General features: G+C 38.8%; 5 protein-coding genes, 7 long non-coding RNA genes and 1 pseudogene across 22 annotated transcripts in view; 6 read left to right on the top strand and 7 right to left on the bottom strand.

The window, feature by feature from the left end:
- The first annotated feature begins 99,831 nt into the window (after window positions 1-99,831).
- On the top strand, window positions 99,832-110,374 carry LOC117084793. Its single transcript, XR_004437668.1, has 3 exons — window positions 99,832-99,901; window positions 107,561-107,734; window positions 110,278-110,374. It is a non-coding gene; the product is annotated as an uncharacterized LOC117084793 (long non-coding RNA).
- A 133,095-nt stretch (window positions 110,375-243,469) lies between these two features.
- SPRY1 (sprouty RTK signaling antagonist 1) lies at window positions 243,470-250,915 on the bottom strand. 2 transcript variants are annotated; one of them, XM_033215196.1, is made up of 3 exons: window positions 250,326-250,915; window positions 248,732-249,642; window positions 243,470-245,686 (listed from the first exon to the last, which is right to left on the bottom strand). In XM_033215196.1, exon 3 carries the CDS (start codon window positions 245,629-245,631, stop codon window positions 244,672-244,674), a length of 960 nt encoding a protein of 319 aa, XP_033071087.1. In that variant the 5' UTR covers window positions 245,632-245,686; window positions 248,732-249,642; window positions 250,326-250,915; the 3' UTR covers window positions 243,470-244,671. The 2 variants fall into 2 exon arrangements, with proteins under 2 accessions (XP_033071087.1, XP_033071088.1); XM_033215197.1 differs by lacking the exons at window positions 248,732-249,642; window positions 250,326-250,915 and adding an exon at window positions 247,454-248,364.
- Window positions 250,916-338,812: 87,897 nt separating this feature from the next.
- SPATA5 (spermatogenesis associated 5) lies at window positions 338,813-713,363 on the bottom strand. Of its 5 annotated transcripts, none has more exons than XM_033215186.1 (16): window positions 713,100-713,363; window positions 708,618-708,739; window positions 707,184-707,341; window positions 702,907-702,965; window positions 701,665-702,306; window positions 700,275-700,404; window positions 699,974-700,030; window positions 697,701-697,824; window positions 694,976-695,231; window positions 661,600-661,754; window positions 618,222-618,431; window positions 600,954-601,007; window positions 600,077-600,156; window positions 567,188-567,314; window positions 400,525-400,689; window positions 338,813-339,769 (listed from the first exon to the last, which is right to left on the bottom strand). In XM_033215186.1, exons 1-16 carry the CDS (start codon window positions 713,260-713,262, stop codon window positions 339,593-339,595), a joined length of 2,679 nt encoding a protein of 892 aa, XP_033071077.1. In that variant the 5' UTR covers window positions 713,263-713,363; the 3' UTR covers window positions 338,813-339,592. The 5 variants fall into 5 exon arrangements, with proteins under 5 accessions (XP_033071077.1, XP_033071076.1, XP_033071079.1 ...); XM_033215185.1 differs by having other exon boundaries at window positions 708,618-708,742; window positions 713,100-713,361; XM_033215188.1 differs by lacking the exons at window positions 338,813-339,769; window positions 400,525-400,689 and adding an exon at window positions 548,276-551,093 and having other exon boundaries at window positions 708,618-708,742; window positions 713,100-713,360.
- LOC117085879 lies at window positions 353,643-378,141 on the top strand. Its single transcript, XR_004438115.1, has 3 exons — window positions 353,643-353,653; window positions 370,665-370,674; window positions 377,636-378,141. It is a non-coding gene; the product is annotated as an uncharacterized LOC117085879 (long non-coding RNA).
- Window positions 389,558-400,160, top strand: LOC117085880. Its single transcript, XR_004438116.1, has 3 exons — window positions 389,558-389,689; window positions 398,198-398,280; window positions 399,939-400,160. It is a non-coding gene; the product is annotated as an uncharacterized LOC117085880 (long non-coding RNA).
- On the top strand, window positions 549,313-589,947 carry LOC117085878. Its single transcript, XR_004438114.1, has 4 exons — window positions 549,313-549,400; window positions 563,528-563,643; window positions 589,469-589,542; window positions 589,860-589,947. It is a non-coding gene; the product is annotated as an uncharacterized LOC117085878 (long non-coding RNA).
- LOC117085875 lies at window positions 621,418-623,290 on the bottom strand (annotated as a pseudogene).
- Window positions 713,361-745,665, top strand: NUDT6 (nudix hydrolase 6). Of its 3 annotated transcripts, none has more exons than XM_033215193.1 (5): window positions 713,361-713,509; window positions 718,773-718,976; window positions 724,768-724,823; window positions 740,653-740,707; window positions 745,084-745,665. In XM_033215193.1, exons 4-5 carry the CDS (start codon window positions 740,662-740,664, stop codon window positions 745,479-745,481), a joined length of 444 nt encoding a protein of 147 aa, XP_033071084.1. In that variant the 5' UTR covers window positions 713,361-713,509; window positions 718,773-718,976; window positions 724,768-724,823; window positions 740,653-740,661; the 3' UTR covers window positions 745,482-745,665. The 3 variants fall into 3 exon arrangements, with proteins under 3 accessions (XP_033071084.1, XP_033071082.1, XP_033071083.1); XM_033215191.1 differs by lacking the exon at window positions 713,361-713,509 and adding an exon at window positions 713,550-714,068; XM_033215192.1 differs by lacking the exon at window positions 713,361-713,509 and adding an exon at window positions 714,075-714,642.
- Window positions 740,098-813,617, bottom strand: FGF2 (fibroblast growth factor 2). The gene is made up of 3 exons (XM_033215194.1): window positions 812,925-813,617; window positions 761,847-761,950; window positions 740,098-746,104 (listed from the first exon to the last, which is right to left on the bottom strand). The coding sequence occupies exons 1-3, from the start codon at window positions 813,100-813,102 to the stop codon at window positions 745,919-745,921; spliced, it is 468 nt and encodes a 155-aa protein (XP_033071085.1). The 5' UTR covers window positions 813,103-813,617; the 3' UTR covers window positions 740,098-745,918.
- An 86,337-nt stretch (window positions 813,618-899,954) lies between these two features.
- LOC117085873 lies at window positions 899,955-903,741 on the bottom strand. The gene is made up of 2 exons (XR_004438112.1): window positions 903,353-903,741; window positions 899,955-902,514 (listed from the first exon to the last, which is right to left on the bottom strand). It is a non-coding gene; the product is annotated as an uncharacterized LOC117085873 (long non-coding RNA).
- An 896-nt stretch (window positions 903,742-904,637) lies between these two features.
- On the bottom strand, window positions 904,638-919,287 carry BBS12 (Bardet-Biedl syndrome 12). Of its 3 annotated transcripts, none has more exons than XM_033215183.1 (2): window positions 918,946-919,287; window positions 904,638-907,707 (listed from the first exon to the last, which is right to left on the bottom strand). In XM_033215183.1, the coding sequence occupies exon 2, from the start codon at window positions 907,695-907,697 to the stop codon at window positions 905,565-905,567; it is 2,133 nt and encodes a 710-aa protein (XP_033071074.1). In that variant the 5' UTR covers window positions 907,698-907,707; window positions 918,946-919,287; the 3' UTR covers window positions 904,638-905,564. The 3 variants fall into 3 exon arrangements, with proteins under 3 accessions (XP_033071074.1, XP_033071073.1, XP_033071075.1); XM_033215182.1 differs by having other exon boundaries at window positions 905,488-907,842; XM_033215184.1 differs by lacking the exon at window positions 918,946-919,287 and adding an exon at window positions 917,684-918,889 and having other exon boundaries at window positions 905,488-907,842.
- A 6-nt stretch (window positions 919,288-919,293) lies between these two features.
- Window positions 919,294-921,606, top strand: LOC117085872. The gene is made up of 3 exons (XR_004438111.1): window positions 919,294-919,405; window positions 920,141-920,254; window positions 921,186-921,606. It is a non-coding gene; the product is annotated as an uncharacterized LOC117085872 (long non-coding RNA).
- A 25,710-nt stretch (window positions 921,607-947,316) lies between these two features.
- The window catches only part of LOC117085870, a 13,441-nt gene continuing 12,080 nt past the window's right edge, over window positions 947,317-948,677 (bottom strand). Inside the window, exon 3 of one of the 2 annotated variants that reach the window (XR_004438108.1) lies at window positions 947,317-948,554. This is a non-coding gene — a long non-coding RNA (uncharacterized LOC117085870). The remainder of the gene's footprint in view (window positions 948,555-948,677) is intronic. The other variant, XR_004438109.1, reaches the window with a different exon arrangement.

The raw sequence follows: 948,677 nt of genomic DNA, 5'->3' as shown, positions 1-948,677 counted from the left end.
TGAAATTCTTGGGAACAACTGGATTCCAATTGTTACATGGTACTAGGGGCAGTCTATTAAAAACTACAGATCCTTATGAACACAACCTGACATGATGCTGGCAGAGCTCTCAAAAATAACGAACTCATAGTTTTCTTTAGTTTTAGCTTCTATATGAGAAAAAGTGTATTTTTATAGTGTATTTGAACAAACAGAAATGACCTATGTTTTAAAATATATAAAGCTGACTGTATGTCTAACTGTGTGTCCAAACTTCTGACATGTTAGACTATCTTCATTGTTTTCCACTTGGACTCAAGGATGTTAAGTTTCAGCAGATGGCTGTCAAGGAATGAAGTACCATATAGAGTGGGGGCATAAGGCCTGGCCTGACAATCTTCTGTAGGAATCTATGTTCCCACCTAGATTGAGTGCCTAAGCACCAAGTAACAGTGAAGCAATAAAATCACTTCTTTTTTGTTTTGTTTTGTTTTTAGATGGAATATAGGATTTTGTTTTATTTTTATAATTTCAACTTTTATTTTAGATTCAGGGCATACATGTGTAGATTCATTACATGGGTATACTGCATGATGCTGAGATTTAGGGTACACTTGATTGTGAGCATAGAACCCAACAGTTAGTTCTTTAAACTTTGCCCTCCTCCCCCTCATCTAGTGGCCTCAGTGTCTAAAATCACTTCTGAGAGAAAAAGAAAGCATGTACCAGAAGAAGGTTAAAAGTAAAAATATATATAAGACATAGAAGGGTAAGAGGAATAGAGGAAATTATGAGAAAGGGTAAAAAATTAATGAAAAATAATTATTGGCAAAGTAGTTAATATAAGAGACATACAGTTCTAGCTAACTATTTGTAATTTCTAAACTCAAAATAAATCTGTCCAGATGGATGGATGAGTGGATGAATGGTGGGTGATGGATGGATAGCCACAGATATTCAAGATGTTATCATAGATTGATAGCTGTTGAAATGAATTGAATAAGGAAGAGCACATTCCAAATTTCTGAATAGTCATGCACTACAATTCCCAGATGAAGGCTTTCTTTTTCCATGTGTCTTTGTCATTTTCCTTTTATGTATTACCACCTGGCGCCCTTTTGTTCCCCAGCCCAGCCCCATAAGAATGCAAGTTGCTTGGCAACTGATCCATTCACTCAAGTGTCTCAAGGAAATAACCCTAGTTCCTAGGATAGTGCATGATCCAAGTTATTATAGTAAGTTCTAGTGTTTATACCTAAGTCTGAAGAGATAATCTCCGTTCACAGTATTTCCATTGCAGTCTATGAAAATCCATGTACAAGCCAAAAAATGTAAATAAGAGCAATATGACCTGTTCTTTCTTTCAAGAACTATTAATTTGAAAATATATGAACAGATACTGGTGCAAGTTAGTCTGATGCTGAAATATTCTTTGGTCAAATAAAATCAAGAAAATGTGTGAATGCTTATAGGCAAAAAAGAAGATATTTAATAGATATTTCCAGTATTTTAAGTAATAGAGGTCATACAAGCCATGCATTGTGATTAAAATGCTGTATTTTTTTAATCTGAAACTTCAGCCTTTCCAAACTAAAGCTTAGAAACATACAAATATGTATACACATACCCTTCTAGCTAGTTTTCACTTTTTAGAGAAAGCAGTAAAACACAAAGAGGAAAGTAATATATTACTGTTTGCTTCAAAGGTTTTAGGGCTCCTAGAACTAAAGACAGGGATCATCTCTTCAGAGCTACAAGGCATAGAGAATGGAAAGAGTCCATTGGTTTATACGGACACACTTATTAGCCAAGAGTACATAAATCTGCTAAGCAAGAGACACAGAAGGGTGGCTTGGAATGTTTCTATTCCATTACAAAACACATTGTCTTTCAGTATGCTAGAAGGAAAGCTACTACACCTAGCATAAGGCCAGGTTCACCTCCTTATATTCATTACAGCTAAACAAAAAAAAATTGTAACCTTATTTTTTTCCCTCAAGAGGCATGTTACTATGTGCAGGAATTCTTTATAAAATAATTATTTCCTTTCCCCCAGATTGAACCATTAGACTCTCATATTTAGAGTATCTTATAGAAAAATACATATATCTTTATTATTTATTGATATGAAACATAAGCATGAAGGATTGAGTGAGTAAAGTTCAGACACCTCTACAAAAACTTCTGCAAAACTAATGAAATCGATACACAGAAGTATGGGATCATTATGGGGGCAGTTTCCAGGTCTAAAGCGATGAAGTTTTAGTTTGAAAGGCATAACTTTTATTATTTTATTTTGTAATTTAAGTAGTATGTAATAATGAAGTCTTCTGCTATTCTGTACTAAGTGGTATTATCCCAATCCACCCAGAATCTGGCAACAGAATCAGAACATTTTACTCTGAGTTAAGAATACCGAAAATATGTATACCTAAATTAAGGCAATCAGATTATGTGTTTCTTTCAACTAACAAATTGGTACAGATTTTGAAGGATCATGCCCAGTACTGCTCAGGAGTCAGAAAGATCAGCATTTCCACATACTATTAGTAGAAGTGTAATTTGATGTAAATTTTTGGGAGGAAATTTGTCAATATACATCAATATTTTTTATGTGCATATTATTTAATCTAGAAATTTAATTGCTAGGAATTAACTCTTAGCAAATTTGGATACTGAGGGATAATTCAAAAGATGTTCACAAAAGGTAGTTTATAATGGCCAGGCGCAGTGGCTCACGCCCACAATCCCAGCATTCTGAGAGGCCAAGGCAGGTGGATTGCTTGAATCCAGGAGTTCAAGATCAGCCTGAGCAACATAGCAAAACCCTGTCTCTACTGAAAATACAAAAATTAGCCAAGTGTGGCGGCACATACCAGTAGTCCCAGTTACTCAGAAAGCTGAAGTGGGAGAATCACTTGAACCTGGGAGGCAGAGGTTGCAGTGAGCAGAGCTCATGCCACTGCACTCCAGCCTGGGCAATAAAGAGAGACTCCGTCTCAAAAAAAAAAGTAGTTTATAAAAATAATTCTAAAAGAAAACAACTTATATTAATATTTTTAACAACAGGAAATTTGTTCAGGCATTCATTAAACAAATTTTTTGCACATATACCACATCACAGTCTTCTGATAATACAGTAGTAAATTTTAAAAGTTCTTTACTTTTAAAAGAGTAAAAGTAAGGAAAACTCAAGTGAGGAAAACAGACAGAATTTAAAATATGTAATTTATAAACAGAACAGGAGCAGTTGATTCTACTGATACAGGATATAAGAGAGGATTCAAGTGTGAATGTGAAGCTTTTGGCCTAAGCAACTGAGTGAACAGCACTGGTGAATCTCTAAGAAAAAAAATTAATCACTTTATGTGACCCTGTGCTGTACCCCTGGGAAAAGGAAGGTAATGAAAAGCCCAGAGACGTTTAAGGAACACTAAAGAAAGAGGAAATGTGTGCCTAACTCCCCAAGGAAGCTGGAGGAAACACTAAGGAATCCAGCACACAGAAAACAATAACCACAGAGCTGGGCGGCTGGCCTAGTCTAGGCCCATCTGGAAGCGGGCATCAGAGGTAGCCTTTGGGCCGCCAGAGATGAGTTTCTGAGAAAACGTAGGGAGGCCCAACGGAGTCTTGTGATCCAGAAAAGGGGGCTACAGAGTAACTTAAGAAGGCCTCATGGTGGGTGTCACAGCAGAAGGACTGTGAACAAATCAAAAGGAACCTGTTAGAGGTCTGAGAACAGAGTGGGCTGGAAGTCTGTTGCTCACTAGTGTCATGGCACAGCTTCCAGTGTTCAACACAAGAACAAAAGATAGGGAGGTGGGGAGCCTCAACTATGCTTACTCCCTGAAATGCTTGGATGTTACGGAATTGACGGTGTACCAGAAAAAGATTAAATCTACCATTCAAAATAAAGGCCCAGATAAGTCCAGGTTGAGTTATAGAAAAATTAATATTATTCCCCTTCCTTCCTTCCTTCCTTCCTTCCTTCCTTCCTTCCTCCCTCCCTCCTTCCTTCCTCCCTCTCTCCCTTCCTCCCTGCCTCCCTTTCTTCCCTCCTTCCCTCCCTCCTTCCTTCCTTCTTCCCTCCCTCCCTCCCTCTTTCTTTCCTTTCTTCCTTCTTTTCTTCCTTCCCCTTTTCATTCTTTTTTACTTTTTGCATACTGGAGTTTGAGACTAATAAATCCATACCCAAGATATGAAACCCAAATATCATCTAGGTGCTGTAGCTTGTGGGCCCTGGGAAAGTCCTGCTTGATAATTGCCCCCTAACACTTCTGGATTAATTGCTGTACTTTCAAGTGACAAAATTTGAGCCCACCTCTATCTGAGACTTGGGGACTTCCCAAGGAGGTGGACATGGGTGGCACTGCAACAAGGTGCCTTCACCACACCTACCCCACTGACCTGTCTAATCTACTTTCAGTGGGCCAGTATATGTGCTCATTTGTACATGTGCTACTGATGAGGCAATGTTTTAATAGAAGGAAATTTTCATGACTCAATATTTGAAAAAAATAGACTGATTCATAGGAAGAAAGTGTCAACATCCTTACCACTAACTAAAAGGTACTTCTGCACCTACAGGATTTTTCCTACCTCTGTACAGGGAATGTCCATGGTGAGAAGGATAATCATGAGACTAGTATGGGTTAACAGAAATTCCCCCTGAAAAACACCCAAATGCTTTGGTTCTAGCTCAGTCCTAACCTTGTCAGAGGCAAGTTGTGTCCCAGGGTCAGATGTGTCTTCACTTATATATTAAAAAATGAGATTTTGATTTTTCACTAAATCCCTAGTAAAGTCAGTGACTATAAACAAATCCCCCAGAGTGAGAAACATCTGTGAAAATGAATACCAAAATGACCCACATCTGTCTCAGCAGTCAGGCTTACTGGTACTTCACAACAGATCCTTTTTCCTAAGATGTTTTTGGAAAGGAAAGGTAAGTGGAGCCTGCTGGAACACCACCTTGAAAATGGCCTCATCACAATAAAAGCCCTGGAAGTTATACCAATAACAGACTTAAACACTAAACACAGTTATAAATTCTAAAGTCACTCACACCAATTCCCTCACCCATTGATCAAAGACCTGGCTCTCATTAACTTCTAAAAGAAAACATGAAAAGTTCTCAGAATATTAGTTTCATTTCTGAGTTGATTACTCTAAGATCTCATCATCGGCAGTTCTCCCAGGCAAGATGGCCAAATAGGAACAGCTCCAGTCGGCAGCTGCCAGCGAGACCAACACAGAAGGTGGGTGATTTCTGCATTTTCAGCTAAGGTACCCGGTTCATCTCATTGGGACTGGTTAGACAATGGGTGCAGCCCACGGAGGCTGAGCTGAAGCAGGGTGGGGTGTCGCCTCACCCAGGAAGCACAAGAGGTCAGGGAACTCCCTCCCCTCACCAGGGGAAGCTCTGAGGGACTGTGCCATGAGGGACGGTGCTATCTGACCCAGATACAACACTTTTCCCACAGTCATTGCAACCCACAGACCAGGAGATGCCCTCAGGTGCCTACACCACAAGGGCCCTGGGTTTCAAGCACAAAACTGGGCGGCTGTTTGGGCAGACATCGACCCAGCTGCAGGAGTTTATTTTCTTACCCCAGTGGCACCTGGAACCCCAACGAGACAGAAGTTTTCACTTCCCTGGAAAGGGGGCTGAAGCCAGGGAGCCAAGTGGTCTGGCTCGGCAGATCCCACCCCAATGGAGCCCAGCAAGCTAAGACCCACTGGCTTGAAATTCTCACTGCCAGCACAACAGTCTGAAATCGACCTGGGATGCTCCAGCTTGGTGAGGGGAGGGGCATCCACCATTACTGAGGCTTCAGTAGGTGGTTTTCCCCTCACACTGTAAACAAAGCCCCCCAAGAAGTTCAGACTGAGCAGAGCCAACTAGAGCACTACAAAGCCGCTGTAGCCACACTGCCTCTCTAGATTCCTCCTCTCTGGGCAGGACATCTCTGAAACAAAGGCAGCAGCCCCAATCAGCAGCTTATAGATAAAACTCCCATCTCCCTGAGACAGGGCACCTGGGGGTGCAGCTTCAGCAGACTTAAATGTTCCTGCCTGCTGTCTCTGAAGAGAGCAGTGGATCCCCCAGCACAGTGCTCAAACTCTGCTAAGGGACAGACTGCCTCCTTAAGTGGGTTCCTGACCCAAATGACTCCTGATGGGAGACACCTCCCAGCAGGGGTCAACAGACACCTCATACAATAGAGTTCTGGCTGGCATCTGGCAGGTGCCCCTCTGGGATGAAGCTTCCAGAGGAAGGAACAGGCAGCAATCTTTGTTGTTCTGCAGTGTCCGATGGTGATAACAGGCAATCAGGGTCTGGAGTAAACCTCCAGCAAACTCCAAAAGACCTGCAGAACAGAGGCCTGTTAGAAAGAAAACTAACAAAAAGAAAGCAATAGTATCAACATTAACAAAGAGGACGACCACGCAAAAACTCCATGAGAAGGTCACCAATAGCAAAGACCAAATGTAGATAACTCCACTGAGATGAGGAAAAACCAACGCAAAAAAGCTGAAAATTCAAAAAAACAGAAAGTCTCTTCTCCTCCAAAAGATCACAACTCCTCACCAGCAAGGAAACAAAAATGGACGGAGAATGAGTTTCACGAATTGACAGAGGTAGGCTTCAGAAGGTGGGTAATAACAAACTCCTCCAAGCTAAAGGAACATGTTCTAACCCAATGCAAGGAAGCTAAGAACCTTGATAAAAGGTTAGAGGAATTGATAACTAGAATAACCAGTTTAGAGAAGAACATAAATGACCTGATGGAGGTGAAAAATATAGCACAAGAACTTCATGAAGCATACACAAGTTTCAAAAGCCAAATCAATCACGTGAAAGAAAGGATATCAGTGATTGAAGATCAACTTAACGAAATAAAGTGTGAAACAAGATTAGAGAAAAAAGAATGAAAAGGAATGAATAAAGCCTCCAAAAAAGACAAGACTATTTCAAAAGACCAAATCCACATTTGATTAGTGTACCTGAAAGTGATAGGGAGAATGGAACCAAGTTGGAAAACGCACTTCAGGATATTATCCAGGAAAACTTCCCCAACCAAGCAAGACAGGCCAACATTCAAATTCAGGAAATACAGAGAAGACCACAAAGATACTCCTTGAGAAGACCAACCCCAAGACACATAAATGTCAGATTCACCAAGGTTGAAATGAATGAAAAAAACGTTATGGGCAGCCAGAGAGAAAGGTTGGGTTACCCACAAATGGAAGGCCATCAGGCAACCAGGGGGATCTCTCTGCAAAAACCCTACAAGGCAGAAGAAAGTGGGGGCCAATATTCAACATTCTTAAAGAAAAGAATTTTCAATCCAGAATGTCATATCTAGCCTAACTAAGCTTCATAAGTGAAGAAGAAATAAAATCCTTTACAGATAAACAAATGCTGAGAGATTTTGTCACCACCAAGCCTGCCTTATAAGAGCTCCTGAAGGAAGCACTAAATCTGGAAAGGAAAACCGGTACCAGCCACTACAAAAACAAACCAAAATGTAAAGACCATCAATACTATGAAGAAACTACATCAACTAATGGGCAAGATAAACAGCCAGCATCATAATGACAGGATCAGATTCACACATAACAATATTAACCTTAAATGTAAAGGAGCTAAATGCCCCAATTAAAAAGCACAGACGAGCAAATTGGATAAAGAGTCAAGACCCATAGGTGCTGTATTCAGGAGACCCATCTCATGTGCAAAGACACACATAAGCACAAAATAAAGAGATGAAGATTTACCAAGCAAATGGAAAGCAAAAAAAAGCAGGGGTTGCAATCCTAGACTCTGATAAAACAAACTTTAAACCAACAAAGATCAAAAAAACAAAGAAGGGCATTACATAATGGTAAAGGGATCAATGCAACAAGAAGAACTATCCTAAATATACATGCACCGAATACAGGAGCACCTAGATTCATAAAGCAAGTTCTTAGAGATGTACAAAGAGACTTAGACTCCCACACAATAATAGTGGGAGACTTTCACACCCCACTGTCAATATTGGACAGATCAACAAGACAGAAAATTAACAAGGACATTCAAGACTTGAACTTAGCTGTGGACCAGCGGACCTAATAGACATCCACAGAACTCTCCGCCCCAAATCAACAGAATATACATTCTTCTTAGCACCACATAGCACTTGTTCTAAAATCAGCTACATAATTGGAACTAAAACACTCCTCAGCAAATGCAAAAGAATGGAAATCATAACAGTCAGTGCAATCAAATTAGAACTCAGGATTAAGAAACTCACTCAAAACCACACAACTACATGGAAACTGAACAATCCACTCCTGAATGACTACTGAGTAAATAACGAAATTAAGGCAGAAATAAATAAGTTATCTGAAACCAATGAGAACAAGGACACAAAGTACCAGAACCTCTGGGACACAGCTAAAGCAGTGTTTAGAGGGAAATTTATAGTACTAAAATGCCCAAATGAGAAAGCAAGAAACATCTGAAATTGATACCCTAACATCACAAATAAAAGATCTAGAGAAGCAAGAGCAAACAAATTCAAAAGCTAGCAGAAGACAAGAAATAACTAAGATCAGAGCAGAACTGAAGGAGATAGAGACACGAAAAAACCCTTCAAAAACATCAATTAATCCAAGAGTTGGTTTTTTGTAAAGATTTAAAAACAGACCACTAGCCAGACTAATAAAGAAGAGAAGAGAGAAGAATCAAATAGACACAACAAAAAATGATAAAGGGGATATCACCATCGATCCTACAGAAATACAAACTACCATCAGAGAATACAATAAACATCTCCACACAAATACACTACAAAATCTTGGAGAAATGCATAAATTCCTAGACACATACACCCTCCCAAGACTAAACCAGGAAGAAGTTAAATCCCTGAATAGACTAATAACAAGTTCTGAAATTGAAGTAGTAATGAATAGCCTACCAACCAAAAAAAGCCCAGGACCAGACGGATTCACAGCCAAATTCTACCAGAGGTACAAACAGGGGCTGGTACCCTTCTTTCTGAAACTATTCCAAACAATAGAAAAAGAGGGATTCATCCCTAACTCATTTTATGAGGCCAGCAGCATCCTGATACCAAATCTTTGCTGGCAGAGATACAACAAAACAAGAAAATTTCAGACCAATATCTCTGATGAACATCGATGCAAAAATCCTCAACAAAATACTGGCAAACCAAATCCAGCAGCACATCAGAAAGCTTATCCACCATGATAAAGTTGGCTTCATCCCTGGGATGCAAGGCTGGTTCAACATACACAAATCAATAAACATAATCCATCACATAAACAGAACCAATGACAAAAACCACATGATTATCCCAATAGATGCAGAAAAGGCCTTGGATAAAATTCAACACCCCTTCATGCTAAAAACACTCAAGAAACTAGGTACTGATGGAACATATCTCAAAATAATAGAGCTATTTATGAAAAACCCACAGCCAATATCATACTGAATGGGCAAAATCTGGAAGCATTCCATCTGAAAACAGGTAGAAGAAAAGGATGCCCTCTCTCACCACTCCTATTCAACATACTATTGGAAGTTCTGGCCAGGGCAATCAGGCAAGAGAAACAAATAAAGGTATTCAAATAGGAACAGAGGAAATCAAATTGTCTCGGTTTGCAGATGACATGATTGTATATTTAGAAAACCCCATCATCTCAGCCTAAAAACTCCTTAATCTGATAAGCAATTTCAGCAAAGTCTCAGAATACAAAATCAATGTGCAAAAATCACAAGCATTCCTATACACCAGTAATAGACAGAGAGCCAAATCATGAGTGAACTCCCATTCATAATTGCTACAAAGAAAATAAAATACCTAGGAATCCAACTTACAAGGAACATGAAGGACCTCTTCAAGGAGAACTACAAACCACTCCTCAAGGAAAAAAGAGGGGACACAAACAAACGTAAAAACATTCCATGCTCATGGATAGGAAGAATCAATATCGTGAAAATGACCACACTGCCCAAAGTAATTTATAGAGTCAACACTATTGCTACCACTGACTTTCTTCACAGAATTAGAAAAAACTACTTTAAATTTCATATGGAACCAAAAAAGACCCCAAATAGCCAAGACAATCCTAATGAAAAAGAACAAAGTTGGAGGCATCATACTACCTGACTTCAAACTATACTACAAGGCTACAGTACCCAAAACAGTATGGTCCTGGTACCAAAACAGATATATACACCAATGGAACAGAACAGAGGCCTCAGAAATAACACCACACATCTACAACCATCTGATCTTTGAAAAATCTGCGCGGTGGCTCAAGCCTGTAATCCCAGCACTTTGGGAGGCCGAGACGGGTGGATCACGAGGTCAGGAGATCGAGACCATCCTGGCTAACACTGTGAAACCCCGTCTCTACTAAAAAATACAAAAAACTAGCCGGGCGAGGTGGCGGGCGCCTGTAGTCCCAGCTACTCGGGAGGCTGAGGCAGGAGAATGGTGTGAACCCGGGAGGCGGAGCTTGCAGTGAGCTGAGATCCGGCCACTGCACTCCAGCCTGGGTGACAGAGTGAGACTCCGTCTCAAAAAAAAAAAGAAAAATCTGACAAAAACAATCAATGGGGAAATGATTCCCCATTTAATAAATGGTGTTGGGAAAACTGGTTAGCCATATGCAGAAATCTGAAACTGGACCCCTTTCTTACACCTTATACAAAAATTAACTCAAGATGGATGAAAAACTTAAGTGTAAAACCTAAAACCATAAAAACCCTAGAAGAAAACCTAGGCAATACCATTCAGGACATAGGCATGGGCAAAGACTTCATGACTAAAAAACCAAAAACAATGACAACAAAACACAAAATTGACAAATGGTGTCTAATCAAACTAAAGAGCTCTGCACAGCAAAAGACATTATCATCAGAGTGAACAGGCAAACTACAGAATAGGAGAAAATTTTTACAATCCATCCATCTGACAAAGGTCTAATATCCAGAATCTACAAGGAACTCAAACAAATTTACAAGAAAAAAACAAATAACCCCACCCAAAAGTGGGCGAAGGATATGAACAGACACTTCTCAAAGGAAGACATTTATGCAGCCAACAAACATATGAAAAAAAGCTCATCATCACTGGTCATTAGAGAAATGTAAATCAAAACCAAAATGAGATACCATCTCACGCCAGTTAGAACGGTGATCATTAAAATGTCAGGAAACAACAGATGATGGCAAGGCTGTGAAGAAATAGGAACACTTTTACACTGTTGGTGGAAGTATAAATTAGTTCAACCATTGTGGAAGACTGTATGGCGATTCCTCAAAGATCCAGAACCAGAAATACCATTTGACCCAGCAATCCCATTACTGAGTATATACCCAAAGGATCATAGATCATTTTACTGTAAAGATACATGCACACATGTTTATTGCAGCACTATTTACAATAGCAAAGACTTGGAACTAACCCAAATGCCCATCAATGATACACTGGATAAAGAAAATGTGGCACATATACACCATAGAATACCATGCAGCCATAATTAAGAATGAGCTCATGTCCTTTGCAGGGACATAGATGAAGCTGGAAACCATCATTCTCAGCAAACTAACACAGGAACAGAAAACCAAACACCACATGTTCTCACTCATAAGTGGGAGTCGAACAGTGAGAACATATGGGCACAGGGAGGGGAACATCACACACTGGGGCCTGTCGAGGGGTGGGGTGCAAGGGGAGGGATACCATTGGGAGAAATATCTAACGTAGATTATGGGTTGATAGGTGCAGCAAACCACCATGGCACATGTATACCTATGTAACAAACCTGCACATTCTGCACATGTGTCCCAGAACTTAAAGTATAATTTTAAAAAATCATGATATAGAAAAGAATGAATGCTAGAATAGTATAGATAAGATGCCCATCTTCCAGTAATCCTCATTACATTCTCACTAATTACATACTTACAATTAATACCTTTGTGCCAGATGATGCCTTTAGAAGGAAATAGTTCATTCTAAAATCGCTAAACTCTTTTTCCAAGCCAATATGAGATGTTCAACCACTTTAAGTTTATTTGGAGTGTGGTAGGGATATTTTCTTGGATTGAAAATTGAGTTAACATACTTCCTTGTATAGAGTATCAATTCAGCTGAACTTTTTTTTTAAGTAGACCTTTCCACATGCCTGTTTTTGAGCTCCTGAAAAAATGGAAAATAAGAGTTGAAGCTATGATACAACTATCAGGAATTCAAAAATCACTTTGTAAATCACTAAGGATTTGCAGTGCAATCCTTGTAAGTATTCAGTCAGATAGTCTGGTCGAGGTTATAAGATTCTACAAACACTCAGCACAACCATTTGAGAGTTATGTGCTGTTGTGTGGTCTTAACTACATCACAACCATAATAAGTTGTATGTAGGTCTTTTGTGTTTGTTTGTTTGTTTATTTGTTCTTTTCTACCTCTGCTCTAACTTTTCATTTAAAGCCAAATAAGAACATCAAATTAAAACATTAACTCAAGAGACAGAGCAGCAGGAAATTCTGAGGTTAGGTTTCTCATTGCAATTTTAACTTTCCCATGATAGACATTTTCTGTGCTCATTAGTATCTTACATGTGTAGCTTTGTATAAAGAGTCAGATTCTAACTTCAGTTACACCCATTTTATTTTTACTGAAAATGTAAGGGGGAGTTAATGAAGAATTAAAGTAGTGCCAGAGGTGAGCAGGCTGGAAAGCAAATGCTGAGGGAGACGGTTATGGGAGGCACACAAACAGGGGAGCCCGGAAAAGGAAATACGAGGCACAGATGGAATTGTGTTAGTGAATGTGCAATTGCATTTCAAGATTTTTCATATGCATGTTTTCATGTACTTCTTTTCAAATAACTGTTAAACAACAATTTGAACCACATTAATTGTATTTATTTTTTATTTATATAGAACTTGAGCATTTGGTTCACTATGATTTCACCTCTTGCTTATAAATCTTCTGACCAGTCATTAACTGCTTATAAAGTCCTGGCACCTCATATACTGTCACTTAATTGTGTTATGCTACAGTGGGCTTCCTAGGAGGCAAAAATTCTACACAAAAACACTTATAAAGAAAGCCAGGGCAGACAGCCTGACTAAGCCAGTAAGAATAAAAATTGTTGCTGACAAGGGAATAGAATTGACAACTAAAGCTTTCTCAACCAAAGGGGAAAATGAATAGCCAAGACATTTGAATTGTTGAAGGAAAGGATGTTTCAGATCTAGGCGAGGGGGAGGAACAGAGCATAAAACTGGAAATAGAAGATTAACCACTAAGCCTTCTCAGAATGAATCATAAAGAGAGAAAAAGGATTATTAGCCCAAAGGATCTAGGCAGGAAGGGCTCAGGGCAAAGCTTCCTGGTGCATCCTGTCTTCAGGTCTAAGATGTTGGAAACTGTTCCTTGCTGGAAGAAGCACCTCATTGGTATAGCCTGCCCAAGACATTAGGGAATAAAAAAGAACTGTTGAAAAACTCATTTGAATTTCAGGACACTATTAAGTTTTTTAAAACTGTTATTTCCATGATAATATGTGATGCTACTGAAGATGTGGTAAAACTGGCACCCACATATTACTGGGAGCAGCATCAATTGGTACAATCCTTTTGAAAAATAATTAAACAATACAATACAAATCCAAAACCATAAAACTGTTAATAGCTTTAATGTAGAATTTTCTTTTCTGGTCATCTATCCTATAGAAATACTCTAAATATTAAAAAAAAAATCTCTATTCACAGAAATACTCGTGACAACACTTGATACGAAGTGAAAAAACAGTAACAAGCTAAATATCCAATAATAAAATAAAACTTTAGTAAAATATTCTTGTACATTCACTCAATGAAATAAAAATCTATCACAAAAATCCTGATTATTGAAATACACAGCACCACCTATGAAGTATTCCTGCCTCCCCACAACTCCCACAAAACAGTAAAACTTGAATCAAGCTTTTCAATGACACTTCTAATTTATAGGAAAAACCAGATTGAAAGGAACAAGACAAACTGTCCATAAGTAAGCAACTCAAGAGCTATGGACAATTGATTTAGCTTCTTTAATAATCTGGTGATCCAGGGGAAGGGAAGGAGGAGTTCATCTCTCGAAGAGTTCCTTGTTTCATTGAACGTTTGGTGATGATGGAAATGTTCCGCATCTGTGCTGTTCAATATGGCGGTCTTGAAATGTAGCTGAGCCCTTGAAATGTAGCTAGTGTGACTTATGGTCTGACTTTCTTAATCTCATTTCATTTTAATAATTTAAATTTAAAAATCCACTTTTGGCCAGTGGCTACCATATTGGATGACACAGTTCTAGATTTAAAAGATTTAAAGAGACACGCAACTATATGCAATGTGTAGATTTTGTTGGATTCCAAAGCAAACAGACTTGGAAAGACCTGTCTGAGTCTTTCAGGGAAATTGAATATAGCCTGAGTTAGATGTTAATTCTGTTTAGTGTAATAAAGGTATTGTGGTGGTTATGCCATAAACTTAACTGATTTTTTAGAGACTCATGCTGAAATGTTTAGAGATAAAATGTCAAAATGTCACAATGCCTGGGATTTGCTTTAAAATGCTTCTACCCCAGGCACCGTAGCTCACGCCTGTAATCCCAGCACTTTGGGAGGCTGAGGCAGGTGGATCACTTGAGGTCAGGAGTTCAAGACCAGCCTGACCAACATTGTGAAACCCCATGTTTACTAAAAATATCAAAATTAGCTGGGTGTGGTGGCAGGCACCTGTAATCCCAACTACTTGGGAGGCTGAGGAGAGAGGATCGCTTGAACTAGGAAGCAGAGGTTGCCGTGAGCCGAGATCACACCACTGCATTCCAGCCTAGGCGACAGAGGAACACTCTGTCTCAAAAAAAAAAAAAAAAATGCTTCTACCAAAGAGAGAGAAAAGAGAGGGATGAAGTAAATGTTGTAAAATGTGGATAATTGTTTAATCTGGGTGAGGTGTATGTAGGGTCATTATAGTTTCCCTTTTTGTGTGTATATTTGAAAGATTTTTATAATAATAATTTCTGAAATTCATAATTACATAAAAAATGCTTATGAATAATATTAATTGAAAAGGCAGAATATAAGCTTGTCCATTCAACATTACTATGACCATTAACTAGTAATGCATTAAAGTGTTGATGCTGAGTTGCAAGTCATCTGTTAAGATGTTCAAATTTGCAATGATTTTAGTGAAGAGCTAAAATATAGTTTCATGCCAGAAAATGTTTATGGGAATATTTTAAGCATGTTCAAGTGTGGCAGGAAAAAGAACGTGTGAGAATCACTGTAACAAATACATACACCTATCCATACACACCCATATGCCATTAAAAAAAAAAAAACCTACCTACAAACACATAATATCATTTATTCCATAATGGTGGTTTGGTTTTGCTCATCGAATTGAACTAGATAAAGAACAGACAAATTTTTGTAATGTGATTAGGTTACTTTTATAATAAGATTAAAACCACATTTAAATTAAATTTAACTTTTTAAAAAGTGAGATCTGTGGTTTGATATATGGAATTATTCTTAATAGACCCCCAAACTTTTATTGCCAAGACACAAATCTATTTCACCAGAACCCTCCCCCTTTTTCAGAGGCATATGAATAGAATAGGATAAGGATATTCACATATTTGCAAATTTAACATCATATAAAGAGAAATATGATGCAATGTGAAAAGAAAGGGGATGTTTATATTACCTTAGAACTCAAAACAAATTTTTGCATCTTCTGACCTTAGTGGTAATATTTAATGATAAAAATAACATCATTTAAATAATGTTTAATATAGCCAGGCATTGTTTTAAGCACTTTATTTATGGTAACTCATTTAACTCTCACAACTCTTTGTGCTATGAAATATTGCTATCTCAATTTTAAAGCTGGCAAAACTAAGACACAGAGAAATTAAGTAACTTGTCTAAGATCACACAGCCAGCAAGTAGTGAAGCCAAGATTTAAACCTAGTATTTCTGTTCTAGAGTCCATGCTTTTAGGCACTATGCCACACTGGCTCAAGTAATCGTTCTATTGACTTCATTCACTCACAAGTTGAGAATCAAATATCTGTTTCTCGCTGCCACGTGCACCCCTCCTCATGCAGGCCAGGGAGCCATGGACTTTCTACCACCTTATTAAAACAAAAGTAGCTGGGCGCAGTGTTTAATATCTGTAATCCTAGCACACTGGGAGGCTGAGGCAGGAGAATAGCTTGAGCCCAGGAGTTTAAGACCAGCCTGGGCAACATGGTGAAACTCTGTCTTTAAAAAAAAAAAAAAAAATTAGCTGGGCATGGTGGTATGTGCCTGTAGTTCCAGCTACTCAAGAGGCTGAGGCGGGAGGATCGCTTGAGCCCAGGGGGTCAAGACTGCAGTGAGCTGAGATTATGCCACTGCACTCCAGCCCACGCAACAGAATGAGACCAAAAAAAGTAGTTGAGCCAAAGAGAGGCACGTTAGCTGCCATTATTGCTATTGCTATTACTATTATATTATATTATATTATATTATATTATCACTTACATTTGAGCCAAATTCCCACTCAGTCCTTGGTAACTAAATCTCCCCTCCATGAATAATGAATCATCCTCATAGTCTTACCCTCAATGGGCTTCAGTTAACTTTGAAAACAGATCAGTTCAGGTGATGCAATATTGGTTTGTAGGGAAGCAAAGTAATGATTTCTAACCAGGTCATGCAACAGATGTTTTATATGTGGTGCTTTTAAAAGAACAAGTAAGGGTTTTCTTTCTGCTAAGTTAGTTTTTTGAATATCTGAAGTTCAGTCTTTTAAAGAGAACCATTTTTGGGGTAGGGTAGCGGACATATTTCTAACTGATAATAAATAGAACATTGTCCTGTTAGAGTATGTGGAGTATAGTATTATTTTACTGTTGAGGTCATTTTAAGACAGCAATCATAGCACCTTGCTACTTCTTGGATCAGAGAGACATGCAGAGTTTTTTTGGCCCTGTATACATGATCTTAGGTAGCTGTGCTTTTTGAGTTCCCACACTTGTCTTTTTAATGATAGTCTTCTGGTGTCCTCAGTAGAGTTTATCAGTTGTCACATCCGTTGATGTTCTTAGTGCCCTTTCTCTAGCAATCATCCCTCTCCTAATTTGTGGCTTCTAATTTGCTATAGTTTGGGAAACCACTCATGCCATAAGTATGAATCTATAAATGTACTTATGCATAAATTTACAAAGGTGTATACACTTATCCCTTTCCACAAAGGATGTATGGTGGCTTTTTAAAATTATGCAATTACAAAAAGAATAATTTTTGAAGGAATTTAAACAAAAGGAAAATAAGAATAGATAAATAATAACGCCAATGTAGGTAACACACGCAGACTGCATGCTCTGTAGCTCTCTGTAATTGCTACTGCTAGGTAGCAAATAGAGCTCTGGATTTCCTGGAAGCCAAAGCAAACATAAAAAGGCATTCCATTAGTTACAGGTTCACAATGCTCAGAAAATAAAAACACACCGGCTATTCAGAAAAAGTACTACCACTCTTAATATTAAGACCTAAGAGAATTTTTTCATTGTATTCATAAAGAAGGGTAATATAGGATAGAATAATGTCTTCAATGGCATTCTGACAATAGCTAATGTAATACATTCCAAATAGTGCTTGTTATGAAATCACTTAATATAAGCCAAAAGCAAAAACCCAAGCAAATAACATCTTAAAAAAGCAAGCATAGTAAGGAACTAAGAGACTTTTAGTAAGTAACGTGCACGAACTTCACTATATGGGCTGTGTAGTCACTATTTTCCTTGATGGAAGGCTGTTGGCATATACTTCTTAATTGATGGTCATATTCCAGATATGTAGGTTTATAAACATGTATACATATTTTATGGATAAGTCTATTTCTTTTAGTTACTATACAATTAGAAAACATTAAATACTCCTAGCCACTAGATTTAGTTAGTCCTCAATTCCAGCCTCGTTGCTATCTTCATTTTATGAGAAGAGACAAAGAAGTTATCATTTGAACTCTTGTTATAATCGTCAGATTCCAAATCTTCAATAAAAAGATGACTGCCAGTTTTTAAAGAGAATTTCTAAATTTGTAAATTAGCGAAGTGAATTGAAGAGAAGACATACTCTCATTCACACGGTAACTAGGAGATATTCTTTCATTGTGAGCCCTTCTCTGAAGTGAATTTAATCAAAGTTTATTCAGTGAATTTCAAAGCAAATCCACCAGCCCACTTTACCTTCCATTTAGGTCCCTAACAACAGGATTTGAGGACTGCTCTTTACTTTAATTCTTTACTTGTGCGGTACCTACTGTATGTAGAGAATGTTTGCATGTTTGGATTCTCTGAACAACACAATGAATTCCCTACACGATACCGCAACACAATTTCTCAGCTATCAAGTAAAGCTTTTTTATCCTGCTGAGTTCAAAGTTCAAAATTTATTTCTTAGCTTAATGCAATGCTAGTGCAAGTGTGTTTAATATATTCATTCTAAATGCCATCAGAGGACGGTGGTGTCAACATTTTGGCTTTGTTTGGACAGCTTTTGTGCAAGTGCAAACACAGAGTGTATGAAATCTAATGAGATTAGGCGCTTACTGCAAAATTAAAGGCAGGCGACTAGACTTCAAAGACATTACCGCACTGCAAATCCCTGACAATATTTCTTGGGCCACTTCAGCAAACTAAAGTTTGAGAATCACCTTTACCAAAAGATTTTCTTCATAGCAACCCTTTATTAGAATACTTAATATTCAACACCTTCTAAAAAAATACATGTTTTCTTATCTTTCTTTTTTTAAATCATCATTCAGGAACACTACAATTAAGGAGGATGAAATTAAATCAAGACGAGTGAGATTTAACCAAAAGTTTTTCACAGACCCAGAATTAAACATAAATCTTTTAAAAGCTGTGGGTTTTGAGATGTTTTTATTGTTTGGCAAAAATACAGAAAACAATAAAAGAAATCTGACCTCATCACAAGATGATAATGAATCTTCTAATTTTTTTCAAAATAATTAACATTTAATAAGGGCTCACTATGTCCCAGACACTATTCTAAGTGATTTGTAGGTATTAAATTAATCCTAACCACAATCTTATAAGATTGTTAATATTATTAGTACCAATTTACAGATTTAAAAAACAGAGCTTACCAAAATTAAACTGTGGTTTATTGAACTAGAATAATAAACTGAGGGTACAATAGGAGATATAAGCTGAAAAAATCAAGTAAGAAAATAATCTAATCACAAGCATTTTAACTTCAAACAAGAGATGACAAAAGACTCTTCAAGGAAAGGACAATGAACAAACCAGTACTACCTAAGAATCGCTGCTTCAGAGCATACATCAGAATATAAAAACGGGCATGCAAGCTTCATTATGGCAATCCAGGGATAGCACGGTGAGGAAGAAGAAAAAAAAATCAGAGATCAGTTAACAGCCTTCTCACTTACAGGAGAAATGGAGGTATGAACAAAGGAGGAAGATGTTACAGATGACTCCAGTATCATAAGCCTGGTAAACAAGTGTCCAGAGTTGTCAATGATAATAATAGGCTAGTTGGGGAAAATGCAGGTTTGGAGAAAAACAACTAACTTCAGTTTGGGAACATAAATATTAGGTTGCATCATGTACAATTGCCATTTAACCATTTTTACCTATTAAATTAATAATTTCATATGACACAACCTAAGGTTTTGGGATATTCAAGTGGAGAGACTTCTGATGAGTGTTATGTCAGACATGTGTCGGTTACACTAAAAGCTGTATAAATGGATTTAAGAGTCATCTAGACAGGGCTGATAACATGGAACCATGTCAGAGGTTACATTTCCAAGGGTAGCAAAGAGAACTGTCATGGATACTCACTGCTGGAAAACAGAAAGAAGCCAGTGACATGAGGATAAACAAAAAGCTCTGCCATCACTGACACTGAAGCCATAAATGACTAATGTTTCGGAGGGCAAAATCAGAAGCAAAAACATTGGGTACAGACCATGGTATAAGTAGTTACTGTCAAATGGCAATTGTAAGGCTGAGGCTGGTAGGGCTTGGGGGAGCAGGGGTAAGGAAATATGGGTATAAAGATGTATATACATGTTCCATGAGTTTATCCTTGAAAAGAAGATAAAGATGCTTCTTTTTCTTTCTTAATGAGATGACATTATAAATAAATCGGAGTGGAGACCACTTGGTACTTTCTTAAAGAAAGAAAGAGACCCAGGTATTTTTAACAGCAAGAAAAAAAATTCAGTAATACATCAGCAAATAGTACTAAAGAGAAAAGGTTAAGAACATAATATCTGTTTACAGGAGACGGGATAACCCCCACCTAACGAGAACTCACAGCCCTAGAATGAGTGGAGATACTGCTGGATGACTGAAGATTTCCCAGGAGTGGGGGTATTTCTGCTCTGTGACTTCATGGTGCAGAAACTTTAAGAAAAATGTTTGATAGAAACTGCCAGTGAAAATAATCTGCCCTTTTCCTTGGGTACTTACATTCTCAGAAATTATAATTGATAACGTCCACTAGGTAGTCTTGCTCCTACGTGCAGGTAGAAAGCAGAAGACAGTTCAGATGGGGGAAGGAGGAGTAATTGATGGTCTTAACAGGCTCCCCAAAATAGGTGGTGGATGAACCTCTGTTAGAGGATGACCAAGAGTTCTAAGAGGGCATTGGAAATTTTCAAAATTCAGTGAAGTTGCTGGGAGAGAAACTCTCAAAGGACAAATAGTAAATTACATGCCACTAGCAGGGAGTGTAGAGACAGAGCAAGATAATAATCACTAGTAAAAATCATCAAACCCTACTTCTACCACTTCCTTTATCCCCATCACATGTTACTTACATACACACACGCACACACACACACACACACACACACACCACAGTCTGAGGGCCAGTATTACTTCTCATTCATATTTCTATTTTGCCAAGGACTCAGCACAGTGTCTCACACATAGTAGATGTTTAATAAAAATATTGGATGAATGGGGCGAACTCCTAAGAGGTTACTAGGTTGATAATTAGAATTTATAACATAATGACTTTCAAACAGATTAAATGATTAATGAAATTAAGCCCAATAATAACGAACATTTTGAGAGCACTTACTATGGGCTAAATTTTTACATCAATTGCCTGATCTAATTTCCACAATGATCCTAAGAGGTAGAGATTATTACTATCATACTTTTACAACTGAGAAAAAAATGAGGCTTAAAGAGGTTCAATATACTCGCAAAGTCACACTGCTATTAAGAGGCAGCACAAGGATTCAAGCTGGGAGTCTGCCAACGTCATCTTGTCTATAAAACATCTGGCCAAGTATCAGGCTTCTGTGAGGTGGAAGCTTCTTTACATACACGCTGTCACATAGTACAATGCAGGTCCCAATACGACAGCAAGCCTGCAACCTGGCATTCGCACTGACTATGTGGCTTTATCTGAGACGCTTCACCTTTCTCTTTTCTTATTTGCTTAATAAGAAATTTGACAAGATCTTTAAAGTATCTTTCAGTTCTGAACTTCTGAGACTTTAGATTTATTCCTAATAATGGAATTAAAAATGGTTAAAATTCTTGCCCCACCTTGGTTGACTGACACCCAAAAGCACTGATAATCATATTCCACAAAACAGAGAGGTCTGAAAAAGCGTGAGCCTTAGGAAATTTAGTTGCTGCTCTTAGAAATTTTTGTCAATCTCAGACAACTATTAATGTCACCAGTGGACAGTAAAGCAAAGATTCTATAAAATTGTATGGTTTTCATTTGTCCAAACAAACAGACTACAAAAAAGTAGCCACAGAGAAAGTATATGTCACTCTCACCATATCCTCTGGAGGGAGAGAATCACACATGAATTAAAACTGGGGGGTCTAGGCCAGACGCGGCAGCTCACACCTGTAACCCCGGCACTTTGGGAGTCCAAGGCAGGTGGATCACTTGAGGTCAGGAGTTCGAGACCAGCCTGGCCAACATGGTGAAATCCTGTTTCTACCAAAAATATAAAAAATTAGCCAGGCGTGGTCATGCGTGCCTGCAATCCCAGCTACTCAGGAGGCTGAGGCAGGACAATCACTTGAATCCAGGAGTTGGGGGTTGCAGTGAGCCAAAATCATGCCACTGCACTCCAGCCTGGGTGACAGAGTGAGACTCTGTCTCAAAACCAAAAAACAAAACAAACAAACAAAAAACCTCAGGGGTCTAATATGAATGAGCACCTGTCCCCAAACAGTCATGAATTCAGTGATGTAACTTAGACAGTTTATCTTATGAGAAGGCATACATTTTTAAAACCAAGGGACTCATAGACAACAGTATTTTAAAACATAATACCAGACACCTATTAAACTACATCCTTCCAGCCACTAGGAGGTAGAGGCACAATATCCTGTCACCTAAATACAAAATGATCATGTTTATACTTGGACAGAAAAACACTTTCTTCACCCTTGGGCTAGTCAGAACATCACTTATTTAATTTTTCACAGCTCTCTACCACAGTCTTTCGAATGATGTTCAAATACTTCACAAGACTGGAACAATAGCTAGGAGACATAACTCTTTAGAGGAAGCAATGCACCTCCAGCCAAGAAAGTGGGAAAATCAAGCTCAAGTATCCAGGACCTGTAGGTGCACACTTAGTTACAGAATCCATAGTCATTGAAAAGGGGTCATTGCACTTTAATACAAAATAAAATGGGTGAGTGGATTCTGTTTAGTTTGCCCTGAGGAAACTGGTCCCTCCCAAAAAAGAGTGTCCCCCAAAGATAAAGTTACTTCATATTTTGTTTTTGTTTTGTTTTGTTTTGGTTTGGTTTGGTTTTTTTTTGAGACAGACTCTCTCCCTGTCACCCAGGCTGGAGTGCAGTGGTGTGATCTTGGGCTGACTGAGGCCTCTACCTCCTGCACTCAAGCAATCCGCCCATCTCAGCCTCCCAAGTAGCTGCGACAACCAACACGCACCACCACACCCGGCTAATTTTTGCATTTTTTGTAGAGACAGGGCTTTGCCATGGTAGCCAGGCTGCTCTTGAATTCTTGAGCTCAGGTGATCTACTGCCTTGGCCTCCCAAAGTGCTGGGATTATAGATGTGAGCCACCGCACCCAGCCAGGGAGGGGAGATGGTTGCAAGAGTTCTTATAGCAACTCGTTATATATAGATTGCATTTAATATGTATAGAAGTAGATGGTCATCAACTAGAAAACTATTATTATCCTTGTTGTTTCTCTCTCTTTTAGCCTCTCCAAATAAATTCAGTCTGACCCAAACCTATAAGGTGCAACAAATTTCTTTTTCAGGAATTCCAAAGCCTTTTAAAATGATAGATTACTTCTTCTGTTCATTAGTAGAAGGGGGAAAATCCTGCTCTTAGCTGAAGCCAACAAAAAGTATTTGGCGAATCACTATGAAACACCAGAGAAAATGTAATGACCTCTCGTCTTCAGAAATTACTTAGCACTTCGCTTTGCAGTTAAACCATAGGGCATTATTTGCAGAAGGGAATAAGGACGAATAGTCTATTTTCTCATTAACTGATAGAGGGAGAAATGTAACAGCGCCCGTGACCATGTGAGTGTTAATTGAAAGGAAGTCTCACTTTCACAGGAAAACCGCCCTCCGTAATAAAGACGATGACTCTGACCCACTAGGTTGGCAGCTGCGTCCGGATTCTTGGGAAACCAACCCCTGTGGTTCACCTCACTCCCTGATAATGACAGGCCCTTGCTTTCCCCACAAGCCTGAAAAAGAAATAAAGGAAAAAAAAGAGAACACTCTAAAAATAAGAAGAAAGAAAAGGAGAGTAGTGTCCTTGCCAACGCTAGTAACCAAGAGGCCTAGAAAGAGATCACTGGATACCCTGCCATTTATTGCCCATTTCCAACCATAGGAAGCTAGGAGGAGATCTTGCCAAAGGGAAAAAAAAAGAAAGAAAGAAAAAATTTTCTGCATCCTTCCTGTTGACAGGAATAGAACAGAGTCACGTAACTCATTCTAGCTCCATTATTTTTCCCCTGCTGCGTAGAGTAGCTTTTTTAGGTCAAAGTTTTTAAGAAAAAGAATTTTAATTGTATCTTCAAGTTTTAAACTCCCACCTTTTATATATCTTCTACTTTCTTCCATTACCTCAAATGAATTTATAGAAATAAAAGACTGTTTTAATCACCTAATCTAAGAAGTTACGTTGTCTTCTTTAAATGGATCAAAGTTAAATAATTCGAAGTTCCCTTTGTCCAGTATTCCAGGGATTTCTGGAATCCAGCTATTTCTTGAGATTGAGTTTGCACTTAAAAAAACTAAAACACACACAAAAGAACCCACTTCTTCCCATAGGGAAAATAAGGTCAAATTCCTAGAATAAGAAACCACAATAAATTTAATTTTACTTAAAAAGTCAGTGGTTTGAGGAATGCTCAAACTCAATCCACAATCCACTAATTCATTACATATCTAAAACAAAGAAAGTAAACACTGTTATTAATACACAATTATTTGTATATCGTTCTCTAAGTAAAAATTTTACAAAATAGAAGGGTTTCCCTAAAAACAAAAGCTTTGACTTACGATAGACTGGAAATTCTGCACAGATGAGGTGCTGTCAGAGTGTACTTTCTCAAAGCTTTTTATGTACAATATTCTATAATTTCCCCCAACGTCTCCTGGCTCAGCATTTCACCCTCTTCTCAGTCGCTGCAAAACTTCTAGATCCTTTCTTCCTTTCACCACACTAATCCCTCTGCCTGGATCAACTCTTCTTCTTCCCTCATTCACTCTCTTTGCTTCTCCAACTTGATCTCATTCTTCATGTTTCGGTGGAAATGGAAATTCTTGCTTGAGAAATTCTTCCCTGAATTCCCAGTCTATATTAAAGCCCACTCTTACCCTACTCCTCATCATTATTTGCTCTCATGCACTCTAACTTGTGTTTCAGAGCCCTTAAAACTCTCATTTTGTGGTAAATTCATTCTTTGTATAATCATATATTTAATGGCTATGTAATTTTTATGTAATGCCTCCTTCTGTGTTTATACATTCAAGATAGTAGGAGCCATATCCTCCTTGGTCACCACTTGAGCATAATGTAAATACTCAATGAAATGTTTTGAATGAGAGACTAAAGATTTGTCGAAAGGTTACCTATTGGGTACAATGTTCACTATTCGGGTGATGGGTACACTAAAAGCCCAGACTTCACCACTACACAATATACCCACGTACCAAAACTGCACTGGTACTGCCAAAATCTGTAAAAACGAAAATAAAAATTTTAAAAAATTTAAAGATGTGCACCAAATGTTCATTACCATGCTATCAACTCCATATTATTTTTTATTTTCTGGAAGCCCTACAGAATGAAGACTGAAAATATTTCATCAGAAATCATACTGTCTGAAGCAATAGAATTAAAAAAGAAAAGCAGTCAATAAATCTCTGACCTGTAAAAAGGGAACAGTAAATAAACTTTACCAAATAAAGAGCCACTGATTTTGTTGGACACTAAATCTAGAAAGGCAAGTTGAAAGGGTGAGAGGGAATCAGATTATGGAGAGTTAAATTTGGACTTTAATACAGTATAAACAATCAAAAGTATCTGCATAATAAAGTGACATGATAAAGCTGGAGATTATTCTAGAAGTAAAATTCAGTGCTGATTCAAGGGGTAGAGCAACTGCTTTGGAAACTAAATAGTCTAGGCTTGATGTAAGTAAGGCTCAGTTACTGAGATAGGAGTGGAAATGGGAAAGACAGACTCGATAATGAGAGATCATGAAAGAAGGATTGATAAGACCAGGTGCAGGAGAAGTGCTCACAATTCCTAGGGATATCAAGACCAGGTGAAATGGGCAGAGAAGAATGGAGAGGAGTCCACCATAAAGCGGGGTCCTTCAGCTCCCAACTCTTTGAGGGACCTTCAATAAATCCCTTAACCTCTTTAGCCTCACTTTCTTCATCTATAAAATGAAAAAGGTAGACCAGATGATCACCAAAATTGAGCATTCTCTGAATATGGGTATTCATGGAAATGAGGGAGTCAGCAAGAGCCTTTGATTGGGGGGGAAAAATGTGTTTTGTGCTGGATATTGTGAAATTGTGACATAATAAGAAATAGAGAGAGAGAGAGAGAGAGAGAGAGAGAGGTCTTGTTTCTGGCTCCTGAAACAGCTCCGGAGCTCATTAAGGTGAAAGTAGCATCTTTTGTTTTTCAAAACAGGCCCCTTTTAATCACACCTAAGTTTATGTTAATAAAGTAACTTTTGGGAAGTCCATAAAGAGCGTGGGGGAAGCTGTTTGCCAGAAGAACTAACCAAGTGGTTAGAGAGTTGCAACTTTCAGGTCTACTGCCTGACCTCTGGGAACCTTAAGGTTGTGCTGATCACCAACGGACAATGATTTCATCAGTCATGCTTATGTAATGAAGGCGCCATAAAACCCCTAACTGAAGGGATTCAGATACTTTCCAGGTTGGTCAATAAGAACAAATGCATTTGTTGAGAGGTGCATCATGAGGATAGAAGCTCCTGTGCTTGGGACCCTGGCAAACCTCACCTTACATATCTCTTCATTTCACTATTCATTTGTATCCTTTAAAATATTCATTGTAATAAATCTGTAAGCATAAGTAAACTTGTACCTGGGATCTGTGAGCTGTTATAGTAAATTATTAAACCTAAGGAGAGGATTATAGGAACCTCTGATTTGTTGCCAAGTCAGACAGAAGTCGTGGGTGACCTGGGGACCCACCACTTGTGATTGGTGTCTGAAGTGGGAGACAGTTTTGTGGGACTGAGCTCTTCATCTGTGGCTTCCGTGCTAACTTGGGGCAATTAGGATCAGAGTCAAGTTAAATTTTAGGATACCTAGTTGGTGTCCACTGATAACTGGAGAACTGGTTAGTGTGGGGGGGAAAACCCCACACATTTGGTGTCGGAAGTGTTGAAAGAGTATAAAAGCAGAAACAGGAGTTTTTCATTTGAATCTGTTGAGTTTGAAGCAAAATGAGATATCCAGAAAGAGCTCTCCAGCAGGCAGTTGGAAATACAGGACAGTTGTGCCTAGAAGAAAAGCAGACTAGAGACACAGATTTGAGAATCAGAGGCCTCAGGGTTTAGCCGAGGTGATGGGAGTGCATAGGTTGGCAGGGTGAAAATGTGAAGACAGAAACACATGTGGTCAGCTCACACTCCTCTAGTCCAGGAAACTCTTGTGGCCTTATGTCTCCCTGGGGATACAGGGGTTCATTTATGGTCCAGGGCAAGGCTTCTGATCCAACTGCACACTTGTACCTTCCTTATTTCAGACTGGTGGCAAACTGTAACTAGTAAGGTGGAAATAAAAGGAGTTAAGAGCTTTTATTCCCTATTGGTTCCTGTGGCAAGTGGAAAATCCCTGAAGTTGTATTACAGAGGTCTTAGGTCTCCACTTAAAAGCCATTTACCTATTACACCCCCGTTTCCCAATGCCTCCCTCCCCTGGACCACTTGAGAGTTACCCAGAAGCAAAACTGACCACAACATTCATGCAATGCTGCAGTGGCAGACTTGGGAGAGACCCTGGCCCTCTGTCTTTCAATCCAATTCTCTTTGCCAGTAATCACCCCACCTATTAAAAGCATATGTGCTACACCTTTAAAATTCTCTTTGCCCTTAACTGTGAATAGTGTTTCATTGTCTGCTGCCATCCTACCAGAGAGGGAGTATTGTGTAGTTGGACAAAACTTACACCCATGAGCAGCTGAGAGCTCAGTTTCCTCTAATGATCCCCAGGCAGGCGAACATTGCCAAGGGCATGATTGTATATGGGTTCTTCTGGAATTGCATATGGGAATATTGTTGCTATGTGGCCTGAGCCAAACAATCCTAGAGTCACCTGACATCCTCCATCCAACATTTAGGAGTCATCAAACTTAATTTCCCCTTTGTGCAATAAAACACCAAGAGGAAGCTTTAATAGATTGTATTATGTAACGGTTCTATAAAAATAGCAGGCCAGCGCCGGAGCACTTCCTTCCTGGGGCCCAGTAACCTATGCTGAAAGGATACACACTGGTTGCCCAGGCAACCATGAGAGATGACACTAGGGAGAAAAAACAGCAACAAAAGGACTATTTTTTGGCTCAGTCAAATGAGGTCTGGTTTCAAGCTTGTGATACAGTGAATACAGACGGCCTAGCACAGAGCAAGGGAACCAGTTAGTGATTCTACTCAGGCACCAGTAGCCTTGCAAAGCTCCCCCTGCTTTCATGGTTTTTTTTTTTTCCTCTCTCTTCTTAAAGAGAGGGGAAAAAAGCTTTCCTCTCGTAATTTCATGTTTTATTTAAGCAAGCAAAATCTTTCAGTGAATTTGAACTGTAGCAGTCAGGAAACAATGTTTATTCTAGTCTTTCTTTCTCTTCCCAGGAGTTTGAAAAATAATTTCAGTTACTTGCAATTGTCTTTTATTTTCTCCTAGTTTGTTTGGGGTTTGGTTATGCAAGAAGCGACTGGTTTAAAGGCAATAACCTTTATAAACAACAAAAATTAAAAAGTAAATCACAGATGCTCAAGCAATAATGCATTTTAAAAGTAAATAATAACCATCTATGAGATGCCTCTTCCCAGCAGACATCAAAGAACTTTGTTTTAATAGATCGAAATCTCCTCTCTCCTGCTGTACTGAATTAGAACCCCTAAGTTTTATTATCAACATCATCATCATTATTATTGCCTTGCAAAATGGACTGCCATTTTAATTTCAGAAAATTGGTTTTCCCAATATACTGAGAATAGTGGCAGAAGGTTCTTAAATTTCTGACATGTGCCTAAACATTTTTCCTCTCACAGGGAGGAAAAAGACCCTCAGAGATTTACAAACATGATTTGGAACCTCAGAAAAAAAATCAAGGATGAATCAAATGAGATTAAGTTCAGATCTCTAATATAAAGCAAGATCAATAGTTCTTTCAAAGCGATTCTTGAAATCAGTGCTCATAAATATGTAATGCACTTTTTTCTAAAAGAGCTGTTTAAATCTTCATATAGTAAATTATTTATTTCAAGATTAGGTACTCAGCACAATGCAGACACCCTCTGATCAAGTGGGAATAAAATCTGTGAAAGCAAATGGTAAGGCATCATGCAAATGTAAACTGCTGGGATTATGATTATCCTGTGAATGGGTAGGTTTGAAGGAAGAAAGCCAAAAAAAATGAATCAATTATGTATACTTCAGAAAAAAAAAAATCTATCCTGTCACTTCAGGCCCTGAGACTGCCTCTTGTGCCTCTCACAAGTGAATTTAAACCCTCACAGCATCTTTTAATCATTTGCTTGCTGGCAATTAACTAATATTAAGACATAGACCAAAGGGAAATGGAAATTTAGAAATTATTCATTTATTTTTATCAATGTATGTTGCCAAATTGGAGGTTCTGGTCTATGGAAGATCCCATTTAAGGCAAAACTCCAGTCCTTCCCCATAAAATTGGTTTAATCATCTATTTACCAAATCTGGATTCTCCTCAAGGTAGATTTAGAGATAAATTAATCCATAAATATCAGATGCTGTGTGAAACACCAAACACCCTTTATTATCAAAGTTGCAAACGCAGACTTGGGACCCTGTGTCTTTGGAGAGAATATATGGAGAACGTATGTGTCCTAAAGTTACCCGGCCTTATTTTCATTTTGTGCAAAACATTTTGAAATCAACAGGACTAAGGTACAGATAGTTGGGTTTTACCCAGATCTTTATTTTGACTCTAAAAAAAGGACTGAAGAAGTCTTTGATAAAACCAATTAGAGTTAGCATCAAATAGTAGCTCAACTCCAAGGGAGAAGCCTGACTTCGAGGAAATAGAATGTTATCTTGCGTGGTCGGCAATGTATCTTTCTCATTTGTGATTTTAACTTACTGATGCTTAAGTACATGGCACAAAATAAAGTATACGAGAGTTACAAAGCGTATGTGCCATTTAATTGAAAAAATACTATATAAAATTAAGCCTGGGTAAATATTTCCCAGGCTGAAAGTTCTGAATTAGCTTCCTGCACAAACTGTGTCAATATGAACAATGAGATTAATAATGTGGTCATTTCTTTTCGAGGTTGAAGAGTATACCGTACTTTTTATATATTTATATATGAGGAAAGGTACATAATGAAGTATAAGTACCAGTGTTCCTTAAAGCTTGCTATACGGAAGGCTGTTCTGCCTTGTAGGAACTAACTCTAGATTGGGTTTTAACACACAAACTTTTACAAAAATTATTACCACTTCTAAGCACTGGGTAAGCACCACAGCTAACAAATGCAAGAAGAGATACTCCGGTGACAGAGATCTCTGTGAGCTAGACAAACCAGGAAAGGCTCCACAGAGGAGTGGGAACTGAGGTCCTCCTGAGAAAACAAGTAGGATTTAAGCATACAGAAAAGAGTAAAACAGAAGGGCGAAGGTATAGCCAAAGAGGCCCAGATAATAACATCCATGGCATGTTTAGAGGATCATGAGGAGATAGAGGGATTGGAGATGAAAATAGGGTCTGAAGGAGAGAAATGGTGGACGGCAAGGCAAGAAATACCATTATTTGGATATATAGGAAAGAAAATATAGATCGCTAAACATGTAATGTTGAGCTACAAGAAAATTTAAACACATTTTCATGTGATTTGGGGCAAGACACTTCTTGCCTCAATTTCCTTGTAAAATGGAGATAATAATAGTAATAATGATACTAATGTGTGATGCTTTACACAAATTATTAGTTGTCATCTTGCTCAGCTCCCTCGGTTTACATTTTAATTTCATTTCATATACCATTTCTATGTTGATTTATTTGGTCTCAAGTTGTGATGTCTATTCGGGGAGATTAGATACCGCCAATCCAGGCCACAGCCATGTCTTTTTTTAAAGATCAACAGAGGAGTTGAGGATGTAAATTCTCTCCCACTGCCCCGTGGCAGGAGAGATGCCCTGAGTCATAAGCAGGGTTATCTCCAGATTGAATCAGTCCCCAGAAAAGATCCCATCATTTACCCCTTGACATTCTCATCCATGGGTGGCCAAGAGGAGGATAGCGTCGTGGAGTCAGATCAAAGGGAATGCCCACTGGTGCCATCTCCCCATGGCTGCCAGCTCTCCAACCTACTGCTTGAGAAGTCTGATTAAATGCATGAAAGGCAAAGAGTACCTGGTACCAGACACCAGTTTCTCAGGCTCCTGGAATGGCTCTTACAGCAACAAAAATGACTCTTTTTCCAAACTTGATACTCTGTCTACCTCCTAAACAATCGGAAAGATTCTCCCCCTTTGCCTATTTCTTTCAAAGTATCTTGATTTTCTGTAACACCTCTCTCATCCTTGTTGCACATCAAACCATAAACTCATGGAACCGCTTACTTGTGGCCACTTCATTTTGTTTACTTAAAGATTGTTTTCGTGACTTTTAAAAAGCCATGCCTGCATCTGGAATTTGTAATTCTAAGTCAGAGAAAGACAGTTGTTATGTATTGTTTAAAATTTGTTTAATAAAAAGGAATTTCTTTGAAAACATCAGGCCAAGCTTATGATGTAAATTTACTGCCTGTAAATTTACAATGTAGTGACAGAAACTATAACACAGTATGTTAATTGATCAGTGCTGTAAGAAACATTCACTACAACAGTGAAAGAATAGATGATATTTCGTTTAAAATACATTAACCCAAGACAGGAATTAAGATGTTTTTCTTATAGGTAATTTATCCTTTTATGGTGCTTTTTTTTTTTAATTTTCGTTCATCTGTATTTGCTGACTTTTCTACAAAAACAATATAAATGTCTTACATAATTAGAAAAGAAAAAGCAAGTAAGATGTTGATATATGACTTCAGACTATTCAGTAGGTGATTTTCCACTGGAAATCATTTAACACCAAAAACTTTATTTTTTTTCCAGCCCTTCCTGCAGATCCAGTTAAGTTGATTTCAAGCATATTTCTGAGGCTGATCAAGCCCAAGTTCTGATACAATGTGCTCACCTCTTCCTGAACCATATTGTTGCTTAAAACAAATCAGAAATCGATCCTGGCCTTTGACTACGGTTCTTTAGAAGAGGAAAAAATGAAGCATTTAAAGAGTAGCCTCTCTTAATGCCTCCAAGTTCACACTTGACATTTCCATATGGGCTCAAGCAAAAAGACAGCAGGAGATGGTAAGATCCTTTGCAAGACCTCACCTTGATTTTGAGTTACATTATATATATTCTACTAAAGACTTTCCTGGATACAAAAAATATATATATCCTGGGACTAGAAACCTGAGTTCCTCTCCAACACTGGGGGAAAAGCCACTTGGGGTAGTATTCTGCTCACCTTATGTAGCAAAACACTTACTGAGGACTTGTCCTGATCACTGCGTGGCAGACAAGGTAGTGAATACAACTCTCACTCTGACTCCAAGGAGGCTATGCTGTAGAAAGACAGATAAAACTGGAAATACACCATAAGAAAGTTGCCAAAGAACACAAGTTGTGATATGGTCACCATTAGCACCATTCCCTGATGTTTCTGGGCCTTGTTCTTCGGAGTATGTGGTAGGATTGTTCTTCCCTGCCCCTTCGAAGTTAGCTGTAGCCATGTGATTTGCCTGGCTAATGAAATGTGAGAAGTGATGTGCATCACTTTTAAGCAGAAGCTTTAAGAACCAACATGATTCACTACAACCCCTTTCTCCTGCCACAGTGACCTGCATTATTCCAGACAGTGAAAGCTCTGGCAGACAAGGACCCTGAATATGGACAATATGGAGCAGAGTTCCTGCCAGTCTGAGATGGACATGCAAGAAATAAAGTTTTGCAGTTTTAAGGTACTAAGATTTGGGGTTAATTTTTACTGGATCATAACCCAACCTATCTTGATTAATATACAGTTAATTCTCACACCAATTCTATATTAGTTACTTTTATTATCTCCATTTTACAACTTAAGAAATTGAGCCATAAAGAAGAAAAGAAGCTTGTCTGTGGTAAGTCAAAGGGGATAATTATATATCTTACCCATTTTCTACTTCAGGAAACTGAGTCTTACATGTAAAGTGATCTGCTTAAAGTCACATAGATCACAGATAAGGAGATCAGACCTGTTTTCTTTTCATGATTCTTTGGAGTAAATGGTTATGCCAAGCAGCTGGGTTAGACAATAAGAAGTGGCCTAAATGGGAGAGATCTCTTCACCTCAGTGCTAATAGGGGTGGCTTTCAGAGAAGAGCTGACATCAGCATTGAGCTATGATGTTCAGGTTTGTTAAGTTCCAAATAGGCAGAAGAAATAGCATCATGCACAGGTAGAGATAGGGAACACTGGACCCAGGGTCAGATAGGGGAGTAGTGGCCAGTGATTCTAAAAAAGTAGGTTGGGTACAGATTGTCTACATTCTTGAGTGCCATCCTTAGACATTTTGACTTCTCAGTAGGCAACTGAAAGACTGGATGACAATGAAAATGGTGATTAGATATATTCATTTAGCCACATCTCTCAACACGGTCCAGAGTCGACAAGGACCAGTTAATAGTTCAAGTGATACTTTTTTTTTTTTTTTTTTTTGAGACAGAGTCTCAAAACAACAGAGTGCGGTGGCACAATCTCAGCTCACCGCAACCTCCAACTCCCTGGTTCAAGAAATTCTCCTACCTCAGCCTCCCGAGTATCTCGGATTACAGGCACATGCCACCACGCCCAGCTAATTTTTGTATTTTTAGTAGAGATGGGGTTTCACCATGTTTGCCAGGATGGTCTCGATCTCCTGACCTTGTGATTCACCTGCCTTAGCCTCCCAAAGTGCTGGGATTACAGGCGTGAGCCACCGCACCCAGCCTCAAGTGAAAAATTTTAAGGGCATGAATTGCAATTTAGCCCATACAGTAGATAGGAAAAGATGAATCTACCATATCTCATAAAGGAAGAATTCCAGGACCAGGTTAGCCAATTGATAGGGTGTCCCATTGATAGGCCAATGGTGATGAACATGTAAATATCTACGTTAAGAATAATAGAATGCTGCTTTACAACTGTGTGTGAGGAGTTTGCTTAAATATCGGATACTATAAATTTGGCAAATATCATACATTTCACTATCAGCAAAGACCTAGGGATGCTAGAAAAAATAGACCTTAGTGGTGTGATCAGAAGAGCATGGACTTTCAAATAAGATTGGCTTACCACTTACTACCTGTGTGACCTTGGGAAAGTTGGTTAAGTCTTTCAAAATCTCAGTTCCTTCATCTTTAAAATAGACCTAGTAATACCACCCCAGAGGATTAAATGCTCCAGTGTATATTAAGAAACTTGCAAAGTGCCTAGTTCATAGTGGGCACCCAAGAAACATCAGTTTCTTTCCATTAGCATTCCAAACTAGATGGAGATACATATTATACAATGTTCTTTAATAATCCCTGAGAAAACCCAGTGTGCATTTATAAATCCTAAATTAGCTAAAATAACTTTGCAAATACCTTTTCTTATTTTTCTCAACATATCTTTTCCAAAATAACTTACCATTAAATTATGTTACTATCTGTACTTAAAAAATTGTTTAAACCTGCTCCCTGGGTGACATTGAAAGAGCTGAATTAAGAACCATAAAGTGACTTTAAGCCTTTCCCCCAGTTTAGCGGACACTCCATACCGAACAAATATTAACCATCAAGAGCAGAATGAAGATTTTGGAGAAGATGATGGAATTTCCATAGCTTCCTTCAGCTACTCATTCAAGACTAACAGCATTCATTTGTCAAAGATAACTATCTCTCTTATATTTATGATAATCTCTGTTACTGTTTGCTCCTTCCCCAACCCTGACAAACATAAAGTTGGGCAGAGAAACATTTAAAAGAATGGTGGCTACAGCATATCAATCCTGGCTCACCCTCTAATCCAACAGCAATATGATCACAAATAAAGCCTCTTTCCAAGGAAATGGCACCTGGGGAAGATAGTCTTTCAACAGTAGAAATATACCTATCCAGAAAGACACTAAAGTTCATTTACTAAAGACAGAATCCAAGTTTATATGTACTAAGTACTAAGTAAGTATACATTATATTTTGTGTTCCTGTGCATTTTGTATTACACATAATAACATCAATAAACAGTTGTCATACATGTTTTAGAAACTACTTCTAGGCCAGCATGGTGGCTCACACCTGTAATCCCAACACTTTGGGAGGCCGAGGCAGGCAGATCATATGAGGTCAGGAGTTCTAGACCAGCCTGGCTAACATGGTGAAACCCCATTTCCACCAAAAATAGAAAAAAAAATTAGCGGGGTGTGGTGGCGCATACCTGTAGTCCCAGCTACTCGAGAGGTTGAGGCAGGAGAATCACTTGAACCCAGGAGGCAGAGGTTGCAGTGACCTGAGATCGTGCCATTGCACTCCAGCTTGGGCAACAAGAGCAAAACTCCATCTCAAAAAAAAAAAAAAAAAGAAACTACTTTCAGTTCTTACAAAATAGATGTATTTTAAAATTCTTTGGCAATGTAGGAGGGAATTCTAGAAATTATGCTGAAGCCAGCAGTGTATGTTGCTTTGTTGTATCAAGTATAACTTTCTTAAAGCCATGAGAAGTTCTCAGCTTTTAGTTTAGGGCTATAGCATAAAATAGCTCCCAAGAAATATTACAAGCTTAATTCATATTTGAGCCATTAATTGGCATCAAGAGGTAAATAATTTGGTAAATACGTATTTTATCTACACAATTGTTTTTCCTCCAAATAATTCTCATGCCAGAAGTGAAAATGGTCAATGAACAGTTATGGTACATGCATTCAGAAATGCAGCATGTGCACCTTACATGTTAGAACTGACCTGCAATCTGATCTTTCCTAAACATAACAACCTTTGCTTCACTAGACCTTGACATGCTCAAGAATAAGAATCAGAATACGAATTCAAGTATCTTTTGAATATGAAAACTTCACAGCTTAATCACTCTTGTTCACTGTGGTCCAAAGCATAGTTAGAAACATAGTAAATTCTATCAGTGTGGCCGCGAATGGTGGCTCATGCCTGTAATCCCAACACTTTGGGAGGCCGAGGTAGGTGGATCACTTGAGGTCAGGAGTTCGAGACCAGCCAGGCCAACATAGTGAAACCCCATCTCTACTAAAAATACAAAAAAACAGCCAGGCACAGTGCCAGGTGCCTGTAGTCTCAGCTACTTGGGAGGCTGAGGCAGGAGAACTGCTTGAACCCAGGAGGTGGAAGTTGCAGTGAGTTGAGATCATGGCACTGTAGTCCAGCCTGGGCGACAGTGAGACTCTGTCTCAAAAAAAAAATCTATCAATGTTTCTCTCAGACATTAGTCTCTTTCATGACAGGAAAAACAATATAGTTCTGAATAGCCAAGCAAGTTATTCAATATCCTTATTTAAAGAAAAAAAATAGAGAATCTAGTTAACTGGGGAAAGAGTGTGTTTTTTAAAAAGTAAGATTCGTTTGAATAAACCAATTGTAATTTAATGAGGTTTCCTTGTAATTCACTTTCACTGAGTTTATTATAAAAGAATACCTGGCTGGGCACGGTGGCTCACCCCTGTAATCCCAGCATTTTGGGAGGCCAAGGCAGGCAGATCACTTAAGGTCAGGAGTTTGAGACCAGCCTGGCCAACATGGTGAAACCCCATTTCGACTAAAATACAAAAATTAGCCAGGTGTCGGGGCGCATGCTTGTAGTCCCAGCTACTTCAGGAAGTTGAGGTGGGAGAATCACTTGAACCCAGGAAGCAGAGGTTGTAGTAAGCTGAGATCACACCACGGCGCTCCAGTCTGGGCAACAGAGTGAGAGTCTGTCTCAAAAAATAAAATAAAATAAAAAAACATCTGCAAAATTCTGACTTTTAAGAGTTTGACTATTCTTACCACTATCATGTTGGTTGATTGTTATCACAAGTTTGCCACATTTTTTATGAAAAATAACCACAATAGAGTTGGTTACTAGGAAAGGGAATGGGGAAAAAGTCAACCATAGGACTAAAGATTTCTAGCTAACTAACAGCATTATTATTAATAAAGCATACAAGAAGGAAACCAGAAAATATCTTGTTAATTAGTTCCAAAGGATATCATAGGCCTCAGTCATGACTGGTTCTTAAATTATATATGTTTATACGCACTGTGGTATTTCTTAAAGTTTACCAATAAACCAAAAATCTCTGGGCACATATATAGAAAAATAAAATAACCACAATTAAATTAGATTTCACGGTAAAAAGAACATCTAAACCTTAAAACACCTCATAAAAGAAGAGGAAGAAAACAAACTCAGCTGGATAGTCACAGAATGCCAAACCAAAACCATATACTTTTGTCTCATGCCCTGAATGTCAAAGAACTTGAGATAAAAACAACCATAACTGAACATCACACCTCCTTCCACCTTACAGAGCCACATGATTGGCATACACACCTTCCACATGGTGTTGCAGAAATAATCTCATGTATAAGCCTGGCCAATCATTTTTTCAAACATAGGAATGATCTTTACATTTTATCCCATTTTCTCTCATGAGAGAGACAAGCCCCGGATCTGAAACCACACTCTGGCCACTTCCTATCTTCAAACACCCTGGCCAGTAAAACCTCTGGGAAATGAGCCAAATGGCTATGAAAAACCTGCAACTTCAATTTCCTTCTGTGGTGCAGTCATTTACCAGAACCAAGTAGCAAAATCGCTAAAACTCAAACTGGTTTGAGTTGCAGCGTTTTTTGATTTCCCTCTTGCACCATCTGGTAGAAATGATATTGAACAGTCAGATATCCAAGAGGCAGCCATGTTGATCTCCCTTAGATCCTGAAGAGATAACTGGGGCTCCTGGAGGAAGCAGAGAACATGAGACACACAGGTTCCCACAAGAAGAGCTAAGCTACAGCTATAGCAGGACTCGAAACACTTTGTGGAAATCATTATGTTGTAGTACTGAATATCTAAAGACAATAAAATATATGCATTCTAAATGTCTACAGTTCTTTTCAATATAAGATCATAAAGCAGCCATGGCAGGACACATTTCATCGAAGTACCCTGGAGCAGTGAACATGGAAACATGGAAAGCTGGAGAAACAGAGTGAAAAAATCTGATAACGAATAGACTTTTTACATCTATTTTTCATTTTTTTCTTTTTTTCAACTTTTAAGTTCAGGGGCACATGTGCAGAACGTGCAGGTTTACACAGGTAAATGTGCGCCATGGTGGTTTGCTGCACAGATCATCCCATCACCCAGGTATTAAGCCCAGCATCCATTAGCCATTCTTCCTGAGGCTCTCCCTCCTCCTACTCCCCACGCTCCAACAGGCCTCAGTGTGTGTTGTTTCTCCCAATGTGTCCATGTGATCTCATCATTTGGTTCCCACTTATAAGTGAAAACATGGGGTATTTGATTTTCTGTTCCTGTGTTAGTTTGCTGAGGATAATGGCTCTCAGCTTCATCCATGTCCCTACAAAGGACATAATCTCATCCCTTTTTATAGCTGCCTAGTATTCCATTGTATATGTACCATATTTTCTTTATCAAGTCTATCATTGATGGGCATTTAGTTTGGTTCCATGAATAGTGTGGCAATGAACATACACATGCATGTGTCTTTATAATAGAATCGTTTATATTCCTTTGGGTATATATCCAGTAATGTGATTGTTGGGTCAAAGGCTATTTCTACCTCTAAGTCTTTAAGGAATTGCCACACTGTCTTCCACAATTGTTGAACTAATTCACACTCCCACCAACAGTGTAAAAGCATTTCTTTTTCTCCACAACCTTGCCAGCATCTGTTGTTTTATGACGTTTTAATAATAGCCATTCTGACTGGTATGAGATGACATTTCACTGTGGTTTTGATTTGAATTTCTCTAATGATCAGTGACGCTGAGCTTTTTTTCATGTTTTTTGGCCACCTGTATGTCTCCTTTTGAGAAGTGTCTGTTCATGTCCTTTGCCCACTTTTTAATGGGGTTTATTGTTTTTTCTTATAAATTCAAGTTCTTTGTAGATGCTGAATGTCAGACCTCTGTCAGATGGATGAATTGCAAAAATTTTCTCCCTCTCTGTAGGTTGTCTGTTCACTCAGATGAGTTTCTTTGCTGTACAGAAGCTCTTTGATTTAATTAGATCTCACTTGTCAATTTTTGCTTTTGTTGCAATTCCTTTCATACATCTATTTTTCTAAAGCATATGAAGAAAATGTTTACTTGATGTATATCATAATAAATAAAATAATGTAAACATGAGTATACCTAAGAAATAGTGCGGGTTTAGTTTCAGACCACTACAATACAGTAAATATTGCAATAAAGTGAGTAACATGAATTTTCCCAGTGAATATAAAAGTTACATTTACACTACACTATAGTCTACTAAGTGTAAAATTGCATTATATCTAAAAATTGTACATATCTGAATTTTAAAAATACTTTATTGCTAAAAAATTCTAGCAATCCTCTGAGCCTTCAGTGAGTCATGATCTTTTTGCTGGTAGAAGGTCTTGCCTTGATACTGATGGCTATTCATTATATAGGCTTGTGACTACTGAAAGTTGGGGTGGTTTTCGCAATTTCCTTTTTTTATTATTATTATTTTTTTGAGACAGAGTCTTGCTCTGTCGCCCAGGCTGGAATGCCGTGGCACTATCTCCGCTCACTGCAAGCTCCACCTCCTGGGTTCACACCAGTCTCCTGCCTCAGCCTCCTGTGTAGCTGGGACTACAGGCACCCACCACCACACCCAGCTAATCTTTTTGTATTTTTAGTAGAGATGGGGTTTCACCGTGTTAACCAGGCTGGTCTCAATCTCCTGACCCCATGATCCGCCCGCTTCAGCCTCCCAAAGTGCTGGGATAACAGGCGTGAGCCACCACACCCGGCCAGTTTTGACAATTTCTTCAGGACAATAATAAAGGTTGCCAAATCAACTGACTCATCCTTTCATGAAAGATTCCTCATAACATAAAATGCTGTTTGACAGCATTTTACAGCAGCAGAACTTCTTTAAAAATTGGAGTCACTCTTCTCAAACCCTGCTACTGCTTTATCAACTAAGTTTATATAATATTCTAAATCTTTTGTTGTTATTTCAACAATGTTCACAGGTTTTTCACTAGGAGTAGATTTCACCTCAAGAAACCACTTTCTTTGCTCATCCATCCACAAGAAGCAACTCCTCATCCATTAAAGTTTAATATGAGGTTGCAGCAATTCAATCATACAATCAGGCTCCATGTCTAATTCTAGTGCTCTTGCTATTTTCATCACACCTATAGTTACTTGCTCCACCCAAGCCTTTAACCCCTCAAAGTCATCCATGATGTTGGAATCAACTGCTTCCCAATTCCTGTTAACGATATTTTGACGTCCTCCCTGAATCACGAGTGCTTTAAATGGCATCTAAAGTCACGAATTATTCCCAGAAGGTTTTCAACTGACTTTTCCCAGATCCATCCAGATTCCATCAGAGCAATCACTGTCTATGGCAACTATTGCCTTACAAAATGTTTTTTTTTCTTTTTTTTTTTTGAGATGGAGTCTCGCTCTGTTGCCCAGGCTGCAGTGCAATGGCGCCATCTCGGCTCACTGCAAGCTCTGCCTCCCGGGTTCACGCCATTCTCCTGCCTGAGCCTCCTGAGTAGCTGGGACTACAGGCGCCTACCACCGTGCCTGCTAATTTTTTGTATTTTTAGTAGAGACGGGGTTTCACCGTGTTAGCCAGGATGGTCTCAATCTCCTGACCTCGTGATCCGCCCGCCTCAGCCTCCCAAAGTGCTGGGATTACAGGCGTGAGCCACCGCGCCCGTCCACAAAATGTATTTCTTAAATCATGAAACATTAAAGTCTAAATTACTTCTTGATACCTGGGCTGCAGAATGGGTGTTCCATCAGCAGACATAAAAACAATATTAATGTTCTTGTACATCTTTATAAGTGCTTTTGGGTGATCAGGTCCATTGTTAATGAATAGTAATATTTCGAAAGGAATCTTTTTTTTCTGAGCAATAAATCATCAATATACATAAAATATTTAGTAAACCATGCTGTAAATAGATGTGCTGTCATCCAGGCTTTGTTGCCCCACTTATAGAGCACAGGCAGAGTAGATTTAACATAATTCTTAGGGGCCCTAGGATTTTCAGATGGTAAATGAACATTGGCTTCAACTTAAAGTCACAAGCTGCATTAGCCCCTAACAAGAGAGTCAGCCTGTCCTTTGCAGCCTTGAAGCCAGACATTAACTTTTCCCCTGTAGCTGTGTTGGCAGCTGCAAATCCATTTGGGTCTGCAGCAAACTGAATTCTCACATCCTCAGAAGAAATAATTCTACCAAGAGTCATAAGGCAGAGTGAGAGACTAAGTCGAGTTTTACAGTACGAGTGAAAGTTTATTTAAAAGTTTTAGGAACTAGGCGCGGTGGCTCACGTCTGTAATCCCAGCACTTTGGGAGGCCAAGGCAGGCGGATCACTTGAGCTCAGAAGTTCGAGACCAGCACGGCCAACATGGCGAAACCCTGTCTCTAAGAAAAATACAAAAATTAGCTGGACATGTGGTGCATGCTTGTAATCCCAGCACATGTCAGGAGACTGAGGGAGGAGAATCGCTTGAACCCAGGAGCCGGAGGTGGCAGTGAGCCAAGATTGTCCCACTGCACTCCAGCTTGGGTGACAGACTGCGACTCCATCTCAAAAAAGAAAAAAAAAAAAAATGAAATAAAAATGGAAGTTTTAGGGCAGGAACGAAAGGAAGTACGCTTGGAAGAGGACCAAGTGGGCAACTTAAGAAAATCAAGTTCGTGGTTTGACCTTTGATTTGGGGGGGGGTCTCATATGTTGGCATGCTTCCAAGGTTGCATTACATCTCCCGTTTCTTCCCTTGGGCGGGCTATCCGTATGCACAGTGGCTGCCAGCGCTTGTGAGGGACTGCATGCACAGTGTGCTTACTGGAGTTGCATGTATGCATGCTCACTTGAGGTGTTCTTCCCTTACCAGTCGAATGTTCCTAGAAGGTCAAATACCAGTTAAACTCCAATATTTTGCCTCTTAGTGCACATGCTTGAGCCCACTCACCCAGCTCCTAGATTTTATCAGTAAGCTGCTGATCACCACTTTCAGATATTTCTATCTATTGGGAGACTGCCTTTCTCTGGCGCTGGCTGCAATGAATTATTATTTTAGAGAGACTGTTAACAACCACCTGACCATCACCTGATGGTAGCCTGACATTCTCGTTGGGAAGGGGGCCCTCTCCTGCCCTGCTCATGTCTGCCTGACTCCCTACTGTAACACTGTGAAAGTCCTAGGTGGCATTTTCTTCCAGTTGAAGGCTGTTTTGTCTACAGTAAAAGCCCATTGTTTAGTGTGGTCGCTTTTATCAATTAGCTAGTCACATTCTGGATGACTTCTACATCAGCACTTACTGTTTCACTTTGCACTTTTATGTTAGGGAGAGGGCTTCTTTCCTTAAACCTCAGGAACCAACCTCTGCTAGCTTCCAATTTTTCTTCTATAGCTTCCTCACCTCTCTCAGACCTTCATAAAATCGAAGAGAGTTAGAGTCTTGCTCTGGGGCTTTGGCTTACGGGAATGCTGTGGCTGGCTTGATCTTTTATCCAGACCACTTAAACTTTCTCCATATCAGCATAAGACTGGTGCACTTTCTTTTCTTTTTAAATAGAGACAGGGTCTCACTATGCTGCCCAGGCTGGTCTCAAACTCTTGGGCTCAAGTGATCCTCCTGCCTTGGCCTCCCAAAGTGCTGGGACTAGAAGAGTGAGCTACCATGCCAGGCCTCTGTTGCGCTTTCTTATCATTCACGTGTTCATTGGAATAGTACTTTTAATTTCTTCAAGAACTTTTCTTTTGCACTCACAACTTGGCTGTTTGGCACAAGAGGCCTAGCTTTTGGCCTGTCTTGACTTTCAACATGCCTTCCTCACTTATTCATTTCTAAATTTGATTTAAAGTGAGAGACTTGCAACTCTTCCTTTCACTTGAACACTTAGAAGCCATTATAGGGTTATTCATTGGCCCCATTTTAATATCATGTGTCTGAAGGAATAGGGAGGCCCAAGAGAGACCAGAAAACCATTGGTATGTGGAGCAGTCAGAACACACCATCTTATACGGGAGCGGTTCACGGTGCCCCCACCAAAATTACAATAGGGACATCAAAGATCATGATCAGAGATCACCATAACAGATATAATAATCAATGCAGCAAACCACCAGGGCACATGTATACCTATGTAACAGATCTGCACGTTCAGCACATGTATCTCAGAACTTAAAGTAAAATTTAAAATATAAATATAATAATAATGAAAAAGTTTGAAATATTGTGAAAATTACCAAAATGTGACACAGAGACACTAAGTGGGCACATGCTATTGGGAAGAATGGGGTGATAGACTTGCTCAATGCAAGGTTGCCACAAACCCTCAATTTGCAGAAAATACAGTGCCTGTGAAGCACAACACAACAAGGTGTGCCTCTAAAGCTCTAACACAGACCCTGGCTTAGGTAGATGGTTAGTAAATTATATCAGCTTGATTCGTTCATTCTACAATTCTGACAGAGTACTTACTGTCTACCAGTCAGTATCAGCTTTTCTGAAAGATTAGGAAAAGACCATTAACCTTTCGTGTGTGTTTTTTTTCTTTTTTTACATCATAATGATCCTCAAGATTCAGAATCAGCCGCAGTTGAAATTTAACAAGGACAGTGAACCGACTTCTGCTCCAAAGAGGCAGTTGTATAAAGGGCGGCGTTGATAAAAGACCTGACCGTCTCATTCTCCACAAGGATTTCTACATAGGTTTAATTTTCATTTTCACAATAAGCCTCAGTATTCACCACATGCAAGTATTTAACTTCGAAACCTCAAAATAATCAATCTCTATCATATTATTGTTCTTAAGCAGCCAGAAATCTCTTCAGAGACTTTATTAGAAAGGTTGGTAATCCTTCAAAATGCCAATTGGCGTCTTTTTCAAACTGTTCTGTAACATCATCTCTATCATCATCCTCCACAGATACCTCCAGAAGGATTCTAGTCAATACTTTCCTGAAAGTATTCACCACACATGTGGGATTAGATACAGATGAGTGGTTGTAATATATATCAGAGGTCACTGGAAATGCAGAAAGGAAATAGCTGCATATTCTATTTCCTCAAGACGAAATTTGTTTATAGGAATTATTGATTAAAAACATTAAAACAATTTCTATGTTCACAGAGTACCTTCTTTTCAGTGATTGCAGTCACCAGTAAAATTTGTGGTTCAAATATGTCTTAAAATATGTACCACATTTAGATTTGAAAATAAGCAGAGAAGGAACTGGTGAATTGTTTTGCGAGGAGGAAAAAAAAAAAAAAAAAAAAAACAGTAAAAGGGAAACATGGATGGATTTCTTACCTTAACTGCCAAAAATGAGACTGAGTCTCAAAATCTTTTTCTTTCTATAATTTACCAAAGTGAAGGGAGTCAGAGAAATTAGGACTCCATTATCCAGATTCCTAAACAATGAGTCCTGCAGTCACCACTTAATTGTTTAAGCCTCCACTTCCTTTTGTCTGTGTATGCTGGGATGGGAGGGAGGAAAAGAGAAAGGGAACACATAGAAAACAGATGTGGAAAGAAATATTTATCAACAAAAAGTCTTGGCAAACCATGATCTTTGTATCACCCTTGCACTATATTTTCCAAGTTTCCTAGTTTTCTCGGACCCCAAAGAATTTGTAGCTAGAGAGGAAAACCAAAGCTTTTTATATGTTTTCCACAGGATTAGGAAGGCATCTTTGGAGAATTCTGATTCTTTTCCCTTAACCTAATATTAATACATGTTCTTGACTCAAGGAATTTCTGTCAGAGAATGGGAGAAATAAAAGGTTCATTTAGCTGGTTTGTTCTGTCCTTGGATTTCCAGGCAGAATAAACAGCACCTTGTGACAAAGGAGGGCCACATGCTGGCTGAGCTCCAGGCAGACACTGGGGGATGCAGTCTGTTTATCAGACAGCACATTGTCTTAACCAGGATGTGGTTGGCCTTTGTAACAAGAAGTATGCAAATAAGTTTCCCAGAGACCCAACACCCTGTTCCCCCCTACACTTGTTCCTTCAGTAGACACATGCTAATGGTGGCTGCCCTGAGAACAGAAGAGAGAGCCACAGAAAGAGGAGAGGAAGAGGAAGTGTCCTGAATTAGGCAGATTAGCCCAACGGATCTTTTCAAGAAATACACCACAAAGAATACAACTCCAAACCACCCTGATTCCCAAAAGAAAAGCATTCTAAAATAATATTACATATTTTTTAATGCTCAAAAATGTTAAAACTTCTGAATCTGGGTTCATTTATTCTCAGTACAGAGGAAGGCAATGAGGCTTTGAAATGCTGCACTTTCTCTCCAGAAAAATTGCATCACCAGACTCTTCATCAAACCTCTGCCAAGAACATCTTTCTCAACTTCAGTTGCCTCATATATAAAAAGGTGCTAATAATAGTACCTATGATGTATGGTTGCTGGAAGGATTAAATGAGGTAATTAATGGAAAACAATTTAGCACAATGCCCAGCACACAATGCGGGCTCTGAAAATGCTAGCAGGTTGCATATTAGGCTTTATTGAGCTGTGTATCATAAAAGCACAAAGAATGAAAGAAAAGTATCAGAGGAAAGGAACTTGAGGTGGTAAAGGTAATTACGGAGAAGGAAGAACAGTATCGCACTTGCTACTAAAAAGAGTTTAATGAATTACTAGTTTCTATAGACTTTGGGGTCAGACAGACCTGGTTTTATATAACCTTGGGAAAATTTCCTAATCCTATCTGCATCTAGGTTTATCTATCTGTAACATGAGTTTAACACCCACCAAGCAGGGTTTTAGGAATAAATGAGACAATACATGAAAAGGTTCGCCTTCTTTCAGTCTCCTCACATCACCTTTACGTGAAAGTGACTAACGCAGCACCAGGCAAACATAGCCACTGAATAGTGGTTATTATTTGCTTGCTTTATTTACACAATCCTATGACTGGGTTTAAATTCCAGCTCTGCCACTTTATTGCTGTGCAATTTTAGGCAAGTTGCTTAAGCTTTCTGGGCCTCAATTTCCTCCACAGTGACAAAGGAGGGCCACATGCTGGCTGAGCTCCAGGCAGACACTGGGGGATGCAGTCTGTTTATCAGACAGCACATTGTCTTAACCAGGATGTGGTTGGCCTTTGTAACAAGGGGCTCCATAATAAGACCTATCTCAACAGGTTTGCTGTGAGAATCAAGTGAGCTAATTCCTACAAGGCCCTCAGAACTAGCTCATGGCACTAAATAAAGACTGGCTACTATTGGTTGTAATCATAGTCATATTACTTGATGCCAACAGTTAATTTCATTTTACTGCTACATTCTGTAAGGCATGGAATGGCTATTTGGCATAACTGTAATCATACTGCCATTTCTGGCCATTAGAATTGCACTGGATATCTTTGCAAATGTTCATATAGTCCAAAGCACTGACATTAATTATGTCTCACTATTTCAAAATGATTTATTCAAAGTAAGCAAAGAATGGTTTTCTCCTGATGGTGGGGTTCACCTTCTTTCATTCTCCTCACATCACTTTTCATTCATGAAATAATCTCTCTCTTTGCCAGGGCAAATGAATAGGAAATCAATATCAAAATCTTTTCAGAAAAAGAATTTAGTCTTACAGACTTCAGTTACTCAAAATACTTTAAACTGGAAAATGTTTCATTTGCTACCTCCACATTTTACAATTTCTACTCCTATATAAGCAAATGCAGATGACCCAACAGTGACCCTCCTCTGATGCCTGTAATATGTAACTCAGGTTTTGTTGTGATTTTCCTTTCACTTGCCTATCTTCCCAACTGTTAAGTATTCGAAAGGAGTATTACTCCTCTTTTTCAGATCTGTAATTTCTGTAACTAACACATAGCACTGTGGTGTCCCAAGCCACTTTGCCTGTGTTCAAATCCCAACTTTACCATTTAATTGCTTTGTAACTATGACTAAGTCACTGAAATTGTCTCTGCCTCAGTTCTTTCATCTATAAAAATAAGGATAATAACAATCTCATGAGATTTCAGTGAAGATTAGAGAGCCTAATACATGGAAAGGGCTTACAACAGAGTCAGACTGAGAAATCACAGTTTATACTGTATTATTTTGCTATTATTATTATTGGTGATAACTGGCTGGCAATGTTCCTACTCTCATGCAGCTTATGTATCACTGCTTGAGGCAGATTAATAAATATATCAATAAAATTAATCGGGTAATAATATGTGCTGTGATTAATATAGGAAAGGGTACTGTGATAAAGTGTGACTGAAAGACTACTTTAGATTGGATGGTCAGAGAAGGCCTCTCAAAGGATGTGACGATTGAAGGTAAAACCAGGAAAAGCCAGCCTTAAGAAGTCATGGAGAAAGAGCATTCCATAGACAGAGAAAACTACCCAAAAGCCTTAAGGCAGGAAGGAGCTTGTCTTGTTCCACAGCAGAAGGAATGTCAGTGTGGTTTGGCTGGAGTGTAGTCAGTAAGGAAGAGAGGGATAGGAAATGATGCCAGAGAGGTAGGCATTGGCTAGAAAATACAGACACCTAGAACCTGAGAGAGAATTTAAATGTATTTCAAGTATAAGGAGTTACCTTTGTTGGGTCTTCAAATTTACATGATCTCATTTATATTTTTAAATAATCACTCTGGCTGCTGTGTAGATTGGAATCAAGGAGATAAACTTGGAGGCTCTTAGTAATCCAACCAAAACAAAACAAACAAAAAGAGGAGGTAGCTTATATTAGGACGGGAGTGGTTGAGACAAAAGTAGATGGAGTTGGGATAGGTTTTGAAGATAAAACAACAGGATGTGCTGATGGAGCAACAATATAGGTAACTGAGGTAAATATGCTTTCTAAAGGAAAAAGATGTTCAGACGATGCTGCACCTTTTTAATGCAGTCATGCATCACCTAATGACAAGGATGCATTCTGAGAAATGCAGTGTTGGGCAGTTTTGTTGTTGTATAAACATTATGAAGTGTGCTTACCCAAACCTCGATGGTATAACATACTACACACCTAAGCTGGTATAGCTTGTGAGTCCTGGGCTGCAAATCGGTACAGAATGTCACTGTTCTGAAGACAGCAGGCAATTGTAACACAAAATGATTATATGTATACCCCAACATATCCAAACATAGAAAAAATATAGTCAAAATATGGTATTATAATCCTATAGGACCACAGTCACATATGCAGTTCAATGTTGACTCATACATCATTATGTGGCAAATGACTGTACTGTGCTTTAGATTTAGCTCTAATTTAAGGCATAAAATGACTTATAAAAGTTAAAAGTTCTAAAACGGACATAAAAAGGGATAAGGCTATAAAAACTTTCCAATAAGTATGGAGGAAACCTGAAAACATCAGGGCTAGTAGCCCTCTTCCTCCACATAGTCTGCAGAAGGCTGCAGGCCACTAGGGAAAATCCTTCTCACTGCTTAGTGCCATATCAGTATGATATGAAAAAAAAAAAAAAAATAGGCAATATGAACTGACAGAGGGGAGGAGCTGGGCTCACAAACATGGGCTAGTAAGTGGTTCCCCATAGCCCATGTGCAGTTTGCAAGGGACCCAGAAGGTCATATGTGCCGTAGCAGTGAACCTCAATGAGCAAGACAACCTGGTGGAACAACACAGACCTGACATCAGAAAAAATAATGACCACAGAATATGAATATTTCTCAACCCCATACCAGAACACCTGAAAGCCCAGATAGGATCTGTTCTACCTCAACAGACACGGTACAACAGAGACCAATAAGGAACAGGAGAATGGTGTCAGATCCTGCCATGTGACTTTAACCAACCTCATACACTACAATGTCATCTTGAGGAGATGCAGGGAGAGGAGAAGGAATTCAAAAAACCTCTCTCTAAAAGAGAGTAAGTAATCCAAAGGATATGGATACCATTACTTGGCAAGCTTCAGTTTTTCTTTCTGTCTTTCTTTCGTTCTTTCTCTCTCTCTCTTTTGTCTTGCTCTGTCGCCCATGCTGGAGTGCAGTGGTGCGTTCTCAGCTCATTGCAACCTCTGCCTCCTGATTCAAGCGATTCTTCTGCCTCAGCCTCCTGAGTAACTGGGACTACAGGTACGCACCGCCACACCCAGCTAATTTTTGTATTTTTAGTAGAGACGGGGTTTCACCATGTTGGCCAGGATGGTCTCGATCTTTTGACCTCATGATCTGCCTGCCTCAGCCTCCCAAAGTGCTAGGATTACAGGCATGAGCCACCGCGCCCTGCCGTTTTCTTTCTTTCTAACAAGGTAAAGGTTTAGGAAGAAAATTAGCTCCAATGTAAAAAATATAGTAGCTACATTTTCTTTACTCATCTAATTTATAATTATTACATTTGTAATACTATCATAAATTCTGGTCACAGTATTAATATTGGACAAGTCTAAATTCAAGCAAAAGTGTTAAACAAAACAAATACTAAACTTGATGATATAGAATATAACCCACAACGAGATTATAACTTTCTTGGTGCACAAAAGTTATATTAATATCATAATGCTTAGACTATATGGAATGCAAGGGAAAATAGACTACAACATAAGATTAGGAGACTCTAACTCATAATTTTAGCCCATGGAAAAATCAATTAAAGAAAAAAGAATTAAGAATGTTTGGTATCAATTCTATAATTGATTAATATTAACATAATAAATCTGTAGAAATTGCTGTCCTAATAAAAATAATTCACCTACTTTACAAGAATTCATGGTACCTTTATAAAATTTTGACTATAAATCAAACCGAAACAAAGCAACAATTAGAAATGCATAGAACACTTTATTGACTGTAACCTCACTGATAAACTATAGATGAAGAAGAGGAGGAGAAGAAAGAGGAGTCAAGAAGGAAGAAAAGGTCATGAAGAAGAAAATCAACCACATAAATATTAAGAAACTTGCTTTTAATCTATACTTTGATCAAAGAAAATATCAAAATGAAAGTTTCAAAATATCTATAAAATAATAATGAAATGCATTACATATTTTAAAATATGGGCCAGGCTGAAACACTACTTTGAATTAAACCCATAATCATAAACACATTATTAAGATAAGAAAGAAAAAAATAAATTAACATTCAAGTCAATACATCAAAAAAAACAAAATAAAATTAGAGAAAGTGAAAGGAAGGAAAAGGAAGAACAAATACTATGAATTAGAAAAATAAAATCAGTTAATTATACCAAAGTACAAAAAGTATTAGTGATTAATACAAAAACTGATTTATTGAAATAATTAATGAAATAAACCAGTAGCAGGCTTAGTCTAGACAAAAAAGAACATTAACACAATTATAAAAAAGAAATAGCCACAAATATGGAGGAATTTAAAACAATCATTAGAGACACTCAGATAAATATGTTTTTATCCATAATTTTTGGAATTGGTCTAAAATACTCCATTTCTTTTTGCTGTTCATAATATCAATGTCAAAAAAATGTTATAGCAAAGCAAGTGAATTTTAACGTTGTTAAATCATGAAACTCTTCAAGACTGTTTAACTAAAATATCTATAGATTTTGGGTTTCCATTGTTGTCGGTGGTAATTTTTTTTTTCTCAGAGCATCTCTCAGTGACTGGGCTCATTATTTCATGGCCAAAACAGTCACTGGGGCTTCATTTCTTAAGTGATTTTATTCTGAATATAAAACCTTCCAATAGGGGCTAAATCTTAGCATCAGCAGGAAATTATAATGTTAAGTATACTCTCATGCCTCCAACCATCCCCAAAACCACCAGTCAAGTAAATTCCACCAATTTACTCTAATTAAATCTAAAAAGTGTCATGTGTGCTTTAAATGTCAGTCAATTTTGAGGTAATTATACCTGAAGGCAGGAATCCATCAGGGTCTCTTTTTTAATAATAAATCTCAAATGGGAAGTGAGAAAGTCAAGGAATATTTGCAGATAATTAGTTCCATTCCTATCTTTCTTGGCTGACAGTGAAAGAATAGGTGCATTTTGGGAAGGATACATAAGGATGTTTTTGTTTCTGTCATCTCCATTGCATTTTTTTCAATGAGGTCAATTTCATCGTGAATTTATAAGAAACTGAGATTTTAATTTGAGGAAAGAATATGCAACCTACAATACAAGAATAAACCTCCACATGTGTAGAATAATGCTTTTGAAGGGGATCAGGATATGCCATCCCAAAATATGTCACATTAGCATAAGAATTATTTTTATCTGAAGGCAATTGGGAATCAATAGACATAAGAAGAGTTCTCTGCTCTCCTCTTAAATGCCTAAAATCAGGGCCAAGAGTTCCCTTTTTGAGGGTGCACCATTATCACCACCACCACCACCCTTACCAGGAAAGGAAACACAGCTCTTATCATTGAGATGGAGAGTCAACATCAAAATGAGTCTGCATAAACAGATCTTGCTAAAATATCCCTTATCTTCCATTCATTCTCCCATCTATTTCCTAGTCACTTCCCACAATTTATCACCCCTTGAATCTCAAATGCTCTTTCCTTTGTTAAAAGGGTATATAAACCCGTAAGTCTAACTACTTATTTGAGTTTCACTTCTTTTTTATGAATTCCCAGGCATGTAAATATTAATAAAAATTGTGTGTCTTTCCTGTTAATCTGTCTTTTGTTAGTTTAATTCACAGGTCCCCATGTCTTGAACCTAAGATGACAGGGGGAAAGTTTTTTTTTTTTTTTCTCCCCAACACTTTATAGTTCTCAAAATGCTTTCACAGTTACTCTCTCATTCCATTCTCGCAACAGGTCTCCAGGTAAGTAGACCAGGTAAAATTGTCTTCATTACAGAAAAAGAAATTAAGGATTAGATATCAAAAAAATTGCTATAAGATTGTACCTCAACCAGAACTAAGCAAATTTACTGGGCATGCACAATTACTTCCCCCTCGCACACCTATAGCAGACATCACTAATTCATCAAAGTAGTCTTTTCCCTGAGGACAAACATCTCCAGAATCCTTCCCAACACAGTTTCCAGGAAACCGCTTTGATATCCCTGAACTGTGACTTCGCAGTGATATCCAAGAATATTGGTAGTTTTCCTTTTTTTTTTGAGACGGAGTCGCCACCTCGCCCAGCTAGTTTTTTGTATTTTTTAGTAGACACGGGGTTTCACCATGTTAGCCAGGATGGTCTCGATCTCCTGACCTCGTGATCTGCCCGTCTCGGCCTCCCAAAGTGCTGGGATTACAGGCTTGAGCCACCGCGCCCGGCCGAATATTGGTAGTTTTCTACCTTTGCTCCATGGACAGTCTTCTCTGGCAATAGAGTATCTCTGAATCCCTTTCTTTGAGAATCTTTACCCATATTACCTTTTTCTAAATAATTTTCTAAAATTAAAAACAAAATGTTCCATACATATAAACTTGGTGATACTTCATAGTCTTCTCTCTCAGAGGCTGCAACGGACCCTTTTCTCAGGATCAGCATGAGACACATTCACGGACTTTGTCTCTTTGAATCACCCTATTGCCTGGCTGACCATTCTTAGTATTAGCCAGAGTACACTCTTAACTTCTGGCGAAAGCTAAAGTGGTCTGGAAAACTCTCTTTGCAGTGGGAATTCTCCCTTAAGGACATGTCAATTTACACATGTCCCAGGGTTTGCCAGCAAAAGTCTTAATATCTACATCTCAGTTGCCACAGCAATTTCCTCAATACAGGGAAGCTTAGGGAATAAGAAGAGAAAAAAAAAAAATTAGACCTGAGAACTACTGACATGGTTTCTTACTGCAAAACTGTTTTATCTTTAAATACACTACATAAAAAGGTCAAATAAAGTTCATGTAACCTTTCAAATCATTCCTATTTTCTTGGTACGTTTTGATTGGCCATCAGAAAAGAACTTTTCTCCAGTAAGTGTAAAGTCTGCCATTCACATTGCTGAAGTTTCTCTGCATCAAGATTACACATGCTAAACACAAAATTTGATAAAATAAGGCAATTGATCATTTTTAACTTAATATTTTTTATTTGAGCATCATGTTCCAGAGAACACACACTGAGTTTGCTGCAGAAGGTTTGTATACTTGGTGTTATTGACATAGAATGAGAAAATGAGATCATAAGAGGGAAAACAAACCGCCCCTTTTCCCTTCTCTTTAAAAGTATCTTTCTGGGGCCTCATTTCCTTAGCACCCTATCTCTACTAGCCATGATAGCAACAAATTTGTGATGAGAAGTTAATGGCCGATAATACCCCTCTATCATATAAAATACATGTATTTTAATAGGCCCAAAGGCAAAGAAGCAGGTTTTCCAAACACTAAAGAAAAAGGATAATATTGCACAATAGATGCTTTTAGCACCCCTAGATACCTGCCTATGTGTGGGTCTATCTCTCACTCCTAAAATTAAAGCCTCACTAGAAGCTAAAATGTCAAATAATCAAATTCATGAACCATACTTTTACTTAGCTTTCTACTACGAAGGACAATTGAGAAGTCAAAAACAAAGCTAAAAATGAGCAGTTATAGTAAGACAAGACCACCCATCTTCTAAATTTTCTAAAACAAATGTGAGTTGGATTTTGTCAGTGATTACCAGGAAAAACTAGATGTTAGTCTTGAAAGTGGAAATAGGACAAATGGATCTGATAAAATTAGTCTTAACTCATCTTAGGTGGGGTCAATCCTATGCTGCTACAGAAATAAGTTATCTCTATACCCTCATTTTCACCAACATTTGCTTATTCAAACACACATAAATCATAAGAAAGAGCCATGACTTAGCTTAGAATGTCACTTAGAATGTTGATGTCACTCAACATCTTGGGATTTCTAAAGCATTCTATAGGACCAACAAGATATTCCCAAAAGAGAGTTTAAATAGAGGAGTTTGATTTTAATTTCAGAAACTTGTTTGTCCTAGAGTGGTACAATCAGAAAAGGCATGCGATAATTAAAAAGAAACATACCTGTGAACACTTAAAAATTTGGGTTACAACTGAAGAGTACACCTGTAGAATAAAAAGAGAATCTGTCTTGAACGTCATACTATAAGGTACCGGTTTTCTCTTTTAAAAACTGCTCTTTATTTGATAGGTAAAGTTGACGCTGATTTGTGGCCCATGGGTACTCAAGTTCACATCCTTCTCTTCTTAACATTAACACTGATCCCAGCTCCACCAAAAATCACAGGGGTCCAATAAATGTTTCTTATTGATGTTAATAATGATGTGGATGGGCTGGGTGCAGTGGCTCACGCCTGTAATCCCAACACTTTGGGAGGCCGAGGCAGGCAAATCACAAGGTCAGGAGTTCGAGACCAGCCTGGCCAATATGGTAAAACCCTGTCTCCACTAAAAATACAGAACTTAGCTGGGCATGGTAACATGAACCTGCAGTCGTGGCTACTTGGGAGGCTGAGGCAAAAGAATCACTTAAACCTGGGAGGCAGAGGTTGTAACTAGCTGAGATCACACCACTGCACTCCAGCCTGGGTGACAGAGCAAGACTCCGTTTCAAAAAAATAAATTAGTTAATAATAATAATAATGATGTGGATGATCAAAATAGACCAGGGTTCAATAAACTAAGGCCCAACAGGCCAAATCTCACCCACTGCCTGTTCTGGTAAATAAAGTTTCATTGAACACAGCATATCCATTCATTTGCATGTCGCTTATGACTGCTTTCATGCTATAAAAGCAGAGTTGAGGCCGGGCACGGTGGCTCACACCTGTAATCCCGACACTTTGGGAGGCTGAGGTGGGCAGATCACGAAGTCAGGAGTTTGAGACCAACATAGTGAAACTTCATCTCTACTAAAAATACTAAAAATTAGCTGGGCATGGTGGTGGGCACCTATAATTCCAGCTACTTGGGAGGTTAAGGCAGGAGAATCGCTTGAACCCAGGAGGCAGAGGCTGCAGTGAGCCAAGATCACGCCACTACACTTCAGCCTGGATGACAGTGTGAGACTCCATCTCAAAAAAGAAAAAAAGAAAAAAAAAAGCAGAGTTGGGTTGTTAGGATAAAACCACATGACTCACAAAACATAATATATTTACTATCTGTTCCATTACAGGAAAAGTTTGACAACTCCTCATCTAGCAGATCCCTTAGGAGTCATTAAGTAAATGGTAATTGTCACAAAGTTTTCATGTGTAACAAATATTCTTCAGAATTTGCTGTCTTCTTATAAATCTGATCATCAACCCTCCCCTGTGACTGAGGCCCTGATTTCTTTCTTATTTGCCATGTCTCCATATCTGCAATTATTCACAAGATAACTGGGGCATCTACTACTTTTGATTCTTCTTCTTTAGTAAACACAATAAAATGAATAATCAGAGAAACATGCAGTAAAGACTCTAACAATGCATTCAGAAGTCAACAGCAGGGATTGTAAGCAATCTCTCTTTGTCATTTTAGTTGGAGTATTTGACATAACCCATAAAGCATCCCTCAATGACATATCTGAAAGCTGTTACTTGGAAAGTGGAGCTAGTAAACTCAAAGAAGAAATATGATATATAGCACAGCTTATTATCAAAAAGGTTTGCACCTCTGCCTTAACTCACATATTCCAGTCAAATGAATGACAGTGAAATAACATGAAACAGCCAAAAATATATTGCTTATCATTTCAAAGAAAAATGCTAGACAAGGTCAAGGATAATGTATATTACCTCACAATAAATATCCCTAAAGCATGAAGATTTTCCACATGATATTCTGGAATTTAAAAAAAAAATTAAAGTAATGATTATATAGGTCTTTCCTCTGTTGTTGTTTAATTTGACATATGATTAAAATGATGCAATTTATCTTTCTTCCTTCCGAGGAGTTGAGAAATATAAGAATTTTGAACTTGAAGGATCTTAGTTCAACCCTTTGAATTTCATTGGATGAAATTGAGGCCCAAACCACACGCCTAACTGGAAGCAAAAACTGAACTAAAACTAAGATCTTCTGACTCTTAGTCAAAAATTCTTTTCTCCACCATGATGAGTCCATTTATCAACAGATATCCAACATATCTGTTGGATATGTCAGTAGATAAATTACTTGGTGAAGAAATACTAAGAGGAAGCTTTATTATATATACTTCCTTCGTGGTGATGTAAGTTAAATTCTGAGCACCCAAGCAAAACTTTTAGAAAAGGTCTCATCACTCTTGATTAACTGCAGAAGAACTGAAGAGTAAACAGCTGTTCAATGAAAAGTCCTCATCTTAGTGAGATCAGTCCCACGCGGGCTGACCTCACTAAGATGCAGGCACTGCTCTGCTCAGGCAGTAGTTACGACCATCTGCCTTTGGAAAAACTTGTAGTTCTTTTTTTGGTTACTCCCACTGCCCCTCCTGTTCCCTGGAGTGCACAGTAAAGACTAGATGCCTTCCGTATAATGACTGTGGTCAGCTATAAATACAAGGAAAATGAACATGCAACGTCTCGATGTCAAGCTAATTTTAGCTTAACAGTTTCATTTTAACTATGCCCAACCAAGACTGGACACACCATGGTTCAGTCTGAGAAGTTTTAAAAATGGAAATTACAAAACCACAGCATGGAACCCAAATTGTTCAGATTGTAGTAACAGTGATTGAAATGCTCTTGGTTGATGTTGCCAAGAGGAGGCCCTTCAATGCACAGTGGTGAGCTCCCAAACCACATGGATAAATAGATTCGGTCACTGCTATGAGGTGAACAATAGACCCTATGTTGTGGCTTCGGCTCTGTTGTCATGAATGTAAATAGTTTCTCATCATTCATATGTGGACAATGCTCTGTGTGTTACAGAACACATTCTGTGGGCAGGTGTGGAAAAGGTTTCTTACCAAGTTTTATATACTGCCATCTCAATCTTTTACCTTAGCTTTTGGAGTCAGCAGAGTGTCTGACTACTGTTTCAATCCACAGAACAGCTACAGAATATGTCTGAAGATTCCAGCCTGTTATTTTTCTTCAAATCTGGGTTTCAATCTTGGTTAATGTTTGCCCAGAAATATGTAATTGCGGACTTCCTCCTCATAAACCCTTCTAGAGTGTAGGCTGCCAGTCTAGCATGCTATTATCTCTTTGCCTCAGGGTTAACGCAGGGTGTGCCCTCGTAGTCACAGGATAGATAACCTGCTCCCTGCCAGGAAGCCAGGATGGTTAGAAGTTGCCGCTAAGAAAAAACACATCTTGCATGTGTCCAGTATTGTTTGTGTTTCTCCTTTGGATAAACACATTTTAAATGGTTTATTAAAAACTCACAGGCCGGGCACGGTGACTCACACCTGTAATCCTAGCACTTTGAGAGGCCCAGGCGGGTGGATTGCCTGAGTTCAGGAGTTTGAGACCGGCCTGAGCAACATGGTGAAACCCTCATCTATAGTAAAATACAAAAAAATTAGCTGGACGTGGCAGCATGTATCTGTAATCCCAGTTATTCGGGAGGCTGAGGCAAGAGAATTGCTTGAACCCCAGAGATAGAGGTTGCAGTGAGCTGAGATCACACCATTGCACTCCAGCCTGGGTGACAGAGTGAGACTCGGTCTCAAAAAATAAATAAATAAATAAATAAATAAAAATAAAAACTCGTGCTCGCCTTTTTCTTTCTTTCTTTCTTTGAGAACTTTTCATTTACTCTATTCACATTAGTCACTGTGATTTGGATGTGCCTGCTCCCTGTTCCTCACTCAACCTAACTTACAAAGGAATTGTTTTCCATTCACTGAATGTCACTTCCTTGTGAGGCTCTGTTACACACCTGCCCCCCACCCACTCACCCCCAGAACATGAGCACACACATACAGACAATATTAGAGTTTACTGCAATCTTTTTTGTTTTTGAGACAGGCTCTTGCTTTGTCACCCAGGCTGGAATGCAGTGGCACAATCATAGCTCACTCAGCCTTGACCTCCTGGGCTCAAGTGATCCTTCTGCCTTGGCCTCCTGGGTAGCTGGGATTACAGGTGTGTCCCACCATACCCAGCTAAATTTTGTAGTTTTAGTAAAGACGGAGTTTCACCATGTTATCCTGGCTGGTCTTGAACTCCTGGGCTCAAGCAATCCGCCTGCCTTGGCCTCCCAAAATGCTGGGATTACAGGTGCAAGCCACTGTGCTCCGCTTATTGCAACCTTCTTTAGGCTACCCTAGTAGTGTATTGCATCTCTATTATAAAATACCATGGACTGATTTGTATTATATTTACTTATGTCCCTTCACATTTACTTCTTCAGCTAGATTGACCTTCTTATTGATCTCTGTATTCTCAGGGCTTACCAGTTAATTCAGTCCTCAAATAAACTTAATTAGTAATGTTTTTTGTGTTAAAGTATAATTTACATATGTCAAATTCTCCCTTTTTCATGTACAGTTCTGTGAAATTTGATAACTGCATACAGTCATGTAACCACCACCACCACAATCAAGATATAGACCAGTTCCATTGCCCCAAAACATACCCCATCCTATTGTAGCTAACCCCTTCCCTTCAGCCCCAATCCTTAGCATCCCTGTTTTCTGTTCCTATGGTCCTGCATGTTATATATATATGAAAGCATTCGTCTGCAGTCTTTGGAGTATGGCTCCTGTCACTTAACATAATGCATTTGAGGTCCATCTATGTTATTACTGTAGCAGTAGTTCATTCCTTTTCATTGCTAAGAAGTATTCCATTTATAAATCTGCCACAGTAATTATACCCATTCCCAGCTGAGAGACATTTGAGTTGTTTCCAATTTGAGGAGACGGTGAATAAAGCAGCTATAAATAATCACATTCAGCTTTTTATGTGAATACACAGTTTTACTTCATTTAGATAACTAACTAGGAATAGGATTATTGGGTCATGGTAAGTGCAAGTTTAACTTCATAAGAACCTGCTTAACTGTTTGCCAGAGGCTATATTTCCTTTCACATTCCCAGCAGCTGTCTATGAATTCTAGTTTCTCTACATCCTCACCAACACAAGACATAATCAGTTTCTTTGTATATTAGCCATTCTAATAGATGTAATTTGAATTTGCATCTATCTAGAAACTAATGATGTTGAGCCCATTTTAGTGTGTCTATTTGCCATCCATACATCTTTAGCAAAGTGTCTACTCAAATATTTTATTCATTTTGGGGGAGTTGTTTGTTTTCTTGGAGTTTTAGAAGTTTTTTGTATAGTCTGGACATGCATCCTCCACCAGATATGTGAATTGCAAATATTTCTCCCAATCTGCTTAATAAATATTTTTAAATAAAAAAGTAGAAAAAAATAGTTCTTTTGAAAAGGGTTTATGAGATTTAAATGTACAAATGATGCAGAGTTATACCTTCACATCTTCAAATGAGTATGCAAGATGCTTAGAATAAGGTAATAAAAAAATGGTAACAGCAAATCTAAACCTACTACCTGGAAATTATTTAAGTGTAGCACATAGGGAGATTTGTTTTAGAGGGTATGCACATTTCTCAGATTGCTTTAAAAAATCATCATTCAAAAACTTTTTTTAAAAGAAAATCATAATAGAAAACACGTGTTGCATGCATTTTAATGGGAAAATCAGATATTAGTCTTTCGAATCATTCTTTTTTCTTTTTTTTTTTTTTTTTTTTTTTGAGATGGAGTTTTGCTCGTTTCCCAAGCTAGAGTGCAATGGCATGATCTCAGCTCACTGCAACCTCTGCCTCCCAGGTTCAAGCGATTCTCCTGCCTCAGTCTCCCAAGTAGCTGGGATTACAGGATGGGACTACAGGTGTGCGCCACCACACCTGGCTAATTTTTTGTATTTTTAGTAGAAACGGGATTGTACCATGTTAGCCAGGCTGGTCTCGAACTCCTGACCTCAGGTGATCTGCCTGTCTCAGCCTCCCAAAGTACTGGGATTACAGGCGTGAGCCACCGCACCTGGCCCAAATCATTCTTATGATAGATAGCAGTTATTAGAATAGGTATGTATCTTTACCAAGACAAATTTGACAGGTAAACTGTTCAGTACTGAAAGCCTGCTCCTGACTCCCATTGAATTCAATCTGTGAAAAGCATATTAAAGGATTATGCAGTCAGTCTTTGTGTGCGGACATTCGAAGATGGTTCTTTACTATGTGGACTGTGAACCTAACATTTCTAAGCTGCAGTTCCATTATCAATCCTATTGAAAGCAAGATTTTACAGGAAGGAAGAAAGTTTTGTTACTGTTTCTATAAATAAGGTATTCTGACTTCAAGTGAACACCTACTTGGATCACAGGACCCAAACATACCAAACGTTGCATTTTTTAGGCACATTTATTCTCAACCAATCAATGAGTATGTACTGTTTGCACCATTTTATGGACATCACAAAAGAAGGACTAGATATGGTTGCTATCTTCTTCAGGAATTCCTTCTGTTAAAGAGACAAGAAAATACAAAATAATAGCAATAACACAGTATTGACTATTACACAAAAACCAAAGACATAACAAGAAGGGGGCCGGGCGCGGTGGCTCAAGCCTGTAATCCCAGCACTTTCGGAGGCCGAGACGGGCGGATCACGAGGTCAGGAGATCGAGACCATCCTGGCTAACCCGGTGAAACCCCGTCTCTACTAAAAAAAAATACAAAAAACTAGCCGGGCGAGGTGGCAGGCGCCTGTAGTCCCAGCTACTCGGGAGGCTGAGGCAGGAGAATGGCGTGAACCTGGGAGGCGGAGCTTGCAGTGAGCCGAGATCCGGCCACTGCACTCCAGCCTGGGCGACAGAGCGAGACTCCGTCTCAAAAAAAAAAAAAAAAAAACAAGAAGGATAGGTTGGATGGAAAAAGAGGAAGCTATAAATACTCACTGATTTCTGTCTTGTAGGCTATTTCTCTATCAACTATTCAAAAATGCCACCAAATATAATGTTAGCTACAATACTTTATTGGCACAATAAGGGTCAGGGCTAATGATATGAAGTCAACTTCTGAATATTATGTTTTCACAACTCATTCTGGCTGTAAGTAATGCTCAGAGGAGGGATAAAATGAAAGACTAGCAAAGTCAGAGAAAATTTCACAGATGAAATGGGATATAAACTGAACCTTAAAGGGTGGGTAGATTTTGCCTAATAGAAGAGAGTGAGAAGGAAAATATGAAAGAACCAAGAGAACAGTTGTGGAATTTGTCACTCTTTGGTCTCATGGGTAATCTAATGCCCTTGTCCATTATGGGAACTAAGAGTACCAGATATGTGCATTCCAAGTCTCCTTGACAATTAGTCTAACACATGATCTAGGTTCTGCCAATTGGAATCACCCCAATATCCAGTGCCATGTCAGGAAGAAGCAAGGAGCATGCAGTATGCATGTGAACCATGGATAGCTGGATCTTCATCCCAGAGGCAGCCAAGGCAGGGGTTCAAGAAGCAGGACCCATGTCATAGGGGCCCGTGGTGTAGTCAACAGCACAGAAATATCTTCACTGGGTCTGTTTTGCCATGTAATATGGGGCATTATTCCTGGATACATGACCTCCAAGCCCCAAATCTTTCTGGAAATTCTATGAGCCATCTAGCATATTTTTAATGTTTCTTTTCTGCTTAAATCAGCTAAAATTCATTTTAGACTAGTAATGGGTATTGCTGTTTATAGTAAGAACCTCTTTATCAAGCCTCATATCCCTGTATAATACATCAATTAGCATCCTATCCTCAGTTTTCTTAGCAGGTAATGTAGCATAGGAGTCAGGGCATGGCTCTGGAGTCTGATGACTCTGGACTCAAACCCCAGCTCCACATGAAAGCAAATCCTCAGAGAAATCTGGGGCCCTCAGCCAACTATATGATCACACCATATGCTTCCATACCTTCCTCACCCATTGCCAATAAATATGTGCTTGATGAATGTGCATTCAACGGTCCAAGGTCCTTTCCTTTCATAAGTTTCATTAGAATCGATACAGAAGCACTTTGAGAGGCTAAGGTGTGCAGATAGCTGGAGCCCAGGAGTTCAAGACCAGCCTAAGCAACATGACCAAACTCCATCTCTAAAAAAAATACAAAAGTTAGCTGGATGTCGCTCACCTGTAGTCCCAGCTACCTAAAAGGCTGAGGTGGGAGGATCGCTGGAGCCCAGGAGGATGAGGGTATAGCAAGCTGTGATCGCACCACTGCTCTCCAGCCTGGGCAACAGAATTACACCCTATCATTAAAGAAAAAAAAATCAATATGGATTTTCTGCCTCTGAGTTACAGAATTATAAGATAACAAGGTAAAAGTCCGTGACCTTTCATATAACCCACATTTCTAAGCTCATAAAAATACAGCCCAGGTTTAGCACCCATTAGCACATCACATTTCTTCTAATGGTATTTAATGTTTTGTTTGCTATTTAACTTTTCACCAATTGCCTCACAACAAACTTGTCTCCTGGAGGACAAAGACTGTCTTTATCTGTATCTTACCACTATACCCAACACAGAGCTGGGCATGTAGCAGCTCCTCAACACATATTTCTTGAATGAAACAAAGCCTGTGGAAGTGCCTCACTCACTGTGAAATAAACTAAATTGCACTCACATGCTGAAAAAAGTATCTATTCCTATATTTGTGCCACTTATATTTCTCAGCCTAAATATGCAGCAATAAAGGACTTGTTCAATGCATTGTGACAGCCACATAATGGGATGTTTCTCAGCCATGCAAAATTACCTGCTTAGGTAGCCACATAGAAAGTGGCAATGATACATTAAGTTTAAACAATAGAATATAATAACATGTGTACATAGATGAGCACTGTTAGAGAACACAGTGAAATGAAAGCTTCTTATTTGTTAAGGTAAAATGATTTGATATGATCTTTTTCATTATTCAAATTTTCTTTTAATGTCTAAAAAAAATGCCAGTATCCCTAAGAAGAAGAAGAAGTAACAATATTGATCCAATAAATAAAAATAAAGAGAAAAATGTCCTTCTAAATAATATTTCTATAAGGTAATGCAAGCATAGTACAGTAGACACTGTTGATGTCCGGTCATATTCTCTCACCCTAATCCTGGCCAGACTTCTAATGGCCAGCACCTGCATTTCTTTGCCTACAGTCTCTGACTGCCTGAGCCCACTTTTTTCACATGTGCAGCTGCCCAGAAATGCCAGGAAATTAGTACCCCCAGAAGCAGCCCTTTACCTATGACAGTATAGATACCCAAGTTCCCTCATTGCTTAGGGGAATAACCCTGAAATGAATTTTAAATCATGTCCCAGAGACTACTGGGATTAGGCTGCAGATGCCCAGAATGGAAACTGGCTCAACAATGTACTCGTTATTGCTCCCGTTCTTCTCTATTTCATATCTGCACTCTCCTACTGGTATCTTCTGATGTCACCCTCAAATCAACTATATTTGAATCCTTGAGGTTGATTGTGTACAGGCCTTGGAAACAGACAGGCTTAGGTTCTACTCCTACCATTGCTGCTTACTAGCTGTGCAGCCTTGGATACATTTCTTAAAGTCTAAGCCTCAGTTCCCTCATGTATATAATGGGGATGATATTATCTATATTGCAATGTTATCAAGAAAATGGAGTTATATGTGTCAATGTATTTAAGTCGCTAGCACATGGTGCAACAAGTGGGAGCTCTCCTCTGGTTTTGAGTGGTAGTGACAGTAATAGAAGCAATAATAATAGCGATCAGCAACGCTGAGATCAGCGTTCCTCCAATATTAATGTTAACTGGTATCTCTTGGGATTTTGCTAAAATGCAGGTTCTAATTCAACATCTGGGGTGGGACCTAAGATATTATTTTGCTAACAAACTCCCAAGTAATATCAATGCTGCTGGTACTCAGACCACACATACTCTGAATAGCAGGGATTTAGAGTATTATCTTCTGGAGAGGAAGAAGTAAAGAAGACAAATCATCTGTATAATAATTCACTCTAGAGCTCGTCTTTAAGAACTATATAACTACTACTACTACTACTACACACACACACACATACATGCACTTCTTCAAGTATTTTCAGATCAGTGGAGACATTTCTCTGTGCATCTAGACATCCCTTGGGTACTACTTAACCATTAATACATAAAGACTTCTGGCAGGGAGGCACGGCTGAGAGGGCAGCCAGGCCTCCCGTGGGGATGAGCCGGACCCCAAGTGGACGCTTCTCGATCAGGCCTCCAGGGTGGACCAGCTGCCATTCGTGAGCTCCGGACTTAGCTGGTGGCTCACCATGTCCCAGATCAACCCAGCAGGTAGCCAGTGGCAGTCCCACTTTAGGGTGCAGCACAGGGATGCAAGGGTAGTTGTCCCTGATGGTCTCACGCAGGTGGCCTTCCCCCACCTCAGCCTTCGGTGTGAAATTTTTTCTACTTCTAGTACCAAATTCTGTTCAACTTATCCATTTCTAGTTTGTATAACAAACTACCTCCAAACTTTGTGCCATTTTATTATCTCACAATTTTGTGGATCTATAATTTGGGCAGGGCTCAGCTGGGTGATTCTTCTGTTTCATGTGACATCAAGGCAGGTTATTTATTGATATTCAACTAGTGACTGGACATGTCTGAAGAGTCCACAATAGCTTCACTTCTATGTCTTGCATCTCGGTAGGGATGGCTGGAAAACTAAACTCAGTAGGAACTATTGACCAGAACACTTACTGGAGGCCTCTCCAGGATGATGGCCTCATGGCGCTCACCTCTTCTATGACAGTACAAGGTTCTAGAGAAAGTATTGCAATGAACAAAGCACAAAACAGTCTCCAATGACCTTATCTTGGAAGTCACACAGCATCATTTCTGTCATACTCTACTTTTTAAAGTAGTCATAAGCCTTCCCAGATTCAAGGACAGAGGACAAGACCCACCCACCTCTTAATGAATCTGTAGCCATGTTTTAAAATTGTCACAGTCCTCCCTCTGGCCACAGATTATTAACATTCCTCCCACATGAAACGTAGACTCACTCTCTCCCAAGACCGGCCATTATGGCACCCAGCTCTGACTTAGGTTCTGGATAGAAGTCTGGGATCTCATCATCCAATTAGATCCTTATCAGATGTTTCCTACAAGCAACTGACTGACAAACCTTAAATCCTGTTTCTGTGAGTTCAGTTGAAAGTCAGGAATTAAGCTGTAAGTTAAACTGGGAACTATATATTGAGAAAAAAAGATGGGAGACACTAGAAAGAAGCAATTCTTTCTAAAGAAGGAATGCTTTCAATTTACTTCAAAAAACATATCAAATATTACAAACGATAAAACTCAAGGAGCTAAGATCTCCCCCAGGCTTTGCCATAAACGAGGCACTTAGAAAAGCACAGTGATTCTCAAGCCACTAGGGGATCATTTAATGTTCCATTTTAGGCACATTCCTAAGCATCTTTCTTATTCCCAGGAACACTGTTCAACTAACATTTATTCAGCATTTAAAGGTTCTGACCTGTCATTGGAAATGCTACAGGGGTTCATTCAAATATGTTTAATCTAAACATGCCTACATTCTCTTCTTAACTCAATGCCAATAACAATGAGCAAGTAATTTATGATGCAATTCTCATACTGTCATCAGAAGAAATAGAAAACAAAAATGTTTGGTGGATGATTAACATAGCCTTGATGAAAATGGTGAACAGGCCACATTAGTAAACAAATTCATTTTGTTGCTAATTAATGGGTCATCAAGTACAGCTGAGGAAGCAGGCGGTGGACAGGGCCCCTGTAAGCAGAAATTCAGGGTCTGGTTTCTGTCACCAGTATGCTCCAGGAAAATTACTTAACCTCTTTTTGCCTCAGTTTCTATAAAATGAGGATTCCAGGAGCTATCTTATGGAACTACTGTAAAGATGAAATTCCATTTTTAAAAATTGGGGGATAAATGTTAAAAACTGTGATGTGCTGAATACAGATAGAGTGTTATTAGGCTTTGTTGGCTTCAATAATCATCTTTCAATTAAATCTCTAACCCAGATCTGTGAATCTGTGGTAGCAACTTCTCCTCACACCCACCTAACAAACACGAATATTTCTTGCACACATTTCTCTCTTAACCTTGGACTTAATGTAAGGCCTCTGTTATTTCTATTAATAGGTTTATTTATTAATAGGATCTTTCAGTGACATATGTCACCTTGTATCAAAAGTGTATAAAGTATAATGTGGCAAAATTAAGATATTCTGTCATTGTATGCTTCCTATTGTCACTGCTACCCTATTCCAACCTTACCACCTCTCCTCTAGGTCACTCCAGGGGCCTCCTTAGGAATTTCTTGAACACGTGTTTTATCAGATGAAAATGGATCCACATTGCCTAAAAATTAAAAACCAGGAACTCAGAGCCTTCCAAATAGGTCCCCAAAACACCTTTCCAATATTATTTCTCAGAGAACCCCTAGATATAACCTAAACTCCAACTAAACTCATCATCTTGCTTTTCCTAGGACACACTTAGCCTCATTTTCTCTTTGCCTGAGCTGTCTGCTCCACTTGAAAACCTCTGCACCTATCTCCATTAAAATATGACCAATACTTTAAAGCAAATTTCAAACAATTTTTGCAAGTAAAAATGAAGTCACATCAGGAACAATAATGCATTACACAGAAAGTCACAGGAACTAATTTGGTGTGCCAGGAAAGACCACAACTTACAGATGTCTATAAAGTAGGAAGAGAATGTCAGTGTCTGTTACAGCAAAAGTTTGTGTCGTTCTCGGCATAAGAATTTTGGAAAATCTTCTGATCCCTGGGACTTGAATATACTGAGCAACTAGACAGTACTCAAAAATCTGTCAACTATGACAATAACTGGCTGTCTTTTTAGTTCTCATCACATAAGCTCAACCTAAATGGTGCCAAAACAATCCATCATTTTGTTTTATTTGGTATTTTAATGCAAAACAGGTCTCCTGAAAAATCTATCCAAAAGTCGTATTTTCCAGACCTTTGACAGAGACTTCTTAATTGTTTTGTTTTGTTTTTATTTCTTTTGAAACCTTAGGAAAACAATTGCAAGCACATATTATCTTGTATCTTTTATCTTCATAAAGGCTTTAAAAAAATTAAAATTTCTTGGCTTTATAAAGTGTGGCAAAGAATCCATAAGGAAGAAAAAGTAAAGTTAGATTTTAAACCCTCTATTACTCAAAGAGAAGTTGCCACATATTGCCCAAGACAGATTTATTTTCAAAAGCTTTCATTGGTTCCAACCATTTAAAAGTATGCTAGCACTGAGTGGTTAATTCAATACATGAAGAACTACAAGTTCATAAAAGAAACCCTCAAACAGAGGCTACATGCAAAGAGCCATCCTCTGAGGTTAACTAACCAAAATCCACAGAAGATGGTTAGAATTAGCCATCAACTGCTGAGCCACTCAACTGCTGAGGAGGCAAAGGGAGTCCCAGCAAGAACTATTGTAATTTTTATGTCCATAAAATTTCCCAATAGTGAAAATATAACAACCACTGCCCTCCTCAGAAAAACAAATGAGGTTTTCTTTTTCTGTCTCTGTCTCTCTCTCTCACTCTCATTGTAGCAGCACAAATTTAAAGGTGCTAGTTTACAAGACAATTTTCCAATAGCAATCCGTTCTGCAACGTGATTTGGAAATAATTTGCCACCAACATGAAGAGTTTTGTCTACATCATCAAGAAAAAGGCCACCTAAAACGAGACAATCTACCCAGTGCTTACTGTGTATAGTGCCTTACAAAGAAGATCAGACAAGACAAGGCAAATAAGTCAACCTGTGTTGAGCACCTGATACCAGGTATTCAGCCAAAAATGCTTTCACTTCTACCTTACTCAATCCCCAGGAAACCTTGAGTTAGTTATTAATTTGTTTGCAGATTAAGAAACTGAGGGTCAGAATAATTAAGCAATTCTCCCAGATTACACACACACACACACACACCACACACACACACACACACAGAGAGATTATGGTCAAATTAAGCCACAATTTGATCCCAGGACTCTCTACCCCAAAGCCCATACCTCTTCCAGTACACCCTGACTGCCTGAGACATCGCTCTTGCTTTCAGGGAATTTACTGCTTGCTACATCTGCATTTTTAGAGAAGCATAACATTTACAGTGTGCTGAAATGAAATTGTTTGGTGCTATAATGATGTAAGCAGATGAACCTTAAGTATAAAAGAGAGAGGATGAACCTTAAATATAAGAGAGAGAAAAATAGAAGAGAAAGAAATGTAGTCGTGTTTTGCTGACACTGTCAATGAAAGGAACCCTCTTAAACCTCCCTCGGGGCTAATTAAAGCAGTTGCCTGTTTGGAAAGTATTTCTTTTTAGTGGAGAAAAAATGATTCCAGGGAATAGCACAAATAAAAGAAAATATATTTTTAAGACCATCTAATGAAACTTACTCAAATCATATTTACTACAGTTCTATTCTGTCAATTCCTCAAATAGAAATGCCCCAGCCAGCTAACCCAAACATTTGATTCGTAAAGAGGTAGATTTTGCGCAGTAAATTCATACATTGGCTTTTTAAAAAGTAACATCTAGTCTCTTAAAAATGATTTAAGATTCATATGCCCCTGTCCCATTATCTCTGGAGGAAATAATAAAACCAAATATCCGTATCTGTTCAGTAGTGACCTTCACCAAAGCACAGCATAAACTCAAAACTGCAGCTTTGTTGCTGCAAAGCACAGAACTCTAAGCACCACCACCAGACAGAGGACCAGCCTCAACTTCCTTGCTTCCCTTGGCATTGTCAAGGTACCCTGTGGAATCTACTGCTCTTTCTTTTTGCAGGGCCACAGTCATGCACAAAGGTACAAAAATCATCTTCTAACAAACATCCTAAGAAACTTGAGGAGTGGATATGACTTAAAACACTCTCAGTGAAGAAGTAAATGCTAGGCGACTTTGGATCGTGATCTAAATCAGGATACTCTAATTTTCTTCTCTCATAGAGTACATTTTCTCATCCTCTTATAACAATTTGACTTAACTGTATTCACTCTTAATTTCACACTCAAGGGAGCTTGGATCCATTAATGACAAGGACAGTTGCTAAATGTATTTTAAATTGTAACATATCTTCAAATGGTTACTATTGGCTATTTCATATGATTCAACCTCCAAATTTCATATGACTAACTAATAACCAATAGTTAATTATTTTTTTACATAAGAAAATAGGAATTTCATATACATCAAGCTAGTAAACAAACAATCCCAACTCTTTCTCTCTTTGGGGATTTCGATGTTTTCCGGAAAGACATCTACAGGTTCCTTCCCAACCCTATGGCTATACATCCCATGTCAATCCTGTAACTGCCTTGGGAAGTTTTGTGTCAGAGAAACTATAAAGCAGAAAAATCCAGCCTTCTTTCAGTGGATAATTCCAAATCCGTAGCAAACAAAGATGGGGGGGAAACAGGACCTTTTAACTTGTGAAGGCAATAAAAATGTGTTCCAAGTATAAACAATTTAAGACAGTATAATACCCGACTCTTCTACCTCAGCAAAGGAGTCACTTCCATCTCTGCTGAAGAAAATCTCCATCAAGACATTACAGGTGATTTAGCTTCCAAACTAGTTTGGTCCTGTATGATCTCCACCAAATTGTATTTATGGACTTCCATAAAGTGAAAGCATCAAAGACGCTTCACCTAGGTCCCCAGGCTGGGCTGGCACGGGGGCCAATGAAAGCAAATGCCTGATCCCTTAATTCACAGGGCCTCGCTGTTCTCCAATCGGTGCATCCCCACCTAGCTGGGAAGTGTAAATGGAGGGATTTGGTTTTATCCCCGAGGAGGCACAGTACAAAGACACAGTATAAAAATAAAGTATACAGGATAATATGCTTATTCTTGGGCATAAAAATGTTTACAATACACTGCTCACAGCAGGCCCTGCTCTTCCTCTTACCTGGTCTCTCTGAGCTGGCATCTAATGGTGCTGATTAAGAAGGTAACTCAGGCTGTCTCTTGCAATAGGACAAAAATAAAGCGCATCTTCACAAGAACATGTAGTGGGAATGCACATACGTGGATACATACATGCTCATAAGAACATGTGTACACAAGCCTTTCTCTCTAGGCGATGCCCATTCTGGCCAGCATTATGAAGTTTTACTTACTCTTCAAAGAAAAGAGAATGGCAAAGAGGGTAGGAGATCTGGCTTTCCCCATATGAAGAAATGAGCATTAAGTAACCATTAACATCACAAACAGAAAGACCACAGACACTAAGCACCACTTCTGGATTCTTCTTGCTAAAATAAATAATCTATCCTGAAGGAGATCAAGTCTCTAAACCTAACTACCAGTTCACAGAAAATAGAGGGGGACAGAGAAACAGAAAGTTGAGTGCACAGCTACGGATGTAGGTAAATGGGTACATTTGATGGTAGCAGCATGTAGAAGTTCTTTTTTAACTTTAGGCAAAGTAAATTCCCAGCGCTTGAGTCCATCTACACCTGCCCTGCCACACTTGGACAGATTCAAAACCATCTTTTTCTTTATCTTTCATTGTGTAAAAGTCCCCCTCTGTTTTGTGCTGTGTATGCTGTAGTCAAGTTGGTTAGTCTGGCAAGGACATCTCATAATTCCTTTCCCTCTAGGATTGTGTCAAGAGTAGCCAGGCCAGGCACAGCAGCTCATGCCTGTAATCCTGGCAATTTAGGAGACCAGGGTGGGAGGATCTCTGAAGTACAGAAGTTCAAAACCATCCTGGACAACATAGTGAAACCTCATCTCTATAAAAAATGTTTTAAATTAGTCAGGCATGGCGTTATTTGCCTGTAGTCCCGAGCTACTTGGGAGGCTGAGGTGGGGAAATTGCTTGAGGCCAGCAGCTTGACGCTGCAGTGAGCCATGTTTGCACCATTGTACTCCAGCCTGGGTGACAGAGCATGACTCTGTCTCAAAAAACAAGAGTTACAAAAAAGGAACTCAGGCAAGATTTGACACAGAAGTGAAGGCTTCATTCTCAGACATTGAAAGAGATCAAATGAAGAGACTAAGAGGCAGAAATGAAGTCCACAGGCAAACAGCCCGGGCGGCGCCCTGAGCCTAGTTAAAGATCGACCCCGGACCTAACCGATTAAGGTTATCTATAGACTCCAGACATTGTAAGGACAAACGTTGTGAAAGTCTCTGTCCTGCTCTAATTACCAGTGTCTGCCACATATCTTAGTCCTGGCCCAGTACACACAATCCTCTATTTTGTCCCAACGTCCTGAGCCCCATATGCCTGCCCGACACAAACACATTAAGAAAAACAACACCTGGGGAAGCTCCAATAAGGTTACAACCGTTTGTAAAAGCGCAGGAACCGATAAGAAGGCTGCTAAAAGCATAACTTCACATTAACATGTAAACCAATTGTAATGCTGTAGCCTAGAGAAATGCCTTGTTCCTCTGTAACCTGACAAGTCCTGTTTACCTCGAGCTATAAAAAGCAAGCGCACGCATTGTTCCAGGCCCTCTTGTATGTTGTGGAACGGAGGGACCAAGTTCGAACTTGCATTAAAGATCCTTGCCGGTTGGCTTTGACTCTGGACTCTGGTGGTCTTCTTCGGGGAACAAACGGTCTGGGCATAACAACATAATGATAGAAAGATGGAGAGGAGTGTGGCAGGATCCCCGTGGTCCTCTCTCTCCTCAGACCCATATTTAGTGTTTTCCAATTATTAGCCCTGCTGACTAGCAGCTGTCCACTACCAGTCACTTGGGCACAGATTCTCAGTAGCTCCCCTGAGGCAACAGCTTCCCAAAGACACTGAGCCGATTCCCTCTTCACAGTCCCACGTCGGCAGCTGGATGGGTTCATCTTCTCAGATTTTCCTGCAAGCTCCAGCTTGCCCACCAGGCCAATGCTTCAGTCATGTCTGTAACGAATGACTCCCACTCTGATCCTCCAACTCCCCTTTCTGGGCCTTCCTTTGCCCTGATCCTCCCACAATTGAGTAAGGTTTAATTCCTATAATAAATATGTCAGCCCACACTCAGAGTGGCACTGCTTCCCCACAGAACCTGGATGACACATCTCTGTCACTTACTAGTGCTGATTCTGCTTCCTACAGCCTCCCAAGATTGACGGTTCTAGTCCTTCTAATGACAGCCTTTTGAGGACTGGAGGTTGATTTCTCATAGTAGAACTCATTTGTGCTGGCTCTCACACCTAGCCCTTCAGTGTTTCTGCTGGGTGTGGCTTCAAGCCCTCTCACATCTGGGCACTCTCTCTCATAAGAGCACATGGGATATTTAATCAGTTTCGTTTGTTTAAATGGACCTCATTTACACCAGCTTTTGAAATCATTTTTCTTAGTCCTTTATTCCACATATTCAGTATTTCTTCCAAATAGCCACATTTGACCCTATGCCTTTAATATCTTCATCTAACACACTGATCCATGGGAAAAGGGCAAAGACAAATTACCACTATTACATATTTTTTTCCAGAAGGTCTCTTTGGGGTATGATTGTCATGACCAAGTTTTCATGTGGCCCAGGTAAATCAATATCTAACCTAAGAGACTTGGTCAAATTAGATAGTACAAAGGCTAAATAAATAAATAAGGATATATCACTAGTGGCTTTAAACCTGGGAGAATGGTTCCATTACTGAAAATAGGAATAGACAATAGGGCAGATATTTTCACATTGTGTGCAAAATATACAAGATGATGCATTTAATTTGAGATGCCTTGGGCTAGAGGTGCCTGGAGATATCCCTGAACTGAAGATGATTATTTTGAAGTCATTTGCATATAAGTGCTATTTGAATGCACAAAGGTAGATTCATTCTTTAAAAGATAATAAAAAGATAAAGACATTTTATTAAAAAGATAAACATTTAAATAGATAAATATTTAACAGATAACAGATAAATACACAGAGGAGCCAAGAATAGGAAAGTCCTCCCTACGTAGCTGTGGAGAGTTGGTTCCAGGACCTCCACAGATACCAAAATCTGCCCAAATCCCTTATATAAAATGATGCAGTATTTGCACATTACCTATGCACATCCTTCCATGTACTTTTTTTTATAATTGCAACTTTTATTTTAGATTCAGGGGGTACCTGTGCAGGTTTGTTACATGGGTATATTGGTGATGTTTGGGGTACAAATTATCCCAAATGGTAATGCTGAGGTTTGGGGTACAAATGATGCCATCACCAGAGTAGTGAATATAATAGTCAATGGTTTTTCAACACTTGCCCCTCCCCCTGCCTCCTCCCTCTAGTAGTCCCCAATATATATTATTGCCATCTTTATGTTCATGTTTACTCAATGTTTAGCCTTCTACTTATAAATAAGAAAATGTGGTATTTGGTTTTCTCTTCCTGCATTCAATTGCTTAGGGTAATGGGCTCCAGCTGCATGTTGCTGCAAAGGACATGATTTTGTTCTTTTTTAGGTTTGCATAGTATTCCATAGTGTATATATGTACTGTATTTTCTTTATCCAGTCCACTACTGGTGAGCACCTAGGTTGATTCCATGTTTTTGCTATTGTGAATAATCCTGCAATGAACATATGAATGCATGTGTCTTTTTGGTAAAATAATTTTTTAAATATATATACCCAGTAATGGGATTGCTGGGTCAAATGGTAGTTCTATTTTAAGTTCTCTGAGAAATCTCCACACTTCTTTTCACAGTGGCCGAACCAATTTACATTCCCACCCAAGAGGGTATAAATGTTCCCTTTTCTCCACAGCCTCGCCAGCATCTGTTATTTTTCGACTTTTTAATAATTACTCTTCTGACATATGAGATGGTATCTCATTGTGGTTTTGATTTTCATTTCTCTGATAATCTATGATGTGGAAGATTTTCTCATGTTTGTTGGCCATTTGTGTGTCCTCTGTTCTTGTCTTTTGCATACTTTTTCATGGGATTCTTTGGTTTTTGCTTGTCCCATTATTTAAGTTCCTTACAGATTCTGGATAGCGGACTTTTGTCAGATGCATAGTTTGCAAATATTTCTCCCATTCTATAGGTTGTCTATTTATTCTACTGATAGTTTGTTTTGCTGTGCAGAAGCTCTTCAGTTTAGTTAGGTCCCACTTGTCAGTTTTTGGTTTTGTTGCTATTGCGTTTGAGGACTTAGTAAAAAACTTTTTCCCAAGGCCAGTGTCCAGAATGGTGTTTCCTAGGTTTTCTTCTAGGATTCTTATAGTTTGAGGCCTTACATTTAAATATCTAATCCATCTTGAGCTAACTTTTGTATATGGTGAAAAGTAATGGTCCAGTTTCATTCTTCTGCATATGGTTAGCCAGTTATCCCAGCACCATTTATTGAACAGGGAGCCCTTTCCCCATTGCTTATATTTGTCAACTTTGTCGAAGAACAGATGGCTGTGGGGGTATGACTTTACTCCTGGGTTCTGTTCTGTTCCATTGTTCTGTATGACTTAAATCATCTCTAGATTACTTATAATACCTAATACAATGTAAATCCTATGTAAATTGTTGTTAAGCATATTTTTTAAAATTTATATTATGTTTTGTATTTTTAGTGGGTCTTTTTTTTTGGAAATATTTTTGATCTGCAGTTGGTTGAATTTGTGGATGCAGAACCAGAAGATATGAAAGGCCAGCTGTCCACTGGTAATATTTGTGTCATTTAAGCATATGAGCTTTTGAAAATTTTGCTACTCCTAGCACATTACCATCTACATATGAAAAGTTGGGGTCAGGGAAACACACTAATCTGAGTATTCAGGACTAAGAACCTGCTGGATAGTTTAGAAAACCACATAGCCTTGATTCTCCTACTATTGTTTCCCTAAGCCTGGTATTATTGAACAAAGAAGATTCTGTTATTTTATACATGCTACGAAGAATAAGAGAATACAACCCAAATTGTAGAAGTCATTTTATCTAATGTTGCCCCTTTGCTGGAATTGGACTTTTATCCCATATAAATGTCTTTAGGCTTTGATCAGTATATATAGAAATCTTTAAGTGAGACTTGAAACAGCTCAAATGTCCATCACTTGGAGACTGGTTGAATAAACTATGCAACTTAAAAGGGATGAGAGACGGCTGCACATGCTGCTAAGCAGTGAATGCTGAGATAAACTGTATAGTTAAAAAAAAAAATAAGGTGGAGGAAAATGTGTATAGTAAACTAACATTTATCTCAGAAAGCAGATGTGAATGAGATGCAAGTTATCTATACATATTTGCTTCTGTAAAATAAAATTGAAAGATAAACCATGAAGTTTTTAAAAATTACCTATGGGAGAAAAGAGACAGAGATTGGAGGCCAACTTCTCTGAATATACTTTGCTGCATATAACTTTAAAACAAAAGTAAGGCTATTATCAAAATGATGAAAGATTAAGTGTTGGTGAGGATGTGGAGAAAAGGGAACCATTTTGTACTGTTGTTGGGAATGTAAATAAATATAGCCATTAGACACAAACAGTATGGAGGTCCCTCAAAAAATTAAAAATAGAATTACCATATGATCCAACAAGCCAATACTGGGGTATATATCTAAACAACATAAAATCAGTATATCGAAGAGATGTCCTCATCCCCTGTTCATTACAGTATTATTCACAATAGCCAAGACATAGAATCATCCTAAGTGTCCATCAATGAGTGAATGACTAAAGAAAATATGGTATGTGTACACAATGGAATACTATTCAGACCTATAAAAAAAGAAAATTTTCTCATTTGCAACAACATAGATGAACTTGGAGGACATTATGATAAATGAAATAAACCAGGCACAGAAAGACAAATACCACATGACCTCACTTACATGTAGAGTGTAAAAAATCAGTCATATAAACAGGAGTGAGGCCGAGGGGTGGAGAAATTGGGGAGTGCTGGTCAAAGAAAACAAAATTTCATTTAGACAGAAGGAATAAGTTCAAGAGATCTATTGAATGTCATGGTGACTACAGCTAATAACAATATATTGTATATTTGAAAATGACAGTAAGTAGATTTTAAGTGTTCTCACCACAAAAAAATAAGTATGTGAAGTAATGCTTAATTAAAATAGCTTAGTCATTCCACAATGTATATACATATAGCATGTTGTATACCATAAATATACACAATTTTTACTTGTCAATTCTAAAAAATAACTGTTTTTAAAAACAAAATTAAATAAATCTAAAATAACTATACTACAACTCTAAAGCAAAATGGAGCAAATAAATTCAACTATCTATTTTTTTAAGTGACTTTAAAAGACAATGATTTCTACATCCATATTAGTATATACTCTAAAGATGAAAATAATGCAAAATAAATTCAAACTGTTGTTTTACAATTGTATTTTAATAATATTTTGTATTATTCTAAAACTATTATTATTTAGACATAAATTTATACAGAAAGATAAACAAGGAAGTAATTCTCAGTAAGAACTCATCATTTATTTTCTCTTTAAAATGAAAGAAAAAGACGGCCAGGCGCAGTGGCTTACGCCTATAATTCCAGCACTTTAGGAGGCTGAGGCGGGCAGATCATGAGGTCAGGAGGAGACCATCCTGGCTAACACAGTGAAACCCCGTCTCTACTAAAAATACAAAAAAAATTAGCCGGATGTGGTGGCGGGCGCCTGTAGTCCCAGCTACTCTGGAGGCTGAGGCAGGAGAATAGCGTGAACCCGGGAGGCAGAGCTTGCAGTGAGCCGAGATCGCACCACTGCACTCCAGCCTGGGCAACACAGTGAGACACTGTCTCAAAAAATAAATGAAAGAAAAAGAAGGAAGAGAGGAAGGAATGGAGGAAGTGAGAAAAGAATGGAGGCAGGCTCAAACATAAACCAATTCAGTATCAATGAGTGGTCATCATATCTAGGTTGTGGTTTCTGAAAAATACCATTTCCAATAAGGAAACTCAAGCTCCTTGGAAAAATAGCTAATTTCTGTTTTAGGACCAGAAATGTACAAGATGAGCCTAGAACATCCTGTCATACCAGAAAATTAGAGAGCTATTGAAGATGACTGAAAGATTTATAAGCCTAACTTGAAGAGGCTCCCACTGGCTTCTTGGAGACAATTTGAGCATGGATTTTTTAAAAGGCGCATCAAATAAATTCAAATAGGTTTAAACATTCATAACTTCATTATGACATTTAAAAACTAAGTGATTGACTTGGCCAGTGTTAAGAAACCAACTCACCGAAACTAGTTTTAAAAAGGGGAGTTGGGGGTCAATATAGATCTAGCATCCATCTGGCCTTCTCTATGCAAACTGTCCTTCAAGATAATCAAACAGCTAATATAATAGAAAGTATTCCAGGAAATAAATGAAGAAGAAATGATAAAATGGAATAACACTAATCTAGATAATAATCATCAAAGCTACTAGTGCCACAAAATGGAGAACAACAGATATTATGTGCATTCTATGAAAAAGAGTGTGACTCTTTTTAAGTCTTTTTAGCAATATTTACAGAAATATTTATGAATAATATGACAGAATATCTGTGTTGTCAGGGAACAACATAACAAAAAAGAAAACTACAGACTACTATCCCTGATGAACATAAATATAAAAATCCTCAACAAAATATCTGCTAACTGAATCCAACAGCATATCAAAAAGATAATACACCATGATCAAGTGGGTTTCATACCAGAAATGCAGGGATGGTTTAACACATGCAAGTCAATAAATGTGATACATCACATAAACAGAATTTAAAACAAAAATAATATGATCATGTCAATAGATGCAGAAAAAGCATTTGACAAAATCGAGCACCCCTTTATGATTAAAACCCTCAGCAAAACTGACGTAGAAGGGAGACACCTCAAGGAAATAAAAGTCATCTATGACAAACCCACAGCCAACATTATACTAAATGGGGAAAAGTTGAAAGCATGCCCCGAGAACTGGAACAAGACAACAATTCTCACTTTTACCACTTCTATTCAACATAGTACTGGAAGTCCCACCCAGATCAATCAGACAAGAGAAAGAAATAAAAGGCACCCAAACCAGTAAAGAGGAAGTCAAACTGTCACTGTTTGCCAATGATATGATTACATACCTAGAATACCCTAAAGACTCATCCAAAAAGCTCTTAAATCTGATAAATGAATTTAGTAAAGTTTCAGGATACAAAATCAATCTACACAAATAAGTAGCACTACTATACACCAACAATGAGCAAGCTGAGAAACAAATCAAGAACTCAATTCCCTTTACAACAGCTGCAAAATAAAATAAAATATGTAGGAATATACCTAACCAAGGAGGTAAAAGATCTCTACAAGGAAGTCTTCAAAACACTGGTGAAAGAAATTATCAACAACACAAACAAATGGAAACACATCCCATGCTCATGGATGGGTAGAATCAATATTGTGAAAATGACCATACTGACAAAAGCAATCTACAGATTCAATGCAGTTCCCATGAAAATACCATCATTATTCACAGAATTAGAAAAAACAATCCTAAAATTCATATGGAACAACAACAACAAAAAAAAAAGCCCACACAAAGCAATGCTAAGCAAAAAGACTAAATCTGGAGGCATCACTTTACCCAACTTCAAACTATACTACAAGGCTATAGTTACCAAAACAGCGTGGTACTGGTATAAAAATAGGCACATAGCCCAATGGAACAGAACAGAGAACCCAGAAAAAAAGTCAAATACTTACAGTCAACTGATCTTTAACAAAGCAAACAAAAACATAAAGTGGGGAAAGGACACCCTATTGAACAAATGGTGCTGACATAATTGGCAAGTGAAATGCAGAAGAAAGAAACTGAATCCTCGCCTCTTGCCTTATACAAAAATCAACACAAGATGGACCAGAGACTTGAATCTAAGACTTGAAACTGTAAAAATTCTAGAAGACAACATTGGAAAAACTATTCTACACACTAGCTTAGGCAAAGAGTTCATGAACCAGAACCCAAAAGCCAAATGCAACAAAAACAAAAATAAATAATTGGGACCTAATTAAACTGAAAAGCTTCTGCACAGGAAAATAATTAATGAGCAGAGTAAACACACAACCCACAGAATGGGAGAAAATACTTGTAAACTATGAATCTGACAAAGGACTAATATCCAGAATCTGCAGCAAGAAAAAAAAAAAAAAAACACAAATAATCCCATCAAAAAGTGGGCAAAGGATAAGAGTAGACAATTCTCAAAAGAAGATATGCAAATGGCCAACAAACATATGAAAAAATGTTTAACATCAGTAATTATCAGGGGAATCCAAATTAAAACCACAATGAGATACCACCCTACTCCTGCAAGAATGGCCATAATTTAAAAATCAAAAAATAATAAATGTTAGTGTGAATATGATGAAATGGGAACACTTTTATACTGCTGGTGGGAATGTAAACTAGTATAACCACTATGGAAAGCAGTACAGAGATTCCATAAAGACCTAAAAGTAGAACTACCATTTGATCCCTCAATCCCACTACTGGGTATCTGCCCAGAGGAAAAGAAGTCATTATATGAAAAAGACACTCGCACACTCATGTTTATACAGCACAATTTGCAATTGCAAAAATATGGAACTAGCCTAAATGCCCATCAACCAACCAGTGGATAAACAATGTAAGAGAGAGAGAGAGAGAGAGAGAGAGAGAGAATACTGCTCAGCCAATAAAAAAAAAAAAAAAAAAAAAAAGGATAAAATAATGGCATTCACAGCAACCTGGATGGAGTTGGAAACCATTATTCTAAGTGAAGTAACTCAGGAATGGAAAACCAAATAGTATATTCTCACTTATAAATGGGAGCTAAGCTATGAGGATGCAAAGGCATAAGAATGATATAATGGATTCTGGAGACTTGAGGGTAAGAGTGGGACAGGGGTGAGGGATAAAAGACTACAAATTGGGCACAGTGTTTACAGCCCGGGTGATGGGTGCACCAAAATCTCAGAAATTACCACTAAAGAACTTGCTCATATAACCAAAAACTACCTGTAGCCCCAAAACTATTGAAATAACAACCAAAAAAGGAGTGTGTGTGTGTGTGTGTGTGTGTGTGTGTGTGTGTGTGTTTAATAATTCAGGAAAGGGGCTGGGCAACCAGGAAAGTAGGTAGAAATATAGATAAAATAAGACTGGCCATGAGTTAATGATTGCTGTCAGTGTGGGAGATGGGTAAATGGGGGGTCCATTGCACTATTCTTCTACCTTTATGTATGTTTGAAATTTTTATGACTAATAATAAATTTTTAATTGATTAGGCTTTGAAGTCAAACTGCCTGGGTTTGAATCCCAATTCAACCATTTAATAGCCATATAACCTTGAGCAAATTAAAGCAAGTTGTGTAACCTCTCTGTAACTCAGCTTCCCTATCTGTAAAACAGGAATGATACAAAGTCATTACTTCAATGGGTTGTTATGAAGATTAAACGAGGTAATATATGTAAGGTACTTAAAACAATTCCTGACATATAGTAGGCACTTAAATGCTAGCTATTATAGTGTTTAGGGTCCACAAAATTGATTGAAACCCTGACTTAGAATTTCTGGGCATTCAAACCCATAAGCTGGCTCATGAGAAATCATTATTACTTCTCAATTAGGAGCACAATATAAATCCAACAACTTCCTTCTCTCACACACAACAGCTAAAAAATACTACAAAGATTGGTCAATCGTTCAATGCTCAACATTTTGACACTCTCTGCTGCTCCCAGTAGAGGCTTCAGGTCAATGTCACATTCTTATCTGCACTACCCATGTGACAGCTGCGTTTCTTCTCTTACCACCACCTTTAGGGGGCAGCCCATAAGTATTTCGCTGAGACCTCTAGTGGTTGTGTAGGTTAGCAGAAAACACAGTGAACAGGAGTCAAAAGCCCTAGCTAGATTCTTATACTTTGTTCCTGAATCGCTGTATGACCTTGAAGAATCGCTTGGTCTTCCCAGAATTTAGATAACATAATGTTGACAACATTTTTGGAACTCTTGTCTTAAAAATCTCTTTAGAGACTATTAGAAAATTATTTGGAGTACCTTTTGCCAATAGGTAAGTCTTCAGCCTTCGAGGGTAAAATCATATTCAGAGAAAAGATCATTTGAATGAAATGCACCATAAAGCTCTCTCTGGTTTAAAACCAGATGTAACTATTAATAAGGGAGACTGAATTTGTTTTAAGAAGCATAGATTGACTTTTTAAAACATTCTAAAAGAAAGGCAGTAACAGAATTCTCAGACCAAATGTAAATAGCTTCTTTAGAAGATGTCTGCAGAAAACTTTTTGGGGGTGATGTTTATTAAATTTTTCTTTAAACCAAGTTCGTTAGTTTTAAATCTCACCTTGAGCAGAATCATAGTCTTTCATTTACAAAACACTTGGCTGTATGGGTTTTGTCCTTTGTGTAGATGTAGTTACATAGGTTAAATTACAAATCAAAAATCATCAAATGATTGGTATTTCAATTAAACAGTTTAAAGAAACACATAGGTACAAGTAGGAGTTAGGTCAGTTGTGTTTCACCCTCTGTGAAATGGAACTAATAATAGTGTCTCTATGGCCAGGCACAGGGGCTCACACCTGTAATCCCTATGCTTTGGGAGGCTGAGGTGGGAGGATAAGTTGAGCTCAGGATTTGGAGACCAGCCTGGGCAACATAGGGAAACCAAGTCTCTATGAAAATGTAATAAGCCAGGCACGGTGGCATACACCTGTGCTGCCAGCTACTTGGGAAGCTGAGGTAGGAAGGTTGGTTGGGTCCAGGAGGTCAAGGTTGCAGTGAGTAATGATTGTGCCACTGCACACCAACCTGGGTGACAGAGTGAGACCCTATCTCAAAAACATTTTAAAAATGGATAGGCCATTGAATGTAGGCTAATTTTTTTAATTTTTTAAAAATTAAAGGTTTTTTAAGGATTAAATGAGTTTATATATATAAAGTATTTAGATAAATTAGCTTATAATAAAAGTCATGTAAGTGTTAACTGTGAACCTTATTAATATTTCACTGTTTCCAATTCTCAAAAATTTAAATATCTCATTTAGTTTCATTTTTCATTCATCCTGCTTATGGCAAATGTGGATTCGTATCACTGAGTGCACACACATTTTTGAGGATTCGAAATGCTCTCGAAGTTTTTTCCACATTTAGGCACAGCATTCTTATCTAGACAGATAAGCTTGTATGCAAATAAGATAGTTTCTACTAAAGGGCTCCAACCCATCCATTAATCATGGGATAACTATATACTTACAGCTTTCAAGAAAACAGCTATAAATATCTATCCATCAACAAATATTCACTGCATGCCAGCTATATCCAAGCAACATGTTGGGAGCTGAGGAAATACAAGGAAGGAAAAGTCATGAGGCTCATCCTCAAGAAGTCTGCCAGTTGAAGAAAGGAGGAAAATTTGCATATGAAGATGAATGGCTGTTTAAGAGAGCACATGGTAAGTGCTAAGTGACCAGGCACAGCGTCCATCCATAATGATATATTTAGTAGAACACAAGCACATAGGTGAAGAAACCCCTGAGGACTAGGGTGATTCAAACATCCTTTCAGAGGAGATGGACTTAAGCCAAGGATTAAGGGATGAGTAAGATTCCAAAAAAGGAGGGAGAAAGGCACGAACAAAGGTGAAGATAGATTTTTAGCTGACAATGGGAGGTCTACACTGCCAAAGCAGAGCTAGTTTGAAGAAATTGTGGGAGAGTTAGCACAGGTATTGAGACTCTTGAAGACCAACCTAAAGAATTTCAACTTTATAAGTGATATGGAATAGGGGTTTTTGAACAATGCTTTGACATGAGTAAAGTGGTATTTTATTTTTTATTTTTTTATTGTTTTTGAGATGGAGTTTCACTCTTGTTGCCCAGGCGGGAGTCCAATGGCACAATCTCGGCTCACTGCAACCTCTGCCTCCCAGGTTCAAGTAATTCTCCTGCCTCAGCCTCCTGAGTAGCTGGGATTACAGGTGGCTGCTATCACCCCCAGCAAGTTTTTTTGTATTTTTAGTAGAGATGGGGTTTCACTATGTTGGCCAGGCTGGCCTCGAACTCGTGAACTCAGGTGATCCACTGGCCTCGGCCTGCCAAAGTGCTGGAATTAGTGGTGTGAGCCACCTCTCCCAGCCGTAAAGTGATATTTTTAAAGTTTTTCTAGATTTGGGGTCCATACCATCTCCTATGGCTGAATCATCTGTGGATATAGGTATTTATGATTCCCTTCTCTCCAATTTTCAAGAATTTTGTGGTCCATTTTCCTATGTTTACAGCACCTTTGGTCCATATAATCCCTCAGATTTGAGTTCATCTTTCCAAAACAGGAGAAGTTTGAGGTAACAGACATGAGATTTGCTGCAAACTCTCTTCCCACACCCAAATTGATATACCTAATATATATCTTCCATAATTTTATGCTCTTATAAACACAGTAATCACATATATATGAAATTATTTTATTATCATTGTCATATTTACAAAAGCAACATGCATTACATGTGCTTTGCATTGTGTGTTGGCCAGTAAGTTATGCACCACGAAAATGCCTCCAAGTGATATTTAAGTCATTCCCTGTACTATTTCGTGAAGTAAGAAAAACTATTATTTATTGAGTTACAATGTGCCAGGCACTGTTCCCACATATGTTACCTATATCATTTCATTTGATTCTCACAAAACCTTATGAGATTGGTGTCATTTTGTCCTCGTTTTATAGATGAGAAAACTAAGACACAGGGGCTAAACACTTTTCCCAGGATCATTCACTGTATGTTTAAGATTAACACTGAAATGGATTAAAGCCCAGGCATCTGACGCTAAAGCCATACCATTAACCATTGTGCCACACTGCTTAGCCCAGTAGTGGTGGTGCTCCCAATCCACCCCTCACTAATGGGCATTATCTTTGATTCTGGATTTTTGCCACCATAATACTGTTGCAATAAATATCCTTAGTCATACATCCTGATCTATGGGTGTTTTTCTTTCTTTCATTCAACAAATATTTACTGAATGCCTCATCAGTGCCAGGGACTATTCTGGATGCTGGAGTTCCAGTGGTGAAGGAAACCGATGAGGTCCTTGTTTTCATAGAGCTCACATTCTGGTGGGAAGACAATAAATGAATGAATCAATCAACAAATGAGGGAATAAATGAAGAATATGAAAAATAGGAGATAAGAGTAAGTCATATACAGAGTTAAAATAGGGTAATGCAATATAGGCAACCACTTGGTAATAACTATAGATATTTTTAATATGATACAGACTTCCAAGTATGACATTGCTAGGTTGAAAGGATATATGTATTTTTAGTTTTTAATAATTATTATTACTTTGCTCCACAAAACCCTTAATAATTCTCATTTCTACCAACAGTAAAAATACAGATTTTATTTTTATTTATTTTTCTTTTTGGACACAGAGTCTTGTTCTGTTGCCCAGGCTGGAATGCAGTGGCACGATCTCAGCTCACTGCAACCTCCACTTCTTAGGGTCAAGTGATTCTCTTGCCTCAGCCTCCCAAGTAGCTGGGACTACAGGCGCATGCCACCACCCTCTATTAATTTTTTGTGTTTTAGAAGAGACGGGGATTCACCATGTTCGCCAGGCTGGTCTCAAACTCCTGCGCTCAGGTAATCTGCCTGCCTCAGCCTCCCAAAGTGCTAGGATTGCAAGTATGAGCCACGGTGCCTGGCCAGAGATACACATTTTTTTAAATAAACTTTTTTTGTCTTCCTTCTATGACACTAAGAGAACTTGAAAAGATTCTTCCTTCTCAATAACTATACTGACCTATTTCAAATTCAATATAAATGTATACCAGGTACAAGGTAAATCTCATTTTCTGTGCATAAATATATATATATATATATATATATATGCGTCTGAAATCAAGAATGTGCATCTCACTGAATACTCTCAAAGAAATGTATGTGCTTGCTGCTTGTTGATAAGTTGGGGGGGTAGAGAATGGTCTTGTCTCATGTTCTTAGTACAGACAGTGGATGAGTTAACATTTCTTAAAGATAGTTGATCACATTTAATTTTTAGAAAACAGCAAGGAAGCAAGTCTAATAAATTGAAAGGGACTCCTATAAAGAAAAATCTTGATAAACATTAAAAACAACCCTTGAGGGGCTTAAGTGTTTTCAGGAGTAGCAATCAAAAGAATACCACAGAATCTATCATCCATAGCCTATGGAATTAGACTTTCCCATCACATCCCCTTTCCTTGTTTATAGACCTGTCTGGTTATCACCAGTTCCAGGGGACTGTCATTATTTCAAGGACTCATAAATATGCAACAGGTATTTCATGGGAGAAAATGCAACTGAATAACTTCTAACCACCCTAAGAAAGAGATAGGAGAAACGTCTGTCTGGCTCTCCCCAGTCTCCCGACCCCTCCACCCATTCTAAGGAAAAGCAAGGAGGCAGCACTCAGACCTGGCTTCTCTGCAGAATACCCTGCCAATCCAGAGAGAGGGGATGACAGCATCCATATCGAAATCTAACCTCTCACTTTAAAGGTCTGTATGCTTTTTGGGTGCAGGAAGGAAGGCAGGGTTTTATTTTAACTATGTTTCACAAGCAAAAGCAATGGAAAGAATTCCACGCCTAATCTTTGTTTTTCCTCCCTTGAAATTTGATCATATTCCTAACTTTAGTCATACTGCCTGGTTTCCTTTCCTTAATGGAGTGAAATTTATGTCTGTGATTAGAGAATTGGCTTGGGAAAACCATTTGCGTTTTAAAAGTTATATGTTTTAAGAATAATAGATATGGAAATCCTGGAAGAAACCCAGTGTGTTTTGGATGTTAATATAGACATCATAATGACTTGTTACTTCTATTCCCAGTTAGTAAGTAATGGGCATTTTAAATTTATCGAGGATAGGGAGGAGGATGAAACTTTGAATTGAAAATTTTCACAAAGAGCGTAGTGATAAATTTAGTTATAGCCCAGATGTATAGCTTTTCGACTAACATATGAGAGGATTGTTTTGAAAATAAAGAATAAGGTGACAGTCATTAAAAAGTAGCTTTGCTGGAAGTGCATTTACTGCATGTGTGATCCTTGAACTCTAGCATTCATAGTCACAGGGGAAAAAGTAATCAGATGTTCCTTGCTTTATGACATAGATATATTCCTTTCAAATATATTTTTCAATGTATTAGGGAAAGTCACTAAAAATGAAGCAATGTGGTCAGCCCTTAAGGCGACAAGGGACAAGGCAACAAAATGACCTTCACCAAATCACAAACAGGATAAATTCCCCCTGGTTGGAGGCTGCAGGGAAGGAGCAAGAGCTCCGTCCTCATAGCTGCACAAACCTGGGTATAAATCCCTCTACATTCTTGCTATGTGGCTTACAGTACCTAATATTCCTGAGCTTCACCTGCAAAATAGGGTGTTATCAGTACCTCACTGCAGAGGGGTTTATGAAGGTGAAATGAGGTCATGTATGTAAAACAGGGAAGGCATTTATTTCATTTTGGTTCCCTCCTTCTTCCCACCCCATTGTTAGCCTGGCTTTGAGATCACTGAATTGGAAGAAAGGAGCCCAACAGAAAAAGAAGAGTTGGATATGGGGTAAAAATGAAGGGCTGCTTGGGAGTGGTCAGTACTGATTTGGCACAACAAAGAACCAAACAAATGCCACCAATACCTGAAACATAACCTGCAGCCAGCCCTCTGCTACAGAGAAAAAATGCTTTAGTAATATGAATAATTGCCTCCTAATGCTTTTCATTTCTGAGTTTTTCTAATCAAGACATACCCATTCATTTATGTACCTGCTGCTACTGCAGGTACGTAGCTTTGCGCTACTGTAAATATATTGTTTATGTCACTCGCTTCAATAGTGTTCATTTAAATGTTAAAGGTCTGTGATAGTCCTTATCCAGAAAAAAAGTCAAAACATTTATTAATTTTTTTACAACAAGATAGTTTCAAAAATACAGTCCATGATATCCTAAGCATAACAAAAAAGAAAAACTGAATGTATGACCCCAAGCAGTTCATGTAACATAAAAATTTTCAGATTCTCAAATATCACTATCACATAACATCCTCTTCCTTGTAGGAAAGTATATTTGAAAAGTATAGGTGTAGGTGACCCTGTAGGCTTTTTTATATATTATTTCTTTAGAGACAGTCTCAGTCTGTCACCCAGGCTAGAGTACAGCAGCCGCACAATCATAGCTCACTGCAACCTTGAACTCTAGGCTCAAGCAATCCTCCTACCTCAGCCTCCCAAGTAGCTGAAACTATAGGCACTCGCCACCATGCCTGACTACATCTTATTTTTTGCAGAGATGGGGTCTCACTATGTTGCCCAAGCTGGTCTCAACCTCCTGGGCTCAAGCTATCCTCCTGCTTTGGCCTCCCAAAGCACTGGGATTATAGGTGTGAGCCACTGTGCCCAGCCTTAGGCCTATTTTAATGAAATTTAAAACACAGAATTTAAAAGTGTATAAAAATATTTTCTCACTAAGAACTTTCATATCTTAGGCCTTCATTTGTCATTTCCATCAAAGAAAGTCTCAAGTGACTTTGTTTAGAGGTCACTTGTCACAAAGGAACCAACTGTTGATCACTCCACCAGAGTTACTGGCTGCATCTACCAGGATGTGTGAAGAACAACAGTCATGCTGAGGTGTGACCACTAAGGTGGCTGGGTAGTTTATTCACTGCACAAGGGCTTGCTCCCACACACAAGATGAAATTTCAGTTTTGGGCACCATGGATATTGCAAATTATAATATCATGGATCTTTAGGATGCCTTATGAACAGATGAAACTGCCAATGTTATCTCCACAAATGTCAAAGGCCTAATATTATAGATATAGGAGGCAGGATGCAGTTAATCTTGTCCCCCAATCACGAGCACGTACAGGAACTGGCAGGAAGTAATACATGCTTTAAACCAATTTTAAGGCCATGATCTTTTGCAGATGGATGTCTGTATTCTTTTGAACAGAGATGTGTAGTGGTCAGATATGTCTTGGGAAATCCATGTCCTTCCTCAAGAGACCTGTCGGATGATGAGAAAATTGTCTTTACTCAAGTATCTAAATTACCCAATTTCATTACACCATGGTGTGGATCATCACAGCCAAGGAAAATTTTTAAATTCATCTTTCTTTGCTCTCCTTTTCCCTGAAATCTGCCTACAGAGTCAGCTAGGTGCTTGGTTTTATAGACAATTTACTGAAATATTTGAGCCTTTTTTTAGACACGGTCTCGCTATGTTGCCCAAGCTGGCATGCAGTAGCTATTCCTAGGAACGATCATAGCTGCCTCAAACTCCTAGCCTCCAGTAATCCTCCTGTCTCAGCCTCCCAAATAGCTGGGACTACAGGCTTACTCTGCACCTAGCTGAGACTCGTTTTTTAACTTCACATTGTAAAAAGCAAAGAGTCAATTCATTCATGTAAGTTTTTTAAAAGCCAATTAAGTACATAAACCATTATTGTGTAATACAAGTTCATATAACAAAAAATTCTCCTTTTTTAAAACCTTTAGTTCTTTTGGCATCACATAGATACATACATAGATGGTTTCAAATGGTACCAATCTTCAAATAAAAATATTTAAATAAGATTTCATACTAACATGGCTTTATCCTAGCATTCCTTAAACAGATGCAGAAAAATTCCATTCTAATGAATTATCTGCTCCCACTGCTGCCAACATCCACTCCATCACTCCACCAGCCCCAAATTGCTTTATTGCAGTAGAATTATTTTATAATGTTAAATTGCTATAATTCGGTTTCCAGGCTAGAGGAAAAGCAGCACATATAGTCAGTCTTTCAGAGGCACATTAGCAAATGAAAAGTATATTGTAGGAGAACTAAGGAAGTAGGGCAAGGAACTTTGTGGGGGAAGAAGGAAGTAACTCCTACAGGCTATTTACCCCTTTTACCCCACCCTCTTTGTGTATTCCTGGGGTTTGCTTTGGTTTGGGTAGAGGGATGTTTGAGGTAGTGAGTGATCATAATAGAAGGTGATTGCACCTTGATGACAGGGCTAAAGAATCTTAGAGAGTTCAGCTGTGGCTCCACTACCTCTCTGTTCTCTCCCCAGTTCCTAATGTCTTTCATGCCCATCTGAATCCTTTCCGTGTAAAGAGTGACTGATATGGGGACCACAGCAAACATTTTTGCAACACAATTTCTTGCTGTAGAAAATGAGTTGTAATCAAAATCATTAAAGCACCATTCCTGTGAGCCTCTACCAGACACGGAAATGATATCATTCTACCCAACACTTCTTTGAAGTGAGATTCCACCACTACCTACTCCTTCATTTAATAAACATTCATTTTGAATTATTATGCATCGAGTCCTCTGATAGACACGGGGCAAGGAGAAGGGGAGAGACAAAGAGGAAATGACAAGAATATGGGCCTTGCCATCAGTTTTCTGGGAAGGGGGTGGTTGAGGGAATGAGGCATTGTAAGAGAGGAATGTAAAAATCTAACTTCTTGTAGTTCTTTTTCCCCTTTAATCAAGCCCACATGTTTAACACCAGGAACTAAATGTGGTGAGGAGGGAAGGATTATAAAAATGTTCACTTTCATCCTACAGATATGAGAAAACAAGAACATACTGCCATTACTCGACAACTTTATAGCTCCAAATAATGCTAGCATGCAGTAAATCAATGCAGGCTTTCGCTGGCTCACGGAATGCATACCTCACGTTTGCTCTGAGAGGGAGCCCGTGTGATTCTATCTAGTGCCAGGCTGCCAATGCCCCTGGATGGGATTGAGGAGAAAGGGCTGGGGTCGACAGAGGGAGGTGGGGATCCAATCTGCACTCAGAGCCAACAAAAGTCTCCAACCCCTAGTCCCTCAACAACCTTCCTTCTCTTCTTAAGGAATGACAGAAATCAGGAAATATTACTTCGGCTTGCAGGCTTCTGTCCTGGCCTATCAAACCCACAGAGAAGTCTCAGCAAATTACTGGAAACTGCACTTTGAACTTAGTCCCTGGCAAGGAGCCCAGTCAAACAGAAATGTAAAAGTTCCTTTCCTCCGCGGGGCCCCTGCACCAGGGTGTCCCTATAGACACTCTAGAGCTGATTGCAACAGGTTGGAATGAGGCCCCGCGCCAGGAAAACAAGCCCTGACCAGTATGATTTCCTACTGCCTGTGTTGTTTCTTAAAAAGGTTTTTTTTGGCTTGTTCTCCCTCGTTTTGTTGGACTAGGTTACAGGCTCAGGTCCCATCGAGGAAAAGACTGGCACCATTTTCACAAAATGCTTAATCCTTGTTTAGTTCGAAAACTGCTCCATCAGCCCCACCAGTAAGTGTAGTCATGTCGGGGGGCAGCTAGGGGGAGGGACTGGTCAGGCCAGTTGCTAAGCAAATTCTTAGAACTCCCAGGGAATCGAGAAGTAATTAGCTTGTAAACCCTGCAGATATTTCTACCTCCGACAAGGGAGACAATATTTCTCTGCCCACCAGGCTTCACTACGTGGTACTAAAATAAACCAACAACAGGGACTGTCACGAAATGAACAGCCCCAGCCGTGCCCGGTCCCATAGCTACTTCTCCTTCATAAGCAGAAACAAAACATTGGCCTCTTTCTAACTCTGTTATATTTCTCTCTAAGAAAACTCATTTGTACAAGCAAATAAACTGACTCATTATAAAACTAAGAGGTCAACAAGAGGCAGATAAAACTAAAGTTAGACAGCTGGAGAAACAAGCCTCTCTTCCAGCTGCAATGGGAGCTCCTTTGGAGGAAGCAACAAGTGCCCCGGGGGATCCATCGTCAACCTGGGAAGAGGAGGGGGCAGGAGGAGAAAGAGGCGCTCCAGCACACTCAAAGCCCATTTCTGCTGGATCAAACATTCCTTTAAAACGAAAACTGATGCAAATCACAGCCAGATCTGGCCAGCAGTGACCTAACTCTCTTAATGTGCAATTATTTTCACTGCTTTCTCATAATGGGTTATTTTTCTACATTTGTATTGTTGCATACACAAAGTGTAAACACGGCAGCGATCTACTCTTCTGATAATTTTATAAAGAAAATTTCCCAAATGTGTTTTTTAAAGCCCTACATTCTCCCTAAAGGTTTCACATGGATTGGTAGAACTGCTTGTTCCATCTCTTAGCCCACAGCTTCCCCCTTCCCTGCCTCCCTGACCTCCAACTGACCCAGTTCTGTAATAATCAACAGTCAATGAACACCACACAATTCAAAAAAAAAAAGCTATTGGGTAAAGTCGCAGTTAGGGCACTCCTGGTTAGCCCTGTCATTTTTGAGGGAGGTTCCCACAGGTTTTCTATTCTGATTGTTAAGGCAAAACTCCTGCCTGGTATTTATCATCTGTTTCCCCCTCTCCCAGCTCCCAGTGGTTCTCGTAGAAGTAATGTAAGAAAGAACAACAAACCCAGGTTTCATATCAAGTCTACAAAGATAGTACATTCAAGGTGAATCATTCTCTCATCCAAGTATTCGATGTACATTCATTATTATTCCCTCAAACAAAGCAAGTATTACCATACATAGATCCCTCTTAGTCTCTATGTCCTCATTTACAAAATAACCTGGTAGAAAAATACCTATCTCCTGGGGATGTTGTTCCAAGAGATGACCAGTGTGGGTGGTCACACCCAGCACACAGGAGATTCCCTGGGAAAAACTGCAAATAGAAGGCTGGATGCTAGATAAGAGGTGGGAACTGGAGTGGGGCCTCTGGGTAGCAGAAGAACAAAGTCTGCTGGAGAGTATGAACTCCCTAAGAGAAAGGGCAAATGGTGTAAAGCAAAGTCAGGAACTTAACTGGGTGGGTATCAGGAATTAGAGCAGTGTGAGCCAGGCACAGTGGCTCTACCTGTAATCGCAACCACTCAGAGACTGAGGCGGGACAATTGCTTGAGGCCAGGAGTTCAAGACCAGCCTAAGCAACATAGTGAGACCCAGCCTATAAAAGAAAAAATAATAATAATAAGAGCAGTGCCTCTTGAACTCTGGTGAGTGAGAGAACCCCAGGAGGGCTTGAACAACAAGAAGACCTCTCTGCGGCCCCCACCCCTTCCCCGGAGGTTCAGATCCAGTTGGTCTGGTCAGACCCCAAGTGGTTCTGATGTGGGACATCCACAAACCCCACTGAGAAACACCAAATGAGAGAGTGTGAGGAAGAGAAAGAGGGTTAGGGTGAAGTGGAGGGGGATGGAAGGCAGCAAGAGACACCCTAGGAAATGGGCGAACCTGGTATGTAGTAGCAGCACAGGCTCAAAGGAGGAGAGCGCTTGCTAAGGGGCTGGAGTTGGGTTAGAACCAGCAGCCACAGGGAGGGCAAGAACACAGGATTCAGACAAGTCCTTGACTCTCTATGGGTTCAGAGGAGAGGTGGAAGGAGAAGATTATTTTGGTTTATGTTGTTAAATGCTAAAATTCTATTTAAAAAATACAATACCCAAGCAATCATTTTGAAATTTGAATTATGCTGACAGGATGTTCAAGTGAAAGTACTCTGAAATTCAGATGAATCCAAGCTCCTTTCAGGAAAGAAGCTTCATTCAAGTAATATAGGTGGTTGGCTGCCAAAGCCACACAACCAAATCATCATGATCTACATAGATCTAAAACCACCCTATGTGCACTACTAACAACAGGTTATTCATTTGTAATCATCTGCTTCTTCAATGTCTTACTTACATTACTGACCCAAAACATGAACTTCTATTCTAAAACACAGAGACACAGAAAGCTAGAAGAGCTCAGGTTGCAAAGAAGGCCTCCATTTCATTTCAGCAATCCAAGGAGCCATGAACTTCAGTTGTGTCAAATCACATGGAAAACTAGAACCATGTGGGTGATGACTAGCTACAAGTGAGGGGAAAATTCAGAAAGCTTCCAAATCAAATGTTCCAATTCCCATCTCCACTCATGGGGGACCACAGCCACCCTTCTGATAACAACAGGGGGAAAAATTGCATTTATAAGGCAACTTAAAAAAAAGTAATCGCCTTATAGAGAAGGCAATAATAAGATCCTCAGAATCAAAGGAAAAGGGATGAAATTTTGGAGGAAAAAAAATGTCTAGGAGATGCAGCATGTGACTAACAGATTTCCAGAAAGAGAGAAAAGACTATATATCATGGAATAAATTATCAAAGAAATAATGTGAGAAAATTCCCCATCAGGCTGGGCACAGTGGCTCATGCCTGTAATCCCAGCACTTTGGGAGGCCAAGGCAGGCAGATCACCTGAGGTCAGGAGTTCGAGACCAGCCTGGCCAACATGGTGGAACCCTGTCTCTACAAAAAATACAAAAATGCTGGATGTGGTGGTACACACCTATAATCCCAGCTACTTGGGAGGTTGAGGCAGAAGAATTGCTTGAACCCAGGAGACAGAGGTTGCAATGAGCCAAGATCATACCATTGCACTCCAACCTGGGCAACAGAGCAAGACTCTGTCTCAAAAAAAAAAAAAAAAAAAAAACACACACACACACAAAGAAAATTCCACATACATAAGAGATATGAGTGAGGGTCTATTAGGTGGAAAGTATACTGAATAATAAAAGATTTACAGCAAAGCACTTCCATGTCAAATTAAGATGGTCCTGAAGCTTCTGCAAGAGAAAAAAGGCCACAAATAAAGGACAAGTAGTCAAATTGCTATCCCACCCCTCAGCTGCAATACCTGGAGCCATCAGGCAAGTGAACAACATCAGGAAAGCAAAATTTGAATGCCTTCAGAAATCTGAAGGAAAAAGCTATCCAACCTATATTGGATCTATAATGTTAGGATTTAGGATTTATAGTGTTATTATCTAGGCATACTACTAACACTATACTTTACACACAGACTGGGTGGAGACGACTCTCTCTTCTCTTGCTGAGCATGTCTTTTTTGAGGCCTTTCCTTGGGATTATCTGACCCAGATTGCCTCACTTAAGGAGCTGCTTTTACCTAGGCAAGATACATTAGAAGCTTTCTCCATAATGCCCCATGTTCATGGACTTAAAGTCTGCTGCCTGAGCTCAAGAGCCCTTGCCTTAATTCTTAGTCTCTTGACCACCATTACTATTAACCTTGCTACATGTCCCCAAGCCCCATCCAATTTGGCCCTCACTTCCACATTTCCATTATAAGCTTTTCTCCTGAACCCAGGGATGCTGAATATGACTCTCTACTTACATCCCTCTTTAAAACATGGGGCAGCCCTCACTTTGTTGCACTCAAACAATGGGTCTGACACAGGAAAGATCACATGGAGCCAGGTTGAGGCTCAGAGCAAAAAGTACAGAAGGGAATCTGCTACTAATAAATGCCTCTGGACTACAATTGAGGAGCTTTCTGCTTTGTTCACATTTGAGCTCACTGAGGTGGAAAAACACATAGGTATTCTGGGCAGAAGTCCTTTTAAGAAATAGGCATTTTCCTGGAACATCATCTTTGTCGTGATTCTCAGGATCCTTAAGCCCAATGGTGGGAAAGAATTTCTGTGGAGTTTGGGTCCAGCAGAGAAGAGAAAAGGTAAACCTATTGCCTTACTCCATTATGATTAACAGAGTCCCCTAAGGAACAACTTACGAAGCCCAAGAAAGCATCTGAGACATTAAGATAAAAAAAAAAATAGGTCAACTTAATATTTACTTAGAAATGTACAATACAAACTTCCCCAAGCTCCAGTCCTGGTGCAAATAAACTGCAGTTTGTTGGACAAACTCAACATGTCCAAAACCTAATTCATTACCTTCTTTCCTTACTTTAGTCAGTGGCATTACCAGCATCCCCTTCACATGGTTCCCAGGCTAGGTGTGATTTTTGTATCCTCCCACTCCCTCACGCCAGCTGACAAAACCCCATCACACCTGGAGAATCCTGTCGGCCCTCCTCTGCATTGGCTCTCCCTTCTGTAACCTACCCACATTCCCATGGTCACTCCAGTTCAGGCCCTCATTCCCTCCAGGTAGACCACAGTTTCCCATCTACTGCCACTGAATAAATGATTCTAGTGCTGAGTTCCAATCACTTCACACCTGTATGGGAGACCCCAGAACAGAACTCCTACTTTCAACTGAGTCACATTGCTGCTCATAATAAAATCTATACTGGCTGGGCGCGGTGGCTTATGTCTGTAATCCCGGCGCTTTGGAAGGCCGAGGCGGGTGGATCACCTGAGGTCAGGAGTTCTAGACCAGCCAGGCCAACATGGTGAAACCCTGTCTCTACTAAAAATACAAAAATTAACTGGGCATGGTGGCACGTGACTGTAATCCCAGCTGCTCGGGAGGCTGAGGCAGGAGAATCACTTGAACCCGGGAGGCGGAGGTTGCAGTGAGCCAAGATTTTGCCATTGCACTCCAGCCTGGGCGACAGAGCGAGACTCTGTCCCAAAAACTAACACTAAATAAATAAAATAATAACGTCTATATTGTAACTCACGTTCTGGCCAGTGAAATGTAAAAATACTAATAATGATAACTTTTTCATTTTGAGACAAAGTTTCACTCTTGTTGCCCAGGCTGGAGTACAATGGTGCAATCTCAGCTCACTGCAACCTCCGCCTTCCAGGTTCAAGTGATTCTCCTGCCTCAGCCTCCCAAGTAGCTGGGACTACAGGCATGCGTCACCACGCCCGGTCTTCTTCTGTCTTCTTCTATCCTGCAATGCAAGCGAGGTGGGTTGGTCCAGCAGTCATTTCAGACCATGAGGTAACTGAAGATGAAAGCCTGTTCCACTAGAACAGAAAAGCAGAAAAATAGGAGAAGCCTAGATCCCTGCACGATTGCATGGAGCTGACACACCTGCTCTGAACTGCCCAACTCCAGAGTCTTTTTACATGAGAAAGAACTCATCTGTACTTCGGTCACTATTTCTAAGGTCCCTGTACTCACAGCTGCATGTAAAACATAACTGACAAAATTTTGCTCTCAAAATCATTGGTAGCTCCCAAATTCCAATGAAACAATGCCCAGATTCCTGGTCTCAGCACCATAGCAATCCCAAATCTGGACTTAAAATTCATTTCCAATCTTGTCTTCCACTCCTTTTCCTCCTGCAATTAATAACCTAGCCAAATGAAACAACTGTGATTCCCAAGGCACATGGCTATCACCAACTGTGTTAATAGAATTGCAGATCTTTCGAGCTGAAGAGGAACAGGACCTCGGCAAGTCTCAAGAGCAGGGGCTTTATGACAGTTTTTATCAGTGAACTGTAAACTAAAACCTTACACAAAACTCCAGATGTAAAATATTTTTAAACAGCAGGCTGTTCTGATTTTAAAACCATGGGTCTGGTCCAAATCTTATTTTTTATTTCCTTATAGGTGAGGAAACTGAGGCTCACATAGGTGGAAGTGTGTATAATTGGTCAGAGGCTGGTTAGTAGCAGGCCTAGAACTAGAAAACAGGCTTCCCAGTACCTACTCTGTCTTTTCCATTATTTTTAGTAATAAGTGATGCCAAGAGAGGTGCTCAAAGTAAAACTAAGTAGCAAGTCTTCCAATGCCCATCTTTCCAGTTAAGAGAAGAGGGACTTACAGTAAACAGGGATTTCCAGGCTGTTTGGATGAACGGAGGCAAGATGGTGCACTTCCGGGTTCTTCATCCCCCCCCACCCCAACCCTTCCCGCGCGCGGGAAAATGCAGCCGGCGAACCGGGAAGGTGCAGACCAACTAGGCATGCGCCAGGTGATGTCAATTCGAAGAGACCAAGATTTACCTGGTCGCACCTGTGGAACGCCCCCGACACGCCCGTGCCCCGCCTATTGCCCTCCCACTCCTAGAAAAGCCGCTCCGGAGGGACGCCACGCGCGGCCTTCTCACAGCCCCACTCCTGTTGGGATGTCGGGACTGTGGGAACTCCGTCGGAGAGCCCCACCGGGGGACTGTCGGTCTTCTTTGCCGGAGGCCGACAGACCTCTTCCCCACACCTTAGGTGACCAAAATAAACTTGCAGTTTTGCTCCTACACTTGCCTAGTCGCTGGTTCTTTTGTGCCCGCTCTGGTGGTCTTAGAAAAACAAATCACAGGCCTTTTCAATTTCTGCCAACTAGGGTAACTAGGGATACAACATAAAGCATCCTGGGGTTAAGTCCTATCAATCTGGAATTTTCCAAACACCAGAACATTTCCAATTTAGACCCATGCCCGGCGGAGCTGATGTAATTATAATTAGCCCGGCATCCAGAGAAGTGAGATTATATGCCAGGTCAGAGGATGTGTCTCCCCATGATACTCATAAAATCCTATTGGCAAGTGTTCACACTATTAAAAAATATCAAAATGCTGGCTTGCCTGGAAAAACCAGGCAAGTTTGGTTCTTTAGTCATCATGAGTGAGTTCAACAACCACATGTGGCAAGGTGAACTGAAGACGCCTGTGCCTTCAGACCTGCCAAAGCGTACTGGGAAAACCTTGATTCTACCTGACTGCATATAAGGAAGGTCACTACTCTATGTAAATCAGAGGATGAATGTATCGTTGAAGACACATTCTTCAGTGAATCATTAATGAAAGGATTTCAGAGAAGATCAAGACCCACTTCAAAAGGTGAAGTTCTCCTTTGATATTTATCTGTTTCAAATTAGGTCTCTTCTCTCCACTTGGATTATAAAACCACAAAGGAGAGGACAAAGTATATGCCACAAGATAAATATTGTCTAAGGAGAAATTAAATGGGACACATTGTTGAAGACAGAACAGAGGAAGGGGAAAAAAACAGAACTTCTGTAGGGTCCTTGGGGGCAATGGTGGCTGATGAAAGTTCTCACATGTGACTCTCGGTAGCGTCCCTGCTCCTCAGAGAGAGGGCAAGGAGAACAGAGGCGGCATGCAGCGGGCCGCCCACCTTCACTCAGTGGTACCCGATTGGGGCATGCACAGGGAGCTAGCTCCTCTGGAGTCTGACGGATCTGCATCACAGCCTGACTGCTGCACACTGTGTGACCTGGGGAGAGTGACCTCTCTAAAACGTCTGTGAAATGGAGATGATAAGATAGTACCTACCTGATGGAGGTGTTAGGAGGAATAGCGCCTGGCACACGGGAAGAACTCAATACATCCCCAATACATGCTAACTACTGTCATGATTTACACTCATATATCCATCTCCCCAGATAACCCATAAATACCTTAAAAGCAGACACCATGCCCTTCCTTCCCCACAGTTCACAGAATCCATACTAGAGGCTTTAAAAGTGTTGGTTGATTGATTAATGGGCACTGGAAGGGGAGACTGAGCTCCTTAGATTACATGTGACAGCCTGTTCCAGTTCTCAAAGAAACTCCCTACAAGCCCTTTATTTGGGCAGAAAGCAGCAAATTCTTGCACCCTTAAAGTATATCAAAGTGTCCCTTACTTTCCCCATTTCATAGATCAAAGAAGAAATCTGTCAGGAACAAACGAGGGACCGCGAGAGCCAGAGAAATGGACAGAGGGACAGGATTCCCAGCCGAGGCCTGCAGCTCGGGCTCCTGCCAGGGCGGCTTTGCCCTCCCCGTGTGCAGCCTCCGCGTTCAGACTTGTGCGGCAGCTCCCATAAAACCCGCTCCGCCTTTTCCTTCTGGAGATCGTCCTGCCTTTCTCTTGCTGTTCAGTTCACGCCATAAAACCCCATGGCCAATCGTGACTTTTCATTTGGAATGATCAAAGTGGTAGCTGTCTGATGCAGAAGCAAGCACCTTTTAAATAAATACATGTTTTTAATTCGGATTCAAAACACTACCTTGGGCTCACCTGTCCCCTAGTTTTCTGAACAAGGTATGCATTTCCCCGGTGCAGGCAGGAAAGGTCACGTGGTCGCGCCTTCGCAGCAGCAGGCCGCCGCCTATCCCGTCTGGGGAATCAGGTTACCTGGAATGTCGGGCCACTTCTCAGAGTCTGGGTAGAGGCCGGAAGGACTCTGGGTGCGGGCAGTGAAGGACTGTGGGGAGACTAGGTGGAGAAACCAGAAACCTGGGAGGAGGAAAACAGGTTTCCCTTTCTAGGGCGCCCGTGCTGCAGGCACATGTAGTTGGGGGCTGGAGAGGGGAGGGCGGGGTGAAATGCCAGTTACTTTTGTTTGTCTTGAAACAAAGAGAGAAGAGGAGGGAGTGCATTTTTTGCCTACAAATATATGTGAAATGCATACCTAAAGTTGTACTGGGTGAGGACCTAAGTCGTTGGCACCCACACCGTAGTGGGACAAATCAGAAGGGTCATTGTATAAGCAATGGCTACGGAGAATGGCTGTATAATAGGCGTATTATAAAATGCACACCTGGCTCCTGCAACGCTAGGGAGTGCAAAACTACTTTCAGAGAGCCATCGAGTGAGCAATAGGATGAAGGTCTTCCGTTGTGTCAGAACAAGGTTGTGCACAATATACAATTCCAGTCATTGTGCAAGTTCTTCACAGAGGCCCACGTATGCACAAGTGCGCCTGCCAACCATTTACCAACCACTGAGTCTTCTCAGTATCCCCACGATTTTTCCTAAGACAAAGGGGGAACAGTTTGCACTCTGCCCTACAGAATTTGTGAAAAATCATACGCTAACAGGCAAGTTCCTCCATGGTTTGCTTCTGAGTTTACTGTGGGCAGTCTGGACTAAGGCAAGGGAAGAGTTTACCCTTTTGGGAAGGCAGAACTCTGCAGGGGAAATAGGAGAACTTCAAGATTAATCCTTAACTGGAAATGGAAGAAAAATCAGATAATATCCTTTCTGCCGTCCCCTAATACCTTCAGGAGTTCAAACGTTTTCCAAGCCCGCGGCACTTGGCAATTCTAATTACACAGTAAAATACCTAAGGTTAATGAATAACCTCTAAAGGAAGTTACTTCACATAATGACAGCAATTTCTCTGAACTAAATGTTAATAATAAGGCCTGTAATACTATGAGAAGGAAATGGTGGCAATTGGCAAATGGAACTCTGTTGCTTGGTAACAAAACCTGAGGTATGGACATTTTCTTTACCTGACGGGAAAGGGGTGGGTGGAAAGATTACAGTTCCAGCCTGAACAGTTTGAAATGCAGGCAGCTTTATGAAGCCCATGGCTGTCCTGCAGCACATAAAGTGGAAGCATATGTGGTAGATCATTTTGTTAGCAGAGAGAAGTTGGAGGGGGAATAATTCCCTAAGAATTACTTAGCAGCACAGTAAAGGAAATGGGGTGTAATCTGTAAAGAGACTGAGGGCAACTTAGTTCACATTACCTGGTACAAATCACCGCTCAACAAATAGAACATTTCAGCAAAATCCACCTAACAGCTAAATCTTCTCCCCTGCCTCTCTGCTTCTGTTTGTTCCAACAGAGACAGACACACTTTGATCCTCCTGTTTGTTTTTTTCTGTTTTGGAGCAACTGTGGCATTTGAGAGATGAATTAGAAAAGGAATGCAATTAAGACAACCTAACAGTGCAGTGTTCCTTGCAGAGGAAAACTTTACGCATTTGAACTGCAGGCGCATATTTAGTTGAGTAATTATTGGCAGGCTGAATTGAAAGAGCCTAGAGACAACTTCTTCCAGCTGGTCATTAATCAACAGGAAATAGCCTACAACAAGGTCATTATTACCTTAAACCATTACAAGAGCATATTCAGTGAGAGGCTAAGATAAAATTGAGGGCTTTAAATCCCTGTTTGTTTTATGGCAGTGGTTTTCAAATCTGCCAGCATATCTACATCACCTCAACAGCTCTTTTTAAAATGCAGATTCTGGGGCCCCACTCCTGGAAATTGACACAGTAGATCCAGGATAGGTGCCTGGGAATGTGTACTTTAAATTATCCATGGTGTTCTCATCACCAGCCAGGTGTGGGAACTGTTGCTCTAAATTATATTAGCAGTAGAGTTTTTTGGTTTGACCAAAGATAGAAAGTGAGAGTAATTTTTTTGCACGTGAAATTTAATATATTTTCATTTCTGCTCTGAAACAAGTTTATACAGTTAGGAAAGATAAATATTCTAAGTGCATTATTTTTTATGTTTCATGTTTTAATATTTAAAAAGTGTTAAAACTGAATATTATACCAAAAACAACTGACTTTCTGACTATACCATCATTTCATTAAAAGCTATTTTCTGTAACTTGAGCATCTTCCTAAGTAGCCGAATAAAATCATCTGCCATAGGAGCCTTAAAAGGCCCACAAAATGGGCCAAGTTTGTCCCCTTATCTTGGTTATTTTTTCATGGTGCTCCTTATGAAGCGTTGGCCAGTGCTTTTAAAAGCCCTTGGTAGACTTCTTTCTTTCAGTTTTCCCTTCACCACATGCTCCCTCTGAGTTCTCTCTCCAATTCTTTGATTTCTTTAAAAATAATAATCTGCTATTATTTAGCTGTGGGTGTGAATAGATTAGTATTATTTTGGCCAAATAACACAAGTAATAGACAAATAACTAGGTGGATGGGCGACTTGATTCAAAGGAATGACTCTTGAATAGCAAGAAGATGTTTGGGACAGATTAAAATTCTGGTCCCGAAAATAATATCTTACAGACGGCATTCTGAATCTTTAGGATCTCTGCATTCACTATGCACAATGCAGGGACTTACCTATTAATAAGACTTTCTAACTATATTCAAAGAAATTAAAAGCCATCATCATGAGGTCAAGAGATTGAGACCATCCTGGTCAATATGGTAAAACCCTGTCTCTACTAAAAAACTACAAAAATTAACTGGGAGTGGTGGCACGCACCTGTAGTCCCAGCTACTTGGGAGGCTGAGGCAGGAGACTTGCTTGAACCCGGTAGGTGAAGTTGGCAGTGAGCTGAGATTGCGCCACTGTACTCCAGCCTGGCAACAGAGTGAGATTCCATTTGGAAAAAAAAAAAAGGAAAGGAAATCAAAAGCCATTGACTAAATAAACAAGAGAAACACCATCAAAATAATTAAAATATTAAAAATAAACACTACCAGAATGTGTAGATTACCTGAGCCACAAGAAATGGGTGCCTCACAAAGGGTAGAACTGATGACAAAAGCTATTCCCATTTTCCCCAAATCCCATACAAGTCCTTAACACGGCCATTTAGAAACCAGAATTAGGTTCACCTTAACCCCAAATCCTAATTTATGAGAAAGTTCTTGGAAAGAGATCAAGTCTCTACCCTTACCGCCATATTCTGGGACTAGTAGGAACTTCTAAGTACCTCCACTATGGTACTGATAATTCTCTGGACATTTAGAAGAACTCTCCTTATCCCCAGTCCTGCCCTGAAAGACATACAACACCTTAAAGATTACTTAGAAATTCTGATTCACCAACCTGCTTGAACTGAGGCGGCCCAACATAGTTGAAAGCTGGGAGAGCTGTTTACCCTCACATCTTGCAGTTCGAATGTGAGTCTTACAGAATGTGATTGGCCGGGCAGAGAAAAGCTACTCTTCTCTGAACACTCCTAGCCACTCCCAACAGCCTCCCTTCGCTCTCACAAGACTTTTGTGGGAGCACAGTGACACCCTTCTTGAGGCATTGTGATAGTGTTGACTTATCTGTCTCCTGCATTGGAGTATAAACTCTCTGAGGGCAGAAAGTGGATTTTATTCAACCACTTTCCAGGGTTGAGTTCAATACCAAGTATATTAAAGGGTTAGATACTGATGACTAATAAATGCATAAAGATTGCCAGAGAAAACCACAGCTAGAAAATAAAATGGTAAAAAGAGATTTTATTCAGGACTATTGCAATCAGGAAAAAGTACAGAACTCAGTATAGAACGATGCTCAGTTCTTAATACAGCATGAGGAAGTGGGAATTTATAGCCAAGAAGACTGGAGGTTGGAGGATAAAAAAATTACTAAGAGGAATATCAGGGCTAAGAGGAGATTCTGACCAAACTAACCTAACAGGATTTTGCTGAAGACAGGCCGGGGTGATCAGACATCACCTGAAAGATGGTGGAGGATGAAGAACCCATCTAGGCATGGAAGGTGGTCAGACATGGAGGATGGGAGATTCATGCTAAAGTTAGCTGACTTCGTGCTAAAACTGGATTTTATAAGGAAGTACACAGATGGACCTAGGAGAAGTTTCAGGAGCCTGACTAAAATTTGATCAAGCAAAGAATCTTTATCAAGATCTATGCTGCTAAGGATTGCTTTCTCTGTGTTAACCATTATCTTATCATTTCTCTCTCTTTTTTTTTTTTTTTTGAGTGACAGGCTAGAGTACAGTGACATGTAATCATGTCACTGCAGCCTCAACATCTAAGGTTCAAAAGATCCTCCCACCTCAGCCTCCCAAGTAGCTGGGACTACAGGTGCACACCACCATATCCAGCTAATTTTTTCATTTTTGGTAGAGCTGAGGTTACTCAGTATGCTGCTCAGGGTGGTCTTGAACTCCTTAATTCAAGTGATCCTCCCACCTTGGCCTCCCAAAGTGATAAGATTACAGGCATGAACCACCGTGCCCGCCATCATTTTTTTCTTTTGAAAAGAAGACAAAACACTAGTGATGCACTTAGTCACTGATACATTAATAAGAGTTGTTATAGTTCGTGATTCTTTTGCAGATTAAAAACTCTGGTGGACTTGAGACTATAATCAGAAAGGGACACAAAAGTCAGAGTAAATAATAATGGGAAGAGACCTTTTTGCCAATATTTCACCCTGTCTGCAGGTTGATCCCAAACGATTCCAGTTTTTCCCACCCCAGGGGACAGGCGACTGTATAATGCTTGGTGATTTGGTTGATATGGGTTTGTCCCATAATCCACCACTAGGATACTGAAGATATAATATGCACCCTACTTGAGGCCTAAAATGGATAGTGATAATTTCTTGGTAAATTACTTACCTGGTACAAAAATGCACTACTCAAAATAAACTTAGGACAATTCTGACACTAACCTATAATAGATCCGCAAGGAACATAAGATAGGCATGAGAAGCTCTGGAGGTTTAATCATGGAATCTGGAGTCAGAGAGACTTTTGTTAAATTTCTGGTTCAGTCATTTTACAACTTGGATGACCCTGAGCTGATAACCTAACCATCAGATTTCTCATGTGTAAAATAGTAATAGTAACACCCCTACTTTCTCGCAGGATTGTTTTGGATCAGCAATTACATACATAAAACAACTGGCCACTGGCATATAACAACAGTAGGTATGATGCTTTTACCACGTGCTTAATAAATGTTCATGAAATGGAATGGTATGGAATGTACCAAGACAGCATAGCCCATCAGCATAGCCCATGGTTTTTCCTCCTAGGATACACAGCCTACTTTAGACTCTTCATTATTATTATTATTTTATTTTATTTTATTTTACTTTTTTTTTTTGAGACAGGGTCTCACTCTCTCACTCTGTCGCCCAGACTGCAGTGCAGTGGTGCGATCGCTGCTCACTGCAAGCTCCGCCTCCCGGGTTCACGCCACTCTCCTGCCTCAGCCTCCTGAGTAGCTGGGACTACAGGCACCCGCCACCATGCCCGGCTAATTTTTTGTGTTTTTAATAGAGACAGGGTTTCAACGTGTCAGTCTGGATGGTAGACTCTTAATTCTTTCTTTCTTTCTTTCTTTTTTTTTGAGACGGAGTCTTGCTCTGTCGCCCAGGCTGGAGTGCAGTGGCTTGATCTCGGCTCACTGCAAACTCCACCTTCCAGGTTTAAGTCATTCTCCCATCTCAGCCTCCTGAGTAGCTGGGATTACAAGCACGCACCACCACGCCCGGCTAATTTTTGTATTTTTAGTAAAAAAACGGGTTTTCACCATGTTGGTCAGGCTCGTCTCAAACTCCTGACCTCATGATCCGCCCACCTTGGCCTCCCAAAGTGCTGGGATTACAGGCCTGAGCCACCATGCCCAGCCGACAATCTTCATTCTTTTTTTTTTTTTTTTTTTTTTTTTTTTTTTTTTTTTGAGACAGAGTCTCGCTCTGTCGCTGGGGCTGGAGTGCAGTGGCCGGATCTCAGCTCACTGCAAGCTCCGCCTCCCGGGTTTACGCCATTCTCCTGCCTCAGCCTCCAGAGTAGCTGGGACTACAGGCGCCCGCCACCTCGTCCGGCTAGTTTTTTTGTATTTTTTAGTAGAGACGGGGTTTCACCGTGTTAGCCAGGATGGTCTCGATCTCCTGACCTCGTGATCCGCCCGTCTCGGCCTCCCAAAGTGCTGGGATTACAGGCTTAGAGCCACCGCGCCCGGCCGACAATCTTCATTCTTAATGCGCAAGAGAGTATTAGGATTTGCTAAAAGTTGAGTCCCCATAACACAAAATGAATGAGAGATTAAATTGTTTTCCAGTTAATTTGATCACTAAACATGGTTAAACCCCATAATTTAAATTATTATACTTCTTGGGTTGACTAAATGTATATGCTCAAAACTGTAAAATTGCTTCTACTGATGAGCATCAAGGACATAGCATTAAGAAACTTTATTCTTTAAAATCATGGACCTTGAGAAACCTGCCCGTTTTAAATCTTATCAGGGATTACAAGTCAAAATGAAACAACTTTAAGCTGAGTAGGTTAAAGCAACGTACCTTTGGTCCAAGAGCCAATCAACATATTCCCTACTTCTGTTAAGAGATAATAAAAAGTTTTCTCTTTTCTGTTAGAACTAATCAAAACCCTCTGCACTCACTCATAAACGTATGTAAGTCCTGTTCAAGTAATCTTAAAAGAGACTGTGTTCCCATATTCAATCTGCCTTGCTCAACGAGGTAAATTTAGCTTTTTTCCCCTAGAATTGACAGTCCGTTCATCTGAACAACAAAACCCATAGTATGTGTAGTCCTTAAAGCTTCTATGAGGAAGAAGCCCTGATCTGAATGTCCCTTTTTAGGTAACTTTATGCCATTACCATTGGAGAATTGAGGCTTCTCTCTCTTTTTTTTTTTTTTTTTTTTTAAGGCAGAGTCTTGCTCTGTCTCCCAGGCTGGAGTGCAGTGGTACGATCTCGGTTCACTGCAAGCTCCGCCTGCCGGGTTCACGCCATTCTCCTACCTCAGCCTCTCGAGTAGCTGGCACTACAGGTGCCCGCCACCACGCCCGGCTAATTTTTTTGTATTTTTAGTAGAGACCGGGTTTCACCGTGTTAGTCAGAATGGTCTGAATCTCCTGAACTCGTGATCCGCCCGCCTCAGCCTCCCAAAGTGCTGGGATTACAGGCGTGAGCCACCGCGCCCAGCCAAGGCTTCTCTTTTAAACCATGCTCCTTAAACATTTCTACTACTGTAGGGTATTTACCCCTGTCTTGTGTCCTCTAAAACGTAGCATATGTGGTTTCTGCTTAGAGTAACTCTGAACACTGGTGATATCAGAGGATACAAATTGAGTAATCTCCAGGTGCCTGGGCTTTTTGAGCTTGACCTAGGTGGACACCGATCGGAATGTTAATGATCTGTCCAATTCCTATTTCTGGTTCACCTTCAAATTGACTTCCCAAGGACTAATAGTTCTCTTACTTCTCATGGCCCCAAAGGGTGAGGGTAGGGGAGACAGGGAAGGAAAACTCTTTGTACCTGAATTCCAGGCCTACCCCTTGATTCTGAGTAAAACCAAATGCTTTCCAGCCACCCAAATCCAAACTCTGGGGCTTTCTGGATTCCACTCCCTTTTTCATCTTCCTGGGCACAGAGCCCCAGGTCTGCCACCATGAGCCGCCCCTGCTCCATAGCTTCCTTGTGCAATCTCCGAACCCACCATGGTCTGTTAAGCTTCAAGTCCCCTACCAGCTCTGCTCCCCATACAACTTCCTACTGTAACCTACTCTAAAACCTTATCTAAAGTTTTAGTCTTACTTTTTTTCTGACTTTTGGCTATCACCTCTTGTAAACCCAACGTCTCTCCCAAGTACCATTCTTAGCATACATTTCCAAAACCAATCACATTTATTACTCGCTGAGGATGGGGTAACGCTCTATCTCCTCATGATTTTGAAACAAAGCCAATATCCTGCCTTATCAAATTATCAATGGGATTTTCACTTCTTTTCCTGGAGCCCCCCACTTATCAACCCCGTGCATATGTGAAATAAACTATCCCTCCTGTTAACCTGTCCTTTGTAAGTATAATTCACAAGCTCCAATCACTGAACCTAAGAAGGTAGAGGAAAAGTTTTTTCCTTCCTCTATGCATAGCTTACAGTGTGCTGCATACAGTACATGCTAAATAATTTTTGAGGAGGTAAAATTATTTCATTTAGTCAATCTTGATCTCAGTTATGTCCAGACTATTCTCATTTACTTAATTTTAGCAAGTGAATGGTCAAATGAGATAATACAGACACTGCAGATGAATTGAGTTTTGGTATTTTGCTGCTATATCTGGGATATTACCTGAAACTACCAACCCCAAAGAAGTGGTTAGATGCAGGAGCTTATGTATTATCTTAACAAAGAGTGATGAAATGTAGAGAAGAGACTAGACAAATGGATGGGGTTGGGCCTCTGAGGTGGGAATAAGTTGGGGGAAGGTAATTATAAAATATATAGTAAATAAGGTTTGTTTAGTAAGGTTTATTTTGCAGGCTGAAGTCCTCTTAGGTAATAAAAGTCATCTCCAGATGAGGAGAGATTTACAAATTGTCTATATAAATAGAAATTTCATTTACAAATGTAAATTTCTTTACAAGAGGAAAATTTCTGACCTGATTTTAGGCAGAAAGAGGGGTAAGCAGAGACAAGTATTTTTGAATGGCTACTGCTTAAAGAGTTGCCTACATTAGGTTTGGTGGCAAGAAGCCGAAGTCAGAGCCTGTGGTTCCTGTTGCTCTTCCGAGGTGTGAAAGAGTGAAGAAGGTGTGCTTCATTACATGAAGCTTTGCTCCTAAGGTACAACTCTTTTAGACCTCTCGGACTCACCCAATTTCCTCATAGGCTTTTGCACTATCTTAAAAGATGTTTCCCTTAGTAATATGGAGGAGACAAAATCAATAATGTGCAATACGAAATCAACACAAAAATCCAATTCTGTCAGAACAGATTAAAGGAGTCTTGCTTAGACTCCAGGATAATTTACAGTTTTTCTGGCTTGAATGTGGAATGATTATAACAAGTTGTAATTCAGATAATGAATTTCTTAATGCAGGAATTTCTTTGTTCAGGAAATAGAAGTTGGTGAAATTGAAACAAATGTATTAAGTAAATAAAGGGAAAAGCGCAAAGTACTTAGTGGCTAGAGTATTATCAATTTTAAAGAAGATTTGGAATAGAATAGTTAGGGAGCTATAATTTTTCAGTTTTTATACTGTTCTACCACTCTAATATGTTGCTATAATTCTCTGAATTATTTTTTTCAAAAATACAACAGCTATCTAGAGAAACCAATTTTATCTCATTTTTTATTTTTTAAATGCATTTGATTACGTATATCTGAGGTTTACAATATAATGTTATGGAATATATATAGTAGTAAAATGGTTACTATAATGAAGCAGACTAACATATCTTTCATCTCACATAGTTACTTTTTTGTGACAGGAACAGCTAAAACCTACTTATTTAACAAAAATCTCCAATATAGTATAATTTTACTAAGTTTATTCCTCATGTTGTACATTGGCTCTCTAAACTGCTATATGCTGCTATTTTGATCGTTTGACCTACATCGCCCCCATTTCCTTTCCCTCCCACCCTGCCCCACATCCCTACCCCCATCCCACCCATGGTAACCACTGTTTTGTTCTCTGTATCTATGTATTTGAGCTCTTTTTAAATATATATATTCCACATAAAGGTGAGATTATACAATATTTGTCTTTCTGTGTCTGGTTTCTTTCACTTAGCATGATGTCCTCCAGGTCTATTCATATTGTGGTTAATGATAGAATCTCCTTTTCTTTAAGGTTGAATAATATTCATATATATATATATATATACACACACACACACGCACACACACACACACACCATGTTTTCATTATCCATTTATCCACTGATGAACATTTAGGTTGTTTCCATATCTTAGCTATTGTGAATAGTGCTGCAATGAATATGGGAGAGCAGATGTCTTTACAAGGTAGTGACTTCATCTTCTTTGGGTATATACCCAGAAGAGGGATTGCTGAGCCATATAATAATTCTATTTTTAATATCTTTAGGAACTTCCACACTGTTTTGCATAAGGGCTGTACCAGTCTACATTCCCATCAATAGTATACTAGGGTTCCCATTTCTCTACCTCCTTGCCAACATTTGTTATGTCTTGTCTTTTTTATAATAACCATCCTTACAGGTGTGAGGTTGATGTCGCATAGCAGTTTTAATTTGCATTTCCCTGATGATTAGTAATGTTGAACATCTTTTCATATTCCTCTTGGCCATTTTTATGTCTTCTTTAGAGAAATGTCTGTTCAGGTCCTTTGCTTATTTTTTAATTGGGTTGTTTTTCTGCTATTGAGTTATAGGAGTGCTTTACAAATTTCTGATATTAACACCTTATCAGATATGTGGTTTGCAATATTTTTCCTACTTCATAGATTGCCTTTTCATTTTATTGATTGTTTCCTTTGCTATGCAAAAGATTTTTGGTTTGATGTAGTACCATTTATTATTTTTGTTATTGTTGCCTGAGCTTTTGGTGTGATATCCAAAAAATCATTGCCAATACCAATGTTCAGGAGTTTTTCCCCTATGTTTTCTTTCAGGAGTTTAATGGTTTCAGGTCTTACATTTAGATCTTTTATTCAGTTTGAATTTATTTTCGTGTATGGTGTCAGATAAGGGTCCAATTTCATACTTTGATGTAAAAAATCTAGTTTTACCAGCACTGTTAATTGAATAAATTACTCTTTCTCCATTACGTCCTTTCCGTGCTCTTGTCAAAAGTCATTTGACCACATGTGCTTGGGTTTATTTCTGTGCTCTCTATTCTGTTCCATTGGTCTATGTTTCTGTTTTTATGCCAGTACCACACTGTTTTGATTACTATAGCTTTCTAATATAATTTTGGTTCAGAAACTGTGATGCCTTCAACTTTATTTTTCTTTCTCAGCATTTCTTTGACTATTCAGAGTTGTGATTCCATGTGAATTTTAGTATAATTTTTTTCTATTTCTGTGAAAAATGACATTAGACTCTTGATAAGGATTGTGTTAAATCTGTATATTGCTATAGGTAATAAGGACATTTTAATAAATTAATTTTTCCCACTCATGAACACAGGATAATTTTCCATTTATTTGTGTCTTCTTCCATTTCTTTTATCATTGTTTTATAGTTTTCAGTATGCAAGTCTTTCACTCCCTTGGTTAAACATATTCTTAGATATTTAATTTTTTGCTGCTATTATAAATATGATTGTTTTGTTAATTACTTTTTCAGTTAGGTCATTATTTGTATATAAAAATGCGGCTGATTTTTTTATTTTTTTTCAGGTGGAGTCTCACTGCATCACCAAGGCTACGGTGCACTGGTGCAATCTTGGCTCACTGCAATCTCCCCATCCCAGGTTAGAGCAATTCTCCTGTCTGAGCCTCCCAAGTAGCTGGGACTACAGGTGCCTACCACCATGCCTGGCTAATTTTTGTATTTTTAGTAGAGACAAGGTTTCACCTTGTTGGTCAGGCTGGTCTCGAACTCCTGACCTCAAGTGATCCACCCGTCTTGGCCTCCCAAAGTGCTGAGATTACAGGTGTGAGCCACCGTGCCCCACCAATGCTACTGATTTTTGTATCCTACAACCTTACCAAATTCATTGTTTTGGTTCTAAATGTTTTTTGTGGATCTTTGAGGCCTTCTACTTATAGGATAATATCATCTGCAAATAGGGATAGATATAATGTTAGTCTATTTGGTATCTTTCTTCTTTTTAATTTTTAATTAATTTAGGATTTTATAAAGACAGTGTCTCACGTGTAATCCACATCAGTGATGACCATGAGTGCCTCAGAGTCCTAGGCTGCAGGAGTTTGTGGCAGCAGTGATGGCAAGGTAGATTTTGTGAATTCCTGGTGGTAAGGGCTTTAGGGATCCTCCCATTCTTATTTTCCCCAATAGTGGAGAGACTTGACTGCCCTCAGTCAAGTCTTGGCCTTGGGTCTGACATGAGCCACAGGCAGCCACAGCAGTGCTATGTTCCAGGGCACAAGTGCTCAGAGTGGCTATGGAGCTGGAGTCCTGAGCTGATCCCAACCAGGGAGATGGTGTGGCAGAGGCAAAGTGTTCTGCTCCCTTCTCGATGCGGCCATTTTGAGTTTCTGCCCTCAGCAGGGTTTCTGCCACACCCTTGCTGTGCTCCAGCATTCTCTTTTAGTCATTCTGGTTGAAATGTAGTGGTTTGTCCATTGTTTTAATCCATCTTTTGAAGGAGAGTGATAGTTGACCATCTTGCTGACATCAATTTGACTTCTGTTTTTAAACTTTTCTCCAAGATTTAGCTACAAGCTAAATTTAATTGCATAAAATGGACACAGCCTACATAATGGACAAGGCTTATATTTACCTCTGCAGCACCGTATTTTCCAGTCTTCTGCGATTGGCCTCCCTCACTTCCTATAAGGAAAAATAAAACTGGCTTCCCTGCATTTGGATGGGTCTATATCTACCCCTTTGTCTCTCCCCTTGACCACAGGGAGGTCCGTAACCAAGGCCCAGGTAATTGGAGTAACTCCCAAAGTCTCTATCAATTGGTCCCGGAGTGAGTACCTGCCTAAAGGCAAGCCTTTCTGAGCCTTTCTTTTCTGGAGATTTCCCAAATGAAGCTGGAAAAAGGAGCTTTGTTTCCTTTGGCATTGCTAAGCCTTCCCCCAGGAATTGCCCTGTAACTTTGGAGGTGCCTGTGGTCATCTCCATTCACAAAGTCATATGAAGTGATGGAGAATGAGTGATGATAACAACAGAAGAAAGATTTAAGGCAGAGAAATGGAAAGACAGTCTTGATACTTCCAGCTCTGCATCCAAATGACTCAGAGGCCCGCCCTTCTCTTCCTCTATTATAACAGCCACCCAATTCACCTTTGAGGGTAAACTTATTTGAGATCAGAATGCATTCCGACCGATTCACCTATATATCCAACAGGATTGGTAAGCAAGCTATGGTACAGTCATAGGGTCAAAATTGTATGGCCATTAAAATGATCTCACCAAAGTATAGCTTTCAATAAAAGTTACATGAACAGATAGTATGCAAAGATGATCTGATATATTAAGTGAGAAAAGCTAATTACAAAACAATATTCATTGTATTATCTAATTTTGTTAAAAATAGTTTAATAACTAGAGACAATAAAATTTTAGTGGCTTTTTTCTGGATGTTGGAATTACACATAATTTTTTATATTTTATAATTTTTACTTTTATGATAAGAAAAACAATACTAAAAACCAAACCTTTGTCCTAATCTTTTTATAGGCCTATGTACAAATTAAAACTTAATTGTCCACTCATTCATTTGAATTTTACCATGCCCCTTTCTTTCTAAATAAGTTTCCTTTAACATGGTGACACATCATCCCTTTCCTTTTTCAGGCATCATCACTTTAAAAGATGACATTTATAAGGTTAGTAAATTATCAACACCTTCCGTCAGCAGAGTTTATGGCTTTTTAGCTAGTGTAGGAGTTCACAAAAGAAACATTTTCATCTAAATGAAGTCACTCATTTAGAAGTAACTTTCTAATTATTTTCTCCATGGTAACACATATAACACATATAAAATATGAAAAAATATGTTTATTCAAGTTTTTTTCTCTTTCATAACTATTTCAAAAAGCCTTAAGTGTGTTTTATACCTCCTTAAAAATGTCAGCCTGTAGATGGGGTTCATTTTAACACTAAAGTCTGGGGCTTTGCACCAATAATCTGACTCTATTACTGCATTGCATTCCTGATGAAACGCACTAATAGTTTAAAGTTTCTTTATTAAACTTTTTTCTCATGAAAATGACTCTGAGCTTTGGAAAGCACTTCTAAAATAATGTCATATGAAAAGTGAGCCTTTTATTAGACCTCAGACCACAGAAGAATCCCATGGAATTTTTTCTAATATAATTAACCCCTTCATTTGAGAACTTAAGAGCTGGAGTATGGTTTAATAGGTAGATTTAGAGGCTTCTGTGCCTCCAGTAATCCTCCTTTCATCAAAACAATGGCTATAATTAATATTTATGATTTTGCCTTTCTCCTCAAAGGACTTTACAAATTGTTACCACAGGACTCATGACACTTACTAATGAAGTACTTACTACTCAGTCCAGAAGAGAAATTTACAGTCTTCTCAAGTTTATTCCACAATGATGTGGCTACGAAGGAGGATTGGTGGTGACTTGATGGATTCAACTCCCCATTACCAAAAGAATGAGTCAGGAATGGGAAACCAATCACTCAGTTCCAAACTGATTCCCCAAAGTTTGTGTAGCAGGATCACTGTTTTGGTTTGTATTGTTTTTTCAGGATCTCCCACTATGATGCCCTATAAGGGTAGGTAAATTACAGCTGAGGGCCTCTGGCCTCAACCTAATTTTATAGCTACCCTTCTCCCTCCACCTCTCCTATCCCACCCACAGTGAATTACTGTTACATTTTCAAATGATTGTTTAGAGAACGGAAGAAGAATATGTGACAGAGACTATATGTGACCTGCAAAGCCCAACGTATTCATTATCTGGTTCTTCAGCAAATAAGTTTACTCCTCCCTGAAAATCTAAGGCACAATAAGAAAAGTCCAACTGTAAAGCTGTTGCAATTCCAGCTATAAACATTGTCTAACATTCATGAAACTGTCATTTAGAAACTTGGACTTAGTGTACAGAGATAAATATACTTTGTGGAAGCACATTTCAGGTGTCAGCTTTTTTTGGAGTCAGCACATTGCTCTGGACTGACAGGATATAGACCTAAAAAGACCGAGTTCATGTACCAACATGCATATAGGAAACACTATACACACACAGGATATTCATCTACAACTTGGAGCTAACATCAAATAGTCTTGTTGGACGTTAGCACCACTCAGCAATAGTACTGAAAGAAAAGAAACGCAGCTCTTGGTGCACAACAATTTGGGAAGACCTACAGGCAAAACTGAGCCCATGCAGGCCAAACAGAGTCAGCAGTATAGCAGCATGACTGTCCCACTGTATACCATTTGTGTAGACTTCTAGCTAGTTTTAGTTTTATCAGCGATTTGTCTGATAGTTATTTATAAGCCATACCTCTTCTTAGCAACAACATAAAAAAAGATAACATTATTAGGTTCCCAATATATTAGCAACAAAAGCTGCTTTTTGTGTGAGACACTGTCCTAAACCTGCTACATATATCATGCCCTTTGAGGCTCCAGTAAGACAGACATTGCTCTTCTCATTTTACAAGGACTCATAGTGGCACACCCCACATAATGGAAGCCATCTGAAGTAGGGTTAGTGAGGCTCATGGGAACAGCCTGTGGTTCATGTCAGTCTTTCTGCTAAGTTCATTACTGGACGTAGATCCCATGTGACAGACTTTTCCATCAAAAATCCAGAATCCTATTGGAAAATGAATCAGATACAATTCAAACATTGGTCTTTGTTGTCCCTGTCTTTAGAAGGGGTAGTTAAAAACTGCTTAACCACAAAAATGTACCCCATGTGGTGACGATACTATTTACAATATGATGCAAAAGGCTACCTCCTCTAACCCCACAGTGGGTACCTTAGCAGATGGCTAATGATGAGTGGAAGCCAGAACAAACCAAATTAAACACAGGGGTCAGACTTACAGAATTCCAGAACCAAACGATTGGAGCTGCTCACATGCCTTGAAAAGGGACCTGACACCATGAGATTGTGGGTCTGAATGAATGCCACTGGCCCTCCCAGTTGCTGTTGTTTCTTCTACACAGAGACACAACATTCACATACATGTTTGCCACTCATCTGGCTAGTGCTTAGCATTTTGAAAGTGTGATCCATTTCTTTTTTTTTTCTTTTTTTGAGACGGAGTCTTGCTCCGTCACCCAGGCTGGAGTGCGGTGGCATTGATCTTGACTCACTGTAACCTCTGCCTCCCGGGTTCAAGCCATTCTCCTGTCTCAGCCTCCCAAGTAGCTGGGACTACAGGGGTGTGCCACCACACCCGACTAATTTTTTGTATTTTTAGTAGACAAGGGGTTTCACCATGTTAGCCACGTCAGCCTCGATCTCTTGACCTCGTGATCCACCCGCTCAGTCTCCCAAAGTGCTGGGATTACAGACGTGAGCCACCGTGCCCAGACAGTGTGATCCATTTCTTACTTTGGCATTCTAAGCCAGTCTCTGTGCTTTCCCGTGTGTGTGTTTACTACCCAAACGTGACATCTAATATGGTGTTTGACCCGTTTTCAGCACCTACTGAGTAGTTTTTCAGTTTTATGAGGAATTCATGCAGAGATAACAGCCCCTTCAGTAGCATTTTGATTTTGGGGTTAGCACCCAAATTCCTATTTAATCCACAGTTTAGCTGTCCAAGGAAACTATGACTAGAAGCATGAATTTTTTTATTCTTAGAATTAAAACTCCATGGCTCAGAAAAGAACAAATTTGAAAAGGGGAAAGATTTTCCCCACTCTTCTGGACATCAAGGAAAATTCTAAAATGGGTGGAGTTTACTTTAACAGCCACACAGCATCCTTTCTACAACGCTGTTCCAATTTCTGAACACAGACTGAGCCTCCTCAGCCCACTGCCTCTCTAAGGCTGCCATGCTCTTCAGGTGTTCCCTTGTCCTTCCCACTCACCAGAGCTCCTCAGGAACAGACAGGAAGTTTCACCCACGCTTGTATCCCTGAGACCCACCACACCCACTGGCACGCCATAAAATGTATTTCTGTGTCTACGCTGTCCTTCAGTGCTGGAAATGTCATTCACCTAGATGGAAGGGAAGGTGAGCAGATAACGCTTATTAAGTCCATTTGTACTAGAAATGGGGTTAACATTTTAGATTTACTATCTTAGTTAACCCCCTTTTTACTTCTTATTGTGGAAATTTTTAAACATACACAAAACTAAAGATAATGACGTAATGTACCTGCCCTACCCAGTACCCAACCTCTCACAAACCATCAACCCATGTCCAATATTGTTTTGTCTGTACCCTGTCCTCTCCCACCTCCCTTCACAGTGCTTATAATCTCAATCCATCTCTAATTTGGTTAGAGATGATATTTTAAAACATGATATTTCTTATTTTCCTTCCCAGGCCAAGTCCTTTAACCTCACGTCCATCCCATTTCTGAACCCACACATTTTTCCAGGAACTCTCAGTTTTTCACTGAGAACAGCAAGTGTGGCAAAAATAAAGAGCACGACAGTTGCCACGGGGGCCATCCCCACCACGTGGGTGTTTCCTGAGTGAGATGACTTGCACACGCAGTGCCAGGTAGGGGGAAAGAAAAAACCCTCATTAAACAGCTATCACTGACAAGGATTCAAGATAATAGGATTCTCACAATGAAACTACCATTCAGTCATCAAAGCTGAAAGCACTGGAGGGGAAATATCTGTCACAAAGGAACTAATATCTTTAAAAGATTAGATTTATTTATGCATCTAATTTGAAGTTTATTACCTCAAAGCATCTGCTCCATGGTTACTTCATGAATCCTAGACTGGCTCAAAGGCCAAAAGTTGGTAATAACCCAAATCCATCAACAATAGAAGGATTAAAATTTGTGGCACATTTATATTGTGAAATGTTATACAGCTACCTGCAACCAAATGGATGAATCTTACATAACACTGAGCAAAAACAGCAAATCAGAAGAATAATTCATTGTGATTTCATTGATATAAAATTTAAAAGCAGGCAAAACTAAACAATGGTAGAAGAAGAGGGAAAAGGAAGGAAATGATCATCCTAGAGTTATAATGATGGTTACCATTATGTGGGAGGAACAAGATTGCAATTCCATAAGGATAGGTAGGAAAGGGTGGGGATTTTCAAATGTTGGCAATGTTCTATTTCTTGAGTTGGATGGTGGTCCCACAAAAGTCCAATTTTTTTTTTCAGACTTTTTTTTTTTTTTTTGAGATGGTGTCTCACTCTGTCACCCAGGGTGGAGCGCAATGGCGCAATCTTAGCTCACTGCAACCTCTGCATCCTGGGTTCAAGCAATTATTCTCCCTCAGCCTCCTGAGTGGCAGGAATTACAGGCACCCACCACCATGCCCAGCTAATTTTTGTATTTTTAGTAGAGATAGGGTTTCACCATGTTGGCCAAGCCGGTCTCAAACTCCTGACCCTAAATGATCCACCCGCCTCAGCTTCCCAAAGTGCTAGTATTATAGGTGTGAGCCACCAAACCTGACCATTAATGTTTTCTTCTTTAATGTAAATATATACATATTATGTTCTTTTATGGAATATTTTATATTTCACAATGTAAAATGTTTAATTTTTAAAACTGCATGATAATTTTCCCATAATTTGGTTTTATAAAGCTCTAGAGAGAAAAGGAAAAGAAGCAACTTACTAAAAATATTCCCAAGGCAAAGACAAGGAACAGTGCCTCCACTCCTTCCTTTAGCTTCTAAGTTGCTTTGGGGCCCTGGGTTGCGATTCTTAACCCACAGTGGATGTTAAATAAATATTTGATGGTGTTGAGGGTTTAAGTAATGGTTTATATAAACATCAAGAGCTGCTGCTCAGAGCATATTCTCATGGCACAATAGTAAATTGACCAGAGAGATTTTACTGTGGTGTGCCTCAGACTGTAGAATATAAGGAAGTCTCATTAACTTGTCAAGTTGACAGAGTTTGGGGATTTGTTTTGTTGTTGCAAACCCAGTGTTTGCAAAATGAGTATTCTCATATATGGTCAGTAGATCTGTAAAATAGCACATGTAAGAAGGGCAATTTGGCAATACTCATTAAAAGCCTTCAAAATAATAGTTTTTGACTCAGCAATTTCACTTCTAAGAATTAATCATAAAGAAGCCATCATGGAGTTTGTATGTAAAGATTTAGCTATAAGGACACTGTTTGTAAGAGTAAAAAATGGGAAGCAACATAGTTATCCGACAACATGGGACTTGTTAAACAGATTGTGGTACACTCCAATAGAATTCCAGGCTGGGCGCAGTGGCTCACGCCTGTAATCCCAGCACTTTGGGAGGCCTAGGCGGGTGGATCACCTGAGGTCCGAAGTTCGAGAACAGCCTGGCCAATATGGCAAAACTGTGTCTCTGCTGAAAATACACAGACAAGAAAAATTAGCCAGGTGTAGTGGTACGTGCCTGTAGTCCCAGCTACTCAGGAGGCTGAGACCTGCGAATGGCTTGAACCAGGGAGGCGGAGGTTGCAATGAGCAAACATCACACCACTGAACTCCAGTCTGGGCAACAGAACAAGACTCTGTCTCAGAAAAAAAAAAAAAAAGGGAATTCCATGTAACCATTAAAATTGATGTTGTAGAGAAATATTTTAAAACATACAAACATTTTATAGTATAGTTATTTTTTAGATCAGTTTACAAAGCTATGTGTGTAATTTAATAGTGAGAGAGGAAGGAAGGGAGGGAGGAAGGGAGGAAAGGAAGAAAGAGGAAGGGCGAAAGGGAGGCAGGGAGGGAACCAAACCACCCCAAAACTTAGTAGCTGAAAACAACCATTTTATCACTCATGTTTCTGTGAGTTGCCTGGAGTTACTGGGTTCAGATAAGCAGTTCTCGTGTTAGTCTTCTTCTGAAGATTAGCATAGGATGATCAACTCTTCCCACTTTTCTGAGAACTTCCCTGGTTTTAGCACCGAAAGTTCCATGTCCAGGAAACCCCACTCTGTCCAGGGCAAATGGGACCATTAGTCTCAGATTAGCCACCACCTATGTATACCCAAAATGACACTGACAATAAGTCGTGGGATTATGGATAAAATATATTTTCTTTTACTTCATTCACCTGCATTATATCTATGTATGCTTCTGAAACAAAATAAAATTTTTAACTAAAACCTCATTACTTTCCTGTAATCTCAGCACTTTGGGAAGCTGAGGCGGGTGGATCACCTGAGGTCAGGAGTTCCAGACCAGCCTGGCCAACATGGTGAAACCCCATCTCTACTAAAATTAGAAAAAGTAGCTGGGCATGGTGGTGTACACTTGTAATCCCAGCTACTTGGGAGACTGAGGCAGGAGAATCACTTCAATCTGGGAGACAGAGGTTGCAGAGAGCCAAGATGGTATGACTGCATTCCAGCCTGGGTGATAGAGTGAGACTCCATCTCAAATAAATAAATAAATAAATAAACCCTCATTACTTTTTTTTTTTTTTTTTTTTTTTTTGAGCTGGAGTCTCGCTCTGTCGCCCGGGCTGGATTGCAGTGGCCTGATCTCAGCTCACTGCAAGCTCCGCCTCCCGGGTTTACGCCATTCTCCTGCCTCAGCCTCCCGAGTAGCTGGGACTACAGGCGCCCGCCACCTCGCCCGGCTAGTTTTTTGTATTTTTTTAGTAGAGACGGGGTTTCACCATGTTAGCCAGGATGGTCTCGATCTCCTGACCTCGTGATCCGCCCGTCTCGGCCTCCCAAAGTGCTGGGATTACAGGCTTGAGCCACCGCGCCCGGCCAACCCTCATTACTTTTAAATTCAATTATGTATAACCATTTTAGTTCAGCAGCTGACTGAAGCTTACTTTTATACTACATATAAGTAGTTGAATGATAAAAATAAAATTATCTGGAAGATGTTTTAAAATCTCACAGTTTAGGCCAGTAGTTTCCAATCTTGTTTCCTGCCCCACCCTAAAGCAGATTTGACACGCTCCATCACAAGCAGCTCATCTGGCAGTGATTTTAAACCAGGTGTGGAGGGTGGAGGACGGTAGACTCAAAAAAGACCCCAAAGTCAGTCTGATGTGTTCCCTCTCATGTCTGGTTAAGAATAATTAAAACTTTTTTTTTTTTACAGTCAGCTTTAAAAAAACAAAAAAAAGTTAGGTTTTACTATTCCATGCCAAAGTTGTTCTTTCTTAATTTAAATCTATGAAATTTTGCTTGGTTTAACATGCTCACACATTCATTTCAAACCTTCATGTCCTACAATTCAGGTCCATTAAAGAATAGTGTAATGCTTCAGTCACATGGGGTAACTGTGGTAGGGGCTTTGAATCTTTTCTATAGTCTAGCATACTTGTTACATACATTCTTCTTTCACCAGTTTGAAATTATCCTGTTTTCACTATTCATTAGTTGAGCAGCCACAGGCTAGACTTATTTCCTTTCCATAATGAATGTTCTTATAACTTTAATCAGTCCAAGTTGTTGATTACATAGTCAGCTGCAGTAATTAAGATGATAAACTTAGCTAGTATAATCCTCTTTTAGCAAACTTCAGTGGTGTTTTTCTCCCTTTCAGAATTGCATGTACTCAAGTATATACACACAGGATTTTGTTTTCTGGGAACTTGCCTTTCTGCATAAAATGTTTCTGCCATAAAAGATTCCCTAATGCCTTAAGAGAAATGCAATAAGAGGTGAACGATAAACTGTGATGGAGATGGGGAAAAACGCAGGCATAATATTCTGGTTCTACTAGTGAAATAATTGTTTTACAGTATGTGAGCAATTTGATGCTAAAGCCATAGCCTGTTCAGAATCAACTGTTTCTCTTCCTGTGCCAGCAAGTTCTCATAAGTTACTGTAGGCCAATAATTAAAAAACTAGCAACAGAACTCTTCCTCACTAATGAGGCTGTGTAATTCTTATTCGTGTGGCAAAGACACAAGTCTTTACGTTCAACGTTATAAAATAGAATATTCTCTTCTTCAAGGTTCACGAAAGAAATGTCATTCCAGAGGCATTATTAGCTTCATTGGGGTTATATTCTTATTGCCGGGGCAGTAAAAGGTTAAATTAGAAAAAAAAAAAAGTATTTTCTTAAGTAGCATTTAACCCTCCCTTCTTCAGTTTTATTTTACATTGCCATGTCTTATGGATTTAATTTCCACTAATACAGAAAAGAGGTCCTAGCCTTCTGGGAAGGAGCAAATAGAGGAACTATATCTCTTTCCACATGGGCTTTGGCAGAACAGTCTGGAATTGCTCAGGCTTAGCCCCGCAGCCTCCTAGGGTCTCCAAATCAAATCCTCTGCCATTGCTATTGGGTGTAACTAGAACTAAGCAAGAGAAAACCAATACTTTCTAAAGCAAGGAGCACTTTCTCTTTGCTTCACAAAAACCTTCTGATTAGTTGTCAGTGGATCTGCCTCATCCCTTTTCAGGTGGTGAGTTGACACAATGGAAAGGAGGTACGTTTAGCCCTAACACACTGAGCTGTTTTATAAAGCTTACCTCATATGCCTTTAGACTCTGTAGAACATGTGGGAATCACATGTAAGGGGGAGAAATATAGACTGTGAAGAGTGATACAAACTCACTGGAGGGACAACTAGGAACAAAGAAGAATGGCTAAAACATTGGTTTCCTTTATAAGAGACTTTCAAAAGAAGTTTTCTTTTAATTGATTAAGCTTTGATATCATGAGGTCTTTCAAGACACATATATACCTGTTTTGTAGGCTCATATAATCTTAGAGTTTAAGAAGATTTTATAGGTCACCAAACTCAATATTTTACAAATATTGGTACACATCAGCCACCTAGGTGAGCTTGGTCAAAATACAGATACTCTTGAGCCAAGATATCTGTATTTTTAACAAGCTCCCCAGGTGATTCTGTGATATCCTAACATTTGAGACTCACTCATCTAGTCTAAGTTTCTATCTTACATAGGCACCTCATACAGTTACTGATACACCATTCTCCATTGGCTCAGGCAGACAGCTTCAAATGTGAAATAATACTGGGCTGCTGGTAAATAATAGTCACAAAGTAATTTGCACAGTATGCCTTTCCTGCTATGTATGTATATGCCTAATGGCTGTATATGCCTTTTTCCTATGACTAAACAAATAGAAAAGTATTAAATAAGTAGGAAATAAATAAGTTCCTTTCAGTTTTATCTTGATTTTCTTTTTTTTTTTTTTTTTTTTGAGTCAGAGTCTTGCTCTGTCACCCAGGCTGGAGTACAATGGCACAATCTTCAGCTCACTGCCACCCCCACCTCCCGAGTTCAAGCAATTCTCCTGCCTCAGCCTCCCAAGTAGCTGGGATTACAGGTGACAACACCATACCTGGCAAATTTTTGTATTTTTAGTAGAGACGGGGGTTTCACCATATTGACTAGGCTGGTCTCGAACTCCTGACCTCAGGTGATCCACCCGCCTCAGCCTCCCAAAGTGCTGGGATTATATGTGTGAGCTACCGTGCCTGGCCTTTATCTTGATTTTCAAAGCAAATCTGTTATTAGGGTTTGCTAAGCATGCCATACTTGGATAAACAGCAAGATCCATGAAAATCATCCAAGCTTTCATTTACCACACACTTCTAATCAATTTAGATATTCTGACTTATGTAAATTAGGCTAATAGAAATCTAAAAAATTGGGAACTTTTTCAGTTATTCATCTCACCGGTGAATAACCGTTAGTATTTGGTCTTTAATTCTAACACAGATTTACATTAAGTAACTGAATATAGTTCTTGACCATGTTAAACCTTGTATGAATTCTGAAAACTATTTTTACAATTACATTTTTGTTACACAAATGAACTATTGTTTATTTTAATAATTTTTTTTTTTTGAGGAAGGTCTCACTTTGTCACCTAGGCTGGAGTGCAGTGGCACAATCTCGGCTCACCGCATCCTCGACCTCCTTGGCTCAAGTGATCCTCCCACCTCAGCCCCTCAAGTAGCTGGGACTATAGGCAGGCACCTCTGCACCCAGCCCATTTTAATAAATGTGAATTTAAACACATGAAACGAAAGCAGGTGTTTTGTGGTCACTACTTGCAGATCTGACAATAGTTGTTAATCATTTCAGCAGAAAGCCCATCTGTGAATCTACAAGCTGAAACTTTTCCTTGCTCTTTATGCTGTCTGGCTGCTATTCACTTGTTCCAAAACACCAGCAAACTCCTTAATGGCAATGCTGCTTTGCAGATGTTCAGAGGCTACATGTATACGTTGGGAAGAACGTGCTTATACAAGGCTGACACTTTGACTTTTTTTTGATGATGCACAAAAGATTCTTATGAATTTTTCTTGCTTTGACATAGAAGAAATACAGTAAAAATTCATGAGTCCCACACCTGGCTTTCTCATGGATTCAGTTATGTTGCAAATCAAATCATATCCCCAAGTACATGGTGGTGTAAAGTGAGCCTCTCATTGTGACACAGGAAGCCAATAATGTGGGTGTTTTCTCATCTCTGGACAATGGGTTACAATGGGATTCCACTATCTCAGCACTAGTTGTTTTACAACAGAAGTTCTGGTTAAGCACAGGCTTAGAGCTGGGCCTGATTTTCCTGACCACTAGCTCTTTAGGTTCGCCTTCATAGCTATAGACTAGAAGACTTTATATGCCCTCAAAAGAGCAATGTATTTTTCTATAATATTCAAATAGGACACAACATCTGTTAGCAGTACCTTCGATTCTGTCACCACCAGCTCTTGCCTCTGCCAACCCATCTCCTATCCTCCAGTATAACCTACTTCATGATAGCCAAGTAAAGTCAACTAGGCTTTACTAAAAGCCACAGAAGAGCCTGAACAGAACGTGCTTTCCCAGAGTGGGTGGTGTGGCTTGGCTTTCCAAATGTGACCTTCTAGAATGGTGTCCAGCTTCTGGAGTAAAATGTGGAATACTGACACTAAGCGTGTGCTTAGGGGCTATAGAGTGGGAGAAGGAAGCACTGTGACAAATCATTAAATGAATGTGAGAGGTGTCGGTTAAGCAGAGGTTTGTACCATCCCCCAGATCATAATCCCAATCCTGGTGTTATACTTCATATTACACTGGTGAAAGATAGCTAACTTTGAGAGGAAATGTTAGCACTAAGTAATGAGCGTCTTGTCCTTTGGAACCACCTTCAGAGTTTGCCTTTGGTCTGAAATGGTAATACGCACCACCATTCATTGTAGTATTTTCCTCATTCACCTAAGACTCTTGGTTGCTTTAAAAAACAGAACCTACTGCCATAGTATAGAAATGTATTCTTATTTAGGGCATTCATTTATTTGTTCATTTATACATTTCTTCATTCACCTAATCAGCAATTATTTACTGAATACTTACCAGTTGCCACACATTGTACCTGGCACACATTCACGAGTAAGTCCTTCCAAAAGGAACATGCAGTGCAGTAGAAGAGATAGAAGTGCACACAGCTAATTAGAGTACAAGAAGACACATGCCATAATCAAGATATAAAATAAATACTATTTATGGGAACACAAAGGAGGGAGCAAAAATTTAGCTTGGGTGGTTAGAGAAGTTTTATTGAGATGATAAATCTAAAAATAACCTTGATATAGTCAGATGAAGGTTATACTTAAATGTCAATAGGAAGAGAAGAATGATAGAAAAGAAAATAATTCTAAGTCAAAGTAATAACATAAATAAGGACATTAAACTATAAAAATACATAGGGATAGAGGGACAAGACAATTTAATGGGGGAAGGATAGTCTTTTCAACAAATGGTGCTAAGACAACTGGAAATCCACATGACAAATGTGAATTTGGACCCCTAACTTCACACCACACACAACATTAACTCCAAGTGGATCAGAGACCTAAATAAAAAATCTAAAACTATAAAACTCTTAGAAGAAAATTTAGGATTAAATCCTTATGACCTTGAGTTAGGCAATGATTTTTTATATATGACACCAAAAGTACAAGCTACCAAGAGATTGGTAAGTCAGGCTAAATCAAAATTAAAAATACTTGTGCTTCAAATCACACTATTGAGAAAATGAAAAGAACCCACAGAGTGTGATCAAACGTTTGCAAATCATATATCCAATAAGGATTTTTACTCACAATACGTAAAGACGTTTTAAAACTCAATAATGAAAGGACAAATGGCCTAATTTAAAAATAGGCAAATGATTGAAATAAACGTCTCTCTTTAAAAATATGTAAATGGCTAATGAACATATGAAAAGATGCTCAACATCACTGGTTATTAGGAAAATGCAAATCAAAACCACAGTGAGATACTACTTCACACACTGAGATGGCTATAATCAAAAAGACCAACAATAACAAGTGTTAATAAGGATGTGGAGAAATTGGAACCCGCATGCATTACTGGTGGGAATGTAAAATGAGGCAGCTGCACTGGAAAACAGCTTGGCAGTTCCTCAAAATGTTATACACAGTTACCACATATGACCAAGCAATTCCACTCCTAGGTATATACCCAAGAGAAACAAAAACATACAGCCCCACGAAGACTTGCACACTAATGTTCATAGCAGCATTATTCATATGGAGGGGATAGGGAGAAGAAAAGCCTGGAAAATAGAATAAAACCAGATGGTAGAAAGTGCTGACCGTCACATTAAGGGATATGGTCACAGGAAAAAGATCCCTCTAGCAATAACGAGAAAAATTAACTGAAGGGGTGTAGACTGGGCATAAAACCAGTGAGAAGGCCAGACACGCCTGTAATCCCAGCACCGTGGGAGGCCGAGGCAGGCGGATCACAAGGTCAAGGGATTGAGACCATCCTGACCAACATGGCGAAACCCCGTCTCTACTAAAAATACAAAAATTAGCTGGGTGTGGTGACACGTGCCTGTAATCCCAGCTACTCTGGAGGCTGAGCCAGGAGAATCACTTGAACGCAGGAGGCGGAGGTTGCAGTGAGCCAAGATTGCGCCACTGCACTCCAGCCTGGTGAGAGAGCGAGACTCCCTCTCAAAAAAAAAAAAAAAGTGAGAAAATGTTTCCATATTCAGGGTTAAGAGACGTTAAGTATCTGAATTAGGGCATTGGCCATAGGGATGACAAAAAAAAAGAACTGATAGACTTAGGAAATATTTTGGGATAGAAAGTCTGAAGGTGTTTCTTAAAGAGGAGGTCCAAAAAGAATCTTCAGTACTGGCAGCATCACTGAAATAAGTATAGAGCTTCCCAGAGTCACTCCTGTGGAAGAACACATTCCATTCCCTTATGTCTTCTACAAACTCTGCACCACATGTGTTGGGCTGAACCTCTGCAGCCCAGAGACGTACTCCCTGACTGTGCTCACTTCTCACGAAGTTGTTTGTTTTTAAAGGCTGACCTGTATTGTTCATGTTTTTGCAATAGGCTCTTGTCAAAGAAATGGAGGAAAAGCAGGTAAACAGTGGCCCAAGTGGATAAGTTTGTTAGTGTTGTTTTGTTTTGTTTGATTGACAATGTGGCCTAAAACTCAGCTGTCTCAAGTAGTTTACAAAAATCTTTCCTACAAGTATGAGTGGGAGTGAACTTCCATTGCTATGGTTCTAGGCAATTTTAAAAAAAAATTGTTTTAACTATCTATTTGTGTAAAATTAATCAGATTTTTAAATTTCATAATAATGTAAACCAAGTTGTATCATCCTTATATACTACCAATAACTTTACCTAAAATAAATTGTAACTATGAGCTCATGTAAGTGGCTTGTACAAACTGAAGACATACCTTAAATCAGATCACCTAAGCACTTATTGAGAGCCAGGGGATATGAGAAAAATGATTAACTACTCCCCTGGCAGATAGGGATCAGGGGCTAGAACTGGAAATAAATGGAGTCAGAAGAGAAATCAATGAACCAAATCATCTCCCTCCTTCCAACCGCTGGGCTATGGAATGAAATCTTTGCCCCAGTGGCTCATAAACTCCTTTGCTTAAATTAGAAAGTTTAGACTCTATTCCCAGGCAAAAAACACCAGGGGTTTAAAATAAACAAGGTAAACAACAAAATAACTGTGTTTTTGATCCCATAATACAAACAAAGGATAGGAAAGGCTGATAATGCAGTGAACACGATGCAGAGGCCCCCAAGTTTACAGCCCTCTCTTCACAATCTGAGCTTCAGGCAGTGTGCAGCATCTTGTATTAGATAATCATAGGGGATTAATCAAGTAAAATGCTTGAAAGGTTTGTGCAAAACTTAGGATGTTTAGAAGGCCCCCAAAATACTTTTTTTTTTTTTGAGGTAGAGTCTTGTTCTGTCGCCCAGGCTGGAGTGCAGTGGCGCAGTCTCGGCTCACTGCAAGCTCCGCCTCCCGGGTTCCCGCCATTCTCCTGCCTCAGCCTCCCGAGTAGCTGGGACTACAGGCGCCTGCCACCTCGCTCGGCTAATTTTTTGTATTTTTAGTAGAGATGGGGTTTCATCGTGTTAGCCAGGATGGTCTCGATCTCCTGACCTCGTGATCCGCCCACCTCGGCCTGCCAAAGATCTGGGATTACAGGCTTGAGCCACCGCGCCCGGCACAAAATACTAGTCAAACTGAGCTGAAGATGTATTTCACTATTACCACTTGAAAGTATAAGAAAAACTTGTGGGAAAGGGATGGTGGCCAGCTGCTTTTCTTCTCCACCAAGAGAATAGGTTGAATTTGTGTTTAAATACTAGGGTTGGACAAAAGAAAGAACTTTCCACCCATAATATTCCATCTACTGCTAAAATGGCACATGAATGAAAGATGTTGTCTATCTCCATGAGAGAGTTTTAAAAGACAAATATGTTGACTTGCTAGATGGATTATCTATGCATAGGAAGGGAAGAACTTATCAGGTGTGAGAAACATGAGTCTGTGAATTCTGTCCTGAGAAACTAGAGTGATTTCAAACTGTCACTTGTAAAACCGTGACTGTCACTTGACATCAGCTTTTGATGTGGTTTCTCCATTATCTGGTTTCTCTTAAACTAGCAACTAACCAACTTCAAGATGTGAACATTATAATTTAAAAAGTTCTGCTTTTTCGAAGATAATGTTCAGTACTGCATAATTACTCCAATTAAAACTTTTAAAGGGATTTTTCTATTAATATTAAAAATCAACATAACATTCAATACCAAAATGTATTTAAGAAAATAATCATGGACAAAGTTCAGAGAACATTCTGGGAGGGGGTGGGCGGGCGGGAGGTGAGGGGGAATGTAACTGAGGGAATTACTGGTGCAGGAATGGATATGTAAATCAAGAGAACAAAATAAAAAACAGGAACTATATCCAAATATTTGTTAAAATTTACTATATGATAAAGTAAACCTTTCACATAAGGGTGTAGAAAGGACTTCTTTCTTTCTTTCTTTCTTTCTTTCTTTCTTTTTGAGAGATATAGTCTCACTCTGTCACCCAGGCTGGAGTGCAGTGGCCCACAGTCACAGCTCACTGCAGCTCAACCTCCTGGGTTCAAGCAATCCTCCCACCTCAGCCTCCCAAAGTGCTGGGATTACAGATATGAACCACCTTGCCCAGTTAGAAGGATTTTTTTTTTTTAATGATATTGGAATAAATAGTTGGCAAGTAAAGAGAAAGTCATTTAAGATCTATATCCTATATAACAAAAGAATCTTTAGATGAGTTTATACACTCATTCAACAAACAACATGGAGCACCAACTCTATACTGGGTATGCAAAATGAAAGACTCAGTTTTTGTCCTCAGAGGTGCTCACAGTAGCATGGGGGAGAAAGGGAAACAGAAAATTACAAAAGAGCTTGATAGGCAAGGAAGTTCAAATTGCTCCTTCCACTGAGGTTGAACAGATAAGGAGAATTTGGCAGGCAATGGTAAGGTACAGCTGCATTTAACAAGACAGATGTTTCTAGCACTTCCAAGTATTCTATAAGAGAGCACAAAGACTGTGTGTTGGGTAGGGAGGCAGGGTAGGACACAGGGGCAGAAAAAGAGAGGAAGTAGACACAGGAGACTCAGCAGCAAATCACAAGGGCTTTCTCATCTACAAAATTTGCATTGGATCTTCAAACCTATGGGGCTATGTGGAAGGAGAATAAGGTAAAGAAGTAGCATTATCAGATGTGTGGTTTAGAGAGCTCCCTTCACAGCAATGTGGTGGAGGTTTCCAACAGAAAAAAGCAAAGTATTTGCAAGATCAGTTGGAAGGTAAAGGCAGTTTTCCCTGGAGGCAGGGAGGAGGGCCTGAATGAGAGGGCAGGGCCCTAGGGATGGAGATGACCAGGCCAGGAGTTATTTCCGGAGCAAACTTGACAAGCCTGAGTTACCACATCTGTACCATTTTGATCTGAGCTGCATGTAGGTGCTATTCATCTGAAAAGAGAATTCAAATGGGAGGTAGGTTTGGCAGCAGAAGGTATTAAATGCAATTTTGGATATGCTGAGTTTTAAAAAGCTTGTGGGGCATCAAGGGGAGAGTTCCATTTACAAACCTTGTTTTTGCAAATTTGAGAGCCATCAATAATATGAATGGTAGCCATTTATACATTATATTTAATTAAATATAAACATATACTGAATACTGACTATGTCCTGAGCTGTTCTAGGCTCCAGGGATACAGCAAAAACTAAAACAGACAAGGGCCTGCTCCCACAGGGCTCACACTGTCATAGCATGGGTGGGGCAAGGGTGGGGAAACAGACAGTAATCAATTATGTACATATGTTAGTGGATGATAACATCTGTGAAGAAAAATAAGGAGACTAGAGAGTGACTGGGTACAGGGCCAGATGGCTTAGGCAAGTGAGGTGCTCAGGACACTAAATGTAAAGAGGCACTCATTCTCAGGTGCTCACCCTGCCATTGCATGAGAGTGGGTGCCTCCTTAAATTCTGCACCCTGGGGATCTTGCTTGCATCCTCCTAGTCCCAGCCCTGACTAGATACCTGCTGTTTTCTATGGATAACTACGAAAGCCTTCATCTAAAGGTGACACTGGCGAACTAAACAACGAAGCAAGCCACATATCCCCATATGTGAGGAAAGAACATTCAAAGCAGACAAACTCATATGTGCAAAGGCCCTGAGGCAGGAGAGTAGACAGTGTGTTCAAGAATTATTTCCCAGAAAGCTCCCCAAGGGAGAATGCAGGAAAGAGTTCTCTCCCAGTGAGAGAACTTCTCAGAGAGCACAAGTAAGGGATGGGCAAAGGGGAAAAGCCAAAACAGAACACTAAGAAGGACAGGCCATGGAGGTAGAGGAAAAAGAGGAGTGTGTCCTGCCACCACAGACAAGGGAGTAGCTTTCCAAAGAGGGCGCAGTCGATACTGGCAACTACCACAGATAGCAGATAAGATGCGACAGAAATCTTTCAGAGGCGGCAACTGGGGCTCTGTGCTGACTTTGGGGAAACAGATTCTGACTTGGAGAGCTTTCCTAAACTAATTTCACACCTGAATGCAAATTTCGGTGTGCACTTGTAAGTAATCTTCTTTCTGGTATGGAGGATCACCATAATTATTTCCATTTCAAACCCAAGCAAGCAATGCAGAAACTAAAATTTACAGTTCAATTTGAACACCTTCACCCCGGACATAATAGTCTTATAGGAACTGATTCATAACTAAAGCCTTTGAATTCATGTCCCAGCTGGCCGAACCCTCTCTCATAAGTAGGGTCAGTTGCTAATATAGTCTCATTCTCTGATCTTTAATCGAGGTCCCACATAACACACTGGTTTTAGGCACTCTAGGAATTCTTCACCCAATAGAATGTGAGCATCCCCAATCTCATGCCCTTGGGCTAGATGAATGAGCATCATTTATTAACTAGGAACGAATGTGAAGCTCCGGGTTCAACTAAAACCAAAACTCTTTGCTGGATGGAGGAGTTTCCTTTTAACTGAATTCCAGTGCTTTAGGGAATTTGTGGCTTCATAGTCTCATCACCAAAACTTGCTTACTAACCAAAACAAAGTTAAAAATATCAGTGAGTGTGTGAGGTTTCATGGTTTAATCAGAAACAGAGGGGGAGGCCATCACTGTAATGAAGTCCAACAAAAGACATATTATATAAAATCAAAAGAAAGTCAAGGAACATAATATGCTCAAGCTCACACCTGTCCATGGAATAATAATATTGTATTCCATTTTTCACTATTCAGAAGGAAAAATCTGTAACATTTTAAAACTGCAAGCAAAGCTGTCTCAGTTTAACATTTGGATTTCTAAGCAAATTGTTCACCGAGCAATGCTTAAACACGTATTATAAGAAAAAACACTAAGGCCGGGCGCGGTGGCTCAAGCCTGTAATCCCAGCACTTTGGGAGGCCGAGACGGGTGGATCACGAGGTCAGGAGATCGAGACCATCCTGGCTAACACGGTGAAACCCCGTCTCTACTAAAAATACAAAAAACTAGCCGGGCGAGGTGGCAGGCACCTGTAGTCCCAGCTACTCGGGAGGCTGAGGCAGGAGAATGGCTGGAACCCGGGAGGCGGAGCTTGCAGTGAGCTGAGATCCGGCCACTGCACCCCAGCCTGGGCGACAGAGCGAGACTCTGTCTCAAAAAAAAAAAAAAATTTATACTAATAAGTTAACTTTGAAACCAGCTTAAACAGATTTTTTCCCCTCTAAATGATGCTTCTGTGAAAAATATGAGTTATGAGCCACACCTGCTGGCTGACACCTGCTTCTGGCTTTTTCCTGCTCTAAAATGGCTGACTGAAATGGAAATGAAGCAGGAATTCATAGTTAAGGGTCAATTCTTGGACCAAGGCTGTGATGAAAGAATGTACTTGGATAAGAAACAGAAGGTCCTTGCACTTGGCCACTTAGAAAGCTTCTTGTTGGTAGCCTAGGCAGTAATTAATTCACAGATCCAGGTGTTGTATGTATGTTGTGTGTGCTCTCAGAGCATGTCAGGACAACTTGAGAGCAAGAAGTCTGCAGCCAAGTCGCTGGGAAGAGAAAGTGCCTTTTAAGAAAAATTAAAAAATGGATGTGAACATTTCACATAGTCAAGTGTTTGCATTAGAGACCAAACAGACATCTACCTCTTTATAGAAATGTATTCACAGCCCGAGACTGAAACACCTAGATTAAAATACTTCAACAATCTATTTTATAATGTGTCCTCTTTATTTTACCTTCAAAACCACAAGACAATTATCTGCTTCCTGTTTAATATGTACTGAAAATGGAAATGAATTTGATTTTTACCTGACAGCTGTCCATTCAGGTTTTTCCTTTAATTGATTTGTATTACTATGGCTAGAACAGCCCAGCAGGACCATGACTGTATGTTTTTCTATTGTTTTTTTTGAGACAGCTCACCCTGTCGCCCAAGCCAGAGTGCAGTGGCACGATCTGGGCTCACTGCAACCTCCGCCTCCGGGTTCAAACGATTCTCCCACCTCAGCCTCCTGAGTAGCTGGGATCCAAGCCCAGCTAATTTTTGTATTTTTAGTAGAGACAGTGTTTCACCGTGTTAGTCAAGTTGGTCTCGAACTACTGACCTCAAGTGATCCGCCTGGTTGGGCCTCCCAAAGTGCTGGGATTACAGGCGTAAGCCACCGCGCCTCGCCTGACTGCATGTTTTAAACAAAAACTGAGACTTATATGTGTGGACGGTTGGTTGAATTCATTTCAGACTGACTGGGGGTGGGATCTGATGGTCCTAGTGTATCCCCAGCCCTGCTGAAAATGGAGTACTCCCATGTTGTCAAGAAGATCAGAATACCTATCTTGTGAAATGTCTCCATGCTCGAGGGCTCTATCGGCAGAATCTTCCACTTTTCTACAATACCCCAAACCTATGTGTACCTTTCCCCAGCCTGATGCTGAACACACCCTAAATTACAGCTGTGGAGGCAGAAACACAGGTGAGGCCCAGCTGCAGCGGCCATCCTGCCCATCAACCTTTCTGCTTCGGAGCCCAAGAGGTCACTGCCAAGCAGCAGGCCCCCTGAAGACAAGATGTCTCCCTTTTCTCGTGGTTGCACGGAAAGCATCCCGAGACCTCTGAACTTGATGATTAATGTGAAAAAAAGAAAGACAGGGAGCCTATGAAAAACAATCTTGCAAAAATTCTGAACACACTTCTTTCCACTACTCTCTGCCTAAGTGCAAAGGGCACCAAAAGGGTACGTGAATCTCCCCTGTACTCATGGCTCACCGAAAGAGGCGGACTCCCTTCCAGCAATTACTTTTTCTTAATGCAGAGGCGCTTTGGCCGGGCTGACCAGACCCATGAGTCTCTCATGCCCTCTCCTTGACAATTCAGCAAGGGGGAATAGCAACAGTTAAAATAGTGGACCACCTTAAGTAAAGGAAAAAGCGCATTTCCATCTTCTTAAACAAAAGGGTTCTGCACCATCTGTCCCTGTCTGGGTGCCTCCGCTCCACACTGAGAGGATTTGCGAGGGATTCAAGTGCACCTTATAGATTAAATAGTCACTCGGCTGCTTAAGCCCGGTTGCCCAGACAATGGCCGCGCAGAGCGCCCCTTCCTCCTTCCTTCCTGTCGAGCGTTCTGCCTGACTACACAAACTCAATGCGCGCTGCTCCCCCGATGCAAGAAGTGGACTTGACCGGAGCTAAAACCAACAAAGGCGGATTCTGGTGGGAGCTGCGGAAGCGCTGGGCACTGAGTCAACAAGCGGGTCGCATTGAAATGCAAATGGCGCGGCCGCGGCCCTGGCGCGCCACCTCCCGCTCCTTAACTTCTCAACCCCCGCGCCTCGTCCGGCCCTGAATGGCTCCTTTGACGCGCGGTGGCCGGCTCGGGTCGTGGTCGCGGCCTCGGCGGCGGCGGCGGCGGCGGCGTTCGGTCCCTGCGAGCCTTTTTTTTTTTTTTTTTTTGCTGTAGTTCTAATTGCCCTAACTCATCATCGCATTATCATCATCACCCTTCCAGACCTGGGAATGTACACAGCCTGAAGCGCAGAGTTCCCTGATCAGTGGCCGAGGAACTGAAAATTTCAGCCCGCTGCTAAGGAGGGAAAAATGTTCCAAAGTCCAATTGTGGCGGTTAGGTTTGGTTTTGTTGTTTTGTTTTGTTTTGTTTTCCTAAGAATTTACTCACTTAACCTTAAGTATTTACTCACTTAAATCCTGTGCTCTTTCTTTTATCCAGAAAGAACCAGACTTAAATTTTTTCAGGTGCTAGATGACATATTTAGCTTAGAAGGAAGTTCTCGCTGATGCTCTGTAAACGTTTAAGTAAAAACAAATCCCATTTGGCATTTGGTTACTGCCCGCCCTCTCTCCCCACGCCTCCATCCCTTGTTTTACTTTGGCGAGATAATATTATCAGCTTGCTGTTTATTTTGTGCTTTCCCTAAGTTCTAAAGTTAATGCATGTCCTGTTAAAATTCCTACAGTACTTTAAAGGGAGAGTAAAGGTGAGTTTTCTTTACAGAAATAAAAGGCTAATTCAATTTTTTTAAACGATGAGTTACTAGTAGTAGTTTAAAACTAAAGCTAAGTGGTAGTAAAAAGTCACCTGAAAACCTAAAATGACTTTCTACAGGAACTATATTTGGCTGCTATTTCAGACTGTTAGGAAATAGGGACAGATATAACTATAACAAATAAATAATTTTTCAACTCCTAATTCTATAAGTTTACCAGAATATAATCATATTTGAACATCTAATAGTTGTGTAATTCACTTACACATATTATTTTGCTAAAAAGCAACTAAAGAAACATGCTACCTTCTTTAATTTTGCATAATTTTTAGTTTATTTGGTATAACAGTCGAATTTAAGAAGAACTTTCATAGTTGGCATGGCTTAAAGTCAGAATACTTTATGCTTTTTGAAGGTAGATCTGTCTTTTCTTTTTTTTTTTTTGGTAGCACCTCCCTACCCAGCACACAGGTGTGTGTACACACACACACACACATACACACACATTTTGGCCTAGAAAACATAATTGTTGGATTGGGTTGAGCTGAGTTGAGTAGACTTAAACAGTTGAATTGCTCTACAAGGCAAGATTCAGAATTACAGTAATGGTATTTACTTTCTGTCATGTATATCCAACAGTTCTGCTTGTGCATCCATTCTCTCTTATAGAACGTGAACCTAATTTTCATTCAGAGGACTATCCCTCTCCCACTCACAGTCTCAGTGATTCAGTGGGGCCGACCCCATCCACATACATGGCTCCAGGGCCACAGCTAGTTCACAGAATGTCTTCGCACAAATTAGAAAAATGCACCCCTTCCTTCAGGCAAATGAAGCCCAGCACCAGAGCACCAGGCTTGCCCAGAAAATAGCCAGGGTTGCACTGCCTTGTCAGCTGGGGCTTTGTATACTTCACATCATACGAAGTCCTTCCTATTTCCAACAGTAAACGTGTGACTGCCATCAGCCTATTCAGTCTATAGTGGTAAGTTTCAGGAACAGGCATATGAACCAAGTTAGCCAGGGAACTTTTACTGAAATTATTAGAATAAAGGCATTCTTCCTTGTAGTGGAACTGAATAACTCAGGGGTTCCCAACCCCCAGGCCACATACTGGTACTGGTCCAAGGCCTGCTAGGAACTGGGCTGCACAGTGGGACACCGTTCCCCATTGCTCACATTACCACCTGAGTTCCGCCTCCTGTCAGATCAGCTGTGGCATTAGATTCTCATAGGAGAATGAACTCTATTGTGAACTGCATATACATCTAGGCTGCCAGCTCCTTCTGAGAATCTAAAGCCTGATGATCTGTCACTGTCTCCCATCACTCCCAGATGGTACCATCTGGTTGCAGGAAAACAAGCTCAGGGCTCCCACTGATGCTACATTATGGTGAATCGTATTAGTATTTCATTATATATTATAATGCAATAATAGAAATAAAGTCCACAATAAATATAATGCACTTGAATTATCCAGAAACCATCCCCAACTCCCAGGTCCATGGAAAAATTGTCTTCCACAAAACCAGTCACTGGTGCCAAAAAGATTAGGGACTGCTGGAATAAGTGGTAGCATACAGACTTGGGGCTGCACTCCACCATCCTGTCATCAATGAGGAACAGTCATCCATAGGAAAGAAAGAAGGAGAGTGAGAGATTATTAACCACATCATATGAGCATCCAGATACAGCCATATCTAAATCAATCACCTTTTCAGTGATGTAAGCCAATAAATTCCTTCTTTTAAATAAGCCAGTTTAATGATTTTTCTGTCATTTGCAGTCCAAAAGAGTTTTGACCAATATAATTGCCACAGTAGGAAAAGGTAAATCTCACAGTAAATGATAAGCATGTAACCGAATTAATGTTGGGGTTTGATATCAGTGCACTTCATAATTATTTCAGTAATGGGTAAATCAGTGTAAGTCAACTTTTATAAACAACCATTCTATTTCCCCTGCCTTTTGTTCTTCAATATATATTAAATTAAAATATATAAATGAATTTTATTTTCTTGGGTGGTTTGAAAGGTTTTCTTTTGGCAGTGCCCATTGTTGAAAACAGTTTGAGTACTGAATGGGATGTTTAGACAGAAAGGTTAGAAGCTACCCAAGGCACTAATTGCCTTGATATGTTTAATTCTGATTATAAGTGGTAATTTTGAAAAAAATCTTTTCACATCTATTAAGCTGTCTAATAAATCTGAAATTATATTAGTAAATACAAGAACAAATCGCATAGGTTATAAGAACTTAAAAACAAAAAACAGTAATCATGGATATCAGCAAAATTTTACTAAGGGAGAGTTATACCAAACTACATTTATTTATCATTTGATGACCAAGATGGCAGCTTGTTCTTTGTTCCCAGAAATAGTCAAGTGGAAGATAGAAGATGAACCGTTTGTCAGGAATACAGAAGACATTCTGCCTTGCAGGGAGAAGTTCAACTGGTTTCTAGGTTTCTTTTAATTTTCACATCTTGAGTTTATAATTCTAACATTTTGTACATTGCAGATATGAACTTCCCCCAAATTAATTACTATCTTCTCATCTCTTTACGATGTTTTCCTCCCCCTTACTTATCATTCATGGTTATCATTTCATTACTTTAAATTGCGTTTATTTGAACCTGAAAAAATTAAATTTTGTTTTCAAAAAAGTATAACAATGTGAATTGTTTCCAGTTTTAGCCCAAAGCTAAGTTCCTGTTGCTGTTTTTATTTTAAAATATAAGAACAGAGGATTTAAATATGAATGAAAATTAAGAGAGACTGCAATTCATTTTGTCTAGTTCCTGTTCTTTGTTATTCTTGGCTGCACCATTGTCATACCTTAGGAGACTGAAAAGAAATGCCATTAGTTCTTTGTTTTGTAAATACAGACTTCTTTTCCTTTTTTCTATAACATCTGACACATCTGCTTTCTATTTTTATATAATAATTACTAGTACCTCTTCCCTAGCTCTACTCTTCCTTTGAAATTCCTCATCTTTAAGAAGAAATCACCCACAGCTAAAACGGACTCTCTGACTCCCACCTGTGACCTGCCTATACTATCTGCTAAGTTTCATTAAATGGAGAATAGGGCCAGAGGTTTAACAGCTCCTATAAAAGTGTGAACAATGAGTTGAGTTCCTCAGCATTTCTTTTTTTTTTTGAGACGCAGTCTCACTCTGTTACCCAGGCGGGAGTGCAACCTCCGCTTCCCGGTTCAAGCAATTCTCCTGCCTCAGTCTCCCAAGTAGCTGGGACTACAGGTGCATGCCACCATGCCCAACTAATTTTTGTATTTTTAGTAGAGATGGGGTTTTACCATGTTGGCCAGGCTGGTCTCGAATGCCTGACCTCAGGTGATCCACTCACCTCAGCCTCCTAAACTGCTTGGGATTACAGGCGTGAGCCACCATGCAAGTTCCTCAGCATTTCCATACTCTCTTGTAGCTTGACTTCCTGTGCTTCACAGGCCAAAAATGAACTCCACACTTTCCAGACTCTTACAGCGAAGGTCCGTATGAAATCTAGCTTCTGCAAAGCCACATGACCACACAAAACTCGAAGGTAGAAGTGAACAAGGTGAGGAGATCAAGTCTCCCAGAAAGCAGAAACCTCCAATTCTTTTTGGGCAACTGTGGCAGAGTTTCTGAGGCTCAGTTCCTAGAGTTGTAGGTTCCAAGTGACGAGGAGGCAATGCCAGGAGTGTTTTGCTCAAAATAGTCCTTTGTTGGATTTAGCAAATTTCTCAGGGCTGCTCCATTCCTAGCTGTTGTAGCAACCACTTGGGCATAGTTCTCTGGTCTCCTTTAACTACAAGTATCTGGTATCTGCTTGAACCAATTAGAGTGAATTCTGCTGCTTAAAGTAATTGGTAACAGAAGTACTTCAGGTGAGGGAAATAGAAATCTGAGATTGGTTGTCTGACTTGGTTGGATTTGAAAGCACTGAGGATCTGGTTACTACTGGGAGGGGGCACAGTGATGGAGGTTGCCTAAACCTTTCCTGGCAGTCACCAGAATACAGTCACTGGGACCACCAGGATGCTTAGTAAAGACATGGTTTTACAGACCAAGCAGCCACCATTATAGAACGGAATGGAGGGACATAAGCCAGACTACTTCTATTGTACTGGAGCACTTAAATAAAGAAAAGGATAACATCAAGGTTCTAAGTTTTTGTTTAAGACCTGATCAGAGACCAAGGAATTACTATAACTACCCTAAAGACATTTTATCTTTTGTCAGCCACATTTTTTGTCTGACATAGCCAAAACTGAGATACAGAATCTGATCCCATGAGTCCCTGAATTATGACATAGATGAATTTACATTCATATTAGGTCTCTTATGTGAAACTTTGGATTGCTTGGTACACTGCCAACCCCACCCTTAACTGGAATGGAGATATCTGGGAGGATTTAGTTGCAATGAATATCTAAACTGCCAAGCTCTAATGCACTACTTCAGCTTAATCGGCCGCTCCTCTTCTATATGTTGAAGTTGTAACTGTCTTTCTTTAAGAGTCTATAACAATCTCACTTCACATAAATAACTTGAAATGAGTACCAATTCTCCTTATCTTTCTCTCCTACCACCATTCATTGCCTCAAGACTTATAACTACGGTCATATTCCAGCATTCACTAGATTATAAAATTAAACCAAAGAGAGAACGACTCAAACACAGTTGTGTCATTTTTCTAATTTAGAACATCAAGAACATAGATCATATGTGTTGGAAGAGACTCCAGAGTTTCTAAACAAAAGAGAGGGTAAATAATTTTAGATCAGGTTAAATCAACATGGCTGCAGCTATCAGTGATTTCATCTTAAACAGTTGGTGCTGGTTCCATTTGTTCACTGGCTTTTCTGAAACCTAGACTCAGAGGTGGTTCAGATGCCAGAAATTTATTGATACCACATATAGGAAAGAACCTAAAGACTTAAAGAAATAGCTAGGTTGAGACGTATTTTCATGTGTAGCCTGCTTACCCAGTTCCTAACTACATGTACCAAGAGGTCCTAGAGGACACTCATTGAACCTTGACATTACATAATACATTGGTAAGGGATAAGTACCAACATTTTTTTAATGGAGTGGTGGCTCTCCTTTGTAGGTCAGTAATGAAAGGTCAGTAGTGAAGATTCCTCTGCAAAGGAAGCTTTAAATAATCAGGTTGCTAAGATTGCCTGTTTTCTAGATATTGGTTTATTATCTTTACTTAGCTATGTTTAGTTGGCTTATGAAATAAGAGACTGTAGGTATGGGTTTATACATGGGCTCAACATGGATTTTTCTCCACCACAGCTAAACTATCTTCTGCAGTTTCTAATCTGCAAGCAGCAGAAAATCAATGCTGAGCCTTTAACAGAGCATAACTGACCATGAAGGAACTAGGCAGTCATTGGGTAAGGTAACTTCATCCTTTCCATAGAGGGAATAGTTATTGTCCTCACAGATGTTTGCTTTGGATATGGATTTGACCACCCTACTGCAATTGCTTCTTTCTGCAGTAATTTACATGTGCCAAATGAATGCCTTATTCAACAACATGGTCCACTACATACATCATTACTTGTAATCAAGAGGATAAATGTACTGAAAAATAAGCGTAAGGCAATGGTCACATGCCCATAGACTTCACTGGTTTCATTATCTACTCCACCCCTAAATAGTTGACCTGACAAAAATAGTTGGCCTGACAAAAATAATTGTGGAATGGCTTATTAAAGACTTCATTACAGTCTGGCTGAAAGATACTTTGGATATAGATATATGTATATCCAAAAGATATATATATTATATCTAAAAGATATATCCTATATATATACACAAAAGATATATCCTATATCTATTCAAAATATATTTCCTATATATATATATATATATATATATATATCCAAAGGTGTGTGTGTATATATCCAAAAGGTGTATATATATCCAAAAGGGGTGTGTGTGTGTGTGTGTATCCAAAAGACTTGAAAGTAAGAAGTCAGAGGTCAAAGAGATACTTGTATGTCAGTGTTCATAGCAGCATTCACAATAACCCAAAAATGGAAACAGCTTAAGCATCCATCAACAGATGAATGGATAAACAAAATGTAATATATGCCTGGCATGGAATATTATTCAGTTTTAAAAAGGAATGAAATTCTGATATATGCTACAACATAAATGAACCTTGAAAACCTTATGCTAAGTAAAATAAACCAGACACAAAAGGGCAAATATTGTACAATTTCACTTATATAAATAATCCAAAATATGCAAATTCATAGAGACAGAAAGTAGAATAGAGGTTACCAGGGACTAGGGTGGGGAGAGGTGGAATGGGGGAGATACTGCTTAATAAGTATAGGATTTCTGTTTGACGTGATCAAAAAGTTCTGGAAATAGATAATGGTAATGGTTACACAACATTGTGAATATGCTTAAAGTTACTGAATCATACACTTACAAATGGCAAATATGGTATATTTTATGTTGTGTATGTTTTACCACAGTTAAAAAATAAATAAATCCCCCCCCACACTGCCCCGCAGAAACCACAGAAGCCTCGTACAAGTAGGGTCGCCAAGAGTTCAGACCTCTCAGGCACAAAAATGATGATTGTTTCACCAGGAAAAGAACTCAGGCCAGCTGAGATGCTGAATGGAGGCATAGTAAACATTGAATGAGTAGTAGAGGAAACTATAAATGTCCATGATAAATTTGTGATCTGTTCAAAAAGAAGAGGATGGTTGGTTACAGCTGCTCATCATTTCCTTCCTCATTTTTAAAATCCATTTTCATTATCTTAAATAGGGTGAATTGCTGGTGTTACTTTGATCATTTAATCCCTAGGTTACAAGATAAGAAGATGGGATTGTGACTAAATTGGAGTAGAAATGAACATCATTCAGAGATAAATTCAGTGACTGACTTTTTTACTCCCTTTTTAGGAAGAGGGTGAGAATGTATTTGTGGGAGGAATCGTTGCATTATGTTTGTCAGGCGCATGTTGCTCTTTCTGTTATTATTTGTATGGAAAGAATAAATGAATGTTGAATGATACAGGGTTCGACTGTGGTAGATATTGTAAGTTGTCTTACTCAATTTGCACCCATCCAAACCCTCCTCTAGCACAACATCCTCTATTATCATGGTTGGAAAACTAAAAGCTAAATTTTGAAGACTCGCTTTACCTACAGTTCTTCCAAACAGGCACACCTACCTGAGGTTTAGATGTAGAAGTGAGCAGTGTTAGGTGGTGGCCATATATGGGAGATCAGATCTTCTGGCAAGGACAGTGGCCAATCTGGTTCTTCTGGGCAGCTGCTAGCATCGAGTCCTGTTTCAGGTTTCCCCAGGAAGCGGACTCTAAAACGGAGGTCAGCCCGGAGAATGTTTTTTGACAAAGCACTCTCAGGATCAACACCTGTGGAGGAAGGGAAGGCAGTAAGATTGTGCAGGGGGCAAAGCAGGACTGCAGCTTAGTCTCATCGAAGGCCTCAGCTGACCCCATGGGAAGCTATGAAACTGGAGAATTGGAGCTATGGCCCTGGAGAATTGTCCTGAGTAGAATCAAGAGGGCTGGGTACCTTCAGTTGGAGCAAAGGTAATTTCCAGACAGAGCTGACAGTTGAGCAACACACCCGGCAGCACTTCCAGCAGATGGTGGAATAAGTCCTTCCGTACTGACCGGGAGATCTGGGTGGCATATCACAACATCCACTAGAGTATACCCTTTGCATTGCTTGGATCCACAGCCTTCACATACCTTCTGGAAGTAACTCCTCCAGGACTGTGGTGGCCTCTTTTCCTGGGACAAAATCGTAAGAGGGTTAACAGTGCAAGCTAAAGGCCCCACCACCACAGTTGATCACATCATATCTCTCCTCTACTTCATATTCTAGATCTCTTTAACCTTTAGGTAGCTCTTCTGGTTTGAGTAAAGTGTCTGGTTGGATGGGGCTGCCATCAGTGGATTGCTGAAAAATATTCCACAACCAATTCTCCAGGGGAAGAAAGAGTCCTGATTTACAACATTTGCTGCTTTCTGTAGTGACAACACTTCTACCGTGGCCATTACAAGCTCCTAGTAGGATATCTGTGTTGCAGGCTTGAGTTCTGTCCTTCCTCAGCTGGCCATATAGATCCCCAATACAGCGATAGGTTCACAGTTGTGAGCCAAGAGAAGGACACAAGTGTAACGTGGTAGATGCCCTGGGGTTCTATATTAGCTGCTCATGCAGCTGCCTTGGGCTAATCAGCCCTCATGTGCCTGATCCTGAATGTACCACTTCTGTCTTAAATGCATTGCTTGTCTTGCCTGACTCATAACTCTTGAAGAACTCAGTGGATGACGCAGTTGAAGCCAGGCAATTCTGGCTTCATGGTCACTTGATGACCCATGGTCAGGTGTTCTATTCTACCAGGACTTAGTTGCCACTCAGCAGCTGATTTTCTAATGCTATAAAATCCTTGCTTCAGAATCCTAGAGGTTTATATTGTGATTCCCCTATTGGGACTTACTATCATCTCCTCACAACATATTTTCCCTCCACAGATTCCTCCAGTATTATAGGCTCTGCTGGGCTATATTACCCAGATGAGAAGGGCACTTGCTCTGCAGCCTGGACACACTGCAAAGCCCTTTTCTGCTCTAGATTCCACTTATAGCTGGAAGCATTTGGAATCACCCCAAATAGGAACAATATTGCCAGATGTGGAATATGATGCTTCCAAATCCAATTAGTTCTACCTAGTTTTGTGCTTCCTTCTTTGTGACAGGAGGTGTGAGGTGCAGTCATTTGTCCTTTGCTTTGTAGTTGGTACAACCGAAAGTTGTTTCAGCATGTCCCAGACCACTGGATTCCTAAAAGTGTTACTGATAAGGCCAACCCCTGAATTATCGGAGTGTTTATCTTCTACCTCCTGGAGGAAATTTTTCTTATCAAGGTTTCCAACATACTTGCCACTTATTGACCAGCAAGCCCAATTAGCTGATATCCCCCATAGAGTCTTCACGTGCCTCCAGTCTCACAGGGAAGCCATAATGACTCTTCAAATTTCTGAGTATCAATGTCAACTTGAAACAGCTCTTGAAAGGTTGGGTGTTCCCCTTTCCTCAGTGTATGTTCTTCCAAGTAAGTAACTACAGACCCTTGGATAATAACTGGGTGGGAATCATTATCATGTATGTTTACTACCTTGTGGCAAGTTCATTCTTCCTTAGGATCTGTTCCCTCTCTCCTAAGACTCCCCCACACCTGGTGTAGTAGCTACTACTCATCTCTGAAGACTTCACTTGGGCATCATTTCTTCTTAGAAACCTTTATTGAAAGATCACACAGAATTTCCTCTATCTCAATGCCAATGAGTCCAAATAAGGTACTCCCTAGCTCCCAGTCTATTTATGTCTGAAATATATCACTTATCAAAAGAACTTGCTGGTGAGAATCAAATTATCACCTTCCAGAAAATAGTGTACTGCTATATATTATGAGCAGTGGATCATTTCCTATAGCTTTTTGACCAAACAATTCTCTCTCTGTAATCCTATCTCAGGGAAAGAGTCAGAAACGTGGGCAAAGATTTTGTACAACAGTGTTTAGTTAGGCTCTGTTTTATATTGATGGGCTAGAACTACAACGAATCCCTAGAAAACATATAAAATGTATTTTAACCTAAACATGCAAAGCCAAGAGACAAAACATAAAGAGGAACTCAGTGAATCAGAAACTGAAGGCCACAAAATTGAATAGAAGAAGGAAGACACAGGTCAGAATGTGGTCATGAAGCTACTACTTTGGAATGAAACAGCAGTCTCCTGTTTGGAGGTATAGGAAGAAGGGTCAGCCTGCACAGTGATGGGCAAATTGGGGCAATGCAGTGGGCCATCCAGACAACATAGACAAGGATGGGCGGGCAACAGAGACAAGGATTTCTGTCTCCAAGTAGAAGCAGTGAGTGTGGGGTTTGTGTTTTAGGATGAAAAAAAAAAAAAAGATAGTAAAAGTAGCTAAAAAACTCTGGGCGGGTTGGGCCAGGCGCAGTGACTCATGCCTGGATTCCTAGCACTTTCGGAGGCTGAGGCAGGTGGATCACTTGAGGTCAGGAGTTCAAGACCAGCCTGGCCAATATGGCGAAACCTCATCTCTACTGAAAATACAAAAATTAGCTGGGTGTGGTGGTGCGTGTTTGTAATCCCAGCTACTCAGGAGGCTGAGGCAGGAGAATCTCTTGAACCCAGGAGGTGGAGGTTGCAGTGAGCCAAGATCGTGCTATTGCACTCCAGCCTGGGCAATAGAGCAAGAATCTGTCTCAAAAAAAAAAAAAAAAAAATTTGGGTGGACTGGGTAGACTGCCAACTGGCAGATACTTGTCTAGTTAAGCCTGGGATCAAGGTCTATTCTACATATTAATACCATCAAGGTCTATTCTACATATTAATACCATTGGTGTACACCACACATACCCAGAAATTGGGATTTATATGCTACTGACATAGTCTTAGTACTCAAACCATGAAATTAACATACAAATTGGACCCCGACTTTAAATCCCTTGAACTTCTGGCAGGATAAATATAAAATCTATGGAGTAATATACCTTCAACTCAAGATGCACAAACTTCACATAGATACAGTCCTTCTGAAAATGGTCTCACACAATTCACAATTATATAAGGAATCTACCGTATTTAAGAGTTAGCAAACACAACAAACAACAGAATTAAGCAGAAAATTAAAACAATTATAAACTCTAAGATAATATCAAATAAGTATATTTAAATTGATTAAATACATTTAAAAGCACCTTATGGAAGACTACTCAGAATTCAACAAAGAGAGAAAGATTTTTAAAAAATCAAACAGCGTCTAAGAGACATAGAATGTGGAATGAGAAAGCCCATCATAAGAATTCCAGAAATAAAGAGAATGTAAGAGCAGTAACATTTGATGATCTAGCGGCTCAGGCTTTTCCAGAATGAATGAATGACATGAATTCTCAGATTCAGGAATGTGGTGTCCTGAACAGTGAAATAAGTATAAATTAACATCTAGATGAAGTGGATCTCATAAAAGCAAGTAAAGATAAAAGCCAGTTACCTAAGAACAACGATAAACAGACTTATCTCAGCCTTATTGATGAAATGACTTGACAATTTAATATAATTTCAATACACTGACAGAAAAATACCAGATAACTCAGAATTCTATTCCCAAATACATTTTTATTTGACAGTAAAGATAAGACATTTTCAGACACACAGAAAATCAGAGCCTTAATATTAACACACTCTCAATGGAAAACTTCTAAAATATGTATTTCGGAAAGAAGATATTTAACCCAGAAGGAAGAAATAAGATGCAAGAGATAATTTTATGCCAAGAAATGATAAGTATGTGTGTAAATCTTAAAAACATTTGGCAGTATAAGAGTAAAACTTACAGAACTAAAATGCTAATGTAAATGTAATACATGTATGTGTGTGTGTGTGAATGTAGAAGGCAAAAGGCATTATTTCTAAACCAGAAGTGGTGGAGAATTAGGGGGGAAATTCAATCAAGTACAAATGCAGGAAACGTGATGGGAGAAGGAAAGGAAAAGAAAGAAAAAAAAGTATAGTAAATTAATAACACCAAATAATAGGTAGAAATAAAGGCAAATATGTGAACAATCATATTGAATATAAGTAGATTAAATTCATCTATTAAAAGACAGAGATTTTCAGATTAAACAAAAGACTAAATCCAATTATACACTGATTTCAACAGAAATACATATAATTTAAAGACATGGAAACTTAAAGTAATGTGATAGAAAAAAATATATCAAATATTAACCTAAAGGGGGCTACTGTAACTAGATTAATGCCAAATGAAATAAAGTAATTAATGAAATTAATACCAAATGAAATAAAGACCAAAGGCATTTTTAGATATAAAGATAGATATCACATATTGAGAAAAATAAGTTTTAGCCTTCTCATTTTAATTAGGCAATGAACAATTTGCCTCTAAAATATAATAATTTCAAACTTGTATGTACTTCATAAAATAGCCACAAAATATGTAAAGCAAAAAAAAAAAAAAAATACAGTATTACAAAGAGAAATCAACAAAACCACAGTCATAGTGAGTACATATTTATATTTATGTCTCTCTGAAACTGGTGAGTCAAGCATACAAAAATCAATTGAAAAGATGGAAACAAGGATTACTGTAAACAGAAAGGTTTCCTTTCCTTCTCCCATAACTTTTCCTGCCTTTTGTACTTGCCTTTTTGAGGCAAAATATTCTAAAGCTGTACTGTGGTGATGATTGCACAACTTTGTAAATTTACTAAAAACCTTAAATTGTACAATTTAAAATGGATGAGTTGTATAATATATAAATTATACTTCAGTAAAAGTGTTAAAAGAATATAGAAAACCTTGTGAGCCTATATAGTATCCTGAATCCACTAATTAGGAAAAATAAATTAAACTCAAGCACAAATGAAATGTTTAGAAAATTTGACTTCACATGAAATGACAAAGTATATCTCAACTAATAAGAAAGAATTACCCTGGGCAATATGGTGAAACTCCATTTCTACAAAAAATTCAAAAATCAGCCAGGCATGATGGTGCATGCCTGTAGTCCCAGCTACTTAGGAGGCTGAGGTGAGAGGATCAATTGAGCCCAGGAGATCATGGCTGCAGTGAGCCTAGATCATGCCACAAGAAAGAATTGATATCTGGTAGACCATATTTCCTGAACATAATTTAATTAAAAGGAGGTTAAAAAATGATTTTAAAAACGCATGTCTGAAAATGTTAAAATGTTTCTAAATCATGGGTTTAAGAAGAAATAATAGCGTAAATTTGGAAATACTTAGAAGTGACAGAAAAATTAGTGTTGTCATTTATATCAAAATACATGGGATAAGCTGAGGTAGGTACTTAAAAGGACAAATTAGTTTTAAATGTTAATATTAGGAATACATGAAAAGGGTCATAACTACAGATACAATGGGAATTTTTTAATCCTAAGAAAAAAATGTGGATAACTCAATTCGAAAACTTAGGCAAAATAGATAATTACCATAACAGACCCCACAAGAAAGAGAAAATCTTACAAGACCTATGAAAGAAACTGAATCAAGTTAAGTATCCATACACAAAATGAATACCACCAGATTCAGATGTATTTATAGGGCAATTTTACCAAATGAATAAAAAAAACATTATTCAAAAATTATACCAGCTTTTCCAACTTTGACCCACTTTATACCAATTTTGACAGAAGGAAGAAAAAGAAGAATCACTTACTATGATATTTGATGAAGGTAATATAACCCCAATACAAAAATCAGACAAAGACAATACAAGAAAAGAAAATTATAGGCCAGTCTCACTTGTGAACTTAGATTCCAAAATCCTGAATAAAATACTAGTCTACTGAATTTAGCAGGAAATAAAAAAGAAATGCTAAGAAGTACAGTTTACCTAATCATTGCAAGACTGGTTTAACATTTAAAAACTCCTGACCACATACCAGATTAAAAAAGAAAAATCAACTGGGTGCAATGGCTCACGCCTGTAATCGCAGCACTTTTGGAGGCCAAGGCAGGCGGATCTCGAGGTCAGGAGATCAAGACCATCCTGGCTAACACAGTGAAACCCTGTCTGTACTAAAACACAAAAATATTAGCCAGGCGTGGCGGTGGGCACCTGTGGTCCCAGGTACTCGAGAGGCTGAGTCAGAAGAACTGTGTGAACCCAGGAGGTGGAGCTTGCAGTGAGCTGAGATCGCGCCACTGCACTCCAGCCTGGGCGACACAGCGAGACTCCCTCTCAAAAAAAAAAGAAGAAGAAAAATCATCACCTCAATAGATTCAGGAAAAACGTTTGGTAAAATTCAACACTTGCCAGGCACAGTGGCTCATGATTGTAATCCCAACACTTTGGGAGGCTGAGGAAGGAGGATCACTTGAACCCAGAAGTTCAAGACCAGCCTAAACAACATAGGGAGACCATGTCTCTACAAACAAACAAACAAAACATTAGCCAGGAATGGTAACACACACCTGTGGTTCCAGCTATTCAGGAGTCTGAGGTTGGGGACTCACTTAAGCCTGGGAGGTCAAGGCTGCAGTGAGCCATAAAGAAGCCACTGTACTCCAGCCTGAGTGACAGAGTAAGATCCTATCTCAAAAAAAAAAAAAAAAAAAAAAATTCAATCCTCATTCATGACAGAAGCTCACACAAACCTAGGAGGACAAGGAAATATCCTCACCTACTGATGGCTATCTAACAAAACCCAACAGCAAACATGGTTCTTAATGCCAAAGCAGTTGAAGCAGTCCCTTTAAAGTTAAGAACAAGATAAAAACTAATTCTCCCTGTCACCATTTTTACTCAGAATTCTGAAGGATTTTCTAGATTGTGCATAAGGCATGAAAAATTGATTGTAGCAGTCAGGCTAAGTAGTGGTAACATACAAACCCCAAAATCTCAGTGGCTTAAGACATAAGTTTGCTTTTGCTCAAAGTTCATTGTAGATCTTGCTGGTGATGACTCAGTTCTAAGAAGTGTCCTTTGTGGCTGTGCTTCTCAAAAGGGGAACTCCTGGTTACTGTACAGAGGCAAGGGAGAATTGGAGGATGACACATCAGCTCTTTATTCCTTCAGTCTCACAGTGACATACTTCTCTTCCACTTCCACTCTCTTGGCTCAAACAAGTCACATGGCTTTAACTGCAAAGGGACTGGAAATGTGGGGGAGCACAGGAATATTCAGGGTGCTGTGAATGTTCCTGCCACAACTGGAAAGGAAAAAAAATAGTCATGGCTTGTAAACAGTATGACTACATAAAAAATTTAGGAGAATTATACTCTATTAAACGGATACAGAATGTACCCTTAGAATATGCTAGCAAAGTTACTTGTAACTGTTTGGACAAACGGAGGCAAGATGGTGCACTTCCGGGTTCTTCATCACCAACTTTTCCTGCATGCGCGAAAATGCAGCCGGTGCCTGGGAAGGTGCAGACCAACCAGGCATGCGCCAGGTGAGGTCAATCTGAAGAGACCAAGATTTACCTGGTCGCACCTGCGGAACGCTCCCCCCACACACACGCCCGAGCCCCGCCTATTGCCCTCCCACTCCTAGAAAAGCCGCTCCCGGCAGACACCCGCCGGGACTTCCCAGCCCCCCACTCTTGTCTGGACTGCAGGAACTCCGTCCAAGAGCTCACTGGGCGACTCTCTTGGCCTCCTTTGCCGGAGGCCGACAGAAGTCTCCCTACCCACCTCCTTCTCTGAAGCTAGGTGACCAAAAATAAATTTGCAGTTTTGCTCCTACCCTTGCCTACTCGCTGGTTCTTTTGTGCCCGCTCTGGTGGTCTTAGAAAAACAAATCAGGCCGGGCGCGGTGGCTCAAGCCTGTAATCCCAGCACTTTGGGAGGCCGAGACGGGCGGATCACGAGGTCAGGAGATCGAGACCATCCTGGCTAACACGGTGAAACCCCGTCTCTACTAAAAATACAAAAACTAGCCGGGCGAGGTGGCGGGCGCCTGTAGTCCCAGCTACTCCGGAGGCTGAGGCAGGAGAATGGCGTAAACCCAGGAGGCGGAGCTTGCAGTGAGCTGAGATCCGGCCACTGCACTCCAGTCCGGGGGACAGAGCGAGACTCCGCCTCAAAAAAAAAAAAAAAAAAAAATCAGTAACAATATTCCAGAATCAATTTCACTCCTATTCACCAGCAATAACTAGTAAAAAAATGTAATTTCTTGAAACACAATTTAAGAGACTTTGGAATAAACGTCATAAACGATGAGTAAGACCTTTGTGAGAAAATTTTAAAACTTCATTAAAAGGCATAAACTAGGGGCCGGGTGCGGTGGCTCATGCCTGTAATCCCAGCACTTTGGGAGGCCGAGGGGGGCGGATCACGAGGTCAGGAGATCGAGACCATCCTGGCTAACACAGTGAAACCCCGTCTCTACTAAAAATACAAAAAATTAGCTGGGCGTGGTGGCGGGTGCCTGTAGTCCCAGCTACTCGTGAGACTGAGGCAGGAGAATGGTGTGAACCAGGGAGGCGGAGCTTGCAGTGAGCTGAGATTGCGACACTGCACTCCAGCCTGGGCCACAGAGTGAGACTCTGTCTCAAAAAAAAAAAAAAAGGCATAAACTAAGACTCTAATTGTGTGTGTGTGTCTAGTATAGACAGAACTATCCAACATCAGAAAAATATTAACTTTTCCCAGAATAATCTGTAAATTTCATGCAATTAAAAAATAAATTTTTGGGCCAGGCACGGTGACTCATGCCTGTATTCTCAGCACTTTGAGAGGCCGGGGCGGATGGATCACAAGGTCAGGAGATCCAGATCATCCTGGCCAACATGGTGAAACCCCGACTTTACTAAAAATACAAAAATTAGCTGGGCATGGTGGCACGCGCCTGTAGTCCCAACAACTCAGGAGGCTGAGGCAGGGGAATCATTTAAACCCAGAAGCCAGAGGTTGCAGTGAGCTGAGATCGTGCCACTGCACTGCAGCCTGGCGACAGAGTGAGACTCCATTTAAAAAAAAATTTTTTATTTATTTATTTCTTTTTTTTCCTTAACGTACATGTGTATAACTTCTTAAGCTGTTACTAAAATTCATATGGAAGAACAAAGATCCAAGAAAAAAGTTTTAAGTCAAAAGACAACATGAGAAATATCAGGATTATCTTCAGCTACAGAGTAAGAAAGAAAAGAAATCATCTACAATGGCTGAAACAATAGGGTACTGTTTGCATCACATAACAAAAGAACATTCACCTATAATAAGAAAAGATTTTAAAAAATGCTACTTGGGCCGGGCTCGGTGGCTCACGCCTGTAATCCCAGCACTTTGGGAGGCCGAGGCGGGCAGATCACGAGGTCAGGAGATCGAGACCGTCCTGGCTAACACGGTGAAACCCCGTCTCTACTAAAAATACAAAAAATTAGCCGGGCGTTGTTCCAGGCGTATGTAGTCCCAGGTACTCGGGAGGCTGAGGCAGGAGAATGGCCTGAACTCGGGAGGTGGAGCTTGCAGCGAGCCGAGATCGTGCCACTGCACTCCAGCCTGGGCGACAGAGTGAGACTCCATCGCAAAAAAAAAAAAAAAAAAAAGAAAATATGCTACTTGGATATTTCCAGGTAGCATTTCTTGTTCCACCTGCCTTCTGAATTTGTTCTACCTGCCACTTATTGGATTTGTTCTACCTGCCTATTATTTCTTTTATTTTTATTGAATTTTATTTTTTAGAGACAGGGTCTCATTCTGTCACCCATGCTGGAGCACAATGGTGTGATCACAGATCACTGCAGCCTCAAATTACTGGGCCCAAGCAATCCTCCTGCCTCAGCCTCCTGAGTAGCTAGGACTACAGGCACACGCCACCATGCCCAGCTAATTGTTTCTTTTTTTTCTTACTTTTTCTTTTTTTCTTCTTTAGAAACAGGATCTCGGCCAGGCGCAGTGGCTCACACCTGTAATCCCAGCACTTTGAGAGGCCGAGGCAGGCAGATCACGAGGTCAGGAGATTGAGACCATCCTGGCTAACATGGTGAAACCCCATCTCTACTAAAAATACAAAAAAATTAGCCGAGCGTGGGGGCAGCACCTGTAGTTCTAGCTATTCGGGAGACTGAGGCAGGAGAATGGCGTGAACTCCAGAGGCAGAGCTTGCAGTGAGCCGAGATCGCGCCACTGCACTCCAGCCTGGGTGACAGAGTGAGACTTCGTCTCAAAAAAAAAAAAAAAAAAAAGAAAAGAAAAGAAACACGGTCTCACTCTGTTACCCAGGCTGGAGTACAGTGGTACAATCATGGCTCACTGCAGCCTCAACCTCCCAGCTCAAGTGATCCTCCTGCCTCAGCCTCCCAAGTAACTGGAACTACAGGTATGTACCACCATGTCCAGCTAATTTTTTTAAAAAATTTTTGTAGAGATGGGGTTTTGCCACGTTGCCCAGTCTGGTCTCCAACTCCTGGGTTCAAGTGATTCTCCCACCTCAAGCCTTCCAAAGTGCTGGGATTACAGGCATGAGCCACTGTGCCCAGCAGCAATTATTTCTTAATGTTAATAGGCTGATATTGTGGTTATACATCAATCTGTATGATCTTGGCTAATGAGTCAACTCCTATAGAAGGAACCATTTTACCCAGTGATAAATTTAAGTTTCTGATCCTGCAAGATCAAATCATTATGAATTCATGAAAGTAAAGAACATCCTGTGAGGCCACTTGATAGACAACCATTTGATCTTCTTCAGGAAGCTTCTCTTCTACTTTGCCACATTTGAGCCCTTCCATTTTAAAACTAACTCCCCTTGTACCAATTTCATGCTTATTCACTGTCCTTTTGATTTGCAACTCAGTTTCCCATATTAATCTACATAAAGGAAGATTATTTCTTCATCTTGTATAGTACTTTCCAATCAAAATTGCTAACTATGTGCTAGACATTGTTCCAAAGTTGGGAGGCCAGGGAGTGTGAGTTTTTACATGTCATAAGAAAAAAGAAAGAATCTACTAGGTAACTAAATGATCACTGCCATTCCAGGGTTCTGGGGGATGGTGCTGTTTTCACAATAGCATGTGGCAGTGTGCTTTTCCTAGAGTAGATGCCTGACAAATATTTTGATTAATTGGTTATCACAGCAAACAATAAAACCAGTACTCCATAATTTTTTGATATTAAAATTCCCCAGAATGTATCCTTACCATATCACCCCCATCATATGCCTGGTAGAGACAAATTAAGTCAAGCCAAATGAATAGGTTAAATAGTTCAGCATGGCTTAATGAGACGCAGCACAGGGATGCAAGGGCTTACTCAAGTGACATGCTGCTTTTGTGTCTAAGCTGATCTTTTTCAGCATAATTATCAGCACATCTTAACATGACACTGAGAGGTAATTAAATGCACTTTGGACTGAAGTAGGGAGAAAGATGTGGGAGAGAGAATAAGCTTTCTTTCTTTCACAGTCAAAAAATCAAAGAAAACCATGGTTTAATGCTCCAAGACCCTCTCCTGGTGGCATGGAGGGAGCTCTTGTGGCTCTCCCAGACTGTCTCTTCAGTCTGAGACAGATTTTTCTTCTTTAAAGACACTACATAAATCACTGAAGGGAAAATAATTTACAGCCATAGTGGAAGAAAGGAGCAAAAAACCAAGAACATGTCTTCTAGATTACAACGAGAAGATCTAAATTTTCAGCAGGCTTTATAAAGATGGAATCAGGAGCTGGGGAAGAACCTCAGCCCTATTGTACCCAAACAGATTTCCCATCTTCAGGCTGCCGCTGGGATCCATCTGTTCAACATTGACTGCAACACAGGCTGGGGCAAAATGTGCCATTAACAGCTTTGGAGAGGTGGGAAGTAGGAAGGGGAAATGGTGAGCCACAGAAAGGTCCCTTAGAATTAGCTGGCTTCTAACTACTGACATTTAACTATATGCTGACAGGCAGCAGTAAATTTGCTACCTAGTCTCCCCTGTCAATCTGGGGACCAGGACTGTTTCTTAACCAAGACTGTTCCTTACCAAAGGGACTCAAACACAGGGAGAAGACATAATTTGGGATAGGTTTCTTGTTTTGTTTTGTTTTTTGAGATGGAGTCTCACTCTGCTGCCCAGGCTGGAGGGCAGCAGCACGATCTCAGCTCACTGTAACCTCTGCCCCCTGGGTTCAAGCGATTCTCTTGCCTCAGCCTCCCAAGTGGCTGGGACTACAGGCATGCGCCGCCATGCCTGGCTAACTTTTGTACTTTTTAGTAGAGATGGCGTTTCACCGTGTTGGCCAGGCTGGTCTCTAACACCTGACCTCAAGTGATTGGCCTCCTTCGGTCTTCCAAAGTGCTGGGATTACAGCCGTGAGCCACTGCACCTGGCCAATTTGGGATAGGTTTCTAAGGAGAGATACTCAACAAGTCTAGAAACTTAACACTTGGCATAGTTTCCCTTCCGATTGTTTCAATTTTGATACAATACAAAAGAAGAGTAAGAAACTGTAAATCTCATTTACATCTGTACAGATTCTTAAGCCAGTAAGAGGACATGATTGGGATGATTCATTACATGATCTGCTTTTTGGGAAGATATGGACTTTCAATGCCATCCCCAAAAGGTAACCTTGAACAAACCTGTATTTGTGCTATTCATCACTTTTGCCCTATGGGTCATTTTCTGAAAGTTAAACAATTACTCCACTAATAGATTAATTACTGCAGTCAGTGTAGACCTTTAATTTGAATAACTCAAAAACTAAAATATTTATCTCTGGAATTTGTGATGAGTTTTAATTTTCTGCATGTATCTTTTTTGAGGAGCATGCTGCTCAGGGAAAACCTCTCTGAGAAGATAACTTTTCTGTGGAGATTGGAAGGATGCCAAGTGTAATGTAATCCTAGTTGCATATATTAATTGACATGTTTTCCCTTCTAATAGTCCTGTTACCCCTGACCCTGCCCTCTTCAGGCAGTTAAACTGGAGAAATCCATCCCCTCAAAGGAGGTCAGCTGGATCAGAACTCTTAGAACCAGAGTGTCAAGGCCTAGATCCCAGCTATCAGACAAAACAATCAGAGGAATCTGTGCCCAGTCCCTACAATGTAGCCTTGTCTACATGACCAGTGAATCACATGCAAAACTAAAACAGTCTGCCATCAGACTCGTATGAAACCACCTGCCTCTGTTTGGAATTCTGAACCATGGGCCACATCTGTACAACTGGTGCCTACTGTCCTACTCTGTACAAGACTTATAAACAATATAGTTATAAGTGATCTATCTTTCCTGTTCTCCAAGAGCTTAAAACCTCACAGAGGAGATAAGAAATATATCCAGATGGGGCCGGGCGCGGCGGCTCACGCCTGTAATCCCAGCACTTTGGGAGGCCAAGGCAGGCGGATCACAAGTTCAGGAGATTGAGACCATCCTGGCTAACACCGTGAAACCCATCTCTACTAAAAATACAAAAAAAAACTAGCCAGGTGTGGTGGCGGGCACCTGTAGTCCCAGCTACTCGGGAGGCTGAGGCAGGAGAATGGTGTGGACCCGGGAGGCGGAGCTTGCAGTGAGCCGAGATCGCACCACTGCACTCCAGCCTGGGTGACAGAGTGAGACTCTGTCTCAAAAAAAAAAAAAAGAAAAAGAAAGAAAGAAATATATCCAGATGGCTGGGCACAGCAGCTCATACCTGTAGTCCCAGCACTTTGGGAGGCTTAGGCAGTCGGGCCACGAGGTCAGGAGTTCGAGACCAGCCTGACCAACACGGTGAAATGCCGTCTGTACTAAAAATACAAAAATTAGCCAGGCGTGGTGGTGGGCACCTGTAATCCCAGCTACTCAGGAGGCTGAGGCAGGAGAACTGCGTGAATCCAGGAGGCAGAGGTTGCAATGAGCTGAGATCACACCATTGCACTCCAGCCTGGGTGACACAGCGAGACTCTGTCTCAAAAAAAAAAAAAAAAAAAGGAATATATCCAGATAAGTTTACTACAAGGCACTATGAGAAATAGTTACCAGAGAGCTGCCACTCTATCCAAAATGCCCCGCATAGCCCCTGTGTCCTTCATATCATCAAAAGCTATAATTATTTTTGTGGGTGTTACTTGTGCATTCACTATCTCCCCAGGTAAAATAAGCAGGGATGAGTCTATCTCTACACAATAGTTCTCCCAGTACCTACCACACAGCCCAGCTATTCAAAGGATACTTAGTTAAATGAATGAATGAGTGAAGGAATGAAGTCATGTTGGGGTCAATTTTTGTTTGGTGATTATATCACATTTCATTTTTCTGTGAGAGTTTAGAGAAGCAGGCCTTGTTGCTGGATTGTCTGCTGCTAACTCGGCACCACCACCACCCCCTCCTAAGTGTGGAAACTTCCACACTGTCGTCTTGCAGAGTCACTTCACGGGAGAGGACTTGGGGTAGATGTGGAGTGTGAAACCTATTCTCTGGAGGCATTTGTACACAAATGCGCAGGCAAGTTTGCGCAGCAGACTGAGACAGCGAGAACTTCTCAGAGGTTCTCAAGAGGTACAGCAACTTGCAGACAAGCTTTTGAAAATTACTCCAAGTGTTTGGAGCTGTAGGCTTCAGTGTCAACCACTCTGACCTTTGGGGCTGTTCCCCTGACCTTCAGGGACAGCTTTATGACCTGTGCACCAGTGCAGCCCTCCCTCCCAGCAATTCAAAGGTTGCATAAATTCCTAATCCTGAATTAAACTCTTTATATATGGAATACATAGAGTGGCTTCTGTATTCCTGAGCAAGCCCTGATTTGTCCACTCGTTTAGGGAGTGTGAGTTTACCCTGTCCCTACATCTGACCACACTCACCTGAATAGTCTCTATCTCTGGGACAATTCATTTGAGAGATTTCAGATTACCTTTCCTTTTGTACAAAAAAGAAACCAGTGGACATAGAGAAATACTTTTTGGTTTTTTTTTAAATGGAGTCTCTCTCTGTCGTCCAGGCTGAAGTGCAGTGGCTTAATCTTGGCTCACTGCAACCTCCACCTTCTGAGTTCAAGCAATTCTCCTGCCTCAGCCTCCCAAGTAGTTGAGACTACAGGCCACCACACCTGGCTAATATCTGTATTTTTAGTAGAGAGAGGGTTTCATCATGTTGGTCAGGCTGATCTCGAACTCCTGACCTCAAGTGATTCACCTGCCTTGGCCTCCCACAGTAGCTGGGATTACTGGTATGAGCCACCGCACCTGGCCGTGACTTTTTATTTTGACATAAGCCAAGTGATTTTCAGTCAATTATTCTTCAAGATATAAGTTTGTAAACATTCTATACTTCTGAAAGTCATGCATTTTAATTTTAAGATGATAGTTTTTTGGAGCTTTTCCAATAACTTAAAATGATACCTCTTAGGCAGGTATGTTTTTACTCCCATTTATAGGTGGAAAAGCTTAGACATGTAAGAGCCAGTAGTAGCTCTGTCTGATATATCACATTCCTTACTTTGGAATAACATTTAAAAACCAACATCATTTGAAATAGAAAGTTTCAAAAATAATGGCAATTTTTTATAGCCAGTCTCATAATGTTACAAGAGGCCACACCTTGAAACTTAACTTTAAACTTAAAAATATAAGCCATACATATTCAAGTGATTAATTTTAACTTTCAGGAACATTTTATTGTATTTTCCTGAAGATTTTTACTCAAATTTTCCACTTCTGGTTTTTCCCAATGCGCACTGGTCCTAATCTCTGCCAAGTTCACTAAGATTGCTCCCAGATAATGGCAAAGGTGCAGCAGTAGCAACAATTTTTTTTTTTAAAGACAGAGTCTCGCTCCGTTGCCCAGGCTGGAGTGCAGTGGCATGATCTCGGCTCACTACAACTTCCATCTCCCAAGTTCAAGCAATTCTCCTGCCTCAGTCTCCCGAGTAGCTGGGACTACAGGCATGCACCACCACGCCCGGCTAATTTTTGTATTTTTAGTAGAGGCGGGGTTTCACCATGTTGGCCAGGCTGGTCTTGAACTCCTGACCCCAGGTGATCTGCCTGCCTTGGCCTCCCAAAGTGCTGGGATTACAGGCGTGAGCCACCGTGCCCGGCCACAACACTTTTTTAAAAAGAAAGATTATCCCAAGTTAAGAGCTGAGTGGCCTTTGCTTCATGGATATCAGAAGTAGGCTTCTCCAGGCAGCATGTCAAGAACATCAGGGCGTTATAAACACACAACAGTGCAGCGATGAGAACCTGGCTTTTCTGGAGTCCACACTGCCCTATTCTCGGAGGGAGCTGCTGTATGACAACAGATGGCTGCTGTGTTCCTCACCTTCTTGTCGTAGGCTCTGCTGTGGTTTCTTCCCCATGTATATGATTCAGAGCTCCTTACCAAGCACCTCTGTGACAGCCAAGATTCCACCACTGATGAGTTATGCCCATGTTACTCACTTTCTTCCATCTCCATTATGTGCAAGCAGAGCCCGTTCCAGCCCCAACAGGCAACAGGCAATATGAGAACAAGGAAAGGAATCTAACATTTAGTGAGAGATGTAGGTTGGTGTTCCTAAACGTGGTATAGTATATGGAGCATCAGAGTTACATTAAATGACCCAATTCCAAATGAGAAGACTCTGTCTGGGTGACATAAGTCTCAGTTTCCTCTTCTGTTGTAATTAATGCCAACTCTTGCAGTAGTGGTGGATATTAATTGAAATAATGTACATAAAGCACCAAGCACAGTGTCTGGCACATGGGGATAACAACCATAATAGCTGGGTGCAGTGGCTCACGCCTGTAATCCCAGTACTTTGGGAGGCCAAGGTGTGAGGATCACTTGAGTCCAGGTGTTCAAGACCAGCCTGGGCAACAAAGTGAGACGCTGTCTCCATAAAAAATAAAAAATGGGCCGGGCACAGAGGCTCAGGCCTGTAATCCCAGCACTTTGGGAGACTGAGGCGGGTGGATCACCTGAGGTCAGGAGTTTGAGACCAGCCTGGCCAACATGGCAAAACCCCGTCTCTACTAAAAATACAAAAAATTAGCCAGGCGTGGTGGTGGGCGCCTATAATCCCAGCTACGTGGAAGGCTGAGGCAGAAGAATTGCTTAAACCTGGGAGGCAGAGGTTGCAGTGAGCAGAGATTGTGCCATTGTACTCCAGCCTGGGCAACACGAGCAAGATACTATCTCAAAAATAAATAAATAAATAAATAATAAAATAATTTAAAAATAAAAATAAAATTAGCTGGGCATGGTGGCACACGCCTTTAGTCCCAGCTACTTGGGAGGCTGAGGCAGGCAGATTGCTTAAGCTGCGGAGATCAAGGCTGCAATGAGCCATATTTGTACCACTGCATTCCAGCCTAGGCAACAGAGCAAGACCCTGTCTCCGAAAGCAAAGCAAACACAAAAACCAACCACAATAATAGACACTAGCATGATTAAGCAATAAACGCTTTTTGCAGGAAAGTAGACGTGCTATGCCACTTACTAGCTGTGACTTAGGCCAAAGCCCTTCACCTCTCTGAGCCCTTGTGGTGGCTTCATCTGTCAGCTGAATCTAGTAACACTTGTGCAGTTTACTCATGGGCTATTGTGCAAGTCAAAGGAGAAGACCTATGGGAAGGTGCACTGTAAGCTGCAAACCCCTGAATGAAAAAGATCCTGTGTAAGTCACTCCCTTACCAACCAAGCTTGCTTTGGTGAATTGGAAATTTTACAGGGCCACAGGATTAAAAGTATTAGGAAGAACTGGTGTAGAATAGTGATTATCAATTAACTTGTATTCAATCAGAATGCCTTAAACCAACTCATTTTCAAAACCTCTAAATACAAATAAATCAAGGCAAAACCAATCAGCATTTTTGTCAAAAAAAAAAAAAGAAGATTGACAAGGAGAAAAAAAAGGCTATACCAAATATAAGAAGTTGCACATGCCTTCTTAATCTCCTACTGGGAGCAGGAAGTGAGTGAATGAAGGTTCATACTCTGGAGCACCCAGTTTCCCCAGCTATATGCACATCATGATATCGCTCAAAACTCCATTAGCTACTACTCTTCTGTCACAATTTCAGAATCACACAGCAGTTGCTATGCTCCTATATAGTAATTCAAAAATACATACCTTTGGTCACTTCTCAGCCTTTTGGCTAAGATCAAGTGCAAAAACATATACATTTTACACACACACACACACACAATGTAAGAACACATTGTAGAAATCGATCACAGCTATTACTCCTTTTTTTTTTTTTTTTTTAACAATTCAATAGAATTCCAAGAGGAAGAAGGAATGTCATTATGAACCTGGGTGTCTGCGAGGGCCGGAGAAGGACTGAGGGCAAACAGAAAGCTATGCTATCAGGAGGAATTTACACAGGTAGTCAGGTTTCTGAGTATGCAGAGGAAAGAAGTTTCAGTTGGACCACATTCAACAGGACATGAGCCCGGAAAGACTGTTTTAGTCTTATGATGTAAAAATAAGTTATATAAGTTGAACAAATGCTCCTCTCTTTCAGGAATGTCTTACACAAGTTGCACAAACTGTCAGAAGCCTCAGGGAAATAGCCAGTGGTAAAAATGTTTGTCCAGCGCTCAGCTGACAGGCATGCATTGCAAAACTGTCCCTGGTATTTATTACCCTTGCCCTGCCCCCAACATATGCACACCACAGTGCAGCAACAGGGCTGCCAGCGAACCACATCAAAGTGGAGACTCCCTCCCCTTTTGCCCTTCTGAGTTCCAGCCAGCTGATCAGGTCCGCTGTGCGGAGGTGTGCCTTTCAGAGGTCTTCCTCGTTCCTCCCTGGGCCAGACCTGTTCTAAACACAGAGGCCTCCATCTCCACCACGGTTCATCTGATAAAAGTCACATTGTTCAAAGCCACACTCAGAAAAGCATTATAAACTGTACTCCAGGAATATCTCATGAGCAGAAAGATAGCTTAGATAACCTAATAATCTTATCTCTAATGCTATGATTCTTTAGAACTGTTCAAGGGAAGAAATTCCTGTTGGGCTGAAAAGATGGAGGGCATGGAGAAAAAAATAATAAAACATCTTTTCAAATCATTGGACCTTTTATATTTACCCCGACCCTAAAAATTGGATCTTCGTTTACAGAAAATTACTATGGAGCATGCCACGAGTGAAATCCAAATTACCCTTTCCAGCTTCCGTTGGCGTGATAAAATACATTCTAATTTTTTGTGTTACAAAAGTTCAGAAAGAATACCACATTTTCCTCACAAGTGTCATCCAGGATATATCTGCACAAGTGTTATTTAAAGGTTGAGTTGATTGGATTAATGGAGCAGGCACCTCCACCATAAATGGAGGGTTTGTTAATCTAATCCTTACCTCTTCCTTCAAAAAGGCTACTGTTTCTGTCTTATGTGTCAGGGAGAAATAGTCCACATGAAGAGAATACCAACAGTAATAACAACCTGTACCGAGCGCTCCCTACGTGCCAGGCGCCACTTTATGCACCCTGCATTGATCAAATCCTTTACTCCTCACAGCAGCCTCAGAGGCTGGGCTGTTGTTGGCCTCTTGCTTCCTTCCTGTGCACGTCCCACAGCTGGTGACACACTGTTCTTCCCTCATGCAGTGTTCTTTCTGTGGCCTGGCATATGTGGCCATTGTTCACAGGGACGTCAGCCACCACTTCTTCACGTCACAGGATGTCATGTCTCTGCTTCTAAACCACAAGGTTTCCCCACTTTTCTATTTTTATAAGTCAACACAGATGCTGCCTTTCTGGGAGTTGTTTTTCTGGGAATGTGGACCTTCTTTTTTCCTAGGCTGTTCTCACATACTGTTGTCATTCATCTTCCTGCCACATCTAGTATCTAGTGCAGCTGGATGAATGAGTTTTCAAACTAGTGGCTAATTGTGCCCTAGGGCAGCACTTTATAAAAATAGGGAGTGTGTGTGTGTGTGTGCGTGCAAACGCATGCATGCATTCTCCAAATAAAGCTACTATAGAAGCTGCTGTAGTGTATAAAAACATGAGCTTTGGAATCCAACAGTTCTAGGCTATAATCTCAGCTTCATCACTGGTTTCTCGGGGCCCTGGGAAAGATGACTTCACTTCCTCAAGCCTCAGTTTTCTTATCGGTAAAATGGGAATAATGGCAACACCTACCTCAAAAAAAGTTATAGACTTTAAATATAATTTTATATAATATACAGTTATTGTATTAGGCCTTCTTGTATTGCTATAAAGAAATACCTGAGACAGGGTAATATATAAGAAAACAGGTTTAATTGACTCATGGTTCTACAGGCTGTACAGGAAGTAGAGTGGCATGTTTCTTTGAGGGGCCTCAGGAAGCTGAGGCAGAAGGCGAAGGGGCAGGAGGCGAAAAGGGAGCAGGCACATCACGTGGTGAAAGCAGGAGCAAGAGAGAGTGGGAGTGGGTGCAACATACTTGTAAATGACCAACTCTGAGAGCAAGAGTTCACTTATCACCAAGGAAGTGTCCCAGACCATTCATGAGGGATCTGCTCCCATGATCCAAACGCCTCCCACCAGGCCCCACCTTCGACACTGAGGATTACATCTCAACATGAGATTTGGAGGAGATATCCAAACTCTATCAGTTATCATCACTTTAAAAGTGCTAGCTACTACTATTGCTGTTTCTTCAAACTTTCACTGTGTGAGTATCAACATCATCATTCACTTAACAGCATTTTGTTATATGAACTGACAATTCCATACTTAGCTGGATTCTCCAGGGAACTTGCCCTTATTTGCACAAGGAGACTTTTACAGGAATGTCATTGAAGCATTGTCCATAATAGTTGTGTGCTGAAATGGGTCCCCAAAAATGTGTATGTTGAAGTCCCGGCTCCCAGTACATCAGAATGTGACTGTACTGGGAGACAGGGCCTTTGAAAGGTAATTAAGTTAAAATGAGGTGATTGGGGTGGGCCCTAATCCAATATCAGTGGTGTCCTTATAAGAACAGGAGATTAGGACACAGACGTAGAGGAAAGACCATGGGAAGACGCATGGAAGAGACATAGCCATCTACAAGCCAACGAGAGGTCTCAGAAGAAACCAACCCTACTAATATCTTGATCTCAGACATCTAGCCTCTAGAATCATAAGAAAATAAATTTCTGTTGTTTAAGCCACCTACTCTGTGGTACTTTGTTACAGCAGTCCTAGCAAACTAATACAATTGCCATTTTTAGTATCAATCTGTTGTGCATTAATTCGGTTAATGATGATCATTGGTTTATGCACATATTATCATTGGGTTGTGAATGTTCAACTTATATTTAATTGTTAATGTACTTTTAAAAATGTAATAAGTATCTGTGTACCTCTCTCCCAAAGCAAAAACAGGACCTGAAAATAACTCACATCTAATCACGCATTCCTCCACCAGCCTCACCCATCTCCTAAGTGCACATCAGTTTGAAAGTAGGTAAATAAATTACAGTATATTCATATAGTGGAATGCTACACAGGAGTGAAAGTAAATGAATCGAAGCCATGATTGTTAACATGCATAAACCTCAAATACATATCACCGCTGGGGAAGAGGGAAGATGAGAATAGGATTGGGGTGGATATAGAAAGAGTTACCATTGTATTTCTAATGCTTTATTTCTTAAGCAAAATTCTGGAATGCCGATATTTATTGCTAGTTTGTCTAACCCATGGCCCGTGGATCTCATGCAGCCCAGGATGGCTTTGAATGCAGCCAAACACAAATTCATAAACTTTCTTAAAACATTTATTAGATTTTTTGTGAAGTTTTGATTTTTAGCTCATAAGCTATTGATAGTGTTAGTGTATTTTATGTGAGGCCCAGCACAATTCTTCCAATGTGCCCCAGGGGAGTCAAAAGACTGGACACCCCTGATTTATTATATTATGTATGCTTTTCTGTATGCCTAATGATTTCACAATAAGTTTTAAAACATAATTTTTAAGGTACTTTTTCTGCAGCTTTAGTGTCAGCCTCAATTATTAAAAAGATAAAAGTAACAGGTGTTGTGGCCTAGGAGGGACCAGACTCTTCACTGCTATCCCACCACCATGACTCCCTTCTGAAAAATTAGGGTGATTTATAGCTTTGGTATCTGTGACACCCTACCTTGAAATCGGTCACGCCTTTCCTGGTAGATCAACAATCAGGCTGTTTAGAAGTCATATTTCAGATCCTACTGGTTGATCAGTATTTTTCCACTTGCCATGAAAGGTGACCATACGTAGGTTACTCTATGTTAACCAAAGAATTCTATGTAACCACCATGACATACAAACAGAAAACTGTCATTGCTCTGAGAGTTAATGAAAAGTAAATGCTGCTGAAGTGAAAGCATTAATGACATACTAAGAATTCTGATTTTAATATGCCTGATCAAGCTAAGAAAGAATCAATTGAGCTTTTATTCTTTTATTTTATTTTATTTTATTTTATTTTATTTTTTGAGACGGAGTCTCGCTCTGTCGCCCAGGCTGGAGTGCTGTGGCCGGATCTCAGCTCACTGCAAGCTCCGCCTCCTGGGTTCACGCCATTCTCCTGCCTCAGCCTCCCGAGTAGCTGGGACTACAGGCGCCCGCCACCTCGCCCGGCTAATTTTTTATATTTTTTAGAAGAGACGGGGTTTCACCGTGTTAGCCAGGATGGTCTCGATCTCCTGACCTCGTGATCCGCCCGTCTCGGCCTCCCAAAGTGCTGGGATTACAGGCTTGAGCCACCGCGCCCGGCCTGAGCTTTTATTCTTTTAAAAGAGTAACACAAAACTACATTGTGTAGCAGAAAGAGCTCAGGGAGATCTGGAGTTGAATCCAGCTAATGTATACACACTATTTGACTTCGGCAAATTCTTTAACTTGTGTAAGTCTCAATGTCCTTTTCTTAATATGGGAACAATGATCACCGCTTGGCAGGATTTTTGTAGAATTCTATAAAGTAATACCCGTCAAGCACCTTGGACAGTGCTACCACATGGCATGCTCCTGGCATGTATAAATATGTCCCATCTCTCTCTGACAGTTAAATCATCCAAGATAAACAAAAAAACTGCAGCTATTACAGAGATCCCCTTAGAGTCTTCAATACTGCACCAAAGGTGAGAAATAAATGTGACGGAATAAGAAGGGAAAGGGGTCCATGAAAAACAGAGGAAATTTTTTCTGCTGCCGGTTCCTCCTGATACTTCTTAAGGTACAGTTACCAGTACAGTTTCAAGGGAGAAAATGACTTTTAAAAATTGGTAAAATGTTAAATCATAAGAGCAAAATAAAGTTATTAATCTTATAAAAGAGATAGCTAATGTGGTTTTAATAGTTTCTCCATATTTTTATCTAAGGAAAAGAGTATTGAAAAATATTCTTATTCATAACTTTAAAGACTGGACAAGAAGGGATGATTTTAAATTAGGAAGATTTCAACTAAACTTAAGAAAAAAAAATATTCTTAGCCACCAGAGTGATAAAACACTGTTCTTACATGTGTTTTATAAATAATGGATAATTATTTGTCCTATGTATTTTGGAGTATTTCTTGCTAAACAAACAAATACTTTCAAAATTCTAAGACTGAAAAAAATACGTATCTACAAATCTACTTTTACATATTTATGCATATCTATATATGACATAATAGTCTAAAATGTTACTTTGAATTTTTATTAAAATTCTAATTCTAAATATACAGTTTTGGGTTTTTACCAGTATTTTATCAAAATCATTGTCCCATGTTATTTAAAATTCTCTGAAAATACAATGTTCCCACATTATTTGCTTGTTTCCGATTTTTCTTTACTATAAATAACTGTGTGGTGAACATCCTGAGACAAAAACACTTTTGAAACTCTGTCTATTGCTTGCCAGAAAATGTATATCAAGTTGTACTCCAACCAGAGCTACCCAATTCACTTTACCCTTAGCTGGTTTGAGTATTAGCATTTAAAAGCTTTTTGCCCTTGTGTTTTACAGGGAAATGGCATTCCATTGTTGTTTTAATGTCCATATCTTTGGCTACTAGTGAAGCTAAACATCTTTTCAATAGGTTCATCTCCCACACCTGGTTTGCCCTGGAAAAGCTAATGGAAGAGCCTGCCTTTCCCTAGAGTCCTCTACTTCATCTGTCTCTGAAGAGACTCTTGGGCAATAGTCCTAATTCAAACCTAACTGTTACAAATCGAGGTTAGGCCATACTTTACTAAGATTGAAAAGCTCCTGATACTAGGTCCACAACACAAGATTTTTCAGTTCTTTTTAGAAAAATAAAAAGGCTCCCCCTCCTCTGGGGAAAGTTGAGGGGCAGGGGAAAAAAAATGGCTTACTAATGAGATCCATTTTTACAGTGAAGCTGTAAATTTTCCCAGAAACAAAAGAAAAATAATTTGATGAGAAGTTCTTAGGATACTTTAGCATCAGAAATCCTGTGTCTTACCCAACTGCAAACATTATGCAATATATATGTATTCAACTGTAGCCCTTCTTTATTCATAAAAGAATGAGTTGTAACATAGTCCTTAGATTTCACAGAGCCATTGATAGCATCCCAAAGAAATACAAATGCAAATTGCAAGCATTCTTTTTATCCTCTAACATTATTCTATGACAATTCATTAAAATGTGGTATTTTTCTTTGGTATCAATAAATGAAAACAAATATTGTTTAAGTAAAAACATTTAACTAATTTTTCTTAGAAAATAATATTTCTAAGGCAATTAATGAGGACAACAGCAAAAATAACCTAGATAGAACATTATTTATATTACAACAACATGCTAATAAAATAATTATTTTGAGGTCGGGCGTGGTGGCTTACACCTGTAATCCCAACACTTTGGGAGACCGAGGAGGGTGGATCACGAGGTCAGGAGCTGGAAACCAGCCTGACTAACATAGTGAAACCCTGTCTCTACTAAAAATGCAAAAACTAACCAGTCATGGCGGTGAGCACCTGTAATCCCAGCTACTCGGGAGGCTAAGGCAGGAGAATCACTTGAACCTGGGAGGCAGAGGTTGCAGTGAGCCAAGACCATGCCACTGCACACCAAACTGGGAGACAGAGCGAGACTTCATCTCAAAAAAAATAAAAATAAAAATTATTTTGAAAAGTTCATATCCTAAGTGGAGTACAAATATGTAATAATAGAAAATTATTAATATTAAACTCTAGACATCAAACAAGAGTTTTAATGAACAAACTTCTTCAGCCAATTTTTGGTCACTCATCCTTAAATAAGCATAAAAATAGGAGTATCTCTTTCGTTCTACTCCTCAATATAAAATCTACAGGACCTTTCAGCCATGATGGAGTAACTAGAACCAAAGTAGCCTTCCCTCCTATCAACAGGATTTGAAAATTAAACAAAATTTGTTTTCAGGAAACGGTCATCAAGCGGTCCAAGACAGTGATCTCTGAGGGGACTTATGGCATGACCACTATGATCACCCAACTCTCTGCTTGGGGAAAATTTCCTGATGTAGGTGAAGAGAAAGGGAGTCCAAGCAAACCTTGGTATTTTGGCTAACCAAATAGAAGTAGGAAAAGACGAACAGAAGAACAATGAAGGGACAAATTGAAAGATGATAGACTTAACCCTAATCATGTCGATAATCATATTACATGTAAATGGATTGGGCACCTCCATTTAAAAGCAGATGCCAAACCAAATAAAAATGCAAGATCCAACAATATGCTATCTACAAAAGACACATTAAATATAAAGAAACAGATGACTTAGAAGCAACAGGAGGTAAAAACATACCATGCAAAAGTGAGTGTAAAACAGCCAGAGTGGCTATGTTAATTTCAGACCAAGTAGATTTCTACTAAAAGAGTATTATAAGAAACAAAGACATTATATGTAATAATAAAAGAAGGAATCTGCCAGAAAGACAACAATCCTAAATATGTTTGTACCTAATAACAGAACATCAAAATTCATGAAGCAAAGACTCAAAGGGGGACAAATTCATACTCCTCTCTCAGCGTACTTATAGAACAAGTATAAAAAATCATGATAGGTAAAAACGATCTAAATATACAACTGATCAAATTAACTTAATTGACGTCTACTAAACATCACACCCAACAACTGTTAAACACATTTGTTTTCCAGTGCACATAGAATGGTCACCCAGATAGGCCATATGCTGAGCCATAAATATGACTCAGTAAATTTCAAAGGATTTAAATCTTAAAGCACATGTTCCGTGACTACAATGGGGAAAAAATTGGGTAATTATGTGGGCAGATAATGAGAAAATTCAAGACAATTGTTTCTAGGAAAAACACAACACCAAGATTAGGATAAACAATAAAAACAATCAATGAAAGCGGGAAAAAAAAAAAGAACTAAAAAGACTGAGGAGTCTTCAAATGGAAAAAAATTGTAGCAAATAATCAGAAAGTAAGGTATTACAAGGCACAACAGCCATTATTTTTATTTTTCTCAAAGTTGATCCCAGTAGTGAGACAGCTGATGGCAATTTAGGTCACCGGATCCTCTAGATTCCTCAGGAACACCTGTTTTAGAGTATCTTTGAAGTTTAATCCGTGTTCCTCAACTTTTATGTGCATAAAGAAGACATGGGGCTCTTGTTAAACTGTGGCCTACTATTCACTACATCTGGGTTGTGACCTAAGATTCTGCACTTCAAAAAGTTCCCAGATGATGCTGACACTGCTAGTCTATAGATCATATTTTGTGTAGCAAGTTTTAGAAGAGACCATGTCATCATGATCTGCCCATCCAGTCAAGAAAAATAAAATAAAATTGCATGATCAAGACCAACAACTTTTTCCCATTCACTCATTTTAAGCTGATTTTATAAAAAGCATAAAATATTGTTTAATGCACTTGAATCTTTATAAGCAATTTTATCACAAATAACAAAAAAACAAGAAAGAAATGGGGAGGAGATAGCTGAGCATAAAGCAATTGGTAAAACAAAGATAAAGAAGGAAGCTAGGTGAAGAGCTTCACTTCTTGCATCTTGTAATAGGAACAACACTGTCTGTATATTTTTTAGGGGGAGAGAGAGTAAAGTAAAAGACTTTGGGTTCCTCAGTGGGCAATTCCAAAGTAATTTAAAATACTTAAAATGTGCTCTCGTGAAATACATTATAGGTGAAAATTTTAATAAAATTGTTAAGAAGATGTGACCATAAGAAAAAAATTCTCTATTTCCCCTGGAGAGAAATTTGTGAGCTCCTAGGCTTTTTCAAGACTGATGACCAACTGAGTGAGCCTACAAAAGAAAAATACAGCTGGGTGCAGTGGCTAATGCCTATAATCCCAGCACTTTGGAAGGTCAGGATGGGAGGATCACGTGAGGTCAGGAGTTCAAGACCAGCCTGGCCAACATGGTGAACCCTGTCTCTACTAAAAGTACAAAAATTAGCTGGGTGAGGTGGTCGGCGTCTGTAATCCCAGCTGCTCGGGAGGCTGAGGCAGGAGAATCACTTGAACCCAGGAGGCAGAGGTTGCAGTGAGCTGAGATCTGCACCACTGCACTCCAGCCTGGACAACAAGAGCAAATCACCATCTCAAAAAAACAAACAACAACAACAACAAAATCACACAAAAGAAATCCTTCGAAACTTATAGCACAACAAAATGAGATGTACAGTACAATAAACTTGGTCACTAAAAGACTTAGTCAATGACCCTGCTTATTTTTTCATATTCATTACCATGGAATTCAAAACCAAAATCTAAAGCAATTCAACACACCAGTTGTATTCTTTCATTCAGTCAGAGATCATTCAACCAATATTTAATAACACCCGGTGGTTTTAGCATATTTTTTCTATAACAGCATTTATCTAAGAAAAGTTTATGGTCCCCAGAAATCAATCTTTCTCAAGTAAGCTAATTTTTATATTTGGAAATAAATTCAGACTTAATGGAAAATAAATTCAGACTTATTTATTATTGTTTGGAAATAAGTTCAGACTTACAGAAAAGTTGCAATAGTACAAAGAACACCCATATGCCTTTTACCCACATTATCTTGTTAACATTTTGCCTCATTTTCTTTATTATTCTGTAAGATTTGAGACTAAGTTTCATTGATCATGGCCCTTTACCCCAGCTTCGGTGCATATTTCCTAAGAATAAGGATATTCTCTTACATAACCACAGTGCAGTTGCCAACTTCAGTAAATTTAACATTGATGCAATACTTCTATCTAATTTATCATGTGTATTCCGGATTTGTCTCTTTACACCAATAGTATCGTTTATAATATTTTTTACTTTAGAATTAAATCTAGCCTAAGATCAGGTCTTGCATTTTGTTGTCATGTCTCTTTAATGTCCTTTGATTTTGAAAATTCCCTTAGCTTTTCTTTGTCTTTTATGACATTAACTTATTTTTTTTTCTTTTTAAAATAGAGTCTCACTCTGTTGCACAGGCTGGAGTACAGTGATGCAATCACAGTTCACCGAAGTTCAAACTCCTGGGCTCAAGCAATCCTCCTGCCTCAGCCTCCTGACTAGTTGGAACTACATATGTGCACCACCACACCTGGCTAATTTTTTGTATTTTTTATAGAAATGAGGTCTCCCTATGTTACTCAGGCTCATCTCAAACTCCTGAGTTCAAGCAATCCTCCGACCTTAGCCTCTCAAAGCTCTGGGATTATAGATGTGAGCCATCACGCCCTGACCAACATTAACATTTTTGAAGAATCCATTCTCTCTCCCTTTCTTTTTTAAGTGGACTGATCCTCATTTAGAGTTGTCTGATATTTTCTTATGATTAAACTCAGATTATGCATTTCTGGCAAGAATTCTACAGAAGTGACGTTACATCCTTCTTTAGGTATCACATTTAAAAATAACGATTTTATTTTAGGTTAGAAAAAGTTCATAGTGTCTTCACAGACTAAATGTTCAATTTTAAAATAAGTTCTTGTTAATTTAATATACTTTTACTAAATTAAGAGAAATGTTTTTGTTAAATAAAATAAATGTTTGTTTATGACAGATAGATAAGCCATGCAACATTTTATGCATATATTTTCTGAGCTTTTCTGCTCATTGCCTTTTCTTTTCTTTTTTTTTTTTTTTTTTTTTGAGACGGAGTCTGGCTCTGTCGCCCGGGCTGGAGTGCAGTGGCCGGATCTCAGCTCACTGCAAGCTCCGCCTCCCGGGTTTACGCCATTCTCCTGCCTCCGCCTCCCAAGTAGCTGGGACTACAGGCGCCCGCCTCGTCGCCCGGCTAGTTTTTTGTATTCTTTAGTAGAGACGGGGTTTCACCGTGTTAGCCAGGATGGTCTCGATCTCCTGACCTTGTGATCCGCCCGTCTCGGCCTCCCAAAGTGCTGGGATTACAGGCTTGAGCCACCGCGCCCGGCCCATTGCCTTTTCTATGATCTTGTATAGTGGTCGGGCATTCACTCCAGGCTTCACTAGCTGTGGAGAGAAATGTCCAGAATCATCTCTATAATATTCATGAAAACAGTTCAAATGAATTTTCAAAAAGTCTCTCCTTTGTAAAGCATATTTGCAACTAAGACACTCCAAAATGAAATATTTGCATTTGGCCCCATGTCACTTCCTTTAATCATAATCTGCACTGAGTTAAATGAGCCATTTAGGTCTTGTCGCAGCAAGCATCAATACTTATATCTCTGAATTAATGCTAAAACAACCATTAAATAAGGCATGGTTTCAGGAGACTTAAGTGCTGGTTTACTACACTTCTGTATTACAGATGAATTCTAGAGAAAAAGTACATCCTGACAGCTGTTTTCAGTTCATTGTATTTTTTTGAAAAAAAAACATTTGTTTTCAATTTGTCTATAAATAATGGAAGAAAACATAGCTGAGGGGCCCAGTATGATTTTTATAGAAGGTTCATTTTTGGAAATCTGATAAGCTTATAACCACATATGTTTAAAATAATTCTAGTATAAAATTCAGAAACCTGAGGTGGGGAATTCCTACTTGTCAGGGAACTCAGTGTTTAGCTTATCCATCTATTACCTAGCTCCATTTGGTGAAACATTTTGTGTTTTTAGAAATTTTAAAGCAAAAATTTTAAATACATGTTAAACTTCACAATGTTCATTACAAAACTTTAGCATGTAGATGTAGTATATTGATTCTACTTTGAGATTGTAAGTACATGGGCAAATAAAAATGATAAATATATGCATTAACGATGTAGAATGAGAGAATTATGCATGTGGACATCTACCTACTGGAAGTATAGCAACATATGCGCACATGTGGGCTTATTGACTGGTATGTTTGTATCATTAAAAGGATCTGTCTTATACTATTCCTCTAGAAGGGTACAAACTTAGCAATACAAAACAAGAGATGTTAAAAGGTCTTTAAAAGATACTTTTTGTTGGGCAACGATCTGGCCAACAGGGTTTAACTGTATGAATATTATAAATTCTCTCTTTTTTTTTTGAGACAGAGTCTTACTGTCACCCAGACTGGAGAGCAGTGGCATAATCATAGCTCACTGCAACCTTGACCTCCCAGGCTCAAGCTATCCTCCCACCTCAGCCTCCTAAGTATCTGGGACTGCAGGTGCACTCACACACTATGCCCAACAATTATTTTAAAATTTTTTTGTAGAGATAGGGTCTTGCCATGTTGGCCAGACTGGCCTAGAACTCCTGGCCTCAAGTGATCTGCCTGCCTTGGCCTCCTAAAGTGCTGGAATTATAGGCATGAGCCACCAGGCCCAGCCTAAATTCTTAACTAGATAACAGCTGACCAAATCCTTATATATGCCAGACATAATGCTCTGGTTTGGAAACTCAACAAGCAACTTCCAATTGAAATAAGTTTTTATATGTATCAGTCATTCTGTAAGGTAGTGTGAGCAATTAAAATCAGTGTCCTTAAATGAGAATGAACTGAATTGTGAACACTGGCTTAGGTATTTAAGAACATTTGATAAAATTTAAACTATAGCTTTTAAAAGTCTTAGAGAATTTGGCCGAGTGCAGTGGCTCAAGCCTGTAATCCCAGCACTTTGGGAGGCCAAGACGGGCGGATCACGAGGTCAGGAGATCGAGACCATCCTGGCTGACACGGTGAAACCCCATCTCTACTAAAAATACAAAAACTAGCCGGGCGAGGTGGCGGGCGCCTGTAGTCCCAGCTACTCAGGAGGCTGAGGCAGGAGAATGGCGTAAACCCAGGAGGCGGAGCTTGCAGTGAGCTGAGATCTGGCCACTGCACTCCAGTCCAGGCGACAGAGCGAGACTCCGCCTCAAAAAAAAAAAAAAAAAAAGTCTTAGAGAATTATTCTTTAACAAAAAATTTCATTAATATTATGCCTCCTACTGTCCAGCCTATAAAGGCAAACGTTCATGGATTATCATGACAAAATACAAACTTTCCATGAATGTTCCATAATGAATCTAAGTCTCTCTTAGTCATCTCTGAATAATACACTTAAGAAAGGAAGAAGCCAGCAAGAGTTGTTTCTTAGTCTCTACTTATTGATGTGAGAAACTAAACATGAGACAGTATCGCTCCTTCAGAACTACTCCAGCGTGTCCTCTGTCCTTTGAGTATACAAATGTGAAGATAATCCAACTGTAATATCTCTTCCAATTTAAGTCCTAGGTAAACATGACGTGCTTCATTATTCTTTTGATAAGGAATTATTTTACAATGGTCAGTAGATTAAATTCCTTTTTAAAAGATTTCACCAATGCCATTTCTAAAGCCAAATGAGGGGAAACTGGTCAAAGCTGCAAGAGGGAAAATCTGACAATGCGCAGACTTAGCCTCGCTGTTGTTTATGGAAAGACATATGAAGGCAGCCTTTGTCATTGCAGTTTTCTTTAGGTTTTGAACATTTTTGCCAAAGAATCACTGAGGTACAAATGTCACACAAGTGAGTAAGAAAGAGGATTTCCTTCTGAACACAATTGACAGGACAGGTGTTGAATAAAAGGAAGTTTATCTGACCACCTTCAGATTTGTTAAGGGTTACTCATATTTCTCATCAAACACTAAGAAGCTTCCTATACCATAACATCAAAAATGTCAGAATTTGGAGAATGGCAAAGTGGTTAGGAATGTGGACTTACGAGCTGACCATCAAGTGTAAATTCTAAATTTGCCACTAATTTGCTGTTGCTCTTGGGCATGCTACAGTACTTCTTTTGTCCTCAGTTCCTTATCTGTACAATGGGAATCAGGATAATACAGCACTTACCTCTAGGGTCCTTATGAGGATTAAATGAACTACAGCATGTGAAGTACTTAGAACACTGCCTGGCACAAAGAAGTACTGTTCTCCCAAATACTCATAATTATTATCTTCCTTCCTAGAGCAACACAATATAAGGGAGCAAATTAGCCAAAAGTCTTGTTTCACCAAAGACTGGCTATTTGATTTCCTGCAGCTGGTTGGATCCAAGCATGTCTATTAAGCCAGATTTTCCTTCACGAAAAGCTTTGCCATTATTATTATTATTGTTGTTATTATTATTAATTAAATCTTCCTTTGGCTTAATAGCATCTTAATAGGTAAAGTGCATCAACACCAAAACAATGTTGGATTTAGTTAGCACAAATCTCCATTTTAATATCAGTTCCCACATTGTTCTGTGTTGACCATTTCACAAGCAGTCATTAAGTGTTGAATCAGTCCTTAACACTTTGTCAGACACAAGGAGAGGCTTCCAATCTGTTAAAGAGACTAAATGTAGAAACCTGAAATAATGAATATCCCTATCAATGCAACTGTCCTTGGTTATACCCTCCTCACTTAATCTTCCTCTATCATATCAGGCACAAAGCCTGGATTTCCACTGTTTTTGCTTGCTCTATTCCTCTCAGAGTCGTAGAACTTACTACCTCCGGTTTAAGCAAGATGAAGCTCACTCACCGTCACTTTACCCTTGCTGCTGCCAAATATTTGTCTTCATCTCTCAAATCCTCTACACACTTCCTACAACTACTCCAATAATGGGGCATACGGGAAAAAAGTAGGTTTTGTAGTCAAGAGACTTGAATTTTAACATGGGCTTATAAATAAGTGTATAGCTATTTCAGCCTCAGTTTTCTTATCAGCAAAATGGGAATAATCATAACAACTTCATAGTGCTTCATTGCGTGTTTCAAGGAAGTGTATGCAAAGTGCCTATTGAGTATCCTGCTCATAGAAGACATTCAACAGCTTTCTTCAGGCTATACTATCTCTCCTACTCAGAAAATCTGCTTGGATACTACTTTATCAAAGAAAAAGAAATCATCTTGCCTGAATAACTTCTTCCTTTGATTCGGTTTTTAAAATTATATCTCTACATCCCTCTCTTCTCCTGCCTTGCAAGAAGGCGGGGCTCTCCTCCTCTCCAGAGCTAACCATCCCCCAGAGATAAGTCCCTCCCTAATTTATTTAGCAGGCAATATTGATTGCTTATTATGTGCCAGGAACATATAAGGTATTCTGATTCAGAGATGAGTAACTTGGGTTTTGAGGAGCTCACAGTTATTTGGGGGAGATCAGATTGGCAAGGAAATGGACCATCACCACACAGTGAGGTATGCATAAGAAAGTATGGGAGCATAAGAGAACCAAAAAAGCAAACTGAGATTCAATATGATGTTCTGTCCTTCCATCTTATCACACCCAAAAGACAAAATCATTTACAAATGAAATTTTTGCCTTTGAGGGTCCTCCACTCATTCAGATTCTATTTGCAGCCTAAGGACATATCAGACTTGCCATTGTCACAATGCACTAAGAACTGGCATCTGCAGGCACAAATGATATCTTAACTCTCTTCAAAGCTCAGGAAACCTGCTCCACCTATCACTAAACATTCCACAGTGATTTATTCAGAAGAGCTACCATCTCAGTTGAATTATAAAATAAGCTCCTGGGCTGGACCTGGTGGCTCATGCCTATAATCCCAGCACTTTGGGAGGCTGAGGCAGGAGGATCACTTGAGGCCAGGAGTTTGAGACCAGCCCTGGCAACATAGGGAGAACTCTGTCTCTACAAAAAAAAAGAAGAAGAAGAAATTTAAATTAGCTGGGCATGGTGGCACATGCCTGTAGTCCCAGCTACTTGGGGGACTGAGGTGGGAGGATCATTTGAGTCTGGAAGGTCAACGCTGTAGTAAAGACGTGGTCACGCCACTGTACTGCAGCCTGGGCAACAGAGGGAGACCCTGTCTCAAAAAACAAGCAAATAAAATAATTTGCTTGAATTTAATATGAATTTAATATGCTTTTACTAAAATATACACACATACACCCCTGCAAGGACATGTCCTGCCAAATTTCAATAGTCACCTCAAACATCACATTCATTCAGTTACTCACATGCAGGAAATAGTCATTTATTCATTCCTGCTTTCTCAACTCGTGCCTCTTTGTCTAACACTTTCAGCCCTTCACTTCTCCTGGCTTTCAATTCTCTGCCTTTTAACAGTAATATGCCTGCCACATCTGATGTCCTTCACACAAGCTGGGTGTCCTGCCCACCCCCATGTTTCTCCATCTATTTAGCACAAAAATTCACAACTTTTTACTATATGCCCCTCTGCTTTCACATGACACATTCTCTCCTCAACAACTTGTAATGTGGCATCAGGCCCCAGGCTTTCAAAAGCCAACTATGGTCTTGCCGTTTACAAACCCAGCAGGCTATTCTCAGACTTCATTTGCTTTACTGTGAACTTTTCTGTAAATGTGTGTTCTTTGCTGGTATCATCCTCCTTTCTGCTACTGTCTCCCACTTTGCTTTTATAAAACAATCCTCTCCTGAGTTGTACCTTACTCATCTTTCCTTGCTTTCTCCTTTTTCTCCTTCATCTCGTAAATAAGAGTACTGGCCAAACTCTAGTCATTGTTGAGTAATTTTATTCATTTCCAAGACTTCAACTAGCACTCAATTAATATGGCTCTCAAATGTACATTTCTAGCCAGAACTGTCTCTGGAACTCCAATCCTGCATCCCAAACTACATACGTGACATTTTCAAGGAAATGAACTGCAGCTATTTCAAACACCATATGTAAAAACCCATCACATACACACAAAACCCCAGATTCTTCTCCTGGCTGCTCTTTTTCTCCTAGTCTTCCAATTTGAAATTCTAGAGTAAGCTTTTAATGCTTCCCTCATACCTCTTTAATTTCCTAATTCTCTACACACTTTCTTACTGGTATCTCCAGTTTTCTCGTTGCCTTCACCCTAATCAGGACCTTAATACACACACCTAGATTACAGCAACTGTCTTCTAACCAGTTTCTCTGCCTTGGGCATTCTATCCCCAGCCAGTCTGTCCTGTACATTTCCAGTGAGTGAGTCTTTCTAGATGATAATATCACTACCCTGCCCAAACATCTTTCATGGCTTCCCAAAATCCAGCGGAGAAAGATGTGTAAACTAATAATCACTGCTAGCCACAAGCAAAACCTAACCTACTTTTTAGATTCATCTCATATGACATGCCAAGCTAGCCAAACTGCTGTATTAGCCATGCTCGAAAATGCTTTTATGACTTTGGTCACTGTTCCCTAAAATAGGACACATGCTCCCTTGTCACTTCTCGCGAAATACTCCCATTTCTTCAAGGCTTGTTTCAAGCTCCACCTCATCCCAATTCTAGGTCATTCCCAGTTCCATTGCTTTCTGAAGCTTTCTGGGTCATGGCACTCCCTACCTCTACGTACTTTCCTTCAGACTAGTTTGATTACGCCTTGCGAAATCAATTACACTTTTATATTTAACTTTCGGGTTTGGAGGTATTTGAAGAAGAGTATCATATGATCCCTTAGGATGGTTCCTGTTGTGGTGACACACAGGAAACTATTGCAGGGTCAGAATATAAGCTGATGAGGGAAAAGCAGAGATACGCATATTGAAGCACTGTGTACCAAACCAGATTTTGGAGCATGATACAAAGTAAAAGAGAAAATACACTGGGATTTCAATCTGAGAAAACATCACTAAGGCTTTATTTCATATGAAAAAGTGGGAATTAGCATGATTTCAGGAAAAACAGGGAGAACATTAATGCGGCCAGAAAAGATTGTTCCCTTAGGAATTGCGTGGTGAGATGTTGTCAGATAAAACTGTTGATAATGAACTTTAGTGAGAAATTACACATTTAAATATGGCTATGTTCCAATACAGAATTCTTTAATTCCCTAATAATTTCTGTGATGGGAAATTATAATTCAACTGAAGCACTGGCAAACAGTTGATTTTTATAGAATATTATCTTCAAATGATAATAAGCATGAACATACAATCCCTTTGCTACTCAAATTGTCGACATTCACTTACTGCTTAATTCAGCTCTGCTAAGCATCATTATTCAAAATTCTACTTTAGGAAATGGAGAAAACAAACCCAGTTACTATAATAATCTGAATTTCCTCCATTATATTCCCTACAACTTTTTTATGTTAATAATTTTTTCCAAAGGTGAAATGTCGATGACACTGATTTTAGCACCCTGTATTTGCTAGAGCGGGTCTTTTTTCAGAGCCTCTATCTCATCAGTTTAAAAGTTCAAGGGGGTGTTAGCCTTGATATTTGCAGCAACCAAATGCCATGCTTTTGCATGTTTTTTCTTTTCCTCTTTTCAGGTTTGCTTATTTTTGTGTTTATTTTCTCATGGTTTCAAAACTTACTCTACCAAATTCCCAAGTCTGGAATTATTTTCTATCACTGCAGTCATTGAAGCATAGTATTGTTTTGTTTGCCATCCGGAACATCCTCCAGTTCTACTCAGAGGGGAAGAAGAGGAGAAGAAAGGGGTAGCAGGTGCTGAAGTTCTATTCACAAGGGCATTGACCCTTGGCAGGGGCGTGACAGGGTTTTAAAATAGGATTAGACACCCAAACAAGAAAAAGGTCACACTTGACATTTCCACTGGAAATACCAATGCAAATAGAGCTGATCCTAGGGACATTTTTCACACACACACACACACACACACACACACACGAAATTTTGAATTGGTTTAAGACAAAAATGATAAATTTCAATGAATTGTTTTCTTAAAAGCTTAAACAAGCAACTATAGGAAATAGAGCACAATAACAGCAACAAATATGAGTCAAAAATTCACAAGAAATGTCTTCTGTTGTTTGTTATTTTTAAGGATTCATTCTTTATTTTGTCATAAGAAGAAAACCAAGGATGGAGTTGATGGGGGACATGACATAAAGATCTGAACATGTTGATTTTGATACATATATAGAGTCTCATTATTTTAAAAAACGTAGTCCCTAATCATTGTCATTCCCATTTCTACTTGCAAAGCATCCCATCTGTCTCCTGAATAATAATAGAATAATGATAACATTTTATCTCCCAACTTTTCATTTCATATTAAAGTAGCTGGCCAGGTGCAGTGGCTCACACTTGTAATCCTGAAATTTTGGGAGGCCAAGGCTGGAGAATTTCTTGAACCCAGGAGTTCAAGACCAACCTAGCCAAAGAAGTGAGACCCTGTCTCTACAAAAAAATTAAAAATTAGCCAGGCATTGTGGTGTACACCTGTGGTCCCAGTTACTCAGGAGGCTGAGGAGGGAGGATCGCTTGATCTTGGCAGGTCAAGGCTGCAGCGAGCCATGATTGTGCCACTGAACTCCAGCCTGGGCAACAGACCAAAACTCTGTCTCGAAAAAATAAAAATTAAAAATTAAAGGAGCTGACCAAATTATCTGATACCAAAGTAAAATTTGGAGCCACCTGGAAGAGGAAATCTGTCACAAGCTGCTTCAATATCCACAATACCTCTTGAAGATTTCCACATCATTCACCAAAAAGGAGACTGTCCATGAACACACTGCATAATTCTGAAAATTCACGAGCCTTCCAGCTCCAAAATTTTGCACCTTCATTCGTACAACTGAGACATGTATGCCCATTAACAACACTCCCAAAGTAAGCCAGACCAATACAGGTTTATTCCCAAAAAGAATTATTAGAGGAGTAAGTAAATTCTAGAGGCCTGAGTGTATACAGTTATTCAAAGAAGTCCAAGAAAAACATATCTGCTGTGTAGATTCCAATTTTAATATATTAGACATATATAAAGGGAAGTTCATCTATACACAAATTGTTAAGATTTTTGAAAGTTTGACTATGGAAAAAATAAAAATCAAATCTACCCTAGAGAAGCTAAAACTCTTTAAGTGACGAACTGTCCTGAAATGGTATGGTGGGACATGAGGTTTGAGGTAGGGGCAGTAGATTCTACTTCACTCTCGTGCAATGACTACAGGTTTTAAAACTGCCTACTATATTGAAATGATGTAATTTACAGTATTTTATTAATCACAGTCAACCAAGTTGTCAGAGTGTCTAGTATAAGATTACCTTGAGTTTTAACCAAAAACAAAAGCAGAGAAATATTTAAAAAAAGCAACACTTCCCTGGGGAAATGCATGACTCCATTAAGTTATTTGAAATTATTGTAACCAATTCAAAGACCCTCATAAATACCTAGGTAAGCACCTAGGGACCCCATATCTCAAACTGATAGAGTTTCTATAAATGGAAGCAACATCCATAAAGTTTGACTGCACTGAGCCTAGAACATGCTTCACCACATTCCATTCTCACAAATTAAGTGTAATATAGTCATGCATTGCCTTGTAACGGGGTTATGTCCGGAAAGACGTGAGTTTTTTTGCTGTTGCATAATCATCAAAGTGCCCTTACGCAAACCTAGAGGGCGTACACCCTACTACACACCTAGGCTACTGCTCCTAGGCTACACACCCGTTCAGCATGTTACTACTGTACTGAAGACTGTAGGCAACTGTAACACAATGGTAATTGTATGTGTATCTAAATATAACTAAATATAGAAAAAGTACAGTAAAAATAAGTATAAAAGTATAAAGTGTTTTAAAAAAAAAGAAAAAAAACAGGTCGGGCACAGTGGCTCACACCTGTAATCCCAGCATTTTGGGGGCTGAGGCAGGCAGATCACGAGGTCAGGAGATCGAGACCACCCTGGCTAACATGGTGAAACCCGGTCTCTACCAAAAATACAAAAAAATTAGCTGGGTGTGGTGGCCTGGGCCTGTAGTCCCAGCTACTCGGGAGGCTGAGGCAGGAGAATTGCTTGAACTGCGAGGCAGAGGTTGCAGTGAGCCAAGATCCCACCACTGAACTCCAGCCTGGCGACAGAGCGAGACTCCGTCTCGGAAAAAAAAAAAAAAAAACCAAAAAAGTATATAAAATGACACACTTGGCAAGGTGGCTCATGCTTATAATCCCAGAACTTTGGGAGGCCAAGGCAGGTGGATCTCTTGAGCCCAGGAGTTCCAGTCCAGCCTGGGCAACATGGTGAAACTCCACCTCTACAAAAAATACAAACATTAGCTAGCCATGGTGGCGCCTATAATCCCAGCTACCCAGAGGCTGAGGTGGGAAGGCTTGAGCCTGAGAGGCAGAGGTTGTAGTGAGCTGAGCTCATGTCATTGCACTCCAGTCTGCCTCAAAAAAAAAAAAAAAAAAAAAGGTACACTCGTATAGGGCAGTTACCATGAATGGAACCTGCAGCACTGGAAGTTGCTGTGAGTGAATCAGTGAGTGGTGAGTGAATGGGAAGGCCTAGGACATTACTGTACACTACTGTAGACTTTATAAACACTGTACACTTAGGCCACAGTAAATTTAAAAATTCTTTTTCTTTAATAATAAATTAACCTTAGCTTACTACAACTTTTTTACTTTATAAACTTTTTAACTTATTAAAATTTCTGACTTTTTTGTAATGACTTAGCTTAAAACACAAACATATTGTACTGTTGCATAAAATATTTTGTTCTTTCTATCCTTATTCTGTAATATTTTTTCTATTAAGATTGTTTTCTGTTTTAAACTTTTTTGTTAAAAATGAAGACACAAACATACACATTAGCCTAGGCCTACACAGGAACAAGGTCATCAATATCACTATTTTCCACCTCCACCTGCTGTTCCACTGGAAGATCTTCAGGGGCAATAATGCTCATGGAGCTGTCATCTCTATGATAACAATGCCTTCTTCTAGAATACCTCCTGAAAGACCTGCCTGAGGCTCTGCTTGAGGAGGTGTCACTCTTTTCAGAAATACATCCATGGGGTTTGCTTGGTTTGTTTCTTTTTTCATGATAGATTTGCTTGTAAACAGATAATGATGCACCATGAACACTCTTCTCTATGAATGAAAACCTTCCAGCATTGGGGGTCTATGCTTTCAAATGCTTTAAGGAGTTTGTTGAAGTCTGCAAAAGCTTCTGCTAAAGCCTTCACTGTGAATTTTTATGTGAGTTCTTCTTTTTCTCTTCCTGAAGTTTTCTTTTCTCTTGCCTCTTCTTCAGCTATCGGTTCCTGTTCCATCACAATCTTATGTATGGGACCACCATCATATATGTCATCCCACAACGAAGTGTCATTATGCAGCATGTGGCTGATATCTAAATTGTCCCTTTATCCTTAATGAAATCCAAGAACTTGTTGTAGAGGAAAATATGTTTCATTAAAGATAAATTTTAAGGTCATAGTTGCTATCTTTTTAACTACATGATATTCAGATCCTATGGATATTAACTGTAGTGGACACCATGAAAAAAGTGAGAAATTGACTTTAGATTAAACTGAACTTTGGTAAGTTTCATCTTTGCTGCAGTTATGGAGATTTACCAGTCTGGAAAAAGAATTTGTGTAAATTACCTTTAAAAATATTCTAATAGCATATTTAATTTTGGATATTTGCCAAAATAATCTCACCTAAGTATTTATGTGACTCTTATCTCTGGGATCAGTTAAGTGTTTAGCTGAAGACACAATATTTAACTGAAATGTGAGTCGAGAACTCTTGATAATCATATTATATAATGCAGTTAAAGCAAAAATTCATAATTATATGAATATCATTTCTTTTTCTTAACTGAAGTGCTATAGGACTTTATGAGAAAATGTAAAACATGTATTGGGAGATAAGGTGAAAAAAACAGAGAAAGAGAGATCATATAACTTACTCACAGCCCTTAAATTACAAGGAAAGGGAAGGGAATATTCCTTTCACTTTTTTTTAAGACCGAGTTTCGCTCTGTCGCACAGGCTGGAGTGCAGTGGCGTGATCTCGGCTCACTGCAACCTCTGGTTCCTGGGTTGAAGCGATTCTCCTGCCTCAATATTCCGAGTAGCTGGGATTACAGGCATGTGCCACCACACCCAGCTAATTTTGGCATTTTCAGTAGAGACAGAGTTTTACCACGTTGGCCAGGCTGGTCTCAAACTCCCGACCTCATGTGATCTGTCCACCTCAGCTTCCCAAAGCGCTGGGATTACAGGCATGAGCCACCACGCCCAGCCATATTTTTAACTTTTAAATATAATGTTCAATTGTTTTTCCAATTATAAAAGCAATACATGCTGAATATGTAAAATTTGAAAAATACAAAACTTAAAATCTCAATTATCTATATAATAACCACTTTTTCAGTGCATATGTGCACATATATAAATAAATAAATATACTCCTTTTTAAAGGGGGTTATACTGCTTCTGTAATTGTGCATCCTACTTGCTTCCCAGACACTTTCCAGTCCATCTCTCATCATTCCCTTGGGAAGAAAAATCACTGAATTAAAGTACATAAACATTTTTAGTGTTTTGCAACCAAAAGCGCAATTGCTTTCCAAAAGTATTATCTATGTATATTGCCTCATTTCTTACTAACAATGCATATTAGATATTTTATTATATTTACATATAATGTATAGCTATCATATATCTATGTATTTTTAAAGGCATAGTTTTTGCTTTAATCTGAATCTGTTTCATTACTATTGAGATTGAAATATTGTGTTGGTTTCAAAGTTATGGTTTTCTTATTGATTTATAATGTCCCTTTATATTCTTTTTATAACTAACATTGTGACAGTATGTTTTTTGCAAATATTTTTCCTATTTTATCATTTTACTTATGCTTTTTAACCAAAATTTCCATTATAATTTATTCCATTGCATTTACTACATTGCTTTTGTGCTTAAAAAGTTCATCCTTTGCTGGGTAAGGTGGCTCATGTTTCTAATTCCAAGGCTTTGGGAAACCACAGCTGGAAGATGGTTTGAGCCCAGAAGTTCAAGATAGCCTGGGCAACATAGGGAGACCCTAGCTCTTCGAATAATTTTTTTAAAATTAGGTGGATATGGTGGTGCGCACCTGTGGTCCCAGCTACTCAGAAGGCTGAGACAAGAGGATTGCCTGAGCCTGGGAGATCGAGGCTGCAGGGAGTCATGATTGCTCCACTGCACTTTGACCTGGGCAACAGAGCAAGACAAGACCCAGTCTCAAAAAAGGAAAAGAAAAGAAAGTTCATCCTCACCTCAAAATTAAACACATATTTTTTTCTCTAGAATTTTTATCGTTTTAATCTAATATTTATTACACTGTATAGTAAAAGACTGAAACTATTTTTTTCTCCAATCACTTGCTCAGGTCTCTCAACCAACTTGTCCTGTAGCCAAGGCTTTTTCATTTTTATTTTTTATTTTTTTCTGAGATGGAGTTTCGCTCTTGTCACCCAGGCTGGAGAGTAACGGCGTGATCCTGGCTCACTGCAACCTCCGCCTCCTGGGTTGAAGCGATTCTCCTGCCTCAGTATCCCGAGTTGCTGAGATTACAGGTGCCCACCACCGTGCCTGGCTAATTTTTGTATTTTTAGTAGAGACAGAGTTTCACCATCTTGGTCAGGCTGGTCTCGAACTCCTGACCCTCAGGTGATCCACCCGCCTTGGCCTCCCAAAGTGCTGGAATTACAGCTGTGAGCCACCACGCCTAGACTCCAAGCCTTTTTTTTTCTTTTTTTTTTTAATTATGAACTATCATTATAAATATGAAGAACTTTTTCAGAGCTCTCTACTTTACTATTGGCTTGTTTATTCTTATTTCAGTACCAAACAGTTTAATTTTTGTTTCTTCTCTTTGGAGAATTACAAAGTCATTAGTCACTCTTTAAAAAAAAAAAAATAAGTCATGACATTTTCACATGTTTAGTCTTCTAGACAAACTTTGGAATAATTTGGTCAAGTTCCTGAAGGAAACTATGTTGGTATTGTGATCAGGAATGCATTAGATCTATAAGCTAACTTGGAAATGACTGTCAACTTCATCATATTCAGTCTTTCCATCCAGAAGCAAAGTACATCTTTATGTTTCTCTAACATTCTAGAAAATATTTATTATTATTATTACTGATTAAATCTTATCTCCTTAGTGGTTATTGCTACAAAATAGAATGTCTATTGATTTTGGATTGATTCATTACTTGGCCACTTTATGAAATTTTCCTATATTAAATATTTCTAAGTTGATTCTCTGTATTTTTCTAGGTATAAGAAACTAGTATTATTCTTTTTTGAGACAGTCTCGCCCTGTTGCCCAGGCTGGAGTGCAGTGGCACTATCTCGACTCACAGCAACCTCCATCTCCCAGGTTCAAGCAATTCTCATGCCTCAGCCTTCCAAGTAGCTGGGATTACAGGCACGCACCACCACGCCTGGCTAATTTTTTGTATTTTTAGTAGAGACAAGGTTTCGCCATGTTGGCCAGGCTGGTCTCAAGCTCCTGAGCTCAGGCAATCTGCCCACATCAGCTTCCCAAAGTGCTGAGATCACAGGCATGAGCCACTGTGCCCGGCCAGAAATTCTTATTATTTCTTATAATAATAACTAATATAATTATTATAAGAATTATTAACATAAATAATAATTTGCCCTCTTCCTTTTCTATATACTTCCCACTTCTACTTCAGACAAAATAATGTTAAATAGTGAGTTATAGATGCAACCCTTATCTTATTCCTGATTTTCTTCCCAGTGGTTTATTGTTAAACTCAATCTTGATTTTAAATTAGGATGGATTTTTTTCATCCTTTAGGGTTTCTGACAGATTCAGGACCAAAACTCAGAAAAGTCATCAAGTGGTGTTAAACAATATTCATTCTATGATGGTATCCAACCTCACTGTCTGATTTATATCAGGCCTAGAAATCTCATTTTAAAAACTAAATCTTTTATATAATTGAGGCTAACCGTATACAAATATGCTTGAAGGACTGGATTGGGAGGAGGAAAAGTTAAACAATAGAAACTCAATTTCAGGGAGAGACAGTAGGAACCCTGAGATTAAAGAAACTGAATCAGGCGTGGTGACTCACGTCTGTAATCCCTGCTCTTTGGGAGGCTGAGGCGGGCAGATCGCCTGAAGTCAGGAGATTGAGACCAGCCTAACCAGCATGGTGAAACCTCATCTGTACTAAAAATACAACAATTAGCCAGGCGTGGTGGCATGTGCCTGTAACCCCAGCTACTTGGGAGGCTAAGGCAGGAGAATCACTTGAACCCAGGAGGCAGAGGTTGCAGTGAGCAGAGATGGTGCCACTGTACTCTGGCCCGGACGACAGACTGAGACTCTGTCTGAAAAAAAAAAAAAAGAGAAACTCACAAAGAGGAAGACTGGGGGCCGAATTTAATCACAGTCTCTGAGGAAAAGGAATCGTGGTTCCACCACAAAATAAAACTATTTTTGAATAAAGTATTTATTATAGTTCATTTATTTTCTTTCTTGTTTATAACAAAAGCAATTTAAGATTATGAATATGCCTCATTATATAGCTTTGTTCATATACCATCATCCTGATAGCAGTTTTGTTTTTTTTCTAATAATTCGTAAATTTTTCATTTTCATTTTACCCAGAAGTTAAAGCATTTCATGAATTGTCAAACACACTTTTTTGCACATTTTACAACTCTGAAGTTGAGATGTATCTGAAAATCAAAGGTGTATCCATTTCACAAATAACTGTTGTTTATTGCCATTACAATTAATCCTTTTCTCTCTCTCTCTTTTTTTGAGGCAGGGTCTCACTCTGTTGCCCAGACTGGAGTGCAGTGATGCAATCTCGGCTCCTCCTGGGCTCAAACAATCCTTCCACTTCAGCCTTCCCCATAGCCGGAACTACAGGCACACACCACCACATCCAGCTAATTTTTTGCATTTATTGTAGAGACAGTGTTTCACCATGTTGCCCAGGCTGCTCTCAGAACTGCTAGGCTCAAGCAATCCACCTACCTTGGCCTCCCAAAGTGCTGGAATTACAGGTGTGAGGCACCACACCCAGACAATCATTTGTTCCAGGTTTTGTATTTCATTTTTATTTTATGGCATTGAGGTTAGACAATCTGGTCTATTCAGCTTCTACTTCGGAAGAACTTAATGAGATTTTCTTTTCTTAATGTAATCAATTTTTGAAAATATTTCATAAGCATATACAAAATGTGTTCTCTGGATTATACAAAGTTCAACAATTAACTGTAAACTCAACAGTTAATTACATGCAAAATTTCCATGTCTATATATTACCTACTTGATTTGTCAAAAGCTCAAAAAAGGTGTATTATATTCCACAATAATTTATTTGTGTCCACTGCTCTATGCATTTTCAGTATTTTTTACTTATATTGAGTTTGACTCCAATTATTATAATACTTATATGATTCAATTTATGCAGATTTATAGATTCTTTTTCCATAGCATAAGCAGTGCTTTTTATCAATGTAAAATGACCCCAAACACCAATTTGATTCCTCATTTTGCCTATAAGTTTGTGGTGTTCGTAAATTCCTCTGGGATGGTGGCAATAGGATGGCTATTAGTCTTATTTTTCAGTATTGCTAAAGAGGTTTCCTTTTATTTTGGGCCTCTGGGTCCATGTTTTTCATGGAAATTTAGAAGAGGCTAAGTCAAATTTAATTTGAAACAGAAGCCATCCTAGAACAAAAACATGCAGAATGCCTACAATCTACCAATCTCTGTGCTGAGTACTTTACAAACATTAGCTTATTTAAACATCTCAATAACTTCATTAGATGGACAGGTGTGCATCTAACATCTGCAAGCGGGAGGCACTGCACAAATGGAGGGCCCATTCCCACACCTGGCTCTGTCCAGTGCCACAGGCATCTCCCACACAGGAGTGAACACTGCAGCGCAGCTCTGCTCCATCTAATTTCCATCCTCCTTTGCTGACCCCTTCTCTCAAGCGGCACCATTATGGTACCATGGTCCACCCTGTGAAGACAAACCTGAGAAACAGTTCTATACTGGCCCTGAAAGCAGGCCCTGCTGTTTGGGTCCGAAATTCTGGGTTCCAGAATCCCCAGAACATGGGGAGGCACAGACTTTGGGAGGATGGGCCGTGTCTCCTTGGACTTGCAGACTCCCAGCCCCACAGGAAAGATGAAGTCAGAGAAGGTGAGGTGCAGGGTCCTCTAAAGCAGGGAGGGGCAGTGCACCACGATAAGGCCTGGTTGCCTAGGTCTCAGGGCGATACTGGAAGTAGATTGTGTCCCCTGCCAGTGTTAGAGACAGGCCTCATTGAACCTGTATTTGTCCAATCTTAAGCCCATTCTTTCTAACTTTAGTACTTTAATTTATGTGGATTATAGAGGTACAATGGTTTCAAACAATGGGCTATAGTATTCTGAAAAGGACTTTGAGATTTTGGAGTTAAAAAAAGAAGATAAAGAAAGCAGTTCTCCTCCTCATACTGGTTGCCTTATTTTGCTGAGGAAGGAAACTGAGCTACCAAATCTACTGTTACTAAATTTACACTTATTTACCTTCATTCAGATGTTCTCCTATGAACTTAGATTTCAGGTGGACTCAGAGAAGTGTCCCGATTGCCTTCTGTGTCAGAAAGCAACACTGGAAGTAAGTACACAAGGTGCTGCCCTGCCAGGCAATGCCTTCTTGTCCATCTCCACTGTGCCTAGGAGGAACTGGGATTCCTTGTCCCAAGGGCCAATTTCTCAAACCAAAAAAAAAAAAAAAATTCTAAATAGGTTTGCCTCCTGCCTCCCACAAGGGAGCCTGGCACACAGCTAATGGGCTCCAGCAGGACCCTCAGAGCCTGAAAGATGTGCCATAATTTCCCTTTTGTGACTAACAGCAGTTCCCTGGTGCGTCACACAGCATTTTACATGTAGCGATGAATGGTTCATTAGCTCATTCCTCATCCTCTAAGCTGTGTGTAAGCTGGATTCTTTCTTCAGTGTGTTCATTTAACTTTTCCTGTTTTTTCCTCAATAAGTTTTTCTTTTCTTTCAGTTTCATTTGGATGCCTTTAAAAAAAAAAAAAAAAGTCATTCTGTACTTTTGCCATTCTAAAGTCCCCACAATCTCTCCATTCTCATTGTTTAATAGGCCATTTTCCTTCTGGTGGGTCTCTCCCCTTCAATTATTCACAAGTCTCTCCTCTAGGATGATGTTTGTCACTATCAGCTGACCTGACCTTCTCACTGTGTGGCCATCTTTTCCACTCCATCTGCCTTGTGACTGAAAAACACTGTTAACACCTAAATTACATTATAAATTCTAGGTGGAGACAACTGAAGATTGTGATATAGGCTAGAAGTAAGCTTTTGTTTGTTTTAGCTTGGATGGTCATGGAGGGGTGGATGGGCTTATGGTGTGTAGCTAAATCAAACATCCAAAAATGCATGATAACAACTGCAAAGACTGAAATAGAAGCTCCAACAGACCAGCCCACCTCTGAGGAGAGCCAGAGAAATGAAGGGATCAGAGAGAATGGAGGAGGATGAAAATACCAGTGAAAGAGTTGCTTCTGTTTATGTCTACTCACCGGATATACAAATTACTAATGATGCGCAACACTACAAGCAAATCTTTTAATCATGCCTTTTTCTAGCTACCAGTGATGACAGCAGCATTGGCAGCTCTCCCAGAATGGCACATGTGTGAGTTCCTCTATCTGATAGTGAGTAGTGTGGATATCAAGTACTATCTGATGTAGCAAAACTTCTTTTAATTTAGGAAATTATCATTTAATCAGACACAGTTTGTTCCCTTCTGAATGGTTTTATTTTGTTCTTGGTTGAGTTCACGGATTAGAATAACCCAGGACACCAAAACCTAACCCATGATAAGATTTAGAATTGCTTTTACTCTTAAGGATCTTCAAAAAAGTTTCACCTACTTTGAATGTACCTACTTTGAAAATTTAAAACAAAGGACAATTAAAATTCAGTATACAGAGTAAATACATATAAAAATTCTTTCCTGCAGTTACTTTCATCTGAGATTCTTCCCACTGAACTATACATGGATTCTTTAATTTTTTTAAATTTAGGAGAATTTAGCAATTATGAACTATGAATTTTTTCTTCCTTTTTAAAAAAAGTAATTATAATTCAAAAGAATCAGGAAAAAAAATCCACCAGAAAACAGAACTGAAATATGTGCTAAAAGATCAATGTTACTTCTCCAACATGTTTATTAATGTGATATACAGTTTGAATTAATTTATTTTCTCCTCCAAACTTTGAATATTTTAAAATTATTGTTTGTTCACTATAACTAATAGTAGCTGCTGGCATTTCCTTCTCCAAACATCACTAGACTTTAAAGTTCTACTGATTCAGATAAGGCTTTTTTCTCTATTTGAAAATACCAAAACTATTTGCTCCCTGAGAGACGGGATATTGTCTCACTCATTATCTGTCTCCAGTACCACCTAATTCGAAGTGATGGTCAATAAATATTTTTAAAAATCAAATGAAAATTTTTTTAAAGACAAAGTCTTGCTCTGTCACCCAGGCTGGAGTGCAGTGGTGTGATCACGACTCACTACAGTCTCAATCTCCTGGGCTCAAATGATCCTCCCACCTCAGCCCCACCAGTAGCTGGGACCACAGATGTGCACCACCATGCCCAGCTAATTTAAAAACTTTTTTATATTTTTATTTCACTGTATTGCCCTGGCTGGTCTCGAATTCCTGAGCTCAAGCCATCCCCTCGCTTTGGCTTCCCAAAGTATTGGGATTACAGGAGTGAGCAATGACCAGCCCAAATGAAATTTAAAATCAACTTTAAGCTCTCAAAATTTGCCACTTGTGAATAGCAGACTAAAAAAACAAAAATAAAACCTCATTCTCCCTATGACAATGGAAACCCAAGTACCTAGCATCACCAAAGTATATTAACATCTGAAATACCTAATTTATTATTTAAGGCATAACTCAGATACCCAGGGAATATAGTGTTGTGGTAAAAATAAAATCTTATTAATTTAGGCCAATAAAGGAGCCTACCAACTTGACTAAGTACAATGGCCCATTATTTTACTATAGTACTATTGTTCTAATTTATTCACCATCTACATATACAGACCTTAAAGGTGTTTTAATATATAGCAAGTGTAACTTCCTAACTTTCAGAGTTTGGTTGATTTAGATGTATCTTTAAAGGTCATTGCTTTAGTGAATAAAGTAGTATCTCATTTATCTAGTAGTATCAGAAATAAGATATTTCAATTTTACATATTTTGAGAGAATTCTTTCTAAATCTAAAGTGACCTACATACTTCCCTACCTTCTTAAGGAAAGTGAACATAATTTAATTTTCCTGATGACTCAGAGATTTCCTCATGAGCCTCCATCCCTACACAATTTCACTTCAATGATTCCAGGACCCAGAGCAGGTAGGCTGCTTTTCCCTTACATAACACCATGTATGTATGTGATATTACACAGTTCACAGAATTGTTATGAACACATCAGTGCATTTAATTTATATTAAGTGGTTCCAGACTGCCATACTTTTTAGTTTCTTCAGCAGTTTTTCTACATTCTAATTCCCTTTCAGGTTGTTTGGCTGTCACTGCTTCCAGCTAACAGTGCCTCCTTTGGGTTCCTCCCTATAGACTTCTGATTCTCAGTCACCAGTTGTATATAACTTGAAATAGGAGATATCCAGATTTGTTAAAACTGTCTCTAAAATCGGCTGGGCATAGTGGCCCATGCCTATAATCCCAGAACTTTGGGATGATAAGGAAGGAGGATCACTTGAGGCCAAGAACTTGAGAACAGACTGGGCAACCCAGCAAGACCACGTCTCTATAAAACAATAAAATTACCCAGGTGTGGTGGCATGCACTTGTAGACCCAGCTACTCAAAGGCTGAGGCAGGAGAATTCCTTGAGCCCAGGAATTTGAGGCTGCAGTGAGCTATGGTCTCATCACTGCACTCCAGCCTGGACCACAGAGTAAGACCCTGCCTCTAAAACAAACAAAGAAACAAAACTATCTCTAAGTGAACTTAGAGTTGAAGTGAAGCTTTGGGAAATTCTATAAATATTAATGTTCATAAGCCATGGCACATGGATTTTCTAATAGCCATTTAGTCTTCACAAAGCCAGTGTTCTTAAAGCTATTAATCATATTCCATCTATCTATTCAAATAATATTACATACAGAGTGCCTCCCAGAGTCAGAAACTAATATATCACAGGATTACAATGATTAATAAAACAAATATGGTCATTACCCTAATGGAATGTACAATTTAGGAGACAGAAAGGAAATAAACAAGTGAACAAGCAAATAAACACTTTACTGCAACTGTGGTATGTATGTTCTCATTGTGATTATAGCAACCACAAATCCCCAACATGATCATTGTAGTATAATTACCTTCTATTTATACTGCTTGGTACTTCGTGGCATTTTCATGTTAACCACAAAAGTTAGGAAGTAAAAGCCTTGACAAACAGGAAACTAAGATACAGAGAACTTTACAAGGTCAGTGGTCCAACCAGAGCTAGAACAAAGTAAATCTGATTCCCCCAACCCCCATCTTGTGTTCTTTCCATTCAATGAGAGGACGTAGCTTGGAACAAGCTCCATAAAGGAGCTATCTTTCCTTCACTATCCCTAGGTTTATCACCGACAAAGCCCACTGCAATCTTTTGAGGCTGGTTCATTAACAATTTGACAAGTTTGTGTTGATTCTTTAAAAATTCTGCCTCTACCTAGCAAGTTACTGAATACCCTTAGCAAAGTCACTCAATAAGCAATGATAGTGGTAAGAATAGGTTCTCATGGGAGATAAGGCTTCATTTCAGGGATGTTTTATTTCGGTCACCAGTAAAATATCTGAGCAGCACCATCCTGTACAGCAAGATATAAGGCACTCAGAGGGGCAAGGCAGTGAAGACATTTTATGATTTTAATTAAGAGGTAGTGAACTTTAGTCGTGAACACCACAAAGGAGGGGTAGCAGAGGAAAAAGACAAAAGACAAGGACCAGGACTCGGAAGTCATCAGCATTAATAGGTTACAGAAAGTACAGTGCTCATGGGCCGGGCACGGTGGCTCAAGCCTGTAATCCCAGCACTTTGGGAGGCCGAGATGGGCGAATCACAAGGTCAGGAGATCGAGACCATCCTGGCTAACACGGTGAAACCCCGTCTCTACTAAAGAATACAAAAAACTAGCCGGGCGAGGTGGCGGGTGCCTGTAGTCCCAGCTACTCGGGAGGCTGAGGCAGGAGAATGGCGTGAACCCGGGAGGCGGAGCTTGCAGTGAGCTGAGATCCGGCCATTGCACTCCAGCCCGGGCGACAGAGCGAGACTCCGTCTCAAAAAAAAAAAAAAAAAAAAAAAAAAAGAAAGTACAGTGCTCAAGAAAGACCCCTGTGAATGTGAGCTGAGTTATATAAAGAGGCAAAGACCCTGGTGCTCGTAAACCAGCGTCACATGTCTGAAGACCAAGAGATCTGAGATTGTGTCAGCAAAAGAATTTCAAGAACTACAGAGAGCCCCATTTCAGTCAAGGGAATTAAACTCAAATTTAGGAAATTAAATATTAGGAAATATTGGCAAATATAATAATTCAACAAATTCATTGTTTAATGACAAAACAAATATCCAGTTAACTGACTGAAGACAGCCATGCCATATGAGAGTTTATCATGGCTTTATTTTTTATTTATTTATTATTTTGAGACGGAATTTTGCTCCTCCACCTATTGGATTCAAGCGATTCTCCTACCTCAGCCTCCCAAGCAGCTGGCATTACAGGCAAGCACCACCACGCCCAGCTAATTTTGTCGTTTTAGTAGAGACGGAGTTTTGCCATGTTGGGCAGGCTGGTCTCGAACTCCTGACCTCAGGTGATCCACCCGTCTCAGCCTCCTAAAGCACTGGGATTACAGTTGTGAGCCACCACACCCAACCAACTTTCTTTTTTTTTTTTTTTTTGAGGCGGAGTCTCGCTCTGTTGCCCGGACTGGAGTGCAGTGGCCGGATCTCAGCTCACTGCAAGCTCCGCCTCCCGGGTTTACGCCATTCTCCTGCCTCAGCCTCCCGAGTAGCTGGGACTACAGGCGCCCGCCATCTCGCCCGGCTAGTTTTTTTGTATTTTTAGTAGAGACGGGGTTTCACCGTGTTAGCCAGGATGGTCTCGATCTCCTGACCTCGTGATCCGCCCGTCTCGGCCTCCCAAAGTGCTGGGATTACAGGCTTGAGCCACCGCGCCCGGCCCCAACTTTCAATAAATTTTTTTTTTTTTTTTTTTTGAGACGGAGTCTTGCTCTGTCGCCCCGGCTGGAGTGCAGTGGCCGGATCTCAGCTCACTGCAAGCTCCGCCTCCCGGGTTCCCGCCATTCTCCTGCCTCAGCCTCCCGAGTAGCTGGGACTATAGGCGCCCGCCACCTCGCCCGGCTAGTTTTTTGTATTTTTTAGTAGAGACGGGGTTTCACCGTGTTAGCCAGGATGGTCTCGATCTCCTGACCTCGTGATTCGCCCGTCTCGGCCTTCAATAAATTTTTAAGAAAATATTTTAACGTTCTTCCTAATTAAAAGAATCTGACCAGGCGCTGTGGCTCACACCTGCAATCCCAACTCTTTGGCATGTCGAGGCGAGCGGATCACTTGAGGCCAGGAGTTCAAGACCAGCCTGGCCAACACAGTGAAACTTCTTCTCTACCCAAAATACAAAAATCAGCCAGACATGGGGGCACGTGCCTGTAATCCCAGCTACTCCAGAGGTTGAGGCAGGAGAATTTCTTGAACCCGGGAGGCAGGGGCAACGGTGAGCTGAGATCACACAACTGCACTCCAGCCTGGGACTCTATCTCCAAAAGAAAAAAAAAATCTACTTTGGCTTACTCTAATTACTTTTGGGGATTATATACATAATAATCATCAAATTGATTTTGTGGCCTTTTATTACCATGCCTCTGTGCTCTCTTTAAGATTAACCTCATCAGTAATTTACTATTATGTTTTTCAGTGAAAGAATAATTTTATGTTTTGCATTTACATATCATTCCCTATAAAAGTGAAAAGCAGACATTGCTATCTTAAGTATGCAAAAAATTAGCTACCTAGGCATGACAAGAAAAGAATATATTTTCATCTTTAGCATATATTTAAACTTTATATAGCATTGCTATACTACTAGGCTAATAATAAGCTAATAAATGTTTGTTGACAAGCATCACAACTACATAGTTTTTTTATTTGCATGTTTGTTGTCTTTTTTGTTGTTGTTCGTGGTGGTTGCCAGAAACATGACATAATATATCCAACTAACTGCTTTAATAACCAAGTAAATTAGGGGAAGGTTTTTAGCCCCTTTTGGAAATGATCAACAGAAGAATCTTGGTCTCTAGAGTCCTATCTCTACTCTTTTTTAGTCCACATATAAGCTATTCTATATTCCCATGAAATAAAAAGAGAAGCATTTTCAGAAAGGAGGAGTCTAAGGAAAATAAAGTTGGGCTCAGTAGTTCCCTGCCCTTTGGGAGGCCAAGGTGGGAGGATTGCTTGAGCTCAGAAGTTCAAGACCAAGACTGGGCAACATAGTGAGAACTCATCTCTACAAAAATAAAATTCTCTACAAAAAATAAAACTCATCTCTACAGAAAATAAAATTAGTCAGTCATGGTGGTGTACGCCTATAGTCCTAGCTACTTGGGAGGCTGATGCAGGAGGATCACTTGAGCTGGGGAGACTGAGGCTGTAGTGGGCTGAAATCAGACCACTGCACCACTCCAGCCTGGGTGACAGGGCAAGACTCTGTCTCAAAAAAAAAAAAAAAAAAAAAAAGAAGACGAAGGGAAAGGAAGGAGGGAAGGGAGGGGAGAGGAGAGGAGGGGAAGAGAGAGGGGAGGATCACTGCTATGACCCGGTCTCCTATTATCTGTAAGTCACAAAGATAAACAGATTCAGTATTTTCATTGCTACCCACCCAAAAGCCCCAAAGGAGATTTCCAGTGTTCTCCCTCATCACCTATGCAGCCTGGCCGATTCTCAAAATAGTCCCAAAGCTAAGGGACTCCCTTTTTTGAGGGGGAAAAAAAAAAAGTGGAAGAACTCCAAGCCATTTTGGCCCTTTTCCAAAACTCAATTGCTACCACTCAAACTAACACCACCCCTGCAGAGACAAAAAGAAGTACGCCCCTGCTAAGAGGAAGATGAATTGAAACCAAATGAAATCTACCAACACTTGAATGGCATGTTTTCATTTCACTCAGTGATCTCTCAATATTGATCTTCCCTTAATCATTTCCCAATTTCCTAGGCTCAACCAGGGAAACCCACTAAATAGCAAGTTATCTGGCAAATTCTTTACCTTCTCTGTAAGTATAATTGCTCTTTTAAAACACGTGGATGTAGATGTATATATACACACATATATGTGTCACTGTATTCTTTTTTTTTTTTTTCTCTTGTCACCCGGACTGGAGTGCAATGGCTCACTGCAAACTCCACCTCCCAGGTTCAAGTGATTCTCCTGCCTCAGCCTCCCAAGTAGCTGGGATTACAGGTGCCCACCACCACACCTGGCTAATTTTTGTATTTTTAGTAGAGACAGGGTTTCACCATGTTGCTTGGCCAGGTTGGTCTCGAACTCCCAACCTCAGGTAATCCACTTCCTTTGGCCTCCCAAAGTGCTGGGATTACAGGCATGAGCCACTGTGCCTGGCCTATCACTGCATTCTCAAAATTATTTTTGGAAACTTTGGCATGTTTCATGTCGATTTTTTGAGAGAAATATAGTTAAAGCACAAATTAAAAATTGAAAAGGTAGAGCACACCAGTTTTTCTTTGTTATATACACACACGCATAATATTTATGAAAACAACCATTCTTAAGCATTGAAACAAGGCCATTGGGAACCTTGGAGTTGGTCTGGGTACTTCTAGAACATTTACATAATGGTGAGTTCCTACTGCTTCATCTATAAAATGGAGCTGATAATACTTACTCACTCTGCACTTTATATCTTTAAATTCCTTTGTGTAAAGGCTAATGTACATATTTTCCACATTGTGTAGCAAATATAGCCCCCCTGTGTGACACTGGAAAACAGTTGTGATAAACTCTCTGTTATGTCTCAACACTACAAACCTATGAAACAAAACACGCACCAGAACTTCTGACATAAAGCAGAAAGGTAGAATACATTTTAAGCCACCACAACTGGAAGGCTAAGAGTTAAGAAACAGTGTGAACATCAGCATTAAATATTACCTACAACAAAAATTTAGGGTTGCATGGTCTGTAGGCATTTTTCCCCTCACATGGAGAACTAAGAAACTTCACATTTTTATTTTTATTTATTTTTTTTTTGAGATGGATTCTCACTCTGTCGCCCAGGCTGGAGGGCAGTGGCACGATCTCGGCTCACTGTAACTTCTGCCTCCTGGATTCAAGTGATTCTCCTGCCTCAGCAAATGTTTATTTTATTTTGAGACTGGGTCTCACTTTGTTGCCTAGGCTGGAGTGCAGTGGCGCAAACACTGCTCACCGCAGCCTCAACCTCCCAGGCTCAAGCAATCCTCCTGCCTCAGCCTGGGACTACAGGCATGTGCCACCACGCCTAGCTAATTTTTTGTTGTTGTTGTTGAGACAGGGTTACCCAGGCTGGTCTCAAACTCCTGGGCTCAAGCCATCCTCCCACCTTGGCCTCCCAGAGTGTTGAAATGACAGGTGTGAGCCATCGCACCTGACCAAAATTTTAGATGTTAATATTAGTAAACTTTTAAGAGAATCCCAAAATGCTGCTATGCCAGTATAGCAGAATATTGATCTCCTGAGTGAAACTGAAGGTGTTAAAACAAAAATTTAAAACTCACCCACTCTACTAGTTCTGGCAGCTATTCCTGAGAATTTTAAATCAAAAGCATTTAAGGACTATTATGAAAGATACAAAGTCACAAATACCATTTTACCTAGGAAGCATGATGTAAAGTCATGAATACTTTTCCCTAATTTCCCTAATTTTTAAAATAAAAAATGAGTGAGCTTTCAATAATTAAACTCATTCTTTGTTATATGTTTTATTACACTTGTTACTTAAAATAACTGAGACCTTCTGGGAAATTGCTGTGAGAAACTCAATAGTCCATTTGGCTAATATTATAATGTAAGGCTATATTCAAGTCAGTTTAATAGTAATAATATTTGTATGCTTAAATAACAGATACTGAAACCCTGGAGTAATCTTCTATTCCTCTGAAATACATGGTTATTAAGGAATGAGTTAAATATGTACAACTGAATTTTAAAATATGCCATTTATTTTTCAGTTTACTAAAGAAAATGTATTTTGCAACCAGGATCCACTGGGCTGCTTTATTCAACTCCACGTCTCCCCGCCCCCACCTATTCCACATGAAGCCTGAGCTATACTAAAATTTTGCAAAGCCTTGCATTGTTCTCCCTGACACCGGATCAGCCCACACAAAAAAGCAACTGCCCGCTCAAAAGCAATCCGGTGATGGAGCCTGGTGCTATCTAATCAAGGGCAAAAGGTCACTTCCGAACAACTGGGCAATAAAAGATTATTTCTAGCGACAAAACAGGGAGGCCCAGTGGTGGGGGGTAGAATGTGGGGAGGGGCTGGGGAGGAAGGAGGGCAAAAGGGCTCCAGTCTGTGGGAGGAAGTGCATTGACTCAAGGCAGCAGACGGGAACCATCTGGCTCCTTCTGAGGTCTGTTTTTTAAGACAAGAGAGAAAGCCCCCTTTAAAGGGGACAGTGACTCTGGGCTGTGCAATTCACACTTTTGCATAATATAAAACCAGCTTTCCCAGGCCTAGAAAACCCAGGGAGACAGGGAAGGAGGAGAGAAATCTTTTCCCAAATAGAAGGACTTGTCTTAGCAAATGTTAACCAGAGGACGCACTGCTTTTGGTCTAAGCACATCAGTAAATAAACTATCTTGATAAGCACTAAGTAGACGATCCAGCAACTGGTGTTTAATTATTATTTGAAGTTAACCTTAAAACACATGCACACAGTTTTTAAAGAATATAAAATTCCATTTTGGTGATACTGCTATGCTAATGTCTTCCGTCCTCCCAGGAGCTACTTCTGCTCCACCACTCCCTTCCCCCATCACCAGTCTTCTGGCTTCCAGAGTCTTTTCACTTGTTCTTATTGAAGCACCTTTGAATGGGTGCAAGGAAATTAAAGGGCCTATTGTATTCAGCCTACTTGCTTTGGTCTGGGGAAAGCTAGAATTACAGATAGTGTACTCTATTTTACCCACCCTCCCCACCCACAAAAGAGTCAGTACCAAGTAGACTATGTCCTCAATTCTCCTATCTGTGATTTTTATTTTTATTTTTTTTTTACTACTGAGTAATTACCAACTGAAATAGAAAGTGCCCAGGCTGAGAGATCACCGCTGGCTGTGTGGCTGCAGACATGAGATCCTAATTACAGTGATTCAAAATCCACAGAACGGGAAGCCCGATCATCTTCAGACTTGTTTCTCTTTTTGAGGGGGCAGGGGGAGAGAAGTGTAGCATGGCTAACAGACCAGCAGATCTAGGACTGTTCAGGGTGGGCCACCGTGTGATATTCATGTTTCTAAATATAAGTATCTTTTTTTTTTTTTTTTTATACTTTAAGTTCTAGGGTACATGTGCATAACGTTTATATCATGTATAACTCCCAATGCAATCCCTCCCTCCTCCCCCCTCCCCGATAGGCCCCAGTGTGTGATGTTCCCCTTCCCGAGTCCAAGTGATCTCATTGTTCAGTCCCACCTATGAGTGAGAACATGCGGTGTTTGGTTTTCTCTTCTTGTGATAGTTGCTAAGAATGATGGTTTCCAGCTGCAGCCATGTCCCTACAAAGGACGCAAACTCATCCTTTTTTATGGCTGCATAGTATTCCATGGTGTATATGTGCCACATTTTCTTAATCCAGTCTGTCACTGATGGACATTTGGGTTGATTCCAAGTCTTTGCTATTGTGAATAGTGCCGCAATAAACATACGTGTGCATGTGTCTTTGTAGTAGAGTAATTTATAATCCTTTGGGTATATACCCAGTAGTGGGATGGCTGGGTCATATGGTACATCTAGTTCTAGATCCTTGAGGAATTGCCATACTGTTTTCCATAATGGTTGAACTAGTTTACAATCCCACCAACAGTGTAAAAGTGTTCCTATTTCTCCACATCCTCTCCAACATCTATTGTTTCCTGACTTCTTAATGATTGCCATCTAACTGGTGTGAGATGGTATCTCATTGTGGTTTTGATTTGCATTTCTCTGATGGCGAGTGATGACGAGCATTTTTTCATGTGTCTGTTGGCTGTATGGATGTCTTCTTTTGAGAAATGTCTGTTCATATCCTTTCCCCACTTTTTGATGGGGTTGTTGTTTTTTTTCTTGTATATTTCTTTGAGTTCTTTGTAGATTCTGGATATTAGCCCTTTGTCAGATGAGTAGGTTGCAAAAATTTTCTCCCATTCTGTGGGTTGCCTGTTCACTCTGATGGTAGTTTCTTTTGCTGTGCAAAAGCTCTTAGTTTAATTAGATCCCATTTGTCAATTTTGGCTTTTGCTGCCGTTGCTTTTGGTGTTTTAGACATGAAGTCCTTGCCCATGCCTATGTCCTGAATGGTACTACCTAGATTTTCTTCTAGGGTTTTTATGGTATTAGGTCTAACATTTAAGTCTCTAATCCATCTTGAATTAATTTTCGTATAAGGGGTAAGGAAAGGATCCAGTTTCAGCTTTCTACTTGTGGCTAGCCAATTTCCCAGCACCATTTATTAAATAGGGAATCCTTTCCCCATTTCTTGTTTTGTCAGGTTTGTCAAAGATCAGATGGCTGTAGATGTGTGGTATTATTTCTGAAGACTCTGTTCTGTTCCATTGGTCTATTTCTCTGTTGTGGTACCAGTACCATGCTGTTTTGGTTACTGTAGCCTTGTAGTATAGTTTGAAGTCAGGTAGCATGACGCCTCCAGCTTTGTCCTTTTGACCTAGGATTGTCTTGGCAATGCGGGCTCTTTTTGGTTCCATATGAACTTTAAAGCCGTTTTTTCCAATTCTGTGAAGAAAGTCATTGGTAGCTTGATGGGGATGGCATTGAATCTATAAATAACCTTGGGCAGTATGGCCATTTTCACGATATTGATTCTTCCTATCCATGAGCATGGTATGTTCTTCGTTGTTTGTGTCCTCTTTGATTTCACTGAGCAGTGGTTTGTAGTTCTCCTTGAAGAGGTCCTTTACATCCCTTGTAAGCTGGATTCCTAGGTATTTTATGCTCTTTGAAGCAATTGTGAATGGAAGTTGATTCCTGATTGGCTCTCTGCTTGTCTGTTACTGGTGTATAAGAATGCTTGTGATTTTTGCACATTAATTTTGTATCCTGAGACTTTGCTGAAGTTGCTTATCAGCTTAAGGAGATTTTGGGCTGAGACCATGGGGTTTTCTAAATATACAATCATGTCATCTGCAAACAGGGACAATTTGACTTCTTCTTTTCCTAACTGGATACCCTTGATTTCTTTCTCTTGCCTGATTGTCCTAGCCAGAACTTCCAACACTATGTTGAATAGGAGTGGTGAGAGAGGGCATCCTGTCTTGTGCCAGTTTTCAAAGGGAATTTTTCCAGTTTTTGCCCATTCAGTATGATATTAGCTGTGGGTTTGTCATAAATAGCTCTTATTATTTTGAGGTACGTTCCATCAATACCGAATTTATTGAGCGTTTTTAGCATAAAGGGCTGTTGAATTTTGTCAAAAGCCTTTTCTGCATCTATTGAGATAATCATGTGGTTCTTGTCTTTGGTTCTGTTTATATGCTGGATTACGTTTATTGATTTGCGAATGTTGAACCAGCCTTGCATCCCAGGGATGAAGCCCACTTGATCATGGTGGATAAGCTTTTTGATGTGCTGCTGAATCCGGTTTGCCAGTATTTTATTGAGAATTTTTGCATCGATGTTCATCAGGGATATTGGTCTAAAATTCTCTTTTTTTGTTGTGTCTCTGCCAGGCTTTGGTATCAGGATGATGTTGGCCTCATAAAATGAGTTAGGGAGGATTCCCTCTTTTTCTATTGATTGGAATAGTTTCAGAAGGAATGGTACCAGCTCCTCCTTGTACCTCTGGTAGAATTCAGCTGTGAATCCATCTGGTCCTGGACTTTTTTTCGTGGGTAGGCTATTAATTGTTGCCTCAATTACAGAGCCTGCTATTGGTCTATTCAGGGATTCAACTTCTTCGTGGTTCAGTCTTGGGAGAGTGTAAGTGTCCAGGAAATTATCCATTTCTTCTAGATTTTCTAGTTGATTTGCGTAGAGGCATTTATAGTATTCTCTGATGGTTGTTTGTATTTCTGTGGGGTCGGTGGTGATCCCCTTTATCATTTTTTATTGCATCTATTTGATTCCTCTCCCTTTCTTCTTTATTAGTCTTGCTAGCGGTCTGTCAATTTTGTTGATTTTTTCAAAAACCAACTCCTGGATTCATTGATTTTTGGAGGGTTTTTTGTGACTCTATCTCCTTCAGTTCTGCTCTGATCTTAGTTATTTCTTGCCTTCTGCTAGCTTTTGAATGTGTTTGCTCTTGCCTCTCTAGTTCTTTTAATTGTGATGTTAAAGTGTCAATTTTAGATCTTTCCTGCTTTCTCTTGTGGGCATTTAGTGCTATAAATTTCCCTCTACACACTGCTTTAAATGTGTCCCAGAGATTCTGGTATGTTGTATCTTTGTTCTCATTGGTTTCAAAGAACATCTTTATTTCTGCTTTCATTTCGTTATGTACCCAGTAGTCATTCAGGAGCAGGTTGTTCAGTTTCCATGTAGTTGAGTGGTTTTGATTGAGTTTCTTAGTCCTGAGTTCTAGTTTGATTGCACTGTGGTCTGAGAGACAGTTTGTTATAATTTCTGTTCTTGTACATTTGCTGAGGAGTGCTTTACTTCCAATTATGTGGTCAATTTTGGAATAAGTGCGAAGCGATGTGGTGCTGAGAAGAATGTATATTCTGTTGATTTGGGGTAGAGAGTTCTATAGATGTCTATTAGGTCTCCTTGGTGCAGAGATGAGTTCAATTCCTGGATATCCTTGTTAACTTTCTGTCTCGTTGATCTGTCTAATGTTGACAGTGGAGTGTTGAAATCTCCCATTATTATTGTATGGGAGTCTAAGTCTCTTTGTAGGTCTCTAAGGACTTGCTTTATGAATCTGGGTGCTCCTGTATTGGTGCATATATATTTAGGAGAGTTAGCTCTTCCTGTTGAATTGATCCCTTTACCATTATGTAATGGCCTTCTTTGTCTCTTTTGATCTTTGATGGTTTAAAGTCTGTTTTATCAGAGACTAGGATTGCAACCCCTGCTTTTTTTTGTTCTCCATTTGCTTGATAGATCTTCCTCCATCCCTTTATTTTGAGCCTATGTATGTCTCTGCATGTGAGATGGGTCTCCTGAATACAGCAGACTGATGGGTCTTGACTCTTTATCCAGTTTGCCAGTCTGTGTCTTTAATTGGAGCATTTAGTCCATTGACATTAAGGTTAATATTGTTATGTGTGAACTTGATCCTGTCACTATGATATTAACTGGTTATTTTGCTCATTAGTTGATGCAGTTTCTTCCTAGCCTCGATGGTCTTTACATTTTGGCATGTTTTTGCAATGGCTGGTACCGGTGTTCCTTTCCATGTTTAGGGCTTCCTTCAGGGTCTCTTGTAAGGCAGGCCTGGTGGTGACAAAATCTCTAAGCATTTGCTTATCTGTAAAGGATTTTATTTCTCCTTCACTTATGAAACTTAGTTTGGCTGGATATGAAATTCTGGGTTGAAAATTCTTTTCTTAAGAACGTTGAATATTGGCCCCCACTCTCTTCTGGCTTGTAGAGTTTCTGCCGAGAGATCTGCTGTTAGTCTGATGGGCTTCCCTTTGTGGGTAACCCGACCTTTCTCTCTGGCTGCCCTTAAGATTTTTTCCTTCATTTCAACTTTGGTGAATCTGGCAATTATGTGTCTTGGAGTTGCTCTTCTGGAGGAGTATCTTTATGGCGTTCTCTGTATTTCCTGAATTTGAATGTTGGCCTGCCCTACTAGGTTGGGGAAGTTCTCCTGGATGATATCCTGAAGAGTGTTTTCCAACTTGGTTCCATTTTCCCCCTCACTTTCAGGCACCCCAATCAGACGTAGATTTGGTCTTTTTACATAATCCCATACTTCTTGCAGGCTTTGTTCATTTCTTTTTCTTCTTTTTTCTTTTGGTTTCTCTTCTCACTTCATTTCATTCATTTGATCCTCAATCGCTGATACTCTTTCTTCCAGTTGATCGAGTCGGTTACTGAAGCTTGTGCATTTGTCACGTATTTCTCGTGTCATGGTTTCATCTCTGTCATTTCGTTATCATCTTCTCTGCATTAATTAGTCTAGCTGTCAATTCTTCCACTCTTTTTTCAAGATTTTTAGTTTCTTTGCGCTGGGTACGTAATCCTCCTTTAGCTCTGAGAAGTTTGATGGGCTGAAGCCTTCTTCTCTCATCTCGTCAAAGTCATTCTCTGACCAGCTTTGATCCGTTGCTGGCGATGGGCTGCGCTCCTTTGCAGGGGGAGATGCGCTCTTATTTTTTGAATTTCCAGCTTTTCTGCCCTGCTTCTTCCCCATCTTTGTGGTTTTATCTGTCTCTGGTCTTTGATGACGGTGACGTACTGATGGGGTTTTGGTATAGGTGTCCTTCCTGTTTGATAGTTTTCCGTCTGACAGTCAGAAGGACTGTCTGTTGGTCTGTTGGAGATTGCTTGAGGTCCACTCCAGACCGTTTGCCTGGGTATCAGCAGCAGAGGTTGCCGAAGATAGACTATTGCTGAACAGCGAGTGTACCTGTCTGATTCTTCCTTTGGAAGTTTCCTCTCAGGGATGACTCCCCTGTGAGGTGTGGGGTGTCAGACTGCCCTAGTGGGGGATGTCTCCCAGCTAGGCTACTCAGGGGTCAGGGACCCACCTGAGCAGGCAGTCTGTCCGTTCTCGGATCTCAACCTCCGCGTTGGGAGATCCACGGCTCTCCCCAAAGCTGTCAGACAGAGTCGTTCGCGTCTGCACCGCCCCCGCTGCTTCCCCTATTGGACCTCAGCTGTGGGCTGTCCCCAGAGGTGGAGTCTACAGAGACAGGCAGGTTTCCTTGAGCTGCTGTGAGCTCCACCCAGTTCGAGCTTCCCAGCGGCTTTGTTTACCTACTTAAGCCTCAGCAATGGCGGGCGCCCCTCCCCAGCCTCGCTGCTGCCTTGCGGATAGATCGCCGCAGACTGCTGTGTTAGCAGTGAGGGAGGCTCCGTGGGCATGGGACCCTCCCGGCCAGGTGTGGGATATATTCTCCTGGTGTGCCTGTTTCCTTAAAGCGCAGTATTGGGGTGGGAGTTACCCGATTTTCCAGGTGTTGTGTGTCTCAGTTTTCCTGGCTAGGAAAACGGATTTCCTTCCCCCTTGCGCTTCCAGGTGAGGCGATGCCTCGCCCTGCTTTAGCTCACGCTGGTCAGGCTGCAGCAGCTGACCAGCACCAATTGTCTGGCACTCCCTAGAGAGATGACCCCAGTACCATTGAAAATGCAGAAATCACCGGTCTTCTGTGTCACTCGGGCTGGGAGTTGGAGACTGGAGCTGTTCCTATTCGGCCATCTTGCTCCGCCCCCAAGTATCTTTTTTTTAAATGGCTGTGTCTGACAATTGGAATTTGGAATATCTGCTGACCAATCCAGCAGCACTGCTAGGAAGGAAATAGAGCATTTCAATGGCTATTTCTCTGAGGACAACCAAACCTTTGTCCCAATAGAACACAGTCAGAAAGTGTTCTATAAAGGAAATTTCATGTAAGTAGGAAGCAGAAATGGAGATAAGGAAACTAGAACTTGCTTTTTGACATCCACATAAGCATGAGAAAATATTATGAGAGAAAAATAATAAAATGACATTATAAATGTCAATAATTTTTATTATTGTCTACTACATATTGATCAATGGACATTAGGTATAATGGGACTGCCACAGAAACGTACCTAAGATCCATTTCCTCAAGGTGTTTATTATCTAAAAGTGGGTAGGATAAACCCACTTGGAAAACATGCAAAAGAATATATACATCAGTCCAATACTAATTGTTCCTTCATGCTTAAGGGATACTGGAATAAAATGTTCTCTAGATTAGGCTAGGTTACTCTGAGAAGACTTTAATGGAGAGATGAATTTCAAACAGAATTTAAGAGAAAGGAAGCCAAGCGTAGTGGCTCACACCTGTAATCCCAGCACTTTGGGAGGCCAAGGCAGGCGGATCGCAAGATCAGGAGTTCAAGACTGGCCTGGCCAATATGGTGAAACCCCATCTCTACTAAAAATACAAAAAATTAGCCAGGCGTGGTGGCACGTCCTGTAGTCTCAGCTACTCGGGAGGCTGAGGCAGGAGAATGGCATGAACCCAGGAGGCGGAGCTTGCAGTGAGCCAAGATCACACCACTGTACTCCAGCCTGGGCGACAGAGCGAGACTCCATATCAAAAAGAATAATTAATTAATTAATTAATTAATTAAAAAATAAAAGACGGGTAGACACATGCTTTGGGAGAGTGAAAAGAACATATCAGCCTCTTCCAGTCAAGCAAGTTTAAAGGTGGAATGACAAATTCCGAGTCTGCTCAATCATATTTGATGCTCTGAACTGAAGAGATTAACAGACGAGGGCATTTCAGGCAGCAAGGAACTGCCACACAAAAAGGTTATGAGCTTCAAATGCAAATAAAAACCACAAAGAGACACCACTTTACACCCATCAGGATGGCTATTACCAAAAAAAAATCACTGAAAACAAAAAACCTGAGAAAATAACAAGTGTTTGTGAGGATGTAGAGAAATGGAACCCTTGCACTGTTGGTAGGAATGTAAAATGGTACAACCACTACAGAAAACCGTATAGAGATCCCTCAAAAAAACTAAACACAGATTTACCATATGATCCAACAATTTCACACAAAAGAATTGATGACAGGGAACTTGAAAAGAGTGTTCATTCAACGATGTTCACATCAGCATTATTTACAATAGCCAAAAGGTGGAAACAACACAAATGTCTATCAATGAATGAATGCATAAACAAAATGTAATAGATACATACAATGGAATATTATTCAGCCTTAAAAAGGAAGAAAATCCTCATACATGGCGTGATATGGATGCAGTTTGAAAACATTATGCTAAATGAAATAAGCCAGACACTAAAGTACAAATATTATATGTTTCTACTTATATAAGATACCTAGAGTAATCAAATTGTTAGAGACAGAAAGTAGGATCCTGGTTACTAGGGTCTGGGAAGGAAAGGAATGCGAGTTATTGTTTAATGGGTACAGAGTTTTCATTTCAGATGATGAAAAAGTTCTGGAAATCAATAGTTGCACAACACTGTGAATGTATTTAATGCCAGTGGACCACACTAAAAAATTGTTTACATGGTAAGTTTTATGTTATGTATATTTTAACACACACAAGAAAACACTAAGATTTTGTTAAAAAAGAAGATGAGGAAAAAAAAGAGGATAAGCTTAAAGTCAGTGAGGTTTGCTGTAACTACCATTTCTGCCACTTAACAGCCATGTGACGTTAGTCAAGGTACTTACTCCTTAAGGCTAAATTCTTCAACTATAGAATAAGGATAATGACATTCACAATCCAGCCTATAAATACAAGAAATAATGTAAAATGCCCGACAGTTAGGAAATGGATTAACTAGGAATCTTGAATGCAACAAACGGAACCACAAACTGAAATAGGTCACAGAATTTTTTTGCTTATTAAAGCAAACCAAGGACTTCCATTTCTTTCAATCTAGCTTATCAATTCTGCATTGTAGTTTCTGTGACTGCTAGAGGTATAACCAATGGGATTCCAGGCACACATCCTTACATTTTCACAGCTAAACAAGGAAAAGCTCTTCCTTTGATCATGTTTGAAAAAAATTCTAGGGAAAGACTCTGATTAGACTATCCTTGGTCACATGCCCTCTCCCTTGGACCAATCACTGTGGCTAGGCTAGGAAAGTGAGAACACCCCTCATAAAAAAAGCATATGTTAAAGAGAGAGGAAAGTAATACAGCCACTGGGAGAATAGATGTGAACCAAGTAGACATCTTATTGGGTGACTATTACAGCAAACTCAGGAAATGGCAAGCTAGATTTTTATGCACAAGATTAACAGAAGCCATGTTAGATAGTTGAGCAGAGAAATGATCATTTACCTAAGAAACATACATTTTATATTATTTAGAACTAATTGGTTAATTCAGTAGTTCATTTATTAATAATGTCATAAGTTTCTACACGTAGTACAATTTTCCAAATAATTGGAATGTACTCTCCCAAGTAGTAAACTTTTTATTCTTAAAATTTTATCTAAAATATATTGTATTCTGCTTATGATAAAACACAAAGACAAGTATTTTTTGTAAATTCAAGATCATTATTATTAAAATCAAATATCATACTATGTCATAGTACACCAGTAATTAAAACTGGTGTTTAAAACTGCTCAAATCCTTTACTCCAAGGCCCAGAGTGTCTGCTTCCAAAAAATCCTCTTTTTTCTATCATTCTTCATCCTGCTTCTAGTTGCTGAGTAACAGACATCTAGATAATTAATTACTCTAAGTAAAATAAGACTATCATGGTGTATTTTATAGGAAAAAAGTGGATTGACTCCTGTCCAAATAATGGTTAGTATAGATGTTCAAGGATTTGTTCTCTTTTGGGTTCACAACAGTGTTTAGTAAAGTTGCAAGTCAATCTCTGCCTGAAACCCAGATGCTTCAGAACACTAAGTCAAGAAATGTTCAACTTTGTGGTAGAATCAAAGATGGCTAAGGCAGTAAAAGTTTTTAATATGGTTACTGAAACATATTTTATGAAAATGAACTATATGGAGATTATCACCAGGTTTTTGTTGTTGTTTTGTTGTTGTTGTTGTTTGTTTTGAGACAGAGTGTTGCGCTATCACCCAGGCTGGAGTGCCGTGGCACAGTCTTGGCTCACTGCAACCTCTGCCTCCCAAGTTCAAGCAATTCTCCTGCCTCAACCTCCCAACAAGCTGGGACAACAGGCACAGGCCACCATGCCTGGCTAATTTTTGTATTTTTAGTAGAGATGGGGTTTCACCATGTTGGCCAGGCTGGTCTTGAACTCCTGACCTCAAGTGATCCACCCTCCCCGGCCTCCCAAAGTGCTGGTATTACAGGCGTGAGCCACTGTGCCTGGCCATCACCAGGTTTTAAACTGTGAGTTTTGGATTATAGATATAACAGGAAATCAGAAGAAATTTGTTTGAATATTGAGAAAGTAAATTTATTTGGTTTAGGGTTTATTGGCTATTGAATTTCTCAACTGTATATTCTGAAGAAGTATCAGTCAGATTAAGAATTTCTTGACTCTAAAAGAGGTCACGAATTGGCTTACAAAGTAGCTACTAAAACAAAGAAATCTGTCATAGTCAGTGCAGTAATACTTATTAATACTTAATGATTTCCTCAATTTCTCCACAAGATGACTCTAATTCTGCTACTGACCAAAGTACTGATGGTACAATAGCAATGTGCCCAAAAGAAAACGACCCAGAAGAAGCCTGGAGAACTTGCATGCTTTCTTTACTTGTTTTGCAGTCGTCAGGAAGATGTGTGACATTATCACCCCTCACCTACTATTTTCAGTAGCAAATGCCCAAATACTTAAAAATGTAATCAAATCAGTGATTGCACATTCTCGACAGGAGAACAGTGTGTTAAAGGGAAGATCAACAAGGGAAGGAGAAACCCAGGGGAGTTTTTTTGGTTGTTTCTCTTTCAGAAAGGCCAATAGTCATCTAAATTATTATTTTCTCATGTCATTAAAAGAAACAAGTAATAAAATGGAGTAACCACAGGCAAAAAGAACACAGTTGATACATACAGTAACTACCTGCCACTCTAAGAGGGCAAACCCACAGATAAAACCTGGTGCTGCTGCCAAGGAATTGAGTCTCTCCAGCTATGTAAACTGTAAAGAGTTTGCAAAGGAACAAATCCAGGACGTAACCCCCTTGAGAACAACAAAAGGGATACTTGTCCGGACATTCACATTGCATCATGCCACTTCACAACTTATAATGAGTCTAGAGAAAGAAGCATGATTTTGGCATGGCTCAGTCCTGTTGTTCTCATTCCGTAAGACAAGGCAAGCATATCGTTATTTTCTGGTTTATATTTTATCTGTTTGAATCCACCTAGTGAGGCAATGACAAACCTGTTAAATCAAACTAAGCCAAGTCAATGCAGTGCAGTCAAATAGCTTATAAATTTTTTTTAAAAACAAACCACATTTTGCTATAAACTGAAAAGCATATTAGCAATCAACCAAGGCCTGATACTTTAGAGGTTTATCTAAGCATCTTTTCCTTTCCTTCTCCCATCCATCTCACTGATAAGTGTCTTCTAGTATAAAGAGCCTAAAGGCTTTTATGTTTTCTATGTATTCGGTTGACACTGCCCTAGTAAAGTATTTTACTACTTCACAAACACTGAAACCCAAACCTATCGTGGTGAAAACAAAAATTTTTCAAATAAAAATTTTGATTAGATAATCAACGTGCCTTTGGCTACCATGAGATATAGGGCATAATCTTCTACTTTTAAGTCTTCCATTTTTTAGCTATCAGACCAAATATTTATAACCTGCACATTTAAAATAGCTACTGTATAAAAAGGGCCATACCTAACACTCACAAAGTTAATAATGCAGTATCTGAAGTGTCAAAACACACCATTACATGAATTTCTCCCCCTGAATTCTTGAGTTTGTCTAAAAACATTGCCAGATTTAACACAATTTTAGTTCCAAGTCTGTACATATTTTGATTGAAATTTTTTCGTTTTTTTTTTTTTTTTTTTGAGACAGCGTCTCACTCTGTCGCCCAGGCTGGAGTACAGTGGCACAATCTCAGTTCACTGCAGCCTCAACCTCCCAACTCAAGCAATCCTCCTGCCTCAGCCTTCTGAGTAGCTGGAAACACAGGCACGTGCCACCACACTCAGCTAATTTTTTTATTTTTTATCAATAATGTAAGATAAGGGTCTCACTTTGTTGCCGAGGCTGGTCTCAAACTCCTGGGTTCAAGCCAAATTGTTCTATTTGAGGTACATTTGGGGAAATTTTCCCCAATATCAATATTTGTAATATAAAATAGTAAAGACAACAAATTATAAGATTTTTAAAAAACATAGTATAAAGGGGCCGGGTGCAGTGGTTCACACCTGTAATCCCAGCACTTTGGTGTGTCCGGAATTAGTAGGCTCTTGGTCTTGCTGACTTCAAGAAGGAAGCCGCGGACCCTCGCAGTGAGTGTCACAGTTCTTAAAGATGGTAGTTCGGAGTTTGTTCCTTCAGATGTTCAGATGTGTCTGCAGTTTCTTCCTTCTGGTGGGTTCCTGGTCTCGTTGACTCTAGGAGTTAAGTTGCAGACCTCCCCAGTGAGTGTTATAGCTCTTAAAGGCAGCACATCTGGAGTTGTTCGTTCTTCCCGATGGGTTCGTGGTCTCGCTGGCTTCAGCAGTGAAGCTTCAGACCCTCGCAGTGAGTGTTACAGCTAATAAAGGCGGCGTAGACCCAAAGAGTGAGCAGCAGCAAGGTTTATTGTAAAGAGCAAAAGAGAAAAGTTTCCACAGTGTGGAAGGGGACCCCAGCGGTTTGCTGCTGGCTGCCTGGAGCAGCCTGCTTGTATTCCCTTATCTGGCCCCACCCACATCCTGCTGACTGGTCCATTTTACAGAGAGCTGATTGGTCCATTTTACAGAGCACTGACTGGTCCGTTTTGACAGAGTGCTGATTGGTGCATTTACAATCCTTGAGCTAGACAGAGTGCTAGACAGAAAAGTTCTCCAAGTTCCCACTAGGTTAGCCAGATACAGAGTACCAATTGGTGTATTTACAAACCTTGAGCTAGACACAGAGTACTGAGTGGTGTATTTACAAACCCTGAGCTAGACACAGAGTGCTAGAGAGAAAAGTTCTCCAAGTCCCCACTAGGTTAGCTAGACACAGAATACCGATTGTTGTATTCACAAACCCTGAGCTAGACACAGAGTGCTGATTGGTGCCTTTACAATCCTTGAGCTAGACACAGAGTGTGAGACGGAAAAGTTCTCCAAGTCACCACTAGGTTAGCTAGATATAGATTACCAATTGGTATTTACAAACCCTGAGCTAGACGCAGAGTGCTGATTGGTGTATTTACAAACCCTGAGTTAGACACAGTGCTGATTGGTGTATTTACAACCCCTTAGCTAGACATAAAGGTTCTCCAAGTGCCCACTAGACTCAGGAGCCCAGCTGGCTTCACCTAGTGGATCCTGCACGGGGGGCTGCAGGTGGAGCTGCCCGCCAGTCTCCGGCGGCACCTGCACTTCTCAGCCCTTGGGTGGTCGATGGGACTAGGTGTCACAGAGCAGGGGGCAGTGCCTGTCCAGGAGACTCCAGCTGCACGGGAGCCCACCGTGGAGTGGGAGCTCAGACATGGCAGGCTGCAGGTCCCAAGCCCTGCCCCACGGGGAGGCAGCTGAGACCCGGGGAGAATTCGAGCACCGTGCGTGTGGACAGGCAGTGCTGGGGAACCCAGAGCAACCTCCGCAGCTGCTGACCCTCACTGGCGTGGGCCGGCACAACCAGCCAGCCTCTAAGAGTGTGGGCCCACTGAGTCCGAGCCCACGCCCATGCCAGCCTGAACTCATGCTGGCCTGTGAGCGCTGCATGCAGTCCATGTTCCCTCCGGCGCCTATCCCTTCACACCTCCCTGCAAGCAGAGGCAGCTGGCTCAGGCCTGAGCTAGCCCAGAGAGGGGCTCCCACAGTGCTATAGTGGGCTGAAGCACTCCTCAAGCACCACCAAAAGTGGACGCCGAGGCGAGAAGGCGCTGAGAGGGCTGCTAGCGCATCGTCACCTCTCACTGGGAGGTCGAGGTGGGCAGATCACGAGGTCAGGAGATCAAGACCATCCTGGCTAACAGGGTGAAACCCCATCTCTACTAAAAATACAAAAAAACAAGTTAGCCGGACGTGGTGGCAGGAGCCTGTAGTTCCAGCTACTGGGGAGGCTGAGGCAGGAGAATGGCGTGGACCTGGCAGGCGGAGCTTGCAGTGAGCCGAGATCATGCCATTGCACTCCAGCCTGGGTGCCATCTCAAAAAACAAAAACAAAACAAAACAAAAAAAAAGTATAAAGAATCTCTTGTACATTGTTTATTCTTATTTCCTTTAACTTATTAGTTAAAAGATGAGAGAAGAATTAAGAAGACCAAAAGAAGCCTAAAGTCATAACCTCTTGACTATGAGCTTTTTTTTTTTTTTTTTTTTTTTTTTTTTTTACCTGTCTTCATCTCTTTGGTCTAACTACTCACATTGATAAAACTATGAGAGGAAAAATAAATTATTCACAATCTTAGTACTTGAGCAATACGGAAGACATGCAGTTCAATAATCTGATGGCTTTATCTCCTGCTAAATAGTGAAATGTGATATTTAGCAAGGTGAAGGGTAGTTATGTATGGCCCAGAGCCACTGATAGGAAGGCATTTATAAGCTAGTTGGAGAGCTGACTAACCTACAGCACACATTACAATGCTGACTGAAGGCATCGCCATTTGCTTTGGAAGTCAGGAGTGTTGGGAGGGCTGGCAAGCTCTTAGTGACAGAGGCAGGAGACAGACAGATTCCTAGGCAGACAGGGACAGGACCCTGGTAAACCTGACTTTCACGCCCAAGACAGCCCAAAGCCTGAAAACTGAGCTGCCAGTTCCAGGTGGAGTCCACAACCATGTGAGAACTTCCTCCATGCCTTTTAGCCAACTGAATGGTGCCTCTACCAGGTCTGCCCATGGACCAGTCAGCACACACTCCCCTATTCTGAGCCCATAGAAACCCTGGACTTGGCCTCACAGACCTGCTTTCGGGCCCTGTTCACACAGAAGGCTACCCACTTCCAGTTCCCGCTGGTTGTTCAGAGCTTTTCTATCGCCAATAAAATTCTTCTCTGCCTTGCTCGCTCACTCTCCAGTGTTCATGTACTTCATTCCCCTTGGTCTCAGGACAAGAAGCTAGAACCTGCTGAACAGCGGGTGTGAAAAGAGCTGTAATACACGTTCCTTCTCGCCAAGCTACGGGAGTGAAAAACACTGCTGGGCACCACACTCCCCTTTGCGGAGCAAAAACATTGCTTTGCGGAGCAGGCAGTGGGACCAAATGAATGTGACACTTCCTGGGGGCTCAGATCTTCAGACTGGACTCCCTGAGCCAGACTCCCTGAGCAAAAACTGTAACACCCCTTGTGGCTCCATTGCTGGCATCTCTGAGTTTTCGGGCAAGGCCACATCCCCCTCATCCAGACACCAGTGCCCAGTGTGGAAGCCGGTTGTGCCATACCTGGACCCGCTGTGTGCCCAGCACACAGCCATGGCAGGCAGGGGCTCTGGGCTGGTAGCACAGGCCGAGCTCAGCCTGCTAGGCTGTGGGTGGTGCCAGCCCAGCGAGCTGAAGTGAAGCCTGGGCAGAGGCACTGCTGGCCATGAGATTTCCAGCTGGCAAAGCAGCACCAAAAGAATCCTGTGTCATTAGGAAAGCAGAGGAGCTGCCAGATGGATATATGATGTGAAGCCACGTTTGCATGCAGTTAAGTCACAGAAGTACTTACAGACCAAGAAATCCTTATGATAAAGCTTGAAGGATTATCATTTATCTAGCTAATTCTAAAGACCATATTGTACTACTCTGCTAGAATTGTCATAACAAAACACGTCAAACTAGGAGGTTTAAACAACAGAAATTGATTTTCTCACAGTTCTGGAGGCTAAACATTCAAGATCAAGATGCCATCAGGGTTGGGTTCTGGTGAGGCCTCTCTTCTTGGCTTGTAAATGGCCACCTTGTCACTGTGTTACTGTGTCCTCACATGGCCTTTCCTCTGTGATTGTGCTGAGTATGTGCGTGTGTGTGTGCATGTGTGTGTGTGTGTGCATGTGTGCGTGTGTGTGTGAAAGAAAGAAAGAAAGAGTTCTTGTGTTTTTTCCTCTTCTTATGAGGACACCAGTCCTATCAGATTATAGCCCTACTGTTATAACTTCATTTAACATTGATTACCTCCTTATAAATCCCAATTTCCAAGTACAGTCACATTGAGATTAGGACCTCAACAAATGAACATCGAAGTGACACAATTCAGTCTGTAACACATACCATAAGTTGAGTTATAGAAGACTAAGACTATGAGAAGACAATTATACTTGGGCCACTAAGTTTAAGGCCTTGTAAATTCCCTTGAAAAAAAAAACAGTCCTTTTTACAAAAATATGCTTTGGTTTTATAACTTTGGCTTTTTATTGGTTTACTACAAAGACATAACCATATGAATTATCTATCTTTTTTGAGGACACTGTCCATCCCCAATATTCAGTATCCTTTACATAAGCTCTGAGTGAGAATCATCTCTAAGATTTTAGTGCTGGAGCAAAAATTATCTTCCAGGAGAGCATCCCATGATTTCTAAAAATGCTAAGAACCTCATCCTACAATATTTTCACTTTTTCTTCTAGTATAGTGAAAATTTTGGATCATATTGGAAGCTCAAGCACAACAAATTTATTAATTTTAGAGATATTTACAACCATACTATTACATTTTTTGCTTTTCATCCTGATCCCTATTTATGTTTTAGTAGTAATTCTCCCGTTGTTTTTTACCTATGCAAAAACACTTTTTTATAAAAGAGATGTGTTTAAATAAAGTAAATCCCTGGCACAAGTTCTTCATAAGACTAAAGCAAATATTTAAAAATCAAATAGCAGCTATTGATTTCTGTGAAAAAATACCTAGATAACAAAAGAGAGTCATCACCAAAAAAGAGAATCCTAAATGCCCCTTACATTTTCATTCGCCATACCCAGGAGAAGGAACACATGGCGATGAATATTAAAATAAAACTTTAAAAGTTTTATTATGCTTTAAAATAAAAGTAGTAAAGTCCATTTAAAGGTAGAAGACAAAATTTTCCAGCATGGTAAATGGATAATTTTGAGCTATTACATGCAAATTAACTTTCAGACTGGCTGGTAGATTTTAAAGTGAAACTGCATTTTAGCTAGCAACAATTGCTAGGGAATAGATAAGCTTTACCTCGCTGTTGGTGAGATCCAGCTATTTTCTGCACGGGCTCTCTTAAGAGATGGGGTGCTACTGGACAGTGCAGTTTGAAGATGAAATGAAAGAAGCAGCAGTAGCAGGGCATTTTGTAGGAAGAGGACAGAAGGCCCTTCTGATTCTGCACATTTGCTAGGATGTGACTTCAAGACCTCTCACTGAGAAGGTTAATGCCTAGGGAAAGGAAAGGTCAAAGAAATCAGGAACGAAAATACTTATTTTATTATGGCACAAAAATAGTGCACTGAAATAACATGTTGCATGAGGTAAAAGCCCAGAGGATACATGTACAAAATATCAGCAACAAGTGTTAGGATAATATTTAAAATCCATCAATCATGTATGAATGTCGGAAAAAAATATGGTATTAGATTTGCTAACTCAAAAAACTGAGTAAGGTCTTCCTGAAGTCTTCACAAATATAACAGACCTCCATAAAAACTCAATCTTGTGTTGTAGTCTCAATTAACTGGGGGGAAATAAGTAAAGCAACTTACATTCTGATAGGGGAGTGATAAGAGGTCTCTGGAGAAAGAACTTTGCACCGAATAGGTGGAGCAGGACTAGGCTAAACCTTATATGAAAGGTGAGATCAAGATGGGAATTGAGCACAGGTATCTACCTTCCCTCCTACCTAAAACCTTTTGAAAGAATAGAAAAGATAGTATGAGGAAGGATAGCTCCTGAAGCATATTAGAATACAAGAAAGGATAAAACTGACAGAATTGTAAGTAATTTCTTTTTTTTTTTTAAGACGGAGTCTCGCTCTGTCACCCAAGCTGGAGTGCACTGGCCAGATCTCAGCTCACTGCAAGCTCCGCCTCCCGGGTTCACGCCATTCTCCTGCCTCAGCCTCCCTAGTAGCTGGGACTACAGGCGCCCGCCACCTCGCCCGGCTAGTTGTTTGTATTTTTTAGTAGAGACGGGGTTTCACCGTGTTAGCCAGGATGGTCTCGATCTCCTGACCTTGTGATCCGCCCGCCTCGGCCTCCCAAAGTGCTGGGATTACAGGCTTGAGCCACCGCGCCCGGCCTGTAAGTAATTTTTTTTTTTTTTTTTTTTTGAGGCGGAGTCTCGCTCTGTCGCCCAGGCTGGAGTGCAATGGCCGGATCTCAGCTCACTGCAAGCTCCGCCTCCCGGGTTTACGCCATTCTCCTGCCTCAGCCTCCCGAGTAGCTGGGACTACAGGCGCCCGCCATCTCGCCCGGCTAATTTTTTATATTTTTTTAGTAGAGACGGGGTTTCACTGTATTAGCCAGGAGGGTCTCGATCTCCTGACCTCGTGATCCGCCCGTCTCGGCCTCCCAAAGTGCTGGGATTACAGGCTTGAGCCACCGCGCCCGGCCAGTAATTTCTTAAAGAAAAATCAAGAGGGTTTGGATGGACAGAGAAGGCACAGCTTAAATTCTGTAGGCCCAGATGCAAAACTAGTAAAGACTATGATCCCCTGGACTTCCCCTCCCTGGAAGAGACCTAGACATATGCCTTACAGGGTTTGAATGCTTGTCTCCTCCAAATCTCAGGTTGAAATGTGACTTCCAGTGTTGGAGGTGGGGCCTTGTGGGAGGTGATTGAGTCATGAGGCGGAACTCTTCTGTATGGCTTAGCACTGTCCCTTTGGTGATGAGTGAGTTCTCAGTTCATGCTGAGTTCTGGCTGTTTAAGAGCTCTAGGACCTCCCCTTTCTTACTCTTGCTCTTGCTCTAATCATGTGACACACTGGCTCCCTTCACCTTCCACCATGAGTGTAAGCTTTCTGAGGCCCTCACCAGAAACAGATGCTGGCATCACACTCCCTGTACAGCCTGCAGAACTATGAGTCAAAATGAATCTTTTTCTTTATAAATTGCCCAGCCTCTGGTATTTCTTTATAGCAACACAATAATAGACTTACATAATGCCCTATGGAAAAGGAAGGGTAGGGACTTCCCAAATAGCTTCCACACAGAATATATATATAATTATTGATATGGTTTGGCTGTGTCCCCATCCAAATTGAAGTGTAGCCCCACAATTCCCACGTGTTGTAGGAGGGACCTGGTGGGAGGTCACTGAATCTTGGGGGCAGATTTTTTCCATGTTATTGTCATGATAGTGAATAAGTCTCATGAGATCTGATGGTTTTATAAAAGGGAATTTCCTTATACAAGTTCTCTTCTCGTGTGCCACCATGTGAGACATGCTTTTCACCTTCCACCATGATTGTGAGGCCTCCCCAGCCATGTGGAACTGTGAATCCATTAAACCTCTTTCTTTTGTAAATTGCCCAGTCTCAGGTATGTCTTTATTAACAGCGTGAAAACGGACTAATGCAATTATTTTTCCATATATCACGATAGGAAAGACAAGCATCCCAGAAAAAAAACTGTTATTCATCTGTTTTAGCATGTTCATATAACACATTACTTCAACAGCACCATGGCACTAACTATAGTATATTACCATTGCTTGTTTATAATTGTCTGTGTCTCTACTTAGCGCATCAGCTCTGTGAGGGAGAGGACTGTAGCTACCTGTTCACTGTTGTATCACCAGAACTCTAGCAGAAATTTTATAAATGTGTTGAACTAAATGATCAAATCCAACTGAAGTGAGGAGAAAGTGCCATATCTGAAAGAGTGGTGAATAATATCCTGTAGCTGTCTTGCCTCCACTTACCCTAGTAACCCAAGTCAATTTTTTTTTTTTTTTTTTGAGACGGAGTTTCACTCTTGTTGCCCAGGCGGGAGTGCAAAGGTGTGATCTCGGCTCACGGCAACTTCTGCCTCCCAGGTTCAAGCGATTCTCCTGCTTCAACCTCCCGAGTAGCTGGGATTACAGGCATGTGCCACCACGCCCAGCTAAGTTTGTATTTTTAGTAGAGACAGGGTTTCTCCATGTTGGCCAGGCTGGTCTCAAACTCCTGACCTCAGGTGATCCATCCGCCTCGGCCTCCTAAAGTGCTGGGATTACAGGCGTGAGCCACCGCGCCTGACCCCAAGTCAATATTTTATAAGTGAGTTTACTGCTTACTACCCTTCAAGGAACAACAGTGATCCCTATTTAATATGGGACAATTTGGTACTAGGAGTAATAAGCATGCTAAATTAATCTACATATGTATATTAATTTTGCAATAGCTTTCGAAGAAGAAACAGAACACCAGAAATAAAGAACCAAAGTGTATATACTCTGTATTTTCCCAATATTCCTTTACCTGGCAGTACAGAAAGTCCAGGCATCAGTTAAGCAATGTTTGAGCATCATTCTATATGAAGCTTTAAAAAATATCTATTTTGGTTAGAATGTTTTTTTAAAAAAAACTATTGGTAAAGTAAACTTCTGGAAAAAGCACACATGTATGTGTATGAAAGGCTGTCTTGCACTTGTTATTAAAAAGTCTTGAGATTGTGTTTCTTTTCCTGTAATAGAGGATTCTTTGGAAACTGAAGACTCAGTAGATCAAGAACAAAAAAATCTGGGCCAAATTCAACCAGAGAAAAGATGGTGAAGTAAGTACCATCTGACTGCTATGTGACAGTAATCCGGTGAAATGGTTTAATGGTTCCAGTCTAGTTTCCAGCTGATAAGGAGCAGCATCTAAAAATCATGCTTGTGATTTTTTTTTTACAAAGTATCCAACCTTCAGTAATTGCCCACCAAAAAAAAAAAAAAGGTTATGCATAGAAAGAAAGTGCCTTTCCTGTATGGGGGAGGGGTGGGTCTTACCCTTTTTTAGGTCAAAGATTCTTTGATAGTGTGAATTGTCCTCAGGAAAGAAGCACACACACACTTTTTTGCATATCGTTCAAAGGTTTGTAGGTCCCCTGCAAGCGCTCCATGAATGACTGCACATTTGGTAATTAGATCTGTGGTTTTACCACTACTCCAAGGGGTTGTGGGGAAGGAAGAAAGGAAAGGCTGAAAAGGTCAGGGAAAAAGAAAGGCTCCCCAGAACCTTCTTTACTTCATGTCGTTTGACTACACATTAATCTCTTTCATATACTGACTTTCAGGTAATATTTGGTCATAAATTATTCTATTAGAAAATAGGTTTGAGAATCTCTGAACTGGGCCAAGGGACATTAACCTGGTTGATCATGGGAATTATCTGGGGAGCTTTGTTTTAAAATGCATACTTCCCTAGAACTGAAAGATCTCTACAATGAAAACTAGAAAACATTGATGCCAGCTGTGTGTGGTGGTTCAGGCCTGTAATCCCAACACTTTGGGAGGCCAAGGTGGGTGGATCACGAGGTCAGGAGATCAAGACCATCCTGGTTAACACAGTGAAACCCTGTCTCTACTAAAAATACAAAAAATTAGCCATGCGTGGTGGTGGGTGCCTGTAGTCCCAGCTACTCAGGAGGCTGAGGCAGGAGAATGGCATGAATCCGGGAAGTGGAGCTTTCAGTGAGCTGAGATTGTGCCACTGCACTCCAGTCAGGGCGACAGAATGAGGCTCCATCAAAAAAAAAAAAAAAAGAAAAAGAAAAAAAAAATTGATGCTGGAAATGGAAAAGATACTCCATGTTCATGGATTGGAAGAATCAACATTGTTAAAATGTCCATGCTACCCAGAGCAATCTACAGATTCTATGCAATCCCTATCATAATACCAGCGACATTCTTCACAAAAATAGAAAAAATAATCCTAAAATTTATATAGAACCACCAGAGAACCAGAACAGCCAAAGCCATCTTGAGCAAAAAGAACAAAACTGGAGGAATCATATTTTAATCATAATTTACCCTACTTCAAATTTCCTACAGAACTGTAGTAACCAAAACAGCATGGTATTACCACGCAAACAGGCAACAGACCAGTGGAACAGAATAGAGAACCCGGAAACAAACATATCTATGGTGAACTCATTTTTGACAAAGATCCCAAGAACATATACTAAAGACACACTCTTCAATAAATGGTGCTAGGAAAACTGAATATCCATATGCAGAAGAATGAAACCAGACTCCTGTTTCCCACTATATACAAAAATCAAATCAAGTTCATTGAATATTTAAATCTAAGACCTGAAAATATGAAATTACTAAAAGAAAACATCAGGGAAACTCTCTAGCACCTTGGTCTAGGCAAAGATTTCTTGAGTAATATCCCCAACGCACAGGGAACCAAAGCAAAAATGAACAAATGGAATCACATCAAGTTAAAAAGCTTCTGCACAGCAAAGGATACAATCAACAAAGTGGAGGGACAGCACACAGATTGAGAGAAAATATTTGCAAACTATTCATCTCACAAGAGATTAATAACCAGAATACATAAGAAGCTCAAATAACTCTATAGGAAAAGATCTAATAATCCTATTTAAAAATGGGCAAAATTTCTAAATAGACATTTCTCAAAAGAAGACATACAAATGGCAACAGATATATGAAAAAGTGCTTAACATATTAATCATCAGAGAAATGCAAATCAACACTACAATGAAATATCATTTCACCCCAGTTAAAATGGCTTATATCCAGAAGACAGGAAACAACAAATGCTGGTGAGGATGTGGAGAAAAAGGAGCTCTCATACACTGTTGGTGGGAATATAAATTAGTACACCTACTATGGAGACCAGTATGGAGGTGTCTAAAAAAACTAAAAGTAGAAATATCATATGATCCAACAATCCCACTGCTAGGTATATACTCAAAAGAAAGGAAGTCAGTGTATTGAAGAGATAGCTGCACTCCTATGTTTACTGCAGTACTATTCATGATAGCCAAGATTTAGAATCAACCTAAGTGTCCATCAACAGATGAATGGATAAAGACAATGTGATACATACATGCAATGGAGTACTCTTTAGCCATAAAAAAGAATGAGACCTTGTCATTTGCAGCAACATGGATGGAAGTGGAGGACATTATGCTACGTAACATACACCAGGCACAAAAAGACAAACTTCACATGTTCTCACCCATTTGTAGGAGTACAAATTAAAACAGTTGAACTCATGAAGATAGAGAGTAGAATGCGGTTACCAGAGGCTGGGAAGGGTACTAGGGAGGGGGTGAAAAAGTGGGGAAGGTTAATGAGTACAAAAGTATAGCTAGAGTGAATAAGATCTAGTATTTGATAGCACAACAGCATGACTACAGTCACCAATAATTTACTGTACATTTAAAAATAACTAAAAGTATAATTGGAATATTTATAACACAAAGAAATGATAAATGCTTGAGGTAGTGGATAATTCATTTACCTGATGTGATTATTATGCATTGTACACCTGTTTCAAAATATCTCATGTACACCATCAATACATAGACCTACTATGTACCCATAAAAATTAAAAATTAAAAGATCAAAAGACATACTTCACTAGAGGTCATACTATAGCATTTATTGGTTGTTGTCTGAATATTGGTCTCATCTCACTCAATTAGACTGAAGACTCCTTTAGAGCAGTGTCTACTTATTCAGCTAATACTTTGAGTGCCAGCAATGCCAAGCACAGTTTTAGGTGTTGGAGTTTCAAAAGTTAATGAAGAAAATCCCTACTCTCACAAGGCTTACTATCTAATTGTTGATTCTTCATGGTTCCTTATATAGTTTTCAGGAAATGAATTTCAGTGTTATTTACTGACTAGCCAACTATTTGCATGATCTTAGATACTTCCCTAGAGTTGGGGTTAGCCGTTAGTAAAAGTAAAGGCGGCTATATGCAGTGGTTCACGCCTGTAATCCTAGCACTTTGGGAAGCTGAAGCAAGAGGATCACATGAGACGAGAGGTTTAAGACCAGCCTGGAAAATAAAAGCAAGACCTTGTCTCTACAAAAAATAACAAATTAGCCAGGTGTGGTGGCACACACCCATAGACCCAGCTACTTGGGATGCTGAGGCAGGAGGATCCCCTGAGCCTAGTAGTTCAAAATTGCAGTGAGGTATGGTTGATGATTGCAGTATTGTACTCCAGCCTGGGCAACAGAGTGAGACCCTGTCTCAAAAAAAAAAAAAAAAAAAAAGGCCGGGCGCGGTGGCTCAAGTCTGTAATCCCAGCACTTTGGGAGGCCGAGACGGGCGGATCACGAGGTCAGGAGATCGAGACCATCCTGGCTAACACGGTGAAACCCCGTCTCTACTAAAAACTACAAAAAACTAGCCGGGCGAGGTGGCGGCGCCTGTAGTCCCAGCTACTCAGGAGGCTGAGGCAGGAGAATGGTGTGAACCCGGGAGGCGGAGCTTGCAGTGAGCTGAGATCTGGCCACAGCACTCCAGCCTGGGTGACAGAGCGAGACTCCGTCTCAAAAAAAAAAAAAAAAAAAAAAGAAAAGAAAACAAAGCAAAGAAAAAAGAAAAGAGAAGGCAAGTGATCTATATAAAGCTCATATAATATAGCATGGTACAAATTTAAATCATGAATCAAAATAAGTCCTTTCATGGTCATTGCTAGGCTGGAAAGATCAGCCATTGACCTATATATTCCCCCATCTCCCATCAGGTTTGGATGGCTCAACTCAATTTTAGAATCTTATTAAACATGGTATCATTCTACATCAATAAAGTTAAGACATTATCCATTTGTATTAATAAAAGAGACTTTAAAATTTACCCCTTTCCACCCACCTATCATCTCCATCCCCAACCCAAGGAAGTACAGGCCAAAGTACAAAAACACATTTGCATTATTTTAAGGCTGGGAAAAAGGAAAAATATTAAGTCCTTTTAAAATAAAAGATACAATCATTCTCGTTTTCATTCAGAGTTGGTCTTTGTTTCTTGATTTCTATTTTCGTAGAAAAGTAGCAATGGCCACTCTCCTAGAAATTTGTGGCTGCAGCAATCGGAGGTAGTGTGTAAGCTCCAATTATGCACAGGCTTTGCAGTCAATTAACCACAGTTAACATCCTGGTTTCCTGCAGTTTTGGCTGTGGGAAACTGAGCTAGTTATTTCACTTCACAGTGCCTGGGTTTCCTCATCTGGAAAAGAGAATAAAAATGCTAGCGACCTCATAGGATTTTTGAGAAGATCAAATAAAATAATTCTTGTAAAGTTCTTAGAATGGTGTGCAGCTATTCCTGGGTATAATAAGCTCGGTGTATAGTGAGCTATAATTTTGGTGAAAGGATAGAAAAAAGAGACCTCAAGCCTTTGGGGGAACTTATAATACAGTGAGAAAAACAAACCATAAGTAAAGTAAGTTATCTGGGACTGAGTATTAAGTTCAGGGACTGGAGATTATAGAAACAATCCTAGCAGCCTTTGGTTGAAGAGGACTCAATCACAAAATAAGCAGAGCTCAAATCCTACGTTTTGGCACTAAGAACTGACATGACAGGGACCCCAGCTGATGGCTGCACTACTTGGTGATCTGGGCTTCTATATGGAAAATGGGAAATGACCAGACTTTTTGAGTTTCATAGAATAAACAAATCTCCCAAGAGAAAAATCTCTTTCCTCTCTTAAGGGAGCAATATCTGGAATACAGAGCTAGGAAGGTACTAGTACGGAAAATACGAACATTTCAAAAAGGGTTTTCTGCCTATGTAATTAGGAGAAAAGAGGAGAAAGGACTGTAAACTCCATGTCTGTCTTGTTCACTACCATACACCGGGAACCTGGCCCATAGTCTCTACCCACCCTCCCCTCTCCACCCTCCATCCTGCCCCCAACCACTTTTGCTCCCTCCCCTCACCTCAGGAAATGATCATGTGTTCCTCCAAAGGCTCAGGTATTTTAGATTGTTTCTCTGAGAGAATTTAGTGCATCCTAATTCCTCATTATGGGTATATATAGATTGGGTTTACAAAACATTTATGTTAAATTGCTCATTTAAAATTCTTATTTTCCATCTTTAAAAATTATTGTAATGTATCATTACAATTTAATAGTCATATATTTATCACTTCCTCTCTAGGAACTGAGTGTAACTCTTAAGAAACCAGTGGTTTCCATGGGTCTCAGAAGTATCTTCTTTTCTGTACAGCAGTTTGTGGTTGACTTTTAAAAAAGTAATTAAATAATATGTACGCATACACAAGAGTTATATGTAGTGTCAAATATCTTTTTTAAAATTCCCTAATAATTGAAAAAAAAGCTTCAGTATTTTTTCTTTATTTATCACATTATTAAACATCCCAGTCCTACCTCCTCTATCACCACTAAGTTCTAACTGCAAGTAATTTATTGAGCCTTAAAATTTAACTGTACCTTAAATTTCCCTTTTTCAATTGAGAACATGAAACACAATTTTGCCAAGACACAAACTGCTACATTGGTTGTGATTAGGGAGGAAAATTTTGTTTAAATGCTGAGAGCCCTTATGATTGAATGACAGGCTTAATTAATGATTTCCATCATTCAATTTCTCCCATTTTCACTTTTCTCTTTCTTTTAGCAGGTAGGTGGGAGGGAGAGCGTGTTTGTTGGCTCATCAGTACTGCGGCTTTAATTCCCTTATATAGTTTTAAAAAGCCACTATGCTTCTGAGACTTCTTTTCAGGGGCTTTTTGTCCCTAGAGTTTCAAAACTTACGGCAAATAGTTTTCTCCAACCCTGCTTAATTCAAATATGAAACAGGAAACTGTGATGTCGTGTCTAGTAAACCATCAAAAGCACTCTGTTTAAAATAGAGAAATTAAGTGAGCTCATTGCTGCTTTAAAATACCTTAATTTTTGGCAGAACACCTACCTATCTAGGAGTAAAAGGTTAATTAAATAAAAAGGTCGTCACTTCTTCCTAAGTACATCAGTTGTTTTAGCAAATGAGTTCTTTCATCGGAAAAGATGAAAGATGTCATCGTTCTAGTATGAGAACGATGTGCACTGAAGACACTACTTACAACTAAAAAGTTCCTTTAATCCATGGAACAAGAGAATAATAGAACTTGAGCATTCTACAGTATCATTTTCATATTTTTTAATATCAATAACTATGTGGATGTACACATAGCCAATCACAACTGTATGTAACTGAGCAGCCATTTACAGCACGTAAGGAGAACAGAATACTTCTCTGAGGCTTTGACATGATAAACATACAAGTTCACTGTCTAAACATTAAGTCATATTTTAAATGGATACTTTAAGCAATTGCTTCCTGTACAACCGGAATGAAATATATGCTGACTTTAATGACAGTGATAATAAAGTTGGTTACATAATTCTAACCCAGTCACCCTGGGTAAAATGATAAGCGTTAGTCTTCAGAGGCAAAGTTTCTTAAGGGAAATTATTAGCATGATTAACGTGGTTAACATAAAAAAGTGGTAGAGCAGTGGGGCGCTGGGAGGGATGGAACAGCTGCTTGGCTTTCACAGCAAAATCAGGTTCACATTTTTTTGAAGTTTTTCTTTACAAGATTATTTTGTCGTAATTGTTGGCAATATTAGATAGTCACAGTTTCTTTTAAATAAAAAACATAATGGCTGGGCGCGGTGGCTCACGCGGGTAATCCCAGCACTTTGGGAGGCCGAGGTGGGCGGATCACGAGGTCAGGAGATCGAGACCATCCTGGCTAACACAGGGAAACTCCGTCTCCACTAAAAATACAAAAATACAAAAAAATTAGCCGGGCGTGGTGGCAGGAGCCTGTAGTCCCAGCTACTCGGGAGGCTGAGGCAGGAGAATGGCATGAACCCAGGAGGCAGAGGTTTCAGTGAGCCGCGATCGTGCCACTGCACTCCAGCCTCAGCAACAGAGCACGACTCCGTCTCAAAAATAAATAAAAAGAAAAAAAAAATACAAACATATATTCTTGCCACTGAATTTGTACATTTTCACTGGCAATCCAAACTTCCTTAGTGCTCTTTTGCTTATCATCAGTGTTAGTTTTCCTGCAATCAATGTGCTTAGCTGGATAAATACTAGAAAGCTTAAATGGACGAGTTGAGTTTTTCTTTTTCAACTCTCTGAAAAGAATTTCACTTTATTAAGAAGGTAGAAAGGAGGAAAGTTAATGAAACAAAACACAAATTTTGGTTTTCAGAGTGGCTGTTTTCTGAAAGATCACTAAAATCCTCAATTCTAAAAGGTTCAATGAGTTTTAGAAGATCATGAAAAATAAAAGCAGAGGAGTGTTCCCCTAAATTTTTATTTTAGAAAGTACAAGACATGACTGGGCGCGGTGGCTCATGCCTGTAATCCCAGTACTTTGGGAGGCCAAGGCAGGAGGATCACGAGGTCAGGAGTTTGAGACCAGCCTGGCCAACATGGTGAAACCCGTCTCTACCAAAAATACAAAAATTAGCCAGGCGTGGTGGTGCACGCCTGTAATTCTAGCTACTCAGTAAGCTGAGGCAGGAGAATTGCTTGAACCCGGGAGGCAGAGGCTACAGTGAGCTGAGATTGCGCCACTGCAGTCCAGCCTGGGCGACAGAGTGAGGCTCCATCTCAGACAAAAAAGAAAAAAAAGAAAAAAAAAGGAAAAGAAAGTTCAAGACACTAGGAGACAGGTAAAGAATGTATCCAAATGATTGTTAAATCCCCTTTGTAACTAAGAAATGGGTAGCAGGATTATGTGTCATTTTTCGTTCTTCATTATACTCTTCTGCATTTTCAAAAACAATGTTACAATAAACACATTACTTTTATCAGCAGAAAAGAGGATTTAAATGCTTTCCCATTTCCGGTTGCCAGGTCAGCCGCCTGATCCAGCTCTTAGTGGAGATTAAGAGCTTACACTTTTTTCCTAAATCTACACCACTGGCACAGCACTGAACGCGTCCCAGGCGCTCAGCAAGTCTGGACTGACTAATTAATTGATGTAGGGCTCCTTCACCTTTGTACACCTCTGTACTTAAAACACTGTTCTCGAGGGTGTCTAAACAAACTTAGAAAAAGCTGCTCTGGTTTTAAACGACATATAAATTCCCTACTAAAGCAACTTCTCTATGTTCATCATTACTCAAGGGCAGATGAGTAAGGTGACATTTCATGTTGCTAGTTAGAAGTGGCTTGGAACAAAAAGCCACTAACTTCTGGTTTAGACTTTGTTCACTCTAAAAATAAGTTACTGGGGTATCAGATATGACCTAGTCTTTTTGTTTGTTTGTCTTTTTACGGAGTCTGGCTCTGTAGCCAGGCTGGAGTGCAGTGGCACCATCTCAGTTCACTGCAACCTCCACCTCCAGGGTTCAAGCGATTCTCCTGCCTCAGCCTCCCGAGTAGCTGGGACTACAGGCGCGCCACCACACCCATCTTTAGTAGAGATGGGGTTTCACCATGTTGGCCAGGATGGTCTTAATCTCTTGACCTCGTGATCTGCCCGCCTCAGCCTCCCAAAATGCAGTGGCGTGAGCACTGCGCCTGGCCTAGTCTTTACGTTTTTTTGTTTGTTTGTTTGTTGTTGTTGTTGTTTGATACTGAGTCTCGCCACTCTGTCGCCCAGGCTGGAGTGCAGTGGCGCGATCCCGGCTCACTGCAAGCTCCGCCTCCCGGGTTCACGCCATTCTCCTGCTTCAGCCTCCCAAGTAGCTGGGACTACAGGTGCCCGCCACCATGCCCGGCTAATTTTTTATATTTTTAGTAGAGATGGAGTTTCACCGTGTTAGCCAGGATGGTCTCGATCTCCTGACCTCGTGATCCGCCCTCCTCGGCCTCCCAAAGTGCTGGTACAGGCGTGAGCCGAGAGTGCTGCCTACACTTTTAAATTGTAGATGTATTAAAATTGAGATTACTCATTTTTTTCCAAAGAATGTGGGAAAATGATTACCATAATCTCCTTAAGGATAAAGTCTCCATCATCCATCCACCTCTAGTGCCCAGCCAGGCTGTCGGATAGAGTAGGTGCTTGGTAATTGTTGAGGACTGAATGAATCAATCACTATTCCTATACACCTACCTTGTCACAAGTGGACACAATATGTTTCAGGGAGAAGAGTAGTCTAAAAATATTTATTCCAAGTATTAAGGTAAATACCCTACTACTACCCAAGACACAATAAAAGGGCAATAAAACATTGTTTTCTACATGTTAGGCACCTAAAACCATTTCTTTTCTTTTCTTTTCTTTTCTTTTTTTTTGAGATGGAGTTTTGCTCTTGTTGCCCAGGCTGCAGTGCAATGGCACAATCTCGGCTCACTGCAACCTCTGCCCCACCGGTTCAAGAGATTCTCCTGCCTCAGCCTACCAAGTAGCTGGGATTACAGGCACCCGGCACCACGCCCGGCTAATTTTTTGTATTTTTAGTAGAGATGGGGTTTCACCATGCTGGCCAGGCTGGTCTCGAACTCCAGACCTCAGGTGACCCACCTGCCTTGGCCTCCCAAAGGGCTGGGATTACAGGCATGAGCCACCGTGCCCAGCCCTTAAAACCATTTCATAAGAATATTTGTGGCTAATGATTAAATGTGATGGGAAATAAAGCCTTTTTAAGTTGAAGTTATTTTAACAGACAGGATAATTCTAGAGTTGAATTACGTATAAAACACAAAAAGACCCTGAATAAATGTCAACAAGTTATGAAAATTGTTCATATCATAAAACACATAGATTTGCAGCCTGAGTCAAAATGCATGGCTTAAAATGACACTGTTTCTCTAGCATCTCCAGGGAGTGCTTTCTTGGTTACTCTTCAGTGTTTTAATAATACTCTTTTTTCTTCTACTGTTTTAAAAGTTTTGTGCCATCAGATATATATGATACTCCATGCCACCTTGCTGATGCTAAGACAGCTATTGTATCCATAAAACCACTGCACAGTGTCTAAATCAGGAGCTGAATATGTTCTTCTACCTTTTATCGGCTCTAAAAAATGCAGAGCAAACATTATCTATTGTTAATTACCTGTAAAGTAGGGCTTTAGCCACTTCCCCTGTTTCTAAGAGCCCTGAAGTGAAACCTAAAAGAAGTCACCCATTGTTTTCAATTGTGCAAGGGCCAGGAGCAAACAGGGCTCAAATTGCAGCTCTGAAAGGCCACAGGAAATTGGCATACCACTAATCTGCACTCAACTATTCAAAGAAACAAAGCCTGCATTCCTGCTGAAAAACTCACCAGCAGAAACCCAAGGCAGATCTGTTCAGTAAGGACCACAGAATAAATCTGCAGAAATAAAAGTTTTTAATTAGAGTGCCATGAGACCTGGCTCTAGTTTCGTAGCTCTGAGAGTAACACACATCATTTAGATTTCTACGTAGACCTCCCAATTTTCCCCAAAATGAGACTACATGATTAGAATCCTTCCTGTTTAATAATGTCAGCAGGGATGGGGTTGGAGGAGATAATTTAATAAGAGGTTAGCTGTTCAGTATAGATAGCTAGCTGAGTTATAATAGAGTACTGAAATAAAAATGTAAGGGAATTTTGTGTATTTGGGCTTTAAACATTCCCTGTAAACACAACAACATTGTTTCTAAAGCATAGAAGTTGAATACAGTTAAGAAATTGGCCAGATTATCTTCCATGTGAAACAGAACAATTTAAAATGAGCTTCCTATAAAATTCAAGTATGAAAATAAGGATTTTTTTTCAACTGGATATTCCATCACAGCAAAAGTCATGAGCCAAACCGTGATGCCTCAGCTGTTGTGGCCCATCTACTTGATCTTAGATAGTGAGAGCAGAATAAACAGAATCAGGGAGGTTAGGTTCTAGTCCTAACTTTATCAATAAATGTGAAAATCATAATCCTCCCTGTGTTAGATTTTCTTATCTGCAAAACTAGGCTAACAACTTGGCCCCTCTTTAACTCATAAGTATGTCAAAAGCCCAATATGTTATAACCTAGATACTTATAGAAAATGTCATGTGCAATATAAAATCTGAGATATTACTGTATTTAATAATAGTGCTTTGAGTGATAGATTCCATAGTATTATAGATCTATCCCCAAGACCATTCAAAAGTATTTACAGCCATAGTACATTTGAAAAAAAAAAAAATATTTTGAGGGGTTTCATGCCTAGGCCAAGTTCAGCAAGAAGAGTAAACAATAATTTAGTATCCAGGAGAAAGAGCATTAGCATCTAAGAAGCTGGGAAGGGCCCTGGCATTTTCCAAGCTCCAAGTCAACTTGATTTAATTACTTTTAAGGATACTTTGGACGCTTAACAGAGAAGACCAAGTGGTTTGCATTATGAATAACTAAAAATAGATTAGTAAAATGAAGGAGGAGTTGATTCAGGCATTTCCATGTCAGGCCTATTTGGGATGTTATAGAAAGGATGCATTATTATATCCTGTGAGAGGTGAGCCGATTCCACAGCCTTGAACATCTGTCTCCTCTAGTGCCAGAGGTTTTACTGCCACAATTCTTAAAATTACTCTCCCCTGGAAACCTTAACATGATCAATGATACTACTAAAATTCTCTGCAGCAGATAATTACATATCTTTTTTAGAACTCTATTTACTAGTATTTGCTAGACAAAAGTGACTTTAGGCAGGATACACATCATGTCAGAATATATATTTTATTAATGCAGTAAATGGCCCTCTGGCCAGAAAAACAAAAGCCAAATATGGGTTTTTATGACTCGATTGTAAAATGCAGGGAAATATATCAATCAATATTTATTGAGTGCCTACTATAGGCAAAGCACCTTAGGAGTACAGGTAAATCTACAACATAAACCCAGTCTGAAAGAACTATAATATGGAAGGGAGACAAGACATAAACACTAAAAACACAACATTAAAAGTAATGATCAGTTTATAGAATGTTGTTACTAAAGAATTTCTGGGAGAGATTATTTTGCCATGATCCAGTCAGAAAAGTAGGATTTAAACCTTGTTGCAAAGAATAGGATTGAAAAGGCAAAGGCAGCATCTCAGGTCTGGAGTTGAAGGGTATGTTGCAGGGACAGAGAGCAAACCAATTCCACTGGATAGAAGATTTATGTTTCAGAAAAGTAGGAAAGAAGGGTGAAAGGGCAGGGTAGGAGTCTGAAAGCGCAGCCACAAATGCACAGTTGTGTGAGTTTTAACTTAATCCTAGAATTAATGTAAAGAGTGACTGCAGGAAAAGACGGCAGGGCAAGAGGCAAAGAGAAGACTTGGGGTGTCAAAAAGACATACGGTCTGATGAACTGGAAAAGATTAATTTTTAATATGGTTATTTGTTATGCAGTCATGCTGTAGACCAGTAACATCATATGATAAATGACACAAATGTTTCCAAGTGTAAATCATCATATTCCAAGTAGGCAGCCACCAGTAGACACACATTTTCCACTGGGTCAAAAGGACCCAAAATTTTATTTGCACACAAAAATATAGTTGTGTGTTTTTTCCTCTTGAGAACCAATCCCATAGGTAACATCTGAACAGCCCCCATCATGAAATCGCCACTCTATGCTCCCTGCTGCCTGCGGTTGACTTAGTCATTTGTTGTGCCATAGGAAGGAGGTGACAGTTACTGCTTGGATACGTTTGTAGGGCATAACCTCAAAGGAACTTCCTCACACTCTATAGTAGAAAGAAATAAATGTTTGTTTTGAAAGATAAGCATGGGTAAGTAAAAAAAAATGCTCAAGGGCAAATACTTTTAAAAACATGCTTTATGAAAGAATGTTGTTTTTTTTTTTTTTTTCAAAAAAGGCAAGTTCAAGCAGACTATTTTTTTCCAAGAGTAATGCCTGCTTTTCTTCTTTCCAAAATTTGCCAGATTTTACAATCCACACAAAGCATATTTTCCCTAAGGATTAAGAGATCCTTCCTCCCTCATTAAAATTTTTATTTAAGAAATTAAGGGACCACAGGGTACCATATCCCATTATTTACATAGAGTGTGAAGCAATTTTGTACTCTCACACTTGACTTTTTTTACCAAACTTTAGAAATCAAGCAATGCCAGCATCTTCAAATTCGGGTTTTACTATTTTATAAACATCACCTTAAAAAAACAATTTCCAAGTCTCTACATGTGCCTCATATATACCACCTATAAAATAGAGAAAAAATTTAAACTCCAATACTATTATTTACAAGTATTTCAAATTAAAAGAAACACAATGACCAATTCCAAACCCAAAACTATTTTGTCCTTCCTTTGTGTTGCTTCTGTAAGAATTCAGGTTTTATTGGATCAGCCTATCTTTATGCTATATTGTCTTCAGGAATTATAAATTAAACTCCCAAACTTCAAGTATAAACAAGGTCCACATAATGAAAATAATACAGGCCTTTAAAGTATTGTTAATGTGTTTCTCATTCAGTTGGTTCTATTTCCTACCAGCTGCTTATCCTTGAGCATGTCATTTCACCTTTCTGGGGTTCAATTTGCTTTACTTTTATTATTATTATTATTATTACTATTTTGAGAAGGAATTTCGTTCTTGCTGCCCAAGCTGGAGTGCAATGGCGTGATCTTGGCTCACTCTGCCTCACAGGTTCAAGTGATTCTCCTGTCTCAGCCTCCCAAGTACCTGGGATTACAGGCGTGAGCCACCACGCCTGGCTAATTTTTTTTTTTTTTTGAGACGGAGTCTCGCTCTGTCGCCCAGACTGGAGTGCAGTGGCGCGATCTAGGCTCACTCTAAGCTCCACCTCCCGGGTTTAAGCCATTCTCCTGCCTCAGCCTCCCGAGTAGCTGGGACTACAGGCGCTCGCCACCACGCCCGGCTAATTTTTTGTATTTTGTTTAGTAGAGACAGGGTTTCACCGTGTTAGCCAGGGTGGTCTCGATTTCCTGACCTCGTGATCCTCCCGCCTCGGCCTCCCAAAGTGCCGAGATTACAGACAGGCGTGAGTCACCGCGCCCGGCCTATTTTATTTTTTTGAGACAGAGTAAGACTGTCTCCCAGACTGGAGTGCAGTGGTGTGATCTCAGCTCACTGCAACCTCCACCTCCTGGGTTCAAGCGATCTTCCCATCTCAACCTCCTGAGTAGCTGGGATCCATACCCAGCTAATTTTTGTATTTTTGGTAGAGGCAGGGTTTCACCATGTTGGCCAGGCTGGTCTTGAACTCCTGAGCTCAAATGATCTGCCCATCTCGGCCTCCCAAAGTGCTGGGATTACAGGTGTGAGCCACTGTGCCCCACCAAGCTTGGTGAATTTTAAAGTTCTGGAACTTGGTGTTTCTGACAACAAAGTTCAGATACATAATTCACTGAAAAGTGTATACAGTGAAGCTGTATACAGTGAACTCTGGGAGGCTGAGTTGAAAGAATTAAAAATTTAGTTTCTGTTTGATTTGCAAAGCCTTTGCTTCTTTCCTGTCTTCTTGCTTCCTGCCTTCTGTCCACTTCATTACTCATTAACCATTCCAGGAGAGGTGGGGGGTAGGGGAGGCAGAGATTCTCAAATCTACACAATTAGTAGAATGTTCCGTGGGGAAAATTTTTATCTCCTTCTTGTTTCATTTACACAAATGTCTCTGCCTTCCATTACCAGAGATGAGCTAACCCGGTGCCAAATGGCCAAGACTCCTCCTCCCCCACCTTCTACAACCAATCAGATCAAGCTCACAACCTCCCTTCAGTCTCCACTGTCCCTGTCACATTAATCACCTGGGCTCCTATATTATTTATCCAGCTGGTCTCCCTCTTGCCCTCCAGTCCATCAGCACCATGCAGTGCTGTCTAAGTATCTTTCTGAAACTCTAATCCAATCATGCCATTCTCCTGATTATCATCTGTCAGTGACTATCACCCACAGGATAGAGCCTAAACTTTTTAACATGACATTTCCACTTTCCATGACTGGCTCCTCTTTTTTCCACAGGCATCTTACACTCCAAACATACTAAATTACTTGCAATGTTCTCATCATGCCACGATCATTCCCACTTAACATGCCTTTGGACTTTTCCAAAATGCTTTTCTCTCCCTTGTCTACCTGACTCATTACTACTCATCTTTCAAGTCTTTTCTATGAAGCTTCTCTGATTTGCAAAGACAGATTTGGCTGCCTCCTCCCAGAGTGTTTCCATGGCCCCATTTAACACCAGTAATAGCATCATTCATGTTGCTAAAAATTATGAATTGCTTATTCAAAGATAGGGTTGTTAAATTGATGAATGTATGGTTGACAAAGCCAAACTCTTACTCTCTCTCAAAAATTGCCAATATTGTGGACATTAGAAACGGTATCAAAAGACCCTGCAAACATTAATCTCAGCAGTTTTCCTTATTCTAAAGCTTTTAAGAATAAATCTAGGAAGTTGATCAACAACAAATATTTACTGAGCTCTTACTCTATTGTGTAATCACTATTCCAGGTACTAGATAGCAAAATGTTACAACCGATAAATGTTGGTTTCATCCTTTTTTTATCTTCCCTAATTGAATTGCTTCTGGTACTAAAGGGTAAAACCTAAAAAGACAGACACAAACGGGAAATTATAGGCAATTCCAAGAACAGGTTTACAAACCACAAAGTGACAAGTTAAAATTTCACATGCTCTGTAAATAACTCTGACACCAACAGTTTTCTTTATAAAGATAGGCCTCTCTACATTTAAAATAATAGATTCTGGGTGGCCCAGAAGAATAAAATGTGCTTCTGTTAGGGAATCAAATTTACTCACAGCTTCCACTGCAAATCTACAACATGCAAACTCTGTGAAGTAGGCAAGACTAAGATCTTGGACTGAATCTCTTTGCTTCCTCAAGTGCCTCTGAAATGCACAAAAGTTGAAAGAAGGGAATGTGGAAAGCAGAAGGTCTTTTGGCTGTGTGTATTATTTTGACTGAATTGACAGGTCAATCTATTTTCATGAAGATATTTTCTTTATTCAATAACAGATTTTGTTAACAGATCGTTTGTGCTATAAATGGAGCATATCCCAGTTACAATAAATTCTACTCCACTAGTTCATTTCTTATTCAAATTATTCCTTATTAAGAAATCCTACATTTTTATCAGCTCTTGTAATCCATTAGTTTAGAAATAAGTTAGAGCACCTAAAAATATTCCTCCCAAACATAAACAGCTTCTAGATATTTTTTTTCTCCACCTATCATTCTAGCATTTTTTTTTTTCTTTCTTTTTGAGACAGGGTCTTGCTCTGTCACTTGGGCTGGAGTGCAGTTGTGTGAACATGGCTCACCAGAGCCTCAACCTCCTGGGCTCAAAGGGAGCCTCCCACCTCAGCCTCCTGAGTAGCAGGGACTACAGGCACATGCCCTCAGGCCTGGCTAATTTTTTGTAGATGTTTTAGTCAATGAACGTTTTGAGACAGAGTCTCACTCTGTCGCCCACCGTGGAGTGCAGTGGCATGATCTCGGCTCACTGCAACCTCTGCCTCCCGGGTTCAAGCAATTCTCTGCCTCAGTCTCCCAAGTAGCTGGGATTACAGGCACCCACCATTACACCCAGTTAATTTTTGTATTTTCAGTACAGAGTTTCACTATCTTGACCAGGCTGGTCTTGAACTCCTGACCTCGTGATCCACCCGCTGTAATTCCAGCACTTTGGGAGGCTGAGGCAGGTGGATTACCTGAGGTCAGGAGTTCGAGACCAGCCTAGCCAACATGGTGAAACCGTGTCTCTACCAAAAATACAAAATTACCTGGGCACAGTGGTGGGCGCCTGTAATCCCAGCTACTCAGGAGGTTGAGGCAGGAGAATCTCTTGAACCCTGAAGGTTGCAGTGGGCTGAGATCGCGCCACTGCACTCCAGCATGGGCAACGGAGCAAGGCTCCATCTCAAAAAAAAAAAAAAAAGAAATAAATGAATTTCTTTTGAGGGTCTTCCAATTTGCCCAGGCTGGTCTCAAACTCCTAAGCTCAAGTACAAAGTGCTGGAATTACAGACCACCGTCCAGCCAACTTCTAGTATTTTAATACCTAAATTAACAACTCTTCTGACACATTGGCCTCCATTTTCTCCATATTTTCATCCTTAGCTCCATATATCTCTAACTCTCATCACCTAAGCTGCCTTTCAGCACAGAGAAACTCCAGGTTTCCTCAGCATTTAAAAATGGCCCACCTGGCCAGGTGCAGCCTGTAATCCCAGCACACTGGGAAGCTGAGGCAGGAGGATTGGAACTAGCCTGAGCAACATCGTGAGGCCCTGTCTCTACAAAAAAATTAGCTGGGTGCAGTGCTACATGCCTGTAGTCCCAGATGCTCAGGAGGTTGAGGTGAGAGGGTCATTTTAGCCCAGGAGTTTGAGGTTGCAGTGAGCTATGTATGACTGCACCACTGCACTCCAGCCCTGGCAACAGAGCAAGACCCTGTTCCAAAACAAAAAGGCCCACCTTCTAGGATCTTGACTTGGAACTGCTCCTATGTCCTCAGCTGTCCTCACTTTTCCTATTGCCTTACTCTCAGTAAACCTGTATCTCACCCTCATTGGAACCTTCATCCAGTTTTTCTGGCCATTTTCAGCAAACACTCAGGCTACTGCCCTAAAATCCCTGAGCTCTGTGAAATTCACCATTTCTTATTGCCCCAGGTAATACTTATTCTATGCCTTAATTGTTCCTCACAACCAGCTGCAGGGAATGTCTAGATACAATCTGAAAATTGGTTCCTAAAACATTCCCTGTCTCATATGAGCTTGCGCTCTCACCACTCTTCACTTCACCTGCTTTGGTCTGTTGACACAGCCATGAGCATTCACCATCTCTAGCCATTCCAGACCTCTGCTCTCAAGAACCAATTTGGGTCTGTTATGTACCTTAACTATCAATACAAGACCATCCTTCTATTTACAAAAACAGGGTGTGTTTTGACAATTTCCTCCTCTCTCTCTTAAAATTCCATTACATCTGTTTCTTCCCTCTCTTATTTTTTCCTTTACTCTGAGAGAAGAACTGTCTTGCCAAGGTTAAAGCTCCTCTTTGTGTTTTCGCTTCCATCTCCTCCCCGCTCCTCCAGGATTGTGCTCCTGGAGCTCTTCCCTCTTCTCCCTCTCAACTGCCCATGCTGTCTTTCTGCAAAAAGGCTCAAGTTTCTGTTATTCTATAAACAGTCTCAGCTGTTTACCTGCCTCTAGTTACTTTCCTATCATCTCAGATGTCTACAGTGAACAGCCTGAAACTGTTACCCTGCATATCCTTACTTCCCACTCATTTCTTAATCCCATGCAATCTGGTTTTCATTACAATTTCACCTAAATACCACTCACTAAATTTAGTTGGGAGTCTCTGCAACTTTTCACATTTGATTATTAATTTCCACCTTACAAGTCTTCTGCTTTAGATTCTAAAACATACCAATCTCTTGGTGCCTATGCTTCTTCGACCATCTCTCTCTTACTGATTTGCTCTATATCCTCTCTCTGCTCCCTAAATGTAGGTATGTTCCTCAAGGTTTGTCCCTAGTCTGCTTTTAATTCCATTGTTTTCCTTTGGGATCTACACTGTGGACCTCCTATCACTTGTATGTGGATGACGGGCTGTCACCTCTCTTAAACGCTAGACTTTTATTATTCATAATTATCTGTGTTTATCCCAGTAGAACTCATAACATTTCCTAACCCACATAACCCAAACAAATCCCACTCGTTTCTTTTAACAGAACTGTTATTTTCCCATTTGCCTAAATCCAAAAGCTCAGTATCAATTCTTTTCTCCAACTCAAACCCACATACAAATAACCGCAAATTCCTATAGATTCCCCAGGGACAGTACTTCTCTCATTCACACCCCACCCCTTTCCCTTCCTACTAACCTACAAGCTGCATCAGGACCATAATACCTATGGCTTTCTTTTTCTAAATTGGCCTTCCTATCTTAATCTCTGCTACTTTAATCTCCCGCATTTCCCCTATACATACCTATGATCTAACTCAGAGGCTTTCGACTAGCTGTAGAATCATCTGGGGTGCTTTTAAAACAAAAGAAAGCCAAGGCCCACTCTCAGAGATTCTGATTTAACTAGCTTAAGGCGGGGTCTAGGCACAGGCTTTTGTTCATTGCTGAGGGTGGTGTCTTTTGCTCTCAGCTGCTTTTAATGTGCAGAACCACTGCTAGCCAAACTGGAACTGAGTTTTCTCAAACTTGCATCTTGTTTGCTTAGCTAGCTTTGTCTGGCTCCCTCCTCATGGCACTTATTTCTCCGCCATGGACTATCATTAATCCATTGTGCTTTAACAAATGTGTTCAATTTTCTAGCACAAATAATCCAAAATTTTGTTCAATCTCCACTCCCCTTAATCAACCTCTCTTTCCTTCCTTCCAGCCATTTACCACATGTACAAATGTAGGAAGTAGTTTTTATTTTTATTTTACTTTATTATTTTTTGAGATGGAATCTCGCTCTGTTGCCCCGGCTGGAGTGCAGTGGCGTGATCTTGGCTCACTGCAACCTCTGCCTCCCGGCTTCAAGAGATTCTCCTTCCTCAGCCTCTTGAATAGCTGGGATTACAGGCGCACGGCACCGTGCCAGGCTATTTTTGTATTTTTAGTAGAGACGGGGTTTCACCATGTTGGTCAGACTGGTCTCGAACCCCTGACCTCCTGATCCACCCACCTCGGACTCCCAAAGTGCTGGGATTACAGGCGTGAGCCACCAGGCCCAGCCCAGCAAGTAGTTAATACAATGTTACTTCATTTTCACAAATAGATCATGACTTTAGGCAAGTAACCTCTCTGAACCTGGACTTCTCATCTCTAAAATAAAAAGACTGGATTAGATGACCTTCAAATTTCCTTCTACTAGGAAGGAAATAATGATTCTATGATTATTTTATCATAAAAATTACTATTTTGATTTTATCAAATTATAATTTTGATTATTATTGTATATAGACTAAGTAGATTCTTGGACTAAAGATTCTTGGGACTAAATAAAGCATCATTGGTGAATGATGCTTCTAGTATACTGCACCTAAATATCCAGTTCGAAACAGTTCTAGGTTCTCTGATAGTTTCTGCAATAGAATTATTGCTGTATCTACTGTGATTCTATCTGCAAGATGACATCCATCTCTGTAAATAATGCAAAATATAAAATGTAAAGCAGCTTCTAATCACTGTAATCTTACTGCAGCCAGAAAAATAAGAAGTACCATCACACAGGTTCTTAAATCTAGATGCCAAGTTACTGTTCCTTTCAGAAACTGATTAATTTGTTCTATTACCATATAAACCCAGCCAGAGGAAATACAAGTTCCACTTTCAAACTGTTAATTTTAATATTAACATATGAAAAATAATCATGGCAATGAAGTCATTTACTACTTATTCCTGATAGCTAAGCATGAATAATATATGCAGAAAAACATTTCCTAAATGATGGTCAAATACATTAATTATGAAGGAAAAATTTTCTGGTAAAGAGGATGGAATAGTAAGGGTTAATTGCAGCAGAAAGACACTAAGTTGGTTGCTGAGCAATGAAGAGGACAGGTGCAATGGCTTGTGCCTGTAATCCCAGCATTTGGGAGGCTGAAGCAGGACAGCTTAATCCCAGCCTGGGCAACATAGGGAGACACCTGTCTCTACTAAAAAAAAAAAAAAAAAAAAAAAAAAAAAATAGCTGGCCATGGTGGCATTTGCTTGTGGTCCCCGCTACTTCACAGGCTGAGGCAGGGGAGGATTGCTTGAGCCTAGGAGGTGGAGGCTGCAGTGAATGGTGATCATGCCGCTGCTGTACTCCAACCTGGGTGACAGATTGAGACCTCATCCCAAAAATCAAACAAACGAACAAGAAATGAAGAAAATCCTGTGTCAGATGAAAGAGTTCAGGCTCTACCCTAGCTAAACATGAACAGTTTATCTTCTCAAGCCATGCCTTTGTTTGTACATCCTCAAAGTGAAGACAGTGAGCTACATAAATCAGTTCCAAAGTTGCCTGAAACAATCACCCAAAAAACTTTGTGAAAATAACGAATACAAGGCCCCACCCCCAAAGATTATTCTAATACAGGTCTGAGGTATGACACACACTTCTTAATATTTAAACTAGGTATCTATTTCTTTTCATACATGATTGAGAAACATTAAGATAAACTCTGAGATATATTTCTAGTTCTAGAATTCTACTGTATACAATGCTCCTAGGAGGTGTTCAATAATGGCACAATGGCTTGGTAATAATCTGAGAGACTATTATAAGAATCAATAGCTGTCAGGTTAAGTATATACATGGCTATTTTGATTATAGCTAATCAGTGAAGTAATGGAAAAAACAACCATCCAACCATTAGTTGGTCAAAAGGACTTAAAAGTTTTGTTTTCAACATATTTAAAAACACCAATGCTCTTGCAATTAAAAATAAAATGTATAGTGGGAGTTTAGGATAAGAACTGCTTTTAGACACTTTTCCAGTTTGTTTCAGTATTTCAATATATTTCAAAAGGGATTTTTTATATGAGCTATCTCTCTATAGATAGATAGATAGATAGATAGATAGACAAACAGACACATAAATAGCTACAAAATACACCACTCCATTAAAAAACAGAAAAGATTTAGGAAAAATGGATAATTTCAAAAATTAAATCCTCTGGAAATTAATCACCTGAGTCTGGTTCCATTATCAATTTTAAGATAAAAACATAGTTTTTAACTTATTTCTTTTCACTTTAAAGACCTCTGTTTTTAAAGCTTTTTTATTTTTTGGTAATAATGGAAATATTTTGTGGTTTCAATTTTGGAAACCATGTAATTATAATCCTATATTTGCAGATTCACTTTAGGCCTTCACACACAAAAAAGTCTACTTTTCCACATTCCATTTTTTCTGCTAGGTTACATTTTATAAACTCTGTAAACAGGAAACTACTCAATTACAAAAGTCCTATGTTGGTTTATTCACTATTAAACTATCTAAATAAGGCTTGTTTGAAATGAAAAAATTGGCAGTCAGAAAATATACTGGAAAGGAACCAGGTAACAAAAACATCCATTCTGTCAAGCTGTACTTGCTGGGGAAGAGGGACAAATGTGTGGAATAAAAAGGTTAGCCCATCTATTTGGCATGTTGTTTTTCATTCAACAGTATTTAATAAGTGGCAGCGGCATTGTAAGAAATTTCAGCTGATGCTTTAAAGCCTTAGCACTTTAAAATGATGATCAGCATTAGGTTCAAGAGCCTAGGGCCCATAAGCTCTTATGAGGACACACTCTTATATTTCTTCTTCCTATGTTTAAACCATCACAAAGGAGGAAGTTTCGAATCAGTGTTTATGCTTTGCCACCTGACAAGCCTCTTGTAGAAATCTGAACCTCTAACCGATTGCTCCTTCCAAGTACAGACTTGCCATTATGCCAGAGTTCACATACAGTCCTTGAAGCAGCAGACCACCAACTTAATATTTTTCATGTATTCTGCATATATAGAGCCAGAAGTTAAAACTCCACAGCATACTTCATTCTCATAAAAGTTATAAATTTCTTTCAGTAAAAACTACTGCTTCTTAGTCTGGTTATTACAGCTAAAGACAGCTCTTACTCCAACTAATTATACTAAGGGTCTAAATAATACCGGAAAAAAAACCCACACAGTATTTTGAAGAAGTCTGTGTTTATACACTTCATTAAGAAGCCACATCTCAATGAAAATACTCCATAAATATGAAAGGACCAGTGATAACATTACATAACTTGAGTATCAGAGGAGAACACTCAAGTTCACATTTTAAAATGCTACAGATTGTGAAGTAGCCTCCAAAACACAACTATTCACTTTTAAAAATCCTCCTGATTTCAAAGCATAAAGGAGATATTTGATGGATTAAATATCACATTGCCAACTAATAGGTTTAGCAGCTTGATGGAAAAGCACTAAAACAAGTTTCTACCAATTATACCTTGTCTATATAAAACAAAGTCAAAGTCTATTTACAAAGAACAAATACGTACTCTTAAACTAACAGCCAAACCATCCATGAATAATGACCAAAAAAAAGCTGGGTAAGAGCTTTGATAACCTGGGTTCAAATTATGTCAATATCTTATTCTCAAATGCAAAGAATTATTTTCAAATGCAGATAATGACTGACATATCACTTAGTCATAGGGAGTTAGTGAGACTGAGGACTCACATGAATAAAATTTTATCAAACTTAAAACGGTGTATTCTGAGTACTCAAATGACCAAATATTTTATCAGACCCAAAGATTCCAGCTATGTAGTAGTTTCACCAGACTAAAAAATAAGATTTAAAATATTTACTTTTTCTCCATAAAATTTTAGGCCCTCAGGTTTCTTATTGCACAGGACTTGATGAGGTGTAATTTGGTCAGGCCACATTAGACTTATGAAACAAGTGAAAAGGCAGGGACAGGCATGTTTTTGAAATCTCTCTGATGTTGTGAATTATTCCCTTGGTAACTTCTAGAATGCTTTATTAAAGTGACAGTACCAGAGACTTCTAGCATACCTACAGAACTAAGTTCATTAAGTCTAGCTGACAAACTAACTTTTTATTAACTTACGAGAGTTAAGATAAACATTTTAAAAAGTTTCTACTGTAGATATGCCCCATTTCAAGAAATTATAATATATACAAAACCTCATGCTTACAAAATAGTCAAAGTAGGGAGAGACTTAATATTACAAAGAATTTTTACTGTATAAAATAACTCACTTGAGCATTTGTTAAAAGAGAATTTGGATTACAAAATTTTGATTAATGTACTTTCCAGGAAATACCAGGTTGGTGCAAAATAACTGTTTTTGCCATTAAAAATGGCTCAAAACTGCAATTACTTTTGCACCAACCTAATTATCTGCTTCGTAATTTGGGCTTACCTATGTCTAGATTCAGCATCTATAGGGAAAGAAGTAAAATGAGTGTGTAAGAAGAAAACGTCAAAGCAAATAAGCAAAAATCATCATAATAGTACAGGCTAATAAATGAAGAAATCAAGAGACAGTTTCATTAATTAATATATTTTCTGCATTATAGTTAACATGTGTACTTTCTTCGTGTCACCTTATTTTCCGTTAAGTATTGATATTTTGTTATATTCAGACATGAGTACATTTCAACAGTCTTTTGCAATAAATACCATAAAATAATAGAGATTCGCATAATAAATATTCTTTACAATAAAAAAGTTTAACAGACTTTTGTCTTAAAAATAGTCAGAATTCAACTTTGTGATTTATACATAAAATATACAAAAAGCACCACAATTGGTGGTTAAGGCAATGAAAATACAGAAGAGATGAGAATTACTCAGCTGTTAACTATCCAAGGGGCGAAAAGGACCATTAAGGAGCCAAGATCACTTTAGGCAGCATAGTTCTGTGACACCTATAGATTGATCAGCTATAAATATCAACTTGAGTTATCCAAGTGCCCTCAATGACAACAAAAATTTGGTGAGAAGCATGGGGCGAAGAAGGAAGGTGGTTGAGTCCTTCACAAATACGAAGGCTAGAGTGAAGATGGGCAAGGTCCAACCAATATATCTCCAATGTGAAGATTTACATTGTAAAGCGAATCTAAAATTACATAGAAAGAAAAAATACACTTGGCATCTCCAGAGTAAGACAACACCAAAACTGAGGGGAAAGAACTTGGAAGGACAAGAAGCAGAGGGCAGTGGTTAAAGGAAAATTTTTACGTTATAGCAAACAATACATCCCCCATGCTACTTAAGGGGCCAATGCTAGGAAGATAGCCCTAACTGGAGACAGATTGAATACATAGCTTATTTAAGCAATTAAACGGTTGCTTTTTTAAAAACCAATTTCCCTGCTCCCACAGTACCCAGTCAAAACAACTCTAAATCACTGTAGTCTGGGTGTGGGTGTATGTTCATGTATACAACTCTAGAAAGTTGCTTGCAGAACAAAAAGGCTACACAAAGCCCACTGGCTCTCAATACCCTCTCAAGTGGATGGCAGAGGCTCTTGTCGTAAGTGGGAGCCAGGTGCAGTTTCCCAGTCCACTCTTACTGAAGATCATCCATGAAGGAAGAGAAAAATCCATGAGTCAGACCTTGGGAACAGGGGAAGAGAAGGTGGGAAATGGGGAAAAATTCTAAAGAAAAGAAGAAGAAGAAAAAAAAAATAGCCACAGCTTGAAAGCTGGAAGCTCAGGAGGTACAACCCACCTCCAAAAATCATGATGGTTTATCCTGACCCCGGGAGGGGCAGCTCTCCAGCTTACAATAGACAGTGTTGGAGTTCTTACATCTGCACCCTGGGCGATGGATCCAGTCATAACACCCCCTGCACAGCTTCAGGCATCCTTTAGCAGGAGGATAACAGAGTAAGCAAGGTAAAAATAAAGACATGGCTCCCATACACAGGTATCTAGAGCAGCAGTGTGACTGTGAACAGGAGCAAGGATTATCTGAGTAGGAATCCCCTTCGTCGTCATTGGAGCAGTGGTAGAAGATGCCCTTGACTAAGCACATGCAGGTTCCATATTCCACCATGCTCTCAGCAGAGCAAAGGCACTGCCGGTTACAGGCCAAACAGGATGGCAGGGTCCTGGGAGCCGTGCATTCTCCACACTTGCACTTCCCACACTGTTCACAAATGAACTTGTGCTGTGTCAGGTCCTCTTTCAAGGAACCCTTCAAGTCATCCACAATCAGCGGCTTGGGCTGGGTCCGGATTGCCCTCTCAGACCTATGACCAGGGACTGGTCTGGTTGGTGGTGACCTTCCTAACAGTCCCTGTTCAGAAGAGGCACTGCTGTTGCTCCCAGAGCTGGCTGCACTGCCAGTGCTGGTTGATCTGCTCAAAATGGGGCCCCTGGCATTATTGGGGAGTACTGCATGTCCCAGGTGGCTTGTGTGTCTGTGCTCGTAGTTATTATTCACATTAATTGGTATGATTTCATGAGTCCTCTCATGCTTTTCTTGTCTTGGTGCTGTCCGAGGAGCAGGTCTTTTCACCACTGAAGGCCCTTCTGTGTATTCATTGCTGCCTCTTATGGCCTTGATCTGGTCTAACGACAAAATAGCAGCAGGCTGAATCTCTCTCTCATAGTCTAATCTCTGACGGCTATCCAAAGAAGGTTGCTGGATCACAACTAACGAACTGCCACTGCCATGTTGATTTTGGGGATCCATGTGTAGTGATCTCGAGTTCTGGCAATCAGTGGAAACCTGGCATGCATCTGAAATCCTAAAAGGAAATCAAAGATGAAAAAAACAGAGAAAATAAATGACAGGAAGCATTTTTTGTGGGGGTGGGGGGAGGGAAATCCTGTCAAGTCACAAATTGACTAAACCACCTAATAATGATCTCCTTCATCAGTGGATTACAATGATGCTGGGGTCCTGGCCAGTGTCCAATTCCAGGAGAGGCTGGGGACCACATCATAGAGGACAATTGTAAACAAGAGACCCCATGCCATAAACATTACAAGTTTTTCCAACTTTTAAGAAGCAGAATCAAGAGGAAGTAATGCCTTCCTGTTTGTGAATCTAACAATTAAAATGGAGCATGCCTTCGCAGGGAATATTGAGTATAAGCAGGAGAATAACTCTCATCTAAAGAAAGCTCAGTTATCAGTTCATAGGTGGTTTCCATAAAGGAAAATGTCTACCTTTTAAGAAATTGAGAATGGCTTTGGTGCTACAGCCTTTTTGTTGTGTGCTGTTATAAGCATTAGATTAATGATGAAAAAAATTAAGGCATTAAAAAATTAAGACTCTAAAATGAAATCGCAAAATAAAAGGTAATTTTCTGTATAAATCAGAATTTTAAAACTACCTTATTATTCATCTATGAGATGCAAAAATAAATGCATCAGGTACACAACGGTTCTTGGTGTTTTGTAGCTACAAACACACACACACAAGACTCAATGTATAGTCCAGTGAATGATGTAACAGTACTCACATTTGAAATCCTGAGAGGATTTTTTTTTAAGCTGAAGGGCTCACTCACAAAACAAGTTTTATGCACAAATAAATGTAGTGTAGGTACATACGCAGTGTATTTAAATCCTGGCCGTTTTAATTATCTGTATTTCCTCTAATTTAAAAATCTGTATTTACGTGACAGACCTTGATTTTCAAAAGGACTGCCAACTGATTCAATGTGCTTCTTGTAACAAAATCAGCACACTGATATCCAGATAAAAATAAGCAGTTGTATTTCCATACTAATAGTAAATTTCTAATTTATAATGTGTTCTTCACAAACTACCAAAGATAAAAGTTTCTGCTTTCAATGGTGAACTAGAGCATTTTTCACACAAATTGCTTCTAAAGTCTATAGAGTCGACCCAATTCAAGAATGAAAAGAAAAAGAAATGTCCATTCTCCACTACCAACCTGAGGCAAAAAACATGGTTTAAGGAATAAACCATGCAGAAAGCAGAAAGAAGTCCATTTCCTATATTTCCTAAACTAATGTCTCTAAACTATGCCTTCTATGTTAACTTCTTGGAGCTCCCCCTCGTTTTCACAACTCAGCTCTCTCAAGTTTCTACTTTATTCTACCTTCTTTGCGCAGGAGGAGTAACACATTCATAACCTACGGGGATTTAGTCTTGGGGTCCTCAACATCTAATCCTGACTCCTGCACAATTATTCCTCTTCTTCAAGAATTTCTTAACTCAGTGCTTTGAAAGCAAAAGGTAGCTAAAAGTACTAAGCCAGATTCCACACGAAACGCAAAACCGTAGAGGATTTGAATAATGTAACTCAAAACAAACACCAGGCACAACTTTAATTTGCATTTCCAATGACAGTTGTAACAAACTTCATACTAGTTGGGAAATGAAGTTATCAGACAAAAAATTAAAAGCAAAGAAAATTCGCCACCTCTGATCCGAAGAAAAGCCCATTTTCAAGCAGTGACAGTCTTGGACAAGCCCCAAACACGCTCACACGCGCTCGGCACACTGCCTTCCCCAAGAAAACGCGAATGGAAGTAGAATACCTTTTCGGACAATCCCATCACCATACCAAGGATCACCGTGGATTTCCAACACATTTTTTGCGTGGCCCACCAAGGTTTCTGACAAATCATGAAGAGCCTTCAGCGTCCACGCGGGCGCCCAAAGCAAGCCCACGGTCTGACTGACCCTAAGCAAGGATTTGTCTATACTTTAAAGGAAAAGCTGGGTTCACCGAGGGCTAGGGAGAAAGAAGCCAGCGCAAGAGCGGCCACATTGCGTTACCACGGTGGAGCTGCGCCCTCTGCAATCTGTACTGAATAAATAGTTGACGGAGGAAGGAAAAGGAAAAAGTTATGAATGAAAACAAGTACTCTCTCCCTCTCTCTCCGGCAGGAGGAGGGGAGGAGGCTGAGGTTACCATGAGCTCAGGAGGGCGGACTTCCCCACTTTTTTTGTTATTGTTGTTTTGAGACGGAGTCTCACTTTGTCTCCCAGGCTGGAGTGCAGTGGTGGCAGTATCTTGGCTCACTGCAACCTCCGCCTGCCGGGTTCAAGCGATTCTCCTGCCTCAGTCTCTCGAGTAGCTGCGACTACAGTGGCGCGCCACCACGGTAGCCTAATTTTTGTATTTGCAATAAATACAGGGTTTCGTCATGTTGGCCAGGCTGGTCTCGAACTCCTGACCTCAGGTGATCAACACGCCTCGGCCTCCCCAAGTGCTGGGATTACAGGTGTGAGCCACCGCGCCCGGCCGACTTCCCCACTTTTAAAGTGGCAGTGCCCTCTCCCCTTCCTTGTCTTTGCACTGAGCTCCAAATAAGAAGAAAATTGCGGCTGGCTTTGGGGCTGGCTAATTCTATCGAGGAGCTGACGGGCGAATTCCGAGCATTTGCCTACACACACACACACACACACACACAGCCTTTGCCGGTCCCCGGCCAGAGGCACACTCCTCCACAGAGGGCCCCCAGGGACATCCCCAGAGCCGCCAGGAATCCCTCTTGGGCGTGAAGGGCTCTCCGAGAGGACAACCTGGGCCATCGCGCCGCCGCTCCGAGTAATCAGGGATGGGGGAGACCCTGTCTTGTTTCGTTCCGCAGCCGCGGACCGTCGCCCACCCCGCCACCCAACCTTGAGCGCCCCCGGGGGAGCAAGGAGCGGCGGGAGGGGCCGCGCCGCGCGGGGTCGTCCCTCTCCCCTCCCCTCCCGGAGCCTGGCCCGGGCAGCAGCGCCGCCGAGTCCGCACCTGCCGCGCCAAGCAAGCCCCGCCCGCGCGCCTACCACCCCGCGGGCCCAGGGCGGCCGCCGCACACACTCACCTAGGCCGAAGCGCGGGCCGGGGGCCAAGCCGTGCGACCCGGCCCAGGTCCTGGTGCGGGCGGTGGCGTGCACGCGCCGCATCAACCGCTGCGGGGAGGGCGAGGCGGCATCGCCTGAGCTGCGGCGCCTCGGCCCGCGGCCTCCCCCGCCCCCGCCGCCACCGGTCAGGAGCGCTCCCCGCAGCCCCCTTCCGGCTGCGGAGGGCAGTTCTCCCGCGGCTCCGCGCGGCCGGGCCCGGACCTCTCACGGCTGGCACTCCCCGGGCGGCTCAGTAACATCCACCTCGGGAGGTCTTCTCCTGCAGCCCCCTTCCAAGAACCAGTTTTTACAAATCCTTTCAGGAAGGCTCCCCAAGTCTCAGAAAAACAAGTAGGGGAGTGGCGGGGAGTGGAGTGCGTGACTGGCCAGCTGACCGCACGGTATGCTCAGAGAACTTCTCGGGTTCTGGTCGCTCCTTGCAGGGAACGAAGGAAAGGATGGCGGCCTCCTGACGAGTGAAAAATCCACGTCACGGGGGTTCGAGACTACGCGGCGCCCAGGTCGGGGCCCGAACCGGCGTTGGCGGGCGGATCACGGAGCCGCGCAGGCCCCCGGCAAGACCCCGGAACACGCGCCTGCCAGGCAGAGGCCGCCGCGGCCGGGAGCGGGGAGGGGATTTTTTTTTACCCCCCCCCCCTTTTTTTTTTTTAGCGGGGAGGGGTGAAGAGAGCGAGGTTTGGGGATCCTTGTCGGAGAAAGAGAGGCGGGCGTCGTTCCTTGTCCCCCGCGCAGGCCGAGGCGCTTTGCCGATCCCGCACGTTGGGCAAGTAGGGGCACAACGGCCCTGGGCACTCCGGTCCCGGCAGGTCAGCCTCTCCTGGGCAGCGCTCACACCCAGTCCTCCGAGCCTGCGGTTCCACGGCCGAAATGCCTGCGACAGAGGATTAGAGATAGAAGCTCGTGAATGTCCCTTTCTTCGAAGGGCTGGGACCCGGGGCGGGCTGCTGGCCAGCTCGCCCGCAGCCCGTTGCCATGTGCTCCCTGTTGCTACTCCCGGTGATTGACAGGCCGGCGCACAGTCGGCTTGTCAGCCGCGAACCAAAGTAACATGCAGTCCTGCACGTTTTTGCCGAGGTGCTTTTGCCCCGTGGAATGCCTAGGAGTTCAAACAACGTTCAAGCAACGCCTCTGCGCGTTAGAAATCAATACACAGAGACGGGAAATTCAGGTTTTAAACCAATGCTTCGCTCGGGATTCGGTCGCCAACAATGCCTAAACAAACACGCATTTGGTGCACACACCGAGTGCCAGCCCCTCTTCGCATAAAGGCATTAACGGCCCTCTGTTTCACATATTCGATCGTTTCAGACTTTAAACTTGCTACTGTTCGGTTAAGGAAAGAAAGGTGAAAGGGACCCTGCTTTTTCTTTTAGCGGTAGCATCTACTTTAAGAGCATTAGTTTTAGCAGTGGGAATGCTACCGGTGTTTTGAATGGCAACAAGTAATCTTGGCTCGAAAGCAAGTTCAAAGAAATAAATGTTAAGTTCCTTGCAAAAGTCAACATTTCTCACCTTAGCTTTCCTAAAATGTCTACGGAAGGAAACAGTACTTACCTAATGCAAAGATTGCAAATTGCTTTTCAGGCACATTTAACAGCGACTGTAGCTGTTCCTTATCCAGGGCAGGGAACTCTGCTGATATCACGCTGCAAACCACTGCGTGCTTTACAGAGCGATCTCACTCGGGCTCCGCAGAATTTCAGCTCCTAGCCTCCACCTCCACCTCCACTCCAGGACACGCCTCCGGTGATATCATGTGTCAATCACTCGGGCTGCCCGAAAACCTGGAACAGGATTTCCTTAACTATCGTTTCCTTTTTCGTTTCTGTGTACCAACTTGGAAATGTTGCCCTACAGACTTGTGTAATAAACATCCTCTTAAAACTTCGGGAGTGCCTCTAAAAATTCTGCAAATGCAGTTTGTCATAGAGGAATACATTCGGATTTAGTTAGCAATCTTTAGTTGTCGATCTCAGTTAAAAGGATCGGTGGACTCTAAAGCTGAATTAGAAAAGAATTGTGAAGAATAAAAGAAAATGAAAAAAGTTGTATGCCAAGTCATCACTTCTGATCAACTAGAGGGAAAATGTATCTTGACACAAAAAGATGATTACATAACATTACAGTTCCTATTTACAACAAAGTTCAGAATATGTGAAACCTAAAGTTCAAAAGGTGGCACTCCTTATTGCAAATGTAATATAAGGATATGTAATAAAGGGGAAATTTTCTGCTGTGGGTTTTTTAAATAATTGCTTTACCTTGGCTTATTATATGATTTCCCAAAAATCAAGCACATGGAGAAAAAACCAAATTATTTCAATTTTGTAATATAGTTGTATATTTTTGCAAAAAAATATCAACCCGTATATTTAGTCAATTAATTAGAATAGAAAAAATTTATCAAGAAGTTTTATAATTCTTAGTAATAGCTGATGTGACTGGGAAAAAAACACTTTAAGTAGGAAACTTGCTTTCTGCTTTCTTACAAACTACAGGATTTTAGACATTTATTATCAAAATTGTGCCTTTTCATGCTGCAGTGAGGATAACTTTATGTGGAATTGAAGGTTCCGTAGAAACTTTTAAAAGCCACCTAAAAACCAAAAACTTAGTGGAAAGGAAATATTTTTCTAGGTACTATATATCAGGAGTAGCTTAAAGTCTGGCAAAAACAAAGTAAACAAAAACAAAACTAGAATCTAAACCATATATAAATATAAGTATGGAAATTTTTAGTTCAAAGAACATTGTTTAGTCTCCTTATTTACAATAGCAAGTGGTCCTGTTGAAACTTTATAAATATATACATACATAATACACACACACACACACACACACACACACTGGACTTTCAAATGTCTGAGCACTTTCAAAAATTAAAGTTGTGTTTGGAATTGCTTCTAAAGAACACAGAGCATTATTAAGAACATCAATAACAATAAAAAAGCATCACTAGAAAATAGTGTAGAATAAGAATCAAGCCAAAAAGCTACATATTCACTCTCAATATTATGAATTGTATTAAAATAGGCTATTTAAAAGAATAAAATTGATTAAATTGTATTTTTTTCATAGATCACATTAGATTTTGGGATGTAATGAAATTTTACTAGTGATGGATAGGTTTCTTGTGAATGCGTTTGGAATAGACAAATCAAAAATAGAATATCATATCAGAGTATCTTATTTGGTTCTTCAGTTACCACAATTGTGAGCTGAGAGGTCAGTTCACCAATATGATAAAACCAGGAGAGGGAGCACTGAACATTCTACCTTCATAAATCCTACAAAATATATTTGAAAGATTTCTATTGCAAATACACTGTATTTCAACCAGAAATGTATTAAAATAATTTTCACGAGATCAAGCATTTTTAAATTACAATAATAAATAAAATCCATGAGATTTTTATCTAAAACACCATCACCATAGGCCATGTTGTATTAAGAAATCAAATCTGCTGTACAGAGTTGATCAATAACCCTCCACGTCATTTAGCGCTAAAATGCATTAATATGTTTTTCTCTAAATATTACATTACAAATAAATGTAAGTATAGCCCTGTCACCTTGGATCTAAAAGACATTGAATGAAACCTGCCTCTCCTTCTGATTCCCTACAACTGTAAGACTTTGTAGCAATTCTAAATTTTTAGCTTAAAGTATACATTTTTACTTAGTAAGTTTAATTACATTGTAACGACTAAAAATGAATAACTGGAGTATGAAATTTTTCCAAAAATGAAAAACAATGCAAATATCAATGGGAAAAATCTTATAATAATTTTTAGTTTATTAAGATACGTCTAAATAAAGTAGAATGGAAAGTGAGCCCTGACTTGTCCTTAATTTTCATGTGAAAACAAGATTAGTCATCTCTTGAGTTAATTTGAGTTTTGAAAAAGAATAAAGTGAAATGAAAAAAATTCAGTAACTCCTCACAACTTCTAGTGATTAAAAAAAAAAAAAAAAAAAATTGGCCAGGCATGGTGGCTCACGCCTGTAATCCCAACACTCTGAGAGGGTGAGGCGGGCGGATCTCCAGAGGTCGGGAGACCAGCCTGGCCAACATGGCGAAACCTGGTCTCTACTAAAAATACAAAAAATTAGCTGGGCATGGTGGTGTGTGCCTGTAATCCCAGCTACTCAGAAGGCTAAGGCAGGAGAATCGCTTGAACCCTGGAGGCAGAGGTTACGGTGAGCCGAGATTGCGCCACTGCACTCCAGCCTGGGTGACATAGCTGGACTTCGCCTCAAAAAGAAAAAAAAATTTAATACAGTTATAGGAAGCTTAACTTATTCATGTATCTACTTTGTTTGCCAAAATAAAAATAACAATCATGTGTTCCAAGCTTTTGAAAAATAATACGTTATTAATTCTCCTAATGTTTCTGTGAAGTCATGATAAATAAATGTATTACAGTCTTTTATCTTGTTGAGAAACAAACACACAAACTAAATAATCAAAGACATTGATGAGTTAGCCTATAAGCATCTAATAAATCAATGAAGACCAGTAATGGAAACTAAGTTCTCTTTACTTTCCTTTTAGGGCAATAGTCACTATATTACTATACTTCCCAAGAAAAGCTGGCAAGGATAGGCCATTTTATTTTCAGTTTCCTTTTGTAAACAATCTTTGTAGTTGACAGAAATAGACCAACCTATTCTGTAAATTTTCCATAAACATTCTCTTCATTTTCATAAGCGTAATTCTCATCCTTCTGCCTTATTTGAAATACGAATGTTCCGTATTGGTTTCAAATTCTGGAAGTGGGCAAATCAAGCAATACATTGAGTAAATTACACTGAATGATTTGAGTTTGTGTCAGCTCTATAATTCAACTAATCATTTGTGTACTTTGTCACAGGTGATTCTATTTTTCTGCAAGTTGTCAGAAAACAAAGAAATGTACCTGGAAGTGTTCTAAATTTGTGCACTTTATTTCTTAAGTGCCATATTCCTTTGGAGAGAATGAAAGTGACAAGAGTTCAGACAAACTGCATCCCTACTATATATGAAAGATTTTACTAATTAAATCCACATGGTAAGATTGTATAAGGAAACATCTTTGCCATAGTACAAAACAGTCCTCATTCTTATCTAGCTAATGGCAAAATAAATCCTGTCTTCTTTCCTTTTCCAGTGATGTCAGATGTTCCCCTCTAAGCCTTGACTTGTTCTTTATTTTCATGAGAAAACAAGATTAGCCATCTCTTCCGCTGATTTGTATTTTGAAACAAGAAGTGGAATGGCCCTTATAATGATCAGCTGGTATCATCTTTGATTCTGGTCAACAAAAGTTGTCAATCTCTCATTCCCACAACTACCTACTGCTATCTTAATATTCAGAGACAAGCACGTAAGAAGCTATGTTAATTTAAACTTGTAACTGTCCCCCAAAGATAGGACAGTAAGAAAATAAAAGTGTGTTCTCATTAAAACAAAAACAAAAAAAAGCATCTCTTAGGGCTTGCTCACTCTAATCTTTATTTCATTTTGAAATAACCTATGTTAAAGGCTACAGTTTATCCTTTATTTGAAGGGGAAAAATGTAGAATATTTATTTGATAAAACAACTATAGCCATACCTTTTAAGAATAGAGAATGACTAATATTGAAAAAAGAAGGCCTGACATGGTGACTCATGCCTGTAATCCCAGCAGTTTGGGAGGCCGAGGCAGGCAGATCACCTGAGGTCAGGAGCTCAAGACCAGCCTGGCCAATGTGGCAAAACCCTGTCTCTACTAAAAATACAAAAATGAGCCGGGCGTGGTGGTGGGTGCCTGTAATCCCAGCTACTCGGGAGGCTGAGGCAGGAGAATTGTTTGAACCCATGAGGCAGAGGTTGCAGTGAGCAGAGATCGCACCACTGCACTCCAGCCTAGGCAACACAGCAAGACTCCATCTCGGAAAAAAAAAAAAAGAAAACATACAAAATTTCCCAAAAGAGATTTTTAAAAAATATGTTTATACTTAGAGTTTCCCTCGATTTGTAATTTTCTTGGCACATTTCAAATAACTCCATTTATATAAACATTACAAGTGGTCTATAATAATTGATAGGATACATGTATTGAAGACCTGAGTTCTGACAATATTATCCATGTATATCATGGTCTATAACTTTAGCTTATGTGTCATATTTAATCATAATGCCCCTATATCCAGTATTATAACTAGGAAAAAAGCATGCTATTGTGAAAAGGGTACCAGATATAGGATCAGATGATGTGAAGTCCCAACTTGGCCACTTTCTAGCTAGGTAACCTTCACTTAATTTCTCTGAACCTGCTTTCTCATCAATAACCTGAAGTTAATAAAAATACTTGGTCTTCCCAAATCCTAGTGCTACTGAATGATTCATTATATATGCAAGGGCTTTGTAAGCTTTAAAGTTCTGTACAAATTATTAATTATCATTGTCTCATTCACACTGTATGATGAGGAAATGTTTAAGGCCCCCTTTTTCTAGGTCCTTCACCCCAAATAATGATTTTATTTGCCTTATAACTGTTTTGAGGCAATTCCATTTTACTTTTGTTTTCCTGAGCCTGAGAACTCTGATTTTAATAAAGTATTGCTGTATGTGTGCATGTGTGTGCATGATGGGGAGGGATTTTGGAGCAGCTATCTGCTAATAATTTCAGATTACAACACCTGCTGAGCCCTGCTCACCATATCATTTATCCAGAATTTTCAATCATTAATATTGTACTTCTAGTTAAGATAAAGATCATTGTAACTATTAAAAATCCAGTCTATAAAATCTGTAAACTCTTTGTGATCATTGAGTGAAAAAAGGAAACGCATATTTTAAAAAGTGATTGAATAACATTTATAAAAGTTGAAAATAAATAGAAAAGTAAAAAACAGATAATCCTTCTACATATTTTCAAAAGGTATATTTATTTACTGCTGCCTCTTTTTTATAATCTTTTAGAATGTTAGTTTTGATGTTCCATAAATACAAGTTTAATAGCAATACAGTTTCCATCAATTACCAATGTATTCTATGAATCAATGTTCTTGTATTAACTTAAAATATTGATAGCACAGATACATTTCATACAGCCAGTGCATTTAACCTAACAACAAAAAAACCTGTGAAGCGCCACCTATTGTTGAAAATAAGTCATTTCAAATTTCAATCAAAACAAAAAATGTGCTTGAGTCTAGGTACTGGGTATTCACAGTGATCACCACTTTACATTATTTTCTTTTTCTTTTGCAATACTGCCATATGGTTTAGAATGTTAGCTTTTAATAAAACTGCAAAAAAATCATTATATAGGCTACTTTTTGAGGAATCAAGAGACATGAAAAGGCTATATCTGTCTATAGGAAGTTACAAGATTGATGGAGAAGATAAAGTAGTGGGGACATTAAGTTTTAGCTAATATATAAGAATTAATATATAAAGGTGTTTGCCCATTTGAAATAGTTACTTAGAAAAGGTACTTATTCCAATAATGCTACGATTGTACAAATCTTTATATTCACATTGTATAATTGTATGTATATTGTATAATTGTAAATATGTATTTACAATATGAGTCCTTATAAATATTCCTTGTATTGTTAATATCATCTGGGCTTACATCACATTCTCTTGAAATATCTCAATATTGTATATGGGATATTGTATATATGGTAAATAATCTCAATATTGGAAAATGTCTCCCTTTTCAAGATGGATTTGGATTTTTCTAACACATAAATCAATAGAAGCCATGTGTATGGAGTAAGATGAGTGCTCAGGCTGAGTTGAAGTCTGGAAAGAAAAACAAAGTGTCAATTTACATTTTTACATCTATTAAGTAAGACAACCAGCCTCCTAGAGGAAGACACAAAAGAAAGAGGACAATGAGTAACAGGGGAAGTTTTAAGCAGCTGAGAGTAGCAGGAATGCCTTCTACTTTGGCTTGTTTCCTTCACTGGCCATGTTACTTTCACAAATCTCTTTCCCTCCTGAATCCCAAATGGGCACCTGTGAAGTGGATACACTTCAAACTCAAACCTAATTCAGTTTTTTTATTCATACTCTCAATAATTTATCCATTTGCTTAATACATATTTACTAAGCACCTACATCATGCCAAGGAGGATGAACACACTATGAACAAGACAGGCAAAGTCCCTGTCCGCATTCCTTACGAGAGTTCACATGTAGGAGGAAGAGACAGGCAATAAACAAATTAATATTTTGTGACAGTGATGGTAAGTACTGCCATGAGAAAATGAAACTTGGCTGGAGTGATAGGGGTTGAGAGGCGATGACTGCTTTAGCAAGGGTGGCCAAAAAGGGTCTCTCTGAGGAAGTGAGATTTGGGCAGAGCCATGATGCGGTGAGGGAGTGAGCCACTACTGGAGAAGCAGAAATCCAGCAGAAGAAATGGCTAGTGCAAAGGCCCTAGGAAATATCACATGGAACTAGGGAGAGGAAACGTGGTAAAGAGGAGGTCAGAAAGGAAGACTACAACTATATCATTTAGAGCCTTGTAGCCCATAATAAAGACTCCGGGTTTTTTTCTAAAGTCATAAGAGGATTTGCAGCTGATGGTTATCTGTTCAAAATGTTTAAAGACCTGCTATGGGCCAGGCACGGTGGCTCACGTCTGTAATCCCAGCACTTTGGGAGGCTGAGGTGGATGAATCACCTGAGGTCAGGAGTTCAAGATCAGCCTGACCAACATGGCAAAAGGGGTTTTCATCTCTACTAAATACAAAATTAGCCTGGCATGGTGGTGGGCGCCTGTAATCCCAACTACTCAGGTACTCAGGAGGCTGAGGAAGGAGAATCACTTGAACCTGGGAGGTGGACATTGCAGTGAGCCGAGATCACGCCACTGCACTCCAGCCTGGGCGACAGAGTGAGATTCCACCTCAAAAAAAAAAAAAAAAAAAATCTGCTATGAAAGATCTGCTATGTTAAATGTTAAAAGGGTGCTGTAGGGAGAATTAAGAGCAAAGAGAAATATTTATGTTAACACATAGCATAAATTATATATTGCTATAAAATATAAAGTATTAATCATTATAGGAAGAAGAAATTGAACCTTATCATAAAATAAATAGGATTCATAGAAGAGGGAAAAAAAAAGCTTACCTTTAGTGCATGGAAAGAAATACTGGAAAGTGCAAATAGGTGACAGGCACATTGTGATTGTGGTCAACTTACAAGACTGGCATGAGTGGAAGGGAAGATTTCTTGTCAAAATTGGATAAGTAAGCTAAGGACAAATTACAGAGGGACCTTAATGTCAATATGAAGATCTGGGCTTGATCCCAAGGACGATAAACTTTTTTTTTTTTTTGAGACGGAGTCTCGCTCTGTCACCCAGGCTGGAGTGCAGTGGCTGGATCTCAGCTCACTGCAAGCTCCGCCTGCCGGGTTCACGCCATTCTCCTGCCTCAGCCTCCCGGGACTACAGGCACCGCCACCTCGCCCAGCTAGTTTTTTGTAGTTTTTAGTAGAGACGGGGTTTCACCCTGTTAGCCAGGATGGTCTCGATCTCCTGACCTCGTGATCCGGCCGTCTCGGCCTCCCAAAGTGCTGGGATTACAGGCTTGAGCCACCGCGCCCGGCCTGACGATAAAATTTTAGAGCAATGGGTTACCTTATAAAAAGGTTTCTTCTCAGAAGATCCATCTGACCATGCAGATTGCAGCACGAAGAGGCTGGTGTAAGGGAGCTGACTTCGAGATGAGGATAGTAATCCCAGTGGGCGTCAGGAACAACTTGGAGCAGGGTGATATTGGCAGTGGAAAAGGAGGGAAAGGGCCAGATCTAAGGTAGCGCGGAATGTTCACTGCATGCCTCTTCATTAAATGATATAATGACAATAGATTGAAGTCTTGCCTAAAGCTTTTAACAGATCCTTAAAACATGGTAAAATATACCTAATTTGGCCAGTCATACTAAAGAGGCTTACTTTGGGAAGAAACCAGTCACATAGGAAGTTAAACATATAAAGCAGGGGTCCCCAACCCCTCGGCCACTGACCTGTATTGGTGGAACTGGTCTGCATAGCAGGAGGTGAGCGATGAGCGAGCATGAAGCATCATCTGTATTTACAGCCACTCCCCATCACTCACATTACTGCCTGAGTTCCACCTCCTGTCAGATCAGCTGTGGCATTATTTTCTCATAGGAGTGCAAACCCTATTGTGAGCTGTGCATGCGAGGGATCAAGGTTGCTGACTCCTTATGAGAATCTAATGCCTGATGATCTATAGCTGTCTCCCATCACCCCCAGATGGAACCATCTAGTTGCAGCAAAACAAGCTCAAGATGCCCACTGATTTTACATTATGGTGAATTGTGTCATTATTTCTTTATATAGTACAATATAATAATAGTAGCAATATAGTGCACAATAAATGTAATGCACTTGAATGATCCAGAAACCATCCTTACACCCCCAGTCTGTGGAAAAATTGTCTTCCACGAAATCAGTCCCTGATGCCAAAAGGGTTGAGAATCAGAATTTTCTCAATGATATGAATCTTTAGAGTAAAAGAAGGAATCTATATTCATCAGAAAAGTTAGAGGCATTGCTAGTCTCTTCCATTCACTTCTGTTCAATTTTGAAAGAAGAGGAGAAAAAAAAAGCATTTTCAGGGAGAAAAGTGTTCATAAGAGATCACTAATATTTTATAGCTATGTCTGGCCAACTCAAGGAATGGAATGTTGATTATATTTTGTACTGTAGCCAGAGATATCAAGCAGTATTTATGCTCCATTAAAGAGTTAATCAATTAGACCATCAAAATGATTGCTGAAGGCCAGGCGCAATGGCTCATGCCTGTAATCCCAGCACTTTGGGAGGCCGAGGTGGGCGGATCACAAGGTCAGGAGTTTGAGACTAGCCTGGCCAATATGGTGAAACGCCATCTCTACTAAAAATACAAAAATTAGCCGGGAGTGGTGGAGGACGCCTGTAGTCCCAGCTACTCAGGAGGCTGAGGCAGGAGAATCGCTTGAACCCAGGAGGCAGGGTTGCAGTGAGCCGAGATTGGGCCACTACACTCCAGCCTGGGAGACAGAGCGAGTCTCTGTCTCATAAAAAAAAAAAAAAAAAAACAAGATTGCTGAAAAATCCCCAAGTGAAGAGAATGTATAGATATAGATATAGAAAACCTTAATCCATGAAAAAATCTCAAATACTACACTTAGAGAAAATTGAGGTCAAATATTTGTAATAGCAAGTAAGGTAGGGATGCTATGCTATTGTGATTTGAAAAAAAAATTAAAACTTTTCAATTCTTTGTCCAACTCTATGTGGTAAGTAAGTCATGGACTTTACTTGCTTCCAAGATCATTTTGGTTCATACACCCATCAATCTAACAACTATGTATTGGTACTAGGTGTGGTACTGTGCTAAGTATTAGGGATACAAAGATGAAAACAAATTCATGGGCAAGCTCTAGGTAGTACCTCCACAGGTGATGGGAATAGGGATGGGCTCAGGCTCAAGATCCAAAGACCGCCAATCCATAGCCTAGGCCGTAGCCTAAAGATATTTTGGTTTCTCTCTCTGTCTCTCTCTCTCTCTCTTTTTTTTTTTTAATTAAAAAAAAAAAAGACTCATTAGAAAAAAAGAATGAGCTGGTCCAGTCTGGAAATTATGGAGAGAATAAGGCAGTTATTTTATGAAATAGAATCTTCAAAGTCAGGAAGAGAAGGGCAATGCAGGACCATGAGTTAGTAAAAGTGATGACTAAACAAAAATCCATAGGTAATAATAACCAAAATATCACATTTCTTTCTTGTTTTTGTTTTAGATGGAGTCTCGCTCTGTCACCCAAGCTGGAGTGTGGTGGTGCGATCTTGGCTCACTGCAACCTCTGCCTCCCAAGTTCAAGCAATTCTCCTGCCTCAGCCTCCTGAGTAGCTGGGATTACAGGTGTGTGCCACCACTCCCGGCTAATTTTTGTATTTTTAGTAGAGACGGGGTTTCACCATGTTGGTCAGACTGCTCTTGAACTCCTGACCTCATGATCCACCTGCCTTGGCCTCCCAAAGTGCTGGGGTTACAGGCAGAAGCCACTGTGCCTGGCCAAATATCACATTTCGTCAAATCTAAGGTGTCAATTGTATGATGCATTTTTATTTTATGGACTATTACGAAATTTTTTAAAATGCTGCTAATTCACTCATGACACAATGCTTCCTTATCACTTATGGTTTTATATTAAATACTTATTAAAATGGCTTTTTAATGCTGATTTATGCACAGATGTTGTCACATATCATTCTTGTGCACACCTGAAAAGAAAAATGTAAACAAAATAAGTTTATTAGGGTCCCTAAAACTACTTCACATTCAGAGTCTGATTCTTCTGAATTACTTTTGACTCAGTCATTAATGCTTATGTTTTTCTTTTTCTTTTTTTTTTCCTTTTTGAGACGGAGTCCCGTTCTGTCGCCGGGGCTGAAGGACTGTGGCACAATCTCAGCTCACTGCAGCCTCCATTTTCTGAGTTCAAGCAATTGTCCTACCTCAGCCTCCTGAGTAGCTGGGATTATAGGTGCCCGCCACAACGCCCAGATACTTTTTGTATTTTTTAGTGGAGATGGGGTTTCACCATGTTGGCCAGGCTGATCTCAAATTCCTGACCTCAGGTGATCCACCTGCCTTGGCCTCCCAAAGTGCTGGGATTATAGGCATGAGCCACTGCGCCCGGCAGTGCTTGTGTTTTTCTATAGAGGATAATCTTATGGCCATCAAGAGCATTGGGCAGCGTTTCTTAAAAGATGTAGCAGTTCTTAAAAGAGTGCTGCATCATTGTTCTCTTGTTTTTCTCCAAAACCTATTCTGTGTTTTGATACTGGAATGTTCCTGATCTTATCAAAAAGTGTCAATAAAAAGTTTTCAGACAGCAGCCAGGACTCACAGTCCTGCCTCAAATGGTCCTTAAATAGTTTCCTGAGTCAAACATGGAGAGGCTGCAGTTGTTCGGTCATGCAGCCAGGAATAACAAGCACGTTTGCACATGGGCAGGCAATAACAACTACCTCACAACTTGACTCCTGTCTGCCAGACAGCAATTGTAAAATCCAACTCGACTTCAGAGGTATTAAAATGTGGATGAAAATGTGCGTTTGGGAATTGATGGAATACAATAGTTAATATATTCTCCTTCAATAATCTTATGCTTTTCTTATCTCACCTTTGTACAGATGACACACAAAGTAATTTAGTAGTTTGCACAAGATTATATAGCTGGTATGTGGGAGAACAAGGATTTGAAATCAGGTATACAGGGTAGACGGTGAGGAAGTTATTTGGTAGAAAGAAGAGAAGTAGACAGAAAAGGAGAGCTGAACTGCTCTGACAATAACAGGACATTCCGTTGAAGATCCACACCCAGCCTATTGCTTGAGGTCTTTAAAGTTCTTTGACAATTTAGATGGCACAGTCATATGATGGTTTATTTTTGTCGATTCTCATGAAATTCCTGTCTCTCTTTTATCTTCTTTGATGGCTTGACTCAGTTTCTGCTCTTAATAAGCAATAAGCCTGATAAATATAAATGTCAAAGTCTATCTGGGAGAATTGGGAATACTGCACAGAGAAGGGCACACTGAGCTTAGGTTTGGTGGATGGCAGACAATGTTGGTGGTGGGTGGAGGTAGAGGGAGGACATTCTAAAAGCTAATTGAGTGTGCAAAGGTATAGAGGGCAGAATGGTCATGGCACATGATACGGTTTGGCTGTGTCTTCACCCAAATCTCATCTTGAATTGTAGTTCCCATAATCCCCACGTGCTGTGGGAGTGACCTGGTGGGAGGTAATTGAATCATGGGAGCAATTATCCCCATGCTGTTCTCATGATAGTCAGTGACTTCTCATGAGATCTGATTTTCTTTTCTTGTCTTGTCTTTTGTTTTTTTGCTTGTTTGTTTGTTTTTTGAGATGGAGTCTTAATCTGTAGCCCAGACTGGAGCACAGCGGTGCAACCTCAGCTCACTGCAACCTCTGCCTCCCGGGTTCAAGCAGTTCTCCTGCCTCAGCCTCCTGAGTAGCTGGGATTACAGGCGCCCGCCATCATGACTGGTTAATTTCTGTACTGTTAGTAGAGATGGGGTTTCACCATGTTGGCCAGGCTGGTCTTGAACTCCTGACCTTGTGATTTGCTCACCTAGTCCTCCCAAAGTGCTGGGATTACAGGCGTGAGCCTCCGCGCGAGGCCGGATCTGATGGTTTTTCCCCCTTTGCTCGGCACTTCTCCTTCCAGCCACCATGTGAAGAAAGACATGTTTGCTTCCCCTTCCGCCATGATTTTAAGTTTTCTGAGGCCTTCTCCCTAGCCGCACTGAACTGTGAGTCAATTAAACCTCTTTCCTGTATAAATTACCCAGTCTTGGGTATGTCTTTATTAGTAGCATGAGAATGGACTAATACAGCATATATGGAATTTAGAGAGTACGAAGGTAGAAGTGAAAAAGGGAAGGCTAGATAGGAAAGCAGAGATCAGATCACATGCCATGTAAAGAAGTTGTACGGTATTCTGTAGAAGAGTGGTTTTCAAGCTTGTTTAGCAGTGACCTATTTCCTCCTGCCCTCAAAAAGTACTATTTGAAAACCTAGACTACAAAAGAGATAAGATGCAACTGCACTGAAGGAAGCAAGGATGGGTCAGCGGGGCAACTGCACACAACACAACTTTAAATCCATTTCTAGAGCTAAAATGCACGGCCGGCTGGGCCCAGTGGCTCAGGCCACCAGCACTTTGGGAGGCCGAGGTGGGTGGATCACTTAAGGTCAGGAGTTTGAGACCAGCCTGGCCAACCTGGTGAAACCCCGTCTCTCCTAACAATACAAAAATTAGCCAGGCATGGTGGCGCATGCCTGTAATCCCAGCTGCTCAGGAGGCTGAGGCAGGAGAATTGCTTGAATCCAGGAGGCAGAGGTTGCAGTGAGCTGAGATCGCACCATTGCACTCCAGACTGGGAGACAAGAGCGAGACTCCATCTCAAAATACATAGGTAAATAAAAGTAAAAATAAAAAATGCCTGCCCTGAGAGTAATAGGAGAAAGATCTCCTTGGCAGTAGGAAAGAGGATGAAGGGGTAGAAGTGGTCATTTCTCTTAGCTGCTAGGAAGCCACTGCAGTCATCTGGGCAAGAAAACTGAGAAATAAGAAATGCCATGTGTTAGTCATGGTTAGATTGCTAGGTAAGTTTAGGTGAAGAGGGATTCTTTTTTTTTTTTTTTTTGGAGACAGAGTCTCACTCTATTCCCCAGGCTGGAGTACAATGGTGCGATCATGGCTCACTGCAACTTCCACCTTCCGGGTCCAAGCTATTCTGCTGCCTCTGCCTCCCAAGTAGCTGGGGCTACAGACATGTGCCACCATGCCCAACTAATTTTTGAATTTTTAGTAGAGATGGAGTTTCGCCATGTTGGCCAGGCTGGTCTCAAACTCCTGGCCTCAAGTGATGCACCCACCTCAGCCTCCCAAAGTGCTGGGATTACAGGCATGAGTCATGGTGCTCCTCCTGGGACTCTTATAAATATACAGTAGACAACCACACAAATATCTAAGGCTAGAAAACAAAGTACAACTAGTTATACACAAAGTGGAACAAGTTGGGGTCTGGTGGGAGGTGTTTGCGTCATGGGAGCAGACCCCTCATGCATGCTTGGTGATAAGTTAGCTCTTGCTCTGAGTTCACATGAGATCTGGTTAAGTGTGTGGCACTTGTACTTCCCTCTTTCCACTGTCTCTCTCGCTCCTGCTTTTGCCATATGATGTGCCTGCTCTCCCTTCACCTTCTGTCATGACTATAAGCTTCCTGAGGCCTCCCTAGAAGCTGAACAGATGCCAGCACCTTGCGCTGTCTTTTTTTGTGTGCGTGCTGTCTGATGTGTTTATATAATGAGATAACAATGGATATTTAAAACATTATTGAAATAAATGCTCAGTATTCCACTGTAAGAACATATCACATTTACTTAAATATTCTAGTCCCAAATTTTAAGAAGAAAAGGCACAAATTCCTATAGTACTGGGTCTCACCTCTGATATCAAGCTTCCATGGGACTGATTTTCACTGTCTTGCCGCAGCCCTCCCCATGTCCTGCTTGCTAAGCCACATGTAGTGGAAACAATAATGTCTTTGGGAATGGCAAATCTCTCACATCAAAGACCACGCACCTGGGGCTTTGGTTCTTCTGATTCTTTGTGTACACCTGCTTCTTCTGCCTTGTGCATCACAGGGGATCTTCAGAGAATTTCACATGCAATCTTCTTGTGAGGCAGATCCCAAGTTCAACTAACGTTTCTGAAGATATCGTATTCCTATTCAGGGCTCATAACACACGTGTGTGTTAGTGGTTGAAATATTGTACTTAAGGCCCCAAATTTATCTTTGAATTGGACACTATTTTTGTGGGACCTAACACAGAAAACAATCAGAAAGTTTCAACCAGGACACATGAAGGTAAAAATAAAGGAGTTATTCCCCTTATTAATTAAATCTCTCCACCAGGCTGGGCGCTGTGGCTCACACCTGTAATCCCAGCACTTTGGGAGGCCGATGCACACGGTTCACTTGAGCCCAAGAATTCGAGACCAGCCTGGACAGCACAGCAAGACCCTGTCTCTGCAAAAATTAGCTAAAGATGTGTGCCTATAGTCTGAGCTACTCAGGAGACTGAGGTGGGAGGATCGCCTGAGCCTGGGAAGGTCAAGGCTGCAGTGATCTGTGATTACACCACTGCACTCTAGCCTGGGCAACGGAGTGAGACCCTGTCTCCCATTCCATACACATGAAGCTCGAGTGTAAATATAGGTCAGTGTTGATAATCAGATGCAGAAAATTATGAGCCGCCTTAAAGCTTTTTTCTGCATAGCAATAAAATGCATAAGAAACCTGTTTTTTTCCTGACTAAAAAGTAAACTGTAAAAAGCTCCTTTTCTTGTGCCATACTACTTACTAGTGGTGTCTTTATGAAGCTGTGACCAAAGAAATGAAATATTCAGCATCCCCTGTAATATAGAACCTTCCTCCCCCATCTTCAATTTCCCATATTGTCACCAGGAGCAAAATCTTTAAGCACTTAGAGTCATTGCATTGGCCTTAAAATATCTTATATCATATAATTTGTCAAGCAAGAAACATTTTCAGCCTCTAAGGGATTTACATGATTAATATAATTTTTCAAAGTAAAATGTTTATTAAAAATGAAGAAAAAGCAAATGTCAGGGAATATTTGTAAATGGACATGTGGCTTTACTTTTTAACATGCATTTGTACCTTATTCAAGCTTTAGCTCTAATTTTATACAGAAAACCTCATTAATACAGTGTAGATTTGCCTCCTTGCTACCTTAATTTTCTTTGCCTGTGGATATAGGTAAGTGTGTGTCTGTGCCTGTGTGCACTTGGGGATTTGAGGTTTGTGGGTGAAGGCATTTTGGTCACAATCACTTAACCAGTCTCTAAGAGATTCCAAATGTTCCCTCAGCTTCCTGCCTTCTTCTGAGCCCACTAACCTCTCCCTGTTACCCAGTTCCAAAGCTGCTTCCACAGTTTCAAGTATCTTTATAGCAATGGCCCACTTCTTGGTACCAACATCTCGGTACCAATGTTAGGCCATTCTTGCATTGCTATAAAGATATACCTGAAACTGGGTAATTTATGAATATAAAGAAAATAAATTCAATTGGCTTATAGGTCTGCAGGCTTTATAGGCAGCAAGGTGCTGGCATCTGTTCAGCTTCTAGGGAGGCCTCAGGAAGCTTATAGTCATGACAGAAGGTGAAGGGAGAGCAGGCACATCATATGGCAAAAGCAGGAGCGAGAGAGACAGTGGAAAGAGGGAAGTACAAGTGCCACACACTTAACCAGATCTCATGTGAACTCAGAGCAAGAGCTAACTTATCACCAAGCATGCATGAGGGGTCTGCTCCCATGACGCAAACACCTCCCACCAGACCCCAACTCCAGCACTAGGGATTATATTTCAACATGAGATTTGGGTGGGGACACATATCCAAACTCTATCAAAGGGCATGATAAATGATTGTGCTGGGGCAATGGGTGTTGACTAGGACTATCCCAGGCACACTGGGAATCTATGGTCATACTGTTCTGTCATCGTCTGTCACACCACACTGTCTTTCTAAGTGATCTCAGCACTCCCATGGCTTCTTTATCATCTTTATCATAATCATGACCAAATACCTCCAGCCTGGATTTCACTTTTCAGCATCAGACCCTTATAAATAAGTGCTTATTCTGTTTAGATGTTTTATAGTCACCTGTAACTTAGCAACTCCAAAAGAGAACACATGATATCCTCTCTTCACATACACACTAAAATCTCCTCTTCTAGTATTTCCTGTCTCTGTATAAGACACTACTGTCTACCCACTTGCTCAAATCAAAAACCTTCTCCTTACTCCTCATACCCCATCAGTTACCAAGATGACAGTTCTACTTTCTGTATCTCTCACAAGCTCTCCAGTAACACCATTGCCACAAGTCATATCAATGCTTACCGAACTAGTTTATATGCTGTCGTTAGTGTGATATTTCTGAAACACAAATCTGATCACTTTTTTTGTTTGTTTGTTTCTATTTCTTTTTTTTTTATTATTATACTTTAAGTTCTAGGGTACATGTGCATAATGTGCAGGTTTGTTACATATGTATACTTGTGTCATGTTGGTGGGCTGCACCCATCAACTCGTCAGCACCCATCAACTCGTCATTTACATCAGGTATAACTCCCAATGCAATCCCTCCCCGCTTCCCCCTCCCCATAATAAGCCCCAGTGTGTGATGTTCCCCTTCCCGAGTCCATGTGATCTCATTGTTCAGTTCCCACCTATCAGTGAGAACATGCAGTGTTTGGTTTTCTGTTCTTGAGATAGTTTGCTGAGAATGATGGTTTCCAGCTGCATCCATGTCCCTACAAAGGACACAAACTCACCCTTTTTTATGGCTGCATAGTATTCCATGGTGTATATGTGCCACATTTTCTTAATCCAGTCTGTCACTGATGGACATTTGGGTTGATTCCAAGTCTTTGCTATTGTGAATAGTGCCTCAATGAACATACGTGTGCATGTGTCTTTATAGCAGCATGATTTATAATCCTTTGGGTATATACCCAGTAATGGGATGGCTGGGTCATATGGTACTTCTAGTTCTAGATCCTTGAGGAACCGCCATACTTTTTTCCATAATGGTTGAACTAGTTTACAATCCCACCAACAGTGTAAAAGTGTTCCTATTTCTCCACATCTTCTCCAGCACCTGTTGTTTCCTGACTTTTTAATGATTGCCATTCTAACTGGTGTGAGATGGTATCTCATTGTGGTTTTGATTTGCATTTCTCTGATGGCCAGTGATGACGAGCATTTTTTCATGTGTCTGTTGGCTGTATGCATGTCTTCTTTTGAGAAATGTCTGTTCGTATCCCTTGCCCACTTTTTGATGGGGTTGTTTGTTTTTTTCTTGTAAATTTGTTTGAGTTCCTTGTAGGTTCTGGATATCAGCCCTTTGTCAGATGAGAAGATTGCAAAAATTTTCTCCCATTCTGTAGGTTGCCTATTCACTCGATGAATAGTTTCTTTTGCTGTGCAGAAGCTCTTTAGTCACTTTTTTTTTTTTTTTAACATAACAACTCTTAAGTTGCTTCCCATTGTCTGCAGGATCCCAATCCCAACTTGGTAACATGGCCTCAGCTCACTGTGATCTGGCCCCTGCCTCTCTCTCCAGCCACACCTGTTCTTTATGCTGCAGCTGCATTGGAGCTTTTTCAGTCCCTGGAGTGTGCCAAGGTTTTTCTAACCTCAGAAGCTTTGCATGATATGTCTCCCTCAGTGATATGATTCTCAGATACTTTGTACTTCTTCGTAAAATTTCGCACAGTTGCAATTAATTATTTATTTAGAATAATTTGTTTAAAATCTGTCTTTCCTTCTAGACTGTGAGGCTCCAGAATGCATCTGTTGTGTTCACCATTATACCCTAGTCCCCAGCATAGTGCCTGAGGCTCAATCCATGCATGTTGTGTAATTAAACAAAGGATCTCTCTAATTCCTGGACTGAGTGGGGAAATTCAAATTACTTCTGTTTTCTATAATGATCAAGTCAACAAACCAGTAACAAGAATTGTTAGTATATTTCTCTATTAAAATACATTTTTATGTTTCTTTTGGATGGGCTCATTGTCCCATCAGCAAAATAAGGAGAAGAATATTTAATACTTTCCCAGTATACATTATTTCCTATTATTTCCTCATTTGAATAAAGTTAAAAACATAAAGGTAGAAAGTGAGACAAATCACAATTTAATTTCCAGATACTGAATTTTCACAAGCTGGAAGAATAAGATGTAACATGGTGATTTAGTAAGTCAGCTGTTTCCTTCCAGATTAGAGACAAATCACAAGAGTAAATGCTTAAGAAAATTTTCCAGTCAAACATTGCTAATCCTGTTGATTTCTAACATTCAAGAAACCCAGAAAAAAAATCTAACATTGGAGTTCTTTGTGTTTCTTCTTTAATGAGTATTTGGCAAAAAACAATGAGGTTGGGGAAAACATTTTTGAAGGCACAGAATTCAGTGTCCCTTGCTTACAAAGCAACCATTGGGACCTGAAATGATTGAGCATCTGTTTTCAATCTTGGGTCAAAATTTCTTTTAATCCAGGATGTAATTAAATCTCTAGTATGTACAGAGATATCTATTTCACATATATAATTCTGTAGATGTTTAATTATAAAGTAGTTGCAATCATTTGCACAAATCAATTCGTATTATGTTATTTTGACATCAGTTTACATGTTTGGGAAGGAGATAGATGTATGGGGCTCTGAGGTGATGCTGGGCTGGGGGAGGACTTGTCTAATACCTAGGAGTTTGTCCCATTTCCTTCTTTTTCATCTCCCAACAAGTCTAGCTCTCTATCTTGCTTTTTCTTCTGGTACTAAGACAGGAAGTGGTAATTTTGTCAAATGTATGCATACTGTATTTGTAGTCACCCTAGCTAGATCTGAGTTATAAGGGAATTTCTTAAATTCTTTGTTAAAGTATGAGAATTATTTTCCTCAAGCTATTAGTTATGCAGAAACAAACATTTACTTTAAAAATGAAAAATTTCTTAACCCTGAGTAAGACAGGAGGAAACAGTAGATTATATTCTCCATGTTACAACATCTATTTCATGTAATTTCCTCCTGTGAACTCTTGTCAAGTATCTTGGGTTATTTTCAGAAGAAGAAAAATCTGAGACTATTCTTCCTGATTTCATTGTCTCTAAACCCAAAGTGACATAAAGATATATATCCTCTATTACCACCCACATATTCCATAGTTCATTATATCTTGGTATTCTACATTGTGGAGGCTATGGCCCTTGGCCCCCTAACAGTTCACTAAAAATCACTGCCATGAGTTAGGTTGACTAAAAAGAGAAAAGGTGTACAAATTTATTTAACATGCAGGAGAGCCTTCAGAATGAAGACCAAACTCCTCAGTGAAGCACACAAGCTTACATACCCTTCTGAGGTTACAAAAAGAATGCTGGCTCAGATCCTGGCCAAAAACAGGTGTTAGTGGTAAGACAAGTTACGGGAGGAAGAAGGGAAGAGGCTTGGTAAGCAAAGATGGCCTTGTTGTGTAGATGAAGCCTCATAGGTAGCAGCCTTCAGAGAGTGTAGATGGTGAATGTTTCTTTTCAGACCTTTAAAGGTGTCAGACTCTTAGTTAATCTCTCCTACATCCAGGAAAGGCCTAGAAAGGGAAAGTCTGGATGCATTAATGGAGATTCTCTACTGATGCAAATTTCCCCCACAAAAGATAGCTTTGCAGGCCTCTTCAGTCTGCTGGCCATGTGACAGCCATTTCAAAAGATGTCAAAGAAATGTATTTTAGGATAAAATATTTTGATTTCACTCAACACAAAGGTATAGAATCAAACAATATAACTGTGATTATAGTAAAACTAACAAATAATAAAACTAAGAACCAGATATATTTCTGCTTGTGTTTGAAGTAGTAGCAAGAAAAAATGGAAATAGCAGCAAAAAATTCTTTTGCAAAGACAGTATCATCTGAAAGTCTCATTATACATTCTGTACACAATTCTTTTATCTTGGTAAGGGATCTAAAATATCAAATGAGCAGAGTTTTTATGAATACACATTTCTAATTCCTGGTGAATCCCTAAAGCTCTGGAAGAAATAAAAAAGAATAAAACAAACAAACAAAAATGTATGAGAGGGTAATTCATGAGCCTTGGCAACAGATTGGACATGTGATTCGAAAAAGAGAGGCAACATGAAAGTTTTGAGCTAATAGAAGGTAGAGACAGTGTTAACCTGAATTTTAAACAGGGCTTATTTGGCAGGAAAATTTTAAAAATTATATTTTGCACACAGTGAGTCTGAAATTATATGGCGAATCCCATGAGAATGAAGGTCTCTCCAGCAGACACCAAAAATTTGGGATAGTGGTAACACATGATATTTGAGTCCTATGCACAGAGCAGATAGTTGGATAAATTAGCAGAATCTCTGAAGCAGGAAACAAAAGAACAGGAGAAGTTGAATGCAAATCTTTAGGATTAAGGAGCTGTTCATATATTCAGGAAAATATTGAGTGCCAAGTTTGCTCCAGAAATTGTGCTAGGCACTGAGGATATAAAGTAAATAAAAACTCAATCCCGACTTTCATGTACCTTACTGGTCTAATGGAGATGTTGTACAATAATGCAGAGATTATAGTACAGTGTGGAAACACTGTTAGCAGTGTGCAAAGGGTCCTAACGGAGACACCAGCATCTGCAATAAGAATCACAGGGCTAGGGATTTGGAGGGAGGAAAAGGAGAGGGAGGGGGCAGGCTTTCCTGATTAAGCAGATAGGGCCAGAAAGTGACAATCTAGGAAAAACAAACATGTTCCAAGTCATGCAAATTTGAAAAACCTTGGTGGATTTCAAGAACTCTAAGTAGCCCAGTACTGCTTGTGAAAGGAAGTGTGTGAGATTTACTGCCAAGAATTAAAACATTCTTGAAGTGAAGACAAGTGCTTATTTGCAGCAGAGAAACCTCAGCTGAGGTTAGCATCTTGCACAGTGCCTGGCACATTGTTAATGCTCAATAAATATTAAAAGAGTGCATTAAAATTTGCAAAACACTTTTGCATACATCATGTGTATACAGAATAATGCTCCATCCCCAAAGAGGTCCACGTCCTAATCCCCAGAACCTGTGAATATATTATGCTATATGGCAAGGGAGAATCAGAGTTGCAGATGGAATTAATGTTGCTAATCAGTTGACCATAAAATAGGGAGATTATCCTAGGTTTTGTAGTTGGGAGGGAGGGTGCAGTGTATTCAGAAACATCCTGGCTGGGCACAGTGGCTCATGCCTGTAATCCCAGCACTTTGGGAGGCCGAGGCAGGCGGATCATGAGGTCAGGAGTTCGAGACCAGCCTGACCAACACGGTAAAACCCTGTCTCTACTAAAAATACAAAAGTTAGCCAGGCGTGGTGGTGCATGCCTGTAATCCCAGCTACTCAGGAGGCTGAGGCAGGAGAATCACTTGAACCTGGGAGGCGGAGGTTGCAGTGAGTTGAGATCACACCACTGCACTCCAGCCTGGGTGACAGAGCGAGACTCTGTCTAAAAAAAAAAAAAAGAAACATCCTTAAAAATGGAATGGGGCACAGCAGAAGAGGTCAGGGTGATGTAATGTAAGAAAGATTCAACCAGCCTTTGCTGGCTTTGAAGGTAGAAGTGGCCATGAGTCAAGGAATGAGGGAAGCCTCTGGAAGCTAGAGAAAGCAAGAAAACTACTTCCCCTCTAGAACTCTCAGGAAGGAATGCAGGACCCTGATACCTTGATTTAAGCCCAGTAAGGTCCATTTTGGACTTCTAACCTCCATAAGTGTAAAATATTAAAAGTATTAAGCCACTAAATTTGTGTTAATTTGTTACAGCAGCAATTGGAAAGTAATACAATCATCTTGTTCCATAGATAAGAAAATTAACATGAAAAGAAATGTCTAAATATGAAGATCAGAAGAAAACACACAAATCATCAATATTGTGAATAAAACAAGAGATAAGTGGGATTTATTCCAGGTTTGCAAGGCTGATTTAACACAGAAAAATCTATCAATATAATCTAGGCTAAAGAAGAAAAATCACATGATCTATCAATCGATGTAGGAAAAGCATTTGACAAAATCCAATAATCATTTATGATAAAAAGAAAAACAAAAACAAAAGACAAAAACACTCTCAGCAAGTTAGGGATGAGAAAATTGGTAAAGAGCATCTATAACAAACCTACAGTTTACATTATAATTAATGGTGAAAACTGAATGCTTTCTCTCTGAGATTGGAAACAAAGCAAGAATGTCCACTCTCACTACTTTTGTTCAACATAGTTCTGAAAGTTCTAACCACTACAATAAGGTAAGAAAACATAAATGAAAGGCATGTAGATTAGAAAGGAAGAACTAAACCTGTCCTTATTTAGGTGACATGATTCCCATCTGTGATTTTTATGGGATCTACAAATAAACTCCTAGAACTAATAAGTTAATCAGAGTTGCAGGATAGGACACAAGATTAACATCCAAAAATCAATTGCATTGATATATACTAACAGTAATGTGCAAAGCAACATTTAAAACACAATACCACTTAAGATTACTCCAAAGAAAATTAAAGGCTTGGGTATAAAGTTAACAAATCATGTATAGGATCTGTATGTTGCAAATTACGAAATGCTGATGAAAGACGTCGCATAATACCTAAGTAATGGAGAGACATGCCACGTTTTTGGACTTAAAGACACGACATAGTAAAGATGAAAATTCTCCCCAAATTGACCTATGGGTTTAATGTTATTCCCATCAAATTTCCAACAAGGTGTTTTGTAGATATAAGCAAACTTATTACAAAATATATGTGAAAAGGTACAGGTCCTAGAATAGATTAAATCTTTAAAAAGAATTATAAACTAGGAAGAATCTCTCTAGTTGATAAAAACATCTACTATATAACAATTATAATCAAGACAGTAAGGCATTGGGAGAGGGGTAGACACATAGACCAATGGGAAAGAATAGAGATCCCAGAAATAAACCCACATAAATATACCCAACTTGATAAAGGTGCAAAAGCAATTCAGTGGAGGAAAAGTAACCTTTTAAACAAATGATGCTGAAATGATTGGACATTCATAGGCAAAAAATTAAAAGTGAAAAACAAAAAACCTAAACTTCACACCTTATCCAAAAATTAGCTGACCATGGGTCACGGACTTAAATGTAAAACATAAGACTTTTAGAAAAAAAAAAAAAAATAGGAGAAAATCTTTAGGATCTACAGCTAGGTAAAGAGTTTTTAGACTTAACACCAAAAGTATGTTTCAAAAGAGGATTTATTGACAAATCGGACCTTATCAAAATTAAAAACTTGTACTTTGTAAAAGTCCATGATAAGAGCATAAAGAAACAAATTATAGGAGAAAGTATTTGCAAACCACATATCTGATCAAAAAACCCCCTAGTATCTAGAATATATAAAGAACTCTCAAATCTCAACAGTAAAACACCAAACAATCCAATTAGAAAGTGGACAAAAGACATGAACAGATTTCACTAAAGAAAGGAACACAGATGGCAAATTAGCACATGAGAAAATGTTCAGTATCGTTAGCCACTAGAGAAAGGCAAATTAAAACCACAATGAGATCACTACTATGCACTTGAAGGAATGGCTCAAGTGAAAAATAGTGACAACACTAAATGCCAGCAAAGATTCAAAGAAACTGGATTATTCATATATTGCTGGTGAGAATGTCAAGTAGTACAGCCACTGGAAAACGATTCAGCAGTTTTTCATAAAACCATGCAACTACTACATGACCCAACAATTATATTCTTGATCATCTATCCCAGAGAAATAAAGACTTATGTTCACACGGAAATCTGTACAAGAGTGTTCAGGGAATCTTTATTTATGATAATCCAAAGCTGGAAACAATATAGGGGTCCTTCAACAGGCAAATGATTAAACAAACTGTGGCACATACTTAGCATGGAATACTACATGGCGATGAAAAGGAATGAACTATTGATAACACAACTACTTCAGAAAGAAATTACGCCAAGAGAATAAAGGAGGGTCTTTATCAGGGTAAAGAGATGTTATAGTTCATCAGTCTCATGATTTTTACAGATAAGAACACATAATCCCTGAAAATCTACATGAGACAGCTTTAGGGGCATACAGACTAGAGCCAGATTTGAAATACAGTTCTGGCATCCACTACCTGAGTGACCTTGGCAAGTGACTCATCTCTCTGAGTCTTTGTTTATAAAATGAAAAGATTATGCCATTCTTTTCTTCTCAGATTTAAATTAGGTATATGTGTAAATTGCCTGAAATACATATTATAAGTGTTCAATAAATTCTTGTTTCCCTCCTCAGCAAAAGTAAAACTTTCTTAAAGTAACTCAACTAATAAGTACCAAAACTGGGATGAGACCCAGTTTCTGAATCTCAGTACAGTGGTCTTTCTGTCTTTTAAACCAGAATTTCTAAATTTTAGGTATGAAAACAAAAAGTTACAACAGAAATTATAATACATAGAAAATGTTCAAGTGTACTGCCTTGCTGATCCATGAGAGACAATCACATAGTAACTATTCCATATTCACTAACTATGTTTATAATTTTAGGCATTATTTATCAAAATTAGAAAACTAAATTATTGACATATATATTAGTGTATTCTCACACTGCTATAAATACATATCTGACACTGGGTAATGTATAAAGACAAGATGTTTTATTGGCTCATGGTTCTGCAGGCTGTACGACTTCTGCTTCTGGGCAGGCCTCAGGAAACTTACACTCATGGCGGAAGGTGAAGGGAAAGTAGGCACAGCTTCACGTTGCTGGCAGGAGAGAGTGAGCAAAGGGGAAAGTGCTACACACTTTTAAACAATCATATCTCCTAAGAACTCACTCACTATCACAAGAATATCAAGGGGAAGTCTGCTCCCATGATCCAGTCACCTCCCACCAGGCCCCTCCTCCACCATTGAGAATTACAATTCAACATGAGATTTAGGTGGTGACACAGACCCAAAATATATCAACATACATGCTTCTTCTCTTCTCTCCTCTCCTCTCCTCTCCTCTCTTTTCTTTTCTTTCATCTCACTGTGTCACCCAGGCTGGAGTACAGTGGTGCAATCTCTGCTCACTGCAACCTCCGCCTCCTGGGTTCAAGCGATTCTCCTGCCTCAGCCTCCCAAGTAACTGGGACTACAGGCATGTGCCACTGTGCCTGGCTCATTTTTTGTATTTTTAGTAGAGACGGGGTTTCACCATGTTGGCCAGGATGGTCTTGATCTCCTGACGTCGTGATCCACCCGCCTCGGCCTCCCAAAGTGCTGGGATTACAGGCATGAGCCACCACGCCTGGCCTTTTTCTTTAAACTTAAACAGAAAGCCTGCCTGCCTGCCTGCCTGCCTGCCTGCCTGCCTGCCTTCCTTCCTTCCTTCCTTCCTTCCTTCCTTCCTTCCCTCCCTTCTTTCTTTCTCTCTCCCCTTCCCCTTCCCTTTCCCCCTCCCCTCCCCTCTCCTCTCTTTTCCTTTCCTAAGACAGGGTCTCACCGTTGCCCAGGCTGGAGGGCAGTGGCGTGAACATGGCTCACTGCAGCCTTGACCTCCTGGGCTCAAGCAGTCCTCCTGCCTTAGCTTCCTGAATAGCTGGGATTACAGGCATGAGCCACTACGCCTGGTCTTTCAACTTCTTAAATGTAGAGTGAGAGTCTTGTGTGACCAATAAAGTGACAGATGAAATAACACTTTGCCCGCTGAAATGAAATAGTGTATTCCATCCATGGGTAGCAAAAAGGAGATTTGTTAATAGTTTCTAATTCATTTTGCTCATTTGATTAAAAACCAATGGGAGATTTCATAGTCTCATTTCCTAACCTTGATAAACTATCTTTCACAGATCTTAATTTTGCAGACATTTTAATACATTATTTAGTAATGTAACATTTACAAACACCTGTTATTCCCTTTTGCCAGAAGTTAAACTTTCATTTCACTTTTGCCAAAATTTAGAACAATTAAAATATACACTTAACTAAACTTAAATTACCTAAGGCTTCATGCAGTTTTGTTTACATTGCTCAATAATGTGAAAGCACCTAAATTTGCTTGGCAATTACTTCCTTTTATTTTTTTATTTTTTTATTTTTATTTTTTTCCAGGTCATCTTATATCTTTATTCTCTATACTCTTAATATTGTTTGAACCAATGAGTGCTCAATTAAATCTCTAATTTTTTATATATATATATATTTTTTTTATTATACTTTAAGTTCTAGGGTACATGTGCATAACGTTTATATCATGTATAACTCCCCAGTGCAATCCCTCCCTCCTCCCCCCTCCCCCTGATAGGCCCCAGTGTGTGATGTTCCCCTTCCCAAGTCCAAGTGATCTCATTGTTCAGTTCCCACCTATGAGTGAGAACATGCGGTGTTTGGTTTTCTCTTCTTGTGATAGTTTGCTAAGAATGATGGTTTCCAGCTGCATCCATGTCCCTACAAAGGACGCAAACTCATCCTTTTTTATGGCTGCATAGTATTCCATGGTGTATATGTGCCACATTCTCTTAATCCAGTCTGTCACAGATGGACATTTGGGTTGATTCCAAGTCTTTGCTATTGTGAATAGTGCCGCAATAAACATACGTGTGCATGTGTCTTTGTAGTAGAGTAATTTATAATCCTTTGGGTATATACCCAGTAGTGGGATGGCTGGGTCATATGGTACATCTAGTTCTAGATCCTTGAGGAATTGCCATACTGTTTTCCATAATGGTTGAACTAGTTTACAATCCCACCAACAGTGTAAAAGTGTTCCTATTTCTCCACATCCTCTCCAACATCTATTGTTTCCTGACTTCTTAATGATTGCCATTCTAACTGGTGTGAGATGGTATCTCATTGTGGTTTTGATTTGCATTTCTCTGATGGCCAGTGATGACGAGCATTTTTTCATGTGTCTGTTGGCTGTATGGATGTCTTCTTTTGAGAAATGTCTGTTCATATCCTTTCCCCACTTTTTGATGGGGTTGTTTGTTTTTTCTTGTATATTTGTTTGAGTTCTTTGTAGATTCTGGATATTAGCCCTTTGTCAGATGAGTAGGTTGCAAAAATTTTCTCCCATTCTGTAGGTTGCCTGTTCACTCTGATGGTAGTTTCTTTTGCTGTGCAAAAGCTCTTTAGTTTAATTAGATCCCATTTGTCAATTTTGGCTTTTGCTGCCGTTGCTTTTGGTGTTTTAGACATGAAGTCCTTGCCCATGCCTATGTCCTGAATGGTACTACCTAGATTTTCTTCTAGGGTTTTTATGGTATTAGGTCTAACATTTAAGTCTCTAATCCATCTTGAATTAATTTTCGTATAAGGGGTAAGGAAAGGATCCAGTTTCAGCTTTCTACTTATGGCTAGCCAATATTCCCAGCACCATTTATTAAATAGGGAATCCTTTCCCCATTTCTTGTTTCTCTCAGGTTTGTCAAAGATCAGATGGCTGTAGATGTGTGGTATTATTTCTGAGGACTCTGTTCTGTTTCATTGGTCTACATCTGTGTCTTGGTACCAGTACCATGCTATTTTGGTTACTGTAGCCTTGTAGTATAGTTTGAAGTCAGGTAGCGTGACGCCTCCAGCTTTGTCCTTTTGACCTAGGATTGTCTTGGCAATGTGGGCTCTTTTTTGGTTCCATATGAACTTTAAAGCCGTTTTTTCCAATTCTGTGAAGAAAGTCATTGGTAGCTTGATGGGGATGGCATTGAATCTATAAATAACCTTGGGCAGTATGGCCATTTTCACGATATTGATTCTTCCTATCCATGAGCATGGTATGTTCTTCCATTTGTTTGTGTCCTCTTTGATTTCACTGAGCAGTGGTTTGTAGTTCTCCTGGAAGAGGTCCTTTACATCCCTTGTAAGCTGGATTCCTAGGTATTTTATGCTCTTTGAAGCAATTGTGAATGGAAGTTGATTCCTGATTTGGCTCTCTGCTTGTCTGTTACTGGTGTATAAGAATGCTTGGAGGCCGGGCGCGGTGGCTCAAGCCTGTAATCCCAGCACTTTGGGAGGCCGAGACGGGCGGATCACGAGGTCAGGAGATCGAGACCATCCTGGCTAACACTGTGAAACCCTGTCTCTACTAAAAAATACAAAAAACTAGCCGGGCGACGTGGCGGGCGCCTATAGTCCCAGCTACTCGGGAGGCTGAGGCAGGAGAATGGCGTGAACCCGGAAGGCGGAGCCTGCAGTGAGCTGAGATCCGGCCACTGCACTCCAGCCCGGGCGACAGAGCGAGACTCCGTCTCAAAAAAAAGAAAAAAAAAAAAAAAAAAAAAGAATGCTTGGGATTTTTGCACATTAATTTTGTATCCTGGGACTTTGCTGAAGTTGCTTATCAGCTTAAGGAGATTTTGGGCTGAGACCATGGGGTTTTCTAAATATACAATCATGTCATCTGCAAACAGGGACAATTTGACTTCTTCTTTTCCTAACTGGATAGCCTTGATTTCTTTCTCTTGCCTGATTGCCCTAGCCAGAACTTCCAACACTATGTTGAATAGGAGTGGTGAGAGAGGGCATCCCTGTCTTGTGCCAGTTTTCAAAGGGATTTTTCCAGTTTTTGCCCATTCAGTATGATATTAGCTGTGGGTTTGTCGTAAATAGCTCTTATTATTTTGAGGTACGTTCCATCAATACCGAATTTATTGAGCGTTTTTAGCATAAAGGGCTGTTGAATTTTGTCAAAAGCCTTTTCTGCATCTATTGAGATAATCATGTGGTTCTTGTCTTTGGTTCTGTTTATATGCTGGATTACGTTTATTGATTTGCAAATGTTGAACCAGCCTTGCATCCCAGGGATGAAGCCCACTTGATCATGGTGGATAAGCTTTTGATGTGCTGCTGAATCCGGTTTGCCAGTATTTTATTGAGAATTTTTGCATCGATGTTCATCAGGGATATTGGTCTAAAATTCTCTTTTTTTGTTGTGTCTCTGCCAGGCTTTGGTATCAGGATGATGTTGGCCTCATAAAATGAGTTAGGGAGGATTCCCTCTTTTTCTATTGATTGGAATAGTTTCAGCAGGAATGGTACCAGCTCCTCCTTGTACCTCTGGTAGAATTCAGCTGTGAATCCATCTGGTCCTGGACTTTTTTTCGTGGGTAGGCTATTAATTGTTGCCTCAATTTCAGAGCCTGCTATTGGTCTATTCAGGGATTCAACTTCTTCCTGGTTCAGCCTTGGGAGAGTGTAAGTGTCCAGGAAATTATCCATTTCTTCTAGATTTTCTAGTTGATTTGCGTAGAGGCATTTATAGTATTCTCTGATGGTTGTTTGTATTTCTGTGGGGTCGGTGGTGATATCCCCTTTATCATTTTTTATTGCGTCTATTTGATTCCTCTCTCTTTTCTTCTTTATTAGTTTAGCTAGCGGTCTGTCAATTTTGTTGATCTTTTCAAAAAACCAACTCCTGGATTCATTGATTTTTTGGAGGGTTTTTTGTGACTCTATCTCCTTCAGTTCTGCTCTGATTTTAGTTATTTCTTGCCTTCTGATAGCTTTTGAATGTGTTTGCTCTTGCCTCTCTAGTTCTTTTAATTGTGATGTTAAAGTGTCAATTTTAGATCTTTCCTGCTTTCTCTTGTGGGCATTTAGTGCTATAAATTTCCGTCTACACACTGCTTTAAATGTGTCCCACAGATTCTGGTATGTTGTATCCTTGTTCTCATTGGTTTCAAAGAACATCTTTATTTCTGCTTTCATTTCGTTATGTACCCAGTAGTCATTCAGGAGCAGGTTGTTCAGTTTCCATGTAGTTGAGCGGTTTTGATTGAGTTTCTTAGTCCTGAGTTCTAGTTGATTGCACTGTGGTCTGAGAGACAGTTTGTTATAATTTCTGTTCTTGTACATTTGCTGAGGAGTGCTTTACTTCCATTATGTGGTCATTTTGGAATAAGTGCGATGTGGTGCTGAGAAGAATGTATATTCTGTTGATTTGGGGTGGAGAGTTCTATAGATGTCTATTAGGTCTGCTTGGTGCAGAGATGAGTTCAATTTCTGGATATCCTTGTTAACTTTCTGTCTCGTTGATCTGTCTAATGTTGACAGTGGAGTGTTGAAGTCTCCCATTATTATTGTATGGGAGTCTAAGTCTCTTTGTAGGTCTCTAAGGACTTGCTTTATGAATCTGGGTGCTCCTGTATTGGGTGCATATATATTTAGGAGAGTTAGCTCTTCCTGTTGAATTGATCCCTTTACCATTATGTAATGGCCTTCTTTGTCTCTTTTGATCTTTGATGGTTTAAAGTCTGTTTTATCAGAGACTAGGATTGCAACCCCTGCTTTTTTTTGTTCTCCATTTGCTTGGTAGATCTTCCTCCATCCCTTTATTTTGAGCCTATGTATGTCTCTGCATGTGAGATGGGTCTCCTGAATACAGCAGACTGATGGGTCTTGACTCTTGATCCAGTTTGCCAGTCTGTGTCTTTTAATTGGAGCATTTAGTCCATTGACATTTAAGGTTAATATTGTTATGTGTGAACTTGATCCTGTCATTATGATATTAACTGGTTATTTTGCTCATTAGTTGATGCAGTTTCTTCCTAGCCTCGATGGTCTTTACATTTTGGCATGTTTTTGCAATGGCTGGTACCGGTTGTTCCTTTCCATGTTTAGGGCTTCCTTCAGGGTCTCTTGTAAGGCAGGCCTGGTGGTGACAAAATCTCTAAGCATTTGCTTATCTGTAAAGGATTTTATTTCTCCTTCACTGATGAAGCTTAGTTTGGCTGGATATGAAATTCTGGGTTGAAAATTCTTTTCTTTAAGAACGTTGAATATTGGCCCCCACTCTCTTCTGGCTTGTAGAGTTTCTGCCGAGAGATCTGCTGTTAGTCTGATGGGCTTCCCTTTGTGGGTAACCCGACCTTTGTCTCTGGCTGCCCTTAAGATTTTTTCCTTCATTTCAACTTTGGTGAATCTGGCAATTATGTGTCTTGGAGTTGCTCTTCTCGAGGAGTATCTTTGTGGCGTTCTCTGTATTTCCTGAATTTGAATGTTGGCCTGCCCTACTAGGTTGGGGAAGTTCTCCTGGATGATATCCTGAAGAGTGTTTTCCAACTTGGTTCCATTTTCCCCCTCACTTTCAGGCACCCCAATCAGACGTAGATTTGGTCTTTTTACATAATCCCATACTTCTTGCAGGCTTTGTTCATTTCTTTTTCTTCTTTTTTCTTTTGGTTTCTCTTCTCGCTTCATTTCATTCATTTGATCCTCAATCGCTGATACTCTTTCTTCCAGTTGATCGAGTCAGTTACTGAAGCTTGTGCATTTGTCACGTATTTCTCGTGTCATGGTTTTCATCTCTGTCATTTCATTTATCATCTTCTCTGCATTAATTAGTCTAGCTGTCAATTCTTCCACTCTTTTTTCGAGATTTTTAGTTTCTTTGCGCTGGGTACGTAATTCCTCCTTTAGCTCTGAGAAGTTTGATGGGCTGAAGCCTTCTTCTCTCATCTCGTCAAAGTCATTCTCTGACCAGCTTTGATCCGTTGCTGGCGATGGGCTGCGCTCTTTTGCAGGGGGAGATGCGCTCTTATTTTTTGAATTTCCAGCTTTTCTGCCCTGCTTCTTCCCCATCTTTGTGGTTTTATCTGTCTCTGGTCTTTGATGACGGTGATGTACTGATGGGTTTTTGGTATAGGTGTCCTTCCTGTTTGATAGTTTTCCGTCTGACAGTCAGAAGGACTGTCTGTTGGTCTGTTGGAGATTGCTTGAGGTCCACTCCAGACCCTGTTTGCCTGGGTATCAGCAGCAGAGGTTGCCGAAGATAGAATATTGCTGAACAGCGAGTGTACCTGTCTGATTCTTCCTTTGGAAGTTTCCTCTCAGGGATGACTCCACCCTGTGAGGTGTGGGGTGTCAGACTGCCCCTAGTGGGGGATGTCTCCCAGCTAGGCTACTCAGGGGTCAGGGACCCACCTGAGCAGGCAGTCTGTCCGTTCTCGGATCTCAACCTCCGCGTTGGGAGATCCACGGCTCTCCCCAAAGCTGTCTGCACCGCCCCCGCTGCTTCCCCTATTGGACCTCAGCTGTGGGCTGTCCCCAGAGGTGGAGTCTACAGAGACAGGCAGGCTTCCTTGAGCTGCTGTGAGCTCCACCCAGTTCGAGCTTCCCAGCGGCCTTGTTTACCTACTTAAGCCTCAGCAATGGCGGGCGCCCCTCCCCCAGCCTCGCTGCTGCCTTGCGGATAGATCGCCGCAGACTGCTGTGTTAGCAGTGAGGGAGGCTCGGTGGGCGTGGGACCCTCCCGGCCAGGTGTGGGATATATTCTCCTGGTGTGCCTGTTTCCTTAAAGCGCAGTATTGGGGTGGGAGTTACCCGATTATCCAGGTGTTGTGTGTCTCAGTTCCCCTGGCTAGGAAAACGGATTTCCTTCCCCCTTGCGCTTCCAGGTGAGGCGATGCCTCGCCCTGCTTCAGCTCACGCTGGTCAGGCTGCAGCAGCTGACCCGCACCAATTGTCCGGCACTCCCTAGAGAGATGACCCCAGTACCTCAGTTGAAAATGCAGAAATCACCGGTCTTCTGTGTCACTCGTGCTGGGAGTTGGAGACTGGAGGTGTTCCTATTCGGCCATCTTGCTCCGCCCCCTATTTTTTATTAAATTTAATTAATTAATTAATTAATTTACTTTGAGATGGAGTCTTGCTCTGTCATCCAGGCTGGAGTGCAGTGGCATGATCTTGGCTCACTGCAACTTCCGCCTCCCAGGTTCAACCAATTCTCCTGCCTCAGCCTCCCGAGTAGCTGGGACTACAGGCGCACACCACCATGCCTGGCTATTTTTTTTTTTTTTTGTATTTTTAGTGGAGACACGGTTTCACCATGTTGGCCAGTCTGGTCTCAAACTCCTGAACTCAGGTGATCCACCCGCCTTGGCCTCCCAAATTGCTAGGATTACAGGCATAGGCCACCGTGCCAACCTATTACCTCCTTTTAAATGTAGGTTTTAGTACTAGAGAAATGTGCTCATTTCTTTAAATCTCCTCTAGGAAAATTACATGAGATCCATGCTTATGAAAATACACAGCATAAACTGAGTTCTCGGCAAATTTTAGCTGAGAGTCACTATTATTCCTAAGAAGGTTTGTTACTATTAAATTCATTTTCTCCAACATCCATATGGCAGAGATAAGAATGTTTAAGATTCACAGACCCCCCCCCCCAGAGATTATGATGATGGTGGAGGCACAAGAATCTGCATTTCTATAAGCACGTCCAGAATTTGGGTGCAGGTAGTGCACGGTCAACTTCCTGAGACAGAGCAGCAACCCTCTTCCAGAGTTGGCCTCCACCTTCCTATGCTGTGGGGCCTGGTATGCTCAGCTGGGCATTGTCCAAATCTATTTGTGTTGCTATAAAGAAATACCTAAGACTGGGTAATTTATAAAGACAAGAAATTTGGCTCACAGTTCTATAGGCTGTACAGGAAGAACGGTGCCAGCATCTGCTTCTGGTAAGGCCTCAGGAAGCTTACGATCATGGTGGAAGGCAAAAGTGGAAGTTGGTGCATCACATGTCAAGAGAGAGTGAGAGAAGAGGAGGAGGTACCAAGCTCTAAAAACAACTAGCTCTTGTGTGAACTAATAGAGTGAGAATTCACCCATCACCAAAGTGAATTTTTTATGTGAACAAATTGTTCAGCTATCAATTTGTCTATTTTATTCCATTTATCAAAAACTCATTTTGAACATATTTGTATTTGCTGTTGTTTTCTGTTTTCCAATTTATTATTTTCTACTTTTATTTTTATATCCCTTCCTTTTGCATTTCTCAGTATATCTTGTTCTTAAGACAATTTATATTCACTGTTTTTTTGCTTGATGATATAAGCATTTAAGGAGAGGATGTTTCACTCTAAACATTGTTTTAGCAATTTGCTAAAATTGTTGCAAGCTCCACCTCCTGGGTTCATGCCATTCTCCTGCCTCAGCCTCCCGAGTAGCAGGGACTACAGGCGCCTGCCACCACGCCACGCCACCACTTTCATTTGTAAGTTTAGCCTATTTTTGTTTGGGCATTGTTCTGAAATATTACTTTGTGTTTTTTTGTTTTCATTGTGTTTTTAGCTCTGTATGTGTCTGTGTGTGTGTGTGTGTGTGTGTAGATTTTTTTTTTTTTTTGAGACAGAGTCTCACTCTGTTGCCCAGGCTGGAATGCGGTGGTGCAATCTTGGCTCACTGCTAGCTCGGCCTCCCAGGTTCACACCATTCTCCTGCCTCAGCCTCCCGAGTAGCTGGGACTACATGTGCCTGCCACCACGCCTGGCTAATTTTTTTGTATTTTTAGTAGAGACGGGGTTTCACTGTGTTAGCCAGGATGGTCTCCATCTCCTTACCTCGTGATCCACCCTCCTTGGCCTCCCAAAGTGTTGGGATTACAGGTGTGAACCACCGCGCCTATCATTTGTGGCTTTTTTTTTTTAGAGATGGGGTCTCGCTATGTTGCCCAGGCTGGCCTTGAAACCTGGCTCAAGTGATCCTGCCAACTCAATTTATAGTGTTGTTGGAAGTCTTCCATTATGTGAATTCTTTTTTTTTTTTTTTTTTTGCATATTGTTCTTCTAGTATTTAGAAAGGTTCTTAGTTTTGTTCCACGTCTTTTGATTTTTGTAATTATTACCTCATTTACTAACCTTAGTCTTTTATTCTTTAGACAACATCTACTAGTGCCCTATTATAAGCAATGATGAAACGAGTATATTTCCCCTTAGTTTTCCAGGCTAGTTGCTGCCTCTCTGCTGCTGCTACTCTAGAGATAGATAGACTTCTTCCTGCACATGTGGCTTTTTGCCTGTAACTATCTCTTCTGCTCTTCTGAACCAACCCAGATTCAAGGAGTCTCCTGCTACAAACCCAGCTCATCATAATCACTGTACCTCCTATTGAAAACATTTGTATCAGTTTGCATAGGCTAGATTATGTTGTGCTAACACAAGTCCCCCAATCTTAATGACTTATAAAAAGGTTTATTCCTCACTCATTTCACTGCCATTGAAGGTGACCTGAGGGTTGACTGTGCGATACAATGCAGCATCTTTATTCAGATACCCCTCTCTGGGATACTGCTGGTCTTTGGTAGAGAAGAAAGCAGGGGTAGAATCGTATGCTGGCTCTTTAAAGCTTCTACTCAAAAGTAGTACCTGTCACTTCACTCACATTTCATTAGACAAGGCACGTTTCATGGTCATGCCTGAGGCGATTGGGGTGGGAAAGATCAACCTTTAGCCAGGATATTCCTCTCCATGGAGGGGCAGAAAGGCCAGGATGACTGGAAAGAGACTAGTGGGGTGGATCGGTCAATATGTTGAACAAATAATACAATCTGTTACACAGAGGGAAAGTTTTCACCCCTCAGGATGTGCCTCTCACCTTCAGTAAGTGTATTTTTGCTGGCACTAACTTAGATCTTCCACCCTGGGCCCTCTTACCCAATAAAGTTTCTCTCTACATTTTCCCTTCTTCCTCCTACTAACAGCTGCATTTGGTGGCCTTTTACATATTTTAGAGTCTGGAGAATATACCTGTCTCCTAGTTTCATAAAAAATGGAGCATGCTTTCTTTTTTTCTTTCTTTCTTTCTTTCTTTTTTCATTCTCCTTGTTGCCTTTGGATGATTTCCAGGAGGCAAAGGGGGAATGCTGTGAGTGCAGCTACGTTCATACAGAAATCTCCATCCCTTCTTGAGCTGCATTTCTTTGGCATGGCAGGCTATAGTGGAATATGAAAGCCCACAAACTGTAACTTGACCAGTGGATTAAATACATGAAAAAAATTTAAAAATAACTAATAAGTACTGGTCTTAATACCTGGGTGATGAAATAATCTGAACAACAAACTCCCATGACACAAGTTTACCTACATAACAAACCTGCACATGTACCCCTGAACTTAAATTTTTAAAAAAAGAAAGAAAAAAAAGAAAATTGTGTAGTTTTATATTTGTTGAATAAGGTCAGGCCTTTCTTTTTAGGTGAATAGGAACTGGTAACTTCGCTCTCTTACATTTTCTTGTTTGTACAGTTGGGATATTTGCGATAGATCAATACCAATATTGTTCTGTGATTATAGCAAGACTACAAAATATCCTACCAGCATAAAGTCAATTACTTGTCCCTCTTTTTTCCATTTTTTGTCTGTCCTCCTAGTCCTCCCCTCCAGTTTTGGTGAGTAACTGATGCCACTGGGTTTGCATAGTTCACCTGGGCCATCCTAACACCTGTGTGCCTTTCATAACACCATCATCTCCACTCAGCCTTGACTGCCAGTCGCTCTGGGCTATGAGCCAATCAATTTTCTGGATGTTACCTCTCATGTTCACTCTTTCATTCAATTAACAAATATTTACCCTATGCCTAATTTCTCCAGCAACTACCTTTCTCCCTCTACAACCACATATAGACAGGCATTCAAATAAAAAAATTGTAATGTTGGATGGAAAGAGAAATGGCATATTTTTATCTTCAGCTCATTCTCAAATGAAAACTTTGGAGCCTGGTATAGCCACAGATGGATTCAGATTTCTTTCTCGGTTGCAATCACTTTGCAACTATAAACTCAAGCAACGAAAACAATCCTTAGGACATGAAAACACCCAATATTGTAACGAGTAAATAGTAAATGTGAATTTTGTGCCATAGATCATGGCAAACAAGATGATTCTGTGCATCTGTCCTTCTTCCTGCTGCCACACCCCACCCTGAGGATGCCTTACTTTTGCCAAATCACTTCTCACTGAGTGAAGCTGCAGGTGCCAGACTTTTTAACATATTTCAAATATCCATCCTACCTTAAAATCTCAAATTTACTAATTTGAAAAAATAATCTGTCTCACTTAGACAGGATTTTTGTTATGTAGGGACTGCAGAATGAATTGGTTGGTAAGCAAAATACTTTTCATAATAATTAGGCAAATCTTCTGGGGTGGAGGAGGCAGGTATGATGAACAATAAACTAGAGATATCTGGTACTAATAATAAAACAACGTGTTGCGGCCGGTTACGGTGGCTCACGCCTGAATCCCAGCACTTTGGGAGGCCGAGGTAGGTGGATCACCTGAGGTCAGCAGTTCAAGAAAAGCCTGACCAACATGGAGAAGCCCCATCTCTACTAAAAATACAAAATTAGCTGGGCATAGTGGTGTATGCCTGTAATCATACTGAGGGAGGCTGAGGCAGGAGAATCGCTTGAACCTGGGAGGCGGAGGTTGTGGTAAGCCGAAATTATACCATTGCACTCCAGCCTGGGCAACAAGAGCAAAACTCTGTCTCAAAACAACAACAAACAAACAAAAACAAAGTGTTGCATGGGGAAAATGTCATGAGGACATCTTAGGCTGTAGGGACCAGGTAGGCAGGTGGCGAACACAGGTGAAGGTCCCCAGGTATAAGAAATACACAACCCTCTCAGTCTACTTTCACTTCTCTTTTTTCAGAGATATGAGTACTTAGATGGTTTTCTATTCTAACAAAAACAACATGAGCATTCTGATAAGTGACAGTTCTGCAGCCTCAAGGTAAGTTACCTAATTTGGAGTGATGGGGCCTATGGTGAATTTGAATATGCCTTAGTCTGCCCTTTAAAGGAGGCAGCTGCTACCAGCTCCTGCTGAACACCATCATGTGGGAATATGGGCCCAGAGTGGGCAGGAAAAAATGTAAATTAAGGTTACTACTAAGAATATTGCACAAAAAAGCTTCTGTGGGCCCATGCCCCTTTACAACGATGGGGCAATTTACTGGCTCTGAGCCTTGGTGAGCAACCTGTGAAATTATCTTCCTGAAGATCACAGTTAAGTACCTGGCTCTAATTCCCTACTTGCAAGCATAATGTTTACAATGGGGCAAAGGGTGGTTTTATTTGAAAGAAGAAAACTCGCCATCTCGGATTTTTGGGTATCAGACAATAGCAGTCAAAAGTTGCTCTGTGCTCCAAGTGCCCCTCGTGGGCCAGGGGAGACTCTGTTTAAACAGGAGCTTCCCTGAACTTTCAGTCCTGGGCTGGAGGAACTGCTCCATCAAAGTGGATTGGGTGGTCTCCCAGGGACGAGGGGTGTCCATCGTGTTCTGCCCCAGTCTCCTGCCAGCTTTCTCTGCAGCCTCCAGGTTTACTTACTTCTTAGCACCTTTTGCTCCATTCTCTCTGCTTTCAGATGTCTTTCTTGGTTTTGGCATTTTACAGGAAGTCTTGGGAGCTTGTCCTGAACAATGCCAATGGGGGAATTATATGCAAAGGTTGATCCTATTTCTTTCCCTGAGGTTTACCAATGACTGTTTTCTTTACATGATGCTGATAAAATAGGCCATCCTTTTGAATCTATCCTCTCTGCTATTTGCAACCCTCTCCTTTCATGTCTTCTGGTTTCCACCAGCCTGGGGAATTACATTCTTTAGCATTTCCAAGCAAAAAAAAAAACAAAAAAAAACTGTTCTTTTGATAGATTCTGCCTGTCACTAACCCCATACTCAGAATGCATACAAATCCACCCCAGTCCTGCTGTCCTTCTACTATGGCCTTCAATGGCCTATATGCAAGGCACGCCCTTTATTTTTCCAGAAACTGTCAGAGTACCCTAGTTTTCCTCCAAGTTAATTTTGCGTTGTGTTACAAAGTGGTAATGCTAAGTTATCAGAGACGTTGTGACCCACAGCCCTACGGAAGCTGTACCTTATATAAAGGAATTACCTGCCTGTTCCAAACTAGCTATCTACAGCTTCAGGAAACATGGAATTTACATGTTATATTCATCAGAGATCTCCAGAGAAACAGAACCATAGGATACTTATGTATTTATTTATTATGAGAGATTGGCTCCCATGATCATGGAGGCTAAGAAGTCTCGTGATCTGCCGTCTGTCTGCAAGATGGAGGCCCAGAAAAGCCAGTGATGTAGTTCCAGTTCAAGGGCAGAAGAAGACGGATGTACCAGCTCAGAGAGAGTGAATTTGCTCTTCTGCAACCCTTTTGTTCTATTCAGGGCTTCTTTTCTAAGTCTACTGATTCAAATGCTAATGTCTTCCAGAAATACCTTTCCAACATACCCAGAAGAAATGTTTTAGCAGCTATCTGGACATCCCTTAGTCCAATCAAGTTAACACATAAAATTGACCACTACGTGCATAATATCCATTTATTTAACTAGATCAAAAACTCCACTGAGGAAAGAATGATAACATACACAGATTTTTTTATACTAGATCATTTAGCAGACTGCGTGCATGATTCATAGCACTCAGTAGATTTGAGTTATACTGCTTATTATAAAAGCAAGGATTATGATTCAGTCATTCAAAACAGGATATGGCTGCAAAACGTTAATGGAGTCTTTCCTAAATTGACACTTTGATTAACTAAAACCTAACAGAGTGAAACTGATACAGATTGCAAGATACCTACATGTTCTTATTTCTATGACTGATTCTGATTGTGGCTGTTTGGAGCTATACAAATTAATAACTTGTAAAAAACAAAACCTTCAAATTTGTCTTCTGGATATCCTTCATTTGTCCTTTCTGGATAATTCTCTTTTGGATTCATACAATTTCCTTATTTTGTACGGGATGATTAAGATAACATGTGTTTGGCATTTGTTTACCATGAGTCATGTACCATGATCTTCCTGTCCAATTCAGTTTATTTTTTTTAAGTAGAAAATGTTCAGACAGCTGGAACTTTTAAGTTTTATTTTTTTCTTTCAGTCCAAGGAAACTCACACATTGAGGTAGTTTTTTAAAGCTTCTACAAATGATTCCACAGTAAGGAAAAAGCTGATAACTCATGCTACTTGGCCAGTGGCCAGATTTGGGCAATCTTTGTGGAATTGCTCTGGGAAATTAAATATCTACATGAAGAATCGTCAGCTTCATGGCGAAGATGTCTTGTGGGGTCACCTTGTTGTAAGAACTATTGCTACCATGTCCCTTTATCAAGCCCAGGAGATAGTGTGTGAACTCTAGATGTCTTAATAGTCAAACTAGCAGCCTACTCCACACGCTCCTGGAGGCTATTCTTTTTTTTTTTTTTTTTTTTCCTGAGACAGAGTTTCACTTTTGTTGCCCAGGCTAGAGTGCAGTGGCATAATCTTGGCTCACTGCAACCTCCACCTCCTGGGTTCAAGTGATTCTACTGCTTCAGCCTCCCAAGTAGCTGGGACTATAGGCATGTGCCACCACGCCTGGCTAATTTGTTGTATTTTTAGTAGAGACGGGGTTTCTCCATGTTGGTCAGGCTGGTCTCGAACTCCTGACCTCAGGTGATCCACCCACCTCGGCCTCCCAAAGTGCTAGGATTACAGGTGTGAGCCACTGCGCCCAGTCTCTGGAGGCTATTCTTAAAGAGTGGCCAACCCTGACAGAGGTGGGTAAGGAAGTAGCTCTAAAGTTTCAATAGAAAAATAAGAATTCAAGAAGACCCAAACCATTATAGAAATTCAAAAGGCATTGATGCATTAGTGACTCACCCCCAGAAGCCAAGTGTCTGAGAAACAGCATAGACACAGACAGGTATAAATCATGGGTCCATTTGGTGTTTAGAAAGGGGAAATGCTGGCAAGTGTGTGGTCAACAATATTACCCAAATGGATGGCTCACCTGCCACTGACTAGAGAAAACAAGGACAGTCATAACACTCATGTTTAGCCAGGCGCAGTGGCTCTTGCCCATATTCCTAGCTACTCGAGCGGATGAGGGGAAAGGACTGCTTGAGCCCAGGAGTTCAAGTCCAGCCTGGGCAACATAGTGAGACTCCATTTCTTAAAAAAATTAGTAAAGTAAAACAGTCATATTTATATATTGAGGTTTCTTTTATCCTGTGAATTCAAGTATTCACTAATATGGTTTCGGTCACCTTCACAATATTAAAGCTAACATCCCCTTTAGTCAACTTAAGCCATCTCTCATTGCTTGTTCTTAATAGAATTTCATTTTCATTATGTCAGAGCTGAAGGCCTTCCATGTTTCAGCCTCCTAAGAGAGGAAGGAAACTGACACTATGGGAGCATCTTCCAATTCAGGCCCCCATAATAGGCACAGTTACTGTTCTGGCAGCTTAGGGGGCCCCCTAGATTTGTGCAACCGTGGTTTTCTGCTCATGACCAAGAGGGCCCAGCAGCAGCTGCATTCTTGGAGATTGCAGATGAAACATTTTGTAAGGGGCCGGGAGCGGTGGCTCAAGCCTGTAATCCCAGCACTTTGGGAGGCCGAGATGGGTGGATCACGAGGTCAGGAGTTCGAGACCATCCTGGCTAACACAATGAAGCCCCATCTCTACTGAAACATTTTGTTTGTGGTAGGAAGGAGGCTTGTTACTGCCGTCTGGCAGGATCATGCTGTTGCAGTGTTCCACCTGCTTAGCAGGCTGGTCCAGTTGCAGCAGCTATTTGCAATTCCTCATGTCACTCATGATCTGCCACTACCTCAATTCACACTGCATGGACCTCCCCTTTCCTGCTCTAGGACTTCTGGTTGCCACTGAGCTGTGAGATTCTGTGATATCTCTTGGTGCCCATGCTCTTGCAAGAGTTCATCTGGCCAGCCCATCATGCTGCAGACTACAGAGAGGCAGACAGGGAATGCTGATGACTTTTTGTGGCTCACATTGTGGAGCCTCCTGGGTCAGCTTCTAGAAAGATTAGGTCATGCACCCTGAAGTGCAGAGAGGTAGGCTTTGTTGTACCTGGAAGAGAGCTGTTGCTCTCCTGATGATGCACTCTGGCATGTCTGTCCCCTTCCTTCCCGACCTCTCTGCCCTTTAACCCCCACACATGATTTCCTGGATTGCACTCCCCCATAAAAATGTGAGTACACAAGCCTTTGCCTTAAGCTCTATCTCCAGTTATATACATTATCTCAAAAAAATCCTCAAACAGTTCTAGGAAATAAGTGGTTATTATCTTCACTTATGTGGAATGATAAAAATGGAAATACGGTGGTAGATAACTTGGCCAAGCTATTAAAAAGCTGAATCAGAATTCACCCAGATCTGACATGACTACAGAGCTTATAAAGCTGCAACAAGCCCCTACTAAACCCAGAACTGATGCTTGCTTTCTTTGAGTCTAAATTCTTCCACCTGGAAAATGGAACCATAAGAAGTACACTCTGTACTCTACTTAAAAGTAGACTTTTGCATCTATTTTTTCCCTCCATCACTACTGACATTGCTATTATCTTATGTTGCTCATATAGATTATGCTGGGCCACATAATCAAGTATTAGATGCACTGTTTCATGCAATTATTATGTGCATAGTGGGGGAAAATATACTGTATTGAATTACCTACAGCTTAGAATATGAAGTAAGTCTATATTCAATCAAATGCATGTAATGGCCTGAAAATTAAAAATATGAAGTACCAGACAAAGACTTTCTATGTTACATGTGACAGAAACCTAACTCAAACCAACTTATGCAAAAAGGAGAACTTTTTGGAAGGGTGGCTTGTGAAATGAAAGGACAAGCTAGAGGAACCTGAAAGGTTAAGTCTTGGGAAAGGCCTCGAACTTTCCTTGGATGGGTCAAATACTCATTCTTGGCCATTCCCTGTGGCCAGGGTATTGGGGTTCTGTCATTGACCCAACCTGGACCTTGTGTTCACCTCTGTGGTCTGGGGGAAATGTTAGGTGGGATGAGGTGACAGGTATATTTATTTCTAGAACAAGTGGGGAAGGAAGTTTGTTGGACATCCACACACAAACACAACAATCCTACAACACAGAAACAAAATAAAACACATGAAACAATTAAGGCCTGATTAAGCACTAAACAGACGAAAATGTATAGGTATTTGAGGGCAAAAAAAAAGCAGTGTAAGGGAGAACTTTATAGACCAAATGAAATTTCACTTATTGATTCAAATATTTATTGAATGTTGTTCAATATCAAATATGTTAAATATTGAATATTGTTCAATAATATTTATTGAATATTATTCTAGGCCCTGAAACTATAGCAGTGAACAAAATAGTAAAAAACAAACAAACAAACAAACACACACCAAAAAAAAGTCCCTGCTATTGTGGAGCTTCCATTCTATGGGGAGAGACAGACAATAAACAGGATGAATAAATGAAGTACAGCACGGGGTGCAGTGGCTCATGCCTGTAATCACTATGCTTTTGGGGCCAAGGAGGATTTCTTGAGGCCAGGAGTACAAGACAAGCCTGGGCAGCAAAGCAAGATCCCGTTTCTACAAAAAAATTTTAAAAAGTAGCCAAGCATGGTGGTGAACACCTGTAGTCCCAGCTACTTGGGAGGCTGAGGTAGGAGGATTGCTTGAGCCCAGGATTTTGAGGCTGCAGTGAGCTACGATTGCATCACTGCACTCCTGCCTGGGTGACAGAGTGAGAACTCGTCTCTTAAAAAAATAAATAAATGGCTGGGTGCGGTGTTTCACGCCTGTAATCCCAGCACTTTGGGAGGCTGAGGTGGGTGGATCACCTGAGGTCAGGAGTTCCAAACCAGCCTGACCAACACGGAGAAACCCTGTCTCTACTAAAAATACAAAAATTAGCCGGGCATGGTGGCGCATGCCTGTAGTCCCAGCTACTCGGGAGCTTGAGGCAGGAGAATCGCTTGAACCTGGGAGTGGAGGTTGCGGTGAGCTGAGATCGCACCACTGCACTCCAGCCTGGGCAACAAGAGCAAAACTCCGTCTCAAAAAAAATAAATAAATAAAAACAAATAATTGAATAAGTGAAGTAAAGTATATCATATTAGATAATGAGAAGTGATGAGAAGAAGAAAATAAAATTTAAGACAGTCTTTGAAGTTCTTTTTTAAGTAATCAGAAAGGAAGAAGGAAAAGCAGGAGGGGAGAGGAGAGCCTAACCTAATGTTTTAAAAAAAGCAAGGACCAGCGAGAAGTATATCATAATAGGGAACAGGACAGATGCAGGCCTCGGCACTGGGAGGAGTGGGGAATAGGCTGGGGCTGGGTTTCAGGAGGATTTGAAAAGTAGACAGAGGAGTTTGGATTTGATTTGGAAAGGAACACGTAAGCTTTAGAGACGCCCAAACAAGGGAGGGGCCAGATGAAAGTGAAGTTGTAGGACGATCATCCTGACAGCGGCAGGCAGAATGGTTTGGAGGGGATGCCAAGGGCCACAAAGAGGCGGGAGGTGGGGGAGCCGGCTGGGACGAGGGCGGTGGGACTAGAGAAAGCGGGACTGAACCTGACCACAGAAGGACTGGCAACGTTTGGTGGTTATGAGAGATAAAGGAGGGACATGTCAGAAAGAGCTGGAACCAGACACAGTGTGCTGCCTCTAACCCTAATAAGCTTTGTGTCAAGCAACCTCTTGAGAACTCTAGTGCATTTCAACTGTAAAATAAACAGATGCATAGTTTCTAAGATACATTTAAAAATAATAATTTATCTGACAGAGGCCAGTGTGGTGGCCCAGCCCTGTAATCCAACATTTTGGGAGGCTGAGGCAGGTAGATTCGTTAAGGTCAGGAGTTCGAGACCAGTCTGGCTAATGTGGTAAAACCTGTCTCTACTAAAAATACAAAAATTAGCTGGGTGTGGTGGCAGGCACCTATAATCCCAGCTACTCGGGAGGTTGAGGCAGGAGAATCGCTTGAACCTGGGAGGCGGAGGTTACAGTGAGCCGAGATCACACCTCTGGACCCCAGCCTGGGAGACAGAGTGAGACCCTGTCTCAAAATAATAATAATATATTATTATATATATATATATATATTATAATATATATATAATATATATTATATATTAATATATATTATATAATATATTATATTATACATTTATTTATTTTAATATATTGTATATTATACATTAATATATTATTATAATATATTATATATATACATTTATATATTAATATATTATATATGATATATTATACATTAATGTATATTATAATATATTATATAATATTATACATTTATATATTATTATAATATATTATATATTATACATTATTTATTATAATATATTATATATTATACATTAATATATATTATTATAATATATTACATATTATACATTAATATATATTATTATAATATATAATATATTATATTATACATTTATATATTATCTATTATCATTTATATATTATTATAATATATTATATATTATACATTAATGTATATTATAATATATATATATGATATATTATACATTATATATTATTATAATATATCATGTATATTATATATTATACATTTATATATTATAATATATCATATATAATATATTATACATTTATATATTATTATAATATATTATACATTTATATATTAATATATATATATAACATATTAATATAATATAATGTATTAATATATTATATAATATAATATATAATATTCTAATAATATATAATATATATTATATAATATATTATATATAATATATTATGTATATGATATCATTATTATTTTATTATATATAATAAATTTATTATATTAACATTATTATTAAGATACATAATATTATATTATAATACTATAATATAATTATACATTATATACATAATATAACTATATTAACATTATTATACATAATATACAGAATATATTATATTATAATTATACATTATTATACATATTACATATAATAGTAATAAATATATGTAATGTATGTAAATAAATTATATGTAATAAATAATATATTATTATATGTAATATATTATATATAATATTATGTATAATATGTATTATTATTATTATCTGGCAGGAATAGGAGAGTTGAGCAAGGTAACCCGTTTAGAAGGTAGACAAAGAGTTCAAAAAATCATTATTCCTGAACCTTATTTTTTAAATGAGTTTATAATTTTGTAAGTGTATTTGTCACAGTATCCACTGGAATAGAATTAGCCTACACTTTTAAAGATATTGAGGACATACTCTTCTTGAGTAGGGGATTGTATTCAAAGTTCACATTTGTTAATTTTTAGAATTTTTTCCGTCTTTATTATCTGTTGCTGCATAACATATTACCACAAAATTAGCAACTTGAAACCACAGTTTCTCACAGGCTCACATAGCTGGGCCAGTCAGTCACCAGGACTGGGGGCTCATCAGAAGATGAGGGAACCAGGGAAGGATCCACTTTCAGGATCATGTGATTGTTGATAAGGCTCAGTTTCTTTCGAGCTCTTGGCTGCCCTCAATTACTTGCCATGTGGTCCCCCCCAACATGGCTACTTGCTTCATCAAAGCCAAAAAGACAGTCTACTGGGAAGGCAATAGTCATAGCCTTACATGGTCTAATTACAGAAGCGATATCCAAGTTCCTTTTCTGTATTCTATTCACAGAAGCAAGCCAGTAGGGCAGCCCACCTTCAAGGGAAGGGGACTAGATGAAGGTGTGAACACTGCAGGTGGGGATGGTTGGGGGCCATATCAGGGGTTGCCTGGCAAGCCTTACTTGGAAACTGTCCCACTGTGCTCCTTGTTCTCACCTATCTGCCACAGGCTCATCTTGGGGCTTGTTATGGCTATGCCAAGGGTGCCCTCAGTCTTGATAAACCTCTTTAGTTACCCAGGTTATGTAGGTAAGTGTGTCTTATCAAAAGTGATGGATTACCCTGGGACAGTGGCTCACACCTGTTATTCTAGCACTTTGGGAGGCTAAGGGGGGAGGATCACTTGAGCCCAGGAGGTCGAGGCTGCAGTGAGCTATAATGGCATCACTGCATTCCAGCCTGGGTGACAGCAGAGTGAGACCCTGTCTCAAAAGGCAAAAAGAAACAACAACAACAACAACAAAAACCTCATAGGTTTGAGATTATGTTATTGAAGGTGAGTATAATGCATAGGTTAGTGCTTGGGGCAGGCCAGCATCAGGGACTCAAAGTCAAGCATCTGTCCAAGAAGAATAAAAGGGAATAATAGAAGGGGCCATGGAACCTTTTGCTGGACGCAGGGCATCGATTTCAAATCATATATCAGTGTAAATTCTAAATTATGACTCAAAAAAAAAAAGGACGAGTTGAGTTGAAAGAACTCAGCTGGACAGTTAGTACACACAAATATTTTTAAAATACAGATCTTTGTTTAAGAAAAAAAACAAGCATATCTGGATAGTCCTTACAAGTTTAAAAAATATTTTTACATATATCATCTCATATTAATTCTGACAACATCTTGCGAGTTTTATTGAGTATTATTTCTATGCCCATTTCATAGATAAAGAAACTGAGTAACGTGGTGGCTAATAGCATGCCCAAAGACATGTAAGTAGCAAATAGCTGAGACTGACCTGAAGACATAGATGAGTTCTACAACATCATACTTCTTTACTAATAAGACCCCACAAACATACCTTTCTTTTTTTTCTTGGGGTCATAGCAGATCATTTAGGAAATAAGGAGTGCAAGGGAAGACCCCGGGTGCAAGAAGGGCTGATGCACGAAGCCCTATCTTGGTAATCTTAGTAACATCAATACCTCCCTTCCACCCCAGAGAGCCAGGCCCCACGCCACAGGCAGTCCTGCACTTTGGAGTGGCTTCCTGGAAAATTTCTGTCTCCTCGTGGTTCCTAAGACCTGCCAGAGTCTGCAGAGCCATTCAGAGAGGGAGACCCAAACTCGGATCAGGAGGCATATGTGCCCCTTTCTTCCCTTTGGGCATTCTCTGATCATCTACTTTGCTCTTGAGGTGGGCCAGATGGCATGAGGAGTTTGGGGACTCACACGTATCGAACTGGAGCCCTGTTGCAGGCAGGGTATTTTATTATGAAATCATCCCTGACTGATCAAGCAGAATGGTACTAACACACTGATTTCGAGTGACTCTCACTCATGTCAGACACAGGAAGAGTTCAGGACTCTGAGCTACTGAGGGTCCTTGGACTTCGGCCATATGTGTGGACCTGAGCATTGGTTCTTGCTCATCCATATTTCCACTGTGGAACTGCCTTTGATCCTAAAGGCAATGGGGATGGCAGCAGGCACCCTTAACTCTATGCATTGCTGGTACCTAGGGCAATCCCCACACCCTCCCACATGTTGGGCACTCCTCCAGGGGTGACAGCACTTATCTCATCCAAGAGCTTTCATTGCCCTTGCAAAGTAAAGCCAACAGGTCTTGCTGATAGATGTTTTCTTTTGCCTCCAATTGATGTGGTAACATGCGCTTCCAGGTTGGTATTAAGCTGTGCCAGAGGAAGGACAGACATTACCTTGAGAATGGAACCCTTGTCTCTGCTCATGGCACTTCACTATCCTCCCTGCTGATGGGCATGGGTAGAAGGCAGGGGTGTAGTCAGCACTGAAGGAGATCTCATTTTATAAATGCAGTGATTATGGTCTTAGAGTTCAAGAAAATCAGGGTTGAAAGATGCATCGTTTTATGTGACTGCTGTGAAATTTCTAATGGTAAATGTAACATGACCAGAAAACAAGTCATCATTCACAACTTCCCACATTTGCGAATACCATCAACAAGGCACAGTAGCTTGGAGGGTGTCATTGTAAGCTGGTATGCACAGATGTCACTGTGGATGATGCAGCATCACAAGTAATAACCTCACTGGAATTAAATAAATGACATTGGAAACAAGCAAGAAGAGTTCTATTGTTTCGTGATTCAGTCTGGCAGAGTCCTGGCATATTGTGGAAAATAGCAGCATACTACCTTTTCTTGTGGGGGAAATGCGAAATTAGCCAGAAATGGGACTCTCGACCATAAAGAACAGGAAGAGATATTTCCTTGACCCGAAGAGGAAGAGACAGTGCCCGGACACTAGTAAGAACTGCCAGGTGTACTGGCTAGGAAACAAACCAGCCCTTCAGTACTTTTCTAACCATTCTTATAAATCTTTATGATTAATCACCCATCTCGTATAGCACCATGAATTTTGCAGTACATTTTTAAAAGTCAAAGTATTTATATAGACAGGGACCTGGCAAAAAACGTATGCCCAACTCCTGCATGTCCTAGGGGTAGCCCTGACCCCCACCCAGATTTCAGCATCTGACTCAGTAATGTGACCAACACATGCTCCTCAACTTCCCGATCTCTGTTTTAAAAACATGGTTAAAGTAGGGCCCTTCTAGATCACTATGGAAAAACAATCAGAACTTCGGTTTAGAATCAGAAAAATCAATGAAACCTCTTCCATAGAGGTGTTAGTGGTCACCTTTGGGGAAGAGGGGCAGTTGTAGTACCTGGCAAGGCGGTGAGAGTTTCCAGTCATGTTCACTTCCTGACCTGGAAGTGGTTACGTGGGTATATTCTCTTTGTGGTAACTTTTCCAGTTGTATACTTAATGATCTGTGCACTTCTCTAAGTGCATGTTAGACTTCAATAAAAAGTTTACTACATAAAAATTGAAAAAAATGGCCATCGACATAATTAGATTCCGGAGCAAAGTTATTTACCAATACAGAGTCCAGTGGTCTGGAGGACCTGGGCTTGCCTACGGACTAATGTGGTGGATTTCAGGATAAGATAAGCTCTTCCCTTTAGCTCCCCCATAACAAGTCACCTTGCAATTGGACTCAGCTCTGTCTCTGGGCATTTCCCCACCCTGCTTTATAAAATAGAAATTCTTGTAGAGGTTGTGTCCAGACAAGTACAATGGAGACTGACACACAGGGCTTGGAGAACTTCCCAGAGGTGGTTTAAGAGTGATTATATAACATGTTAAGTCCGTGTTCCTTTTTGAGGCATAACTGAACCTTTGCCAAAATAACTAATTGCCAGCCCTTTCCCACTGACCCAAATAAAAACATGGTAAATAAATTACAGTTTTGAAGCATACTCTAAAAAACAAACAAACAAACAAAAAACTCCCACAAACCTGATACTCAGAGGACATCCCAGCTTTCTGTGTGGCACGCCACACGCTCACCGAAGGGCATGATACTAAATTATGTCTTTTTAAGTCATACCACCTGTTGCGGGAGCTGCAGGAAGAAAAGAAATGAATGTAGTGAAATAAAAGAAACCAAAACAGCAACAAAAGAACGACTTCCTTTTTGCACACTGATTTTGGCCAGAGGAAGAAAAACAAGTAATTGTAATAAGCTGACGTGTTTCGGGGAAGCCATGAAAGTAGGCACCTGTCCATATGCCCAAAGGCCTAATGAGAAGTAGGCAGTAGACCTACAAGAAATTTAGTACCTTCCTTCCTTTCCTTCCCTTCCCACTCTGCTTATTTCTGTTTTTGTTTTGTTTTGTTTTGTTTTCATAAAACTCTGGATTTATAGGGAAGCTCAGGGTGGGCATGGGGCGGACGCATGGGTTCTGCCAGGTGCTGTTTCTCAGGGAACACGGGAGGCTGTTGGCTGTGGGGACTGGCGGGGCTGGAGCAGGCTCTGTGACAGTCAGAGGCTCTCCCCAACCCCAGCCAGTGACCTCCCTTGGGTACCTTGAAATCAGCCACGGCGGGAGTATTTACGCCGCGGAGATGGCAGCATGACACAGCCCCGCTTTGCGGGTGGGAGTGAAGAGAGCCACTCACTAAACATTAACTAGCACCCCACGGAGCAGGAGTCCAGGCAAAATCCGAAGCGACTAGAAGGGCAGATTGTTAACTCATTCAGCCGTCTCCTCGCCCCACAGCTAACAAATTCTTGGGCGCCAGTCTGGACGGAAAAGGGAGGAGACAATCCTGCTGTGATGATACTTTAAGGATGATACAGGAAAATGACAGAATAGGCACCATGTCATAGGAAGAATACTTGGAAGACCTGGGCTCATTTTATTGAGGCATCCATGCACAAATGCCTATGGAGCATTCAGGCTTTCCAGAAATATTCTTGGAATACTTTCTGTGTGTAAAGTGGGCATTTGATGGTGAGTAAGGTGGCACAGGGTTTACTTTCCTGAGTTTACATTCAGAGGAGGAGAATGGTAAAAACAATAACCAGATATATACTTTTTTGTGTTTTTAAAAATTAATTAATTAATTTTATTATTATTATTATTATTATTTGAGATGGAGTTTAGCTCTTGTCACCAGGCTGGAGTGCAGTGGCACAATCTCAGTTCCCTGCAGCCTCCACCTCCCAGGCTCAAGCGATTGTCCTGCCTCAGCCTCCCGAATAGCTGAGATTACAGGCATGTACCACCACACCCAGCTAATTTTTTGTATTTTTAGTAGAGAGGGGTTTTGCCATGTTGGGCAGGCTGGTCTCGAACTCCTGACCTCAGGTGACCTGCCCACCTCGGCCTCCCAAAGTGCTGGGATTACAGGCGTGAGCCACTGCGCCTGGTCAGCATATATACTTTTAAAACAAAAGCTTAAAAATTTGGGGATGGAAATAAACAAGAGAATGACATAGAAAAAGCCGCAAGAGATAGGAAATGCTGTAGGAACACTTAAGAATTGTGGCCTAAAAGACTGTGATATGAACTGAGGCCAAAGCGTCAGTTCACTTGAGGGAGGAACTTTTTGTGTGTAACTCCCAGCCCTGCTACTTGCTGCCATGTGCCTACCATGATGGGTTGTGTGGATGAACTTAGGAAGTACATGGCATTGGAGACACCCAGCCACACAGATCTAGGAGCTGCCATTCATGTTACCATCACTGCAAATGCAGTGTGCACCCTGCGCAGGACACCTTGAGGCCCAGGACGACACAAAGCGGATGCTAGATAAACATTAGCTGCAATCAGTGACACTGTGTATGAAACTCCCCATCGTGGTGGGAACTTGTACTGAAAAAAGATGGCCACTTCTCAGGGTCATTGTAGCAGACAGCAAAGGTAGAGGCTTGAACGTGGTGTCCTTGAAGTGTCCATCCAGGATAATTTATAATTCTTTTATTTTATCACTGTTATTACCCATTCTACCATCTTCCCTATTTCTAACTGGTTCTCCCTGCTTTCTTTCCTGTTAAAACCTTTTTGCCCTCGAGCAAAGCAAAGGCAAATTCTCACTTGTCTTCCCACTTAGTTCTATGTCAGTCAAGACCTGTTTGTTTCTGCCAGTAAGTTACTTCCTAGGGCCTGTGAGATAACGTGGACTTTGAGTGTGGCTCCTTTGATAGAGCAATAGCACCACCTACTAGAAATGTCGTCTTGTGGAACAAAGAAATATACACACCCCGCTCTTCTGTAATCAGGCTCTGACAGAAGCTTTCAGGTGTGGTGCTTACAAGGTCAGACTCACTCATTCACTTCTCCCTGCTCAGTCACTACACTCCCAGTGAGTATTTCTTGAGCTCCCACTAGGTCCCTAAGTACTAGGGACACAGTAGCACCATCATGACCAAGACAGACAAGGTCTTTACCTTCATGGAGCTTAAATTTTCTAGATGGAGAAGAAAGAGACTAAACAATAAAAAGGCAAAATGATTTCAGATAAGGACCAATGTTTCAACAAACAAAATAAGATGAACAGTTATGGGTCACTGCTTTAGATAGGGTGGGTATAGAAGTTCAAGTTTGAAGAAGCAGCTAGGTCTAGTGCTAGGAGAGAAACAGAATAAGACTGTGATAGTAAAGGTACCAGAGAAATGGGATGAAGCAGATGGGGGAAACAGTTTCAATTCCATGGTGCAAATAAAATGGGTGCACACTCAGAGACGTTTTGAGAACTATTTGGTAAGCTCAGTAAATGGGCATGGTATAGAGCATCCTTGACATAAGTAACTCCATCTTAGAAAAAAAACTTTATCTTGTACTTCATATGGCACTTTTTGCCAACAGGGACAAGATATTTTGCTTAACAAATAATGACTACATCCAACCAGATAAGGACACAAACAAGCACATTCTTCCACTATCAGTCCTCACCAGAGGACTCTGTGGCCATAAAAAGAGTAAGGCTTCAGCAGCTCAACACAACTGATGCAGTCCTGCTATCAGTTGTGATAAGCACCTGGCATCTGCCTACAAAGGCTCTGCCCACATCAAAGACTCTTCCTTGCAAGACTGAGGGACTGCCCAGGCCAAACCAGGAGATTCTTTTTGTCTTCGTTGTTCTCCCTGGACTGGTTCATTAATTCTTTTTTCTCTCCCTTTTCTCTTGATATTAAATGTTATTTTGTGAGCTGTGGAATGTTTAGCATGTATATATTGACTATATTGACCATGTATACTATTATGTATGGTTTGCAGTATTGACTGACTTCTGGAGTGGCTTGAGCCTGTGTGCCTGCTATTCTGACTACTGAGTGAATGGGAAGTTCTGAGGAGAACTGCTTCCTTGCGAACTCCATGTAGCTCCTGGTTTTTGTGACTGAAACAGCATCAGTAAAAGTCTGACCTTGTGGCAAGATACAAATGTATGTAGACCTTGCACAGCTCAGGAGAGGCATAACTCTGAAACGTGGGTCAGAATTCCTGTCTTTCTGTTTCAAACTGCTCAACGGTGCTAAGCATATTGTTTTAGACATAATAGGAGCTTAGCAAATGAGTATTTGTGTATTTGCTGGCTTCAGTTGCCTTAAATTAACCCAAGAAGCAGAACAGACTGGGGGAAGCAAGTTATTTGTATAGAGAAGTTCATGACTGGCAAATCTGTAAGGGGCATTATGCTTACATTCCCCATCTCTCTGCATGCCTCTAACCAAAGACAGACCAGTCCAGACAGCCAAACTGGGCCATAGAGTAGCCAGGACACACGGAGTGAAATAAGGTAGCCCAAATGTATGGGCATACTCTGAGAGAAACAGGGTATTTGTGATCAGCCATCTGCAGAAAGCGCCCAGTTGGAGACTGGAAGCATCAAGTCTAGATGATCCAGATAATAACCAAGTGTAACCCTGACAAGTAGAGTGTGAAATCAGGCCTGGAACCTGGTCTGGAACCCTTCTGCCTTCCTTCCCATTAGGAGTAGTCTTCAAAATGCAGTGAAAGTGGGTCTCACTCAGGAAGACTATACAGTGCATCTTCAGGAGACAAGTATGTGTGGACCTGCCAGGGTAGTTATTATTCTATTTGGCAAGTGTATGGCTCTAGTGAACACCACCATCCAATGAAATTCCCTTGCTCAGATTTCTTGCTCATAAAACAATCTTATGATGATAATTTCTAGCTTCCTATGCAGCTTTCCATGAAGAGAGTGTACTGATTAGCCACTATGACCGTATGGCTGCCCATGACATGCCTATTCTTACTAGAGAACAATCGTCACTTTCTAGTTTATACATCAACCTTGTGTGATGTTTCTTAATGGAAATCAGTTGTTTTGAATCTGATCACCTCTGAAGGCACTAATCAAATCAAGTTTTTTTTCCTATCTTTTTTACTTTTATTTTTTCGAGATGAGGTTTCACTCTGTCACCCAGACAGGAATGCAGTGGCGTGATCATTGCTCACTGCAGCCTCGAACTCCTGAGTTCAAGTTGATCCTCTCACCGTAGCTTCCTGAGTAGCTGGGACTACAGGCACACACTACCACGGCGAGATACATTTTTATTTCATTTTTGTAGAGACGAAGTCTCACTATGCTGCCCAGGCTGGTCTCAAACTCCTGGACTCAAGTGACCTGCTCCCAAAGTGCTGGGATGAGTGCAATCGAGGACCATATCTCAGTATTGTTTCTTTAGAAGACCATTCTGGGGTCAGCTGGCCTTATTCTACAACATTTTCAGTTTGGCTGTTTCTAATTTCACCACCTAGATTTGTTTCATTGTAGTAACTGTCTTTTCTCAAGTACATTCTCAAGTACAACAGCCAGATGGTCTCTGCATAATGGGGCTTGAGGATAACAATCCAACCTGAGTTCTAGGTATCATCTACTTCAGAATGACAGTGTAAAAGTTTAAACATAAGAGAGATTACTTCCATCTCCAAGAAACCTGATTAAACAGTTCTGTTAAATTACTATGACTTCCTTGAGCCTTGAAGGTAGCTAGGATACTTTAGGACAGCAATTCCCGAAGCCTCTTCCAGGGACTACCAGTGTTATGCAACAAATGAACACAAATTATCTGGAAGTTCTTAGTGAGATGAAGTTAAACCTAGTTTAGTATTTGCTGTTGTTGTGGTTGGTTGGTTGGTTATTTTTTAAGCACAGGGCTCCTCCCAGGCTTATTTTAACCTTGGTTACTGAGATCAGTTGACTATCCAAAAGTGAGATGTGTTATGAAGCTTATCTTAGTCTGTGTGTGTGGCTACAAAGGAATACCTGAGGCTGGGTAATTATAATGATAAGGAAAAGAGGTTTCTTTGGTTCTCGGTTCTGCAGACTGTACGAGAAGCAGGATGCCACCATCTGCGTCTGCGGAGGGGCCCAGGAAGTCTCCACTCATGGCAGAAGGGAAAGGGGAGCCCATGTATGCAAAGACCACATGGTGAGACAGCAGAAGCAAGAGAGACCTGGGGGAGGTGTCAGGCTCTTGTGGGAACTAATGAAGCAAGAACCCACTCATTACCAGAAGAGGCCAAGCCATTCATGAGGGATCTGCCCCCATGACCCAAACGCCTCTCATTAGACCCCATCTCCAAACTGGGGATCAAATTTCAACATAAGCTTCAGAGTGACAAATATCCAAACCATAGCAAAGCTTCTTCCCTAAATAATTTGACCAGAAATCCTTTTCATTGAGAAGCATTTCTCAGAACTTAGTTCCCAAGGTAGACTCTTTGTCAAACATGACTCTTTCATACTTTTCTGGAGTCTCATGACATTCGAGTCTCATCTAAGGAGAGATGCGGTCCAGCTGGGGTTCAGTGAAGAACGCCAGTCTATCATGAAAGGGGAGACTTCACACGAGGGAAGGAAAGAAGAGTTATGTGGGGCTTCGTAAGTCATAAGGGAGTAGGATCAGAAATAAATCTCAGGGTAGGGAGATAAAGGCAATTGCCCTTGTTCACCATTAGGCTCCTTGCAGAGCTGTACAGCACAGAGACACCACGCATATGGAACCCACTGGGAACTGTGCCCTGGAGCCGTGCAGCACAGTCACCCTGCAGAATGGGCAAGAAGAGATCTGAGAGAAACATTTGAGAAGAAACGTTAATTTAAATTTCTAGCAAAAAACACATAAAAGACCTCTTTATCTTTTATTAATTACCAAATCAAATAATCCCTAACAGAGAGAGGGGGGTACCCCCACAACCCCCAACCCCGCTCCACCCCCCCAGGAGTCACTCCCATTGTGCGATCTGTCTGAGCTGCTTCTGTGCCTAACATGAGCTGAATGAAATAAAAAGCAGAACATTCTGTTTAAAAAGTTATTGTCTAAAATGTCATATCTCCCTTTTATTAGGAGAGTAGATCTCATCGTGAAGTGTGTTTCAATTTCTATAAATACACAAAGAAAAGCAGGACACATTTCCCACAATAAGCAACTCCAGCATTTGGCCACATCAATCAAAAGAGCAACTAAAGAGGAAAATGTAAAGAAAAACAAAGAAAACCCCTGTAACCCCAAAAGGAAGTTTCCATGTGTACAATATAAGCTGAACAACTTTTGACCTTTTTTGAAATCCGATTAGTGAAACTTTGTAGAATATTTAAAAGCCAGCCTATATGCCCCCCTAAGTCTGTCCCACGCAAATGTTTTTGTCACTTTTTTAATACAAAAAGATAATCCGGGAGGAAAGTGCTGCTCAGCAATCTGCTCCTCCTAATTTTGAAACCATTAAAGCACACGCCAAGCTGTTCCCAGAGCCCGGACACCCCTTCGCTTGTTTATAGATCAATAATTTAGAAACTTTCTCAGTTTCAGAGAAAAAGAATGATCTCAAGCTGAAGTTCTGCAGACCAACTTTCAGTCTAGTTAATTTTTATTTATTTGTTTGCTTGCTAGCTAGAGAGTCATAAAAGTCTTGAAAAGGCTCGGCATGAAAACTGATGCAGCCAAAGGACACCAGCTCTGAGCTCTTGTTTCAAGCAATTCCTACCTAGAATAGGCCTGTACCTGGTCCAGACAGCTGTACTCCCTTCGCCAGGCTGAATCCTGAAAGCATGAACTGTCTTATAAAGTCCCAGTGGACATTTGCATCAGGGTGTCCTAATCACTAGCAGGGTGTGAAAATGTCACACATGCTCACTCACTCCAAAACCAAGGAGAAAAAATCCTACAAGAATAAAACTTAGGAGAACATAATCCAGTTCTGTCCTTCTCCTCTTAGAGGGAAATCCTCAGAGCCAGAGGTCAGTACAGTTGCCCAGACAAATAAATTTTCCCTTTACCTCTGGCTACACCAATCTTGGCTGCTTTTAATGTCATGCATGTCCTGGTACAGCCAGGACAGGGAAAGCTCCGCGGAGACAGGTGCAGTTTCTGGTCACTCTTGCTCTAGGAAGTGCTCAGCCCATCATGCAGGGAGACGCAAAGACCCTCTAGGAAAATACACTCGGCCCTGCCCCATCCCGGCCCCATATTGCACTAGGAGGGAAAAAGCATATTTTACCCAGCACAACAGAGGACAGCTGAATTTGCTTATGACAAACACATATGTGCTACACAGCTATTCATTGAGTACTTGGAGTGTTGAGTACTAAGTGTTGAGAGAACTCAGGAAAATTCAAACTATGGCTCTTGTCCTAATAAATGAGCTAGACAAATAAAACAAATACATGTAGAAATACTATATTTCCTTGATTCAGAGATGGCATTTATAGAAAGACATATTATCAAGTAATAACTGTTTGGGAAAAGCTAACCCTCATCAAGTGTATGCATTGATTATGAGATGGAACCTCAGCAATTATGAGATAAAAAGTGATTTCTGAGATACTGGCATGTGAAGAGCAGGTGCAGCCGGGGAGTGGGGCCATGTGGCGATGGTGGTGATGCTCTTCCGGCAGTTGCCTGGTGCCCCTGCTCTTCACTAGGAATGGTGCTACCTGCTTCCTAAACGCGAAGGCATTTCACTTGCATAACAACCCTGGTGGTGTTGGTACTGTGATTCTCATTTTTACAAATGAGGAAACTGAGAGACAGGGAGCAACTTTCCCAAGGTCAGAAAGCCCCTAAGTTAGGGAGCTGGCATAAAAGCTCATGTGTGAGAAGCAAGAGCAGACGGTAGGTTGAAGTCAGGCTCTGGGGTCACAACCCTGGCCTTCCGACCTGCAAGCCTTGTGGTTTTAGACAAAGTCCATGATCTCTTTGTGCTTCAATTTTTATATCTGTAAAATGAGAACTAAGAATAGCACCCACTTAGTAGGGCTGTTTTAAAGTTTAAACATGACAATGTCCTCCAAAAGCTTAACTGGGTACCCTGTACATTGAAAATGCACAGTAAATATAAGCTAGTGCTGTTTTTCTATTCTGATGCAGGAAAATGCTTAATCAATTTTAAATACTTAATAGGCCACGTAGGTGGTAACGGTGATCAGGTTCAGAGGTTCAGATTTTACTAGGAGTCTTGTTCCCCTAAAAGTAAACCATGTTTACATACATTCTTGCCTGTCTTCGTGATGCTCTCGTCACCCAGAAGGCAGAGGAAACAACAAGGGAACTTCTATTCTTGACTTCATTCTGATGAAAAAGAACCTGATGGCTATTGTGTAGCTTCCAGGAACCTAGAGAAAAACATGACTGTGTCGTTCTTCATTAAATTGAGGAAAGGAACCACTAGGCTGAGGTGACCTGAACCTGGACTTTGGAAAATAGATTTCAGCAAGTTCAGAAATACGATACATGTGGCCCCCTCGGCCAAGGATATGAGTCACACGAAAGGGAAATTCTGAAAGAACAAGGGAACAAAACAAAATAATGTTAGATTGTATACTTAGAAATAATTCCTGTGAAAAAGAACAGCTGACGGTTGCCGAATAAAAACCTCTCAAGTTGTTTAGATTTCAACAGGACACGTGGAAAAGGCAGAGGATGTGTGCTCAGGGAGGTCGTGCCCTGTGCTTGGAAGGAGGCAGGAAGGGTAGGCCAATGAGCCCTCGTTAAAGACAAGCCCTGTGTCACACTTTATAGACGTCATTTCATTTTATCCTTTACAGCCTGAAAAGGTAGATGTTATGAGCTTTGTGTTTCAGAGTAAGAAATTTTTACTGAGAGGCCAGGTGATTTGCTGGGAATCACACAAATCGTTGATGGTAGAGCTGGGATTGGAATCCAGAACAGTGTGGATTTGAAGTCCACGCTCTTCTCCCTGGCTCTGTCGTCTTCCTCCTCAGCAGAATGACCTTCATCCTAAATGTCTGGAGTAGGGGGCCAGGAGTGCTTTGGTGCCACACAGAGATTTCGATTCCTCTTACTTGGGTAGGTGTCCTCTTCACAGCCTATCAACTAGCTAGGATGGGTTAGGCAGACCGGGAAGGCCAAAAGGCAAGGTCTCTATGCCTGGGGATAGAGGGCACCCCTGTCCCAGTGCTGCAGGCTCAAAGCCGGGGCCAGGCCTTGGCTCCTTCTTGGTGTGCTTGTTCTTACCACCATGGTCCCTGCCTTGACTCTAGATATCTTCACCCAATGATTTCAGGCTATCCTGTGTCCTTTCATTAAGAAAATGTCCTATCTAATCCTGAGCCTATACTCAGTGGCATTTTGAAGATTGTCATGGAATGACTGTATGTGACACCGAGTAAACAAGTCAATGTATCCATCTTGATCAACGTCAGCGGACAGTTTCACATTCTAACTCTGGGAGTGACTACTCATCTTTGTGTGAGGACCAAGACTACTTCATACAGCAAAATCAATTCTACTTTACCAAGCCTTGCCCATCTGATAACTGTCTCTGTATTTACTTATTTATTTTTAGAGACAGGGTTTCACTCTGTCGCTGAGGCTGGAGTGCAGTGGTGCAATCATAGCTCACTGCAGACTTGAACTTCTGGGCTCAAACAATCCTTGTGCCTCAACCTCTTGAGTATCTAGGACTATAGACACATGCCACCATGCTGGGCATATTTTTAAACATTTTTTTTTAGAGATGAGGTCTCACTATGTTGTTCAGGCTGGTCTCCAACTCTTGGCTTCAAGCGATCCTCTCACCTTGCCTCCCAAAGTGCTAGGATTATAGGCGTGAGCCCCCATGCCTGGCCCGTCTCATCCTTTATTGAGAAGATATCTGTTATCTGTCTTCCTTCAAGCCTCCCTAGCAATATCTTTTGTAATCTTTGAAAACTTCTGGTTGTTCTATTTCCTCCAGTCTAATTAAAGCAATGGTCTGGTTTCTGGCTACGATTGCTCAGAGAGGATCAGTAGTTTCAAAGGCCAAACTATGTACTGTTGGGATGGTTTTCTGGGCATACTCACAGAGAAAGGCAAGGTTCAAACGCTGGGCATGTGAGTAAAGACAGAAATATGTTACCTGAGATTTCATAATTCTCTTCCGTGAATCTCAAATTAGGTATGAAACCAGGAGATAAATCAGTATAAGGAAGGGATAGATGGAGAATAATACCATTAACTCAGGTTTAAACTTAGTCCCTTGGGAGGCCAAGGCAGGCGGATCACGAGGTGAGGAGTTCGAGACCAACCTGACCAACATGGTGAAACCCCATTTCTACTAAAAATACAAAAATTAGCTGGGTGTGGTGGCAGGCGCCTGTAGTCCCAACTATTTGGGAGGTTGAGGCAGAAGAATAGCTTGAACCCGGGAGGCAGAGGTTGTGGTAAGCTGAGATCATGCCACTGCACTCCAGCCTAGGCGACAGAGTAAGACTATCTCAAAAAAAAAAAAAAAAAAAAAATAAACTTGGTCCAAAAATTCAGAAGTGAACCTCTAAAAAGAAGTCAAGGGGGCCAGACGCGGTGGCTCATGCCTGTAATCTCAGCACTTTTGGAGGCCGAGGCGGGTGGATCACGAGGTCAGGAGATTAAGACCAGCCTGGCTAACACAGTGAAACCCCATCTCTACTAAAAATACAAAAAAAAACTTAGCTTGGCGTGGTGGTGGGCGCCTGTAGTCCCAGCTACTCTGGAGGCTGAGGCAGGAGAATGGCATGAACCCGGGAGGTGGAGTTTGCAGTGAGCTGAGATTGCGCCACTGCACTCCAACCTGGGTGACAGAGGGAGACTCCGTCTCAAAAAAAAAAAAAAAAAAAAGTCAAGGGTAGCTGCTGTAGAAGTCCAGCCAAGCAGACGGTGGCACAAGGAATCTGGAGCAGCTGGCATGGGGCCTCAGCCATGGAGAGAGTTCAGTTCAAGGATGGGAAAGCCCATTGTTGGGGAACTGGGGAAGAAGCAGGAATGAACGTCCCTTGGAAAAGAGGAAGAGACTCGGTTGTAGAAGAGAGCTAGGATACCAAGGTTGACGTGATGAAACTGATTTTAGCCACTAACCCATGTCCCGTCTGTTCCTTCTACTCAAACACTGAGGCATGACTGAACTTAGAGGTGAGAGCGTCAGTCAGATGAGCCATAAAGCTTCATCAGAGCATCACAGGTCATTACATCACAAACCTACCCCAGGTCAGGCCAACATTTACTATATATCATGCACTGGGGGCAATGTTTGTGCTTTGTATTTTACCTTCATGTAAGCTATCTATTATTTTGTTTATGGTCAGTTTGTATTTTAAACATATCAGCCTGGTTGATGGTACTCTGTCACAGCAGCCCTAGTAAACTAATACAATCGTCAGTTTTGTTTTTAATTTGGTGTGTGTTAACTGGCTTAATTATGATCCTTAAATTGTCATCATTGGGTTGTGGATGTCCAGCTTATATTCAGTTATTTATTTATTTTTAGTAATATAATAAACATCTATGAGCCCATCTCCTAAACAAAAGTCGGTCTGGAAAATAAGTCAGAGCTAATGACATGTTCCCCCAGCAACCTCACCCCAGCCTCCCCAGCACCATCCTGGTTTTCCTCGCTTTTCTGTTGATGCAGATTACTGTAGTCCTAAACTACATGTATTTTAAAACATTTTAGCTACTTTAAACTATATATAAGGTATCATGTGGTGTATGTTTTGCAACTTTCATTTCTATCACATTGCAAAGATTCACCCATCTGCATGTAGCTGTAGTTCATTCGCTATGCTACTTTGCTGTTTCGAAATAAAATTGTCATGACTGCTTTTTAGAAATATACTCACATTCTCGTTCTTATCCCATTGTTTCTACTATTTTAGTATAAAGACCTGGCGAAGACCCTGTTTTGGGAAGGAGGAGTCTCTCTGGCCCATGTGCCGTAGGGACATTTGGGGCTCACAGCTGCAGGGGTGTTCCGGCCTCATTGTGACTCTCAGAGCTTTACCCACAACAGCTACGAGGACTTACTTCTTAAAATGAAGCATTTCCCTTTGGTCACCAACCAAGAGGATAGAACAGTAAGGTGACTCATGTTGCTCTGATTTCAAAGGGTGAGTAAAGGGAAATGTTAATATGAGTCAGAATTTACCCAATGGTTTTGAGTAAATAACCCCGAAATAGTCTTTTTCTCCTGGGGTTGCTGAAGGAGAGCAGTGTGGCCATACTTTCCTAAAGGAAGCAGTGTGGCTTGGGAGGTGCAGGACAGCCCTGGCGGGCTGACAACCTGGTAGATGCAAGCCACCCACCTCCTACTTTGTGACCTTGGGCCAGTCACTGAATGCAATGGCGCAGAGAGATACCCCAGTTCTAATTCTAGGGTCAGAGACTACACTGCCTGCCTTCTGTGTTCACATAGAGCCATTTCTAGCTGTTAAAATGTCAAAACTGGGACTCTGTTTTTCCTCATTACAGTAAACATTTTTTGAAACAGGTATTGGTGGCTGTATAGTACCCGTGTTTGGCCATGATGTTGGATTCTCAAACCCAGCGCTGTGTGGCCAGCCCCAGGCCAAAGCTCCCTCCACAGTCACCTCGCAGGCTCTGGAGAGGGACCTGCTGGGGCCAGTGGAAGGCAGCTTGGGCTCCACATCCCCTCTGTCTTCTGGCTTCTCTGTGAAGCACAGGTTATTGTTTGCACCCTTTGATGCTTTTCTAAAGGCTATGTAAGGAGCATTTTCAAAGGTAGAAAATGGAGAGAGCTGGAGATGCTGTGGGAGGGAAGATTGGAGAAAGAAAGTCTAACCAGTGCAAACATTAAAATCAGATGACCCTTGTGCCATAAATTAGGGGGTTGGGGAAATGGCTTATTATGCAGCTGAGGTGTTTGAAATGTAGAGTTTGCTGGTTGGCAGATTAATCCCATTTATGCTGCGGAAAGTATTCCATGACATTAAAGGATTTATCTATTTGCTAATCCGCTTCAGACTCCAGAGACCTTGTTATAAAATAAGGGGGTTGGGGAGAGGAAAGGGCTAGAAAGAAAGGGGTTAGGAAAAGGAAGACAGGGATTTCACTCCCATTTCTGCTATAAGTTTTGTTAACTAAATGCCTAACAGGGACTTCAAAAACACGGTAGAATGCACTCCTTAAATGCAACGTACATTACTTATAATATGGACAAAGTAGAGTTTTTTATTTGTTTTGTTTTTAACAATGTTAATGTGATCATTCTCTGTAAATGCATAAGCAAAAATACATTTTTTCTGCTACTTTAAACCTAGGATGTAAAGTACTTTTTAGAGAGAAAAGCAAATGAAAAATGTGTGTGGGATTCTAACAAACTTTAATCTTCATTACCAGATTTATTGGGAGCAACCATCAACAATTATTTTAATTTGGAACAGTTCCCTTTTTTCCCCATTTTTAAAACCCCTTCCCCCAAAATGCAAACAAACATTCGCCTTTACTGTTGCCTTTACTGTTGCCTGTGTAGTCCTGGATGGACTACACAGTGCAATAGCCAAACATCCTCTTAATCTCTTTTTCAAAGACTCTAACCTTCTTTTGCGTAAAGCAGTCATTTTGTTTTGTTCCACAGCACCTTGACAATGCCGAGAAAACATAATCCTTTACTTACAATAGAATCTCAGATTTGCTGTTCCATTACCGTGTAGCTTAAGCATTTGTATTAAAAGACAGTTCAGCTTTTTTTTTCAAGGAGGCATTTCCTTCCTTACCTTCCTCACAGAAAGTTCTGCTTTATTTTTAGTAATATCCTGGCTTCTGGTATTGTATTTGTGCACATAATCCTTTCACAATAATGCTTAGCACTCTGGTGGCACCTTCCCTCCATGGAACTCAAAGGCCTTTACAAACATTAATTAATTCTCACAGCACCCCCACAAGATGAGTGAGTATTCCCTTCCAATTGGTATATTATTATCCCCATTTTGTGATTTTGCCAAAATTCCTTTGCCTTCTTCCCCAGTGTGCTTTTTAATAGAATTCATCTTTAGTCCACAGGGGCTGGCCAGTTAAGACCATGGTAAAGAAACAAACTAGCAATAAAAAGGAAATGAAAAAGAAGAATGTGAACTGTGATATAGGCAACCTCGGAGATATTGTGGGTTTAGTTCTGGATCAGAGCAATAAAGCAGGCATCGTGATAGAGTCACATGAATGTTTTTGGTTTGCCAGTGCACATATAAGCTACGTTTATGTTATACTGTAGTCTATTAAGTGTATAGCATATGCCTAAAAAAGTATGTCTTTTTTTTTTTTTTTTTTTTTTGAGACACAGTCTTGCTCTGTTGATCAGGCTGGAGTGCAATGGTGCCGTCTCGGCTCACTGCAACCTCTGCCTCCCAGGTTCAATTCTCCCGCTTCAGCCTCCCGAGTAGCTGGGATTACAGGCATGTGGCACCATGTGCAGCTAATTTTTGTATTTTCAGTAGAGACGGGGTTTTGCCATGTTGGCCAGGTTGGTCTTGAACTTCTGACCTCAGGTGATCTGCCCGCCTCGGCCTCCCAAAGTTCTGGGATTACACTTGTGAGCCACCAATGCTAGCCAAAAAGTACATGTCTTAATTTAAAAATATTTTATTGCTAAAAAATGCTAATGACTATCTGAGCCTTCAGCAAGATGTGATCTTTTTGCTGGTGGAGGGTCTTGCATCCATGTTGATGAGGGCTGACTGATCAAAATAGTGGTTGCTGAAGGTTGGGGTGGCTGTGGCTATTTCTTAAAATAAGACAAAAATGATGTTTGCCACATAGATTGACTCTTCCTTTTGCTAAAGATTTCTCTGTAGGATGAGATACTATTGGATAATATTTTACCCACAGTAGAACTTCTTTCAGAATTGGAGACAATCCTCTCAAAACCTGCTCCTGCTTTATTAACTAAGTTTAAGGAATATTCTAAATCTTCTGTTGTCATTTCAACAATGTTCACAGCATCTCCACCAGGAGTAGCTTCCATCTCAAGGAACTGCTTTCTTTGCTCATCCATAAGAAACAACTCCTAATCTGTTAGAGTTTTATCCTGAGATTGCAGCAATTCAGTTCCATCTTCAGGCTCCACTTCTTATTCTAGTTGTCTCCTATTTCCACCTCATTTGCCGTTACTTCTTCCATTGAAGCCCTGAACTCCTCAAAGTCATCTAGGAGGGCTCAAATTACTTCTCCCAAACTCCTGTTAATGTTGCTATTTTGATCTTCTCCCCTGAATCAGGAATGTTCTTAGTGGCATCAAAAATTACGAATCTTTTCTAGAAGGTGTTTTCAATTTACTTTGCTTAGATCCATCAGGGGAATCACTGTCTGTGGCAGTGATATTTACAAAATACATTTTATAAATCATAAAACTTGAAAGTCTAAATTACTCTTTGATCCATGGGCTGCAGAGTGGGTGTTCTGTTAGCAGGCATAAAAACATTAGGGGATCTGGCAAGATGGCTGAATAGGAACAGCTCCAGTCGGCAGGTCCCAGTGAGACCAATGGAGAAGGTGGGTGATTTCTGCATTTCCAACTGAGGTACCCGGTTCATTTGGGACTAGTTAGACAGTGGGTGCAGCCCACAGAGGGCGAGCAGAAGCAGGGTGGGGTGTCGCCTCATCCAGGAAGTGCAAGGGGTCAAGGGAAGCCGTGAGGGACTGTGCTGTGAGGGACATTGCTATCTGGCCCAGATACTACGTTTTTCCTATGGTTTTTGCAACCCTCAGACCAGGAGATTCCCTCGGGTGCCTACACCACCAGGGCTCTGGGTTTCAAGCACAAAACTGGGTGGCTGTTTGAGCAGACACTGAGCTAGCTGCAGGAGTTTTTCTTTTGTATCCCAGTGGCATCTGGAACCCCAGTGAGACAGAACCTTTCACTGCCCTGTAAAGGGGGCTGAAGCCAGGGAGCCAAGCAGTCTTGCTCAGTGGGTCCCACTCCCACGGAGCCCAGCAAGCTAAAATCCACTGGCTTGAAATTCTCACTGCCAGCACAGCAGTCTGAAGTCAACCTGGGATGCTCGAGCTTGGTGGAGGGAGGGGCTTCCATCATTACTGAGGTTTGAGTAGGCGGTTTTCCCCTCACAGTGTAAACAAAGCTGCTAGGAAGTTTGGACTGGGCAGAACCCACTGCAGCTTGGCAAAGCTGCTGTAGCCAGACTGCCTCTCTAGATTCCTCCTCTCTGCGCAGGGCCTCTCTGAAATAAAGGCAGCAGCCCCAGTCAGGGGCTTATAGATAAAACTCCCATGTCCCTGAGACAGAGCACCTGGGGGAAGGGGTGGCTGTGGGTGCAGCATCAGCAGACTTAAACATTCCTGCCTGCCGGCTCTGCAGAGAGCAGTGGATCTCCCAGCACAGCACTTGAGCTCTGCTAAGGGACAGATTGCCTCCTCAAGTGGGTCACTGACCCCTGTGCCTCCTGACTGGGAGACACCTCCCAGCAGGGGTCGACAGACACATCATAGAAGAGAGCTCTGGCTGGTATCTAGTGGGTGTCCCTCTGGGACAAATCTTCCAGAGGAAGGAACAGGGAGCAATCTTTGCTGTTCTGCAGCATCTGCTGGTGATACCCAGGCAAACAGTCAGGAGTGGACCTCCAGCAAATTCCAGCAGACCTGCAGAAGAGTTAGAAGATCAGCAGCAGACTGTTAGAAGAAAAACTAACAAACAGAAAGCAATAACATCAAAATTAACAAAAAGGACGCCCATGCAAAAACCCCATTGAAAAGTCATCAGCATCAAAGATCAAAGGTAGATAAATCCACAAAGATGAGGAAAAACCAGCATAAAAATTCTGAAAATTCCAAAATGCTTCTTCTCTTTCAAAGGATCACAACTCTTCACCAGCAAGGGAACAAACTGGAAGAAGAATGAGTTTGACAAATTCACAGAAGGAGGCTTCAGAAAGTGGGTAATAACAAACTCCTCTGAGCTAAAGGATCATGTTCTAACCTAATGCAAGGAAACTAAGAACCTTGATGAAAGGTTAAAGGAATTTCTAATTAGCATAACCAGTTTAGAGAAGAACATAAATGATCTGACGGAGCTGGAAAACACAGCACAAGAACTTCATGAAGCATACACAAGTACAATAGCTGAATCAATGAAGCAAAAGAAAGGATATCAGAGATAGAAGATAAACTTAATGAAATACAGTGAGAAGACAAGATTAGAGAAAAAAGAATGAAAGGGAATGAACAAAGCCTCCAAGACATATGGGACTATGTGAAAAGACCAAACCTATGATTGGTTGTTGTACCTGAAAGTGATGGTGAGAATGGAACCAAGTTGGAAAACACTTCAGGATATTATCCAGGAGAACTTCCCCACCCTAGCAAGACAGGCCAACATTCAAATTCAGGAAATACAGAGAACACCACAAAGATGCTCCCCGAGAAGAACAACCCCAAGTCACATAATTGTCAGATTCACTAAGGTTGAAACAAAGGAAAAATGTTAAGGGCAGCCAGAGAGAAAGGCCAGGTTACCCACAAAAGGAAGCCCATCAGACTAACAGCAAATCTCTTTGCAGAAATCTTACAAGCCAGAAGAGAGTGAGGGCCCATATTCAACATTTTTAAAGAAAATAATTTTCAACTCAGAATTTCATATCCAGCCAAACTAAGCTTCATAGGTGAAGGAGAAATAAAATCTTTTACGGACAAGCAAATGCTGAGGGATTTTGTCACCATCAGGCCTGCCTTACAAGAGTTCCTGAAGGAAGCACTAAATATGGAAAGGAAAAACCAGTGCCAGCCACTGCAAAAACATACCAAAATATACAGACTAAGGACACTATAAAGAAAATGCATCAACTAATGTGCAAAATAACTAGCTAGCATCATGATGACAGGATCAAATTTAAACATAACAATACTAACCTTAAATGTAAATGGGCTAAATGACCCAGTTAAAGTAACAGACTGGCAAACTGGATAAAGAATCAAGACCCATCGGTGTGTTGTATTCAGGAGACTCATCTCCTGTGCAAAGACACACATAGGCTCAAAATAAAGGGATGGAGGAATATTACCAAGCAAATGGAAAAAAAAAAAAAAAAAAAAAGCAGGGGTTGCAATCCTAGTCTCTAGTAAAACAGACTTTAAATCAACAAAGATCAAAAAAGACAAGGGCATTACATAATAGTAAAGGGATCAATGCAACAAGAAGACCTAACTGTCCTAAATATACATGCACCCAACACAGAAGCACCCAGATTCATAAAGCAAGTTCTTAGAGACCTACAAAGAGACTTAGACTCCCACACAATAATAGTGGGAGACTTTAACACCCCGCTATCAATATTAGATCAACAAGACAGAAAATTAACAATGATATTCAGGACTTGAACTCAGCTCTGGACCAAGTGGACCTAATAGACATCTACAGAACTCTCCACCCCAAATCAACAGAATATGCATTCTTCTCAGCACCACATCGCACTTACTGTAAAATTGAACACATAATTGGAAGTAAAACACTCCTCAGCAAATGCAAAAGAATGGAAATCATGACAAACAGTCTCTCAGACCACAGTGCAATCAAATTAGAACTCAGGATTAAGAAACTCACTCAAAACCGCACAACTACATGGAAACTGAACAACCTGCTCCTGAATGACTACTGGGTAAATAACGAAATTAAGGCAGAAATAAATAAGTTCTTTGAAACCTATAAGAACAAAGACACAGTGTACCAGAATCTCTGGGGCACAGCTAAAGCACTGTTTAGAGGGAAATTTATAGCACTAAATGCCCACATGAGAAAGCAGGAAGCATCTAAAATTGACACCCTAACACCACAATTAAAAGAACTAGAGAAACAAGAGCAAACAAATCCAAAAGCTAGCAGAAGACAAGAAATAATTAAGATTGGTGCAGAAATGAACAAGATAGAGACACAAAAAACCCTTCAAAAAATCAATAAATCCAGGAGTTGATGTTTTGAAAAGATTAACAAAATAGATAGACTGCTAGCCAGACTAATAAAGAAGGGAAAAGAGAAGAATCAAATGGACACAATAAAAAATGATAAAGGAGATATCACCACTGATCCCACAGAAATACAAACTACCATCAGAGAATACTATAAACATCTCTACACTAATAAACTAGAAAATTTAGAACAAATGGATAAATTCCTGGACATATACACCCTCCAAAGACTAAACCAGGAAGAGGTTGAATCCCTGAATAGACCAATAACAAGTTCTGAAATTGAGGCAGTAATTAGTAGCCTACCAACCAAAAAAAGCCCAGGACCAGATGGATTCACAGCTGAATTATACTAGAGGTACAAAGAAGAGCTGCTACCATTCCTTCTGAAACTATTCCAAACAATAGAAAAAGAGGGACTCCACCCTAACTCATTTTATGTGGCCAGCATTATCCTGATACTAAAACCGGGCAGAGACACAACAACAACAACAAAATTCAGGCCAATATTCCTGATGAACATCGATGCAAAAATCCTCAATAAAATACTGGCAAATCAAATCCAGCAGCACAGCAAAAAGCTTATTCACCACCATCAAGTCCGCTTCATCCCTGGGATGCAAGGCTGGTTCAACATATGCAAATCAATAAGTGTAATTTATCACATAAACAGAACCGAAGACAAAAACCACATGATTATCTCAATCGATACAGAAAAGGCCCTCAATAAAACTCAACACCTCTTTATGCTAAAAACTCTCAATAAACTAGGTATTGATGAAATATATCTCAAAACAATAAGAGCTATTTATGACAAACCCACAGCCAATATCATACTGAATGGGCAAAAGCCGGAAGCATTCCCTTTGAAAACTGGCACAAGACAAGGATGCCCTCTCTCACAACTCCTATTCAACATAGTATTAGAAGTTCTGGACAGGACAGTCAGGCAACAGAAAGAAATAAAGTGTATTCAAATAGGAAGAGAGGAAGTTAAAGTGTCTGTTTGCAGATGACATGATTGTATATTTAGACAACTCCATCATCTCAGCCCCAAAACTCTTTAAGCTGATAAGCAACTTCAGCAAAGTCTCAGGATACAAAATCAATGTACAAAAATCACAAGCATTACTATACATCACTAATAGCAAAGAGCCAAATCATGAGTGAACTCACATTCACAATTGCTATAAAGATAATAAAATACCTAGGAATCCAACTTACAAGGGATGTGAAGGACCTCTTCAAGGACAACTACAGACCACTGCTCAAGGAAAAGAGAGGACACAAACAAATGGAAAAACATTCCATGCTCATGGATAGGAAGAATCAATATCGTGAAATTGGTCATACTGCTCAAAATAATTTACAGGTTCAAAACTATTACCATCAAGCTACCATTGACTTTCTTCACAGAATTAGAAGAAACTACTTCAAATTTCACATGGAGCCAAAAAAGAGCCCATATAGCCACGGCAATCCTAAGCAAAAAGAACAAAGCTAGAAGCATCACGCTACCTGACTTCACACTATACTACAACATTATAGTAATCAAAAAAGCATGGTAATGGTAGCAAAATATAAACCAATGGAACAGAACATAGGCCTCAGAAATAACATCACACAAGTACAACCATCTGATCTTTAACAAAACCTGACAAAAACAAGCAATGGTCAAAGGATTCACTATTTAATAAGTGGTGTTGGGAAAACTGGTTAGCCATATACAGAAAACTGAAACTGGACCCCTTTCTTACACCTTATACAAAAATTAACTCAAGATGGATTAAAGACTTAAACATAAGACCTAAAACCATAAAAACCCTAGAAGAAAACCTAGGCAATACCATTCAGGACATAGGCATGGGTGAAGACTTCATGACTAAAACACCAAAAGCAATTGCAACAAAAGCCAAAATTGACAAATGGGATCTAATTAAATTAAAGAGCTTCTGCACAGCAAAAGAAACCATCATCAGAATGAACAGGCAGCCTACAGATTGGGAGAACATTTTTGCAATCTATCCGTCTGACAAAGGGCTGATATCTAAATCTACAAATAACTTAAACAAATTTACAAGAAAAAAACAAACAACCCCATCAAAAAGTGGGCAAAAGATATGAACAGACACTTCTCAAAAGAAGACATTTATGCAGCCAACAAACATGAAAAAAAGCTCATCATCACTGGTCATTAGAGAAATGCAAATTGAAACCACCATCTCATGCCATCTCATGCCAGTTAGAATGGTGATTGTTAAAAACTGAGGAAACAACAGATTGCTGGAGAGCATGTGGAGAAACAGGAATGCTTTTACACTGTTGGTGGGAGTGTAAATTAGTTCAACCATTGTGGAAGACAGTGTGGCGATTCCTCAAGGATCTAGAACTGGAAATACCATTTGACCTAGCAATCCCATTACTGGGTATATACCCAAAGGATTATAAATCATTCTACTATAAAAACACATGCACATGATGTTTATTGCAGCACTATTCACAATAGCAAAGACTTGGAACCAGCCCAAATGCCCATCAATAATAGACTGGATAAAGAAAATGTAGCACATATACACCATGGAATATTATGCAGCCATAAAAAAGGAACAGAAAACCAAACACTGCCTGTTCTCACTCATAAGTGGGAGTTGAACAGTGAGAACACATGGACACAGGGAGGGGAACATCACATACCAGGCCCTACTGGGGGATAGGGGTAAGGAGAGGGATAACATTAGGAGAAATACCTAACGTAGATGGTGGGTTAGTGGGTACAGCAAACCACCATGGCACATGTATACCTATGTAACAAACCTGCACGTTCTGCACATGTATCCCAGAACTTAAAGTATAATAATAAGGCCGGGCAGGGTGGCTCACACCTGTAATCCCAGCACTTTGAGAGACCAAGGTGGGCAGATCACGAGGTCAGGAGATGGAGACCATCCTGGCCAACATGGTGAAACCCCATCTCTACTAAAAATACAAAAAGTGGTGGGGTGTGGTTGTGGGTGCCTGTAATCCCAGCTACTCCCGAGGCTGAGGCAAGAGAATCACTCGTATCCAGGAGGCGGAGGTTGCAGTGAGCCGAGATTGCACCACTGCACTCCAGCCTGGGCAACAGAGTGAGACTCTATCTCAAAAAAAAAAAAGAAAAAAGAAAAAAGAAAAAAGAAAAGAAAAAAAAAGAAAATAAAGTATAATAATAATAATAATAAAACAACAACAACATTAATGCCCTTGTACATCTCCATCAGTGCTCTTGGGTGATCAGGTGCATTGTTAATGAACAGTAATATTTTAAAAGGAATCTATTTTGCTGAGCAGTAGATCTCAACAGTATACCTGAAATATTCAATAAACCATGCTGTAAATAGATGGGCTGTCATCGAGGCTTTGCTGTCCATTTTTAGAGCACTGGCAGGATAGATTTAGCAAAAATCTTAAGAGCCTTAGAAGTTCTGGAATGGTAAATGAGCATTGGCTTCAACCTAAAGTAACCAGCTGCCTTAGCCCTTAACAAGAGAGTCAGCCTGTTCTTTGAAGCTTTGAAGCCAGGAATTGACCTCTCCTTTCTGGCTGTGTAGTTTTAGTTAGATCTTCTGGATAACTTGCTGCAGCTTTGACCTCACCACTTGCTGCTTCACCTTACACTTTTATGTTATGGAGATGGCTTCTTTTCCTAAACCTTATGAACCAAGCTCTGCTAGTTTCCAACTTTTCTTCTGCAGCTTCCTTATATCGCTCCACCTTAAGAGAATTGAAGAGAGTTAGGGCCTTGCTCTGGATTAGGCTTTGGCTTAAGGGAATGTTGTGGCTGGTTTGATCTTCTATCCTGACTACTCAACTTTCTCCAAATCAGCAATACGGCTGTTTCGCTTTCTTAGCATTCATGTGTTCACCGGAGTAGCACTTTTAATTTTCTTCAAGAACATTTCCTTTGCATTCACAATTTGGTTAATTGTTTGGTGCCAGAGATATGAGGTATAACTTTTGGCCTGTGTTGGCTTTCAACGTGCCTTCCTCATGAAGCTTAATCATTTCTAATTTTTTATTTAAAGTGAAAGATGTATGACTCTTTCACTTGAACACTTGAACATTGTAGGGTTATTCATTGGCCTACTTTCAATGTTGTCGTATATTAGGGAACAGGCAAGCCCAGTTAGAGGGAAAGAGGAGCTGGTTGGTGGAGCAGTTAGAGCATACACATTTACTGATTAAGTTCCCTGTATCTTACAGATGTGGTTCATGGGACCCCAATAAAATTACGATAATAACATCAAACAGCACTGATCACAGAACAACATAACAGGTATAATAAAAATTAAAGAGTTTGGAATATTACTAGAATAACCAAAATATAATACAGACACAAAGTGAGCAGATGCTATTGAAAAACAATGCCAATAGACTTGTTCAATGCAGGGTTGCCATAACCTTCAATTTGTAAAAATTTAGTGTCTATGAAGCACAGTAAAGCTAAGTGCAATAAAACGAGATGTGCGTGTATACAGAAAGCTTGACAGCTAAACTGGTGGTGGAGATGGGAAAGGCTGTCGTTCTCCACCTCCAGTAAATCACCAGTGAAGGGGAGAAAAGAATAGGGGCATGTAGACCTTCCCATTCACTAAAACCAGAGGAGAAGCTGACACAGGCAGACAATGATGGATAACTTCTGCCCAGAGAATTGGACAAATGTCCTTGATCCTACTGGACTGTTTCCAGGGCTAGTGGGCTCTGCAATGATGAACTCGCACCCACCCCAAGAGGGTGAAAAGTACAAAGTACACCCAAAGCCACTGGAAAAATCCTTACAATTCTTTGGGTTAGTATAGCCCAACTCTGTGCTATAACATCACTGTAATATATTTTTAGGTACTTCAACTTTTTGTGAGAAAAACCTACCCAAATCTCAAAATTTTACAGAAGTTGGGACCCTGTGATTTAAGAAATGTTTAAAAATGTGTGGTAACGTTTTAATATGTTTGAATGATTCCTCCAACTCCTAGCTTTTACTTAATATTTTATTGCTAAAATGAGAGCGATGTGGAGGGATAACTTGGTGACTTGTTCGAGGTGAATCTGGGAGCCACAGGACTTGATTTCTCTCTAGACTGAACCTCAGAAGTCTTAGTTGGAGCAGCTGGAATGGCAACATCCTTCTTTGACTCTCAGCCAGTGGGTTCTTTTCCATTTGCTCCATCAGTCTCATCATCTTTTCTGAAGAACTCCTACTAAGAAGTTAAATGGAGGAGGTGAAGCAGAGAAGGCCACAGAAATATTTTTCTGGAAATATGCAAAGAAAAAAGAATGTCATGTTTTAAGATTTGGCATAGAGGCCAAATAACTTTCCTTCACTTATAATGGAAATTGGGGATGAAATTGGGGACTGGTTTCAGGAAAACTAAAAAAAGAAGACACAAATTTGAGATGAAATGTAAGAATTTGATCAATGACAGGAAATTCTTTGTGCCCTAATTTCCTGACCACTGACCTCAGCAGGCCCTTAGTGCCACCTGGCCGTCTTCCTACACATTTATGGGCCATTCACTCTCTCTTCTCAAACCTCCAAAGTCTCCTCTTTCATCCCTATACTCAGCTGAGAGCTCTGCTTCCTATTTCATTGAGAAAAACAGTCCTATGTTTCTGCCAAATCCTCTCCATCTGCCCCATTATCCTCTACCCTGCCTTCCCCACTGTAACCACAGGAAATTTCTTTGTGCTCTTATCCAGGGTCAAGCCCACCTGAGGCCCTGAACCCTGTAATCTTTCCTGTCTCTGCCACTTACTAGGTCTGGATCTAGGGCTAGCGTCCTTTGTCTTCATTATGCCAGGAAAGCTCTGGGGTCTCAGTCTTATTAAACATAGGCCATTGTTGAGCCCAAGCTTCAGACAACCAACCAAGTGAACTCATGGTCTTTCATGCGAATACCAAACTGAAAACTGGCATCCTGGGGAGAGGAAAGACATGCTTTCAGCTAAAAGAATGCCATGAGATTAGAAATGGGAGAAGCGCCATAGATGGTAGATGGTAGAACTCAGTACCTTACTTAGAACTCAGTACCTTACACTGACTTTCTACTGGAAACTGGATAAAGTCTAAAGGTTCAACGTGTTTGGCAATGTAGGAGACACTGTTTGAGGCTGGTGGGAAATAAAGATGTATCCTTATGGTGGAATCAGCTTATATAACTTACTTCCAAGTCTGAATATTGTGGAGTATATTTTTGTTTGTTTTTAAGTTGTTTATGTCATGAGAGCCTTCAGAAAAGCTTTTGACCGTGTGCTTTTTAAAGGCAATATTTGAACAACTGATGAATGCAGGAAACAAATTACTTTCTTTTTTTTTCTGTTTACAGTTCTGGCATACATGTGCAGAGGTTTGTTACATAGGTATACATGTGCCATGGTGGTTTGCTGCATCCATTAACCCGTCATCTAGGTTTTAAGCCCAGCATGCATCAAAATACTTCCTAAAATACAAGGCACATATATATTAAGATCATCACGAGCAATAATTATTACAGCCAAATAGTTAATGTGGCATGAAATTATTTGGCAAGCCTTTTCAGAAGACTAGAAAAGACCAAGTGAATATTTCCCCTAATTTTACTTTCAGCATAGTGTTCATTTATTTATTCCTTTAACAATATTTATTATGTACTGTATATCAGGTGTGATTCCGATGCCGAAATATAGCAGCAAATAAAACAGATAAAAATCCCTGGCCACATGGAGCAGTGAGGCAAAATAAGCAACAGACAAACAAGTAAATAAGTAAATTAAAAAGTAACCTAATAGAGCCACTTGCAGCTATCCAAACTAAAACATTTAATCCAGAATCTCTGATGAATGCACCTATATCAATAAATTCAGCTGATTCCAGTGTTGCGTTAAATCCACCTTGGTCTAATACCTTTAGAATCCACATCCACAAACATTCTGTCTCCCAGTGTTGGGATGTGTGGGGGAAGGGAAAGCACAGTAAGGCTGGATTTGCAAAAGTTGGATTCAGTCATTGCTGTGGGAGGGGACTGCTACTGTCAGGTTAAAAAGGGGAAAAAAATACTATGGTCAGGGGATGCTTAGGAAACAATCAGTAAAGACCTGTGGGGTCTGCAGGAAACAAAGAGAAACAAATTCCTCCTTCCTACTCCATCCTTGAATTCTGCCTCTCCTGTTGGCACGGCCTGTTAAGGCATCATCCAGCAATGCAGAAATAGCTTGTCAAGTGTCCGCCTTAGCACCCCAAAGCAAAGTTTAGAAGCTTGGGTTTGGGGATAGGAGAAGAGAACTTAATAACTGACACATTTGCTATATTAACAATTTTTGAAAAAACAAATTATGTAACTCATAGTGTGACCCCTATTTACCCTTTATTCATTATCCCATTGATATTGCTTCCTTAAAGGTCACTAATGAACCACTAGGAACTACATTCAAGGGTCTTTACTGGATTGGTTCATCCTCATGATCCTCCGTTACTGCTTCTTGAACAGGCCTTCTTTCTCAACTGATGAGGCGTCCTTTTGATGTGTCTACATTCTCTTCCTTTTCGTATCCACTTTGTGGAGACACTAGCCAAGAATCCAGTTTACTGAACTCCAGGGCTTACAAAGGGAACATACTCCTTTAAGACTGAAATACAAAATACAACATTTCTGGAACCGTGATAATCTAAAAGCAGTTTTAAAACTTCCTGATGTTGTTTACTGTTGTTCTCAAGATAGAGAAAAAATTTATCTTGGAGGCAAAGATTCTTGGTTAAAAAAGTCAACGTAAATTTTAGTTATTAAAAAATAAAAACAAAGATCTCTTTCTACAATGAAAATGCTTGAGACAATTGAATGAAACGACTCTGCACCATAACATTATGATGTTCATGGTGGGCAGACCTGGAGGAGCTTGTTAGCAGGCAGCATCAGGGGCCTGGGGATGCGGAGTGGCTTATCAGGTTGGGGAAGAATGTGGAATGGGGGTGAAGTTGGCAGTGGAGAGCAGGTGTTAAGCTCCTGCCAACATATACTTAACAAACTTAAAGTACTAATCAGGGAGTGAGTCCCAGAAAGTATTTGAGGAAGTGAAATTGGTAGAAGGGGCTTGTGGTGATTGGTGGGAGAAAGACTCAAAGACATAAATTGAATATGAAAGGAAATGTGACCTCATTTTGTTACAACAGTTAGGTATGGGGACATATTTACATAATCCTTCAGTTAATTATTTTGGGGTTCTGACTCTATTCCCTGGTTGGACTGCATTGACTTGTGCTCAAAGAATAATGAACAAAAGTGATGATAATGGACCTTTGTTCTAGCTTCTGATATTTATGTTATTAGCTATTGGTTTAAGAGTATTATTTTTAACATGTTAATGTTATCCTTACTTTTTTTTTAAAATGAGAAATGATGTTAAATTCCAAGACCGACTTATTGTTTTCTACTTTGATTTATTCATATGTTAAATGATTATTTGATTTGAGTAATAATTTTTTAGGTCCTTCTTTTAGAGACTTTGATACATAGTTACTGAAAGGGGGCTTAGCACCATTTTAGTCATAACAAGAACTAGATAAACTGCTTTTTTCTTTATGCCATCAACAGTTAAAATAGCATAACAATGACTGGGTTGAAAATCTGAATAAATTTTTGCATATAAAGTCATCTGTGCTGAAGGATGTTTTGAGAAGTAGCTGTATAAAAATCAATTTCAGGCCGAGCGTGGTGGCTCAAGCTTGTAATCTCAGCACTCTGGGAGGCCGAGGCAGGTGGATCACCTGAGGTCAGGAATTTCAGAGCAGCCTGGCCAACATGGAGAAATCCCATCTCTACTAAAAATACAAAAAATAGCCGGGCGTGGTGGTAGGCCCCTGTAGTCCCAGCTACTCAAGAGGCTGAGACAGGAGAATCACTTGAACTTGGGAGGTAGAGGTTGCAGTGAGCTGAGATCGTGCCACTGCACTCCAGCCTGGGTGACAGAGCGAGACTCTGTCTCAAAAACAAAAAAAAAAAACAAAAAAAAAATCACCAGTGTTTTTATTAGCATAGGTAACCAAACTTTTTATTTCCTTCATAATTGTGGTTCCTTCTTAATAATTTTATTTGTGGTTTTATTGTCCTTATTTTTATATAAATTTAGGGACTGTAAGTGCAGTTTTGTTACAGGGATTTGCCGCATAGTGTTGAAGTCTGGGCTTTTAGTATAAACATCACCCGACTACTGTACATTGTACCAATTATGTAATTTCCCATCCCTCACCCCCTCCCACCCTCCTACACTTCCAAGTCTCCAATGTGTGTGCTTTATTTAGCTTTCACTTAGAAGTGAGAACATGCAGTATTTGACTTTCTGAATTTTCACTTAAGATAACAGCTTCCGGTTCCATCCATGTTGCTGCAAAAGATATTTCAATGTTTTTTATAGCTGAATAGTATACCATGGTAAAATATATGCCACAATTTATTTATCCACTCATCTGCTGATGGGCACTTAGGTTGATTCCATACCTTTGCTATTGTGAATAGTCCTGTTATGAACATAATGAGTGCAGGTATCTTTTTGACATAACGATTTCTTTTCTTTTGGGTATATCCCCAGTAGGGGGACTGCAGGATTGAATGGTAGTTCTTTCAGTTCTTTCAGAAATCTCCATACTGTTTTCCACAGACATACTAATTTATATTCCCAGCAACAGTGTATAAGCACTCCCTTTTCTCTGCAGCCTCACCAATGTCTTTTTTTTTTTTTTTGTCTTTTTAATAACAGCCATTCTGACTGGGGTAAGATGATATCTCATTGTGGTTTTAATTTGGAGTTCTCTGATGATTAGTGGTGTTGAGCATTTTTTCATATGGTTGTTGATCATTTCTTTTTTTTTTTTTGAAAAATGTCTATTCATGTTCTTTGCTCACTTTTTATTTATTTTTAAATTTTTTTATTCCCATAGGTTTTTGGGGAATAGGTAGTATTTGGTTTCACAAGTTCTTCAGTGATTTGTGGGATTTTGGTGCACCCATTTCCCAAGCAGTATACACTGAACCCAATTTGTAGTCTTTTATTGCTCACCCCCTTCCCATCCTTTCCTCCTGAGTCCCCAAAGTCCATTGTGTGATTCTTATGCTTTTTCATCCTCATAGCTTAGCTCCCACTTATAAGTGAGAACATACGATGTTTGGTTTTCCATTCCTGAGTTACTTCACCTAGAATAACAGTCTGCAATCCCATCCAGGTTGCTTTGAATGCCATTAATTCAATCCTTTTTATGGCTGAGCAGTATTTCATGGTATACACACACACAACCAGTTTCTTTATCCACTCGTTGATTGATGGGCATTTTGGTTGGTTCCACATTTTTGCAATTGTGAATTATGCTGCTATAAACATGCATGAGCAAGTATCTTTTTCGTATAATGATTTATTTTCCTCTGGGTAGATATCCACTAGTGAGATTGCTGGATCAAATGGTAGTTCTACCTTTAGTTCCTCAAGGAATCTCCACCCTGTTTTCCATAGTGGTTGTACTAGTTTATATTCCCACCAGTTTGCCCACTTTTAAATGGGGTTATTTTGTTGCTGTTGTTATTTGAGTTCCTTGTAAATTCTGAGTATCAGTTCTCTGTTGGATACGTAGTTTGCAAATATTTTCTCCCATTCTTCAGAATGTTTCTTCACTCTTTCCTTTTGTTCTGCAGAAGCCTTTTAGTTTACTTAAGTCCCATATGTCTATTTTTGTTTTTGTTGCTTGTGCTTTTGAGGTCTTAGTCATGAATTCTTTGCCTAGACCAATGTCCAGCAAATTTCCCTAGGTGTTCTTCTGGTATTTTTACAGTATCAGGTCTTACATTTAAGTTTGTGACCCATCTTGACTTGGTTTTTGTATATGGTGAGAGGTAGGGGTCCAATTTCATTCTTTCACATATGGCAATCCAATTTTCCCAGCACCATTTATTGAAAAGGGTGTCCTTTCTCCAGTGTATGTTTTTGTCAGCTTTGTCAAAGATTGTTGGCTTTATCAAAGATATGTGGCTTTATTTCTGAGTTCTCTATTCTGTTCCATTGATCTGTTTTTATACCAATACTATGCTGTTTTGGTTACTATATCCTTGTAGTATAGTTTGAGGTCAGATAATGTGATGCCAGCAGCTTTGTTCTTTTCGCTTAAGATTGCTTTGGCTATTTGGGCTCCTTTTTGGTTACATATGAATTTTAAGATTGTTCTAATTATGTGAAAAATGATGTTGGCATTTTGATAGGGATTGCACTGTGTCTGTAGATTGCTTTGGGCAGTATGGTCATTTTCACAATATTAATTCTTCCAATCTATGAATATGGCATTTTCCCCATCTGTTTGTATCATCTATGATTTCTTTCATCAGTGTTTTGTAGTTTTTTCTTGTGGAGATTTTTCACCTTCTTGGTTAAGTATCTTCCTAGATAATTTTACTTTTTCTTTGTAGCTATTGTGAATGGGATTGTGTTCTCGATTTGATTCTCAGCTTGATTGTCATTGGTATATCAAAATGCTACAGATGTTTTTGTTATCTTTTAAAAAGCAATCGAGGCCGGGCGTGGTGGCTCAAGCCTGTAGTCCCAGCACTTTGGGAGGCCGAGACGGGTGGATCACGAGGTCAGGAGATCAAGACCATCCTGGCTAACATGGTGAAACCCCGTCTCTACTAAAAAATACAACATCTAGCCATGCGAGGTGGTGGGAGCCTGTAGTTCCAGCTACTCGGGAGGCTGAGGCAGAAGAATGGCATAAACCTGGGAGGCAGAGCTTGCAGTGAGCTGAGATCTGGCCACTGCACTCCAGCCTGGGTGACAGAGCCAGACTCCGTCTCAAAGACAAAAAAAAAAAAAAAAAAGCAATCTAGAAAGTGTAATAATTTTCAATTTCTGCTGTAACATATCACAAATTAGTGGATTAAAACACAAATGTATTATCTCACAGTTGTGGAGGTCAGAAGTCTGAAATGAGTCTATAAAATGGCGCTGAAATCAAGATGTTGGTAGAGCTGTATTTTAGAAGCATTAGGGAAGAATCCCTTTCCTAGACTTCTCCAGCTTCCAGAGGCCACCTGCTTTCTTTGGCTTGTGGGCACTTTCTCCATCCTCAAATCCAGCTGTGGAGCATCTTCAAATCTCTCTCTCTGACCTTTGCTTCATTGACTGATTCTCTTGCCTCCATCTTTCCCTCATAAGGATCCTTGTGACTACACTGGGTCTACTAGAAAAATTAAGGCGAATCTCCTATCAAGATCCTTAATGTAATCACATCTGCAAAGTTCCTTTTGCCATCTGAAGGCTACATAACAAACACATGCATAGGTTCTGAGGATTAGGACATGGACATACTTGGAGGATCATCCTGTCGAACATGAAAAATAATGATTTGTTTTGTTTCAGAGTTTGTTTTTCAAAGAATGAGCTGTTGGACTGACCACTTCTACTGTTTTTTAATTTATTGATTTTAGCTTTTACATTTTTTTGAGGTTAATTGTGTAGTTTTTTAAAAAATGTAAGTTTTTAGTAGAATGCTTAATTCAGTTAATCTTATTCTATTAAGGAAAGCGTTCAGGTGTACAAATTATCCTGTGTAGAATGTTAATTGTGGCCCGTAGATTTTAACATACAGTACTTTCATTATTATTTTCTAGATATTCTCCAATTTTGATTTCGATTTCTTCTTTAAGGAATCACTTAAAAATTAATTTTGAGCTTTTAATTGGTTGATTTTTGTTGTAATTGTTGTTTCTACATTACTTTAGTTTTATGTCATGGTAGTTATAAAGTACATTCTGCACCATATCTACTTTAGCAAATACATTGTTATATATGTGTGTGCATGTACCCTATAATTATATGTATCATGAGTATAAAATGATGTGCATTCTCTATTTGCAGAGTTTAAACATATTTGTTATTAGTATTCAGATCCACTGTATCTTGGAGATAATGTCTATACTAGGTCATAACTTTTTCTTTTTTATAGCAGCATAATGTTCCATTATATGGATGTACCATACTTTATTTACATAGCCCTTATGGATAATTGAATTGTGTCGAATATTTTAACAAAGCTGTAATGAAAAATTTTTATACATACCATTTTGTAACTGTGGAAGTATATCTGAATGATAAATGGTTTGATGTGGAACTTCTGAATCAAAGGCTACATTAGAGTATTATTTTTCTTCTTAATCCTTTTCCTTTGCTGTTAATTCTCTTTAAATCGGACTCAATTATTTTATCTTCTGAATCACATCATCCATGTTTTCTTAACTTTTTTTGAGACTTCAAAGCCATTGTATTCTAAACTTTTTTCCTCTTTCCTCAGAAAATGTTCCTTCTTCCAAATGTACCCCAGCTTTCTTTTGATGTTCTGTTTCTCTCCTCCTCCCAACCTTCCCCCTCACCCCACATTTTTGGCATAGTTCCCCTCCTATTTTCATTTGGGATATTTCACTTTGTGATTATCCATTGCCCCAAAATAATCTGCATTTAGTATCTTTAATTCTCCTATTTGCTTGTTGCAATTTTCATTATTGCCTATAATTATGTTGGGTGCAAGTAATATTTAAATGGCTGTGGGTGTATGATAAAATATTTGAATGTATTATTACATGCCAATTTCCTTTGCATTTAACTGTATTTCATCGATTTTTATTATACATATTGTTCACATTTTAATGTTTCTGGAATCAGGATGTAATACTACTAACATGCAAATCAATATTATAGTACTTTATCTTTTTTCTAGAAGAAGTTTTTAAATAGTGAGGCTTACAATTGATGGTGTATTGAAACCAAGTAAACAAGGTATTTCCTATCACATTGAATGTGTTGTCAAGCATAGTACATGTAAAACTTCCTAGATCCTTTTTAAGTTGGTCCAAAATTGAAATCTGTAATATGTGTTATATTTGTTCCCTATTTTAGGCATAGATGAATTCTGTTTCTATTTTTGTTTTTAATTTTCATATCCTTGGGTTTTGCTGTGTGTGGGTGTGACACTTAACTATCTTTCCAGAAATGTTTATCACTAAATCCTGAAAAAGGAACCATCCTTCCAGAAATGTTTATCACTAAATCCTGAAAGAGGAGTCTAAAAATTTCCATATGATTTTGTAGGACTCTCAAAACCCTGTAACATTTCTTTCTGCTAAAATTTGTTGGAGTAAGGGGTATATTTGATAAAGATATTGGTAAAAGTTCTATGTATGCACACAACTGTTACAATGAAAATCCAAGGAAGAAAGGCAATTTTGTAACATTAGAATTTCTATGTGGACCACATTTGGAAACCAGTGTTAATTTAATCCATATATAATATCAAAGGATGCTTTGGTGTGTGCTCATCATCAAAGGAAGCATTCAGGAAAACATGACACAATAAGCCAAGACTCTAATAACCTCACATTCTGGAACTTCAGTAAAAACAGACCAGTACAACACTTTTATTCTATCTTTACAGCAACTTTTTCTGTAACCTTCTGATTAGGCTAAATTAAACATATGTTCAAGTTTGGTTCTATAAATTAAATCATTTTTTAATAAATGCAAAATCTGTATATTATTTTTAAAACCTGTTTTACACATTAGAAATAAGACAGAACTAAATATTTATCAAGCTAAGTTAGTTTCTTGGCCATGAAGAAATAAGTTAGAAGCCGCTCTAAGTTTTGTTGGAAGAAGAAAAAATTGTACTATTCAAACTAAAATCTCCTGAAACACTGAAAAGACATGTCAATGTGAATATCCCTGACATCCGAAAGAATCTGGATCAAAGGCAAACTTTCGACCAAACAGATGCCAAAAAGTAAATTGTCTTCCTAAGACAGGAAGCTGGCCATTTTCTTTCCTTGCTGAACTTAAATTTTCTGTGAACTACATACCATGTATTCTATCATACACAAACCTAAATCATAGGATCATATACTGTTTTACTTTTTTTTTTTTTCAAGAGATAGGATCTTGCTACATTGATCAGGCTGGATTCAAACTCCTGAGCTCAAGTGATCCTCTCACCTCAACCCCCTGAGTAGCTGGGACTACTGGTGTGTGCCACCATGCCCAGCTTTCATACACTCTTGTAAATACATAAACATGAGACTCTGGGATTAGAAGTAAAACCTTCATAGAGATGAAGCTGAGGTAAACTGTTATTAGTGACACCTGACCTGCTCTTTTGTGTGACTCAGATTTTTACCAGTTCTTTTGTAAAAAGGGAACAAGCTTCAAATAGAAGAACTGCATGCCTTTTCAATGGTAATAATGGGCTATGTGGAGATATAAATAACTGGCTTATGAGAGACTAAAGATATAATATTCTAAAATCTTTAAAAATTCGTAACTTCCAATTCCTTTGCAGGGCTACAGTGCTATGGAAATAGATGTCTTACTTCCAGATATAATGTCTCCCATCCTGTCAGGTAATGAGAGTGTCATCTAGACATTACTTTCAGCAACAAATTTCTCTCAATTTGTTTCCTAGGTCCTAAAAGCCTGATCTCTTATTTGCCTTCTTGCATTTTATTCCATTGTACCCAGTACTCCTGATTTTCCAGAAACATGGGGTTGTGGGCACTGTGGATTGCATTGTAAATTCATGGAACTGAGTTAAATGATATGATTGTATTGGTTTAAGGCCCATCTTTAAAAAATTATCAGGAAATATTTAGGTACACAAAAAGTACAGACTATATTAAATCAGCACCTATATTCCTATCGTCCACCTTAAGAATATGAAACATTACTGACACAATTGAAGCAGCTTGACTTTTCTCCCCTGAGGAAATTCTTTGCCAGTATTTGGTGCTTTTCTTTTCATTTATTCTTCCACTATATATGCCCCCATAAACATATATTTTTTCATGCTTCAAATTTTAAATATCATATTCTTCTAAAACATTATTCTTTGTTCATCTGTTTCATCCCTATTTCATATGTAGCTCCAAATATTTTTTATTGCCACAGTATTCCATTGTATGACTATCAAATGAATCTATTATTGATGGATATTTAGATTGTTTCCAGGTTCTTACTACTTAAAAGTAATGGTGCTATGAACTTTCCTGTTCGCTATCTCACTGCACCAATGTGAGACTTGCTCTGGGATATGCACCTAGGAGAACTGTTAGATTGTAGGGTCTTCAACATTGCTAGATAGCTAGTTGCCTTCCAAAGTGGTTGTACCAATCTATGTTCCCATCAGCAGATCTGAGGCCCCACTGCTTCACATCCTGTGAGATTACAAGCCCTTGGTAAGCCGGGCATTAGCTTTTGGAATCCTGTGAGATGAGAATACATTCCTCTAACTAGTGCAAGTGCTAGTTACCTCCAGGGCATTTGTAGGTTGGCTCCACGTTTTTAATTTGTAGGTTTTGAGGTTTCATGAATTTAAGGCAGTGTGAATTCAAATCCTGAAGCCATGGACAGGTAAGCTCATAGTCAGAATTCTCAGAGAGGCCTCTTTTTTTTTCTTTTTGAGATAGAGTCTCCTTCTGTCGCCTAGGCTGGAGTGCAGTGGCGAGATCTCAGCTCACTGCAAGCTCCGCCTCCCGGGTTCACGCCATTCTCCTGCCTCAGCCTCCGGGGTAGCTGGGACTACAGGCGCCTGCCACCATGCCCGGTTAATTTTTTGAATTTTTAGTAGAGACGGGGTTTCACCGTGTTAGCCAGGATGGTCTTGATCTCCTGACCTCGTGATCCGCCCGCCTTGGCCTCCCAAAGTGCTGGGAGTACAGGCGTGAGCCACCACGCCCGGCCTCGAGAGGCCTCTTTTTAAAAATGTTTTAAAAATCAAAAGCACAGGCCAAGTCAGAAAGGCTCCTTGTGGTCTTCCTGGCCAGCAGGAGATTTTTCTTTTCTTGTCTACCCTTGTGCTGAGAGTGTTGGTTATTAAAGAGCTTCAGCATTATGTGCAGAGCTCAGTTGTAACTTCATGTTATATGGGCTGAGGGCTTTGAGTGGCCATTAATATCTAAACTTGTTGATTGAGACTGCTACCCTCCTCCCCACCACCCAGCCTTCTGCCCCAGGGTCATTTCAAGCTTCTGGTTTTTATTTTATTGGGAATGAGATTTCTTTCATTTTCTTGTTTAGGCCCTGAGGGATAAGTTTTCCTCTTATTTTCTTATGCCCTTAGCCATATATTTAATAGGGAAGAAGGTAAGGTCCTCTCTCTTTTCATGATTTTCTATGTAAATAACAACTAAAGGGAACACAGAGCATAAAAGTTTTGAGGTTGTATTTATTTCGATATGGAAGTCTTATTTTCCAGATCTGCAGCGTCCAAGAGAACCTTCTGAATGATGGGAATGTTTTCTACTCTGTCCAGTGAGTTGCCATATGTGGCTACTAAGCATTTGAAATGTGGCTGATATGTCTGATAAACTAGTTCATAAATATTATTTAATTATAATTTATTTAATTAAAATGGTCAGATATAATTAATGGTTATTGTATTTGACAACACAGTTTTAAATGGTAATATTCTTTGACCCCTGGGTGGGTTTACGTACTGGTAAACCAGTGTTGTCTTGAAAATCTGGTATTTTTGAGGATGTACATATATTTGAGGATGAAATATTTGAGATGTTTCAAATTGGTGACTTCAGAATATATGTCACCACAGGCTAGGCAGGGTGGCTTACACCTGTAATCTCAGCACTTTGGGAAGCTGAGGCAGGAGGGTCACCCGCGGCCAGCAGTTGGAGACCAGCCTGGGCAACACCGCAAGACTCTCTCTCTGTTTTTTTAAAAAAAAAATTAGCCAGACATGGCGGTGTGCACCTGTTTCCCTAGCTATTCAGGAGGCTGAGTCAGGAGGATCACTTGAGCTCCAGGAGTTTGAAGCTGTAGTGAGCTATGACCGTGCCACTGCATTCCAGCCTGGGTGACAGAACAAGACCCTGTCTCTAAACAAACAAACAAACAAACAACAAGGAACATATGCCACTACAAAACTGTATAGCCCATTATTTTGATAATCAGGTATTTCTTGTCTGATTTGTCTTTCTGGGAATTTTCAAAGATCTACAGTGATCAAGTTTAAGTGCACATTCTTCCCATTGCCAGTTTCTGATCTGAAGTCAGAGAATCACTTTCTGAAAGCTTTTTCAAAAGTATTTATGAAGTAATAAAGTGTGAAGAAATCCTGAAGATAAACAATAAGAAGCATAAATATACATGTTTAGAATGCAACTTAATATGCTTAAGAGTACAATTTGGCAGCTGGGTGCATTGGCTCATGTCTGTAATCCCAGCACTTTGGGAGGCTGAGGTGGGCGGATCACGAGGTCAGGAGATCGAGATCATCCTGGTTAACATGGTGAAACCCCTTCTCTACTAAAAATACAAAATAAAAATAAAAATAAAAATTAGCCAGGCATGGTGGCGGGCACCTGTAGTCCCAGCTACTCAGGAGGCTGAGGCAGGAGAATGGCGTAAGTAAACCCAGGAGACAGAGCTTGCAGTGAGCCTAGATCGCCTAGATCGCGTCACTGCACTCCAGCACGGGCAACAGGGCAGCGAGACTCCCGTATCAAAAAAAAAAAAAAAAAAAAAAAAGTACAATTTGGTCTATCTTTGAACTAAAAAGTTTACTGGTACTCTGAAAATATGTATAAGTAAAAACATGAGTGTTTCATATGATTTATTAATAGCATTTTATTAAAAAGAAAAATAACCTGACCAGGTGCGGTGGCTCACGCCTATAATCCCAGTACTTTGGGAGGCTGAGGTGGGTGGATCACCTGAGGCCAGCAGTTCGAGACCAGCCTGGTGAACATGGTGAAACGCTGTCTCTACTAAAAATACAAAAATTAGCTGCGTGTGGTGGTGCACGCCTGTAATCCCAGCTACTCAGGAGGTTGAGGCAGGAGAATTGCTTGAACTCAGGAGGTGGAGGTTGCAGTGAGCTGAGATCATGCCACTGCACTCCAGCTTAGGTGACAGAGTGAGACTCTGTCTCAAAAACAAACAAACAAAAAACAAGACAAAACAACAACAAAAAAGCCCCAAGCCTACTGCTCTAGGCTTAGAGTGGGCTTACACTTACATTTTGTTTTCTAACTTTCAAAGGGCATTATATTATACAAAATATCTCTCAAAAAATTTTTTTGGCCATGGGTAGAGATTAAGAAGGCTAAAGCAAAAATGCGTCTATGAATTTTAATAACACATATACGCATATTTGAAAACAAGGCCATATAAGCCTGGCTGGCACATTAGGCCAAATTACTGACTGGCCTTCAAAAATAAAGATTAAGAAAAATTTATCCGCATACTTTTTTTATATCCCTGTATAAAATTGATGCCAACACGTTTGGCATTTTAGAAAGACACTCAAAAACAGATTTTTAGAAAGACACTCAAACAGATTCTGGAAAAAGAAATCGCTTCATGGGATGAACAGACTAGGTCACAAATGAAAACGCTAAACATTTGATTTTTAAACCGCACCACAAATTTCCAGATAAAACTGATTGAAACTTATGCTCAGAGATATTGTCACTGTACTTACATGAGTTGAAAATCTGTAAGAACCAAAGCCCCTAAATTCTACTGAATATACTTCAAACATTTTGCCTAGTAAAAAAAAATTTTAACACTCTCAAAAAATTTTAAAAATAAACAAATTTTCTCTGGAAAGGATTTTCATCATTTTGAATATATATATTTTCTCAGAGTGTATGCAGCCCACTCTTCTCTTGATAATCTTCATAAAAACGTCTCAATGACTCAGGAATTCTAGGTGTCACAGTGCTCAAGGCCTGAGTGAAATGTCTTTTCATGATGAGATTGGCTTGAATGTCTTCTTCCAGAGCCAGAAGAGCTGCCTCTCTGCAGACGGCTACAATCTGAATTTTTAAAAAATAAGTAAATAAAATGAGGTAGAAAACAATCAATACTCTTTTAGAAACATAATATTCCAAATATTCATCTGCGTTAATGCCTACAACTAAATGCTCATTGCTAAAATTTATCTGCAAGAATTAGTCCACTCAAGTTTTCAAAAAGATAAAAGGTAATCATATACAGAGCATTCTGTTCTTTCCTTCATCCCAAAGCAATGTATTAAGTACTCAGAACCAGGAGTGCCAAAAGATATCTAAGAAGTGGCATTTGCTTTTAAGGGCATTTGCTCTTAACTGTAAGGGTAGGTAGCTGTGCACGCACATACTTTTAACACGGGATAGCAAAGGATGCCTGTGTCTATGTGGTGGGGGGAGGCAGGAGCCAACGGTCAAGGGAGGGCAGAGCGGGGAGATATTCTGATACAGAGTGAGGCCCTGCTCATCAACACACCGTGTCATAGCAGTTTCCACATTCCTTTCAACCTTTGATGTATTACCCACATGTAAAAGCATTTCTTTATGTGTATCTCTTTAATGAGTTCTTAAATCTCAGGAATATCAGATAGGGTTGTCAACATTTACTTTGGAGAGCTGCATTAGAATAGAGAAGTGAATGCTGTTTACTCAGCCAGGAAAGCTGGAAGAATTGAAAAGAATCTGGGGAGGGGGCGGAATGGATGCAGAGGGAGGAGGGAGAAGGCAGTAGGAAAACGGAAGGGGAGGAAGGTTCAAGAATCCTGAAATGTGTTTTTAAGCTTTCTGGACTTCAGACAGCGGAAGCAGGCTGATGCCAGTGTCATTCTAAAGACACATTATGGTAGTGAAAAGAGCTTGGGGGATGAAAAGAGATATTGTGATTTTCAGGGCAACAGGGAAAACAGTGATTGATATTGACTGCGCCCTTATATCGGTAAATGAAAGGGCCAGCTGAAACACATTTGTCCAGCCATTCAGCATATTTTCTCTGTTTGTTCACTCACTGAAAAGAGTTCCTCTGCTTATGCTAGGCTAATGGCTGCCAAAGCAGTTTAGTAGCTTTTTAGGGGATTTAGCAGCATGTTTAGGGAGCTTTCAAAAACATGCATAGATTTAGATGGCTTTGTCAAATTACCACAATGTAACTATTAGTTCTGGGCTTCATTAATGAGCACTGAAGTTAACTATAGTGGTTATGCATGTTAATGTTTTTCTGAAAAAAGAGAGTGGCTATCATCTTGTTGAAGGAAAAAACAAAACTTTTAGGGATTAGTAAAACCACTTTATCACATGTTCTGGTGCAAAAAGAGCTCTTTTGAAAACAAGAATGTGATAATTAATAAGCACAGTAAAAGCCTGTGAAATGCCCAGCATGGTAAACTGGCTATTCGATGGTTCCACTGTGTTCTAAGGGGATCTCTACAAAGGGAGGTGAAGGGACCAAGTGGGAAGAGTCCCCTCCCACACCCCTCTGAGCAGCACTTCTTTCATCTGGACAAGAATTTGAAGCAATGGTTGCAAGACTAAAAAGTCTGAAGAATCACTGGAAGAGGCAAAGAGCACTACATTTCCTGCCAGGTGGCAGAGCTCTCTTTCTCTCTCCTGCATACCTCCCACAACCTCATAGCTGAGACTCCCTCAGAGAATACAGAGCCTGGCACATAATGGTTGGAAACATTTATTGAGCACCTACTATGTGAGTGCACAAATACTAATTATTGTACTAATTCATTTGCTATATGACTGATGTCTCGTTTTTGCACAGCAGTGGTCTTGCGAATAGGAGTATGTGCAAAGTCTGATAGAAACACATCCAATAGAGTGGTCAGATGAGCATGTGTACCATGGTGGCTGGGGTGGGGCGTGGAAAAAGAAGGGGGTTGAGAAAAAGAGAGGTAACCAAAAGACGCCTGGAACTTCTCAAAGTTTCTGGGTTTTGGTTCACATGGCCAGATGGGTGGTTTGCCCCGCTGGCATATCCGAGGAAGGGAACCAATTGTCAGATAGGCTTCCACTCTCAACCCAAAGTAATCACACCAGCAGAAGAAATGATTATACTCCTGTAATCCCGGAACCTCAGGAAGCCTAACACAGCATGGTAAATAAATGTAGGTAGTGGGAAGTGTTATATCATTAGGGCCTAGAAGGCTGTCCTTAGGGTCAGTTCCCCTGGGCAATTCCTCTTAGAAGATCCACTTTCTTTCCTTCACATTTGCTTCTATAGATTTTTCTCTTTTTTGAGACAGAGTCTCATTCTGTCACCAGGCTGGAGTGCAGTGGTGCAATCTCGGCTCGCTGCAACCTCCACCTCCTGGGTTCAAGCGATTCTTCTGCCTCAGCCTCCTGAGTAGCTGGGACTACAGGTGCCCGCCACCACGACCGGGTAATTTTTGGTATTTTTAGTAGAGACAGGGTTACATCATATTAGCCAGGATGGTCTCGATCTCCTGACCTCGTGATCCGCCCGCCTCAGCCTCCCAAAGTGCTGGGATTACAGGTGTGAGCCACCACGCCCGGCCTGCTTCTATAGATTTTTCTATGAGCTATAAATTGTTGTTTTGTGGTAGCTTACACGGTAGTGACAAAGCAGGTATTAGTGATCAGTTATGGTTAGAGAAGTAGTGAGCATTTGAAGTGTGGATGTTTGTAACTTGGGGCCTCTAGTATACGTCAACATTTGAGAAAAATTCCCCTACTATATTTAGTACTCCCCTGACTCTTAATAAACAATTCCATCTAGCTTGGAGAACTATGGAACTGTGAGATATAGAAAACTTGGACAGAGTTTTGACCAGATCACTCATGTTTGGATTAGATAGGGATGACCCAGAGAACTTTCGAGAGTTAATGAAAAGAGAAACATGGGTACTCAAGGACCACATATGAACGTGTCTTCTTCTGTGTAGAGGAAGGAGTGCAGCTGTCTGTATGTCCTAGGATGGGAGAAACACTGCCTGAATTCAACACTTGCTTCAATAGACATTACTCTGTTTATTTTTATTTATAAAGGATGCTCTGAAGAACTAGTCAATAAGGTCATCTTCTTCTGCCATTCTTACTTTCCTATCACATTTACTTAGCAATATACAGCCAGTAACTGAGGGAAATGTAAACAGGACACTACAAATAATTAGCCAGTCATTCTTTCATCAATCAACATCCAGTGAATAGCTACTCTGTGCGATAACTATATGAAGCCAGGTGGAAGATCCAGGCATGTCTAAGACTTAGCACCTGTCTTCCCATGCTCACAAACCAGTAGTGGATGCACATAAGTTAAATGCCGTGTGTGCCATGGTATTAGAAGTACTGTCAGGGAGGCAAATGGAAAGGGCTTTAGTGTGGAGAGAAGGAATAAACTACAGCTTTGGAAACCAAAGTGTGAAGAACAGAACTGAGACATGCATACAGGTAAGGAAAAGGACTAGCGGGAATAAAATGAGCAGAAAAATAGCAAACTGGGGAGACAGAAAACATGGATTACATTGAACTAGCCTCAGTAGACAGGAGAAATTTTTTTTTAAATAATAATTCTACCATCAAATATAACTAAAATTAACAATGACAGTGTTTTCAAAGTCATGTGGGCCACAATGACAGTGAAAGCTAGTCAATGCCAGTCCTCTCTAAAGCTCTGAACCAAATCCACAAGCAGCTGATGCACAAGCAGCTGACAGAGCGCAACTCCTAAAAGTTCCTTTTGTTCTTATTTTTTCCTCATGAAAAGGCTTCTTAGTAGAAATTCCAAAAGCAAAAGCATTGGCTGGATTATTGGTTCTTTTCTCCTACCCCAGATAAAATGGTAGATCTGGAAACAGATCAATTCTTAGGATGTCCATGATGGCTGGTTTCTATTTGCTCTGGGAGCCACTTACTGTGGCCTGAGTTCCAAGATACGACATAACACCTCCCAAGAAAAGTGCAGCTCTCCTGCTCTTCTCATGGCCCATGCCAGCATTTCCCTTAAGAAATCAGTGTCTGTTCAGGAGAAGTATTCCATGGTCAAATAAGTTTTGGGCAACAATATACAGGTTGAGTATTCCTTATCTGAAATGCCTGGGACCAGACATGTTACATATTTTGGAATATCTGCATTTTACCTATTGGTTGAACATTTGTAATCTGAAAATTTGAAATCCAAAATGCTCCAATGAGCATTTCTTTTGTGTGTTATGTTGGTACTTAAAAGTTGTGAATTTTGGAGCATTGTGGATTTCAGATTAGTGATACTTAACCTGTATATATTCTGTTCCCCATGGTGCCCAATAGAATTTTAAAGGTTTTACAAAGGCTAGTAATGATGATCAGTTTGATTTTCTTTAAGCCAATGGAATGGTCTGAATGTTTTTCTCCAAAATTTATATGTTGAAACTTAATCTCCAATGCTACTAGTATTAAGAAGTGAGGTCTTTGGGAGGTGATTAGGTTGTGAGGGTTCTGTGCTCACTGACAGAATTAGTACCCTTACAAAAGAAGCCTGATGGAGCTGGTTGGCTCCTTCCACCATGTGAGGACACAGCTAGAAGGTATGTCTATGAGGAATAGGCCCTCACCAGACACCTAATCTGCTGGCACCTTGATCTTGGACTTCCCAGTTTTCAGAAGTGTGAGCAATAAATTTGTATTATTTATAAATTGCCCATTCTAAGTTATTTTGTTATAGCAGCCAGAATGGATGATGACACTCATTGTTTCCCATAGAACTCTTCCCCTCCTATTTCTGGCAGAATATCTGTAAATGGTTTACTGGTGATCTTTGGCACACACTTTGGGAGATACCAAACAACTCACTCAGGGCACATTATGGCTCTTGCTTATTAGCATAGCTTTTTACTTTTGCTCTCCCCTATTCCAAAATAGGAAAAGGAAGGGGGTGGAGGACAGAAACACAAGGAATAAACATATTCTTTGTGTTTCTGAGAAGATGGGGAGAGGCCCGGGAGACAGAAGGAAGGCCAGTGTGTTGAATGGAGTCAAAGGGCAGCAACAGTGGCAGCAGCCAAGGCACTTGTGCTCTGGATATGTAAATAGTCAAGGTATGTTTGCTGAACTGAATAGTTACTTAACTACAAGTACATTTTCAAAAAGATGTGTGCTATGTGCATCTTTCCCAGATTTGGCCAATCTACAGTATTTTTATTACTTATGTTTCATACAATCTAGATAAGCAGTCCCCAACCTTTTTAGCACCAGGGACTGGTTTCGTGGAAGACAGTTTTTCCATGGACAGGGGGTGGGGGAGTGGGGGTGGTTTCAGAATGAATTTGTTCCACCTCAGATCATCAGGCATTAGATTCTCATAAGGAGTGCACAACCTAGGTCCCTCGCATGCACAGTTCACAATAGGGTTCCCACGCCTATGAGGATCTAATGCCGCCACTGATCTGACAGGAGGTGGAGTTCAGATGATAATGCTCGCTTGCCCACTGCTCACCTCCTGCTGTGTAGCCTGGTTCCTAACATGCCATGGACCTGGTTCCTAACATGCCGGTGCATGGCCTGGAGGTGGAAACCCCTGATCTAGATGTTGTCAGGTCTTCTTAAGTTCTTGGAATGAAGAGAAAGTAAATAACTAAAATTGTTTAATACTGTGATATATGTTCATCTCAAGCTATGTTTTCAGTTTGGAGCACTACCCTGCATTTAGTTCTTTCTGTAGAACTAATTTCTAACATTAATTAGAAATTCTAGCAATACAACTATGCTTTTGTTATATTTGAGAGATGCTTTCTTAGGTATCAAAATATATCCCACAGGAACAGGAGCTTCTTTGCTGTACTGTCATAGAAAATAAAACTGCATTGGAATTGAGCATGACTTTAGAAAATTTACAAACAGTGCAGTAACATATAGTCATGTGTTGCTCAACAACAGGGATATGTTCTGAGAAGTGCATTGTTAGGTGCTTTCATTGTTGTGTAGATAGTGTCCTTACACAAATCTAGATGGTAATAGCCCATTCCACACTAGGCTATAGGGTCTATCCTATTGCTCCTACACTACACACCTGTACAGCATGTTACTGAATACTGCAGGCGGGCAACTGTAACACAATGGTAAGTATTTGTGTATCTAAACATAGAAAAGGTACAGCAAAAATATAATATTGTAATCTTATGGGACCACCATCATGTGTTTGGTCCATTGTTGACTGAAATGTCATTATGTGGCGCATGACTGTAGATTGCTTTGGGGGATTAGAATGGAATCTTTGCTAAAATAAAATTATGCAAATGGTGATTTATTGTCTCACTTGATGAAACTAGCCTAAGATTATGGGATTTTCCTTTCTGTGTTAAGCTTTGGAAAAGTGAGGTCTTTTCAGATAAATTTGCCAACATCTCTCTCTCTATTTGGGAATGAATACTACAGAAACTGAGGGGAAAAAACTCTTCAATTTAAACTAGGACCTTTCTTATTACTACCTATAAAGTTTATAGGAAAACCTAATGAGATAAGTGTGTGCGTGTGTGTGCGTGTGTGCGCGTGCGTGTGTGTATCTCCACTGAACCCAGGGACCACCACAAGCTCATCACTCTGCTGACATCACATTCAAAATGCAGATGGAGCTGGGTGTAGTGGTGTGGGCCTGTAGTCATGCTACTTAGGAGGCTAAGATGGGAGGATCATCTGAACCCGGGAGTTCAAGGCCACACTGGGCAACACTGCAAGACTCTGTCTCTAAAGAACAAAAAGCAAAAGTAGATAAAGTCTGGAACAGTTTCAGTGATGGGGGAATTCAGCTGAATTTTTCCCATGAGGCCATAAAGAACTCTGCTGAGAAGATGTATAAGTGAATAGAGGAGTTTGAATCACAGACTGTCTGGAATGTTAAACTGACCCGTTTAGAGAGAAAACCTCGGTCACTCAAGCTCTTTAACTTCTTTGGCAAAAAGGATTTTGGAAGCTTTCCCTTAATCCCTTCACCATCTTGTCCTCTTCCCCCATAGGCTGCAGACTAGATCACAGAAATGAATTATTAGCCACTACCAGCAAGATTGCTTTTGCTATTAGGCTGTAAAAACAGAAACGTTTTGGTCAGCTCTATAAATCTGAGTATTTCATCTTATTCAATTTTGACTAAAAAATTGATACCCGACCAGCCTGGCCAATATGGTGAAACCCCATTTCTACTAAAAATACAAAAAAATTAGCCAGGCGTGGTGGTGCATGCCTGTAATTCCAGCTACTTGGGAGGCTGAGGCAGGAGAATTGCTTGAACCTGGGAGGCAGAGGTTGCAGTGAGCCGAGATGGCACCATTGCACTCTGGCTTGGGCAACAAGAGTGAAGCCCCATCTCAGAAAAAGAAAGAAAGAAAAAAAAATTGATACTCTAGCTTTAGAATATATATGCACCTTTTTGCAAAGGTAAAAACACGACCTGCTTGTGGAAATGAGAAAATGAGACAAAAAACTAGCAGAGTGGGCCCAAGATCTCACTGTCAGGGCTGGACGAAGACATGCCTTTGTTTCAGTGGCGATGACACTAATTTATTTGGTGCCAACACGTCACAAATTTTCTTTCCATTTGTTCAACAGTAATAATAGATCTGACGATCGAGTATCTGACAAAAACATAAAACAACAAAGGCGGGAGCTCACAATATGAAGGATTTAGACATATTTGAAATGAATTCCTAAGATGTAGGAAAGGAAGAGATTTTTAACAAAAATGTTTAGAAATCCTCATAGACACTGAATAAAATAGTAATTAGTTTCAAATGTGGGAAAAAAAGTTAGTTAGCAATGAAAGCAAAGGGACATATAAGTATAAAGTTTCATGCTATGCTAGCTCTCTGAAAAAGCAGTCCCTTTAAAATAACAATATAGCAATAACTGGATTACGCGAGACAGCTCCACTTGTGAGCAGTGTGGGGAAGCAACTCCGCGGGATGAGAAGGCTCTTGACCATTGAACCTTGGGAAATCTAATTACCTCACTTTTATATGCAAAAGGGCAAAAGAGGCAATTGTGCAGAATTCTGAATGCCATGAAGAATAAGAACAATGTCTTACTTCACTGTGGAAAAAAATGAAACCTCTTATACATTGCCTACGGTTCTTTCCCCCAATTCATGAGACAAGAAGAGTTTAAACAGGTGGCTCAGCTTAGCAAAACAGAAACAGGCGTATTGTGAAAATTAAAACCAACATGGTTTCTAAGCAAGCAGTAATAATTTTTAAAAATGACGTGATAAAGAGTAACAGTCAAGGCAAAGACTGTTTACCAAAAACTAATCAACAGGAAGGAAAAGCTGAAAAACGTTGGGCCCTGTTCTGGGTATTCACTCCCGCTGTGCTTTAACTCTTCCCGTGTTCTTTTCAGTTTCACAGTAGTACTAGGGGCTTTTCTGGTGCATTGAAGATTAGAAACCCAATTGTAAATTTAAGCAGTTGCTTCTATTTCCAGATAAGACCTGGGTAGTGTCAGCATGTCCTTGCTATTGGCTGTAAACAGTTTACAATAATGCCAACAGGCAAACATACCTATGAGAGTGGCACGCTAGCGTGGGAAGAAGGGATGCCGCTCTGAGTGCGCCTGTAGAGTAGGGGAACTAAGAACCACTCCCTTCCCATATGGATGACGAAATTCTAACTTGACCTTCCCCACTACATTCCTAACTGCCTCTCAGAGAAACCGATATCCTCAAAGACAGGTGGAAGGGTAACAAAGGTCCTAAGGTGACTTAAACAACTACCTAAATTCTGCTTGGATTCTGTCATCCCCTCCCCACACTTCGGGCAGGCACAGGGAGCACTTGGATCTGTGGAGAAAATGAAGCCAGCACTTTAAAATGTGTCAGAAGATGAAAAGTAGTTCCTGATAGCTGAATTCATACACCTAGTTTAACCAGCCTGTGGCAGGGCTGTTTAAAAGTTCATAGGAAAACTACAAGTGCATCCTAGAGATTGTAATTTAAGAGTACACACAAGGTCATGGCCATGCAGCAATTTCTTGCGTGACTGAGTGAACTGCACAGTTCAGGCTACAGTATCAGAAGGGACCAAGCTGGAGGACGGAGACATCCTCACGTCCTTATTCTGCAGCTGTACACTGATTCCACGCATTGGCAGAGATGCTGTCTCTGGGCTCGGCCACGGCAGCCTGGCTGCTGTCCCCGCTGTTTTGCATGAAGCAAGCACGCCTTCCACTGAGGCTGAAATGTATTTCTCAGCTTCTTTGTATTTCAAGGGTACTAAATAGCTTTAAAGAATCTACCAAAAGAAATGGGCTGCAGTGCTTTAAAAAGTCTTAGGTATTTTCAAGAAAGTGGTTTTGTTAAAAGCATCTTCTGTCTGGAACACCTGTGACCTGTTGAGCTTAATTGGGTTGCAGCTGGCGATGATTGTGGAGCAGCCGCTGGAGGGCCCAGGGGCTGACATTGTGTTCCCTCTGCTCACCCGCCCCCTCGCTTTTCTTTTCACTTTCACGGCCTTGCGACCTCCTTCCTCTGTGTGTCTGAGGGATTAGGAACCCAGTAGAGAGTGGTGTCCTGCTGTTTGCGAACACATGCGCTGGAGGTGCTTCAAGGAGGAGGCTACCTGGGAGATTATGTGCTCATGTGGATGCAGCGGGGAGGGCCCTTTACCCAGGCCCATTGAGACCTGATGAAAGGTGCTTGAATGGCCAGGCATGAAAGATGTGACTGAAGGGAGCACAGCAGGCTCCTGGCTGCGGAGCGGCAGATGGAAGTCAGACTATCACAGGCACAAACAGCAAGGGGTGCCCCAAACTGCCAAGAAAGCAGCTCAGGGAGTAAAATGGCTGCTTTTGGAGAAGAGAATTCAGAGGTAAAGCATGCAGCGCTTATTTTTAAAGTGCCACTTCACTGAAAACCATTTAAGCGGTGAGTAGAGAAGTATTTCGGAGGACAGATTTCAGATTTAAGGAATTACCTAACTTTTGCTCTTGGGCTAAATTCTCTTGAATCGTCTGCAAAATAGGCTTCATGATAATAAATCCATCTGGAATTATGTTAAAGTCATACAATCTAGGATGCCAAAGAAAATAAAAATTACTGTAAAAACACACTCAAAGCTTAATGACATTAGAGAAGGGAAACACACTTGGTTGCTTAATTTTGCTGATTCAAAGCTGGTTTTGTTTGTTTGTTTTTGTTAAAGACAGGGTCCCTCTCTGTCACCTAGGCTGGAATGCAGTAGTTTGAACATGGGTCACTGCAGTCTCGACCTCCTGGGCTCAAGTGATCCTCCAGCCTTAGCCTTCCAAGTAGCTAAGACTACAGGTGTGCACCACCACGCCTGGCTTTTTTATGTTTTATAGAGATGAAGTCTTACCATGTTGTCCAGGCTGGTCTCTAACTCCTGGCCTCAAGTGGTCCTCTCCAGCTGGCCTGCCAAGTGTTGTGACTATAGGCATGAACCACCATGCCTAGTCTTAACGTTATCTTGAGGTCTTTGAAATATATAGCTAAAGTATATATTCAGTGCATAACCTTTTATTACAAACTTGCATGGCGAAGCCTAGTTTTTGCTTTTGAAAATTTTATTTACTTATTTGTTTTAGGAGACTGGGTCTTGCAATGTTGCCCAGGCTGGCCTTGAACTCCTGGGCTCGAGCAGCCTTCCAAATAGTTTTTGTTTTTTAAAAACTTATAAAATTGATTATTCCACAGAGCTTTGGGGCAGAAAAGATCTTGAACTTTTATTTCATTGTTCTAGCATTCACATCTGTGGGGATTTTAAATGTTTCTAACTTTAATTGAATAATAATAAGATAAAAAGGAGTATTTTTAGTTTTAAAAATAACATACCAATTGGTATGGGAATGGAGAGAACAGGAACCATTGTGGTAGGAAAGGAGAGGGATAACAGAGCAAACAGATGTTGGGAGCCCCTTATTCTTTCATTTATTCAAGAAAGCTTTATTGATCACCTACAAGGAAGCAAGCAATGGGTAATACAACAGTAAAAAAACAGTCTTGCTTTCATGGAACAAGGTGTGCAAAAGCACTGGCTCATCTACCTAATCTTCAGGGTTCAGTGCAAATGTTTCCACTGGGGAGGCATTTCTAGAGGTGACCTCACTACCTCCCCATGCCTGATTGTTTTAGGATCGGTTTTGTAGTCCCATAGGTGCCTGTACTTTCTTACCGTATCGCAATTGTCAAGATATACAGATATTTGTGTCAAATATCTGTCTCCCTTCCTAGCACAGAAATTCCATCAAGGCCCTGCAGCCTTGGTCCTGCTCTGCTTCCCAGACATACCAGGTTAGCACATGGCTTGACCTACCAATCAAGTCCAAAAAAAAGGTCTCCTGCTAAGGTCATCTTTGAACAAAGATATAAACTAGTTTTTGCCTTAGAAAAAAAATACACACACATATACACATATACACAGAGGCAGCTCCTGCTGGCACAACTATAGTCAAGGTAATTGTCTACTATGGACTAAAAAGGCAAAAAAGTATGAGGCACAATAAGTCACCCTATGTTGAGGTTTGCATTTGTGGGCCCTTGTGGGGCTGATGACCAAGCTATAGCCAGAAAGCTGACAGCTCTGGAAGAGGAACCACACTTTGGGTAAAAGCACTCATGTAATGGGAGAGCTTGAGGTTGGCCCTGGGCAAAGAGGAGAGGAGGACAAGGGATGTCCTTGGGGGAAGAAAGCAAGCAAAGTTCCTGAAAATCTTCAGGACTCCTCCCCAAGTCTAGAGTGTCTCAACCTCCCTGCCAGTGCTCTGGGAGCTTGGGAGGAAGCGGCTCGGGGGAAGGTGTGGGCAAATGTGTTAAACTGGTTTTACTATTCCCCATGTTTCCTCATCTGTCAGACTTCTTTACTGTCAGCCCTCACATCTTGCCCTACTGACACACACATAAAGCTGCCTCCTGTGAAACTCTGTAGTTTCACCTGGGTAGTCTAGTTTGGAACTCTAGTCTCTCTGAGCATTTGTATGGCATATTTGGTGGGGGTGGGTTGTTAGAGTCTTGTCTTTATACCCAGTCTTAATCTGTAATGTGTGTTTTTCACTACTTTCCCATTCTCCAATCTGGTGTAGGCTGGCCTGAGATAATCAGCAGATTTGCTTGGCATCTCTAAATGATTTTGCATTTAAAGAAGATGGCATGGTGTTAATGGCTATCTGTGTTATATAGGAGGGAAAAAATGACTTGACAGTCTATAGCTAGGTAAGGGGCAGGTGAAGATAGGTCCTCGTAAATAACCAATAAGTATACCATTAACACATCTCAGAGAGTGAGAAGAAAATATGATTATTTATATTACACTTATTTTATGCATGTCATACTCATTGACAGTGGTATTTTTTTTCTGGAAGAAAGCTCTTTTTTCCCCATCCAGCATATAAACAAATATGGATGTAAATTAGGTGAAATCACATCATCCCCATTACATAAGATATTCTGAAAATATCCAGTATATACTCACGTATCTTCTTTATATTTTTAAGGTGGTCTCTGCTTCCTCTGACTTGTAATACTTATGTTATTTATAAGTCATTTATTTAGAAACTCACATTATATTATTTTATTTTAATTTCAAATAATAAAGCAATCTTGTCTTTGTTACATGAACTAGATACTATTTCAATTGGTATTTCACTAATTTTGTATGTTTGTTGGCCATATAGTAAAGATTCTTAACTGAGAGTCTATGGATATCTAGATGGGTCTAAGAATACATTGAAACTTATGAAAACATATACCCATGTATACATATTATATATTTTTCTATAGAGAGAAAGTTCAAAACTTTCATTATAGTCTAAAAAGGATCCAAAACCAAAAAGGGGTTAGGAACCACTGCTCTATAGTAACTATATTTCAAATCTTCTTAAATCCTCTGAATGCTTCATAATAATACCTGCTTTCCCCTTTCCAGATCAATAAGGTCAGCATACAGTTTGGTTGGAATTATCATAGTTGGGGAGTACAGAAAATACAAAATGGAGCTGATCATGCTAGAGGTGAGTGGGTTTTATTTTCTTAGATCCTCTCTTGTACCCTAGAACATTTCAACAGCTGCCCCTAAGTATAACTAAATGCTTGTTTAGATCTTTATCGACATGAAGAGAAACCTAAAGATAGGATAATACAACTGCAAATTTAAGCGCACTAGTTAAGGAATGCAAAATCCAAGTTCCCAAGATAAGATTAGACTTTACAAGTGGCAGGTATTAACTACGTGTAATTTCATTTAACGTGTGAGTGAATTTAAATGCATACAGGTTTTCATGTTTGATAATAACACTATATACTGGATATTTAGAAACTGAAGGAGTTGTTTCCTTATCTGCAAAATTATATAGGCTGTTGTCTTATAAGAAGTGAGGTACACATGCTCTGAACTCTACTTCCTGTAGGTCCACTAAAAAGGAAACAGAAAGGGCAATCTCTGATTTTACTGATCTGAAAGCCAATAGTGAGATCCAGCTATTACATTTTAACAACAACAAAAAATTATATATATGATGTAACTGAAAGAAATAACACATATGTGTGAAAGCCACATAGGCCAAATTTTTATTATAGTCATTCTTTGTTCAGGCCAAGGTGGAGAATAAAGATGATTCAGGTTTTGAAAACCTTAACCAAAATACCCACACATTTTTTTTCCTCTTCTGATCATTGTCTATTATTTAAAGTACTATCAAACTTAAACATTCTTTCTTCACTATTATTACTTAAACTCTTTTGCAAGAATGCTAATAAGAGAATAAGGTTTGTGTTGAGTTCAGCAATGAGAAAAGCCAGAAAGTCTCCTAAGGAAAGATTTAAAATGGTATGCTTGTTAAGCCTACACTAAAAATTATGAGAAAGGCTGTAATAAATAGCAGGCCTACAGATATGCAAATAGTTGTAGAAAAAGAAGGGTGGATGAAACGTGTTGATCATGAATAAATTGTGTTTTAAAATTTCATTTAAAAGCTGTAAATTGTCACTTGATAAGGTTGTTTTGGTATTGGAAATGCAGCAGTTGGTATTCTTGAAGAACTAATGGTGAATTCTTAAAGGATAGATTATTAATCTAGTTTTTAAAATCTGTTGACCTAAAGTTGAGTAAATTTGAGTATGTACATTTAGCAAATTTTAGGATTGTACTCATATACTTTACATCACCATTTTAACTAAGTGAACTTTCTTCAGATTTCCAACCATCAAACAAACAAACAAACAAACGAAAAAAGTATTGTTGGAAAGAGACCAGAAGACATTTGTAACTGAGCAGAAATTTTTCGGAGATGTGAGTCAACTGGACACAAGGGGATTATGATACAATGGAAACGACTTTGCAACCTTAGTCAATGTACTCTCTATTATGAATGATAATACATACACATAAAAGCACCCTATAATGTTCTAAAGAGGCGATAATTGAAACAAGTGCCAAGAATTTCCTCTTTAGGCTGTACTTTTTCATTTGGAGATCTAATTAATAAGCTTTAGACAAGCTACACCTTGGTAACAAGCATCTCCATTTTAGCATGCTGGTATCTAACTGGAAATAAAACTAGACCAGCTTTGACACAGTGTATTCAAGATATCTTTTGTACACATTTTAAGTTACACTGAAGAATGTGAGAGCCAGTAGAAATTCTTAATTACTTTACGAGTCTGTCCTACTTCCCACCAACTCTATTCTCTTTGAAATAAATATATGTGTATCTATATGCATGCGTGCACATGGACACAGACGCACACACACATATTTGCAGATGCATATAAATTCATAAGATGTGGTATAAGTTTAAGCATTATACTGAAATGTGATGTACATGTTGCCATCAGTAGTTCCAAGGCCTAGCACTTGTGAATCTTTCAAAATTAACTGGGCTGTTATGATCCTATCACGCTGGCAGCAACCCGGCATAGCTGTGCCTTTAACAAAAGAATTCTGTAATAAAACGAGATTTGACATGCTGAAACGAAATATTTTAAAACATCTTTCTTCCGATTGCTCATTTTAATAATATTCGTGGAATTAAACCCCCCCCCCCCACATCAACAAATGTTCTCATGGAAGATTACATTAAGTTTCGGGTTAACTTCAGAATTATTGATATTTTTATACCAATCTTTTAACACTCTTGATTTGTTTTCTTTAAGAAAAATCCCAAGTCTTGAAAAGACTTTAAGGCTATGTACCTTTACGTGCTGAAATAAAGATGACCGGGGTAACTTTAAGCAAAGAGGACTCATGAGTAGCTTCATACTGTATCTGTGAATGTCTCCGAGCAAGGTAGACTAAATTCTGCCTCAGCTACTCCTATTTCTCCGAATATGTGCAATCAGTTGTGACATCTGTTGTATTTTAGGGCTGAACTGCTAGGGATGGAAAGCCAATTTGAATCCAAAAGGAGGAATTTATTGTAATGATATTAATAAGTCGAACTGAACTTCAAGAAAGCAGTGTGGCTGGGCCTCAGCGTACCAGCTGGAAGCAGGGCCTGGGATGCCATCGGGATTTCGTCTCCATAGTTTTTGTCTCTGCTTCTCTCTGTACTTTGGCTTCACATGACCAGGCACAGTAGCTGTGTTTTACATCTCACAGCTTCACCCACCAGAAAGCCCTTATTTTCTCAATTCCAGTAATCAAAACCCTATAGAAAGTCTCTGATTGGCTCAGTCTAGTTGTCACACTATGACGAGGACAAATTGAATTAGGTCACTTCCTATGCACCAAATCAAGTGTGTGTGTATGTGTATGTGTGCGCACACATGTGTGTGTGTGTGTTTTCACACTGACAACACAGCAACTCTAGTTTTTTAGGGGGAGGAAGTGAAGATCTTTAGGAGGGCTGGATAGGTAATCTGAGTCAGGTCTATTGTTGGTTGGTGGAGGAAATGAGAGAGAGGATGTAAAAACTGCCCTCTATCATTTTCTATGTATATGTAAATCTGTGATGCTTATACACTGCTTCTTCTCTTTCTGTCTTGGCAACACAATGCCTCAAAACGTACCATTGCAAAGGTGCCATTTTGGAATTCCTGCTCACTGGTGCATGCTTCTAAAAAATGGTGTTCAGCGTGCTGCAATGGGGCGATTTGTTTCTAGCTGCCATTTTCTTTCTTTTTCTTTTTTTTGTTGAGATGGAGTCTCACTCTTTCCCCCAGGCTGGAGTGCAGTGGCACAATCTCGGCTCACTGCAAGCTCCGCTTCCGGGGTTCAGGCCATTCTCCTGCCTCAGCCTCCCGAGTAGCTGGGACTACAGGCGCCCGCCACCACGCCCGGCTACTTTTTTGTATTTTTAGTAGAGACGGGGTTTCACCATGTTAGCCAGGATGGTCTCAATCTCCTGACCTTGTGATCTACCCGCCTTGGCCTCCCAAAGCGCTGGGATTACAGGCGTGAGCCACCGTGCCCCGCCTCTAGTTGTCATTTTCTTAGACCATGCTGTTCATTAGTAGTCTCGGTAACATTTTGGGCTATATGACTGATTTCCAGGCCACAGATATCATCCAAAATAGGATAAAGTTGAAAAGCCTCAAGGGCCACCAATCAACTTCTTTGAAAATGATTATGAAATTTGTAGGAACAATTAAAGTATTATTTTTGAATGATGATTCCAGTATGGATTATGGTCAAAGTTAGAAAATGCTATATTTGTGTTAAATCTATTCACTTCCGTGGCAAAGAAAGAAGTCTAAATGAAAATCAGAAGAAAAAGCAAACAAAAACAACTTTTTTGTGGGTGGAGGAGGGGTCATGAATGGCTAGGAGTTTACAAAACTCCAATCTGGAGCTGTTCAGTATGGAAATGTTATTTGAAAATAATTCTCTACAATCAATTAAAATTGTGCATATAACTCGAAATGTGTGTTGACAGGGCTTAAGGAGGGGAGGAATGAGGTATACAGCATTCAAGCCTAGAGAACTTTGACTTCATGCTACAATTCTGAGTAGCTAAAAAAGGATTTGAAGTATCTTTCACAACAGCTCCACCCCACTTTGTAAACTTGCCCAATTCTTTCTCCTTAGAAAATAGGAGAAAGGGGTGACAGAGGAGATTGTGAACATTTAGGGAAAAGATAATGCTATTTGTTTTCTTCTTGCTTAATATTTTTTAACGATAGAAAATTCAAACACATACAACAGTGCAGAGAACAGTATACAGTGAAATCACTAGCCTGCTACCCAGCTTTAACAATGACCAACTCATGGCCAATTGTGTTTCATCTACAGTGTAATCCTATCTCCCACACTGCACTGATTTTTTTGAAGCAAACCTCAGAATCACAATATTTAACCCATAAATATTTCAGTGCATATCTCTCTAAAGATATAGTGTAACTATTTTATGCCACATTAAAATTAGCAACGTTTCCTTAATATTATCAATATTTAGTTCGTGTTAAAATTTACCAGTCAGTATATTTCACAGATGGTTGGTTTCAATTGGGATCAAAATAGGTGTGATACATTACATTTAGTTACTATATCTCATATCTAAGGGATTTCTCTTTCTCCTTTCCCTTAAAATTTATGTTGAAGAAACAGAATTATATATCCTATCCAGTCTCCCATATTCCTTATTTTGCTTCCTGCATCCCTCTGGTGTTATTTAACATCTCCTACCTCCTGTATTTCTTATTAACTTGTAATACGATCCAGAGGCTTGAGGAGTTTCAGGTTTGATTTTTTTTTTTTGAACAAATACTTCATAGGTATTGCTGAGATGCACATAATGTATGCTACACTTCTTTTCATGTGTTAGTAGACACTTATGATTGTCTAGGTCTCTTCATTCATGAAGGGCTGCAAAATGATGCTATCCTATTTCTGTTATTCCTTCTTCATTTATTAGCTGGGATATATTGATAAAGGGACGCTTTCCCACCTCTCCTGCCATCTTCCCAAAAAATGTTAGCATAGTGTTTACACTTTTCTCTGCTTTACCTTTTTTTGTTTTGTTTTGCTTTTGAGATAAGATTGTGCTCAGCTGGTGAGATGGTGTGATCCTGGCTCACTGAAGCCTTGACTTCCTGGGCTCAAGCCATCCTCCCACTTCAGCCTCCAGAATAGCTGGGATTACAGGCACGCATCACCATGCCTGGCTAATTTTGTATTTTTGGTAGAGACAGGGTTTCGCCATGCTGGCAGGTTTTCACCATGTTTGGTAGAGTGCAGAAGGCCTTGAGTCCTAGAACTTTCTGCTTCTCAACTTTCTCAGACTCCTGGGTTCAAATGATCTGCCCACCTTGGCCTCCCAAAGAGTTGGGATTACAGGCATGAGCCACGGCGTCTGGTTCTGCTTTGTCTTTTTCACTTAACAATTTATCCTAGAAACAACTTCATAGCTATATAGAGAGCTACTTCTCATTCCTTTTACAGGAGCATAGTTTATTTAACCCATAGTTTATTTGAGCTGTTTTCAGTCTTTTGTTCCCTTTTCGTTTTAAGATTTATTTATGTCAGTCAAAGTCTCACAACAGGCAAGTAGGACAAAATTCAAATTCCAGTAAAGAGGAAAGAACCTGGTAAAATCTTGCCTTTTCTGACTTCTTTACCTGCTTCTGTTCTTCCCATTTTTCACCTTGCCCCAACCAGCCTTCCAAGGCTTATGCCTCTGCCAGCTCTAGTCACAGCTCTACCTTTCCACATTTCCAAGTGGCTTCATGCTATCGAAATGACCTGCCTTTTCTCCTAAGCTTGGCTACTGGAGCTGACTCACAGTCTTCTGGTTGTCACCATTGCTGCTAATGCTCTGTTGTAATGGTAAAGGCGGTAGTAGTGCTAATGGGGCTGGTCATGGGACTAAGATCAGCTCAGATACAGCTTCTAAACTGTGAGAAGCAGCAATCACGGGCTTGAGGAAGTGAGATAATAGGAAAATTAGGATGATATATTTATACAGGTGCTGCAAACCAGTATGGTTCTCTTCTATCAACTTTTCATGTACATGATAATGTGCTAGGACTAGCTTCTAATTCTCCTAAGATCATATACTTATATGCCATAGACATATGATGTATTATCCTTGGCCCCTCGTTTTTAGTCTTTACCTATAATCTCTCAAAGAATGAATTTACTCTCATGTCTTTTAAGTATCACTCCTATGCAAATAACTGTGAAATATTCATCTTTAGCTCAGGTATCTTTCTGGGTACTTATAACCCACAGTGTTCAACATTAGATGTGTCATCTTGAATTGAAAACTGCCTGCCCTACTAACTCAATTTCAGTGATACACTATATTCCCAGGCATGGTGGCTTCAACACACTGGTAATATGCCCCTTTTTCTTTGCTTCATACCATTTAATCTGACCAAGTCTCCTGGATTTGATGGGGATTTACCTGGGATCATGTGAATACTTAGAAATTATAATCCTGTCTAGATGGGGTTAGCTAATGGATAAATATAGGTTTGGAAGGGATTCTTTGATGGTTGTACTTTGTCCTTGGACTCATCCTAAGGATAAACACATTAGATAAAAACTTAATGGTGAGCCTGTTCATGTGCCCAGCACGTTACTTCTATAGCTGGCATCTGAAAACTATATTCAGTGAGTTCTCACTCACTGAGCCACACTAGGGCTATTTATAACCAAATAAATCTTACAGAGTCTATGTCGCTCCCCTGCCACCCTCATCAGAGCTGGTGCTTGCACTTGCTTTCGGGAGACCAGAGGACAGGTCAGTTCAGTTCAGCTCCATGCAACATCACTCCCCTCTGAAGCTAAGAGCAGAGCCCAAGCCAGTGCACATCCTGCAGACTTGTCCACAACGTGTGGCATCAGAGAACTTCTCCAGCTGGCTGATAAGAGACATGGGTGACGATTCTCCTCAGAAGGAAGAACCAAAGTTATAGGTGAATAATCATAGCCCAAATGGAGTGATAAGGGGAGAGTGCTAGAGCCTATCACAGAGTTCACTGGAAGAACCTATGATACACACACAAAATTAAGTGCACTTTATTTTATAAGAAGCTGGCAGAGGTCAAACCCCGAGAAGCTTAGTAATCTTTGGAAAGGGTAGATGGGAGTACTCTTAGCATCTCTAGGTCTTGTGGCAGACTGCTGGCATCTAAGCTCAGGCAGAGTGTCTCTGCCCTTATGAGCACAAGTACAGCAGTGGATTGTGATCTGGGGACTTCTTGAGGGCACTGCCTTGTTTGCACAGTGTCCATTCCCTCTTGCCCTAGGCCTGAGCTGTAGTAGCGGCTGCCATATTCGTGCACATAGGTTGTGGGACTTTGTTCTGTTCAGGATCCTTTAACCCTTGTATCTTCACATCACTGAATCCCTTGCAGACATTCCCCAGCACCAGCCTGGATTGTGGCAGCCCCCACAGGGTGGCTATACCTAGAGAAGCAGCAGTATTTACAGTAGTCTGGCCCTAAGGGACTGCCACTCCTAGGGGAAGGGAAAGGGTACCATATCAAGGGAGCACCCTGTGGAACAAAATAAATTAAGAGTGCAGCCTTTGAGTCCTAGAACTTTCTGCTTGTGGGAAGTTTCTTTCAGCAGAGGCACAGATGCAGTGCTGGGCTAAGTGGGGGAAAAACTGTCATTCTACCCCAGCAGCTGGGCAGCCCCAGTGCTCGTGAAGGGACCTGGAGAAGGGGACTTCTTCTACCCTTTGCCTATCACTGCAGATGTGGCTGGGACTCCTCCATGGGAGTTTGGCTTGGGTGCACCTATGGATGGCCTTTCTGAAGCACTTTGGGGTAGGGTCACAATCCCTCTCTAAATGAATGTCAGCATTTCTGCAGGTCCACAGAAGTGCCTTGTCTGATCTGAATATCCAGAATATTGGGACAGGAGTGTGACAGGGAGGTAGACTGCTTTTGTGCTGCTCTGGAAGAGGAGCTGAGGTGGCTCCCTCCCTTTCTCCTGCAAAGACCTCAGTGCCTTTCAAGGAGAGCTCCTTGCATTGCTTCTGTCAAGGCTGGGACTTCTGTCCACCACTGGGGTATTGCATATATCCATCTGCTTAAGCTGCAGCTGGTTTTTACCTGTGGTACCTCCTACTGGCCCGAAAGCTGAATTGTTCAACTCAGTGAAAAATATTATGGGAAAAAAATTGAAAAGTACATACCACTGGAGAATGAGGTAAGCTTCATGGGACCTCTGCCATTCCAGCCCCACAAGACAGTGAACCTGTTCATACACCTAGCAACCTAGCACACTGCTACTACAACCAGCATATGAGAAACCCACTGCACAAAGATGTTTTATAACCAAGGAACCTGTAAAGTCTTTGCCACTGAAAGCACTCAGAGCTAAGCTAGGTAACTATACTACACACATTAAAGTCACATCCTCAAGGGGAATTTTTTTAACCCAGTAGAATAAAAAAAAAATTCAAAAATAGTAAGAAAAAGTAGTCTACCCAAATGATAAAGAACTAGAAAAATAATTATGCAATATAAAAAGCACAGTTCTACAACACCCTCCAAAGATCTCACTAACCTCCCAGCAATGGATCCAAACCAAAACAAAATCTTTGAAATGCCAGATTAAAAAAATCAAAATGCTGACTATTAAGTTGCTCAATGAGATCCAGGAGAAAGCTGAAAACCAACATAAAGAAATCACAATAACAACTTAGAATGTGAATGGAAAGTTTTCTAAAGAGACATATTTTGAAGAAAAACCATAACTTCCAAAAATGAAAGACATATTTTGGGAATTACAAAATGCAATGCAAAGTTTTGAAAATAGACTAGACCAAGGAGAAGAAAGAATGTCAGAGCTTGAAGACAACACTTTTGAAGTAACTAAATCAGAAAAAAATAATGAAACAAGAGTTAAAAGAAATGAACAAAGTCTCCAAGAAATATGAGATTATATACAACATTCAAACCTAAGAATCATAAGTGTTCCTGAGAGAGAAGAAAAAGCAAATCATTCAGAAAATCTATCTGAGGGAATAACTGAGGGAGGCTTCCCTGGTCTTGCTAGAGACTTAGACATCCAAATACCAGATGCTCAAAGAATTCCTAGGAGCTTCACTGCAAAAAGGACATCAGCAAGGCATATATTCATCAGGCTATCTAATGTCAATGTGAATGAAGTAATTCTAAGAGCAGTGAGATAAAAGCATCAGATAACTTGAAAGATAAAGGAAAACCTATCAGACTAACAGGAGATTTCTCAGCAGAAACCTTATAAGCCAGAAAGGATTGGTGTCCTATCTTTAATCTCCTCAAAAACAGAATAACTGTCAGCCCATCACTGCAGACACAGCTGGGGCTTCTCCCATGGGGAGCCAAGAATTTTGTACCCTGCAAAACTAATTTTCATAAATGAGAGAGAAACTTTCCCAGACAAGAAAATGCTGAGGGAATCTGTCACTACTTGACCAGCCCTACAAAAGATGCTAAAAAGAGTTCTAAATTTCAAAATGAAAGGTCAATATGCACCAGTATAAAAACATTTGAAAGCATAAAACTCAGAGCTAATAAAACAGTAACATAATGAAGAAAACAAAACAACTAGGTAACAATCAAAATGATCACTAGAACTGTACCTCACATATCAATATTAATGTTGAATATGAGTCTAAATGCCCCACTTAAAAGATACTGACTGGCAGAATGGATAAAGAAACACAAGCCAAATATCTCCTGTCTTCAAGGGACCCACTGAAGTCGTAAAGATTCTTATAGACTCAAGGTAAGGGGATGAAAAAAATATTCCATGCAAATGAAACCAAAAGCAAGCAGTAATAGCCATTCTTATATCAGATAAAACAGTTTAAATCAATAATAGTAAAAACAAAACAAAAACAAAAAACCCCAAAGAGGGTTATTATATAATGATAAAGGGATCAATTCCACAAGAAGATATAACAATCCTAAATAAATATGCACCTAACTCCAGGGCTCCCAGATTCATAAAACAAATGCTCCCAGACCTAAGAAAAGACAGAGAGCAATACAATAATAGTGGGGGACTTCAACACTCCACCGACAGGAAGTCCACAAAAAAAAAACACACGACTTAAAACTGGACTCTAAAACAAATGGATCTAATAGATATTTACAGAATATGCTACCCAAAAACTGAAGAATGTACATTCTTCTCATCAGTATGTGGAACATTTTCCAAACAGACCATATAATAGGCCACAGATAAGTCTCAATAAATTTTAAAAAATTGAAATCATATCAAGTATCTTCTCAGACCACAGAGGAATAAAACTAGAAACCTAGTCTAAGAGGAACTGTCAAAATGTATAGACGTAGACATGGGAATTAAACAATCTGCTCCCGAATTATCTTTGGGTTGACAATGAAGTCAAGATACAAATTTTTAAAAACGTTGAAATGAATGCAATAGTGATACGTTATCAAAATCTCTGGGATACAGCAAAAGCAATGCTAAGAGGAATTAAATGACTACATTAAAAAGACAGGAAGATCACAAATTGACAAGCTAACATCACACCTCAAGGAATTAGAGAAACAAGAACAAACCAAACTCAAACCTAGCAGAAGAAAAGAAACAGCAAAGATGAGAGTAGAACTAAATAAAATTGATAGAAATAAATAGAAAAAACAATACACGGAATCAATGAAATGAAACATTGTTTCTTTGAAAATATAAACAACATTGATAGATCACTAGCTAGATGAACCAAGAAGAAGGGAGATGCAAATAAGCTCAGTCAGAAATAAAAATGGAATCATTACAACTGATACTACAGAAATACAAAAGATCACTCGAGACTACTATGAACTCCCCTGTACATACAAACAAGAAAACTCAGAGGAAATGGATAAATTCCTGGAAACATACAATCTGCCAAGCTTGAATCAAGAAGAAATAGAAATCTTAAACAGACCAGTAACAAGAAGTGAGACTGAATAAGTAATTTAAAAGTCTCCCAACAACAACAAAAAAGCCCAGGACCAATTCATGCCTGATAGCCAAATTCTGTCAGACTTTCAAAGGATAACTGGCACCAATTCTAGTAAAGCTATTCTATAAGATTGAGAAAGAGAGAATCCTCCCTAACTCATTCTATAATACAAAGCTAGTATTGCTTTGATACCACAGCCAGGAAAGGAAACAACAACAACAAACCAATATTCCTGATAAACATAGATGCAAAAATCCTCAATAAAATACTAGCAAAGGAAATCCAACAGCACATCAAAAGATAATTCACCATAATCAATTGCGTTTCATCTCAGGGATGCAAGAATGGTTCAATACAGGCAAGTCAATGAATGTGATTCACCACATAAACAATTAAAAACAAAAACCATATCATCTCAATAGACACAGAAAACCCATTCAATAAAACCCAGCATCCTTTTTGATAAAAACCCTCAACAAACTAAGCATAGAAGGAACATACCTGAAAATAATAAATGTCATACATGGCAAACCTACAGTCAACATCACACTGAAAGGATTTACTAAATGTACTGAAAGCATTCCCCCTAAGAACTGGAACAAGATAAGGATACTCACTTCCACCATTTTTATTTAACACAGTGCTGGAAGTCCTAGTAAGAGCAATCAGTTAAAAGAAGGAAATAAAGGACATCCAAATTGGAAAAGAGGAAGTCAAACGATCTCTGTTTGCCAATGATATGATATGATACCTAGAAAATCCTAAAGACTCCTCCAGAAGACTCCTGTATTTGATAAATAAATTCAGTAAAGTGTCAGGTTACAGAATCAATGTACACAAATTAGTAACACTCCTATACACCAATAATTGCCAAGCTGAGAATTAAATCAAGGATATAATCCCATTTACAATAGCTGCAACCCCTGCCACACACACAACACCTAGTAATATACTTAACCAAAGAGGTGAAATATCTCTACAAGGAGAACTACAAGACATTGATGAAAGAAATCATAATGACACAAAGACACAAACAAATGGAAAAACAATCACATACTCATGGATTAGAAAAATCATTATTGTGAAAATGATCATACTTCCCAAGCAATCTACATAGTCAGTGCAATCCCTGTCAAAATACCACCATCATTTTTCACAGAATGAGAAAGAACAATCCTAAAATTCTGATGGAACCAAAAAGGAGCGCAAATAGTCAAAGCAATCCTAAGCAAGAAGAACAAACCTGGAGGCATCACATTATCTGATCTCAAACTATACCATAAGGATATATTAACCAAAACAGCATGGTATTAGTATAAAAACAGACAGATCAATGAAACAGAATAGAGAGCTCAAAAATAAAGCCATAAATCTTGATCTAGTTTGGCTGTGTCCCCATCCAAATCCCATCTTGATTTTTAACTCCCACAGTTCCCATGTGTTGTGGGAGGAACCTAGTGGGAGGTGATTGAATTATGGGGGTGTGTCTTTCCTGCACTGTTCTTGTGACAGTGAATGAGTCCCGTGAAATGTGATGGTTTTAAAAACAGGAGTTTCCCTGCACAAGCCCTCTTTTTGCCTGCTGCAATCCATTTAAGATGTGACTTGTTCCTCCTTGCCTTCCACCGTGATTGTGAGGCCTCCCTAGCCACGTGGAACTGTGAGTCCAATTAAACCTCTTTCTTTTGTAAATTGCCCAGTGGTGGGTATGTCTTTATCAGCAGTGTGAAAATGGACTAATACATATCTATAGCCAACAATCTTTTACGACAAAAACATACACTGGAGAAAGGACACCTTTTTTAATAAATGTGCTGGGAAAATTAGATTGCCATACACAAGAGAATGAAATTCGACCCTTATCTCTCACTGTATATACAAAAAAGAACTCAAGATGGATCAAATACTTAAATGTAAGAACTGAAACTGTAAAAAGACTAAAGAAAACCTAAGGAAGATTGCTGGACATTGGTCTAGGCAAAGAATTCATGACTAAGACCTCAAAAGTACAAGCAACAAAAGCAAAAACAGACAAATGGAACTTAATTGAACTAAAACGCTTCTGCACCGCAAAGGAAATTATCAAGAGAGTGAACAGACATCCTGAAGAATGAGAGAAAATATTGTCAAACTATGCCTCTGATAGGGGACTGATATCCAGAATTTACAAAGAATTCAAACAACAGCACCCCATTAACAAGTAGGCCTGTTGGGGGGCAGGGAGAGAGAGCATCAGGATAAATAGTGAATGCATACTGGGCTTAATACTTAGGTGATGTGTTGATAGGTGCAGCAAACCACCATGGCACATGTTTACCTATGTAACCTGTAAAACATGTACATGTACCCTGGAACTTAAAAAAAAAGTGGGCAAAGGACACAGACAGATATTTTTCACAGACATACATACAAATGGCCAACAACCATATAAAAAAATATGCTCAGCAGCACTATTCATCAGAGAACTCCAAATTAAAACCACAATGAGATATCATCTTACCCCAGTCAGAATAGCTGTTACTAAAAAGACAAAAAACAAAAACAGAAAAACAACAGATGTTGATGAGGATGCAGAGAAAAGGGAATGCTTATACACTAGTGGTGAGAAGGTAAATTAGTACAACCTTTATGGAAAACATTATGGAGATATCTCAAAGAACTAAAGGTAGAATTACCATTTGATCCTTCAATCCCACTACTGGGTATCTACCTAAAGGAAAAGAAATCATTATATAAAAGAGACATCTGCATGTATATGTTCACCATCACAAGGTTATGGAATCAACCTAAGTACCCATCAACAAATAAGTGAATGAAGAAAATGTGGTATATATATGCCATGGAATACTACCCAGCCAGAAAAAATAACAAAGTAATGTCTTTGACAGCAACTTGGATGGAAGTGGAGGTCATTCCCCTAAGCAACATAACTCAAGAATGGAAAACCAAATACTGCATTTCTCAGATGCAGTATTTGGTTCTCATATGCAGTATTAAGTGGGAGCTAAGCTATGGGTACAAAAAGGTATATGGAGTGGTATAATGGACACTGGAGACTCAGAAGTGGGTAGGGTAGGAGTGGGGGTAAGAAATGAAAAATTACCTGTTGGGTACAATGTACACTATTTTGGGAGATGGGTATACTAAAAGGCCAGACTTCACCACTATACAATTTATCCATGTAACCAAAAACCACTTGTACCCCTAAAGCTACTGAAATAAATAAATAAATCTTAATGGCATGCTGGTTCAATGTTAGTATTTGTGAGAAACACTAAATACGTAGAAAAAAGCCTGGGAGAAAAACAGATACCAAAGGCCACGACCAATGAGGCCTGATTAGCAAAGGAAACTGATTAAATACCCTGGGCCCTGTTAGATGAGATGTCTGAATGTGAGAGGGGTTAAAACCACACATGCCAGCAGAAACACCGAAGGGCTAGGTGTGAGAACCAGCAGGAATGAGGTCAGCCTTGAGAAACCACATCAGCCCTCCAGTCCTTGAAAGGCTCTTCTATAGAAAAATTAAAACTGTCCATCTTGGGAGGCTATGGGAAGCAGAACTAGGATCAATGCTCTAGAAGAAAGGTTTTTGCTCAGTAAGAGGAAGAAACATATTAACAATTTATAAGCTGGCCAAATATGAGATAGCTGTTGAGATAATGTGTAAATGACCATATGAGAAGGATACTGCAGATGTTGTTTAAGCACTGGAAAGAAAGTTTGTTTATGTGGCATAAAATAACTTTCAACATGCTACCACCATTGAGTCTACGCTTTCCCTCTACTTGTATGTACATACTCAACTTTCCTTCCTGTTTCAATAGATGAAGTATCTGTGCTGCCAAGATCAATCTTTCTATTAATGCATGGGGTTCCATTTCCTTTTACCTGAGTCAAGCTTTACCACCACCATAAAAACACGCTGTAATTTCTCACCTTATAGATGTAATCTAGTCCCTTCCTTGTCTCCATATCTGCTTTCATTCCAATTAGCAACACTCCTTGGAAGAGCCGTCTTTATTTTCCGTTTTCCATTTCCTCTCTTCCCATTCTCATTTAAACCCATTCAAATGAGACTTCTGAACACTCCCCCACTGAATTGCTCTGTCAAGGTTACTAATCCAACAGTCAATCCTCAGTTCTCAATCTATTTAATCTATTAGCATGTGACACCAATCACTCCCACATTTTTCAACTGGGCTCTAGAACCCCCTCACACTTTCTTCACTCCAGTGACCCTGGCTTCCTGGCCCTTCCTTTCTTCCTTCCTTCCCTCCCTCCCTCCCTCCCTCCCTCCCTCCCTTCCTTCCTTCCTTCCTTCCCTCCCTCCCTCCCTTCCTTCCTTCCCTTTCTTTCTTTATTATACTTTAAGTTCTAGGGTACATGTGCATAACGTGCAGGTTTGTTACATATGTATACTTGTGCCATGTTGGTGTGCTGCATCCATCAACTCATCAGCACCCATCAATTCGTCATTTATATCAGGTATAACTCCCAATGCAATCCCTCCCCCCTCCCCCCTCCCCATGATAGGCCCTGATGTGTGATGGTCCCCTTCCTGAGTCCAAGTGATGTCATTGTTCAGTTCCCACCTATGAGTGAGAACATGCAGTGTTTGGTTTTCTGTTCTTGTGATAGTTTGCTAAGAATGATGGTTTCCAGCTGCATCCATGTCCCTACAAAGGACGCAAACTCATCCTTTTTTATGGCTGCATAATATTCCATGGTGTATATGTGCCACATTTTCTTAATCCAGTCTGTCACAGATGGACACCCTATTAAAACCTGCAGACCTCCCTATAATCCCATTCTCCTTCCCTGCTTTATTTTGCCTCTTCTCTCTTATTGCCATATACTGTATTTTATTTTGTTGATGGTCTGTTGCCTCTCACAAAATAGACTTCCTTATTTTCTTTGCTAATATTATGCTAGTGCCTAGAACCTTATATGGCATATAGTACATGGTCAACAAATATATGAAGGAATGAAAAAGAACAATGGAGGAAAGAAGGAAAATATATGAAGAGCATAAAATAAGATATTTGACTTCATGTTAACTAATTTAGGACTTTAGTCTGAACAAGTTGGTTTTTGACCAAATGTGGAGTTTATATGCTTTATAGCAGGTATCATATTTAATTTTACATTGTATATACTGCTTAGGCAGATGAAGATTTATCAAAAACTAAAAAATACCCCCACAAACTTCAGAACCACACAATTTGTGTGCTCATGTGTTCATGTAGGTTGAGTAGAGCTGGTTTTTACTACTATTGAGTTGACATGTGCTCTTGGCCAGCCTTCCACAAAAATGGGGCTACACTAAATAGCTAGTAGCCAAATAAAAACAGTAGAGATTAAGCAGAGATTACAACTAAGTGGAATGTTAAATAAAGCTCTCAGCTGTGATACTAGTTTATATTCCTGAGTGTGGACTCAATCTGCTCTTTGGCCATACTCTCCCTTTTCTGACCCCATCAGTACCCTGAGCCACTGTCTAGGGGCCTGCCAGTAGAGGTGTCCTTAACTCAGGAGAAGCATGTCTGGTTCAAAGCTGTGAGGACACCACCAAATATCGAGCCCTGCAAAACTGGTGATCCATAAAGGCTTTCTGATTGATAACTGCCTGATTTGGGGAGTAATTTTAGTGACTTTGGGGTGCTGGTACTTATTCAGAAGGACTCCATGTGAATGTATACTTTTTTTTTTTTTTAAGGCCTTTCAACTCCTCACTGCTTTGCTACTCTCCTGTTAACAGAAGTTCAGATCACAATAGCACAACCACTCCTTCCCTACTTTAGCCTTCAGAAATCCATAGCAGAACCTAATCTACAACTCTGGCCCTCAGAGCAACAAGCAAAGCAGTTATAGGTTTTTATAACAAAGTCGATGTGTGATTTGTGAAAAAGTGATGTTTCCCAGAAGCAGAAAATTTTTCCAGAAGTATATTGAGAGACAGAAGTTAAAGGTTTTATAAGTAAAAACATGTAAAAAGAAAAACTGCTGGTTATTTAAGCTAAAAAATTTTGCAGTTAGCGTTGATTTTACAAAATCAAAAATAAGATGGACACAAAATCAAATGTATAAAATCAAAAGCAATTTAATATTTGAATATATATTATCTTCTCTAAATATTTTACTACTGATATAATTTATGCATCAAATACAAAAGTAGTTCTTTTAAAAATAATTACTTCAGACCACCCATATCTAAATATATAAGTCATTAACTCTTGGAGAGATTAAAATTTAAAATTTAAAGGCTACTTAGTTTCAAGTTTTAGTGTGACAAAATGTAACAACGATTTTTTTTTTAGTGTGATAATGTTTGATTAAAATATGAAGAGACAGCTACAAACTTACCAGCTCTCACTTTTAAGAATACTGTGGAGTCAGTATTTTCCTTTAGGGGAGAAGGGCTATTCTGTGCAACTCAACTCACTTAGGAAAACCTATGCTTAAGTCCTTGTTCTATGCTCTTGAGGAACAGAGGAATATAAATGAAACCTCAAGGAGTCTGAAATTCTGAAATGAGAACAAGACAATAAGTACAGTGATGTAACTGACATATGAGAAACAAAATGCTGGTGTGGAAATAATTATATTGACGATGGTGATAATAGCACTATTAGCACTACCACCTCCACCACCGAGTTCCAAGTGTTCTTTGCCTTCACATAAGTTACCGAATCTATCCAACAATCTAATGTGGTAGGTAAAATTCTTCCCCTACCCCCAATTTATAAATGAAGAAATTTATAAATTTCTGATTTTAAAGCCTTTAGGTAAATTTGTTCAACATCACACACAGGTAAGTGGTGGATCCATATTTAAATCCATATCTGTCTGATTCTAGTACCTTTTCTCTACCCACCATAGCTCAGATGAGGGAGGGAAAGCATCTACTGGGAGCCTGGTAACATCAAAGACTAGATGCTTTAGGAATAAGCTTTACAAGAATGTGAAGAGATGTAGCTGGTGGTGTTGGTGGCAAGTGCACGCTCCCACACTAAGGTACACACTCATGTGAAGGCACAGAGGTGGCATAGGGTGGACTGTATCAAGGACTCAAAAGTAGTCTGACAGGACCGGGGTGGTTTTCAAACTCTGCTCTTTGCAGCCCTCTGAGTTCTCCTGAAGTGTCACAGGTAATGAGAAAAAATGAGAAGGGAAAAAGCCTAAGAATGTAGAGAGAAAAATGGTTCAAGAAACAGAAACTGGGGGACACTTAAGCCCAGCTCCATACTAGGGAGATGGGTCTATAAAAGCGAGGTAGAAGTAGAGGAAATTAGGACAGTCCCACATAAAAACTGAAAGAGGGCTTTAGGAAGACAGTATGAATTCTGACAGATGGAGCAAAAAGGTCAGGAAAGCTGAGGACTTAGAGCTGGTCATTAAATTGGAGAGAAGGAGATCGTGAGGTCAGTTTAGCAGTGTGCAGAGGGAGGGAGAGCCCAGACTGCCAGGGTTTGAGAAGCAAATTAGGAGTGAGGAAGTAGAGGCAGTAGGTGTGCCAGACTTTTAAGAACGTTGGTGGTAAAAAGGAGACAGGTTGTAACCTAAGAGTAACGATGATCTAAGGAAGGTTAAAAAGGAACACACTATCCAAAAATGGTTGTAAAACATGAAATAGTATTTCCAGAGTTAATTTTTAATTTCCTGAGTTCACTGCTGTTAAAATCCAAACTATTTTGGCATTCACATCCTGGCATTCGTAGGAACTTAACTGTGAAGACAAATGCAGTAGCAGCTCACAGAGAATCCAAAAATCCTCTGTAAAATTACTGGAAGGGTTACACTACATTTTCCTCAAACTTCTAATCCCCCAACAATTGCAACTATAACATAATAGAGGTCTTTCCTTCAATGGATAAAGTGAAGACAGGTGCCCCAAAATGTAGTACCCCCAAAACCTAATAACACATACAATAATGATTATTCAAAAACTTCAGAACTTCTCCATTGTCAAATAATTTTCCTTTGTATTCACATTTTATTTGCTTTACCTTAAGTCACCCCCTAATCATGCCGACATCTACCACTGATGATTATATTAGACCTAGAAGTATTCTAAAACAAATGAAAAATACTGACTTCCATTCCTGAAAGTCCTGCTTCCAATTTTCAGGAGGAAATTAAATAATGTATAAATCAAATACTGGGCCTAAGCCCAGACAGCTGAACATCGTTTTGTCCTTTCAAGGCAAAGAGGAAGTGTCTGCTGTGGCAGGGACATGCCAAAAGAAATAAAGCTTAACCTCAGCCCCATGTGAAAGTGATTTTAGATAATCGGGGGTGTCTGCAAATAGGTTAAAAATGGGACCACATACTAACACAGAACTTTCCATGGAAGTAAAAAAATGTACCAAGATCTAACCCCCACCTTAAAAACAAAATATTTTGGGAAAAGGGCACAGCCCTCAGACATTCTATATAAAGGCAGTAGAGGAAAGAGAAAGCAGACAGGAAGGAGAGAGATGACAAATGAAAATTAAAATGTATTTCCACTTACCCTTTACTGTAGGTAATCATAATTGCCAAATTCAAAGTGAGGTATGTGTGTGTGAAGAGGAAGAGAAGAAGGGAAGGAAGGAGAGAGAGATGATAGGAAGAACATGTGCGTCGGTGGAGAGGTGGGAAGATGGTGAAACAATTATTTACGTTAGGGTGCGCAAACTTACGCTGTAAAGGGCCAGACAGCAAGTGTTTTGGTCTTGTGCAGAATAGTTCCTTCTGGAACTATTCAAATCTGCCCTTGTAGTGTGGAAGCAGCCATGGGCAATATGTAAATGAATGTGTGTGGTTGTGTTCCAATACAACTTTATGGACATTGGAATTAGAATTTCATACATTTTTTCATGTGTCATGAGATATTATTCTTCTTTTGATTTTTCTTCAATCCCTTAAAAAGGTAAAACAGGCCGGGCGCGGTGGCTCAAGCCTGTAATCCCAGCACTTTGGGAGGCCGAGACGGGCGGATCACAAGGTCAGGAGATCGAGACCATCCTGGCTAACACGGTGAAACCCCGTCTCTACTAAAAGATACAAAAAACTAGCCGGGCGAAGTGGCAGGCGCCTGTAGTCCCAGCTACTCCGGAGGCTGAGGCAGGAGAATGGTGTAAACCCGGGAGGCAGAGCTTGCAGTGAGCTGAGATCCGGCCACTGCACTCCAGCCTGGGAGACAGAGCCAGACTCCGTCTCAAAAAAAAAAAAGGTAAAACATTCGTAGCTTGTGGGCTTTACAAAAACAGTTTGTGGGCCATATTTGATCCTCAAACTATAGTTTAATGATCCCTGATTTAGACAGTTAACTCCCCTCATAGTAGGACATCTGGGATTCTGGGTAAGAAAAACTGCTGTTCTTCTTTGCATTAGCTTAACAAGATGGTAATGGTAGAAAACATTTATTTGGAACATACAGCAGATTCTCCCTAGCCCTATCAGAACGACAAACATCTCTCTCTCTCTCTCTCTCTCTCTCTCTCTTTTTTTTTTTTCCCTACCAGGACACTTATACTAGTATGAAATCAAAGTTTATGTTGTGAAAGACTTTGAAGTCAAATGTTATCTAACCATGAACATGCAGCATTATTCAGGAATTAAGAATGACTTAAAATATTATTCCCTTTATCAGAATTTAATATTTGATAAACATAATTTGCAGCACAATGCTAGTGTGAAATTATACATAAGTTCCATCATCACCTCCATGGAAACCAGAGAGATGGTGAATATACAAAGACTTTGCGGTGGAACATATGCTTTAGAGATCACATCCAAAACCTTTATGACCTAGACTTCCAGGGACAAAATATAAAAGTGCAAGGCATTTATGTTCATAGTTTTTGTGAAGCAAAATCATTTTCATACATGAAGTGTTCTGATACAGAAGAAACACTGACTTTCCCCTTCTGTTTCAAAGAAAATCTTGTAAAACATCCTGGTAGGTGTCTTGATGGGCTCGATACAACCTTGATACAGGAAACATGGTATTCCCTCGTCTTTCCTTTCTTTTCCCTTCCTTACCTTCTTTTCTTCCCCCCCTCCTTTCTTTCCGTTGTACTTTTTTTTTTTTTTAACTTTTAAATAACGACTTCTTAGTTCTTTGAACAAGTGAACTACTTCTTTGGGGAACTGCCCCTCAGCTATGCCAACTCTTTGATAAGCCAGTCATAGAACCCAGTCTCTCTGGGCACAGGGGTGGCTGTATGATCTTGCTGATCCAGACACAGTGTATTCTTAAGGGTAACAATGAACTAATGAAGGTTTAAAAAGAAATACACTCTCCAAAAATAGTTGTAAAACATGAATTGATACTTCCAGAGTTGGATTTTTGTGGACCCATCACTCATGTTATACTGGATCCTAGTTAATGTGTTGAGTATATTATTTGGATCATACAGCAGATTCTCCCTAACCCAATAAGAAAGACAAACATGCTTGTTTTAGATAACTTAGAGCATACTTTATCCACTAGAGTGAAAAAGCTGTCTTAACTATCCACGTGAAAGTGACTAAGGTTGGAGGAGAGGAAAAACTAGAGTGAAAAAGCCAAGTGTGTGAAACAGGCAGTGGAGATGAGGAAAGGCTCAGTGAGTAGCCTTTTTATTTTCTCCCCTTCCATTTCTTCCAACCCTGTTTAATTTTTTAAATAGACTTAATTTTTAGGGCAGTTTGAGGTTAACAGTAAAACTGGGCATAAAGTACAGAGTTCTCAGATACTCTTTGCCCTCGCATACACACAGCCTGCCCACTATACTCAAAAACTCACATCAGAGTGGTACATTTGTTATAAGTGATGAACCTACATTGTTACACTGTCATGTGTATAGTGAAATGTATCCACCACTGTAGTGAATACAGTAGTTGCACTGCCCTAAAAATCCTGTGTGCTCTGCCTATTCATCCCTCCCTTCCCCTAATCCCTGACAACTGCTGATCTTTTTCACTGTCTCCATAGTTTTGTTTTTTCCAGAATATCATATATTTGGAATCACAGAGCATGTAGCCTTTTTGGACTGGCTACTTCCATTTAGTCATATACATTTAAGGTTCTTCCATGCATTGTCATGGCCTTATTGCTCATTTTCTCTTTAGCACTGAATAATATTCCATTGTCTGGATTTTTATTCATCCATTCACCTGTTGAAGGACATCTTGGTGGTTTCTGTTCTGTTTTTAGTGTCGTTCATTTGTTTAAATTTCTTTCTTCTACTTTAAAGAGCATCAAAGGTAGATGGGGGTCTTAATTAGCAACCCACATAATCCACAAAATAGGTATGAGAAAAACTGAGGCCCAGAATTGAAGTGATGGGCCAATGGCACTCTTCTCTTCCCAGTGCATTTGTCTATGCCTAAACTCCAACATCTGACAACACCTCACTGGCAGCCTGTAGGTCTAAAGATCACCTACTCTCTGGATTAGGATGTTTAGCTCAGGTTTAATACCCCAAATGTCACTCCCCCCCCCCCTTTATCCAGTGTTATAAAAGAACATGATTCACATTATCTTTGAGAATTTTTGCGAGCCATTTGCTTTCTAATATTAGAGACAAATATTCGGCACCTTTTATCTTAGAAGGGAGACATATTTTCCTGTGAACTTTGTAATGACTCCTAAAAACTGATGAAAAACATCCTGTCCCTACCCTTTTTCCCTTTATCCACAAAACAGTTCAAAAATTTGCCCACATATATTCATGCAGTTGTATCTTTAGAGCTTCAAATATAGCAATTTAAATAAAAAACGCAATACAGCTATAGTAGCCAAAAATGTGAATTTCCAAAATGATACTACTTTTAACCAAGATACTAAAATAACATTTAAAAAAAGAACAAAATGAAAACAAAAAAATGCTAATATGTGAAAATTTATGGTACCGGTTGATCTGTAACTGCAAATTTCTCATGATTATTAAGGCAAATACAATACTATGCAACAAATGCTTTTTCTGATTATTGTGGTAGACAGAATAATGCCCCACCCCCAAGATGTCCACCTTCTAATCCCTGGAACTGTGAATATGTTATGTTACATGTCAAGGGGGAATTAGGGTTACACATGGAATTAAGATTGCTAATCACCTGACCCTAAAATAGGGAGATTATCCTGGATTATCTGGATAGGTCAGATGTAATCAGAAGCATCCTTTAAATGTGGAACAGGGAGACATAGGTCAGAAACAGAAGGATACTTGAAGATGTTAGGCTGCTAGCTTTAAAGACGGAGGAAAAGGCCATGAACCAAGGAATGCAGGGGGCCTCAGAAAGCTGAAAAAGGCGAAGAGATGGATTATTCCCAAGAGGCTCCATAAAGGAGTACAGCCCTGCTGACATCTTAATCTTAGTTCAATAAGACCTTTGTCAGATTTCTGGCTTCCAGAACTGTAAGATAATAAATTTGTGTTATTTTAAGTTACTAGGTGTATGGCAATTTGTTACAGCAGGGATAGAAAACTAATGTTTATTTATAAAGGAACCTAATTTTATTAATAAAAATGGTGGTAGTACACAGGCTATTAATTAAAAAAAGTAGTGGTAGAATAACAACAATAGCTATTATTTACTAAGTACCCTATATATTATTTCCAATCTTCATAATGCCTATGAAAGTTAAGTATTACTATTGCCATTTTACAGAGTCTCAGACAGGTTCACTAAATTACTCAATGTAATACAGCTGATAAATGGCAGAGCTAGGATTGGAACCCAGGTCTACTAAATGCCACTGCCTGTACTTCTTCTACCTGAAGAACCTGCACACTAAATCTCATAAGAAAATATCACTTAGCATTGCACATAGTAGTGTCCTCTGCAATATGTATGGCTCTATCATAAATTCGAACTAACCTAATTAAAAGAAATTGGAGTTAAACACTTGTTCTTATGTAAATGTATACACATTTATTCCCAATCCCTGAGTTGTATTTTATATCATAATAGATCTTTAAAAAAATATTGCTTTCTAGTAACTCATGTATTGATTGCTCAATTTGAGCTAACTGATCAGTTAACTTCTACTTATTGATGATCTATTTACTGATAATAGCAGTGACAATTACAACTCTTATTTCTTGAACCCTTCAGTATGTGCTGACATCTACATTGGACAATCACTTCCATTTTTCTTCAGTGAACTGAAAAACTGGATTTGTTATAATCTTTGGTGCATGATATGTAAATGCAAAGTTTCTATGGGTGATATAATTTAATCTTCACAATGACCCTAGGAAGAAAGTACTATTATTATAACTATGATACCTATTAGAAAACTTTCCAGAGTCATAGAGTTAGTAAATGGCAGAGATGGGATTCAAATTTTGCTTTTCCTAATTTCAGAAACTGAGTTATTTATCTCTTTGCTATACTTCCAACTTGTATGTATATTTATATACATTAGTTCTTTTTTTTTTTTTTTGAGATGGACTCTTGCTCTGTCATCCAGGCTGGAGTGCAACGGCGTGATCCCGGCTCACTGCAACCTCTGCCTCCCAAGTTCAAGTGATTTTCTTGCCCCAGCCTCAGCTGGGATTACAGGTGCTTGCCACCACATCCGGCTCATTTTTGTATTTTTAGTAGAGATGGGGTTTCACCATGTTGGCTAGGCTGGTCTCAAACTCCTGACCTAAGGTGATCCACCCGCCTTGGCCTCCCAAAGTGCTGGCATTACAGGCGTGAGCCACTGCGTCCGGCCGAAAAGAAACTTCATTTTTCAAGCAGAGATAAAGCAAACTCACAGTAGGAGAAAAATTAAAACATTTCAGATTTCTTTGACATGGTCTTAAATTCTGGGGTCTATTACTGTGTCCCAGAGATATATGGTGCCATTTACATTAGAAATATACAGATTAAGGCTTAAAATTTCTCCTAAAGGCTCAGCACATGACTCACCCTAATGTGTAAACATAACTAATTTCTGGAATGTACATATCAAAGAAAAAGCATCAGTATTGTACTTCCTGCATTTATCACATGTTATATTTATATTTTTTATATTTTCATAAATGAAAATTAAGGCAAAAGACAAAAAATTGGAAATCAATGTTATGAAAATTGCTCAAACCATACAATTAGATGGATATTAAACAGCCTGCTCCCAAGTGACTTTTGGGTAAATGATGAAATTAGGGCAGAAATCAAGAAATTCTTTGAAACTAATGAGAACAAAGATACAACATACTTGAATCTCTGGGACACAGCTAAGGCAGTGTTGAGAGGAAAGTTTATAGCATTAAAAGCTCACATCAAAAAGTTAGCAAGATCTCAAATTAACAACATCCTATCACAACTAGAAGAACTACAGTATCAAAAACAAATAAATCCCAAGTTTCTTGCAAAAGACAAGAAATCACCAAAATCAGAGCTAAACTGAAGGAAACTGAGATATGAAAAACCATACAGAAGGTCAATGAATCCAGGCATAGCTTCTTTGAAAAAATTAGTAAGACAGAACACTAGACTAATAAAAAGAAAGAAGATCCAAATAAACACAATTAGAAATGACAAAGGGGATGTTACCACTGACCCCACAGAAATACAAAAAACCCTCAGAGAGTACTATGAAGACCTCTATGCATACTAACTAGAAGATCTGGAATAGACTGATAAATTCCTGGAAACATACAACCTCCCAAGACTGAACCTGAGAAACTGAATCCCTAAACAGACCAATAACAAGTTCCAAAACTGAAGCAGTAATAAAAAAGTCTACCAACAAAGAAAAGTCCAGGACCAGACAGATTTCTACCAGATGTACAAAGAAGAGCTGGTACCATTCCTACTGAAACAATTCCAAAAAATTAGGGAGGAGGGATCCCTCCCCAACTCATTCTATGAGGCCAGCATCATTGTGATACCCAAATCTGGCAGAAACACAACAAAAAAAACCAAAACTTAAGGCCAATATACTTGATGGACATTGATACAAAAATCCTCAACAAAATACTAGCAAACCAAATCCAGTAGCACATGAAAAAGCAAATCCACCATGATCAAGTAGGCTTTATCCCTGGGATGCAAGTTTGGTTCAGCATATACAAATCAATAAATGTGATTAATTCCATAAACAGAGCTAAAAACAAAAACATGACTATGTCAATAGATTCAGAAAAAGCTTTTGATACAATTCAACAATGCTTCATTTAGAAAACCCTCAATAAACCAGGCATAGAAGGAACAAACTTCAAAATAATAAGAGCCATCTATGACAAACCCACAACCAACATCAATGAATGGGCAAAAGATGGAAGCATTCTCCTCGAAAAACAGCACAAGACCAGAATGCCCTCTCTCACTACTCCCACTCTGCATAGTACTGGAAGTCCTGACCAGAGAAATCAAGCAGGAGGAAGAAATAAGATATCCAAATAGGAAGAGAAAAAGTCAAACTATCCCTGCTTGCAGACAATATGACTCTATATCTAGAAAACCCCATAGCCTCAGCCCAAAAGCTCCTGGATCTGATAACTTCAGTAAAAGTTTCAGGATACAAAGTCAAGGTACAAAAATCAGTAGCATTCGTGTACACCAAAAACATCTAAGCCGAGAGCCAAATCAGGAATGCAATCCCACTCACAATTGCCACAAAAATAATAAACTATACCTAAGAATACGGCTAACCAAGGGGGTGAAAGATGTCTACAAGGAGAATTATGACACTGCTGAAAGAAATCACAGATGACACAAAAATAGAAAAACATTCCATGCTCACAGATAGGAAGAAATCAATACTGTTAAAATGGCCACAATGTACAAAGCAATTTACAGATTCAGTGCTATTCCTATCAAATTACCAATGACATTCTTCACAGAATTAGAAAAAACGATTTTAAAATTCATACAAAACCAAAAAGCCTGAATAGCCAACATAATCCTAAGCAAAATGAACAAAGTTGGGGGCATCTTGTTACTCAACTTCAAACTATACTACAAGGCTACAGTAACCAAAACAACATGGTACTGGTACAAAACTAGAAACACAGACCAATAAACAGAATAGAGAACCCAGAAATAAGACCATATGCCTACAACTATCTGAGTTTTGACAAAGTCAACAAAAACAAGCAATAGAGCAAGGACTCCCTATTCAGTAAGTGGTGCTAGGGGAATTGGCTAGTCATGTACAGAAGATTGAAACTAGACCCCTATTCGTTAGATCATATACAAAAATCAACTCAAGATGGATTAAAGATGTAAATGTAAAACCTAAACCTATAAAATCCCTGGAAGATAACGTAGGAGATACCATTCTGGACATGAGGCCTGACAAAAATCTCATGATGAGATGCCAAAGGCAATTGCAATGAAAACAAAAATAGACAAATGGGACTTGATTAAACTAAAGAGCTTTTGTATATCAAAAGAAACTACTGACAGAGTAAACAGATAATCTACAGAATGGGAGAAAATATTTGCAGCTATGCATCCCACAAAGATAAAATATCCAGAATCTATAAGGAACTTAACATTTACAAGCAAAAAAACCTCAACACCATTAAAAAGTGGGCAAAGAATATGAACAGACACTTTCAAAAGAAGACATACATGTGGCCAACAAGCATATGGAAAAATGCTCAACATCACTAATCATTAGCGAAATGCAAGTCAAAACCACAACGAGATACCATTTGACACCAGTCAGAGTGGCTATTAGAAAGTAAAAAAAAAAAAAAAACAAAAAAACAGACTCTGGTGAGGTGTCAGGGAAAAGGGAATGATTATACCCTACTGGTGGAAGTTTAAATGAGCTTAGCCATTGTGGAAAGCAGTATGGCAATTCCTCAAATAATTCAAAACAGAATTATCATTTAAGCCAGCAGTCCCATTACGGGGTAGATACTCAAAGGAATAGAAATCATTCTATGATAAAGACACATGCATATGTATGTTCACTGTAGCACTATTCATAATAGCAAAGATATGGAGTCAACCTAGATGCTTATTAATAGTAGACTGGGTAAAGAAAATATGGTACATATATATCACAGAATACTATGCAGCCATAAAAAACAAGATCATGTCTTTTGCAGCAGCATAGATGAAGCTGGAGGCCATTATCCTAAGCAAACTGACGCAGCAGCAGAAAACCAAATACCACATGTTCTCACTTATAAGAAGGTAAACCACAAGAACACATGGACACAAAGAGGGGAATAATAGACACTAAGGCCTACTTGAGGTTGGGGGGTTGGAGAAAGGAGAGGATCAGAAAAAATACCTATCAGATACTGTGCTTATTACCTGGGCGATGAAATGATCTGTACATGAAACCCCCATGACATGCAGTTTACCTATGTAACAAACCTGCACATGTACCACTTGAACCTAAAATAAAAGTTTTATATATATATACAAAAAGGAAAACTAAGGCATATATCAGTTAAGTCAATTACATAAGAATATAAGCTGGACTGCCATAGAACTGTCCCTCCAGGTCATTTTCCTTGCTCCAAAGAGACCAAAGTCTTAAAAAAAAATTTTGTAGTTAAGACAGTGTTTAAAAGAACAAACCAAACAAGAGCAGAAGAGGCCAGGAGAACTTTATGCAAACATTGCTTGCAAACTCCTCTTCACCACCTACAGGGGTCTCGTCATTTGGTTTCTGCAGGCCCCCAAAATCATTTACCAGAAAAGTGAATGCATTGATTCAAGGAAAGAAATGGTATGTTTTACAGAGTAGTTGTTTGCACTGTTCACATTTAACCTGAACACATAAAATGAGAGTGGTGTAAATGGAGGAGGTAAAAAAGACAATCACTCAAAGGTCTGCCTGAGGGAAAAGTATTGCAGAGGAAATTAAGGTGAACATAATTCAATCAGAACACAAACTATTTCCAGCACACTTGGATGTGAAGGTGAATATATGGGTACAACTCAAAAAACAACACCAAAGTAGCTGAATCATGTAGTGTATAAGTTATATTTTTATTCCAACCATCAAATAACTTCCTCTGGGATTCTTTTTACTGAAAATTATGACCCTCAATAAATCTGACTTTGGCCAAAACATTTTCAGATCACAGTGTTGTTAGAACTCTGGTAAGACAGACTAATGGTTCTTCATTCTGGATTCTTGCCTCATGTTCCTTCATATAGGAATGACATCCTCTCATTACCAGACAGCCTCTCAAAACATATGGGCTAATCTAGTGGGAAGTCCAATTATCATTTCAAGATTAAATCAGTGCCTAAAGCTCTTGTACCAGAGAATTGGGTAACAGGATATGATAGGTTTTTTTTTTTTTAATTATGTACTCTTTTATATAATTAATCTGAACCTTGCCCAAACCAGCAACGATCCAAATTTGTTATCATCAAATATCAAAACTCATACCCAAGGTAAAAGGAAGTAACTAGGTCTCTTTATCTCTAGCTTGGGACTCATAAAAGTTATTTGTTATTATGGTTAAGAATCAATAGTTTCAGACAGTCCAAAAAGAACATGTACTATTTATTAAAAAAAAAAATCAGAGAGTTTTTAGTATGGTAAACTTTCACAAAAATGAAATTGCATGTATTCAGTCTTTCATTCATCAAACATTTATTAACTGCAAACTGGGGGCCAGGCACTATTAGTTTTCTTTTATTAATTCACTCTGAAGATTCCAAAGCTTTAACATTGAATTACAGAGCCATTATGTATGGAAAATGAAAATGGTTCTCAGATTATTGCAGGTCAAATAAAAAATAATTGAGGAAACTCTTTAAGAATACACTGTTATAACTAATGCACTCTATAGACTAATTTGCTGTGAGAATGAATATAAGAATAGATTATCAAGCAGGTCAGAAAATAAGAAAAAGCTACAGTAGAAGTTTAACTTCGGAAAAAATGTGGCATGGACAAGACTTCTAACATAGACAAGTCCTGAGCTAACTAGTAATTACATAAAGCCAGAAGACTAAGAAATTACCTGTCACCTCAGTACAGGTTAAGTAACCCTATTCTAAAATGCTTGAAACCAGAAGTATTTAAATTTTGGATTCTGGAATATTTGCATATATATACTAATTTATCTTGGGGATGGGATCCAAGTCTAAACATGAACTTCATTTGTGTTTCATCTACATCTTATACAGATAGCCTGAAAGAAATTTTATACAATAAATAATCGTGTGCATGAAACAATGTTTTACTGCAGCCCATCACATGAAGTCAGGTGTGGAATTTTCCACTTGGGGCATCATGCCAGTGCTCAAAAAGTTTTGGATTTTGGAGCATTTTGGATTTTGGATTTTCAGGTTTAGGGATGTTCAACTTGTATACTCAATCCTATTGCCTTGTCTAGGAAACATTATTAGTTTACAGTTTAACAAATCTTCCATTAGTATGTGATCATCCATACATATAGAGCTTCTCCTTTGTCTTTATGTAATATATCTGTATTAGAATTTTATATAGTGAATTATATTTTCAATGAAATAGGGAGAAATTTAAAAATGAAAGCTAATCTGTATGACATCTCCATTAAGATGATCCATAGACACCTCAAACTCAATATGTTTACATTGATAAAGTTTGGATTTCTATATATTATTTAAAAAGAGGGATCAGACTTTCTATGTATTATACTATGCATAATGTACAGTAAAACCCAATGTTAACATAGCTCATTATATATGGATCCAGTAATATAAAATAAAAGATTAGTGGAAAAGGCTTTTAGGTTGAGGCTCAGCAATGACTGAGTCCAACCACCCTTTTCACCTTTCTAGCCCTCTACCTAAGAAATTGTCTATATTCACAATCATTCTTACTTCTTTCTGAATAAGAGAATAAAGTCTCCTATCCTTCAGCTGAAGGCAAAACCTTTCTTTGTGTCCATGACTGCAGTCCTCTGTGATCTTCCTTCATTAGTTATCCCCTTTCTCATTTTTCTCTTGGATATTTTCACACTCTTCTCTCTGACTCTTCCACTTCAACCTATAAATATGTTCAAGTCTCTTCCATTCTATGACTGTACCTTGCCCCCACCAGTATCTCTCTAGTTACCAATCTAATCTCTTGCCTCTCTTTTTCATTCAAAATTCTTGAAAGGAGATATCCAGAATAAATTTCAACTACTATTTTGACTTTAGTTCTCTATAATCTAGTTTTTGCCCTTACTGATCCTCCAATGAAACTGCCCTCAGTGCTCAGTGAAGTCACTAATGACCAGCATCTGCAAGTAGATGTCAATATGAGTAGTCCATGATGCTTGTATCTCATGTGTTTTTATAAGCTTCTGCAGGTAGATATGTCCCCCCTTTGGTTGTAACTTGTGTCTAATTCCTAAAGATCTACTTCTGCTGGAGCATTTTCCCTGAGAATCACAGAAACTGGTAAGTGGGGTTCTGAGGTGAGACGACTGTAATCCCAAACCAATTTGTACAGCCATATAGCATCTAATGCTGGAGTCTCAAGGGTAATGATATTGGTAAACAGCAAATAAGCATGAAGGGGGAAGTTTATATGTTCGTGTTATTGTACATAACCAAGTTTTGCAAATAACAAAAACATAAAAATGGACTTTTGTGTATATTTACTAAGGAGGGGTTTATGAGCTCACGGTGGCTATTTTCATTACATACATACACAAAGAGAATGGATTATCTGTCAACAACTATCTTTGAAAAATGGAAAGCAAAACATTTTCTAGCAGTCAGAAAGAAGCTCAACAGTGTCACCCTGACTACTCTGGTGTTATCTGAGTATCAGGACTGAGTGATGAAATCTTGCACTACCTTTGCTGATCAGTGGAAGCATTTATAAGTTGATAGGAAAGATCATTGGTGTCAATGCCTCAAATAATTTCACTATGTATTACAGTGTATTATTGTTAATGTTTCAATTTTTAGCAAGTGAAATACTGATTATTCTAAACCTTTCAAAACCAGCATAAGTAAATCTTACTAATGTGCCAGTGAGAAAATGAGAATTATAAACATCATTTTGGGGAATGAAAAAAAAAAACATATTAGGAATAATACTCAGGGAAAAATTTTAACTGTAGGACCAGGATGGCTTTCCAGTATAAGTTACAAATGGCAAATAAAAAAACTTAAATGTATTCAAATGTATGTGCATCACAGTTCCATCACATGAACAATGGGTCTCAAGCACCCACGTAATTTTCTGCTCTCACAACTAAGTCAGCTAGACAACACAGGAGAATAAGAAGAAAACTTAATCCAGAGGAATAAACATCCTACAAGCCAAGAACCACACATGATAAGCTATTTAAAATGGGGCTGGTAGGCAGAATCACCAAACAAGCCTCAGCAATGGGGCTTTCCCTTAGTCTAGGGACAGTATCCACATGGAACCCCTATTACCTCACACCAAAGCTGTGCACTGCTGGCAGCTATGACCCTGCTGGCAGAAATTCACAGAAACCTTCAATTCTTGATAATAACATGATCCTTATTTAATTAAAACAAAACAAAACAAAACAAAAAACCAAAACAACGACTGACACTGTTTTCACAAGTGAAAAAAGCCAGAAGATGGCAAAAAAGCATAGAAGAACATTCTCAAGCCATTACAACTATTATTTTCTTACAAAGTTGGGAAGACACAATTTATCTTTAAAGGTATATCTAAGTAATTCTTTGGCCTTGAACTTGGCACCTAAGTGAGAGGCTTTTCTGGAGTGCTATATTCACTCTCCAGCATTGTTCTGCAGTTGTCTACAACGGCATCATCAGTAGTGCAAATTTGGGTATAACTGATATACCTTCATGGCTTTGCTTCTTCACAGGTGTCACAAAAAAATACCCTTAGAGAATGACTGAGGGATAAAAATGATGGATTGTTGTTGATTTCTAAATGTAGTTGGCCTTTCATCGTCTTTAAGATGAAAACAAATCCTTTGAGTTTGAAATGCTAACCGGTATGTACACTGGCTTTTTAGGTTGAACCTAAGAAGATAATAACATTTCCAGCTATGATTCTGAGTTTTCTTCTAATTGTACTTTGATCAAACTTTATGTCAAATAATTTGCCTGCCAAGATAGGCACTTGTTCAAGGTTTTAATTCTTAAAATTATAAGTAAGGATATAAAAGGTGAGGTTTTTAAGATGTTATATTCCTCTTTCTTTTTAAAATCTTTTTTATTTTTCTGCTTAAGTATTCCTCTTTAATTTCATGAGCTATGTTTTTTGCATTATTTTGCTGAAGAACCTAAAAGGAATAAGTAAATGAGAAAGCAATATGTACCTAAATTCTTTGATGCATAAAGCACACAAGTTTTATAGCTATTTCTTCTTTACATTTCTAAGCCTTGCAAATCAATATTAATTAAACATTAACCAATTCACAAAATGTTTGGTTAGGGAGTACCCTTCCCCTCAGAGGGTATACATGCAGTAAAGGCAATAGAGTTGGCATTTTTAAAATATCCACCAATGATAAATCATTTCTCAGACTAAATAGTTATTGTCATGCTCTACTGTTTTATCTTTTACATTTTCTTTTTTTTTTTTTTTTTTTTTTTTGAGGCGGAGTCTCGCTCTGTCGCCCGGACTGGAGTGCAGTGGCCAGATCTCAGCTCACTGCAAGCTCCGCCTCCCGGGTTTCCGCCATTCTCCTGCCTCAGCCTCCCGAGTAGCTGGGACTACAGGCGCCCGCCACCTCGCCCGGCTAGTTTTTGTATTTTTAGTAGAGACGGGGTTTCACCGTATTAGCCAGGATGGTCTCGATCTCCTGACCTCGTGATCCGCCCGTCTCGGCCTCCCAAAGTGCTGGGATTACAGGCTTGAGCCACCGCGCCCGGCCTTCTTTTACATTTTCATGGTGCACAGGAAGATTCAATTCTGATACGACAGACATTCCATAATGACCACACTAGATAAAAACTAAAATTCCCGTAGAATTAAGTTAGTCTGTTTTTATCATTTAGCCCTATCTCTTAGTTTTATTTACCAGAAAAGATTACATCTGCAAAGTTATTTGAAACTATAAATCTGGCCGGGTGTGGTGGCTCATGCCTGTAATCCTAGCACTTTGGGAAGCCGAGGCGGACGGATCATGAGGTCAGCAAATCGAGACCATCCTGGCCAACATGGTGAAACCCCGTCTCTACTAAAATACAAATAATTAGCCGGGCGTGGTGGCGGGCATCTGTAGTCCCAGCTACTCAGGAGGCTGAGGCAGGAGAGTCGCTTGAACCTGGGAGGTGGAGGTTGCAGTGAGCCGAGATCGTGCCACTGCACTCCAGCCTGGCAACAGGGCCAGACTCCATCTCAACAAAGCAAAACAAAACAAAACAAAAAAAACAAACAATGAATCTTTGAACAGCTTCTTTTACAAAGGTGACATCAGAAAAAGAAAAGACTGCATTAAGGGGGACGAAGGATGTATTACAAGGAGCGGTTGAAATGCAGGTTCGCCACCCATAGTACAGTGCTATTTTGGTGCTTCATATTTGTCTCAGCTCATACTTACAAGGGAAAAGAAACATAAGTTACTAATTTCAAACTTTAAAATGTCAGGAATGTAAAAACTAGAGGTCCCAATTTTTACTTGAAACCAAGGCAAAGACATTTCATTTAAAAGGAATATATTCAGATAGGTGCAAACTTGTCAAGATGGACTTTCAGTGTTCATTTCACAGATACAGAGGCATACAACCCACTATGCAAGCCATGTCACAAGAATGTTTTGTTTCTGTGAGTTCATGAAACTAATGGGTACTCATGTTTCTGAGAAATAAGAATGAAGCCAAGTGTTCAGCAGTGTTTTTGCTACAGTAACAGTTTTTAAACTGCTCTGCGGAATCTCCAAGGTGCCTCAGAGGAGGCAGCATGCCCAGGGAGCAGGAAGAGGCATGCAGGTGGGACAGGGACCTGGCCAAAGTAGATCCAATATAATGGGCTTCCCACATACGGTTTATTTGATGGAGGGAAAAGATTCTGCTATTAAAATCTTTCAGAAACTACACATTTGAAGTTTTAAAAATTACAGAAAACAGTAACACTGAATTCTAAAATAAAGCTTTCATGGAGAAACATAGTTCTGGATTGGAATAAAGAGGTGAAAAGAATATATGATGGTTTCTTCAGGCAATACTTTGCTTTTATAATTCCCAGTGTAGCTGATGTAACTTTCACCTACTAGTCTTTCTTATTATTTATTCTCAATTGGAAAGTAGAGTCAAATAGTGACAACTTGATGAGAATGAATTTCCTTGACAGATTTATAGAAAAGCTTAAAAATGTCTTTTCCAGGATTTCTTTATTGCTCTGAGAATTCTCTTCACTGTTCTCATGTGCTGAATGACCTGTTTCCTGGATCCCATGTTTTTTCCTTGTTTTTGGTGGAATGCATTTACTAGTAACTTCCTAAAAAGACATGCATGAAGATAAACATATTTTAGGTCTTGCATGTCTAAAATGAATTTATTCCATCTTCACATATGATTTCATTGTTTGGCTAGATATAGAACTCTAGGTTGGAAATAATTTCCCCTCAGAAATTTCAAGATAGCTCTCCTGTCTTATAGCTTCTGCTGTTGATAAATTTGTGGCAATCCAAATTTTTAGTCCTCTGAATGTGATGGTTTGAGGCCAGACACTTGGTAAAGGCTTTCCATCCAGAAGTTTAATGTTCAATTCTTGGAAAGAAGTTTTGATAGTTTTCTCTCTTCTGATTTCATTGTTCCTTCTGAGACCTCTATTAGTCAGATGTTACCATGTCTACAGTTCTCATCTCTTTGTCTTTTTGTTTGACTTTCTGGGAGACTTTTTCAACTTGATCATCCAATTCTTCTGTTTGTTTTTTATTTCTAAATGAATGTTTTACATTTTCAATTAAAGAACAACTGAGCCTTCTGTTTTAGAGCTTCTGGTGCTTGTTTTGTGGTCGTATTATTCTTGTCTCTTTTTTTTTCGTCTGCTCCCTAATCATCTCTCTTCTCCCTGTGCTTGTTTTAGACTGTCTTTTATATTTTTAGCTTTCTTCAAATATTAGTGGTCCTTAGTTTTCAACTCATATTTAGGAAAGAGGCATTGAAATACCAATTGGAAACTGTGTGTGTCTATGAATATAAATATAAATTATATATTGATTGTCTAACATACTGGCTATTAAAAAGAAAACATACACTTTTCATGGGTGATTAGCTTATAAGCCATGATTAGTTTCAATATAGGGATATATTTAAACATAGCTTTACAGACATATTCAGTTCAGACAGTGAGTCAACTGATTCTTCAAATACCTGCGTAACCTTATGTTTAGGCCCCTTGGAGTTCCTCAAGATGTATCACTACTGTAGTAGCAGAAATACAAGTTCAAAATAATACAGAACTTAGTTATATACTATTTTATGTCATAAAATATAGAAAAGTTATTGTAATGAAATCTTTTGATACTAATTTGTTCTTATCTAAGAGTGTTTGACTTACTTTTTTTACATATTCAGGCAATAAATTTACCTTAGGCAAAGTAAATACAATTCTTGCTTTCAAACATAAAACCACTCCTTAAGGATTCTTTCAAAGTGAATAAAAATATGCCAAAAGGCTAATTTTGCTGTCACTGAAAGATTGTCCTGTCCAAGTGCCAAAAGTAGTGTGACTTATTTTTAATTTTGAAGGAAAAGGAAAATATCTAATTTATGATGTGGAACTTCCACAATGGTAAAGTAGCATGTTTACTATACTGAAAGTTCTTTTACTCCTAAACAGGGAAACTTTGCTACAAATATAAAAGCAAAACCCATTTTCCAGAATTTAATAGTAAATAGGGAGTGAGCTACTAATAAAGAACATCAGAAATAATCTTTGGAAATTGGAAACACAAACAAAATAAAAAGAGAAAACCCTATGAATCTAAATTCTTTCTACTTTTCTTTCTAGTCAGTCTAAGGCATGGTTCAATTCTGTTTTTCAGTTTCCAAAACCTAGTGGAGGGTTTCTTTAAGAACAATGTAACCACTGCACTACAGCTCTGAACAACCATTTTATAAAGTTTAATAACATTCTAATAGAATGACTTCTTTCAGAACTCAGAATTATGGTCCTTTGGGGATGAAGAATGAGAACATGTCAACTGTGTCTTTCATACACTGAATAACAGATATGTGGTGCTACTATCCTCAGCATTAGACTTCTCAGCCTTATTACCTAAACACTGGGGTCTGATCCTAACTTCAATAAAAGAGCAAAATAATGAGGTATGCTTATTTCCTAAACAATTATTCTAGTGGAAACAGAAACTCTCAACTTTCTAAAGTTGGTTTACTGTTTTTTTTTTCTTTTTACTTAACAAGACATGTAAAAAAAGGAAGAAGCTATAGGCGAGAAACTAGCAATTAGCTAAAGAATATGCCGAAATAGGGACATTATGCAGGCAGTTTATAAAAAAACATTAGCTTTACACATTTGAAAGTGTAAAACATTAGCTTTACACATTTGAAAAGTAAAAAATAGTATACATCTTTAACAAGGAAAAAAATAAAAATAGGATTACAGATGTTTATAAATGTAAATCAGGTGAAATAAATGCTGCATGTAAACTATTAAATATAGTTTAAAGAACACACCATTAAAACTGAAAACAAGACATATACATGAAACATTTATTATGAGTAGTCATAAAATCTATGGCAACATAATGTGAAAAAATTAGGCAAATTGTAGATTTTTAAATACTAGATATCAAATTTGCTGATTATAACAAAATTGATTTACTGAGCACTTGCTATGTGCTTACTAGGATAAGCACCTTATATAAATTATGTCATCTAATCTGGACAACTATGAAGTTAAGGACCTCTCTTATCCTTATTTACATATGAATAAAAAGGTCACATAGCTAGGAAATGGAAGACTTGGCATTTGGATTCACAGCTTTCTCATTCCATAACCCAGGGTATTTAACCATAATTCAATTTCATATAGTTAAAAAAAATTCTTAAAAAAAGAAACAGTTTTTACAAGTGTATCTTTTCATATATAGATCAATTAGGTTATTATTAGAAATCAGCTATCACTTCAAATAACCAAACAAAAATAACTGTCACTACCAGAATCTATGCTACAGAGTTAATAGCATGCTTTGCACATCTCTTTTTTAAAATCATAAACTCCTCTCAGGTTAACAGAACCTTCCCCCCGTCTCCATTTTATCACTCTTCTGAAGATCAAATGGTTTATATACAATTTTGGAGAAACAGAATGAGGAAATAAGACTGAGAATTTGGAAGAGGATAAATAAGGTGGAATATTAAAATGCCCAAATCGGCATTATCATTGGCTTGAGTAATTCTCCATAGATACAGATCTACTCTGGATATCAGCCTTGGGGACTAGATTATCTGGTAGGTCCTGACTAACTTGTTCACTGGATATACTTCTTCCCTATAAAAAGAATTCCATGTTTGGGTGTAAAATGTTATATTAAGTTTGTTGCTAACCAGCCTCTCATTTAATATCCATTTCCTTTCTGACTAATACTTCTTGTAAACTCACAGCAGTTTTAAATACCTGGCATAGAGTCAGCAATACAGGTATGGCAGCACAAGGTGTTCTGGAGTAGGACTAGCTTTGGTGTAAACATCCTATCTAAAATAGCCTTCAGGTAAGCTGAATGTACTTTTGTTGCCAATTTAAGCAGAAGGTGAAATTTGGAAATACAGAGAATCTCCATACACTCTAAGTACATTGTATCTCCATACATTGAAGTTTTAAAAATTGTAAGTTAAAATGAACAACACTGTAATTTTCTAACCTTCACTTACGTTCCCAACAAACAGTTTAAGGAAAAAGTTGACTGCTGCATATTTCCATTCTATAACCCTTTTTATCCAAGTATCTCCAAAATCATAGATAGTGAACTCTGACTAGCTGTTCTTAAGGAAGTTGAAAAGCAGAACAACCAAAGATGTCAGGGTAAAAAAATCACTAGGCCTTCAACTCTCTGAGCATGTAAAATTTTCATTTCTACTCAGTGGAAAACTGTTAAAGTTTGCTAAGGAGAATTTTATTAAAATCCAAGTTCTATGTACTGTCAGAGTCACTTAAGGTCCCCATTCTTCTGGTGCCATAATTAATATCTTTTGGCCACAGAAGAAAATATTTAGAGGCATTGACTAAGATCCCAAGAGCCCAGCTTTCTGGACGGACTGTAAGAGAAGCATAACCATACTACATATCTCTGGAGGTCCAATCCCTAAGGGATTCCTTATATAACTAATTTAATTTATGACAGGTATATAACCACACAGATTTTTAACACTTGAAAGGATTATAAAAAGACCATTTTCCTATCCTCTTATTAAAAGACAAAAGTGCATTCTAGACATGATAAATGATTTGGCTAAACTTACGTTGTTCTAGGTTGCCATGATGGGTCTTGGCTTTTACTGAATTTCTTCATTTAGCATGTAGATCATAAAATGCTGAGGAAGGGAAAAGGGGAGTGGTGCGGGACTAGCTGAAAAGTTATAATCCTAAATATCCACTTTTAGCATATGCTGATTTTTGCTCTGAAGGATCTTTTCATAATTCATTTACAGCAGAGAAGCCATATTTTAGCCACTAAACAGGTACAGAGATTATGCCTTTGTCCTTACAGTTTATATTCAAAGTTATATAATATGGCTCAGAGGATATAATCCACCTTAATCTTAATATTCTAGCAATTTATACCAAGTGCTGTACCTCATGGCAGGTTTAAGTTTGCACAAAAGACCTTTTATTAAATTTATTATCATTTTTTATTTCAATAGGTTTTTGGGGAACACATGGTATTTGGTTACACGGATAAGTTCTTTAGTGGTGATTTCTGAGATTTTGGTGCACCCATCACCCAAGCAGTGTACACTGTACCTAGTGTGTAGTCTTTTATCCCTCACTCCCCTCACACCCTTTCCCCTGAGTCACCAAAGTCCATTGTATCACTCTTATGCCTTTGCATCCTCATAGCTTTGCTCCCACTTATGAGAACATAAGATGTTTGGGTTTCCATTTCTGAGTTACTTCACTTAGAATAATGGTTGCCAATTCCATCCAGATTGCTGCAAACGCTATTATTTCGTTCCTTTTTATGGCTGAGTAGTATTCCATGGTGTATATATATGCCACAATTTCTTTATCCATTGGGCTGGTTCCATATTTTTGCAATTGCGAATTATGCTGCTATAAACATGCATGTGTAAGTATCTTTGTCATATAATGACTTACTTCCTCTGGGTAGATACCAGTAGTGGGATTGCCGGATCAAATGGTAGTTCTACTTTTAGTTCTTTAAGGAATCTCCACACTGTTCTCCATAGTGGTTGTACTAGTTTACATTCCCACCAGCAGTGTAATGATATTTCCTTTTTACGACATCCACATCCTCATCTATTATTTTTTGATATTGCATTGTGGTTTTGATTTTCATTTTCCTGATCATTAGTGATGATGATTATTTTTTCGTATGTTTGTTAGCCATTTGTGTATCTCCTACAAAAGACATCTTTATCAGCCCAATTTATTTTTATCCAAGTGCTCATGAGGTAAATCTTAAAGTTACAGAAAGTAGTTTATATATTTGAGATGTAAAATCTCCATTTGTTTATTAAACAAAAATAACTACATAAGGTGCTATGCTGGGCATTGTGAGGGAGATAAAGGTGGATCAGAGAAAAATAAGACACCTTGTACAGATGTAAAGCTTGTATCTACAAAAGGGTGCCCAGCCAAGGGGGGCAAATAGGGCTGAAATGTTGCTCATGCTCTGACAAGCTTTTTGCCCTAACAGAAAGTTGTCACCAAGTGGGGTGAAGGAGCACCTTTTTCTAATCCATGTAATGGTGCTTGGTAGGCTAGCTAGTGGTGGCTTTGGACACAAATGCCACAAATCTTTCAATAACACAAATCTGACCACAACGGTCATCACATTTTTCAATGGTTCTCCATTGCTGAAAGGAGAACAGCAAGTTCAGATGATATTCAAGTTCCTTCACATTTAAATCTCACCTACTTTTTCTGCTTCATCCCCTACTACTTCCACATGAAGACTCTTTCTGCCAATCATATTCAACCTTTAACTGATTTTAGACCATATCATGTTCTTTCATTCATCTCTGCCTTTCCATCTGCCCATCAAAACTCAGAAAAAAAATTATTCTGGGTATCATCTATCTCATTTAATCCCAGGTAGTGTGAGTTACTTCTCCTCCTTTCTCCTACAGCATTCTGCACATCACTAGATCATGCCACATAAATACATTATATAGAACTTTGTTATTTATACCTTTCATTCTAAACTGCAAACATTATTCACAATACCTAGGAAATAAAAGAAATTAATTGATAAAAACAAGGTTCCTAATTTTAGGTAGCTTATACTTTTTTGGAGAAGATGAAAACAAGGTAGGTAAAGACAATTACTATAAGAGAAAAATGTATAAAAATGGTACAGATATTTCATATCTGCTGTTTAGTTTGCTAAGTCATTATTCACAGGAGTTGACAAACTTTTATCAAATATTCAGAGATGTCAAAGGGAACTATGAAAGTTTCCAAGAATGTTGTGTTGACTCAGAGGCATTAGGAGATCGTGAAGAGTCTTTCAAGTGGAATTGAGAGACCTGGTTTCTGGTCCCAGGTTTGTCACTTATTTGCTGTGGGATCTCAGACAAGCCAATTGCTTTTGCTTGACTTTAGTTCTTTGGCTATAGCACTGCTCTCACAGAGTTAGGGTACTGAAATAGATAATGTATATGAAAATATGATTAAAACTAGAAAGTGCCACTTCAGCAAATGTTAAAACTGACATTTTTGGTTGGTAAAATGACTTAGAATCAACACATAAATCTACCACCCACCTAATATTAATGCCCACCAAGTGTGTGTGAGACAACTGCTTTGCCGGACTTTAAGAAGTGCAAGAACTGATCTCTGCCCTAGAGAATCTGTGTTTGGGGAGATGAGGCAGCTGCTCATGTTAAAATAACTACAGAGGCCAGGCACAGTGGCTCAGGCCTGTAATCCCAACAGTTTAGGAGGCTGAGGTAGGAGGACTGCTTAGAACAGACATGGTGAGACCCCCCCAGTGTCTACAAAATTTTTTCAAAAAATTAGCTGGGCACAGTGGCATGCACCTCTATTCTGAGCTACTCAGGAGGCTCGGGCAGGAGGACCACGTGAGCCCAGGAGTTCAAGGTTGCAGTAAGGTATGATCATAACATTGCACTCCAGCCTAGGCATTAGAATGAGACCCCATCTCATGCAATGACTCTGATATTTTAGTTTGGGGAATACTATCACAAGAGACTTCACGTAGGAAGAGTACAGACATTTTAAGTGGCTATAATTGCTCCTTCTGTTTTCACTGTGTGGGAGAAAAAGAAGATGTCAGAAGAAATCTGTCTCTAAAAAAATAAAACAACTACAGGAAAAAATATAGTAGCAGCTAAACAAGTGAAACAAAAATAAGTGTAAAAGAGTACAAAAGAATAGGCTATTTCTTGGTGGGGTGGTCATTATGGTTTAATGACAAAGTAGTTATTTCAGTAGGTCGTGTAAGGAAAGAATACAGCTGGCCCTTGGTATCCAAGGGCAACTGGTTCCAGGAGCCCCTTAGATACCAAAATCCAAGGATGCTGAAGTCCCTTATATAAAATGGCATAGTATTTGCATATAACCTGTGCACATCCTCTTGTATAAGTCATCTCTAGATTACTTATGACACCTGATATAATGTAAATGCTATATAGTTGTTATGCTATATTTTCAAATTTGTACTTTTTGTTGTTGTATTGTTATTTTTTATTGTTTCTTTTTTCTGAATATTTTCTACTCCCAGTTGGTTGAATTTGCAGATGGAACCTGCAGATACAGGGCACTGAGTATTTTGAAATTCTGGGGCATAGATACAGAATTTTAGTGTAAAGACACAAGAAAGAATACAGAGATAGCAAAGAAGATCTCAAGTAAAAATAGTAGACCACTTGGTGATAGCAGCATGTTTTCATAGGGCAGTTTCTGATTAGGCAGGAAAAATAGGTTGCAGACAGTCCCCAACCCTTTTGGCACCAGGGACTGGTTTTGTGGAAGACAATTTTTCCACAAATGGGGTGGGGTATGGTTTCGGAATGAAACTGTTCTCAGGCATTAGATTCTCATAGGGAGCACACAACCTAGATCGCTCACATGCATAGTTCACAATAGGGTTCGTGCTCCTATGAGAGTCTAATGCCACTGTTGATCTAACAGGAGGCAGAGCTCAGGCTGTAATGCTCACTTGCCTGCCACTCACTCATGCTGTGCAGTAGTAGTACTGGTCTGCGGCCAGGAGGTTGAGGACCCCTGGTCTATAGGAGGGTGCTAAGTACTGTGGTGCTCTGCTTCACTTTGGAGACAAGTACACTGCTGCTAGCTGCTTTCTAAAAATAATAAGTAGAGAGCTTAAGACTAGGTCAAATGGTCCTTCCTTAGAATCCTTATTCCTATCTCAGATGTGTTGTTTGACTGGTCAGATGAACAATCTATGTCAGATTCTAATGCAATGACTCTGATATTTTAGTTTGGGGAATACTATCACAAGAGACTTCACGTAGGAAGAGTACAGACATTTTAAGTGGCTATAATTGCTCCCGCTGTTTTCACTGTGTGGGAGAAAAAGAGAAGATGTCAGAAGAAACGTTAATCAGTGAGATAGAAAAGTAATTTAAGGCTCTCCTTTTATTAGCTATAATAGCTCAAGCATAGTGAATAGGACCCTTCTTGAATTAATGAGGCAAACTAGAAGGTGATTTTTTTTAATGTCAAGCTGGCATGAAGATCTTGTGCTATTATTAGACCCAGGAAGGCATAGACTACACAACGGAATTCAGGGCCTGACAGATCATTAAAAAATAAAATAAATAGACTAAGTTTACATGAAGTTAAAGCTTTTTGAAAACTCAGTGTGAAATGTATTTAACTCCAATGAATTGCTTTAAAAAGATTTTCTAGAGCTAGATTCATAAGATTATAATAAAAAAAGACTATAGTAAGCACATTTTACGTTTTAAAGAAAAGGAGGTGTTTTTTTTGCTCCTGACTGCCACATCATGAGTTGCATGCCTGTTCCCAGGAAGGGCCTGTCCCAATCAGCTGTTCCCTGTTACCGCAGTGTCCCCACTTGGCTGAAGCTGGCCTCTGAAGATGGAAGGGAGGAGATTTACAAACTGGCCAAGAAGGGCCTGACTCCCTCACAAATCGGCAATCCCAGGGGATTCACTGAAAGGAGGCTAATAGCCAAATGCAAATAAAAATTCAACCCCACTTTTACAGATATCCGTCTTTGGCCTATGTCAGCAAATTCCGATACACAGAATAAATTATGCATCTTACTCATCACCTGTGTTCCCAAGCATAGGGCACACGGGGTAATGAGCCCAGTTACTGCTTTTTTTGTAAACATATTTGTGACAGTTGATTTCCTGTTAGAGATAAAACTCTTCCAAAAGTAACTGGGATAATTTGATAAAAGACACATGAATAAATGAAGTGAAATTGCTACAAATAACTTAAAAAACAAAAATCAAAGCAAAAGAAAACAATAGTGATAACCAAAAAGACTGACTTTCTCCTGAGAGAGACTCCAGCTGCTTTTAAATGGCACATGTTTTTTCATGAACTGAGAGCTACAGCCAAGAAGCCAGGACAATGAGGGCCACAGCCACAGGGACAATGAGTGGCAGGTGGCAGAGATGGCTGAAAGATGCAACCTGCTTCAGTCTCCCCTCAGAGGCTGCTCCCTAACGGCTGTATTCCCCTTCCAGCTGGTGACAGACTTCCTCTTGAGAGTCTCCTGAGGCTTACAAAAGTGCTTCAATTCTCTGTATAGCCTCTCCACAGAGGAAAAATGGAGTAACTTTGAGCAGAAGGAGCTAGTTCAAACACTGAGCTCGTCTAAGCTTTTATGGAACAATGTTGATTGGGCAAAATAAATAACCAAGTGAAAAGAAAATAATTTTTTAAAGTAACCTCTCCTCATCCCTGTCATTAAAAGTACCAGTAGTGGGCACGGAGGCTCATGCCTGTAATCTCAGCACTTTGGGAGGCCGAGGAGGGCAGATCACCTGAGATCAGGAGTTCAAGACCAGCCTGGCCAATGTGGTGAAACTCCGTCTCTACTAAAAATACAAAAATTAGCTGGGCGTGGTGGCAGGTGCCTGTAATCCCAGCCACTTGGGAGGCTGAGGCAGGAGAATTGCTTGAACCCAGGAGGCGGAGGCTGCAGTGAGCCAAGATCGTGTCACTGCATTCTTGCCTGGGAGACAAGGGCGAAACTCTGTCTCAAAAAAAAGTACCAGTATCATCTCCATCTTAATCATCCTCTACAACTTTTTCACTAAAAATAAAAAATGCTCACTACACTTCAACATTTTGTTTCTCAAAAACAACTAGAGTGCCAGGAATTTCCTCGTCTCTGGCTTTCCTGCCCAAATTCTTGTTCGTATACCTAATAGTATACAGTTAAATAAAATTAATTTTATATAATCTTGAATATAATATACTATTCTCCTGTGAGGACAATTAATTGATAGTAGTTTCATTTTTATACCCAAAGTGTTCAAAGAGACACTCCAACTCTGAGAAAATGGCTGTGTCTACAGCAGGGAATTAGAGGGCTCCTCTTGTAACAAATGAGAACTGAAATCTATTTTTCGTAAATCTAATTTAAAAATCTTTTTCCCCCACAGTTTACCAAGTGCTTGTTAAACACGCACCATGTAGAAGGTTCTGTATGAAGACAGAGAAACAGAGAGAGATGAAACCTTTTATCGTAAGCATTATTTAACCTGTCCTAAATCTCCTGTTTATTAACTTTAAGACTTTTAAAGAAATAATAATAATTTTCCTAAAACAACTGTGTGAACTGCCTAACTATTCAGATCAAACCAAACCAAACCAAAGCAAACCAAAGCAAACCAAACCAAACCAAACAAAACCAAACAAAACCAAAACCCTCAACAGGGAACAAACCTGCCTCATCTAAATTAGAAACCACAGAACTACTAAGACGTAGCTGTTAGCAAAATTTCTGAGTTGTAATATACTAATTATAAATAGGACCACAATGGGATCCCCTCCCCAACCCAAGCATTATGGAACACAAAAATATAATTTGAGGAAACAGAATTTTCTGCTACTTTTCCTGTGACGATTTTCAGAAGATCTCATATAAAAATTAATCATAAATGTGCTTACATGTTAGATCAAATAAGAAGTGTACTATATAAGAATTAGCAAGTCAGTACAATAATTGCTGGCATCAAATAAGGATTTTTTTCCTTTTAGCCAGACAGAATCTCACTGGGTTTTACTTTTGTTTTGCACTTCAATGTTACTACCATGAATTACTTAAAAGTGAGAAAGGCACATTTATATCTTGCTAACTGCTCTTCCAGTTCACTCAAGTGAGAAATTTATGGTTTCTTCATCTTCCTCTTGCTGTTTCCTACAAACTGCCATATCCTCATACATGATGCCAGCCCTTGTCTCAAATCAAAAACTGAATTCTAGAAATGTTGGAGCAGTCAGTTAACCATAACTCTACATTCATTTTAACTTTATGGATGGTCATAAAGATCATTGTTTCAGAGGAGTTAAAGGTGAGAGCACTTCAACTGCTTCTCAAGCTACTTTCCACATGGCTTTTTATTCCAGTGGACTTGAAAAATATAAAGGAGGAAAATCAAATACAAATGCTCCTCAACTTATGACGGGGCTATGTCCTGGTAAAGCCATCATTAGTGGAACATGTCTAAGTCGAAAATGCATATATGTGTTTTTCTGACTTACGATATTTTTGACTTGTTATTTTCAACTTAAGATGAATTTATCCAGATATAGCTGTATTGTAAGTTGAGGAGTGTACTGAGTGTGTACCACTTTTGCACCATTGTAAAGCGCCAAAATTTTAAGTCAAACTGTCGTAAGTTGGGGACTGTCTATATCTGTATGTATCTATGGTTCTTGGGGCGAAACAATGAATAGATCTGGGATTTATTTTGGCTGTTGTTATTAGCTATGACTGCATGATACACTAAGTCCAGTTCCAAATAGACTCTCCGAGTACCACTAATGATCTGTCATATGGTAATCTCTTCGGTGTTTACATAAGACGAATGAAAACAATAGCAAGCAAAATAGAATGTGGAGTCCTAGCCTATTGAGTAATTCAGAATAAAAATAATCTGTAACCTTGTACTTAAAAAAATATTAGTTTCCCATTACAAGTCCACATCACTGGTGTGACAGATGCTATTTCTGTGTCGAGGTACATAGTTGGTCCTTTCCTTAAGAAATGCAGGTAGAAAAGTTGCACAATTACTTCATGGAATTTTATTTGGTAAATAAAAATAGCTTAAGTAAAGAGTTGGCAAGGAGAGAAAAAATGTTTATCTGTCATACATAAAAGTCATTTTTATATTTTCACAGAGGTCTTCCTGTTCTTGTCAAGAGTTTATCTTCAGAGGTAAGGGCAGAGGGTCCCTTCTACTGTGAGACAATCTTTAATACAAAATTAGACTGAGATAACTTGCCAAAATGATAAAAAGATGATAATGATACAATCTCTTTGCTTTGCCCTTTATATTCACGATATCCTAATTTCATTTCTATGCTCTCCACGAGGAAACAGCAGGGAAAGTAGTAGTATCATTTCCATTTGATGGGTAAAGAAAGCAAAGTTAGAGAAGTGTGTGATTGGTTAGAAACTGCTGTATTAAGAAACCCAGTGGAAGAATCTACTTCTAGTCTAGTGTTCTTCTCACTATATTATGCGATTCCTCTGAAGACTACATTTTGAGAAATAATATGAGCAAGTAAAAAACAATTGTGATATAATAGAAGCCACGCAAAGTGCAATTTAACTTAGTGACTATGTCATGTAATGCACTTCCTGTTTCAAGATTTCTTAGTATATGGTCATTTAAAACACCTCACGGCAAGCAATTTATTTTGCTTCACGACCTCAAGCCACTGCTTTCCTCCCACCAATGTATTTTGAAAGGAACTATCTTACCTCTGCTCCTGAGTATGCATCAGTTTGAAGGATGAGTTCATCCAGGTCAACTTCATTACTGACAGGCATGGAGTGAAACTGCAGCTTAAATATTTCCCTTCTTGTTGCTGCATCCGGTAAAGGCACATAGATGATTCTATCAATTCTTCCAGGTCGCATCAAAGCCTATAAAGAAAATGAGGCTACATGAATTAACCGGGCTCAGAACTGACATTCTATCTCAAAGATACCTAGGGAAAGATGTCCGGAATTTCACGAACAATTCACTATTATCCATAATTGGTGAATAAAACAAGTACCAGAGATTCCATAATCTATGTCACAGATACAAACAATGTCAAGAGTACTTTTGAAAATAGGAGGATAGGCGCGGTGGCTCACGCCTGTAATCCCAGCACTTTGGGAGGCTGAGGTGAGTGGATCAGGAGGTCAGGAGTTCAAGACCAGCTTGGCCAACATGATGAAACCCTGTCTCTACTAAAAATACAAAAAAAAAAAAAAAAAAATAGCCAGGCGTGGTGATGGGCACCTGTAATCCCAGCTAGTCGGGAGGCTAAGGCAGAGAACTACTTGAACCCAGGAGGTAGAGATTGCAGTGAACCAAGACTGCCCCACTGCACTCCAGCCTTGGTGACAAAGCAAGACTCTGTGTCAAAAAAAAAAAAAAAAAAAAAAAGAGAAGCAATATTTATGGGAGGGTTTCCATTCTCAGCAATTATCAGGTGAATAAAAGATGACTATTTGCTTTTCAAAAATGTGCAAATAATTTGCACTCATTATATCAAAAGGAATTTTTTTTTGTAACTTCCTTAAATAACTATTAAAATATGGTTTAAGGACAGGCACGATAGCTCATTCCTGTAATCCCAGCACTTTGTGTTTTGTTTTTTTTTTTCTTTTTGAGACAGAATCTCATCTGCCATCCGGGCTGGAGTGCAGTCTCGGCTCACTGCAAGATTCTCCTGCCTCAGCCTCCCTAGAAGCTGGGACTACAGGCACATGCCACCACACCTGGATAATTTTTATATTTTTAGTAGAGATGGGGTTTCACCATGATGACCAGGCACGTCTAGAACTCCTGACCCTCAGGAGTTCGATCCGCCTGCCTCAGCCTCCTAGAGTGCTGGGATTACAGGTGTGAGCCACCATGCCCAGCCAATCCCAGCACTTTGGAAGGGCAAGGAGGGAGGATTGCTTGAGTCCAGGAGTTCGAGACCAGCCTGGGCAACATGACAGAACACCATCTCTACAAAAGAATACAAAAATTAGCTGGGCATGGTGGTGCATGCCTGTAGTCCCAGCCACTCAGGAGGCTAAGGTGAGAGGATCACTGGAGCCCAGGAGGCGGAGGTTGCAGTGAGCTGAGCTAGCACTACTGCATTCCAGTCTGGGTGACAGAGTGAGATTCCATTAAAAAAAAAAAAAAAATCTGTATCTATATCTATATCTCTGTATCTATAGCTAGGCTAAGCTGTTAGTTGTTTCAGAGATACCTCAAAACAGCACAGTTCTAATAAAATAATACTTCTAGAGCTGAATGCAGTCAAATGAGCCTTCCTGATATTTTACTAGAGGCTAATGCCTACATTATTTTACAACTAGTTAATTCACTTATTCAGAAAAATTTGGTGAGCTTGTATTACATACCAGACATTGCTCTTGGTAATAGCAGAAAGCACGAATAAGATATGTACAATTGACTATTGCAATGGTTATACATATCTGTGAATATACTAAAAATCAATGAATTAAATATTTCAAATAGTGAATTTTACGATACGTGAATTATCCTCAAAGTGGTTGAAAAGAGGTATGTGTTTAAAATCTCTCTCTCTGTGTATCTACAGAGGGAATGTGGCAAGTTTTAGCAACTTTTAAAAAGAACAAAGTGGAAAAACTTACACTACTTGACTTCAAAATTTATAATGCTAAAGAAACAAGATAGCATGAGAGTATCTAGAGGATAAAGATACAGAGAAATAAAATAGAAAAAGGAAGTCCATATTGATTTTAAGGCACTCAACAAGGAAATTATCTTAGGAAATGGTACTGTGAATACTAGAAGTCCATATGAAAAAAATGAACACTGACCCTTACCTCACAGCATACTGAAAAATAAACTTGAAATATATGAGTTGAAACTATAAAACTTCTAGAAGTATAAAAGAAAAAAATGGATAAACTGGTCTTTACAAAAATCAAAACAAAATTTCTCTTCAAAAGGTACCTTTAGAAAATGAAAAGACAAGTCACAGACTGGGATAAAATATTCACAATATGCATATTTGACAAAGGGCTTGTATCCAAACTATATAAAGAATCCTCACAATTCAATAATAGGAAAATAAACAACCCAAAGTAACTGAACTAAAAATCTGAACATACTTGCTAACCATACAGCTCCCTTTGTGAGGTAAGTATGTGAAAAGATACTTAACATCATTAGTTATCAGATCAGTGCAAATTTAAACCACAGTGAGATACCATTACATTATCATAAGAATGATGAAAATTAAAGACACTAACAATACCAAAGACCGATCAAGGACATGGAGCAGCTAGAACTTACATACACTGTTAATGGGAATATAAAATAGTACAACCACTTTGGAAAGCTATTTGTCAGCTTCTTAAGAAGTTACTCCTAACAACCTAATTATTTCACTCCTAGGTAGTTACCTAAGAAGAAAACCCATATCTACACAAAGACTTATATATGGAAGTTCACAGATTTTCCTCTACCTCCTGCGCTCAAGTGATCCTCTCTTCTCAGCCTCCCAGGTAGCTGGAATCACAGGTGTGCAGCACCATGCCCAGATTTTTTTTTTGAGGTGGCATTTCACTCTTGTTGCTCAGGCTGTAGTGCAATGGTGCAATCTCTGCTCACTGCAACCTCCGCCTCCTGGGTTCAAGCGATTCTCCCACCTCAGCCTCCCAAGTAGCTGGGATTATAGGTGCCCACCACCATGCCTAGCTAATTTTTTGTATTTTTATTAGAGATGGGGTTTTGCCATATTGGCCAGGCTGGTCTCGAACTCTTGACCTCAGGTGATCTGCCTGCCACGGCCTCCCAAAGTGCTGGGATTACAGGCTTGAGCCACTGCACCTGGCCCCAGCTATTTCTTTTGTATTTTCAGTAAAGATGGGGTCTTGTCATGTTGCTCAGGTTGGTCTCAAATGAATGTGTCCAAGTGATCCACCCACCTTGGCCTCCTAAAGTGCTGAGATTACAGGTGTGAGCCACTGTGCCTGGCCCACAGTAGCTTTATTCACAATAGCTAAAATTGTAAACAACCCAAATGAGTGATTAGTCAAAACATATAATGGAATACTACTCAACAATAGAAAGGAAATAATGAACACTCAACAATGTGCATGAGTCTCATCATGCTGAGTCAAATATAACAGACATAAAAGAGTACATACTGCATTTATATAAAATATTTACAAAGTCTAATCTAATCTATAGTAGCAAAAAGCAACTAGTGGTTGACTGCAACCTGAGGAAGAGGGAAAGACGGACTGCAAAGGGACAAAAGCAATCTTTTGAAGGTGATGGGGATGTTCTGCACCTTAATTGCAGACGTGGTTTCACAGGTTTACACATGTCTAAATTAATTGACTTGTACATATTAGTTGACACAATTATTGTATGTAAGCTGAAACTAAATAAAAAGGATTAATAAAGAGTAGTAACTTGCATTTGTTAGACTCCCAGTATTTATAAATCAGTAAATTTAAAGGGGAATAAAGATATTTTCAAATTTCTCAGTCTGGAAAGATTATCTTCTTTGACTAAGGAGTTTGGAAAAAATCACGTAAGAAGTCATGTAAGAGAAAGACTACTTATTTAACGAGCTGTGACAGATCAATTTCTACGATTTAGCCACCAATTTGGTGACATGTATTACAACCATTTCACAATCTCATAGTTAATTTGTTTTGTTTTTGTTTGTTTGTTTTGTTTTAATATACTTCACCATGTTCATACTTAGAGTTCCAAATAGACTGTTAAAATCCATGGGGTCGATACCATCATATCTCATATCAGTGCTTTATAAAATACTTGAGTGAATGTTAACAAATGTAGGGTTTTCTTGTTAAATAAATTCGGAGAACACTGTGTAGAAACAAAATAAAAAGTTTGTATAGGTTTCTATATGAAGGAATTTTTGTAACTTACATTAGTGGGTAATAAAAATATCCAGGAGAAACCTATGGTAGTATGTAAAAATTCTATTTTAAATTCCCAAACTCTAATCATGGAACATCTCAAAAACTAATATTCCTCTTCCACCTTGGAAAATGCTGTTGTATACTTTTTATATATGTTATGATACCTAGAAGAGGGTGATTGTCTACCAAATATCTATCAATCAATTCTTAAACACAAATTAGCTGGCAAAAATTCAATTAGGAAAAATCATAAAATAAATATATCTCCCTTGCTTAAAAATGAGTGTTTTAATTTTTTGCAGACAATTCTACACACCTAACATTAATTCATTAAATAGAAATGATGCATGATTAGCTTTCTTAAAATGTATTTTATCAAAGAATTCAAAACTCTATTTCAATCATGGAAATCACTTCTTTCTATCTAAAACAAATACAGTACTCAGGAAATAAAGATGATTTCAGTAAATACATATTTACAAAATTAAAAATGTTATCTAAGACAAATAACATTAATATTTATATAGTGCTTAAGCATCTATGAAGCATCTTCCACATACTGTAGCTCATTTAATATTCCCCCAAATTTTGGGAATTAGATATTATTATATCCTTATTAAGACAAAGAAAATGAGGCTCAAGGTCATATAACTTACAGAAACTGGGCTGAAATCTGGGGTTTCTAAATGTTGAATCAGTCCTTTTTAATTTTACTATTTTGACACTACAGGATACTCATTATTGATGAATAAACAAAATTCTCTTTCTGAAATATAACTAACAAAGTTAAACAATTCTCTTATCAAAAAAATTATTAAGCATCTACTATGTGCCAGACTGATTTACTTGCTTGGGATAAAGCCGTGGAGAGCTTGGTTCATTTTTTAAAGTTGAAGTTGTCCTTTTCACCCTACTGGAGTAACAATTCTAGGCTATTTTAAAATTTCCTTTCTAATAGTTGAAGGAACACAGCAAAGGATATAGAGCATACATGTCAGCTAAGTCACTGGAACACTCAGCATATATCTGTGTGTGCTTATTTATTTATTTTTTTTAGCTGTAGCTATCCTCAGGCAGTGCAGGTTGAGTATACTTCAATGATCATAACATTGTCTGGGCCAACAGCCAGCTAGGCTTTTTCTGGCCTGATCTTGTCAGTGAAAGTTATGCTTAAAAAATAGTAGGAAAGAGCCTTCCTTCCTGTAGAACTCTGAATGAGTTAACACCCTTCCTAGAATTTCTTTAAAAATACTGTTTTGGGATATTAGGGTGGAAGACTGCATTCTGAATGACAGCATGTTCTATTATTATTAAAATCACCATATGACAATTCAATGAAGAAACAAGTCAAGGCTTTCTAATACTCTGAACCCTTCTGGCTCCAAGGCCATGTTGGATATTGTGGTCTCTCCATTAAAACTTTATTAAAAAAACAAATCATAGAACAAACTTCCTTTCTGAGAACTTATTCAAGACCTTGGGCAAGTCTCTACATCTGTAACAGCCTCAGTTTCGTCATGTGTGAAAATGAAGGCGGCTCTTTAATTACAGGTGCCTATGTGCATTTGACAAAAATTCCCCTCAAACTATACATAGGCAAAAATACCCCAATTTTGCAAATAATTCCAGAGAGTTCACCTGAAATCTGCTTGTGTGCTCCAGACTAAAAATTATCATATTGGATGACCTTTTAAATGGGCCTTCCAACCCCCAGTTCTAGGATCCCCTGCCATTCTCATACAACAAAATATCCACAGCTTACACTGCATAGTCATTACTGTAAACATGTTAGTTTATTATGAAACCAATATCCTTCTTTTCTTCTGACCTTTATATCAAGGACTCAAAACATCTGGTATTTCACATGAAGGAGTCTTAACTATCAAACCTTACACCGCAATTATAAGGCTGCCTTTTCTTTTTTATAAATTCTGATATTCAACACTTATAGTTGTTTCATGTTCTATCAAATGCTCAAATCTAATTTCATTACATAGACATACTTGTTCAGACAAAAGTATTAAAACAGACACCTTGAAAAATCAGGTCCCATTGGCTCCCATTCATTTAAAATAATCAACAAGGGTGTGTATGTGTATATAGGGAGTGCCTTCCTCTAGGAAAGGAAAGCAGCATTGAGCCTTTATACTTTAATAAAAACATATCAATGAATCATGATTCATGGAGAGAATAGTTCCAGAAACCAGAGAGAGAGGTGGATCTTTGGTAACAGCTCTGAATTATCTCAAAGAAACCTTGGATTTATTCTAGGTATCTCTTTCTTCCTTTAAATCCGACTAATGCATAGACCTGGCGAACACTACTTAAATCTCTCTTAAAACTGTCACTTCTACTCATTTTTCTTTATTGTGTATTTGTGTGTTTGTTTACTGTCTGTCTTTCCCAACAGACTGTAGACTGTATGTAATGGCAGGAATCATTCATTTTATTAAACACTGTAAGCTCAGCTATGGCACATATAAGGGACCCACTAAATGTTTACTCAATGAAATCAAGCCAACATAATCATTTGTCTAGAATATCGTAACTGCTGTGCTAGTTGTTTTTCTGCCAGCAGTCTTATTCTTTCCCTCTTTTTCCTTGCTTTATCTACATCATGGCTAACGTGATCATTCTAACTGCAAATACCTTAACTTCCTATTTTCTAATCATTTAATTGTACATCAAAGAAAAAAGTCCAAGTTCAAGTACAGCATTTCTCACCCTGTGAGAAAAAAAAAGGAGCTGTAGATAAGATAGGAGTTACACTAAAATTATAGAAACTTGAAATGCTATATTTGAACTTGGACTTGCTCAGGAGCACCTAAACACCCAGTCAGTAAAACTCGCCATGCTGCTTTCTGCCTCCCTATTTTCATATATACTTCTCCCTCTGCTCAGAATGACATTTTATCTTCTTGTCTATCAGGGAAGCTCCACTTCTTGTTCAAGTCTCAGCTTAAAAGTCTTCTCTTTTATTGAAACTTCTATGACTCTTCCAAGTACATAAATGAATTTTAAACTTGTAATTTGGCATACAAGGTTAAAAGTGAGGGCAAAAGCATCAGCTTAACTGGAGGAAAATTCTAGCTCAATCACTTATTAGCTGTGTGTTTGGACAAATCAGCAGGTGTTTTTATATCTGTATTGATATAATGTGCTTAGCTCAGTGTTTGGCATATGGCATGTATGCTTCAGTAAGTATTAAATGCTATTATAGTGATTACTGTTCTTATATAATTATCTTCAGTACTTGATTATGAGATCCTTGCATACAGGCAATGTTAGTAATCTCTGAATTCTTAATACATGGCAGATGTTAATGTTCTTTGAATAAATGGAACAATGAGCTAGGAGGTTAGAATAATAGATTGAAAAGTCAAGTCAAAATACAGATTCTTGATTTTCATTTCTAAATCTCAATATTTAAAAAGAATTGGTATTTAGCAATTCTCTACTTGCCCCCTTCTCTCCCTGTTTCTTATCATAGCCTCTGAAATGCTCAATTCATAACCCTTTCCTAATAGATAGAAGAAACATGCTTGCTGTCTGCAATAGAAACCTGATAGAGGGATCAGCTCTTACAAAGGCCCAGAACATTCCTGTATCTGTTAAATCTTTCCATGTGTGGGTTCACATTACTTTGCCTAGAGATATACAAAGCTAACTTTTGAAAATATTACTGTATCTTTGACTTTAGCTGCTGTCTTTTAAAGCTTGAAATTCTCAATGTTCCAGGAACACAATTTCATAATAACTCTTATGCAATTTAGTAATTTTTAAAAGTGTAATTACACTGGGAGAAGAATGACTTTAGAGACTAATAAAATAAGCAGTAGTATGTAAAATCCATGACAGCCTATGCAAGGAGCACTCTGCATTATATTATTTGGCAATTAAGCTTTTGGGACATTGAAAAATAATGTAAATTACTTCAGTCTGGGTATCTGCTGAACAGGCATCAGAAAACAAAAACAGATTTTATATCAAATTTGAATTAAAAAGTCTTAACTACCCACAAGATATTTTAAAAGTAACTAAAAAGACACCTACTAGACAATTTTGTGTGTGTGTGTGAAGCACTGTGAGGAAAACACAGAAGCATATGACTTGGTCCTTACCTTAAAGAACTTTAAAAAGTATAGAAAGATCAACACGCAAACAACTAACTGCAGCAAGCTTTGATCAACAGGCTAAGACACTAGTAGAAAATGATAAAATACATAATAATTACCAAATTAAGAATTTAAGGATGAGGTGAGTCAAATTATACTTGATTCATGCTGATACTAAGAGCCAATCATTTAATGAGATAAAACCAGAAACATTTACATAACCCATACATAAAACTTTTTTGGAAAAGCAGAAATAGTTATGAGAGGAATGTGTTAGAGATCAAAATCGATCAGGCTAGGCACAGTGGCACACACACAACTGTAATCCCACACTTCGGGTGGCCAAGGTGGGCAGATTGCTTGAGCTCAGGCATTTGAGACTAGCCTAGGTAACATGGCGAAACCCCATCACTACAAAAAAAAAAAAAAACCCACAAAAATCAGCCGGGTGTGGTAGTACACACCTGTAATCCCAGCTGAGGTGGGAGGATCACTTGAGCCCAGGAGGTTGAGGCCCAGGGAGCCATCCACCACTGCACTACAGCCTGAGTGACAGGGTAAGACCCTGTCTCAAAAGAAACAAAAGATCAATTACACTTAAAATAAGCAATAGGCTCTGTTAAACAAAGGAACCAATTTTCATAATTTTTCTCTTAGAACTTTTAGCTTAGTAAACCTTTTCACAAGAAATATTTTGAGATCTTTCAACTTTAGAGTATAGCTAAGTGGATGGTAATGATATATATATTTATATTAGTAATAGTGTACACACACATGCATACAAGTAAGCACACACACCCTTTACATAAGTAACCCATTTGAGACGTGTATTTATGAAATCATGGGCAATATAATTTATGGGGGAAAGAAACTGTTTCCAAAAAGCCAAGGAAGGGAGATTTTTATTTGTATTTTTAAAAACAAAATCATTATTGGTGTAGTAGGTGTAACCTTAAAATTAAGCTTTTACAAATGGGTCAGAAAATGGAAAGAGAATTTCTAAGGGTCAAAATTAATTGATTTAAGACTTTAATTGGAAACAAAGAGCTTCACATATCCTTAAAAAAATCCCAGAAACATTTCCCCAATCCAAATGAGCCTGGCTTTAAATGACAAGGAGGGGAAATTTACCAGATTGACAATTCGAGAAAAGACAGAATGAATATTATAAGCAAAGAAGAAAAGCAATGCACAAACCATTCCTAGGAGGGGGAAAAGGTTTACTGTGGTCACATGTAGGGCAGACTTTCCCAGCGGTTACACTGGGAATGGATTAAAGGATATGCTTAAGATATTGTTTCCTTCAGATCTCAGAAGGGCCAGAAAGCTCAGAGAAGCCAGAGACTTCAGGCAGTCAGACAGTGGTATCATCTAGTTATTATTCCATATGTGACATGTCATGAAAAATTTGGGAAGCACTGGTGGAGGATGCTTAGAAACATGGGGACGTGAAGGTAGATTAAGAAAAAAAATCCACAGGTAGAATTACATTACATATGGTATGTAATGCCAAGGAGTTTGGTCCTCATCTTATAGTCCATAGCAAATTGCAGAAGGTTTTTAATGAGGAGAGAGACAGGCTTGATTTTCTGTTTAAGAAAGTAAACGATTCTGGCAGCAGTGTGGAGGAAGCACAGGAATGAAGTGCAACTTCCAGTTAGGAAACTAACACAATTTTGAGGCCCTAAATTAGAACATGAATAACAGCAGAGGCAGTGAACCTGAAGAGGACAATTTTAGAGATGTCTTTGAAGTATAACTGCCCAATGTTTTCAACTTATTATTAGACACTTGCCCCTTCTGACAATGCCACTCCATTGTGCAAAGGGAGATAAAGATAAAAAAGAATTTATTTTAAATAGATTTGTAATTATTCTGCAAAGAGAACAATATCTGCTAAATTAAAACCTGGATTTTAACAATGTTCCACGACTTGACTTTTCAACTGCTGGAGATGCTTTTTAAAAATACTTCAATTTGTATTATAACTTTAAATTATATTCAATACAAGTTTAAAGTTGATTTAATATAATCACTTCCCCATAAAGCTGAAAAAGTTGTGGGAGTCTTTAGTGCTTAGTCTGAGGCTTCACAGAGCAGTTCAATCCCACAGACATTTGCTGAGTATCTACTATGTGTCAGGCATAGGATTAGGTACTAGGGTTATAATGTTCTTTGTTCTTTATAAAATAATTCATTTGAAACAGATTTCTGTATGTCAACATGTGAGCATATGTTTGTATTAAAACAAATAAATCAATCAGTCTGTAGGCTCTCTGTCTAATGTTGGGCTTGCTCAGTTCTGTAAAAACCTGCAGCACTGTGCAAGAAAAGACTTGATGCATTTGACAGCAGGTGTTTAGGAAAAATGCACCACAGTAAGTAGCAGCAATTGACAATGAGCACAAAATGAAGAGAACAGAAGAAAAAAAATTAGCATGCACACACATACACATACTTAAGTTATTTTATTAGCATATTTTCTTTGTCCATTTCTATTAAAGAGTCATTTTACAAAGTCAAAACAGTATGTATCCAGCACTAAGCCATATTCTTTCTCTTGTAAAAAGTGAATCTGCTTTTTGAAAAACTATAGGGCCAAGTGAAAACAATGCAAGCTAACCTTTCCTATGTCTCTATAGAATTCACTCTTTAAAAAGGGTCTCCATAAAGTAGAAGAGGAGTGAAGAACTTACTTAAATATTTACATATTTTATGATATTTAAAAATATATAAATCCATGGGTTCTTAATGGGGGTAAGGGGGTAGTGGCAGTGGGGAGAAATGACCTGTCCTCTGCTTCTTTTCCCAGCATCATCTCCTGTTATTTGACCCCTCCAGGCCCTTTACTTTCTACTAATACCGAACTCCTTGTACTTCCCCTAAAATTGCTATAAGCATATTCTTCACCCCTCTCTAATTTATAAGTAGTGATCTCTATCTGAACAGTCCTGCCTACCCCCAGGCCACGTACTCCAGGAAAATCCTAGTTATGCTTTCAAATTATTTCTATACAAACAAAGAAACTGTCATTTTCTTCTCTATATTACTCCTAAATATTGTTCGCATTTCTTTTGCACATATCACACAACAGTTGTTTATATTTTCTAATGCCCCCACTGAACTATAAGATATTCAAAGAACATATATTTTTTCCCAGTTTAAAAAGAAATTACAATGTCAGGTGATCTGCCTACAGACACCTACTAGGTATACAGAAGCATGCAGACAAGAAATATATAAGATAGCAGGTGGTACCAAAAACATGTTGCTCAGAATATGTGTTTCTGGATAACTAAGGGTTTTAACTCATTACATATAAATGATTTTTAAAAACCTAAAATGAAAGTCTTCTGATATATACTACAAAGAATGGATGATACAGTAAATGTAAACAAAGGTTTTCTTGTTGACTCAAAGTCTTCTTTTCCCTCTCCATCATTCTTAAACAATGTTCTGTGCTGAAGTTATTAGATGTTGAGGATACAGATGCAGTAGGACAGATTTATACAATGTGACTTGAACAGGCACCAAAGGACTGATGGGTTGCACAGTGGTGACTCTGAGCGGTGATGCAGAGCTGTGGATACCGCCTGCCTGCACTTGAAGAGTTCATCAATGTTTACACGTCCTCTGAGAAGAACAGGGTGTTTCTGTCTCTCACCCCAAAGAGACATTGTCTGTGTTTTCTATTCCTGCCACCCCTCATTTTTTTTAAAGGTACAAAATATCAAGATACAGAAGCTATTTCTTATCAGTCCCACCAGAGTGCAGCAGGGCTGTTTTATCCTTTTCTTTGCCTTTCGTTTTCTTTCTCTCAGGCTGGTCCCAGCCCATGTCTGAGTTCCATCAGTCCTGCTTTGGGTGTTCAGTGCACCTTCCTTTTTCCTTGTCTCTGATGCCTTGTCTGATAATACATATTATGAGGTTTGTCTTTTGTTTTTTTCATTTTAAATCTTACGTATTTCACAGTTCAAAATTCTGGCTCTATTACTTACTGAGTTTTATTTATTTATTTGAGACAGGGTGTTGCTCTGTTGCCCAGGCTGGACTGCAGTAGCGTGATCATGGCTCACTACAGCCTTGACCTACCGGGCCCAAGTGATCCTTGCACCTCAGCCTCCCGAATAGGTGGGACCACAGGTGTGCGCTACCACATCTGGCTAATATTTTAATTATTATTATTTTTTTTGACAGACGGGTCTCCCTACATTGCCCAGGCTGGTCTAGAACTCCAGGACTCAAGTGATCCTCCTGCTCAGATTATAGGTGTGAACCACCACACCCGGCTGTAACTGAATTTTTAAAATTATACTTCTAGGGTTCTAGGGTACATGTGCACAACATGCAGGTTTATTACATAGGTATACATGTGCCATGTTGGTTTGCTGCCCCCATCAACTCATCATTTACATTAGGTATTTCTCTTCCCCCCAGCCCCCCACTGCTATTGTGAACAGTGCCACAGTAAACATACATGTGCATGTGTCTTTATAGTAGCATGATTTATAATCCTTTGGGTAATTACCCAGTAATGGGATCACTGGGTCAAATGGTATTTCTAGCTCTAGATCCTTGAGGAATCACCACACTGTCTTCCACAATGGTTGAACTAATTTACACTCTCACCAACAGTGTAAAAGCATTCCTACTTCTCCACATCTTCTCCAGTATCTGTTGTTTCCTGACTTTTTAATGATCACCATTCTAACTGGCGTGACATGGTATCTCATTGTGGTTTTGATTTGCATTTCTCTGATGGCCAGTGATGCTGAGCATTTTTTCATGTGTCTGTTGGCTGCATAAATGTCTTCTTTTGAGAAGTGTCTGTTCATATCTGTCGCCCACTTTTTGATGGGGTTGATTTTTTCTTGTAAATTTAAGTTCTTTGTAGACTGGATATTAGCCCTTTGTCAGATGGGTAGATTGCAAAAATTTCCTCCCATTCTGTAGGTTGCCTGTTCACTCTGATGGTAGTTTCTTTTGCTGTGCAGAAGCTCTTTAGTTTAATTAGATCCCATTTGTCAATTTTGGCTTTTGTTACCATTGCTTTTGGTGTTTCAGTCATGAAGTCCTTGCCCATGCCTATGTCCTGAATGGTACTGCCTAGGTTTTCTTCTAGGGTTTTTACGATTTTAGGTCTTGCATTTAAGTCTTTAATATATCTTGAATTAATTTTTGTATAAGGTGTAAGGAAGGGATCCAGTTTCAGCTTTCTGCATATGGCTAGCCACTTTTCCCAGCACCATTTATTAAATAGGGAATCCTTTCCCCATTTCTTCTTTTTTTTTCAGGTTTGTCAAAGATCAGATGGTTGTAGATGTGTGGTGTTATTTCTCAGGCCTCTGTTATCTACATATCTGTTTTGCTACCAGTACCATACTGTTTTGGTTACTGTAGCCTTGTAGTATACTTTGAAGTCAGTTAGTGTGATGCCTCCAGCTTTGTTCTTTTTGCTTAGGATTGTCTTGGCTATGCGGGCTCCTTTTCGGTTCCATATGAACTTTAAAGTAGTTTTTTCAAATTCTGTGAAGAAAGTCATTGGTAGCTTGATGGGGATAGCATTGAATCTATACATTACCTTGGGCAGTATGGGTATTTTCACGATATTGATTCTTCCCATCTTCCAGTTGTTTGTGTCCTTTTATTTCGTTGAGTAGTGGTTTGTAGTTCTCCTTGAAGAGGTCCTTCACATCCCTTGTAAGTTGGATTCCTAGGTATTTTATTATCTTTGTAGCAATTGTGAATGGGAGTTAACTTACGATTTGGTTGTCTGTCTGTTGTTGGTGTATAGGAATGCTTGGGATTTTTGCACATTGATTTTATATCCTGAGACATTGCTGAAGTTGCTTATCAGCTTAAGAAGATTTGGGCTCAGACGATGGGGTTTTCTAAATATACAATCATGTCATTTGCAAACAGGGACAATTTGACTTTCTCTTTTCTTAACTGAATAACCTTTGTTTCTTTCTCTTGCCTGATTGCCCTGGCTAGAACTTTCAACATTATGTTGAGTAGGAGTGGTGAGAGAGGGCATCCTTGTCTTGTGCCAGTTTTCAAAGGGAATCTTCCAGTTTTTGCCCATTCAGTATGATATTGGCTGTGGGTCTGTCATACGTAGCTCTTATTATTTTGAGGTATGTTCCATCAATACCTAGTTTATTGAGAGTTTTTAGCATGAAGGGCTGCTGAATTTTGTCGAAGGCCTTTTCTGCATCTATTGAGATAATCATGTGGTTTTTGTCTTTGGTTCTGTTTATATGATGGATTATGTTTATTGATTTGCATATGTTGAACCAGCCTTGTATCCCGGGGATGAAGCTGACTTGATTATTGTGGATAAGCTTTTGGATGTGCTGCTGGATTCGGTTTGCCAGTATTTTATTGAGGATTTTTGTGTCAATGTTCATCAGGGATATTGGTCTAAAATTCTCGTGTGTGTGTGTGTGTCTCTGCCAGGCTTTGGTATCAGGATGATGCTGGCCTCATAAAATGAGTTAGGGAGGATTGCCTCTTTTTCTATTGTTTGGAATAGCTTCAGAAGGAATGGTACCAGCTCCTCTTTGTACCTCTGGTAGAATCTGTCTGTGAATCAGTCTGGTCCTGGACTTTCTTTGGTTGGTAGGCTATTAATTATTGCCTCAATTTCAAAGTCTGTTATTGATCTATTCAGAGATTCAACTTCTTCCTGGTTTAGTCTTGGGAGGGTGTATATGTCCAGGAATTTATCCATTTCTTCTACATTGTCTAGTTTATTTGCATAGAGGTGTTTATAGTATTCTCTGATGGGAGTTTGTATTTCTGTGGGATCGGTGGTGATATCCCCTTTATCATTTTTTATTGCGTCTATTTGATTCTTCCCCATTTTCTTCTTTATTAGTCTTGCTAATGGTCTATCAATTTTGTTGATCTTTTCAAAAAACCAGCTCCTGGATTCATTGAGTTTTTGAAGGTTTTTTTTGTGTCTCTATCTCCTTCAGTTATGTTCTGATCTTAGTTATTTCTTGCCTTCTGCTAGCTTTTGAATGTGTTTGCTCTTGCTTCTCTAGTTCTTTTAATTGTGATGTTAGGGTGTCAATTTTAGATCTTTCCTGCTTTCTCTTGTGGGCATTTCGTGCTATAAATTTTCCTCTACACACTGCTTTAAATGTGTCCCAGAGATTCCGGTACGTTGTGTCTTTGTTCTCATCTCAGAAATAAAGAACATCTTTATTTCTGCGTTATTTTGTTATTTACTCAGTAGTCATTCAGGGTCAGGCTGTTTAGTTTCCATGTAGTTGTGCAGTTTTGAGTGAGTTTCTTAATCCTGAGTTCTAATTTGATTGCACTGTGGTTAGAAAGAGACAGTTTATTGTGATTTCTGTTTTTACATTTGCTGAAGAGTGCTTTACTTCCAATTATGTGGTCAATTTTAGAATAAGTGCAATGTGGTGCTGAGAAGAATTTATATTCTGCTGATTTGGGGTGGAGAGTTCTATACATATCTGTTAGGTCTGCTTGGTGCAGAGCTGTGTTCAAGTCCTGGATATCCTTGTTAACCTTCTGTCTCATTGATCTAATATTGACAGTGGTGTGTTAAAGTCTCCCATTATTATTGTGTGGGAGTCTAAGTCTCTCTGTAGGTCTCTAAGGACTTGCTTTATGAATCTGTGTGCTCCTGTATTGGATGCATATATATTTAGGATAGTCAGCTCTTCTTGTTGAATTGATTCCTTTACCATTATGTAATGGCCTTCTTTGTCTCTTTTGATCTTTGCTAGTTTAAAGTCTGCTTTATCAGAGACTAGGATTGCAACCTATGATTTTTGTTGCTTTCCATTTGCTTGGGAGATCTTCTTCTATTCCTTTATTTTGGGCCTATGTGTGTCTCTGCACTTGAGATGGCGCTCTTGAATACAGCACACTGATGGGTCTTGACTCCTTACCCAATTTGCCAGTCTGTGGCTTTTAGTTGGGGCATTTAGCCCATTTACATTTAAGGTTAGTATTGTTATGTGTGAATTTAATCCTGTCATTATGATGTTACCTGGTTATTTTGCTTGTTAATTGATGCAGTTTCTTCATAGCATCAATGGTCTTTACAATTTGGTATGTTTTTGCAGTGGCTGGTACCGGTTGTTCCTTTCCATGTTTAGTGCTTCCTCAGGAGCTCTTGTAAGGCAGGCCTGGTGGTGACAAAATCTCTCAGCATTTGCTTGTCTGTAAAGGATTTTATTTCTCCTTCACTTATGAAGCTTAGTTTGGCTGGATATAAAATTCTGGGTTGAAAATTCTTTTAAGAATTTGAATCTTGGCCCCCACTCTCTGCTGGCTTGTATGGTTTCTGTCAAGAGATCACTGCTAGTCTGATGGGCTTCCCTTTGTGGGTAACCTGACCTTTCTCTCAGGCTGCCCTTAACATTTTTTCCTTCACTTCAACCTTGGTGAATCTGAGAATTATGTGTCTTGGGGATGCTCTTCTTAAGGAGTATCTTTGTGGTGTTTTCTGTATTTCCTGAATTTGAATGTTGGCCTGCCTTGCTAAGTTGGGGAAGTTTTCCTGGATAACATCCTGAAGAGTGTTTTCCAACTTGGTTCCATTCTCCCTGTGACTTTCAGGTATACCAATCAAATGTAGATTTGGTCTATTCACGTAGTCCCATATTTATTGGAGGCTTTGTTCATTTCTTTTTACTCTTTTTTCTCTAAACTTCTCTTCTAACTTCATTTCATTCATTTGATCTTCAATCGCTGATATCCTTTCTTCCACCTGATTGAATTGGCTACTGAAACTTGTGCATGTGTCACAAAGTTCTCGTACCATGGTTTTCAGCTCCATCAGAACATTTAAGGTCTTCTCTACACTGTTTATTCTAGTTAACCATTTGTCTCACCTTTTTTCAAGGTTTTTAGTTTCCTTGCGATGGGTTAGAACATGCTCCTTTAGCTTGGAGAAGTTTGTTATTACCGACCTTCTGAATCCTACTTCTGTCAACTCGTTAAAGTCATTCTCCGTCCAGCTTTGTTCTGCTGCTGGCGAGGAGCTGCGATCCTTTGCAGGAGAAGAGGCACTCTGGGTTTTAGAATTTTCAGCTTTTCTGTTCTGGTTTCTCCCCATCTTTGTGGTTTAATCTACCTTTAGTCTTTGATGTTGGTGATCTATAGATGAGGTTTTGGTGTGGATGTCCTTTTTGTTGATGTTGATGCTATTCCTTTCTGTTTGTTAGTTTTTCTTCTAACAGGTCCCTCAGCTGCAGGTCTGTTGGAGTTTGCTGAAGGTCCATTCCAGACCCTGCTTGCCTGGGTATCACAAGTGGAGGCTGCAGAACAGCAAATATTGCTGCCTGATCCTTCCTCTGGAAGCTTCGTCATAGAGGGAAACCCACCTGTATGAGGTATCTGTCAGTCCCTACTGGGAGGTGTCTCCCAGTTAGGCTACATGGGGGTCAGCGACCTACTTGAGGAGGCAGTCTGTCCATTCTCAGAGCTCAAATGCTGTGCTGGGAGAACCACTGCTGTGTTCAGTGCTGTCAGACAGGGACATTTAAGTCTGCAGAAGTTACTGCTGCCTTTTGTTCAGCTATGTCCTGCCCACAGAGGTAGAGTCCATGGAGGCAGAAGGCCTTGCTGAGCTGCGGTGGGCTCCACCCAGTTGGAGCTTCCTGGCCACTTTGTTTACCTGCTCAAGCTTCAGCAATGGCAGATGCCCCTCCCCCTGCCAGGCTGCAGCCTTGCAGGTTGATCTCAGACTGCTATGCTAGCAGCAAGGCTCCATGGGTGTGGGAACTGCCGAGCCAGGCACGGGAGAGAATCTTCTTGTCTGCCAGTTGCTAAGATTGTGGGAAAAGCACAGTATTTGGGCAGGAGTGTACCGATATTTCAGGTACAGTCTGTCATGGCTTCCCTTGGCTAGGAGAGGAAAATCCCCCAACCCCTTCCACTTCCTGGGTGAGGCAATGGCCCACCCTACTTCAGTTCACTCTCCATGGGCTGCACCCACTGTCCAACCAGTCCCATTGAGATGAACTAGGTACCTCAGTTGGAAATGCAGAAATCACCTGTCTTCTGCGTTGATTATGCTGGGAGCTGCAGACCAGAGCTGTTCCTATTTGGCCATCTTGTGACAGAACTCCTTTTTTTTTTTTTTTTGAGCCAGGGTTTCCCTCTGTCACCCAGGCTGGAGTGCAGTGGCATGATGTCAGCTCACTGCAACCTCCACCTCCTAGGTTCAAGCGATTCTCATGCCTCAACCTCCCAAGTAGTTGTGATTACAGGCGTGCACCACCACACCTGGCTAATTTTTATACTTTTAGTAGAGACATGGTTTCACCATGTTGGCTAGGCTAGTCTTGAGCTCCTGGCCTCAGGTGGCCTCACTTTGATCTCCTCCTAAAGTGCTGGGATTACAGCCATTATGCCTGGCCCATAATTGAATTTTAATGTGATAATTTTCCACCTTCACTTCAAACAACTGGAAACATCTCAGGTTTAGAACACAGTCTAACAGCACGTTTAAGGCACATGGAAGGGACTGTACCCCTCCTCTGTAGGGTTTGGCAAACTACAGTCTGTCCCACCACCCGTTTTTGTAAATGAAGTGTTAGAACACGGCCATGTTCAGCCATTTGCATATTATCTATGGCTATTTCCATTCTAAGTCAGCAAAGTTGAGTAGCTACAAGGAATAACAGATGTGGCCTATAAAGTCTAAAATATTTACCATCTGGCCTTTTACAGAAAAACTTTCTAAATACTTCAGAATAGTGGTTTTTAACCTTCATTGTGCATCACAATCACTTGGTGAACTCTAAGAACCTAGGTTACCTCCAGCTCCTTGCTCCAGTGACAATCAATCAGTCTAGGTCCAGGCAAATTATTTTCTTTGATTCTAATGTGCAGTTAAAGTTAAAACACTTCTTAGGGTTTCTCAAACCTCAATGTGCACAGGAATCATCTGGCTTATCTGCTCGTCTAGGAGAGTCTTGTTCCCCATTTACATCACAGCTGGGCTCACGAGGTCTGGAGGGAGAAGTCAGACCCTGTATGTTTAATAAGCTTGCCAGCTGACTCTGACAGGGAAAGTTCCTAGACTACACTTTGAGAGATATGGCTTGTAGAAGATAGTTTTAAAAAGCCTCATAGGTGAACTTGAACAGTCCCTTACCCCAGAAATGAATCAAATCACTCTAAGTGCTCTTAAGCTTTAGCTTTCTGATCTGTAAAGTGGAACTCCAAGTCTTTGCTATGAGATGCACTGCTTTTGTCATTTTAATTCTGCGGCAGAATGTAAGACAATATATCTTTGGGGAGATTCAGATTATAACTTACATGGTGGCCTCATAAAAAATTTAAATAATTAAAACATAATAAGCAAATATCACATAGCAAAGAGATAATGCAGATGCCATCATTTTAACACTATTTCAAGTGTTAAAAAACAAGACATAACTATGTAATTAAGAATTGCATCAATGACTTTTGAAGTTAAACCTAGAAAATGAAGGGTTTACAGAAAGCTTATCATAAACTGCAGTGATAACATCATGGGTTGGAATGTATATGTAGCTACATCCCTTCACATCCAGAAGATCTCAGTTACCTAAAGGTTCTTGAATGGGTTTAGGGAAAACAGTATCTATGAAGCCTTGAAACTGTAGGCAAAAATTTTATGTGCAAAAATTTTGTATTTGTATTTTCAGGAGGATGTATCTATCAGATTCCCCCCAAAAATACATTACCCAAAGGAGGTGGGGGCATTTACTCCTAGGTATCTATGTACTAACACATGGGTCGCATCAACCCATTATGAGAACTTCTTAGAGAGAAAGAAGCTCATGTTATTTTCAAATACTGGTAACTCTGCTTTAAAATGTATCCACTTAAGAAATAAATGTATTGATTTTTCTTTATTGTGGTATTTTCTAAGCAGAATAGTTAAAAAATAAAATTTCCTCACTTCTGTGGTGGTAACAATATTTATAACAAAAAGTTTAAAATCTATTAGAAAAGCCCAGTTGCACTGCTGTTAAACATACACAGAAAAGGAATTTGGTTATCCTGTGGGAATGTGGTTTTGTAGTCCCTGGGCACTGAGAACAGTAGTATTTTCTTCCATGCTGAAGTCCAAATATGAATACTGAAAAGGACTGATTTGACATCTCTCAGACATTTGATTATTCAGTCACACCAAGTAGTTGACATAGTCAGAATAACTTGGATTCCATACTACACTTATTCTATCTTTAGCAAAGGATTACTCGTTGTGGTCTTTCCAAACTCTCTGGAGTCATGAAAGTTTGACTTGCTTCTTCAATATATGTTCATCTCCATCTAGTACAGGACAGACAACTGAGACTGACGGCAAGGTCAAGTTAACACCACCTTTGGAAGACACTGTCTCCTAAGACAGCTGTCTCCAAAGTTTTTGATCATTCATTCGTATTAGTAAAAACTATGTGAGCACTTTCCCCCCATTTTTTAATGTTTATTCAGGAAGCATACACATGCCTTCTTGTATTTATATATTATATACAACACAAAAGTGTACATTAAAAATGAATGCTACATAAAATAGTCAGTTTCTAATATTTTCTTCCCTCACTCTATTGGTATGTGCATCCATCTTTAGGGATCTCAGTCATTAGTAAGATACTTATCAAAGCCTATGGTGGTAGAACTGCATTTCAGGTAGTCAAACTCTTATTCATCTATTATAGTATTCCCATGCTATGATTAAGAGGCAATTGATGTTACTCTAGACAATGACAATGATAACAAGAATAATGTGTGCATGTGAAATGTACAATATGCTTGATATTGTTCAAACTCTTTTACATAAAATTCATGAATGAGTTTACAAAAAACTCCTTTAATCTGCACAACAGCCCTGTAAGTGAAGTACTATTATTAGTCTCACTTTATAGATAATAAAACTGAGTTAGAGAGAGGTTAAGTAATTTGTCTAAAGTTACATAGCTGGTAAGTGGTGGGGAGCCAGAATTGAAACATTGGCAGTCTTGCTCTAGAGACCATAATCAACACCAAAAGAAGTCTTAATGAATACTCAGTCAAAAGTAAAGCAAAAATTACATTGTAGACAAGGGACAAGTTCCTTGCTTTGTCAGTTATGGGGATAAGAATAATTTGTATCTAAAATGAAAATACTTTTTCTTCATTTGACATGAAGATAATTAGAGAATCACAGGACATTAGTCTCACAAAAAATTCTTCCATTTCTAAACTCCTGTATTTACTGAGAAGACTGAGGCCCACGGAGGTAATATTGATATTGAGTCATACATGATTAAGTGGCAGAGCTTAGAATGAGCAAACTCATAATGTTTAAAATGGTAATGTTATTGAGTTTCTACTATATTTTCAGAACTGTAATAAGTGCTTTCCTATGGTAATTAGTGCAATCCTCACAGTAACACTCCGAAGGAGATATGTATTCTTATATTCAATTTACGAAAAGAGAAATATAAGCTGGAAAAGGTCAGGGGGTAGTAAGCATTAAGGATGGAATGTGAACTAAGGTTTAATTCCATACCGTCAGATGGTATAACCAAAGTATATTCCATTATTCCAGACTGCTATCCCAAGACTAATTTCTAAGCAAGTTAAAATATTATTAAAGTTTTGTAAAAATGGGGAGAAAACTGTCTGAAGCCAAGACAGATATGCCTTTGTCAGTGCATTGTGTTAAAGTTTTCCTCTTTTTTTTGTAAGAAGTGCTAAGCATCAGGAATGTAAGAAGTGTGCTTACTTTCCCCTCTTTTATGGTGGGAGCTTAATAAAAGAACACCTTTAGAAAAGATAACGATTACATGTAACAAAACATAGAACCAGATTCTCCTGGCAATCAATCACCTAATGCAGACCTACAAGCTATTTCTGAGAGATCCAAAGGTTTTGCTTGAATTGTTGAATAAGATGTGCCTGGGCTGGCTTATGAGAAGGGATTCTATGTTTAAAGCCTTGGAAAGTATTTTAAAATATATTTACATATACTGAGGTATGTATGTATATAAACACTGCAAATGGATTTCTGCATTATACACACACACACACACACACACACACACACACACACACCCATGTATGAAAATGCAGAACTTATTATTGCTCAAAAATGTAGAAAGAAATAAAAGAGGCCTTCCTTTCCAGCAACAGGGAGCTATCTATCACTTAGCAGAGATACTTCCTGTTTTTAAGCAGTTGGAAAGGCATGATTTCCAACCTAAATACTTAACTTGGCAAGTCAGTGCTATGATGATAGATGCTTTTAGAACCACTTTTCTTCCACCTTAAATTTCAATATAAAAAGAGGAGATTTGTTTTTCTCTCAACTTTTTTTCTTTTAAAGGCTGGGTAGAATGGGAGAAAAAGAGAGGAAAGGGAAGGAAAATATAACCAGAACAGATGGATGACATAGGTTAGCACAGCTCTGACAGCCGTGGCTGTATAATCTCAAACTTCCTCTGAGGGTGGGGGACAGGAGTGACTTTGTATGTGTATGTGTGTGTGTGTATGTAGTATGTATATAATCTTTTTAAAGAAAAAAATGGAACTCTAGCCAAATATTACAAATCTTTAAGAAAGAGTTTGAAAACTTTAATGACAAGTCTATTACATTTTCTAACAAAGCAATTTTTAAAATCTTTTCATGTGGGTCACGTGATTAACACTACTTCAGGCATTAAAATTAATAGGACTGTGCAAATAAAAGTTCTTAAATAGGCAGTTCTACTTTAATGATTTGAAGTCAAGGAATGGATTTTATTTTTGAACATTCAATATTGCTCCTTGCTGTCAGTCAGTTTGGTGTCTTCTTTTGCCTTGTTGTTGTTGTAACAAGGAAGATTCCCTGTAGCAACTGTGAAGTACCTGTAGGGTTTTCATGATTTCATTGTGATGCTAAGAATTGACATTTAGCTTTAATAGTACGTTTTAAAATATTTTGCCTAACTTTACATCAGATCAGCAATTCTTCTTATCTAAGAGCATTCTCTCCCAATCCCACCTCATTCTGTCCTGACATAACATTGCACTGCAATCATCCCCCAATGTAGTATCTTCAAGTTCTCTATTTGCTCTTTTCCATCAGATATCTCCTGCCTACTAAAAACCCTTGTTCAACACATCATCCTGTCTTAGCTATTGCCCAATCTCCTTCCACACTCATGGCTAAAGAATTGTTTAAGCTCTGTCTTTGGTTCCTCATTTGTCACACTTTTCTCAGTTGACTCAAATCTGTCCCTCTCACTCCAACAAAATGATTCTTGTTAAAATCACAAATGAATTCCAGCATGTTAAATTTTTAAGAAATACTTTTTCCGTCTGTATCTTGCCCAAAATTTCAGCAGGATTGGGAAAATGAACTACACCTTTGTTCTTAATGAACTTCAATTTTGGCTTCTGACACTCCATATTATACCTCCTATTTCTCTCGATATTCCTATTCAAGCATTGTTACTTGCTGGCTCCTCTCCCTCTGGCTAAATTTAAAGGTTGAAGTGCCGCAGAGCTTATACTTAACCTTCTTTTTCTTCGTCTTCACTATTCCACCCATTCTTTGACTTTAGATATCATCTATAAATACAAGCACACCTCATTTTATTGCACTATGGTTTATTGGGCTCTGCACATATTGTATTTTTTATAATATAATGTATTATATTGTAAATTGTGGCAACCCTGCATTGAGCAAGTCTACTGCAGTCATTTTTCCAAGAGCATGTGCTCACTTCTTATCTTTGTGCCACATTTTGGTAATTTTGCAACATTTCAAACTTTTCATTATTACAGTATCTCTTATGGCGACCTGTGATCACTGATCTTTACTTTGGATTAGGCTTTGGCTTCGGTGAACTTAACTGATAAATGTTGTATGTATTCTGATTGTTCCACCAACTGGTTGTTTCCTGCTTTTCTCCCTCTCCTGGGGCCTTCCTATGCCCTGAGACACAACAATAATGAAATTAGGCCAATGAATAACCCTACAATGGCCTTTAAGTATTTAAGTGAAAGGAAGAGTCCCACATCTCTCACTTTACATAAAAAGCTAGAAGTGATGAAGCTTTGTGAGGCAGGTGCATTGAAAACTGAGACAGGCCAAAAGCTAGGCCTCCTGTGCCAATCAGTAAGTAAATTGTGAGTGCTAAGGAAAAGCTCTTGAAGGAAATTGTGCTACTCTAGTGAACACATGAATACTAAGGGAGTAAAACAGTCTTACTGTGATATGGAGAAGGTTCGAGTGATCTGGATAAAAGATCAAATCAACGACAACATTCCCCGAAGCCAAAGCCTAATCCAAAGCAAGGCCTTAACCCTCTTCAATTCTGTAAAGGCTGAGAGAGGTGAAGAAGCTGCAGAAGAAAGTTTGAAGCTAGCAGAGGTTGGTTGATGAAGTTTAAGAAAAGAAGCAGTCTTTATAACATAAAAGTGCATGGTCAGGCAGCAAGTGCTGATACAGAAATTGCAGCAAGTTATTTAAAACATGTTGCTAAGGTAATTGAGGAAGGTGGCCACACTAAACAACAGATATTCAATGTAGATGAAACAACCTTATATTGGAAGGAGATGTCATCTAGGACTTTCATAGCTAGAGAAAAATCAATGCCTGGCTTCAAAACTTCAAAGAATAGGCTGACTCTTGTTGGGGGCTAATGCAGTTGGTAAATATAAGTTGAAGCCAGTGCTCACTTACCCTTCTGAAAATCCTAGGGCCTTTAAGAATCATGCTAAGTTTACTCTGCTTGTCTCTATAAATGGAACAACCAAGCCTGCAAGACAACACATTTGTTTATAGTATGATTACTGAATATTTTAAGCCCGCTGTTGAAACTTACTACTCAGATAAAATGATTCCTTTCAAAATATTACTGATCATTTTCAGTGTACCTAGTCAGCCAACAACTCTGATGGAGATTTAGAAGGAGATTAGTGTTGTTTTCAAGCCTTGTTAACACAACATCCATTCTGCAGCCCATGAATTAAAGAATAATTTAGACTTCTAAGTCTTATTAAGACATACATCTTGTAGGGCTATAGCAGTCATAAATAGTGATTCCTCTAATGAATATGGGCAAAGTAAATGGAAAACTTTCTGGAAAGGATTCACTATTCTAGATGCCATTAAGAACATTCATGATTCAGGGGAGAAGGTCAAAATTTCAACATTAACAGGGGTGTGGAAGAAGTTGACTCCAACTCTCACGAATAACTCTGAGGGGTTTAAGACTTCAGTGGAGGGAAGTGACTGCAAATGGGGTGCAAATAGGAAAAGAACTAGAATTAGAAGTGGAGCCTGAAATTATGACTGAATTGCAGCAATCTCATGAAAAAGCTTGAATGAAGAGTTGTTTCTTATGGATGAGCCAAGAAAGTGGTTTCTTGTGATGAAATCTACTCCTGGTGAAGACGCTGTGAACCTTACTGAAATGTCAACAAATAATTCAGAATATTACGTAAACTTAGTTGATAAAGCAGTGGCAGAGAGAACTGACTTCAGTTTTAAAAGTTATATTGTGGGTAAAATGTTACCAAGCAGCATCACATGCTATCGAGAAATCTTTCCTGAAAGCAAGTCAATCCATGTGGCAAACTTCATTGTTATCTTATTTTAAGAAACTGCCATATCCACTTCAGCCTTCAGCAACCACCACCCTGATCAGTCAGCAGTCATCTTTATGGAGGCAGGACCCACCAGCAAAGACTATGATTTGTTGAAGGCTCAGATGATTGCTAGCATTTTTTTTAGCAATAAAGTATTTTGAAATTAAGGTGCACATATTTTTTTTTAGACATAATTCTTTTGCACACTTAATAGATTCAAATATTCACTTTATTGTGCTGATCTGGAACCGAACCTATGTTATCTCTGAAGTATGATAAAAATGATTCCCAAAATCTAGATGTCAGGTCCAAATTTCTCCTTAGATCACCCATGTGTCAAACTGCCTACTTGATATCTCTCTGACACAGCATACAGGTATATCCAAAGAAACATACCCAGTAATTTTCTCTCAAAACCTGTGATATTTCCATTATCCCAGAAACCTAAGAATTGTGCATCTTCTTTCTCATTTCCTGCATCCAAAATTGCCAGATTTTGTATATTCCATGTAAGTAGCTTTGTCCACTTTGTTCTATTCTCACTGTTTGAACCACTTCCTCATATTTACCCCGTGTCCACTCTTGCCACATTCCTCAAAGACTGTTCATAGAGGTCGCTGGAATGATGAAATGATTTTCTAATGCAAACATGATTATTGCCAGCAACCCTCCACCCACATCCTTAAAACCTTCATTTGTTTCCCATTGTCTTTACAATAAGGACATACTATGCTCTCTTCAACCTCTGCAATGTCTTATCAAATGTGCAGCCTTTTGAATATAATGATCTTCTGTGTCCAGTCTCTTTGCTCTGGCTAACAGATTATTCACTCGTCAGATTCTGCTTAAACATCAATAACTCAGGGAAGCCTTTCCTAATCTCCCAGACTATGTTAGCTTTTTCCCTCCAATGTCCTTCCATAGCACTTGGTACTTATTCAGAATGCTTTTACTACTTATAACTATGTTTTTTAATAATTAAAATTATTTAACATAAATGTTATATGCCAGAAATTGTGCTGGTTCTTTTAATATATCATTTAATCCTTAGAACCACCCTGAGAAGTACCTAGAATTACCACATTTCTTTTCCTTAGACTATAAATAAGCTCCATAAGGATAAAGAACCATACTTGTATTGTTCATGATTCCATTCCAGTTCCAGCCTGGAATATCTAATGTGCTTGATAAATACTTGCTGACTGACAGCAATTTTCAAACATTTATACCCCAACAAACAGCCTCCAATCAGCTTACCTATCAAATTTAAGTTATGTATATGTTCTCCCAGTTATGGTTTAAAGTAAGAGGAGACATGGCTTATGTCAATCATATCTGGTTTCAAATCCTGAATTTTCCATTTGCTAAGTGTATAACATTTATTAGCCTAGTCCCTTGGCTTCTCTGAGCCTCATTTTCTTCACCTCTAAAATGTGTTAATTTTAGCTGCCTCTCTGGGTTGCTGTAAGGATTAAATGAGATAATGCATATTAAAATAATCAGCATAATTTCTGGTTTACAGTATGTACTAAATGAAAGCTATTATTATTCAGAATAATCTGACTGTGATTCATCCTCTTAGCACTTCAAATATGTCATTTCCTTGTGTTCTGGTTTGCATGGTTTCTATAGGGAATAAGAATTATTACCTTATTAATGTGTATCTTATCTTTTTTTCCTCCAGCTATTTTTAAGATTTTCCTCTTTAATAAATGGCACTGGGAAAACTGGATATCCACAAACAAAACAATGAAATTGGACCTTTATCTTACATTAAATACAAAAATCAACTCAAAAAGGATTAAAGATTTAAACATATGACTTAAAGCTGTAAAACTCCTACAGAAAACATAAGGGGAAAAGCTTAGTGACATTGGTCCTGGTGATAATTTCATGAATATGACACTAAAAGCACAGAATGCAAAAACAGAAATAAACTCGTGGGGCTACATCAAACTAAAAAGCTTCTGCAAGGCAAAGGAAACAATCAACAGAGTGAAAAGGCAACCTACTGAATTGGAGAAAATATTTGCAAACCATGTATCTAATATTAGGGGTTAGTCTCCAAAATATATAAGGAACCCTTACAACTCAATTAAAAAAAATCCTAATAACCCATGATATGGTTTGGGTCCCCACCCAAATCTCATGTTAAATCATAATCCCCAGTGTTCGAGGTGGTGCCTGGTGGGAGGTGATTGGACCATGGGGGAGAATGTTCCCTTTGGTGCTGCTCTTGTGATAGCTGTGAGATTTGGTTGCTCAAAAGTATGTGGCACCTTGTGCCTCACTCTTCCTCTTGCTCTGGCCATATGAAGATGTGCCTGCTTCCCCTTTGCCTTCTGCCATGATTGAAAGTTTCCTGAGGCCTCCCTAGCCATGCTTCCTGTATAGCTTGTGGAACCATTAACGAATTAAACCTCTTTTCTTTATAAATTACCCCATCTCAGGTATTTTTTTATAGCAGTGTGAGAGTAGATTAATACAACCCAAATTAAAAACAGGCTAAGGAGTTGAACAGACATTTTTCCAAAGAAAATATACAAATGGGCAACAGGTATATGAAAAATTACTCAATGTTAGTACTCACTGAGGGAATGTAAATCAAACTTACAATGAGCCTTCACCTCAGACCTGTCAGCATGGCTATAATCAAAGAAATAAAAGGCAATAAAAGTTGGTGAGGATGTGGAAAAACTGGAATCCTTGCACATTGTTGATGAGACTGCAAAATGATGCAGCTGCTATGGAAAAGAGTAAGGACGTTCTTCAAAAAATTAAAAATAGAATTACCATATAATCCGGCAATCCCACTTCCGGGTATTTGTCAAGAAGAATTAAAACCAGGATCTCAAAGAGATATTACCACTCCCATGTTCATGCAGCACTATTCACAAGAGCCAAGATGTGGAAACAACTTAAATGTCCATCTACAGATGAATGGATTAAAGAAAATGTGGTATATACATATGATGGTATATTATTCAGTCCTTAAAAAGAAGGAAATTCTGCCATATGTGATAACATGGATTAACCTTGAAGGCATTATGCTAAATGAAATAAACCAGTCACACAAAGACAAATACTGCATGATTCTACGTACCTGAGGTATCTAAAAGAGATAAATTCATAGAATCAAAGAGTAGAAAGATGTTTACAAGGGCTGGGGAGAGGGGGGAAATGAGGAGTTACTAATCAATAGGCATAATGCTTCAGGGAAGCAATGCTTCAGTTAAGTTCTAGAGATCTACCGTATGACATTACACCTACAGTCGGTAATACTGTATTGTATACTGAAAAAAATTTTTTAAAGGTAGACCTCATGTTAAATGTTCTTACCATAATACAACTAAGAAGATTTTCCTCTCTATTATTGGCATTATACAATTTTATCATGCTATGCCTTGTCTGATTTTATGTGTATCCAACTTAGGATTTGTTGGGAAGTACATTTTTCATCAGCAGCTACATACCAGAATATTAGTGTTTAAGAACTTTTTGTGCCTGAAAATGACACCTTTTAGGTCAAGAAGAAACATGTGATACATCTATCCCAGAGTTTTAAAGGAGAATTTTGATACTTAAAATAACAGACACACAAGAAAGTGTTATGAGAAAGAATCATTCTTGACATAGTGTTCTAAATTATTTTACTAGCTCTCCAGAATTGAAGATAAATCATGTTCCTCTATTAGCTCAGGACAAATTGTATTTCCAACAAAAATTTATTTTTGGGTATAACTGAGGCCAGAAATACAAATAAGTAAAAGCCAGAGGCCACATCTGACCCCAGAACCTTTTAGTTCTAAAACCCATGAGATCTCAAGTCTAATTACATCATAATCCATTTAAACGGACAATGAAAAACGTAGCACTTTAGATCAGTGCTGTTCACAAGAAATATAGTGTGAGCTACAAATAAAATTTTACTTTGTTTTGTTTGTTTGTTTCGATCTTTTTGAGATGGAGATTTTGTTCTTGTTGCCCAGGCTGGAATGCAGTGGCACAATTTTGGCTCACTGCAACCTCTGCCTCCTGGGTTCAAGCGATTCTCCTACCTCAGCCTCCTGAGTAGCTGGGATTACAAGCATGTGCCACTATGCCCGTCTAATTTTTTTGTATTTTTAGTAGAGATGGGGTTTCACCATGTTGGCCAGGCTGGTCTTGAACTCCTGACTTTAGGTGATCCGCCCACCCAGTCTCCCAAAGTGCTAGGATTACAAGTGTGAGTCACTGTGCCTTGCCATTTTTACATTTTTAAAGAAACTATATTTTAAAGGTTTTTTAAAAAAGTAAAACAAATATAATCGATTCAATCCAATATTCCAGAGTATCATCGTTTAAAAATCAATGTTAACAATTGTTTAAAAATATTTTACTTTATTTTTTAGTAGTCTTCAAAATCTGGTGTATAAAATCTGGTGTATCTCAGACCAGGTGCAGTGGCTCACGCCTGTGGTTCTAGCACTTTGGGAGGCTGAGGCAGGAAGGCTGTTTGAGCCTACGAGTTTGAGACCAGTTTGGGCAACACAATGAGACCAAGTCTCTAAAAATAAATAAAAATTTAAAAAGTCTCCCGAGTGTGGTGACACATGCCTGTAGTTCCAGCTACTTAAGAGGCTGAGGTGGGAGGACTGCTTGAGCCCAGAAGGTCTAGGCTGCAGTGAGCCATGATTGTGCCACCGCACCCCAGCCTGGGTGACAGAGTGAGATCCTGTCTCAAAATAGACAAAACAACAACAAAAAAAACCCGCATCTCAATTTGGAAAAGCCCCACCTCTGGTGCTGGAAAAGTCACATTTCAGGTGCTCAATAGCCACATGTGGCCAGTGGCTACCAACTGGACAGGCAGCAACAGTGCCACGGAGACATTCACTAAAGAAACTTCCCAGAGATACACACACTACATAGGATACTATATAGTTGATGTAAAACACTATGTAGGTTTTTTTTTAAATGTCCTATGTAGTTCATATATCAAGTTTATGAAGTTAGGACACTACATAAATTAACCTCATAAAAACATGTACCAGTCTTACACAATATTATGACTACCCGAGCCTCCAAAATGATTGATTTTGTTCAATTACAAAAGTAGTAAATTCATTTAAAAACTGAATAACCATTATAAGCTGAAGAAGTTTTTAGCTCATTAATAACACAAGAATCACTGCCAAAAATCACTAGTAACTAGAATATGTGACAACATAGGTATACTACAAGCAAAATTTTAAGTTATTGTTAAGTTATATGCTAAATTTAATTTTAACTCCAGTTTTTTTTTTTTTTGAGTTGGAATCTCGCTCTGTTGCCCAAGTTGGAGTGCAGTGGTGCTATCTCAGCTCACTGCAACCTCCGCCTCCTGGGTTCTAGCAATTCCTTTGTCTCAGCCTCCCAAGCAGCTGGGATTATAGGCGTGCGCCACCAAGCCCAGTTAATTTTTTTTTGTATTTTTAGTAGAGACAGGGTTTCACCATATTGGCCAGGCTGGTCTGGAACTCCTGACCTTGTGATCCGCCCACCTCAGTCTCCCACAGTGCTGGGATAATAGGCATGAGCCACCCTGCCAGGCCCAGATTTTTATTAGAAGCATTACTTGTTAGAGAAAGCAAAGAAATCTATAAATTACATAGACTTTTAAAATGTTACTTGTTAAGATAAATGTGTAATAGAATTATATTGCTTTTGGGTCCCAAATTCTTGTCAGACTCTATAGTATAGATTTAAGATTTTCTGCCGGGCACGGTGGCTCACGCCTGTAATCCCAGCACTTTGGGAGGCCGAGGCGGGTGGATCACGAGGTCAAGAGATCAAGACCATCCTGGCCAACATGGTGAAACCCCATCTCTACTAAAAATACAAAAAATTAGCTGGGCATGGTGGCACGTGCCTGTAGTGTCAACTACTCGGGAGGCTGAGGAGAATCGCTTGAAACAGGAAGGCGGAGGTTGCGGTGAGCCGAGATCGCACCACTGCACTCCAGCCTGGGCAACAAGAGCAAAACTCTTGTCTCAAACAAAACAAAACAAAACAAAACAAACAGGATTTTCAACTCATTAAATAGTTCAGAGATTGAACAAATGTCTATTTATTACAGCATATATTCATTTGAGGAAACAGGGCCAAGGTTCTCTTTTTACAAAGGTACTACTTTGAGAAATATTTTATACACACAAACAAGTAAAATATTTTAACTGTCTGAAATAGATTAAATATATTTCCTTAAACTCGAGAATATAAAAATCACAAGTGTTTGTTCTTCTATGTTTATGTTTATAAATACCTAAGAGCACACATATTATTCACAGGAATTAAAACAGAAAAAGAAATTGTGTAAATTAATTGTATCACATTTTGTACTGACTTAGTACACTAAGTACCACCAATATGGGGAATGGTGGTTGGGATGGTTAGTTAGTATTAGGTGTGACTGAACTGAGGGATGCCTAGATGGCTGGTAAAGAATTGTTACTGGGTGCATCTGTGACGGTATTGTCAGAGGAGATTGACATTTGAGTTGGTGGACTGAGAGGAATACCCTTCAATGCAGGTACCATCCAATGGCCGCCAGCAGCTACAATAAAACAGGCAGGACAAGGGGGATAAGCAGTTTGCTGAGTCTTCTGGCTTTCTCTTTCTACCTGTGTCAGATGCTTGCTTCCTCTCCTACTACTCCTGAACATCATTCTCCAGGTTCTCCAGCCTTTGGACTGTAGGAATTGCACCAGCGGTCTCCTGGAGGCTCTCAGGCTTTCAGCCACAGACTGACAGCTACACTGTCGGATTCCCTGGTTTTAAGGCTTTATGACTTGGACTGGACCCCCTATCAGCTTCTCTCTTCCCCCAGCTTGCAGACAGCCTATCATGGGATTTCACAGTGTTATTACGTGAGCCAGTGCTCCCTAATAAACTCATATATAGATCTAGATAATAAATAGCTCCTATTGGATCTGTCTCTCTGGAGAACCTTAATACAGTGATTAATTCACTTTTGCAACAGATTTAGATATGCTGGGGTATAGGCCTGGCCATAGTTAATGATTTCCTATTCTCCAGCATACAGACATTAAAATACAAAAATAGCCCCAATATTATTGTGCCTTCCAATTCCCACTCAACTTAGAGTGATTTAATCCTTTAATGCAAAAACTTTGTAAATAGCTGTAGCAAAAATATTCCCAAGCTTAAGTTGAGAGCAGCAGAAAATAGAAAGTAGGCCCACTGTATGCATGTATGTATATGTGTTTATGTAAAATTATTTTTAAGCGAAATTATCTGCATTAAAAGGCAAAATTAATTAATTTGTTAATTAACCAATCAAATAAACATTTATGAGTCTGGGACTGGACTTATCAAAGATAGGCAACACCATCTCTACCATGAAGGAGTTTATAGTCAACAGAGAAGACAGACAAGTAAACAAAATAATTGCCATTCAATATGAAACCTCTTAGAGAGATTTAAAATTTTGTTCTTAAAGGCAAAATCTATATAACTTTTCCAAACAAAACAGTCATAACAAAAACCTCTCAATACTTCAAATGATAAAAGGAGGTGAAACTCACTTCACCTTAGTAAAGCAAAAGTCTCTATTTTCTTCCATCCATTGCCTACTTTTATTTCGCCTGTACACAAGCCAGTACAAATAGCAAATAATTTCTTCATTTCTCCAGTTGCATAATTTTTGTTAGATTCACTAGTGTACTTAACAACTACATTGTTAAAGAGAGCTAAAATTTCTTAGGAGAACAAATTGTAAAGGAATCTTAAGCTAAAATTCCTAATACACCATCCTGCTCCATTCCTGCTTCTCTAAGTCCGGCTTTTTGGAAAGGAAATACTTTGAAAAACTTTCTCAAGTACTTACACTGCAGGTCTCTGACACACAGACTTCAAATTTTACTATCCTGGGAAGAGGCAGTCTGATATCAGCTCAGATGTAATCCTGAACCCCAGGGAATTGAGGACCTATGCAGCCACAGCAGTGAATATTATGTCATTTCCTTCTCAGTGAATAAATTAAAATGGGTTTATGGAGTAGAGTTTACTAAATGGAAAAGTAAAGACAGGGAAAAAAAAAAAAAACCTGTAAACGCTGAGCAGTCATATGCTGCACTCCATGATACCATGTCTCACTCATTTTTAAACCCCTCAGAGTTCATTATATAAAAATGTGATTGCTTCTAAGAGTAGCCAGGGAAAAGCACCCGTGTCTCAAGGGAAGGGATCTGGTATGGGTGGAAGGGGTATGACACAAGTCACTAACTACAGTCTCCACACAGATACTTCAGAGTACCATTCACTTCAGCCGTGTAAGTTTTCCTTTTTTATTTTTAACCAAGAGAATTCTCCTCTGTATATACCTAAAAATAAAACTGTTGAATCAAAATGAATCAAAAGAGACGTTCCCTCTTTCCTGAAACTAATTGTTAATGACAATAAAACTAAAGACAGTATTAAAATAGCCACATAATTCTGGACTTTGCAAATACTCCTTTAGATCATCATGCTAACTTCTCTTCTAGGCTCTGTCAACATCTTGGCTTCCCTCTACCTTTTCTATTTAACAACACTGCTTTTGTTAAGGAAGTTGCTGATGAGAAATCTGACCCTCACACCTGTGAAAAGGCATTTACTCCAGCTGTTAATGGAGCCAACAGGGGCTCAGGACTCATAAATGGGGAGGAAGATGGGATGGGAATATGACTGACATTTACACCCTTTTACAAATGAGGAAGTGTGTAACAAGTTAAAAGTCATACTGCTAGTAAATACCAAGGCTACCTATGTACATTTGGTTTGTTTTTAAAATAAAAATAATTTCATTGCTTTCTCTAACTATAAAAGTGATTCATATTTATTATATACAGTATTGCTATGTTGATTAACATTAATTAAAAAGTAAAACTTGTCTGGACATGGTGGCTCATACCTGTATCCCAGCATTTTGGGAGGCCAAGGTGGAAGGATCACTTGAAGCCAGGAGACATGAGACCAGTCTGGGCAACAAAGTGAGCCCCTCCACTTCCCCACCTCTACAAAAAAAGTTCGAAAAAATTGGCAAGGCAAAGTGGTGTGCGCCTGCAGTCCCAGCTACTCAGCAGGTTGAGGTAAAAGCCTAGGAGTTTGAAGCTACATTGAACTATGTCTGCATCACTGTGCTCTGGCCTGGGTGACCAAGTGAGGCTTTGTTTCTTAAAAAAAAAAAAAGTAAAAATAATAAATGTGATGGCTTTGTTAGCATTTTGGGGAACAATTTTCCAAACTATTGTAACATACATAGTTTTACATAAATGTTGTGTTATTTATGACTGTTTTGTAATCTACTTTTATTTCCCAGTTAAAAATGCATGAACTTCTTTTAATGTTAACACACACAGATATCTGTATCACCATTTTAATAGTTTCTCATCCTGTTATGTAGATATAGCATATATGTAACAATCCTTAAAGTAACTCTCTAAGGTAGATTCAATCTTAGATTATTTGTCTTATTATCTAGAACAAAGTTTTAAAAATAGAATTAGTAGGACAAAAGGTGAGTGCTTGAGGCTTTTGTATTATATGTTAACCACCTTCCAGAAAGACTGTGCAATTTATGTTCCACATTCACTTTTATGTATATATGTTTAAAAAAGTTAATATGGTGATGCTTGACATTGAAAAAAAGCCAGTGGAATGCCTCCTAGAAATATTCAAGAAAAACCTGCCATAGGTCAAATCTCATGACATTGTACTGCCTGTATTCTTTTTTGTCTTGAGATGTAAAATTCTGGACATAAATGTCTATAATACTTAATTACCAACTTTAGATTCAGGAGGTAAGGCAGGCATAAAAGGACAAGACTTTAAACATATGTATACCTTGTCCTTTTATACTTGTCCTACTAGGAGATCATATAGTTAAAACCAAGAATCACCTAGAGTTCTTAGAGAATCCATGTAGTTCAAGAGTGAAGTAAAAAACAAGAGAGAAGAAGAAAGACTGTAACTAGGGCCGATTCATAGACAGAATAGCTTTCCTAGTAGTAAAGCCCTAAAGAGTTCCTCTGACATCAGAATGTCCTTTTCATCTTGTTACACTTTCGAAATTGCTACTGAAGAGATTCATTCAGGCAATAAATATCCCTAGAGGCTGAGAGGAAATAGGCACTAGGAACTTTTCTTTAGCTGGTGTGGAGGGAAGGTAGGAAAAATAGTAATTAACAGAAGGAGCACTTTGGGAAGAAGAGTGAACTGGTAGGAAATTAAAAGTTAAGAGACATTATGGTATAAGGGGGAAAAAAGGATGGGCTATTGAAATAAATGAGTTCACTTTCACAGGTCTGTTCTCATCCACTGATGATAATGGCAAAGATATTAAGTTCTGGAGCTTCAGTTTTCTTATCTGCAAAAGGAGAGGGACTGGACCATGACATCTAGGATCTCCTTTAGCACAAACATTCTGATTAAACTTTATTCTACAAATGAAGTCTAGAAATAATTAAAATTTCCACAATTTATCCAGTAATTTCTAGCCTTTAAAAAATACAATTATTTCCATATTACCCCACATCATAAAATTAGTATCAGCAGGTAACTTGAGGGCCTGATTAGGAATAAAGATATTTAATGGAAAAGTGGGCAAATCTATTATGTCATTTTTGTCTTAATTGGTTCAGCTCTAGATTGGATTTAATGCATAAAATCATTACATGTATTTGTGATAGTCAAAGTAAATGGAAGAATTAAAATTTTTTCAATTTTAATTACAAATGGAAATGGAATGTTTCTATATCAACATGATACTATTTTGAGTCCTCAAAATATATCTTAAAAAATAAGCAGTTATCATGTAGGCAAAATGAATTACAGTTGACGCACCAAAAACACGGGGGCTAGGGGTGCCACATCCTACACTGTCAAAAATTCTCCTTTAACTTGAGACGCTCCAAAAAACTTAACTACTAATAGCCTATTGACTGGAAGCCTTACCAAGAACATAAACAGCTGCCTGACACATATTTTGTATGTTATGTTATGTTATATTATATTATATATATTATTATATTGTAAGCTAGAGAAAAAAGGTTAATAAAATCATAAAGAAGACAAAACATTATTTACTATTCATTAAGTGGAAGCAGAGCATAAAGGTCTTCATGTCTTCATCCTTATCGTCTTCAGGCTGAGTAGTGTTTGTGTGTGTAGGTTTTGATAACTTCAACTTTTTATAATAGATTTGTGTATATTTCATGTTAGTAAATGATAAAATAGACTAGTGTATACATATCTTATACATTCATGACATTTCTTTTTCTTAATTATTTTGATATTTCTAGGTCACATGGTTTTTCCTCATTGTCAAAAATCTCCAAAATTTTTCCAATATATTTATTGAAAAAAATCCACATATAAGTGAACCTGTGCAACTCAAACCTGTGGTGTTCAAAGGGTCAACTGCATTTTAATAAGATCAATGTTAATGCCCTATTACTAAGTTTACTCTGATATAATTATGAGATCTGTCATCTGTTTTATTTACTAAACTTTCTATTAAGAGTAAAGCAACTGAGGACATTAAAATGAGTATTTGTGTTACTGTTGTCCCACATGTTTCCTTGACTGCTTAATGTACTTCTTTGAACCCCAGTTACCCCAGTTACTACCTGTTGGTAGTAAAAAGAAATATATTTGATATTATAAATCATTGGTCTAGCATCAAAATACCCAAGAATACTTATATCTATGTAATCTAAGACAAGAGTCAGCCCAGTGGAATTACTCATAATTTCAACTATAGAATTTATTACATGTAAGCTATTTTATGTTAATTACCAAATTACATAAAATCTAAATAGATACAGCTTATTCCACATAGCTTCTATAAATAATCTGCCAAAATAACTGATATATTACTTTCTTATCTCAAACTAAATAGGGCTAAACTGAGTTAGACTGGGATACTAAAGATTTCTATTTGTTATTAAGATTATTTTTAAGAGAAAGAGATAGACTTACTTAAGTTTAATGTTAATTAAGCAGTATGTACTTCTGCAGAGATAGTCTAGTCATAAAAATTGTAGTAGTATTATATGGACTTGCTGGCAAGGAAGCCTCATTTCCTACCTGGAAGGTTGGCTGTCAAGTGTTCCATGCTAGGCATCACTGAAATTGTTTAATTTTAGACAGTACCAACCCTCAACAATGGAGCAAAGGCCTCCACAAGAGAAAGCCACCGCTGCTACAGCTGTCTCCTAAACAGTTCTTTTTAAAATTGGAGTACAAAATGTTTTTTTTCCATTATTTGTCATTCCTACCCTTGTAAGTTCCATGTTTAATATTCACTGACTTCACCAATGGTTCATTTTTAGTAGCAGCTAATTGTATCCACCTGAACTCAGAAAGGATGTGTGCTATGCTCAGAGGTACAGTGAATATTAGTTTTGTTGGAGTGTCCTCTTTTACTTAAATTAAAAATATATTTGTAGATTTGGGACTAACCATATGATTTTAATCAAAAGAAGTCTACACTTCTAAGATTTTTGTTGTTCTTAGGACACAGAGAGGTGTGCTTGTGTGTGTTTGCATGAGCATGTATGTATAAAATTCTAGAAAAGGAAAATGAAATTCAGGAAAGATTTTATTCTATACAGGATATATACCCATTAAATATTGTTATTACAGTTTAGCTTTAGCTTCTATACCAGGATCAGTCTGCATATAAGAAATGGTAACAAAACTTCAAATACTGGTAACGTATTTGACAAATACCACTACTATAGCATTCAGTTTTTTGAAAATAAAGCTACTTATTTGGAAGGTATCTGAAGTCAAAAAGACTGACGCTGGTGACACAGCTTCAAATCCTGGAAGGTCCAAGTAAAAACTCTTTTGAGGATGTAAGAAAATAATCTCTTGCAACTTTATAATGTGATATTTTATGATTATGCTGTTAATGGCTAAAAGTAACCATATAACAGGCTCTGTGTTATTTTATATGCATTGTTTCATTTAATCATTTGGCAAACTAGTGAGGTATTTTAAATATCCTGATTTTTATGCAAGATAATATTAAAGCTAAAAGAGGCAAGGAACTTCACAGGTTAAACAGTGAAAGTGGAGTATTATTTGAAGCAAGCAGTCAGATCTAGAGGGCTACCTCTAACCATGCTGTGTTTCCATGCAAATGGCTCTCCAGGTGAAAGTAATTTTGCCTGCTTCCTGTAATGCAGGTGATCTCTTGGAAATATCCATCTATCTATACCTACTTTAGTTTGGGACTAAAACTGCAAGCTGTGGCTCTTCTTTTTTTAACAATTCATATTTAAAAAAAAATCAACCAGTATCACATTTTGATCATTTTCTAGCTAAGATTGGAAGCCAACATTCCCTAGTTGGCTTTCAGTGGAATTTTGGTATGTTCTTATGGTGTTTCTTTTGCCTATTATTATCTTTTGAGGGTAGCTTAATCCATCCCTTGGTCTGGATTTTCCTTTCCTTTCCAGAGTCCTTTCTAGTCCCTCTCCAGGCCATCTGCCTCTTCCACATGGCCTTGGTCACCTGCTCTATACGAATCCGTTCCGACTTTCTGTATGTGCACGACCTCATCCCAGACCTCATCCAGCTGGACAGCTCCACCTAGACGTCCCACAGGTATCTCAAAGTCACTGTATGCACAGTGGCACTCCATCCCCCTTCTACCTTCTTCTCCCTGATGTTTCCTACTTCAGGAGATGGTGCCACCCAGTTGCCTAGGCCAGAAACAGCATCATGCTTAATACCTTCTTTCCTTCACTCTAAACCCAACTAAACACCAAACATGAAAGAATTGACAGGCCAGGTGCAGTGGATCACACCTGTAATCCCAGCACTTTGGGAGGCTGAGGTGGGTGGATCACCAGAGGTCAGGAGTTTGAGACCAGCCTGACCAACATGGTGAAACCCCATCTCAAATACAAAAAATTAGCTGGGCATGGTGGTGTGTGCCTGTAATCCCAGCTACTTGCGAGGCTGAGGCAGGAGAATCACTTGAACCTGGGAGGCAGAGGTTTCAGTGAGCCGAGATTGTGCCACTGCACTCCAGCCTGGGCAACAAGAGCAAAACTCTTTTGCTCAAAAAAAAAAAAAAAAAAAACAACAATAATCCCTTCATATATCAAATATCCAGTGTTCTACTTTCGGAGCTTTAGTTCTTTGTATACAATAAATCCTCAAAGGCATAGAACAAAAATCACAGAACAACTGAAACAGTTAAGACAAGAAAATGATGCGTGATGTGTGTAGAGGGGTGAACGGGTAGAAGGTTTCACGTGCGATGGGAGGGTCTGGGTTGTAAGTAGGTGATGAGAAAATAAATTGGGAGGCTATTAATCAGGACAAGAAAAAGGAAAAACTATGGACAGACTCCACAGATGGTTAAAAACAAGTAACTGGAAAATACAGTTAAGGAAATGGAAACTAAGGAACCAAGGATGAGGCAAAAATAATCTATATAGCAAGAAAAGGTGTCCTTCCCGACCTCACCTATTTTTCTTATTTTATTGAGTAACACAAACTCATGGTAAAACAATAGCAACAACAAATAGTACAGAAATGTGTATGTAAAAACCAAAATCTTGTTCCCACCTTCAATCCATTAATTTCCCTCTGTAGAAACCATTTTCTTCCAGACATTTTCTATGATTAGAAAGATATATCCAATCCTGTCCATTAAAAATGTAGCAGAATGGGATTATACTTTCTTGTTTGTTTGTAATCTGCTGGTCACAAATATATGTCTTCGCCTGCAGTATCTTAAAGCTACCAGCTAGAACTGGACAACCACAGGTTTACTCTGCTAAGTCCAGGGAGCAGGTGGACAAACTGCTTCTAGTGATGTAAGGTAATGGAATTTTCAAGATCAATCTCCATTCCACTACTCATTAGGACTCTAGAAGCAAAATTATGAGTACAGGTGAAAAAATTTAAATGACTAAAGATATCTAGACATTTACCCCAAACGGTAAACAATATAACTAAAAGTTTTAAAAGATTTCAATCGTTTACTCTTAGCTGTGGCCAATTCACATGTAATGAGGTGCTTTCCAGCTTGTGTGTTGTGACGGCACTATAGAATATAGGCCTTTCTGATCTACTTCACTGGGTGGTATATATCCAAGGATTGAGGATCTCTATGCTCTCTGACACTGATTTCTTCCTACATGTTCTTTTTCTGTCTTACCAGCACTTTCTAAGGCCTTTTCTACCTCACCGATAAAACTGGCACTTGTCACCGAACATTCTTCTCCCCTGACCAAACATGTCATGGAAATTTTTAAAAATAATTAACACAGGTATTCTCACCCTACGTTTCTGGATGAGTATCAAGGGATTGGTGAACAGGATGAAAATGCAAACAAACTTTTATATATATAAGCACTTTTATGAAAAGATAGTCTTGGAAGACTAGGAAATGAAGATAATAATAAACTATAAAAATTAAGCTCAGTTTTTGGTAAAATACATTATCTTCTGAGTACAATTCTAAATAATGTATACTACATTTCAAACTTTTTGGAGACACTTTGAGAAAAAATGCAGTAACACTAATGTGAAAGGTCCTCTTAATCCACCTCTATTAATCTGACTTCCCAGATTTAATTTCTATTCTACATTTCCTCTATAAAACATTCTGGCTTCTACTACAGTGATATTATTCACAGAATGTCTACCATGATTTGACAGGCCAAAGTTGTATTAACCAATAGGAAAAAAAAATTAAGCTGGAAGATCAAAAAATTAGGGTTGGCAAGGATGTAGAAAACCCTTATACACTGCTGATGGGAATGTCAACTAGTCAACTTCTATAAGCAATTATAGAAAACAGCACAGAAGGTCCTCAAAAAATAAAAAAAAAAAAATAACTATTACATAATCTAGCAAACCCACTGCTGGGTATATATCTAAAAGAAAAGAAATCAGTATATCAAAGAGATATCTGTACTCCCATGTTTATTGCAGCACTATTCACAATAGCCAAGATATGAAATCATCCTAAGTGTCCATCAACAAATGAATGGATAAAGAAAATGTGCAATAAAGTGGAATACTATTCGGCCTAAAAAAAAAGAAGGAAAGTCTGTTATGTTTTGACAACATGGATGACTCTGGAGGACATCACATAAAGTGAAATAAACCAGGCATAGAAATACAAATATCCTATGATCTCACTTATATGTGGAGTGTAAAAAAGTTGAACTCAGAGACAGTAAATGGTGGTTAGCAGAGGGATGAGGTAGTGTTGGTCAAAGGGCACAAAATTTCAGTTAGACAGGAGCAATAAGCTCAAGAAACCTATTGTATACCATGATGACTATAGTTAACAATATATCATGTATTTGAAAATTGCTGAGAGTAGATTTTAAATGTTCTCATCTTCCAAAATAAGTATGTGAGGTAATACATATATTAAGTAGCTTGATTTAGCCATTCTAAATGCGTATATATATATATAACATTTAGCCATTCTAAATGTGTATATATATCAAAACATCATATACACCATAAATATATACAATTTTTACTTGTAAAAATAAAACAGAAAATTAGTCAGGGTCCTGTTAGAGACTTTGAAGACAAATCAATGTAGGGAATATTTCCTGAAGTGCTGAAAAGTTTAAGGAATGCTGACGGAACCAAAGTCTAGGGACTGCAGGAAGCTATTACTGCTTAGGACCCAGAAGGAGTAAGCGGGAGGAGACAGTATTATCAAAACCCAAAGCTGAAGCTGTTGAAGAAGTGGGGTGGAGGCTCAAAGGACAAGAGATAACAGTTATAAAGGGATACAGCCAGTACTAGAATTGAGGTTCTAGGGCAGGGAAAGAGTGGGAATACATATCCTGACCTCTTTCTTCTTCCACCTTCTAAGTTCCTGTTGACAGCCAGGTGCAGGGGCACATGCTGGTAGTCCCAGCTACGCAGGAAGCTGAGCTGGGAAGATCGTTTAAGCCCAGGAAGTTAAGGCTGCAGTGAGCTATGATTGCACCACTGCACTCCAGCCTGGGTGACAGTGAAACCTGTCTCAAAAAAATAAATAAATACATTCTTGATGCATCCCATTGGCTGAACTCAATGGAATGGAATCCAGGGCTACACAGTTCATAGGGTCACCTCAATCTCCTTTTCTATCCTTATACAGACATTCACACACAACACTGATAAAGGCAAGAGCAGCTATGGGGAGTAGGAATAATCCTAAACTATATGGGGGATTTCTCCCTACTACCAAGTAATCATTCATTTCTGCAGCATACACCTGATAGGTGTCCTCCAATTCAGTTCTGAAACTGTCTACCTAGAGACAGAGTCAGGACCCACAGGTTGAGAGCTCAGCCCCAGGAGACTGACACCCAACAGCAACAACCACAAGCCCCAGGTTGTTTTACCTATGTTTCTGATTGATGAGCTATAAATCAGGGTTCCCATGACCTCTGCTTGGGTTCAATTAATTTGCTAGAATGGCTCACATAACTCAGCAAAAACACTTACTTAATTTACCAGGTTATTATTGAAGATATTACAAAGGATACAGATGACTAAATCATTGGTCATCAGTGATCAGTTCAATCTTTAGCCCCTCTCCTGTCCCTGGAGTTTGTGGGATGGACTAAAAGTCCCAATCCTGTAATCATGCCTTGTTCTCTCCTGTGACCCCATCCTGAAGCCACTAGTCAACTCATTAGCATAGAAAAAGATACTACTTTGGAAATTCTAAGGATTTTAGGAGTTGCATGCCAGGAAAACAGAGGTGGAAGACAAAATATATATTTTACAATATTATAGAGCAGAAAACATGCATAATAAAGTACAGAAGAATGTCTATTTCTTAATGTTGTTGGATAAGAATCAAGTTAGTATCCATCTGCAGACTATTCCTAACACCCTCTATTGTCTAAATATGTTATACTAAAGACTTTGGTACCTTCTATCCATAACAGCATTGATTGTTAGCTTTGGAAAGTTTGACAAAACTTCTTAGATGCAGACTCTAGAGGTTAGTTACTGTATATAGGTTAATTGCCAACAAATAAAAATTTGGTCTCGTATTACTATCCAAATCAGTGGCTATATAGTCTGCTTACATGGGTCTAATTTGATTTTTATAATAGTTTTGACATAGTGGTCTGGGTTTATGGTTTATAAGCCAAGAGGTTCCATTAAATGTGTTCCTTCCTTGTGCTTTTGGTGTCATATCTAAGAACCCATGGCCAAATCCAAAGTCTTTAAGATCTACCCCATGATTTCCTCTAAGAATTTTATGGTAACTGTTATATTTAGGCCACTGATGCATTTGGAGTTAACTTTTATATATGGTATAAGGTAGGCGTCCAAATTCATTTTTTGTATTTGAAAATCGAGTTGTCCCAGCAGCATTAATTGAAGAATCTATTATTTCCCCAATGAATGGTCTTAGTATCCTTGTGGATATTCAATTAATTCATAAATCCATGTATTCATGGATTTAGTTCCAGACTCTTAATTCTAATTCCATTGGTCTACATATAGTTTATCCTTAAGTCAGTATCACACTATTTTGAATATGGTAACTTTGTAGTAAGTTTTGAAATTGCAAAGTGAAAGTCCTTCAGCTTTGTTCTTTTTCAACACTGTTTTGGCTATTTGGGGCCCCTTGTATTCTGAATGGGTTTGAGAATTGGCCTTCTCATTTCTGCAAAATATGTCACTGAAATTTGGATAGGAACAGCACTGAACCCAAAGATCACTTTGGTTAGTGCCTACATCTTAACAATATTAAGTCTTTCAATCCATGAACACAGGATGTCTTTCCATTTATTTAGGTTTTCTTAATTTCTTTCTGGAATGTTTTGTAGTTTTCAGTATACAAGTATCTTACCTTGGGTAAATTTACTGGTATGTATTTTATTCTTCTGGATGATACTGTAAATGCAACTGTTTTCTTAAGTTCATTTTCAGATTGTTCACTTCTGGTGTACAGAAACACAACTGGGCTAGGCGTGGTGGCTCACGCCTGTAATTTCAGCACTTTGGGAGGCCAAGATCACTTGAGTCCAGGAGTTCGAGACCAGCCTGGGCAACATGGCGAAACCCATTTCTACCAAAACAAAACAAAACAAAAATTAGCTGGGTGTGGTGGCGTGTGCCTGTAGTCCTAGCTACCCAGGAGACTGAAGTGGGAGGATGGCTTCCATCCAGGTGGTAGAGGTGGCAATGAGCCGTGTGATTGCGCCACTACATTCCAGCCCAGATGACAGAGCCAGACCCTGTCTCACAAATAAAAAAAAAGGATGCACAACTAATCTGAAAGTAATTCGAGTGCAACCTATGAAAAAGGATGGCCAGAATGTGACTTAACATTTGAGGGGATACCCTATCTCTTTTATCTAGAACAACTGATGCAAAAGTGACCTAGTAGATAATTTTAAATATAATTCCCTAGAATGCCTAACCCTTTACTTATGATTTTCTTCCTCATTAATTCATTTTCCTCTCTAACATAAATTAAAAGATTCATTGCTTCCATGGGGCTGTGAGGATATGCTTGGTTCAGTGAATGGAACATAATAAGAAAGCCCAGTTTTCCACTTGATTCCACGTGAGAAGCAAGAGCAGAAAGCTCTAGCAAACTTTTTGATACTTTTTATTAATTCTTTTGCAGCAAATCTGCAAATATTTCTGACATCAGAAATATTTTTTAAACGATGGGTGAAAAACACAGTGAAAGGTAACTGATTGTATAGAAAAAAGCTACTGTCAGATGAGAAAAAAAGAGTTTGTAAATTGTATCTCATATAATAGCATCTGGAGAAAGGGATGAAAATTTCCTATAGGGGAAGAGGAGACAGGACATTTACTAGAAAACAAGACACTGGATTGGAAGGAAAACACACTTCATTAGGCTTTCCTTGATGCTTTTCCAGTTTTCTAATAGCTGTTCCTGGACAGCTATTAGCTACTGTAGTAGATTTGAATTCCAAATCAGAAATGAAGGAGTTGTACAGCTTTGCAAAATTAATTTAAGGTCTTTTAACTTCCAAAGTTGTATGAGAATTAAATAAGAACATAGAATCTGCAGCACTAATCAGATATTTTCTTGTTAGTTATATCCACTTCATTCAGTAAATAAACCAGGACATAAAAATCAGTCCCACTTATAGTCTCCATGGTTAACATTCTCTGATGGAATTTCTCTTGGTTTTTACACCCATAACTCAGGAAATATATGTCTCTAAATTCAACATTTTCCTGCTGATGTTTATATGGGAAAAATTTATACTTACATTCCTCAAGTTTAACATAACATTTTAAACTAAAGACTGTATGGGGGGAAAGTCTCATGTTACATTCCAAATACAACTCATAGAAAGGTCTGATCATGTGTAGACAATTCGAAAGTCCTCTGAGTGTATCAACCTAGCAACGGTTCCTTAACAGCTAGATTTGTTAGGTCATCAGGAAACCACTGTTTAAGCATTTTACATCCCAAAATTATAATTTGTTACTTTAAAGATATTTCACTGCATTTAGTTAGCTTTTAGGAAATTGGTTGGGGATTTTGGGGAATGGGTTCCTGTTTAGCATTTTCAAGTAGGACATCTGATTTTCTAGGATATTAAGTGTTAAGCAGGAGATGCCTGAATACTAAAAAGGTATTTTAATCAGCTGTGACTATGAAAGGCTTGCCCTGTTGAGATTATAATGGTGATAGTTGTAATGATATAACAGTTAACGCTTATTGAGACATTATCTGTTAAATGCTTTATGAGTATCATCTTATACAAGCTTTACAAAGTAATTACAGTGTCTTGGTATCTGCAGAGGATTGGTTCCAGCCCCCTCCCCAATGCCCACCAGGATACCAAAATCCACAGATGCTCAAGTCCTTTTTATATAAAATGGTGTAGTATTTGCATACAACCTCTGCATATCCTCCCTATACTTAAAATCATCTCTAAATTGCTTATAATAGCTAACACAATGTAAATGCCATGTAAACAGTTACTATACTGTATTTTGAACATTTGGGTTAACATTTAAATTTTTGATTGTTGCACTATTTTTTACTGTTTTTTTTTTCTTACCCTTGATTGGTTGAATCCACAGATTTGAAACCTGTAAATATGGGGGGCTGACTGTATTATGTATAATAACTGTCATAATTTTACATATAAGACAATATTGCCAGGTTCATACAGCTACTAAATTGAGGTGGGATGTAAGCTAAGTCTATCTGATTCTGAAATGTATGGTATAATCTACACCGTTAGACTATACTACCTATATACCACTGTACTCTCTGACATTCTGAAAAGTTATAATTAGAACAGGACAAAATTGATGAAACACAAATAAAAATGGCAAAAAAATACAAAAAAAATATTATATGCTGGTGAAGAGAATGCCCTGACATATTTATTTATGATATATCTCAATGGGCACTGACTTAAAGGAAAAAAAAAAATCTCAGTTTCTTGACGAATTCTTTGCCTGTCTCACTGGTAGAGCATTGATAAATATTTAACTACCCACTCTCCAGTGAGGAGGGGAGCACTGATTTATAGTGATTGTCAGTTTCCACTGTATACATACTCCCAACATGGCTACTGACTGTTTAAAAACTGACTTGCAACATTCTTGGACTTCAAAAAGTGCTTCTTGCAAACTGGGAAGAGCCAGTTCAAGCACATCACTGGGTCCAACTCTAACTACATCCAAATCAGCACAACGTCTTACTTCAAACACAGCTTTAAGTAATGATTACTGTCTCACATGAATGTTTTCTTTAAAACCCCATGAGATATTCACGACTGTAGCATGTGGCATTACTCATGTAAAGCAAGAACTGAAATTTTATAAGGTTTCCCATAAGCAAAAGTCCCTGTTAAGAGAATTAAAAACAAGCTACAGAATGAGAGAGAGTATTTGCAAACCACATATCCAGAGGACTTGTATAAACCACATATCCAAAGGAAAATGGGCAAAAGTCATGAGCGGATATTTCACCAAAGAAGAAATATATATGGCAAAGAAACACATAAAAAAAGTTCAACATCATCAACCATTAGAGAAATGCAAGTTAAAATCACAACGAAGTATCACTACACACCTACTAGAATACCAAATGCTGGCAGGGATGTAGAGAAACTGGATTTCTCATACATTACTGGGGGGAATATAAACTCATATGCCACTCTGGAAGATAGTTTGGTAGTTTCTAAAATAGAACTAAACATGAATTTATCATACGCAGTAGGCAGAACAACATTACCAACCCCCAGATGTTCATATTCTAACCCTTGGAACCTGAAAATATGTTACTTTACATAGCAAAGAGAAATTAAGGTTGTAGATGAAGTTCAGGTTGTTGATCAGTTGACCTTAAAACAGAATTACATTATGTAACATTACACAAGAATTAAAAGTGGAAGAGGGAGGCAGAAGAAAGTTAGAGGAAGATGTGACTATGAAGGAAAGGCACAGAGAGATGCAACACTGCTCCTTTGAAGATGAAGGAAAAGACCACGAGCCAAGAATAACAGGAGAAACTAGAAAAGGAAAGGAACAGATTATTCTCTAAAGCCTCCAGAAAGGAATGCAACCTTGCCAACACTTTGATTTTAGCCCGATGAGACAAATGCTGGATTGTTAAGCTATACAACTATAATACATTTGTGTTGTTTAAGCTTCCAGCCTGTGGTAATTTGTTATAGCAGCAATAGGAAACTAATATATCATGTGATTCAACAATTGTACTCTTTATTCTAAAGAAATGAAAACTTAATGTCCACATAACATAATCATTACACATAACGTACAATCTATTGTACATGGATGGTCACAGCAGCTTTATTCATAATAGCCCCAAACTGGAAACAACTTAAATGTCCTTAGACAGGAAAATGGTTAAACTCTGGTACATCCATAAAGCAGTGTAACTACTCAGGAATAAAAAAGGTACAACTGGCTGGGCACGGTGGCTCATGCCTGTAATCTCAGCACTTTGGGAGGCCAACACAGGCACATCACCTGAGGTCAGGAGTTCGAGACCAGCCTAGCCAACATGGTTGCGGGTGCCTGCAATCCCAGCTACTCAGGAGGCTGAGGCAGGAGAATCACTTGAACCCGGGAGGCGGAGGTTGCACTGAGCTGAGACTGTGCCATTGCATTCTAGCCTGGTTAACAGAGTGAGACTCCATCTCAAATAAACAAATACATACAAAAATAAATTTAAAAAATACAAAAATTAGCTGGGCATGGTGGAGGGCGTCTGTAATCCCAGCTACTTGGGAGGCTGGGGCAGGAGAATCACTTGAACCTTGGAGGCAGAGGTTGCAGTGAGCTGAGATCATGCCACTGCACTCCAGCCTGGGCGACAAGAGCAAGATTCCTTCTAAAAAAAAAAAAAAAGTACAACTGTTGATATATTCAGCTTGGCTAGATCTAAAGAACATCATGCTTAATGATAAAAGCCAATCTTGGAAGGTTAATACTTATTGCATGATTGTATTTATGTGACATTTTGATTTATGTATTTACTTAGAGATAGTGTCTCACTTTGTCATTCAGGTTGAAGAATAGCAGCACGATCACAGCTCACTGCAGCCTTGAACTCCTAGGCTCAAGGGATTCTCCCACCTCAGCCTCCTGTGTAGCTAGGACTACAGATGCAAGCCATTGTGCCCAGCTGTGACACTTTTAGAAAGACAAAACTGTGGAGGTGGACACAGACTAGTGGTTGCCAGAGGACAGAAAAAAGAAGATGGGAGTATCCACTTATAAAGGAGTACACAAGAGAGTTTCTTTGTGGTGATCAAAGATACAATGCTTTACCTTGATTGTAGTAGTGATTATATGAATCTGTAATAGGGGTCACATTGCACTGCACACACAGAAAAACATGAGAGTGCAGGTAAAAACTGATAAGAACTGAATAAGCTATGTAGTCTAATTAATAATATTGTACTAGTGGCAATATCCTGGTTTTGATATTGTTCTACAGATATAAGATATCACCATTGGGGGAACTGGGCTATGGCTTATGGGGTTCTATGCACTATTTTTTTCAACTTTATGTGTGTGTATCATATGTCAAAATAAAAAGTTACAAAATAAGAGGAAAGAAAAAAGTAATCTGCTGGCCATAAAATTATTAGAATAGATATTGAACACATAAAATCACATCTTTTTAAATTCGTTTTATATATTTACATATGTTGCATAAAACCTGCATACAATAAAATAAATAAATATGCACATATTGGTAGTATATGCTAAAAAGTACTCTTAGGTATATGCAATCAAAAAGTTCAGAGATCACTATTCTTAAGTATTATTTACTTATCTGTCTTAAACAGTGAAAAACAAAATGTGTGATATAGAATTCTGACGTAATATTATCTCCAGAATATTAACCCCAGCATAAACCACTAAGACAAGATATACTAAAAATAAATTTTAAAAGATGCTATGTAGAAATGGAGTAAAGCATTAAATTACTAGTTTATATTGCTTCTTTCCATAGAAGGCATTAGCAGTCCTATTACATTTTTCAATCAGCCACAAAAGACTTTGAACTTTCATCTAATGTACTGTTTTTGTTATTATTATTGTTTTGTATATTCTTATTCACTTTTTTTTGAGACAGGGTCTCACTCTGCTTGCCCAGGCTGGATTGTAGTGGCATCATCTCGGCCCACTGCAGCCTCGACCTCATCAGCTCTGGTGGTTCTCCCATCTCAATCTCTCGAGTAGCTGGGATTACAGGCATACGCCACCATGCCTAGCTAATTTTTTTTTTATTTTTAGTAGAGACAGAGTTTCCCTATGTTGCCCAGGCTGGTACTGAACTCCTGGATTCAAACAATCTGCCTGCCTTAGCCTCCCAGAGTGCTGGGATTATAGGCGTGAACCACCACGTCTGGCCTCTTCTTCATTTTTTTTTTTTTTTTTTTGAGACGGAGTCTCGCTCTGTCGCCCAGGCTAGAGCGCAGTGGCCGTATCTCAGGCTCACTGCAAGCTCCGCCTCCCGGGTTTACGCCATTCTCCTGCCTCAGCCTCCCGAGGAGCTGGGACTACAGGCGCCCGCCACCTCGCCCGGCTAGTTTTTTGTATTTTTTAGTAGAGACGGGGTTTCACTGTGTTAGCCAGGATGGTCTCGATCTCCTGACCTCGTGATCCACCCGTCTCGACCTCCCAAAGTGCTGGGATTACAGGCTTGAGCCACCGCGCCCAGCCTCTTCATTTTTTAAGATAACTTGTTACCCAAGATTAACTCTGCCACTCATTTTGAAGGTTAAAACAACACTTGAAACTAAAACTCAAACACCCAATTTCTGCTCAGCAAAGTATGTCACTCTACAAAACACACTTGAGCACTGAGAATTACTTGATAAAGATTAGCAAATTCAAGCTTCATATATTTGTAGAACACTTTGTTTTCAATCAAATATCTCTTTATTCATCTAGTGACTGGTATTTTTATTGATTTTCTGAAACAGTACAACTTACGGGTTTGGAGTGAAACTTGGGAAACATAGATTGTTGTTAAATATTAGCCAGTTAACACAGTTAAGCCATAAAGACTCTTATGTCCATATTTTCCAATTTGTGAGGTAGGGTTCTATAGAATGAATTTAGAATAATTCACAGAAATTTGTAAGTCTAAGGTGAACTTATACATAGCAAGTGTTTAATTGTCTTACAAAGTATTTGAAACATTTAAATTCACTCTCCTAAATACAAGGATGTTCACACTACAGCTACACTAGTAGTTCCTGATTTGGTAAAGAACGTAGGCAAGGAAGGTTAAATTTCAAATATACCTTTAATGTTTTCATTTTTTAGCTTATTTTATTCAAGGTAATTCATTGCTCTTTCCTTGTGAGTTAATAATCCTCCTCTCAGGGAACCTGGCTCTCTAAACTGTGTTTTTAAAATGCTTTACTTTGAAGATAGAGCATTTGCCACAAAAAAATATGATTCAAAATTGTGGAATGAGAAACTCATGTGAGGACATTGGATCTTTATTATTATGCTGAAACTCAAAGCCTGTGATTTATTTACTTTTTGATGGTAACTGACACCTTGTCACAGCTACGTTGCCTTGGAGAGGTTAAAAAGTTGTCCACGTTCCAGCCAGCAAGAGCAGCCTCTCAACTGCCAACATGCAACAAGCTTGGACAAGCACTCTATTTTTTACAGTAAAGTAACAAGCTTGCCTTCTCAGTGCAACCAAACTCAAACAATGAAAAGAGCTATTCCAAACCGAAGGCCACGCTTGTGGTATGCATAGGAGCACACCCCACTGAGCAACCATGGTCAAGCACAAGCTTTCTCTTCAAAGGAAGATTGCGTATGCACCAGTCCCTCAGCTACTGTCAGTTATGTCAACTTATCTCTAAAGATTGTTAAAGAAAAGTATTAATAAGTAGCATAAATTGCTCTTTTGAACATGAAATTCACTTGGGCTCCCAAGATAACGTACAGGAAAAGTAGAGAAAATAAATGCAACTTCCCTCATGATTCTGAGTGCCATATGAAATCATCGCAGTAGAAAATGTATTAACATAGAAAATGTGGACTTGCCTTTTGGAACACAGTAATCAGTGCTAGTGTTTTACATATTCAGTTTATTCAGGGCTGATGTTTATTAAAGCCCTGTGAATTTAAGTTCATCTCTAAAACAATCATAATATGTGAATTGCCATACCTCTTACCTCAAAATTTGGAACAGAGGAAAAAAGAAGGCCTTGTTCCTCATTATTAAGAAAAACAAAAAATATGTAAGGGCACAGAATTAAACAAAAGTAGTTCTATGTTCTGCAAATGCATCCAAAGATATCTTTTACTTCCTTAGAACGTGTTTTATAATTAAGTAAATACATATATGCATATGTATATTTGAAAAATTTAGTAAAGATGAAAACTAAATCCTGGTTTAGGTAAATATTCCACATAAAATAAAAACTACATGAAAGTAGATATTTTTATATATTCTGCCATGGGATTAACTAATCTGTATATAGCTCTGGATTTATATGAAAAGGTAACAGATAAAACATTAGAACCCTGAATCTATCAGCCCTGAGTGGTGGCTCATGCCTGTAATCCCAGCACTTTGGGAGGCTGAGATGGGCAGACCACGAGGTCAGGAGTTGGAAATCAGCCTGGCCAACATGGTGAAACGCTGTCTCTACTAAAAATACAAGACTTAGCCAGGTGTGGTGGCATGTGCCTGTAGTCCCAGCTACTCAGGAGGCTGAGGTGGGAGAATCGCTTGAACACGGGAGACAGAGGTTGCAGTTACCTGAGACTGCACCATTACACTCCAACCTGGGTAAAAGAGCAAGTCTCCATTTCAAAAAAAAAAAAAAAAACTCTGAGTATATCATTGAAAAGATTCCATAATTTAGTTTCTTTCATTACTGCTATATTCCTTTCATAAATCCAAAACAATGATGTTATCATTGATTCTGAAAATCAGTTTCGGTGGGTCATTAAATTTTCCAAATTTATACTGTATAAAAGTCATTTTGCATAATGTAATTAACATTATTTTATATTTAAAAATCAGGATTTGGATCTATTTCATACTCCTAACCAGGCTCTATGTCTATGCCTATGACTATGTCTATATCTGTATCTATATCACCTATTTACCGACCTAGAATATCAGGAACTCACAGAGGTCAAGGAGTAGCTCTGATGTGGAGGAGTCTGCCCTTTTCCAAAGAGGTTAAATATGAACTTTGTACACTTGGACTTAGATCCACTTCCCCAGACCACCAGGCTTCATTAATGGGCTCAAGAGACCACTCCTTCTCTACCACTCACTCACAGCATCACCAGTACTACTGTGCCTCAAGTCTGCTAGTATTAATTTTATGTTGCCCTTTAACTATGTTAAATCAGGCTACCACAAGAAGCTCCAGAATTCAAGCTCATGCCTCATCTAGATTCTAAACCCTGCAAATGTCAACACATTCCCGAGTCTGTTTCTTCCCACCACACTCTTAGTCCATTATATAACAAGTAACAGAAAATATATTTAAAAATACATAAAAAATACTTTGCAGGTCAATTTTGGCAAAGGTAATTTCAGGTCAGGGAAAGGACCCAATCCTACGGCAGAAAGATATTTTGGATTTTAATGGTCCTAATCATTGGGAATTTTTAGGGTTAAGTCCTAGCTTCAATTAAAGGACCCAATCCGAAAGCAGGAAGATGTTTTGGCTTTTAGTGGTCCTAATTAATCGTGATTTTTAGGACTGTGTTAAGTCCTAGCTTCAATTAAGAATGCCTATCTGAGAAGAAAAAGAATCAGAGATGCAATTCTAGGAAGAGGCTGGCAAGATCCCTTCAAACAGAGTAGTGGTCTCAGCAGGGTTCAACCAGGCAGTTAAAGACCCTAGGGGAGACAAAAACACTTTAGTAAGACAAATACATATGAATTTGTGTGCCAGTGTGTGCACATACACATATACACACCCCTCACAATATGGAACAAGCTACACACATGATGTAGGGAGGAGACTATGGGCAGCTGCATGCTGGATGCCTCCAGATGCTTTCTCTTATGCTTTTAATGCACCATTATGTTACAGGCCTCAAAATCTGTTTCTATTAACATTATTTAAATAGAATGTGTTGTTCAGCATTCAAAAACTCTCACTTTCTAAAGTTAACACTTTGTATTTTCTATAAGTTCTTAACACTTGCCTTCCCCTTAAAACATCCATGAAGGTAAAATATGTATGCTCATTTATTTATTTTTTTTGAGACAGAGTGTCACTCTGTCACCCAGGCTGCAGTGCAATGGCGCGATCTTGGCTCACTGCAACCTTTGCCTCCCGGTTTCAATTCATTCTCCTGCCTTAGCCTCCCAAGTAGATGGGATTACAGACGCCGCCACTATGCCCGGCTAATTTTTTGTATTTTTAGTAGAGATGGGGTTTCACTACGTTGGCCAGGCTGATCTCGAACTCCTGACCTCATGATCTGCCCGCCTCGGCCTCCCAAAGTGCTGGGATTACAGGTGTGAGCCACTGCACCCGACCTAAGCATGTATGCTTATAAAGAGGAACTAGAGTGACACTAGAGAGCATGGTTAGTGAGCCTAACAGGACATTTGATGTTTCTCTTTTTGCAAAAAATCTTACTTGTTTTTGTAATTTTTGTTAAGTTTTGCTACTTACAAATGCCTATGTTCTCTTAATCTGTGGATGACTTAAGAAGTAATGGAAATTGTTATTAGAGATGAATAAGGAAAAAATATAAAATTATAATAAACATTGGTAGTTATTCACATTATTTCAAACGTTTTCTATAAGAAGAAGACTAATGTCCCCCATAAATTGTTGTATGCCTGGATTCATGGGTTGTAATATTTACATTAAATGAATTTGGCTCCTTACCGTAAACTTAGGTAGGGCAAATGTAAAGTTATGTAAATCCAATGGTTTTACAAAACCCTTTCAAAAAGATTTATTATTGCAATGAAAACTTTGTAGTCTTGCTTAGAGTTCTAATGAAAAACAGGAGTAAGATATTTATTCTTTTAAAGCAAGTGCCACTGTTAATACTGGTGACAACTTCTTTGAAGTAAAGGACATCATTCTGTATAAGATTATTAATAATCTTTCAACTCATTTTATACAGTGTTTTAAGTTTAATAGAGAGCTTTGGATTGCCATAAAAATGGCTCCTACTCATCTATAAATAGTAAAGAAACTCATGGCAAGAATCTTACTAACACTATACATAGGCCTGAAAATGGAAATTACAGTGACATTGTTTCTAATACTATCAAACGGTAACAACCTGGGAAGCCATAAAAGTGTTTCTGTAATTTTACTTTACTCTTCCCTCATCCAATCTCTATACCTAGTTGTACCTGATCAACAAATGCAAATAAGCCAAGATCTTATTACAGCAGGCACCATATGAAATTCCTCAAACATGCACCATATGAAATTCCTTAAAATTCAGAAGTAATGGTCTTAATGTGGAAAAAAAATATGTTTTGGGTGTGAAATGCTCAGAAAAACGATGTTAAATCATTTAGTATTTAAATAATCCAATGAGTTTAACATGTGAAAGAAGCACTCTGAATTTAGTTTTGTTTTTTGAGTAACTGGCATGATGTCTTAGTGTTGAGAGAAATATGTCAAGTATTAATGCTTTTGTTTTATTAACTTGTTTAACTTCTCAAGTCACCATTTGATGTTTAAGAAACAAGGATGGGGCAAGGCGCAGTGGTTCATGCCTGTAATCCCAGCACTTTGGGAGGCTGAGGCGGGCGGATCATGAGGTCAGGAGATCAAGACCATCCTGGCTAACATGGTGAAACCCCATCTCTACTAAAAAAAAATACAAAAAGTTAGCTGGGCGTGGTGGCAGGTGACTATAGTCCCAGCTACTCGGGAGGCTGAGGCAGGAGAATGGCGTGAACCAGGAGAATGCAATGAGCAGAGATTGTGCCACTGCACTCCAGCCTGGGTGACAGAGCGAGACTCTGTCTCCAAAAAAAAGAAAAGAAAGAAAGAAAGAAAAAGAAACAAGGATGGTGGCCGGGCGCGGTGGCTCAAGCCTGTAATCCCAGCACTTTGGGAGACCGAGGCGGGCGGATCACAAGGTCAGGAGATCGAGACCATCCTGGCTAACACGGTGAAACCCCGTCTCTACTAAAAAATACAAAAAACTAGCCGGGCGAGGTGGCGGGCACCTGTAGTCCCAGCTACTCGGGAGGCTGAGGCAGGAGAATGGCGTGAACCCGGGAGGCGGAGCTTGCAGTGAGCTGAGATCTGGCCAGTGCACTCCAGCTTGGGTGACAGAGCGAGACTCCATCTCAAGAAAAAAAAAAAAAAAAAAAAAAAAAGAAACAAGGACGGTAATGAATGAAAGAATGAGGAAATGAATGGAAGGATGAGGAAGACTTGACTTGTATTTGGCTTAATTGTATTTGGCTGCATTTTAGATAAACAAAGTTTGCTGGTAGGATGGGGAAAAACATAGAGGAGTTGGGGCTGGTAAAATAAATTACCAGCATTTCCAGGTTGGGAAGGGGTATTGGTTTCTTCTCAGGTCAGACTGACTGTCACCACCAATACTGACTGGAAGAATTATTGAAGTGACATTCTACTTGTAATGACTGAGGGACAGAGAGACAGCAGAACAAGAGGAAAATCATATCCCTAATACCTTGTAGATCACTACCAAAAGAAACCTGTTATCTGGGCTTTGTTTTGTTTCCCTTTTCATAGTGGATTAAGATTCTTATCTTAATAAGATATGTTGTTAAACTCGAATTTTATATCCGTTTTATAATCTAGATTTTAAAAACATAACTGTATATCTGCACATAAACTCATAATCCCTTTTTCTACAACCATTGTATTCTGAAATATCTACTGCTGAAATTTTTCCATCTAAGACATACTACCTTTTACCTGAATGTGGCATTTTTAAATAAAAGTTTTAGATAATTTAATGTTAGAAAAAAACCCAAAATTTGAAATTAATAATACTGACCTCATGAAGTTTTATGTTTGTAATACATTTTGGTATATATTTTATCAATAAATTAGGTTCAACATAATTCTGACTGCATTCTCTTTATCCAGGTAAACTTGGATAGTGTGGATAGTATGGACAACAGCAAATAACTTCAAGAAAAGGGAACATTTGGGATCAAGTCTTCTCCACATAATACAAAGTGGTTTGATACCTTTATTTTTGTTTTTTACTTGACTAACTCGCATGTTGTCTTAGTGATGAGAGAAATATGTCAAGTATTCATGCTTTTGTTTTATTTTATCAACTTGTTTAATGCCTCAAGTCACCATTTGATGTTTAAGAAACAAGGAGGGTAATGAATGAACGAATGAGGAAATGAATGGAAGGATGAGGAAGATATAAAGTGGCTTGACTTGTATTTGGCTTATTTTCTTTATTTGCTATTTAGGAATAATAATATTATGGGGATATCCTAAAAGAAAATTGGTGAATAGGTGTAAGAAGTGTTGTTCTAATAATAAATCATTATTTTTATTACTACTTCTACACCTGCTAGTATGTATCTCACCCAAGTACCTAGAAACTGTTTTTGCCATTGCCATGAAACTAGGAAATTTTATTAAGGTCATGCGCAGATCATCAATTCTAAATTAATTATTCAAAAACACTTCATTCAAAAATCTAAATAAATAAACCTGTTAACTAAAATGCAACCAAAATTCTGATGTATTTCCTTTAAATCTTTTTGAAATTTTCAAACCCCTTAGATTTCATATAACTTCATATAATTTCATGTAACTCATTAAGACAGATTTGCTTTTCCTTACAGAGAAAATACGTTTTTTAAAAATGGCTCAACCTTAATTTAATAAGCATCCCACAGAAAAGATACTATAAAAAATACGGAGGCTTCAGTGAGTTTTTTCTCTAGTCCCAGGTTATCCAGCATGTGGCTCAGTATGGCTTTCAATTGGGCCCAATATGGCTTTGAACCTGGGCCCAACACAAATTAGCAAGCTTTCTTAAAACATTGAGATTTTTGCAATTTTTTTAAAGCTCATCAGCTATTGTCTGTTAGAGTATTTTATGTTTTTTATGTGTGGCCCAAGACCATTCTTCTTCTTCCAGTGTGGCCCAGGGAAACCAAAAGATTGGACAGCCCTGAAGTCTAGTCCTTATGTCCAAACTTGCTTTCTCCCTGCCAATACTTCTGCTTCCTATGGCAGGTAAGCAGGGATTGAAGGCATTTCAAGTTGTTGCATCATAAACACTTGTAATTCAATAAGTACAGATAATTAATTATTTTCTCACCTTAAGAAGCAGTGGAAAGTAAACTGAGACTGATGAAAGAATAGGAAGAACACGTTTCTAATTACACGATACCTTTCCTTTCAATCAATACTCAGGGGATGTTAGTCCTAATATATCATTAAGTCTCATTTTCTCCCCTTTCACATTTTAAAGCCCTCTTGTCTTAAAAATGTAAGGTTGTGTGTGGTCTGTTTTCAAGAATGATTTAAATGGGCTATACATGTGTTATTTTTATCTTATATAAGTGATGACATTCTTAAACTTCTAATTTTTGAGGCACATTTTATAGATGTTAAACTCTGGTTTAAGTTGTAATGAAAATAAAATTCTGTATTTTATGTTCTTTTTCACATTTTGATTAAGAAACAAAAAGCAAATTGCATATTAGATGTTAAAATACATCTTCTTTGCTTTTACTCTGACTTACTGAACTTCTCCAGTAATTGTACACCAGGGAACAGCTTTGCTGTTGGTTTCAGTCTTATTAAATACTTTAAAATGTTAAATCATTTATTTATTGGTGCTAAATAAAAATTATACTTTTGTCTCTAATGCTTTAAAAGTAAAGCTTGTTATGGTTAACATTCAGCAACGAAAAGTTTATTAGGAAGAACCTGTAATAACAGTTTATCTGCAATGTTATATTCTGTGTATTACATTGTGGGTCACCATTTCATTTGGATAAATATATAAAATCTTGTACACTAGGGAAAGTTTAAAAAACACAGGAACTTTAAGAATACTGTTTTCAATATCCTAGAAACTTTTTGAGTGTACTGAAATCTGGAACATTTTTAAAAGTCGGTAGCACTGTGGATGCTAATGTGTACGTGCATAAACAACAGCCTTACTGAAATCACTATCAGGCAATTTAGCTTTAATTCTTAAAGTTGGGTTGTTCTCACTGGGTTAATGTGCAATGTTTATAATTCTTCTGACAAATCATGTTTCAGCAAAGTTGTACTAAAAGCTTCAGGTTTCTAAGAACTCTCAAATACACATGGAGTTTACTAATATTCTCAGAAGAATTAAAGCTACTTGATGATTGAGCAAGCAAAACATATAAAAATAAATAAACAAGAGATAATGAGTTAATGTCTAGACTTATTTCTCATTTATTCACATGAGTACCTTAGATACATACAACAAACTTTCTTTTATAATTTGTTTACAGTTAATGCTGAATATGACATATTTTTAAACACGCCAGTTTATTTACTTGAGAGACCAAATCAAAGGTAGAATCAAAAGTTAGATTTGGATATGGGAAGAAACATATACTGCTTTAAAAATAAAATGCATTCAATTCAGATAGAATGAGATTAAAATTAAGGATTAAAAAGTTGAATTTTTATATAAGTAAGTAATATTTTAAAGAAAGCAAGGTTGAATACTGGGTAGTTACATTTCTGATAATGAGGGTTTAGATAAATTGAACAAATATTCCTGTCCAGAATAACTAGAAAAATTGGAGAAAAAAATTCTAATGGAAGAAATCAAAGAACTAACATATAATAATGGGGGCAGGATCTGGCAGAAGAAAGAGGAAGATAGAGCTGAATCCTGTATTTAGGGCACCTTTTTGCCTGTGGGCAAAAATTCCTTGAAGAAGCTATTGAGAAATAGGAAGGCAGCTGACCTTTCAATACACTTGTGGGTCACAGGGAGAGAGAAGCTAGACTCAAAGCCCACTAAGAGGAGAGACTTGGTCAAGACCCTAGGGGACCACAAAAGACTGCTTACTTCAGTGAAGGAGATGTTCTTTATCTGCATTATTCAATAGTCATTCACTACAGTGGCCATGGAGCACTTAAAGCATGGCTAGTATGAAACTGAGGAACTGAATTTTAAATTTTATTTAATTTTAATCAGTTTAAAATTAAACAGTTAAATGTAGCTAGTAGCCTCCATCCTTAGACAGTGCATATCTGCATGAGGAGATGTATGAGTGTGTTCACTGTACACTGAATGTCAGGTTGAAAACTCCAGATAAGGACCTAAATATAAAAGGTAAGACTTCACAGTACTTAAAAGAAAATATGATTTTGGCAGCGTGCAGTGGCTCACACCTGTAATCCCAGCACTTTGGGAGGCTGAGGTGGGTAGATAGCTTAAGCTCAGGAGTTAGTCACCAGCCTGGCCAACATGGTGAAACCCGCTCTCTAATAAAAATACAAAAATTAGCTGGGTGTGGTAGCAGGTACCTGTAGTCCCAGCTACTCAGGAAGCTGAGGCACGAGAATCGCTTGAGTCCAGGAGGCGGAGGTTGCAGTGAGCTAAGATCACGCCACTGCACTCCAGTGTGGGCAACAGAGCGAGACTCTGACTCAAGAAAGAAAGAAAAAAAAAAAAAAAAAAAGAAAAGAACATATGATTTTGTGTGTACTGAAGGATTTCTGTAGGAAGACATAAAACCCATAAATCATAAGGAAACAGACTGGTAAATCCGATGATACTAAACACTCCTACAATAAAAGGCCACATGGAACATAAACAAAGTATAAAGATAAGAAATAGGACTGGGAGAGGATATTTGTGAACATATAACTGATAAAGCATTGTAGTCAGATTATATAAAGAACTACAAATTAGTAGGAAAATGACACCCACTCATGGAAAACAAAAAATGGAAAAGGGTATTGCTAAAGTTTTAGGGAGGCCACAAAATAACCCTATTTTCCTTATCTAAATATAATAGGTGATGGGTAGGATAGAAGACAGAGAGAAAGATGATGACAGGGAGAGAGAATATGGATAGACAAGACGATGAGAATACAGAACAGAAAGAAACGCGAAGATAAAAATATCAAAATACAAATTTTATTACTGGAGAATGTAGCGTGTATGTATAGTCACAAGTTTCCTAATATTTAACTTTTTATTAGATGTGGCTATCTACTCACTCATAGGAGCTAATTACAGGTTCCTTTTCTGGAGCAAAGCCCTCCCTAAGCTTATGGCTTGGTAGAGTAGGCACTATGGAACCTCTGTGAGTCTAGGCAGTCGCAAAAAAAAAAAAAAAAAAGTCCAGAGTGGGTTTAGTTGCATATACTCAATTTCTTTACCTAAACCAGTTATGACATTCCTTCTCATAGGAATATGAGAAGGAATAGGAATATCCTTATATTTCAGAATTGGTAATATTTGACAGTAATATCTAAACACAGGTTTATATTTCTTCTACATGGTATCATTTATATGAATCAAAGTATAATTTCACTTTCTAATTATCCAAATGAATTTGAACGATGTTCCTCCCCAGCTTTACATATCAGAATTACCCTGCCAAGCTGCTTGTAATTGATACAGCTTTAACAGAAGTTAGCAATCCATGAAAAGTGCTTCCTAGACAGCAAGATGAGGGCACTTCTTAGAGCAATGGGTAATGAGTGACATCACTGCAAGTTTTGCTTGGAAGTCGTTATAAAATCTCTGCACTGTTTCAGGCAATTTTCAGGTAACAAATAGATGGAGCCCCTCTGTAATACTGCAGTGAAAAGAGTTGAATCCTAACTGCAAGCACCAATTTTGATGAAATTTGAGGCAGTGTTTACCTACAAATTGGCTTATTAACATTCTTCACGATACTCTCACAAAACCAAATAGAGTGTTTTGTAAAAAATATGAATAATGAAATGCCTCAATATACAGTACACTATGGAAGTCATAATTCTGATAAACCTATCCCATAGTAGCACCCGATTTCCTTCTGTCTTAGTCAATTCTTCTTTCATTCCTGTGAATACCTTTATTATTAACCTCCGTCCATTAATCTATTAGAGGAAGTCCTTTCATTGGAGTAGGAAGAGAAGAAGATAGAGGTACACTCGGGCCTTTCTCATTCTTCTGGCTCTATTAAATATGCACAGGAAAGATGAAAATCTAATTAGAAAAGGGATACTTCAAAGTCCTCTATTCATCTCTGTGCAATCTGGCCAGGACCATGAAATCAGATGAGGTTAGATACAAAAAGCACAATGCTTTATTTTTTGCCTTGATCATTAATGCTGAGATGGAAAGCTGATGAAACAAAATGTGACACATATGTTTCCGGAATTAATTCAAACACTGGTATGAGGCCAAAAGTGTCATTACCTAACCAGAGATATAGTCACCACATCAACTGCTACCTTGGTGCATACAATGTCATCAGGAACTTCTCTTTCTCATCTCTTAAATATTAAAGCCAACGTACATTTTTGAAAAGAGAATAGTCACAGACAGTATTGTTGTAATGTTCCTAGGACTATTACTTAGGAACAGTGTATTTCCAATATTCCAATGAAGCTGGGCGTGGTATCTCACATCTGTAATCCCAGCACTTTGGGAGGCTGCAGTGGGAGAATCAATTGATTCCAGAAGTTTGAGACCAGCCTGGGTAACACAGGGAGACCCCGTCTCGTAAAAAAAATAAATCAGCCAGCTGTGGTGCATGCCTGTGGTTCTAGCTACTTGGGAAGCTGAGGTGGGAGGATCACCTGAACCCAGGCTGCAGTGAGCCATGATCTTGCCACTGCACTCCAATCTGGGTGACAGAGCAAGACCCTGCCTCAAAAAAAAAAAAAAAAAAAAAAACACGCAAATGACCTTAGCAAATGGATTAAATTAAAATTAAGTCAGACTAAACTAGTATAAGTAATCTATGCAAAAGTAGGTGTAGGCAAATTGAAGGCATCTTCTCAGAGATTAGAAATGAAGGCTGAGGCAATAGTCAAAGAGAGCAGTCAAAGTCAGGGCATTGGAGTGAAACAAACAGCAGTAAACCTGTTGAGGGTACAGCCACCCTGGAAGGACCATTCTTAAGATTCATGTGCAAAGTGAAATATTTTACCTTGTGGTTAAAAACCTGATCTGATTAAGACCAGTGTACATTGGGGGTTAAAGGAGATTTCTGTGTTTAAACTAAGTTGGAAAAGTCAAAAAAAAAAAAAAAAAAAAGGCATCCAAAGGGCGCTAGCTGAAAAAGGAGGTTTCTCTAGGAAACAATTTATGAGAAAATGAGTCACGGAGTGACTCTGGTCCCTGGGTGTACATCCCAAGTCTCCACTTGTGGTAAACTTACAACTCTGAGCAGATGATAAAGAATGAACAAACATAAACAGAAAATCATAGGTGAAAAAGAGTTCCTATAAAAGGCAGGGAAATATCGAAGAGAGAATTCCACAGAGCAGGGTTTCTTAATCCCAGCAACACTAACACTTTGGGCCAGTTCTTTACTGTTTCACATATATTACCTCATATACTTAAGACAAACCTGAGAGATAGATAGATAGCACTGGCACTAAGAAATTAAGGCTTTTAGGATACCAGTTTTAGATAAGAGTCAGTTAAGTAGTAGCATCAAATGTCAAGCCCAGATCCTCTAATGTCCAAATACCATATTCTTGTCCCAACACCCAGTTGCTTTTCAATTGTGAAACATTTGGGTACTAAGAAGAAAATGCATTTAGAAATAATCAAAAGAAATTCACTTGATAAAGTTGTAAGTTTAATGACTTTGACAACTGCCTCAACATTACCCAACAATGACTAGCATATTTATAGAATTCTCGGGCCCAATAAACCAAAGCTATTAAGACATCTACAAAATGATGCCTTCATGATTCTTTCCTTTTATGATTAATCCTATTTATAATAGATAAACCATTAAAACAATAATCATTTTTTATGATCAGCATTTTAAAACATTTTTGATGTCAATCAAGACTTTTGGAAAAGATCAGTACATTTCAAGGAAAGAAAAAGGCTATGGGGGAAATATTGCTAACTTGGAAATAAATGTGAAGCAATAATGTAGTTCCACACTAGCAAAAAACAAGTGTAGTCTAATCACTAAGCTTACGTGATTGCTCCATGATCAACGAACAGTTTGTGAAGAAAAATGAGAATGAGCCTCCTTCTAGTCAAAGATTCTGGTTGTTCTTTTGGGTATACTGCAGAAATGTTGTTAATATTTCAAGTTACTGTTAATATTTTATAGAAGATATATTGCTTTTAGGAATATAGACATTTACAAGCAAATAAGGTTTTATGACATTTAGATGTCAAAAGTAGAAAAATGGTTTATAGTTTTAATATTATAATGAAAATCACTGGGAAAAAATCACTACAATAGGAAGTTCTTGTAGAACAAACTTTGTAGGAATGCATCTATTAAGGAAGCAACACTAAAATATATACATCTTTAACAAAATATAGAATTATAAAAATATACGTGGACTACCTAAGATTGTGTTCCATATGTTTAATAAGAATAAAAGCAAAAGATTAAGAATAAAAGAGTGCACTTCATTCTCTTTCTTCTGTTTTTACTTAAATCCAGAAATATAACATTTAAAGACTAAAGTTCAGTCTTTTTTTTTTTTTTTTTTTTTGTGACAGGGTCTCACTCTGTTATCCAAGCTGAAGTACAGTGGTGCGATCATGGCTCACTGCAGCCTCAACCTCCCCAGTGCTCAAGTGATCCTCCTGCCTCAGCCTGCAGAGTAGCTGGCACTACAAGTATGTGCCACTATACCTAGCTAATTTTTGTATTTTTTGGACAGATGGGGTTTTGCCATGTTGCACAGGCTGGTCTCAAACGCCTTGGTTCAAGAGATCTTCCCACCTCAGCCTCTCAAAGTGCAGGGATTACAGGTGTGAGCCACAGTGCCTCACCTTTTTTTTTGGGAAAACACACACACACACACACACACACAAAACCCAAAAAACCAGAGTATAAAAAACAGAGTATAAAGGGTTAGAGAGGATCACTTTAGCTTAGATATAAAAATAACCAAATGATACAATTATAATTTCTAATCAGTAATAAATATAATTTTGATGTCAGAATTTCCAAGTTTCAAACAGAATACCAGTATCCTTAATAACCAAGTTAAAGACTATATTGTCTCCATATATAGTTTAATTACAAAAAAAATGATGTGCTTTTGAACAAAAACCAAAGTATAGTCCTGGTTAAAAGTAGAATTCAGCAATAACAAGTAACACTTTGGGTAACTCAATGCCCTTAATACTTTCTTCTTTATAGTGGTTGCAGCCATTCCAGAATGAACTTAGGGAACAACTACAGATTCAAGTTGATGGAAACAACTTCAAAAAAGTTCCATTAGATGTGACAAAGAACTTATAGATAAAGCAGCTGTGAAGAGCTGTTTCAGAGAGTACTGTAAACACAAATGCACACCATAAAGAACAACAGTAGAAACCAAGCTAAAGTGAGCATTGAACTTCTCCCTTTAGTGGTTATTTATAATTTTGAATGACTGGATTTGCTACCTATTTTATTTACAAAACAATAGTAACAAAAGAGGCACTACGAAAATCACGGATGTAGTTTCTTTTTCCCAAGCCTTTCCCTTTGTATCTAGGTTCATCCTCTTTCCTCTTTTCTTTCCTCATAAAGCAGTGTCTAGGAGCCACTGCAATGACAAACTAGTCTTTTGGGTAACTCAGTGTGTTCTCAAGCTCCACCATGTAGTGGCATTCATTAGAGCTTTGCAGGTACAAAGCTGTCCCCCTCTCCACCCCACATATCTATATTCCCACTTGAATGGCCAATGAATAGGGTATTCTCTTTTTAATTAAGGTAACTTCTTAGAAACAATTCTCCCCACCCCCCAGCTTTACACTGCAACCATCAACCTCATATATGTTCAATTCTTTTATCACAAAACTGTATATAAAAAGTTTTTATTTTTTCCTTTTATGATCCTAAAAGTCAATATTTTTCAAAAATGAAACATTAGAAAACCAGAAGTCATCGCTGAAGACATTCAATAAGACATTCCAATTACATTTCAAATTTAAAATGATGTACCTTTCATAAGATTATTAGACTGTAGAAAACTAAAACTAACACATGAGAAGAGCATTTCCTGCCTTTTAAGAAAAGAAGGCATTCAGCTTCAACATGTACCAACTTCTATTTGAACAACTTCTATACTAAACTCTAAAAGCTGTCTTAAGCAAAAAACAATGATATCAAATTGCCTCATTCTGAAAAGGCACTATCTTAAGAAGTAAAACTTGTACACTCAATAATTTTTATTTGAACTTTCCATTGCCGGTGTTAATATCATCCTTTATTCTAATTATTCTGTAGTCATAATATTCATATTAGATGAATCAATATTCCTACGCTATTTTCAGTTGGAAATGAAAACAAACACATAAATGATCTATTTCCAAAATAATTCTTACACCAGAATTCCTAGACTAAGATATTATTATTAAAACCTATAGAATTTTTGGCATTATATCCTTATCATGAATGTGTGACTAAGCTGTTTAATCAGATTAACTACTTATGATCCAAAGCTTAGCACTTTGAATGATATACTGTTGTAATTTTGTTTAGCTTCAAAGAAAAACAAATAATTACCTATGTGACACCATGATATAGTCCATAAATATTTATGTCCGACTTGACATAACAAAAGTCCCCTTGAAACGTAGTGGGAGATTTCTAATAAATAGAAATACCAATACAATGCATATTTTCTAAGTAACTTTTTAAAGCCTCCATATATTGTGGTACTTAACTGATTTTCTACATTTTGATAACAATGGAACAGGAACATATTTTTAGTTTAGCAAATTAGAGCATGAAAATCATAAGAACTCCTTCAGGTATAAGAAAAAAAGATATCTATCATGTGTACCCCATTTCCTAGGTAACACTAGTCTTATTTTGGTAAGAGGTAAAATTATAAATGTGAAGTAAGATAAAGTAGCAGGAAAGAAATGAAATTTGAAATCAGACCTGAGTTAAAACTTCACTTATTTCAGCTATTAGCTGTGTGAGTTTCAGCAAAATTACTTCAACCTATTTAGTGTAAGATGGTACAAATTGAAAATGTATATATTAATACTCAGACTCTCAGAGTTGCATGACTATTAAATAAAATGATATGTAAAACAGAGTAAAGTGCAGTGTCAAAAATAAGGATGGACAGTAGCTATTGTAATAGTTATTATGACTTTTTTGATGTTATGAACTTTTAAATACTAGATAGATAATAAAAACACTAAAATGGGCATAACAACATCTACCTCATATGAGATAGAATAAAAATTAAATGAGATAAACAGGTGCAGCACCAACTCAGTGACTAAATAAAGGTTAACTATTATTAATATTCCTCCAATTTTTCAGATACCTGAACTTAACACTTTCAAAAGAGCCATCAACCAACTTCATTTCTGGGAAGGGGTGAGCGAGTACCAAATTGGCTTTGCCTAGGTTTCAACTACAAAATAAAGGGATAGCCTTGGCTGGCTGTTAAGAGACCTGAGTTTTAAGACTGACTCTGCTACAAACTAAAGCTATAATTTGGCCAAATTCATCTTATCAACATAATGCTATAATTTATGTGACTACCCCTAGGAAATTTGATTTATCACGCTAACCAAAGAATCAATATTATTGGCTGCTTACTAATGGCTTTTCACTGTTTATTTTCACTTTAGAAATGATCATGCTGGTCCTTACTAAAAGGAATACACTTTGTATATACAACTTTGGCAGAAATATCATAGAACCCTTCCAAAACATTGGGCGAAAGATTTTTCTTCTTAAGTCAGGCAGGACTTTAGAAAAGTATGAGGAGTGGAACATGAACCACAGACTTATTTTCTCAAAATATGTACAAACATAAAAGTCTAAAAAATATTTTTAAAAGATCTCAGAATATTTAGAATGCCAAAATCATAGTAGTCTGTATAGATACTTATTTTAACATAAAACAGACCAACATCATTTGTTTCAGGTAGAGTTATTTGATATCAGATTTTCAGAGAAACCTAAATGTTCGCTGAAATCAACATGTGTATCTCATATTTTTACATATACCAGCTTCCCTTTACTTAGTTGTGGCTTTAGTTTAAAAAAAAAAAATCAGGTTGGGGACAGGTATGGTGGCTCACACCTATAATCCCTACACTTTGGGAGGCCAAGTTGGGAGGATCACTTGAGCCCAGGAATTCAAGATCAGTCTGGGCAACATGGCAAGACCCCATCTCTACCATAAAATTAATGAATGAATAAGCAAGCCCGGCATGGTGGTGCAAGTCTGTAGTCCCAGCTGTTTAGGAGGCTGGGTTGGGAGGATGGCTTGAGCCTGGGAGGTGGAGGCTGCAGTGAGCTGAGATCATGCCGCCACATCCCAGCCTGTGTGACAGAGCCAGACCCTATCTCAAACAAAACAAAACAAAACCAAAAAACAAACAAACAAACAAAAAAACAAAACCAGGTTGGGCCTAATGTAAATCAAGAAGCCAACACAAAATAATTTTATACTCTTTCTTTTCCATTTTTCTTTTACTGTGTTAGATTAGAAATCTAAATAATTCTTTCCAAATGAATGTAATTGTCATCTTAGTCTATGTGCAACATGTACATACTACTCTAAAAAGTGTCAAGTCTTGTAAGAAAACTACAGAGTGAATACTCTATACCTGCATATTTCTATTAATAAAATGCTAATAATGGATAAGTAGCATAACTAATTTGAGACTGTCATGAAATAAACTTTTATTCACATACTATCTTAAAGAATTCTATTTAAAATTTAAATTTAGTCTAACTTTTTTCCTAATACCATCTGTCAGAAAATAATAATATAATCATGTACAACAATAAACAATGACTTACTGAGTGACTGTTATGTACCAAGTATTTACATGTTATATTATTTCATTTAATCTCAAAATACCTCAATGAAATGAAGCTTTACTACCTGTATCATCTTTGCTTTTTTGAAAGGTGTACCGGTAGTAAGTAACAGAACCAGATTTCAAACTCACATCTGTCTTGCTCTAAAAACCATGGTATTGACTGGTTCTCAAACCTGGCTGAGTCTTCTGAAATTACAGATTGATAGTTCTGACCCCCTCCAAGATTCTGATTTAATAAGTCTGGTTCAAGGCCAGGAAATCCTTGGTTTTTCAAAGCTTATCTGGTGATTCTGATGTACAGCTAGACTTGGAAAGTACTGTACTAAGTTATTTCTGTTTTCTTCCTCCCTTAAACTGTGTATAACGCAAAACCAAATAAAACTGAAAAATCCATCTTAGATTTCTAAGGAGCTTCCTTCTTTGTTTCCTTCTCCCCAACAGATGAGCTACCACTAGCCAAGCCATAGCTTTTATTAAAAGAAATTTGGTTTCAAGTGGCTTTTGTTGGAAATAACTAATTGAGGGAAGAAGGGTCAAGAAAAAAGTAAACTGGGAAATAACTATCTTTCAATTGGACAGAACCTATCCAGTCCCCAGGGAATATTTTTCTTTTTATTCTTCTGTCACTGACAAAGGAAATAAAGAGAACTACTGAGGGAATGGAGCAAATGCAAACCAAGAAAGAAGGAAAGACAACAGTTTTATACTTTAAGTACAAAAAATGTAGTATTTACAGCTGAGAGGTAAATGGGAACATCTAATGCCTAGGCAGATGGAAGTCCTAGAATTAGTCAGCAAATTTCTGAGTGCCTACCATGTGGGAAGCACTATGTTAAGAGCTTCATCATCTATATTCCAGAGAGTATTTGATACCATTGGGTTAGTTAGAAAGGAACAATATAATTAAAACCTAGGTGTAAGTTCTAGTTGGAAAAGCTACTGACTTACCTTAGATAACTAGCCACTGAGTGTCTATTTGCCAGATGCTATACTATGAAGAATTATTGGCTTTACTGGTTAGTGGTTTTTAAATTAAAATTCTTTTTCCTATAACATTTATAAAGGGAAATTCAGTTATAAAAACATGTAGTTTAAAAGAATGACTCCTAAGATGATTTTATGTTTTGTGCTTTATAATGGTATTTTAGTTTCTACATTTCAATTAAAAAATAATTAAATAATTTTAAGAAGTAGGCAGAGTTAGTGTCATTTCATTAGTTTGACAAACAGGAAGTAGAAACTCAGAGTTTCAGAGCTTACCTGCGACCCAAGAGTCTAGTAAGTAGCAAATCACGGACCCAAATTCAGACTTTCTGACATTGAATTCACATGCCATATAGCTTGACCTCAGGTGATACTAATCTTAGCATTAATCAAATTTAATATGACCAAATTATTTTCTGTAAAGTGTGTATCTAAAATAAGAAAACAAAAGCAAATATATAGGTATTTCATAAATTATTCACATAAGAAGTGACTATTAGGTTATCTTCATGAAACAACTAGAGAAGATAAAGCCAATTATACAAACTACCCCAAAGCACACCATTACTTTGGGGCAGAACTTGGCCTAGAACTAGGCCCCAAAACAGCCAGTGGGCCAAACCTTTTTTCATAGAGCACCTGAGCTTGGAATCATTTCTACATTTTTATTAATTTATTATTATTTATTATTATTATTTTCTTTGAGACAGGGTCTGACTCTCTGCCACCCAGGATGGAGTGCAGTGGCACAATCTCAGCTCAATGTAGCCTTGATCCCATGGGCTCAAGCAATCCACCCACCTCAGCCTCCTGAGTAGCTGGGACTACAGGTGCATGTGACCATGTCCAATTAATTTTTGTATTTTTTTGTAGAAACAGGGTTTTGCCATGTTGCCCAGACTGGTCTCGAGATCCTGGAATCAAGCAATCCGCCCACCTTGCTTCCCAAAGTGCTGGGACTACAGGTGTGAATCACTGTGCTTGGCCAGTTTCTACATTTTTAAAGGGCTGCAAAAAAAAAATAGAGGAGGAGGAGGAAGAAGAGAGTGTAGAAGGTGGTGAAACAGGAGATTCTACAGAGATCATATGTGGCCTGCATAGCCTAAAATATTTACTACCCGGCCCTTTACAGAGAAAGTTTGCTGACCCTTGTTTTATTAAAAAAAACAGAGATACTGAGTGAGACCTAAAAACAAAAAGAATATTACCTGCACAATCCTGGTACACCAGATAATAAAAAATAATTTTAAAGTTTAGTTAAAACTTCTTTATAAAAGGAGGAATTAAATACAATATCCTTTTCTCTTTCAAAATACTGAAATGTTTTAAGGTAGCTTAAGTTCAGCTTTTAAACATCTGTATTCTCAGGAATTTCTGATTGGAGAATCATGTCAAGTGGAATTTTTAATATTTGTCTACCATGTGCAAAAACACAAGAATCAGGGTAGAGAATTATAGTATGAATGCCAAAAATAAGAATTTAGCTTACCTATGAGATATATAATTCCCTCCTCACAAAAACAAATCACACTCTGGTTTATACCTACTAGAAACATTGGGAATTTAGATATCAGTAGTGACCCTACTGATACTTCCTACTACAGTGTCAACCACAAGTTTTAAGCAACATATGTACCACATATGGACCTCTATGAATATGAAATCTGTCTCCTACCACCACAGAGGGTAAAGAAGTTTGAAAAAAAATCACTTTTGTTCCAAAATGTATCTGAAAAATAGCTAAATAAATGGTTATATACTAAGTTTTTGTTGTTGTTGTTGTTTTTTCTGAGACAGAGTCTCACTCTGTCGCCCAGGCTGGAGTGCAGTGGCATGATCGTGGCTTACTGTGACCTCCACCTCCTGGGTTTGAGTGATTCTCATGCCTCACCCTGCCGAGTAGCTGGGATTACAGGCACTTGCCACCATGCCTGGCTACTTTTTGTATTTTTAGTAAAGATGAGGTTTCACCATGCTGGCCAGGCTGGTCTCAAACGCCTGAACCTCAAGTGATCTTCCCACCTCAGCCTCCTAAAGTGCTGGGATTACAGCCGTGAGTCACTGTGCCTGGCCATGGTTCTACTACGAAGTTCTTTATTAGCTTTCCCTTTCCTTTGTAATCACATGTTCAAACACTGTATACATTTTTTGATAAAATTTCTCTAGAAAGAACACATTTTCTGTTAATGATTTTAACAGAATATCCAATGATAAAGGCACTAATTCTTATAGTAGTTGTAAAAGGATGATATTTATTATGTGTGTGTACATGTATGGAAAACCACATCAAGTTCTATTCCTGATATTAAGATATTAACTAAAGCCCCACTTAAAGTGTGTGTGAGTTGGTTGGGGGCAGTGGCTCACGCCTGTAATCCCAGCACTTTGGGAGGCCAAGGTGGGCGGATTGCCTGAACCCGAGAGTTCCAGACCAGCCTGGGCAACATGGTGAAACTCTATCTCTACGAAAATACAAATAAAATAAAATGAAATAAATTAGCCAGGTGTGATTGCACATGCCTGTATTGCCAGCTACCTGGGAAGCTGAGGCATGAGAATCAAGAATCACTTGGATCCAGAAGGCAGAGGCTGCAGTGAGCGAGATCATGATACCGCACTCCAGCCTGGGTGCCACAGTAAGACTCTGTCACATACATACAGACATATGTAAATAAAAAAATAAATAAATAGTGTGTGTGAGCTGACAATTTTAAGAACTGCTGAAAACCACATTCAGTTATCCAGGTGGGAAGGCAACCTCTCTGCTCCCATCCTACTCCTCCTTCTAGATTGCTGGCATCTGAAGGAAAAACTGCCTATGGTCCTCATCCAATTAGGTACACTAGCTTGAAAATAGTTCTTCGGCCGGGCGCGGTGGCTCAAGCCTGTAATCCCAGCACTTTGGGAGGCCGAGACGGGCGGATCACGAGGTCAGGAGATCGAGACCATCCTGGCTAACATGGTGAAACCCCGACTCTACTAAAAAAATACAAAAAACTAGCCGGGCAAGGTGGCGGGCGCCTGTAGTCCCAGCTACTCGGGAGGCTGAGGCAGGAGAATGGCGTAAACCCGGGAGGCGGAGCTTGCAGTGAGCTGAGATCCCGCCACTGCACTCCAGCCTGGGCGACAGAGCGAGACTCCGTCTCAAAAAAAAAAAAAAAAATAGTTCTTCAAAAGATATTCATTCTTTTTGGCTTCTTACTATGCTCTATCACCCTGGACCCAAGAGTGTAGGTGATGTAGAAAACATAAATGATCTATCTAGGAATGGAAAATGGGCTGCATGTGCTTGTAAAATCGTGACACTGTCCATTAGCTCTATTTCTTAAGCTCAAAAACAGATCAAGTACCTTTCAATAATCTTTTTAGTGTAAATGAGCTTTAGAATCAGGAGTGGAGAAGCCTATGTGCAGGGACTGATGGAAGCACAGGAGCACGTGGAATTAAATACCATTTGTACACTTTAAGCAGTATTGTTTTTTCAATATTCTTTATTGCAAAGATTTAATATGTCAGCATATTATGGACTTAAAAGAGGTTGCCAGCTAACATTCTTAATATATTTTTTAGGAAAATGTAAATTTGGACAATTTATAAAAAACAACCCAATTTTTAGAACACAGTTCCATCTTAATCCTATCTACATAAAACAAACATGGAATTTCTACATACAATCAGAGAGAAAACACATAGAAAATTTCAAGAGTTCAAACGCACAAGTCTGAAAGAATAAGTTCTAGAAGAAACAATGTGAGTGATTTCTCTCAGGGAAGCAATGGTCTTATACAATATACAGATTTCATAACTTATGTTTTCATCAGCAAAATTTCTGAGTAATTCATCAATTAGAGGTGTTGTTCAAGAATATGAATGGAGATACGTTTGTTTCTTAAACCATTTTTTTTTTTTTTTGAGACAGAGTCTCGCTCTGTCGCCCAGGCTGGAGTGCGGTGGCCGGATCTCAGCTCACCGCAAGCTCCGCCTTCCGGGTTCCCGCTATTCTCCTGCCTCAGCCTCCCGAGTAGCTGGGACTACAGGCGCCTGTCACCACGCCCGGCTAGTTTGTTTGTTTTTTTTTTAGTAGAGTCGGGGTTTCACCATGTTAGCCAGGATGGTCTCGATCTCCTGACCTCAGGTAATCCACCTGCCTTGGCCTCCCAAAGTGCTGGGATTACAGGCTTGAGCCACCGCGCCCGGCCTAAACCATTTTTAAAAAATAGTTTCTAATAGACAAGGAAAACCTGGGGATCTGTTATGGATTTACAGAAGTAGTATATAAAGAGTAATTGTCCTTAAAAATTAATGTCAGCTACAGACTGGAATAACAGACATGAGAGACTTGGAAAGATGGGAGGGAAGGAGACGGGTAAGGGATGAGAAATTACCTAACGGGTTTAAGCTTAGAGTGTCTCTAAGAAATGAGCTGTCTAGCAGAAAGTTCTGTTCCTTGTCTCTAGGAAAAATGATCTGTTCCTATATAGTAGCCCCAGTACTGTGAACCAACAAAGCAACATCTTAATGGGAAAATCTTTAAAGCATTTACACTTCAAAAATAGGAAGCAGTGGACTTCTGAAATAACAGACTTAAGTAACAGTGAACTAAATGAAAGAAAATTTCCTGAAGGCCCCATAAAGTGGGTGAGAAATGTTTTGCCTCTGAACCTAGTTCCTGAATCTATTTCATTTTGATGGTCTAAGCTAATGCTCTTTTTTGCCTATAGATTATAGGAAGATAGTGAAATTGGTTTAGGTACAGATTAAAGAGGCAACATTTCACTAAAGATGTAAAAAGTTATTAGGGATACACTTTGATGGCTAAGTTTATGCTTTCTGGATAATTAAGACTAATGAAGCCTTCAAAGCTAGGAAGCTAATTTATCAGGCAAAGACTGTTAAATAGACAGACGAAACTCCTTCTCATGGTCTCAACTACTACATTATTTAACTTATCTTGTGTATGCTGCCCCATAGGGCTATAACAATTTTTATAAAGTGTTAGGATGAATGCTGACACACATCTTACTTTGTTTATCATTGAAGCCAGGCCAAAAGGCACTAATTAGGGTAGTTCTGCTACATAATGTTTATGTACTAATTACCCCACTTCCTAAACCAAATATTCCAAGAAGTACTAAGAATGCATGGCAAAAAGTCACTGGTTGCAGCATTAAGTATGCTGCTTTACAAACAAAAAGAACAATACACTCTGCAAGGAAGAAAATAATAGAAAAGTTCACACATGATATATAAAGTATGGTGAACAACTATGTTTTCCTAAAGGCGTAACAAGCATTATTATATTCAATAGCATAAGTACTTAATTTTAATAAGAATGGAGACTTCCAAATTAAAAAGAAAATAAAAATTTTAGAAAAAAGAAAATTCTAAACCACATCACACACAGTCAAGGAATTATATATAGATATATCAAGACATATTTGTGGGAAATTTATGGAAAAATTAGAAAAACATTTATGGAAAAATACAAGTTAGTATTGCAAAACCTTATTTTTAAATTCAGTTTAAATACTGAGAGCTTTCTACATGCTAGACAGTAGGGTTCCAAAGATGAACAAGACATACATGTTTCTTACCCTCAAGAGCTTGCAGGGGAAGATGGACAATTAACTGAGCAAACAAAATACAATGTAAAAATGCTATGATGTAGGAAATAGCTCACAGATCACTTACTGTAGTCTAGAATTTCATTTCATATATGTGTGTATCAACAAATTTTAGAAATAGGAAGAACTTTCTGGAACTTTCTAATCTGTCCTCTCTCCCTGGATGTGTATGTATGTTTTGTAGTACTTATCCTTCTGCCTATTCCTGTTTGCCTTCTTTCTGTTTTTTCATTTCTTGTGCTTTTTACCTTATCTGCTTTTGTTTCCATACTTGGCCATTATATAGAACAAATGTATATTTATAGTACTTTTATGCATTGCTTTTAAAAAACTCATCCTGACAAAAACAGTGATAATGCTGGAAATAATTATAACGACAGACTTACTACGTGCCAGAGTGTTCTGAGACCTTTTATAAGCATTAACTACTGCTTTAATTGTTACAAAACTCTACAAGGTAGGCATCAGTATTACTTCCGTGTTCCAGACATGGAAACTGAAATACAAAGAAGCTAAGTAACATTCTTAGGGTCACACAGCTAGCAAAGGGCAGAGCTGGACACACCTGCCAGTGTGGTTGAAATCCTACTGATTTTATTTAAAACAATAGCTAACACTCACTGAGTTAACTATGAGGTACTACTGTTCTAACCATTTGAATCGTTCCACAGATATGATCTCGTTTAATCCTAACAACCACCCTGTTAAATAGGTGGATTAATAACCCCATTTTAGGGATAAGAAAATTGAGGCCGAGTAGGTTGCCCAAGTCACAAAACTAAAGGTTTTTTTTAAAAAGTGAGAAAAAATTCCAACAAAAAGTTAAGAAACTGAATTTTGAAAGAAGAAGAAAAACCATAAACGAAATTATCTTTATTTCTATATAAGTCCACATTCTCTAAGTCAACACTTTGGGGAAAAAAGATGTTTGCCTCACACTAATAAATCAGACTAAATATTAATACAATGTCATCAATCAAAAAAGAATTTCCTGGTTCTTTAATGAAAAACGAACAAATAGCCTCTGCCTTGTCATTTTTCAGATGTGCTCAGTAATTCAGTGAATCATTTTCCTTTCATGTAACATAAACGCAAAGTTAACTTTTTTTTCTTTCTACCTTTAGTATTACCACAAGAAACTCAGGCAACAGCACATTTAAAAGACATAGGATCATATTATCAGTTATAGACAGAACCTGACAACCAGGAGACAAAACGAATGCTTTTCATAGTCTCCATGTTTTCTATCAAAAAGTACACATATCCCCTGAGTAAACTGTTAACACTTATCTCCTTCTTATATTCAGGCAATGACGATTGGGGCATATAAAAATAAAGACACTAATAATTTATTTGTGCTACTGCATAAAAAACTCCTCTAAAAAAACTTTAATTCAAAAATCTAGTGTTCTGAATGCTGAAGTAAACGTCTCCCCAGTGATGGGGTAAGTCTTCTTAGAATGCCAGAAGACTTACTAGTTCAAAAGCACATCAAAATTCAGATTAGGAAAAGGAGGTAATTAGCGCCTCCAGCTTTGTTTAGGGTTATTAGTGCCAAGAACTGTAGTCAAAGAGTACATGCAATCAGTCTTTGCACATTATAATTAGATGATGGGAACGACAGAGCTCTTACATTGTAACTACTAAAAATATTACAATTGTCAGAACCTCTAAAACGAACCCTATCAAGTTTTTTTCCAACTCTGATACTAGAGCTATGTGACCTAATGCTTTTCTAAACATTCTTTAAGAGAAACTGTTTAAGGTGAATATTTTTAATTTCCATATACTGTTGTAACCCAAAGGCCTAGGCACACATAGGCAACCAGGTGTATTGACTTGAAAAAGGTATGAAATCTGATATGATTGACAAGTTAGATTTGGAATGGTGAACACGAAGGCTTAATTATTTCCTTGCACTGCACCTCAGATTTCTGAGAAGAAAATAGGAAAACCTTGTATATAAACATAATCCAAACTTAGTTCTCAAATTTCACCTTGCTCCTTACTACTTGCTATTTGGCTATTTCCTTTTGAATCTGTTTTCCCTGGCCTCAGTGGCTAATCGAATCTTTCCTACTCCCCTCACAGCATCAATGAAGTCTCAGGTGTTAATTCTTTCATTGATTTTGCTCACGACCTCAAAATTCCCCGTTTTAGGCCCATTATTTTAAATCAGATGAAAAGCTGACTTGTGCTGTCTTCTTCCTCACCATTCCCATTCATCCATAACCCTTACCAGGTTAGCCATTTGTGGAAAGGCACCTTAACTCTGTTACCTCCAACAGGACAAGATTGTGCACTCTCAGTTATTTCCCTCATCTCCCAGAATGTTTTCAATTCAACAAACATTTATTAAGCACCTACACAGATGTTAGGTACAGTGCTAAACACCGAAACACCAATAACCCAAATGTTACCCTTAAACAATCCTCTTCCTTTATGTCTTCAAACCCATACTAACAAGTATCTTCCAAAAATCTCTTAGTCTTCATTCCTTCTGTGGCCAGTGTTTCTACCCAGTTCACAGTCCACCTCAAGTTATATCCTTATATAGCTTTTCTTGATCATTCCAATCCAGAGTAATCTCTCCTTTCTTTGTTCCAATCATTTAGCACTAACCAGAAACTATACCAACCATACAGTCTGTTACCTTTATCTATTTTACAATTAGGCTTCATATATTACAGATGTCTGCTTGTTTAAGAGGAAAGGGTTTAGGTTTTAAAATCATTTAGAACAGGCTCGGCACAGTGGCTCATACCTGTAATCCCAGCACTTTGGGAGGCAGAGGCGGGTGAATCATTTGAGGTCAGCAATTCAAGACCAGTCTGGCGGAGCAAGATGGCCGAATAGGAACAGCTCCAGTCTCCAACTCCCAGCACGAGCGACACAGAAGACCGGTGATTTCTGCATTTTCAACTGAGGTACTGGGGTCATCTCACTAGGGAGTGCCGGACAATCGGTGCTGGTCAGCTGCTGCAGCCCGACCAGTGAGAGCTGAAGCAGGGCAAGGCATCGCCTCACCTGGGAAGCGCAAGGGGGAAGGGAATCCCTTTTCCTAGCCAGGGGAACTGAGACACACAACACCTGGAAAATCGGGTAATTCCCACCCCAATATTGCGCTTTAAGCAAACGGGCACAACAGGAGAATATATCCCACACCTGGCCGGGAGGGTCCCACGCCCACGGAGCCTCCCACGCCCACGGAGCCTCCCTCATTGCTAACACAGCAGTCTGCGGCAATCTAACCGCAAGGCAGCAGCGAGGCTGGGGGAGGGGCGCCCGCCATTGCTGAGGCTTAAGTAGGTAAACAAAGCTGCTGAGAAGCTCAAACTGGGTGGAGCTCACAGCAGCTCAAGGAAACCTGCCTGTCTCTGTAGACTCCACCCCTGGGGACAGGGCACAGCTAAAAAAAAAACAACAACAAAAAGGCAGCAGAACCTCTGCAGACGCAAACATCTCTGTCTGACAGCTTTGAAGAGAGCAGTGGATTTCCCAACACGGAGGTTGAGATCTGAGAACGGACAGACTGCCTGCTCAAGTGGGTCCCTGACCCCTGAGTAGCCTAACTGGGAGACATCCCCCACTAGGGGCAGTCTGACACACCACACCTCACAGGGTGGAGTACACCCCTGAGAGGAAGCTTCCAAAGTAAGAATCAGACAGGTACACTCGCTGTTCAGCAATATTCTATCTTCTGCAACCTCTGCTGCTGATACCCAGGCAAACAGGGTCTGGAGTGGACCTCAAGCAATCTCCAACAGACCTAGAGCTGAGGGTCCTGACTGTAGAAGGAAAACTATCAAACAGGAAGGACACCTATACCAAAACCCCATCAGTACGTCACCATCATCAAAGACCAGAGACAGATAAAACCACAAAGATGGGGAAAAAGCAGGGCAGAAAAGCTGGAAATTCAAAAATAAGAGCGCATCTCCCCCTGCAAAGGAGCGCAGCCCATCGTCAGCAAGGATCAAAGCTGGTCAGAGAATGACTTTGACGAGATGAGAGAAGAAGGCTTCAGTCCATCAAACTTCTCAGAGCTAAAGGAGGAATTACGTACCCAGCGCAAAGAAACTAAAAATCTTGAAAAAAGAGTGGAAGAATTGACAGCGAGACTAATTAATGCAGAGAAGGTCATAAACGAAATGACAGAGATGAAAACCATGACACGAGAAATACGTGACAAATGCACAAGCTTCAGTAACCGACTCGATCAACTGGAAGAAAGAGTATCAGCGATTGAGGATCAAATGAATGAAATGAAGTGAGAAGAGAAACCAAAAGAAAAAAGAAGAAAAAGAAATGAACAAAGCCTGCAAGAAGTATGGGATTATGTAAAAAGACCAAATCTACGTCTGATTGGGGTGCCTGAAAGTGAGGGGGAAAATGGAACCAAGTTGGAAAACACTCTCAGGATATCATCCAGGAGGAGAACTTCCCCAACCTAGTAGGGCAGGCCAACATTCAAATTCAGGAAATACAGAGAACGCCACAAAGATACTCCTCCAGAAGAGCAACTCCAAGACACACAATTGCCAGATTCACCAAAGTTGAAATGAAGGAAAAAATCTTAAGGGCAGCCAGAGAGAAAGGTCGGGTTACCCACAAAGGGAAGCCCATCAGACTAACAGCAGATCTCTCGGCAGAAACTCTACAAGCCAGAAGAGAGTGGAGGCCAATATTCAAATTCTTAAAGAAAAGAATTTTAAACCCAGAATTTCATATCCAGCCAAACGAAGTTTCATCAGTGAAGGAGAAATAAAATCCTTTACAGATAAGCAAATGCTTAGAGATTTTGTCACCACCAGGCCTGCCTTACAAGAGACCCTGAAGGAAGCCCTAAACATGGAAAGGAACAACCGGTACCAGCTATTGCAAAAACATGCCAAAATGTAAAGACCATCGAGGCTAGGAAGAAACTGCATCAACTAACGAGCAAAATAACCAGTTAATATCATAATGGCAGGATCAAGTTCACACATAACAATATTAACCTTAAATGTAAATGGACTAAATGCTAAAATTAAAAGACACAGACTGGCAAACTGGATAAAGAGTCAAGACCCATCAGTCTGCTGTATTCAGGAGACCCATCTCACATGCAGAGACATACATAGGCTCAAAATAAAGGGATGGAGGAAGATCTACCAAGCAAATGGAGAACAAAGAAAAGCAGGGGTTGCAATCCTAGTCTCTGATAAAACAGACTTTAAACCATCAAAGATCAAAAGAGACAAAGAAGGCCATTACATAATGGTAAAGGGATCAATTCAACAGGAAGAGCTAACTATCCTAAATATATATGCACCCAATACAGGAGCAGGAGCACCCAGATTCATAAAGCAAGTCCTTAGAGACTTACAAAGAGACTTAGACTCCCATACAATAATAGTGGGAGACTTCAACACTCCACTGTCAACATTAGATAGATCAACGAGACAGAAAGTTAACAAGGATATCCAGGAATTGAACTCCTCTCTGCACCAAGCGGACCTAATAGACATCTATAGAACTCTCCACCCCAAATCAACAGAATATACATTCTTCTCAGCACCACATCACACTTATTCCAAAATTGACCACATAATTGGAAGTAAAGCACTCCTCAGCAAATGTAAAAGAACAGAAATTATAACAAACTGTCTCTCAGATCACAGTGCAATCAAACTAGAACTCAGGACTAAGAAACTCAATCAAAACCGCTCAACTACATGGAAACTGAATAACCTGCTCCTGAATGACTACTGGGTACATAACGAAATGAAGGCAGAAATAAAGATGTTCTTTGAAACCAGTGAGAACAAAGATATAACATACCAGAATCTCTGGGACACATTTAAAGCAGTATGTAGAGGGAAATTTATAGCACTAAATGCCCACAAGAGAAAGCAGGAAAGATCCAAAATTGACACCCTAACATCACAATTAAAAGAACTAGAGAGGCAAGAGCAAACACATTCAAAAGCTAGCAGAAGGCAAGAAATAACTAAGATCAGAGCAGAACTGAAGGAGATAGAGACACAAAAAACCCTCCAAAAAATCAATGAATCCAGGAGTTGGTTTTTTGAAAAGATCAACAAAATTGACAGACTGCTAGCAAGACTAATAAAGAAGAAAAGAGAGAGGAATCAAATGACGCAATAAAAAATGATAAAGGGGATATCACCACCGACCCCACAGAAATACAAACTACCATCAGAGAATACTATAAACACCTCTACGCAAATCAACTAGAAAATCTAGAAGAAATGGATAATTCCTGGACACTTACACTCTCCAAGACTCACCAGGAAGAAGTTGAATCCCTGAATAGACCAATAGTAGGCTCTGAAATTGAGGCAATAATTAATAGCCTACCCACCAAAAAAAGTCCAGGACCAGATGGATTCACAGCTGAATTCTACCAGAGGTACAAGGAGGAGCTGGTACCATTCCTTCTGAAACTATTCCAATCAATAGAAAAAGAGGGAATCCTCCCTAACTCATTTTATGAGGCCAACATCATCCTGATACCAAAGCCTGGCAGAGACACAACAAAAAAGAGAATTTTAGACCAATATCCCTGATGAACATCGATGCAAAAATCCTCAATAAAATACTGGCAAACCGGATTCAGCAGCACATCAAAAAGCTTATCCACCATGATCAAGTGGGCTTCATCCCTGGGATGCAAGGCTGGTTCAACATTCGCAAATCAATAAACGTAATCCAGCATATAAACAGAACCAAAGACAAGAACCACATGATTATCTCAATAGATGCAGAAAAGGCTTTGGACAAAATTCAACAGCCCTTCATGCTAAAAACGCTCAATAAATTCGGTATTGATGGAACGTACCTCAAAATAATAAGAGCTATTTATGACAAACCCACAGCTAATATCATACTGAATGGGCAAAAACTGGAAAAATTCCCTTTGAAAACTGGCACAAGACAGGGATGCCCTCTCTCACCACTCCTATTCAACATAGTGTTGGAAGTTCTGGCTAGGGCAATCAGGCAAGAGAAAGAAATCAAGGGTATTCAGTTACGAAAAGAAGAAGTCAAATTGTCCCTGTTTGCAGATGACATGATTGTATATTTAGAAAACCCCATTGTCTCAGCCCAAAATCTCCTTAAGCTGATAAGGAACTTCAGCAAAGTCTCAGGATACAAAATTAATGTGCAAAAATCACAAGCATTCTTATACACCAGTAAGAGACAAACAGAGAGCCAAATCATGAATGAACTTCCATTCACAATTGCTTCAAAGAGAATAAAATACCTAGGAATCCAACTTACAAGGGATGTAAAGGACCTCTTCAAGGAGAACTACAAACCACTGCTCAGTGAAATCAAAGAGGACACAAACAAATGGAAGAACATACCATGCTCATGGATAGGAAAAATCAATATCGTGAAAATGGCCATACTGCCCAAGGTTATTTATAAATTCAATGCCATCCCCATCAAGCTACCAATGAGTTTCTTCACAGAATTGGAAAAAACTGCTTTAAAGTTCATATGGAACCAAAAAAGAGCCTCATTGCCAAGACAATCCTAAGTCAAAAGGACAAAGCTGGAGGCGTCACGCTACCTGACTTCAAACTATACTACAAGGCTACAGTAACCAAAACAGCATGGTACTGGTACCACAACAGAGAAATAGACCAATGGAACAGAACAGAGTCCTCAGAAATAATACCACACATCTACAGCCATCTGATCTTTGACAAACCTGAGAGAAACAAGAAATGGGGAAAGGATTCCCTATTTAATAAATGGTGCTGGGAAATTTGACTAGCCATAAGTAGAAAGCTGAAACTGCCTTACTCCTTATACGAAGGACTCCTTATACGAAGATTAATTCAAGGTGGATTAGAGACTTAAATGTTAGACCTAATACCATAAAAACCCTAGAAGAAAATCTAGGTAGTACCATTCAGAACATAGGCATGGGCAAGGACTTCATGTCTAAAACACTAAAAAGCAACGGCAGCAAAAGCAAAAATTGACAAATGGGATCTAATTAAACTAAAGAGCTTTTGCACAGCAAAAAGAAACTACCATCAGAGTGAACAGGCAACCTACAGAATGGGAGAAAATTTTTGCAACCTACTCATCTGACAAAGGGCTAATATCCAGAATCTACAAAGAACTCAAACAAATTTACAAGAAAAAAACAAACATCCCCATCAAAAAGTGGGCAAGGGATATGAACAGACATTTCTCAAAAGAAGACATTCATACAGCCAACAGACACATGAAAAAATGCTCATCATCACTGGCCATCAGAGAAATGCAAATCAAAACCACAATGAGATACCCTCTCACACCAGTTAGAATGGCAATCATTAAAAAGTCAGGAAACAACAGGTGTTCGAGAGGATGTGGAGAAATAGGAACACTTTTACACTGTTGGTGGGATTGTAAACTAGTTCAACCATTATGGAAAACAGTATGGCAATTCCTCAAGGATCTAGAGCTAGATGTACCATATGACCCAGCCATCCCACTACTGGGTATATACCCAAAGGATTATAAATTATTCTACTATAAAGACACATGCACACGTATGTTTATTGCGGCACTATTCACAATAGCAAAGACTTGGAATCAACCCAAATGTCCATCTGTGATACACTGGATTAAGAAAATGTGGCACATATACACCACGGAATATTATGCAGCCATAAAAAAGGATGAGTTTGTGTCCTTTGTAGGGACATGGATGCAGCTGGAAACCATCATTCTCAGCAAACTATCACAAGAACAGAAAACCAAACACCGCTTGTTCTCACTCATAGGTGGGAACTGAACAATGAGATCACTTGGACTCGGGAAGGGGAACATCACACACTGGGGCCTATCATGGGGAGGGGGGAGGGGGGAGGGAGTGCATTGGGAGTTATACATGATATAAATGATGAATTGATGGGTGCTGACAAGTTGATGGGTGCAGCACACCAACATGGCACAAGTATACATATGTAACAAACCTGCACGTTATGCACATGTACCCTAGAACTTAAAGTATAAAAAAAAAAAAAAAAAGAAATGAAAATATCAAAAAAAAAAAAAAGACCAGCCTGACCAATATGGTGAAACCCCATCTCTATTAAAAATACAAAAAAATTAGCTGGACGTGGTGGCACATTCCTGTAATCCCAGCTACTCAGGAGGCTGAGGCAAGAGAATCCCTTGAACCTGGAAAGCAGAGGTTGCAGTGAGCTGAGATCACGCCACTGCACTCTAGCCTGGGCGACAAAATGAAACTATGTCTCAAAAAAAAAAAAGAAAACGAAAACAAATGAGATAGAACAAGTCATAGCCAGGCTCTATCTTTCCTAGGCTATGGATTACTGGATGATTAACAGTTTAAAATATAGGTATGTTGTAGGTTGGTATTAAATATAAATTGCCTTCCCCGTTAGATACTCATTGATTAAAATCTTATAGCATGTGAATGTAATTTACTAAGCTCATACTTCTAAGTTCACTTTATTTTCATTACATATGCAAGAATAGAAAGCAAAAAATGGAAAACTATTACCTTTTAAAGGATCATTCAAGGAACTAAGAGATCTTCACTTGAGCCCTCACTTACTGTAATCCCAACAAGAAGCTATTACTTTGTCCTTCCCCCCATCTGCATTGAAAGTGCAACCCTCTGGGAATGTTATAAAGCTGACACGACAGTTTCTATTGCATCACTGGCATCTAAGTAGATGTTTACCAACTGAGGACAGACACTGTTTAACCAGGCTGACACCTAAGGAATGTACTTAACTGCAAGTAGATTATTTCTCTAAAACAAATCACGTCGTAAGATTCTAAACATGATAACCAGAGACTAAATTAAATCTCAAAAACCTACAATTAGCTTCTAACTACTCACATAAAGAACAGATCCTGTTTATGGTAATACTGAGTTTCCCTTTTCCATAGGGAGCTATAGGACATAAATTAATAATATTTACATCTTTTAGTATATAATAAAAGAATATTTGGCTTTCCTCTTAACAAACTTTAGACAAAAGAACTTACAAAAGGATAAAATGCTTGTATCTTAAATGAATTCTATACTAATATATATGAAATATTCTATGTGTAACTAATTCCCATTTGAAGTGGTATCCAATTAATAACTTTTTATCATCATTTCCTTTTTATAAAGAAAAAAGGGGGAAATGAGGACTACTCTGTTCAGGAGAAAAGGCAAAGTGGTCCTCACTTGCCCCATTTTTACTGGGAGAAATGGCATGTTTCTTGGTTTGCAAACATAAAAAATTTATAAAAATATATGTACTTTCATTTCTTCTTATTGAACTCAGAGTGTTGGAAATTTTAAGAGATTCTAACAAGTCTTGAGGTATTTCAGGGACTTAGATTTGCTTTATTAAAACATAAATAGGCTGGGAAAACTAACATGTCAAGCATCTCAGTGAGGAGCTTTTCCGGTTAGGGGTAAGGGCACTGACAAAGGGCACAGACAGGAGGAAGGATGAGAGAATGTAGTAGGGTAACAGAAGGAAGACAGAAGCCTCAAAAACTTTTATCATTCTACCTGGAGCTGGCCCCAAACTGGCATTGTCCTGGCTCACTTTTGATCTGATAAAAATCAGCTTCAGTTGCTACCAACACTGGCAGCAGGCCTGGTATTACTCTTAAGTAATTTCAACTGATTAAAACAAATACCGATACTGGAGTTTTGAATATAAAACAATCTGTTTGGTGTGTATAGGTGTATTATTTTTACCTTTGAAGCAACTGTTCTCAACTCGGGTCTGCTGCAATAGTCTCAAGATATTTCATATGCTTAAAATGTGTGTTTTTGTTTTGATGATGACCTAAAAAAATTAAAATGCTCAATCAGCTGAAGATCTTACAATAAAGTACTGGTTACCTGATTTCAGCATCAAAAATTGCATTTGAGTTTCTCATTGTGTTGGAACCAAGCTACCATGGAAGGTGGCAGCATTTAATTAATGTAGTTCTTCAACTGGAATTTGTAAGTATATTCATAGAAGTCTGAGGTATTTTCTTTACAATATATTTACGCATTACTTAAGTTTAAGAAACACAGCTGTGGCTGGGCACAGTGGCTCACGCCTGTAATCCCAGCACTTTGGGAGGCCAAGGCGGGCGGATCACGAGGTCAGGAGATCGAGACCATCCTGGCTAACATGGTGAAACCCCGTCTCTACTAAAAATACAAAAAATTAGCTGGGCATGGTGGCGGGTGCCCATAATCCCAGGTACTCGAGAGGCTGAGGCAGGAGAATGATGTGAACCCGGGAGGCGGAGGTTGCAGTGAGCCGAAATCACGCCACTGCACTCCAGCCTGGGTGACAGAGCAATAGTCCGTCTCAAAAAAAAAAAAAAAAAAAAAAGAAAAGAAAAGAAACACAGCTCTACAGTTAAACCTATGGAGAAAGAAAGGCTAGGCTAAGTAGGACCCCAAAAAGCTATATATACACAGACATCTACATATATAAGTATATAAAGAGGCAGATACATATATATACTTACATATATCTATAAAATATATAACTATATATTAGTATATACAGATATCTATATATATTAGATTGCTATATATAACATACATATATACATATATAGATACACATTTATATATAGACAGCTATATATCTCTCTATAAATATATGTATTATATATAGATATCTAATATATGCTATCTATATATACATATATGTATATATGCATATTATATATAGCTATCTAATATATAACTATCTCTATAAGTATATTTCTATATATGTATATTTTTATATATTTTATATATTTCATATATATTATCTCTGTATATATAGCATATATCTATATATGTATATATTTATATAAAATATATAAATGTTATATATACTTATATATACCATGAGGCACTGAAATACTATATATGTTTATATATACTATATATCTCTCTATATACTTATATATAGATATGTATAGACATTATAGATTTCTATATATACAGATATATACTTATATATCTATATATAAGTATATATACATATATACAGATATATAAGGATATATATAAAAAATATATCTCTTTACTCATCTCAACCAATTGATTTGAGTTACATTAATTATTCATCTTATGAGTTTCTATTATATTCAGTGGACTATTTCAAGCATGTATTAATTCATCTAATCCTCACGAGTTTATGAAGCATTTTATTCTCCCCATATTGAGAGGATAATAACCTGTCCAAGGACACAGTCTAAATGAGTGGCAGAACCAATACCCAAACCCAGGGAGTTTAAATCCAGAGTGTGTGCTTTTACTAATATAGTATATAGTATATACTCCTTTCTATAAAAAGTTCAGGGAGCCAGGCGGATAGGATCTACACATTATAATCCAAGATTAATGATAGGTGGACTATGAGAAAGTGGAGCTAGACATAGTTAATTAAGAAAAGTAACATCCATAGCATTATATTGGACATAGTTACAGTTGATAGATTTATAGAATTCTAGAGTTCAAGGAACCAAAAATTAATCTAATTCTTTTCTCCCCAACCAGGTGAGGAAAGTCTGCTGGTTCATCATGACTATTCCTTGGCAATTAAGAGCTGAGTATATAACCAACTAATTCCCTAGATCCAAACAAGTTCCCTAACCATTTAGCATCTCCTATCAAAAGTATAATTTAATAAGTTGCACTGGATGATGTCTAAATTCTCTTGTAGCTTCAAATTTTGATTGGTACTAGAGGAGCAAAACTAATAGGATATATATATATATATATAGGAATTTATTAAGTAATATTAACTCACATGATCTGAGGAGCAAAAGGAATCCATTTCAAGTTCCAAAGCTGAAGAACTTGGAGTCTGGTGTTCAAGGGCAGGAAGCATCCAGCATGGGAGAAAGATGTAGGCTGAGAGGCTAAGCCAGTCAAACCTTTTCATGTTTTTCTGCCTGCTTTATATCCTGGCTGCATCTGAAGCTGATTAGATTGTGCCCACCCAGATTAAGGGTGGGTCTGCCTTTTCCAGCCCGCTGACTCAAATGTTAATCTCTTTTGTCAGCACCTTAACAGACACTTGCAGGGTCAATACTTTGCATCATTCAGTCCCATCAAGTTGACATTCAGTATTAACCATCATAGATACTATGTATTTATGAAGTAAAAAAAAATCAGCATGAATGCTTAATTGGACATAAGAATACAAATCCAGAAATGGAAATTAAAAATATGAAGCCAAAAATATCAGGCATAGGGGAAATTCTTATGCTATGTGAATGGAATAGTGAGCAGATATTAACAAATATTTAAGCCAGTAGTTCAATCTTTCTTTTTTTTTTTTTTTTTTTTTTTTTGAGACGGAGTCTCGCTCTGTCACCCGGACTGGAGTGCAGTGGCCGGATCTCAGCTCACTGCAAGCTCCGCCTCCCCGGTTCCCGCCATTCTCCTGCCTCAGCCTCCCGAGTAGCTGGGACTACAGGCGCCGCCACCTCGCCCGGCTAGTTTTTTGTATTTTTATTTTTTAGTAGAGACGGGGTTTCACAGTGTTAGCCAGGATGGTCTCGATCTCCTGACCTCGTGATCCGCCCGTCTCGGCCTCCCAAAGTGCTGGGATTACAGGCTTGAGCCACCGCGCCCGGCCGCCAGTAGTTCAATCTTTCATTGCCAAAGTTCACAGCTTACTAAATTTGATTTTCCCCCCAATGTGAACATCTCTCAAACTTAATCTCAGAAATACATGAAAAATGAAGACTTCCTTTGAAAAAAATCACTTTATAGTCAACTAGGGTAGAATACTTGACTTAAAAAGGCAAGTAATTGATTATATTATTTTCAGAGCAGAATATCATAAATATTAATGAGAAATCATCTGAATTTATATGGAAATAAAAAGGTCAGAAAAATAAGAAGACCAGTCCAGTAACTTTTACATATGAGTAGCCATATTTTTAAAAATTCTACTGAGTAGTTCAATATAAATTAATAAAAATCATACAAGACCTACATATAGCCATACAACTAAAGAGTAACAATAGTTTTTCTAATGAAATAATTTCAATCAACATATTTACTTTCATAAATGGATACTAAGGACAATTTACATTTATTATGAAATAAAATTTAACCCTGTACTTTCATAAATTATTTTAATAACTTTATTAAGAAATAATTTACATACCACAAAATTCATGAATTATTTAAGCATACAATTCAATAATTTTCAGGAAATTTACAAAATTGTGCAACCTCCACCATAATGTAGTATTAGAACATTCTCACTGCCCCAAAAGTTGCCTCACGTCCATTTATACTTAATCCCCAAGGCAACTCCTAAGTCTAGCCCAAGGCAACTACTGGTCTACTTTTTTTCTCTATAATTTTCCTTAGCTGGACATTTCATATAAAGGGAATAATAATATTTTCAGTCATTTTTACACTAAAAAGAATTTTCGTAAAGCCAAAGTTTTTCTTTCTTTCTTTTTTTTTACAGGACACTCCAAATAAAATTAACCTTACAGTGAAAATGAAAGTCTCAGCTGTCTGTTAGAGATTATAACCATCTATAACTTGAATGAAAACAATAATTTTAAGTCTTTTCAGAGACTGTAAAAAGGCCTTCAAACTTCAACAAATTCTTATTGCCATGAAATATATATTCAGAATAGTGGAATCACTAAATAAGCAGAAGTGTCATTTGTTGTTTGTTTTAGTACCATCATATCTAAATGGAAGAAAACAGGCTAGGAACCAGAATATTTGGTCTGTTTTTTACATGAAATGATTTCCTGTCATAATCACTCAATTATTAAGTTAAATTAAAAATGCTAAGAAAATTCTCAAAGGCAAAGGAACCAAAAAAAGTAATAAAGTATTGGCATAGAAACTTAAACTAGAATCTAAAAACTTAAAAGCATTTCAATAAATCTTAATTAGATAATTATACAATTATATTTTTTTGCTAGGTGTAGTGCGGGATATAAAAGCCTGTCCAACATGGTGAAACCCCATCTCTACTAAAAATATAAAAATAAAAAATTAGCCAGGCGTGGTGGCAGGTGCCTGTAAGCCCAGCTACTCAGGAGGCTGAGGCAGGAGAATCACTTGAACCCAAGAGGCGGAGGTTGCAGTGAGCTGAGATCGTGTCACTGCACTCCAGCCTGGGCGACAGGGCGAGACTCTGTCTCAAAAACAAAAAATAAAATAAAATATATCCAATAATACAGTTTCCTCTCTTCAAAGACTTAAATTTCTATTGGGAAAGTAAATTACACACATGAAATAATTAGAAAATAACTCAAAATACAAAGCAAGTGACAAAATATGGAAGAACTGGGGCTGTGAAAGATCAAGGTAGGGAAAAATCACTGTTAGAAGGATCACTAGCTGTCACAAAGAAGGCAGATCTTGGGGTGACTTGAAGTATAGCTCACAATTTATGTAACAGCCCAAAAGGGGTGGTTTTCTCAATAAAAAGAACACCATGGGTAAATGTGCAGAGAAAGAGCAAAGTAGATTACTTCAATAATAAAGAAACAAGCCTGATCAGAACACTCGATACAGACTGCGGTATTTTGATGAGAAGTTAAAAACCAGGTCTAAGTGGTAGACTTTAAACCTTACCTCTGATCACTACACCCTCTTGAAAGATGTAGGGCTTCAGAAGTATTAGATAAGGTTTAGAGAGGAGTAATTACAATAAGTGTGCCTGGACATTAGTCACTTAAACTCTTTACTTCTGCATAAAACAAGAGACGAGTCTCTGTCCTCTCTTCATTTATTAAAACTCAGAAGTTTCCTTTCAAGGGTTGCCTAATAGAGAGCAGTTAGGTGAATCAGTCCCCGGGGTTTGGATGTTCAAAAAAGGGAAGCTCTCCTTTCCCTCAGGGACTGTGGAGCCCAGCCAGGACTTCCAGTCCACCTAAGTCTGTAAAATACATGTTAAGAGGTCATAAGTGGGGTATAGCCTGTTCATATATTTGAGGAAATTAAATGAAATTTAACACTGAGGTTTTACTACATACCAGACTATGCTAAAAACAAAAATAATAAACATGACCTAATTTAATACTCTGAACCAGTGGAGTAGACAGACAGTGTTGGGTTTTTTTTGTTTGTTTGTTTGAGATGGAGTCTCGCTCTGTAGCCCAGGCTGGAATGCAGCCATGCAATCTTAGCTCACTGCAACCTCTGCCTCCTGGGTCCCGGTTCAAGCAATTCTCCTGCCTCGGCCTCCTGAGTAGTTGGGATTACAGGCATGTGCCACCATGCCCAGCTAATATTTTTGTATTTTTAGTAGAGACAGGGTTTCACCATGTTGGCCAGGCTGGTCTTGAACTCCTGACCTTGTGATCCACCCGCCTCAGCCTCCCAAAGTGCTGGGATGAAAGGTGTGAGCCACCGTGCCTGGCCCAGGCAGTGTTTTTATTTTACAGATAATCTGAGTTCAGCTTGGTTAATCAGGTTGCTATGGATGTACAGCTAGTGAGTGACAATGCTAGGCTTCAAAGCTAGGTCAGTCTGACTCCAAAGTCCACATTCTTTCCACTTTACCATTTGCAACTATGTAACATGCTTGTTAAAACCTTTTCTGATAATAACATTAATAATTGCCATTTTAAATATCAAATATGTATGAGGTTCTTTTTATATATGACATAAACATTATTACTAATCTTATAATAACCCTGGAGAGAGGAATTATATCCTTGTTTTATAGATGATTAAACCATGACCCAGAGGGGCCAAATAACATGCTAAAGTTAAAATAGATAGTAAGTAGCAGAGCTGGCTTCAAATTTAGGTATGCCTGATGTCAACCTACAGCTCTTCATACTGTGCCATCATGACTCCTTATAAAATAAAATTTGGTATTGGTATTCATTTTAAGAAAGAGATTTAATTATTTATACATAGGTAATCTAAACTTCCTGATATGCCTCTCTATATTTTGTATTTATCTGAGACTATGAATTCTGAAATATTAATGCAATAATATGAGTAAATTTTATAGACATAAGCTCTAAGCCATTAGTGGCCCATTGATTCTCCTTTCTTTTCCATCTAATATTCGAGATACTAATAAAATAAATGTAGTGGACACTATTAATTTTCCCTTTTAAAAATATTTGTCACTGTCAACATTTCCTTCCAACATACTCATGTACTCTATAATATTTGACAGATGGCCCACTATAATTGGTAAAGAGAAAAGTTGTTTATCTATAAATTAGATGGTTCTGTTACATGGAGTTAACTGAATGTTTAAAAGTCCCATTTTTCCTTGCATGTATTTGAAGATGGTATTCAAGTTCCTCAAAATTCTCCTTTATCATAAAAAATACTTCTATTCTTCTTGTGTGACACAGTTTCCAAATCATTCCATGTTTTGGACACACTTTTCTGGACACAGTCCACTTTTATGGTGTCTCTTCTTGCCTCTCTGAAGAAACAGAATAAGGATGTTGTCTCTTCTAGAGGACAGTTCTTCAAATAACTGAAGCTGCCTATCACATTCCTCCTTCCTGGTCTTTTTTCCCCTGCTGATTAATCAGGAACTCACCACTTACAGACCCTCATCCCTCCCTCCCCCTCAAATCCTGATTATTCTCCTTTGGACTTGCCTTGGTTTCTTCATGTTTCTCTTAAAATACGAACAAATGTAAATGGACCAGCTTGCAAGTCTAATGAGACACTTTTCTTTATACATTACAATATCACTATATACATCCTCATCTTGTTTTTATCTAGTTTAACTTCTTGTCTTATATTTCTTTCCTAAAGAACCCTGCACCCCTGGCCTATAGTTTCTGCTTCTTCTAATCCAGTCAGAGCAGGGATTAATCTCCATAAAATCTCATGACAGTATTTTTTTCTATGCAGAAATTACGTCTCTCCACTGCTTACTAAATTCTAAACTTTTCCATAATGTGATTTCAACTTCCTTGCCTAGCTCTATCAGCCACTGACCTCTTATTTAGAATTTTGAGCTATGCAATTAGAAGATACCATCCTTCAAATACATTCCTTACTTTCATGTCTGTGTCCCTTGCCTAGAGTATTATTTCCAAATGGAATAACTACATATTCCTCTCCTCGACCTCCTGAAATAGCATTCTTTCTTCTCCAAGACTTAGCATAATTATTATCACTTAGTCACCCCTGCTGGATGCAGTATATCCATCCTAAATGTTCTTGCATTTCTTTTTGGAACACTTATTTCATGCTTCCTTGTCTTCAAATTAGTTTTATGTCTTAAGCTTCCTATTAGGTTCTAATTTTGAGGCCAAAGAATATCTTATTAAGCCAATATTGTATATGATAAACAAACTGTATAGCTAGACATGCATAAATCTCCATCATCTAATCAATCAAAAAACATTCAGTGACCACTGATTATGTACCAGGCACTCTGCTAAGTTTTTGGGATAATATTCCAAAGAAACATGGCTTTTACCCTTAAGGAATGTACAACACAATGCAAGAATTGATAGAAAGTCCTCCTAGCCTCAATTTCTCTTTCCACAGTTTCAGTTGCCCAAGGTCAATCTCAGTCTGAAAATCGGTGAGTACAGTACAGTAAGACATTTTGAGAGAGACAGAGACCACATTTACATTACTTTTATTACAGCATATTGTTATAATTGTTCTACTGTATTATTAATTATTGCTGTTAATCTCTAACTGTGCCTAATTTATAAATTAAATGTCATCATAGGTATGTATGTATAAGAAAAAAACATATATAGCAGTTAGTACAACCCATGGTTTCAGACATCCACTGGGGGTCTTGCGATGTATCCTCTGGAGATAAGGGAGTACTACTTGTATTTAAAAAAACAAAAGAAAAAGAAAGAGGTAACTGCTCAATGCGTAGAAGCCCAAACTCTTGCTGGAGGTCGTTGGAAGATCTGATTCTTACAAGATGAGTAGAAATTTAGCAAGGGACAAATAGGAAGGCATTTTCTTGTTCACAGTGATAGGACAGAGGTGATAAAACACAGTCAGAGATGAGAGAATCTTGTTAAGAAGGAGACATGTCAAGGATACTACAGAATGACAGTTATCACAGAATACCACCAAAGAAGCCTGGTCTTTGGAAAAGGCAGTGTTTACATTGTAGTATTAGGTGTAGTATTACGTGATTAGCAGTTGGGGTGAGCTGATGTAAAAATTATAATGCAAGAAGCTGGCCACAGTAATTTGTGTTGTCTGTGTTTTCAGGAAGAGGTGTGTCTTTATTTTGCCTGCAGTAAAACTGATGGCTATGGGCAGGTCTGTACTCCACCCAGAGTGAATCATTTTTTTTTTTTTTTTTTAAGGATGTAACCTAATTTAGCATGCTGTGTTGTGGCATTGAGTCTAAGGTTAGGGTGGGTAAAAATCTCATATAAATAACCACTGGCTTCTTTACTATTAAGCGTAAAACTTGGATTTTTCTCAGAGAAGTAGCACAACTTGGTAAAATAGAAAAAAGGCTAGTCATCACACCAATACTGTTACTCTAGAAGGTGTCCTCTGAACAACAACAATGACAAAAAAAAGACAAGATTTTTGGCAGACCATAATTACTCACACCCATGTTAGATTCATATTCTAAAAACTTGTTTATTTCATTGCTTTTCAGAGGCCCACTGTTGCCTAAAAAATAAAAAGAAAGCTGGTATTTAATCACTTTATTTCTCTTCTAAATTCTAGGAGAGTCTCAAGATTTTGAATGTTGCTCTCCCATTTAAATTGTTAAGATTGATTCTGATACATTATCCTGTTCCCTAATTAAATAGAACCAGGAGGCTCAGGACAACTGGCTTAGGTCTGGGCACTGTCCTCACTTCCTACAGCTCCCAGTCCTAGGTCCTGCAGCCTTCCAGTTAATCTCTCACTGCTTCCCAAAGGAGCCTGTAACCCAGGTTCTACATGCTATGCACTCTCACCTCTACTCTGCTTCTTCCCCTTTAGAAAGGTCCTTACCTTTCCTAACCAACTACTTACTGTATTTCAATGACTATAGGAAACATATTTCTTCATTTTTTAACTGCAGAAATCAGTGTCAATGCATATCATAGTTTAATTGGCTGCATTTTCTTTTTTAGTAATCTACAAAGTAAAGATGCACCTTATAATCAAAGGCCTCTTGACTGCAACACTTCTGTGACTTCTATCTGACTTGGCTCCTATGTGTCCTAAATACTCCCCCAGCTAACATTACCCAGGCTGCTTTATCAAAACTGTAATTAAGTGAGAAATATGACTTTAGGAGCAACATCTGTCAGCTTCCAAAAGCATCATAATATCAGATTAAAAACTTGTCAAAACTTTTACAAAAGAAAACTAAATAATACATTATCTATAAATCCTTCAGAATTAGTTCTTCAGAACCACTTAACAGCTATAATCAAATAACAAAGACAGACTTTTAATCGGGCCTGACTTACCTGGCATTTGGAAGTAATTTGTTAGAATTATAGTTCTTCATAACAAAATGTAATGGACAGAACACTGGACTAGGAGTCAAATAAACACTCTCTAATCCATGTTAACCTCACCTGAAAATAAGAAGGTTAGACATAATTTCTGCAGTCTCTTTTAGCACGTATCCTCTGTGGTTTTCACTATTAATATTTTAGATTAAGATCACCTTTACTCATGGAAAAATTGATTCTAAAATCTAAGAGACCATTGTAATTTTAGCAGCTGAATTTGAACTTTGAGTTTTAGGAATCTGCTCTTTCTCTCGAATTGCAAATGATGGGACCGTTTGGCATTTGCAACCTGGCATTCTTTCCCTTTCTTGCTGACTTCCTTCCTCTGACTGCTGCAGACAGGTTGCAGCAAGTAATACTTTTAGGGGAGATTTATTATGCTCAAATGTTCTTTCTGTATTTTTTTTCCATGGACAAGATGCAACAGTAAGTACGTTTATATACTGCCTATGTTCTGCATTTCTTGACCCGAAGTTCTTTGGGGAGCCCCTACATAATAGATATTACCACACCTGAACTTCACTTGTCAAGATGAAGAGAGATGAAATACTGAAGTGATGTTGTATTCATCTCTACTATTTTTATACCTACATAAATTAATATATACCTTAGTAAACTTAGACTTTCTAATGAGAGTTTATATCAAATTGCATTGATACTAAAACTGTAAGTATGCTTTCCCCCATATATACGAACACAACCTTTGCTCTGAAATTCCTGAGATTGACCTTTCAATGCAAATAGATTTCACAGGCTAATTCCAAGAGGATCCCCACACTTTTAAATGTACAAAAGAAATAGAGAACAATTTGATCTGAGATTCAGGTTATTTTCTCTGGCAAAAGTAATTTGGAACAAGTCATTTTATCTTCTCAAAGCTGTAGTGGCCATATGTGTAAAATGAGGATTGGTATTGTCAGTGATTTCCATCTATTTTTTGGCTCAATACACCAAAGACACTACTCAGTTTCATCATTCACAGAGGCTCACTACCCTATTAATGCCACAGTGAGAGGTTGGGGTGTAAAGGTGTTTGTGTGTGTGTGTGTGTGTCTGTGTGTGTGTGTATTTTAAAAAGCTTCCTGGTGTATCTGGGAAAATAGAGTGGTATATGTGCGAATGGGGAGCAAGAAAGATGTCATTCCTAGTCACTCTTTACACCCACTCCCAATGCTATCGACTTGGTTCAAAGTTCCTTTTCAGTATCCAGTTTCTGTGACTCTAGGAATGAAAAGGATTCTTTTAACAATAACGTATTTCATTATTTAAGTTGAACAGGTTTTGCTCTTTTATAGAGGGGGCAAGTATTTACTTTCACTTGATGATGACATAGAAAGCTATGTTTTTAGGAAATACCACATATTTTGTGATGTTGAAAGTTGGAGTGAATGTGGCTAGAGATTTGTTTTACGTGAACTAATTAAGATGCTATTACTTGTCTACTGACATACCACCCCGAACACGCTCAATCTCGTCTGATCTTGGAAGATGCTATTAATTAATACTTTGCTATGTAAATCAAGAGTTAGAATCTTTTTTTGAGGCTACTTATTTTGAAAGGGATCTTTTATATAAAACAATAACCTCATCCTAAGGGAGCTAGCAGTATTTGGGAGATAAAACATGAATGCAATAATCAACTGATTCACACAGAAACCAATGTAAACCACACAAAGTGGGAGGTAGAGGTGGCCTAGTCTAGAAAAGGCTTTTAAAGCTTTATGCTTTTTATGATACACAACAATAAATGTGTATGGTTATGATGAATAAAAGCTTGTAGAGGCTGGGTGCGGTGGCTCACACCTGTAATCCCAGCACTTTGGGAGGTTGAGGCAGGTGGATCACTTGAGGTTGGGAGTTCAAGACCAGTTTGGCCAACATGGTGAAACCCCGTCTCTACTTAAAAAGAATACAAAAATTAGCTGGGCCTGGTATCAGGCACCTGTAATCCCAGCTGCTCAGGAGGCTGAGACAGGAGAATTGCTTGAACCTGGGAAGTGGAGGTTGCAGTGAGCCAAGATTGCATCACTGTACTCCAGCCTGGGCAACAGAGCAAGACTCTGTCTCAAAAAAAAAAAAAAAAAAAAGCATGTAGAGAGATCATTCAGCGTTGTTGCCAAATTTGGGTCTCATCCCATGGGTTAATTTTTATTTTGAGGAAGAAAGCAACTCTACCTGCAGGTTAGGACTTCTGGTAATAATTTCACTTTCCATATGAGTCCCTCCTTTCATATGCACTTGGCATCTCTATGAATAGCAGCCTACACTTTATCCAAAAAAAAAAAAAAATCTATTAGCAAGGGATCATTAAGAATAGTTTTTGTTTTGTTTTGTTTTGTTTTTTTATCTTCTTAACTATCTTAGAGAACATAAAGCCTTTGGAGGGCAGAAGTTTTACAAAGAGGTTGGTTTGTGTCCTTTTAAAAACTGGAGATATTGGCAATTAGAAACTTAAAAATAATACTCAGATATATGTTGTAAACAACACCAGCTGTCTTGGTGATAAAAAAACATGACCAAGTTGAGGGTTTCCAATTTGAGTAGGTACTGAGGCAGTTCCCAACTGTTAAAGGGATTATTTTCTAAGTTTTTATTTATAATTTCAAGTTTTGGAATTTTTTGGCACATTTTCCCAACAAGCTAATGTTTAAAAATGGTGACTAGGTATCTAGGAATTTGGTACTAAGAATGCTATTATTGACATTAATTGAAAAGCTACAGCATAGAGAATAGGCCCTTGAAAGGTTATGTACGTAATGTGAAGCCTAGACCCCATCTTTTAATGTGGTTGTTTCAGTATTCTACCCCTGGTTCAAACTTTTATGTTACAACTTCAAGATTTTGCTCCATTTCTTTTTTTTTTTTCTGTTCAAACAGAAATGACAAGCATACTTGAAGGAACTATGATGAAGAGATAAACTTGCAAACTAAACACAGCCATGTAGCTGAGAGTCCTAACTTAAGGTCTAGCCATATCCTGAGTGTTAGTAGTCCCTTTAAATTACATATATGAGTTTAACATTTATAGTATCTGTTCCCACTCTGCCTTCTACTATAAGTAAAGGCTCCCTGAGGCCTCCTCAGAAGTAGAAGCTGCCATGTTTCCTGTACAGCCTACAGAACCATGAGCCAATTCAATCTCTTTTCTTATAAACTACCCAATTTTAGGCATTTCTTTAGAGCAGTGCAAGAACGGACTAATACAGGTACCAAGATGAACTTTCGTTGAAAACAAAATCAAACTATGCTTTAAAACTAACAGAAAAACATTTTAGTTGCTCAAAAAATAAAATACAATTGTCTGCTATTCATGAGGGATTGGTTCCAGGACCTCCTGCAGACATCAAAATCTGAGGATGTTCAAGTCTCTTATATAAAACAGTACCTACTTGATTATGACCTATGCACATCTTCTTGTACACTTTAAATCATTTCTAGATTACTTATGATACCTAATACAATGTAAATGCTACATAGTTATACTGTATTTTTTTTAACAATTTAAATTTTTGAAACTGCTGTATTAATTTTTGTTCCCCCGACCCCAAATTTTTTCAATCCATAGTTGGCTGAAACTGTAGACGCAAAAGCAAAAGATACACATGGCCAATTGCATGTAATGTAACTCTGTTCACTATTTTGAATAGCAAAAAGGAATGGAGAAGAAAAGAAGATAGGGAAAAAAAGACATTGAGAAGAAAGGAGGAAAAAAATTACATAATAGGGATAAAACTGGGTGCAGTGGCGCCACTGTGCTCCAGCCTGGGCGAGAGTAAGACTCTGTCTAAATAAATAAACAAACAAATAAACAGAAATAGGGATAGATACTCAACAGGAAAGAAACATGTATTCATAGATCAAGAGAACAATGAGGAGGGGGTGAGAGGGAGGGAAGAAAAGAGGGAAAGAGGGAAGCAGGCAGGAGCAGAAGTGGACAGAAAAAATGTTGGCAAGAGATTCAGATTTTCTAATGTTTGTCAAACTTATCTGTTGTATTGTTTCCTTACCTTTACTAAGGTCTATGAAGTAACTAGCTTTGATCTTTTAAACTTTTTTAACAATACGTGTTACATTTGCACCATAGTGCACCAGGCACTATGCTTTTCTCTTAACATATTTTTTTCTCTAATCCATCTCATAACCTTCCTTACAGAGTTGATATTAATGATCTCCTTTTGGAAATTAAGGTCCAAAGAAATTTAAGTGCTGTGGTTACACAGCCAGTAACTGACAAAGCTAGGATTGGCGGAATATTCACTGCTTCAAAAATTTAACTGTTTTTATTTTTTTAGTTTTTAATTCTTAAATTCAGAGGGTTTTTACTTTTAAAATCTCACTATGGACACTTATTATACACTTTTGGTAGCCTGTATAGGGCAGTATCACCTTAGATGTGAAGTCAATTGTCTTGGGAGCTAGATGCTGTACTCCACTATTTTAAACTGTTGACCTGTCTACAAATATTATTTTATCACTTTAAGAGCTTATAAGGATATGTTTCCATTTTCCTTTCTCTTGTCATTTGTGGCAATATTGTCATGTATATATTTTGATGAATATTATAGAACTCTATAATATCGGTTTTAACATTAAACAGTAAAGTATCTTTAAAAAAACTGGAAAATGAGAAAAAAAACTCCTTTATTTTTATTCAGATCTTCACATTGTCTAATCCTCTCCTCCATTCCTTTCAAACTTCCAGCTAGTGAATGGATTCAGGTTCCCATCTGCTTCATTTTCCTCCAGCCTCAAGAACTTGGTATCATTTCTCGTGGTGTTGATCAAGTTTGCTAACAAGAAATTCTCACAAGTTTAATTTGTCTGAGAATTTTGTCTTTCAAAAGTGTTTGAAAGACAAATGTCTTTACTATAGTTTCATATGTTAAGGATATTTTTGCCCAAAAGGGAATTCTATATTAAGTTTTTTCTTTCAGAACTTTAAAGACAGCATTCCACTGCCTCCTGGTTTGCACTGTTTCTGCCAAGAAGTTAATGACAATGATTACTTTTGTTCCTTTGTATTTAATGTGTGGGTTTGTTTTCTCTTTTTCCATTTGACTGCTTTTAAAGTTTTATTTTTATTTTATTTATTTATTTATTTATTTTGAGACGGAGTCTCGCTCTGTCCCCCTGGCTGGAGTGCAGTGGCGCGATCTTGGCTCACCGCAAGCTCTGCCTCCCGGGTTCACGCCATTCTCCTGCCTCAGCCTCCTGAGTAGCTGGGACTACAGGCGCCCGCCACTGCGCCCGGCTAGTTTTTTGTATTTTTAGGAGACGGGATTTCACCGTGGTCTCGATCTCCTGACCTTGTGATCCACCGGCCTCGGCCTCCCAAAGTGCTGGGATTACAGGCTAAAGTTTTATTTTTATCATTGGTTTTCAACAGTTTCATTAGGATATGCCCTACTATGGTTTTATTGTGCTTATTTTGCTTGATTTTCTTTGCGCTTACTTATTTTTGGAGCTACCTTTACATTGGTATTTTTATGTTTACCTTCGCATTGGTATTTTTTATGTTCATTTTATTACAAGTAAAAAAGGCAGTTAACCCGTATAAATATAATTTTACAGTAATAATAACACGGGAAACTATCATATCTGTATGATATAACCACTAATATCTATAGTAGGATAAAGATGGGTGCAAACACGTTTACCTATGTAACAAATCTGCACATCCTGCACATGTACCCTGGAACTTTATGTTGAAGAAAAAAAAATGAGTACAAAAATTTTTCTTCTCCCTCCATCAAGAGGTTGAATCTACACTAAATGTGGGCTAGCCCTGTGAGATGCTCTATCAAAACACAGGAGAAGAGAATTGGCAAAGTGACATAGCATAAATTCAGAGTGGAGCCTTCAGAGATCTGCAGCTTTTCCTTTCCAGGGCTTGAAATGTTCTGTCTTGGAACTTGGCTGCCATGCTGTGAGAAGCCCGTGCTGTAGAAAGGCCATGTGGAAGAGTTCAAAGGTGCTACAGGAGAAAGTCCCGGATAAGCCAGACATATAGCTGAGCCACTGTGGACACTCTAGGCGTGTCAAGTTTCCACCTAAAAGAGGAAGCTAGGACATGACTCAATTGCCCACTGAGATAATGAGAGAATTAATAAATATCTGAATGACAAAAGTAATCAAGAGGAAAATTCTTTGATAATCTGATACATGTGGTTGTTATTGGGAAGACATATAATTTAACGTAAGCATTCAAGACACTGCATGACACTTAAGTATTCAACAAATGTTAGCTATTATAACTGCTGTTAAAGAAATCTCAGTCTCCCAAGTTTCTCTTCTATTTATTATTTTATCCATCAGATGTCAGCTATCCCTTACTTCCAAGTTTTGGTAATTATGAATAAAGCTCCTATAAACATTGTATGCAGGTTTTTGTGTGGACATGTTTTCAACTCCTTTGGGTAAACAGCAAGGAGCACAACTGTTGGATCATGTGGTAAGAGTGTTTAGATTTTTAAACTATCCAACTGTCTTCCAAAGTGGCTGTACCATTGTATAGTCCGATCAGCAGTGAATGAAAGTTCTTGATGCTCCACATCCTTGCCAGAATTTGGTGTTGTCGGTATTCTGGAATTTGACCATTCTAACAAGTGCGTAGTGATGTCTCATTTTAATTTGCATTTCTCTTATGATGTATAAGGTAGATTATCTTTTCATATGCTTATTTGATATGTGGATATCTTCTTTGGTGAGGTATCTATTAAGTTCTTTCACCCATTTTTAAATCCAGTTCTTAGATTTCTTATTGTTGAATTTCAAAAGTTCCTTCTTTGTGTATTTTGGATAACAGAGCTTTATCAGATGTGTCTTTTGCAAATATTCTCCCCCAGCCTGTAGCTTGTCTTCTAATTATCTTTTCTTATTATTATACTTTAAGTTCTGGGATACATGTGCAGAATGTGCAGGTTGGTTACATAGGTATACATGTGCCATGGTGGTTTGCTGCACACATCAGCCCATCATTTACATTAGGTATTTCTCCTAATGTTATCCTTCCCCTTTCTCCCCCACCCCCTGACAGACCCCAGTGTGTGATGTTCTCCTCCCTGTGTCCATGTGTTTTCATTGTTCAACTCCCACTTATGAGTGAGAACATGAGGTGTCTGGTTTTCTGTTCCTGTGTTAGTTTGCTGGGAATGATGGTTTCCAGCTTCATCCATGTCCCTGCAAAGGACATGAGTGAGCTCATTCATTTTTATAGCTACATAGTATTTCATGGTGTACATGTGCCACATTTTCTTTATCCAGTCTATCATTGATGGGCATATGGGTTGGTTCCAAGTTTTTGCTATTGTGAATAGTGCTGCAATAAACATACGTGTGCATGTGTCTTTATAGTAGAATGATTCATAATCATTTGGGTATATACCCAGTAATGGGATGGCTGGGTTGAATGGTATTTCTAGTTCTAGATCCTTGAGGAATCGCCACACTGTCTTCCACAATGGTTGAACTAATTTACACTCCCACCAACAGTGTAAAAGCGTTCCTATTTCTCCACATCCTCTCCAGCATCTGTTGTTTCTGGACTTTTTAATGATCACCATTCTAACTGGCAAGAGATGGCATCTCATTGTGGTTTTGATTTGTATTTCTCTAATGACCAGTGATGATGAGCTTTTTTTCTTATGTTTGTTGGTTGCATAAACGTCTTCCTTTGAGAAGTGTCTGCTGATATCCTTTGCCCACTTTTTGATGGGAATTTTTTTTTTTCTTGTAAATTTGTTTAAGTTCTTTGTAGATTCTGGATATTAGACCTTTGTCAGATGGATAGACTGCAAAAATTTTCTCCCATTCTGTAAGTTGCCTGTTCACTCTGATGATAGTTTCTTTTGCTGTGCAGAAGCTCTTTAGTTTAATTAGGTCCCATTTGTCAATTTTGGCTTTTGGTGCCATTGCTTTTGGTGTTTTAGTCATGAAGACTTTGCCCATGCCTATGTCCTGAATGGTAATGCCTAGGTTTTCTTCTAGGGATTTTATGGTTTTTGTGTGGACATGTTTTCAACTCCTTTGGGTAAATACCAGGGAGCACAACTGTTAGATCATGTGGTAAGAGTGTTTAGTTTTTTTAAACTATCCAACTGTCTTCCAAAGTGGCTGTACTATTTTACAGGTCTTACGTTTAAGTCTTTAATCTATCTTGAGTTAATTTTTGTATAAAGTGTATAAGGAAGGAGTCCAGTTTCATTTTTTCTGCATATAGCTAGCCAGTTTTTCCAACACCATTTACTAAATAGGGAATCCTTTCCCCATTGCTTGTTTTTGTCAGGTTTGTCAAAGATTAGGTGATTGTAGATGTGTGGTGTTATTTATGAGGCCTCTGTTCTGTTCCATTAGTCTATATATCTGTTTTGGTACCAGTACCATGCTGTTTTGGTTACTGTAGCCTTGCAATATAGTTTGAAGTCAGGCAGCATGATGTCTCCAGCTTTGTTCTTCTTGCTTAGGATTGTCTTGGCTATATGGGCTCTTTTTTTGGTTCCATATGAAATTTAAAGTAGTTTCTTCTAATTCTGTGAAGAAAGTTAACGGTAGCTTGATGAGAATAGCATTGAATCTATAAATTACTTTGGGCAGTATGGCCATTTTCATGATATTGATTCTTCATATCCACGAGTGAATGGGATATTTTTCCATTTGTTTGTGTCCTGTCTTATTTCCTTGAGCAGTGGTTTGTAGTTCTCCTTGAAGAGCTCCTTCACAGCCCTTGTAAGTTGTATTCCTAGGTATTCTCTTTTTAGCTATTGTGAATGGGAGTTCACTGATGATTTGGCTCTCTATTTGTTTATTATTGGTGTATAGGAATGCTTGTGATTTTTGCACACTGATTTTATATCCTGGGACTTTGCTGAAGTTGCTTATCAGCTTAAGGAGTTTTGGGGCTGAGACGATGGGGTTTTCTAAATATACAATCATGTCATCTGCAAACAAAGACAATTTGACTTCCTCTCTTCCAATTTAAATACCCTTTATTTCTTTGTCTTCCCCGATTGCCCTGGCCAGAACTTCCAATACTATGTTGAATAGGAGTGGTGAGAGACGGCATCTTTGGCTTGTGCCAGTTTTCAAAGGGAATGCTTCCAGCTATTGCCCATTCAGTATGATACTGGCTGTGCGTTTGTCATGAATAGCTCTTAGTATTTTGAGATATGTTCCATCAACACCTAGTTTAGCATAAAGGGGTGTTGAGCTTTATCGGAGGCCTTTTCTCTGTCTACTGAGATAATCATGTGGTTTTTCTCATTGGTTCTGTTTATGTGATGGATTATGTTTATTGATTTGCATATGTTGAACTACAGGTGTGTGCCTGTAGTCCCAGCTACTTGGGAGGCTGAGGCAGGAGAATTGCTTGAGCCCAGGAGATGGAGGTTGCAGTGAGCAGAGATCATGCCACTGCACTCTAATCTGGGCTGCAGAGCAAGACTCTGACTCAAAAAAAAAACAAAAAACAAAACTATTTTCTAAAATAATGCTTAGGAAATTCAAAAGTTGTAAATGTTTGCTGCATAATAAAAATCACATTAGTTAGGCTTCAACACCATTGAAATGAACAGCACAGTTCCATTTAAAAAATCTAGTACTTTTTGTGTGTGCCTATGTGAGATGGGATTGGGTAAGCATTTTTTAAGATCATTAAGTTGTATCAGAATCTTATGAAGAAGAGAGAACATGTGCTGATGTACATATTCTGATGTACATGCATAATTCTCAGATGCATACCTTAGAGCCCTTTTGATAATCACTGATTTAGACAAACATATTATGAAATTGAAAAGTACAAATTGAAGCAGAGAAAAAGCTTTGGTTTTCATTTTCTATTTGTTTTATTATAGACAGCTAAACCCCATTTCTCATTTTATTCCCATCCCCAGACATTAATTTTTTCCTCACCATTTCTCTGTAATTTATCTTTCACAGTATCTTTCCTGTATTTCTTTTTTTTTTCATTCCATTGGCTTATTGTAAATTTTATGAATCAGATGGTTTTATCCTTTTTCCCAGAATTTTGTCAAGTGTTGCAGCAAAGACTCATCTTATCTAGTTTTATCTCCATCTCACTTTAATCACCTGATTCTTGATTTCTCCATTTCTAAGCCTGTAACTTATCTAATTTATTTACTAAGTGTAAGTGCCATCTCTGTCATAACTTGGACAAACTGTAAAGTAACAGTGCTATAAAAAGAGTGTGTGTGTGCCAGGTGACATGACTTAAGCCTGTAATCCCAAAAGCACTTTGGGAGGCCAAGGCAGGTGGATTACCTGAGGTCAGGAGTTCGAGACCAGCCTGGCCAACATGGTGAAACCCCCGTCTCTACTAAAAATACAAAAATGAGTCAGGTGTGGTGGCACACGCCTGTAATCCCAGCTACTCGGGAGGCTGAGGCAGGAAAATTGCTTGAGCCCGGGAGATGGAGGTTGCAGTGAGCTGAGACCGTGCCACTGCACTCCAGCCTGGTTGACAGAGAGAGAGAGACTATCTCCAAAAACAAAAACAACAACAACAAAAAAAGAGTGTGTGTGTGTTCTGTACTCACTTCAATTCTATCATGTTGCAAATTTTGCCAAGGTATATACCTCCTATTGGTAATTAAAGAAACATTGTTGGCCTCCTATCCCACTTTAGAAACCGATAATAGATTAGAAAAGGCTCTGGTGGTGGTATCAGTGGGTCAGCTAACTAACTCTAGTTACAACAGTAAGCCATCCTGGCAGAAAGCCGAAGCAATCAAGAGACACACCTAATGGCACATATTAAAATATAGTAAGGCAGTTGCTACAGGCTAGCTACAGACCAACTCCATTATCCGCTGCTATATTTGCTTTCTGATCCTTTCACCTTTCCAGCTGATCTGCTTCCAAGTCATTTTATAAACCACCCACTCTTCACCACTCCCCGGAAAAGTTTCACTGTTTAATTTTAAAAGCATTTCTCTCTCTCCCCCTCACTCCCCACTTTTCAAAAAAATGTGGAGTTCTGGTCTCAATCATTATGCACATGTAGCTCTTAGTGCTAAAAAGGAACTGAATGTATACTTAAAAAAGAAAATTGAGATTTTTGCCTTCTCACATATACCCATGTTTAAATAGTCGTAAAGGATATAATTTCCAGAGTATTGTAAATATTGAGATTTTAAACTAAGACCTTAACATCAACTCTTTCAACATATTCAACAGATTTAAACCTACAGTGATTTAACACTACCATCTATTTAAAAGCTATCTTTGAGAAATTTTACACTGCTTTTTTTTTCCTTGAATTTGTACTTCTACTCTACTATCCCAGTAGAATTTTCTTCTTTCTCTGATCTTGTAATTCTTATAAAAATATGCACATATTTTGAAATTTTAAAAAATGTTCACTCATATGAACATAAGGTTCTAAGTATTACATTTCTTCTGGATTGAATGAGCAATACAATGATTCATATACAATTACATAAATATATTAACGATTTTTGGAAAATATAACTAAACATAAAGGTTATAGAAAGTTCATTTCTTAATGAGACAGCTGGAATCCTCTCATTAGTCTCCCTCCCCAGTGAATTTTTATAGACATAGAAAACGATTATTTATTGCTATGATTCAATTTTTTAGATTCTATTTCAATTTCTAAAAAAAATTTGTGGAATAGAGAGAAACCTTGTTCACACAAATAAGCGAGAAATAATTCTGTTCTAATCATATCCCTCAAGTATTTGAAATCTGTTGATATTATATATCAGAAATGATGACAGATAACAACTGAAAATCCTTTTTAATTGTAACTACTGAGAAAATGAGAATGAAAAAGGCTAACGGTAATTATGATGATCTTCAGACCACACTCAGTAAACTGGTATTTCAGTGCCATCTATTCTCTCAGATGTAATACCTGTATTTCCCACTGCCCTCTTGTTTGATGCTTCAGAGGTAAAGAGGAGTTTGGGGAAGAGAAACTTCCACCCCCATCACAAGTGAATTCTCAAGCAGATCAGTTTTAGGTACTAAAGATCTAGAAATGGATTCCTTAAACTATCATTCCTATGTATACCATACACAACCAAGACATGACATGTCCTGGTTTAAAGAGATTCATTAAATTAAATAAATTAGTTAACTTCGATCATACAGCATTTAAGTGTTAGAGTAAGGTAACAGAAGAGTGAAATGGGAACACAAATATATAATATAAAATAAGATTAAATTTATCATAAAATGTTACAGATCTTGGGGTTTCCAGTTTAAAGGAAGGAAAAATTGTTTAGGACACAAATAACTTGGAAGTGAAAGGAGTATGGGGCATTTGGTGGGACAGATCTGTGCTTACCAAAGACTTATGAACAATGTGACATGACAGCATAGGTTGCCCTAGTAGTCAGTCTCTCAGTATATGTCCCTGGCAACTGCAACCAACTCAAACCCTGTGCGCTTTGCCTTGTTGTAATCATGAGTTAAAAAATGAGAGGTTTGGCATCCAACCCTTGTTGTGATCTCAAAGAATAAAAATATTGGAGGCTTGGTTTAAGTGACACAATGGTTCTAATGGTGCTGCAACATGATCAGATAAAAAAGCACCTGGAAATCTGTGTTCTTTGTTTTGTTTGATACTGAAGCTCTTTTCTCAATTTATCGGGATCTGTTCATGTTATCTCTGATGTCTATTATTAAACAGAGAGCTTAATTTTGAGTTTCATAACTATGCATATTTTTCACCGTTAGTGTGTAAAATTCATAAATACTTTTCTTGACGAATACAAGAACCTCAACATTTTCACCTACCCTGGTCTCTTAACTAACTTCCTTACCCATCTTGTCCCCATAACTGCTGAAGGACTAATATTACCTGGAGTTTTAATTCTAAGCCAACAAATTACTTGGCTATTATTTCTTTTCTTCCCCTTCTTTTCTGTTTTTGTCCCCATTGTGTAGCTATAACACCATAACCTTTCTTGAGTTCTTTACTTCCTTTTACTAACTGTATCTCACTACTTCCTCCTGGACACATTTTTCTTGCCTGGTGCTTTTCAGAGATAGTGTTGGTGGAGTAAGTTTTCTCAGATCTCGTATATGAGCAAATATCCTTACTTCTCCCTCATATTTACATAAGTTAGTTGGATAAAATCTTAGGTTCAAAGATAGTTTCCTATTTAGTAGCCTCTTGCATCTAGTGCTTTTGAGAAATCTGTTAGTCTGATTCATGACAGTAAATCAATCTCTTTCTGTTGGCATTTATCATATGTGTTAACAGGATTCTAGACATTAAATTTGCATTAGAAGTACAAATATGATGGGTATTTCTAGACTATGACCTATCTAAATTGTTCTGAAGTACTGCTATAAATATTCAGAGTATACACAACCTCCAAAAAGAAAAAATAATCCAAAGATTAAGAAATAACATAAAAATATATTAAATTATTGTTAGTTAAACCTTAAAAGTTAGTAGTCCAGTATTCAGTAATTAGGATGCCACCCTCAAGTAGATATATTATTCTTTAACCAATATACCAAAAGGATATACTTCATTGGGGATCAATTTCCTCATTATAAAATGAGTAAATTCTCAAGGAATGATACTAACATTTTTCACTTTTGTTATTATCGTTTGGAAACTGTTAATGTCATTGGCTTTGGATTTAAACAGAATTAATATTATTGCATCCACTATTGACTACTAACTTTATGGAAGTTTTAAATTCCCTAAACTTCAGATTCCCCTCATGTAAAAGGAAGAGATAATGAAAAGTGCTTAACATATTAGCAGATTGAAAGTGCATTATTTGCTACTATTATTAGGTATGCAGTATTCTAATTGCTTAATTTGTCATATGACCAATGAGTTTTATCTGAAGAACTCCTGTGTAATTTACAAGATGAAATGAAGAAACTGCAGCCACCTTTAAGGCTCCTATGTCTTTTACTCTGTATGTTCCTTTTCTCTTATGTATCTATCCACAGTTTTCAGTTTCATTCAAAAATTGGGCAACTGAGTAAAAGAGCTGGCCCATGTATGCAAGTTCCATCAGTGTGGCCAGATAAAATTATTCTCCAAATTGAAAAATAGGTAATAGAAATGGTAAGAAAAATAATTATTGATTATTTTTTAAAAATTAACTCTATGTAAGACACAGGCTCTAGAAGCACCACAGGAAGAGAGTGAACCTCTGCCTTTTAAAAGCTTCCAATTTAGGGATAAACAGAAAAATAAACAGCAATGTAAAGTCATATGCATTAAATGCTGAGTGGATCTCCTAGCCAGTATGTTCTAAAGAAAATGGAAAAAGGAGAAAATAAATTATTGTCCTAGGAAAATAACTGCTTCCAACACATTTTCAAAGCTAGTTCTAACGTTTCCACAGGTCCATCTACTGACAGAAGAAACCAAAACTGATAGAAGACTACAAGGCCATTCAGAACTATTCATAAACCAGTATGACCAATTTCATCAAGTAATCAAGAAACAAAGTTCAAGTTCCTATGACTCTGAAAATCTTACAACACAGGTTCTTTGGGGTCAGCTTTCCTTTGTTTCAAAAACTGACTATAAAAACAAGTTCTTTTGCCCCAACTTTATTGAGAGAAATGCTTTTGCTTTTAATCATATCTAACATTTAAGACAGGTTAACGAAAGGAAATACCCCTTTTAATTATAGAGCTTTTTAATTACTGTGTGGTTTACAATAGTCTCACTTACAAGGCATCGTCCTTTCAAAACTAAAGCTAGCATCTCTCTGTATAGTATTAAGTTATTTACTGGCTTCCCTTGCATCTGGCACCCAGGTCAGCACATAGCAGATCAAACTATAATCTGGGCTCAGATAACAATGAAACAAAAGCCAAGGAAAGCATAGTTAGCATTACTATATTACTTAGAGCATGTAAATAAACTGAATTAGATAATTTACATTTTATCCTTACATTAATTGAACTTTGCTGTGCAAGTCAGAAATTACCTATTAGAAAAAATATTAAAAGCAAATGAAGCCAACAGATATATAAAGCTAAACAATGAGATCATGCTCTTTTCAAAATTTCCATCAGGTCTACAAGAGAGTATAATAGAAAGAAAATGATTACAATAATTCCTAGAGCAACTGGAAAAGTTGTCAATCCCATAGGTGTAGATTATTTTTGAGTTTTTCTACCCATTTACTGCCTTTTCCCCAGGTATACCACACAAGTTAATTCATTCATCCACTCACTCAACATCTGTGGGAATACTTCCTAGTACTAAATAAAAAGTCTGGGCTAACAAATACAACGATGAAAACATTATATAGCATTATGACGAAAACATTATATACCCCTTACAAAACATCAGTAGTCTGTTTCTGGTGAGGCCTGACTTTCTGACTGAAAAGAAGGAAAAATAGATTTAGCTTTCTAAATGTCCTTTCAGGTTAAAGGAAAAAAAAAAAAAGAAAAGTTTATGCATATCCCTGAATGAAGTCAAGCTTTGGGTTCAGGAGTATTTTTATTTTCTCCCCCATGTATGACATTTTAAAATCATTCATCCACCGAGAAATGCAAAGCATTACATTCTATTCTTCATGTTTCCATAGATTGCAGACTAACTTCATTAGTATAAAATGCCAATTTATTAACCTAGTTTCTCCTTATTTACTCTTAGTAACACTTAAGTCATGCCTTCTTTAAACTCTGGTACCTGTATCAGCACAAATACTCTACTTAGGTATTTGCTAGAAAAGTGGAAAAGCTCATAAGAAGGTGGGTTACTGACAATGGATGAGAGCCATATATACATCAACCATTGCAAATTCAGAATTCTCTAGAAAGAAAGGCATAGATGTGACATACATTAACTATCAAATTGTGAAAGAGAAACTAGATGTTGATAGGTCTCCCAAAGGATTATTTGTAGTTAATGTAATAGCGATGACTGCTGAAAAATTGCTGAAATATTTTGTAAAACAGGATTACATTTTTTAACATTAGAATTGAAAGGGAAAAATAAAGCAATTGAAGGTACAACAACTTAAAAATTTTAGTGCTAAAGTCAGGTATGTATCTTCGATATTGTAATCTTTTTTTTTTTTTTTTTTCTGGAAAAACTAATAATACAGTTTGAATACTCCTTATCTGAATTGCTTGGAACCAGAGTGTTTCAGATTTTAGACTTTTTTTGGATTTTATAATATTTGCATCATATATACTTACTGCTTTAGGGTTGATTACCCCAAACCTTAAAATCCAAAATCCTAAATGCTCCAGTGAGCATTTCCTTCAAGCATTATGTTGGAACTCAAGTTTCAAATTTTGGAGCATTTCAGGTCTTGAATTTTCCAACTTAGAATGCTCACCCTGTAATAGCTATTGTGTCTCAAGGCATCACTTTACAACAGATTGTAAGCCAAATGATTCGTATAAATTATCTCTTGTGATCCTCTAATATTTCTACAAGAGTTATCATTCCTATTTTAAGATCCATGTATACTGTAGATTATTTTTAAGGGAAAAACAAAGAAAAAGTAGTTATGCAATCCTGTATTATGTAAAGAAGTGCTTTTTTCCAGCTGTTGGGAGATTAACCCTGAGAGAGCATCTACCATTTCTTAAGACAAGAACTACCATTTTCTTAAATTAAAGGCCACAGAATGAAGTGAAGTCTATGACATATTACCAAAGTTAACGTATCTCAAATTGTTTAAGAGGGACATGAAATCAACAATGAATAGATTCCTTGGAAATATGACAATTTAAAAATGAAAGAAAATTACTCACATATATAATACAAAATTATATCTGCTTTATCCAAATGTTAGTTTTTCTGATGCTTTCTAAATTAAGTATATTTATTTATATGACAAACATTCACCAAGACTTAAGAGTACCAGGAACCATGCTAGACTAGGCCATGAATAAAACATGACTGCTGTCTACCCAAGCCTCTGAAAGACTTTATATCTATGTATAGCACTGTAGTAACTACCAAGGCCACATGCATGTGTACTTATATGCATACATACATACATTCATTCCTACATTCCACAAATGAGTAACTCTATGTAATAAAGTATTGTTCTAGGACATGTTCAGTGATAATTAGTATCTAAAAGTAATTAAAAACTTCACAGTGATACAGATATTTAATGCCAAACAGCCAACCTCTCTTGCTAAATTCTTTGCAAAATATAACCTTATATTCACTGTCAGCTGTCCCAGTTTTGTCTATATAACATTAAAGAAAGGAGGAAAACGTCAAGGAGTTTGAGATGATGAGATGAGTCAAAGACCATACGAATTCAAATAGTCAACCTAAAGCTCTAAGGACAATACTGCCAAGGAATGGTCTTGAAATACATATATCACCCCGTTTAGGAGGGGTCACGTTTGCTACAAAAAAATGGAAAGTGAGTAAAAAGGCAACCCACAGAATGAAAGAAAATGTTTGCAAATCATGTGTCTGATAAGGGATTAATATCCAGAATATATAGAGAACACCTAAAACCCAACAACAACAAACAAAAAACAAACAACCCAATTCAAAAGTGGGCAAAAAACTTGCTCAGATGTTTCTCCAAAGGTGCAGATCGACCCTTTACTTACAATGGAGTTCTGTTCTGATAAACCCATCAAGTTAAAAATACGAAATCAAAAAAATATTTCACACACCTACCCTACTGAACATCATAGCTTAGCCCAGCCTACCTTAAACATGCTCAGAATACTTACATTAGCCTACAGGTGGGCAAAATAAATCTGATAACACAGTACACTATAGAGTAACACTGTTTCGTTTTTTTGTTTTTGTTTTTTTTTGAGACAGAGTCTCGCTCTGTCGCCCAGGCTGGAGTGCAGTGGGGCAATTTTGGCTCACTGCAACCTCCGCCTCTGGGTTCAAGTGATTCTTCTGCCTCAGTCTCTTGAGAAGCTGGGACTATAGGTGCATGCCACCATGCCTGGCTAATCTTAACTTCCTAGTCAATGCAGCAGAAATGTAACATAATTTTTAAAAGCACACAGAATAACTGGGAGATCAATGCCTACCAGACCAAGCAAGTCCCCTAGTGGAAAAATTCCAATTCACCACAAAGTTATTATTTTTGTTTTGCTAGAAACTTTCTTTTAAAATCCTGTCTTTTCTAGAGGAGAGACTTTAAAACACATAAAAACAGTAACTATTTTACATTCTATTATCCATGGTAAAAAATATGCTGTGGTTCTTGCCTGTTATGTCCAAAATTATTTGCAAATCATGAAATCTCAAAATTGTGTATTATATTCTAGATGTGATCTCACCAGGAGAGAATACTATGAAGCTATTAGTTATGCAATCTAGAGGCTATAACTAACGTAGGCTAAAATGACATGAGCTTTTTTTTAGTAGTTTCATGACAATGTTAACTTATGTTCAAGGTGGGGTCAAATTTCCACGTACCACCAAACAAGCAAAATCTTTCTCATCTTATACGTGTTACTTTAGTGAACTTAAATGTAAAATTTTAGATTTGTTTTCAGTAAACTTCATATTGTGAAAATAATGTTATATAATGTTGATTATTCTTATTACCATGAATATCAAAATTAGTATCTTGTCTAAGTTTAAAAAATGGAAATACACATAGAGCAATGTGATAATCAGCAATCCACTTTAAAAAACAAGTATACAAAGGGTTACTCTTAAGTAGATTTAAATAAGAAGCAAATTTAATTCAGTATTTTACAATTGAGAGATTTATAATGCCTGTGGCATTACATGAAAGAATCGCTTAAAAAAAATAAAATAAAATAAACCCTTATCCTCTAAGGGTGGTGTTATGACACAGAACAGGTGTGAAGCACTGACTCAATAAATAAGCCTAACACATCATCATATAGCAATCATTTAGAAGGCCATTTGCATTATTTTCTATTGTGATGTTGAATTGTAAGTAAAAGAAGACAACCAGAATTTTAAGCACAAAATCCATTAAGCTATGTACATCTAGCACTCCCAACTACTGAAACTGAAAGCAGATTCAATTTAAAAAATAATAATAAGAGTGGTTGACAAAGGATGGATTCTCTCACTTAGTCATTCTCCTGTATCAACAGCTTAATTTCCTACCTGTCATTTACTCAACTAAAGGCTAAATGTTCTGAAAACAGGTTTACTTTACATAACAGGATTGAAGAAAAGAAAGGAAATGTAGTACAATATTTCTTTTCCTGAAACAGTTACCAAAGTTTTAGCCTTCAAGCACTATGGTATGCCAAAGAAAAGATTAAATTCCTTGATCTCACAGTGACCTATCTATTGATATTTGCCTACTCCTGAGGGCTCCTTGAATACCTGAACAATTTGTTTTATCCTGGAAACCTATTTCTCTGCTGCAACTGAAAAATAACAGTTATCATTTTGAGAACAGCAAAAAGCTCATATTAAATAATAAGCTTATAAAATTTAATAGAATGTAGAACTTGAATGATTCAGAAAACCAGTAACCATTCACAAAATAAATGATTCCCAAAATTGCTCCTATTTATGGCCAAACCATAATGTAATAATGTGCCAATTTTTGTAGAGCATGTAATGCAACGTTAAGTTTTGACTTAAATGAAAGATAAAAGTTCACCTCATAATGACTAGTCATTAATCCAGGTATTGCTTTATCAGTCTAATACCCTGAAACTTACTGAGTATCTTTTTTTTTTTTTTTTTTTTTTTTTTGAGACAGAGTCTCGCTCTGTCGCCCAGGCTGGACTGCAGTGGCCGGATCTCAGCTCACTGCAAGCTCCGCCTCCCGGGTTTTTTACGCCATTCTCCTGCCTCAGCCTCCCGAGTAGCTGGGACTACAGGCGGCCGCCACCTCGCCCGGCTAGTTTTTTGTATTTTTTAGTAGAGACGGGGTTTCACCATGTTAGCCAGGATGGTCTCGATCTCCTGACCTTGTGATCCGCCCGTCTCGGCCTTCCAAAGTGCTGGGATTACAGACTTGAGCCACCGCACCTGGCCTTACTGAGTATCTTAATTCACTAATATGAAGTTTAAACTGCCACTGAAGTATATTCTTTATTACTACATTTGTAAAACTAGAATTTATAGTGTTACCTGCAGCTTTTCCAAATCAAAATTCTAACTGCCAGATAGATCAAGTTTTAATCTTCAAATATTGGTGCTGATTTTCTCAAATCTTTAAAAGTTTTTTGATTCCAGGAAGAAAGAAAATAATAAATAAAAGATGGTTGTGTCTGAAGCCCAAGGCTATTAAGAAAGAAAACAAAACTACAGGTTGGTTAAAGAAGTCTGTAGAATTATTTCCCTACTGGTTTTAATGAATCTTTCTGAATAACCTTTGAGTACTAGTTCATTAGGAACAAGACAGTGATTACTAGAGAATCAGGAAAGGGAATGCAAAGAGAAAGTTGCCAAATTCAAAGGCTTTTAAAGTATTTTCACTCTATGTATTTGTAAATAATTTGTTTCACAGGCATCAAGCTTTTGTCTTAATATTTACATCTGTTTTATCTCCTCATTCAATAAAAGCTATAATATAATCAAAGTTACAGAAGAAACAGATAACTATTAAAAATTCCAAAATTTAAATACTTCTCAAAACCACAAGGTTAATAGGAACATTTTAGGTGGATAATGTAAAGAGCATTCCCATTTCACTGGTAAGGTTTGAATCTGATAAAAATTCTAGTTCTTTGATATACATATATTTTATACATACACATTTATATGTGTTTCTAAATTTGAATTTATTCAACTCTGGTAGCCTAAGAAAAAATGTAAATCTTACTTTTGTTATTACTATTCACTAATAGTATAAAATATGGTTCCCAGTCTGTGGGTTGTAGGCTCCTGGGCTTGAAGACCTATAAATACCAAGTACTATCTTAAAAAAATGAATAGCCGGGCGCGGTGGCTCACGCCTGTAATCCCAGCACTCTGGGAGGCCGAGGCGGGCGGATCACAAGGTCAGGAGATCGAGACCATGGTGAAACCCCGTCTCTACTAAAAATACAAAAAAATTAGCCGGGTGCGGTTGCGGGCGCCTGTAGTCCCAGCTACTCAGGAGGCTGAGGCAGGAGAATGGCGTGAACCCGGGAGGCGGAGCTTGCAGTGAGCCGAGATCCGGCCACAGCACTCCAGCCTGGGCGGCAGAGCGAGGCTCCGCCTCAAAAAAAAAAAAAAAAAAGAATAAACATGTTTTGAAAAATTTTTTTTAAATGTTAAGTATATGCTGTTATGATTACAAAAATTAGGAAATTAAAGTGTTACACAATTCACAGTTCACAGTAGTATTTTCCCATAAGGTATTTTTTAAATTATACTGAAAAAAATTTAACTGCAATTATGTGGGAATCACAAATCGTTTTGATGCCAAAACTATTTCAACAATATCAAAAATGTTTAAAATTTCTGGAATAAATTTAAGAACTGTCTTAAGAAGTACCCAAGATGTTTTAAAAATGAGAAAATAGTAAGCTTTTATGACAATGAAATTAGAACACTCTAAGAATGTATAAATTTAGAAGTCATACATATTTAAAAGAGTAAGAGATTTGTCATAAACATAATCATTGTCTTAAGTAAAATACAGGCAGTAGCACTGTGGTCAAATGTGCAGACCCCAAAACCAGACTCAGAGTACAAATTGCAGCTCTGCCACTTAGCTGCGTTACCTGGGGCAATGAAACCTCTTTGCAAGTCAGTTTTCTTATCTACATCAACAATCTCGTATTGAATTTAGGAAATATCCCAAGAAAGGAGGCATGGACATAACATTATTTTCCACATAATTGCACACTACAGGCTGAAAGTAATATAGAACAAAACAAATAATGGATGCATAACCAGTAGTACAGAAAAGATTAAGAGAAGTCTGGGCTAAAAGGCAACTTAATGTGGTCTTTTGTGGCAGACACCTAGGTGTCATCAAATATCCATTTTCCCTATCTTCTTGACCTAGATCATTGTAAGGGTTCTCTACTAATGTATAGAAACTTCAAGTGATAAAATATTAACTCTAAGTAGACTGTGAAAACTCAGACGTGAATATTGTAATTACTAGAGCAACAAACAAAACAACACATAAAGAAATTTTAAAATGCCAGTAAATGAATTAAAGTTATAAAAAATATTCCAATAATTCAAAAGGCAGAAAAAGGAAAACTGAAGAATGAAAAACAGAAGCAAACAGCAAACAATAAAGTCACAGACATAAGCCCAAACATATGGAAATGTATACTAAATGGTATAAACACAACTTTAAGAAATCTGATTGTTAGACTGTACAGCAAAGATACAAATTGAAGGCTATCTATATGAAAGTCAACTGTAATCAAATAATACATACATGTTAAAAGAATGTAAAATGATACCATGTGATCACCAGCAAAAGAAAAGTGGATTGACCGTGTTAAAATCTGAGGAAGTCAGACGTCAGAATACAAAAATTACCAAGAAATGTAGAGGGCGCAACACATGATAAATGTGTATGCATCTAAGAACAGAGCTTCAACACAGATGAAGCAAAGCTGAAGAAAATGAAAGGAGAAATAGTGAAATCCACAATTCCACTTGGAGACTTCATCATTTCTCTCTCGGGAATCAAAAGAATAGACCAAACAGAAATTCTTCAAGAATATCAAAGACATGAATAGCATAATCAACCAAAGTGACCTAAATCAGGGGTCATCAATCCCCGGGCTGGATCAGTACCAGACTGCAGCCTGTTAAGAACTGGTCCGCACAGCAGAAGGTGAGCAGCACAAGCAAGCAAGCATTACTGCCTGATCAGCTGCACCGTTAGATTCTCATAGAAGTGCGTACCCTGCTGTGAACTATGCGTGCAAGGTATCTAGGTTGTGCGCTCCTTATGAGAATCTAATGCCTGATCTGAAGTGAAATAGTTTCATCCCCAAACCAACCCCCACCCCACGTCTGTGGAAAAACTGTCTTCCACAAAACCAGTCCCTGGTGCCAAAAAGGTTGGGGACCACTGACTAAATGACCTCTATAAAACACTGCACCCAACAACAGACTACATTATTATTATTATTATTATTTGAGACGGAGTTTCGCTTTTGTTGCCCAGGCTGGCGTGTAGTGGTATGATCTCGGCTCACTGCAGCCTCTGCCTCCTGGATTCAAGCCATACTTCTGTCTCAGTTTCCCAAGCAGCTAGGATTATAGGCATGTGCCACCACGCCCAGCTAATTTTTTTTTTTTTTTTTTTTGAGAGGGAGTTTTGCTTTTGTTGCCCAGGCTGAAGTGCAGTGGTGCGATCTCGGCTCACTGCAAGCTCCGCCTCCCTGGTTCACGCCATTATCCTGCCCCAGCCTCCCGAGTAGCTGGGACTACAGGCTTATGCCACCACACCCGACTAATTTTTTGTATTTTTTTTTTTAGTAGAGAAGGGGTTTCACTGTGTTAGCCAGGATGGTCTCGATCTCCTGACCTCGTGATCCGCCTGCCTCGGCCTCCCAAACTGCTGAGATTACAGGCGTGAGCCACACTGCCTGGCCTAATTTTGTATTTTTATTAGAGACCGGGTTTCTCCATGTTGGTCAGGCTGGTCTTGAACTCCCGACCTCAGGTGATCTGCCTGACTCAGACTCCCAAAGTGCTGGGATTACAGGCATGAGCCACCGCATCCGGCCAACAGACTACATTCTTTAAAAGAGCACACAGAATAGTCAACAAGTTAGGACCATATCGTGGGTGATCATAAAACATAACCTAATAAATGTAAAGATTAAAATCATACAAAGCATGTTCTCTTACTAGAATGATGAAATTACTAAAGACACTGAGTTACTGAAAAATTTCCAAATATTGGGAAATTACAAATCTTTTACTTACTTGATTGTTTAGTCCTAATTATTTTACTTATTTTTTCAAACTATTGTAAATGAGATTGTTTTCTTAATTTTTTTCAGTTTGTTGTTAGTGTAAAAAAAACACTACTGGTTTCTGTAGGTTGATTTTGTATCCTGCAACTTTATTGAGTTTATGAATTCTAGCAGTTTTGGGTGGAGTCTTTAGGATTTTCTATATATAGCTGTCCCGCAGTATCTATGAGGGATTGGTTCCAAGCAACCTTCAGGATACCAAACTCCATGGATGCTCAAATCCTTTATATAAAATGGCATAGTATTTGCATATTACCTATGACTATCCCATATACTTTAAATCATCACTAGATTACTTAAAATACCTAATACATGTAAATGCTATGTAAACACTGTTATACTATATTGTTTGATGAAGAGTGACAAGCAGTCTGCAAATATTCAGCAGGCATAACTATCAATTTTTTTCTGAGTATTTTCAATCCATGGTTGGTTGAATCCAAAGATGCAGAACCCACAGATACAGAGGTGTAACTATATAAGATCATGTAGTCAGCAAACAAAGATAATTTCCCTTCATTCTTTCCTATTAGAATGCCTTTTATTTCTTTCTCTTGTCTAATTGCTCTGGCTAGGACTTCTGGTCAGAACTATGTTCAAAAGAAATGGTGAGAGTAGGTAAGCATCCTTGTATTGTTCATAATATTAGAACAAAAAGCCTTTAACTCTTCATTATTGAGTATGCTGTTAGCTGTAGACTTGCCATATATGGCCTTTACTATGTGGAGGAACATTCCTTCTGTACCTAATTTGTTAAAGAGATTTTTAATCATGATAGGATGTTGAATTTTGTTAAAGGCTTTTTCTGCATCTATTAAGATGATCATGTAGTTTTTGTCCTTCATTCTGTTAATATGGTAAGTCAGATTTATTGATTTGCATATGTTGAAGCAATTTACATTCCAGGAATAAATCCCACTTGATCTACTGGTAAATGATCCTTATAATGTATTATTGACTATGGTTTGTTAGTATTTTGTTGAGAATTTTTACATCAATGATCATCAGGAATACAGTCCTGTAGTTTTGTTTTGTAATGTCTTTGTCTGGCTTTGGTAACAGGGTGATTCTGGCCTCATAAAATGAATCTGGAGGTATTCCCTCCTCTTCAATTTTTCAGAAGAGTTTGAGAAGGATTGGTATTAACCCTTCTTTAAATGTGTGGTAGAATTCAGTCATAAAGTCATGTGGTTCTGGGCTTTCCATTGATGACAGACTTCTACTTACTGAATCAATCTCCTTACTTATTATTGGTCTGTTCAGATTTCCAATCTCTTGATTCAGTTTTGTTATATTAAATGTTTCTATCCATTTTTCTAGGTTATATGATTTGTTGATATATAATTGTCCATAGTAGTTTCTTATGATCCTTTGCAAAAAAAAAAAAAATCCCAAAATTCATACGGAATCACCAAGGCCCAGAATAGTCAAAACAATCTTGACCAAAAAGAACAAAGCTGGAAGCATCACACAGATTATAAAATATATTGCAAAGCCATAGCACTGGCATCAAAACAGACACATCAACAAATGGAATAGGACAGAGAGACCAGAAATAAATCCACATGTCTACAGTCAATTGACTTTTGATGAAGGTGCCAAGAATATACAATGCAGAAAGGGCAGTCTCTACAAAAAATGATGTTGAGCAAAATGAATATTCACATACAGAATAAAAATGGACCTCTTTCTTGCCCCTTACACATGAATCAAGTCAAAATGAATTGAAGACTTAAGCATAAGACCTGAAAATAAAACTACTAGAAGAAAACCTAAGAGAAAAAGCTCCACAGAGATTTCTTGGCTATAACCTCAAAGGTACAGGCAATGAAAGCAAAAATAAACAAATGGAACTGCATTAAACTAAAAAGCTTCTGTACAGCAAAGAAACAATAGAGTGAAGAGGAAAACCACAGACTGGGAGAAACATATGCAAATCATACATCTAATAAAGAGCTAATATCTAAAATATACAAGGAACTCAAACTACTCAAGAAAACAAATAACCCTATTAAAAACTGGAAAGAACTTGAATACACATTTCTCAAAAGATACACAAAAGCCCAACAAATACATGAAGAAGTGCTCAATATATTTAATAATGAGAGATATGCAAATTAAAACCACAATGAGATGTCACCTCACAACTGTCAGACTGGCCATCAGAAAGATGAAAGACAGTAAGTGTTGGCAAGGATGTGAAAACTAGGGAATCTATCTACTGTTAGTGATATTGTAAATTAGTATAGCCATTTAAGAAAACAATATGAAGTGATATTGTAAATTAGTATAGCCATTTAAGAAAACAGTATCTAGGTTACTCAAAAAACTAAAAATAGAATCACCATATGATTCAGCAATCCCACTACTGGGTATTGTAAAAAGTATCAGAATCAAAATGAAGTCACCTGTGTCAAACTCGAATAAAATATATATATATATATATAAATAAAGCTAGGAGTTTAAGAAGGGAGGACACACACACACACACACGACTATGATAGGAACTATAACAGAGACTGTATGAAGGACTCTTAGGCGCATATGCCTGTAACCACAACTTTCTAAACTGCAGATTGTTACAGGAGTCACAAGGACAGCTAGCCAGATGTACAAGAACACTTGCCTGACACACTTTCCACTAAAAAAACTGGTGTCAGCTCCAGTGATAAGTCCCTGTAACCAATGTTGTAGTTGTTTCAAAATAAACTACTACTTTTCTCCTTTACCTTTAAAAGCATCCCCTTGCCTGAACCTCTTTCGATATGCCTATGGTCCCCACAGGCTGCGTATCCCAGATCTGCAAATTCTCTCCGCAGTCTTGAACAAACCCATTATCTTTGGAGAACCTCTCTCTGCCTGCTATTTAGGTTGGCAATGTATACACAAAGGACTGAAATCATTACGCGGAAGAGATGCCTTCATTTCCATGTTCATTGCAGCATTATTCACAATGGCCAAGTTATGGAAACAACGTGTGTCCATTGACAGGGAATGAATAAAGAAAATGTGATGTGTGTGTACACACGCAAATATATATGCACATATATTTATATGTACATACATAATGTTTTCTTTATCCATTATCAATGAACACAGGTTGTTTCCATATCTTGGCTATTGTGAATGTACATATATGTGTACACACACCCACACACCCCAATATAATTCTGCCATAAAAAAGAAGGAAATCTTGCCATTTGCAACAACATGGATGAACCCTGAAAACATCATGCTAAGTGAAATAAGCCAAACACAGAAAGACAAATACTACATGATCTCACTTATATGTGGAATCTAAAAAACAGCTGAACTCCTATTAACAGAGAATAGAATGGTTGAGACCTAAGGTATCAACCTTACTATCAAAAAAGACAAAAGAATGAGAAATTTAAAACCTTGTTCCCACTATTGATATGAATATAAAATGGTGCAGCTGCTGTGGAAAATAGTATGGCAGTTCCTCAAAACATTAAAAATAGAAATACTATATGATCTAGCAACTTCACTTCTGAGTATATATCCAAAAAACTGAAAGCAGGATCTCAAATACATATATTCACACAGCATGTTTGTAATAGCACTATTCATAATAGCCAAGAGGTGGATGCAACTTAACTGTCCATCTACAGATGAATGGATAACAAGATGCAGTATATACATACAATAAAATATTCAGCCTTAAAAAAGAAATTCTGATACATTATATAACACGAAATAATCTTGAGGACATTATGCTAAATTAAAATAAGCCAGTTAAAAAAGACACATACTGCATAATTCCACTTATATGAGGTATCCAGAGCAGTCAAATTCATAGAAATAAAGTAGAATGGTGCTTGCCAGGGATTGGGCGGAAGAGGTAACGCAGAGTTGTTTAATGGGCATAGATTTTCTGTTTTCCATGATGAAAGAGTTTTGGAGGCTATGCAACAATGTGAATATACTTAGTACTACTAAACTGTACACTTAGAAACTGCTAAGATAGAAAAGAAAAAGAAACAGCTAAGATGGTATCTTTTATGTTATGTGCTTTTTTACCACAATAAAAAAATAATTCTAAAAAACCCCATAGGACACATTATATATAAGCAAAGAGTTGATTTTAAAAAAGGAAATTGTACTTCTTCAAAATTATAAATTTTTGCTCTGTGAACTACACTGTTATGAAAAAGAAAAGACAAACTACAGATTAAGAGAATAATGTTTGTAATATGTTTGATAAAAGATTTTGATCCAGAATATGTAAAGAAGAAAACAACCCTATGAAAGGGTAAAAATTGATCAAAAGAAAACATTTCATCAAACAAAATGTTCAAATTACAAATAAGCACATGAAGAGATGTCTGATATTGCTAGTAATAAGAGAAATGCAGATTAAAACCACAATAAGATAATACCATATAACTAACAGAATGATTAAAACTAAAGAAAAAAAAACTGACAATAACAAGCACTAGTAAGTATGCAGGGCACCTGGAATGCTCATATATTGCTGGTGGGAATATAGTTCAGGCAATCTGGAAAGTAATAGAGCAGTTTATATAAAATTAAGCATACAGTTAATTACCCTATGATTCAGTAAACCCACTCCTAGAATCATATTAGATATAAGAATTTTTGTTCACACAAAAACCAGTCTGTGAATGTGTACTGCAGCATTCTTCATAGCAAAAACTGGAAACAATCTAAAATGTCCTTTATTGTTTATTATGTATAAATAAACTGTAGTGCATCTATATAGTGGAATAATACCCAATAATAGAAAAAGGAACAAACTACTGATACAGTAACACAGATGAATCTCGAAAACATGTGAAATAAAAGAGGTTATACTCAAAGATGACATGTGCACAATTACATTTACATGACGTTTGGGAAATGGCAAAACTATAGGACAGATCAGTAGTTGCCAGGGGTCAGTGGTGGAAAGAAGACATCCCAGCAGTGGTGTCTGCAAGAAGAAATTTTTGGAGTAAACACATTATTTTACATTGTGATTGTGTTGGTGGTTACCCAACTCTATGCATTTATCAAAACTAACAGAATTGAACGTGGCACCGTGCCTCACGCCTGTCATCTCAGTACTTTGGGAGGCTGAGGTGAAAGGACTGCTTGAAGCCAGGAGTTTGGGACCAGCCTCAGCAATATAGCAATACCCCGTATCTACATAAATTTACAAAAAAGTATTAGCTGGGCATTGTGGCCTGCACCTATAGTCCCTGCTACTTGGGAGACTGAGGTGGGAGGATGGTTTGAGCCCAGGAGTTTGAGGTTGCAGTGAGCTATGATCGCACCACTGCTCTTCAGTCTGGGCAACAGAGTAAGACCCTATCTCAAAAACGAAACAACAACAAAAAAACCTCACATAACTGTACACCAGTTACAGCTATGCTGGTCAAGTTTCTTAACCATCTGTGTTTCAGTTTCTCATGTGTACAATCAAGGATGGCAATATAATTTACTTCATAAAATTAAGATTATATAATTATATATATAATTTAGAACAAAATTTAAAACCATGTTGAACCGCAAGTGCCTTTGAGACATGTTAAGTAGACAGTTGAATTGGTCAGAGCAAAGATCTGAATTGAATTAGGCGCTGAATCACAGCTGACAACTGAAGTCATGGATGTGGATGAAAGAAGAGGGGTCCTGTGCCCAGCCTTGACAAACTGCAACACTTTGTGGCTAGGCAGACCAGAATAAATATGTAAAGGAGTCAAGGAGGACAAAGAAATAGAAGAAAAATTAGGTATTACTGTGTCATTAAAACAAAGAAGAGTGTTTCAAAGAGGAAGGAGTGGACAATGACAGCTGATGGTGCTAACAGATAATCGCGGAGACTGTTAGATTTTCTCTTTAGTAATGAAATGCCTGAATTAAAGCCAAATTTAAATCCCAGCCCCTCAAAATAGAGAACATATTTATTTTACAGCCTCTCTTGCAGCTGAATAGTACCTTGTAGCTAAGATTAGCCAATGGGATGTCAATGATAGCTGCAATTTATAGGTTATGCTCTTAAACGGCAGGAATGAGCTATTACCTCATCTCCTAATTCTTGCTGACCTGAATGAGAACCCAACAATTGTGACAGTGAGATACTTTTTACCATGTGGCCTAAGGGATAGCACAGAAGTAATCTGAGTTTCTGATACCATGAAACCACCATATCAGTTAATACTTGTTTGAATTACTTAGCTCTTTTGTCTTAAAGTATTCCCTTTCAGATTTTTAACTGAAAATGCAGTGGTCTCCATATTTCAGAAGTCATCACAGCACATTTATGAAAACAGGTCTATAGGAAGGATAATGTCCCACATATTTTTAAGCAAATACTTTAACAAAGGATACAACACGTGACATACATTAACAATATAAGAACTACAAGATCAAAAAAAGCATATAATACTTTTCTAAAGTTTGAACATTATCAACAAGCATTTGAAACCTTGTATTTGGAGATTCTTACAGATAATTCTCCATTTTGCTGGGTTTTAGAGTGAGAGCTGAAGTAGAAAATCACTGTAAGTAATAATGATGGGAGTACTAAAGAAGTAGAAGAAAAAGAACCACTGACCCAGAAATCACACACAGGTCTAATCTGTGATGTCTGTTTTGCCAATTATTTAAGGGTTTAACCATAACCATTTTTTTTCAGTCACTGAACAGAAACATCAGTATAATTTCAAGTGAACTCTTAGCTATCACAATTAAGTATATAAAAATCCATTCACTAGAATATTCAACATTAACACTACACAACAGCTTTTCATATGTCTTAATGACTCATATTAAATAATAAAATTTAAAAACTCCAGCTCTAACTTTAAAAAAAATTTGTGTTCTAACAACAATCTCCCCAAATTACTTCTTGGGTAGATGTTTTGGATGGTTGCTGGAGACGCTGCATTTTTTTAAGCCTGTAGAGAATTATCAAAAGCCTGACTCAAGTATCAAAAAAAGTTGAAACTAAGAAAACAAAGAGCAATAATTATTAAATCTGTTTTTATGTTTACCTGAGATACTTCTACCAATAATTTCCCACAAACTACCAGGGAGATACTTCTTTCTCAGACACAACGGTTTTTTTTTCCCCAACTAAATGCGTTTCTGAACTTAAATGCATGAAAAGTTAATAAACGGAAGGAAAAGCAAATTCAGAGCTGTCATTTTAAAATTATATTCTTAAAGGGTTTAGGGGTACCATTTGTGGAACACAAAGAGATTTCCTTCTCAACAACATTCCAGGACATCACTCTTTCCTGCCTACCAGCAGACAAGATTATACTTGTCTGGTATGTCAGTAAAGTATTTACACAAAGGCAGTTTTTCAGAATCTTCTCATTGTGAACACAAAACAGGAAATACAGTAATACCATCAGTATATGTTAAACACTGTTTAGTATAAACTGTATTTCTTCCTTAATGAGTGCTAGCTTAACCTCCAGGAGGAGGAGGTGAAAATGAGCACATCTAAAAACACATACCACCAGTTGTTTGCAGCCAGTCAAAGAAAACGTTCAGGAAGAAAAACTCAATAAAACTTGCCCAACTACATTTCAGTGTTATACTATAGCCTCTAATGAAAACTCATTTTTCTCAAGTTCATAGGGGAAAATAAAGGTACTCCACAAAAGTTAGTATTTTTGAATAAAAAATAGCCTAATTAATAACAAGCAATTTAATAGAAATACTGCTTCTGAGGCAGAAAAAACACATTTCTATGTAAAGTGGCCATCCATCAAAAACACCAAATAATAAAGCATTTCATGTTCTAACAAAACTAATTCCTTTTTTTTACATTTATTTTAAAAAACCCTATTTACCTTCCCTGGCTAAAGAGTAATACAATTCTATAAGCCTACCAACTGAAGAGCTTTGAAATGTATTTACAATAAAGTATAGCTAGCGTCCTAAGCAGAAAAACACAGAGAAAATTTTAATTTCCCATAAGATAGTTGAATGAACTATGGTTTGACTGCCCTCTGCTGATGTGAAATTTTTACAACTATAAAAACTGATATGATAAAACTGTGATATTATCATTTTAAAATAACTGTTTCTGCTCAGATCCTGGTTTCATTATTGACTCCCTGTGAAAACTAAAGAGATTTAAATATTTAGCTTCTGTCTCTTATGTTTACTTATTTTTAGAGACAGAATGTCACCCTGTCACCCAGGCTACAGAGCAGTGGCAAGATCATGGATCACCATAGGCCTCAACCTCTGGGATCTAGCTAGCAATCCTCCTGGCTCAACCTCCTAAGTAGCTAGGGCTACAGCTGATTTTTAAATTTTTGTAGAGACAAGGTCTCCCAAAGTTTCCTAGTCTGGTTTCAAACTCCTAGCCTTAAGTGATCCTCCTGCCCCAGGCTCCCAACGTGTTGGGATTATAGGTGTGGGCCACTGCACTTGGCCATGTAGTCTTATTTTTAATTAATGGGCAAAATTCATGAAATAACTATTATCTGAGGGCTATCAAACATATGATTTGATCTCTGTATTAGTTCCTTCTTATGCTGCTAATAAAGACATACACAAGGCTACTGGGTAATTTATAAAGGAAAAAGGTTTAATTGACTCATAGTTTGGCATGGCTGGGGAGGAAACTTACAATCACTTCAGAAAAGTAAGCAAACACGTCCTTCTTCACATGGTGGCAGGAAGGAGAAGAATGAGAGTGAAAGGGGAAAAGCCCCTTATAAAACCTTCATATCTCAGGAGAACTCACTGACTATCATGAGAACAGCATGGAAGTAACCACCCCCATGATTCAATTATCTCCCACTGGGTTCCTCCCATGACACGTGGGGATTATGGGAACTACAATTTGAGATGAGATTTGGGTGGGGACACAGCCAAACTGTATCAATCTCTCTGACCTCAAGATATTTACATGCAATTAGAAAGACAGGAAAAACCTGGAACAGGTGAACTATTAGAGAACATCAAGAACTAAGCTAGGTGGTATAGAATACAAGTAAGCTAGAGAAAAAAGATTTGTAGAGCCAATTTAGTAAAAACTAAGCAAAACCTCAAAAATAAAAACTTCACGGAAAAGGCTGTTAAGACAGGCAGTTAAGGAAAAGTAATGAACATGGTTTTAGATGAAAGAGGAGGAGACAAAATAAGCAAAAGCCTGGAGAAAATAATGAATATATAATAGTACGTGCATATCACATGACTACCAGAAGACATAATTGCCAAGATAAAAGGTAAATGTTCAGTGAAAACAGAAAATACTATAATGGTAAGATGCTGCATGGGGTAGGGGCAACTTTTGCAAACTGAAAAGGCCAGAATGAAGAGCTGGACTTGATGAGGCAAACAAGGAGTCCCTGTATGTTCCTTAGCAGTATATCATTCCTTTAGGAAGAATACTATAAAACAGAATGAAGATGAAATGGTGGAGGAGGAGATTGAAGGCAGAGAAATGAGTCAAGATGCAATGACAGTAATAAAGGAATAACCAGAAGAGTAACAGTAATAGAGCAGAAAAAAAGAAATTGAGAGAAAATCATTGAGATTTCAAATTTTGAATTAAAAAACAAAACCAGAGGCTGGACTGGATTCAGATGTTTGTTTAAATATTTGCCATATTAAGGTGATTATTAAATTCCACTGAAATAAATGAGTACTGGACTCAGAGTCAGCAGAAGGGAAAACTGTCATGTCATCATAGCTAATAGGGTACAGGGTTTCAAGATACAGGTACTCAGCAGGATAAAATTTATGAAATTGAAGACAGTAAGAAAGGAAACTATTAAATTTTGTTCAGTAGTCACTGGTGACCTTCACATGTTCACTTTTAATATATTTGGTTAGGAGAAACTAGGGAGCTAAAATTTTTAAAATTGAGATGAGCTACAGAAACTAGATGGAACAATTAACTTTAGGCAAAAAACGTCCTTCTCTGACAGTGTAGGAAAGGAGCAGCAGAGAATAATAGAGCCAAGCTATATTTTGTTAATGATGGGGATACACAAGGAAGTTCATGGCAAATGGTCTTAATTATCTCTGTAAATCAGTTTCCAAGCTCATCTGGAAGCCCTGAAAGAAGAATGATAAATTAATATTTGAAAAAAATTTGATACTGTCTTTCTAGCTAGAAGTCAAATTTCTACTGGAGATGTCCAGTCCCAAGAGATGGCTCCACCTAGCCACGACTTCTCATTTTTCTATATGTGTCTAGAAAAATCTATGTGCATTTTCATTAAAAATTTCAAAGCTGATCCATTGCTTCCTATACATACAAGTATAGACTTTCCATACTTTGTTTATGTGAAGACATCTGGAATAAAGCATTCAGCTCAAGAGTAGGCCATTTTCACATACCCAAAGTAAAACTGTTGGTAAGAACTCATGGAGAAGTAATATGTTTCCTGGTGATTGTTTTAGAATCACCAAACAAAACCAGAGAAATAATAATTTCTTAATTTTATGTTACATTTTCTTTGCAAAAGAACTTCTGTTAAAAGAAGTATAATACTTGAAGTTAGATTTCAGTTAATTCATTCACTTATAGAGCAAATCATTTGGAATGCCTCTGACACAAGTTAACTATTCCATGACACTGTAATTTCAGTTTTAAAAAACATCATAATAAAGAAATTTCCTCTTAAAACTCATATTCACAAAATAATGAAATACATGTCAGGTATGGGGTAGGGGCAACTTTTGCAAACTGAAAAAGCCAGAATGAAGAGCTGTACTTAATGAGGCAAACAAGGAGTCCCTGTATAGGAGTTCCTTAGCAGTATATCATTCCTTTAGGAAGAATACTTTAAAACAGAATGAAGATGAAATGGTGGAGGAAGAGACTGAAGGCAGAGAAACGAGTCCAATAAGAACTCGTTATTTTTATCGCAGAGTATACCAGATATTTTGGGGTAAGGCCTATTCTTCTTCATGACTACATATTCTGAATGCTATAAAAAATTGATATGAGATGTTAACACTAATATTTCCTAGAAAAACACAAAAGATAATCAAGAACTTATATTTGTAAAATAATTAAAGTGGTAAAGTTTAAAGATTAAAGTGCTACACTGACTACATGTCTAACTTAATAAACCAAACTAAGTTCTCTCTAAAGTTAAATAGGCAGGAACTTGATAACATATTTTTCCTTTTCAAATGGAAAACATTATATGATATTATTAAATAAAATTTCAGAAAAAAAGCAGCAAGACTTATCAAGAATTTAATCACTATTTGACTACCCCTGTTGTTTGCCTGTGGACATCCAACCATTGTTTTATGCTCTGAATATTATCTTCTAGTGTCTTATATGAACACATTTTTATAGCAGTAGTTATATTTTATGATTTTTAAACAGCTTGTGCAATTAAATGTCAGTTTTCCACTTTCATACTAAAGTAAAATAGATTTTCCTGAGGCAACTGCCTTTTGAAAAACAATAATAAAAGTTCCTCTGACAAAAGCTTTCCCTGCAAAAATAAAAAGTTAAAAGGTCAATTTTCAGAAAGGAAAATTGATAAACAGAATATACAATTTTAATCTAAAATACAAAGCACATTTTTATCTACACTGCAAGTAGGACAAACACATGTGGATAAAGAGCAGATGTGGATTTCCAAATACTATACACAACCTAATATGCTGTCAAAAAAAAAAGATGACATGGCCAAAAATAAAAGTAGTTTTCTATTCCATTTATTAAAGGAGATTAGTATAAAGGCAAAAAGGTAGCCATATGAATAGAAAGAATAGTTTATCAACACACTGTTAATTTCTGGTATTTTCCTTCATTAGTTACCACTGCATTAGACATCAAAAGTAATGAACAGTACCTGACTTACAGTGATTTGACTTTGGAGTTTTCAGCTTTATGATGGTGTGAAAGTAAAACACGTTGAGAAAAAACCTTACTTTGAGTACCCATACAACCATTCTGTTTTTCACTTTCAGTACAGTGTTCAATTAATTACATAATATATTCAATACTTTATTATAAAACAGGTTTTATGTTAGGCGATTTTGCCCAACTGTAGGCTAATGTAAGTGTTGAGCACATATAAGATAAGCTACGCTAAACTATGATGTTCAGTATGTTACGTGTTTTAAATCCATTTTTGACTTACGATATTTTCAACTTAAGATACCTTTAACAGGAAGGAACTCCATTGTAAGTTCAGGAGTATCTGCATATTCGGGTGGAGAACAGTTAAAATAAATATATGTATCTCAGAACAAATCTATCTCTTTCTCATCAACATAACCTGAGCAAACACTGATGTGATTATCTAAATATTATCCTAGATAGCAAAATGGGTAAGTTTTGAATTTACATATTGAAACTACAGGGTGATACGTGGAAATAAGTGAGGCAGCAAAACAACAAATAATCAGACAAAATCCAGCAGGGAAATTGGGAGAGTGGAATGAGTGCCGGGTCAAGGTTTCAAGACATAAGGTGATAAAATCCTTATGACAAAGCTAATTTAAAATACAAAGTCAAATCTGCCCAAAGTTTCTAAACAATCAGTCTTGAATATACTCATCTTTTTATAAGTTAAAAGGAAAAGGTTCATTATATTTCAAGAGGAAACAAAAAGGTCTATGGAATTTGACTGAAAATAATACCTTTGGCCAAGGAGGTTACAGAACAAAATACAGTCATGTGTCACTTAACAATGGGGATATGTTCTGAGAAATGCATCCTTAAGTGATTCTGTCATTGTGCAAACATCACAGAGTGTACTTGCACAAACCTAGATGGTATAGCCTACCTAGGCTATATGATATAGTCTGTTGCTTTTAGGCTACAAACCTGTACAGCATGTTACTGTGTTCAATGCTGTAGGCAACTGTAACACAATGGTATTTGTGTGTCTAAACATATTTAAACAAAGAGCAGGCACAGTAAAAATAATGTATAAGAGATTAAGAAATGGTATACCTGTACAGGGCACTTACCAGGAAGGGTACTTGCAGGACTGGAAGTTGCTCTGGGTGAGTCAGTGAGTGAACTCTTTGCTCTGGGTGAGCAAAGAGTGAATGTGAAGGCCCAGGACATTACTGTACACTACTATAGATTTTATAATAAACACGGTACAATAGGACTATACTAAATTTATTTCAGAACTTTTCTTTCTTCAAGAATTAATCTGTAACTTACTTTATAAATTTTTTATTTATTTATTTTTTACTTTTTTACTCTTATAATAACGCTTAGGTTAAAACAACATGCTATACAGCTGCACAAAAATATTTTTTTCTTTATATCCTTATCCTATAGGCTTTTTCCTATTTTTAAATTTTATTATTTTACTTTTTAAAGTTTTTTCTAAAAACTAAGACACAAACACATATATTAGCCTAGGCCCATAGATTAGGATCATCAATATCACTGTCTTCCACCTCTACATCTTGTTTCCCTGAAAGGTATTCAAGGGAAATAATATGCGTGAAGCTGTCATCTCCTATGTTTACAATGCCTTCTTTCTGGAATATTCCCTGGAGGACCTGCCTGAGGCTGTTTTACAGTTAATTTTTTTTTATAAGCAGAGTACACGCTACAATGATCAAAAGTATAGTATAGGTAATACATAAGCCTGTAACACAGTTGTTTATTATCATTATCAAGTATGATGTACTACACAAATGGAATGTGCTATACTTTTATATGACTAATAGCACAGTGGGTTTGTTTACACCAGCATCGCCACAAGAGTAATGCACTATGCTACCACATCATAATGGTTATGACATTATGATGGTTACAATGTCACTAAGCCATAGGAATTTTTCAGCTCCATTATAATCTTATGGGACACATTTTTACATGCAGTCTGATGTTGACCAAAACATGGTTATGAAGCACATGACTGTGTCTAGAATGTGACTGCAGTAACAACCCTCATTCACCAAAACTCAGTCTTCCCAGGCCACATAGATGATACAGCACACATAATGATATTATATTAATATTAACTAATTTTAATTAGGTAAGTAATATTAACTTTTTTTCACGGTTAATTGTAATGGATAAAATGATGTCACAAGTGAACTGAAGCTTTCTTTAGCCCTTAATTATTACTGCTTTTTCTAAGAGTTTCTCTGAGAAGTTATTTGGAAAGAAGATAGACAATGTCAAAAAATACAATGGCAGAAATTTAAATATGGAAACTAAGTTAATGATTCACCAGAGAAACTTAAATGTTATAAATTATTTCCTGAACACAGATGATTAATTTCCAAACATGTTCTCTTGACCAGTCCTTGCAATAATTAAGATAAAACTGTGTTGATGATAAATTCTGTTTGGAAGATGGTATGGTTTGGCTGTGTCTACACCCAAATCTCATCTTGAATTGTAATCTCCGTAATTCCCAAGTCATGGGAAGTAACTTCGTCATAGGGGCAGCTTCCCCCATGCTGTTCTCATGATAGTCAGTGAGTTCTCATGAGATCTGATGGATTTAGAAGTTTATGGCATTACCCCTGCTTGCACTCATTCTCTCTCTTCGGCCCTGTGAAGAGGTGCCTTTCACTATGATTGTAAGTTTCCTGAGGCCTGCTCAGCCATGCTGAACTGTAAGTCAATTAAACCTCTTTCCTTTATAAATTACCCAGCCTCGGGTATGTCTTTATTAGCAAGTGTGAGAATGGACTAATACAGAAGACATAAAAATTACTGGTTACTACAAGGAAATATCCCATAATTATGGTCTTAGCACATTACTATCTAAACTGAACCTTTATCATTATAACTGGTCTAAAGCTCTGTAAGATGCAGCACATCTAGCCAATCAATTTTGGCAAGACATGTTATAATTTTCAAGAATAAACAAGTTTGAAAATGACAGCAAAATGAAGGGAAAAGATGGACCCACCTTGTCTCTATTTGATATAAATTTTTTATGTCTAAGAGAAAGTTAAGAGATTGGAAAGCAAAATATGTCACTTCCTAGACTCTTCAGCCATGGGAGGTTAAATATCCTGGCCCTCTGCTATGCTCCCCCTCCTCCTGCTCTCATAACCTTTGCTTTCTTGTTTTGGGTGCATAACAAGAATCAACTGAGTCTATTTCCATACTACCTTTTTTCCTTCTATTCCATTCAATGAAAATTTACTAAACACTTAATATGTTGAGACACTGTAATAAGCAAAGTGACTCACCAGTGAACAAAACATGAGTAAAAAATACTGATTCCAAAATTCTAGTTTAACAATTACTTGACATTGAGATTATGTGATTCAAATAAATATATTATCGTTGAGAAAAGAAACCTAAATAGGAAAGATTCAATAAAGATGAGTAACTCTCAACTGTTAATTTGGTTTGGCAGAACAGCTGTAAATGAATGGGGATATTCAAAGTGCCTCAGAGTATCTTATCACTTTAATTCATAGATGCCAAACACTGAAATTATTACAATGTGGTTTAGAAAAGAGATATTACAGAGCTCCAATGAGCAGACTATTCTTAAAGAAAATTATTTGCCCTGAGACAAATGAAATCAATGTATATTTACGTTTTATGTTAAAATAAAATCATTAAACACAATTGATATAAAACATTTAATGATTATTTACTTACCCTTTTTTTAAAAATTATACTTTAAGTTCTAGGGTACATGTGCACAACGTGCAGGTTTGTTACATATATATACATGTGCCATGTTGGTGTGCTGCACCCATTAACTCGTCATTTACATTAGGTATATCTCCTAATGCTATCCCTCCCCCCTACCCCCTCCTCACAATAGGACCTAGTGTGTGATGCTCCCCTTCCTGTGTCCAAGTGATCTCATTGTTCAGTTCCCACCTATGAGTGAGAACATGCGGTGTTTGGCTTTCTGTTCTTGCGGTAGTTTGCTAAGAATGATGGTTTCCAGCTGCATCCATATCCCTACAAAGGACACGAACTCATCCTTTTTTATGGCTGCATAGTATTTCATGGTGTATATGTGCCACATTTTCTTAATCCAGTCTGTCACTGATGGACATTTGGGTTGATTCCAAGTCTTTGCTATTGTGAATAGTGCCACAATAAACATACGTGTGCATGTGTCTTTATAGCAGCATGATTTATAATCCTTTGGGTATATCCCCAGTAATGGGATGGCTGGGTCAAATAGTATTTCTAGTTCTAGATCCTTGAGGAATCGCCACACTGTTTTCCACAATGGTTGAACTAGTTTACAATCCCACCAACAGTGTACAAGTGTTCCTATTTCTCTACATCCTTTCCAGCACCTGTTGTTTCCCGATTTTTTTAATGATTGCCATTCTAAGTGGTATGAGATGGTATCTCATTGTGGTTTTGATTTGCATTTCTCTAATGGCAAGTGATGATAAGCATTTTTTCATGTGTCTGTTGGCTGTATGAATGTCTTCTTTTGAGAAGTGTCTATTCATATCCTTTGCCCACTTTTTGATGGGGTTGCTTTTTTCTTGTAAATTTGATTGAGTTCATTATAGTTTCTGGATATTAGCCCTTTGTCAGATGAGTAGACTGCAAAAATTTTCTCCCATTCTATAGGTTGCCTGTTCACTCTGATGGTAGTTTCTTTTGCTGTGCAGAAGCTCTTTAGTTTAATTAGATCCCATTTGTCAATTTTGGCTTTTGTTGCCGTTGCTTTTGGTGTTTTAGACATGAAGTCCTTGCCCATGCCTATGTCCTGAATGGTATTACCTAGGTTTTCTTCTAGGGTTTTTATGGTTTTAGGTCTAACATTTAAGTCTCTAATCCGTCTTGAATTAATTTTCGTATAAGGTGTAAGGAAAGGATCCAGTTTCAGCTTTCTACTTATGGCTAGCCAATTTTCCCAGCACCATTTATTAAATAGGGAATCATTTCCCCATTTCTTGTTTTTATCAGGTTTGTCAAAGATCAGACGGTCGTAGATGTGTGGTATTATTTCTGATGGCTCTGTTCTGTTCCATTGGTCTATATCTTTATTTTGGTACCAGTACCATGCTGTTTTGGTTACTGTAGCCTTGTAGTATAGTTTGAAGTCAGGTCTATATTTCTATTTTGGTACCAGTACCATGCTGTTTTGGTTACTGTAGCCTTGTAGTATAGTTTGAAGTCAGGTAGCGTGATGCCTCCAGCTTTGTTCTTTTGACTTAGGATTGTCTTGGCAATGTGGGGTCTTTTTTGGTTCCATATGAACTTTAAAGCAGTTTTTTCCAATTCTGTGAAGAAGGTCATTGGTAGCTTAATGGGGATGGTATTGAATCTATAAATTACCCTGGGCAGTATGGCCATTTTCACAATATTGATTCTTCCTATCCATGAGCATGGTATGTTCCTCCATTTGTTTGTGTCCTCTTTTATTTCAGTGAGCAGTGGTTTGGAGTTTACTTATCCTTTTAAATTAACTACTAACTACTGATACCAACCTGGAAACCCCGACACATTCAAAATTACTGATGGAAGTAAAAAATGGTAGAATCACCATAAAAGGAAATATGATAACATCTAACATAATTACAAATGTATTTACCCATAACACAACAATCCCACTTTTACAACAAACCTGCACAAGTACAAAATGACACCTGGACAAGATTACTCTTTGTAGTACTGTTAGTAGTGGCAAAAGACTGACAATAGCCTAAGAGTCCATAAAATAAGGGACTGGTTGAATAACTATGGTAGTTCTTCATCCATGCATCCTTCAAAAGGATGAGGAAAATGTCCATTTACGGAGAGAAAAAGATCCTGAAGAAACAGTTAAATCAAAAAAGCAAAGTAGTGAAGGGTATACATAGTTTCCTGCATTGTATATATCTGGGAGAAATGGGTACTGAAATCATATATATATATATATATAGAGAGAGAGAGAGAGAGAGAGAGAGAGAGAGAGAGGTATTGGGTATTGAAAACACCAATGGGCATTGAATGCATATATATATTTTGTTTGTGCTAAAAAAATTGGAAGAAGAAACAAGAGACTAATAAAAGTAAGGTGGAAACGACAAGGTTGGGGTGCAGAGGTAGAAGGAACAAGATATTACCATGTATATGTATATCTTTCCATACAGTTTTGATCTCTGAATTATATACATATGTTACCAATTCAAAGTACCATCTTAACAAAATATCTTTTAAAAAATGAAAGAAACAGTAATTAAAGTTGTATATAGAATAACATGAAGTTTATTGCTTTGCTTCCATTTATAAATGAAACAATTTATTTTATAGACTGCAATCTCTAAAAGATCATCAAACTTGGCAGTTTCTACCTCCATCTGAGATCCAATTTCTTGTCTATATTAGTTGCGTGGCCCCAGATGGTCCCTTAATTAAAAAATATATATATTTTTAAAATAACCCTAAGGACTTTTGGTGGGGATAGAATACAGATCTCATCTGTCTCCACCAAAGAGACAACTTCTTAAACATGGAAACAAAGGGAAAGTGACTTGCTATGATTTGTGACTCCAACCTACGTTTTTTTTTTTTTTTTCTCCCTCTCCTCCTTTACAGAAAGCAGAACTTTTCAACAACATCCATTCAGTTAGTTAACGGACTGTGGGTAGTATGGCAGACAACATAATCATTTAAAAAATAAAATCAATTACAAATTTTAAGAGTGGGAATAAGATCATTTACATTTACTCTCCAATGTCTGTTTCTGTTGTAGCACAACGGATATCATTTAATATGTTTATAGGTTATATGCTCTATCTCATGTGCTAAATCCACATGATTATGGTTCCATAATGGGTCCTATCAGCATGCCAGGTTCCAAAAACCTCAACCTCAATCTCTGAAAAGCAATGTAAACACATTTGGTAAATCCTTAACTTCTCTACCATCAAGTCACCAGGCGTGTCTGTGTTTATACATGTGTGGTTATATATACATCCTTGCACTGCAAATTATTGTGACTGAGCAGATAATGCTTGAAAATGGAGGTTCAAGAGCTTCCTTTATGAAATGAACAAAGAAACACCTACTCCTTACACTGAAGTTCAGCAATCAAATAAAGACTGAACAGTTCTTTTAACAACTGATAACAGTTTAGTGTCAATACAAATTATCAAATACAAATTAACTAATGCCCATCTGACAAGTTTATAAAAACTACCTTACTTTTCAGATGTGTTAACTGAGGCTTGGACATTAAACAAATTAACTATAGTCACAAATGGGAAGTGAATCCAGAGCTTCAGGCTCTTGAATATTCTACCCATATAACTGATTTTTGGATATTGTGATTACTTTTTTAATTAAATGATTTAATTCACAAATACAGAAATAATTCTGTACAACACCAACACCTACAAGGCAGAAGTTTCATTTCATGTCCATGAAAGAGTAAAAAAAATACAAATTTCTCATGTTCTTCTATAATAAAATGTTTTCCATTTCCCTGTATCACAAGATCACCATACTGTCTCCATGAACATTTTTTGAAGACTGTTAGTGTTTATGTGTTTATTGCATCTATAAATCCCAAAATCTGTGTCTAAAGCCTCTTTTATCACTTATCAGTAATTCAAACAAACAAAACAAAATCTCCCTTTATTTATAAAGCATTGTAAACATCAATGTAGCTACTTGGAAAAACTCCCATCAAGATAAAAATCCACACTTTACAGCAGGGTTTCTCAATCTCAGCATTACTTGGGCTAATAATGTTTTGTTGTGGGACAGGAAGGGTTTTCCCGTGCATTATAGGAGGTCTGGTAACATCCCTGACCTCTACCCACTAGATGCCAGTATCATTCCTCCAGCTGTAACAACCAAAACTGACCTGGAGGGAGGTTGAGAAGAATAAGCTGTAAAATCCCCATTATTAGAAATCATTAAGAAAAGAAAAATCAGCTTTCTGTGTAGCTCATTCACTGCTTGAGGTAAAAGCTGCTTCCAATAATTTTTGTTTGGCTTAAAAAATCTTTTGAGGCTTTCTGTTGCTTTTGTTTCTATGATTCCATCATTCCAAACTTTCATGCAGGGTCAAAATACTTATAACTTTTCTGAAAAGGGAAATGTCCTCAAAATAGCCTGGGTGTGGGGGCACTTTGGGAGGTCAAGCCAGGAGGACTGCGATAGCCCGGGAGTTGGAGACCAGCTTGTGCAACAGAGCAAGACTCTGTCTCTACAAAAAAAATAAAAATTAGCTAGGAGTGGTGGCACCTGCTTGTAGTCCCAGCTACTTGGGTGGCTAAGGCAGGAAGATCGCTTGAGCCCATGAGGTCAAGGCTGCAGTGAGCCACGACTGCCCCACTGAACTCCAGCCTGGGGGATGGAACAAGACTCTGTCTCAAAAAATTTAAAAAAAAAAGTCTTCAAAATGACTCTTAAGCTGCTAGTGCATCCATCACTGTACATCCACATATCCATGTTTTTCTTCTCAACAAGGACTGCAAAACATAAACCATTCAAATTGATGGCAGCAGCAGGCCATCCGAAGTAGTTACTGCCACTTTGGCAGCCGGAGCCGGCCGTGGTGGGGCGCGGGTGTGGGTGCAGGTCGGGGTGCAAGCTGTGAATCCTTAGGTGGACTCCGAGGCGAACGGTACTTGGGCCCTGCTGCCCTGGAAGCCCAGCCCTGGGAGCCACTGAGGTGGGGTCGGGCCGAGCTACCTGCAGACGGGGGAAGAGCACGGTCTGGCATGGAGGGGTCCCAAGGCAGAGCTGGACCCAGGGGTGCTGCGGTTGCACACAAAGTGAAGGGGGCTGGGCCTGAACGCACTCTGGGGCCGTACTTCAGAGGTGTGGCGTGGAAAGCGGGAGTGGCGCCAGCTTCCCAAACCTGGCAAGCAACTCTGCTGCCACGCCCACCCTGCTGGCGGCTCCAAGTTACTGCACCTCGGCAGGAGGCTCAGCGGGGGCCACCGAGGCTGCATCCCCAGGATTCACCCCGCGTCCGAGTGACTGTCCAGCCTGGCGCTCCCGACAACTGGGTTTGGGGCCCGCAATCCGCTCCCAGAGGTGTCCCCCTGGCAGGGTCTCAAGCTGCGAGAGAAGGAGCCCCAGGCCGCCACCAAGAGCCAGGTCCACAGGGGGAACTTGTGGCAATGTCATCCTGGCCTTGGATGCCAGTCCAGCCCACTGATGGCCTGGAGACCTGCTCCAGGCTGCAAGGAGGTAGACAGGACAGTAGAAGCAGCTGTGAGAGCAGCAGTGGCAACAGTCTCCTGTGCCCCATGTCCCCAAGGTGGACTGTGCCTCCTCCACCCTCCCACAGTCAGGCAGGACTTGCTACCGGACTTGGAGCCTCCAATGCAGCCTCGACCTCGCTCCCCACCATGTCCTGATAGCCCACAAGCACCTGGCCAAAGGTGCCACCACTAGGACTCACAGGACTAGCCCTGGGAGCATCAGGTTTGTGCTGGGTTGGCCAGGGCCACTGTGCCACCTGCACCTCACCTGCTACCACTGTGGGAGATGTAGAGAAGGGGCACCGTCAAGGCTGCATACTCTGCAGAACCAGGGACTGGTGGGAACTCTGCCCCTTATGAGTTGGCAGGGTGAGAGCTCCCTAGGCACAGCTGCAGTCGCCTGGGTTGTGGCTGTGGGCCTGGGCCTCCTGGTGCTCTCGAGTACCCAGGAGGGTCCCCCATCATCAGTAGGCTCAGGGGTGTCTGCTCCCACTGCCTGGCCTCTCCCCAGTCCCAGCATTGTTGCGGCCTGGCCGGGTGTGTGCTGCTCCAGGCAGTGCTGACACGCCAGGCTCCTGCTACCTTGGCCCCTCTAGACTATGGATGCCAAGTGGGAGAGGGAGGCCAAGATGGGGCTGAGTGAGGCTCTGGGCTGGCCCATGGGTGCTCCTTGGCATGGGTGTGAGCAGCCTGGGTGTGACGGGCAGCAGTGGGACACAGAAAGGTTCCTGGGCTGAAAGGGGCAGGTCCCTGGTGAGGCCCCACCTTCAGGCCAGGGAAGGCCTCTAGGCTGGGGGCCAGGCTGCCAGTCCTGCAGACCAGAGTGGGGACTTGTGGTGCCTTTACTGCAGTCCCATGGACCAATCAGCATGCACTTCCTCCCCTCTGAGGCTCATAAAAGCCCTGGACTCAGTCAGAGCAGAGCAGAGAGCCAATGGAAGGACTGGCTGCAGAAAAGAGCTACCCTCTCTGCTGAGAGCTGCTGAGATCAGAATGATCAGCATCAGAGAGAAGACTACCCTCTCCAGGACCTCCTCTCTGCTGAGAGTGGCAGACAACAGGATGACCAGCAGCAGAGAGGAGCTACCCTCTCTGCTAAGAGCTGAACACTTGTCGGGACAACCTGGCTGCAGAGAGGAGTCACCCACTCCGGCCTCCTCTCTGCTGAGAGTTGAACACTCAACGAGATGACCTCCCTACAGAGAGGAGCTACCCACTGCAGATCTCTTCTGAGCTATTCTAACACTCAATAAAGCTCCTCTTCGTCTTGCTCACCCTCCACTTGTCTATGTACCTCATTCTTCCTAGATGCAGGATGAGAACTCAGGCAAAGGCTTCACTGGCCACAAAGGTTGCTGGTCAGAAAAGCAACACACCAAAGATCCCATAACAAAATCAGGCCCAACCTCGGGGAAGGGGTGCAAGGATTTACATATGAAAACTGAAAATAAAATCCAAGTGATCTCTATTCCTTTAATTATTGACAATCTTGTTTGATTAATCAGCACAATCACTCTCATTAAAGGTTGAACTGGTGAGGATTTTGCAACCATTTACAGCAGGATTTTTTTTTTTATATTAACTGGATATGAGGCTGCAGCATACTGAAAGTTATCACTAATGCAGGAGGAAGCTTTAATCCCTGTAGAGATTGTCTGGGTAAGTGAGCAAAGGCTCTAACTGACAGTACAGATAATACAATTCAGTTCCAGACCAAAAAGCTGTATTTGTTTTTGTTGTTTTTCTCCTATCCTATTAGCAACCTGTCTCCATGGATTTGTCTGGGAAAATAAGTAGTAAAGCAAGCAACCCTCTCCATCCATCTAAATCATCCTCCTAGCACAGATCCCAAGCAAGCTTTTGGAAAGATCATCTTTTTAAATGCACATGTGTATATTAAGTCAAACTCAAAACCAATGAAAACAAACACAAGAAAATGCACACACAGAAAAATAAGTATTTATACAGACCCTTAATTCCTTGAATCCAAACACATTGGAGAAAAAAAGCCAATGATATTCATCAAATATTTATAAACATATGAAACAGGAAATATAAATATATGAATGACTCCACACTGACCTCTATTAACTAAATTACACTAGATTAGTTATAAACCAGATTTAACTACTAATGGCCATCTTAAGTATAAGCCTTTAAAATCTAATGTCCAAATTACCCTCCAAATCCAAGAAATAAAAATCTTCAGATTTTATATAGATATTTACTTCATCAAAACTAAACAGCAAACTCATTTTGGAAAAAAATCAAAATATCAAGAAAAGAAAGCACATAGGAAAAATCTAAACAGAGCTTCTGTGCCTGTGGATACTTTTGGAAGAAGCTTTTATGGTGTGGAAACAGAAAAAAAAATGTTAATGCTTGGGAATCAGATATAAAAAAAAATTCATTATCCTGTATTTAAGTTTCTACCTTCTACACTTTGGACTTTTAGCCAACCATTCAGACAAAATGATTCCATATCACTATTCTCTCTGATGGAAGAGAAACTCATATGTGAAAGAAGGAAGCAGTTAAGTTTTACAAGACTCAAATGTGATATGTTAAGAAATACTGACTATAAAAGAAACCACATCCTTAAATCAAGAACAATTTTGGCAGCATTACTGTTTGAGATAGAGAATGCCAATGTCACAGACTCAACATGTAACTCAAAAGAAGACTGCATCCCTGCTTGAATTTTAATCTCAAGGATCTCAGGAACACATACAACAAACAAAAATTAATAATTTAACTCAATTATTTTTGTTTTTCTTTATCTCCTTATTTGTCTTTAGGAGGACACTATAACTTCTTTTTGACAATTATAGAAAGTAACAATACCAATATTAAGCTATCTTTTAATTTAACATTTCCAAAATCAAGGAAGAGTAATTTCCATTCAAAGGGAGGCTCTACAAGATTTTGGATTCCAGAGTTCTGAATGTATGCATTCTTTCAGTCAGCCAGTCAAATATTCATTCAATAGATCATAATTTAAGGCAATTTTTGGTATTAATAGTGCTCATAAAGTTCTTCTAAAATAATAAGTATAGCCGGGTGTGGTGGCTCACGCCTGTAATCCCAGCACTTTGGGAGGCCGAGGCAGGCGGATCACCTGAGGTCAGGAGTTCAAGACCAGCCTGGCCAATATGATGAAACCCTCTGTCTTTACAAAAATACAAAAATTGGCATGCGCCTGTAATCCCAGCTACTTGGAAGGCTGAGGCGGAAGAATTGCTTGAACCCAGAAGGCAGAGGTTGCAATGAGCGGAGGTCGCGCCACTGCACCCCCTCCTGGGCGACCGAGCAAGTCTCTGTCTCAAAATAATAATAATAATAATAAGTATAATACAAAACTAATACTTGTATAATATTTAAGTATGAAGGAAACATCTTCACTATATTACCATAACTGATCTTTTAGTCTTTCCTGGCTATCTATATTTGATCTACTATTAAAGGGAAAAAAATAAATTCATGATAAGACATAGAAAGGGAGGCAGCGCCTATAGTCCCAGGTACTCGGGAGGCTGAGGCAGGAGAATGGCATGAACCTGGGGGGCGGAGCTTGCAGTGAGTGGAGATTGGGCCACTGCACTCCAGCCTGGGTGACAGAGTGAGACTCCATCTCAAAAACAAAAACAAGAAAAAAAAGAAAGGGAGGCATTTGATGAAGTGACAAAACTTACGTATAATACAAAACTTGAATCTCTCAATTTTTCCAAACAAGCTCTTTGTCATAGGCTACCGTAAGACTTTAATATATAAACTTTATCAGAAATGCCAATACCTTCATTGCTCTGTGGTTTCTGTCTTTCATCAAAGAAAGGCTTAATGAATCATTTTCATCATTCTATTAAATGTAAAATACGAGGGGTGTCCAAAAATGTATGGCTCTATGCTGCCCAGAAAATATCAAACTCTATTCTAAGTCAGAATACAAGTGTTCATAGGTCACATATGCTCAAACCAATTTGTATGATCAATTTTCACAGCTGTATAAGGCCAAATACATGTTATAAAGGTGAGAAAGATAAAATGAAAAAAAAAAATACATGTTGGCTTAAAATCAGAAGCAATCGCTTTAACTTCAAAACGAAAACAGGTAGGCATTTATTACTCCATGGAATCAGCAAGCCATTTCCTTTTGTATAACATTCCTCTCAGGTTATTCAGAAGCATACTATGTTATGAAATTTAAAATTTTAAATGTCTAGAGTGTAAGTTTTCTAACACATAAAATTTTTAAGTAAAGTACGGATAAAAAGTATAGCCACCTGGTGACACATCATGACAACACTGGAGAAAAATGACATGCTATGGGATAAAGAATAAGGTATCTGGGGAGACAGAAAGTCCTGCCTTACTATACTGCCTTCAATACTTACTAGTTTCTGAATCATGGCAAGGTATTTAATCTCTTTGAGTAGTAATTTTCTCATCTTCAAAATGTAAACAGAGGTACCACTTTGCAGGGTTGTTAGGAGAGCTACAGATTATGTACATAAAGCACGGTGTGCTGTGCCTGGTATAGTGTATGTGCTCAAATAAAAATGGTAATAATTGTTATTATTTCTGGGTTTTTCTGATTTCCCTTTATGTATTCAATTTTGTATTTTTTACTTCAAATATAACACCTAACAAAATAAACTTGTAATAAAATGTATAAAAGCAAATATATTAACTTTCTATAGATATACCTATAAAATTCAGTATATACATGATAGTTTTGCTTGGATTACATTTTTACTTCTTTGTTTTCCATGAAGAAAATCCTTGCTGCTTACAAGAACATTTGGCTTTTCTCACTGTCTGCCAGAATACACGTTTAGCTCACGAATGTGAATGTGAAATATCAACTCATGGAAACTTGGCTGCAGAATACTGTTCTCCTTACCAATTTTACAACTATGTAAGCAGGGCAATCAACTATCACCAAAACACAGTTATGAATATAACTGGAAGGAAGAGAACTTTTATGAGAAATGATTCTTAATTACTTAATAGTGATTAAACTCTCAGCATTACTTCCTCAAGGCCATCAGAGTAGTTAGCATGAGCTTTAATCTTAGTGTTCGTTTTGCTATTCAGTAAATATATTACTGAACTACCTTCTACTAAACACATATCACCCCCAAGAAAAAACTACATGTAGCTAGTGATAAAGTGAGGAGTTAAAAATAGAAAATACTAACTTGCTCAATGAAGAACAGAGAAAGCGAATTAAAAGATATACAATTTAGCACAGCACATTATTTGCATTTTGAATTGGCAAAATATAGCCAGCAAGTGAAAAGCTGATGCTTTCTAAATTGATTAATATAGTTAATAAGAAGGCAGGTTTATTTCATACTAACTGCTACTATGTGTTCCAGGTGCCTAAAAATACAAGTAAATATGACAAAAATCCTTGTTCAAAATAGACAAAAATGCTTCCCTTACATTAGAGCAATGTGAGACAGACAATAATAAATACTTTGTATAAGTAAACTATGTGGTAATAATATTCACTACACTACACTTATAAGCACTATAGAAAAAAAACAGCTGAGTAGCATAAAAGGAGGTAAGGAGAATCAGAATGAGAAAATGGCTTGGAGTACCTACAGTGTCAGATGGTTGATATAATCTTTTCCTACGAGGCTCAGTATTATTATTGCTTCAGATAAGAGAGATTTATCATATGAGTATTCCTAGTTCTAATAATTACTAATAGCTTCCTATAAGCCATATTATAATTAGTGATAAAGGGGCAGACGGTACATATTTTCAGTTTGTCAGCCATACAGTCTATGTAGCACTATTCAACTCTCCCATTGCAGCATGAAAACACTCACAACAGAAAATGAATGTAGCTGTGTTTCAATAAAACTTTATTTCTAAACACAGTCATAGAGCACAGCAGTTTTCCAATCTTGGCTTAGTTTAGCTAAATGCCTTAATTCTAATGTTAAATTTTCCTGGTAGTATAAACTTATCATCTATTTCCTAGTGTTTAACTTCAATTCTAATTGTCTAACAAGCAAAGATAAAACATAAATACAACAACCCACACACATATACCACTTCAACCTCCCTCTACCCTCCCCCTTCTTCCCTCTTTTTCTTTTTCCCCTCTGTCTTTACCCAAATCACTTAGTAATATGATGCAAACATCAAAGAATGAATTCTGGTTTATAAATGCAATAGCAAAAGGACATCAAAATATTACATACACAATTCAAAGACATTAAATCTGATACAGAATTTAAGAATAAACCTCATAAAGTTATTAAACTCAAAATGTTAGGCCTCTACTAGTCTCTAAAAAAATCACATATATTTTATTTTTTTAAAAATGCGTTAAGCCCCAAAATATAGAATTAAAAAGCCTGAACTCCTAGAAATTCCCAAAATATCCTAAACATTCATAGAAATATAATTTTGCTCACCTTCTCCAAACATTAGCATTCTATTTTCTTCAACTTTCTACTTAGGTAGAATATTCTACACTTTTAAAAAATCCTATTACAAATATTCTGTTTTGTTCTCATACAAAAAAAAAAAAAAAAGAAGTTGCAGAATCAAGACTTCCAAAAGGCTCCAGTTTTACAGCTGGCTTATTATTGTCTTTTCCATAACAAAACATACCTCTGAATAAGTCTGTCATCAAATATCTCCATGTAAACAGAAACAACATGTAACTTTTAGGTCATAAATTTTACTGGCATAACAAAAAGGTAAACATTATTACTTGATATGAAACATAATTATTGATACAAGGCACTAGTCTGGTTTACCTGCACTGTCCCTTCTAGGAGACAGGAGTATAATCTAGCTTTTATTTTTTTAAGTACGTTTTCATAATTTTAGTTATATTTAATTATGAAAATCAGATTAGAAACTGCCAATATACACATAACAAACTGATTTTTGTTGCTGAATAAATTCCCTAAAAGATTTACATGTAAAATATCTAGTTTGCCAGTCAAATTTTTATTAAGAAATCAAATTCTCTAAGAATCTTTCCAGCACTAAAATTCTACTTATTTCTGCCCCGAAACTTGGGAGTAATGATGGCAGCAGTGGCCCGTCTGGAGCGGCCGCTGTGAAGATGCCGGCCGCACAGGGTAGGTGCGGCTAGAGCTGCAAGCTCCGCCAAGCCGGCAGGGCTGGGAAAAGGCAGCAGCCCTGGCCCCTACTGAGCTGGGAGGGCGGGGCTCACTGCAGCTGTCCAGCCGTGGCTCTGGACTCAGGCATCCTTACGCTCTTGGGGGCCTGGAAGCCCTCCTGCCCCGACAGGCTCTGAAGCGCCTGCTCCTGCTCCCTGGCCACTCCCTGATTGTGGCGCAGGCTCTGGGCGGAGCAAAGTTGTGGCCAAGCCTGGGTGCTGTCACAACTCAGCTGGATGTGCTTGTGCTCAGGGACACATTCAGATGTCAGCCCCCAGCCACCTTGAACCCCTCTGGACTTTGGGCACTGGTGAGCATGAGAGGGAGGCTAAGGAGGGCTGAGGGTGGTTCGCCATGGGCCTTTGGGCACCCCTTTGCACAAAGAGCCTGGGGGCCATGAATGGCACGTTCTTGGCGACAGGAGGCAGAAAGGCTCCTGGGTGGAAAGGGGCGGGTCCCTGGTGAAACCCCACCTTCAAGGCAGGGCCAGCCTGAAGCCTGGGGGCTGGACTGCCAGTTCCATGTGGCGTTCTCCACCCAGAGTGAGAACTTAGGGTGCTTTCACTGGGCCTGCCCATGGCCACCCATGGACCAATCAGCAGGCACTTTGTCCCTTCTGAGCCCATAAAATCCCCTGAACTCAGCCAGACTTGGACAGACTTCAGGACTACCAGCTGCAGAAAGGAGCTACCTATGTTGGGTCTCCTGAGAGCTGTTCTGTTGTTCAATTAAGCTCCTTTCCACCTTGCTCACCCTCCAGTTGTCCACATACCTCACTGGTCCTGGACGTGGGACAAGAAGTCAGGACCCACCAAATGGAAGGAGTGAAAGAGCAGTAACACAAACAGGGCAGAAACACACCCCCACCCTTACTTGCCACACTGAGGGTGACGGGAAGGAGAGAAGAGTTGCAGGCCTTTGGGGAGCCCGGACCTAGGGGCTCCCTGAGGCAGGGCTGTGACACCCTCTTTAGGGCTCTGGTTCCTGGCTTCTCTAAGCTTCTGGGCACCACCGCGTTCCCCTCATCCAGTCACAGGTGCACACAGTGGAAGCTGTGCGTGGTACATCTGGTCCAGCCACAGCCTTACATGGAGCCAGTACCTGTTATCAGTGCCTGGAGCTGCCCACCCCATGCAGCAGCTTGTGTGCCTGGCTGTGCACAGTGGCCAGAACCTGGGCTCACTCGCCCACACAACCCTCACCGCTCCATGCCTGGCTCGTCCTTGGCAGGTGTGGGATCCAGGCCAGTAGCACGAGCGGAGTGCAGCCTGCTGGGCCAAGTGGGCAGGACAAGCTCAGTGGGTGTGAGCAGTATTCAGGCCCATGGAGGTTTCCGGCTGGTGAAGCAACACTCCAGGCCCCCTTCTTTGCTGAGGTAGTTCTGAGCCCACTGAGGCAATAACAATGCAGGTCTGTGTAAATGGGTTGTAAAAGATAGTCAGAGGCTGGTAAAAGAGCTGAGAAGCAAGAGGCCTTACCTCCAAGTGAAAAGAAACTGTTGCTGAAATATAAAGCTGACATTTTCCTTTGTGTTCCGAATTAAACAATTTTTTTAGTGTGGTTTTTTAATGGCCAGGATTAGGGTATACCCCACATATTGTAAAATTCAATCTCTTTACTTTTACAGCTAGAAGGGTTCTGACAAATACAGGCATACCTCCAAGATACTGCAGGTTCAGTTCCAGACCACTACAATAAAACTAATATCACAATAAAGCTAATATCACAATAAAGCAAGTGACAAGAATTTTTAAATTTACCAATACATATAAAAGTTATGTCTACAGTATATGATAGTCTACTAAGTATGCATACCATTATGTCTGGGAGAAAAAAAGGATACACCTTAATTTAAAAATCCTTTATTGCTAAAAATGCAAATGATTATCTAAGCCTTCAGCAAGTTATAATCTTTTTGCTGGTGGAAGGTCTTGCCTTGATGTTGATGACAGCTAACTGATCAGGGTGGTGGTTGCCGCAGGCTGTGGTGGCTGTGGCAATTTCTTAAAAAAAAGACAACAATAAAGTATGCTACATCAACGGACTCTTTCGTTCATCAGAGATATCTTTGTAGCATGTGATGTTATTTGATAGGGTAAACCACAGTAGAACTTTCTTTTTTTTTTGAGACGGAGTCTCCCTGTGTCTCCCAGACTGGAGTGCAGTGGCACAATCTCGGCTTGGCTCACTGCAAGCTCCGCCTCCGGGGTTCACGCCATTCTCCTGCCTCAGCCACCCGAGTGGCTGGGACTACAGGCGCCTGCCACCACGCCTGGCTAATTTTTTGTATTTTTAGTAGAGACGGGGTTTCACCGTGTTAGCCAGGATGGTCGCGATCTCCTGACCTCATGATCCACCCGCCTCGGCCTCCCAAAGTGCTGGGATTACAGGCGTGAGCCACAACGCCCCGCCAGTAAAACTTCTTTTAAAGCTGGAATCAATCCTCTCAAACCCTGCAGTTTTATCAACTAAACTTATAAAATATTCTAAATCCTTGGTTACCATTTCAACAATATTTACAGCATCTTCACCAACAGTAGATTCCATCTCAAGAAATCACTTTATTTGCTCAGTCATAAGAAGCAACTCCTCATCCATTCTAATTTGATAAGATTGCAGCAATTCAGTCCCATCTTCAGACTCCACTTCTAATTCTAGCTCTTTTGCTATATCTACCTTATCTGTAGTTACTTCCTCCACTGATGTCTTGAAGCCATCAAAGTTATCCATGAGGGCTGGAATCAACTTCTTCTAAACTCCTGCTAAAGTTGACATATTTTCACTTCCTCCCATAAATCATGAATGATCTTCATGGCATCTAGAATGGTGACTCCTTTCAAGGAGGTTTACTTTGCCCATATCCACTATTACGGCAGCAATAGCCTTACAAAATGTATTTCTTATATCATAAGACTTGAAAGTCAGTATTACTCCTTGATCCAGAGGCTGCAGATACTGTTTTAGCAGACACAAAAACATTAATTCTTGTGCATTTCCATCAGAGCCTTGAGTAACTATGTGCATTGTCAGTGAACAGTAACATCTCAAAAGGAATTTTTTTTCCCTCAGCAGTAGGTCTCAACAGTGAGCTTAAAATATCGAGAAAACTGTGCCGGAAACAGATGTGCTGTCAACCAGCTTTGTTGTTCCGTTGATAGAGCACAGGCAGAGTAGACTTAACAAAACTGTTCAGGACCCTAGGATTTTCAGAATGGTAAATGAGCACTGGCTTCCACAGAAAGTCACCAGCTGCATTAGCCCCTAACAGAAGTCACCCTGTCCTTGGAAGCATGAAGCCAGGCATTAATTTCTCCTCTCTAGGTATGGAAGTCCTAGATTACCATCTTCTTCTAATATAAGGCTGTTTTTTCTACATTAATAATCTGTTGTTTAGTTAACCACCTTCATTATCTTAGCTACATCTTCTGTATAACTGGCTACAGTTTCTACGTCAGCACTTGTTGCTTCACTTTACATATTTATGTTACACAGACAGTTTCTTTCCTTAAACTTCATGACCCAAGTTCTGCTACCTGCCAACTTTTCTTCTGCAACTTCCTGACCTTTCTCAGCCTTCACAGAATTGAAGAGCATTAGGGCTTTGCTCTGGATTAGGCTTTGGCTTAAGAGAATGCTGTAGTTGGTTTGATCTTCTGTCCAGATCACTAAAATTTTCTCCATATCAACAATAAGGCTGTTTTGCTTTCTTATCATTCATGTGTTCACTGAAGGAGCACTTTTAATTTCCTTCAAGAACTTTTCCTTTGCATTTACAACTTGGCTAAACATTTGGTACAAGAGGCCTAGCTTTTGGCCTCTCTCAGCTTTTGACATGCCATTCTCATGAAACTTAATCATTTCTAGCATTTGATTAATGTGACAGATGTGAGACTCTACTTTTAATCTGAACATTTGGAAACCATTGTAGGGTCATTCTTTGGCCTAATTTCAATACTGTTGTGTCTCAGGGAGTGGGTAGGCCCAAAGAGAGGAAGAGAGACAGAAAAATGGCTGGCTGTTGGAGCAGTCAGAACACACAACATTTATTTATTAGGTTTGCTGTCTTACATGAGTGTGGTTTATGGTGTCCTAAAGCAATTACAATAATAATGTTAAATATCACTGACCACAGATCAAGATAACATATATAGTAATAATGAGGAAGTTTGAAATATTACAAAAATCACCAAAATGTGAAGTGAGTATGTGCTGTTGAAAAAATGGCACCAATGGACTTGCAGGGTTACCAGAAATACTCAGTTCATAAAAAATACACTATTTGCAAACTGTAATAAAGCACAATAAAATGAGGGGTCCCTGTACATGCAGTCCTGTAATCACCACTACAGCCAAGATACAGAATATCTACACCATTCCAAAAAGGTTCCCATTGCTGCTCTGTGGTGAATTTCCTCCCTCAGATCCCCGAACTGATTTCTGTCCCTGCAATCCTCACAATGTCAGTATATTGTATAGTCTTTTATATCTGACTATTTTTACTTAGCATAATGCTTTTGAAATTTATCCATCTTTGCATATATGAATAATTTGTTCCTTTTCATGACTGAGTAGTATTTCACTGTATGGACATGTTGCAGCTTACTTATTCATTCATGTAGATAGACATTTGGGTTGTTTAGGTATTATAAATAAAATTGCTATAAACATTACAAACAGGTCTTTGCTGGACAATTTATTCATTTTTCTTGGGTAAATACCTAGGACTGAAATTGCCAGATACTACCTTAAATATATATTTAACTATATATAAGAAACTTGTTTATTTTTAAAAACGAAACAGATACTATCACTTAAATTATGAATGAAGCTACTACACTGGCTGATGATATGTCATAATTTTTTTTAAGAGAGAACAAACACACACCACACTTGTAAACTTGCATAATTAAACAAGGAATGTACTAGTATTGTGTAAAATACATGTAAAGTGCTCATATTTGACTAAAATTAACCAGATATTATATGTAAAACACATAGCATAAACTTAATGCATACTGCATACCTAATGACTGCTAATTCTCCACTGTTCAACTTTCCTTTTTCCCAGTGCTCTCAGCTCCCCAATCCTCAACTCACACAAACCCACACTTAAATTTGAATCATTTGTTAAATCAGTTATAAAATGGACACATTCTCTGTCTCTCTTCAACTATTATCTCTTAAAGCAAAGCAAGTTTCATTAATTTCTTTAAGCGGCTCTTTGGATAAATGAGGGGGAGCCTGTAAACACAGTAGAGCCTGTACTCAGGAAACATTTCAGGTGAACATCACCATCTTGTGTCAAAAACGAGTAACTGCAATCCCAGAGTTATCAAATAGAAAACAGAAGTCAAAACGTATGAAGGTCCATTGTTTTCCAAATTTATTCTGATGCATGTATCAATTAAGTGTTGCAAAGCTTAAACTCTTCATGTTTTATGAATTTAATGCGTTGAAATTTCAAACTAGATTGTGTATATCATAAAGGAACTAGGTTTTCTATTACAGGCCCCTTCAGATACTTTTTTGACCACACACACACACACACACACACACACACACACACACACACAGAGAATGCCAGGAACAAAATGACACTTCATTATTGTTAATACTTTCTATGTACTTTAAAATTAGCCACCAAATTGCCCTTCTACTAATGACTTTACAACATTCAATATATAGCTCCAGATTTAGGTTGTGGCTACACTGAACATTAGTTCCCAAATATGAGATTAACAATAGAAGACAAGAAACTTTCAAATTTAAAAGTGATTCAACTTTAATCATACAGTTAGATATGTCTATTCTAACTCAACATTATTTTTACATTCATATTCATTAAAAATAGTTACAAGTATATTAAATAGAACCAAAATATTGCAGGCTAATCAGACATCTGTGAAAGAAGCAAGTATGCTGCTTAACGAGTTCTCCTTTTTCAAAGAGTAATAAATTTTAAATGAAAAAGTTAAGGTGTTCTTGAACTGTCAAGCAAGGTTTTTATTACACAACCACGGCCTTAAAGGCTGATTGATTGCTTTTTCTCTTTTTTTCTGAAAATCACATGGTTAATCACTTTTGCACACCTGGATAATATCTGCTTGCTTTAAGATCTGTTTGATGAAATAAATGTTACGATAACAAGAAAGTCTGGGAAGGTGGTACCTAAAAAGAAATAAAACAAACAGAAAACAAAAAACAAAAACCTCAGAAACTTGTTTGGTAAATAACATTGAGAATCTCTATTATTGTCTGTGTCTCTGTGTCACAAAAGAAGATAATTGTAGAGCTTGAACTATATGTCAAAGATTATCTAGTACATTTTTCGCAGGTACAGAAACAGATGCTCAGTGAGGATGAATTATTTCAAATAATACACACTCTGTTAACAAAGCTGGCATCAGAAACTAAGATCTCTGCAAGCGTCTGTCTGCCTTAACTCTTCCATTGCTTGTTTCTGTTAGTTTTGAGCTTTTCTTTCACACTCTGTATAAGCCACTCCAGCCCCTATCATATTTATCCTCCATTACAGGTGTCAAATCCATTTTCCTCAAGACCCATTTCCTCAGCTACACTGTTGGCATTATGCAAAAGCTCCTCTCCAATGCTGTGCACTCTCCAAAACCTCATCCAGAAATCCTAAGGTCTTTGCCCAAAGGACTATAAGCAAAAAGTTCAAAGAAGAAAAATACAAAACTCCTCATACAGTAAGTCTAATATCACAAATTCATGAAACTGCAGCTATAAGGAGCAAAGTATTCAGAAAATTAAGTACATATTTCAGCACTGTCTTAAACCAAAAAGAAACTAAAATAGCTGGTTTTAAATATCTACAGAGTTCAACACTAATCTAGTTTGAACAGTATATATATAATATACTTATATATATACAAGTATATTATAATACTTAACAGTATATATATAATAAAATCTTGGTTTTGAATTTATCTGAATTTCAGTGAAATTGAAATATAAGTCTGTTCACTCTTATTTTGTCTATTTCCATCAAAGAAAGCAGAAAGCATTTCTTTACCCAGATACTATTCTTAACAGGAGAATTTTACTTTCATCTGTTCTTCCTCCATAAATAATCTCAATGATCTAGTTTCCCTTTAGGAGTTCTCTTTGGTAACTCTTCAGAATATCCCCTAATTATCTCCATGTCAATTAAATGTTCCACGAAAGTTCACCTAGATTGGGGATCTTGAACTAGATACTTTAAACTATTTTTTAAAAAGAAAGCTATATAAATTCTTCTTGGTATTTAAGATATATAGTGCCTTTGCTATCAATGAATAAAGAAATACATATCCCACAGTTGATAAGCTGGGAAGATTAATCAAATCTAATAAGATGAATTTAGTAAGAATAAATTCCTCTATTCCTGTAGCCTAAAGCCTTTGTAGCCACAGCCATGGAAATAATTGGGAAATTACTTGGACTTAAAGAAAAGAATATCTGGGAATCATGTGAAAAGTAGGAGAAACTTAGAGGAGCTAATTTTGGAGGATGACTTCTATACCTGGTATATATTGTGCCTCAGTTGCTGAAACTTAAATTAACTGCACAAGCCCAAGGCGTGAAAACTATTATTTAGAAGACTTTTGAAGAAAGACCTGGGCTTTTCACATTTGTCGTTGTTCTTGATGACTTTATTCAACAGCAATCCCAATGTGCAGCTAACAAATAAGCTAACAAAATCCTGGAATGCAATAGTAGAAGCAAGATATTCAGAGTAGAGGCAGCAGGAGTCTCACTAAGTTCTGTACTGATCAGAACACAAACAATCATTATATATTTGTTCGTGGATGTGACAACTTCAGAGAGAAAAGGACAAGAAAAGGAGGTGAATGCTTTAGACGGAAAAAGAATGGCATATGAAATAATCCAAAATGTCAAGCCTGAAAAACAAAAGACTGGTAGTGAGATAAAGTGTAAAGATACCTAACAGCTTTAAAAAATAAAGGAACACCATATAGAAGAAGGATTAAAAACTGTTCTTTACAGATTTTGGAATAAAATCAGGTGGATGGATGTATAGAAGGTTTGGGGAGACAAACAGCTGCTGGTTCATCAGATTAAAGAACTTCCTAATAGTCTGACACAAAAGTGAAATGATCTATTTCGTGAGTTAATAGTTCCCCATCAGTGTGGGTGAATAAGCAAAGGATGAAGAAACGATGGGTTGGGATTTTACGACAGGTGTCAATGCATCAGATGGGTCATCTAGACCATGGAGCCTTCTATGTCCTCTCTAATCTTGAAAAAACCAATTTCTTTTAGACCTTGGGTATTGACAGCAACATGTTATTTTATAATGGTATTACTTTCTCTAATATTAAACATACTTCAATTCATGTTGACAACATCAAATATTATTTACTAAACAAATATATCTGAACACAAAATCTTTCAAAATTTAGAAATCTAAGCCTGAAAATCCCAATGATGCTATATACTAAAAAGGGCATACAACTCACAACTACAAAAAGCTAATAATCAATGGAACTTTTAAGATTCAGGTGCCATGAATAAATATTTACGTTACTCATGTAATAAAAATTGTAGATGTATGGGTTTTAGGGAGTCAGTCAGTTGGAAAAAAATAAGTATTTAGTGGAAAAAAATAAGTATTTAGTGGAAGAAAATGTATTTTAAAAAATTGAAGATTAAGAGAACTTTCAAGAGGGGATGGTGTATACTTGAAATAAGTTAATTCAGCCTCCCTACTATTATTTAAGTTCAGTGTAATTTTTACTCATATATGATTTATAATATATCTTCAGAAAACTTATGTGTTAAACATGTTTAAACAATCTTTAAAAAAACTCTGTGGCTCATTCAACTCAAAATGAATTAAAGATGAATAAAGAGCTAAAACTGAAAAACTACTGAAAGAAGTTATAGGCAAAATGTTCCATGACACTGGCCTGGACAATAATTTTTTGAACATGACCTCAAAAGCACAGACAACAAAAGAAGAAATAGACAAATGGGATTACATGAAGCTAAAAAGCCACTGCACAGCAAAGGAAACACTCAACATAGTGAAAAGACAATCTATAAAATGAGAGACTATGTTTGTAAACCAAACCTGATATGGTGTTAAAATCTAAAATACCAAAATTTATAAGGAACTCAACAGCAACAAATGACCTGATTAAAAAATGGGCAAAAAGCTTGAATAGACATTTCTCAGAAGAAGACATACAAATAGCCAACAGGTATATTTTTTAAGTGCTCAACATCACTAATCATCAGAGAAATGCCAATGGAAACCACAATGAGATATCATTTCATACCTGTTAGAATAGATATTGTCAAAAACATGAAAGATAAATGTTGGTGAGGATGTGGAGAAAAGACACCCCTTGTACACTGTTGGTAGGAATGCAAATTACTTCAGATATTACAGAAAATAATGTGGAAGTTTCTAAAAAATTTAAAATAAAACTATCTTATTATCCAGCAATTCCACTATTGAGTATATAGCCAAAGGAAATGAAATCAGTATGTCCAAGAGACATCTGCACTCCATGTTCACTGCAGCATTACTCACAATATTCAAGTCACGGAATCAACCTAAGTATTCATCAAAGAATAAACGGATAAAGACAATGTGGTGTGTATACAGAAGGTAATCCTATTCAGCCTTTATTAAAAGGAAATCCTGTCATTTGTGACAACATGGATCAATCTGGAGGACATTATGCTAAGTGAAATACGCCAGGCAAAGAAAGGCAAATAGTGCACGATCTCGCTTATGTGTGGAGTCTTAAAAAGTCGAACTTTTCATAAAAGTAGAAAGTAGAATGGTGGTTATCAGGGCCTGGAGGTCTAAGGGAGTTGGGAGATATTGGTCAAAGGATACAAACCTTCAGTTAAACAGGAGGAATTAGTTCAAGAGGTCTATTGTACTGCATGGTGACTATCGTTAATAACAATATATTGTATACTTAAAAATTACTAAGAGAGTTGGTTTTAAGTGTCCTCATCACAAAAAAATAAGAAGTATGTGAAGTAATGCACACGTTAAATAGCTTGATTTAGCCATTCCACAATGTATAAACAATTATCAAAACAACATGTTGTACTCTACAGATACAATTTTTATGTCAATTAAAATAAATAATCTTTTTTAAAAAGAAAACGTAAGGCTCATATATGAATAACAGACATTAAAGACTACTAATCTTCTAAAAACTTAAAAGGACAAATCAAGAGTCAGCAAACTTTTTCTGTAAAGGTTCAGAGTATATACTTTAGGCTTTATAGGCCGTAAGTCTGTACTGTAACTACTCTACTACAGTAGTGCAAAAGCAGTAATATACAAAACATAATCAAATTAGTGTGGCTGTGTTCTAATAAAGCTTTATTTATGGGGACTGAAAGTTGAATTTCATATAATTTTCGTATGTCACCAAAAACCACTTTTATTTTCCTAATCTTTTAAATATGTAAACACTATTCTTAGACAATGGGTTGTGCAAAACCACATGGTGGGTCACATTTGGCCTAAAGGCCATAGTTTGCCAACCCTTGAGATACAGAGTCTTTATCTTATGAACATCGAAATGAAGTAAGACCCATATATGAATACAAACTCTAACCAGTCTCTCTTCTCTCATCTCTCCCAAGTCTCTATCCCCAAAGCCAAAACTTGTAAGGGGCTGCCATAGAAGATAAAGAAGAGTAACTGCCATACAAGTTAAAACACTTGGAGCTTTAAAAAACAAACAAAACAAAAATCCAGCAACAATAACAAAAACACTTATGAGAGTCTTGTATAAAGATGGTAAAGCTGAAATTGGAAAACAACCGTAGAGGACACTTTTCAGTTCTGATCTTATGATGGCTCACCAAAGACTCTTCACATCATTTTGATAAACAATGTGAAAGATTAACCGGCATCCATTCCTTAAATACTTTTGGGAAAATAAAGAATTATGATTCATTTGAACTATTAATGTCAATTAGTCCTTGCCGCTTTTTTTTACTTCTGACTTAGCTGAGAAGAGTAATATTAGAAGAGCAATAGTTATAACAAGGAAAAAAATAGAGAATGAACAAACATTTGTAGCCTTTCTTCTGAGGGTATTTTTGGAACACTAGTCATTTGAATATTGGAAGATACGTATATTTAGCTTTTTATTTGTGGACATTTCTAAATATTGCTAATTAACTTTTTCCCATGTCATAAAACTTTCTAGAAAACTAAATTTTAAGCTGGATGCTGTGGTGCACACCTACAATCTTAGCTACTTGGGAGGTTGAGGCAGGAGACTGCTAGAGTCCAAAGGTTCAAGGCTGAACTACTTTACAATCTGTGAATAGACACTGCACTTCAGCCTGGGCAACACAGCCAGGCCTGCATCTCAAAACCCAACTTCGATTTGCAACAATGTAAGAAAACAAAATGTTATGTCCTGTTTAGCTCATTAAGCACATTTCCTCTTCCAGAAAACCGTAAGGAAAATTAATGTCAATTTACTACCTCCATGAGTCTAACACAACAATAGAAAATAATCCTGAAACCAAATTATTCAAGACTTCCACATAACTTTCACAATTTTCCTCAATTGGGCAATCTTTTCCATAGATGGCTTAAAGTAAAATTTTTGAAGTCCTTCCAATTTCCTACTACAAGAAAACTAGGTTTATATGCTAGGAATAATGCTTATAATTTAATAGTTCTTATTAGGAGCTTGTTATATAGTAGGCATCAGTACTAACATTACCCAAATAAACTGAATTCAAATATATTCACAGAGTTAAAACTATTTTGAGGCATGCTTATTACCTGAGAAAGAAGACATGACCATGTTTTCCTTAAGATTCAACATAAATGTACAAAACATCATGGACTTTTTGTACATTTTGTACATGTAAAGGGGCCACACAGCAGTTGTTAACAATGAAATAAACAACATAAACTCCAAACGTTTGGGCATTGAACTATTATTTGAGGATGAATAATAAATTAGTTGTTTGTTTCTAAACTCCCCTGATGCTAAGGAAATCCAGACCATCAGCAATCAATCTAAAGACAATGAGCCTACTTGACATCACACAATCTCGTTAATCTTCATCTGTCCTACCACATCCTGTTACTCTTACGCAAAATGAACACTAGAGGATGCAACTTCAACTTCTCTTCACTATCTAAGCAGGAGGTAGGAAAAAGCCTAGGCGACTTAGGGACATCACAAGCAATTATTTCACTCAGCCTAGTGTGCTACATCACAGCAAATGAGTCTGACATGTAAATATGACATAGCAAGGAGTAAAATAATGCAGTTTTTGAGCTATGTGTCTCACTTTCTTTGCTGAAACACCAGAATCCCCAAGAAACTTTGGCTTTAGTCTCCCCAGAAGACATGAAACTGAAATATTGTCAAAAAGAGACATTAAATATGCACAACACATGATTAACACAATGATATCAATTTCACTCCTGTGACAGTCCAGGATTTCTCGTTTTAACATACTAACTTAAAATCATCATAACATAGAAGTTGTGGGGTAACAGACAACAAGATTGTAAAATATGCTAGCTAATTTAAAAGGCCAAATGCCTGGATTTAATGTAGCCAAAATTATACTATATATATATATTTCTTTGACCCTACAATGATCTTTTTTAAATCAGTTTTAGCCTAAAAACATAAAGTGTACTTTAACTCTTTGTCACCTCTTTTATTCCTACTACAGTTTCCTCTAGACAATAAAGATGGTAAAAACTGTGTCTATTTCATAACAGGATGTTGTTTCAATTGTCCTTAAAACTGTTTTGTTTCTACTGGCACATTCACGGCACAGTTTGAATATTATGTGCTAATCACACAAAGTGGAAACAACTTTATAGTACTATTAAACAATATAAATAATCTTCCACAGTAGTTCTTCAGAGAAAAAGTAACTAGAAAGGAAATAACACTTAAAATTTTACTGCATATTCTTTTGTATTTCACAAACTTTAGAGGACTTGACAAGGACATATACTTTTGATATAGTATATATCATCTGAGTAGTAACAAAACTATAGTTTAAAAAAATTCACATTCCACATGGAATTCTACCTGAAACAGAAATGAATATTAAACTTTTTTACAATTATCACTAAATACTGAAAGCATTTTCCCCACCATAACTACAGAATATATGCAGCACATTTAGGCGATGGTTCAAAACAAGAGGGAATCAGTGAATAAAAAGAGGGATGTGAGGAAAGTATGGATAAAAGATACATATCTATACATATATATGTATTTTGGGGGGGGAGGAATATAAAGAAAGTGATTTTGTATGAGGGACCCTGTATGGTGGATTCTTGTCCTAGAGTAAAGTAACCGGTTGTTTGAGAGGGAGATGGTGTAGGACAGATCACAAGGTCCAGACATGTCAAGGATGGTCTGTGTGGGTGATAATGGGGTTTGTGAAAGGGAATTTGTGAGGAGAGTTTTGAGTGTGATTTAGCTGGCTATGACTGAAGGAAAACTGTTTGCGGTAGACTTTCTAGAAAATGGTCTAGGTGTTAGAGCCAGCTTTGCTTAAGGTATTAATTTGCTAACTTACCAGAATTTTTGCTTTTCAATCCTGTGATTTATTTCTTTTGAAAGCTTCTCAGATTTGTGTAACTCTCTCCTTTAGCTTTTTTGTCAGCTCCTGTGACTTGTTTCCTCTCTGGTTCTGACTGCTGTTATGGCCTGATACTAAAGTGTTTTGCCTCAGAGGTGTACAGGAACACTGTTTTCTCCCAGTATAGCTTGATTTGATACTCTTGGTTTTTCTTGATATATATACTTATTTTTAGCTTTTAATATTTGATTCCTATATTGCTTAAAATAGTTTTAAGCCACCTCCATTCCTCTCTGGCCTAAAATATTTAATTGGCTATAAGTCCTTTGACTTGTAAGTTCCCTGGCCAAAGGAAATCCTACAGAAACCTAAAAAACTAATTCAGGCCATGATGGGAAACAGGGAGTTGGACACACTTCACTATGCCATCCCTGCTCTTAGAATTTAGGCCAGGTTCAAAAGGTCTTTCAAAATTATGAAAATAAAATGTTGTCCTTTCCCACAAAGAAAAAAAGAGTTCCTCTGTTTAACCAGACTTAGTAAAAACTTAAAAATAAAGATCCCCTGATGATCAATTACAACCCAAAATGGAAGGACCCCATCAGGTATTGTTAAGGACCGCCACTGCTATCAAACATTAGAGGATCACTAGCTGGGTGTCCAGGATTAAACCTGTTTCTTATAAGTCCCTGCAGGCATAAGAGGAAGACACCATAAGTAATCCTTACAAACCTCTAGAAGACTTAAAGCTATTATTTCACAAACACACAGATAAATAATGTGACGCTGTGGGTGGGCATAGGAGCATTAAGTTTTCTCTTCCTTCTAATTATAATTTTCTTGTTTTACCTCCTAGTAAAGTTTGTATCTTCTAAAGTCAACATAAAGATGATGCTGGCACAAGGCTTCCAACTCATCTTATCTTCTGACACAGAAAATGAAAACATCCTGCTGTTGGGCTCCTTACATCAGGTATCTGGAGATTTTTACTCCTCCCATGCTAGGCAGTGCCTATGTTTATAAAATCAGCAGGAAGCACTTACAGACGATAGACCTGTGCCCATCTGCAGCCCTTTAAGATTAAGGAGGAGTTTCTAATCTGAGGGGGGGATGAAGTAGGAGACCAATAGGACTCGTTTTCTGGTGAAAACTCTGCTGAACAAAACAAGATCTAGTCCAGATGAGGTAAAGTGAAGAAAGTGGCCAAAGCCAGCAGATGGCAACAAAAGCGATCTCTAGCGGAGCTCAATGCTCATTGGCATAAGACACTGCCACCAGAACCATAGCAGTTAACAAATGTCATCGTAGTGACTCAAATGGCAGTGACCCAGAAGTTACCCTTTCATAGACTCAATTTGTGTTAACTCACCCTTTAATTTGCATGTAAATGAAAGTGGGCATAAGTGAGTATAAACACAGTTGCCAAAAGCCCATAACTTGCCAACTCTGGGTGCACTGCTTATGAGTCAGCCCTGCACCACAAGGGGCAGTACCAATCAATAAAAGATTGCTGTCTAACACCACCAGTGGGCTCTTGAATTCTTTCCTGGGTGTAGCCAAGAACCCTCCTAGGCTATGCCCCAATTCTGGGGCCGGCCTGTCCTGTATCACCCTGATAGAAACATACCTTCTCCCACTTATTCAATCAAATGCTAATCTAGGTGCTACTGTGAAGGGCTTTTGCAGGAACCTGAATCAGCTGACTTCAAGGTCCAGAGATTTTTTCTCAATAAGACTAACCTCATCAGATGAGTGCTCCAAAAGGACAGGGCTTTTCCTGGCAAAGGAAATTTGAAGTGTGACAGGGATAAAACATAACAGAGTTTTCCATTGCTGTTTCTGATGGTGGAGGAGGCTGTGTGGCAAGGAATGTGGGTAGTCTCTAGGAGCTGAGAGTGGCTCCTAGCTGACATCAGGTAAGGTAATTCAGTCTTTAGTCCTCAGCCCCAATCACAAGTGAGTTGTGCCACAATCATGTAAGCTTAGAAACATGAACTCCTAATGAGAATGCACTCTAGCCAACACTGTGTTTTCAGTCTTTAGTTTAAATCCTGAGCAGACAAACTAGTCATAATGTGCCCATCTTCTAACCTAAGACATGTGAACTAACAAACGGGTGTGAAGCTACTAAATTTGGGGTAATTTGTTACATAGCAAGAAAACAATGCAAGCACTAAACAGGGCAAGTCAGACTGATTTAGAAAAATGCAGTTAAGTTTATTGTAAGCCTTACATCCTACTTCAAGAAATATATCTAATATCGAGGACATCCAGCATTAGGAAGTCAAAGAAGGCTACTATCAGATTAGGCCGTAGTGACAAAAATCCTAAGACATTTTAGAGCTTATTAACCACAGGGAAACCAGGAAATAAATATCATAAAAATACAATGAATTCTTACCAGGAAAAAGATTTTTGATTCAGCACATTTATTTGTGAAACCAGAGGCAGAATTAGGTAAACTTTAAGGCTCTTTCAGCAGTTTCTACAGTCCTTGTTAAGATACAGTCTTATACTTTGTATAGACTTCAGAGATGCCTTAACACCAACCCAGTTTCTATAAATACTGAGAACTCACCTATCTTCTAATAAAATACCGCATCAGTAAGGGAATTTTTTTAAGGTCCAAAGCTTTCCTTCATTTAACCAAAGGATCTTTATCACATAGCAAAATACCTAACCAAAGCAAGGTTTTCTTGCCACATAATAGTTACATTCAAAGGGGTCTTTTTTAAAAATCACATTTTTTAAAACTGAAAGTATGTGTATATGTACACAGGAAGAAAGTAGCTCATAAAGTCATACACAAGGCAATAATATTAATGACAACAAAAAAGGGAAACTGGTTCATGCTCTAAGAGCAAATGTTTACTCAACTTAAATCCTTATAAAATATTACATATTAGATATAAATGAGGCACTTAAATTACTGAACTCCTTTATTAAATTATGACCTAGGGAAAAAGTGGTAGTAATAGTTTAAAAGGATTGGCTTTTGCTATAAAGACACATCCACATGTATGTTTATTGCGGCACTATTCACAATAGCAAAGACTTGGAATCAACCCAAATGTCCATCAGTGACAGACTGGATTAAGAAAATGTGGCACATATACACCATGGAATACTATGCAGCCATAAAAAAGGATGAGTTCATGTCCTTTGTAGGGACATGGATGCAGCTGAAAACCATCATTCTCAGCAAACTAACACAAGAACAGAAAACCAAACACCGCATGTTCTCACTCATAGGTGGGAACTGAACAATGAGATCACTTGGACACGGAAAGGGGAACATCACACACTAGGGCCTATTGTGGGGAGGGGGGAGGGGAGAGGGATGGCATTGGGAGTTATATCTGATGTAAATGACGAGTTGATGGGTGCTGACGAGTTGATGGGTGCAGCACACCAACAGGGCACATGTATACATATGTAATAAACCTGCACGTTCTGCACATGTACCTTAGAACTTAAAGTATAATATAAATAAATAAATAAATAAATAAAGGATTGGCTTTGCACTTATACTACTTAATTTAATGTAACAGCCTGAGTAACTTCTTTAAAAAAAATAGAAGAATCCATTATTTTTATTCTAAATACTTTAAAAACAACAATTAGGACAGTACTTCTTCAAAGTTACTGTGTTGATGGTAACTGGAGTCTAACTAGTACTTGCTAAATAGCTAGAATATACCTTCATATAAATAAAAATGTTGAAAATTCTGGAAGAATAAATTAGATGAAAGAAAGAATTCCAAAGAAATCCAAAACTTCAATTCTCTAGAGAAATATGTTAAAAGTAAGATACAAGATAGGGGAGTAGATATTGAAGAGTTATGAACCACAAGAAATGGTCCTTACTGAACCATAAGAAATAAAAATGTAAATAAAAGCTTTCCTTTGTTCTCTTAATTTCCTTTAGTTTAAGATCCTTTGTAGGACAGCTCTCTGGGTGATCTTGGAATGACCCAGTTCTCTCTCTCCCCTCATAGCTCTCAAGAATAATTGTAGCATGTGCAGGAAATGCAACATCCTGAGACAGGGAGGGACTGGCTGGAACAGCCCAGGTTCTACTCCAGTCCTCCCCTAGAAACTCCAACACTTTAGACCAGTGAGTCTCACATCCTCAGTGTATAAAACCCGGAACAGGGTGCCTTCCAGAGGCCCTCAGCTGCAGTGCAAGTGGGGCACATGCAGTCAAGATTCCATTCACCCAGGGCAGCTTTCCTGAATCTTGAGAGACTGGCTTGCAATGAATCCTAGGCCTCTGTTGTATCTTGCTGCCTATCTGTAAGTGGTAAACTTGCTTCATAGAACTTGTATGCAAGAATGTTCTGTCTTACCAGACTCAGACAAAATGGTAGCCAGTCCACAGTGAACCTGCTTCACATTCTTCAATATCCTCTAAATGAAATACTGATTAGAAAGTAATTTGACAAAAACAAAAACCTGATAAAATCAAACGAACCAGTTCTTGATTTTATAATATCCACAATGCCTTCTCTCTTACCTTGTCTATCCTATCTGGGCGGTTAGTAGCTGCCAAAATGGTCACATCCTTTAGCTGTTCAATCCCATCCATTTCTGTTAAGAGCTGAGCCAAAACACGATCAGCCACATTCCCAGCACCTAAAGAACTGATTTTGAAAATACAGTTTAAAAAATATCTTTAACCTATCTTCAAATACTGTATCTATTAATTTTTAAAGGTCCTATAGTCTATAACAAGAAAAATCATGTCTATTTTCAAATATGAAGTATGCCTTTGAGACTTTATTTACTGTATTATCATATCCCAAAACAAACTGTATTCAAATCATTTATTTTCCTCTATCATCAACCATGTTCATTTTCATTCCAAAACTAAAATATTTAAATAAATGTCAGAAATAAAAGAACTGAAAAACAAGGTATAAGATTATTTAAAATAGTTCATCAAATACATACAGAATTGTTCAATCAATGTTTATATTCTGCATGGTAAATATGTTGACAGAAATTAGGAATAAAAAATTGAGTAAGATGCAAACTCATTCCTCTCATGAAACCTAAAGTCTATGTGAAATAAAAAACTCATTACACATCCATAACAACTAGGATATTTCTGATGTTTCTTCATAAATATTAGGAATATTTTTAAAATACATCAGAAGGTAGGTAATCACCACAATCCCCACTTTTTGAGAAACAGGCAGAGAAAGCATGCTAGGTTTTTTCCTTTGGCTTATGTACCAAGTTAATTACAAAGCCAGTTCTAAACACACTATCCTTTATTTTAACTTCATGTCCTTTGACCATAAAAAAAGTACTAAAGTTTTTAAGAAATAAACTCGGGCCAGGCGCAGTGGCTCACGCCTGTAAACCTTTGGGAGGTCGAGGCAGGTGGGTCACTTGAGGCCAGGAGTTCAAGACCAGCCTGGCCAACATGGCCAAACCCCATCTCTACTTAAAAAAAAAAAAAAAAAAAAAAAAAATTAGTCAGTTGTGGTGGCATGCACATGTAATCCCAGCTATTCAGGAGGCCGCGGCATGAGAATATCTTGAACCTGGGAGGTGAAGGTTGCAGTAGGCAGAGATCATGCCACTGCACTCCAGCCTGGGGAACAGAGTGAGATTCTGTCCCCACCTCTCCCCCAAAAAAGAAGTAAACTCAACAGATCCTACTAATGAACAAAACCCTATATGACACAATCAAAATGTGCAAAACAACTCTCATTAGCAATAGCTTAGATTTCCTCCAAGACCAACTGGAATTGAAAAATATGTAATAAACAACTGAGTGGACAACTATAGAGTAACACAGCATTGTAAGTGTATTAAACATGTAAATTCAATCAGATGCACTGGGGTGGAAGAGGACATAAAGTAGAAGGAGACACACACCCAATAACTTTGTTAGCACCTGTGACAAAGAAGGGTACCTCAGTATAATCATCATGTAATATATTTAATAATAAGGTAATCAGCACCTCTAAATGATAGTATTTAGACCTCAACATGCATTATAAGTTCAAAAATTTGACTTAGTGCATCCACAGGAAAGTAGCCTCCAACTCACACTAATCAAATGCACACGAGGTTGTCATACAAATCACAATGCTCAATTATTAATTTACATGGTTTTCTCCAGTATTTAAAATATATGGGACTAAAGAGTACTTGCAAAATCAATGAGAACTGTTTTGGGCACTAATTCTTGCAAGTAGCTACTCTGCCAGTACACAAATCTGCTTATTTGACTGTACATAAGAATAAACATTGAATACTATAAACAAATAGATTCTATGTCTATATTAGACCGTTCTCACACTGCTATAAAGAACTACCTGAGACTGGGTAATTTATGAAGAGAACAGTATTAATTGATTCACAATTCCACTTAACAGCAAGCATGACCGGGAGACCTCAGGAAACTAACAATTATGGCTGAAGGAGAAGAGGAAGCAAGGACTTTTTTCACATGGCAGGAGGAGAGAGAGAGACAGAGCAAGAAGGGGGAAGTGCCACACACTTTTAAATCATCAGATCTCACTCACTATCACGAGAACTGCAAGGCAGAAATCTGCCCCCATGATCCAATCACCTCTCACCAGGAGGATCTTCTTAGATCCTCCAACATACAGGGATTACAATTTGACGTGAGATTTGGGTGGAGATGCAGAGCCAAACACTATCAACACCCTTCAAAAGATTCTCCATAATATAACTTTTCCACATGTGAGTTTAACTGTCAAGTAGAAACACAGTTGGCAAAAGCTTTAAGAGGTCTTTCATAATTACTACAAGCATAGTAAATACTGCAGGCTGCCAATAAATTACATCAGAGGCCTTTAATTGTATCTACTCTGCGAATCACTTGTGATTCTACACCAGAAAAAACTCAGGAAGGCAATACAGACTGGTCTCAGGAGAGTCAAGGTGTGCTGTCACAAGAAAGATGGTTTCTAAGGTAAAACCTAAAAACTTGGTGGGTATCAGGCAAACAAAGGGTGAAAGGAGGGAAAGAGAGAGAACACAGGATACTAAAAACTGGATGAAGTGCACAATGGCTCAGCATAACAGTAAAGTGAAAACATAAAAGATAGTATAGAAAAATAAACCAAGGCTGAATAACAAAGACCTTGTTATCCAAATCACGGAGTTTGGATTTTACGCTACAGTTAATGAGATGTTTCAACTAGAGACATGACCTAATCACATCTGTGTTTTTGAGAAACATCATGGTTGCTTGCAGTGTAGAGAAAAGATAATAAAAGGACAGTATTGGTCCAATTTCTGGTCCAGAATGTTAAGAGCTTGGAAGTCTTCACTCTGTCCTAAGAGCAAGTAAAAAGCTGAACAAACTGAAAAACCAACTCTTCTTAGATCCATCATATTAGTAAGGTCACAGGGCAAATCATTGCCCCCAAAATTGGAGAGACAGACAGCCCAGGTACAGAAAATCACAACTTTCTGGAGCAGAAACCCACAAAGAGAAACCTCCATGAGAGCCAGTGCCAGGGTAGGAAAACCGGAAATGTAATTAACAAACTGCTGGGGGTTCAGTGTTTGACAAGTCTGAGAGTCATAGAGCGGGGTCCCTCACACATTTGTGAGTTTTATCTTCAGGAACTACACCAGCTTCTCACAGTGAAGATCTGAGAAAAATCCCCCTGTGCTTCGGGCAGGGGGAAGGAAAAATACCCATTGTGAAATACACTAGAGCACTCTCTTCTTAAAAAGGACTGCTCCTCAGGAGAAAATGGTTTCCCAGAGCTTATGTTATTGAGGTTTTATTAGAGACCAACTGACCCAGAAGAAGAGAAATACCCAACTTCAGCCCTCTCTAGCCTTTCCCATGGGAGAATGAAAATAAAAAACTCCAGCTCCGTCTAGCCATCCTGTCCTACCTAAGGGGAGAAAACTGCAAAGTTCACAGTCCAAGACTCACTAAAAGACTGAGACCTAGGCCGGGCGCGGTGGCTCAAGCCTGTAATCCCAGCACTTTGGGAGGCCGAGACGGGCGGATCACGAGGTCAGGAGATGGAGACCATCCTGGCTAACACGGTGAAACCCCATCTCTACTAAAAAATACAAAAAACTAGCTGGGCGTGGTGGCGGGCGCCTGTAGTCTCAGCTACTTGGGAGGCTGAGGCAGGAGAATGGCCTAAACCCCGGAGGTGGAGCTTGCAGTGAGCTGAGATCCGGCCACTGCACTTCAGCCTGGGCGACAGAGCGAGACTCCGTCTCAAAAAAAGAAAAAAAAGAAAAAAAAAAAAGAAAAGACTGAGACCTAATCATAGGACCATGGAACACTCCTTCAAATACTCTCCCCAACACCTTACCATTATATCACTAAAGCCCCATTTACTGCAGTTCATTGTATCCTGTATATCATGTCTGGCTATCAAAGAAAGATTACAAGGCCTACTAAGAGGGAAATACTACAGTTTGAAGAAACTGAGTACACATCAAAACCAAAGTCAAATGTGGCAGAAGCACTAGAAGTATCAGACCAGGAAGTTTTTTTAAAAACTATGATTAATATGTTAAGGATTCTAATGGACAAAGTAGACAACAAGTAAGAAACGATAAGTAATATAAGCAGAGAGATGGAAATTCTAAGCGAGAATCAAAAAGAAATGCTATCAAAAAGAAATGCTAGAGATTAAAAGCACTGTAACAGAAATAGAGATTACATCTGATGGGCTCATTAGTCAACTGGAAACAGCTGAGGAAAGAATCGCTGTATTTAAGGATATGTATATAACAAACTTCCAAAACTGAAAAGCAAGGATAAAGAAAACTTTATAAAAACAAAATACTGGACTAGATTTAAAAAATAATAATAAAACCACACAAAACAAAATATCCAAGAACTATGGAGCAAATACAAAAGGTGTAGCATGTGTAATAGGAACACCGAAATAAGAAAGAACAGAACAATACTTGAAGAAATGTTCACTGAGAATTTCCCCAGATTAATGTCAGATACACATCCGGGAAGCCCAGGGAACACAAAGCAGAATAAATGTAAAGACAAACAAACAAACAAAAAAAGCTACACATAGGCAGAAAATCAAAGGTTTTTCAAAAACCTTTAAGAAGTCACATGTCGAGGGGTGAGGACCTCCTTATTTACAGAAGAGCAAGAATTACATTAACTTCTCCTCAGAAACCATGTGAGCAAAAAGAAAGTGAAGTGAAATATTTAAATTATTGAGAGAAAAAACCCACCAATGTATAATTTTATATCCTGCAAAAACATCCTTCAAAAGTGAAGGAGAAAAATTTTCTCAAATAAAAATAAGGAATTTGTTGCTAGTAGACGTGCCTTGCAAGAAATGTTTAAAGTTCTTCAGAAAGAAGAAAACTAATATATAGGTCAGAAATTTTGATCTATATAAAGAAAGAGAAAGAAGAAATAAAGAAGATAAAAACTTTAATTTTTCCTACTTTTAACTGATCTAACAAAAGTTTGTTCAAAATAACAACAATGTATTTGATACCTATAGTTTATGGACAAGTGAAATGAATGACAAAAATGATACAAGGGACATGGGAAGGATAACTTAGGAATATTTTGTTATTATAAGGTACTTGCACTATCTGTGAAGTGAACAAGGCTATTTGAAAGTAGAAATATATTGCAAAACTTAGGGTTAACAACTGAAAAACAAACAAAAAAAACCAAAAAACTACAGTCTAAGAAAAGAGATAAAATAACATAAAATGCTCAATTAAGGCCATGAAAGAGAAGAAGAAGAAATGGGAATGAAGAACAAGGGCGACTAACAGAAAACAGTAACAAATACGGTAGATATTAATCCAACTATATCAATAATCATTTTACACATCAATGGCCTAAATGCACCAATTAAAAAACAGAGATTGAATGAATAAAAAAAAGAGACCTAACTATATATTGTTTACAAGAAACCCACTTTACCATAAAAAACAAATATAGTTTAAAAATAAAAGAATGAAGAGAGACGTACAATGCTAACACTAAACCAAAGAAAGCTGGAGTGGCTGTATGGATTCCAGACACAGCAGACTTTAAGCATGCAAAATTCTCAGAGACCAAAAGGGGTATTATATAATGATAAAGGGGTAAACTGTCTAAGAAGACAGAACAATCCTTAATGTGTATTAATCTAATAACAAATCAGCAAAACATGTGAGGCAAAAACTAATAGAACTACAAGGAGAAGCAGATGAATACGCTATTATAGCTGAAAACTTCAACATCCCTTTATTAGAAATAGACAGATCCAACAGGCCAAAAAAAAAAAAAATTAGTAAGAACATAGTTGAACTAAATAGCAATGCAACTGGATATAACTTGTATCTATAAACAGCCAACACATTCTTCATAAACTCAGATAGAACATTCATCAAGACAGACCACATTCTTGTCCATACAACACACATGAACAAATTTAAAAGAAATCATAGAATGTCTGCTTTCAGACCAAAATAGAATTAAACTAAAAGTTAACAGCAAACAGCTAAAAAAAAAAAAAAAAAATTCCAAAATACTTAAAGACTGAACAACACACTTGTAATACATAGGACAAAAAAGAAACTTCAAGAGAAATTTTAATATATTTTTAGGCCAGGTACAGTAGCTCACGCCTGTAATCTCAGAACTTTGGGAGGCGAGGTGGGAGGATTTCTCGAAGCCAGGAGTTGGAGACCTGCTTTAGCAAAAGAGTGAGACCCCATCTCCATAAAAAATAAAATAAATGTAGCTGAGCATGGTGATGCATGTCTGTAGTTGTAGCTAGTTGGGAGGCTGAGACAGGACGATCACTTGAGCCAGGGAGGTTGAGGCTTTAGTGAGCTGTGATTGCACAACTACATTGTGGTGTGGACTACAGAGCAAGACCCTGACTGTCTCTCTTTCTCTCTCTCTCTCTAAATATATATATACACACACACACACACACACACACGCACACATTGATAGATACACTAGTTTTACAGATATATATCTATAAATATATAGACAAAGAAATAGAACTTATCAAAGTTCTATTTTCTACAAATATATAAAGAAAATAGAACTTATCAAAATTTATCGATGCAGAGAAAGCAGTACTTACAGTATTTAATGTATGTATTAGAGAAGAAGATCTAAAATCAATACTAAGCTTTCACCTTAAGCAACCAGAAGAGCAAACTAAAACAAGCAGAACGAAAGAAATGATAAAAATTAGAGCAGAAATCAATGAAATCTAAAATAGGAAGTAAAAAGAGAAACAATGAAACTAAAAGTTGGATCTTTCAGAGAATCAATAAAATCAATAAGCCTCTATCCAGGCTAAGAAAAAAAGAGAAAAGATATAAATTCCTAATATCAGATATGACAGAGGATACATCACTACAGATCTTATACATATTAAAAGGATAATTTTAAAAAACAAAGACATCCTATGCCCCAAAATTTGATAACCTAGATGAAATGAATAAATTCCTTTAAAAAATTCAATCTGCCAAAACCCACACAAGAATAGACAAACTGAATAGGCCTGTGTCTGTTAAAGAAATTAAATAAATAATTAATAACCTTTCAAAACAGAAAGCACAAAACCCAGATAGTTTCCTGGTGAATTCAACCAAATATTTAAGGACAAAGTTATACCGGTTCTCTAATCTCTTTTAGAAAACAGAAGCAGAGGGAATACTTCCTAACTCATTCTATGAAGCCACAATTAGACGAATACCAAAATCAAATGAAGATATCACAAAAAAAGAAAACTACAGACAAATATTGCCCATAAGCATAGATGCAACAATCCTCAACAAAATCTTACCAAATCAAATCCAGCAACATGTAAAAATAATTATGAAGTGGGAGGATTACATAGGCCCAGGAGTTCAAGAATGCAGTCAGCTATGATTGTGCCACTACACTCCAGCTTGGGCGACAGACTGAGACCCTGTCTCTTAAAAAATATATATAAAGAAAAAAAGAATAATTATATGCCATAACCAAGTGGAATTTATTCCAGGTACATTTGAAAATATTACATTACAATTGATGTTACAACTGATGTAACATTACATCAATTAATTTAATCCATCACATCAACAGACTGAGGAAAAAAAATCTCATAATCATATAAATAGATGAAGAAAACATTTGACACAAAATCCAATACCCATTATTGGTTAAAAAAAAAAAAAAAAAAAAAAAACGGCAAACTAGGAATAGAGCCTAACTTCCTCAATTTGATAAGGAACAGCTACAAAAAACCTACAGCTAACATCATACTTAATGGTGAGAAATTAGAAGCTTTCCTGCTATGATTAAGAACAAGACAAGGATGACCCCTCTGACCATTCCTTTCAACAGCACACTATATGAGAAGGGAAAATAAAAGGTACAGATAGGGGAGGAAGAAATAAAAGTGTCTTTGTAGATGATGTGATCATCTACGTAGAAAGTGTGAAATTATCAACAAAAACACTTCTGAATCTAATAAGCAATTATAGCAAGGTTGCAGGATACAAGGTTAACCCATAAAGTAACTGCTTTCTTATATATCAGCAATTAAAAAGTATTTCAAATTAAAAACACATTATAAAAAAAACCACATTATCATTTACATTAGCACCACAAAAAAACTGAGTTATAACTCTAACAAAATTTGTACAAAATCTATATGAGAAAAAATACAAACACTAATGAAAGAAAAATGGAGAAAACCTAAATAAATGGAGAGATATTCCACACTCACGGAAAGATTCAACATTGTTAAGATGTCAGTTCTTTTCAACTTGATCCATAGATTCAATGCAATCCCAACCAAAATCCCAACAAGTTATTGTGTGAATATTGACAAACCCATTATAAAGTTTATACTGAAAGGCAAAAGATCCAGAATAGCTAATTCAATATTGAAGGAAAAGAACAAAGTTGCAGGACTGACAGTATCCAAATTCAAGACTACCTATAAAGCGACAGTAATCAAAACAGTGTGGTACTGGCAAAAAAAAAAAAAAAAAAAAAGAGAGAGAGAGAGACAAAGTGATCAACAGAACAGAACAGACAGCCTAGTAATAGACCCACATAAATACAGCTGGCAGTCTTTGGCATAGTAGCAAAGGCAATACAAGGGAGCAAAGATGGTCCTTTTAACAAATGATGCTGGAACAAGTGTACATCCACATGCAAAAAAAATGAATCTAGACACACCCCTTACACTTATTCCAAAAACTGACTCGGAGTGGATTACAAACCTACATGTAAAACATAAACTATAAAACACCTAGAAGACAGCATAAGAGAAAACCAAGATGACCTTGGGTACGGAAATGACTATTTAGGTACAATGGCAATGACATCCTCCACAAATAAAACAACTGATAAACTGGTCATTATTAAAACAAAAACCTTGTGCTCTGTAAAAGACAACATCAAGAAAATGAGAAGGCAAGCCACAGACTGGGAGAAAATATCTGCGAAAGACATCTGATAATGACTGATATCCAAAACATACAAAGAATTCTTAAAACTTGACAAGCAAACAAGCAGATTAAAAAATGGGCCAAAAACTGAACAAACACTTCACGAAAGAAAAGAGGCAAACAACGAGCATATGAAAAGATGGTCAACATCATATATCATTAGGGAATGGCAAATAAAAACAGTAAAATACCATTACGCATCCATTAGAATGGCCCAAATCAGGAAATCTGCCAACACCAAAGGCTGATGAAGCTGTGGAGCAACAGAAACTTTCATTCACTGCTGATGGGAATACAAAATGGTACAACCACTCTGGAAGATAGTCTGGAAGTTCCAAAAATAAACTCTCAGAAAACTAAAAATACTCTTACCATAGATTCCAGCAATTGCATTCCGGAATATTTATCAAAAGGAATAGAAAACTTATGTCCACACAAAAACTTCCATACAGATGTTCCTAGAAGCTTTATTCAGTTTTCATAACTTGGAAGCAACCAAGATGTCCTTCAATAGGTAAATGGGTGAAATGTGGTAGGTCCGGACAACGGAATATTATTCTGTGCTAAAAGGAAATCAGCTACCAAGTTATGAGAAGGCATGGAGGAATATTAAATGCATACTACTACATGAAAGAATCCAATCTGGAAAAGCTACATATTGCATTACTCCAACTACAGGAACACTGCATAGGAATGTATAGGACATTCCAAAAGAGACAAAACTACGTAGACATAAAAGGATCAGTTGCCAGGTGTTAGGGAGGAGGCAGAGATGAATAGGGATGGCACAAAGGATTTTTAATGCAGTGGAACTATTCTGTACTACAGTATAATGGCAGATACATGTTATTACACATTCATCCAAACCCACAAAATATACAACATCAAGAGTTAACCCTAATGTTAACTATGGACTTTGGGTGAAAATAATGTGTCAATGTAGGTTTACAGATTATAACAAATGTTATCACTCTCCCACAGGATGTGAATAGTTAGGGAGGCTGTGTGTTTCTGGAGACAGAATATATAAGAGAACTATGTACTTTCCACTCAATGTTGGTGTGAACCTAAAACTACTTTAAAGAAATTTCTATTTAGAAAAAAATAAATAAATTTTTAAGAGTATTACTGATGTCAGTCAATTAGAAAAATGTTGGAGCAATCCAGGACGGATAGTTAGCTGTCTGAATCAAAATCATGGCAAAAGAGACAAAAGTGGATATATGTGAGAAATATTAAGGAAATACAATCAATAGGGCTAATAAACTAATGTCTCCATGGAGTCACTGGATGAAAAAAAAATTTAACTGTAAACATGGTGGGTTGTCCTGTGGGACAACTGGAGATTTAGATATTTAGATTTAGAAAGAGGTATAAAATGGGAATACAAATTGTACCAGTCCTTGTCATAAAGGTGGTACCTGGAGAATGGAAATAGATCACCTAGAAAAAGTATAGCATGAGAAGAAAGGTAAACATATAATGAACAGAATGTTAATACCAGTATTTTAGGTACAGGAAGTGGTAGAGGAATTAGCAAAGGAGAAGGGGTGTGCAATAGTCAGGTGGGGCTGCCAGAGCAAAATAACATAAATCAAGTGGTTATAAACAACAGAAATTATTTTCTCACATTCAGGTGGATGGAAGTCCAAGATCAGCATGCCAGAATGGGCAAGTTCTAGCCAGAGCTCTCTTATTGGCTTGCAGGTGGCTGCCTTCTCGCTGTGTCCTCAGATGGCAGAGACTGAGTGAGAACACAAACTCAAGAGACAGCGCTAGCTCTCTGCTATCTCCTGTTACAAAGGCACTAATCCCATCATGTGGGAACTACCCTTATGATTTCATCTAAACCTAATTACCTCCCAAAGGCTTCATCTCTAAATACCATCACATTGGGGGTCATGGCTTTAATATATGAATTTTAGGGATACCAGAGAAGAGGGAAGGAAAACAAGGAATAAAGGGCATAGTGTTTCAAGAAAGTTGAAGTTGGCCAGGTGCGGTGGCTCACGCCTGTAATCCCAGCACTTTGGGAGGCCGAGGCAGGTGGATCACGAAGTCAGGAGATCGAGACCATCCTAGCTAACATGGTGAAACCTCATCTCTACTAAAAATACAAAAAATTAGCTGGGTGTGGTGGCACGCGCCTGAAGTCCCAGTTACTCGTGAGGCTGAAGCAGCAGAATTGCTTGAACCTGGGAAGTAGAAGCTGCAGTGAGCCGAGACCTTGCCACTGCATTCCAGCCCGGGCAAGAAGACTAAAACTGCATCTCAAAAAAAAAAAAAAAAAAAGCTGGAGTTAACTGTGTCAAATGTTTCTGAGTCAAGTAAAGAAATAAAAAAAAACTAGATTTATCAATAGGAGGGTTATACTCCTAGCACTGGTGAGGGTTACACATCAACAAAAAAAAGTTAACCTGACTACACTACTAGATAATACTGCCTACACCACTAGAAACCAAAAAGTCTTCTAATTTTTGTGCCCTACCTACAGGAGTTCATGTAACTTAACTAAATAGCTCCAAAGGAATGGCCTACTTTCATCAAAAGACAAAATCCTGGGTCATGCCACATCTAATTTATGCATGCTATTTGCTTGCTTTCCCTTCTAACAGGAGCTACATCCAAATAATGTCAGATCCTATCCTTAGTTATATATATCCTCTCTTTTTCTTCTAGTGAATCAGTAAGATGGCCAAGTGTCTTACTGGAAAGTGTGAATGTATTACTTGAGCTTACCAAGAAGTAAAAAAATAGCTAAGTAAGTTTTATCTCACGTTAGGCAAAGATCATTGTGGCATGGCAGGAGGAAGACTGGAAGAAAACTAAGGGGGATAAATTCATTAGAATGTATAACAATTCATTCCACTCAATTTATTCATTCAACAAACACTAGCTGGCAGGCACTATTTTAGGAAATAGAAATTAGAAGATTAAAGAAGGCTGTCCCTATTCCCTCAAGGAGTGTTGCATAAAGAGAACCCCTCATTCCTAACACCATTGCTCTCATAAAAACAGTAATAAACAACATGACAACTTCTTGAATAATGCAAAATAGAAGAAAATTAGAGCACAAAGGAGGACACTGGACAGTTCAAAAAGTCCCTAAGTGAAGGTAATCCTTATGCTAAACAAAGAACTGGTCGGAGGTAGCTGTTAGAAGACTGGTACTACAAGGGCTTTAATGTCTTATCTCTAAGTTTTTCAGCTATCCTGAAACAAAGGTTCAGAAACCCTGCTGTGCTTTAGAAGCACCCATGAATCTTTTAAAAAACAGATGCTAGGATAACAACCAAACCCACTGAGTCAATCTCTGTGCGTCCTAGGAATCCAAAGGTACTTTTTGGTAGCCATCTCCATTCTAGATTGAAGTTGGAGACTACTGAACATTACCTGACATGACCTTGCACGTTACCGACACTTATAAATATTTATTGATAACCTGACTTGGGTCTTATGATGTGACCATTTATTTTAAAATTAGTTCTTCTACTAAGCCTATGTAAATCCATGCTGTTTACCTCTATACGATTCCAGACAAAAGTCTCAGTTCCAAACATTGACCATTATTAATGCACAAAAATAATGTTTTTAGGTGCACATTCAAAAGCAGCAAAATCAGTGTTTTGTACTACTGGGTATATGATTTCACAAACACTGCTAATACTACACACCTCATATGCACAATCCTTGACATTCATTAAGGTTGAACTAAAACTTCAGCAGAACAGGCTGATCTTGTGTTGTCTCTGCCTTCCAATAGTCAAAACAGATTTCTCTTGTTTGAACCTTTTTGGTGGTTTAACAAACAAATGTTCAATGTCAAATATACAAAAGATAATGTGCTAGATGAAGAAAAGCATTAAATCAGGTGCACATAGAGAAAAAAATCAGGAACAATCTAGCAGAAAAGACATGACAATTGTCACCCAGTGCCCATTCAAGTGCCTTAACTAGAACGTTCCCTGCTTTTAACTGAATCATCCAATCCACTTCTGTTCCCCTCTCCCATGCTACTTTGTTATTAATATAATCTATATAAGATATGATTTTCTCTTACAAATAATGTGTGTTTTGGGAGATAATTCTCCATGGGTCTTTCACATTTCTTCAGTCTTATGAGCAAGGCACGAACTCGGGTGATAGAAATGTTCTGGAATTAGTGGTGATGGCTGCATAATATTGTAAACGTACTGAAGTACCACTGAATTGTACACTTAAAACGGTGAAGAACAAAACAAGAAATCATGTCTCCCTCCAGAGCAAGGAGCAGGTTTGGTTAGAGCTTCGGAAGCTACACAATTTATCTACCTCCCTCAGGGGCAAAGAGCAAGCAACCTTACTTCCCAATATAAAAGATCTGAGTTAACCAAGAGTGGGATTCCTCTCCTGTAATGCAACCTACCAGATGTGTGGATATCCATATGGCCCATATGCATCACCTCTTTTGGATGCAGTGTAAAGGAGGAACTGATACAAACATACAGATATTCTTGCTGCTTGCTGTGCTGTGAATAATGAAATCATTTGTTTCTGACCCGTGAGCCTCAGGTTTCTGCCAGTATCCATGATATGGTGGAAGGTTACTTGTTAGCCTTGAAGTAGAACAAAATCTCAGATCTTTCAGTTCTTGACTTAGACATCATGCAGGTAACAGAGCCAATAAGTGGTTTTAAGACAGAAAAAAGGGGCCGGGCATGGTGGCTCACGCCTGTAATCCCAGCACTTTGGGAGGCCGAGGTGGGCGGATCACAAGGTCAGGAGATCGAGACCATCCTGGTCAACATGGTGAAACCGCGTCTCTACTAAAAATACAAAAAATTAGCTGGGCGTGGTGGCATACGCCTGTAGTCCCAGCTACTCAGGAGGCTGAGGCAAGAGAATGGTGTAAACCTGGGAGGCGGAGCTTGCAGTGAGTCGAGATCACGCCACTGCATTCCAGACTGGGCAACAAAGTGAGACTCTGTCCCAAAAAACCGAAAAAAAATTTCATTTACACACACACACACCACACACACACACACACACACCACACACACACACAGAGCACAGGGTTTGAGTTTCCCCAAAATGATCTTGGGTAGAATAACAACTGCACCAGAAAAAACAAGTATAAATCTGTGGTACTTCTGAAACATCTAGATGGAAGTATTTTAAAGATAGATAGGCCTGAGTTCAGTAGACAGTACTCAGTAGATAGGCCTGAGTTCAAAATAAGGCTAAAGACAATGTTGCAGTTGTCTTTATTTCTACATTGATTTCTTCTGGGGGTCAAAAGCAAAAATTCTCCTTTAAGAGGGGGAAAAAAATCCTTAACCCAAGATATAAAATGTCACTGAATATATACTGACTGGTACTCTCTTCTATGTTTACTTGTTTATCACCCCCCCTACCCAAAAAAAAGGCTAAGAGACTGACTCACCCCATCTCTAAAAAAAAAATAAAAATATAAATAAAGGCAATCTAAATGTATATAAATTTTCATCATATAATTAAAAAATAATTTTGTATCTTAAACCCTAGGATTAATGTTGTAAACATAAATTACGGTCGATAACTAAGTTAAAAGACTATAATATCTAACCTTTATTACAAGCAGTTTTTACATAAGAACTCATCAGAAAATAAGGAAAAACTAAAACCATATAACTGTTTTTGATTTTGAATTTGTTTTAAATCACAGGTAAGGAAAAAAACCGTTCATGCAGCCATTTTAATCTGAGACCGGGTCTCACTGTCGCCCAGACTGGAGTGTAGTGGTGCCATCTTGGCTCACTGTAGCCTCAAACACTTGGGCTCAAGTGATCTTGCCTCAGCCTCCCAAGTAGCTGGAACTATAGGTGTGCACCACCATGCCTGGCTAATTTTTAAAAATTTTTTCTAGAGATGGGAGTCTCATGTTGCTCAGGCTGGTCTGGAACTCCTGGGCTCATGCGATCGTCTCACTTTTGCCTCCCAAAGTGCTGAGATTATAGGCATAAACCACTGCACCCAGTTCAGGGAGCTCTCTTTGTTGTTGCTGTTGTTGTTTGTTTTTTGAGATGGAGTTTTGCCCTTGTTGCCCAGGCTGGAGTGCAATAGCACGATCTCGGATCACTGCAACCTCTGCCTCCCGGGTTCAATTGATTCTCCTGCCTCAGCCTCTTCAGTAGCTTGGATTACAGGCATGTGCCACCACGCCCAGCTAATATTGTATTTTTAGTAGAGATGGGGTTTCTCCATGTTGGTCAGGCTGGTCTCGAACTCCCAACCGGTGATCCACCTGCCTCAGCCTCCTTAAGTGCTAGGATTACAGGCATGAGCCACAGTGCCCGGCTAGTTCAGGAAGCTTTCTAATGGCATTTTTTAAGTGCTGACAGCTCATTGACACACTATCCCATTCTATTAACATGTACTCATCTAAAGTTACTTTAAGAATGGGTAAATCAGCACTCTGCGAGGCCAAAGCAGGTGGATCCCTTGAGGTCAGGAGTTTGAGACCAGGTTCAGTAAAATGGTGAAACCCTGCCTCTACTAAAAAATACAAAAATTAGCCAGATATGGTGGCGGGCGCCTGTAATCCCAGCTACATGAGAGGCTGAGGCAAGAGAATCGCTTGAACCTGGGAGGCGAAGGTTGCAGTGAGCCAAGATTGGGTAAATCATTTCACAAACAGAAACATTACCAATATCCTAATTGCTTTAGACGCTCAACTCAACACAAGGCATTAAGTAAGCTACAGTAAAAACAGTGATTATAAAGAGATAAAACAGGACAGGCACAGTGGCTCATGCCTGTAATCCCAGCACTTTGGGAGGTCGAGGGGGGCGGATCACAAAGTCAGGAGTTCGAGACCTGCCTGGCCAACATGGTGAAACCCCATCTCTACTAAAAAAAAAAAAAAAAAACAAAAATTAGCTGGGTATGGTGACATGCGCCTGTAATCCCAGCTACTCGGGAGGCTGAGGCAGGAGAATGGCTTGAACCCGAGAGGCAGAGGTTGCAGTGAACCAAGATGTCGCCACTGCACTCCAGCCTGGGTGACAGAGCAAGACACCATCCCCAACCCCCACAAAAAAAGAAATCGAACAATTGAGAAGAGCCCAAAATACCATGTATTCATCAAAAGCATAGACATCTCTATTCATCCCATTCCTCAAAACCCTACATTCTATAAATAAAAGAAGAAATTTTTTGAAAAAGGCTTTCTAGAGTATCATTCAGCTTTAATCCCATCTCCCTTTTAATTTTCTCTTAAGAAGAGGAGAGATCCTAGTGAATTACAATCTGTGAAACAAGCTGAAATACAATCTGGCAAGAGATAAGGCTAATATAGTAAAAACAAAAATTCACATGAACTACAGCCAAATTTTTAAAAAGCTGAATTTCACCAGGGACTTGGAATCCATAAGAAAACCATCAAAGGGAAATCCTAAATCTAAAAACTATAATAAATAAAATTAAGAATTCAAAAGATAGGCTTAACGGGAGATTAGTGAAAACAGAACAGAGGATTCTTAAAATGGAAGACTGGTTACTAGAAAGCATCCAAATGAATACACAAAGTGAAAAAAAAAAAAAGAATGGAAACAGAATAGAGTGCAAAAGGCATATGGAACCCAGTGGAAAGGCCTTAAAAAATGTATAATTGGAGTCCCTTATGAGAGAAGGGAATAAAAGCCATATCTTAAAAAATACTACCTGAGGCTGGGCGCATCATGCCTGTAATCCCAGCACTTTGGAAGGCCAAGATGGGTGGATCACCTGAGGTCAGCAGTTCAAGACTAGCCTGGCCAACATGCTGCAACTCCATCTCTATTAAAAAATACGAAAATGAGCCAGGTGTGGTGGCGTGTGCCTGTAATCCCAGCTACTCAGGAGGCAGAGGCAGGGTGAATTGCTTGAACCTGGGAGGCGGAGGCTGTAGTAAGCCAAGTTTGTGCCACTGCACTCCAGCCTGGGCAACAGAGCGAGACTCTGCCAAAAAAAAAAAAAAAACTACCTGAAAATGTCCCAAAACTATTGAAAGAAATCAAAGGGATCAAGAATGGCCTCAAAACTATGAAATGCTAAAGGCAATAAAATTACTGCTAACTAAAGAACAGTCTGTGACCACCATTTACATTTAAGATTTATTCCAAAAGTTATCTACGCAAAATAACTTCTGCAATCAGTGACTAACAGTAAAACAGGTACAAACAGGGTGTTTCTGAGTCCTAATTATGAATTATTCTAGAAACAAAAACTGTAGATGTTATGGTACTACTTGTTTGCATATACACTTATAAATGTTCACTGATTAAAAATGTCAACAATACATCTAAATGTTTTAGATACTGCTTTAGTTTTCCTTTCTTTAGTTGACCTGACAAATCCAATGTGAACTTCTTTCAAAATAAATTACTAAGATTAAGAAACCTATATACTTGAGAGTTTTCTTTGACAAAGAAGTAGTAATGAGCAGAACCACCTGAGAGAAAATGAGTTTAGACAGGAAGAAACATATAAAAGAAAATTCTTTCAAAAAATATTCTCCCCTTCCATAGCAAAGTTTGGGAGGAGTATGAATTACATTTTCACCGCATAAATACCTTAAAGATGATAACATTATTCTAGTTCCTTGATATTTTGTAAGAATAAAAAAAAAAAGGAGAGATAAATTTACATTTTTGAGAATTCTAAGCATGTATACAAATAAACAAGTTATAATTTATGAAGAATAAAATTATTTTAAAACATCATTTTTGTCAATACTGTTTCAAAAAGTAAAAATCTATAATAAAGATACAGCTTATACATTTTAAAAAAACTAAAATGTTTTAACATCATTTCCTTAAGAGAAAGAAGAAAGAAAAGGAGATAGGCAGGAGAACGTAACCATTTTTTTTTTCAGTTTAAAAAAAGAATAAGAATTCATGTTTTAAACATCTTAAAAAGCTTGACATACAGCATGGTAACGATAATTATAATGTATTACATATTTGAAAATGCTACGACAGTAGATTTTAAAAGCTCTCATCACACAAAATGTGTCAAATATGTGAGGATATAGATATGTCAATTAGCTTTATGTTATCATTTTACGTGTACACATATAGCAAAACATCACATTGTACACACAATTTTTGTCAATTAAAATGTGAACACAAACATTACATATAACTCCAAATAAAACATGTTAATATTATGGTAATAAATTTACCTATAGAATACAATCTCTATCCCTAGGAAATAAGTTGGTTCTTCCATAAACAAATGCATTTTGAATAAATCATTTCCAATATCATGAAACTTTTGAACTAAAGAAATGCATGTTAGACTGGACTTCTTGAAAAACAGCTCTAGAGAAAAGCAAAATTACATTGTGTTGCACATACTGCATTTTCTCATAATGTTTAAAATTATGGTAAATTATGGATGTTTAAAATTCCAGCTATGTTATACAGCTGACAATTACATTTTGACAAATATTTAAGAGAGTCGAACAACATCAAGGATTTCTTAAGGTTTCTTGCTCACTTTTTTGGACTGTTTTAAAAATAATCTCCTCAAAAGATATCTGATTCCCATAATCAAAATTAAACCTCCTTGTTTCTGATAAACCATTTTTTTGCAGCATTAATAAAGCTCAGTATATAATTCTGTTTACACTAGGAAGTTTACCTGTGCCTCACTTCTAGTGTTGAAAATGCAGAATTCTGGCTTCCCACACAGTGCTGTGAGGGGAAATTAAGTAATTATGAAGATTACCTATTGTTCATTGTTCACTGAATACCTACTTCCTAGCCACTGTATTAATAAGAGGTGACACATGTATAAGTTGCTCTGTGTCATGCCTTACAGGTATTAGTTCATTAATCCCAATAATAGTGCTATAAGGTAAATACTACTGTAAGGGCCATTAAAAAACTGAGATAGAAAGGTTGAATGGCTTAAGATTCCACAACCAGCAAATAAAAGAGTTGGGATTTAAACACACATTCACTTGATTGATTCCAAAGCCTATACTCATTCCATCATAAATAAGTTTTTAAAATTTTGTAAGCCAAATACGCCAATGTGCCAGAGTAAAGCTGAAATATCTACTACAGCCATCTTTTAATCAGTACTCTAGAAGAAAAACAAAAGCTTATTATTTATTACAGTTGAAAGGAAGCTGTACTGAAGAAATATTTAAAAATGAAGAAATAATCAACAAAACTTGAAAAATATGAAAGCAAAAACCATTTGATATGTGTCCAAAATCAATAATGTCTTGAGTAATCTAGCTTATCACCTACATGATAAACTAGATTTCAGATTATGATCAACATTCAGCAGGAACCTATTTTAGATTAATAAGATATCCCATAAAGGCAGAAAGACACACAAGTCACCTTTGTCAGCTATTATAGAGATGTAAAAGCTGCATGCGCTCTATGTAACTGCAGATTTGTATAAACTGTTAACATAGGGAGTGACATAAAAGCATGTATTTTTCCATTTTGCCATGATTTCCCAGTAAAAATTCCACACTAACACAGACAATATTCATTACATTTGCATAGTTTTCATTCAAACACAGGATAAAAGAAACAAGTAATTATTTTTTGGAGGGGGACGGAGTTTCGCTCTTGTTGTCCAGGCTGGAGCATAAGGGCGCAATGTCAGCTCACTGCAACCTCTGCCTCCTGGGTTCAAGTGATTCTCCTGCCTCGGCCTCCTGAGTAGCTGGGATTACAGGCGTCTGCCACCACGCCCGGCTAATTTTATATTTTTAGTAGAGATGGGGTTTCTCCATGTTGGTCAGGCTGGTCTTGAACTCCCAATCTTAGGTGATCCACCTGCCTTGGCCTCCCAAAGTGCTGGGATTACAGGCGTGAGCTACCGCACCCAGCCTGAGAAACAAGTGATTCTTAAACTCAGAGTTCAATTTACCACCGGCCAAAAGACATTTTTTGAAAAGATTTTTTTCCCAATCCTGAACCTGCATGCACTGATATCATGAACATAATCCAACACAAGAAATAATAAGGAAAATTAATATGTCAATTCAAACTTATTTTCTGACAGCAAACTATCTAGAAATTTAAGCAGATTAAATGCTTTTAAACGTGCCATTTTCCTAATATCACAGATCTAGAAATAGTAAAGTAAAAAATAAGAATCTATAATAATCATAAGAAACAATAACCCAAAGAAAACCAATAAACCTTCATTGACTAGTACTCATTGGCAAGGTTGCTTTGAATTTGGGAAAGGACTTTGATATTTAATATGCTTGGGTTCAAACGGCAACTTTTCACCTTGTTTGTTGTCTGTAAGCCTCAGTTTTCTCAGTCAAAACATGCAAAATATCATACTTGCCTAGTGACTGTGACTGAATATTTGTCTCTTCCCAAAATGCCTATGTTGAAATCTAACCCCCAAAGTGATGGTATCTGAAGGTGGATCTCTGGGAGGTAATTAGGTCATGAAGGTGAAGACCTCATGTATGGATTAGTATCCTTGTAAGAAAGTCCCCAGACTGCTCCTTGGCCCCTTTCACCATGTAAGGACACAGTGAGAAGATGGCATTCTATAAAGAAGGAAGCAGCCCTCACCAGATATCAAATGTGACAGCATGATCTTACAGTTCACAACCTCCAGAACTGTAACAAACTTTTTGTTTCTAAGTCACTCAGACTAAACTATGCTGTTTTAACAGCCCAAGGGGACTAAGACACTTCCTCAAAATTAAATAAAACATATAAAGGATCTAGCATAGTACTTAGCACAAAGAAAATGTCAATAGATAGCAGTTTGGGGCATTATAATAATTATAATTGTAAAAATTAATTAAATATTAATTTTCAGTCATTGTGTCAGCACTGTAATTGGCATAATGAAGATACCTTTTAAATCTTTTAAAGTTGTAAATTAAACTAACAGGTGTGTGACACATAAATATTTGCTGAAATAAAGCAAGAATGTGATGTCTGGTAGAAGATTTTCAGAAGCGTCAAACAGCACAGGTCAACAGATGCATCCAGATTAACAGTCAGTTCCTTACTTAGCCTTACTTACAATATGGTTCAAAGTATCAAACTTCCTTAAATTTTGCCATGAAAACCACCAAGCAAATACTAAGATCAGAACTGCTCCTCTGATATACTTCATAACTATGAGGCATGCCCAGAACAGTCAGCCTTTAATACACTCCTAATAGAGATTTTGTTACTATATTACTAGGAGATTATTAAGACATTGGTAATTAAAGTACCTCACATTTTAGTCTTAACTGTTTTAGTTGTTCAAATGTAGTAATTGCTTAGCTTCTCAAATTCTTCAAGTAATTATTTATTTTACATAGCTAAGATTTCCAGATAAGAATATGTTTACACTTTTCACATATTTTTATAATTAAACAAAATTTTTAAGTAAATCCTTCTAAAATAGACAAAATATTATTAACAACATACTGTAAGATTCTGTGCTCAGATGCAGAAATGCTTAACTCAGGAAATAGGCCAATAAAAAGAAAATCCGTATTTCTTTGGTTTTTTGAATCTATATCAAAAGTTCTCTTCATCTGTTTTTTTTTTCTACCTACCCTCTTTCTTTGTGTATTCCCAGTCAACTCAGCTTTTGTTTGGGAAGAGGGTGCCACAGGATTCTATACAGCATTTGTTCTTGATAATACAGGATCATTATTTATGTGCTTTAAGTATGGTTGTAGAAACACAGGATTTGGAACCTACTGACTTAGGTGCTTGCTTATGCAAAAAAAAGACTGTTAAATTACCCTACAATAAAATAAGAGTGACTGAATGGCCTTTTGTGCAGAGAGTAACATGGAGACCTTTCTACAAATTAATTAATATAGCATGGATGGCAGCAGTCTTTTTCAAAATGTGTTCTCACTGGCCTAAAATGTATGATGCTCATCACTGCTGCTATCCTTTGTTGGCCTTTAATTACTGCTGCTAACAGCTACATTAAAAAGAATATCTATCATTTCTGTATACTTGGCGCACTGCCAAAGTTTTGTGAGTCAAACTCACTTTTAAATTTAGTGTGTTCACAAACCATTAAATATTTTTAACATGGCTTAGCACTTCATTAATTCTTTTTGGAGTTCTTTGAGAGGTGAATTATTCCAAAGCTTACCAATGATTCCTTACCATGAAGATGATGATGCTTCTATGAACATTAATGTAGGAGAAAAAATCTGTAACAGTCTCAGTTTAAATTTTAAAAGTCTCAAATTTTAAAAGAAAATTTGTTCATATATGGTACTAAGTCGAACTCTGAATAACCAGCAGAGTGATCATAATCTCTAGTTTCTCTGAGTTTCTATTCCCTTATTCAAAAAACTACCTGTGTGCATCTTTGCTAGGTGCTGTAGTGGACATCTGAGGTAAGAGGATGAAGACATTTTCATTTCCTTGAAGATTTCATTCTTGTTGGCAGGTATGAATGAGGGAGCAAATTTAAATAATACATACACAGGTCCTTTTGAGTTTTAAAATTGTGATTCTATGCTGTTATTATGTAGCATCTATGTGCAGCTACTTAATTCATTACTTTTAATAAATATTCATATTTAGAAATGTATTATTGACACCTCCAATCAGGTACTTCTAAATAAAAGGCAGTGAAACTCAAACTTTTCCAATTTGCTATTTGTTGTAGAGGGAAACAGTGGCTGTAATTAATGCTGAAGATTAGGTGATGATAATTCTTTGCATTCCTATTACCCATACTGTCTTTGTTCTTTATTTCCACAGATCACTGAAAGCTAGCTGGAGAAAAGCAGAGTGAAAATGTTTTATGAACTGAGAAATATTCTTGGCTGACTTTCAAAGCTTCAGTAGGAAACAAAATCCATAAAACTGACATCCTAGGAAATCAAAAACAACTCTATGAAAAAGTTTAAATACAAATGTTTAATCACTAACATAATGAAATGATTTCATAAAACTTTATTATCTGTTAGACATAGGCAACACAGTAGGGGAAAATGTTCACCTAATATATAATCCAGACATTCCCAAAGCATTAACTCTCTTTTCCCTTCAAAAGTCAAGCCCCCTTTTCAAATTATTCCTATTCAAAAGACATATAGGACCACAGATCAAAAGAATATTATGGTATCTTAAAACTTGGGTAGGCAAACTATAGGCACAGACCAAATCTGACCAACTGTTTTCTCATTTGATTACATATTTTCCATGGCTGCTTTTGCACTACAGCAACAGAGATGAATAGTGGTAACACAGACTGTATATCCCAAAAACCTGAAAACATTTACTAACTGGCTTATTTCAGAAAAAGATTTGCTTATCCCTATTTTTAAGAAACCTCACTCCCATTATGGTAATTATTATACTGGTTCTATTTTTCAGTACTAAAAATTTCACAGAATACATGAATTTACTAACTCCTCCAATAAAATAAAATGCCCTACCCAAATTAAACACCAGCATCTTATATATTCATTTTGAATTTTAAAATATTTTTTCCTAGTATACATCTTAAATATCATAACAAGTCCCAAATGGTAGGCACGTAAATTTGCTCACTTTTGTTGTTGTTGTTGTTGTTGTTTTTTGAGAAACAGACTCGCCCCGTCGCCCAGTCTGGAGTGCAGTGGCGCAATCTCAGCTCACTGCAACCTACACCTCCCAGGTTCAAGCAATTCCCCTGCCTCAGCCTCCTGAGTAGCTGGGACTACAGGCACGCGCCACCACACCCAGCTAATTTTTTGTATTTTAGTAGAGACAGGGTTTCATCATGCTGGCCAGGATGGTCTCGATCTCCTGACCACGTGATACACCCACCTCAGCTTCCCAAAGTGCTGGGATTACAGGTCTGAGTCACCATTCCCGGCCTCATTTTCTTAAAATCTACCTTCTCACACACCCACAGTCAAAACTGGCTTGTAAGAAAGCCCAAAAAAGAAGGCTAGCCAACATATATTGCTCTGAGTTAAAGCACTACTTATGATAATTTTCATGGTACATGTAAAATGCAGGCAAACTTTGATTTTAAAGGTGAGATAGCTACTGTAAGAAACCTATGTGTCCTACAACAATAACAAAGAATTCCCAGTTTCCAGTAAAATGCTGCAACAGGCCATCTCTCTAAGGAAACTCATCTCATGCCTTTGAAAAAGTATGCTATAGTACTTAGTCACAACTTATAGACAAAACACAAATAAAAAAATTCATAGAACTTTCATACCACATAAAACTATTATTAAGAGAAAATCTGTTACACATTTTCCATTTCTTCTTTTGCTTTGTTTTCCTCAGCATTTCTATTTACTGTTTACTATTTAAAATTTACCAATGTGAAACTATGTTATATATAAGGCAATTAGGTATAAACTGGGAAAAACTGTTTACCAGAAAAATGCCCTTGATTTTAGCAACTTTCAAAATGGACATACAAATAATAGTGGCTAAAAGTATCTAAGCTGTGACTACTAGAGTTTCTTAAAACATAAAAAAATTCTTCATAAATATTTAGATACATGAGAATTTTTACCCTGAAATAAATGCACTTTTTCTATCCTAAATCCTGATAATATATGAAACAGTAGTAGTATAGTTCAAAGAGCATTAAATCAGAAGACATGAGTTCTAGTCTTGTCTGGGCCACAAAAGAATTACGTGTCTCTTCTCTTAAATTCTAGGAGCATCTGTTTCTTCTGAAAAATAAAAGGTTGTACTAGATGACTTCTAAGAACTTTTCCATTTATAAAGTTTTATGATTTTATGAAATTTTTAAAACCCATAAAAATCACATTAAAAAATTTATAACACTTCTTGAAAAATGTCATTTAGAGAAATGATGCCTACAAAAATTTCCTTTATAGTGTGTAGCATCATGAAGTTATTGATTTTACTTCAAATCTGGATATGTTGCTACTGCTTAAAAGAGGGTACCCCATTTACTGATTGTTATTTTAAAACTCAGACCTCTTTTCAGAATGCCGTTAAGCCTGAGATCTTCATTTTCAATGAAAGCTAGCTCAGAAATTTTTAATTTTTTTCCCTAACCTCTGCAAGTGGAAACCAATTCTGGACTCTTTAAGTGCAGAAACAGCTATAAGAGAAAGCAGTTATTAATATAGATTCTCTAGTGCCACACAGAAGATACCAGCCAGCTTTTAACTGAGCACTTAACCTTTTTCATTTTTTAAAACATATTTAATCATTTTTTATGTTCTAGTCATAAAACAATATCCCGAAACATTATATAAAGCTTTAGTGTTACAAAACAGAATAAATCATCTTCCCTATCTCCTAAACAACAAAATTTTCTCCTATATCTAGGATAATTTTTTTTCATATTTTAAATTTGTGAAGTCAGAATGTCTCCTGCAGTTGGTGATTTCTCAGCACCATTTTCTCAGCGTATTTCTTCAGTAAGTTACATAAAATAATGACGTATCTTATAACTGATGGCATCTTAGAGTGACAAAATGCCATACTGTGTGTCAACTGTAGAATATTTTTTCTAATTCTCAAATGTTTTATTTAATCAGTTTTCCTTCACTAGTATATAAACTCTGTCGAGGTAGATTCATTTCAATCTCAATTACTATATTTCAACCTATATGGAAATCATTATAAGAATATCTTACAAAAATTACTGTAAGAAGAAACATTGAACTTTTCTAGTAGTTACTAAATGCCAGGTATTATGTTAAGCACTACAACATGTATTTACTTCCAAAAACCTAGAACTTGCTATTATTAACTCCACTTTACAGGTGAAGCAACTAAGGCTTAGAGAGGTTAAGGAACCTGCCCTAGATTCTGTTCACTGTTTTATCCCCAACACAAAGCCTATTGGAGAATGTTCAATAAATGTTTACTGAATGAATGAATGCTTCAAAGGAGAAGCATTCTGCTCTGTTAGATGAACAGAATCATTATAATGTAAGTCACAGAGAAAATGCAAGATAAACATTATAATGTAAGTCACAGAGAAAATGCCAGATAAACATTATAATGTAAGTCACAGAGAAAATGCAAGATAAACAAGCTTGAAAGGTTAGTTAACTACCTAGACCTGGAATCCTGGGCTATGTGGTACAGTAGTTGAACAAAAAAGTGGCTCAGGGTATCTGCTCTATAGTCAATATATCTAAATTCAAATCCCAGCTCTGTTATTAGTGATGCATGCCCTTGAGTAGTTACTTAGGTGTCTATAGTCCCGTTTTCTCACCTGTAAAAGGAAGATGAGAATAGCACCTAAACACAACGATTAGGAGTTAATACAACAAAAGGGCATAATACACTAAGTGGGGTCCAAACAAAAGGAGTCACATTACTTGGAAGTTAAGTAGAAAAGATGAGCCTCTCTAGCTAATGACCCTAAGTTTCAGGAATGTGTTCCTAGTTCCAAATCTGTTCTAGTCCTGCTTGAATTTTGGCACTACCAAGCAATCACTGGCAGCTAAGGAGTATGATTCAGGATCTCAGGACCCTATGAAATGTCCCGGACAACGGAAGTTGTTATAGGAAATCTATAGGTTAGTCAGTACTCATTTCCTCAGTCAGAGGAGACTGGGCCGACCCTACATGGCTGCACTGTTGATGACAGCATTGCTTCCAAAGCAAGGCTGACTAATAATTTACTGCCCAGTTTGCTCTCCTCACCACCTCATAACCTTGAAAAAGGTAAAAATGTAAGCTAGTGAGGAGGTAAGACAAAGTACTAGAGTCAACTGCCAATTGTATAATATCCTGCTTTGCATTAATGCAGGGACCTTTTTGTGAGTTTTTCTTCACAGTAAAGCAATTTAAGTAGTTTCTAGTATGTAATAAGAACTAAAGGAATGTTACCTAATATTATTAGCCCAGTATAATTCAACTCCCCTTCCTCCCTCAATGTCTCACTCCCTATCATATTATCCATTTTCCAAAGAGCTATGTTACCTTTAACAGCATTTTTAATTTTCCCAAATGTAGTACAACACTTTGAAAAAAGAGTCACACAGCATTTCTTCTAACTTATAATATAAAACATGACAAAAATCCTTATTCAAAGGTACCATAATTTAAATGAACATACAGAAGAAGAGAAGTAAATATCAGCCTTATTTATTCTTCAAGTCCCAAAGAGTCTATTAAACAGGGCAAAGAAGAGGATAAAATATTGGTTATAATTAGATACTTTCATAAACATGAAATATACCATTCTTCTGAAATACAAAGACTTCAATGGCTAATAAGCAAATAGTATATATATGCTCTACTTACAATGAGCTGGCTGCAATCCTGTTTCATGGCTAATTTACCGTGTCTTATCTTTTGAGTAATTTTAAATAGTCAAAATGATTTGATTTAGCATGAGCAAGACAGTAAAGACTAGCAAATATCATAATTCTTTGCTCAATTGTTAAACATCCTGAATTTGGAAATTAAATTCTTGATAAAAAGAAACCTTCCTCTTCTTCTTCTTTTTTTTTTTTTTTTGAGACAGAGTCTCGCTCTGTCACCCAGGCTGGAGTACAGCGGCGCAATCTTGGCTCACTGCAAGCTCTGCCTCCTGAGTTCACGCCATTCTCCTGCCTTAATCTCCCAAGTAGCTGGGACTACAGGCGCCTACCACCACGTCCCGTTAATTTTTCGTCTTTTTAGTAGAGATGGGGTTTCACCCTGTTAGCCAGGATGATCTGGATCTCCTGACCTCGTGATCCGCCCATCTCATCCTCCCAAAGTGCTGGGATTACAGTCGTGAGCCACCGTGCCCAGCCCAGAAACATTCATCTTTATGCATGGTCATTTTGGGACTAGTTACATGATTTGACCTCAATGTTATAGAAAACAAATGATAGCTTTGGACAAATGAAATCAGTGACTGTTTACAGACTAATATTACACAGAAATGCCTCCTACTTTATGAAATTTTTCTCTGTTTTCCTATTCCATGAGTAGTTTAACAATGCATAAAATTGATTTAGTATCTTGGGAATTTTATATTTCTGGTATATCTATCAGTAGTTGTTTCTCAGTTTCCATTGTGTTTAATTCAAACAGCCAAAGAACAAAAAATTGAACAAAATAGCTTTGTTTTAGATTTCAAGTAACAGCAAGCTAATTAGATAAAACAATCACTTATAGGCAATACTGATCCATCATATAATTAGGAAAAAAAGACGAAGACCTGAAAACAGAATGTCACTTTATGAGAGTTTTATGGTTACAAAAAACAAACTACATAAGATTCAGTGCAAATAGAGTACAACCAAAACTCTTTAACTGAGACCCATCAGCACTGTATTTCCTCAAACAGAACTTCGTCTTTGCTTTCTGAAATGTCAACATAACTTGATAAATTATGACCAGAAATGTTTCTGTAGAAAAGAAATTGCATAGAATTTATTTCTACAGTCATGTGCCACATAATGAAGTTTGGGTCAATGGCAATCACATATATGAAGGTGGTACCATAAGATCATAGTACTATATTTTTACTCTAACTTTTGTATGTTTATAATCTAACCATTTTCTTACCACTGCCTACAATGGTATTCAGTACAATAAGATGCTGTATAAGTTAGTAGCCTAGGAACAGGCTACCTGGTATAGGTAATATAGCTTATTGCTATACCATATGGCTTATTGGTATATATATATCTTACATAGTAAGAGCTCAATAATTGATAGGTATGATTAACTACTACTAACAACATTGACTGTTTTAACAGAAATACTGGCCATTATTATCAGAAAAAAATGATAGTTTTAAAAAAACCTTTATTTCATAAAAATAAAGGCTAGTAATCTGACGTTTGAAAACAAAATCAAAGTACTGCTGCAGATGATTGTTATACTATCTAGCAATAGGCCATATGGTATATAGTGTAGAAGGCTACACCATCTAGGTTTATAAGTAAGTATACTCTATGATGTTTGCACAACAATGAAATTGACTAATGACTGAATTTCTCAGTATGTAAACGCCCCCCATCATTAAGTAACACATGACGAGCCATTGAGAGAGGGAGGTATACATTAAACACATGTGTTCTCTGAAAAGTTCAGTTTGATGAAGACTACCAGAGGAAATGATATCCAGAAGTTACAAATCATTAGTATCTCTAATGTATCTAGTAATTCCTACTGAGCTAAACTCCTATAAAAGCAAGGTCTTTCTACAACGTGCCTTGTCTGGTTTCCCACATCACTTTATTTCAGTGGCATTTTATGAGAACTTTGCTACATATTCGACCTCCCATCTGGTTCATATTTAACAGGTTATCCCACCTGTTCCTTTTTGGGATCCAAAACCAGACGTCTCTGATGTCACATAAATGCGGAAGGTCACACTACTTCAGCAAATTTATCTGGCTTTTCTTCTCTTGTAGTTAGGTAAACTTGAGTTTTTGTAACACTCTGTGCCATCTTAAAACGTAAGTAATAAGAGGGCTTGAGTGCTTCACTTCATAAAGCAAAAAGACTGGTAAGTATTTATGGAATACCAAATGTGAGGGGTGGAACACAGGGCAGTTGGTATGGTTTGCCTGTGTTTCCACCCAAATCTCAACTTGAATTGTAATAATCCTCATGTGTCAAGGGCAGGGCCAGGTGGGGTAATCGAATCATAGAGGTGGTTTCCCCCACACTGTTCTTGTGGTAGTGAATAAGCCCCACAAGATCTAATGGTTTTCTAAAGGGGAGTTGCCTTGCACAAGCTCTCTTGCCTACCACCACATAAGACATGCCTTTGTTCTTCCTTCACCTTCCTCAATGATTGTGAGGCCTCCCCAGCAATGTGGAACTATGAGTTCATTAAACCTCTTTTTTTTATAAATGATCCAGTCTTGGGTATTTCTTCATAGCAGCATAAAAATGGACTAATCTAGTAAATTGTTAACAGTAGAGTGGGGTGCTGCTGTAGATACCCAAAAATGTGGAAGCAACTTTAGAACTGAGTAACAGGTGAAGGTTGATACAGTTTGGAGGGCTCATAAGAAAACAGGAAAATGTGGGAAAGTTTGGAACTCCCTAGAGACTTGGAGGGCTCAGAAGACAGGAAGATGTGGGAAAATTTGGAACTTCCTAGAGACGTGTTAAATGGCTTTAACCAAAATGCTGACAGCAATATAGAACAACAAAATCCAGGCTGAGGTGGTCTCAGATGAAGATGAGGAACCTGTTGGGAATGGAGTAAAGGTTACTCTTGCTATACAAAGAGACTGGCGGCATTTTGTCCCTGCCCTAGAGATCTGTGGAACTTTGAACACAAGAAAGATGATTTGGGGTTATCTGGTGGGAGAAATTTCTAAGCAGCAAAGCAGTCAAGATGTGACAGAGCATAAAAGTTTGGAATTTTGCAGCCTGAAGATGCAGTAGAAAAGAACCCATTTTCTGGGGAGAAATTCAAGCCAGCTGCAGACATTTGCCTAAGTAACAAGGAACCAAATGCTAATGCCAAGACATGGGGAAAATGTATCCAGGGAAGGTCAGAGACCTTCCCAGAAGCCCCTCCTGTCACAGGCCTGCAAACCTAGGAGGGAAAAATGGTTTCCTGGTCCAGGTCCAGGGCCCCCCCTGCTGCTGCTGAGTGCAGCCTCAGGACTTTGTCCCCTGCATCCCAGCCGTGCAAGGTGTGGCTAAAAGGGGCCAAGGTAAAGCCCAGGCCATGGCTTCAGAGGGTGCAAGCCCCAGCCTTGGCAGCTTCCACGTGGAGTTGGGCCTGTGGGAGGGCAGAAGTCAAGAACTGAGGTTTGGGAATCTCCACCTAGATTTCAGAAGATGTTGGAAATGCCTGGATGTTCAGGCAGAGGTGTGCTGTGGGGGCAGGGCCCTCATGAGAACCTCTGCTAGGGTAGTGCGGAAGGGAAATGTGGGGTCTGAGCTCCCACACAGAGTCCCCACTGGGGCACCACCTAGTGGAGCTGTGAGAAGAGGGTCACCATTCTCCACACCCTAGAATGGTAGGTCCACTGACAGCTTGCACCATGTGCCTGTGGCACTGTGTTGCTGCAGATACTCAACACCAGCCCATGAAAGCAACCGGAGGGAGGCTGTACCCTGCTAAGCCACAGAGGCAGAACTGCCCAAGACCATGGGAACCCCTCTCTTGCATCAGTGTGACATGGATGTGAGGCATGGATCAAAGGAGATAATTCTGAAGCATTAAGATTTGACTGCCCTGCTGGATTTTGGACTTGCATGGGGCCTTTAGTCCCTTAGTTTTGGCCAATTTCTCCCACTTGGAATGGGTGTATTTATCCAATGCCTGTACCCCTGTAATGTCTAGGAAGTAACTAATTTGCTTTTGATTTTATAGGCTCATAGGTGGTAGGGACTTGACCTGTCTCAGATGAGACTTTCGTCTGTGGACTTTTGAGTTAATGCTGAAATGAGTTAAGACTTTTGGGGGACTGCTGAGAAGGCATGATTGATTTTGAAATGTGAAGACATGAGATTTGGAGGGTCCAGGGGCAGAATGATATGGTTTGGCTGTGTCTCCACCCAAATCTCATCTTGAATTGTAGCTCCCATAATTACCGCATGTTGCGGGAGGGACCCAGTGGGCGATAACTGAATCATGGGGGCAGTTTCCCCCATACTGTTTTCGTGGTAGTGAATCAGTCTCACAAGATCTCATTTTTTGTTTTGTTTTGTTTTTTGAGATGGAGTTTCGCTCTTGTTGCCCAGGCTGGAGTGCAATGGCGCAGTCTCAGCTCATCGCAACCTCCACCTCCCGGGCTCAAGGGATTCTCCTGCCTCAGCCTGCCAAGTAGCTGGAATTACAGGCACCCACTACCATGGCTGGCTAATTTCTGTATTTTTAGTAGAGAGAGGGTTTCACCATATGGGCCAGGCTAGTCTCAAACTCCTGACCTCAAATGATTCGCCCACCTCGGCCTCCCAAAGTGCTGGGATTACAGGTGTAAGCCACCGCGAGGCCCGACCTGATGGCTTTATAAGGGGTTTCCCCTTTTACTTGGCTCTCATTCTCTCTTGCCTGTCACCATCTAAGAGATGTCTTTCGTCTTCCACCATGATTATGAGGTCTCCTAGCCACATGGAACTGTGAGTCCATTAAACCTCTTTTTCTTCATAAATTACCCAGTCTCGAGTATGTCTTTATCAGCAGCATGAAAATGGACTAATACAGTAGTCTACCTCCTAATGATAGGTTCCTAATGACAATTTATACTCTCATCATATGAGGCAGCTCTAACTAAGAAGGATAAGAGCAATGTTTCATACCACACTAATGACACTTATAAGTTGTCTTCACCCTTCACTGTAATTACCATCAGTAAAAAATTTCATAATCAATATATACATCAAGAAACTATGCACAAAGTACATGAATTTATGTTACCTAATATGAACCACTTTTAGTACATATTAAAGGACCGCTATACATTTGTAGAGGAAAAAAACATATACTTATGAATAGTTCTGATATATGTGCGTGTGTGTGTGTGTATGTGCATATATATATACTTGTTTGAAATGACATCATAGATAATCCTCTTTACTGCCTGAGATTCTGGAGCAAAACTATTAATACTAATATTAATTAATATTCTATTTAATTTTATTTTAGGAAATGTTTATTCCAGAGAATTTTAAAATCTGTATAACATATTTTATTATAATTCTGTTCTACTACAAGAATTATGATTAATCCAGTTTTGTTTACAGTTTTAATTATATGTTTACAATAATCCTAATTTTGATAGACAATACTCAGAAGAATCTGTTAATATAAACTATAAAAATTAACTCAAATGCCCAAACAGGTATCAGTGGCTTTTATCCAATATGGATAAAAGTATTATACAGTGATTACATGAAATAATTTAACGGGTATAAGAGGAAAAAATTACATAAACTGAAAACTGTTTTAGGCCAAATGTATTAATAGATAAAAGTTGTATACGAAATGCTATTTATACCATAATTGCTATCATTATGTAACATCATATTATTCTATAACAGCAGTGCTATTAAATACTTACCTGCCCCTTTCAACTGCTAAGGCATCCAATTCATCAAAGAAAATAATGGAAGGTGCCACTGCTCTTGCTTTTCGGAAGGTCTGGGGGAAAGAGTGCCACATTAGTTAAAGATAAGCAACCACTAGAAAATTCTGTAGTTGGTTTGTGTTTTAAAACTATATTTAGAACCATATTTATTAGGTACAAGTCAACAAGCCTAGTCACTTTGTATAGACCTTATAATAGATGCTCAGAACTTTATAATGGATGTAAAAGTATCCCCTTCAACAGTACTTAAAGAGACAAGGCTACCAATACATATTCATATAGGTGTGAAGGAGGCAATTCAGCTAAGCAATCAGAAAATTTCAGTTAAAATCCCAGCTCCACTACTAGTAACTATGTGACTTTCAGCACTTGGTTTTACTTCTGTAAGCCTCGATTTCTACATCTATAAAATGGAGATGATAACAAACACCTACCTCAGAAAGTTATTTTAATAATTGAATTTAAAAAAGAACACAAAGCATTTGGCACAATGCCTGAAATGGTAAGAACTCAATAAATGATAGGTATTATTAACTATTAGTAACAGCATTAACCATTTTAACAGAAATGCTGGCTATTATCATCAGAAAAAAATGATAGTTTAAAAAAATCTTTATTTGGTAAAAATAAGGGCTGGTAATATGATATTTAAAAACAAAACTGAAGTATTGCAGATGATCAAAACTGCATTTTTAAATAATAAAATAATATTCACCTGAAGAAAAAAAAATAACCACTAAGATCTGGCTTTGGAAATGCCAAAGTCTGTTACCTAAAACAAAAGGGAAACCGCACAGGACAGAAGTGTGATTCTCCTGTGCTGAGTGCCACTAAAGGCACAATTTCTTACCTCTCTAACTGCTCTTTCAGATTCACCAACATATTTATTCATTAATTCAGGTCCCTGCATGAAAAGAAAACAACTGTTCAGTGTCTTTATAAATGCAATCATGTATAGTTCTTCCAATGAAGTAGAAAAAATATATACAAAAGAGAAAAGAAACAAAATCTGCTTATTAATCCCTTTAGTATGCTTATTTTCTCTGTGTTATTTATGCCTTAAAAGTGAAAGCCATTCTACGTTCCAAAAACCACACTTCAATACAAAAGAAAGGCTGTGACTAATCACAATATATTAACAACTTATTCATCATCTGTCTATAACTCTATCCACATTTTTACACTAAATCAGATGTGGTGCTAGGCACAAAAGATGGAACAGCCATTTGGAAGACAAACAAATAGGTAACATCCACATATTCCCAGGCCGAACCACTGGCTAGTTCTAAGCAAGTCTACTTATCAGATCTGAAGATGTGCATTTTTTGACATTAATATTTCTGAACTTTAATATTTTCCTTATTTCTCAAATACCTAGAATATCAAATACTGTAAGAAACACAGTAGACTTTCTTTTTTTACCACATACATAACTACTTTCTTAGGATACATTGTCACCCCAAGAAGTTATGAATTAAATTGTCCCATAATGATAGATGACTTCAGCTGTGGGGATGTTTCTCCCAGCATCTGGCTACTCTGACACTCATACATCCCAAAGAACAACATCCCAAAGAACAACAGACGTATGTGTGTCTCTCTCCCTCTCACGGTGTGTGCACGAGCATGCATGCACACACACACATACACACACCCTTACTTTGAACAAGATTCATATTCTATTCCATGCAGATCACGGGTCCAGCCAATTCCGAGGATATAACCAGACACTGACTTAAGTATTTCCTAAACAATTTATATTAATTTTTAAAAATCTGACTGACTGAAACACACAGGCAAACCCTAGCAGAATGTTAACTAATCCCAAACTGGTATGGGCAGTATTTGGCTTCATATAAACACCATATTACAAGGAAAATTAGCAGACAGTATGATAAGTACTATGATAGAGCAATGCACAGGTATCAAAACATACAGCAGAAACTCCTTAGAGTCAAGGAATGTTCCTAGAGAAAGTAACATTTCAGGTGAGTCCTCAGTTGATTTATTCACACCCTCAAAAATATGAAATATATCAAGATCCAGGAAGAAATCAAAAAGATCTCTGATGTGCCAAAATAGATGTTACTATATGAACTTTCTTGTAGAAGAGCTCTTAAGGTCTTTATGCACAGTTCATTGACTTTTAAATTACATACAACAAATACACTTGAACAGAACTGATATAAGAATTTACTATACATGAAGCATAGGGTGCAGGGAGATTGTGGCAGTCAATAAAGCTACTTAAAGTGGGAGGGAGGGGTTCAGATTTTATCCTGTAAGCCATAGGAAGGGTTTTATGAAAGTTAAGTGATAACAGGGATATTAATGAAAGATGATTCTGGCCACAGTATAAAAGATGGTTAGGAGGAACATTAAGAGTCCAGAAGTTGAGAGACCAGTTATAAAATGTTTAGAATAGTAAAGGGGAAAAATAATGAGGAATAAGTTTAAGAAAATGAGTGCAATGGAAATGAGAAGATAGCCACAAAAACAATCAAAAATTTAAATTAATTTGTTGTGGATAGCAACATGTGAAGATGAGAGAGAGTGGGGTACAGAATAATTCAAATTTGACTTAAAACTACTAATTTTTTTTTGAGACTGAGTCTTGCACTGTCGCCCAGGCTGGAGTGCAATGGCGTGATCTTGGCTCACTGTAAGCTCCGCCTCCCGGGTTCACGCCATTCTCCTGCTTCAGCCTCCTGAGTAGCTGAGACTACAGTTGCCCGCCACCACACCTGGCTAATTTTGTGTACTTTTAGTAGAGACAGGGTTTCACCATGTTAGCCAGGATGGTCTTGATCTCCTGACCTCATGATCCGCCCGCCTTGGCCTCCCAAAGTAACATTACTATTTTTAATGTTCACGATGACTTAATCCATTAAAAAAAGGATGCTCAACATATTCAGTGTAGCAATTTCTCTTAAGTATGTAGTTCACAGAGTGATGTCTTGGTGAAACAGAAGGTAACCTGCTCATATATGCTCCCAATAAAAAGAATTATCCATCCATCCATAACTGTGAAACCCTAAGACACAGGAAGGTCACTTAGATAGGGTACACTAACACCTAAGTGGCTGATCTGCTCCACTAAGCTTGCTTTTGCATTCAAGCCCAGAAGTACCCCTTTCCCTCAAGGGGCTTGACTATAGCCCCATTTGACTTTGAGCCTGCAACCAAAATCAACTGCCAAAGAGTTCAGAGAAATCATGCATACTAATGACTTGGCAGAAAAGCTCATCAGTCCGCTGATACTCATCTCAGTAGTGAACCTGGACGTTGAACTGTGGCACTCCTCCAGGCCTCCCTAGCTGAGATCCTGGCTCATAGTTGCTTACACAAGAACCCAGGGGGAGATTCACACAAATCACATGGCCCAGGACTCTGATCCTCCCTGACAGGCTCACCAGCCTCTATCCCACAACATACCCTGAGAAGACCCAGTCTCAGCCCCACCCAGTGCAGTAGAGGAACTATCCTATCTGTGCTGAGACCTGCTGGGAGATGCATGCCACTCTGAGCCAACAAGACAAGCTTCCCAAATCTGTCCCTACAGCAGAGTCCAAGGGGGCTCAGTCTTAGCTCCAGCCCCTCCTGCTGCAGTCTGGGAGCTATCTCATCTATGTAGGGACCTTCCGGGAGACACATGCTCATCTGAGCCAATGTGACAAGAACACCAACCTCCATCCCACTGCAGATTCCAAGGGAGCCCCGTCTCAGTACCAGTCCCCACTGTTACAGTCAAGCACTTTTGCAGTGACCAGCTGAGTGATGCATGCTGATCTGAGCAAATACATCGGGGCCAGCCTCCTTCACACAGCAGATCCCAAAGCAGCCCAGGCTCAACTCTAGGCCTTCTTACTGCAGTTAGCAGCCCATCCTGCCTATGCAGAAATATGCTGAAAGGCACATTCATCTGGGCGACTGGGATAGTCTTCCGGACTCAGATCCTTGGCCAGCATTTCCATGCAGCCCAAGTATCTGCCTTGGGTCTACTCCAGATCCATCTGGGCCAGAAAGCCATATCAACTAAAGAGACCCTGTGAGATCTGTGGCAAGCCTGCACTCAGAGAGTCTCTGTGATGGTAAATATTAAGTGTCAACTTGACTGAACTGAGGGATGCAACATATTATTTCTGGTTGTGTCTGTGAGGATGTTGCTGGAGGAGATTAGCACTTGGGTCAGTGGACTGTGAGACAAATCCCCACCTTCAATGTGGGTGGGTACCATCCAATCTGCTGCCAGTGTGGCTAGAAAAAGCAGGCGGAAGAAGATGAAATAAGCCAGTTTGCTGAGTCTTCTGGCTTTCATCTTTCTTCCGTGCGGGATGCTTCCTGCCCTTGAATATCAAACTCCAGATTCTTCGCCCTTTGGAGTCTTGGACCTACACCAGCAGTTTGTCATTGGCTCTCAGGCCTTCAGCCGCAGACTGAAGGATATACTGTCAGCTTCCCTAATTTAGAGGCTTTGGGACTTGAACTGAGCCACTCCTGGCTTCACTGCTCCTCAGCTTATAGATGGCAAATTTTTGGACTCATATCACCTTGTGATCATATGAGTCAATTCTCCTTAAAAAACTCCTTTTCATATACACATAATCCTATTAGTTCTGTCTCTCTGGAGAACCCTAATACAGTCTCCTAGTGTTTAGATAGCTGAAGTGGTCACAGGCTCAGGAAACACAATACTCAGTTGGCTTAGAATCCTTGGAAGGTCTCTAAAGAAGGACAGGCACAAACAAAGGAAGACTGTGAAGACTAAACTAAATACATAATCCCTCAATGCACAGACAGCCTGCAATTTCACAAGCATCAAGAAGATTCTGGGTAATAAGATCTCAACAAATGGACATGAGGCACCAGAGGCCAACCCTTAAGTGATAGAGATATGTGATCTTTCAGACAAGGAATTCAAAATACTTGTTTTAAGAAAGCTCAATGGACTTCAAGAAAACAGAGAGAATCAATTCAGAAATGTATCAGAGAAATTTAACAGAGATATTGAAATCATAAACAAAACCAAACAAAAATTCTGGAGCTAGAAAATACAATGAGCAAAATGAAAAATGGAATAGAGAATATCAACAGCAGGACTGATCAAAAGGAAGAAAGAATCAGTGGGCTTGAAGCCCAACTATTTGAAAACACACAGAGAAAAAAGCAAAAAGAATGAAAAGAAATGAACAGTTTATGGGAGCTATGAGACATCATCAAAAGAACAAATATTCAGGTTATTGAAGTTAAAGAAAAAACTGAGAAAGACAAAGGGGTAGAAAGCTTATTCAAAGAAAAACAAAAAACTTTCCAAGGCTTGAAAAGATATAAATATCCACGTACATGAAGGTTAAAGGTCACCAACCAGGCTCAACCTCCCCTCTCCAAAATAAAAACAACCCAAGATTTATAATGAAACTCACACAGATCAAAGATAAAGGATCCTGAAAGCAGAAAAGGAAAAGAAACAAATAACATATAAGGAAGATCCAATATACCTGGCAGCAGAATTTTCAGTGGGAACCTTAGGGTTGGAGGGAGTGAAATGCTTCAGAGTGCTGAAAGAAAATAAAAAACTTAACGAAGAATAGTGTACCCAGCAAAACTATCCTTCAGAAACAAGATAAAGACTTTCCTAGGCAAAAAAAAAAAAAGCTGAGGAAATGTATCGCTACTAGACCTGTCCTTTTAAAAAAAGGCTAATCAGGGTTCTTCAAACCAAAAGAAAAGAATATTATTGTTATACTAATATGATAATCATGGTTCTCAAATCACTTATATCTTTAGTAAAAAGAAAATACAAAACTATTAAAAATAATTACAAGCACAATTTGTTAAGAGACGATATAAAAAAGGCAAGTTGTAAAATCAAAAATTCAAAATGTTGGAGAAGAGGAAGTTAAGGTGTACAAATTTTTGTTTTAATTTGTTTCTTATCTTGCCATCAAAGTTAAATTGGTACCAGTTTGAAATAATTAATATTTTTGTAAGACTCAAGGAAATTACAAAGCTAAAAACTGTAGTATATACACTAAAAATAAAAAAGGACAAATTAAAACATGCAACCAGAGAAAAATCACTCAGCCACAAAAGAAGACAGTAAGAAAGAAGGAAACAAAAAGAAGAGTTACATAATACCAAAAAAAAGTATCAAAATGGTCAAAGTAAGGCCTTGCCTATCAATATTAAAATTGAATGTAAATAAACGAACTTCTCTACTTAAAAGACCAAGAGTGGCTGAATGGATTAAAAAACAAGACCCTCACACCTGTAATTCCAGCACTTTGAGAGGCTGAGACAGGTGGATCACTAGGTCAAGAGTTCGAGACCAGCCTGACCAACTTGGTGAAACCCCATCTTTACTAAAACAATTAGCCGGGCACGGTGGCAGGTGCCTGTAATCCTAGTTACTCAGAAAGCTGAGGCAGGAGAATCTCTTAAAACCAAGAGGCGGAGGTTGCAGTGAGCCAAGAGTGTGCCACTGCACTCTGGTCTGGGCAAGAGTGAGACTCCATCTCAAAAAAAAAAAAAAGACTCAACTATGATATGATGCCTAGAAGAAACTCACTTCACCTATAAGAGCACACATAGACTAACAGTGAAGGAATGGAAAATGATATTCCATGCAAATGGAAACCAAAAACTAGCAGGAGTAGCTATATTCATATCAGATAAAACAGACTTTAAGTCACAACTTGTAAAAAGAGACAAAGAAAGTCATTATATAATGATTTATAAAAGGTCAAAGTAGCGAGAAGATATAACAAAACTAAAAACATGCACCCAACAGCAGAGACAGTGGAGCACCCAAATATATAAAGCAAATATTAATAGTTCTACAGGCATTTCTTGCTTTGTACTACAGTGCAAATGATTGTAGTACAAAGCAAGAAATGTCTATTCATAACATAATATAAAGTCAAATAAACAAAACTAGTACTTTTCATTTACATGTGGTAAATTAAGTTTTACACAAAGGGGACTGTGCACAAGGAAGTAAGAAAGTGAACACTAAAACAAGGATCAGGGTTCACCCAATGAAACAAGCTTTAGATAAACAGCAAAGTGTGTTTTTGTTGAGGGGTTAGGGGTGGTAACAAATTTTGATGCAGATTTTATTCAGTTTAGAGCAACTGTCTAAGCAAACTGTGGCCTGACAATAATCAGAAAGGAAATTGAGGGGGTCACTGTTTTTACTGCAATTACCATCATGCCAACCATACATTATTGATGTTGTTCTTACAGCAATTGTCTGCAAAAGTCAAGGATATGGCATAAAATAATAATCCAGCGAAGAGATTTCTTTATTCAGGCAATATAACTCAATGTATATATACTGCTTTTTAATGATCTGGCTTAACTGAAGGAAAGAGGTTAGAGAACCTGGAAAAATGGTCATTGTTCTCTGTAAATGACAAAGACAACCTAGTCATCAATGCTAGAAAGTACAAGATTATGGTCATTTCATTAATTTTTTCTCTGCTGAGTACAATGTCAATATCTTGGTATCAATAGAAAGATTAATATGGTTTATTAATAAATATCCAACATAGAGGTAAACATTCTTGATTTTTTTTTGAAAATGTGAAAATATAGTATAAAGCCTCAACTGATTGAAGGGTCACTCCACTGCCACAGAAAGATGGACTACAGGACCTGTGGATAAGAATGAAACCATGCTTTTTCCTCCAAAACAAAACAAAACAGAAAGAAAAAAATTTAAGACATTTGAAACTCTAACTTGAAAATCTGGCACTGTGAAGAAAATATGCATTGCAATAATTCAAGTCAAGTATTACTAATAAGGCATAATGAAAAGACTGCAGGGTCCCTAGAAAATATGACTTTCTAAAGAACTATGTACTGATGAATCTTACCTGGATGGCCTGCAAAATGCAACCCAAGTAGCTGAACTCATATGTTGCATTGGTCTCAAGTTTTATGAGAAGTCAGAGCAATTTCATTACCAAGGGAAGTTATTTTCAGCTTGAAGTTTAAGTTGCCAAAAATCACCGTATTTTGGTACAAAGAGTTAAAAAGTCTATATTCAGTTTCAAAGATAAATATTACACTTCACTACTAACAGAAAACTTAAGGAATCATAAGCTGTGATGCCATATTTTTTCTCCATTTGAGGTCAAACATACATCAATTTCTTAAAAATGAAGAGAGCAGCAATCAGCATGTACTAATTTTGTGGAATCTTTCTATATGCTTATTACGTCTTATCCCTTTTACTGCTGTGCAAGTTTTCTGAGTTGTATACTGTTACTACAATTTTACAGAAAAAAATATTAAGTGCAAAGAGGTGAAGTAATTTTTCCAAAGTCACACAGCTTAGCAAATGGCAGAACTGGGATACAAGTCTTTCAACTGTTACACTTGACAGAGAAACTGCCCCAAATATTTGGCCACCATCTGCACAAAAGATAATGCAACAGATTGAAGTACAAGTACTATGACTACTCATAGAATATTATTAGCAGAAGGGCTTTAGGAGTCACTTAGTCTAACCTACTCACCTAAAACTGAGGCAAAGTACAAAGAAGGTGAGTAATATGTCAAAAGTCCTAGAGCAAGTTAAATAGCAGAAATAGTAAGAATGTAGAATTGTGGTTTCCAAACCAGTAGTACTCTTTCTAAAAATTATGATGTCCTGTTCTCTCTAAGTCCTTAAAAGAGACATGAAATGTCTCAAGATTTTAGATGAAAGTTAATTTGGGGCTAGACAAAGCTGGCTGCTAAAAATAATTTTTAAAATTTAAAACACAAGATTTTATACATTATTAGCAATTCAAATTCAAATGTATTTCTGGTGAGCAGATCACGTGGCAATGGTGAAGGCTAATTCTTTCTTAATAGATGGTAGCATAGGCTAATTGGAAAATAAGAATTTTATTAGTACCCATTATAAACAAGAGACCATTTATATCTAACTACAAAGTTCAGGTATATATAGTATAGTCTGAGTCCCATATTTGCTCGCAAGTTATGTTACTTTTAAAAAATGTATGTTAGTCTTGCCACATATTTTACCTCCTAGATAGCATGTGCTTTACTGATAAGAATGATCAAGAAAAACTGCCATTAATAAGTACAATTAATTGAGTTATTTTTAATAGCATTATTTTTAACATTCCATGGCCAATATTTCAAGTATCCAAGTTTACAAAATAACAAAAATATCATAAACACGTGTGAAAATATTTGTCCAGCTGTTCTATTAATCTAGTGAGAAGTAAACCTGACTTATCTTTTACTGTGCTTCATTATTTTACACCATATCAGTCACAAACTCAAGTATAATATTTACACCTTATGTTCTTACAATTTTGCCCCTTTAATCACTACTGAGTTTTTTTCAGTCCTCCCAAGGGCTTTTTAAATGTGTCTGACACCTGCCTGGTGCTTTTAGCTATTACAATTCAAATGAAGTTTTTATAAGTTCTAAAATGTCTGGGGAAGGCAAGTTAACCTAAGTGTTAACTATGGTTAAACGTTATGGAATATGCTCATAAAAACCCAAACTCACATGAGATAGAATTACATATATGTAATGTGAGTAAAAGAACTTGAAAATTAATAAAAAGTACAGTATCAGCACATACAGAAGGCCATTCTGGGAAAGCACTTCAAAAAGTTTGAAAATAGGTTTTAATTACTAGGCAAGAATGCTGTGGGCAAGTAAAAACCCTAAAATGCAAGAGGGGCTGGCAGGAAAGAGAACAGAATTCGAGCTGTTCCTCTCAAAAAGTATAATACAATCCTTCCCCAAACTCATTCACTCTATTCAGGAAAAAGAAAAATGACACATTTCTTCAGAACTTACATTGCAGGGACCATGCTGGCTACAATTAAGCAAGTTGTAAAATGTGCATTTACACATATATACATGCCCATGAAATCCCCTTCTGTTATTAATGACTAATTTTGTCACTCAGTCTCCTTTACTGACTTCCTTGCAGAATCTCAAACACTGGTTTCCAATTTCCATATTTTCATCTCCATTTCCATATTTTCATCTCTCTAAATGATCATCCTCTTGAGCTACAAATCCATACCAACAACTGCCTTTAAGCCATATTCAACATTTTGTCCCAAAGGCATTTCAAATTCAACAGGTATTTTCTCTCTCACCTCCAACCTGTTTGTCCTCTTCTCCCTGGAGTTAGGATATTTCCATCTGCCAGTCATTGACAGTAAAAATTTTTATCACCTTTGACTTATTTTCTTTCTCATTTCTCACATACAATCAACAACCAAGAGCTGTAGATTCTACATGTTACCCGTTTCTTCATATTAGTTGTTGAGTCAAATATCTCCCCCACTAAATTATGAGTTGATACATAACGAGGAGCCCATCTAATATATCTTTGTTTACTATGTACAGTGCCTGACACACAGAGAAGGTGCTTAACACATTTTTGTTATTCCAGTTGTAAAACTTGTATAAATATTTTTTAAAGTGTTACAGACATGACATTGTAATATTTATTTCATCTCTAAATTTCATTCAAAAAGGAATTAAGATGAAAAAAAAACTAGTCTCTCTCCATTAGCTAATTTATCCATGAATTTAAAAAAAAAACAATAAAATTTGCTTATTTTCAAACTTCTTGTAAGTCTAAAATTATTCTTCTCTTTCCAAATCTCTCTAGGTCTTCTTAGATTCCAAACGCTAAAGGTTTTGTTATAGTTCTTATTGTCATTTTCTGCTTTTAGATAAATGTTATTTATGGGATATTTTCACATCAAAACATCTTTTTTTATATATCAGCTTTATCAACTGATAAGAGCCCAACTCACATAATTAACATATATATAGTCTTAACATATGATGCCACAACTTTAACATAGTATACTGTACAAATAATGACAAATTTCAGTAAATCTGATCTAACGTCTTCACAACCTTGTAAAACTGACAATGGCACAATAACTATTCCACTTGTCCCAATAATTACAGGTTACTATTAGTTATTCTCCAATAGTCATTCAAACAGGGATAAAACTAAGTATATGTCTTTGTTTAATACGGACATTAATCACTGCCAATTTAAGCAAATAAGGCAGATAATACAACACTATTTGGTGAAGGCAAGGGAATTTTTAAAGTTAAAACAAAACAAAACTCTAAAGGAAATTAAATGGAAATTCAAAAGGTTTCAGACTCTAGATAAGCCCGAATAATAATAAACCTATAGAAGGAGAATATAGAGTTAGGATCCACAAAAGGCATGAAATGACATAGTTCCTGGTGAGACTAAACTGGAAGCTGCACCCAAGGTGAAAGAAAAAATAACCAAAACACTAAGAGAAAGAGTTCTTTATAATGTTGGGGTCTGGGTTTGGGGCCAGAACTAACACACACCTTTATAGGCTTCAACTGAGAAGTGCAGTGAAACAGGCAAGTTCAGGGTAGCCCCAAACCCAGGTTCCCCAGCCAAGTTCCTCTCAGGGCTTTTCCCAGTAACTTTCCACTATCATCATGGGCAGGGGGACTATGAATAGGAGAGGTCATCAAAGCCCTCATCCACGAAATCCACAATCTTCTTCATGATTCTTCTTTGCCTTACTCCATACATCCGTTCACTGCAGTACAGAACTCAGAGTTAGCCTTTTAAACTTTAATTACTTCATCTACAATATGCCCAGATCTATGATACTGACCTCAAAATTTATTTAAATATATATATATTTTTTAGCAAAGTTTAAGATTTACAGAAGAATTGAGCATATAGTACAAACAGTTCCCATATGCCCACCCACCCCAGTACATTGTTTCCCTTATTAGTACTATCTCCTATTTGCATGGTATATTTGTTACAATCAATGAACCCAGACTGATATATTATTATTAAACTAAAGACCACAGTTATTCAGATTTCCTTAGTTTTTCCCTAATGTCCTTTTTTTTTTTTCATTCCAGCATCCTACCCAGAATATTGTAAAATCACATTTAGCTATCATGTTTCCTTGGTGGTGACAGTTTCTCAAACTTCCCTGGTTTTTGATAACCTTCAGTTTTGAGGGTACTAGTTAGTGATTTTACAGAATGTCTTTTAACTTGGGTTTTCCTAAAGTTTTTCTCATGGTTGGACAAGGGTTACGAACACTCAGGAGGAAGACAACAGAAGTAAAGTGCTATTCTCACCACATCATCTAAGGGTATATATAGTCATTCCTCAATATCCACGGGAACTGGTTCCAGGACCACTGCGGATACCAAAATGTACACATACTCAAGCCCCGTAGTTAGCCTGCGGAACCTGAGGATACATAGTTAGCCCTCCTTATTTGGGAGCTTCCATATACCACAAGTATTGTATTTTCAATCTGTGTTTGGTTGTGGAACCTACCAAAAAGGAAGGCCAACTGTATTGAAAAAAAAAAAATAGTGCATATAAGTGGACCCACTGAGTTCAAGCCCGTGTTGTTCAAAGCGTCAACTGTACTGTCAACATGACTTATCACTGAAGATGTTAACCTTGATCATCTGGCTGTGGTATGGTTTGTCAGGTTTCACCACTGTACAGTAGCTCTTCGCCTCTCCTCTTTCCATATGAAATTCTTTGGAAAGAAGTCCACACCCAAGGAGTGGGGTGTTACACCCCCCCCCAAAACTTTTTCATTTGCCTTTTTAAATATAATGCTCTCCAAAGTTTATAATGTACAAATGTTATACTTTTCTGGATGAAAAAAATGAGACTTACAGAACTTGTTTAAGGTTGCAAAACTAAAAAGTGCTAAGGTTAGGAAGTAAATCCAAGCTATGTGAATTCCAGCTTAGTGTTCTTTTCATCAGGACTTACTCGATATCAAGTGCACAAATTATATACTAACAGGTAAATTTTAAGCTCTACATTATCCCACTATCAGTCTTTTTCTAGGCACTTCTATTTCATTCAGCAGTTTCCTGTATCTTTGGCCGTGATAACCCTTTCCTATTAACTTCTACTCCTAGACCAAAGCCATGTTTTTTTTCTGTTTTCTTTGTCCTAGAGAAACAAAATTATTTTTCAAACCAGTTCCCAGAAACATATTAACATCTTTCCATTTCTCTGAGCCTACCCTACAGAAACTACTTAAACTACCTTCCCTAGTGACTTTGTGTAATTAATGAAAAAAGCCATCGGACACCAGTTTTATTTTTTAAAAAAACAAAAAGAAAAATGGAAGAGCATATAATACAGTGGTTAAGAGCTCAGACTCGATTCACAAAGTTCTGAGACTAAATTTCAGTGCCATCACCACCACTTAGACCTTGGAAAAGTCACTTAACCTTCTTAAAATCATTATCCTTATTTGTAATCTTAAAGCATTCTATAATTAAAAGAGGTAGCTATGCAGTTTTCCATGCAAAAATTTAAAAACAGAAGTCTAAAGATGAATTTGGAATTTTAAAATTTCAGATTATCTTGTACCTTTGATAAGAGAATATTAATATATCTAGTTAAATGACAAATAGTAATTACAGATGCTCCTTGATTTACAATGGGGTTATGTCCTGATAAACTCAGCAAAAATTGAAAATATCCTAAGTCATAAAGCATTTAATACACCTAACCTACTGAACATCCATTTTAGCTTAGCCCACCTTAAACATGCTCAGAATGCTTACACTGGCCTACAGCTGGACAAAATCATGTGGCAACACAGTGCATTGTAAAATGTTGGCCATGTACACTCATGATCACATGGCTGACTGGGAGCTGTGGCTCACTGTTACTGCCCAGCATCATGAGGGAGTACTGTACTGCATATCACTAGCTCAGTAAAAGATTAAAATTTGGCCGGGCACGGTGGCTCATACCTGTAATCCCAGCACTTTGGGAGGCCGAGGTGGGTGGATCACAAGGTCAGGAGTTCAAGACCAGTCTGGCCTACATGGTGAAACCCCGTCTCTACTAAAAATACAGAAATTAGCCAGGTGTGGTGGCAGATGCCTGTAATCCCAGCTACTTGGGAGGCTGAGGCAGAGAATTGCTTGAACTCAGGAAGCAGAGGCTGCAGTCAGCCGAGATAATGCCAATGCACTCCAGCCTGGGCGACAGAGTGAGACTTTGTCTCAAAAAAAAAAAAGATTAAAATTCGAAGTATGATTTCCACAGAGTGCATATCACTTTCACACCGTTGTAAAGTCAAAAACTTAAGTAAATTCATCTTAAATTGGGGAGCACCTGTACTTTGAATTGTGCACTACTTTGAACAAACCACAGGTTTTTCCAGAAATGAAATCTATTTTATACAATTCCTCTCTGAGACAAGTATAAAGAAGAAAATTTCCCAAAAAGTCAAGGATATACTAAGCTCATTACATTCCTGTATTCATCAGAATAATTTTTTGCTGAAAATCCCTGTCATGAAGCCTAACCACACTTCTTGTAGAATTAGTGACAGTTCTTCATATAGTAAAGAAATGCAGCTATCCCAGAGCAATTAATCTACTGTAGCACTTCAGACAAAAGCAAGAGAGAAGCAGCAGAGAGGAAATTTCAACTGAAAAGTATTTGACGTAATCAGCCCAGATAACAAACTAAACTTACACAACATGTTAAAAGTCGCAATCTACACAAAAATACATATATATGCCAGAGGGCATTAAGAGCCCACACAAGCCAAGGTGAAGTCTCCACCCTGAATACAGTACATATCTTTTAATCCCTGTTCAGAAAAGATGCATAGAGGAAGCTAAAATGTTCTTTCATAAACTTAGAGGAATAAGTGTAAATCTATCAAAATATCTTGAAGATTAAAAGTAACTACCATTGTGAAAAGCAATAGGGAGTTTTTCCTTTCAGTCTGTTTAAATACTTGTGTTTCCTAACTGGCTAGAGAATTCTAGTGTATGTCTACTTTTCATTTCAAAATTTCAAACTAACTTGTAACACTTAAATCCTGTAGAAAACAAATACATAGGTTGAAACCAAACATGTAGGTTGAACAAAAGTTGCCAAGTTTTTTAAACAGGAAATTAAAATAAAAGAACAGGGCCAGGTGCAATGACTCACGCCTGTAATCCTAGAACTTTGGGAGAGTGAGGCAGGCAAATTGCCTGAGCTCAGGAGTTCGAGACCAGCCTGGGCAACATGGTGAAACCCTGTCTCCACTAAAAATACAAAAAATTAGCCGGGCGTGGTGGTGCATGCCTGTAATCCCAGCTACTCAGGAGGTTGAGGCACAAGAATCTCTTGAACCCAGGAGGTGGGGGTTGTGGTGAGCCGAGATAGTGCTACTGCACTCCAGCCTGGGCTACAGAACAAGACTCTATCTCAAAAAAAAGAGAACAGAATATGAATTCCCAACTTCTTTGGCTCCATTTTCTCATACATAAGCTGTATGGTATTGCTACTTTAAAACTTTCCTCACAAACATTGAATAGATGAAAATAACAGGACCAATGAAAATGCTAGTAGAAGGCAAATTATTTTCATATTCCCAACTTTGTATTTAAAAAAATTTTAAACATATAGGAGAGTTGAATGAATAGTACATGTTGAGTATCCCTAAATCTAAAAATCCAAAATGCTCCAAAATTCAAAACGTTTTGAGCTCCAACATGACAATCAAAGAAAATGCCCACTTTAGCATTTTAGATTTCAAATTTTCAGATTAGGGATGCTCAACTGGGAAGTATAATGCAAATATTTCAAAATGTAAAAAAATTCAAAATCTAAACACTTCAGGTCTGAAGCATTTTGATAAGGGATATTCAATTTGAAAAATAAAAACCCATCATTCATTAAGTATATCCTCCACACAGATTCAAAACTTGAATAATATTGTCAAACTACACTAAATTCTAAACTGAATAAAAAACCACACTAAATAAAAATTAGTAACTAGGACATGTAATAGTCTCTGAGTTATGAACTCAATTAAGACAATTTGTTAACATCACATGGCTTTTCTGTCTGTGACCTAAAAATCTAACGAAAAAGCTCAAATAAGTGAACATGTGCCTGGTTATTTTATATAACAGTGTACAAAGTTAAACCTTTTAAAGAATCATTTACGATTTCCTCATAGTGAAAAATAGACTAAAAGTGAAAATGTCTAAGGTTATGAAATGTTTATGTTCAAAAAAGATAATAAATATATTTCTAAGTAATTCTAGAATAGTCCAGAAAGCAGTCTTGGTAGTACCTAAAATTATTACCTTGGATCACAAAAAAAGTAAGACACTGGTTTGTAAGAAAATAAGTGTGCTCTTAAGAGTCAAGTCTAAAACTTATTTGATGAGGACTTGGCTCACAGGTTCTCAAATAAGTTTTAGATTTCCAGTAGACAAGAAACATTCTAAGACTATGAATATACAATTGTAAAATATACAAGGTAAGAACAGAAAAATGGAGATGACAGTAAAAAGATTAGAAAATGCCAATAAACAGCCATCCCCACTACCACTTGATAAAAGGACAAGGACCAAGGAGAAATCAAGATGTCCCGGGAAATTTCAAAATCACTCGTTACTTCAGCCCTTAAAACTGCAACCTTTGCTGTGTGCAGCAGCTCACTCCTATAATCCCAGAGCTTTGGGAGGCTAAGGTGGGAGGGCTGCTTGAGGCCAGGTGTTTGAGACCAGCCTGGGCAACACAGTGAGACCCTGTCTCTACAAAAATGTTAAAAAGTTAGCTGGTGTGATGGCTCACACCTGTAGTACTAGCTACTCAGGAGGCTGAGGCAGAAGGATAGCTTGAGCCCAGGAATTTGAGGTTACAGTGAGCTATGATCACACCACTATACTTCAGCCTGGGCCACAGAGTGAGACCATGTCTCAAAAAAATAACAACTAAACCTGCAACCTTTAAAACTGTAGTTGTGCCGGGCGCGGTGGCTCAAGCCTGTAATCCCAGCACTTTGGGAGGCCGAGACGGGCGGATCACGAGGTCAGGAGATCGAGACCATCCTGGCTAATATGGTGAAACCCCGTCTCTACTAAAAAATACAAAAAACTAGCCGGGCGACGAGGCGGGCGCCTGTAGTCCCAGCTACTCGGGAGGCTGAGACAGGAGAATGGCGTGAACCCGGGAGGCGGAGCTTGCAGTGAGCTGAGATCCAGCCACTGCACTCCAGCCTGGGCGGCAGAGCCAGACTCCGTCTCAAAAAAAAAAAAAAAAAAAAAACTGTAGTTGTGATTCCCCATAAGTGATCATGCTATAAATGGTCTCTTCCCCCTATATTTACTCTCCAATATCTTCCAGAAAATAAAAAGTATGTTGAAGATACTCTTAAAGAACAAACAGCTTAATCACACCTAAGTATCATTCTATATAAATCTTAAGTAAAGCCAAAAGTTGACAAACTACTCTGAAGTTTTATGCTTTCAAACTGCCCATGATTTCCATGTTGTAAGATAGAAAATGCATTCTGTTATGCAAAAAATTCCCTGGTAATATCAAAACAGATGATTGTGTGCCTTTTCTGAAATGAATTGATAGTAAATCTATTTAGGTACATATTTTTGTGATACAGTCCACAGAAATGGATTTACAGTTTTATATGTGTGGATTAAGTACCTGGATACATCATAATGCTACATAAAATTAATATCTAGTCCTAAAGTAAGTGTACAACTACATATTATGAAAGATTATCTATCCCAGTTAATGGGAGCAGAGCAATGAACGAATAAAATGTGTGTGTGTGGTTCAGAATAAAAACAATGAACATATACTTTCTGACTGGAAAAGTATTTTTAAAGAATTTAGCATACCATAACAAGTGCCTTGTTCATTTGAAAATTGTAGGTATATAAATATTGAATTTGTTATCACGTTTATCTTTAAGTCCTGGTTAAGCAAAAGTCTATAATTAAAAATGTAGAAACAAAAAAAAAGATTAGTTTCTGTTACACATGGATATAAGAAATATCAGAATCAAGAAACTAAATAAAGTAGTCTTCTCGATGTCTACCATGATTTGCTGATTACACGCACAAATTTATTTCTTATCACTCATCTCCCTATATTATATCGCCATCAATATCAAAAAAAAAAAAAAAAAAGAATCACTGCTCGTTAAGATGCCTTTATTCGTTCTCCTAAAGGTAGGAGTCAGAGGATGGACATCGGCAGAGGCCAAGAGAGAGTAGCCACTAAAAAATTTAACATCCTACCTTTATAGCTAGAAAATTCAGTCCACTCTCATTGGCCAAAGCCTTTGCTATCATTGTTTTAGAGCACCCAGGTGGCCCATACAGAAGAACTCCTTTAGGTGGCTGAATACCCATTCGAATGAAAGACTCTGGATGTTTTAAGGGCCATTCCACAGCCTGTTTCAACTTCAGTTTGATGCTTTCCAGTCCTCCTATATCTGACCAGGATACCTGAAAAATAGAACATTTTCCAAATGTAAGTTTTGCCAGGACAAACAGAGACCTAAAAAAATAAAACACATCATTAACAGAAGAAATGCAAAAAAGAACAGAACCATTTAAGAATCAGGAAAATCCTTTAAAAAATTCTAAGGAGTATCAAGAAGTAAATTAGGAGTACATAAAAAGTGAACTGCATATTGTAAAAACACTAAAAAAAAAAAAAAAAATTCTGCTTGTAAATCTCATATAAATAACTGTTTAAATGATTGAACATATCATTAAATCTAACCTTCTAGAAAGATTTAGAAGTTAGTTTTCATCTGTCTGAAAGTGGTTTGAGTCAGTCATCCAAGGTCTCATCTATGTATCTAATTTCTTATACCTCTTTTTTTAGCAAAACTACTTCCAAGCATATTTTTGTAGATCTTTATAGGACACACAATCATTTTTATCTTTGGCATATAAAGTATCTCCAAGGTTTTATTTTTCTCCACTAAGAAATACCCCCAGAACTGCATATGTCTTAAGAATATACGTGTACCCGTATGTTTATTGCGGCACTATTCACAATAGCAAAGACTTGGAATCAACCCAAATGTCCATCTGTGACAGACTGGATTAAGAAAATGTGGCACATATACACCATGGAATATTATGCAGCCATAAAAAAGGATGAGTTTGCGTCCTTTGGAGGGACATGGATGCAGCTGGAAACCATCATTCTTAGCAAACTATCACAAGAACAGAAAATCAAACACCGCATGTTCTCACTCATAGGTGGGAACTGACCAATGACATCACTTGGACTCGGGAAGGGGAGCATCACACATCGGGGCCTATCATGGGGAGTGGGGAGGGGGGAGGGATTGCATTGGGAGTTATACCTGGTGTAAATGACGAATTGATGGGTGCTGACGAGTTGATGGGTGCAGCACACCAACATGGCACAAGTATACATATGTAACAAACCTGCACGTTATGCACATGTACCCTAGAACTTAAAGTATAATTAAAAAAAAAAAAAAAGAATATACATGTACCAGAAAACGTACACAAGAAATAGAATAAGGAGACAGGAATCCACACGTTAAAGAACCAACTATAACAACCAGTAACCATGAACAACCACAGTTCAACAGAAAGGATACTAAGTACAATAACAAACAGAAAAGGCCTTTGGGAGTTCCCAGGAAGAAAAGATTACTTCTAGCTGGAAGACAAACCTAAAAGCCAACTCTTGAAGGATAGATGATATTTGGAAATGCGAGAACAGGGAAATGGATAGGTACAGGCCAAAAAATGACAGAAGGCTCACAAGGAAAGAAGCATAAAAAGGATAAGAGAAAAAATATTTGAGGGAGGGTAACAAAGAAAAGTTGAAGTCACAGCATAGGACCCTGAAGACCAGATGAAGGAATTCAAGAGAACTCTTCGTACATACTTGGAAGTCTTCGAAGGTTTTTTTAATCTAGAGAGAAATACGTTCTGAAAGGTCCTTCTGTAAGACTTCTCTGACAAGATTCATTAGAGAGATCAAGTAATGACATAAATATCAGAAAAAAAAAAACCACACCTTGAGCTAGAGTAAACACATGCACATACTGAAAACTCACTGGAAACATACTTCAGAGCTATAGTTGTGGGTGCTGGGAGTAGAAAAAGAAACAGGAAAAACTTAAAGCTACATTTGGAAAGGGGTGGTGAAACAAAATGGAATCAAGGGTAATATTCAGGATTCAGACTCGGACAAACGAGTAATTAAAAGTTACATGAAAAGAAAGAAGGGAACAAGTTTGGGAACTAAGCAATATGATACATAAAGTATCAACTGGGACTTGAATACAGTAGAAAAATATGGACTATGTGATGACTAATCAATCCATATGAATGGAAAGATTGTCTGGGGCCTGAGTGATGCATTCTCTATCCCTAATTTCTTTACAAGTATGTATAGATCCCATGTTGTAACAATACTCCACCATAAATATAAACCCTTCTTAACAAAAGTATTTCTCAGGCATGTAAAACCTCACACATAAAGTATGTTACTCATACTGCTTTATAACATACAGTACAAATTTAAAAAACCACTTTCACACTCTTCAAAATACTGTAGACATCAATTCAATTCTATTGTACAAGTAATCCATAAAACTTAAGCTAGACCAAGCTTGTCCAACCTGCAGCCCAACACAAATTGGTAAAGTTTGTTAAAATATTATGAGTTTTTTTGCAATTTTTTTAGCTCATCACCTATTGTTCATGCTAGTATATATATATTTTTTTAGTTTAATATGATTTTATTTAAAAATATGTACAACTGAAGGAGGGATCTGATCCTTTGTTAAAAGAAACCAATTTTCACAGTATATATTTGGCCATTTTAGCTTAGTGGCGAATAATAACAGAAAAGGAAGTTTCTGTTCAAATCCTCACTCCAGCACACTCAGCCAGGTGCTTGGCAAGATGACACATTTCCTGGCCTGAAGCTCAGTTGGGAAAAACGTGAAGGATTCCTTAACTCATTGTCTGTGACAAATCCAACTACCTTTTAACTCTTAACAATTGCAAGTATAAAATACTTGAAATTTACGAGATGTTCCATTTAATGGAACAACTCAAATGCTAAAAAATTAGGTCAAGTACTGTGCTTTAATACTTTTAAATGTTACTTAAAACTTATTGAGACAAGATATGCAGCACATTCTTGGTATTATAAACTCCTACTGACAACTGCTGCTTCACGGTCAAAAACTTTAAAAAAAAAGAAACCATAAGCATTGGTATACAACAATGTCTGCAGGGAATGTCATGTTTTACGTTTTGTTAACTGAAATTAAACCTGACCAAATAAAAAAAACAAAAAAACAAAAAAACAAAGGCCTAGAAAACCGACACCCATGCCATTTTAAATGATAAGGTAGATTGTTTCCTATGCAGTAAAATGAAGACAACAAAAAAATCCATATAACTTTCAAATCCTCTTAAAAAAAAAAAGTCCAAGTTATAGTCACTTTGACAAACAAGACATTAATAAACTGTGTGGTGGAGAGGTCATATTCAGACAGGTTCTGTACTTGATGTATTACTCAGAGATTCAATAATCAGTCTTGGATCAATCAGCTCTCCCCAAAATACAGTGATCTTGCTCTCCTGCATCACAGCGTACTCCACTACCACGGTTCCATTTTCATTGTGATAAACCAAATCAAATTTCCCAGGTTCTCTCAAGGAAGGTAAGGATGAAAGAATGTCTCTATCTACTTGCTGTATCTCTGGATTGCGGCTTAATATTTTTCCTTGTAATCAGAGACATCAGGAGAGTGTAACTGGACGTTAGTTCCAAAGATTAAATGCAATCTTTTCTCCAATTTGAGGGGCAGCTGCTAACAGCAGTAACAGATTACAGTCCTTCAGGTGTGTCTCTACCAGATTCTGGAAAACAGTAGATGAATTTGTTACCACTTCATTTAATTGCTGTTGTCTCTGGTTGTCAGTGCTTCTATTTACAACACAGGAAACAGGATGCCCTCATCCTCGACCTCTCCCCCACATGCCCCGTCCCCTAGCTGCCTTCCAAGAAAAAAGGTTCTCTCCTCTACCCCATCCTCTTCCTAAACTGGGGAGAGACACATTGGGAGAAGGATCAAGAGCCTGTCTGCCACCATTTAAACCAGAACGCTTCCATCCAGCAGCACCTGCAGTCTGTGATGACAGCCCAGGGCCTGGACAACCTCTTCCCGCGCTGTCTTTTAGAAACCCACAGCACACTCCGGGGTGCTCGATGACATCAAGCATTGGTCATCTGACTCTGAACCAGAATCTGAACTAGAAGACGATGTTCCAGAGGTCCTGCCCTTGCTGGGCGTTAAGGCTAAAGGCAGGTTTTGTAGCCAGTTTCTCTGCAGTTGTACTTTTGGTAGAGGGTCTTTCCTTTGATAACTCAGTTGGTAATTTCTCTGAGGAATTTCTGGCCTCCAAACTGACTTTGCTGGGACCATCACTGATTGATTCATGACAAGACTCAGACTCCGAGGAGGAACTGGGACTCCCATTTGAGCAAACGCTTATACCACCTTTCCTTTTGGTTTTAACAAGGCTGTTTCTAGCAGAACCTTTTGGAGAACGACATCTCTAATTGGCCCAGTCTTTTACTGCCTGTACTTTAGGAGAGTTGGGATTCCTGGCCTTTTCTCCATATTCACATTTCTCCTTTTTTTTGGTGATTTTCTTTTGGTCTCTTTGTTATCATCACCCGCTGTGCCACAGGTTGCTTTATTTTTTCTCTGTTTTCTTTTTGGCTTACAGTCTGATCTGTGACAGCTTTTCATTCTAGATCCAAGACCTTCTCATTATTGTTATTGTTCTCTTGGCTCTTCCAATGCTTCTTTGAATATTTGTAATCCGGTTCAGTTTCTTCATCCTCCTCTAACTTAAATGTCCACTTTTTCGCTTTTGTAAGTGATAAATGAATACTGTCACCGTTACTGATGACTACAGAATTCTCAGCAACTCCTCTCTCTTCTAATTTAACTCTAAGGCAGTCATTGTCTCTCACCAGGCGTGCGCTCTCAGTTGCGGGCACGAGCCCCCGCTCTAGTTAGAGGCCTCAGAGGGCCCCAGAACCGACGCCAAAGCACTGGCAGATGAGACTAATGAGATCTGTGATGACTCGGCATCTGTTCAAGTCAACCAAAAGCCAGGAAGGCCGTACAGTGCAGGGTAGCTGCTGGCGGGTATTGAAGCCCTAGCCTAACCGGCTCGGAGGCTGCCATCTTGCTCGGAGCCTGTGTTAGTATATTTTATGTGTGGCCCAAGACGATAATTCTTCCAGTGTAGACAAAAGAAGCCAAAAGATTGGACAACTCTGAGCAAGACTGAATTTATATGACTATCAAGGTCTGTGTGGAAAAGGTAAATAATGTATTAAAATATGCAACTCTCAAGATGTTTCTGCATGCCAACTCTCCTAATGACAATGGTGCAGAAAGAGTTAGAACTAAATATTATAGGTATACGATACTCAGTTTCACTTCTGCATTTCATTACTAACTGGTGGAGGAAGTTCCCTCTCTCAATTTAGGAATCTCCAACCATAATAAGTATATATTCTACAGGCATTTATTTAATTATTACAGAGGTTCCCTCTCCTGGGCTGTTTAGGACTGCTGACTATATTGAGACTTTGTGCTACTGGCACTTAATAGAAAAGATTAAAATAAATTAAATGATCTGACTTATTTTGAAGACAGGAAGAAATACAAGAAAATGCTCAAAGAGGAACATTTCTTTGTGAGATAATCTCTCTGAGACACACTCAAAGAGCTTTCACTTTTTATGGAAGTTCTCTAAAATGTAAATGAAACACATCAATCAAGTGATTCTTATAGTCTACGAAGATCCATGTGTTGGTAGAAGGGCTATCATTAAAGAAGGAGTAGTGGAGTTTAAGAAGAGCAAGGAAGTTGACTTAATGGAAAGTAAACCAGAGTAACTGTAGTTCTACTTATATCTCAGATGGCAACAGTGAGCTATAAATTTAAGATTCTGGCTTCTTGGTGAAGACTGCATGTCATGTAATTAGATATACCTTGTCATCTTCCTAATAGGTAAGAATAAAAACCTTAAAAAGGGAAAAGAAGGTAAAAAAATAAATAAATAAATAAACAGCTCAAAGAGAAAAGAGTCCATTTCAAAAATCATTAAAATTATTTTTTTAAAAAAAAAGCTTAAACAACTAGCTTAGGAAAGGTACTGTTACAAGTATGGAATATAAGAGGAAATGGATGATACAAAAAAGAAATGCAAAATCAAACTGTGGGGGTAAAAAGCTCAACTCTCTACTAATCAAAGCCAAAACATCCAAATTAAAATAGTGAAAAGCTGTTTTCAGCTTATAATATTAGCAAAGAGTAAAATATGGACTTCTCAAGGCCGGTAATATACAATGAAAGAACACTGTCACTCACTGGTAGAAGAAAACAAATCATAATGTTTATTAAATGTACTTGGCAACATATTTTAGAAGTTCATACACTTTTACCTAGTAATATTACTTCCTAGACATCCTCGCAAAACAGTTCAGGAAATACAAAAAGATTTCTTCTTCAAAGATTCATAGTACAACACTCTGTATGATAGAAAATAACCTAGAAACAACCTCAATGTCAAACATCAAACAACTATTAAATAAATTATAGAACACCTAAAGAATGGACAATCATATAGATGTTAAACAAATTTTAGAAGATTATTTTATATTTTCTGAAAATTTATGTAATAAAATAGCAGAATATAAAGATTTTAATACATTATAATCCCAATTAAAACACATACACACAGGTCAGGAGTTCAAGACCAGCCTGGCCAACGTGGTGAAAACCAGTCTCTACTAAAAATACAAAAATTAGCCAGGCATAGAGGCGGGCACCTGGAAACTCAGCTACTCAGGAGATTGAGGCAGGAGAATCACTTGAACCAGGAGGAGGTTGCAGTGAGCCGAGATCCCGCCACTGAACTTCAGCCTGAACGCCAAGAGTGAAAGTCTGTCTCAAAAAAAAAAAAAAAAACCACCACCACATACACACATATGCATTTTCAAAAATTGTTATTTTTAAAGTGGTAGGAATGCAAGCGATTTCTATATTATCCTTAATAATTTTTGGTATTATGAAAATTTTCTACAGTGAAACTGTATCATATCATTACTTTTATCATTTGACATACATACACGTGTGTGTCTGTGGGCGCGCGTGTGTGTATGTATATATAAAAGCATGAGGACAAGAAAGCAGACTAAGATCCTTGAAGCTGTGGTCAAGAAAAAAAGAAAAGTATGATGCAGATGGGAGTTAAGAGGTTCAGTCAAAAACAAAACAAAACAAAAAAAGCTTTGATGGGTCCCCAACGTTGTCAGGGAACCACCCATTCATCTAGTAGAACTAGGTGACAAAGTTAGAGAAATCACTGATTCACAAATCTAGGAAATTTTCTTAACCTAAGTTTCCTCCGCCTCCCTGGTTCAACGTAAGTTTCCTTTATTATTACAACTATAATTCATTTATTCTTTCCACCTATTATACTGTGGTTAAAATTTACAACTGAAATAAACTCAATCAATTTTAAGAAATGTCTTCTATGTGCAGGATTTGTCTAGAGACTGTAGGGGCACAAAGATGTTTGCGATAATGTCCAAAAAAATCTGTAATCTAGAAAGAGAAATAAGAAAAGTATCCTAAAAGAGATAGTCTCTGTCTAAATATATAAAATATCTGTCTTTACACAAATTAATACAAAAACTACTGAAAAACAGCTTTACAATTCTCAAATAAGATAGCGAAGATAGATTTGAAAATTGCATACATGTAAGATGTCAAGTTTTTAGAATATAAAAATAGCAGCAATTCCCACCTTGCTGATTATGAGAACAGCAGATATAAGAAGTATAGCCTATAAGAAATTATAAAGGAGGATGTAAGAATTATCTGTTACCTAAATTGTTAATTTTGGTGAAAATTAACAGGAGTTCAAGACCAGCCTGGCCAACGTGGTGAAAACCAGTCTCTACTAAAAATACAAAAATTAGCCAGGCATAGAGGAGGGCACCTGGAAACTCAGCTACTCAGGAGATTGAGGCAGGAGAATCACTTGAAACAGGAGAAGGTTGCAGTGAGCCGAGATCCCGCCATTGAACTCCAGCCTGACAAATATTAACATTGTAACAAATATTAACATTGTTAATATTTTGGTGTAGGACCTTCTAGCCTTTCCAAATGCAAACATTCGTGTGTGCATGTGTGTGTATGATTTAACTGAGATCCTAACATATTCACAAGTTTACATTCTGATTCCTTTTAACTTCATACTTTTTTGATATAATAAATATCTTCTAAAATTTAGAACTTGGTAAAAAAAAAAAAGGTCTTGGGTTCAAATCTCAGACCCACTACTTACTATGTGACTTTGGGTAATTTACTTCAACTCTCTAAACTTTTTCCTCTTCTATAATATGGGGATAATAAACCCTAATGTCTCAGGATCATTGTGAGAATTAAACAGGAGAGTATATGTTAAATTAATTGTACTTTACCTGGCATGTGGTAAATATTTAATGAATACTAGATACTTTATTTAAATGTCTGAGAGATGATTATAAATAGTTTATATTCTGGAGGACTACTGAAAAAGATAAGTCATTACATTTTTAATTTCATAAGCAACATTTAATTATCTTCACTTTATTTTTTTTTTGGTCTGATCACTTTAAACTAAAGGCAAACAATTTTGCATTTTGACTTTAGTACTTGAAAGCCAAATAAATGATTACTCTTTCTATGGCTATGATAATAATTCACAAATAAATATGAATCAGCTTAAACAGCCTGGCCAACATGGCAAAACCCTGTCTCTACTAAATATACAAAAAAAAAAAAAAAAAATTATCCGGGCATGGTGGTGCATGCCAGTAATCCCAGCTATTCAAGAGGCTGAGGCAGGAGAATCACTTGAACCTGGGAGGCAGAGGTTGCAGTGAGCCAAGAGCATGCCACTACACTCCAGTCTGGGTGACACAGCGAGACTCCGTCTCAAAAAAAAAATCTTATTATTACACAGAAGAGTTCTAAAGGACAGGAAGTCATGGGAAAAGTTAGTCTGTAGAGAAGGATAAACACCACTATGAAATCATAAAATCCTAGAACTAGAAGAGGAATTCTAAAGCTAGCTGCTTCACGATCCTACGTTCAGACAGTATATCATCTTTCAACACCTCTCATCTTACAACAAATACTACTTTACGCTTAAAATTGTTTTTTAATTCAAGATCCTTCTTTTTAAGAACTTACAATATATCATAACTACCGTAAAATTATTCCTACAATCTAGTCTAAATTATTTTTACAATCTAACCTAAATCATTCCTGATAATATTTGCATGCGATTTTATTTTGCCCTAATGAAAACAGTGAACAGCTGCTCACATATGGCTTTATAACTTTTTGAATTAAAGTTAGAAATACAAGAACAGCTGTCAAACAAGCACAGAGCAGTGAGATAAATTTCCCAATGAACATGTCCCTGACAAACATCCTATAGTTAGTTCTTCCTAGCCAAACACCCCAAAACAAAATAAAACAACAACTACAACAAAAATTCAGACTGTACACCCATATAAGCCAAGGAAGTTGATGATCAGGTTAAAAATAAATAGAAAAAGAATACTTTTATGGACAAATTCCAAGGGAGCAAAACAAAAAGTTAATGAACTGAGCTACAGACATCAGAAGAATTACTATGAGAGAGGAATTCCGTAGCTCCAGGGGGACTGACAATGTTTTTATACATCTATGAGTCAAGATCCTCTTGCTTGCTCGGTGCCCAGTTTTATATCACCAAGGACAAAAATTCTTTTCAAAGTATTATTTTAGAGAAAATGCCATGAAAAAGAGCACTTTACATTTTGTTTTTTCGTGCTAACAACTCCCAATGTAAGGACAAGAAGTCAGGCAGTGGCAATTGTGCTGGCACCTGTTCCAAATTCTCTGTGGGGTCATACACTGACTTTTCAACAATGTTCAAAAGACACATATTTTGTTTAGAAATCATAAATGTACCAAATTATTAAAGATACTACATATTGCAGGAAAAAAAAAAAGTTCAGAAAACCAATCTCCAAGGTCAAGAAGAATTATACATTTCCAAATGCTTCTTTAATAGAGACAAAGCAAGATTAGGAAGCAGTAACTGTTAAAATGTGTTCTTAGACCTAAATGAAAATAAGTAAAAGCCATTAGCTTTATACAGTGAAAAGCAAAAAAAAAAAAAAAAAAAAAAAAATTCCCTTGCTGTAATGTGTCTACATTCTATGAAGATATTTTTTTTAAAAAAAGAAGTCAAAATTCCAGTTTCATTATGGTGCCATAAGGCAACTATAGGCTCTCTCCTGTTGATCAAAAAGAAAAACATGAGACAAAATACAAAAATCTCTCAAGGACTCTGAAAAGCAATGAAAAGCAGACAACAGACTGTGGAGACAAGTAAAATGGTGAAGAAGTGCTATGCACAGGGTGAGTGGCAGGGGCTGAATATTCAAAGAGGTCTTTGCTTGTCTTTTCTCTCAGCCTTTCCCCTCTTTGTTTTATTTCCATTTTTCATAAGCAAGCTTAGGTTGAAAATATCTAACAATTTCACAGGTGAGAGTACAGGAAGCTAAAAAACTAGATTAGAAAGAATATAAGAAACTATACACCAAAACCGGGCCACTAATTGCTCTTGATTTGTTGGGATTTGTTGCTCTTTAGTAAATAACTTGAGAACCTCGTAAGACGGCCAGATGTTCATAGATGTCATATTTAATAAGACATTAAGATGGGAATTACTCAAGTTTAAAAAATACAGGTATCCGAAAAAAACATGAAAAATATTATCAACTTAAAGGTAATTTTTTTCAAACTGTATCGATTTCAATAATCAGTTTAATGGTTACATTCAAATCTTAGCTCAATTTCTAAAATATCATTACATTACAATCACACTTTAATAAGTTTACTATGCATTGTCCTCAGATCTGGCTATGCATGAAGTCAAACCTTATAAATATAATAAATTACCCAAGTAACTTCCCTTAGATTACAAAAATGTATGTCTTAATTCACCTTAAAAATGGTTAACCATTTATGAAATGAGCTTTTAAAAAACTACTTACTTTTGTCAGATGAAGAAGTATAAGAAAAAACCTCATAAAAAATGGAAAGTTAAAAAAAGTAACAAAAATTAAGAGTGAGATCATGACAATGGCATAAAACTCGCCTACAAAATTCTTCATACCTCATTAAAATATTTTGCTTTTTCTAATTTACCAAATTCCTTGAATAACTTCCCTATAATCACCAAAAAATGTTTTGAATATTTAAGAAAACTGCTTAGTAACTCCTGCAATTCTTACCAAGGCATAGCAGAACTAGGAAAGATAAAGGAATATGGACAATATAGAAACTAAAAACAAGGAAACTAAAAACAGAGGGAAGAGAGAGGGTATTCTACTGATTGACCCCCAAGCACAGGAGCTAAGCATATGTTTAACAAGTTTCTTAAGTGAATTTTAAGTCAATCATATGGAATGCCACATAACCAAATGACCGAAAACTAGAAGAAAGTGTTTTTAATAGTAAAAATGTTTAAATGAGTTTTGATTACTTTTCTTGATAATTTGAGGCGTCAGTAATTAATAAACAATTTTTTGTATATGTGTGTATGACTAGTGTCAGGCCTCTGAGCCCAAGCTAAGCCATCACATCCCCTGTGACCTGCACATATGCATCCAGATCCCCTGAAGCAACTGAAGATCCACAAAAGACGTGAAAATAGCCTTAACTGACGACATTCCACCATTGTGATTTGTTTCTGCCCCACCCTAACTGATCAATGTACTTTGTAATCTCCCCCACCCTTAAGAAGGTTCTTTGTAATCTCCCCCACTCTTGAGAATGTACTTTGTGAGATCCACCCACTGCCCACAAAACACTATTCCTAACTCCACCACCTATCCCAAAACCTGTAAGAACTAATGATAATCCACCACCCTTTGCTGACTCTCTTTTCGGATTCAGTCTGCCTGCACCCAGGTGATTAAAAAGCTTTATTGCTCACACAAAGCCTATTTGGTGGTTTCTTCACACGGACGCGCATGAAAACTAGGACCTTCCTAACATAGTACCTTTTATATTACATATGTTTGGTGCTTGGTAAAGAAATAAATTAATAGGCAGAAACGTATTTCTCTTGTATTATCTTACAAATAAAACAACAGAAGGGGAAAAAGTGGCAGAGGGACAAGCTGGTAGGAGGTTAAGATGGGCAATATAGAAAAAAGTTAGAGATTTGCTATACCTACCAACCCATCATGTAGGTTTTAAGCCCCACATGCATTAGGTATTTGTCCTAATGCTCTCCCTTCCCTTGCGCCCCAACCCCCGACAGGCCCCAGTGTGTCCCCCTCCCTGTGTCCACATGTTCTCATTGTTCAACTCCCACTTATGTATGAGGACATGCAGTGTTTGGTTTTCTGTTCCTGTGTTAGTTTGCTGAGAACCTGCACCTTCTGCACACGTATCGTGGAACTTAAAATAAAAATAAAAATAAAGAAAAAAGTTGGAGAGTTAGTATTAAACCCATAGATGTGGTCAGGTTAAAAAGGTTACCAATTGTCAGGTCTCTGAGCCCAAGCTAACCCATCATATCCCCTGTGACAGGCACGTATACATCCAGATGGCCTGAAGTAACTGAATAATCACAAAAGAAGTGAAAATCGCCTGTTCCTGCCTTAACTGATGACATTACCTTGTGAAATTCCTTCTCCTGGCTCATCCTGGCTCAAAAGCTCCCCCACTGAACACACTGTGACCCCCACCCCTGCCAGCCAGAGAACAACCCCCTTTGACTGTAATTTTCCTTTACCTACCAAAATCCTATAAAACGGCCCCACGCCTATCTCCCTTAGCTGATTCTTTTCGGACTCAGCCCACCTGCACCCAGGTGAAATAAACAGCCTTGTTGCTCACACAAAGCCTGTTTGGTGGTCTCTTCACATGGAAGCAAGTGAAATTTGGTTCTGTGACTTGGATTGGGGGACTTCCCTTGGGAGATCAATCCCCTGTTCTCCTGCTCTTTGCTCCATGGACCTCTGGTCCTCAGAGTAACCAGCCCAAGGAACTTCTCACCCATTTTAAATCCGGTTAAGTGGCCTCTCTTTATTCTGGTCTCCAACCTCTCTCACTATCCCTTAACCTCTTTCTGCTTTCAATCTTGGCACCACACTTCAATCTCTCCCTTCTCTTAATTTCACTTCCTTTCCTTTTCTGGTAGAGACAAAGGAGATGCATTTTATCCTTGGACCCAAAACTCCGGCCCTGGTCACGACTCGGGAAGACAGTTTTTGCTTGGTGTTTAATCACTGTGGGACGCCTGCCTGATTACTCACCCACATTTCACTGGTGTCTAATCACCGTGGGGATGCCTGCCTTGGTCATTCACCCACATTCCCTTGGTGGCAAGTCAACTGCGGGGATGCCTGCTTTGGCTGCTCACCCACCCTTTCTCCACTTTCCTGGGGGGCAATCACCCCCCACCCCTTCTCTCCATGTCTCTACCCTCTCTTCTCTCCACTTTCCTGGGAGGCAAGCACCCCCTACCCCTTCTCCACTTTCCTGGGGGGCAAGCACCTCCCACCCCTTCTCCACTTTCCTGGGGGGCAAGCACCTTCTCTCCATGTCTCTACCCTCTCTTTTCTCTTTTCTTCTGGACTTGCCTCCCTGACTATAGGCAACCTTCCACCCTCCATTCCTCCTTCTTCTCCCTTAGCCTGTGTTCTCAAGAACTTAAAACTTTAACTCACACCTGACCTAAAATCTAAGCGTCTTATTTTCTTCTGCAACACTACTTGAGGCGAGTACAAACTCAACAGTGGTTCCAAATAGCCACAAAACAGCACTTTCGATTTTTCCATCCTACAAGATCTAGATAATTCTTTTTTTTTTTTTTTTTTTTGAGACGGAGTCTGGCTCTGTCTCCCAGGCTGGAGTGCAGTGGCCAGATCTCAGCTCACTGCAAGCTCCGCCTCCCGGGTTTATGCCATTCTCCTGCCTCAGCCTCCCGAGTAGCTGGGACTACAGGCGCCCGCCACCTTGCCCAGCTAGTTTTTTGTATTTTTTAGTAGAGACGGGGTTTCACCGTGTTAGCCAGGATGGTCTCGATCTCCTGACCTCGTGATCCGCCCGTCTCGGCCTCCCAAAGTGCTGGGATTACAGGCTTGAGCCACCGCGCCCGGCCAAGATCTAGATAATTCTTGTTGTAAAATGAGCAAACGGTCTGAGGTGCCTGACATCTAAGCATTCTTTTACACATTGGTCCCTCCCTAGTCTCTGTTCCCAATGTAAGACATCCCAAATCTTCCTTCTTTCCCTCCCGCCTGTACCCTCAGTCCCAACCCCAAGCGTTGCTGAGTCTTTCCAATCTTCCTTTTTATGGACCCATCTGACCTCTCCCGTCCTCCCCCGGCTGCTCCTCGCCAGGCCGAGCCAGGTCCCAATTTTTCCTCAGCCTCCGCGCCACTACCCTATCATCCTTTTATCACCTTCCCTCCTCACACCGGGTCCAGATTACAGTTTTGTTCTGCGATTAGCCCTCCCCCACCTGCCCAGCAATTTCCTCTTAAAAAGGTGGCTGGGGCTAAAGGCATAGTCAAGGTTAATGCTCCTTTTTCTTTATCCAACCTCTCCCAAATCAGTTAGCGTTTAGGCTCTTTTTCATCAAATATAAAAACCCAGCCCAGTCCATGGCCCCTTTGGCAGCAACCCTGAGACGCTTTACAGCCCTAGACCCTGAAAGGTCAGAAGGCCGTCTTATTCTCAATAGGCATTTTATTTTATTACCCAATCTGCTCCCAACATTAAATCAAGCTCCAGAAATTAAATTCCGGCCCTCAAACCCCACAATGAGACTTAATTAATCTCGCCTTCAAGTTGTACAATAACAGAGTAGAGGCAGCCAAGTAGCAATGTATTTCTGAGTTGCAATTTCTTGCCTCCACTGTGAGACAAACCCCAGCCACATCTCCAGCACACAAGAAGTCCAAACGCCTGAACCGCAGCTGCCAGGGGTTCCTCCAGAACCTCCTCCCCCAGGAGTTTGCTACAAGTGCCAGAAATCTGGCCACTGGGCCAAGGAATGCCCACAGCCCGGGATTCCTCCTAAGCCGTGTCCCATCTGTGCGGTACCCCAGTGAAAATTGGACTGTTCAACTCAACTGGCAGCCACTTCCAGCGCCCCTGGAACTCTGGCCCAAGGCTCTCTGACTGACTCCTTCCCAGATCTTCTCGGCTTAGCGGCTGAAGACTGACGCTGCCCGATCGCCTCGGAAGCCCTCTAGACCATTACGGAGCCGAGCTTGGGATAACTCACAGTGGAAGATTCCCAGCCATATGAAGACACCCTAGCTGGACAACCAGTTCTCATTAAGAATCTGACCCCTCAAATTCTAAAACCTCATTGGACCGGACCCTACTTAGTCATCTATAGTACCCCAACTGCTGTCCGCCTGCAGGATCCTCCCCACTGGGTACTTACACCGTTTCAGGAAAAAGCTGTGTCCGTCGGACAGCCAGCCTAATCCTTCCTCTTCCTCCTGGAAGTCGCAAGTACTCTCCCCTACTTCCCTTAAACTCACTCCCATTTCTGAAGAACGGAAATAACCCTTATGAGCCTAATACATCCCTTCATTCTATTAGGTCTGTTCATCCTTACCCTACTTTTTACAACAGGACTTTACGAAGTCACCCCTACTACTTGGACTGAGCCCCAAAAACTAGTCATCCCTACTATCTTCTGTCTAGTCATACTCCTATTCACCATTCTCAACTACTCATAAATGCCCTACTCTTGTTTACTCTGCTGGTTTACACTGTTTCTCCAAGCCATCACAGCTGATATCTCCTAGTGCTATCCTCAAACTGCCACTCTTAACTCTTAAATAATCTTTGCTGGCGGGGCCATGCTGAACCTCCTTAGGCACTCTCTAATTGGATTTCCTGTGTCCTCCCAATTCTTAGTCCTTTAATACCTGTTTTTCTCCTTCTCTTATTCTGTTTAGTTTTTCAGTTCATACAAAACCGTATCCAGGTCATCACCAATCATTCTATATGACAAATGTTTCTTCTAACAACCCCACAATATCACCCCTTACCACAAAATCTTCCTTCAGCTTAATCTCTCCCAGTCTGGGTTCCCACGCCGCCCCTAATCCTGCTAGAAGCAGCCCTGAGAAACATCGCCCATTATCTCTCCATACCACCCCCCAAAATTTTCACCACCCCAACACTTTACCACTATTTCATTTTATTTTTCTTATTAATGTAAGAAGACAGGAATGTCAGGCCTCTGAGCCCAAGCTAAGCCATCATATCCCCTGTGACCTGCACGTATACATCCAGATGGCCTGAAGTAACTGAATAATCACAAAAGAAGCGGAAATCGCCTGTTCCTGCCTTAACTGATGACATTACCTTGTGAAATTCCTTCTCCTGGCTCATCCTGGCTCAAAAGCTCCCCCACTGAGCACCTTGTGACCCCCACCCCTGCCAGCCAGAGAACAACCCCCTTTGACTATAATTTTCCTTTGCTTACCCAAATCCTATAAAACAGCCCCACCCTTATCTCCCTTCGCTGACTCTCTTTTTGGACTCAGCCCGCCTGCACCCAGGTGAAATAAACAGCCTCGTTGCTCACACAAAGCATGTTTGGTGCTCTCTTCACATGGATGTGAGTGAAACCAATATGTAAAAGTGTACAAAGTCTATACATACATGCCTTACGTTATATTTCCTAGCCCTGATCTGTCCAAATAGTTGGGACATAAGTTCAAACCATTTTCACTGATCTCCTCTGATGGTTAGCTGATAATAAAGTTTTTGTATACATGGAAATAAAAAGCCTCCTCTGCCAAGACTGGCTGAAGGGATGCTCCAGATGTTTATTAAATGGGAGGCAAAGAGAGAAGATATCTCTGGGTCAGAAAGCTCAGCAAACTCATATAAGCAAACTTTAAAAGCAGTTCAGATTCTGTGTCCTGAAGTGTAGACTAGGAAGTAAGCTCCCCCATGGGGAAGAATAATCAGTGCTGGCCAGAGAACAAAGATGTTGGGGAAAGAGGACTGTTACTCATGTTTCGGTTTGAAGGCAAAAGGTAGGAGGGCAAACCTCTGATAAAGAGTAAAGAAGGAATTAGAAAACAATCCTTAAAATACAGTCTTAATGGGCAATATTTAGAAAAGAAAAAAAAAATTTAACTTACATCAAAGTTTGTCCCTGAATGTTGAATGTGCTACATGTAATAGCTGGGGGTATGAGTTTACTGGTACAGAACAACTAGGGAACTGGGCCCAAAGTATGTCACAAGAAAATTCTGGAGGAAGAACTTGCCTTCAGAAATTGGACATGTATCTCAGGCACAGAGCGAGTTCAATAACAGAGGTCAAGCAAGTCTCAGAAGTAAGCAAGCTTACGTGGTTAGATCACTGGGCCAAAAATGACTGTCTCAGGGTAGAAATTATCTAACTGTGCCATTTTTATAACTTAGGGTAAGTGTGGGGCCCATGTGTTACAAGTGTGTATTTATGGTTAACAAGAGTCAGGCTGCTATAACTAGAGTTGGTAAAGGTTTTAACATCTAATATCCATTAATTTTCTCAATTATTTATTCACTCATTGACTCAGATATATATATTCATATTACTGCATGGCTGTGTTGAATGCTTGGCCTGGCTCTAAATATACAAAAATAAACAAAACTGACATGGTCTCTACATTGTGGAGCTTGCAGTCTGGAAAAATAAAATAAAATAAAATAAAAACATTAAAAAATACACTAAGACTTAAATTAAGGACTAGACAAAAAATTATACAGAATACTACAAGAGCCCATGACAGGCCTTGAGGGTCCTCTAAGTCAAGGATAGCTTCCTAAAAGATCTGACATTTAAGCAACAATATGAAGAATGAGTAGGAGTTAGGCAATTAAAGAGAATGAGGCCGGGCGCGGTGGCTCAAGCCTGTAATCCCAGCACTTTGGGAGGCCGAGACGGGCGGATCACGAGGTCAGGAGATCGAGACCATCCTGGCTAACACGGTGAAACCCCGTCTCTACTAAAAAAATACAAAAAATTAGCCGGGCGAGATGGCGGGCGCCTGTAGTCCCAGGTACTCGGGAGGCTGAGGCGAGAGAATGGCGTAAACCCGGGAGGCGGAGCTTGCAGTGAGCTGAGATCCGGCCTCTGCACTCCAGCCTGGGCGACAGAGCGAGACTCCGTCTCAAAAAAAAAAAAAAAAAAAAAAAGAGAATGAATGAGTTTGTACCATTTAGAGCCCCAATACTAAATTTAAGTTCGCTTGTAGAAGGAAGAGAGGCATGTGAGAATGGAAACGTCATGCTGAAGGACCAGACGGAAGTTTGACTCCAGATTCTAATCTAGTAAAAGAGGCCAATTTTAGCTTCCCTAATCTGCGACTTGACCAATTATTGTTCTCCCTTCTGGCTTCCTTTCCCTGTTGTCTCCAGAAAGATATGAAGTTGTGCACAGCGATCCTGATACCACTGCAGAGAAGGGTGCATATTAATTAAAAGTTATCAGATAAGAAAAGCCACAGAGAACAAATTCGGCATATAAGCATCACATTGGACTAAAATCTGATTAATTATTTAATTAAAAAGTCTCCTAGCCCTTCAGAAATACTTAAAGGTTCAAAATATATATTATACCTTGGTCAGACTGTGATGAAAGTTGGAACTTCATGTCTGGTTTTCCTCCCAAAACCAGCAATGCCAGTCAAACCATAAGAAAGCATCAACCAAACTCAAATTGAGAAGCATTCTACAAAAGACCTGACCAGTATGGCTTAAAATCATCAAGGCCATCAAAAATAAGAAAAGAAATTGTCACAGCCCAGAAAAACCTAGAAACATGACCACATGTAATGTGAAAATCTACAAGGGATCCTCAAACAAAGGACATTAGAGGAAAAACTAATTCAATCCAAATAAAGTATGGAGCTAGTAAACTAGAGATGTATGTACTGGAGCATATAAAAACAAGTATCAGGTACAATATCCTAGTACCTTGGGCCATGCTGTACCAATCTGACCAGATAAGTTTATACTGACAGTGTGATTTATGGTGAATGCTTGTTTTTGCTCTGGGAAGTACTGGAATCTGGATAGCTGAGGTCAGTCATGCCAGCACTGCAGTATACCAGTGTGACTAACCTCCAGTAAAATTCTGGACACTAAGACTGAAGTGAACTTCTCTGTTTGGTAGTGACTTCACACCTGTTGTCACACTTAGTTGCTGGGAGAATTAAGTGTGTTCCCATGTGACTCCACTGGAAAAGGACATCTAGAAGCATGTATCCGGTTTCTTCTGGACGTTACCCATGCACCTTTTCCCTTTGCTTATTTTTATCTGTATCCTTTTACTGTTAACAAACCATAACCATGAGTGTAACAGCTTCTGAGTCCAGTGAGTCCTTCTAGTGAATCATCAAGCCTGAGAGTGGTCTTGGAAACCCCAATGAAGACAGATGCACGGACAGATAGGTAATAAAATTGCAAACAAATTAACAGTTCTCCAGAACTCACACCTCCCCATACTCTCCATCTACATTCAACCCAGGACATTAAAGAAAACTTTATACCAAACCTTTAAACTTATCCTTAAAGGTTTGGTATTTATTTCAGGCCTATGATGGAGTTCCCAAACATCTGCTGCTAGTTTTCAAATTAAGTTTAATCAATCTACCTACTTTTCCCATTTTAGCATCATACTCCATTTTACTTGAGAGCATTCCTCTTTCTATAGGATCAAAACCAGAAGAAATTTCATTCTTAATATTTTTTTTTTCTAAAAACATATTTAAAACTGCAAAGCAGTTCTCTAAAGAGTACATGAAATTCAGACAGCAATTTTAACATGGGACATGTGAATGTGTCTTATGCTGTGGCATGGCTATAAATCATTAAATATAGGACTTTCAAAAATGGACAAATAGGGACCTTTGTTTCTGATCATAGAGGAAAAAAAGATAACATTCACCTTTCTGTCTTGCTATGGTTTGGATACGATTTGTTTGGTCCTGCCAAATCTCACTGAAATTTGATCCCCAATGTTGGAGGTAGGGCCTAGGTGAGAGCTGTCTGGATTGTGGGAGTAGATCCCTCATGAATGGCTTGGTGCCATTCTCCAGGAGTGAGTGAGTTTTCACTCGTAGTTCCCATAAGAACTGGTAATTGAAAAGAGCCTGGCATCTCTCTCTTGCTGCTTATCCTGCCATGTGATCTCTACATGCAAGCTCCCCTTCACCCTCTACACAGTGAAAGCTTCCTATGGGCCTCACCAGAAAGAGATGCTGGTGCCATGCTTCTTGTACAGCCTGCAGAACCATGAGGCAAATAAACCTCTTTTCTTTATAAATTATCCAGCCTGAGGCATTCCTCTATAGCAATACTAAATGGACTAAGACATGTCTGGAAAAAAAAATAAACTAAAAGAAGCAAACAAAATATATAAAGCATCAACTTTCAGGACACTGAACATCTGAATGAAAGACAATGACCCTTGACAGAAGGGAAACCAATAATATAAGCTCTATGACTGCACCCAACTTATTGACTGGAAAAAGTTCGTAGGTCATAGCAATGCAAACCTTAGGCAGAACCTACAAACTCCAAGTTGAGAAGACAGGGCTAGGAGTATGAGGAAGTCAAAGTGGCTAGAGTTTGCAGGGTAGAATACTGGATATAATAAATAAAGTTGCCAGGGAGAAAACCTTTAAAATCTGCAGAACGTCCATATATATATATATATATAGGCATGGAGAACTTAATGGGCAAGAAAGAAGGGAGGAAGAAGAAAACAGCTCCCCTGTACAGAGACAGAGGGAGTGGGGATTCAAACAAAGAGAAAACCCCGTGTGTGATGGAAAAGTGGTTGCCAAATATTGTTATAAGTGTATACACATGAAGAAAACACACAAGACCAAAAAAAGCAGCTAAAAAGAATAGAGGAAATAATACTCAAAGCTCACAAAGGGCCAGAAATAGTGCCTCCTCCCAATAGCCAGAGTGGAAACTCATAATTCATAGGGCATTAGGTAAAGTACTAAAAAGGGCCCTACCTCAATAGAGGGGAAAAATTAACCCTATTCAAAACACTGCCTTAGTCCCACCTCAGAAAATTTAAACACAAGACTCAAAAGGATCAAACTGTTACCAAAACACTGAACCACACCTCAAAACTACACTCAAAAATATTTTTGTAAATACTAAAATCTTTATGAATATTTAAAAAACCCATCTCCCAACAAGGTAAAATTTACAATGTCTAGAATTCAATCAGAAATTACCAGGCACGCAAAACCCTGCTCCAGTCCCCAAGACCATGGTTTCCTTTTACAAAAAGAAAAGAAAGAAAGAAAAAAAGAGAGTAAGAGAAAATAACTTTGCAACTGGAAAAAAAAAATGAACAAGCATGCAAAGAAACAGAAAAATATACCCATAAGGAGAAGAAAAATCAATAAATTGAAACTGATCCAAAAATTACACAGAGATGATAGAATTAGTAGACAAGGACATTAGAAGTTATTATAAATGCATTACCTATGTGTAAATAAAGGAAACATTGAAAACAGTAAGTAGAAAAGTATAACATTTTAAAAAGATAAAAATCAAATTTCTAGAGAAGAAAACTACAATGTCCATAATTTTAAAAGGCACTGAATGGAATTAACAGGAAACCAGCCATTTCAAAAGGGGAAAAAGGCTACTGAACTGGTAGGTACAGAACTAGATAGAGATCACTGAAAACCAAACAAAAAAAGTAAAAAAGAAGACACAACCTCCATATATATGTGTGTAATTTGAGTCTCCAGTGCGAGAGGAAAGAGCAAACATTAAATATTTGAAGAAATTTTTTTTTTCAAATTTGACTAACACTGTAAGCTCATATATACAAGAACATGAATAAACCGAAAGCACAAGAAACATGAAGAAAACTACCAAGGCACATGATAACCAAATTGCTTAAAACCAATGATAAAATGTTAAAAGCAATGAGGTGGGGGTTGGGGAACATACTATACAGACAAGACAAAGAAAATGAAGAGAGCAGATTTCTTTTTAAAAAAATACAAGACAGAAGACAGTAGAGCAAAACCATTAAAGAACACAAGGAGGGAGGAATGTCAACCTAGAATTCTTTATTCAGTTAAAATATCTTCCTAAAGCAAAAACAAAATACTTTTTCAGATATTAAAAAAATAAAAAAAAAAAAAACTGAAGAGTTCATGACCAGGACACCTGCATCACAGGAAACGCTAAAGTAAGAGCTTCAAGAGGAAGGAACATGATACCAGACAGAAACTTGAATCTACACAAAAGATTAAAGAGAACTGGTGAAATGGTGACTACATTGAGTACATATAAAGATCACTTTTCCTTAATATTTAAATTCTTCAAAAGAAAATACTCTGTTTAGTGCAAAACTGATGATAATATGATTCGAAGTTTACAATATATGTAAAAGTACATGTATGACAACAATAGCATAAAGGCCAGGAGGGAAACAACATAAATATATTGTTCTAAGGTTCTTACACTGTACACATGGTATAATAACACTTAAAGGTAGACTGTGATAATTTAAAGATGTCCCAAGGGAAATTCTAAAATATATTGAACTAAATGGAAATGAAAATACACATATCAGATATGTGTGATGCAGCTAAAGCAGTGCTTAATGAATGTTTATGGCTTTGAATGCCTGTATTAGAAAACAAGAAAGATCTAAAATCAGTAACCACATATCCCACCTTAAGAAACTAGAGGAAGAAGAAGAAATTTCCTTCTGTTTGCATAAAGCAAACAGAAGGAAAGAAATAACAAAGATTAGATTAGAAATAAATAAAATAGAAAACAGAAAACCAATAAAACAAGGCTGGGCGCAGTGGCTCACACTTGTAATTCCAGCACTTTGGAAGACAGAGGTGGGCAGGTCACTTGAGGCCAGGAATTTGAGACCAGCCTAGCCAACATGGCGAAAACCCTTCTCTAGTAAAAATACAAAAACTAGCCAGGCATGATAGTGCACGCCTGTAATCCCAGCTACTTGAGTGGCTGAGGCACGAAAATGGCGTGAACCCAGGAGGCAGAGGTCGCAGTGAGCCATGATCATGCCACTGCACTCCAGCCTGTGCGACAGAGTGAGACTCTGTCTCAAAAAAAAAAAAAAAAAGAAAAGAAAAAAAAAAGAAGGAAAAGAAAGAAAACCAATTTGAAAAGATCAATACAATTGACAGACCTCTAGCCAGCTGACCAGGGAAAAGAGAGAGTAAACACACATTACCAATATGAAAAATGAAAGACTGGACACACCACTGATACAGCAGAGATTAAAAATATGAGGAAATACTATGAACGACTCTTTGGCCATAAATTCAACAACTTAGGTGAAACAGAATTCCTGAAAAAATAATAACTACCAAAACTCACTTGAGAAAAAAAACTAGATAACCGGAATAGTACTAGATTTAGTAAAAATATTAAAATTTACATAAGCCTTCCAAATAATGAAAATTCCAGACCCAGATGATTTCAGTGGAGAACCTATAAGGGAAAAATAATACTAATTGTACACAATTTTTTCCAACAAATAAAAACTAAAGAGAATACTTCCCAACTCATTTCACCATGCCAACATTATCCTAATATCAAAAGCAGACAAAAACATTCTAAGAAAACTACAGAACAATATTCCTCATGAACATATATGCAAGAATCCTCAACAAAATATTAGCAGACAGTATTCAGCAATGTGTAAAAGGAATACTATATTCAAATGGAGTTTATTCCAGGACTACAAGACTGATTCAACATTGAAAATCAATTAACATAATTCATACTGACAGACTAAGAAACACCATAAGATTATCTCAATAGATAACATAGAAAACATTCAAAATAATTTAAGATCCATTCATAATTATAAAAAAAGAAAAGAAAAAAAATCTCTTAGCCAGTTAGAAATATAATGGAACTTTCTTAACCCAATAAAGGACATTTTAATTAAAAGCTAACATCATACTTAATGATGAATGGGGATCAGGAGTTACTGTTTAATGAGCATGGAGTTTGTTTGAAAAGAAGAAAAAGTTCTGGAGATGGATCCAGTGATGGTTGCACAGCAAAGCGAATTCACTTAATGATGCCACACTGTACACTTAAAAATGGTGCATTTTATGTTATGCATATTTTACCACAGTAAAAATAAACAAACTTTCCCCATATATAGTTCTCAAAACTTCAAGTTATAGTTAAAGTTTCTAGAAGACTATGGTTACACACAGAAATAGGGTTAACCCTGTCTAGGGGGATAAAAATGCATCAAAGATCTAAATGTAAGAGTTAAAATTATAAAACTCTTAGAAGAAAAAACAGAGTAAACCTTAAAGCCCTTGGATTTGACAACAGTTTTTCAAATGTGACACCAAAGGTACATTCAACAACAACAACAAAAAGATACTGGACTTAATCAAAATTTTTTTTTAAACTTTTGTGCTTCAAAGAACCCTATCAAGAAAGTGAGACAACCAACTGAATGGAAAAATATATGTGCAAATAACATATCTGATAAAGGAATCATATCTAGAATACATAAAGAACTCTCACAACTCGATAATACAAAGACAAATCACCCAATTAAAAATGGAAAAGGGGCCGGGCGCGGTGGCTCAAGCCTGTAATCCCAGCACTTTGGGAGGCCGAGATGGGCGGATCACGAGGTCAGGAGATCGAGACCATCCTGGCTAACACGGTGAAACCCCGTCTCTACTAAAAAAAAAAAACAAAAAACTAGCTGGGCGAGGTGGCGGGCGCCTGTAGTCCCAGCTACTCAGGAGGCTGAGGCAGGAGAATGGCGTAAACCTGGGAGGCGGAGATTGCAGTGAGCCAAGATTACGCCACCGCACTCCAGCCTGGGTGAGAGCGCGACTCCGTCTCAAAAAAAAAAAAAAAAAAGCAAAAGGATCTGACTAGACATTTCCCTAAAGCAGATACAATACAAATGGTCAATAAGCAAATAAAAGGATGCTCAACATCATTAGTCATTTAGGAAATGAAAGTCAAAACCACAATGAGATAATACTTCACACCCACTAGGATAGCTATAATAAAAAAGATAGATAATAACAAGTGTTAGCAAAGAAGTGGAAAAAATAGGAACTCTCTATATACTACTGGTAAGAATGTAAAATGGTGCAGACACTTTCGAAAATATCTAGAAGCTCCTCAAAAGGTTAAACATAAAGTTACCATATGACTCAGCAATTCCACTTCCAGATATGTACCTTAAAGAATTAAAAGCAAGTATTCAAACAAAAACTTGTACATGAATGTTCACAGCAGGATTATCATAATAGTCAAAAAGTAGAAACAACCCAATAGTCCATCAACTGATGAACTGATAAATCAAATGGGCTATATCAACACAATGGAATATGATCTGGCAGTTTAAAAAATTAAATACTGATACATGCTACAACATGCATGAACCTGGAAAACCTATGCTAAGTAAAATAATCCAGTCACAAAGAACCACATATTTTATGATTCCATTTATATAAAATGTACAGAACAGGCAAATCCAAGTGATGATCTAATTGAGATGGGCAGGTTGGGAGGTGATAAGTACAGGGCACAACGTTTCTTTTTAGGATGGTGAAAAATCTTTAAAAATTGACTGTGGAGATGGTTACTTGATTTCATGGATATACTTAAGACCATGGAATTGTACCTTTAAATGAGTAAATTGTTTGGTATGTGAATTACATCTAAATAAAGCTGCTACCCAACAAAAACATATGGTGTGATGGCTAATTTTAGGTGTCAACTTGACTGAATAAAGGGATATCTAATAGCTAGTAAAGCATTATTTCTGGGTGTATCTGTGAGGATGTTTCCAAAGGAGAATAGTGTGAATCAATGAACTCAGTAGGGAAGATCAGCCCTCAATGTGGGCAGGCACCATCCAATCAGCTAAGAGCCCAGAGAGAATAAAAAGGCAGTAAAAAGGCAAAATTTGCTCTTTTTCCTGGAACTAGAATATCCTTCTTTACCTGTCCTTGGATATTGGAACACTCAGTTCTCCAGCCTTTGGACTCTGGGACTTATACCAGCAGCCCCCTGGGTTCTCAGGCCTTCAGTCTCAGACTGAGAATTACACCACTGGCTTCCCTGATTATGAGACCCTGGGACTTGGACTGAGTCACACTACCTTCTATAGGCTTCCCTACATCTCCAGCTTGCAGGCGGCCTATGAGGGACTTCTCAGCCTCCATAATTGTGTGAGCCAATTCCCCCAATAAATCTCCTCTCCTCTCCTCTCTATCTATCTATCCATCCATCCATCCATCCATCCATCCATCTACCTACCTACCTAGCTATCTACCTAGCTACCTATTTATCTACCTACCCATCCATCCACTCACCCATCTATCCATCCATCCACCCACCCCATTGGTTGTTTCTCTTGAGAATCCTGACTAATACATATGGAAAGGCAAAAGAACTATTTCTGAAAAAAACAGAACAACCATAAACCGCTTCACAAAATACCCACTCAGCCATTCAACTAACATTAAGTTAGTTGTTACTATTTGCCAAGCACTAGGGATACAAAGGTACACAAAACACAATTATGTCCGCAAGGCATATATGTGTATTTGGAGTTCATGTGTATGAAGGGCATGAGGTGTACACATTACAGGATCTTTGGTAACCGAGAGGTCATAAAATTTTTCAGGCAGATGGGAGGACAGCATGTGCAAAAATATGAAGTGGTTCAACAAGACTAGAGCATAAAGTGAGATGAAAGTAGAGAAGAAGACTAAAGAGCATAGATTTCATAGAGATGATCAATAGGCAGTTAGGCTGATAGACTTTAAGTTATATTAGTAATTTCTTTTGGAAAGATCACACTGTGAAGTAATGGGACCAGTGAACTAAAGGGAGATCAAATGAGTATACAATTACTTCATATCTGCATATAGTAAAGTGATGAAGTGTGGTACCACAAAAGAACCACATTAACCCTACTAGTGGGTACTAGTCTTTATGTAAATTATTATCTCCGTTACTCTATATGAAAATATGTACCTATAGCAAACACTCATGAAGTATTTACAGAGTACTGATCAAATGTACAAAGAAGCAAAGCATATGCCTCTATTACAACTTCAACATTATTTCTAAATACCGAACAAGATAACCATCAGAAATTGCAAATTAAATTTTCCATTTACAGTCTGAGAGGAAGGCTATTTGATTTCACCAAAAGTTAATCAGAATCAGAGCTGAGGATAGGAATTGATGATCCTTCCAGTAACTTTTGCTATCTCTCCCATTTTTCCTCGTTTAGAAAAGCCCAAGAAAAGTAAGGTATAAAAAGAAAAGTGAAATGAAAGAGTTAAACTTCTGAAATATTTAAGGAGATTAAAACTACAATCTTGATTTTGGCACTATTTCCTGGTAAAAAGTAATCTACTTTCCCAAATGTGCTTTCCTGTTCAATTGCTATTACTTAAAACTATAAAAATGCACAAGAGAAGTTGGCAAGAAAGACTGGGATCTTGGGAGTGATAGAAGACACTTTTCTGTCTAGACAACAAGAAGCAAATCAAAAGAAACCAAATTTAAAAGCCCTGCCAAAAACCAATATGGAATTAATACCATTTCCACAGGTTATACTATTTATTCCAAAAAAAGCAATCTTTTATTTAATAAAGCATCATAGAAACCCTCACTGTTTGAGCCTGTAAAAAAATAAAATATAAAATGCAGTACTGCATTTAAAGAATAAAAACTAAAATAAATTTCTTCTAATTATCCTAAGGGCATATGAAGAATAAAATATAATTATAGTCAATTAAACTACTTCACTCAAACCTTTGCACCAGAAATGTACTGCTAATGAGCTCATCCTATGAAACTCAACTGACTGTCACATTCTGATGTTCTAGGCTCATCTGAAAAGGTGCCAGGTGAAAATATAGTAGTACATTTTAAATATGTAATTAGTGAAAGAGTTTTTTGATTATTCATATAATTAAGAAAATTGCTACATTTTAAAATGGGAGTAAATAAGAAATGTTTATTTAACTAATGATATGTGGTATACACTCAATTTGATAGCCAATGACCTCTAAGTTTAACCTGGATCGGAGCTTACCAAGGGGTTTGGTGTTATGCAATTAGTCCTGAGGCTCTGGCTGCAGTTCACTTTACAAAACTGGGTTCACAAGAAAATGGAGTACTACCTCTCTAATGGTTTATACATTAGCTCATTGTGAACCAAATGTCCAAATTCTGAAAACTAGAATCCAAAGGCAAGATCAAAAAGTATAAAAATGAATTACTTCCAAATAATAAGGAACAACATAAAACACGACATAAAATGAAATAAGAAAGCATGGAGATGAGGGGAGGCAAGTGTAGATGCATGAAAGAATTAAACTTGATGATACTCAATTTGTATATATTTGGTTAAGAATGCCATTTATCACTGATAATTGTTATGGTGCACATAGAGAAACTTATCATAATGATAATATATGAATACAAACATTAAAAGCACTATTTTTTTGTTTACCTTACTAAAATAAGAATTTTTAATAGTAGATAAAAGCAGCAAAATATTTCTGCAGAAAACATAAAAGACTTCTTTATATCCTTCCAGAGTAGATAGCATACTACTATTATAGGCATTTTTATTCTAAAAATGTTAAATTCACTCAACACGGATTAGAAATCACAAAAGCAATCAGCTGCTCTATAAAATATGAAAAATCTAAGTGTTTCATGAGGGTAATAATAGACTTTATTGTACTTTGGTAAAGAAGAAGGATGAGAAATTCATTTTCACATATATCTGAAATTTATCATTTAATTTGGGGTTTATTCATGAAAATTGCAGTTATTCATTCATTCACTCAACAAATATTGTCTGGGTATATACTATGTGCTATTCATATGCTAAGCACTAAGAATATAAATAAAAGGTAAGAACTACTGTCATGTACTGTAAAATCCATTGAAAGTAATGGCCCAGCTATACCTGTTTATCTAAAAATTTAACACTTTTATAGGAAGGAGAAGATATATAATTCATAATTATTTTTCATTTTCTTTCTAAAATCTGTATTTATCTAAAGATTATTCACTATCAATTTCTGATAATAAAGATCTATCCAAAAGTTAAGAAAATAAACTAGTGAAAAGTAAAAAGAAAATAATCAAACTGAAAATGAGTTCCTGCTTAAGGTTTTTATAATTTTAAATTTTTATCATATATCATAAATTAGAATAACCTTTCTGAAAACAAAAACTTGATATATGTCACAAGCTTTAAAATTCATACATTTCAATCTTATAATTTTATTTCTAAAAATCATAAATGCAAAGATTTACACACAAATATCTTTATAACAATGGTATGGAAAAATAGACAAAAGCCTAAATATTTGAGAGTAAAGGAGGATCAACCAATTACAGTTTATCCATATAAAAGTCTTTGGTGTAGTCATTTAAAAAGTTTTGCCAACAAATTTTAAAGTAAAATGTTTACTATATAATTTTAAGTAGAAAAAGCAGAATATAAAACTACATATATCTTAAGATCAACTACATCAAAATATATAAAGAAGGCTAGGCGCTGTGGCTCACACCTGCAATCCCAGTACTCTGGGAGACTGAGGTGAGATCACCTGAGGTCAGGAGTTCAAGACCAGCCTGGCCAACAAGGTAAAACCTCATCTCTACTAAAAAAAAAAAACAAAAACTAGCCGGGCATGGTGGCACGTGCCTGTACTCTAAGCTATTCGGGAGGCTGAGGCAGGAGAATCCCTTGAACCTGGTAGGTGAAGGATGCAAGGAGCTGAGATCGTGCTGCTGCATTCCAGCATAGGTGACAGAGTGACACTCCATCTCTAATATACGTATATACATACACACACACACACAAAATCTTACAGGAATTGTAACAAAATGTTAATAGCTGTTATCTCTGGATAAGAAAATTGGAATTTCACAATGAATATTAGCATATTCCTAAATTGTAAGGATTCATGCTGTAAAGAAAATGCATTTGACCTTAATGTTACTGTAATCACCATTCAGAAGCTCCAAAAGAAGGAAACATTGCATTTAAGTAAGTGGCTAACACTTGTGGTCTCCTAAAGTTAGTAATGTATTAACATTTATATTTTCACTGCCAATATTTCCATCCTAGCACCTTTCTAGCAAACTTAAATATAAGTAGGTAAGTGTGATTTGGAAATTTTAACTTTACGCACTAAAATCTTTTCTGAAAACATGCTAAATGCCCATTATACTATTTCTCAAATGTCGATAATTAGCCATTTGAAACAGGTTTTCTATACCAAAATAAGTATTAACCATCTGCAGAAATAATCTGGAGAAATTTTTGTAGATGTAATTGCCAGAAATCAGGAAACTGAATTTTTAGGAATCCAATTACAGAAATGTTGACTTCTCAGGAAAATTTTTATTATCTGAAGCAAGCATAAAATGCAGTATAAGAAAGTACTTTCACCAGTGTTAATCACTCCAGAGCTCATGAGGAACATCACAGTACACCATGGCCTTAGGCCAAATAATAAAGTGCCAAATGGAAAATGGCACAAGTCCATGGACTGTAAATACTGTATTAAAGGAAAATAAAGGAAAAAATCTTTCATTACAGCAATTAAATATGCAGTTGTAGTACCAGTTCCTATGATGAATAAATCAGTTTGGTAATTCCAAGAGTGGATGCTGTTTAAACACATTCCCCATTGGCAGTAATTTTAAGTTTAAAACCTCACTGTATGTTCTTTAGTTACAAACTGTTTTAAACTCGAAAGTGTTTCTGATTGGTGTAGTTTGTAACTATCACCTGAAATTCTGACATGTGGCATTTGATGACAGGGCCTCTACCTGATCCATTCTTTTATGCAACAGTAGGCAATAAAATGCAGGTCAATATTGCAAATTTAAAAAACTCATAATAATCAGCCAAGGTTTTATAACATCAATTCTAAGGAAAGTTTCTACTAACCCAACATCAATCACCCATTATTACATAATTCCATTTGTCAAATTATTTACATTAAATGAGCATGTTCTGCTATAGATTTTTTTGAAAATTAAATTAAAATTTAAGTGAATTTGAAAATGTCTCAAAAAGAATTCAAAACCACATTAGGTAACCTAAACTAGCAATAAGTTCTTAGAGAATGTTCCTATCCATAGAGCACCGTTCTCAGCCTAAATTTACAAAACAACTGTATTACATAAAAAGTTAACAAGTATATGCATCCTTTAGCCTTTTTTAATTACCCCAAAAATTAGCAACTTTAAGCAACAGACATGTATTATTTCTGACAGTTCTGAGAGTTAACTGGGTGATTCTTCTGGTGTGGATAAACTTCAATTGGGATAGGATGGTCCAGGATGATGTCACATGTCTGGTAACTGACAGGACAGCTGGGTAGAAGGATTCTCAGCTACAAGGGCTCATTCTGTTCCACAGGGTCTGTTATCCTCCAGGAAGCTAGTAAATATTTCTCAATATAGATAAGGCAGGATTTAAAAGAGCAGCAAGGGAAGGCAAGCCTCAAGCACTTTCAAGCCTGTGTGCATCATGATTGCTGATATCACACTGGACAAAGAAAGTAATAGGGCCAGGCACAGACTTAAAGCCTGCAAAAACTGATTCCATTTCTTTTATCATAGGAGGACAAAACTGCAACATAAAAGGGCAAATACACAGTAATGGGAAGAACTTGTGGTCATTTATTGCAATCACATTGCAAAATACAAAAAGTCACTGTTCCCCAAGCCATAACAAATAAGTTTCCATAAGAAATCCTTTTGATCACTTCATAATGATAAATATTAGCATATTAAAAGACTGAGAAGTCCAGTAGAAAAGAAACTACTGGTTTTATTTAGACCAACAATCCCAAAACTTATATGACCACAAAACACATTGCTCGAGGAATACAGTCACTTTTAAAAGTGAAAACAGGTCCAGCATGGTGGCTTGCACTGGCAATTTTAGCACTTTGGGAGGCTGAGGCAGGAAGTTCACTTGAAGCCACAAGTTCCAGACCAGTCTGGGCAACAAAGCAAGACCTCGTCTCTACAAAAAATAAAAAATTTAGCAAGGTGCAATGGCATGTGCCTGCTATTGCAACTGCTCAGAAGGCTGAGTCGAGAGGATCATTTGAGCAGAGAAATTTGAAGCTACAGTGAAGTGAGCTAGGATTGCACCACCGCACTCCAGCCTGGGTGACAGAGTGAGTTCCTTTCTCTTAAAAAAAAAAAGAAAACTGAAAACAAATCCTTATCATTCCACATAGTCTGCTTCATTTATCTAATATCATTTTAGTTTCCTTTGTTTTTTGTTTTATTTTTAGCTAACAATATAAAAATATTAGTTAATGACAGAGAGAACTATGGAAACTGAAATGCCTACACACAATGAGGTAAAGGATACAACTAGGGCAGACTCTCTAAAAAGGCTCTAAGTTTTCAAATAATTGTAATGTTAGAGCTTTTGCAAGAAACAGTACAACTGTGATGAAATTGATGATGGAAGATGGCAAAATAGCAGTTTCTACCGCTCTTTCCTCAAAGAAATATCAATTTGAACAACTGCCCACACTTGAAAATACCTTCACAACAGCTAAGGAATCCAAATGAGAGATTAGAGTACCTGGGTGGAGAACAAAAATAAGGAAACAGGCCAGGCACAGTAGCTCACACCTGTAATCCTAGCAGTTTGGGATGCCCAGGTGAGCAGACTGCTTGAGACTAGGAATTCAAGACTACCCTGGGCAATACAGCAAGACCCCATGTCTACAAAAAATAAAGTAAAACAAAAAATTATCTGGGTGTGGTGGCATACACCTGTAGTCCTAGCTATTCAGGTACTGAGGTGGGAAGATCAACTAAACTCAGGTGACTGAAGCTGCAGGGAGCCGTGATCACACCACTGCACTCTAGCCTGGGCAACAAAGAGAGACTTCGTCTCAAAATAAATAAATTAATTAAATAAGAAAACATGCATCGAAGAAACTAGGAAGTAAAGTTTCTCATTAAATGCTTCATTCCACCCCCAACTTCTGGCAGCACAATGTGCAGAGGAAATACTGTCCACATGGAAGAAGGGTGGCATAAGCATCCAACTCTCCCACAGATTCCAGTACTTGCCCTGTCCCAGCCCAAGGTCAGACCCCATAGCCCCAGGATGGATCCCTGCAGACTTAGGCTCTAGGCCTACACAAGAGCTAGGCTTGCACCTGCAGCCCTCAACTCCAAACCAGCCACTGTAGACTCAGGCTGGTCTCAGGCTCTAGACCCACCACTATGGTGCTGAATTCAAGGCCCACCTCAGTGCCAGGCGGCATCCATGAACTCAGCCTTCAGTATCACCCCCATAGACACAGGCTCCAGGTCAGCCCCAGTGGACAGAGGCTCCAGAGTTGTCCCTGTGGCCTCAGTCCCCAGCACTAAGCCTGCCCTCCTTGGACCTAGACACCAAGACCATCCACCTGACCCAGACACCAAACGACTCCAGCAGCAAGACAGCCTACCCAGAACCACTAGACAAGCTGACTAGTGAAGGGCTTTCCCTACAGAAACCAATCTGTAAAGACAAGAAGTGGTGTTCACTTTTTCACATGCAAAGACAATAAAACGGGTCCACAAAAATCATTAATAATTAGAGAAACACGACACAAAAGGAACAAAATTAAGCACCAGTAGCAGACACTAAACAACTGATGATACATAAACTGCCAGGTAAGTATTAAAAAACAATCATCTTATAGAAGAGTAGCTACAAGAGAACTCAAATAACATGAATCCAGGAAAACAATGCATAAACAAAATGAAGAATTCAAGAAAGACAGAAAGTATAAAAAAGAACCAAACAGAAATTCTGAAACTGTAGAATTCAATGAGTGAATTAAATATTCAACAGCAAGCTTCAACAGCAGACTCAATACAACAGCAGAATCAGCAAACTCAAACACAGAGCTTCTGAAATTATCTTGTCACAAAAACCAAAAGAAAAAAGAAGGAAGAGTGAAAAAAGTCTAAGAGGGACTTAGAACACAATGTTAAGTGAACCAGACATTACAAGAGACCCAGAAGAAGCAGAGAAAGGGGCAGAAAATTTACTTAAAGAAATAACGGGCGGGGCACGGTGGCTCAGGTCTGTAATTCCAGCACTTTGGGAGGCCGAGGCAGGCACATCATGAGGTCAGGAGATCAGGACCATCCTGGCCACATATGAAACTCCATCTCTACTAAAAATATAGAAATTAGCTGGGCATGGTGGCATGTGCCTATAATCCCAGCTACTCAGGAGGCTGAGGCAGGAGTATCACTTGAACCAGGGAGTCAGAGGCTGCAGTGAGCCAAGATCACACTACTGCAATCCAGCCTGGCGACAGAGAGACTCCATCTCAAAAAAGAGAAAAGAAAAGAAAGAAAGAAAGAATGACAAAAAATTTCCAAAATCTGGAGACGGAAATGTACTTAATTTGCTTTAGTTTATTTGGAGTTCTTTAGGCTATATGGATTTGGATTTGAATCCATAAAGCCTAAAGAACTCCAAATAGATTAAAACAAAGAGAGCTTCACCAATATATGTCATAATCATATTCTCAAAAGTCAACAAATTTTGAAAGCAGCAAGAGAAAAGCAACTCATTACATATAAGGAAACCATCATCAGACTATGACCAGATTTCTCAGACAAACCATCGCAGGCCAGGAGAGAGTAAGATGATATATTGAAAGTGCTAAAAGAAAAAGGAAAAAAACAAAAACAAAAACCTGCCAACAAACAATAGTATACCAGAAAAGACTGGCCCTAAAAAATGAGAGCAATAAAGACATAACCAAATAAAAATGTGGGTATTCAGCACCACTAAAGGCAGTTCATCAAGTTAACATGAAAGGATGCTAACCAACATGAAAGCATATGAAAGTACAAAACCCCCTGTAACGGTAAGAATACAGACAAACTCAGAATACTATAATAGTATAGTACTAGCACATAAGTCATTTTTAGCTACAAGTATAAAAGTTAAAAAAAAATTACAAATAGCAATAGCCACAATAATTTGTCAGTGGATACACAACATATAAAAGATGCAAAATGTGACATCAGTAACATAAAATATGGTGGCAGGAGAAATTAAAGCATAGAGTTTGTGTGTGACCAATGTTATCATCAGCTTAAAATAGACTGTTTCAACTAGAAGGTGTTTTATGTAAGCCTCAGAGTAATCACAAAGAAAAATCATGTAACAGATACACAAAGGATAAAGAGAAAAGAATCAAAGAATATCACTAAAAAAAAAAAAAATTCACATCACAAAGGAAAACAGCAAGAGAAGAAAGGAAAAAAGGTACTACAAAACAAAAACAATAAAATAGCTCTAGTAAGCCCTTTCCTATCAATAATTGCTTCAAATGGAAGGAGATTAAATTCTCCAGTCAAAAGACAGAGTGGCTGAATGGATTAAACAACAAGATTCAAAATTATGCTACCTATAACAGACTCTAATTTAAAGATTTTAATTTAAAGTACTCTACATGTGTTGTTCAAGCTGAAGCGAAAGTATTCTAGATGTGTTTTTTTTTTTTTTTTTTTTTTTGAGGCAGAGTCTCGCTCTGTCACCCGGACTGGAGTGCAGTGGCCAGATCTCAGCTCACTGCAAGCTCCGCCTCCCGGGTTTACGCCATTCTTCTGCCTCAGCCTCCCGAGTAGCTGGGACTACAGGCGCCCGCCACCTCGCCCGGCTAGTTTTTGTATTTTTAGTAGAGACGGGGTTTCACCGTGTTAGCCAGGATGGTCTCCATCTCCTGACCTCGTGATCCGCCCGTCTCGGCCTCCCAGAGTGCTGGGATTACAGGCTTGAGCCACCGCGCCCGGCCTCTAGATGTGTTCTTAAAGAGTCTGAAGACTCTCAAAATAGAGTCTTCAGCTCTATTTTGATTGCTGTTTGCATGAAATAGCAATCATGCTATTTCACAGCAATTGTCATGCAAATAGCAATCAAAATAGAGCAAGAGTGGCTATACTTATATCAGACGAAACAGACTAAGTCAAAACTCAAAAAAGACAAAGAAGGTCATATAATGATAAAAGAGTCAATTCATTAACAGGATATAGTGATTGTAAATATATATGCACTGAACACTGGAGCACCTAAACACATAAAGAAAATATTAAAATAACTGAAGGGAGTAACATACAGCTATATAGGAACAGTAAGAGACTTCAGTAACCCACTTTCAACAATGGGCAAATCATCAAGATAGAAAATCAATAAGGAAACGGCAGAATTGAAGAGCACTGTAGACTAAATGGACCTAACAAACATATACAGAACACTACACCCAATGGCAGCAGAATACACATTATTTTCCTCTTTTTATTATTATTAATATTTTTCATTTTTCCATAAGTTATTGGGGGTACAGGTGGTATATGGTTATATGAGTAAGTTCCTTAGTGGTGATTTGTGACATTTTGGTGCAGCCATCACCCAAGCAGTATACACTTCACCTTATTTGTAGTCTTTTATCCCTCACCCCCTTCCCACTCTTTCCCCCAAATCCCCAAAGTCCATTATATTCTTAGGACTTTGTGTCCTTGTAGCTTAGCTCCCACATATCAGTGAGAACATATGATGTTTGGTTTTCCATTCATGAGTTACTTCACTTAGAATAATACACACCTAACACTGGAGTTCCCAAATGCATAAAACAATTACTAAGAGACCTAAGAAATGAGATAGACAGCAACACAATAATAGTAGGGGACTTCAGTACTCCACTGACAGCACTAGACAGGTCATCAAGACAGAAAGTCAACAAAGAAAAAATGGATTTAAACTATACCTTGGAACAAATGGACTTAACAGATACATACAGAACATTCCATCCAACAATCACAGAATACACATTCTATTCAACTGCGCACGTAACTTTCTCTAAGAGAGACCATGTGATAGGCCATAAAACGAGCCTCAATAAATTTAAGAAAATTGAAATTATGTCAAGCACTCTCTCAGACCACCATGGGACAAAATCGGAAATCAACTCCAAAAGGAACCTTCAGAACCATGCAAATACATGAAAATTTAATCACCTGCTCCTGAATAAGCGTGGGTCAAAAATGAAATCAAGATGAAAATTTAAAAATTCTTCAAACTAAATGACAATAATGATACAGCCTATCAAAACCTTGGATACAGCACAGGTGGTGCTAAGAGGAAAATTCATAGCCCAAAGCACCTACGTCAAAAAGTCTGAAAGAGCACAAACTGACATTCTAAGGTCACACCTCAAGGAACTAGAGAAACAAGAACAAACCGAACCCCAAACCAAGCAGAAGAAAGGAAATTACCAAGATCAGAACAGAACTAAATAAAACTGGAAAAAAAAAAAAAATACAAAAGATAAATGAAACAAAAAGCCGGTTTTTTGAAAAGATAAAATTAATAAACCATTAGCAAGATTAACCAAGAAAAGAAGAGAGAAAATCTAAATAACCTCACAAAGAAACGAAACAGGAGATATTATAATTGACACCACTGAAATACAGAAGATCATTCAAGGCTACTATGAACACCTGTATGCACATAAATTAGAAAATCTAGAAGAGATGAACAAATTCCTGGAAAAATACAACCCTCCTAGCTTAAATCAGGAAGAATTAGATACCCTGAATCACAGACCAATAACAAGCAGCGAGACTGAAATGTTAATTTAAAACTTACTAGCCAGGCATGGTGGCTCACACCTGTAATCCCAGCACATTGAGAGGCTGAGGCGGGTGGCTCACCTGAGGTCGGGAGTTCAAGACCAGCCTGACCAAGATGGAGAAACCCCATCTCTACTAAAAATACAAAATTAGCCGGGCGTGGTGGCACATGCCTGTAATCCCAGCTACTTGGGAGGCTGACACAGGAGAATTGCTTGAACCCAGGAGGCAGAGGTTGCAATGAGCCGAGATTGCACCACTGCACTCCAGCCTGGACAACAAGAGCAAAATTCTATCCCCCCCCCCCCAAAAAAAATTACCAACCAAAAAAAGCCCAGGACTAGACAGATTCACAGAATTCTACCAGACATTCAAAGAAGAATTGGTACCAATCCTTCAATCCTTTTGACACTATTCCACAAGACAGAGAAAGAAGGAACGCTCCCTAATTCATTTTATGAAGCCAGCATCACCCTAATACCAAAACCAGAAAGGGACATAACCAAAAAAGAAAACTACAGACCAATATCCTTGACGAATACTCATGCTAAAATCCTTACTTAAAAAAATACTAGCTAACCAAATCCAGCAACATACTAAAAGGACAATCCACCATGATCAAGTGGGTTCCATACCAGGGATGCAGGGATGCAGGGATGGTTTAACATATGCAAGTCAATAAATGGGATACACCACATAAACACAATTGAAAACACAATCACATGATCATCTCAACAGATACAGAAAAAGTACTCAACAAAATCCAGCATCGCTTGATGATTAAAACTGTCAGCAAAATCAGCATACATGGGACATACCTTAATGTAATGAAAGCCATCTATGACAAACCCACAGCCAACATAATACTGAATGGGGAAATGTTGAAAGTAATCCCTCCGAGAACTGGAACAAGACAAGGATGCTCACTCTCACCACTCCTCTTCATTATAGCATTGGAAGTCCTAGCCAGAGCAATCAGACAATAGAAAGAAATAAAAGGCATCCAAATCAGTAAAGAGGAAGTAAAACAGTCACTGCTGACGATATGATCATTTACCTTGAAAACCCTAAAGACTCCTCTTTAGGAGCAAAGTTCCTAGAACTGATGAAAGAATTCAATAAAGTTTCCAGATACAAGATTAATGTATACAAATCAGTAGCTTTCTATACACCAACAGCGACCAAATCAAGAACTCAACACCTTTTACAACAGCTGCAAAAGAAATAAAATACTTAGGAATACACCTAACCAAGAAGTCGAAAGACCTCTACAAGAAAAACTACAAAACATCACTGAAAGAAAGAGACGACACAAATGGAAACACATCCCTAGTGTGATTTTTGAGGGGTGTTGAAGAGCCTTGTTTTGGCATATTAACAGGGTTAGTTTTCTGGTTCCTTCTCATTGGGCAGGCTCTGTCAGAGGAAGATCTAAGGCTGAAGGCTGTTGTTCGAATCCTTTTATCCCATGGGATATTCCGTTGACATAGTACTGTCCCCTCTTTTCCTAGGGATGTGTCTTCCTGTGAGCCTAACTGCAGTGATTGTTGTCTGTCTTCTAGGTCTAGCCACCCAGAGAGTCTACCCAGCTCTGGGTTGGTACTGGGGGTTGTCTGTACAGAGTCCTATGATGTGAACCATCTATGGATCTCTCAAATACACATTCTTTTCAAGTGCACATGACACATTCTAAAGGATAGATCATATCTTAGACCACAAAACAAGTTTAAAAAATTTAAGAAGACTAAATCATATCACGTATCTTTTCTGTCCACAATCATATGAACCCAAAATGAAAAACAGGAAAAAAAATTGGAAAATTCACTAATATCTGGAAATTAAACAGCATACTCCTGAACAACCAATGGGTCAAAGAAGAAATCAAAAGAAAAATAAAGAAAATCTTAAGACAAATGAAAACAGAAACACAACATACCAAAACTTTGATACAGCAAAAGCAGTTCTATGAGGAAAGTTTATAGCAATAAATACCTACATTAAGAAAAAAAGAAATATCTCAAATGAACAACCTAATTTTACACAACAAATAGAAAAAGAACAAATTAAGCCCAGAGTTAGCAGAAAGAAGGAAATACTAAAGATCAGAGCAGAAATAAATGAAATGGAGACTAGAAAAAATAATTTAAAAAATCAATATAAGAAATAATATAAAAAGATCAATATAAGTTGTTTTTTCAAAAGATAAGCAAAATTGACAAACCTTTGCCTAGACTACTATGGAAAAAAGAAAGAAGATCAAGTAAATAAAATCAGAAATGAAACAGGAGACACTACAATTGATACCACAAAAATACAATCATAAGAGACTAATGAACAACTACATGGCAAAAATTTGGCCAACCAAGAAGAAAGAAAGAAATTCCTAGAAACATACAACCTACCAAAAATGAATCATAAAGAAAATCTGAATAGGCCAATCAATGAGTGAGGGGAATAGACCAATAATCAAAAAGCTCCCTAACAAAACTCCAAGACCCAAGAAGTTATGCTTCTCAAGCATTAGCATCACTTCTTCTTTAAATACTTAGTAGAATTCACCAAACTTCCAATAAACTGAAGAGAAAGGAACACTTCCAAACTCACTTTATGAGGCCAGCATTAATGTGATACAAGAATGCTGTAAGAATAGAATATTACAGGTCAATATCCCTGGCAAACATAGATGGAAATATCCTCAACAAAATATTTGCAAACCAAATTCAATAGCACATTAAAAGGATCATACACCACAATCCAATGAGATTCATCCCTAGGATGCAAGGCTGCTGGCTGGACATATGCAAATCAATAAACATGATATGCCATCTTAAAAGGATGAAGAATAACAATCATATAATCATATCAATAGATGCAGAAAAAGCATTTGACAAAGTTCAACATCCTTTCATGACAAAAATTCTCAATACATTAGAAAGAATGTACCTCAACATCATAACACTCTATATGACAAGCTCACAGCTAATGTCATACCCAACAATGAAAAGCTAAAAACTTGTCCTCTAAGATGAAGAGCAAGACAAAATGCTCACTCTTACCATTTGCATTTATTATAGTACTGTAAGTCGTAGCCAGGGAAATTAGGCAAGAAAAAGAAATAAAATGCATCCAAACTGAAAAAGAAGAAAAAAATTGTCTGTTTGCAGATGACGTAATCTTACATAAAGGAAACCTTAAATATTCCACCAAAAAAAAAAAAAAATTAAAACCAATAAATGAATTCAGTAAATTGGCAGGATACAAAATCGACAACAACAAAAGTCAGTAGCATTTCTATACTCTAACAACTATCCAAAAAATTAAAAAAAGAAAATTCCATTTACAATAGTACTTTTTAAAAATATAGAAAAAACTTAACCAAGAGAGTGAAGGACCTGTACACTGAAAACTATAAAATACTGATGAAATCAATAGAAGACACAAATACATAGATAATGTTTAATGTTCATGAATTTAAAAAATTAACACTATTAAAATATCCATACTACCCAAAATTGTCTACAGATTTAATGTAACCCCTATCAAAATTCCAATGGCATTTTTCCCTAAAATATGAAAAACAACCCTAGAATTCATAAGGAAACATAGAAGTCACCACATAGTCAAAGTAATCTCAACCAAAAAAAAAAAAAAAAAAAAGTTGTAGGCATCACATTATCTGATTTCAAAATATACTACAAAGCTATGATAATCAAGACAGCATGACACTGGCATAAAAACAGACATACAAGTAAATGAAACAGAATAGAGAGCCCAGAAATAAATCCATGCATGTACAGTCAATTGATCTACAAAGGTACCAAAGAACACACAATGATGAAAGCACAATCTCTTTAAAAAATGGTGTCAGGAAAACTGTATATCCACATGACATCTACATGATAAACTGTATATCCACATATGAAACTGGCCCGTCTTCCGGGCGGATCACAAGGTCAGGAGATCGAGACCATCCTGGCGAACAGGGTGAAACCCCGTCTCTACTAAAAAAATACAAAAAACTAGCCGGGCAAGGTGGCGGGCGCCTGTAGTCCCAGCTACTCGGGAGGCTGAGGCAGGAGAATGGCGTAAACCCGGGAGGCGGAGCTTGCAGTGAGCTGAGATCCGGCCACTGCACTCCAGCCTGGGCGACAGAGCGAGACTCCGTCTCAAAAAAAAAAAAAAAAAAAAAAAAAAGAAACTGGCCCGTCTTCTCACACCACATACAAAATATCAGTTCAAAATGGATTAAATATTTAAACATAATACCTAAAACTGTAAAACTACTAGAAGAAAACATAAGGAAAAGCTTCATGGCGTGGGTCAGGGCAATGAATTTTTGGATACACTCCAAAAGCAGAGTCAAGAAAAGCAAAAATTGACAGGACTGTATCAAACTAGAAAGCTCTGCACAGCAAAGGAACCAGAGTAAAGAGACAACCTATGGCATGGGAGAAAACATGTGTGAACCATATATGAGATAAGAGGTTACTATCCAAAATACTAAAATATATATTAAGAAACTCAAACAACTCAAAAGCAAAAAAAACAAACAACCTGATTAAAAATGGGCAAAGGATCTGAGTAACATTTGTTAAAAGAAGACATACAAATGGCTAACTGGTATATGAAAATATGTTCAACACCACTAATCATCAGGGTAATGCAAATCAAAACGATAATGAGATATCACCTTACATCTGTTAGGAAGGCCATTATCAAAAAGATGAAAGTAAGTGTTGCCAAGGATATGGAAAAAAAGAAACCCTTGTACACTGTTGGTGGGAATGTAAAGTTGTACGGACATTATGGAAAACGGTTTGGTGGTTCCTCAAAATGTTAGGTTACCAAAAGATCCAACAATCCTACTACTGGGTACATATCAAAAGGAAATGAAATATCTCAAAAGGATATGTGCATGCTCATGTTCACTGCAGCATTATTCACAACAGCCAAGATACGGAATCAATCTAAGTGTCCCTCAACAGATGAACAGAGACAGAAAATGTGGTATAATGGTATAAAGAAATGTGGCATAATGGAATATTATCTGGCCTTATAAAAAGAAGAAAATACTGTCATTTATAATAACATAGATGAATCTGGGGAACATAATGCCTAATGAAATAAGTTAAGGTACACAAAAAGACAAACGATCTTACTCACATGTGAAAAAAGCTAATTCTAAAAGGTCGTATACAGTATGATTCCATTTATATAAACTTTCTGAAATAAAAATTTAGAAATGAGAGGAGGAATGAGGTGGGTTTGATTATAAAAGACAACATGAGGGATCTTTGTAGTGACAGAACTACTCAGTATCCCATGATCAATACACAAACCTTTTCATGAGATAAAACTGTATAAACTAAATAAACACACACACACAAGTAAAACTGAAAAAATTTGAGTAAGATCAATGGATTGTATCAATAGAAGTATCCTGCTTGTAGTATTGTAACATAGTTTTTTGGGTGTTTCATTTTTTGTTTTTGAGACAGGGTCTCACTCTGTCACCCAGGCTGAAGTGCAATGGCACAACCATGGCTCACTGCAGCCTCAACATTCCCCAGGGCTCAGATGATCCTCCCACGTAAGTGGCAGCTGGGACTACAGGTGTGCACCACCACACTCAACTAATTTTTGTACTTTTTGTAGAGATGGGGTTGTACCATGTTGCCCTAAATTTTTTTCAGAGTTTAATTCAAACAGTGTAGCTAGTGTGGGATATAAATGACTTACATTTGGGACATCAACTGCTATTTCCCTCATGGCACTGGGTCTGATGTCATTCATTGCCTGCAAGAAATCATTCAGAGTAATCTTCACCAGTCCAGCCACCTTGACATCAGAGAGGTTAGGCTGTTTTTTCAGGATTCTTCGCAAGGCACAGAGACCTACAAAGAGAGGAAAGTAACAGAAGATTTGTCTTCTCCTTAATAAACACAGACTGAATTGATGGCTCCGGTGGCCCATCTGGAGTGGTCACTGTGAAGACACTGGCTGCAGTGGGGGAGGCATGGCCAGGGCTGCGTACTCCACGAAGCCAGTGGGAGCTGGGAGCAGGCCGGAATCCTGCTCTTTTCCAAGCTGGTGGGGTGGGAGCTCCACTTACCCAGGCACAGCTGCAGCCACCCAGCCATGGCTGTGGACCCAGGTATCCCTCCACTCTCGAGAACCCAGGAAGTACCTCCTGCCCCAACAGGCTCTGAAGTACCTGCTTCTACTGTCTGGTCTCTCCCCAATCCCAGAAAAACTTTTTGCCTGCTCTGATTTCAGACCAAAGTTAAGGCTGAGCCAAGCCACTGTCATGACCCACCTAGGTGTTCATGTGCTCAAGGTGGCACTGACACACCAGCTCCCTGCCACCTTGGTCCCCTCCAGACTTTGGGTGCCAGTGAGCATGGGAGGGAGGCTAAGGGTGGCTCAGAGCAGTTCTGCAAGCACCCCTCAGCACGAACAGTCTGGGCATCATGGACGACATGATTGATGGCAGCAGGAGGCAGAGAGGCTCTTGGGCAGAAAGGAGTGAGTCCCTGGTGAAGCCCCACCTTCAAGCCAGGGGCAGCCTGAAGCATGGAGGGCAGGCTGTCAGCACTGGGTCAAGTCGGCGGCCCACAGCAAGAACTTATGGTGCTTTTTCTGGGTCTGCCTTTGGACCAATCAGCACGCACTTCCTCCCCTCTGAAGCCCATAAAATCCCGACTCAGCCAGACTCAAGGGGACGTCAGGACTACCAGCTGCAAGAAGGAGCTACCCACTCTGGGTCTCCTCTCCACTGAGAGCTGGACATTCGTTGGGACACCCTGCCTGTGGAAAGGAGCCACCCACTCCAGCTCTCCTCTCTGCTGAGAGTTAGACACTCGTTGGGACAACCTGCCTGCAGAAAGGAGCCACCCACTACAGGTCTTCTCTCTGCTGACAGCTGGACACTCATCAGGCTGACCAGCTTGAGGATAGCAGCTACTCACTCTGGGTCTCCTCTCCACTGAGAAACGGACACTAGTCAGGATGCCACATAGGAGCTACCCATTCCGGGTCTCCTCTCCACTGAGAGCTGGACACACATTGGGACGACCTGCCTACAGAAAGAAGCTACCGACTCTGGGTCTCCTGTCCACTGACAGCAGGACACTTGTCAGGATGACCTACCTGTAGAAAGGAGCTACCCACTCCAGGTGTCCTCTCTGCTGAGAGCTAGACATTTGTGAGAACGGCCTGCCTGTGGACAGGAGCTACCCACTCCAGGTATCCTCTCTGCTGAGAGCTGGATACTCCTCAGAACGACCTGATGGCAAAAGGACCTACCCACTTTGGGTCTCCTGAGAGCTGTTCTGTTGCTCAATGAAGCTCCTCTTTGCCTTGCTCACCCTCCAGCTGTCCACATACCTCATTCTTCCTGAAGGCTGGACAAGAACTCAGGACCTGCCAAATGGCAGGACTGAAAGAGCTATAACACAAACAGGACTGAAACAGGCCCACTGGTCACCACATTGCAGGTAACAAGAAGAAGAGGAGCTGTGGCCCTTTGCGGAGCCCAGAAGCAAGGGCTGTGATCAGAGCTGTGATACCAGAGCTGTGACACTCTCTTTGGGGCTCTGCTATTTCCAACATCTCCAAGCTTCCAGGTACCACCACATTCCCTGGTGCCCACGGGGGAAAACACTTGTGGTACGCCTGGTCCAGCCACATCCTCACACAGAGCTGGCGACTGTGCCTGCACCCAGAGCTGTCCACTCCACTGCAGCCAGCATGCCTGGCTGTATGCAGTGGCCAGACCTTGGGCTCACTCACACCCTCTTCACAGCTCTGTGCCTGGCTCACCCTTGGCAGGTGTAGGATCCAGGCCGATAGCACAAGCCAAGTACAGCCTGCTGGGCCAAGTGGGCAGAAAAGCCCAGTGGGTCCGAGCAAAACTCAGGCAGAGGCGCCACCAGCCACAGAGGTTTCTGGCTGGAAAAGTGATACCCTAAGGATCCTGTGACAGAATTATCACCAATAAAAATAATAAAAAACCCAAACCCCATGCAAGATTACAGCATTTAAAACATTTTGTCCTTGTAAGGGAGGGGATAAGAGGTGGGAAGGGAGGTGGAAGAATGTGAAGGATAAATGTAAAATTCCAAGCACTTAGTTTTGGCAATGAAAATATGACAAATATTTAATATGAGAAAGCATAATTTACAAATATAAAACAGAATTTACAAAACAACATCCATAAAAAAAGCCATAAAGATTTATCAAAATAATTTGTTTGGGGAACTTCTTTTAAAAGAGTAAAATATTAAAATTAAAACATGCTTTTGCCCCTGCCCTTTTGGTAAATACATTCAAACTAGAGTCACAAAGTTTTAAGGTATTGGGAAAATACCTGCAAGGAAACTTTCAGGTGGCAGTTGGAAATGTGATTTTGGAATACAAGAGCAAAGTAAACTTCAGAGTGATGTGCATACAGATAAGATGTGATATTATAGCAATGGAGAGATCTATAAGGGGAGGCTAGTGAGGGGGTCAGGGATGGAGGAATAAATGTAGAAGGCTCAATCTTAGGAAAGCCCATCAATTGAATAGCATAAAAAGAAATGACGGTTTTAAAAGGCAGAGAAAGGCCGGGTGCGGTGGCTCAAGCCTGTAATCCCAGCACTTTGGGAGGCCGAGGCGGGCGGATCATGAGGTCAGGAGATCGAGACCATCCTGGCTAACCCGGTGAAACCCCGTCTCTACTAAAAATACAAAAAACTAGCTGGGCGAGGTGGCAGGCGCCTGTAGTCCCAGCTACTTGGGAGGCTGAGGCAGGAGAATGGCGTAAACCCAGGAGGCGGAGCTTGCAGTGAGCCGAGATCGTGCCACTGCACTCCAGCCTGGGTGACAGAGCAAGACTCCGTCTCAAAAAAAAAAAAAAAAAAAAAAGGGCAGAGAAAAAAATAGGATGACATAGAATAAAAGGTACTAAAGCAGCCAAGAAGATAGTCAACAAAGTCAAATTTAGAGAGATCCAAAATAAATTCAAAGATATCATGCTGACTTGAGAAGTTAGATACTAAGTTCCTTGTCTTTGCTATTTGCTTGAAGTTTAAACACTGACAAGAATGAATGTGCCCTCCATTAGGTTGTGAAGATTTAGAGCCCTTTGATCTGTGATAACCTTTAGTCTAGAAGACGGTAAGTCACTAGATGCTCTTCGTGTTAAGACTGTTTAATAAAATTCCAGTTTGATGGAGTTTAATCTCAGAGATCTCTCAGAAACCCAGTCTGAATATCTGAAGTTGTCCTGGAACACCAGCTAGCTCCCATGGTTTTTTAATCTTTCTTGTTCAAAACACTATACTTCAATACAGTTTTACTAAATTAAAATGATACCACTCCATCATTTTGTTTTCACTTATTTGAACTTTTATATATAAACAGAAGCATTAATAAAAAGAAGACACAAAACTCCACAAAACAGAGGGTTGAGAATCTTTCACTACCAAGAAAAAGCAATGAATAGTATGAAGAAGCTCCAAAAATAGATCCCCTGCTTCCTAAAGCCAGCAAGTCACTTACTTAGGCCATCTTACAGATACCAACTTGCTTTTTCTGCCTTACAAAATGCTGAAAGATGGTTCTTCACATCTCTTGCATTTCTGCTTGAGAGAAAAATCACCAACTGCCTCCGTTCAAGACTATCTTTTGAAGGATGTTGGTATGCAGGAAAATAAAGTGTCTCTCTCCAAAGCAAAGGATAGACATGATTACTGTCCATTATAAAAGATTCAGGTTCTACAATTCAAGGCTCCCCTACTGTGATGCAAGCTTATACAGGTTCAGGTGTCAGGGAGCCCTCTGTATTACACTGTGAAAAGTAAGGCTCCGGAAGAGGTGCGAATGCTGCTACCCTAGCTAATTATGTTGCCGCAATATTCTGTCCTTTGACTCTTCCGCAGGCACTAACAAAATCTGTTAGCCAGCAAGTAGAGTAAAACCTCAGGCCCTTAACAATTCTTGACATCTTTATGTCTGCTATGGTTTGAATTGTTTTGTCTCCTCCAAAACTCATGTTAAAACTTAATCCCTAATGACACACTGATGGAAGGTGAGGCCTAAAGATAGATGTCTCCACCCTCATGAATGGATTAATGCAGCTATAAAAAGGGCTTGCAGGAGTGGGCTCACTCTATCTCACTCTTCTGCGATGCGAGGACACACAATGTTCCTCTCCTTTAGAGAAAACGGCATTCAAGGCATCATCTTGGATGCAAAGAGACTGAGCCCAAGCCTCCCAGCACCTTGATCTTAGACTTCCCAGCCTCCAGAACTGTGAGAAATAAATTCCTGTTCTTTGTAAATTATCAAGTATGTGGTATTTGGTTATAGCAGCACAAAGTGGACCAAGATGATGATAAATTGGGTTGATTTACTACTCAACATACTCATTAGTTAAATGGACCAGAAGCATTAAAAAATATTACAGTTCAACTTAAGAGTTTTCAACTTTATGGCTGGGAGTGGTGGCTCACACCTGTAATCCCAGCACTTTGGGAGGCCGAGGCAGGCGGATCACCTGAGGTCGAGAGTTTGAAACCAGCCTGACCAACATGGAGAAACCCTGTCTCTACTAAAAATACAAAATTAGCCAAGTGTGGTGGTGCATGCCTGTAATCCTAGCTACTTGGGAGGCTGAGGCAGAAGAATCGCTTGAACCCTGGAGGCAGAGGTTATGGTGAGCCGAGATGGCACCATTGCACTCCAGCCTGGGCAAGAAGGGCAAAATTCCGTCTCAAAAAAAAAAAAAAAAAAAAGAGTTTTCCGCTTTACAGTGGTACAAAAGCAATATGAATTCAGTAATTTTCTTGCAACACTGGGCAGCTGCAGCAAGCCACAGTTCCAAGTCAGCTACACACATATTTTGACTCACAAGTTTTTTCAGGACATAACCCTATCATAAGTTGAGGAGTATCTATGCAGTGCTATGTTGTATCAAACAGCACCTTGTGGCCTGAAAAAATTTAAGATGTTCCTAAAACATCTAACATAAATGGATGTAATCAAAATACTTCAATGCCAGACAGTATCCGGCAACACTTGCCAATATTTCTAATTTGGACCAGATACATCACTCTACTGAGACAGAAAAACTGAAACAGGGAAAATGGTCTAATAATTTGCCTGTCACATTTTTTTACATCATGCAAACATAAAATTGGACAATAAATGAGACATTATTTTCATTTAAGGAAGGGGTTTGGAAAACGCAGGCAATATGTGGTTTTTAAAAGTATATTTAATATTGTAATATAAATGTATCTATAAAATACCAAAATCTCTATTATTTCTAATACAAACTACAGAACTTAAGCTGGATAAAATCTCCACTCGTCTGAACATAGACAGAAAATAGTAATTCACCGGAGGAAAAACAAAGGCAAGAGAAACATGGAATTTTTCAAAAGTTAAAAAATAGTAAAGTACAAGCTGGGCACAGTGGTTCACACTTGTAATCCCAACACTTTGGGAGGCTGAGACGGGTGGATCACTTGCATCAGGAGTCCAAGACTAGCCTGGACAACATAGTGTTACCCCATCTCTAAAAGAAATTCAAAAATTAGCCAGGCTTCGTGGCATGTACCTGTAATCCTAGCTACATGTGATGATTGCTTGAGCCCAGGAAGTCAAGACTGCAGTGAGCCATCATCATGCTACTGCACTCAGCCACTCAACTTGGGTGACAGGTGAGACCCTGTCTCCAAAAAAGTAAAGTACAAAGACTGATTCTGTAATAAACATAGCACAACTTAATGTACCCAAATAATAAGTGTACCAAAAAATAATGTGTTGCAAGGTTTGCAATGCATACTAGTCCCTGATAAGCCAAGGAGACAAACGTAGGATATTCACTAAAGGCCAAGTTAAAATGTGTAACTAAAAAGACAATGGGAAGAGGATGAAATAATAAAAATACTTGCCTATTCCAAAATAATGAAAAAAAAAAAAAACAGGAAAAAAATATACAACAAGTGAGGCAAATAAGGAAGTATATTAAACCTAAGTATTTTAAGGTATTACCCTAAATATAAATGCATTAAGTACTCGAATTTAAACAATGACAATAGCAGCTGGATTAAAAAAATAAAACCCCAATTTACCCTGCATACAAGTGATGTATCTGAAATATAAGAATATAGAAAGGTTGAAAGTAAAAGAATAAAAGGAATACTATGCAAATATACACAGAATGAAATATACATGGAAGGATAACAGTGCACCTATATCTACTATCAAACAGGCATTAAGTAAGAAGCATCACTAGACACTTGGGGTAATAAAAGGGCCAATTTACCAAGAATATGCAAAATTCTAAATTAATACATGCCTGATAACAAAATTCAAAATATATAAAACAAAAGTAAACAGAACTAAAGGTAGAAACAGACCTTGCTTGCAGGTTTTAACATACTTCCCTTATTAGCCAAAATTTTTAAAAAGAATATATAGAAGATATCAGAAGATATGAAAAACAAAATTAACTCACTTATCCTAATTGGTATAGATTAAAAAACAACATCAAAATAATAAAATAACTCTGTTTTCCAGCATACCTGAAATATCTACCAAAACTGACCCTATGCTAGGACACAAAGCAAGTCTCCATGTAACTCGAAGACTGAAATCATAAAGCGTAGTTCTCAGACCTCAGGAGAATGAATAACAAAATCAGTAACAAAAAAATGCTAAGAAATACACAAATATCTGAAAATCAGTTAATTCCTTTCTAAATAACTCATGGTTCAACAAAAAATCACAATGAAAACTTAATGTTTTCAACTGAATAATAATACAAATATAACATGAAAATCTGTAGGATGCTGCTACTGCAGTACTGAAGGGGACACTGGTAGGCTTAATGTACATAGAAAAAAAGACTGAGTCAATGAAGCATTCATCTTAAGAAATTAGGAAAAGAAGAAGAAATTAAACCAAAAAGAAAAAAGAAGGAGGGAAATAATGAAGAAAACAAATGCACAATTTAAAAAAATAACCAATAAAGCCAAAGGTTGGTTATCTGAAAATGTGAGAGAAGAGATACATTTCCAATACCAGGAATGAAAAAGTAGACATCATTGCAAAACCTACAGTCACTAAAAAGATAAGAGGATACTAGGAATAACTTTATGCCAAATAATTTGAAATGTAGATAAAATGAACAAATTTCTAGGGGAAAAAAATTTACCGAAACTAATATACAAACAAAAAAACTATACAATTTGAATATTTCAATAGGTATTAAAGAAATTAAATCTATAATTAAAACCTTTCCCACAGAGAAAATTGTAAGCACAGATGGTTTCAATGATAAATGTCACCAAATACTTAAGGACGAATATGACATTAATTTTTTAAAAACTGTTCCAGAGAAAAAATAATTCCCAACTTGATTCACAAGGGTAGCATAATCCCACTCCCCAAATCTTAAAGGGGTGTTACAAGAAAAAAAATTACAGGTCAATCTCTCACATGAACATAGGTGCAAATATCTTAAACAAAACATCAGCCAAAAGATCAATACATTAAAAAGAATTACAAAATTGTGACAAGTTGGCTATATTACAGGAAAGTCAGATTCATGTAACATTTAAAAATCAATCAACGTAATTCTTCACATTGACAGAATAAAGAGATCATAAGACTATCTCAATAAATGTAGAAATGTGATAAAATATCATTAATTATGTTTTTTTAAAAAGCTAGGAATAGATACAAACCTCCTTATCACACATACAGCAGAAAAAAAAATTCTTAATATTAAGTAACAGTTTGTAAACTTTCTCTTAAATCAAGAATGAGATAAGGATTACTATTGTTACCACTTCTATTAAATACTGTCAGAGGTCCTATCTAGTACAGTAAGTCAAGGAAAAGAAAAAATAGGTATAGAGTTGAACAAAATAAAATTTAAAACTTACTATTTGAAATGTATACATAGAAAACTATAACATAACTGATAGATTAAAAAAAATCAAAAGAACTTACATACACACTACTAACATTTTGTTTTTTGTAGTTTTTTTGAGACAGGGTCTCCCTCTGTCACCCAGTCTGGAGTGTAGTGGTGCAATCTCAGCTCATTGTAGCTTCAATCTCCCACACTCAAGCAATCTTCCCACCTCAGCCTCACAAGTAGCTGGGACTACAGGTGTATACCACCACGCTCAGTTTTTCTGTAAATTTTCTGTAGAGATGGTGTCCCACTATGTTGCCCAGGCTGGTCTCAAACTCCTGGGCTTAAGGGATCCTCCCGCCTTGGCCTCTCAATGTGCTGGAGTTATAGGTATAAGCCACTGTGCCTGGCCCACACCATTAAAACGAATAAGTGCATCTGGCAAGGTAGGTAGACACAGTCAATACAAAAAAATTTACTTTTTCTATTGGGATGCCAAAGCGGGAGGATGACTTGAGGTCAGGAGTTCATGACCAGCCTCACCAACATAGTGAAACCCCATCTTTACTAAGCTACTTAGGAGGCTGAGGCACAAGAATTGCTTGAACCCGGGAGGCAGAGGTTGCAGTAAGCTGAGATCGTGCCACTGCACTCCAGCCTGAGTGACGAAGCAAGACTGTCTCAAAAACAAATTTTTTTTTTTATTTTTTCTAGACACAGCCATGCATTGCTTAATGACAGGGATGCGTTCTGAGAGATGCGTCTTTATGTGATTTTGTTGTTTGCAAACATTACAGAGTATACGTATACAAATCTAGGTGGTATGGCCTACTATCCATCTAGGCTATATGGTACTGTCTATTGCTCCTAGGCTACAAACCTGTACAGCATGTTACTATACTCAATACTGTAGGGAACAGTAACACAATGGTATTTGTACATCTAAACACAGAAAAAGAAAAGGTACAGTAAAAACACAGTATAAAAGATTTAAAAAGATCCTGCCACTGCACTGCAGCCTGGGTGACAAAGCGAGACTCTGTCTCAAAACAAACAAAAAAAAATTATTTTACTTTTTCTAGATATAGCCATGAGTTGCTTAATGACAGGGATATGTTCTGAGAGATGTGTCTTTATGTGATTTTGTCATTGTGCAAACATCAAAGAGTATACTTATGAAAATCTAGATGGTATGGCTTACTATACAGCAAGGCTACAAACCTGTATGGCATGTTACTATACTCAATACTATCGGTAACTACAATACAACGGTAAGTACTTGCGTATCTAAACATAGAAAAAGAAAAGGTACAGTAAAAATACAGTATAAAAGATTTTAAAAATGTTATACCTGTGTAGGGCACTTACCATGAATGAGGCTTATAGGACTGGAAGTTGCTCTGGGTAAGTCAGTGAGTGTGTGCTGGGCAAATGTGAAGGTCCAGGACATTACTATACTCTACTGTAAACACTATCCACTTAGGCTACACCAAATTTAAAAATAATAATACTAATTACACTACTACTTTACAATGGTTATGATGTCACTGGGTGATAGGAATTTTTCAGCTCCATTATAATCTTATAGGGCCACCGTAGTATATACCATCTATCCTTGACTGAAACATCATTATGCAGTCCATGACTATACTAACATAAAATAATTACAAGTGAAATTTTACAAAATGCCATTCATAAGTGCATTCAAAAAACCAAAGTACCTAAGAATAAATCTAATGAATAGTATGCAAGACTTTTCACATAAAACTACCAAACTATCTTGAGGGAAATTAAAGAAAATCTAAAATAAAATGAAGGGATCTAAGAAGTTCATGGATTACAAGGTATTAACTTCCCAAATCTCTCCAAATTGATTGAAAGACTTAATAATTCCAATCAAAATGCAAGTCAGTTTACTAGATGGGGAGAAGGAAGAACCTGACACACTGATTTTAAAACTTCTATGGGAATGCAAAGGGCCAACAATAGTCAAGAAAATTTTGATGACCTTTTTTTTGTTTTTTTAAAAAAATATCACTTACCCTCCAGAAATTAAGACTTTTGCTAAGGCTGAAAGTACTAAAGACATTTCAGTATGGTGGACAAGGATAAGAGACCAATGAGGCAAAGCAGAGAATCCAAAATGAACACAAACCCTTGATTTACATACAACAAAGGTAACACAGAAGCAAGGAAGAAATGGATGGTCATTTCAGTAACTGGTAAAACATATCTATATGAAAAAAGCAAAACAATTGAAGATAGCAACATGAAAGGAAAAACAATAAAAGCATCAAGAAGATAAGAGAAAATATACCTAACAGTAGATTTGACCAAGATTTCTTAAGCTAGCTATAAAAATCACCAGCCACGAAGGAAAAGACTGATGAACCAGATCCTTTATATCAATATATATTATAATAAATATATAATTACAAACTTTCTGTTCCTTAAAAGATACTACAGAGAATAAAAATGCAAGCCACAGAGTAGAAGATATTTAAAATACATATATCTAACAAAGGTCTCACAACTAAGCTATATTATTAACTTCCACAAATCAATATATTTTAAAAAAGTAACCCTACAGAAAAACTGAATAGATACTTGACAGGCACATCACAAAGAAAGACATCTAAATGGTCAATTCAAATATAAAAAGGTACTCAGTCTCAGTCATCAGGGAACTAAAACCACAATGAAATACTGCTATAAACTCCATGTCAGCATCCACGAGAAGAAACTGGAATTTTCACACACAACAGGTAGAAAGGTAAATTGGTAAAATCGCTACAAAAATGTTTTGGCAGTATTTAGTAAAAAGAATCCTATAACCCAATAATTCCACTCTTAGACAAATAATAGACAGAAATGCATACATTTGTGCACCAAAAGGCATGTGCAAGAATGTTCATGGCATTACTCATAATACTTAAACAATCGAATTCAGCAATAAAAATGAACTCCTGCTATACAGAATAAAATGATGAAGCTCCCAAACCATAAAACAAGTGAAAGAAGAGGGGACAACACAGGCAAAACTGATCTATGGCATTCAAAGCCACGAGAGTAGTTGCCTTTTGGGTTGAGGTGAGCATGTAGTGGCTGGGAAAAGGGTCTGAGAGGGGTACCAGGAAGCTAGTAATGCTCTGTATCTTGATCTGAGTGGTGGTTACACAAGTGTGTTCACTTTGGAAAATGCATGGATCTTTTAGCTTATGCTCTCTTATGTATATATGTAATACTTCAAGAAAGAAGGTTATTTTTAAAAGTATGTAAAAAGTGTGGTGAAAGGAAAAAAACTATAAATAAAGCAACACAGAAGCTGGTTTAAATAAGAGGGATGGTAGTTTTAGAAATTATACACTGCAATTTAAAATGAAATATCCTTGTATCACTATTAGCTCATCAATTATAACAAACATACCACACTAAGGCAAGACAGTAATAATGGGAGAAGCGGGAAAAAAGGGAAGTTATACGGAAATGATCTGTACTTTCTGCTCTATTCTTCTGTAAACCTAAAACTGCTCTAAAAAAGTCTATTAATTAAAAAAAATTAATAAAATGAAAAAACTCAGTTCTAAGTATCCATATGCATATATACAATGAAGTTTATTCCTTAATATTTTATTACTAAAACAGGAAAATATTTTTATTTAGAGTACTTTCTAATCAGAATAATTAAAACCATGATGATCTAGGGAAAAAAAATCCATAAAAAAGGTCTTGGAGCTGGATACAGTGACTCACACCTATAATCCCAGCACTTCAGGAGGCCAAGGTGGGAGGATCACTTGAGGTTAGGAATTTAAGACCAGTCTCAGCAATACTGCAAGACCCCACCTCTTTAAAAAAATACTAAAATCAGTTTTGGGAATTTTCTATAAAGAAATTCTGATCAGGCTCAGAATCATTGCAGAACATATTTATAAGCTGACCAGTGTGCAACATATACTAGAATACAAAATATAGACTATATGATTTACAGTACTCACAGAGAGTTTTGATTTGCCAGAATATTTTATACAAATGAATATGTTTGGTACGAAAGGCAGCACGACTAAAGACAAACAAAACTTGAGGAGAGATAACAGCATTTTTTACATGCCATTACTTTGTGGATTGCAGTGGCACGACCATAGCTGACTGCAGCCTCAACTCCTAGACTCAAGCAATCCTCCCACCTCAGCCTCCCAAGTAGCTAGGACTACAGACACACACCACTACCACTGGCTAATTAGAGACTCTGTCTCTAAGAGAATTAGAGACAGAGTCTTGCTACATTGCCCAGGCTGGTCTCAAACTCCTGACTTCAAGTTATTCTCCTGGTCTGGCCTCCCAAAGTGCTAGGATTACAGGTGTGAGCCACTGCACCAAACTGGTTTTGAAAATATTTCTAAAAAGCAGTTCTCAGTAATGGAACCACTGTTCTTATATTTCTTGCCAATTCAGTTACAATTCATGTTAAAGGAAAGCAATTATTCAAGTATTATTATATTATAAAGCCACTGGGAAGATATATTCATTGGCCACGGGAGTCACTCTTTCATGGGCACTCTTTTCAATATTAACTCATCTATTTGCTCAAAATATTCAACAAGAACCTCCTAGACATAATTACTTTATTAAACAAATGTACTGAGCTCTTACATATGAGAATGCACAAGAAGGCAAATCAGTCTCTCACTGCGCTAACAGTCTAATAGGGGAGACACATCATAACACGTAATTATTATAAACTATGCCAAGTACTGTGACATGGGAAGAATAAAGTGGCACAAAAACACATGTCAGGAACATCGAACTCAGTTTCAGGAAGGATTAGTTGACCTAACAACTCTCACAGATATCATTTAGTACATTCCTTTATTTCACAAATGAAAAACTGAAACATATATCTAAGTTCAAGTAGTTAGGCCTGAAAGGTGAATTGATGTTAACCTGACAAAACGGGAATTGGGGCCAAAGGGGCAGCCAACTATTCCAAGCAGGGGGAACAGCATATAAATAGAGACGAGACTGAGCATAGCACTTCAGAGATAAGGAGGCCCTATAGAATAATAAAAGATAAAATCCCAAGTCTCCAGAGTTCAGTCTTATATATATGAAAGAACATGTTTAAATAAACCTAAATCCAACTTATTAATTTGTTTGTAAGTATGTGAGGATATAAAGTATGGTGGATTGTTAGAAATGAGAAAAGAACAAAAGATAAGTTTACTGATTTGCAAAAGCTATGCCATAAGAGATCCTGGAGACCCCTGCCACAGGCCTTCAGATTCTTTCCCACTCTGAAGTATTGATTCTGGACTCTAAATAAACGTATCCTATTTTACACAACAAATGCTATTCTTGAAAATAACACGTAAGTTGAAAAACAGAATTTGTATCAATTAAATGTTAAATATATTATCAAGAGCTTACAGAAATTAAAGCTCTTCGGAGCTATAATACTAACGCAACCAACCCTCCATGGCTCTAGGTCTAGCACTAGCTCAGGCACAACTTTAAATAAGACTTAGCCCTTTTGGCCATCAGTTACCTCATTTACTAAATGAAAAGATTAAAACATATTTTGTCTAATTATTCAAATTTAAATAACTTAAAATTCTATGATACTAAGTTTAAATTACTGGCCATCACCATTTCTAATAAGGCCATACCGGAATCTATACTGAAAGATTAAATTTTTAAAAATACATATATTTTTAGAAACCTGAAGACAATTAACTAGAAGAACAAATGGACACATGTACATCAAGGAATATGGTTGAAAGTAAGTCATCAACATTTCCTCTTCTCACTAACTTTGGAGTTAATTTTTTTAAATGTAAACAAATACAGAAGCAATACTGCTATGTCAAGAAACACAATTTTGAAATAAAAAAAAGAGGTGTGGCTAATTCAACAAAAAATGTATCATTATCTTTTCAATACTTTATTTTCCAATGCTCTTAACATTTTTAAGACTGGAAAACAAGATACCTTGAAGGGAAGAAAAGGCAAAACGCTTTAGGGAGCCAAATGTCAGCACACTGTTTCCAATGTATGACTTGTATATGACTTGTTCCCCCCTCAAGCTCCACATCAACCAATTCTTGACAAGAGCAATTATTCTAAACCCATGCTCTTCAAAACCATCTGCTCCAGATGCAATCAACAAACATCATCTTGTCCCATGTTTATAAAATCCTACAATTTTATACTCATTACTTGCTAAGTTATACATTATTTTTGAGATTACAATTAAGCTCCTTCATTAGAAACTAACAATAAAATTAAACTGATCAGAGAAGTTAACAATCTCTTTTAGAATTACTACCTGCCTACAGAAACTTAATTACATGAAAAGGTAACATAAAACTTGGACATCTGGATCTCATATTTAAATTCTAAAAGTTGAGCATAAAATTTGCTAATAATATACTCACATATATGAAAACCAAGTATAACAAAAATCTAAGTCTCCTTTTTTTAAAATGTACTTTCCTCAAAATATCAGAACTCCAGAAAATTTGTTTTATTTGGGGTCTTTATTCTCCCCCAACTTTGTATTAAGTATAGACAAGGTGGTAACACTTGCTGTACCGCTAGGAAAGTTCCATTTCTCACGGCCCATTAATAAATAAATTTTTAAAAAATCAAATAGAATATCCTTAAAGGTTATTGTAGTTCTCGCCTTATTTATATTACAAGTGACTGCTGCAACTTAAACTGATCAAAGGAACCACGTCTATTCCAAACCCTCTATCACTTTCAAAAGTTGCTATTTTAAAAGTAATGGTACTGTGGAAGGCACATTTGTCTCCAGACCTGAATCTGGAGCCAAGGCTTATTTCTCACTAACTGCTTGAGTTTAGATGTATCACATAGTCTCTCCTCATCTGTAAAATAAGGTAATGTACTAAATCATCTCTGAAAGAGTATTCTATTATTCTATTCTAGGTGCAGTTTTTGCAATTATGTTTCTATTTTTGAGACAGAGTCTTGTTCTGTTGCCCAGGCTGAAGAGCAGTGCTATGATCTCGGTTGACTGCAACCTCCTCCTCCTCCTGGGTTCAAGCAATTCTTGTGCCTCAGCCTCCCAAGCAGCTGGGCCTACAGGCATGCGCCACCATACCCGGCTAATTTTTGCATTTTCAGTAGAGTCGCGGTTTCACCATGTTGGTCACACTGGTCTCAAACTCCTGACTTCAAGTGGCTGCCCGCCTCGGCCTCCCAAAGTGCTGGGATTACAGGTGTGAGCCACCATGCCCAGCCGCAATTACTTTTGCACCAACCTATAGTTCTAAAACATCAAGATTATTTCACTTCACCAGTCCTAAGTTTCAAGCTGCCCTAAATACAGCTTCCATTTTCAAATTTTTCATATTTCATTATTTATCTACCTGACTTAAAAACCTTACTAAAATACCGAGTTTTTTTGTTTTTTGTTTTTTTTTTAAAAGGTGCTTAGAGTACACAATTCGTATGCCAAGAGAGGCTGAAGATTCACAGCTGGGTGGACTAAATCAGCGCCCAGGTAAGAGGAAAGTAACCAGGAAAATAATAAAGAAATGTAGTTAAATTTGGGTTTTACTGGAGACAGGGAGGAATGACAAGGAGGGAGGACTAACTATATTTATCCCTCTTTTATGGAAAGCATAAAAACTCTAAATAATAATAACATACCAACAAAACTAAAAAAGAAATTGACAATCACTATATCTGCTTCTTCAACTCTCGATCAATCACCCTTCAATTTATTGCAATCCAGCAGCTAGGTACAAGACACCACAAGAATTTCTCTCTTCCAGGCTCCCATGACCTCCCAAGTAGGGAACTAAGCACTTTATGTAACTGTGATCTCCACTATGATCAACACTGTTGATCCTGTTTCCACTATTTATTATCTGTGTGATCTCGGTAAAGTTCCTTAATCTGACATAAGTTTCCTCGACTACAAAATAAAGAGAACCTCAGAGAGTTGCTGTGAGGAAGAAATGTGTTAGTACATACAAGGTGCTTCAAACAGTGGTTGACATAATCCAACTCAATGAGTGTGAACCAATACCACATTATTTCCTCACTGAATGCTTACCTCATTTCATCTGAGGCACCACTTCTTCGGGTTCTCTTCCCAGCTCTCTAGCCACTCCCCGGTTTCCTGTTTAAAATATTTTTTAACAACCCAACCTCTGAATGACGATATTTCCCAAGACTTTTCTACTGTGTTAGCATTCTGAAAGCGCCCTGATCATTCACATAACACCCAACACACTGTATTGTACTTATCTTATACACTGTTCTATTTCCCTGTGAGTCTTGAGTTTCATGAGGAGAGCCCAAGTCTATCTTATTCCTTGAGGTAGCCCCACCATCCAGTGCAGTACCTGGCTCAATGAATGAAGGAACTCTACTCACCTTCTGTTAGTGATTTCATTCTTTCCACAGCTTCACCATGTTAACTACTAACAACTCCCACGTCTATATCTCTAACCTAGACCTGTCCTCATCTTCAAAACCTATAATTCAAAGTCTTCCAAGTTAGACAATATAAAAAATATAGATGAGAGGTGAAAAAGAAAGAGTAGGCAGAAGAAGATATTTCAATAGTCCAGACAAGAGCTGATGAAGGTGTGAACTGTGGTATAGCAGTGAAAGTAGTTAATTTTTTTAAGAGGTCAAATTCTGAATAAGCATGAAAACAAAGCTGACAGGATTTGATTAAAAAAAGAGTAAGAGAAAAAAGAATCAATAATAACTCTTAGAAATAACTTTTATTGGTGTTTAAACACCAAAAGCAATGGCAGCAAAAGCAAAAATTGACAAATGGGATCTAATTAAACTAAAGAGCTTCTGCACAGCAAAAGAAACTACCATCAGAGTGAACAGGCAACCTACAGAATGGGAGAAAATTTTTGCAATCTACTCATCTGACAAAGGGCTAATATCCAGAATCTACAAAGAACTCAAACAAATTTACAAGAAAAAAACAAACAACCCCATCAAAAAGTGGGCAAAGGATATGAACAGACATTTCTCAAAAGAAGACATTCATACAGCCAACAGACACATGAAAAAATGCTCATCATCACTGGCCATCAGAGAAATGCAAATCAAAACCACAACGAGATACCATCTCACACCAGTTAGAATGGCAATCATTAAAAAGTCAGGAAACAACAGGTGCTGGAGAGGATGTGGAGAAATAGGAACACTTTTACACTGTTGGTGGGATTGTAAACTAGTTCAACCATTATGGAAAACAGTATGGCGATTCCTCAAGGATCTAGAACTAGATGTACCATATGACCCAGCCATCCCACTACTGGGTATATACCCAAAGGATTATAAATCATGCTGCTATAAAGACACATGCACACGTATGTTTATTGCGGCACTATTCACAATAGCAAAGACTTGGAATCAACCCAAATGTCCATCTGTGAGAGACTGGATTAAGAAAATGTGGCACATATACACCATGGAATATTATGCAGCCATCAAAAAGGATGAGTTTGCGTCCTTTGTAGGGACATGGATGCAGCTGGAAACCATCATTCTCAGCAAACTATCACAAGAACAGAAAACCAAACACCGCATGTTCTCACTCATAGGTGGGAACTGAACAATGACATCACTTGGACTCGGGAAGGGGAACATCACACATCGGGGCCTATCATGGGGAGGGGGGAGGGGGGAGGGATTGCATTGGGAGTTATACCTGATATAAATGACGAATTGATGGGTGCTGACGAGTTGATGGGTGCAGCGCACCAACATGGCACAAGTATACATATGTAACAAACCTGCACGTTATGCACATGTACCCTAGAACTTAAAGTATAATAAAAAAAAAAAAAGAAATAACTTTTATTTAGATAGCCTGGTTTTATTTTTGCGATTGTTTTAATTAGAAAGAGAACCTTTCCTCAAGTTTTATATTTTTGTAGTCTTGGTATCTCAAATGAGTAGCAAAAGGAATACTAAAATACCCACTTCACTGATAAAAATAATTCCATCTCTATATAATACCCATAATATTTACACAGTAGGACAAATCCCAATATCGCAAATATAATATTCTATAACTACATTTCAGAATTATAAAACAGAGGAGAAAATTCATTGCCTTATGAAATATGCTGCAGAATTACTGCTTATTTATCTAGCTACAATAATACGTCCCTTATAAAATGCATTAATTAGAGCAGGGGTCCCCAATCAACCGGCCATGGGCTGGTACCAGCCTATTAGGAACTGGGCTTCACAGCAGGAGGTGGGCAGCAGGCAAGCTACTACTGCCCGAGCTGAGCCTCTTATCAGATCAGCGGTAGCGTTATTTCTCATAGGAGTGTGAACCACACTGTGAATTGTGCATGTGAGGGAACTAGGTTGCCTGCTCCTTATGAGAATCTAATGCCTGATGATCTGAGGTAGAACAGTTTCATCCAGATACCATCCCCACCCTCTCACCCCAGGTCCATGGAAAAACTGTCGTCCACAAAACCGGTCCCTGGTGCCAAAAAGGTTGGGGACCACTGAATTGGACAGACTGTCATGACATATACATCAATTTAACTTGTATTCCTACTACTGTTGCTCCATTACACACCTACAGTGAACTCACATCTGGGATGACCCAAAGTTCAGCAAGAAAATCTGTCAGCCAGGCACGGTGGTTCATACTTGTAATCCCAGCACTTTGGGAAGCTGAGGCAGGCGGATCACTCGAGGTCAGGAATTCAGGACCAGTCTGGCCAATATGGTGGAACCCCATCTCTATTAAAAATACAAAAATTAGCCAGGCGTTGTAGTGCGTGCCTGTAATCCCAGCTACTCGGGAGTCTGAGGAAGGAGAATCACTTGAACCCAGGAGGCAGAGGTGGCAGTGAGCCGAGATTGCACCACCGCACTCCGGCCTGGGAAAAAGGAGTGAGACTCCATCTCAAAAAGAAAGAAAATCTGTCAAGGAGGCTACCCAAAAACAAGCTGTGTCTCTAGTCTGCATATTCTTATTGACGGGCAAGATTTTTACTGATTCAGATTCAGCGAAAATCACTACTTTAGCAAAGTAAAGGATTCTGCCAGATTTCCCTATCTCTTATACTAGGATAACCAAGAACACTTCATATCAGAAAAATTGCCAAAATCCAAATATGCTTCTACCAGAGAAATGCACAAATATACATAAAATACAACTTTTAGAAAATGTTTAAATATCAGTTTTCCAGAGGCTAAAGAAGAAAAGGAAAAATGAAGTGACCCTTACCAAGGGCCTATATAAACCACCACCACTGCTGCCAGGCTATATTACTAAACCTCAAAAGAACACTTAAAACCATCTAGTGTTATCCCTACTTAGCTGCTGAGGATATAAAACCCAAGAGGTTGAACAGCTTGCTCAACGTTTATCAGCTGATAAAGTATAATGCTAGCATTGGAATGTAAAGCTCACCATAGGCTTTGCAATAAATCCCATTATTTCCCTGGACTTTATTTTAAAATATTAAATTTCTAGAGTATCAATATTTTAATTCTAACTTAGAAAACAACATTGACAGAATTGAAAAAATAGTAAAAAATATTAGAAACAGAACCTTTCATAAGAGTTGGACTATTACATACATAGCAGATGCTCCATAAATCCCTGTTAAACTAAGCTAGTTGGAGGTGGAGGGACAAATGAGCTAAAAATATCTCAGAACACTGGACAAGAGATAAAATTTTCCATCTCAGAAAAAGTTACAATTATTAGATTCAGAATTGTTACTAGATGGATTTAAGTGCTATAATAACAAAACAATTATTTAAATATGAGTTTTAATTCTTCCTGTTCTGTTATGCTACCTTATCAAGGCCTGAGAATTTGGTAAGCACATGTTGAAATGATGTGTAATTAACAAGGATGCTAAAGACAATTCTTAGAGATGCAAAGCAAATACTTCCTTTCACTATAAACAAAATGACTAAGTCCACTTCTTGAAGAAATCAAGATCTATTTATATTCACTCTCCTGAAATGGCACAGGCGGCCTTAGAAGGATAAGTTTATAATAAATCCCTATATTTGGAAAACATTGTTGTAAGCATCTTCTAACATTCAACAGAGTTTATAAAACTCATGTCACTGCTACATAATTAACATTTCATGTTTTCCCAAAAAATGCAGTATGCTTATCTATATTATTAATTTAAAACATTATAAATTTTGAGGGAATTAATAAAAGGCTATGCAACTAATTAATTAGAAAGGCAGCTTAATCCCAGGAGGAATACAAACATAGACATTAAATGTCAGAATGTGTTAGAGTCTAGCTTGTAAACAGCTTGTCCATTTGAGATAAAACATTTCAAAATGCAGCTGCTCTTTGCTTTAAAAAGGTGAACTACAAAACATTAGATCTCTGGACAAGTCATGACATATCAAACCACACTCTAGCTCAAAAATTAATTATAAAGAAAATCTAACTTTTGAAAATAAGCTTCACACCCAATCACAAACACCAAACGTTGTATCTGCTCAGATAATGGGAGATCTAAGGGTTGAAAGCAACAGCACCTATTGTAGTACTTCCAACTTTCATATTCATTATGGGAATAAAGTTAAAAGATATGAAAAATATTTAGTGACCTGGAATAAAAGATTAGAGATGTTGAGAGTAAGCACACTGCGAAAGATGCATTATCGCGCTCACAAAGTATGGATTGTAAACTTTCTGTCCTCTGAAAAGGCATGTGCAATCTACATAAATACTACAGAGGTTTCGTTTTTGTATCCTACAAACAATAACCTTTAGATTACAGAAACAATCAGGAAGCATAGCTCACTATGTTCTAAGAAATTCTGAATCACTTCAATTCATGCCATTATTAGACATACGTGCACAACTTTTGTTAAAAAGTACAGAGCTTCCTTCACTATGAGGCAGTCCACAAGAGGGAAAATCATCAGAGAAACAACATACAAAAAGCACAAACACGCAGGTCCACAATCTTAACCAGGAAATACACACGTCTGTATTCTTACTTGTATTCTTAATTGTTAATTAACTGTTTTACTTGTGACTTTTTTTTTCAGAATTATTTGCCACTTTTAAAGTTTTATTCAGAACCATTATACATAACTGAAAAACAAACTTAGACATTCATTTTCCCTTGAGTGGCAAAGTTAAATGATAGTTTGGAAGAGCACATTACTACCACAAAAAACTTCTGGAAGGAAACTCAACACTATTAGAGATAGTCAAAGAATTTCATTCCCTAAATTTAATCCAGTTATTTAAATCAGTTACAGAGAATCTCCAAAAACTGGGTAGTTGGTTGCCCTAGATCAGTGATTCTCAAAGTACAGTTCTTGGACCAGCAGCGACATACCTGCAAGTTTGTTAGAAATGCAAATTTGGGGCTCCACTTGGATCTTCTGGACGTACAGGAATCAGCAGGATAGACCCCAGAACTGTGTTTTCACCAGCTCTACAAATGATTCTTACATAGGTTGGAGAACCACTTGCCCAAATCAGCGAATCAAATACCCAATCACAGACAAAGGCAAGACTGCTTCAAAATCACTTGGAAAACATTATAGATCCTGCCTCCAGCTTCCTAACTCCCTTCAACACTTAATTATGAGGGGGAATGTGAGTGCAAGTGTGAGCTCGAGTGAGTGAACGTGTAGTTTCCCAGGTGAGCCTGACGCATAATGAGGTTTAGGAACTAATGCCCTATACGTCAAAAGCTCTCGAAATGTGGTATCCAGATCAGCCGCATTAGCACCAGCATCAGCATCACCTGGGAACTTGTTAGCATTCTCAGGCACCGGCTCAGACCTACTGAATCAGAAAATCTGGGGGTGGGATTCAGTAACCTGGTTTACAGGTGATTCTCATACAATAATGTTTAAGACCCTTTGCTGTAAGTGATTGGTCCTGAATTAAAAACACGTGAAACAAACCTGAATTCCGTGGGGAAGAAGTAATAGAAAGAGACAGATTTAACCTACAAACCCAGAAATACATCTCCTGGAGATGGAGTCTCTTACTGTCAAACTCACAAATCTGGTCAAGATGCCTTAACTACCCATATATGCCAGTGGCCATTTACAAGCACTCCATTTAAACACAGAACAACGGGTGAACAATGAAAACACCTCCTGAAAAGCACTTGTTTTAAACAAATGTAGTTAAAGGCCATATCAGAGCCAAAGCTTAGAAATCTGTCGGCAGGAAGGCAAAAATGGACTAAAATCAGTTATTTAAAGTGGCCTCACTGTCCTACATTTTTGAAGATTACATAGAACATATAACTTGCTCATTGCTATTTATAAAGGTAGCAATAACCACTTAAGAGTTCTTTCCTCAGCACAAAGCAGGGATTTCTGAAGACAACAAAGGGTGGAAAAAAAGAGATGATTCCCAAGGTATTTACAAACAAAACCAAGCTCAACTCTAAAATTAATAAACACTATTCATCTCCATCAAGGGTGTATAGGGTAATAATTATATCTCTTAGATTTTACATACATTTGTCAAATTATTCTTCAATTCAACTAACCAAATACTTATTGAGCACCTATAATATACCAGAAGTCATTAATATTGCCTCCGAATATTAAGATATTACCATGACTCTTTAAAAAAATAATTATTCTAACTTTCTGGGTAATTCTAAGATGAGTGTAATGATTGTGACTGCCTGCACCTGCCCAAGAAAACTTAACCATGTTTAACAACAACAACAAAAAAGATGTGAGTTCAAACTTGTGTAGGCAGTTATTTCAAAGGACTGAGAGCAACTCAAATTATTCCCTAATAAGTGCTGTAACCTGAGGTGGAATGCAACACCAAACATCTAATTCTTTTTATTTAAAGCTAAGAGAGTAGTTCAAATCTACCACGTAGAATGAATGTTCTTCCCTGTGCTCAATGCACACATCATAGTATACAGGAATGCTGCTGTATGTTCAATAAGTGGGATACACTTATGCCTATTCTATAGCACTTGGAGCATAGTCCTACCACTTCAAATGCTTATAGATTCACAATTGTTTCAGCTTTCTAAGTCACATTACTAATCAAATTGATAATTTACTCAGTCTTTAGTCAGAAATTATAACTGTTCCAATGAGAAAATGCAGTGCACTTCACAAAAAACACTAGTCTGCTTTATAGCACTGTTTCTAAGAACACCATGGGAAAACCCTGACTACCTAAGTGTAAGTCATTCATACAGATACAAAAGAGAAGACCACTGAAAATAGCTGATGAGGCCTTAAGAGGCTTAGGGCTTTTTCTTTAACTTCTTTCTCCCTTTCCTTTTTCTAATTCTTCCTATCCTTCTTTTTCTTCCATTTTTTTTTTGTTCTCCCTTATGTCCAGGGAATGTCATAATGCATTATGACACTAAAATATCATCTACTCCAATCTCCTCAATTTACAAATGGAGAAAACCGAGGCTCAGATAAGGCACAGAACCTGCCTAAGATCACAAGCCTGATCTTAAAAGCAGGTCTGTCCAACTCTCAAAACCTGTTCTACACTATACCACCCTGCCTCCTTAGAAAATTTTCTTGCAAAAAATTCCAGCATACTGTTTTTAAACTTTATTCTGCTACATAAAGAAAATGATACTACACAATACAACATACACTAGTATTTGGGACAGTATACACAAAACCACACACATTTTCCCTACTGGATTCTGTAATTACAACACTATCTTTTTAAAAACTACTCCTCACAGGCGGAGCTTGCAGTGAGCTGAGATCACGCCACTGCACTCCAGCCTAGGTGACAGAGCGACGAGACTCCATCTCAAAAAAAAAACAAAAACTACTCCTCATAATCTGCTTCATTGCTAGATTAGGGGAAAATAGATCAGTTCAATACCTGGATATTTTCTACTTTATAAACTGATCCTATCCTTAGTATCACAGGCTAAAATTAAATTATAAAGTCTTATACCCCTCTGAACAAAATCCATGTTTTATTAGTTTTAATTAAGAGCATGAAGTTGAAGTAAGATGACCTTGGCTTTAAATCCCAGCTCTGCTTGATACTCACTCTGAGGCCTTTCTTGAGTCTGTCTGATACTTCTATTTTAGTGTTGGTAGGAGGATTCAGTCAAATAATGTTTTCCTTTTCTCACTTTCTCACTTTAGGACTCCTACTTTAAGCTTCTTCTTAGACGTCATTTTTTCTATTTAACCACAGTATCTACTTTCCTCACAGAAGTCACTACATTTTTACATTTTTATGAGTAGTTTATCATTACATTTGTAGTTGTTTACAAATCTCTTTCCTTCACCAACTGTGTGTTTCTGGACAGCAAGAATCCCAGAGCCTTCTAGAGTGCATAAAATGCATTAGAAAGTCAAAAAGTCTCTAGTAAGGCATGCTGAACATTGAATACTTGCCTAGATGCCACAGGCAAGTCCAACAGAGCAACACCTACACAGCAATCCAGACTTCATTACCACCTAATGCAAGGAAAGAAGCAAAATTATCTACTGATACTTCTGCTTTTTGATCCCTACGTAATCCATTTCTATGACCAGGCCCACTAATCCTGTGAAGCTAGAAGCAGCTTCACAGAAACTAGACAGAATGGGACCCAGTCCTAGAGCATAATGTACTCAAAGAATGTTTGTATTTGCCTTGATAGTCTACATAACCTGCAGTCTCTCCCAACTGTGATTCCTATAACCTAGAAATTGTAATGATCAAATAAAATGAAAGAAAAATGATTTTCTCCACCAAGAGTAAGATATTCAAAGATTCCTAAAATATCTTTTCCAAGTTTTCTTTTCCTAACTGTTTTTCCTTCCTGAGCCTCTTTCCCTACATATATCAGTCCACATAAAAGGTCAAAAAGACTAAAGGCAGGGTCTTCAAAGCCTACTAAATTAGACAACTATGAGTCAATGATTTGGAGGTAAAAGTTACAGTATTTGTGTTTCTGAACTAAAGCTCTAAAATAACTGCTATGATTTGAATGTCCCTTCCAAAACTCACGTTGAAATTTAATTGACATTGTTATGGTATTAAGAGGTAGAACCATTGGCAGGCGATTAGGCCATGAGACCATAACGACATTAATCCTCAGGAATGGATTAATGGCATTACAGTGGGAGTGGGTGTATGGCAAATGCACTTGAGAGCAATAACTTAAGAAAGGAGGGTTGCCACGTGGAGGCTGCTGCGGGGAGGGTGTTAAATAAAAGTGCTATATAAGCTGCATGCCTTTTGCAAGCAGTTGAGGTTCTCCTGTCTAGTTCACCACCACTGGACTGTCCCTGTATGTTAGTTCTCCCTAATAAAACCCTATGTCTTGTTTGCTAGCTCCAGGTCGCTTTTGCCTCTTGAACCTGGTGCCATCCTTACAGAAGTTAACAGGGACCCAGTACCACACCTGGTGAACCCAGTAGGAAGGTGGAGAAAAATCTCATGAGCACCAAGACTATAAGATCAGGAAAGGCGAAATCCAAGGGGGGAATCCCAGGCTGACCAGCACATTTATGTGCGGCCCAAAACTCACTATCCTTGATGTATTAGGCCCAATGTACAAGTACGGAACACCCCAAAAACACCAAAGGGTCTGGAAGAGCTGTTGCAAGGGGTAGATCTAACTAAACGAAAGTTAGATGCCTGAGCTGCGGCAGCCACAACTGGCTGGCGATTCTTGACAGTGCTCCCAGCAACCACTGGGGCCGAGCTCCCAGCACAGGTCAGGGGTTATCCGTTATAGGAAGAACTATGACTAGAAAGAGATGCCAGACTAGCTCAAGCTAAAACATCAGAGACCCTACTGTCCCACCTGCAGAAACAGGGTGACAAAATGGAAATCCTAGCTTGTCAGGCAGCCTGTTTGAAGGGTCGCCAGCTCCCATGTCAAGTTAGGACTGTATGACTAAATCTTCCTAAGTCCGGGGACCCAATGGAGAGCTCTAGTGAGGAGCAGAGTGAGGACTGGGATAAGCCCATAGAGGTCCTGTCCTCTCTACCAAGATAAAGTCAGACCAATGGTGCCCGCAGGGAGTAGACCCATAAAACTTGTCTCTGCCTGAAAGACTAGTACCACAATGCAGCACTACACCACTGGGGAACTAGTGGAGCTGGGCAGAAGCTGGGTTCAGGAAGAAAGAGAGACAGTTGATTGAGAGGTGGCTTCTCTGTCTATGGGACATGAGGATGGAGGGTGTTGTACTCTCCAGACTCAAGATGAGTGGAATGGCATCCACTGCATGCCACCCAGCCCTGAGGCAGCACCTCTATGGTGCCAATAATGACGATCAGACCATGCCCCTCCTTAGCTGGGTGGTTGTGGGCTGTAATGAAGCATGGCCAGATGAGGGCAGTATCCCCACATCTCCTTTGCGATGGCAGACTATGAATGAATTGCAGGACATCCTCTGGGAATTAGGGATGAAACATGCTATCTATGCTGAACATCACCAAGGTCCAACAAAGAGCTTTTCACTGCCAACATGAAAGACACCATCTTAGTCTGCACCCAACCAGTGGTATGGTATGCTAGTGTCTATCCAGAGTCCCCTAGTAGGACAGCCAGTGTCTCAGGTGGCCCAAGCAGCCAACAACTTACAAGAAATGGAGAAACTGTAGGCAAAGGGTATATGCTGCTGGGATGAAAGACAAGGGCGCCAAAGAAAAGGAGACGGCCAAGGGGCCCATCAGGGTGACTGACCAACAAATGCGGCGCAACCTGGTAATGGCAGAACAGCTACTATGAAAATAGATAAACAGCCTAATACTGTTCCGGTCAGACCGTGGCAGAAGCTCACACCAGAAGAGTGCTTCACTAAGGAGCCTCAGGTTCAGCCCACCACCCTTCCTGCACAGGCATGGCAAGTGTCAACCCCATTAAACTGGATGAAAGCCAAGGTCCCGGAATTCTGATAAGAGTAATGGTGGCCAGGGTACCTGGGGGCCAGAGGCCACATGTAGAACTAACTATATATTGGTTGCCTAAGAATAAACAGATTGTGCATGCCCTAGTAGATACTAGAGCCAAATGCACTTTCATACATGGTGACATTCATTGATTCCAAGGGGCTAAAATAACAATAGATGATTATGGAGGGGGATCAGACAGGTTGAACTGAGTATTACAAGTTGGGAGACTGCCACCAAAACCCTATTTAGTATGGATAGCTCCCATCTTGGAATACATCTTGGGAATGGATATCTTATCAGGCTTGACCCTCCAAACAACTGCTGGGGAGTTCTGACTGAGAGTGGTGAAGCATGTGATCAAGGGGAATGTGAAATGGACACCAATACAGCTGCCAACCCCACATAGCAAGCAGTAGCACTGAAGCAATACTGCCTGCTGGGGGAACATAATGAAACCACAGGGATTGTTAAGGAGTTAGCCCAAGGAGGCATTATAAAGCCAGCGCACAGCCCATACAACAGCCATGTATGGCCCATGTGGAAGCCTGATGGGACATGGACAATGACAGATTACCAGGAATTAAATAAGGCAGTCCCCGCAATGTATGCACCTGTTACCAATATCACCTCCCTTCTAAAGAGGGCAGGAGAGGCACTGGACACATACCACTACCACTTTGTTACTGATTTAACCAATGCCTTCTTCAGCATCCCCACTGCCCCAGAGAGTCAAGATCAATTTGCATTCACCTGGGAAGAACAACAGGCCTTTACCATCTTGCTCCAGGGATATTTACATAGCCATGGAGGTCTTGGAAGGGGTACATGTTTTCCATTACACTAATGATATCGTGCTAACTTCTCTTTCCAGCTTTCAATTTGCACCCCCACACCTTGCTGTCTCATCTGGCAAACAGAGCATGAGCAATAAACACAGACAAAAATCCAGAGTCCAGGCTTATCGGCCAAATACTTGAGTCTGCCATTATGGATAGGGTACAGGCCTATTCACATCCTGTGACACCAAAGTAGCTATAAACCTTCTTAGGACTCCTAGGGTATGGGCATCGTTTTATTCCCCATTTGGCCCAACTCCTCAGACCCCCATACTGTTTAGTCAAGAAGGGGGCCCACTGAGACTAATCCACGAAGGAGGATGAGGACTTTGAACCAGCTGAAGTCACAGTGAAATAAATACAAGCCTTGGGAGTTCAGGTGCAGACAGCCTTGTGAACCAGATGTAGCCAGTTACCCTGAGGGGTTTGGGTGAGGCCTGTGGCAAAGGCAAAGACATGCCTTTAGGATTCTGGTCCCAGCTACGGAAAAAGGGTGAAGTTAGACATAGTGTGATGGAACAACAACTCTGTGCTATACATTATGCCTTACAACAAGTAGTGGACATTACAAAGGGGGTCCCAATGCCAGTACGCACCCAGTACCCCAAAGCAGGTTGGCTAAAGGGTATCTTCCAGAAACTGAAGTCTGGGAATGCCGAGACACAGACTGTGGCCAAATGGCATGCATACCTGCAACAGAGGACCACATTAATAGCCCCTTAAGCTCAGAGCTCCATTCAGTGCTTGGCCCTGTCATCTATGTAACAACTGTCACATAGTCTTTAAGGGAAGCTGCTGAGCCTCACTAGATGCTCTCCTTCATACAGGATGGACAGGGTCCAATGTCTGACCAGGCCTGGTACACAAACATCTTGTTATGAGGCAATCCTTGCACTTGAACAGGCGTGGCCATCCAGCCATCCACTGACAGTACCTGGATGGATATAGACCAAGGACATAGCAGCCAATGAGCTGAGCTGTAAGCTGCCAGGATGGTCCTCCTCTATAAGCCAGACCCAACAGTCCTGTGTACTCACAGGTGGGTTGTCTGAAGTTAACAGGCATCCGGCATGACATTCCTTAAGGAAAATTGTGATTCTCCAGCACACACTTCTTCCTGATTTCCACAGCACGATGTATCAATAAATATTGTCTTCATCAATACTGCCACCAATGCATCTGATTACGTGCGCGCGCGCGCGCGTGTGTGTGTGTGTGTGTGTGTGTGTACTTTGGAAAAGTCTGATAGGAGATAGTCATCCCTTGGTATCTATGGGGTATTGGTTCCATGACCCCTGAGATACCAAAATCTAACGACAGCTCAAGCCTTTTATATAAAATGGCATAGTATTTACATATAGCCTATGTACATCCTCCAATATAATTTAAATAATCTCTACATTACTTTTACCTAATCCAATGTAAAGGGACTCAACATGTGGCTACTACAATGGGAAGCACAAGACTAGACAGTAGCAGGTCACCTCCTTTGGGGTACTGACATGTAGAAGGACATTCCCCATTGCATCCAGGGGATGCATAAAATGATCTACCATGTGGATTCCCACACTGCATCTACACCACCTGGAAATCAACAGGCAGACAAATTAACCTGCATTCATCTCCTCAAGGGAGTCCCCACAGACGACGTGGTCAACTGGTTACAAAAGAAGACAGGACACAGGGCACAACTTACCCTTTGGGCCATAGCAAAGAATTGGAGCTGCCACTATGAAACAAAGACACAGCACATATCTGGCAGCAACGTCTTACCTGTGCACAGGAACACCACAGGCCCTTGCCACTTGATACGAGAAAGATCACCTGGGGCCAGAGCCCAGCACAACGGTGGCAGGTAGACTACATAGGATCTTTGCCCCTATTGGATGGCTGCCACTATGCCTTAACTTGTGCAGAAACCTGCACAGGGCTACTGAGAGTATATCCCAGCAAGCATGCCACCATAAAAGGACCAGAACAGATTTGTGCAGCCTACAGAGTCTCCATCAATATTAACAATGGGCCAGGCGCAGTGGCTCATGCCTGTAATCCCAGCACTTTGGGAGGGCGAGGCGGGTAGATCACCTGAGGTCAGGAGTTTGATACCAGCCTGCCCAACATGGTGAAACCTGTCTCTACTAAAAATACAAAAAATTAGCCAGGCGTGGTGGTGCACACCTGTAATTCCAGCTACTCAGGAGGCTAAGGCAGGAGAATTGCTTGAATTTGGGAGGTAGAGGTTGCAGTGAGCCAAGATGGCAACATTGCACTCCAGTCTGGACAACAAGAGTAAAACTCCATCTCAAAAAAAAACAAAAAAAACAAATTAACAATGACCAGGGCTCGTACTTTACCAGATATAAAGTACAGGAATAGGCAGAGGCCCCAGATATCCACTGGCATTTCCACTGGCCGTACAACCCTACAGCAGTGGGGCTGACTGAACAAATGAATGGACTGTTGAAACAACTCCTATAGGAATTGGCTCTGTGGACACACCACTTACCAGCAGCCGTGCACAACCTGAATGAACATGCACATTCTCATCACCCCATCGTGTATACTCTTCTAACACAAGGATGTGATACCACCATCAGGATCCAGGTAGATAGGATAACGAACAGCACACCTTTGCCCTCAACCTGGGACACAAAGTAACCTGCTATTGCCCTTGCCACAGGACCGACCTACTGGGGAGCACATCATTACATGGTTCTGGGAAATGGCAAACCCAGCCCGATAGTTCATTTTTTCTGCTCCATGGTGGAAGGGCCTAGAACAGGATATATAGGTCACACCTATTTTATACCATACTCTCCGCTGTAATTCTAAAATAATGAATCCTAGTCCTCCCTTGTGCAAGGGGATGAACATCCTTTCATGAAACATTATACCTCCACTGTCTTCCTCTGGCCTCCTGCAACACATTACAGAGGGGGGCCAGTCCATTTGGTATTGTAAACCAGGCATCAGGTTGCTGCCAGGGGTGGTGCTCTCTCAGAATGACACAACTCCCCGTGTCTTATTAAATGGCCAGGACTTGTCCTTTCTTATACCCACTAAACATCCCACCTTTTGCCCATAGATGGTGTGCCGCAAACCTCTTCGCGGACTGGGTGAAGATGGTTCTCTCTCTCCAGAAGAAGAGACTACTAGGTCTGCAGAGAGCTCCCCCTCTCCTCCACTGTGGGCCTGCCATGCCACACTGAGGCAGCTAACATGAGTGCCTGGGGCCACTTCGACACTTGGTATAGTGACCTTCACCTATTTCCCTTCAGTGACAACAGCACCTCATGAAGCAAGTTTCCCACCACCGACGTGAGATGGCATATTTTCCGCCTGGTAAGGGAGCAAGTTAATGTCACTCCCACTGTAGGCGGGCTGTACACGATGATGGGCTAGAGTGGATGACAGCAGTGCAGAAATAGTGTGTCCTGCACCCTTCTTTGTAAAAATCGCATGGCCCTGGACATCTTAACTGCCCCCACAAGGGCGGAACCTATAGATTAATTAAAACCTGTTGTGTATGTATTCCTGATGACTCTGACGATGTAACCCAGGCCATGCATATGAGTATTTCCATATTTCCACTACAGCATCTAAGTCTTAAAACCCTATAACCATGTGCTTTAATGAACTCCCAAGTCCTTGAAAAACTTTCTATGAAGTATGATTGTTATTGTATTTGTTCTTCTTTTTTGTTGTAGTTTATATTGCTGCTGCAGCATCTAGCTGCAAAGCTCCTCCACATACCTGGCCCTAGAGATATCATGACAGAATGGCATAAGAATGTGAGGGCCACGCAAGGGTATGCTGGTGCAGGGCGTATGGCAGATGCATCTGAAAGCAATAACTTAAGAAAGGAGGTTGCCATGTGGAAGTTGCTGGGGGGAGGATGCTAAGTGAAAATGCTATACAAGCTGCATGCTTTTTGCAAGTGATTGCAGTTCTCCTGTCCAGCCCACCACCACTGGACCACCCTGTAAGTTAGTTCTGCCAAATAAGCCCTAAGGTTCATTTATTGGCTCTGGGCCTCTTCTTTGGCCTCTCAAACTTGATACCATCCCTACCGAAGTTAATATGGGTCCAGCATGACACTCAATTTTAAGGAAAATTGTGATTCTCCAGTTTACACTTCTCCCTGATTTCCACAGCACAGCACAATATATCAATGAATATTGTCATCATCAATTCTGCCACCAATTGATCTGATTATATGTCCATGCATGTGTGTGTGTGTATGTGTGTGTATACTTTGGATAAGTCTAGTAGGATATAGTCATTCCTTAGTATCGATGGAGTATTGGTTCCAGGACCCCTAAGATACCAAAATCTAAGGACTGCTCAAGCCAGTTAATGGCATAGTATTTGCATATAGACTACACACATCCTCCCATATAATTTAAATAATCTCTAGATTACTTTTACCTGATCCCATGTAAATGCTATGTAAATACAGTTTACCCCTGAACAACTCGGGGGTCAGGGACACCAATCTCTGTGCAGTCGAAAAACTATGCATAACTTCTGACTCCCCCAAAACCTAACTACTAATGGCCTACTGTTGACCTGAAGCCTTGCCAATAACATAAACAGCTGATTAACCATATTTTTTATGTTACGTGTCTTATATACTATATTCTTAAAACAAAGCTAAAGAAAAAGCTTTTTCAAATTGTTCCAAATCTCCAGTAAATTTTCCAAAGTATTTATTGAAAAATATTCATATATAAGTGGACCCATGCAGTTCAAGCCCTCATAGTTCAAGGGTCAACTTAGTTATGATACTATATTTTTTTTTTTTTTTTTTTTTTTTTGAGGCGGAGTCTCACTCTGTCGCCCGGACTGGAGTGCAGTGGCCGGATTTCAGCTCACTGCAAGCTCCGCCTCCCGGGTTTCCGCCATTCTCCTGCCTCAGCCTCCCGAGTAGCTGGGACTACAGGCGCCCGCCACCTCGCCCGGCTAGTTTTTTTGTATTTTTTTTTAGTAGAGACGGGGTTTCACCGTGTTAGCCAGGATGGTCTCGACCTCCTGACCTCGTGATCCGCCCGTCTCGGCCTCCCAAAGTGCTGGGATTACAGGCTTGAGCCACCGCGCCCGGCCGATACTATATTTTTTAAATTTTTGTATTTTTTTTACTGTTTTAATGTTTTTTGTTTCTGAATATTTTCAGACCACAGTTGGCTGAATCCTCAGATGCTGAACCCAAGGATATGGAGGGCTGACTGTATACACTATAATGGTGGTTATCCTTTAGAGGTAGGATTGAGTGATTTTTATTTCTTTTTAATAGTTTTCTGAATCATCTAGGTTTTTCCAACAAAATTTTTTCAAATAAAAATTATGCATTTTATAATTAGAAACAAAGCTACTTCCATTAAGAAATCAGTAAAAATATAAATTATTTGTATGTAAATAAACTGGAGATCAGTGCATCAATATAGACTCACCATAGCCAACCACACTCACCCGCTTCATTACACAAGATTTTCAAGTCTGCTCCAACGTATCCATGAGCACTGTTTGCCAGCTGCAGCAGCTCAGCCTCAGTGAGCAAATGGGGTACCCTTCGAAGCAGTTTCTTGAGAATATCTAGCCGGTCCTGAGCATTGGGAACTCCAATCTCAATCTCTTTATCAAATCGCCCAGGTCTTCGGAGAGCAGCATCCAAGGCATGAGGGCGATTTGTGGCCCCAAGAACCAACACTTGTCCTTCACTTACTTCCTAACAAAATAAAATGAAAATAAATTTCTTATTTTTCTGAAAGTTAGAAAAAAAAAAGTGGGAGGTGCACACTGGCTGTACAGACAAGGTTGAATCATCTAACTGTCCAGGCTACTAAGTCCTATTTCTTACACTTCCATTACCTATCAATTACTTTTATTAGTAATAGATTTTTATTATACATTTATTACTTTTATTGTACATTTTCAATGTTCGGCCTAAATGCTTCCTCCTGTAGAAAGTTTTCCAATACTTACCTCTCCATCTACCATATCTCTCTTACTTCTCGCATCTTAACTATATAATTCTCATTAAGAAAACACATATATAATACTATACCATATAATTGCTTTAATTGTTTTAAATAGTCCTTTTCCTCTACTTGGAAGTCAGGATTGTGACACATATAATACTCAAATAGAACAAGATTCTAATAGAAAGTTATTTAAAAAGTCTTTGCTTATAGACTGTTTTTTAAATATGGATACATTTTTAAATTCCTGAAAAGAGAGACAATATAACCAATATCCAAGTATCAGCCACCCTTGAATATATAGGTATTTTTACTCTCTGAAAATGAAATTAGGAAAAACAAATAATAAAGAACTATGATCGTGATCAGCCACCAGTAGAAATTATCCAATATTCTATTCAGATGACCCAGAGACAAACATAACTGGAATGCAATTTATGTTAAAAAAAATTTTTTTAAAGCTCAAACCTAATCAATTATACTGAATGTGCCAAAGACAATGCAGGGACTACAGTGAATCTATGAATTATAAGTTTAGAAGTACAAAAACAGACCCTTAAATATATTCAGACTAAAACATCAGTATCACATGTTTCCATTCCTTGCCCAAAGGCAAGAACACTAAACCACAACAGGCTTATCCCAGTGGCAGAGAAAGAGACAGCAGATTGAAATAATCAAGATTCTCCAACACTAAGCCTTTCATCTGATTTCCTACTTACCAAGAACCCTTGTAATTATAAGACAGCTCTCTATTTGCCATCAAGCTGAAAATATGGTCATCCATAAACACAAACATCTGGTCTGCTTAATAATCACATCTCTGACTATAAATGGACAAACTAGCATACTATTTTATACATCATTCTCTTGTAAGTGTTATTATCATGGGTCAGTCTGTCCTCACAACTCTATCATCTCCAACATACTAATAACACTGAATTCTCCAACTTTATAACCTGAGAATCAAACCTGGGACATGACAATCACTCCTAGGTACTGTTCCAGGACTGAGAACCAGTTGGTCAGGCAGCCTCCACCAGGTGACAACCCTTCTCTTACAGACTTAAAATTTTTAACACGTTAGTATATAAGTGACTTGATGCCAAACCTTTATACTATTTTCACATGTTTACTTTCTGCCACTAGGCAGTAAAAACAAAAAGTTCTAAATGACCAGTTTTTTAATGTGCAAAAGAGACTTGATACTACATAATTTCTAAAATTTATTGTGTTTCTAACATATTATGATTCTAAAAACTTTACTTATTCAAAATCTAGCATAAAAAGTGTATTTTTCTACTTAATGGATATCAGGAGTCTTAGAAAATTTTTGTTCATGCCTATTGTTAGTCCTATGAATGTTCCTGCCATAATTAGCATATAGTTTTTATTAATAAAAGAATGTATCCCCTATCAGAGAATCTGATAATATGAATAAGGTCTTTTTAAATGTTGTACAAAACGTTTTCCATTATTCTCACTTTCTTTCATTTCCCTAGTACAAAGCCTTGAAAGAGTCCATTTGTACATGGGTAATAAGACTTATTCATGACATTTCTTAATAAAAACCCCTCAGGCCAGAAGTAGTGGCTCACGCCTGCAATCCCAGCACTTTGGGAGTCCGAGGCGGGCAGATCACGAGGTCAGGAGTTCGAGACCAGCCTGGCCAACATGGTGAAACTTCATCTCCACTAAAAAGATTTAAAAAAAATTAGCCAGGTGTGATGGTGCATGCCTGTAGTCCCAGCTACTCAGGAGGCTGAGGCAGGAGAACGGCTTGAACCCGGAAGGCGGAGGTTGCAGTGAGCTGAGAGTGTACCACTGCACTCCAGTCTGAATAACAGGGCAAGACTCAATCTCAAAAAAAAAATAATAAATAATAAAATAAAATCCCCTAAAATTTAACTGCTAAATCTTCCTTACTGATCTTTGCTTCAAGTTTTAAAGCTAATAGCATTTATCACAAAATAAATCCATCATGGTATAGTATTTTATATGCTAGAAAAAACCTGCCAGGTTATGATGTTGTCCTAGCAGTTACTAAGTAATCTACTAAAACAAATTGTTTTACAGATCTTCCCCCTAGTTACTATGGCCAATATTTTTCCTTTATCCTAAAATATCCAAAGACACTGACACATTCAATAGTTTTTGCCACTACACATGTATTAAGAATTAATCCTACACAGAATCAATACTAGTGCTATACTTACTGAACCAATGCCATCCATCAGTGTTAGGAGTGAAGCCACAACTCTTTTTTCCACTTCATTCTGGGCCCCCTCTCTTTTCGGACAAAGTGCATCCAGCTCATCAATAAAAATAATTGACGGATGTCTAAAAACAAACAAGTAAAATGAAATCTCTCATCTATATTTGAAGTTTTACTTAGTTTTAATTTTTTAATTGAAATGCAACATATCAAATTTAGAATTTACTTAATATTATAAAGATATTATAACGTTAAGCTAAAAAACCTTAGATTCATTCTAGCCCAAAATACTAACTCACTAACTTCATATTCTATTCTATCTGCCTTCCACTAAAAGGCTGGGTAATTGAGTAGAGTATGCTGCTTAAGAGATTAGAGTCTCTTGGCCGGGCGCGGTGGCTCATGCCTGTAATCCCAGCACTTTGGAAGGCAGAGGTGGGTGGATCACGAGGTCAGGAGATTGAGACCTTCCTGGCTAACACGGTGAAACCCCGTCTTTACTAAAAAACAAAACAAAACAAAAAAAAAGAGATGAGAGTCTCTTAAGAACTCTTCCAGTAATGCCCAGAACTCTCCCCAGTAATGCCCATTAAGTTGTTATGACTGGATCAAATTCAGAAGCTGAGGCCAGAGATGCTATCCCTTGGAGCAGGTTTGAAACCAAAGGACATAAACTAGAAATACCCTGTTATTTTTAAACCATTAAAATAAAAACTTGCAAGATGATCAGTTCTCCCATAAACAGATGTGAATTCTCTCACAGAAGGAAATCTCAACTGCCATGAACACAGCAACAACAAAAGCATACTAAACAATCAGGTGTACCACTAATTTTAAAATTTTCAGTATAGTACTAGGACTACAAACAGCTTATTTCATCTACTATCATTGGGGGAAAAAATAAACTTCAAAAATGGTGAGTTTTTTGATTCAAGAGCAGTAATTACGATATTAAACACCAAGACAGCCAGCATTTTGAGAGGCTGAGGCAGGAGAATGGCTTGAGCCCAGGAGTTCAAGACCAGCCTGACCAACACAGCAAGATCCTGTTGCTAGAAAAAAAAATACAAAAATTAGTTAGGCATGGTGGTGCTCACCTATACATCCAGCTATTTGGGAGGCTCACTTGAGTTCCCAGCTATTTGAGAGGATCACTTGAGTTCAGGAATTTAGGTTTCACTGTTACACTGTAATGAGTATTAGGATATTAGTCTATAACTTAGTCAAACGTAACATCACTTGTAATATAGCTATGTCTCTATCACTGTTTTGCTTTTGTTTGTTTGTTTGTTTGTTTTTGAGACAGGGTTTGTGTTGCCCAGGCTGGAGTGCAGCAGTGAAATCATGGCTCACTACAGCCTTGATCTCCCAGGTTCAGTGATCCTCCTGCCTCAGCTTCCTTAGTAGGTGGGACTACAGGCATGTGCTACCATGCCCAGCTAATTATTTTTATTTATTTATTTATTTTTTCTGAGACAAAGTCTCGCTCTTGACCCCCAGGCTGGAGTGTGATGGCACAATCTCAGCTCACTGCAACCTCTGCCTCCCAGGTCCAAGAGATTCTCCTGCCTCAGCCTCCCGAGTAGCTGGGATTACAAGCACTTGCCACCACACCCGGCTAATTTTTGTATTTTTAGTAGAGACAGGGTTTCACCATGTTGGCCAGGCTGGTCTCTAACTCCTGACCTCAAGTAATCTGCCTGCCTTGGCCTCCCAAAGTGCTGGGATTATAGGTGTGAGCCACTGTGCCCAGCCAATTTCAGACAGGGTCCCACTGTGTTGCCCAGGCTGGTCTCAAACTCCTGGGCTCAAGTAATCCTCCTGCCTTGGCCTCCCAAAGTGATGGTATTACAGGCATGGGCCACCACATCCAGTCAGAGTCATTCTTTAATGGGTAAAAGATTTGTCCCTTTGAAGCAAAGTATAACATAACGAAGTTCTAATATAAAGAGCTACAATAATACAGTCTACTAGAAATACTAAACATATTAGATACCCCTAAGCACCCAAAAGCCATGGATTTCTATGCTCAAACAAGGTCACATGACTTATCAAGTACTATGTCTTAATTCTTCTACTTTATGTAATTTAATAACATTTATCGAATTTTAAAGATTAGATAGAAATAGAATTTCATTAGATCTATAATCTATTTCTACTACTATCACTATTATTTTTGTACTACTGTTTATGCTTTGTATAAGGTGCTAGTATCTCACTTTGACTAATATAGCCTTGATTATTAATTCCAAAACATTTAAAAATAAAAAGTACCGTAGAGTGGCTTCAGCAAATATCTGACGTAACTTTGCTTCAGTCTCACCATAGAATCTATAACAAATAAAACGTATTTAAAGACCATTTCTTATTGTTTTTAAAGCTTTGTCTATAAAAGCTAATCTGAATTTTCAATATTTCTATAATACTTAAAATTAGTTTCAAAAATTATTTTCCAAACAATTATTAAGAAGCAAAATATTTCAATGTACAAAATATCAGACAGAATACCACACAATCATTTCTAAAAACCACATTTTGGAAAGATATTGTTTACTCTATTAAAACATGTACTTACTTGCTTATAATTTCAGGACCATTAATTACAGAAACATAGGCTCCAACTTCATTAGCAACAGCCCTGGCGATCATTGTTTTTCCAGTACCTGGAGGACCATAAAGTAACACTCCTCTAGGGGCAGGAATTCCTGGAAGAAAAAGTAGAAAACACTAGATTCACCATCACCAGGTTTCTTATAAATGTAAGAAGTTCAAACATGAGTTACAAAATTTAACTTTACCTTGCATCACAAGGAGTCAAGAGTTTTTTCTCCCCCTCCAGAAAGATGTACTAACTAGCCCAAACACTGATCCCCAGCAATGACTTTCATTCTCTGTAGACCACAGAACAGAGGAAGCATGTTGGTTAAAAAAAAAAAAAAAAGGCCGGGCACAGTGGCTCACGCCTGTAATCCCAGCACTTTGGGAGGCCGAGGTGCGTGGATCACGAGGTCAGGAAATCAAGACCATCCTGGCGAACACGGTGAAACCCCGTCTCTACTAAAAAATACAAAAAAATTAGCCGGGCGTGGTAGCGGGCACCTGTAGTCCCAGCTTCTCGGGAGGCTGAGGCAGGAGAATGGCGTGAATCCAGGAGGCGACAGAGCTTGCAGTGAGCAGAGATTGCGCCACAGCACTCCAGCCTGGGAGACAGAGCGAGACTCCCTCTCACACACACACACAAAAAAACTGGACACCAACATTGTTGCAAGCCCCATCCCACACAACACAGTTCAATTATCAAAAAACATAGTGCAGCCACCAATCCCAGTTTTTTTCCAACTAACCACCTTGAAGAGTACATATGTTTGCTAGTATAAAATGTACATAAGTACTAGCAAAATGCCAATCTAAGGGTTCATTTTACACATACATATATATACATACATGTATGTATATATAAGATTCATGAGAAAGGAAAAAGCAGAGAGATCAGACACAGCAAATATATGCAAAGGATCTTGGCAATAACAAGGCAGCGGAAGCCCTGAGCTTCCTGAGTCAAGCCATTCCCTTAATGACCTGCTTCACTGCAAAAAGATGGGTACACAGTTACATTTCCTAACAAAGAAGTTTTATCTAATGTATTTGAATGGTTTATTTCTTCAGTCATTACAGATGACCCAGCATGACAAGATACTTATTCTAGATCCAATACAGGTAATTGTGGAAATACGCTCGTAGAAGAGACAAGGCTGTCACTAATTCACATTACAACCTAAAAATACCAAGGCATAGAAAATGGCCCATTTAACTGGCATCTCCCAAAGCAACTGACATCTTCTACCACACCCACTACTCAGAAAATAAAAACAGGAAAAGAGGATGAGCAATCACTAGATAAGTGTCAACTATCTTTTAATTTGAATTTAACATTTTTGGGTGCAATAAACTGAAGATAATCATACCATAACTCCTGAAAAGCTCAGGCTGTTTGAGGGGCAATTCAATTATCTCTCTAATTGCTTTCAGCTGGCTACTTAAGCCTCCTATCATGTCATAAGTTACTTTGAATTGGTTGTCTTGCTCTTTTGAATTTTTATCGATCTCTGTAAAATTGACTCTTGTTGTTGAAGAAATAAAATAAAAAGTATCAGTATTGCACTTTGCTCCTATGCTGAACTTTAGCAGTCTCTCTTCTTCGGCAAGTTGCTCATTTCCTTCTCTGGCAGATTCAAAACTACATTTAAGACCTGCGACTTCCTCTAGCGTAAGTCCACTGCCATCTCCAGGGCTCTGTGTAACACCCAACAAAACATCACTGGCTTTATTTGTAATTCTGTCATCAACTGGTATACAAGGAGTACTTCCTGATGTTGGGATCCGGGTATCCTCCAGATCTAACTGGCTTAGCTGTAAGGATAACTCCAGGCTACTGGTTTCCATGCTGGACTGTTCAAAGGCCATTCTTTGGGCATCAGTGTCAGAGTCACTCTGAGGTCCTCCCAATGTCATGCCATCTGCCCCTTTCACTCGCACTACTTGCAGCTTGTACGGTCGTCCATAGAATGTACAATACAGAAAGTTGCCTGGTAAAACGATCTTGCCATCTAGAAAATAATTTATTAAATATACATGTTAGCATAATGTTTGTTACCAGTTTAATGTTTAAAGAGCAATACATTTCATCTACTATCTGACTGAAAAGACTAAATCAAAGGCAGAGTATTAATAAAATAATTGTCATAAAATATTGAGGACCTAATATTCCCCTATAATATAGCACCATCTGGAGATAGAAGGAAAAGATGATTCTCTGAAATCCTCCACACACAGTAGATCTCAGATTCTAGCAACCACATCAACAAATAGCCAGGCATTCCATATTCAGTAATAAACTAAATGAAAATGGCACACCCAAACCAACACTCCCAAGATAGCATCTCTCACTGGAAAGGGCAAGAACAGTCTCAATTCTACCACTGACTCTTTCCACAGACAAGTCACATATTCTTTCCACTGCTCAACTGCCAATTAACCAGGAAAAGTAACACATCCCTATCTTAAAAGTATATTCATCCATTGAGGGGAATATTCTCAAAGCTATTTTGAAGAAAACTACTGTGCACTTATAAGCCCTCAAGGACACTTTATTTGCTGATGCCTTGCAGCTTAAAATTTAAGAAAACAATTTAAAATATTTGTCTCACCTAGTTTTCTCAGAATACAACCAGTCAGTTCTTCTTCATTAATTTCCATATCTTTGTCACTGTTAAAAGGATGAGAAGGGGACAGAAATCAGCACTACGTACATCAGAAACTAAACTGGTATAAAATTACATGTATATAGTTATAATATAGACTTAATCAAAAGAATAATCCACCTGCAACCTTAAATAATGTATACAATTTTGAAATGACGGACATTTTTCAGAAATATATAGCCATGAAAATATCATTTGGAATCTGTTGCCTTAGTGGCATAAATCAATGTTCTTCAAAACACAAGAGTAATGAAATCATTTCAGTCAGCCCCATTCAGCACTTTGTTAATAGAATAAGAAATGCAGGGTACACCGAATATAGAAAGGGTAAATACTGCTTTGTAAAACATTAGCTTCTAACACATACGTACACATACGCACGTATATGAGCACTATATCTATGGATGTGTATATACAAAGAATCTGATGAAAAAATCCATTTTTTATTAAGAGTCACAGTCAAAAACATTTTTAAAATGCTGACCTAAACTAATAATTCCCTTTATAAAGTTGCCTAGCTTGGAGAAAAGGCTCTTATTAATAACTTACTTCATTCTCTTAGTATAACTTACAAATTATTTCTTCAAGAAAATTAGTCCTATACAGTATGTTACTTGAAGAGGCAGAAGTAGGAAAAAGCGGAGTAATGGTTACAATGAAGGTTTTTTCTGGAGACAGGACATGACCGAGGAAAAATGAGATCTCCTCCTTCCTAATGATAACTGTGTCTCCCCGGAGCGCTGCTTAAGTGCAGGAAGTGAACACATCTAAATATTATACATTTATAAAGAAATCTGCTCTTCGAGAGTTCTCAGAACAAGAGCATTTTTCCTCCTCCTCTGTGCATAAGCAGCCCATATCAGGAGGGGAGACAAATAGCTGTCTAGTTCTGTCAGTGACCAGTAGAGGGGGGACAGTCTAGCTCAAGGGGAAATGTAAGTGACTGGAAGCTGAGCATGATGGCTCATGCCTGTAATCCCAGCACTTTGGATGGCTGAGGTGGGTGCACCGTCTGAGCTCAGGAGTTCAAAACCAGCCTGGGCAACATGGCAAAATCTTACCTCTACAAAAAATACAAAAGAAAATTAGCCAGACTTGGTGGCATGTGCCTGTGTGCCCATCTGGTCAAAATAACTTTGTTCTCCGGTTTTTTTTTTTTTTTGGAGATGAGGTCTCACTCTTGTCACCCAGGTTGGAGTGTGGTGGTGTGATCTCAGCTCACTGCAACCTCCACCTCACAGGCTCAAGTGATCCTCCCACCTCAGCCTCCAGAGTAACTGGGAACACAGGTGCTCACCACCACGGCCAGCTAATTTTTACATATATACACATTTTGTATAGACAGTGTTTCACCATGTTGCCCAGGCTGGTCTCAAACTTCTAAGTTCAGGCAATCCACCCACCTCAGCCAAATTCCAAAGTGCTGGGATTACAGGCGTGAGCCACTGTGCCTGGCTTCCAATCATTTTTATCAGTAATAATACAATATAGTCAATCCTCAATACCTGTGGACGTTGTATTTGCAAATTTACCAACTCCCAAAAATTTATGTGTACCCCAAAATCAATACTCACAAAACATTTGTGGTCATTAGTGACACGGAAGAGCAGCAAAAAATTTGGGTTACCCAACACCCATGTTACCATATAGAATAAGGTGACTCTCCACCCTGTTTCAGCTCTCATTCAGAGATGACCAGAGAATGGAAGTGATAGGAGACACAGCAGTGCAGTGAAGAAGTTCCAGGCCTGGGGCCAGTTGGAGGGAGTTTGAATCTCAACACTAGTACCTGTAGCGGGGCAGCCTCAGGCAAGTCCCTTAACACTTCTAAATCTCCTCTTCTCTTTTGTAAAATAAAGAAAAGAAAATCTACCAGAATGAATTATTTTGGAGTTTTAAGATTAAATCTATGTAAAATGTGTGTGTATGTATGTATTATATTATATATACACTACATATATTATGTGTGTGTGCGTTGCATGTATGTCTATACGTACTTATTTCCCTCTAGAAGAAATGTCTCCGTATTTGCTAATGGTGTTCAAGGCAACTTTGATAGAACATAACTAAACATAAATAATGAGAATCAACTATCTATTCATATAAAAGAAAGAGCAAGAAATAGAATGGGAAATTTCATGAATCAAATATATGTATAAACTAATGAGAAAATTGCATGTATCTCCTTAAATGCGTACATTTACTTTTGTTTATGGAACTCTAAACCAAGTTATACTTAAATTGCTTTTGTTAAACTCCGAATAGAAGGTATTTATAAACACATGTAAGAACAGTAAAAATATCAAACCAGTTTTTTTGCTTTTAAAAAAATAATAGTTGCACATAAAACAATTTCCACTAGAAGGAGCTCTAACATTACTATTAATTATAAAATCTTTCAGTTGCAACTGAAGGATTTAAGCAGACTAAAATGACTGATTTTCCCAATTGGAAATTAACTTTCTTGTCTATACTCTGCTGCCACATTTAAAACATAAGATCTTTTAAAACAAAATTTTCAAACCTGAGTTTTCATTTAAAATATATACAGTCCTCTATAATAAGCAATCATTACCCACCTAAGACTGCTGTGCACTCAAGAGGTCTGACTAGTTTGCAGGTCATCATAAATGCTAATTCCTGTCAACGAATTACTGCTACCTGTAGCACTGTTTTAAGACATAGTCTGAGGAATAATCCAGTTTAATCTGAACAGTACTATTAACTACCTCATAAAATATTAGGCAAGTTACTTCTCATTAAGCTATTTCACCTGTTTAAAAAGGGAAGGGTAAATGTGTGCGTGTGTATACATACGTGCAATATATACAAAGCTTCTGTATACAGCTGCTGGTCAACATATTGTCTCCTGTCCCTTCTGCCTTTTATTATTCATTAAACTGTTACTATAAGCTCTGAAAACATTTTCCTGTTATAAAGGAAAAAATATGCCAAAACTCAAGTCTAAAATCTACAATAGTAGCAAAAGAGAATAAAACATATTAAAATCAAGCTGATAACTAGAAAATGGTTTGTAGTTCTTACATATAATGTAAACACATCCCCCAAATTATTACTAAGGCGACATTAAAGTATAAAAAGATGCTTTTTGTAAATGACTTTTGATAAGACTTGTATATGCAAACCGAGTCAAAATCTTATTAGATATCAAATATCCAGGAGGATGGATAATATACCTTAACTATCTTGATAGGCAGATTCAAAAAATTAGCCTGTGGTGAGGGATTATTTTAAAATCTGATAGTAACGACCGTTTGTTTTACTAAATTGAATAATCAACAAGTTAAAATATACAGTCAAGTTCTTTTCTTGCATAGTCTTAATTAAAACTTGTTTCTGTTTGACTCACAGTAATCTACTCTTTTCTTTACAACTGTAAGAAGCCCTGATTACACTGCAAGTCAAGGTGAAAAACACTGCTAAATATTCATCAATGAAAATTACTCTCACCTAAAATATCAGGGCATACTCTAATCATGGAAAATAAAAGTCCTCAGTCTATAAATTACATAGCACTCATTTAGCTTGGGTTGTCTAATATAACACAAGTGACCACTAGCCAGTCAGCACATGTAGCTATCAAATACTTAAAATGGGGCTAGTCTCAACTGTGATGTGCTGTAAGTGTAACATACACACTGGATTTTGAAGACTTAGTTTGAAAAAAAGGATGCAAAATATCTTATTGGTAACTTTTTTTTGAGACACAGTCTCACTCTGTCACGCAGGCTAGAGTGCAGTGGTGCAATCCCAGCTCACTGCAACCTCCACCTCCCAGACTCAAGCAATCCTCCTGTCTCCACCTCCCAAATAGCTGGGACTACAGGTACACATCACCATGCCTAGAAATTTTATTTTTTGTATTTTTTGTAGGGACAGGGCTTCGCCATATTGCTCAGGTTAGTCTTGAACTCCTGAGCACAAGTGATCCACCCACTTCGGCCTCCCAAAGTGCTGGGATTATAGGCATAAGCCACCGTGCCCAGCCCTTATTGGTAATTTTTTATAATTACATGTTAAAATACATGTTTACATATATTGGTTAAATAAAACGTACTATTATAATTCATTGTACCTGTTTCTCTCTACTTTTTAAAATGTTACAAGAAAATGCAAAATTACTTATGTGGTTTACATTTGTGACTCTTATATTTCTACTGGGCAGCTTTGATCCAGATAGTCACCAAAGAAAAGAGCCAAACCTCAGTGCCACATCCATTTCCTCAGCCTGTAGCACAGCACCCACAAGAGGCTGGACCTGGATGGCATCACCAGGCCTCACATCCACATTCTTCTGTGCCGTTTCACTCAGGCCAACCTTGCCTCCAGGAAATCCTGCCACAGGCCAGGCTGTATAGACCTGCCAGACAGAGGAAATAAAAATGTTAGAAAATAAATATTCATAGAATACCATCAATTTACAAGGTAGAATGCTAAGGACAGTCAAGTACTTAGATATGCAAAATACAGTCTTTACACAAAAAGAGTTATAATCTGATACCAATTGCAATAAGACAAATTGCATTTTTTTAAAAATTTAAATACTATAAGGGCTCATGAAAAATAAACTTTTTAATAATATTACATCTTTTTCTAAAGAGCACGAATGATCCCACAGTGAAGACAGCAGAAGATATGAAAGACATATGAAAAAAGATAAAGGCATTAACAAGTGATAATGAGGAAATGACAAAAATATTAAGGCAAGATAACTTGTAAAGTAATTCAGCCTGGAAATTAAACTACATCCAGGACATAGGGACACAAAACAAGAACTTTGTCAGAACCTGGGTCTCATCAAATTTAAACGTTAAGAGGGGGGAGCGAAAATTTCTAGCTTGAGCTCACACACTTATAGTCCTCTCTTCTACAAGACACAGCAAAGGAACTTTAAAGTATAAGCCAGAAAAATGAAAAGAATAAGAGGGGTGCCATCAGCAGACAAAAAAAATTCAAAGAATTTCCAGAGGATCCCCAGCAGATCAGAAAAGCATCAAAGGAAGCCAGGAAAGATAAGGGGCTGGTAGCAGAGGAGAAAGCCAAGTTGCCAAAAATGATCCAGGAAAGGTTCTAGGCTGAGAATCTCAGGTATGAAGAATGACAGCAAGGAGAAACAGCTGAAACCAGGGAGAATAATAAAATATTTACATACAGAACAGGTGACCTTCTTACCCCAAAATAATATTTTTATAAAGAAATACAACTAACTGACAGGGAGAAATACCAGCACTACCACCGGAGGAAACACTTCTCTCTACATAACATTTTAGGGGCTACTATGCCCAGCAGAGTCATAGACGGCAAAGGAACAGAGAGTTACTATACACATTAATGTCTTTTAAAATACAGTTTTCACTTATTCCTGCTTGTGTTGAAAATTAAAATCAGAAACATCTCAAACACAGGTTGAGTATCCCTTATCCAAAATGCTTAGGACCAGAAGCATTTTCAATTTTCGATTTTGGCATATTTGCCTTATGTTTACTGGCTAAGCATCCCAAATCTGAAATCCAAAATGTTCCAATGAGCATTTCCTTTGACCACCACAGCACTCAAAAGCATTACAGAGTTTAGATTTTTGGATTTGCAATGTTCAGTCTTTATTTCTAAACTAAGGAAATGCAAAAGACTCTTACCTCTTGCTTTCCGTTCAAACTAGTAAGCAACACTGGTCGACCTATACATATATTTGCAGACTTCATAGTGTTGAGTCCAAGATGAATAAGGGAATTCTGGAATGTTTTAGGAATTCTGTCATCTACTATGAAAGAAAACAAAATTATTTTTTACTACTTTGTAACAGAAGTTAAAGCATGCTTTCTTTTGCAGTAAATAAAAATACTCTAACCATATAACCACATGAATGTACTTATCATACCCTGGAGAAACTAGTGTTCCAACTTTTGTTATAACAAACAGATTTAAAATCAAATGCTTTTGAGGGTCTACTGGCAACATATTAAGTATTAACTAAAAAGAAGATGTTTTATGGGGTGAGCATTGGTTTCCTTTTTTCTGAGTCTCTAATTTCTTTAAGAACTAAACATAATTGCAAAAGAGAGTCTCTGAGCTTTAAGTTCAAAGTTGAGTCAGCTACTAGTATTCAAAGGATTGAACTGGGAACTGGAACATCCATCTGGCTCTAGAGGATTAAGTTATGTTTCTACTTCTGCCCCACATTATGGTCACCACCAGATCTTTTTCTTCTGTATTACCAAGAATAGATAAAGAGAGTAACACAAGTCATCTTCCTTATACAAACACACTGACTGAAATCACCACTAGTGATTTCAACTTTTGGCTGAAAAAGGGGGTCCAGAATTCAGTCCAGTTAACACCACCTCTGAAAATGATGTGCTGACATTTCCACTCCTTCCTATCCACCCCACCTCCACCAAGCTCCATATTTAGCTAGGTGTCCCTCCTCTAATTCCTCCAGCACCCTGTGCTGCGTTAATAGCATTTATCATAATATTCATTTGTTTTAGTCTTTCTCCTTAATTGTATACTGCTTTGAAGCAGGAATTGGGTCCTATTTCTCTCTGTATCTCCAATGCTTACAATGTATTAAATGCAGCAGTTGCACAATAAATTGCCATAAAATGAATAAATGTAGTAAATGAGTATACAATGTTTTTCTTTTCAGCACAAAATCCATGAAACACTTAAGTAATTTAAAAATGTCACAACTTCATTATAAAATTTATTGTAAACATATATACCATAATCACAGAGATCTACCTAAGTTTTCCTTAATAATCAGAAAACAGATATTTTGTAATAAAAAAGAAAATCAATGAAAGCAAAACCATAAGGTACAAATATGATTTACATTATTCTGTCACTACAAAATAACTCCCCAACATGTTTCTTTTTCTTCTTACAAGAGGTGCAAATCTGGAAAAACAAAGCATCTCATAAAGCTAAGATGAACAGCACTGAGTATAAAATGAAATTAACACATACTGCATAATACGAGAGGCTGGACAGAAATTCAATCTTCCAATGAGCATTAGGTATCTTATATAGTTTGCTGGTCATTAACAGCAAAGTATACTGCCGTTAGATGATCTCATAATATTCAGTTCCCACCTTTTTCTTCCTAAACCTCAATGAACTACCTTTCACTCTTGACAATTACCACACAAGTGTTCTCAGTCCTTCCCAAGACGTTAGTTTTCTACTTCTCCTTCCACCCTATCCAGCACATTCTCCATGCCCCAGGATTTATTCTCCACCTTCTCTTTCAAGGGTAATCATGTTCAAATTCCCATCCACCAGTCTCATTTTCCAAAACATCACCACTATGTTCTCTGCTTACACTACACAGGTCTACTCAAGTTGTCCACAGAGTTCCCTTCTCACCTCACTCCTACAATACTTTAAAAATATGTCAACATCTAATTTCCCCATTAACTACTTTCACATTGATTGAGCACCTTAAGTATCAGATTAACAAGATAGTAAAGATAATTTCAAACAACCATCCACCCTTCATTTATTCATTCAGCAAATAAGTACTACGTGCCTACTATATGGCAGATACTATGCTAGGCACTTTTGTCCACAAGTCCTTGGTCTCACAGAGTTTATAGCCTTGTAGGATGAGTGAGTTATTAAGCAATCAGTGAAGAGCTGTAAAATTATAAACTAAGATTAATACAATGAAAAAATTACTTAGAGTGCCAGGAGAGCCTATAATGTGGGATCTGACCTGATTTCGAATATGAGAATGTTTCTCAAAGGAAGTGATGTTAAAATCAGGTTTGAAAGAAGAGTAGGAACTAACTAAATGAAGAGAAGAAAAAGATAATTCTCAGCAAAGAAGACAGCATGTACAAAGTTCCTGGGCAGAAGGTGTTATGGCGCATCCTCAGGAGAGTATAGGCAGAGTGGTGGAAACAAACATAGGGAAACCATGTAAAGAAGGTCAAGACCACCCAGGACAATAGTGCAACAGGCTGCATTAAGATGCTGGTCATTACTCTGACAGCAATGGGAGTCCAGAAAGGGATGAAAAGCAATGTCATGACAAGATCTGCATCTTACAAGATCATTCTGGCTGCAGAACAGAAAACGAGTAAGGGGCAAAACTGGAAGCAGGAAAATCAGCTAAAAGGCTGTTGTAGCAGTCCAGGTGAGAGATGATGGCGTCTGAAATTAAGGTAGAAACAGTGGGAATGGCATGCAGAAGAGGAAAATGTAAAATATTTAGGTAATAAACATGATTTAGGGGTGAACTAGGTATGTGAGATATGGGGGGGAGAGTCATGGATGACTCTTAGGTTTCTGAATTTTGCAATGCAAAAAGCTGAACAGAATGAAAGTTTGTTTTGTTGGAGGACATACGGGCTCATGAAGTTAGTCCTGAAGTATCTTAGAGACACTCATGAGCAGAGTGATTGTACAGTACTATATTCAAAACATGGCCCACGACGATTTGTCAGTGCTTCATGACAAGTGCAAGACACGAGAATAAGTGTTTAGAAGCTTTTATTGAAATTTGCAGAATAATTTCACATCTGTTTAATAAAGTTTTTTCCTTATTTTTCTAGAAAATCATTTTGACTGTATTTTATAAAAATGCCAACCTGTGACCTATTGTAAATGTTAAAGTCTTCACCACAGAGAGCTTGAGAAGCACTTGGCTAAAAGACAACTATATCAAGGCGCAAAAACAAAAGATTTACAAATATAAATCTGACACTGAAGAGACTATGGATGAGAAACTCTGGGCACTGGATGAACTTGCTAAGGAGAGAGGATTTACTGAGAGGAAAAAAAGGTTTTGGACTAAGAATTGACAAACGTCAACATTTAATGGTCAAGGGAAGAGGACGAGCCTGCAAAGGAAAATGATGAAACATCAACAAAGATGAGGAAAACTAGGCAAGTTTGACAACAAATAAGAAGTTAAGTGTTTCAAGAAGGAGGAAATGGTCAAAAATACCAAAAGTTGCTGTGGTCAAGTAAGGTTTATCAACATGGAGATGCTCGGAGACCACACCAGGAACAGTTTCCATGGAACCACGGGGTGGAAGTCAAAGAGGAATAGGCTAAGGAGAGTATGTAAGTGATGAGGCGACAGAGACCACTCCATTTTAGAAGTTTGGCAATGGACAGAGAGATGGTTGCAGGAAGAAAATGTGGAGCTTTTGTTCTGATTTAAGATGGAAGAGAAATGAGCATGTTTAGATGTCAAGGGGAAGGATCTAGTTCAAAAACAAGTTAAACCTTCAGGACAGAACAAGTTGTCCTCCCATACCTAAGGAAGAGTGAAAATACCATGTGAACATGGTCTTAAAGACCTAAATCGTCTTTAAGGTCTGATTAGACATAAAAAATGTTGCCACTAGTTTAGTCTGGTCCATTGTTCAAAGCTATTACACATCAAATATAAAATTTCAATTTATAATTCAATTTATAAGACTTTTAAGTATAAATTCGTTCTCCCAAATCAAGGGAGCTGTCATCTGGGACAATGGCTTTGAAGTCAAACACATCTGGACTCAAATATCGGCTCTGTCTCTTAGTACCTGTGTAGCCTGAATGGAATCACGTTGCCTTTCCTTCCCCTATAAAACGGTCATTACTATACCCATCGGTCACGGCTTCTGTAGAAATTAGATGAGCTATATATACTGCTAACAGCAGTGTGCAGTTACTAGCAGTTATTAAATATCATAACCTGTGTAGTACTGGAAGAAAATGCTATATCATCACTCCTAAAGGCAGAGTTATCCACATTTTTACTTTATTGGTTATTTAGTTTTTTAGGATAAGTATCCCATGTTAGCTAGTTACGAACAATTCTGCAATTAAATATGTCGTTAATGTTAAAGGAGACAAAGCGTTTCAAGTGCAACTTAAAAAATCAAAATAATTTACAAGAGACACCTTGGATACGGATAAACAATTTCAGCCTAACTTCTCCAGTGCAGGCGCAGCTACGTTTGCATGCTTCTTACATACAGAAGTCTTACACGCTTCTGTGCCGCATTCAGACCCATGCCACACCCAAATTTCAAAAGTCTCTGCACCCCAAGTCAGTATCACTGAGTCTCCCTCCCCTCAGGTTGCGCCCCTCGGCCCCTAGTCTCCCTCTCGGAGTTCTTTACCCTTTTCTAAGAAGTTGGTCACCGTCAGAGTCCCGGCGGCTGCCGCTAAATCTGATTCAGCAGAAGGAGCCCGTGCCACCGCACAAGAGGAAGCAGCAGAGGGCAAGGGCGAACCATTTTCCGCGCTTTGGTTCAGCCGCTTTCTGTTCTTCTTGGAAGACATGATCACAAGGCAACCTGGCCGAAGCAGTAGAAAAGCCGACTCAACGTGCGCGCGTCCACCGAGAGAAAAACTTCCGGGGCAGAAGTCAGCGAGGTTCCGCCCCTGCGCCGTAATCTCCAGAGTGGAGCGCAGCAGCGGACAGCGTGGTGGGAGGGACTGAAGTTTTCAAAACCAGCAATCTTTGGAACACCTGGAACGGCGTCTGCGAAAGACGATAGGTTCCGGGAACGGAACTGCCACTTAGACTGTGAATTTCTGAAAAACAGGACGTTTTTGCATCTCCTCCCGGCTTCCCCATTCCTAAACCGACGTCTGTTGAATTAGACTACCAAACAAAATAAGTGGGTGGCGGTAGGGGAGGAGGTTTTCCCCGCTTATCTGGAGCGGGACAAATTGCTGAGAGGGGCTGGTGGACGACTTTGCAGTCTTCTTGGCATAGCTCTGCAGCGTGGTAACCCTAGCTCAACTCTGAGGGAATTGATGGCACTCTTCTAAAATGTACGGCCGCGATCTCCATCTGGCGCGCGGAAGGGTCATTTGGGTATCGGGCGAATGAGGCGGCGTGAAGATGCGGCCGCTACTGAGCTGGGCCGGCTGGCGCGCGGTGCTTGCTCGGACGTACAGCCCTGGGCCTTCGGCGGGTTACCGCGGGGCCTCGGGCGCACAGGGTTACGTGCGGAATCCCCCAGTTGGAACGTGCGATCTGCAGGGCGAGCTGGACAGATTCGGGGGCATCTCGGTGCGCCTGGCGCGGCTCGACGCGCTGGACCGCCTGGACGCTGCCGCCTTCCAGAAGGGTTTGCAGGGCAAGTGCGCTTGGGACGAAGGGCTCCCGGGGCTTCAGAGCTTTTCTAATGAAGTAACCACGGCCCCTACTCCCGAGTTGCTCTGTGCATCAGTATCGAGCCCAGAGGGAAGGGGAGAAGGCACGCGTGACCCGGACTTGTTTTCTGGAGCATTTGTGCTTAGACCTTTTGCTGGGAGGCCTCTAAGGCGGTTGGGTGAAATGGTGAAGATTCCGGACTTTGGGATCTGCAACCCTGGTTGCTGGTCCACTTTCTAGTGTGGGACATTCGGAAATTGCCGTCAACCACCATTTCCTCTTACGTAGACCCCGATAATAGGAACTCCTGGAATTACTGAGAGTAAATTTGGATAATGCATATGAAGTGCACAGCACAGTGCCTGCCACTTATTTAAAGCTCAGTAGATGTTTGTTAATATTATTACATTATTACTATCCTTTACCGAGCCTTGGTTCTGTCGGACACTTTTCCCAAGGAAAAAAAAACTGCCTTACATTCTAATACGGGTGGTGGACTGAGTGAACCAAAGAGACTTTTTCTTTTTTAATTTTTAATTTTCGTGGGTACATAGTAGGTGTGTATGTTTATGGGGTACATGAGCTATTTTGATACAGATATATAACGTGTAATAGTTACATCAGGGTAAATGAGATGTTCATCACCACAAGCATTCAACCACAATCCAGTTACTCTTTTAGTTATATTTAAATGTACAAGTTTTTTGGGGTTTTTTTTTGGCTTTTTTTTTTTTTTTTGAGACAGGGTATTATTCTGTCTCCCAGGCTAGAGTGCAGTGGTGGGAACACGGTTCACTGCAGCCTCCAACCCCGAGCTCAAGCAATCCTCCCACCTCAACCTCATGGGTAGCTGGGACTACAGGCGCGCATCTGGCTGACTTTTTTCTATTTTTTCTAGAAACGTGTCTCACTGTGTTACCCAGGGTGGTCTCAGTCTCCTGGGCTCAACTGATTCTCCCGCCTTGGCCTCTCAAAGTGCTGGGATTACAGGTTGGAGCCACTGCACCCAGCCTGAATCATTATTGAATATAGTCACCCTGTTGGGCTATCAAATAGTAAACCAGAGAGGTTCAAAGTGTCACATTTGTATGCAAATTGGGTCAATAGCTGTCCCAGCAAGAACTAGAGGTTTTTTAGAATAACGCTTCTTTTATGATTAACCAGGGAAGGTGGTGGGTGGTTTCAGTCTTCAATAAAAAAACTTTCTACTGGCTTTGAAGCTTGAGCCCAGTGATAAGAAAGCTTGGATGGAGGAGCCTTCACTTTGGAAGAAGTCCTTGATTTAGTGGTGCAGCAGTTTTTCAAACTGCCTCTGAGAGTCTTATAATCTAATTGAAGGCATAGCATGAAAATGGAAAGATCTCTCACACTGGAAACTCAAAATAATCTTTATCCTATTGAGCAATATGGCAAGAAGCATATCTGTAAATCTAATTGAGTTAGTTATTTCTATGTTTACTCATCCTCATTCCCGACTTCTTACCTCTTCACATTATTTTCTCTCCTACTTGGTAGTAATTGCTGACAAGCCCACTTAGACTGCAACGAGGTCACTAATAGGAGAATCAATCAATTTATCTTCCAGTGTGTGGGTAGACACAGGTGTTGCACACACTGATACTTATCAATGACCAAACAGGTGAACAAAGCACTACCCCAATCAGCAAAGCAGAAAGCTGTTCAATTTGGAGTTGCACATTCTGGGTTCAGGTACCAGGTTCTGCCATGGGCTTAGCCAGGCATTAGGCAAATTGCCCCTGAAAATGTTTGCTTCTTAGCTTGCTTTTTGTGAATAACGCCAGCTCTAATTACTGGATAGATGCGTTGATCAAAGATGAAATTAATTTGTAAACTTAAGTACCAAATACTTGTTATATTTTTTCAATAAAACAAATTTTGTTGCACTTAGTGGTAGATGTTTTAGGATCTTTACAAATAGTGATTCATTTCATCCTCCTAACAACCCTTTGAGGTAGATAGTATTATTATTCCCATTTTAAAGATGACAGTACTGAGGCACAGAGAGAAAAATTACTTGCCCTGGCTCTACACCTGTCTTACTCACTGCACTATGCTACCTTGAAGAACTCCTGCTGGTTCTGTTGTTATAATTGAACAAAACTAACTGAATGGTAGTGCCTATAAAGAGAGACTATTTACACATGAAGTCTGCTATTAGTCTTTATGGACTAAGAAGTCCATATTCTTAGTGGAATAAGAAGCTAACTATTCATATTCTTTCAGAACATGAACTATTGATGTTTTGTTACCAACAACTAAAGTTAGAGGGATAATCAGGCAATATTTTGTTAGCTTCACACATAATATATCTGCATCAGTAATGAAATAGTGCTGGTTCTGGTCCCTGCCATGCCACCAACTAGCTATGTGACTTTAGGCAAACCAATCGTTTCATTAGTACAAATTGAGCCCCAGTGCATAATGTAGGGTTAACCTGGAGGATTGCAAATGCATAAAATATTAAATAGGATTCGAAAAAATAGCTAATGGAAGAGATATCATTAGGTCATATGTAATAAGTTCTAATAAATTGTACATACATACTAGTCTTTAAATTCATATAATGGTGAGCTCATGAGCAGTGGTTAGGAAAGACTTTGGTCAAAGACGTGGAATATGAGCTGGACTTTGAAGGATAGATATTAGCAATGGGAATGGGAGGTGGGGGACGAAAAAGCAATAAAGCTTATTAGAGAAAAGAAGAAAGCAATTTAAAAATGATTCTAAGGTTTCAAGCATTGGTGCCAGAAATAAATAAGCTTATAAATGAAGATAGTTTGGGGTGTAAGATTCAGTATGGGCCAGGTGCGGTGGCTCACACCTGTAATATCAGCATTTTGGGAGGCTGAGGTGGGTGAATTGCGAGGTCAAGAGATCAAGACCATCCTGACCAATATGGTAAAACCCTTTCTCTACTAAAAATACATAAATTAGCTGGGTGTGGTGGCACGTGCCTTTAATTCCAGCTACTTGGGAGGCTGAGACAGGACAATCGCTTGAACCCAGGAGGCAGAGGTTTTAGTGAGCTGAGATTGCGCCATTGCGCTCTAGCCTGGCGACAGAGCAAGACTCTGTCTCAAAAAAAAAAAAAAAAAAAAAAAGATGCAGTTTTGAACACATTTTGGTAAGTTTGAAGTGGTAACCTTCAGGACAGGAAATGTCTGGGAACAACTGGAGAACAGAAAGTTTAGTGTTCAGTGAGATCAGGACTGGGCAGCCATCCTCATGTAGATGTCAGCTAATGCAGTGAGAGTGGACTCTCCAAGACAAAGAGTGTAGATATAAAACAGTAAGCAAATAGCATGGCTTTTAGAAATTAGCCTTTTAATTTGATTGGAAGGATTGCCTGGGAAGGAGCACATGTAAAATTTATGGAGTGATAGAAATGTTCTATAGTGTTAAAGTGTGAGTTACGGGTATATGCATATGTCAAATCTCATGAAATGTACGCTTAAGATTTGTACATTTCACTTTATGTACTTTACCTCAATTTTTAAAAGATGACATCAGAGAAAGAGAGCAAGGTAAGTAGGACCTGATCCCATAACTGCACTGCATGCTAACTCAAATCAGGAAGTCTCTATTAAAGGCCCCATGTGTCTGTCACTGTGCTAGGCACACCGACTTTCAAAGAGGTAGAGAACATTGTCCTTAAAAGAGAGGAGCTTACTGCAGAGCTAGGGAAAAGAGAAGGGAAAGTTAATTAACTATTAGATATATAATCAACCCCCAAAGACAGACACACACACACACTTACATGCGTGCACACATGCACACACATACGCACGCACACACACATGCTTTACAGGGTTATTATAAAGATTAAGTGAGATGATGGATGAAAAAAGTGATCTGAAAAGTTTTTCTAAAAACTCTAAAACTGAAGTATTTATTCCTTCACCTATAAACTTAAGGTAGTAATACCTTTCATGGTTGTGTACTTAATGAGATAATATATACAAAGTGCTTGGAACTTAGTAAGTTTCAAATAGATATTAGCATCTTTTTCTCCTGGCTCAATCTTAAGTAATAAAGTAAGAGAATTTAAAGAAGGCAAAGATAGAAAACCTATGATTATGTTCATCATGATATTATCTATAATAAAGTAAAATTAGAATTTTATTCCTATATGCTAGTAAAATGTGAAGTTTGATTTCTTCATATTTTTTTTTCAAAATTTCTAGAACCAGCATGCATTATTTAAAAACAAAGTTTAACTACCATGAAATTTATACATTAAAAACATAACAGAACTCCTAAAGGAAGAAAACAATAGAAGTCCATAATTGTCATTAAGATTAAACCTAAGGATGTTAAAAGGAACAGCATTAAAATGGTATTTGATTTGGTATAAATCCATTTATTTGTCTACTCTGAAACTACAGAACATCTGTTACGTGCCAAGCATTGTCTTTGGTGGTATAGATATAAAGGTCAGCAGTGTACTGACTTTATTCTGAAGGAATTCAGTCTGATGGAAAAATCATATAAACAAGGTGGTTATTATAAAACATGGTAGTTCCAGTGCCAACGATGTGAACAAGATATTTGGGGGCCTCTTTTGCTTAAAGATGGCTTCATGGAGGAGGTGAAACCCTGAGGTGAGTTTTAATTTATTCCACTCATTTCTTTGGAAATTATTTAGACTTTTTTCTTCTGCATTTAGCTGCAGTACAGCAATGGCGATCAGAAGGTAGAACAGCTGTATGGCTGCACATTCCCATCCTCCAAAGCCGATTTATTGCCCCCGCCGCTTCCCTGGGCTTCTGCTTTCACCATGCAGAATCGGATTCATCAACGTTGACTCTGTGGCTGGGAGAAGGGCCCAGCAGATTACCAGGATATGCTTCACATCAAGTAGGAGTTGCAGGTAATTCAAACTCAAACTCATGACAACCAGAATTAACTTTTTAGAAGTTCACCCAATTTCTTGCTTGTTACAGCTAAGCAAATAGTTTATTCATGTGGAATGAGTTATTTGATTAAATGATTACAGTTGTTCCACCTTATCTGCACAGGATGTGTTCCAAGACCCCCAGTGGGCACCTGTAACTGCAGATAGTACCAAACCCTATATATATACCATGTTTTTTCCTATCACACATATTTATGATCAAGTTTAATTAATTTATTTTTTTTATTTTTTTTTTTATTTTTTGAGGCGGAGTCTCGCTCTGTCGCCCGGACTGGAGTGCAGTGGCCAGATCTCAGCTCACTGCAAGCTCCACCTCCCGGGTTTACGCCATTGTCCTGCCTCAGCCTCCTGAGTAGCTGGGACTACAGGCGCCTGCCACCTCGCCCGGCTAGTTTTTGTATTTTTAGTAGAGATGGGGTTTCACCGTGTTAGCCAGGATGGTCTCGATCTCCTGACCTCGTGATCCGCCCGTCTCGGCCTCCCAAAGTGCTGGGATTACAGGCTTGAGCCACCGCGCCCGGCCAAGTTTAATTTATAAATTAGGCACAGTAAGAGATTAACAATGACTAATAATAAATTAGAACAGTTATAAAAGTATACTGTAATAAAAGTTATGTGAATGTGGTCTCTCTCTCTCTTTTTTTTTTTTTTTTTGAGACGGAGTCCTGCTCTGTCACCCAGGCTGGAGTGCAGTGGCCGGATCTCAGCTCACTGCAAGCTCCGCCTCCCGGGTTCACGCCATTCTCCTGTCTCAGCCTCCCGAGTAGCTGGGACTACAGGCGCCCGCCTCGTCGCCCGGCTAGTTTTTTGTATTTTTTTTTAGTAGAGACGGGGTTTCACCGTATTAGCCAGGATGGTCTCGATCTCCTGACCTCGTGATCCGCCCGTCTCGGCCTCCCAAAGTGCTGGGATTACAGGCTTGAGCCACCGCGCCCGGCCTCTCTCAAAATATTGTTTTGTATTCACCTTTCTTGGGATGGTATGAAATGATAAAACGCCTGCATGATGAGGTGAAGTGAGGTGAATGACAGGCATTATGACCTAAATGGAAAATTCCAGAAAAAACTCTTAAGTTTTAAATTGCATGCTGTTGTGAGTAGTGTGATGAAATCTCTCACCATCCTGCTCTGTCCCACCCAGGCTGTGAATCATCCCCATGTCCAGTGTATCTATAGGCTACCTATCCATTAGTTACTTAGTAGCCTTCCCTGTTATCAGATCAGCTGTCCCAGTGTCACAGTACTTGGCTTCAAATAACCCTTATTTTCCTTATTAATGGCCCCAAAGCACAAGAGTAGTGATGTAACACTTTGAGACCATGGTTGACCTTGTATAACTGAAACCACAGGAAGCAAAACTGGACAAGGGGGCTACAGTATCTATTACATAGTGCTTTTTAAATAGATGAAGTTTGCCTCAATCAGTAGACAGCAACACAGAGAACAAGTTTAGTGTTTAGTTTTCCAAAAGATATACTTGAATATTATTTTACACATATAATTAAACTTCACTACTCAAATAGTAGCACTGAATTGGGATCAGGGAATAAATTTATTATAGAGTAAAACATGTTAGCACTAATTATGTGAATTTGTAAAGTAAATGATAACTTTTATGTTGAATTTCAGGTAAAGCAAACCAACTTTTCAATGATTTGAACATTACTTCTTAATAATATTTACATTATTGTGCCGAACAGTTGTTTAAAATAGTGTAATTTAAGTGTGGAGTAGAATTTTGAAGTGGCTGATTAACTTCAGAGACATAAGAAAGTTGAGAAAAGACTTCCCTCGGAGTAAGACAGGGGTTCTCAAATTGTAGATTGCATCAAAATCACCTGGAATCTTACAACAGTTTGCTGGGCCCTACATCCAGAGTTTCTGATTCAGTAGGTCTGGGGTGGGGCCTGAAAATTCAGATGGTTTTCCTGGCTTTTTCTGTTTTTGCTGCTGCTGCTGCTGCTGCTGGTGGTGGTCTCAGTACTACCCTTTAAGGACTAGGGTTAAGGAAATTCTTAGATTTCCAGAAAAACTATAATAGTAAGGAATCCTTATGACCTTAATAAATAAAAACAATAAAACATTATTTAATTAATAATTTTATTTGCCTTTATATAATTTACAAGAGTTTCTAAGGGAGTTTGCTTTTCAAGGCTTTTCTAAAGGCTTTTCAAGGAGTTGTTCAAGAATGCCTAATGATGTCCTCTCTGTCCCTGTCTTGCTTCCCTGTAGCAAGCAGACATTCAGAAACTCTCCGTTCAGCTCTATTTCAAAAGATTCTACTCAATAATTTAGTGACAGCCTCACACTTCAATGGAAAATTATACAAATAATTATCATTCACGGGCACAGACTCTTAAGAGTTCCCAGTTATTACCACAGAATTGGTAATATATGCAAAAAGAGTATCCTATGAAGGACCTGTTGATAACTAAGTACTATATTGTGCATTATAGTTTAGAGCAGCTCAAAGAATAGGAAATGCAGAACTTGACCAATCTTGAGCACTAACTAGGATTTGAAGCCACTATTGGGGGTGTGGACAAGGTAATGTAAGAAAATTGTTCTGGAAAGATGCAGAGTTGTTTTTTGTTTTGCTTTTTTTTCTCTTTTGAGGCAGGGTCTCTCTTTGTCTCCCAGGCTGGAATGCAGTGGCATGATCTGGGCTCCTTCTGACCTCTTTAGCTCAAGTGATCCTCCTGCCTTAGCCTCCCAAGTAGCTGGGACTACAGGCATGCACCACCATGCCAGGCTAATTGTTATATTTTTCGTAGAGATAGGGTTTCGCCATGTTGCCCAGGCTGGGGTGCAGAGTTTTAGGTGGAAAGAAAAATAATTGATATTTGTTGTAAACTACTGAAGGCAGATGTGGCTGGAATTGCATGAGCGAGCCATTGCTTTCTTTTGCTTTTCAAACTTAGCAAGCTTGTGTCTGGCTCAGAGCCTTGACATCTACTGGCTCCTCTTCCTGCGGCACGCTTCTCCAGAACTTTCTTTATCTAGTTCTTTATAGCCTAAGTTTCTGCTCAAGTGTCTCCTTCTCAGAAAAGCTCCTGACCCTCCTGTCTAGAAGTAACTTCTCCCTGCACACCAGTGCCATCATTCCTTGTCCCTTTATCCAGCTCTATTTTTCTTTATAGCATTTATCACAGTCTAAAATTCTGTTATATCATGTATATATAATTAATTATATTGTATCACTTAATCTCCACCACAATAATACAAACTCCATAAAGGCAGATATTTTATCTATCTTGGTCACCACGATATCCTCAGGCTGAAGACAGTGACTGGCATAAATACTCAATTTTTTTTAATGAATGGGATGGAAATGTGAGCCTTCTGAGAGAGCAGTTTCAGTGTTATGGAGCGGCAGCATTGCACAGTGAGAAGAGTGTGCCTGCCTAAAATCCAGACAGACTGGCTGTTAGTCCCAGTTCTACCATTTAGAGCCATATGAAGTCAGACACTCATATCACTCACAGGATAATTGTGATTTATACCTGAGCTAATGTGCATTGAAGCACAGTGCCTAATCATAATAATAATTTTTATGTTGTGACCAGCAGGGGTCGCTCAAATTGTGCTTTAGTGGTGCTGGTTTTGTCTCTGATGCTGTGCTCATGTTTACAGTGAATTCATTAGGGAGAAGTTCAATCTGAGTAACCACAAATTATTAACATTTAAGAGTAAGTTTCCTTGGCATTTCTTTGGCATTCTACTTCTTGTAAAGCCCAATTAAATTATAGTTTACCTTTTCTAATAGAAGCCAACGTTAACGTTAATTATATCTCACTTGGTGATTTTCCTTCCTGCCTTAAAATACTCAAGTGTGATGTTTTCATTTCAATTGCATTTCAATTACTTTTCCCCATGTTACACATATTTATTCCTTCTCTATATTCTATCTCTACATAGCATTTATCACCTTCTAATATTCTATATAATTTATTTTTTGCTTGTTTTGGCACCTCCCCACATACATACTCGAATAGGAGCCCCATAAGGATAGGGAATTTCATTTGTGTTGTTCACCACTATATCTGTAGCACCTAGAAAAATGCCTGGTACATAGTAGGAGCTCAATTAATATACCTAGGATCTATATACATTATATATAGGAACTCAGTTAATATTGAAAGCATGGACAAATATGTTGAAAGCATCTTTTAAAAAATATCATCCCACATTATTTAAATACAAATAATGTTTAAATCATAGCATCTAAATGATCATAATAAAAATCACTAAACTGTCATTTGTATTTTTGACCCAACATTGCCCAAAGGGAAATATTTTTAAAAAGAAAGAATATGCAATGCGTATGATGAATGAATAAACAAAAGAAATGGACTAGAACTTATATATAAAACAAAGAACTCTTCCAAAGCAGTATATTAGTAGATTATAAAGTTGTACATATACATAATAAGAAAATTTAATTGGCTTCAGAAAGTTCTTGAAATGAATATTGAGATATTTGAGATTTGGATCATCAGGGGGCACAGCCTGTATTCTATGGATAGTGATTCAAGGAATAAAAATGAGAAGTCAATTCATTTATTCAGTAAATATTGTAAGCACATATGTTGTCTGAATGTTTGTTCCCCCTAAAATTCATATGTTGAAACCTAATCCCCAGTGCGATGGTATTAAGAGGTGGGGCCTTTGGGAGGTGAGGAGATCATGAGGGCAGAGCTCCCACGAATGGGATTAGCGTCCTTATGAAAGAGGCCCACAGGAGCTTCTTTGCCTCTTTCACTATGTGAGGACAGGGCTAGAAGAATGAGCCCTTATCAGACACTGAATCTGCCAGCACCTTGATCTTGGACTTCCTAGCTTCTAGAACTGCAAGAAATAAGTTGGGGTTTTTTGTTTTTTGTTTTTTTGAGACGGAGTCTCGCTCTGTCACCCAGGCTGGAGTGCAGTGGCGCGATCTCGGCTCACTGCAAGCTCCACCTCCCGGGTTCACGCCATTCTCCTGTCTCAGCCTCCCGAGTAGCTGGGACTACGGGTGCCCGCCACCACGCCCAGCTAATTTTTTTTTGTATTTTTAGTAGAGACGGGGTTTCACCATGTTAGCCAGGATGGTCTCGATCTCCTAACCTCGTGACCCGCCCGCCTCGGCCTCCCAAATTGCTGGGATTACAGGCGTGAGCCACTGCGCCCGGCCAAGTTTGTTTTTTATAAACTATCCAGTCTATGGTTATTTTATTATAGCAACCCAAATGGACTAAGACAAGCACTTAGTGTCTTCATGGATGAGGTGCTACAGGTTGACCATCCCCAATCGACAGATCAAAGATCCAAAATGCTGCAGAATCCAAAAGTGTTTGAGCACCGGCATGATGCCACTAGTGGAAAATTCCATACCTGACCTCATTTGACAAGTCACAGTCAAAATGCAGTCAAATCTTGGTTTTCATGCACAATATTATTTAAAATATTGTATAAAAATTGCCTTCAGCCTATGTGTATAAGGTATATATGAAACATAAATGAATTTCATGTTTAAACTTGGGTCCTATCTCCAGGATGCCTCATTATGTGTATGAAAATATTCTAAAATCCAGGAAAATCTAATACTTCTGCTCTCAAACATTTTAGATAAGGAATACTCCACCTGTATTTGAACCAGGGCTTCAAGTATGGGTAGAATTTTGATCACCACAGATAGAGAGTGTGGGAGGAGATTAAGGTGAAGGAAATTAATATTTCTCAATTATCTTTTCTTTTTCCCCCAACAGGAGCTGTATTTGATGAAAGTACTAGAAAAATTCTGGTTGTACAAGATCGAAATAAAGTAAGCTGCTTCTGTTTTATAAATTGCTTTCTAAATGTTTATTTCTTTCTAGAGAAGAATAAAATGTAGAAATTTTAATATGCCTAAGGGGTTATAGTAAGATATATAAAAAATAATTTCTAAGCAGTTATGGATCACCTTAGATATTTATTTAAACCAACGTACTTATACAGGTCTTGAAAATTTCCAGGTAACACTCAGTGTTACTATCTATTACTTTATGGCTAAAGGAAAATTATAAATGACTGTATTTAATTGGGAAGACAAGTCTGTGTGAATACATTATCAAGATATTCTTCCATTCATTCAGCACTCAATGAGTTCTACTCTGGCCCAGGTGCTGAGCATAGAAAAAGCAGTAAGACAATTTACCTTATGCCCTGCAGCTTACTATTTATTTGGAAAGACAGTCATACAATAGATGATAGCAATTAACTTTGCCTGAAGAAGTCCCCAAAGACTTCTCAGAGGAGGTGACATTTAAACTAGGTCTTAAAGAATGAGTAGGAGTTTTCCAAGTGCAGAAGAAAAAAGATTAAAAATAAACTGATAAAATTAGAATTGCTTGTACAAAGGCACAGAGCTCAGAAAGGGACTGATGTAGTTCAGAAATAATGGTAAAAAGTTCATTGTGGCCCAGAGTGTGGACAGTGGTAAGATATTTGACCTGAGAGCTAGACTGGAAACAATGTGAAGAGGATTGGGTACCAAGATAAGGAGTCTAGGTGACTAGAAGCAGCAAATATTTCCCAGAGAAGTACCATGATTAGAAATCAGATGTTTTCATGCTCGGGAGTCAGAAGTAAAAGTGAAAGAGAATAATGATTTTGACACTTTCTGAGACTTCAGCAAATATTAGTGGACAGAGTCAAACATTTTTCCCCACCACATATGTTCTTAAAGTTTAAATTAATGTTCGTAATGATAGCTGAAAGCAGTATCACACATTTCTTGGAAATGCTATCTAAAACTATTCTCATGGCTCCAAGTAACTTTAAAGTTTTAGTTAAGGCAGGATCTCTGATTCAAATTAAGCTTTTTGTCCTCAACAGAAATTTATAGAACACCTAAAGTGTATTTTACCTAGCCCTCAATAAGTTTTGTATTTGAATTGGGACATATATATATGTAATGGTAATGACCAGAGAGTAGGAGGCATGATTGAGTGGTTAAAAAAAGGGCCTAGTTATGAGGTGCCTGAGAACCAGGCAGATGAGTTTAGACTTCACATGGAAACAGTAACTATTAAAAGATTTTGATTGTGATGACAAAATGATGATGATGATATATGGACAAGATTAATCTAATAACAATATGCAAATTAGCCTGACAACAGTATGCCCAATGAGAGGGAGCTGATATAAACAAAATGGACTTGGAAGCCAGACTGACCAGAGTTCCAATCCCTTTGCCACTTCTACTTTGGCAAGTTGGCTTCAACCCAAAGTGGATATTATAACTCTCTCCAGTATAGCAGACAGAAGATATGCCCAAACATTATTAACAAATACTGTATGTACAAGTAACATAAATTGGTTAATTTCTGTTGTTATGTTTAAAACAAAGACTAGACCTTGGTATGTAGCAGTTACTTCTAAAGAGATACCATAAAAGGGTTTTACTGTCTTCTAAGTATATCCTTTTGATTATCTCTCTTTTCATTTAAAGAAGAAGTAGGTCACCAAAATTTATTTAATCTTTCCTGGGCTCATGTGAATGATGTTATTGAGACAAAACTGCATCAGCAGACCCGGGTCCCTAGGATTTGGCCATGCCATTAACTGTCTTTCTGACTCGGGGACCTAAGTTTCCCCACTTATAAAATTTAGGAGTTAGACTCAATGGTCAAACAAAATATTGTAATGTGGTAATTTTGTATTTCTATGTATCTTTCATGTACATAGCATAAATACTTATACAATGTCTAGATAAAATGTGGTCTAAGCCACTTTGGTATTGTGGAAAGAAAAGGGTAAACCATGAAGGTTTTTTAAATAGCACACTGGGTTTCAGAAGTGATTTTGTCAAATAAAATTTCATTATGGACTTTAACAGAGGCTGAAAGACAGCCAGATAACATGATTGTTCCACTCCAAGCAGTCCTTCAGGGTTGGTTAATCTACCAAATAAGAATCTATCCATGTTATTATTCATGTAATAAAACACAGAAATTCAGAGAAAACAAACTTGGGTCTGACAATGTTAAAAACTACATTGCAGTCTGGAAAAATGGAGCTTTCCTGGCAGATATAGCTGAACTGTCTTACTCCAAACCTAGATAGCTTTATGTTTTTTGAGTGGGTTTTTTGTTTCCTTATAAAACCTGCAAAGACAAGTAACTTAACAGGTTCTGCTTACAGAAATCAAATTCCCAGAGCAATCTGTACTTGAAATATGTAATTGAAAAGGAAAGAATTGAATTGGGCTATATTTTTAAAACAGGGTAATAGTGAAAACTATGTTTAATAAATTTGCCTGAATTCCAGGTAAACCACTAAAACTTTTATGGTTCTCTGTTAATCATGGTTGCACTTAATGCTTCTCTAGCTTTATTCATCTTAGTTTCAAATAAATGAAAGTGTTTTCTGAAATGTTTCTTAGTGTTTTTCAAAATAGTCAGAAAACAAAGGGAGATCCAGACCTAATGACAAAACAAATAAATAAGTGTCATCCCATTGTAGGGGAAAACTCAATCCACAGTGGCACTGTTTTAGTCGTTCTTTGGAATAACTGAGTTCATCCTGTAATGTTTACTTATAAAGAATCAAGTGGAGAGTTTTCCCTTTTTCCACTCTGAGTTTCTTTTGTATGGCCTTTACAGTCATTTGCAGGTCATACCTTTAGGCTTGGTGACTTTTGAGTAATTAACCCTAGATAACTTCATGAATGGTTTATTTGGTGGCTCTTAGAACTTATAGTCATATCTAAAGAGAATTAAAAACCTTAATAAAGTGGTAGTACCAGCCTGTAGTGCACAGAAGGCTCTGTTCTGGCCTTTAGCCTCCTAAAAAGTCATAGCCAAACGTTTACTAATACTTAATCCTCTGTTATAGCACACATTCCTGATCCTAGTTTATGAGGTTTTCAGGGTAAAAAAAAAAAATTTAATTCTATCATGTTTTGCTCTGTCAGTAGAAATAAAACCAGACAATCAAATAATCTGTGATGGCATAAAATACTTGCATGAAATAATTTCCATGTTTCTCATTTAATAATCATACTTATTATTATCTCTATTATTTTAGGACTGAGATTTAGAGAGGTTACAATAACTTATTCAACATTGAACAACTAGTAATAGGCAGAATCAGAAGCCTATAGAGGAATCTTTTCACTAAACCTAAACTAAAGAAACAATATAGGCAGGAATGGTGGTGTGCACCTGTAGTCCCAACTACTTGGGAGGCTGTCGTGGAAGGATTGCTTGAGTCTGGAAGGTCAAGGCTGCAGTGAGCCATGATCAAGCCACTGCACTCCAGCCTGGGTGACAGAGTAAGACCCTGTCTCAAGAAAAAAAAAAAAAAGCTGGGATGGGGGGGAGATGATTAATTTAAGGAGATAAAGAGTAATTATCAGTTCTTCTCAAAACCTAAGATGATGATCTATTTTTACAGATTTTAGAAGACCCAAATAAAGACTGTAGACTATAAGTAGGAAAGAAAGAAGTTTTTATTAAAAATCCTTTTGTTTTTGGCTCACTGAGATGGCTGAACTTTTCAGAGCACACATGATTCAGCAGTTGGTCCTTTACAAGTTAACAAACTTTAATTTTTTTTCTTTACTCAGAGTTGTTTGGATTCTGAGTTAGATTAATTCAGGGTAATAAGAGATTAATTTATAGATACGAATGCCACTTTATTAATTCTGTTAATGGAAAAATCAGACTGTAAAACATTTTTAAAAGGTTTATTCTGAACCAATGAATGACCATGGTCTGAGAAATGCGTCTCAAGACGTCCTACGAACGTGTGCCAGTGGGCAGTTGAATTAGAGTTTTGTTTAATAAGTTTGAGAGAGGCAGGAGTTACAAGCAGAGACATAAATCAATACGTGGATGGTATACATCGATTTCGCCTGAAAAGGCGGGATGTTTTGAAGAGGCAGGATGTTTAAAGAGGAGGCTTACAGGCTATAGGTAGATTCACAGATTCTCTAACTTACAATTGATTAAGGAAGTGAAGCTTTGTCTAAAAATTTAGAGTCAGCAGAAAGAATGTTTTAAGTTAAAATAAAGAAGTCTGTTAACCAATAATACACTGGGTCAGAGTGACCTGCAGGGTTGTGTGACTTAGCCCTTGTCTGGCATGGCTTTAGATCCTGCTTATAATTTGGTATCTTATTGTCACAAAGAGTCCATTTTGTTACCTTATGACCTCTGTGTTAACATAATAATCATCAGTTGTGCCTAAACTCCAAAAGGGAAGGGGTATAATGAGGTGTGTCCAACTTCCCTACCCATCATGGCTGGGGATTTAGTTTGTAAGGTTTTTTGGGGGTCCCTTTGATCAAGAGGCAGGGTCCATTCACTTGGTAGGAGTTTAGGATTTTATTTTTAGTTTACAATTCACAGTAGGAGGAAAGGATCCAAGCTTTTTGTTAGTAGAAATGAATTGGAGAAGTATTCCCAAATATGATATATGCTGCTTCCAAAATGTAAAAAAGTATTACTCCAAGTGCTGTGAGTGGGGATAATTGCAAGGTGCACCAAGTAGCCCATACTTTAGATATCTACAGACTACTATGTTACCAGAAGGGGGTCCTGATCCAGACCCCAAGAGAGGGTTCTTGGATCTCACACAAGAAAGAATTTGGGCAAATCCGTAAAGTGAAAGCAAGTTTATTAAGAAAGTAAAGGAATAGGCCAGGTGCGGTGGCTGGTGCCTATAATCCCAGCACTTTGGGAGGCTTAGGCGGGTGGATCACTTGAGGCCAGGAGTTTGAGACCAGCCTGGCCAATATGGTGAAACCCCATCTCTACTTTTAAAAAAACACAAAAATTAGCAGGGCATGGTGGCGCATGCTGTAATCCCAGCTACTCGGGAGGCTGAGGCAGGAGAATCACTAGAACCCAGGAGGCAGAGGTTGCCAAAAGCGGAGATCGTGCCACTGCCCTCCAGCCAGGGCGACAGTGCCCTCCAGCCAGGGCGACAGAGTGAGACTCATCTCAAAAAAAACTATTCCATACTAGAGCAGTGGCTTGGGCTTCTCTGCTAAGGATACTTAGAGTTATTTCTTGATTATATGCTAAACAAGGGTTGGCTTATTCATGAGTTTTCCAGGAAAGGGGCAGGCAATTCCCGGAACCAAGGGTTCCTCCCCTTTTTAGACCAAATATGGTAACTTCCTGATATTACCATGGCATTTCTCAACTGTCATGGTGGGAGTGTCTTTTAGCATGCTAATGTACTATAATTAGCATATAATGAGCAGTGAGGATGACCAGAGGTAACTTTCATCCCCATCTTGGTTTTGGTGGGTTTTTGCTGGCTTCTTTACTGCAATCCGTTTTAACAGCAAGGTCTTTATGACCTGTATCTTGTGCGACCTCCTATCTCATCCTGTGACTTAGAATGCCTAACCTCCTGGGAATATAGCCCAGCAGGTCTCAGCCTTATTTTACCCAGCCTCTTTACAAGATGGAGTCACTCTGATTTAAACACCTCTGACAACTATACTTCTAAACACTTAATAAGGGCATCTCCTATCCTCTAGCGCCCAGATATCTTACTAGGACATTTAGAATACTTGACACGTCCTACTTGCCAGGTCCAGTCAGCATTCTGGCATCAATAGAGCTGGATAGTGATAAGCCCTGGCATATAGTAACATAGCAGTAACTAAGATTGTTACATATGGAAAGGAATGAGGTACAGATGGAAACTGAAGTGTTGAGTTGTTTGGTAGCCATGGTACTTCAACAGTACAGAGGGTAATAATAATTATATAGCTTTGGAGATGGCTGACTTTTGTTTGCCATCTCCAAAGGCAAGTCAGCCTGTCAATTCAAGGCACAATATGAAAACCCCAAGACCTCCATGGCACCATTTAAAGAGACCCCCATATTCTCCAGCCACAATCAGGCCTAGATCCAACTGTAAGAATATCAGAGCTGCAAAGGAGACTGAGTAGAGTTTGATAAGTGTCCTGTGTCAAAGCCAATCCCCTAGCAGGAGAAGAGTGGGGATCCTGCGACCCTGAGTGAATGAACATGAGAATATTGAATTTCAAATTCTCTTGAACCCTCTGAGCCAGCAGAAGCAGTACCCTTCTTCTGGCTACAGAAAACATCCTCCCCTTGCCTGGGGGCTCAGCAAAAGATAGAGTATTTAATATTAGAACAGTGTATTTAAAATCAGAAATAGTCTGGAATATTCAGGATGGCAACCAGAACTGATGACCTCTTAGGAGTGTTCACTTAACTTATGAAAGATAACTGATTGGCGTAATTGTTCCCTCAGAAAAATAAAGTCAACATAATCCCCATGAAGTACAAATATCAACTTTCTGAAGAAATATTAACTATAAGATGAAAATAACTATATGAGAAAAGTACGAGTAATCCTGTGGCTACAACAGAGCACAAGATATTGATATTTATATGAATCAGCATTCTGCATTATATTTTCTTATTAGAGCATATGACATCCGCAAGCAGAGAAGGAATCCTTGTGCATCTTTACTGATTAGTCTGCAATCTTAGCCTCCAAATATTTGTTAAAGGATTTGGAGAAACTATGGAAGCCAGGGAACCATTTGTCATAGGTGTGTTAGGCACTGAGTGACTTATCAGAGAATACCTGAATTAGACATGACCTCTCAAAGTCCTAGTTCTGTCTGTGACTCATGGGTGGAAATATGTGAATAGTACTCCTAAAATTTCCTATAGGGAAAAGACCACTTTTATGTTGGCAGAGGTAAAGTGTAACAGCACATAGAGGGGTAAACAAATAATGGAACTGTCTCTGTGTAACGTGTATAAACACAGGCGTACATATGAGTGATCATCCTCATTCGCCTTCAAATAACAAAAGATCCAAATGTAAAAAGAACCTATTGAGTAAAATATGCTATGATCTAAAAGCCTGGAAGATGCAACTTTAATGTTATAATATGACAAAACTATCGAGAAAATCAACTTAATGTAAGACATTAAGAAACTTGATTTTATTAATAACACCATTTAGCATTTAGTGAATGTTTAACCTGTGCTTCACACTATCCTACTGAAAGGTGAAGCCAGCTGGACTTTCCAGGTCGACTGGGACTTGGAAAACTTTTCTATCTAGCTAGAGGATTGTACATGCACCAATCAGCACTCTGTAAAAATGCACCAATCAACACTCTGTGTCTAGCTAAAGGATTGTAAATGCACCAATCAGCACTCTGTAAAAACGCACGAGTCAGCGCTCTGTGTCTAGCTAAAGGATTATAAACACACCAATCAGCACTCTGTAAAATGGATCAATGAGTACTCTGTAAAATGGACCAATCACTGCTCTGTAAAATGGACCAATCAGCAGGACATGGGCAAGGATAAATAAGAGAATAAAAGCTGGCCACTCCAACCAGCAGCGGCAACCCACTTGGGTCCCCTTGTACGCTGTGGAAGCTTTGTTCTTTTGCTCTTCATAATAAATCTTGCTGCTGCTCACTCTTGGGGTCTGTGCTACATTTAAGAGCTGTAACACTCACATGAAGGTCTGCAGCTTCATTCTCCAAGTCAGCAAGACCACAAACCTGGAAGGAACCAACTCCGGATACACTATGTGCTGTATATTAATTACCTACTTTAATCGTCATAGCAACCTGTTCCTAATTTCACAGACTGGGAAAGTCAACCAAAGAGGTTAAGTCATAAAGTAGGTGGGGAAGAGGGGAGGCACGGTGGCTCACACCTGTAATCCCAGCACTTTGGGAGGCCAAGGCAGGTGGATCACAAGGTCAGGAGTTCAAGACCAGCTTGGCCAACATGGTAAAACCCTGTTTCTACAAAAATACAAAAATTAGCCGGACATGGTGGTGTGCGCCTATAATCCCAGCTACTCAGGAGACTGAGGAAGTAGAATTGCTTGAACCTGGGAGACGGAGATTGCAGTGAGCCAAGATCATGCCATTACACTCCAGCCTGGGTGACAGAGAAGACTCCATCTAAAACAAACAAGCAAAAAAGTAGGTGGGGAAGAAAACTTTTCCTCTACCAACTTAGAACTGGGTGGAGGAGATGGTACTACAAATTAATTGACAACAGATAGATTAACAGGAGAAAAGTTCAAGAGTACTCTATAAGGAATGGCTTGGCTAGGAGTAAGGGTTTATATACTATATACTATACCATATTAGTAAAAGGGGAAAAAGGGGTATAGGGCTTCTAGTGAAAACATGCAGGCATGGTAGCTTCTGACAAGGTTTTGTTATGCAATTTCTCATCTAGGTGCTAATGGCCAGTCTCCTTCCTGGCTGAAAGCTTCCCCAGCCCCCTCAATCCCCCACTCCTACTCAGGGGATTAATGGCAGCTTCATTCTCAGAAAGCTTTGCCTTTAATCAGATAAGGGAAGCTCAGGAATGCTTCTTTCTGCATCTGCTGTATCTTCAGTGTCTTCAGTTTAGAGTAATCATTATGCCATTCTGGTGGGTTGTGGGTTCCTTCATGTGGGACCATACACAGCTAAAACGCAAACCTCATGCTGTTCAGCTGCTGCTGGTTTATTTGGACCCATATCTCTGAGGATGAGGCATCAGCTTGCTGGTGCCTCGTGGGAAGGGGATGCAAAATGAAGCTTCTCTTAGAAATGTTAGGATAACTGCAAACTGGATTCTGCTGATACTATGGGAAGGAACTGCTGCTGCTAGAGTGAAGCAGCCTTGAAGCAGTGATAACTCACAGGAACCACGAGCGCACAGAAAGCCCACAGTAAGGAGCTAGTCCCTTCCTCCTCTTGCCTTGCAGTCTAATGGTAGAGCGTAAAATGGAGTCAGCTGGCAAAGCAGAAACTGGTTAGCAGAATCCCAGCTCCAGAATCACTAAGCAAGTACAGAAGGGTAGATTTGGAGCTGAGAGACAATAACAGCATCAACTTACTAAAATGCAAATTCTCAGGCCCTACCCCAGATCTGTGGAATCTGAAGCTCTAGAGGATAAAGCCCAGCAATTCTGGTTACAAGCCCTCCAGGTGATTCTGATGTAAAGTTTGAGAACCACTAAACTGGCATATTGAGCTTCCTGGCTCTGCTGATTCTCAAACCTGCCAATAATTGGTCCTTTAAGAACAACAAAGTGATGCTTTTCAGAATCTAGTCATGTTCCCCCTACACTTTCAGGCAGTTGGTACTGATAGAAGCTAAAGAAGTTCAAATTATATAAGATAGTTTATTTGTGGTTTAAGTAGGAATGACACTCCTAAGTAGGGTTTTGATTTTTTTAAGTTATAAACAGAGATCCATCTAAGAGAGCAACAAAATATGAAAATTAAGAATTAACATATAGTTCAATGTTGAAATAAAAATAAGACATGGAATAATTTAATTTCTGTAAATATTTGCTATTAGGTGATATTTCAATATAACTGATAGCTATTAGCTATATGCAATTTATATTTAATATTTAATAAAATATATAGATTATATATACTTATTTACTTATTATAAATAACTTGTTATGCCCAGACCGTTTATTCCCCAAAGAAGACCACCAGAGTCCAGAGTCAAAGCCAAGCGGCAAGGATCTTTACTGCAAGTTCGAACTTGGTCCCTCCGTTCCACAACATACAAGAGGGCCCCGAACGATGCATGTGCCCGCTTTTTATAGCCCAATGTATACAGGATATGTAAGGCTACAGAGGAACAAAGGAATTCTTTTGGTCGCAGCATCACAATTGGTTAATATTTTAAGTTATACATTTAACAGTTTTTTATTTGTTCCCGCGCATTAGTAAAACTACAAACGGTTGTGACCTTATCGGCGGCTCTCTAGGTGGTGTTTCTGAGATATATGGGGGGATGTGTTTGTATTGGGCTCAGGAAGTTGGGACAAATAGAGGAATGTGTTTGTACTGGGCCCAGGACTGAGATATATGGCAGACACTGGTAATTAGAACAGAACAGAGAAGGACAGGGACTTTCACAACGCTTGTCCTTACAACGTCTGGAATCTATAGATAACCTAATCGGTTAGGTCCGGGGTCGATCTTTAACTAGGCTCAGGGCGCCGCCCGGGCTGTTTGCCTGTGGACTTAATTTCTGCCTTTTAGTCTTTTCATTTGACCTCTTTCAAACTAACTGGCATTCTTTTCAGATATCCAAGCCAGTTTCTCTCCTTTCTTTATGCACCTCACTCTCCCCAGGCATTAATGTCAAGTGTTTTTTGCAGGGGAAAATTTAACCTTCAACATGAGCATATGCACAAATTCAAACACATATCTAAATTGACACTTACATGTCCTTTCTCCTTCCCTACCCACATATTCCAGTCCTTCATTCCTACCCCAATATCTTAAGAAATAAAAGACCAAATAGTGACTTGACCCCATAAACTGGGTGTTCAAGAGTTAAGAGTAGGCCGGGCGCGGTGGCTCAAGCCTGTAACCCCAGCACTTTGGGAGGCCGAGACGGGCGGATCACAAGGTCAGGAGATCGAGACCATCCTGGCTAATACAGTGAAACCCTGTCTCTACTTAAAAAAAATACAAAAAACTAGCCGGGCGACGAGGCGGGCGCCTGTAGTCCCAGCTACTCGGGAGGCTGAGGCAGGAGAATGGCGTGAACCCGGGAGGCGGAGCTTGCAGTGAGCTGAGTGAGATCCGGCCACTGCACTCCAGCCTGGGTGGAAGAGCGAGACTCCGTCTCAAAAAAAAAAAAAAAAAAAAAAGAGTTAAGAGTAGGGACCTACTAATTCATTCACTGAATATGACTGAGTTCTTATACATAGTCTGCTGTATACACTGTTCTAAGCACTAAGTACACATCAGTGAACAAAGTAAAGTTTCTACATAGGGAGCTTACATTCAAATGCATAAGAAACAAATAATAAAATGGATGAATATTATGTTAGGTGGAGATGTGTTATTAAGAAAAATACATGGTGCACTAAGCACTAGGTATACATCAGTGAACAGATGTATAGTTTCCACATATGGAGTTTAGCAAAGCAAAGTTTCTACATATGGAGCTTACATTCAAATGTGTAAGATACAAATAATAAAATGAATAAATATTATGTAAGGTGGAGATAAGTATTATTAAGAAAAATACACGGTGCCAAGATAAAAAGAATGACTGGGTTTGCCATGTACATTAACTTCTGTATGCCCAATATACATTAACTTCTTTACACTTGCTATATACAGTAACTTCTGTTTGCCCAACACCTAACACTCAATAAATTTCTATTGAATGAATGAACAAACTTATTAGACACTCTATGGTAGCTTCTTTCTCATTGGTAATAGTGATAATATTGTAGCTAGTGAGATTTATCTAAATACAGTAGGTCTGAATTATAAAAGGTGATAGGATCATTAAAGACTAGAACAATGAAAAATAAAAGATAACCAAATTTCTGGCATCTGACCAAGTTGGAGTAAAGACAGAACAAGAAGGTGACATATATATGAGAACCAAAGGGAAAAAGTTAGCAGGTCTGTGCCCTTGCTCTCGGTTCTTGAGATATGGCTGAAAGAAATTAGTACTCTTTTAAGGGTTGTGTTTACACAAACTTCTGGTTAGGATTTCAGTAGCCAAGCCTAGGGAAGGTCTTAAAATGAATACTTTGCTTAGGAAAGCAGATGTCTGTGGAACAGAGAAAATAGAAAAAGAATCAGAAAATGAATCATTTTCACCCATTCTAGAAACCCTAAAATAAACTTGAGTTTATCTTCAGGATAAGTTTTCAAAGAAATAGTGGTTTTAAACTTGAACATGCTTTAACAGAGAAAGTATCTTACATTCTGTTAATATCTCTAAAAAATGCATCAGAAAATTTACCCTTTCTTGGTAGCTAAAATGACTATTTCTTGGGCCAGCAATTTCTAACACTGGGGAAGGAAGGACTGCAGTGATGAGACCACCCTTACTTCATCCACACTGTCTTCTGTTTTCCATTTACTGCTACACGCACACACACACACACACACACACACACAGAACATTAGATTTATAATTGGAAAATATATAGGAAAATTGTCATACCACTCACCATTCCAAAATATGATGGAACTACTCTAAATATGGTTTAAAATCACATATTTTTATAAGTTAAAAAGATACAATACCTTTTGTAGTATGTGAAAATCAGATATGCTTAAAGGAACTAGACCTCACCAACTCAAAGCAGGGAGGGGTCATGTATGTGACTGTTGAGTAGCATCCCACAAAGCAGCTAAGCACAGGAGCATTTTAGAATATTTCTTTCACAAGAGAGTGGAAAGTTCCTTTTTTAAGATTAGGGAAAAAAAGGATCATGGAATTTTACACTTGAGGCACAGAGATATCATCTTCTTTTATAGGAAGGGAGAATAAAGATGAAAAACATAATCTCATAGGCTACATTTTCAAAACTGATCCTCAGTAATTTTTTCCTCATAAAACAATATACTGGAAAGAAAGAATAATAAAAGATCACTAGCTAGGAAATAAATTCCATGCCAATCAGAACATTCTAGATGGGGAACTCACAAGCAACAGATAGATACAAAGACATTTGGCACTAAACTGTAGTCCAAATTTGTGAGCCCTGGAAAAGTGTAAGTCTAACACACAGAATCTAATTGGATTTATATAGAATGTTCCAATTACGTCCAAGGAAAAAATTAAAAGGTATATGAAAAAGCAGTGTACAGTCATTAAGGATTAGTTAGAAAATATCAAATCGACTTTTACAATTTCTTAAAAGATGGTTAGAAAAAGCCTGCCTGGCCGGGCGCGGTGGCTCAAGCCTGTAATCCCAGCACTTTGGGAGGCCGAGATGGGCGGATCACGAGGTCAGGAGATCGAGACCATCCTGGCTAACACTGTGAAACCCCATCTCTACTAAAAAAATACAAAAAAAAAAGAAAAGAAAAGAAAAGAAAAAGCCTGCCTGGATTTTAACACTGAGTTTATCACGTACTAGGTGTGTGACCCCAGGCAAGTGTTTTTATGCCCTCAGTTTCATCACCTCTAAAATGGAAACAAATTATAGCCTCTCATGGGAGTATTGTGAAGTTTAAATGCATAATTCTTATAAAAATATTTAGCATAGTGTAGAAGATTGGTCAGGGTGGTGGGAAAAATTGTAGAAAGATGAAAACCTTCTTGGAAGGCTGGGAGGTTTTACAAAAGTTTAGGGAAAGGATTTGGTTGAAGGCAGCCAGATTCTCTTATCTGGTACATGAAAGCTTAGTTTAGGTAACAAGGGGATGTAAAGAAACTGATCTAGGTAAGTTAATCATCCGCACGCAGGATTACTCTCTCTGGGGCGGCAGCGGTTGGGGGTGGGGTGGGTGGGGTGGGTGCGACCATGTTAATTACCCACAACTGTGTTGACTCAAGGCCTTTGTCATTAAATCTGTACTGAATAAATGCCTGCATCACCGGTGGCTGCTGCAATTCTTTCTGAGTGGCCCAGTCCCCAGCCCACTCTTTCATTGGATATCTGTGTCTGAGTGCATTTTTTCATCCCTCACTTGGTTTGGGTCTGTGGGTCAGACCTGCAGCACAGTGTCTGGGGTCTCACTGTGTTGCCCAGGCTGGAGTGCAGTGGCACAATAACTCACTGCAGCCTTGAACTCCGAGGCTCAAGTGATCTTCCCGTCTCAGCCTCCCAAAGCACTGGGATTACAGATGTGAGGCACTGTGCCCAGCATTAGTATTTTAATGTTGTTATATTGCTAAACACAGCTAATGGGAATTGTTTGATATAAAGAAAAAAAGTGGGAAGATATGCTCATCTCACTATTGATCATATCTAGGACATTAACTAGATTTTTCACAAACCACATAGCTTAGGCCTCTCTACTACTTAGACTATACTCAGGCTCAAGCTTTTTTAGGGGAGAAGCAAGCATTTTAAAAGCCTAAATGGTACCATAAAATGTCACAAAATACTTACCAGCATAAACATATACCTAATATTTCCATATAAAAGGTTTAATTTATAAAATAGTCAAAATCAAATTTGTGTGAGCTGTTTTCAGTCCTTATGTCTAGCATTTTCCCCCTTCTAATAAGTTCATCTCCAGATTTAATTAACAATCAATTTCTAATCATTTATGGTCAAAGATTTCTAAAGTCAGCTTTTGTTGTTTTTAGGAAACATTTGTCTGCTCCATTATAACTTTTCTTTTGTTAGAAACAGAATTTACAGGCTGGTTATGGTAGCTCACGCCAGTAACCCCAGCACTTTGGGAAGCCCAGGTGGAAGGATTGCCTGAGCCTCAGGAGTTCAAGACCAGCCTGGGCAACGTGATGAAATCTCATCTTAAAAAAAAAAAAAAAATTAGGTGTGGTGGTGCACACCTGTAGTCTCAACTAATCGGGAGGCTGAGGTGGTAGAATTACCTGTGCCCAGGCAGGTCAAGACTGCAGTGAGCTCTGATGGTGCCACTGTACTCTAGGTTGGCCAGCAGAATGAGATGCTATCTCAAAATATAAATGGAATTTATGGTGGTAAAGTTCAACATCTTGTCAGACAAAGACTGCATAGTTTCTGGAGAAATAAACCTTCTGGGACTATTTCCAAATGGAATCTAGAAGATAGTACATTGATATAGAGGTATATTTACAGATATATTTCTACATTAATAAAGTAAAGCATAATATCCTTTATAAATTAATGTCAAGCCTAGCCCAGACACTCAAAGCCTGAATTCTGTACCCACATAATCAACAGTCTATGGAAACTCTGGGAACCATGCCACTGGTCTCCAACCTAACATAGTTGAATAATGACACATTCTTTTAAGAAGCAGTCATCCAGGAAATAAGTGGGTCACAAAGCAAACCAGTAAAATGTCCATAACTTGTTTTATGAATGAAGAGTATAAGGTACTAGCCAAAGGTACAGCTCCGTTACAAGTATGTTATAATTTCTCATTCTTTAGTTTTTATCATGTGATGGATAGATATAACAGAACTCTAACAGGAAAAAAAGTAATCATGTCAGTCATAAGAATATTGTCCACGTCATCTCATAATTGTTTTTAATATATTTTTCTATATTTATCCCTATTCCAAGATCAGATCTTTCCACCTGCCCAACAAAAGAAAAAAGAAATCATAGACAAGAAGACACAAAGAAATGGGAGACAAGAAAACACAAACTAATCAATTTTATTCATACTACTCATGAAAAGCAATTACATTTTTACATAAAATCATTAACACATACAATAGAAATAAGAGTAATACATCTGATTAGAAATACAATATAAGAAATAGATTTTAAAATAGCATACTGTAGTGATGAAATTTATACTGTATTTTCTACTTATTTATAGCAGCATCTGTAAGATTCTTCTATTTGTTCATAGTCAACTAGCAGCAAAATATTTTAAATTACAGAAATTCAGTAGATGTTTCCCTCCAATGTTTCATTCATACAGAATTTATCACGTTAACCAAACAAAACCACTTCTATGTCCTAAAGAGAAAAGGTGGGAAAAGATTGCATCAGTTACCAGCTCCCCCCAAAAAAAGAAACGAGGGAGAAAGGATGGAAGCTAGAAAAATTTTTCATGCAATTACTAAAAAATATATTCTCAACCACTTTGACCAATTATAGGAGGATTTTGTGAAATCTACATGTGTGTGTTAGTGAAAGTTATGTTAACTTTATTTTCTGACTTTATACTGCAGTTGAAAAATATGTGGAAGTTTCCAGGAGGCCTGTCAGAGCCTGGAGAAGATATTGGTGTGTATCTTCCATATTTTTAATTGGCTTGAAAATGTTGAGGAAATTAATGTGTTTATTTTCTTGATTTATAGCTAAGAATAAAAATTTAAATTTTCTAATTTGTTCAGACTAAGAACATTTCAGAAATGACCTCAGAGCTGATATAATTAGCAGCATAATTTCTAATATTACAATTTATTCCATTAGTAGAAATAATATCATTAGGAACATACCACCTATTCTTCTGTTTATGACTGCTTCTGGATTAATTTGTCTGAAATGGAGAAGTTTTGGATATACATCAGTAAAGTTTAGCATTAAAGGTTATTTTGGATACGACTAATATTATTGTTGGAATTAAACTATGAGAAAACAAATCCTGACCATTCCATCACGGAAGATGAATAGTAGCCTTTAAATGAACTTTGAAATAAATATAATAAAGTCAATTATAGAGCAGTGGTGATGTAATTCTTCACTTCATGAAAATTGTATCTACTATTTATTTTTAATAGTCAGGAAGCCAAAACATAGTAAAATGTCATATAAGAAAGTCTCAACTGAGAAATAACCCCCTAACACAACTTACTGAGCTCAGTATTTAAGACACGGAAATATAAAATAAGCTAAAAATTATTTATGTCACTGATTTACAGGAAATCGAAAAATAGAAACCAAATTTTCCTACCTATTCCTTAAACCATTGGATCAAATTCAATGTGTATCATAACAAATCAATATATTTGTTTGATACCAATATTATTTCTCCATGACCTTTTCCTTAATATGCATGTCCCCTATTCTATTTAGCCAACAATGATATTAAGGCAGTTTTCTAAATTGCCTTTAAATATTTTATTTAAAAATGTCTATGTACTTAAAACTTGATTTTTAAAACTTTTACACAAACCAAATACCATATGTACATTGTATAGCCAACTCCTAACAATCCATCAGAAAATGGATTGCATTAAGATATATCTCTAGTCAATCTTGGTTTCAGGTACTTACTGACCTTTTGCTTAGTTTATGCTTACTGTTCTGTTGATATAAAAGATGATTTTGTAGTGGTGCGAATGCTGAAAGAGAAGGCCATTTGTTCTACAGTCTAATTCTCTCACACTATCCACTGGTGCCATGTGACAGCAGGGCATGTGAGCTAATTAAGCTTATGTTTTGCGTCCTTACCCAATTCATATTGGGCAAAAAGCAGTCTGCAGGTTTGCAAGGCTTCCTCTCTCCTGCATCTTGCCTTTTCAAATGAATTGATTTTTTTCATGTGAACTTTTATGGGTCCTCTGAATTTCAGCTATACTTATTTGTAGATGTCACTGAAGAAACACATATTTCCAAGCCAAATACGTATAATTTCAGGCCTAAGTATACTCCAGAATCCTTCTTAAAGTCCAGATAATTAAAAATTCACTACCTTTTTTTAAAAAAAAAAAAAAGAAAAAAAAAGTGTGGTTTTCACAACAACCCACCTATCCAGAGACCATATGGAATTAAGAGATCTCAGTCATGTGGAATTAAGAAGAAAAAACTGCAGTTGGCGTTAGCCATACTTCCCAAGCTTAGTATAAATTAAGCTTTGCCTTAAAATTAATAAAACCCTGAAAGCAGCTAGAAATGAAAACTGACAGTAGAGGTCTGAAAGACTATGTCTATATGAGGGCATTTCTAACTCAACATAAAACAAAAGATATTCTTAATGACGAAGCTGAATCACCTAATAATTACTGAAATTATTTAAACTCTGTATTTAGGAAAACATGCAATGTACTTTAGGAATACTGCCATCACAAACAGTTAAATATTTATATTGGCTCAAACAGTAAACTCTAGTTAACTGGGAAACACATTTGTTTGAAATCCTTCATTCTTTCATAATACTAGGTAAATGAAGAATTGTTATCCATAGTGTTTTTTAAAAATCAAGAGGGTCATATAGAAAATAGAATGCAACCCTCAAGGCTTTTATATAAAATTATACCCTACGAGTACAAAGGTATCCACAAGATTAAAATTGACAAACTGCCTTCCTAAAAAATCATACTACCACTGGCAGGAAGAGAATCTCCTGCATTAGCCAGAGAACTATAAAACAGCTGAGCCTTATCAGAGATCATCAGTGCACTAGAGTCAGAGGGAAACACCAGGAAAACCCACATTCTGCAGATTATTTCCCATTATATTTTATTTCAATCTAATTCTATTATTAAATATAACAAAATAGAAATAACAAATATAAACTCCATTTCATTATTGTCCTGTAACTAAACAAAACAATACAACATATTTAAACATATCTCATCAGCAAAAATAAAACCTCTTAGTTTTTCCTATGTTCTTCAAACCTATAAAACAGCAAATGTTATTTCAGTTTAGCTTATAGTATATTAAAATAATAAAAAACACAACAGAATAAAGCACACTATCTTGATTAAAAATTTCAATTCATCTTGAAATCCTTGGGGAAGAAATATCCATCTCGAGGTGGGTCTCCCATACTCTGGAGACAAAAGCACTTATTTGCCCATTCAAATTTCAGTCAGTTAGTGATTTAAGTTAAAATGATCAAAACTACTCAGGCAGTGCTGATTTTCAGTCAGCTGCTATGGTGACTGCTGAGCAGGGCAGATTTCCTCACTACCCCCGTCCGGTGCTTCCACAGCATAGAAACAGCATAGATCATAAGCTACGTGCTGAACTTTTGATTAGTAGTACTAAGAGCTAAATAGGATCCCCATAATTTATTTTCAAACATAAAGAATGAAAGTGGACATTTAAACAAGTTAGGAGATGTTATATCAAATTTAAGACTAGTGCTATATCTTTAATAATAAATTTAATAACAAACATGTATTTCCCCATAATTATTTTTCAAAGCACAATGAATAAAAATGGACATTTAAATATGTTAGGGATATTTTATACAATTTAAGACTAGTGCTACCATCTTTAATAATACATTTAATAACAAATGTATTGAATGTCAGAGTAAAAATTACTTTTCTTATTAAGGAAAATTTCTCCCTTTTTTTGAGACAAAGTCTCACTCTGTCACCTAGGCTGGAGTGCAGTGGCATGATTATGGCTCACTGCAGCCTTGACCTCTCGGCCTCAAGTGTTCGACCCTCCCACCTCATCCTCCCAAGTATCTGAGACCACATGTGCATGCCACCATGCCTGGCTAATTTTTGTGTTTATTTGTAGAGACGGGGTTTCACCATGTTGCCCAGGTTGGTCTTGAACTCCTGGGCTCAAGCGATCCTCCTGCTTTGGCCTCCCAAAGTGCAGGGAATATAGGCATGAGCCACTGTACCTGGCCTAGATTTTTGTTTTATGCTTTCAGTTATTTCTAACCATATTTAACCTATGGGCAAATCTCAATTGTAAGGGAAGTCAGCATGTAATTAAAAAAATGGCAGATAAATGCCTTATGTTTTAAAACATTATACTCTTTCTATGCATCTTTCCATAGCTATTAGAGGGAAAATACAAGAGCATATCCAGGGGATTGGTAAAAGTCTACAGTCAGAGAACATGGGAATTGAGACATGTTTCTGTGACTTCCTCTTCTTTGCATATTTTTCACCAGTAGGATTACTGTAAGGGCAAATATCATTTACTATTTGACAAACAAGAAAAATGGAGGCAAAAAAAGTATTGGAACAAAAATCTTTGTCTGTGACAATTGTGAAGCTTTCCAGCAAAGTGGTAGAGGAAGGCAGCTTTCTAAAGGGCTTCTCCTAAATGCCTTGGGAGACAATGACAGAGCATCAGAAAATTAGAGAAAGCCCAGTTAGAGGGTCCATCTGGATGTGTAGAAAAAGCCGCCACAAAAATATGTTAATGGCAATAAAAATCCTGCCATACAATTTGCATTTAATTGAAAAATCAACCTTACAAAATGTGAAAACCTTTGTTGAATTATAGAAATATTTATATTCCAAGTTTTTTGAAAACTGATAAAATACCTCCAGCATTTTGTTGTTCAAGAAATGAATCTAAGTTCTTTGGAATATTATCTCAAGAAACAAAGTAACCGCAGCCATGCAACATGTTTTAACTTTTCAATCTATATTTTTACCTTTTGGAAAACAGAGCAGCAAGAAGTTAAAAAGAGCTGACCCCAAAAATGTACAGGTAGATAAGCCTCCAAGTAGCAGCCAAAGAAATATTCAGCATTTCAAAAGCTTCTTCAATTTACAGTGGTAAGAAAATATTTTGGGATTTCTTGATGTCCACAAGGCAAAGAATTGGTATTGAAAACTACTTTGTTAGGATAATGTTTTGAGTCTTTACATAATGCTACTTTAACTGAAAATCTTTGATGATACAGTTTCTAAAAATGTAATTATTATTGATTTGTACATCTCTTTTAAATGTAGGAGACACAGCAGTTCGAGAAGTTTTTGAAGAGACTGGTATAAAATCAGAATTCAGGTCCCTCCTGAGTATTCGGCAACAGCACACAAATCCTGGAGCTTTTGGGAAGTCAGATATGTATATCATCTGCCGCCTAAAGCCATATTCATTCACAATAAATTTTTGCCAGCATGAATGCTTACGATGTGAGTGGATGGATCTCAATGACCTGGCCAAGACTGAAAATACAACTCCCATCACCAGCAGAGTTGCTAGGCTGCTGCTGTATGGGTATAGAGAAGGGTTTGACAGAATTGACCTGACTGTGGAAGAACTTCCAGCAGTTCACACAGGCCTGTTTTATAAACTGTATCACAAGGAACTGCCAGATAATTATAAAACTATGAAAGGAATTGATTAAATTCACATTTATATGTTTAGAAACATGTAGACTAATGAATGACATAAGAAACAGTGGATATTTTGCATTGATTATATATCTGGCTGTAATTTTCTAATGTATATGATTTCCATGAAGAAATTTTGTCTCTAAATGTGCACATTTTAAAAGCCTCTTTCTGAATAAAGCAAATGCATGAAAAAGATCGTTGCTCTAGGTAAGCTTCACTGGGTAACAGCAGATGCTATATAAAAGGGGGAAGTCTATACATTTTTCAACAATTTTTGTTAGTTTTCTTTACTGGGACAATGGTTACATATTTTACTACCAGATAAAAGGTTGTTTGACCAATTATCCAAACTGAGCTATACACATTTATTTTCTTTTACTCTCACTAACAAATTTCTAAAATATACTTCTTCTTTCATGTGAAATGAGATTAGATGTGGCCATTAAAATCAACTCTTAGCAGACATTGGAAGAAAAAGTATAGCTTTCTGCCCAGGTCCTGTTTTGGATCCAAGTTTATACTGCCCAGTTCGTTTCAGTGCCACATACCAACTGGTGTATTTCCTTGACCGGTAAGTATTGTAGTTATTAGATTCCAATCGTTCAAAAAAGAAACACTCATCCGTAACACATTTCTGAAAAATAAAGGAAGAATTACTTGTTATTATTATTATTACACTTTTCATATTAAATATTTATGATAGTATAATGCCTATTCTGCTCAACCAGCTGCAGTGGTGTTGGGTTCAGCAGGGCAACCAAACTAACAAGATTCAGTGGGCCAAAATGTGACACAGACTAGTTCTGAAGAAGGACACAGGCCAGGAACACAGCATGTCAGCAGGACAGCATCAAGTATGTCACTTCAGTAGGAGTTCAGAGACCATTCTCCAGCTCCAAAACAAACAGGTCAGGTGTTAAACACAAGGCGGGACATACCCACTAGGAAGAAGTATGCTATGGGAAGCCCAAAGCTGTAGCTTCCAGCAGTATTTATGATCCATCCACACTCCTCCCAGTCCCAAGGCAGGTAACCAATTAGGGATCATTTTTACTTTTATCAGAGATACAGTGAAGCAGTAGCAGAAGGCTAACCCATTGTAATCTTTCCATACAGAAGAAGGAGATTTGTTAATACTCTACTCACAAGCAGAATTAATTCGCCAAATTTTAACAAAAATTTTTAAGTGGCTGATGTTGTTTTAAGGCATAATAATGAATAGTTTATTGCACAGAAAATAGCTATTGGCATATAATGCCAAAAATAATATTGGAACATTATATTACATATGATTAACAATCTCTAAACACTGTTAGACAGTGAGGAATAAGTAAGTATCATGTTGATTTCGGGCACTCTCTTTCAGGAGGGAGGGACTTTGCATTTTAATTTCAATTCAACTATTTATCAGAAAAAAAAGGATAGCTGGCTTTCAAAAAGACCTGGAAATAATACTCCAAGTAATGGAATCTAATAGCTACCACATTGTTTAAGATAAATGTTCAAAAAGCAACTTCACAGGATAGCACTGATGATGCTTACTGACCTCAAAGGGGAAAAATCAATTTATTCACTTCAAAAGAAAAAAAGGAAAAATCATTTTTATATTATAATTATGTATATATATATCAATTGAATGATAAACTTATATAGAAAACACATGTAAATTTTATCTAAACACATAAATGTAGGATGTATACAGAGGTATATAAATATATGGTTTTGTATTAATATCACATTCCAATTTATTTCTATATACTCATATCTAGGAAACTTCAGGTTTGGAAAAACCCACATTAAAAAGACTTGAACCTTTTCCCAGATTCCTTGGTGCTAAGATAAGGCAAACAATGGCACAAATTGTGACAAGAACATAAATTAATTGGCAAAATAAGGAAAAGAGCTGGCATAATAACAAAAATGAAAAGTAAAGCCTGGGAAAGAACTAAAAGTGACTAATGTGTCTCAGCCATCTAAAGTAAGGGTGTGGTATTAGATCCTGTAATTTTCTAGAGATAAGAATGTTACTGGATATTTACTTGGTTTTAATATTTTGACCACTGTTAATTGGATTTTTAAAAACTGAAATACAAACGTAACTAATTTGCCCATTATGTAATATATGTTACTAATAAAGAAACTCAATTATTTATGATGCAAATAAATCACAGCCTTACAGAGAAGCACACATTGACAAAACCCAGCTATATGAAACACAGGACTATCTTGTGCTGTTCATAAAGATTCAAATGTGATAAGAGTGAAACACCTAAACCTAGAGTAATACAGACCAATGTATTCCAAATCCAATACTTTTACTCTACCTCTAGTGAAATCTTCATTGACACTGATAAAAGAAAAAAAAATCTTCCCTTTTCCCTATTCCAGGTTTAAGATCAAGAATAGAAGTGGAAGGGAAATAAAGAGTGAAAGGAAAATTCATAGTAATCATAAAGACAACATGAAAGGTCACCATGGAACTTCATAGGCTGATTCCCCAGAGGTAAACTTAAACAACAGCATTTAGTCATATGTTCATTTGTTGGTATTCTATCAGCTTCCCGGATGCCCCACCTTGCTAGCTCGCACTCCCTACAATGCTTGGCATACTGGAATACTAACTATGCCAATAACATTTGCCTTTTCAGCCAGTTTCTAATATTTCAGAGAAAAGAAACAGTACCAGGGACTAAGTGGACACATGATAGAACCCAGAGTTTATTAATTAATTAATTTACTTATTTATTTATTTATTACAGAAGTTATTTCTACTTTTGAAAGAAAACAGTGGAGGGAAGGAAAACTTACATCTGTGCTGAATGTTCAGCAATATAAATTTACTAAACAACTGTTTTGCTCTTGAAAACAAACTGCGTTTTTTTTTAAAATGAGTAGTAGGGTCAAAATTTAGTGGTCAAGAAAAGTAGATGTTTAACAGAGCAACATATATACAATTTTCAATTGTCTCCATTCTAAGTTTCCAAGTCATCTTCAGTGACTGTGATCTCAGTGTTCCTATTAAAACTGGTACAATATAATTTTATTAATCTTTATAAACATATTTAAAGAACTCTTTTCCTATTCTCAGTGTTTGCTCAGCATTTCAAACTTCAGATAAAAAGTGGTCTTCAGAGGAATGCCACCACAAAGAAAGTGGCTTATAAGGGCTTATAACAACTTGTACCTTGTTTCCAAGGCCTTCTTTTATACAGGCCTAAGAGCTGAGAAATCCCTTAATGCATGATTATTGACTGCTTTTATGCATATACTTTTCTTTAAAAGTCACAACAATATTTTAACATTATTACACTCATTAACAAATGAGGAATTTAAAACTCGGTGCTTCTGGTAACATTTCAGATTTTGGATACCTTTTGCCCTTACACCTACTTGATACCTTTATATCAAATTAAGTTTTCCTTTATTTGTTGCTTTTTTTAAAATTGAAGAATAATTTAAAGGTAGAGGAAGCATAGAGTTCAAATAATACATTTATTCATTCAATCTATGTATTTTTTTCTTCTAGGCATCTAGTATACATCAATGAACAAAACTGAACAAGATGCCTGCCTTTATGTCACTCAAATTCTAGCTGGGGGAGACACACAATAAGCAATAAGCATACATGAATAAATTATATTCTATGTTAGAATATAAGAAAACTGAGAAAAAAGTAAAGCTGAACAGGGTAACAGGGACTAGGAATGGTGAGGGATAGAAGCTAGGTGCAATATTAAATAGCATGGTCACAGGAGGCTCCATTGAGAAAGTGACATTTGAGCAAATACTTGAAGGAGATGAAGGCATTAACCATCCAGATATCAGAGAAGAGCATTCACGTCAGAGGAAAAGCCAGTGCAAAAGCCCTGCAACAGGATCATACGCAGAGTGTTTAAGGGGTAGCAAGTACGCCAGTGTGGGAAGAGTAGCAGGAAATGAGATCAGAGAGGTAATGGGATGGGAGAGGGGGCAGATCTTACAGTTTTGTAGGCTATTGTAAATATTTGGCTCTTATTCTAAGAAAATAAAGAGCCACTGGAGGCTTTTGAGCAGAAAAATAGCATGATCTGACATCTTTTTCTAGGATTATTCTGGCTGCCAAGACTACAGAGGGACAGAAGCAGACTTAGAGAGACCAGAGAAAGGGTTATTCAGTAATACAGGCAGTGAGAATGAAGGTTTAGATCACGGAGGTAGCAGTCGAAATGGTAAAGAGGTGTCTGCTTTTGGACATATTTTGAAGGTAGACTTAATAGGGTTTCCTGATAGATTGGTTGCATGGTATGAGAAAAACAGGGAATTAATAATGGCACTGAAGTTTTTGTTCTAGAATGAGAAACTTGCCATCAACCGTGGTGGGGAGGGCTATGAGTATGAACAGATTTTATAGGAAAAGATTAATAATTCAGTTTTGTAAGTGTTGAGTTTGAGAGGAATATCAGACATCCAAATGGAGATAGTGAGTATTTACTGAGCACCTACTATGCAACAGACACATCATTTAACTTTTTTTCCTTCTTTTTGCTAATGCTAATAACCACGGAACTAGAAATTGAGAAGTACTAATTTATTTGGAATACCAGAAAGTGTGTTATATACAATAATGCCAGTAAACAAGTATTCTCAGGTCTAAAAGGTATGAAACCTAAAAAAGAAATGTAGATGTATACATATGATAGTGATATAAATTTATCATGTGTTAGTGAGGGGGCAACACCTCAAGGTTCCCCCGGAGGCTGTCCACATAAACCAGCTTAGTTTGTGGTTCTATAAGTGGGGCCCAATAACCATTTATTGATATTGATAATGATGCTAATGATGTTAAAGATAGTGCTGGCAGTTTGACCCCTTGTGGGGAGTATTTGAATAGAGCAGACTCTAATGTAGCATGAAAAAGCATAATCGATACTTTTAGAAGTTTTTTTTATGTCTGGAGAGTTAATTTACTTTGGAATTTCAAAAGAAAATAAAGTTATGTGAGATGTTTCTACATAATGAAAAACTGATCCCAGGAGATGGTGGGAGCCATGTTTCTCACTATTGGGGGTGGCAGGTTACACACAAGCAAGTGGGGGGCACTGCTAAAATATTCATGTGTTATTGATGGGTTAAGGTTGGAGATATCAGTATGAATGAACTCATATTTAGGTATTCGTTTGTTTGTTGGTTTGTCTGTTTTTGAGACAGAGTCTCGCTCTGTCACGCAGGCTGGAGTGCAGTGGCACGAGGTCGGCTCACCACAACCTCTGCCTCCCAGGTTCAAGCGATTCTCCTGCCTCAGCCTCCTGAGGAGCTGGGATTACAGGCATGCACCACCACGCCTGGCTAATTTTAGTAATTTTAGAGACAGGGTTTTACCATTTTGGTCAGGCTGGTCTCGAACTCCTGACATTGTGGTCCACCCGCCTCAGCCTCCCAGAGTGCTGGGATTACAGATGTGAGCCACCATGCTCAGCCTCATATTAATATTGATACAGATGGCCAAATATAGAAATATCTATAAATACACGTATATACCCAGGCTAGTGTGTACCACCATTTCTTGCTCTGTCAGCTGTGAGGGCTTAGAAGCAAAGATACTTCAGTAGCAACAAGCACACCCAGCATTCCAGTCTGTGGTTTCTAATACCATTCTCTGATAAAAGAAACCAATGCTCTTTGGAGAAGTGGCTCATTCTAGGGTGAAGTAGGGAATATATTAAATGAGCCTGGAGCATCTTGTAGACCAAAAAGTAATGAAGTACTCAAAATAAATGCATTGATAGGAGTACGTCAAAGAGGAGAGCACAGGAGCCAACTGAAAGAGCTCCCAATGGCCAGAGCTGGAACTATTTGAGCAACAAAATAAATAATGTAGTATTGGATTATAACTCAAAGTATAAAATAAATATCTGTGAATACATATTGATATAAATGATTGAATAAATAAATAAATGGAGGAAAATGAACAAATTTCCCAAGAAAAAGAATGACAAATTATGTAGATACTACCCCCTCAAGGAGGTGGAGCATAACCATCATCTCCATCTCTTAAGTATGGACTATGCATGGCAACTTCCTTCCAAACAGTATAGTATAGAAAGTAAGTGAAAGAGTAACTTTACAGTGGACACAAGTACTATCTCAGCTAGTTGAACAAGGATTATATCATGAGTGATCAATCATAAGGATAACATACACCATTATATGCCACAAAAATGGTACTTAACTTCTATATTCTTCCTCTCAAACACTCAAATCCCTATCTACCCATGGAAAAAAAAAAAAAATCAGGCCAGTACAATGGCTCACACTTGTCATCCCAGCACTTTGGGAGGCCAAGGCAGGAGGATTATTGAGCCCAGGAGTTTGAGACCAATTTGGGCAATATAGCGAGACCTCATCTCTACTAAAAATAAAAATAAATTAGTAGAGTATGGTGACATGCACCTGTAGTCCCAGCTACTTGGGAGGCCAAGATGGGAGGATCGCTTGAGCCCAAGAATTCAAGGTTGTGGTGATCTATGATCATAGCACTGCCCTCCAGCCTGGGAGACAGAGAAGACCCTGTCTCAAAAAAAAAAAAAAAAATCAAGCAAGTTGAAGGACATTCTAAAAAATACCTCAACAGTGCTCCTCAAACTATCAAAGTAATCAAAAATAAGGAAAGTCTAAGAAACTGTCACAGTCTGGAGGAAACTAAGGCGACATGATAACTAAATATGGTATCCTGGAGCAGAAAAAGAATATTAGGAAAAACTAAGGAAACATGAATAAAGTATGGACTTTAGCTAATAATAACATATCAGTATTGGTTCATTAGTTGTGACATGTGTACCATACTAATGTAGGATGTTAATAATAAATGAAACTCAGTGTGGAATATATACACACTCTCTGTGTTATCTTTATAACTTTTCTGTAAGTCTAAAGCCATCGTAAAACTAAAAACTATTTTTTTAAAAACTGACTCTAGGGCTACAAGCACCATCACAAAAATGAATTTCTCAAGTCACTAGATACAGCAACTCTAGCTCTAATGTGAAAAATAAGAGCACCTTATGCATTCCTGTGCTCTACTATGCCCAAATACAGATGATTCATATATACATATCACTTTATTTCACCAGACTATCAACGGCATGTTTGCGAAGATTTTCATCTATTGTTTCTACTGCTGTATCAGTGCTTGGCACATAGTAAGTCATCAATAAATATTTGCTAAATTAATGAACAAATGGAACTTTTTCAGATAGCTTACAATAAAAATACAATTCAATATCATTACAAAATCTAAATAAGAACTAGAGAACTAGGACTGGGGAAAATCCAGACTAGAAACTGAAATACAGAATATGGTTTAACTTTATTAACTATTTACTCCCTAAGGAAAATAGACCTGATGACCCTTTCCAAGTGTCGACTATCCAAACTTGACATCTGTGAGGATCTCTGAAGGGCCAAGAAACCTAGATTCCAATATCGCCTTGATCCCTAACTAGTATTTTCAATCAAGTCCTTTAACTTCTCTGGGCATCACTTTCCTCCTCTGTAAAATAAGAAGATTGGATTAGATGGTCTTTAGAATCCCTCCTAATCTCTAATAGCCTTAGTACACAATAAGGAAAGAAATAAGCACATGAGCAAGTTCTCCTCACATCTCCACAGTACCACCTCTCACCCCCACTCTCCTTTCCTTATGCATTGGCCTCACAATTCTAGTCCACTCCTAATTTTAGATTTGAACCTTATGACCATTTCCCCATGCTCCGTTTACTGGGTTGTTTATTGTTTTACACTACATTGATTTTTCAGTTTTGGCTTTTGAGGGAGCTTGCTCAATAGGAATCCCAAAGTGCTTTTGCTTATACCACTTCTGAGAATTAAAAACAGACATGATGTAAGTATCAATGTTGACTACTTCAGAAAAAAAAGAAACATCCAAATAGTGAAAAGTTAAAATTAAATCTGATTTTTTTATTTTTTATTTTTTTGAGATGGAGTCTCGCTGTGTCGCCCAGGCTGGAGTGCAGCAGCATGATCTTGATTCACTGTAACGTTCACCTCCCGGGTGCAAGCGATTCTCCTGCCTCAGCCTCCTGAGTTGCTGTGATTACAGGTGCGCATCACTATGCCTGGCTAATTTTTGTATTTTTAGTAGAGATGAGGTTTCACCATGTTGGCCAGGCTGGACTCAAACTCCTGACCTCAAGTGATCCACCTGCCTCGGCCTCCCAAAGTGCTAGGATTACAGGCATGAGCCATTCTGCCAGGCCTAAATTTGGTCTTAAATCTGTAATATCTATACGTTGCATAACAGTTTTAAGATTGAGTTATAAAAGAACAGTAATTCTTATTATGCAATAACCTTTGTATTTTCTCTGTTTTCTCTCTTAAAAAGGATATATATTCCTCTTCAATTACTGTATTTTTCTCACAAATTTGATCAGTATAGACTGTCAATCTGGATAATTGGGCTCTCAAATATCTATTTTCCCTACCTTACTTTATTATAGAGTTCATGTCATTATGAAGGCCCCTCATTTAAGAAAGTTATTCTATAGGTAAAATGTATTTTACTTTTACAGAAATTACATGTATATCCTCAGAGAATATACATGTTTTCATATTTCACTATTGTGGATCAATGCAAGTTACATTCTAATACTTACTGAGATATTAATATTTTGTTCAGGGTATATCATGAGCTATAGCATTATATAGAAAACAATGTACAACTTTCTGGCAGATGAAGATCAGTCAAGTTTTTTCATACCAATCCTAACATTGAGGTTGTTTGGTGACTTAAAACTACAATTAACTTCACTTCATGCAATTTTCTTAAATTTCTGTAATTTTGTGAACACTTAAATCATCAATTCTATTATTTGTTCTGGACTTCTGTTGCTCATAGCAACAAAATTTATCCTGCTATGGAATGGAGTAAGAAGTCTGTTGTGCATTAAAGAACTATTTAACTTCGGCTTCCAAATACAAGCTTTGGCAATTAAATATAGTTACTTTTTGAATTTTCCTTTTTCCTAGCTTCAAAAGGAAAGGAAGGACCCTTAAGAAATGTTTTCAAACAACACAAAGTTGGTAACTTGAAAACACGCATACCATTAATATGTGAAGGTATTGGGGGAAAAAACGGTACACAAATTAGTCTTTTTTCATACTCTAATTGGTGATCAGTCTAACATAACTCTTAAAAACCAAAATGTTGGCCGGGCGCCGTGGCTCAAGCCTGTAATCCCAGCACTTTGGGAGGCCGAGACGGGCGGATCACGAGGTCAGGAGATCGAGACCATCCTGGCTAACACTGTGAAACCCCGTCTCTACTAAAAAATACAAAAAAACTAGCCGGGCGAGGTGGCGGGCCCCTGTAGTCCCAACTACTCCGGAGGCTGAGGCAGGAGAATGGCGTGAACCCGGGAGGCGGAGCTTGCAGTGAGCTGAGATCCGGCCACTGCACTCCAGCTCCGGCGACAGAGTGAGACTCCGTCTCAAAAAAAAAAAAAAAACCAAAATGTTTTATGTATCCACAGTACTCTTCTTTCTGGGAGGAGACTAGAATGCTTTAGAAATTGCATTCCATTGCAGGAATCACAGACTAAAATGGAGAAGAACCCAGGGATGTGTCATAACAGTAGTCTGAAAAAGGGCCAGGTAGAAGAGTGGGAAGGACAATGCCTCTGACAAGTGCAAGTTCAAGTTCATAAATCCCAGTTTCTCCAAGTTACAAGGCACATCTGCATCCCCAGATGATGGCTACTGGTCAGAACACTGAACTCATACCAAAAGTTGCTGTTGTTGACAGTTTAATGTCTATGGATCTGACTCAGAGAGAAATGTGCCACTTACCGAATCACCAACACCATATCTTTGATTTTGAGGTGGGGCACGCTTACTTTTTCATCTGAAGATTGACATAGCCCACCAAGAACAATTTGAAAGAGACAGGATTGCTGCCGAAAAGGCATGACACCAAACCACACAAACTGGATGGTAAGACTAGAGATTAACTTGTGAACTTGGCAGGAATGGGTCATATGACGAGAGCTGAAACATACAACTGGATCTTGGCCATGCCATTCCTCAAAGGAGACTAAGAAATCCTGAATTTTTAATTTATGCTTAATAGACATGGCTTTGTCTCTACAGAGTGTTTGTGATACATTTCCAAGCATTGCTAAATTAACTCTTACTGCACCAACTTGGTAGAAATCTGTTGTATCAGAAAAAGATAATATATCCAAAGAGAGAGAAACACATTTAAGACTAACTTTCACAAGTTCCTGCTTAGCTAAGAATGAAACGAGAAAACTTTATTTTGAGTATTTTATGTTTCTGATGGTACAGAATCAACAGTTTAGGAAGCTTAATACGTATTTGCCAAGAGAAAAAGTCAGAATTCTCTTTTCAGGTCTACTTTCTTTTAACTTGTCTCATCTTCTTATGCACCCTAGTAGTTTCAGAGATACACTTGAAGACAGAGCAGTTTCTGTTTTCATCACTTTTAACAATGGGTCTTTCTATCATTGTCAGTGAATCAATATTCAGCCAATGCTCCTGAGATGAAAAACCCCACCGGCGATTATCTTACAGAGTCACCATGATTACTAGGGTTATATGGTTTGGCTGTGCCCCCACCCTAATCTCATCTTGAATTCCCATGTGTTGTGGGAGGAACCCAGTGGAAGGTAACTGAATCATGGAGACAAGTCTTTCTTGTGCTGTTCTTATGATAGTGAATAAGTCTCATGAGCTCTTATGGTTTTATAAAGAAGAGTCCCGCTGCACAAGCTCTCTCTCTTTGCCTGCTGCCATCTATTTAAGATGTGACTTGCTCTTTCTTGCCTTCCGCCATGATTGTGAGGCTTCCCCAGCCATGTGGAACTGTAAGTCCAATTAAACCTCTTCTTTTGTAAATTGCCCAGTCTTGGGTATGTCTTTTATCAGCAGCATGAAAATGGACTAATACCATAAATTGGTACTAGGAATGGGATGCTGCTGAAAGATACCAAAAAACGTGGAAGCGACTTTGGAACTGGTTAACAGGCAAAGGTTAGAACAGGTTGGAGAGCTCAGAAGACAACAGGAAAATGTGGGAAAGTTTGGAACTCCCTAGAGATTTGTTGAATGCCTTTGACCAAAATGCTGATAACGATATGGACAATGAAATCCAGGCTGAGGTGGTCTCATATGGAGAAGATGAGGAACTTTTTGGGAACTGAGCAAAGGTGACTCTTGTTAGGTTTTAACAAAGAGACTGGCAGCATTTTGCCTCTGCCCTAGAGATTTGTGGAACTTTGAACTTGAGAGAAATGATTTAGGGTATCTGGCGGAAGAAATGTTTAAGCAGCAAAGCATTCAAAATGTGATATGGGTGCTTTTAAAGACATTCAGTTTTATAAGGGAAGGAAAGCATAAAAGTTTGGAAAATTTGCAGCCTGACCATGCAATAGAAAAGAAAATCCCATTTTCTGAGGAAAAATTCAAGTGGGCTGCAGAAATTTGTGTAAGTAATGGGGAGCCAGATGTTAATCACCAAGACAATGAGGGAAATGTCTCCAGGGAATGTCAGAGACCTTTTTTTTTTTTTTTTTTTTTGAGGCGGAGTCTCGCTCTGTCGCCCGGGCTGGAGTGCAGTGGCCGGATCTCAGCTCACTGCAAGCTCCGCCTTCCGGGTTCTCGCCATTCTCCTGCCTCAGCCTCCCGAGTAGCTGGGACTATAGGCGCCCGCCACGTCGCCCGGCTAGTTTTTTGTATTTTTTTTAGTAGAGACGGGGTTTCACAGTGTTAGCCAGGATGGTCTCGATCTGCTGACCTCGTGATCCGCCCGTCTCGGCCTCCCAAAGTGCTGGGATTACAGGCTTGAGCCACCGCGCCCGGCCTTGTCAGAGACCTTTTTGGCAATCCTTCCCATCACAGGCCCAGAGGTTTAGGAGGAAAAAATGGTTTTGTGGGCTGGGCCCAGGGTCCCTCTGCTATGTACAGTCTAGGGACTTGGTGCCTTGCTTCCCAGCCGCTCCAGCTATGACCAAAAGAGGCCAAGGTACAGCTCAGGCTGTTGCTTCAGAGGGTGCAAGCACCAAACCTTGTCAGCTTCCACATGATGTGGAGCCTGAGGGTGCACAGAAGTCAAGAATTGAAGTTTAGGAACCTAGATTTCAGATGTATGGAAATGCCTGGATGCCCAGGCAAAAGTTTGCACAGGGGTGGGGCCCTTATGGAGAACCTCTGCTTTGGCAGTGCAGAGCCCCCACACAGAGTCCCTATTGCAGCACCACCTAGTGGAGCTGTGAGAAGGTCAGAGCCCCGACACAGAGTCCCTATTGCAGCACCACCTAGTGGAGCTGTGAGAAGAGGGCCACCATCCTCCAGACCCCAGAATGGTAGCTCTACTGAGACCTTGCACCATGCACCTAGAAAAGCCACAGACACTCAATGCCAGCCTGTGAAGGCAGCTGAGAGGGAGGCTGTACCCTGCAAAGCCACAGGGGAGAGCTGCCCAATACAATGGGAACCCAGCTCTTGCACCAGCATGACCTGGATGAGAGACATGGAGTCAAAGGAGATCACTTTGGAGTTTTAAGATTTGACTGCCTCACTGGATTTCAGACTTGCATAGGGACTGTAGCCCCTTCTTTTGGGCCAATTTCTCCCATTTGGAATGGCTGTATTAACCCAATGCCTGTACTCACATTGTATCTAGGACGTAACTAACTTGCTTCTGATTTTACAGGCTCATAGACAGAAGGGACTTGCCTTGTCTCTGATGAGATATTGGACTGTGGACTTTTGAGTTAATGCTGAAATGAGTTACAACTTTGGGAGACTGTTGGGAAGGCATGATTGGTTTTGAAATGCGAGGACATGGGATTTTGGAGGCGCCAGGGATGGAATGATATGGTTTGGCTGTGTCCCCACCTAAATTTCATCTTGCATTTCCATGTGTTATGGGAAGGACGCAGTGGGAGGTGACTGAATCATGGGGACAAGTCTTTCCCATGCTGTTCTCATGATAGTAAGTCTCACAAGATCTGATGGTTTTATAAAGAAGAGTCCCCCTGCACAAGCTCTCTCTGCCTACTGCCATCCATTTAAGATGTGACTTGCTCTTCCTTGCCTTCCACTATTATTGTGAGGCTTCCCCAGCCATGTGGAACTGTAAGTCCAATTAAACCTCTTTCTTTTGTAAATTGGTATATCTTAATCAGCAGCATGAAAATGGACTAATACACTAGGTTACTGCATCTTCTAATCTCAACAAGACCACAGGGTAACAACTAATCTCAAGGCATTCACTGACCCAGATTATGACAGACATATAAAAGACTGGAGCTTTAAAACTATTTGATTCGTGCTGTCCGTAGTTAGTTATAACAGAAGCAAATGTTGTATGCAACTCCTTTTTTTTCCTCTACCACCCTCACTGTCTGACAGTAGCCCAAACCAACTCTACTGCAGAAGCATAGTGATTTGTCACATCCTAAAGTGAAAGGGGTAGGAGGGATGGAAACTCATCTTCCTTTCACTAATAAAATGTCAAAGTCATCCAAAATTATGTATTGATTCACTGTCATGGGAGATATTTAAAATGCTACTTTGGTAGATTCCTGAAATACTACATCACCTCTTGAGTTGACAATAGATTGGCAGAATAAAAGGCAAGTACAGAGTAGAAGAAGTGAAAGTCCCAAGTAGTTAATGTTTTGAGCTGCATTCTTTACCTAGGAAACCATATACATTCCCCTGATTTAACTACCACCTATATGCTGATCATACCCAAATCTATCTAACAATCAATGTAGACCTTTCCTCTAAGCTCCAGATTTATAATTCCAACTACTCAGTGAAAAACCTTACCTGGATTTCCCTTAGGCAACTCAAACTAAATAGGTCTAAATTTGAACTTACTATCTTTTCCCAAACCCTGCCCTTTTCTTCCTTCCCCTTTCTCGTCTACCTTCTCACCCAAACCAGAAACCTAAAAGCCACCTTGACTTTTCTTTCATCTTCACTCCTAAATCTAATCAATCACAAGTGCTAGCACTTTCCTCAGTCCTCTCTGACCACTGTTATTGCCAGGATCAGAACACCACTTGCTTGGACTATTATAGTGGCCTTCTAACTGATCTCTCTCCACCAGCCTTGGCCCCCTCAAGTCCATTCTCTACACTTCTGCCAGGATGATCTTTCTCAAATTTAAATCTAATTAGATCTCTCCTTAAAACTCTTCATGGCTCTCCACTGCTTATAGTCAGCATGGTGTATAAAGCTCTTCAGCAGATTCAGCAGTCTATCTACCTCCCCAGCCTTCTCTCTCTTCCCTTCCACTTCCATTGCAGTGTACATTCCAGCATTAGTTAATTACTTGTAATTCTAGAGATACACCAAGATTTTTGCATCCACACCTTTGCATGTCCTGTGTCCTAGAGTTATCTACACCTTCATCTCAATTTCTTCTGCCCCTTGACTGCCTGCTGAACTCCTTCCTCTACAACATCTAAAATCTTACTTGTAGGTCATCTCCCCCAATTCTAGACAAATGTAATCACCTCGTTTTCTATATTGCTTCCTATATCATAATACTTCTTATCCTTTCCTATATTACTATGCATGTACGCAAAATACAGAAGTAGCACATCAAAACCCTTATTACAAATACTTATTTACACTTCTGCCTCCCCTGGATTGTCACTCATTAAGGGCAGAGACCATCTGATATTCAATTTTATAAGCCCGATGTCTACCATAGCATCTGGCACACTTACACTCAGTAAGTATTGGCTATTCTTGAAGAAGATTCTAAAATTTATTCAACTACCTCCCCCTAAATTTGAGAGCCACTACACTCAAATTTGTGATTTATCCTGCAAAAATCACATAAACTGGTAATATCAACATAAGTATATCTTTGTCATATAGTCAGTCTGAAATTGGGATAGTTGAGATATCCTTTTTCTCTATAAGCCTTGTTTTGGTGCTTTTAGAAATCCAAAGGTCTTCATTCAGAAAAAATTTCAAAAACTATTTGTATAGCTCAAAATACCACAATTTCTTAGTACTATTAGATCTTTTCTGTGGGGAGGTTATATAGAGATGTCATAACTGGCCAGTGGCATTGGTATAAGAGCTGTGAAACACACACACACACACACACACACACACAAACATTTACCTACATGTCCTATCTACTCCCTCAAGGAGACAGGAATGAGATCTGGGTCTTTTACATTTATTTCCCTGCACCATTCTTTACACACCATATATTTAACAGATATGCAATCCCGTTTCTAATAATAATGGTGAAGTTGACAGGGAGCTTGTACTACTGGAAAAAATACTAGCCAGGAACTAGGACCCCTGATGTGCTGTGATGAAATGTAAAAAAGAAAAGTCCCTCTCCACAGATGATGGCTTACGCCTATAATCCCAGCACTTTGGTAGGCCAAGACAGGCAGATCACCTGAGGTCAGGAGTTCAAGACCAGCCTGGCCAACATGGTGAAACCTTGTCTCTACTAAAAAATATTAAAAAATTAGCCAGGCATGATGCTGCATTCCTGTAATCCCAGCTACTCCGGAGGCTGAGGCAGGAGAATTGCTGGAACCCAGGAGGCAGAGGGTGCAGTGACCCGAGATTGCACCACCACCGCACTCTACTCTGTGCAGTGGAGCGAGACTCCATCTCAAAAAAGAAAAAAAAGAGTCCCTCTCCTGACATATATATAAATGAGAAGTAATATGAGGAAGAAGTAGCAATTTTCAAGATCTATTACATGTCGGATGCTGATTTGGGCACTTGATGTGTAGTATTTAATTAAATTCTCATAAAATTCCAATGAGATAGGATCATTGTTTCTATTTTACAGGTGAGGGAACTAACTCAGAATCATTTGCCCAAGAACACAGAGCTCATAAGTAGCAGAGTTGGCATCTGTACCAGGCAAAAAGCCTACATTCTCAATTAGTGTCCTACACTGCAAGTGTTTTGTATGTCACATTCTAAAGAAGAAACTTAAAAACCGATAATCAAAATTTTATACATCTATTCCCACTGATCTTCAAACAACTGCATAATGGAAGGAACATTTTTCAAGATTATAGTTTAATAGTCGTGCAGAGTAAAAGCAGCAATGTAGAGGTCAGGAATGCCTCTAGCCCAATCCAGTCTCTACTTTATATGAACTGTGTTTTCTTACTTTAGTTACTCCCTCAGCACATCAGTTTTTGCATCTGTGAAATAAAGAAAATACTCCCTATTTTACAGGGTGACTATGAAGATGATATATGTAAAACCCTTTATAAAGATTTGATAAACAACAATGCTGGCAAATTAACAGCAATAAAAGCTAACAAAAAACATGTGAAAACAGAAAGTATGCTTACAGAAGCCAGTAATCTTCCATCTTCCTTCATAGCAAGGTAACGGTTAGCACACACTCCTTTGATAGACACAACTCCTCTCTCTTCTGCTTGAAGTTGTAATTTGACTGTAAGAGGAAAAAAAAATTATCTTTGTAAAACCATAGAGGAAAGAGCCTTCTTCACGACATTTATGCAATATAAAGACAAAACACACCTAAGCAACAACTAATCCACTTGGGGGATTGGTGAGGTTGGGGGTATGGGTGAGTGACAAGGAGCAGATGTCAACTAAACTGTATGAGAGAGGATGAGATGCAGAACTACTAGGGCACCAGTGCCTTGTGTGTCCCTTGTTGCTCCTGTGTCACAGGGTGAGCAGAGAAGGGGGACAGATGGAGAATTGTTTCCTTTGTTGGGCAGTTAGCTTTCAATTGCCCCCGTTAACTGTTTACATTTTTTAAAGTGAACATACTTTAAGGGTGCATAAAAGTACCCTCACCATGTGAGAATTCCCATGCTACTGCCTATGTTGAAACTATTTTAAAGTTATTTGCCAATTCCTCACGAATAAAACACAATCTAATAATTCACTGTTATAATTTGAGCTGTATTTTCTTGACTTTTTTTTCTTTTTTGAGTCGGAGTCTCGCCTCTGTCACCCAGGCTGGAGTGCAGTGGCACAATCACAGCTCACTGCAAGCTCTGCCTCCCGGGTTCCCGCCATTCTCCTGCCTCAGTCTCCCGAGTTGCTGGGACTACAGGCGCCTGCCACCACACCTGGCTAATTTTTTGTATTTTTAGTAGAGACGGGGTTTCACCATGTTAGCCAGGATGGTCTCGATCTCCTGACCTCATGATCTGCCCACCTCGGCCTCCCAAAGTGCTAGGATTACAGGCATGAGTCACCGCACCCGGCCCTATTTCCTTGACTTCTACACATCTTATTTCTAGCTTCCTCTTCAATGAAATATAGATGCATTTAGCTTTCTATATGGGATTTTGATGTCTATTTTTTTGTGCGCAAATATCTATCTAGTGGAAACACAAAATGCTTATACTTAATTTGCTTATACAGCAAATGATTTTCATAAAATAAGTGTGATGAAAGATTTTCATAAAATAAGATCCTGAGAAAGATGGCTTGTCACACTGCATTACCAATATTAAGCAGATTATAGAAAAAAATAATTATGACAATAATGCAATATGGACAAATAATTACATAATTAATTGAAATAAACATGAAGTAAAGATTATTTTGCTATTCAGAGGCAGCATTCTCCTGCCTAGAACAATATTCCCCCAAATGTATTTTGGCTACCAGATGTTACATAAAAAACAGGTTCTGGCGTCAAATAATTTAGGAAAATCTTACTTAAGCCAAGTTAACTCTTTATTACCAAACTTCTCAGAACTCTGCTTATCATAAGATAAGCAAGATAAATGTTTGTCCAACCTATTTTCATAGGTCATCCTATATACTATGGATATGTTTAGGATATTCTTGAGAGCAAGAGAAAAAAATGCAATTTTAGAAGTCAGCATATTATCATTTGAACAACATTAGAAATATAAAATAAATATAATTTCCAGGTGTTTATAGGTAGCTAGAGAAATGGCATGAAAAAGCAACTTTTGAAAGTTTCTGAAATAATTAACTTTGTTAGATATCATTATGTCATAGTAATTTATGTTTTAAAATTTTTCCTATCAAGACAGCAACAGACATGCAAAATGAAACATAGTATCTGGGATTAGCTTTAAAATAAGCTAATAGATTATTTTAAATAATAGATAATAAGTTTTTAATAAAGTGGATAGGATAAATAAGATTGACTTGTGTTAGTCATTAGAAGCACAGGATTTCATTATTCTAATCTCACTACTTTTATGAATACTTAAGAATTTACAATTAAAAAAAAATCTTAGCATTTTGTTGAACATTTCATGTCTGAGTCTCCTCTGTGTGTCAGTCACCCCTGGATTCCAGAAAGCATTGCATCATTGAAGCCTGAAGTTACCCAAGTGAAATTCTTTTATAAAATCTTAAAAGATAATATGAAGTAAAAGGAATGTAATGAAGACATGAAACCCAAAAAAAGAAGGGTTTGAAGTCTTTTTTACAACATTATTGGAAAATGCAGAAAATAAGCTTTGTTTTTAATCAACATAATCAAACTTATCTTAATGAGTATGAGCAAATTATTGTATACAGCTCTAAAATGATTCAGATAAGCCATTTTAATGAAGAATGCATTTGCATCTCACTTTAACTCATAAGGGTGTACAAATGCCCATGAGGTAAGGCTGCATAATCAATTGCTATACTTTCTTTCTGTCCCTTATCAATAAACTCTAGCCCAGCTCTAGCCCACCATCTCATAAATGTGTATTACTGGTCATAAGGGTGATTAGGGATATTCATGTATGGCCAGATCAGTACCAGTGACTAAATACCCAAAGTAAATATCATTCATTTACTCATTAACCTTTTGTAGACCTCAACTATTCAACACTCAGGGACTGTTATTCATTAAACCACTAAGCAATAAGCATTAAATGTAGATTCTTGAAAAGTGTTTCCATTGGCATATAATTTTTAAAATATAAGTTTTAAAAATAGCCAGAGTCTACAACAAGAAGTTGAGAAAGTCACAAAATCATAGATTTTCTATAAAAACTATCTGAGCTGAGATGCATAAAAAACCTAAATAAATTAAATTCAATATACAGATGATCTCTTCCCAAAAAAGAGATGTACAGCTACTTCATCTCCTAAATAAATTCGACATACAGATGATCTCTTCCAAAAAAAGAGATGCATAACTGCTTCATCTCTGATAGGAGAAGGAATAAACTTGCCAAAAATGGGACTATGAAGAAATCAGCTGAATTTTTAAGAAACTTTTATTAGCTGCTGATGTGAGGAAGTAGAATTCTGAAGAGCCCTGATCAAAGAGCAATTCCATATCCACCTGACAGTTCTTTCCCATAGAGCTTCCACTCAGTGCACAAGTACCACATACCAAAGGCTAGGAACAGAACAGAAGGGCTGAGAGATCCTCCTCAAGTACCCTGGGCCTTTGCAGACTGCAAGGCAGCAGTCCACTGAAGGCTGGGAGCAGGTCAAATGGCTGAAAGCGATCCTTCTGAGAAGCACTGAGCTTTCACCAAAAACAAAGCCAATGACCAGCAGGATAAAGAGAGATCTTCCAAGATGTGGAAAGCCAGGAGTAGAGTTCAAGAGCAAGGTTAACTCCCCACCAATCCAAACATTTAGCAGCTGAGTTATAAAGGCAAAATGAAATATTTTAAAACTACTCAATTCAATTAACCCAAGAAGGCAGAAAGGGAAAGACAGAAGGTAAAGGACAGAAAGGATAATTAGAAAAATAGCAAAATGTGTGAATTTGATTCTGTCATCATGCTGCTATTTGGTTATTTTGCACACTAGCTGATGCAGTTTCTTCATAGTGTCATTGGTCTTTATATTTTAGTGTGTTTTTGCAGTGACTGGTACCGGTTTTTCCTTTCCATATTTAGTGCTCCTTTCAGGAGCTCTTGTAAGGCAGGCCTGGTGGTGACAAAATCCCTCAGCATCTGCTTGTCTGGAAAGGATTTTATTTCTCCTTCGCTTTGGAAGGTTAGTGTGGCTGGATATGAAATTCTGAGTTGCAAATTTTTTTCTGTAAGAGTGTTGAATATTGGCCCCCAAGTTCTTCTGGCTTATAGAGTTTCTGCTGAGAGGTCTGCTGTTAGTCTGATGGACTTCCCTTTGTAGGTGACCTGGCCTTTCTCTCTGGCTCCCCTTAACATTTTTTCCTTCATTTCAACCTTGGAGAATCTGATGATTATGTGTCTTGGGGTTGATCTTCTTGTGGAGTATCTTGGTGGTGTTCTCTGCATTTCCTGAATTTGTATGTTGGCCCCTCTTGCTAGGTTGGGGGAGTTCTCCTGGATAATATCCCGAAGTGTGTTTTCCAGCTTGTTTCTATTCTCCCTGTCTTCTTCTGGTACTCTAGTCAATAGTAGGTTTGGTCTTTTTATGAAGTCTTATATTTCTTGGAGGTTTTTTTCATTCCTTTACATTCTTTTTTCTCTAGTCTTGTCTTCACACCTTATTTCAGCAAGATGGTCTTCAAATTCTGATATCCTTTCTTCTATTTGGTTGATTTGGATGTTGATACTTGTGTATGCTTCAAGAAGTTCTCATGTTGTGTTTTTCATCTCCATCAGGTCATTTATGTTCCTCTCTAAACTGGTTATTCTAGTTAACAATTCCTCTAACCTTTCATAAAGGTTCTTAGTGTCTTTGCATTGGGTTAGAACATGCTCCTTTTAGCTCAGCGTAGTTTTTTATTACCCATCTTCTGAAGCCTGCTTCCGTCAATTCGTGCAACTGATCCTCCGTCCAATTTTGCACCCTTGATGGAGAGACGTTGCGATCATTTGGAGGAGAAGAGGCACTTTGGCCTTTTGGGTTTTCAGTATTTTTCTGTTGATTCCTTCTCATCTTTGTGAGTTTGTCTAGTTTCAGTCTTTGAGGCTGCTGACCCTGGATGGGATTTTTGTGGGGGCTTTTTTGTTGTTGATGATGCTGTTGTTGCTTTCTGCTTATTATTATTTTTTTCTTTCAATGGTCAGGTCCCTCTTCTACAGGGCTGCTGCAGTTTGCTGGTGATTCACTTCAGGCCCTATTCTATCTGATTTGCTTCTGCACCTGGAGATGTCACTCAAGGAGGCTGGAGAACAGCAAAGATGGGTGTGTGCTTCTTCTCTGGCCTCTGACCTTGAGGAGCACCAACCTGATGCCAGTAGGATCACTCCTGTATAGAGTGTTTGACAACCCCTGTTGGAGGGTCTCACCCAGTTGGGTGGCACGGGTAATAGGACCAGTTTAATGAAGCACTTTCTCTCTTGGTGGAGGGGGTGTGCCTCTTAGAGACCTACAAAGAGACTTAGACTCCTATGAAATAATAGTGGGAGACTTTAATGCCCCACTGTCAGTATTAGATCAATGAGACAGAAAATTAATAAGGATATTCAGGACTTGAACTCAACTCTGGATCAAGTGGACCTAGTAGACGTCTATAGAACGCTCTACCCCAAATCAACAGAATATACATTCTTCTCAGTATCACATGGCAGTTATTCTAAAATCGACCACATATTTGGAAGTAAAACACTCCTCAGCAAATGCAAAAGAACTGAAATCATAACAAACAGTCTCTCAAAACACGGTGCAAACAAATTAGAACTCAAGATTAAGAAACTCACTCAAAACCGCACAATTACATGGAAATTGAACAACCTGCTCCTGAATGACTCCTGGGTAAATAATGAAATTATGGCAGAAATGAAGAAGTTATTTGAAAACGAGAACAAAGTGACAATGTACCAGAATTTCTGGGGCACAGCTAAAGCAGTATTAAGAGGGAAATTTAGAGCACTAAATGCCCACTTCAGAAAGCTTGAAAGATCTCAAATCAACACCCTAACATCACAATTAAAAGAGCTAGAGAGGAAAGAACAAACTAATCCAAAAGCTAGCAGAAAACAAGAAATACCTAAGATCATAGAAGAACTGAAGGAAATAGAGACAAGAAAAACCCTCCAAAAAAATCCATGAATCCAGGAGGTGGTTTTTTGAAAAGGTTAACAAAATAGACCGCCAGCTAGACTAACAAACAAGAAAAGAGGGAAGAATCAAATAGACACAATGATAAAGGGGAGATCACCACTGACCCCACAGAAATAGAAACTATCATCAGAGAATACAATAAATACTTCTACGCAAATAAACTAGAAGAAATTGATAAATTCCTGGACACATACACCCTCCCAAGGCTAAACCAGGAAGAAGAATCCCTAAATAGACCAATAACAAGCTCTGAAATTGAGGCAGTAATTAATAGCCTACCAACCAAAACAAGCCCAGGACCAGATGAATTCACAGCTGAATTCTACCAGAAATACAAAGAGGAGCTGGTACCATTCCTTCTGAAACTATTCCAAACAATTGAAAAGGAGGGACTCCTCCCTAATTCATTTTATGAGGCCAGCATCATCCTGATACCAAACCAAGAAGAGACAGAACAAAGAAAACTTCAGGCCAACATCCCTGATGAACATTGATGTGAAAATCCTCAATAAAATACTGGCAAACAGAATTCAGCAACACATGAAAAAACTTATCCACCACGATCAAGTCGACTTCATCCCTGGGATGCAAGGCTGTTTCAACTTACACAAATCAATAAATGTAATCCATCACATAAACAGAACCAAAGACAAAAACCACATGATGATCTCAATAGATGTAGAAAAGGCCTTCAATAAAATTCAACACCCCTTCATGCTAAAAACTCTCAATAAACTAGGTGTTGATGGAACATATCTCAAAATAATAAGAGCTATTTATGACAAACCCACAGCCAATATCATATTGAATGGGCAAAAGCTGGAAGCATTCCCTTTGAAAACCAGCACAAGGCAAGGATGCCCTCTCTTACCACTCCTACTCAACATAGTATTGGAAGTTCTGGCCAGGGAAATCAGGCAAGAGAAAGAAAGGGTATTCAAATAGAAAGAGAGGAAGTCAAATTGTCTCTGTTTGCAGATGACATGATTGTATATTTAGAAAATCCCGTCGTCTCTGCCCAAAAACTTCTTAAACTGACAAGCAACTTCAGCAAATTCTTGGGATACAAAATCAATGTGGAAAAATCACAAGCATTCCTTTACACCAATAGACAAGCAGAGAGCCAAATCATGAATGAACTCCCATTCACAACCGTTACAAAGAGAATAAAATACCTAGGAATACAGCTAACAAGTGATGTGAAGGACCTCTTCAAGGAGAACTATAAACCACTGCTCAAGGAAATAAGAGAGAATGCAAACAAATGGGAAAATACTCCATCCTCAAGGATAGGAAGAATCAAGATCGTGAAAATGGACATACTGCCCAAAGTAATTGGTAGATTCAATGCTATTCCCATCAAACTACCATTCACATTCTTTACAGAATTAGAAAAAACTATTTTAAATTTCATATGGAATGAAAGAAGACCCCATATAGCCAAGACAATACTAAGCAAAAAGAACAAAGCTGGAGGCATCACACTACCTGACTTTAAACTATACTACAAGGCTGCAATAACCAAAACAACATGGTACTGGTACCAAAACAGATATATAGACCAATGGAGCAGAGCAGAGACCTCAGAAATAATACCACACATCCACAACCATCTCATCTTTGGCAACCCTGCTAAAAACAAGCAATGGGGAAGAGATCTCATATTTGATAAATGGTGCTGGGAAAACTGGCTAGCCATATGCAGAAAACTGACCCCTTTCTTATACCTTACATAAAAATTAACTCAAAATGGATTAAAGACATAAATGTAAAACCCAAAACCATAAAAACCCTAGAAGAAAACCTAGGCAATACCATTCAGGACATAGGCCAGGGCAAAGACTTCATGACTAAAACAAAAAAGCAATTGCAACAAAAGCCAAAATTGACAAACGGGATCTAATTAAACTAAAGAGCTTCTGCACAGCAAAAGAAACTATCAGCAGAGTGAATAGGCAACCTACAGAATGGGAGAAAATTTCTGCAATCTACCCATCTAACAAAGGTCTAACATCCAGAATTTATAAGGAACTTAAACAAATTTACAAGAAAAAAACAAACAACCCCATCAAAAAGTGGGCAAAGGACATGAACAGACACTTCTCAAAAGACGACATTTACATGACCAACAAACATAAAAAAAAAAGCTCAACATCACTGATCATCGGAGAAATGCAAATCAAAACCACAATGAGATACCATCTCACACCAGTCAGAATGGCGATTATTAAAAAGTCAGGAAACAATAGATGCTGGCAAGGCTGTGAAGAAATAGAAACACTTTTACACTGCTGGTGGGAATGTAAATCAGTTCAACCATTGTTGAAGACAGTGCGGCAATTCAAGGATCTAGAACCAGAAATACCATCTGACCCAGCAATCCCATTACTGGGTATATACCCAAAGGATTATAAATCATTCTACTATAAAGACACATAACACATGTGTGTTTATTGCAGCACTATTTACAATAGCAAAGACATGTAACCAACCCAAATGTCCATCAATGATAGACTGGATCAAGAAAATGTGGTACACATACACCATGGAATGTTATGCAGCCATAAAAAGGAATGAGATCATGTCCTTTGCAGGGACATGGATGAAGCTGGAAGCCATCATCCTCAGCAAACTAACACAGGAACAGAAAACCAAATACTGCATGTTCTCACTCATAGGTGGGAGCTGAACAATAAGAACACATGGACACAGAGTGGGGAACAACACACCAGGTCCTGTTGTGGGGTGGGGAGTGAGGGGAGGGGACTAAGAGGATGGGTCAATGGGTGCAGCAAACCAGTATGGCACACGTATACCTATGTAACAAATGTGTACATTCTGCACATGTATCCCATTTTTTAGAATAAATTAAAAAAGAAAAACAGTAAAATGGCAGATTCAAACCAACCATATCAATAATAACACTGAATACATATGTTCAACACACCACTAAAAGGAAACAGTTGTCAACAAGATGAAAAAACAAAACCTAATTATGTTGTTTACAAGAAAAGCACCTTAAATACAAATATACAGGCAGGTTGACAGTAAAATTGTTGAAAAAATAGGTAAAATGCAGACCTTAAGTATAAGAAAGCTGATCTAGCTATATTAATATCTGACAATATAGCCTTGAAGGCAAGTAGTATAACCAGAGATAAACAAGGTCATCATAATCATCTTAAATGTTTAGCAGCTAATAATAGAACTCTAAAATATCTGAAGCAAAAACTGACAAGAGAATAAATCATTAAGAAAATGGAAGGTATGAACAGCATTACCAATCATGATTTAAATGATACTGTTTTTTAGATCAGGTAAGTTTCATTTATCTAAGACTTCATCCTCCTAATATAGTCATTTAAAAACTATGTTCCAAAAAATTAACTGTGGCCGGGCACGGTGGCTCACACCTGTAATTCCAGCACTTTGGGAGGCCTTGGCAGGCAGATCACTCGAGCCCAGGGTTTGCCCAGCCTGGACAACAAAGTGAAACCCTGTCTCTAAAAACTTAAAAAATATATATATTTTTAACGGAAAAAAAAATTAACTCTGCCAGCTTGGGAAGCCATCTATGCCAATTTGCCTACAGGCCTTGAGTTGTTCAAATCAATTAACTCCATCTGAGAAATTCCTTTTCCAAAGACAACATAATACTAAGTAATATAGAAGGCACTTATTCTGAACTGTTGGTACCCATGGTTCCTTTGTTTGTTTTGTCAATTATAGCGTTATTGAGGTATAATTCACATGCCATGCAATTCACCCATTTAAAACATGCATTCAATTCAACGTGCTTTACTATAATCATAGCATTGTGCAACCATCACAATCAATTATAGAACATTTTCATCACCCTACATTCTTTAGCAGTCACTTTCCATGTCCCTAATACCACTCATCCGAACCCTGGGCAACCTGTCTCTATAGATTTGTCTATTCCGGACATTTCATATAAACAAAATGTGACTTGCCTCTTTCACTCAGAATAATGTTTTAAAGGTTTATGCATGTTGTAGCATGTATCAGTACTTCATTACTTTTTATTGCCAAATAATAGTCCGTTGTATAGACAGACTGATTCATCCATTCAGCAGCTGATGGATATTTGAACTGTTTTTACTTTTTGGCTACATAAATAACATTGCTACGAACATTCATACACAAGATTTTGTGTAGACATACGTTTTCTTTTATGGGGAGTATGTACCTAGGAGTCAAATTACTGGGTCACATGGTAACTCTATGTTTAATCATTTGTGGAATTGTCAGACTGTTTTCCAATGCAACTTTACATTATCATCAGCAATATATGAGTTCCAATTATTTCACATCCAGGCCAACACTTGTTATGGTCTGTTTTTGTTTCTGAATTATAGGCATCCTAGTTGAGTGTGAAGTAATATCTCACTGTGATTCTGATTTGCATTTCTTGGATGGGTAATGATGTTGAGCATCTTTTCATGTGCTTATTGGCTATTTGGTTACCTTCTTTGAAGAAATGTCTATTTAGATCTTTGATTCATTTTTAGATTGTCTTTTTATTATTGAGTTGAGTTAATTATATGTTCTAGATACAAATCCCTTTCAGACATATGATGTGAGAATATTTTCTCCCATCCTGTGGGGTAACTTTTCACTTTCTTGATGTTGTCCTTTGAAGCATAAACACTTTAAATTTTCATGAAGTCCAATTTATCAATGTTCTTCTTTTGTTGCTTGTACTTTTAGTGTCATATCTAAGAAATCATTGCCTAATCTAGGGTCATGAAAGTTTACACCTGTGCTTTCCTCTAAGTTTTAGTTTTACCCCTTCTATTTAGGTTTTAATACATTTTGAGTTAATTTTTGTGTGTGGTATGTTGGTACAACTTCATTCTTTTGCATGCAGATATGCCCAAATCGACACTTAAAGATCACTACACCCAACATGGCAAAACCCCATTCTACAAAAAATACAAAAAATTAGCCAGGCACGGTGGTATGCACCTGTAATCTCAGCTACCTAGAAGGCTGAGGTATGAGAATTGCTTGGGCCTGGGAGGCGGAGGTTGCAGTCAGCCAAAATAGCACAAATATACTCCAGCCTGGATGACAGAGCGAGAAACTGTCTCAACAACAAGAACAAAACAAACAAACAGACAAACAACAGAGAAAATAAATCTCAAAGAAATTTAGAAAATATTTCTAGTTGTATGATAATGAAAATTCAGCATGTTTAAAGGGAAAATTACAGCTTTAAATATTTGTATTAGAAAAACAAACGTGAAAAATCTACGCTTCTACATTATGACCTAGAAAAATAAGAGCAAATTAAACCCAAAGTAATAGCACAGGGAATATTTAGCATGTAAAAACTGTACATTTGAATATGTACAGATTAGTAGAAAACAGTCCCAAAGAGTTACCAATTATTTGGGGATAATGAGATAAAAATGCTCTTTTACTTCCACATGCATTTTGATATTTAAATTTTTTTCTCAGTTGTGCATGTTACTTTTATAATAAGCATGTAACAATGTTTGCATTGTTAAAACTTTAAAACAATCTAGAATAAAATACCAACTGTGTGGCATATTAAACAGGACTGAAAATAAGCACATTCATGAGTTCAAGGAGGGAGAGAGAATTTCTCTTTTTTTTTTTTTTTTTTTTTTTTTTTTTGAGGCGGAGTCTCGCTCTGTCGCCCGGACTGGAGTGCAGTGGCCGGATCTCAGCTCACTGCAAGCTCCACCTCCTGGGTTTACGCCATTCTCCTGCCTCAGCCTCCCGAGTAGCTGGGACTACAGGCGCCCGCCACCTCGCCCGGCTAGTTTTTGTATTTTTAGTAGAGACGGGGTTTCACCGTGTTAGCCAGGATGGTCTCGATCTCCTGACCTCGTGATCCGCCCGTCTCGGCCTCCCAGAGTGCTGGGATTACAGGCTTGAGCCACCGCGCCCGGCCAGAATTTCTCAATTATAAAGGGAGTTTGGAGACATATCACCCAAAAGGGGTATACCTACAATCACTTATGTAAGAATTTATGTCATTTTTGTGTGTGTGTGTGTGTTTTTTTTCTTTTTGAGACAGGGTCTTGCTGTGTTGCCCAGGCTGGTCTTAAACTGCGGGCTCATAGTATCCTCCTGCCTCGGCCTCCCAAAGTGCTGGGATTACAGGTGTGGGCCACCACACCCAGCCTTATGTAGTTTCTGAATAAAACATTTTTGAAATGATCTGATGAAATGACATGATATCTACGGTATACTTCAAAACAATCCAGTGGAGGGGAGGGGTAAAAAGAGCTTGGGTGGTATAGATGAAATAAGATTGGTCATGTGGTGGTAATTGCTGAAGTTGGGTGATGGCTACATGGGGTCCATTATCCTGGTCTGTTTTTGTATATATTTGAAACTTTCCCTAATAAAAACTTCTTATTGTTATAAAAGAACAAAAGGTAACCAAAGGCAGTTCACCAGGTAATCAGAGTTAAGCTGGGGTAACGATATATAAAAGGGTTTAAAAACTGTGTTAATGCTCCACATAAAGCCCACAAGATGCTTTGCTGATTCCATACAGTGTGAAGTCTCAGCCAGTTCAGGATACTCGACAGTCCAGTCCAGTGAAGTTAAATCTGGTTACACTCAGGTTAGCTGTTTTGTTGTCACCGTTCCATTTTGGACTTTATGGGGAGGAAAGGTACAATAAAATAATCATTCTTGAGATTTAGAAGACTTTAATAAGCAAAACCACTGAACGTTATGACACAGCAAAGGCATAAACTAAAGACATATCTCATTTTCTATGGTTAGGGTCTTCTTAAAGGAGTGGTTTTAAATATTAAGTACTTTAAGGTAAGAAATGAAAGGAATTGTATTAAATTTCCACATAAAAAGTACAGAGTAAAAATTTCCACACTTTCCAGGAAATGAAATAATATAACAGAAAAGCTAGCAAAAATTTGTTCTGAAAAATGGAGGATGACTTGATCAACTCTTCTGAAGCATAAAAATGATCCAGTCCCTTCTAGGCCTAATGAGGGGAGCTGTCTGTCATCTTCTCTCTAGTTTCTGGATATGATAAAATACTAATTTACATTGTTACATAAATGTTGAAAACCCTGGTTTTCACATTACATAAAATCCCTACTTTAATACTTCAACTTTTTTGGTTATACACTTGAAAATTTTCTGCCATAGTTATCAAAAAGTGACAAAAAGTAATGCAAGATATCTTCTCCATGGTAATCATATGCAGCTTGCCTCCTGAAAAGTACTTAATAAATACTGTAAAATAGGATATTCCTTTTCATTGTATAAAATGGACATTCCTTTTTTGGGGGGTAGAGGGTGGTGGTGGTGGAGTCTTGCTCTGTCGCCCAGGCCAGGGTGCAGTGTGGTGTGACCTCAGCTCATTGCAACCTCCACCTGCTGGGTTCAAGCAATTCTCCTGCCTCAGCCTCCCAAGTAGCTGGGACTACAGGTACACGCTGCAATGCCCGGCTAATTTTTGTATTTTAGTAGAGACAGGATTTCACCATGTTGCCCAGGCTGGTTGCAAACTCCTGAGCTCAGGCAATCCACCCACCTCGGCCTCCCAAAGTGCTGGGATTACAGGCATGAGCCACCGCGTCCAGTCAGGACATTCCTTTATATTCTATGAAAACACTCCTGGCTGGGTGCAGTGCCTCACACCTGTAATCCCAGCACTTTGAGAGGCCAAGGTGGGAGGACTGCTTGAGCCCAGGAGTTTGAGACCACCCTAGACAAAACAGGGAGACCCCCATATCTACAAAAAATTTTTAAAAATTTTAATTTTTTAGTTAGCAGTCCTAACTACTTGGGGGTCTGAGGCAAGAGGATTCCAAGGCTGCCACTGCCCTCCAACCTGGGCAACAGAGTGAGACCCTATTTCAAAAAAGAGGAGGGAGCATATTAAAATTTTTTAAAATATTCCTTTTGGCTGGGCACGGTGGCTCATGCCTGTAATCCCAGCATTTTGGGAGGCTGAGGTGGGCAGATCATGAGGTCAGGAGATTGAGACCATCCTGGCTAACACAGTGAAACCCCATCTCTACTAAAAATACAAAAAATTAGCTGGGCGTGGTGGTGAGCACCTGTAGTCCCAGCTACTCAGGAGGCTGAGGTTGCAGTAGGCCGAGATTGCACCACTGCACTCCAGCCTGGGTGACAGAGTGAGACTCCCGTCTCAAAATATATATATATATATGTGTGTATATATATGTGTGTATATATATATATTCCTTTTGGTGTATAAAAAGTACCTATTAATATGAGAGGGAGCTCTTATATTTTTGCTTCCTCCATTCAGAGTAATTTTATATCATACATGTCTGTCCCCCGCCAACTGACGGTGAGCTTTTTGAGGGTACGGCACTGTACTTTATCCATCTCTGCATCCCTAGCAGTGGCACACTGCCCAACACACAACAGAATTGAGTGAATGTTAAATGAAAGTACCTCAGGGTTAGCCGGGCGAGGTGGCGGGCGCCTGTAGTCCCAGCTCCTCGGGAGGCTGAGGTAGGAGAATGGCGTAAACCTGGGAGGCGGAGCTTGCAGTGAGCTGAGATCCAGCCACTGCACTCCAGCCTGGGCGACAGAGCGAGACTCTGTCTCAAAAAAAAAAAAAAAAAAAAAAAAAGAAAGTACCTCAGCGAAAAGAATGACAGGTAAGATGGTGAGTGAGATATTGTGAAAAAATGTCCCAGTATTAAGTCCCTCACAATGCTAAAGCATGAAAAAAGTGGAAGGTTTACAGAGGCCAAAATTAGGAAAAAGAAAAGCAGAAATTCAGAAAGAAAATCAAAAGATGCAGTGTGATTTTTTTTAATGTATCAACTTAGCTAGGCTGCAGTCCCCAGTAATTCAGTGAAACACTAATCTATGTGTTGCTGTGAAGGTACTTTGTAAATGTGATTAGTAAGACTCAAAGACTTGACTTTGAGTAAGAAGGTTATTCTTGAAAATGTTGAAGGCCTGTTTCAATCAGTTGAAAGGCCTTTTGAGCAGAGCTGAAGCTTCCCAGCAGAAATTCTGCCTGTGGACAGCCACTTCAGCCTATGCCAGAGAATTCTAGCCTGCCAGTTCTGCCAGCCTGCCTATAGATCTCGGACTTGCTCACCAGCCCCCACTATGGTGTAAGCCAACTCCTTCCAATACATCTCTAAATATACATTTTAAAAAAAAAAGAAAAAGAAAGAATTGCAGCCATGTGATTGGTGTCATACTGGAGTTCTATACAGGTGCTAGGAGACTACAGAATAGGACTTATCTATTATTAAATGAAAAGGCTGGGAATATTTCTAGGAGGGGTGAGTTTTGAGCTAAGTTTTGGAGTATAGATAGAAGATAACCACATGAACAAGGTATTGGCAAGGGAGAGACAAGAGAGAATGATATTCTGGGTAGAATGTCATTCCAGGACTGAGGCATGAAACAGCCATGCCTGTTCTAAACACTCAAGTCCTAGACACCTTGAGCAATCAGTAAAACCCAGGCTGAGAAACTCCATAGATCAAACAACCCAATTTCTTTAGCAAGTAATTGCAAGGGAGAAAAAAGGATGGAAGGAAGACATGACATGAAAACAGCTAAAAAGTCATATATTTTCAAAGGCCACACTAAAGTAGACTATTTTAGAATACCTATTTCTATGATAAAAACTATTGAGTAAAATAAAGAAGTGACTGAAATAAGTCTACACTTTCATTGGAGAAGCCAGGCTGTGATAGAGACAGGCCATAGAAGGCTTCTGAGGTGGTTGGCAAAGTTTCATTTTTTGACCTGAGCGACAGTTATAAGAATGGTCACATAGGAATAATTCTCTAAAGTACAAGTTTTTTAATGTGATTTTCTGTGTTTGTATTTTACATTTTTATAATTTTTTAAAGGCTGTGCTAACAGACCTTTCTAAATTGGACTTTAGACACTGCATTAACCCGGCCCATTTTAATAAGCTGTAGATGACTTCCTAGAGTCAGTTTTTGGATGCATGGGAGTCAACAATTTTGATAAACATAGACTTCTGGTAGCTTTCTAATGTTGATATTAAATCTAGTAAGACCTGAACTTAGACAAATAAAGAGTATATTATCCAAGCTTTAAATTCAATTTTTTAAGATGTTGCCACATAAAAGCAAAAGCTCTAAATCACAAAATTGAAGAATCTCATCACAAAGCAAAATCTTAGTGGTCACTTAGCCTTATCATTACACAATTACATCTTAAATCACATCTACAATATCCGTGACAAACAACTGTCCAACTTTGACTTGAAAATCTTCAGCAAAGGGGAATTGACACAATCTTTCTAAAATGATTTAGATATGTCAGCAAAGGAATAGAAACTCTGATCACCATAAGTAAATCACTCAGATGTTCAAAGTGCTCAGATCATTGGCACTCAACACATTAAAAAGTAGGACCAAAAAGTCAAATTATTATTTCAACATTACCACCGTTGCTTAAAATATTTTAGAACTCCTATTTGGGAGCATCTTCCACAATCCACATCATCTTCTTTTGTATATGCCCCAGGATGAGAAATCTTAAAATCATACAATACCAATTTATCAGCAGTGTAAAGGATCACCCAGTACACTTTCCCTATTTAGAAATAAGGAAGCTGATATTTAGAGAGATTTGTTCCTGGTGAAAGAGTATGGTTTTTGGAAACAGACAAGTAAGTGTTTCCACAAATGGTGAATACATTCGCTCATTCATTCAATTAACATTTATGGGTAACAGCTATGTGCCAGGTACTGTGCTAAGCAATAGGAAGCCCAAAGGAAAATATAACATTGGTCTTTAGCCTTAAAGAACGGCCGGGCGCGGTGGCTCAAGCCTGTAATCCCAGTACTTTGGGAGGCCGAGGCGGGCGGATCACGAGGTCAGGAGATCGAGACCATCCTGGCTAACACGGTGAAACCCCGTCTCTACTAAAAAAATACAAAAAGCTAGCCGGGTGAGGTGGCGGGCGCCTGTAGTCCCAGCTACTCCGGAGGCTGAGGCAGGAGAATGGCGTGAACCCGGGAGGCGGAGCTTACAGTGAGCTGAGATCCGGCCACTGCACTCCAGCCCGGGCGACAGAGCGAGACTCCGTCTCAAAAAAAAAAGAACATACAGCATGGTTGAGGGGATGAGGACTGGTACACGGATAACTAAAGCTCAATACTGTAAGTGCCATGAGAAAAATATACACAGGCTACTTTGAGAGCACTCGGAGAGTACATCTAACCCAGCCTGAATACAGAGGTTTCCTGGAAGCAGTGACAAATGATTGGAGACTGAAAGAATTAGCAAGAGTTAGTCAGGAAAAGAAAGAATGGGAACAAAAAGAAAGCATCTTATATAACTTCCAAAGGAGAAAGGGAGAGAAAGCCTAGCACATTTAAGGAACTTCCAGCAGTTAAGTAGCATGGAGTGTATGGGTATGTATGTGTGTGTCGTGGAAGTGGGTATGGGGAGACTAAATGAGGTTGGAGAGACCAGAGGCTCTGAATACTATGTTAAGGAGTTTGGTAGTGTGAAATAGCATGAAAGAATGACAGCTTTTAATGAAACAGTAGAGACAAAGGACAGAATCCAAGGAAGCATCAACTGTGGGAGTGGACAGAAGGTAATAAATACGGGAGACATGAAGGAAGCAGGATTCACAGGGGCTATGAGGGGAAGGACGAGAGGGAGGTAAAAAGGGACAAAAAGGAAGGAGAGAAGAGGAAGGGAGGAAAGAATAAAGGGAAGAGTTCAGAAATAGGTCCCAGGTTTTTCTGTCTTGGGTAACTGGGAGGTTGTTGGAGCAGCAGGAGGGGAAAGTTGGCAAGAGAAGACAATGATATATATGTTCCCTTCAGACATAGTGAAATTGCAATGCCTGTGGAAAATCCAGACAGAGATGTCCAGGAAACAGTCCGCTATACGAATCTGGAGTTCAAAAAAGGAATATGTTAGACATAAAGAGGTAATAATCAGAGCTAACAGTGGCTGCCTTGGGAGTGCAGGCTGCACCTAATCCTTACTGGCAGATGTAAAGTGGCTGGGATCTTCTCAAAAGTGCATATCCAGCACAGATTAAAGGGTAAAGGACATAATCCAAGGAAGCACCAACAATTATGGGAGAAGTACAGGATGTAGAGCAAGAACAGCCTGGATGGAGTGGTCAGTTCGAGCTAGTACAGGAAGATACGTATACGCACACCTAATACCTACACACACACGATACTTGGAAACTAAGGTATCTAATAGTTATTATTTGCAGATAGTACCATTTTCTCCATTAAAAATCAAAGGACTAAATGCACCATGATATTCTGGATTGGATCTCGGAACAGAAAAAGGACATAGTGGAAAAAGTGGCGAAATCCAAATAAATCTATACTTTAGAACCAGCATTGTAACCAGTATGAATTTCTTAGTTTTGACAAAGGTGCCACAGTTATGTAAGAAGTAAGGCCGGGTGCGGTGGCTCATACCTGTAGTCCTAGCACTTTGGGAGGCCAAGGTGGGTGGACTGCTTGAAGCCAGGAGTTTGAGACCAGCCTGGCCAACATGGAGAGACCCTGTCTCTACAAAAAGTACAAAAAATTAGCCAGGCGTGGTGGCACATGCCTGTAATCCCAGCTACTTGGGAGACTGAAGCATGAGAATCACTGGAGCCTGGGAGGTGGAGGTTGCAGTGAACCATGATTGGGCCACTGCTCTTCGGCCTGGGCGACACAGCAAGATCTTGTCTCAAAATAAGAAAAAAAAAAAAAATGTTAACCTTAGGGAAACCTAGGTGAAAGTTATACAGGAACTCTGAAAAGTCTTTGTAAATCTTCTGTAGATCTACAATTATTCCAAAATAAAAAGTTTTTTTTTAAGTTAGGAGAACATACAGATGAACTATTGAAAATAATTCAGCAACTTGCTTGGTACAAGAATATATAAAAAATTCGGTTTCTTTACACCCACAACAAATTATTAGAACTCAAAATTATTTTTTAAAAAAAGATAACATTTACAATGATAACAAATGGTATCTAGGACTTTTATGGAGAAAATTGTAAAACTTTAATGAAAGTCATTTTTAAAAGACTTAAAAGGGGAGCTACACATGTTTACAGATGGGAAAACTCGATATAGGTAAGATGTCATTTCCACCCCACCCAAATAGTTTACAAATTTAATGAAACCCCACAAGAGTGGTCAGACATAGGAAACCAGGAGCTAGAAACCAAATGCAGACAGGATCGCAAGTGGGACCTTCAAGAAGACCTTCAGTATCAAATGGTACCAAAAATGACAAGTAATATAAGACTGAGAAGTATTCACTAGATTAACCACAGTAAGAATTTGGGAATAGTAAATGCAAACAACTCCTTCAAGAAGTTTGTGAAGTAAACCACAGATGTTAAACTGTAGTACTCAGAATAAATAACATGGTGTCAAATGCATGAATTTTGGAGTCAGACCTGGATTCAAAATCAGCCTTCATCTCCAAGTAACTGAACCTATCTTCTCACCTGTACGATGGGAAATAGTTGCTATAGATCTTTGTGTGTGTGTGTGTGTGTGTGTGTGTGTATACATATGTACACACCCATATATAAACTTTTAGTATATAGCATTCAAATATATTGGCTTCCCACCCTATCTGCTTTGTTTTGAGATTCAGGAAATTATATATTTTTAGGAATCCTTATATTTTATCAAAGATGAGAATATCCAGAAGAGAGCACGTATGAAAGTGACCGAGGCATATTTTAAAGTATGTTATTTATGCTTATATAATGTCTTACCATAGCGAGCCCAGTTCTTTACCTACAGAATAAATAAATTTTTAGTTTTATTTTATTTCCCAGAGAAAAACTGCAAAAAAGACTAAGACCTTATACAATTTCTCAATCTATTATTCTATTCATTCATTCAATAATTGATATTGGTGCCTCTTATGTGTCAGGAAACTATTCTAGGAGCTAGAAATACAACATGACAAAGACCTACAAAGTCTCTACCCTCATGGGGCCTAGTGGCAATTGCATAATTTTTCATTAGCTGGGCCAGCGTTAGTATTATTTCTCATTTAAGCAATTTGAAACCCAAGCAAACTGAAACTCAATTTAGCATACTAAGATAATCGGAAAGCAGTTGTCTAATACTATATTTCAAGGTTCACTATATTCGTCTATAGAGAACAAGTACTTACATAACCTGACATCTTCAGCTCAGAACACAATGCTCACATTTTAACTTCCGGCTGATTCAAAAAACCTATTTTATTTAAAATTGGTTGATAGAGTGTGTTCGCTTTCCAATAGAATTACGTTTTGGTGTCCAAAAATAACTGAGCCAGGTTTCGTAGTCTCCTTGGATCTAAAATTCACCAGTAACCGAAAACTGAATTCCAAGGTATAACCACTGGTTTTTTTTCTTCCATCAGCCATCATCCAATACAATGCTGAAGACCAGGCACTGAAAACCTTTAATGCATAGATAACTGACAAAGGAGGCTAGGTAACAAAAGGAACTAACTTGGCCAGGCACAGTGGCTCACACTTATAACCCTAGCACTTTGGGAGGCCAAGGCAGGTGGATTGCCTAAGCTCAGGAGTTCAAGACCACTCTGGGCAACATGATGAAACCCTGTCTCTACTAAAATACAAAAAATTAGCCAGGCATGGCAGTGTGTGCCTGTAGTCCCAGCTACTCAGGAGGCTGAGGCAGGATAATCACTTGAACCTGGGAGGTGGAAGTTGCAGTGAGCCAAGACCAGGCGACCGCACTCCAGCCTGGGCGATGACAGAGCAAGATTCCGTCACCAAAAAAAACAAAAAGAAAGACAAAAAAGGAACTCATTTGCTGAAAACGAAAAACTTTACATCTTCATACATGTATATGGAGTACCCATGGTAATAATCAGATAAATCACAGGATCAGATACAAATATGACTAACACGTTCACACTGCCCCCTCACTAAACTTTCTTTTTTTACTATTTTATTTTGCATATCATCCCAGAAGTCTAAAACCACACATTCCGTTCTCTTCACAATTCAACTGGCTAATTAAAGTTTATAAATAAGAACATTAGACACCCAGATAATTCATTAAAATTCTTAGCAACTCCTCAGCTAGCAAACAAGGTTAAAATTGGGCATAATATGAAAGAAAGAAAATTGAAAGAAAGGAGGGAAGGGAGCTAGCTTAGAAATCCATGCATTCCTTCATTATTACCCAATCAGGACGTGGCTTTATGAGTCCATTAAATCTTTCTGTGCACCAACTCTTATAGCCATAAAGTAAAAATTGTTTTTATTATGAAACTTAAGATTGTAGATGATAACAAAATAATTAAAACAATTTAATTAAAAATAAGTGCAACATACAATGTCTGAAATACTAAATCTCTTGCCAAAATTTTACTTCTAAGCCATACCATTTAACTTATGCAATTTAAAAAATTTAAAAATGTACAGCTGATTTATGCCAAAGGCAGGCTGTTACAAACAATTTCAATCCATACCAACTTACAATTTCCTCCAATATCTTATGTACTGGCTTTATTACCTCACGTTCTAAAAGAGATATGTTTGGGCTGGCTGAGCTGCCAATACAAGCAAGTGTAACACAGTGCCCAAATAGCTGTAGATATCAGGTGACTCCTGATTCTTCTAACAGCACAGCTGCTTGTTTAAGAATGCCAATGGCGGCCGGGCGCGGTGGCTCAAGCCTGTAATCCCAGCACTTTGGGAGGCCGAGACAGGCGGATCACGAGGTCAGGAGATCGAGACCATCCTGGCTAACACGGTGAAACCCCGTCTCTACTAAAAAATGCAAAAAAACTAGCCGGGCGAGGTGGCGGACGCCTGTAGTCCCAGCTACTCCGGAGGCTGAGGTAGGAGAATGGCGTAAACCCGGGAGGCGGAGCTTGTAGTGAGCCAAGATCCGGTCACTGCACTCCAGCCTGGGCGACAGAGCAAGACTCCGCCTCAAAAAAAAAAAAAAAAAAAAAGAATGCCAATGGCTTTTACTTCTATAGCGACACCATCAGATAATTAAGTCAGATTGATGGAAAGAAAAGGAAAACGTAGCAACTATTTAGCATCTTGTGGCATTCCGGAAGCTCCAGGTGCAATACAAGGGCAAATAAGAACCGCACAGCAGCAAAGATAAGCTTCAGAGACACAGAGAAAAGGGGAGTTCACAGTCCCAGTACTCATCAGTAAATAGTGACAAGTTGACAGGTAGAGAGGACACCTTCCCTCATCTGTTCCACAGCTATTAGGGATTACAGACAGTATCTATCTGAGCATCAAGGAAAGGCTAGAAATGCTCTGCCACTGAGGACACTTCTTGGCCTGGTTTGTGGAGGTATTGTAATTCAGGGGGGAAAATTCCATCAACTTTTGGCTGGGGCATTTTCTGGCAAGAATAGTTACAGTACTAACACCTCAGTAATCTGGATTTCAGGACCCCACACTGACTCCTGGTACAGCAACACCAGGGAACACTGATGGCATGCATCTATAAATACCTGGCTTCCACCTACAAAACCCATCAACCCTATATGTGTTAAATGGTCTTTTCTTCCCAGGGGTCAGCTGTTGGAGAAATGTTTCTAAAAATAAGTTGCCCACAAAATTATAGAAATGGAGAACAGATGGGTAGTTTCCCAAGGTGGGGTTGAGGGAGTGAGTGCACCTATAAAAGGGCAACCTGAGGAATCACCATGACGATGGAAATGCTCTGTATCTTGAATGAGTCAATGTCAATATCTGGGTTATGATATTGTACTGCCATTTCACAAGATGTTACAATGGGGGAAAATTGGGTAAAGAGTACAAGGAATCTGCCTGTATTATCATTTTACAACTTCATGTGAATGAATCTATAATTATCTCAAAATTTTAAAATTTAATTTAGAAAATACCAGCCAACTAGTTCAAAGACTCTACTTCTAGCTTAATAATAAATATTTTAAATCTGTGCTTTAAGACCTAGAAATTATTTGAAAGAAAGAAGTTAAGCAATATAAATAAGATTCCTTTAAATATTACTTTTAGTGTAACTTCCATTTCCATGTTACAACAGAAAATGGAAGAAATTGAGAAGCCAAGGACAGAAGAGCCCATAGACCAAATAGCCTCCACTGTATTTAGATTTTTTCATTTTACAATTTATTGTTGACTGAGTACCTGAACCAGGTCCCATTCAGGTACATGGGATAAAGCATTGAAAGGAACCAGACACTGTCTCTACTCTTGTGGATTTTACATTTTAGCACAGTCTCTCAAAGCCAAACGAATATTGCGTCTTGAACATAATATAACACAATATAAAAATCTGATGAGAGGTTCCAAGTAACACTAAATTTCAATGGTTTTACTCTAATAATTATATTAAAGAAAATATGTAAAATAACTTGAAGAGGAAGCATTATTTGAAAATTATTTATTCTGATGGCTTATTCTACTTATCGAACTCTCCATTATTCAGAGACACATGTGGTCTGTGTTCTATTCTGCCACCATGGGCTCTCAATTTCTTCCAATCCCTATTCTTCATAGTCTCTAAGTAATTTCACTGGAAGGTGAGGGTACAGGGACAGAAGAAAAGAAAGATGAATCTCAGATATCACTTTTGCTACCTGTTGGTTGCAATTTTAGTAATTAGAAGGGGGGAGAGGATTATTTAAAGACAAAAAGGAAAGGATTACAAATCATGCTGCTGTAAAGACACATGCACACGTATGTTTATTGTGGCACTACTCACAATAGCAAAGACTTGGAATCAACCCAAATGTCCATCAATGATAGACTGGATTAAGAAAATGTGGCACATATACACCATGGAATACTATGCAGCCATAAAAAAGGACGAGTTCATGTCCTTTGTAGGGACATGGATGCAGCTGGAAACCATCATTCTCAGCAAACTATCGCAAGAACAGAAAACCAAACACCTCATGTTCTCACTCATAGGTGGGAACTGAACAATGAGATCACTTGGACACAGGAAGGGGAACATCACACACTGGGGCCTATTGTGGGGAGGGTGCAGCACACCAACATGGCACATGTATACATATGTAACGAACCTGCACATTGTGCACATGTACCCTAGAACTTAAAGTATAATAATAAATAAATAAATAAATAAATAAATAAAACAAAACAAATAAAAAGACAAAAGGTTTTTGTGCCTCAGATAGCTGAAAATCTACAGATTTTTCTAGTTTCCATTGGTAAGGGAATGTTAAGAACTTCTCTGATGATCCCAGAACATTTGGTCCTCTGACATTTCTTTGTATTTCCTGCAATGCTTACTGAATAAACAGGAAGCTCATCAGCTCCTAGGGCACCATCTGCACTACTTATGAGAAAATGTCTTCTAGCAGAGGCCTTCCAAAGCTGGAGGTAGAAGCGCCATGGTTTAGAAGATCTGTTCTGTTGTCTGAGGAGGCAGCAACAGACAGGCCTTTGAGGAAGTCAATATCTTCATATGGAACAAGTTGTTTAAAGTCAGACCTTCAGTCAGGGTTGGCAGTACTTTCACAAAACAACTTTAACAGAACTGTTGATATTTCGAAATTTTAGTTCTTCAATATAAATCAATTCTTGAAAATTCCTCTCTGTACCCTGAAATCATAAGCAGCTCAGAAAGAGATTAAACAAAAATATAAGCTGCCTCAAGCAAGTACTTCTGCAACCAATCCAACATACTCAAGAGATGGAACACCTCCTGACTATAGCCTTTTCTTGGCAAATTCTTCCTTTTCGAAATGCTTCTTGGATGATTTGAGAGAGCTTGAGGTTTCTCCTCAAAGTTAAGTAAGTGCCCCATGGAGATAATGCAACCAGCTTGGTTGGCCATGTTACCTCCCCTAGGGGTGAATGCCAATTAGCCGGGCTGTTTGTGTTCCTGGCACCTCTTTCTGGATTGAAGAGTTCACATTCATCCACAAAAATCACACAATTCAGGCAGCTCCAGAACAGAAAACAGAGCGGCATGTGTGTGCCCAGAGAAGGAGGAGCTTTGGGGGAAAGGCAAGTAGGGGCACAGGGTGGGGAAGGGAAGCTGCCCAGAGTGTTCCAGTTATTTAATACACTCTCCCACACAGTCATTCTATTTGACTGTAAAATCATTAGGAAAACACCTTTCAAAGCAGGCTCAAGACAAGAGAGTTTTATTTGACTCTCATGAAAATAGCCCGGGCAGCACGTCTCTCAATCAATGACGAACATTACTGCAGCCTCCACTTTGGAAAACCACACTACCAGCCAAGAGCTCAAGGCCCATCTCCAAAACTTCTGAGGAGGCCCTTGCAAGGAAAATTCTTCCCCGCATCCCCTGCATGACATATGCTGGGTGGACTTAGTAGGAAGTTGGAAACAGCTCCTTTGCCTGAAAGTCTCCAGTAAGGAAACAGGGCCTCTTCTTCGGCTATGATGAGTATTTAAAGGAATAAAACAGGATCACGGTAAAAGAAGATCATGGTTCCACCCTCAAGAATGCAGCTGCCTCTGAGTAGAAGTTAATAATTAGGCAGACTCCAGAGCTGAGTTCTTTAAAATATGCTGTTTGAAATTGTTTTTAAAAGCCTGTGAGGTGCGGGAGACTCTTCAAAAATGTTTACCATTTCCTTCCACGATCTTGATTGCCAAGGTTGAATACTACTACTGGTTTCACACAAATACTGTGTTTTTGGAAAGGAAATGCACAGCCATCAAAAGAATATCAGTGAATAATATGCTCATTAGAATTCTGTAGGCAAATGCCCTTCTATATTTACTACTTTAAAATATTGCATCCTTATGTGAAAAGAAACTATTTTTTTAATGTCTTTTTTAAAAATCTTCTCACATCCAAAAGGCTTGTAGATCTAGAAAAGAAAATATATAATGGCTTTTCCCCATGTTCCTAGTACATCTTCTATGCTCTATCTACAGAAGAAACAAGTACTCTCATTGTGCAGTATAACCAGCTAAGCCTTCATCCATCCCAGCTCCTCTCTAGACGCAGCAAATACAGCACATGTACTGACGCTTTACAAAAGTCTATTTTTAACAGTGAAGATAATCAACAAAACTGCATTCTGCATCTCTCTCCATTTAATATATAAGAACGTTCATTCTTTCATTTAACTCCTATCAATATTGTCCATTTTAGTTTATAAAAGATATGGAATTAGGTAAGTTTTGTTTATCTTCTTCATCCAACAAGCATTTATGAAGCACTCATTGTGTACCAAGCACAGCATTAGTATATACACCCTGGCACCATTCCAATAACAACTACAAAAACAGACCATGTGGGTATGGATGTGTAACCCAAGTGCGGCAGGAGTAGTGTGGTGAACAAAAGACAGTTCAAGATGTTTAAATATTGAGGAATTACGTGAAAGGGATCTAATTTCTAACTCCCTGAAACATTTCCTGATTCCCCATTTCCCTCCTTCCTAATTCTCAAAAGCACAAATAGCAACAACAAAATCCCTTCCTCCTTACATCTTGTCTTCAGGGTTTTTACTCTACCTCAACATTGTCTCCTCTGTTCCCCTCTGTGTGCTAAGATATTTATAATATACATGAACTTAAAACTCTCTTATTAAATAACTTCCCTCATCACACTCTGATTCTGGAGGGTGGATGGCATACAATAGTAAAAAATAGTTTTTATTTTTATTTCACTTTATTTTATTTTTGAGATAGGATCTCACTCTGTCATGCAGGCTGGAGAGCAGTAGCATGATCACAGCTCACTGCAGCCTCTACTTCCCTGGCTCCAGCAATCCTCCTGCCTCAGCCTCCCAAGTCGCTGGGACCACAGGCACGCACCACCACACCTGGCTAATTTTTGTATTTTTGGTAGAGACGGCATTTTGTCATGTTGCCCAGACTGGTCTCCAACACCTGAGCTTGAAGCAATCCACCCGCTTCTGCCTCCCAAAGTACTGGGATTACATGCATGAGTCACTGTGCTCAGCCAGAAAATAGTTATATAAATGGAGTAGAGCAAGATAAATGAGGGCCTCAGAAAAGGGCCCTATAACACAAAGGTTAGGTTTAATGCAATCTGGACTATAAACATACTGTAGGTTCTTGAAAAGAAATGCATCAGGCTAAAAGTGGTGTTTAAAGAATTCATAACTGGAAAGGTTACTGCAGCTGTTCACATGTAAGATAATAAAGATGTGGACTTTGACGGTGACCATGAGGATGGAAAGCAAAGGATGAAATGCCAGGGTTTCATGAAGTCTGAATTCTGGTAAAAAATAAGCAGTGGAAAAAAATGTTGTGTTTAGGGGGTTTCAACTTGGAAATATGAAAAACTGAAAAGAAAATAAGGGAAAGTTGATAAAATGATATCCTCATATCTTCTTCAAGATTTCTGAAAATAGGAATGATAATCCTATTCCAGAAGAAAGGACATGATTATATTAAACAAAAAGGGAGCATTCCCAACTAGATCACAGTGATCGTGACATGTGGAGATGTGGGCTGCTGTTGCCTGTATTCTGGAGACCTGTGGTCATAGCAGTAAACAATTGCTGCTGGACCTGGTGTCTATCAGCTGCCATCTGCTCCAAAGCACCTCCTACTCTTCCCTTGTCCCTTGAGTTGACCTGGGCCTCATATATGAGGCTATGGTAAGAGAAGAAAACAATCAGACATCTATAAAGTCATCCACCATTGCTCAATGTTATTTTTGGAAGAATAAGGAAAAGTTTAAGGCACAGAAAGTCATTCTGTTTAAGATGTTCTGAATTGAAATCCCTTATCTCAGGCAGAGAAGGGAGTCTGGCCCTCCCAAGTACATTGTTCCAAGACCAGAAACAAATATATAACATTTTGCGCAACTCACAACTGTTACTATATCTATTTTTTTCTTTCTCTTTTTCTTTTTTTTTTTTTTATGAGACAGTCTCACTTTGTTGCCCAGGCTGGAGTGCCATGGTGTAATCTTCGCTCACTGCAACCTCCGCCTCCCAGGTTCAAGCAATTTTTGTGCCTCAGTCTCCCAAGTAGCTGGGATTACAGGCATGTACCACCACACCCAGCTAATTTTTGTATTTTTAGTAGAGAGGAGGTTTTGCCATGTTGCCCAGGCTAGTCTCAAACTCCTGAGCTCAAGCAATCCACCCACCTGGGCCTCCTAAAGTGCTTTTATAGCAGTTAAGCCACCACGCCCAGCTGGCTTCTCCATTCTTGAACATACATTGTTGAGCATACACAATGTTCAACATACACAATGTTTTGGAAATGGTACATTCATCCAAACTGGTGTTATTAGCAATATGAGGTCCCCAGCCTCAAGTGGGCCCTCAGCAAGTGTTTAGCCACCTGGGCATATCCCTGGTTAACTTCCTTTCCTATTCTCTACACCATGCTCTGAGGTCACCCAGCCAGCAGTCACACCTCTCTCAGAGACAGCATTCCCTCATGCTTCAAAGAAATTACTGAATATCACAGACATGAAGTCCCTCAATGTTCCTATACCTTAAAATGTATCTACCCACACTGTGCTAGCCAAGCTAAGCTCACCATTTAGTAGAACATTTGTCTTTTTTTAAAAAATGTTTTATTATACTTTAAGTTCTGGGATACATGTGCAGAATGTGCAGGTTTGTTACATAGGTATAAATATGGCATGGTGGTTTGCTGCACCCATCAACCCGTCATCTACATTAGGTATTTCTCCTAATGCTATCCCTCCCCCAACCCCCAACCACTGACAGGCCCTGGTGTGTGATGTTCCCTTCCCTGTGTCCATGTGTTCTCATTGTTCAACTCCCACTTATGAATGAGAACATGCGGTGTTTGGTTTTCTGTTCTTGTGTTAGTTTGCCGAGAATGACGGTTTCCGCTTTATCCATGTACCTGCAAAGGACATGAACTCATCCTCTTTGTGGCTGCACAGTATTCCATGCTGTATATGTGCCACATTTGCTTTATCCAGTCTATCATTGATGGGCATTTTGGTTGGGAACATTTGTCTTTTTCTATAGCAACTAAGCCACCAAAGAGATTTTATTGTTTTGCTACGAAATTGTGTGCCATTTTGCCATAAAACTGGCATGTTAAAATGTCCATGTATTTGGTACGATTCTGACACGGTGTTTTAGCTTCAAAGTGGAGAAGCACCTTGCTCCTAAGGACACAAGGATAGACCAAGAGACCCAGTACAGAAGAGCCAGTTGTCCAGGGAGCAAGTAAGGGAGATCCGTAGTACAAAGAACACTCCCCTGCTCCTGGCCCAGCACCTAATCCCACTCTCACGAATCCCAGCTCTCTCCTGGCAATGCCAGTGATGTATTCTGAAAAGTAGCCAAGGCATCTGGTATCCACCTTCCTTTACTTCAGTGTCATCTTGGACCTCTCATGAGGCTCAAAGAACCTAAAGCACAAGTGCCTCTACTGAGGATGATACTCCTGCTTCTAATCAATGGCAATTTTCCCACATGAAATGAGAATAACACTATGACAGAAGCAGCAGACATTTGCAATCACAGATCAGAACATGACTTTAAAAGAAACTAGCACCAGTGCTACCCAATCAGCCTGCAACTTCAACTCCCCCCTGCTGCCCACATCCTCAGAAACAGGCTCTGAGGCCCAGGTCAACTCAAGGGACAAGGGAAGAGTAGGGGGTGCTTTGGAGCAGATGGCAGCTGACAGACATCAGGCCCAGCAGCAACTGTTTACTGCTGTGACCACAGGTCTCCAGAATACAGGCAACAGCAGCCCACAACATCTCCACATGTCACGATCACTGTGATCTAGTTGGGAATGCTCCCTTTTTGTTTAATATAATCATGTCCTTTCTTCTGGAATAGGATTATCATTCCTATTTTCAGAAATCCTGAAGAAGAAAAACTAACCCACACACCTTGGGGGAAGGACAAGAGAAACCAGAAGAAAGAACCTGGACTCCATGTGCCCCTGGAAGGCACCAGCCATGGAATAAGGAGACTCCTTAGGGTCTCAGTGTTGAGCTGAGGAATTGAAACTCTCAGTGTCAACAGGAGGCCAGTCTAGTACCTCTGTTAGGAAGTCTCTGACCCGTGTAAGGACACGGGGGCATCATATTGAATAAGTTGGTCTCATCCAAACCAGGGCTTATTCACCACCCTCTTTGGACACTCAGGCTAGTCCAGGGTTTAGGTCAACAAATGCCTTGTGATGGTTAATTTTATGTGTCAGCTTGGCTGGGCTATAGTGCCTAGCTATATGGTCAAACATTATTCTGGATGATTCTGTAAGGGTGTTTTAAAATGAAATTTACTTTTGAATCAGTGGACTTTGAGTAAAGTAGATTGCCCTCCACATTATGGGTGGCCCACATCAAATCAGTTGAAGGCCTGAATAGAACAAAAGACTGCTTTCCTCCAGCAAGAAGGAATTTAGCCAGCAGACGGCCTTTGGTCTTGAACCACATAGCTTTGCCCCGGGTCTCCAGACTGCTGGCCTGGACTTGGACTTGCCAGCCTCATGGAATCACATGAGCCAATTCCTTAAAATAAATCCCTCTAGGTAGGTAGGTAGATAGGTAGGTAGATAGATAGATAGATAGATAGATAGATAGATAGATAGAATGATCTCCTATTCATTCGGTTTCTCTGGAGAACCCAGATTGAAACAGGCCTCCTAAAAATCGAGTTGCTAGGTCATCAGATCATCAGTCTCAGCCCCAGGCAGCCTGTTCCACATGGCAAGGTCATCCTCTGCATGAGACTCCAAAGTCAGGTTCACTTCCAGTGAATACTGCTGCTCATAGACCAAACTCAGTCCACAGGGTCAGTCCAAGACACACCTGCAGCACTCTCCTCCCACCCCACAGACTCCTCGCCTCCATTAAGCTTAATCTAGTCCTCTGTGTTGTGATCCAGGCCTTTCCTGTCTCTCCCAAGTCATTGGTCCATGAGTATAACAGGACATTCCCAAAGAACATGGTTATAATTCTCTCACCTTAGAAAAGTAAATACATTATGGAGAATATATTTGATTTTAGATTTTTTGTGTGTGCTTTGCCTTAGAATGGACGGGGAATTCGAGATAATGTACTGCTTTCAAATACTAATTAAGCATTATTTCCCAAAGGAAAGTAAAGCAGTTGTGCATATAAGGATCAAGGCCTTGCTTCTCTGTGTGGGACTTGAAAAGAAATAAGCCAGGGGGCAGATGAATGAGTGAGGAGTGCGCTCCTTGTAACAGGCGGGCACAGGCCTGACCATGCCCGCCTCCCAGGAGTGCTCCACAGCCCACTCATGCATCCATTGTGTGAATGACGGCAGAAGACCCCAGTCAGCAAGTGTCTCCTGAAACAGGAACTTCTTCTGGCTGCTATCCTATCTCTCTCCTTCCTTTCACATTCATGCACCTCAGAGGAAGGGATTCAACATCTGCATCCACTTCCTCACTTCCCATTCATTCTTCTCAGAAAATCTTGCATAAATAATACATGGATACATTATTTTAAAAAATTCACAAATACATAGGTAAAGAAGTGACCATTCCCCTTGATCTCGTCTCTTCTAATTCCACTCCTCTCTCTAAAGCTACAAGCACTTGTTAGCAGTTAGGTATGCATCTTTTTCAGATCTCAGTCTCCCTATTTACTACACAAGTATATATCTTGTGTTGGTGTGTGTGCATTTTCATAAATGGAGTAATATTTTCAGCATTATTCACTAATTTCCTTGTTTCACTTAACAAAATGGAGACCCTTCCATTCCAGTGCATATACAGGCATAACTTGTTTTATTGTGATTTGCATTATTGCTCTTCACAGATATTATGATTTTTAAAAATTAAAGTTTTGTGGAAACCCTGCATCAAGCAAGTCTATCAGCGCCCTTTTTCACATAGTATGTGTTCATTTCATGTCTGTCTCACATTTGGGTAATTGTCACAGTATTTCAAACTTTTCCATTATTATTGCATGTATTATGGTGATCTGTGATCAGTAATCTTTGATGTTACCATTGTAATTGTTTTGAGGGACCACAAACTACACCCATATAAGATAGCAAACTTAATAAACATGTGTGTTCTGACTGCTCCACTGACCAGTGTTCCCCTGTCTCTCTCCCTCTCTTGGGGCCTCCCTGTTCCCTAAGATACAACAATATTAAAATTAGGCCAATTAGTAAACTACAATGGCCTCTCAGTGTTCAAGTGAAAGGAAAATTCTCATTGTCTTTCACTTTAAATCAAAATCTAGAAATGATTAAGCTTAATGGAGAAGGCATGTTGAAAGCCAAGATAGGTCAAAAGCTAGGCCTCTTGCCACAAACAGCCAAGCTGGGAAAGCAAAAGAAGAATTCTTGAAGAAAATGAAAAGTTCTACTCCAGTGAACACAAGAATGATAAGAAAACAAAACAGCCTTATTGCTGATATGGAGAAAGTTTGAGTGGTCTGAATAGAAGATCAAAACAGCCACAACATTCCCTTATGCCAAAGCCTAATACAGAACAAGGCCCTAACTCTCTTCAGTTCTATGAAGGCTGAGAGAGGTAAGGAAGCTGCAGAAGAAAAGTTGGAGGCTAGTAGAGCTTGGTTCATGAGGTTTAACAAAACAAGTCATCCCTATAACATAAACATGCAAGGTAAAGCAGCAACTGCTGATGTAGAAGCTACAGCAAGTTATCTGGAAGATCTAGCTAAGATCACTGATTAAGGTAGCTACACTAACAACAGATTTTCAGTGTGGACAAAACAGTCTTTTCTTGGAAGAAGATGCCACCTAGGATTTTCATAGCTAGTGAAGAGAAGTCAATGTGTGTCTTCAAAGCTTCAAAGGACAGTCTGACTCTATCATTAGAGGCTAAAGCAGCTGGTAACTTTAAATGGAAGCCAATGCTCATTTACCATTCTGAAAATCTAGGGCCTTAAGAATTATGCTAAATCTACTCTGCCTGTGCTCTATCAATGGAATAACAAAGCCTGGATGACAGCACATCTGTTTACATCATGGTTTACTGAATATTTTAAACCCACTTTTGAGACTACTGATCAAAATAAAGATCCCTTTCAAAAGAATATTGTTCATTAGCAACATACCTAGTCACTCAAGAGCTCTGACGGAGGTGTACAAGATTAACATGTTCATGCCTGCTAACACAACATCCATTCTGCAGCCCATGGCTCAAGAAGGAATTTCTACTCCCAAGTCTTAATATTTAAGAAATACATTTTGTAAGGATATAGATGCCATAGTTAGTAATTCCTCCAATGGATCTGGGTAAAGTAAATTGAAAACCTTCTGGAGGCTGGGCATGGTAACTTATGCCTGTAATTCCAAAATATTGGGATGCCAAGGTAGAAAGATGGCTTGAGCCCAGGAGTTCAAGGCCAGACTGGGTAACATAGTGAGACCGTGTCTCTATACAAAATTTTTTAAATAGTTGGGTGTGGTGGTGCATACCCGTAGTCTCAGCTATTCAGGAGGCTGAGGTGGGAGGAACACTTGAGCTCAGGAGATCAAGGCTGCAGGGAGCCATGACTGTACCACCGTACTCCAGCCTGGGTGACAGAGTAAGTCCCTGTCAAAAAAAAAAGTAAAGAAAGAGAGAGAGAGAGAGAAAAAAAAGAAAACCTTCTGGAATAACTGACAGTTCTAGATGCCATCAAGAATATTTGTGATTCATGGGAGGAAGTCAAAATATTAACACTACTAAGAGCTTGGAAGAAGTTGATTCCAATCCTCATGATGACTTTGAGGGAGTTCAAGACTTCAGTGGAAGAAGTAACTGCAGATAGGATGAAAATGGGAAGAGAACTAGAATTAGAAGTGAAGCCTGAAGATGTAACTAACTTGCTACAATCTGATGATAGAATTTAAACAGATGAGGAGTTGCTTCTTAGGGAAGAACAAAGAAAGTGATTTCTTGAGATGGAATCTACTGCTGGTGAAGATGCCATGTGTACTACTGAAATGGCCACAAAGGATTTAGAATAGTACATAAACTTAGTTAATAAAGCAGCAGGAGGATTTGAAGAGTTTGACTCTAATTTTGACAAAGTTCTACTGTAGGTAAAATGCTATCAAATAGCATCTCATGCTACAGAGAAATCTTTCATGATAGGATAAGTCAACTGATGCCACAAATTTCACTGTTGTCTTATTTTAAGAAATTGCCGCAACAACCCCAACCTTCAACAACCACCACTCTTATCAGTCAGCAGCCACCCACACTGAGGCAAGATCCTACACTAGCAAAACAATTACGACTCACTAAAGGCTCAGATGATTGTTAGCATTTTTTAAAAATACAGTATTTTTTCACTAAGTTTGTACATTCGTTTTTTAATATATATAATGCTACTGTACACTTAACTGATTACAGCACAGTATAAACATAGCTTTCATATGTATTAGGAAACCAAAAAGTTTATGTGACTTGCTTTATTGTGATATTCACTTTATTGTGGTGGTCTGGAACCAAACCCACAATATCTTATTTGAAGATAATGCCCATACATCACTTACCATGCTCAGGGAAATGGTCTGAGGGAGATTTACATTTCTCAATTGGATAACTGAAATCATTTCCTAACTGTACTCCCTGCTGCCACCTTCACACCCTCCAATCTATTACACACACCCACCAGAGTGATCTCATCAAAGCCCAAATTTAATCCTCTTATTCTCTGATTAAGACCCTCCATTGACTCCCCACCGCTTCCTGGATAAAGACCAGTTGTTCAGTATGGCTTGCAAGGCCCATCAAAATCCAGTCCCTGCCTAGCTAGCAGGCCTTACTTCTTGCCATTCCAAACTTCTTTTGGTTCCCAAAACATGCCAAACCTGGCCCTGCCTCCTTGGCCTTCCTGCCCTTCCCCGCCCTGTCTGCCTGGCAAACACCTACTTGATTCCAAACATTCTGTTCAGTGGTCACTCCTGTTTGAAGCCTTTTATGACTTCCCCATTAGAATTTACTGCTATCCTTGCTATGATCTCACTGTCCCATGGGAAACACCACAAGCAAAGCAGGCAAAACATTTTATTGCCCTTATTGATTTATATCTCTTTCTTGTCATGCCAAATAAAACACATTTTAAGGGACAGGGGCCTTGACTTTTTAATCTCCAGCACCCAATGCTCTGTATAATACAGTGGTGCTTTGTGGTTAAAAGTAACAAATTAATCAATATATTATTTTTATTGAGGTATAATGTGTTTGATCCCAAGTAATATTTAAGGTGAGTTACAAAGATATTGACAACATACCAAAACAAAAAACTTTAAAAATGGCTTTTAAATAAGCCAAATACAAATGAAGGGTTTTAAACTGGTGAAGCCAGGAGTAAGACTGTCATACTTCCTAGAAGCAGGCCATATATTTGGCTTTCTAGCAGCCAGCAGAAATAAGAAATTTCGCGGAGATCATAAGATAAAAATAAGCTGGCTACTAAGGAAAAGCATAACTAGACCCGACATAGTTACCAAAGAGAAATTTCTCCTAAGGAACCTCAGAGTGGACACTATGTAATGAGATCAACGGCAGCCTTCAACATTTATTGTAATTAACACAGAGACGAGGTTCACAGAGATGTTTCTCACGAAATCACTCACCATAAACTAAAGGTTCACCCCAACACACAGTTCAGTAAATGCATTTTCACTGTCATGTGGTTCAAATTGGTTCTCTCCCTGATATCAGATTAATTAAAAGACATATTTTAGTGTTTCTAGTGATACTGTCCCTAACATTTTGGACCACAGATAACCTTTTGAGAATCTGACAAAATTCTATGCACCCTCTCCTCAGAAAAACAACCTGATACCTAGCATTTTGCATCTATTTTTACAGGAAACCTAAAGCAAATCCATGAACCCCCAGATTAAAACTCTCAATCTGGACGAAAGATGCACTCCATGCATCGCTGAGGCAGGCTTCCATAAATAGTATTTCCCCCAGCAGGTCTTTAAAAAGGTTCTGCTGTCTGTCCTACCTAGCAAGCAGAACTGTGTGCATTAACTGTTAGCCATCATGGGCATTAGGCTCCTTCTAGAAAAAGAGAGGAATCCAACAGGAACATTCACCCACTTCTGGAGTGATACCCATGGGCAGAGCCAATATTCTCCAGAATTCTTTAACATAAAAGCTCTACAGTTCTACATCATTAAGCATAGTCAAAAATAATTTAAGTGAGGAAAATATTCAAAGTAGGTGTAACCAAATATCCAAACTGTTAATTTTTTTTTAATTTCATTAAAACAGAGAATATCTAACTTTGAATAATGTAACTTCCTGCAGTATCTTCCAAGAAAAATTAGTTGAATTGCAAAATATATCTGGAAATAACTACGTGAATTTTTCTGCTACACGGGAATTAGTTACTTTGCTGTTAAAAAGTTGGGTGGAGGGTCTAGCAAAAACCATGACTTTGGTTTAGAAAATTATCTAAAGCATGTAGCACTTTTTTACTAGTAATTGCAAAACAGGATCAGCTATCTATCAAAATAGTTTTAGAAAAAAATAGTTTTAGATTATGATAATACATCTGTATCACCTTTTTTTTCTTTTAGAGGAAAAATATAATTCCAGTTTATTAAAAGTGATATTAAATCATTAATAAATACATTTTTAAATAAGAGATCAGCCTGGAAATAACAATTCCTGTCCAAAGGTTGGAGGAATATCTGAAAAGCCATAGACAATATTATAGTTTCTGACATCAAGTGTCAGGAAATCAGTATTAAATGTAATAGTGTGGAATAGTAGAAATGCCATGACTAAGGAGTCTCCACTCCTCATGAAAAATAAGGCCTAAGCCAGGGGTCAGCACATTTTCTGGGGTAAAAGGCCAGAGAGTAAATATTTTACATCTTCAGGGGTATCTCCCATTGTAGTGTGAAAGTGGCCACAGACGATGTTTAAACAAATGAGGGTGGCTATGTGCCAATAAAACGTATTTATAAAACAGGCTGTTAGACCCTGGCCTAAGAATACTAAGCATGAAAAACTCTAGACTCTCTTGAAGAAAATACACATGTTTTACAGAAGGTTGCTATGAGAAACTCAGTCGAATATTCCACGGAAATCAACACACGAGGGCTATGTATATATTACTACTCTCCCATTGTAGCCCCCTAGTTACTACTTACTCTGTTATCTTCTTTTTCAGTATTCTCAAGCCTCTTGGTGTTTTTTTCAGAGATCTGCATCAAGCTTACTACTTACCTAGAGTTTCCAGAAAACACCTGTATCCCACCTTTTTATATCCATGACAACCACACATCTGCTGGTAACTTTCCTATGCTTTCTGATTTTTACAGACTGTGGCATCTGTAAGCTCTGGGGGCAATGTGCGCACCCGGGGATTGAACTCTTTCAAGTCCATGATGTTTTTCTCTTTTTTTAAATACAATTTTCATTTTATTTTTTTCCAGATCTTATTTTTTCTTCAGACCTTAAGGACTCAGCTCCTTACCTGGGCTTTAGTGGAAGTCATGCGGCAGCACCCACAGTTCTAAATCGGGATCAGGGTATTTGGTTTGTGCGGGCTTCACAAGCTCTATTCCTGACTACCTTGATGTGAGTGGCACAACTCACACAGTTAATGTAGCTTCACATACAACTTGAGAAGCACAGAGGTGTCGAAGACACTTGCTTTGGAAATGTACCTGATAGCTGCAGCCTCTACTATGTTTCAAATAAGAAACTTCTTAATAGCCTTGTCCTTGGTCATGCACCGGGCACAGTCCTGCCACAAATAGGCTGTGTGTGGCTATGGCCTTTTCCAGCATGACTATTATTCCTTTTTTTTCTTTTGCGTTTTGGAAGCAAGGGCCCAGGAGAGCCTAAAATGTTTTTCTGAGGAGTAACATGATCAGAGTTCCTCTTCAGGAAAAAACCATATCCAACTGCTAAACAACTAGACAGAGTAATTAAGTCACTCTGGCAAAGAATAACATCCTTTATTATGGGCTACTATGGGCTGAATTGTGTTCCCCAAACTCATGCTGAAGCTCTAATCCCAGTATCTCTGCATGTGGTCCTGTTTGCAGATGGGGCCTCTAAAGATGTGATTACGTTAAAATGAAGCCTTTAGGGTGAGCCCCCATCCAATCTGACTGAGGTCTTTATAAGAAGAGGAAACCTGGACATACAAAGAGACAACAGAGACACAAGCACAGCTGAAAGATCTTGTGAAGAGGCAGCTACAGAGTGGCCATAGACAAGCCAAGGAAAGGGGCCTCAGAAGAAACTAAACCTGCCAACACCTGATCTTGGACTTCCAGCCTCCAGAACTATAAGAAGATAAATTTCTATTGCTCGAGCCACCCAGACTGTGGTATGTTTGTTATAGCAGCCTTAGCAAACTAATACAGATGAGATCAGTTAGACAGCAGTTGCAGTAGTCAGGGTTAGAACTAGACGAGCTGCAGCAAGATTGCAGAGACTGGCACAAGTATGAATGCACTGCAGAACTGAAACGGACAGGACCTGAGAAGAGAAGTGAGGAGTGGGGAAAATGACATAGTAGAAATTCACTGCAAGACCTGGGCCTGGTTGGCAAGGAAGATGATGATACCATTTGAAAATACAGGACAGTCAAAAAAGGAAAGAGGAGTTTAATTTTTAGACACTTTTCTGGATGTGTCTTGCAACGTGCTTTCTTGATATCTATCTATCTTGGTGTTTATTCCCTCACATAGTAGACACTCAGAAAATTATTGATTAATGGACAATCTCACTCAATGAAGAAAATTAAATAAGATAGACCCAAGCCCATCTGCTTTTGTTGTTGTTGTTGTTTTAAAATCTTACACCACATGTCCTTAAATACTGAAAGAATACCTTTGATTTTTTTTGAAAGAGCCTAACTATACTTTGAAAACATCCTTTTAGTTATCTTTATGACAGTGGTCCCATAAGACTATAATGTCATATTTTTACTGTACCTTTTCAATGTTTAGATATGCTTAAGTACACAAATACCACTGTGTTACATGATCATGTATCACTTAACTATGGGGATACATTCTGAGAAATGCATTCTTAGGTAATTTCATCATTGTGTGAACATCATAGAGTGTACTTACACAATCCTAGATGATGGTATAGCTTATTGCTCCCAGGCTGCAAACCTGTACAGCACATTACTGTACTGAATACTGTATGCAACTGTAACATGGTGCTAAGTATTTGTTACCCAAACATAGAAAAGGTACAGTTGGCCGGGCACGGTGGCTCAAGCCTGTAATCCCAGCACTTTGGGAGGCCGAGATGGGCGGATCACAAGGTCAGGAGATCGAGACCCTCCTGGCTAACATGGTGAAACCCCATCTCTACTAAGAAAAAAAAATACAAAAAACTAGCCAGGCGAGGTGGCAAGTGCCTGTAGTCCCAGCTACTCAGGAGGCTGAGGCAGGAGAATGGCATAAACCCGGGAGGCGGACCTTGCAGTGAGCTGAGATCCAGCCACTGCACTCCAGCCTGGGCGATAGAGCGAGACTCCATCTCAAAAAAAAAAAACAAAAACAAAGCAAAAAAAAAAAGAAAAGGTACAGTCAAAATACAGTATTATAATCATGGGACCACCATCATACATGAGGTCTGCAATTAACTGAAACATCATGATGCAGTGCATGGCTATATAGTATTCATTTTTAATTACATCCTACTCTATTTTTGTATATGCCACTCAAAAATCTTAAGAAGCCCTTAAATACTAAAGAATTGTCTCATATTAAATCATGCCAGAAGTCTTTCCTAAACAAAGCAGAGTGGGACAGACAAAGAGGCAGAGGAATAGATGGCATAGACTTCAACTTTGCTGGACATGGCAAAGCCTCTAGAAGAGTTTACATTATTTGCTTAAATCATTACTTCTGTTCAAATTTCTGCTATTTTGTCCATGCGGAATTCTGGCCATGAACTTGTATTCTAAACACTAAGAAGTCTACAAATGCACAATCACCAGTTGTTATGAACAAAGAGACCATGTTTTGAAAAGCCAATAGGGAAAAAAACTATTTTCTTATTTGTAAAAGGAAGATAATGATACCTGCTTCATAAGTTTGTATTTAAGATTAAACAGATATTATTTGTAAAGCTGGCATAGAGCATGTTCTCAAAAATTTCACTCACTCATTCATTCAATAAGTACTCGGTAATATCAAGGTCCTAGGAATATAGTACAGTGGTAAAGGCCAAACACCTGACCCTTCCTCTACCACAGAGCAGAGGGACTCTGCCTAGTCACCATGGCAGTCTCCCTAGATGTCTGGACAGAGCTGGACAGATCCCATGAATACTTCAGGGCTCTCACATCACCCTTCAAAAAATAATCTATGCCTCACTTTTCTCACCCTTTAACAGCTGAGGGTGTCTCTGTAATTCATTATTTTTCAATCCAACACCTTCTGTCTGTGTCTTCTTTATACATTGGTACACTCAACTAAAACGGTTAACACAATCACATTCCCAATCTCACTTGAATTATACTCCCATTACTGAGTCTGGAGTAATGTAGATATACATAAATATGTAAGGAGAACTAACACTTAGAAACACATTCAAAATAGAATATTTCTCTTTTCACTTAGCTTTTTTTAAATAAATGCCTTATCCCAAAGACGATAAGGAAATAAGGTTAATAAGCCTTACATTTAAAGGTAAAATATGACTCGGAGAAAAGCTTAGATGAAAAGTAACAGAAAAGGACCCACAATGCAAAACGCAAGATGATACCATCCCAGAATCAGAATTTCCAAAATCAAAGGGACGTTTTTCTCTTGAGTCCCCATCCAATTCAAGTAGTCATCCAGCCAGTGAGTAAATGACACCTCTGCCCAACACACAAACACACACACCCCATCTCCAAATGAGCCAACACTAGAAATAGTTATAAGAAGAAAGGTCAAATGACACTTGGTAGGATAAAAAAAAAAAATCTAGGCAAGAAAAGTAACATAATTAATAGAAAAAGTAAGAATACATAAAGAAGACATGCAGCAAGTATTAGATTAAAAGATATATATCAGGCAGTAGAAAGATTATTTGCATTTCTAATTCAAAAACAAAGTGTTTATCAAATTGATATGTTTCAAAAGTAATTTTTAAAATGGAAGCACTATTTGACCGTTTTAATCTCTTCTATTTCCTATTTATGTAATGGCCACCTAAAAACCTATGAATTGTTTTCTATTTACAAAATGATTCAGCTTAGAAAGGAGTAGAATGAGACTGTTCATTCAGTAATTTCTCCCACCCACCCTTGCAGACATCACATCACAAAGACTGTGACTCACTTTGTCATACAATTTCTACCCTCTTAAAGAGGTTTTCAGATTGTTGTGATGAATACTGGCTCATAAATCTGAATAAATTTTCAGATGAAACTATCCGTGCCATTTCATCACAGCCCAAAATATTAACAATGGTACCAGACGGTCCCCAATCCCAACTTTTACAGTGATTCACTGGTTTTAGCCTTGAGTAAGAGAGAGACACATTGACTAGGCATTGAAGTGTCTGAATCAGGTATGAAGTCCCAGGTCTGCATTCCTTAATTAGAGTACTATAACCAGTTCTGGAACTGAGCATTAATGTTGGCTAGAAATATTAATATATTGCTTAACAGCTGAAAAGTTTCCAAAATAAAAAGTGATCCAACAAATGACTATCCTTTACCTTTATTGCTTCCCTTGAATAATGTTGAAGGTGTTTGCAGAAAAGAAGTACAGTGCTGCTGCATTCAACTTATTTTATATGCCTCATACTATAGTATTTATACTTATTTGAAGTTGTTGCCCATTCAACAAATACAGAGTGAACCTTTCCATGGGACTCAGACTGGTCACTCATTCAGCAATGAAGCCAAAAGGACCCTGGGATGAGTAAATTCAGCCTCAGACCCTCAGAATAGAAAAGAGTAAAGAACTACTGGGTAATGTGGTCTGGATTTTTTTTAAACAAAAATTTCTTGCCAGCGAGGAATTTCCAGTAAAACTGGGGGACTTGAAATTAAAATACAACAAGCTATTAGAGAGAATTTTTAGATAGCACACAGAAAAGGAAAGATGGATACAGGATGATGTGAAAGAAATAAGGCACAAGGCATGACTAGAACTGTGATAAGGTACGAGGATAGACAGGACATTTCGGCTTAAGGAAAACTGCCTGGTTAAAGACTAAGATGACAAGGAAGACAGGAGACGGGAAGGAAAGGTCAGAAAGGAAGTTAAGAGACTTGGCTAATTTATTGGGTACATCTTCAATTTAACAAACATTCTTTGAGTGGCCACTGTGTGTGAGGATGGATGCAGCAAATGGGATCCAGTGCTTGCCTACAAAGAGTTCACAGTCCCAGTACAGGAGCCAGACACATAAACCACTAACTATTACAGAAAGCATGAAGTTCTGTGTTCAGATTATGTACCAAGTATATGGGAAAACAGTAAAAACCATTAATTCTCCCTGGGAAGGTAGAGGAAAGTTTCACAAAGAAGTCTGTTGGGCTGGATCTTAAAGGATATTTCCAGAGAAAGGTGCAGATGGGAGGGGTTGAGAAAAATTGATAAGAAAAAGAAGGATTTTTCAAAAACAAGAGTCACATGAAGAAGGCCAATCATTGTGACAGTAATCATTACGACACATTAAAGAGACCATATAATTAAAGCATAAAGCGTTGCAGCATCAGGAGAGTACGGATGGTGAACAGTAGGAAATACGATTGAGCAGGTAGGTCATGTTTAAGAAGGAAAGCCAGGTAGGTCTGGTTAGTGCTTAAAATTGCAGGAGAGTAGAGGTCATTAAATCAAGAGGCAGGGCAAGGAAATCACTTGGCTGGGAAACATTTTAGAGAGACATATATAGGAAGAAGTAGAGAAAGGCATCAAAGACAGTTCCATGGTGTCTAGCTTTGGAGACAAGAAGAATAACCCACTATAAGCAGAAATTTAGGAGGAAAGGGTGCTAGTTTGAGAAAATGGTGGTAAGTTCTGTTTTATGTATGTTAAGTTGAAGCTATGGCAGTGTGTGTGTCCTCCAAGCAATGGGAAATTGAGATCGGGAATCAAGACAGAGACAGAGACAATACACGATCTGCTGAAGGAATACAAGTACACAGAAAGAAGAGTAGAAGGCTAAAAACAGAACCTTGGGGAATACAAATGCGGGAAAAGAAAAAAAAAAACAGAAGAAACTAGAAGAAAAGATAGTTGGATGGGCGAAAGTATAACCGCCTGAGGAGTTCTTCCAGCCTGCTGCACAAAGAAAGACCACAGCATTGCAGTAAAGAAAGAGTTTAATAAACACAAAGCTGGCAAAGTCATGTAGGAGATGGAGTTAGTACTCAAACCAATCTCATCCACAGCTCATAGGATAGGAGTTTTTCAACAGCAGTTTGGGGGAAAGGGTGAGGATTGCTATGCAGTGGGTGCTTACTGATAATTCATTGGGCTGAAGATGAAATCATAGGGGGTCAAAGCTGTCCTCTTGAGTGGAACCATTCCCGGGTGGGGCCACAGGAGTGGTTTAGCAGGTCCAGCTGAAGCCATGGGTGTCAGACACACAAAAAACCTGAAAAGATATCTCAAAAGGCCAACTACAATAGTGGTGTTATCTGCAGTAATGGCTGGCAATCTATTAATATGTCTACACGTTAGCACAACTCAGATTCCTGTCCTCCCTGCAAGCCTGAGGGCCTTTCATTAGCTTTATAAAGATGGTTGAGTTTTGGGGAAGGCCTATTATCCTTTAAACTATTTCCCAAAGTCATCTGGGCCTAAGCCCAGAAATGATTAAGGCAGCTTAAAAGCTAAAGGCAAGAGGAGGGGAGTGGGCTAGATCAGATCTCTGGCAGTGTCATAATTTTCTCAGATATAATTTTTGCAAAGCCAGTTTCAAAAGGAGAACCAGGTTGATGTGATGTAATAGAAGCCAAGGAATTATCAAGAAGTCAGAGGCAGACAATACTGCCGCATGTCAGAGTAGCATGAAAAATTGGAAAAGGCCACATGATTGAACTGGAAGACTACTGGTGTTCTCATAGGAATGATTTAAGTGGAATACTGAGGGCAGAATCCAGAATTTAAAAGAGTTCAAAAAAAGAAAAGGAGCTGAAGTAGAAGAAAGTACTGATTCCAGGATATTATTCACAAAAGAAAATAAGAATGAAAAACAAGCACAGCATACCTGAGAAAGTTTTATATTGCATAGTGAGACAGGACAGCCAAGTATAAAGGGGTCCCGGGAGAACTTCCGACTGGCCTGCACACTGGGAGAATGCGGTGCAGCCACGGAAGTTCATGCCCTTTGCAGAGGGGGAGACTGGCCTCTCCTGTTTGGGGTGGTAACCTGGGAATCAATCTTTGAGATGGGGGGCTGTTAATATGAACCCCTATCGCTTTGCCGTGTTGTTTTTCCTTTTTCCTTTCTGACCAATAAATTCCATAACCCCTCACCCTCCAAAGTGTCTGCGAGCCTAATCTTTCCAGATCTTTCCCTGGGCTTGTGACAAGAACTAGGATTTTCCTACAACAAAAGTACATGATAAAAATCTTAAATGCTTTTAAGGAAATCAGAATTCCCAATACAAGTTCTAAACAATTTTTCCTGAAAAATGATTCATCTTTCTCTAGATTATTCTAAGAAAAACTAATAGCCAGTCTCCAAGATTCCCAAATGTTTCCCAAATATAACTTTGCTATATATAATTATCTTCATTTAAAGATTGACCAACTATCTAAACATACATGTCATGACAGCAAGAGAACTGTAAACTTTAACCAAGCTTTACACAGCATATGGCTCATGAGTAGTTATTTCACAGCATGTTCCAAAGAGAATGTTTTCCTCATCAGCTGACATTTAGTGAGCACTCTCTGAGTAAAAGGTACTGAGCTTTTTATGATGTTTATTTATATAAAGAAGTCATGGTTCCTACCTTAAGGTGCCAGCATCTTCTCAAAGTGCCTAAATTATGAATAGAGAATAATCTGTTCACAGAATGCAGCCAGATCATTACTATTGTGTACAAATTTCTTTTTAAAAAATACTTTTTTCTTGGCTAATTTGTGTTATCGTTTAATTAAGTTTTCATTATAAATTAATGTATAGCTTAATTATAAATTAAACCAGGATCATTCCTTTCAATTGTTCAATTATATCTGGAACATACACTTAATATTCACATAGCTTCTCTTCAATTTTTAAATCTCCAAGATACCTTGAAAATCTGTGAACTTTTCATTTCAGAATTCTATTGGATAATTCATCTTAGAGGTTAAATTGCGGAAGTCAATAGCTCTTTAAAAATGCAAATACACACGCACATACACACACACACACACACACACATACACACACACATCCATTACAGATTTCTGTAAATGAGTATTAAGGATACACCAGTCAAGTCAAAAGTCACTTTGTACAGGAAGAGTGACAGAAGACAGCTGTATGAGACATAAATTAAACACCAAATATTGGCTGTCTGTTGCATCCAGGCCCTTCCAATTTCTTCAAATTAAAATTATTCTGAAGAGGTTTAGAATGAGACTGGTCTGGCTTCTAAGAACCACAGTCTATGTCTCCAAGGGTGAGTTCCCCTGGAAGTTACCACTTTTCTTTTCTTCCTCTCCTAAATTCCTGTGGCTATACATAACCTAGCTTAGAAGGCCTCGTTGGCTGTCATTATTAAAGGGAGAAACGAGAAAGCAAGAGCTGACCGAACAGTGGATACAACAAGGAAACACTTAAAAATCACAGTGCCACAAGTGCAATTTCTAATGATCCAGCTAAAACTCCACACTGATAATCATTATTCCAAATTATTATGCAAACAACCAAGCATTAACTATTTATTGAGCACTGACAATATACAAATTAAGTACTAGACCGGATCCTAATTTTAGAGCACAGAAAAGGACAAGCTCAAAAATAAATCAGAACAAAATACATTTGTTCGGACAGAATATCCTGACGAGGTTAAGATTTGTGCCCCAGGCACACGGTGGCTCACGCCTATAATCACAGCACTTTGGGAGGCCGAGGGGTGCGGATCATCTGAGGTCAGGAGTTCGAGACCAGCCTGGCAAACATGGTGAAACTCCTTCTCTATTAAAAATGCAAAAATTAGCTGGGTGCAGTGTTGGGTGCCTGTAATCTCAGTTGAAGCAGAAGAATTGCTTGAACCCAGGAAGCAGAAGTTGTAGTGAGCTGAGATTGCACCACTGCACTCCAGCCTAGGTGACAGAATGAGACTCTGTCTCAAAAAAAAAAAAAAAAAAAGAAAGAAAGAAAGAAAAAGAAAAAGATTTGTGCCCAAAGATACCCAAAGATATATATTTGCCTTGCTCCATTTCATGGTCATAGACTTTTATCCCATGCCAGACTTCTTACAGACTTGTGCTACAGGACAAAGGGGCCCAAGCAGGGTATTTGAAAAATCAACAAACACTAGAATTGGAAAAACAAGCAAAGACTACAGCACATGTGTAATTACCATCTTGTACAGGCATCTTGTGGTTTTAAAATAGTAGTTCCAATAATGTGAGACCTCAAATTGTCTTTTCAACATCACTGACGATAAGTTCTCAGAATCAGTGTGTAGATGAAGTCAATTTTATGCTTATAATATTTAAAGAACGGTTCTTGTTTTGTTCATTACATCTGTAACATTTTATTTTCTAATTAAACTTTAAAATCATGTCCTTCCACGTAAAATGGCGTCATAAATCAAAATGAGAATACTTAGAACCTAATTGTTACACCATTGTCAAAGTCTAATTACATAATGGTCATTTTATAAACAAATGAAACCCCTCAGGGCACGTCATGAGGGGATATTGCCTTTTCTAGGCTGAAGTCACTTGGCATCAAACTCATCTTAAAAGGCTCCTAAGGTGTGGTAATATCTATGACTCATGAATTGTCCTTTCATTGCTGTACTGATTACATGATTTCCAAGATTAAATGAGCTATTAGATTCTGACTTCATTTGTTTACTGCACACAATATTTATTACAGTAAATATCAAGTTCATTACGTAAAATTATTGCTATCCACTTGCCAGATATTACCAAAGAGACATGGGGGGAGAGAATACGTGTATTATTAAATCAATGGTTCCATTTACCCCAAAGGCAGTAGTGAAGAGATGGAAAGGTGGCTTTATCCAAAACCCCAGGAAATCAATCTGAGGCACGCGTAAACTAGTAAGAATTCCTCAAAGGGGTAGTAGCTCACTACCCTGAAATGGAGCAAGCCTAACCAAAGTGGGGTCCAGCAGGGCACACTACGGTGGAATGGAAGAGCGCACTGAGGCTGAGGGATGGCAGGAAGAGAAGACAAGGGGCCAGGTGGTAAGAAGCTCATTCAGGATAACAAAAGAGGAAACCCACAATTGAACTTCAGTAATTGGTGACTTTTCTGAGCTTCAGTATCCTCTTCTACAAAAAAAGATGGGTAAACCATAAGGTCTGAAGCCTCCCTTTGATTTCACAAGTCCATGTTTTTATGCCTGGGGTTGCATGGAACACATGCAGTAGCAAAGAGTCCAGGGGTCAGGCCCACCTACAAGCCACCCCTGATCCACACTGGAGTGGGCAGGTCCCTCTGCCTTTCCAAGTCTCAGCGTCCTCTGGAGCCTAGAAGCAAAGAAGTGTGGCAGACAGGCAGTCACCTCCTGGGAGAAGCCCAATGGTAAATCCAGTACTTCTAATTACCCTCATTTTTTTTTTCTTTTCTAAATAAGAGCACCTGGAATAAATTGAATACTAAGTGTACATAAGCAGCATCCATTTCACTTACTGTATTCTATCACATGTCGTACGTGCTGCTTGGGATAAAATGTTCTCTCTTCTGAATGTTTTTACACAGCTTGCTACTTTAAAGTATATACTTAATATTACCCATTCCCACCGCATTGAAAGAGGCCTGCCAAAAGTTAAGGATGCCAAAAGGAAGGCGGGAGTGCAGCACACATGCTGGAGAAGGAGAAACTCTGTAACCACTTTTAACATCTTGTTTTTATCAAGACTCTCATGTCAAATGAAGATTATTCCAGGACTACGAGAAAAACGCCAGAAAATGAGCCCTCTTGAGTGAAAATTCAGGAGAATGCCCAGGTGTGAAGCACAGCTGACCTTCAGCAACACTGAAAATTGGAAGCATTTGTGTTGTGTCATCTTCTCCTGCCTCTTGTTTTAGAACGTTCTCTTCTCTTTCCTAATTCACAGCTCCCCACTCTGCCTCCTCTTCCCCTGCACCTCTCCAGGGCCCCACCATTTATATCAGAGTCTTCAAAGCATCCTTCCCCAAACTCCAGTCCTTCCGGCCAGCTTTTGGGGAAGAAACTGCACTATTTAATCCATACTAAATGTTAAAATGGTTGAACTTGGCCTTTCAAAAGTTACCTGCAGTTTAGAAAACATGTGGGCAGAAAGTGTCATGACAAAGGAAAAAAAAATTCCAGTGATAGATGTTCAGGTCAATTGGACAAAACAGTCTGAGGAATGAGACCACGGATTTTTCAACTTTTCAAACAGGTCTAGAAATCTGAGCCATAATGTAGTAGGAAACCGTGGCTACTATTAACTCTTCTCCATGTTTTCTGGTTGGTTTTATTTGTTTTGGGGGGGGTCTCCTCCTGGTTTAGTCAACTATCAGTAAACATTAGATATGTGAGAAAATAATATACTATACTTAAATTTATGTCCAGGTTGGGCTACATAGAAATGGATGAAATTTGTCATTTTTAGATTTGTATTCTTGTCAGTCTATTGCCTAGTACAGGTATCCTTTTTTAAAAAATGAGTAGTCTCTTTGGAGACTTGGGAAGAAAGGGTGGGAAGTTGGGGAGGGACAGGACTACAGATTGGGTGCAGTGTATACTGCTTGGATGATGGGTGCACCAAAATTTCACAAATCACCACTAAAGAACTTACTCATGTAACCAATTGCCACCTGTTCCCTAAAACCTTATGGAAATAAAAATTTTTTAAAAAAATAGTAGTCTCCACAAGTCTGGATGAGTTATTCTACTTTTCCCTTTTAACATCTTATCTTTAGCTAGTTATAAAGTTAGCAGAGTTCTCAACCTGAGCACCAGTGACATTTGGGGTCAAAAATGTTTTTGTTGGGGTTATTATAATGTGCATTGTAGGATGTTTAGCAGCATCCCTGGCCTTTACCTGCTAGATGTCTGTAGCACCCTTCCAGGTTAAGGCAACCAAAAATGTCTCCAGGCATTGTCAAATGTCCCCTGGGGCCGGGCGCGGTGGCTCAAGCCTGTAATCCCAGCACTTTGGGAGGCCGAGACGGGCGGATCACGAGGTCAGGAGATCGAGACCATCCTGGCTAACACAGTGAAACCCTGTCTCTACTAAAAAATACAAAAAAATTAGCCGGGTGTGGTGGCGGGCGCCTGTAGTCCCAGCTACTCAGGAGGCTGAGGCAGGAGAATGGCGTAAACCCGGGAGGCGGAGCTTGCAGTGAGCTGAGATTCGGCCACTGCACTCCAGACTGGGCGACAGAGCGAGACTCCGTCTCAAAAAAAAAAAAAAAAATGTCCCCTGGAAGGCAAAATCATCCCCATTTGAGAACCACAGAGTTAAAGTAAGATTACAAAAATGAAAACCCAACTCACAGTCAGGAAGAAAAAGTTAACAGCTGTTTTTACAGTGGTGGTAATGTGGTATGCAATTCAAAGTTATGTCCACTATATAGTTTTATTCTATATAGTTTAAAGGCTAGCCTCTATATAGTTTTATTCTAAGGCGAATCAGGTATCAAAATCTTCAAAGAAAAAATGATTCAGCGACTAAAAGAGTCTGAAAAAAAGAGTATTAAGGGAAGCCTCAAATATTAACTTAATTTAGAGGGAAATTCTTCTGTCCTCTGGTCATAATACATGCTTTTTAATAAATAGTTTGTGATACTAGAAAAGAACGAAACCAACTGGGACACACAGCACCTTGCCCTTGTCAGCTGAGATGGCCTAGCAGACAACTGCAGAACAAATTTCAATCACAAAGATAATTTTGTGAAATAGATACTCAAGTTACCAGAATAGAGAAATAGCACTAACCCATGCAATAGGTTACAAGAATCCTTTCAGTTTTATGGGATTAAGTGATTGATAAAATTTTTAAATTACAGCAAGCCTGAAAAAAATTAAAGACTTGCCTCTTTTGCTGGTTGCTATTTTGGAAGCAATAAAGACTCGGTTCACATAAAAATGTATTTCCCATTCTTCTGCCAATTCATGTTTGGTTGTAGAATTTTCCCCTCTTCCACCCCACCCCATCCACCTCCCCTCATGACATTCCATTAGCATCCCAAGACAAAGGCAGAACTACAGGGGAGTGGCGCTGGGACCCCTGTGGGTCTTTTCTCAGGCAATGAGAGAATCAGATCCTACACCTGGAACCCATAAAGGAAGGAACGCCATAACACACAGCTTTTAAAACAGATGTTTACATACACTTACAGGAGGACAAGTTAAAATATATTCGAATCCTCTTTCTCTCACTTCAAATTCCATCAGTGTTGTAAATCGGCTCATCTTATGCCGCTTTCTTTCTCTTTCCTCTAGACCAGTGGCTCTCAAAGTGTGATGTGATCAGCATCCCCGGGGGAACATGTTAGAAATGCAAATCTTCAGCCCCCACTCCAGACTTAGGGAATCCCCTAAAGTCCAAGAACCCCTGATTTAGGCCAGTGTTCTTTCTAGAACCACAAACATTGTTTCTTACAGAAAGCAAAACTGCAATTCTCATTTCATCCTCAAACCTGCTGCAAGGTAGTAATGTATTAGCCCCACGTGAGGGATGAGGAAACCGGCTCAAGGTCTCAAAGCTAGTCAATGCAGGTGGAAGATTAAAGTGTTTGCACTTCTTTTCACTACTGAAACAAATCTGTCGCACTTTATTATCAACATCTGGATGTTTTGCTGCTTGGCTGGTTGGTTTTTGTTTTTGCTCTTTCAGCTTTCGTCAATTCGTAAGAATATAAAACAGAGTGGGTGAGAGTAATGTACCATATGCTTCGGGTCGTCCCGAGTCGGAATTTAAGGGCAGGACTCAGGAAAGATGTTTTTCCAATAAAGACCGTTTCGTTCTGCTGCGGTCCATCCTGTCTTTGTCCCCAGGACAGCATGCAGCAGACAGAAGTGGCCAGAGTTGCACCGCGGGGCCGCGGGCATCCCCGACGCGACAGGTTGTCTGCGGGAAGGGAGCCAGTCCGCGAGGCCCCGGCGCGCCGCGGCTCCGGGCCGGGGGTACTGGTTTACAGGGCAAACTGGCACACCCCAAAGCCCGGGGGACGCCCGGGCCTCCGCCACAGCCCAGGGAGGAGGGGGTGGGTGGTGAACCCGAAACCGCCGAGGGCCGCGCGGCCAAAAACCACACGGACCGCTAGGGTAGCAGTGAAGATCCGGGAAGAGCGCGCAGGCTGGAGGGGAGAGAGCGGGCGAGACCCCAAGAAATTGAAATGGGGCGGGGAGAGCGGGCTGGCACTCACTGTGAGGGTCGCTCTTCTCCCGGACCCCGTCAACTCGGCCGTCTGGGTGAATGCGCAGGAAGAAGCCCCCGTTTTTGCAGTACAGCCGCTTGGGGTCCTTGAAGTGGCCGGGCGGGAAGGCGCCGCTGCCGCCATCCTCGGGCAAGGCGGGCAGCGTGGTGATGCTCCCGGCTGCCATGGTTCCTCCAGGGCCCTGCCGGGGACCCCGAGCCGCTGGAGCCGCTGGAGCCGCGCGGGGAGCCGCCGCTCCCCGGCCCCGGCCCCGGCCTCCGACACGCTCCGGGGCACGGCCCCGGCCCCGGCCCCCCAGCCTCCCGCCTGGCAGCGCGCGGCCGCGCCCGCGGTCCCCCAGCCTCGAGCCGTTCGGCCGCTCTTCTGTCCGCCGGCCCCTGGTGCGCCGCGAGCCGGCGGCCCGGGACCTGGGGTTCAGGGATGGGTGTCTCCGCGGACGCCGCCTGGGGAGAGCCGCCTCCAAACTGCAGCGCCCGGGATCCCGTTGCAACCGCGGTCACCGCGTCCGCTAATCTGGCACCGGCCGGGCCGCGGCGTCACATCTTCTACATCTCCACCGCCGACACCCACCAGCCTCCCGCACCCCCGGCTCTCCTCCCTCCTGTGCGCCGCCCCCTACTCGCTAGGGGTTTTTGGGGCCTGCCTCTGAGTCCGCGGTTCAGCCACAACACGCAAGCGCGCGCGACATCCGTCCCGGAGGGAGCCGGGCCTCAGTCGGGGGCGGGGGAGGGGAGAGGGGCGCGCGTCGGAGGCCGCGGCAGGGCCTTGGCAGTCCTGGGGCTCCACCGCCCCTTGTCTCCCAGAAGTCACCCCCGCCCAACCCCGCACCACCCAAACCACGTTTAGGCTTTCTCCACACTGCGGGGCTTTTGCTGCGCAACCAGCCGTGACTCAACTTTTAAAAGTTTAAACTCAACTTTCTCCCCCATTTTTTTCCCCGCTAGCGTTTCAAAACGGAGAAGCCGTTTCCACCCCAAGGTAGAGAAGTTGGAATCCAAGGAAGATTCTGTGTCAGAGCAGGCTTTGAAAATCTCTAAATCACCAAAAGACGAAGGGTACACGTGGGGCATAAACTTTAAAATTAAAGGACAGAGGCTGAAGTAGTCTACCAACAAAAGGAGAGAAAGAGGCCAGAGAAGGGGAGCGGATTGGGTTGCTAAGAGGAAAAGATTTCCTTTACTGACTTAACTTGAATTAGACGACGCAGAAAGATGAGGATGGGACTCAAATCCTTATCGCAACTGAAGCGCATTAATGTCTTCACTCGGAGCTGGCATTTGCCCTAGCTAAATTGTTATGCATTTCTTGGAGAGAGAGTTATTTTCTGTAAATCCCAAATGTAAAATTGAAGTTAATTGCATATTGGTGATTTTCAGTAGGATATAGCAGGTGCTACAGATGATTAGCAAAATATCTGTTCAGAAAATTTGCATGTATTGAGTACCTACTGTGTGCAATACATTGTTGAGTGTGTGGGAGATGCCAAATCTGATGGGAGCGTCTCACACAGTGAGGGAGATAAGATGGGTAGCATGAGTAACACAAATAGCAGTAGAAAGTAGGCCATAGAAGAGTAAGACTAAGTGCTGTGGCATTTCAGACATGGGGTAACTCAGCGTGGGGAGGCAGGAGATTTGGGGAAGCTTCTAGAAGGAGTTGCAAGTATGGAAGTATGGACATGCCTCCTTGTAGAAACATTAGGTTTCAAAAGGCCATGCATAAGTGCATTTGTTCTTATGTCTCCAAGAGGGCTTTAACTCCAGATGCATTTTTAGAATGTTAAATATAGGAGTGTGAGTAAATTCTTTGAAGCTTTAAATCCAGGCATACTCTTCCTTTTTTTTTTTTTTTTTTAAGACAGAGTTTTGCCCGTGTTGCCCAGGCTGGAGTGCAATGGCGCCTCCCGGGTTCAAATGATTCTCCTACTTCAGCCTCCCGAATAGCTGGGATTACAGGCATGCGCCACTACCACGCAGGGCTAATTTTTTGTATTTTTAGTAGAGACGGGGTTTCTCCATGTTGGTCAGACTGGTCTCCAACTCCCGACCTCAGGTGATCTGCCCGCCTCAGCCTCCCAAAGTGTTGGGATTACAAGCCTGAGCCACCACGCCGGGCCAAAAACCAGGCATATTATTCTTTCTTCTTGCAGATGGTATATGTTCTATAGAGGAGGGAAAAAAATATTTTCCCCATTTCATTACTAGGTTTGTGGCTGAAGCCCCTATAACAAAAGACACATTAACAAGAGAAAAACACACTAACTTATTTATGTACATTTTACACAAAACAAGAGCCTTCAGAAATGAAGACCTGAAGTTAACAGGGAAACCTGTGTATTTTTAAGGCTAGGATTGATGAAGTGGAAGCCATGGAGAAGTATGATTAGACAAGTCTATGATCTAATGGTAATAAACTGGGGGGACTTACTTAGCAAAGCCTATTTGCTAGATTCTTCTCCCTGTCCCTGTGTCTTCAGAGATAAGGATGTCCCTTTCCTCCAGGTATAGGGAAAGCACCTCTGGAATGAAGGTCTTATGGCCTGCCTCAGAAGAGAAGATCTGGGGAAAGTGAAAGTAACCCTCTTGCTTTTGCTCTTTTCTCAAGTGCCAAGGTACCATTATTTTGGGGTAGCATGTCCTGAACCCCATCAGTTCTCTAACGTCTGTGTCCAAAATGGATTCATTTCATCTTCACTGAAAATAGATCTGTTGAGACAAAATCACTCCCTCCAGATGATCTCTGTAGGTGCTACAGTGGTGCTGAGTAGTCCCTAGAATGATTGAACTCTTAGTTGAACTCTGTGTCACAGAAACCTGAGGATTCCAGGAGCATGGGGATAAAATCTAAGTCATTATATTTTTTAACAGTGGCATCCAGAAAGCTGGGGAGCAACTACAAGCAGTAAAATAATTTGCATTCCCTACAATTCAAACAAATAATCTAATTTTCAAATGGGAAAATATTTGAACAGATACTTCTCCAAAGAAAATATACAAATAGCCAACAAGCACATGACAAGGGGCTCAACATCATTAGACATTAGAGAAATACAAATCAAAATAACAATGAGATACTACTTTACACCCACCAGGATAGCTATAATTAAGAAATAACAGAATGGCAATCATTAAGAAGTCAGGAAACAACAGGTGTTGGAGAGGATGTGGAGAAATAGGAACACTTTTACACTGTTGGTGGGATTGTAAACTAGTTCAACCATTATGGAAAACAGTATGGCGATTCCTCAAGGATCTAGAACTAGATGTACCATATGACCCAGCCATCCCACTACTGGGTATATACCCAAAGGATTATAAATTACTCTACTACAAAGACACATGCACACGTTTGTTTATTGCGGCACTATTCACAATAGCAAAGACTTGGAATCAACCCAAATGTCCATCTGTGACAGACTGGATTAAGAAAATGTGGCACATATACACCATGGAATACTATGCAGCCATCAAAAAGGATGAGTTTGCGTCCTTTGTAGGGACATGGATGCAGCTGGAAACCATCATTCTTAGCAAACTATCACAAGAAGAGAAAACCAAACACCGCATGTTCTCACTCATAGGTGGGAACTGGACAATGAGATCACTTGGACTCGGGAAGGGGAACATCACACACTGGGGCCTATCATGGGGAGGGGGGAGGAGGGAGGGATTGCATTGGGGAGTTATACATGATATAAACGTCATGCACATGTACCCTAGAACTTAAAGTATAATAAAAAAAAAAAAAAAAAGAAATAACAAAAAATAACAAGTGTTGAAGATGTAGTAAAAGTGGAACCCTCAAACATTGCTAGTGGGAAGGTAAAATGATGTAGTCAATATAAAAACAATCTGACAGTTACTCTAAAATTAAACAGTCACCAGACAACCCAGTGATTCCACTCCTAGGTATGTAGCCAAGAGAACTGGAAGCATATATTCACATGAAAATATGTACATACATGTTCATAGCAGCTTTATTCATAATAACCAAAATGTGGAAACAAGCCACATGTCCATCAAATGATGAATGGATAAATCAAATGTGATATATACATACGACGAAATGTTATTTGGCAATAAACAGAAATGAATTACTGATACATGCTACATCATGGATAAAGCTTGAAAACATTATGCTCAAGGCCGGGCGCGGTGGCTCAAGCCTGTAATCCCAGCACTTTGGGAGGCCGAGACGGGCGGATCACGAGGTCAGGAGATCGAGACCATCCTGGCTAACACGGTGAAACCCCGTCTCTACTAAAAATACAAAAAACTAGCCGGGCGAGGTGGCGGGCGCCTGTGGTCCCAGCTACTCGGGAGGCTGAGGCAGGAGAATGGCGTGAACCCGGGAGGCGGAGCTTGCAGTGAGATGAGATCTGGCCACTGCACTCCAGACCGGGCGACAGAGCAAGACTCCGTCTCAAAAAAAAAAAAAAAAAAAAACATTATGCTCAGTGGAAAAAGACAGAAAAGGCCACGTGTTGTATAATTCCATTTATATGAGATGCCTAGGATAGGCAAATCCATAGAAACAGAAAGCAGCTTAGTGGGTGCCAGGGCTGAAGGAGAGGAAAATGGGGAGTGACTGCTAATGAGTATGGGATTTCCTTTGGGACCCATAAAAGAGTTCCGGAATTAGATAGTGGTGATGGTTATTACACAACTTTGTGAATATACTGAAAACCATTGAATTGCACACTTTAAAATGGTGAGTTTCATGATACGTGAATTGTATCTTCAAAAAAAGAGAAAGAAAAATAATGGATGTCAAAATAAAAATGAGTTTTTTCTCCCATAAGGTTAGGGGGAAAAATATATTACCCAGTGCTGTTAAGGATGAGGTGAACCAGAGACCTTATCACCAGTCAGAGGGAGGCTAAGTTATATGCATTTTGGGAAAACTGCTTAAAAGAGTACATCACATTTTTAATTTTTGATTTTTTTTTCTTTTTTGAGGCAGAGTCTCACTCTGTCAACCCAAGCTGGAGTGCACTGGCAGAATCATGGTTCACTGTAACCTTGACCTCCTGGGCTCAGGTGGTCTTCCTACCTCAGCCTCCCAGGTTTGCTGGGACTACAGGTGCATGCCACCATGCCTGGCTAATCTTTTGTGCATTTTATAGAGACAGGTTTTACCATGTTGCCCAGGTTGGTCTCAAACTCCTGGGGTCATGCGATCTGCCAGTCTCAGCATGCCAAAGTGCTGGGATTACAAGCATGTGTCACCATGACTGGCCCAATTTTTGAAATTTAAATACCATTTGAGCCAATAGTCTTGGTGCAAGAAATTTATTCTCAGCAAACGATTATAGATGCACACAATATTTATTAACCTGGGTGTTCATTATATCCTTGGCTCTAAGACTGCCAACAGAAAGAAAGCCACATTTAAAAGAAAGTACCGAGAGTCTTACCTAAATTACAAGTTCATTGCAACAGGTATTCACATTCTCTGAACCCACCTTGTATAATTCATATAAATTATATTATATTCATTCAAAGTAGTACGTTCCATGTAGCCAAATGAACAGTTGTGGGAGAATGTATAATGACATGAAAAAATGCTCACAATATTGTATATTGTTAATTGAAAGAAGTAGGTTACAAAACTGTATAATAGTATCTCATTTTTTTAATGTGCTCTCCTACACATAATAGAATGAGAAACACTAAAGTAATTGTAGTGGTATTTTGGAAGGTAGAATTTTTTATGCAAACAATGAATTACTATCATATAAACTTATCATCTAAAATTGTAATTTGTTTATCTGTTTTTTGTATTTATTATCAGTTTCCTTCCCCTAAAATAACACAAGAAAACTTAGAGCAGAGATCTTTCTGACATGTACATTGCTGTATCCCAAGGACCTAACGGCACTAAGTGGGGCCTCAATAATTTGGTTTGCTTGTTTGTTTCTTTTTTGACAAATGAAGGAATGCATTATTTTCATCACAAAAAGCTGTTTTTGAATGCTAAGTTCATCATCTACAGTATGGAGGGGCAGGTATCAGTGTAGTCAATGTCTGTGGAAGTCTTTCTTTTAACTATTTTATAATGAAAATCCCATTAAACCCATGTCCTTATGAAAATCTCACAAAAATTTGCAAATTACTGTTTTCTAAAACCTAGTACATCAAAAATAATCTTATTAGTTCTCCAGATCTTCATCATACTATCAGGTATGAAATAATAGAGTGAACCACTCTATTTTATCTCCACAAGAGGTAGTAAAATTACTGTCTACTTTTTGTGTTCTGATAACAGATTCTAATGTCACCTAATTGTGCTTTAGCACAGAAAATTATTTAGGTAACCTTTGTCCTTGACTTTTAAAGACAAATAAACAATAACAAAGATACAAATCTTCCAGAAATATCCAACGGCTTTTGTTGCATTTGGCTATTTTATTTTTAAATATTGTATTGTCACTCTAATAGATCACCAAGCTTCAATTATTCATTGTTCTCAGAAGGTGAATGGCCTCCTGCTGTGCATATTACCACTAGAGCTCCATCTCCTGTCAAATCAGCAGTGGTATTAAATACTCACAGGAGGCTGTGCACAGTGGCTCACACCTGTAATCCCAGCACTTTGGAAGGCCAAGGGGGGTGCGAATCACCTGAGGTCAGGAGTTCGAGACCAGCCTGGCCAACATGGTGAAACCCCATCTCTACTAAAAATACAAAATTAGCCAGGTGTGGTGGCGCACTCCTGTAGTCCCAGCTACTTGGGAAGTTAAGACGGGAGAATCACTTGAACCTGGGAGGTAGAGTGGCCTGAGACTGTACCACTGCATTCCAGCCTAGGCAACAGAGTAAGACTCCTTCTCAAAAAAAAAAAAAAAAAAATACTCATAGGAACGTTAACCTTATTGTCAACTGCACATGTGAGGGATGTATGTTACTCACTCCCTGTGAGAATCTAATGCCTGATTATCTGAAGTGGAGCTGAGGCAGAGATACTGGTGCTGGGGAGTGGCTGCAAATACAGATTAACATTGGCAGAGAGATTTGGCTGCACAGAGACCACAGTAAATCAATTGCATGCAGACTCATACCAAAACCCTATCAGTAAGTGGCAACGGACAAGCTGCATCTGGTGGCAGGCTTTAAGTCAGACTCTGACACTTATTGTAGTCCACGCATGGTCTTCCCATTATTTTATTTACCACTTTGGTCTGTGCCTCTTTCCTGCAGTACGTATTTGTCTCAGGCACAGTTTTGGTAAACCCACAAGCTAATCCTAGCCAAAATGAGTAAAAAACAAACGTCACTGGAAAACTTCTTTGAAAAGGGAGAAAGACCCAGTGATGTGACAGCAGAAGTCTCTAAGACTGCCAACAGAAAGAAAGCTCCATTTGAAAGAAAATATCGAGAGTCTTACTTAAATTACAAGTTCATTGCAACAGGGTATTCACATTCTCTGAACCCACTTTGTATAATATGTGGTGACTGGCTATCCAACGAAGCCACGTAACCTTAAAAACTGCTTCGTGACATGGAGACCAAGCATTAAAAGACAAGTCTTTGGAGTTTTTTTTAAAAAAAGAAAACAATGTGAAGACTGAGGTGGGTGGATCACCTGAGGTCAGGAGTTCAAGACCAGCCTGGTCAACATGGTGAAGCCCCATCTCTACTAAAAATACAAAAATTAGTTGGGCATGGTGACAGGCACCTGTAATCCCAGCTACTCAGGAGGCTGAGGCAGGAGAACTTCTTGAACCTGGGAGGCACAGGTTCCAGTGAGCCCAGATGACACCACTGCACTCCAGTCTGGGCAACAGAGCAAGACTCTGTCTAAAAGAAAGAAAGAAAAGAAAACCATGTGAACAGGAAGAACAGAAGCAATTTTTGAAGGCCACCACTTCATCAAATGTGTCTCCACTGAGAGCATCATTAGTGGCTAACTGCATTGCTAAAGCTAAGAAGCCCTTTACTATTGGTGAAGAGTTGACCCTGCCTGTTCTAAGGACATTTGCTGTGAACTTTTAGGAGAGGCTGCAGTTCAAAAGGTGGCACATGTTCTTCTTTTGGTTAGCACCATAACTAGACAAAATGATATAACTAGACAAAATGATAAAATAGCAGACGATATTGAGTCACAATTTTAGAGAGGATTAATGAGTCACTGTGGTACACAATGCAGGTTGGTGAGTCCAGAGATGTTGACAACAGGGGACAATGCTATGTTTTGATGTGCACGAAGACATGTTGTATGCACTTTTGTTGCCAACGAACACCATAGCTGCAGAACTATTCAAGTCTTTGAATGATTACATATCAGGAAAACTGCATTGGTCATTTTGTGCCCAACATATGTATGGATGGAGTGGCTGCCATGACTGATTAGTTTGCGATTTCACTACTTGGGTCAAAGATGTCATTTCTGAATATGAGTCTACACACTGTGCCATCCGTACAGAAATGCTGGCTAATCAAAAGCTGCCACCTGAACTTAACAACATTTTGCAGGATGTGATTAAAATTATCAACCACATTAAAGTACATACCCTTAACTCACATCCGTTCACACAGCTCTGTGAGGAGATGGATGCAGAGCACACAAGTCTTCTCTTATACAGAGAAGTGAGATGGCTTTCTAAAAGTAGATCACTGGCCAGAGTTTTTAAGTTACAAGAGCCGCTCCAGGCATTTAGAAAAAAGTCACCATGGGCAGCACATTTTAGTGACACAGAATAGGTCACAAAACTAGATTACTTTTGTGACATATTCAGCCTGCTTAATGAACTCAATCTGTGACTCCAAGGCAGAACAACAACTGTTCAAGTTGTAAGATAAAGTGGCTGCATTCAAAGCCAAACTAGGGATGGGCACAGTGGCTCAAGCCTGTAATTCCAGCACTTTGGGAGGCTGAAGCGGGCAGATCGCTTGATGTCAGGAGTTCGAGACCAGCCTGACCAACATGGTGAAACCCCGTCTATACCAAAAATACAAAAATTAGCCGGGCGTGGTGGTATGCACCTGTAGTCCCAGCTACTCGGGGGGCTGAGGCAGGAGAATTGTTCGAACCCAGGAGGGTGAGGTTGCAGTGAGCCAAGATTATGCCACTGCACTTCAACCTGGGTGACAGAGTGAGACTACGTCTCAAAAACAAACAAACAAACAAAAATGCCAAACTGGAATTACGTGGGCAACGAGTGAACATTGGGATTTCTGACATGCTTCAGACATTAGCAGAGATTTGGAAAGAGACTGAGTCAGGGCCTTCTTTCTCCCAGCTGGTGCATGATCACCTATCTCAGATTTCAAAAGAGTTTGAGCATTACTTCCCAGTCACAAAAGACCCCCTAACTGGGAAGGAAAGGATCGGCCACCCATTTGTGAATAAGCCAGGGGAATCAGCTTTGTCCATGCTGGAAGAGGATCAGCTGCTGGAGATGGCAAATGACTGTGGCCTTAAAAGTATGTTTGATCTGACTTCAAATCTCCATATATTCTGAATTAAAGTCACGGTGAAATATCGTGAGGTTGTCACGAAAGCTTTGAAAAGCCCACTTCCATTTCCAACATGTCGTCTTTGTGAAATAGAGTTTTCTGCAGTGACAGCAACCAAAATGAGATTATAGAGTAGACTGGACATAAACAACACATTTCAGGGGTCACTGTCTCCCATCATCCCTAAATGGGACCATCTAGTTACAGGAAAACAAGCTCAGGGTTCCCACTGGTTCTACATTATGGTGAGTTGTATAATTATTTCATTATATATTACAATGCAATAAAAATAGAAATAAACTGCACAATAAATGTAATGCATTTGAATCATCCTGAAACTATCCCCCACCCCACCCCTTGCCCCCGCCATCCATGGAAAAATTGTCTTCCACAAAACCAGTCGCCTGTGTCAAAAAGGTTGGGGACTGCTGATCTATGTGACTATAATAATTAAGGACTAGTCTCAGCTCATAGACTGATTTTGCCTTCCCAAGATCAAACCCTAAGTTCTGAAAAATGAGAAAAATGAAAACTTCATGATGTTTTTTACTCTTAAATCATCTTTGCAGCTTCCCAGAGGGCCATTAGGCAACATTAGGCAACCACAAACAGCTGGGTTTTTTAACAACCTTTTTTTTTTTAGGAGATGGAGTCTCAGTCTGTTGTCCAGGCTGGAGTACAGTGGCACGATCTTGACTCACTGCAGCTTCCGCCTCCCAGGTTCAAATGATCCTTCTGCCTCAGCCCCCCTAGTAGCTGGGATTACAGGCACACGTCACCATGCCTGGCTAATTTTTGTATTTTTAGTAGAGACGGGGTTTCTCCATGTTGGCCAGGCTGGTCTTGAACTCCTGACCTCAGGTGATCTACCCACCTTGGCCTCCCAAAGTGCTGGGATTACAGGCGTGAGCCACCGCGCCTGGCCCAGGTTTTTTAACCTTTTAATGAGAAGGATGCTAGAAGTAATTATGTTTATTCATATGTTCTGCATCTTTTTAGCTCAACACTTTTCTAAGAGCTGCATTGGAGGAGCTATTTAATCAAAGGAGCTCAGTGTTTCCTACATTAATTTCATTTAAATAAATTGTTATTTATAATAAATATGTTACAAAGATGGCACTTTACAGGAAGGCCCTGTTATTCTTTATCTTCTGTGTAATGTGCTCAGATCACAGAGATTCTGATCTCATTGTTCATTTGTTCTTATTTAGATATTAATTAAAAGGGGCATCCTGACTCTCAATTCAAGGCTTTTCCATCCTGGCTAACACAGTGAAACCCCGTCTCTACTAAAAATACAAAAACTAGCCGGGCGAGGTGGCGGGCGCCTGTAGTCCCAGCTACTCCGGAGGCTGAGGCAGGAGAATGGTGTAAACCCGGGAGGCGGAGCTTGCAGTGAGCTGAGATCAGGCCACTGCACTCCAGTCCGGGCGACAGAGCGAGACTCTGCCTCAAAAAAAAAAAAAAAAAAAAAAAAAAAAAATTCAAGGCTTTTTTAAAAATATGCCAATACTAGGAGGAAAAACTTGCCATTTTAAGGCAACCTTGCAAGAAGCAAGAATTTGAATTTACCTTTGGGACAGACTTCCATTGGTTTTGGAAACAAGTCCTCACCACCACTGTTGCCCCTGCTCTAAACAAAGTAAAAGACAAATGACAAAGTGGGAAATTACACGGCGTCTTTGATATCAAAGCTAATGTTCTAAATACAAAAATAGATCTTAACTATCAATGAGAAAAGATCCATGGGCAAAGGCATATAAACACATAGTTTGTAGAAAAAGAAATGTAAGTAGATTTTTAAAATGTGAGAAAAAGTACAAATTAAACCTAGAATGAGATCTATTCTTCTTCTACTCAGATGGGCACAGTTAAAAAGTTTAATAATTATAGCAATAGTATAAAGTAACAGTTACTCTCACTGTTGGTGGGAGATCTAATCAGCAATACCTTTCAATACTTAAAATAAGTATACCTTTAGATGCAGGATTTTTCCTTTCTAGAAATTTATTCTACAGACCTATTCACACATATGCCCAAAGATATATGCACATATGTGCTTGAACTTTCTTGTGGTTGCAAAAGACTGAAAATAAGCAATATAAATGGTTATCAATAGATGCTAGCAGAAAGAAATTATAGTAGAGACATTCATTTAATAAATTATTGAAAGCCTATCATTGCCAGATATAACTCTATAATTAACTTTGTTGTTTTTTAATAAAGTAGACCTATATGTTATGGCTATGAAATGATCTCTAAGATATGTTGAAAAAGTAGAAAACAAGTAAAAAATGTAAGATATACTGCAGTGTCCATAATATACTTCCATTTTTTGAGGGAAGACATACACACATACAGTATATATGCTTGCATAGACATAGATAATATTTTAGTAATGTCCACCTTAGGGAGAACTGGGGACTGAAGTCTACAGTCAAAGGAAGACTTCTCATTGTACTGTTTTTTGTTGTTTTTGTTTTTTGCTGTTTTTGTTTTTCGTGTGTTTTTTGGAGGCAGAGTCTTGCTCTGTCACCCAGGCTGGAGTGCAGTGGCAAGATCTCGGCTCACTGCAACCTCCGCCTCCTGAGTTCAAGTGATTCTCCTGCCTCAGCCTCCTGAGCAGCTAGAATTACAGGCACACACCACCACATCCGGCTAATTTTTGTATTTTTAGTAGAGACGGGTTTCACCATGTTGACTAGGCTGGTCTTGAACTCCTGACCTCAAGTGATCCACCCACCTTGGCTTCCCAAAGTGCTAGGATTATAGGCGTGAGCCACCATGCCCAGCCTCATTGTACTGTTTTTGTACTCCTTGATTTTTTTTTCAACATATGCTTGCATTTTTTCTCTACTTAAATAGGTTATTTAAAAATATACGTAGTGAGGAAAATACAATAATTTGATATGAAATTTGTTAAGAAAAAAGAGAAAATGCTTTTTTTTTTTTTTGTCTTCAGGGGATGTTGTCTAGAGGTACTCAGAATGGTCTAGCTTTTGACCTAATGTTGTGGACTTCCCCACAATACAGCCTCTAACACAACTGTGCCATCCCAAACCCCTGGTAATATAATTGTCTACTTTTATACCAACCAGGTTGTAAAAGTACCAAAATCTGCATGCAGTGTGTGCCCAGGCCAACTTCACTGGGTTGGGGCTGTGAGGTGTAAAGTTCTTATGAGATTGTCTAAAACAAAAACACATCAGCAGGGCCTACTGTTTTTCCACACGTGCTAAGTGTGTCTGTGACTGGATCAAGCATGCTTTCCTCCGAGGAGCAGAAGAGTGAAAGTGTTGAAGTCATGAGCACAGATTCAGAGAGTTACATTTAAAAATGAAGATATTTTGAGTAATAAATAATATTTTTTAAAAAAGAAAAGAAAAAAATAAGTAAATGCCGAAGGTCCAGAAAGTAAAGATGCCATGTATCATCTCTGGCCGTGTCTTGTAGGAGTCCAGGGGACAGCTCTCTGGTGACATCCGCACTCCTATCTTATCCTTCCTACTGGAAAAATGGCTACACTCATATATTGAGAGAAGACCTCGAGAAGAATCCCTTCATCTATTTTTTGCCTTGCTCCTCCAAGTTGGGCTATCAGGTATTTTAGGTTTCAGTTCCACTATTAGAGGTGAAACCGAAATATGTATGGCACCAGAGCCTACTGAACATGAAAACATGAGGGCCTAGAAATTGGCCGCATCATGGTATATAAGAGATAGCATAGGTTGATTTCATGCAATTCCCCAAATATTCACAAGCGCACATTGAGAATTCTCCAGTGAGAAGATGTCCCTGGACTTTCTCATGCAGTTAGTCTTAAAATTGGTGGTTTCTTCTTTTAAATGCATTATTTCTTTTCTTTTCCTTTCTTTCTTTCTTTCTTTTTTTTTTTTTTTTGAGACAGTGTCTCACTTGTGTCACCCAGGCTGGAGTGCAGTGACACCATCTTGGCTCACTGCAGCCTCTACTACTCACCTTAGGGCTTAGGTGATCCTCACACCTCAGCCTTCTGAGTAGCTGGGACTATAGGTGTGGGCCACCATGCCTGGCTAATTAAAAAAATTTTTTTTGTAGAGATTGTTTTCACCATGTTGCCCAAGTTGGTCTCAAAGTCTTTGGCTCAAGCCATTAGCCCATCTGGGCCTCTCAAAGTTGCTGGGATTACAGGTGTGAGCCACCGTGCTGGCTGTATTTTTTTTAAGATATAGAAATACTTTATAATATGAGCTTAAGGCTATTTTTCTTTTGAACACTTTTATTGACAAATTGAATTAGATTTATTTTTATTCTTTTTGTTATTATATTTTAATTAGTTAAGACACATATTAATTCAATATCTTTGTTATAAAAAAATGGAGTATTACAGATAATAGTGAGAGTATCCTTTAGACTCCACCCCCAACCACTGTCACTTCTCCTCACATGAAACCACTTTTCTCAGTTTGGTGTGTATCATTTCAGACTTTCTTTGTGCATTTACATACATAAATGCACCCACAGAGAAGAAACTATTGTTTTGTGTGGGTGTCCATGTTTGTATATATAAATGGTATAATAGCGTTCTTATCTTTCAGCAGCTTGCATTTTTGCTCAATATATATAAGTTTCTCCATGTTAGTTAAGTCTGCCTCTACCTTACTCATTTCAACTGCAGCAGAGTATTCCAGAGTATGGTATATCTGCGCTACATAATGCAGCATCGATGTACATGCAGGTTGCATACAAGTCTTTGCTATTATGAACAGTGATGGAGTGACCATCATCGCATTTGCCCCTGTGTGCATGTATTTGAGTTATTCTCCAGAGGCACTACTCACTAATGAATTCACTGGGTCCCGGCATATTCCATTTTAGGAGACACTGTCAAATTCGCCTCCAAAAGAGCTGTACTGAGTTATAGTTCCCCCAACAGTGCTCACATCTTTGTAGAGGTGTCATTCTTGCCAAAATCTTAATGTCATAAACCTGAGAATGCTAATTAGTAGAATAGATGACAAAATTAAAATGTAAGAAGAGCCTTTCTACAAGCTAAAAGGTTAGGATAAAATTTGTGATGTAGATATAAATATAAACAAAGTTCTACATCTAAGTTAAAAAATATCAGTTTGGCAAGTATAACATGGCAGAAACTGGCTTGGTAAAAAGTCACATAAAAGTGATCACATGGTTAGTAGAGGCCAAAAGGGTAAAGCTACTGTGTAAAAAGCTAACATAACTGGGTTTCCTTAACAGATGTTTAGTGACCAGATGATGTGACGTTGTAATTCCTCCAAACAGATTACTTTTGGGACATCCACATCTTAAGGGGACATTGACAAGATAGGTGGTTTTCAAAAGAGGGCAACATTGGCTACCATATTCATGTTTTGTGATAATTGTACAGATTCCCATGTATCATCAAGTGCTTTTTTTTCAAAGACTGACTAAGAAGAGTATGCTATAGCATGACTGGGTGCAGTGGCTCATGCCTGTAATCCTAGTACTTTGGGAGGTTGAGGTGGGCAGATCATTTCAGGTTAGGAGTTCAAGACCAGCCTGGCTAACATGGTGAAACCCCATCCCTTCTAAAATACAAAAATTTGCCGGGCATGGTGGCAGATGGATGCATGTAATCTCAGCTACACAGGAGGTTGAGGCAGGAGAATTGCTTGAACCCAGGAGTGGAGGTTGCAGTGAGCCGAGATCGAGCCACTGCATTCCAGCCTGGGAAACAGAGCGAGACTCCCTCTCAAAAATAAAAAATAATCATGAAAGAGTGCGTTACAGCAAAAAGTCATAGAAACACTTTAGAGCTCCAGATAGAGAATCCACTTATTATGAACCTTTTCTTTTTTTTTTTTTTTTTTTTGAGACGGAGTCTTGCTCTGTCACCCAGGCTGGAGTGCAGTGGCCGGATCTCAGCTCACTGCATGCTCTGCCTCCCGGGTTTACGCCATTCTCCTGCCTCAGCCTCCCAAGTAGCTGGGACTACAGGCGCCCGCCACCTCGCCCGGCTAGTTTTTTGTATTTTTTAGTAGAGACGGGGTTTCACCGTGTTAGCCAGGATGGTCTCGATCTCCTGACCTCGTGATCCGCCCGTCTCGGCCTCCCAAAGTGCTGGGATTACAGGCTTGAGCCACCGCGCCCGGCCTTGAACCCTTTCTTTATTGACCTTTCTAGATACAGGAGAATTGGTCACCACAGGGTTTTTCCCTCTCTGCAGCACTAATATTCTTTATTTTTCCTTGGAAATACTTCTACATTCCCAGAAATGTTCTCAAACATCAGTAGCTTTAACCTGATGACATATGGTCAAACAGCACAGCCTACCAGATTCAGAATATTATTAACTTCAACCCACCAGAAGAGGCTGATTATAGTCAATGTTGGTTTGTGTTCAGAAGAGAGGACTAATTTTTTTTTCTTTCATCACTGAGGAAGCATTAGCTTTGTCTGCAATCCAAGTTTACTATACCCTTAGCCAAAACTATGACTTTGTTTGTGACTCTCCAGCCAATGACATCAAGCCTGACCTACAGCAATCACTCCCAGGAAGGAAAAGGTCATTTGAACACTTCAGCCCCTAGTCATTAGGGGAATACAAAATTTCATCTCAACTTAGTGTTCTTAAGGTTAAGGTCTTCTCATGAAAGTAACACAGAAGGAATGAGTAGTGATTTTTTAAAAAGCGGGAATGGGATTTGGTTAGACTTGAAAATATCAAATGTTTTCACAATATCCATTCTATGATAACAAAATATGTTTCATTAACTCTCCAAAACAATAAGCTATCTGAAAGCTAATGTTTTGACCAGTAGTTTACTAATAAAGTAATGAAGTTACAGTAAAGATTACATTTAGAACATGTTGGAATTCAAATAGGCTGATTTAAAGTTAATGTTTTCACTATCTATGTAAAAAGAAAAAAAAAAAAACACTTCAAGTACCATAAAGACAACTTTTTTTTTTTTTTTTTTGAGATGGAGCCTCGCTCTGTCATCCAGGCTGGAGTGCAGTGGCATGATCTTGGCTCACTGCAACCTCCGCCTCCTGGGTTCAAGCAATTCTCCTGCCTCAGCCTCCTGAGTAGCTGCAATTACAGGCATGCACCACCACGCCCCACTAATTTTTGTATTTTTAGTAGAAATGGGGTTTTGCCATGTTGGTGAGGTCGGTCTTGAACTACTGACCTCGTGATCCGCCCACCTCAGCCTTCCAAAGTGTTGGGATTACAGGCATGGCCTACTGTGCCTGGCCCAACTATTTTTAAACTCTAGCAATATACACATACATGATCAGCAAACAATTCTAATTTCTAGTTTTTCTTATTTATTACAGAACATCTGGAAATCTCTCTACTTTGTATGTCTATTTTTTTAAAATTTGGGATGACTTGCCTATTAAAAGACATAAGAAAGAGAGTTTTAGGCCGGGCGCGGTGGCTCAAGCCTGTAATCCCAGCACTTTGGGAGGCCGAGACGGGCGGATCACAAGGTCAGGAGATCGAGACCATCCTGGCTAACACGGTGAAACCCCGTCTCTTTTTTTTTTTTTTTTTTTTTTTTTTTTGAGACGGAGTCTCGCTCTGTCGCCTGGGCTGGAGTGCAGTGGCCGGATCTCAGCTCACTGCAAGCTCCGCCTCCCGGGTTTTCGCCATTCTCCTGCCTCAGCCTCCCGAGTAGCTGGGACTACAGGCGCCCGCCACCTCGCCCGGCTAGTTTTTTGTATTTTTTAGTAGAGACGGGGTTTCACTGTGTTTTGCCAGGATGGTCTCGATCTCCTGACCTCGTGATCCGCCCGTCTCGGCCTCCCAAAGTGCTGGGATTACAGGCTTGAGCCACCGCGCCCGGCCTACCCCGTCTCTACTAAAAATACAAAAACTAGCCGGGCGAGGTGGCGGGCGCCTGTAGTCCCAGCTACTCCGGAGGCTGAGGCAGGAGAATGGCGTAAACCCGGGAGGCGGAGCTTGCAGTGAGCTGAGATCCGGCCACTGCACTCCAGCCTGGGCGACAGAGCAAGACTCCGTCTCAAAAAAAAAAAAAAAAAAAAAAAAAAAAAAAAAAAAGAAAGAGAGTTTTAAAATTAAAATGAGCAGCATAATGCACTTATAGGACAAAATTAATTGTACCGGGAGCCAGATCTTTACCTTAATTGATCACTAAAGTTAGCTCTAATATTCCTGGCAGACAAGGCAATAAGGAAAATAAGACATGCTCTAAAATTTGTACTGTTGATAAAAACTCACTGGAAAATAAACTCTTTCCTAGCATCAATTCTCTTATAAACTTGTTGAATGGCTCCTTACAAAAGAAGTAGTACCATAAGGGCATATGTCTTGGACTGTAAATTTGCAAAAGATTAAGAAAATATTCTTCATATCATCTTAATAAAAGCCAAAGATTCAACATTCAATCATAATTTTGTAACAGCATTTCTTCAGGGGATTAAAGTAATGAATTTCAAGAACATTGCATGCTATTTATCTAATTAAGACAAGGACACATTATAGGTAATATAGAAGAGTATTTGATTATATGTCCCTTAGATTATCTCTCTCAAACATTAGTTACCTTGTGTTCAATTATATAATTGTTATTTTTATGCCTGTAAGAATGTTCATGAAGATAAACACAAAGAAGAAAATATTGTCATACTAATCCCCAGCCAAAAATTATCATTAGAACATTTTGCTGACATATTCTTCATAGATGAATAGATAGATAGATATAGATAACTTTTTATGAAACTCCATCATATTAAATACACTACTTTATCACCTTATTTTCTATTTACCAATATATTATGAACATTTCTATTGTTTTTCTATAGCTTTATTCTTAATGCCATCATATTATTTCATTACATGGATATACCATAGCTTATTTCATACACTGTCTGTGGACATGTAAGTAATTCTAAATTTTTTCATTCTATCTTACTGCATAATTTTGATTACTTTCTTAGGATTAATTCCTTGCTTTTTTTTTTTTTTTTTTTGAGATGGAGTCTCACTCTGTCACCCAGGCTGGAGTGCAATGGCACGATCTCGGCTCACTGCAATCTCTGCCTCCTGAGTTCAAGTGATTCTCTCACCTCAGCCTCCCGAGTAGCTGGGGTTACAGACACCGTCATCATGCCCAGCTAATTTTGGTATTCTTGTGGAGACAGGTTTAACCATGTTGGCCAGGCTTGCTTTGAACTTCTGATCTCAGGTGATTCTCCCACCTCGGCCTCCCAAAGTGCTGCATGAGCCACCACACCCGACCTAATTCCTTGCCTCTAGGTCCCTTTGATTTTCCTTTCACAGGCCTCATTGTACTTGTAATTATTTATGTAATGTCTAGTCATTTGATAGAGTGTAATTCCCAGTCTTTGACCTAGATGTTCTATAAATACCTTTGATTAAACAAAGGAATGTTTTTAAACTTTGGGGTACATTTTAATAAGTGGTCTGAAGAAAGTATGTCGACTTAAATCTTTCCTAAAAGCATCATGAGAGTCTCTTTCTCCACGTTCTCTTCACCATTATGCATTGTCTTAAAACAATCTTTAGACAACTTGATGTGCAAAAAGTGGAAGTTCATTATTGGCTTAATTTGAATTTTAAAATTACTATAGAATTTAAAAATTACTTAGAACTTTTTTTCATGAGTTTCTTGGACATTTATATTTCTTGTTTTGTGACTTGCTAGGTTTAAGTCTGCCAAGTGCTAGGAAATAGTCTTTCAATGTTATCCGAAAAGTGCCTAAACAGCAGTGTTCGAAGCAATATTCCCTGGTTTAAGTTTCCATAGAGACAGGAAACAACTTTAGACTATAAAAGTTTAAAATTTTGCCTTGCAGTCTTGAGAAGAAAGATTGTCATTTTGCACAGAGATGGACCACTGTGGTTTCCCTGAGCTGGATAGCTGGAGAATAGATAAGAAATCCTGGGGCCGGGCGCGGTGGCTCAAACCTGTAATCCCAGCACTTTGGGAGGCCGAGACGGGCGAATCACGAGGTCAGGAGATCCAGACCATCCTGGCTCACACGGTGAAACCCCGTCTCTACTACAAAAATACAAAAAACGAGCCGGGCGAGGTGGCGGGCGCCTGTAGTCCCAGCTACTCGGGAGGCTGAGGCAGGAGAATGGCGTGAACCCGGGAGGCGGAGCTTGCAGTGAGCTGAGATCCGGCCACTGCACTCCAGTCTGGGTGACAGAGCGAGACTCCGTCTCAAAAAAAAAAAAAAATCCTGGTTAGGTACTCTTACCTTCAAATCGTTCTTTCCTGCTCATCACATTTGTCAGGTAACATGTATCTTTTTTTTTTTTTTTTTTTTTTTTTTGAGATGGAACCTCGCTCTGTTGCCCAGGCTGGAGTGCAGTGGCGTGATCTCTGCTCACTGTAACCTCCGTTTCCTGGGTTCAAGAGACTCTCCTACCACAGCCTCCCAAGTAGCTGGGAACTACAGGTGCCCCCCACCATGCCAGACTAATTTTTGTATTTTTAGTAGAGACGGGGTTTCACCGTGTTGGTCAGGCTGGTCTCAAACTCTTGACCTTGTGATCCGCCTGCCTTAGCTTCCCAAAGTGCCGGGATTACAGGTGTGAGCCACAGCACCCGGCCTTGTTATGTAGCATGTATCTTTCAAGGAACAAAGGAGAACATATATATTGACCATTTTCTTTGTGAATTAAAGTGCTTATTTGAATTTCTTTTGTTCTTGATGTGTTTGTTTTCCTTCAGAGTTTTCTGTTTACCCTCATTTCCTGATCCACTTAGAATAAATCCTAGTGTGCCCTCATTATCCACCTCACTGATACTGAATACTACTCATGACATCAGTGTGTAGGCTGCAAATGGCTGCAAAAAGTACCTAACGCTTGAGGAGTTAGTCATGCAATTTGTGTGGTCCTGTCTTCACTTAAAACCATCAAATGAAAAAAGAAAAAGAAAAAAAAAGCAAAAAACACACAAAAAAAGCTACACTCATATAGAGCAAAATGATACAGATTTCTTTATTTTTGTGCAGCTGCTGAGGAGCATCATTTCCCTTGAGAATCTACAATCTAATTCACGGCCATAAATCATAGATTATGGCTTCTGATGGATGGGGCATCAGTGTCTAAGATCAGTTCATTCTGCTGTTTCCAGAAGATGTCCCAACATATAAAACACTCAAAGAGTAAATGCAAGCTTACACTTCAAGATGGCTTCCTAGAGGTATACTTTAAATCTCACTGTTCACATAAATGAAAAAGGTGGATAATAGCAATTGCCCAACTCCTTTTACAAACTAGGAACAGTTCATGATGCTGAAATAAAACTCTTTAAGAGTCAGGGAAAGAAGAAAGGCTGTGTGTTCAAGGAATTGACACTGTATAATCAAGACACATTCACAGGATATGGCAATAAGATCTGTTACTGCCCCTTTGGTTCTCTCAGGAAATTCTACCATATTGTCTTAGTCCATTCACTCTTTCATTTCGTCTCCAATTTCTTTAAACTTCCAATAATCTCCACTCTTGGTTGACCTCACTTTGCTTCTTATTTCTTTTCTTTTCTTTTCTTTTCTTTTTTTTTTTTTTTTGAGAGAGTCTCACTCTGTCACCCGGGCTGGAGTGCAGTGGCACCATCTTGGCTCACTGCAACCTCTGCCTCCTGAGTTCAAGCGATTCTCCTGCCTCAGCCTCCCAAGTAGCTGGGATTACAGGTGCCCGCCACTACACCCAGCTAATTTTTTGTATTTATAGTAGAGATGGGTCTTCACCATGTTGGCCAAGTTGATCTCGAACTTCTGACCTCGTAATTCACCCACCTCGGCCTCCCAAAGTTCTGGGATTATAGGTGTGAGACACTGCGCCCGGCCCCCTGCTTCTTATTTCACTGAGATAATGGAATCAATCAAAAGAGAATTTCCTCAACTTTCCACCATCAAATCGCTAACCCACTGCATCTGTTCCCATACATTCGACCTGGCACTGGACCTGCCCTCTGTTACTGCAGATTGAGACCTCCTGTCCCTACCAAGACCTAAATCCAATTAAGAATTGGGTACACATTTTCTCTCCTTTACTGAAGGACTTCGCTGATGTAACTCTGCTTTCTCTACCATCAGTTCTTTCCTTCTAATAGCTCATTCTCATCAGCATAAAAATATGTACCTATTTTTCCTATTTTCAACAAAGCTCTTCCCTCCCCTGACCTCACACCCCTCCTCCAGATACTACCCCATTTTCTGCGTCTCTGTACAGCAAAATTCCTCAAGAGTTGTCTAATAGCTGCCTCTTGTTCTTCCACCCATTTGTTCAGCTATTTTAGGCCTTTGATTTCATTTATTGCATAAGCAATTTTATAAGAACAGAAGTAATGAATACAAAAAAGACATCATCCACATTCCACTAGCCTAAGACATCAGTTTTTCTTGTTTTATTTGTACATTGGCTTATGCCCTTTTTTTTTACTATTGCAATCATAGTCTAGGAATATTTTCATATGCTACTCTCATTATTTAACATTATAATTTCCTTTCTTGCTATATAATTTATAGAATTAGTATTTTAAGAATTAAATATTATCAAGTTGATATGTGTATAGTTCATTTCACCATCCTCATATTTTAGATCATTTAGATAGTATTTTGCCAGTGCTATAAATACTGCTGTGGTTAAGCACATCATGTATATAAGTTACCGAATAGCTTTTGTGCAAATTGTTTGTTCATACATATTGTAGAAGAATCTTTAAAAAATCTTTTATAAAGTGGTATAACTGCCCCATGCAATAGTGGCTGGCATTCTATCTACTATTGAAAAAGTAGTTAAGACCTATATAGTAGGCTGGATGCAGTGGCTCATGCCTGTAATCCTAGCACTTCGGGAGGCCAAGGTAGGCAGATCACAAGGTTGAGATTGAGACCATCCTGGCTAACGCGGTGAAATCCTGTCTCTACTAAAAACACAAAAAATTAGCTGGGCACGGTGGTATGCACCTGTAATCCCAGCTACTGGGGAGGCTGAGGCAGGAGAATTGCTTGAACCCCAGAGGCAGAGGTTGTAGTGAGCCAAGGTCACACCACTGCACTCCAGCCTGGGCGACAGAACGAGACTCTGTCTCAAAAAAAAAAAAAAAGAACCTATATAGTATCACATCCCATTGGAGCCAGAATGGGCAGGATAGTTACCTTGTTTACCTTGTTTCCTTCCTAATTACACCTCACCACCGTTCCTTCAAGCCCTGCTGGCATCGGTCATTCAGTGGTGACCTCTACCATTAAGGTTCTCTAGTCCAGAAGCCGACTCTGTCCACGTTCCTGCATGCCCCACACTTCATGAGACCACAGCACTCTCCCAAGAACTGTCTGACCATGCATTACTTTCGTAGCATCACCTAACTGGACCTGTGTATTCTGCAGCTCGGCAAGCATTCAGCCAAGGAACTAGATGCAAGTCACTCTATCTTGCAAGCACCTTTAATCTCTGTACATCTCTTCAAGGTCTTCTCACCAGGAATACTGTACTCCTCAGGGCCTAAAAATCACCTTTCCACTTCCCCAGCTCTCTCTTTCTGTAGACTGGGAAGAAGGGGAATGTTGGTTGGTATGCCCATTGTAAGTCCTGCAGGGATATTCTGACAACTTGGCTTTCTGGTGTCTATCTTATGAGATAACATTTAATATCTGTCCCCCGAACCCTAAGTTTGGGCCTAGCGTAAATTCCACAACTTCTGACTAATAAGGTAAGTTATAGTTAGAGACTGCTGCAGTTTGAATATTGGTCCCCTTCAAAACTCATGTTGAAATTTAATCCTCGATGTGGCAGTATTGAGAGGTGGGGCTTCTTGTAAATGGATCAATCCATTAATAGATTAATGGGTTAGAATAGGAGAGGGGCTGGCAGCTTTTTACGAAGAGGAAGAGAGAACTGAGCTAGCACACTCAGCCCCCTAACCATGTGAGGCCTGCCTTGCATTACCTCTGGTCTCTACAGAGAGTCCCCATCAGCAAGAAGGCCCTCACCAGATGCAGCCCCTTGATCTTGAACTTTTCAGCCTCTAAACTATAAGAAAGAAATTCCTTTATATACATAAGGATATATATATACACACATACACACACATAATATGTTTTATATAATATGTTATTATATCTATTCTGTTACATATATAGCAACAGAAAAGGACCAAGACAGTTACCTTTTCCCATTCCTACAATCAAAGCTTTGTCACTCTAATTTAGGTGCAGTTCCTGTAAATAGTTGATGTGGCAGGGGTCTTCTGTTCACTTGCTCCTCTGGATCCACTATCCACCCTTCTGCCGCCTGCTGTCTGCTTGAAGAGGCTGACCTGGAGGGACTACACCAACTTCTACCCTTGCACTCTAGCTTGACCAAGTGCAGAAGAAGAGCAAGGTCAATTCTCAGCTCCTTCCCTGTGATGTCCCCTAGGGACAGCTATGACATCAACTAAAGGTCACGGCTCCTCTCTGGATGGCCTCCTCTATAAGAGTCTTTCCTTCCAGGTTCTAGTAACCACATCCTCCCCTTGTGCTTTGGAACCCAGGAGAGAACAATTCTGCTGGGATTAGCCCCAGTATAACACTATGCTTTATCGTTCTAGTGCCCTCTCATACCTTCCTAAGTAAATCTTCTTGGAATTATCCTACTTTTGATTATGTAATCTTGTTGCGACCCTGTCAGTATATAATTAAATTTATAGTATATAATTAAACCGGATTTTCAAATTCAGTCTAAGAGCTTTTGCTTTTTGATAGAATTTTACTTAGACAGTAAAAATTTATACAATTTTATTTCTTGTACATTTTTATACATTATTTTCTTTTTAGCTCTTTTGCTTACTTTTTAAATTTTCTTTTTATTTTGTTTCTCCTGTCCTTATAAATTGGAATTGTTACTATTCACCTCTATTTTATTACTCATTGCTTTCCCAACTTTAACAGTTACGTTTATATTTATACATGAAAATTAAAAACTATGACCTCCGACTTGCTCACTCCCTGACATATACTTTTCAATTCTAATAATGGGTGTCTTTTAGCTTCTAATTGTCATGATTAAAATCATATATTTCTATTGATACATCACAAATTATAACAACTTTGACTTCTTACCATGCTAGATTACTAGTTCTGTGTTTCTCTACTCCTTCCATTGAAAAAACCTTTAGAACATTTAGCTACCGATGTCTCCCTATTGCCCAAATCTCAAGTTTGGGTAAGATAATTATAGGATTTCAATCCCTGACTATTAGCAAGTTTTCCCTCACAGAATGTCTCTGCTGTTTCAAAATTCTTAACATAGTATAATTCCCAGTTAACTATCATCTATTTAGTTATTTATTTATTTATTTATTTTGGAGACAGAGTCTTGTCCTGTCACCCAGCCTGAAGTGCAGTGGCGCAATCTTGGCTCACTGCAACCTCTGCCTCCTGGTTCAAGTGATTCTCCCACCTCAGCCTCCCAAGTAGCTAGGATTATAGGCGTGCAGCACCATGCCCTGCTAATTTTTGTACTTTTAGTAGAGATGGGTTTCACCATTTCACTATGTTGGCCAGGCTGGTCTTGAACTTCGAATCTCAAATGATCCACCCACCTCGGCCTCCCAAAGTGCTGGGATTATAGGCGTGAGCCACCATGCCTGGCACACTTAGATTTAATTGTAAATATTATGAGTCATTATTAATCAATGTTTCTTGAATTTCTTATCTTTCCTATCATAAAATTTAATTTTCTTTGGTTAGAGAATTTTCTCAGAGATATATGGGTAGAATGTTTTTAGAGCCCTTGTAATATGCAAAAACTTTTTTAGTTTGATCTCACATGTGATGATAAATTTCATGATATAGAGATATTGCCAATATACCATGTACTGTAAATGTAAATGTAAATGCAAATTATCTGGTTCAACCAAGGTTGTAGATAAGAAGTCTGTTACTAGTCCAGTTGTTTTTTCCTTTGTAAATTAGCATTGAAAGTTGTCTGTTCTTTGCATAGAAGCATATTATGATTTTCCACTATGATGCCAATTGCTATTTTTTAGTTCCATCATTCCTTCCCTGTTTATTAGTTGGCATATTATATTGCAAGGAAAAGCTTTCTTTTTCCTTTAGTTATTAATAGTATAAATTCATAGTATGGATTCATGGATTAATAGATGATTATTTTATTCAATAGGCAATATCTGTTTCTGATTTTTTTTAACTTAAAAAAATTTTTTTTGTTTCTTTTTCTTTTTTAGAATTTTTAAATTTTAAAAATTATTTTGAGACAGTCTTACTCTGTCGCCCAGGCTGGAGTGCTGTGGTGTGATTTCAGCTCACTGCAACCTCTGTTTGGCGGGTCCAAGCAATTCTTGTGCCTCAGACTCCCAAGTAGCTGGGTGTTTCTGTCATTCTGTATTGATGGTCAAATTGTCCCAGATTTGGCTAGTGGAGACTCCTTCAGGATGGCTTTTATGTTCTTTTGACATATTCCCATCATTCTTTGAATACTCCTTTACTTTCTAATACACACATAGATGTTCTACGCTTACCTTGTACTTTTCTTACCCATCTCTGAAATCAGGTATTGCTTTAAAGAGCTCTGGTGATTTGTTTGTTTCTTTTCTTTTCTTTTTCTTTTTTTTTTGAGGGAGTCTCTCTCTGTTGCCAGGCTGGAGTGCAGTAGCGCAATCTCGGCTCACTGCAACCTCCGCCACACAGGTTTAAGCAATTCTCCTGCCTCAGGCTCCCAAGTAGCTGGGATTATAGGTGCCCGCCACCACGCCCAGCTTACTTTTGTATTTTAGTCGAGACGGGGGTTTCACCATGTTGGCCAGGATGGTCTCGATCTCTTGACCTTGTGATTCACTTACCTTGGCCTCCCAAAGTTCTGGGATTACAGGCATGAACCACCACACACAGCTGCCTTTTTTTTTTTTTTTTTTTAATTGTAGAGAATGGTGTTTAAAAACTGAGATCTGGGCCAGGTGTGGTGGCTCACACCTGTAATCCCAGCATTTTGGGAGGCCAAGGAGAGTGGATCATGAGGTCATGAGTTCGAGACCAGCCTGGCTAACATGGTGAAACCCTGTCTCTACTAAAATACAAAAATAAGCTGGGCGTAGTGGTGGGCACCTATAATCCCAGCTACTTGGGAGGCTGAGGCAGGAGAATCGCTTGAACCTGGGAAGCAGAGGTTGCAGTGAGCCGAGATTGCGCCACTGCATTCCAGCCTGGGCAACAGAGCCAGACTCCGTCTCAAAAAAAACAACAACAACAACAAAAATCCCTGAGATATGGAGACTAGGTATGCTCAATGTTATTGCAATGGCATTGCTCTCAGGCCTGCCCAATGGAAAGATCTAGAAAATACATAATATATGTCTACATATATGTATGTATACACACATATTGTGGAAAAGACAAAAACACTGATTAAAATATTCCTATTTTAGTCTTACACACCACCAAGTTTATTCTACTTTTCTCCTTTTCCATATTTGTAACTCCTTTTTCTAAAACTGAGAAGCTTTGTTCCCATTACTTAAAACTATTTGTTTATTGGATCAATCCCCAATGTGATCAATCTCCTCTCACCACCACTGCCCACCTCATTTGGCTTCCAGCATCCCATCATAGGTGGCTGCCCCCTGCTTGGATGCTTTCCTTATCTTGCGTGGGTGCGCATGCCATGACAGCACTGCCTTCCCTACTCAATGCAGATGCTGTTCTCATTCCTCCTGGGCTCCAGCATCTGGTGCTGGGCCACTAACCTACTCCCCAGAACCAAATTATTTAGGCAAGAAATAAAGAGGGCAGGCAATGAGGAAAAAAATTATCTATCTCTTTATATCTATATGTATATGTTTATGTATATCTATATTTATACGTATATATTCCAAAACTTCCATCACATTTGATGCCCTTTCTTTTATTACTTAGTTTATCATTTTTCTTATTACCAAAGTAAGACGTACAAGCAATGCAACACTGACAAGCAAAAAGAAGAACATAAAGAGTAGTACTAATCAGGGCCAGCTTCACAGGTGTGTGACTTGTACAGCTGCACAAGGACCTGTGCTCAGAAGGTTTATGCTCTGCTGTCATCCTGAAATTCTTCATAATTTTTGAACAAGGATCCCTGCATTTTCAATTTGCTTCTATGTTCCTTTCTAGGAAAGTATACATATGTTTATGATTTTATCTTATTTTATTTTTACAGAGACACAGTCTTGCTCTGTCACCCAGCCTTGAGTGCAGTGGTGGGATCATGGCTCACTGCAACCTCAAATTCTTGGGCTCAAGTGATCCACTCACCTCAACCTCTTGAGTAGCTAGGATTACAGTTGTGTACCACCATGGCCAGCTAATTTTTTAATTTTTTGTAGAGATGGATGGGGTCTTGTTATGTTGCTGAGGTTGGTCTTGAACTCCTAGGCTCAAGGGATTCTTCTGCCTTGGCCTCTCAAAGTGTTGTGATTACAGGTGTGAGCCACTGTGCCTGTCCTGTTTATGTATTTTAAAATGAAATCATACTGTGCATATTTTGTTACCTGCTTTGTTCAGCTGAAAGTTTTGTTTCATATATCAATACGGTATATCTTCAGCATCATTATACGAATGTATCTTTAATTAACTAAATTACTTCTTATTGGATATATAATTTCTAGCTTTTCAACATTACATGAGCAAGGGATTTGGGTATCAGGTAGATGTGGTTTAAAATTCTTCCTTCATCACTTACTAATTATATCATCATAAAATAAATTCAACTCTCCAAGTCTCAGTTTCCTCATCTATAAAACGGAGAAAATGTTAGAGCCTCATAGCTATTTTTTAAAAGCATTAAATGAAATACTATATACAAAGCACTTAGTTCCTGGTACATAGTAAGTGTTTAGTTAAATTTTCTTCAGTTTCCTCAGTTGTAAAATGGGAATACCCATAATATCTATCTCAGGGGTTCCTGTGAGAATTAAATGAGTTACTATATGTAATGTACACATAGTAAGCACTCAGCAAATGTTCATAACAGTATGATTACAACTATAAACCGATTCAGAGCTTATTGACTGATAATGAACTATCAGTTAAAAGGCCAAAAAGTTTTTTTAAAAAGCAAACTCTAAATGTTTGTTTATCAACAGCCAAAAATGCTTACAAAAAAAAAATTTTTTTGGAAAAGTTTCTTTGACCCAAAAATCTGGAATCCAGAGAGATCATGTGGCCAAGCCTCAGTTCACTCTGATGCGTTTCCGGAACACACTGGATAATTGTAATCTTATTTAAATTACTAAGCCCTTTTCAGTCATGCCACTAATTCTATTTTGTTTTGTTTTGTTTTAACCAGAATAATATTCCCTCTTCATCTGTGTTTCCTAGAATGAAGAAAAATAATATTTTCCTTTTACCAGTTCCCTATTACTCCTTTTATTTAGTTGTCAGATATATTTTGAAATAAATTCTTATGTTTTAAAAATTCTTCTCTAGCAGTAGGCATTTAGGATATTTGTTGGCGTATCTGAACCTAGGCCAACATTTTCATTGCTGCATATTTTGAATATCTTGAATAAATTTTAAATGGTTTCTTTCCATCCTATTCTCTTCTCTGGGAGCCAGATCCTACAAGTCCTGACATGCCCTCTGCAGGGAGGCCAGGGTGGGGGAGCGATGTAGGGATTCCCCTGACAAGACTGAAACCGAAACTTCTCAAAACTCATCTTGATTTCTGTCCACATTTATTTTCCATTTGCCTTTCTGGCACCCTTCCTTCTTTTTACTGAACTTCTCATCCTCCAAGTGTCCCCAAGATAGGGCCTACACTTTGCCATGCCCTCTTGACTGGGGCAGGGGTGTGTATTCTCTTCTGAAAACCTCCTTGTTTCAGAAGCTGCAGTCAGAGTCATCCGTTGCCTCAGGGAGGATTAGAATTATTAAATCAGGAATGCAAAAGAAAGAAATAATTATTGTTCAGCTTTTGTGTTTTAAGAATAGACTTTTGAAACCCACAGCTGGGACAACAGTTCGTGAAGGAAAAACAAAAATCAAGGCTGTCGAGAAAGAAAAGGTTTTTTTAGTTTCAAATAGGAAAATCACCAGGCATGAAGTTTAACCTGAACAATACACTGTAAAGAAGGTAGATGAAGAAGCATTGTCCCAGCAGAGGGAGGAAAGCAGCTCAGGGGAAGTGGCTGGCATGGGAATCTGAGAGGGGGCACATTCATTTCCTTATGGGGTTGAAACTCTGGAAGGTACCAGAAGAGAATCTCCCGATAAGTTTTCAGAATTCCAAACCTGGGGGAGCCTCATGTACCAAGATGTAGTTCCGGAATGGTTGTAAGTCTCAAAAGAAGACCCACACACAGCCTAATGTAACCTCATACACCCTATTCACCCAGCAAGTGATAGGAGAGTAGTCAGTGCTTTCCAGGCTCCAAAGGAGAGAGAGAGACTGACAGAGAGAGAGAGACAGAGAGAACCTATTGGGATCTCAAGGCTGGGATGTGGAGGTGCTACAGTGTTGGCTACATTTGTGGATCACATGAATTGTCAGGTATGTCTCAGTTGATGATGGCCAGCTGAGGACCAAATGGGTCAGCACATCTGTGCAGAATTTATCCCTTTATCTGCTGATAAATGGATACTGTTGAATGACATAGTAGTAACACAGTGATGGAAGACCAAATACTCAGAACACTGGCCCAGTGCCTGGACATCTTGAAAGCTCTTTCTAGTAGACACTATTGGTCTCACCCATTTCCTTTATTTGACCAGCACACCCATCCCCAGCTGCTGTAAATGTTGGCTGATAATAGCTGGCAGGGCTACTTTTCTCCAGAAAATTGCCTTCAGCTGGGAGCTGCCCAAAACTAGCTGGGAGGTTACCTCACTCCAACCCTCTCTGTGAGTCAATGATTAGGACTGATGTGGGGCAAAAAAACCTGGCCACCTGACTCAGGGGGCTCAACTTTGTGGTTCCATTCACATTCCTGGGTTCCTTTGCAAGCTGAGGCTAGATTTCAGTTGAAATTTCCTGTGCTTAACTTCTTCCCCTAAGGAATCCCACTGCCTCCATTTCTTTACAGCTTTGTTCTGAGAGCACTCCCTCAATCAGTCACTTGCATAAGAATCTCTGCCTCAGGCTCCGGTTCTAGAGAATCTCACCTAAGACATTTCCTCCAACACCAGCTACTATTTTGGGAGAATGAGGAGTTGGGGAAAGTTCTTGAATGACTGGCCACATTTAAATCTGAAATAACTAAGAAACACACTGAAATGATTGTATTTATGTAGAACCAACTTGATTATGTTTTGAGACATCAGGTGAAAGGTAATGAAAGACATTACCTTTGACCAAGGCAATCAAGTTGATTTAGTTTAGCTTTTCCTAATATTATTGTATCTGTAATACCTTATTTAGCTGTTTTTGCAACTTGTCTAGTGAAACAAGTACCTTTGTCACTGGAGATTTATCCAGGATTGCCCCACAAGGGAAACACATTTCCTAACGATGTTATAAGCATCAGACTTCTTGTATGGGAAAACTTCTGTACAACCAGAAAACATGCACTGAAAGTAACAATTGAATGAAATACCTCTATAAATGTTCAAATGGTCGATCAGGTAGCAGAAATGTACCTGAAGTTCTGATTGTCTTCCCAGAATTATAGGTTCAACAAACCAAACATTGGTCATAAACCATTTTAGCAATTTAGAGCAGTCACCACACCAATATATGTTTTTATATAATTTGACAAATTTTTCTCTGCCATGATGAGTCATTGGGTGTAGAGCATTTAATAAGAGAAGCCTTGAGGACTGGGGAAAGACTAGGTGGCTCTCTAGGCTTTTCTTGAGTCCATGCTTAACACTGGATTTATATCCTCTTAAATATCAATTTGGTTTTCCCAAATCCTGTGTGTAGCACTGTTTAATAGATGGGTTATTACAGGTAGTTTGACTTGGACAATGGAGTTCATTCAAATTGCATATCTAAAGAATTTTAGTACTGGCTGATTTAGTGTGAAAATCTGGCAGAGTATTTCCTTTGTATTCAATTAATTCTTGTCGTGCTCGGGTTAGCAGTTTTATGAATTAGTCCAGCTCTTCATTAGAGTTCTGGGAATTCTTGTACCATCCATATTATATTATCTAAAAATTATCAGAAGCCTACATTCAGGGATGCTTGTCAGTGTCTTTTCCATCCTTTCCATGAACCTCCTTGAAGATACAACACTGTAGGAATTTATTTGCTTGTTAAGAACTTTCAGAAATTGCATCAGAATTAAGCAATTAACTGCAGAAATGACTTTAAATGGTTATAAAGACACAATTGAAAAGGAAGTGTGGTTATTTCCATGGCCTACAATAACAACATAATCATAACTATGAATGATAACATACCAGGACATATCAGAGTTTTAGGAATCTCATATAATTTTGGAATATATATTAAGAACATATACATAAAAATATAACTCAGAGAAGGTTAAACACCATTACTCATTTTACAACGCTTTCCATGCAATTTAACATATCAGATAAGCCAATTTATTATCTTTTTTCTAAATGTTGCAGAGGACTTCTAATATCCCAGAGTTAGTCTGAGGCCAGATTCAATTTTGAATTTCTGATTTGATTTTGGGAAGACTGCCAAATATGTCAAAGGTTTACAATACTTAATCAAAATAGGTTCATAAGTCAGTGTAAAATAACAGTCATTCATCTAGCCGAAGTGGTAATTAAAAGGTTTTGAAATGCAAAAACCTTTATTTTTTGATAGAGAGGAGACAGTTTTCCAAATAATCAAAATATCTAATAAAGTCCGCATGAGATAAAATCTGTCTCTCCTCTTTCCTCTTTTTTTGTAGTTTACTCAAAAATTAAACAAAAGTATTTTACTGCCTCTTATTAATGGTATACAAAATTCTTGTTCAAATGAGAAAACCAAATTTTACTTTTGTATTGGTATATTATCGATGCTAAAGCTAATTTTAATAAAACTTTATAAATAAGTCTATCCAATCTCAGTCAGCTTTTGACCACACAAGATTTCCATAAGCCTTTTATATCTTAAACAATTTTTTCTATTGTATTTATCTTCCCAACTTTCTATATTTACTAGTTTTATCTGTATCTTTTTTTTACTCACTCAATTTGAAATAAGTTTTAAGTAACTTCTAAATTAGGCAAAATTACTTTTTTTTCAACAAATGCACATTTTCAACCCTTTACAACTTTCCTCATCAAAGACATATCTTGCTTTCCTTTCTACACCCTGGATACATAATTATTTCTCTTATGTCCGGTAGTTTTTTTTTTTTTTTTAGACAGAGTTTCACTCTTGTTACCCAGGCTGGAATGCAATGGCACAATCTTGGCTCACTGCAACCTCTGCCTCTCAGGTTAAAGTGATTCTCCTGCCTCAGCCTCCTGAGTAGCTGGGATTACAGGTGCGTGCCACCATGCCCAGGTAATTTTTGTATTTTTAGTAGAGATGGGGTTTCACCATACTGGCCAGGCTGATCTCAAACTCCTGACCTCAGGTGATACACCCACCTCGGCCTCCCAAAGTGCAGGGATTACAGGTGTGAGCCACTGTACCTGGCTGTCCAGTAGTTTTAATCACATATATTAACTATAATTTTACCTCTTACTAACCCTAATTTCTAGTGAAAATCCTAATTTTGAACTGTTTCGTGTCAGTATTTGTAGATGAAAAAATTTTATAATTTTTTAGAAATACGCTTTCTTTTTTGTTTATTAATAGATCTAAACACATTTAGCTTTTCTATATCATACTAAAATAATATGCCAAAGTATGTAAATTAAACTTATTTTTAATAATTAATGTTTCAGCATTTTAACTTACTCATAAGTGACTGAGGCATTTTATAATTACATATTACTAAATTTAATATAATGTGACTTTAAGATTTTAAACTACTAAAAATAATTTTGAAACTATGATACAGTTGTATTCCCTAGTCATCCTAGATCTCAAGTAGCCATGTGACACCCAGGATGGCTATGAGGGGCAGGTCCTGTCTGGGTCCTGAATTTACATACCAGGTATAGAGCTCAGGACAGAGGACAGTGCTATAAAGATGATGCCTGAGGATCCAACTCCTCCAAGAATGGATAGGAGGAAAAGCTGACCCAGGGAAGAAGGGGCCATATTAGGTTTGACTGTGCCTTGCAGCTGGTGGTGTAGGTACTGAAGACGTGTTCCTAGGCCTTACCATAGCCATCTATCCAGACTCTAGAATCCAGAGCCTCATGACCAAAATATGAGTTCACAGAAAAATCAAGCAAGTATCAAAAATGTTAAAGCAGCAGCAGCAGTTTTATGACCTTAAAACATGCATTAGAAGCTGGCCACAGTGGCACACACTTGTAATCCCAGCACTTTGGGAGGCAGAGGCAGGAGGATCACCTGAGATAAGGAATTTGAGACCAGCCTGACCAACATGGAGAAAACCCGTCTCTACTAAATATACAAAAAATTAGCCCAACGTGGTGGCACATGCCTGTAATCCCAGCTACTTGGGAGGCTGAGGCAGGAGAATTGCTTGAACCCAGGAGGCGGAGGTTGCAGTGAGCTGAGATTGCATCATTGCACTCCAGCTTTGGCAACAAGAGTGAAACTCCATCTCAAAAACAAAAAACAACAACAAAAAAATACATTACAGATAGCATAAACCTGTCCGATCAGCAAACATTTCTGAATTATATTTAGCTGACCATTTTAAAGCCATTCCTATGTTATTTTACTAACAATTTAAAAACTAGCTTTATTTACCAAATATTATTCCATATGCATATATGCATAACACATATAGACATACACAGAAGCAGATCTTTTTTTTTTTTGAGACAGAACTCCTGACCTCCCAGCCTCTCAAAGTGCTGGGATTACAGACATGAGCCATCACACCCAGCCAGAGGCAGATCTGATAGTTTTCATAAAGAATTTTCATTTGCTAGCTTTTAAATTATTTTCCCCAAATTTACACTATCAACCTTCCAATTACCTGTATCATTGCCCTAAGCCACTATTAGCTAGGCAACCCTAAATTTGCCCTTTCAAAAGGATGACTCTTAGATGAAGCAAAGTAGAAATTTATGTCTCCAAAGCACAGAGCTGAGAGTTCAGGCCTAAATATTGTACCATCATTTGCCAAAACAAGAAAAAAGATGTAAAGGCCTAGTTAAGACAAGATGACCAGGAAAAGCACCTTAAACAAAAGTAAGACTTGTTATGGAAATTTACATCATTGGTAAGAGTTTATAGTGACACAGTTCTTTCTCTTTTCTGAGTGCACAGAAGCAGACAACCTTACAAATGTAAATTTCCTTTATAGATGAATAGCTCCAACAAAGAAGCCTACTTTACCTGAGGGCTTACCTTGATAAACTCTACCCAGGATAGCTTTCTTTTAGCCTTCAGGGCAGGATAGTAACTAAGCCAAAAGGTTAGCAGATTTAATCAACTAATCACTTAAGCTTTTTACATGCTTCTTATAAAGTCTTCTAAAAAAGCAACAAAATATTGAGACTTTTTTACAGGCTTTTATACATCAATATGCATCACTGGTTGAAACTAATTCGGAGCCTTTTTTTTTTTTTTTTTAGATGGTGTCTCATTCTGTCTCCACACTGGAGTACGATGTCATGATCTTGGCTCACTGCATCCTCCACTCCTGGGTTCAAGCGATTCCCCTGCCTCAGTCTCCTGAGTAGCTGGGACTACAGGCACATACCACCTTGCCCAGCTAATTTTTTGTATTTTAGTAGAGACAGGGTTTCACCATGTTGCCTAGGATGATCTGGATCTCCTGACCTCGTGATCCACCTGCCTTGGCATCCCAAAGTGCTGGGGTTACAGGTGTGCGTCACCATGCCCAGCCTTAACTGCACTTCTTAAAGTGCAATGTTGTCATTTGGAATGTTCCACTATAATTTTAAATTACCTTTAGTAAGATTTTTGCCATTGCTGTAAATGTTTACTACTTCCAGGGCCTAACATTTATACATGTACAGATAAATGTAGCCAGATGGTGGATTAGTCAATTATTCAGAAATTAAGGATCCTAATTTTACATTGAATCTTGGCTGTGGCTCTTAGATTCCATTGACCAACTAAGCCAATCATTTTTCTTTACCTAAGTGCAAAAGAAAAAGAAACAAAGAATATGAAAATCCCTGCAGATTTCCAAAAGTCAAAGTTTGCACTCCTGCAGTATTGCCACTTACTGCCAGTTTCTGTCTGACCCAGCTGTATATTCAAGGCTTCTAACTGGATCCAGTCCAGTTAATTATCAGGTCAGATCCAATCCTGGACCCAGTCCACAGTTTCTGTTGCAACTTCCAAACCCAATTCAGATAAAAAAAATTTTGCTCAAACACACACAAATAGCTGAAAACAGAAATCCATGAAACTTCAGAATCTGAGTGAGAACTTAACCCACGATCCCTAGTTATTGTGAGAGCAATGGACACGATAAGCCTGGGTACTTTGCTTGGTCACTCAGCGCTCCTGGGGGCTGCTGGAGGCTCTACTTCATGCCCCACTGTTTTTTTAGAGTGGTTCTATGAATCTATTTATTATTTTTATTTCAATAGGTTTTTCTGGAACAGGTAAAGTTTGGTTGCATGGCTAACTTCTTTAGTGATTATTTCTGAGATTTTGGTGCACCCGTCACCCAAGCGGTGTACACTCTATGCAATGTGTAATCTTTTGTCCCTCACCCCGCTCCCATCCTTATTCCCTGAGGCAAGAAAACAGGGTCTGGAGGTAGGGAATATAAGGCCAATTTGCACTTCAGCTACGACAGGAAGTATCTTCTCCATAGGCCATAGACCAAGTAAATAACTTTGTAACATTATTTCATCCTCTTTATTTACATAGGGCATACCCCATGTAACCAGTGGAATCCTCTAGAGGGTATTTAAACTCCCCAAATTTCTGTAATGGGGCCTTTGAGCCGCTATGCTTGAGCCTGCTCCCACACTGTGGAGCGTACTTTCATTTTCAATAAATCCTTCATTCCTTCCTTGCTTTGCTTGTGTGTTTTGTCCAATACTTTGTTTAAGACATCAAGAACCTGAGACATCCTCCACAGGTGACACCCAGAGTCCCCAAAGACCATTGTATTATTCTTATGCCTTTGCAGTCTCAAAGCTTAGTTCCCACTATAAGTGAGAAAATAAGATGTTTGGTTTTCCGTTCCTGAGTTACTTCACTTAGAATAACGGTCTCCAACTCTATCCAGGTCACTGCAAATGCCATTATTTAGTTCCTTTTTATGGTTGAGGAGTATTCCATGCTATATATATATATATATATATATATACACACACACACACGTATATATATATATACACACACACACCATTTTCTTTATCCACTCATTGATTGATGGGCATTTTGATTAGTTCCATAGTTTTGCAATTGTGAATTGTGCTGCTATAAACATGTGTGCAAGTATCTTTTTTCATATAATGACTTCTTTTCCACTGGGTAGATACCCAGGAGTGAGATTGCTGGATCAAATAGTAGTTCCACTTTTAGTTCTTTAAGGAATCTTCACATTGTTTTCCATAGTGGTTGTACTAGTTTACATTCCCAGCAGCAGTGTAAAAGTGTTCCCTTTTCACCATATGCACACTGTTATAAACAAAGTTTTGGTGCCGCAAAATAAATAGCACTCGAACATAAAATTTTCTTTTTAATTCTCAGCAAGGCAACTTACGTCTATAGAGGGGTATGCCCTTACAGATGGAGCAATGGTGAGTGCACATTTGGACAAGGGAGGGAAAGGGGTTCTTATCCCTGACGCACGTGGCTCCTGATGCTGTGTTGTTCCCTTATTGGCTAGGGTTAGACCACTCAGGCTAAACTAATTCTAACTGGCTAATTTAAAGAGAGTGATGGGGTGAGTGGTTTGGTGGGAAAAAATGGTTATGCAGGGTGAAGAATATATCAGGGTGGAACAGGTAGCAGGTAATCAGAATGAGTCAGGGTGGAGTGGGTGATCGGAATGAGGGTGGAGCAGGTGATTGAAATGAGCAAGGGTGGAGCAGGTAATCAAAAAAGTTTGCTTTATGAAGAAGTTAAGTTTAAAAGTATAAAGCAAAGAATTGAACACACTGACATTGATTCTTTAAAAAGAAATCTAGAGCTCATATCTAACAATGCCTCTTCTTTCATTTCCTTACAGCTCTTTCTTTACAAAATTTTTAACATGTCTTGGCTTAGTTGTTCTGCTTGATTTTCCAAAAGAAACAGTTTCTCTGGATAAGGTGAAGGATAGTTAAGGCAGGTTTTAGTAAGTGCCATTTTTATGAGCCTCTGCACCAACCCACAGATGCACAGTGTGACACAGAACCTGACAAGAGTAAGTACGGCTTTTTCTTATGGCTTATTCCCTTATGGCTGTGAGGAAAGTAAGAATTGAGGCTATTATACTTTTCCATTTACTGAACCACTTTTCCAGCCATTCTGTAAAGGGGTCATTTACCCTTGAGTTGTTGGCTAACTCATTGGACAGATCAGTCAGACCCTGCAATGCCTTCATTATACTTCCATCAGGAGCGGTGTTGTTTGGGATGAAGGTACAACATTGAGTTTTAATCATGACACAAACTCCTCTTTTTACTAATATCATGGCTAAAGCTATCCTATTTTCCCAAGCGATCTGGCTAGTAGCCCCTAATTGCTCAGCTATTCCTTTAACAACATCTCTAGTGTAGTTAATAAATCGCTGTTGATGGTAATAGATGTAGTTTATCCAATCTACATTTTTATTGTCACCCACCAAAATATTGACTCAAATCCTGCAGCTATTTGATTTCAGGCTTTAAATTGATCTGGTATTCCCTGTGGGACTCCAATTGCGTCTAAATAGATGTGAGAGTCAAAAGACCCATAAAGGGCTTCTCTTGTTTTACAATGTCTTATTTTTCCTTCCTCTGGTTGATGAAATGCCAGGGTGAAAGGGATAGCCAATTGGACTAAAGCACAAGTGCCACTCCAGTTACTTGGCAGAGTGCCCAGTAAAGGCTCACCACAATATCACCACTCATCTGCTCTGGGATGAACAAGGGCTGACTGATTGGTAAGGTCTTGAAAATTTTTAAGCTCACTGCATCTGTTTAGGTCTCCAAGGAACACTAAGTTTCCTCCCTGTCATGAGAGACACGAAGTGAACTTAGTGTTGGAGATGGAAGCTGGATGGCCTTTGGGGGCTGACCCGCAGGGTGCCGGACTTTATATATATAGCAGAGAGAGCTTGACATGACTTGTTACCCCAGGCTGTAGAATCCTGGAAAAGAGCTACCATGCAGCCCATGTCTGGTCGACTGGAGGACAACCCTAGTGGAAGGGGGACAACCTGGGCCTCTGGCCTACCATGCGCACAAGCATAACAATTGCTTTTGTTTAATGTGTGAACAGAATATTTGATCTATTTTAAGCAGGCATTTGCATCTTGGTATTCAATCTTAATTGCCAAAGTTTGTTTTAAGTCTTTAACTTCTAAGATAGCTATTTTGGTCCTGTCGTTAGATGGAGGAGGAGTAATTGTTCTGTTGTGAGAGGTTTTGGAAGAAGGCTTAGAGGAAGGTGCAGGTGTCAGGGGATTAAAGAAGTACATTTCAAAGAATCTAATAGGGTCTGTCTCTGAAACCTCAGCCCCCATCCTATAAAACCAGCTTAAAGAAAGGAACCGACTTAGAAAAGGGGGAAAACTTTGAGGGTTTGAGATAATAACCTATATAGGATTACACTGATTTAGCTGACAGCTAGGCTGGGGGTTGTCCCTCTAGAAAAGTGAATGAATGTTTTTAGGAAATTACAAAAACCAGTTGGGGCAGTCCATTCTTGCTCTTTAGTGGTCCACAGAACGTTGAACCAACTATGGCATAAAAGCTCTACGTCGGCGGGGCAAGACTCCTGGTTGACACTGGAGTCTTTATCAAAATCTCCCTGGATTAAATGGTCCTAATTCACTAATGCCCAGTCTGAGGAGAGTCAGGAGGGACAGAGGTACTTTTGTGAAGTAGAGGGCTGTCTTTGACTTGACAAGTCCCCACAGGGTATAACAAGGCAAGCTTTAAATGCACTAGTTTGAGGTGAAATTGACTTGGTTATGTTAATAACTAGATGGTCAGCAATAGTGTGAGGAAAGAAGAAAGAGTAAGAGAATAGAGGAAAGAGAGTTAAATTTTTTTTAGCTTTAGTTTGGTAGGGTTTTCCCCTGGAACTATGGCCCACGACTCTGGAGGGGGCGGCACTTTCTTGACTTGGGTGTGATGAGTCCATCCCCTTTCCGCTATACAAACAGCAGCATTGGTGGTTAGCAGCACAAGTTAGGGTCCTTTCCAGGCTGGCTCCAGTTTTCCTTCTTTCTACTGTTTGATGAGAACGTGATCCTCAGTCTGGTGCTGGTTTACCGGAAATTCTAGGAGTAGTAGCTGAACTAAAAGACTTTTGGTTTTGAGGGAAAGGAAAGTAGAAAATAAACCAAGTATATAATTTCTAAGAAATTGATCTTTTGTTTTAAATGTGGGGATATTTCAGCAGTGGACTGTATAGTCCTTAGTGCCTTCTTACTGAGAAATTCCCTTTAGCACCTATTTTTATTAGTTTTTAGACCAAAGAAAGTCAAATACCATTTTACATTTGACAATGCTTCCTGTATGATTTTTATACCAGATAAACTAAATTTCACCTTTTTATTACTGTGTTATTAATGCTAAACTCAATTTTAATAAAACCTTGTAGACATTTATCCAATTTTAACATTGGACCATAAGGTAAGATTTTTATAGACTCTTTTTAACCTTTTATAATTTTTGTTAAAGAGCAGATTAGTGCTTTAAGAAAAACCTGTTGTGCTTTTAGTTTAATGTCCAGTTCACAGAAAGACTGGGCGATACCCCTTTAACGTCAACCAATATATTTACACACAGAATTTCCTTTACAATTAACATTTTAAAACTTGCTTAAACCTTTAAAACAAAATATTTTTTAACCTTTTAATGTAGATAGAAATCCACATTCTTATGCCTCCTTATAATCCTTTTACCAAAAGTATACTTTACTTTCCTTACACACCTTGCCCATAAACTGTTTCTTCAATAGTTTTACATTCAGGAGGTCTAATTACTTTTAAATTACACATTTCTTGCATAAATTCCCTTTTATAATTTTTTTCATGACTTTCACGATCTTCGACATGCCTTAACCTTCTGACTTGTTGCAAATATCCCTTTGTTTAAACAACCAGTTAAATTTATTTTAGGACAATAATTTACCATATAACATTTTTTTATATAAATTCTTCCCCTCCTTTTTTTTTTTTTCCATTCTTCTCCAAAGTGAACTTCCTTTATGTCTGTGGACTAGACTGCCTAAGGCCACAAGATTAGAAGTTAGAATAATACATGTTACACTGTTAACTTTTAGAAAACTTTACTTTTGTTGAAAACCTTGTAAGTTTGGGATTTCAATTATCCTTTGCTATTAATAAGACCTTGTTTAGTCCAAATTAACTTAGAATTAGGATAGATGGTTCCTTCCTGGTGCTGTAAGTACTTTAAGGCTTGGCTGAATGCAAACAACTCACACGTTTGAGCAGACCAATTATTAGGCAATTTTCCTAACTCTGCTTATACAGAGTTTCCCTATCAATTACTAAATATCCATTGTGTCTTTTTTCCTCTATCACGAGGGAGGAACCATCTATCATCCTATCCTAAAAGGAATTCCTCCTAGGGCTGGTTGGACCTTTGTATAGTAACTAATTAAGATTTAGATCCCCTGTTAGGAAACCTGCTGGGTTAAGGGAATTTTTAGTGGTTAATGTTGAATCATCTTTTTTATTTTTAAACAGAATAGCCTCATAGTTTCTTCTGTTAGCAAAGCAGTTGTCTCTACACATTGAATGTATTTGGGCCATCTGCCGGTTACTGGGTTAAGGATTTTTGATAGGAAGGCTACTGGTTGTCAGTGGCCTCAGTGCTTTCGGGCTACGCCCTTGTTTACACTGACAACAAGGTGGTATTGGAGTGTTGTAGGGTGACAGAGAAGACCTTCAATTATCAATTATAGGTTTTAAATTTATCCTGGCTTTTAAATGAATAGGATACACTGTTTTTTTCGTTGCTACTTCTATCTCTGTCTTTCTCTCTGACTTTCTGTCTCTGTCTCTCTCTCTCTGACTCCCTCTTTGTCTGTCTCTTCCTCTCTCTGTCTCCTTTCTCTCTCTCTGTCTCTCTTTGACTCCCTCTTTGTCTCTCTGTCTCTTCCTCTCTCTCTCTCTCTGCCTTTCTCTCTCTCTTTCCTCTCTCTCTCTCCTTTCTCTCTCTCTTTCCTCTCTCTCTCTTTCTCTCTCTCTTTCCCCCTCTCTTTCCTCTCTCTCTCTTTCCCCTTTCTCTCTTTCCCCTTTCTCTCTCTTTCCCCTCTCTCTCTCTTTCCCCCCTCTCTCTCTTTCCCCCCTCTCTCTCTTTCCCCCCTCTCTCTCTTTCCCGTCTCTCTTTCCTCTCTGTCTGTCTGTCTCTCTCTGTCTGTCTCTCTGTCTCTCTTCTCTCTGCTGGTCTTTCCCTGCCTCTGCCAGCTGCTTATGCTGCTGTTCTCCCCTCTCCTTCCCCTTCTCCTGGGGAGGGGCCAGCGGAAGTGGAGCTACTCTTTCTTCCCCCTAGAAGAAAGGAAAGGGGGAGTTTGTATGAGGTTCAACCCTTGAAATTAGCAGAAGGCTCAACCCCTTAAACCAGGGAGGTCTCACCTTGTCTGTCCCGGAAGGTTGACCTGTTTCCTCCCTTCCCCCTCTGAAGGTCCCTTGCACACTTCCCACTCATGTTGTCCTCTCCGGCTGCTCCCCCAAAGGAGAATTACGCCCCTCTTAGTGATGGCATGCTGGTATAAATCCCTCGGCAGTACCCGCCCTAAGCCATATGAGGTAGCTATGGAACCGCAGAGAGGACCCACTCACTCCATCCAGCAGTAGGACTTGTCACTATCCACAGGAACAACACTACAAGTAGGGTTGTTTGTGATCATTCATGCACACACACATTTAGCCCTCCAGAGAATCTGACCACCAAGGAAGTACTTTACTGGTTCCCACAGCTTCTCCTTCCTCGGTCTGTGCACAGAGTCATTGCTGCAGTATGTGAGGATCCTTTAAGCTAGGTCTTTGGCCAGTTTTATTTTGTTTTTTTTTCTGCATTGCTGAGAGCTCAGGTTTTTTTCTTGCACTGGGTGGGTCTTGATTTCTCACCCCTGAGGCCACCAGAAGGGGGCAAGGCACACCTCCTCACGAGAAACAGAGACCACCCCCAGAGAGGAATGCAATCCTGGATAAGCCCCCAAATTGTTATAAAGTTTTGATGTCACAAAATAAATAGCATTCGAATATAAATTTTTTTTTTTAATTCTCAGCAAGGCAACTACTTCTATAGAAGGGTGTACCCTTACAGATGGAGCAATGGTGAGCATACAGTTGGACAAGGGAGGGAAAGGGGTTCTTATCCCTGACACACATGGCCCCTGATGCTGTGTTGTTCCCCTATTGGCTAGGGTTAGACCACACAGGCCAAACTAATTCTGACTGGCTAATTTAAAAAGAGTGATGGGGTGAGTGCTTTGACGGGGAAAAGTGGTTATGCAGGGTGGAGAATATGTCAGGGCGGAGCAGGTAGCAGGTAATCGGAATGAGTCAGGGTGGAGCAGGTAATTGGAATTAGTCAGGGTGGAGCAGGTGATTGAAATGAGTCAGGGTGGAGCAGGTAATGAAAAAAGTTGCTATATGAGGAAGTTAAGTTTAAAAGTAGAAGGCAAAGAATTGAGCATACTGACATATTGATTCTTTGAAATTTAGAACTCATATCTAACACGCCAACCTCCATTTTTTTAAATTTCACTTTTACTATGGTGTTTCTTGCAGGAGTAAGGTGATATTACATTGTGGTTTTGATTTGCATTTCCCTGATCATTAGTGATGTTGAGCATATTTTTATAAGTTTGTTGGCCATTTGCATATCTTCTTTTGAGAATTGTCTATTCGTGTCCTTAACCCACGTTTTGTTGGGATTATTATTTTTTTTTCTTGCTGATTTCTTTGAGTTTCTTGTAGGTTCTGGATATTAGTCCTTTGTTGATGCACAGTTTGTGAAGATTTTTCTCTCACTCTGTGGGTTGTCTGTTTACTCTGCTCATTATTTCTTTTGCTGTGCAGAAGCTTTTTAGTTTAATTAAGCCCTGTTTATCTTTTTTGTTGTTGCATTTGCTTTTGGGTTCTTGGTCATGAAGTCTTTACCTAAACCAATGTCTAGAAGGGTCTTTCCAATGTTATCTTCTAGAATTTTTATGGTTTCAGGTCTTAAACTTAAGTCTGATCCATCTTGAGTTGATTTTTATATAAGGTGAGAGTTGAGGATCCAGTTTCATTCTTCTACCTGTGGCTTGCCAATTATTCCAACACCATTTGTTGAATAGGGTGTCCTTTCCCCACTTTATGTTTCTGTTTGCTTTGCTGAAGATCAGTTGGCTTAAATATTTGGCTTTATTTCTGGGTTCTCTATTCTGTTTCATTTGTCTATGTGCCTATATTTATACTAGTACCATGCTGTTTTGGTGACTGTAGCCTTATAGTATAGCTTGAAATTGGGCAATGTGATGCCACCAGATTTGTTCTTCTTGCTTAGTCTTGCTGTGGCTATGTGTACACTTCTTTGGTTCCATGTATATTTTGAGATTGCTTTTTCTTCTTCTGTGAAGAATGATGGTGGTATTTTGATGGAGACTGCATTGAATTTGTAGATTGCTTTTGGCAGTATGGTCATTGTCACAATATTGATTCTACTCACCCATGAGCATGGCATGTGTTTCCATTTGTTTGTGTGGTCTATGATTTCTTTCAGTAGTGTTTTGTAGTTTTCCTTGTATAGGTCTTTCACCTCCTTGGTTAGCTATATTCCTTTTTTTTTTTTTTTGAGACGGAGTCTCGCTCTATCCCCCAGGCTGGAATGCAGTGGCGCCATCCCGGCTCACTGCAAGCTCCGCCTCCTGGGTTCACGCCATTCTCCTGTCTCAGCCTGCAGAGTAGCTGGGACTACAGGGGCCCGCCACCGCGCCTGGCTAATTTTTTGTATTTTTAGTAGAGACGGAGTTTCACTGTGGTCTCGATCTCCTGACCTCGTGATCTGCCCGCCTCCGCCTCCCAAAGTGCTGGGATTACAGGCGTGAGCCACCGCGCCCGGCAAGTTTAGCTATATTCCTAAGTGTTTTTTTTTTTTTTTTTTTCCAGCTATTGTAAAAGGTTGAGTTTTTTTTTTTTTTAGTTTTATTTTTTTTTGGTTTTTTTTTTTTTTTTTTTAGATGAGTTTCACTCTTGTTGCCTAGGCTGGAGTGCAATGGTGCAATCTCGGCTCACTGCAACCTCTGCCTCCTGGGTTCAAGTGAGTCTCCTGACTCAGCCTCCCGAGTACCTGGGATTACAGGTGCCCACGACAATGCCCAGCTAATTTTTTGTATTTTTAGTAGAGAGAGGGTTTCACCATGTTGGCCAGACTGGTCTCGAACTTCTGACCTCACGTGATCCACCCACCTCGGCCTCTCAAAGTGCTGGGATTACAGGCATGAGCCACTGCACCTGGCTGAGGCTGAGTTCTTGATTTCTCAGCTTGACTGCTATTAGTGTATAGCAATGCTACTGATTTGTATACATTGATTTTGTATCCTGAAACTTTAATAAATTCATTTATCAGTTCTAGGAGGGGTCCCACTTTTGATGCTATTGGTGTATAGCAATTCTACTGATTTGTATACATTGATTTTGTATCCTGAAACTTTAATAAATTCATTTATCAGTTCTAGGAGGGGTCCCACTTTTGATGCCATCTGTTAAAAGAAAAAACTTTAAACAAAAAGAAAAAAATTTTAGACAGATTAAATTTAACAGAGTTTAATGAAACAAAGAACAATTTGTGAATTTGGCAGCCCCCCACATCAGAATATGTTCAGAGAGACTCCAGTGTTGCCATGTGATTGGAGAGCATTTACAGACAGAAAAAAATGTGACCTACAGAAAAACAACTGGATTGGTTACAGCTTGGCATTTGCCTTATTTGAAATCAGTTTGAACTGTTGGCTGCCTTTGATTTGCTGAAACTTGGTAATGGTACAAGAATAGGTTGCAGTCTCTTTACACATCCAGTTAGGTTACAGTTCATTACTTGCAGAGAAACCTTTAGGGTGAATTTAAAATATGGAAAGAGACATCTTTAGGCTAAACTTAATTTAAAGTAGCACTTAAGAAATTACTTCAGCTGGTCTCTAGGAGCAGGAATTTAAAGGACTAGGTGTAGAGAAGGAAGGAGGAAATTCACCAAATGAAGCCAGATTCTGAGTTCATATCCCTGGTTGGCTCAAAAAGGAGATTTTAAACTCTTCTTTTTAGCTGATCATCACACTGGCTTCAGTTGCTGAAGGGAGGTCCCATTCACAGAGTTCTCACAGCTCTCATGGTTCTCAGAGAGGTCCAGGATGAAGTGCATAGGGCTTTTTAGCATGCTCAGGCTCACACGGTGGCCAGATTAGTTTGGTAACATGTTTAATTTAAATGTAGGTAGTAGTGCTCATGTTTGTCTTCTCCAGACTGAAGCTTATGAAGATCAGCTCCAATGTCTCACACAATTTCAAATGCCCCCAACAAAGCTTAGCACAGGGGTCTATTCACAGTGAACTGCATAATTGCTGTTTCTGTTTTGCACGAGACAGATTCAATTAACAGCACTGTCACATAGCTCCAGAAGGTTGCTGTGAAGTTGGGCCTCTTTGCTAGGATAGTGGAAGGCTCACTTTACTTTTCTCATTAGCTTATTAACTCCAAAGAAATTATCAGAATTTTACACTGCCTAAACCACAGAGGCTGGCCTGAGGAGGAAGTTTCAATGGGTGAAAAGGAGATGACAGCAGCAAGACCTGGCAGGCACACAGCAGGGCGAAGGCCCTGGGTACTGAGGGGAAAGCATGGGCAGCACTAGCTGCCTCTGTGTCACTTGTTCGGCATCCTTGGCTCTGGATCCCTAGCTAGCATCATTAGGATGACAATAGCTCCTATTAGTATGGACAGGAATTTTAGGAATTTTGGCAATGGCCACAGTGGGGGGAGTGTGCATTTGACTTTTTATGAAATCTCTGTACTGAAGAACTGACCAATACGGAGTGTAAACCGGCCAGCAAAGCTCTAGGACAGCTCTTCAGATACTTGAGAAACATTTTAGTCCTTTGATTTAGAAATTTTTCTAAGGTGTGTTACATATTTTCTGTCTTTTTCTTTTTTTTTTTTTTTTTTTTTTGAGACGGAGTCTCGCTCTGTCGCCCAGGCTGGAGTGCAGTGGCCAGTTCTCAGCTCACTGCAAGCTCCGCCTCCCGGTTTACGCCATTCTCTCGCCTCAGCCTCCCGAGTAGCTGGGACTACAGGCGCCCACCATCTCGCCCGGCTAATTTTTGTATTTTTTTAGTAGAGACGGGGTTTCACCGTGTTAGCCAGGATGGTCTCGATCTCCTGACCTCGTGATCCGCCCGTCTCGGCCTCCCAAAGTGCTGGGATTACAGGCTTGAGCCACCGTGCCCGGCCTATTTTCTGTCTTTTTCTTTGCTTTACTTTTCTTTCCTTTTTTTTTTTTCTTTTTTTTGTTTTTGAAACGGAGTCTCACCCTGTCACCCAGGCTGGAGTGCAATGGCATGATCTTGGCTCACTGCAACCTCTGCTTCCCGGGGTTCAAACTATTCTCTTGCCTCAACCTCCCAAGTAGCTGGGATTACAGGTGCCTGCCACCACGCCTGGCTAATTTTTGTATTTTTGTATGTATGTATGTATGTATGCATGTATGTATTTTGAGACAGAGTTTCTCTCTTGTTGGCTAGGCTAGAGTGCAATGGCACCATCTCTGCTCACCACAACCTCCGTCTCCCAGGTTCAAGTGCTTCTTCTGCCTCAGCCTCCCAAGTAGCTGGGATTACAGGCTTGTGCCACCACACCTGGCTAATTTTTGTGTTTTTAGTAGAGACAGGGTTTCTCCATGTTGGTCAGGCTGGTCTTGAACTCTCGACCTCAGGTGATCCGCCTGCCTCGGCCTCCCAGAGTGCTGGGATTACAGGAGTGAGCCACCACACCTGGCCCTAATTTTGTATTTTTAGTAGACGGGATTTCACCACATTAGCCAGGCTGGTCTCGAACTTCTGACCTCGTGATCCACCTGCCTGGGCCTCCCAAAGTGCTGGGACTACAGACATGAGCCACTGCGCCCAGCCACCTTTTTCAATGAAAGTATGTGTAACATATCTACCCCTTCGATTAATCAAGAACACCATTACTTGGGTAGATTGAAGTATTTACCCTACACTGGATTGGTCTGAACTCTGCAATTATTTACATGTGTGTTTTTTTGTTGTTGCTTATATGTTTGTTTATGTACTTTGTTTTTTTTGTTTGTTTTGTTTTGTTTTGTTTTTTGAGGCGGAGTCTCGCTCTGTCGCCCGGACTGGAGTGCAGTGGCCAGATCTCAGCTCACTGCAAGCTCCGCCTCCTGGGTTTATGCCATTCTCCTGCCTCAGCCTCCCGAGTAGCTGGGACTACAGGCGCCCGCCACCTCGCCCGGCTAGTTTTTGTATTTTTAGTAGAGACGGGGTTTCACTGTGTTAGCCAGGATGGTCTCGATCTCCTGACCTCGTGATCCGCCTGTCTCCGCCTCCCAAAGTGCTGGGATTACAGGCTTGAGCCACCGCGCCCAGCTGTTTATGTACTTTGTAAGCTTTCCTTTTATTCTCCTTCTGCTACTCTGTCAGCTATCGCTTTGAGTATTTTAGGTGTGCTTGTGACTAATCTTTCTCTGGCTTCTGAGGATCTAGGCATGAGATGATCATCATTGTTAAAATCCAGAACAAGGATTGCTGATACCTGTCATGAAAGTTACTATTCCCTGTCTTGCACCCAATTAATCACTACCCATCACTCACTAAAACCCTAGATGTGGTCCAGAACCTATCACAGAAAAATGTTCCAAGTAGCCAATTGATTAGAGTTGGCATGGGAGCTAAAACCTGTCTGCCAGGGGATGGTGTTAGCAGTCAGGTCCTGCAGGAAATAAATGGCGCCTCAAATTGGTGCCATTTGAAGAGCGTTTAATAAAGATTCTGTTTACAGAAGTGTGGGTAGGTTTTAAGGAAGCTGCACGCGTTTTACCCTGGAGTTAGTAACAGTGGGAGTCATTACCCTGAAGGGGCAAGGAGATAGAGCAATTGACAGAACCTAGATCTAACTACTCATAGGACCTGTGACTGACTTACCAAAACCCTGCAGAGAGAGAGGCAAGAGATAAATCTCTGACCATTTTCTCCTCTTACACTCCAGTGTCCTTCAGGTACTTCCTATTGACTAAACCCAAGTGGAATCCAGAAGGCATTTCTTTGGTGCAGTCCATACAGATCAGCCTCCAGGGCACACAGCAGGAGAAGAATGGATGGGACATAGGAGGCCACAGAGAATATCTCACACAGAGGGAAAATAGGCTTTGTAGGGTATTGGAGAACTGGAGGTAGAGGAATTATCTGGGGAGAACTGGGCACTGATTGTGCATTGATGTTCAAGAACCAGGAAAGCCTGGTATCTGTAAGTCTTCCCTGAAGTGGAATGACGTATGGTGTTAGTATAAGTTTTAAAGCGGTAACTGAACACTTAGTATAAAAGCGCAGGATTGTAGCAAGAATTATGTTTCCAGATAGAGAAGCTCTACCTTGTATGGACAATACCAGTTTTATCTGCTTGTCCTAATTCCATGCCTGCCCCTAGGTACTCTGGGGTCAAGGAAATCCATGCAAATCATGGGACTTCTTAGACTCATAATGACATGAGCCAATTTCTCAGAATAAATCAATGCCTTCACTCACCCTTTTCTTTTTTTTTTTTTTTTTTTTTTTTTTTGAGGCGGAGTCTCGCTCTGTCGCCCAGGCTGGAGTGCAGTGGCCGGATCTCAGCTCACTGCAAGCTCCGCCTCCCAGGTTCACGCTATTCTCCTGCCTCAGCCTCCGGAGTAGCTGGGACTACAGGCGCCCGCCACCTCGCCCGGCTAGTTTTTTTGTATTTTTTAGTAGAGACGGGGTTTCACCGTGTTAGCCAGGATGGTCTCGATCTCCTGACCTCGTGATCCGCCCGTCTCGGCCTCCCAAAGTGCTGGGATTACAGGCTTGAGCCACCGCGCCCGGCCTCTCACTCACCCTTTTCTTTTTGTCTCTCTCCTTTCGGTTCTGAACTCTGGAGTCTAATACAGCCTCTTAGTATCCTATGAGATTTTGTATCCTTAGTTAATTAAATTGGAACTTAATTTAACCTTTTATCATGTATATATGTGTAAGTGGGTATGTGTGTATGGGTGGGGGAGGTAGTTCCTTCTATCATTCTAGAACCCAAGGAGAAACATTTATCTCAGACCTAGAAAAGAATAAGATTGATTCAATTCTGCAAAGAAATCTGTTTTCTTTTATGTAAAACCCATGAACATTATTGAATAAGTATGATTAGATTTATTTTGGCTGCTGGGGTCATTTTTGCTTCTAGGTTCTTGGCTGCATTTTTTTCAGAGGTGAGGTCTTGCTATGTTGTCCAGGCTGGACTCCTGGACTCAAGTAATCCTGCCACATCAGCTTCCTGAATAGTTGAGACTACAGGCCTGGCTGTATTCTTGAAAGGTATGGCTGCTAGATAGTCAGCTTCTAGGTAGGCAAGGTGCTGCTTGGCCTTTCTTTCCAGAACTCTGCATATGTGGTTTCTCCCATTCTAATGCCTTCTTCCCCTTACTTATCTTTTCCTTCACCACTCACTGGTTCCCTTCAAAACTCGTCTACACCTGTAACTCCACTTCCTGACCTTTTGCTCCCAAGTTCAGCAGATTACCAAGTTCTAAAGATCCTGCTTCTGAAATATCTCTGGCTTTGTGTCCCCTTTTCCATTTGCAGTATCTCCTTTGTTTTTCTGAGCAATGTAAATACCTGCTAATTAATCTCTGCACCTATAATCTAAGCTGTAGTTTCATTTTAAATTATTTTTTCTGAACTGCCACTTGAGCATGCCAGACTTTTCCTCCAGAACCTGCAAGGGATCTGCACTGTCTTCTGAAAATAGACAAATTTTCTACCGTTGGTTCCACTTACCTCTCAGTCTTCTCCCCACTCTCCCCGCCCCATGAGCTACTTGACACTTTTAACACTGCTGCTAAATAGAATGACTTGCTCATAATTCCTCTACGTGTGGCTGCCTCTACGTCATTGCCCATGCTGCTGATTTCACATCAATCCTCTCAATTTTTCTGCCATTTCTGTCCAAACCTCAACATCCTACAAAGCCCACACTAAATGACACTTTCTCTATTGGACTTTTCTGGTTTTCCCAAACAGAATGACATATCTTGGACTCCTTTACCATCAAATGCTTTATTTTTGATGCTTTATTCTACTCGGTTTTTCTGTTAACAGCTACTTGTGTGCATCATTTATTTCTTCCACTAGGCTATAAGTTCCTGCAGGACCATGTCTTACTTAGCAACAATACCCCCTGAAATGATTAGCTGCTACATAGAGGGCATTCAAGACACACTTGTTGACGATAATTGAATCAGAAAGTAATGTCCTCTGGTAGATTGAGCACAAAGAAGCTGTGTGAGAGAGAGAGAGAGAGAGAGAGAGGGGGAGGGAGGGAGAGAGAGAGAGAGAGAGAGAGAGACATATAGTCATGTGCCATTTTGGTCAATGACAGACAGAGTATACAACAGTGACCCCATAAGATCATAATGGAGCTGAAAAATTCCTGCCACGTAGAGACGCCGTCATTGTGCAACACATTACTCACGTGTTCGTGGTGATGCTGGTATAAACAAACCTACTGCACTGCCCATTGTATAAAAGTATAGCATGTACAACTATATATAACACATACTACTTGATAATAATAATAAATGGCTATGTTACTGGTTTATATATTTATAATACTACACTTTTTAATGCTGGGTATACTTTTTATATTTAAAACAAAAAAGTTAACTGCAAAACAGCCTCAGTGAGTCCTTTAGATGGCATTCCAGAAGAAGGCAGACTTATCACAGGAGACGACAAGTTCCATGTCTGTTACTGCCCCTGAAGACCTTCCAGTGGGACAAGATGTGGAGGTGGAAGACAGTAATATTGATGATCCTGACCTTGTGTAGGCCTAGGCTAATGTGTTTGTGTCTTGGTTTTTAACAAAAAAGTTTTTAAAAGATAAAAAATAGAAAAGTAGAAAAAAGGTTATAGAATAAGGATATAAAAAATAAAATATTTTTGTGCTGCTGTACAATATTTGTATTTTAAGCTAAGTTATTAGTCAAAAAATTTTTAAAAGTTTATAAACTTAAAAAGTTACAGAAAGATCAGATTACTTAATTATTAAAGAAAGAAACATAAAGTAAATTTAGTGTAGCCTCAGTGTACAGTGTTTTGTAAAGTCCACGGTAGTGTACAGTGATGTCCTCGGCCTTCACATTCACTCACCACTCACTCACCCAGAGCAACTCCAGTCTTGCAAGCTCCATTCACAATAAGTGCCCTGTAAAAGTGTACCATTTTTTATTTTTTAACATTGTATTTTTACTGTACCTTTTCTATGTTTAGCTGTGTTTAGATGCATAAATACTTACCATTGTGTTACAATTGCCTACAGTATTGAGTACAACAACATGCTGCACATGTTTGTAGCCTAGGAGCAATAGGCTGTACATACAGCTTAGGTGTGTAGTAGGCTTTACTATCTAGGTTTGTGTGAATAAAGTACACTCTATGATGTTTATCTCAGTTTGTGTAAATATACTATGATGTTCCTGAATTCACCTAATGAATGATACATTTCTCAGATCGTATCCCTGTCAAGTGACACGATTGTTTTTACATTCTCACAAACACATTTCCCACAGATTTGAAAAACTGAATTAACTTCCACACCATGAATGAATTCAAGATGTGTACAGTCTGACCAGTGATGCCAATTTAGCCCTGAATTGATATTTTTGTCACAAGGACAAAACTGATTTAATACTTTTTTTTACATTAGTCCATATTCCATTTACTTTTTTCCCAAGTTTCTATGTGTTTTATTTTTATTAAATGTTATAGCTTTATAATTCAATTCTAAAGCATACTTTTCTGGCTTATTACATACATATGGTCCTTAACAATGTAAGTATAACAGAGGCAAATTGTGTTTTAGTTAAAAATTGTGCTTGTTTTTCAAAAAAAAGAAAAAGTTTCAAACCATGTTTTCATGACCTTCTTTCTTTCTTTCTTTCTTTCTCTTTCTTTCTTTCTTTCTTTTTCTTTCTTTCTTTCTTTCCTTTCTTTTTCTTTCTTTCTTTCTTTCTTTCTTTCTTTCTTTCTTTCTTTCTTTCTCTCTCTCTCTCTCTGTCTCCTTCCTTCCTTCCTTCCTTCCTTCCTTCCTTCCTTCTTTCCTTCCTTCCTTTTTCCTTTTTCTTGAAGGATCTTTAAAGGTGAAGGAAGCAAAATGACCAACCTTTAGGAAAAAAGGACCTTTAGAGGAAGGAATATTGTGAAGAATGTAGAACTTTCTTTTACTGGCATTGACTCTTCCATTTTGGTCTTCTCCATATAAGCAAAAACTGAGTGAAGATAAACTAAGGAGCAATAACTAACAGTGAAAGAGATCTGTTTTATACGTATGTCTGCTTTGTTTAAATTCTCTAACCCTAAAGTCCCTTGTAATTCACACAGTTCATCTTAGAGACATTAACTATAGCTAACCCTCAAATCCTTTTTATCTTTGTAATGCATTATGGTATACAAACAGGTTTTCTTCCTATTTTACTTAGGCTAATCATAAAAAATTAGGTTATGATAGTAACGCAAGGGTCAGGGAAAGCAGCACAGAGGTAAGTCAAACCTCCAGACTGATGTGAAACATTTTGTTATAAACTAAGAACGAATTCATAAGCATGCAGATTACTGGAAGTAGACTACATTACAGACTTTGGCTTTTCTTTTTTTTTTTTTTTTGAGACAAAGTTTCACTCTCGTTGCCCAGGCTGGAGTGTAATGGCACGATCTCGGCCCACTGCAACCTCCACCTCCCAGGTTCAAGCAATTCTCCTGCCTCAGCCTCCTGAGTAGCTGGGATTACAGGCATGCGCCTCCACATCTGGTTAATTTTGTATGTTTAGTAGAAACAGAGTTTCTCCATGTTGGTCAGGCTGGTCTCAAACTCCCAACCTCAGGTGATCCGCCTGCCTCGGCCTCCCAAAGTGCTAGGATTACAGGTGTGAGCCACCACGCCAGGCCCAGACTTTGGCTTTTCATTTTTGCATGTTTAATATACAGACTGTGTACTTGTAGTACCTCTTCTAAGCAGAACCCCCCAGAAATGAGACACAAACCACAGACCATACTCCCTGTGTCTGTAGCCATCTGACAATTTGTTCTTGTTTTCTTTACCTTCTTTTACACATACCCTGTTTCTCAAAAGAGCTTTTTGTTTGCAAACACTAAGAAAATAAATGATTTATCATGGCCACTGATTTCTTTCCAGTAAAATGGTATTCATGACAAGTCAAATTACCCTGAAGTATAAATTGAGATTTCTACGGAATACATGCCATTTTATGGAATTTTACTTCCATGGCAGTTTTAATGACAGCAACAAGAACAACAAAAGAAACTCGTAATCATTAAAACTGAGGAGAAAAACTACTTTTTAGAAAATGGCATCTTTAGATTCTGTTTTCTGATCTTTTTAAGCACATCAGCCTCGATGAAAGGTAAAAATTTGCAATTTTGAGTACTTTTGTTAGTTTTACTGAAAGCCAAAACCAAAAATGTTCATTTTCAACCTCACTGAACTTCAACATAGCAGTTTATAATTCCGACATAGCAGTTTTGATTATTAAGAAAATAGTAATGGAATAAAAGAGAAAAATGAAAACAAAAGGAAAAAAGCTGCATATTACAATGTGGCTTTGGTAATACTACTTGTGATATATTTGTATGATTCTTTGTATGTTTAAAAGTGCTTTCATATACAGTGTCTTTTTGATCTTTACAACAATCCTATCTACTGGAGAATTTCAAACATGGAGCCCAGGAGAAATAACTTGTTTAATTTTGTAACAGAGCAAGAAAAAAACTAGCTGGGAAAGGGATATCTAATGAAATGTTCATTTAGTGACGGTATTTGTTGTTGTTCCACTTTGTATTGTTGACTTGGGAAAGGATATACTACAAACCTTAAGCTGGACTAGATCAGGTTGGCTAGGAACTCGTAATGGAAGGCTTGTGATTTGCTCTAAAAGAGGGAACTGGCATTGGTAAATAGTCCAATGATAGTCTCGTGGAAATGCTGTTTGCTTTCCAACACTTAAAATTGCTTTTAAATCCCATGTTCCCCTAAACTGTTTATATCACAACTTCATCGAAGTCAAGAATCTTCTGAGCTTGGACAGTGTCCTTCTTTTTCTCTTTTTTAACTTCACTTTTCTTTTTCTTCTAAATGTGTTAAGAAACTTAAGAAACTTCTTGCCATATTTGCTATGGATGAGAAGGAAAAATGCATTTTTCTCCTGTGTTTTTTTCCTGATAATGGATCTGAATACCAGTTTTCTTTTCATTCTCTCTGTGTAGACATTATTGTCTTAATCATAACAAAATACTATTACATAGTAATTATTAGGGAAGGTACAAAATATTAATTTGTGGTTTTGAGAAAAAAAGACTGAAACACAGAAGTTTCAGGATTGTTACTACTATTTTGAATCAGAAAACCCCTCTGTCTCTGCACATCAGAAACACTGTGAAGAGGGAGCAGTCAGCACCTGCTTGAAATTAGAAAGACGGAAAATGATGACAGTTTATTCTGTGATTTTCTTATATGTTTATTTTCAAAAAATCCCAGAAAAACAGAACAGAGAATTGAAGTTATAAGGAAAGAGGAGCTGAATACCGGCATGCCTAGTTTTATTGTGCTCTGCATTATTGTAATTTTGTAATTTACAGGTATTGTGTTTTTTACAAGTTGAAGATCTGTGGCAACCCTGCAGTGAGGAAGTCTACTGGTGCCATTTGCCCAACAGCATGAGCTCACTTCATGTCTCTGGGTCACAGTTTGGTAATTCTCATAATATTTCAAAGTTTTTCATTATTATTATTTCTGTTATGGTGATCTGTGATGGGTGATCTTTGATGTTATTATTGTAACTGTTTTGGGGACACTATGAACCATGTCCATATAAGATGGTGAACTTAATTGATAGATGTGTGTGTTCTGATGGCTCTACCAACCAACCATTCCCCCATATCTTTCCTTTCCTTGAGCCTCCCTATTCCTTGAGACACAACAATATTGAAGTTACATCAATTAGTAACCCTCCAATGGCCTCTCAGTGCTTAAGTGAAAGGAAGAGTTTCATGTCTCTCATTTTAAATAAAAAGCTAGATATAATTCAGCCTAAAGAGAAAGGCATGTCAAAAGCCAAGAGAGCCCAAAAGCTAGGCCTCTTGTGATAAGCAGTTAGTCAAGTTGTGAATGCAAAAAAAGAATTCTTGAAGGAAATGAAAAGTGCTACTCCAGTGAACACAAGAATGATAAGAAAGCAAAACAGCCTTGTTGCTGATATGGAGAAAGTTTGAGTAGCCTGGAGAGATCAAACAAGTCACAACATTCCCTTAGGCCAAGCCTAACCGAGAGTAACACCCTAACTGTCTTCAGTGCTATGAAGGCTGAATGAGGTGAGGAAGCTGCAGAAGAATAATTGGAAGCTAGCAGAGCTTGGCTCATGAGGTTTAACAAAACAAGCCACCTGTATACAATAAACGTGCAAGGTGAGGCAGGAAGTGCTGATATAGAAGCTGCAGCAAGTTATCCAGATCTAGCTAAGATAACTGATGAAGGTGGCTACATTAAAGAAAAGATTTTTAACGTAGATAAAACAGCCTTCTCTTGGAAGAAGATGCCATCCAGGATTTTCATAGCTAAAGAGGAGAAGTCAATACCTAACTCCGGAACTTCAAAGGACAGGCTGACTCTCTTGTTAGGGATTAATGCAGCTGATGACTTTAAGTGAAAGCCAAAGCTCATTTACTATTCTGTAAATCCTAGGGCCCTAAGAATTAAGCTAAATTTACTCTGCTTGTGCTCTATCATTGGAGCAACAAAGCTTGGATGAAGTGCATCTGTTTGCAGCATAGTTTACTGAATATTTTAAGTTCACTTTTGAGACTACTGCTCAGAAAATAAGATTCCTTTAAAAAGTACTGCTTAACTTAACAATGCACCTGATCACCCAAAAGCTCTGATGAATATATGCAAGATTTATGCATTCATGTCTGTTAACACAACATCCATTCTGCAGGCCCATGGATCAATAAGTAATTTCAACTTTCAATTATTATGATTTAAGAAGTACATTTTCTAAGGCTATAGCTGCCATAGATAGTGATTCCTCAGATGGAGGTGGGCAAAGTAAATTGGAAACTTTCTGGAAATAATTCATGATTTTAGATACCATCAAGAATATCTGTTATTTAGCTGGGTGCAGTGGCTCAGGCCTGTAATCCCAGCACTTTGAGGGGCTAAGGCGGGCAGATCATGAGGTCAGGAGATTGAGACCAGCCTGACCAACATGGTGAAACCCTGTCTCTACTAAAAATACAAAAATTAGCCAGGCGTGGTGGCAGGTGCCTGTAGTCCCAGCTACTTGGGAGACTGAAGCAGGAGAATTGCTTGAACCCGGGAGGTGGAGGTTGCAGTGAGCCAAGATTGCTCCACTGCACTCCAGCCTGGGCAACAGAGCCAGACTCCCTCTCAAAAAAAAAAAAAAAAAAGAATATCTGTTATTCATGGGAGGAAGACAAAATACCAACATTACTAAGAGTTTGGAAGAAGTTGAATCCATCCTTCATGATGACTTTGAGGGGTTCAAGACTTCAAAGGAGGAAGCAACTGCAGATGTGATGCAAATAATAAGAGAACTAGAATTAGAAGTGGGATCTGAAGATGTGACTGAATTGCTGCAATCCCATGATAAAACTTGAACAGGTGAGGAGTTGCTTCGTATGAATGAGCAAAGAAAGTGTCTTTTTGAGATGGAATCTACTGGTGAAGATGCTGTGAACATTGATGAAATGACCACAAAGGATTTAAAACATACTACATAAACTTAGCTAGTAAAGCAGCAGGATGGTTTGAGAAGATTGCCTTCAATTTTGAAAGAAGTTCTTCTGTAGGTAAAATTCTGTGAAACAGAGAAATCTTTTGTGAGAAGAAGAGTCAACTGATGCTGCAAAGTTAATGATTGTCTTATTTTAAGAAATTGCCACAGCCACCCCAGCCTTCAGCAATCATCACACTGATCAGTCAACAGCCATCAACATCAAGGCGAGACTCTCTGCTAGCAAAACAATTATGATGTGCTGAAGTCTCAAATGAACATTTTTGGCAGCATTTTTAAAGTGTGTACATTTCTTTAGACATAATGCTATTGCACATTTAATAGGCTACAGTATAGTGTAAACATAACTTTTTATGAACTAGGAAACCAAAAAGTTCATGTGATTCACTTCATTGCAATATTCATTTTATTGCAGAGATCTGGGACTGAATCAGCAATATCTCCAAGGCATGCGTGTTGTGTTTTTGGGAAACTTGATGGTGCAATATGTCATTTAAAAATTTCGTCATCCTAGTACTATATTTTGAATGAAATCATCTTAATGAACTATTAAAACTGCAACTTCTTTCCCAATACATATCAACAATTGCATCCATCTGTCATCAGTTTGGATTCCTTTTGTGTGCGTGTATGTCCTGTGAATGCATCAGAATATTTTCCTTTGAGTAAGACATTGGAGCAAGCTATCCAACTCATTTGTGCAGAAATTTTAATGAGTGCATTGTTTAGGTATATTATATTCTGTCCCATTAATAATTTAATCAGGCTTCTATTATATTTTGCAAATCTACAAACAGAGAATCCTGTGTGTGATGCCCTTCTCTGGTCTACGTCTCCTTGCAGTACTATACTTCAAAAGTACATCCTAGTAGTTAGATGGCTAAATCAGAACCAAGCTCCGGAATTAAAAGAATACATTAAAAGCCTATAATCCTAGCACTTTGGGAGGCCGAGCTGGGCAGATCATTTGAGGACAGGAGTTAGAGACTAGCCTGGCCAACATGACGAAACCCCATCTCTACTAAAAATACAAAAATTAGCCCGGTGTGGTGGTGCACACGTCTAATCCCAGCTACATGGGAAGCTGAGGCAGGAGAATTACTTGAACTTGGGAGGCAGAGATTGCAGTGAGCCAAGATCGCACCACTGCACTCCAGCCTGAGTAACACAGCGAGACTCCATCTCAGAAAAAATAAAAATAAAAAATAAAATAAAATATAATGAAATAAAATGATGGAATACAGGATTAAATCATTAAGCTAAAATACTAAGGAAACTAGGCCAACCAGGGACTAATTTTTCTGTCCCAGGGCCTATATGAATTTCTAAACTTTTGGTAACACAAAGAGACCAACATGCACATAAAGGATCTACTGGAGAAAGTAGAAGAAAAACCTTTCACTTTTATACCTATGTTATGTAGAAGACTCACCCCATTAACTATTCTAAATAACAAACTGTAGAATATTACATTGTTTCAACATATCTGGGCATGTTTGGGAGACTGAATTTGTGCCAAGCCAAGCTCCTGATAATCCAATGGCAGGGGAGGGTGGAATTGTCAATAAAACTATAGAACTTTAAGTTCAAGTTGGAATCTCTGCTACACACACATACATAGAAGCTGCGATCATACCAACATTTATTACATCTTGTCATGTTCTGACTGTATGCACACAGGTAGAAGTTATTATATCTAAATAAATGTGACTAGAACTAGTAACAGGAGGAGTTTGTTGATTCTACTATCATCTTAATTTTTAATGTGATGTAGGCTCTTCCCAGAGATTCAGGTTCTTGAGAGGGAAAGATACCCTGAAGATTTTTAAATGTGCCTGTTTGTAATACTGTTAAATGTTGTTGTTAAATGTTGTATTTAAGCTTTACTGTCTTACTAAATGATACTCCATTGTCATAAAAGAGTAAATGTCAGTGGCATTATAAGTCCTGAGATAAAAGAAACACAGCCACTCAAACAATGCCCTGGTGAAAAGCTTAAATTTAAAACAGACCTCATTTATCGATGTCTCTCATCACTATCATGGTAAATATGTAATGTGCGTATGTGTAGTGAATTCTTACAATTTCACATTGCCTCAGAATCCATTTTGAATAGATATTGAATTTTCTCATATCAGAAGCAGGGCTCAGTCCCCCTTGACACAATTTCCAGTTCCCCACCTCCTCCCAGTTCCTCAGAGTGGTGGCTGATCCAGGCATCTGCTTTATACAACTGCCTCCTGGTGACCACCTCCCTATGGGAGGTGGATACAGTACAGTCTACTCGGCTGCCACCACAGAGTCCCACACTCTGCATGGCCCGCGCAGATATGCTGCAGCAACCACCTCTTCCATCTGTCAGTCACAGTGTGACTCCATGAACTTGTATTTACTTGCTCTAAAACCACCAGTTAGATTTCCCCGACAAGTCCCTTGCTCTCGTGCTCTCTCTCTCTCTCCTTCCTTCCCTCTCTGGCTTCCCATCTGCTGGTTGAGCGAGCTTGTCCCAGATGCCCCACCTCCTTCCCACGGGCCCTCTTCTCTCTGGGATCTGTACGTGATACACTGCTTTTGTCATGTCATGTATCTTTTTGGCGCTGCTTCCCCTGTGTCTCATCTGACCGATACAACCTGAACCTGGCTCACCCCCTGGTCAGGGCTCTTCCAGAGAGTGGCTATCTTGGTAAGAGTAAACCACACAGGTCAGACAAGAGCCACCGGGTCGTCTATCAATGTGAGAGAGACACCTGGTCATGGTCGGACACTTAGACATTAGTCTGTCCACCAGGTAGACATATTCTGTGAAAGGCACACTGTAAACACCCACAACCACCTTCCCTGAGGCCCCATCAGGAAACAGGAAAGGCCCAAGGTTATAACCACTCTCCAGAGAGAAATCTCAAGACCAAATTAGAGGAAAAAGACAACTGTGTGTGTGTATGTGTGTATGTGTGTGTAATAGTACATTCTATTATATATGTATTTTTATATAATAGTATACATACTAGTATATGAATTGCAAGATAATATTGTAAGAATTGTATCATAGTATAGGAACTATGAGTTGAAAAACGTTATTTAAAGGCCGGGCGCGGTGGCTCAAGCCTGTAATCCCAGCACTTTGGGAGGCCGAGACGGGCGGATCACGAGGTCAGGAGATCGAGACCATCCTGGCTAACACAGTGAAACCCCGTCTCTACTAAAAATACAAAAAAAACTAGCCGGGCGAGGTGGCAGGCGCCTGTAGTCCCAGCTACTCGGGAGGCTGAGGCAGGAGAATGGCGTAAACCCGGGAGGCGGAGCTTGCAGTGAGCTGAGATCCGGCCACTGCACTCCAGTCCGGGCGACAGAGCGAGACTCCGCCTCAAAAAAAAAAAAAAAAAAAAAGAAAAACGTTATTTACAACTGCTTTCAATCTAGAACATCTCTGACATTTGAGGGTATTGAAGTGTTATTGCTATCACAAGGCCCACCTCCATAAATTTGCTGTGTTGCTCGTATTGTTTAACTGAAATGAGAATGATATAAAACAATCGATGGGGTTCAGGACACACTACCCCAAAATACGGCACCTTGGCATTTGAGAGAACAGCAGAGGCAGGAAGCTTACTCTAGTCTTTGCCACACTCCTGCTCCCATAAAGCAGACCATAACACCAGGTTGACCTTCCCCTATAGTAGGTCATAAGACCTTCCTGTGAAAGGTACAAACTCTATAATTGGAGGAAAGAAATGTCCTTATCTCTGAAGATGCAGGCAAACAGGCCTTGCTGCTTCCCCCAGTTTATTACCATTAGATCATATTCCCTTTTGTCCAATTATCCTGCACAACTCTGTAGTTTTCATCAAACCTAAACATAAAAAATACAGCTTCCTGATTTCTTTGGGTCTTCATTTCCTTACAAAGGCTCCTGTGTCATGTGAAACATAGTAAATAAATTAGTATGCTTATTTCTTGTTAATCTTTCTTTTGTTACAGGGGTCTCAGGCATGAACCTGAGATGAGAGAGAAAAGATCTCTTTTCTCCTGACACAGTAACCCTAGCAGAGAGGAACACATTGTCTAGGCTAGAGCTTTGATGCTGACATGGTAGAAGAGTTACCGCAGTGTAAATATATATTTGTCTGTGTGGGTACCTTTATCTTCACAAAAATGGAATCATAGTATAAGTATTTTGGTGATACCAATTAATTGTAAGTTGAATCTATGTTATGTGTCCTCCATACCACTTAGGACAGATTGAATTATTATTACATAAAGATCTACCACATTCTTGTTCGTGGCCTCATATGACAGTATATGAAATTGTCCTAATTTATTGCAGTGGTTTCTAGTTAATGGACATCTATGTTACTTTCCGTCTTTATCACAAACAATGTTACAATGAATAATCACATACATACATCATTTCACACACAAATGACCTATAAGACAAAATCTTCCTACTGGCACTTATCATTTTTACAGATATTGCCAAATTGTTTCCCATAAAAGTGTCATGATATTATTTTTGTCTTTTTTAAAAAATCTACATTCATCGATAATTTAATGTGTAATTAAATTATCTACATTTTAGTATCTAATTTTAATTATCTGCATGCAGTTTAACTATCTTTTTTCCTCTAATCTCTTGATTCAGATATTTGCTGACTCCTATGAATATGCACAGAATTCAAAGGTATATTCTATTAAGTAACTAATAGGCAGACACCTCATATTATTGTTTGAGGATAGAATCATAAGCTTTAACAGTCAGCCAAGGGATTTGCATTCTATTAGGAAAGTATAAGAAGCCTAAACCAGGGTATACGCCTCTTTGTGCAAGCAGGTCTAGGGAGTGTCTGCAGACAGTTCGGCCAATATTCTTTAAACACTCTCTGGTGGTAGAATGCATTATTGGCTGAAATTCTTCATTTCCTTTTATAACTTGGAGCTTGCCCTGTGACTTGCTAGGTAGTTCCTCTCACTAAAGGTGAAGTGGGCCATTCTATTGACTTGAGTGGAAGTGACAGTGTGCCAGTTCTGAACCTTGACCTTAAGAGAAGCTGCATATTTTTGCATCTTCTCACCACGAGAAGAGCTTATTGAGGGCACTTGCTGCCCCTTTAATCTGAGCCTCAGAATAAATACATATTGAATAGAGCTGTTCCAACCTATTTATACACTTGCAACATGAAGCAGAGCCAACCAGGTGCCACAGATGGAGGCTGAACTGACCTACTCATGAGCAAAATAAATGCTTTTGTTAATTAACACTGAGCTTTTGGTGATTATTTGTTACATAGCAATAGCTGACTGTTGTAGTTGTGCTAGATCAGTTTTCATCATATGGATAAACAGAAAATGGACATTCCAAAGTTTTACCCTATAGACTATGGCAATGATAATCTTAGTTGTAAATTTTTAAAAACAAGTTTATCAAGCACCCATTTTGATCATAAAAATACATTAAGTGCATAATAGAATGTCTATTGTTGAACAATGTAAATTCTTTGTGAAGGCTTGAATAAAACAGTAGTAGCAACTATTGGCAAAGGTAAGCCAGGTATTACAGCAGGCATATTACATTAATGTTTTCATTGAACTCTTATCAGTTATGCAAGGTAGGTGGTAATAAAAATGTAAACTCCTGTCAGTGAATGTTGGACAGCTGAGAGAGTTAATTTGCAAATTCCCTTTTCAGTACGAAATCTTTACCTGGTCTTCTCCATTCTGTTATTAACTAAAGAGGCTTGGAATGAAATTGGCATAACTCTCTGAGGTTTGGAAAGCACACTTGTCAGGTCACATTGTCTAGGGAAATAAGACTTAGTGCCTCCAGTTCTTCTTGCAAAAACTTTCTGGGCTTATGAGAACTTTTCGTAGTTTTCTTTATTTTTTAATTCTTGTGACCTCTTAGTATCACAGTGATTTAGAACTGAACAGTGATTTAGACTAGAACTGAAGATGTTCAGTCTATTGGCATTCTTACTTACCTGAATGAAAGGCAAAGTCATATTTTATTTGGGTTTCAATGAACGTATTCATTTCAAGTAGTCAATTTTTCCTCTTTTTGCATTATTGAAAAACATGGAAACACTCTTCTGTAAATCAGTCTATCAAGAGAGGGAGTTTATTTCTCATACTTTTATTCTGGGCTGTCCTTGTCATATGCATTAACTAAAAGAAAATGTGGTAGAAGTAAAGTTGTGTCACTTCCAAACTAGACCTTAAAAGATCTTAGGGTTTCTGCCTTTGTTCTCTGGGAACGCTGCCCTGAGACTGACATTGTAAGGCAGCCAGTTTACCTTTCTGAAGATGAGAGGCACGTGGAGGAGAACTAAGATGCCCCAGCTGATAGCCATCACCAACTGTCAAATGTGTGCTGGAGGCCATCTTGGACCTCCCAGGAGTATGCCAAAGCAAGAACAGCAGAGGAGCACCCACACAACTCACAGAATCGTGGGAAATAGGAAACGGTTGTTGTTTTAAGTCACTGAGTTTTGGGGTGATTGATTACACAACAGTATATAACTCATACTTTTTCTTATTTCTCGTAGCATAGTAAAAGGCATTACATAATTTGGGAAAATGTAGTTAACTAAGAGAGAGCAGGCAGGGAGTTCTATGTAGATGGATCACACGGCTTTACTTCACAAACAGGAAAGGGGAAAAGTGAAGAAAGTCTTATTGCAGATAGGAAGATGTGAGGGACTGTGCAGGTCAGGTAGGTGGTCAATGAATTGTAGGGGAACAGCTCTGCCATGGTGCCCTAGTGGCTTTACCTTAGAAAGATCCACATAGCCATGTGGGAAAGGTTTGAATTACAATATGACCTACGCCTTGGGGAATCTTCCCTATGGCCTTCCTGGAGCCTGAGAGCATAGAGGCTTGCAATGAGCTCCTACAATGACATTTCTCACTCACTTCCCTAGCTACCAGGGAAACTGACATTGAGAGTTTCTTGTTGCCTCCTGAGTTTAGATGAGGTGTGAGGCTTTCTGCCTCTCCCCTTTTAGACAGACAGCGTTGCTGGCTATAGAACTGCTTAGTTACAATCTAGAATTCCCTCCTTGGCAACAGAGTGTACCACAACTCATTTTGCTATCATCCTGCCCTTTCGTTTCAATGTCATTCTTTCTGGTGTGTGGAACAAGGACCAAGGAAAACTGGTGCCTTTGCTACTTTTTCTTTGCTGTCCATGGAAGCAATAAACAGAAAGCTAAAATGGGCTCACTGTGTCTTTACTGGCCAAATGTGTGAGGCCCTGGACTTGGCCTTAGCCTTGCCTGCTGTGTGCTTGACACAAGTTAGTAATGAAATAAAAAAAACTTGTCATTAAGAATTTTAAAAAGAAAAACCATAATTCTATAGTTAAGATGGGAAGAAGATTCAAGTATTTTCTAAAATCAGAATAAGATTACATTTTCCCTTCTTTAATCTTCTTTAAGTTACAAAGAATATTACGTGATAGCTATAGCAGAGAAAATAGAAATAATAACTGCAAAATTAAATTGTATATGTTTGTTTATCAATTTAGTTTTTTTGTTTGTTTGTTTTGTTTTTGTTTTTTTTTGCGACGGAATCTCGGTCTGTCGCCCAGGATGCAGTGCAGTGGCATGATCTTGGCTCATTGCAACCTCCACCTCCCCGGTTCAAGCGACTCTCCTGCCTCAGCCTCACGAGTAGCTGTGACTACAGGCACCTGCCACCATGTCCAGCTAATTTTTGTGTTTTTAGTAGAGACAGGGTTTCACCATATTGGCCAGGCTGGTCTTGAACTCCTGACCTTGTGATCCACCCACCCGCCTTGGCCTCCCACAGTGCTGGGATTACAGGCGTGAACCACTACGCATGGCCTATCAATTTAGTTTTAGGTGACTTCCTTATTGATTTGTATAAGCTCTTTATACAGTAAAGACACTTTCTTGTCATATTTGTTGAAAATTTATTTTTCTGGTTTGTTTAATTTGGGGCCTTTCAGATATCCACATTTCCACAGTTTTATATAGCCAGATCCATAAATCTTTTCATTCAACATTTTCTTCATCTTTATAATTTTTGAAAGCTGTCACTACCCCAGGGTGTTAATAAATCTCTCCTTTTTTATCTTATGACTTAAAAAAAATTTAGTTCTTTAATTCTCCTGGAATTCATTTTGGTAGATAGTGCAAGTTCAACTTCTTACCTTTTTTTGTTCCTCTAATGAGCTAATGAATTTTCCTAACACCATCTGTCTCTTAAAACTTCTCTGTTGAACTTTTAAAACAGAGAAAGGGTAGAGACAGAAAGAAGGTCCAGTGTGTGCAAAGGCATGGAAGTCAGGGTCCATTAGGGACACTGCAAGTCTATGTGGTGCTGGGCATCCAAGATAGAAAGGAAGACTGAGGGAAGCAGCCAGACTGCCTTCCCCAGGTGCAGGGGTTTGAATTTCATTCTATAAGCACTAGGAAGCCTCAGGTTTTAAACAGAGAAGTGGATTAAAGTAGAGAAAACTGGATTTCTTTAGATCTTCTAATGCTAAATCCAATATTCTTTCTGTGATATTGGGGTTCCTTCTTTCCCCCATCTTCCTTACTCATCTCTTTTTTTTTTTTTTTTTTTTTTTTGAGACGGAGTCTCTCTCTGTTGCCCAGGCTGGAGTGCAGTGGCGGGATCTCAGCTCACTGCAAGCTCCACCTCCTGGGTTCACGCCATTCTCCTGCCTCAGCCTCCCGAGTAGCTGGGACTACAGGCTCCCGCCACCTCGCTCGGCTAGTTTTGCTTTGTATTTTTTTTAGTAGAGACGGAGTTTCACCGTATTAGCCAGGATGGTCTCCATCTCCTGATCTCGTGATCCGCCCGTCTCGGCCTCCCAAAGTGCTGGGATTACAGGCTTGAGCCACCACGCCCGGCCCACTCATCTCTTGAAGCCATTTCTAGACTTCTATTTAATTCATAGCATAAAAGTTTAATCCCTTTCGAAGAACGTTCTGTGGAATCTTTATGGTTCCAGAAGCTTTAGCCTCATTTCTCCCAGCATAATTTTTAAAGAGTCACTTAAAGGATTTTTTTTCCAAGCCCAGTATCAGGGAAAAATTAGAGCACTGAATTCTTAGATAACTCATGAAAGCTAAGGTTTACTTAGCCCTCTGGCTTTAATCTCTCATAGCCTGATATGAGGCCATGTGTATCTTATCGCCTTTATTCATAAATTCACATCTTCTTTTACCATCACAGAGAAGAACCAGTCTCTGGACTTCCATGAACCATGCATGAGAGCTTGCAAGCACAGCCATCGAGGTAATTGGCTTTTGAAAAATTATGCCTCTATGCCATTTTTTTTCCATGCGTTGAAGGTGAGAACAATACACTCAAGGATAATAAAATAGGAAAAGGGCGTACGTTTTGAAAGCAGGTGAAAGTTGACCATTATTTATAGTTGCTATAAATGGCCTTACCTTTATACCATCATTGTAAAATGGGTTGCTATGGTCTGAATGCATCCTTCCAAAATTTGTAAGCTGGCACTTAACTGGCAATGTGATAGTACTAAGAGCTGGGGCCTTTAGGGGCTAATTAGGTCAGAAGGACAGAGCCCTCATGAATGGGATTAGCAACCTTATGAAAGGGCTGGAAGATATTAGCTAGGCCCCTTTCCCCCTCCTCCCCACTTTTTCCCTTCTGGTATGTGAGGACACAGCAACAAGGTGCCATCTTAGAAGTAAAAATCTGTCACCAGATACCAAATCTGTTGGTACCTTGATCTTGGACTTTCTAGCCTCCAGAACTCTGAGAAAATAAATTTCTATTGTTTATAATTACTCAGTCTAAGATATTATAACATTTAGCCCACTTGAGCCGGGCATGGTGGCTCATGCCTGTAATCCCAGCACTTTGGGAGGCCGAGGCGGGTGGATCATTTGAGGTCAGGAGTTCAAGACTAGCCTGGCCAACATGGTAAAACGCCAAATCAACTAAAAATACAAAAAAAATTTAGCAGGCATGGTGGCGCATGCCTGTAATTCCAGCTACTCAGGAGGCTAAAGCAGGAGAATCACCTGAACCCGGGCAATAGAGGTTGCAGTGAGCTAAGATCTTGCCATGGCACTCCAGCCTAGGCAACAGAGTAAGACTCTGTCTCAAAAAAAAAAAAAAAAAAACCAAAACAAACAAACAAAAAACAAAAACATTTACTCCATTTGCAACACAAATGGACTAAGACATAGATCATTAAAGAAATTTACATCCTCCTAGAACTTTAAGAAGAAAATAGGTAATCACTTGCTAATATGGCCTAGACTAATAGGCCAAACATTTCTGTTCATAGCTACCAAAATGGAGTGTGAAAGAACCCAGGTCCATAAACACTTCTGACGCCAACTGCAAGTTCAGGTGGTCCCCAAGACCACTTTCAAGTTCAATAATTCTCTAGGACTCACAGAACTCATTCAAAGCTGTTGTTATACTCACAGTTATAGCTTATTACAATGAAAGCATACAGATTAAAATTAGCCAAAGGAAGGAGTGGCCAGGGTCTAGGAGGGTTCCATGGGCAGGGTTTCCAATTTTCCTCTCCCTGTGGAGTCACGGACAGCATTAACTTCTGCTGGGAATGATGTGTGACAATACACATGAGTATGGCTAAACAGAGAAGCTTACTCAAGCCTTGATGTCCGCAGTTCTAGTGGGGCTTGGTCATGTCTAATGGGGCTCTAGTCCCACCAAATGTCACGCTGATATTGCATGGCCCCAAGCCCCCACCATACCATACATCACATTGTTAGACTATCCAGTGTGGCCCAATGTCCCCAGGTAAACAAAGATACTTTTATCGGGCAGGACACTCCAAGGGCTCAGAGATCACCTCCTGGGAGCTGAGGGCAAAGACCAGGTCTCTCTTTGGATGAGATTAATTCTTTGCTTTTATAAATTTATAAATTATACACAAGTACTATATACAAGTATAGAATGCACATTAAGCAACACATAAAGTTGAATTTATTAATGGGATGTATACAGTGTTAAATAGAAGTGTGGTTTTGATATTTCTCCCTGTGCTCCCATGTATCTTTTTGTGCCCTCTGCGGAGTGGGTGCACACCACTTCAGACACTACTAGTCATTACTATGTTTGAGCCTAAAGCCAGAGAAGATGAATTTAATATCCTTTCCACATTTATAGCCTTGGTAATTTTACAAAAATAAACTTTTTATGATTTACAGTGGTGTTTATTGAACAATGAAGTTTGTCAGCAATATTGAATCATATTAACCAAATTGCTGCAAAAAAAGTAGAAAGGGGCTTGGCATGGTGGCTCACGCCTGTAATCCCAGCACTTTGGGAGGCCAAGGTGGGCAGATCATGAAGTCAGGAGATCGAGACCATCCTGGTTAACATGGTGAAACCCCGTCTCTACCAAAAATACAAAAATTAGCCAGGTCTGGAGGCGGGTGCCTGTAGTCCCAGCTACTGGGGAGGCTGAGGCAGGAGAACGGCATGAACCCGGGAGGCAGAGCTTACAGTGAGCCAAGATTGCGCCACTGCACTCCAGCCTGGGTGAAAGTGCGAGGCTCCATCTCAAAAAAAAAAAAAAAAAGTAGAAAGAGTATTAGATCCAGGACAAGAAAGCCTAGGCTTCCTCCCACCGTGTCATGAAGAGAACTTCTGTGCCTCAGTTATCTCATATCAGTAAAATGGGAACAATAAACATAATGCTTAATATAGGTCAGCTATTGTCATCATCTAATGTGTATCTTTAAAAAGAAATCAAGCTTGATAATGTGGAGAAATTGATCTTTTCTTGGAGTAGCTAGATTTGGAAAATTCAGTAAAGAGTGGGTAAAAGAAATTAATATATTAAACACTACCCCCAACAAAGAAAGGTGCACCACCTTGAGAAAGTTCTTAAATTTGTGCTAATATAATAATGTACTAAACGGTGCTGAAATAGTTAACTTGAAGAGCTAGTACTAAAAAGGAGATAATGATTTACCGAACAGTTTTAAAGAAAATAAACATGAGGAAAGCTAAACTGGCTCAGTGTGCCCATGTTAAAAGTATTGTTAACATTTTAAAAAATATTGCTCAGAGGCCAGGCACCGGTGGCTCATGCCTGTGATCCCAGCACTTTGGGAAGCCAAGACAGGTGGGTCACTTGAGGCCAGGAGTTCGAGACTGGCCTGACCAACATGGGTCAAACCCCGTCTTTGCTAAAAGTACAAAAATTAGCCAGGCGTGATCATGGTGGTGCATGCTTATAATCTCAACTACTCCAGACAGAGGCTGAGGCACAAAAATGGCTTGAACTCAGGAGGCGGAGGTTGCAGTGAGCAGAGATCATGCCACTGCACTCCAGCCTGGGCAACAGAGCAAGAAAGGGCTTGTCTTTTCAAAAAAGAAAAGAAAAAAAAAGTGTGTATATATATATATATATATATGTGTGTGTGTATATATACATGCATACACACATAGACACATACATATACACAGATATATACATATATACACACACACATATCTTAGAAAAAAGATGTAAATTAAGCACAGTAAAGTGACAAAGAATTGTGAAAGAAAAACCACTTTATTAGTAGTTAACTATGTTAATTTCTCTGGGTCTCAGTTTCCTCATCTGTAAAATGAGACGATTCAAGGAGAAAATCTATAAAATTCATTCTAGCTAGAAAAATGTTGAACCATACTGTCTTAGCTTACAAATATACCACAAATGAAGTGGACAGATAATTTTTCTACAGGAATTTGATCCTCAATAAGGGGATACATACATACTCAGTAGCTGATAAATAAGATGCACTTTTTCTATAATTCTACTTTCCTTAAGTGAAAACACAAAGCATCGTTAATAAAAAGCTGACATAAAATTTGTCAATCAATCAAGAAACAATTGGAAAAATTGAGAACAAGAAAAAAAATAGTCATTTTCTATGAATTGGGCTAATTTTATGAGTACTTATAATATGGTGATAGCCTTGGAGAAATTAGAACAATTAAGAACAAAGCAAATTTAAAACTGCTGTTTGGTTTCTTTATAAAAGAAATAAAACCTTAGATGTAAGAATACAAAGGCATAGTCTTGGAATAGGATAAGTAATGGAATAAGAAGGAGCTCTGGAAATTCACAAAAAGATTTCAAAGGAAATGGATTGCATGCAAAAGAGAGATTATGAAATCAGTGGCAATGCTAAATGACTCAATTCTTTTTTTTTTTTTTTTTTTTTTTTTTTTTTGAGGCGGAGTCTCGCTCTGTCGCCCAGGCTGGAGTGCAGTGGCCAGATCTCAGCTCACTGCAAGCTCCGCCTCCCAGGTTTACGCCATTCTCCTGCCTCAGCCTCCCGAGTAGCTGGGACTACAGGCGCCCGCCACGTCGCCCGGCTAGTTTTTGTATTTTTTAGTAGAGACGGGGTTTCACCGTGTTAGCCAGGATGGTCTCGATCTCCTGACCTCGTGATCCGCCCGTCTCGGCCTCCCAAAGTGCTGGGATTACAGGCTTGAGCCACCGCGCCCGGCCTAAATGACTCAATTCTAAAGATGTAATCCTGGAACCAGAGGAGTCAATGTTGAACCATGTTGAACCATACTGTCTTAGCTTACAAACATACGACAAATGAAGTGGACATTTTCTAGAGCCTCACAATATTGCAGTTATTTCTGGAAATGAAAAGTCTTAGAAATAGGAGTGAAACTAGAGAAATATAAAAAGAGGCAATGAGGTGATAAAACCCCAGAGCATACAAAGAAAGTGAGAAAGAACTAAATTCATAGAGCCTGGAAAAGCAGTAAGTAAAGAAAGAAGGAAAGAAGAGTCTAGGACTGTCAGGATATTGACAGCAATTAAGAAAAACATGTTGGCAATAAGAAAAAGACAGAAAAAAATTGAGTTTAGGGAAATTCAGCTTGATGAATGGCATACTAGATTACAACAGTTTGCTCTAAGTAAAATATATATGCATTACCTAAGTCTTCTTGGCAAGTATCTTCCTGGTAGGAGGAAACAAGGATCTCTGAGTTTTTGTTTTGTCTTGTTTTTTATTTCCAGAATGAAAAGCAGATATAAATGTAGACTGGATTAGATCTCAAATAGTATCTGACCAATTACCACAAAATACTGTCCCAAAACAGAACTGATTTTATAGCTAGGCTATTTTTCAGAGAACTCTGAAGACAGAGATTCCATAGCCTTCTTTGGTAAACTGTTCCAATATTAAATGACCTCTGCTGTCAAAAATTATCTTCATGTCTTAGGAGACTTGCTTTGATTATAGGTTAAGATAGAAATCTTAGTCAGTCTTTCCTGCATTCTCAAATTGAGGAGGCTGAATATTTTTTAACCTTCTCTCGATGACTCAGAGTCTTCCCAAAGCACAAATCATAAGTATACAGCTCAAAAATGAATACTCGCAAAGCGAGTTTGCCCCTGTAACTAACACCCAGGATAAGGAATAAGAACACCGTCAGCATCCCAGAGCCTTCCTTGGTTCTTCTGGCCGTTCACGACTTCTTCCCTCTTCCCCAAAGATAACCACTAAACTGAATTCTAACACTTTGGTTAAGACATGCTTGTTTTTGAAATTTGCAAACATGGTCATACAGCATGCTTGCTATTTTTAATAACATTTTAAAATTAAGATTATATATACTTCATATAACATAAAATTCACTACTTTAAAATGTACATATCAGTCAGGCATAGTGGCTCACGCCTGTAATCCCAGCACTTTGGGAGGCCGAGGTGGACAAATCATTTGAGGTCAGGAGTTCGAGACCAGCCTGGCCAACATGGTAAAACCCTGACTCTACTAAAAATACAAAAGTTAATTGGGCATGATGGCACACACCTGTAATCCTAGCTACTTGGGAGGCTGAGGCAGGAGAATCGCTTGAACCTGGGAGGCGGAGTATGAGCCTTAAAACTGCTGTTTGTTTTCTTTATCTGGGTGATCAGTGGCCGAGAACATGCCACTGTACTCCAGCCTGGGCAACAGGGCGAGACTCCATCACAAAAACAAAACAAAACAAACAAACAAACAAAGGTACATGTCAGTGGTTTTTAGTAAACTCACTATGTTGTGCAAACATCACCACTATCTAATTCCAGATATTTATAGGGTTTCTATGATCCCCAAACGAAATCCTGAATCTATTAGCAGTTAGTATGTTCTCTTTTGTGTCTCGCTTCTTTTGCTCAACCTTATGCTCGTGAGATACATATGGTGTGTTCAGTAGCCAATGTGTTTTAAATAAAGCCTGAGGAGCAAAGTACAGGTTTTTCTGATTAATTTTGGTTCCAAACACAAGACTAGTGGTTTTTTTTTTACCCTGGCTACACCCTAGTACCAACCAGAGAGAGTTAAAACATACTCGTGTGTAGGCCCCATCCAGTAAAAGAAATGAAAATCTGGGGTTTAAAAGGGGTAGGCTGGGACATTAGTGGCTCTCCAGGTGATTCTATTGTGTAGCTGGGGTTAAGGACTACTGCAAAAAAACTTAACTGATGAGAAGGCTCTAATTAAAAAGACAGCTTTTAAGTCTGGAAATCTGCATTTTGACAAGTGGCCCATGTAATTCTTATAAGGCAGTTTTAGAAATACTACAGGAAGCCAATGATTATTTGTAGGAAAATAAATGACTTCAACAGATGTTTCTATTGCTTTCAAACAAGAAAACACTAATGTTAGTTTAAAACATTTTGAATCCATTAACAAGAAACTATTTTAATATATGATTTAATTAAGTGGTGAGGGACAAATGTATTACATCTGTTTCATTTCTTTTAATTTCATGTTTAGCCCAAAGTGGAAACCTATTGGGAAGTGGCCTTTTCCACCTCCTGCACTGAGGTTAACACAGGAAACAGGTCTACTTTTTTTAGACATCAAACCAGGGCTCAACATTGTCAACAGGCTGGGAACTTCCCAATGTGCTTTCATTCATAGTAGACAGTGTACAAAGACTCTTCTTCACTTCACCAGATAAACACATTGGGAAATTTTAAAAATACAACTGCCAGGAAAAATGGCAAAATAAATGGAAAAGGAACAAAAATTCAGAAAAGGAAAAGAAACCTCAAAATAGTCTGAAATAGACTTCATTAAATATTATAATATAAAAGTAACAACTTGACATAATGATAGATAAGAAGGTTTTGTTAGAGCCTAGAATTGGCAGTCTGCTCTTGGGATGTATTCCCATCATTTGTTCCTTTTGGAAATATATATGCCTGGGGTAAGGATGGTTCTTTCCTGTATAGAGTACCTTCTATATTCTCAGCTCTTAATAATGGATCTTTCGCTTTACTGAAGGGTATCTTCTGTTATTGATGTGTTCTTTTGAACCATTACATGATTATAGATATGACCCATTAATTTTTTGCCTTACTAACCTACTACTCACAGAAAACTAGCTTCAATTATTTAGCACATTAATTTCAATACTTTAGGTATTGTTACAGTCTGAACACACTAATGTATTTTTAAAATAAATTTATAATTTTATTAGAATAGCTTTAGACTTACAGAAAAATTGTGAAAATAGTCCAGAATTCCAATATACCCATGTACTTGGCTGCTTTGTGCTGCTCTAACAGAATACCAAAGACTAAGTAATTTATAAAGAATGGAAATTTATTCTTTCGCAGCTATGGAGGCTGAGAAGTCCAAGATCAAGGTGTTGGCATCTGATGAGGGCTTTCTTGCTGTGTCCTCACATGAAGGAAGGCAGAAGGGCCAAAAAAGGGACTAACTCTGGGTCCTTGTATGGCAGAAGAGAAGAGAAAATCCACTCCTGAAAGCCCTTTTTATAGCAGTATTAATCCATTCATGAGGGCTTTACCCCATGACCCAAACACCTCCCATTAGGGCCTACCTCCCAACCTCACTGCACTGGAGAATATAATTCCAATACATGAATTTTAGGGGGCACATTTAGACCATAGCACCCCATATCTATTTTCCCTTACTAACATCTTACGTTAGTATAGTATACTTGTCACAATTAATGAACCAGTATTGACACATAATTATTAACTGAAGTCTACACTTTATTCTGATTTTCTTAGTTATTAATGTTCCTTTTCTGTTCCACAATCCCATCCAGGCACCATATTACCTTTAGTCCTTCTATCTCCTTGGGCGTCTCTTGGCTGTGACCATTTCTCAGAATTTCCTTGTTTTTGACAGTTTTAAGCAGTATTGTCCAGGTATTTTTAAGAATGCCATACATGAATAAACTTTTAAAGATATCTAATATATTCCTATATTTAGTTAATGCACAGGAAAAATTTGACTTAAAATAAATCTAGTATGGGCTGGGCGCAGTGTCTCATGCCTGTAATCCCAGCACTTTGGGAGGCTGAGGCTGGTGGATCAACTAAAGTCAGGAGTTCGCGAGCAGCCTGGCCAACATGGTGAAACACCATCTCTACTAAAAATACAAAAATTAGCTGGGCATGGTGGCAGGCACCTGTAATCCCAGCTACTGGGGAGACTGACGCAGGAGAATCGCTTGAACCCGGGAAGCGGAGGTTGCAGTGAGCTGAGATCGCGCCATTCCACTCCAGCCTGGGGGACAAGAGGGAGACTTCATCTCAAAATAACTAACTAACTAACTAACTAACTAACTAAATAAATAAATTCTAGTATGTAGGAAACTTTGGTTAAGGTAATTCTAGAAGGAAAAAAATCTTTTGGAAATGGTTTAAATTATTAAAATCAAGTCAAATAGACTGAAAAATTGGCTTTAGTTTTTATAAAGATACAATACTAGATAGAATAATTATGACTAGTAGCTGGAATTCTCATTTCAAAAACTTGAAATAAGGCCGGGCGCGGTGGCTCAAGCCTGTAATCCCAGCACTTTGGGAGGCCGAGACGGGCGGATCACGAGGTCAGGAGATCGAGACCATCCTGGCTAACACGGTGAAACCCCGTCTCTACTAAAAACTACAAAAAACTAGCCGGGCGACGTGGCGGCGCCTGTAGTCCCAGCTACCCGGGAGGCTGAGACAGGAGAACGGCGTGAACCCGGGAGGCGGAGCTTGCAGTGAGCTGAGATCTGGCCACAGCACTCCAGCCTGGGTGACAGAGCGAGACTCCGTCTCAAAAAAAAAAAAAAAAAAAAAAAAAAACTTGAAATAACTTTCCAAATTGAACAGAAATTGAAATTATTTATATTCTTATGAGTTCTGATCTTTGTTGTTTTTAAATAGTAATAAAGTTAATATTATCTTGGGTTCTGTTTTAATTTATCACTGTTTATAAACATTTTTATGTGTTGAAGTAAAATACATATTTGACATTAAAAATACTATATAGTACTCATTTCATCATATTAATATATCTTATTTGTCTAAATGTCCCCCATTGTGGATTATTTGGGTTGTTTTCATTTTTTAATAATACCCCTATACACATTTTTGTATAAGAATTATAAACATTTTTGTATAAGAACAATTTAAAATTGAACTAATTTTTATTTTTTCCAGCAATGTATATAAATGCATGCTTTTCCACATGCCCACTAACACTGAGTTTTATCTTTTGTGTATTTTCTACTGTAATTAGGATGTAATGCTGCTGTAAAGTGCTTTGCTCTATACTACTCCTCTAGTGCTAGTTGTGCATTTTTCCACAATTCCTTGTGTAAATTGTTTTTATTTATTTATTATTAAATGGAATTTAAATGCCAACCTTATAGATAAAATTAGATACCTAGTATGCCTCTTAAGTAGGAAGGGCTGTGCTTTTTTGGAAAATGGGAGTTTGTGGTGGAGGGTGAGTGTAAGAACAGCTCCTCCTGAGACTAGGGATTATTTTAATTAAGGAAAAGGGAAGGAAAAGAGAAGAAAAGAAGGTGTAAAAACAAAAAAGGAGGGTGTAATGAGGAAACAGTAAAAGGTCACCACTCCACATTTTGAAAGTTGTCACCTCTATAACTTACTAACATTTTTAATAAAGTAAAAAACCCAAGAAGTGCTTGATAACAAAATGTGGATTGGTTATAGTCACTGAGATTAGGGAAATAAAGGGTGATGAAGGCAAAGAAAGTGCCAATAAAACACTGATGACAAAGAGAAGCAAAAAGGTGGTGTGTGTGTGTATGTGTGTGTGTGTGTGAGAGAGAGAGAGGGAGAGAGAGAGAGAGAAAGAGAGAATGAGGCACAATAAAATTTTGAGGAGGGGAGTTACTGGATATAAGGTTTGGGTCAGGTGTAACCTGGGATCAGGGAGATCCCAGCTGAGACATATTTATATATATAAAATAGTAAACTTTTTATGGTGTGTCACATTTAGTTCTTCCCATCATTTGAAGGTACTTTTATTCTTGTAATATGGAAATATGTATTTTGCATTTAATAACCTATTTTTTAAATAGTCACTAATTTATCTCCCCATCCACAAAAGGGATAAATATGTTATTCTGGTTTCTTTGAGTGTTACATTGTATAGTCTGGCTTCTGGTAGATTCATATTTTATATTCTACTTTTGAACCCATTGTAATTTACTGATATGGCTCTAGTGACAATAGATCTAAGTTAATATGTTTCCATATAATTGAAAAAGTTATTTCACTCTCTACTGTACTACTTCTGGTTTGTAATGAAATAAGTCATTATAATGGCTTGAATCAATAACTGACCAATTTTTGAAACCCCCATTTTTTTTTTTTTTTTTTTGAGATAGTCTCCTTCTGTTGCCCAGACTGGAATGCAGTGGCACAAACAGAGCTCACTGCACCCTCGCCTTCCTGGGCTTAAGCGACCCCCTTGCCTCAGTCTCCTGAGTAGCTGGGACTACAGGTGTGCATTATCACACCTGGCTAATTTTTAAATTTTTTCTAGGGATGGGGTTTGGCTACAATGCCCAGGCTGGTCTCAAACTCTTGGGCTCAAGTGATCCTTCCGCCTTGGCCTCCCAAAGAGCTGGGATTACGGGCTCTGTTATCGCACTGTTGTGTCCATAATAAAATTGTAAAGCCTGGCCTTACCATTATAATCTTTTAAGGAGCAATTATTTGTCATATTTTTCCCTTTCAGATGAGTTTCACTATCACTCAAAATCTGTCAAGGATATAATTTAGCAATAGGAATAAGAGAATTTAGAGTAAAAAAGTATAACAGCAGTGACATTGTTCAACTTTGTCATTTACACGTGAGATAACAGGCCAGGAGAAAATGAATCACTTTCCCAAGTCACCTTTAGTTAACAGCAGAGCCGGGACTCTGACCCTGGCCTATGCTGACTAGCTCCAAACATACAGTAATAAAAATGAAACGAAACTGCCCAAAGAGTTCCTGTTACTTTTAATCCCTTACTTACAGATTTATACTACTCCACACTACAATAATCTTTTATTTTGTGGATTTTAAAGCGGCAGGTCAAATGTTTTAAAGGACACAGGAGTAGAAGTTTGCCACCTACAGGTCAAAACAAAGAAGACATCTTTAGCTTTTCAGAGCTTCAGAGCAAAGTTTTAAAGTGAGGTGAAAGGGTGTTTTAAAACACTTTTAAGAGTAGCTGTCAATATAACACAAGAAGACTTTTGTAAAAAGAGATAGCGGCGTAATTCTCAGCACTTTTAGTGCAACAAGTTTCTATTATATTATTTTTTTCAGTAGTATATGGCACTATGGTGGCAGAAAAAAAACAAGAATGTGGAACAGCATGATCCATAATTAGAAAGAAATGAAAATGTTTCTCAGCAACTGAGAACTAATTCCTCTTTTTCTGCTGGCATTTCCTCCTCCCTGCTAAGACAAATCTGGAAGGGCAATGAAAACTCTGTAATGATGCTGGGACAAGTGTATAATAACCATTTAGGAAAAGTTCATTTAGAGTCTTAACTCATAACCTCTGCCTACTAAAATATATTCCAGTTAGATGAAATATTTCAATGTGAAAGGTAAGACAAAAAAAGTACTCAAAGTCTATATAGAAGATTGTAACAAAATCTTGGAACTGGAATACCTTTCTAAATATAACACCAAAGGAAGAAAATAGACATTTTACAAATCTTTTTTTGTTTTGTTTTGTTTTGAGACAGAGTCTCGCTCTTTCGCCAGGCTGGAGTGCAGTGGCACGATCTCAGCTCACTGCAACCTCCAGCTCCCTGGGTTCAAGCAATTCTTCTGCCCCAGCCTCCTGAGTAGCTGGGACTACAGGCGCCCGCCACCACACCCAGCTAGTTTTTGTATTTTTAGTAGAGACGGGGTTTCACCATGTTGGCCGGGATGGTCTCCATCTCTTGACCTCGTGATCTGCCCACCTTGGCCTCCCAAAGTGCTGGGATTTACAGGTGTGAGCCACCGTGCCCGGTCCAAATATTTTTTTTAAAATAAAGAAAATCACTGTTTTGTCTCCCTAACTACTACTACTAAAAATAAAAAAAGTTTAACTAAAATTAGATAGCATTTTTACTCAAATTGGCCCAAAAAAATCTTAATGATAATATTCAGTGTCGACAAGGGTTGGGGAAAAGCCACTTTCATTTGCAGAGCCTTCTGGAGAACAATTTGGCAAAAATATATCAGAAAGGGCACAATCCACCTAACTGTAAATGGTGGTGCTGACTTCTAGCCTAGACTTTTTCCTTCATGTTTTGGGACTCCTTATACAAATCTACTGTTTGCCCAGTTTTGTTCCCAGGGGTCTCAGGGAGCATCTAACTTGGAAATAAGAATAATGAATTATACATGAATCTCAGGAAAATGTTTTTCTCCCCATGGGTGAACATTGAAAATTCAAAAAACATTATCAAATGATTCTTTCATAAACAAGGTAATTTGTGGTTTTTAAAATTCAAACCTGTGAGAAACTGGAATTTTCATCATGTCCTTAATGGACATACTATTTAAACATTAATTAATGTGGGAAGATTGCTTGAGGCTGAAAGTTCAAGTCTGCAGTGAGGTGACTGTGTCACTGCACCCTAGCCTGGTGCAACACAGTGAGACTGTATCTCTACAATAATCAAAATCAAAATCAAATATTAATTCACACCTCTCAAAAAATACATATGTATCAGAAAAGCTTAAAAATGTCTAACTACCTATTGACCCATTATCCATTTCTAAGAATTTATCCACAAGAAATAATCACAAATAATAGGAAAGATTCCATTAGAATCTATTTATGATACCCTTGTCCATAATAGCTCCCAAGCTCGAATTGACCTAAATGTCTGATAAGTTAGAAAGTTTATTTTGCCACGGTTGAGGAAGTGCACCTGTGACACAGCTTCAGGAGGTCCTGATGACATGTGCCCAAAGTGGTAGGGACACAGCTTGGTTTTATACATTTTAGGGAGACATGAGACATCAATCAATATGTGTAAGATGTATACTGATTGTTTCCATCGGTTGAACAAATTATAGTAGGTTATCATGCTGGAATAATATGAAACCACTGAAATTATTTTACTAAACTCTAATAATATTAGGGGAATTTCTTGATACATTAATTGACAGAAGTAGATTATATGGCCACGTGTTTAGTATGACCCCACACTGGATTGTAAAAAATTCATCTACATCCACACACAAAGAAGCAGCCTTGGAAAACCATACCCCCAAATATTAATAAAGGTAACCTTCATGTGTGGGGAAAATAAAAGAATAAGAAGTTCCTCTAAAAGTGTTCTGGAAGAATAATGGAAATAATTAAAGGATGAATGTGTTCCAAAATCCTAGAATGGCAATGTGAATAGGTGAAGAGAAAAAGGCAATCCATAGTTAAAGACAAAAAAAAAAAAAAAAAAAAAAAGAGACCTGACTATGACTCAGTAAGTAAAAGTACTTAGGAAAAATGAGGGGGCCAGCACATGCAATAAAATTGGTCGAGGATAAAGTCAGATGCAAAATAGAAGCTTGTACAACATGATCTAGGAGCCTGGAAGTAAACCACAAATAGCATGGGCAATTTGGTATGACTGCTGCTTACAAAATGTGGATTTTGTTACCCCAAGAGTCAATCTAAAATAGTGAATATATTTTCTAGTCTAAATAAAGATCTAAATTGTTTAAAAAGCTCCACAATAATATATGACTAAGTGGCCACGGGTGAAAACTCATTTAGAAACAATAAAGAAACTAGATTTTTAAAGAAAGAATCATTTGAAAAGTATTTCAACGCTTTTAAAGTATTTCTTTAAAATGCATTACACTTTTTAAATTTCAGGCTTTTTTTACTCATAGATGGTAGAGATAATTAAAATCAATTTTTCACTTTTCATTGAATATACGCTCCTAGATTACTTTATCAAAGCAGAGTTCATATTCTGCCACATGCAGAATTTGCTCATGGAGAAGTCTTCAGGTTTTTTGATCATGTGCCCCAATATATGCATTTATATTTACAAATTAAATGCATCTGTCTTACTAAACTAATAGGATACATAAATTATATGTAATCAGAAACTCAAAAGAATGCAACCATTTTTCTCTTATCTACCTATGACCTGGAAGCTCCCTCCTCACTTTGAGTTGTCCCACCTTCGCCTTGACTTGTCTTAACTGAAACAATCAATATACATCTTACACATATTGATTCATGTCTCATGTCTCCCTAAAATGTACAAAACCAAGCTGTGTCCCTACCACCTTGGGCACATGTCATCAGGACCTCCTGAAGCTGTGTCACAGGTGCGCTTTCTCAACCTTGGCAAAATAAACTTTCTAAATTAACTGAGACCTGTCTCAGATTTTCAGGGTTCACAGTTTGCAGCCCCCATAGGGTAAGTCTGAAACATGAGTGAGTAAAAAAGCAGTGTGTATTTAATTATCTTAATTTCTGAATAAAGAATATACAACGTGGTGGTGGGCGCCTGTAGTCCCAGCTACTCGGGAGGCTGAGGCAGGAGAATGGCGTGAACCCGGGAGGCGGAGCTTGCAGTGAGCTGAGATCCGGCCACTGCACTCCAGCCTGGGCGACAGAGCGAGACTCCGTCTCAAAAAAAAAAAAAAAAAAAAAAAAAGAATATACAACAGACGTAGTGAGCAAAGATCTTGCCTTCCTGTTAATGGTGTTTCTGAAGAGCATGTCTGACTAGTAGCTATATCAGAGGAATCGCTTGGCTTCAATTTCAGCCTCAACAAACAATCTTCCTAGCTTCCCAGAGAGACTTTCTCACATGGGAGAAGAACATTCTTGGCTCAGTTCATATGAGTATTCTGATCTTTTGGGTAGTTATGTTACAGATATAAATATGAAATTAGTATCTTCTCTGTGAGTTTGATTAACATGAGTTAGTTTTGATGATGATTGTCTTCTGTTATTCAGATAAAGCTATGATCACAGGAAACTTGCCAGGGGACACCACTGTCTAAGCACAGCCACCCTGTGGGGCCCTCAACTCCTTTGACCCACCATTCCCTTTCCCTCACTAAATAGAGCCTTTTAGAGTAGAACAATGGCATGAACTCATGAGCCAAGAACTGCACCTAAACTTCATGGCTTTGAAATCCAGAGGGTGACTCTAATGTTTGATGGGTTCATCTTTTACATAGGAAAGTACTTCTTTGAAAGGTTGGACATTTAAGTAATCATTTTAAACAATAAATGGTATGATGAAGATCTCTGTTATGGAATTTTAGGAGAGTTTGTGACAGAGGAAATTCCTCTACTGTGTTCCTGGGATTGAAACTTACCTCCATCACTGTATTTTATGTGGAGTCTATTTATTCCTATATTACTTGTAATTTAGTCCAAAGTGTTTCTTGGCAACATTCCCCCATGATTCTTTTCTGAGTTGTGTGAGTTCCCATTTCATAACCAGTTGTTTGCCATGTGATTTCTGATATCGTCTAGTATCTTCTGATATCTTCTAATATCTGATATTTCTAATGTGCTATTCTTTCAAAAACTTCAATCTAGATGATTTAACTCATTTACAAATATTAATTGTCATCAGCTGTCTGGTTGCATTTTTTTTCCGGTGAGTTTCTGTTGAGTTTTCATTGTCTGTTAGAATATTATTTGGTCTGTGCACTATGGTTTGAATGTTTTTGTCGTCTCCCAAAATTCATGTGTTGAAATTTTAATCCCCAACGCAACAGTTGTTGGGAGTTGTTAATTAATGCTGTCATAAAACAGGCTTGCTGGAGTGGGTTTGCTATCTCTTGCTCTTCCACCATGTGAAGATGCAGTAAGAAGGCCTGTACAAGACGCTGACACTTTGATCTTGGACTTCCCAGCTGACAGAAATGTGAGATAATAAATTTCTGTTCTTTATAATTAACCAGTCTGTGGTATTCTGTTATTGCAGCACAAAAGGACCAACATAGTCTGTTTTAATCTTTTTTCTTTTTCTTTTTAACTTCTGTGGGTACACAGTGGGTATATGTATTTGTGGGGTACATGAAATGTTTTGATACAGGCATGTAATGTGAAATAATCACATCACGGAGAATGGGGTATCCATTCCCTCAAGCATTTATCCTTTGTGTTACAAACAATTCAATTACACTTTTAGTTATTTTAATATGTAAAATTATTATTGAATGGTCACCTTGTTGTGTAACCAAATAGTATGCCTTACTCATTCTTTCTATTTTTTTGGACCCATAAACCAGCGCCACCTCCCTGCTACCTCCTAGCCTCTGGTAACAATTCTTCTACTCTCTATGTCCATGAGTTCAATTTTTAAAATTTTTAGATCTCACAAATAAGTGACAACATGTGATGTTTATCCTTCTGTGCCTGGCTTATTTCAGTGAATATAATGATCTTCGGTTGCATCCATATTGTTGCGGATGACAGGGTCTCATTCTTTTTTATGACCAAATAGTACTCCATTGTGTATATGTACCATTTTTTCTTTCTTTCTTTCTTTCTTTCTTTTTTTTTTTTTTTTTTTGAGACAGAGTCTCGCTCTGTTGCCCAGGATGGAGTGCAGAGGTGTGATCTCGGCTCACTGCAAGCTCTGCCTCCCAGATTCATGCCATTCTCCTGCCTCAGCCTCCCGAGTAGCTGGGACTACAGACGCCAGCCACCACACCTGGCTCATGTTTTGTATTTTTAGCTGAGACGGGGTTTCACCGTGTTAGCCAGGATGGTCTTGATCTCCTGACCTTGTGATCCGCCCATGGTGACCTCCCAAAGTGCTGGGATTACAGGCGTGAGCCACCGCACCAGGCCACCATTTTTTCTTTATCCATTCATCTGCTGATGGACATTTAGGTTCCAAATCTTAGCTATTGTGAACAGTGCTGCAACAAACATGGGGGCGTAGATATCCTTTTGATATACTGATGTGTTTTCTTTTGGGTATATACCCAGCAGTGGGATTGCTGGATCATATGATAGCTCTATTTTTATTTTTTTTGAGGAACCTCCAAACTGTTTTCCATAGTGGTTGTAATAATTCACATTCTCACTGTGTGTACATTGTTGGTGAGAATGTAAATTATTACAACCACAGTGTTCCCTTTTCTCCACATCCTCACCAGCATTCCTTACTGTCTGTGTTTTGAATATAAGCCAAAGAAAGGAAATAATCAATGCTTTGATATGCATTTCTCTGATGATCAGTGATGTCGAGCACCTTTTCATTTGCCTGTTTTCCTTTTGTATGTCTTCTTTTGAAAAACGTTTATTCAAATCTTTCGCCCATCTTTTGATCAGATTATTAGATTTTTTTTTCCTATACAGTTTTTTGAGCTCTTTATATATTCTGGTTATTAATCCCTTGTCAGATGGGTAGTTTGCAAATATTTTCTCCCATTCTGTGGGTTGTCTCTTCACTTTGTTGACTGTTTGCTGTGCAAAAGCTTTTTAACTTGATGTGATCTCATTTGTCCATTTTTACTTTGGTTGCTTGTGCTTGTGGGGTACTACTCCAGAAATCTTTGCTGAGTCCAATGTCCTGGAAAGTTTCCCCAATGTTTTCTTTTAGTAGTTTCAGTTTGAGGTCTTAGATTTAAGTCTTTAATCCATTTTGATTTGATTTTTGTACACAGCAAGAGATAGGGGTCTTTCATTCTTCTGCATATGGATATCTAGCTTTCCTAGCACTATTTATTAAAGAGACTGTCTTTTCTGAAGAGTATGTTCTTGGCAACTTTGTTGAAAATGAGTTCACTGTGTGTGGATTTGTTTCTGGTTCCCTATTCTGTTCCATTGGTCTATGTGTCTGTTTTTATGCCAGTAACATTCTGTTTTGGTTATTATAGCTCTGTAGGATAATTTGAAGTCAGGTAAATGTGATTCCTCCAATTTTGTTTTGCTTTTTTTTTTTTTTTTTTTGCTTAGGACAGCTTTGCCTATTTTGGGTCTTTTGTGGTGCCATATAAATGTTAGGATTTTTTTTTCTATTTCTGTGAGGAATTTCATTGGTATTTTAATAGGGATTGCATTGAATCTGTAGATTGCTTTGGGTAGTATGGTGTATGAACATTTTAACAATATTGATTCTTTCAATCCATGAACATGGAATGTTTTTCCATTTTTTGGTGTCCTCTTCAATTTCATTAATCAGTTTTACAGTTTTCATTATAGAGATCTTTGGTTGATTCCTAGATATTTAATTTTATTTGTGGCTTTATAAATGAGATTACTTTTCAATTTCTTTTTCGGAATGCCCACTGTTGGCATATAGAAATGCTACTGGTTTTTGTATGCTGATTTTGTATCCTGCAACTTTATTGAATTTATTTATCAGTTCTAACAGTTTTTTGGTGGAGTCTTTAGATTTTTCCAAATATAAGATCATATCATCTGCAAACAAGGATAATTTGACTTATTTCATTCCAATTTGGATGCCCTTCATATCTTTCTCTTTTCTGATTGCTTTAGCAATCAGACTTCCAGTATGTTCCAGTATGTTGAATAACAATGGTAAAAGTGGGCATCCTTGTGTCAATCTTTTTTCTTGTACCAAGTTCATTTGACATTAAATGGTTTTTCTTTTTTTCCCCATGTTCAAATTACAAGGATTTTTGTATATTCCATCGAAAAGAAGACTCCTGTGAAGGAGGTGGAGATGGACCAGGGTCAATTTTTCAGCTTCATGGTTCCAGGGCTCTCTCATATTATAAATAAAGGACTGAAAATACAGCCTTTCTATGTAGTCTAGCTCTGCTTGTCAAAGTCAAGTCTGGTTAGTAAGATCTTCTATCTCTAGTTCTGTGTTTTCTAGAGGTCAATGAACCTTGTCTTCAAGATTACATTTATTTTCAGTGACTTTATTCCCTGGATTATTCCACTGGGTCTACCACCAACTCCAGTCTAATACAAAATGATGTTTTACCATTCCCAATCTAAATCATCCTTCTCCCTATTATAAATGATCCTGCTCCACTCTATTTTACTACTTTCCAGCACTTTTCCCCTCAAGCATGTGGATCAGTCCTCCTGGAAGGACACATGTGCTGAATATTTCTGGTATTCTTCAGAGTTTAAATCACCACAGGACATTCAATTCTCCTGCATCCACACATGCACATGTAGATGGGCTTTTGGTTTGTTTTTGGTGGTGGTTGTTTTGCATTCATCCAGAATGTGTGGCCCATGAGTTAGTTCTCAAAACTGCTTACCCATATTTCCATTCAGGTAGTCTTCTCTTTTTGGAAGCACTTATTAGTAATTTTGAAACTGTAGCTCATAATAGCATGTTGGTAACCCCTTCACTCTTGCTGCTTCCCACACTCCTTTCTGCTGATTCTGTATCTCTCCTGTTACTGGGTAGAGAGGCACATCTGCCCATATTCTGGGAATGGTAGGAATTCTACTTTTTAAATTTCTTAAAGATTATTTTTGAAGAGCTAGTTAATACCTGGTCCAAGAGGAGTTATTTATCTTTGAGAAGACAGGCTTCTCTTGGGTGAAAAAATTTAGATGTAGAATATCAGCAAGCGTTTTTGTAGTCATATTAAAAAGGCAGTTCAGTCTCACAAAGAGGTCAACACTGCTCTGGTCTTGTGGGAAATGTGTAACTGTTTATAGATAAGGTTTCCTCGAAAACCCGCTTACATGAACCAAATTTATTCCAGGGACTGCCCTCAGTTTGCAAGGAAAGAATAGTTCCTGGAATAATTAAAACTTGAAGGTATTTCTTGTTATTATAAGAATTTTTAAAATGGCAGATAAACTCCATGATAGTATAAAGTTTTTTAGGATGTAGAAACAAAACAAATTAATAAAATCTCTATTAGGGTAAGACTTCTAATTTCAAAGGAAAATATTAATGCATGAATTTAATAAATATTTAGCACTACTAATATATGCAAGTACCAACTTCATAAAAATTCCATTATATAAACTGAATTGAACATCTATGTCAATTAATATTAGTAACACTCATAATATGTATAATATTTTAACAAAAATAAGTTTTAATGCTATACAGAGGGAAAATAAAAGTACCAGTATCTACCTAGGTAAAATCATACATTTTATTTTTAAAAACAGTTTAACATTCAACATTGCTATTATTCCAACGTAGAACAAAGGCTATATATATAACTGAGATGATTGCCTGTGCAAGGTTTTCATGTGGTCACATTTAAGACAACCACTAAAGCAGAAAAATTCATTATTTGGCACAATACAAAATGATATTATTTTACCATTCCCAAGCATGAAGATAATCAAGGTACATTTCTAACACATTTAAATTAGCCCTATAAATAAACCAGACATTCTCTTTTCTTCTTGTTTTGTTGTTACCTTACAGAAAAAAAAGTTTCATATCATAATTAATGCTTAGGGACACAGACTTCAGAGCCAATAAAATTTTGGTTCAAATCCCAGTGCTACCTCCTACTAGCTGTGAGATATTGGGCCAGTTTCTTAACCATACTAAGGCTATTTCCTCATCTATAAAACAGAGAAAATGGATGTTGCAAAGATTGAGAGAATATATGTATTATGGGTTTGTGTCCCCCTAAATTAATATATTAAAGCCCTAACTCCCAGTATCTCAGAATGTGACTATATTTGGAGATAGGGCCCTTAAAGAGGTAATTAAAATGAGGCCACTGGGGTGGGCCCTAATCCAGTCTGACTGGGGTCCTTATAAGAGGAAATTTGGACACCAAAATAGACACCAGGGATGTGCACACACAGAGGGAAGACTGAAGACACAAGAAAGTGGCCATCTACAAGGCAAGGAGTGAGGCCTCAGAAGAAATAAATCCTGTCCACACCTTAATCCCAGTCTTCTATTCATCATAACTTTGAAAAAAAAATTTCTGTACCCAGTCTGTGGTACTTCATTAAAGCAGTCCTAGCTAATTAATACAGCATGTAAAGGATTTAAAACAGTTTCTGGAAAATGGCAGGTAATCAGTAACTCTTACTACTATTTTAACTATTTTCCCAGGGCTCCTCTAATATTCAATTCCAAAAATTACACATGTAATTTAATCTTTAAATATTCAATTTATGGCTAAGTAGCAAAAGACAAATAATTTGTTGGGAGAGGCAGTCCACTTTGGGCTCTGAGCATCCCTGCACATTCTTGCTAGGTATTGCCCTTTCTTTTTCTAGGCCATTTCTAAGGGTTGTGTTTGCAGGGAGAAATCTTACAGAATGATGTAATATCTTCCTCCTGACAAAAAATAGGCTTGCTTGTGCTTACTATAACAGTGGTGACTCATCCAAGCTTGGTGGTCCTCTCCTGTACCACAACCCACTATGTGTGTAGACATTCATTATGGGCTCTTTGTTTCATACAGTGAGATTTGGGAAGCACATGGGACCAACACAAATCAACATGATGCTCTGGATACTATAAAGTCCTTTGTCTCTGACCCATGAGTCTCATGTCTTCTGCCAGCATTCCATGAAATTTTAACAGGCTAATTTGTTAGCATGTGTCTCAGTTCATTTTGCACTGCTATAAAAGAATACTACAGACTGGGTCTTTTATAGAAAACAGAAATTTATCTCCCACTGTTCTGGAGCCTGGGAAGTCTAAGATCAAGGGTTTTGATGAGGGTCCAGTCTTTGCTTCCAAGATGGTGCCTTGGATGCTTCATTCTCTGGTGAGGGAGAACACTGTGTCTTCACATGGCAGAAGTCAGAAAGACAAAAACGGACAAACACTGAATCCCCCCATGGCAGAAGAGGGTGAACCCACTTCTGGAAGCTCTTTTTATAGCAGCATTAATCTATTCATAAGGGTGGAAAGGCTTATGGAACACCTCCCATTAAGCCCCACCTCTCAATCCTGTTGCATTGGGAATTAAAAAATTGCCCACACACAAATTTTGGGGGAACACATTCAGACCAAAACATCTTGTAAGCAGGGTAAAATCTTAGACATTGCACAATTCTTGACAATTTTGGCTAACAAAGCCATGGCTTTCTGATGTTAACTCTAATATCCTGAGTTCTTACATAAACAAACTGAACCCCAAATGAGGGTGAAAGGCCCTAGCCTAGGAAAATGAAACCTCAGCATAATCTATCAGAAATTGACAACTAAGCTCTAACTAGGGACTTTAGAAATTGCCAGTAAACCTCTAACTAGGGAATTTAAAGCTACTGCTCCACCTTAACCTGTCAAATATTTTCTTTGTCTTGCTTCCATGAACACATTATAAAAGTTTTCCCCTTGCATCCCTTCACTGGAGCCCAAACTGCCTGCAGTCTGGAGTTGTTCCATTCACAAATCACTACCTGCTCAAATAAACTCTAAAAGTTAGTGTACCTAAGTTTTAATACTGGAAAACAGGAAGGCCTCAATGGCTAGATTAGGAGATATGAGAAGACTCTCTGGGATTCAGTAGTGAATGCTTTCATCCAAGAGTGGGAAAAGAAGAGGGGAGTAGGCTTCCCTCTTACCTGTTAATGAATGTGTAGAGGCTAAACAGTGAGAGGTAGGATTAAAACAAGCCACCCAAATGGTGTCTTGGTTGTTGCTCACACACTTCAGGGTGGGAGGCAGAAGACACTGACATGACAATGAAGCAGCATTCTCCAGGGCCCTAGAAAACAGGAAATTTGGCTGTGGCTGATAAGTCAAGGAGTCCACAAAGCTGAAACAAATGGTATCAGCAGTAAGAAAATAAAACTTTGACTAGATTAAAAATACAAGTTTGTTGAGGCTGAGTTGGGCAATCAATCAAAACTGAAAGTACAGGCCTGTGTTGCTTAACCAAGGGGATACATTCTGAGAAATGCATCATGAGGTGATTTCACTGTTGTGTAAACATCAGAGAGTGTACTTACACAAACCAAGATGGTACAGCCTACTACATACCTAGGCTATATGGTATAGCCTATTGATCCTAGGCTACAAACCCACACAGCATGTTACTGTACAGAATAACAGAGGCAACTGTAACACAATGGTAAGTATTTGTGTGTCTAAACATATCTAAACACAGAAAAGGTACAGTAAAAATATGGTATTACAATCTTTTTTTTTTTTTTTTTTTTTTTTGAGACGGAGTCTCGCTCTGTCGCCCTGGCTGGAGTGCAGTGGCCGGATCTCAGCTCACTGCAAGCTCCGCCTCCCGGGTTTACGCCATTCTCCTGCCTCAGCCTCCGGAGTAGCTGGGACTACAGGCGCCCGCCACCTCGCCCGGCTAGTTTTTTGTGTTTTTTAGTAGAGACGGGGTTTCACAGTGTTAGCCAGGATGGTCTTGATCTCCTGACCTCGTGATCCGCCCGCCTCGGCCTCCCAAAGTGCTGGGATTACAGGCTTGAGCCACCGCGCCCGGCCGGGTATTACAATCTTATGGGACCACCATATATATGTGGTCCACAGTTGACCAAAATGTCATTATACAACATAGGTTTCAGCTGCATGGGTTCACTTACACATTAATTTTTTTCTGCTTCTGCCACCCGAGACAGCAAGAACAGCCCCTCTTCCTTCTCCTCTTCAGCCTACTCAACATGAAGATGATGATGAGGATGACCTTTATGAGTGATCCACTTCCATTTAATGAATAGTGTTATTTTCTCTTCCTTGTGATTTTTTTCTTTTTTTCTAACTTACTTTATTGTAAAAATAAAGTATGTAATACATACACAAAATATGTGTTATTGGTAAGGCTTATGGTCAACAGTTAAGCTATTAGTAAAGTTTTGGGGGAGTCAAAAGTTATATGCAGGCTGGGCGTGGTGGCACACACCTGTAATCCCAGCACTGTGGGAAGCCAAGGCAGGCGGATTGCCTGAGCTCGGTTTGAGACTACCCTGGGCAACATGGTGAAACCCCGTCTCTACTAAAATACAAAAAATTAGCCGGGTGTGGCGGCAGGCGCCCGTAGTCCCAGCTACTTGGGAGGCTGAGGCAGGAGAACTGCTTGAACCCAGAAGGCAAGGTTACAGTGAGCCAAGATCACGCCACTGCACTCCAGCCTGGGTGACAGAGGGAGGCTCTGTCTTCAAAAAAACCAAAAATGTTATATGCAGATTTTTGATTGTGCAGGGGGTTGTCATCCCTGTCCCCTGCATTGTTCAAAGGTTAACCGCAGATGATGTTCTAGTGGTTGAAATCAGAAGCCACTTCCAACAGCTTTGACTGTGGTGTTTTCATACCTTTACCAGTAGGAATGGCTGGTAAACCCAGACAAAATTTAGGGCCCCGTTTGACCAGTCATTTTTGAGACTGGAGAGATTTATAGCACTCAATCCCTTTGGCAATAAAACAAATAAATGCAGTCTCTTTGGCCTTACCAGCAAAAAGGAGGCTCAACACCTTACTAAGACTCTATCAGTATAGGAGACAGTATATGATGCCATCAATGGCAGCTCCCAGATGTGAACATGTAGAAACACAGGGACCAGCACAATCTTGTTTCATTCTGACTGATCTTACACTTCTCTAAATTTGTCTGAGTGGCCTTGGATTATATCATGTATAGCAACTGAGGCTGCAACTACTCGGTAGCACTACTTATGTGACTGAAATCCATATATGATGACTTAAATCAGGTTTGACAATAATTCTGAACTAGAGTAACCTAGACCCTTTGGGGTTATGTACTTGTATGTGGGGAAAATAAGCCATAGAAGGGCTCTCTATAGGGAACAGGGTCTGTTTTTTGACCCAGCTATTGCACCCATGATTATTGGCAATAATACCACATATCAGCAGGTCAGTCAAAGCTCCCTTTATTGGGTCATAATGTATAATAAATTGGTCCTTCACTACCTTAGGCTGCCTAATAAAAAGATCTATTGATCCTCCCTTGGAACTTACAGTTGACTGAGTCAAGACCTTGGGGGACAGGACTGAGGTTAATACTGCAGGTTGGCTTCATCCTGCTGTTGTATCTGATAACAGCCTTCATTAATTGCCATATGAGACCAAATGAACAAATTTGGTAATGAATAAACAACCTGTCAGGTTAATCAGAGTAGCTGATGGAGTGGCATACTCATGTGAAAATTCAAGTTTGGCCAAGAACATGTCAGGTGAGGAGCAGATTGTTGGAAGAGACTATCCACTATGGGCTCTGAGTGACCCTCCATACTTACTGGGTATGCCAAGAATGCAAGGACTTTATCTTTACCTAGTCCATGTCCCAGGCTTGTGTTTACACTAAGCAATCTCGAAGTATGGGGTAATAACTCCCTTTGGACAAAGGCCAGGATGTTTTTTGCTTACTATAAAAGCAGTTAATATCCCAAGCTCAGTCTTTCTGTCTTACAATATAACCCACTGTGTGCAGGCTTTCATCATGGGCCCTTTGTGTTCCTCCTGTGGGAACTAGAAAAATAAGGAATTGAATAAAACTAACATGAAGCTCTGGCTACAGCTTTTGCTGTGAATAATAAAAGTCCTTTGTTTCTGACCCAGGTGTCTTGTGCTTTCTGTAGTATCCCATGAAACAATAACAGACTAACTTGTTAGCTTATAAATAAGGTAAAATCTCAGACCATGCACAGTTATTGACAGACATCAACTATTTTCTTCTTGGCAATAGCTGGCATTTTAGGCACCATGACTTGGCTAGCAATACATTTATTATTAGCATGACATATTAAGAAAAATTATTTTCCAAAGACTTAGCCAATAACACTACAAAAACAAAAAGCCCGTTAATTCCTGTGAATTTATCTGTGTGTGTCCATGTCCAGTAATTATTTCACTGTCTGTCTGAAGTACTAACAATACTAAATCCAGTGCTCGGCGCCACGCCTCAATCTTTGGTGTGACAACGTCATAAACTCTTGGAATCTGCTCCAATTTATTTGAAATGTCTGAATTAAAAATTCTACTATTTAGTTTACTATATTCATTCAAGATGTAAGATGAAGGAGAGCCAGAGTCTGTGGCATTTTGCAGATGATGCTGAATGTATGTGCTGGCTTCAAATTCTGACGAGTAATGGGCAGTATTATATAGGAGAGTTGAAAGGTATTTCTGCCATCCATTTGCCAGGAATTTAAGCACAGTTGGTCTGTATATTGCCAGAGATGAAGCCAGCCAAGAGGAAGTATTATGGAGCCACCCTGAGCAGGCATGGTTTTCTTTTTTCAGAGATTGCTCCGCAAGAATTTGAAGACAGCTAAGACACAAAAATTCAACTGCACCACCTCCAAGGAAGACCTTTTCCTCTTTTAGAGCATAATACAAACGATAGGCACATGTCCAGAACCTATCTTCTTTGGTTTGCATCTGTGCAGTAACTGGGTTAGTGAGCACGGCTGTAACCAAATTAATTCCTTCTGTTTTTAATAAGATTGCGATTCTGTTGTTCCCATCTACAACATCCAAGGGACTGCTTCTCCAGAAGGTCACACAGACCCCATTGCCCACACAATCTTCATTCACTTGTGTAATGTAGGCCACCTGTACTGCTCCTGCAGCTTCTGCAAAAGCCTGCATCACACTGCCATTCACTGAGCCAATTACCAACTGCTTACTGTTTATAAATTTTTCAATTAAGCGTTCGGACACATTTCCTTGTACCAGGACAAGGTTCACATTGAACTGGATTAATACCTGTAATACGTGATTTGCCCACAGTTCTTCTGAGCTGTCTTCTTGAAGTTCCATGCTAGTTAATGCTGTTTTAATATTTACAGACTTATTAAATCCCAGGTGGCGATAATTCTCTGTGAGGTCACCCTCAATGAGAACTATTCGGAGAGGCTGATTCTGCAATTCTTTGATCACAGGAGTATTAGATACTGACACAACAGTGACATATCCTGGACAAACACAAGAAGAAGTTTCAGGTAAGCCTGGTAGACAGCAAGTACAAATTCTCGAAATGTCAAATATAAATGGTTTTATACAGTTGCCTTGTTGCACACAAGCATTCTGATATTGCAACTGTACTGCTTCTTCTACTAACTTCATGCTGCTGTGATCTCCGTGACTCAAGCCTACTGCCAACTCTACCAAATCGTTACATCTGTAAGTTTTGAGAGTAGCTGTAAAATGTTCTTGAAATCCATCTGGTTTGCTTACCCGTTCAGTATTATCTGTCCTATTAAAATGCCTACTGTGGATTAGTATAGACTTTCTGCAGCAGGTATCGGCAAGCAGGCTGTTTTTCAGAGTTCGTGATGTGTTCTTATCTGCTTCAACCTTAGCCTGAGGTTTAAAGAATTCAGATGATTTAAGAGGTCTCCCAGAAAGATTGGAAATGGTCAATGTTTGAGAGGTAACATCTTTGAGACCATGCTCTTCCTCTATCAAATCAGTATCTGAAGGGACCTGTAGAAAAGGACACAAACTTACACTAAATGTTTCAAGTTGAGGAAATGTTTTTGTACTGTCCATACAGTCAAATATATTGTGAACAGGTACTTGAAGAGAAACTACTTCTTCACTACAAAAGTTTAAGCCTTCTGACATTACTGACACTATTACAGAAATGGGGACACCAAGATGAAGACATTCTTCAACTGCACTGCTCCAAGCACCAACAAGAAACAAAAGAGTACTGGTTCCAGTTCTATATGTGTTATTTTGTGCTTGAACTGCTTCATTGAGAAGCTGTCCCACTGCACTGCTTAAATCCAAACTTTCAAGAAGCCTTACTGTTGAACTGATTAATACACTTTCATGACATTCTTCATCTATAATAAATTTGGATGATTTTAGTGGGCCTAGGAAAGTTCTTCCTGTTTCCGCGAATGATGAAAGTTGTTGAAGTCCCATGTGTCTTCTTTTGTTTATGACTCTGCAAGCCATCACCATGTATCATGATCTGCAAAGAAAATAAAAACTTGGAACTTTATTCAGTATAATTCATAGTCATAAATGCTATATAGATGAAAGTTGTTGAAGTCCCATGTGTCTTCTTTTGTTTATGACTCTGCAAGCCATCACCATGTATCATGATCTGCAAAGAAAACAAAAACTTGGAACTTCATTCAGTATAATTCATAGTTATAAATGCTATATGGAAATAAAGATATGCTTCCTGCTTTTGAGGTACATATAATTTCCATTAAAAAAGGGTCAGTGCAATGATATAGTATTATTATTCTATTAATGATAAAGGTATGGGGGAATGGAAGAGAAGCGCTCCATCCAACAGAGGAAATGAAGCATGAGGGCCATAGGCAATGTTTCCAGAAGAAAGCAATTCTTGGAATGAGTCTTGAAAAATAACTGGAAAGAGTTACAAGTTGAAGGAGGCAGTAGTAAATGCACATATATGTGAAAAAACATAGTGTATTAGGGGAAATAGAAGTAGCCTGGTTTTATGAGAATATAAAAAATGTAGTGGAGTGGCTGGGCGCGGTGGCTCATGCCTGTAATCCCAGCACTTTTGGAGGCTGAGGCAGGTGGATCACGAGGTCAGAGGTTCCAGACTAGCCTGGCCAATATGGTGAAACCTTGTCTCTACTAAAAATACAAAAATTAGCCGGGGCCGGGCGTGGTGGCTCAAGCCTGTAATCCCAGCACTTTGGGAGGCCGAGATGGGCAGATCACGAGGTCAGGAGATCGAGACCATCCTGGCTAACACGGTGAAACCCCATCTCTACTAAAAATACAAAAACTAGCCAGGCGAGGTGGCGGGCACCTGTAGTCCCAGCTACTCGGGAGGCTGAGGCAGGAGAATGGCGTAAATCCGGGAGGCGGAGCTTGCAGTGAGCTGAGATCCGGCCACTGCACTCCAGCCCGGGAGACAGAGCGAGACTCTGCCTCCAAAAAAAAAAAAAAAAAAAAAAAAAATTAGCCGGGTGTGGTGGCACGGGCCTGTTGTCCCAGTTACTTGTGGGGCTGAGGCAGAAAAATCGCTTGAACCCAGGAGGTGGAGGTTGCAATGAGCCGAGATGGTGCCATTGCTCTCCAGCCTGGGCAGCAGAGTGAGACTCGGTCTCAGAAAAGAAACAAAACAAAACAAAACAAAAACATGTAGTGGAGAATAGTAGGAGATGAAGCTCTAGAAGAGGAAAGGAGTTGGTTTATGAAGGGCGTTATGTGCCAGAGCAAGCAGCTTAAACTTGATCCTGTAATGGGAACCATTAAAATGTTTTTAATAAAAAAGATCACGAAACAACTTGACGTGGTGTTTGAAAACATGTACTCTAAACCTAGAAGTCTGGGTGTAAACTTAATCTTACTGCTTACCAGCTATATAGCCTTCAGCAAGTTATGTACTTTATCCCTTAGTTTCCATATCTAAAAAATAGGGATAATAATAGAAGCTATTTCATCGAGTCATTATAAGGAGTGAATACAGTACTTAGAACAATATCTGGCACCGTGTTTTATGAGTTCTTGTTTTAATAACAATAATAATTGTAATGTTTTGGATATATTACCACTGATAACACTGTAGAGGGCTGACTAGACAAGTACCAGACTGGAGGTAAAGAGGCCAATTAAGAATCTTCCATAGTTATCTAGGTGAGAAATGCGGAAGAGGGATGGAGGGAAAGGGATGGATTTGGTTACTGAATAGATTATAAAGAAAAAAAAAAATACTACTTAAAGGGAGGTTCAAGAGCAATTGTACTTCGTCTACATATTTCAGAATTCACATACAAAGTAAATAGAAAGTTACAAGAAAGACTTTAGCCCAATAAAAAGAATTCTCAACAAGGTACTCCTTAATTGAAAAGCTATTAACAAAATAACTTGCCTTGTGAGGTGTGAGCTCCCTGTTACTTAAAAATGCCAGAGTTAAGGAGCTAAGATTATAAACGATAATCTATAGTAAAATTTTCTTTTCTAACTCTAAAACTTGATGATTATTGGGGTAATATGTATCTTTTAAATGTCAAATATTAAAGAACAAACAACTCTTAGATTTTTGCTTTTCCTCTAGTACTGGCCACATCACTGGTAATTTGTTTCTATAATACTTAAATTAATCCTTGAAGCTGAAGAGTAGCATAGTTCAAGATCTATCTTAAGGTCAACAGCAGGCCATAACACGATACAGGTTGAGCATCACAAATCTGAAAATCCCAAATCCAAAATGCTCCAAAATCTGAAACTTTTTGAGCACTGACATGACACCCAAAGGAAATGTTCATTGGGGCATTTCAGATTTCAGATTTTTGAATTTGGAATATTCAACTGATGTGATGGTTAACATTAAGTATCAACTGCAGACTGAAGGATGCAAAGTATTATTTCGGGGTGTGTCTGTGAGGGTGTTGCCAGAGGAGATTAACATTGAGTCAGTGGACCTGGAGAGGAAGACCCACACTCAGTATGGGTGGGCACCATCCAATCTGCTATCAGCATGGCTAGAAAATGCAGGTGGAAGAAGGTGGAATACGCTGGCTTACTGAGTCTTCCAGTCTTCATCTTTCTCCCATGCTGGATGCTTCCTGCCCTTGAACATCAGAGTCCAGGTTACACCAGGTTACTCCTGGACTTACACCAGTGGTTTGCCAGAAGGCCTTCAGCCACACATTGAAGGCTGTACTCCCTGTTTCCTTCTCCCCCAGATACTGACAACCACCAATCTTCTGTCTCTATGGATTTACCTGTTCTGGATATTTATAGAAATGGAATCATAGAATATGTGACCTTTGTGTCTTTCATTCAGCATGTTTTTGAGGTTCATCCACGTTGTAGTATTAGTACTTCATTCATTTTTATGGCTGTAGTTATGTATCACATTTTGCTTATCTGTTCACCCATTGATGGACATATGAATTGTTTCCACTTTTCAGCTATTGTGAAGAGTGCTTCTATGAACATGTGTATATAAGTATGTGCTTGAGTGCTCATTTCCAATTCTTTTGGTTATATACCTAGGAGTGGAATTGCTGGGTCATGTGGTAATTCTTTAACTTTTTTTTTTAAGAAATATTTCATTTTATTTTACTCTTTCAGCCATGAGTATTCCAAGGAAATGCAAGCTCATGAAATTTAGAAATAATACCAAATGTGAATAAGACCAGCTTTAGAGGTTGCACGGCATCAGCTGAGTATGATTGTCTGGAATCATTTTTGGCCTTCTCAGTTTGCCAAGACAGGTGTACCACTTGGTCATGTAATAATTTCTGTGGTAACTTTCCAGGTAGAAGACAGTTGTCATAGAATGGTGATGCCCAAACAACTGAAATGTTTATAGTACACAAAGCAAAACATTACCAGGTGATAAAGACTGTTTATTATGAGACTAAATGGTAAACCAGAGTATATCCCATTATATATTATAGCACTAAACATTCCTAGTCATTCCTTCATTTCATTCATTCATTCATGCATTCAGTGAGTAATTCTTAAGCACCTACAGCGTACCAGGAGGCACTGTGTTAATTGCCGGGATTACAAAGACAAAGATTATACACACTCTGCCCTCAAGGAGTTCCCAATCTAATTGTGCAGACAGATATGGAAATGAAGCAAAAAATTCATCGTAAGGAGTGCTGAGAACAAAAGTCTGTTCAAAGCAAGACACAACCATGGAATTATTCCACCACAGGTTCAATGGGAAAAGTATGTGGCATTTCTCTTCCTCTTCAGAATAATAAATGCTTGACATAGCTTTTGTCACTCTTTTAGTTCCAGTGTTACAAGGGAGAGCTGGGGCTCATATTACAAATGAGTCACAGCGAACCTAGAAATGATTAGCATTCTTTTTATTTTAATTTTTTAGACAGGGTCTTGCTCTGTCACCTAGACTGGAGTGCAGTGGCATGGCTCACTGCAGCCTCGACCTCCTGGGCTTGGGTGATTCTCCCAACTCAGCCTCCCAAGTAACTGGGACTACAAGCACATGCCACCGCACCCAGCTAATTTTTGTATTTTTTTTTTTGTAGAGATGGGATTTTGCCCTGCTGCCCAGTCTGGTCTCGAAGTCCCAGGCTCAAGTGATCCTCCTGCCTAGGCCTCCCAAAGTGCCAGGATTACAAGTGTGAGCCACCACACCCAGCCAGCATTCTTAATGTTTACTTACAAAGGTATTTCTCTGTCAAAGTCTTCATTCACTTAAAGAAAACCATTTAGGATGCATCTTAAAGAAAGCATGCTCACATTTGACTTTTATTGCCAGATTTCTCTGCTTGGCCTTATAAGGCCCAAATGGTAGGGGCAGGTCAGGAGCGGGGACATGGGGCGTATTCTAATAATATATGCTAAACACATAGGGGAGACAGCTTGTCATTGAAGATGTGCCTGACTGCCACTGAGCTTCACCCCTATACTCACCCAACAAATAATGAGGAGCTACCCCTAACTCCCCACATCCCCATGCCCTCCAAAGCTGTCTACTTGGGCTGCTCTGTCCTTGGCATGTGCCCTTGAGGGCTGATCCCACTTGGCCACACAAAGGTTTATGAAAGAGAGGGTCTTTGAAAGAGAGATTCCTGCTCTTCAACTTTCAAGCCTAAGCCTTAACATTTCAAGGGCTGCTTCTTCCTCTGAAATAACTTGCTTTCACTGGTCATTCATGATTTGGGTGAAAAGGCGGAGCCTCTCATTCTTGGTTGCTTAATGCAAAAGGCCTAACTCACATTTCCTATAGTGTTGTGGGACATCCAGCCACAGGCATGAAAAGGAGGAGCAAATATCTTTAACTTTTGAATGAACTGTCAGTTTTCCATAATAGCTGAACATTCCCATCGGCAATGTATGAGGGTTTTGATTTCTCCACATCCTCACCGCATCACCTTCCTAGGGCTGCTATACCAAATTACCACAAACAACTGGGTAGCTTAAAACAATACATATTTATTCTTTTCACAGTTCTGGAGTCTACAAGCCCAAAATCAAAATGTTGGCGGGGCCATACTCCTGAAGGATCAAGGGAAGAATTCTTCCTTGCTTCCTCCAGGTTCTAGTTGCTCCTGGTGGTCCTTGGCTTCTGACTGCATAACTCTAACCTCTGCCTCTGTTTCATACGGACTTCTTACAACCCAGTGATACCAGTCATTGGATTTAGGGCCCACCTTAATCTAGTATGACCTCACTTTACCTAATTACATCTAAAAAGAACCTATTTCCAAATAAGATCACATTCTGAGATGCTAGAAGGACATGAATTGGGGGTAGTGTGGGGAGAAATAATCAGTCCAGTATACTCAACAACACTTGTCATTTTTGCTTTTGTAATATTTCGTAATATTATAGATATCCTAGTGAATGTGAAGTGGTATCTCATTGTGCTTTTGACTTGCATTTCCCTCATATTGAGCATCTTTTCATGTGAATTGGTCATTTGTGTATCTTTTTTGGAGAAATGTCTATTCAAATCTTTTGACCATTTAAAAATAGAGCAGTTAGTCTTTTGTTGGTAAGTTGTAAGAGTTACTTATACATTCTGGACACTAGATCCTTATCAAACTATGATTTGCAAATATTTTCTCTCATTCTGTAAGTTAGTTTTCACTTTTTGGATTACGTATTTTGATGACCAAAAGTTTTTAGTTAGAAATTAATGATCTAGGCCAGGCATGGTGGCTCACGCCTGTAATCCCAGCACTTTGGGAGGCCGAGGCAGCAGATCACAAGATCAGGAGATTGAGACCATCCTGGCTAACACAGTGAAACCCTGTCTCTACTAAAAATACAAAAAAATTAGCCGGGTGTGGTGGCAGGCGCCTATAGTCCCAGCTACTCAGGAGCCTGAGGCAGGAGAATGGCATGAACCTGGGAGGTGGAACTTGCAGTGAGCCGAGATCGCGCACTCCAGCCTGGGTGACAGAGGAAGACTCTGTCTCAAATAAAAAAAAAGAAAAAGAAAAAGAAATTAGAAATCTAATTTACCTATTTTTGTTGTTGTTGTTTGATGAAATCTAATTTACCTTTTTGTTTGCTCATATTCTTTGTGTCATATCTAACAATCCATTGCCAAATCCAAGGTTATGAAGATTTATCTCAATGTTTTCTTCAATGAGTTTTATAGTTTCATCTCTTATATTTAGTTTTTTGACCCATTTTGAGTTAATTTACATATAAAGTATACGGTAGGAGTCCAACTTTATTCTTTTGCATGTGGATATCCAATTGTCCAGTACCATTTGCTGAAGAGACAATTCTTTTCCCCATGGAGTGGTCTTAGCATCTTTGTCAAAAATCAATTGGCCGTAGATGTCTATGGATTTCTGGACTCTCAATTCAATTCCACTGTTCAATACATTCATCCTTATGCCAGTACCATACGTTTTAATTACTATAGCTTTGTAGTAAGTTTTGAAATCAGGAAGCATGAGATGCCAAATTTGTTATTCCCTTTGTTTCAGCTTTTATATTTATGTTAATAAGTCATCTTAAACTAACTTTTGTAAATGGTGTGAGGTAGGGGTTCTTCTTTCCTCATGGATATCCAGTTGCTCCAAAATAATTTGCTGAAAGGATGAGCTTGAAAAGTTTGACTTTTGGGTTTTGTTTTTCATTTCAAACATGTTATGAAAGCTTACTAAGTATGAGGCATTTTACAAGTATTATGTAATGTAGTATTCACAACATGAGGGAGGTACTATAATCTATTTTAGTGATGTGGAAAATGAAGCAGAATAGTTACATAACATAGACAAAATTTCACAGCTAATTTGTAAAAGGCTGTGGACTAAAACCCAGGTTTGTCTAATGTCAAAGCCTATGCTATTAACTACTATATAATTCTGCCTTTTAGCTGCCCCTCACCCAGCATGATAGTAATTCACCCTCTCTTCTTTAGAATCTTTTACTGAGTTTCCCTCTTCCAAACCTTTCTGCCTTCTTGCAAGCCTTATTCATACTCTTAACTTGTACATGTATCAGAGTCTCTGCTTATGATTTCCTTTCTATACTATGCTTAATTCACAAGATATTACTATGAGTAGAAAAGTCAGAGAGAACTTAGAGCAAATGGAAAAAGTCATGGGCTATTTCAAATTTAATCTGTATTTAATTTATGTGAAAAAGTTTCCTAGATACAAAAGGCATGAAATTATTTAAACAAAACTAATGTATAAGCAAAAAGTCACATAAACCTGATATCAAAATCAATATTTAAGACAAATCTGCCTTGGCATTTGAAAAAGCTATTCCAAGTTTTAGTAATTTTTTTAAAAAGTCTTAGTATTCCCAACTTCAGAAGAGCTCCTAAATTATTATTTTGAATAGGTTACAGTTGGCTATAATTAACATAAAATAAAAACTCAAAACAAAAATGCCCCATCCTCTAAGAGATTGGGTATAAAAAGGCAAAAACAGCAAAGGGGATAACAAAGTGGATAATTTCAAAGACGATAAGTACTACTGGCAACTCTTCTTGGCATTGCACAGACACAATCTGATTCTTGTCCTGCTATGCATGTCCTGTTACGCACCAATGTTTTCCACAAACAGTTCTCTGTTTTCACTACTTGCCAGCTTAATGTTTCTTTGACTTTCTAAGTGTGTAATGGAAGAGCAGAGTCAGACAATTTAACTGGAATTTTGACATCAGAAGAAGTTTTCTTTTCCAAAGATTATGTCCAGTTTGTCTAAGGTACTCAGTTTAGAGTAATAAGACATGCAATGCTTTCAGGAGCTGCATTTTGAAAAATAACAATATTTCCTTGATGGGCATGACTAGCCTTTTCTTCATCTAAATCAACTGTTTGCTCATCTCCAGTCTATTCCCAATACAGAAGTCTAACCATGTCACTCTACTGTTTAAAAACCTCTAACTCAGAAAATAAAGCTTTATGCCTTTGACACAGGAGTTCCTTTTAGAAATGAACTCGTATCCTTTCACTCCTAGGCTCAAAATCTTGCAAGGCCTACCTGTTTCACTTGGAGTCAAAGTCAAAGTCCTTACAATGCCCTAATTTTCTGCAGTCGTTTCTTCCTTCTGACTTTATCACTTACTATTTTATCCCTTGGCCACTTTGTTCTGGCCTCCTTTTTGTAATGCTTTGCATGTTCCCTATCTCAATGTTTCTGTTTTAGTTGTTCCCTCTTTCTGGAATGCTCTTCCCTAAGAAATCTATTGTCACATCACCTTCAAATATTTTCTCAAATTTTTTGCTTTTCAATGAGGCCTACCCTGAGCACCCTACAGAATACCACAAATCCTCTTTTCCCTCTGTACTCTGGATTTCTTCCATCTATTCTACTTTCTTTTTTCCATAACACGTATTCCCTTATAAAATAGGATATCATTTACTTATTTTTTTTTTTTTACAGACTATATCTCTCTCGGAATGTAATTTCCAGGAAGGCAATTTTAGTCAATGACGTTTATCCTGAGTACCTACAATATTGCCTGACACACAGCAAGTACTCTATAAATATTTGGTAAGTGAATGAATTTTTTTCACCATATTTGTTCCCCCAAATTTAAAAACAAAACTGAAGCAAGAGAAAACAGATGGCACTTTTAGTATTTCTCCAACATGAATATAAGTTTTAACCATCCTTGGAGTTGACCTGATTCCTATTTGGCACCGCCTTAGTTGAGGCCCTTTAATTGCTTCCAATGAGAGTTCCTCCTTCATATGGTGGTCAGAATTAGCACTGAAAAAGCACAAACCTAAACAGATTACTCCACTGCCAAAAAACATCTATTTATCTTAAAAAAGAAAGTCTTTACTCCTTGGCTTGATACATGTGCCTTAAAATCTAACCTCAACCTAATTTATGACTCCTCTCCCACCTTTCCTTATAAACCTCATGATCTTGTCACACTAGAACATATCATTTATTTTCACTAAGCGATATTGATTTGAATATTCTATATTTTCTTCATCTCCATGAATGCTATAGATCTTTCATGACCCAAGGCAAACGCCTCATTTCCTATCAGCATTCTCTAATGCCCTGGGGTAGAGTTGTCCCTCCTTTCTGTGCTCCCAAGGAACTTTCTATATCCATCTACTAAAGCAGATTAAAAATACCCTGTATTAAAAACATTGTATTATGTTTGTGTCTAGCTCCCCCACTAATCTGTAGATTCCTTAGTTATTCATCTTTTATATTCTACTTTTATTTCTTTTGAACTCACCCAATAGTTGGCATAGTGCATGACATATATAAAACATTAAATACATTTGAGAGATTTAAGATTGCCTATGTGTTTAATATTTTCCTGGATAACGATAACGTTCTAAAGTGCAGTTAGATGCGTTAATAGCTATTTTTCGAAACTAATTACATCCTACTCAAGATCTGGTAATTGGAATCTGAGCCTACAATTAAAAAAAACATTTTAACTAGCAGTAAATATTCCAAATATAAAAGCCTAAATAATAGCGTGATATAAAAATAGGTTAATATACTACTCAGCCTTTTAATTGTCATTAGATCAAACATGATCCAAGAGATCCTAGAAATTAGGATTGGGTTCAGTATATACTTGGTCACTATTCATTTCTGGGTCTAAGAAATCCCTTTAATAGTAGTATTAAAAATGAAATATACGGCCGGGAGCAATGGCTCATGCCTATAATCCCAGCACTTTGGGAGGCCGAGGCGAGCGGATCATGAGGTCAGGAGATTGAGACCATCCTGGCTAACACGGTGAAACTCCGTCTCTACTAAAAATACAAAAAATTAGCCGGGCGTCGTGGCGGGTGCCTGTAGTCCCAGCTTTTCGGGAGGATGAGGCAGGAGAATGGCAAGAACCTGGGAGGTGGAGCTTGCGGTGAGCCGGGATCTTGCCACTGCACTCCAGCCTGGGCAACAGAGCAAGACTCTGTCTCAAAAAAACAAAAAAGTATATGACCTTGAAACTGATCAAGAGCAACTTTCCAAGTGAGATAAATGATGTGAAAAATCATATATTAAAGTGACATTTTACTTACCTCAAAAATTATCTTGAATTTGCGCCATTTTAATTTTCACTGGGTAATTTCATATGGAAAAATCACCTGCAATATGAGGATAACCTTACCTATTTTCCAGAAACCTAATGAGATTTTTATCAATGATTACAATACTTGCGTATCTCTCTGGAATATAATATGAACAAGACAGGCTGATGGTTTTGGAAAATGTACCATGTTTCTACTTACTAATGCACTTTGCACTTATTTTCCTCTCCTACCTTCAGGAAGGTAAGTGAGACCAAAAAAAAAAAAAAAAAGACTAACGTTACAATTCTTCCTGATTCCATTTTTGAAGAATCCAGTATAAGTTTTAGAAAATATTTACTCTAGAGAAGGCATTGTAGGAGGCATAAAAGGGGCCCGCATTTGTGAGCAATTAAAGGTTAGAAGTTTTAAGATTCTCTCATTTCTTCATTCCCACCAGGAAGTCAGTGGTCCACCCTACCTCTCTTTCTCCCCTGTCCTTTAAGCTGATTCCTGGCCAAATTCAGAATGGACAGAAGCAGTAAATCCGGCCCTCTGGACAAGAGATTGAGTTGGTTTACAAAAGTTTCACGAGTGTCTAAGTCTAGGCCGTTACTGAATCAACTGGATAATCAGACTACCCGTGTCTGACTCTGAAGTGCAGATCAAGCTGACATTGTTGACAACTGGCCAGATCTTAGGACTGGGCCAAGGAAATGGCTGGGGGCGTGTGTGTGTCTGTGTGTGTGTGTGTGTGTGTGTGTGTCTGTGTGTGTGTGTTGGGGTTCGAGGCGGGGTCCCATAGTAATTATGGGTGGGGCCAAAGTCCTACCTTGTAAACAAATGCTACACGAAACATACGTAAAAACGTTTATCTATGTATGTAGTGAAGCTTTAAACACATCCCAAGACCCATGCTTATCCCCATACCCACGCCCCTCCAACGACACTGTTGCCCTTTGCCACTTCTATACAGAAATTTTGGTGTCTACCATGCCAGAATCCCTGCCCAAAACAGGGAGGAGGTAAATGGCTGAAGGCCAAGCTCCAGGCACTGTGGAAAATGAGGAAAGTCTAGCGGCAAAAAGAAAGGGCAGTCCCCTCTTCCTCTAGTACTCCTAGCCACATGCTGGACCAATTCACCCCAGGCCCTCCAGGCCCTAGATTCTCATCCTTTCCCTGGCCCTAAAAGGACAGAAAAATCAAACACAACGGCTCCCACGTCTTCAGGAAAGGGTTAGCTCAGCAGTCAGCGGAAGCACCTCACTACTAACCTCGCTCCTCTCTCCTCTCCTGCCGGAGGCTGGAGTTCCCGGCTTCCCACCGGCCAGACGCGATTGCGGCTGGAACAGCAACACCAAAAACGCCAGGGCTAGGGCGCCCCCTTCCCCCCGTCCGCAGTTTGCGCATGTGCGAAGAGGGGCTTCTGGTGGAGCCGGGGGTTAGTTGCTAAGAAACACAGTGGGAGAGAAAAGTTCCGCTTAACGCCGGGCTGCGAAAGGCGGGAATGTCACTCTATTGGTAGAGGGTAGAGAGAAAGGGCTGGTTTAAAGGCCTTCTTTTCTGTCCATTGGATGAACTGGATATCAATCATTCAGGCTGGGTGGGCGGAGCTGAGAGAGGTCGGTGAGAGCGGCCTTAGCAACCGCTTGTGAGCTGTGAAGACTTGGGTTGGGCGGGGCTGTGGGAGGTGACGCCGGGAGGTCACGGCTGAGAGGGCCGGCTGGGGACATGGTGAGTGTGAAGCTGTAACTTTCTGCTAGGGCCCAGGCTAAAGTTTTTCCCCCAAAGCAAGAAAGGCTGCCCCTGGCAGCAACTGCACTCCTTCCTTACTCCTGTTGAGATTCATTATATAGTAGGAAATAGGTACTTTAATAGTTTATCATCAATTATTCTGGTTCTGCTAACTATTCCAGTTAGGTAATTTTTCTTTCACCCATATGTGTGTGTATTACAGACATCTAACTACCATACAAGTTCAGATCAATGGAAGAAAAGAGCAGCAAAAATTGAACTGAATGAATCTCAAAAGCAAGAAATTAAAGACGCCTTTAATTTATTTGATGTCGATAGGTCTGGAACCATCGATGTAAAAGAAGGTTCTGAAATTATTTCTAATTCTAAATCATTTTAAAAACCGTATTATTTGTGGCAATCTTTAAGGCTTTCTTTAACAGTAGTCTTCTGAAAGCTTGATATAAAGTCCCTTCAGTGCATATGGCTGCCCTGCGTTAACAAAACAATATCTTGTCAAGCATTTTAATTGTGCTTTATAAATGAGTAGGCAAAAGCCCAGGGTGTAACAGTGATGTACCTGATGGCACAGTAGGATTGGAACACAGGCCTGCTGACCTAGTTTTCTATGTTTATGCTCAGTCCATAATAGAAAAGAGAGAAGCTCTTAAGAGGGCGTTAAAAAGCTTAGAATAAAATCATGGCATGTTATAATTTATTTTCTTCCTATTTCAGATTGCAATGTGGGCCTTAGGATTTGAACCAAAGGAAGAAGAAATTTTAAAAATGATAGCTGAAATTGATAAAGAAGGAATTGGCACCATTAGTTTTGAAGATTTTTTTGCCATTGTGAGTATAAAAATGATATAGTTGTGATTTCATTTTTCAAAGAAATACTAGCAATAACCTGCTACATTTTAGGGCTGGAGCAATCAGAGGTTTCATAGAGAAGGAATTGGAACTAGGTTTTTAAGGATGGGAAATAGGAAGAGCAAGATTAAATATGATTTCAGGGTAGTAATGAGAAGACTATAATGTGGAGAAGAGTTTTTTGTAAGGAAATAATGAGGCTATATTGCAGGATAGAGAGAATGGGGCCAGAATTTGGAAGCCTTGAATTCAGCAAATATGTATTGAGTGCCTGTTTTTGCCAGGCACTATTCTAAGGAGCATTGAAAGAGACAACCTTCCTGTTTTGAAGCTTACATTTTTGGTAAAGGATCTGAATTACTAGGTTTAATAAGAGATGCATTCTCTACCACCCTGTGCCTCCTTCACTTCAGCAAGCTCTACATTTAAGCACCTTGAGGGCAGATGTGAGTACATAATTGTTAAAAGACCAATAAATAAAATCAGAACTCAGCTACTTGGCACATTGCTGCTTTTAGACCCCAAGGATCTAGTAAGTCCAGCTTGATAAAATAAATAAATGAAAGACTATATAGTTGCTTCTTTTTTAAAAGAGTAAAAAAGATGAAAAAGAAGAAATATTGAAGGCTTTCAAATTATTTGATGATGATGATACTGGGAGTATAACACTAACCAGTATCAAGAGGGTTACTCAAACTAGGGGAAATTTAACATGATGAACTTCGGGTAGATTTTGCTTATTTTTATAATTATAATTTATATGTAATTATAACTTATGTGATAATTTAGGATTATAATTCTAACTCTAGTTGTACTTATACATTTAAAATAAAATTTGGTTTTGAATATGTGTTTGACTTCATTTATATCATTTTAAATGTATTTCATATATTTATATTTTGTTTTACAGGAAATGCTTGATGAAGCTGATCATGATGGAGACGGAAAAATAAATGAGGAAGAATTTTTGAGAGTGATGAAAAAGACTACTCTTTATTAATGGTGTTGTTTTGGTCCTTGTGGAAAATTAACAAATTTGTATTTGTTATACAGTTTTGTACTTTAATATCTGAATGTATTCATTTTAAGTTTTTAGTTTATATGTATACATTGGTTTCTTGATGTCTAATCCATGTAAGAAGTTACACATCTCTACCAGTATGTTGTTAAATCTACAGCATCAAGAAACAAAACATAATGACTTCTTTGAACCATTAATCCAAGAACAGTATTAATTCTACCCGCTCTTTTGAGAACCCTAGGTCACAAGGAGTTAGAATTTTTAAGTTTGATGAAGTTGGTTTCACATCCAAATAAATTTGGCAAACAAACCCTGTATTTTCCTTTTGTGCAACCCAAAAAAACCTGATGAACATTTGCTTTTTAGTCAGTTTCTCAAATATGTAAAGTATTAAATAGAACTGTCTGGAAACATTATTTGCTAATTTTCTTCTTTTAGTTGTAAAGAAAATTCAAAACAGCATTTACATCACCCATATTTCCCTGTAAGTTTGACCCTATAGTGAGCACTTAATACCTCTGTGTTAGGACAGGTGGTATAGGGAGTTTATTTTATTTTATTTATGTATTTTTTGAGACAGAGTCTCCCTCTGTCACCCAGGCTGAAGTACAGTGGTGCGATCTTGGCTCAATGCAACCTCTGCCTCCTGGGCTCAAGCGATTCTCCTGCCTCAGCCTCCCTAGTAGCTGGGACTACAGGCACCCGCCACCATGCCCGGCTAATGTTTTGCATTTTTAGGAGAGACAGGGTTTCACCGTGTTAGCCAGGATGGTCTCAATATCCTGACCCTGTGTCCACCTACCTTGGCCTCTCAAACTGCTGGGATTACAGGCGTGAGCCACCGCGCCTGGCCGAGATTTTATGTGTTATCTCAGTTAACATATTATAAGTTGGAAGCTGATTGTATTAGCCCCGTTTTACATACAAGAAAGTTCAGAGAAGTTTTAAACATTCCCCAATTGCCCACTGATAATAAATAAAACATGGATTCCAAATCTTAAGTTCTTATTCTTCATTATACTGCTTCCCTATGGATAAAACTTTCAAGATAACTGTATATTTTCTAACTCGTTTTCAATTCTGTGACTCTTCTAATTTCTTCCTTGTGAAAGAGCCAAACTGTTGGGAAATGGAATCTCAAACATAGTCTTTTAACTCCTTTTCAGTTGTTTGACAGTGGGCCTTGGGCCTGGAACACTTCCTTTGAAGAGACTAAGAGTCCACAAGGTCTGTGCTGAACTTACCATCTCATATAGTAATATCTTCCTTGGTTTCAGAGTCAATGTATAGTCCTTTGCTCTGCTTAAGCATGTGCATCATATGGCATCTGACCAACCCCACTGCTCTGTCTCCTGTGGGGGAGGGGATGGGCATCCTTCAGCATAAGAGGAGTGTGTGCAGGCCACCTACCCTGTGTCAGCTGCCAAGAGGGAGCCTCTGGTCAGGGGAGCCTGAAGTCCTCTAGGGAAGCTGAGCTTGCTCTGTCTCTTCTGTATGTGAGCAATGTGTGTTCCACCCGGTGTTTGACTGCATTGTTTTCCTTTGCGACTTTGAAACAAGATGCAGTGGACCGAAGTGCTCAGACTTCTGCTCCTGACAAATAGGCAACAGATGCCACTTGCTGCACACAAACACCTTCTGATAACCAAATTGTCTTTGGAGCAAGAAAGGCTCATAGTAAATGTAACTGTAGTGATACTACCTGGCTCATTTTTAGCACAACTGAAATGAAAGCTGAAGGTTTTAATTTTGTCTTGTCAACACAAGAGACTTTATTTGATTGAAACTAGAATTGTATGTGCTCATGAGCATAAGTGTTTTCACAGTGTCTTTGATTTCTAATTATGTAACATTTCTTCTAGACCAGAGAAAAACTTGCCTATTAAATGTGTTTCATATGTGAAAATGTTAACCTTTAAAAGGTTAAAAGTATGCATGAACAAGTTCAAAAAGTTCTAAATAAAAGACTCCTTCCTATCCAAGCCCCAGATCTTCCTAAAGACAAGGATTTTTGCCACTTTTTAATGAATCATTACAGAGAATGCATATTCATATGCACATGTATACAGAATAGTTTTTTCACAAATGATAGCATATTATACACATTGTGTATATACATTTTTGCACAATATACTTGACAAATAGTTACATAACAATACAAATAAAATATCTGTATAATATTCCATTCTAATGGAATGGCCATATAATTCATTATATCAATTATTATATTTGACAGTCTTCTAAAGGTAGACAGTTTCCAACCTTTTGCTTAAATTAATATCCTTATACATATGTTTAATGTGGGAATACCTGTAGAATTAATTCTTACACATGAAGTGATTGAGTTAAAATCAGTATGCATTTTAACTTAAATGTTTTTATTTTTGATAGATATTGCCTTCTAAAAAGATTTTTGCCAAATTACATTTCCAAAAATACTATATGAAAATGCCCAAAGTAATATCAAACTTTTTTGATTTCTGTCAATCTGGCAAGTTGCAAATCATACATTTTTCATGCTCATTTCTCTTATGAGAGGCATTGAGTGTTTTTTTCACAAGTTTAGACTCTATTTGTCTTTTCCTTTTTGTGTATTGTCTAACAACGTCCTTTGCCTATTTTTCCACTGGATTTTAAAGTTTATTGGTTTGTGGCTGGGCACAGTGGCTCACATCTGTAATTGCAGCACTTTGGGAGGCTGAGGCAGGCAGATCACGAGGTCAGGAGTTTGAAACCAGCCTGGCCAACATGGTGAAACCCTGTCTCTACCAAAAATACAAAAAAAAAGCTGGGCGTGGTGGCGGGCACCTGTAATTCCAACTACTTGGGAGGCTGAAGCAAGAGAATCTTTGAACCTGGGAGGCGGAGGTGGCAGTGAGCAGAGATTGCACCATTGTTCTCCAGCCTGGGCAACAGAGCAAGACTCCATCTCAAAAGAAAATACTGGTTTGTAAGAGTATTTTATATACAAAAGAGATTAATCTTTGTCTGTCATATATGTTGCATGCATTGTACCATTTGTTATTTGCCTTTTGATTTGCATTGTGTTTCAGCCTTTACATTTTTTTCTTTTTTTAAAAAAAAATTTTATTTCCATAGATTTTGGGGGAACAGGTAGTATTTGGTTATATAAGTAAGCTCTTTAGTGAGATTTTGGTGTACCCATCACCCGAGCAGTATCACTGAACCCAATTTGTAGTTTTTTATTTCTCACCCCCTCTCACACTTTTCCCTGAGTCCCCAAAGTCCATTGTATCATTCTTATTCCTTTCCATCCTCATAGCTTAGCTCCCACTTATGAGTGAGAACATATGACATTTGGTTTTCTATTCCTGAGTTACTTCACTTAGAATAATAGTTTCCAGTTCCATCCAGGTTGCTGCAAATGCCATTAACTCATTCCTTTTTATGGCTAAGTAGTATTCCATATTGTATATATATATATGACAATTTCCTTATCCACTTGTTGATTGATGGGTATTTGGGCTGGTTCCATGTTTTTGCACTGGAGGATCGTGCTGCTATAAACATGGATGTGCAAGTATCTTTTTTGTATGATGACTTCTTTTCCCCTGGGAAAAGTAGTGGAAGAACCAAATTCTGCCAACAACCATGTGAAAGAGCTTTGAAACTGATCTTTTTCTAGTTGACCTTTGAGATAGTACAAGTCTAGTTGACACTTTGATTACAACAAGTGAGAGACCCTGAAGCAGAGGAACAAGTGAAGCCACCCCTGGATCAAATGGTATTTCTACTTTCGGTTCTTTAAGGAATCTCCACACTTTTTTCCATAGTGGCTGTATTAGTTTACCTTCCCACCAGCAGTGTAGAAGTGGTCCCTGTTCAACGCATCCACACCAACATCTATTACTTTTTGATTTTTTGATTATGGTCATTCTTGCAGAAGTAAAGTGATATTGCATTGTGGTTTTTTATTTGCATTTCCCTGATCATTAGTGATATTGAGCATTTTTTCGTTTGTTTGTTGGCCATTTGTATATCTTCTTTTGATAACTCTCTGTTTGTGTCCTTTGACCACTTTTGATGGCGTTGTTTATTTTCTTGCTAATTTGTTTGAATTCCTTGTAGGTTCTGGATATTTGTCCTTTGTGTATAGACTGTGAAGATTTTCTCCCACTCTGTCAGTTGTCTGTTGACTGTGCTGACTATTCCTTTTGCTGTGCGGAAGCTCTTTAGTTTGATTAAGTCCCACCTGTTTACCTTTTGTTTTTGTTGCATTTGCTTTTGGGTTCTTGGTCATGAAGTCTTTGCCTAAGCCATTGTCTAGAAGGGTATTTCCAACATCATCTTTTAGAATTTTTATAGTTGCAGGTTTTAGATTTAAGTCTTTGATCCATCTTGAGTTGATTTTTTTTTTTTTTTTTTTTTTTTTTTTTTTTTTTTTGAGATGGAGTCTTGCTCTGTTGCCCAGACTGGAGTGTAGTGGTGTGATCCTGGCTCACTGCAACCTCCACTTCTCAGGTTTAAGTGATTCTCCTGCCTCAGCCTCCTGAGTAGCTGGGACAACAGGTGTGTGCCACCACACCCAGCTAATTTTTTGTATTTTTAATGGAGACAGGGTTTCACCGTGTTGGCCAGGATTGTCTCAATCTCTTGACCTTGTAATCTGCCCACCTCGGCCTCCCAAAGTGCTGGGATTACAGGCGTGAGCCACTGCACACGTCCTTGAGTTGATTTTTGTATAAAGTGAGAGATGAGGATTCAGTTTCATTCTCTTACATGTGGCTTGCCAATTATCCCAGCACCATTTGTTGATTAGGGTGTCCTTTCCCCACTTTATGTTTTTGTTTGCTTTAATGAAGATCAGTTGACTGTAAGTATTTGGGTTTATTTCTGGATTCTCTATTCTGTTCCATTGGTCTATGTGCCTATTTTTATGCCAGTATCATGCTGTTGTGGTGACTATGGGCTTATAGTGTAGTTTGAAATCCAGTAATGTGATGCCTCCAGATTGGTTTTTTTTTTTTTTTTTTTACTTAGCCTTGCTTTGACGATGCGGGCTCTTTTTTGGTTCCATATGTATCTTAGGATTGTTTTTTCTAGTTGTATGAAGAATGATGGTGGTATTTTGATGGCAATTACATTGAATGTGTAGATTACTTTTGGAAATATGATCATTTTCACAATATTGATTCTACCCAAGCCTCTACATTTTAAGTTTACTTCATGAGATGATTTCTACAGATGTTTGTACTGTGTAACAGTAAAATGGCAATGGTTTGTCTTTTAACAGTATTTAGTCTCATAATGACCATATGACTCTTACCAGACTATGGCCTAATTCTAAGAGTAAAAAAAGAAAGGAGCTTTTTTTTTTTTTAAAAAAAAAAAACAAAACATGCCATTGAATTTTCCATTTGAAACATAACCATCTTCATTTTTTAGTTGAGATGATCTAGATTTAAGCCCATACTGGAGTAAGGGAAAGTTTTGTAAGTTTTAGATCTGTTTATTTAAATCTATCCCTCTGTGTTTTAGGGATAGTTTCTTGTATACCCAATTAAAATGCCTCAAACCCTAAGAATGGCCCTGGACAGTTACACAGCAATAGATTACTGATATAGTCCTGCATCTTGAGACTTGTGTGTTAACTTCTCCCCTACTGAATGGCTAGATATACAAGGAACCAACTAAGAGTTCTATCAAATATTAAATAAAAATGAGATTAAGTGGACTTATTACATGATGACATATTTAAAATAGCAATATCATTTATTAGGGTGCTCCTCTTTTATAACTGTTTGCTTGTCACACACTCATCTGAAACTCAGTGAGTTTGCTGCCTCTTTCTGTAGCTTAGATATCATGGGGACTTTAGTTCACCAATGAGAGGACTATTAAGAACTTTTTTAAAAGTTCCATTTTGCGGTTCATGCAACCCTGAAGCTGCCGCTCAAGTAGTTTCTTCCTCTGAGCTGTTGTTTGGTATAGATGTCCTGGAGTTCTGATTTATATTTTAGTTGTAACAAGCAGATTGTTGGCAATGAAATTAACCACCTGCTAGGTTTCAGGTAGCATCAGAAGTGGCGTAAATTTATGGTTTGGGCTGACAGAACTTTTGCAACTGCAAAAGAAAGACTGATAACGAACACATCAAAGAGGCCACAGCACCCAATTTCAGTTCTTGCTTTCATTCCAGAATGGATGAAAATTCATATTGGATGGATCACAATCAAGTCTGAGAATAAGCAGAAAACCGGGGATATAAGGAAATAGAACAAAAGCTAAATGATTCTTTAATTATTTAAGAAATTGAATCTGAAAATAAACACTTTTCCACAAAGAAAACTCTAGGCCCAAATAATTTCATTGGTGATTATTACCATTTAAAGAAAAGCATTTTTAATTCTTTCAGAGAATAGAAAAAGAGGTAACGCTTCCAAACTTGGTTTGTGAGGTAGGCAACAACTTGTTACCAGAACTTACAAGGATAGTTGATTATTTCTACAAGGATAGAACCTACAAGGGTAGTTCAAACCTAATTTGGTTTGTTCCAGGAAAACCAAATTGTTTAGCCTCTGAAATTTGATTAATGGAATATATCATATTTTCAGAAATAAAAAATCATGTAATAATTTTAATAGGAGAGAAAACTCACACTTGATAAAATTTAACCTCCATTTATGATTAAAACTCAGGGCCAACAAAAAACAGGAGAGAATTTCTGTGAACAGCATAAGGGTATCTTGAAAACCTATAAACATCAATTAAACTGTAAAACATGGAAAACTTTCTAAGATGAGGAATAAGAACAGAATGTCCTTTATTCAACATTGTATTGAAGTACCAGCCAGTACAATAAGGTAAGAAAAGGAAAAATATACATAAAGACTGGAAAGGAAGATTTAAAATTTTATTTGCAGGTGACATGATGATACATACAATAGAAAATCCAAAAGAATTTATATAGATTGCTGAAATTGAGGTTGTGATGCAAATACAAACACAGACACAATTGTATTTTTATGTATCAGGTACAAATAATAAAGAGACCATAACATTTTTAAAAATATAAAATTTTAGGACTAAACCTAAGGAAGATATGCAGGTCTTCTACATAAAAAAACTATTAAAAAGTATTGAGAGAAACTAAAGAAGACATAAATAAATGGAGAGATATTATTATGTTCATGGGTTGGAAGTCTCAATATTATAAATATATTAGTTGTCTGCTTATTGATCTATAGATATCATGCAATCAAAATTCTAGCTTGTGTTTTTGTGTAGAACTTGACAAGTTGATTCTAAATTTTACGTGGAAATCCAAGGGGACAATGCACAACCAAAGGACAGGTAAGAGGACTAGCTTGCCTGAATAACAAGACTAAATATAGATCCATAGTTATCAAAATAGTGTGGTATGGACTAGGATAGACTAGTGGACCAGTGGAATAGAATAGAAAGTCCTGAAACACACCCATACTTACATGTCTTAAGACAAAGGTGGCGCTACAGAGACAGAGAAGAGGGACATTTTCATTATAATTGTTCCAAGTCAATAGTATATTCATAAGGTATAAAAGAAATTTTGACCCCCAGTCTCACACCATACATACAAATCAATTCTAGATGATTGTGGATTTAGATATGAAAGGTAAAAATATAAAGCTTCTAGGAGAAAATGTAGGAAATATAATTTTTTATAGTGATTTGTAATAGAATGGCATTATTGTCAGAGAATTTGATCTGAAAACAATTCTTCAAAATTTGTTGGAACTCTGTTGTTTTTAAAGCTTGTCCACAAGTTATTTGACATTCCTCTCATCAACAGGTAGAGTCTTAATTTCCCTCCCCTTGAATATGGATGTCTTCAGTGACCTGCTTTTAACCAATAGAATCTGGTAAAGGTGACACTACATGACTTCTGAGGATAGGTTAGAAAAGGGGATATAGTTTCAGCCTGGCTGTCTATCCTGGCACCCAACCTTGGAACCTAGCCACCATCCCGTCAGGGAGCTATATAGAAAGACCATATTTTGGTGTTCTGGACATAGTACCATAGAGGTTCCAGCCAAGAGCTAGCATCAACTACCAAACAGATAAGTTAGCAAACCTTTGGGCCATCCTAGCTAATGTTGAGTAGGACATAGTAGACAATCTGCCCCACTAAGCCCTGCCCAAATTGTAGATTCATGAACAAAATAAATGCTGTGATTGTTGTAGACCAGTAAGTTTTGTGGTGGTTATTTAAACAACAGAATATTACATGCATCTTAGAGTTATTACGGTTTACCTTTAATTACTACTTTTAACAATTCCCTAAAAATGGAATAATTTCTCAACAGATTATTCTGTTAATCTGTAGCTCCCTCATCTACTGTGCTATGGTCATGTGTTTTACTTCTAAATATATTCAAATCCCTACAAGGTATAGTTATTATTTTTTGTCTTTTATAAACTGGTGCTCTTCATTCTTTTATGCTGGCTTGTGGTTCCATCTGGGATAATTTTCATCAGCCTAAATAACTCTTTGGTATCCTGGTGAAGATCTGCTGGTGATAAATTCTCTCAGCTTTTGTCTGCAAAGGCCTAACTTTTTGCCTCCGTTTTTGAATAATATTTTTACTGTGTATAGACTTCTAAGTGGCAAGGTAAGAAGTTATTTTTTCTTTTAGCATTTTAATTCCATTTCATTATATTCCAATTTCCATAATGTCTGTTGAAAAGTAAGCTAATATTAAGTTGTTACAAAAATAATTTTTGCCATTACTTTTATGGCAAAAACTGCAATTACTTTTGCACTAACCTAATAACTTTATTGTTGCTTTTTTGAAAATAACATGTGGCTTTTCTTTTTATTAGAATCACTCAATTCCGAGTGATTCTAAGACTTGTCTATTTGTCTTTGTTATTAGCAACTTAAATATGATGTACCCAGGTGTGGTTTTCGTTATAATTTTATTCTACACGAGGTTCATAGTGTCTTGATTCTGTGGTTTCATGTCTTTTAGCAACTTTGGAACATTTTTAGAGCCAGTATTTCTTCAAATGTTTCCGAATAATCATATCCTCTCTATTTCTAAGATTCCAATTATAAGTGTTAGACTTTATCATTGTTTTTCATGTATCTCTCATACTCTTTTCTGTATTTTCCATCCCTTTGCCTTTCCGTGCTTCAAACTAAGTAAGGTTATTGACTTGTTTTCCAGTTTACTGGAGGTTCTCTGTTCTGCTGCATCGAATAGATTCCAGGTCTTTGTTGAAATTATCAATATTTCCTCTGTTTTTCTTTTTGTTTGTTTGTTTGTTTTCTTTTCTTTTGAGACAGAGTCTCACTCTGTTGCCCAGGCTGGAGTGCAGTGGTGTGATCTTGGCTCACTGCAACCTCCACCTCCTGAGTTCAAGTCATTCTTGTGCCTCAGCATTCTGAGCAGCTGGGATTACTGATGTGCACCAGCATGCGTGGCTAATTTTTGTATTTTTAGTAGAGATGGGGTTTTGCCATGTTGGTCAGGCTTGTCTCGAACTCCTGGCCTCAAGTGATCTGCCTGCCTCAGCCTCCCAAAGTGCTGGGATTTCAGGCATCCTCTGTTTTATTGAACACATTAATGATCTTTATTTTCAACTCCCTATCTGATTACTTCAATCTTTAGGTTGAATTTTCATTATCTTTAGGTCTATTATTATTGTACTTTTAAAAGTGTAGCTTTTAGTTATTTGGTCCTGTTTTTTAGCCAGATATGAGTGAAATATTGTAGAGCCTATAAATACTGTTACTTTCCTCCAGAGAAGATTAAGTTTTCTTCCAGCAGGTGGATAAGATATAAGAGGATCATTTTGATTCTTTGGAGGAATGAGGAATAATTTTAGTCATTGTTAAAGCTTTTCTCTTTCAGATTTGTCCTTACTCATAGGGTATAATACTTCTGCATCTCAATTGAAAGTCCAGGATATCTTTACAGACATACCCTTCCCCAAGACCCCTTTATCTTACCTGGGCTTGAACTCAAATTTCTATCTTTGCAGCATTGCACGGCTGTCTAATTAAACTTTTGCTTAGGTCTTTGTTCTCTCAGATCCTGTTTTCTGCTAGGTTTTTTTGTAGTCTTGTGTCCAGAACTGGTTCCTTCTGGTGGGTTCTTGGTCTTGCTGACTTCAAGAATGAAGCCATGGACCCTTGCGGTGAGTGTTACAGCTCTTATAGATGGTGTGTCTGGAGTTTGTTCCTTCAGATGTTCAGATGTGTCCAGAGTTTCTTCCTTCCAGTGGGTTCGTGGTCTCACTGACTTCAGGAGTGAAGCTACAGACATTCCCAGTGAGTGTTACACCTCTTAAAGATGGTGTGTCCAAAGTTTGTTCCTTCAGGTGTTCAGATGTGTCCAGAATTTTTTCCTTCTGGTGGGTTTGTGGTCTCGCTGACCTCAGGAGTGATGCTGCAGACCTTCGCAGTGAGTGTTACAGCTCTTATAGGTGTACTGTAGATGTGTACTGTACTGCACATCTGGAGTTGTTTGTTTTCCCAGTGAGTTCGTGGTCTCGCTGACTTCAGGAATGAAGCCGCAGACCCTCGCAGTGAGTTTTACAGCTTATAAAGGTAGTATGGACTCAAAGAGTGACCAGCAGCAAGATTTATTGTGAAGAGCGAAAGAAAAAAGCTTCCACGGCGTGAAAGGGGACCCAAGTGAGTTGCTGCTGCTGGCTTGGGTGGCCAGTTTTTGTTTCCTTTTTTGGCCCTGCCCACTTCTTGCTGATTGGTCCATTTTACAGAGTGCTGATTGGTGTGTTTACAATCCTTTCGCTAGATACAGAGTGCTGATTGGTGTGTTTACAATCCTTTCGCTAGATACAGAGTGCTGATTGGTGTGTTTTTTCAGAGTGCTGATTAGTGCGTTTACAAACCTTTAACTAGACACAGAGTGCTGATTGGTGCGTTTTTACAGAGTGCTGATTGGTGTGTTTACAAACCTAGACACAGAGTGCTGATTGGTGCATTTACAGTCCTTTAGCCAAACAGAAAAGTTCTCCAAGTCCCCACCTGACCCAGAAGCCCAGCCCAATCCCCCCTCTAAACAGGACACCCCAATTGCTGTTGGGAACTGGGTGATGACCGCTATGGCTACTTCCTGCTGGATGGGGTGAAGAAGGGGCCCTGCAGTTGTAGTGTCCTCCAGAGGGGAACTCTTTAGGCCAGTTAAAGGGCCAGGAGGTCGGTCCAGGTGTCCTCAGTAGAAGTTGTTAGTTGCACTCATTTGGGATTCCATTTGTAAGACCATCTATCTGTAGCTTGATGGGCTCAATTCTAGAGGAAACAAATTTGAGAAGGAGGTTAAAAATACAGGGCCTGAAGGTGAGTAATAGCAAGATGGCTGTCATGGGACCTAGAAAGGGGAGAAGCCATGTTGCCCAACTCCAGAGGTCAGTATAAGAGTTTGAAAGGCATTGCTGATTTCAGAAGCCTTTTTCTGTAAATGCCGGGCAGCATCTCATACTACCCCTGACTGGTTAGTGTAAAAGCAACACTCTTTCCCTAAGAGGGTGCATAGTCCTCCTTTCTCAGCAGTGAGGAGGTCTAGCCCTCAGCAGTTTTGGAGAGTCACTGCTGCCAAAGAGTCTATTTCAGATTGTAGTTACTATCCTTACTGGATAGATTTTTTTTATTTCTTGCAAACTGAGAAATCCTTTGAGAGAGTGTGGTAGTAGGATAATGCATGTTACACCGTTAACTTTTAGCAAACTTTACTTTAGTTGAAAACCTTGTGAGTTTGGGATTTTAATTTTTCTTTGCTACTAATAAAACCTTGTTCAGTCCATATTAACTTAGAATTGGTGTAGATGTCTCCTTCCTGACTCTGTAAGTACTTTAAGATTTGACTGAGTGCAAACAACTTACACGTTTGAGCAGACCAATTATTAGGCAACTTTCCTAACTGCTTCTACAAGAGTTCCCTTATCACTTACTGAATACCCATTGTGTCTTTTTTTTTTTTTTTCCTTAGTTGCCTGGGAGGACCATCTATGATCCTGTCCTGAAGGGAGTTCCTCCTAGATCTGGTCAGACCTTTGTATGGTAATTAATTAAGATTTAAATTCCCTGTTAGGAAACCTGCTGGGTTAATGATTTTTGATAGGAAGACTATGGGTTGTCAGTGGCCTCCGTGCTTTCGGGCTATGCCCTTGTTTGCACTGACAACAAGGTGGTATTGGAGTGTTATAGGGTCATGGAGAAGACCTTCAATTATCAATTATAGGTTTTTTTTTTTTTTTTTTTTTTGAGACGGAGTCTCACTCTGTCGCCCGGGCTGGAGTGCAGTGGCCGGATCTCAGCTCACTGCAAGCTCCGCCTCCCGGGTTCCTGCCATTCTCCTGCCTCAGCCTCCCGAGTAGCTGGGACTACAGGCGCCCGCTACCTCGCCCGGCTAGTTTTTTGTATTGTTTTAGTAGAGACGGGGTTTCACCGTGTTAGCCAGGATGGTCTCGATCTCCCGACCTTGTGATCCGCCCGTCTCGGCCTCCCAAAGTGCTGGGATTACAGGCTTGAGCCACCGCGCCCGACCAATTATAGGTTTTAAATTTACCCTGGCTTTTAAAGGAATAGAGTATACTGGTTTTTTTTTTTTTTTACCACTTCCATCTTTCTTTCTTTCTTTTTGATTTCTTTGTCTCTCTCTTTCTGACTCCCTGTTTGTTTCTGTCTCTTCTTCTCTCTCTCTCTTTCTGTCTCTTTCTCTCTTTCCTTTCTGCTGGTCTTTTCCTGCCTCTGCTAGCTGCTAATGCTGCTGTTCTCCCCCTCCTTCCCCTTTTTGATGGCTTTGGCAGTGTAAGACTGCCACCTCCTTGGGTTTTTGCACTGTGTGCAATAACTCAATAATTTCCTTGTGGTATTTAATGGGGGTTTCCCCAGAGGTTAGGCACTCCCTTTCTTTCCATATTGCAGCATGGGCATGTAGGATTAGATAAGCATACTTGCTATCTGTATACACATTTATTATTTTTCCTTTTCCCAGTTCTAAGGCTCGGGTAAGTGCCACTAGTTCTGCTAACTGGGCACTGGTCCCTGGGGGAAGAGGCTTACTTTCAAGCACAGTCACATCACTAACTATGGCATAACCTGCCCTTTGTATCCCATTCTCCACAAATGAACGTCCATTCGTGTATAGGTTAAGGTCAGGATTAGCTAAGGGGACTTCTGAGAGATCATCTTGGGCAGCATAAATCGGGACTATAATTTGTTGGCAGTCATGCTCAATTGGTTCCCCATCCTCTGGAAGAAAAGTGGCAGGGTTGAGGGTTGCACACATACGTATTTGAAGCACCAGTCCCTCAAGGAGTAGCACCTGGTATCTAAGTAGGCAGTTGTCTGATGGTCATAAACTTCCTTTGGCACCTAGTATGCCATTTACATCATGAGTAGTCCAGACAGTGAGATCCTTTCCTTGTATTATTATTATAGCCTCTGACACTAATGTTATGCCCAGACCGTTTGTTCCCCAAAGAAGACCACCAGAGTCCAGAGTCAAAGCCAAGCGGCAAGGATCTTTAATGCAAGTTCGAACTTGGTCCCTCCGTTCCACAACATACAAGAGGGCCCTGAACAATGCGTGCGCTTGCCTTTTATAGCCTAATGTAAACAGGACTTGTAAAGTTGCAGAGGAACGAGGGAATTCTCTAGGTTACAGCATTACAATTGGTTAACATTTTAAGTTTATACATTTAGCAGTTTTTTTATTGGTTCCTGCACTCTCACAAACGGCTGTGTTCTTATCGGGGATTTTCCAGGTGGTGTCTTTCTAAAGTTGAGATATATGGTAGTCTTTGAATTGAAAGATATATGGTGGGGAGACATATGGTGGGATGAGCCCAGGAAGTTGAGGGATATATGGAGGGGAGACATATGGTGGGATGAGCCCAGGAAGTTGAGGGATATATGGAGGGGAGACATATGGTGGGATATGTTTATACTGGGCTCAGGAAGTTGAGAGATATATGGCAAGCACTAGTAATTAGAACAGAAAAAGAACAAGACAGGGACTTTCACATTGCTTGTCTATACAACATCTGAAATCTATAGATAACATTATCGGTTAGGTCCGGCGTCAACTTTTAACTAGGCTCAAGGCGCCGCCTGGGCTGTCTGCCTGTAGGGTCAACTTCTAACTAGGCTCAAGGCGCTGCCCGGGCTGTCTGCCTGTAGGGTCAACTTCTAACTAGGCTCAAGGCGCCGCCCGGGCTGTCTGCCTGTGGATTTCATTTGATCTCTTTCACTAAGATGGCCACCGCTGCAACTACCCTTAAACAGTGAGGCCAGACTTTTGTTTTTTTGTTAAAAAAAACTATATCAGTTTCCTTACTTAGGTATGCCATTGATGGTAGGGTTGTCCCACAAGTCTGAGTAAGGACTCCAAGAGCTATCCCTGCTCTCTCTGTGATGTATAAAGAGAAGTTTTATCCTGTGGGAAGGCTTGTACTAGCCTGTATCCTGTGGGAGCTTGTACTAGCGCTTGCTTTAAGGTTTTGAAGGCTGTTTCTGCCCCTGATTCCCATTCTATTAGATGAATATTTGCCCTCTGGGTCTCCTTGATTAGAATATAGAGGGGTCTGGCTATCTCACTGTATCTGGGGATCCACAGTCGGCAAAAGCTGGTGATTCCAAGGAATCCCCACAACTGTTTTAATGTCTTAGGGCAAGCATAAGCCAGTATAGGCTGTATTCATTCCTTGTTGAGGGCCCTGGTCCCTCTGGCTAAGATTAGGTCTAGATATTTGACCTGCTGGAGGCAAAGCTGGGCCTTCGACCTAGACACCTTGTACCCTTGATTAGCTAGAAAGTTCGAGAGATCTAGAGTAGCCTGCTGGCACAAGGCTTCTGAACTGGTAGCCAAAAGTAAATCATCCACATATTGAAGGACCAGAGTGCCTGGACTTGAGAAGTGGCTTAGATCTTGGGCCAGTGCCTGACCAAACAGATGAGGGCTATCCCTAAACCCTTGGGGAAAGACCGTCCGCGTAAGTTGGGACATGTGGTCTGTGGGATCCTCAAAGGCAAAGAGAAACTGGGAGTCAGAGTGCAGGGGAATACAGAAGAAGGCATCCTTGAGGTCCAGAACAGTGAACCATTTGAGAGAGCAGGGTATAGGGGTTGGGTACAACATTATATGGAGGAATTACTGTCTCATTGATGAGTCTAAGATCTTGCACTAGTCTCCACTGACTGCTTGGGTTTTGTACTCCTAGAATTGGGATGTTGCAGGGACTGCTGCCTTTCCTTACTAAGCCTTGAGCTTTTAAAAATTTAATAATATCCTGTAATCCTTTATTACTTCAGGCCTTAAGGGATGTTGCCTTTGATAAGGAAAAGTGGTGGGATCTTTTAGCCTGATTTGGACTGGGCGGGCATTTTTTACCCTTCCAAATTGTCCTTCCAATGCCCAGACTTAAGGGTTCATTCCCTCCTCAAGTAAGGGAAACAAATGAGTAACTTGTTCCCCATATTCATGTAGATAATAGCTCCAGCTTTGGCTAATATATCCCTCTCTAATAAGGGTGTGGGATTTTCAGCATAACAAGAAAGGCATGTGAAAAGAGCAAAGTCTCCCAATTACAACTGAGGAGGTGGGAGAAATACCTGGTTACAGGCTGTCCCAGGATTCCTCAGATGGTAACAGACCTTGAGGACAGTTGTCCAGGACAGGAGATTAACACTGAGAAGGCCATGCCAATGTCCAGGAGGAAGTCAATTGCCTAGCCCTCAATGGTTAAATGTACCCGGAGCTCAGTGAGGGTGATGACATGAGCTGATCCTTGCCCCAGGCACCCTCAGTCCTGTTATTAGATCATCTGGTTGGGGGCTTCTGGCCCAGAGAACCTTTGTCCTCTGGGGCAGTGTGCCTTCCAGTGATTGCCTCGGCATAGGGACATGGACAAAGGGGCAGCTTGTTTCTCACTGGACAATCTTTCCTAAAGTGTCCTTGTAAACCACACTGATAACAAACCCTACCAGATGATTGGCCTGCTCCATTTTCTGTCCTCTCTGAACCACCAAGGTTTGTTTGTCTGAGGGCCACGACTAAATCTATGGCCTTTCTCTGATCTCACTTTTCCTTTTGGGCCTGTTCCTCTTGGTCCCTATTATAGAACACCAAGGTTGCCAGGTTTAATAATGCCTCCAGGTTTTGTTTAGGGCCCAGGGCTCGCTTTTGGAGCTTTGTCCTGATACCTGCAGCTGATTGGGTAATAAACTTATCTTTTAGGGTAAGTTGACCCTCGAGTGAGTTGGGTGACGGGGGAATATATTTTCTTAAGGCCTCTTGTAGCCGCTTGAGGAAGGCAGAAGGATTTTCTTCCTTTCCCTGAGTTACGGGGCACATCATTGAATAATTCATGGGCTTTTTCCTAATTCTTATTAGTCCTTCTAAAACACAGGTCAGTAGATGTTTATGACTCCAGTCCCCATGACCTAAGTCTAGATCCCAGTGGGGATCCATACGGGGGATGGCTTGTTGACCAGTAGGGAATTTGTTCCTTTCTTCGACTGTCATTCTATCATTTACTTGACTAAGATACGAGGTATCTTCAAACTCTCGGGCTGCAGCTAAAGCTGCATTCTTTTCATTAAAGGCCAGGGTTTGATCTAACAATAGCATGACATCTCTCCAGGTGAGATCGAAGGTTTGCCCTAGACCCTGTAGGACATCTATGTACCTATCAGGATCATCTGAAAACTTCCCCAGGTCTGCCTTGATCTGCTTTAAATCAGAGAGGGAGAAGGGGACATGCACCTGGGTTGGGCCAAATTCCCCTCCCTCTACAGCTCGAAGGGAACATAACCAGTAACCCGGGGTTTTTTGTGGTCCTTTGGAGATTTCTTTGTTTATTTCCTTCTGAGCAGGGGAGATTAGAGGAGACTCATCGTTAATAGGAAGGAGAGCTATAGGGAGGCTAGGATACGGGGGTAAGCTGAGAGGTCCTCCTGTGGGATATAAATTGCAAGCTTTGCATAGTTGTGGATTCTCCTTCAATGAAAAGAAATCTTGGACATAAGGTATTTCACTCCATTTGCCTTCCCTCTTACAGAAAAGGTCAAGCTGCAGGATAGTATTATAATTTATACTTCCCTCAGGTGGTCATTTTTCCCATCAGAGAGAGAATGTTGGGGCCAGGCCATAGTGCAGAAAAAGATGAGCTGCCTCTTTTTCAGGGCTTGCGGGTCAAATTGGTCCCGATGGCTTAGACTGCATTTCAAGGGTGAGCCTGTTAATGCCTGAGTGTTTCCCATCTGAAAGACAAAACCACCCATGGTTTTGGTTTGTTTGTTTCTCCCCCTGCCCAAGAACCTGCAACCTGGACCCTGCTGATCGGAATAGTTACAGTCACCGACGCAGCAGCAGAAACACCCCTTGCCCAAGAACCTGCAACAGTCCCTGGACCCTGCTGATCAGAATAGTTGTGCTCATCATGCAGCAGCAGAAACACTAGTATTCCTCCTAGACCATAAGGAGGCCTGAGGAAGGTCGGATTTAGTGGCCCTTACCAACGCATTCTCGAAAACCTGCACCCTTGCCTGTCCTCCTAGACCACAAAGAGGTCCGAGAAAAATTGGATATAGTGGCCCTTACCGACACATTCTCGAAAACCTGTTAGAGTCCTAAGCATTCTCCTGTTAGTATTGGAACTTTAGCCCTGTCCTATAAAGATGTTATGCCCCCAAAATGAAGTAGAGGGCTATACCCTGAGGGAGGGAAGGGATCTCCAGGGTTGGAAGAGTGACCCTTTTGTTCTCACTTCTCATCATATGAATAGGAAGGATATCGTTTCTGAAGCTCCCCATATCATAGCTTCAGGAATAGCTTTTGTTAGGCCTGCTAGTCTGAGGAGGGATCCTAAAATTCCAGATAGTTCCCCTCCACCAGTGGGGCTTTGGGCAAAAATTATGTCTTTCTGTTTGGTGAGCCCAGTTGCCAAAAGAAGGTAACAGAGGGCCGGGCGCAGTGGCTCAGGCCTGTAATCCCAATACTTTGGGAGGCCGAGACAGGCGGATCACGAGGTCAGGAGATCGAGACCATCCATCCTGGCTAACACGGTGAAACCCCATCTCTACTAAAAATACAAAAAATTAGCCGGGCGTGGTGGCGGCGCCTGTAGTCCCAGTTACTCAGGAGGCTGAGGCAGGAGAATGGTGTAAACCCGGGAGGTGGAGTTTGCAGTGAGCTGAGATGCGGCCACTGCACTCCAGCCTGGGCAGCAGAGCCAGACTCCGCCTCAAAAAAAAAAAAAAAAAAAGAAGGTAACAGAGTCCTGAAGTTTATACTAGAAATCATTCTTATAGGAGAAACTAGAAAAGCACCAGAGACAGGAAGTGGTTTTTAGAAGAAGGACTAGCCTCAGAGAAGAGAGGTGAGAGGAAGTTTGTCTGGCAGGCATTAGGACCCAGGAGGCAAGGGTCAGGATAGATAGGATGGATAGGCAAATCTCGCTTGGGTGACCTAACTTTGAGAGCTCCGCTCATGGCTGCAGGGTCAACCAACTTGTTGTCGGGACCCCAGAGCTGAATGACTTTCCTCTCTGTCGACCCTCGGCTCTGCCCAGAAGTACAGGAAAAGCGGAAGCTGGTTCCAGGCAAACTAATGTTCCCAACTCTGAAGAGTCGGGGGTTGTTATAGAGCCCTTTCCCAGAAAGCCTGACACCCATGTCTTCAGTCCGGTGGCTGCACTAATCACTTCTAACTGGCTGACAGGTGCCCTGTATTTAGCTCCCGAATTCTAAGGAAAAATAGGACAGAATAGCAAGCAAAAGGGGTCCAATGGTACTCACTGCTTGGTGATAGTAGGGCCACAGTCGCCAAAATATGTCCAGAATTGGTTCCTTCTGGTGGGTTCTTGGTCTCACTGGCTTCAAGAATGAAGTCGCGGACCCTTGCGGTGAGTGTTATAGCTCTTAAATATGGTGGATCTGGAGTTTGTTCCTTCAGATGTTCATACGCGTCCAGAGTTTCTTCCTTTGGGTGGGTTTGTGGTCTCACTGACTTCAGGAGTGATGCTGCAGACCTTCGCAGTTAGTGTTACAGCTCTTAAAGGTGGCGTGTCCAGAGTTGTTTGTTGCTCCTGGTGGGTTCATAGTTTCGCTGACTTCAAGAATGAAGCCGCAGACACTCGTGGTGAGTGTTACAGCTAATAAAGGTAGTGTGGACCCAAAGAGTGAGCAGCAGCAATATTTATTGTGAAGAGCAAAAGAAAAAAGCTTCCACAGTGTGGAAGGAGACCGGAGTGGGTTGCCACTGCTGGCTCGGGTGGCCAGCTTTCATTCCCTTATTTGGCCCCGCCCACATCCTGCTGACTGGTACATTTTACAGAGTGCTGATTGGTCCATTTTACAGAGTGCTGATTGGTGCATTTACAATCCTTTAGCTAGACACAGAGTGCTGATTGGTGCGTTCACAATCCTTTAGCTAGACAGAAAACTTCTCCAAGTCCCCACCCAACTCAGAAGCCCAGCCGGCTTCACCTCTCAGTCTCACCTTTGGCATATGAAACTAAAGAGAGGCCGGGCGCCGTGGCTCAAGCCTGTAATCCCAGCACTTTGGGAGGCCGAGACGGGCGGATCAGGAGGTCAGGACATCGAGACCATCCTGGCTAACACGGTGAAACCCTGTCTCTACTAAAAAATACAAAAAACTAGCCGGGCGAGGTGGCGGGCGCTTGTAGTCCCAGCTACTCGGAGGCTGAGGCAGGAGAATGGCATAAACCCGGGAGGCGAAGCTTGCAGTGAGCTGAGAACCCGCCACTGCACTCCAGCCCGGGCGACAGAGCGAGACTCCGTCTCAAAAACAACAACAACAACAACAAAAAGAAACTAAAGAGAGTCAGGAATCAAAAAGAGCAGTGGGGTGGGGTTTGAATGACCTTTTTCATTTCATCATTTCATTTCACATCGAATCCTTGTTCTCTATAATTTTTTCCTCTCAAGTCTTAGCCCAGTTTGGCAGCCCTAGATTGCAATCTGTTTCTCTTCAATCCATTAAAATTTCAACTTGGATCTAGTCCCCTATTTTATGAATTTGGAAATGCCATCAGGGACAAAGTCCTGTTGAGAGTAGAGTTCACCACCTGTGCTTTTCCTCTCAAGTATTGTAGCGGGTCCTTTCCAACCCTGCAGGATTTGGGTGATTTTCAGTTTCTTCACACAGTTGTTTTATATATTAGTTTTTATACTTGTTTTCAGCAGAAAGTTAGTTCATCATATGCTGAACTAGAAATGTCAATATTATTTTTAGGAAAAGAAATCTGACTGATGACAGTAGATGAATTGGGAGAGACTGCTGGCTACAAGGCTAGTTAGGAGGTGAATGCAATCATTTAAACCAGGAATGGTGGGGTTTGGCTAATGAACAGTTTGCCTTTGGTTTTGAAAAGAAAGGTTGGATTAAAATCTTTCATTCATGGTGTCTTATTTTTATTTACTCTGATGAAGTAGTAATATCAAGTAACAGTTATTGTGTGATTACTATGTTTTATGCACTGTTCTACCTCCTTTACATGGATTTTCTTACTTAAGCCAAATGCCTATTGGATGCTATTATCATCTCTCATTCTGATTTTACAGATGAGAAAACTGAGATGCATAGGATTTAAACGACTAGCTCAACATCACATGGACAGCAAATGGCTCTTCTGGGCTTTGAAAGCAGGCCTGCTGGCTCCATACTCTACGCTTTTAACCACGATCCTCTACTACCTCTCATTATTCCCTGGAATAGGAGTTATCTTTTAAATGGGAGAGGCTGATAGCTCACATTCTCAGGGGGATAAAAGCAGAAAAGTGGCTTGGTGTGATGGCTCATGCCTATAATCCCAGCACTTTGGGAGGCCAAGGTGGGAGGATTGCTTGAAGCCAGGAGTTCAAGACCAGCCAGAGCAACATAGTGAGACCCCCATTTCTGCAAAAATTAAAAAACTAGCTGGGCACGGTGGTGCACAGCTGTGGTCCCAGCTACTTAGGAGGCTGAGATGGGAGGATCGTCTGAGCCCAGGTGGTCAAGGTTACAGTGAGCTGTGATCACACCATTGCACTCCAGCCTGGGCAACAAAGTGAGACTTTGTCTCCAAGAAAAAAGAAAGAAAAGCAGAAAAGTTAATTAAATGGTTATTTTTTGTTGTTGTTTGGGAAAGTCAGTGAAGTAATTCTTAAGGAAAAGTGATAAATCCAGAAAAGTGAAATTAAAGACAAACATAAGCTAAGCACTTAAAAAAATGAAAGAATAGATTTAAATCTCTGTAAATTCAGTAGTAAAGAGTTGTGATGTGACCAAGAGTAAGAAGTCAAGACAAACAGATACTTGGAAGATCAGAGACTGATTTTCTATAATGATAAGGTTATTCTTTGATATCTTATATGTGGATATTTCCCCTCATAGTTTTTTCTTGTTTTCTTGGTGATGGCTCATTTTAACTTAATTTCTTTTAAAGCAAGTCTAACTACTTGTTAAATGAATGAAAGAGGGAGTACCATTCTAACCTTGACGAGTTATAATTTCATCGTCATTAAGAGCTCATTCACTTTGGCTTACCCACTGGGATAGGGGTTGGTGCCCTACAATGGAGCATGGAGGCCACTCCACTAGAGGGCGTTGAGGACTTGTCTGTTCGGGGAGTGAGGGTATGGTTTGATTTATGCTTATTTTGATAGTTTGACATAAATTAGTGAAGGGTTTAAAGGAAGACTAAAGTTAAAGATTTAATTTATCTAGCATAATTTATGGGAAAATGTAAAGAAATTATATATTCTTCAACTTATTTTCTTGGTGACCACTTATGTTAATGAAAAGTCAACAGTTTCACCTAAAACCAAATGTGACATTATTTGAAATGTAGCCATTGAATTATAAGGGAAATAAATAAATAAATAAATAAAATTTGAAGATATCTTGTAAAACTATTTTTTTCTTTTTCTTTTTTCTTTTTTTTTTTTTGAGACAGAGTCTCGCTCTCTCGCCCAGGCTGGAGTACAGTGGCCGGACCTCAGCTCACTGCAAGCTCTGTCTCCCGGGTTTATGCCATTCTCCTGCCTCAGCCTCCCGAGTAGCTGGGACTACAGGCGCCCGCCACCGCGCCCGGCTAGTTTTTTTTGTATTTTTAGTAGAGACAGGGTTTCACTGTGTTAGCCAGGATGGTCTCGATCTCCTGACCTCGTGATCCACCCGTCTCGGCCTCCCAAAGTGCTGGGATTACAGGTAAAACTATTTTTTTCTAATCCAATTTTGAAGGTATCTGTTGTTTTCCTCAGACGATTTGAAATAGTAACTTGATTGTTTTGTAAAAAGTGACTTAAAAAGAGACTCACCAAACTCTGGTCAATGGTTACTTCTGAGGGAAAAGAATGTGATTCTGGAGAGGGTGAAAATGTTTGCTTTTTATTCACTGTACCTCTGTGTGATTTGAATTTTTATGAACATAAATTTCATAATTTAAATTAAAAGAAGTATAAAATTCAATTGTATTTAAAAATGAGATTAGGAAGCTAATTATAACAATGGATTTGAACAATAAATCCAAGGGATTTGAAGTATAATCTGCCTAAATATGAAATAATACAGAATCTGTGACATCAATAAGCATTCTATAATACAACATTGAAAAGGAAGTGAGGGTGTTGTTACACTGTATACTTTAGCAACTCTTGGGGTTTCTAATGTATAGCCACATATAGCCTCTGAGAAGGTCTTCAAAAGTGAAACTTACTGAATTTGGTCTAACCCCAATTATACTAGTTTATTTGACAATGAAACACTTTTTTTCTTTTCTTTTTTTTTTTTTTTTGAGACTGAGTCTTGCTCTGTCACCCAGGCTGGAGTGCAGTGGCCGGATCTCAGCTCACTGCAAGCTCCGCCTCCCGGGTTCACGCCATTCTCCTGCCTCAGCCTCCCGAGTAGCTGGGACTATAGGCGCCTGCCACCTCGCCCGGCTAGTTTTTTTGTATTTTTTTAGTAGAGACGGGGTTTCACCGTGTTAGCCAGGATGGTCTCGATCTCCTGACCTCGTGATCCACCCGTCTCGGCCTCCCAAAGTACTGGGATTACAGGCTTGAGCCACCGCGCCCGGCCAGAAACACTTTTTTTCTTCACACTTAACAAAAGACTTAATAGCCGGGCGCGGTGGCTCAAGCCTGTAATCCCAGCACTTTGGGAGGCCGAGACGGGCGGATCACGAGGTCAGGAGATCGAGACCATCCTGTCTAATACGGTGAAACCCTGTCTCTAATAGAAAATACAAAAAACTAGTCGGGCGACGAGGCGGGCGCCTGTAGTCCCAGCTACCCGGGAGGCTGAGACAGGAGAATGGCGTGAACCCGGGAGGCGGAGCTTGCAGTGAGCTGAGATCCGGCCACCGCACTCCAGCCTGGGCGGGCAGAGCAAGACTCCGTCTCAAAAAAAAAAAAAAGACTTAATAACAGTTGTATAAAACTCAGTTTGGGAAAAACCGACGTAAACAAAAGAACAAACTGTATGTAAAAAATTTGACCCAAGTCAAAGTAAATTATGTCCTGGGATAAGATTCTTTATATTAATTTTAAGCTGATGGAAAAAATAGGTGCACTGTATTATATTTTTTTCTTTCTGTGTTTTTATCGGAAATATGTAGGTTTCTTTTACTTCTCTTGGAAGTATATCGTGGATAAATAAAACATGAAACCATATAAAATGATGTAAAAATCTATAAATGCAAGTAGTGATTCCAGAATATCACTTACAAAGCACCCTTGAACTGCTGTGCCCCGAGGAGTGTTTCGTGGTGGAAGACAAGAAATCACACACATTGATGTTTTCACTGCTAGCCCAAATGAAAAGGCACTCTTCCTGCCAAAGATCAGAATTAAAACACCCCTTTAATCTACCCGGTAGGGGAATATCAAACAGGCACCTGGTCAGAGAACCACAAAGCATGTTGAAAGTAGAGAACATCCTTAGAAATACTACTTGTCAAAGCAGGATTTTAAGTGAATTTTGGACAATCAGATAAGCAAGAGGCTGAGCTTTTTTTTTTTTTTTTTTTTCAAGTAGAGATAGGACTCTGATGGTGAAAGTGATGGACGAGAATAGTTTAGGACATACTAGAGAATTCACAAAGCCTGGAAAATGAAAAAAGACAGCAATCTAATTTGAGCAAGTGTAAAGACCATTTTCTTATCTATGCTGGCTAAGCATGTAGTTTGTGTGTGTGTGTGTGTGTGTGTAAATATTATCTAGTATCATGCCTCCAACTGTGTAGTATGAAATTATGCACACATAAGTTGTGTATTTAGCCATTATTCCTCAGAATAATTGGTAATTCTCCTTCAAGTCTTTATTTATTTTTCATGAACTACAGGTTAAAGAATCTCATCGGGTATCTGGTGGTAGGTGGCCCTAACGAATTAAAACAGCCAAAATTCTGTTTCCTCAACTATGTGAAACATGATAACCATGTTTTGTCATGATAAGTATGCATTAAATAATGCTTATTTTTGTTTATACAAGTATGTTTCCAAAACTATTGTTTTATGTTTTAAATTTTACATGATAGCATGTATAAGCATTCTTTTACAGCTTGACATTTCTTGACACTATATTTTTGAGATTTATTTATATGAATACCTGTTATTGGAGTTCATTCATTTCAACTGTTGTATGCAATTCTGTTATATAAATAAATAGTTTCTTTACAGGAAGTTAGCTTGTTTATACATACGTGTGTGTGTGTGTGTGTGTATATATATATATATATATATTTTTTTTTTTTTTTTGGTAGAGACGGGGTTTCACCATGTTGGCCAGGCTGGTCTTGAACTCCTGACCTCAAGTGATCCGTCCACCTCGGCCTCCCAAAGTGCTGGTATTATTGGCATGAGCCACCATGCCTGGCCAGTTTCTGTAATTTTATTATTAGGAACAATGGTATGATGAATATGTACTTTGTATTTTGTCTTCCTCGACACACATAAAAGTTTTTCTAGGATAGCCACTGTCTTGGCCTGCTGAGGCTGCAAAATACCATGCAAATGCAAATACAAAACACCATAGACTGAGTAGATTAAACAAGCAAAACTTGTTTTCTCACAGTTCTGGAGGACGGAAGTCTGAGATCAAGGTACCAAGGAGAACTGGGCTCTGGTGAGGCCCCTTTTGCTGCCTTGTAGTTGGCCACCCACTGTGTCTTCATGTGGCAGAAAGAGAGAGAGAATGAGATCTCTTTCTCTTCCTCTTCTTAGAAAGACACAGTGCTATTGAATTAGGGCCTCATCCTTATTACCACATTTAACCTTAAATATCTCCTAAAGACCCTGTGACTGGATACATTGAAGGTTAAGGCTTTAACATGTGAATTTGAGAGGACACAATTCAGTCCATAGCAGCCACTTGGAAGTGAAATTGCTGGGTTGTATGGGAAGTGCATCTTCAACTTTTCTAGATACTTCCAAATTATTCCCCAAAGTGGTTGTAAAATTTGCATACCCACCAGCAACTGTATACATGAGATATTTTTACCTGGAAGAACTTAAAAATCCCAAATGAAAAAGGGTATAATCTTTTCAAATTGCAATTTCTCCTTCCCATTGCACTGATATCTGGCAAGTCTTCCAAGCAGTTGTCTAATTGGCTTCTGCCAATCAAATCTCATCTTTTACAGCCATGACACCACAAGGAGTGATCTGTTCTCTAATCCCAGTATGAAAAACACTGACCTTACTCAATCCAGAAGAATATCTCTAGAGGTCAATGACATAGGATAGAGTTGAGTTGGGGCATAATCCCAAAAGATACAATCCCTATTGCCTTAATACCAAATGTTGAAATCCCGAAAGATCAAAATACCAAATATATAATTCCGGAGAAAAACTTATTTATTTAGCGATAGGGTCTTGCTTGTTGCTCAGGTTGGAGTGCAATGGCTATTCACAGGTACGAGCATAGCATATTGCAGCCTCGAACTCCTGGGCTCGAGTAACCCTCCTGCTTCAGCCTCCCAAGTAGCTGGGTGGGACTACAGGCATGTGCCACCAAACCCAGGTAGAAAAAATAATTTAAAAAAATTTTAAAAATACATTTATTTACATTTTAAATGGAATTTATTTGAGAAACATATAAAAACATGACAGAACACATCATAGGCCACTTTACACCATAAAATAGGCAATAATAACATACACATTTTTGCAAGCATAAGCACTCAAGTATTCTAATGATAGCCACACGCATATAACAGTTATGAGCAGACAAACCATATTCATTAATAAATAAGTCAAAAAGTGAAATGTATAAACACATATCACTATGGTTGGTAACTGTGTGCACCCAGCTTTATAAATGCAGGCATCTGAAATACTATGACGGACAACCTGCATGTTTCAATGAGACCCATCAAAAACCACATTGAGTCACCACCACATACGCAGCTGCCCAAGTAGCTGACATCTTGAGATATTTTATCTTTCACAAATTCAGATGTACAGAAAGGACATCTCTTCATTATTAAGGAAGTTTTGACATTTTCATATACATGCACAATGCTTACACACAAAGTCAAAGTTCCGATATTGCACTTTCATAGAGTCAAATTTGCAAAAAATGCATAAAACAAATTAGAACTCAACAGAAGTCTTTACACAACTTATATCTCCAGTACTGGAAATGAAGCAAACATAGCATAGGAAATTGGCACTATATGTGAAAGAGTATAAGTCGTATATGATTGAATAATTTGTCAAGGGAGATTTCTGTATTTTTCATTTGCATTTTTACTTCTTCTGTGATTTTTGAAACACTCACTGCACTTGTACTTGAAGAGTGACTGTGGTCTACAAATTTTGTAAGTATGCGCAGTCCATTTGAAAGTCTGGTTATTGCTCAGTCATTGCAATTAAGTGATTTTCTGCTTTCACAATGCCAATAGTAATTAGCTTTTAAAGTTTTATCTTTCACTATTAGGAGGCCTCATACACTTAGATCATCATAGCCTTTTGTGAGAGAAAAATTTCACAGATGTCTCCCGTTATGCTGCAAGTAATACAGTAAGGAGGAATGACATTTGGCTTCCTTAATACCAAATCTATTTTAGTCAAGGTTCTCCAGAGAGACAGAACAAATAGGACATGTGTATAGATAGAGGACAGGAGCTTTATCAGTAGGATGGGTTCACACAGTTATGGAGGCTGAGAAGTTCCACAACAGGCCGTCTGCAAGCTAGAGACTTGGTTCAGTCCAAGTCTGAAGTTCACAGAGCTAGGAAAGCTGATGTTGTAACCGAGTTTGTGGCTGGAAGCCTCAGCACCTAGGAGATGGCTTGTGAAAGTCCTGAGTCCGAAGACTGGTGAACCGGGAGTTCTAGTGTCCAAGGCAGCAGAAGGTCTACCCCAGCTCTCAGAGAGAGACCAATTTGCCTTATGTGTTTCTT

This window comes from Trachypithecus francoisi, unplaced genomic scaffold, assembly GCF_009764315.1.
Source record: "Trachypithecus francoisi isolate TF-2019V2 unplaced genomic scaffold, Tfra_2.0 Lachesis_group1, whole genome shotgun sequence".
NCBI classification, from domain to species: domain Eukaryota; kingdom Metazoa; phylum Chordata; class Mammalia; order Primates; family Cercopithecidae; genus Trachypithecus; species Trachypithecus francoisi.
The sequence above is the reverse complement of the archived record's forward strand: the minus strand, read 5'-3'. Positions and strand labels throughout refer to the sequence as shown.

What these genes read in the sequence shown, in the direction of transcription:
- SPRY1 (XM_033215196.1), bottom strand. Translation starts at nt 245,631, where the DNA reads ATGGATCCCCAAAATCAACATGGCAGTGGCAGTTCGTTAGTTGTGATC.
- SPATA5 (XM_033215185.1), bottom strand. Translation starts at nt 713,262, where the DNA reads ATGTCTTCCAAGAAGAACAGAAAGCGGCTGAACCAAAGCGCGGAAAAT. An exon ending in GTTTGAACGGAAAGCAAGAG is followed by an intron (nt 707,342 to 708,617) that starts GTAAGAGTCTTT and finishes TCTGTCTGGCAG; the next exon opens with GTCTATACAGCCTGGCCTGT. An exon ending in TGATGGATGGCATTGGTTCA is followed by an intron (nt 695,232 to 697,700) that starts GTAAGTATAGCA and finishes TTATTTTGTTAG; the next exon opens with GAAGTAAGTGAAGGACAAGT.
- FGF2 (XM_033215194.1), bottom strand. Translation starts at nt 813,102, where the DNA reads ATGGCAGCCGGGAGCATCACCACGCTGCCCGCCTTGCCCGAGGATGGC. An exon ending in GGAGAAGAGCGACCCTCACA is followed by an intron (nt 761,951 to 812,924) that starts GTGAGTGCCAGC and finishes TTCCTCTTACAG; the next exon opens with TCAAATTACAACTTCAAGCA. An exon ending in ATGGAAGATTACTGGCTTCT is followed by an intron (nt 746,105 to 761,846) that starts GTAAGCATACTT and finishes TTTATTTTTCAG; the next exon opens with AAATGTGTTACGGATGAGTG.
- BBS12 (XM_033215183.1), bottom strand. Translation starts at nt 907,697, where the DNA reads ATGGTGATGGCTTGCAGAGTCATAAACAAAAGAAGACACATGGGACTT.
- NUDT6 (XM_033215191.1), top strand. Translation starts at nt 713,831, where the DNA reads ATGCGGCCGCTACTGAGCTGGGCCGGCTGGCGCGCGGTGCTTGCTCGG. An exon ending in ACATCAAGTAGGAGTTGCAG is followed by an intron (nt 718,977 to 724,767) that starts GTAATTCAAACT and finishes TTCCCCCAACAG; the next exon opens with GAGCTGTATTTGATGAAAGT. An exon ending in AGAGCCTGGAGAAGATATTG is followed by an intron (nt 740,708 to 745,083) that starts GTGTGTATCTTC and finishes TTTTAAATGTAG; the next exon opens with GAGACACAGCAGTTCGAGAA.